The 1,107,881-nt window shown below is 44.3% G+C and overlaps 3 protein-coding genes and 1 non-coding gene across 15 annotated transcripts; all 4 read right to left on the bottom strand.

Moving 5' to 3' along the window:
- Positions 1-16,684: 16,684 nt before the first annotated feature.
- LOC144679376 (protein THEMIS3-like) lies at positions 16,685-91,215 on the bottom strand. Its single transcript, XM_078539739.1, has 4 exons — positions 91,058-91,215; positions 78,914-79,054; positions 28,856-29,320; positions 16,685-17,860 (listed from the first exon to the last, which is right to left on the bottom strand). The coding sequence occupies exons 1-4, from the start codon at positions 91,167-91,169 to the stop codon at positions 16,722-16,724; spliced, it is 1,857 nt and encodes a 618-aa protein (XP_078395865.1). The 5' UTR covers positions 91,170-91,215; the 3' UTR covers positions 16,685-16,721.
- A 56,880-nt stretch (positions 91,216-148,095) lies between these two features.
- On the bottom strand, positions 148,096-1,003,476 carry LOC144679979 (receptor-type tyrosine-protein phosphatase mu). 12 transcript variants are annotated; one of them, XM_078541013.1, is made up of 34 exons: positions 1,003,191-1,003,476; positions 830,497-830,622; positions 746,671-746,942; positions 723,693-723,771; positions 689,537-689,652; positions 684,338-684,512; positions 635,794-636,087; positions 523,493-523,801; positions 514,520-514,629; positions 483,666-483,867; positions 478,243-478,345; positions 429,699-429,972; positions 424,395-424,431; positions 421,379-421,453; positions 410,781-410,916; positions 398,155-398,184; positions 322,126-322,277; positions 321,962-322,039; positions 309,822-309,848; positions 306,626-306,813; positions 262,438-262,525; positions 243,354-243,430; positions 239,957-239,993; positions 210,966-211,063; positions 186,243-186,359; positions 185,225-185,379; positions 182,582-182,717; positions 179,699-179,848; positions 178,069-178,242; positions 174,074-174,205; positions 163,823-163,948; positions 161,924-162,087; positions 151,860-151,995; positions 148,096-150,568 (listed from the first exon to the last, which is right to left on the bottom strand). In XM_078541013.1, exons 1-34 carry the CDS (start codon positions 1,003,261-1,003,263, stop codon positions 150,515-150,517), a joined length of 4,500 nt encoding a protein of 1,499 aa, XP_078397139.1. In that variant the 5' UTR covers positions 1,003,264-1,003,476; the 3' UTR covers positions 148,096-150,514. The 12 variants fall into 12 exon arrangements, with proteins under 12 accessions (XP_078397139.1, XP_078397146.1, XP_078397140.1 ...); XM_078541020.1 differs by lacking the exon at positions 1,003,191-1,003,476 and adding an exon at positions 914,759-914,828; XM_078541014.1 differs by lacking the exon at positions 309,822-309,848.
- On the bottom strand, positions 693,637-693,761 carry LOC144680147 (U4atac minor spliceosomal RNA). Its single transcript, XR_013576507.1, has one exon. It is a non-coding gene; the product is annotated as a U4atac minor spliceosomal RNA (small nuclear RNA).
- Positions 1,003,477-1,073,609: 70,133 nt separating the features above from the next.
- On the bottom strand, positions 1,073,610-1,074,998 carry lrrc30a (leucine rich repeat containing 30a). Its single transcript, XM_078539738.1, has one exon. It carries the CDS (start codon positions 1,074,948-1,074,950, stop codon positions 1,074,051-1,074,053), a length of 900 nt encoding a protein of 299 aa, XP_078395864.1. The 5' UTR covers positions 1,074,951-1,074,998; the 3' UTR covers positions 1,073,610-1,074,050.
- Between the last annotated feature and the right edge of the window lie 32,883 nt (positions 1,074,999-1,107,881).

Below are 1,107,881 nucleotides of genomic sequence, written 5' to 3'. Positions count from 1 at the left end.
AAAAGAATTCCACAGACAAATGACCCTCCGAGGGAAACATTTTCTCCACACCCGCATCTTAAGTGAGAAACCCCTTACTTTTAAACTGTCCCCTAGTTCTTGTCTCTCCCACAAAGAGAAACATCCTCTCGGCACCCACCCTTAGACCCCTTAGTATAGGTTTCAATAAGATCACCTCTCATTTTTCTGAACTCTAATGGATACTGGCCTAACCTGCCCAACAACGTCTCAGAAGATTGTGAGGCTATTGAGCTGGGAGGGGCCGAGGCCATGGAGGGATTTGAAAACAGGGCTGAGAATTTTAAAATCAAGGTGTTGCCACACTGGGAGCCAGTGTTGGTCAGTGAGCGCAGGAGTGATTGGACGAATGGGACTTGGTGCAAGTTAGCACATGGGCAGCAGAGTTCAGAATGACCTGGAGTTTATTAAAGGTGTGGAGACAGCAGGCTGGCACATTGTGCACTTTTCAGGATGGTTCAGGGACGGATGGGACTGGCCCCCATCTCTTCAGCATCTGTGACCAGTGCTGCATAGAACCCTTTGCCGAGTCCATCAGGAAGGATCCGGGCATAAGAGGAGTGACGATCCCAGGCAGTGGAGGCACTCAGGTAAAAGCCTCCCTGTACATGGACGACGTCGCCGTCTTCTGCTCGGATCCGCTGTCGGTGCGCAGACTGATGCACGTCTGCGACCAGTTCGAACTGGCCTCGGGAGCCAAGGTAAATCGTGGGAAGAGCGAGGCCATGTTATTTGGGAACTGGGCTGACCGATCCTTTGTCCCCTTCATTGTCAGGGCTGACGGCCTGAAGGTGCTGGGGATATGGTTCGGAGGGACCGGGGCATGCGTTAGAAACTGGAAGGAGCGAGTGGCTATGGTGAAAAGGAAACTGGGCATGTGGGAGCGACGCTCCCTCTCCATTGCGGGTAAGAACCTGGTCATCAGGTGTGAGGTACTCTCGCTGTTGCTGTACGTGGCGCAGGTCTGGCCCATTCCACACTCCTGCGCGATGGCGATCACTCGAGCCATCTTCCGCTTTATCTGGAGGTCGAAAATGGATCGTGTCTGCAGGGACGCGATGTACAAGCCTCTAGATAAAGGGGGAAAAAACGTGCCCAACATCGCCCTCATACTGATGGCCACCTTTGTGTGTGGCTGCATCAAGCGGTGCGTAGACCCTCAGTACGCAAACACCAAGTGTCACTACGTGCTGAGGTTCTACCTGTCCCCGGTGTTGCGAAGGATGGGTCTGGCCACGCTGCCGCGGAACGCTCCAAGTAGTTGGACCGTGCCGTACCACCTGTCCCTGGTGGAAAAATTTATGCAGAAAAACACCTTTGACCACAAGTCCATCAGGCAGTGGTCGGCACGTAACGTCCTAGAGGCCCTGAGGGAAAAGGAGAGGGTGGACCCTGTGGGATGGTTCCCCGAGCAGACTGTCAAAGTCATTTGGCAGAATGCCTCATCGCCAGAACTTTCCAACAAGCACCAAGACGTAGCTTGGCTGGTGGTGAGAAAGGCCCTCCCCGTCAGATCCTTCCTACACGCCAGGAGTCTCACCCCCTCTGCACGTTGCCCTCGAGGTGGCTGTGGTGGGGAAGAGACCGTTGTTCACCTCCTTGTGGATTGTGCCTTTGCAAAGAAAGTCTGGAGAGAGATGCAGTGGTTGCTGTCGAGGTTCATCCCGAGCAGTTCTGTGACACAGGACTCTGTGCTCTACGGGCTGTTCCCAGGGACACACACCGAGACAAACATCGACTGCAGCTGGAGGATCATCAACTCGGTGAAAGACGCGCTTTGGTCTGCCCGAAACTTGTTGGTCTTCCAGCACAAAGAGTTGTCCCCGACCGATTGTTGCGGACTGGCACAATCCAAAGTCCAGGACTACGTGCTGAGGGACGCACTAAAGCTTGGGGCAGCTGCCGCAAAGGCGCAATGGGGAAGGGTCGCTGTCTAAGACCTTTCTACCACAGCGCACCGAGAGACTGGGAACTGTTTAGAGCCCCTCGGGCTGTACAGATCAAAATGAAAGGCTGTAAATGATTGTAATATTGTTTGTACTGATGCACCTGGTGATACATTTTGTAAAAGTTTAACCTGGATTGTGCCCTTGTAATGTTGTTTTTGAAATGGTTTTGAATGTGATTGAAGATATTTTATGAATAAAGTATATTTTTACAAAAAAAAAAAAAAAAAATCTGTGACCAGTGATGCTGTGCTCCTGAAGGGGCCAGGTGCTGAAGGCAGACAAAGGATCAGATGCTTGTAAAGTTTCATGGCTGTGTCTCTATGATATGACCCTGATCACAGAGCGCAAGTGAGCTGCCCTTGGCTAGACAGGAATCAGACATTTTCAAAGACTGTGTGAAGACCTATGGAGTGCTCACTGCATGTCATCAACATCCTCCTGGAATCGAGCGACTATTAGGGCCTCCACTGCGTCTCCATGACAGGAGGGTATGTGCCTTGCCATAAGTCAGGCTGGAGTCAAATGTTCATAGATGCCATGAGATTATGGTGTCTCCTCATTGTATGTCATCATCATCCTCCACAAATCTAGCAGCTACGGGGGCCTCCCGAGCACGCCTGCCCTGTCTGGCCAGTGCAAGGGCCTCATTGCCGTTAGCGTCGCCTTCATGGACTTCCTCACCCTCATCACCATTGACGTCCTCCTCATCAGAAGGGACCTCCAGCTCCTGCATCTCCTCCCCAGCCAGCTCCTCTCCCCGTTGCAATGCCAGGTTGTAAAGGGCGCAGCAGGCAATGATGATACGTGACACCCTCTGTGGATTATATTGCAGGGCTCCACTAGACCAGTCCAGGCACCGGAACCTCATTTTCAGCATCCCTATGGTTTACTCCACAAAATTGGGGGAGCAATTTGTACCTTTGCTCTGCTGCAGTCTGAGGCTGCTGCACCAGCCAGGTCCTCTGTGGGTAGCCCTTGGCCCCGAGGAGCCATCCCTCTAGCCTTTGTGGACCCTGGAAAATGTCAGGGATCTGTAACCAAATGAGAATGTAGGAGTCATGCACAATCCCTGGAAACCGTGCACAGACCTGCAGGATACGTTTGTGGTAGTCCCACACCAGCTGCACATTCAGTGAATGGAATCCCTTGCGGTTGACACAGTTGACCCCTTCTTGTGACAGAGATTCTGAGTGCCACGCGAGTCGATGGCATCCTGCACCTGTGGGAAACCCGAGATCTGGGCAAATCCAATCGCTCTTGCATCCTGGCTCTCCTGGTCCTGGGTGAAAAGCAAAAATTTGTTTCCCCTCACAAAAATGGCATCCGTGACCTCATGGATGCATTTGTGGGTGGAGGCTTGTGAAATCCCACAGAGGTCACCTGTGGAGCCCTAAAAGGAGCCACTGGCGTAGAAATTGAGTGCTGTGGTCACTGGCAGTGATGCCCTCCATGTCCCCGAGGCGCCAAATCCCACAGTAGCTGGCAGATGTGACCGACCAGTACTCTAGACATATGCAGTCTTCAGTGACACTGGTTCTTGGTCATCTGCAGGAATGAAAAGCGACGTCTATAGACCCTGGGTGTTGCTAGGTGCCGACCAGCGACAGCTCACTGTGGCTCATCTGTGGTGCGTCTGGAAGCCCCAGCCGCCCCTTCTTCCTGAGGGTGCTGCTCCTCCCTCTGCGCAGCCAGGAGCCTCAGTCGCTCTCTTCTCCATCGTCTTTGCTCTCTGTACGCACGAGGCATACAGCTAGTTCACCAGGTTCCATGATCCTCCTGTATGCTGAAAAAGAGAGACACGTGGGCTAGCATGGGTGTACTAAGAACCTCTTTTGGTTAAGTCTGAAGGCTCCTTCACGCATCCCAGAGAGTGCTGGCCACCACTTGGATGGCCAGAGAAAAGTGCGCTGTATGGCCGCCTGAAACCCCATCTTCCTCCGCCCCACTCCACCTGACCGATTGGCAGCAGCTTTGCCCATTGGACTGCATGTTGTGCTCTCAGCTCAGGCACAGGCATTCTCCTAACCCGCGCTGCAAGGCTGCACTGTTAGCTTGAACCATGGGGGAGACCAGTCCAAGCTGGGATGATGACATTGCAAGAGGCTGTGAGCGCCTCCACCAGTGACTGCTCCATGGCCAGCTTTAGCGAGGAGATTGTACAATGTACCCAGTCGTCCAGATGTTCTGCAGTCCACAAAAACATTCATTACTTTGCAGTCTGTGCCTGAGGGGTGAAAAGTCCTGGAGCACTTGGTGGCACTTTGATGCCTCTGCGTTGCTTGAGTGGGCAGAGAAGCTAGAGGCCCGACTTGAATTATATCGATGTGGCTTCACCTGAACTGTCTCAGCTACAGAGGGATGGTCACTTTATACAAGGTTCCCCTAATGTGTAATGCTTCCCTCGCCCACCTACCCCCCCTCAACCCCACACGTGCTTGTGCGCTACCTTCAACCGCAGGTCAGCCTTTGCCACCCCATGCCCCACCCCCCCCCCCCAACCATGGGCAGCCCAGCCCCACCCCCCCCCGCAAAGTAGCTTGAACCGCAGGGCAGCCTTTGCCCCCCCCTCCCTCCCTCCCCAAAGTCACCTCAACCGCACGGCAGCCTATGCACCACCCCCCCCCCCGACCTGAAACACGCCTCAACCTTGAAGCCCAACAGGCGTCCCTCGCCTGTGCTCCACAACGTTACTGTGTGCTCAGCTCCGAGTTCCCCTCAAAGTGCAGCCGCCAAGTTCACGCCTTTTCTATGCTGTTGTGAAACACGTCGGCGTGGGTGTGTGATCCAGCGGGGCAGGGGGATGAGTCCGGCGGGCTAACCTTTTATTGAGATGCTGGTGTATTACAATGAGGTTCCCGACTTCCACTGGCAGGAAACGTGGCCCGCCGCTGATGGGCTGAGCGGACGATCACAAACTGGCTTCACGACGCCGTGAAACCGATTTTTGGCCATCTAGTCGTATTGCCCGCTCACGCCACTGAACATGCCCGATGCCACGGGCACGACGATTCTGCCCTATTTACCTTTTATGATTTTCTTCTGGTCCTGTTTCTTCTTGAGGCTCAGTGTGCCGAGTGAGCTGGGAACCAACTGCAAAATGTGCCTGCCCTTGCAGTGTTAAAATATTATCAGGGTTAAACAATGTAATGAGACACCTACTCAGAGGCCCTTGCCTGCTTGGAGGTGGTTAGAATCTCTCTTGTTGGCGATGGACATTGCCTGACACTTGTGTGGTGTGAAAGTTACTTGTCGCTTATCGGCCCAAGCTTGGATGTTGTCCAGGTCTTGCTGTGTGCTGCATGGGCATGGACTGCTTCATCTGAGGTATTACAAATGTAGCTGAACATTGTGCAATCATGAATGTCCTTGTGTTGGAGGGAAGGTCATTGACGAAGCAGCTGAAGGTAATTGGGCCTAAAATTCTGCTCTGAAGAACTCCGCAGCGAGCCTGGCATTGAGGAGATTTTGAACAGGTAGCCGAAAAATTGAACGTCTGGTCTAAAAACAGACAGGTGAAAAAACTTATTGCAGCACGCCAACAATGAAAGCAATGAAGCAAATTCTAAATAACTCAGAAATCCCACTTTCACAAGCCTGCTTGTTACACAGTTGTTGTCTTTTAAGGCTTGTCACTCGTTTTCCACGAATTGTTTCATTTTGTTGATGAAGCAAGAAAGCTCCAGCGGACTTTAATTTACTGTTATCAAAAACATTTCACACAGCTACCAAACACTGTATTGAACTATTGATGTATTTAAACCAAGCATGCAATATGAAATAAATGTCATTTAATTCTACAATTCTATTGCACGATAAAATGAACACATTCCAATTCCGTTGTTGTTCAGGTCTGTGGTGCCTGGAGAACCGTCAACCTGGAAAAGAAAAATTAATTGTCCAAATTTTTAACACTGGGAGGGAAAATACGACCTTTAATATTTGTTTTGAACAGTCAAGGAAATTTAAAACTGATGATACGTTTGGTTTTCGTGAAGCCCCATCTCTTTCACACAGGTGGTTCGAGATAAATGTTCTGCAATTTTCTGCAGTCATGTAAGCGTGTTTTTGATAGCAGCCCAGCAGTTTAAAAGATAAATGGTACAAGTGTGCTTATTAGCATGAATAAGGATTGGGTCAGAGCATTAACCTACTCATTGACTTATTTCAGCTAATTTAAGCAATGCTTAAATATTAAAATGTTTATTTGCAACGTATTCCCCGCGGAGCCATACATGTTCCAGTATAACTTCGGTTTATGCACGGGATTAGCATTCAAACTATGTCCAGAGAAATAAACAATCTCGTTCCAGCAAGCCTCCAGCTTAAAATGGCTGCGTTTGCCGACAGTGGAGCTGCAAAGGATGCATTCGCTGCGCGTGGAGTTGGAGTGCCTGTGACATCACTGTGCCGCCACACGTAGTGGCCTACATCGAAGAACAAAGGCCCGATTTCGTCCAAGGAGTGGCAATCGCCCTCAGAATGTCACTCCGCTCTGAGTTTTCTCCACCATGCAGGAGGCTCCGCGTTCCTGGCCAGGGCTTACGATGCCGGCTTCTCCGCAAATGCAGAGTGTGCAGTCCGTCAAAAATCTTCATCGTAGCGCTGGACTGTCGAGGGAAGACAAGACACATCCCTTTTTACGGCACTAGCTGCCATATTTTGGTACAGCAAAAGTCAATCTTCAGGCCGCATGTAAATTCCCTCAGTTCTTCAGCAAATGTGTGAATTATGCTAAACGCATTACATTGGATAGTAACATAAAATTCACATGGCAAAGTTTTCCTCACCTAGTGGATACAATTCAGGCTTTTAAATACTTCCATCAAATAGGAAATATGGAGGAAGTAATCCCAATTTTGAACCAAGTTTCTGCTTCAGTGTTTTCCAACAACTTTATTATTAGGGCTAAGGATTTACTTTGGCTTTCTGTGGGAGAAATCCCTATTGCCCCCTCCTTTTGTAAGAACTGGATGACTTCAACGATGTGAAACCTTCCAATTTTTAATTGGAGTCACCTCATTTCAACTGTTTCCCACGCAGCTGACAGATCAGTGGCCCCCACCCCACCCCACGCTTGGGCCAGGAGGTCTCATAGCTTCATCCAACATAGAAACGAGAGAATGCAATCTGCCAAATAGATCCCAGAGCACAGGCTTCCTTACAAAAAAAAAACCCATTAAAACAAACTTTAAAAATGGCTTTAAAGGAACAAATGGAGTTGTGTTTCCACTGATGACTTGAACTAGTTTGACGAGGTCATTCATAGGGTTGGCTAGTTTGGAGCTGGTTCTTTGGGATGTCATACCGTAATTTTCTGTGAGCAGGAGACAAGCTGGAGAAGAGAAATAGTTTATCCTAAGTCTGGTTAAAAACAGGAGCCAGGTCGCTGGTAGCGACGTCTGATAGCGATCCACAGCAACCAAGCCGTGTAGGTGTTTGTGAACGAGGGGCTGCTTCTTTACTTATAATTTATTTTTTATTGTACGATAGCATTTGGTGAAAGCCCTTAAATAAGTGACGGTTGTGAATTGCTGCAGGTGGGAGTTTTTCTAGGTTTAAATGATGTTTCCCTGACTCACGGGGCAGGATTTTCGGGTGGGCGCGGTGAGCGGAAACCTGGCCGCCGCCACCTGTGATCGGGCCCCGACCTCGAATTCACACTGGCTGGCCGGCCAGTGAACGGGCAGCCAGCGTGAATCACGCGCTGAAAGGCTCGTTGGATGGGCGGTGAACAATCACCGCTCATTGAAACTTGAATGGCCTTAATCAGCCTCTTAATTGCCGGCAGGCGCGTGGCTGACTCTCACGCGTGCACCGGCCGACCGAAATGCCGCGCGAGTGAGCGATGATCTCGGGACGCTCACCCGACGTTGTTGCGTGCTATTTTACACCCGATCGGGTCGGCCGCGCACCCGCCTGCCCAGGGGATGTAAAATTCTGCCCACAAATGCACTCACAACACAGCCAAATTGAGATTTTAATAGAAAATATGTACATACATGTCATATGTATATAAGTTGGCCCATGCTACAGAGAACAGGGAAAAAGCCCAAACACCCCCACCACCACCACCCTCCATCCTTACCGGAAGACAGCTTGGTTCAACTGGTGATGTTCAGAACAGGAAGCAGCCACAATTTAGATTAATTGGTTTTTAATTCTCCAACATGTTACTGGGGATGTTGTATTTCACATGCAATGCACTTTCTTTCTTGTCACATACTGAATAACAATATTAACTAGTCAGTTTTCCTTTAGTTTTGAGGAAAGATCCTGACGAAATCGGCATCGTGTTTTCCTGAACTGACTTATTTAATTAAACAGTGTGAAAATCTCCAGTACAGTCATGATTAATGGCTGCCTGTGTACTTAGCAACATAAAGACTGCAGTTACGGCAAGGTCAGGACATGACAAGAAGAAGTTCTGAAGTGCCATTTCTCACAGTTTGACCCTTGTCCCTGTGTTTTTTTAATTTATCCGCGGGATGTGAGTTTCGCTGGCTAGGCCAGCGTTTATTACCCATCCCTAAATGCCCCTGAGGTGGTGGTGGTGAGCTGCCTTCTGGAACCGCTGCAGTCCTTGTGTTGTAGGTACACCCACAGTGCTGTTTGCAGGGGAGTTCCATGATTTTGACCCAGCGACAGTGAAGGAACGGCGATATATTTCCAAGTCAGGATGGTGAGTGGCTTGGAGGGGAACTTCCAGGTGGTGGTGTTCCCATGTGTCTGCTGCCTTTGTCCTTCTAGATGGTAGTGGTCGTGGGCTTGGAAGGTGCTGTCTGAGGAGCTGTGGTAAGTCCCTGCAGTGCACCTTGTGGATGGTACACACTGCTGCCACTGTGCATTAGTGGTGGAGGGAGTGAATGTTTGTGGATGTGGTGCCAGTCAAGCGGGCTGCTTTTTCCTGGATGGTGTCAAGCATCTTGAATGTTGATGGAGCTGCACTCGTCCAGGCAAGTGCAGAGTATTCAATCACACTCCTGACTTGTGCTTTGTAGATGGTGGACAGGCTTTGGGGAGTCAGGAGATGAGTTACTCATCACAGGATTCCTAGCTTCTGACCCAGTCGTGTAACCACAGTATTTACGTGGCTAGTCCAGTTCAGTTTCTGGTCAATGGGAACCCCCATAAGATGATAAGACGTAGGAGCAGAAGTAGGCCATTTGGTCCATCAAGTCTGCTCCGCCATTCAATGAGATCATGGCTGATCTGATAATCCTCAGCTCCACTTTCCTGCCTTTTCCCTGTAACCTTTGATTCCCTTACTGATTAAAAATCTGTCTATCTCAGCCTTTAATATACTTAATGAGCCAGCCTCTACAGCCCTCTGTGGTAAAGAATTCCACAGGTTCACTACCCTCTGAGAGAAGAAATTCCTCATCTCTTTCTTAAATGAGTGACCCCTTACTCTGAGATTATGCCTTCTGGTCCTAGACTCTCCCACAAGAGGAAACAACCTCTCAGCATCTACCTTGTCAAGCCCCCTAAGCATCTTATATGTTTCAATAAGGTCACCTCTCATTCTTCTAAATTCCAATGTGTACAGGCCCAACCTATTCCTTTCCTCATAATCCTTCCACACCCAGGATCACTACAGGTGTGTTCGCCCTAGGTCAGCTAGGTCCCACACGCTGCAGCACCAACACATCACCTATCCGGCCATCACTATCGTATTTTATTTAATTTATTCATTAATTACTCTCGTATCCCTGCTCTTTACACTTGATTGAAATTAATTTTTTTAACACCAGTATCTAACTTAGGATGTTGATAGTGGGGGATTCCATGTTGGTAATGTCATTGAATGTCAAGGAACGATGGTTAGATTCTCTCTTGTTGGAGATGGTCATTGCCTGGCACTTGCCAGCCCAAGTCTGGATATTGTCTAAGTCTTCTTGTATTTGGGCATGGACGGCTTCAGCTGCAAATGGTGCTGAACATAGAAATTAACTAACATCCCCACTTCTGCCCATATGATGGAAGGAAGGTCAGTCAATCTCTGGCAATCTCTTGTTACATTTCAGGTGCTCTCCATCTCCCTCACGTGTTACTAAAAAAAACACTAAGCTTAAAACCTGTACTCAGTACTTATCCCAAAACAAAAGCAAAATACTGCAGATGTTGGAAAAACTCAGCAGATTTGGCAGCATCTGTGGAGAGAGAAACAGAATTAACATTTTGAATCCAATGTGACTCTTCTTTGGAACCAGAGGGAAGTAGAAATATAACAGCTTTTATTCTGTTGAGTAAAGGGGTGGAGGGACAGGTGGACCAGAATAGAAAGGATAGGTTGGAGGGCAGAAGAAATGAAATGACAAAGATGTCATGGAATACAAGAGAAATGGAGTGGTAATTATAGTATTAAAGACTAAAGCTTTAGCCCAGTGTAGGTGTTAATAGCTTATCCCAAAATATCACTGCCATATTTATTCTGCAAGTTATTTGTATGAGAAAAACACAAATCTTTTAGTCCAATTTTTCTATCTTTTCCAGAAATTATTCAGATAAAGTTTTATCATTTTTCTGCTATCTGCATTTCCCAATTCGAAATTTGTCTTCACATTTGGTCCCATTAATGACACAAATCACAACTAAATGCTCACTATTGACAATTTTAGAATAACTCATTACCTTCATATCCCAAAGCTTCTTTGAAAAGCTGCGGAGAGAAGGTAACTGGGAAAGGGAGTAAGGTGGGTGAAGGGGTAGGGTGGATAAGGGAGTAGGGTGGGTAAGGTAGTGGGGTGGCTAAGGTAAGTTGGTAAAGGATTAGGGTGGGTAAGGGGGTAGGGTGGGTGAGGTAAATGAGTAAAGGGATAGGATGGCAGGTGGGTAGGGTGGCATGGTGGCAGCTGGATAATATGGTGGATGGGTAGGATGGCAGGTGGGTGAAGCAGTAGGGTGGCAGGTGTGTGAGTGGGTAGGTGGGTCAGGGGTTAGTTGGTCGGGCTGGGAGGGGTTTCCAGGGCAGGGGCTAGTCAGGCGGAGTTGAGTGGAGGAGGTTAGTCAGGTAGGGTCTGGGGAGGGAGTCAGGAGGGTCAGAGGAGAGTGGGGAGGGGGGAATCGGTATGAGTGATTGGGGCATCAGTTGTATAGTTACCCAGGAGTTGGACTAGAATTATTCTGTCTAACATTTCCTGAGTAACTATTCAGGTAAGTAGGTTGGAACTGTCTGAAGTCTCCAACTCTAACACAGATTTTTTCCAGAGGGTCCCAGGGAGCAGGGGAAGTTCCCATCAGAGTTCAAACTCCACTAAAAACTCCCATGGAGTCCTTGTATTGGGACCTCCGAAGCTTCCCGTAGTGCATCTTCCAGGTACATTCGGCCTCCGAGATCTAGGACGCCATTTTGGCTCCCTCCTGATTGCTGCCCCACTCCCAACCCTTTGCCGCCTCACTTGCTGCCACTCTTGCCGCTTTGCTTGCTGCCTCACTCCTCTTCTAGTCACCGCTTCACTCCTCTCCCATTCACTGCCCCACCTGGCTCGCCATCCCTCTTGCTGCCCTGCTCCCAACCCTTGGCTGCCTCACTTGTTGCTCCTCTCCTGAACCCTCGCTACCCCACTTGTGGCATGTGAGGTTGCGAGAGGGTTGGTGAGAGGTTTTGGGAGCGGGGCAGCAAGGGGGGGAAGGCAGGTGAGCAGCGAGGGAACAGGGTGGCAACTGGGAGGCAGTGAGGCATCGGGAGTGGGGCGACCAGTGAGGTAGCAAGCGGGGCTGGAAGTGGCGTGGCAAGTGAGGCGGCAAATGAGGTGGCAATCGAGCTAGCGAGCGAAGTGCGAAGAAGGGCGGCAAATGAACGGGAGGCAGTGAGGGGTCAGGAGCAGGATGGTGAGTGGGAGGCAGCAAGTGGGTGGTAAGCATTTAACAGACAACAGACACACAACAATGACGCCAGTGGTGGGAGAAACTGTACAGCCACTGCCAGATGGAGTGGGTGGTGACTGCCTGTTCCAGTTTGGTGTCAGGAGATCCAATGCTTTCAAAATGTTCACATATGAATCATCTCTGAATGGATTATTAATCTTTGGACAGCTGACAGATACTAGAAAATTCCAGACTCCTTATGCCAGTCCTTTAAAAAAAAAATCAGCTCAGGAACACTGATGCTAATATACTTAATGTTGAGATGCTTTTACATTGTCTGACATCTGTTCTAGTGCGACTGGTTCATGTGGTACAGGTCTTGCATAGTCAGCTGCAAACTGAATGGGAAAAAAAACTTGTAATTCACTCAGAAAATCCTTTCTCAGCATGGCCTTAATGAGTCTCATCTGAGCATGGTTTGACCTTCAGGAACCAGCTACATTGACACAGGTCATGCACAGATAAATGAAGCCATTCAGAAGCAATATTAGACATAGGCTACAAAAATAAATGATAAAAAGGGAATTTGAAATAAGTGAAGTCATTTGAACACTCTGCTACCGCTGACCTTGACCTAGATATTTGATTGTACTACGAAGTTAGTCTGCCTTTGCACCAGTGATAAACTTACCCAACAACTCCTAGAACATAGAACATATAAACTAGGAGCAGGAGTAGGCAATTCAGCCCCTCAAGCCTGCCCCGCCATTCAATACAATCACGGCTGATCTCATTTCGGCCTCAACTCCAATTTCTCGCCCTCTCCCCATAACCTTTCAACCCGTTACTAATTAAAAATCTGTCTATCTCCTTAAATTTATTCAGCGTCCCGGCATCCACTGCACTCTGAGGTAGTGAATTCCACAGATTCACGACTCTTTGAGAAAAGTAATTCCTCCTCAGCTCTGATTTAAATCGACCACCCCTTAGCCTCTCGTTCTAGAATGCCCCACAAGGAGAAAAATCCACTCCACGTCTACTTTGTCTATCCCCTTTAGCATCTTATATACCTCAATTAGATCTCCTCTCATCCTTCTAAACTCTAGCGAATATAGGCCTAAACTGCTCAATCTCTCCTCATAAGACAAGCCCCGCATCTCTGGAATCAATCTGGTGAACCTGCTCTGATGGTGCTAACAATCAGGAAGGACCATGCAGCAATGCTATTTAAAGGGCTCTTCCCATCTATAAGGGTTAGTTGCTGGTTTGTTTTCTCAGGCTAATTATGACTTCTCAGGTTAATTACCTTCTGGACATGTTTCTTTGTTATTTTCTGTGTTGCACAAGTCAATGCTGCCATCTAGTAACAACTTTGTGCCAGTGCTGGACTGCTTTTGTCTGAAATGAGCTTACCTAGTTGTGGGCGGAGTGGTAGATCTACCTTTTGGGTTGGAATAGAAAGGGGAACAGTGAAAAGGACGGGGCGGTGGGATGGGTGGCGGCTGTGGGGAAGAGGAGGGCTAGAGGCCATATCCAGAGTGGGTCTTCAGGTAGCATCTCTCCCACCTTAACTTCACTGAGAAACTAAGTGTCAGGTGTCACCACTTCACCAAGAAGCCCATCACCGAGTCATGCCACCTGCTGCAGCTCGAACCTCAAACTAGGTCATGGATAGCACTGCCTGTGGCTGATAAGATCACTGTGGCTCTTAACTTCTATTCATTTCATTTTGATGGGTTATTCAGGCTGGAGCCTTCAGATGGCATCGGTGACACCTCTATTTGTTGTGCATCACTGTATCAGAGAAGTGACTAAGGTTCTCTATGTCAGAAGGAACACCTGCATGTCTTTTCCATTGGACAGAGCAAAGGAGGGTGAGAAAGAGGATTAGGCTTTGCCTGTACTTCACACTCCCCCAGTGTCCAAGGTGCCATGGACTGCAATCACATTGCCCTGCATGATCTCCATTAGCAAGCAGACTGGGCCCCCTCTCAATGGAAAGGGGCACCAATTCCTTAATGTGCATCTTGTTTGAAATCACAGGTGGAACATTATGGAGTCCTGTGTCCGAATTCATTCTCTGTGCCGCCTTTATTCCAATCAGGCAATCAGGTCACAGCCTGGCTACTTGGCAGCAAGGCTTTTCCTTCCCAGACAGAGCCTGTGACTTGTCAGGATTCCAGTTACAGATCAAAAACAGAATTACCTGGAAAAACCTTTTAGCTTTTAGCTTTCCAGTTACAGATGCAGTGCAAGCCTACTATGAGATCTATGCTGCCACCAGGAATATTATCGAACAGACTGTCAGCACACTCAAGTCACAGTTCTGTTGTCTGGATCATTCGTGAGGAGCCTCGCAGTCCACCCCAGACCTTTGTCATGAAGAGAGTATTGTCTGTAACATTATTTGAAATTATTTTTAAATTGGAATTGTAGTAGTGTCTGTGTCTGTGTGTGTCTGAATTGGATTAAAGCCAGATAGTCTGGGTGCTTTGATGAATAGTAGTTTGAGATGTTAATTAGATAAACGTAAGGAGTAAAAGGTAAAGTGGAATTTGCATTTGTTGAATAAGCCATTTAAAAGAATGGGTAAAATCTTGCACCTAGCTGGGAGACACTAAGCAATGTATTCATATTACTAATAAAATTGGTGGAATGAAAGCATTATCGTTAGGAGAGGTAAAATTTAAAAACTTAGTAATACAATTGAAAATTTACATTCAAAGGGAAGGCTAGGTATAAACTGAAAGGAGTTTGAGAGTGTGAGTCAGAGGCATTTAAAGTCTAACCAGCCTGTAAGCCTAGGACCGTGTCTGCAAAGGAACCAAATTGAAAGGAACCTCATTTTGAATTTATAAGGACAAATGTGCTTTACCTGGTGTCTGTTTACAGTCTACGGGTTGTTGTTGCCTTGGTGAAGATTTACCTGGGAGTGATTAATTTGGGGATTTGTTTAAAAGTTACTATGGTAGTAATTTGTAGACATGTGTATGTGTTTAAATTAGTTGTTAAATTAATAAATGTCTAATTTAGTTTTATATAAAAAACCTCTTGCGGCTTGGTGGTTTTATTTCTGAATTCAGGGCTGCATCTCAAACATACCAATTGAAAATATAGGTTGTGACAGTTGTTCAGATTTCCTTCTAGGATTTAAACAACTCAGCCTTTGCCAACTGCTGTGTCATAACATCATGTTTCTAGCTTCATGACAGAACATTGCATAATTTTGCTATATTGAAGGACCAGCCCTTACCTGAGGAGGAGGAGTAAGAGGAAGAGGAGGAGAAGGAAGAACAACATTGACCACTAGGATCCTGAGGTGCCAGAGCTCTTGGACAGCAAATAATCCAAGAACTCTTCAGTTGAACCATCTCTCCAATTCCCAATAGCTCAACAGTCACACAATTCTTATCATCACCATGCGAACCTTAAGTATCTGATTGCCTTCCTTCAGTCCAGCCTCACAGGTCTGGACCTCAACTGCTTGCAAATATGAACGCTAATACCAAATCGATACAATAGAAACTTTAGGGTCATTTTTAATTCCCCAACTCCTCTGAAAGTAAGTCACTCAGTTCAAGGGCAATTAGGGATGGGCAACAAATGCTGGCCTAGCCAGTGACACCCACATCCCATGAAAGGATAATAAAACCTCTCCTCCACTTGGCAGGAATGGTCCAAATGGGGCAGGGGGTGGGGGAGAGAGTTTCCAGCATGCTTCCACTTCCTGCCATATTGACCTGTCTGAATTGAGATGGAACCTGCATTAGCCATGTTCCTGTCTTTGAAGAAGCTCTGAAGAAGAGTCATACGGACTCAAAACGTTAACTCCTGTTTATCTCTCCACAGATGCTGCCAGACCTGCTGAGTTTTTTCAGCATTTTCTGCTTTTATTTCATTTCCGGAATCTGCAGTATTTTGCTGTTATTCCTCTGTTTTTTATCTTTTTGATTGTCATATCTGTGCTATCTCTAAGACCGCCTACTTCCTCCTCTGTGACATCGCCGGACTTCACCACTGTCTCAGCTCATCTGCTGCTGAAACCCCCTTCATGCCTTCGTTACCTTTAGACTCGACTATTCCAATGCACTCCTGGCTGGTCTCTCACATTCTACCCTCCACAAACTTGAGAGGTCATCCAAAACTTTACAGCCCATGTCTCAGCTTATGGAAGTCCCATCCCCCTATCACCCCTGTGTTCACTGACCTATATCAGCTCCCAGTCAAGCAAATTCTTGATTTTAAAATTCTCATCTTTGTTTTCAAATTCCCCCATGGCCTTGCTCCTTATCTCTGTAATCTCTTCCAGCTACACAACCTCCAAGATATCTGCATTCCTCTAATTCTGGCCTCTTCTGCATTCTCAATTTTAATTGCTCCATCATTGGTGACTGTGCCTTCAGTTGCCTCGGCCCCAAGCTCTGGTAACCCCTCCCTAAACCTCTGCCTCCATTTCTCACTTTCCTCCCTTAAGACAGTCCTTAAAACCTACCTCTTTGACCAAGCTTTTGGTCTTTTGACCCAAAATCTCCTTATGTGGCTTGGTGTCATATTTTGTTTTAAAATGCTCCTGTGAAATTGCCTTATTTCATTATGTTGAAGGCACTATATAAATATAACTTCTTGTTGTTCTCCATCAGACTTTGAATGGAGCAAAACAAGACATTACCTCATTGCACATCCTGCCAGCTTCCTGTTTGAAATAAATCAACCTCCCAACATTGTGACAACTTCATTCTCATGCTTATTGTATCAATTTATATAAGAACAAAATTTGGGATTTTCAATTATACACCAAACCCTATCGACCAATTAAGTCTCCACTAGAGCATAGATAGGGGAGGTTCCACCATTCTCAAAAGACTAAGCTTTCACTACCACAAAGCGCTTTAAACACATTTATCACAAATTATAAATGAAACTCTCATTCACTATAGATGTAGCATACTACAACATTTCTAGAACAACACTTTGGGTCTTTAACGCACAAGCGTCATCGTGAAGAAGAGAAGGATCAGTGTGGGTATTTTTCTCTGTTACTCTGGGTGGAATTGGAGGGATTTGAATTTGGCCACATGACAGAATACGACTTCTAGATTTGGGAGGGAGCGGAGGAGGTGCAGGATGAACATCACAACCTTTAAGCAACTCATAGTTATCAGCTGATAAAAGTTCAACAGTTTCGGATGATAGCAGGTTCATGGCTTGCTCGCCAGTCGAAGGTGCCTCTTCGCTCATTACCAGCACCATAACTTTCATAATCTCAACAGGTATTTCGAAGGGTTCAGCTGAAGCATGGGTACATTTAGCAACAACATATTTCATGTTAACTTCGCCATCAACCTTCAGTTCATTTATGCCAAATAGAAGATCACTTGGAAGGGACTGGTCTTTAGCAATCACTTTTACAAGACATGGAGGTTTGTGGTGGGAAAGGAGTTCCTTGATGGTGAACTTCCCTCTGTCTTTTAAAACTTCCAAAAATGTCCCTATTGCATACATTGGGAGCCAGACTATATCATGTGTGGCGATGTTCTCACATTCCAGAACGGATATGGTTTGCAGTTGTATCCCATCAAATGCAGAAATCTTTACACGCTTGACTGTACGGAATCGATCCCCTGTTGTAAATGAAGATAATCCTTCCATCTCTGCAGCATAGCATTGTGTAGCAATAACTTCGATCACTCCAGCTGTCTCCCTTGCAAGGTCTAAATCATAAACTGATTGAAATGTTCTAGGGGTCCTCTGAAATATACCTTGGTAGCTCCAAGGAACAAGAAAACATCTCTTGGTAGAGTGCTGAGAGATTTCGGTGACAAGGTATTTTTTCACTTCTATTCTTGTCAAGATTGTGAGGCACTTTCCAACTTCAAAATATGTTGGGTTAGATCTGTGACTCATGGCAATGAGGCTGTTTTTGTCGATGCCGTCTGCAATTCGAACAGTCAAAGGAAACTTATCATTTGGCATGGCGTAAACATCTTCCAAATAAATCGGTGCAACAGAAGGGTCCCTTGTCGCTGCGTCAGTGATATCAACTATCTCGAAATCCAGTTGAGTTGGGATCATAGTTTCTACTCCTCCTAGTCAGGAAAAAGATTCAAATTACAAAAGAAAACAGTTTCAATTTACATGATTCATAGCGAGGGTGTGAAAGTTGTTAAGAGCTTTAGTAGAGCTAATGTTAACAAGTTGGCATTCGAGTTACTTTGCAAAATAAGGAAGTTTGCCAGAAATGCAAAGTCATCATAATATTTTAATTTCAATTCATATTACTATTAATGACGGAATAAAAACAGAAAGAGCTGGAAAAACTCAGCAGGTCTGGCAGCATCTGTGGAGAAGAAAAGAATTGACGTTTCGAATACAATGTGACTGGTCTAGGAAGGATTGTCATACTGTTCAGAAGAGGAGTCATATTGGACTCACAACATTGACTCTGTTTCCCTCTCCACAGATGCTGCCAACTCCAGAGTTTTTCCAGTGCTTTCTGTTTTTATTTCAGATTTCCAGCATCTGCAGTATTTTGCTTTTATAATAGTAATGACACATTCTTTTTAAAGAACGTTTGTGCTCTTGAAGCTGAGGGATGTTATTATTGGGCAGTGGAACAATTTTCCACTTTGGTCACCAGTATCTGCATCAAGTACATTCATACCAGGTGTAGTACAAGTCACATGCTAAACACAGGTCTCCCTATACTTTATCCGCTGTGGTGAGTCTTAATTCCAATCTCAGATGGTTGCTCGACTGCATTTTTATTTCCTGCACCAGTAGTCCCCATGTCTTTTCTGGGTGAAGTTATTAATTTTGCTCCAATTAGTACCAAGTTAGGAATAGTTTGATAGTTTGTTCTGTATCTTATACATTTTGGAAATGCACACATTCATTACAGCTAGCCAGGAAAGCAGACTGTTATACAGTCATAGGGCAGGATTTCAAATCCCAAGATGGGAGCCCGCCATTGTGATGATTTACAGGTCCTGACCTTGCGCCCATGCAATGGGCCCAATATAAAGGCCTTGTGGCAGCCATTGCTGAGCCTGCTGTTTGTCCACAAAATGGAGGCACAGGCAGAGTAGATGGCAGTGGGGCAGGGAGGATCCCTGTGACAGAGCAATGCTCCCCTCCCCCATTTTTTAGCCAACTTGCTGGAGGTCCTGCTGGAGGTGGTGAGTGCATGTAGAAACATTCTCTTCCCTGACAGTGGTAACAGGAGCCCCCCAAGACTGACAAAGATGGCATAGCTGGATAGGGGACTGGTGAGGAGGAACTGGACGCAGTGCCAAAAACACTTCATTTACCTTACTAGAATTGGCCAGATGAGTGATGAGAGAAATCCAAATGGCATACCTTCCGGTCAGCTGCACCAAAGTGCTAAGAAGAGGGGCATCCCAAGGGCACATAGCGGGCTTCTCACCATGGGAGAGGGGTGTGCTGTGGTGCCTCACCTGATACATCAACACGGATCAGAACCCTAATGCTGCTGTTTAGGAGGCTGGAGTAAAGACTACAATGTCGTATACGAATGAATGGCTGCAAGTGGAGAGGGAAGGATGCATTGTGCTAATGGCATTGTTCTTCACCTTGCAGACATAAAGGGAGATAAATACTCAAGAGGCTGAGATGGCATGTCTGGATGGTAGGCTGGCCCAACTCATGGTAATGACCTAATTCGAGGAGCGGGGGCTGTACGTGGCCAGAGTGTCCAGCTTTGGAGACGCATGGGACGGAGAAAGGGGTCACCACCTCCGGAAACATGCTACGCACATATCCTAATGCATTGAGAATCCTTATGTCAAGCTCTGTCAATGGGCCAATTCATTCACCTGGAATACCCATTGTGCTCAGCGATTTCAGTATGAAGTGTTGTGGTTATGTCTATGGTTGGGAATTTCCTTTGAGCTACTTCCACTTTGCACGTAAACAGGATTTCTGCTGCACTTCCAACAAAGTTACGGCAACAGAGTGAGAGCAAGCCCGAGGAAATTCCCAGCTGATGTTTCTTTGAGAAAAACTGGGAAAAATTCAGGAGCAATAAAGGATAGCAAAAAAAAAAGAGCAGGGTCACTACAAATGACAAAACATTCTGACTAGTAAACATATAAAAATTTCATTAAAATATTGTGAGCAGCGAAAGACATGATAAATCAGGAGAAGTATAATTTCCAATTTAATGCCAAATAATGGACAATTTTGTGGTCTGGGGTTTTTTCCACAAGGACCTGGTTTGAGATTGGTCAATCTTATTTCAGGTAGAACTTAAAACTGAGACTATAGGGAGGACTTATACTCCATCAGTTTTGTTTTGTTTTATGAACATACAAAATAGGAGCAGAAGTAGGCCATTCTGCCCCTCGAACCTGCTCTGCCATTTAATAAGATCATGGCTGATCTGTCCATGTTTCGAGTTCCACATTTTGAACTAGTCCAAAGCATTCCCCAGCAAAATGAATTATATCATAGAGTCTTTTTACACTCAGCAATGGTATGGTAGGGAAATACAGAATCGTAGGCCTGAATTTTACATTTCCTGGGTGGACGCGCGCCTGACCCAAACAGACGTGAAATAGCACGAGATGTCGTCGGGTAAGTGTTCCGACATCAACCCGCATGCGAGCAATCTTCAGGTCGGTGGGCGCGCACGGGTGTCGGAGCCATGCCCATCAACAATTAAAGGGCCACTTAAGGCCATTAAAAACCCTATTGATCCCAATTTTACATTGCCCATGCGATTTCACGCTCATCGCACGGGCAAAATGGGCAGGCGGGCAGCCCACATTTAACAAAACCTCATCCAAGGGTGAGATAAAAAGGGTCAGCAGCATTGCCAGTGTGAGCAGTGAGGAGTTTAGGAGATAGTTTGCATCTGGTTGCTTACTTTAACTTGATAACCTCATCACTGTTCTGAGCTTCAGTCTGAGCATTTCCAGGCTTCATTTCAGGACTCATTGGTGTCTCCAAAGCCCCTGGAGGATTTTGACCGTGTGGATCCTTCCAGGCACCAGGCAGCCTTCTGTCACCCTGGGAATGGGGATTGTGGTCTCCGCTGGTGGCACCTCCTCTGAGAAGAAAGAGAGGGGCTGAAGGGAGAGGAGGCCAGATGTCCCTATGTAGCTTTCAGGGGAGTGACCTGTGGGAGGAGGCGCACAGGCACAAGGGGCGCAGACCCAGCAGGTAGTCCAAGGCAGACGGGCCGCAGAAGACGCCACTATCCTGCTGCCAGGGTTTACAAACAGCGATGGAGCTATCGCAATATGTCCAAGGTGCAATGCTGAAGGAAGTTCCACCTCTCCAGGGAGACTGTGACCTCCATTTGTCAGATGATTGGGCTGGAGATCACCTCCAACTATGTGGGTGGACACCCCATGCCAGTGGCTCTGAAGGTCACAGTGGCCCTCAACTTCTATGCCTTCGGCTCTTTCCAGGGGTCAGTGGGGGATCTGTGTGGAGTGTCCTATTCAGTTGTCCACAGTTGCGTCAAGCTGGTGATAGAAGCTCTGTTCAGGTGGGTAATGACACTTATTCATTTCCATATGGACAAGGCAGCCAAGCTGAGTGAGCCAGAGGGTTTGCCGTGATTGCTGGGTTCCCCTGCATCCAGGGTGCCATTGACTGCACACACATGGCCATCAAGGCACCAGTGGGTCAGTCGGGAGCCTTTGTCAACAGGAAGGGATTCCACTCAATGAATGTCCAGATAGTTTGTGACCACAAAATGCAGATTCTGCAAGTCAGTGCAGGAACCCTGGCAGCTCCCATGACGCTTACATCCTCAGACACCCACAGCTGCCAAGGCTGTTCACTGCTCCAGCTCTGCTGGACAGATGGCTACTGGGTGACAAGGGCTAACCGTTGAAACTGTGGCTTATGACACCTCTCTGCCACCCAAGAACAGAGGCAGAGAAGCGGTAGAATAGGAGTCATGCCTCCACAAGGGCGGGAATAGAGAGGACCATAGGTCTTCTGAAGATTCACTTCCGATGCCTGGACCATTCAGGGGGAGGCTACAATACCACCCAGAGCGGGTGTCACTAATAGTGTTTGCATGCTGCGCTCTCCACAATCTGGCTCTGGCAAGGGAGGACCCACTGGAGGAAAAGGATCTTGAGACAGCTCCACAGGCCACAGATGATGAATCCAGTAGTGAGTCAGAAGAAGAGCCCGGTGAGGAGCATGATGAGGATGTGGAGGCAGACCTCTGGATCCTCCAGGGAGGCAGGGACACCAAGGATGCCTTGATCCAATCAAGCTAGGCTGCCAAAGACCTGCTTCCACCTCATGCCAGGGCAGTCGCCTCCATCCCGGATGTCCGAAATGGTCCTTTCCTTTGAACCCAAAGTCCACTCAGTACCTGTGCAATAAATTTTAGAGCCACTCATGTCCAGCATGAGATCCTGGTGTGCCGTACACCTACAAAACTACTGAAGCATACTCAGGCCATTAAGACAAAAGCAAAATTTATATCATGTTGGCACTGATATCAGATGAACATAACAAATGGTGTTAATGGTCACAGGAGTAAACATATTAACAAAACATGGCAGAACAGAAGATCACCCTTGAACAGTCCCTTGTGTGCTCAGGATGCCTTAAACTTACGTTTGCGAGTGCTGCATCTTGTCCCCCACCACCCCCCACCACTGGAAGCAGCATTGGAGGCAGCTGCTGGCTCTGATGTTTTGTTGGCCTTGATGACCTTGATGGTCATTCTCTGGTCAGTGGAGCCTGTACTGGCCCACCTGGGAGTGAGCAGCCAGTGCCACAGCTGGCCTCTCCCCAGTCATCGCAGCCTCATCAGCTACGGTCAATGGAAAAGGGGTGGAGGAGCTGCTGCTGTCATCCAGAGCGTCCTGAGAGGTGCCCCCAGGGACAAGCAGCTCGTGAGCCAACGTGAGGTTGCTCTGGGCCTCCCTGCTCACCATTGATGGATGGGCACTTAGCTGGGATACTGGGTGCCATATCCATCCCCCACACTGACACTGACCTCCTGAGGTCATTGCCTGAGTGAGAGCTTGCAGGTCCGAGTGCAACACCAGGAACTCCTAATTCTGTCTCTAGTCTCTTAATGGAGGAGGCAGTGTGCCCGGCGATGAGGGTCAATGTAGTGCTCATGCTCCACATGGACTCCTCCACAACAGAGACCATGGCATATATATCCTCATGGATCTCCGCCTGATCCTCCCGCACATCCCGCCAGACATCCAGCACCTGCCACCTAATGGATGCATCCAGAGGCTCATCATCGGCCTTCGAATCAACATCGTCCTGGTCCCCAGCAGTCCTCTGACTGCTGCCACCCGAGGCACTCTTTGCCTCCTCCTGCTCCTCAAGCGAGTGTGAAGTGCCCTCACCTCTATGCACCAACATTTTAGCCGACCATCTAATGCCCACCAAGGTGCTGGCATCTGCGCTGGTGCCTGGTTCAGAGAGAGGGGGTGTGACGCAGGTGCAGTTAAAGCCCAGTGGTCCTCTGATGTCAAGGATGACTCTTCGGGGTCCTGTGTTCATGGGCGAGCTGGCGATTCTAGGGAAGACCAATGACATGTCATTGTTTAATTCATCACACTGTCACTGTGCATGCCAGGTGCCCTGGTGAGACAACGGAGTTCTGCATCATGGTGCCATTGTCTTTCAATGATCAATGGGGACTCCAGGTTTGAGGCTCCCATTAATGATGAGACTACACAGGAATGTTTGCACAATCCGACACGCTCATCTCTGTACACTGCACTCTTACCTTCGTCAGAGACCCCTGCCTCTTCACGGCTGGCTGACCAAGGTGGGTGGTGGCACTCCGGCTCCAAGGCGTCCATCTCATACCTCATCAGAATGAGGAGGTTTGGGGGACCTCTGCCTGTCTTAGTTCTTTCACTGGGGAAATGCCTTCTCTTCTCCTGAAATGACAGAGGAGCATTGACTTGCCCACTCTCTACCTGCATCGCCATTGCAGCCTGGCAAATCCTGCTCTGAGATAACTTGCAGGGCACATCCGACCCGCAGGACACTCAGATCAGACAGCCAGGGCTCACCCCCTTGGCCGGCGCCGGTGTCAGTGACAGCTGGCACTCAGGCTCTAACACCCCTGAGCTCCACGGTTGGGGGGGGGGGGGGATCCAGCTCTTAACACTTCCCCCCACTGATCTATGCCAACTCATCCTTGCCGAGCGCAGCAGATCGTTGAACATTTTGTGACACTGCGCCCATGTGTAACGCACAACGTCGTGGCCGCTGGCCTCGGCTGCCACCTCCTCTCAGGCTTTTTTGACCAGATGCGGTGGCCTCCTCCTGCCATCCCTGGGTACTAGGGTGTCATGTCTGACGCCAGCCTCCTCCACAAGGACTGCGAGGCACTTGTCCGAGAAACAAGGGGCTGAGTGCCCACTGGTTTGCCCTCCTGTCTAAAGTATCCAGATGCTGGTGAAGCCATTGTTCGAATAAAATGATTTCCTGGACAGACTCCAAAGATTCTTCCCTGGCAGCCTTCAGGGAGCTGCCTCTGCCAGTTTTGAAGCACCCGCTGGGTCACCATTGGACTCGGTGCCTGACAGGCTCCCACCCGGCCCTTCCCGACCATTGAGAAGGCGTGTTTCACGCTGGGCGGACCCTAACTGTGAAATTTCACTCTGCTGCCATGCAATAATTATCTCTACTTTGGTTCACAGGGAGCTCTGCCGAGCGGTTGACACTGTCAGCAAGCCAGTCCCTCAGCTTCACCCAGGTCCTCACCTCCAGCAAAGAGGACACCTCCTCCACTGAAGAGCTGGAAATAGGCAGCTTGGAAGACCTGTGACAGCGTTTACCCACACCCTCCGCCAGCGCAGAGACACATACCTCGGTGGGACCTAGATCTACAGCAAGCTCGGGTTCACAATCTGGTGATCACCGCATGGACACGTGAATGCAGTAGGAGGAGGCAGTTTCAGCCAAGCTGCCCGCACTTGGAGGATTGCTGGGGAAGAGACATCTATGAAGCCTGAGCCAGATGATGAGCCTCTGGATTTGGCCTTCCAACTCATCCTGTAGATTCAGCAGAAGGTGGGCGAATATCACGCAGAGCTGTTGGAAGCCCTCAACAGAGTGGCACATCAGTCAGAGGACTTTGTCTGCCTGCTCTCTGATGAAGTGCATGGAGATCTTCATGGGAAGGATAGCAGATGCCGTGGAGACCCTAGTCCAGCAGAATACGGAGATACACGCAGACCTGCACTCTGTCATGGTAGCCATGGGTGGCAATGTGAGGGGCAAACGGGGAACCTTGACATCCCCCCAGGTACTCCTTCCCCTTAAGGAATCAGGCAGGGGCCCTTGGCCACCCGAAGGGTGGAAGACTGGCAGCTGGACACCCCAGAGTCATCCACTCAGGAATGGCAGAGGCTGTCTGCTCCCTTCGAGTCCCCTTTGCCTGTGATCCTCTCAAACTCGTCCTGTCACCGCAGAGGGAGCAGCTGGCCCACAGGAGGACAGCCAAAGCAAGCCAGAGCCCTCAAGGCCTTATATCTCCACAAGACACACGCTGAAGTCAGAGACAACAGAGCCAACCGTTTGTCACTTCATAATCTGAAAATATATTCACTTTCACTGAATAATGTGTAATGTTGTTTTTCAGCTTCATTTACAGGCTTCACAGGTCCTCCCCAGCAGCCCCCACACCATTAGCAGTTCAGTCAGACACAGCCAGGCTACGAGTGGTTCTGGAGGGAGAAGTGTGTGTGTGTGGCAGGGCCTTTCGGAGCCTCGTGCAAGCACTCTCCCACACACACGGATCCTTCCTCCATCACACTCATCTCACTGTCCTGAGCATTTTCAATACTGCCTGCTGGGGTTCACTTTCAGTTGTCCATCTGAGCCGACCTGCATCTCCGCCCACCCACTGATCACACTCCCATGTGGCACCTGCACCCATCCAACACGAGGCTCCGCTCACTTTCAATTTGACAAACATGGTAGTTGTTAAGTTTCTCCTCAGCTCTCCCATCCTTTCCCCTACCCAAGTCACCCATGTCCTTTCCCCCATCGCTGTTTGACCTCCCGGCATCACCTTCTACCTCCCCCGCATCAACTACCAACCAGAACCCTTTTCTTTCCAGGATGTCCAGGTGAACGTGCATGTTCCCTACCTTCCTGAGAATCCCACCCCCATCCACATTGACTTCCCTGACCTCCTCCTTACCATCCCCAGGGTCTGCCTCTGCCCCTCTGACCTCCTCCTTTCCATCCTCAGGGTCCGCGTCTGCCTCTGAGTCTCCATCAATCACCCTCATCATCCCTTCTACTGCTACTTTCACAAACTCACCCTCCCGGCTCACTCTGCTTCCTCTCATACTCATCATTCCCTCCTACCATGCCCAACATCAGTTCGCTCCCCAGGATGCAGTTATTGAATCCATAGACACCTCCTTGCATGTTCACCTGGTCATCCCCATGCACCCCCCCTCCCCTTACTCCCTCTTTCACCCTTAATCCCTCCTTCCCCTGGGCCCCTGCCCCCCTCCAAACTACTTCCTTCCCCCGAACCCCTTCCGTTACACCTTCCTCCCCCTTCCCTCCCACAAACCCCTTCCCTTATACCTTCCACCCCTCTTACACTTACCTTCCCAATTGCCTCATTCTCCCCTTTACACCCTCCTGCCTCCTTCGTTACCCCCTCCCAACCCCGCTCCCACCGACACCTTCGTTCCCCCCCTCCCAACCTCACCCTCCCTTCCTCTCCCAATCAAACCTCGCCCTTCCTTTCCCACCACCCACCCCTCCCAACCACGCTCCCTGCCCCCCCTCCCTGGTGCACCTTCCTCTCCCACTCACAGCTGGACCTTCCACCCTTGACAATCATCCATAGCAGCCCATAGCCAAGGCCATGATGTCCCAAAGCAGACACCAGACATCAACAGAGGCCTCCCAACTGTCACAAGTTGCTTCATGGCAGAGCCATGTCCATGAATATCCACCCAGCATGCGATGCACGTGTTCCTCTAGGGTCCAGTAGCTGTAGGGCTCTATCATCTTTTCCTCCCCGGTTGTCCGCGATGTGAGCAAGGCCCTAACGGTAAGTCCCAACTTCCGCATATCACACTTGTCAAGACGTGTTCTGAGCCGGCATGCTTTTCCCGCTCGTATCGGAGGTAAATTTGACGTGGTGGGGATGATTATGGCGAGCAGGCAAGATGATGAGATGCAAATGCATTGAAATTAGGTTCCCAATGTTGGACGTTAGGAAAGGCGACCTGCCATTGACTGGTGGAATGGACGATCGCAAACTGGTTTCACAATGGCATGAAACCGATTTTTGGCCATCTTGCCGCTCACGCCCCTAATGACGCCCGACGCCAATGAGTCCGGAAAATTCCAGCCTGAGTTACAAAGGGATCTGGGTGTCCTGATACATGAATCAAGAAAAGTTAGTGTGCAGGTACAGCAAATGATTAGGAAGGCAAATGCAATGCTGTTGTTTATTGCAAGGGGAATGGAATATAAAAGTAGGGAAGTTTTGCTACAATTACACAGGACGTTGGTGAGACCACATCCAAAGTACCGCATAGTCTCCTTATTTAAGAAAGAATATAAGTTATGTTAGAAGCAGTGCAGATAAGGTTTACTTGACTGATACCTGAAATGGGAGGGTTATCTTACAAGGAAAGATTGGACAGGCTTGGCCGGTTTCCACTGGAGATTAGAAGATTGAAAGGTGATCTTTTTGAAACATAGAAGATTCTGAGGGGACTTCTCAGGGTGGATGCTGAGAGGATGTTTGCTCTTGTGGGAGAGACTAGAACTCGGGGATACAGTTTAAAAATAAGGGGTCTCTCATTTAAGATGGAGATGAGAAGAATTTTTTTCTCTGAGGGTCGTGAATCTTTGGAGATCGACAGAGGCAGGGTCAATGAATATTTTTAAGGCAGAGGTAGATAGATTCTTGACTAACAAGGGAGTCAAAGGTTATGGGGGCAGGTGGAATGTGGAATTGAGGCTTGTGGTAAAGTGAGGTACCCTGTCCCTTTAAGAGAATGTAAGATCATGTGATAGCACTGATGAATCACTGTACAGCATGGGCAACTGGGAACTGCAAGCCTAGTTCTGGAGGTTTCTGAGTGAGCATGTATGATCTGCTGCTCTGTCCTATGTCTCAATAAATCATCACTGTTTATTCTAACATCAGTTTCTTCCCGTTATTGACTGCAAGCAGCAATTGAGGAGAATGTAGGAAGGCATGCAGTTAAGAGTTCGGTTGGCCAATGAACTCATTTACCCAAGACATGAAAAGACACAATCAGATCAGCCACGATGTTATTGAATGGCGGTGCAGGCTCGAGGGGCCAAATAGCTTACTCTTGCTCCTAATTCATATGCTCGCATGTTCATATCATTAAAGTTATTTGTTTCTGAATTCCACCATAAATTTCTGGATTTTTTTCATTTTGTTGAATTGGTTAAAATGATTCTCTCTTGATTTTACAGTTACAAAATCTCAAATTTCCACTAGTCTTTTGTGCTAAAAATTGGATCCTGAAGGGACCAGGATTTCAATCCTGAAAACAAGATTGCAATTAACGTTTATGATGCCAAAGCACCTTGGGCCTGATTTTCAGTGCCAAATCGTTTCAAGAATTGCCTTGAGAACCTTGGAGTGAGTTCTGATATATACAACAATTAGAGTTCAGTTAACAGCCAACAAGGTTGAACAGAATCAGTTATCTTTTTTGTTAAGAATGATATACTTTAACTTGGTATTTACTCTCTTCCGGGTTTGTCCTGTACGTGATTCTGAAAGTGAAGAAGTTTGTTTCAAAAATCGCCGTCCACTTGTCACTGTCTAAGTCTATTTATTAGCAGTTTTACTCTCTATGTTCGGAAGCAGTTTGAAAATTACTTCTTTTCATTTATTCGAGGGTAAACGGCAAAAAAAAAGAAACACTAACATGGGAAATAAAAACAGAAAGTGTTGGAAGTACTTGCAGCATCTGTGGAGAGAGAAACAGAGTTAACGTTTCAAGTCAAATGACTCTGAAGGAGAGTATTTGAGGTATAAACTACATCAGAAAATCTAGGCTGCGCATGGAAAAAGGCACACAACCACTTACCTGCTAGTAATGCTTTGACACTGTAACTGGGTTGAAGGACCAATTGGCCACTGAAATTGTTCGGAAACTTGAAGCAGCTTTCTTTGAGTGCCGGGATTACCACCACAGGCTTTACAATACGGCTTCGGCCTACTGAAATCTTCCATGCTAGTATTTTATCAAGTGTGTAGTAATTGTCATCATGACATTCTTGGAATATTCCTCTACAATTCATTGGGAGATATATGACTGGACTCTTCTTTCTTTTAATCAGCTGGCATTTCAGCATCTTTCCACTGACTCCTTCCTTAATTCCAAGTAATGCCAACTTTTCACCTTCATTAATAAAGCTGCCTTCAGCCAAGGGAATTTTAACCCTGTTCTGGAATCTTGGCTGTTCATCCCTCTTCTCTCCTATCTTGACGCAGTTTACCAAATGGCCCACAGTCTCATAAGTGTCTGGATCCGGAAGGAGCAGAAATTCCCCTAAATTGGAAAACAAAGCAATTAAAACCAACTAGTGTCATTTAGATTCACTTTAAAAAAGTAGGAAAGGTACTTAAAGAAATATCTCTCCAATTTCCCCCCACCCAGCACCTCTCACCCCTTACCCCTTACCTCTCCTTTTCTGAAGATAGTGACAGCTGGTAGTTTCAATAATCCCATTCTATTTTACTAAGGATCCATTTTTCTTGTGTGGAGATAATCAACAGATAATCTGTTGTTTCATTCACTGATATGAGCGTCACTAGTAAAGCTAGCATGGGGAAGGTGGAGGTGAGCCTTCAGCTTGAACGTTTGCAGTCTGTGCGGCAAAGGTGCTCCCACAATGTTGTTAGGTAGGGTGTTCTAGGATCTTGACCCAGTGATGATGAAGGAATGACAATGTATGTCCAAGTTGGGAGGATGTGTGCCTTGCAGTGAACCTAGTAGGTGATGGTGTTCCCATGTACCTGCCGGCTTTGTCCTTCTAGATGGTGGAGGTTGTGGGTTTGGGAAGTGCTGTCAGAGAAGTCTCACAAGTTGCTGTATTATACACATTGCGGCCAAGACGTGCCTATGGTAAATTGTGTAGATGTTTAATGTGGTAGATGGGTTGTCAATCAACTGCTTTATAGTGGAAGCTTCTAGAGCAGACCTGGTCAAACTACAGCCCTCAGGCAACATCTGAACCTGCCCAGGGTTATACCAGGGCAATAAGCGTAGTAACTGACACACACACACAGACACAGACACTGTAGGAGTTCAAGCATTGAGTGCATGTTGAAAAGCATAGCACTCATCCTCAACCACTTCTCTGCCACATTTCCAAAACTAGTCTTCCTGACAGACTTTAAGGTAAGAGGAGGAGCAAAAGAAAGCAGGTAACGTCCAGTCTGCCACTACATTTACCATGCAGAATAGGAGTGCACATGTGGAGGAGCACAGGGAGCAGCACAAGGTAATTGTGCACTCAAGATTACTTACTAAATTGCTGCTGTTTGGATTCCCCTGTGGTTTTGCAAGTATATACACTGGAATTTCTAAACTTCAATTTATTTTTCGTTTAGGTTTCAAAACTCTTTTTGAAAAGTCAAGTCAACTCTTATACAGTTTAGTTTCCCCATTTTTCTCATTTGCTCACCTCTAAGTGCTGATTCTTGGTACCATGGATGCTGGCAACCCTTTAGTACCTTTCCAAGCAGCCACTTATCATATGCAGTTTGACATAGTGAATGTTAGCAGGCTGTTTGGCATTGTAGCCAGCATCTGTCCTATCCAGAACTGATGCACACTTTCAAGCAGGTGCAACCTTCCCTGCCCCTCTTTGATGATGATCAGAAAGCTGTACAGCACTAGCTACTGGTCCTTTACCCATCAGTATGGTCAAAAATCTAAAACCTGTTAAAAAAAAGACTTGCAGCTGTGTGTAAGTCCGGTTAACTTTTTACTTTATAAATTCCTGTAGCCAAATTTATAATGGCACCAGGAATGGAGGAGCTTCAGTTACATGGGGAGATGAGAGAAGCTGGGGTTGTCTCCTTAGACCTGAGAGAGTTAAGGGTAGATATAATACAGGTGTTTAAAATCATGAAGGTTGTTGGTTCAGTAAATAGTGAGAAACTATTTCTGGTGACAGAAGGGTCAGTAACCAGAGGACACAGATTTATGGTAATTGTCAATAATTGTCAATATAAGAACAAAGGCGGTCGAGGAGATTGCAACAACTACTGAAGGATCTCACTCCTCAGTGTCACTTAGAAGTCCTTTGTCGGAATCATTCTAACCAGTGTTCATCGACTATCCAACAGAATATACGCAGAGGCACAATGTGGCTTCAGATCAGGGAGATACATGGTAGACATGATCTTCTCCATACGTCAGATTCAAGAGAAGTGCAGAGAGCAGCGAGCACCACTCTACCTTGCTTTTGTGGATCTCGCAAAAAACATTTGCCACTGAGCAAGACTGGAGAAAATCGGCTGTCCTCCCAAGCTTCACAGTCTCATACTATCCTTCCATGATAACATGCCAAGGGCAGGATTTCCCAGTCCCAAGGATGGTGGGTTTAACGGCGGGTGGGGGTGGGACGATGCAGCGGGAGCTGAAAATAAAATCGATACCCTGCCGGTGTGAAATGACGGCAGGAATCTGTACACCCGCCCGCCATGGCATTTCGCCGTCCCCGCCAGAGGCTGGCATGAAACCATTTTGCATCCCGTTAATGGGATGCAGATGAAGGTCCAACCGGAATTGTCTCCCCCACCCTGCCCCATCCAATCATCCAGGCTGCCAGCTGGATATCATGCTAGTCCAGAACACGTCCGGACCAACGTGGCGTGGACATGTCCAGACTCACTTGGAAGGAGGCCTGGGACAGATTGTGGAGATTGGAAGATGGAGGCCTCTGGCAACCGTGGACGCTGGGACACCACGTGGATCTTCCCGCTCCAGCAGCTTCCAGGAGGTAGGTCTTTTAGCTGCAAGGTAGACAACTGCATGAGTTACTGTTGGGCGGCGAGTCTGTGCTTGGGGCAGAGGTGGGAGGCAGGATTAGATGGGGAGGAGAGGATTGGAAAGGTGGGGCAGGCGTGGGGGCCTAGAGGTGGGATGATAGAGGAAAGAGAGAGATGCTGCAGGGGCTGTGGAATGGGTGAATTGGCATGGAGCGGGAGAGTGCGCATGGCTGTAGTGGAGTGTTGGGGGCGGGGGGGTGGTGGTGGCGGAGTGTGCAGGTGTGAACGGGCATTGGGGGGGGCCATGAGGGGTAAGGGGTTCAGATGGAGGGGTCCATGGAGTTGACTTGATATGTCCTGGGGGCATACTGAGGGAATTGTTGAAGGGAAAATATGGTGAAGGTTAAAGGGGGCAGTGGGAGCCATTAGGGTGGGAGGGTGTGGGTTTGGCAATGATGGGTGAAGGGGCGCTGAGGGTTGTTGGAGGGGATATGCAAGTAAAAGTGGGTTCTGAGGGTAGCAGGATGGAGGGGCATGTCTATTGTAACGGGGTGGGCTCCTCAGGAAGGTAGGGGACATGGACATTCATCTGCACAGGACGGAGGGTGATGGGGTGGTGAGTGGTTGAAGGGTAAATTGGGAAGGTCAAATGTTACACCTGGGGGTCAAAGGTTATGGGGGAGGGTGTAGGTCACGGTTGGGGGTGGTGGGTGGAGGGGTGGTGGGGGGTGGTGGGTGGAGAAAGGGTAAATGTATTGGTCTGCACGTTGAAGGTAACATGAACCATGGCCATTCACAACCATCCAGAGCCTCATACTGGAGATCACATGGGATTTGGCTCATTGGGGGTGGGCGGAGATGCAGGTCATCTCAACTGGACAAGTGAAGGGGAACCCCAGCATGTAGTACTTATAATGCTAGGGCGTTGAGACTGATGAGCATCTGAAGGACAAAGGCTCAGTATGTGCGAGGGACCTCTTGCACATGGCTCGAAGGGGCCTGGCAAAGACCTTTGCCGCCCCCCCCAGCATGATTCCGGGGGACATAGACCCAGCTTGGGGTGTCCCTCTGGAGATGATGGGGTGGGGAAGGGTGGTTGGGGGCGCACAGGCTTAAGGACTATGAATCACAAATAAACCACATCAGACCTCGTTAACGTGCAAGTGTATCCTATAAAAGTGTCATAACATTAACAATCATAGTTCACCCATGCAATCACATGTAAAATCAAAAATTCTTAACCTTGTATTCTCTACCACTTCTTCTAGGTTCTCCCCCAACATCCACAGCAGGGGTGGAGGCAGCCTGCTGACCAGATTGCCCTGCTGTCTTGGGTGACCTCGGCGGCCATCCTCTGGAGACCTGAGGCCTGGAGGGCCCCGGCTTTCTTTGGCTGTCCTGCTGTGGGGCAGCTATTCCCTCTGCGGCCACACTGGATGAAGCTGAAGGGGTCACAGGCCAGGGAATTTAGACGGGCTGCTCACCCTCAGAGTCCTGAGTGGAGGTCCTGGGGGTAACCAACAGCTCTTCCTCCCTTTGGGTACCCAAGGGCCCCATCTGACTCCTTGAGGGGAAGGGGCACCTAGAGGGGGGTCAAGATGCCCGGCCCTATCTTGTGTAGCCACTGCAAAAGCTCACCCATGACTACAGCGATGGAATGCAGGTCTGCACGCATCTCCGGCAGAAACTAGGTATTCTAAAGGACCAAGTTCTCCATGGCGTCTGCCACCCTCCCCATGGAGACCTCGATGTGCACACATGTCAGTACCACTTCATCAACCAGCGGGTGGACAGACTCCTCCGCCTCACGTACCACTCTGTTAAGGGCCTCTGACACCTCTGTCTGATGTTCCCCCAGCTCTTGCAGCTTCCCCAGTATCTTGTGCTGGGCCGATCTCAGATGCTCATCGCCTGACTTGGTCGTCGCAGATGCCTCTTCCCCAGCAATCCTCCAAATGCCAGTGAGCTTGACTGACCCTTCCTCCTCCTGCTGCAGACATATGTCTGCGCGGTGACCACCAGAATGTGAGACCCTGCCCGATTTAGATCTAGTGCCACCAAGGCTTGTGTCTCTGTGCTGGTGGAGGGTACAGGTGACTGCTATGACACCTCGACAGGTGCACTTTCTTCCTCCTATCCAATGCCCTCCATCTTCTTTGGGCTGGGGAAACATATGGACAGGGCTTCCTCTTCAACCCTTGCCCTCTTCCTGCTGGCACCTATAAGTGAGAGAGGAGAGCACGAGTGACTGCATGAGCTGCCTCCAACATGGAGGAACGCATGATGCTTATGTGACTACATTATGCATAGATCCTTAATGGATGGAGGCCACCTGCCGACATCTCCATCCTCACCGGCTCGGTCCGGTTCCTCCCTTGCCCGCTCCTCCAACTCAGTGAGGTTCTTGAGGTCAGGCCAGCCCTCTTCCGTCTTTCTCTCTCTCTCCCGTTGCACCTCAACTTTTAATGCGCAAAGAAAGAAGAGGGGTTGAGAGCTATTGGGTTTCGTGTATCTTTTTCATGCTTCCAGTCTTACAAATAACCCGCTGGATTGTGTGCCGTGTGATTGATGCACTGCAAGTTGTCCACAAGGGTTCTGGGGACGCACCCTTCAGAGCGGTGAGCCCATGCAGATAGAAGGATATGGCTCGTAAAGGCATGTCATAAGCAGTGCTTGCTGTTGCCCCCAATGCCCAAGCCCCTTCACCCACCGCCTCTCGCCCCCACCACTCCCCAACCTGTCCCAGACAGCATCTGAACTCTCTGTGTGAAAGGGTCTGGGACCTATAGTGGTCTCTCTACCTGCAGACTAGATGGACTGCAGTGGGGCTTTGAGGCATCACCTTATCACGTTAAGTAGCTCTTTTATGCCAGCACTGCACAGATGGTGCCCTTGGCACTCAGGCCCATGCCGCCTCTACCATTCAGTGAGGTGAACGTGAGCAGTTGGGGGGTTTACTTATTCTGGCAGTGCCGAAGAGGTCCTTCATCCGTTTGTGTCATTGCAGGGCAGTCCTCTGGTGGAGGCCCTGGGCACTGACCACCCTGGAGACTTCCTCCCACGCAGGGTTGGTCCGACAGCTCAACTCTCCTCCTTCTGTCCTCCTGGCCTCCACTGCATTGAGCAGCACATTGAGGGATGTGTCACTGAATCTGGAGGCCGGAGCTCCCTGTGATTGACAGGCCATCTCCTCCCTCAATGGTGGGTAAGTCGATGTCCAGGCACTATTTAAATATGGTGCCTGGATATGACAGCAGGGCATGCGTCATCCAGCCCACCCCAGCGCACAAAATGCCAGGAAACCACAGGCTGCATAACTAATTCAGCCAGCCTGGTGCAATTAGGCGCAAATTCCCTCCACGGCAGGAAGCACTCCCAGTTTCTGCCACCGTCATGGGACTTAGGCCGGGAATAGAAAATTCCATCCCGTGGCATCATTTAGTTTCATTGATCCACCTTTGACAGTTTTGAGATCAAGAATGGAGTGAAACAGGGCTATCTTAGCCCCTACTCTGCTTTGTATCTTTACCTCTGTCCTACTGACCTTTGCTTTCACTGCCGACATGGTGGGAGTGTGCCTCCACACACATTCAGATGGGAAACCCTCAACCAATCAAGACTGAAAGCCAAGACAAAAGTGTGGGATGTCCTGATCAGAGACCTTCTGTACGCTGATGATGCTGCACCAGTCACCCAGACAGAAGACCAAATCCAAAGGCTCATGGAGTGTCTCTCCCATGCCTGTGTGATGTTTTCCCTCACCCTCAGTATCAAGAAAACTGTAGTTATGGGACAGGCGTGTTGTGATCAGACTCAACAACACACTACTGGAAACAGCAAATGCTGGTACCTTGGATCCATGGTGACAGGCAACCTGGCTCTTGACAAAGAGCTCACACACATTGGAAAGACAGCTGCCAACTCAGGCAGACTAACAAAACATCAAACTTACCCACAGGTTCAAGCTGCTTATCTATAAGGCCTGAATCCTCAGAACATTGCTGTGGTAGCAAAGCCTGGACTACTTATTCCTATCAAGAAAAGCGGCTCATAACTTCCATCTCCATTGTCTACGGTGGATCCTCAGCTTCACATAAAAAGATAAAGTCACCAGTGAAGCAGTTCTTCCTCGGGCAAACATGCCAGGCATGCAAGCATTAATCAAATAAAGGTGGCTTTTCTGGCATGGGCGTCTGCACAGATTGGAAGATGGCCACATCTCCAAGGACATGTTTTACAGGGAAGTAGCCATGTCAACCAAAACTCCAATTCAAGGATGCTATGAAAAGAGATATGAAAACCTTCAACATCAATCACGACAAGTGGGAAATTCCAGTTGACGATCAATGCAAATGGTGATATCAGCTGTGGACAGGAATTCGCCACCATGACCACATGTGGTTTCAGAAGCTTCAAAGCAGATGCCAGCCCTGAAACAAGGCACCAGCAGAACTATCCCGCATCACCAGCAAGAGGCAACGTCAGGTGTGGCACTTATGGCAGATTTTGCCTTTCCGGAATCAGCTTGTTCAGTCAACAAAAGAAGTCCAGCAGATGATCTCATCCGTCCTCCCCGAAGTTCTGAGGCTGCATTCCCATCATCTCTTGAAGATGGAAGGGTGCCAAATTGGTGAAAGAGCTAGAGGGTAGTGGATTTGTAGAATCACCAAAATTCTGCTGGTGTATAAGGGATTGAAACATAGAGGCATAAATGCTGCAATGCCTGCAGCAAATCCAAAGCTACACATGACTGAAGGTCTCCAAAAGGAATCTCCATGACCTTTCAACAAATCCTTTCCCCTTGATGGATGAATGGATCATGGCAAACTCTGCACTTTAAACACTGAGGTGCATTTTCAGGGATAGATGGAAAGCAGAAATCATGTGACAGCTGTGGCTCAGTTGATGGCGCTCATGCCTCTGAATCAGACATTTCTGACTTCAGGTCCTACTCTAGGACTTGAGCACAAAAATCAAGGCTGATGCTCCAGTCTACTACCAAGGGAATGCTACACTGCCAGAGATGCCTTCTTTCAAGTGAGATGTAGATTCAAATATATGGTTAAGTCAGACCATCAAATGATGTTTTGGTTGTCACCATCCCTGGGTATAGCCTGTCCCAACGGCAGGACAGTCCCACCAGAAGTGTGCAAGGGCACAAAATGTCCTCTGGGTGGAGGACTACAATGTCCATCACTAAGAGAAGCTTGGTAGCACCAGTACTGACCAAGCTGGCCGAGCCCTGAAGGATATATCTGCCAGACGGGGTCTGCAACAGGTGGTGAGGGAACCAACAAGACGGAAAAACCTACTAGGCCTCTTCCTCACCAATCTACCTGTCACAGACACATCTGTCCATGACAGTATTTGTAGGAGTGACAACCATACAGTCCTTGGGAAGACAAAGTCCATCTCTTCACACCATCCATCGTGTTGTGTGGCACTACCATTGTGTTTAATCCTTTATTCTTTCATGGGATGTGGACATCACTGGCAAGGCCAATATTTGGTGCCTATCCCTAATTGCCCTTGAACTGAGTTGCTTGCTAGGCCATTTCAGAAAGCAGTTAAGAATCAACCACATTGCTGTGGGTCTGGGGTCACATGTAGGCCAGACTGGGTAAGGACAGAGGATTTCCTGACTTAAAAGGACATTTGTGATCTAGATGGGTTTTTACGACAATCAATGGTCGTTTCATGGTCATAATTACTGAGACTAGTTTTTAATTCTAGATTTATTAATTGAATTTAAATTCCACCAGCTGCCATGGTGGGATTATGAACCCATGTCCCCAAAGCATTTGCCTAGGCCTCTGGGTTACTAGTCCAGTGATATTACCCCTACGCCACCATCGCAACCTTAAAATGGGATAAGTTCAGAACAGATCCAGGCATTGGATCTAAAACTAGGCATTGATGAGGTGCTGTGGGAAATCTGTAGCAGCAGAACTGTATCCTGCCACAATCTGTAACCTCATGGCCTAGCCTATCTCTCATTCTACTTTTGCATCAAGGCAGGGATACCTGGTTCATTGAAGAGTTCAAACGAGCATGTCAGGAGCAGCACCAGGCGTACCTAAAAATGAGGTGTCAACCTGGTGAAGCTACAACACAGGATTACTTGCCTGCAAAACAGCGGATGCAGCACATGATAGACAGAGCTAAGCGACCCCACAGCCAACAGATCAGATCAAAGCTCTGCAGTGCTGCCACATCCAATCACAAATGGTGGCTGATAATTGAACTAACCAGAGAAAGAGGAGGATCCACAATTATCCTCATCCTCAGTGACGGGGGAGACCAGCACATCTGTGCAAAAGATAAGGCTGAAGCATTTGCAATCACCTTCAGCCAGAAGTGCCAAGTGGATGATTCATCTTCGCTTCCTCCGGAGGTCCCCAGCATCACAGAAGCCAGTCTTAAGCCAATTCGATTAACTCCACAAGATACCAAGAAACGGTTGAAGGCACTGGATAAAGGGTGCAAAGGCTTTGGGCCCTGACAATATCTCAGCTGTAGTATTGAGGACTTGTGCTCCAGAACTTGCCGCTCCCCATCCAAGTTGTTCCAGCACAGCTACAACACTGGCATCAACCCAGCCATGTGAAAAATTGTCCAGGTTAGAAGCTTATTTGATTTTTCTTCTCCGCATGGCTTCTGGGATCTGCCCATCGTGGATACTGGATGAGTGGCTATGGAGGGTACATGGGGGAATGGAAGTGACATGGGGATAAGGGGGTATGGCATGGGCATGGAGGGGACTTGGGTGCATAGGATTAGGTGGGGTCATGAAGTGCGCTTGGGGGGCTTGGGGGATCTGGGGGACTTGGAAGGGGGTGAAAGGGTGAGGACCTGACATTCATCATTAAAACTGGGCCAAAGCCCCAGTAAACGGAGGCGGGAACTCTACCCTGCCAGCCTGGCTGCCGGCCTGTTTACGTTGCCACCTTGGGCCTGCCTCTGGAGGAAGTGGGCCTGACTCCATTCTGCCACCGCCTCTCCACCACGAAATTATGCCTGGCGGGGGCCCTTCTAAAAGGAGATGGGCTGTCAGGGAAAGTTTCCTGACTCAATCTCGCCGCCTACTCCACGAAAATATGGCACTTAGAAATTTTTGCAGCAATTTAAAATTTGAAGTGCTTTTCCGACCCCACAATAATTTTGTGCAGTCTTTTCACGGGCCAGGAAGGCCTTGGTTTGTGATCCATCTTCTGAGATCAGGTTCCCATTGTCGGCCCAATGGGAAAATTAAATTTCCTTCCGCGTACTATTTTTACGTGCTGATGCTGCGTCTTGGAAGCCACAGAAAAATTGCCTCATTGAAGAGCTCGTGACTTCTGGGGGAAACCTTGCTGAGGAGTCGGGAACATTCTGACAGGCAAGTGTTAAATGTTTTGACAACTTCAAATGTTACTATAGGATGCTGCATTGTAAAGTAGTTGTGTTTTAACTCATATTACAGGACTCTGTCCTGAAAGAGTAAGTTGACCATTACACATTGACCAGCATTGTTTAAGAAGAACATAAGAAATAGGACCAGTAGACCATTCAGCCCTTCGAGCCTGCTCCACCATTCAATAAGATAGTGGCTGATCTGCTTGTGTTTCAATTTCCACATTCCCATCTAACCCCGATAACCATTGGTTCCCTTGCCTAACAAGGATCTATCTACCTTTGCCTTGAAAATATTCAATGACCCCACATCCCAATGACATTCTGAGGCAGAGAATTCCAAAGTCGCAAACCCTCAGAGAAAAGGATTTCTCCTCATCTCTGTCCTAAAAGGGCGACACCCAATTTTAAAACAGTGCCCCCTAGTTCTGGACTCACCCACGAGAAACAACATCCTTTCGATGTCCACCTTGCCAAAGCCGTTCAAGATCTCGTATACTTCAATCAAATCACCCCTCACTCTTCTAAACTCCAGTAGAAAAAAGCTGAGTCTGTCCCACCTTTCCTCATAAGTCAACCCACTTATTCCAGGTTTCAACTTAGTAAACCTCCTTTGAACCACCTCAGTGTTCAGACATTTTAGATACCTTGCGTATTGGAAAAGGTGGCATGGTTCACTCAAAAAACTGTAGAAAAACAAGCTGGGAAACTTTCCAGTCAAATTTTTGGATTAAGATTAAATGTGCAGAGATCTTTAACTTTGAAAAAAATTGCCCTCCTGTTGAAAGTTAAAATAAATTAACCACCTTATCCAATCCATTGTTTGACAAACAATCTGCATTGAAGAGACAAAGGCATCATATCTGTAGCCTAGAAAAAAGGCTGTCAGATTTTCAGTTTCAATGGGCCATTATGGAATGTTTGGCTGAGTTTCAAAAGATCCAGAACCACTTATCTCAGCAGGAGGCTGTGTTCACAGTTTAAGAAACTATTAAAGGATTATCTGCCTTTGATGTGCTAAGTGAATAATGGTTGTCTGCTTTTGTAACTGATTTGACTACTTGAGGAGATTTAATTTTTAAAAAATTTTATTATAAATGAGAGTTTTTTTCAATATGGAGTGTGTTTGAATGACAATTCTATTAAATTGTTAGGAGTTTTTTTTAAATGCCCAGTTCAAAGACATGGCTCTTGAGGTCTGCACATAGTGGATATTGAGTGAGTGGCCGTGAAAGATACATGGGGTGCAAGGAAGTGGGGGGGTGGGGGGGTTTGTGGGGGCATAAAGGGGTGATGGGATATAGAGGGGGCATGAGGATATGAAGGGGCATGGACAGGGCATGGGGAATATGAGGGGTATGGGGAGAATCAAGGGGCATTGAGGGAGAGTGGGGAGTATGGAGGTGCATGGGAGTGTGAGGCATAAGCCAATGGGCGGAATCGTCCATGCCTGCTGGTGTTGGGCATGCTCGGTGGCGTGAACGGACAATATGGTGAGAAGGCCACAAATTGGTCTCACGGCATCGTGAAACCAATTTGTGACCGTCCATTCAGCCCGAGGATGGCGGGCCATATTTCCTGCCATCGGACGTCAGGAACTTCATTGTACTACATGTGCATATCATTATAGGGCCAGACCACCGGAATCATCTCCCCCCTGCTGGACCGTCCGCCCACGTCAGTGTGATCACACACCGACTTGTTTCACAACGGCATATATAAGGCGTGCACTTGGCTGGCGGCACTTTGAGGGGAACTCAGAGGTGAGCGCACAGTAACATTGTGCAGCGCTCACCTGAGTCGTCTGTTGGACCTCAAGCTTGAGGCATGTTGGAGACATGGGGGCAAGGGCTGCCCTGCGGCAACTTGGGGGTGGGGGCAAGGGCTGTCCTGCGGCTGAGGTAACTTGGGGGTGGGGGCAAGGGGTGCCTGCGGTTGAAGGTAGTGCGCAAACACTGTGGGCTTGGTGGGGGTGGGGGGGTAATAAGGGAAGCGGCCACGCATTAGGGAAACTTTGTATTAAAAAAAGTGACAATTCCTCTGCAGCTGAGACAGTTCAGATGCAGCCAAATTGACATGTGTGGAGTTGGGCCTCTGGCTTATCTGCCCATTCAAGCAACGCAGAGGCATGAAAGTGCCAACAAATGCTCCAGAGCTTTTCGCCCCTCGGGCACAGACTGTAAACTAAATGAGCGTTTAGCGGACTGCAGAACAATTGAACAACTGGACACGTTGTACAATCTCCTTGCTAAAACTGGCCATGGAGCAGCCACAGCCCCTTGCAATGTCATCATCCTGGTTTGGACCGGTCTCCCCCATGGTTTAAGCTAACAGTGCAGCCTTGCAGTGCGGGTTGGAGGAATGCCTGCGCCTGAGCTGAGGGCACAGCATGCAGTCCAATGGGCAAAGCTGCCACCAATCTGTCAGGTGGAGTGGGGCGGAGGTGGTTAGGGTTTCAGGCAGCCATGCAGCGCATGAATCTCTGGCCATCCAAGTGGTGGCCAGCAATCTCTGGGATGCATTAAGGGGCCTTCAGACTTAAGAGACCCAAGCTAACACACGTGTCTCTCTCTCTTTCATCCTGCAGGAGGAGTACATCAGCAGCATGGAGCCTGGTGACCTAACTGTATGTCTCATGGCTTACAGAGAGTGCAGAGGACGGAGAAGGGAGCGACTGAGGCTCCTGGCTGTGCAGAGGGAGGTGCAGCACCCTCAGGAAGAAGGGGCAACTGGGGCTCACTGACATGCCGCTGAAGAGCCACAGCGAGCCATCGGTGGTCGGCGCCTAGCTAGACCCAGGATTTATAGAGGCCGCCTTTCATTCCTGCAGATGACCAAGAACCAGCGTCACTGAAGACTGCACATGTCTAGGGAACTGGTCGGTCACATCTGCCAGCTACTGTGGGATTTGGCACCTCGGGGACATGGAGGGCATCACTGCCAATGGCCATGCAGTGGTCAAGTTTTAGGCCAGTGGCTCCTTTCAGGATTCCACAGGCGACCTTTATGGGATATCACAAGCCTCCACCCACAAAAGCATCCATGGTCATGGATGCCACCTTCGCGAGGGCACACAGCTTCACTGGGGACCAAGAGAGCCAAGATGCAAGAGCGATTGGATTTGCCCAGATCTCGGGTTTCCCACAGGTGCAGGGTGTGATTGACTGTACGCACGTGATGCTCAGATCTCCATCACAACAAGTGGTCAACTATGTCAACCGCAAGAGCTTCCATTCACTGAATGCGAAGCTGGTGTGCAACACCTGAGTGACACAAACACTGCTCATCAGAACAAGGAGCCATAGGCAGGGAGACATTCTTAGGAGTTTATTGACAATAGTGAACAGTACGTACAAGTGATTAACACCTGTGCCCAGGCTGTGCAACCACATCTTCTTAATTCCTCCCATTTTCCATCAGGGACCTGGGGTGGAGGGCTTTGCACACAGCAGTTCCATACAACCATAGGTTGTGTCAGTTCATGGACTCCCAAGATACCTGTGTCTTTTGCGGCCTTGTGGAGTCCGTGGACTACGTGTATGTTAATTGTTGTAGGCTGCACCCCCTTTTTAGTTTTTTGAAAAAGTTTCACTGTTGTTTTGTTTGCACTTCAAGTGCCAAGCTCCTGATCTACAGGTACCCGGGGGGGCCGGGAAGGAGGAGGACCTCCTCGTGAACCTGCTCCTGTTGAAGAGTCATATGGACTAGAAACGTTAACTGTGTTCCTCTCTGCAGATGCTGTCAGACCTGCTGAGTTTTTCCAGGTATTTTTATTTTTGTTTTAGATGATAAGTATGCCTGGCATGTGTGGGTGGTGAGTGGTGCCATGGATGGGATGAGGATAATGAAGGTGTGTGTGAAGAGTAAATGGTGATGTCCCTTGAACCGGCAGTGAGTGAGGGCCCTGTGGATGTGTGCTGGGTTTGTGAGTGTGTGAGTTGAGAGTGATGAGAAGAGTGACTTACCCTGGCGGAATGGAGATCATCATTCATCCTCTTGTGGCACTGGGTGGCTGTCCTCTTATGCAGGGTATTGGCGCTGACCACCGCTGCCACCACCTCCCAAGCCGGACTGGTGATGTTGCTGCCCATCCTGCGGCCAGAGCAGGGATAGAGGACATTACAACGGGCCTCCACAGCATCCAAAAGGCGCTTGAGGGATGCGTCATTGAATCGGGGGGCTGCAGTCTTCTTGCCTTTCGGGGTCATGTCTTCCGTGCAGCAGTCGTGGGCTGGAAACACTGAGAGGTGTGCATGCAGCTGCACTTTAAACATGGTGCCCGACGTGAGGAAGCGGTGAAGTGGCCTTATGCATAATTAATGCAGTGGGTTTGGGACAATAACAGCGTGAAAACCCGCCATTGCGGCCTGCGGGTAAAACTGCCGCACTTAGTGCAAATTTGGGATGATTCCGCCCAACGTCTTATTTACCTTTTTAATATACAATCACTTCTTTTTTTTATCTACGCAACTGTCTCTTTATTTCTTTGATACTAATAAATGTAGACTTGTTGTGGCGTAACCTTGTGTGCAGAGTCTCACGGTGGGAAATATGGAACATGGAGGCGAGAGGAGAACCCAGACTGAAGATATCCAGAGAACTGTACTGAAGTGCACTGTGGGCCAGAAGACGCATGGTGGGATGGTTCATTTAGTCAAGACAAGGCCTTGCTAGAATTAGCAAATTCGGCAAAATGAGTTAAACTGCAGGAGTGCTGGTACCAGGGAGGAGAAACAGACTGTGCCTCATTAAGTGATAATAAGCACGCCTCCTTTTCCCAGGCTTTGGAGATTGATAGCGATGTTAGAGATAACAAAGCAGAGTCAACCTGGCTATGGTACCTTAGATGTGAACATTGAAATTTCTTCAAAGAGGGCCTAAACAGGAGACATCTGGGGAAGGTATGGAAAAGGACAGGGATGTAATTGAAAACCAATTCAATGGGCTAATAACAGGTATTGCCTTACATGGCATAAGGCCAGTGCCATAAACTGTATAAGAAAGGGCACACAAAGACAGCTTTGCTGCAATGGTTAGTGACCTGATCAGTCGCCCAGAACGCGTGCATGCAGGGAAACTAAACAACTGGTATCATTGTGAGCATGTACTATTGTTTAGTGGTTTAATAAAGGTGTATCACATTTAGTGGAACAATGTCCAAGTTGTTATGTGCCATTGATATCCAGAGTAGAGGCTAGAACTTTTAGGCTAGTTAGCAGGGGGAGTATGAGGGGGCATGGGGGAGTATTAAAGGGCATTGTGGGAGTATGGGAATATGAAGGAGCTTGGAGGGGTTTAGGAGTATGAAGGAGCATGGAGAGTGGTGAGGGGTGAGCTTTAGGGGGCATAAGAGTGGGAGCTGGGCTGCTGTCCCTAAGCAGCTCGCCTCTGCACCCACACTCCTCACTCACTCCTCCTGCCCTGCATCACGGCTCACAAAACCCAACCCCTCCCTGCCCACATCCCTCAGGGACAAAAATATAGCAGGAATGGGGTTCGGAGGTGAGCTCGGGTTTTGGGAGTCAGGAATGAGCCCGACTCATGCCCAAGCCCAAGACCAAAATCCAGGCCATGATCTTCCAACTGAAACCTTAAAACTACCATCCTCTCTCCACAGATGCTACCTGACTGACTGGGCGTTTCCAGTGTTTTAAGCTTTTTTTAATTCCAGACTAAACCTTACGTGTTGACCTTGACAGGTTCACAGTAAACCAGAAAAAAAAGGAAGTAACATGTGTCTTTGAGTCGATGATTACTGCGGCAACATTGTCGGGAAACAGAATGTCAGGTTCCACCTGACATCTCACTGCCACCTCTCCATCGCTTCCACTGTCCCTGAGCGGTCAGACAGCTCACCTGACACCCAATACTAACTAAATATTCAGAAGACCGAAGCCATTGTCTTTGGTCCCCGCCATAAACTCTGCTCCCCAGTCGTCAGCTCCATCCCTCACCCTGGCAAGTGCCTGAGGTTTAACCAGATCATTCACGACCCTGATCACACATTTTAAACCTGAGATAAGCTTCCGACCAGGTATCCATACCATCACCAAGACCACCCACTTCCACATCAGTTCAAACATCCAAATCTGTCCCTGCCTCAGCTCACCTGCTGTTGAAACCCCTAACTGCACCTCTGTGACCTCTAGACTTTACTATTGCAACATAGTCCTGGACGCCCTCCCATATTCTGCCCTCCATAAACTCAAGCTCATCCAAAACTCTGTTGCTTGTATCCTAACTCGCAGCAAGCCTCATTCATCCATTCACCATGTGCTTACTCACCTATATTAGTTTCTGGTTGATCTATGCCTCAATGTTAAAATTCTCATCCTTGCTTTCAAATCCCTCATGACATGACCCTCTCCATCTCTGTTAGCTCCTCCAGCCCTACGCCTCTTGCGCTCTTCCAATCCTGGCTCCTTGTGCATCCCTGATTTTAATCTCTCCATCATTGGTGGCCGTGCCTTCGGCTGCTGAGGCCCCTAAGCTCTGGAGTTCCTTCCTTAGACCTCTCTGCCTCTTCTCCAATCTTTCCGCTTTAAGATGCTCCTTAAAACCTAACTCTTTGGCCAAGCTTTCAGTCTTCTGCCCTAATTTCTGTTTATGTGGTTCAGTGTCACATTTTGCTTGGTAATGCTGAAGCACCTTGGGACATTTTGCTACTTTAAAGGTGCTATATAAGTGCAAATTGTTCATATTATTGGGACTGGTTGTACCACAGGAAAGTTGTCCTTTTCAGAAAGGCCTATGGCTAAAGGATTAATTGTTGCTTTGAGGGCTTTTTTTTTGGATTGAAGTGCAGGATTTATAGAAGTGTTTGTACTATTTGAAGTATTGTTATTCCTTTTTAGTTGGGCTTAACTTTTCTTGAAGTACCGGTGCAGTGGACAAAATAATTTTCTTTGGAACATCTGTTTCCTACAGCAATGGATAGGGTGTATCTGGTATTAATAGATCACGTTAAAGAATTACAACAACCGTTAACACTGGAATTGCTGCAGAATTCCAGTAGGTGGCAGCAGAAGATCACAGGCCAGAGATTGCACAAAGCCATGCATTGGGAGTCTGGTATGGCTTGGATGCTGCTGTATAACCAATAGGCGATTTATCAACAGTCTAATTAAGAAGTACAAAGAAAATGCTGTACATTATATTCCCTTGCATATTAGAAGCCACAGAACAACAGTGACTGTATTTTAAAGCAAAGAATTTATGAAGTATAGTTACTATTCTAATATAGGAAATGTGGCAGTCAATTTGTACAAAGTAAGGTCCCACAAACAGAAATGTGATAATGGAACAGTAACCTGTTTTAGTAATGTTGGTTGATGGATAAGTATTAGCCAGGACATAGGGGAAGAATGTGACTAGGCACGGGGGCAGGATGAGGACTGAAGAGGGCATCAGGAAATAAACTCCAATCAGAGTGAGATGCACTGACTGACTGGCCCACTGGCACTTTTCTATCCTTCGCATCATGAAGGTAATAGAACTTTTCACACCCTCAGGAATTCCTAAATTTTTTCATTCGATGAAGTGCTTCTGACTCACGGTTATAATTACAGGAAGCACAGCAAGATCCCACCAGCAGCATTCTGATAACGACCAGATAATCTGTTTTAGTGTGGTTGGATGAGGGATATATATTGGCCAGGACACCTTTGTACTTCAATACAGTACCATGGGATATTTTACATCAGCCAGGGAGGGCAACAGGGCCAGGGTTTAACTTTTCGTCCAAAAGGTGGCATCTCCAACACTGCGGTACTCCCTCAATACTGCATCAGAATGTTAGCCTAGATTCCTGCTCAAACCTCTGGATTGGGACTTGAGCCCACAGTCTTCTGACTTAAGAGGTGAGAGCCCGACCAACTGAGCCACGGCTAAATATTATAATCGCCATCGGATAAATTTTAATGCATTAAAACTCCCTGCACAGAGCTCCACACAATGGAAACACACGTTGGCGATTTTAACATGCAAATCTTGCAAAGTATTCTGGCCTCCGCAGCCGATTTCCTAATTTGTGATCCTGCAAAGCTCTGCATTGAGAAGCCAATTCGTAAAATCTTGCTCGGCACGCGAGGGGCTTTGAAAGGTTTCTGAGAGGTAGTATAGAGACTCCGTAAATGCAAGCTCTTTATCTCTCTGACAAAATTGACAATAAATTTTTAACAGGAGTGTTTCAGGTGATAGTAAAAGAATTTACATAAACCCTGTACGATAGCTACCATCAGCAGCACTGCACTTTTAATTAGCTTTCACTGACATACACAATTGAGATGTTTCGAATAATTAAAAGTAAAAAAAAACAAATCAACGCACAAATAATTATGCAAAACTGATAAAGAGCACTTGTGAATCAATGTTTAACCAAAATTGCTTTTCTCTAAAAAACAAATATTTCTCAAAATTTTATTTCTTCTGCTTGAGAAGGTCTTTTTTTTTTAAACTTAATAAGCTGTAACTTATGTGTGACCGCCAGAATGCTTGAGCAATGCACAGGCCCTCAACACACACAATAAGGAGCTCTCACTTTGCTTATCTTTTACTGGATTCATTTTAAGACCTATCCAAAAGAGACTGTTCACTGAGTTAGCTAATTCATCAGCTGGGATGAAAATAGAACTATTTATGCTGAGTGATACAAGCAACAATGAAAATGCCTTTTAAAATATTATGAACAAATGCAAGGACATTACAATGCCTGATTTATAACTTCAATTGGAAAAGAAACCTTGGACTCTACCCCATTTATTTAGTGTTGGAAATCACTGTCAAATTAATGAAACTGTACCAATTTCCTTTGTCCCTGTTGTAACTCATTGCCTTTAAACCATTACAGAACTTATAACACTGACATGGCTATAAAGTTCTTCATACTAATAGATTGTACATGTTAATAGAGTACAGGAATAATGAGATGTGGAGTGTAGATACATGGATCTTTATGACGTGAGTGATGGTCAGGGATTTAAAAAAAACATGAAATGAAAACAGTGATCCTGGAGCAGTCTTTTTAAAACTAAATAAGGGCTATTGAAGTTGGATAACACCTGTTCGGACACAGTTGGAATATTTCATGTAACTTTGAGGATTTCATTATAGAAATTATATTTGAGGCTATTTTTTTTTTTAATGATAAATGGCATCACAGGCAAAGCCAGCATTTATTGCCCTTGAGAACCACTGCAGTCCATATGGTGTAGGTATAACCATAGTGGTTTTTTTCTGTAACAGTTTAGTGCAACTGAGTACCTGTTATGACCGATGCAGTTGGTACAGCTGAGTTATTTAAAAGTCCCAGAGGGAAACATTAAACAACTGTCATAACCAATAATTATAAGTGTTATGTTTGAGATGCGACTCGAAACTCGGGAATCACACCACTAGTTCTTGAGGTTTCACTTTAAACTAAATGAAACATTTTATTCATTACACAGGTTAAAATATATACACACATGGCTACAAATTACTGCTATCATAACTTTTAACAAATTCCCAAACTAATCTCCATTAAGGCAACAACAACCCACAGACTTAACCAAACACCAGGCAAAGCATTTTCACCGTACGAATTCAAAATGAGGTTCTTTTCACTGTGGAGCCAGTTGGAGGCTTGCAGCTGCCTTTTGATCTTACATTGCCTCTGCCTGCACACCCGAAAACTACTGAAGTTATACCTACCACCACTGTTTGAATTCAAATTCTCATTGTCTCACCAGTCTCTTTGAACTTCACCTTTTAACAATGAAACCTCTTTCAAATACCAATTTTATTAGTAATATAAACATATTGCTTGGTAGCTGCTAGAAAGGCATCAAGTTTTCACCCCACTTCTTGAATGCTCTATTCAAAAAATGCAAATGCACGATATCTCTCTTACATAGCCAGTGAGGCTAGAAATAGGAAGATAATGCAGCTGAACACGTGGCTGAACAGATGGTGTAGGAGGGAGGGTTTCCGATATCTGGATCAGTGGGATCTCTTCCGGGGCAGGTGGGATCTGTACAAGAAGGATGGGTTGCATCTAAACTGGAGGGGCACCAATATCCTGGCTGCACGGTTTGCTAGTGTCACTCGGGAGGGTTTAAACTAGTATGGCAGGGGGGTGGGAACCAGAGCAATAGGTCAGCAGGTGAAATAAAGGACTGGGAACCAGTGAATATAGCCAGTAGGACTAAGAGGAAGGCCAGACAGGGAGAAATGACTGAACACAGTGGGACTAGGGGTCTGAAATACATTTGTTTCAATGCGAGAAGTATAACAGGCAAGGCAGATGAGTTTAGAGCTTGGATTAGTATTTGGGACTATGATGTTATCGCTATTACAGAGACTTGGTTGAAGGATGGACAGGATTGGCAGATAAATGTTCCAGGATTTAGATGTTTCAGGCAGGATAGAGAGGGATGTAGAAGAGGTGGGGGAGTTACACTGCTGGTTAAGGGGAATATCACAGCTGTACGACAGGAGGACACCTCGGTGGGCTCATGCAGTGAGGCAATATGGGTAGAGCTCCGGAATAGGAAGGGTGCAGTCGTAATGTTGGGGGTTTACTATAGGCCACCCAATTGCTGGCAGGAGATTGAGGAACAGTTATGTAGGCAGATTTTGGAAAGATGTAAAAGCAATAGGGTTGTTGTGGTGGTTGATTTTAACTTTCCCTATATTGACTGGGAATCACTTAGTGCAAGGGGTTTGGATGGTGCAGAATTTGTAAGGTGCATCCAGGAGGGCTTCCTGAGACAATATGTAGATAGTCCAACTAGGGAAGGGGCAATACTGGACCTGGTATTAGGGAATGAACCCGGCCAGGTGGTCGAAGTTTCAGTAGGGGAGCATTTCGGGAAAAGTGACCATAATTCAGTAAGTTTCAAGGTACTGGTGGATAAGGATAACAGGAGTCCTCGGGTTAAGGTGCTTAATTGGGGGAAGGCTAATTATAACAATATTAGGCAGGAACTGAGAAATCTAGACTGGAGGCGGATATTTGAGGGCAAATCAACAACTGACATGTGGAGGGCTTTCAAACATCAGTTGATAAGAATTCAGGACTAGCATGTTCCTGCTAGGATGAAGGATAAGCATGGCAAGTTTCAGGAACCTTGGATAACGAAGGATATTGTGAGATTAGTCAAAAAGAAAAGGGAAGCATTCGTAAGGGCTAGAAGGCTGGGAACAGATGAAGCCCCTGGAGAATACAAAGAAAGTAGGAAGAAACTTAAGCAAGGAGTCAGGAGGGCTAAAAGGGGTCATGAAAAGTCACTGGCAACCAGGATTAAGGAAAATCCCAAGGCCTTTTATACACATGTAAAAAGCAAGAGGGTAGCCAGGAAAAGGGTAGGCCCACTCAGGGACAGAGGTGGGAATGTGTGTGTGGAGCCAGAAGAAATGGGAGAGATACTGAATGAATACTTCTCATCAGTATTCACCAAAGAGAAGGACTTAGCAGTCGATTTGTCTAGGGAAGTGTGTGTAGATAGCCTGGATCATGTTGAGATCAAAAGAGGAGGTGTTAGGCATCTTGAAGAATATTAAGGTGGATAAGTCCCCAAGGCCAGATGGGATCTACCCCAAAGTACTGAGGGACGCAAGGGAGGAGATTGCTGGGGCCTTGACACAAATCTTTGTATCCTCACTGGCTACAGGTGAGGTCCCAGAGGACTCGAGAATAGCCAATGTTGTTCCATTGTTTAAGAAGGGTAGCAGGGATAATCCAGGAAATTACAGGCCGGTGAGCCTTACGTCAGTGGTAGGGAAATTATTGGAGAAGATTCTTCGTGACAGGATTTACTACCATTTGGAAGCAAATGGGCGTATTAGTGAGAGGCAGCATGGTTTTGTGAAGGGGAGGTCGTGTCTCACTAACTTGATCGAGTTTTTCAAGGAAGTGACAAAGATGACCGACGATGGAAAGGCAGTGGATGTTATCTACATGGATTTCAGTAAGGCCTTTGACAGGGTCCCTCATGGCAGACTGGTACAGAAGGTAAAGTCGCACAGGATCAGAGGTGAGCTGGCAAGATGAATACAGAATTGGCTTGGTCATAGAAGATAGAGGGTAGCAGTGGAAGGGTGCTTTTCTGAATGGAGACTGAATGACTAGTGGAGTGCTGCAGGGATCAGTGCTGGGACCTTTGCTGTTTGTAGTATACATAAGTGATTTGGAGGAAAATGTAACTGGGCTGATTAGTAAGTTTGCAGATGACACTAAGGTTGGAGGAGTTGCAGATAGTGAAGAGGATTGTAAAAGGATACAACGGGATATAGATCGGTTGGAGACTTAGGCGGAGAAATGGCAGATGGAGTTTAATCCGGACAAATGCGAGGTAATGCATTTTGGAAGGTCTAATACAGGCAGGAATTATACAGTAAATGGCAGAACCCTTAAGTGCATTGACGGGCAGAGGGATCTAGGTGTACAGGTCCACAGGTCACTGAAAGTGGCAACGCAGGTGGATAAGGTAGTCAGGAATGCATATGGCATGCTTGCCTTCATTGGTAGGGGTATTGAGTATAAAAGCTGGGAAGTCATGCTGCAGCTGTATAGAACCTTGGTTAGGCCACACTTGGAATATTGCATGCAATTCTGGTTGCCACATTACCAGAAGGATATGGAGGTGTTGGAGAGGGTGCAGAGGAGGTTTACCAAGATACTGCCTGGTCTGGAGGTTATTAGCTATGAGGAGAGGTTGGAGAAACTCGGATTGTTCTCACTAGAACGACGGAGATTGAGGGGTGACTTGATAGAAGTTTACAAAATTATGAGTGGCATGGACAGAGTAGATAGTCAGAAGCTTTTTCCCAGGGTGGAAGAGTCAGTTACTAGGGGGCATAGATTTAAGGTGAGAAGAGAAAACTATAGAGGAGATGTGCGGGGCAAGTTTTTTTACGCAGAGGTAGTGAGTGTCTGGAATTCGCTGCCAGAGGAGGTGGTGGAAGCAGGTACGATAGTGGGGTTTAAGAGGCAGCTTGACAAATACATGAATAGGATGGGAATAGAGGGATACAGACCCCGGAAGTGTAAAATGTTTTAGTTGACGGGCAATATGATCAGCGCAGGCTTGGAGGGCCGAAGGGCCTGTTCCTGTGCTGTACTTTTCTTTGTTCTTTGTTTTGTTCATATCAAAACTTGTGCATATCAAAGCACTCAGGCTAGCTGGCTTCAATCCAGTTAAGGCATGCCCATGGACTAACTTCTATTTTAGAAGAAAAATATTTTCCAAAATGTTATATACATTAATAGCTTCATGACAGATGTTTGCTAGGCTATTTCAGAGTAAACCACATTGCTGTGGATCTGGAGTCACATGTAGGCCAGGCTGAGTAAGGATGGCAGATTTCCTGCCCAGGAAGTTATTAATGAACCAGATGGGTTTTTATGACAATCCAGTAGGTTCAAGATCATTATTAATGAGGCTAGAATTTTATTCCAGATTTACCAATTGAATGTAAAGTCCTGCAGCAGCCATGGTGGGATTCGAACTCATAGCTCCAGAATATCAGTCCAGGCCTCAGGACTACGAGCCCAGTAACATTACCATTACTGTCTCCATATACATTGTGCAGTTTCTCAGACAATTGAAGGTTCAGTGCCTACGGTTTGCTAATAAGCTTGTTACGAATGTGAGACTTTATATGTTTCAAACTGTCTCTTTTAGTTAAAGGTAAAACAGAATATCCTGGAATGGGGGAATGATGATCATACTGAACTCTGCCCGGAGACAGGCTCATGTGATTTGGCTGTCATGGCGTCAGAGGTCCAGGCTGAAACCTTGAGAAGCTCAAGTGCTAGGTTCCACACTTTGACACAAAAGAGGGGCAGCTGGTCTTACTGGACACAGATTCTCAGACTCAGACAGACAGAGACCTGGAGAGGAAGATCAAAAGCAGTGGCTGCTGTGTCAAGCAGAGGAAAAATCTGTTTTTAATGTTAACCACCAAACAGCAGTCTGGTGAGAACAGATTTAAAGAAATCACAGAAACTTTACAGTGCAAAAAAGAGGCCATTTGGCCCATTGAGTCTGCACTGGCTCTCTGAAAACAGCATTCTACCTAGTCTCACACCCCTGCCTTATCCCTGTAACCCTGCACATTCTTTTCAGATAGCAATCCAATTCCCTTTTGAATACCTTGATCAAACCTGCCTCCACCACCCTATCAGGGAGTTCATTCCAGAATCCAATCACCATTTGAGTGAAAAAAAATTTCCTCACCTCAATTTTACTCCTTTCACCAAACTATTTTGAATCTGCGCCCTCTAGTTCTTGATGCTCCCTTGAGTGGGAACAGTTTGTCACTATTTACCCTGTCCATACCCCTCAGGATCTTGAATACCTCGATCAAGTCTCCTTTCAGCCTTCTTTTCTCCAAGGAAAACAATCCCAACCTCTCCAATCTATCCTCATAACTACAGTTCTTCATCCCAGGAATCATTCTTGTGAACCTCCTCTGTACTCTCTCCATTGCCTTCACATCCTTCCTCAAGTATGGCGCCCAGAACTAGACGCAGTACTGCAGATGAGGACTAACCAATTATACAAATTCTGTTGAAGGGTCATTAGGACTCGCAACGTTAACTGCAGATGCTGCCAGACCTGCTGAGTTTTTCCAGGTATTTTTGTTTTTGTTTTTGATACAAATTCTTATACAAATTCAACATGGCCTTCTTATTCTTGTACTCAATGCCCCTATTAATAAAGCCTAAGATACTCTATGCTTTATTAACTTTTCTCGCAACATATCCTGCCACCTTTAATGGCTTATTTACATATACGCGGAGGTCCCTCTGTTCCTGCACCTCCTTTAGAGTTTCTCCCTTTATTTTATACAGTCTCACCATATTCTTCCTGCTGAAATGAATCACCTTACACTTCTCTGCATTGAACTTCATTTTCAGATTTATCTGTAAACTCCCAGCTCACTCTCTCCATTGCTTTACAGGTACCTATGACATTCAATCAGCTTCTTCCCCTGCAGCAAAGTAAGAGCCAGCTACTGGAGGCAGAGGAAAGGTAGAAAAAGGGGAGTGCATCCTTCCCCTCTTCACTGAACTCCTACACTCACCAAACTCCAACTTAAGCACTCTAATGCAAAAGCAGCACTCCAATGCAGACAAACAACACTGAAGAAAGCCTGCTCTTAAGCTCCCTGATTCAAGCTTCTGAAAACCATTCTGAGCCACTTATCTAATTAACTAGCTGTAGCCCCAAGAAGAGCCTGTATACCCCTGTTTGAAGCTGGAAAAGAACTGAACTTCTCCTAGCCCAAAGAGCAACTGTTACTTAATTGCCAAATTAAAGACTAGACTTTAGATAGAAATTAGGTAGAAATTAACCCTCAAATTAAATTAACCCTTAAAACTCCCTCACTCACCAAACTCCAGCTTAAGCACCCAAAGTGGCACTCCAGTGCAAACCTTCTGAAGAGATGAGGTTTGTAGAAATTTGGAGACCAAGGAGTGGCTAGAGGGTGCCTTGCCACTGGAAGTCAGTTCAATGATACTCAAGAGATTGAGTGAAGGGACTTTCAAATGGGACACTGGAAGGTACTGCCCTGGTGTAGTGTGGCAGGGCGAAGAGAGCCTGTTGAATAGCCGGGAGGAGTTTGGGACTTTATCTACAAGGCTATACATATCTGTTGAGAGTGTAGCGTAATGTATAAATGTGGCATGAAATTTGCTGCTCTATTAATTAGTTCATGGGGAATGTAGTAGCTTCATGTATTAGCTGCCTACTAAGTAATGTTTAATCAATGTTGATCTACAGTAAAAGTCTTTAAACGTGAAATCCCGTCACATAATCTTTTCCGTCAGTCACCGGGAAATTCATATGTCCTTTTTAAAAGATATCAGTTTCTACGGGGATCATAACAGCTGCTCGTTGTGCGAGAAGCCTGACCAGTGACTGGGGGTGGGGGGTGGAAATCGGGTGGGAGGTCTGGGAAATGTAGCCCTAAAGTCACGAAAAAGGTATAGCGCAGATTGACTAAAATTAAATCAGGAATGATCGGTTATGGGAATGAAGACGTGCTCAAAAAATTGGAGCTTTTTTCACTCAGAGATGGTTAGCCAGGAACCTGATAGAAAATTAGATTCTGAAAGGTTTGGAGAGAGTAAATAGGAAAGATTGCTATAATTGGTTGCCAAATCAGCCTTATCACGAGAAGAACAAGGAGGATTTGAAGAAGTTTATTCATTTTTACTCTAATTAGGGCATGAAATGCTTTACCATAAACAGCTATTGAAGCAGAAGATATAACACCATATATAAAGATATTTGGATAAATATTTAAAAATGATGAAAATAGACAATGGGCTGTAAAATGAAGTTACATTATTTAGCTACAGTTGAAGAGCTAACATTACTCTGTTCTAGTTGGGTCAAATGGCCCCTTTCTTTAATGTACCTTCTATGGGTCTATGTTGCAGTGAAAGCCCTTCTGGGGCCTGAGGCATAAGCAAAATATATCACCGAGGACGCTGATGTCTTTAGAATCTTTTCAAAGGAAGCAGACAGGTTCCTGATTACAGAGAAAAAGAAAATCTCACATTCAATGTTCCCCTCACGAGGACTTGAAAGTTACTGTGCACATATGGCCATGAAAAAAAAATTAGAAGAGCCCACAGACTAAAACAAATCACCCACGTACTCCAAAGAAAATATTAGTGGGCACGTCACTTGTGTTTATGTGGCACTGTTCATGACTTCAGGACGTCTCAAAGCGCTTTACAGTCAAGGAGTATTTTCGAATGTAGGGACTGTTGCAATGTAGAAAACATGACAGCTAATTGAAAAATGACAGTCCCACAAGCTGTGATGAGGTAGTGACCAGATAATCAGTTTTCGTGATGCTGACTAAGGGATAAATACTGGCCAGGAGCTTAGGGGGAATGGGGCTAGGCACTGGGGCAAGAGGAGGGCCGAAGAGAGCATCAGAAACTAAGCTCCAGTCAGACTGAGCTGCACTGACTGAATATCACTTTTCCCTTCTCCACATGGGATTGAACAAGTCCTTACTGTTTACACAGAAAGAGCAAGAGAACTGGCATGAGTTTATTGAGACAAATTGTCTTTTTCTGTAATTATTCTTCTTCTTACAGATTGAGTGGGGTATGTCTGTATCAATGCATTCCAATAAGGTCCATAATCTTTTTGAAGAACTATAATTATAATGACTAATTTAAATCCATCTAATGCTCACAGCCAGCAACCATATCTGAGCCCTAGGGTTAACAATTACTCTTATCTTTTCACAAACTGGCAAGACTATATTATCTTAGTTTCGAAAATAGCATTTTTTCTTTAAGAATGTTTAGGCCATACTCCGTGATGTATGAGCCCAGCAATAGGTCAGGTCACTTAACACTGTACCTTGACAGATTAAACTATTGCCATGTTAACATTAGCTACAATTGCGCATTTCACTTGAACCTGCAGTAGCTTTAGCCTTGCTGCCCTGAAATATACCCCTTTACTAACTGCAGTCTGCCAGTCAGAACCAACCTTCTTGAAAAACCAGCAAACACACAAATCATATTTTAACTCAAAACATTTACCTTAGGACTGTCAAATCCATATGTGGAATATCGTAGGTTCCAGTGTAAAACCAGCAGCACTTTTGCCCGACTTTACAACTGGACTATGGATATAATTTAGGGTTTTATTTCTAGCATCTATTCACAGTGTAAATTTTGAGTTGTATGTGGCTGCTAAAATTAAACAATGTGCTTGTGATTCTTCTGCACCGAGGTGGTATGAATAGTTAATGGCCGGGCCTGTTTCCTGTTGTCTGCTAAAGCGGAGAACGAGCTGTAGAGGAAGACAACCAGGAGAGGATGAGCAAACTACTTCACTTCTAGTGCAGGCTCAGAAAATTTACCCTGAAATTTTGCCTTCACTGACTTAGCACAACTGAGCAATTTTAATCCAGCTGTCGTTTTAATTTGAGTCGGGGAAACGGCTCTAGAGGCAAGAGGAAATGTGCAGTGATTGAAGATATAGGTTTTCCTACTGCCTATTAGGGGGTCACGTGACTGTTCTTGACGAATGGGCCTTAAGCATGGGTTATTCTGGGGGTGGGGGAGGCGGTGAACGAGCTTTCTAGTTGTGGACCTAGTTCAAGCATGTAGCTTCTAAAAGAGCTCTGAAATAAAGTTATCTGTTTCAAGTAGAAACCTGTCCGGTATGTCAAGTCATTGCATTTGGCGACGAGACAAATAGCTCTGATGCTGCACCTCGTCTTGTGAATGTGAGTACATCAGCTCTTAAGGAAAGAAAGAAAAGTATACTCACCAGTCATGCCACTCTTCAACAGAATCGATCCTTATGATGCGTCTATGGAAGACTGGAGCCAGTATGCAGAGCATCTTGGTTTTTATTTCATGGCGAACAAAATTACCGCGGAGAATGAGCAGAAAGCCATCCTTTTGAGTGTCTGTGGTAGCAAGACACATCACCTCATCCGCAGTTTGACGGCCCCGAACACACCCAATTCTAAATCTTTTAACGAATTGGTAGACCTTGTGAAGACGCATTTTCAGCTGAAGCCATCGGTAATTATGCAGAGGTTTAAGTTCAACTCCAGAGTAAGGGCCCCGGGAGAGTCCATCACAACCTATATAGAGAAGTTGAAGTAGTTGACTTACAACTTCGGAGACACGCTCAATGACATGTTGCAGGACCGATTAGTTTGTGGAGCTCACGATGGCCCCAATCAGCGCCATTTACTTGCAGAAATCAACATCGATTTGAAGCGTGCCATGGGAATAGTGCTAGAAATGGCAAGTGCTGTGAGAGACTTGCAGGCTTTACAGAATGTGCAACATGGTGCCGTTCTTCACATTGGGCATGAGCCTACCACCCGGTGTGGTGCGAAAACTAGAGAGACAACCGCAAAGCGGGGGACAGTCTCTGCTGCTTGAAAAACGAAAAGGCCTAGTGGAAGCATTTCAGTAGCGGCTCCGAAGTTAATCTGTTACAGATGTGGGGTGACCACGTACTGGACGCCTGAAGATTCAAGGAGGCAGAATGCCATTACTGCCACAAGAAAGGCCATGTAATAAAGCAATGCAGGGCAAAATCGAGACAGCCAATCAGACAGCGGACCAAAATGATTGAAGTGAATAATATAACAGAAGCTGAAGCTGCCGAGACTGATATCTATTCCCTGCACAATGTCACAGCAGCAAAAACTGAACCAATAACTGTCACCATTCAAGTGAATGGGAAGCCACTAATAATGGAGGTAGACATGGGAGCCTCAACAACAGTGGTGGGAGAGCACACATTTAAATACCTAAATGAAGGTACCCAGCCACTGAATCTGGAGCAAGTCAAGGCACAATCGATGACATACACTGGAGAGTCCATACAGGTAAAGGGCATTGCCGCAGTACCTACGTCCTATAGGCAAAAGACAGCCCAGCTTCCAGTGATCATTGTAACAAGTGAAGGATCTCGTCTTCTGGGCCACGGTTTGTCAAAAAAAATTAAGCTCAACTGGTCTGAAATATTTCAAGTGAGAACAGGAGGAGTTCCTGAGCTGCTAAGGAAATACAACAGTACATTTTGTGATGAATTGGGAAAGTTAAAAGGCTTGCAAGCAAAAATATATGTAGATTCGGAGGCAACACCCCAGTTCTTTACGGCCAGATGTGGTGCCTTATGCCCTAAAGGAGAAGATGGATGCAGAATTGTTCCAGTTAGAAAAGCTAGACATCACCCAACCAGTCCAATTTTCATAATAGGAAGCACCCATAGTCCCTGTGATGAAACCTGATCAAAATATTTGCATTTGTGGGGACTATAAATTGATCGTGAACAAGGCAGCTAAACCAGATAAATATCCTATCCCAAGGATAGATGACTTGTATGCAAAGCCAGCTGGAGGCAAATCCTAAACCAAACTGGATGTAAGCTATGCATAGCAATAGCTAGAGCTGGATAGCCATCTAGAGGGTGTGTAACCATCAACAGGCACAAGGGTCTGTTATCAATATACCCGCCTGCTCTTTGGAGTATCATCTGCATGTGCAATCTTCCAAAGGACAATAGAGTGTCTTTTGCGAGGACTTCTCTGAGTAGTAGTAGTATATCTAGATGATGATCTGATCACAGGGTCAACGGAAGCCAACCTGGAAGAGGTTTTAAGACGACTTTTGGAAGCCGATACACGATTAAAGAAAGAGAAATGTACATTCCAAGCGCCAGAAGTTACTTACCTGGGTCACTGGGTAGATTCCATGGGGTTGCATCCAGTAGAGGAGAAAAATAGGGCAATCAAAGAGGTGCCCTCACCAACAAGCGTAACTGAACTCAAGTCTTTTTTTGGGCATGATTAATTATTATAGCCGTGTATGAAGTCAGATGACCAACATCGAGTGCAATTATTGAAAAGCTGCGCCAATCTTTTGGTAAACATGGCCTACCGGAAGTCTTTGTTTTGGATAACAGTACAGTCTTCACTAGTACAGAATTTCAGAGATTCATGGGTTAAAATGGAATCAAACTGTTTAGCTGAAAGAGCTGTGCAAACTTTCAAATCTGGAATGAAGAGGTTATCCAATGGTACGCTAGAAACTCGACTTTCCCGTATTCTTCTCAATTATTGTACGATGCCTCATTCAACTACAAGTTCAACACCATCTGAATTATTGATAAAACGCCACCTACATACAAGGTTAAGTCTGGTGTTTCCAAACATAGAGGGAAGATGGAGAAGAATCAGAAAACATGTGGAGCATCTAAGGAGTAGAGAGACATTCCAACAACCAGCTATTTCCCTTGTGATTAATGTCGAACCATTAATCCCTGAGGTGACAGATCAATGAGAATAGACCCACCTGATGTCTCTGCAGAATTGCCTATTCCTGAACTGCCACTTTCTAATGTTGTGCCTGATGCTGTAGCTCCTGATCATGTTGATCCAGTGAAAGAACCTCAAGTGGTAGAGCTACGCCGCTTGAACCAACTAAGAAAACCACCTCAGAGCCTTAACCTTTAATCACCTGACCTGTATATATGTATATGTTGTGGATTAAAATATTCTTTGTAAATAGAAAAAAAAAACTAAAGGGGAAAAGATGTATAGTGATTGAAAGTGTAGCTTTTCCCACTGCTTATTAGGGTTCACATGACTGTCCTTGATGAATGAGCCCTAAGCGCAGGTAATCAGTGAAGGCAGGGGGGGGAGATGAGGAGCTTTCCAGTTGTGGACCTGGTTCAAGCATGTAACTTCTAAAAGAGCTCTGCAACGAAGTTCTGTTTCAAGTAGGGACCTGTCCGGTATGTCAAATCATTATATAATGTAACTAATGAAGAAGTGGCAATTTGTTCTCTTAACTATTGAAGATGAACCTAGATAGATCTGTAACCCCAGGAAGGTGAGATGTGTAAGGAGGAGATGATGGTGGGCACTGAGATATTGTTAGATTTACTGCACACTCAGCTTTAGGAGCTCATGAGCAACCTAAGGCACAGTTTTCCCTTTAGACCTGTCAGTCAGAAGGAAGTTTTAATATGCAGGGAATTGTTACGAAATATAAATAGAACAAAACAAGGAAGTTATGGACAGTGGGAGAAAGGGTGTGGTGCAGAGAGAGATAACAAATAAATAAATGATCCTTCACATACAAAATAAACTGAAACCCTACACAATAATGCCAGCTCATTGAAAAGATAAACAAAACCCAGGGACTTTGATTGAAGTACTGTTAGAAAAACAAAACTATAATTAGCTAAACTTTTCTTAGTTCAACAAAACAACAGCATCCCTTGTACTTTGCATCTCTTTCCCTCTGGATCATATTGGTATCATTACTAATGAGATGGGTCTACGTGAATTTATTTCTTTTAATGGGACCCAGATGTTTTTGAGGCAACCAGGGACTGTTTAACCCTTGAATAACATGCTACTAAATTGTTGTGTTAGTCGCTTTGAGGAGAATGCATTCCCAATTGACGTTCCTTCTCCTTTAAAACTGAAACTGGGATCAGCCAGGGGCTTAAAGCTCTCTTAGTGATGAGGATTCAAACCAAAAGAATCACGTTCTTGTCTGACTTCCTGGTTTTGCTTCACTTTCATCATTTCTCACTTGGAATCTACTTTTGCATTTCATTTTGAAATGTGTTCCAATGATGGACTGCTGCTCCACTCAGCAATGACTGGGCACACTCACAGTTAAAGCTACAAGGCCACTGTTATAGTTCATAAACAGCATCATCAGTAGCTGATAGGAGTCACTCACAGCTTCACAGTAGAATCAGACTGTTCGCAACCTTAGTGTCGTATTTGACCCTGAGATGAGCTTCTGACCACATATCCACATAGTCACGTAAAGTGCCTGTTTCCAAGTCTGCAACATTGCCTGACTCCATCCCTGCCTCAGGGCATCTTCTGGTGAAACCCTCAAACATGCCTTTGTCACCTCTAGACATGGCTATTTCAACACACTCCTGCCCGGCCACTCGCATTCTACCCTTTCTAAATTTCATGCCATCCAAAACTCATACCTAGCCCCATTCACCCACCACCATGTCTTCACTGAACCTACACTAGCTCCCAGTCAAGCAATGCCATCTTTTTAAAAATTCTCTTCCTTGCTTTCCAATCCCTTCATGGCTTGCCTCCACATCATCTGCTCGACCCACCACATCTCTGTAATCTTATACCCAAGATCATGAATCTACGCATCTCCAAATCTGGCCTTTTGCATACCCCAATTTTAATTGATTGATCTACCATTGACTTGCCAAAACCCTAAGCTGTGGAATTCCCTTCCTAAAATGACTCCACCTCCCTTTCCTCCTTTGAGTTGCTACTTAAAGATTATACCTTTCCTCCTTTAAGTTTCTCCTTAAAACCTAACTTTGAGCGCAACTTTCAATAGAGTGCCAGAGCTGAGCGCTTCAGGGAGGTAAGCGGAGGAAGGGAAAGAGGTGTTTGGTTGCTTTCACCTAAACTTTTTCAGCCTCCAGGAATTGATTCTTGCTGTGCTACAGGAGAAGAAGCTGGTTAAATGGTGAGTATCTGGTAAGTGATTAAGGTTTATTCTATTCTAAGGCTCAAAATAGTATATTTTGAACAAAAGGTGAGCGGGAGAGGTTAAAAGGTGTGGATCGAGAGGCCTACCAGCAGTGAGACCAGCAGCGGAGTGACATCATGAACCACAACATGACGTGAGTGCAGGGAAAGCAGCTGATTGGTAAATAAGATCGGTGAGCATTCCTAGTCCTTAAAGTAAAAGTAAGGGCTTTGGCTTGTGTTTAGGTCTCTAGTCTTTTTGTTTCTCTTTTTCTTAAAAATAGCTTGTTAAGTATAAGATCGATACTGGTATAAAAAAAATTAATTACAATAAAATGTAAAGAGCAGGGATACTAGCGTAATTAATTAATAAAGTGAATAAAATATGATAGTGATGGCAGGACGGGTGATGTGTTGTTGCTGCAGCATGTGAGAGCTGCTGGACGCTAAGGAGATCCAGAACACATCTGTAGTAAGTGTTTTCAGCTTGAGGGACTTCGGATCCGAGTTAAGGAGCTGGAGCCCGAGCTGCAGACATTGCGCCACATCAGGGAGGGGGAAAGTTACCTGGACACTTTGCTCCAGGCAGTCATACCCCTCAGGTTAGGCATTTCAAATTTGGTCTGTGATCAGGGACAGGAGGGTGTGACTGCAGGTGAGACAGGTTTGGGGACCCAGGGGGCAGCGTTCCAGGAGCCTCAGCCCCGAAATTGTCCAACATTTACGAGGTTCTTACAAACTGTGTGAACGAGAGCGGGGACTGCAGGGAGGATGAGTGAACAGACCACGGCACCGTGGTACAGGGAGCCATTCAAGAGGGGGGAGGAAATTGGAATGTAGTAGTGGTAGGGGACAGTATAACTAGGAAGATAGGTACTGTTCTCTGCAGCCGTTAGCGTGAGTCCCACAGGCTGTGTTGCCTGTCCCGGTGCCAGGGTTTAGGACATCTCCTCAGGGCTGGAGAGGAACTTGGAGTGGGAGAGAGGGGATCCAGTTGTCGTCATCCACGTTGGTACCAACGACATTGATAGGAATAGAAAGGAGGTTCTGCTGAAAGAAATTTGAACAGTTAGGGGCTAAATTAAAAAGCAGAACCCCCAAGGCAATAATCTCGGGATTACTGCCTGAGCCATGGGAAAACTGGCATAGGGTAAATAAAGTCAAGGAGTTAAATGTGTGGCTCAGAGATTGGTGTGGGAGGAATGGGTTTCAGTTCATGGGACACTGGCACCAATACTGGGGTAGAAGGGAGCTGTTCCTGTGGGGCGGGCTTCACTTGAACCGTGCTGGGAACAGTGTCCTGGCGAATCAAATAACTAGGGCTGTGGAGAGGGCTTTAAATTAAATAGTGGGGGAGGGTTCTGAAGATGGGATACATTGGCTTACAAACAAAAGGATATGACAGCATTGCAGGGCAGCTTTTTGGGTAATGATATCCAGAATGTGACCAGGAAGGGACAGAGTGTGCAAACACAAAAAAAGCAGCAAATAAGGTCAAAGGGGGAAAAAAATGGGAAAAAGGCAAAATTAATGGCTCTTTACTTAAATGCAGGTATCATTTGGAACAAAATAAATGAATTAACAACACAAATAGAGTTTAATGGGTGAAGAGGAGGTCTTACTCTCTCTGATCCCCCAACGGCCACACGAGTTCGATTTTCTCAGTCATACTCACATTCACACATTAAACAGGGACCCACAGTTTCCCCCGAGACACTCCATCTTCTGAGACACTCCGTCTACCAAGGCTCAATTGCCTCAACTGTCCACCTGAGTGTCCCTGGCCGAACGTTTGAGTTCGCCCTATTAGACCTCCATTCTAGTCTGACGCGAATGACTGGAGAGTATCTTTCAAATGAAAATACTCACCAGATCATTGTTCCGCCTTCACAGAGGTCAGGGCAAATCCTGCTGACTATGCCACTGAAGAGGAGGTCTTACACTCTCCAATCCCGCAATGACCACACGAGGCTCAGGCTTCCTTTTAACCGGTTTTATTCAAGCATATACCAGGGAGACGGAACCATTTCTAGGAATGGACACCCAGCTCCCAGCTTGATTACATATCATTACTTTTTCTTATCATAATACATTTGAGTATATTTGAATACATCCAATTGGTAACCGACACACCGGTTCCATACTATCTCTATCCTATTGAGTACATAAACACATGATTTTGCTACCCAATTATTCTAAAGCATGTCTACATAATTATACTATCCAATCAGAATTAAGGCAGGAATACAAGAACCTTGATTCTTGCAACTCAAGAATGTTTGTGTTTCATCAAAGCCCCCTCTTTGTCCATTGCTCATCTTCCTATATCTAAGCTAAAACTATCTGCCCCTTCCCTATCTGAGAGAGGAGTACACTTAACCTAATTTATGTCATACTTTTGTCTCCAGCCTGACTCTCAAGGCTGTGCAGTGTTTATCTGGTAATCTTCAACTCTTAATATGTTTAGCAGCCATGTCTGCCTGGAGATTTTAGGTATTTTCAGTAAATTCTCACTGTATTCTCTTTTAGTATTTTTAATTTCCCCCTAACATGGGTATGATCTTATAGCCATTATGGAGAAATATTTACAAGGAGGTCAAAGCTAGGAACTAAATATTCAGGGGTATGTGACTTTTCGAAAGGACAGGCAGGAAGGAAAGTGTGGTGGGGTAGCTTTGTTAGTACAAGATGGAATAAGTACAATAGCAAGAAATGATCTTGGATCAGAAGATGTAAAATCCATAAGGGTGGAGGTAAGAAATAATAAGGGGAAGACGACACTGGTGGGAGTAGTATATAGGCGCCTTAACAGTAGCTATACTATAGGACAGAGAATAAATCAGGAGATAATGAGGGCATGTAAAAAAGACAGTACATTAATCATGGGTGACTTTAATCTTCATGTAGCTTGGGAAAATCAAATTGGCAGAGGTAGACACAAGCAAGAATTCATAGACTGTATTCGGGACAGTTTCCTGGAACAATATATTGTGGATCCAACCAGGGATAAAGCTATTTTGGATCTGGTAATGTGTAATGAGGCAAGTTTAATAAATGATCTCAGTGCAAAGGATTCCCTAGTAAACAGTGCCCATAAAATGGTAGAATTTAACATTCGGTTTGAGAGTGAGAAACTTGGGTCGGAAACAACTGTGCTAAACTTAAATAAGGGTAATTACAAAGGAATGAGGGCAGAGTTGGCTGGAGTGGACTGGGAAAGGAGTTTATCAGAAAAGACGGTTGGTGAACAATGGCAGACGTTTAAGAAAATAGTTCATGACCCACAACAAAGATATATCCCAGTGAGGAAGAAGGATTCTAGGAAAGGGATAAACCAACCATGGTTAACCAAGGAAGCTAAGGATAGTGTCAAAGTGAAACAAAAAACATACAATGTGGCAAAGATTAGTGGTAAGCCAGAGGATTGGGAAAGTTTTAAGAACCAACAAAAGATGACCAAAAAATAATAAAGAGGGAGAAAATAAACTTTGAGGGTAAATTAGCAAGTAATATAAAAACGGACAGCAAGAACTTCTTTAAATATATAAAAAGAGAGAGGCCAAAGTGAACAGGCCCCTTAGAGAATGAGGCTAGGGAAATAATAATAGGGAACTAGGAAATGGCAGAGGAGTTGAATAAATACTTTGCATCAGTCTTCACAGTAGAAGACACTAATAGCATTCCAAAAATGCTAAATAATCAAGGGGAAAAAGTGGGGGTGGAAATAAATATAACAACTATCACTAGAGAAAAATTGCTAGGGAAACTAATGAGGCTAAAGGCCGAAAGGCCCCCTGGACTTGATGCATTGCATCCTAGGATATTAAATGAAGTAGCTACAGAAATAGTGGATGCACTGGTAGTAATCTCCCAAGAATCCTTAGATTCTGGATAAGTCCCAGAGGATTGGAAAGCTTCCAATATAACATTCTTATTCAAAAAGGGAGGGAGACAAAAAACAGGTAACTATAGGCCAGTTAGCTTAACATCTATCATTGGAAAAATATTAGAGTCTAAAGGATGTAATAGCAGAGCATTTAGAAATACATAATCTAATCAGGCAAAGTCAGCATGGCTTCACGAAGGGGAAATCATGCCTGACAAATTTATTAGAATTCTTTGAGGAGGTAACAAGCTGGATAGGTATAGCGGAACCAGTAGATGTAATATATTTGGGTTTCCAAAAGGCGTTCGATAAGTTGCCGCACATAAGGCTACTTAATAAGATAAGAGCCCATGGTGTTGGGGTTAGTATATTAGCATGGATAGAGCATTGGCTAACTAATAGAAGATAGAGAGTTCGGCTAAGGGGGGCATTTTCAGGATGGCAACCTGTAACCAGTCGAGTGCCACAGGAATCAATGCTTGGGCCACAATTATTTACAATATATATTAATGACTTGGATGAGGAAAGTGAAAGTACTATCGCTAAGTTTGTGGATGACACCAAAATAGGTGGGAAGGCAAGTGGTGAGGATGACACAAGGAGTCTATGGAGGGATATAGACAGGTTAAGTGAGTGGGCAAAAACTTGGTAAATGGAATATAATCTGGGAAAATGTGAGGTTATGCACTTTGGCAGGAAGAATAGAAGAGCTGAATATTATTTAAATGGAGAAAGACCACAAGAAAGATGCAGCACAGAGGGATTTCAGGGTCCTCATGCATGAATCACAAAAAGCTAGCATACAAGTTGAGCAGGTAACAGGAATGGCACACAGAATGTTGGCTTTTATTTCAAAGGGAATGGAGTATAAAAATAGGGAAGTCTTGTTAAAACTATACAAGGCACTAGTTAGACCACACAAAGAATACTGTGAACAGTTTTGGTCCCCTTATCTAAGGAAAGATATACTGGCATTGGAGGCAGTCCAGAGAAGGTTCACTAAATTGACCCTGGTATGGAGGGATTTTTGTATGAGGAGAACTTGAGTAGGTTGGGCCTGTACTCATTGGAGTTTAGACGAATGAGAGGTGACCTTATTGAAACATAAGATTCTTAGGGGGCTTGACAGGGTAGATGCTGACAGGTTGTTTCCCCTTGTGGGAGAGTCTAGGATCAGAGGGCATAATCTCAGAGTGAGGGTCGCCCATTTAAGACGAGATGAGAAGGAATTTCTTCTCTCAGAGGTTGGTCAATCTGTGGAATTTTTTACCGCAGAGGGTTGTAGAGGTTGGGTCGTTACGTATATTCAAAGCTGAGATAGACAGATTTTTAATCAGTAAGTGAATCAAAGGTTATGGGGGAAAGGCAGGAAAGTGGAATTGAAGATTATCGGATCAGCCATGATCTCATTGAATGGTGGAGCGGACTCGATGGGCCAAATGGCCTACTTCTGCCCCTACGTTCTATGGTCTATATCTTTAACTATGCTTTTGATCATCTTGCCCTAATATCTCATGTGGCCTGGTGTCAAATTTTGTTTAATAACACTCCTGTGCAACACCTTGGGACACTTTCCTTTGTTAACGGCAATATGTAAATACAAAGGCCCAGATCTTCTGTTCCCTGGATCATGATACTGAGGACCCCCCAGCATGTGCTGGGGGATCCCCTAGAAGTCCCCACACAACAACTGCATGGGAATTGCCTGGGAAGTTTAAGCTTCCAAACCCATGCCCTCTACCACCTAGAAGGACAAGGGCAGCAGATGCATGGACACAACAACACCTGCAAGATCCCCTGCCAGCCACATACCATCCTGACTTGGAACTATATCGCTGTTCCTTCACTGTCGTTGGGTCAAAAACCTGCAGCTCCCTTCCAAATAGCACAGTGGGTGTACCTAAGCCACATGGACTTCAGCGGTTCAAGGAGGCGGCTCACCACCACCTTCTCAAGGGCAATTAGAGATGGGCAATAAAATGCTGGCCTAGTCAGTGACATCCATGTCCCACAAAAGAATAAAAAAAGTGACCATTAAATTTACCAGCATTATATGTGTTCAGATGCATTAGAGTATTTTCCCCAACGAATAAAGGACTCATACATTCAACAGTATTGATAAACAGATATGATTGTATTATTTGGACCTTGTGCTTTGATTTTTATATTGATTTAAAGTCCGGACATTTTCTGAGCCTTTGAAATAACTGAACATATGCTTGAATTCTTTGATTGAAGGCGCATCTGTTGGGCCTTTGGAAAACTGACAGATGGTTTGTCATCTGCTCAGTCAACTTCAAAGTCTCTACTGCATTCAGCTTTGGTGGGTGCAATGGAATATTATGAATGCTTGGCTAAGTTCCAAAACCCACTAATGGATTTTACTCAACAGGGGATTGTTTACACAGCAGTGAAGGGTATTGTGAGATTTGTTTGATTGTCAGTTTATGACAATTTAATAGGATTATGTCTCTTTGAAGTTGTTTTGGAATGGCTTTTATGTATTTAGACAGATTTATGAGCACAAGAGGAGTAAGTTTTTTTTCACATGGAGTTTGAATGGATATGTGTTTGATTCACAGCTCTATGAGCTCTGAAGAGCAACATTTTTTTTTTCCAAGTGAAGTCTTAAAGCTTGATTGTTTATTTGATGGTTTCATGAGCACTTCAAAGATTACCATGTGTTATGATAGAGAGAGTTCATGATTCCTGTCCATAGCGGATACTAGGTGAGTGGGTTTGGAGGATGCATGAGAGTATGGAGGGGTCATGGCAGGCATGGAGTGAGCAAGGGAGACAGTGGTGGCATGGTGGTATGGGGGTTGCATGGGGGGTGGGGGAGGCCAGAAGTCTACCAATCATGAATAGAACTTGGCTGATGTCCCATGGAACCAATCTGCTGGCCTTGGCATCCACCTCCCTCAGTTCCTACCTCGGGTATGGTTTGGGAGATAGCAGCCCCAACTCCAGCCTGAGCCTGACTCCCTGGGGAGAAAAATAACATGTACATGAATGTTTATATAGGAGGGAACATGACATCGGGGAATGGGCTGGCTCATGATTTTCAACTCTGAGATGAGAATCAGGCCCATTGTTTCTAGAGGACTCACCAACCAGCAGAAATAATCTTCCATTATCCACCCTCAAAACCTTTTATAATTTTGAACACTTATAATAGATTCCCTCTTAATCCTGCTGTTTAGTGAATCAACCCCTAATTCTTTTCAAATCAATCAATTATCTCTTTTCATCCTTGGTATCATCCTAATCATCTCAGGAAATAGTTTGCCAAGTTGCCTCATTAGGGTTGGCAATGCTGGTTGGGCATATTCTGTGAGGTTTCATCACATGACCTCCCATCTCCAACTGCTTCACCCAGTCAGAAAGTGAACAAAACACGTTTTTTTTTTAAAAAATGTCCTTTAAGATTTTTTTTCTCCTGAATTGTTTGCAACAGTGTCCAGAAGATTAATCTTTAATTTCAGGAGACTCCAGGACAATCCTGGATGTTTGGTAAGCCTAATGTCGTAGCCACCATTTTCCCTGACCTCAGGTCAACAAGGCAACTGTCACACTGCTGGTCCACTAGTGCCTTTCTCTTACATCGGCAATTGTTGGGGGGGGGGGTGGGGAGGGTTCTATACACAATGAAATTCAGAAAATCAGATATGTGGCTTTCAAACAGGCTTTTAAATGCAACAACAACTTATATGGCCTCTTTAACTGAATAAAACATTCCAAAGCACTTCACAGGAACCATATGAATCAAAAATATGACACTGAGCCACATAAGGAGATACTGGTGGAATTTAATGTGGGCGGTGGGGTTCCCGACCTCCGGAACGAAAACTGGTGGCACCCCTGTGAACTGATCTTGGCTCTTGGCGGGGCGGTGGGGGGTGGGGGGGGGGACCCTGACAGACTAAAGTGCTTAATTGGCAAAGGGAACCCTACCGCCAGGTGCCAGGGGACTTTAAATCACCACTCCGTTTAGCGTGGGGCAGATATCCTGCCCCCAGGAGCTGCCAGCCAGTCAGAGTTTGACAACTCCCCAGTGCCGACAGCACCACTGTAGTTGTTGGCAGAAGTTTGGCGTAGAGCCCCAGGAATAAGGTAAGTGGGGCAGGGCTGGAGCCAACATGGAGGCCCTGTCGAGGGGGGTGTGTGAGGGTGGTAGGGGTTTAGTACCTAGGGAAGGCAGGGGTCTTCAGCATGGGCAGCTCATGCCTCTAGGCGGTATATCTGTTAGGCAAGGGTTTCCCAAGTAGCAGGAAACCATCCCCTGTCTAACAGGCCACAGGCATACCTGCTCACCAAGGCATGGCCCTTGCCTGCCACTGGTATATGAAACCCTTAAATAGCCCTTAATTGGCCATTTGAAGGCCTCAATTAGCCTCCCTTAATCATGGTGAGTTGGGAAGGCGACAGGTCATCCACCCCGCACCATTCTGCCTGATAAACAGTTCTCCGGCCTCCCAGCCTGTCTCCAGTGGGAGACTAAAATTCCACCCAACAAGCCAGATGACCAAAAGCTTTGTCAAAGTAGTAGGTTTTAAGGAGTGTCTTAAAGGAGGAAAGCAAGGTAGACGGATGTAAGGAGGGCGCTCCAGAGCTCCACAGCCGCCAATGGTGGAGCGATTAAAAAATCGAGAATGCTCAAGAGGCCAAGATTAGATGAGCAGAGATATCTCGGAGGGTTGTGGGGCTGGAGGAGCTTACAGCAACGGGGTGGGGGCGAGATCACGGTAGGATTTGAAAACAAGTACGGGAATGTTAAAATCTAGATGTTGCTTGTGCTGGAGCCAGTAGATCAGCGAGCTCAGGGATGTTATGTGAATTGGACTGTGTGTGGGTTAAGACATAGGCAGCAGAGCTTGGGATGACTTCAAGTTTATGGAGGGTAGAATGTGAGAGACCAGCAAGGAGTGCTCTGGTATCATCAAGCCTGGAGGTAACAAAAGCGTGTCAGCAGCAGAGGATCTGAGACAGGGGTGAAGTCGAGTGATGTTACGGAAGTGGAAATAAGTAGTCTTACTGAAGGCACTAAATACGTGGAAGCTTATTTCAGGGTCAAATATGACATCAGGTTCAAGAATCACCAGCACAGAAAATCGGCCATTTGCCCGACCTTTGTGCTCCCACTCGAGAAGATGCATTTTTGTCGCTGTTGCCATTATTGCTCTGGAGTCTGCTTTGGAACTCAGTAGGGTAGATTCCACCATTATGCAAGCCCAACATACTGCAAGTCGGAGCAATTCAGAAATGCAACAGGGGTCAGATATTTCAGCAACCTTCAACCAGACAGAGCATGCTGGAATTTCCGATCACAATGCGCTTCTAAAATGCCAATCTAAATGCTCGTTGCAATAATCTTTTTGGCCTCTATTTATGCAGCAGACTAAGGATTATGATATATCTTGATGAGAATCACCATTTTCCATTTCCTGATCCCACAGATCATTGTTCAGATTTAATAGTTTTAACAGAACTTGGTGACCAACTTTTAACAAAGTTAAACTAATGGCAGGGAATTTACTTATTGTACTAAAAACGGGGGTTAGTCCTGACGATAATGGAAGTACAGCTTTGGCGGCTTCCTGGGCAGGTTCAGATTAATACTTGACAGAGCTACAAGAAACAGCGGGTAACCTGACTGAATGAGAGATAGAGGTGGTGATGTTCCAGCTTCTATACTGGTACATTGACATTCTTTGTTCACGACACAATGAAAAAGACACACTTGACATTAATATAAAATTATCACAAAGCTTTCTGGATGAAGTGCAATTACCAGACCCAGGTTTCAACATTTGCCTGCAGCAGACTGGGATGTGAAGCTTCTAATGTCATTATGTCAAGTCTCTGCAGACTATGCTGCGTCTAGTGGCAATGACTTTCTGAGCTGCACTGCTTTCCGATTCCCAGTCCATCCTAACAATCAAATTCTGCCTCTACCAAATCCAGGAAAACTGCACGATAATTTCATGGCAGGTTGTAAATCAGGAACTAAAATCAAGGAAACATGTGACTCTATTGGAAATGGAATTGTTTTAAAGGCATCGGGACAGATTAAAAAGTTGGTGTAAATCAAAGATGACTCATGATGTGCTCCACTGTGTCTCTGCCATGTTTCAAAAAGCACGTAAAGGATGACACAGATGAACTAGTCTGTTGGAAGCGTTATACTTAAAGTGAACAGTCGTGTCTCAACAGGAACTGTTAACAATTCTAACAGTTAGATAATGAGGGTACAATACTGTTGTAATATGGTTCTTTAGAGGTCTCAATGATGAGATCTTGAGATTTTTATATTTAAACATGAAATGAACTGTTTATTGATAGCGTTTAACTATTTACAGATTTCAGGTTACTGTCATGCAGCGTGTTCTCTCTAAGCTGTTGTCTCAGTCTATTACCATGTGACTATGCATCATACCGTGGACAGTGCTGTTCTCTAGCCCCACATTAACCCTTGCTCTGTCGAGCACCTTTACATCACAATGGCATGCAGGCGCATCGTACAACAAATACATTCCCCTTTATTGCGGAGGTAAATGATCGTAGTCTGGTCGAGTATTGGGGTGCAGGAATCAGCTGTATTGCCACTCTTCATCGCCTTCCAGTGATTCAGCTGTCACATACTTGTGTATGAACATATTTCTCTACTCAATGCATTAGCAAGAAAGTAAACATGACTGAAACATTAAAATGTTCTACAGGAACATCAATAATTTTGTTGGAAGTCTTCCTCCCTACTCTCTATGAACACGATGTTGGACTCAGTTGTGATGTGCTCTTTGTTCAAACAAACTGTTGACAATCGCTGCGTCCTCTTACCTGTGGTTCATAGGGACAAGCACTGGAGATTATGCCAATTGCGAAACTATGCTCCAGCAGGAAGCAGAGCAGGGGAGAAAATCAGAAGAGTACAAAAGTCCCTTTAATTTATGAAGGCTGATTATCTTCCTTGAGTTTTGCTGGGTTGCGTAATAAACAGCTATCTCGTTATAACGTATTAAGTTATTAATTTGTCAACTGGCTTTACTACAGTATTTCTGTGTTTATCAGGAACAAAGGTGCAGTCTAATTTGCACATCACTGCTACCAGCAAGTTAAGGCTTCACCTACTTTTAAATTTGACCATGAAATGACCCTGTGCAGTAACAGGTTGAAACTGATACAATCAGATATGAAAACATATTATTACAAGAAAGTAATGCACAATGATATGTTTCAATCATCTCGGCATTCAGATATTGTTTTTAAGGTATGGGCAATATTAAATGTGATGGCCCCAAAGAGGGATCCTGCTAAAATAGGAATTTCATCAGGCTTGTCACACTTCATCTTAATGCACTTTTCCTGAACTGCTTCAATCTTCTGTCATGATGTTAGCAACTGTACAGTTGGCAATTGCCCCAGGGGAATTCAATATGCTACAACAAAAGTGAACTGTGCACAGATATGGGAATAATAGAGAGCTAGTTCCTTACAATAAAGCAAGAGAGAATAACTAATGGTGCAGTGAAGGCTGGTGAAATGCTAAGTGTCTGTGCGTATATGTGTTTTTAAAAATTCATTCAAGGGATGTGCGCTTCGCTGACTGGGCCAGCATTTGTTGCCTATGCCTATTTGCCCTGGAGAAGGTGGTGGTGAGCTGCCTTCTTGAGCTGCTGAAGTCCATGTGGTGTAGGTACACCCACATTGCTGTTAGCAGGGCAGTTCCAGGATGTGGACCCAGTGACAGTAAAGGAACGGTGATATATTTCCAAGTCAGGGTGGTGAGTGACTTGGAGAGGAACTTCCAGGTGGTGCTGTTCCCATCTATCTGCTTCCCTTGTCCTTCTAGATAGTAGTGGTCATGGGTTGGAAGGTGCTGTCGAAGGGGCCTTGGTGAAGTCCTGCCGTGCATCTTGTAGATGGTACACACTGCTGTGCGTCAGTGATGGAGGGAGTGAATGTTTGTGGATGTGGTGCCAATCAAGCAGGCTGCTTTGTCTTGGACAGTGTCAAGCTTCTAGAGTGTTGTGGGAGCTGCATTCATCCAGGCAAGTGGGGAGTATTCCATCACACTCCTGACTTGTGCCTTGTCAATGGTGGACAGGCTTTAGGGAGTCAGGAGGTGAGTTACTCATCGCGGGATTCCTGGTTTCTGAACTGCTGTTGTATCCACAGTATTTATATTGCTAGTCCAGTTTAGTTTCTGGTCAGTAGTAACCCACAGGAGGTTGATAGTGGGGGATTCAATGATGGTAATGCCATTGAACATCAATGGGCAATGGTTAGATTCTCTCTTGTTTAAGATGGTCATTGCCTGGCACTTGTGTGGCACAAATGTTACTTGCCACTTGTCAGCCCAAGCCCGATATTGTCCAGGTCTTGCTGCATTTGGACATGGACTGCTTCAGTATCTGAAGAGCCATGAATGGTGCTCAGCATTGTCCAATCATCAGTGAACATCCCCACTTCTGACCTAATGATGGAAGGAAGGTCATTGATGAAGCAGCTGAAGGTGGTTGGGCCGTGGACGCCACCCTGAGGAACTCCTGCAGTGATGTCCTGGAGCTGAGATGACTGACCTCCAGCAAATACAACCATCCTTCTTTGTGCTAGGTATCATTCCAATAGCAGAGGGTTTTCCCCCTGATTCCCATTGACTCCACTTTTGCTAGGGCTCCTTGATGCCACACGTAGTCAAATATGACCTTGATGTCAAGGGCACTCACTCTCACCTCACCTCAGGAGTTCAGCTCTTTTGTCCATGTTTAAACCAAGGCTGTAATGAGGGGAGGAGCTGACTGGCCCTGGCGGAACCCAAACTGGGTATCAGTGAGCAGGTTACTGCCAAGCAAGAGCCGCTTGATAGCTCTGTTGATGACCCCTTCCATTACTTTACGGATGATGGAGATTGATAGAGCGGTAATTGGCTGGGTTCGATTTGTCCTGCTTATTGTGTGCAGGACATAGCTGGGCAATTTTCCACATGGCCAGGTAGATGCCAGTTGTAGCTGTACTAGAACAGCTTGGCTAGGGGCACAGCAAGTTCTGGAGCACAAATCTTCAGTACTATTACTGTCTGGTAATTTTAAAAATAAAGATGCTGTGAGCATAAACCAAGGAGCATCATATTATGCTCAAAACCAAGAGAAGTTCAGCATGAAAGCAAAAGTGTTTATTCTATAGGGCCCCTTACAATATCTATGAGAGTGGAAGAAGTGCCTGTAGTGGAATTTGCAATATTGCCATTAAGTTTTGCTGCTGATTTGACAAGTAATAGAGTCAGGTGCAAGCACCTCATCAGAAAGAGGTCATTTTGCCCATTGAGTCTGTGCTGGCTCTTTGAAAGAGGCATTCAATCAGACCCAATCTCCTGCCCTTCCCTAGCTCTAAAAATTTTTTCCATTTCAAGTATTTATCCATTTCTATTTTGAAAGTTATTGTTGAATCTCCTATTAGTACTGGTTCAGGCAATTCATTTCAGATCATAGCAACTTGTTGCGTATTTTTAAAAAATTTTCCTCATGTTGTCTCCGTTTCTTTTGTCAATTACCTTAAATCTATGCCCACCACCGTTTACCAACCCTCCTGCCATGGGAAACAAATTATTCTTACTTACTCTATCAAACTCTTCATGCTTTTAAACACCTCTATTAAATTTCCCCTTGACTTCCTCTGCTCTTAGGGGAACAACTCCAGTTTCTCTAGTCCCTCACATTACTGAAGTCTTTCCTTCCTTTTGACATTCTATTAAATCTCCTCTGATCCTCTAAATTGAGTGTTTGGTAGTGATATAGTCGTAAACATATCCAAAAGAAAAGAATGCGCAACTCAGGAGAACCCATGCAACTAACTATCTGCCTGACTCTTCTTGCAGTGTACGTAATTGGGTGTGTGGGGGAATACAGAGCTTCAAATATTTCCTTGTAGGAGCAGTACGGGACTAAGTGGATCATTCCCCATTTCTCTCCATATACCTTAGAATTCCTGTTGCATAAATTTGCTTTCATTAAATTCACTAAACGCCAGGTCTGATCTTAAATAAAACAGTTCTGTCGACACAAAAACAAAAATAGCTGGAAAAACTCAGCAGGTCTGACAGCATCTGCGGAGAGGAAGACAATTAACGTTTCGAGTCCGTATGACTCATCAGTTCTGTCGGTAGGTCATCAACCTGAAATATTAACTCAGCTTCTCTTTCCACAGATGCCGCCAGACTGGCTGAGTGTTTTCAACATATTCTGTTTTCATTTGAAATTTAAAGAAGAGCTACTGTTTGACCTGACTGCAGCTGGAATACTGCGCGAGTTCATAATTTGACAAGGTCTTGAAGGTATACTAGCCTATTTGCTTACTTTTTGCTAGCCCTTTCAGCTCCTGTACTCACCAGTGACATTTTTGCTACTTCTAATTTGGTTCCATAAGGCTGACAACCTGTAGCTGTAAATGGGAGGTGAATGCAGATAAGGCTGAACTATGTCTTGAACCATTACGCTGCATGTAATTGGGAAATCAATATTGAGTCAAAAGGTCCTAATCTTAGAACATCAATGGTTTGTTGCTATAAAGTAATAACTGATTGACGGTTTTGAGTGTGATGGTTTTGAGTGACTTGGTAAACTATGAGAGTGAACCTTGAGTGGTTTATAGCTGTCATTTGAATCCGAAAGGTTTAGGTGGATTTAATTTACGTCTGTGTTTTGCTGAAATTGTTAGTTGTGGTGAAGGCCAGCTGGCAGTCAGCTCCATTCAGATTAGCTACATTGTGAAAACAAGCTTGTGCAATATGAAAGAAAAACATGGCTCCATGAAATTCCTCTGTTTGCTGTTTTAGTAGAGACACTAGCTCATTTAAAATAAATTGGCTAACGCTTCTGTTAAAATGGTAGACCAATGATTTCACATGAATGCATTAAGTATACTCGAATACCAGAAGAGCCTAATTTCAAGCCAATGTTCACCAAATGATTCTGGTGTAATTATAGCAAGTTCATTGAATGCTAATCCACAATTGAGAAAACACGTTCAGTATCTCTATTACTGTAGATTAACGTTCTCTATTATAGTTTACTAGTGCCTTGATATGACGTAAAATCAAATGCAGGAGGGTCAAATTCCTCTCTAGAGCACAGTGAATGTCTGGTAATTTTAGAAATGTAGTTGCACTGAGCATAAAGCAAGGAGCATCATATTGTGCTCAAAAGTAAAAGAACTACAGCATGGAAACAGAAGCATTTATTTTATAGGGCCCCTTACTCTCTGGTGTGCAATGCCTGAGCGAGTGGAAGAGGTACCTGTAGTGGAATTTGCAATATGGTCATCAAATTATGCTGCTGATTTGACAAATTGATGAAGCATATAGATGAACTTCTATAATTTGTCACTTCTTGCAAAACCTCTTGCAAGTGACATAATGTCTCAGTTTATTTTCTGACACTGCATAATATGGTTTATCATTAGCTGAAGCAATTTTGGGGGTAAAGTGGGGATCCAATGTTTCTTCAATCTCAGATACACAATAGGAGGCAAGATTCAGGAGACCATCCTTCATTGTTAAGTCTGATGTCAACTTATCCATCTCACAAAGGACATTGAAGCCTTTACACTTATTACATTTCTGCAGCAAGAAACACCAGTTGCGTGCCTGCTTTTGGACCAAATAAGCACACTGTTGAGAGATTGGCTAACATGTTTTCTGACAGTTCAATCTATCAAGCTAGTACTATTTGAGTCCAAAAAGATTAATTTGGAAGAGAGCAGTGACCATCTGTTTAATGATCAACTGTTCTTAAGGTTTAAAACAAGAGTAATGCTGAAGTAGCTGGGATGATGGTCAGTCACCATTAACTGGTTCATTCCCCATGTCAATGCCTCTACCAATAAGAGTCCACTTGCTAACCAAATAACACTCTTCTCATGCAGTATAAAGTTGTTGCTTCCCCCGACATCGGTATTCTTGTGATTGTCCTGATGAGTGCAAGTTGAAAAGCTTCAACAAAATGTATTTTTTCAGCAATACTTAAGTTCTGTACTACCAAACGACTATATAGATATATCCAGGAGAGAGCACCAGTGCTTTCTTCTTTCTGCTGCTTGGCAGTTTCACATGGGAATTGATGCATCTCAAAATGAAGTTTTCTTTCTGCGATGACTGTCTAAAAATAGCTTCATTTGTCAACTTTGAAAAAACAGAGGTAGCATATCTATCTGCTGTGGAACCATCTGCCAAAGCTTTCCACTTTCTCAAAGCATTTATGAACCAATTTGAGGCTGGGATAAACTAGCCACAAACAAATATAACTGGGAAAAGCTCCAGCAGAAGCAGAAAAAGGCAATGACGGAAGGAATGGATATATTTTCCAGGCTATCTTACGGAGGTATAATGTTGAAGGGAACTACAGAGAAAAAAAAACAGGCTCCAGAGACAAACTTCAGTTCAAGTGTGTAATGCAACGCCCCAAATCAATACTGACATGCAGCTAATCCCTTGTAGAGTGCAGTTACACACTGGTATGAGCCCAGTGTGCAATTGGCATGGTTTATCCTCTCCAGCTCACAACTATCCGACGGCTAAACCATAAAAGGGACTTAAAAGGAACTGGCAAATGTTGAATCGTGTGTGTGACAGAAAGGTGTTAAAACTACATAGGGAGCTTTGAAAGGGAAAAGCTGATGAGACCTTTCAATTGAGGATTCAATTAGTAGGTGAACAGTGCGTGATTCATCAGCTGTTATTACTTACTTCAACCAACAATAGGAGAATGTCAATGAAAGCCTGTTTAAGCACAATTAAGAATTAAGAAACTATAATCATTTCAAACAAATGTCAAGCAAATTGCTTACCTTTATAGAAAAGTGGCACATCCAAAATTGTCTCTCCTAACAATTTGTCTCTTTCCAACACCACTGCTTTGAGTTCAGTTGGAATTAAGTCTGTGATCCTAATAACCTCTCCCGGAGAAAAGGAGAATTTGTACAAGGGTCCTGTACAAAAGCAAATTAATGAAAAAGAGCAATAGTCAAATAAATTCTAGATGATTTATGAAACAAACACATTAATTTGTCCATTCAAACTGCAACAATATTTCATTAATTTTCTGGCCTCTTTTCCTGAAGGCTGTCTGGGATGCAGTTCGTGGGCAATGGAAAGCTCTCTGGTTCCTAACTCAAATGGAAATTCTCCATGTTGGCAAGTAATCTAGCATTGAGGCATCATGGTTGAACCTGATCCCATTCTCATCTGATGGGCCACATTAATTTATGCAAGTCATTGCATCATACAATATTACAACATATGAGGAGGCTATTCAGCCCATCAATAATAACTCCCTTCTTGAATTTATTATTGGCTCTGTATCCTCCATCCTTTCAGGCAACACAATCTAGATCACACTTGCTGTGAGAGAAAAAAAATCATCTCATCTCTAGCTCTTTTGCTAATTATCTTAAATCTATGCCCTTTGGTTACTGGCCCCTCTGTCAGTGGAAACTATTTCTCCTTATGTACTCTAACAAAACTCAGTTATCAAAAGTACAAACCAAACTGACATTGTTTAATTTCCCAGCCCATCAGTGCTGAGGCTCGACTCAATTGCCATGCTAGCTAACTTAATAGAGGGGCTTGTATCCGGGACCTGTGGTTTGTAGGGTTCAGATGTAAAAGCATTTCATTTTGTGTAATGTAATCAGGATGTCTGTGCCATGAGTTGCCCACGTTAATAATAGTATCTGTTCTAACTTTGTGATCTGACGGAGATTGCCATTTTAAGAAATAAAAAGAAAATCTAATGGTGAAGAATTGTGGTCAAACTTGTCAATGAAAGTTGAAAATGTTCTTGTGTCACTTTCATATACAGAGGCCGATGAGTGCAAAAATAACTCCAGGTGGATAGTGTAATTGTAGGGTGACATTCTTTTAATGTGCTTTCCAACATACAACGAGAACTTACTGTGATTAATGCTTTTATGAGCTTCAGAAGGTGGAATTGTGGCCCTTACTATCCTTGGGGAAAAGGAAGTAGAGTTTGGATACATAAAGCAAAATTCAGAAAGCTCTGGGACAGAGAGAAGGCAAAGTGGTGTTCTGGTTGCTATCTTGTATCATTAAATTATTATTATCATTATTAAATACGCTTTATTTTGTATTTATACCTGTGATTGGAACTTTATCTAGGAGAAGTTGGAGTGGGTGGCTGTACAAATTTTCATCTTCAGAGTCAATATAAGAGCTTGAGGGTCAAACCATTCATCACCAATTCAGGCAGAGATTGCTCATGGTTTTTTGACCATTATGCATGGGGTGTCACAGTATGAATGTTTATGATGCTTTTTAAAAAAAATCTATCTCTTCACTATTTTTGAAAGCTATTAATATTCAGTGTTTTAATTTTTTTAAAAACATACTCTTTCACAGGACATGAGTATCACTGGTAAGACCAGCATTTTAATTGCCCATCCCTAAATGCCCTTGAGAAGGTGGTGGTAAGTCGCTTTCTTGAACCGCTGCAGTCGATGTGGTGTAGGTATAAAGTCCCAAGTCAGGATGGTGTGTTCCTTGGACCTGAATGGTGTGGTGGTGGTACACCCCTTGTTTTTTGAGTATGAAACTGTCGTCGTCGTCGTTGTCGTCATCATCATCTTCTGTGAATCCTCTCATGACTGAAGAATCCAATGCAAGATGGGCACAGACATCCACAGAACTGGCAGTTCATGTTGTCATTGTTGGTGCTTGGGGATGCCTGCAGCTGTGCCACCTTTGACCTTCCACTGGGCATGTTGAAAATTGCCAATTTGCCAGTTGGCTATGGTAGATTTTCATGATAGACATAGAAATTCCAAGTCAATCATTTCCTGATGTGTTCCCTAGTTCTGGATGGGCTGGAGTCGGGGCTGCCACGTCCTAAAACTGGCCTGAGATGGGAACAAAGACAGGCATATGCCAAGGCTGGCAGGTTAGGTTGCCTGCCTTTGTTCATTGGGCACTTATGTGGGTGACTGCTAGGCCCCACCACCCTCAGTGTTCACCCTCCCTCTAATCTCCCATACTGCATTTCCCCCTCCATACCCTCAAAAGCCCCCTCTATACCCCTCATGCATCCTCCATGCACTTTCATACCTTGCATGCCCCATGCATCCACTTAGAAGCTCATAAAACTGTCAACCAGAGAGCCATTTAAACTCCCCTGAAATAACTCGTTCCTTTTAAGTGCTCACAAATGTGCAAAATAAACAAGCTGCCATTCAAAAACCTATCTAATTCTCAATATTGTTGAATTCAGAAGAGCACTTTATCCCCTGATGAAAGTACTCTAATGCATCTGAACATTTTCACAATGCTGGTCAATTTAATGGTCATTTATCTCTAGAGTTCAGAGCACTATGAGCAATCACATTAATTGCATTAAAAGCATAATTAGCTTATCATACAGCATCTAATTATGACATGTGAAGTTTGTAAGACCTTTTAAATTTACCTGTAAGGGGTTCCCAAATCCATAACAGGCTTCCCCCAAGGTTCAAGAACTGACTGACCTGACACATTTCACACAGGCTTCGGGAACTCACTCATCTTGCTGAAGATCTCAAACTCAGGGAAACTCAAAATTGTGGTAGGCATTTAAATATGACTTAAGGTTGTGACCCAACATATTTTGACATGACAGCTGGCAGGAATCAGGTGGGATATTTGAATTTACATTTCCCCCTCGCCTCCATTTTCAGCTGCCTGCTGCAGGTTTGCTCAGCATAGCAACAGTAAAATCTGGCCTATAGTCAGCAAAGGCTTGTATCATTTGTACTGACCACCTTGACGTGAGTATTCAGATCATTCAGTAATATCTGAGTTGCAGTGACTTCAAGATGGTGTGACTAAATTTAGTGTGAAGTTGTTCTATTTGGAAGATTAGGAATTTTGAGATTGATAGGATCAGGAAAAATGCGGAATAGTCACTTCATATCTGCGTATTTCTACTTTGAGTGATAATGCTGCCCAATCTATACAGCTATTTTATGAGATGCATTTCAAACTTCACTGGCTCTTAAGTGCTTTGGGACATGGAGGATGTGAAAATGTTCTGTGTAAATGGAAGTTCCTTATTCAGATTTTCTGTTCGCATTTGTAATACCACCACTGGTACATTGCCACACTCTACCCATTAGATTATTTCCATAGCCATTACACTTCACAATACTATTCACATCATCAACTCTGCATATATTTATCTCACTCTTTGGCTTCCTGGTCTGGTTGCAGTGGAATTTGTTTTCACCAGGAGCAGCAGTCTCGCTTGTAGTGAATTGGCAGATTGGAAAATCAAATCGGGAGCAGCGAAAAATGGGCTGCTTGTTTGTCAGGGACCTATTTCGTGATATTAACCGATTTTGCTCCCTGTGACTTATGGGGCTTTATGTCCTAAGCTAACATTTCCACTCTAAACCCCAGACCATTTATATATACACACAATAAACATGAAAACAGTTGCTTTACGTAACTCATGATTCTCTAATTCCTTAATAACTTTATCACATAATATAGACCCTAGAGTTGTGAGCTTTCACTCAGTCAATAGGTCAAATAAAAGTACAAAACAAAAACAGAATTACCTGGAAAAACTCAGCAGGTCTGGCAGCATCGGTGGAGAAGAAATCAGTTAACGTTTCGAGTCCTCATGACCCTTCGGCAGAACTGAGTATAGTTAGGAGAAAGGTGAAATATAAGCTGGTCTAAGGTGGGGTGGGGTGGGGGGGGGGAGGTGGGGGGAGGGGAGGCGGGGCATAAAGTGTTCTCTAACTCTGGCTCATTTTGTTTATGGCTTTAAAGGTCATGTATTTAATTTTAGTAGGTGAGTCTGTTTTGGAGGGTTTGGGGTGGATGTGGAGTTTGCTTGGGGTAGGCCTTGAAGGCATGTGGTAGGAGTCATTGAAAATGCATTTTTAAAAAAACGCTCAAAAATATGACCTTGTAATTGATCACGCTGATGTTTAAAATTTTCAACTGGTCCCTGTGAACCATAGCAACAATGAACACCAGGGACAAATAGATGTCCCTTATGTACCAGTGCTGCTCTGGTACAGATGAGGGATTCTGAGTATCTCAATTTATAGGAATTAACTCACACTGTCCTAATTCTAAACAAAAACAGAATTACCTGGAAAAACTCAGCAGGTCTGGCAGCATCGGTGGAGAAGAAAAGAGTTGACGTTTCGAATCCAATGACCCTTCAACAGTTCTGTTTTTTTTCAATGTGGTCTTAACTAATAGGAGATGAGGTGATGTGCAGTTTGAATCATTAATTTGCTTTGTTCCACAGTACAGAGAGACAATTATTTCAATAAAGTAAAAATTAACTTGATATAATTATATAAAAACAACAAACACATCACTATCCAACTTTAGTCTATTGACCTCGGTAACTTAGGGCAGAATCATGCTGGTCCCATTGGCAGCAGGTGTCATGACGGTAGGGAGGTGTTGTGGAGAGAATTCAGTGTGAGGGGCAGAAATTAGTTTCACACCGGTGTGAAATCACAGCAGGTGCCCGTCATGGTGGAACGCGAAACCCGCTGGAAGCTGGCATGAACACGAATTGCATCTCACTAATGGGATGCAGAGTAAGGCCTGATTGGAATTACACCCACCCCCCGACCCCCCCCACACCCAATTTACCATTACGCCAGTGGGAAAACAAGTCTACCCAGTCTGGACAAGTGTGACGTGCAGAAATCGGGACTTAGCTTTAGGATATTGCTCAGATCGCGGACATCCCAGGAGATGATGATGCTGGAGCTCTACAGCTACCAGGCCCATCAGGGAACATGCGCATCACATGCTGGGTGGATCCTCTTGGACATGGCTCCACCACAAAGGAGCTCTCAGAAGGTGGGAGGTCTCCCTTGATGCTTCGGGTGAACATCATGGGCTTCACCATGAGATCGCACCATCTTCCATTATTACTGCTGATGCTATGGGTCTGCTTCGGAACATCACAGTCTTGGCCATGGGTTGCTACGGATAACCGGTGAGGTCGAAGGGGTGGATGATGTGGTGCAGGCTCCTCACGTGGGTGTTCGTCGCCGACCTCACCGTCACCACAGGCACGGTCCATGTCCTCACCAGTCAGTGCGTTGGCACACCCCTCAAACTGAGTGAGGGGCCTAATGTGGACCACTCCCCACCCCCCAGTCTGGGTTGTCTCCCTGCTGTTGTGAGCCAAATTCTCCTGCGTGAAAACAGATGGAGGGAGTGTGAGCAGGAAGCATGGCACTGCATGGAATGTTTGTGTGGTGAGTGGAGCCATGGACTGGGTGAGGGCACTGGCTACAGATGATATGAGCCTGATGTGATGTGAGAGAGAGTTACAATGTGTAGGGTTGAGGGGAAAAGGCAGGAGATTGGCACTAAGTTAAAATGCTCGAGAGCCGGTGCAGACACGATGGGCCGAATGGTCTCCTACACTGTAACAATTCTGTGATTCTGTGGCGTTGTCCCTTGAGATGTGAGATTGCTGTGAATGTGTGATAGGTTTAGGAGTGTGTGTTGAGAGTGATGTGTATGTTGAGAGTGATGAGTTGGTTAACTTACCCTGGCAGAACAGAGGAGAGCATTCATTCTCTTCCTGCATTGGATGGCTGATCTCCTCGATGCTCTGATGGCGCTGACTGCCACTGCCACTGCCTCCCAGGCTGGATTGGGGTCTCTGGCCAGAGCAGGAGTAGAAGACATTGTGGCGGCCTTCCACCGTGTCCAGCAGGTGTCACTAAATTTGAGGGTTGCCGTTTCCCTGGATTTTGGAGGCATCTGTCGCCTGGAGCAGTCCTGGCCTGTTGACATGAAGCAGGCTGCGCTCTGGTGCACTTTAAATATGGCGCCCGGAGTGAGGAAGCGCTGAGGTCACAGTATGGGGGGCAAGCATGAACCCGCCTGCCAGTAATCCGGCGTGTTTCCCGTGAATGCATTATTAATGAGGCTGGACGCCGCGGGAAGGGGTCGATACGGTGCAAAAACCCACCAATGTGACCGGCGGGTAGAACGTCCTTTTTCATACCCGTTACAGCACTTAGTGCAAATCTGGGACAATTCCACCTTTAAAGTCAATAGTTCCAATCAATTCCGCCCAATAATCCAGGGCAGACTCTCCTCTCTCTGTAGTATCCTGTCTTTTCCATTTTTTTGGCAGCACTACTTCTGCTTTCGTTGTATCGGCATCACAGGCTAATATCCATATTCCTCCAACATTTATATGGGTAACGCTAGCTAACCTAGGCATGGCCTGCTGAGATGGGCACCCTGATAATGAAAACTTTTAAATGGAAATAATCTAAAAGGTAAATTTTGAAGATTTCAAGTGATGGGGCTCTGACTATTTTCTTTCGCAGCTTGTTCCATTGTGGGGTTGTCTTTGGGAAGAAAGATTGTTGATATATTGTCCTGGAAACAAATGGTCTTTGTAGTTTGTGTGGATGGCTACCTCATGCTTTGTCATTGCCGGAGGGCACCAGGTTTCTGTCAATTCCCACCAGTCCATTCCTTATTTTATAGAATATGATCAGATTATTTTTCTCCCTCCTTTGCTTTGGTGATTCTCTTATGCTATCTGGCTGCTTTCATAGATCTATCAGCTTTTTTCAAAAGCCTAGCTCGAGTGTAAAATGCATCAGTGCAGATCCTATCATTACAAACTCATTGACCAACAGTAAATAAATAGGAAAAGAATAATAAATGCACAGTTTCTCCTGTGAAATATTTGCAATGCCACCATACTACTTTATTAATATGGCTGATAGTGTGTGAATAATTAAACAAGCACAGTTGTTGAAATTATGTTTTGTCACCAGCCGCAAGTTCCTCTCCAAGCCACACACACCATCCTGACTTAGAAATATATCACCGTTCCTTCAATGTCGCTGGGTCAAAATCCTGGAATTCTCTTTTGGAATAGCACTGCGAATGCTGGAACATTGCACAGGTTATGTCTTATTCATAAAAAGCAGGACAAATGAAATCTGATCAATTTCTGCCCCATCAATCTAGTCTCAAACATCAGCAATCTGATGGAAGGTATTGTTAACAGTGTTATCAAGTGGCACCTACACAGTAATAACCTTTTCACCGATGTTCAGTTTGCGTTCCACCATGGCCTCTCAACTCCAAACCTCATTACAGTGTTACGAACAGGTTTGGGAGAAAACTGAAACCCTTGTAGTCTTTCCCTTACTGTTCATAATCAGTGTGTTTTTGGAAAGGAAGCTGTATATGTTTTTTATCTCCCCTGAACGTGTGCAGACAATTTAAATAACAGCAGAAAACTTGTGGGTTTAATTTAAGAGGATTATTTACCCAGGTATTTGCCTTGAAAGTTTGCTATGTCACTCATGCAGCCATGCACATGAGAAAGATACAGTCCAATAGAATAATGCACTTTTAAAAGTTGTAAATGAAGGAATAGTTAATCATTAATATGTTTGGCTTGCCATAGGAAAAACAGTTGTTGAAGGCTGGTGAAGACGGCATTTACACTCCGAAAGGATAGTTTAGGTTTACAGGTGGGCTTGGAATAGGAATCAGGCTGGGAGACTTTTTAGGTGTAACAGTCTTCAGAGTTTTAAAAAGTCATGAATTTTACTGCCTTAGGCTTCTGATGATGTTCTCTGCAGACAATGATTTGTGCAGACTATCTAGGTTTCTCTCTAGTTCATGGAATAATAGATTTGTTATCTGAAGACAGTTTCAGTCACATGATCAACTGCTATTCTCCACGTAATGGGTTGATGCCAAGGTGATTGATACACAATGGGGGAATGATTGATGACCCATCAATATACCAGCTACAATTAGCTCACGTGAAAACCTTATTTGATATTCCATCCTCGCAGCTCCAACACACCTGGCAGCCATTGTTTGTTAGATCTCTCCCATTGAGCTGGTAAGGATGGTCACTTTCCACCTGAGAAACCCATTTGCATTTCAGAACTTTCTAGAGGCATTTTCAGATGAGTTAATCCTTTGTGCAGAAATTTCAAAAGTCACCTGACCCTTGGCAGCCATCTTACTCACCTTGTTAGTGTCCATTTTTAAATAAAATGGAGTTCTAACTAAATGCTGAATGTAGTCCATGTCCTATCATACGTTAAACATGCCCTTACTGGGCACAACCACTTTCTTGGTCCAAACATGGACAAAAGAGCTGAGCTCAAGGAGGTGAGGTAAGAGTGGCTGTCTTTGACATCAAGACAACATTTGATTGAGTGTGGCATCAAGAAGCCCTAGCAATACTGGAGTCAATGGGAATCAGGGGAAAACTCTCCATTGGTTGGAGTCATACCTAGTACAGAGGAAGATGGTTGTGGTTGTTGGAGGGAAATCACCTCAGTCCCAGGACATCACTGCAGGAGTTCCTCAGGATAGCATCCTAGGCCCTACCATCTTCAGCTGCATAGTGTTCAGTATCATTCACAATTCCCCAGATACTGAAGCAGTCCACACCCAAAAGCAGCAAGACCTGGATAACTTCCATCTTGGGCTGATAAGTGGCAAATAATATTTGCACCATACAAGTGACAATGACCATCTCCAACAAGAGAGAACCTAACCATCTCCTCTTGACATTCAATGGCATGATCTTCACTGAATCCCCCACTATCAACATCCTGCTGGTTACCATTGACCAGAAACAACAGCAGGTCAGAGGCTGGAAATTCTATTGTAAATAACTCACTTTCTGACTCCCCAAAGCCTGTCCACTATCTATAATGCACAAATCAGGATGTGATGGAATATTCTCCACTAGCCCAAATGAGTGTGCCTTCAAGAACACTCAAGAAGCTTGACACCATCCAGAACAAAGAACCTGCTTGATTGGGACCCCATCCACCACCTTAAACATGGTGGCAGCAGTGTACACCAGATAAAAGATGCACTGCAGCAACTCACAAAGCCTCCTTCAAAAATGCCTTCCAAAGTGATGACCTCTACCATCTAGAAGGACAAGTGCAGCAGATGCAGGGCAACACCACCACCTGAAAGTTCCCCTCCAAGTCACTCACCATCCCAAATTGGAAATACATCGCCACTCCTTCGCTGTCACTCGGTCAATATTCTGGAGCTCCCTCTCCAACAGCACTGTGGGTGTACCTATACCACATGGACTGTAGTACATGGACAGTGAACCTTCTTGAAGGTTCCAACAAACAAACGCTGACCTTGCCAACGATGCTTACATTCCATGAAAGAATAAATAAAATCCAAGTTGTGCACAGCATGGTCACATTAACAGAGGTAAGATAGTGACCAGTTAATCTGTTCTAGTTATATTGGTCAACAGATAAATATTAGCCAGGAGAGCAGAGAGAAATCCATGTTCGTCTTTGAATATTGCCATTAGAACTTTTACATCCACCTTAGAGAGCAGCCAGTTTAATGTCCCGGGAGTATTGTGCTGCAGTGTCATCTTAGATTATCTGCTTAAGTCACTGAAAACATACGACCGTATGAACTAAGGGCAGGAGTAGGCCACTTGGCCCTTCAAGCCTGCTCCGTCATTCAATAAGATCATGGCTGACCTGATTGTACCCTCCTACCTACCCCCCAATAACCTTTCACCCACTTGTTAATCAAGGATCTATCTAGCTCTGCCTTAAAAATATTCAAAGACCCTGCTTCCACTGCCTTTTAAGAAGAGAGTTCCAAAGACTCACGACCCTCTGAGAGAAAAGATTTCTCCTCATCTGTCTTAAATGAACGTATTTTTAAACCTTGGCCACTTGAGGAACATCCTCTCCACATCCACGCTGTCAAGACCCCTCAGGATCTTAAAGGTTTCAATCAAATTGCCTCTTACTCTTCTGAACTCGTGGATAAAGCGTAACCTGTCCAACCTTTCCTTATAAGACAACGCACCCATTCCTGATATTAGCTTAGTAAACCTTCCTTGAACTGCTTCTAATGCATTTAGAACTTTCTTTAAACAAGGTGACCAACACTATACACAATACTCCAGATGTGGTCTCACCAGTGCCCTGTACAACTGAAGCATAACCTCCCTACTTGTGTATTCAATTCCCCTCACAACAAATGATACATTCTATTAGCTTTCTTAATTACTTGCTGTACCTGCATGCTAGCCTTTTTTGAGATTCATGCACTAGGACACCCAGATCTCTCAGAATCTCAGAGCTCTGCAATCTCTCACTATTTAAATAATATGCTTTTTTAAAATTCTTCCTGCCAAAATGGACAATTTCACATTTGCCCACATTATACTCCATTTGCCAGGTCTTTGCCTACTCACTTAACCTACGTCTCTTTGTAACCTCCTTATGTCCTCCTCACAACTTACTTCCCTACCTATCTTTGTGCTGCAAATTTAGCAACCATACCATCTTTCCCTTTATCCAAGTCATTTATATAAATTGTAACAAGCTGAGGCCCCAGCACTCACCCCTGTGACACACCACTCATTACATCCCACCAACCAGGAAAGGACCCATTTATGCTCCCCTCTGTTTCTTGTTAGCTGGCCAATCTTCTATCCATTCCAATATATTACCCTACGCCATGAGCTTTCATTTTCTGCAATAACCTGCAGAGAACACAGAGTCATAAGAGGTCTACAGCAGAGAAAAAAGGCCCTTCGGCTCATCAAGCCTGCGCCAGTCAACAAGTAACTAACTATTCTAATCCCATTTTCTAGCATTAGGCCCATAGTCTTGTATACCATAGCATTACCAAGTGCACATCCAATTACTTCTTAAATGTTATGAGGGTTTCTGCCTCTACCACCCTTTCAGGCAGTGAGCTCCCACTCTCTGGATGAAAAAGTTCTTCCTCACATCCCTCTAAACTTCCTGCCCCTTACCTTAAATCTATGCCCCCTAGTTATTGATCCCTCCACCAAGGGGAAAAGTTCCTTCCTGTCTATGCCCCTCGTAATTTTATACACCTCAATCCTGTCCCCCCTCAATCTCCTCTGCTCCAGGGAAAATAACCCCAGTCTATCCAAACTCTCTTTATAACTAAAACTCTCCAGTCCAGGCAACATCCTGGTAAATCTCCTCAGCACTCTCTCTAGTTGCAATTGCATCCTTCCTATAATGTGGACTTTAGAACTGCACACAATGGTCTTGCAGTGGCCTAAACACAGAGATAAGTAATACTGTTTCACGTATGTTCCAGAGTCTAGAATCAAAGTTCAATGAGGTATTCCTTCACGGAGGTTGACAGGCTTAAAGCTGATGCTGAATAATTCACTTTTCCAGTGGTGTTGACTTCACACGATGAAATAGGCATGCAGAGTTGAATTAGCCTCGTAGGCTTTTCACAGATAATGATGTGCGAGTTTCACCGATACTGCCAGGTAGCTCCTTTCATTTGGAGGGTCACAGACAGACATAGATCCATAGGTCTTTGTCCCGTTCTACATTTTTAGAGATAGCAATGAGCATATCTCCATGTATTTTATGAAATAAAATATGTAGGGGGAGGTCTTTACCAAATACTTCAAGCTAGTATGAGGGGCTATCAGACATTCTAATGAGTCTCTTTTTGACACTTCATGACTTCTTTGCTTTGGCATGACTAACACCTATTGCAACCTACTTTCCTTCTTAACAACTGTTTTGCTACAGCAATCCCGTGTACTTGTTAGGAACATTGCTGTTTTGATCTGCTGTGATAGTCCAAACCTCCTTGTGGTATTTTATTAACATATCTACTGCTTGACAAAAATCAGTAATCCTTTGGAAAACAACCGTGTGCTTGTACCTTGATAATACTTGCTATTTTCCATCGCAAACGTCCAATTACCCTAATGGTCCCAAATGGTTAAAAATCAAATGGGGCGAGGTTTTCCGGCCTTGCCGAAAGTCCACAGGCTTATGGCTGGGCTGCCGAATCTCCCGCAGCGGACCCCATCACAAGTGGACATTACATTTCTCAATAGCAAAAACAGACATGGTACGGGATATCCAAAAAGGTTTTGTAACTTGCTTTACCTTGTAAGTAAGTTCCACTGATCACCTTCACGGTCCGGCTCAGGTTGTTCGGATTCAGAGAGTGGATGAAGGAGCGCCAGACTTGTACTTTCTGTTCACTGTATGGATCCATATTCTTTCTTTCTCACGTGTACTGAACTAACACCCCATTGGAACCATACAAATCTGAATACTCTCAAAGTGGCAAGGTGCTTTATGTTCGTGATCCTCCAAGCAAAATCAAGGTACTCTTAAAAACTGGTAATTGGCATAACGAATGCAGTTAATGATTGCCTACTGCTTTGCAATCATCATTCATGCTTGGACGTGTCTTAAGCATGGAATTTTGGGTTGATTCCAACTATTTATTCAGACCATACAGCGCTTTGTTATCTTGATCATATAAACTTAGATACTATCAGAACATTTACAATGAGCTACTTGTGTGCTTGATGATTCACAGTTTCTTATGCACAGGTCATAAGTCAAACAATACTGGCTAAACTATGCTCAGAACAAGAACCCCAACCAATCTTTAATGCAGAAATTCTCATTTAACATGGAGCCTCACTTGCCTAACATACACAAACTTTTGCAAAGCTTCAAAGAATCGGCTTTTGTCTAGATGTCCATCAGTTACCATGTGAAGTTAAAAACCGGAGAGGCTCCTTTCAGACACGTATTGACGCTAACACTAATTCACCACTAATCACTGAATTTCGGAGGGCTGGATAATATTGATGTGAGCAGATTATTTAAATTGGGTTGTGATTAGGGACCTGGAGAATGTGAGAGCATAAAATTATTTTTCAAGACATGCAGTAGTGTTCAGAATGGGTGCTTGCATCAATGCATGTCTGAAAGTAACATCCTTGAGTGACTCCTTTTTGGGTCCCTGTACTCCCCCCCCCCCCCCCCACCCCATCCCGTGGTACTCCTCCCTACCTGCCCTATACACCCTTGACCTAGGTCTCTTAGCACCCCCTAAATGGCCCTGGCAAGACTTTGAAGTCTGGCTCCATTGCAGCACACTTCCCTCTGGCACTGCTCCAATCCCAGCAGTGGGAACCACTTCCAGGGCATTGCTAGGACCAGATAAGTGCCAGCAGACCTCAGAGGCAGGACTTCCTCCCCAGTGCAGGCAGCGGGTCTGCACCAAACCAATTAATAGCCTGAAAGCTGTTAAACGGCTATGGGGCAACCCCATCCCCAGTGTAAAATTCAGTCCAATATGTGTAGCTACCATTCTGATGTATGCGAAGGCATCATGTGTTGATGAGCATATTTCCAGCAAGCCTTCTCAGTATCACATTTTATTAAATGCAATTTTCTGAATCCATGCATTGATCATGGAAGTAAATGCTACATTTATAAATAAAATAAATAATTGTTGTTTTACAACGGGTATCTCACAAAGATGCTGTCCATAGAAATGCATTGTTGGCAGAGCTCCTTCCCAGATAAAGCAGCACCAAATGTGACTGATCACTTCAGAAACAATTGCAGTTGCACCTCAGCAAGCCTACTTCTCCAAAATGACGATGTCTTTGTGGATCAAAAGGATGCAGTATTTTTGGAGGAAGACACCTCTGCTATTGATATGAGGTGGGTGTTGATAAAGAAACACTGTATGTGCTCCATCCAATAACCTCATTGAACAGGAAAGCAAATTCAACATTAATGTAAAGGAAATAATTATTGGATTAACTGCCACCATTTAAGGCTCCTTCAACAGCACCTTCCAAACCCACAACCTTAACACCTAGAAGGACAAGGGTAGCAGATGCAAGAACACTACCACCTGCAAGTTCCTCTCCAAGCCACACACCATCGTGACTTGGAACTATATCACCATACCTTTACCTATCACTGGGCCAAAACCTTGAAATTCCCTTCCCACCAGCACTAGTTGTCACTCAAAAGGCTATTATAACATTATGACTAGTGCTAATTAAGGCAGAAACTATAACGTCTGAAAAGGAAGAATTACAACACGATTGAGAAAAGAAACAGAATCTTGTTATGGCACCAGGGGGTCTCGTCTGCTGGCTGGAAAGTCAGCGAGAGGCCCAAGCTGCCTCTTTTTGGGAAGGCCCACCGAACCACATGCCAATCAGGCAGTGGTGAGGCCAACGGGGTGGGGGGGGGGGCCTTCCTCTGGAACCAAGAGCCCAGGGGAGGCTTAACAAGAGCTACCGGCAATCAGAGGCCACAGCTAAGCACAGAGGACCCAGGCTACAGGTAAGTAAAGTGATGGGCAGTGTAAGTTTCGCTGGATGGGGGCATCACAGAGAGAGGTGGCAGGGGGCGTCAAAAGCAAGGACAGAGGGTGGTTATCAGCAGGCTCCCTCCTTTGCGAGGTCCAGTCCCTCAATCAGGCACTGAGTGTATATGATCAAGGGAGCGGCCCTTCACCCCCCACTACACACCATCCCTTAGGGGACAAGCACAGGTTCACTGCTGTGCACACCGCATGGCTGCAGGCCCGCTTGCAGCTCGGTTAATACCAGCGGCACGAGGTAAAGCCCATAAGTGGTTATTGATTGGCCACTTAAGGGCCTCAATTGGTGGCAAGGCAGGAAAGTCAACCATAGGCCTTCCCATTTAATTCTGGTGGAAATGAAAAGGTGGCAGGGTTCAGGTATGCTGCTGCACCCCCCCCCCCCCCCCCCCCCACCCCACCGCCCCACCGCCCAACCCCTGGCAAGTAAATACCCTTCCCATCTTCAAGCTCATCACCAGCGAGAGAAGAAGATTCCACCCAAGGTAGGGAAATGGAATAAAAATATGTAGCACCAGTTGAAGAGTGAGCAACAACACAACCATGACAGGCTCAATGGCCTCTTCCTATCCTATAATTCCTGTGATTTTTGCATGTTCCTAGAAGGAGTGTTTTACTGTTTGCATGCCAGCCTCTTACCTTCACAATTACCAACAAGTATGAGCACCTGGACACTGCTCTGCAGTCCCTATATCCATCCTTCAGTTCTTCCATGAGCAAAAAACTCTGGGAGTAGGTGTTCTGTTATTCTAATAGCTGTTTGGATTCTGTATGTATGCTTGGCTGAGAGCCCAGACAACTGTTTGAATACTAGAACACCTGTTCCCCAGAGGAAACATTGTTTGATTAACAGCTCAAACTCTCTGATCTCTGCTGTCAATTTCACGATGTTTGTTTACACAAGTGTAAGTGGTTTCAAGGGTTTGTAGTCACTTTTATTAGCTTGTACTGCAGACATTTTGTTCAAATGTAGGAGAAAGATATCAATGAATTACTTTTTTCAAAGCTTTTCTTTATACTTACCACTATACATTATAGGGTTCATTAGTTCTAGAAAGTGTACAGTGAGTCAATAGGGATGGAGGTGCCAGAGCTTGGCATGGAGGCATGAGGGGCCATAGGGGATGGGTGGGAAGGTGGAGCTTGGCATAGGGGATATGAGGGGCTATGGGGGTGGATGGGGGGTGTGTAACTTGGCATAGAGGGCATGAGAGGGACATTGTGAACTTAGCTTTCAAAAGGCTTCCGTGCAGACTAGGGTTCACAACTCCTCTGACTATGTGAGCTATGACTCTTTAGGAACCTGACCCAACTCCATGAAAATTGCAGAGGAGAAGGAGATACTTATCTCCGCAATGGAGCCAGCCAGGTTGGGAGTGCCCGATGCAAACTTTTGACAGGAACAAGCCTGCACCCCTTGAAGGTGCTCCCGAAAATCATACAGCCCCGGAATGGTGTATGAAATCCTGGAATCAGAACCAGCCCACCATTTTTAAAGGGCTCCCGCGTCATCCTGACTCAGTGAAAATCCAGGCCAGTTAACTGTTGACACGTTAACTGTGTTTTCTCTCTCCACTAACGCTGAGAAACTGGACTGAGGCTATCCAAAGTCACCTCATGCACAACTTTTACACCCAGCAATCAAAGACCCACCCCAAGAGTCCAGGCTGGGCTTGAATCATACTTGAGAAGTGAAATGGCTGTGTCTAATATACTTTGCTATCCATTTTCCCAAATTCTGAATCTAATGAATCTAATTCAGTGTAGAAACTGGTAAACAAAGTGGAAGGGTGAAGTCCACACAAGGTGTTCAATCTTTCCTCTTCCATGGAATTATTTAATGTTTAATGTGTTTGGAAATGGTGAACGGCAGCTGTAGACATGAGGGAGAAATTAGATTCGAAACAGACTTGTCATAAAAGAAATGTGCCATACTAGCCAGTAAACTCTAGTCTTCATGGAACTCGTATGTGATTCTGCAAGGAAACCACTGTTTAACTGAGTTTCTGATGACAGAATGATCACTACAATAGGGATGACAGTCTGTACATCGCTACTATGAAGTGCCTTGGGGCATTTTATTATGTTAAAGGTGTTCCATAAATGCAATTTGTTGCTGGTATGCTAACTTGGCAATGACTAAAGAGCATTGCTTCCAAATGCTGAGGCTTAGCAGCAGGTAAAGAGCAGTGCTTTCTGCTTCAGGACAACCTGTAAATCACTTCACGCATTGTGCCAGCATTGCCACTGATCATCAAGGGAACCATGGTTCTCAATTTATTTATGTCTCCAAATCTGTCCAGAGTTCTTCACCCTGGAAAAGGAAGAGACATTCTGGAAATGCCAAAGCTAGGGACAGAAACTGGCCACGGGGATCTATCTCCTGAGGCAACAGTGTAGTCAGAGACTGAGCTACATATGACTAACTGCTTGTTTCCTTTCAGGAACCCCCTTGTAAACATGTATAAAGTACCTCTGCTGTGTGATGTGTGAATGATGTCAATATACTCTGTGAAGGAAATATATGAATAAATAGGTAGAATTCATATATATTTAGGGCATTATACTTTAGAATTGAGAAAATGGACAGATTTGTGGATGGTCATTTTTACCCAGAAGCTCTTAAACATAGACATGGGCAGCACTAGCCCTACAGCTCTGCTTCGAACTAAAAACAGATGTTACCTCATGCGTACCATCCACTAGGTATCGCTGGGCCTCCTTTCCTTTGTTGGAAATAGAGAAAGGCTTAATTGCCTTACTCACTAGCAAAGGAAATTTAGACAAGATTAATGATGACATAGTCTAGTACTATTCCCATTATCTATTAAGAAGTCATCCCTAAAACTTAGCTTAAAAGTGAATCAGAATTGGACATGATCAGACACTGAACACAAAAATAAATATTATAGGAATGCAGCTCTATCTATCCAAGCTGGAGAACAAAAAAAACTTTTAAAAATCTCTAGTTTTCCATTAAAAGTTTGAAATTGCTTTATGAAGAAATAGAAGCAGTTGGAAGAAATTAGGAGGGATATTGGAACATATTATAAGTACACATTGACCGCATATCGGCTCACAGTGTTGATATAATAAAACCATTTTAACAATTAAATAACAGTGAATTTTAAGGACTAATCAAGAAGGAGGAATTTAATCAAGGGGGCAGCATCCATAGCTGCTAAAGATGATGTAACCTGGTTTTATAAGGGTATAAATGTTCAAGCTTCCCTTGGAAAAAATCAGAGATATTGCAGAAGGGTGTTGAGAACCCTCCAATATTTCTCCAACTGTCGAGGGGTTGGATATCTTAAAGCAGACAGCTTTTGTGTCCAACTGCTCATCAACTGAATCACTCAAGGATTTAAGGTAACACATTACTTTGAATATTCGATGGCTATCCATAACTAATTTTAACTGTAGCATTGTATTTTAAAGTCTTTTTCACTGGATTCTCTATTGAAACTAAGACTAGGTTTTTTATCTTATCTTCATTAACTTTGCGATGTACTTATCCATTTTAAAGTGTATTGCATGTTAAATAAAAACAAAAAACTACTGCAGATGCTGGAAATCCAAAACAAAAACAGAATTACCTGGAAAAACTCAGCAGGTCTGGCAGCATCGGTGGAGAAGAAAAGAGTCGACGTTTTGAGTCCTCACGACCCTTCAATAGAACTGAGTATAGTTAGGAGAGGGGTGAAATATAAGCTGGTTTAAGGTGGGGGGGGGGGAGAGAGAAGTTGGGGGGGGGGGTGGTTGTAGGGACAAGCAAGCAGTGATAGGAGCAGATAATCAAAAGATGTCACAGACAAAAGGATCAAAGAGGTGTTGAAGGTGGTGATATTATTTAAGAAAATGTGCTAATTAAGAATGGATGGCAGGACACTCAAGGTACAGCTCTAGTGGGGGTGGGGTGGAAAGACTGACAAGGTATTAGTTGTAGATTTAAAAATAATGGAAATAGGTGGGAAAAGAAAAATCTATATAAATTATTGAAAAAAACAAAAGGGAGGGGGAAGAAACGGGGTGGGGATGGGGGGAGGGAGTTTAAGATCTAAAGTTGTTGAATTCAATATTCAGCCCGGAAGGCTGTAAAGTGCCTAGTCGGAAGATGAGGTGCTGTTCCTCCAGTTTGCGTTGGGCTTCACTGGAACAATGCAGCAAGCCAAGGACAGACGTGTGGGCAAGAGAGCAGGGTGGAGTGTTAAAATGGCAAGCGACAGGGAGGTTTGGGTCTTTCTTGCGGACAGACCGCAGGTGTTCTGCAAAGCGGTCGTCCAGTTTGCGTTTAGTCTCTCCAATGTAGAGGAGACCACATTGGGAGCAACGAATGCAGTAGACTAAGTTAGGGGAAATGCAAGTGAAATGCTGCTTCACTTGAAAGGAGTGTTTGGGCCCTTGGACGGTGAGGAGAGAGGAAGTGAAGGGGCAGGTGTTGCATCTTCTGCGTGGGCATGGGGAGGTGCCATAGGTGGGGGTTGAGGAGTAGGGGGTGATGGAGGAGTGGACCAGGGTGTCCCGGAGGGAACGATCCCTACGGAATGCCACCAGGGGGGGTGAAGGGAAGATGTGTTTGGTGGTGGCATCATGCTGGAGTTGGTGGAAATGGCGGAGGATGATCCTTTGAATGCGGAGGCTGGTGGGGTGATAAGTGAGGACAAGGGGGACCCTATCATGTTTCTGGGAGGGAGGAGAAGGCGTGAGGGCAGATGCGCGGGAGATGGGCCGGACACGGTTGAGGGCCCTGTCAACGACCGTGGGTGGAATACCTCGGTTAAGGAAGAAGGAGGACATGTCAGAGGAACTGTTTTTGAAGGTAGCGTCATCAGAACAGATGCAACGGAGGCGAAGGAACTGAGAGAATGGGATGGAGTCCTTACAGGAAGCGGGGTGTGAGGAGCTGTTGTCGAGGTAGCTGTGGGAGTCGGTAGGCTTGTAATGGATATTGGTGGACAGTCTATCATCAGAAATTGAGACAGAGAGGTCAAGGAAGGGAAGGGAAGTGTCAGAGATGGACCATGTGAAAATGATGGAGGGGTGGAGATTGGAAGCAAAATTAATAAATTTTTCCAGGTCCCGACGAGAGCATGAAGCAGCACCGAAGTAATCATCGATGTACCGGAGAAAGAGTTATGGGAGGGGGCCAGAGTAGGACTGGAACAAGGAATGTTCCACATACCCCATAAAGAGACAGGCATAGCTGGGGCCCATGCGGGTACCCATAGCCACACCTTTTATTTGGAGGAAGTGAAAGGAGTTAAAGGAGAAATTGTTCAGTGTGAGAACAAGTTCAGCCAGATGGAGGAGAGTAGTGGTGGATGTGGATTGTTCGGGCCTCTGTTCAAGGAAGAAGCTAAGGGCCCTCAGACCATCCTGGTGGGGGATGGAGGTGTAGAGGGATTGGACGTCCATGGTGTAGAGGAAGCGGTTGGGGCCAGGGAACTGGAAATTGTTGATGTGACGTAAGGTGTCAGAGGAATCACGGATGTAGGTGGGAAGGGACTGGACAAGGGGAGAGAGAAGGGAGTCAAGATAATGAGAAATGAGTTCCGTGGGGCAGGAACAGGCTGACACGATCGGTCTGCCGGGACAGTTCTGTTTGTGGATTTTGGGTAGGAGGTAGAAGCGGGCCGTCTGAGGTTGGGCAACTATCAGGTTGGAAGCTGTGGGAGGAAAATCTTCAGAGGAGATGAGGTCAGTGACAGTCCTGGAAACAATGGCTTGATGTTCAGTGGTGGGGTCATGGTCCAGGGAGAGGTAGGAGGAAGTGTCTGCGAGTTGACGCTCAGCTTCCGCGAGGTAGAGGTCAGTGCACCAGACAACAACAGCACCACCCTTGTCAGCGGGTTTGATGACAATGTTGGGGTTGGACCTGAGAGAACGGAGTGCAGTAAGTTCAGAGAGAGACAGATTAGAATGGGTGAGAGGAGCAGAGAAATTGAGACGGCTAATGTCACGCCGACAGTTCTCAATGAAAAGATCAAGAGAAGGTAAGAATCCAGAGGGAGGGGTCCAGGTGGAGGGAGAATATTGGAGGTGGGTAAAAGGATCCGTTGAACGGGGAGAGGACTCCTGCCCAAAGAAGTGAGCTCGGAGACAAAGACAGTGGAAGAAGAGTTCAGCATCAAATTCATTGAGATGAGGGCGTAAGGGTATGAAACTAAGTCCTTTGCTGAGCACTGAACGTTCAGCATCGGAGAGGGGAAGGTCAGGGGGTATAGTGAATACGCGGCTGGGGCTGGGATTGGAAGATGGGGTGGGGACGGAGGGTCAAGCAGGGGTGGAGGGTCCCAGATGGGTGTTGGTGTCGATGAGTTGTTGGAGCTTGCGTTCCTTAGCACTTGAGAGAAAGAGAAAAAGTTTCTTGTTGAGGCGTCGGACGAGGCGAAGAATAAAATGAAACTGGGGTCATGCGCAGCTTTGAAAAAGGGTGCGGCGGTGCTGCTGGAGGGAGAGGTCGAGTGTGTTCATATGGCGGCACATGGCACTGAGTGTGGATCTCAGAATGCGACGGGAACAGCAGTCCGAGAAACGTTTTATGTCCTGGAGATACCTGTAATCCTGGGTGGGTTCGAAACAAGAGGGATGGAATTTCAGTTGAAATCCACGTGGGGTGAGTCGTGAGGACTCGAAACGTCGACTCTATTCTTCTCCACCGATGCTGCCAGACCTGCTGAGTTTTTCCAGGTAATTCTGTTTTTGCATGTTAAATAGTTCTTTGATAAATTTATAAATAAGTTAGTAAAGTACAACATCTCTTGTAATCTTCTGTATGCAGTTTAAGAACCCACCTTTCTTGTATTTTCTGAAAGTGGGAAGATATAATTTTTTGACCACCCCCCCCCCACCCCACCCCCAAAACTCTTATAATATCTGGGTAATTATAACTTTGCTGACAGACTATCTGGAAGAAGGTAATATCTCTTGACAGCCATCTTCTTTGGGGAAGACGTAGTTCACTTTCTGAGACGCAAAATAAGTATCTGTGAGGTGGCTGCTTTGAACTCAAGTGAGGGTGATATTTAAGGGAGTGCTCCCAATCTAGGGTAGACCCCACTGGGGCTAGAGTTATAATCCACTTCAACTCTTTTTAATGCTGGTACGTTCTCCGTAATCTGCAACTTCATTCTACATGATTCCTTTACAGAAAGTGTTAAGCGTATTGGGCTGCAGTGTTGACCAGCAGCAGTCTACTGGGATTCTGGGGGGCTCAGATTTCTCTTGAGTGTCGTGGACTGACTCAGGTTATTTACTTTTAGGCTGCGTTTGCGTTTGCTGCCAACGCCACACATGCACAGTTCATGTTTACTGTTTTACAGACTCATGCATACACAGCCGTGAGCTCATTGTATCAAACTGGCAGCAGATAGGATTTCATTTTTAAAAAATTTAACATTCATGGGGTGTCACCAGCTAGGCCAGCATTTATTGCCCATCCCTAATTGCCCTTGTTTAAGGGCATTGCTGTGGATCTGGAGTTACAGGTCAGGATGAGAGATTTGCTTCTCCAAAGGGCATTAGTGAACCAGAGGGGTTTTTACAACAATTGGCAATGGTTTCATTTACTTCCAGATTTTTATTGAATTCAAATTCCTCCATGGTGGGATTTGAACCCTGGTCCCCAGAGTATTACCCTGGGTCTCTGGATTACTGGTCCAGTGACAATACCACTCCACCATCACCTCCCGATGCTACAAGATTGAAATTCATTCAATGTCAAAAGAAAAAAAACTTTTGCACCATTTTAATGCAGAAGTGGACAACTTATAGCAGCAAACTAACAAACAGAAAATCTTGGAGAAACTCAGGCACCACCTTGTGTTGAATGCCTCCAGAGTTTTGTTTCAGAGTTGCAGCCTCAGCAATATTTTTCTTGTCCCTTTTGTAACTTGTTAATGATGGCTCTTTGACAATTATTCAATATAATTGGGAGCCCTCCAGTTGTGGTGAGAGTGCAGCTATTGAGACCTGCATAGATTTCCTGCCTACAAAACCCATGTTTTTGGCGCAGCAGAGTGATGTCTGCGCAGACCAGTGACATGTGCCATACCGCATTGGCAGGAGGCACAGTGTTACTTTTAAACATCCCTTCCAAAGCCTAGTGTATCATGGAGGGCCTATAAAGCTGAATTTCCACACTACAATGCTCAGCTCGATATTGATTTCACTGAGTGGGCTTGACTGTTTCAGATGCTTTATTTCCTTCTAATTGTTCTTCGCAAATGATTAAGAGGATTAGTACATCCCCTTATTGGCTGGCCTTTGTTTGGGAGATACAGCTTATATTTTAGTCCATAGGCTTAAACACCAAAATTATGTGTGCAACCATAGATGTAAATTATCCGTAAACTTTTTGGTAATCAACCGTTACCCCTAAATAGCCTCAACAGCAAATTCTAGGCTTTAAAATACTAATTGTTTAAGTACAGTAAAGCATTTGGGTTATGTGTTTTACAAAACGATACCAGTAAGTTGATGCCAAACACCTCCACATTGCTTTCCAGCTACTTTTAGTGCTTTGACAGATTGTTAGAAGTTACTGTCTGTGACATTTGCATACAAATGCTTAATGTATTTGTATCATATTCCATTGATGCTATTTTAAGCTGTTCAAAACACCACACAGCCAATCCTAGGCTGTTGGATTTCATGGTTACCAGATTTCTCCATAGAGATGCACCTTTCCCTGTGCAGCATCTTGACTAGCCTTGTAATCATTGTGATTAATAGTTTCAGTGTGCTTTCAAAGTCTTTGGGTGGAATGTTTCCGGGCTGTTGGAGGTGAGTGCAGGAGTGGGAAAATTGAAGAAAATGATGTCGGGTTGGGACCTCGATGTGATCCTGCCCTCTCCTGTCTTTGCATGTGTCCAGTGGGTAAGTCATTTAAAAGTAATTAAGTTTGTTGAGAAGCCACTTAAGAGATCATTTAGGGGTCAAATGGCCTACTCCTATTCCTATTTCTCATGTTAGCACTTGTAATGACTCGACGGAGCAGGCAGATTTCAACAAGAAGCAGCTAAACTTTATTACAGAGATTTTTAGGCGCTACACGCTCCATCAGGACTCTCATCAGGAAACCCCACCCCCCCAGATTGCCCATGCTTAGGGCTCACTGGTCGGTGCCTTAACAGAACATCATGTGACCCCTGACAGACAACAGGAGGGGCTGTAGCCTTAGTTACCACATTTCCTCCCTCTTTAGTTTTTTTACAATTTCTATTAACAGGGAAATATTTGAACAGAAGGGCATAATCGTCCCAGAGTTGCACTAAGTGCGGTAGCGGGTGGGTGAAATGACGTTTTACCTACCGGCTGCAATGGTGGGTTTTCACGCCATATCGTCTCAAACCCGCCACATTATTAATGCATTCCTGGGAAACACGCTGTTTCCAATGCCAGGTGAGCTTTCATTTGCCCACCACACCATCACCTCGCCGCTTCATCACCCCAGGTATCACATTTAAATTACAGCCGCGCTCAGTGCTTCCAGCCCAGGACTGCAGCAAAGAAGACATGGCCCTGAAAGGCAAGAAGACCGCAACCCTCGAGCGCCTTTTGGACACCGTGGAGGCCCGCAGTGATGTCCTGTACCCCGCGCTGGCCATGGGAGGGGCAGCTACATTACCACTCTGGCTTGGTAGGCGTGGCAGGGGTGGTCAGTGCCAATGCTGCACAGGAGAGTTTGGTTGTCCAATGCAGGTAGAGAATGAATGATCTCATCTGTGCATCCAGGGTTGGCGATTTGACTTCATATACATCCATCCATTTGGAATGTGCGTCTACAATTAACAAGAACACGGTCCTACGTAATCGATATGTAATTGAACCCAGGGTCAACCAGGCCACTCCCATGGATGCAGGGGAGCCAGAACAGGCAACTCCTGTTGCTGACAGTGGAGACAGTGCATGATCAAGTTTTCAATATCTCTATCAATGCCTGGCCACCATAAATAGCTTTGCGCAAGCATTTCCATTTTTGATATGCCCGAATGGGTACTATGGAGTTCTGTCAAGAGTGGCTCTCTGCCTTGTGGTGGGACCACCACTCTTGACCCCAACACAAAATCCCACCTTGGCAGCTCAATTCCATCTGTCCAACATGGAATGGTCTCAATTCTTCAGATACAGGCAAGTTTGGCCATCCTTTTGAGACAAAGTCTCTGACTTAACGCTAATGTTGGATCTCTGTCCAATTTCTAATTTGTTTTGCACACATAGGCGAAGATTCTAAGAAATTCAATAATAGCACTAATTCCTGTGGAATGGAAGTATGCACCATACTGTCTGGCAACGGGAGACAACTGAGTGCATCTGCATTTGCAACATGCAGGCCTGGAACAGTACATAAAAGTATACTTGCATGCAAATAATATCAGAGCCCATCACTGTATCCTTGCTATTGGCGGGATGGCCTTGTTCTCGCTGAATAAACCCAATAATGGTTTATGGTCTGACACAATGATGAAATGGTGACCATGCAGCCAAATATATAAGAGAAACTAAGTCAGCCTGGAAGACAGAGCAAATATAGACCTGTTGAGGCACAAGGGGATAATGCAAAGTTGGATTGCATCTATTTTAACGCAAGGAGCCTTACAAGTAAAACAGATGAATTGAGGGCATTGATTAACACATGGGAATATGATATTGTTGCTATCACAGAGACATGGTTGAGGGAAAGACAGGACTGGCAGCTCAATATTCCAGGGTATAAAATTTGCAGATGTGACATGGGGCCGAGGGGGGCCGGGTGGAGGGGGGGGCGGGGATGTAAAAGAGGAGGTAGCATTGCACTATTGATCAAGGAGTCAATTACTGTAGTAAGGAGGGATGGTATCTTAGAAGGTCCCTCAAATGAGGCCATATGGGTAGAATTTAAAAACAAAAAGTGCGCAATCACTTTGCTGGGAGTGTACTATAGGCCTCCAAACAGTCAGGGGGTGATAGAGGAGCAGATATGTAGGCAAATCTCAGAAAAGTGTAAAAATAATAGGGTAATAACAGTAGGAGATTTCAACTTCCCTAATATTAACTGGGATAGTCTTAGTGTGAAAGGCTTAGAGGGGGTGGAATTTTAAAGTACATCCAGGGGAGCTTTTTGAGCCCGCACGTAGAAAGTCCTACAAGAGGAGGGGCGGTACTGGACCTAATCTTAGGAAATGAAGCCAGGAAAGTGGTAGAAGTGTCAGCGGGGGAACTCTGTAAGGTTTAAGGTAAATATGGAAAAGGACAAAGATTTCTTTTATTCATGGAGTGTGGGTGTCACTGGCTAGGCCAACATTTATTGCCCATCCCTAATTGCCCTTATTCAGAGGACATTTAAGAGTCAACCACATTGCTGTGGGCCTGGAGTCACATGTAGGCCAGACAAGCAGATTTCCTCCCCTAAAGGACATTAGCAAACCAAATGGGTTTTTACAACAATTGGCAATGGTTTCATGGTCATCATTGAATTCCAGTTTTTTTATTGAACTCAAATTTCACCATCTGCCATGACAGGATTCAAACCCAGGTCCCCAGAGCATTACCCTGGATTACTAGTCCAGCGACAATACCACTACACCATTCCCTCCCTAGGCTAAAAGAAGGACTGGAAATAAAGGCCCTGAATTGGGAGAAGGCCGGTTTCAATATGATAAGACAGGATCTGGCCAAAGTGAGCTGGGAGCAGCTACTTGTAGGAAAGTCTACATCAGACCAGTAGGAGTCATTCAAAAAGGAAATAGTGAGAGTTCAGGGCCAACCTGTTCCCGTAAAGGTGTAGGGTAGGACCAACAAGTTCAGAGAGCCCTGGATGTCAAGGGATATAGATGATTGGATAAAGTAAAAAAAGGAGGCTTATGGCAGATACAGAGGGCTGAAAACAGCAGAAGCCCTAGAGGAGTATAGAAAGTGTAGGGAGGTGCTTAGGAGAGTGAAGAGGGGGCATGAAAAAACACTGCTGGGCAAGATAATGGAAAACCCCAAGGCATTTTATAAATATATTGAGGGCAAGAGGACAACCAGGGAAAGAATAGGGCCCATTAGGGACCAAAGTGGCAATCTGTGTGTGGAGCCTGAGGATGTAGGTGAGGTTTTAAATGATTACTTTTCATCTGTGTTTACAATGGAGAAGGATGATGTAGGTGTAGAAATCAGGGAGGGGGACTGTGATATACTTGAACAAATTAGCATTGAAAGGGAGGAGGTATTAGTGGTTTTAGCAGGCTTAAAAGTGGGTAAATTCCCCAGCCCAGATGAGATGTATCCCACGCTGCTATGTGAGGCAGGGGAGGAGATTGCAGGGGCTCTGACACTAATTTTTAAATCCTCTCTGGCCACAGGAGAGGTGCCAGAAGGACAGCGAATATGGTACCATTATTCAAGAAGGGTAGTAGGGATAAACCAGGCATTTACAGTAGGGAAACTATTGGAAAAAATTCTGAGGGACAGGATTGATCTCCACTTGGAGAGGCAAGGATTAATCAGGGATAGTCATCATGTCAAGGGGAGATCATGTCTAACAAATTTGATTGAATTTTTCAAAGTGGTGACTAGTTGTGTAGATGAGGGTAATGCAGTTGATGTAGTCTACATGGACTTCAGTAAGGCTTTTGACAACGTCCCACATGGGAGAATGAGCAAGAAGGTAGGAGCCCATGGGACCCAGGGCTATTTGACAAATTGGATCCAAAATTGGCTTAATGGTAGGAGGCAGAGGATGATGGTCGAAGGTTGTTTTTGTGATTGGAAGCCTGTGACGAGTGTTGTAGTGCAGAGATCAGTGTTGGGACCCTTGCTGCTTGTAGTGCATATTAATGATTTAGACATGAATATAGTATGATCAGTAGGTTCACTGATGACACAAAAATTGGTGGTGTTGTAAATAGTGAAGAGGAAAGCTTGAGATTACAGGATGATATAGATGGGCTGGTAAGATGAGCAGAGCAGTGGCAAATGGAATTTAATCCTGAGAAGCCTAAGGTGATGCATTTTGGGAGGACTAACATGGCAAGGGAATACACAATGAATGGTAGGACCCTAGGAAGTACAAAGGAACAGAGGGGCCTTGATGTACATGTTCATAGATCCTTGTAGGCAGCAGCACAGGTAGATAAGGTGGTTAAGAAGGCATATGGGATACTGGCCTTTATTAGCCAAGGCATAGAATATAAGAGCAGGGAGGTTATGCTGGAGATGTATAAAACGCTAGTTAGGCCACAGCTGGAGTACTGTGTGCAGTTCTGGCTGCCACACTAACAGAAGGATGTGATTGCACTGGAGAGGGTGCAGCTATGAAGAGAGACTGGATAGGCTAGGGTTGTTTTCCTTAGAGCAGAGAAGGCTGAGGTGGGGGGGGATGGTGGTACCTGATAGAAGTAAGCAAAATTATGAGGGGCATAGATAGGGTAGATCAGAAGAAACTTTTCCTCTTAGCGGAGGTGTCAATAACCAGGGGGCATAGATTTAAGGTAAGGGGCAGAAGGTTTAGAGGGGATTTGAGGAAAAATCTTTCACCCAGAGGGTGGTTGGAATCTGGAAAACACTGCCTGGGGGGGTGGTAGAGGCAGAAACCCTCACAACATTTAAAAAGTATTTAGGTGAGCACTTGAAATGCCATAGCATACAGGGCTACGGACCAAGTGCTGGAAAATGGGATTAGAATAGATAGGTGCTTGATGGCTGACACGGACACAATGGGCCGAAGGGCCTGTTTCTGTGCTGTATAACTCCATGTCAGGTACTGGTGGAATTTCTTAACCCCGAATAGCACCAATAAACCTTCCTTTTCTAGCTGGGAATAGCCCTTCCCGGCTGTGGAGTGTGTTCTCAAGACATAGCCAATGGGCCTTTCTGATCCATTGTCCATGTCATGGGATAACACAGCTCCCACTCTGTATGGAGAGGCATCACATGTTAATACCAGCTCTTCTGACAGGTTGTACCAATAGACATGACAGATGCAACAATTCCTTTGCTTTCACAAAGGCGTCTTCCTGTTGGGTCCCCCAAAGCCAGTGGTGGTTCTTTTTTAGTAATGACTGTAACAGTACCAATGCAGTTGATAGATTTGGTAAGAAGCGGCTATAGTAGTTGATCATGGCCAGAAAGGACTTGAGTTCTGTTACATTGGATGGTGATGATGCATCTCTTGTTGCCTGAACTTTGTCTTCTACCAGATGCAGTCCCACAGCATCCACCCTGTGGCCTAGATAAGTCACTTCTGGTGCCTGAAATATGCACTTTTCCTTCTTTAACCGTACGCTGGCTTCCATGAACCTCCTTAGCACATCCTCTAGTTCGACCAAGTGTTCAGTCTCGGTTAACTCTGTGATGAGAACATCGTCTAGATATACAATTAATCGTGGGAGTCCTTGCAAAAGGCTCTCTGTTGTTCTTTGGAAGAAAGCACAGGCCGACAAAACCCCGAAGGGTAGACGGGTGTACTGATAGAGAACCTTGTGTGTGTTAATGGCTACATACACCCTTGATGTGCTATCGAGCTCTAGTTGCTGGAAAGTGTGGTTGATATCCAATTTCGTATAGGACTTGCTTCCAGCCGGTTTGGCATTTTTTAATATTCATCCACGGGGTGTGGGCTTCGCTGGCTGAGCCAGCATTTATTGCCCATCCCTAGTTGCCCTTGAGAAGGTGGTGGTGAGCTGCCTTCTTGAACCACTGCAGCCCATGTGGTGTAGGTACACCCACATGGGCTGTTGGGAAGGTATTTCCAGGATTTTGACCCAGTGACAGTGAAGGAACGGTGATATATTTCCAAGTCAGGATGGTGGGTGACTTGGAGAGGAACTTCCAGGTGGTGGTGTTCCCATCTATCTGCTGCCTTTGTCCTTCTAGATGGCAGTGGTCATGGGTTTGGAAGGTGCTGTTGAAGGAGCCTTGGTGAGTTTCTGCTGTGCACCTTGTAGATGGTACACACTGCTGCTATTGTGCATCGGTGGTGGAGGGAATGAACGTTTGTTGATGTGCTGCCAATCAAGTGGGTTGCTTTGTCCTGGATGTCTTGAGTGTTGTGGGAGCTGCATTCATCCAGGCAAGTGGGGAGTATTCCATCACACTCCTAACTTGTGCCTTGTAGATGGTGGATAGGCTTTTGGGTGTCAGGAGGTGAGTTACTTGTCGCAGGATTCCTACACTCTGACCTGCTCTTGTAGCCATAGTATTTATATGGCTAGTCCAGTTTCGTTTCTGGTCAATGGTAACCCACAGGATGTTGACAGTGGGGGATTCTGTTATGGTAACGCCATTGAACATCAAGCGGTGATGGTTGGATTCTCTCTTGTTGGAGATGGTTATTGCCTGGCATTTGTGTTGCACAAATGTTACTTGCCACTTGTCAGCATAAGCCTGGATATTTTCCAGGTCTTGCTGCATTTGGACATGGACTGCTACCGAAGCATGAAGATACTGAATCTGAGGAGTCGCGAATGGTGCTGAACAGTGTGCAATCATCAGCAAACATCCCCCACTTCTGACCTTATGACGGAAGGAAGGTCATTGATGAAGCAGCTGAAGATGGTTGGGTGGAGGACACTACCCTGAGGAACTCCTGCAGTGATGTCCTGGAGCTGAGATGATTGACCTCCAACAACCATAACCATCTTCCTTTGTACGAGGCATGGCTCCAATCAATGGAGCATTTTCCCCTGATTCCTGTCAATGGGCTCCTTGATGCCACACTCGGTCAAATGCAGCCTTGATGTCAAGGGCAGTCACTCTCACCTCACCTCGGGAGTTCAGCTGTAATGAGGTCAGGAGCTGAGTGGCCCTGGCGGAACCCAAACTGGGTGTCAATGAGCAGGTTATTGCTAAGCAAGTGCCGCTTGATAGCACTGTTGATGACCCCTTCCATTACTTTACTGATGATCGCGAGTAGACTGATGGGACGATAATTGGCCGGGTTGGATTTATCCTGCATTTTATGTATAGGACATACCTGTGCAATTTTGCACATAGCTGGGTAGCTGCCAGTGTTGTAGCTGTACTGGAACAGCTTGACTAGGGGCGCAGCAAATTAAGGAGCGCAAGTCTTCAGTACTATTGCTGGAATATTGTCAGGGCCCATAGCCTTCGCAGTTTCCAGTGCCTTCAGCCATTTCGTGACATTATGTGGAGTGAATCGAATTGGGTGAAGGCTGGCATCTGTGATGCTGGGAACCTCCAGAGGAGGCCGAATTGAAACATCCACTCGGCACTTCTGGCTTAAGATTGTACCAAATGCTTCAGCCTTAACTTCTGCACTGATGTGCTGGGCGCTTCCATCGTTGAGGATGGGGATATTTGTGGAGCCTCCTTCTCCAGTGAGTTACTTAATTATCCACCACGACTGGATGTGGCAGGACTGCAGAGCTTAGACCTGATCTGTTGGTTGTGGGATTGCTTGAGTCTGTCTATCATTTGCTGCTTATGCTGTTTGACACGCAAGTAGTCCTGTGTTGTAGTTTCACCTCATTTTTAGGTGTGCCTGGTGCTGCTCCTGGCAAGCCCTCCTGCACTCTTCATTGAACCAGGATTGATCCCCTGGCTTGCTGGTAATGGTAGAGTGGGGAATATGCCGGGTCATGAGGTTACAGATTGTGTTTGAGTACAGTTCTGCTGCTGCTGATGGCCCACTGCGCCTCATGGATGCCGAGTCTTGAGTTGCTGGATCTGTTTGAAATCTATCCCATTTAGCACGGTGGTAATGCCACACAACACAATGGAGGATATCCTCAATGTGAAGGCAGGACTTCATCTCCACAACGACTGTGCCGTGGTCACTCCAACTGATACTGTCATGGACAGATGCATCTGTGGTAGGCAGGTTGGTGAGGATGAGGCCAAGTATGTTTTTCCCTCTTGCTGGTTCCCTCACAGCCTGCTGCAGACCAAGTCTAGCAGCTATGTCATTTTGGACTTGGCCAGCTCGGTCAGTAGTGGTGCTACTGAGCCACTCTTAGTGATGAACATTGAAGCCCCCCCACCCAAAGCACAATCAGCGTCCTTGCCACCCTCTGCTTCCTCCAAGTGGTGTACAACATGGAGGAGCACTGATTCATCAGCTGAGGGAGGGCGGTACGTGGTAATCAGCAGGAGGTTTCCTTGCCCATGTTTCACCTGATGCCATAAGACTCCATGGGGTCCAGAGTTGATGTTGAGGACTCCCAGGGCATCTCCCTCCCAACTCTATACCACTGTGCCGCTGCCCCTGCTGGGTCTGTCCTGCCCGTGGGACAGGACATACCCAGGGATGGTGATGGTGATGATGGGACATTATCTGTAAGATATGATTCTGTGAGAATGACTATGCCAGGCTGTTGCTTGACTAGTCTGTGAGTCAGCTCTCCCAATTTTGGCACTAGGCCCCAGATGTTAGTAAGGAGGACTTTGCAGGGTTGACGGGGCTGAGTTTGCTGTTGTCGGTGCCTAGGTCAATGTCAGGTGGTCCGCCCGGCTTCATTCCTTTTTGAGGCTTTGTAGTGATTTGGTACAACTGAGTGGCTTGCTAGGCCATTGCAGAGGGCAGTTAGGAGTCAGCCACATTGCTGTGGGTCTGGAGTTGCATGCAGGCCAGACCAGGTAAGTATAGCAGATTTCCTTCCCTAATGGACATTAGTGAACCAAATGGGTTTTTACAACAATCGACAATGATTTCATGGTCATCATTAGACTTCCAGATTTTTATCGATTTCAAATTCCACCATCTGCTGTGGTGGGATTGAAACCCGGGTCCCCAGATTCCCCGGTTTACCGGAGCATTACCCTAGGTCTCTGGATTACTAGTCTAGTGACAATACCACTACGCTATCACCTCCCCATAAAGAGTTGTCCACCATGGCACAAACCCTATCATCTCACGAGACAGAAGGCTGCCACCATCATTTAAATACAAGATCCTTCTTCCGTTCAAACTCTCTCAACTCATTTGACCTTTCACAATTTTGTTTCCTGCTCTGTAACTAAAAAAGCAGAAATCAAGCAAAACTTCCGGGTATTTCAGAACATTCTAAAGTTTAGGAATAGCACAGAGTTGAGGGAGGTCATTCAGCCCATCTAGCTTACCTTTACGCAGAAACCTATGGTTTCCCCTCACTGCATCATACCTGTCTCTTAAACAATTCCTGCATTTTTCCTTGCAGTACTTTAGCTAGAAGACCACAGCCACGACATTCCAAATTCTAATAGACTCCGGCAGGAGATTGGCAGCACTTTTGAAGAATTTCAGACCTTGGGTATTAATCGGTCTGTGTGAGGAAGCCCTTGCTGACATTAGCTTGAACTTGCCTTTTAACAGTTCACATAGATCTCCTTGTTGAGGTGCAACTTCAAATAGTCATACATGAATCACCTGCTTCTCTTACAGACATCTGCGTTCTCAAACCCCATTCACGCATGGAGCTGGCAATTCAGTTGTTTGTCAACAGTGAATGGGTACTTGGAATGTCTAAAATGATCCCTTCAAAATCACAAGAATGTCAGAGAAAACTCAGTAAGCTTTTAAAAGGAAACCAGTAAAGGACAAAAGGAACAGCAGTGGGATGACATGTCTAATTTATCATTTGTGTTTCATTTGAAGAGTTTAATTTGTGACCAGTATTGCCACAGATGCATTTCCTGTCGGAGGTTTTCCGGTAGGAATTTGAATTGGAATTAACATCCACTTTTATCTCAGTCAGCTATGAGCCTTTGTGTCTTCTAATCCTGCTGTGTTATACCCATTGAATACAGCCTTCTAATGGTGCAGCAATCAAAAGACAAATCTGCATCATAACAATCACTTGTCTATTATAAATATATCGTGTTCATGTTAATTAGAACGAAATGCAGTAACCAGAGTGGAACACACTGGAACACACGCAAACTTACTGGCCAGAATCTTCTGCTCGGCGTGCTGGACCTGCCCCCGCTCGCCGACGCATAAAATGACGCATGGTGATGTCAGGCGTGTGTCCCGGTGGACATGCACCGGAGCCGGCTGTGCGTCCGCTGAACTGTCAAAGGCCTGTTAAGGCCATTCATTATACAACTAACCCTATCGAGAAAGCTGCCCGTCCAACTTTAAAGTCGGCGGGGGGCAGGTGAAGAGCCCAGGCGGCCTTCACATTTCTCATGAAACCTCATCCGTGGGCGGGATGAGGTTTCATGAGGGTTTATTAATTAATTAAATTTTTAAATTAAAATTCATAAATATGTCCCAGCTCATGTGACACTGTCACATGAGGGGACATGTCTGAATAATTTTTTTTTATTTTTAAGTATTTTTTGCACTGAACTTAATCTTAAACGGAGCTGCCTCAGGGAGATTTCTGCGCTCTTTTGTGCATGCTTGAAAGAGCGCAGGCCCCGGCTCTCCCTCCTTCCCCCACCCACACTGGTAGCGCTGAGTGCTCCCGGGTGCGCGTCACGTTGGGCAGGCCAATTCAGGCCCGTCAAATGGCGGTGCGCAGCTGATCGCGGGTGGTGATTGGCCCCCGCGCCCCCTCCCGACTGGCCCACCCAACGGGGAGAAAGTTCTCCCCACTAAATTAGTAGCTCAGTTCAGCTTTACTTACTGCTGTTCCAAAAAGATTTAAAATTAATTCCATAATCTAATCATGCAAAATTGTTATCTCGTTAAAGAATCCCTTACAATCTTTGCTTTTAAATCCATGCTGATTATTGCACATATTTGCTGAGGTCTTTAGGTGACTGGATAACTATGGATAGCATCCTGTCAAAAAATCTTGAGAATTTTTATCATCAATGAATATCAAGTTCTATAATTGGTCCTGTTTTGACATGTGGGATAATATTTGCTATCCTTTAATCCTCCTTAATAAGTTCATAGCAACTGATACTGTTAAACCTGGCAATACAACATTGCTTAAGAGATGCACAACTGCTCCTGATGAGGTTGCAAGTGTCAAGGTGACCATCACCAGGTTGAAGAAGCATGCAGCCAAGGGAGTCGTTCGGCCTGACTGACTGACCGTCGCTACATCGGTGCCTGCGTCCCCCTGGAGAGGGAGTACATGGTATGGGTGCACTTGAGACCATCCGTGACTGGTGAATACCTGGGGTGGCGGGGAGGGCAGAGGGGTGACCAGAGTGCATCACCACCCCTTAGAATGTTATTTTTATTTGATTGGTTAAGCTTCTTTGAAAGCTTTGGCTTTTTTGGTTACAGTGGACATTCAGATCTGAATCAGACAGTGGAGAGAATATTGGTGATCAGAGTACACTCCACTGAAGAAATCAAAAGGCAGAAGCATCATCTATCTAGCTCAAGGAGTCTACTACAGTCACGGGAGTGGTGCACCTTTCATATGGGGCACTTAGTTCCTCCTGACTAAAAGGTTGCTTCAATAAATATAAGTGGACCCAGGCTGAAATTAGCACTTTTCTTAGATAATATCACCACCTTCAACACCTCTTTGATCCTTTTGTCTGCGACATCTTTTGATTATCTGCTCCTATCACTGCTTGCTTATCCCTACAACCACCCCACCCCTCAACTTCTCTCCCCCCGCGCCCCCCCACCTTAAACCAGCTTATATTTCACCCCTCTCCTAACTATACTTCAGTTCTGTTGAAGGGTCATGTTGGACTCAAAACATCAACTCTTTTCTTCTCCACCGATGCTGCCAGACCTGCTGAGTTTTTCCAGGTAATTCTGTTTTTGTTCTGAAATTGTGGTTGCTGGTTTAGGGGTATCTGGTTGTAATGTGTAACTCTGTAAATAAATATAAAAGAGAAAAGGTAGAGGTGTACAAGGTTAAAGGCGGTGAGTCGGAGTCGTGCTTTCAGGGCCAGATTCAATGCATGGGAGCAGATGTACAGCTATCTCAATTAACTGAAGTGTTTGTTTCCCCTCAGCTGTTGGAACTCGTTGATGATAAAATGGGTGTGAATTGCAATAATTAAATAAATTAATTCTGGCTTCCTTTAGTATTTTTCATCTGGATAAGCATGGGATTTACATACACACAGGGGTGAGAATTATTTCCAGTTCAAGTGCCTACACGGAGGATTACAATTATGCCTTATTGACGGAATAAGCAATCCAGAAATTAACTGTAGAAAGGACCTAATGCATAAATTGCTGCAGATTATCACAGGAAATTCAGGAATGTCTGGGAGCGAATCCACTGCCCACAAAGGAAGGGAAATGATCAATTGTGCTTGATGTGAACCCAGTAATTTGTGGCCTACATTCAGATCTGAATCAGACAGTGGAGAGAATATTGGTGATCAGAGTACACTCCACTGAAGAAATCAAAAGGCAGAAGCATCATCTATCTAGCTCAAGGAGTCTACTATCTTGTTGGAAATGCTTCCTTAATTGTATTTCTGAAATTAAAATTAAAAACGTGTTTTCTTTAATGATTTTGACTGCGCAAACAGGCACTTGAGGGGAAAATTTTGAAAATGCATGGGCATCTCCCACGGGAGAAGTGGTTTATAAAGAGCAGATTTGAACAAAGTAAATGGGTTGCCCTTCCAGAAAGTTCTTTACTGGACGAAAATGCTGGTTTAGGAAGGGAAGAGGAAGTGAGGCATAAATAAGATGAAAGAAGGCCAATACAGGATGAACAGATGTGACTGAATCTGCAGATGATGATGTGGCAGGAAACTGCTAACATTATCTCATTTGACTTGTTCTTGCCAGGAAGCAACCTGATAACTATGAATTGTCTTGGGACATGAGAGTATAAATTGGGGAGGAATGAAAGCCAGCCAGGTAAAAAGAAAGCCTCACAGGAAGAACCCGTGAGCGATCCCTGAATTTGGCACGGGCCACCTTCTCACAAGTAGAAATGGCATGAAGCTGATTGGCATCATGTTTGGAATGGTTGACTGGAAACTCAGAAAACTGCAACTGGAAGGTGACAGATATGCTTTTCGGTGCAAATGCTGAAACTCTGAAGAAAAATAATAGAATGTAAAAACTTATTACACAGGAGAAGGCCATTTTCTGGCTCCTTGACAAGAATGCTCACCGTACATTTTAAGAACATAAGAAATAGGAGCCAGCATAGATCGTAAGGGGCCTTGACCCTGCTCCGCTATTCAATGCAATCATGGCTGATCTTCTGCCTCAACCCCACTTTCCTGTCTATTCCTCATGTCCCTTGATTCCCTGCGAGATCAGGGCATGTGTTTAAGCCTTAAATATGGAGCCAATAAACCTAGCCTAAAAACAGTGGAGCATCCACAATCCTCTGGGATGCGGAATTCCAAAGATCAGCAACCCTTTGAGTGAAGAGCTTTCTCCTCATCTCAGTCCTAAATGACCGACTCCTTGTCCTCTAGAACCCCTGTGTCCTGGATTCCCCGACCAAGGGAAGCAACCTCTCAGTGTTTACCCTGTCTTGTATGTTTCAATGAGATCACTTTGCATTCTTTAAGCTCCAGTTAGGTCTAATTTACTCAGCCTCTTATCATAGGACAACCCTTTCATCCCAGGAACAAACCTAGTGAACATTCGCTGTACCATCTCCAAGAAGATTATTATGCACAGCGTGCAGTCGGGCGCCAGACACACCTGAGCGTAAAATGATGCGTGATGACGACGGGCGAGTGTCCCAACGTCCTCACGCAGTCTCGCGATATTTCGTTCGGTGGGCGCGCAGCTGACAATTAAAAGGCCTATTAAGGCCATTAAGAAGCTAATTAAATTCAAATTTATGCTGCCCGTCCAGCCTAACGGTTGGCGGGCAGGCGAAAAGGCCAAGCGGCCTTTACATTTTTTAGGAAACCTCATTCGTGGGCGGGATGAGGTTTCCTAAAGCAAATAAACATCAAATAAAAATTTTACTTTTGAATTAAAAACATGTCCCAGCTCATGTGACAGAGTCACATGGAGGGGCCATGTTTTATGACAATTTTATTTCCTTTATTACTTTTTTTAAACAGCGCTTCACGTCCCTGAGGCATGGAGCTACCTCAGGGAGATTGAAGTGCCCTTTCACGCACATGTGCGAAGATCATGCTAGGCCCAATCGCTCTCCTCCCCCCTGCTTGCACAGGCAGTGCTCAGCGCTGCCGCTCGCGTTCCGCTGCATAAAATCGCGATGCGGTGCCAATCACGGGCAGCGGGCGGCTTCCCGACTGCCCCCACCCGTCCCCGCCGAGCACCCCTGCCAAGGGCAAATTGGAGATCAAAAGTATGGACAGTTTTGAACATTTTGACCATAGGCACGTGGATCCTTATTACTTATTATTTAACAGTTAGAAATTAGAAGTCGTTGAATGAAGATCTATCAGGTGATTTTTAAGCAATTGTGTGGCAGACTGGAATGCAAACAAAAGCACTGAGGTTTTAAGAGCCAGCGTGGCCGCTGGGACCTCACATGTACCTGGAGAAAAGCATTCACCAGCCTTTTGCATTTACATAATGGGTGGAAAATCAAGGACAGCGCACCCCAAGTTCTGCGATCCCACCCATTAAGTATAAGGGTGTAGATTGTGTTTCTGAGAAGATGGTGGTGTAGTGGTGATGTCACTGGACTAGTAACCCACAGGTCTAGGCTAATACTCTGGGGCACAGGTTCAAATCCCACCATAGCAGCTGGTGGAATTTGAATGCAATTAATGATAAGCCTGGAATATAAAAGCTGGCCTCAGTAATGATGACCATAATGATAGTTTTGATTGTTGTAAAAACCCATCTGGTTCACTAATGCACTTTAGGGAAGGTCATCCTTACCCGGCCTGGCCTACTGCAGACCCAGAGCAATGTGGTTGACTCTTAACTGCCCTAGCAAGCCACTCAGTTCAAGGGCAATTAGGAATGGGAAACACATGCTGGCCTTGTCAGTGATGACTACATCCCATGAAAGTGTAATAAGATGCTGCTGGAGCTGTTGGATCTTACAAGATTAATTCCTGTATATCCAATATGCTAATTCTATGCTTTCTCTCACCTGCTGGGTATAAATCAAGTGGATGTGTGCTGTACAAGAGAATGAAGGATGTTGCTTCAGGAGAGTTCCACCCTTTTAGGTTATTTTTATATCAATTCACACCTCCGTACATCCCCTGCAGGTAGAGCAGCAAACAGCCTAATTACAGAGTTCCACCATGCTCTAAACCTGACTACAGAGACATTTTAATTTAATTTTGCTGCAAAGGTTGAGCAATGTATTCTACGACATATAGCTTCTTTACCTGATAATCAACCGTGCAGAATGACTGGATGAGCAAATAGGTCACATTGAAATATTTAATCCTCGTGGTTAATGTACAAGGTTTATTAAATGAAACTCACTGGCACTAATTCTCATCTTCGGCAACAAATCCACGTCTTCAAATTAGGTTGATTGGCCTCTACCCTCCAAACAAAAGTACACAGGCAAAACATCGAAAATGCTGGAAATCTGAAGTAAAAGCAGAAGCTGCTGGAAATACTTAGCAAGGTATGGCAGCATCCATGGACGGAGAAACAGAGTTAACGTTTCGGGTTGATGGCCTTTCATTAGCACGGGTGCATGGTGTATCTCACAATGCTACGGCAGCGGCAGTTCAAGGAATGCTGAATATCTTGGTGATATCTCTAGTCATGGGTGGACTGGAATCATGAAGGGTGGAATTTTAATTGGAATCCATGTAGAATGATTTGGATCTGGAGACAGTTGCTGAGGAAAGAGATGTGGCTGCGAGTGCGAGCCTTGGGAGATAATGACCAAGCTCAAAAAGGGAAATGGAAAGCAATGAAGATGAACTAGGCGAAAAAGACAAATGGAAGTCCCAACAGAGAGAAAGCGGAAACTTCTTCAAGGTGGGTAATCCTGGAAGAGGAATGGCAGTGAATTAAACGCAGTTCTGATGATTAACTCTGGGCTGAATTTTACATGCCCCTGGCAGGTGTGTTTCCCTTGGGAGGGCACGTAAAATACGGCAGGTGCCGACTCCACCATCTTCCCTCCCACCCCTGAGCTCATCCCCATGGGGGGGGCAACGGGCGGGCATCGAAATCAGCAGCCTGGCTGCCATATTTAAATGAATAATTAAGGGTCAATTAGGCTTGTTATCAAGCCAATTGACCCTGATAATATGCTGCCCATGTCATAAAACATTTGGCATGGGCAACCAGGCAGGAACAGGCAGCCCGATTTTTTCCACTTAAATGTTTAAAGGGCGGGAAGGAAGGGGGATCACTCTTCAGGTGCTGCCCTTTGCCAATCATGGACCGGCCCCCCTAAGGGTGTAACACCCCCTTCCTTCTTACTCACTCTCTCCCTTAAACCCACCCCCTCCCCCTCCTCCCCGCCATTCTCTCTAACCTACCAAAACCCTTCCGGCCCAAGACCCCGGAATTAGCTGCTCTGGGGACCCCTGGGGCTTGGCCTTTCTTCTTCTTCTTCTTCTGTGGTCCCTGCAGCAGCCACTGGCACCTTCTTGGGCTGCCGGGACTGATTGAGCTGCCCGCCAATTGGATTGGCCGGAAGCGGCAGAGGGCCGGGCTTCCTCCCTAGTGAGGGGCAGAAGTCCCACTCGGCCCTCATCAATCCGCTTTATGGCTGCGGGGTGGGTTGGCGTGGAGCATGTTGGCTCCACGCCGACTTTGTTTCCGTGATGCCACCCACCACCTCCCCCTCCCCCCCCCACCCCAAACCCCCCTCCCCACCCCCGTATTATTCCACCCTGTTTCTCTCTCCACAGTGGATGCCTGACCTGCTGAATATTTCTGGCATTTTTTGTTTTTAATTCAGATTTCCAGCATCCAGAGTATCTTGCTTTTGTAATAATAATTATCTCATATCATTGTTCCGATAATCATCATAAATTATTTGATCTTTAGTCAAATCCTTTGACCGCTAACCGATCCTCATACCCAGTAATACCTGTAATACTGCACTTGAGCAGTGATATTTTAGTTTTTCAGAGAAAGGTTGAACATTCTTCGTTTCCTGATCAGCAGAAACAGAAATAAGATGCAAAGATCGATGGTGGCCTTTAAAATGTGAAACATTTACTTTTTGATTGGTTCGGCTGTTTCTAAAAATCAAAATATTTATTTAAAGAGTCAAGTAAATGCTTAAACTTTCCTTTTTATATTTCTAACCTACTGCTACAACTAACTCAATCCATATATATTTAAACAAAACACAATTAATAGTCTCTGACTATTTGAAAAAATCTTGATTAGACTGAGAAATTATGAATTGATTTTTAATATCTCTTGTTCCTCTACGCTCCATTGATTTGCTCCCATTATTCCCCTCATCCTGCTTTTATTTCTACTCTTCCTGAACTGTTTCCATTTGTACTCTCTCTGATCTGCTTCTGTTTATGCTGCCCCCTTATCTGCACCGGTTTCTGCACAAAAATCAAACATCAGGAAACTGAAGAGCGTTTTCCTCCCTGGGCTATTGTTAATCTGAGCTGTGCACCTTGAAGCCTCGTGTGTTCTTACTTCCTGCTGCAGGATGTAGCACAGAGGTCTCCCATTACTGCAGTTCTGTGCTTTCCACCCTCTTCACTGCATTGTTTCTGAGAATGGTACCAGGTGCGAGATTACTGTTCCCTTGCTTCTGCAGTTCCAAATCCAGGAAATGGCAATCACAAATAAGACCATGAGACCATTAGACGTAGGAGCAGAAGTAGGCCATTTGGCCCATCGAGCCTGCTCTGCCATTCAATGAGATCATGGCTGATCTGATAATCCTCAACTCCACTTTCCTGCTTTTTCCCCATAACCCTTGATTTCCTCACTGATTAAAAATCTGTCGATCTCAGCCTTGAATATACTTAACAACCCAGCCTCTACAGCCCTCTGCGGTAAAGAATTCCACAGATTCACTCCCCTCTGAGAGAAGAAATTCCTCCTCAGCTCTGTTTTAAATGGGTGCCCCTTTACTCTGAGATTATGCCCTCTGGTCCTAGACTTTCCCACAAGGGGAAATAACCTCTCAGTATCTCCCCTGTCAAGTCCCCTAAGAATCTTATATGTTTCAAAAAGGTCGCCTCTCTTTCTTCTAAACTCCAATGAGTACAGGCCCAGCTGACTCAACCTCTCCTCATAAGGAAATCCCTCCATCCCCGGGATCAACCTAATGAACCTTCTCTGGACTGCCTCCAATGCCACTATATCTTGCCTTAGATAAGGGGACCGAAACTGTTCACAGTATCTAGGTGTGGTCTAACTAGTGCCAAGACTTCCCTATTTTTATACTCCATTCCCTTTGAAATAAAGACCAACATTCCATTTGCTTTACCTATGCTAGCTTTTTGGGATTCATGCACAAGAACCCCCAAATCCCTCTGTCCTGCAGCTTTCTTCAGTCTTTCTCCATTTAAATAATATTCAGCACCTCTATTCTTCTTCCCAAAGTGCAGAACCTCACACTTTCACACATTATATTCCATCTGCCACATTTTTGCCCACTCACTTAATCTGTCTATATGCCTCTGTAAACTCTTTGTGTCATCCTCACCGCTTGCCTTCCCACCTATTTTTCTGTCTTCTTCAAACTTAGCGCTAGTACATTCATTTCCCTCATCCAAGTCATTAATATATATTGTAAATAATTGAGACTCCAGCACTGATCCTTGTGGCACTCCGCTAGTTGCAGGTTGCCATCCTGAAAATGCCTCCCATATCCCAACTCTCTGTTGTCTATTAGTTAGCCAGTCCTCTTTCCATGGTTATATACTGCCTCCAACACCATGGGCTCTTTTCTTATTAAGTTGCCTTATGTACGGTACCTTATCGAACGCCTTTTGGAAATCCAAATATATTACATCTACTGGTTTCCCTTTATCTATCCAGCTTGTTACCTCCTCAAATAATTCTAATAAATTTGTTAGGCATGACTTCCCCTTCATGAAGCCATGCTGACTCTGCTTGATTAGATTATGTATTTCTAAATGCTCTGCAATTACATCCTTTATAATAGACTCCAACATTTTCCCAATGCAGATGTTAAGCTAACTGGCCTATAGTTACCTGTTTTTTGTCTCCCTCCCTTTTTGAATAAGGGTGTTACATTGGCAGTTTTCCATCCTCTGGGATTTTTCCAGAATCTAAGGACTTTTGGAAGATTATTACCAGTGCATCCACTATCTCTGCAGCTATTTCCTTTAATATCCTAGGATGCAACCCATCAGGTCCAGGTGACTTATCGGCCTTTAGCTCCATTAGTTTCCCTGGTACTTTTTCTCTAGTGATAGTTATTGTATTTATTTCCTCCATCCGCTTTTGCCCTGTGATTATTTATTATTTTTGATATGCTAATAGTGTCTTCTACCATGAAGACTGATGCAAAGTATTTATTCAACTCCTCTGCCGTTTCCTAGCTCCCCAATATTATTTCCCCAGCCTCATTCTCTAAGGGGTCTATGTTGACTATGGCCTCTCTCTTCCTTTTTATATATTTAAAGAAGCTCTTATTGTCAATTTTTATATTACTTACTAGTTTACCCTCAAAGTTTATTTTCTCCCTCTTTATTATTTTTTTGGTCATCTTCTTTTGATTTTTAAAACTTTCTCAATCCCCTGGCTTACCACAAATCTTTGCCACATTGTATGCTTTTGCTTTCACTTTGACACTATCCTTAATTTCCTTGGTTAACCAAAGTTATCCCGCTCCTACAATCCTTCTCCCTCACTGGGATATATCTTTGTTGTGAGTCATGAACTATTTCCTTAAACGTCTGCCATTGTTCATCAACTGTCTTTTCTGCTAAATCTGCTAAATGGAATGGTTTAACTTCTACAAAGCTGCTAATAATTTTTTTAAATCTTTGATTTTGCAAAAAGCTATTATATTTGCAACTAAGTTCCGGGTTCAATTTCCACTCCAAGGCTTAAGTACAAAATTCAAAGCTGACACTCCAGTGCAGCACTGAGGGAGAGCTGCACAGGCAGAGATGTTGTCTTTTGGCTGAGATGTTAGACTGAGGTCCCATCTGCCTACTTGGATGGATGTAAAAGATCTCATGGCAGTATTTCGAAAAAGAGCAGGAGAGTTATCCCGATGACCTGGCCAATATTTATCCTGCATTCAACATCACAAAAAATAGATTATCTGGCCATTATCACATTGCTATTTGTGGGAACTTGCTGTGCACAAATTGCCTGCCATATTCCCTACATTACACAGAGACTTGGCAGATAGAGTTTAATGTATGAACGTGTGAGGTCATGCATTTTGGTAGGAAGAATCAAAAGACAGACTATTATTTAAATGGAGAGAGACTCCAAAAAAGTGCAGCACAGAGGGATCTGGGTGTTCTTGTACATGTAACACAAAAAGTTAGCAAGCAGGTGCAGCAAGTAATTAAGAAGGCAAATGGAATTTTGGTCTGTACTGTTAGGGGCTTGGAGTTTAAAAATGGGGAAGTCTTGTTACAACTGTATAGAGCATTGGTGAGGCCGCACCTGGAGCACTGTGTACAGTTTTGGTCCCCATATTTAAGAAAGGATATATTGACATTGGAGACAGTTCAAAAGAGATTCACTGGACTGATTCCTGGGATGAAGGAGTTGACTTATCAAAAACGGCTAAACAGGTTAGGCCTTTATTCATTAGAGTTTAGAAGGATGAGGGGTGATCTTATTGAAACGTACAAGATTCTGAGGGGGCTTGACAGGGTAGATGTTGAGAAGATGTTTCCAGTAGTGGGGGAATCTCGAACTAGGGGACATAGTTACAGAAGAAGGGGGACACTCATTTAAAACTGAGATGCGAAGGAATTTCTTCTCTCAGAGAGTAGTGAATGTCTGGAATTCTCAACCCCAGAGAGTTATGGAGGCTAGATCACTGAAAGTATTTAAGGAGAAGGTAGGTAGATTTTTGAAATATCGGGAGTTGAGGGCTATGAGGAGCTGGCACGAAAGAGGAGTTAAGGCCTGGGGCAGATCAGCCATGATCTTCATGAATGGCGGGGCAAGTTCGAGGGGCTGAATGGGCTACTCCTGCTCCTATTTCTTATGATCTTAAGTTATGTTCTAGATAAACTTCAAAAGTGCTTTGAGATGTCTGGTGATCATGAAAAGCGCTATATAAATATATCTTTCTTGCAACGTACATGTCTCTGTGTGTCTGCTGCAGTGGTTATGACCCCATTGTTGTTTGCCTTGCTATATAAATGTTTGTTTTCTTTCTTTCCCTCTTTCGTGCCTGGGTGGTAAACTAGCTTTAGCGGATTCATGGGGTTGTGGAGTGTAAAACAAGAGCTGAAAGTTAAAATCTACATCATTGCTTTAAAAGCTTGCATTACTCCTCGGAGCCCACCTAAGCCTCACAATCTCTACAATTCAGGGTAAAAGCTATGAGCTTTTTAACAATTCTTTCATGGGATGTGAGCATCGCTGCCTGGGCCAGCATTTATTGCCCATCCCTTGTTGCCCTTGAGAAGGTGGTGGTGAGCTGCCTTCTTGAACAGCTGCAGTCCATGTTGTGTAAGTACACCCACAGTGATGTTAGGAAGGGAGTTCCAGGATTTTGACCCAGCAAAAATGAAGGAACGGCGATATGTTTCCAAGTCAGGATGGCGAGTGACGTGGAGGGGAAATTCCAGATGATGTTCCCATTTATCTGCTGCCCTTGTCCTTCTAGATGGTAGTGGTCGTGGGTTTGGACATGCTAGCTAAGGTTCCTTGGTGAATTCCCTGAGTGCATCTTGTAGATGGCACACACTGCTGCTACTGTGCATCGGTGGTGGAGGGAGTGAACATTTGTGGATATGGTGCCAATCAAGCAAGCTGCTTTGTCCTGGACGGTGTCAAACTTCTTGAGTGTTGTGGGAGCTGCACAATGGTAACCCCTAGGATGTTGGTAGTGGGGGATTCAGTGATGGTAATGACATTGAATTTCAAGCGGCGATGGCTGGATTCTCTCTTGTTGGAGATGGTCATTGCCTGACACTTGTGTGGCACGAATGTTACTTGCCACTAGTCAGTCCAAGCCTGGATATTGTCCAGGTCTTGCTGCATTTGGGGAGGTGATGGTGTAGTGGTATTATCGCTGGACTAGTACTCCAGAGACCCAGGGTAATTGGGGACCATATTTCAAATCCTGTCACGTTGGATGGCAGAATTTGAATTCAATAAAAATCTAGAAGTGGAAGTCTAATGATGACCATGAAACTATTGTCAATGGTTGTAAAATTGCATCTGGTTCACTAATTTGCTGCCGTTACCTGGTCTGGTTGGGCCTGCATGTGGCTCCAGACCTACAGCAATGTGGTTGACTCTTAAATGCCCTCTGAACAAGGGCTGTTAGGGATAGGCAATAAATGCTGGGCTAGCCAGTGATTCCCACATCCCGTATGTGAATTGAAAAAAAAACATGGACTGCTTCAGTATCTGAGGAGTCGCGAATGGTGCTGAGCATTGTTCAATCATCAGGGAACATCCACACTTCTGACCTTATGATGTAAGGAGGTCATTGATGAAGCAGCTGAAGATGGTTGAGCCTAGGACACAACCCTGAGGAACTCCTGCAGTGATGTCCTGGAGCTGGGATAACTGACTTCTAACAACCACAACTGTCTTCCTTTGTGCTAGGTATGACCCCAACCAGCGGAGAGTTTTCCCCCTGATTCCCATTGACCCCAGTTTTGCTGAGACTCCTTGATGCCACATGCTGTCAAATGTTGCCTTGATGTCAAGGGTAGTCACTCTCACCTCATCTCGGGACTTCAGCTCTTTTGTCCATGTTTGAACCAAGGTTGTAATGAGGTCAGGAGCTGAGTGGCCCTGGCCGAACTCAAACTGGGCGCCAGTGAGCAGGTTATCGATAAGCAAGTGCTGCTTGATGGCACTGTTAATGACCCCTTCAATTACTTTACTGATGATCGAGAGTAGACTCATGGAGCGGTAATTGGCCGGGTTGGATTTGTCCTGCTTTTTCTATATTGGACATACCTGGGCAATTTTCCTCATGGCTGGGTAAATGCCAGTGTTGTAGTTGTACTGGAACAGTGGCAAGTTCTGGAGCACAAGTCTTCAGTACTATTACTGGAATATTGTCAGGGCCAATAGCCTTTGCGCCATCCAGTGCTTTCAGCCATTTCTTGATAATGAATCAAATTTGCTGAAGTCTGGCATCTGTGATGCTGGAGACCTCCGGAGGAGGCTGAGATGGATCATCCACTTGGCACTTCTGGCTGAAGGTTATTGCAAATGCTTCAGCCTTATCTTTTGCACTGATGTGCTGGGCTCCTCCATCATTGAGGATATTTGTGGAGCCACCTCCTCCAGTGAGTTATTTAATTGTCCACCACCGTTCACGACTAGATGTGGCAGGACTGTAGATCTTAGATCTGATCTGTTGGTTGTGGGATCGCTTAGCTTTGTCTATCACTTGCTGCTTATGCTGTTTGGCACACAAGTAGTCCTGTGGTATAGATTCACCTGATTGACATCTCATTTTTAGGTATGCTTTGTGTTGCCCCTGGCATGCTCTCCTGCACTCTTCATTGAACCAATGTTGATGCCCTGGCTTGATGGTAATGGTAGAGTGGGAGATATGTCGGGCCATGAGGCTACAGAATGTGTTTGAATGAGTGGGCAAATACATGGAAGCTGCAATTTAACGTGGATAAGTGTGAAGCTATCCAGTTCAGTGGGAAAAACAGAACGGCAGAGCATTAATTAAATGGTAATAGATTGGGAAATGTTGATATACAAAGGGACCTGGGTGTCCTTGTACACCAATCACTGAAAGAAAGCATGCAGGTGCAGCAAGCAGTTAAGGTGGCAAATGGTATGTTAGCCTTCATTGCGAGAGGGCTTGAGTATAGGAGCAATGATGTTCTACTGCAGCTGTACTGTGCCTTGGTGGGTCCACATCTTGAGTATTGTGTGCAGATTTGGTATCCTTACCTAAGACAGGATATACTTGCCATGGAGGGACCACAGCATAGGCTCACCAAGCTAATTCCTGGGATGGCAGGATCGTCATTTGAGGAGAAATTGGGTTGACTAGGCCTGTATTCACTGGAGTTTAGAAGAATGAGAGGCGATCTCATTGAAATGTACAACATTCTGAGAGGGCTGGACAGACTGGATGCAGGGATGATATTTCCTCTGGCTAGGGAGTCTAGAACAAGGGGTCACAGTCTCAGGATATGGGGTAGGCCATTTAGGACTGAGATGAGGAAAAAATTCTTCATTCAGAAGGTGTTGAACCTGCAGAATTCTCTACCACAGAAGGCTGTGGAAGACAAATTACTGAATACATTTAAGAAGGGAATAGATTTCTAGACTGTAAAGGTGTCAAGGGGTATGGAGAGAGTGCGAGAGCATGGAGTCAAGATAGAGGATCAGCCATGGTCATATTAAATGGCGGAGCAAGCTCGAAGGGCCGAATGACCTACTCCTGCTCATATTTTCTATGTTTCTATGGCACTGTGTGTGCATGCGCAACTGCTCCTGGTGACTGGCCGATTGGCATCGGGAGCGGTGAAAATAAAATGTGGATGTCCAAAAGCTTCAAGGAAAGTGCTTCCAGGGAAGTGCTTCAAGGCCAATAAAAGCAGATCGAAAGCTGGATCTAGACTCAATTTGGCGAGTGTTAGAGATGAGCGTGCATGGGGGGATCAGTGAAAGATGCACATAGTTAAGTATACATTTCAAGAGTATTTATTAGATTACTGCAGTTTTGATTTGCTTTTTGATTTCGCGAGTATATACACAGAAATTTCAAAACTTCAACTTATTTTACCCAAAGATTTCAATACTCTTTATGAAAAGTCAAATTAACTCTTATATTGTTTTGTTTCCCCATTTTTCCCAATCCCTCACTGAAGGATTCTTGTTGATGTCAGGTGCCATGGGTGCCTGGGATCTTTAGGTTTGCACTGGCAAAGGAAGAATGTCTTCACCCATTAGAATGGCTATATACCTATTAAAAAAATGTTGCATCTGTGTAAACGTCCTATCAACTTTTTACATTATATATTCCAATAGCTGTATTTATCGAATTAAGGATATGGAGGGAGATGAGAGAAGTTGGGATTGTTTTCCTTAGAGCAAAGAAGGTTAAGGGTAGATTTGATAGAGGTGTTTGAAATCATGAACAGTACTGATTAAGTAAATAAGGCGGAACTGTTTTTCTTGGCAGCAGGGTCAGTAACCAGAGAACACAGGTTTAAGGTCATGAACCAGAGGGTAGAAAATTTGTATTCACAACAAAAACATGATCTTCGATTCTGCTGGTGAACAAGGGATTGAAATATTGAAGCATAAATGCGGCTTCCTCCAGCGAGCCCCAAGACATATATGACTGAAAATCTCCATAAGCAATCTCTGTTTCAACTTCACCTCATTTTTAGGTATGCCTGGTGCTGCTCCTGGCATGCCCTCCTGCACTCTTCATTGAACCTGGGTTGATCCCCTGGCTTGATGGTAATGGTAGAGTGGGGGATATGATGGGCTATGAGGTTACAGATTGTTTGAGTACAATTTTGCTGCTGCTGATGGCCCACAACACCTCATGGATGCCCAGTCTTGAGTTGTTAGATGTGTTCGAAATCTATCCCATTTAGCATGGTGGTAGTGCCACACAACACGATGGAGGGTATCCTCAACGTGAAGGCAGGACTTTGTCTCCACAATGACTGTGCGGTGGTGACTCCAACGATACTGTCATGGACAGATGCATCTGTGGTAAGCAAGTTGGTGAGAATGAGGTCAAGTATTTTTTTCCCTCTTGTTGGTTCCCTCACCACCTGCCGCACACCCAGTCTAGTAGCTATGTCATTTAGGACTCGGCCAGCTCGGTCTGTAGTGGTGCCACTAGTAGTGAAGCTACTCTTGGTGATAAACATTGTTTGACCCGATGCCATGAGACTTCATGTTGAGGACTCCCAAGGCAACTCCCTCCCGACTGTATACCACTGTGCTGCCACCTCTGCTGAGTCTATCCTGCCTGTGGGACAGGACATACCCAGGGATGGTGATGGTGGTGCCAAGCACTAGAAATCCATTGAGAAACCTCAGGCAGGGACAAAATGGCCCCGAAGTAGAATGTCATTCATGCTGAAAAGACTAGGAAAGAGGATGGGATAAATAGAGATGTGGTGGTTTAGTGACAGAAAGGTTGTGTTGGAAGACAGAGAGAAGATTTCATAGCGACAACCTCTTTATTGTGACGGAGGTAATCTTATTGGTGTTTAACTGCTCTGTCACTGTCAGGATTGTAAAATCCTCAACGTTGTGGATTTTATGACATCGAATCTATCCTGATTTAATACTGTGAGTCCAAACATCTGTAAAAATAATGCCTACACATGCAAATCAGTTAGAGCTTATTTGTCTTGTATGTTACCAGGTCGATATGTCGACCGGAACAAATTTAAGCTCTGTAAATTAGTAAAATGTTACCTTATCACATTTCTGTTTAAAATTGATTAAAGACATTCAGTGCATTATACCATGCCTCTGGCTGTCTAGGCCCTATGCTCTGGAATTCCTTCTCTAAACATTTCTCCCTTTTCACCCCTCCTCTCCATAAAGATGTTTCTAATTAAAGGCACCTCTTTGACCAAGCTTTCTTCTGTCCTGCTAGCTCTTTGTGTGGCTCAGTGTCAAATTTTGTCCAGTCATTCTCCTGTGAAGCACCTTGGGACATTTTACTATGCTAAAGGTGCAATATGAATGCAAGTTAATGGGAGAAAAGCAGGCATGGATATCGCGATGTGTGATTAATGCGCATCCATTTGTTCTAGTGGAGGCAAACTTTGTGAGCTTGTAGCATGCAGCCCAACATGCTACTGAGTGGTTGCCCAAGTTTGTGCAAGCCTGGCATCACTTTAGACTACCCTGCACTGCTTAAAGCCGGTGTGCACCTTTTAAATGGGAAGTGCAAACTGGTGGCAGCAGGTGCTGGAAGTGTTGAAGAAAACATTCTGAGCAGGAAGAAGAGGGGCAGTTACGTAACATAGCAGAGAATGTGCTCCAACGTCCTTTGATGGCTCACTGGAGGTGATGGTGTAAAAGGTGACCGAAGGAAAGGCGTGGTCTTTCCATGGTGGGGGGAGGGAGGGCGCGGTGGGGGAGGAGGGTGTGGGGTGGTGGGTGGGGGTGCATGGTGGGGCCATGAGGAGACCCTACAGACACTGAGAAGGTAGAGAGAGCAGATAACCATTGTTATCCGCCTTGAGGGCCTGGATGCAGTGCAGGAAAAAGTTTAATGACCTTACAAGATTGGTCAAGTGGTCAAGGTCAGTGAATGCTTCTTCACATGTCATATCCTTACAAATAGACTCATAGACTCATAGACGTTTACAGCACAGAAGGAGGCCATTTGGCCCATCATGTCCATGCCAGTCAACAAAGATCTGACTGCGCTAATCCCATTTTCCAGAGCTTGGCCATAACTCAGGAGGCTATGACAATGCAAGTGAATATCTAAATACTTCTTAAATGTTATGAGAGTTTCTGACTTAATCACCCTTTTAGGCAGTGAGTTCCAGACTCCCACCACCCTCTGGGTGAAAAAGCTTCTCCTCAACTCCCCTCTTAGCCTTAGCCTTCTACCTCTTACCTTAAATCTATGCCCCCTGGTTATTGACCCCTCTACTAATGGAAAAAGTGCCTTCCTATCCACCCTACCTGTGCCCCTCACAATCTTATACACCTCTAGCAAGAACCCTCTCAACCTTTGCTGCGCCAAGGAAAACAACCCCAGCCTATCCAATCTTTCCCCATAGCTCAGATCCTCCAGCCCAGGCAGCATCCTGGTAAATCTCCACTGCACCCTCTCCAGTGCAATCACACCCTTCCTATAAGGTGGCGACCAGAACTGCGCGCAGTACTCCAGTTGTGGCCTAACCAGCGTTTTATACAGTTCCAGCATAGCCTCTCTACCCTTGTATTCTATGATGAACCACTAGCTTCTTTATGAACTCAGTTGAGACCGCTAACTATATTTGTTTAAAAAGAAGAAATCCCAGTTATTTATTGAAAGGATGAAGCCAAATGATTCCATGATTTAAAACAAAAGGATCAAACAACTGTCGAACAAAGAAAACACTAAATACTACTTTGGGTAACCACCTAGCCTCTAAAACACAGAGCCAACAGAAGTTAAACGTAACTCAACAGGCAAATTGTGGTCGGTTGTAAACTCCAGATTACACCTTAAATGGCAGATACAATTAAGACATGTCTTACGAATTGGCTCAGCAGACCACTCAGCAGTTATATCATCAGTGTCAGTCACAAAGTCCTTCAGAACTCTGTCTTCCTCAAGAAGAACTTTCAGCTCCCCTCCTTCTAGGATTTAGCCTGATCCCGAACCCAATTTCCACGGGCACAGCCTTCACCAAAAACAGCAAACGTCTACAGTGCCTCCTCAACTCCGCTTACAAAGGTCTGGAGGGTGTAGATCCACCAATGTTATCTTCAAATAATAGAAACAGCTGCAGCAGCTGTATATTTGCCTGTTCTTAGTTTCTGGATTTAGACTCCATCTTTTTCAGCCTACCTGTGCTGCACTACCGGGATCACCATCGGAGCTCTGGTGGCACCGTGTTCTTTCATATGGTTTCAGCCAGTTTCAGTCTCCCAGGAGTTTTGGTTTCCAATCTCAGTTTTAGTCTTAGTTTCCTTAGAAACTGGGAGGGCCAGTTTCCTTTCTGAGTTTCCCTTTTCAATGAGGGTCTGTCTCAAAAAAATACAAGCTTTGAAACTATGGAAACCATCACACTTCCCCCTTGGTCAAGGAAGGCTTTGCCATAGTAAAGTTTTCTTTACAAAAACAGAAAATGCTGGAAAAACTCAGCAGGTCTAACAGCTGTGGAGAGAAAAACAGAGTTAATGTTTTGCGTCCATATGACTCTTTTTCAAGCTTTCTCTACGCCAGTTTTGAAATATAACAAGTCCTCATCACCTTAAACATATTTAACGAATAGCTTGCTACATACTGTATGGGTAACCACTCCATATTGCACAATTACACACATCAGCCCTGCCTGCCAGTCAGTGTGGGGACCATTGCTCCTGACACTGACCAGGCAAAAAAAAATGCCTGCTTACCTGCCCAGGTTATTTCAGGTCACACTTCCACTCATGGCCCTCCAGCGGGAGCCTCCAGTGCAGCTCCGGGAAGCAGTGCAGAGCAGCATAGAGGAGCTGAGCCCGTGCCCACACAAAGAGCTGGAAACACCCACTCAGGTCAGGCAGCAACTTGCCCTGGAGTTCAAACAGGTGAGTGATTTAAACTTCTGCAACACTTTTATGCATAACAATAATTTTTTTAATTTAGAAGAATATTAAAACATTTTACATTATTTAATGATTCGAAGTGTAGTCGACTGAGATGTACTGATGTAGAAGATCCAATTATTGCATCCCTGAAGTTAGGGAGGGAGCTCTTGATCCTCTCACATCCGTAGAACGACTGCATGGAGTCTTGATGTGGAACCTGCTCCCGGATTTCACACAGGATGGCCAACTAAGGTCTGCCCAGTGTGAAACGTGCCTTCTCAATGGTCGGGAAGGGCCTGGTGGGGGAGGGGAGCCTGCCGGGCGCCGGGCTCAATGACCTCGAGTGGTCAGCGCCAGTGTGGGATGATGGATGAGGCACCCAGTGTCCCAGCTAGGCGCCTGTCCATCAATGGTGATCAGGGAGGTCCAGCGTGACCTCACATTGGCGCATGAGCTGCTTGTCATCTCTGCAGGCTTCTCTCAGGATGCTTTGGATGCCGGCAGCAGCTCCTCTGCCCCTCTGCCAGTGACCGTGGCATCCGATGAGGCTGCGGCGACTGGGGAGAGGCCAGCTGTGGCACTGGCCGCACCCTCCCAGTACAGGCTCCTCTGGCCAGAAGACGACCGCCAAGGTCATCAAGGCAAACAAGACAGTGGAGTCAGCAGCTGCCTCCAATGCCAGTGCCAGTGAGGCGGGGGTGGGGGGCGCACCAAGACGCAGCTTTCGCAAACAAGTTTAAGGCACCGTGAACACAAGAGGGACTGTTCACGGGTGATCTTCTGTTCTGCCATGTTTGGCTAATATGTTTACTGCTGTGACCATTAACACTATTTGTTATGTTCATTTGATGTGAGTGCCAACATGATATAAATTTTGCTTTTGTCTTAATGGCCTGAGCATGCTTCATTTGTTTTGTAGGTGCAGGGCACACCAGTATCTCATGCTGGATATGAGTGGCTCTAAACTTTATTGTACAGGCACTGAGTGGACTTTGGGTTCAAAGGAAAGGGCCATTTCGGACATCCGGGATGGAGGCGGCAGCCCTGGCATGAGGTGGAAGCAGATCTTTGGCAGCCTAGCCGAAGGAGCATTGGATCAAGGCATCCCTGGTGTCCCTCCTCCCCGAAGGATACAGAGGTCTGCCTCCACGTCCTCATCATGCTCCTCACTGGGCTCCTCTTCAGACTCACCATTCAATTTCTCATCTGTGACCTGTGGAAATGCCTCAAAATCCTCTTCCTCCAGTGGGTCCCTGCTTGCCAGAGCCAGATTGCGAAAAGCGCAGCATGCAACCACTGTCAGTGACACCTGCTCTGGAGGGTATTTTAGTGATCCCCTGAATGGTCCTGGCCTCACAAGCGCATCTTCAGAAAACCTATGGTCCTCTCTATAACCACTCTTGTGGAGGCATGACTCCTAATATAACGCTGCTGTGCCTCTGTTCTTGGGTGACGGAGAGGTGTCATAAGCCACATTTTCAACAGGTAGCCCTTGTCACCCAGCAGCCGTCAGTCCAGTCAAGCTGGAGCAGTGGACAGCCTTGGCACCTGTGAGCGCCTGAGGATATAAGCGTCATGGGAGCTGCCAGGGTATCTTGCACAGGATTGTAGAATCTGCATCTTTGATAACAAACTATCTGGACTTTCATCGAGTGGAATCCCTTCCTGTTGATGAAGGCACCCGGCTGACCCGCCAGCGCCTTGATGGCCACATGTGTGCAGTCGATGGCACCCTGGATGTGAGGGAACCCAGCAATCGCTGCAAAGCCTTTGGCTCGCTCAACCTGACTGGCCTCGTCTGTACGGAAATGAATAAATGTCATTACCCACCTGAACAGAACAAGGTCACCAGCTGATTGGGACACTTCACTGAACCCTGGAAAGAGCCGGAGACATAGAATTTGAGGGCCATTGTGACCTTCAGAGCCACTGGCATGGGGTGTCCACCCACACAGTCGGAGCTGATCTCAGGCCCAATCATCTGACAAATGGGGGTCACGGCCTCCTTGGAGAGGCGGAGCCTCCTTCGGCATTGCACCTAGGGCATATTGAGGTAGCTGGGCCTGCACCCTTTGTGCCTGCACCTCTCCTCCCACAGGTCCCTCCCCTGGAAGCTGCACAGGAACACCTGGCCTCTCCCCTCTGCCGCTCTCTTCCTCCTCAGAGGAGGTGCCACCTGGGGAGACCACAATCCCCATTACCATGGTAACGGAAGGCTGTCTGGCGTCTGGAAGGGTCCACACAGTCAAAATCCTCTGGGGGCCTTGGAGACACCAATGAGTCCTGAAAATGAAGCCTGGAAATGCTAAGACTGAAGATCAGAACAGAGATGAGGTTATCAAGTCCAAATAAGCAACCAGCAGCAAACTATCTCCTAAACTCTTCACTGCTCACACTGGCAATGTTGCTGACCCTTTTTATCCTGCCTTTGGATGAGGGTTTGTTAAATGTGGGCTGCCCACCTGCCCATTTTGCCCGTGCGACGAGCGCAAAATCACATGGGCAATGTAAAATTGGGATCAAGTGGCCCTTTAATTGTTGGTGGGTTGCCGACCTGAAGATTGCTCGTGTGAGGGATGATTTCGGGATGGCGCTCGCCTGATGTTATCTTGCTATTTCACGTCCGTTCGGGCTGTAAAATTCTGGCCTATGGGTGTGCGTGTGGATGGCTCTGTCTGTGTGACTGATTTAATTGAATTAGAGTCAGATAGACTGCAAGGTTGAAATTATCAAAAGAGTTAGGTGTAAAGCAGGCTTTTGAAATGGAGATGAACAAGTGAGGATGAGGGTTCCACAGATAAGTTGTGAATGAAATTTGCATTTTTAGATAAGTGATGGGTTGTTTGATTTTTAAAGGGATAGTAGGATGTTTACATGAAAGGCAACATGAAGGATTTTTATATTATGGGAAATGTAAATTTCTGAAGGCATGTAGGACAATAGGACTTTACGCATTAAAGAGAGAGAAACATATATAAAGAAGGGTGGAAGGTTATTTGGGGGTGGGTATGGCTGTGTAACATCTTGAAAGGTACACCGTGTAAATCAGCCTTGGGAGAAAGCCTCCAGACACTTTTGCAGAAGTCTGCTATGTCCATTTGTGTTGAAAAGCCTTTGGAATTCCACTGTCGAGTGGGTGCATGTGGTAACCTTGCTGGGTTGCCTATTTGAACTTAAAATCTATTTTGGACTGTTGCCTTAAAGGGAACCTGCTCAATTAAGAATTTTGGGAACTGCTAAGACTAAATAACCATCTAACGTAATTGTGTGTGTTTATTGTTTTGGTTTTTTTTTGTTAATAAATGTTTTAATTTAATTGTTAAAATCATTAAAGGTGTTAGTAGATTTATTACTTCTGAATTCAGTGCACAAATCTTCTCGTAATAAATACAAATTGCAAAGCCATTGTGACAGCCTGGCCAAATTTCCCTTGTGGATCATCTGCCACGTCACAACACCCTGAGGACCTTTGGACCAGACTTTTTCTGCCTGCTCCCCCGGACCTTGCCACCATGGGTGGCCCTACCAAAGGCAAGCAACTCCCGATGGCATCGCTTAAGGGATCGTCGGAGCACACATCCTCTCCACCACGTCAAGCTGGTGATCCATAGAGAGGAGGAGGGAGAGGAGTGTCAAACAATGGAGCAGGAGGATGAGATCTCTGAGTTTAAGGTAGTCATAATGGTGCTGAGACGTCTGTATTAATGTTAAACCTTTTGGCTACTGAGGAAGGGGAGGCCTGTGATGTAATGGCTGATGTGGAAGGAAGTCATTCAGAAATCTCGGGAGTGGCTTCGGAAGCAGAAGCAATGGGCAACGCCAGGTCCGTGCTGAAGGTACAGAAAATGCAAATGAACTTGAGTGGTTGTGTCACGACCAGCATGTGGATAATGAGAGGCATCTGGGCAGTGCTAAATTGCTGCTGCAGGCTTTCATGGATTTTGAAGTTTGTAATAATTTCGAAGACGGGTCTTTGCCAGCATCTGCAAAGAACCAATGAAACACTGACTGAAATAAGACAGGTCCTGGCTCAAATTGTAGTGGCTGCACCTTCTGGCCAGCAACAGCACCCAGTGCACCAACACCTGCTGCCATGATGCCCCTGACACGGGAGAGGCCATTTCACAAGGAAGGGGGAGATGCAGAAGGAATTAGGGTTCCTCCCTCCATTACCTCCTCTTCTACTCATTACGCACCCCCATCCCCACTATTTTAATCATAAGGGTGCTTTTTTTATTGGTTTGTGTTATGTTCCTATTTAGTTATATTTACCACTATATTTGACTGCACACTGTGTACTATTCCATTTGACTTGATATGTATTGTTTTGTTGTCTGTGTTATTTTTGATATGTTTATGCCTTTTATTAAATATTCATTGTTCAGTTCAGCTTTGTTTTTTTTGAATACGTTAACAATGGTTCTATTTATTAAAATATTCATGCATTTGCTGTTTCAGGTGCCCATGTCACACATTACCAGAAATCTTTGTAAAGTGTTCTGAAAAAAAAATATTCACATGAAACTGATGAAAAGTGTTACAAAATTTTAAACACTTGAAAGCACAATTTTTTTGTGTCACCTTTTACTTGAACAGCTAAAGTTTACCTCCTTCGGCAGTAACTGCTTCAAAAATCTTTCAAGTGTTTGAAATAAAGTCATTTGTTTAACTTTCAAATAACAGTTCTGCTGTCTTCTTTCATGAGGGAGGGAGAGAGAGAGGGAATCTGCTTGCCTGGAGGACAGGCTTGCTCGAAGGCAGGAACACGTTGACCGGACAGAATGGCCTCTAAGTTTTCTCCTGGTCCCACCTTCAATCCCGTCCCGGTTAGTCCGGCAAGGTTCCTCCTGGTGAGTCACCATCACGAGTAGTCTGCAGACAAGGGAGGTGCCAGCTCCCTAGAAGGTGAGGGCCTACACGTGTTCTGGCTCAGAGGGCTCAGTGAAGACTTAAAAGAGGTAATTTTTAGACAACGGCTGATGAGCATCATGATGAACCGCTTGGTGCGCTGGCAGGAATGCTGGAAAGCCTGCTGCCCCTGCCAAGGGGTGGAGAAGATGGTCGATGTCTCAAGTACCATTGCAGCACAGGCAGAAGCCACGCTGACTGTAGAAGTGGAAGCTCAGACAGAAGTCATACAATCTCAGTTTTTTTCAGGGCAAAGTCAGCTTGTTGCCATGCAGGCTCAGACTACTGCCATAACGGATTCCAATGCCCATTGCGTGGATACCAATGCTCAAAGGTGCTGGCAGGTTCTCACAGCAGCCTGGTGAACTGTCCTCCAACAGATTACTGGAATTGCTGAGGCTCTGCACCAGAGGAGTGGAAGAGGCTGCATGGGCTCTCTGAGGATGACAACATTCGTGGCTCCCACTACTGCCATTCTACCGATGGCTTTCCTGCTGCTTGTCCGTCAGCCAGCCTCACAGGCTGCTGCCCCATGTGTCAAGGAGGTGTAATCTGAAGCTGGGCCTTTTTGGTCCAGAGTTGCTTGTGTTTGCCCTGCAAGGTCAACTGCACTCTCCCCTAGTCAAAGTCAGCAGTCTTCCACCAGCCATGTTGCAGCCTTTGGGCTAACACTGTGTAGGAGCACTAGGTCAGGCAAAGGCACCAAAGGATAGGCACTAAGGGAATGCACAAGAGTAATTAGTTGAGTTTAGCATGGAATGGTTTGTTTGATAGATTTGATTTGAAATGATTGTTTGTGAGCTGGATTTTATTTCAGAATTGTGATCAAGAGGCCACGGTGGTGGTCTGTAACAAAGGGAAGGTATGGTGGGACTTTTGTAGAATGAGCATTTGGGGTTATATTTACTGGAACTGTAATTGGATGAGGTGATCACGGATAGCCCAGACAGAAGGGGGAAGTGTTATGGATTTGATTTTCCAGACACATTTCTCATTAGAAACATTGAACTTTATTTACAGGCTGCAGCAGCAGTTACATGCTTCCATCAAGCTCCACAACTAGAAGAAGAACTCCCGCTCTAAGGCTCCCGGTGCTTAGAGCTGATTCATTCTCACTGTCACGTGATACTATACAACACAATAAGTCATAAAGCTACAGTCACGACATTCCTTAAAACTACAATTACTACATTCCTCCCCCTTTAAATTTTTTTGTACAATTTGTATTTAGAAGAACATCTACCTTCATGACATTACAAATATATACACAGGTCATGGAATTATAAGTTCAATCTCTGAGGTGGTTTCCTGATCTGGGTGGAAAGTCGTAGCTCCACGACTTTCGAGTCTCTTACAGGATCCACCTTATCTGGAACCACAGCAACATCAGGTACCTCTTTAGGCACATGCAGCTCAGTGTTATCTACTCTGTCAGAGACATCTAGTATGGTCTATCCTTGGTTGAACAATTTCAACAGGGACCATGGGTTTTATAACGGTTACAAGTGGAACATCATTTTGTTGGGGTTTCTCCCTTCTTCTCAAATGATCCATGTGTTTGCAGGTGATCCGACCCTCCACTTCTATGTGGTACAACAAGGGTCCGGTCACAGGAACTATTACACCAGGTATCCAACTCAATCCACCGCCAAAGCTTCGTACATACCCTTCTTCACCAACAGTAAATTCTCACTCTCAACTACGCAAGTCATGAGTTGCTTTTTGATTCCCTTGACTTTTCTCCACCTTCCCTTCCAAATTGGGAAGTACCAGACTTAATTACATTTAAAGGTGTTGCTTCTTATGTAACTGTGAAGGTATTGAACCTGTAGTAATGTGGGGGGCTGTTCTCTAGTGAAACATGAAATGTGGAAGTTTAGTCTCCAATGATCCTCCTAATAATTTTTTCATCCCCGCCTTAAACGTCTGTACTGCACTCTCAGCTAATCTGTTAGGCAGTGGATCTTATGGTGCCATCTCTACATGTTTGATACCATTTAGGATCACAAATCTTTGAAATTCAGCACGAGTATACGCAGTACCATTGTCTGAGATGATTACTTCTGGCTATCCATGTATAGAAAAGCTTTGGCATTACTTTTCTATAGTTGCTCCTGAAGTTGGCGACCTAACCTCCTAAACGTATAGCCATTTGGAATGTGCATCAATTATTAGTAGGAACATTATGCGTAGAAAAGGATCCGATGTAGTCTATGTGCAGTTTCACCCAGGGCCTACCAGACCATTCCCCCTGGTGTAGTGGGGCACCAACAGGTAACTTCTGTATTTGTTGACTTTGTGTACAATGTTTAACCACCTTCTCGATATCACCACCCATGCCCGGCCACCAAATGTAACTTCGTGTGATCATCTTCATTCTTGAGATTCCCAGATTTGCGCTGTGCAACTCTGCTAAGAATGGTTCCCTTCCTTGTGAAGGAACAACTACTCGCGCACTCCATAACAGGATGCCACCTTGACTGCTCAATTCATTCCTTCGAGTGAAAAATGGCTTCAATTCGTCAGGGACTGGTTCTTGGGACCATCCTTTCAACACTTGGTCTCTCACTCCAGACAGGACTGGATCACGATTCATCCAGTTGCTTATCTGTCTTGTGCAGACTGGCGAGGAATCCAGGAAATTCATCGTTAATACATTCTCTTGGGGAATTGAGGCATATTCATTGCTCTCCTGCAAAGGAAGGCAACTTAGGGCATCAGCATTGGCTATTTGCATTCCTGGCCAGTGCATTCATATGCGGATAAAATTAGAGCACATCTTTGAATTTTTGCAGAAGCTATGGGAGGGATAGCTTTTTCTTCACTGAACACATCCAACAGCGGTTTGTGGTCAGACACCATAGTAAAGTGTCGGCCATGTACGTATTGATGGAATTTTTTAACTCAGAAAATAATCGATTTGCGATTGCCCTTTTCAGCCATGGAAAGGGTCCTGGACACATTGCCTATCGGCCTTTCTGAACCGTCATCCGTCTTGTGCATTAGTACCGTTCCCACGCCATGGGAGGGGGACACGTCGCAGGTTAATACCAGTTCCTTTATCAAGTCATAGTGTACTAACAAGTTTGAAGAGTGTAAGGGTTGTTCAACTTTCATGAAGGCTTCTTCTTGGGGTGACTTCCAAACCCAATGCTGGTTTTTCTTTACTAATGAATGCAGCGGGTCTAAGACCGTTGATAAATCGAGTAGGAATCGACCATAATAATTAACCATATTTAAGGATGATTTGAGTTCAGAGATATTTTTAGGTGAAGGTGCCTCTTTAATAGCTTGAACTTTTTCTTCTACTGGGTGTAGCCCTTGGGCATCCACCTGGTGGCCCAGATAAACAACTTCACTTGCCTGAAAGGTACACTTTTCTGTTTTTTAAGTGCACCCCTGCTTCCAAAAATCATTTCAAGACTTCCTCCAAATTAGCCAAGTGTTCAGCTTCCACAAACCCCGTTGTTAGGGCATCATCCAGGTAGGCCACGACTTGAGGTAGTCCTTGTAGCAAACTCTCCATCGTTGTCTGGAAAATTGCGCAGGCCGAAGAAGCACCGAAGGGCAGACACGTGCATTGATATAACTCTTTGTGGGTGTTTATGGTTACAAACTCTCTGGAGGTAACATCCAGTTCCAGCTGCCGATATGTGTGACTTATATCTAGCACAGCATAAGTTGTTCATCCTGCTAATTTAGCACAGAGATCCTCAGCCTTGGGGATAGGGCACTTGTCCAACTTGAAAGCTTTGTTTACTGTTAGCTTACAGTCCCCATGGATCCGGATGGTCTGATCCGGTTTTAAGGCAGGGACTATAGGTGCTGCCCACTCTGAGAATTGAACTGGGTGTATGACTCCCAGCCTCTCTAAACAGTTCAATTCGGTGCTAGTCTTCTCCCTCAGAGCATATGGCACCGGCCTTGCTTTAAAGAAATGAGGAGTTGCTTCCGAGTCAACGCGGGCCTTAGTCTGTAGGCCTTTGATTGTCTCCAGTTCGAAAAGCCTTGTCATATTTCTTTAGCAGCTCTGCCAGTCCCTCTGACTTGTAGCTGAAAGATTTCAGACCAATTTAGCTTAATTGCTTTCAACCAATCACGGCCTAGAAGGCTTGGTCCTTTGCCTTCTACTACCATCACTGGGAATTGTGCTGTTTGGTGCTTATAATAAACAGGTACAGTAGTAATACCCTTCACGTGGATAGCTTCACCAGTATAAGTTTTCAATTTGGTTGAAGTCTGCTCCAAATTCAATTGTTGAGTACCCTTGTTTAAATATTTGAAGGTGTGCTCTCTCTCACTACAGCGGTTGAAGCACCAGTGTCCACTTCCATCCTTAAAGGATTTATATGCAGAGTAATAGTGATTGGCTCTGTTTCCCCTACTTTTACATTAAATAGGGAGGAAATAACAGAATTGGTGGTTTCTGGTTCTTCCACATTATGTACTTTGATTGATTTAGTTTCTGCCTCAAAGCCTGTCTCAATCTTGTTCTACAATGCTTCAGTATGTGCCCTCTTTTATGGCAAAATAGCACGCCACCTCTTTAAAACAGCAAGTTTCAGGAGTATGATAGCTTCCACATCGGTAACAATTCATTTTCAGATTCGCTGCGGAGCTGTTTCCTGTGTTTATTTTAAATTTTAGGGTATTTAGAATATATTTTAAATATATTTTATTTATACTCAAACACAGAACAATTGAACACTACAAGTAGAAAATTCACAGCCTTTCTACAAACTTAGATAGAGCCAGTAGAAGTCAAGCAGCAATGAACCTGAAAGTGGTCGGCGATGTCTTTAAATGAAACTGGTGAAGGTAGGCGGGTGGGGGGCAGGGGCTGTTGCTGAGGGCATGTTCAACTCTGTGTGTTTAAGAGAGGTCATTAATTAGAGTGGTGGTGTCAAAAGTGACAGTACTGATATCAAATCAGCGTTATACAGTGGCTGATGTCACAATCTGCATATTTGTATAGATGCTATGGAGCCCAATTTTGAGGCCGTTGATTTTTATAAAAACCTCTTTTTCTCTTCATCTCCCAAAGTTTGGCCAGCTATGGGGCAGTCATCTTTGTACAAATACCCCAGAAAGTGAGCCTTTGGCAAAATATTTGTCCTAGTGACATCAAAGGTGAGGGCAACACAGACTGCACAGGCACTTTCCACTCAAGTGTGTGGATCTATTCCTGAGTGTTTCCCAGCCTTGCCCTGTGACACTCATTTCCACCATTGTCAAAGTTGAGTTTTTTTGGCCTGTATTGGGCACTGCTCCTCCAGGCAGTGCAGTTATTCACAAATCCATCTGAAAGGAGCTGGGGAGACATGTTTCAGAACAGTTTTGGATTGTGATACATCCACCCAAAATTTGACTACTTTAAGGAGGGTTGTAAACAAACAAAAAATTGCAACATTCTATAAAGAACTTATGACAAACTCCAAATTTGATAAAATGATTGCAACAGAAATTTCACCACAGATTTATCGAGCAGTACAATATCCCAATCATCTGCGTACAGTATAGGTCTCCTTATTTAAGGAAAGATGTAAATGCATTAGAGGCAGTTCAGGGAAAGTTTACTAGATTAATACCTGGAATGGAAAGGTTGGACAGGCTTGGCTTGTATCTGCTGGAGTTTAGAAGAGTAAGAGGTGGCTTGATTGAAACATATAAGATCCTGAGGGGCCTTGATAAGGTGGATGTGGAGAGGATGTTTCCTCTTGTGGGAGAATCTAGAACTCAGGGTCACTGTTTTAAAATAAGGTGTCCCATTTAGGACAGAAATGAGGAAAAAAAAAATTCTCTCAGAGGGTTGTGAGACTTTGGAATTCTCTTCTTCAAAAGGCAGAGCTCTTGCATGTCTTTAAGGCGGAGGTAGATGAATTCTTGATAAGCAAGGGGGCGAAAGGTTATCAGAGGAAGGCAGGAATGTGAGGTTAAAATCAGATCAGCCATGATCTTAACGAATGGTGGAGCAGGCTCGAGGGGCTGAGTGGCCTACTCCGGCTCCTAATTCATATGGTTGTGTCTTCTTAAAATATCCAACCATTGTTTAGGATGTTAGGCTACTTGAAAGCATTGTAAGCTATTCATTTTGGATGATATGTAAACATTTTGTGTCATGATTCATTTTTTTTGAGGAAATGGACCATGGATTTGAATTATATATTTTCAGTAACAATGTCATAGCAGGAAGGCAACAGAAGAGGCAAGATATAGCACCAGTGATTGACATCCAGAATGCTAGTCTGATAATTCTTTATTGAACAATCAATTACGGAAATACAAGATAAACAAAAAGTTGACAATATCATTCTGTGGACAATACTAAGGTTTCTGGAAAAAATGATTGTCACTCACTGTGCTTCACATAAAGAGTTTTCTTCATGAATAAATAATCAGATGATTCATAAATATTTACAATATAAACAAATGAAAAAAACAAAAAAAAAAAGCTTTGGCTCATTCTTTTAGGGTCGGACTAACTTCTGGCTTTTGTCGTGTTATAGCTGCAGTCAGCAATAAGGTTTAAATTGACAAGCAAATGAAACAATTAGGGTAACAATCACAACAGAACAAAAGTAACAAAGCTTTACATGTACAAGTAGTCCGTTAAGTCTATATTAGCCACATACACTAAAATGTTATTTTCTTTTGAATATAAGGATTATAAAGGTAACCAAGAACTGTATTCCCCACAAAATGGAAATGTATACTGTGCCTTGAACAGAGATCCATTCAGTGACCCAGTACCACAAGCAACCTAGTTCATCACTGGAAGTTGACTAACACCAGAGCTAACTGATAATACTGATACAAATAAAGGCTTCTCAATAGCTGATACTGAGAGATTGATTTCCGTTTCAATCTATTTATATAAAGTCAGTGTCATCCACTAAGTTGTTTTAAGGGACTAGGGCTTTACGATGTATTTGTCATTTTAAAAACACTACTTTTAATTTTTTATTTTGCTTCAAAGTCATTTCCTCAGCCATTTCAAAATGGTTTCCAAAGCTCTGGCTCACCATTATTTCAGTCTTTCCTTTTCTTCCAATGAGAAAGAACCTGAAAGCAGGGAAACACCAAACGCTGATAATTTTACAAGAATGTAAGAACGGACGAAGTGAGAAAAAAGCTTGTTTGGAAAGTCAAAATCATCCTTTCCACAGACATGTACAATCTACTTCATCATGGACTTAACTCACCTACTACCTGGTAGCACAATCTTTCTCAGGTAGTAACACAGACAGAGACGAGAGGTTTAATATACAACATTGATGGTGGAAGCTCAAGTTCACATACTAAAGAATCCTACTGCCAATAACAGCAACAGTTTGAATGAATTTAGCTTAAATATTGGCACAGAAGGGTGAATTGACACTACTTTTCAACACCGCACAAGGATGTCACTGGGTATGGATGGATACACAGAATAGAGCAATCATGTTATGGGTCCTTGAATACTTAAAATACAATATAAGGTCCAGTGAATTTAACGCATGGGCCATAATGAGTAAGAGTCTTCAGTCACAGCCTTAAGGTAATAGCTCTAATTGTGCATGGGTACAATTCTAGTTTAAATTATTTAGTTTTAGGCATTTCTCTTTCATTTAATTATTTTCCAACTTGGGGCTCCATGCCAGGGCTTAGGTATATTTGCCACAGGCCGGGAGTAGCAATGCCTTTCACTAGATTTCTCATTTAATGCATGGTTAGGAGAGGGATTGAAGGACACTAGGGGTCTCATAATATGAGCCCTATCGAGCACCATTGATGCTGTTTGGGCACTCTGGATGTGAAAGAGCTGATCTTGCTGATTAAAACAAGATTAACTAATTTGCAGCAACAACTTGCTTTAATACTGTTCCTTTAATGTAGTAAAACATTTCAAGGCATTTCACAGGAGCATACAGTGAAAACATTGACACAAGCTGTTCAGAAGTGGTAGAATTTTTCTATTCATTCACGGGATGTGGGCGTCACTGGCTGGGTCAGCTTTTATTGCCCATCCCTAATTGCCCTTGAGAAAGTGTTGGTGAGCTGCCTTCTTGAACCACTGCAGTGGTGACCAAACATTAGGTCAAACTGGTAGGTGTTACGAATAGAGGAGAGCCAGCAAGCACAGGAGTGATGGGACTCAGTTTGTGTTAGGATACAGGCAGCAGAGCTTTGGATGAGCTCAGGTATATGGTGGGTGGAAGATGGAAGGCCAATCACGAAAGCATTGGGACAATTAAGCTTTTTTTTATTATTCATTCATGGGATGTGGGTGTCACTGGCAAGGCCAACATTTGTTGCCCATCCCTAACTGCCCTTGAACTGAGTGGCTTGCTCGGGCACGTCAGAGGGCAGTTAAAAGTCCACCAGCTGCCACGGTGGGATTTGAACCAATGTCCCCAGAGCATTAGCCCAGGCTGCTGGATTGTTAGTTCAGTGACATGACCACCATATGGCCATCTCTCCCATGCAGTGACAAAAGCCTAGATGAGGGTTTCAGTGGCCAAGGAGAGGAATTGGTAGCTGGGGGAAAGAGTTAACTATTTATACAAGTTCCTGGCATCCCATTAGCATTGCTTACAATTTGGCAGAAACAGTACAACCAGAATTTCAAGTACCAGCAACCTGTGGAGGATCGCTGGCTATCTGTTTAGTGCCAGTTAATCTTCCTGCATGGGAAGGTCGGGGTACAGGGGACACGGTTGGGGTAACATAGGGTAAGTGTGCCAGCTGTTCTTTTAAAATGCTGCTTACATTTCAGCTGCTCAAGCATTCGAAATGGATTATAGGCCCATGCATGGCAGCTGTCAATTTATAAGCTTATAGTCAGCATTTCAAAACACGTGTCTGATTGTTAGCAGTTTAGGATAATAAACGGCTTTTATCAATGGGATTGGTGTTTGTCACTATTAACCAGAGGCCATTTGGGATTTAGATTCCGCCCCGGCTTCTGTGAGTTTTAATCACTGATGTTTAAGCGCATCTCAATAAATGGAATGGCGGGTTATAGGTAATAACAAGCCCATATCCCACTATACTCTCAGGCTGTTTGGGTTTTGGAAATGCAATGCTGTACTGACTATCTGGCTTGGCATAGTCATGTGACTCTACTATGATGCAGTCTGCCTCTGGGGACAGACATCTTAGGATTAGTTCAATAAAGGCCTCTCTTGGACACACACTAAAGGAGACTGTTGTCTTTATACTTGAAACATGGTGAAGAGAAAAATAGATTTTTGAACCCTGAAAAAGGAGCACTGAGAACCCAGGAACACAGAAAGGTTCAAAGCTGCAAAAAAAAAGAAAGCAGCCGAAAAGAAAAGCATACACAGGTTGCAAGTGAAATTACTAGCTGCAGAGAAAAAGGACAAAGGAAACAAACAAAGGTTGCAAGTAAAAAGAATACTGAGTGAGTAAACAATGGCTGCAGTAAATTTTCCAATCCTATCTCCAGTAGCATTGAAAAATGATGCATGGCAAAACTGGCAATTTTCTACTCACAATGGCAAAACTACGAGATTGCTACAGAATTAATGAACAAGCCTGAACTGATAAGAGTAGCCACACAATTAACACTGCTGGGGAAGGACTACTACAAAGTGTATACCACTCTAAATCTAACAGACAAGCAAAGAAAAAAAGACGACAGAAATTTTGAAAGCCTTGAATGCACATTTTGAACACCGAATGAATGTTACATATGAACGCTATTTATTCAACACTAGAGTTCAGAGTGAAAACAAGACCAGTGAAAGATATGTGATGTGACGCTGCTAGCAGAATCATGTGAATTTGGACAACTAAAAGATGATCTAATTAAAGATAGATTGGTCCTAGGTGTGAGACACCTCCCCCCCCCGGCCCCTCCACCACCCCCCCACCCCCCCACCGCCCGTGAGAGCAAGTCTGCTGAAAGATGAGAAACTGACACTTAAGAAAGGAATAAACGTCTGCCGAAATGCAGAAGTTGTGAAACATAGAGCATATGTATGGAAGAGGAGACAAGGAGATACATTATGCTGAGAGGCAATCCAAGACAAAAGAGCTGAGCACTTGCAGACAAAAGGCAGGATGCAAATATTACAGAGGACAGCATGCACAGTAAAAGAAGGATTGTCCAGCATAGGGAAGGCAGTGTTTTAACTGCAAGAAGCAAAATCATTTTTCACACAAGTGCTTGGCCAGAAAAAAGCAAAACAAGCTTATACAGGTGGCCAACGGAGAGAGTTCAGCAGATGAGTCTGATGAAGAATTATACATGATACAACAGGTTGGTTCAGTTAAGTCTATAGGAGACAAATGGTCTGTGACTGTTATAATGATCACCACAGAGGAGGAATATCAAGCGAACAAGAAGTGTCAGATAGGTCCAGGTCATGCAACATAATGACATTCACAGGTCAAGTGGCTCAACATGGCAATCTGAAAATGAAGTCCTCCAAAGTAAGATTGAGGCTATATGATGGCACAAGACTCACACCAAGATGACAAATTAGGCTGACAGCCCATTGCAATCGCAAGAAGGAAGATCTCGAGTTCCAGGTCATAGATGGGATGCAATGGCCGCTCATCTCAGATGAGCAAGTCTAAAGCTTTGGATGGTAACCCTGAACGTGCCAACAGAGAAAGGGCAACAAAAGACCCAAGAGAAAGGGCAGAAAAAGACACCAGTGGGAGAGAAACAAAAGACTCCAGAGAAATTAATATTCAATTAATCACAAGATGGTTGCCGACCACGTCAGTACAATGAAATGCACAAGCCGAAGGCAAATGTTCTACAGGAAAATGTTCACATCAGGAAGAGTTGAAGGGCAAGATTCCAACTGAGTCTATACCTTTGAAAACACACAATAAACTGAAGCCTTCCATGAACCAAGCTATGCAAGATCTGACCAAACAAACTTCAGGGACAACACAAAGGTACCAGGAGGAAAGAATGACCCACAATTCCACAGTTGGTAACTCAAAGTGGGAGTTGAAAAAAATTCAACCAGATATACAGGCACAACTGCAGCCATATACGCTCAACTAGCGATACTGCTCCTTTACAGCAATCGGATAGTCAGGGAGAAGGGATCTCACTGGCTGTACTGAGTACAGAACTATCATGAATCCAGGAGGCCTATGAGTCCCCAACAGCCATAATGGAACAACAACAGTCACCAAGGCAACAAGTGCCATGGGAACAGCGCTCTCCAGACAAGGAACGCCACCCAGATAGACAGCCAATGTCAACGTGTGCACATTCTATTAAGAGACCTGCACGGTTTAAAGACTATTTGTGCAATGCATGTGCAGAGACTGAATAGTAGACCAAACAGTTGTCAATGCACGAGAAGAGTGGGTATATATGATGGGTAACTTGGGCAACTCGCAGTCACACAGGATCATGCATGCAAATGTGTCTTTTGCTCACTGGGCAAAAAGGAGATGTTTATATCTTTGTTTACATGGGATGTTTAGGTTTTGGAAATGCAATTCTGTACTAACTAACTGGCTTATCATAATCATGTGACTCTGCCATGAGGCACTCTGGCTCTGGGAGCAGACATCTTAAGATCAGTTCAATATATACCTCTTACAGACACACACTAAAGAAGACTACTATCTTTATACTTGAAATGTGGGCTAACTTACTGGGCCTAATATTCAGGCTCTGCGGGGTTAGTAATGGAGACAGGAGTGACTGCCAGCCTGCATGTCAGTTTCCGAGCTCCATTCAGCCCCCAGACCATTTTTGCGGAGTTGGGGCGGGGGCGAAAGCGGTGGAGTGGGGACGATGGGGGGACACAATTAAAGGAAGCTGACTGGGGTTTCCCAGTTGGTCTCCACATTCCCACAGGTGGCGGGGGTCAATTTTACTGTCTGGAAGTGGCCTCCAGGCAGCAGACTAGGGTATCAGTAGTCCATGCACGCCTAGATGGCCTCTGTGTCTGCCTGGGTGCAGTAGCAGCCACAAGCCTTCCCGTGGAGGGGGATACCCCTGCACCAAGTGGTGGCCAAGCTGCAAAAGCCATTTTTTAATTTAAACTTTAAAAAGGTTAAAGGAGGTTAAAAGGTCCTGAAGTACCCTCTCCCTTACTCACCTTCAATTGCATCCTGCTGCTGCTTTCAAGCTGGAAGACCCCTGATTGCCCCTCTAGCTTCGAGAGCTGGCCCGTCGCCCTTAATCGAATGGCAAGCCTGCCCTCTAATTATTAATCGGCTGCTCCGGGGAAAATCATATTGAGTGACTGTTTGCTACACAGGCCAGCTTCTGATCCCTATTTGAGCCCAGTAGTGAGGTTCAGAAGCCTGCAGGGAATATCCAGCTCCTTGCCCTCGCATTTCAAAGGTCTAAGTTCAAAGCTGTTTTAGATCTGTAGGGATTTTTTGTTAGCTTTCTAGGTGGTTATATATATAGGTGGCAACTTAATTTGAAAACTTTTGAGGCCTTGCATATCTTTTAAAAAAATTCTTTCATGGGATGTGGGCGGTGCTGGTAAGGCCAGCATTTGTTGACTATTCTTAATTGCCTCATCCTTGAACTGAGTGGCTTTTAGGCCATTTCAGAGGGCAATTAAGAGTCAGCCACGTTTCTATGTGTCTGGACTCACATGTAGGCCAGACCAGGTAAAGATGGCAGATTTCCTTCCCGAAAGGACATGAATGAACCTGATGGGTTTTTAAGACAATCGATGATAGTTGCATGGTCACCATTACCAAGGATAGCTTTCAATTCCAGATTTTAAAAAAATCCAGTAATTGAATTTAAATTTCACCAGCTGCTATGGTGGGATTTGAACCCGTGCCCCCAGGACATTAGCCTGGGCCTAAATGGATTACAGATTCACCAGGCTAATACCAGGGCTTTAAGGGTTAAATTATGAGAACAAACTGATAAACATGGTTTACATTCTTTTGAGTTTAAAAACTTGATGGGTGGTCTAATTGAGATCTTTAAAAGAATTCAAGGATTCAATGGGATAGCATTTTAGAATGATACAGCATAGAAGGAGGCCATTTGGCCCATTGTACCTGTGCCTGGTTGACGCAGAAAGACTATTTCTTGTGGTTGGGGAATCCTGGAAAAATAGGGTATAACCTTAAATTTAGAGCTGCACCATTTGAGAGTGAAATCGGGATGCAAATGGTAGTGAAAATCTGAAACTCACTCTTTCAAAGGACTGTCAAATGCTGGGTCAATTGGAATTTTTGAGACTGAGATTGATAAGAATTTGTTAGATCAAAGTATCAAGGGATGTGGAACAAAGATGGCTAAATGGAGTTGAGGTGCAGATCAGCCATGGCCTAACTGCATGGTGTAACAAGCTTGAGGGGATGAATGCCCTTATCCTGTTCCTATATCCCTGCAACACCAAATTTGCACTAATCTGGAAGTGCCTTTCATGCCGCGAAGCATCCCAAAATGATTCAAAGAGACATAATCAAAAAATATGAAGGTCGGAAGGAGGGAAGATGAAGGCTTACTTAAAATTATGGAGGAAAATTGGAACAAAAAAGAAACAGCCAGAAATGGTGGTTGTGAAGAAATTGTGATTTTATGTCTCAACTCCTCTTATCATGGGATCAGTCATGTACAGAATAAAATGGCACCAAGTGCACTGAATGTGGAATATTTCAGCTTTGTTTTACATGGCAAAAAACTGGAAAGTCAGGGGGGGAGAATGGGGGGAGAATACAGACTCAGTGCTGGTGGAGTCTGGAATAGTCTATTAGAAAACGCACTTAGCGCCAAGGAAAAAGGTCAGGTAGGGTCAATGGCCTATTTCTAATTTTCACTCTTGGTATTAGTCAACTTTTCTGGACTGCCAGTAGGATATCTTGCATTAAAAGAAATTGTGCTCTTCAATTACACCAGCTAACTAACAATGCTCTGAATAATGTGGATACATTTAGTATGAATACCAATTTCAATTTAAGTATCAAACAGCTGCAGTATAGAGAGCTGCTGGATTAAAGTAAATGTTTGGCAGTGCAAGCAGAGTTTTACAGTCTCTCTCTGAGCTCCCAGAAGGGACCCAGTTTGTGGAATTAAAAACAAAAGAGAAGCATTGGCTTGTACAACTGATGGCCGCTGATTTGAAGCTCTCTTTTCATAGTTTACCAGCGGAGCCTGTGAGTTGTTCTCTGGGTGTGGACGGGGGACTCATCAGCTGCAGACGATCTTGCATCAACCGGAATTCAAACACTCAATCGCCACCTCATAGCAGAACTTATACTGATCCTGAAAGAGGAAGGCAAATTAACATTTTGACACGATCCTTTTCTTATTTTATATTGGATCCACCTTTAAATCTTTCAAAATCGTGGATCATTGTTCAGTCAAAAGGGTAGGTATAATAGGCTAATTATACCACACAGTTTACATCAGCGTAATATGATTTCACTTATGAGAGTTCCTGGTACTGATCGGAGAATTGGGCATGAAGTTGCAGGTCGGGAGCCCAGCCTTACAAAATTGGTGTTAGCGTTAGAAGAGGGATAAAGAGCTGGTTGTTTGCCTCCAAACATTAAATGATGAGCAACATTCAGGCTCTGGTGAGAGAGGCTCTGCTTATGAATGCTCATACAACTGCTCTGCATCTTTAGCATTCAGCTGTCGGATAGTGGGTCACTTTGACCATGTGGGAATCACAGACGAGCTCATGTCCTGGCCCCTCAGGTGAACTTCTCTAGCAGATTGCCCTTAGTACTGTGACCCCCTAGCTGAATTTTCCCTTCCTTTCCCTAGTTTGGTATATATCTTGCTTTTGCAAATTAAAAAGCCAGCGCTGTGAAAATTATAAGTCTATTGACATTAAAATTTGAAGTACATTAAAATCCGGGAATTACAGTGAGCTCTCTAGCAGAAAGCATGTGTGCACAGACATAAGAGAGTTGCCATTCCTCTTGTGCTACTTTTAGTGCACTGGCTGGTGTGTCTAATGTCTATTTGTGCAAAGGAATGTTAATCTTCGGATCAGGCTAACCTGTGACGTTATGCACAGTTGAATAGACTGGCAGCACAATGCCTAGACTCACATTTAAAACAAATAGTCACTTGGGCAATGTATGGAGAACAGAGCCCACAGAATCACCTCTGGCCTGAATTACTGACTTTAGCCAGGCAAGGGAAAAATGGGGTGGGAACCGTTTTTTAAAAATAGTAAGCTACACTTTTTAATGATGATTATCATAATGGAAGAGGGCAGAATTTTGACCGTCATACAAAATCCCCTAATCCTAGCTGTGCCACAGTTGGATGGGAAGGAAACATAGTTGGTAATAAGGAAAATTGCCAGTAATTTCTGCACAGGGCGGGGTGGGGGTTCTCACGATTCCATGCTGTAAGTGTTAGGCTTTCCACTGATCCTGCAGCAAAGTTTACGGTAGACCATTGGGAGGCCCCATGGTAGTTTGAACCCACTGTATAATTATGATAGGGAAGACCCTATGGATGAAAGCTGCATGCTTACTATCCATGAAGAATAATTAAAAACTCCAGGAGTTCAGCTGCGTAAAGAGTTTGCACTTACCAGCAGGTCAACCATATTGGGCTTGTTGTTTCTCAGTGTCTTCACAGCATGGAACACATCGACCGCCCGCTGGTGTCGCAGCATCTCACAGACGATGCTGATTGCACAGAAAGCTCCACTGCGCCCACCGCCATTCCTGTAATTGTGTCAAAGCTTGAATGTGATTTTGCGCTCAGGTCATTAGATCCAGATACCAGTACATACACAGCTCCAAGGCTAATTCGTCCTTAACAAATTTACAATGTGAAGTGATTGCCAAATGGTATTCGTTGTTGCATTAATGCACAAAGCAGCAGAAGCCATATTTTCAAGGCTCCCGAGAAATGTGAGTCAACATCAAGTGCCCCATTTTGAACTGTGTTCAGTCCCTTATCTGAGCTGTTCCAAGTTACGAACATACATATGACCATATGAGCATACGAATTAGGAGCAGAAGTAGGCCATTTGGCCCCTGGAGCCTGCTCCACCATTCAATTATATCTTGGCTGATCTGATTGTGGCCTCAATTCTACTTTCTTGTCTTCCCCCATACACTCCCTTGTCAATCAAGAATCTAACTCTGCCTTAAAAATACTCAATGACCCTGCCTCAATCACTCTCTGGGGAAGAGCGTTCCGCAACTTACAACCCTCTGAGAAAACTTCTTCTCATCTCTGTCTTAATTGGGAGACATCTTAGTTTTAAATTGTGTCCCCTAGTTCTAGTTTCTCCCATAAGGGGAAACATCCTCTCAGCATCCAGTCTGTCAAGTCTCCTCAGGATCTTATATGTTTCAATAAGATCACCTCTTATTCTCCTAAACTCCAATGGGTACAGGCCCAACCTGTCCAACCTTTCCTCATAAGATAACCCCCTCATTCCAGGAATCAGTCCAGTGAATCTTTTCTGAACTGCTCTAATGCAACTATGTCCTTCCTTAAATAAGGAGATCAAAATTGTACATTTTACTCCAGATGTGGTCCCACCAATGCCCTTTACAGCTGTAGTAAAACATGCCTACTTTAAAAGTCCATTCCCTTTGCAATAAACAACAATGTTCCACTTGCCTTCCTAATCGCTTGCTGTATTGAATACTAACTTTTTGTGATTCATGTACAAGGACACCCAGGTCTCTTTGTACCTCAGGGTTCTGCAATCTCTCTCCATTTAGATATTATGCAGCTTTTTTATTCTCCCTGCCAAAGTGGACAAGTTCACATTTTCCCACTTAATACTCCACCTGATAAATTTTTGCCCAATCACTTAACCTATCTATATCCCCTTGAAGAGTCATTAATGTAGATTATAAATAGTTGAGGCCCCAGCACTGATCCTTGTGGTACTCCATTAGTTACATTTTCCCAACCTGAAATGACCCATTTATGCCTACTCTTTGTTTCTTGTTAGCTAACCAATCTCTATCCATACTAACATGTTACCCCTTACATCATGAGCTCTTATTTTGTGTTGTAACCTTTGATGTGACACCTTGTCAAATGCCTTCTGCAAATCTAAGTATAGCACATTCACAGGTTCCCCTTTATCCACGTTGCTTGCTACTTCCTCAAAGAACTCCAATAAATTAGTCAAACGTGATTTCCCTTTCACAAAACCATGTTGACTCTGCCTGATTACATTGAGATTCTAAGTGCCCTGTTATAACCTCCTTAGTAATAGATTCCAACATTTTCCCTATGACAGATATTAGATTAACTGGCCTGTAATTTACCGTTTTGTGTCTCCCTTCTTTCTTGAATAGAGGAGTTGCATTTGGTATTTTTCAATCTGATGGGACATTTCCAGAGTTTAAGGAATTTTGGAAAATCAAAACTAATGCATCTACTATCTCGGCAGCCACTTCTTTTAAGACCCTAGGATGAAGCCCATCAGGATCTGGGGGTTTGACAGCTTTGTTCAAATAATTTTCTAATTACCCATTTCCTGGTGATTATAACTGTTTTAAATTTCTCCCTCCCTTCCACTCAATTCACAATTATGATGATCTTTAAGGAAGAGATGCTTCAGGTACAGGTTAGCTTCATTCTAACAAGGGCAAAAGGTAAGGGAGTCAAAAAACAGGATTCTTGGATGATGAGGGAGATAGATTTTTGGATGAAACAAAAAAGGATGGTGTATGATGCATGTCGGGTGAATTCTTCAAATGAGAACCAAACCAAATACAATAGGGTGAGGAAGGAGGTGAAGAGTAAAATAAGACAGGCAAAGAAAGAGTATGAGAATAGAATGGCAGCTAACATAAAAGGAAACCCAAAAATCGTCCACCATCATTAAATAGTTAGTGGGTAGTAAGAGTTGGAGTGGGTCCTATTAGGGACAAAGAGGGTGATACATGCTTAGAGGCACAGGGCAAGGCTGGAATACTGAATAAGTTCTTTGTATCAGTGTTTACTAAGGAAGGAGAACTGACAAAATGTTGGGAGAAACGGAGATAGTAGAGCTCATGGAAAGTGTGAAAATTGAAAAGTAGGAGGTACTGGAAAGGCTGGCTATGCTTAGGGTAGATAAGTCACTTGGTCCAACTGGTTTGCGTCCCAGGTTCTAAAGGAAGGGTGGTGAAGATTGTGAAAAGGCTTGCCTTAATCTTTCAAACCTCCCAAGATATTTGAGAGGAGTCATAGGATTGGACAGTGGCGAATGCGACGCTTATTCAAGAAAGGGTGCAAGGACAGTCCTAGGAACTACAGGCCAGTTAGCTTTAGTGGACAACTAGCGGATTAATTAGGGGAGAAAATCAACAGGCACTTCAAGAGATTTGTGTTCATTCAGGAGAGCCAGCTCGGATTTATGAAATGCAGATCAAGCTTGATTAATTTAACTGAATTTTTTGATGAAGTAACAGAGAAGATTGATAAATATGGTGGATGTTGTCTATGTGCATTTGAAGAAAGTGTTTGACAAGGTATCACATAAAAGGCTGGTTAACAAAATTGAGGTTTATGTAATAGGAAGGCCGGCATGCAATTGGATAAAAGCTTGGCTTAGGGACAGAAAGCAGTGAGTCGTGGTAGCTGGTTGTTTTTCAGACTGGAGGGTGGTGGACAATGGTGTTCCCCGAGGGTCAGGGCTACGGGCCACTGCTTTTTTTGCAATATATAAAAGACTTGTTTCTCAGAATACCGAGTAAAATTTCAAAGTTTGCCAATAATACCAAGCTTGGAGGAGTGACAAATAGTGAGGATGATACGAATTGATTGCAATAGGACATAGATAGGCTAGCAGAATGGACAGACGAATGGCAGATGAAATTTGATGCAGAGAATTGTGAGGTGATGCATTTGGCAGAAGGGATGGGGAGAGGCTATATGGACTTAATGGCACAGTTGCAAAGAGTGTGCAGGAGCAGAGGGACCTCGGGGTGCATGTGTATCAATCTTTGAAGGTGGCAGGTCATGTTGGAGACGGTGTTTAGCAAAGCACATGGGATCTTAAGGTTTCATACAGAGAGGCATTGAGTACAAAGGCTGGGTGGTTATGCTGAACTTTTATAAAGCTATGGTTATGTCCCAGCTAGAGTATTGCGTCAAGTTTTGGTCACCCCACTTTAGGAAAGATGAAGACGGTGCAGAGGAGATTTACCAGAATGGTCCCAGGGATTGGGGCATTTTCCAAGGATAGCTTGGAGAAGTTGGGGGTTTTCTCCTTGGAGCAAGGGAGATTGAAGTGAGATTTGACAGAAGTGGACAAGATTATGACAGGTTTAAGCAAGGTAGACAAGGAATATTCTTCCCATTTGCTGATGGTACAAGGACTAGGGGACACCGATTTAAGATTTTGGGCAAGAGGTGTGGGGGGAATATGAGAAACAACTTTTTTACACAGTGAGTGGTAATGACCTGGGACTCGCTGTCCATGAGGGGTGGTGGACATGGAAACAATCAATGATTTCAAAAGTAAATTGGATGGGCACTTGAAGGAAATAAACTTGCAGGGATGCGTGGAAAGGGTGAGGGAGTGGGACTGACTGAATTGACCCTCGGGGAGCCGGCATGGACTCAGTGGGATGAATGGACTGTTAATGTTGCAATTCTGTTACAATGAAGTGCATGCTTAGTTGTAAGTGAGAGCAGATGTTACTAATTTAGGAAAGGTTAGGACATTATTATTAAGTATATATTTAAACCAGTTTCCACCTGTGGGGGTAAGGAAAAGGGAGTCTGTGCCTGTGTTCTCTGGGTTAAGCAGAGAATTTCTCCATATTCCTCCTTTTCTTAGTGAATGAGCAGTGAATTGTAACATGGCCTCCTTCTATGCCATTTGATTCAATGGCTCGAAGAAGACTTTGACCTTGATATTAACAGGTGCTGGATGAGTAAACTGGCGGAGTTTGGGGGGTGGTGGAGGTGGTGATGGTGGTGGTGGTGGTGGGTGGTAGAGGGTAGTAGTAGAGTTTCGGATAGTTCTCAACCCCCAGTTTTAACTCCACAGCATTCCTCTTTTGTCATTGGCAGGTTTCCAACCTGATAGCCAGCCTGAGTCCCTGCCTTAGCTCCCAGTTGGGTGGGGAGGACTCTAGAGCAGGGTGTAGGATACGGGTACGTCCGATCCATGACCCTGGGGAATGAGTGAGGGGGGTGGGGTACCTGTTTATGGGTGAAATGTTTTGGAAGAGTTGGGGCAGAAGCACTGACTCTTGCTCCTCTTGGCCCACAAGCAGTGCAGTAAAATCCTTCTCGCTGTAGCTGTCCTCACCTCCCTTCAGCCGTTGGGTTTCTCAGGGCCACAGTTAGATCTTAAGAACAGGTTAAATCAGAGGCTGACACCCTCATTAAAATATTTAAATTGCTAACCCGTCTCTCAGGAGCATGCTGGTTGGTCATCTTTTTGCCCTGTTAAAGCTGAAAGTGAGTGGGATGGGTGGGTTTAGATTTTAACCTCTGGCTGTCCCCAAAGCCCAGTTTTGGGAGCCAAAATTCAATCCAGTAAAATGTAATTTTGGGACTCTTTTAAGGGAGTTCTTTTTGTAAATGGTGATCACCTGTCCTAATGACTCCCTTGGCTCAGTGTCAAGTCTTGCTGTTTGATTGCCCTCCTGTGAAGCACTTGGGGACATTTTTCCATGTTGAAAACATTCTATAATGTAAGTCATTGATATTGGCATGGGCAATAAATAGAGATTATCAATTGCTGACATCACAAAGCATTGAGCTTTTTTTCCCATTGAATACAATTTACTCCATGATAATTATACTTAAATAAATTAGAGCTTCCAAGCTTAAAATGATAAATGATTGCCTTTTGAGACAATAAGGGTGACCTCAAGTGTCAAATGACGAAGAAAGCAAATTGCAGTTTAATTACTGTGATCGTTGAGTTAACATTTCAACTTTTTGGGCTGGATTTTCATATCCTCCTGGAGTCAGGAATGGTGCCGTGAATTGCCAAAACTTTGTTCTTTTTCAAAGCAAATTTAAAAATTCCCGTAGGCGGGGAGAGATTTGGGTTAGGGTTGGGCTGCGAACCCATATGCACGCCTTCTGAAGTCGGGGTCACCTTTGGCAGCTCTAGGAGAATTCTGTTTCTTGTATCTCACAGTATTTTCATCAGGCTTCTGAAAACCTGCAGTTGTTTGTGAGCTCAGGGACCTTGGGGGAACCCTACTGAGGAGTTGGGACATTTGGACAGGTAAATGCTAAATGTTTTGACAAGTTCAAATGTCATGATTGGATGCTGTATTATAAGGTAGATGCGTTTTAACTGCAGTAATTGATCACAGGGCTCTGTCCTGCAAAGGTAGGTTGACCATTCACTTAAACAATTGCACAGCATTGTTTAAGTGTTAAGATGGATTGGAGTACTTCTCCCATTTGGAAAAGTGATATTATGCAATCAAAACTAAAAAAATAGTACTTGGGAATTCTAGTGTCATGATCTGAAGTGATTTAAATATCCATAGTGCTTTAAATTTGGAAAAAAGTGGTAGGCAGCTTTCGCTTAGAAGGGAAAAAGCCACCTGCTCCAGGAATGCCTTGATTGACAGGTTATCTGGTGTGACTTAGAAAAACCTAGCCATCTGCTTTAATGGTTTCAACAGATACTATTGCCTGCAGTTGCCAGGGTTTGTTTTGACAGCTTAGCCTATTATGAATGCTTGTCTGAGTTTCAAAAGCTTTGAATTACAGTGATTAGTCCCCTCTGCCCTACACATAGTAATTAGCTGACTCCCCCTACACACAGTAATTATACCCCTCTCACCTACACAGAAATTAGCCTCCTTTCCCCCATACATGCAGTAATAAGCCCCCTTCCCCTATCACCCAAACACTTCTCCCATTCTGCCCCCGCACATACAGTAATTAACACCAATCCCACAGTCCCCAAAAACAGTAATTGGCCCCCCACCCCACACACAGTAATTAGCACCCTCTCCCCTCACACAGTAATTAGGACTTCTCACCCATATAGAGTAATTAGCCCCCTCTCCCCTCCCCCACACAGTAATTAACCTCCTCTCCCCACTCTCCCTCACATACACAATAAGTACCCCCCCCCACACACACAGTAATTATTCCCTCTCCTCCCCACACAGTAACTATCCCCTCTCCCTACACATGCAGTAATTGTCCTCTCTCCCCGCAACACAGTATTTATTCCTTCTCCCCCCCCACAATAATTATCCCCTCTCCCCAACACATAGTAATTATCCCCTCTCCCCACACATAGTAATTATCCCTTCCCCTATACACAGTAAATATCCCCTCTCCACACACCAATAATTAACCCCTCCCCACTCCACACAATAATTAGTCCTCAATCCCCTCCCTCAACACAGTAATTAGCCCCTCTACCGCTTCTCCCCCTCTGTCCACACACAATAATTAGCCCCCTCTTCGCCTCTCACCCACATAGAATAATTAGCTCCCTTACCCCTCCCCAACACTGTAATTAACCTTCTCTCCCTGCCGTCCGCCACATACACAGTAATTATTCCTCTCTCCCCCCTCTGACCCCCCCCCACACAGTAATTAGCCTTCCCTCCCCACGCCCACAGTAATCATCCCTCTCTCACCCCCTCCCCTTTTGGTCTAGTAGCTAGCACCTGTGATCCAGGGTCCAACAGGCAGGCAGGTGCAGGAAGGTAAAGTGAAGCAACCATTCACCTTCCAGGCTCAGCCACATCATCTCCCAACATTGATCCTTTGGGCCTAGGGCTGTTGTCATGCCACTGAGAATTGTAAGGTGGATCCCCGGGCCAGATTTCCATGTAGTTGGGCCGATTCCAGAGGTCTTTGAAAATGGTAGGCAGGACCCAGTCGTGGAAGTCCCGCTCCCATTTCTGGCAGATCCCACTCTTCCCGGGAGGGTGGGGCATTAATCATGCGGGTCGGAATCCTAAACTCAGCAGGGCTATTTGAAATTAGTGCTAAGTTCAAACAGACCCTATTTTTGCCGTTCCAAGGGCCTTCACCCGCAGTGTGGGAACTATGATTTTATGGAAGAGATGCTCTTGAAGTGTGAATAAGGTCTGTTTAAGTATCATGGTCTGAAGTGTTTTAAATCCCCGGTCCTCTAAAAATGTGTAAATAAAAATAGGCTGCAGGTGTCAGTTAGGGTAAAAATGCAATGCACTGCTGGGGTGCATTGATTGACAGGGCATCTGATATAGCTTAGAAAATAAACACTAGCCATCTGTTCCTGCAGTTGCAATAGATTTCGCTATGGACATTTTCCAAGGGTTGTTCTTATAGCTGAGCTGAGTTTGTAAAGCTCCAAAACCACTTATCTGAGCAGGGGACTGAGTTTTAATTTTGATTGACAGTTTTAAGAAGCTATTCAAGGATTAACCATCTTTAATGCTTTAAGTGGATAGGTGTTTGTTTTTATAATAGATTGACCACTTGAGGAGATTTAATTTTTTTGAATTGGCTTCATGAATAAGAGTTCTTTCAGAATCAAGTGTGTGGTGACAGCTCTCTTAGATTGTTAAAAGTTTAATTTTTTTCATCCCTGCATGGTTCCTGAGGTCTGCCCATGGTGCCCAGAATTTGGAGCTCTGGACTGGTGAGGTTACACTGTATGGGGCAAATGGAATCCCAGGAGATTTCCTGTGGGACACACAACAAATGTTAAAAGTATAGAACAATCCCATAAAACATGGAATGGTTGGTCACCCTGAATTCAAAGTCCATCCTAAGACAATGGCAAGGACTTCACTCCCACTCTTACCAAAATCATCTTGATACTTTCTGAAAAAACTCACTCCAGTTGGTGGGTTAGTGTTCTATTTTATACTTCCAAAGTTGCGGGTACAGCAACAGCAGTAAAAACAGCTGAAATATTCTGGAAAGCTATTCTGGCTGCTAATCAATGCCACTCAGATGGTCTCCTCTGATGCCAGCCTCCCTGTGTAGTTTTCAGACAGCTGTAGCACCAAATGTAGCCCATTGATGGCAGAAAATCAGGTGTGAAGGTTTGGGGGTCAACAGGAAATGGGATTTAGAAAAGTCTGAGTAATCTCAGAAAAGTAAGAAATAAAATCTGATTATATGAGAAAGGGAAAGTGAAAGTCGTAACAGGATAAAACTCCTGCTACACTCGTACAAATTGTACTTGAACCCAGTCTCAGGAAGACTGACTTCTCCAATGTGACATTTCCATTACACTGTGCTGCTTGAGTGAGGCTGACTATGTACAGCTAAATTGTGACAAATTATTGAGCAGACTTGTGCTGATGACTCATTGGCACCAGGATTGATATAGCACAAAGTAATTGCACACAGTCAGCAGTGAGAGAGTAGACTTCCATCACATCAATCTTAAGTGGAAGTCAAATCTAGGCCCAAATATGAACAGTAAGGAGCATTCTGTGCTCCTGCACTTCCAATGGTAAATCCGAGCACGGTCGGGAAGTATATTTCTCTGATTCTTGGCTCATGATCCTTGTGAGCCTGGTTCCCAGCTGGAAGCTGGCAATCATGGGGCAGCATTTTCGCCCCGATGTGGGGGGCATGAACAGTGGCTGGCAGGTAGGTAATTTCGTGTCAGTGGACAGCATGCTGGTTTGCCAATGCCATTCTGACTCCTACCCCACCCCCCCCCACCACCCCGAGCTATTTCTCTGGAGGCTGGATCGGGGCAAAATGGCGACACGTCCATCAGCGATGGGGAGTTTGTTAAGATCATTAAGAAGCCACTTAAGGCCGCTGTTCTGAGGCCGATTGGAATTTCCCCCCCTTCAAAATGGTGGCCTGGCAGCTGTGGCCATTTTTTTTTAACTTCAGAAGTGCTCTCTCCCTTACCTGCAGTGATAGGCTGAAGCTCCTTCCATGCTGGAGGGTCTCCTACTGGCCCTCTAGCATCCAGAGCCCATCAGGTAATTGGCCAATCCTGGCAAAATTGATGTCGGGACCCATAGTTGACTCTGATGTTGGCATCCTGACCCAAAGCGCAAAATCTTGCCCAAGGAATCAGCACTTACATTCAAACCTGCTATACCCCTCAAGTGCTCAAAACTCAGTAATTTTAACGTTTATGTAAATGCAAAGGCTTTTCCCAGTATCTTTACTGCTGCACGTCTACTAACCATTGTGTGGAATAATTGGATCTGCCTTCTCTTTTCACTGGTAACATTCCCACCTCTGAGTTGATGGTGTTGAACCTCACTCCAGACAGTCTCAGTAACTGATATCCAGAGCTGTGACTCTGAACTGTGGGTTCACATCTAACAGGTAACCGGAGTCTGGTGGGTGTGTTTGCTCCCCACCCCTGGCCCTTCATATGGAATTCCATTGAAAACCTGCTGCTGTACAGGTCTATCTATTCTATTGGCTGATGTAAAGATAGTTGTGGCCATGGATGGAGTGTTCACTTGTCCAGGCTGTGAGTCAGCCTGTGAGTCCTTCCACTCCAAGAGGAAGATTCTAAAGATGTAACAACAACCATAGTAACAAATATGCCAGATAAGGTTCACCAATCCCTGTTTGTATCACATTTACACAGCCACCATTTTCATAACATCAAAATTAAGGGGCGCAAAATGGGAATCCACTTGTTTGCGGCAGCTTTCATGATTTAATCAAAATATAAACAAAATGAAAGTTGTACTGGAGAACAGAGAGTGAACTTACAGACAATGTACAACTGTGCGTCCCTCTCCACCGTCATACTCCTCCTGCCACTTTTCCACCTGCCTGATGAGTTTCAGGAAGGAACGTTTAGATACGGGATTGTCCCGGTACATAGGCCAGCCCAGAAACTGGAACTGCTGCACCATTCGATAGCCATCCTGTGGCTGCTTGGGCACATGCGCATCAGCAGGTGAGGAGACATAAAGGGAAATACATGTCATTAAATAACCGTGCTAAGAATGGTCAACTTTACAGCCTTTTGTTTGATACAGCTGTGAATCCTGGTCAGGAGGGTTGCCAACCCTCCAGGTTTGGCCTGGAGTCTCTAGGAATTGATGATCAATCTCCCAGACACTGCTCTGTGCAACCCTGGGGGAAAGTCATTGGAACATCAAAACTAATTGCTTTTTTTGTCATTTTCTTTGAATATTTCACTTTGCCAGATATAAAGATATTGAAAATGGGAAAATAAGATGCTTTTTGGATGACAGCCAAGCATTATCCAATTGGGTAATGAGTCTTTTTGTTTTCTAATTGGCATAGGATGGATGTGTCAGGCGACAAATGGCTGGAGCTTGGGGGCAAGTCATATGATGAAACCTCCAAGGATACATTTAATCACAGTTGGCAATCCTACTGGTTGGTTAGAAACAATATTAAAAGCTTCAATGTTTTCCGCAAGTAAAATGCACCTATTTGCCATTTTACTAATTCTTTTTGTAGGGAGGTTTAATATATTTAAACTCTTTGACTGTGTTTATTATATGGCTGAGTTTCATATCTAACAGAAGATTTTAATGGAGAACAGAACTGGTGAGGGAGAGTTGAGGTGGACAGCTCCATCGGAGTGAGGGCTGGCTGACTGCAATAACTGGGCCTAGTAATAATGTAATTAACAGGTTGGCAGACCAACCACACTGGCAACAGTCATTGATCTTTCATTATAATTTTAAAAAATAATCAAGTGATCTGTCTTTCCCAAAGTGAACAAGCCTAACTTTCCTGATAATGTAAACTTATGATTCTCAGAATGTTCCAGTTCTACTCCTCCCCCATCCCCACACTGTTATCTCTTGACGGCAACGACCAGTGCTCAGGACCACATGATTTTAAAATTCCATTCTGTCCCTCAGCCAGTTAAATGCAACACCTAATTTACTCTGTTATTTTACTGCAGCCAATCACTAGGCTGATGGATTCATGAGTTATAATTATGAAGTTACCCTTCCATTCAAAAAGCTATGGTTAAAAGAAATAAGTTAAACACCACTTAATAAATATTGGTCAAATTAAAATAAAATGTTGGGGTGGGGGAGAGAGATATGGGTTAGATCCACCAGTTCAATCCTTAACACGTCAGTGATGGTGAAGAGGTTAAAAATGTACTTTATACCACTGTTATTTAGATTCTTTCCTTATTAAGCCAGCAGGACATTTATTCACTGTTGCCTGCTGTTTAAATTCACGCTCAGTCTAAACATTTTAATAAACAAGTGTTAACATGAATGTGTTCAATGTCGCTAACAATCATGTAGCAAAATGATAGCACTTCACAAAAACCATTTCATCCTTTTAATGGAATTTTTAATATATCTTTCGATTTATAGCTACTGATTAAAGTATGATTGTAGTACTTCTTAAAATTGGACAATTTTCAGGATTTAAGTACTGTTCAGTGCTGTTGTTGATATGTTTGGATTCTTATGATGAATGCAATGTCAAGATTTTTATTATTTTTCACGTTAACACATAGAGATCCTGCATCATGTCCATTATGAACCATTGTTGAGTGCTTGCGAGGAAAGCTCCCTATTTCGTTATGGGGAGTTGAATTCGAAAGAGGCTATGAGGATTTTAATATATTGATTGCCCTCAGAGTGACACAAAACAGCTCCTTACCCTGGCTGCATTGTAAATTCGGAATATTCTGCTGATAATGTCTTCCTCCAAGTCGGCTGACACAAACTCCACCTGGAGGGGTCCGTGTCGATGGACGCCATTTTCTGGCCAGTACTGGGGACACAGCTGGTTTGAGAAAGATAACAGGTATTTGAATCTCACAGAATCACAGAATTGTTATAGTGTAGAAGGAGGCCATTCGGCCCATTGTGTCTGCACTGGCTCTCTGAACACACCTCCTGCCTTTTCCTCATAACCTTGCACATTGCTTCTATTTAGGTAATCATCCAATGCCCTCTTGAATGCGTCAACTGAACCTGCCTCCACCACACTTCCAGGCAGTGCATTCCAAACCCTAACTACTCGCTGTGTGAAAAAGTTTTTTCTCACCTCACATTTGCTTCTTTTGCAAAACACTTTAAAACTGTGCCCTCCGGTTCTCGATCCATTTACGAGCAGGAACAGTTTCTCCCTATCTACTCTCCAGGCCCCTCATGATTTTGAAAATTTCTGCTAAACACTATTAATATCAGGCATTTGCACCTTTTGAAAGACTTGCATTTGTATCATGCCCAATTATTGCTCTCACAAACATGGCAACATACTTCATATAAATGAATTCCTTTAAATATCCTTTACTGAAGCTATGTAGGCAAGCGCGGTAACTGTTTTCCATACAAGATCCAATAAATAGCAATAAGTTGAATGGTCATTACTCTGCTTTTGGTGGTGGCTTTTGGGGCTATTGGTCACAACACTGGGGGATGTCCCTGCTTTTCTTCAAGTAGTGCCATGGGTAGCTGAACCTCAGCTTAAGCACATCAGGATGTTGCAGCAGTGATCCTGGAACAAAGCTTGGGCTAGAGTTGGGGTGAGCATAAATAAATTGAATATGATTGTTGAGTTACTGACAGTACAATGAATATTATCCTGTACTAAATAATCCTGCATTGGTCCCTATGCTACTGTTACATTCACATAACAAGGTTGCCACTGAAGGCTACTGTGATTTTGACAGCAGCGTTGAAAGGTAAATGAGGCAATGAGGTAAATGTTTCCCATCTCAAGAGGCAACTGAGAGAAGCACACCGTCACCAGAATTAAATGTCAATAGCCACCTCTGGTGACAAGCTACCATGTTCTGGGGTCATCTTGCTCTTGCATTGCTGGCTGGTAAGGACATCCACCTGACTTTAGGGAAGGTCCCCGGGTGAAAGGTTAAAGTCATAAAAGTGACATCTAAACAATTGCACACATGCAAACTTATAGACATTGACAGCTGTTTCAGGGTTGCTGCTAAGACTCCATACTCCCGCGTGAATGAGACAGATTCCAGAGCAGCAGAATTCCCTGGATATTGCTTCCATTAGAAGTGGTTCAGCAATATGAACTCACCATATGTTGTGCAATTGGATATTTCCTCCTTCACATACACAAAGCAGTATTTTAGAACTGCCGAATTAAGGGTAGTTTGTAACGTGTACTTAATTAGCTACTCTCGACTGTGCAAGTGTTGACTCATGTACAAACTCTTTGAGTTAAAAACCATGGCAGCTGTTGTAGCTAGACAGGAAAACTTTGTCCCATCTGTTTGGTCCTCAGTCCCTCAAATAAGAGGTAACCCAACACACTGAACTCCCATGACAAGGAGGTGCCTCACGATAACAACAAGAGAACACAAGGAAACTCGGGTTAGTTGTGGCCTGAGCTGTTAGCGAAAAGCAAATTGTTGCCATTCATTCATGGCTCTGGTTCCAACCTGAAAAATTTCCTGAAGTCAGGAAACATTTTACTCCATCAGATTTCTAGTCCAATATTTCAAAATCCATTGGAGGTCAGTAGTAGTAATTCTAGGACAAGAAGCATGGCATAAATAATGTCATCACTGGTCATAGACTGCAACAGTGGAGGTGGGTTAGAAATATTATGCAGGTGCTGATGCAAAATGGTTGATATCTTTGGGGTGGCCAAAGATTTGTAATGAGGCAAAACTATGTCTTTTAGAATGAAAATGATGTTTCTCAGTGACAGGGCTAGTTCTGCACTCATACAAGGAACACAGAAAGTTAGCATACAGATACAGCAAGCAATTCGGAAAGCAAATGGCATATTGGCCTTTATTATAAGGGGTTTGGAGTACAAGAATAAGGAAGACTTCAATGAAGTCTATAATTCAATGAAGAATGCAGGAGGGCACACCAGGAGCAGCACCAGGTATACCCAAAAAAAAGAGGTGAAGCTACAACACAGGACTACTTGCTCGCCAAACAGAGGAAACAGCACAACAGAGCTAAGAGATCTCCCAACCAAAGGATAAGATTTATGTCCTGCCACACCCAAGCATGAATGGTGGTGGACAATTAAACGATTAACTGGAGGAAGATGCTCCACAAATAACCCCTTCCTCAATGATGGGAGAGTGCAGCACATCAGTGCAAAAGACAAGGCTGAAGCATTTGCTACAATCTTCAGCCAGAAGTGCCGAATGGATGGTCCATCTCAGCCTCCTCCAGAGGTCCCCAGCATCATAGATGCCAGCCTTCAGCCAATTCGATTCACTCCATGTTATATTGAGAAACAGCTGAAGGCACTGGATGCTGCAAAGGCTATGGGCCCTGACAATATTCCGGCAATAGTACTGAAAACATTTGCTCCAGAACTTGCCGCGCCCCTGGCCAAGCTGTTCCAGTACAACTACAACACTGGCATCTACCCGGCTATGTAGAAAATTGCCCAGGTATGTCCTGACAAAAAGCAGGACAAATCCAACACAGCCAATTACCAACCCATCAGTCTACTCTCCATCATCAGTAAAGGAAGGGGTCATCAACAGTGCTATCAAGAGTCAATTGCTGAGCAAAAACCTACTCACTGACGCCCAGTTTGGGTTCCACCAGGGCCACTCAGCTCCTGACCTCATTACAGCCTTGGTTCAAACATGGACAAAAGAGCTGAACTCCAGAGGTGAGGTGAGAGTGACTGCCCTTGACATCAAGGCAGCATTTGACAGAGTGTGGTATCAAGGAGCCCTAGCAAAACTGGAGTCAAAGGGAATCAGGGGGAAAACTCTCTGCTGGTTGGAGTCATACCTAGCACAAAGGAAGATGGTTGTGGTTGTTGGAGGTCAGTCATCTCAGCTCCAGGACATCACCGCAGGAGCTCCTCAAGGTAGCGTCCTCGGCCCAACCATCTTCAGCTGCTTCATCAGTGACCTTCGTTCCATCATAAGGTTAGAAGTGGGGATGTTCGCTGATGGCTGCACGATGTTCAGAACCATTCGTGACTCCCCAGATACTGAAGCAGTCCATGTCCAAATGCAGCAAGACCTCGGCAATATCCAGGCTTGGGCTGACAAATGGCAAGTAACATTCGCGCCACACAAGTATCAGGCAATGACCATCTACAACAAGAGAGAATCCAACCATCACCCCTTGATGTTCAATGGCATTACCACCACTGAATCCCCCATTACCAATAACCTGGGGGTTACCATTAACCAGAAACTGAACTGTACTAGCCATATAAATACTGTGGCTACAAGAGCAGGTCAGAGGCTAGGAATGCTGTGATGAGTAACTCATCTCTTGACACCCCAAAGCCTGTCCACCATCTACAAGGCACAAGTCAGGAGTATGTTGGGATACTCCGCATTTGCTTGGATGAGTGCAGCTCCCACAACACTCAGGAAGGTTGACACCATATAGGACAAAGCAGCCTGCTTGATTGGCACCACATCCACAAATATTCACCTCCTCCACCACTGACGTACAGTAGCAGCAGTGTGTACAATCTACAAGATGCACTGCAGAAATTCACAGGGACTCCTTCGGCAGCACCCTCCAAACCCATGACCACTACCATCTAGAAGGACAAGGGCAGCAGATAGATGGGAACACCATCACCTGGAAGTTCCCCTCCAAGTCACTCACCATCCTGACTTGGAAATATATTGTCGTTCATTCACTGTCGCTGGGTCAAAACCCTGGGAGTCCCTTCCGAACAGCACTGTGAGTGTACCTACACCACATGAACTGCAGCGGTTCAAGAAGGCAGCTCACCACCACCTTCTCAAGGGCAACTAGGGATGGACAATAAATGCTGGCCCAGCCAGCGAAGCCCACATCTCATGAATGAATTAAAAAAAAAGACCTGGAACTTCCTTCCTAACAGCACTGTGGGTGTACCTACACCACATGGACTGCAGTGGTTCAAGAAGGAAGCTCACGATACCTTCTCAAGGGTAATTAGGGATGGGCAACAAATGCTGGCCTAGCCAGCAACTCCCACATTCTGTGAACGAATAAATTAAAGAAAAATTGTCCCAGGCTTTGTTGAGACCACATCTGGAATATCGTGTGACGTTTTGGTTTCACTATTTAAGGTAGGTTATACTTGTATTGGAAGAGATACAGCAAAGGTTCACAATACTGGTTTCTCAGATGAGAGGATTGTCCTATGAGTACTGGCTGAGTTCACTGGACGTATATATCCTCTGGAGTTTAGAAGAGTGAGAGATGGCCTCATTGAAACCTATAAGGTTCTGAGGGGGCCTGACAGGGTAGAAACTGAGAGCTTGTTTCCCCTGGCTGGGGAATCTAGAACATGGGGGTGGTGGTGGTTGGGGGAAGGCACAGTTTCAGGATAGGGGTTGATCATTTAAGGCTGAGATGAGGAGAAACTTCTTCACTCAAAAGGCTGTGAATCTTTGGAATTTTCTATTCCAGAGGGTTGTGGATGCTCCATCGTTAAATATATTTAAGGCTGGTATAGACAGATTTTTGTTGTGGCTGAGGGAATCCAGGGATATGAGGAGGGGGCGGGAAAGCGGAGTTGAGGCAGATCAACTAGGCTTGTATTGAATGATGGAGCAGACTTGACAGACCATACTGTCTACTCATTCTCCTATTTCTTATGTTCTTATGTTCTTAGTCCATGTGTTCAAAATAGTTCAAAGTGTAGTTTGCAATTGAACAAGTTAATGATCTAAAAATAATTTATTCTACTTCATTTTTAGGAGAGGCTAAGTCAATAAGTATAGTCTGTTGACAGTGATAAAGAAGAAAGTGAAGGCTGGTTCATGAATAAACATCTAAAATCACTCTTTATATTACAGTGCAAAATCTGGCTGCTTTTAGATCATTATAGCTACCTCTGCAACTAACTGAGGAACAAGTAGTATTTTCATTGATGTTTACGGCCTGTTGAAGTTTGTTCTTTTATCTGTCCCTCACATTTCTCCAGCAGTTAGCTTCCTAATAAGAGATCAGTCCAATCGCCTTTCACTGCACTCCCTGGGGCATATTTTCAATCTCCAGGCATAACATTGGTGCAAGATGAATGGCAAACCTAAAATTAGGGATTTGAACGATTCCTGAAAAAAATGTTACCCCTCTGTTTTTAATGCAAGGTCAAGCTGTTTTGGGAGGGGTGTGGCATGGGGGTCGGTCAGAATTTCTGGTTATGTACATCAGGAGAGTGAAGCTTTGCATCAGGAAAGCAGATTACCTATGTACTCTGAGAATTCCTTCCCCACAACAGGGAGTAAACGCTTCTTTGCTATATGGGGGCATAACAAATACCTAAAGCCATAATAATCACAGGCGACCTGTGTGCCAAACCTAATGATATTTATAAATCAACTGAAGCAAGGGTGACATTGAAAAAAAATAAGAAATTTGACGATGGTGCGAGTAGAAACAAAGAGACAAGGCTAATTATTTTTAATTCATCTTCAAAGGAGAAAGCAAGAACAGAAGAATAAATATTCTGATGAAAGATCAATAGCCTGAAAAACTGTGCTGGATTTTCTGCACATAGAATATTTTTGGCCATCAGGGCCATTAAAGGCTCCATATCCCAGCCGTCAGAGCAATGCGCTTTCTGATCACTTGTCCGGATGCCACCAATTATCAGGCTGACTCTGGGTTTGCCATCTAATTAGGGATGATAGGCGGGTTGAGGATGAGGTGGGGGGTCAATCAGTACACTGCCAGCCTATACAGCAGCTGGAGTGTCAGTGTGCTGCTGAGATGAAAGCCTCAAAGGAAATAGAAACATAGAAAGTAGGAGCAGGAGTAGGTCATTCAGCTCTTCGAGCCTGCTCCACCATTTAATAGGATCATGGCTGATCCTTTACCTCAACACCATACTCCTGCTCTCTCCCCACACCCCTTGGCTGTGAGAAAAGGCTGAGGGAACCAGTGACCATCTTTGTACCCTGAGCACTGTCTGTCAGAGCAGTCCCCTGGAGCTGGTCTTACAATGGTGAGCCTCTGCCCACGAATGCCCTCAGACTCGCCGTGTGCACCATGAAATCAGATTGCATCTGATTTTCATGCCGCCATGATCTTCTGCTTTGCCGCCGCCTCCTCTTAGTAGCCAAGGTTCTGACACGACTTGGGGCCTATGTGACGCTATAAAAACTGAATTACCCTTGGGAACTTGCTACAAGTTGCCCAGTTAACAAGCTTAATTGGCTTCCTGCTGCTGGCAGGTGGCTTGCAATCACCACATACACGCTGCTTGTGGAAAAAGAGGGAGAAGGTGGGAACATGTAAGGGAATTGATATGATGCATTTGTCTCTGATTTTGTTCACACCTGGCCTCCAAACCCTTCTCTAAGGGCTTCCCTGCGTTATCCCTGTTTCTCCGTCCACAGATCCTGTCAGACTTGCTAAGTATTTTCAGCTCTTTCTGCTTTTGTAACAAATATACTGCTCATCAGACAATTATTGCTGTGCACTAGCAGCTCTCAATCACAATAAATAGTTTCACATGGGACAAAATATTGATGGAGAGAAATATAAACCCCAATCTCCTTTGTTTGCTTAATAGGATCACCTGCTACACTATATTCAGTTAGAATGGGAGGGTAAGGGCTTGTTCATAGAGTTATAAGCACAGAAACAGGCCCTTCTTCCCATCGTGTCTGAAATTCCCTCGAAACCCTCTTACCTTAAATCTATGCCCCCTGGTTATTGACACCTCCACTAAGGAGAAAAGTTTCTTCCTATCTACCCTATCTATGCCCCTCATAATATTGTATACCTCTATCAGGTCCCCCCTCAGCCTTCTCTGCTCTAAGGAAAACAACCCTAGCCTATCCAGTCTCTCTTCATAACTGAAACGCTCCAGCCCAGGCAACATCCTGGCGAATCTCCTCTGCACCCTCTCCAGTGCAATCACATCCTTCCTATAGTGTAGTGACCAGAACTGCACACAGTACTCCAGCTGTGGCCTAACTAGTGTTTTATGCAGCTCCAACATAACCTCCCTGTTCTTATATTCTATGCCTCGGCTAATAAAGGCAAGTATCCCATATGCCTTCTTAACCACCTTATCTACCTGTGCTGTTGCTTTCAGGGATCTATGGACATGTACACCAAGGTCCCTCTGATCCTTTGTACTTCCTAGGGTCCTACCATTCATTGTGTATTCCCTTGCCGTGTTAGTCCTCCCAAAATGCAACACCTCATACTTCTCAGGATTAAATTCCATTTGCCACTGCTCTGCCCATCTTACCAGCCCATCTATATCGTCCTGTAATCTAAGGCTTTCCCCCTCACTATTTATGACACCACCAATTTTCGTGTCATCTGCGAACTTACTGACCTTACCTCCTATATTCATGTCTAAATCATTAATGTACAATACAAACAGCAAGGGTCCCAGCACCAATCCCTGCGGTACACCACTTGTCACAGGCTTCCAATCGCAAAAATAACCTTCAACCATCATCCTCTGCCTCCTGCCACTAAGCCAATTTTGGATCCAATTTGCCAAATTGCCCTGGGTCCCATGGATTTTTACCTTCTTGACTACTCTCCCATATGGAACCTTGTCAAAAGCCTTACTGAAGCCCATGTAGGCTACATCAACTGCACTACCCTCATCTAAACAGCTAGTCTCCTCCTTGAAAAATTCAATCAAGTTTGTTAGATTAACAGCTTGTTAGCTTGTTCATTACTCCAAATATCCAATTCACAAGCCTGACAACAGTTGTGACAATAGTAACCACTGAATTGAGATCTTATAAAATGACTAAACTGTCAGTAAATCTGTCACTTCATTTTACCTGAGGCATTTTGTCTCACATCTGTTTATCCCACTGCCCACCTTGCTCGCTACCATTTCCTGCCATCGGCAGGCAAGCTGAAGTGACACCACTAAGGAGCACAGCATGGCTAAATTTTAAGGGAAAATCAAACTCTCAGAATTCCTGCGAGTTTAACCTATTACAGGGTAAAATTGTGATATAATTTGCTTTAAAAACTCACACCCATTCAAACCTGACAAGCTGAATGCCTAGACCTCATTTCAGTAATTGATTGCCTAGGTCAAAAACATTTTTGATAGAGGGTTTAAGCAAAGTGCCCTTAAAGAAGGTCCATTATATTTCTTAAGTTACTGACTTCAATTTATTTTTTTATATATCTTACTGAAAACCTTGGAGAAGGCTTTGCCATGATTGCTTTCATTTCCTTTCAAGAAAGAAAATGTCAGGCACTCAATAGATGTGAGAAATTATTTTTTTTCTCCACTACTTTCCAGAAGTTTGCGGAATTAAATCCCTTTCCAAGGCCTTCTTTTGCTGCAGTGGTTGAATGAGTTTCTGGAGGGCAGGTATATTGGAAGAAAGTGGGGAGATTCTACCCGGATGTCCACCCATCAATCTATGCACTACATATCTCCATACTGACAGCCTGCAAAGTGAACAAAGGCTACCGAAAAACTTAAAGAGAGGTAACAACTCATAAAAAACCCACCAAATATTGACTGAAGACATGTACGTTCCATTACAGCCAAGGCTATTATACTTAGTCACGGAAAATTGGAGCAAAATTTCCCCTGATTTCTTTCAGAACGGCTTCAGATTAGTGTCAATATGAATAGGCATTCTTTGTTCCTAAATTGCTTAATGTCTTTATACTATTATTAATAGGTAAGTACTCTTTGCAGCCCATTTCATGATACTCTTCCTCCCCTCCCAGTTTATGCTGACAGGCCTCTCCCCCATTTCGGTTCATAACAATGCTCCTATCTCCCCTCCCCTTTAAATCAAAGTAACACCCTTCAAGGAGATGATGGCACAGTGGTAATGTTACAGGGCCAGTAATCCAGGAGCCTAGGTTAATGCTCTGGGAATATAGGTTCAAATACCACCACAGCTACTGGTGGAATGTAAATTCAATTAATAATAAATAAATAAACCTGGAATTGAAAGCTTGTCTCAGTAATGGTAGTCAATGATTGTTGTAGGAATCCACCTGGGTCACTAATGCCCTTTAGGGGAGGAAGTCTGGCCTGGCCTCCATGTGACTCCAGACCCACAGCAATGTGGTTGACTCTTAGCTGCTCTCAGGGGCAATTAAGGGTGGGCAACAAATACTGGCCTTGCAGGAGATGCCATGTTCCATTAAAAAAAAAACCCAGTTCATAGGCACTGAAATAGAATGAGGCAAAGAGCCACAGCAACAAGGGTTTTTGTTTCATAATGAAGAAAAGGGGTTCTTGGCTACGTTGCACAGAATCACTAGAAAAAAATCATTGAAGATTTTCACACAGTTGTTGGGTTTCCAACATGACAACAGCGACTGCAATTCAAAAGAACTTCGTTGGCTGGAAAGCACTATAGACTATCCTGAGGTTGTGAAAGGTGCGATGTAAATTCAAGAGTTTCTTTCTTCAGTCTAAGTTTCCTAGCTTTGTTCCCATCAATACGCAGCATGAACCAACTGTGTAAAACCTTCAATGTATTTATCTGCAGCTACCATGTAATTTGTACCATGAAGTAGGAAAGTATATAAACTTCACAATTCAGTAGAAACTTCATGTAAAACAAAACCGCTGTCATTTTGTAGTAACTGAAGGTATAGCCTCTCCTACTGTCTATCAGGGATCAGGTGATACTCTTGGAGGCTCTGACCAATGAGCCCTAGGCGTGAGTAATCTGGGGGGGAGGCGGGGGGGGGGTGGGGGTGGGGGGGCAGTGGGGGGAGGGCTTCCTGTCGAGGATCCTGTTCAAGCATGCAGCAGCTAAAAAGCTCTCTGCAATAAAGTTTACCTGTTTCTTGTTGAAACCTGTCCTGAACGTCAAGCTATTACACACTTCCTTGCTGCAAATTAACTGACATTGAATCAACCATGTTTACACACTGGAAAGGTCATCAACCCAAAATGTTTCTCTCTCCACCGATGCTGCCAGACCTGCTGAGTGTTTCTTATCGTTTTTTTTTTCATGTTTACACATACCTGTGCAGGATCCATATCATTGAGCATGACGATTGATGTACAGTGATAGTCTAACACAAGTCTCCAGAAGTCCTTCACAGTATTCGGTAAGGGATGCTGGGTAACAATGAAAGCTGAAGGTTGCTTATAACTCTGTGAAAGGGAAGCAAAGAGTTAGGCTGACACAACAGGGTAGATACATTCCCAATCCTCATCTATCAGCAGCACATATTGGGAAGCCAATTGTTAGCATAACTCTCAACCTTCTAATAGCTGCTGGCAGCCCGGCAAAGCCTCAGAAAATCTATCCAAGCATTTAAATGTTTTCATTATTCAGTATTGCTAAAAAAAAATCTGGAAATTTCCAAATGGCTTAGTGGGTGAATGACACATGCAGTGTGGCACTGAGCCACTCAAACTAGGAAGGTTTCAGTTTTGGCCCTCAACCCTGTTATGCTTCTTAGCCTCAGCTGAGTCAATAGTTGGGATGTCAGAATTGGTTCACTCCTGCAATCCAAACATTTCCTGGTTCCATTCCAGTCCACCTACTAGGGATTGTCAGTAAGCCAGTGTGTGTATGTGTCTGTGATCATGTGTGCATGTGCATGTGCCTATGTGTGTAGCCTGTGTGTATGTATGTATGCATGATTATGCCTACATATTTGTATGGACATCCGTGCAAGTATGTGGATATGATTTGAGGACAGTATCAGTTCTGGCTGGGCAGGAGGTATTATTGGAACAGTCCTGCTCATTTAAGGTCATGAAGTTAAAATGACAGGCCAAGAGGAGGGGTAGACCCTGAGGTCTCTGCCAATTGAACACTGCACTTGCTAAGTGTGTGAGATCAGCCTGAGTTGATCCCCTTCCTCTGCTTTTCCATTTGTCTCTCTCCCCTCCTGCACTTTCACATGGCACACATCCTTGCTCAAGATTAGCAACTTCCTGCATGGTGAATCATAATTGTGAACTTGTATCATACCAGCACTGGCAACTTGCCAGCCACTGGTTTTGTGCAAGCACCTTGAGTTAATAATTGTCTCTATCCTTCCCCTTCACAAAGATGTGATGCCCATTTTCCACAAGGCTATAGGACCAGTCAAACCAACTCAATCACATGCCATTCTAGGGCAGATGCTTAATAGGCTGCATGAGCTATGGCCACACCATTTAGTATTGTGTAACTGTTTAATTACATTTTCTCTCAGGATGTGGATGAAGTTAGGCAAGGCCACATTTACTGGCCATCTTAGTTGGCTTTTTTGTGATAATAATTTTTGCCACTGGTTATTTGCTGATTCAGAGGAGCTCAAAAAGGAATCACGATGAGTCAACTACATAGTGTAGGGCGGAATTATATATTGGCCGGTCCAGGAATGAATGGCATGTTCTCTTCCCTGAATTATACTAGTGAATCATCATGTTTCATGGTGCTAATCTAAGATTACAAATTTTTTTTAAGATAATACATTAGCCACAGGTGGCTAATTGGAAATCCAGGTGTGATTTGGACATTATAATCTTTTTGTGCATATGTTGGTAAAATAGTTCTACCTAAAGCAGAGAGTATGCGTATGCGCATGCGATTTGAATGTTGTGCGTGCTTTACTTCATTAGCCCCTGCTTTTCCATTATCTATTAAAATGGTGTTTAACACAGGTGAAAACTCCAGACATTGGCCCAAATCTTCAGTCTCCAGGTCATGGGGACCCCACGGAAGTCCTGACCTCAGTGACCTCCATGGGAATTTCCCAGAAAGTTTCAACTTCCGATGGGCAAATCTCAAGCACCCCGGGACCCTCCATGAATGTCTTTGATTCAGAGCAGGAGCTGGAGACTTCGGACAGTTCTGACTTACTTATCTGGATAGTTACCCAGGAAATGTTAGACAGAAAAAGCCTCATCTAACACCTGGATAACTACACAAATGACACCCCACACGAATCATTCACGCTGATCCTTCGACTATCCCATTGACATCTCGACTACCACCCAAAACACCCTTCTTGCCCATCCAACTATCCACCCTGACCCAACCTGATCTGTCTACCCCACTGACTACATCCCAACATGACCTGATCCAAATAACCCCCTGACTACTCCCCCTGTCCTGACAACCCCTCTTGATCGCGTTACACCCCCCACCACCTGATAACCTCCCCCGACTTGACCTGACTACCCCTCCTGACATGACTCCCCCGACCACCCTACCCATACACTTACCTACCTGCCCTGCCCACTTAGCCATCTGCCACCCCATCCACCTACCAGCCTACCCACCTATCATCTCACTGATCCATCACCTCAACCACCTGCTACACTATCCACATGCCACCCTACACACCTAACATCTCGCCTACCTGCCACCTCACCCACCCACCAATTCACCCACTGACCACCTCACCCAACTGCCACCCTGCCCACTTACCACCTCACCGGCCTACGCATTTACTCACATACCACATTCACCTACCCACTCTGCCACCTTCCCCATTCACTCACTCATTCATCTATTCACCCATTCGCTCACATTCATCTGTTCACTCATCCATTCATGAATATTCACACTGGACCTTTAAACTTACCATATAGCAGCTAGTGCCACAAAAAGGGGGCATGTCTTATCTTCCCCTGACTCTTCAATGCTGCGATGGAGCTCTTGGAGGACAGCTGCACTCTGCATTTCGGGTAAAGTCGGGCTTGTAAGACCCAGTAAGTAATGCAGAACAGCGTCGAGGCAGGGGAAAGTTCGAACGCAGCAGCAATCTGGCGATGAGAGCCGCTCCTCAGAACACGGCCTTTAGCACCATAGAAATACCAGCAACATTGCCTGAAGTGGGGAGGCAGTCACTTTGGTCAGCTTGACCAATCAGAATGAAGGAAGATGGCGGCTTAGTAGTAATGTCACTGGACTAATGATGCAGAGGCCTAGGTTAATGCTCTGGGGACACATAAGAGATAGGAGCAGGTTTAGGCCATGCAACCCCTTGAGCCTGCTCTGCCAGCCCATAAGATCATGGCTGATCTGATGTGGCTTTAACTGCACTTTCCTGCCTGATATAGGTTTAAATCCCACTATGGCAGCTGGTGGAATTTAAATTCATTGATTAATTTTAAAAATTTGGAATAGAAAGCAAGCCTCAGTAATGGTGCCATTTAACTATCATTGATTGTTGTAAAAACCCATCTAATTCACTAATGTCCTTTAGGGAAGGAAATATGCTCTCCTTACCTGGTCCACACGTGACCCCAGACCCATGGCACTGTGGCTGACTCTTAACTGCCCTCTGAAATGGCCTCACAAACCACTCAGTTCACTAAATTAGGGATAGGCAACAATTGCTGGAAGCCCACCTCCCGTGAAAGAACAAAAAACAATAACCACCCCAGGCCAGCAAAAGGAAGCCCAGCCAATAAAGAGCAGCTCCAACAAGTCTTCATGAGAGCGGACCAGCAGCATCTAGCCATGGTTTGGATGGAAAGTGGGGACAAATCTGTTGGGCCCCACTGTGTGAGTCAACATTCTCAGCGATCAAACTGCAGTATTGTTCACAACTGCTAGGCAAAATCCAAGAAGCTATACTAAGAAGTGTTGACTCTGATAAATTCATGCTCCATATCCAAACTTTGGTGATAAAGGCTACAAAAGTTACATTGAATGATACTAGGTTTGTATGAAGTACACTTACTTGTTTTGTGTGCAAGGCAGTTTCTACTGAAATCAATGCATGTGACTAAAATGGTTTTGCTCCAGCCATGCCTGTGGTAAATCAGCAATTTCCACTGGACCACGTTGTTTTAACAACACAGGATTTGCACTCATGACCTTTGGATTGCTATGCCTGTATTACAACCACTGAGAGCCTCTGTACATTATGAGTCATGAGAACAATGTAATATTTTACTTCAAAGCCAATCAATTAAATATTCAGTGGAGCAAGAAATAGTAAATGCACCATTGCGCTGTCTTGAGGCTTCTTATAGGAGTCATTACTGGAATAACAACAGGTACTCACATCCATTAGGGCAGCATTGATGTAATTGCTACTTTCGCCATCTATTGTAATCAGGAATGGGAGGCATCTGTCTGGTGGAAGGACATCCATGCAGCGATTCTTCTCATGGTTTCGAGGTAGAAGTGCTATACTGCAGTCCTCCACTCGTAGGGTTGGGGTCACCATGTTAAGAGTCTGATAGAGAGAGATGACAAAAGGCTGTTCCTAATTTTGCATAATAACATGGCCTAAGAGCTCATTTAATCTTGTTCCTTTTGTTCATAATTTGTCTTGTCATGGGCTCTATCCAGCTGACTCAAAAGGCAAGTAACTACTCAAGGGTAAAGCCTCTTGTTTCAGGGCACTGACTGAATTTATCATTAACATCAAATTCATTATCTCAGGATGCTTCACAAATATGGCATTTGAACTATGCATTTATTCAGGTCTCACACGTCAGGCTGTACAACTGCTTAACTTCTCCAGTGCTGCCATAGATTTAGTGCTTTATTTGAAAATGCTTTATTTAATTTCCTTCCACTTTTTCATCTTGAGCTTTCCTTACAACATCCATTTTCACCACCAATAATTGTTCACTGGGAGGCGCATGTGAGAGGCCCAAGATGACTGACCCTCACCCACCACCACTCCCCGACCCGACCTCACCTGTCCAACATAATTTTCCATCCATTTTAACCAAACAAACAGATCTTCATGTTCTCCCTCTTTCAATGGCTCAATAGATGGCGAATAATTTATGCCAAAGCCTCTTTGCCAGGTCGCACAGAGGCATGAACCAGCGATTCAGTGATCATATTTCCAATTTGATAGTTATTCCCTCCTGGACGGAGATACCTGTCATCACCCTCCTCTCCTTGCAGGCCATTGTCAGATTGGGAGTTGATTAGAACCTACATTCTCCCATAACATGACATTGCCCGTTGGTGTTCGGATTACGCCATTACCCTGCTTCCCTTGCCTATTGGTGGAGTGAATGAAATTGTGAATCACTGCATGAAAACTTGGAATGAGTCACCCATTTTTCATTCTAAAAGTCTGAACTATACTGATGTATTGGATTCTAATAAATGACCCCAGCTTCACGATTAAATGGGTTTGTGACTTGTCTCACCCCTCTTAATCATAACAAGATCAATTGTATTTTGCTCTGGCTTGGTGATGAATATGTAAATATACTCCTTCTGTCTATTAGCTGAGATTGAGAAGCATCAATAATACCTCACTGTTCACCACCAACCCCCAATCCCAACACCCCTCCCCCCGCTGCAACAAAACAGAGGTCTCCCGGCACTCCACCCCTGCAATGGTTTTTAGATATTGAAGCAAGTTCATTAAAGATGTAGAATTGTTTTCATCAGATTTGAACTTCAGCCCATATTTAGCTAGACCTGGAGCTCCCTACATAATAGCATTGTGGATGTATCTTCACCACATGGACTGCAGCAGTTCAAGAAGATGACTTGAGAACAGCACCTTCTCGGGGGCAATTAGGAATGGGAAATAAATACTGGTCTTGGCCAGTGATGCTCACATCCCGTGAATGAATAAATCAAAGAAGATACAATTGCCTTTTGCAGAAAACCCTTTTACATTGTTAGAAATGTGCATAGTGGAAAGTGTTTTTGCTTACCCTATACTCCTCCTTTATCTGCGAGGAGTTAGTCTGTGGCTCCAGTTTATTCATCTCATAATACGCGGACCTGAGCTGAGAGGCTGGAATTGCTGTGTCTCCACACAAACAGGCCTCCAGGATGGCATCATGGATAAACACGTACTGTTCCTGTTGAGTTTGAGAAGAGAGAGTGCAGCCCATTTTCAATCAAAGTGGAATCATTTTATGTGCAGAAATTAATGATTCAAGAAGCTCTTCACAGCTGCATTTTCTGAACACGAGGTTTAATGATTTGTTGCTGAGTAAGGTGTAATTCATATCATAGCAAATGATCTGGAAAGGTTTCAATGTACCTTAAGGAATAAACCGCTGCACAATAATATCCTCAAACATACCTTGTCTGATTTTTATTATTCATTCACTGCAATACTAATTTCATATCCTTTAACTATTTAACTGCTGAATAATTTGTGTTTCAGATGCAGGCTACAAAAGAACAAAACTCGCCCTCCTGCTTCATGCTCATGAAACAGTCATCATTCCTCAGCAGAAGGGTCATGCAGGTGAACTTGTGGCTCTCTAACCAGATAGTCAAGGGCCGATTGCTGGTAATCCAAGTTGTCTCAATTTACCTGTTGGGCAAGCATCTCATCTTTGCTTAAAACTTTGCTGTGTTAACCACCAGCATCTCCCCCATCTCAACCCCCCCAGCTGCAAAAGCTCTTACAGAATGACTTCAGAGTGTTCCACCTGAACCCTCCCCTCCCCTCCCCAGTGCATCAGCAGTCCCTCCGACCTCCTAGCCATCACCCCCACAACCACCATCTGATTTCTTTCCTGCAGCCCAGCTTCATGGGGTTTGACCTCGTTTGACTATAAATATTAACCAAAGCCAAAACAAAAAGCTTTACACCAACAACTCACTTCATATTTGTATTAAACCCTTAGTGCCCATCTTATGTGCTTGTTTAGCTATTGTAGAGACCCCACCCTACTTGCAAACTACCAGCTCATCTCCAACCTCCCTTTCTCTCTAAAGTTTTTGAATGTGTTGTCTCCTCCCAACTCCATACCCATCTTTCATGGAACTCCATGTTTGAATCCCTCCAATTAGGTTTCTACCCCTTGCTGCAGTACTGAAATGTCGCAAATGGCTATGTGATTGTGACAAAGGTAAATGTTCCCTCCTTGCCCTTCTCAACTTATCTGCAGCTCTTGACATGGTACATCACACCATCCTGCTCCAATGCCTCTCCACTGTTGTCCAGCTGGGTTGAACTATTCCCAACGTGGCCCCATTCTTGTCTATCTAACTGTAGCCAGGCAATAGCTTCTCTTCCTGCTCCTGCACCATTACCTCTGGTGTCCTCCAAGGACCTATCCTTGGCTCCCGCCTAAATCTCATCTACATGCCGCCCCTCGGCCACAATATTCGAAGGCACAGCTGACAACACTCGACTCCACCTCACCACCACTCTCGACTCCTCCGCTGTTGCTAAATTATCAGATTATTTATTCAACACTCAGTACTAAATGAGCAGAAATTTCCTACAATTAAATATTGGGAAGACTGAAGCCATTGTTTTCAGTCCTCACTTCAAACTTCATTCCCTAGCCATCATTCCATCCCTCTTCCTGGCAACAGTCTAAGATCAAGCCAGTCTGTTCACAGCCTTGATTTCATATTGATCCCAGGATGAGCTCCAATCTTATATTCGTGCCATTACTAGAACCACCTATATTCAAAGTCGCCTGACTTTGTTCCTGCTTCAGCTCTGATGAAACCCTCACTCATGCCAGCTTTACCTCTGGACTCAACTATGCCAATGCACTCCTGGCTGGTCCCTCACATTCCACCCTCCGTAAACTTGAGGTCATCCAAAACTCAGCTGTCTGTGTCTTAACTCGCAGCAAGCCCTGTTCCCCTATCACCCCTGTGCTAACTTACATTGGCTCCCGATCAAGCAACGTCTTGACTTCAAAATACTCATCCTTGTTTTCAAATCCCTCCATGGTCTCGCCCCTCTTTATCTCTGAAATTTCCTCCAGCCCCACAACCCTCCGAGATATCTTCACTCCTCTAATTCTGGCCTCTTTTTCATTTCCAATTATAATTGCTCCACCATTGGTGGTTGTAATTTCAGTTGTCTAGGTCCCAAGCTCTGGAATTCTCTCCCTACAGCTCTCATCCCTCTATCTTGCATTCCTTCTTTAAAACAATTCTTAAAAATTACCTCTTTGGCCAAGGTTTCAGGCATCTGATTTTATAGCTCCATATGTGGCTTGATGTCATCCTTTGTTTTATAATACTCCTGTGAAGCACCTTTGGACATTTCATTATTTAAAGGTGCCATATAGTATGTTCTTGTTGTAGTAGTACTCCAATGAAGTGTACCCCCCAGCGGCTACAGTGGGAGGTGGGAGGCTGCTGAGCTTCCACTAAGGACATTTCAATGGCAGTGCTGGGGAACCTCGAGTATCTTTGGCCTTGAGGAAGAATTGGCAGTGCAACCTTACAGGACTGCTACAAACAAGGCTCCATGCTACCTTTCAAAGCCTACCCTCGATTAACACAACACTAACAATTTCACTCAGACAGGATGTCAGGGCACATATGTAGATGCTATTCTCTGGTCACTGACACGGGTGATAAACCTGGTGTGAACATAAAGTGGGTTTTCTCATCTTATGCTCTCACCACCTGTTTCCACTTATTTTAATGGCAGAGGAAAATATAACCCTGGTGTGGGAAGTGGAGTAAATACATACCAATACCAGGCCGGGTGGGGGTGGGGTGGGGGTGGGGTGGAGTCGCAATTGTTGTTGTCTTCCTAGGCTCATTATGAATATTAATGTTGATTAAGAGTGACCATTGTTTTAAGGAAGATTTGGACTTGGTACCTCCGTCTGGACCATGTTGACTCTGCGGGATCGTAGTTCTCTGACACAGTTGTAGATATCGACAACCCCTTCCCTTTCCGCCATGTCCAACATGATGTCAATAACCATGAAGCAGCCTGTCCTTCCTGCTCCAGCACTGGAAGGCAGAGAAAGAAAATTAATGTTATCTTACCGACTGCTCCTATCCTGCCAGAAACATTCAAATAGCGAATATTCTAAATGTAATAGAATTATCAACTTTTACTTCTTTTTAGCCACTGACGTGCCCATGAAATGACTACAATTTATGTCAAACTAAATCATCGTGGATCTGTTAATGGTCTTCATTAATTTGGATATTGTCAGATAGGCAGAATTTATCATTGCATTATTCTCCTCTCATCTCAAGATGTTTCTTGGGAAAATTAAATCTGTGAGATCGCCTCAAATCAATCACATGAAAGAAATAAAGTCTTGCATTTATATAGTGCTGTCCATAACCTCAGGACATTATAGAATGATTTACAGCCAATGAAGCACTTTTGAAATGTAGTTATAATGTAGGAAACGGGGACAGGCAATTTGCATACAACGAGGTCCCACAAACAGAAGTATGATAATGACTAGAAAATCTGTTTAGTGATGATAGTTGCAGGAACGATACCTGTTTGGTCACCAGCAGAACTGCTCAGCTCTTCCAGAAGTGCCAATGGATCTTTTACATCCACCTGAAAGGACATATAGGCCCTTGGTGGATTGTCTTCCTCAGCACTGAACTGAAGTGTCGGCCTAGAGTATGCACTCAATCCTCTTGGGAGTGGGGATTGAACCCATCGCCACCTTTTTCAGAGGCTAGAATACTAAGACTGAGACAAAGCTGATACCTTCAGAGTAGCAAAGGAGCTGAGACAAATTTACCAAGTGAAAAAAAGTATTCAGTGCAAGATTTTTAACTTGCTGCATGGACATGAAATTGGTTTTATAGGATCAATGGAAGTAAAACCTGAGAGCTTTCTATACAATGAGCTGTGCACATCACCAGTTTTATGCCTAGGCATTAAGTTGAAACTCTAAACCCAAGATACTTCAGACTGTCATAATATGAAAGTGGTCAATTTATTGCAACTATATTCTTTTTGAAAAGTTCAGAAGTGAGATCGATAGATCTTTGTTAGGTAAAAGTGTGAAGGGATATTTTTTACATCCCCATAGAGACCAATGACTTTTAGAAAAGAAATTCGAACTTCCAGTTAATAGCTGAAAGAATGACACGTCAAGATTTCATGTTTTAAACACTGACTGTAACAAATGACTAAAAACACTCTTAACTAAACATTATCTTTGTAGGCAACTTATACTTTAACTCACAGAAGAGAATACCCCCTTCTTAATGTTAGCCCAACTGAAAAAACACACTTCATAGTATAATGTCCATTATGTAGGCATTCAACTTTCCCAGAATCAATTCAAAGTGATTCTTAGCTTCTGAGGGTTTATTCCTATTATTTTCTTTTCTTGGTAACTTGCAATCTGAGGGCTGTCTTAGAACAATGAGGCTTTCTTTTCCCTGAAACTCTCCCTTTATCCCAAGGTAGGTGACTCTTCCAGCCGCCTTTTAATTCCCCATGAATTTGGTCTTTTCAATGCAAGGGTGAGTTCCCATCCACATTCCTGCATGGCAAAACATAACAACTTATTGGGTTTCCAGCAGCTCCCTCTCTCCTCCAGATCCATGCAAACTAAATACACTGCCTGTGATTTTTAGTGACATTCTATGAAAGCCCACAATCTGATCTTTATAATAGCTTCCTCTGCATCCTTCCCCAGGGCAACATGAATCAAATGAGCCTTGTAACAAGGTATAATTGCTAATTAGTTATCCTTACAGCCCAACTCACTTTCATCTTAGAACTAAATGGACAGTTTGAAGTCCAACTGGTTACACCCTTACAGGTAGGCGGTGGTATTGTCGCTAGGCTAGTATTCCAGCAACCCAGGGCAATGCACTGGAGACCTAGGTTCAAATCCTGTCCATGGCAGATGGTGAAACTTGAATCAGTAAATATTTGGAATTAAAAGTCTGATCGTGAAACCATTTCCAATTGTTATAAAAACCTAACTGGTTCACTAATATCCTTTAGGGAAGGTAATCTGCTACCCTTACCTGGTCTGGCCTACAGCAATGTGGTTGACTTTTAAAAATGCCCCTGAACAAGGGCAATTAGGGATGGGTAATAAATTCTGGCCTAGCCAGCGATGCCCACATCCCATGAATGAAAATAAAAACAACCTGACATTCTCAACATCTTTCTGGGATTTTGGAGGTTCGCATTCTCCACTGTTAACACATAGGCCACTGCTGATGGCTCAAAGCATAAACACCTTGCACCTTCTTCCCAGTAAAACAATATAAGCCTTCCTTTGATCTCTAGCAATAAAACCACCCAGGCTTACCGTCAGGCAAACTTCAGAACAGGTCACATGGCCCCCTTCATTTCACCTTCAATAAAAGGTACAGTCCCAAAGCGTAGCAATCTTACAAACCTCATAATTGTAACAATATGGAACCAAGGTTAAATGGAACTGAACCACAGATTAGCCAGTGGAATAGGGTGAATGGCCAACTCCTGTACCCTATGTTCCTATGAAAGAGGTTTCATCTACCTGCAATGTACCACTATAGGCCCAGCACCCGCTGGATTCTTTGTCTTTACTCTCCGTACAAAGCCCAGCAGCCCTGTAGCATGGTATGGAACACCATGGTCTGGCCATCCAGTGAAGTGGAGCTGTCTGATCTCTCGGATCTCATGAGCACCTCTCTGTTAAAAAGTGAAAAAAAGTTGCATTTGTCTCTTTCAGAACCACATAATTATAGATGGGAAGCAATAACTTGGATGATAAGGTGAAACATAAATACAGCAGACAAAGATGAGCAGCCTTCATTCTTCACATGCAAATTTCACATAATCTAAAACGTTCTTTGAAAAAAAAAGTCAAATTATAATTATCTCTCCTGATATAAGGAATGTTGCATTCACAAGATAGGGGTTCGCATAGAGATAACAGAATTAAGATAGCAGGAATTTACTTTCTGGTGACAAGAATTCAAACAGAGAGACCAGGAATTCACATTGCGATAACAGGGATTTTCATTGAGGTGGCAAGAATTCACACAGGGAAACTAGGAATTCACATTGAGATAAGAGGAATTGAAATAGGAATTCACACCATGTGCAAACCATGTAGATGTAGTAGCTTTGCTTTGTGTTTCTAAGGTTCTATTTTCTAGAAATGTACTCTCTATTAAAAGGAGGGAAAGTTACATTTGTCTCTGTGAGAGCTGCAAATTTATATGTGGAAAGAAACAGCTTTATAAGGTGCTAAAGGTTCAAACACTACTCTGACAATCAACAATGCACATCCACTCCCACTCATATCTTCATTACACGAAAAAAAATGAGCATGCCTCTGCCCTTCCAACTGTCATATCATTTTCAATCCATTGCTTAGAAACAATGCAATGGCCCAAACATATGCTTCAAACATGCGCTCGGACAGAAAAAAAGTGGATAAAATAGGTTCAAATCTGTGACCGTGTATAGGTTTCACCAACACGAGGCAGCCACGAGTTTGAGCTTGATAGGGTCCTTTATTTAAAATTTGGGACGTTAAAGACGTTTACCTTCTCTACTGCAAATGTTCTTATGACATATTCAGCCAACAGTTCTGTCTCAATGAGAGTTACTTTAATGTCGCCGTAGATTTCAGTGTCATCTGGCCAATACTTGCAGCACTTCACCTGTTGGCATAAAGCAATATTAAGATAATCAGCAATTACGGTTTTAAAAAATATTTTGATACTAAAGACTTACTTAAAACAGCTGAACTCCATGCAGATGAAGAAAATAAATTTATCTCCAGAAATAAAAACAATCAGCCCTGGGATAATGTTAGAACATGTTGTCACTGATTCAGCTTCCTTTATTAATATAGATACAGCCTTAGGTGATGAATTTATCTATTACCGTGGCAATCTCCTTTGAATTTTTCTGCTGCAGCAGAATTTTATTTCTTGACTGATTTAAGCTGCTATTCTCTAAGCCTTTTGCAGATTTATGAAATTGTATTTTGTCCTGCAAATTTTCCACAAGAGCAACTGTCTAAGATTTTGCATTCAGAGTATTTGCAGAGAATCCATAAATTGCACCTGAATGGAAAACGCATCCTGCTGCTAATTTGCAGGATCCTGATATCATTCATATGGGAATATTGACCTATATATTAGTATTCCTGTGCTTTTCACTGAACTTCAATGATCTGGAAATTGACAGTTTTCTGAGATTGCAGTCGATGGCATTTCCAGTCCTTATTACTGACCCTGTAATCTGTTTAAGTACCACATCATATTGGAACTGGTTTCTTTTCTTAAGCCACATCGTTCCTCTCCTTCCTCCTTGAAGTAGGAGCAAAGTGAGGGACCTCAGCAAAGCAAACACGGCCCTTTCATGCTGTGAGGAGAAAATATTCAATTCCAAACAGTTTTTGCAGGACTGTATGAACCCTATTCGACAAAGGTATGCTCTTAATGAATGATTTTACCTTAAGATTAAGAGGGTCTTCATTTCGGCACTGCTATAAGTCAAACTCTGCTTTCTATTTTACTGAAAGACAACGACCATTAGAGCAGTACACAAGTTTCTGCTACACCCCTCGAGCTTAGTTAGATGTCATCAACGTTGAGTTTTTAAAAGAACCCATCTCTATTTTGTCTTGACTACATTTCAGGCACCAACTGAGGCATTAAGTTCCCTAAACAGCTGAGTTCAATTTTCTCATGACATACTCTCTTTTGGCATCCTGGTGCCTTGTTTCCTGGTGCAATATAGCTGTAACATCAGGTCAAGAGGAATGTTTCTCATGTCGAAGTTCAATGCACAAAGTCAGTTCTAGGGCAACCTGGCCATAACAGAAAAAAGATGTCATGGTTGTCGCTTAAGTAGGCTAACTTTAAATCTGTTGACCATCATGTCTCCTCAGCTCTTCCTGGATGGATGTTCAGCCATTGATGGTTTGTGTTGGTCTGGTAATCACCACCATCACCATCCCTGGGTATGTCCATCGGCAGGATAGAACCACCTAGGTGGCGGTACAGTGGTATACAGTCGGGAGGGAGTTGCCCTGGGAGCCCTCAACCTTGACTCTGGATTTCATGAAGTCTCATGACATTAAGTCAAACATGGGCAAGGAAATCTCATGGTGATTACCACATACCACCCCCACCCACCTCAGCTGATGAATCAGTGCTTCTACATGTTGAACACCAATTGGAAGAAGCACTGACAGTGGTAAGGGCAGGGAAGGTACTCTGGGAGACTTCAACGTCCATCACCAAGAGTGGTTCGGTAGCACCACTACTGACCGAGCTGGCCGAGTCCGAAAGGACATAGTTGCTAGACCCTGTCTGTGGCAGGTGCTGAGGGAAGCAAAAAGAGGGAAAAACCTATTTAACTTCATCCTCACCAATCTACCTGTTGCAGATGCATCTGTCCATAGCAGTATTGGTAGGAGTGACCAACACACAGGAGACAAAGTCCCATGTTTACATTGAGGGTACCTACCTTCGCGTTGTGTGGCACTACCACCATGCTAATTAGGATAAATTTCGAAAAGATCTAGCAACTCAAATCTCGGCATCCATGAGGCCTGTGGGCCATCAGCAGCAGCAGAATTGTACTCAACCACAATCTGTAACCTCATGGTCTGGCATCCCCCACTTATCATTACCATCAAGCTAGGGGATCAACCCTGGTTCAATGAAGCATGAAGAGGGCATGCCAGGAGCAGCACCAGGTATACCTAAAAATGAGGAGTCAATCTGGTGAAGCTACAACACAGGGTTACATGCCAGCCAAAGTGCCAAAGCAGCAAGCGATACAAATAAGCAATTCCACAACCAACAGATCAGACCTAAGCCCTGCAGTTCTGTCACATCCAGTCGTGAATGGTGGTGGAAAATTAAACAAGTAATTGGAGGATGAGGCTTCACAAATATCCCCATCCTCCATGATGGGGGAGCCCAGCACATCAGTGCAAAAGGCAAGGTTGAAACATTTGCAAACATCTTCAGCCAGAGGTGGATGATCATTTTCAGCCTCCAGCATCATAGATGCCAGTCTTCAGCCAATTCCATTCATTCCACGTGATATCAAGAAGCGGCTGAAGGCATTGGATACTGTAAAGGTTATGGGCCCTGATAACATTCCGGCAATAGTACTGAAGACTTGTGCTCCAGAACTTGCTGCGCCCCTAGCCAAGCTGTTCCAGTACAGCTGCAACACTGGCATCTACCCGGCTATGTGGACAATTGCCCAGGTATGTCCTGTAGACAAAAAGCAGGACAAATCCAACCCAGCCAATTACGCCTTATCAATCTACTCTCAATCATCAGTAAAGTGATAGAAGAGATGGTCAACAATGCTGTCAAGTGGCGCTTAATGCTGATTAATGATTAATGCTGATGCCCAGTTTGGGTTCTGCCAGGGCCACTCAGCTCCTGACCTCATTACAGCCTTGGTTTAAACATGGACAAAAGAGCTGAACTCCCGAGGTGAGGTGAGAGTGGCTGCCCTTGACATCAAGGCAGCATTTTGACCGAGTGTGGCATCAAGGAGCACTAGCAAAACTGGAGTCAATGGGAATCAGGGGAAAAAGTCTCCGCTGGTTGGAGTCATACCTAGTACAAGGGAAGAAGGTCGTGTTTGGTGGATGTCAGTCATCTCAGTTCCAGGACACCACTGCAGGAGTTCCTCAGGGCAGTGTCCTCGGCCCAACCATCTTCAGCTGCTTCATCAATGACTTTCCCCCATCATAAGGTCAGAAGTTGGGGGTGTTTGCTGATGATTGCACAATGTTCAGCACCATGCGTAACTCCTCAGATACCGAAGCAGTCCATGTCCAAATGCAGCAAGACCTGGACAATATTCAGGCTTGGGCTGATAAATGGCAAATAACATTCATGCCACACAAATGCCAGTAAATGACCACCTTCAACAAGAGAGAATCCAACCATCTCCCCATGATGTTCAATGGCATTACCATCACTGAAACCCCACTATCAACATCCTGGGGGTTACCACTGACCAGCAACTGAACTGGAGCAGCCATATAAATACTGTGGCTACAGGAACAGGTCAGCAGCTGGGAATCCTGCGGTAACTCACCTCCTGACACCCCAAAGCCTGTCCACCATCTACAAGGCACCAGTTTGGAGTGTGGTAGAGTATTCTTTACTTGCTTGGATGAGTGCAGCTCTAACAGCACTCTAGAAGCTCGACACCAACCATGACAAAGCAGCCCGCTTGATTGGCACCTCATCCACAACCTTAAGTGTTCACTCCCTCCACCACCGATGCACAGTAGCAGCAGTGTACCATCAATATGATGCGCTGCAGCAACCCACCAAGGCTCCTTCAACAGCACCTTCCAAACCAGTGATCTCTACCACCTAGAGGAACAAGTTCAGCATCTGCATGGGAACAGCACCAGCTGCAATTTACCCTACAAGCCACACACCATCCTGACTTTTAAAAAATATTTAATGGGATGTGGACATCACTGGCTAGTCCAGCACGTATTTCCCATCCCATTTAAGGGTCAACCACATTGCTGTGGGTCAAAAGTCACATGTAGGCCAGACCAGGTAAGGGAAGCAGATTTCCTTCCCTAAAGGACATTAATGAACTACATGGGTTTTTATGACAATCAGCAATAGTTTCACAGTCATCATCAGACTTTGAATTCCACATTTGTATTAAATTCAAATTCCACCATCTGCTCTGGTGGGATTGGAATCCAGCTCCCCAGAGCATTACCCTGGGTCTCTAGATCACTAGTTCAGTAACAATACCACTACACCATCGCCTCCCTTATTGACCAGCAGCTCTTGCAGTTCCAACAGCACCAGAACTCAGTGGTGGGTGCTGCTGGGAGTCCAAGGTGGCCCTAGGAAGATCAAACCCCGGGTTTGTTGGGCGGGGAGGGGTCGGGAAGCCTTGGGAGGGGGGAGAGCAGGAGTGGTTTTTGAGGCCAGGTAGGGAAGCACAAAGGGGGTTATGATCTTGATGGGGGGGTGCCCCGAGGTGCATGGGGCATACTCAAATAGGAATATAGGAAACAGGAGCAGGAGGAGGCCAATCAGCTACTCGAGCCTACTCCACCATTAAACTAGATCATGGCTGATCTTCTAACTTAATGCCATTTTCCTGCACTATCCTCATATCCTCTTTGTATATTATCAAGAAATCTATCAATCTCTGTGGAAACTGTGCCTCCACAGTCCTCTGGAGTAGACAATTCCAACGATTCCCCACCCTCTCAGTGAAGAAACTCCTCCTCATCTCAGTCCTAAATGGCTTACCTCGTACCCTGAGACTGTGTCTCCTGGTTCTAGGTGAGCCAGGGCAAACATCTTTCCTGCATCTACCCTGTCAAGCCCTGTAAGAATTGTGTATTTTTCAATGAGATCGCCGCTCATTCTTCTGAAGAGAATACAGCCCCAGTCTCCTCAATTTTTCCTCATAAGACAATCCCGCCATCGCAGGATTCAGTCTGGTGAACCTTTGTTGTACTCCCTTTATGGCGTAGAAATGGAGAGCAAAACAGTTCACAATACTCCAGGTGTGTTCTCACTAAGGTTCTATACAATTGCAGCAACACTTCTTTACTCCTGTACTCAAATCCTCTTGCAGTAAAGGCCAATATACCGTCTGCCCTTTCTCCCTGCCTTTTCACCAACTTTAGTGAAAAAAAACGGCCTTTCCACTCTTACCTGCCTTCCTCCACCCAGTGTATCATAACAGTGGAAGTGAATTAAAGTCCTTAAGTGGCCCTTAATTGGCCAGTTGAGGGCCTTAATAGGTGTAAGGGTGGGCAAGCTCGTGGATGCCTTAGCCATCCTCTGTATTATGGGGACCGGGTCAGCAGGGGGAAGGCTGTGGGAAGGCGATGGGACACCCACTCATCATATTTTACATGCCCCCCCCTGCTGAAATCATGCCCCCGCCGCCTTAGAGGAGCCTTAAAATCCAGTTCTACAAACTGATTTACCCTTTAATTATTTCAGTTGGCAAAACAAGCTAGGATAAGTATACAAAGTACCTCTTAAACTCTCAAAATACTTCAAACGACCTCTAATTGATCACTCTTGAACATAAAACGGAACAATAAACAGTGGCTGAGAGAGCCTGATAAGTTACCTCCCTTTATTACATGCAAGGTTTAAATCACAATTCAATGCACTTACCCCGTATAAACCCTGCAGGCTGACACATTGCTGCCAGCAGCGCAATCAACAAACTCTTCACCGGCCCGCTGCCTTTTAAAAGCAGCAAATTGCCGACAGCATATTGATTACCACAAAAGATTTCATTAACGTGTCATTAGAATGCAGCTTGCACTGATCCAGCCAATAAGATGACTTCATTAATTAGGTGATTGCATTTTAATTTTTAAACAAATTACAGCCATGAAAATACAAAATGAAAACCCTTGTTCTATTATGGTTCCTTAATGACTTTGCTGTCGCTCACACTCTCCTGCTAAAGATTGGCCACTTTCACCGCTGTTCCTAATTATCTTGCTCCATAATTGGGTGATTTGTCCATCAATCACCATTCACTCCAGAGCAGTAATAGGAGTACATTCCGAGTTTGGTTATATCTATAAAACAACAATCTTCCGTTATAAAAATCTGGGAAAAAAAAAACACATTGTACTCGGGTAAAAAGGAAACTGCTTGAAATCCGAACTAAAAAAACCCAGAATACGCTGGAAAGGCATAGCAGGTTGAAAGAGCATCGGAAAGAAAGACAAGTTAATATTTTAAAATCTGTCAGGAAATCATAGAAATTACAGCTGGGAAAGAGGCAATTTGACCATTGAGTCAGTGCCTGTGCCAGCTTTTCAATTGGAGCCATCTACTGTAATCTCCTTTCCCAACCTTATCGAAAAATGCATAGATTATCAAGTAAGCACATCCCTGTTATAAACACAAGGAAAAGACACTTTAGAAGTCAAGAGAAATTTCGCTCATCACATGATTGACCTTGCTCACAACAGAAAGAAACTCAGAGGCATTGTTTCTTTAAAGGGACTGTTGTAGAATGGGACAGTCCAGATGAAGAGAGGCACTGGTAGGGGCATTGATCACCCCATGATTTTTCAAACATTCATTTAAAATCCAGGTGTGCCAGTCCATGATTTCCTAACCAGGCATCTTTGCTGGGAGTGCCACATTCAAGGAGTCAGCCCTTTTTATGATATGTGAAGTGCTGAGACTGTGTACACTGGGATGGCACAACGCCAAACATAGCTGCTCCCAGTCCACTCTGGCCAAATCATATCTGATCTTATTAAAATTGGCCTTCCCTCAATTTAGAACTCAGATTTCTGGCCCATCCTTGTCCTTTTCCATAACGACCTGAATCTAACGGAGTTATGATCACTATTTGTAAAATGCTCCCCCACTGATACCTCTACCACTTGCCAGGCTTCATTCCCTAAAATTAAGTCCAGGACCATCCCCTCTCTTGTAGGGCCTTCTATGTACTGGCTCAAAAAGCTCTCCTGGTTGCATTTTAAGAATTCCGCTCCCTCTAAACCTATCACACTATGACTAACCCAGTTAATCTTGGGGAAGTTAAAATCCCGCACTATTACTACCCTATTATTTTTACACTTCTCTGAAATTTGCCTACATATCTGCTCTTCTATTTCTCTCTGACTGTTTGGGGGCCTATAGTACACTCCCAGCAACGTGATTGCTCCTTTTTTGTTTTTCAGTTCTACCCATATGGTTTCATTTGAGGAGCCTTCTAAGATGTCATCCCTCCTTACTGCTGTAATTGATTCCTTGATCAATATTGCGATACCCCCTCTTCTTTTACCTCCTTCCCTGTCCTGTCTGAAGACCCTATATCCTGGAATATTGAGCTGCCAATCCTGCCCCCTCTCAACCATGTCTCTGTGAAAGCAATGACATCATACTTCCATGAATTAATTTGTACGCTCAACTCATCTGCCTTATTTGTCAGACTCCTTGCATTAAAATAAGTACCTTCCAACCTTGCCAAACTCCCTTGTGCCTTCCAGGCTCACTTGCTGTCTCTTCTAATTTTGGCTGTGCATCTCCCCCTGCTGAACCTCCTCTCAGGATCTCATCCCCCTGCCAAGTTATTTTAAACCCTCCCCAACAGCACTAGCAAACCTCCCCGCAAGGATTTTGGTCCCATGCCGGTTCAGCTGCAACCCGTCCGCCTTATACAGGTCCCACCACCCCCAGAAATGGTCCGAATGTCCCATAAATCTAAAGCCCTCCCTCCTGCACCATCTCTCCAGCCATGCATTGATCTGGACTAACCTCCTATTTCTATACTCACTAGTGTGTGGCACCGGAAATAATCCAGAGATTACTACCTTTGAGGTCCTGTTTTTTAATCTGTTTCCTAGCTCCCTAAATACTGCTTTATCCCTCTTTCTATCTATGTCATTGGTACCAACATGCACCACGATCTCTGTCTGTTTTCCCTCTCCCTTTAGAATGCCCTGCAGCCATTTCAGTGACCCTGGCAACAGGGAGGCAACATACCATCCTGGAGTCACGTCTACGGCCGCAGAAACACCTGCCTGTTCCCCTTACTATCGAGTCTCCTACTACTATTGCTCTTCCCCTCTTTTTCCTCCCCCCCTATGCAGCTCAGCCCCTCACAGTGCCATGAGCGTGGCTGCACTCCCCAGAGGAACCATCACTCTCACTGTTTTCCATCACAGAAAAACAGTTCCCAAGCGAGATGCACCCTGGGGATTTCCTGACTACCTGCCTGACACCTTTCTTCTGACTGATGGTCACCCATTCCCTCTCTGTCTGCACTTCTGTAAGCTGTGGGATGACCACGTCTAAAAATGTGCTATCCACGAAACTCTCAGCCTTGCGGGTGCACCTCAGTGCCTCCAGCTGCCGCTCAAGCTCCGAAACTCGGAGCTCAAGTAGCTGCAGCTGGTGGCACTTCCTGCACACGTGGTTGGTCAGAGCACAAGAAGTGTCTAGGACTTCCCACATGTTGCAGGCGGTACATAAGACAGGACTGAGCTGCCCTGCCATGCCTCTAGTTGAAAAAAACCCCTTACTTTAGGTTAAATACAGTAAAAAAAAAGTTAAATTATTTATGTACTTTAAATAAAAACTAGAACCCTTACCTTTCCTTAGCTTAATCAATTTTAAACTGGAGAAAAAAAACTGGAGAAAAACACTTACCACTACTCACCAATCAGCTCTCACCTTTGTGCTGACGTCACTTTTTGAAGTGATCGCTTCACTGCAATGCTGACTGCAGGACACTCTTCCCAGACTGCTTCACCGCAAAGCTGACTGCAGGACACTCTTCCCAGACTGCTTCACCACAAAGCTGACTGCAGGACACTCTTCCCAGACAGCTTCACAGCAATGCTGACTGCAGGACACTCTTCCCAGACTGCTTCATCACGATGCTGACCGCAGGACACTCTTCCCAGACTGCTTCATCATGATGCTGACTGCAGGACACTCTTCCTAGATTGCTTCATCATGATGCTGACTGCAGGACACTCTTCCCAGACTGCTTCACAGCAATGCTGACTGCAGGACACTCTTCCCAAACTGCTTCATCACGATGCTGACTGCAGAACACTCTTCCCAGACTCAGGAAATGTTGAATCGACTGTCAGTACTTAAAGTTGACAAGGTATTGGAACCGGATGAGATGCATCCAAGGAAACTGAAGGAAGTGAAAGTAGAAATTGCAGGGGCACTGGCCATAATCTTTCAGTCTTCCCTAGACTCAGGGGTGGTGCCGGAAGACTGGAGAATTGCAAACATTATGCCCTTCTTCAAAAAAGGTTGTAACGACAAGCCCAGCAATTACAGACCAGTCAGTTTAACTTCAGTGGTGGGCAAGATTCTAGAAACAATTATTTGGGATAGAATTAGTAGTCTCATGGAAAAATATGGGTTGACAAGGAAGTGTCAGTATAGATTTGTAAAGAGAAAATCGCGTTTAACTAGCTTAACTAGGAGTTTTTTGAAAAGGTAACAAAAAAAGTCGATGAGGGTAATGATGTTGATGTGGTGTACATGGAATTTCAAAAGGAATTTGACACAGTACCACACAATTGACTTGTGAGAAAAGTTATTGCTCAGGGAATAAAATGGACAGTAGCAATGTGGATACAAAATTGGCTAAAAAATAGGAAGCAGACAATAATGGTCAATGGATATCTTTTGGGCTGGAGGAAGGTTTGTAATGGAGTTCCCCAGAGGTTCGTATTGGGACCCTTGCTTTTCCTTATATATCTTAATGATCTAGATCTTGGTGTGCAGGGGACAATTTCAAAGTTTGCGGATGATATGAAGCTTGGGAGTATTGTGAACTCGAGGAGGACAGTGCGGAACTTCAAGAGGACATAGGCAAGTTGGTGGAGTGGGCAGATAGGTGACAGATAGGAAGGATGTGAACACATCGGAGAGAGTGCAGAAGAGGTTTACAAGAATGGTTCCAGGGATGAGAAACTTCAGCTATGAGGATAGATCGGAGTGGTTGGGACTGTTCTCCTTGGAGCGAAGGAGGCTAAGAAGAGAATTGATAGAGGTGTTCAAAATCATGGTGGGACTGGACAGAGTAGAGAGGGAGAAGTTGTTCCCACTCGTAAAAGGATCAAGAATGAGAGGGCACAGATTTAAATTGATTTGCAAAAGAAGCAAATGTAATGTGAGAAAAAACTTTCTCACACAATGAGTGGTTCAGGTCTGGAATGCACTGCCTGGAAGTGTGGTGGAGGCAGGTTCAATCAAGGCATTCAAGAGGGCATTAGATTATTATTTGAATAGAAACAATGTGCAGGGATACGGGGAAAAGGCAGGGCAATGGCACTAGGTCATGATGCTCATTTGGAGAGCTGGTGCAGACACAATGGATCAAATGGCCTCCTTCTGTGCCATTAAAATTCTGTGATTCTGAGAAGAGAGTGCTGATTAGTTGGCAAGTGGACTCTGGTACAGGCGCTGCCATGGAGAATGCACCAGTTAATGGTGACTGACAATGAACTGCCAAACATTGTTTGTATTTTAAACCAGGTAGCTTGACTCTGATTGGTCAAGGCATTGCTCTGAGGAATGAACCAGTGAATGGCTATTACTAAACAAAATAAGTAATAGCCATTCGCTGGTTCATCCCTCAGGGCAATGCCTTGATGGATCAGAGTCGACCTGTCTGGTTTGAATTTAAACAAAAGCTTGGCAGATAACTGCTCCCTGGTGCAATCTCCATGGTAACACCTCTAACAATCAGAGTCCATTTGCCAACCAATCAGCACTCTCTTCTCATACAATATAAAGTTGTTGCTTCTCCTGGCATTGGTATTCTTGCGATTGTCCTGATGAGTGCAGGATGAAAGGCTTTGACAAAATGTCTTTTTTCAGCAATACTCAAGTGCTGTACTACCAAATACCTATTAATATTCATACTTTCAAGGTCCATATATTTTAAAGGATTTCTGCAATTCTGATAGATTTGAAGCAAAAACCATGCCACTATAAAGTATACACTTTTCCACCAAACTAATGGTTGAGCCTTCAGCACTGAGTTGATCACACTACCCAGACAATTCCTCATTTTGGATTCTTCCCCCGGCTCTTATCAATCTATTGAAAGAAAATTACTAATGGTTTCCCTGCAGCTTTAAATCTGTTGGGGTGTATGGAATTTTATTCTGCTGTGCAAGATTGATCTCCATTGGCTGATGAGCTTCTTTTTAAAAAAAGAGAAAATTCAGACTTCAAATGCTTTTCATGTCGTTGCGATAACAAGTTGTCAGATAAGCTTGGCTGTTGGAGCAGCAGGATCACCCCGCATCCCTGCTGCATTGAAGCAAGAAAAACCTGCAGCAGTGTGACATTTTCCAAATAACAGCTGGCACATTTGATTTGTGGGCCTGTCTTGATTTTCTGATTGGAAATTTGGGTGCCAAAAGTGAAGAACCTTTTTTAAAAAATTCATTCATGGGATGTGGGCATCACCAGCTCAGAGAGTATTTATGGCCCATCCCCAATTGCCCTTGTTCAGAGGGCATTTAAGTGTTAACTACATTGCTGTGGGTGTGAAGTCACATGTAGGGCAGGTCAGGTAAGGACAGCAGGTTTCCTTCCCTAATGGACGTTGGCGAAACAGATGGATTTTAATGACAATCGGCAATGGTTTCACAGTCATTAGTCTTTTAATTCCAGATTTTTATTGGATTAAAATTCCACCATCTGCCAAGGTGGGATTTGAACCCAGGCCCCTGCAGCATTACCCCTTGGGTTTTCGGTCTAGTGATAGTACCACTGCACCACCACCACTTACATGACTGATGCACAGGGTGGAATCTTATCAATCACACAGAGGTGGTTTTAGAGGTGGGGGGGCGTTTTCTGAGAGATCTCAACAGAGGTGGGATCTGACTGGCAGCACGTGTACATAATCAACATCAGTTAAGTGCACATTCGGGGTAAAATTGGTGACTGGCTCCCACTGAGGCTGAAGCCTGGCAGGTGCCAGGAGGCAGCCTCCAGGCAGCTGACCAGAAGGCCAGCGAGACCTCCCTTAAGTTCCTGCCCCTGGAGCCGTGTGGATCAGAGGGCCAGAGCTGAGGCTACAGGGTTGCCCCTTCACACTGATGACCTGACAGCTGTGGCCACACTTACTTTTAACAAATCAAGAGATCTTCAGAGGGTGTCTACATAGTGAGAGATCCTCTTGTTCAAACTCCTACATCAGCAGCACCCACCTCCCCTGGTGAAGATGCCAGTTGTCCACAGCATTGGGTGCTCTGATTGGCCCTCCCGCCTGCACAGCTTGCCCACCATCCCTAATTGGACAAGGCTCCTGGAGACCCACATATGGCCCTGCAGCCCAAAAAATCTTCTAAGTGGAGAAGATTCTGCTGCTACATTCCGGTCTGTGGGCACTGGGTGGCCTACAAAGTCCAAGGAATGGAGTTCGGAGACAGGCTGTTTATAGTGATAAGGAAGGGCAAGATGCAGGGAGGCAAATTTATATGAGGTTGGTCTCACTGTGTAAGGGGAACTGTAGCAAGGAAGCTGCTAAAGGAATGGTGTTTTATCTTCGTGATTTAGAAATTTTGATCTCCTCACATATATCTTTGGAGGTGGGGGGGGCGCGGGTAGGGGTTTAAAGGCAGTTGGTATTTGAGAAAGAGGAGCCTGGGGGTTATCTATCCTCCTCTCATCCTAACTCAAACTCATTCATTGGTCAGACATTGGATCCATGAAATTTCATGTCTCCCTCAATCTTTTCACCCTCTTGCCACTCAAAACTGGCATCTCCTAGTCAATGATCCAAAATGGTCCAGGCTTCACACTGGCACCGAGAAGTGGGCAGGTTGACCACTCCTCCAACTTTCTGCCTTATTTTGTGTGTTTCTTGAAAATTGGTCCCATTGTGCCTTCACAGATTAGCGGTCCTGGCAATAGCACCCCGGATTCCAAAGTAACATTACTCTTGCACGAAGTGTAAGATATCTTCACTGGATAAGGAGTAAAACTATGGTAACTGGAAATTTAGTTACATCAGTGTCATTATACATAAATGCACTCAGTGTGGAAATACCCCTGAGTAACTACACAAGCAAAAAAAATTCTAATAAGTTTTTATTAGGCAGCTGGTACCTCAGGTTACAATTCACCTGATGTACACAGTGATGATTCAATAGGTCATAACACGGTAGCTTTTGCTGGGTACCTGAAATAAGCCACTTCACCATCTGAGCACGCAACAGTCTACTGATGAGCTGTCCATTAAACTAAATATATTTTCCTGCTCAACATATTGAAAAATCATTAAGTAAAATTGCCACTCGAGCTTTTGCAGTTTATAGTAATAGGAGTGTTGGCAGAGGCAGCAGATGGGTCTTTGTTAACAGCACATCAGAGGTTTTAGTCTCAGCACAGGTGGGGCAGATGTGAGCAGTTGTATGATATGTTGTTGGATAAATGGTTTATGGCATTTCGTGTGGCTTCATTAGATGAAAACAGCCAAAACACAGCTTTCGTGTGACTTGAATAGCAAGAGTAAACATGGCAGCCGGTGCCGAGAAACCTCTCAGACTACAGCCCTTCACTGATAGCGTACAAACAAGGAGCTGCATTCATATCTATCAGCAACATTTTGAAAATGACAGGCAGTGACAGATGAGCCAAATCCCAGCCTGAGGCTCCTAAATATCCTGAATCATTGGCAGCAGGTGCTTGCCCACCTTTGGGAGTCTCGTGCCAGAGCATTCCTTCATTAATAATGTTTAAAAATTGCTTTGGGAGTGTAGATGGGGCAGGGGAGAGAGAAGGTAACTCAGATACAATTCGAATGTCAAAGAAGGTAAGATTCTCTTGGTAGGAAAGATTTTGTTTTGGACTAGCTGGCTGTTGTCATTTTGTTTTCACTATGTTGCTGTGATTCGATTGATGAGCTAGATCATCTTGTGTGGTAAAAAGTTTTTTTTTTTCTTAACTGACACGTTTCTTGCAAACACAAACTAAAAACAGGCGAAGAGTGCACTCAGTAGTGCACATGGTGTGTTAACTCAACTTTATTACAATTGCTCAGCTGAGAAAAGAGACATGTCAGAGCTTTTTGTCTTGCACTCATCAGGACACTTCGCAAGAATACCAATATAAGGAGAAAACAACAATTTATACTGTATGAGAAGAGAGTGCTGATTAGTTGACAAGTGGACCCAGAAACATGAGAAACGTATCTTCGATGGAATGGCACCTAACCTCCTACCCCTCGCATATTTTCGATATGTGGATGATATGTTTGCTGTATTTAAATCCACAGCTGCATGTAATAATTTCCTTAAATGTCTTAATGGGCTCCATCCTGCACTCAAATTCAAATTTGAAATGGTACAGTCAAATGAACTCCCCTTCCTTGACGTACTGGTTGAGAAATGTGCCAGGGGTTTCTCTACCACTATCTACTGCAAGCCTACCTTCACTGGTCAGTATACGCATTGGGATTCTTACAGTTCCATGCACTATAAGATTGGTCTTGTCAGCAACCTTGTAAATAGGCCCAAGCTATTGGTTCATCATACAAGTATGATGCTGAAATAGGGCGCATTAAAGACATCCTGTGGGATGATGGCTATCCTAACCAAATCATTTTGCGCTGTATATCACGCAAACTCATGAACAGGCCTAAGGCTGTCACGCTCGGCCCTGAAAAGTGCCCCGTCTACCTCAGATTACCCTGGAAGGGTAAGAAATCTCAAAAATTTGAGCAACAGGTGTAGCTAGCTGTTTCAGACGCTGCTACTATGCAGTAGCAACACGAGTGGTATTTGCTAACAGAACGCTGCTGTCAAGCCAAAAGGATGTTCAGCCTTTCACACAAATGAGTAATGTGGCATATGAATTTCAATGCCAGTGTGATGCTAGGTACAGAGGCCATATTTAGGCCACATGTAGGCCGTATGAGAAAGGATGTTTTACCCGCCAGCTGCAATGGCGGGTTTTCGCACCGTATCATCCCATTCCAGGCGTATCCCACCTTGTTAATAACGCATTCATCAGAAACACACCGGATCACTGGCGGACGGGCTTGGATTTGCCTGGCCCACCCTGACCTCTGTGCTTCCTCGCTCTGGGTGCCATATTTAAAGCACAACAGAGCATTACTTCATGTCTACAGACCAGGACTGCTCCAGGTGACCGATGACCCTGAAAGCAAAGAAGACGGCAGCTCCCAAATTTAGTGATGCCTCTCTGAGGCGCCTGCTGAGTGAAGTGGAAGGTCACCACGATGTCCTCTGCCCCCTCTCTGGCCACAGGAAGTCCACTAGAGTCACCAATCAGGCCTGGGAGGTGATGGCAGTGGCAGTCAGCATCGCTGGAGCACAGAGGTCAGTCAAGCAGTGGAGGAAGAGGATGAATGCTCTCATCCGTTCCGCCAGGGTAAGCCAACCAGCTCACCACTCTCAACTCACACACTCACAACCCCACACATCCACATGGATCTCACACCTCAAGGGAAACACCACTAACTCTCACGCACACCCTCACATCTCCATGAGGCTCATACACTCTGGAGCTCACGTCCTCACCCCGCCCATGGCTCCACTCACCACACAAACATTCCACACAGTGCCATGTGTCCCTCTCACACTCTCTCCATCTGTTTTCATGCAGGAGAAGTTGGCTCACAGCAGCAGGGAGAGGTCCCAGACCGGGCGTCAGTTCTGCCGAAGGGCCATGAAGGCTCGAAACGTTAACTGACTTCTTCTCCGCCGATGCTGCCAGACCTGCTGAGTTTTTCCAGGTAATTCTGTTTTTGCTGGGGATGGAGTTGCCCACATTAGGCTCCTCACTCATTTTGAGGAGCGTGCCATCACGCTGACTGGTGAGGATGTGGACCATGACTGCATCGACGGTGAGGTCGGCAGCGAACACCCATGTGAAGATCCGGCACCACATCATCCCTCTCTCAATGCAACTGTGAGCATTCTCTCTGCTTCTTTTGACTCTGCTGCCATCCACTAATTGCCTCTACTTTGGTTCACAGGGAGCTCTGCCAAGCAACCGATGCCCTCAGCCAGCCAGGTCCTCAGATCTATCCAGGTCCTCACCTCCAGCCAAGAGGACACCTCCTCCATTGAAGAGCTGGAAATAAGCAACCTGGAAGACCCTCCACCTGCGCAGATACACACACCTTGGTAGGACCTAGATCTAGAGCAGGCTCAGGTTCACAATCTAATGGTCACCGCACGGGCACGTGTCTGCAGCGGGAAGAGGCAGGTTCAGCCGAGCTCCCCGGCACTCAGAGGACTGCTGGGGAAAAGGCATTTGTGAGGGCCAAGTCAGATGATGAGCCTCTGGATTCGGTCTTCCAACTCATTGTGTAGAATCACAGAATCACAGTCAGCAGAAGGGGAACAGCATGCAGATCTGTTAGAAGCCCTCAACAGAGTGGCATGTGAGTTGGAGGAGTGTGTCCACCTGCTCTCTGATGAAGTGGTGCCCACATTAGTGCATATGGAGGTCTCCATGGGAAGGATGGCAGACGCCTTGGAGACCCTGGTCCAGCAGAACCGGAAGATGCGCACAGACCTGCACTCCATCGCGGTAGCCATGGGTGAGTTCCTGCAGTGGCAACGCAAGAAGGAAACTGGGCACCTTGACATCCCTCTAGGTGCTTCTGTCCCTTAAGGAGTCAGGCCGGGGCCCTCGGGCACTCGAAGGCAGGACGAGCAGCAACTGGACACCCCGGGATAATTAGCTCCCTTCGAATCCCCTTTGCTTGTGCCCCCTTCAGCCTCATCCCCTGTCACCGCAGAGGGAGCAGCTGGCCCACAGGAGGACATCCAAAGCAACCTGGGGTCCTCAAGGCCTCAGCTCTCCAGAGGATGCACACTGAAGTCATCAGAGGCAACAGGACCAGTCATTGCACAGGATGTCTCAACCCCTGCTGAGGATGTCAGGGCAGCACCTAGAAGATGGGGTCGGCTAAAATAACAAAAATAGGTGGGAAGGCAAGTGGTGAGGATGACACAAAGAGTCTACAGAGGGATATAGACAGGTTAAGCGAGTGGGCAAAAATGTGGCAGATGGAAAATAATGTGGGAAAATGTGAGGTTATGCTCTTTGGCAGGAGGAATAAAGGAGCTGAATATTATTTAAATGGAGAAAGACTGAAGAAGGCTGCAGCACAGAGGGATTTGGGAGTCCTTGTGCATGAATCCCAAAAAGCGAACATACAAGTACAACAGGTAATAGGGAAGGCAAATGGAATGTTAGCCTTTATTTCAAAGGGGATGGAGTATAAAAATAGGGAAGTCTTGCTAAAACTACACAAGGCACTAGTTAGACCACACCTAGAATACTGTGAACAGTTTTGGTCCCCTTATCTAAGGAAAGATATCCTGGCATTGGAAGCAGTCCAGAGAAGGTTCACTAGGTTGATTCTGGGTATGGAGGGATTTTCTTGTGAGGAGAGGTTGAGTAGGTTGGGCCTGTACTCATTGGAGTTTAGGAGAATGAGAAGTGACCTTGTTAAAACATATAAGGTTCTTAGGGGGCTTGACAGGGTAGATGCTGAGAGGTTGTTTTTCCTTGTGGGAGAGTCTAGGACCAGAGGGCATAATCTCAGAGTAAGGAGGCACCCATTTAAAACAGAGATGAGGAGGAATTTCTTCTCTCAGAGGGTGGTCAATCTGTGGAATTCTTTACCACAGAGGGCTGTAGAGGCTGGGTCGTTAAGTATATTCAAGGCTAAGATAGGTAGATTTTTAATCAGTAAGGGAATCAAGGGTAATGGGGAAAAGTCAGGAAATGGAGTTGAGGGTTATCAGATCAGCCATGATCTCATTGAAGGGCGGAGCTGACTCGATGGGCTGAATGGCCTACTTCTGCTCCCACGTCTTATGGTCTTATGGCCTAGGAAAGTAAAGAAATTCTGATAACATGTGGTTGCATGGGTGAACACATTTTGTCACTTTATAATCTGAAAATAATATCACTTTCACTGAATAACGTGTAATGTTGCCTTTCAGCTTCATTGACAGGCTTTGTGAGTCCTCCCACTGCATCCACCGCCTCCCCACCCCCCACCGCCCCCCCCACCCCCCATTAGCAGCTCACCTGCACACTGAGTAATCCTGGAGGGAGAAGTGTGTGTGTGACAGGGCCTTTCGGAGCCTCGTGCAAGCACTCTCTCCCATACACGTGGATCCTTCCTCCATTCACACTCATCTCACTGTCCCGAGCATTTTCAATACTGCCTGCTGGGGTTCTCTTTCGGTTGTCCATCTGAGCTGACCTGCATCTCCGCCCACCCACTGATCACACTCCCATGCAGCACCCGTGCCCGTCCAACACGAGGCTCCGCTCACTGTCGATTCAGACAGCCATGGTAGCCATTAAGTTTCTCCTCAGCTCCCCCATCCTTTCCCCTAACCCAGTCATCCATGTCCCTTCCCCCATCTCTGTTGACCCCCTGGCATCACCTTCCACCTCCCCACTGTCACCTACCAACCCGAACTCTTTTCTTTCCAAGATGTCCAGGTGAACATGCATGTTCCCTACCTTCCGAGAATCTCATCCTCAAGGTCTGTGTCTGCCTTTGAGTCGCCACCCTCGCCATCCCTTCTACTGCCACCGTCACACCCTAACCCTCCCACTCTTCTCCCTCTGCCCCTTTTCATACCCACCAATTCCTCCTACCACACCTACCTTCAGTTAGCTCCCCGGAGGCAGTCATTGACTCCAAAGACCCCTCCCCTGCATGTTCACCTGGCATCCTCCCTTTAGTCCTTTCTTGACCCTTACTCCCTCCTTCACCCTTACTCCCTCCTGCCCCCAGACACCTTCCTCCCCCTGGACTCTTTCCCCCCTCCAAACTCCTTCCCCACTCTTCGAACCCCTTCTCCTCTCCGAACCTCTTCCCACCTGCCAATGTCCTTCCTCCCCTTGGACTGCTTCCCTTCCAAACCCCTTCCTCCCTCCGAACTCTTTCTCCCCCTGAACTCTTTTAGCCCCTCCGAACTCCTTCCCTTACACCTTCCTCACCCGTTACACCTACCTCCCCACTTGCCGCATTCTCCCCTATTACAACCGTGTGCTTCCGTATTCCCTCCTCCTCTCCCAAACTCACCCCCTGACTCCTTTGACCCCCTTCCAACCTCACCCCCCGACACCTTCATCCTGCCCCACAACCTCACTCCCCAACGCCTTCATTCCCTCCGCCAACCTCACCTCCACCAATATCTTCCTTCTCCCAATCCCAATCTCACCCCCCACCCCCCACCACCCCCGTGCCAAACACACTTTCCTCTCCCACTCATAGCTGGACCTTCCTCTCCCCGCCTCGCTGATCACCCATAGCAGCCCATAGCCAAGACCATGATGTTCCGAAGCAGACCAGGGACATCAACAGAGACCTCCCAATTTCTGTGAGCTGCTTTGTGACAGAGCCATGTCCATGAGAATCCACCCAGCATGCGATGCCATGTTCCTCCAGGGTTCGGTAGCTGTAGGGCTCCAGCATCTTCTGCTCCTCATATGTCCGTGATCTGAGCAAGGCCATTATGGTAAATCTCGACATCTACACGTCACACATGTCCAGACATGGTTTGGCCAGCGTGTTTTCCCGCTGGTGTAATGGTAAATCTGACGGAGGTGGACAATTCCAGTCGGGCCTTACCTTGCATCCCATTACCGGGATGTAAAGCGGGTTCACATCTGCTTCCAGAAGGATTGGTGTTCTGCCATGGTGGACACAACTGGATGATCCCGCTCTGTTTTCATGCCAGCGTGAAACCGATTTTTGGCCTTCTCTCAATATTGTCCTCACCGCCTGCCATGACGCCCGATGCCAACGGGGCCGGAAAATCCGGCCTCAGTGTGCTAAGAATTATGCTGACAACCAATTTAAAATTGTCAGTTGGGCTCACAGTGTGGTGCATTTGCATGCACTGGAAGCTACATATATTAATACACACGGCCCTTTTCTTTCTAGACAGAAAGAATATGCACACACATTGTGCCTGTTTCAGCTAAACAAAATAAGTAACAGCCGTTCTCTGACTTATTCCTCAGCTCACTGCCTTGATCAATCAGTGTCAAGCAGCCTGTTTCAAATTTCAAACAATGTTTGGCAGTTAACTGTCAATAACCATCAATTGGTGCATTCTCCATAGCAATTGAGTCCAATTGCCAATAAATCAGCACTCTCTTCTCATACAGTATAAATTGATGCTTTCCCCTTATATTGGTACTCTTGCGAAATGTCCTGATGAGTGCAAAACAAAAAGCTTCGACATGTCTTTTTTTTCAGCAATACTCAAGTTCTGTACTACAAAATGACTAATTACTCAGCTCTTCCTGGAAGCTGCCTGGTTGACGTTCTGTAACTACAACGCTGAAAAAACAAATTTTTTTATTAAGAGCTTCCATCTCACTGAGGAGACTTCAGGCCAAACCACATCCAAAAACCTGCCCTGAAAACTCTGCTCACATTTTGACAGCTGTGACCAATTCCTCCACAGCAGCTGAGCCAATCCACAACATTCTAAAACAATCAACAACATTCTAAATAAAGCACTCCACAGCATGTTTTTAAAATGGTCAATTCACCCTATCTCCCATTGTTAACAGATCCTTTAAATAATTCCAGGGCCAGGATTTTATGGCCTCTCCTGGACGGCAGGATGTTACTGTCCCGCTGAACTGAATGGAGATTTAAATGGCTCGCTGCATCTGCCAGGGGGGAAACACCACAGCGGGGCCATAAAATTCCGGCCCAGTATTTGGATTCGCCTCTTCGCCAAAAACTAATGAGTTCTTCCTCAAACCATACCCGACGGGCTGGATTTTATGGCCCCTAACCGCATATTTGATGGTGGAGTGTTCATAAAAAAAAAAAGCGGGTGGCCTTCTCACCACCTTCCCAGCCACCTCTGACCTGTCTCCCATTTTATGGTGGGCAGGGAAGACAAGGGGCAGTCTGTCCTCCCTTAGGTCTATTGATGTCTTTGCATAGCCAAGTGGCCAATTAATGGTCATGTAAGGGCCTCATTCCACCTCCTCTGCTACTTTACGTGCAGCAGGGGAAGGCATTGGCAAGGCGGGTAGCCTGGCAGCTCTCACTGGGTGGGCTACTGTTCGTCAAGAAGGGGCCATACCTCCTTTAGGAGCTTCCCTATGCCTATCAGAGGCACACCCACCCCACCGCAAGATTTGAACTCCCTCTTTAACCCTCCCCCAGGGTCTGTCTAACTCAGACCCCACCCCCCTGACCCCCTCACTGGGGTCTCCCAGCCGGGCCCTTGCAAATCCCAGACTTACCTCTGAGTCTGAGCTCCATGGGGTGGATTTTACAGTCTCCCACTGCTTATTTGAAGGCGGGGGGGCGGGTGGTATGTAAAATATAGTGGGATGCCAGTCCATCACCTTCCTGCCCACCCCCGACCTGTTCCCCATATTATGGGGGGAAGATGGCCACTCATTCTGCCTCCGCCACTATAATACGTGCGGTTGGGGAAGATGAAAGGAAGGTGACTGGCCTGTCAGGTTTCACCGCACAGGCTAAAGACAGGAAGGTGGGTGATACCTATGGTGAGTCCCATGTGCCCATTTAGGGCATCCTACCCAAGATTGTATCACTAACCCTCTCTCCTTTGTCCCTCCCCCTGGCCTCTAAAACCTGACACCCTCCCACCCAGCTCCCAAACCCCCACTGGGGTCTCCAGTCTCTGCCTGACCAAAAAGCACGGACTTCCCTTAAGTCTGGAAGACAACTTCAATTCTTCTCAGGATTGCTTGTAGTCCCAGCAAGAACTGCTACTGTGTTCCGGCGCTGCTGGGACTATAGAAGCAATCAGATTGGCTGGCAGCTTTCGAGGGCGGGACTTACTACTCCTGAGGGGCGGAGGTCCCACTCTCGAATCATTAAGGCCACCCCCAGCGTATTTTCGCTGCAGCCAGATTTAAAAGCCGGAGAGGTGGCGACCGACTTTTTGACTGGGGGTTGGGGACTATGTCCCCCTGTAAAATTCACCCCCATGACTCTTCTTCCTTGGGGATTGCCTGTAGTCACAACAGTACCCGCTGCTCGATCCTGGCGCTGTTAGGACTACAGAGCTGCTGGCCAATCAGATTGGTGAGCAGCTCCCTAGGGCAAGACTTCCTCGCATTTGGAGATGGATGTCCCACTTTCAATCGATTCAGGCTGCTCCCAGCGTGTTATCACTGAGACAGCCAGATTCGGAGCTGGTGGGCTCAAGACTGACTTCTCCATCGGGTGGGTGGGGAACATGTGGATATGGTGGCAGGGGTAAGGGTGGTAAGGGGTAGGGTGGTAGGTGGATAGGGTGGCATGTGGGTAGGGTTTCATGCGGGTAGGTGGCTAGATGGGGGTCAAGGGGGTAGTGAAGTCTGCTCGGGGAGGTAGTCGGGTTGGGTTAGGAGGTATGGTCACATCAGGGGTTATTCAGGTCAGGTCAAGGTGTAGTCGGGTGGTGGAGCTAGTCAGGTCTTGTCAGGAGGAATAGTCAAGTCGGGTTGGGGGGTGTTGGTTGGCGGGTGAAGTGGGGGGGCATCGGGTCGGGGTGTAGTCAGGGCGCCAGGGGTAAAGTCGGGGTTTCAGAGTGAGTGAGTGGGGATGGGGAGATCAGTTCTGTTGTTACCCAAGAGTTAGACTAGGATTTTCCTGTCTGATATTTCCTCGGTAACTATCTAGGTTAGTAATTGTCTGAAGTCTCTGATTCTAACTCAGAATCAGAGACTACCTAGGGTTCCCAGCAAGCACCTTGGGCCATAAGTCCAGTCTCCAACAGCCTGGAGATCGGAAGGCCTAGGCCATACTGTTTACAAATAGACCAACAAGCAGGGGAGAAAGCTGTACCTGCGCCCACCTATAGTCGCAGAGGTAACAAGGTAACTATAAATAGATGTAATATATATGCTTATTTCCCCACAAGATGCATCCTCACTAGATTGAAATGAAGATTCATCAAATTACTTCTTGTGTTAACTAATCCTTTCTCAGGATCTTTAAAGCTTAAAATTCCTTTGGGTGATTAATTTTGTTGAGTCCACCAGATCCACAGAAGGCCCAGAAAACTGGCATAAACTTCGCTAACACTGGTTTTTAACTTGGCTCTTCTGAAGTTGCAATGAACAGATGGAAAACCCCCATGAAAATTCACCCCCTTATCTCACTTAAGTATTCCTTTCTGTCTAGAGCTTTTAGGCTTTTATAATTGAAACTGACTCCCCAATTTATCTCTTTGGAATTCCAAAGGCAGTAATTCCGCCAGTTGTGCTGGGAGCACACCTGCCTGCGTCCTCCAACACTGACCCCTGCCAGAGCTTGTGGGGCCAATGGGAGAGCGACTCATTTCCATTGGCACTGTGGGTGGAGGTGTCGTTTGGGATGTTCCTTTGATGACTAGTGTGTCAGCCAGGGCTCAGCTGATGGACCTCGAGCTCAGAAGGCTGTGGATTCAAGTTCAACTCCAGGACTTGAGAACAAAAGTCAGGGCTGAAACGTCAGTGCTGGCACTGCCAGAAGTGCTGTCTGACACATGAGATGTTAAAGCGAGGCCCTGTCTGCCATCTTAGGTGGTGGCACTATCTCTAAGAAGAGTAGGGGAGTTATCCCTGGCGTTCTCGTCAATATTTATCCCTCAATCAACATCAGTAAAGCAGATTATCTGGTTGTTATCACATTGCTGCTTGTGGGAGCATGTTGTGTGCAAATTGACTATTATGTCTCCTACTATACAAAGTGAGTACACTTCAAAAGCACTTCAGTGGATTATAAAGCACTTTGGGAAGTTCTGTGGTCATGAAAGCTGCCATATATATTGAATTCTCTCATTTTATCCTCCTATGCTGGTGGATGCACTTTTTTTTATTAGTTTATGGGATGTGGGCATTGTTGGCTAGTCCAGCATTTATTGCCCATCCCTAATTGCCCTTGGGAAGGTGGTAATGAGCTGCCTTCGTGAACTGTCGCAGTTCATGTGATGTAGGAGCACCCACAGTGATGTTAGGAAGGGAGTTCATGGATTTTTACCCAGCGACAGTGAAGGAATGGCGATATATTTCCAAGTCAGGATGGTGTGTGGCTTGGAGGTGAACTTGCAGATGGTGGTGCTCCCACGCATCTACTGCCCTTGTCCTTCTAGGTAACAGAGGTCGTAGGTTTGGAAGGTGCTTTCTAAGGATTGTTGTTGAGTTGTTGTAGTGCATCTGGTAGATGGTACATACTGCTCCCATTGTGCATCAGTGGCGGAGGGAGTGAACATCTAAGGTTTAACAGCTTGTGTCTGTGCCGGCCATCAAGCACCTATCTATTCTAATCCCATTTTCCAGCACTTGGCCCGCAACCCTGTATGTTCCAAGCCCCTCCCCCTCCAACAGCACTACAAGGCAATCAAATCTCTGGACAAGGAGCTAATTCAGGAAAATCGTAAACTTTCTTTTTTGACGGTCCAGGGTGCTCAGTTAGGAAGGACGAAAGCAACAAGCCAGATCCCCTCCTCCTGTTTCCTATCTAATGACTCCTGAACATGTGGATATTGAGAGCGAAGTGGATCAGGCCAGAGGGCAATGGACCCTGTGGTCAAACACTCATGGTTCCTTGAAGACATGGAAAGGTGACTAACAATACTGGAATGATACCACAAGGGAGAGGTGGGAACAAGACTGGAACAGCAACAAATAATTCTGTTCGGCACTGGCTCAACCAGATCCCTGTAAAGCTGAAGGAGGAACCGGCCTCTTGAAAAGACTGATTTCTCTGTGGGATACACTCACCCTTCCAACTTCCACCAGGTTTGTCACCATGACGATAGTGGCAGAATTTTCTTGCCAGATCATCCTCCAAAAATCGTAGACGGTCTCTTGCATTGGTCCTGCACACAGATAAAAGGAGACCAGGCTTTACCACATGAGCAAAAAAATTAATAACCTATTGAGACAGGAAAATGTTCTAAACTTCTATTCTACACTCAGAGTGACCAAAACAGCACTAAACAGCCAGCTCTCTGATTAGGTTTCAATCTCCAAAGGGATAAGGCTTGCGTTATGAAAAATGCCAGAGGTAAAGAGTTGTTTTAAGCAATTTATTGTTTTAAAATCTTGGGCTTCAAAGAAAATAGGGTTAAAACATATTACTTTACAGCGAGGGTTTCCCTTATGTTGTAGAAAATATCACAGCAATTAAGGAATCTGCTTGGCTGCTTTTGATCTTAAAAGGTAAGAATTTCTCCAGCGAAACACAAAATAATATTGAAATATTAAGTCGTCAAGCCCCCAAAAAGGAAACAGAAGGATGATGTTCCTCTTTTACCCTCCTCCCCTGAATGTGCCAACTCTGCTGGTGGGCTGTGATTTGAAGATTGGGCCTGGTTCCCTGGCACTTACCCAACTGGTCACAATTCATACGTCAGCTTTGAGGTACTTTCCAATGTGGATGCAAAATGGTATTTTACACAGGGTGCCACTATGGGGCAAACATCAGAGCCCAACATAATGGGGGAATCATTGCTATATTAGCCCCATCATATCTGATTCAATGGACGTCTATGTTAATTTTTCCCACAGTACTATCATTTTTTTATATTCCATCAAAGTTTAACTTAAGAATCTACTAACATAAAAACGTAAGAAATAGGAGCACGATTAGGCTGTCTGGCCCCTTGTGCTTGTTCCGCTATTCAATAGCATCATTGCTAATCTGATCTTGGCCTTGACTCTGCTTTCCTGCCTGCTCCCCCATAGCCCTTAACCCCCTTGTCAATCAAAAATCTGTCGAACTCTGACCTGACTATATCAAATGACCAGCCTCCGCTGTTCTCTGGAGGAGAGAATTCTAACAACTAACAACCTTCTGAGAGAAGAAATTCCTCCTCATCTCCATCTTAAATGGAAGACTCCTAATTTTTAAAATGTGCCCCTTAGATCTAGTGCAAGGCTATGGACCAGGTGCTGGAAAGTGAGATTAAAAATGAACAGCTAGCTTTTTTATCTTTTTATGGCTGGCCTGGACATGATAGGCTGAACTGCTTCCTTCTGCGCTGTAACTTTTCTATGGTTCTATGGTTCTAGATTCTATCACGAGGGGAAACATCCTCTCAACGACTACCCTGTCATGCCACCCTCACCTCAAAATCTTAATTGTTCAATAAGATCACCTCTCTTTCTTCTAAACTCTAGTTTATAGGCCCAACCTGCTCAACCTTTCCTCACCAGAAAACCCCTTCACCCCAGGAGTCAACCTAGTGAACCTTCTCTGAACTGCTTCCAATGCAAGTATTAATAAAGACCAAAACTGTACACAGTGCTCGAGGTATGGTCTCACCTATGCCTTGTACAGTTATAGTAAGGCTTCCCTACTTTTATACAACCCCCTTGAAATGGAAGTGAACATTTCATTTGTTTTCCTAATTACTTGTTTAATCTGCATGCTCGCTTTTTGCAATTCATGTATGAGGACATTCAGATTCATCTGTAACATAGCATTCTGTAGTTTCTCTCCATTTAAATAATATTTTGTTTTTTTACAATATTTTGTTTGTTTCCTGGCAATGGACAACCTCACACTTTCCCACATTTTTGCCCATTCACTTAACCTCTCTATATCATTTTGCATACTCTTTGGCCTGAATTTTCCAGCCCTACACGATGGTGGGATCTTCCTGTCCTACCGATGTGAACGGAGATTTCAATGGCTCATTGGCCCCACTGCAGGGGAACCCGCCGCAGGGGAGGGCTGGAAAAGTTTGGTCTCTGTGTCGTCTTTACAACTTACTTTCCCACCTATCTTTGTATCATCAGCAAATTTGGCTATAATATTCTGTCTCTTCATCCAAGTCATTATTTTAAAGTAATTAGTAAAAGAAGCAAAAGTGATATGACGAGAAACTTTTTTATTGCTGAGAAAAGAGACATGCTGTTGAAACTTTTCATCTTGCACTCATGAGGACAGATTCACAAGAATACCAATTATAAAGGGAACAATAATTTATACTGCATGAGAAGAGAGTGCTGATTGGTTGGCAAGTGGACTCTGATTGGTAGAGGCTTTGCCATGGAGAATGCACCAGAGAACAGTTAACTGCCAAGCTTTTGTTTAAATTCAAACCAGACAGGCCGACTCTGATGGATCAAGGCATTGCCATGGGGAATGAACCAAGGAATAGCTTTCCCTAAGATTTGTTTAGTTGAAAAAGCACAATGCATGCAGTCCTTCTGTCTGCAAAGGACAGGCCCTGTGTGTGAATATATGTAGCTTCTAGCATGCATAAGTGAGCCACAATGTGAGCCTGACTGATAATCTTAAATTGGTTGTCAGTGTGATTCTTATCACAATCAGGATTGTTTAGCAAGTGCTATCCAATCTCAGAATCACATCTAATGTTGGACATTGTGTTTTGAATTTTGCAAGCACAGGTTGATTGGGTAAGGTCAGTACTTCCCCTGTTGCGAACAGCCGAAGGGATATGCTGTTTGATACGATCTGCCAGTCATTGGGATATACGGCCTACGTACCTGGAATCACACCGGCACTGAAATTCATATACCCCATTACTCATTTGCGTGATAGGCAGAATGTCTTTTTGGCTTGATGGCAGCATCCTGTTGGTGGAAAATAACACTCATGTTGCTACTGCATTGTAGCAGCATGAAATGGTTAACTTCTCCTGTTGCTTTTCAGGACTAAAAGTGGCGGCCCTAGGCTAATTCATGAGTTTGTGCGATACGCAGCAAGCAATGAAATGATCGGATCAGGCTAGCCATTATCTCGCAGGGTGGCTCTGATGTGCTCTATTTCGGCACCAAGCTTGCTTGGTGAGCAAATGGCTCGGGCCCAATTTACGAGGTTGTCGATAAGGCCAATCTTATAGCATGTGGAACTGTGGAATCCCAAAACGTATATTGACTAGTGAAGGTAGGCTTGTAGTAGACAGTAGTAGAGAACCCACTGTCAGATTTCTCAACTAGCACATCGAGAAAAGGAAGCTCATTTGACCGCTCGATTTCAAAGGTGAATTTGTGAACAGGATGGAGCCCATTAAAGCGTGGAAGGAAATTCTTACATGCAGTTGCGGATTCAAATACAGCAAAGGTATCATCTGCGTATTGAAAATATGCAAGGGGGAGGTTAGGTCTCATGGTAATACCAGCTATTTGGACTTACATGGTGTCAGATCCATTGGACTTATGAACTTAGCTACTTGTGCAGTTGAGTTCAGTTTTAACTTCAGAAGCATGTCTCTTTTATCAGCAATACTCAAGTTCTGTACTACCAAAAGAAACTTTTTTATGCAGCAAGTGGTAAGGGTTTGGAATGCACTGGCTGAGAGTGAGGTGGAGGCAGGTTCAGTTGACGCTGTCAGTAGGGAACTGGACTGCTGTCTGAAAAGGAAGAATGTGTACGGTAACAGGGAGAGGGCAGGGGAATGGTACTAGGTGAGTTGCTCATTCAGACAGCAGGAGCAGACATGATGGGTCAAGATGCCCTCCTTCTGCGATTCTGCGAACATAGACTAGAAATAGTTGAGGCCCCAGCACTGATCACTGTGGCACCAGTTCCAGTTTGAAAACCTGAAAATGACCCATTTATTCTGACTCTGTTTCCTGTTAGTTAACCAATCCTCTATGTATATTGCCACTAACATCATAAGCTCTTATCTTGTGTAGTAACCTTTTATGTGGCACCTTTTTGAATGTTGTTTGGAAATTCATATACACTGCATCCACTAGTTCCCCTTTATCTGCCCTGTTAGTTACAACCTCAAAAAACCCCAATAAATTTGTCAAACACAATTTCCCTTTTATAAAACCATGTTGACTTTTTAAAAATTCATTCATGGGATATGGGTGTTGCTGGCTGGGCCAGCATTTATTACCTATCCCTAATTGTCTGATTGTATTATGATTTTCTAAATGTCCTGCTACTACTTCTTTTATAATGGATTCCAACATTTTGCCAATGACAGATGTTAAGTGAACTGGCCTATGGTTTCCTGCTTTCGGTCTCCTTCCTTTCTTGAATAATGTATACCTGTTACAAAGTGTTACTTCATATATAATGTACTCAACTGGAGGACAAAGCAAACTGATTTACAAATTAAGGAAGCAAATTCTCATGTGATGATTTTGCTATCTCTACATTTACAACTTCTGTCAAAGACTTAACTCACATCAAACAAGTTAGAAAATCTGTACAAGGGAAATACATAATTCACTCAACTTCTTCACCTTAAATGTTTGACTTGTGTCCCCATCTATTGGAAAACTGTTATTACAGCCTGCAGGATAAACCTGGTCAGTCTCCTTTAAAATGCTGAGAATGTCTGACATTGCTATGACTCCCTTCCCAACCTAAAACAAATGCTGTCCAATATCTTCCTCACTCTAATATTATTTATGCGTGGTTCCCAAATACCTGTGAAGAGAGGATTGACTGCCATTGCACTAACAGTGTAATTATTCAACAGAGGCGACCAATGAATGACTGAAAAAAAAACCTATCTTCTCACTGGTCACAACCTGTTCTAACAAATGGCCCTAACAACCTTTAATGCTACCGAAATGCCCTTGGAATTAAATGTTATCTATAACATGAGACAATCCATGAAAATATTCAAACTTTGCTGAATTCCATCAAAGAAGAATTCTGAAAGGGCCATTTTCTTCTCTGCCCGCAATATTCTTGTGCAAATTTGAGGCCTCTCCCGAGCTCTCATTAACCGTCTATCGTTGCACTGTCACTGTTTGATCCCAAACTGATTTACACTGAAGTACTGTAAATTTACTCCTTGTTGCCTAGCTTTCAATTGGAGGGAACTACTTATTGAAATATTAATGTTTTACTTTCTTCCCAGAACTGATGGAGATGAGTGGTTTTGAAAGCGTTTCCCTTTAAAGTTGCTCTTCATAAAAAAAACATGTTAATCTGTTCCAGCCAGGCTGCCTGTGAAATTACTTTCATAGTGTTATCTTTAACAAGTTCTGTGATCCGGGTTCTTTGTCATGGTTTCTCTGCGTTCCTTCATTAGAATTCATTTTCCATGTTATTTGAACTTAAGATAGACGTTAATGCAATCCCTGTTCCTTTGATCCATTCCGGGGCAGCCGTACCCAGTCTTGATTATGTTGTATAGCTGCACTTCTTGGGGACGTATCCATAACATGCAAGGTCATTATCAATATGAAATGTTCCCATTTACACTGGGAGCTGGACTTTAAGAGCAGTACGAGCACGGATAGCAGCTTGGCGGATGCTTAATTGGGAGGAATCATGGTTTGACATTTACATTGTTGTTGTTAAAAATTCAATGAAAATTATAGCAATTAAGGTTCCATGGACATAGCGGGGCAGCGGGCAGCACTCCTATTTGAGTCGGAAGGCTGTGGGTTCAAGCCTCACCTTGGACACAATCACCTACATTCGACTGACACTCCGGTTGCAATGCTGAGGCAGAGCTGCGCAGTCGGAGCTTTCAAATGAAATATTAAAAGGAGATTCCCATGGGATGTAAAAGATCCGCCTATTCAAAGGAGAACAGATGAGTTTTCCTTATTGTCCGGCTCAACATTTATCCCTCAATCACCGCCCAAGAAAAACAGGTTAATAGATCATGGCTGCCCGTGGAAGCTTGCTGCACCCAAACTGTTTGCCACATAACAATAGGGGCCACACTTCAAAAAAGTAATTCATTTGTTGTGAAGCATGTAGGTCATCCTGCAGTGAAAGCCACTGTATAAATTTCAGAATATGTGGATGGTAAAGGGTTAAAAAAATAAAGGATGGACTACTTGTGTCCACTTGACATTTACAAATTCTGCAATGTTAAAATAGGGTACGTGAGGACCTGTACACCACCACCCCCCTTCCCTGTTGTTGCAAAAATGTACAAAAAGCTGCATTCACACACTACATGTGAAAAAAATTAACTTGTGGAAGAAATGTCACTAGGCTAGAGCTCAGCCTGTATGAGCATATCACATAGAAATAAACACTATAATTATACTAAGGGGAAAGAAAGAAGTCCTGAATTTCATGCAGTATAATCTCTGATACTGAGGACACCTCTTGCACTCAGCGCTCAGCAGGTGACCGTTTCCCTTTTTCTCATTAATTACTTCAAGCGCTGCAAAGGCATTAAAGTAAAAAAAATCCCGTTCTGCAACATTTGCATTTATTCCTCATCTCTAGATTTGTTACTGCAAGAGTTGAGTTACATATGCAAAGTGACCACATTTGTATTATGATGTACTGGTCCTTTTACCCTCATTAAGAACCATTATGACTAAATTACTTTCAGGAAACAAATTATGCTGCAGTGTATTACTTGTTAAATGTCACGCATGCCTGATTTCATGCATTTCCTGGGGATACATAATAACAGCCTACAGTAAATTATACTAATGATTGCCATATGTGCTCCTGTCCAATAAGAAACAAGACAGGCTTACGTTTATATAGTGCCTTTCACAACCGTAGGGAATTTCAAAGAGCTTTACAGCCAATGAAATACTTCTGAAGTGTAGTTACTTGCTGCAGTGTAGGAAAAAACAGCAGCCAAAGTTCCACAGACACGATGAGGTAATGTCCAGATAATCTGTTTTTGTGATATCGGCCAGGAAACAGGGAGAATTTACCCCTGCTATTCTTCCTATAGTGCCCTGGGATCTTGCACATCCACCAAGAGAGCAGACAGGACCTCAGTTTAACGCCTTATCCAAAAGACAGCATCTCTGACAGTGCAGCACTCCCTCAGTACTGCACCAAAGCCTCTGTTAAGGATAAGTGAGTTGCTTCTGGGTTGCTCCATAACTTTGTTTAAAATAAGCTAATGCTGCATTGATGTTGCACCACTTTTAATAGTGAGAGTCGCTCGGTCTACATGTCAACATTGTGATTCATGACACTCTTGATAAGTGCCTTGGAATCTGTTCCCTCATTAAAGCCTGCTTACATAAATGCAAGCTGTTGTTATGATGGTATCAAAACTGCTCTGCTGCTGTGGCACCTTCCGCACCTCAAGGCAGCTTTACTCTGAGTTACCATGTTACGAGTTGCTGCTTGGAATGGCCCATCAAGTGGTTTCCATATTTCTGGCATATATGCACTGTACCCAGTCACAATTGTGACTTTTGAGGAAATACTTTGCTTATCTGTGGCCATACTGTGCAACTTTCCCCTCAGTTAGAAGGGTACAGAGTGCAGAATGATGACAGCAAGATAAACAGAATTACTTTGGTTTGAAGTCCACCAGACTAGACCAAGTCTTGGCCAGAATTGTAAAGATGCTACTCCTTTCAACTCATGGCCATTGCAATGCTTTGCTCACAGCCTAGTTGAGAGATGAGTGCATCAAGGTATAGAAAAAGGAACTCCAGTTTTGTGAAGCACATTATTAGCTTGGTATAGCTAGCAGATGTTGACCTCTGTTGCTAATTTCCTTAGGTGTGTGTTTTTGGGTCTGAACTTCCACCTAACCTAAATATGGTCCCTCTATCTCAGTGAGGGTGTGGCAGGGGGAGAAAACTACAAAGGTCAGATGTTTCCTCAGCCACACCCAACAATCTGCCAGAACATTTCTGAAAAGCAAGTAATTAGAGATTCTCAAGCAGAATATGCTGCATCTGACAACCAGGCTAGTGGCACCTCTGGCCATTTGCTCTGGTTTGCTGTGGCCAATGCTGGGGAGGCGGTGGCATAGTGGTATTGTCACTGGACTAGTATTCCAGAGACCCAGGACCTGGGCTCAAATCCCACAGCAGCTGGTGAAATTTGAATTCAATAAAAATCTGGAATTAAAAGTCTAATGATGATCATGAAACCATTGCTGATTGATGTAAAAACCCATCTGATTCACAAATATCCTTTACCTGCTCTGGCCTACATGTGACTCCAGCAATGTGGTTGACTCTTATAAATGCCCTCTGAATGAGGGCAAATAGGCTTGGGCAATAAATGCTGGCCTAGCTGGCGATACACGCATCCCATGAGAGAAAGGAAGAGACAATTCCCAGGTGCTAATGGAAGGTCTTGACCAACACTCACCCCCACCCCTGCTGTACCCGTGCTGCCCCCCAACCCCCACCACCACCCTCACAAAACTCAGAATCAGCAGGGTGACTCAGTAGGAGTTAGCACACACTGTCATCAGGTATATCAGTCCAGGAAAGTTCCTTGCTCGAGATCACTTCATTTTATGAGACTGAAACAAACACTAATTACAGTAATAAAGCTACTCAAACCTCCAGGGTTTTTTAAAAAATTGTCATATTAACACCAAACACTGTAAACAAAAAAAAAAGTGAAAATCCTTTCATACTTTAGTTCCATCTTTTCCGTCCTTTTTTATTGCAATACCCTCTCCACCCTCTAACCTCTTTGTGTTAGATTGACTTTTTGTTCACTGGTATTTTTTAACTAATTTATATATCTATAATCATAGGTATCACCTTAAGAGAGCAATTGATCCTGTTAAGACTGTGTCCATGCCAGGAATATTCTAACCCTTTTCCTGTTTCCTAATGGTGAACTGATCTTGTTACTTCAGCCTCCCTCGCTCTTGTCACTCATGTTGTGTCAGAGCTTCAAAACAATTGGTCATTTGATTGGCTAACAATCCGAGAGGCTAGAGCAAATGATAATGACCTAAAGATGCTTCATGGTATTTTTCACACCTAAGGCACTACCTAAAAGTGCACACAAGCCTTCCTTTAAGGCACCTTCTCAACAATGTGGAAAATTACTCAAAGTATATCCTGTCCACAAATAGCAGGACAAATCCAAACCTGACAATTGCCTCCCCATCAGTCTACTCTTGATCATCAGTAAAGTGATGGAAAGGGGTCATCAACAGTGCTATCAAGCAAGACTTACACAGCAATAACCTGCTCACTGATGCTCAGTTTGAGTTCTGCCAGGGCCGCTCGGCTCCTGATCTTATTACAGCCTTAGTCCAAACATAGACAAAACAACTGAATTCCAGAGGTGAGGTGAGAATAACTGCACTTGACATCAAGGCAGCATTTGACTGAATGTGGCATCAAAGGAGCCTGTACAAATTTGAAGTCAATGGGAATTGAGGGGAAACTCTGGTCGGAGTCATGCCTAGCACAAAGGAAGATGGTTGTGGTTGTTGGAGGCTGTGCATCTCATCCCCAGGACATCACTGCAGGAGTTCCTCAGGGTAGTGTCCTAGGCCCAACCTTCCTTCCATCATAAGGTCAGAAGTGGGGATGTTCGCTGATGATTGCACGATGTTCGGTACCATTCAGACCTCCTCAGATACTGAAGCAGTCAGTGTTGATATGCAGCAAGGCCTGGGCAAAATTCAGGCTTTGACTGATAAGTGGCAATAACACACAAGTGCCAGGCAATGACCATCTCCCAGAAGAGACAATCTAATCAACTCCCCTTTCATGTTAAACATTATAGTTGTGGAATTCCCCACCCTCAGCATTCTGGGGGTTACCGTTGGCCAGAAACTGAACTGGACCAACTGTGTAAATACTGTGGCTACAAGAGCAGGTCAGAGGCTGGGGATTCTGTGGCAAGTAACTCATCTCCTGACTCCCCAAAGCCTGTCCACCATCTACAAGGCACAAGTCAGGGGTGTGTTGGAATACTCTCCACTTGAGTGGCTGAGTGCGGCTCCAACAACACTCAAGAAGCTCGTCACCATTGTCACCAAAGCAGCCAACTTGATCGATACCCTATCCACCACCTTAAATATTCAGTCCCTCCACCACCAACATACAGTGGCAGCAGTGTGTACTGTCTACAAAATGCACTGCAGCAACTCAACAGCACCTCCAAAACCCTCAACCTCTACCATCGAGAAGGAAGGGCAGTTGATGCATCGGAGCACACCACCTAGAAGTTCCTCTCCAAGTTACGCACCATCCTGACTTTGAACTGTAGTGTCGTTCATTCACTGTGGCTGGGTCAAAATCCTAGAACTCCCTTCCTAACATCAGTGTGGGTGTATCTACACCACATGGGCTGCAGTGGTTTAAGAAGAAGGCTCACCACCAGCTTCTTAAGGGCAATTATGGATGGGCAATAAATGTTGGCCTAGCCAGCGACACCCACATCCCATGAAAGAATAAAAAGATGCCCCTTCAAACCCAACTCTTTGACCAAACTTTTGGTCACCTGTCCTGATATCCCTTTATGTGGCTTAGTGTCAAATTTTGTTTCATATACATTCCTGTGAAGCAGTTTGGGAAATTTTACTCTCTTAAAGGCACATGTGGTTGTTGTTGGACTCAGCAAGATTGTTATTTACTGGAAAAATGCCTCATGAGACAAATTGCCGTGTTTCAATACTTATCAGAGTTCACTAATAATGCAATGAGGGAGGTAATTGATTGTGTGATGCTGCAAAATAATTTTTCATTACAGTTTAAACAATAATGTGAGAGGTGTAGTACTGTAGGCTCAAACACAGCCCTAGACGTTGACATAGCCATGTTAAAGCAGAACAGAGTGTTCCTGATCAAAAATAAAAATACCTGGAAAAACTCAGCAGGTCTGACAGCATCTGCAGAGAGGGATACAGTTGACTTTTCGAGTCCATATGACCCTTCATCGGTTCTGATTAAGGGTCATACGGACTCGAAACGTCAACTGTATCCCTCTCTGCAGATGCTGTCAGACCTGCTGAGTTTTTCCAGGTATTTTTATTTTTGTTCTAGATTTCCAGCATCCGCAGTATTTTGCTTTTATATCAGAGTGTTCCTGACGTCCTTGCAAGCGAATGTACTGAAATATTTCCCATTCTGGTAAGAACACTTTGATAAGCTGCATCTATGGAACATTATGGTGTGTTCAAATGTGAGAAGAAAGGAAACAGAAGGGGATTCGGAACTGGGAATACTGCCAGACAAATCCGATTGTCTGTTGTACAAAATGAAATTAAATAGAAAAACATTTTTTCAGCTTTAGAATATGACCTTATAATGTGGAGTTACCTCACTTTCTGGGATTCACAAAGAACCAGGCTCAGAACCTGTATTTAGTTTCATTGATTCTTAGGACATCGCTGGCAAGGCTGACATTTATTGCCAATCCTGTTATTGCCCAAATCTGATAGAACTAAATGGCTCAATAGGTTACTTCTGAGGACACTTAAAAGTCAATGGCAATGGTGTGGGACAGGGAGATTCCTTCCCTAGTGGACCTTAGTGAACCAGTTGATTTTATGACAATCTGATAGCTTCTTGGTCACTTGTGCTGGGAGAAGAGAAAGTCTCAGGTTGGTTTGCGTGCCTTCCAAATCTTACACAGGTGGTCTGTTGTTACTACCTTCTTACACAGGCTGTTGTTACTAACTTCTCACTTTCGAGAAGAAAAGCAAGGGACAGGCGGAATAAACCTAATGGCCATAAATATACGATTGTCACTATAAGGAAAGGAGAAACTTCTTCACCTAGGAACTGGTTAGAATGTGGAACTCACTACCACAAGGAGCAGTTGAGTTGAATAACATAGATACATTTAATGGAAGATTAGATAGGTTTGTGAGAGAATGGAATAGAAGGATATGTTGATGGGGGAGATCAAGTAAATAGAGTGCGAGAAAGCTACTGCGAAGTATAATTACTGCTGCCATATCGACTAGTTGAATGATTTGTTTCTGTGCTGTAAATTCTATGCAATAAAGTATTATATAAAAGGAATAAAATGATATTTTGATGCATGGACCTTGATATTAACCATCATTCCCAACCCCAACACCCATAAAAGGTGGGAGAGTTTGAACATCACCCCAACACTCTGCATAAGTGTCCATTGTATTTTTCTACAACTGGAAACTTAAGATATTTAAACTGGGCTCCCATTGTACTATTGGAAGTCCAGTTTAAAGTTTACTGTTGTTGCATTGGTTTCCCAGGGGTTGGGAAGGGGAGGCGGGAGCTGCGGCTCCACAAGTTCAGTCGCTTTTGCAGCACTCCTTGAGGGTCGGGTGGAGCAGGACTGCTCTCCCCTGGCTAGTCACGGAAGCCTTTGGCCTCCTGCCTCCTGATCGCAGGCCTTTTCCCCCATCCCCGATTGCAGGCCTCTCTGGACCTCTCAATCATCGGAGACTGTCTCCAAGCGTCCCCAGCTGTGGCCTCCTGCTGCTGGTATTCCCTGAGGCTGGCTGGTAAGGCTGTCCAAAAATTGTTAACGAGGCAAAAACAAAAATAGCTGGAAAAACTCAGCAGGTCTGCCAGCATTTGCGGAGAGGAATACAGTTAACGTTTCGAGTCCGTATGACTCTTCATCAGAACTAAGGAAATATAGAAATGAGGTGAAATATAAGCTGGTTGAGGGGGGTGGGACATGTAGAGCTGGATAGAGGGCCAGTGATAGGTGGAGGCAAAGAAGAGATTGCCAAAGACGTCATAGACAAAAGGACAAAGGGGTGTTGATGGAAATTGTTAACGAGGTCCTGCCATTAGAGTTGGCAGATAGGACCTCCATGTGGACATAAGGACAGGAGTCGGCCATTTAGCCCCTCAAACCTATTTTGCCGTTCAATAAGATCATGGCTGATTTGGGGGCTAACTCCATATACCTACCTTTGCCCCATATCTTTTAGTATCTTTGGCTAACAAAGATCGCGCGAATTCAGTTTTAAAATTAACAACTGACCTAGCATTTTTCTCCATTTGCAGAAGCGAATTCCAAACCTCTAGCACCCTTTTGTGTGAAGAAATGTTTCCTAATTTAATTCTTGGAAGGTTTGGCTCTAATTTTTTGGCTATGCTCCCGAGTCCTAAACTCCCCAGGTTCTCCCAACCCACCATATCCCTTCCTATTCATAGGGGGCCTTATGGCACAGTGGATAGCATCCCTGGCTCTTAGCCAGAAGCTTTGGGTTCAAGACCCACCTCAGGATATGATGGCCAAGGAAAGTTCAATCATAATGTGGCCAAAACAGTTGAGTACCAACCTGCAAATTCTCCTAATACAGGCCAATGGTAGCCGGTAAGGGTGGGAGTGATTCCTGGTCAGCCATGTTTAATGAAAGGATTTTGAAGCCTCTACCATCACTATCCATAGTTCCAGACTACAACATGTACGTAAAAGTGCATCTTGCCACAGTAACTCAGGCTCCCTGAGTAAATTGCAACACATCACCACCATTCCCCTTAATATCTTGAAAACTTCAATCAGATCAACTTATAAATTGCAGGGAACCCATTCCCCAGCCTTGCTAGGGTCTTCAACCATTTCCAACCTCCATTACATACCCTTCCCATAAATATAGGGGCCAGCCATTTGCCTCGCATCTTGTTAAAACCTGTATTTTGCACAAGTAGTAAGTGTTCAGAACATTTTAGGCTAGATCTTTAAGCAATATTTAAGAAAGAAATATTTATGAGTGGCGTTACTGATGATAAACTTACAAATGGAAAGTTTGTACCATAGTAATTCCTGGAACATAGCTGGTGCCTGACAAGAGTTACTTACAGGGAAAAGGACGTCTAGCAGGAGTTCCTTTTGCCCTGATTACTCCCTGCTTTTTATTAGCCTGGTTTCCCAGCGTCAAAATAAATTTCTGTATTTACTTTATTTTCTTCTATTAAAATAGTGGAGCACTTCTGAAATGTTTTCTGATAGACTTTCACTTAGCTTTTATGAGGATTGTTTTGAACCAAAACAGACTGTAACTCAATCAGCTCCACATTGAAGTACATCTGGGATCCAGGTCAGTGATGTACAAGGATGGCTGTGTTTGAGTGGCTTTTAATAACCTATGGTAAATACCAGGACAAGGCAGAGCAACCAGACTAACTGACCACTACTGCAATCAACTTTATTATTAATGATTGAATTACTGGCATAGACCTGTTGGGCTGAATGCCTGTTCTATGTGGTAAGTTCTATGTGTAATTCTACAGATAGGCCTCAATCTGGTTTGATTTTTTAAGATCTTATTTTCAACCAACACCATAATAAACAGATACTGCATTATGCTTAAAAATGAAAAGAAAAAGACATTAATACCCACTTTATATTACAGTCGTGCCTCTAGAGTCAGGGAATACCACATCACATAGTGATGTTAACTTTAGTCCCTGGGGATTTGGCACTGTCACTGGTACCACTTGGTGCTTTGTGCATCAACTTGACTCAGGTGTCCAGGTCAGAAGGTTGTATTTTCATGATTTGCAGTCCCCCACTCTAGGTTGACATTGCAGCGCAATGCTGAGAAAGTGTTGCTGTTTTAAATCAAGGTCCTATCTACCTGTTCTGGTTTTGCAGAGCAATCTGAATCCCATTATTTAAAGAGTTGGGTGTTCTCCCAGCTGGTATCCTGGCCAATCTTCCTCATAACCAACACAACTGAAAACAGACTCCCAGGTTGCATATCTTATTAGTGTCCATGGGATACATTTGGGTTGATTTTACTTTAGGTGGGCTGCCCCCTCTGGCATTGAAGAGGCTGCCAATGATTTAAAAGACCTCGAATGTGCCAGGCGAGGTGTGGACACCAAACAGGTCCTGATACAGCTCGCCACTCTTTGGCCTCAGGAATGTGGGACAGCTGGGATGTCAGCAGAGGCTCATAGGGAGGTTGGCAGTGTTGGTGGTGGGGGGGAGAGAGAGAGAGAGTCTGTGATACCAAGGAAGGCGTGATGCCAGGATGGCAAAGGCCCACAGATAGGTACTGGGTGGTGGGTAGAGGGCAGATCAGCAGCAGGGAGGTGCTATGGATAGGTGCTTGAGGTGGAGACTCTGCAACACCAAGGAACTGGCAGGGGAGGAAGGGGGGAAGGGTGGGCCAGCAGAGGTCTGCAGTACATCTTGTGAAGCCAGAATGAAAATTGCTGCTCCTTCCCGCTCCACAAACAAAAGTACTTTTCAAGGGCCGTTTGACGATGTAGTGCCAGTGATCTTTGGGCAGTGTGTTACCATCATAAGCTCCTGTGGTCCTGAAAATTGCAGTCAGGGTCCCAACTATATCATTAGGGCATTTCAATTGTTCTCTGTTGATCTTAATTAGGCTTTTTGGAAAATGTTGCCAATCTCATCACCAGGGTTAATGGGGCGATAAAGCTGCTGACTCCATTTTGAGGTCATTACTGCCCCATTAACAGCAGGTGATAGAAGTCAAAATTGACTTCCCCTTGTGAAAAATGGCTGCAATATTTAACTACATAACTGTGCTTCAACAATATTAATAGTACGTGAGGTACTTTAACATGTACAGTTCAATTTTCATCCTTCTGTTTAGGTTCCTATTTTATTCAATGGGCAGGCTGATTTCTTGACGTTGTTGTCTGAAGCCAAACTAATACGGCCGCGAACTACTTAATTGTTTCAGTGCTGGTAAATCTACTCTGCAGTGTGAAATGAGTGACTGCAACCAGCACATATTGTGCAACTACCTCCCGTGCAATTGGGGTGTGAAAGGAAAAACTTTGGAGTTCAATTCTGGCTACTGAGCTTGTTTTCTAGTTTGCAATGTCAGTTCCACAGAATTGGAGCCAGCAGATTACAATTTCCCACTGCTCTGGCCTATGGAGAAAATTAAATTGAAATAATCTTACTTACTGTAAGTAAAGAATGCATTAATACCTCCATTAAATTAGTGGAACAGAGAACTTTCATACACACATTAATGCTGTCATGATTAGCAACACAATAATACATGCAGTAAAGTACACAATAAAATCTAATTAAAGATGTTTTTATTTTGCCCTAGTGCCACACTGACGTTTGCCATTTTGTGGAAACATCAAATTAAGAGGGCCATCGTTGGAGCAAAACAAAGACAGATTAACGAAACGTACCTGAAGATACTGGATTGCACTGGGGACAACTGTGGCTTTTACCTCAGGGACCTAAATTTCAATTCAGCCCAGACTAAAAAGATGAAATCTGAAACACTGTCAACTCTTTTGTGCCAACAGACAGTATTTCAGCCTATGTGTCAACTTGTCAGCACTTCATGAGAATAATCAGTGTTTATCAGTAGAATTGGAGGTTGTCTGCACTTTCAGAGCAGGGAACTGAAAACTGTTAGAACAAAGCTTTCTCCCTCATTGTTGGTTGTGCACAAGCTTGAGGTAAAAATGTTTTACATTGTGTTGATGGTTTCTGAGGGTCACAATTACAGATGGGTTTATTTAGTGCTTGTCTGCAAAGAAGTCATATATGCCATATAAGCTGTTAGAACGCAGGTTTAAATCTTTTAATTTCCCTCAAAGGAAGTATCTTAGGGATGACCAGTTGTATTTTTCTTTAAGGTTAGTTGTATCCACATTTTTTGAAATCAACAAAAATCTCCCATGAGAGAATAAACAAAGTAACTTTTGAGTATTCCTGTTGCACTTGTAGAATTGTGAGGGCTTTGAAACAGAACAGGCTGAGGTTATGCGTTTCTTAATTTAAAGATTCTGCTGAACAATCCTTCCTCACTTTACACCCTGGCACTCTGGTCATTTTACTTCCAATGAACACGTCATCGTCCTGCTCGCAATTTGCTTCTTCTCACCCTCAGCATAAGCACTACATGAAGACTATCCACACATGCGCACATTTATTCTCAGTAGGCGCTGACTAATTCCATTTCTTTTGACCGGCAGGATAAAGCAACTCTGGGAGAAGTGCAAAACAATTTGAGGTAAATGCAGCAAATGGTAGAAGTTAGAGGCAGGTACCCTAAACAACAAAGCTCTCAGCCTCACCATCTCTGAAACTTTACAACTGTTGCTGAACTAATGATGTCCAGGTTGATCATTATCTAGTTCGGTGGTGGTTTAAATATTCCATGGTGCTGTTCAGAGAAGAGAAGGGGAGTTCTCCCAGTATGCTGGCGAATATTGCTAACTCAAGCAATAACGCTATGAACGTCATTGATCTAACTGATTTTTGTGGGATATTGCTGCATGTAGAATAGCTAGGGTATTTTCCTACATATCAGCAAATGAAATTCAGATAATCTCTCTTTCTTGGCCAAGGTAAGGACAGCTCTCATGATCATCATTGTTTAAATGTCAGCATCTAACTGCATTTGAAAGATTCTAATGTTTTTTTGACTCTTTTACCCTAACCACAAGATCATCGATCACTCTGTGCAAGTATAAGCATCAACATCAGTTTATTTACCCTGGCCTTTTACCACATTGTGTCAATGGTCTTCAATTGTAATTCGATTGAAAACAGTGCTGCAGATTAAACATATCTACTGTGCTTGTTTCGTGCTTTTTAGATCACCATAGTGCCTTCTTTCATTGGCCTCCTGTGACTATGCAGCCATGAACTCACATCCACATGTTCCAGGGCGCTCTCTTTTAAGAAGCGCTATTTACTTAACAGATGTTTCAGAAGCACATTGACTGAACCAATAAAACATCTGCTTGCTGAGGCAGGTAGACATACTCTCAGAATCTGTGCTAATGCAATGCGACTGTTGTCTCAATAAAACACCATCATTAACTATGTCTGAATAGTAAGATGCGTTTCACAAGTCTCCCCATGGGGTTGCCAATGGGAAAGTAATCTGTGGAAGCAGCACTCAGCTATGGCGCAGAAAGACAAATGCCTGAGAGACATTAAAATAGCTTTTCCTGGCATTGATCCAAGTCAACAAAACTCCTTGGTGATGTAAGGGCTGAGCTTTGTAGTTATCTTGTGTCTCTTTTCATCCCCTGGGCGCAATGTTAAGCCATGTGTCTGTGCATGTGACTGCTTAGACCGAGAATTTCCAAGTCTGACAGAATTCTCGGCTGTGTTGAAATCATAGGACTGGTTCCCTGGTCTCGTATGCTGGGAGAGCAGATGTGCAAATGGCAGCGAGGGACTGAGGGACTGGGATTTGGGAGCGGAGGCCCAAGGCCAATTCCTTTCAGCCCTGCAATTCTCCACTCTTCTACTATTAGTGATCAGCAGTGATGGCACCCATTTCATGCTCGGACCTCGCTAAGATTTGGATTTGATGTTAAAAAGCATTTGAATTGAACATGTCATGCTGGGATTTTTGCCAGTTATGGCCTTTTTTCTCGGTGCGCTCATTTGGAATGGGCACAAGGGAAGTCTGATCGATGAAAGAGTTCATAAATAACGGTTGAAAGGTTTGTATTGCAATGTTTGCTGTTTTTATTTGGTACAATGCTCTGGGTGGGACAATTTTACCAGACTGGTGAAGTTTTAATGGAAATGTTGATGAGGGGAGGAAAGGATTGTTGGCCATGCCCACTCCCCAATGTAGGATGATTTTAAAGCACATTAATTCCATGAAAGAAGACATGCCAAGCACATTAGCAAATCACTTCCTGCCAATTGTGCAGGGCACAAAGTAAAGCTTAATCACCTGCTGTAAAAACATGAGTGGAAAATTTGTAACAGAGCGGCAGCACTATGTATGGTTGGCAAGTACCCTTAACTGTTGTTCTTGTTGCTTATTCCTAGCTTACCAGTGGAATATCAGATACTGTAGGGGTCAGAATGTTGATTGATGTCTTGGTCTGCATGAACACCATGGCACAAATGCCCAGTGTTACTAATTAGATGCACATATGCCTTTCTCCAAGAGCAGGAGTAGAGGTGTCGCTGATGCCTGTCATGTGCGCAACTTGAACTCCTTGGAAGATGTGAGGATGGCAAGATTTTTTGTATGTTTTATTTTGCTGTCTGCCTTGCTTAAGTACAGGTATGCAGGAGATGCAATATAATGGTGTAGGAAAGCTGGCAATGGGTAAATGTAGAACAGATTGACAGGCAATAGTTTTCAGCATGTGCCTGGTAAATGGTATGGTTGGTTAGTCTTATCTTGTCAGATTTTTTTAAAGTGTGCCATCATGTTCTGTATGTTTTCAGGTACTGTAGACAGTGTTTAGTCTGGTCACCTGTCTGGCATGGTGTAGTGCTGTCACCCAGGGAAAGTTTCCTCAGGGCAAGCCTCCTCACACCCACTTCATACACTAGCACATTCACTTTGTCAACATTCAAAAAGGGGATTGGAGCCACATTCTTCTGCCACTTGCAAACAGACATAGACTCTAATTCTGGCCTCTTGCACGTCCCCAATTTCCATCATTCCACCACTGGCGTCTTGCCTTCTCCCTAATTCATTCTGCCTCTCTACCCCTCCCTCCTCCCTGGAATGACTTTACTGGGAAAGGTTTTCCTCCTGTCAGGGGAGGAAGAGTGGGAGCGGGCGCAGGCAGGCGCGCCTCCGATCGGCGTGAAAGAGTGCACTCATCTCCCTGAGGCTAAGTGCTGCCTCAAGGAGATCGGCTCCGAATTAAAATTTGCACAACAAATGATAGAAAAATTTCCCTAACATGTCCCCTCACGTGACACTGTCACATGAGTTGGGACATATCCACAACTTTTATTGAAACCTATATTAAAAATTTCAATACCCTCATGAAATCTCACCCCGCGTGTGGATGAGGTTTCATGCTTTTTCTGAAGCCCACCAGGGCTCCGGGCCTGCCCGCCAACATTAAGGTTGGACGGGCAGGTCCATTAATGATTTTAATTAGTTTCTCAATGGCCTCAATAGGCTGTTGACAGGTCGGTGGGCGCACAGCGAAGAGTTTCACCCGACATCACCCCGCATCATTTTACGCGTCGGCGAGTGGGCCCCACTCCCGCTCACCATCCGGAAGTTCCTGCCCACTGTGTTAAGCGTGCATGTTGTTGTTGCTGACATGTGTTCCTCTATATCCAACATCAGTTGAATTTATACATTAAAGCTAAGGAGATAGGAGGGCAAATGAACAAAGTTTGACAAATAGGTTGGTTTGCAGGAGGATCTTAAAGGAGACAACTGAGGCAGAAAGGTGGAGAGGTTTAGGCCAGGATTTTCTGTGCCCACTGGCATCGGGCGTGTTTGGTGTTGTGAGCAGACAATACGGCGAGAAGGCCAAAAATGGGTTTCACGACATCGTGAAACCAGTTCTCTATCGTCCGCGCTGCCCGTCGATGGAGGGCCACGTTCTCCACCATCGGACATGGGGAACCTCATTGTCATACATCACATATCATTATAAGGCCAGCCTGCCAGACTCATCCCCCACTGGCTGGATCATCCGGCCACCTCAGTGGGAAAACACACTGACGTGTTTCACAACAGCATATATAAGGTGGGCTGCACTTTGCTCGGGCCTTCGAGGTTTGTTTGCCTACCTTCTTTCAGTCAGCACTCGCAGTCATCAGCGTAGGCTTCGCAGACAGCACCACATCACTTTTAGGGGGGCTCACGGATCGGTCTCTACTGACCAGATCAGCCATATTGTCACCATGCCCTGGCTGCACGGATGAGATCATTCATCCTCTTTCTGCATTGGATGGCCAACCTCTTCTGTGCAACATTGGCACTGATCACCCCTGCCATCGCCTACCAAGCCGGGGTGGTAATGTAGCTGCCCCTCCTGCAGCCAGAGCGGGGGTAGAGGACATCACAGTGGGCCTCCACGGCATCCAAAAGGCACTTGAGGGATGCTGTCTCCTTGCCTTTCGGGGCCATGTCTTCTTTGCTGCAGTCCTGGGCTGGAAGCACCGAGCGCGGCTGTACTTTAAATGTGGTGCCTGGCGTGATGACGCGGTGAGGTGATAGCGCGGCAGGCGAATCAGAGCCCGCCTGCCATTGAAACAGCGTGTATCCCGGGAATGCATAATTAACGCGGCGGGTCTGGGACGATACGGCGTGAAAAGCCGTCAATACTGCCAACGGGTAAAACGTCATTTTACCGGCCTGCCACTGCACTTAGTGCAATTCTAGGACGATTCCACCCTTAGAGTGGGAATTCCGGGGCCCTGGCAGCTGAAGGCATGATCACCAGGTGGAGTGATTAAAATTCAGGGTTTCTTAAGAGGACTGAATTAAAGGAGCATAGATACCTTGGAGTGTGTGGGGCTGGAGAAGGTTGCAGAGGTAAGATAGGGCAAAGGCAGGAATTTGGAGGAATTTGAAAACAACAATGCAAATTTTAAAAACGAGGCGTTGCTTAACTAGGAGCCAATGTAGATCAACAAGCATAGGGGCGATGGGTGAATGGGATTTGCTGTGAGTTATGACATGGGCAGCAGAGTTTTGGATACCTCAAGTCTACTGAGGGTAGAACGTGGGAGACCAACCAGGAGCATATTGAAGTGGTCAAGTCTAGAGGTAACAAAGACATGGATGTGGATCTCAGCAGAGGAGCAAAGGTGGAGTGGAGTCAGGCGATGTTTTTGGAGGTGGAAAAAGGCAATTTTGGTTATTGTGCAAATATGTGGTCAGGAATACATCTTAGGGTCAAAATGACATCAAGGTTGTGAAAGTCTGGTTCAGGTTTAGGCATTGCCAGGGGAAGGGACGGAGTCGGTGACTAAAGAAACACAGTCTATGGCAGGGACAGCAGACAATGGCTTTGGTCTTCCTAATATTTAATTAGAGGAAATTTCTGCTCACCCAGCACTGAATATCGGACGAACAGTCTGATCATTTAGAGACTGTGGCAGCGTTGAGGGAGGTGGTGGTGAGTGAAGGAAAGTTGGTTTGGATAACAGAAGAGCTCTCACCACTTTTATGGATAGTACTCGGGTGATATTTTTCAGGCATAAAAAGGCCCTGGTTTAACATCTCAACTAAAAGATGGCACCTCCAACACTGTAGCACTCTCATAGTACAGTACTGGAGTGTCAGCTTAAGTCCTGGTGTAGGAGTTGAACACAGCTTTTTTGATCCAGCAGTGAGCATGCCAACTGAGCTCAACTTTATGACCTGAAATCGCACCTGACCTTTTGAGATCCCCTGTGTGTTCCAAAGACACACTTTTAATAAAATAATTACATTGTCAACATTGTGTGGATCTGATAAAGAGAGGTGCAAATGTCACATTGATGTGGCTTGTTCCCAACAGAAAAAAAAAACCTCGGTCACAGATTAAATTATAACTTCACCTTGCCGTTGATTTGCTATCCAGCACTTGAGACAGCCCACAGGGGCTTTAATAAATCCTAGCATACTGCAGAAATGGCAACACACTAATGAACAGGTAATTATGTAGCTCCCCAGTCTATTAAAACCAGATTGCAAGTCTATTACTGCTGATTACATTTGCCAATTTCAGCTGCATCCATTTACATTTGTGCATCAACACTTTGTGTTAGAAGGAACTCACTAAGAATTTCAAAACAATTAGATGTCATTTGAGTGTAACTCCGGGGGAATTCTGCACAGTTGTTTCAAATGACATTTGTCAGTGGGGATAGCAAATTAATGTAAACTGTGGTTTGAATAACTTTCAAGGCTGGCAGTTCTGTCTTTTATTCAGACACTGATGGTGTGACCATATCATTTGTGCTGTTTTTGACATTATTCCCTCCCTCACATTTTCATGATCTTACAAACAGAAATCTCCAAGTACACCTTGTCAGCAAGGAATCTGAATCACAAAAAGAAAATACTGAAGTACAAAGAAAGATGGGCTGTAAGTTGCGAAGGGTCCCAAAGAAACCCCCTCTTTCAACAGCGGGAAAAACAACCCAAATTGACGTAGGGCCCTGAATGTAATGATACAACCCAGGGCGCTTCACGGGACATTCTAAAACCAAATATGACACTGAGCCACATAAGGAGGTATTAAGCCAGATGTGCAAAAGATTGCTCAAAGATTTGAGGTTTTAAGGACTGTCTTGAAGGAGGGAAGTGAGGTTCAGAGGTTTAGGGAGGGAATTCCAGAGCTCAGGGCCTCCCATGGCGGAGAGATTAAAATAATGGATGATCAAGAAGCATCAACTAGAGCACGTGAGGGTTGTGGGGCTGGAGAAGATTACAGAGATAGGGAAGGGCAAGGCCATGGAGAGATTCGAAAATAGCAGATAATTTTAAAATGGAGACGTTGCTTGACTGGGAGCACAGCGGCGATGGGTGAAAGGGTTTTGGTGCAAGTTAGGACATAGGCAGCAGAGATTTGGATGGCCTTAAATTTAAAGGGTAGGATGTGGGAGGCCAGCCAGGGCTGCATTGGGATAGTCAAGTCTGGAGGCGACAAAGATATGAATAGGGGTTTCAGCAGCAGATCAGATGTTGCTTGAGCTGCTGTGCATTACCAACATTCTCTACTTTTATTTGAAATTTATAGCATTCATAGTTTTTCATTTTTTTTAGCTCCACACATTGATGAAGCAAGTGAAGAAATTTGTAGACTCTCCGAATCAGATTTATTGTAGAATGGTGCTCTGACAATGCTTTGATTTTATGCACTGTAACAGTGCTCACATTTATTAGAGTGTCACAGAATCACTCTGCTGGATTTATTTACAGAGTAACACTGCGAATGGACTTGGATTTATCATAGAGTGATACTATGGTTAAGCGCAGATTTACAAAGTGAGACATTAATTCTGGATTTAGATTTATGACACTGATGCTGTGGTTCAACGTGGAGGGAGATGATGTGGCTGCACTCTGATTTATTATCCAATATGGCCAAGCTGTGATCTATTACAGAGTGATACTGTGACCAGGCTCAGATCTATTACAGAGTGACACCGTGGGTGGACTGACATTTGTTCGAGTGACACCAATGCTCAGCTCAACTTATTAAATAGTGGTCACTGTGACTGGATTTATGGGGCTAGCTTTAATGCTCCTCTACTGGTGGGCTTGAAGCCATTGTGAGTTGGTGGGGTGGCGGGGGTGGTGGTGGCATGTTAAATCCAGTGGGCACCCTGCCTGCCACCCACACACCTGCCCTTGCCCTCACTGCAATTTTACCATTGGTGGGGGTGGCGTTGGGCAGCCCGCCCGCCAGAGGGCCAATTAATGCCCACTTAAAAGTCTTATCCTGCCATTGCCAGGCCTCCTAATTGTAACTACACAGTAGGACAGAGTATAAAAGAAGAGATAATGGGAGCTTGCCAGAAAGGTACAGCAATAATCATGGAGGATTTTAATCTACATATAGACTGGAAAAATCACATGGGCAAAGGTAGCGTAGATGAGGAGCTCATAGAATGTTTTCAGGATAGTTTCTTAGAACAGCACATTCTGGAGCCAACCAGGGAGCAGGCTATACTAGACCTGGTATTGAGCAATGAGAAGAACCTCCTAGTGAAGTTACCCCTAGGAAGTAGTGCTCATAATATGATTGAATTTTACATTCATTTTGAGGGAGAAATTAGTGCATCCAAGATTAGTATTTTAAACTTAAATAAGGGCAATTATGAAGGCAAAAAAGCAGGGCTAGCTAAAATGAGCTGGCAAATGAGGTTAAGGGACATGTTAATAGAAGTTCAGTGGCAGACATTTAAAGGGATATTTCAGAATACACCAAATATATCCATTCCAATGAGAAAGAAAAATTCCAAGGGGAGGGCCCACCATCCGTGGTTAACTAAAAAAGTTAAAGACAGTATCAAACTTAAAGAAAAAGCATATAATTATGCAAAGACATGTGGCAGGTCAGAAGGTTGGAAAGAATATCAAGTACAACAAAGATTGACAAAAAGATTAACAAGGAGGGAAAAATTAAAGTATGAGAGAAAGGTAGCTAGTAATATAAAACCAGATACTAAGAGTTTCTATAGATATTTAAATAAGAAAAGAGTTAACAAAGTGAGCATTGATCCTATAGAAAGTGCGTCTGGGCAATTGATAATAGAAAGTAGAGGTATGGTGGATGAATTAAACAGGTATTTTGCTTCAGTCTTCACTATAGAGGACACAGGTAACATCCCGAAAATAGCTATAAATCAGGAAATGGAAGGGAGGGAGGAACTCGGGAAAATTACAATCACCAGGGAAGTGGTATTGAGCAAATTGTTGGGGCTGCAGGCTGACAAATCCCCAGGTCCAGATGGACTTCACTCTAAGGTCTTGAAAGAAGTGGCTCATGAGATAGTTTATGCACTAGTTTTAATTTTCCAAAATTTCCTAGATTCGGGGGAGGTTCCATTAGATTGAAAAAGAGCAAATATAACTCCTTTATCTAAAACGGAGAGAGACAGAAAGCAGGAACCTATAGGCCAGTTAGCCTAACATCTGTCATAGGGAAAATGTTAGAAACCATTATTTAAGATGTTATAACAGGGCACTTAGAAAAATTCAAGGCAATCAGGCAGAATCTACATGGTTTTGTAAAAGGGAAATCATGTTTAACCAATTTATTGGAGTTCTTTGAAGGAGTCACATGTGCTGTGGATAAAGGGGAACCAGTGGATGTACTGTACTTAGATTTCCAGAAGGCATTTGATAAAGTGCCACATCAAAGGTTATTGCAGAAAATTAAAGCTCATGGTGTAGGGGGTAACATGGCATGGATAGAAGATTGGTTAGCTAACAGGAAACAGAGAGTTGGCATAAATGAGCTTTTTTCTGGTTGGCAGGATTGATGAGTGCCACAGGGATCAGTGCTAGGACCTCAACTTTTTACAATTTATATAAATGACTTGGATGAAGGGACTGAAGGAATGGTGGCTAAATTTACTGAGACATGTAAAAAATAAATTGTGAAGAGGATGTGAGGAGGCTACAAAATGACATAGATAGGTTAAGTGAGTGGGCAAAGATCTGGCAAATGGAATATAATGTGGGCAAATGTGAAATCATTCATTTTAGCAGGAAGAATAAAATAGAAGCTTATTATCTAAATGGTGAGAGACTGAAGGGCTCTGAGATTCAGAGGGATCTGGGTGTCCTAGTGCATGAATCACAAAAGGTTAGTATGCAGGTACAGCAAGTAATTAGGAAAGATATTAGAATGTTATCATTTATTGTGAGGGGAATTGATTACAAAAGTAGGGGGCATTATGCTTCAGTTATACAGGGCATTGGTGAGACACATGTGGAGTACTGTGTACAGTGTTGGTCTCATTTTTAAAGAAAGATGTGAATGCATTAGAAGCAGCTCGGGGAAGGTTTACTAGGCTAACACCAGGAATGGGTGGGTTGTCATATGAGGAAAGGCTGGACAAGTTAGGCTTGTATCCACTGTAGTTTAGAAGAGTAAGAGGTGAATTAATTGAAACCTTTAAGATCCTGAGGCATCTTGACAGGGTGGATGAGGAGAGGATGTTTCCTCTTGTGGGAGAATCTAGAACCAGGGGATCACTGTTTAAAGATAAGGGGTCACTCATCAAGACAGAGGTGAGGAGATTTTTTTTTCTCTCAGAGTGTTGTGAGTCTTTGGAACTCTCTTCCTCAAAAGGTGATGGAAATAGAGTCTTTGAATATTTTTAAGGCAGAGCTAGATAGATTCTTGATAAACAAGGGGGTGAAAGTTTATTGGGGGTAGGCAGGAATGTGGAGTTGAAGTTACATTCAGATCAGCCATGATCTCATTGAATGGCGGAGCAGGCTCAAGGGGCCGAGTGGCCTACTCCTGCTCATAGTTCATATGTTTGTATTAACTTTGTGAGTTCAGAGTATTTATAGAGTGATGCTCTGCTTGATATTCTGCTAGTTTTTCAACGAGCCGAACAAAAGTTGTGCATAATATGAGACGGATAGTGTCACCAAAGTGCTATTATTTTCTGTCTATTTCCCCCACTCTGCATGAATTTGGTTCTGTATCAATCATTATCTCCCATTTGTATCATTTCCCATCTCCATTCCCTTATGACATTCAAGCAGTTTTTACTAAATTGATAAATAAAGTCTACTCTGTGATTTAATGTGACTTCAAGTATTAAGATCTGTTCAGCTTCCTGAAAAGGCTTTTAGCTTTAATTATATTGTACAGATTTTATTTTTCAGGCAACATTTTAGACTTCACCAAGTATTTTAATGATTTTTTTAAAGAACGAAAGTAATGCAGCCTTACCAGCATAGATTTGAATATACCTCACACACACCTCAGCCATCAATTGCCAGAAATGGTGGGAATGGTCAAACATTAATGCCCCTCACCTTCTTCGGCCTAAACTACCAATTACTCCCTCAGTCACGTTCCTCCATCCTATCATCCTCACTTTAAACACCACATATGAGGAGCTCACATCTTTGCTTCTAAGATTGGAGCATTCATTCAGCTGTCTCTGCCACTTCTCCCTGTTCCTTCGGCTCCCAGTATGTTCTGTCTCCCAACCTCTTTTTGCCTTGAACCCTGGGCCCAATCTGAATACACCCAAAGCCCATCCACTCCACAGAGTTCAAATCTGCACCTCTCTCCTTACCCATCTTCTGTTCTCTCAATCCCCACCCCACACAGCTTCTGGCACTCATGCTAGCTGACACTATCACTGGTTTCCTTCTTTCTGTCATTGTATCTCCTTCCTTTCAAAACTATCATTACGCCATCTTAAATAAAAGGACAGCTGATCAATCTGTCTTCTCCACTAATGTCCCATCTCCAACGTCCCTTTCCTCTATACGATTCTCAGATATGTAATTGGCTTCCATCATAATTTCTCCTGTAACTTGTTCAGTTCCATCCAGACTAGCACTGGATTCACTCCCTCCCTGGCTACAGCGAGGATGAAGCACATTTCTGCTGCTTGATGCTGCCATCGTCTTACAGTGCTGACAAAAAGGGTAGCTCAAAGTTCAGTGGCAGTGTTTTTTTTAAAAAAAGGATGCATGAGGTCTTCCACACTGATGGATCAAAGTAGCTCCTAAATGGTGAGAAACTAGGCTCAGCTGAACAGCAGAGAGATTTAGGAGTCCAAGTACAGAAGTCATTAAAAACTGGGCAAAAAAATAATTTGAAAGTCTAATGGCCTAAAGCGACTGGAATACAAGATGAATGGATAACATGTTAGATACAGTTCTGGTTAACTCGATTAGAGTATTGCATTCAGTTCTGGGCAACACCCCCCCACCACCTCAGAAAAGATGTAACGGGGTTAATGGAAGAGATACAGTACAGATTCATCAGAATGATATCAAGGCTAAAGGAGTTAAGTTATGAGGGCAGGTTTCATAAATGAAGGCTTCTATTACCTTGGGTGTAGACAGTTAAGGGGTGAACTAATTCGGGTATTTAAGATGATTAAAAGAGTTGATAGCGTTGATGAGAACAAATTATTTTCTTCGGTGAGGGAATTCCGGAACAAGGGGACACAACCTTAAAATTTGAGCTAGGCCATTCATGGCTGATGTCAGGCAGCACACTCCTTCACAAAAAAGGGGTAGTGAAACTCTCTCCTCTGGAACTCTCCTCCCACAAAATGATGTAGGTCAATTGAAAATTTCAATGCTGAGTTTGAAAGATTTTTGTTAGGCAAGGGTTATTGGACAAAGGCGATCAGAGAGATTTAATACAGATAATCTAACTGAATGGTGAAACAGGCCTGAGGGGCTGAATGGCCTACTCCAGTTTCTATGTTACCTTTCGGGATACAGAAACGTATTTGAAAAGTTAATTTTCCCTGCCTCTTTGGGAGGCGGCAAAGCTGGAACAGCGACGTAAAGGTTTTATTTTCTGGCTGTGTGCAGGCTGAGTAGTCAGTTCATTTCCTCTTTGGCAGTCTGTATGAATCACCCATAGCCATTAGGAAAAGAGCCAGAGATGGAGGAGAAGACAGTAAACCTGCTACAATCACAACTTTTAAACAAGCCGACATGCCAGCAGTTGTTGTCTGTTGCCTCTGGTGCAGTGGAGATGTCCCATAAAGTAAAGGGGATAGGAGTAGAATTCTAGAGCAGGGGGACGCCAGCCTTTAAGAAAAACCTAACTCACATGAACAGCTTCTGTACTATGAACATAGCACAAGCGAATACAATGATTTATGAAAAGACAGCATAATGATAAAGCAGGGAAACATGCCTTATACTGACTTTTTAAACTAATATCAACAAATGGTGAAATATATATCACTTAAAGAGGTTTATACACTTGCTTACCTTGTGTGGCGATATAGTGATTTGGTCTGTGGTAGCCCTGAAAAGAGAAAAAAAATAGCCTTAAACTCCCTTAGCAACATAATACAGAAATAGAAAATTCCTCTCAACAGTATATTATTTGACCTGGTTTTTGTGAAGTGGTCTAAAGAGGGTCAAAGAACAGAAACAGTAAACTGCTCGGAGATTGTGATGGTGCTTCTTTGCCAAACAAAAATATACATGGCAATTACATCGAATTTCACAGAATTGCATATACAGCTCAGAAATAGGCCATTTGGCCCAACCGGAATTTATGTTCCTCTCAAGGCTCCCCCCATCCTCCGCATCTAACTCCATCAGCATAATTCTCTCTTCCCTTCTCTGACATACTCTTATTTAGCTTCCCCTTAAATGTCTGTTCGCCTCAACCATTCCCCATGGTAGCAAGTTGCACATTCCCACCGCTCTCTGGGTAAAGAATTTTCTGCTGAATTCTCTATTGGATTTCTTGGTGACTATCTTCTGTTAATGGCCTCCAGCTTTGCTCTTCCCCACAAGGGAAAACACTCTCTCCATGTCCACTCAAAATCTTTCATAATTTGTACTCTTTTCAGCAGGCTGCAAATCGGATACTGTTTAAACACGAACGTTATTGGCCTGCAGTTGAGTGAATTGAAATATATGGGGGAATTGGTATGCGGGAGGACTATTTGGAGTAATGAAGAATTTTTCAGAGGTAGATTGTTACCAAATATACTGCCTGTACTAAAATTCTGTTTTAAGTGTGACTGTCAGTGTAAGCACCTCCTTTTAAATACAGTTATTGACACAGTTTATTCATTTAAATTAAAAAAAGAAAGTTCTGAGGCTTCACAGGGAATTGATCAATATCTGTAAGATGGGTGTGTTTGTCCAGGTCTTATGAGTTCTAATGCCTGATTCCAGTCAAAGTGTTAACCTATCTTTCCTTTCTTTCAGATGCTGGTTGACCTGCTGTGCACTTTTCAGACATTTTCTTTCTTGTTAATCAACCTCCATAATTTATTTCTAATCCCTTCTATTTTTCTATTGTTTCTTTTTAATAGAGCGACTATATCAAATTCTGTTTTGATTACATGGCGATGCAGGAGTTTCACAGGTGCCTAACAGATTATATTCCATAGTTTCTAGCATTTCCAGTTAGGGACTTTGGCTTTTCATGATGCTGGTTCTGAATTGTTACGTCTCTTAGCATCTTCCAGTTCGGATGAAAAGTTAGCCTTGGTGCTATCCACAGATGCTGCCAGATTGCTGAGTATTTCCAGCATTTTCTGTCTTCATTTCACATTTCCAAAATCCGTAGAATTTTGTTTTTGTAATGGTGCACCAACTGAGAATTTCCAATTGCATGCAGCCTTGAAAACAAACCTGAATCCTTTACTGTTTAATAGCTCTTGTGTATTATTTTTCGTAAAAGTCTGAATATATAAGGGCCTTCAGTTCCATGGCAGCCCATTGAAGTCATGCACACAATAAATTTTGGTAATTATACAACTGCCATCAGAATAACGAGGATGAATGCTTGAAGTCCTCACATAATATTGTCTTTGAATTCTTTCCATATGAAACATTAATATTTAAATAAACAATGCTGTACTACAGAGGGCTGAAAATCAATTCCTCTTAAGTGGGTACTGTTACATGTTTAAAAATTGAGGTAAGCATGGGTAAACACTTAGCCAGCTAAATAATTACTTTTCAGAAGATAGGATAGATGTAATGCAGCTTATCCACAGAGGGGAAAAAAATTGATGATACTGCCTTTCATTCTCGATTCATGTTAAAGCCATTGTCTTCGATTCCCACTCCAAACTCCGTTCCCTAGCTACTGACTCCATCCCTCTCCCTGTCAACTGTTTGGAACTTAAACAGATTGTCCGCAGACTTGGTGTCATATTTGACCCCAAGATGAGCTTCTGGCCACATATTTGCGCCATCACTAAGACTGCCTATTTCCACCTCAGTAACATCGCCCGACTTCACCCCTGTCTCAGCTCATCTGCCGCTGAAACCTTCATTTATGGCTTTCCTACCTCTAAACTTGACTATTCCAACGCAGTCCTGGCTGGTATCTCATATTCTACCTTCTGTAAACTTCAGGTCACCCAAAAATCTGCTGCCTGTGTCTTACCTTGCAACAAATCCTTTTTCCCTATTGCCCCTGTGCTCGCTGACCTATGCTGGCTCCCGGTCAAGCAATGTCTTGATTCTCATCCTTGTTTTCAAATCCCTGCATGTCCTCCCTATCTCTGTAACCTCCTCCAACCTCATTACCCTCTGAGATATCTGCGCTCCTCAAATTTTGACCTCTTGAGCATCCCCAATCGCTCCGTCATTGGCGGATGTGCCTTCAGCCATCTAGACCCTAAGCTCTGGAATTCCCTCTGTCTCTCTACCTTGCTTTCCTCCTTTAAGACGCTATTTAAAACCCATCTCTTTGACCAAGCTTTTGGTAATCTTACCCAATATCTCCTTATGTTGCTCGGTGCCATATTGTGTTTCATAATGCACCTGTGAAGTGCCTTGGGGATGTTTTAGTACACTAAAAGTGCTATAAAAATATAAGTTGTTCTTGTAAAGGTATTTGCTTCTTCAGCTTTATATGTGTGCTCACTAAGTTTGGTTAAGGCTTATCATATAGCTGGTGATTGACATTCTTTCAAATGTTGTTCACTCAGCATCAGCTTCAAGCACTCCTGGGGTAGGTGCAGCATGATTAGATGCAAAATAAGTGACTATCTACTGTGCTCCTACAGTGGCTAAGAATGTGACTATATTTATGAACATTTCAGTATTTCAATGACTGTGTTCTTTTAGAAAGTGCTCTTGATTCCATGAGAAATAGTGGGACTGAAACCTTCACAAATGCATTCATATTCTTACACAAAGCAATCACAGGTATTCTTTGCCACAAGCGCTCAGCCACAACACTAAAAGCACCCCCTACAGTATAATATTCAATCCACAGGTCAGACTAAAAAGATGAAAGTATCTGCTCTCTGCCAGTTAGAAGAGAAAATGAATTTGTGACAGTCAGTTCCTAATGGGCACAAACCTACTGAACAAAACTGCCCATAATCAGCATCAAACTGACAGCTTCACTTTTTGAAGCTGTACAATAACTGGTGTGGGAAATGCTAATGCCACGCTGGTATAGTAGGACATGCTGTTCTGAAATTGCCAATTTGTTGGGTAGAGATAAAGGAGCTTTAGTCTGACTCTGCTCTGTGTTCTACCTGACCTGAAAGTATTCAGTATCGGCAGCTGGTACAAAAAGTGGAAAAGAGGTCTCTATTCACCAGCCCTGACCCTTGGCCAACTAAAGAAAAACACAACAGAAGCCACATTCAGGTTTATATTGATTAATTTAGTTACTTACTTCAACATAGTTTGCGTTAATGTAATCAGAATTTGAGTCTCCTTCCAATGGTTGCAGTCTGACCCGAGAATGATCATCTGAAAGAAAAACCGATCGACACTGATTATTGATGCTTGGGCTTTAAAGGAGGACAGAAAGCTCAATTGTCTGATTTTGGTTCAAACTAAAAGGAGGCGAGGTGGTGGAACATTGAGTTTCCCAAATTTCAGACATTATTACTGGCAGCTCAGACCCAAACAACTGTGGCCTGATCCTAACCTGCCAACCCCTTCTCCCAGTGAATTCCCCCTCTCCCCCACCCCTCTGCACCCCATCCACCACATCCCACCAGCCCCTCCCTCCAACCCACTGATCAGTTCCAAACAAAACACATGGCTGGAAATGGAGCCAGAGCCTCTCTCCCCAACTCCTTTTCCTGTGCACAACACATCATTCATAGACCTGCAGGAATCACTGGTTGAGAGTCATTGTCACTACTGCTCTCTCAGCCTAGAGATAGCTGCATACTTCTTTAAAGATCTCTTATGGTCCATCAGCTCTCTCCCCAGATTGGCAGAGCGGGGATCTTCCAGAATGTCATGAAGCTATTAATGTATATAATGTTATTGGAAAGTATTTTTCTTTTAAAATAGAGGTTTAGTCTATGGGTGTGTCTTGATTGGATTAAAGCCAGCTAGTCTGGGTGCTTTGATGTGTACTAGTTTGAGATGTAAACAGAGAGGTAGATTGCATTTGCATTTTTTGAATAGAGCATTCAAGAAGTGAGGTGATTTCTGACACCTAGCTAGCAGAGACCAAGCCATATGTTTATATTACTAATAAAATTGGTACTATGAAAGGGGTTTTATTGTTAGAGAGGTGGAGTTCAAAGTGGCTGGTGATAAAATGAGAATTTACATTCAATGGGCTGTGCTAGGTATAACAAGACAACCATTTTGTGTGTATAGGGGAGAGGTAATGTGGGATCAAAAGCAGCTGTAAGCCTCCAACTGTCGCCACAGGAACCAAAGTGAAAAGAAGCTCATTTTGAATTCATAGGGTGAAAATGCTTTGATTGGTGTCTGGAAAAGTCTGCGGGTTGCAGTTGCCTTAATGGAGATTAGTTTGGGAATTTGTTAAAAGTTATGATCATAGTAATTTGTAGCCATGTGTATATATTTAACTTGTGTAAATTAATAAAATGTTTCATCTCACTTAATACAAAACCTCTCGAGAACTAGTGGTCTGATTCCTGAATTTAAAGTTGCATCTCAAACATAACACTTATAGGTTATGACAGTTGTTTAAAGTTTCCTTCTGGGATATTCAAAAAATAACTCAGCTTTACCAACTGCTCGGTCATAACACGGAGGGATTCATTTTAACTGGATACCGAGCATGAGAAAGGAATCAGCAGATTCAGCCAGCTACTCCAGGAGATATCACATAATGCATTTTCCAACAGTTACTACAAATTTCACCTTGCCCAGCATGACCAATACACTATCTTCCTAGCACAGGCACGTTGGGCTTAATGACCTCCTTCTATGTTGTACATTTATGAAGTTTTATGGAGCATTGCCTCAGGAGCCCTGCAATACTTTATAGGCCACCATGAATCAATTGCTTTGGATTGTTCCTGCTACACCTTAACAGCCTCTTGTGGATACATCTGCACCTTGTGGACCAATCTTACCTCCATCAGAAGTAAGCACGGAAGAGAAAGCTTGAAGGCAGCATAGTAACAAGGCCTAAGCAGACAGACAGGGGAGAAGGATGGCAAAGCATATGGGATTCGACCCTGAACAACACTAGTTGCAGCAAACTGCATTAAGACCAACTCAAAGTCATATATTCCACATGTTACAACAATTACATTCTCCTCAATTTCAACCTTTCACCTCCATTGTCCCAGTGCCAGCAGTTTGGATGTGGTGATAGGTTCTTCCTGTAGGATGCACAATGACTTCATAAGCTGCGTATGGGAATGTACACTCATAAAATGCATGTATTTTTACACCTTAGTATGCAAAGACTGCATAAACGATAAAAGTAAATATGTTATCAATTGTATAACTGCTTCATAATGCCCTCTGAACAAGGGCAATTAGGGATGGGCAATAAATGCTGGCCTAGCCAATGACACCCACATCCCATGAACGAATAAAAGGAATATATTTTAGCTTCAAGAAATGAGAATGTAATTTATTGCGAACACAATAAAAAAAAGTACAGAAGCAAAGAGGCCAACAAATTCAAGCTGGTATCACAGCCACTCTGGAATGACACAATAACAAACTACTGTGCAGGTACATATTCAGCCCATGGAACAGCTTCCCAGGGGCTCTCAGCCTGGTTAAAATCATATTCATGACTGCTTGCAATTGAATGGCCCTGGCACATCTTCCTAATTCATATTAGTGGAATTTTCTAGCAGCAGTTTGACAATAAAATTAGAATCTAAACAAAATCAAGAGGCATTTTCCTCTTTATTTAACTCTAATTTACATGTTCATTATACTTTCTTAATCAAATCTTGTTGGTTTTGAAATGCATTTTGCCTGCTCTATTCATTTGGTCATTTAATCACATTTTTAAAAATTCTTTCACGGGATGTGGGCATTGCTGGCTAGGCCAGCCTTTTTTTTGCCTATCCCGAATTGCCCTTCAGAAGTGGTGGTGAGCTGCCTTCTTGAACCGCTGCAGCCCATGTAGTGTAGGTACACCCACTGTGCTTTTAGGGAGGGAGTTCCAGGATTTTGACCAAGCGACAGTGAAGGAACGGCGATATAGTTCCAATTCAGTATGATCTGTGGCTTGGAGGGGAACATGTAGGTGGTTCCCATGCAGCTGCTGCCCTTGTCCTTCTAGGTGATAGAGGTTGTGGGTTTGGAAGTTGCTGTGGAAGGAGCCTTGGTGAGTTGCTGCAGCCACTGTGCGTCGGTGCTGGAGAGAGTGAACATTGAAGGTGGTGGATGGGGTGCCAATCAAGCGGGTTGCTTCGACTTGGATGGCGTCAAGCATCTTTTGTTGCTGGAGCTGCACTCATTCAGGCAAGTGGAGGGTATTCCATCACATGGCTGACTTGTGCCTTGTTAATGGTGCACAGGTTTTGGGGAGTCAGGAGGTGAGTTACATTCTGCAGAATTCCCAGCCTCTGACCTGCTCATGTAGCCACAGTATTTATATGGATGGTCCAGTTCAGATTCTGGTCAATGGTAACCTCCAGGATGTTGATAATGGGGGATTCAGTGATGGCAATGCTATTGAATGTCAATGGGAGATGGTTGGATTCTCTCTTGTTGGAGATGGTCATTGTCTGGCACTTGTGTGGCCTGAATTTTAATTGTCACTTAAAATCCCAAGCCTGAATGTTGTCCAGGTCTTGCTGCATATGGGCATGGACTGCTTCAGTATCTGAGGAGTCATGAATGGTGCTGAACATTGTACAATCATCAGTGAACATTCCCACTTCTGACCTTATGATGGAGGGAAGGTCATTGATGAAGCAGCGATGGTTGGGCCTAGGACATTACCCTGAGGAACTCCCACAGTGATGCCCGGGGACTGAGATGATTGACCTCCAATGACCTCAACCATCTCAATCATATACCTTTGTGCTAGATATGACTCCAGCCAGCAGAGTTTTCCTCCTGATTCCCATTGACTCTAGTTTTGCTAGGGCTCCTTGATGCGACACTCGGTCAAATGCTGCCTTGATGTCAAGGGCAGTCACTCTCACCTCACCTTGGAGGTTCAGTTCTTTTGTTCATGTTTGGACTAACACTGTAATGAGATCAGGGTTTGAATGGCCCAGGCAGGACCCAAATTGTGAGCACCAGTGAACAGGTTATTGCTGAGTAAGTACTGCTTGGTAGCACTGTCGCTGACCCCTTCTATCACTTTGCTGATGATCAAGTGTAGACTGAAGGGATGGTAATTGGCTGGGTTAGATTTGTCCTGCTTTTTGTGGACAGGACATACCTAGGCAATTTTCCAAATTGTGAGTACATAATATGGTTGTAGCCCTACTGGAACGGCTTGGCTAGGGGTGCGGCTAGTTATGGAGCACAAGCCTTCAGTTCTGTTACCAGAATGTTGTCAGGGCCCATACCATTTGCAGTATCCAGTTCCTTCAGCCATTACTTGATATCGTGTGGAATGAGTTGAATTCGCTGAAGACTGACATCTGTGATATTGTGGGCTTGAGGAGGCGCTGAGATGGATCATCCACTCAGCACTTCTGGCTGAAGAAGGTTGCAAATGCTTCAGCCTTGTCCTTTGCACTGTTGTGCTGGGCTCCCTAATCATTGAGGAGGGGATATTTGTGGAGCCTCCTCCTCCAGTGAGTTGTTTAATTGTCACCACCATTCATGAGTGGATGTGACAGGACTGCAGAGCTTAGATCTGATCCATTGGTTGTAGGATCTCTTAGCCCTGTCCATCGCATGCTGCTTCTGCTGGTTGTCATGCAAATAGTCCTGTGCTGTAGCTTCACCAGGCTTTTTAAGGTATGCCTGTTGCTTCTCCTGGCATGCTCTCCTGCACTCTTCATTGAAATTTAGGCCATTTCATGCTATGTACCTTGCTCCTGGTCTTAGGCTTTTCTGACTCCTATGAGTAATTTTAACTTAACCATCCCAGCAGGAAACATGCTGAGGTTGGTTTATGCGCCACTTGATTATACTTTCTATTGGCATCTGTTGGAGAGTAATACTGGGCCGAGTGTAAAACTAAAGCTCTGACTGATCCTGGGACCAGTGAATGAGGAACTTGCACATGGTCTATATTGGGTAACCAATTTGATATTGCCAATTTTACACTATTTACACTACCTCAGCCACAAGACAAAATGCAGAGATGCAGAGGAGGTAATCTATTTATATACATATATATAAATATTATAAATGTACATAATTTATATATATTATGTATATATCAGATAAGATAACCCACTGATATGGGGAAATGTGGCATGTTCTTTATTTTGTATCATTATATACAAGAAATGTTACTGATTTAACCAATTGTATATGATCACAACAGTTACTCTACACCAAATCAAGGCAAAAATTGCCTCATTTAGCGTCCTTGGTGGAATCTTATGCCTTTCAAAAAATTTCAGGGGTTAGGACCATTTCTGGGTTCTAACACCACACAGGTCACAAGTTCATCCTCTGGCGCGATCTTACAGGGGCACAATTAATTAACAGGCTGCCTCTGCAGTTACCACTCCGACGGCTTCCCGAGACCTCAAGCTATAGACGGCCAGCAGCCAACTGGGGGACGTGGGCGGTGCTGTGCAATAGGGGAGTGTGAGGGTGGCTTAAAACGGAGGCACTTTCAGAACAATTCAGGAAAGAGAAAAATGAAGAATGACCACAGCTGTCAGATCATCATTGTGGAGGGGGATACCCCACAGTTCAGTGACAAGGGAGACGTCGACAGGGTCCTTAGGCAGCCGCCAGGAATCTGCCTCCAGGTACCTGCTGGGTTTTGGCCTTGGAAGTGGTTGGAGGGCATGGGATGGTGGAGTGGGGTGGGGGGGGGGGGGGGGGGGGGGGGGGGGGTCGCCGAGTGGCCTCTGACGTCGGGAAGAGTGCAGCAATTATAGCTGCTGGGTGGGTAGCCAGTTGCTGGTTTGAACCCGCTTCCAGCAACATCACTCTGAGAACCCACCAGGAAGATGTGTTATTTTCACATGATGCTTCTGGTCCTGCCCCCAGACCTGTCTCTGTGGGACTGGGAGCTCTCTATCCACAGTCATGTACTACATCTACTAACTCTGACTTCACCTTACTTGAATGTTCCCATGTTTGTTTATTTTTATATTTAAGTTTATGTTTGATTGATTGAAGCCGACCATCACAGTAATTTTTCTCTTTTCATATGTTTTTCCTAATTCTTCATAGATCAAACTATTCTCCTTCTTATTCCAACCTAGATGACCTACAGCATAACCCTAGGGTTAGCCTGGTTTTTTTTTACAGAGGTACCTAACTTGAATAGCTCATTTTGCGGCTTCTACCTGCCATATGGGCAACTTCATTTACCTCCAAGATGCCGCTGACATACACTGCATCCTTTTCTGTTCTATCTGTTCTAAACACGCTATCGTCCCAAATGTTATATTCAGTTCCATCTTCAGCCCTTGATCGTAGCTGGGCCGATGCTTGGGTGTTGCATTTGGCATTAACATACTCGGGCTAGATTGAGGAATCCTTCTCCTGGTTACTATCCAGCGACCGCTGCTGGAATGTGAGTGAGGATATTGAATGAGAACAGAATTGAACTTAATGTCAGTCAAACTGTCTGGCTTCACTGGTCAGGCTCATGAAAGAAGAACCAGTTAGTGAAGGAACCAGACGTGTGCCAGCATCCACAGAGCTGCAACCCCAAAGGGTTCTGCAATTGCTCACTCCTGGCATTTTCATGCTGAGCCATTAGGGACGCGACACTGTCACTAGCTCCTACTTTAATCAGGAGACGATGCTGATACTGCACAAACCTAACGTAACTGAATGTTGCTGCAAAACTCTGAATTCCATTTACATTTAGACAACGTTGCTAATAGGAAAACAAGCGGTTTAAATTTGGGATTCCTGGCTGATGGAGTGCGGTTGCAATAACTAATTCACATGCCAAATGCAGAAATCACAAAGGGGGCGAGTCTGCAATGAAACCCACCAACCTATTTTATCACAATGACAGCCTTCAAAATTCTAAAAGCTCCTCGTATCATGGGAATTAAAGGCGACATAATTGTATCAGTTCTACCTAAGTCTCAGATTTCAACAAATACACTTGATCCCGTGATGCAAGGGGCTGGATTTTATGCTTCACCAACGACAGGTTTGAAGGCCGGTGGGGGATGTAATATCCAGAGGGTGGCCTTCCCACATACCCACACCCCCACCACCCCCGTCCCCCCCCGCTCCAACCTGCCTGAAATTCTACGGGGGCGGGGTGGCATTAGGCAGCACACCTGCCCTTGGGCCTACTGAGGCCCTTAAGTGGCCAAATTATTTTCATTCATGGGATTTAGGCTTTGCTGGCTAGGCCAGCATTTAGTGCCCATCCCTAATTGCCCTTGAGAAGGTGGTGGTGAGCTGCCTTCTTGAACCTCTGCAGTCCATGTGGCGTAGGCATATCCACAGCGCTGTTAGGGAAGGAGTTCCAGGATTTTGATCCAATGACAGTGAAGGAATGGCAATATATAGAGGGGGGTTGGGGGGGGGGAGTGTTCTGGAAAAGGGGATATGTAGGCTTACAAAGCAAAAGGATATGGCCGCCATGCAGGGCAGCTATTTAGGTAAAAATACCCAGAGTGTGACAGGAAGGGACAGAGTGTACAAACATAAAAAAATAGCAGCAAATAGGGTCAAAGGGGAAAAAATGGTAAAAAGGCAAAATTAATGGCTCTTTACTTAAAAGTACGTAGTATTCAAACAAAATAAATGAATTAATAGCACAAGTAGAGGTTAATGGGTATGATCTTCTCGCCATTACAGAGACTCGGTTACAAGGAGATCAAAGCTGGGGACTAAATATTCAGGGGTATGTGTCTTTTCGAAAGGACAGGCAGGAAGGAAAGGGTGGTGGGGTAGCTTTGTTAGTACAAGATGGAATAAGTACGATAGCAAGAAATGATCTTGGATTGGAAGATGTAGAATCCATATGGGTGGAGGTAAGAAATAACAAGGGGAAGAAGACACTGGTGGGAGTAGCCTATAGGCCCCCTGACAGTAGCTATACTGTTGGACAGAGAATAAATCAGGAGATAATGAGGGCATGTAAAAAAGGCAGTACATTAATCATGGGTGACTTTAATCTTTATGTAGATTGGGAAAATCAAATTGACAGAGGTAGACACAAGCAAGAATTCGTATAGTGTATTCGGGACAGTTTCTTAGGACAATACGTTGTGAACCCAACCAGGGATCAGGCTATTTTGGATCTGGTAATGTGTAATGAGGCAGGTTTAATAAATGATCTCAGAGCAAAGGATCCCCTAGGAAACAGTGACCATAATATGGTAGAATTTAGCATTTAGTTTGAGAGTGAGAAACTTGGGTTAGAAACTAAACTTAAATAAGGGTAATTACAATGGAATGAGGGCAGAGAGGTAAAGGCAAACCAGTAGACGTAATATATTGGATTTCCAAAAGGCGTTCAATAAGGTACTGCATAGAAGGCTACTGAATAAGATAAGAGCCCATGGCGTTGGGGGTAGTATAATAGCATGGATATAGGATTGGCTAGCCAGATCAAGACAGAGAGTTGGGATAAGGGAGCAATTTTTGGTATGGCAACTTGTAACTAGGGGAGTGCCACAGGAATCAGTGCTGGGGCCTCTAATCATTTCATTATTTGCTGGTCTGCAGCTCCCTGAGGCAACTGTCTGCCTTCAGGGAGCACTCTCATAGCGCTCACCCGCGCCCACCCTCTTCCTGCCCCCACTTCGACAGTGCTGAGCTGCAGTGCATGCGTTTTCACGCTGGCTGCCTGTTAATTGGCCGATCACGTGCACCCAACGAGGGGAAAATTCAGGCCATGGTCTCCAAAAATGCTCTGCGAATAGTGCTGAAATAATTAAACATGTAGTTAACCAACTGGGGATCTTAGTTGCAGGATACTCAACTGGATAGAAAGTGCTCCACATTGTGCCCATTTTAGGTAAAATTACCACAATAGAGACAAGGCTGCAACACTCAAATTACCCAATTGCATCATATGACTTGAGAATGAATTCCATTGCACACCTAAACTTCAGTGATATTGTTCATTCTTCCAGAGCACATGTCCATGGTGACAGAGTTGGAAACTCGGTCACCAGAAAGGTTTAAAATTGATAAGGAGGAGGTATTGGATAAGCTGTCCATACTTAAAGTTGATAAGGCACCAGGACCGAATGAGATGCATCCAAGAATATTGAAGGAAGTGAGAGTGGAAATTGCAGAAGCACTGGCAATAATCTTTCAATGTTCCCTGGATTCGGGGGAGGGGCCGGGGGACTGGAGAATTGCTAACATTACGCCCTTGTTCAAAAAAGGTTGTAAAGATCTGCCCTGCAATTACAGACTAGTCAGTTTAACTTTGGTGTTGGGGAAACTTCTAGGAACAATTATTCAGGATAGAATTAATAGTCTCATGGAAAAATGTGGATTGATTTGGAAGAGTCAGCATGGATTTATTAAAAGAAAATTGTGTCTAACTAACTTGCTGGAGTTTTTGAAGAGGTAACAGAGATGGTTGATGAGGGCAAGGCCGTTGATGTGGTGTATATGGACTTCCAAAAGGCATTTGATACAGCACCACACAACAGACTTGTGAGGAAAGTTATAGGTCATGGGATAAAAGGGGCAGTAGCAATGTGGATGCAAAATTGGCTGAGGGATAGGAAACAAAGAGTAATGGTTAATGGGTACTTTTTAACTGGAAGAAGGTTTGTAGTGGAGTTCCCCAGGGGTCGGTATAGGGACCCTTGCTTTTCCTGCTATATATAAATGATATAGATCTTGGCGTGCAGGGGACAATTTCAAAGTTTGCAGATGACACAAAACTTGAGAGAATTGTAAACTGTGAGGAAGACAGTGTAGAACTTCAAAAGGACATTGACACATTGGTGGAGTGGGCAGATAGGCGACAGATAAAGTTCAATGTGAAGAAGCATGAGATGATACACTTTGGTACAAAGAACATGGAGAAACAGTATAAAATAAAGGATACTATTCAAAGTGGTGTGCAGCAGCAGAGAGACCTGGGTGTATATGTACATAAGTCATTAAGGGTGGCAGGACAGGTAGAGAGAGCTGTTTCTAAAGCATACAGTATTCTAGGCTTCATTAATAGCGGCATAGAGTACAAGAGCAGGGAGGTTATGTTAACTTATATAAGACAGTGGTTACACTTCAGCCGGAGTATTGTGTACAGTTCTGGGCGCCACACTATAGGAAGGATGTGAATGCATTGGAGAGAGTGCAGAAGAGGTTTACGAGAATGGTTCCAGGATGAGACACTTCAGTTATGAGGAAAGATTGGAGAAGTTGGGACTGTTTTCCTTGGAGAGGAGAAGGCTAAGAGGAGACTTGATAGAAGTTTTCAAAATCATGAGGGGTCTGGGCAGAGTAGATAAGGAGAAATTGTTTCCACTCATAAACAGATCGAGAACCAGAGGGCACAGTCTTAAAGTGTTTGCAAAAGAAGCAAATGTGAGGTGAGAAAAAACTTATTCACACAGCGAGTAATTAGGGTTTGGAATGCGCTGCCTGGAAGTGTTGTAGAGGCAGGTTCAATTGAGGCATTCAAGAGGGCATTGGATATTATCTAAATAGAAACAATGTGCAGGGTTACAGGGAAAGGCAGGAGACTGGCAATAAGTTAAAATGCTCAGAGAGCTGGTGCAGACATGATGGGCTCAATGGCCTCCTTCTACACCATAACAATTCTGTGATTCTGTTAAAAGCAAAGTACAGCTGATGCTGGAAATCTGAACTAAAAACAGAAGATGCTGGAAAAATCCAGCAGGTCTGGCAGCATCTGTGGAGAGAGAAACACAGTTAATATTTCAAGTCCATGTGACTCTCGTTCAGAGCTCTGAAAAAGTCATACTTTAACTCTGTTTCTCTTGCCACAGATGCTGCCAGATGGAGAACAATAGAAAAGTTATGGTGCAGAAAGAGGCCTTTCAGCCCATTGTGTCTGCGCCAGCCAAAAATAGAGTGAAAAAAGAAACTTGCCGTACATTTTTAATCCCACTTTCCAGCACCTGGTCCATAGCCTTGCAGGTTACAGCACTTCAGATGCAGATCCAGGTCCCTTTCAAATGAGTCGAGCGTTTCAGCCTCAACCGCCAATTCAGGCACTGAATTCCAGATGCCCACCAACTTCTGGGTGTAAAAAGATTTTCCTCATGACCCCTCTAATCCTTCTACCAATCATCGTAAATCTATGCCCCTTGGTAATTGACCCCTCAGCTCAGGGAAACAGGTTTTTACTGTCTACCCTATCTAGGCCCCTCAATCTTATACACCTCAATTAGGTCACCCCTCAGCCTCCTCTGTTCCAAGGAAAACAACCCTAGCCTATCCAATCTTTCCCTATAGCCGCAATTTTCAAGCCCTGGCAACATTCTTATAAATCTCCCCTGCACTCTCTCCAGAGCAAATATGTCTTTCCTGTAATTTAGTGGCCAGGACAGTACACAAAATTCCAGATGTGGCCTAACCAACAGTTCCATCATTACATCACTGCTTTTGTATTCAATGCCTGTCCAACAAAGGAAATCATTCATATGCTTTCTTTACCACCTTATCCACCTGTCCTGCCAATTTCAGGGACCTGTGGATATGCACTCCAAGGTCACTCACTTCCTCAACCTCTCAGTATCTTCCCATTTATTGAGTAATCCCTTGTTTTGTTTTCCCTCCCCAAATGCATCACCTCACTTTTCTGGATTGAATTCCATTTGCCACTTTTCCGCCCATTCAACCAAACCACGGGCATCATTCTGGAGATAAGAACTATCCTTTTCACTATCAACTACATGGCCAATTTTTGTGTCATCTGCAAATTTCCCAATCATGCCTCCCACATTTAAGTCCGAATCACTCATACAACAAACAGCAAATGCCCCAACACTGGGCCCTGCGGAATACCACTGGAAACAGCTTCCCATTTGCAAAAAGATCCTTCAACCATTACCTGTCACTGAGCCAATTTTGGATTCAACCTGCCACCTTCCCCTGTATCCCGTGGGATCTCACTTTCCTGACCAGTCTGCCATTTGGGACCTTGTCAAATGCCTTACTAAAATCCATGTAGACAACATCCCCTGCACTACCCTCATCCATCCTCCTTGTTATTTCCTCAAAAAATTCTATTAAGTTAGTAAAACACGATCTTCCCCTAACAAAACCATGCTGACTATCTCAGATCAATACATACCTTTCTAACTGACAGTTTATCCTGTCTCTCAGAATTGATTCCAATAATTTGCCCACCACCGCAGTCAGACTGACCAGCCTATGATTTTCTGGCCTATCCCTCACACTCTTTTTAAGTATTGGTACAATGCTCACAGACCTTCAATCCTCTGCTACCTTGCCTGTATCCAGTGAAGATTGGAAAATGATCCCCAGAGCATCTGTTAGTTCCTCCCTGGCTTTCTTTAACAGCCTGGGATACAATCCATCTGGCCCTGATGATTTATCCACTTTCAAGGTTGCCAGTCCTTCCAGTACTTCCTCTCTCATTATGTTCATTATATCTAGTATTTCACACTCCTCCCCTATCACCGACTTCCAGTCCAAACTGAGGGACCAGCCAGATTGGCAGCTAGTCCCTGATCACAGAGAGGAGCAAGAGACCCTCCAGACTCGAGGCGCCATGGACCAAATCCGCAAAGCTGATGGAGACTACAAAATATATAGGACAGAAGACGAGAGCTGTTTCAGTTCAGAGGTAACTAAAGAACATGCTGTCTGTGTTTTGAAGGGAAAGAATTTTGAGTGACATAGCAGTTCCAGTCCTGTGGATCTAGCTTCCCAATTCAGAGGAATAGGTTCAAATCCCTTTGTTACGATCCCCATAGAAACCGATAACTTTTAAAAAGAGATATGAATTTTTTACAGACTATACAAAGGATCGAATAACAAGATTTCACAATTTAAAAATGTTACTATAACAATCCAACTAAAATCAACAATGAATAAACGGTATTTAGTCGGCATCTAATACACTACATTACAAAAAGGTATTCCTAATTCACTTCTGAACACTAAAATCCCCATGCCACAATTATACATTACCCAACACTCTCTATAGACCTATAGTCTTGGGCCTAAAGCCAAACTCCTTCCAACTCTAACAGGATACTTTCACCCTGCTTCACAAAGGTAAAGGTAAGCCTTGGTTCAAACATGGACAAAAGAACTGAACTCCAGAGGTCAGGTGAGAGTGACTGCCCTGTACATCAAGGCAGCATCTGACCCAATGTGGCATCAAGGAGTTCTAGCAAAACTGGAGTCAATGGGAATCAGGGGAAAATTCTCCACTGGCTGGAGTCATACCTAGCACAAAGGAAGATGGTTGTGTTCATTGGAGGTCAAGCATCTCAGTTCCAGGACATAACTGCAGGAGTTCCTCAGGGTAGTGTCCTAGGCCCAACCATCTTCAGCTGCTTCATCAATGACCTTCCCTCCATCATAAGGTCAGAAGTGGTGATGTTTGCTGATGATTGAACAATGTTCAACACCATTCATGACTCCTCAGATACCCAAGTAGTCCATGTCCAAATGCAGCGAAACCTGGACAATATCCAGGCTTGGGCTGACAAGCGACAAGTAACGTTTGTGCCACACAAGTGTCAGGCAATGACCATCTCCAACAAGAGAGAATCTAACCATCACCCCTTGACATTCAATGGCATTACCATCACTGAATCCCCCACTATCAACATCCTGGGGGTTACCATTGACCAGAAACTGAACTGGACCAGCCATATAAATACTGTGGCTACAAGAGCAGGTCAGGGGCTAGGGGTCCCTCCTGACTCCCCAAAGCCTGTCCACCATTTACAAGGCACAAGTTGGGGGTGCCATTTGCCTGGATGAGTGCAGCTCCCACAACACTCAAGAAGCTTGACACCATCAAGGACAAAGCAACCGCTTGATTGGCACCACATCCACAAACTCCCTTCACCACCACCGACACAGTGGCAACAGTGTATATCATTTACAAGATGTACTGCAGCAACTCAGCAAGGCTCCTTGACAGCACCTTCCAAGCCTACAATCACTATGATCTAGAAGGACAATGGCAGCAGATACCTGGGAACACCAACACCTGGAAGTTTCCCTCCAAGTCACTCACCATCCTAACTTGGAAATATACCGCTGTTCCTTCACTGTCGCTGGGTCAAAATCATGGAACTCCCTCCCTAACAGCACTGTGGGTGTACCTACACCACATGGACTGCAGCGGTTTAAGAAGGCAGCTCACCACCACCTTCTCAAGGGCAATTAGGGATGGGCAATGAATGCTGGCTTAGCTACTGATGCCCACGTGAATAAAATGAATGAATTAAAAAACTCTTCCAATGTCCTTTTAAACAAAGTTCCCTTCACCTAATCCTTTGAGCATAATTGAATGGACTTCCCATTGCAAGTTTCCCTCTGATGATTCCACAGTCTCTAACTTTTCACAATTCTTTTTTCCTCAAACATGGGTTCTGTCCTTACCAGCCCTCTGCTTGCTGCTTATCCCAAACACAGTCCTTTTGTTCTGCTTGGCATAGCCATACCTGTTGTGGGTCATCTTCCCCGAAACCTTCAGCCTGCCTTCCACTGCGAGTCTGTGAGTCTGCACTTGGCAAGGCTAGTTGCTTTGCCCTTTGTGACCTGGGGCAACATTTCCCCCCCCCCCCCCCCCCATCAGGGGGGAAGTGCGGGAGTGAGCATGGGCAGGCGGGCGGGCGGCCCTCCGATCGGCGCCCCCAATTTGGGGCACACTGCCATTTTTTATGGGCGGGCCAACTAAGGCCTGCCCAGCGTGACGTCCGCACGGAAGCGCTATGCTCTTCCTGTGCGGGCGGAGAGGATGCCAAATGCGGGAGTGCTCTCCGCTCTCCCTGAGACTAAGTGCTGCCTCAGGGAAATCAGTTCCCAAAGTGAAAAAGTTATTCTGTCGAGAATTTCATTTACCATCCATGTCCCCATATATGACGATGTCACATGAGTTGGGACATGGACATAACTTTAAATAAAAGTGAATCTTAATTTCTCAATTCAGTCATGAAACCTCATTCTGCCCGTGGAGGAGGGTTCGTGCTTTTTCAGGTGGCTGTCAGCTTCACAACATCCCTCATACTAGGGCATTCTGTTTAAACTTATGTTAAAAGAGACAGGTTAAAACATAACCATCCTATAAAGCCTAAAGTCTCATAGAAACCTATAACATTCTAACAGGACTAGACAGAGTAGAAGCAGGAAGGATGTTCCCGATGGTGGAGGAGTCCAGAACCAGGGGTCACAGTCTGAGGATACAGGGTAGACCATTTAGGACTGAGATGAGGAGAAATTTCTTCACCCAGAGAGTGGTGAGTTTGTGGAATTCGCTACCACAGAAAGTAGCTGAGGCCAAAACATTGTATGTTTTCAAGAAGGAGTTAGATATAACTCTTGGGGCGAAAGGGATCAAAGGATATGGGGAGAAAGCGGGAGCAGGCTATTGAGTTGGATGATGAGCCATGATCATAATGAATGGTGGAGCAAGCTCGAAGGGCCGAATGGCCTACTTCTGCTCCTATTTTCTATGTATCTATGTTTCTTTAACTAGAATGACTGCATCATCCCTCTCCTTAGTGAGGATGGAGACAAAGTACTCATTGAGAACCCTGCCCACATCTTCAGCATCAACACACAAGTTACCATGTACAAGGCTGATAGGTCCTAGCTTTTCCTGAGTTATTCTATTGCTCTTAATGTATGGTAAAACATCTTGGAGTTTTCTTTGATTTTACCAGCCATCATTTGTGGGGGCATGTCTACATTGTGCCTGTAAAATCTCACTATTGAATGCCTCCCACTGATTTGATACCATTTTTCCTTCCAGTAGCTTTATCCAATCCACTATCGCCAGCTCAACTCTGGGCTTCGTAAAATTTGTCTTCCTCCAATTAGAACTTTTACTCCTGTTCTATCTTTGTCCTTTTCCATAATGATGTTAAATCTAACTGTATTATGGTCACTATCTCCAAAATGGTACCCCACTGCTACTTCATCCAGCTGCCCAGCTTCATTTCCTAATTTCCTAAGACTAAATCTAGAATTGCACCCCCTCTCATTGGACTTGTTATGTGCTGGCTGAAAAAGTTCCCTTGAATGCAGTTCAAGAATTTTGTGCCCTCTGACCCTTCACACTGTTTGTATCCCAATTAATATTAGGGTAGTTGAAGTCCCCAATGATTACTGCTCTATTGTTTTTGCACTCAGAAATCTGACTACATATCTGATCTTCTAACTCCCTTCCAGTATGTGGGGGTCTATAGTACATTCCTAGCAATGTGGCTGCCCCTTTTTTATTTCTGAGCTCAACCCATATGGCCTCATTTGATGCTTCCTTTAGTATATCATCCCTCCTCACAGCTGTAATTGATTCTTTAACCAATAATGCTATAGCGCCAGCCTTTTTATCCCCCTCTCTAACCTGCCTGAAAGCTCTATATCTACGGGCGTTGGACTGCAATTTATGCCCCTCTTTAAGCCAAGTTTCTGTCATAGTGGTAATATCATGTTGCCATGTATCGTCTGTGCCCTTAGCTCATTGGCTTTATTTGCTATACTCTTTGCATTTACATATATACCTTTTAACACTTCAAAATTCCTGTGCTGTACAATTTTTAACCTGTACTGCTTCTGTCTTTCAGAGTCACTTACTAATTCTCCATCTCCCATTCCCTGCTCTGAATCTTCCCTCAGGTTCCCAGCCCCCTGCCAATCTAGTTTAAACAACCCCCAACAACACTAGCAAATCACTAGTGAGGATATTTGTCCCTGTCCTGTTCAGGTATAGACCATCTGGTTTGTACAGATCCCACCTTCCCCAGAATCGATCCCAATGACTCAGAAATCTGATGTCCTCCCTCCTACACCAGCTTTCCAGTCTCGTGTTCATCCGCTCAATTCTGCTATTTCTATACTCACTTGCATATGGGACTGGGAGTAATCCTGATATTATTGCTTTAGAGGCCCTGCTTTTCAATCTCCTTCCTAGCTCCCTAAAATCTGCTTTTAAGACCTCATCCCCTTTCCTATCTAAGTCATTGGTACCAATGCGGACCAAGACCTCTGGCTGATCACCCTCCCCCAGAAGAATGGCCTGCAGCTGCTCCATGACATCCTTGACCCTGGCACCAGAGGCAACATACCATCCCAGAATCAGGTCTACAGCCACAGAAACGCCTGTCTGTTCCCCTAGCTAACAAATCTCCTATCACCACTGCTCTTCCCCTCCTGTACAGCAGAGCCATCTACCTGAATCTGACTGCGCTCCTCCAAGGAACCAATGCTCTCATCAGTATCCAAAACAGAATACTAATTAACAAGCAGGACCCCAGGGGACCCTGCACTACCTGCCTAGTTCTCTTGGGCTCCCTGGCGGTCACCCATTCCCTTTATGCCTCCAGGCTCCCAAGCTGCAGTGTGACCACCTCTCTGAACATGCTGTCTTTGTTGCTCTCAGCCTTGTGGAGGTGCCACAGTGACTCCAGTCGCCACATGAGCTCTGAAACCTGGAGCTCAAGGTTCTGCAGCTGGCGACACTTCCTGCACATGTGATCATCTAGGACACCGGTAGCATCCATGACTTCCCATATATTACAGGACACACATTCCACACAGCCGAGCTCTCCTTCCATGGCTTCAATTTACCTCCCTTAGGTTAACTTAATTTTACTCTGGCTTACTTACACTGCTTTATTTTACCTGGCCTTGACTTAACTTTACGCCCCATATTGCTGGTGTCCCTGACTGAAATCTAAGTAGCTCCTTCTATTAAAAAGGATGTGTTTTTCTAAATTTTCAGCGACTTGAAGACCTTGCCAAAAGCAGTTTCTCACTAACCGAATAACTTATGTTTCTCCTGTGATGTCACTTTTGGATGTTTTCCAAACCCAGCCCTCTCATGCAGCTTTTCAACTCCTGGTCCTTTGCAAGCTGAGAAAGATAGAGAGAGAAAAAGAAAAGAGCCCTCCCCTCCCCTCCCCTCCCCTCCCCTCCAAACTCCCTTCTGACCAAAGTAATTCCACTCTGTACCAGTTACACCCTGTGACAGGGCACTTCACCTCTCTTATTTATACTACTGAGATTCAGGTGAATCTCCTATCCTATCGGGCAGTTACAGAAGCAGATTAGACCAGTTACTTCATTTGCTGATCCCACCTGCTCTCCAGCAGGGGGCTTGATTGGCTTGATCAGCCCTGGCAAAGAGACATAAAACTTAACCTCTTGCACCCCCTCCCCTGCGGAGCAAAAATCCTGCATGCGGGAAATGTTTCCATGGAGACGGATATGTCGAGCTGGGAAATGTACAGACTTGACCTTCCCCCCTTCATGGTGAAAGTCGGTCCCTAAGCTTTCCTTTTGCTACCTGACTGCCTACACTGCATTCTGTCATCTTCATAAGCCTCTCACTTCCTCCTTTTATCAGCTCTTCCTTCACAGACAGGGTTTTCTAACAAAATCTGTCAAGAATGGACCCCATTGAGTCTATCTCATCTGTATCAGCTCTGTTGAATCCCCTCTACTCATTACTGGTGAATAGAGTACCAGTCTCATCAAGTTCTCTCTCATCAGTACCAGTCCTTCATACCATATTAATGGGACAAATGCATAATTTACAGTGGTATGGTATGCGTAGGTAACAAAAGCATTGATAAGAATGCCGTTGGTGGGGGGAGAGCGATAAGGGTGGAATTAGGTGATAACAATCACATATAACCTTGTCACTGAGTTAGCTAGACTGGGAACTGAAGTGATAAATGCACATTTCATTCAGTACCATCTGTGTGATGAACTAAGTGTTTAAGGCCCACAATCCACACAAGTTCATTGCAGGTGGGTCATTCTGTGGAATTCATCAAAATGCTGCAGAATCGGTGATGGCCGTGGATGGACAGTGGTTAGTTGTCAATCAAAGCTAGCCAATGCTCCACAAGGAAGAGGAGCAAGATGTTATAGAACCAATGACTGATCTCTTTTAACAGTATCCTTTAGTTCACTTGCTGTAATCGAAGCTCAGATAACCCTGCCTCATAATAACGTGCCCCCTGCAAAGAAGAAGCTGCATTCAGTCCCAGTTGATGGAAATGAATGTGGGTCAGAGGCAAATGGAGCTAAAGATCTACCAAAGATAACAGACAGAGGGTGCGAATGGCCCCTAGGCATCTATAGTAAATAGTGAAACAAAAGAGAAGAGAAGAACTATTATATAAGTGTTAAGTGAGGAACATTATGAACTAAGATCAGTTAGCAAAGCTACTGATTTTGTAAAATAATACAACCTTGAACTCGAGTTGGCACCATCTTTCAAGTGGAGAAGTACTCACAAGCAATGATATTCCCGTATCTATTCTTCATCCTGTTTTCATCTTTCTTGGCAGAATCCCATGGGGCAGACTGTCCTTCATAAAAACTCTGGACAAAAAAAATGAAGCGTATGTTACAATTAACAACAATAGTCACAAAGGATGGTTGATTATAATTGGGACGGGAGATAGAAGTAAACAGACAGATTACAATAACAGTACTGTGCTCCACTAGTGCTTGAGCAGCATTGTGTATACGAAGGAATTACAAAAATAAAATTGACTTCATGTCAGGACTAAATCTGTTAACTCGCTCCTCTCTCCTGAAATTGCTCATCTTAGTGACTTCAGTGTTCACCGCGATGGCAATTAAATCTGTTATGTTATGGACACGCATTCATTAAATCTAATGTAAAAGTTCGATAAATCTGATTTTACAAAGCTGTGCTACAGGTGAAGAGAGTTCCCGCATTGCTCCTGATTTTCTGCCCATCCGCTTTAATGGAAGGAAAGTCCCTGGGGAATATGCCTGTAGCTTCTCATACATGTAGTAAGTCAGTGATGTTCCCAGTCACTAGTACAGATTCGTAGAAATTTTAATTTTTTGGATGATGCTGTAAAATGAGCAATATTGAAATAGCTGCCAATGGGAAGGGGAGTCAGGAGTGCTGTATCATTCGCTAATGCCCATTGTAAGTTACTGCCTCCTTTTACACCCTTTATATATAACATGACTCTTAATTGGTTCTTCAACCCAATGGCAGCAGTTCTGCCACCCAAGCTAATTCAGCTAAAACAAGGAGTAAACCGTGGGGATGTTCCTAGCCTAAAGAGCTCAGTTCCCCATTGGGCAATACCAATCCACTGGTAATCTGAGCAGAATGAATTCAGTGTAGCACTTTGAAAGCTTACTGAATTGTAGTTTGAAAACAACTGCTGAAGTACTCACTTTACAGTCACCTAAACCAATGCAAACAACATCTTAAATTTACTCTATATAATGCATCATCGGAGTCAAATATTTGTGACTGAGGTTTATAGCGACGTGTTTTTTCCTGAGGGAGCCTTTCATAAGCTGACAGGCTGTTCAAGCATGAAATGGTTTTATTTCTCCTCTGGAATGTGTAGTATTTCTGCATGAAGCATGCTATTTCAACATCTTTTGTTGTCAGTTTGTTTCTCTTTTGCTTGATGCACAGCCTAAAAAGAAATCATGTTAAGGTGGGAGTGGTAACTACACAGTGCAGTTGATTAGGATAAAAGGGAAAAGAATTACAAAACCTGGAAACCAGCAGGAAGACAGAAAACGTTTTAAACATTCAGGGCGACTTTCGACTTGGTTCATCCCGTGTGGCAACCTGGAGGGATGATTACCTTACATTTACAGAGCCTGCAAACACTCATATGAGTTGTACAATGGTTAGGTGATTTCATTCCTTGGTTATCATCCAAAATTGAAAGTTCCCCTTTTTGTATTTTCAAGGGAAAGGTCAGATAATATTTCTGCTTTGACCCTTCATTGGAACCATTAATCAGCCTTCCCATTTCAGGCCTAACAGACTGAGCCGCATTGCAGTTGGTGCATTTTCTGTATGAAGAAAGATCTGTCTCAGGAAGTCCCAAAGCACTCTGAAATGAATAAAGTACTTTTGAGGTGTAGTCATTGTTGAAATGTAGGAAACATGGCAATTTATTTGTCCATGGCAGCAATGACCAGATAATCTGTTTTAAAGGATGTTGGCTGAGTGATAAATATTGGCCAGGACACTGCCCTTCTTCAAAATAGTGCCATGGGATGTTTATGTCCGCCTGAGTGGGCAGGTTTAATGTTGGTCTAACATCTCATCCGAAAGACAGCATCTCAGACAATGTAGCGCCCTCTCAGCAATTGCAGTTAGATCCAGTGTACTTGGGCTAGGTTAAGTCAGACAGATTTTCCACTCCTGATAGCTATCAAATGACCACTGGTGAAAATACTATGTGAAGATCAAATGAGGATCAGGCTCAATAATGATGCCACACCATGGCCAAAGATCACACTGTTACTCGCTGTCAAACTCAGACATGAATAATGGTGCCTTGGAAAAGGCATTGGAAGGTACCTGGAGTTAAAGTCGACAGGAAAGGAGGCAAAGGAAGAAAATTGGGGAAATATCATTTAAAAACTATTCAAAAAATTATGCTTCGTGGGTAAAATTTGCAGCTGAATGCTTCTAATCCCAATTGGCCAACTGTCCATGGTATATACCTGGACATTGCGTTCCAGCCAATCTCACCCTGTCCATGTTTATTCCTTGTACTTCCTTACTGAGCTCACGCAATACAAGGGGCATGGTTAGGAAAGAGCATAAAAAAAGAAAAGATATATTGAAGATAGTGAAATAGCAGAAAAGAAGTATGTGCTACAGAGCCAGCTGCAATTAGTTGGGATTTTACAACACCGATCTTTGTGAGGACATAAGAAATAGGAGCAGGCATAGGTCGTTCAGTCCCTCAAACCTGCTTCACTATTCAATAAGATCATGGTTGATCTGATGTGGCTTTAACTCCACTATCGTGTCTATCCCCAAAACCCTCGATTCCCTTGTCAACCAAAAACCCGCCTAACTCAGCTCTGAATATATTCACTGACCCAGCCTCTGTTGCTTGCTGGTGAAGAGAATTCCAAACACTAACAACCGTCTGAGAGAAGAAGTTCCTCCTCATCTCCGTCTTAAATGGAAGAACCTTTATTTTGAAATGATGTCCCTGAGTTCTCGATTCCCCCGCGAGAGAATTACTAGCATTAGTCTTTGACATGGTTTGGATTTTTTAATACATTTCTAACTTAAATAACGATGCTTACAAACATAAGTAGGTAGAGTTTTCACTTTGGCAGAATCAGGAAATAGCAACCAAAGTGTGCTTGAAATTACATTCGTTATGTTAGGCTTCGCATTTCCACTAAAAGTCACTGAAAAAGCACAAATGTAAAATGGTTCATGAACCAACACAATCCGAGTGAGTGTTTTGTTTTCTTTTTCCTATTGAAATGTATTCCTCAATGTACTTAAGAGTGGTTAGCTGGTGCAGTTTTATTAATAGATCTTAAAATGGGTTTATCGCCAAAAATAAATATTTTTAATAAGAATGCCTAGTCCTCCATCGGTGCGTACCCTGGTTTAAAATGACTGAAAATGACCTTAAAAACGATACTGAACCATTTAATAGTTTAATAGCGCCTGACTGAAAGGTCGCTTTCTTAGTGAATTTAAATACTTTTGAGATGGAAAAACCTTTCAGAAACACGTGTACTTGTGCCTGCCTGCCTAAGAAAATGAGCTTCATCTGAACAGCTTTCCTTGAGCCAGCAAACTTGGCAGAATCTCGAAACTGGGGGCATGGCCTGGTCCCTGTGCGGGACCTTATCCAGGAGGATTGAATCTTGAACCAGGTTAAAAGATCAAAGAAAGCACACGTGCAATTTTTTTTCTTTATTCTTTCATGGAGTGTGGGCGTTGCTGGCAAGGCCAGTGTTTGTTGCCCACCTCAAATTGCCCTTGAAATGAGTGACTTGCTAGGCCATTTCAGAGGGCTGTTAGGAGTTAACCACGTTGCTGTGGTTTTGGGGAGAATGCAATTACCTTTAAAATTCCCCAATCTTTTGCGCTCATTTGGCCGATTCTGTCTGATTGTGCTTGATGTAACCAGAAGAAACCTGACCCCAATTATTCTGCAGTGCAAAAAGCCTGTTTTATAGTTACGGCAAAAAAAAGAATTAAAAATGAAATGTATCCATGCCTTGTTGCTTTGGTCTATAGATGGAGCTGCAGAATTGGAACTTGCCTTTGGCTGAACATGATCAAAGTTTCCACTTTATTCATAACAAAAGGTGTTGTGATGGCTCCATATGATAGCCTTTCAACAAACTACATGATGAACAAAAAGCCCTCAGGCTACGCCAAGGCTTAAGTCTGTGCTTTTCACAAAGTGAATATTCATTTTCGCCCCAAAAGAGCCTGTGTAGCAAATTCTGGTAATTAATTCTAATTACATTGATTTAATACTAAACAAATCAGAACCAATTATATCAGACTCAGCTTTTATCTTCCGTCCCTCAGTATTTAACTGTCAAAGTCCTAGTCGGAGATCCTTGAATATCTTACATTTTTCACGAATAATTCAGAGTCTCCCATGTAGTGAACCAGGGGAATATATTTTGCCATCTTAAACTACAGCAAAACTACAAACGTTTATTTCTGAAGATGTTATTAACTCTCCCTGAACTGCATCATCCCTTTTGCACCATTTATAACAAGGTTAGAGTCTGCTTCCCTGACCCCTGACCCAATGTGTTTCACAGTATGAAGCAGAGTTATGACACTACAGGTAACAGACTCATAAAGCAGAGCTTTTTAGCTACAAACAAATTGTAATAGTTGTTCTATCAAGTGAAAGCATGCACTCAGTTAAAGACATGTTTTCTGGTCCAAACTGCCTGATGCACTTTTAAATAATAGTCCTGGTTCACTTTATCTTTAAGATTTTATATAAGATTTTACCCCACCCCCCACCCACTCACCCTTCACCTAATCAACTTCTCTGTAGATTGACTTTCTATATCAACACCTAGTCCTCTGAACCTCCATCTCCTATTCCTCTTAAACTATAACTTTGCGAAGCTGTAATCTTCCTCCTCACGGCATTGAAAGAAAGACTCATGAAAAGGTTATTTTTCTGGATTGGGAAGTTGTAACACTCTCCCTTCACCTTTCCTCCTCCCACTTTGTCTTCCACTTTGCAGAATTCCAATGCCATTGCCTTGGCCACAATTCGGCAGTCCCACATAGAGAAGGCCAGAATGGCTACTGTTGGGAAGTCACACTGATGCAGTATAAAGTATTTTTCTGAGGTCTGGATTCAATTACATATTTCCACTGCATGTGGCTATATTATATCTGATCTCAGAGTTCCTGATGCTGACAGCATGTGCCTAAATGGAAAATGTCAACATTGACATCCACTAGTTTAACTTCATCATCATCGTTTTGATTTCATTCTGTGGTTGGACATGACAGAAGGAATGGCCTCCTTCTGTGCTGTAACCATTCTATAATTCTATAATGCAGGATAGTGGAACTCTATTATGCAATTTATTCATACTGTAAGATAACTTCTGACAAAGTTCCACATGGAAGACTTTTAATTGAGCCGAAAACCTTTGAAATCCAAAGTAGATCCTAAGTTCATAGAGGGATATATGACTGGAGAGGTTACAAAGTTGGGAAGAGTGAATTCATAGAGGGTTTTGCAATGAGGATGAGAAGTTTAAAATTGAGATGTTGGTGGACCAGGAGCCAATGTAGATCAAGTGAGCATAGGGGTGGTGGGTGAACTGGACTGGATGTGAAGTAGGACAGCAGAGTTTTGTAAGGCTCAACGTTACAGAGGGTGGAAATGGGTGATCAGTCAGGAGAGCATTGGAATAGTTGATCCTGTAAGTAATAAAGACATGGATAAGGATTTCAGAAGAAGATGGGCTGAGGCAATGGCAGGGGGGGTTAATGTTATACAGGTGGGTGTAGACGATCATTACTGTGGAGAAATTATGGGGTAAATTTAATACGAGTGGCAGGGTGCCCAATCTCTGCAATGGAAACTGGTGGCACCTCCGCTGACCCAATCTCCGGGAACCCCGACAGAATAAAGTGCTTAATTGGCAAAGGGGGGGTGGGGGGGGCCTGCTACCAGCACTCCCAACTCCGCCAGGGGCACTAAATCGAGGAACCCTCCAGTGCGGGATGGAGATCCTGCCTGGAGAGATCCTAATCAGAGGCTGGCAGCTTTCCAGTACTGGCAGTGCCATCGAGAGCGGTGGCCATTGCTGGTATTGCACTGGGGCCTACTCAGAGGATTACTGATGCTTCCTCCAGAGTCAAGTAAGTGGGATGGGATGGACGTCCCAAGGAAGAGGGGCACTAGTGACGGTGGTGTGTGGGAAGGTTGACAGCAGGAATTGGGGCTGGCTACCTGCAGGGCCTGCCTTTGCAATGCTGGGCTCCTCAATTGGACACAGAACGATACAGGTTTGATGCGTGGTATTCCTGGATGACGAGTCTCCTGTTTGTCACTGGCTGAGTACCAGGGGGGTGGAATAAGGCCCTTAAGTGGCCACTTAAAGGCCTCAGTTGGCGTCCAGGTAATTGGAGGGAGGTGGGATGGCAACGGGATCTCCACCCTGCATCCTCTTGCCTGATCACACGGCCCCACACCCTCCACCTTCAAACTTGCCTCCATTGGAGTGGATTGGAATGGAAGCTGAAGAAGAGTTTGTGTTGGAGGCTAAAGAAAATGGTTTCATTCTTTTCAATATTCAATTGGAGGAAATTTCATCTCATCCAGCACTTTGTCAGCAGTGGATCAGTTGATAGCACCCTGGCTTCTGAGTCAGAAGGCTGTGGATTCAGGTCCCACTCTAGAAACCTGAGCATAAAAGCCTAGGCTGATGCTCCAGTGCAGTACTGAGCTGTGGTCTTTAAGATGAGACGTTAGGCTGAGGCTCCACCACCTGCCATTTCAGCTCAATGCAAAATGTCCCATGGAATGCTTTTGAAGATGACCAAGCAAGTTCTCCCTGGTGCCCTAACCAATATTCATCCTGCAATCAACATCACTAAAAACAGATCATCCTGTTTGTGGGATCTTGTTGTGTACAAATTGCCTGTCATGTTTGCTACATTACAACAGTGACTACACTTCAAAAGTATCTCATTGGTTGCAAAGCGCTTTGGGACATCTTGAGAATGTGAAAGGTGCCATAAGAACACAGGTCTTTCTTTTGCTTTGAATGTCAGAGGCAGTGGACAAGTCAAGATAGTGAAGTAGAGCTGGGTGTCATCAGCCACAAGTGGAACCTGATGTCATGCCTTCAGAAGATGTCGCCAAGGGGCAGCATGTAGATAGTATGCAACTTTGAAAGGATTTTGTTTCTAACTTCCAGGCTCCTAATGAGATACAGATGCACAGGAGCCTGTTACTTTCCATTATCTCATATTGAGGCCAGTAACAACTATGGAATCATAGGGTCAACATAACCCCATCCTTTGCTGACTCAACAGGTACGCTCAAAAGCAGGGGTTACTGGGGACCATTCCGAAATAAAATCCTGGTTGAATTTCTGTCCCTCTCAGGTTTAGGGTATCTGAAGCCAGCTCCAACTTCTCCGTCTCTCTTTTAGTTAGCTCAACACTGATGGGGGATAAAGCCTGAGGATAGTATTTTACGAGAAATAGCCATATGTCAAGATATTTCTGAATCTCTAACACCTCGACAATGCTAGAAACTACTTAGTCCGTGGTTTTCAGGAGTATTCTAGGCTGTGACATGAGGTGTGGAGAGTTCAGTAATAATTAAAACTATTTACCTACCTCTCCCTCACCCCACGGCAGTTAATTATCATGCTTCGGGCTATGATTTTATCAGTAAAGCTCACAGGATAAAAAGATAAAGCTGCTGAAGCAACAACTGTTTCTGTTTTCCTTCCTTCGGTGAAGTCAAATGTTTACAAGATTAAAACTGCTAAATTTCAGAGTTAATTACAGTCTGTGAGAGATTCAGATTGAAATAGCAGTAAAACATGCTTCATTGAAAACAAAAACAAAAATACCTGGAAAAATTCAGCAGGTTTGGCAGCATCTGTGGAGAGGAACACAGTTAATGTTTCGAGTCCGCATGTAACCCCCACTAGGGCTATCTGTACCTTGCTCATCCTGCTTTCTACCCTTAATTAGCACATTCCTTTAGATAATATCACCACCTTCAACACCTCTTTGTTCTCTTGTCTGTGACATCTTTTGGTTATCTCCACCTATCACTGGCCCTCTATCCAGCTCTTCTTGTCCCACCCCCCCCCCCACCCCCCCAAACCAGCTTATCTTTCACCCCTTTTTTATTTTTCCTTAGTTCTGTTGAAGAGTCATGCGGACTCGAAACGTTAACTGTGCTCCTCTCCACAGATGCTGCCAGACCTGCTGAGTTTTCCAGGTATTTTTGTTTTTGTTTTGGATTTCCAGCATCCGCAGTTTTTTTGCTTTTATATATGCTTCATTGAAATGTTTATTAGATACAAATCATTTCAAATCTCAGGTTATTACTCAATAGTGTTAGATTCAGCTGGATTTCTGCGCAATGCTGGAGGATATACTCTTAGCAAACCTCTTATTCTTTCGATTCAACTTTAATATTTAATTATCTTTAGAAATAAAAAAGTTGCGTCTTTTGAACAAAGAGACACGGTGAATGATTTTGAATGCAGATTAAATGATATGGAAAGAAAGAACACTGTGTTAGGCCTCAGCTTTCTCTCTGATATGGCCCAAAATGCTTCACATTCACTGAATTATTTTGTAGTTTGTTGATTGCTTATGTGGGCAGCCATTCTGTAATGGGGTGAATGAACTGTTCATCTGTTTCTGCAGGTGTTAATTGATGGATTAATGTTGTTCCCGACACTGAGAGAACTCTGCTCTTCTTTAGATAATGCCATGAGATCAGGGTTTAACATGTCATCTGAAAGAAATCCCCAACACTGCAGCAGTCCCTCTGCTCTACTGGAAAGTGTCAATAAGTCCTGCCATGTGGCATGACCCACACTCTTCTGACTCAAGCAAGGATGACACTGACTGATTCAGGGTAGCACTTGAGTGGGTTATGTGTGTGTAGGCTGAATATTGTATTACGTTCATTGTCAGGTTTTTTGTGGTGCTCTATATCATAACAGTATATCAATCTATATTTCCTTCTATTAACTAAGATTAAAAGTGTTCTTTTCTCATCTGCTCCCAAGCATACAATGCTGGAGTATCGTCCTAAGGACACTGGCCAAGGTTGGAACCTCAGACTTCAATTGGCTCAGCAACTTACTTCATAAATACGATTAAACATTAGGGAGACCAAGCACAAGTTTGAGATTAAGCTAGATGGCTTGTGGAGAAAAACACTAGTATAGACTAAGTGGACTGAGTGGTTGCAACTTTGCATGATTTATGCATGAGAGGAGCCTTCAAAACTTGATCTTAATTGGGCCGCCCTGCCTTTGATCAGTCAGTGAAAGCTCAGAGTTTGATTTAGCATCAAATAAATACTGTTTTAGTATTACTGCTCTCTCACAGGATGGAAATATCTCACTTAAGTTTTAGGTATGACCTTTTTATAGCTTTAATCTGTTTTGAAATGAATAGATTATATCGAAAAGGCTGGTCCATAAGCTTCTGGTCAATGGTAACCCTCAGATGTTGATAGTGTCTCAGGGTGAGGGAAAAGGAAAAGCTAAGTCAGAGTTTCCACTGCTAATTACTGACCATTATGGACAGCATGTATAGACAAGGACTGACCTTAATTTAGGTGCTCTGACCCATCAAATCACCTGCTATTAAACACATTCCAGGCAATGGGGTAATGGGGCTAACTGCGCTTTCAAAGAGCCAACATGGGTATGATGGATTGAATGGCCTCCTTCTGTACTGTATGACTCAGGATTATCTTAATCGATTAGTATTTCTGGTTGACAGATAATTTGAAAAAGTTGATAAATGTAGGTGAGAGATTTAATTTTTCAATTACAAGCTGAGAGATAATAGAGAGCCCATTCAGAATGAAGAAGCACAAAGAAAGGTTTACAGCACAGGTGATACCAACTAAGGCTTATTCATTTTCGTTCTATGAAAAGACAAAACATTTTCTGCCTTGTTGCAATCACAAAGGATCTTAGGTCAATAGTTCAACTGCACAATTTCACAATTGCTTTCGACGTGCAGGCAGCTTTATTCCTGGTTTTGCATAAGAAAAACATAAAAACCTTTCACTATGAACTGCAAACCATCTGAAGCCCGATAACTCCAACACAGCAGTCTACCTGTTTGTTGCTATAACATTAGTGTAGACATGCACTATCTCAGGATAACCCCACATAAATCATCATAATGCAATAATTGTGCTTTGTGGGTACTACCCCTTGTCTCTCACACACAATCAGGAAGCCGGGCACTTAGATAACATCAATTATGAGAATTCATCTTTTCTCTTGCATCTTGTACCATTTCAGAACAAAAAAAATTTGCAATTCAATCTGGTGTGCTAACAAATGCGACTCATTTATTTTTCTATGGTTGCAGTACCTAAAGAGAGGGTTTCACTTACTATCAATGTCGTCATCAACATTTATACCTCAACTAGTACTACCAAAACAGATTCACTGGTCATTCATCCTAGCTTTATCTGTCGAACTATGATGTTTGCAAATTCACTGTCATGTTTGCCTGAAAAGTTATACTTCAAAAGTAATCGCTTGGTAGTACAGATCTTGAATATTGCTTAAAGGAGAAGCATCTTGTCAAAGATTTTCATCTTGCACTCATCAGGACAAATGCAAGAATGTCAAATTTCAAAGAATCACAACAATGCATACTACAGGAGAAAATAGTGCTGATTGGTTGGCAAGTCAACTCTGATTGGCCAGGGAGAAAGCAATGGGGAACACTAGGCTCTCTAAGTTCCCGGATAATTTATAAAGGCACAAGGCTTGAACATATTCCTTTTGTCTGATGAGTACATGTTTCTGCGTAAGAATGTATTTCGCTTCTAGCATGCATAAATGTTATGTTTAGTTCAGTAGATTCAGTAGGGAGATTGCTGGCCCCTCAATGAAGTTGCACCCTCTGGTGTTTTTTATCCTCTCCTGTTTTTATCCATTCCCCTGAGCTTATTGGACTATCTTCCAATCGAGCATGGCAGGGTAGGGCCTCCTGCCATGGAGAGGCTCCTGATTGTATTCCTGGCCTGGGGTCATTTAAATGAGATGAGCATCCATTGGGGAGCCGCAACTGGCGGCAGAAGATCTGCTCTATCAGGTTTTGTACACCTGCCGAAGCTGATAGAAGAAGGGCACTATTGAAGTGCTTGGAAAAAAGTATGATTACGAGATGTTCTTGGTGCTGGTGGAGTTGGTGCATGGTGTTCACGGTGGAATACTTACATAGGCCTCTCCTCCTTCAAATCTCCAGGACCCAATTCACTGACTGATGGACACCGAGCCCTAACAGGCAGGCCCTGATTTAGTCAGGGCAAGTGGCAGGAAATACAGCAATGGCTTATGTTTCCCTTCTTTAAAGTTAATTTGCAGTTACACTTTTTAAGCTACATTAGGCTTCTCCATCTGAAAATAGGGAAGAGGTGAGAAGAAGACAACTCATTCCCAAGCAAATTTTCATCTGCCCAAGGTCTATTGGAAAATTAATAGGGAGGGGCAAGTATAAAATCTAACTATTTCTGGGATACAGTTCCAATTGTGCCCTCTAGCAACTTGCCCATGTGTGGACTAGGCAAAGTACTAGCAGACTGGTAACTCATGTTGAAGGGAGTAAGGGGAAATCACAGACAAAATTGATCTGTCTGGTAAATTCCATTATGTTAACCAATTTAATCGAGGACCATCAATTAGATTGACCAACGGACTTGGCAGTTATTTCCCTCGCCACTCACTGCCTGGTGAATCAGTCTGGTTCCAAATGCCCAAAGCATGGAGACTGCCCTGGCCAAAAATACTAATGACCATTTGATCACAATGTGCTTTTGTAATTTGTTCATGAGACGGAGGCATTGTTGACAAGGCCAACATTTATAGCCCATCCTTAATTTCCCTTGAGAAGGTGGTGGTGAGCTGCCTTCTTGAACAGCTGCAGTCCATGTGGTATAGGTACACCCACAGTGCTATTAGGAAGAAGTGAGTTCCAGGGTTTTGACCTAGTGACAGTGAAGGAACAGTGATATATTTCCAAGTCAGGATGGTGAGTGACTTGGAGGGGAACTTGAAGTGGTGGTGTTCCCTGGGCATCTGTTGCCCTTGACCTTCTAGGTGGTAGAGGTTGTGGGTTTGGAAGGTGCTGTTGAAGGAGCCTTGGTAAGTTGCTGCAGTGCATTTTTTTATTCATTCATGGGGTGTGCGCATTGCTGTCTAGGCCAACATTTATTGCCCATCCCTATAGCCATTGAGAAGGTGCTGGTGAGCTGCTCTCTTGAACTACTGCAATCCCTTAGGTGTAGGTACATCCACAGTATTGTTAGGGAGGGCGTTCCAGGATTTTGACCCAGTGACAGTGAAGGAACGGTGACATATTTCCAAGTCAGGATGGTGAGTGACTTGGAAGGGAACTTCCAGGTGGAGGTGTTCCCATGTGTCTGCTGCCTTGTCCTCTTAGATGGTAAGGGTCATGGGTTTGGAAGGTGCTGTCGAAGGAGCCTTGGTGAGTTCCTGCAGTGCATTTTGTAGATGGTATACACTGTTGCTACTGTGCGTCAGTGGTGGAGGGAGTGAATGTTTGTGGATGTGGTGCCAATCAAGCGGGTTGCTTTGTCTTGGATGGTTCTTGAAAATTGTTGGAGCTGTACTCATCCAGGCAATTGGGGAGTATTCCATCACACTCCTGACTTGTGCCTTGTAGATAGTGGGCAGGCTTTGGGGAGTCAGGAGGTGAGTTATTCATCGCAGGATTCCTAGCCTCTGACCTGCTCTTGTAGCTACAGTATTTATATGGCTAGTCAAGCTCAGTTTCTGGTCAACGGTAACCCCCAGGATGCTGATAGTGGGGGATTCAGCGATGGTAATGCCATTGAATGTCAAGGGGAGATGGTTAGATTCTCTCTTGTTGCAGATGGTGATTGCCCGGCATTTATACGGCACAAATGTTACTTGCCACATGCCAGCCCAAGTTGATGTTACTCATGTCATTTCTGTCTACCAGCTCCAATGTTGTAGACCACAGCATCCACCTCCACTGGCTTTCTTCTGTGACACACCAATCCTAACTATCTCTAAAATACACCTCATGATATTTTTTTCCTGCTTCCTTGCAAAAATCATTTCTTGTAGGTCCCATGATTCCAATCCTTTATGTGGCGCTCCTCATGTGACAAGGTCCCTAAACATTGGGACGACTTGCCTGGGTATACTAACAATCCCCAGCTACACCTCAGCACCATCCTCGCTCCAATATGACTGACACATGCCACCAAGTTCTCTGTCCAATGTCAAACTGTAGATGAGGAAGAATTTCATGTAGTTTAATATTGTCAATACTGAAAATATGCTGTTTGAACATGAACAAAAAACTTGACCCCTAAGGGCAGATTTTTCAGGCCCCGATCGGACAGAAACTGATGCAGGACTGAAAAAAAAGTCCATCGAGCCACAGGATCCCACCTTCGTTTCTGCCCTCTCCCCTTTTATTAGGGTGGGGGAGGGTGCAGGCCTTGGACTGTGCCTGCTCATATTAAGGTCCTAATTTATATCCTTGTGGGCTCATTAAGAGCCCGTCTCCAGTCAGTTTTTTTCATTTTCAAGCAAGGCGGCCAGAGTTCACAATCTGTCTCGTGTCAGTCCGGCTACTTGGTGGCAAGGACATGTCGTGGAAGCGGGAAGAGCTTTACAAAGTAGGTGGAAGTTTTTTAAAGTCTAAAGGGCTTACCCCTTTGTAGTTAAAGCTGAATTACAGGTCAGGGGAGAAGCCAGAATTAAGAACTTTGCCAGTTCAGGGGGGTCGTCGCCCTCCTGGCATCACGAGGCGTTGGAGCTGTAAGGACAGCTGTTTGGACTCCACATGAGCACCAGGAAGGCTGCAGCTGGAAATGGGCGCAGCACCCTGCCATTGGCACTGAGCAGCAGCAGCTTGTACAGGAAGGGTAGTGGGCCGGACAATAGGAGGCCAGAGGAGAAAGATGAGGGGCATAAAGGAGACTCTACCCTGAGCATAAGATGTATGGACAGGGGGAAGACACCTGTAGACGACTGAGAAGAAGTGAGGAAGGAGACTGTCACTTTCTAGGTGAATGGTCAGTGCCCTCATCACTGTAGACGTCTGCGGCATCTCACAGCCAGTTGCAGACCAGCCCATCACCCAGGTGACAGATGCCCTCTTTACTGGTGCTGAACAACACATCAGAATCACAACTGATGGGGCATCACAGACTCAGAGGGCACTGGGTTCAGAGTGTGGCGTAGTCAGGTGGTCCCCTGCAATACCCTCAGGCAGAGGGAAATGATGCGAAAGAGGGAGCTGCCTCTGTTGCATGACAAGGCAGTCTCCTCCTGTCACCCTCTGGGAAGAGGGCCTCCCTCCTTTTCCTAATGGGTGCCAGACCTCTGACTCTCCTGTGCCATCTCGGGTTGCTGCGGTGCGGTGCAGTGGCAGGCTTTGGCACAAATTTTCTCCCTTAAGACAAGCAGCAGCCTCAGTGATGGCTGTCTAGTGTGTCTGAAACCCACCTCAGTTCCTGCCCCATCAGTTTTAACTGGATAGTGAACCTGTCTCCATATCCATTAAGGGCTCACTCGCGGGAAAATCCAAAACTCAGTCAAGTCCCTACCAGAGGCGTGTTTCTGACACGAGAAACATTCCTCTCCCTCCACCCACCCCCCCCTCACTATCCCCATTCCATCCCATCCCATCCTCACTCACCTGAGCCCAGGCCCCAGCTCCTGTTTCTCATATCCAATGGGAAAATTCAGCTCCTAGTGTCTGATCCCATCTCCCGTCCTCATCCACAGTGCTACTGAAACTCTCATCCACACCCTACAGATGCATTGCAAATGTCTGCCTTGTCAGATCCATGCTACATAAAATCCAACTCATTCAGGGCTCTATTATTCACTGTCCCTCACAAAATCCCACCCACATATCACCCTGATCTTTTCTGAACTTCATATGTTTCATATAAATTTATCCATGGCCTCACTCTTCTTTAGTTCTGGCTACGTGCTCCAGCCAAATACCTCTGCCTGCATCCTGCCCTCTAATTTACTGTCACTGGATGGAATTTAATATTCCTGGTGTGAGTCCTGCCTTTGGAGAACCGGTGGGAAATCTGCGTGGCTTCTGAGGGGGAGGCCCGGCTGAATTAAGTTACCGTTAGACACTTAAATGACCGGCATCGGGCCTTCCCTGGGATTTTTGAAATCCCGTCTGCCAAGAGCCTCTGGCCCCAGTCAGAGGCTGGCTGATTCCCACAGCCGGCAGCATCACCGTGAGCAGTGCCTGCTGCCGGTAATGCTCCAGGAACTTCACCAGGGATCAACGTGAGTCCCTCGGCTCAGGGGAGTGAGGATGGGATGGGATGGGGATAGTGAGGAGGGGGTGGAGGGAGAGGGGTGTCAGAGGCAAGGGAGGGGGTGGATTCAGCGGTTTAAAAGTGCTTTTAAAAGAGGGACCAACCCCCCAGAAGGCCGCAGGTTTGCTTTGGGAGACACAGGAAAGTTGTGCCACTTGCATTAATCTCTGAGTTATCACTACATTCTGGTGGGCTCAGGGATAATTGGTGTCAATTTGCTCAGTAATGAGCCTAACTGACATCCTGTCACCAGCAGGCAAGTTTTCCCTGTGGGTCCCTTCCAATTTCCAACTTAATCGGGGGAGAATGACGTGTGGCCTTGCCCATGACTAAGTGGGCCCAGCTGCCATGTTTCCCACCGAGACAGACTGCATTAAATCCAGCCCACTGTCTCTCTAGCAGCAATGGCAGGACCTTTAGACATTTTGCTCTCATAAAGAGGTTTGGGAAGGGTGTTCCTCATCCCTTCATTTTGCCTCAATGATAAGCTACAGATCTGAATTTAGCACAGAGTGTGCAGTGTTTGGGAACCAGTGTAGGACAGAAGTGTTCATGATAATGCCAGATCAGGTCACAGGCCGTTTTAAGTCTTGTGCCTCGTTTGAGTGCTGACTTCCACCCAAAACTGGAGAAAATGAGGTGGAGGTCGGTGAACAAGAATGGAATTTTGGGTGTCAGGAGTCCTCAGCTGGAGTCCACGAGAATGTGACCTGATACCAATGAGAGAGGCTTCATAGGAAATACGGTCAGGGGAGGTAGAGGAAAGCCCAGGGCAGGAGAGGCCAATGTATTCCTGCAGGGCCCAGAGGGACACCCTCTTGCTTCTGCTGGCCTACAAGAAGACTTTTAAGACAAATAAAACTTGCTTGGGCCTTTTCTAGCCATGGTCTTGCCAGTTTTTAAAAATTCTTTCATGGGATGTGGGTGTCACTGGCGAGGCCAGCATTTGTTGCCCATCCCTAATTGCCCTTGAGCTGAGTGGCTTGCTAGGCCCTTTCAGAGGGCAGTTAAGAGTCGACCACATTGCTGTGGGTCTGGGGTCACATGTTGGCCAGGTGAGGGCGGCAGATTTCTTTCTGTCACAAAATTATAACAAGTTTCATAATATTATTGTGGTTTGCTGTAAAGTAGGTTTATGGGTGTGAGTGTAGATGGGTCTGTCTGTGTGATTTAATTAAATTAGAGTCAGACAGACTGCAAGCTTGAAATTGTCAAAAGAAGCTAGGGGTAAAAGGCATTTGAAATGCCAAATGAGTAAACATGGGTGAGGTCTTAGCATGTAGGTTGTGAAAGAAATTTGCATTTTTAGATACGTGAAGTAGTTATTTGGGTTTCAAAGGGACGGCAGGTTGTTTGCAGCTAACAAGATAAATAGGGCAAGGTTACTACTTTTAATTTTCCCAAAAAGTATTGACCATATTGGCAATATGACAAATTTTTATAGTATGGAAAACATATATTTCCAAAGACATGTAGAACAATGGAATTTACAGATTAAATATATACAAAGAAGGAAGGAAGGTGATGTTGTGGAGTCATATAAGAACTAAAAGGAGTGTGTAAAACAGCTTTGGGGAAGCCTCCAGCCATGTTTGCAAAAGCCTGCTGTGTCCAGTAACTAAAGTTAGAGGAAAGCTTTTGGAATTCTACTGTCGAGTTGGTGCTGTGTAAATTTGCTAGTTTGCTATATAAACTTAAAATCTATTTTGGACTGTTGCCTTAAAGTGGGTGCGTAGTCGGGAGTCAGTTTATTTAGAAATTTTGGGATTTGTTATAGTATTAAGTAACTGTAATCTTATGTATGTGCTTGAAATCTTTTCTTTTGTGAATAAATGTTTTCATTTAGTTTTTAAAATCTCTAAAGGTGTGAGTGGACTCATTACTTCTGAATTCAGCATCCAAACCTCCTCATAATAAATGCAAATTGCAAAATTGTTGCGATAGTGTGGTTTCCAAAAGTTTCCCTTTTGGATTTGGTCTGCCTGGCAAACATCACCGGCCACGTCATAGCATTGCCCTAAAGGACATTAGTGAACCAGATGGGTTTTTATGGCAATGGATGATAATTTCATGGTTACCATTACAAAACCTCTCTCCCCCCGCCCCCCACCTTAAACCAGCTTATATTTCACCCCTCTCCTAACTATACTTCAGTTCTGTTGAAGGGTCATGTTGGACTCGAAACGTCAACTCTTTTCTTCTCTACCGATGCTGCCAGACCTGCTGAGTTTTTCCAGGTAATTCTGTTTTTGTTTACCATTACTGAGACTAGCTTAATATTCCAGATTCATTAATTGAATTCAAATTCCACCAGTAGCATGGTTCTGGCTACAAGCTCCAGCCAAATATCCTTGCCTGCATCCTCCTCTCTAATCTACTGTCGTCGAGTGGAAGTTAATGTTCCTGATGTGGATCCTACCCTGTGCTGCCTTCAGAAAATAGGTGGGAAAATCTGTGTCACTTCTGAGGGGGAGGCCCGACTGAATTAAGTGACTCTCGAACGCTTAAGTGGCCATTTTAGGGCCTTCCCTGGGATTTGAACCCATGTCCCCAGAGCCTGGTACTTTGGCTTACTAGTCCAGTAAAATGACCACAACGCTACCATCTCCCCAACCTGTTGCCTGGTTTCAACGGTGGGACCAGCCCTGGGAATCACAGTCAAGATTCAGAGTTAAAATTGCACCAGTGTCTGAATGATCACATCAAACCCCATCATTTAAATATCAGTGAGGCCCCTGACTGACTGTGGAAAGCATCATTCACAAACTACAAAATGGTTAAAACAGCGGCAGACGGGAATGGTGTGGTAAGTATCCAAATATGATTTTAATCCGCCGTACTCACTGTTCCTGCCGGACAGGAAGGGTTAAAATCGGAGTTTACCTCTTTGAGCACTTCCTCTGACTCTCTTTTGCTCCTGCTTGGGTTTGACTCCCTGGGAGTGTTTGCTATACTAAAGGCCGGAAACGAATACAAGTTACTGTTGCAAACATTTCTCAGTAACTCTGGCAAATATAATCTGGTGTGCACTTGTACAGAAATAGCAGACCATGAACATTACAAGATTCGATTACGGTGTCCACAACCTTTCCAAATGTAATCTCGCCCTCCCCCGGAAACATAACCATTCTCTCACCGTCCATGCATCACCAAGGGAACCCTCCCTGACACTAATGTAGTATTTATAGTGACAGTGCTTTAAATCACAGAAGGTGCAAAACAACATGCTGGCCCATTAAGATAGAACAAATAAAGTTAATCGGATCTCGTAGGTTTGGGGGTAGGTGAGCTAAAATGAAATAAAATGCACCTTTTGGATAAATAACTCTGGAGAAAGCTTACCCGATGGTGGTCTTTTTATTCAGTGGGAGCATGCTGAAGTAAACAAAAAAAAAAAATCTCTTTGGAAATAGCTTTTGAAACCATGCACTGCAAATTACTGAAAGTAGCTCCATCACACCATGGGATCTGCCTGCAGGATTCTTACTCACATTTAAGTGAAACCATTTAACTCGTGCTGTTCATTTGAGGTCATTCATTATTTCCTGCATGAATGCGACTCCTGCAATCAGCCTACCACCGTACATGGCACAGAAGAGGTTTTTTTTTTCCCAAGGCCAAGCATTCCACCTTTCATACACTCCTGCTCTCTCACCGGATTCTAAAAGCCTCCCCTTGCTCACAAGGTCTAATCCTGTTAAACTATTGATTTTATAAATATAGAAAGGAATAAAGGCAAATGAATTGCAAAAGTCAGTGTTAATTCATGCACAGTTGCTTAAACTAATAGGATTATAATTGGTGTAGAAAGGTGTTAAGGGATATGTTATTGTGTTTGTCATTTCCCTGCTGACAACACTGACACTGATCAGTTTAAACAGGAAAGATGAAAATGCAGTTCCAAATCATTGGGTTTTTATTTATAACCATACCAAAGGTCTCAACAAAGTCACTTGGCATCTCTTGCCCTGATCTTTAAGATATAAATTAATAGATGGTTGACTGAAATTAAAGATTTCAAGTGACAGGTCTTCAGTCACAATTCCTGACAGAGATGTTTACGTTTTAGAATGCATTTTGAATGCTCATCAAAAGAGTCCAAGCGAAACCGTTCAGTTACAAATAATAATAAAATTAGTTAAGTTCAAGTGTTGAATGGAAAATTGGTCGATCCAGAGTAGAAGGGTGGCAAAGTGTTAATGGCTGAGAGTTGTCTGTTTAAAATATCTTGTAACTTCCATTGTGGTGACTATTCAATAAATATTACCCTCTGCTCCTTTAATTCTGCGTCTAACATGACCAGCACATTGTACGCCCCTTTGTTTTATTACTGTTTTCTAAATTTCTCTGAAGGTGCTGATTTATTATACAGCTCCACTGGGCGGGGCAACTTTCATGATCCACAATTCTTCAGTCCAATTTCCCAGTTGACATTTTTTTAATACCACTGGGAACCCAGGTAAACAGGCCTTCCGTCTGACATTGGGCATTCTAGCTGACATTATTTCTACATTTCTTAGTTCTGATGAAGAGTCATATGGACTCAAAATGTTAACTGTATTCCTCTCCGCAGATGCTGTCAGACCTGCTGAGTTTTTCCAGCTATTTGTGTTTTTGATTCAGATTTCCAGCATCTGCAGTATTTTGCTTTTAACTCAGTACAGGTTGGATATCAAAATCTGATTTCTACGATCAATTTTGCACCGGGTGGAAGGTGTTTAAATAAAGTTTTCTATTAAAAATGTCTATATATCTTTTAATTCTGTTTAATCTCTCATTTCCTCTCAGGGGATTAGTTGAGCTCAGGTACAATTGCATAGATGGTGGCAGCCTCTGTTTACTCTTTGCCTTTTGTGGGCCTGACCAGTGAGCGCTCACAAGATTATTGATTGTGGGAGTGTTTCAACTGACCCTGTTGGTACTCAGCAAAGTCAGTTCCAGTAACTGGACATCAACCAAGGGAAAAAGTCAGTATGTAGGTACAGCAGGTAATTAGGGAGGCAAATGGAATGGTGACCTTTACTGCAAGTGGGATTGAGTATAAAAGTAGGGAAGTCTTGTTACAACTGTACAGGGCATTAGTGAGACTGCAGCTGGAGTATTACTTACAGTTTTGACCACCTTACCTAAGGAGGGATATACTTACATTGGAGGCAGTTCAGAGTTCACAAGGTTGATTCCTGGCATGAAGGTGTTGTCTTATCAGGAAAGGCTGAGCAAGTTGGGCCTATGCACCTCGGAGTTTAGAAAAATGAGAGGTGATCTTATTGAAACATATACGGTTCTGAAGTGGCTTGACAGAGTAGTTTGTTTAGATTGACAATTTTATGAACTCTTAAAATATTATGTTTTTCTGAAGTTTTTTTGAGTGGCTGTTGAGTTTATTTTGACAGTTTGTGACCACTTAATAGGATTTTTTTTTAGGTGAAGATGGATGACTATGTGTTTTATTGATGGTTTTATGAGCTCCTAATATGATTAAAGTTTTTTCAAGTGGAGTTTGAACACCTGTTTGTTTATTTTGACAGTTCCATGAACACCTCAAAGAATTTCCAATGCCATTTGAGGGATCATGAGTTCTGTCCATTGGGGATGCTAGGTGAATGGGCATGGAGGAATATGGGGGAGCATTGGGAGACATTGAGGGGGCAGGAAGGAATATGGGGGCACAGGGAGTTATGGGGGTTAGGGAGTTATTGAGGAGAAGGAGTATGTGGAGGTAGGTTGGCAGTGAGGGAGAGTGAGGAGTGAAGGCTAAGGTACCTAACGCTTATGTACAGAACTGGGCTGATGTCCCAGGAAATGGAGGCGGGCGATATAACTTGCCCACCTTGGCATCCACCCACCTCCGTTCCCACCTCAAGCCTGCTTTGGGAGGTGGCGGCCTGACTCCAGCCAATTGCCACTGAGCCACAATGAAAATAGGATGGGTGGGCACTGCTGCGCAGGAGGCAGAGGCAGGATCGCGATGTCGAGGAATCTCCTGACTCATGATTCCTGCCTCAAAGAAAAAAATCTGGCCCAAGGTGGTCTCCCACTTAAGGCAGAGATGAGGAGGAATTTCTCCTCTCAGAAGGTCATTGATCTTTGGAATTCTCTAACCCAGTGAGCAGTGGAATCCTAGTCATTGAATATATTCAAGGCTGAGTTAGACAGGTTTTTGATGGACAAGGGAGTCGAAGGTTATGGTGGGGTGGGGCAGGCAGGAAAGTGAAGCTAACGTTGCAATCATAACAGCCATTGGGTGGTGGAGCAGGTTTGAGGAACCAAGTGGTCTACTCCCGCTCTTACTTCTTATGCTCTTAAGGAATCTGAGATGATTTCACCTTCACTAGATCAGGTTTGCTGCAATGACCAATTGGTTGCTTGGTTGAGATCAACTAACCCAGGAGATTTAACCTTGCGGTGGGCTGAATTTTTTCCGGTGTTAGGTAGTCCAGCTGTTGGGACCGAAAACGGGTCCAAACCCCATACTACTGGGTGGGGGACCTGTTGTAATGCTCCTTTAAGGGATTGCAGCATGACATCACTAAAAGGAAGTAAGTCATGCAATCCAGTTTAGTTTCACTGTTGCTTTCAGTAGAGCACAGCACATATAGCTCTGCAGCTCTGATGTCTTCAAGCTTTATACCTACATATTACTGTTCTCATGTGCCTAGTCTTATTAAGTTGAACCACAATGTGTTTACCCAAGCCCTTATGAGTGATTAGTGCCTTTATATCATTAGAAAAACATGACAGTACCCAGGGACGACATTTTACTGGTGGCCACCAATTAAGAGGCCTTTGCCTGGATCACCATCCAACTGAGGGCAGGGGCCTGCCTCCTAGAGCTGCCAGCCAATCTGAGGTGTAGCAGCTTGGCAGCCTCAGCAGTGCCACCAAATTGGCCACTGCTGAGGCTGCAGCCTGCAGGAGAGGCACCTCCATGGCGAGGCACCCTTGAGCTAGCCATGGCCTGAGAGGCAGATCCTGGCATTCCAGGGGTTGGGAGGGGCATATGCATATTCCAGCTTTAACTGCAGGGTGGCCATTGCCACTGGGGAGCCCCTCCCTAGGCCATAGAGCAGCCAAAAGGAAGAATACCCTTCCCAATACCTGCTGGGAGGTTGTCCATCCACATGTGGGCACAACGCCAGCAGGAGCTGGAAGTGGCCTTAATTGGCTCAACTGGCTGCCCAGTGAGTGGCCGTGCTGCTGGTAATATGCCATGGAGACAGGAAGATGTGGGGCCCCCATCCCGATGCCTTCCCCTGCCGTATTACCAGCTCTCCTGCCTCCCAACCTGTCTCCATAGCATTGATAAAATTCAGCCTGGGATTTACTTGGGTCATGTGGCTCAGTCCCACATCACATGATAAATTGAACTATTTCTTTACTCAGGTTAAGACACATTTTAAATTTGCTCTTGTGATTTGGACAACATTGACAAGGCCTTATGAGCCACATATTGGACAGACAAGATAAAGGGTGGTAGGTTCCCTTGTCTGAAAGACAATAACTCCATAACAATCTGGGATTTGAACTCACAACCGCAGAGCTGTCAGCCCAATGCTAAAGCCACAAGATTACTGTCCATGCTAAGGTCAGGGCAAATCCAGGGCTAGGCTTAGGTGCCGAGATTCAGAAAACCTGAATCTGAGTTACAGATACTAAAGCATTAGCTACCAGGAAACGTGGAGTTCTTTATATATGAAATGCCTCCAAGTGCTTTTAAATTGCTTTTCTGATGGGCATCAGTTGATTTCAGTCAGTGGGAGCAGTTTGCACCCTGCCTAATTAAGAGGAGAGGGAGTGATATTAGAGTAGAGATTGAGCTTGTTTTTTTAATCAAAATATACCGGTATCTTTGCAGAAAGCACTGTAACTTTATCGTGATGGGAAAAGGTAGATCTCCTGTGAGCGTGGGCCTCTGACTCTCCACTCTGCATTATAAAACCAGGTACTAAATGAGCCTAACTCCATAAGGAGCAAAAAACTCCTTTTAACTGAAATAATGCAGTTAGCATCGAACATTCCCCATCTCCTTCTATCGTAATTCACCCATCAGTCTCTCATCCTTTTTGTTTAATATAAATCAGCCACTCCCCATAAGGAACTTCTTTTTGTTTTGTTTTGGGTTTTGCAAGTGCAAGCTGGTTGAGTATAGTCTGTACTCTGCCTATTATGAGCAACTGAAGGAACATGCTGTTTGATTTGATCAACCAGTCGCTGGGATATACAGCCTATATACCCGGCATCGGACTGGCACTGAAATTCATACAAGGCATTGCTCAATTGTGTGGTCAGCAGACCAAAGTAAAAAACAAAGCGTCTACTGTTAGATGTGATTCTATGACTGGGCAGCTGGACAAATCCTAGTGCGCTAACAGCTTCACTAACAACCAATTTAAGATAGTCAGTCGATCTTATAAAGTGGCTTTTACGCTTGCTGGAAGTGACATATATTCATAAACAGGGACCCGTTCTCTGAAAACAGAAGAAATATGTTCAAGCCTTTTGCCTTTTTGAACTACCCAGGAGCTTAGAGAGTCTATAGTTCCCCATTGCATTCTCCATTGCAATGCACGGCCCATCATAGTTGACTTGTCAGCCAATTAGCATCCTTTTCTCCTATATGATCATTTGAAATTTGGCATTCTTGTGTTTGTCCTGATGAGTACAAGATGAAAAGCTTTGGCAACATGTCTCTTTTTTCAGCAATGTTAAAGTTCTGTACTGCCAAACAACTGTAATATATTAATGGTGTTTTATAAGAACAATTTTTTCTTGTTAAGGAGAAACTCATGGAAAGGGTACAGGCTGAACATTGATCTTTTTTTGCAGATTGGGGGTATTTTAACTTTGGGTAATTGTTTAAAATGAGCAATATCAATTCTGCCACCAGTTAAGTATCTCCCATGATTTTTATTTCCAGTGACTTCACTATTTCTCCATCTCAAAACTACATAACAGAAATTAAAACAATTGGCTTTGAACAGCAAATAGTTCGATTGGCAACAAAGGGTTAATCTCCTGGAAAAAAAAGAACAAAAACACTTACGCTGCTGAACAGTTCACCCGCGCTGTCATATTGCTCAATGAGTTTTTCTCCTTCATTTATGCTTATCATTTCCCCTAGCTTAGCTTTCTAAAGTCTATTAAGGGCATATTAATGATAATAATTACCTGTAGTCTTAATGTTGAAATAATAATGTTGCTGTTTAACCAAAGCCATTTTCAGCAATTATTTTAATTGGTGCTGATAAGATAGTGATCCTGATTGATTGCCAGGCTTGGTGCTTTCTACTTGAAATCATTCCCCAATCCCTCTATTTGACTTAAGGAAATCACTCTTTAAACAGCTTCCCTTTTCTCATTGAGAAATTTTACTCAGTTTCACTGCTCCTTGAATATGCCTCTCTGAACACTGACTTTCTGTGGTCTTCCTGAATTCCTTCGCTTTCCTTTTTAAAAAAAAAAAATGTGTGGATTCTAGTTGAGTTCAATTCAGACTCAGACTCAGCTGTGATGCTCTCCATGGTCACCTAGCCTCAGGAGGCTCATACATAAAGAACTTAAGAACATAGGAAATAGGAGCAGGAGTAGAACATACGCCTCTGCAAGTCTACTCCACCATTTAATAAGACCATGGCTGATCTGCTTGACCTCTACTTTTCTGTCCTATCCCCATATTCCTTGGTTCCCTTATTGTCCAAAATTCTAATACTCTCAGCTGTGAGTATAACAACAACCATGTTATATAGCATCTTTAATGTAATAAAATGTCTTAAGGTGCCTCACAGGTGCGGTATGGAACAAAATTTTATACAGAGCCACATAAAGGCAACATTAGGCCAGACAATGTAAGTCCGCGAGCAGAGAGGAGATGGCTGAGTGGTACCTGATGAAATGGAGCATCCACAGCCCTTTGGGGTAGAGAATTTCAAAGGTTCGCAACTTTCTGAGTGACTTAATAAGACCATGAGACGTAGGAGCTGAAGTTGGCTATTTGGTCCATCGAGTCTGCTTCGCTATTCAATGAGATCATGGCTGATCTGGTAATCCTCAATTCCACTTTCCTGCCTTTTCCCCATAACCCTTGATCCCCTTACTGATTAAAAATCTGTCCATCTCAGCCTTGAATATACTTAACGACCTAGCCTCTACAGCCGTCTGTGGTAAAGAATTCCACAGATTAACTACCCTCTGAGAGAAGAAACTCCTCCTCATCTCAGTTTTAAAGGGTGACCCTTTACTCTGAGATTACACCCTCTGGCCCTAGACTCTTGCACAAGGGGAACCAACCTCTCAGCATTTACCTTGTGTCATGAAGAGATAATAATGTTTATAATGTTATTGGAAATTATTTTTAAATTAGACTTGTAGTAGGGTCTGTGTCTATATATGTGTCTATGTGTGTGTCTGTGTGTGGCTTAATTGGATTAAAGACAGCTATTCTGGGTGCTTTGATGTATAGTAGTTTGAGGTGTTAATTGGATAAATGTAAGGAGTAAAAGGTAAAGTGCAATTTGCATTTGTTGAATAAACCATTCAAAAGAATGGGTAAAATCTTGCACCTAGCTGGGAGACACCAAGCAATGTGTTTATATTACTAATAAAATTGGTGGAATGAAAGGATTATTGTTAGAAGAGGTAAAATTAAAAAACCTAATAATACAATAGAAAATTTACATTCAAAGGGAAAGGTAGGTATAATCAAAGGGTGTTTGTGCATGTGAGGCAGAGGCATGTAAGGTCTAACCAGCCTATAAGCCTACAACTGTGTCTGAAAATTGAAATGAACCTCATTTTGAATTTGTAAGGTCAAATTTGCTTTGTTTGGCGTCTGTTTAAAGTCTATGTGTCACTATTGCCTTGGTGAAGATTTACCTGCGAGTGATTAATTTGGGGATTTGTTTAAAAGTTATTATGGTAGTAATCTGTAGACATGTGTAGGTGGTTAATTAGTTGTTAAATTAATAAATGTTTAATTTAGTTTTATATAAAAAAACCTCTTGAGGCTTGGCAGTTTTTTTCCTGAATTCAGGGCTGCATCTCAAACATACCAATTGAAAATATAGGTTATGACAGTTGTTCAAGTTTCCCTCTGGGATTTAAGCAACTCAGCCTTTACCAACTGCTGTGTCATAACATCTGTCAAGCCCTCTAAGAATCTTATATGTTTCAATAAGGTTGCCTCTCATTCTTCTAAACTCCAGTGGGTACAGGCCCAACTTACTCAGCCTCTCCTCATAAGAAAATCCCTCCATACCTGGGATCAACCTAGTGAACCTTCCCTGGACTGCCTCCAATGCCAGTAAAACTTTCCTAAGATAAGGGGACCAAAACTGTTCACAGTATTCTAGGTGTGGTCTAACTAGTGCCCTGTATAGTTTTAGCAAGGCTTCCCTGTTTTTATACTTCATTCCCTTTGAAATAAAGGGAATTTATTTAAATGGAATTCCATTTGCCTTCCCTATTACCTGCTCAACTTGTACATTAGCTTTTTGGGATTCATGCACAAGGACTCCAAATCCCTCCGTGCTGTAGCTTTCTTCAGCGTTTCTCCATTTAAATAATATTCAACTCCTCTATTCTTCCAGCCAAAGTGCATAACCTCACATTTTCCCACATTATATTCCACCTGTCAAGTTTTTGCCCACTCAATTAACCTGTCTATATCCCTCTGTAGACTTATTGTGTTATCCTCACCACTTGCATTCCATCCTATTTTTTGTCATCTGCAAACTTGGTGATGGTACATTCACTTCCCTGATCTAAGTCATTAATGTATATTGTAAATAATTGTGGCCCCAGCACTGATCCCTGTGGCACTCCACTAGTTAAAGGTTGCCATCCTAAAAATGCCCCCCTTATCCCAACTCTCTGTCTTCTATTAGTTATCCAATCCTTTACCCATGCTAATATACCACCCCCAACACCGTGGGCTCTTGTCTTATCAAGTAGCCTTATGTGCGGCACCTTATCGCACACCTTTTAGAAGTCCAAATATATTACATTTACTGGTTCCCCTTTATCTATCCTGCTTGTTACATCCACAAAGAATTATAATAAATTTGTCAGGCATGATTTCCCCTTCATTAAGCCATGCTGTCCCTGCTTGATTATATTATGCATTTCTAAATGCTCTGCTATTACATCCTTTATAATAGACTTGAACATTTTCCCAATGATGGATGTTAAGCTAATTGGCCTATAGTTACCTGTTTTTTTGTCTCCCTTCTTTTTTTGAATAAGGGTACTACATTGGCAGTTTTCCAATCTACTGGGACTTTTCCAGAATCTAAGGATTCTTGGACGATTACTACTAATGCATTCACTATCTGTGTAACTAATTCCTTTAATATCCTAGGGTGCAACCCATCAGGTCCAGGGGACTTATCGGCCTTTAGCCCCATTAGCTGCCCTAGTACTTTTTCTCTAGTGATAGTTATTGTATTTATTTCCTGCTCCCCTTTTGCCCCTTGATTATTTAATATTTTTGGAATGCTATTAGTGTCTTCTACTGTGAAGACTGATCCAAAGTATTTATTCAACTCCTCTGCCATTTCCTGGTTCCCCATTATTATTTCCCCAGCTTCATTCTCTAAGGGGCTTATGTTCACTTTGGTCTCTTTCTTCCTTTTTATATAATTAAAGAAGCTCTTACTGTCCATTTTTATATTATTTGCTAATTTACTCTCAAAGTTTATTTTCTCCCTAGCTATTATTTTTTGGTCATCTTCTGTTGGTTTTTAAAACTTTCCCAATCCTCTGGCTTACCACTAGTCTTTGCCACATTGTATGTTTTTCTTTCAATTTGATACTATCCTTAACTTCCTTGGTTAACCCTTGGATTATTCCCTTCCTAGAATCCTTCCTCACTGGGATATATCTTTGTTTTGAGTCATGAACTATTTTCTTAAACATCTGTCATTGTTCATCAACTGTCTTTTCTGCTAAATTCCTTTCCCAGTCCACTCCAGCCAACTCTGTCCTCATTCCATTGTAATTACCCTTATTTAAGTTTATCACAGTTGTTTCTGGCCCACATTTCTCATTCTCAAACTGAATGCTAAATTCTGCCATGATATGGTCACTGTTTCCTATGGGATCTTTTACCCTGAGATCATTTATTAAACCTGCCTCATTACACATTACCAGATCTAAAATAGCCTGATCCCTGGTTGGATCCACAGCATATTATTCTAAAAAAACTGTCCCAAATACACTCCATGAATTCTTGCTTGTGGCTACCTCTACCAATTTGATTTTCCCAATCTACAAGAAGATTAAAGTCACCCATGATTAATGTACTGCCTTTCTTACATGCCCTCATTATCTCCTGATTTATTCTCTGTCCTACAATATAGCTACTGTTAGGAGGAGGCAGTAGTATAGTGGTATTGTCACTAGATTAGTAATTCAGATACCCAGGGTAATGCTTTGGGAGCCTGGGTTCAAATCCCACCATGGCAAATGGTGGAATTTGAAATCAATAAATATCTGGAATTAAAAGTCCAGTGATAACCATGAAACTATTACTGTAAAAACCCATCTGGTTCATTATTTTTTTTTAATTCATTCACAGGATGTGGGCTTTGCTGGCTGGGCCAGCATTTGTTGCCCATCCCTAGTTGCCCTTGAAAAGGTGGTGGTGAGCTGCCTTCTCGAACCGCTGCAGTCCATGTGGTGTAGGTACACCCACAGTACTAAATTAACGTACTTTAGGGAAGGGAATCTGCTGTCCTCACCTGGTCTGGCCTACCTACATGTTACTCCAGACACACAGCAATGTGGTTGACTCTTAAAAATGCCCTCTGAACAAGGGCAATTAGGGATAGCCAGCAATACCCACCTCCCATGAATTAATAAAAAAGGGGGCCTATACATTACTCCCACCAGTGTCTTCTTCCCCTTGTCATTTCTTACCTCCACAAATATGGATTCTACATCATGTAATCCAAGATCATTTCTTATTCTATCTTCTCACTTATTCTATCTCTTCCATCAAAGCTACCCCATCACCCTTTCCTTCCTGTCTGTCCTTTCAAAAAGTGGCATGCTCCTGAATATTTAGTTCCCAGCTTTGATCTCCTTTTAACCAGGCCTTTATAATGGCTATAAGAACATACCCATTAACTTCTATTTGTGCCGATAATTCATTTATTTTGTTCCGAATACTACGTGCATTTAATTAAAGATCCATTAATTTTGCCCTTTTACCAATTTTTTCCCCTTCGAACCTATTTGCTGCTGTTTTTTTGTGTTTGTACACCCTGATCCTTCCTGTCACACTCTGGGTATCATTACCTAAATAGCTGCCCTGCAAAGCTGCCATATCCTTTTGCTTTGTAAGCCTACATATCCCTTTTCCAGAACCCTCCCCCCCTCTATTTAGTTTAAAGCCCTCTCTACAGCCGTAGTTATTCAATTCACCAGGACACTGGTCCCAGCATGGATCAAGTGAAGCCCGTCCCACCGGAACAGCTCCCTTCTACCTCAGTACTGGTGCCAGTGCCCCATGAACTGAAACCCACTCCTCCCACACCAATCTCTGAGCCACGCATTTAACTCTTTGACTTTGTTTACTCTATGCCAGTTTGCCCGTGGCTCAGGTAGCAATCGTGAGATTATTTTGGAGGTTCTGCTTTTTAATTTAGCTCCTAACTGTACAAATTCTTTCAGCAGAACTTCTTTTCTAGTCCTATCAATGTTGTTGGTTTCTCTTCATCCAAGCCAAAGGTCCTTTACTCTGAGACTATGACTAGTTCTAGCACCCCCAGCCAAGGGAAACAACCATCAGCCATGTCAAGTCCTCTGAGATTTTATATGAGATTGCCTCTCATCCTTCTAAACTCTAGAGAACATAAGCTCATACTGCTCAATCTCTCCAAACCCTCCCATCCTAGGAATCAATCTCATGAACTTTTGTTGCACGAGGCAGATATATCCTTTCTGAGGTAAACTGTACAAAGGCACAAAGGCAAATGCCTTTTTCCGCAGGAGAGTTCTCCACTGGCTACTGTAAATGCAGTGGAAGACTGGCAGTAACCACTTTTACGCAACTATTCAGGGTGTCCATTCACCATTCACCCAAAGTTATGAAGACTGATCGGAGGATCCCTGAGAAAATCCCCGGTGATGATATCAAGGAGCTCCCAGATCCTATAGAAACATATTACAGCACAAGACAATAACTTTATGAGAGAGAAGAGACCTGAAGTAAAAGAAAAGGGTGGGAATAGAAGAAAGGGAGCAGATTTTTTTTTTAAATACTCTGTTCTCTTGCCCTTTGGAATAGCTAGGATGGTGACTGTGGAATTTGTGCTGAAGCTATGGATAGAGAAGACAATCTGAACTGATTGGTTACATTAATGACATTAAAAACTACATGCAGGGAGGATTCTACTTTTAGATTTCTATCACTGCTTTTAGTTAAAGGTCAGTTATTTTATACATGTCAGCAGATAAGGCAAAATAAATGTTTCTAGTTGATAAATATCAATGTCACTGTGTGTCAGTGACAACCTAACTCATGCTTTGCGATGTTCCTTCCATTGCAAGGAAAGGACTTACTGTTCTCTGCATGTGTTTATTCGCTAGAATTAGTCAAAAAATAGAAAGTATTGTTGGGTATAGTGCAGAATGTTCTCACCTTGAGCTGAAAATGGTTTTAGAAAAAGTAATTTGAATGAAGGTTTGATTATAATGTTGAAAGTCAGCATCTGTAATGCTCTGAAAATTAACTTCACCTGTTGGGAAGTGAAAATCATAGGCTGTTTCCTCCACTCACTTCAGTTACTGAAAGTCCGGAATAGAATCACAGCACAGAGGGAGTCCATTCGGCCCACTGTGTCAATGCTGACTCTTTGAAAGAGCTATCCAATGAATCAAAGCGTTATCTACTGCTCAGAAGGAGGCCATTTGGCCTATCGGCCCCATGCTGGCTCTCCGTAGAGCAATTGTATCAGTCCCACTCCCTTGATCAATTCCTAAGCCCTGCAAGCTTATTTCCCTCAAAAGCCCATCCAATTTATTTTGAAAACATTCATAGATTCTGCTGCTATCACCTACATAGACAACGAGTTCCAAATGTTATGAATGTTGAACTTTACAAGGCAGTTAAGTTTTAAAATGTTTCCTTTAGTTTAAAATGAAATAGAATGTTCTGAATGGGGGATGGTGACTATACTAAATGTCTGCCCAGAGACAGGTACATGTGAGCTAGTTGTCATGGGGAAAGAAACCCAAACTATTGAAAATCAAGTGACAGTTTTCAGACCCTGACACCGAGAAAGGGACACTTGCTTTTTGCAGACACAGGGGGCTACATTTAATCCTACTGTTATGGCACCCACCAGCGGGCCCAGAAGTCACTGGGTCTGTGGCAGTTGGCTGAACCCGATTCCATGGCAGCTTGCCAATTATTGCCCAGAAAACTGGCCAGAAAACTGCACAAAACTACAGCACAGAGGGATTTGGGAGTCCTCGTGCATGAATCTCAAAAAGCTAACATACAGGTTCAGCAGGTAATAGGGAAGGCAAATGGAATGCTGGCCTTTATTTCAATGGGAACGGAGTATAAAAATAAGGATGTCTTGCTAAAACTATGCAAGGCACTAGTTAGACCACACCTAGAATACTGTGAACAGTTTTGGTCCCCTTACCTAAGTAAAGATATACTGGTTCTGATGAAGAGTCATACGGATTCGAAACATTAACTGTATTCCTCTCCGCAGATGCTGTCAGACCTGCTGAGTTTTTCCAGCTGTTTTTGTTATTGCTGTTGTTGTTGTTGTGAAAGATATGCAGCATTGGAGGCAATCCAGGGAAGGTTCACTAGGTTGATCCTGAGTAAGGAGGGGTTTTCTTGTGAGGAGAGGTTGATTAGGGTGGGCCTGTACTCATTGGAGTTTAGAAGAATGAGAGGCGGCCTTATTGAAAGATATAAGATTCTTAGGGGACTTGACAGGGTAGATGCTGAGAGGTTGTTTCCCCTTTGGGAGAGCCTAGGACCAGAGGGCATAATCTCAGAGTAAGGGGTCACCCATTTAAAACAGAGATGAAGAAGAATTTCTTCTCTCAGAGGGTAATGAATCTGTGGAACTCTCTACCGCAGAGGGCTGTGGAGGCTGGGTAGTTCAGTATATTCAAGGCTGAGATAGACAGATTTTTAATCAGTAAAGGAATCCAGGTTTATGGGGAAAAGGCAGGAAAGTGGAGCTGAGGTCAATCATGATCTTATTGAATGGCGGAGCAAACTCAATGGGCCAAATGGCTTACTTCTGCTCCTACGTCTTATGGTCTTCTGGTTTTATGGTCTTATTGTAGGTGATACCGACCTGCTGGCAATCACATGGCAGGTATGGCGGCTCTGACATCAGGAAGCCCACATCACCTGATGGCCACACAGGAGAAGGCGCCATATTTAAAGGGAAGGCAAAGCATTAAAAGTCCAGGGAGAAGATTGCCCTTTTCATCTGCATTTAATGTGCGATCGTGTGCTTTTTCTTCATTTGAAGTAATTTATAAATAACCTGCAGGTTTCCTTTATTCAATGCTCCAAAACCTTGATGCTTTTCATGCTAATACATACAAAGAGTGATCAACACAATTCACACACATTGGCCTGAACTTTCATCAAGACAGATGGGGCTCTGGCCCTTAAAATCAAAATGATCCTGGGGCCCCAAATCTACCCCCGAGCCCAGCTCTGAACCATTTTTGTCGGAGGGTGGGGGAAAAACTGGGGCGGGACGTACTTTACACATCCTCGGTTCACAGAGGTACACTCAAAAGCAATTTTCTTCACTGGATTTCCAAAACATGGCTCGTGGGATTTACAAATTGAGGAAAAGGTCTAAACCTGCTAGAGTTCTTTGGAGAGGTCACGTCCCCTTCGGAAAGGTAAGATACCTCTTTGGGATTGTTAAGAGTAGACATGAATGTCACAGAATCACAGATTTGTTACAGTGTAAAAGAAAGTCCATTCGGCCGATTGTGTCTGAACTGGCTCTCTGAATGAGCAATTCACTTAGTGCCGTTCTACTCCCTGGTCATTCTTCCCGTTAGTCCAATTCCATTTTGACTGCTTTAATTGAATCTGCTCCCACCACTCTCTCAGGCAGTTCATGGACTGCAGTGGCTCAACAAGGCAGCTCACCACCACCAATTAGGGATGGGCAATAAAAATGTTGGCCTAGTCAGCGACACCCACGTCCCATGAAAGAATAAAATAAAGTAACCATTCACTGCGTGAAATTTTTTTTCCCCCCCTCAAATCACTCTTGCTTCTTTTGCCCAATTATTTTAAATCTGTGTCCTCTCAATCCTTTCTTTTTATTCTTTCATGGGATGAGGGTGTCACTGGCAAAGCCAGGATTGTTGACCATCCCTGATTACCCTTGAACTGAGTAGCTTGCTAGGCCATTTCCGAGGGCAGTTAAGAGTTAACCACATTGCTGTGGTCCTAGAACCATGTGTAGGTCAGACCAGGTAAGGATGGCAGATTTCCTTCCCTAAAGGACATTAGTGAACCAGAAGGGGTTTTACAACAATCAATGATACTTGTGATAGACACCATTACTGCAACTAGCTTTATATTCCAGATTTATTAATTGAATTTAAATTCTACCAGCTGCCATAGGGGGATTTAGACCCGTGTCCCCAGAGGGTTTATGGATTACTAGTCCAGTGACATCACCACTACACCACCCTCACCCTAATCGGCTCTTCCTATCCACTCTGTTCAGACCCCTCATGATTTTGAATATCTCTATTTAATCTCCTCTCAACCTTCTTTTCTCCAAGGAAAACAGTCCTAACTTCTCCAATCTATCTTCATAATTAAAGTTCCTCATCCCTGGAGCCATTTTTGTAAATCTTTTTACAACCATCTCCAGTGCCTTCTCATAACTCCTAAAGTGTGGGGCCCAGCACTGGATGCCATACTCCAGCTGAGGCCAAACTAGTGTCTTATGCAAGTTCAACATAACCTCCTAGCTCTTGTACTCTATGCCCCTATTAATAAAGCCTAAGATGCTGAATGCTTTATTAACCACACTCTCGCCCATGGTGAGTTGGCATGGAGGATGAAAGGGCAAAGGGGTGGGGGACATAGGTTGGCATGAGTTGACACTAAGTTGGCATAGGGGTTATAAAGGGCCATGGGGTGTGGGGGGATAGATTGGTATGGAGGGTATGAGGGACCATAGGGAGTGGGTAGAGGGGTATAGGTTGGCATGGAGAGTATGAGGGGTCATGGAGGTGGGTGAGGGGCATGAGATGATATGAGTGACCATGGATGGGGCATGGGGAGTGTGTGGGGGGTGTGAGGGGTGAGGGATAGAGGACTGTTGTTTTGTGTTACTGTTCTTATTCTAACTGTGACAAAGTCCCAGAGCACTGAGGTGGGCCTTTTAACCAGCCCACCTGGGCACTCGGCAGCCCCTGTGGCTGCCTCTGCACTGTTTCCGTGGGCAACGGGCCCTAGTCCAGTTAGCATCCGAACCACTCCCGGATTGAAAATCCAACCTTTTGGGGAAGTTTCTCCTGAGTCGGGTTTGCGGAAATGTCCTAACTCTGCGCACCCAACTCTGGAGTGAAAATTGGGCCTTTTGTGTGTTTTCTGTCCTCTCACTCTAGATCATCATTTTTTTCTGTTATCTGAAGCATTGTTGAGTCTTTAAAAAGTTTCAATGCTTTTATCAGTTCTGATATCAATTTATCAATGTTATATACAAAATCGCTCACCTTTGCTTATGAACAGCAACCTTTTACGGGATCTGTGTTTGCAGTTCTTTACAGGTCCCTTCATTTCACTCCCCATGCAAGGTTCAACCCACACAGCTCCCAGGAGTGGGCTGAGAAGCTTGGGGGTGGGGGTGGGGGTGGGAGCAGTTGTATAATGAGACCAGAAGACTTGGGTTGAGGAGCCCAATACCATCCTGGCTCCTCCAATTAAGCCCAGAGAAGGAAGGGTTGAGAGCAGCCTTCCCACTCAAAGGCCAATTGAGGCCTTATCCCACCACTGCTGGTATTTAACCAACGTGGATGGGACCCATGCTATGTGAGCAAACCACCAGATCAACTCTGGCGGACATGACTGTAGCCTGGTGGGAGAGTCTCTCACTCTCAGGCACTCTGTGCCCAAAGGGAGTAGCAAATGGCAGCAATGGAGGGACTCATGGAAGATAACGCCTGCCTTTTTCAGTGTCCTGCTTCGCTACTCTCCAGTGCCTCCCTGATTGTCCCTGGTGACCCTGCTCCCTTACCTAAGCTCTGGAGCTTCAGCAATGATCCTCATCCTTGGGGCCCACTGCAGTACCGGCAATGGCCACAGCTCCTGGTGGTGGTGGTGTGGGTACTGGGTGGCTGCCGGCCTCTGATTGGCCAGCTGCTCTCAGATGTGTGACATCGGCCTGCAGGTGAAGTTGTTGCGGGATATTTCCCCTGCAGGGGCCGGGAGCCCTGACAGCAGCCAGCGGACTGTCAGATTGGATTTATCCTGGAATGGCTGCAGCGGGGTTGCCACTAGCATTAAATTCTGCCCATGGAGTGTATTTCGGAGTGAGCGGGAAAGTGGGATTAGACTAAAGATCACATCTGGAGAAGACTGGCCAGGTGGAATGGCCTTGTTCTGCGCTGGAATATCCTATAATTTTGTGATAATTGATATTCATTGACATTCATTATATTATACATTATATTATATTGTAATGTTAATTATTATTACGTTATATATTACTGTTGATAAAGCAATGTCCCTTCCTATTCAGGCCTGTGCTGGGTTTCTAGCCTGTGTGTAAATGACTACATGGATAAAGACTGCAATATCTTGCACCTCTATGCAATCTGGTAGAACTATTGGTTGTCCATGTTAGGAACATAGGAACATAGAAATAGGAGAAGGCCATTCAGCCCCTCGAGCCTGCTCCACCATTCAATATGATCATGGCTGATCAAACACTTCAATGCCTTTTCCCCTCACTATTCCCATAACCCTTTATATTATTGCTAATCTATCTATCTAAGAAATCTATCCACGGCCCTCTGGGGTAGAGAATTCCAAAGATTCACAACCCTCTGAGTAAAGAAATTTCTCCTCATCTCAGTCCTAAGTGACTTCCCCCTTATTTTTAAATTATGTCCCCTGGTTCTAGACTCCCCAGCCAGGGGAAACAACCTACCTGCATCTACCTTGTCTATTCCTTTAAGTATTTTGTAGGTTTCAATAAGATCAACTCTCATTCTTCAAAACTCTAGAATATACAGGCCCAGTTTCCCCAATCTCTCTTCAAAAGACAGTCCTGCCCAGAACATCCCCAGAACAAGTCTGGTAACCTTTGTTGCACTCCCTCTATGGCAATAATATCCTTTCTGAGGTAAGAAGACCAAAATTGCACGCAGTACTCCAGGTGCTGCCTAACCAAGCTTCTATACAATTGAAGCAAGACTTTATTACTCCTGTACTCAAATCCTCTTGCGATAAAGACTAACATTCTATTAGCCTTCCTAATTGCCTGCTGCACCTGCATATTAGCTTTCAATGACTTATGAATAAGGACGCCCAGGTCCCTTTGTACATCTACACTTTCTAATCTCTTACCATTTAGGAAATACTCGGCACATCTGTTCCTTCTATCAAAGTGGATAACCTCACATTTTTCCACATTTTATTCCATCTGCCAAGTTCTTGGCCACTCACTAAGTCCGTCCTAATCCTCCTTAAGCCACTTTACATCTTCCTCACAACACACATTCCCGCCTAGCTTTATATCATCCGTGAACTTGGAAATATTACATTTGGTGACCACATCCAAATCATTGATATATATTGTGAACAGCTGGGGCCCAAGTGCTGATCGTTGTGGTATCCCACTAGTCACAGTTTGCCAATGCGAGAATGACCCGGTTATTCTTACTCCCTGTTTTTTGCCTTTTAGCCAATCCTTAATCCATGTCAGTATATTGCCTCCTATTCCATGTGCTTTTATTTTGCTAATCAACCTCCTGTGGGGGACTTTATCAAAAGCCTTCTAAAAATCCAAGTATACTACATCCATCAATTCTCCTTTATCAATTTTGTTAGTAATGTCCTCAAAATACTTCAACAAGTTTGTCAAACATGATTTCCCATTCGCAAATCCATGCTGAGTATGCCCAATCAGATCATGATTATCCAAGTATCCATTTATCACATCCTTTATAATAGATTCTAGCATTTTCCCTACTACTGATGTAAGGCTAAAAGGTCCGTAGTTTCTTGTTTTCTCTCTTCCTCCCTTCTTAAATAGTGGGGTGACATTTGCTACCTTCCAATCTTCAGGAACCATTCCAGAATCTATAGAATTTTGGAAAATGATCACCAATGCATCCACTATCTCTATAGCAACCTCTTTCAACATTCTGGGATGCAGAATATCAGGTCCCAGGGACTTATCAACTTTCAGTCCCATTAATTTCTCCAATACTGCCTTCTTACTTATATTAATTTCCTTCAACTACTCATTCCCCCTAGTCTCTTGGATCTCTAAATCTAGGAGATTTGCTGTATTTCCCTCAGTTGAAACAGACACAAAGCAAACATTTAGCTTCTCTGCCATTTCTCTACTCCCCATTATATATTCTCCTGACTCTGCCTGTAATGGACTCATATTTGTATTAGCCAAACACTTCTTTTTTACATACCTATAGAAGCTTTTACAGTCTGTTTTAAGTTTTTTGCTAGATTGCATTCATATTCTATTCTCCCTTTCTTACCAGCTTCTTGCTCTTCCTTTGTTGTATTCTAAAAACCTCCCAATCCTTAGGTTTACTCCTACTTCTAGCAACTTTATAAGCCTTTTCTTTTGATCTTATACAATCCTTAACTTCCTTTGTCAGCCACGGTTGACTGATTTTTTTGGGGTTTTGTAGACTTCGTAGTATTTGCAGTTTTGTAGTGGTTATGTAGTCAAACTTCAATTACCCCATTGATAGAACACAGGGTGTTATACAGGGGAGTTCATGCAGCTGCACAGACCATGCAGCATAAACTTGGAAGACTGTGGATTGCCTTCACTCTCAATGGTAGGGGAATGTTGACTGAGCAGCCGTTCCTGCAGATAATTATACACCAGATATCACACATCAGTAGCAACCTCTATGCTAAATCTGAGCTTCATCAATTACTGATCTTCCACATGACTCAGCTACACTTATTAGATTTAGTAATGAATATTGAGCCATATTGAGCTAACAACCTAATGATGTATGAAAATTTATCTAACAGTAATCATAATATGATTAAGTTCAACATAATGTCCAAAAGAAAGAAACATGAAACAGCTACTAAGATTCTAGATTTAGGGAAGGCTGACTTCAGTGGGACAAAATAGAGCCAGTCCACAGTAAACTGGGCAAATCTATTAATGGGTAAAATGGCAGTGGGAGGTTTTCAAAAAGAAAGTTAATGTGATAGCGAACCAGTTTATATCCCGAAAGAGCAAGGACTCTTAATTGTCAAAAGCAACAGCTATGGGCAGCTAAAGAAGTAAGAGGAAACAAAGTTAAAAAGAAAAAGCAAACAAAAATGAAGAAAAATAGCACAGAACCTGGTGAGTGGGAGAGATACAAAGAGCAGCAAAGGGTGACAAAACAAATAATCGCTCGGAGATTCTGAGGAGCGGCATCATTGTCGGATTGCCATTCTGCTCACATTTTTCCACACCTCGATGCTGCTTCGCATTTCTTGCTAGACCTTTCAAGCCTGCTTCTTCAGAATTGCGGAGCGCAGCATCCATTGAAGAACTCCATCACAGCGCTGTAGCGCTGGGGAGAAGTCAGGACACACCCTCTTTTTACCTCTCTAGCTGCCACAGAGTAAGTTTAAAGGTCCAGTGTGTATGTTAATGAATGGGTGAATGGATGAGTTGATGAATGAGTAAATGGGTAAGGTGGTAGAGTGGGTAGGGTGGTAGGTGGGCAGGGGGCACATAGGTGAGGGTGGAGGTGGGTAGGGTGGTAGAGCGGGTAGGGTGGTAGGTGGGCAGGGGGCACATAGGTGAGGGTGGAGGTGGGTAGGGTGGCAGGTCACTAGGGGGTAGGGTGATAGGTAGGCAGGGTGGTACATGGGTCAGGCGGTAGGTGGGTAGGGTGATAGTCAGGTCAGATCGGAGGGCAAGTCGGGTTGGGTCAGGGGAGTTGTCAGGAGTGTGTTGGTGGTTGTCAGCTCAGAGATAGTCGGGGGATCAGGAGGGATAATCAAGTCAGGGAGGATAGCTTTTTTTATTCGTTCATGGGATGTGGGCATTGCTGGCTAGGCCAGCATTTATTGACCATCCTTAATTGCCCTTGAGAGGGTGGTGGTGAGCTGTCTTGTTGAACTGCTGCAGTCCCTGTGGTGTAGATACACCCTGAGTGCTTTTAAGGAGGAGTTCCAGGATTTTGACCCAGCGACAGTGAAGGAACGGCGATATATTTGCAAGTCAGGATGGTGAGTGACTTGGAAGGGAAATTCCAGGTGGTGGTATTCCCAAACATCTGCTGCCCTTTTCCTCCTAGATGGTAGTGGTCATGGGTTTGGAAGGTGCTGCCTAAGGAGCCTTTGTGAGTTCCCACGTGCATCTTGCAGATGGTATACACTGCTGCTGTGTGTCGTGGAGGAGGGAGTGAACGTGTGTGGATAGGGTGCCAATCAAGTGGGCTGCTTTGACCTAGATGGTGTCGAGCTCCTTGAGTGTTGTTGGAGCGGCACTCATCCAAGCAAGTGGAGTGTATTCCATCACACTCTTGACCTGTGTCTTGTACATGGTGGACAGGAGTCAGAAGATGAGTTACCACAGGATTCCTAGCTTCTGACCGGTTCTTGCAGCCACAGTATTTTTATAACTAGTTCAGTTCAGTTTCTGGTCAATGTTAACCCCCACAATGTTGATAGTGTGTGATTCAGCAATGGTAATGCCATTGAATGTCATTGGATAATGGTTAGATTCTCTCTTGTTGGAGATGGTCATTGCCTGATACTTGTGTGGTGCCAATGTTACTTGTCACTTATTAGCCCAAGCCTGGATATTGCCCAGGTCTTGCTGCATTTGGACATGGACTGCTTCAGTATCTGAGGAGACACAAATGGTGCTGAACATTGTGCAATCATCAGCGAACATCTCCACTTCTGATCTTATGACGGAAGGAAGGTCATTGATGAAGCAGCTGAAGATGGTTGGGCCGAGGACACGACCCTAAGGAACCCCTGCAGTGATGTCCTGGGACTGAGATGCATGGCCTCCAACAACCACAACCATCTTCCTTTGTGCTAGGTATGACTCCAACTAGCAGAGAGTTTTCCCCAATTCCCATTGACTCCAGTTTTGCTAGGGCTCCTTGATGCCACACTTGGTCAAATGCTGCCTTGATGTGAAGGATAGTCATTCTCACCTCACATCTGGAGTTCAGTTCTTTTGTCCATGTTTGAACCAATACTGTAATGAGGTCAGGAACTGAGTGATCATGATTTGAATGGCCCTGGTGGAACCCAAACTGGGCATCAGTGAGCAGGTTATTGCTAAGCAAATGCCACTTGATAGCACTGTTGATGACCCCTTCCATCACTTTACTGATGATCAAGAGTAGACTGATGGGGTGATAATTGGCTGGGTTGAATTTGTCTGCTTTTTATGTACAGGGGGTTGGGGGGCTAGTTGGGGGCGAGGTGGTAGTCAGTGGGGAAGTTGAGAGTTTGAGTGGGAGTCGGGTGGGTCAGTGTGAGTAATTGGGGGGTCAGTTGTGTAGTTACCCAGGAGTTAGACTAGATTTTAATCTGTCTAACATTTCCTGGGTATCTATCCAGATAAGTAATTCGGAGCTGTCAGAATTGGAGACATTCGCAGAGTGTCCTGGGGAGCAGGGGTATTGCTCATCGGAAGTTGAAACTTCCTGGGTAATCTCCATGGAGATCTGCATGTCAGAACTTCCATAGTGTCCCAACGCACATCTTCGGGGGATACATCCGGCCTCCTACAATCTGGAGACCAGAAGATCTGGGCTAATAAGAGCTACAACAAAGAGTAGAATAAGAAAACTTCAAGGAGCATCAAAACCAACACAAAATTCTTCTTACAATTCCACTCGGAAAAAGAAAATGGTCAGGAGCAATGTGGGCCCTGTGAAAAGTGATAACCACGATATTGTCAATGAAAATAAGGAAATGGCGAACATGCTGCACAATTACTTTGCGTCAGAGTTTATACTGAGGGAAGATGATAGCATGAAAGACATCTCAAGGAAACCAATATTGAATCAGGGACAGGGGCTCATTGAAATTAATGTCAGTGAAAGTAACAGTACTGAAGGAAACAATCACACTAAAGAGTGACAAACCCCCGGGATCAGATGATTTTGATCCCAGGGTTGTAAAGGAAGTGAGAACATTGCGGATACTCAAATTATAATCTTAAAATGTTCTCTCGATTCGGGAACCATTTCTTTAGATTGGAAAATTGCATATGTAACCCTGCAATGATACCTCACTACCTGCTTTCCAGCCTTACACATGAAGAATGGTAATTTGAATGTATCCCAGAAAATTACCTGTTGTTGATGCCACCGCCAGCAAGACTCAGCACTTTTGAGCAGAGAAAAGGAAAATATTGTAGACAAAAATAAATCTGCAGTGTACTTAAGAGACCTTCTTCCTGTTTAACAGCAACAGGTTGGATAATGTACTAATGCATCTTTGCAATAGATTGCCAATGCTTCTGCTGATTAACCATGAAGCTCTAGTTTCCTACTTTTAGTCTGAGTAGATGTGATCTATGTACTGACATATTACTGAATAAACTGCATTTCGTTTCTGGTAAGCCACTGTCAGTCTGAACTTGAAAACTCATTGATTTCTATGTCCGGCCTGTCATGTCTACTAAATGTAGATCATCTTTCAATGCCAGAGTAACAGCTGTGTCATGTTTAGTGTAGCTAATCGTTATTCTTTGCTTTGGATGGCCTCCCTCTGAGTATAGATCGAGTTGTAACTTGTAACTGATGTGCAGTGTAACTGCGGCTGACAGTAAGATATATCTCTTATTTTGCATGTCCTTATTAGCTCAGCACCTGCTTATAGTAATGCAGTGCAGGCAGGTTCTCCTGCTGTCCAGTTAAGAAGGAGTGAAATAAAAAGTAACATCACTGCACTGCAGATCAGTTGAAGCTGCGCAGCATCACAGTAATTTACCTCAAATTGAGCGATTTAATTACGAGGCTATTTGCCAATGCCCTGGGGGGAGGTGGGGCGAAAGAAGCAAACTTATCCAAGGTCAGGCTGGATTCGCTGTCCTTCAACTCCAAAAGGGTCAATTTTACATAGCTCCTGCACCACAGGGGCCTCATTAGGGAATTGCCAGACTTCCAGAGTTGTCCTGCAGACAGGCAGAATGAAGGGCAAACCTCCAAGAGAGTGCTGTGAGCAGCCCAGGAGAACAATCATAGAATTTTACCCTGGGCGGGCGCGCGCCATTGGTGGGCCCAGGAGTGGCCGGGAAACGGACCACCAACCGCGATCTGCCCCCGACTGCGATTTCACGCTGGCTGGCCAATTAACAGTCAGCATGAAGCGCACGCTGAAATGCTCAGCACTGCCGGGGTGGGGGCGGGAAGAGGGCGGGAAGAGGGCGGGTGATGACGTCACCGCGGGCGTGGGTGAGCGCTGCGAGAGAGAGCTCCCTGAAGGCAGACAGCTGCCTCCCGGGAGCTGCAGACCTGAAAATCAGCAAATAAAGCCGTAAAAAACTCCAACAAAAGTGTCCACACGTCATAATCAAGCACCTGAAAGCACACCTCGTAAAAATGCTGTGCCCAGATATTTACCTTCATTTTATTTCATAACAAAGATTTCATCCCGCTCTTTGATGAGGTTTGATGAAAAATGCAAAGGAAAAATCGCAGACAATTGCGCTATTAATGGCCTTAATTGGCCTGTTAATTGTTGGCGGGCGCGTCTCTGACTTCTATGTGCAGCGCTGAACAAAATATCGTGCGAGTGCACAATGACGTGGGATGCTCGGCCCAACGTCATCTCGCGTGATTTCATGCCTGTTTGGATGCGCACCTGCCTGGGAGGTGTAAGATTCTACCCATAGGGGTAATAAAAAAGCGTTTTTTAAAGTACATTTTTTTTAAAGGTTTTTTGTTTACTAGTTATGAAAATACTGGACACGGATAAGAAGGTCGGTTGACCGAAAGTCAAGAATCAATCAATAGGGTAATGAAGAGTCAACTCATTTTCCGATTGGCATTGGAAGCCGGTGCCCCATGAAGATGGACATGTTTGGAGGTCAATGGTGAGCACGTGGGGGTGGTGCAGGCTCATTGGAGGTTGGAGTGCTGTCAGAACATCATGTGATATTAACCTTGCAGGAATATATCTAACCAGGGGCCTCATGTGCGGCTGCTGCATATTGAAAAATCAATGAATGGAAATCCATGAACAGCACGGCAACAATTTTCTGATATGCACCAACTTTATGTGAGGCCCCTCCAGCACCAAGCCATGGAAAATTCCCCAACCAAATCCCATTGACAAACTCTTTCCATGACTCAAAAACATAAGACTGCAAACAACAGGGGGCTGTCTGGCGCTGTGGGCTGAACACCGTCTCGTATCTTTGAGCCTTGGCTTGAAATCAAGTCTACACTGAAGCTTTTTGTTGACCTAGGCCACCTGAAAATTGCTTATAATGTGGCTTGAAATCGCTAATCTCACTTAAGGAAACCACACCACAACGTTGTGGGAAATAGAAAAAAAAATACTACACTGCATTTCTTCTGAGTAAGGACTGACACAGTGTGCCAGAGCCGAAAGAGAGAGGGCGAGATTTACTCTACATCTAACAATGATGTACTTGTCCTGAATCTGCTGAATACTGACACCCAAAATATAAAAAGTACCGTATGTCACAACATAGAAATTAAGGCCATTCATGTGACCTTGAGAAATTTGGGATGGGTGCCAGGATCACTTTGTACAAAATACCCCAGCTGTTCCTATGTGTTGGAGGAGTTGTGCACTCAAGACAACACCAGGCATTCTTTACTCTCAAGGCTCTTGACTCACCTCGTATTCCTCTTTGAATCCATAGCCTTCGGCACACTTCATCTGTGTAATGTGCTGCAGCAGGTCTGCCACTCGTATGGCTGGATGGAGCTGTCCTGTTTGATATGGTACATCCACAGGCTCTCGCTTCTTATAGGGATGCGGCTTCACCAAGCTGTTGGCCTCACTGGTAACTGTGTGATTTTCATCTGCATGCAGACAATGACATCTATATTAGTTCTTCTTCAGCTCAACTGGTTTGTAAATGCTTCATTCCCTAAGTAAATTACTTTCAAATTCTAATTAATCAAGCAATGTGAATCAATATATCATTTTGTGTATTGCTTTGGATGGTAATTTTAAAGCTGTGGTTTTACACAGTCATGTGCATAATTAGCATAAATGCAAAAAGAGTATGTCTACTAAAGGTTTCAAATTTTATAGTCGAGGGGCAATTTCTTCCAATTATACATATTGATAAAAGGAAATTACTACTTCTTATTACAAAAAAAAATCTCATATAGGTCAAGGTAGTCTCAGGTTTATAGAATCATAGATCATGGTTTAACTCCATATGTAAGAAGTTAGTTGGGGAGTTAAGGGGTAGAGGATTGTAGAACTATTAACAGCACAACTTGAAGGAAGGGAAGAATTTTAGTGTTTCTTAAATGGGGATTAGTAGTAGGGGGAGAGAAGTAGAATATATGAAAGAGCAATCACACACGGAATCGGGATGGGGTAGCCTTTGATGGGCTGAATGGCTTTCTGGCGTTTCAGTGTCTTATGTTTTGGTTCCATACATTTTAGTCACATCTAGGGGCATCAGTTGGGGTGTTAGATTTCCACTCAGTGCACATTGCTATCCAATGGTTGCTGCTGGAAAGTGCAAGTGGGTGGATGTTGGTTGAGGGTACAGTTGAGGTCAGCTGTGATGCTGCTTGCAGTCAATCAGCCTGCCAACGCTCACTGCCTATACCCACCTTCATAATGGATATTGCTTAAAGGCTCTGGAGAGGTTGTTGGTACCAGCTAAAAGGATCAACACCTTGAGGAATGAGGGTAGACGCTTGCGAAAAAAAAAACACAAATAAAAAATGTGTTTAAATGAGCCAGAGTGTGCTGAAAGTGAGCTTTTTATTTGAAAGAAACCATTTACTCATGTTCGGGAAGTTAGGTTACATCATTCCCTGGGCATTAATAACATACCACAGCTTTAAAATACTACAAACCATAGTAAAGTTTCTGTGAAAGAAAATAAAATGCAATCCCTCCCACAATGGTCATGTCAATAATGAAATAGGTTGCAACTCATTGACAAGATGACCACCGGTAAGCATAAATGTTCAATATTCATACCAAGTACAAGAAAATGCTGTGTAAATGATAAGCTCATCAAATACAATGAAATCTAGGTCCAGAAATTATTACGGTTCTTTTCATTTAAAAGGATTGAGAAGCAAAAAAGTAAATCAGCATTGTTCTTCTGTAGAATAAAATACACTCAAGTCAGATAGGTGGCGGAAATTTTCTGAGCTTTGGGGCAAGGCTTCTTCTTTTTCTCAATTGCAAATAAACCAATCAAGCAGCTTCGACAGGCCCTATTACATTTGTTAAGAACAATTTACAAACTGGCTTTAATTTCCAGCCTTGATTTCATTAAAAATTATTCACAGCAAGCCAAATTACTGCACATCAGAAATGAAGATGAAATGTTCAATGGCACTCCAAGCTTAGCTTAAAAAAAAGTTACAATGAGAAGGTCAGGCTGCATAAAACATTCAACGGAATATAAAATGGCAAGAGGGAGTCCATCAAGGGGGGTCGGGGGGTGGGGGTGGGGGGCAGGTTGAGGGGAGCGGGAAAAGGGGCAGAGAGGGATAACATCTTGAACAATTACTTAGCATGCCATGTAATGAATGGCTTTATGGATTGTCACACAGGGCATGAAATGCTATATGTCAACTGCCATGCAAGTCAACACACAACAGAACTGGCCAGAATCGGGTGAGCTGGACAAGCCGCCTCTGGTACAGGGCAAGCAAGGAACTTACCATTTATTGGCACTTTTTTTTAAAAAAAAGATACATAAGAGGTTAATGTGGAGAGAGAAAAAAAAGGAGAAAAGGAAACAGGGCATAAGCAACAATAATGTGAACATCGTTCAAATATTTTAAAATTAATTTTATATAATTTAACGAATGAACAGTTCTTAACTAGCTCAGTAAAATATTAATGGAAAAGTTATATTATAAATGATTTAGTTTTTCATCTGGTTAAAACCCAGTACCCCACTGGTGCCTTTAACACTACAATAATTATGCAGTGGTTGGTCAATCTGCTTGAAGGCTAAGGGATGCTCAAATTATCAGATGACTGGAATATCCTCTAATTTGATGCTCTCTGGATCTCAGTGCAAATCTATCTATTCTTAGAAACTGTGCAAGACTAATCGTGTGGGAGACATTGCATCACAATTCCAATAGCAAGTCATGCTCGATTCCTTTATTTTCAATTCCATCATTCCATTATTTCCAGTTTTGATGAAATAAACAAAAGGAAAAAGAAAGAGTGGCTGTTCAAAATAAAAGAAATAAGATCCCCAATTTCATGGGAACTGATAGGGAATTTTTCTTTTCATGCAATCTGCATTGCTGACTTCCAGATAACATCAATTACAATGTGACGATTGTGTGCATTTCTATTGCAGACTTTCTTCCCCTTTATTCCCCCCTTGTCCTTTCCTGAAGGTGCGGGCTGTTCCTGGAGTACGGTCCCATGGGTGCCAGCAACCCTCCGGTACCTCAAAAAGTGGCCATTCTCCATGTGTGAGTGTTGGCGAGCATCACAGCTGAGCCTATCCTCACGTGTCGTCCACACATGTGCATTTTTCAGGAGGGGTGGGGGAAGGGGTGGGTTGATAACTGGAGAGCGGACAGGAGCAGGAACCCCGGTTGATGTTCTCCTCCCTGGCCCATTTGTCACACCCCTTTCTTTCGCCAGCTCACTCAACACAGACCAGGGATCAAATCTGGGAACTTCCTGGGCACTACGTCCGAATACCATGCCAGGCAATGCATCAGAGAAGTAATATTTAAGAGAGGTGTGATAAGTTAATTTCCTCTTTGCCAGGTAACAAATGAGACACAAGCCACTGTATTAGTTTATTTCATCTCCTTGAATTGCAGTAAACTGGGAAAAGAGAAGGAAAGGTCCTCACCTAATATTGCAGTTGGCACGAATGGATCTGGTGACCAGCCATTAAGTAGAACCAAGGCACAAGGTGGTACCATACCAGAGAAAAAACTATAGTTAGTTTCCATCTTAATTTTCTATAAGCATTTTTATCTTAAACCTTTATTAGAATACTATTAATGAATTAAAGCTAGTGACAGAGCGGTTAACCTTCACATCACCAGACTTAAACTGTATACATAACACTGAAAGTAATGGATACCTGGAAGTGACTGCGAGGACTAATTTAAGGGTTTCAGAATATTGAAATGCCAAATTATGAATATGTGGAATTAATAACAAGGCAGGGATCTAACCTTTATCTAATCTATTACAATTTACATAAAGAATGGGTAATTATGCATGATCACAAAGCAGTAATATAATCAAGGCTTTATACTGTTTTGAACATGATGGCTTGTGGAATGCCATAATCTTGCATTCTTTAGGCTTTAGGTTAGGTCAGGTATTCTGGAGTTTTCCCAGATTTACCTTTCGGAGGTGATAGATAGGAAAAATGCCACAGAGCCAGGAAAACAAAATGCGTAAAACCAAATACAGATCAGATTGTACACGGGCCTTCTGTATGTCCATTTTTAAAAAACATCCTTAAAAGCTACAAATTATTGTTGGCAGTATTAGTGATATTTATGCATATAAATGTCTGTTATTTTGATGGGAGAATTACCCCATTGAAAATTGACAGCACCATTAAAATACTGGATAGCTCGATGGCTAAAGTCACCAACAGTAATTTGTAGCCTACAGGGAATAATGATTGACAGTGTGCCCCATGTTTTCATGTGTGATGACTTCCACACAAAAAAGATTAAGGAGTGTAATGTTGTTATGCTACTTTTGTTAAGAAATAATCTGCACTTTATCATTCTGAAATTCTACTCCAAAGGCATATTCTGTTGCCTACATAACAACACTCAGTGCATTCCAAAAGTACTGGCTGTGAGGGGCTTTGTAACGCAATGAGGGTGTGATCAGCTGTTACATAGATGTTAGTTCCTTTTGCGGCATCTGATGCGCCTTTACTAACATCTTTAGAAATCAGGAATGGGATATGTAACATAAAGTAAAAGGTTCAAAAATAAAACCCTCATTTACCAGGCATGAAACCATTAACTTTGAGTTCCAGTGATTAGGAAAGAAAGAACTTTAATTTTATTGTGTCTTTCACATATTGAGGACATTCTGAAGTGCTTCACAGCCAATGTATTGTTTTTGAAGTGCAGTTGTTTTGCTGTTTTGTACATTAATCCAAGGGCCTTCAAATGGCAACTGAGAAAAAATCTATTGTTGGTTCGGGGAGAAATGTTGACCGGGACCCTTGGTGAACACCTGCTCTTTTATTTTTTTTTAATTCATTCATGGGATGTCGGCGTTTCTGGCTGGGCCAGCAATTATCACCCAATCCTAATTGCCCTTGAGAAGGTGGTGGTGAGCTGCCTTCTTGAACCGCTGCAGTCCATGTGGTGCAGGTACACCCACAGTGCTGTTAGGGAGGGATTTCCAGGATCTTGTCCCAGTGACAGTTAAGGTGCTGAGGTCGATGCTGATGCTTGGGTGGCCAGTCCAGGTTTATTCTTATTAGACATTTTCATAATAGTCAACATACAATTGAGGGAGCTGATAGGCTATTTCAGAGGGCAGTTAAGACTCAACCACATTGTTGTGGATCTGGAGTCGGACTGGGTAAGGACAACAAATTTCCTTCCCTAAAGGACATTAGTGAATCAGATGGAATTTTAGTACAATCTTCAGGTTTCCTGTGGTCACCATTACTGATAGTATTTTCTATTCCAGATTTAGCTATGTGAATTTAAATTCCCAACTGTGGTGGTGGAATTTGAACCCATTTTCTAGATCATTGATCCAGGCCTCGGGATTACTAGTCCAGTAACACAACTGCTATGCTGCCATTCTTTAAATAATGCCCTGGGATCTTTTATGACTACCCAAGTTAATAGCATTTACCTGATTCTAAAAGATTATCACAATAATAAATGAAATCATATTGTAACATTCCTACAGCAATCTTTAGGGTGATGCCACCGACAGCTTAACTAAAGTTTAGTACTTGTGAATTTATTACTATGCTCCAATCTCCAGTCAGTATTCTCCTTCTAAGTCTGTGATGACACTGAAAGAGTTTTATTACTTTGATTTTTTTTTAGCTCCTCCCTCCAATTTTCTCCTTTTCTCTTCACTGAATCTTCTTGCCCTGAGTTGCACAAGTACTGGCTGTCCCCTGTTTTCTCACCCAAGTGATAATTGCTCATGTTTAAGCCTAGGGAATTAATGGTGACAGGGAGGGAGGATCAGCATGAAGCTTGAATTACAATGTTCGGACTGAGATACAGGCAGGGTTCACCAGAAAGCAATCAGGAGCAGAGAGCCAGGCTGTTCCTCCTCCCCCCGCCAACCCCAACCCACTGGTGCCAAAGCACCTTCAACCCCAACTCAGCTGATGTAAAAAAAACTCAACACAGACTAGACTTTGTATTCAGTTGGTAAAGTGAACTATTGCTGCTCAAAATATGATATCCAATCAGATAATCATAATCCCCATAATGATCCAGTACTGCAATATGTCCACAATTATAGTGAATTTGAATTTGAAACATTAAAATAAGGACAAGATTATATGACTTTAAAATGGAAAATGATTTGAAGCTGCATGCCTTGGTCCAGTTTTTCCTCATCCTCCAATCCTGCATTAGTTGCAGCCTACACTTTCTTGACTCTCCATGTGCTAGATGTTTGACTTTCGAGACATGCTCATCATGCTTCAAGGTGTCACGCTGTCATACATGCAGAGTTGTTTCACGCTGGTCATTGGGCTGTATGCCAAAGCATCTCTTCAGGGAAAAGTTATGGAGCAGGTGACAAGTATGCTGGGAATCCTGGAGGAATAGACCACACCAAGGCTAATCTTGATTGGTCCAGTCACTTGAAGTATTACTTCAATGTATTACTTCTATTTGATGGTTATTCTGGTTGTAGAATGAGCATCATTTCACTTGCACTACACTTCCATCTCTGGTGTGTTTCAGAGATGGTTGTATCATTCTACAACTCACAATCACCCTTCAAACAAGGGTAGTACAGGTAGCTGTCTTAAACTGAAGACACCATGCAAACTTCCAGGGAACAAGCAATATTCAGCATGATTCTGCATTGGTGGTCACATAACTGTCCACATTGAGATAAAAATAATCCTCATTTTGTAATATAGGGCACAATGTTGGGGCCTAAATAACAATATTTAGTGACAATTTGCTAAACCCTAAGAGAGTCAACAGTTCTGGAGAACTCTGTTGCCCTTTCATTTTGTTGTTGTTGGTAAGTGCTGAAAGTGACAAAGTATTTGACCCTGCTGAGTAATGTAATGATGGTCTTCTGGATATATATATATATGGGTGACAAATAGGTTAGATGGGCCAAATGGCCTCCTTCTGCGCCATAACAATTCTGTGATTCAGTCCAGAATGAGGCAGTTTCCTCCAGTTAAACATTGGAATGACTGAAGTCACCATCTTTGATCCCTCCATCAATTCCATCCCTCTCCCAGTTCATTACGGTCAAACTAAGCACAGTATTATGTATACAGACTCAAATAGCAATCGGAATGCAAGTGATCTGTTATAAGTGGCAGCTCTATTCTGTGCTTACTCACTTTTGCTGCCAACTTGAGTGTTGCTGGAACACTGTAATGCTGAAAAGCCTAGACTTGAGGGCAAAGTATTGACTCAAATCACTGATGGTGGCAGGGCAGCTTGAGAAAGCAGATAATAAAGCAAACGGAATCCTGGATTTTATAATTAGGGTATAAAGTTCAAAAGCAAAGGGGTTGTGGTAAACATTGGTTCAGCCTCTATTTGGTGGAATTTAATGCCTTCCCCCGAGTTGCGTTTGATGCTGGTGGGGGCCATTTAATCAGATGGGAGGGCAGGGCAGCCGACTGTCCTGGATTTTCTGGGATTGTCCTAGATTTTGGTTTGATGTCCCGTGTCCCAGGAGTGGGCTTCCTGGGATGCCATTTGTCCCAGAATCTTCCTGCAGCATGTGAACAGACTGCTCAGAGTGTCTACGCGTGCGCAGTCCAGAGCAATCACAGTGTGACTGTGCAGACCCTCAGCCACGAAGGAGAAGCAGCCCTGGCCAGCGCTCGCCTCTGTCTGGCTTCGGGGCTGGGTGTTTGGGGTTGGGGCGGCGGTGGTTCGGGGGTGGTGAGGATGGACTCTGGTGGTTGAGGGGTAGAGGTTCCGGGCCAGCGGCAGCAATGGCAACGCTCAGGCCTAACTTGGGGCCTGGGGCCCTGGGTGAGGGGTCCGATTGATTGTGAAAGTCGGGGACAGTGGCGGTGACACTCTGAGGCCAGACTCGATTGCAGGGGTCAGACACTGGTCCAGAGGGTTCTGGTACCCCTGGAGGATGGGAGGGGCGGTCCAGGCAGGTGTGATTGGGGGGGGGGGGGGGGGGGGGGGAGAGAAAGGGGGAGGGGAGTCCAGGCAGGCTTGAGGGGGAGAGGGTGCATGGGCTGCCTGAGGGGGAAGGGGGGTCCCAGTAGGCCTGAGCGGTGGTGCCTGGGCAGTCCTGAGGGGATGCTGGGCAGATTTGAGGGAGAGGGGGGTTCCAGCCAAGTGTGAAAGGGAGGGTGGGATCTGGGCATGTGTGCGAGGGAGGGAGGCTGGCTGCTCCTGGCTGTGGTCTCATCAGAAAACCCCCTTTCCCCACTCCTGTGGTTCCACCAGCAAACCCCCAACCCCCAACACACGTCGGTGAAACATCACTTTTCTTCTTCCCCCAGACTTGGTCACCCTGCAGGAGAATGCTGGTTGGGGACCTCGCCACCTCCTAACTCAGCCCCGCTTAAGGCCAGGGTGGGAAGAATCCTGGACGGCCTTCATGCCCTGCCATCAATTGAGGCCTGTAAGTGAACTATTAATGCCTTAATGCTTACTTAAGGACCTCATCCTACTGCTGCTGGAATACACCCAGCTGCAGGTGGCAGGGAGGGGGCTGGATTTTATGGACACCCCCCCACCAAGAGGGGGAAAGGCCACGGGGCATGGGGGGGGGTGACTGAATTTGGCGGGAGCCGAAACTTTGACTTCCCGATAGCAGAGATGAAGTCAGTAGTGTGATTGAAGCATGTCATGCCTCACGCTGGCCTGTGGCAGGCTCCTACTTATAACACATCTGCATTCCATGAATGCTCATTAGCATGAAGCGTTCTATAATTACATCCTGTTTTCAAGCTGAAGCCAATGGCACACGAGAATCTCGTGGCACCCAGTTCTCGTTCGTTTAAAGGTGGCGTGTAATAATCAGCTTTGTGCAGTTGTGTCTCAGGTCAGAGGTTTTCTTTTGCTGAGCTCTGCGGCATAAAGGGGCGGCGGAGGGGGTGGGGGTGGGGGTGGCGATGGGGGAGCAGGAGAACGGCAGCTTGCATGGAGGATCAGGACCAGAAAAGGTGAGTCAGGGGTGGGGGAGGGGGCGTGGAATGGGGTGGGGCATCGAGGAGTGGAAGAGGAGATGACCTAGCATCCTGGGTGTGAGGTGGGTGGAGTTTTGGTGGTGGACAATGCAATGAGTTGAAAATCTCAATGCCCATTAGGTCTATGGGTGAAATTCATGGAGATACATGTTCTCATCTCACTGCCTGCCTTCTTCACACAGTTCATTGGCTGGAATACCTAAGGGTCTCATACGCCCAATATTCCTGCAACCTTGGGAGCAGGAGGAGGAGAGGGTGCAACAAAGGAGGGCTGTTCCTGGTCAACAACAGAGCTGCAACGCCTGCAACAGGTAGCACCAGAGGGGGAGATGGTCAGGATGCAGCCATCCAGGGAGGGCACAGGCATTTGGTGGCAAAATTGTGGCCATGATGCAGTCTCCCTATTTGTCCAGAGGGCTCTTTTAGAACCTGTCTTTATCTGCAGTATTGTCAGCCGATGGCGGGTATCACCAATTAACTGTTTCCCCTGCTGCAAATTCCATCTGTTTCCCGTGCACACCGCCAGAACTAAGAATTTTTTTTGGAATCGCGTGTGAAAAACGGGCAAGAGGGCAGAAGTGGTGCAGAGTGCCGTTTTTGTGGTCGGGAATGACATACCACAGTTAAATCTGCATCAACCATACCGGAAGCCCAAAAAGCAAACACCTGTCAGGGTTGCATGCGGGTTCCCAGGGAGGCCCCTCCTTCAAAAGCACTCAGTGCCTGAGCGAGGGGCCTGGCATCAGGAAGGGTGGTGCCCTCTGAGAGCCACTCCCCTGCCCTTACTGCTGACCCCTACCCCCCCCACTTCTCTTATGATCCCCAACCCACAATCCCACTCCCACTATTGGACCTGTGTCCTCGTTCCCTTGGCAATCCTGTGCCTCAGGTAGGTGCATTACCGGCAGCAGCCACCGCATGCAACCCTGACAGATGTTTGCTTTTTGGGCTTCCAGTTTGTTGGTGGCTCTGCCGAGTAATGCCCAGCTGCCAGTCTCTAGTTGACTGACAGTTCCCCCCCTGGGTCCCTTAAGCCCGGGTGAGGCTCACCACTGCCCAGTTAAGTGCCTGACTGGTGGACCTTCCTGAAAGTAGGCATCACATGGCTCTCGCCAGCTCTTGAGACAGCGGGTGAGGTCGCCGTTGTCTCCATTGAAATCCGCCCATTGTGTCCAATTCTGGGCACAACACTTTGAGAAAGATACGAAGGCATTTGAGAGGGTGCAGAAAAGATTTACAGAAATGGTTCTAGGGATGAGGAACTTCAGTTACGTAGAAAGATTGGAGAAGCTGGGACTTCTAGAAGAGATTAGGAGGAGATTTGATAGAGGAATTCGAAATCATGGGGGCTTTGCACAGAGTAGACAGGGAGAAATTGTTCCCATTGGCAGAGTGACTGAGAACCAGACAACACAGATTGAAGGTCATTGGTATAAGAAGCAATGGCAACATGATACGTTTTCATACAGCAAGTAGTCAGGATCTGGAATGCACTGCCTTAGAGTGTAGTGGAGATATATTCAATCAAGGCCTTCATTGGATAATTAACTGAAGTGAAAACAATTGCCAGACTTTGAGAAAAGGCAGGGGATTGATGAGTTGCTCTTGCAGAGCACAGACACAAACACAATGGGCTGATCGCCTCCTTTTGTGCTATAACCATTCTATGATTGTAAGTTGCCTTTAAATGAAGACTCTAGTTTTCAGCCTCTCCCTTAAAACTTGATCCATGTGAATGAAAGTATAGCAGCTCGGTGGCGCATTACTTCAGCAATGTAGGCGGTTCCCTCTTAAACTATATCATCCGACCCCTTACTTCCAGCATCATTTGATTTAGCATTTGGGCACCATTTTTGAACACCGGCAGCATTGGTCACATCAAGGATACATGCAGTGTGCAAGTACCATGCCACACTCCCAACATTGCTGCCTCCTCCCTATCAATTCCAATAATGCTTTACACTGACACCAATTTCTGCACTTTAGAAATCAAGGGGTGAACTATAAATTGATATCTAGAGCTAAACTGGGAGTGGGCACCGTTCAAGGCAACATATCCGTAATCATCTCTTAACTATCCCTGACCTGCTGCGGTATGGACTTTATCGAGAAACTCGGGTGAAGGTTTAACTTCCATGGTGCACGACAGCTCGAAGATTGAGAAGAGGAACAAGGAGCGTGAGGTAAATCAGGAAGTGGTGATCAGGCAATGCTAAGCTTGGTTAATGAAAGTCTACAGAAGGAAAGAAAGCAGAGGGGAGCAAGGAAGGAAAGTTCTTAAGCTTCTTATGTGGTCACCAGCATTTGAGGGCTGGCGGTTTTGGAAGTTGGAATGAGCAACGACACAAGGTAGGAATTGGTAATTAAAAATGACAGCGCTGAAGGGGAAGGTAAAAGAAAGATGGATGTATTGAGAAGAATTAAGGACAGTAAGCAGGAAGTGAGACTGAAAGGAGCACCCATAAATAGATCCATAGATCAGCCTCGCAGATTTGAATTTGCATACTTCCAATCAAAAAAAAGATTGATGCATTAATAGCAGCATTGGCTTGATTTTCAAATCATTTCTCACAGACTTGACTGTACGTTATGTTGTAACAAATCCAAAGGATATCTATATAACAACAAACAGTCTATTGTATAAGGGATTAAGGAGACATGACACAACAGTTCCTGTGCTGGGGAAATGGGAGCTGAGTTGTTTCCTGTGGAATACAACAACCGAGTGTGTAATATTGTGAATGTGGAAATGTCGGTTCCAGAGTTTTGTTTCATTCCCTGTGGAAATCAGGAGATGCATTGATAGCAACATGTTGCATTTATATACTGCCTTTAAAGTAGTAAAATATCTTAAGGTACTTCACAGAAGCATAATCAGACAAAAGTTGACACTGAGCCAAAATATTAGGAAAGGTAGCTAAAAGCTTGGTCAAAGTGGTATGTTCTAATCAGGACTTAAAGGAGGAGAAAGAGGTAAAGAAGATGCTGCTTAAAATGTAAACCTTTGACCAAGCTTTTAATTCCCTGTCTTAATGCTTAGGCTCCATGTAAATTTTTGCTTCCTTACCTGTCTGTGATGCACCTTATGATGTTTTCCTATGCTAAAGATGTGGTATAAATGAACGTTGTTGTTGTAATCTCTTCCCCACCCTAGCCCCACAGACTCCGCAACCTAGCACAGGTCAGGGGTTCACCCATTCTCCATTGTGCCACTGTAATACTGCGCCAGTGCATATTGCCCATTACATCCACTTCCTAAACTCCAATGGCTAATTATGTAGTTGGACTACCACTGCCTGACTGATGTTTATAGGCCAGCTGGTCTAAGTCACAGTTTATGCTCAGCTGGCTGATCTCAGTTAGGATGCCAGCAAGAGCACTAAAATCAACTTCAGCAACACTGGAAATGGGAAGACCAAAAAAATCAAGCAGGCTTCCTATTCCTCATTGCTGTCCAGTGACCTTCCTGTCACTCCATCTCTCCCCTCACTAAAATTCCATGCCAGGGAGCAGCAAGATTGGGCTTTGCTGTGATACTCCCCTCTCCTCCCTTCTGTGGTCTAATGCCAATAGTCCCTGCCTGAGCTCAGATCATAAAAATAAGGGCCAAGTAATGCAGAGACTTGGACTGATGCTCCAGAGACATGCGGAAAAATTTTCCCCTTGTTGGGGGGGGGGGGGGAAGTGTGGGAGCGGGCGCGCCTCCGATCGGTGCCCCCGACTGGGGATGCGCCGCCATTTTAAGTGGACGGGACAATTAAGGCCCGCCCAGTGTGACGTCCGCCAGGAAGCGTTATGCGCTCCCTGTGCGGGCGGGCGGGCGGGCGTTGGGGGGGGGGGGGTGGGGAGAGGGAATCCCTCAGCTGGGAGTGCACTCTTCCGTGCATGCGCGTGAAAGAGCGCACTGAACTCCATGGGACTAAGTGCTGCCTCAGGGAGATCGGCTCCAAATTAAAAATTGCAATAAAAATGATAGAAAAATTTCCCTGACATGTCCCGTCATGTGACACTGTCACATGAGTTGGGACATGTCCATAACTTTAACTGAAACCTTTATTAAAAGTTTAAATACCCTCATGAAATCTCATCCCGCCCGTGGATGAGGTTTCATGCTTTTTCTGAAGCCTGCCAGGGCTCCCGGCCTGCCCGCTAACCTTAAAGTTGGACGGACAGGTCCATTAATGATTTTAATTAGTTTCTCAATGGCCTCAATAGGCCGTTGACAGGTCGGCGGGCGCACAGCTGACTCTGCAGCGCCCCCCCTGCCGACCTGAAAATGGAAATGACGAGTTCCACCCGATGTCATCTCGCGTCACTTTACGTGTTGGCGAGCAGGCCCCGCCCCTGCTTGCCAACCGGAAGATCCTGCCCATGAGTTCAAACCCCACCACAGCAACTGAGGAAATTTAAATTCAATTAATTACAGAAAATCTGGCATTAAAAAGTACTCGTGACCATGAAACTACTGGATTGTCAAAAACCCAATGTGTTTACTTTAGGGAAGAAAATCTATTGTCTTTACCCTTTATGCGACTCCAGACCCCTACCAATATGGTTGACTCTTAACTGCCCTTTGGTTCAAGAAGTTGTTTCGGAAAACTTCTCAAGGGTAATTATGGATGGGCAATAAATTCTGGCTTTACCTAAGAATGATTATAAAAAAATGCCTGCACTCCTGTGCCCCAGTGCCAAAGATAAATTGTTGCTTTCAGGAGTAGAGGAGGGAAAATTGGAGTGGGAGATAATTTATGGTAGCAGGTTGCTACTGCCTGCTTGCTACTGCCTTTGGCACAGATTATATATAGAAAGCAGGGCCCAGGAGCACTCTTGCTATTTGCTCATCGCTGTTTGTAACTACCTGGATGCGTGTGATAATAAATGAAAACTGCATCATTATTCTCGGGGCACTTATACTAATGGACAGATTGTCAGCATGGAGCAAAGCAAAGCTTTAAGAGTGTAATTCTAAACAGAATGACGTGGCATTATGCACAAGTAGGAAGAAATACACAAAACTGGAGCTTTTCATTTGTGCAGAACTTGGCGAGCGGTGAAATCAAGTCTTTGTGCTGCAGGTAATCCCAAAACAGGCTCATATCCAGGAAACAAGCTTTTGTTGTTAATGGACACATCAAGGGGAAATGAGCGCTCAAACCATCAGCTCTTAAAGAGTGTCGATGGCGACAAGAATTACTCTTAACAGTTTAAAATGAAGGCCATTATTCAGACGTACAAACTGTCCTGCATTCTGTTTCTCTTTAAATGAATAAATTCACTGGCTAAACTCACCCAAGCCCATTGAATTCCCCCAAAAAGAGGGCTATGTTGAGGAATAACTTCATTCTTTCCCACCCAATATGCCCAAAAATGAGTGCGGAATTCCCATTGGAAAATAACTGGATTTGCTGATATGGATAACTGATAGGCAGAGCTTGACTTTGCGCAATAGTGTAAAGTGGGTGCAACGATTGTGGAATTAAAATTGAGGAGAGAAATTAAAGGGGCTCCTGAATTTCCATTGCACAAAAGTTTAAGTCAACACCAGGAAGCTTCTGTTCTGTGCTTTTAAAATAACAATAAACTATTTTGGTTCTCTCGATGGTTTGGCCTCATCAAATCAATCTGAAAGGGCCAGTTCAATTCCTTCTGAGCTGATCTCAGCCGGTGAGATGGTGAGTGCCCTATAATTGACCTCAGAATCCAGGGAGGAGGACAAAAAGAGGATTAGCCAAGGCTCTGCTCCTGATTTCTATCCAGTTTCACTGCTGGCAGATGTGGACAATAGATGAGGATAGGATTTAGCTCGCCTGTGAGGATCGCAATGACAGTATAAGAAAGCTATTCTATCTTTTTTCATACATGAAGAACAATACCTGCATTCACACCTGAACAATGGTCACTTGAAGGAAGAACCATGGAACCGTATGAGTCAATGTCTTCGGTAAAGATGGTGGGGGGGAAACTGGAGAAGATTTTTTCTTTTAAACAATGCAATAATCCTGTTTTTATTTTGTCACAGGATGCCAAGTGTGCCATTTTCAAAGTGGAATCAATCCATCCTGTAACTACATATAGTCCTGAGTTGCACTTTACATTTATGCAACTTGTGCGATCTGGGGCTTTCTGGAGTTATGTTTGTAACTAGCTCTGCACCCGTGAAACTGATAAACTGTAAATTTGCTCTAAAATGATTTTCAAACCTGTGGTATAAAGTAAATATATTAAACCCATCAGTAACACATGATCGATCTCCCCAACTGTAAGACAGGCAACACATAACTCATCAGCAACTTGGTCACTCATCAACTATTGGAGCAGATTTGATGTTGGATTGATTGATCGTGCTTCACTGCTGGCCATGACAAATCCCACATAAAGCTAAACGGAAACAATTAATTGGCTGCCAAATTGCAGGAACAACTTGGGTAGCACTTGATTAGTCATAGGCCCACCAGAGTGGGAATATTTGACCTGCCTAGAAGTAGCAGTTCCCATGTATTGCAGGAGAAATTATTCTTCAAAAAATTTAGAGTAGAACATTAAAATCTTAAGTCTATAATGTTCTTCTCAAAAAGACAATGAAACAACATTATAAGAGCAAGCAACTCAACTACCTGGGTAATAGGAATTCTGAATAGATGGGCTCTTCAGTGTATTTGTCTTCACAGTAAACGAAGATGGTGAGGACATGGCTGAGAGAAAATGGGAAAGAATGGATCAGTGACTAACAGAGTCTGGGAACTGGCTCCTTAAATGATGGAATGTCTTACTAACTCACCTCTTCCATTCAGATTGTGCGTATCCATGAAGGAGAAAGCCTCATCACAGTTAGTTCCTTGCTCGGTAAAACTCTTGTCCATTGAATTGACCATCACAGTCATCTCCTGCCGGGTACTGCTCAAGGTATCCTTTCTTTTCTTTGCGAGTTTTCTTGAAATTAAGGGGAAAAGTAAAGGACACAATTAACTTCTAATGAAACACAAACAGAACATTTGAATTCCAGATACTTTGTCTTTTAAGTTGAAGTTATCTGAGCTAGCAACTAATTCTAAAAGTTACTGACAAGATTCCTTTGCTCAATGTCCAATATGCCGCTAATAGTTATACTGAAATTTGGATCCACACTACACGTAGGTTACCACCCGGAAACAACTCTAAAGCAAAATGATAATAGGAACAAGGGAGGTACCTATGAGTGTACAGGGATCTTCCTCTCTAACAATAAGGATTATGGAGTATTCTGTAGGTTTGAGATCAGTGCCTTGTTAGGATTTTTTCCTGAGCTGGCGACAAAAGTTATTATATAGGAATAAGAAGGATTACATAGCGGCAATTGCTCCTTTGAGTTTTGCTTCACAATACAGCGGGAGGTTGCAAATCCAGCTTTTTGCAAACTCCCATCTTTTCTGAAGGTGTTCACTGGTTCTACAAGTGACAACCATCCATTACTGCTTTGCTCATGGCAACCCTCAATATATGACTAGCACTTTACAGCCTTCCAGACTGAATATTGAGTTCAACAATTTTAGATCATGAGCTCTCTCCTCCATCCCCGCCCCCTTTCCGATCCCCCTTTTTTCCAATAATTTATATAGATTTTTCTTTTCCCACCTATTTCCGTTATTTTTAAATGTATTTCCATCCATTGTTTTATCTCTACCGTTTAGCCTATTTCGATCCCTTCCCCCCACCCCACCCCCACTAGGGCTATCTGTACCTTGCTCGTCCTGCTTTCTACCCTTAATGTCACCTATTAGCACATTTCTTAGCTAATATCACCACCGTCAACTCCTCTTTGTCCTTTTGCATCTGACAGCTTTTGGCAATCTCCACCTATCACTGGCCCTCTATCCAGCTCTACTTGTCCCACCCCCCCTTAAACCAGCTTATATTTCACCTCCCTTCTATTTTTCCTTAGTTCTGTTGAAGAGTCATACGGACTCGAAACGTTAACTGTGTTCCTCTCTTCAGATGCTGTCAGACCCGCTGAGTTTTTCCAGGTATTTTTATTTTTGTTTTTGTTTTGGATTTCCAGCATCCGCAGTTTTTTGCTTTTATCTCAATATATGATCCTGGACAGCAAGTGTTGACAAGCTATTAAACACAGCCAAGTCTAAAACCGGTCCTCATCGGGAATCTGCACATGTGTAATTCCCAGCGAGGGTCACTAGATGGCAGTCAGGTGGGACCAATGTTCCACTTCCCAAGTGTTGAGGAAACAAATTTATAAAAAAAGCTTTGCTAAATCAAGATTCTGGTGGTACAGGAGACAGCCTTTCAATTTCCATAGGCTGGAGAATGCCAACTATCCTCTCCATCAGTATGTGAATGACTGCATGCGTACCACAGTTGATATAATTCCATTCAGCCACTTGAATCTGTGGCTGGAATTTATGGTGTAGTTTTGGGAGGAAAGGCCAGTTAAGTTGGGGGACAGTCGAGGATGGCCTATACCCACTCGGAGGCCAACTGAGGCCCTTAAGCTGCAATTCCAACAGAGGCAGCGTGCTGGGGGTGTGGGTGCGGCCATACTCCATGTGGGGAGGCCACCCAGTAAAAACCGGAGGCCTCAGGGGAGGGGAGGGGGGGATGCCCTCATGAACAAGGCACCCTGTGGTGCTGGGACTGAATTGCTGCCAGCCCTCTGATTGTTCAGCAGTTCTTGGAGATGGGATCTTTGCCTTTAAAGGCATGGGAACATCGACGGCAGGCAGTTAATCGCCTGATTAACATTCAATTCCTGTCAAGCCTTCTGAAAATGGTCATGTTGGGATTGACCTGGCTTTCTAGGCAGTTGATGGCTGGGAACTGAAGCCATTAGATTCAGCCCTGCATGTGTGGAATTCTGCTTTTCAGTGTAAAGCTTCTTCTTAAACACACTACAGTGTTTCTGAGGTGTCCTTTGGGTACAGACTGAAGCCTTACAAAATTAGCAGTTTTTGCCATTCGATCTCTCCTTTCTTCCACCCTAACACAGACCTCCCTTTTGTCCTTGTCCCGGCCACCCCTTCCTCAAAATCTATCACATCTCTACCTTTTCCCAGTTCTGATGAAGGGTCATCGACCTGAAGCGTCAATGCTTCGCTCCACGGATGCTGCCAAACCTGCTGAGTATTTCCAGCATTTTCCGTTCTTAGTTCAGATTTCCAGCACCCGCAATATTCTGCTTTATAATTAGCCCTATCTGTCTCCATTTTCTGCGCAGAAACGATGACCAATTTCTCCTCCAGTCCTTGCCAGTTTGTTCTTCAAGTCACACACCATTTTGAGATGGAAAAATTGCTTCAACACAATCGGGTTCTATACTCAAGCTTGCTGGCAACAGTGTGGGAGTACCATCAGCTCAAGCACTGTAGCTGTACTTGGAGAAAGCTTCCCAGGATAGCTCAGGATCAACAATAAATGCAGCCTGAACACAACTAAAAGAGTACAAGCTGCCAATTCATTAACAAAGCTTTGTCTTTTTTTTGGGAGGATGGAATCTTACCGACAGTGTTTTTAAATGTGGTCCAAGACCATTTCCAGGTCCCGACCCTCATGGTGTCTGAGCTCCGTCCGCCTGCACAATCTTCCCACAGGCAGCTACTTAACAGGAGGCCCATCCAATAAATGGACAGTGGGTGGACTGCACAGCTGGGAAGGCCAATGGGAACCCCCGAGTCTGGATGGCCAGCAGCCATGACGGGAGAGGTGGGCGCTGCTGATGTAGGAGGGAGACCAGGAGGGTACCTCAAAATGGGGGCACCCTCTGAAGACTGTTTTTTTTTAAAATAAACTGTGCCCATGGCTGCCAGGCCATCATTGTGGAGGGTGAATCACTCCATAAGACAGAAATGGGCAGAAAAGTAGCAAATGGAATTCAATCCAGAGAAGTGTGAGGTAATGCATTTGGGGAGCATAAACAAAGAAAGGGAATACTCAAAAAATGGGAAGATATTGAGAGGGGTTGAGGCAGTGAGAGATTTTGGATTGCATGTCTACTGGTTCCTGAAGATAGCAGGACAGGTGGATAAGGTGGTAAATAAAGCATATGGAATGCTTTCCTTAATTGGATGAGGTATTGAATACAAAAGCAATGATGTAATGATGAAACTGTATAAACGCTGCTTAGGCCACAGCTGGAATTTTGTGTACAGTTCTGGTCACCACATTACAGGAAGGACATAATTGTTCTGGAGAGGGTACAGAGGAGATTTACAAGAATGTTGCCTGGACTTGAAAATTGGATAGGCTTGGGTCGTTTTCCTTAGAACAGAGGAGGCTGAGGAGTGACCTATTTGAGGTGTACAAAATTATGAGGGGCCTAGATAGGGTAGCCAGGCTGAGGGGTCAATTACCAGGGGGCATAGATTTAGAAGGATTAGAGGTGACATGAGGAAAATCTTTGTCACCTAGAGGGTGGTGGGCAGCTGGAATTCAGTGCCTGAATTGGCGGTTGAGGCTGAAATGCTCAACACGTGTAAAACATACCTGGATCTGCATCTGAAGTGCTGTAACCTGCAAGGCTACGGACCAGGTGCTGGAAAGTGGGATTATAAATAAGTGGCTTGTTTCTTTTTTTTGGCCAGCACAGACACGATGGGCCGAATGGCCTCTTTCTACACCGTAACATTTCTATGGTTCAAGGATGGCCTGGGGATGTAGCTGTGTCCATATGATCCTGCAATATCTGGGCGGGTGGGGTTGGGGGTGGTGGGGGGGGGGCTTGGGGGGTGGGATTTAAAGGAGGTGCCAGGGGCCCCCATACTGCTGCTGGAAAGTTGCCTCCAGGCACCTGCTGGGCTTCAGCCTCACTGGGGGGGGTCATCACCGTTGGGAAGATCCCGGTCGTGCCCCCCACGTTGTGCCCTAATTAATTAATCCTAATTGGCGACCCTCCACTGCCGGACTGGTAGCCGGTGCCAGTCTGACCCTGCCTTTGGCAAGATCGCTCGGAGGTGGGAATGCGTTGGGTAGGCGGCCTGATGTGCAGCATTCAGTATAGCTCCGTCCTCTGCCTCCAAAGCCACCTCTGTATGGCTGATAGTGTTCTCCCCTAAATGAGTAGCTCTAGTGGCTCACAGATTAACTCCAGATTTCTGCCACGGTTTATAAACTGATGTTTGGCGTTTGAAGTATTATACTAGACCAAATAGTATATTATTCTAAAGACATATAGTATATATTCTATGGATATTCTAGAGGTTATTTTATAAAGAATTTTATATAAAGCTTCATTTTGTAAAAAAAAAAAATATTTTTCCTCCAGTCTATTTAGTAAATCCAAAGCAAACCTCTACTTTAGAAGGAAAAGTCAATTTGAATCACCGATTGCCCAAAAAATGAGACATTGCTGATTGGCAATGCTAACCATTATATATCTCTTTTATATTAAGCCTCAACTGCATATTCCATTGCAAATTAGTTCTATTGCAATTGAGTGGCGTGGGTCATATTTTGTCATATTCTAACATTGTGATTTAGAAGGAGATTGAGCTAAATAGCAGTGTCTAACCCGCATGATTCATTTAAAAACTGCATTTCCCCATAGCTGTTTTGCTATAATAATCACGATTGACCAGAATATGTAATGTTTGCTGATCCTCTGATCAAAATCAATTCTACTAGTTAAGATATTAGAATTGAAGCTTTCCTGGACATAGCAGACTTTTCTTTATTTCCAGGCTTGATTTTTTTCCCCGATATTTGTACTTAATACGAATACACCAATTCACAATTTATAAAACATAGAAACACGCAGGTATAGATATGGACTCAGGAACATATGTATATGGACACATGCACACATTGCACAAACACACACTAACTCAGAGGACTAGATTTTGCGGGCTCCGCGATCTGTCTCCCCCACACAAGCTAAAAAGTCGAGGGTGAGCTTGTCCACAATTCTGACAGCTGCTCCATAGCAATTTAATGCTGGGAACAGTGTTAATTGCTTTAAGGTGAGACTTCCACACCTATCTCAGGAGCAAGTCTGCCTACAAGAGCTGCCTGAGGTGTCAGCTGTGGCTCAGTTCATAGCACCCTCGCCTTTGAGTCAGAAGGTTGTGGGTTCATGTCCCACTCCCGGAAAAAAAAAGTCAAGAACTGTGAATGTACTCGAAAGAGTTACAAGAGCTGCCTGAGGTGTCAGCTGTGGCTCAGTTCATAGCACCCTCGCCTTTGAGTCAGAAGGTTGTGGGTTCATGTCCCACTCCTGGAAAAAAAAAGTCAAGAACTGTGAATGTACTCGAAAGAGTTACAAGAGCTGCCTGAGGTGTCAGCTGTGGCTCAGTTCATAGCACCCTCACCTTTGAGTCAGAAGGTTGTGGGTTCATGTCCCACTCCAGGACTTGAACAAAAAAAAAGTCAAGAACTGTGAATGTACTTGAAAGAGTTACAAGGGCTGCCTGTTGGCAGCTTGGATGTCCCAGCAGCACCAGCCGGGAGTAGTGGCCATGGCTGGGACAACAGGCAATTCCATTCCATCACACAGTGGAGCCCAGGTAAGGCCAGGGTCTGGTGGAGTTTGGGGGAGGGGGTTCTCTGTGAGGTGGGGAAAGAGGAAAATCATCACACTTTTTCCTGCTCCTACTCTGCTTTCCAGGATTTTAAGCCCATGGGACCTCACGCTTCCTTCAGTCTTACAATCCTCCTTGATCTCCGGCTCTTGCAACCAAAGTTGGGTATCAGCAAATCACCATGTCCTAATTTACCTTGTCATCCCCTGCTCTTTTCACAGGACACAGGGGTGTCCTGCACCTTGAACCTTCACAGTTTTCTCAATGAAAACAGGTAGGTACTTAAGCAAAAGTGCACATGGAATATTCATCCTCTGCAGTATTCTTTATTTGCCTGTGTAAATGATGATGATTATGGATGACTCTTCATAACTAATACTGTGGCATTGCAACTCTAAGGCTCATTTATTCATTTAAGCGGCATTAGCATTCAATATGGTACATAATTTCTGTTGTCTAAAACTGCCACCTAATGTGAAAAAGCAACAGGAAGCTAATAGATTAACCGATGTATAATTTATGTTTAAGAAAACTGTTTTTTACTATGTCGGATCATGCTGCCTTTAATGTACATTACACCGCCAAGGGTGACAATATTCATATTTACCTCTTTTAGTTAAATGCAGAATTAATATTCTAGCTCCATTGCAAAGATGAGGAATTTTGATACACACAATCATTTAATTCCTTGTAATGGCAAACAATTAAGTAAGACGTCTTCAAGATGCCTTGATGCATGAGGATCTTAGGCGGCGTAATTTAGATTTTTAGTTGAATGCAGCAAACTAATTTCCTATGTTAAGTTAATGATCTGGAAAACATATTTTCTGCTTCTCAGTAGGCACAGAGAAGAGCCCCAGCACTCAGAATGAGCTTTTGTGTATAAATTACCAGGCTGCCAAAGCAGGAACCTATCCAAGACTGTTTAGGGTTTATTTGTCATTTTTTTCCTCCTGGCCATTTTATCTTACTAAAATATCCAGAAAAGGGGAAAACATTTTTAAAATGCAGATATCGGCTGATCACTGGTCCCTCCACCCTATCTCTGTTACTTATGAGCTCTCTTTGCTCCTCCTATTTTGGTCTCTTGCACATTTGGTGATGGGGGATCATGAGGGGCCATTGGGTGGGGCGGGGGGGGGGCGGTTGCGAGGAGGTGGTGTGGGTGGAGGGGCATAAGTTTCAATTCAGAAACTGAACTGGACCTGGACCAGCCATATAAATACTATGGCTACGGGAGCAGGTTGGAGGCTGGGAGTTCTGTGGTGCGTGATTGAAGGTAGCAGGATGTGAGATGACAGTGGACTGAAGAAAAGGTATCTGATAGCCAAGAAGCGCAACATGGGTGCTTTGACCTAAATAAACAATAAAGAGAGGCAGGGAGCTTGGGGGAACAGCAGAAGTGGAGTGTGGACCCAGCCAGGGTGGCCAGAACAAGAAACGAAAGGTGGCTTTTGTAGGATGGAGTGGAGAAAAATCACAATTGAAATACCTGGGCAGGTATTGGTTAGCGAAACCAGTTCAGCTGGAACTGAAGGAAGGAAAGCAGAGGATAGCTAGCATGGGTAAAATTCCTTGGAGGATTAATGGGCGGGGGTGGTGGCTAAATATTACGATCAATGTTGGAATTTGGCTGGTTTGTGGTGTCAATTGATTAAGACGGACTTTTCAGCAAACTTGGAAGCTCACTATGATATTGCAGTAACACAACATCATAGGAACATAGACAGAGGGCTGGGTTCTCATGGAGTCAGAGAGAATTAGTGGAGGTTTAAAGATAGCGGCCTGGACCCAATCCTGGGATTCCCAGCCCCATTCCTGACAACCCCAAATTTTCACCAGTGCGGTTAAGGGTGCGGGCTGGTACAAGTCATTAGCCCACACCCTGCACTCCCAACCTGGCCCACTCCGTTGTGGGGTTAGCCATATCCTAGCCCTTCGTAATTTTTGAGGAGTTGGGCCAGCTTTTAAAGGACCCATGGTTCCCAGCACCTTAGAGGTATTGTGAACCATAGCCTGGATGAGGGAACATTTTGAAAGCTAAGTTCAAAAGGCCTTACCTATACCCCCATGCCAAGCATTACCCCTTTACCTACACCCATGGCGCCTCATGCCCTCCATGCCAAGGTGGACAGATGACAGAGTGGAAACAGGCATGGAAATTGCCAGGTTGGGGCCTTAGATCAAGAATTTTGATTGGTTTGTTGATTGAGAAAACCTCATGAAGAATTGCAGTCAGTCCTTCTTTATCAGCCACTCCTAACATTGTCATGTGGCACCATACACTCAGGTAAACAATGGAGATCACGAGACTGTTCGTAACCTATAAGTTATGAAGCAGCTACATACGCACAAAACAAAATATTCACAAAGGACGCCAGCACTTTTAGAAATCTTTAGATCTTAGCCTTTTGATTTAAACAATACACATTAGGTCTACAATAATAACATCTGCTTGATTTCACTTGTGAGAAGTTGTGGATAAGTCCACCACTCGGGAGTTCTAAGGACAGTGGGATTTGAGTGTCTTTACACCAGAACAGATGGTGCTGAAAAGAGGTTTTGTTATCAGCTCAGCACCCCCAGCTCATAGCCTTTCTTTTTTGTTTTGGTAAAGTTTGTGCTTATTATGGTGAGGGGAATGGGACACTTTTCCATTTCCAGTACCCAGTCACTGCTGGGCCTGACATAACCCAGGTTGATACAGAGAAAAGTTCCTTTTACTCTCACCCAAAAATGTGCCTCAGTCCCAACCTCAAAAGCACCCTTATTGCAAGTATTCCATTTCATCCACGAGCCATTCTGGATTGTCTCTGACTGAGGGTAACTATTTAGGCCCTATTAACTACAGTTTTGTAAGGACATGACAGTTAGGAATTGGGTGGAGACGAGGAATAGTCAGGGAAAGAAGTCACTAGTGGGAATGGTCTACAGGCCCCCCTAACAGTAATCACAATGTAGGACAAAGTATACAAGAAGAAATATTGGGACCTTGTGCTAAAGGGACAGCAATAATAATGAGTGATTTTAACCTCCATATAAATTGAAAAAATCAGATTGGCTGTAGTAGCCTGGGTTAGAAGTAGAAGTTCATAGAATGCTGTTGAGATAGTTTCTTAGAGCAGCACGTTCTGGAACCAACCAGAGAGCAGGTAATATTAGATTTGGTATTGTGTAATGTGACAGATGAATCAATGATCTCAGAGTAAAACCATAAAACGTGGGAGCAGAAGTAGGCCATTCAGCCCATCGAGTCTGCTCCACCATTCAATGAGATCATGGCTGATCTGATAATCCTCAACTCCACTTTCCTGCCTTTTCCCCATAACCCTTACTGATTAAAAATCTGTCTATCTCAGCCTTGAATATACTTAACGACCCAGCCTCTACAGCCCTCTACGGTAAGAATTCCACAGATTGATTACCCTCTGAGAGAAGAAATTCCCCCTCATCTCTGTTTTAAAGGGGTGCCCCGTTACTCTGAGATTATGTCCTCTGGTCATAGACTCTCCCATAAGGGGAAATAACCTTTCAGCATCTACCCTGTCAAGCCCCCTAAGAGTCTTATATGTTTCAATAAGGTCGCCTCTCATTCTTCTAAATTCCAACCCAATGAGTACAGGCCCAACCGACTCAACATCTCCCCATAAGAAAAACCCTCCAACCCTGGGATCAACTTAATGAACCCTCTTTGGACTGCCTCCATTGCCAGTATATCTTTCCTTAGATAAGGGGACCAAAATTGTTCACAGTATTCTAGGTGCGGTCTCACTAGTGCCTTGTATAGTTTTAGGAAGTCTTCCCTATTTTTATACTCCATTCCCTTTGAAATAAGGGCCAAAATTCCATTTGCCTTCCCTATTACCTGTTGAACTTGTATGGTAGCTTTTTGGGATTCATGCTTGAGAACCCCCAAATCCCTGTGCTGCAGCATTCTGCAGTCTTTCTCCATTTAAATATATTCAGCTCTATTCTTCCTGCCAAAGTGCATAACCTCACAATTTCCCACATTATATTCCATCTGCCATGTTTTTGCCCACTCACTTAACTTGTCTATATCCCTCTGTAGACTCTTTGTGTCATCCTTGCCTTCCCATCTATTTTTGCGTCATCCGCAAACTTGGCGATAGTACATTCATTTCTCTCATCCAAATCATTAATATATATTGTAAATAATTGTGGCTCCAGCACTGATCCCTGTGGCACTCCACTAGTTACAGGTTGCTATCCTGAAAATGCACCCCCCCCACCCCCCCCCCCGCAGTATCCCAACACTCTGTCTCCTATTAGTCAGCCAGTCCTCTATCTATGCTAATATACTACCCCAAACACCATGGGCTCTTATCTTATTAAATAGCCTTATGTGTGGTACCTTATCGAACGCCTTTTGGAAATCCAATTATATTACATCTACTGGTTCCCCATTATCTATCCTGCTTGTTACCTCCTCAAAGAATTCTAAATAAAGGCGCCCCTAGGTAGCAGTGACCAAATTATGATTGAATTTTACATCCAGTTTGAAAGGGAGAAGAGTGCGTCTAAGACTAGCATTCTAAACTAAAATAAGGGCAACTATGTGGGCACAAAAGCTGAACTAGCTGAAGTGAACTGGGATACAAGGCTAGAGGACAGATGAATAGAGAAGCAGTGGCAGACTTTTTAGGGGCTATTTCAGAATACTCAGAATAATTATATTCCTACTATAAAGAAAAATTCCAAGGGGTGCACCCACCATCCGTGGTTAACTAAAGAAGTTTAAAAAAGTATCAAACTTAAGGAAAAAGCATATAAGTATGCAAAGTCAAGTGGCAGGTCAGAATATAAAGAATGGCAGAGAATGTTAATCAGGAGAAAGAAATTAGAGTATGAGAGGAAGCTAGCTAGAAATGTAAAAATGGCCCAACCACAGTTTGCCTGTTAATTCATATTTTCCTCATGTTACTCCTGAATGCTAGAGTATAAGATAGATATTATAGAATGTTCTACTTTACTGATTTTGTATAGCAAAGTTTATTTCGTTTGTTTAAAACAGTGGAATCCTGTGGCTTTATTCTTTTAGTGGGTAACTGGGATTCAAACTTCATCTACTTTAAAGAATTATTCGTTCCTAACCGGATCATAAAAGGCTTAAGAAATATAGACATTAGTTAAAACTGGCATCAAGATCGGCTATCTTCCTCTCCTTGTTCTGTTTCATACACACACACACACACACACACACACACACATATATATATATATATATGTATAGATATACACACACACACATACACACAAACAGACACAGGTAAAACTAGCCTTGCTGTCAAAGATAGTCACTTTTAACATGGAAGCACCTGTTTCAAATTTGACATTATCTGGAAGACCTCGCTTTAGTTGTAAATTTATACGATGGCATAAGTTACAACTGCCTGCAGGGGAATTGTTCAGTCAATCCACTTCCTTTGCTATTTTGGTTCTTGATCAATTAAAGGCTTCATTTTAATTTGAATAAAAACAGGCTTAAAAGCCTGCTGTGGTCCGTCTTTGAGAAAGTTATCGCTTCTTGCTTTTGAGCTCAGTGAACACAAAGCCAAACATTTTACTTATTCCTCTGTTTGTGAACGTGCTGACTCATTCTGGGGTCCCTAGGAACCCCTCTCATCAAGTGGCCATTCCTGGGTGTGAATGAATACAGTGAGAATCCTGAATATTGATCAGTTTGTTATGCTATGTCTGTAGCTGGACAGACTGTACATCCAATAAGATGGAGAGTCCTTCCTAAATGAGGTAGTGAAAGAAAGCATATGCATTTATATAGCATCCTTCATGACCTCAGAATGTCCCAAAGCATTTTACATTTGATAAATTACTTTCAAAGTGTAATCACTGTTGTAATGTAGGAAATGTGGCAGCCAATTTGAATCCAGCAAACACCCAAAAATGGATTGAGATAAAAGACCAAGTCATCTCTGTCTTTAGGTGTTGAAAGGGAAAAATATTGGCTAGAACACAGAGAGAACTCCTCTGTCCTTCCTTGAATAGTGTCCTGAAATCTTTTACATCCATTTGGGGAGTCAGAGGTGATGTCACTTCTGAATGACGGCACCTCAAACAGTGCAGCACTCTCTTTGTGTTGCACTGAATTGTTAGCATGGATTAAGTGCTCAAATCTTTTCATATGACTCAAGGGAGGCAATCAATCCCAACTTCTGGGGCCTTTCCACAGATTCAACAGAACTCATCCTATGAGGAGGGATTGAATAGATTTTTTTAAAAAACTCATTCACAGGATGTGAGCTTCACTGGCCGGGCCAGCATTTATTGCCCATCCCTAGTTGCCCTTGAGAAGTTGGTGGTGAGCTGCCTTCTTGAACCGCTGCAGTCTACTTGGTGTAGGTGCACCCACAGTGCTGCTAGGGAGGAAGTTTCAGGATTTTGACCCAGCGACAGTGAAGGCCTATATCCCCTAAATTTAGAAGAATGAGAGGTGATCTCACTGAAACACATTGGCCAGGATTTTACACTCCCCACCGGCAGATTCCCCCATCTCATCTCATCTCATCTCAGTGATGGGGGTCCATGAAGCTAACAGTGATGGGGACCTTTAGGGAAGGAAATCTGACATCCTTCCTGGTATGGCCTATATGTGACTCCAGACCCACATCAATGTGGTTGTCTCTTAATGGGCCTCTGAAATGACCAAGCCAGGTGAGTTCAAGGGCAATTAGGGATGGGCAACAAATGCTGGCCTTGCCAGCGACACCTGCATCCCGTGAAAGAATAAAGATAAAAAAAATAAAGATGATACCACTAAGGGTAGCGTAACACCAGTATGGCAACAGTTAAAGTAATGAGCTGCCACTTCTCAGTCTGGGGTTTAGCCCTGACGTCCAACACTTCAACTGGCTTCTTGTAAGAGTGACTTGCATGTTAGAGTTGCAGATTGGCGTTCTGCGGTGACAGATGTTCCATTAATTCTGGGAACTCTTAGTATGTGTCAGGTTAAAGCTGGGCAAGCATGAAAGATGTGCCACTTTGCATTCTGAAAAAGAAACAACAGAACGCAGCAGCTCCTGCATTTTTGTTTCCAACACCTTAACACCCCGTGGTACGCTAACTCATTGCCTCACCTGACTCCTTCACAGGACTCCATTTGTCACTGCCAAGTCCAATCTGTTTCAGTTATGTTAGGCTGAAGGCTGGGAGGAGGAATCTTCTCCCCTGCGAAGTGCAGGCTAAACTAAAGATAAACTAGCCTGTTTTATAATACATCAAACCTCAGCCTCTCAGTTCCCATTGGGGTTGTAGCAGGCACAATTCCATGAATATAATAGACCTTGCCATCCTTTAAACTATTGAGAAAAACAAATCACTTTATTATCTTGCTAATGAATGGAGCTTCTTGTAGGGAAGTAATTCTTCCTGATTTTCCTCTAGGGAAAAAAACAGTGAATGCTGGGAAATAAGAGTACTGGTTCAAACTGGTCTTGTATACTCTTAAATGGAATGCCAGTTCAGACCAGTGCTCTTACTTTCCAGTTTTTGCTGTTTATTCCTTCTGCACCGGGGGCAATGTATACAGGAGAATCGGTTGGAAAGAGGGCCATGCCCATTAGCAAGCTCCCCGATATTCTTTCCATTTGTATGAATGAGAGAAGAATTGGGCAGGTACCATTAGGGGGCACCTGGTGACCTAATGACCCCAAATACAGGTAACAGGAAAATCTGTCCCCCAGAAGCTAAATAGCTGGTGTTTTATATAATAATTTTTTTTTATTCATTCATGGGATGTGGGTTTCACTGGCTGGGCCAGCACTTATTGCCCATCCCTAGTTGCCCTTGAGAAGGTGGTGGTGAGCTGCCTTCTTGAACTGCTGCAGTCCATGTGGTGTAGGTACACCCACAGTGCTGTTAGGAAGGGAGTTCCAGGATTTTGACCCAGTGACAGTGAAGGAACGGCGATATATTTCCAAGTCAGGATGGTGAGTGACTCGGAAGGGACCTTCTAGGTGGTGGTGTTCCCATCTATCTGCTGCCCTTGTCCTTCGAGATGATAGTGGTCATGAGTTTGGAAGGTGCTGTCGAAGGAGTCTTGGTGAGTTCCTGCAGTGCATCTTGTAGTTGGTACATACTGCTGCGTCGGTGGTGGACGGAGTGAATGTTTGTGGATGTGGTGCCAATCAAGTGGGCTGCTTGTCCTGGATGGTGTCAAGCTTCTTGAGTGTTGTGAGAGCTGCACTCATCCAGGCAAGTGGGGAGTATTCCATCACACTCCTGACTTGTGCCTTGTAGATGATGTACAGGCTTTGGGGTGTCAGGAGGTGAGTTACCCATCGCAGGATTCCTAGCCTCTGACCTGCTCTTGTAGCCACAGTATTTATATGGCTAGTCCAGTTCAGTTTCTGGTCAATGGTAACCCCCAGGATGTTGATAGTTGGGGATTCAGTGATGGTAATACCATTGAACATCAAGGGACAATGATTGGATTCTCTCTTGCTGGAGATGGTCATTGCCTGACACTTGTGTGGTGCAAATATTACTTGCCACTTGTCAGCCCAAGCCTGGATATTGTCCAGGTCTTGCTGCATTTGGACATGGACTGCTTCAATATCTGAGGAGTTGCGAATGGTGCTGAACATTGTGCAATCATCAGCGAACATTCCCACTTCTGACCTTATGACAGAAGGAAGGTCACTGATGAAGCAGCTGAAGATGGTTGGGCCGAGGACACAACCCTGAGGAACTCCTGCAGCGATGCCCTCGAGGTGAGATGACTGACCTCCAACAACCACAGCCATCTTCCTTTGTGCTAGGTATGACTCCAACCAGTGGGGAGTTTTCCCCCTGATTCCTATTGACTCCAGTTTTGCTAGGGCTCCTTGATGCCACATTCGGTCAAAATCTACCTTGATGTCAAGGGCAGTCACTCTCACCTCACCTCGGGAATTCAGCTGTTTTGTCCATGTTTGAACCAAGGCTATAATGAGGTCAGGAACTGAGTGGCCCTGGTGGAACCCAAACTGGGCGTCAGTGTGCAGGTTATTGCTAAGCAAGTGCCGCTTGATAGCACTGTTGATGACCCCTTCCATTACTTTACTGATGATGGAGAGTAGACTGACGGGGTGGAATTGGCCGGGATGGATTTGTCCTGCTTTTTGTGTGCAGGACATACCTGGGCAATTTTACACAAAGCTGGGTAGATACCAGTGTTGTAGCTGTACTGGAACAGCTTGGCTAGGGGCACAGCAAGTTCTAGACCACAAGTCTTCAGTACTATTGCTGGAATATTGTCAGGGCCCATTGCCTATGCACTATCTAGTGCCTTCAGCCGTTTCTTGATACCACGTGGAGTGAATCGAATTGGCTGAAGACTGGCATGTGTGATGCTTGGGACCTTTGCAGGAGGCCGAGATGGATCATCCACTTGGCACTTCTGGCTGAAGATTGTAGCTAATGCTTCAGCCCTCTCTTTTGCACTGACGTGCCGGGCTCCTCCATCACTGAGGATGGGAATATTTATGGAACTCTTCCTCTATTGAGTTGTTTAATTGTCCACCACCATTCACGACTGGATGTGGTAAGACTGCAGAGCTTAGATCTGATCCGTTGGTTGTGGGATCACTTAGCCCTGTCTATCACTTGTTGCTTATGCTGTTTGGCATGTAAGTGGTCCTGTGTTATAGCTTCACCAGGGTGACACCTCATTTTTAGGTGTGCCTGGTGCTGCTCCGGGTATGCCCTCCTGCACTCTTCATCGAACCTGGGTTGATCCCCTGGCTTGATGGTAATGGTAGAGTGGGGGATAAGCCGGGCCATGAGGTTACGGATTGTGTTCGAGTACAATTCTGCTGCTGCTGATGGCCCACAGCGCCTCATGTTTACCCAGTCTTGAGTTGCCACATCTGTTCGAAATCTATCCCATTTAGCATGGTGGTAGTGCCACACAACACAATGAAGGGTAACCTGAATGTGATGCCGGGACTTCATCTCCACAATGACTGTGCGGTGGTCACACCGCTGCCAACATCACTGATTTCAACTGTAGAATTTGAGAGATGGGGAGAGGACAAAATTCCTTCCAATTCCTGCTTACGCCATTCATGACAAGTATAACCGGGTTAGCAGTAAAAATGAAAGAAAGACTAGCATCAACAGTGCCTTCCACATCATCAAATTCCCAAAAACAATGAAGTACTATTGAAGTACAGTCACTGTTGTAATGTAGGAAATGCCACAGCCAATTTGTATGCTGCAAGCTCCCACAAACAGATCATGTAATCTGCTTTTTGTGGTGTTGATAGAGGGTTAAATATACCGGGGATAACTCTTCAACGGAACATTCTGATGAAAGGTTGTTGACCTGAAACATGTGGCGGGAATTTCTCAGCCCCTCATGCCAGTGGGATCTTTCAGTCCTGCCAACGTGAACAGAGGTTTCAATGCCTCTCTTGTCCCCCCACAGGGAGGGTGGGCGGTTGGGTAGGGGCTGGAAGATTCCAGCCATTGACTCTGTTTCTCTCCATGGATGCTGCCTGCCCTGCTGAGATTTTCCAGCATTTTTGTTCCGATTTCAGATTTCCAAGTGTTTCAATTTTGTACCGAGGATAAGTCCCTTGCTGCTCTTTGAAATAGCGCCGTTGAGTTTTTCCCATCCATCTGTGTGGGCAGAAGGGGCCTCAGAACAACACACAGCAAATGTCATTGTTCAATTCATGTCACATATAAAACCACGCAAAAGAAAACCAAAGAGAATGCACATTCCTGGCTGCCAGTTGCAACTATAATAATAGGTATTTCAGTTCAGTGAAACCATTGTTCCCATTTGAACAGATGGTATTTAAGAGGGATTAATGCTAGTGTTTTGGTGCAGGAAGGGACCATCAATCTCTCTATATATTACATATACATTGTTATAGATATATAAACCCAGATAGATGCCAGAACATCCAGTTGCCGGCTGTGGCGGTGAAATTGATGCATTTATTGCATTGCCACCAGGAGAAGAAAGGACAATTACGGGCTGCCATCAGAGCAGACAAACCAACAACAACACTCAGATAAGAGCAAATGGAAAGTCTGCAGACAACACAGTACATTAAATTGCTAACCCTCTGAAAACAAGGCAGCATGTTTGAATGGTGTCATAATACATTGTTCAATTGTTCACATTAGTGCCAAATCTCAAAAAATAAACATGTCCAATACTACATTATTCATTCTTGACTGATTTTTTTTAAAGGAATGTTCTTTTCGCACCACAGACTGACTAATACTATGTTCAGTTTTACACATCAGCCAGTATAAGTCTTCATTTGCGGTAGAAAAGGCACACAAAAGATTGAGTCGAATGTAAAGAAAATGGACCCAATAGAAATCGGCCAGAAGGAAAGCAGCTGAGTCAATTTCATCAACACATAAATGTCAAATGGTCCGCAAAAAGCAAATCTAGATTATTTTTTTTCTGAGTCGATTCTGGCAAGGTAGCATATAGTGCCCACCTCCAATGCCTTGTTGGGCCCCAAGAGTTAAGCACAAAGAGTGAAGTCACATAGGAAGTTACAAATGGACTAAGCTGAGTAGTATGGTCAGGTTACCTTCCTCGAATAATGATATTTACTCTGTTAGATATTTACAACAAGGTAGCTTCCATGGTCAATTTTAGTGTTCACTCACAAGTCAGCTGATTTACTGAATTCGATTTCATAAATTGCGTGTTGCAGGATTTACACTCACAATTTCTAGCGCAACAATCATCATAATCACTGCACTGTCGTAACCATAAATAAGGATCAGAAGGCAAAAGTGAAATATAGTGAAAGAAAATTTGGATTAGAGAGCAAACAAACCTCTTTCGTCAAAGAATGCTGAATGTTTGGGATATACTAAGCAAGATGATAGGGCTAAAACATTGGAATTATTCAAAATACAATGAGGTGTTATATTGATGAGCATCAATAGTCTTCTAATTATAAATCATAGTGAGTGAGATTAAAATGTTCCTGACAGCAGTCACTTCAGTCTGAATTTCATTTCTACAATGATCATAAAGGTTAAATATTTTGTTGAAGGTTCCTTATTTTAAGCACAATTCACTAGTTAAATGGCTCGGGAAAGCAGCGAAATGGAAAAGTTAAGAAAAGCATTTCTTTTGATTGATTTTCATTGAAACAGGGTGACCTGTACTTGTGGCGTCTTTTGTTGTTATAAATGTTTTGAACATATATGACTCCCCGAAAAGGTCACTGCAGATTGATCAAACCAGAAAAAGGTCTGCCGTATATTGGCTTTTGCAAATTGAACAACAGCTGTACATAACTAACATATATTGAAAGTGCACACCTGTCTAGTAACACTTTCACCTGACACGCTTTGTCCATCACACAAATTGAATTTAGCTAGTCACTTTAACTAACTCCGATTAATTGATCCATGGAGGGAGAGATTGCAAAGGGAGAGAGATTGAATTGAAGGGAGCAAGATCGGATCACAGGGAGAGCATGATTGGATTGAAGGGAAAGAGAGAGATTGTACAGTGAGGAGCGAGAGATGACAGCATAGCAGAGTAATTGAATAGTGGGAAGAGAGTGCGGATCGAGGGAAGAGAGGTTGGATCATGGGAAGAGAAATCAGATTGTGGGAAGAGACATCAGAGAAAGAAACTCAACACTATCCAGGGTAGCGCAGTTCAGTTGTCTCAGCTCAATATTTACCACCCATGGGTGCAGCATATACTATCTAAAGGATGCACTGCAAGCAACTATCCAAGCTTATTTCGACAGCACATCACAAGCATTCAAGCAATGAGAACGACAGCAGCAACACTGTCACGAGAATACCATCACCTCCAATCTCCCTTCCAAGCTACACAGCTTCCTGACTTAGATACACATCACTGCCATTCTTTCGTTACCATATCTAGCACCATTGTGGGGGCATCATCAGCACAAAAACTGCAGCAGTTCAAGTAAATGGCCCACCTTCTCAAAAAAACTAGGGATATGCAATAAATGAAATGTTGCCATATCCCAAGAGCAATTTATTTACCAATGTTTCTTTAATCTGTGCATAAGGTTTGATTTTTGAACTTTGGGCATCGGTAGGATAATTGACCTTCATGTTTCTGGCTTAGGTAGGAGGACACAATTCCGCAGCTTTCCTGCTCCTAGTTGTGGCCTGGTGACAGCTGCTAGAAGATGCATGTGCGCAAATGTGCAGGCAGCTCAGGGACTGGTCTCAGGCTGTATGCCTCCCATGCCTGTTGAAATTTGTCATCCAGCTCAAACATGAGGAACAGCTTCTTTGGCAAGGTAGTGAAGGCTTGTCATGTACCTCAGTCCAACGTCACTTATTTAGGTGGGGAGAACACTGGCGAGAACAGAGGGGCAATTTAATTTAAAAAAAAAATCTTCTGCAGCACTAAGAGCTGAAAACTTTAACCATAGAGTAAAACATAAAAGCCTTTCTACTGAACATTAACAGAAAATAACTAGAACAACCAGTAAAAAAAAAATTGTCAAATTGGGCAAAGTAGCTTGAATTGGCAACAGATCCTCCAAGTCACAAATGACAATAATGTAAAAAATAGGATTAACAGCTAGATATGCAGCAGCATGAAGGAAGGAGAACCGTTTCTCACCCAGCAAGGATGCAGAAAGATATAATATACTATTGATAGTATTTTTTGTTTGGTATGAACAGCTGGAACACATCAGTGGAAGTAGAATGCAGTTGTATTACCTCCCACTCCTGCTATTTTCTGGAAGTTGTGTAATAAATCACTCCAGCACAGCCATAAAACAAATAAATGTACCTATCAAAAATACCCCATAGTGCTGCTGACAAGTAATGAAGAACTGTTATGTACTCAATGACATGTAATTTTTTTTGTTATGGAATATTTGACAGAGAATTGTGGAAACAATATTATTACACATTTGTCGAAAGACTATCTATGATTTAACCAACGTAATCCTTAGAGCCTTGTTGGTTTCCTGCAGTAGAGATGCTTTTTTACAGCAAAGAAGGAGATAGGGCGATACATGTCTACAGACAGAATAAGCCTCAGATGTAGAAACATACAAAGTACATACACAAAGACATCATTAGGTACATATAGAAAGCACCAGGGAGGTAAGATAGACGAGGAGAAAAGGAATAATGTATAAAATAGATAAAGAAAGGCTAAATGGATAGGGAATTAGAAGTGATATCTCTGCACATGTAAAGATAAAATGGAGCCTCCATTTGTACAGTGCTGTGCTGCATTTCTCAGAAGTATTGCAAAGCACTTTTGAAAAAAAATCATTTTCAGGATATGGACGCTGCTGGCAAGATCAGTGTTTTTTGCACATCCGAAGTTCACCTGATTTGTTACATGACTTGCTGGGTCACTTCAGAGGACAGTTAAGTGTCAACCACATTGGTGTGGGACTGGAGTCACATATAGACCAGGCCGGGGAAAGACAGCTTGTTTCTTTCCCCCAAAGAACGTGTGTAAACCATCTTGTTATTATAATGGGATTATTTACTGTACAAGATGCAAATCACCAAGGGATTGGGTAAACGTGTGGTGGGTTCTTTTATTAAGACTAAGCACATGAAAACAGTTATACATGGGTATAAAGCTCAAAGACATCAGAGCTGTGTGTGTGTGCTCTGCTCAAAGCAATAGTAAAACTAAGACTGGATCACATGACACATTTCTCATCTCGTGGTGTCAGGCTGATATCAGTCCCACTTCTTTTTAAAGATACTTTCCCCCTTTCCAAAGAGATGCAACTATCTACAATACATGTTTGTGTTCAGTTACCATTACATAAGTGGATAGAACTGATGAATCTACAAGTCTCTAATGCATAAAGGTAAGTGCTGGTATGCCCAGATCCTGTAATGGTTACCTTGTCTGGAGGTTTCCTTAATTGCTCGCAGTGATCTGCGGGATTGTCATTCTTTGATGTTGTTCCTGGTTTCATTTGGAATCTTGTTCTGGATGTAATAGGACTGTATGGTGGTTGAGGAGCTGGAATGGATCTGATTTGTCCTTGTGTGCAATGACTTCACAGGACCTTAGTTCCGAACAAATCTTTGTCACCTCGACTGGTTGCCATGTCCCTTCTGTGGGAGCTTGGAGATGAACTTATTCTCCCGACTGCAAACTTGGCAATTCTGTACTTGCATTTTTATTGTGTACATTGGTAATCATATCTTGTAGTTTTCAGAGTTGCTCTCTAGCTTCTGGGAGAGTAGAATGGGTAAGAGTAAGTAAGTTGGTTCACGCTGGTCTGCCAAACATGAGCTCTGCCAGTGATGGAATAGTAATCACTCTCATGTGTAACATTGCAATGTGAAGATGTTGCTTGGTTTGTCAATAGCTTGGGAATTATGGATTTCACCATGCAAATCATTCATTTAACTAAGCCATTACATCTAGGGTAACAAGGAGACGAAGTGGTGTGATCGATATTCCACTTCTCACACATTTTCTGAAATGGCTTATCAAATTTTTTGTGGGGACCACTATCTATAATGATCTCTCTAGGTGCACAAAATAAGAAAATAGCACATGGAGTTTCCATGCATTGTGCAATTGTTGAACAATGGGGTGCTTGGTAAAGTTGTCGATGATGATGATGAAGTCAGTGCCATGGACATGAAAGAGGTCGGATGTGATTTTGGACCAAGGATGGGGATGAACTTCATGTGGAATCAATGGTGCTTTGTGCTCAATTAGCATATGCTCTTGACATACCTCGCACTTCTTGATGACTACTTCAACGTCACTGGTCATACCTGGCCATCAGACTTTCTCTCTTGCAAGTCTTCTTGTCCTATCTATGCCAATGTATGAGTGATGAAGTTGTTGAAGAATATCCTGTTGCAAAGATTCCACTATGAAGATTTGTCTGCTTTTAAAAATGGCTCCCCGGGAGATGCCAAACTCGTCCAGATAAGGCCAAAATGGTCTCACGTGTTTGTGGACATGCTGAACTGAATCAAGCTATCCTTTGATGATGGTTTCCACAGTTTCTATAATGTAGAGTCTCTCGCTACTTCATTTTATAGCTGCTGGCATTTGCATTGTGTAAAATGTACCAGATCAATTTGGAGAACATCTTCAAGTTTGATGTCAATGAAGTCAACTTGTAGATCTAAGGATATATCTTCTGTTTTCACTTGGTTGGGCAATCTGCTAGGTGTATCCAATGTGACCATCAAGTTGCCTGGCTTGTACCTAGTCTCACAGTTATAACCTTGAACCTTTACCAAAAGACATTGCAAACTTGGCGGTGCACTGGTCAATAGTTTTTGTCAAATCATCTCCAGTGGCTTGTGGCTGGTCTCTACCATAAATCTTTTGCCAAGTAGATAGGTATGAAAATGCATGATACCAAACACTAAAGCTAATGTTTCCTGCCCAATGTTGGAGTAGTTGGATTGCATTATGGACAGAGATTTTGAAGCAAATGCAATCGGTTTGCCTTTTTGTATTATGAATGCTCCCAGGCTTTTCTGTGAGGCATCTATCTCCAGGGTCTCACTAGGATCGTAAAATTACAATGTTGATGCTTCTGACAATGACTGTTTCAGAGCTATTGCTAGTCTTTGTGCTACAGGAAAGGCACATCCTTTCTCAACAATTCCCTTAGTGATGATGATTTTTGAATGAAATTGGGAAAATATGGAGACAAAAATTAAAGAGACCTAGACATCTTCGATGTTGTCCTTAAGTTGAGGGGTTGGCAAGGCCTTAATATCCACTATTTTAGCTGGATCAGGACATATGCCAGCACTGGAATAAATGGAAGCAAAGAAATTGATCTGATGCACATTGTTTACACATTTCAGACAGTTGAACACCGATCCTTCATTATATGCTGTTTCCATCATTGACTGCAGGTTATGGTTGTGTTCTTGCTTTGTTTATCCCACTGCAGTTATGTCATCTGCGATTCAAATGCATCCTGGTACAGTGCATGTAATGCGGTCGATGTGAGCTGGAAAGAGATCCTGACTGTCATTGAAAACAGTATCGTCTGAATAGGGTACGAAATGTAGTAAGCTCTCTTCTCCGTGAGATGTACTGACCAGTGACTATGCTTGGCATCAAGTTTGAGGACCTGACAACCTTGAATTTAGCTCTTCTAATGTGGGTATTTTGTAAGGACAACATTTCAAAGCTGCATTTAAAAATCATGGATCGAGGCATACTCTCAATGATCCATCCTTCTTTATGACACGTGATTTAACTACATCGATCCATGTGTTCTTGTACTCTCTGACGATTCCATCTTTCTCCATTTTGTCTATTTCGACCTTCAAAATGTCTTGTACGTGGTCACACAGTTGATCAATTGACGGACTTGAAATCTGCAAGTGTTTTGTTGCAGCTCCCTTGAAATTGGCAATTTTGTTGAAACGTTCTGGATATTTCAATGTTAGATCATGGGCTGAGGTGATAGGAGTAGTTTCTGCCTTGTGTTGTCTCACTGGTTCCATGGATTGTTACTGGTGTGAGGTCTCCGACATGCCAGTTGACCTACAGTTGCTGGGCCTTTAGTTTTCACATGATGTAGAACATCTGTGATGCCCAGGAGGATTGATTGTACTTGCACTCCAGGACTATGGAACCTGCACATGGAATTAACGAACCATTGTATGCTGAAAGTAGTAGGTTTCACCACGGCCTTCCATATCTGTGATCTTTTAGAATTTGCAGAGGTAGTATGTTGGCGCTTGCCCCTGTGTCAATCTTGGCCAATAATGAATCGTTACCAACTTAGGGCAGATAATTTGAATCTTGGCAAACACTTCAGACTATGTGATGGCATCTATGTTTTCGACGAGATCGATGTTTGTCTCGTTGTGCACATCATCGTCATTTTCTGGTTTGTCAATCACTTCATTAATATGTTTCTGACTGGACACCAGATGGTCACTCTTATTGCTTGAAGGTACCCATAGTGTGCGGTCTGTTTGGATCAGTGCACGGCTCTTTGTAGCTGCATCAGCCTTTGCTCTAGTGCACTGCCACTGCCAATGGCCCTTTCTGCTACATGCTTTGTAGAATTGCTGGAAAGCTGAGCGTTTCCTTGGTGCATGCAGAGGTCCACATCTTCCTCATGCCTTGCTAGGTTTGGTTGTTCTAGTGAGTGAGTCACTAATTGGGGTTGTACTTTGGGCCTGCAAGCTTTGCCAACCTGCGAGGGTCGATTTGTACTTACATCTATCCTTGAGTATCTCTTCAATGCTATACGTTTTGGACTTGAATAGCAGATCTTTCTGGACTGTTTCCATGGGAGTAGATGCGATCACCAACTGCGCAATTCTGTCTGCTAGCTCTGCGTTTGAAAAATCACGGTACATACCCTTTTCTCTGCATCTACTGACGAAATGGTCTATGGATTCTGTAGGCTGTGTCGGAATGGCATGAACTCTAGTCAATGAAGACTGGAGACTCATTCTGAGCCAGTTTTCCAATGTAGTCCATATCTTCTGGGGATCTTTTAGCTCTTCTTCTGTTAATCCTGACGTGTTCAGCCTGTGTAGAACTTCATTCCCAAATGCTAGGCGAATTTGTATGACTTGCCTGTCTGGTTCAGGCACACCTGAATCAAGAAAGTGTAGCTCTGTACATTGTTTAAATATTTTGAATTTGGATAGTAGATCAGCTGCAGCCCAATTCAAATTGGGGAAATTTGTGGACATTCTAACAATATCCCTTTGATCTTCCTTTCTCTGTAGTATCTGGGATGGGTGTTGCTGTAGCTGCTTTCACCTGCTTTTCCAAAGCTCCGCCCAGGAAGACAAGTTGTGGCGGGAACACACCACAAACTAATGTCTTCTTTGCTTTTTATTCAATTTTTTGTTCAGCAACTCCTGAAGTCGCCCATTAAAATCGCAACCTTCTCTGGCCTGAATTTTATGATTTTTTTTTTGTTTGACTCTCCCTTGCTCGCTATCGATCCAGCCCACACCCTAGTCACTTGCCTGTCCCAACTGAGCTAACCCAGTGCTGATGCTCTCGATGCGCTGTCCCATTGACTGAACTGACAGGTTATATGCTGCAATCTCACCACTAGGAATCCATAAACTTACTAGCTTTTTATTTGAGCCCTAGATTGGTGCTGTCTCCAAAGCTTTTCTTCACAATCACGCACCACATCTTTGCGGTCTGGCCAAAACGCCAATGGTCGGCTCATGCTATGCAGCACGATCTAAGGCTGTTCACCCTGTCATTCCTGTACTTAATCTTGCTGCCACCTGTCTTACCGCTGCTGATCACTATTTCATATTATTATAATGATATAATCTTTGGGTTTATCTACAGCCCAAGACACAAGGCACCAATCACTCATAAGCGATTGGGTAAACATGTTATGGGTTCATTTATTAAGACTAGGCACATGAGAACAGATATACATAGATATAAAGCTCGAAGACATCTGGTGTGTGTGTGTGGTCTGCTCAAAGCAATAGTAAAACTAAGACTGGATCATGTGACACATTTTCCTTCTATTGGAATTATGCTGATATCCCTTAAAGGCATATTACAACAAAACCAATTGGGTTTTTACAACAATCCAATAAAGCTTCATGATCACTCCTACCGACACAAGCTTTTCATTTATAGATTCATTAATAACTGAGCCCAAATTCTTATACTTCCATGCTGGGATGACATAGGAAATACAATACAGAAACAGGCCATTTGGCCCAAACAATATCCCTTTGATCTTCCTTCTTCTGTAGTAGCTGGGATGGGTGCTGCTATAGTTGCTTTCGCCGGATTTTCTGAAGCTCCCCCCAGGAAGACAAATTGTGGTGGGAATACACCACAAACTAATGTCTTCTTTGCTTTTTATTCAATTTTTTGTTCAGCAATTCTTGAAGCCGCCCATTATAATCGTATGACATTCAAGATCAATAGGAAGCTAGGTAAAGGTGGAGGTGTAGCACTGTTAATCAAAGAGGGCATTGGTGCAACAGTTAGAGGTGACCTTGATTCAGGAGATCAGGATGTGGAATCGGTTTGGGTGGAGATGAGGAATAGTAGGGGAAATAAGTCATTAGTGGCAGTGGTCTGCAGGCCCCCTAACAGTAGCCACAGTCTAGGACAAAGTATTCAAGAGAAAATATTGTGTGCTTGTGATAAAGGGACAGCAATAATCATAAGTGATTTTAATCTACACATAAACTAGAAAAATCAGATAGTAGTAGCCTGGATGAGGAGTTCTTAGAATACTTTCGAGATAGTTTCTTAGAGCAGCATGTTCTGGAGCCAACCGGAGAGCGGGTGTTATTAGACTTGGTATTGTGTAACGTGACAGGATTAATTAATGACCTCAGAGTAAAGGCACCCCTAGGTAGCAGCAACCACAATCTCTTTGAATTTAACATCCAGTTTGAAAGGGAGAAAAGCGGGTCTAAGACTAGTATCTTAAACTTAAATAAGGGCAACTATGTGGGGATGAAAGCTGAGCTAGCTGAAGTGAACTGGGAAACTAGGCTAGAGGATAGATCAGCAGAGAAGCAGTGGCAGATATTTAAGGGGATATTTCAGAGTATTCAGAATAAATAGATTCCTACCATAAAGAAAAATTCTAAGGGGAGGACCCACCATCCGTGGTTAACTAAAGATGTTAAGGAAAGCATCAAACTTAAGGAAAAAGCATGCAACTCCACAAAGATGAGTGGCAGGACAAATGATTGAACAGAATATAAAGAACGGCAGAGGATTACTAATAGGTTAATCAGGAGAAAGAAATCAGTGTATGAGAGGAAACTAGCTAGAAATGTGAAAATGGATAGCAACAGTTTCTACAGGTATTTAAAAAAGAAAAGAGTAAGTAAAGTGAGTCTTGCTCCTCTAGAGAGTGACAATGGGGAGTTAATAGTAGGTAATAAGGAAATGGCAGAAGAAATGAACAAATATTTTGCTTCTGGAGGATACAAAAAACATTCCAGTAATAGCTGCAAGTCAGGAGGTGAAAGGGAGAGAGGAACTTGGTGACATTGAAATCACTAGGGAAACGATACTGAGCAAATTGATGGAGCTGCGGGCTAGCAAGTCTCTGGGTACTGATGAACTACATCCAAGAGTCTTAAAAGAGGTGGCTAATGAGGTAGTCGATGCACTGGTGTTAATTTTCTAAAATTCGCTAGATTCTGGAAAGGTTCCATCAGACTGGAAAGTAGCAACCAAAACTGCACACAGTATAACCCCTCTCTTCAAGAAGGGAGGGAGGCAGAAAACAGAAAGCTATAGGCCAGTTAGCTTGACGTCTGTCGTGGGGAAGTTATTAGAATTGATCATTAAGGATGTTATAGCTGGGCACTTAGAAGAGCTCAAGGGAATAGGGAAGAGTCAGCATGGTTTTGTGAAAGGAAAATCATGTTTAACCTATTTATTGGAGTTTTTTGAAGGAGTAACATGTGCAGTGGAATAAAGGGGAGCCTCTGGACGTGCTGTACTTGGATTTCCAGAAGGCATTTGATAAGGTGCCACATCAAATATTATTACGGAAAATAAAAGCAAATGGTGTAGGCGGTAACATATTAGCCTGGATAGAAGATTGGCTGGCTGGCAGAAAACAGAGAGTATGCATAAAGGGGTCTTTTTCTGATTGGCAGGATGTGATGAGTGGAGTCCCACAGGGGTCTGTACTGGGGCCTCAACTTTTTACGATTTACATCAATAACTTAGATGAGGGGAGTGAAGACATGGTAGCTCAATTTGCAGATGACACAAAGGTAGGTAGGAAAGTATGTTGTGAGGAGGACATGAGGAGGCTGCAGATGGATATAGGTAGGTTGAGCAAGGGGGCAAAGATCTGGCAAATGGAATTTAATGTGGGAAAATGTGAAGTTGTTCACTTTGGCAGGAAGAACAAAAAAGCAGAGTATTACTTAAATGGAGAACGGCTGCATAATTCTGAGGTGCAGAGGGATATAGGTGTTCTTGTACATGAGTCACAAAAAGTTAGTTTGCAGGTATGGCGTGTAATTAAGAAGTCTAATGGAATGCTATCCTTTATTATGAGAGAGATTGAACATAAAAGTAAGGATGTTATGCTTCAGTTATACAGGGCATAGGTGAAACTGCACCTTGAATACTGTGTGCAGTTTTGGTCTCCTCGTTTAAGGAATGATGTAAATGCATTGGAGGTGGTTCAAAGGAGATTTACTAGATTGATACCTGGAATGAGCAGGTTGTCTTTAGAGGAAAGGTTAGACAGACCGGGCTTGTTTCCAGTGGAGTTTAGAAGAGTGAGGGGTGATTTGATTGAAGTATACAAAATCCTGAACAGCCTTGACAAGGTGGACGTTGAAAGGATGTTTCCTCTTGTGGGTGAGTCCAGAACTAGGGGGCACTGTTTTAAAATTAAGGGACACTCTTTTAGGACAGAGATGAGGAGAAATTTTTTCTCTCAGAGGGTTGTGCGACTTTGGAATTCTCTGCCTCAGAAGGTGGTGGAGGGGGGGTCATTGAATATTTTTAAGGCAGAGATAGATAGATTCTTATTACACAAGGGAAGCAAAGATTATCAGGGCTAGATGGGTATGTGGAAATCGAAACACAAGAAGATCAGCCATGATCTTATTGAATGGCGGAGCAGGCTTGAAGGGCCGAGTGGTCTACTCCTGTTCCTGTTTCTTATGTTCTTAAACAGTGCATGCAGGTGTGTATGCTCCACGTGATCTTCCTCCCATATTTTCTCATCCAAATCTGCCATCATAACCCTCGAATCCCTTCTCCCTCATATGCTTATCTACCTTCCCCTTAAATGCATCTATACTATTTGCTTCAACCACTCTTTGGCTAATGACGCTTCTTCAAATTTTCCTGTTGGATTTCTTGGTGACTATCAATATATTGAAGAACTCTGAGTATGGGCTTCCCCAGGGTCAGTTAAGAGCCAACCACATTGGTGTGAGACTGGAGTCACATGTAGGCCAGACCAAGTTAAGGATGGCAGAATTCCTTCCCTAAAGGACATTAGTGAACCAGATTGTTTTTTACGGCAATCGATGATAGTTCCACGGTCTAGCTTTCAATTCCAGATCTATTAATTGCCGTGGTGGGATTTGAACCCATGTCCCCAGGAGACTGGGATTTTATGCGGGGAAAACACTGTTTTATCCAGCCATTAATCCTTTAATCTTCATCACTTTCAGGCTTAAAATCTGATCCCAGCCAACCTTCCTCATTTTCTCAACCATGTTTGTGTTCTGAGAAATAAGGGGAGTAGGATTTTGAAATTTTAATGAAGCCTTTTAACTTTCTTATTTTCATAACCGTGCTAATGCTCAGGCTTACTCTTTAAATCACGACAGCCAAAGTCTGCCCTGGACAATTCTCCTCTGCTCAGGCTCTAATTGTTTTTTTGCCTTCAATGTTTGAGCTTCACAGACTTTAATTCCATTCAGTGAAATGAGGTTCAAGCGACACCTAGCATGGGATGTTCAGCAATTCAGTCTTAACTGTCAAATTAACCTTTTCTCCTCACAGCTCTCGCATGCTCCAGAACATTTTATGTACCATTTTACAATGAATAAAAATTCTGCAACATTGGCTATTTTTATGATGATTGTATGCCTGCACCATTCAAAACTGGTCTATTCTATCCAAAAAGAGTGATACTATTCAAAGTTCGGCTTGGGTGAATATTTATCACTTCAAATGACTATTGTCTTGGAACATGTAACCATGCAATCAATAATAGGATAATCAAATAAAGAATAATCAAAACAGCCCTCTTGACTGGCACCCCATCCACCACCTCCAACATCCACTCCCTCCATCACCGATGCACAGTGGAAGCAGGGTGTACCATCTACAAGATGCACTGCAGCAACTCACCAAGGCCCCTTCAACAGCACCTTCCAAACCTGTGACCTCTACCACCTACAAGGACAGCAGATAGATGGGAACACCACCTGCAAACTCCTCTCCAAATCACACAACAACCTTACTTTGAACAATATCGCCGTCCCTTCACTGTCACTGGGTCAAAATCCTGGAACTCTTCCTAACAGCACTGTGGGTGTTCCTACACCACATGGACTGCAGCAGTTCAAGAAGGCGGCTCACCACCACCTTCTCAAGGGCAATTAGGGATAGGCAACAAATGCTGGCCTAGCCAGCGACGCCCACGCCCCAGGAAAGAATCAAGAACAACTATTTGGTGGATCAGCACACGTCTTTAGGTTTCATGTTTGATTTAAATACAGGGGAATTTCAAACTGACAGTTGAACAGTTGGTTTAAATGCCAATAGTAGAGAAAGCAGCAGGAAAGAATTGCTACTGTAAGACTTACCCCAGAGAGTGGGAATGTGAAAATAATGTCACTAATTAGCATGATAATAACATTAACAATTTATATTTATATCAAAAACATATTTATATAGCACCTTTAACACAATGAAACGTTCCAAGGCCCTTCACAGGAGCATTACTAAACAAAGTATGACACCAAGCCGCATAAGAAGTTATTAGGTCAGATGATCAAAAGTTGGTTAAAAAGGTAGGTTTTAAGGTGTGTCTTAAAGGAGCAAAGCAAGACAGAGAGGGAGAGAGGTATAGCTGGGTATTTCAGAGGCTAGGGCCTAGGAAACTGAAAGCACAGCCACCAATGGTTAAAATTGGGGATGCACAAGTGGTCAGAGTTAGAGGAGCTCAGATACCTGAGGGTTGTGGGGCTGGTGGAGATTACCAAGATAGCGGGCGGGGGGGGGCAAGGTCATGGAAGGATTTGAAAACAAGGATGAGAATTTTAAAATCAAGATGTTGCTTCACCAGGAGCCAATGTAGGTCAGCAAGCACAGGGGTGATAGGGGAGCTGGACTTGGTGTGATTTAAGATGCGGGCAGCAGGTTTTGGATGGCCCAAGTTTATGGAGGGTAGAATGTGGGAGGTCAGCCAGAAGTGCATTGGAATTGTTGAGCCTAGAGGTAACAAGGGCATGGTTGAGGGTTTCAGCAGCAGATGAGCTGAGACAGCGGTGAAGTCGGGCCTTGTTGCAGAGGTGGAAAAAGGCGGCCTTAGTGACGGAGCAAATATCAGGTCGGAAGGTCATCTCGGGATCAAATGTGACACCAAGGTTGCAAACAGGCTGGCTTAATCTCTTGCCAGGGAGAGGGATGAAGTCAGTAGCTAGGGAACAGTGTTTGGAGTGGGGACCAAAAACAATGGCCTCAACATTCCCAATATTTAATTGGAGGAAATTTCTGCTCATCCAGGACTGGATGCCGGATAAGCAGTGTGATAATTTAGCAACAGTGGAGGAATCCAGAGAGCTGGTGATGACGTAGAGCTGGATGTTGTCAACATGCATTATACAGTGTACGGGCCGCAAAAATAACTGGATATAAAATTCACCACTTTAGTACAATGAGTTCAAAAATAAAGTCACGGGAATATACAGCCTTTTGAATAGCATTTACCAAATGGCTTGCTGCTACAAATCATTCTCTCATGGGAAGGTGCAATCATTGGCCATGTTATTTGCACATTCCCTTTCTTTTTGGCCAAAGCTTCCTGTTACATCAGTGTGAGGAAGCATGGGCAGAGGGCTCGTCTTTGCAATCAGACGTCTTAGACCCATTTTCTTGCAACATGGACTCTTTTGTCTTTTAGGCTGCGGAAAGGGCCTGCCACTATGTAATGCCAACTGTCCCATCCCCCACCACCACCCCCCACCCCTGCCACCCCCCCACATCCCCCAGACCCTCACTGTATAGAAATCAAGGCTCCTTGCACTACCTATTATTCTTATTTTGTTTCTCTGGAGTTCTAACCCATGGGACTCTGAAACTCTTTCAACTTTCTCCTCCTTCTGCTCTTCACAGGCTTTGAAAACCGAAGCTTGAAGTCACATAACAATTACTTCTTGATTTTTTTTATTGGTTCATGGGATGTGACTGTCACTGTCTAGGCTTTTTACCACCCTTCCTAAATGGCCCATGAGAAGGTGCTGCTGAGCTGCCTGCTTGAACTGCTGCAGTCTGTGTGGTGTGGGTGCACGCAGAGTGCTATTACGGTGGAAATTCAATCTTGTTAAGTAGGGAGAATTTTCAACTTTGATGTTCTGTGCCATGCACTTTTGTCTTGCACGTTGGATTCTTCACAAAACCATTGCAAGGAAACACGATAGCTAATGTTGGCCTGGGTTTTCGGCATGACCAAGAGGCTCTCCATTGTGGTGAAAATCCTGGAAATGGCCAGAAATTTGATGTCCTGCCCTCAAACCCATCTTCGTGGCGGAGGGGCTGGAGTGGAGCCGGTGTTCACACATGCACAATTACTAGAGGAAGCTAGTCATTTAAATCACCAGCTGCCTCCACTGAAGTGCGATTTTGGAAGAATGGGAGTGTGGAATCCTGTGTAGAGTAGAACAGGTAAGAGGAGGTCTGTACTTGGTGGATTCATTTGGATAGCCAGGGTACCCTCTTGGAGAGGTACAGTACACATTTGGATAGGGTCCTGGTACACCTTTGGGAGAGGTAAGGCACCCTTTGGGATTGTTGAAAGCGAACATGATTATGCACATTTTACTCAAACTCATTGGAACTGTCAAACTGTCAAAGAGCTGTCCAGCTGTCAAGGAACTGTGAAAAGGCTGTTGAAACTGTTCAGGAAGTGTCAAAGCTGTTAAAGTTGTCAAAGCTGTAAAAACTCTTCAAGAAATGTCAAAGCTTTCAAGGAACTATCCAAGGATACTAGGTGAGTTGGCATGGATTGGTAAAGGTAAAGAGTGGTGGGGGCATGGGTTGGCACGAGTTGGCAATAAGTTGTCATAAGTTGTATGAGGCAATGGGAGTGGGTACATAAGAACATAAGAAATAGCAGCAGGAATAGACCATTCGGCCCCTCAAGCCTGCCCTGCCATTCAATAAGATCATGGCTGATCTGCCCCAGGCCCCAACTCCTCTTTCATGCCAGCTCCTCATAGCCCTTAACTCCCCGATATTTCAAAGATCTACCTCCTCTTTAAATACTTTCAGTGATCTAGCCTCCGCAACTCTCTGGGGTTGAGAATTCCAGACATTCACTACTCTCTGAGAGAAGAAATTCCTTCGCATCTCAGTTTTAAATGAGTGTCCCCTTATTCTGTAACCACGTCCCCTAGTTTGAGATTCCCCCACTTGTGGAAACATCTTCTCAACATCTACTCTGCCAAGCCCCCTCAGAATCCTGTACTTTTCAATAAGATCACCCCTCATTCTTCTAAACTCCGATGAATAGTGGCTTAACCTGTTTAGCCGTTCTTGATAAGTCAACCCCTTCATCCCAGGAATCAGCTTAGTGAATCTTTTTTGAACTGTCTCTAATGCCAGTACACCCTTTCTTAAATACGGGGACCAAAACTGTACACTGTACTCCAGGTGTGGCCTCACCAACACCCTGTGCAGTTGTAGCAAGACTTCCCTATTTTTAAACTCCAACCCCTAGCAATACAGGCCGAAATTCCATTTGCCGTATTAATTACTAGCTGCACCTGCATGCTAACTTTTTGTGCTTCATGCACAAGAACACCCAGATCCCTCTGTGCTGCACTTTTTTGGAGTCTCTCTACATTTAAATAATAGTCTGCCTTTTGATTCTTCCTACCAAAGTGCATGACCTCACAGTTTCCTACAATGGGTAGTGGGGCACTAAGTTGGTATGGGGGTACGGGGGCCATGGAGGGGGGGGGGGGGGGGGGGTAGGTGGGGGGCATGGGTTGGCATGGATGGGACATAGGGAGTGTATGAGGGGTGAGGAGGGTGACGGGATGAGGACTGGAGGAATGTTTTTTGTTTTGTTGTTGTTTTTTAAACATTTATTTAAACACAGCGCCGGAGCGCAGAGGCAGGCCTCGCATCTAGCCCGCCTCCACACCCGGCATCCTGCACATCCGTTCTGGGGCTGCCTGCCTGACTCATTTTCCAGCCTGTAACACTCCCCCAGCCAGCTGAAAATCCTACCTGTGGGTGGATATTTTTAAAGATCGGGTTCACTGAGCTGGGAAATCTCCCGACACGGCAAACATGATCTGGGGACGAAAATCTGGGCTGTTGCTTGGCTCAGAGTGTGTTATCACTGTCTGGGATTTACAAGGGCCCATGAAAGTCCATCAGATGAAATTATATGGCCCAGCTACTGTAGCAGGAACAGTAAAAATCACTCTTTCAAAAAGTTGTGATGTTCATCTAACTACAGCAACTTAGTCTTTAAAGTATTACTTGAACATCAGCTAAATGCTCTCAAAATCCCTCACAGGCCTCACTGAAAAAGGCACAGAGTATATAATATATGAAAAAAAACTATTCATGGTTTGAGTTCATTTAATAACAAGATTCCTAGCACTCAAAAATGAAATATTGATCTTTAATTCTATTTGTCTGGTGCTAATCATATGAAGCAGTTGTACAGCAAGACATGAGAGCAAATAGAGCCAATTCATTTAGATTAGTGGTGACTAAATGAAACCCCTATCACTGCCACAGTTAATCTTTTGTGGAGGGCCATTGATATCGAGACTGTGGTGGTGGTGCTCTTTGACTGGTCAATGAAAGATCTTTGTAAAGGATTGTTATGTACTGTGCCCATTGGTCATTCTATTTTGTGAATTAGGGTAGCATCCTGACAATACGCTGACTCATTTACTGAAGAGAGATGACAGCCCTGCATGGGCTGTAAGCTATTGATGTGCTGCACTTAATACAGCTCCCTTCAAAATAGTGCTCAAAATTTTACTAGAATTTCAAAAGCAAAATATAAACAAGCTGCTTTTCCTTCATTTCTGGACATGGTGCCAAAATAAGCGTTGTACTTTTCCACAGATCGTTTGTTTTCTAATGGATAATGAATGCCTTTTACTGCTGACATTACAGAAGTTCTGTGATTACAACAGATCTGACATAAAATTCCACTGAAAATAGCTAAAAAAATTCAAGATAATGAACAATTCGGAACAGGGAAGACTGCCTCTCTGCATTATGTATAATGAAATGGACAATCTATTCGTAAAGAGCAGATTTATGGTTTCATTACGCACAGCAGAGAGAAAAGCTCCCTCACTCCGAGGGAAGATAATGAGGTTCCAAATAATATCCCTGTAATATCCATTCCAAAATACCTGTAGCTGCTCATTTTAAAAAATTTAAATATTGCAATCAGTCCTGTTGTTCTCATCCACCACTCTGTACAGCTGACAGTTTTTATCTTCTTGTGAGACAAGAAAGATATTGTATTGTAGCTCAGGAAGCAATTTGCCTCTTAAAGGCTAAATCTCTTCCTGAAATATTGGCTTCTGGACTAGCACTATTTCAGATGTTGGGAACTCTCTCCCTGTTGTCCTTTAACAGTGCAGGAGCAGGAGTACAGCATTATATTTGATGCACCAGCTCCACAGTCAGCTCCCTGTAATAATGGCAGGAGGTGCTCTTAGACTGCAGCGACACAGTAAGGGGAATGGTTCCCCTGAGGTGAGCAGTCCCAAATCTTTGAATAATTCACTGAGTTCTCATCAGGAAACTACAGATCAGGTGCTGCAGTAAAAATATTCCGAACTCCTTTTATCTGCTGCCCCCCGCCTCCATCCCGCCTTTTTAAATGAAGTCAGCATTTGCATCATGAAGATCAAGGTAATGATGAAAGGTCAGTCCTAGGAAGTGGAATACTTCTTACTCTTTTACTTGTCACCTATTTTACCTCAACTACATACCATAACATCAAGCTGATGTTCTTTACAAATAGGCTGTCCATTTCATTATTCATAACACGAGAGGAAGTCTTCCCTGTTCCAATTTGTTCATCAACTACACACCATAACATCAAGCTGAACATAACAACAAAAGCTCTATTTTACTCCAAATATATACTATAACACCACCACTCTGAATATATACCATAACACCAGTATGTCATTTTACAATTTCCATACAGCAATTTTCACAGTTCTCTAGGTGGATTTGCCAACATAAGGTTGGATTTTCGCTACCGAGGCAGGTAACTCAGGAATCCTCCTCAATAGAAAGGCCCCTGAATGTTGCAATCTTTGCTCTGGGGGAATGGGTGCAGGATGGAGTTGGGTCCACCATGGGAGTGGGTGGGGGTTGAGTTGGCACGGGGGTTATAAGGGGCCATGGGGGTGGGTGACAGCATGAGTTGCCACTCAGTTAGAATGGAGGGGGCATGGAGGGGGCATGGAGGGCAATTGAGAAGGCATTGGTGCATGGGTAAGATCACCTGACCTCACCTTTCAAAAGGTTCCCAAATCCAGACTATGGTTCACCTCTGAGGGGCCTTGAACCATGAGTCATCAGCATTTAGCCCAACTCCACGAAAATTGTGGGGGATTAGGAGGTGCCTACCCCAGCAATGAGGCCAGTCATGTCAGCAGTGCAAGTGTGGGCTCACTAACTGCATTTTTATCCTGTGGCAGTAAAAATTGGTGGCGCCGGGAATGGGAGCAGGAATCCTGTCATTGAGCCCCGTCTGCCATTTTTAAATGGCTCCAGAGTCATCCAGACTCAATGAAAATCCAGGCCATGTTGTCAATATATATCAGAATTGGGGTGAGATTGCCTAACCAAACTTTACAGAGCGTTCTGAAAGCCAGCCTGCCAAGACACTTTCACATCTTCAGTCTGGGCTGGATTTAGACCCATGCTTCAGCAGTGAGAGGCAGTTTGTTAATCTATATGCCCATCTAACAGCCTATCCCTGAATGAGCCAGACACAACATGGCACTCATGTTTGAGTGCTTAAATTTAGTTTCGGGGGGGTGTGAATCTTTGGAATTGCCTACCGAGATGGCTATGGATACTCATTCGGCGAATATGTTCAAGGTTGAGATCAATATATTTTTGGACTCCAGTGAATATAGGCTTGAGCTGATAATTGACAAGTAAAATTCGGACCACACAAGTGCCAAACAATGATCAGCTCCAACAAGAGAATCTAACCATCTCCTTTTGGCACTCAATGTCATATCCATCGTTGAATCCCCCACCATCAACATGCTGGGCTGACCATTGACCAAATACTTACCTGCATCAATCACCTAAATACTGTGGTGACAAAGACCAGGTGAGAGGCTGGGAACTCCACAGTGAGTAACTTGCTTCCTGAAGCTGTCCATGTCCAAATGCAGCAAGACCTGGACAATATCCAGGCTTGAGCTGACAAGTGGCAAGTAACATTCACGTCACACAAGTGTCAGGCAATGACCATCTTCAACCATCATCCCTTGATGTTCAATGGCATTACCATCACTGAAACCCCCACTATCAACATCCTGGGAGTTACCATTGACCAGAAACTGAACAGAACTAGCCATATAAATACTGTGGCTACAAGAACAGATCATTGGCTAGGAATCCTGTGATGAATAACTCACCTCCTGACTCCCCAAAACCTGTCGACATTCTACAAAGCACAAGTCAGGAGTGTAATGGAATACTCCCCAATTGCCTGGATGAGTGCAGCTCTCACAACACTCAAGAAGCTTAACACCATCCAGGACATAGCAGCCCGCTTGATTGGCACCACACCCAAAAACATTCACTCCCTCCACCACTGACGCACAGTAGCAGCAGTGTGTACCATCTACAAGATGCACTGCAGGAATTCACCAAGGCTAGATTTAGCCTTCCAGCACCTTCCAAACCCACGACCACTACCATCTAGAAGGACAAAGGCAGCAGGTATATGAGAACACCACCACCTAGAAGTTCCCCTCCAAGTCATTCACCATCCTGACTTGGAAATATTTTGCTGTTCCTTCGCTGTCGTTGGGTCAAAATCCTGGAACTCCCTTCCTAACAGCACTGTGAGTGTACCTACACCACATGGGCTGCAGCAGTTCAAGAAGGCTGCTCACCACCACCTCTTCAAGGGAAATTAGGGAAGGGCAATAAATGCCAGCCCAGCCAATGAAGCCCACACCTTGTGAATGAATAAACAAAAACTCCCCAAAGATTGTCCAACATCTACAAAATACAAGTCATGAGTGTAATAGGTTATTCTCCACTTGCCTCAAGAAACTCAACATCATCCAGGACAAAGCAGCCTGCTTGATTGGCACTCCATCCACCACCTTAAACATTCGCTCCCTCCACCACTGGCACACAGTGGAAGCAGCATGGACCATCTACAAGAAAGTGAAAATCACTGTTGTCCCAGAGGATCAAACACTGCTCTCTCATTAGCGAGAGACTACTGATGGTGAGTTTAACCTGAGGATCACAACACTTCAGGCAAGGGACGAGATTGAGAAGGCAGAGCCTTCGAATGACCCCAGCCAGTACGGGAACTGAACCCACGCTGTTGGCGTCACATTGCATCACAAACTAGCCATCCAGCCAACTGAGCTAACTGACCCCATGCACTGTAGCAACTCACCAGATTCCTTCAACAGCACCTTTCAAACCTGCGACTGAAGGACAAAGGCAATAGGTGCAGGAGAACATCACCGACTGCAAATTCTCCACTGACTCACAAACCACCCTGACTTGGAACTATTTTGTCATTCCGTCATATGAATCCTCTTTTTTAGGAAAACTTTGCTTTGAAGAGTTGAACATTCCATAATCTTAAAGGCTGGATCATAATCCTGGAACTGCCTCCTGAACAGCATTGTGGGTCTAATTTATACACCACAGGGACTGCAGCAGTTCAACAAAGCAGCTCACCATGGCCCTCTCAAGGGTAATCTGGGATGAGCAATTAATGCTGGCCTAGCCAGCAACACCCACATCCCATAAACAAATATAACAAAAAAATTGAGTGATAAGGGAATTGGGTGGAAAAGCAGGAAGTGATGTCAAAGATCAGCCTTGATCTTATCAAATGGAGGCCAGGCTCAAGGGACTATATGGTCTCCTGCTGCTCAAAAGAACATGAGCTCCTTTTTTTAACTTCTTATGTAAACCATTGGTCCATGTTGAAGCCAGAAAGCCTATAAGAATTAGCATAACAGCTACTTACCTATATGATATGGATTGGACTTTATTGTATGGAAGTCAAATACTGAAGGATTCACTCTCACATAAGTGCATAAGAACATAAGAATAGCAACAGGAGAAGGCCACTTAGTCCCTCAAACCTGCTTCATCATTCAGTAAGACCACGGCAGTTATTCTAGTTCAGCTAGACCTTCCTGCAATATTCCCAAATCCTTTAGTTCCCTTAATATCTCTCACTTCTGTCACCTGAGAATAAAGCACTTGCACTTCAATAAGCTGCGGCTTTTCTTACAATGGCGTCTCTCACTCCAAATGTCTTTTCTTATTTCAAGTATTAAGCGAATAAGCAACAAATCTTCCCCAATTGTTCCAGTGTCCTAACAGTAAGAAAACTAATGTGAGTGTTGGTTGGAATGCAAGGTACAACAGAAAGCAGCAGCCTCTCTATTACACCCGAGCAATGGATTATTTTTGCATTCCGAAAAAAATTCAGTCGCTCAAATGAATATGAACGTTGCCTATTTATACCCCCATACATGCTTTCTGTGACTCACTGCAAGTGAAAATGATCACAGCAAAATGCAAGAAAGCTGAGAACTGTAAGAGCCCAGGATTAACTGACAAGCTAACTGAAAGCTGCACAATGGACCCTCACTGCTATCACTCTAGAAGGCAAACAATAATCCTTAGAATAAACAACACAGAGAACCAATTGTGGTGCCCAGGCAGATCCATTTTAGAGCTCTTATCAGCCAGGCTGACCTTTTCAAATACCTCTCTCGCTGCTGGGGGAGTATGTCTCTTACCAGTTACTAATTTCTGCAGTCCTGAGATAAAAACAAATCCTTTCATTGAGATTCAATCAACACATTTCCTATATTCATTCATCTTGAAATAAAACAGCTAGTATTGCTTGCAAAGGCTTGTCTGATTATGCTATTCAAGGAGAGAAATCTTGCTGTTTCAAAAACTATGTAGGATAGAAGGAGCCTGTAACCTCATTGTAAGGTCAAGGCTTTTGTATTGAAGAATACCATTCATTTTTATCTTCAGACCATCGAGAAACAAAATTCTTCAAAAAAAATGAGGAGGCACAAGAAATGCAATGGAGGTGATGGAACATTCAACTCTTCAAAGAGCAAATCCCCCAAATGCTGAATTGAGGATTCATGCTACCAATAGATCATGTATCTTTCAAGATATAAAGAACAACACTCTCTCAAGCGGTGGGCAGGAACGGGAATTCGGTGCCAGGTTTATCCGTGGGAACAATACTCAGCAGTGAGAGGGACGAGGGATTAGCAGGTGATCGGGGAGTTGGAGGCTTGGGATGGATGGTGATGCAAAGGCGCGAGGTGATTGGAGTGGGAGGGTGGGTGGATGGCAGGGGATTGAGCCAATCAGTGTGGCAGATCTACGCAGAGGTTTAAGGTGATCAGGGTGAGTGTGTTGGTGAAAAAGCTGGAGGAAATCAGGGTTCAAGGGGAGGGGGCTTGATGAAATTCCATGCAGAAGTTGAGTTTCGCAATTTGCTACTATAAAACATTGTTGGCTGGAGTTTTCTGTTTGTGGAAGAGTAATGGCACATTGGGAACACCCTCTAACTCTGCCCTGATCCATTTTCCTCAAACAGGGTTGTTTAGGATGCACAATGGGCTCCTGGCAGGACTTCTGCCACCAAGAGTAGACTCAATGTTGGTGATGGAGGGAATGAGCTGATGTTACAATGGCTCTGCTGTTGTAGCACCAGAGAAAGCAGCAAGGGGCTTTGAGATAGAAGGCGGCCCTGGATGATCAAATCTGCCAGCTTTGTTGGCCTTGACTGAAACTGAGGCCTACAAAGGTATTTATGGTTGGAGGGCTACAGGAGGTGCGGTATGTGGTAATCAGCAGGGGGTTTCCTTGTTGATCTTTGTGCTGATGCCATGAGACTTCATGGGGTCCGGAGCCGATGTTGAGGACTCCCAGGGCAACCCTCTCCCGGTTGTATACCACTGTGCTGCCACCTCTGCTGGGTCTGTCCTGCCGGTGGGACAGGACATACTTAGGGATGTTGATGGTGGTGAATACCTCTGTGTAGATCTGCCACACTGATTGGCTCAATCCCCTGCATCCACCCACCCTCCCACTCCAATCACCTCGTGCCTTTGCATCACCAGCCATCCCAAACCTCCAACTCCCTGATCACCTGCTAATCCCTCGTCCCTGGGACATATCTGTAAGATATGATTCTGTGAGGATGACTATGCCAGGCTGTTGCTTGACTAGCCTGTGAGACAGCTCTCCCAATTTTAGCACTAGTCCCCAGATGTTAGTAAGGAGGGCTTTGCAGGTTTGATAGGGCTGAGTTTGCCATTGTCATTTCCGTTGCCTCAGTCGATGCCGTGTGGTCTGTCCAGTTTCATTTCTTATTGACTTGTTTTTAGCAGTTTGATACAACTGAGTGGCTTGCTAGGCCATTTCAGAGGGCAGTTAAGAGTCAGCCACGTTGCTGTGGGTCTGGAGTCATATGTAGGCCACCGCCTGCCCAAAGTTTACCTCTTTGACCAAGCTTTTGGTCATCTGAACTAATATCGCCTTTTGTGGCTCAGTGTCATTTGGAGACACTAATCCACAGATCCCTGAAGGTAGCAGGGCAGGTAGATAAGGTGATTAAGAAGGCATATTGGATACTTGCCTTTATTAACTGAGGCATAAAATACAAGAACAGGGAGGTTATGCTGAAACTGTATAAAACGCTGGTTAGGGCACAACTGGCGCACTGTGTGCAGTTCTGATCACCACATTATAGGAAGGATGTGATTGCACTGGAGAGGGTCCAGAGGAGATTTACCAGGATGCTGCCTGGGCTGGAGGGTCTGAGTTATGAGGAAAGATTGGTTAGGCCGGGGTTGTTTTCCTTGGAGCAGCGAAGGTTGAGAGGGGGCCTGATAGAGGTGTATACGATTATGAGGGGCATAGGTAGGGTGGATAGGAAGGCACTTTTTCCATTAGTAGAGGGGTCAATAACCAGAGGGCATAGTTTTAAGGTAAGAGGTAGAAGGCTAAGAGGGGAGTTGAGGAGAATTTCTTTCACCCAGAGGGTAGTGGGAATCTGGAACTCACTGCCTGAAAGGGTGATTGAGTCAGAAACTCTTGAAGCATTTAAGAAGCATTTAGATATTCATTTGCGTTGCCATAGCCTCCAAGGCTATGGGTCAAGCGCTGAAAAATGAGATTAGTGTAGTCAGATCTTTGTTGACCGGCACGGGCACGATGGGCTCAATGGCCTCATTCTGTGCTGTAGACATCTATGAGTCGATGAGACACCAGTGTCATATCTGGAGTCACCTAAAAGGTAACTGGAATAGTATGGCAGCTTTCTTCCTTAAAAGACACGAGTGAACCAAATGACAATCCAGTAGTTTCATGGTCACCATCGCTTGTCTTGTTTGTTTCTTAATTCCAGATTTATTTAACTAAGCTACCATGGTGGGATTTAAACTATTGTCTTTGGTTCATTAGTCCAGGCCCCTGGAATACTGGCCTAGTAATATAACCGCTATGCTACTGTACCCGCTTTGTACCCCTTTTGTCCTATTTTCACCATTTTCTGGTCTGATTTCAGATTTCCAACTTTCTCCATCAGCTTTTTTCATCCGTGTGGGGAGATGATGGCATAGTGGTAATGTCGCTGGACCAGTAATTCAGAGGCCTAGGCTAATGCCCTGGGGACATGGGTTCACATCCCACCACTGTAGCTGGTGGAATTTGAATTCAGTTAACAAATCCAGAATATAAAGCTCGTCTCAGTAATTGTGAGCATGAAACTATCACCAGCTGTTGTATGGACCCATTTGACTCACTACCCTTTAGGGACATTACCTGGTCTGGCCTACATGTGATGCCAGACCCATAGCAACGTGGTTGACTCTTAAATGGCCTCTGCAATGGCCTAGCAAGCCACTCAGTTCAAAGGCAATTAGGGATGGTCTTGCCAGCAATACCCATGTCCCATGTAAAAAAAAGCTAATCTTTTTGATCTTTCAACAACAACACAGATATTTATTTTGCGCCTTTAACATCATAAAACATCCCAAGGCACATTATAGGTGGATTAAAAAACAAAATATGACACCCGGCCACAAAAGGAGATATTAGGTCAGATGACCAAAAGCTTGTTCAAAGCTTTAAGGAGCATCTAAAAGGAAGAAAGCGAGGTAGAAAGGTGGGGTTGTATAGGGAGGAAATTCCAGAGCTTGGGGCCTAGGTGGCTGAAGGCATGGGCAGCAATGGTGTAGTAATTAAAATTGAGTATGCTCAAGAGGCCAGAATTAGAGGAGTGGCAATATCATGGAGGATGATGGGGCTGGAAGAGATTACAAAGATAGGGAGGGGCGATTTAGGCCATTTTGAGAAATTTGAAAACAAGGATTGGAATTTTAAAATTTAGAAGTTGCTTAACCAGGAGCCAATGTAGGTCAGCGAGCAAAGGGATGATAGGTGAACAGAGCTTGACGTGAGTTTGGACATGGGCAGCAGAGTTTAGGATGACCTCAAGGTTACAATGAGTAGAATGTGGGCGACCAGGCAGAAGTGCATTGGAAAAGTATTTTAATGTCTTTATCTCGCTTTGCTGAAGCCTTTTCATATATATGAAAGGTCCACATGTGAAATGTTAACTTATTGTTTCTACTTATAGAGACTAACTGACCTGTTGTATATTTCCAAAATGTTATGTTTCTCTTCAGATTTCCAAAATTTGCTTCCTTTTATTTCTGCAATAAATGTAGACGTCTCTTTGCTAAGAAAGAAACCATTACCAGACACAAAATATTCCTGAGTGTAGTTTCCAAAAACAACATCATTGTAGCCACTTTCCACCTCAAAGGTCAAAAGCTGTTCATTAAATTATTAAATAACTTTAAGGCAAGTCATCTCCGGTAGATGCTTAGTACAAACTGCCCTTTTCTTGGATCTTATTAGAGCACAGAAAACAAAATGGTGTAAGCATTACTTTGCTCCAATCCAAAAACTTACCAGCAAGAAAGCTATCCTCAATAGAGCCTATTTATCAAGTTATTAGCATAAAAATAACATCACACAGAATGCATCAGTGACCTTTACATGAATACAAAATGATACAAGTCTGCTAATTTGAGTAGGGGTACATCTTCAAGAGGGATGCACAGATCCGCTAACCTTGTCAATGTAGATCTATAGGCTTGTCACAGAGAGAAATGCATGTGCCTTGTTGCAATTAATGTAATTTTTCTGTACAAGCTATACCAATAAAATTTAATTAATGCTTTCATCCCAGTATGTGCATTTGAATCTGCTGGAATGTAATAGCTTTGCTTTCTTTCTGTGAACAGGGTATCTGAAGAATGAAGGTTACCAATTCCAATACTAACCTAACTTGACAGTAAGCAAGGAGTTATTATCTACAACAAGATTTTAATTTACTTTCACTTTCTTGTTTTAATGCGTTTTTCCAAAACTTTTTTTCTGCTGTAAAGACATTCATTAATTTCTTCTGCTGATTAATTCTGTTTTTATATTGTCTGCCACTTGCCCCATACCAAACAACTTTCCTGTCTAAATTCTGTGTATTCTGCAGGAATGCGTGCATTTGTGTTCCCATCAAAAACCAGTATTTCTCCAAATACACAGCAATACAATGAATGCCAATAAAGGGAGAAAATAAGTTAAAGTGTCTGGTAGAGATCCAGAGGCCTAGAGAGCTTTGGGTGAGCACTTCCTCATCTGCCTACCAAAAGAACAATAATAACAAACCATGGACAATACACGCTGGAAGATGGCCATTTAAACAAATAATTCTCAAGATATGGACGTCACAGGCAAGACTAGCATTTATTATTCAACATTATCTTAACATGGTCAATTTCCACCCTTCTCTCACCTTCAATGGTCCATATCCAACTCTTCTCTCCCTTCCTCGAGTACTCTGACTCCAGTTCTGGGGAAAGCTATTACCATGTTCACTATAAGCCCACAGACTCCCACAGCTGCCTTGAATACACTCACCCTGCTTTCTGTAAGGACTCTATTCCATTTTCCAAGTTTCTCCACCTCCATCACATCTGTTCTGCTGAACCAACTTTCCATATCAATGTTTCCAATTGCCTTCCTTCTTCTTCAACTAAGAATTTGCTCCCATCATGGTTAATAGAACCCTTGACCGCCTCAGTTCCTTTTCCTGTATTTCTATTCCCACTCCTTCCTCTCAAACCAAGAGTCATGATAGGGTTCCCCATGTCCTCACCTTCCACCCCACCAGCCTCCGTCTTCAATGCATCACCCGTTGTCAGTCCTCTGTTACTCAGGGTAGTGTCTTAGACCCAACCATCTCCAGCTTCTTCATCAATGGCCGTCCCTCCATCATAAGGTCAGAAATAGGTATGTTCGCTAATGATTGCACAATGTTCAGCACCATGCACAACTCCTCAGGTACTAAAACAGTCTGTGTCTTTATACAGCAAGACGTGGGCAATATTCAGGCTTAGGCTGATAAGTGACAAGTAACATTCATGCCTCACAAGTGCCAGACAATGACCCTCTCCAACAAGAGAAAATCTAACAATTGCTCCTTAACATTCAATGGCATAACCATCACTATCAATATCTACACAAGCAGGTAAGAGGCTAGGACTTCTGTAGCAAGTAACTCACCTCCTGACTCCGCACAGCTTGTCCACCATCTACAAGACACAAGTCAGGAGTGTGGTGGAATACTCTCCACTTGCCTGGATGGGTGCAGCTCCAACAACACTCAGGAAGTTCGACACCATCCAGGACAAAGCAGCCCGCTTGATTGACATCCCATCTGCCACCTTACACTCCCTCCATGATCAATGCATAGTGGCAAAAGTGTATACTATCCAGAAGATGCACTGCAACAACTCACCAAGGCTCCTTCGGCAGCTCCTTCCAAACATGCGACCTTTACCAACTCGAAGGACAAAGGTAGCAGATAAATGGGAACACTGCCACATGTGGTTCCCCTCCAAGTCACACACCCTCCTGACTTGGAAATATGTTGCCGTTCCTTTATTGTCAAAATTCTGGAACTGTCTCCCTGACAGCACTGTGGGTGTTCCTACACCACATTGACTGTTGCAGTTCAAGAAGGCAACTCACCATCACCTTCTCAAGGGCAATTAGGGATGGGCAATAAATGCTGGCCTAGCCAGCGACTCCCACATCCCATAAATGAATAAAAAAATTCTGTTGGCAATAATTCTATTTTCCCCATTTACACCTCCTCTAGACATATTTTTTGTTTCTTTACTTGTTCTATTATCATCTCTATTTGCCTTGCATTACCACCTCTTTTTTCATTAATCTCTCCTGCCTTCCACCCTTTCACAGACATTGCCTTTTGTTATTTCCTCTCCTCCCAACGTTTCCCTTCCTTATTTGAAAACTGTTAGATCTCTAAACACCCCTAGTTCCGAAGACAGGTCATTGACTTGGACTGTTAACTTGGCTTCTTCCTCCACAGATGCTGATGGACCTACTGTTTTATTACAGCGTTTCTGTTTTTATTTATTATCCATTCCTAGTTTCCCTGAGGTGGAGGGTCTTTTTGAACCGTTGTAGTTTGTGTGGTGTGGATGCTCCAAAACGTTGCTACGAAGCCCCAGGATTTTGACCCAGCAATGACGAATATAAGCCCAAATCAGGATGGTGTGTGACTTGAAGGGGATACTGGGGGTGTTGTGCTCCCTTACATCTGCTGCCTTTGTCTTTCTCAGTGTGGAGATCAGCCTTTGGGGGGTGTTGCCAAAAGAAGCTATGGCAGTTTTCAACCTCTTGCACATAAGAGCACCTTCTAGATAGGACACACTGCAGCGACAGAACACTGGTGATAGAGGAGGTGGATGTTTGGTGTAGTGGATAAGGTGCCAATTAACTTGTTGTTAAGACCATTTGCCTTGGTTGTGTCCAATGTCCTCAGCTGTTTCTTGATTTCATGTGGGATAAATGAAAATGGTTGAAGGCTGAGCATTTGTGATGGTTATAATCTCAGGAGGAGGCTGAGGAGGATCATCTACTAGGCATTTCTAACTAAAGCCAGTTGCAATACTACAGCATGGCCCTTGGAAATTACATTCTGAGCTTTGACACCATTAATGTTGGGAACATTTACAGAGCTTTTCATGCTGCTGTTTTAATTATGCACCACTATTCACAACTAGATGGTACAACGGCTGCTGAGTTTTGACCTGATCCATTTATTGTGGGATCTCAAAGGTCTATTTATAGCATACTGCTCTCAGTGTTGAACACTATATGCAGTCCCAAGTTGTAGCTTCACCATTTTGGCACCTTATTCTCAGAGCTTGGTGATACTGCCAGAATGTTCTTTGATATTCCACATTGAACCAAGGTCGGTCACTTGCAATGATGGTGAAGGGAGGCATTTTATATAGCGCCTTTCACAACCACAGGATGTCCCAAAACACTTTACAGCCAGTGAAGCATATTTGAACTGTTGTCGCTGAACTGTTGTAATACATGAAACACATCAGCCAATTTGTACACAGCAAACTCCCACAAAAGGAACGTGATAATAACCACATTTCGAAGAAGTGCCATATGATGTTTTACGTCGACCTGATAGGACAGACGGAGCCACAGTTTAATGTCCTATCTGAAAGATGGCACCTCCAACAGCACAGCACTCCTTCAGTACTGCATGGGAGTGTCAACCTTGGTTTTTGTGTTCAAGCTCCTGAAGTGAGACTTGCACCACAACCTTCTGCCTCTGAGCCACCGCTGACACAGAATGCATTCCCCACATTAAAAGTAACTAATTATCTAATGTTCTTTGAGCCTTTTTAACAATTTACTGTGTACCTACGAATAAATTTTAAAATAATATTATCTTTGATCAGGTTATTATGACCTCTTTTGTGTACAAAATGTTTCTCCTCAGAATAATTATTTCATATAGCTGTGATTATTGTATTTACTTTTAGTTCAATCAAAAATAACTACAGTTTAAATAATCTCTATATCCATGTAGATGCCTCCATTCAAATGTGTAATTTATCCACAAATATTTTCAAGTCTAGAATTCCAACATGCCAATTGTTCCCATTCAGACCACTTATTCTTATATCAATTGCAATTCCGATCTGATACTGTCTTAAACCTCCTAATTAATCATGCTTTGAGTGCGATGAACACCATTAGGACCTTCTAAATTTTAATATAAAGAGAGATTTAGAAAATTATGTAGAAAATTATTTGACAACCATCAGAAAAAAATGTTTTAATATCTTTTATTGGGTGAACACGAGATTGAAAAGTCACAAGCTTTCAGATTCAGAGAGGCATGTTTTTTTGTCTAATGAAGGGTTTCTATGATCTAATTCTCTGTCTGATCATTTGCGCAAGTATGTTGACACCAAATTAAATTTCTTATCATTTGTGAGAATAGCAAAGCAAGCTCAGCTGTGCAATGAAAGGTTGAGTAAGTAACAACAGCTTACATTTATATAGCTCCTTTAAAATAGTAGAATGGCTCAATGTGCTTCACAGGAGCATTATCAAATGAAATCTGGTACTGAATCACATAAGGAGGTATGAAGACACGTGACCAAGAGCTTGGTCAGAGGTAGGTTTTAAGGAGCATCTTAAAGTAGGTAGAGAGGTGAAAGAGACTTAGGGCAGAATTTTCTGGCTAGCGAGGAGGTGGAGCGGGAGTGGGGGCGGGTGAGCGCAGACCTGATCGCTGCCCGCGATCGGGTCCGCGCCACCATTTTAAGCGGGCAGGCCAATTAAGGCCCGCCCAACATGAATCACGGCTCCCGAGGACGACGGGAGTAGGCGGGCGGTGGGTGGCGACCCGGTGGGGGGTGGCTTGTTTTAAAAAGTTGCTGCAGCCTTTCCGAGGCAGTGAATCATGGCCAGTGGAAGGGCTTCCCAGAGCGCTGCTGGTGAGCAGGCCAGGCAGGAGGGTAGGGCAGGGGGGGCACTGTGCCCCTCGTTTCTCAGGCGATTGCCTTGCTGCCCTCCTCGAGGAGGTGGCAGCACAGTGGGAGGTCCTGGTTCCCCAGGACGGGAGAAGGAGGCCCCCTCCCCCACACATGACCATGGCCTGGTAGGAGGTGGCGGAGGTGGTGAGCTCCCACGACTTGGTGCGGCGCACCTGGATCCAGTGTCATAAGCGCTTAAACGATCTGTTGCACTCAGGAAGGGTGAGCACCATGTTGGCATTGGTAGCCAGCAGGTAGGCTTTTCCCCCTGGTGCCCCCACTCCCGTCCCCCACCATCCAAGTCTGAGTGTAGTGACTGTATTGAATCATTGGCAGCATGTGTCCTTCGCTGGGTGGGCCAGCAGATATTGCCCATGCCAAGGTCACCCTGAGAGGGCGGTGGTGAGATGGGTTCTGATCCTGCAGCATGTGGTACACTGAGACCCACGTTACTCTTTTGGGGGCAGCCTGGAGGAGCTGCACCTAGGCGCAGTGCTGGAACTCCAGGACATGCCAAAGTCAGGGTGATGACATGCTGGGAGGGGAGCTTCAAGGTGGCGTGGCACTGATCAATCTGCTGCCCTCTGTGCTCCACGTGCTTGCGCCTCCTTGCTATGGAAGGTTAGACTGTGTGTGCCTAATGCGATGTAGGCAGCATTTGACCAAGGGGGTGGCGGGGATCATCTTTGTGTGAGAGTGTTTGGCAGCAGCGGGGTGGGAAGACACTGGAGCCCTGCAGTGTCCCACTCTGGTTGGGGTGGGCCGTCCACCAAGAGAGTCCAGGTACAATTAACACTAATCAATGCTCTTCTCTCCTTTTCAGGAGAAGAATGCTCATAATGCCGCCGGGCGGGTGAGGACTGGTGGCGGGCCAGCCCAGTTAACGATTCTCAGAGGCTTCGAGCAGGAGGCCCTAGATTTGGAGAGGCACCATACGCCCAGGTCCACCAGTGTTGGTGAGGCTGGGGTGCCACAGGCAGGTATGTGTGCCCAGCAGTGAGGTCACCATTGTTCTCCCAACAGCCATGGCAGTGCTGAATGCTCAGTGATTGAAGTTTGCAACATGGCTTGACCATTGCTTATGGAAGGATGAGCACATAATGATCCAGGGGACAGGGATGCACATTGACATTGTCTCCACATTAACTGATCCAATGTCCTTGTTCTTCCTTTCAGCATCAGCAGAGCAGGGACGGGAGGAGGAGCAGCAGAAGCCCCCTCTCACACCTGAGGGCCCTGAAGTCACGGACTCACCAGCATCACACCATCTCTGCCTTGCAGGCACCAGCGCAGATACTAGCACCTCTATGGGAATTAGAGCATTGGCTAGTGTCCCGGGGCAAAGCGGTGAGGGCACTTCATACTCGCTGGAGGAGCTGGCAGACGCAGAGAGTGCCCATGGCACCAGCAGTCAGAGGACTGCAGGGAACCAGGCACATGTTGAGTTGGCGCCTGATGATGTGCCTCTGGAGTCGTCCGTGACACAGCAAGCACAGGAAATGCGGCCGGGTGTACGGGAGCATCTGGGGGACATGAGGCAATGCTTGGCTTGGTCTCCATGGTGGAGGACTCTATGCGTACGATCGCCAATGCAATGAGCCTCATGTCCGAGTGCCATGCGGCCTCCATGGAGAGGGTGGAGACTCGTGGAGAGGCTCCTCCAGGAGACCAATCAGGCCCTCCTGGGGATGCACTTGAACCAGCCAGTCAGTGCCAGTGTGGGAGATGGTCTGGGCACCAAGTTTCCCAGCTCGGTGCCCATCCATCCACAGTGAACAGGGAGGTCTGAAGCAACTCCACGTCGGCGCAGCAGCTGCCTGGTGTCTCTGCGGGCTCCTCTCAGGGCGCTCCGGATGAGGGCAGCAGCTCCTCCGCCCCTCTCCCAGTGACTATTGCATCCGGTGAGGCTGTGACAACTGGGGGGATGCCAGCTGTGGAACTGGCAGCTCCCTCCCAGACGGGGCCAGCACAGGCTCCACGGGCCAGAGGACGACCGCCAAGGTCATCGAGGCCAACAGGATAGCAGAGTGAGCAGGCTGTCTCAGATGCCACTCCCAGCGAGGGGACAGCACCAAGACGAGCACCCGAAGACATAAACATAAGGCACCTTAGGCACACCACGGGTTTATCACTGGTGCTTTTGTGTTGGCCTGAAATGAGGTCTTTATGATTTGTTGTGATTTTGAACACCTTTTTCATTTTGTTTCATTAAGTTTCTTTGGTCGCAATATTAAATACAGACATGTCACCATGGCTGAGGGTGCCTCTTTTCTTCTACAGGCGGATGGTTTCCAATAATGTAATGAGTGTTTTGTGGGACATTCAGCTTTATTAACAAGGACCTTAGTTAATGTTCCTAACCAGGCAGATTTTGCACTTAGGTATCGAGTATAGAGCCTGCAGCCTAGGTTTGTCCTGGAGGTCCATATGTGTTGTGCTAGCTGAAGGTTCATTGGATTAAAGCCTCCTGGGTGTCCCTGCCTCCCTGGAGGAGTCCCGGGCCAGTGTCGACCCCTCAGCATTTCCCAGTGCATGCTCATCCTCGGACTCACTGGAGTCATCGTGTGCAGCCACAGCCACTGCGCTTACGTCTTCATCGTCTACCGCGTTCCCGCCTTTCCAGTGCAAGATTGTGGAGAGCGCAGCATGCAACCACTATCAGCGACACACGATCTGGGGGGTACTGGAGTGCGCCCCCTGAGCGGTCCAGGCATCGGAAGCGCATCTTGAGAAGCCCTTGTGGAGGCGTGACTCCTATTGTAGCGCTGCTCAGCTTCTGTTCTTGGATGGCGGAGAGGTGTCATAAGCCACCTTCTGAAGGGATAGCCCTTGTCACCCAGCAGCCATCCATCCAGCAGAGCTGGAGCACTGAAGAGCCCCGGCACCTGGGAGTGTCTGAGGATCTAGGCGTCGTGGGAGCTGCCTGGGTACCTTGCACAGCCTTGTAGAATCTGCATCCTGTGATCACACACTATCTGCACGTTCATGGAGTGGAAGCCCTTCCTGTTGACAAAGGCACTGGGCTCACCTGCTGCTGCCTTGATGGCCACATGTGTACAGTCTATTGCACAATCTTGCAGGGGAAGCCAGCAATGGCCGAAAAGCCTCTGGTTCGCTGTGTCTGGCTGGCCTGGTCCCAACAGAAGTGGATGAAGGTCAATGCACGCCTGAACAGAGCATCTGTAGCCTGCTTGACACAAGTGTGGACAGCTGATTGGGAGACACTGCAAAGATCACCCATCGACACCTGGAAAGAGCCAGAGGCATAGAAGTTGAGGGCAGCTGTGACCTTCAGAGCCACTGGCATGGGGTGTCCATCCATACAGTTCGCAGAGATCTCAGGCCCAATCATCTGACAGATATAGTTGACTGTCTCCCTTGAGAGACAGATCCTCCTTTGGCATTGCACCTCAGACACATTGAGGTAGCTGCTTCACTGCCTGCATACCCTGGCAGCAGGATAGTGGCGTCTTCTGCGGCCCCTTCCGCCTTGGGCTACCGCTTGGCCCTGCACCCCTTGTGCCTGTGCCTGACCTCTCAAAGTTGGATCCCCCGGAGGCTGAATGTGCAGTCCTGGCCTCCTCCCCCTTCTAGCCCTCCCTTCCTTCTCAGAGGAGGTGCCTCCAGCAGACAGTTCAGCTCCCATTCTCAGGCTAATGGGAGGTTTCCTGAAGCCTGCAGGCCCAAAAAAGATTCCTCACTGCAGAGTGCCCTGAAGGTTGCGTGTCCAGACCAAGCAGCTGGTATGCGTTTTGAAGTATCGCAAATCACACAGGCGAGTATCAGAAACTTTGAAACATCAATATTTGACAGAGCACACCCAAAACGATTTGCGCCTCAAGGCGCTTAAGTGGCCGGTTAATTAATGGTGAGCGCGCACTGGAGATCAACGTGTGCCCGCCCAACGAAATATCGCGATGGCACGTGGTGACATCGGGACACTTGCCTGACGTTGCTGCGCGTCATTATATGCGTGCGTGTGGGTATGGAGAGACAGCGGGAGTACGTGTTGAGATAGAGGATCAGCCATGATCATATTGAACGGCACAGCAGGATCGAAGGGCCGAATGACCTACTCCTGCCCCTATTTTCTATGTTTCTATGCCATAGCCAAAGTGACTCAGAATGAATTTGATGAACTTCTTGCATCAGATGCCGAAGACGATTAATTTGCTGGTTTTAAAAAGGTTTTGATTGTGATTGAAGGTATGATTGTTGAAGTAATTCATTCAATAAAATTGGTGTCTCATTAATGTAATTTGAATTACTGGGGCTAATTTTTTCACATTTCAAAATGGCCACCACCAACACCAAAATTGACACTTCACATTCTGTACTCAGCTCATAAGTCAAACCCATTTTTCAAGGCTTCAAAGGTTGACTTATATAGCACAATTTACAGTAAGTAGATCTTTAACATAAAGAGAGATAACACTAATGTATCTTCTTATGGATTCTACATCACTTGCTTATTCTTCTCAAGTTGATTCCCAGAATTTCTACCTGCTCTTCAAAGACACTTGAATTAAACCCCACAATACCTCCACTTGTATTTTCAATATTCCTCGCTAATTATTTACTTTCCACAGATGGTATTTAAATGCTCTCAGCTGTCAAGGACTATTCTGTTGATTGAAAACTTGACCATTTTCTGTCTATACTTCTCCCTCTAACCTTCCATCTTTTGCTGACAAGATGTTCTTCTTTACTGAAGAAAATAATCAACAGAGCACTCTTTATTTTTGCTGACAGCATTCTCTGACTCACTATTCTCACTCAAGACTTGTTCATTTTTTACTTGAGTTTCTCCCCAAAATCCTACTCCTTACATATCTTCTTAATCTGAATGAACACGCTGTGGGAAGCATTATCATCAATGCTAAAATTTTGAGTAGTATCTGAATATCACAATTAAAGAAAGAGTTTGGAGGTGGTGGTAGGGGAAGTGAATTAATATTGTAATTCATTCTAATGGCAATGTTTGCCACTGTATCCAGTTTTGCTCTCCTTACCTAAGGAAGGATATATTTGCCTTAGGGAGAGGATACAACAAAGATGCTTTGGATTGATTCCTGGGGTGAGAGAGTTGTTCTATGAGGAGCGATAGAATAGAATGGGCCTGTACTTTCTGGAATTTAGAGGAATGAGAGGTGACCTCATTGAAATGTATAAAATTCATAGCGGGTCTTGGCAGGGTACATATCGATAGGCTGTTTCCCTTGGGCTGGAGAGTTTACAACGAGGGGGTTCACAGTCTCAGGACATGGGGTCAGACACACAGGACTGAGATGAGGAGAAACCCTCTTCAACTCTGGGGGTTATGAATGAGTCTTTAGAATTTTCTACCCCTTAGGGCTGTGGATGCTCAGTTGATGAGAACAGTCATGACAGAAGTCAATAGATTTTTGAAAATTAAGTGAAACAAGGGATCTGGGGAGAGGCAGGAAAGTGGAGTTGATGTCGAGGATCAGCCATGATCTTTCTGAATGGCAGAGTCATACAGTCTACTCCTGCCCCTATTTGTTATGTTCTTTATGGCCGGAGCTTTACAGCCTCTTCGCGGTGGGGAAGAGGCCGTAAAATGCGGTGAACCATTCTAAACTCCATTGACTTGCGTGGGAGGGTAAAATACCGCTGCCATAAAATCCCACCCTGTCATTTTGATTGGTGGGGAGAGACCATGTTAAATGTCTCTGGTCTACGTATGAAAGAAAGCTTCAACATTGCAAACCAGACTCCTCTACCGACCCGAAACGTTAACCCTGTTTCTCTCACCACAGATGCTGTTGGGCCTGCTGAGCATTTCCAGCATTTGCTGTCTCCATAATACATGGGTGCAGAATCAAATTAGTGGATAAAGCTTTCCTTATCATTTCAAAAACATTTAGAATTGAATAGTCTTCAAATTCCTTCTTGCGCAGGTAACATAAGGGGTAAAATATCTTTAAATATAACCAGACATTCATTCAGATAAACGCCCTTCCCATTTGAGGCATCCAGTGGGTATATTACTCAGCTAGCCATTTACAAAAAAAAATCTTTCTATCATTTCTGATGGTCTTAACTCTGAAAGACTTGACGCACTGGTTCAATATTGCATTAGACCATCTTGAAAACTAAAAGCTCAATCCAATTATAACTGCTCTTTCACAGCACCATAAATTACTGAGCTAGCCTGACTCAGATAGCAGGGAGGGGTGGAGGAGTGATTTGTCACTTGGGCACCCGTAGCTCATCATCTTATGTTTTACAACAAGCTGGATTTGACAATAAGTGTCAAGGAAGTCTGAGGGGATTTATAAAGTCTCCAGAAAGCCTGACATCAGTCCTGTTAAAATCTCCAAGACTTTACATATAAATACACTGCAATCCAAATGCTGCAACTATAAACCTGGCAAACAAATTCTACTATAGCTCAAATATAAGTGCAGGGACAAAAATAATGGTCAACATTGAACCTTCTGATGTCATTGCTTTTAATAACAATCGTTAATAACAAGCTGTTAGAAAGAATTCATACCCCAAATCAAATGACATTTCGGGCAAGGTAGCAACCTTGGTTATTGAGGGAACACACAGCCACATGGTCACCTTCGGTTAAAACAAAATAATTAGTTCCAAAAATTGACCATTCATTTTACAATCATTTTGCTTCTGTTGCTTTTATGAGTATTTCTGTCCATGGTGCGAATGTTAATGGCACCAAGAGAAAAGCCTGCCCAGAGATGGCTCTGGGGTAAATTTTTGCCTTCAACGTCAGGATAGTTGTCTGCTGAATGGATTGACTGTTATAGAACCCACCGAATTCCTGGTCCATTGTCTTCAATGGAATGATATTCTATGGTATTGTCAGAGCACCACCAAGGCAGTGAAGGTGAAAATGTTGAGCAGGACTAAGGACTCACCCTGTATATTTTTATCATAAAATATATAGAGATATGCTCATTGCTATCTCCAAAAATTTCAAACTGGTCAAAGACCTGAAATGGCTGAATCTATGTCTGTCTGTAACCCTGAACATAAGAAGCTACCTGGCAGTATCGAAGAAACTCGCACCTCATTATCCATGCACAGCCACTAACAATCCCCCTGGGCTGCACAGACCAAATTCAGAGAGAGAGCTATACAAAGGCCATCTGCATTTCATAACCCAGGCCGGCCAACTGGAGTCTGTTCGCCTGCTAAGACAAAGGGCCCTGCAACCTTTCTTCCAATTCTTATTGGCTGAGACATTTAACAATCTCGGGGACCTAGGCAAGGGATACACACCCTTTGTCAAAGACAGTGTGAAGAGGTGAGAGTCATGTGACATGGAGCTCTGGTTTGTGGAACCAGTAATATTGCCTTGTTGTACTGCACAGTCTCCGTCTGCTATTTTACCATCTGATTAGCAGCATCACAGGCGAGGATCTCTGGCCCTATTTGCAACGCTTCCACTAGAAATTCTGTACCATCGCCTACGAGACTATTCCATCTGTGCATGCCTATCTCATCGTGTGAAGTCAACACCACCAGAAAAGTAAATTAACCAGCATCGATTTTCAACTCACCGGACTCCTTAGAGCACCCCAAGGCACTTCCCAGTAGCGTTACCAGATAACATTTGATTTTGTGTCACGTAAGAGGAGACATTGGGACATGGGAACAAAAGTTTGCTCAAAGGGATTGGTTTTAAAGAGCATCTTAAAAGAGGAGGGAGAGGCCATGTGGCAGATAGAGTTCGGAAAGGGATTTCAGAATTTAGGGGCAAGACAACTGAAAGCTCAGTCATCAAAGATGCAATGATGAAAATTGCAGTCACGCAAGAGGCCAGAATTGGAGGAGCGCGGAGATCTCAGAGGGTTGTGGACAATGCACAGTGTCATTTTTTTCAAGTAATCGACTGATTCACACAATGCTCAGTCCTCTTAAGTATCCTAGCAGCTCCAAACACATGTGAAAACTTAAAGGGGCCAACTTGTTTGCAGCCTGCACAGGAGGTTGCTGCACAGCCCAGAGGGAATATTGGTTGTAGCGATGGAAAGGATTCTAGCAATAAGGTGGGTTGAGGCTATGGATTGATTTGAAAACAAGGGTGAGACCTTCTGAGAAGAACAAAAGAAATGCACATCATTCTGGTTGCAGCATTATCACTTAAACTATACAATGTGATGTGCTTTGTTGTGATTTACAGCTGCATTTTGTTATTCGGCAAACATGAGAGAGGTTTATTGAACAGGTTCCCCTGTAAATGACCTTACAAGAGCAACAGGACCGCACAGGCAAAGTGCTTTAAATCTAAAATCTAATCCCTAGAAAACACGAGGAGAATAATACAACCAAGAACCTCGCAGGAGGAGAATTTCAGTTTAATATACTCGAAATGCACCAAAATGAAGATCTGCGATACCAGGCTTCCTATCCAAAAAATAACAGTTAGGTAGCACAGCTGGTGGGTGTCTTTATGGTCACTCAAGTGAATGGGAATTGCATCCTTCCTGATCCTGAATATATCGCTAAAATTCACCAATTAAAGCTGACTGCTACAGAATATTTGAATTGAGTTTTGATATTTAAATGTTGCTTCAGATTACTGTTCCACTCCAAGGACTCAATTCATGTTAATCCAACTCCTTCAGAAGGTTGGGCTCACTCACTCCCTTCGGTTATTTGAATGATACCATCTGTGCTTAAGGGTTTTAATATGTGTTTTTTTAAACATTTTTCAGTGAATAGCTTTTGCCCCAGTTGGCCTAAGATCACACATGTGATGTTCCTCAAGCATAAACAGATGCAATTAGAGGGGGAAAACAGGTCATCATGTTTCGATGCTGCTCCTGAAAAGCGCTGTTTGTGCACTTTCTCTGCTGTCCGTACCACCGTTCCTGAAGCAATGCACAGCAATGTAAATTCCATGGAGACAGATCTCCGATATCTCTACATGCTGTCTCTCCTCTGGTGGCACTGGATTCAGTTCAGGGGTCAACTGCTCTGGGAAGCTCTTGATGATGCTATCCAGAAGACATGAAGAAAAATATATGGATATATCTAAGTCACCCTGGCTACTTTATAAAATTATAAGTTTTATTTGAAAATGTACAGATGGCTAGGCAATTAAAATCGCCGCCAATGGTCACATGATGGTAGCTCTGGAAGTTTCTGAACAATTTAAAAATGGGCAAATGCTAACACACCAAACCCCTGGAATGTAACGCTCCCTGCATTGTATAAACATTCCAGCCAAGCCGACATAAAGGATAGTAGATGAGGCATCTGCCAGCAGTGGACAAAGGCAGAGCTATTTGTGACTCCTTGGGCAGAATGTTCCCCCCAATTGGGGGGGGATTGTGTAGGGGCGGGCGGTGGCGGGAGCGGGCGCGAACCCGATCGGCGCCCCCGATCAAGTCCGTGCCGCCATTTTACATGGGCGGGCCAATTAAGGCCCGCCCAGCGTGATGCGCGCCCAGAAGCGCTGAACGGTCCCTGTGAGGGCTGAGGGGGGATTCTCCCTGAGGCATAAAGGTGCCTCAGGTAGATTAGTTTAAGTTTTAAAAAGGTGAATAAAGATAAAGAAAAAATTTTAAGACAAGTACCCTCATGTGGCGGTGTCACATGAGCTGGGACATGTCAATGAATTTTTATTTTTATTTTTATTCAATTTATAAACCCTTCATGAAACCTCATCCCGCCCATGGATGAGGTTCCATGAAAAATGCGTAGGCCGCCTGGGCTCTTCGCCTGCCCGCCAACCTTAAGTTTGGACGGGCAGCTAAGTTTATTGGTTTAATTAGTTTTTAAATGGCCTTCATAGGCCTTTGACAGTTCGGCGGGCGTGCAGCCGACCCGCCTGCGTGCCTGCCAAACTGAAAATCTAAATGACGCTCGGTGACGTCGGGACGCGCGCCCGATTTCATCCCGTGTCATTTTACGCCTCGACAAGCGGGCCCCATCCCCCTGCTCGCTGAGCCAAAAAATCTGGCCCTCATCTCCACTATTCTGCTGATGGTCCAACAGTTACCAGCTCATGACACAATGGGTAAAACTTTTAGCTCGTCGGACGGGTGCGCACCCGACCCGACCGAGCGTAAAATGATGCACGATGATGTTAGGCATGCGTCCCGAGGTCTTCGTGCACTCACGCGATATTTCGGTTGGTGGGTGCGCGCCGGAGTCGGCAGCACGCCCGCCGACAATTAAAAGGCCTATTAAGGCCATTAAAAAGTTAAGTAAAAGACATTTTTTGCTGCCCGTCCAACCTTACGGTTGGTGGGCAGGTGAAAAGGCCAAGCGGCCTTTGCACTTTTTTGGAAACCTCATCCACGGGCGGGATGAGGTTTCCAAAAGCAAATAAAAATCAAATAAAGACTTTATTTTTTCATTAATAACATGTGCCATGTAACAGACAGAGTCGCATGAGGGGATATGTTCATCTCTATCTCAGGGAAATTATGTAGCACACGTGTGAAGGTCACGCTTGCCTGGCTCAACCTTCTCCTCCCCCGCCCACACAGGCAGCGGAACTAACTAATAAAACCTTTTTGTGCCTTTTCGCTTAAGAAGCAGAGCCAGAAGCCCCAAGCCCTGGTCACCAGGGAAAGGGGAGGGGCCCAGGCTAAGGAGTCGGGTTTAACCAGCATCTACCTTGCATTTGCCCCTCGTGCCCCACACTCCGAGCTGACCTCAGCGGAACTCATACGCATACGAAAGTAGTGGGGGGGAGCGGGGGGGCGGAAGTGGGTTGCCTTCCAGCCTGGGGTTTCCTCCTCTCCTGTGGACTTAGAAAATAATTGTGAGCCAGGACCACTTTCAAGTCCTGACTCCACTAAAAGTACTGGCGGCTTGGAAACTGTTCTATCTACAACATCAAGAAGCTTTGAGAAGAATGCGGCTGATTTTCCTACCCTCGCCTGTGGTTTGTGCAGGAACCTGCTTAGGTTTTTTTTTATATGTTTCACAGCCTTGTACTAACATTATTATTACACAAGTTAACTTATAAACGATGAAGCAATTCTTTCAACTTCTTCCCATCCTTGGAGCTTAATTTAACCTATACTTGTTTGGAAATGCAAGCTGATTTTTCTCCCTTTCGGCAGTTTCAAGCTGATCAATTCTTCCCAATTTCATTCCTGCAACAAATTGGACTAAAAATGTGGCTTTGTGGTTTTCTCGGGTGGGGTGGGGGAGGAGGGGGTTCATAATTTGTGTCCCACTGGCTGCACCCACATGTAAATCAAGGTGATGGCCATGCAATTTCCATGTACCCAATTCGCCAGCATCATTGTAGCATTGGCCCAAGGCGTCCTCTTTGTCTGAGTTGCTTTCATGGCCTCGGCACACAGAAGGGGTGGGGGGTTGCTGGTCATGCTCTGGGTGTTCAAAAGTAGTAATGCCACGACTAACAATTTCCCATTCGAAAAGGAACGCCATGCTTTGTGCGGTTGACCTTATGAGAAGTGTTTTCAAGAATAACCTACAGTTCAGCCTAAGGCCAGAGAAGTACAATTCCCAGGAGGTGACACGGCTTGAGCGATTTCTTTCCCAGGTCAATAAAGGAAAAAATATTTACAGAAGTTAAAAGGGTTGATTTTAAAATGTAGCATGCAGGGAGCTGATTCTCGTGGTTGATGGAATGTAATGCCACTGGTGCGCCTGTCGGGTAGATCTCCCTGGAGGCAGCCAATTAGGATGCCATGTCAAGGAGCTCTGTCGAATCAGAGGCATCAGCAGGGTTTCAGAATCAGGACATTCATCGTGGCCTGTGGATACAACCGCCTGCTGCTTGTATCATATTACCATTTCAATCAATCAAAACCAACCACAAAGCAGAGTTTATATAACCAGTTCTTCTGGAATTGCCGCATATAGCTTCCATATTTTGTTTATTTTCCATTTACAATGTACAATGGTTTATTTAAGTATTGTGCAGTCGATGAACAAACCAAATGAATAGGATCAGTCTTGATGGAACATTGGGGCAGGAGTAGGCCATTCGGCCCCTCAAGCCTGCTCCGCCATTGAACTAGATCATGGCTGATCTTCTACCTCATCACCATCTTAGCATACAATCACCCTATCCCTTGATGTCACTGGTATCTAGAAATCTATTGACCTCTGCTTTGAATATGCTCAACGACTGAGCCTCCACAGCCCTCTGAGTTAAAGGATTCCAGAGATTCACTGCCCTCTGAGTGAAGAAATTCCTCCTCATCTCAGTCCTAAATGGCCTACCTCTTATTCTGAGACTGTGTCTCCTGGTTCTAGACCCCCAGCCAGGGGAAGCATCCTTCCTGCATCTACCCTGTCGAGCCCTGTAAGAATTTTGTACACTTCAATGAGGTCCCCCTTTGTTCTTCTAAACTCTATTTAATACAGGCCCAGTCTCCTTAATGTCTCCTCATAGATTAATCCCACCATCCCAGGGATTAGTCTGATGAACTTCCACAGCATTGCCTCTGTGGCCAGTAAATCCTTCCTTAGGTAAGGAGGCCAAAACTGTACACAATCTCAGATGTGGTCTCACCAAGGCTCTGTACAATTGCAGCAAGACTTCTTTACACCTCTACTCAAATCCCCTTGCAATAAAGGCTAACATACCATTTATTTTCCTAACTGCTTGTTGCACTTGCATGTTAGCTTTCAGTGACTTATGAACAAGAACATCCAGGTCCCTTCGGATATCAACACACCTTAATCTTTCCCCATTTAAGAAATATTCTGCATTTCTATTTTTCCTACCAAAGTGGGTAACTTGACATTTTTCCACATTATATTCCATTTGCCATGCGCTTGCCCACTCACTTAGCCTGTCTGAATCCCCTCGAAGCCTCTTTGCATCCTCCTCGCAACTCACGTTCCCACCTAGCTTTGTGTCACCAGCAAACTTGGAAATATTACATTTGGTCCCCCATCCAAATCATTGATGTAGATTGTGAAAGCTGGGGCCAAGCACTGATCCTTGTGACACCCCAGCCTGCCAACCTGAGAATGACCTGTTTATCCCTACACTCTGTTTTCTGTCTGTTAATCAATCCTCAGACCAAGCCAGTATAATACCCCAATCTCATGTGCTCTAATTTTGTTTACTAACCTCTTGTGTGGGACCTTATGCCTTCTGTAAATCAAAATCCACCACATCCACTGGTTCTTCCTCATCTATCCTGCCAGTAACATCCTTAAAACACTCCAGCAGTCTTGTCAAACATGATTTCCTTTTCATAAATGGCAGTGCTTTGAGAGCATCTTCATGATCTAACAGCATAGAGGGAATTACCTTTCTGATTTTGCCAATTATATTAATACCAGGCAGACCATCATCAAGTCTGTGTGCAACTAGTCTGCCAGAGGAATTCACTAACTTGCTGCCAAGCTCATATGGATGGTGAGTTTACAAATAAAGTAAACAAAGGGGAAAATGGCATATATCGACCTTCAAAGTCTTGAGTTGGGGGGGGGGAGACATTGTTATGCTCAATTTTAAGGGCAAAGGGGCCTCTTAAGATACAAAATGATGGACAGGAAACATTCAAACACCTCTGACAAGAAGTGCACCACCTGCTATATTGGGAAAGGACAAACAAGAGGTGTCCTTTCCACATATCTGAAGCAGGCAATTTGATTTTGCAAATAAGGGGCATAATGCCTGCTTCTTGACCCTGCTGTAACTTTTACTTTTCTCTGAGATAGCTAGTGCCAATGCTGGTTACCTTCAAGAAAACCAACTTCACACAACACATGAGTAAACAAAGTACTTACCATAATCACTGTCATTCCTGGTTGCAAGGTCTCCAACCTCTCCCTCACAACCCTGACCCCCAGGGCCCCTCCAGTCATCTCCCCACTCGGGTCCAAACTTCATACCCCTCTATCTCCTTTCGGAGCCACTGACAGAACTCCTGAGGCCTGTAACCTTCCTAGCTGATCCCCAACAATGCTCCTGATCTCAATATCCAATTCCCCATCGAACCTTGATCACAGAATCCGAGGCCCACCCCTTCCCTCCTTCAGACCTCCATGATCCAATCGGATCCCTTACTTGGAAATTGGAGCAGTAAGCTGTTCGGGCTCCAACCGCAGCACCATCCATATTTTGATGAGGTCTGAGGTGAAAGCCAGAATCTCCTCGGGCCTCCCCGTTTGAGTACGGACTGTTGGCACTGTGCACTGGCCTGCATGGGGTGGGGGGGGTGGGAGGGGAAGGGGGCGGTGCTGCTGGTAAAGCAAAAGTTGCGAGTTGAGCCCAGGTCCCCCGAACTCCCAGGCCCTAGTGTTTAGTACCATGTGCACCCCTCTCTCCCGAGCCACCCTCCCAACCTCTGTTGCTATTTCACAGGCAGCGGGCTGAGGCCTGCGGCAGAGTGCAAATCTGGCAGGTAAGACAGCCCGGATCTCGGGTGGGAACAGGGGATGAGCCCCCCGCGTTTTTCCCCTCCCTCCAACCCTTTCCACTCTGACCCCGGATCCTCTTTGCACACCTTGCCAGAGGCAGGCCGCCTGGTCCCGACGAAACCCCCACCAGCCTCCACTTACCTTGCATCAGCTTCGACAATGAACTTTGCTGGGCGCTGGATACAGTCCCAGCAGTGTCCACCTCTCCTGGTGGCGCTGCCGGAATCAAAGAACTGCCGGCCATCCGATTGGCCAGCAGCTCTTGGCGGTGAGAACTCCTCCCGAGATCAGGGCAGAAGCCTTGCCTCAAGGTAAGTAATGTCCCAATGAACGTTAAATCACTATGTGGCTATGGGACTGGGCGGAAGTGGACATTATGCCTGCTTCCACAAATGCACATGGGACCTGCATGCTGGCTATAAAACCCAGCCCCATATTGCTGCCTGTGGGAGCTTGCTGTGTGTAAATTGACTGCTGCTCTACCTACACTACAACAATGACAACAGTTCAAAAAGTACTTCATTGGCTGTTAAGGGACAAGCGGAAGTTGTGAAAGATGACACATAAATGCAAGCCTTTCTTCCTTAATGCCCACCTCTTCGACCAATTGCCGCTGTCCTGATATCGCTTTATGTTGCTCAGTGTCAAACTATATTTAATAATGCTCCTGTGAAACAGTTTTGGATGTTTTACCATGTTAACGGCCTTCTTCATTAGAAAGTGTCCAGATAATATCCTGCCCCATTACCTGCAAAACGCCAAAATCCTCTGGCTTTCTCAATGGGCTATCCATAACTGTGCCAGCTCCTTGGCCTTTGTGGTGCTGAATCCACACACAACAAAAAAATGGCTGGTCTGCTATTTGCCCATAAATGGGGCCTGAGCCTCAAAATGATTCTTGTCTTACAGTAGCAATAATACAGGAAATCCACCCTCTGCTCGCTGATTGTGCATCTCAAGCTAAAATTGGCCCTTGTTTGACCTGTCACCTTTTCAGTCAAAGGTTCCATGTTGACAGTGTTTGTGAATTTTTCCATCTTAATTATGTCCACATTTGACGCTTGTAATTGGATTTTCCCATTAATATGACAGCCCGTGATTCCATAGTTCCTATCTCTGGCCATGAGGTGGTGCATTTGTCAACCTTGGGCTCACAATTATAATTTTCCCCTCAGTAACTATAATTTTGATTTCAAAGATACAGGGTTAGAAAAGTATCAAACATCAAGAATTACATATATCACAATAAAATGACCAACTATATTAAAATTGTAAGTTTCTGCCTGTGTCTGTTGTCACTTCACTGGTTCCACTGAAGCCTCCGAGGTTGTGGGATTATTGAATTTTAGAATGTTACAGCACATGAGGAGGCCATTCAGCCGATCATGCTGATAAAAGCAAAATACTGCGGATGCTGGAAATCTGAAATAAAAAAAAAACGCTGGAAAAACTAGCAGCTTATGGCAGCATCAGTGACGAGTCAAGACGTAGGAGCAGAAGTAGGCCATTCGGCCCATCGAGTCTGCTCCGCCATTCAATGAGATCATGGCTGATCTGATAATCCTCAGCTCCACCTTCCTGCGTTTTCCCCGTAATCCTTGATTCCCTTACTGGATTAAAAATCTGTCTATCTCAGCCTTGAATACACTTAACGACTCAGCCTCTACAGCCCTCTGCAGTAAAGGATTCCACAGATTGACTACCCTCTGAGAAAAGAAATTCCTCCTCATCTCTGTTTTAAAAGGGCGCCCACTTACTCTGAGATTATGCCCTCTTGTCCTAGACTCTTCCACAAGGGGAAATAACCTCTCAGCATCTACCCTGTCAAGCCCCCTAAGAATCTTATATGTTTCAATAAGGTCACCCCTCATTCTTCTAAACTCCAATGAGTACAGGCACAACCTACTCAACCTCTCCTCATAAGAAAATCCCTCCATTCCTGAGATCAAACTAGTGAACCTTCTCTGGACTGCCTCCAATGCCAGTATATCTTTCCTTAGATAAGGGGACCAAGACTGTTCACAGTATTCAAGTCTAACTTGTGCCTTGTTTAGTTTTAGCAAGATTTCCCTATTTTTATACTCCATTCCCTTTGAAATAAAGGCCAACATTCCATTTCATAGAGGTCTACAGCACAGAAAAAGGCCCTTCGGCCCATCGAGTCTGCACCGGCCAAGCAAGTACCTAACTATTCTCATCCCATTTTCCAGCACTAAGCCCATAGCCTTATATGCCATGGCATTGCAAGTGCATTTGACTCCTGTGTTAGTCAAGCATCTATCTACCTTTGCTGTAAAAGTATTCAATGACCCCGCTTTCTGAAGAAGAGCTCCAGAAACTCATGACACTCTGAGAGAAAAAAAATTCCCCTCATCTCCACCTTAAATGGGAGACCCCTTATTCTTAAATATTCACAAGGAGAAACATCTCTTAGCAATCCATCTGTCAAACCCTCCCAGGATCTTATATGTTTCAATAAGATCAGCTCTCATTCGTCTAAACTCCAGTGGATATAGGCTCAACCTGTCCAACCTTTCCATATAAGATAATCCCCTCATCCCAGCAATAAGCCAAGTAAGCCGCCTTCGAACTGCTTCTAATACAATTATGTCCTTTCTTAAATAAGGGGACCAAAACTGTACACAATGCTCTCGATGTGTTCTCACCAATGCCCTGTAAAGCTGTAGGAATACTTCCTTACTTTTATATTCCATCTCCTATTCAAAAACAGAATTACCTGGAAAAACTCAGCAGGTCTGGCAGCATCGGCGGAGAAGAAAAGAGTCGACGTTTTGAGTCCTCACGACCCTTCAACAGAACTGAGTATAGTTAGGAGAGGGGTGAAATATAAGCTGGTTTAAGGTGGGGTGGGGGGGGGGGAGAGAGAGGTTGGGGGGGGGGGGGTGGTTGTAGGGACAAGCAAGCAGTGATAGGAGCAGATAATCAAAAGATGTCACAGACAAAAGGATCAAAGAGGTGTTGAAGGTGGTGATATTATCTAAGAAAATGTGCTAATTAAGAATGGATGGCAGGACACTCAAGGTACAGCTCTAGTGGGGGTGGGGTGGAAAGACTGAGAAGGTATTAGTTGTAGATTTAAAAATAATGGAAATAGGTGGGAAAAGAAAAATCTATATAAATTATTGAAAAAAACAAAAGGGAAGGGGAAGAAATGGGGTGGGGATGGGGGGAGGGAGTTTAAGATCTAAAGTTGTTGAATTCAATATTCAGCCCGGAAGGCTGTAAAGTGCCTAGTCGAAAGATGAGGTGCTGTTCCTCTAGTTTGCGTTGGGCTTCACTGGAACAATGCAGCAAGCCAAGGACAGACATGTGGGCAAGAGAGCAGGGTGGAGTGTTAAAATGGCAAGCGACAGGGCGGTTTGGGTCTTTCTTGCGGACAGACCGCAGGTGTTCTGCAAAGCGGTCGCCCAGTTTGCGTTTGGTCTCTCCAATGTAGAGGAGACCGCATTGGGAGCAACGAATGCAGTAGACTAAGTTAGGGGAAATGCAAGTGAAATGCTGCTTCACTTGAAAGGAGTGTTTGGGCCCTTGGACGGTGAGGAGAGAGGAAGTGAAGGGGCAGGTGTTGCATTTTCTGCGTGGGCATGGGGAGGTGCCATAGGTGGGGGTTGAGGAGTAGGGGGTGATGGAGGCGAGGACTAGGGTGTCCCGGAGGGAACGATCCCTACGGAATGCGGCCAGGGGGGGTGAAGGGAAGATGTGTTTGGTGGTGGCATCATGCCGGAGTTGGCGGAAATGGCGGAGGATGATCCTTTGAATGCAGAGACTGGTGGGGTGATAAGTGAGGACAAGGGGGACCCTATCATGTTTCTGGGAGGAAGAAGTAAGTGTGAGGGCGGATGCGCGGGAGATGGGCCGGACACGGTTGAGGGCCCTGTCAACGACCGTGGGTGGAAAACCTCGTTAAGGAAGAAGGAGGACATGTCAGAGGAACTGTTTTTGAAGGTAGCGTCATCAGAACAGATGCGACGGAGGCGAAGGAACTGAGAGAATGGGATGGAGTCCTTACAGGAAGCGGCGTGTGAGGAGCTGTAGTCGAGGTAGCTGTGGGAGTCGGTAGGCTTGTAATGGATATTGGTGGACAGTCTATCATCAGAAATTGAGACAGAGAGGTCAAGGAAGGGAAGGGAAGTGTCAGAGATGGACCATGTGAAAATGATGGAGGGGTGGAGATTGGAAGCAAAATTAATACATTTTTTTTTTGTTTTTCCATCTCCTATTGCCTGTTGAACTTGTATGCTAGGCTTTTTGGGGTTCATGCATGAGGACTCCCAAATCCCTCTGTGCTGCAGCCTTTGTCAGTCCTTCATCATTTAAATAATATTCAGCTCCTCTATTCTTCCTGCCAAAGTGCATAAGCTCACACTTCCCCACATTATATTCCATCTGCTACCTTTTTGCCCACTCACTTAACCTCTCTACATCCCTCTGTAGACTCTTTGTGTCATCCTCACCACTTGCCTTCCCATCTATTTTTGTGTTTTCCGCAAACTTGTCAATAGTACATTCATTTCCCTCATCCAAGTCATTAATATATATTGTAAATAATTGTAGCCCCAGCACTGATCCCTGTGGTACTTCACTAGTTACAGGTTGCCATCCTGAAAATGCCCCCCTTATCCAAACTCTCTGTCTTCTATTAGTTAGCCAGTCCTCTATCTATGCTAATATATTACCCCCAACACCATGGGCTCTTATCTTATTAAGTAGCCTTATGTGTGGTACCTTATCGAACGCCTTTTGGAAATCCAAATATATTACATCTACTAGTTCCCTTTCTCTACCCTGCTTGTTACCTCCTCAAGGAATTCTAATAAATTTGTCAGACATGATTTCCCCTTCATGAAGCCATGCTGACTCTGCTTGATTAGATTATGCATTTCTAAATGCTACGCTATTATATCCTTTATAATAGATTTTACCATTTTCCCAATGACAGATGTTAAGCTAACTGGCCTATAGTTACCTATTTTATGTCTCCCTCCATTTTTGAATAAGAGTGTTACATTGGCAGTTTTCCAATTCTCTGGGGCTTTTCCAGAATATAAGGACTCTTGGAAGATTACTACCAGTGCATCTGCAGTTATTTCCTTTAATATTCTAGGATGCAACCCATCAGTTCCAGGGGACTTATCGGCCTTTAGCCCTATTAGTTTCTCTTGTTCTTTTTCTCTAGTGATAGTTGTTGTATTTATTTCCTCCCCTGCCTTTTGCCCCTTGATTATTTAGTATTTTTGGAATGCTATTAGTACTTTCTACCGTGAAGACTGAAGCAAAGTATTTATTCAACTCCTCTGCCATTTCCTGGTTCCCCATTATTATATCCCCAGTCTCATTCTCTAATGGGCCTATGTTCACTTTGGCCTCTCTCTTACTTTTTATATATTTAAAGAAGCTCTTACTGACTGTTTTTTATATTACTTGCTAGTTTACTCTCAAAGTTTATTTTCTCCCTCTTTGTTATTTTTTGGTTATCTTCTGTTGGTTTTTAAAACTTTCCCAATCCTCTGGCTTACCACTAATCTTTGCCACATTGTATGCTTTTTCTTTCAATTTGATGCTATCCTTAGCTTCCTTGGTTAACCATGGTTGGTTTATTCCCTTCCTAGAATCCTTCTTCCTCACTGGAACATATCTTTGTTGTGAGTCATGAGCTATTTTCTTAAACGCCTCCCGTTGTTCGTCAACCATCTTTTCTGCTAAATTCCTTTCCCAGTTCACTCCAGTCAACTCTGCCCTCATTCCATTGTAATTACCCTTATTTAAATTTAGCACAGGTGTTTCTGAACTAAGTTTCTCACCCACAAACTGAATGCTAAATTCCACCATGATATGGTCACTGTTTCCTATGGGATCTTTTACTCTGAGATCATTTATTAAACCTACCTCATTACACATTACTAGATCCAAAATAGCCTGATCCTCAGTTGGATCCACAACATATTCTTCCAGGAAACTGTTCCACATAAACTCTATGAATTCTTGCTCGTGGCTACCTCTGCCAATTTGATTTTCCCAATCTACATGGAGATTATAGTAACCCATGATTAATGTGCTGCCTTTTTCACATGCCCTCACTATTTCCTGATTTATTCTCTGTCCAACAGCATAGCTGCTGTTAGGAGGCCTATAGAATATGCCCACCAGTGCCTTCTTCCCCTTGTTGTTTCTTACCTCCACCCATGCGGATTCTACATCTTTCAATCCAAGATCATTTCTTGCTATTGTACTTATTCCATCTGGTGTTAACAAAACTACCTCACCACCCTTTCCTTCCTGCTCGTTCTATCGAAAAGTCACGTACCCTTGAATATTTCGTTCACAGCTTTGATCTCCTTGTAACCATGTCTCCGTAATGGCTATAAGATCATACCCATTAATCTCTATTTGTGCCATTCATTCATTTATTTTGTTCCGAATACTATGTGCATTTATGTAAAGAACCATTTACTATTTTTACTCCCTTTGACCCTATTTGCTGCATTTTTTTATGTTTGTACACTCTGTCCCTTCCTGTGACAATCTGGGTATCATTACCTAAGCAGCTGCCCTGCAATGCAACATCCTTTTGCTTTATAAGCCTATGTATCCCCTCTCCAGAACCTTCACAGATGCTGCCAGGCCTGCTGAGTTTTTCCAGCATTTTCTGTATTTATTTCAGCCTATCCCGAGGTGTTGGCTCATTGAAAGAGTTCCAATTAGTCCTACTCCCCTGCTCTTTCCCCGAAGGCTTATAAATATTTCCACTTCAAAAGATAGAGTTTCCACTTTGCCAGCTGCAAAATCCCTCATGGGTCAGCATTGTATTGAAGCATAGTTTTTTTTTAAAAATGCTATAAAAATATTCCTATTCAACAGTGGTTGTAAGAATATCGACATATTTTCAATGGTAACTTGAAGTTGTTTGACTAATGCAGTGAAAGTGAGTTTATCATTTAGAAAAAGCATTTTAAATCCATATCATACCACTATGTGAGTAACCTGATTTTAAATTACGGAAATTGACTTTTAACAAGTCTAAAAAACTATTTTCTAGTTATATTGAGGTAGTCAGTTTCTTAGTCATTTTTTAAAAAACGCAATATTCAAAACCTTTTAAAACACGTCTAGTGGTGTCCTTGCACCTGAAAGATCAGATTAATTTTTAGAGGCTCCTTAGCTGGGCTGTAAATGAGCACAATTAGTGGAAAATCCTAATGAGAACATAAGATCATCGGAAATAGGAGCAGGCTATTCAGCCCCTCAAGTCTGCTTTGTCATTCAATAAGATCATGGCCGATCGTCAACCTAAACTCCACTTTCCCGCCCTATCCCCATCTCCCTTGATTCACTTAGAAGACAGATAAATCGCACTCTTTACAACGGAGCATCCGCAGCTCTCCTGGGGTGGAGCATTTCAAAGGTTAATTAAAACTCTCTGAGTGAAGAACCCCTTTGAGTGGGTGGGGCCCGGCTTCTAGTGCAATGTTTTTAAAGCTAGCACAAATGGTAACAGAAATGCAAATTGCATCGAATGTAATTTGTGCTTAAAATTCAAGATTGTTTGTGCCATTTATGCCAATTTCGGGTGAACTGCAATGAGAAAACCTTCACAACGGAGCAGAAACTGCAGGCCCAAGCATTAACTAATTCCCTTTTGAAAGTACTTGCTGGACCTGCTTCCACAATGTGTCAGGCAGTGCACTCCACCTCATAACAACTCACTTTGTAAAACAAAAGTTCCTCAGGTTGCCTCTGGTTCTTCCGACAATTACCTTAAATCTTTATTCTCTGGTTACTGAACCCTTTGCCACCGGGAACATCTCTATTTACTCCATCAGTGCAGTCTTAAAATAAGGGTTAAGCTCCTCATTAACATCTGGCGGGAGCCCAACACCTATTTTAGGTAGCCATTCTGGATGCCTGCAAACCCACTGTTACCCATATGGTTGTATCTGTAATGCAGTTACAGATGGTGCAGAGGATGTTGCACCAATGAAATTAATTATTTTTGCCCTCACTGCTGGAAAATGGATGCAACAAGGCCTTATATATCAAAAAGATGCTAAGCTTTCGAACGCTAATATCACCAATAAAATCTAAGCTACTATCAGTTATTTGGTTAGTAAAAACCATCAAAGGAGCATCGTCCTCTTCACATTAATCCTTGGTAACTATGTGATATTTTAAAGGGTTGTTGTTGGAAGTACTTTGAACCTGGCCAATAAAAATGTATTAATCACACTTGCTCCATCTGGAAAATATGTTAGGAAAATTAGAAAGGAAGAACCAAGGAGCTATTTAAAATAATGATTGTGCACTGTTAAACTGAGATGCTGAGGGCAGGTCACAAGATGTTTAATTTGAAGGTTTTGAGGTTAGACCATATTGGCATTTTGACCTTCTAACCTCTGTTTCAAACAACATGACTCGCATCAGAATCCCATGGTGCTTCATGTTTCAAATAGCAGTGATATCCGGAGCACAATTGCATTAAGTTCAGGTCTAACCACCATAGTTAAGGAAAGATCTGAGGGTCCATGAGCGCTTGCACAGGGGGTTTACCTGAATGGTTCAAGGGATGAAGGAATTTAGCTACAAGGTTAGGTTGGAGAAGTTAGGGTTGTTCTCCTTGGAGCAAAGGAGGTGGGGGGGAGATCGTAGATCTGACAGAAATGTACAAGATTATTACAGGTTTAGATATGATAGACAAAGAACAGCTGTTCCCATTAGCTGATGTACAAAGAATTAGGGGAGGCAGATATAAGATTTTGGGCAAGACACATGTGGGGATGTGAGGAAGAATTTGTTTTGATCTGGAACTTGTAGCCCATGAGAACACAATGCGCCATATGGGGACTGACAGGAATATGACTAGACCCTGCTTGCTTTTCCATTTCTGTCCTCTGAACAATAGCCCTTCCAGAGCCATAAAGTCGTGATGTCACAGAAGGAAGTCACTGAGCCCATCAAGACCATGTCCGCTCTCTGAACAGCAATCCAGGTATTCCCATTCCCCTGCTCTATCCGCACAGCCATGCAAGTTCATTTTCCTTAAGTGCATATCCAATTTCCTTTTGAAATCATTCATCGTCTCCGTGGGTGACATAATAACTGTATGACTCTATAAGTACTATTGTTCAGAGGATAGCGATGGAAAAGGAAGCAGGAGTAAGAAGTACTCCAGTCAGTCCCCTATTGGAATTGTATTGAATAGAGAAGTGCCAAGCAGAGTCAATGAGGTCTTGCAAGAAGGAGAAGTGAAAATTAGAGGGCAACTACTGGCAGCCAGCTAAAAACAGGATTGATAAGGTGATATTCTAATTCAAATCAAGCATTGCTTTCAACGCAGTGAAAGAAACATGCAGGTGATGCAGCTTTGATCATTAAACAAATAGGGAGAAAAAGTGCATCAATAAATGGAACATAGGAACAGAGGCAGGGCATCATCACCTCAAACCTATTCCCCATTCAATTAAATCATAGCTGATCTATATCTAAACTCCATCGACCCACCTTGGTTCAGTAGCCCTTAATACACTTGCCTAACAATGTTCAGCACCATTCATGGCACTCAACACTGAAGCAATCTAAGTCCATATGCAGCAAGACCTGCCTGGACAAAATTGAGGCTTGGACTGGTAAGTGGCAAGTAACATTCACGCCACACAAACGTCAGGCAATGACCATCTTCAACAAGAGAAAATCCAACCATCTCCCTTTGTCATTCAATGGAATTACCATCGCGGAATCCCCCACTATCAACATCCCGGGGGTTACCACTGACCAGAAACTGAACTGGACCGGCTATATAAATACTGTAGCTACAAGAGCAGGTCAGGGGCTAGGAATCTTGTGGTGGGTAACTCACCTCCTGACTCCCCAAAGCCTGTCCACCATCTGCAAGGCACAAGTCAGGAGTGTGATGGAATACTCCCCACTAACCTGGATGAGTGCAGCTTCCACAACACTCAAGAAGCTTGACACCATCCAGGACAAAGCAGCCCGCTTTTTTGACATCCCATTCACCACCTTCTACATTCACTCCCTCCACCACTGACGCACTGTGGCAGCAGTATGTACCATCTACATGATGCACTACAGCAACTCACCAAGGCTCCTTAGACAGCACCTTCCAAAGCCACGATCGCAACCACCTATAAGAACAAGAGTAGCAGATCCTTGGGGACACCACCACTTGGAAGTTCCCCTCCAAGCCACCCACAATCCTGACTTGGAAATATACCGCCGTTTCTTCACTGTCGCTGGGTCAAAATCCTGGAACTCCCTTCCCAACAGCACTGTGGGTGTTCCGACAACATGGGGGCTGTAGCAGTTCCAGAAGGCAGCTCACCACCACTTTCTGAAGGACAATCAAGGATGGGCAATAAATGCTGGTCTAGCTGGTGATGCCAGCATCCCATAAGCGTATAAAGAAAAGGCTATCAATCTCAACTTTGAACTTATCAGTTGACCTAGTTTCAATTTTTGGGGGAGTGAGTTGCAGATTTCCACATGTCTTTGTGTGAAGAAGTGCTTCCTGACATCATCCCATCCAGCTCTCATTTTAAGGTCCCCTTGTTCCAGCCCCACCAGAGGAAATAGTTTCTCCAAATATCCTATCAAATCCCATCATCATTCTCTATACCTCAAATAGATCACCCTTTAATCTTCTATACTCAATGGTGTGCCTTTAAATCATCACTTTTCACCTTCACAGCTTGGATGGCAATCTGGTGGAGCGGATTACCTGTCCACTGAGGAACTCAACCGACTTTCAATTCATTGAGTTCAATGAGACAAACTTGAGTTGGGCTCTAAAAAGGGGCTGGCAATCCACTGAGCCAGGCTACCTCCCAGCTGGTGCGGTCAATCTACCTCCAGTACTTTGAAGACACCAGAGTGCTAACAGTGCGGATGTTCAAGCAATATTATGTTGCTTGTTTGTGAATGCAATTTATAATTTACATCATAAAATGACTCCAACCTTGACTATCAATTCAACACTCAAGCCAATTTCAGCAGTTTCTATTTGCAGCCCATGTCCTCACTGGTAACACTGTAAGTGAGTATATTGCTGATGGGTAAAGTATTTTTGGTGAAGGTGACAGGTATTGCATGTCATAGTGCCTTTCTATGATAAACCGTGGAAATTCATTGCATTAGTTAGCAACCCACCAAGAACATATGCAATGCAGTAAGTAAAGCTTAAAATTACCTGAAGTAACCAAAACATATTTAGTGTCTCTTTAATTAAAACTTATATTCAGTCTGGTTGCATAAATTGACAGTGTCAATGGAGAGATTTTAGCTGCACTGAAAACTTAGCTGTTGCATGGTATATTTATTACTAACACAAATTGAAGAATCCTTCTTCGGACACCATGAAATAGGCTTCATAGTCTTGGGTATGTAACAGCAAGTCTTTATTGACAGCTCAAAGCTATGTACCGATTTACAGTACAGGTATGGAGCTGACTTCAGTTTAGGTCTTCACCAACTTTGCCCATCTCTAGACTAACCCTAGCTCTGGTTCATGTGTCTTCTTACATCACTGTGTGGGCGGTACTGGACTCGGTCTCACATTAACCCTTTATGTGCCAGACCCAACTGCTACACAAATCACGCTCTGTAAAGCTGGGTATCTGATGATATGTCAAACATGCTGCCAGCTTTTTAAATAAAGTTTTCCTTTTAATTCTCTGTCCAAAGAAAGTAACAATAAATAAACCGACAAAACAAAACTGATTGTTCGTTATCCCTGCTGAAGTCAAATTAATTCCTACTGAAGGTACAGGTCATGGCAATAAAGTGGTTCCTAGGGAACCCCATTCGATTGCCAATACTTCCCATTACTACCAAAGCCTAGAGGAGTATCACCATCCACATTGGCCACTCACAGTTTGCTCACTGCTATATTTTGTTTGCATGTATGCTGGACTTGACGTTTGATTCTAAACTGACTGATAAAGCAAGAGTTTTAGTGTTATTGTTTAATTCTATGCTTTAGCACTCCCTACTGCCTTTTTCCGATCTTAGTACCATTTTCGTAATCCTCTATATGGCACAAAGAATAACCTAAATCAGCAAGACCTATTTAATAATTCATGCTTATTGTAGTGACAGCTCAGTGAATATTTATTAAACCATTTGCAATTACTGTCCTTTCTTTCCCTTGCTCAATACATCACTTTTGTCTGTATTGTGAGCATGCAGCTACGTAGTGTATGACTGTCTCCACATGGTGACAACCTCCTCATGCTCATGAAGTAAAATTAGCACTTTTTGACATTGCTTATATGGCTAGACCATTTGTCACATGTGGAAGGACCTCCGGTTCATTGTCCTAACCTTGGGTTTTGTTTTTCCTGCTGCGCACTTCCTTTAAAGAAAAAAGCAGTGTTTCTCTTTTGTTTTTCACTTTTTTTTTAATTTGGCTCGCACCATGATACACTTGCATGGGAGCCAATAACTCTGTGGTATCTAATCCCAAGTGTAAATCTTGACAATAGGCTATTAGATGGTGAAGATATTGCAGCTGAGCCCCATTCTATTCTCACCCACTGTCCACTTAATCATGATCAAGTTTGGGAACACTGTGTAGTCCAGAGACACTGAAGGCAAGCAATGAAATCAGCTCCAACCAGGAATTAAACCGTGAAAGTTCCTGATTGACATGGTTCAGTTTGACAATGGAACGTTTACACTCTGAGCCATAGGTGCATCTGGGTCTCTCCTTTAAAGCCATATGAATTCAATAACATCTTTAATTAATGCAACTTGTTCTGCAAAATTTGGAAAACGATTAGTCTAAAACATTCCAGGACAGTTTGTGTGTCTGATCCTAGAAGTAGGTTAAATTGGACGGTTAAAACAAATAACAGCTAGTAAATCTCGGAGGCATATTGGAATGCTTGCTAGAATTGCAGGAGCCTGAAAAAAAAAACCATGAATAAAACAAATGCCGTGCATGGAAAAGAATGGATAAAAGCATGGAGTTCATTTTCAAAGCAGTTACTTACAGGTAATAAGTGTAGGACTGAGAGCTTCTTCTGCCGGGTGGGATGGTTGAAGGATTTAGGCAGTGGAAAGGATGGAATGGAAGGAAAAGAAAAGCAAATATTAATGGATCAAAACAAAATGTAAAAATTAACTCCCTTCCTAATAAAAAATAGTAAAAGCTGTGGTGGTTGAAGCTTAAATGAAGCTAATGGAAACGCAGTGCATCATACATTGTGGTACATTTAATGACAGGCACAAAAGAATGATTGGAGAATCAAAGCAATATATTTATTCCACTGCCCTGAACAAACTATGGAGTTTAATATCTTATGCATATCCTTTGATGGTTGCATTGCGGATGGCACAGCATTGAGTCATTGCTGCTTTTAATGGTGCTGTTTTAATTTGGATTCCTGGAGATCAATGACCCTGAGCTTCACCCAACTAAATTCAACCCCTTCTCCAAAGCACAGATGTGTGAGACTCATTTTTTCAACTCAGCTTGATGGGGCACAGGAGCTGGATTTAATAGCATAAACATTGGGAGCCAGCTCATGAATCCCAGGATTGCAGAATCTGAATTTAAACAGTGACCATAAAAGCAACTGCTGTAAAGGCATTAAAAAATGGCTTAATTTATTCTGCGCCTGAGATGGATGGGTTTGGGAAGTCCAATTATTTTCCGCTAAAATAGTTTGTCAATACTTGCACAAGACAGCATTAGATTATAATCCTATTTATAACAGATTTTTTTTGTCAAGAGTATTTCCAAGAAATATTGAGGTAGAAGGAATCAATATGGGAAGTTCTTTTCAAATTTTTGAAACATTGAAATGACACTGGGTAGCAAGCAATAATGCTCAACATGGATGAAAGAGGATGTTGGTGTGATTTTGTGTTCAGTCCCTGATCTGAACGAACAAAACCAGGTCCAAGTTGTGGCACCTTCTTGAGTGGGAGGGAGAAAGCAATCACATAGAGGTGGTCTTATACTTCCTAGCGGTTGACCTATGAGAACACAAGATGTCCAGTAACCTGAGAGCTGTCGGTGACTGGTGTAGTACAAATCCAGGTGAATTTAGGAACACAGTGATTAATTCTATCCCCAGAACAAAAGCAGATTACCACGCATGCTAAAAATCTAAAATAAAGAAACAGAAAATGCTGGAAATACTCAACGACCTGAAAGGTGAACTCTGTTTTAGCTCAGTATTTCCAACATGGGTGTGAATTTGCATAGGAGTTGCCCCATTCATTCCCTGTGGCTTCAGTTTAAGGGACATGTAAATGTGGGAATACAACATCAGGATAATGTTAGGAAACATTTCTTCACACAAAGGAAATCTGGTGCTCTCTCTTCAAAACGCTGTTGAGGCTGGTTGGTGAGGCAGAGGGTGGGGGGGGGCGTCAATTGAAGATTTCAAAACTAGCATTGATAGGTTTTTGTTAGGCGAGGATATTAAACGTTATGGGATCAAGGCAGGTAAATGGAGTTGTGACAGACATCAGCCAACTGAATGGCAGAACTGCTTTGAGAGACTGAATGGTCTACTCCTGTTTCTGTAACAATTGCAATTGTAACGCACAGTAGAATCTTTAAAAATTAGCGTGGCCAATGGCATGAGAAATCCATTTATTATTTGGAAGAAATTTATGAAAAATAACCTTATTCTATCCTGGATGTTTCACTTCCTTACTTTAATACTCACGCCACTGAACATCACGCAGAAGAAATGGAATATTACCAGCTTCTTGTGAACTTTTGTATTCTGTTGTGCAAAAAGATTCTACAAGCCTGAATAAATTGCTAGGATTGAGATTATGGCTTTTATTCAATGAGTGGCTAACTCATGAACATCAAATGAATTACTGTGGTCTAGATTCTGGAACTTTTTCCTGTTCAATTTCTTGCAATTATTATTTCAGGGATAATCTTCATCTCTTATTATTATTGTCCACCATTACGTTTTCATTCCACTCCCTAGCTAACAATACAAATTGGGATTTTTTCCCTAATACATCTGGAGGTACAACCATGGAGCTAACACTTGACAGGGAACATTTGGCACCATCTATTGATAACATAGATACTTGTTAGTGTAACATCACTGAGGTATAACCAGTGTCATACCACTCTGTACTGCCAGTCCCATCACCTGGTTACAACTCAATTCTTATTATCCTAAATTGCCTTCTTGTCCTGTTGTAGTCAGGTTGGCGTTCAATGCTAATGAATAACAAACCAGATCACCCCAATTCAGTAATCGTTTCAGAATCAGATAGCTAGAGATACCGTGAAAACCAAATTGAAAAACGACTTCAGAATATGTTAACAACGATTCCTCGGATGTATATCTGCTAATTCCAAAAATAAAATAAGAGCTGGGAATGTACTGCTTTACTGTGCCTTTTGTTTGTCCATTATCTGTAAAGAAAAACTGAAAATCTCTGACTTTTGTGCGAGGGTAGGGTGGGGTAAAATGTGTTCATGGGATGATCGAGTGAGCTCGGACTCAAATGCAGCTTCACGATGGCCAATATTTGTACTCCAGTGACTCCATAATTAAAATAATCACAACAGCTAGGGGAGAATTTTCTCCGTCTGGAGGGGTTGTGCGGGAGCGGGCGCGGGCATGTGCGCAGCCAATTGCTGCCCACGATTGGCTGGATGCTGCCATTTTATGTGGGCAGGCCAATTAAGGCCCGTCCAGCGTGACATGGGCCCGCAAGCGCTGAGTGCCACCTGTGTGCGTGGGCAGGGGGGGGTGTTGCTTGAGTTGGGTCCTGTGCTCTTTTGCACATGTGCGCGAAAGAGTGCAGAAATCTTCCTGAGGCACAGAGCTGCCTCAGGGAGATTAATTTAAGTTTAAAAAATTTTAATAAAGGAAAAAAAAAAATTTTTAGGGTGTGTCCCCTCATGTGAAACTATCACATGAGCTGGGACTTGTCTATAAATTTTATTTAAAATTTTTTCAAACCTTTAAAAACCTTCATGAAACCTTATCCGGCCGTGGATGAGGTTCCATGAAAAATGAAAAGGCCACCTGGGCTCTCCACCTGCCCGCCAGCCTTAAGGTTAGACGCGCAGCTCAGTTTATTGTTTTAATTGATAGTTAATTGGCCTTAATAGGCCTTTAACAGGTCGGCAAGCACGTAGCCAACTCAGGTGCGCGCCTGCCGAACTGAAAATCTGAATGATGTGCGGTGACGTCGGGACGCATGCCTGATGTCACCACGCATCATTTTGTCCCGAGTGTTGGTACTCTAGAGAATGAGTTTGGGGAATTGATTATGGAAAACAAGGAAATGGAAGAGGCATGGAACATGTATTTTGTGTCCGTCTTCACTGTAGAAGACTAAAGCTTCCCAAAGATACTTGAAAATCAAGAGATGAACAGGAGGCAGGAACTTAAAACAATCACCATCACTAAGGAAAAGATGCTGGGAAGACCTTCAGACCTAAAGGCTGACAAGTCCTCAGGACCAGATGACCTGCATCCTGGAGACTTAAAAGGAGCGGCTGCAGAGATAGAAGATGCATTGGTTATAATCTTTCAAAAATTCTTCAAATTCTGGAAGGGTCCCAGCAGATTGGGAAATAGCTAATGTAACACCTTTATTCAAGATAGAAGAGAGACAGAAAGCAGGAACCTACAAGCCAGTTAGCCTAACACATATCATAGGAAAATTGCTAGAATTCATTATTAAGGATGTTATAGCTGGACACTTAGAAAATTATAATTTGCTCAGACAGGAACAAGCAAGGTGGATAAAGGGGAACCAGTAGATGTACTGAACTTGGATTTCCATAAAGTATTTGATAAAATGCCACAACAAAAGTTACTACACAAGATAAGATTACATGGTGTAGAGGGTAACATATTAGCATGGATAAAGGATTAGTTGCTAACAGGAAGCAGAGAGTAAGGAAAATTGTTTTTTGGGGGTTGGCAAGCTGTAACAAATGGAGTGTTGCAGGGATCAGTGCTGGGGCCTCAGTTATTTACAATCTACATCAATGACTTGGATGAAAGGGCCAAAATGTATATTAATTAAATTTGCTGATGACACCAAGATAAGTAGGAAAGTAAGTTGTCAAGGGGAGGTAGAGACTCTGCAAAGGGATATAGACAGGTTAAGTAAGTGGGCAAAAATTTGGCAGATGGAGTATAATGTGGGATAATGTGAGCTTGCCCATTTTGGCAGGAAGAATAGAAAAGCAGCATATTATGTGAATGGAGAGAAATTGCAAAATTCAGTGTTGCAGAGGGATCTGGATGTCCTGGCACATGAACCACAAAAAGTTAGTATGTAGGTACAGCAAGTGATTAGGAAGGCAAATGCAATGTTTATTGAAAGGGAAATGGAATATAAAAGTAGGGAAGTTTTACTGCACCTGTACAGGGCCTTGGTGTGACCACATCTGGAATACTGTGTACAGTTTTGGTCGCCTTATTGGAAAAAAGATGTAATTGCACTTTAAAGATGTAAAAGCAGTTTAGAGCAGGTTCACTCGAATCACTCCTGGGATGAGGGGCTTATCTTACGAAGAAAGATTGAACAGGCTGGACCTAGACCCATTGGAGTTTAGAAGAATGAGAGGCGATCTTACTGAAACATATAAGATCCTGAGAGGACTTAATAGGGTGGATACTATATGAAATGTGCATCCTGAGGGATGTGGGAAGTCATGCAGGCACAAAGTGCCCTCAATGGCTACATCTGCAGGAAGTGCCACCAGCTGCAGAAACCTGAGCTCCTGGTTGCGGAACTTGAGCAGCGCTGGAGTCACTGTGGTGCATCCTCAAGGCTGAGGATAACATGGATAGCACAGTTAAAGAAGTGGTCACACTGCAGCTAAGAAGTACACAGGCTGAGAGGGAATGGGTGACCAACAGAATATCTAAGAGAAACAGGCAGCTAGTGCAGGAATGCCCCGAGGCTATCTCGCTCTGTAACCGTTTTTCCATTTTGGATACTGGTGAGCGAGATGGTTCCTCATTGGACTGTATCAAGAGCTACGTTTGTGGCACCGTGGGTGGCTCAGTAGCACAGGAGGGGAGTAGAAGTGCTAAAGTGGTAGGGGATTCCATAGTTAGAGGAGCAGATAGGCATTTCTGTGGCCATAGACATGACTCCAGGATGGTATGTTGCCTCCCTGGTGCCAGGGGCAGGGGTGTCACAGAGCAGCTGCAGGACATCCTTTGGGGGAGAGCAAGCAGCCAGAGGTCATGGTCCACTTTGGGACCAAAAACATAGGCAGGAAAAGGGACGGGGTCCTGAAGGCATACTTTAGGGAGTTAGGGAGGAAATGGAAAAGCAGGGCCTCAAGAGCAGTAATCTCAGGATTACTCCCAGTACCATGTACCAGTGAGCATAAGAATAGGAAGATTGAGCAGTTCAATATGTGGCTGGAGAAATGGAGTAGGAGGGAGGGCTTTAGATTTCTGAGGGATTGGGATTGGTTCTGGGGCAGGTGGGACCTGTACAAAAAGGATGTCACTTGGACTGGCACTAACGTTCTGGCGGGGAGGTTTTCTAGTGCTGTTGGGGAGGGTTTAAACTAGATTGGCAGGGAGATGGGAACCTGAGAGGAAATTCAGAGAGAAGAGGAGAGAAACTGGCAGAGGGAAGTCGAGAAGTATTAACTGATAAGGAATATATATCAGAGTGTAGCATCAAGGTAAATAGAACATTTGGAGAGCTTGATAGAACTAGAGTAGGCTATAGTAAGTCATTAGATGGGGTCAGGGTAATGGGGAAAGTTGAAAAACCTAAATCAGGATTAATGTGCACATATGTGAATGCATGGAGTGTGGTTAATAAGATTGGTGAACTGCAGGCACAGATTGACAAATGGAATTATGATATTATTGCTATAGCAGAGACCTGGCTCAAAGAAGGACAGGACTGGGCATTAAATATTCCTCGGTACAAGGTATTTAAGAGAGACAGGAAAGGAAGAAAAGTGGGGGAGTGGCAATATTGATTAAGGATGGAATTACAATTCTGGAGAGAGAGGATGTTCCAGAGGGGTCAAGGACAGAATCTCTCTGGCTAGAGGTAAGGAATGAAAAAGGTGTAATAACATTGATGGGTGTAGTACATAGACCACCAACTAGCGAAAGGGATGTAGAGAAACAAATTTGCAAAGAAATTACAGAGAGGTGCAAGAATTATAGAGCAATCATAATGGGGGACTTCAATTATCCAAATATAGACAGGATAGGAATATTGCAAAGGGACAAGAGGGTCGAGAGTTCCTGGAATGTGTTCAAGGTAATTTTCTGCAGCAGTGTGTTTCCGGTCCAACGAGAGGTTAGGTACTGTTGGACCTGCTTCTAGGAATGAGTTGGCCCAAGTGGATCAAATATCAGTGGAAGAGCATTTAGGGGACAGCAACCATTGTATCATAAGGTTTAGGTTGGCCACGGAGAAGGACATGAGCAATCCAGAGCAGGGATAAACAACTGTAGTTATGAGGATAGGTTGGAGAGGTTGGGTTTGTTTTCCTTGGAGAAAAGAAGGCTGAAAAGAAACTTCATAGAGGTATTCAAGATCCTGAGGGGTAGGAACAGGGTAAATAGTGAGAAACTGATCCCGTCAAGAATACATCAAGAACTAGAGGGCACAGGTTCAAAATAATGGGCATAATGAGTAGAAGGGATGTGAGGAAAAATGTTTTCACCCAAAGGGTGATTGGAGTCTGGAACAAACTTCCTGAGAGGGTGGTGGAGGTAGGTTTAATTGAGTTATTCACAAGGGAATTGGGTGGCTATCTGAAAAGAAAGAATGTGCAAGGTTACAGGAATAAGGCAGGGGAGTGGGATTAGGTTGAGTGCTCTTTCAGCGGGCCAGTGCAGACTCGATGGGCTGAATGGCCTCTCTCTGTACTGTAAAGACTCTGATTTTGCGATGCTGGGATGGTGTTTCCACTTGTGGGAGAGACTAGAACTAGGGGACACAGTTTAAAGATAAGAGATCTACCATTTAACATGGAGATCAGGAGGTCGTTAGTACATGGAATTCTCTTCCACAGAAAGCAGTGGAGATTGGGTCCTTGAAGCTATTCAAGGCTGAATTAGATTTTTAATGGACAAGGGGGTCAAGGGTTATGGCGGCGGGAACAGACGGCAAAGTGGAGTTGAGACTACACCCAGCCATTAGCCATGATCTTATCGAGTGGCGGAGCAGGCTCAAAGAGCTGAATAGCCTACTCCTGCTCCTCAGTCCTATGTTCCTAACATCTTGCTTTCAATATATGTGCTAATGACTTGTGACTGCAATGCTCTAGAAAGATATAATTATTTTCATCATCTTCAAAGTTATGGTCGACTTTCACGATGTGTTTATTGGACAGGGATTTGTGGAGTTCAATTTCCTTCTCAATCTTATCTTTCTGGTGAGTTTTTGACACTGGAATGTGGAATAACTTTAACTGCATATATTCTGTTATTGGAGAGATCAACCATTTCATAGCATCTTGCAAAACCTAATGAAAGGAAGGCCATAAATGTCCACATGGTGAGCTATGATTATGCCAATGAAATAAACATTTACATCTGCATACATACACAAGGAAATATTTATCCAAGTGTTTCCAATGTTATCTTTATTTATTCATTATTTGCATGCTCACTGGTGTGAATCCCATGTCTAATTGGGTAGTGTGCATGGAAACTAAAGAGGCAACGGATTGGATTTTATGGGCCACCCATGGACGGTAAAGTAGGTGGGTGGACGCTTAAAATAGGGTGCCGTGCCCACCAGCAGCGATTTTACAAGTGGCAGGGGAGGCGTTTTGTGGGCCATCCCCCTGTGGCCCAGTTGAAGCCTTATGTGTACAATTAATATCCACTTAAAAGCCTCATCCTGCCACCATATTTAGTCCATTGTGTACCCAGCAGGATTGAATATGCTGGTTGCTGGCCAGTGAAGGGCAAGATTTCTGAGACCCGGTGCCAGTCGGAGTCCCCCCACCTCCTGCCCCTGCCACCTAACCATATAGCTTTCCCTTCCCACATTCACCATCCCTCCCCCCACCACCTTGCCCAACATGACCCATCATCCCCCCTTCTCTCCGCATACCCCCGCCACCGCCCCCATCCTTTCCGAGGCCTCCCTTAGATCCTTGGAGGTCCAGTTCAATTGCTGAACGCCTCCTCCTTGGCCTAGCTGCAGTACTGGCTCCCTGCACCCCAGTATATAATCCAGCCCTGTAACTGGATGGCCTTATCTTCCTGCTGTCCTGCTGTGATGCCAAGATGGAGGAATTTGCTAACTCTACTGTCAAGCTCAGCAATCTGACAAACTTATGTCCTAATGCAGCTTGGCTTATATTGCAGAGGTCACCATCTATAAAGATTCACATCAGTACCATTGCAGTAGCGTGGTCGCCTTCATACCCACCATGAGGGCAGTATAGGCGTATGAGCTTGGCTGCAGGTTACCATGCAGCACCTTCCAGAATTGCCCTATTGCCACTTTGGTGAAGCACATTCTTCTTATGCACAACTCCTCAGTAAAGTCTTTCACATGATCCATGTTACCGGGATATACGTTGTGTTTTGTAAGTGGGGTTAATATCTAGTGGATGGGGGTGGAGTACATCCTTCTTAATTGCTGCCTGACTCTCCAGCTCCACAATGATAGCAGACAAAGGGAGAAGGCCAAACCTGATTCTCACAGCAGGTGGTTGAAAATCTTCCATCCTGTCGGGCGCAAGTCCAGTTATCTGCCCGCAGAAAGACAAAATGCTCTAAAGATAGTTTCCCAGTGGCAGAAATTTGTATTCAAAATCTCCAGAACCTTCCATGACAGGAATTCCTCACTTCCACCTGTGAACTTGGAAGAAACTGTGCCTCTTGCAAGTCTCACCCTCATAGGTGGGGTTGCCAACTCCAGTTGGACATATTCCTGGAGCTATCATTACATGACCTTCCTGCCTCCTGGACAGAATAGATAGGCAGAAACTGTACCCCTGCATGGAAGGATCGAGAACCAGGTGCCACAGGTTTATGGTAATTGGCAGAAGAAGCAATGGCAACATGAGGAAATACTTTTTCACACAGCGAGTGGTTGAAATCTGGAATGCACTGATTGAAAACGTGGTGGAGGGAGGTTCAATCGAGGAACTCAAGAGGGAATTGGATCATTATCATAAAAGGAAGAATGTGGAGGGCTACAGGGGGGAGGCAAGGGCAGTGGCACGAGCTGGATTGCTCCTTCAGGGAACCAGAATTGATGCAATGGGCCGAATGGCCTCCTTCTGTGCGGTGACCCATTCTCGGATTCTGTGAAATGCCCCAGTCCCAAACTCCTACCATTGGTTTCCTGACACGTCCGTCCTCAAGCCTTCCCTACTGGAAAGCAAGTTGTCGTCATCTCCCTTTTGACTGACAAAGGCCAAAATTTTCCAGACCCCCATGGCGGGTTCCTCCATGATGGGGCCGGCAAGCCATTGAAATCTCTGTTCACATCGGCAGGACAGGAAGATCGCACCGGCGTGAGGGGCTGGAGAATTCCAGCCAAAGTGCCTTTTTACCCCTCCGTATCCAAATATTTTATAACTAGTAAACAAAAGTCTTCAAAAGGATATTCATTTTAAAGAAACATTTTTCTTCTCTCACTTGCGCATTGATTTTTGTTCAGGGCTGCTCGCAGCAGTGCCTTGGAGGTTAGTCTTTAATTGCTGGAGACTCCAGGGTAATCCTGGAGGGTTGGTAACCATATGCACAGTGTGTTAGGAGAGCGAAATATGGAAATTGGGGCCTGCAGTGCCTCTTCAGGGCTTCATTTAGATTTGCTCAGTCTGAACTTAGTGGCTGGATTGTGTGAAGGTTCAAAGGTGTCAGGGAAGTTGAGAAAAGCATTCTAATAGAGAAAGGGGCTTTTGTTCCATACTTCCGTCTAAATCAAAATTTCTGCTCCATTTATTCCCTTCCTGTGCACTAAGGTAGCAAGGAAATGTGGACCACTGTACATAGTGGTTAAACTTACAGATTTAGCTTTTTTTATTCATTCACGGGTTGTGGGCTTCGCTGGCTGGGCCAGCATTTTATTGCCCATCCTTAGTTGCCCTTGAGAAGGTGGTCGTGAGCTGCCTTCTTGAACCACTGCAGTCCATGTGGTGTAGGTACACCCACAGTGCTGCAAGGGAGGGAGTTCCAGGATTTTGACCCAGCGACAGTGAAGGAATGATGATATATTTCCAAGTCAGGATGGTGAATGACTTGGAGGGGAACTTCCAGTTGGTGGTATTCCCATCTATCTGCTGCCCTTGTCATTCTAGATGGTAGTGGTCATGGGTTTGGAAGGTGCTGTCTAAGGAGCCTTGGTGAATTCCTGCAGTGCATCTTGTAGATGGTACACACTGCTGTCGTCGTGTGTTGGTAGCAGCAGTGTGTACCATCTCTGTTACACGTCCGTTCTCTGTTGCATGTCTGAAAATGGCATGCTATACTGCAGCAAGGTAAGTCTCACTCTGCCAGTTATTCTCTTATAAGAAAACTGTACATCTTTTGAAAGGAACAGAATAAATATTTGTGGCACTTAATGAGTAAACCTCAGCCGCAGATTCAGAAGACCTCAAACTGCTGGATTCCGATATCTAATCACGACAACTTGAATTGCTCAACTTTTTTTTCACTGCTCTTATCGAACTTGGTAGTGTCTTATGCCAAGAGGCCTTAGGCTCAGGCCTCCCAATAAAAAAAATTAAATTGTATTCAGCCCTGGCAACGGGAAACAAAATCCAAAGGGTTTAAAATATTTGAGAACACTTTTAAAAGTTTTCTTTTGATTAATCTTTCTTTGTCATGAATGCGAAGGACACATTCATACATGTCATTTTCTATGTTGCTACAGCAAACAGACTGAGTTTTGCCCCAAGAGTGGAGTTTGGAGCTTTTCAATACTTGATAATATGCAGAACGCTACACGATAGCTGAAACTATCTGGGTCCTCTTTATGCTTGTCTTTGCAGCTCAATATTCGTGTTTAATCTGCAAACTACGAAGGATTGCAAACGATATATTAAATCACTGAAAGAAAGCAATGTATACACTGGGACGTAACTGGATGGCGGGTGCCTTGAGGTTATGAGACTCAGAAGCAGCGTCTGTTATATGATGTCTATAGTGTTATCTTTGAAACATGTTTGGAAACCATCTGTGGTATACTTCACAGACAGCACTGAAAAGCCGTGTTAATTTCACAATCACATGGAGCTTGCCTGGAGCAACAAATGCATTTTTCTTAAGGAGCACTCTAATCTTTGACTGTGTCCAGGACACATTCAGGGACAGCCATCCATAAAACATTTACCTCACACATTTTCCCCATGCATCTTAATTCATACGTTAGATAATTGCTGGATGATTCTGGTTACTTCTGCAACTCACAGGTGTTTCCTATGAAACACAGACCCGGTAACTGAGACCAGTTTCAGCTCAGCTGCATTGCTATGGTGATATGTGTAGCATGTCACCGCTTCCAATTAGAATAGCATCCTGGGTCCTTTGTGAATCTCAAGGAGGAGAACAAAAATTGGAGTCTTTTCATTCTATTTCATCTTTATGAACATTTCAGGTTAGCTTTTGTGAGAATTAATTGGATAGATACCCAGCCAAATAATGCTTAACCATGAGCTACTTCAGTTGCTGGTCTATGCTGAAGTTAGGGTTATTATGTTACTACTGAGTCTGCTTACTGCATTATGAATCCTAATGGCCACGAGACATTAACAAAGGACTATAATGGCCGACAGTAAAATCTCAGTTCATTAGGGGTAAAACAAAGTTATCTTCTGCAATGATTTACCGGGTATGGATCACAAATCATATAAAAAGTGCATCTATGAAGGTCGTATTACATTGCCTGGCTCATAATGCAAGAATTTGCCCCAAGAATTTGGGTGCCTGATGTTAGGGCTCCTGATTTATATAGTATTCCCAGAGCGTCACCCCATGCCAGGAGCACCACAGAAATATTGAATTAAACTGATCCTGCATAGTCAGCTGACATCAGAACTGCACCAGGCAATGCCCAAGGACCTGTGCTGGAACCACATTTTCAACCCCCATGAACCTTTTCAGGGATAATAAACGTCACAGATTACAGCATAACTCTCTCTTCTTTTAAGAAAAACGCATTTGCGTATCATTTTACACTGATTCTGCCCCTAGTTTACAGTGACTTGTAAGAACATAAGAAACAGGAACAGGAGTAGACCATTCGGCCCCTCGAGCCTGATCCGCCATTCAATAAGATCATGGCTGATCTTCTTGTGTTTTGATTTCCATGTTCCCATCTAAGTCAAACTCTTTCCTTATTGCATGGGATCCTATGAGTTTTTATCGACATTTTAAGGATTGTATTCCAGTTCTTTCATGCATTTTTCTGTGAAGGTGGAAAACCAGTGGCCTTAGCAACGCACATATTTACTTTCTAAGAGGAATAAATGTGTTTCCCTTTTAATATATGGGCTCATTCAATGAAAATACTGTTAATAAATCCAAAACCATTTCTTTACATATACCGTGGTACCACAATCCTCAGAGCTGCATAAAGGGAGGGTGACTGCTAAGGAAAGGGATTAATTTTTCTGTGGCTGCACCCACTACTTCCTGCCGATTGTCTCACTTACCTTTTCTTCATGACCAAAACTATGCCGAGGAAAATGATGACAAACAGAAGAATTCCAGCAATAACCCCAGCGATTTTCACAGTGTGGTCCGTCTGCTTTTCCGGCTCTTCAGCGCTTGGTTTGCGCGTCGCACCTCCTGAAAGGCAGTAAATTCACATAGGAGGGAATTTAAAGAAACAGGAAGCACACGTTTTTCTCCACTCTTATGTAGGGCGGATAAAAATCTACCTTGAGCATTATCTCTCAAAGACACAGAGAAAAATAATTTTGGCCTTTAAATTACATGGTATGAAGATTTGTGTGCCATCACTTTAAGGCGCTCATATTAAAAAAAAAAGTGTGCTACATTAATGGAAATACCGACTGGTTTATTTTAAGTGAGTTAGCCAACTCACTCAAAACCCATTCACTTAGACAAAGTTAAAATCAGGTCCAGTGTCTCTATTAAAATAGCGGACACAGGAATTTATTATGCATGGGTTAAATGTTCATTTGCTGATCTTTAAACAACATCATTTCGAGGCCATTGATCCTTGAACAAGACAAAAGACACTCTTTTAATACTTCTTTCTTCCAGGTATATTTTATTGTGAAATATAGCACCATGATAAGCCGTAAAGTAAAAATATATCATGCAATTTTGCTCTTTGCAAAGACTTTTTAAGCATAAAATGGTTATCAATGCACAAACGGCAGTGAACCTTCAATAGCTCCATATTAACTGTCATTTCTATACCTTAACACTCTAGCCCGAGAGAGAAACAAATCCTCCATCCACTGTTGATTAGCGAGGACTTAACCCTCAAATATTTTCCATTAAATGACAATAATTCTTCCACATGTTGCTCCAGTATCTGAAGGAGTGAGATAAGCTCATTTGCCATGCATTCCCTCTCTATTGTTTTTCTCAAAACATTACAGTATTTGCCACCTATGAGAGATCCAAATCACAGCTACATCTCGTACGCAAACTGTTATTTCCAATTTATTCACAATCCGGCAACTACTGAATGATCACAGTCCTGGCAGAAACATTTAATATCTGTTTGAATGAGATAACTAGCGTCGAGGAGTGAGTGCCTTGGTGCTTGGAGGCTTTCTTTATCAACTACCATTTGTACTGTTTACCGTATAATGTGATGGAATGTCAAAATTACATTTGTTGAAATAGCCTTTCTCCCTGTAAATCAGTTCGCAATGAAAAATGCAGGGGACGTAGAATTTATTTTGTAACTGTTGCTCTTCCGTCCCCCGTGCCTCACACATCCACTCCCCACTGTATCATTGTATCATACAGCACAGAATGAGGCCATTCAGCCCTGTTACAATCTCCACAGAAACCGATAACTTTGAAAAATAAATCCAAACTTCCAATTAATAGCTGAAAGGATGATAAAAGATTTAACATTTTAAAACTTTGACTGTAACAAAAGACTAAAAGCACTATTGACTAAACACTATCTTAGTAAACAACTTATATTTTAAACCACAAAACAGAACATTCCCCTTTTCCTTTTAACACACCTCACATATAGACCTTACACTGTCCTTTAAGTAGACATTCAATTCACCCGGAACCAGTCCAAGGTGATTCTCAGCTACCGAAGGTTTACTTCTGTTCTTTTCCTTTCTAAGCCTGGGAATTTTTAATCTCAGAGCTGTCTTTTACAGTGAGGGTTTTCCCTGGAAATACTTCCTCTAGTGAGAGCTAGATGAATCCTCCAGCCTCATTTTAGCTCCTCATGAATTTGGTCTTGTCAATATGAGCATGAGCTCCCATTTGCATTCCTGCATGGTGAACCACAGTGTTTTCTGGCCTATAGCCACTCCCTATCTCCTGGATACTGGCAAAACTAACCTTGTTTGTGAGGTTTCAGAGATATCTCAGACATTTGCCCACTCAAAGTCCGTCTTCCAGGCAACATGAATCACATGGGTCTTGTATCACATGGGTCTTGTATCCAGGTAGAAATGCTGATTATCTACTCTTGAGACCCCCAACTCCCTTTTATCTTGGAAGTAAATGGGCAGTTTAAAGCACAATTATTTACAGTCTGACATTCCCAACACTTTCCTGAATCTCTGGAGCCTTATTGTCAATCTACTGCCAACACACAGGCTACTGCCATTGTCTTCAAGTGCAAATGCCTTGCATCTTCTTCCCAGTAAAATAACTTATGTCCCCTTCAATCTCTAACAATCAAACAACCGAGGCTTGCTCTCAGGCAGAATTCAGAACAGACTCCCCACCCCCTTCATTGTTTTGGATTGGGGGAGAGCGGATTTTAGTAAAATAAGGCAGGATCTGGCCAAGGTAGACTGGGAACAGCTACCTGTGGGAAAATCTACAGAAGAGCAGTGCGGCGGTGGTGGGTGGGGGGTTGGGGGGGGTGGGGGGGGGGGGGGGGGGGGTGGGGTTCAAAAAGGAAATGGGGACGGTACAGGCTCAACGTGTTCCCGCTAGGGTGATAGGAAGGAGTAACAAGCCCAGAGAACCATGGATGGCCAGAGATATTCAGGATATGATGAGAAGGAAAAGAGAGGCTTTTAGCAGGTATAAGGGGAGCAAATCAGCGGAGTGGAGTACAGAAAGTGCAGGGTGGAGCTTAAGAAAGCAATTAGGAGAGCAAAGAGGGGATATGAGAAAGCTCTGGCTGGTGAAAGTAGAGAAAATCCCAAGATATTCTATAAGTATATCAATGGGAAGAGGATAACCAGGGAAAGACTAGGGCCCATAAGGGACCAAGGGGGCAATCTATGGGTGGAGCCAGAGGACATCGCTAGAGTGTTGAATGAATATTTCACATCCGTCTTCACCCAAGAGAATGAGGATGAAGGTATGGAACTTGGGGAGAGACTGCGAGGTTCTTGAGCAAATTGATATAGGGAGTGACAAGGTATTGGAGGTGTTGGCAGGCTTAAAAGTGCACAAATCTCCAGGTCTGGATGGTTTGTGTTCCAGACTGCTGAGGGAGGCAAGGGAGGAGATCGCAGGGGTTCTGACCCAAATTTTTAATTCCTCTCTGGCCACGGGGGAGGTGCCAGAGGACTGGAGAACAGCTAATGTGGTTCCGCTATTTAAGAAGGGTTGTAGAGATAAGCCAGGGAACTACAGGCCAGTGAGTTTCATCTGTCTCCACTTGGAGAGGCAAGGTTTGATCAGGGATAGTCAGCATGGCTTTGTCAGAGAGAGGTCATGCCTAACAAATTTGATTGAATTTTTTGCGGAGGTGCCCAGGTGTGTAGATGAGGGTAGCGCAGTTGATGTAGTTTATATGGATTTCAGCAAAGCCTTTGACAAGGTCCCACATGGGAGACTCATAAAGGCAAATGCACATGGGGCACAGGGTAATTTGATAAACTGGATTCAAAATTGGCTTAGTTGTAGGAGAATGAGGGTGATGACAGAAGGCTGCTTTAGTGACTGGAAGCCAGCGTCCAGTGGCGTACCACAGGGATCTGCGCTGGGTCCCCTATTATTTGTCATTTATATAAACAACATAGATGACTATGTGGGGAGTAGGATTAGTAAGTTTGCAGATGACACAAAGATTGGCCGGGTGGTTAACAGTGAGGTTGAGTGTCTTGGGCTACAGGAAGATATAGACGGGATGGTGAAATGGGCAGATAAGTGGCAGATGGAATTTAACCCTGAAAAGCGTGAGGTGATACACTTTGGAAGGAGTAATTTGACAAGGAAGTATTCAATGAACGGCATGACACGAGGAAGTTCGGAGGAACAAAAGGACCTTGGCGTGTATGTCCATAGATCTCTGAAGGCAGAGGGGCATGTTAGTGGTGTGGTGAAAAAGGCATACAGGACACTTGCCTTTATCAATCATGGTATAGATTACAAAAGTAGGGAGGTCATGTTAGAGTTGTATAGAACCTTGGTGAGGTAACAGCTGGAGTACTGTGTGCAGTTCTGGTCGCCACATTATAGGAAGGATGTGATTGCACTGGAGGGGGTGCAGAGGAGGTTCACCAGGATGTTGCCTGGGATGAAACATTTAAGTTATGAAGAGAGGTTGGATAGACTTGGGTTGTTTTCGTTGGAGCAGAGAAGACTGAGGGGCAACCTGATAGAGGTGTACAAGATTATGAGGGGCATGGACAGGGTGGATAGGGAGCAGCTGTTCCCCTTAGTTGAAGGGTCAGTCACGAGGGAACATAAGTTCAAGGTGAGGGGCAGGAGGTTTAGAGGGGGATGTGAGGAAAATCTTTTTTACCCAGAGGGTGGTGACGGTCTGGAATGCACTGCCTGGGAGGGTGGTGGAGGCAGGTTGCCTCACATCCTTTAAAAAGTACCTGGATGAGCACTTGGCACGTCATAACATTCAAGGCTATGGGCCAAGTGTTGGTAAATGGTATTAGGTAGATAGGTCAGGTGTTTCTCACGTGTCGGTGTAGACTCGATGGGCTGAAGGGCCTCTTCTGCACCATGTGATTCTGTGATTTACCCTTAAATTAAAGACAAAGTCCAAAAACCTAACAATCTTTCAAACCTCAGCTCAATATGCCTGTGCTGATACTTTAGTAGAGCTCTCCTATTAGCCCCACTCCTTTCTTTCCTCACATAGTCCTATCATTTTGTCCTGTTCAAGCATTTATTCAATTTCCCTTTCAAAGTTACAATTTAATATTCAGACAGTGCATTCCGATCATAACAGCTTGCTGTGTTAAAGAAAAGTTTTCCTTATGCCGTCTCTGTTTCTTTTGTCAATGCCTAGAGACCTGGTAATTTTGTCCTTATTTATTTTTCAGTTAAAATATTAAAGCATTAACCATCTAATTTATTTCACTGTTAGACAACTGACTGATTGTCCTGAATTTTGACCTGAATTTCCAGTTGCTGGCATTATAGCCCATCTTTCAATTTATCAGCCAGGGGAAAAAAACCTCTAATCTTTCTCTCATGCTTTCCTTCAGACACTTGCCTCAATTGGGATAGAGCTCAGCCTGCTACCCTTGTTCAAGAATGAGTCTAAATGCCAGGCATCGGAAGGACATTTGTCCGGGAGCATTGCAATTCGGTTCCCACACAATGTCCACGTGCCAACGAGGATAGGTGAATCTAAACTGATTTTACATTTCTTCACCTAGAGATAGGAGGAGGTCGACCATAGCTTTCTACTTCACCTGCACCATTCTCCCAACAGTGATCGGCTCGGGTCAAATTATCTTAAACGTAGAAACTTGGAGCAGAAGTAGGCCTTTTGGCCCTTTGAGCCTGCTCCACCATTCAATATTATCATGGCTGATCCTCTATCTCTGCACCATGTTCCCGCTTTCTCTCCATACCCCTTGATGCCCCTAATATCCAAAAATTTATCCATTTCTTTCTTGAATATACTCAGTGACCCGGCCTCCACCGCATTTTGTGGGAGAGAATTCCATGGGTTGACCACCCTCGGAGTGAAGAAATCTTTCCTCATCTCAGTCCTAAATGGCCTGCCCCATATCCTGAGACTGCAGCCCCTGGTTCTAGACAGCCCAACCAGGGGAAACATCCGCCCTGTACCCATTCTTCTGAAATATGTGACTCAGACACCCACTGGCATTATCAACTGAGCAAAATGATGTGACTATATTTACACAACGGTGTCAATGTAACACAAGAAAACTGCAAGGGTGAAAGCATTTTCTATTTAGAGTTAATTTCCTTAAATAGTATTTTTGGAGTGAACTGAATTAGTTATCAATTTATGTATAGAAAACAAAAAAATATTGCCAGTCATTTGTTTCAATAAAGTATCATAGAACATTCTTACATGGTACACAATATGGAAGCTCTTAATATTTTCACATTATTGTGCCGCATCATGGCCAGGATAACCATGGCTGAAATGACAAATTTATCTCACAAATGCAAGAAAAAGAGGGGCAATAAATCATAAATGACATTGGAGCCTACTAAAATACATTCGGTTTGTGTTGCAGAAGGCACGAAAGTCTGTTTCAGTTTACGTCAGGCTCCTTTGAGACAGTTAACCCTGACCCTCTGCAACTGTACCCACAGAATTGCACAAGATTGAAATATAAAGCGGTTCAGCCTCTCGGGACAGAAGAGAAAAACCACCACAGTGGCTAAAATGTTTTGCATAGGACAACATAAGCTCATATTTAAATGAGTTACCACTTCTTTCAAATGTAGTCAACTGATGCTATATAGGTTTGTACACTAATTACTGCACAATAATTTCAGAGCTGTCAGTTTGGTAAGATCACCAGAATAACTAATAGTTAAGCAAACACAATTGTATTTTACATGTTCTATTCCTGGTTTTGTTTTATTTAAGCCTCATTCACATGTTGATTTTGGTGCGACGTTAAGTCATGCATTCCCTTCATGCCCATATTTGTGGATTGGCAACTATGAATCTTGTACGTTCACCAAAAAGTTATCTCAAGGCCATTGGTTTGTACTGTGTCGCCACCAAACTCCATTCTGGCATACCTGTCACCAAATGTACTCAGTCCTCGGAATACTTTTCACTGAAGGATATACACAGTGTACATAAATGTACCTTTTACCTCGACCTTAACTTAATCAGAAATGACCTGGAAAGAGAAGGGAGTTGTTGCTTGCTGTTCAAAATAACTTTATTTTTTATCTATCATCTAATTGGTTTTGGGTAATTTACTGACAGATTTAAGGCCTGAAGGACAGCCCATTCTTCAAACAGAGTAGACATTTTCCTAAATAAATATTCCATCTGGACATTGTGAACACAAAAAGATGCTATTTCAATAACTGTTTTCACAAAGAACTGTTTGTTTGACTGTTGGTTCTTTGACATTCCAATGAGATGTATCCTTGAGGCCTTTCAATGAAAAAGAATAAAAAGAAAGGCCTTTCATAGAGTTATAGAGGTCTACAGCACAGAAAAAGGCCTTTTGGCCCATCGCGTCTGTGCCGGTAAAACAAGTACCTAACCATTCTAATCCCATTTTCCAGCACTCGGCCCATAGCCTTGTATGCCATGGCATCGCAAGTGCACATCCAAATACTTCTTAAATGTTATGAGGGTTTCTGTCTCTACCATCCTTTCAGGCAGTGAGTTCCAGATTCCCATCACCCTCTGGGTGAAAAAATTCTTCCTCACATCCCCTCTAAACCTCCTGCCCTTACCTTAAACCTATGCCCCCTGGTTATTGATCCCTCCACCAAGGGGAAAAGTTCTTTCCTGTCTACCCTATCTGCCCCTCATAATTTTATACACCTCAGTCATGTCCCCCCTCAATCTCCTCTGCTCCAGGGAAAATAACCCCAGTCTATCCAATCTCTCTTCATAACTAAAACTCTCCAGCCCAGGCAACATCCTAGTAAATCTCCTCTGCGCTCTCTCTAGTGCAATCACATCCTTCCTATAATGCGATTCCAGAACTGCAGGCAATACTCTAGCTCTGGCCTAACCAACGTTTTATACAGTTCCAGCATAACCTCCCTGCTCTTATATTCTATGCCTCAGTTAATAAAGGCAAGTTTCCCATATGCCTTCTTAACCACCTTATCTACCTGTCCCGCTACCTTAAGGGACCGGTGGACATGTACACCAAGGTCCCTCTGATCCTCGGTACTTCCCAGGGTCCCACAAGTCATCATGTATTCCAATGCCTTGTTTGTCCTGCTCAAGTGCATCACCTCATACTTATCCGGATTAAATTCCATTCACCACTGATCAGCCCATCTGACCAGCCCATCTATATCCTCCTATAATCTAAGGCTATCCTCCTCACTATTTACCACCTCAACAATTTTTGTGTCATCCGCAAACTTACTGATCAACCCTCCTACATTCAAGTCTTAATCATTTATATATACCACAAACAGCAAGGGACCCAACACTGTGGGATCCCACTGAACACAGGCATCCAGTCACAAAAACACCCCTCAACCATCACCCTCTGCTTCCTGCCACTCAGCCAATTCTGGATCCAATTTGCCGAATTGCCTTGGATCCCATGGGCTTTTACCTTTGTTATCAGTCTCCCATGCAGGACCTTGCTGAAGTCCAAGTAGACTACATCAAATGCATTGCCCTCATCTACACACCTGGTCACCTCTTCGAAAAATTCAATCAAATTGGTCAGACATGACCTCCCCTTAACAAAACCATGCTGACTGTCCTTGATTAATTCCTGCCTCTCCAAGCGTAGATTAATTCTGTCCCTCAGAATTGATTCCAATAGTTTCCCCACCACTGAGGTTAGACTGACTGGCCTGTAGTTCCCTGGTTTATCCCTTCCTCCCTTCTTGAAGAACGATACCACATTGGCTGTCTTCCAGTCCTCTGGCATCTCTCCTGTGGCCAGAGAGGTATTGAAAATTATTGCCAGTGCCCCTGCTACCTCCCCCCTTGCCTCACTCAACAACCTGGGATACATTTCATCCGGGCCTGGAGATTTATCTACTTTTGAGCCTGCCAGACCACTTAGTACCTCCTCCCTTTCATGATCTCCAGGCATCCCAAAGTGCTTTACAGCCAATGAACTACTTTAAAGTGTGGTCATTGTTGTAATGGAGGAAATGTAGCAGCCAATTTGCACACAGTTAGATCATCCAAACAGAAGTGTGATAATGAACTGATCATCTGTTTTTAGTTATGTTGGTTGAGGGATAAATATTGGTCAGAATGTGCAGGAGAATTCCCCAGCTCTTCTTTGAATTAGTGCCACAGGATCTTTTATGTCCACCTGACAAGGCAGAAAAGGCCTTGATTTAACATCTCATCCAAAAGATGACACCACCAGATGTGCAGCACTCCCATGGAGTGCCAGTCAAGATTTGTGCTCAATTATGAGGAGTGGGACTTGAACCCACAGTCTTCTGACTGTAAGGTGAACGTGCAATCCACTGAGCCATGGGTGGCAACTAGTGGGACCTTGGAAAATATCTAAACTGTCCAAATAAAGGCCAGTGAAATATAGACATCCTGCCATAAGATGCCACTATCATATTTGATAAATGCTAAGACAACATCACATTTCCAATTTTTAAATTCTCTGTCAACTTCACTAGTAAATAGGGTGGTCATACATGCCAGCAAGGCTGAATCGTCTGAATGAGCTGAGATTAGCTGGTATTATATGGGAGGCACTATAATTGTTCATATTGCCACTGAGATAGGTAGATGGAAAATCAGTCAGAATTCCCTGTCTTGAGCAAACTTGGTTGATTCCTGCTAGAAGATGAGTATCTGCAGACATTCAATGGCAGAAGGTTTGGGCTTAACTGTGAAACTTTCACAGCTGAATAGCCTGCTCACCCACATTATTCCCCCTTTTCCTTAATTCTATCCAAAATCCAATCGATCTCTGTCTTGAACATACACAACTGAGCGTCCATAGCTTTCTAGTGCAGGAGAATTCCAAAGATTCACAATCCTTTGAGTGAAGACATTTCTCCTGGATGCTGGGGTTTTTCTGCTTGGAGCCAAGGATTTTGAGGCGGGATTTGATAGAGGCATACAGGGTTATGACAGATTAGATGAGGCAGATAGAGAAAAACTGTTCCCATTAGTTAATAGTACAAATGCAAGGGGATACAGATTTAAAGCTTTGGCAATAGATGCAGGAAGGGGGATTTGAGGTAAAACATTTTACACAGAGAGTGGTAATGACCTGGAACTTACTGCAAATATGGCGGTGGAAGCGGAGATGAGAAATGATTTCAAAAGGAAATTGGATGGGCTCTTGAGGGAAATAAACTTGCAAGGCTACGGAGCTAGAGAAACTCACTGGACTGCTCTATAGAAAGCCAACATGGACTCGATGAGCCGAATGGCCTTTTCTGTGCCATAATGACTCTATGACTCCTCTTCTCAGTCCTCAATGGCCAACCCCTTATTCTGAGACAGTGATCTCCAGTTCTAGACTCCCCAGCTTGGAGAAACATTCTCTCAGTATCTACCCTGTAAAACCTCTTACAAATTTTATATGTTTCAATTAGATCACCTTGCATTCTTCTAAACTCTGGGAATAAAGACTGAATCTACTCAGTCTCTCCTCACTAGACAATCCTCTCATCCCAGGAATCAGACTGGTGAACCGTTTCGAGGTGCTAGAGACATCTAGAGGCAGATCATTATTCCAGCAGCAATATTGTCTCTGCTTTGAGTCCATCAATGCAAAATTGTGTTCATGGAAATCTGGATAAATTCATGTTTCCAAATTCTAACTGTGCCAAAAGTATTCAAACGGTACTCCTGTTGCTTGTCCTGGAGGCCGGTTTAGCAATTTTTCCTTGGAAATAAATACAAGCAAATACAGTATTTCTCTGTCCAGTCACGATTTTGCGTAAGGTCGGGTAGCCATACATCTACACACATTAAGCCCAATGAACCATTCACAGACAAAATGCAATATGAAAGCATGCAGTGCAGAGATATCCTAAGTGCATGGGTTAGTTGCAAACTTCCAAGAGTAGACACAAAAGGTTCGACTGAATGTCAGGAGTGAGAACACAATGAGCTTGCTGTGTGGAAGGTGACAGAGAAAATAAAACCTCTGAAACTGAACAGAGAGAGAACGAAAGTGAGTGAAGAAGAGGCAAAAAGAATGGCAACGATGACTTGGTCTGTACTTGAACGTCTGACCTGTTAGTTGGTTGTCGCCTGCAGCAGGGGCGATGCGAATGTATGGTGTTGTAAGCTGAGTCACAATTATCGCAGCTAAGGCAAAGGAAGATTTTCCAGGTCAGCATGCATGAGAAAAAAGCCAGACTGAAGCTAGACTAGCAACAAGAATTACTTAGCGACCATATATATATATATGCTACTATATATCTAAGAAAGAGAGCATTACAGACAATGTAACTTGAAAATTAATGAAAAGAAAGACATGTTGCTGAAGCTTTTCATCTTGCACTCATCAAGGCTAACACAAGTCTTGCACCCATCAGGGCAAATGCAAGAATGCCAAATTTCAAACGATCACAACAATTTATATGACGGGTGAAAAGGTGCTAAATTGTTGGCAAGTTGACTCTGATTGGCCGGGGCAAGCAACAGGCCAATCAGAATTGACTTGCCAACCAATCAGCACTTTTTCTCCTGTCGCATAAGTTGTTGTGCTTGCCAAATTTTCAAACATTCTTTTATTCGTCCTGTGGACCGCAAGACGAAAAGCTTTGGCAACCTGTCTCTCTTTGCAGCAATATTCAAGTTTTCTACTGTCAAGTGACAATGTACTTTATTCTGTTGAAAACCCGTTTCTTTTGGATATAAAATAACATAAACTCTTGCATCAATTTATTAACCCTTAAAGAACTGTATTTTTGCCTGATTGACATTCAAGCCAGAAGAAATAATTGTTGAATTTACTTCGTAACTTACCTTAATATAGCTACTGTGCAAAACAAAATGCTACTGGTTTTTTCCTAATTTTTTCCAGATATTTTCCCTCCCATTCTTATACCAGAGAGCACAGGTGCCAGACCTTGGCATTTCAGCTAGAAACCATGCAAGAGAGGTTCATATTAACCAGGTCTCCAATTTCTCTCCCTCCTTCAACATGGATAATGTTTTGCCTTCCTTTCCTTGCTCAGATCTTGGCTGAGGTCACAGGCTCTCGCCTCACTTCTCCCTCTCCCCATCCTTGTGTTAAATGTTCTTCATCCTATTCAATACCTTGTTCTGCTGAGGCTTCCTCACAGCAACTCAACTGAGATTGGGATCAGATTATATGGGGAATCATGGACAGCACTCCTAGATCTTTTCAACCTTGAATATAGGAAGCTACTTAAGCCAAAACGACTATTATTGTGACTTATATTTTATTTTAAATTATCCTCTGATTTTCCCTCTTGCTGCCTTCCAAAAGCTGGGTCCTCAAAGTAGCTCCCGTTCTCCTGGCAGGATGGCTGGTCTAAGTCACTGGCCTTTTTACAGCTGCTGCCATTACTCTAGCTGGCAATTCAAGAGGTGAACTTGTTGCAGTGAACAGCAGTTTAATGCCTAGTGTGGTGACAAGATTCTTTCTAATTATGTTGCTGATGGATTGATTGATGAGCACTGAGATGCATAATCATTTTATGCTACTGTGCTGCTGCCTCATCACCTCATTTTAAAGCATGCTATTGTGTAAATGGTCTCCATAGTGACAATTACCATTTCTTTTGTTTTGCTTCAAACAGCGCTGTACTAGAAACCAAAAGGTCTAGAGAGTGATTTCCTTTTCCATCCGAGTTAATGTTACTTTGTGAGAAAAGTTTGGCACTTTGCAATGGACGTTCTGCATTTCATGGACCAACACAACACTAATTAGGATTGTTAACTGGCAGGCTTTGTGGCGTCGTGTAAGAACTGGCAACTTTGAAGTGACAGCAAGCAAGCTCATCGGCAATTTTTTTGTAATATATCATGGTTACAGTGGTTATTCCAGATTAAAAGCACTGTTCCCTCAAGCCATTCACTCTTAATGTTATTCACAAAGTCAATTTAAAATGGCCACCTTCATTTTTGGATGATGCAATCAAAGGTTGTCCGACGAATCACTGGCTCCAATTGGAAGCCCGCAAAAATAAATCCTAAATTTTTCTTTTTTTCCCAAATTCTCCCACCCTTTCTGGAATGTGCTAACTCCCATATGGTTCCATGGTTGCCAACAGGCCTCACCCAAATCTCTATTATTAATACGTAACCCTAGACAGGGAACAGTTCAATATCCACTGGGATTCCTCCCACTCACCACAAACGGCTGAAGAAAAATGACATAAACACCGTTTACTCTGGATTTCTGAGCTTTCGCGGCTCTGCCATTGAAGTTAAGGCTTACCCAAACTAAGCCTAATGCTCCTCGCACCTGATATTCACACAGTCCTTAAATTGTAAAAGCGAATGCAGGCAGTGGTTGAGACTAACTGCTGCTACTCAACTGGTTGCCAGTGCTGGGGCCATGTAAATCAGCACAGTGCTGGGGAAAAAAATGTGGAACTTGCCTGGTTTGTTCACTCAGTGTTACACTAGCCAGTGTTCAGACTCACTACACCTAAAGACGAGCTAACAAATATCATTTACATATGCACAACAGATGGTGAAAGGGTGAACATGAGAGCCGTGCTTTAACACACCAGTTTCATGGTCCCATTGCAAACCATTTCAGAATTCAGAGGTGGCTCCTTTCAAATTAAAAGCAGTCCTTTGAGGGTTAATAAAATCACAATAAATGGATACCTTAGTGCACCATGAAAGTAACAAAAGCAGAAAAAGAGTCACAGATTTCATCGAGTTACGAGCGTACAATCATACTCTGATGCGTGTAAAAAGCAATTTCATTTATTTAGAGCAGAGCGCAGTTAAACAAGGAGAAACAGCTACAAAAATTAATCATTAGAATAATTTTCAGTCATCCAGAGATAAGTAACACTTGCATAGATGAGCTGATGAAGCAAAAAAGAACGTACTAATTTTGACAAATCAGTTCACAAAGAACTGCTAGAGCATGTAGGAGACTTATGAAAGCAAAGAACGGAAAAAAGAAAACATTTTCATCAAAATTCTGGCTGTCTAGAATATACATACTGGTATGTATTTTAAATACCTCTTCAATCAGAAATGGATGAATGTTATGACAGGCGCCTGTGGTAAAAGAAAGGGGAGAACTAAGACATACCTTTTGTAGCCACCCTGACGCAGTCAATTTTGGTTTCCTGTGTCAAATGAAGAGGAAAACTGTCATTTCTGGTGCTTTAGCTAAAAGCAAACATAACTTCATCACCAATTCTATTTAAAATCCATTGATAAGATCGACCTGGAGGAACAGTGATGTGTTTGGCCACATATTAGCAACAGCCCTTAGTAAATTCAGCATGTACTCCAGCTGTTGACAATTGGAATGAAATGTACTTGGCATTTTAGATAAATACTTCAGTTAACATTTATCTGAACAACCGAAGATATTAATTGGCAAAGGCAGCGAACAGCCTTCACTTCAGCAACCCATTGACCTTGAGTGCTGTAGAGGGACAGCCTCGGCGACGTATCTGACAATTTTTTTTTTTAAAATCAATGGTGCTTTATTTTGTCATTGGCATAGCAATGTATAAAGGAAGCCATTGCTTTGCACTTCCACAATTCTATAAATAAGCATAGTTCATCAGAGGCTAATTTTACTTATGACTGCTGCAGGAATCTGAAAAGGATCAGGGAACAGCCATAAAGATGGATTTGATCTGTCTGACTATAGTTCATAAGGTCTCCTTTATTTAAACAGAAATCACAATGTAATAGACAAACACCAATTCTTCTTTTGAAGTATTTCCATAGGTGTATGCAATGACATTTTTGGGTTAGAAGGATATAACAATGTTCAGAATTGATTACTAAGGAAGCACTTAAGAACATAAGAGAGGAAAAAGGTCATTCAACACATTGCACTTGTTACTTCCAAATCACATGTACAATCTGCTACATCATGAGCTGTACCCAACCCACTTTATCTACAGAGGAAGGTTATAAAGCTTTCCCCTTTACCTCAAAACTAATGGTACATGAGATAAACCCTCCAAATTTTTCTGTAACTGCGCATTCTGGATTAGTTGGTCTTTCTGAACAACACACTTTCTAAACTACACAACCTGCAGGTTGTGAATCGGGGAGAGTGAATTAGGGTCCCTCAGGAAAGCAGACAGGGAAGTGGAGGGATCATATAGATGGTGATTGGAATAAGTTGCAGGTTTTGGGAATGAAGAAAGATGCGTTGGGGATTGCAGAGATTGGCGGATCAGCTGGTGAGAGTGAAAGGGAACATGTTATGGTTGAGTAAAGAGGGGAAGGACGTGCACTTAGAAGCACAGAAATGGAACACTTCCAGTTGACAGCCTTGTCAAGTATTAATACTAATAATCAACATTAATACGGTTGTAGAGCATTTTGAAAAGTCAAAGAACTGCTGAAAAAGAGATATGCTGTCAAAGCTTTTCATTTTGCACTCATCAGGACAGACACAATAATGCCAAATTTCAAAGGGAGTTACAATTTGTACTACATGAGAAAAACGTGCTGATTAGTTGACAAGTCGACACTGATTAGTTGAGGCATTGCCATGGAGAATGTACCAGAGAAGTAGGGGTCCGCCACGCTTATGTTTAACTTTTATGTTCCTTTTGCCTGCAGAGGACTGGACCCTGCGTATGAATATATGTAGCTTCTAGCAAATGTAATTGAGCCACATTACAAGCCCGGCTGATAATCTTAAATTGATTGTTAATGTAACCCTTAGGACGCTTAGGATTGTTCAGTGAGTGTTGTTCAATTGCAGAATCACATCTAACGTTAGACATTATGTTCTGAGTTTTGCAGCAGGGGCTGGTTGAGTATGGTCATCATTCTGCCTATTGCGAACAGCTGAAGGGCCATGCTGTTTGATACGATCCACCATCATTGGGGCATTTAGCCTATGTACCTGGCATTGCACCCGCACTGAAATTCATATTCCACATTATTCATCTGTATGGTAGGAAGGACATCATTTTGGCTAGATGGCAGCATCTCACTAGTTATAAATACTACTTGTGTTGCTCCTGCATAGTTAGCTTTACCTATTGCTCAAAGTTTTGAAATACCTTACTCTACCAGGATAACATAAGGTAGACTAGGCACTTTTCAGGTCTAAAATTGGCTCTTAGGCCCACTTATGAGTAAGTGTCATACGCAGTGAGTATGGTAAATTCTCCATGGCAATGCCTCGACTAATCACCATCGACTTTGTATGACTTGTTAGCCAATCAATACCCTTTTCTCATGCAGCATGAATTGTTGCTTCCTTTGAAATTTGGTATTCTTGCACCTGTCCTGATGAGTGCAAGACAAAAAAGCTTTGACAGCATGTCTCTTCTTCAGAAATACTCAAGTTCTGTACTACCAAGCGACTAAGTGTCAAAGTGCTTCACAGGATAAATTATATTTAAAATGCAGTGACAATTATTCTAGTGCTATGGGATCTTTAACATCATACCAATTAGACAGATAGGGCAACCTATGCAAAGGTCAGTGCTTTAACAAAGCAAGGTGTTTAGATAGCATGCACAAGCTCTGGTGGGTAAGGCTCAGGCCCATAACCTTCTGATCCAAAGAAGGCTACCAACTGAACTAAACTGAATTGAAAAGAAAAACAACTCCTCAATCACTTAATAATTTTATAATGAAGGTCAATTACTTGCCAAAGTAAAAAAAAAATAGATGCGCACTGAATCTTGAAGATGGTTAAACGTTCAAAGGAACAACAAACTGACATTGCTTCCGATCTTGCTCTAAGTAACTTGGGTAACAGTTCCCAACTGACAAGAAGCACACTAGACACTCAGTTAAAACACTGTAAAAGATCAGCGTTACTGTAAGGTGTTCATAACAAAAACACCCCAAAGAAATGCAATTATAAATATGAATTAATATTGCCCATTAATTATCTCCTAAAGGTGACAATTCTTTGCAATTTATATTCGAGCATATCAAAGGAATATTATTTTCTTTCAGTGTCTCTTTAGATTTGTTAAATGCTGATAGGCAATTGCTTTTAAATTTAGACTACTTTTCAAGGAATATTTACCTTTCTTAAAGAGGAGAAGAAAGCAGAAATAATCATACACTTAATTCAGCTCAAACTGCTTTGGTGCAGAGATTGTTAATTCATCTATTTTTAATTCTTTTTTCTTCTAACCCCCTGCTTCTCTGATTCAGAGGGTGTGCCCTTAATCTGCTCTCATGCCTCACACAGTGCTGCCTCATCACCAACACTCAACCTTATCCAAGAAAACACCCGAGGTGACTCAGCATCCTAGTTTCCATTTCCTCCATTGGGAAATCTCATCTTCCACTTGATGTCTACTAATAGGAATTCTGATGAATTAGCGGAGTGCTGAATAGGGGCACAGTCATGCATCTTTTCTGCTTTGCGCTAAAGCACATTATAGTACTAACAAGCAATGTCCCTGGACTGCCAGGCCAATACACAGAAATTATCCTTGAATAATATAGCCAATTTAGGTTTGGTGCCCTTTTGAAACACAGCAGATCTCTTCTTCTTTAATCTCCAATGGAACTGTAGGATGCACTGCAGAAATAGCACCTTCCAAACCCACAACCACTACCATCTAGAAGGACAAGGGCAGCAGAGAGATGGGAACACCACCACCTGGAGGTTCCCCTCCAAGTCACTCACCATCCTGACTTGGAAATATATCGCCGTTCCTTCACTGTCGCTGGCTCAGAACCTGGAATTCCCTCCCCAACAGCACTGTGGGTGTACCTACACCACATTGACTGCAGTGGTTCAAAAAGGCAGCTCATCGCCAACTTCTCAAGGGCAACTAGGGATGGGCAATAAATGCTGGCCCAGCCATTGAAGCCCACATCCCATGAATGAATTTTTAAAAACTTTGCGGAAAGTGAACTCTGTGGACAATAGATAAGGTCTGGGTCAGGCTTGGCTATGTTGCACCCAGATAATTGCGTTCCCAGCAACATTACCTTTCTAGTATCATACATGGTGATTGTCCACTTGGGTGAGGTGCCATAGGATTGCCTATTTCTATAAGACTCCACCCTACCATGATTTAACACCCTCAGGAATAGAGTAAGAAGAAATAGAAGAATGGAAAAGGTGCAATAAAAGGTTTATAATTTGCCAACCTAATACTCCTGTGTTCTATTAATAATTTTCTCAGGAGGCATGATATCTTTTTTGTCTATTCATTGGCTATGAGCACTGCTGGCTAGGCCAACATTTGTTGCCCATACCTATTTGCCTTTGAGAAGATGGCAGTGAGATGCCTTTTTGAATTGTTGCAGTCCATGTGGTGTAGCCACACCTACAGTGCTGTTAGGGAGGGATTTCCAAGATTTTGACCCAGAGGCAATGAAGAAACAGCAATATGGTTCTAAGTCAGGATGGTGTGTGACTTGGAGGGGTACTTGGAGGTGGTGTTGCCACCTGTCTGCTGCCCTTGTCGTTCTAGGTGGTAGATGTTGTGGTTTGGAAGGTGGTTTTGAAGAAGCCTTGAGGAGTTGCTGCAGTGCATTTTGTAGATGATATATATACTGCATTCATAGTGTACCAATGGTGAAGAAGTGAATGTTTAAGGTAATGGTTGTGGTGCCAATCAAGCAGGCTGCTTGTTCCTGGGTGGTTTCTTGAGTTTTATTGGAACTGCACTCATCCAGGCAGGTGGAGAGTATTCCATCACACTCCTGACTTGTAGATCGTGGAAAGGCTTTGCGGAGTTATTCGCTGCTCCATTCCCAGCCTCTAACCAAGCTTGTTGCCATGGTATTTATATAGCTGGTCCAATTAAATTTCTGGTCAATGAGGACTCAATTGATTGTCACCAGGATGTTGATAATGGGGGAAATTGACAATAGTAATGCAGCAATTTTAAGGAGGTGGTTAGATTCTCTTTTGCTGGAGATAGTCACTACCTGGCACTGGTGAGACATGAATGTTACTTGTTATCTCATAGTCGGCAGTTGCTACAGGAAACCAAATGTACCAATTTGATCAAAGTAGGCGTGCTTCTTGGATGTAGAGGGTTTTATATTTCAAGCAAACCTGCTTTACAGTAACTAAACTGCTGGATCACTTACTACTTTCCAGGTACCATAACAGAAGCCTTTGTTTCAGATAGCTCTCTACTCTTTGAGTCAATGTTTGAGCTAGTTGCTTCAGCATTGCAATATACCTTTATGTACGTGGCACTGCAGGCTTTGCCCATGTGGTTTTCACTAAGAACGGTACAGGCATAACTACCATGAAGCAGGCCATAACATGCCATAAGAGGAGCGAATGGGAAAGCCAATGGTTTCTCAGTTTTCATAAAGCATATGGACAAACAGATGACAGTATATTGACTAATATATGGAACCAAAATAAACATTGGGCATTTTATGGTTGTACCCAACATTTACAGCTGTAGACACTTACCCCATTGGCTTTGCTCACTGCTTGAAAGTAAATGCTGTAACTCTTATGAGGGAGTAGTGGGGCATTCCAGTAACCACTGTATGTCTTGTTATCTCCAACTGTGAATGGTTGGGCTACTTGAAGAGCATCTGGTGGAAATTCAGCAGCAAAGTAATGAGGGGAGTCTGAAATGGAGGCGTTCTGATAGGTGATGGGAATAAAGTAGCAGTCCAGAACATCAGTGGCCTTCTTGCTCCTGCGTGGACGCTCTTCCTCCACAATTACCTGATAGGCACTGATGATGAAACAGATAAAACACATGAACTAAAATATTAGCAAGATTAATTGATTGTAGCAACAATGACAACAGCTCCTCCCATGTCAAGGTGTATTCAATTTGGATTGCCAATTTGGTTGGGATTTTGATCCATTTTCCCATGAAAAGAACTTTGGCCTGATTTAAATTCAAAATGTTAGCTTTGAATTCGTGTTACGATCCCAGTTGCTGTTAACACTGGACAGTTCAGGTCCCACAGTTAAACCTGGCTTGATAGATCCTAACTTTGTTTTTCTTTCGAAACAGTGGAGGAAAATTACTGAGCAAATTCACTGGCGTCTGCTGACGAACTCTTAATACAAACAATAGAATATTTATTAAAACAAGAAAAAAGAGCTATATTACACTAGACAAAAAAGCTGAAAGACCTCAATACAAACAAGGAGTCGACTCAAATTCCCACTATCCCTTTACCCAAGCAATATCTTTACAGATGCATAAACCAGTGAAGAGTTACCACTAGCTTGACACAAAGGCTTCTCGCTTGGGACTGGCATAGTTGCAATTAGTTTTTTTCTGGTGAATTCCTAAGCATTCACTTGATGCTTCTCACCCATCTTGTATCTCATACTAAGACACCCAAATTTGTACTACTCACTGTTTCTTCAACTGCAGAGCAAACAAATGAATTCCCTAAACTCAGTCTTCCTCTGCTAAAGTGATCACTTTACTGAGTCTTATAACTGATTATTCAAACTACCTGTCCCAATAGCCTTGTAGTTTCTCTTCTCAGGGAGCTTAAAATCCCTGACTTCTCTCTCTGAAACACACTGAACACGTCCCCTCTAGACTCGTCTTTTCTCCTGTCTGACACACACTGGATCACTGTCGCTAGGCAACAGTAAAGTTCTTTTACTTTGTGTTTTTTTTAAGAATAACTTAACTTTCAAATCCTTTTAACCCATCTCTTTAACTTCAAGGGTGGTAAGACATTATTAAAAATGCATATTTAAAAACGGACCCAAAAGACCTGAAACCTTTTAGCCACATGTCTATCCAGACTCCCAGACACCAAGGTTCATAAACAAAACCTAAATGAAACTAGAAACAATTTTTACCTTTCCCAACACACAAATATATATAAATGCAACTTAAAATTATACATTGTTCATAATATTAGTTATAACTCTCAAGGAATTAAACTCACCACAGCGACCAGAGGATAGGTACAATGTGCATTTTAGTATATAGATCAGTTTATAGCATGTTGCTACTATTTATAACTAATACAGTAAGGGCTGGGTTTAATGTGGATTTAACGTATTCCCTACCTCCCCCATCAGAAAATTCTTGAGCTCACTGATTCAGAATCTGGCTGCCCCATAGCAACAACACACTAGGAGCAGCCTTTATTGATTCAAAGTGGGACTTCTGCCCCATCCGGGCGGAAGTCCCACCCTAGAGAGCTGCCAGCCAATCTGATTACAATCTGCAGTCTCAGCAGTGCCAAGGTTGAATGGTGGCCACTGCTGGGACTGCAGACAGTTACTGAAGAAGAAGTGTCATGGATTTTGAGGGAGAGGTGGAGGCAGGAGGGGTGCTTCTGATGGGTGCAGGGTGGCCCCAAATGAGGCATCCCTCCCTTCTTGCCCGACAGTAGCCCACGCAATGAAAGCTGCCAGGCTACCCGACTTGCCTCTGCCTTCCCCTGCTGCATATAAAATAGTGGCAGAGGTGGGATGAGGCCAATTAATGGCCACTTAAGGGCCTCTATAAGCCTAAGGGCGGGAGGGCTGCTTGATGCCTTCCCCACCCACTGTAATATGGCAGACAGGGTGGGGGAGTGGGTGGGGGGAGTGAGCAGGAAGGCAGTGGGAAGGCCACCTGCTTTATTTTACAAGATTCCCCCATCTTCAAATACACTGGCGGGGTGCCATAAAATCCAGCCCAAAAGAGTCAGCTGTTTCATCCTAGGCATAAGTCAAAATGGTCCCATTCATCTTGAGAACAGCAACAGCTAAGGATAGGATTTTGTGATTACATTTATGACAAAAATGCACTGACATTGCCTTTCCCTTGCCTTGACTTTGCTGATAGTCATTCACACCAAAATCTCCTCAGAATCTGATTAGCATACGCCACAATAAAGAATAAAGTTGGAAGTCAAATGGAAATCGGCAGAATGAAAGCAGAAAACATATACCATCGATCACCTTTAAGGCTCTCATCATCTTATTGATGTTAGGAAAATTAAAGAACATGACTGTCAAACCGTTACTTATGCACATTGGGCACAGCATATTTAAGTAAATTCAACTTTGGAAACGTTTCTCTTCTTATTGCAACAGATTCTGATGCCTTGAAAAAAAAGGTAAAAAATGTAGCAAATGTACTTTGCATCAGAATTTCAATATGTTAGTGATGAACAGCTTTTATGCAGGTACAAAGCCAGGATAAGGGGGCGGGGGGTGAGGGGAGGGGCGCGGGTGTGCGGGCAAGAGAAAGAGCTTTTTTGTGAAAGGCAGTGGGCAGGGATGTTTTTTTTATTCTTTCATGGGCTCTAAGTGTCAGTGGCAAGGCCAGCATTTGTTACCCATCCCTAATTGCCCTTTAACTGAGTGGTTAACTGGGCCATTTCAGAGAGAAATTGAAAGTCAACCGCATGTCGACAGGCCAGACTGGGTAAAGTTGAGAGATTTCCATCCCTGAAGGAAATTAGTGAACCAGTTGGAGTTTTACAACCATCAATAATAACTTCATGGTCACCATTACTGTGTCTAGCTTTCAATTCTGGATTTTGCTTTTCCTTCATCAACCAAATATATTAGAATTCAGGTTCTACTAGCAGCTGTGGTGAGATTTGAACACATGTCCCCAGGGTGTTAGCCTGAGCCTCCTGATTATTAGGTCAGTTATATTACCACTATGCCACCATTGCCCCCACGATAAAAGAGTGAAGGTGCAAGGTAAATGGAACTAGTGTAGAAACAAAAGATGGATCAGAACAGTAGAGGCTGCATGAGGAAAGAAGGGAACTCTGTAAATGAGAAGGTTGCCATGGCCCAGGAATATTGTAGAAGAGAGACAGGTTAACCATAGGGTGAGGATCACCCTGCTGGCCATGTATTGATAGGAGAGCCCATGCCAAAAACCAGCTCACACCCTTTTCACTCCCAGTGGATTTGGTGTAGCCATCCACTGAAGTGGATCAAGCACTGTAGAAAATTAACCTTTGCTTGACAGGTAAGTTCACAACTTCGCTATTTTTCTTTACCCAAGTTTTCGCTTTTGCCCTAAACATACCATTAGCAGCATGACAGAGTGCAACAAATAATCAGCAACAAACAAAATCTTCATTTGTGTCACAAACTGCATTAAGGGATTAAGAGAATAAGTAAGACTATGTGATCAGAAGCACAAATCTGCCGTGGCTAGCAGAAATAGCAAAACAGGTTCCCTGGGCCAAAGAGATCTTGTGACTCAGGGTACTGGGCATTATTGCATGGAATTCCTTTGTCTACCATTTGTCAAAACATGCCTTCGCTAAAATAGTAAACTAGGAAAGTTATATGAAAGGCATAATGCATTTGTTACTAATGCTACACGGCACAACTTCGACCTAATCGTGTTCATTCAATCTATTAAAGTTCTGTGGGCTCATTAACAAGTGGTAACACAGTTGGTTGGAACACTGTTCTTTTACTCCTGGGACAAGAGTTTGAGTGTTGGCTGGAAAGCATAAACACTCTGCCAATTCCAAGGATTCTCAATTTACAGTTTCCAATCGATATCACTGAACTGAGTGTCACTCACAAAGGTAGTATGGTGTAGGATATGGAAATGCCACGTCCATACTGGTCCTCAGGCCTTCCCGCCCTGGACTGAATCGGAGGGAGGCAGGCAGGTGGTGGGATCTCCAACCTGCACCTTCTCACCCGATCACAGACCCTTTCCCCGCCCCATTCTCCTATCTCTGAACTTGCCTTCAGGAGGGGAATTAAATTCTGCCCATTGTTTAAAAATAAAAATAAAAAATATTCCTACCAACACTAAAAATGTCAACCTAGTAAGGAAGCACATTATTCCCCGATGGGGAAAGCACTTTGATTGAACATCTATTTGTAGAAGTGATTACTCAAATGCAAGAGAAGCCATCAGCCAGGCTACAGAACAGGTTGAGTAAGGCATGCTGTGAGTGAATCTTTTTTTTCCATTCATCTTTTGGGATTTTTGTTCCCATTGACTTTTTGGAGAGATGTGAAACAAGCTATCGATTCATTGCTGCCCATCTTACACTGTTGGCCGATGTCAGAAATAAGCTGTCTCATCATCATGCCCTTCAGTGCAGGAGGAACTTGGTTATAGGAGGGCCCAGTTACTTAGGGATTTTGTCCTATATAAATTCTGACAGGAATGTTGTGGGGCTGTCCTGAGCTTTGCTCAAAAGCTCCAACCCAGGGTAGCGAACGGGTTTTATTCAATAGGAGTGTGTTTTTAAATAGTGACTTCATCAACAGACACTTAGAACTTTATTTTATTTCCTCTCAGCGTGGGTCCTGAGGTCTGCCCGTGGATGCTGGGTGAATTGGCATGGAGGGTGTAAGGGCAAAGGGTGGTAGCATGGGTTACCCATGAGATGGCACTAAGTTGGCATACAGCCTATAAAGAGCCATGGGGGTTGGGTGGAGAGGCATAGGTTGGTATGGATGGTATGGGTGCCCATGGTCAAGGGTGGGGGCATGAGACAGCAAGGGGTGGCATGGATGGGTCCATGGGGAGATGGGGAGTGTGTGAAGGGGTGAGCTGTGAGGGGGTGAGGGCTCTCTTTTGTATAACTGTTTTTTTCTGCAGCTGAGACAAAGTGCCGGATCACCGAGGCCAGCCTTTTTCCCTGCCCGACTCCGCAGCCAACAGCTCCTGTGCCGCCTCCGAACTGTTTCCGGGGCTAGAGGGCACAACTCCCATTACACACCACTCCCCCAAAGCCACCCCAGAACTTCCTGGACAGTTTTTCAGGAGTTGGGTTCATGGAGCTGAGAGTTCTTCCGACTCTGTGCTCCCAACATGGGAGCGAAAATTCAGGCCGTTAGGTTTACCCAGTAACAGTTCAGTCAGTTTACAGTGGTCAATCATGCAGATGTGTTTCACGGTCAAAAGTCAAATATAAATTTTAAAAATTTTGGTTTATCCAATCTAGAAAATAGTGAAACATGAGTTTCTGGCAATGAAATGCCACATTTCTTAACTTGGTAACACTATTCAGTGTTCATGCTATTTTCAATCAGTGACTATTGCACATGACATACAATTTCCTGTGGTGATGTGCAGCATATAATGATACCGAATGGCTCTTTCAAGTAATGACACTTGGGCATTGCATCCAGTTTTCAGAATTCAGTTGGAAACAATACTTTCCAGCTTTTTAAAGAAAAATAGATAAACGTCCAAGAGGTTTAAGTTGCATCCTATGAATTTTGTTTCATCACCATTCAGATCTCATATCTGCTTACTCTCCACAGATGCTGCCAGACCTGCCGAGTTTTTCCAGCACTTTCTGTTTTGTTGTCCTTAGCTACTCCCTTTCTCTTAACACATGTATAAGAACTTTTGCTGTTAGCTATGTATCCTTTGCAAGTTTTTATATCATATTTCTTTTCCTCAACTCACTACCTTTATTTCAATCTGTTTATTTTCATAGCTCTCATACTCAGGTAGATTCCCACTTTTTCTTGCACTTGTGCAAGACTTATCTTGATGTTGAATCCTACTTCACTTGTTCACCGTGGTTGCTTACCCACACAAGTGAAACTATCCCTTTTAGGGAGTATGTTACAATTCTGTATTGTGCCAGATACTTCATTGAATGCCCGTCAGTAGGTTTACCATTCCCAGTTCAGCCTAGTTTATGTGGACAATTTATTGTTCAAAACTTCAAAGTTTGCCTTACCTAAATATAAAATCTTGGTCGGCGATATGCCTTCTTGAAACTGATATCAAGTTCACTAACATAATGCTCACTATTTGCTGGCTGCTCCCTTACCAAGAAAATTGTTCCCATTACGTTAAAGGGATCCATGGCCTTCACTACTTAGGCTGTCTCCTTCTACCAGTCCATAAAGTAATTAAGACTGTCATTATAACCACAATGCTGTTGCCACATTTTTCCTTGATCACCAAATTTGAACATTCCTTCACTACATTACTACGGTTAACATTCTGAAGAAAGCTCTTAGCAGAGCACTGTATGCTTTGCTGTTCCACAACTCTACCCACAGGCCTGAATTTTCGCTTCCGGTCGGGTGCACTGAGTTGGAAGGATTCGTCTCCTGAAAAACAGCCCCGGAATTTCTGATTTTGGATCCAGGGGAGCGGGGTACAATGGGAGTCAGGCCCCCGACCCTGGAAACAATTCAGAGGCAGCACAGGGGCTGCCAGGTGCGGAGGTGGCTGGGCGAAAGGCCGGCCTGGATGATCCGGCACTTTGTCCCAGCTGCAAAAAAAGACAATTAAACAAAAAGCAGCCCTCTAGCCCTCACCCACTCACCCCCCACACAGTCCCCATGCCACCTCATCTCCTCTACCCACAGCCCATGGCCCTTCATAACCTCCATGCTAATCTATGCTCCCCCTACCCAGCCACATGGCCCCTCATACCCTCCATGGAACCTATGTATGCCTCTGCACCCAACCCCATGGCCCTTTATAGCCCCTACGTCAACCTATGTCCCTCCACCCATCCCCCATGGCCCTCATACACTCCATGCCAACCTATGGCCCCATCACCCCTTATAGTCCATATGCCAACCTATGCTCCTCTACCCACACCCATGGTGCTTTATATCCCCTACACCAACATATGTTCCTCTACCCATACCCATGGCCTTTTATAGCCCCTATGTGAACCCATGCTCCCCCCCACCTCCCATTGCCTTTAAACCCTGCATACTGACTCACCCAGTGTCCATGATGGGCAGACCTCAGGACCCATGCTGAGAGGAAGTAAAATAAAGTTCAAAGTGTCTATTGATAAATTTACTGTTTAAATTACACTGTCATTGATTAAAAAAAACATTCATGGCATTTAAATTCCTTGCCAGTGCCCCTGACAGGTCCTTTGACAGCTCCCTTGACAGTTCCAATGAGCTTGACAGTTCCAATAAGTGTATCCCCTTTATACGCACATTCATGTTTAATTTTAACCAACCCAAGTATCACCTGACCTCTCTCAAAGGGCACCTAACCTCTTCCAAAGTGTCCCGGGACCTATTCAAAAGGGTACCTTACCTCTCCAAAAGGGTACGTCACTTCTCCAAAGAACCTGACTAACTTTAGGCCTTCTCCTGGTAGGTCTAAAGGGCATACCACCAGCAAAAATTGGATCTGTTGGGTCTGACTGAAGGTAGCTGCACTTTAACATGTGCATTGCCTCTGTGAACCACAGATATACAAAGTTGAACCTGCCCCCATTTCCACATCTCCCCAGATGCACCCCCCCACCCCCCGCCCCCCCCAACCCCAGTACCCTGGTAAGAAATGGTGGAGGCCGGGTTCAGGGGTGAGACTTCCAGATTCGGGTCTCTGGCACCATTTTGGCTAAACTGGGGACTCTCTCCGTCAGTGTGAAAGTTCAAGCCAGAGTGTTTCCACGACCTAATCACCCTTTTTTTTCTACCTTTATCTTTTGTAAAAAAATCCAAAGCAGTGGCCTTAGTGGTGTCTTTTGCTGAGGTTCTCCCAGTGTTTTGAAGTCATTTTTTTGAAAGAGAAAATTAGAATTAACATTAATGCAATAATGCCTGACACCCACATAATCTGCAGATTAATTGAATAGTATGTAGAGAGGGAAAACCAAACTGGTTTCTATTTTTATTTGACCTGCTGATTGTTCTTCAGCATTTTCTTTTTCTTATTTCAGATTTCTTGCATTCACAGTATTTCGCCTTTGCTTTCCATTCCTGTCCCTTTTTATAAACTTTCCATTCCAGATTTTATCATCTCAGGGGGGAAAATAATAAAACGGCAGCAGAACAGATCGGTGTACAACTGGCCAAGCCTCCTTTGACAGCACCTGCCAAACCACAATGTCTACCAACTAGAGGGACAAGGGCAGCAGACGCATGGGAGCACCACCTCCTGGAAGTTCCCCTCCAAGCCACACACCTTCCTGACTCGGAACTGTTTTGCCGTTCCTTCACTGTCGCTGGGTCAAAATCCTGAAATTCTCTCTCTAACAGCACTGTGGGTGTACTTACACCAGATGCACTCAAGAAGGCGGCTCACCACCGCCTTCTCAAGGACAATTAAGAATAGGCGATAAATTCTAGCCTTGCCAGAAATGCTCACATCCCACAAACGGATTAAAAGGAACATAGCAATTAAGGGACAGCAACAGCCCTGTTATATATCAAGGAAATTAACATTTAGAGATGTAACATAGGAATCACTATCATTTTTCACAGGGTGAAAAGCATAGAATAAAGTGCCATGAAACATCTGGAGATTCACTGTATAAGGTAAAGGACATGCTTCTGTTTATTAGATAACTGATACTGAGATTAACAAGCATTCCGATGCTCTGCACTACAGGTATGAGGCACTGATTTAACAGCCAAATAAGAACAAGTAAAGATTAATGACCTGGATCTCCATTGCTGTTAGTTCAACTCCTCAGACTTGGTGGGTTCAGTACCTCTTTTGCACCAGTTTCTCTGGTGACGTGATCCATAGTCACTCTCAATTGAACCTGGGAGTTTCTGGTCCGCGCAGCTTAGGAACTCACCGCTGGAGAGGTTCTCTTGTAATGAAAAGGCTAGTGACAAGGACACTGACCTAGTTGGGATGGGCATTGTTACTTGAATAAGTGGTAAAGTGGTTCAGTGATATGAGCCTAAGTGGTACAAACTAGAAAAGCTTAGTACAATTCCTCATCAAAAGGACAACTGTTTGAAAAGCTTTGGAAATCTTTCAAAAGCACTCCAACTGTGATGCACAGAAAAGAATTCTTAGACTTGCAAATGTTATTGTAAACTGGAAATCTTGCCAAGCAGAATTTATTCCAAAATGAGTACGATATTTCAATTGAACTTCAGCATTTCAAACAGTGGTTTAACGAGTGCGCGTTCATTTTCTTCCCTTGTGGATATGATTTATAAATCAACTCATATTCTCCATAAGCTATCTGAACCTCTGAAGTTACGACTAATACCCACCTCTACATGCCAGAGGATAACACAATGACTTCAACATTGTGCACCCTGGATCAATGCTCAAAGCTCAGTCCACTTGTTTCAACGGCGAGTTTACCAATGCACAGCCATAGCTAATTGATGCTCCTCAGCTTAAACTCAAAGCAAAAAGAAATACTTGCATTTTATTTTGATAATTTTTTTTTCTCTGAGGGTCATTAGTCTGTGGAATTCTATTAGACCATGAGACCATAAGACGTAGGAGCAGAAATAGGCCATTCAGCCCATCAAGTCTGCTCCGCCATTCGATGACATCATGGCTAATCTGATAATCTTCAACTCCACTTTTCTGCCTTTTCCCCATAACCCTTGATTCCCTTACTAATTAAAAATCAGTCTATCTCAGCCTTGAATATGCTTAACGACTCAGCCTCTACAGCCCTCTACGGTAAAGAATTCCACAGATTGACTACCCTCTGAGAGAAGAAATTCCTCCTTATCTCTGTTTTATCGAACGCCTTTTGGAAATCCAAATATATTACATCTGCTGGTTCCCCTTTATCTATCCTGCGTGTTACCTCCTCAAAGAATTCTAATAAATTTGTCAGGCATGATTTCCCCTTCATGAAGCCATGCTGACTCTGCTTGATTAGATTATACATTTCTAAATGCTCTGCTATTACATCCTTTATAATAGACTCTAACATTTTCCCAATGACAGATGTTAAGCTAACTGGCCTACAGTTACCTGTTTTTTGCCTCCCTCCCTTTTTGAATAAGGGTGTTAAATTGGAAGTTTTCCAATCCTCTGGGACTTTTCCAGAATCTAAGGACTCTTGGAAGATTACTACGGCCTGAATTTTCCCGTCGGCGATTTGGGGGCGGGGCTTGCTCGCCAATGGGAAAATGACATGGGATGACTTCGGAAGGAACCCCCGACGTCATCCTGCCCCATTTAAATATTGAGGAAGGCGGGTGGACAGCGAAATCAGCTGTCCGCCCGCAGACCTGTCAATGGCCAATTAAGGCCATTGGCAGGATAATTAAGGTAGTTAAAGGCCCTGCCCGTCCAACCTTAAGGGTGGCGGGCAGGCCAGGAGCCCCAGCGGGCTTCTGATAATACATGAAACCTCATCCACTGGCGGGATGAGGTTTCATGTCCGTTTTTAAAAGCTTTAATAAAGTTTATGTGCTTCTTATTAACATGTCCCATCTCGTGTGACATTGTTACATGAGGGGGACATGTTAATAGTTTTTTTATTTTTCTATTTTTAAAGTTTTTTAGAATGTCAGTAAACTCCCTGAGACAGCACTTAGTCTCAGGGAGATGTGCGCTCTTTCGTGCGCATGCGTGACGGTTGGGGAAGCCCTCCCTCCCCCCACACAGGAAGTGACTAGCGCTTTCCGTCGGGCAGGCCGCTGGGCGGGCCTTAATTGGCCCGCCCACTCAAAATGGCGGCGGAGTTCGGCTGCCCGCCGGCCACCGAGCCAGTGGGGCCCACCTGCCAACCAAGGGCAAAATTCTGCCCTAACAGTGTATCCACTTTCTCTGCAGCTATTTCCTTTAATGATGCAACACATCTGGTCCAGGTGACTTATCGATATTTAGCTCCATTAACTTCCCTAGTACTTTTTCTCTAGTGATAGTTATTGTATTTATTTCCTCCCCCACCTTTTGCCCCTTGATTATTTAGTATTTTTGGAATGCTATTAGTGTCTTCTACCGTGAAGACTGATGCAAAGTATTTACTCAACTCCTCTGCCATTTCCTGGTCCCCTATTTCCCCAGCCTCATTCTCTAAGAGGCTTTTATTGACTTTGGCCTCTCTTTTCATTTTTATACATTTAAAGAAGCTCTTACTGTCTGTTTCTATATTACTTGCTAGTTTACCCTCAAAGTTTATTTTCTCCCTCTTTATTATTTTCTTGGCCATCTTTTGTTGGTTTTTAAAACTTTCCCAATCCTCTGGCTTACAATTAATCTTTGCCACATTGTATGTTTTTTTCTTCCACTGTGATACTATCCTTCCACAGAGAGCAGTGCAAGCTGGGTCATTGAATTTATTCAAGGTTAAGTGAGATGGATTTTTGACAGACAAGGGAGTCAAGGGTTATTGCGGCAGACAGAAAAGTGGAGATCTGACCATAACCAGATCAGACATGGTCTTATTGAATGGCGGAGCAGGCTCGAAGGTACTGGTGGATAAGGATAACAGGAGTCCTCGGGTTAAGGTGCTTAATTGGGGGAAGGCTAATTATAACAATATTAGGCAGGAACTGAGGAATCTAGACTGGAGGCTGATGTTTGAGGGCAAATCAACAACTGACATGTGGGGGGCTTTCAAACGTCAGTTGATAAGAATTCAGGACCGGCATGTTCCTGCTAGGATGAAGGATAAGTATGGCAAGTTTCAGGAACCTTGGATAATGAACGATATTGTGAGATTAGTCAAAGAGAAAAGGGAAGCATTCGTAAGGGCTAGAAGGCTGGGAACAGATGAAGCCCGTGGAGAATATAAAGAAAATAGGAAGAAACTTAAGCAAGGAGTCAGGAGGGCTAAAAGGGGCCATGAAAAGTCACTGGCAACCAGGATTAAGGAAAATCCCAAGGCCTTTTATACATATGTAAAAAGCAAGAGGGTAGCCAGGGAAAGGGTAGGCCCACTCAGGGACAGAGGTGGGAATCTGTGTGTGGAGTCAGAAGAAATGGGAGAGATACTAAATGAATACTTTTCATCAGTATTCACCAAAGAGAAGGACTTATCGGTCGATTTGTCTAGGGAAGAGTGTGTAGATAGCCTGGATCATGCTGAGATCAAAAAAGAGGAGGTGTTAGGCGTCTTGAAGAATATTAAGGTGGATAAGTCCCCAGGGCCAGATGGGATCTACCCAGAGTACTGAGGGAGGCAAGGGAGGAGATTGCTGGGGCCTTGACAGAAATCTTTGTATCCTCACTGGCTACGGTGAGGTCCCAGAGGACTGGAGAATGGCCAATGTTGTTCCATTGTTTAAGAAGGGTAGCAGGGATAATCCAGGAAATTACAGGCCGGTGAGCCTTACGTCAGTGGTAGGGAAATTATTGGAGAAGATTCTTCGTGACAGGATTTACTACCATTTGGAAGCAAATGGGCGTATTAGTGAGAGGCAGCATGGTTTTGTGAAGGGGAGGCCGTGTCTCACTAACTTGATCGAGTTTTTCGAGGAAGTGACAAAGATGATTGACGATGGAAGGGCAGTGGATGTTATATACATGGATTTCAGTAAGGCCTTTGACAAGGTCCCTCATGGCAGACTGGTACAGAAGGTAAAGTCGCATGGGATCAGAGGTGAGCTGGCAAGATGGATACAGAATTGGCTTGGTCATAGAAGACAGAGGGTAACAGTGGAAGGGTGCTTTTCTGAATGGAGAGCTGTGACTGGTGGAGTTCCACAGGGATCAGTGCTGAGACCTTTGCTGTTTGTAGTATACATAAATGATTTGGAGGAAAATGTAACTGGGCTAATTAATAAGTTTGCAGACGACACTAGGGTTGGAGGAGTTGCAGATAGTGAAGAGGATTGTCAAAGGATACAACAGGATATAGATCGGTTGGAGACTTGGGCGGAGAAATGGCAGATGGAGTTTAATCCGGACAAATGCGAGGTAATGCATTTTGGAAGGTCTAATACAGGCAGGAATTATACAGTAAATGGCAGAACCCTTAAGTGCATTGACGGGCAGAGGGATCTGGGTGTACAGGTCCACGGGTCACTGAAAGTGGCAATGCAGGTGGATAAGGTAGTCAGGAAGGCATATGGCATGCTTGCCTTCATTGGCAGGGTATTGAGTATAAAAGCTGGGAAGTCATGCTGCAGCTGTATAGAAACTTGGTTAGGCCACACTTGGAATATTGTGTGCAATTCTGGTCGCCACATTACCAGAAGGATATGGAGGCATTGGAGAGGGTGCAGAGGAGGTTTACCAGGATGCTGCCTGGTCTGGAGGTTATTAGCTATGAGGAGAGGTTGGAGAAACTCGGATTGTTCTCACTAGAGCGACGGAGATTGAGGGGCGACTTGATAGAAGTTTACAAAACTATGAGTGGCATGGACAGACTAGATAGTCAGAAGCTTTTTCCCAGGGTGGAAGAATCAATTACTAGGGGACATAGATTTAAGGTGAGGGGAGAAAACTATAGAGGAGATGTGCGGGGCAAGTTTTTTACGCAAAGGGTAGTGAGTGTCTGGAATTCGCTGCCAGGGGAGGTGGTGGAAGCAGGTACGATAGTGGTGTTTAAGAGGCAGCTGGACAAATACATGAATAGGATGTGAATAGCAGGATACGGACCCCGGAAGTGCAAAATATTTTAGTTGATGGGCAATATGATCGGCGCAGGCTTGGAGGGCCGAAGGGCCTGTTCCCGTGCTGTACTTTTCTTTGTTCTTTGTTCTTGACCAAATGGTCCACTCCTGCTTCTAAGTCCTATGTTCATATTAAATCAAGTCTTTTATGTCATTGAAATGTTGCATGATGCCCACACAGTGACACATAGGGATACAACTGACTCACTGGTTGTTAAGAGGGACGGGAATGGGGGTGGTATTGAACTAACTTGTCTAGCTGAGACATTAGCTCATGACCCCAGTTGATTCCTGGAGGGAGGAATAGACAATCCAGAAGGGGAATGGGGTGATGTATGCGAAGGTTGGCCAGTATCCTGAACTTCTACCCCTCCACATTCAGCTAAGTATTGTTCTTTATAAATCCTTACTAGTTTGCTGTCCCTTGAAGGACGCATGTAGGCCTGGTAATCCTGAATGCATCGGCCCATTTCTAGCACCTTACAGAGAAAACTAGCTTCCAGTTTGGAGCCTAAAGCAGGCAATAGGTCCCTTATTAGCATACTAAAGGGGCTTAACACCAGTTTTAGGAGACCAGTGGAGATGCCTCTACCATGTTCAAAAAATACTTTTTATGCAGCCAGAAGTCATGATTTGGAATGCACTGCCTGGGGTTGTGGTGGATGCAAATTCAATTGTGTCTTTCAAAAAGAGAATCAGACAACTATCTGAGGAGAGAAAATTTCAGGGCTACGGGGAAGTGAAGGAGTGGTGGGACTAGGTGAATTGTCCTTTGTGGAGATGACAGATCGAATGGCTTCCGTCTGTGCTGTAACCATTCTATGACTGTTGCTATACAAGGATTGATTTTAAAGGAAAGAGAGCGGAAAAGTGTGTTGGAAAAAGAATTGTTCCAGGTTTTTTTGTCATTGTCTCCTAGCTGCTAGTGCATTATGTTGAGATTTTTTTACTTGGATCTATGAAAGGCAGAATTTGTATTTCCATATGGGGAGGTTGTGGCATAGTAGTATTGTCACTGGATTAGTATTCCAGAGGCCCAGGATAATTCCAATCCCAGTTTCAAATCTCACCCTGGCAGATGGTGAAATTTGAATTCCACAAAAATCTGGAATTAGAAGTCTGGTGATGACCATGAATCCATTGCCAATTGTTGTAAAAAGCCAGTAGTTCACTAATATCCTTTAGGTGGGGAAATCTGCTGTCCTTACCTGGTCTGGCCCACATATGACTCCAGACCCATAGCAATGTAGTTGACTCTTAAATGCCCTCTGAACAAGGGCAATTAGGGATGGGCAATAAATGCTGGCGGAGCCAGTGACACCCATATCCCATGAATGAATTAAAAAATATGAGCCCAATCGCACCCTAAAGTGTTTCAAAGCCAGAGAATACAACCTATGCAAAACATAGTAGCCAATTTCCAAATACCAATGTCCACGAATCACAAATTAATCAGGTTGTTTTTCTGGTGGTAGAGCAATAGCAGCACACTATTGATTTTTTTTATTCATTCGCGGGACGTGGGCTTTGCTAGCTAGACCAACATTTATTGCCCATCCCTAGTCGCCCTTGAGAAAGTGGTGGTGAGCTGCCTTCTTGAACCGCTGCACTCCCTGTGCTGTAGGTACACCCACAGTGCTGTAGGGAAGGAGTTCCAGGATTTTGACCCAGCGACAGTAAAGGAATAGCAATATATTTCCAAGTAAGGATGGTGAATGACTTGGAGGGGAACTTCTAGGTGGTGGTGTTCCCATCTATCTGCTGCCCTTGTCCTTCTAGATGGTTGTGGTCATGGGTTTGGAAGATGCTGTCTGAGTAGCGTTGGTGAATTCCTCAACTTATTCATTATTACCATTGCCATATTTTATATCATCTGAATAAGCAGACAGTATGTCCAGCAATGCGGTACAGGAGTGTTAGCCTGGATCAGGTACTTCAATGTCTGAGTGGGGTAGAACCCAAACCCTTCTTAGAGATGAGAATGTTACCAATCAATTAAGCTTGCACTGAGAAAAGTTGAAGAGCATTGATAATTTATCACAGACCATTGATACAAATTAAATTTAGAGAAAAACCTGACAAAATAAACTCGGTGTCCTGATAATTCAGTTGGCTGAATTTTGTACTGGATGAGATGGTTATAAAATCCAATAAGAAAAATGCTTCTCTCTGCCTCGCCTACAAAAAGAAACACTTGCTTGGCAAAGGATACTATAGAGCTAGATTACAATGTCACTCTGTTTCTGGGCAGATCTAGAAATTTTAGAAAGTCAAGAAGAGGAAGCCGCTTTAAGACTGGTGAAATATTTCAGTCACATTGGGGGTAAATTAGCATTGCCAATTACACGACATGGCCTCTCTGCCTTATTCCTTGTTTTCAAATCGTTCCGTGGCCATGGCGGAATCGTCCCAGGTTTGCACTAAGTGCAGTAGCAGGCGGGTAAAAACACGTTTTTCACGTTGTATCATCCCAAGCCTGCCACATTAATTATGCATCCCCAGGAAACATGTCGTTTCCATGGCGAGCAGGCTCTCATTCATCCACCACGCCATCATCTCACCATTTCAGAATGCCAGGCACCATATTTGAAGTCCAGCCACGTGCACATCCCTCAGTGCATCCAGCCCAGGACTATTGCAAAGAAGATATGCCCCGAAAGGCAAAAAGACAGCAGCCCCCAGATTCAATGACATGAACCTTGAGTGCCTTTTGGATGCAGTGGAGGCTCGCTGTTATGCTCTGGCCACAGGATGGGTAGTGGCATGACCAACCAGGCTTGGAAGATGGTTTTGATTATTGGAGGTCAATTATCTCAGTCCCAGGACATCACTACAGGGGTTCCTCAGGGTAGTGTCCTCAGCCCAACCATCTTCAGCTGCTTCATCAATGACCTTCCTTCCATCATAAGGTCAGAAATGGGGATGTTCACTGATGATTGCACAATGTTCAGCATCGTTTGTAACTCCTCAGATACTGAAGCAGTCCATGTCCAAATGCAGCAAGGCCTGGACAATATCCAGGCTTGGACTGACAAGTGGCAATAACATTTGCATATCGCAAGTGCCAGGCAATGACCATCTCCAACAAGACAGAATCTAACCATCGTCCCTTGACATTCAATGGCATTATCATCTCTGAATCTCCCACTATCAACATCCTACGGGTTACCACTGACCAGAAACTGAACTGGACTAGCCATATAAATACTGTGGCTACAAGAGCTGGTCAGAGGCTGGAAATTCTGCGGAGAGTAACTCACCTCCTGTCTCCCCAAAGCCTGTCCACCATCTATGAGGCACAAGTCAAGAGTGTGATGGAATACTCTCCACTTGCCTGGATGAGTGCAGCTCCCACAACACTCAAGAAGCTTGACAGCAGCCCGCTTAATTGGCACTCAGTCCACAAACATTCACTCCCTCCACCACCAACACAAAGTGGCACCAGTATGTGCCAGCTATAAGATGAACTGCAGGAACTCACAAAGGCTCCTTTGGCAGCACCTTCTAAACTCATGACTATTGCCATCTAGAAGGGCAAGGGCAGCAGACACATGGGAACACCGCCACCTGCAAGTTCCCCTCCAAGCCATTGACTCTAATCCCGACTTGGAAATATATCGTCGTTCCTTCACCATCGCTGGATCAAAATCCTGGAACTCCCTTCCTAACAGCACTCTGGGTGTACCTACACCACATGGACTGTAGCGGTTCAAGAAGGCAGCTCACCACCACCTTCTCAAGGGCAATTAGGGATGGGCAATGAATGCTGGCCCAGCCAGCGAAGCTCACATCCCATGAATAAATTTTTTAAAAACTCTGAGGAATGTGAACTCTGTGGTCAATTGATAAGGTTTTAATTTTTTTAATTCCTGTGCAGCTCTTTGGGACATTTCATTATGTTTTTCTCATCCATGTCTTCTTATATCATTAATTTTCGACTAGATAGATTAATCAATGACAATTTTTTGAAAAAATATCTCAAAATAGAGAACTTTCTGAAATTTCTGAAGTCCGCCTGTAATCTCCTTCATCTTTGCACTTTCCGTTTAGATTGAAATCAGTCATGTATTTAGCTTTGAGCTCCCTCAAAGCAGCTGTTTGAAAGCCCTAGGTAGTGATGTTCTGATGCACAGCATGTGCTCTGATTGCAGAACAAAGGGGGAAAGATGTCCGTCTGCCATCAGTGAGGATAGGCTGGATTTAAGCTTTTTGGCATGTTTAGGAGTATTTCCTTCTCATTTCTGGCCCAGTGCTATGCTTTTGCCACACTTGAAAAGAAAATGTATTGTCTATACTTTGAACTGAAAGGTTGTGGACTAGCTGATGCCAGAGAACATCAATCTATTCCTTTTCACCAGTTGGATGCTGACCCACTTGGAAATGTGGAACAAGGTGCCATTAATCAAACTTCTGATGAACACTTGCAGTTCAGCTGAGAATCTGAATCCAATTTTGTCATTGTCTCAACTGGAAACAGCGAAGTGGACCATGTTTGAAATTAAGTACACTCAATCCTACATTTACAGCTCCTGTTTTAGTCGTGCTCAGTGCCCCTTATGGGGGAGAAAACAATCTCTACATTAGGCTACATTTTTTTATTCCGCATTCCATAAGGCATATTTGCTGTTCGCTGTTACGAATTGTCAATTAAGAAGTCAATGTACGTGAAGTGGTTTCAACGACTAATTTTCATGGTCACCTTTGGCTCATGGAGGTAACCACAAATTCAATACACATAATATAAACTAAAATATATTTTAAAAAACACTGGATTTTGACAACTCCAGATGTTCAGCAAATATCCATGCTTTGAAAGTGCTTTTCTGTTTAACATTACAAAAGCTTAAGAGCCCAGTGTTGCTCATTGATGCTTGGCAAGGAAACAACCCCGTGAACTCCATTAAATCCTGGATTGATTTCAATGGGTAATCATTTTCACCCAAAAAGTTAATTCGGTTGAAATGCTCGGGGAAATTGATATCCGAACCCAAAGGCAGGTGATACATTTTAGAATTTGGCTTGTACAAAATAGCTCAAACAAAGGTTAGCAGTCTCTTTTTACCTTTGGGTAAAAGGTTTGCAGGTGCGAGTTTCCTTCTATACTGAGTCAGGTTAGGGGTGGCTCTGTTGATTTTCAGGGATTGTCATATTGGGGGCAGTTTTAACACTTTGATGCACAGGGAATGGTGGTGATTCGGTGTCATGCAGGAGGTCTGCAGGTCAGTTGTCGTGGGATCTAGGCGGGGTGGGTGGGGGTGGGAGTACCTAATCCATGACCGGAAGGTTGGGGTGGGGGGTGGGGGGAAGGACCGGGATGGGGGGGCTGTCCCATCCCCTCGCCCTGAGGGGCGTCGAATCCCAAGAAGGGTCCAATCCCTGGCCCAGGGATCAGGTCTGATCCCTGAAGACAGAGTTGGGGTTGCATTCCTTATCCCTGACCCCAGTTGGCGGGTGGGGGGGCTCCCGCCAGCAGTGGGAATCATGGCGGGCAGGGGCAATAAACCTGTTTCCCGACGGCGGGATAACCTATTGGAATTTTGACCACCCGACTTTCAGGGCGGGTTAAAGGCAGCTCGAGCTTCCCGACGAACAATGTCAGGAACTCCATTTGTAAGCATTAGCATCTCATGCATGTTCATTAAAAGGCCACCTCGCCGGAATTAAGCTCCCCTTCCAAATTAAGCTCCCCGCCAGTGAGAATTTAGAATGTTCAGTTTTATGACGGTATATAAGTAGCTTGCACCTGGCGAGCTTCATCTCTTCCATGACTTGGAGGTCTTTCGCCTTCTGGAGGACCTCACGTCACCTCACTCATATCGCGCGTTGGTAACAAAAGATTGCGCCAAAGCTGGACACAGGAGGCAGGCTAAGGCTGGAAGAAGAGTTGGGGATGGGGCTAAAGGGTGGAAGAGTGGAGCGAAGGCTGGACAGGAGAGGCAGGCTTACAGTGGAAGGGTGCAGAGTGTGCCCACGGAATGGTGGGTCTGGGTGTGGGGTTGGGGAGGGGGCAATGCCAGGGGAAGTGGTGGGGGGGAGACTGCCAGGGAAGGTGGAGGGATGAGGGTGTCTGGAGAAGGGTGGAATGAGTGTTTGGTGGGGGAGGGGACAGTGGGGAGTGTCTTGGGGGGCGGGATTGCTGGTGTCGGCAGCGGGGTCCTGAGGGGAGAACTCAGGGTACTGGTGATAGGATGGAACAGTCACAGTTAGAGGGGGGATTGGAATGCAGTTGGGTGGCAGGTCCAGGGTGAGAAAATGGTGGATGAAGGACTCATTGGATGGGTCATGGAGGGGACAAGACAGACGCCTCGGATAACAGAAGGGGGCAGGGTCAGGGTGGGCATGGGGACAGTAACGGGTATCGGTTCTAAGGGGAGAGAAGGCATGTGGAGATGGATCGTGATATGGACCACAGGGTAAGGGGACAAGTTCAAGGGTAACAGAGGGGAGACGAATGGGGATATTGGGTGGGTCAAGGGTGATGAGCGGAAGCTGGTGGATGATAGGGGAACGGTAGAAGGTGATGGAGCGAGTTCGAAAGGTGATGTGCAACATAAGAAATAGGGACAGGAGTAGACCACTCGGCCCCTCGAGACTACTCCGTCATTCAAAAAGATCACGGCTGATCATCTTATGTTTTGATTTCCACATTCCCATCTACCCCCCGATAACCTTTAATTCCCTTGCCTAACAAGGATCTATCTACCCTTGCCTTAAAAATATTCAATGACCCCGCCTCCACCACCCACTGAGGCAGAGAATTCCAAAGTCGCACAACCCTCAGAGAGAAAAACAATTCTCCTCAACTCAGTCCTAAAAGGTTGACCCCTAATTTTAAAACAGTGCCCCCTAGTTCTGGACTCACCCACAAGAGGAAACATCCTTTCAACGTCCACCTTGAAAAGGCTGCTCAGGATCTTACATACTTAAATCAAGTCACCCCTCACTCTTCTAAACTCCAGTGGAAACAAGCCCAGCCTGTCCAAACTTTCCTCCTAAAACAACCCACTTATTCCAGGTATCAATCTAGTAAATCTCCTTTGAACCGCCTCCAATGCATTTACATCCTCCCTTAAATAAGGAGACCAAAGCTGCACATAGTATTCGAGGTGCGATCTCACCAATGCCCTGTTTAACTGAAGCATAACATCCTTACTTTTAAGTTCAATCCCTCTCGTAATAAAGGATAGCATTCCATTAGCCTTCTTAATTACTTGCTGTGCCTGCATACTAACTTTTTGTGACTCATGTATTAGAACACCTAGATCCCACTGCACCTCAGAATTATGCAGTCGTTCTCCATTTAAGTAATACTCTGCTTTTTTGTTCTTCCTGCCAAAGTGAACAACTTCACATTTTACCACATTAAACTCCATTTGCCGGGGCAGAATCTTCAGCTCGGTGAGCTGGGGCGGAGCCCACTCGCCGAGGCGTAAAATGACGCGGGATGACATCGGGCGTCCGTCCCAACATCACCACACGTCATTTAGATTTTCAGTTCAGCAGGCGCGCACCCGCCAAACTGTCAAAGGCCTATTAAGGCCTGTTAAAAAGCAATTAAGGCAATCAGCTGAGCTGCCCGACCAACCTTAAGGGCAGGCGAAGAGACCAGGCGGCCTTCGCATTTTTCATGGAACCTCATCCACGGGTGGGATGAGGTTTCATGAATGATTTAAAATATTCAGAAAAATATTTATTAAAATTAATGCACATGTCCCAGCTCATGTGACAGTTTCACATGAGGGGACATGTCATAAAAAAATTTTCAACACTTCATTAAACTGTTTAAACTTAAAACCAATCTCCCTGAGGCAGAGGTGCCTCAGGGAGATTTCTGTGCTCTTTCGCGCGCATGCGTGGGAGAGCACACGCCTGACTCAGGCAACCCCCCCAACCCCACCTGCACAGATAGCGTTCAGCGCTTCCGGGCGCGCGTCATGCTGGGCGGGCCTTAATTGGCCCTCCCACATAAAATGATGGTGCCCAGCCGATCGGGGGCACCGATCGAGGGCATGCCCACCCGCACCCGCCCCCGTGCAACCGCCCCTACGGGGAGAAAATTCTCCCCCAGATCTTTGCCCACTCACTCATCTATATCCATCTGCAACCTCCTCATGTCCTCTTCACAACATACTTTCCTACCTATCTTTGTGTCATCTGCAAATTTAGCTAACGTGTCTTCGCTCCCCTCATCTAAGTCACTGACATAAATCATAAAAAGTTGAGGCCCGAGCACAAGCCCCTGTGGGACTCCACTCAACCCATCCTGCCAATCCGAAAAACCCATTTATGCATACTCACTGCTTTCTGCCAGCCGGCCAATCTTCTATCCATGCTAATATGTAACATACATCATGCGCTTTTATTTTCCGTAATAACCTTTTATATGGCATCTTATCAAATGCCTTCTGGAAATCCAAGTACAGTACCTCTACAGGCTCAGCTTTATCCACTGCGCATGTTACTCCTTCAAAAAACTCCAATAATTTGGTTAAACATGATTTTCGTTTTACAAAACCATGCTGGCTCTTCCCTATTGCCTTGAGCTCTTCTAAGTGCCCAGCTATAACCTCGTTAATGATCGATTCTAACAACTTTCCCACGGTAGACGTCAAGCTAACTGGCCTATAGTTTCCGGTTTTCTGTCTCCCTCCCTTCTTGAATAGAGGGGTTATATTTGTTACTTTCCAGTCTGATGGAACCTTTCTAGAATCTAGCGAATTTTGGAAAATTAACACCAGTGCATTGACTGCCTCATTAGCCACCTCTTTTAAGACCCTAGGATGTAGTCCATCGGTACCCGGAGACTTGCCAGCCTGCAGCTCCATCAATTTTCTCAGTACTGTTTCCCTAGTGATTTCAATTTCACCAAGTTCCTTTCTCCCGTTCACCTCCTGATTTGCAGCTATTACTGGAATGTTTTTTGTATCCTCTATAGGGAACACAGAAGCAAAATATTTGTTCATTTCTTCCACCATTTCCCTATTATCTACTATTAATTCTCCAAAGTCACTCTCTGGAGGACCAACACTCACTTTACTTACTCTTTTCCTTTTTAAATACTTGCTATCCATTTTTACATTTCTATCTATCTTTGCAGGTGGTGGTGTTCCCTTGCATCTGCTGCCCTTGTCCTCCTAGGTGGTAGAGAGGTCACGGGTTTAGAAGGTTCTGTCGAAGGTAAGTGGCACCTTGTGCTGCCACTGTGCGTCGGTGGTGGAGAGAGTGAATGTTGTAAGTGGTGGATGGGGTACCAATCAAACAGGCTGCTTTGTCCTTGATGGTGTTGAGCTTCTTAATTTTATTTATTCATTCACGGGATGTGGGCATCACTGGTTAGGCCAACATTTATTGCCCATCCCTAACTGCCCTTATTTAGAGAGCCTTTAAGAATCAACCACATTGCTGTGGGCCTGAGTCACATTTAGGCCAGACTAGGTAAGAACAGCAGATTTCCTTCCCTAAAGGGCATTAGTGAACCAGATGGGTTTTTACAACAATCAGCAATGACTTTGTGGTCATCAACAGACTTGAATTGCAGGTTTTTATTGAATTCAAATTTCACCATCTGCTATGATGGGATTCAAACCCAAGGCCCCACTTAGTCTCTCGAATACTAGTCCAGTGACAATACCACTATGCCACAATATGGTGGTGAGGAGGTGAATTACTCGCTGCAGAATTCCCAGCCTCTGACCTGCTCTTGTAGCCACAGTATTTATATGGCTCGTCCAGTTCAGTTTCCGGTCAATGGTAACCCCGAAGATGTTGATAGTGGAGGATTCAGCGATGGTGTCTTGGGATCTTTTACATCCACCTGAGAGCCAGTTAGGGTCTCATTTGGTTTCATCCAAAAGGTAGGGTATCTGATAGTGCAACACTCCTGAGTACTTCACTTGCTTATCTGCATCCTAACATATACATGCATCTGACTGTATTCTGGTTAAGTATTGTCAATATGAAAATAGCTTAAAATTGCTACCTTACAGATTCCCCTCTGTAAAGGAAAATAAGCAGCATCGGTAGTAATTGCATGGTCTCAATATATGAAATGGTTTACAATTAACACCGAATATTCCTGAGATTTTAGACACATTTTCAAAGGGCCATGTCATTTAGATCTTTGAAATATTTTACAAGCAACTTGACCATCAGGGAACTTATTGCTTGGACAATTTGTAGCCCATTTGTCCATACCTCAGAATGCAAGACTAAACTGTTTAAAATTCTCTCACTTTTAGTGTTCAGTATTTGCGGCTTTAACTCCGTCCTGTACCTTCACAATTGGGATTAGATCTGTAATAAATTGCAGTAGCATATTACCTAGATACTGTAAATGTGCTTTGTGTTCTTTCAACCATAACTCATTACAGGGAACTTTCACTGCATCAATAACTCACCATTGCTCTTTTGGCTCAGCACAATACCCTGCCAACTATATGGTGATAAAATCTAATATAATAAAATATTAATTATGACCGAAAGGCTGCATTAGAAATATGAACTCAATTATGGCTCACATATTGTGAATGAAGGGCAGGGCAAAAAAAGGCCTCACGGTTTTAAAGGATTCAATATATAAAGGAGCCCGAGAAGATTACATTTAGAATGATCTACATTTTTAAGAATTTAAGAACATACAACAGTTGTGATGGAGTGTTAATGCAAAGCTACTTTTTTTTGCCACATTAATATTTAGGAAGTTTCTACATAAACATGATCCGTTCTTGCCTTGCTATGTTTAGCTACCAGTAAAACACAAAACCTTTGAAGTGAGAGCTTACAATTGGCTTGGGGTTGTCCTCACACTGCAGCTCCTCTGGTATCATAAATTTGTCACAACTTCTGCAGTTCCCTGGGGCAGACAGGTAATCGCTAACAGCAATGAAATAATCCTTGTCTATGCTTTGGGCAAGCGTATATAGAAGAAAATAAGAAAGTCATGTAGCACCAAGTTTGCTCATTCATTTCTATTAACTATTACCTGATATCATCATTATAGCAGCACTACTGGACTGAAACTCTCATTTCAGTTCTCTTTGCATTTCGGTCTCCTGGAGAGCGAATGAAATCACTAAAATTGTTTCCAATGGATAAACTCAAAAAAAGGACTCATCTCCAAGGGACGAACGTACATGGTTTATAAGATCAAGTGAGGCTTTTGGCAACAGATCTGCTGTCTCTGCTACTGTAGAGACCACTGAGCTTCAGAGTAACCCAGCTGCTCCCAAAACTGTTACAGTGAAAACATTTGAGGGTTTCATTCCTCTGCATTACCAGGAGGGCAGTGTTCAACCCATTCGAGTTCCATTCCGGTCTGCGGTTTTTTTTAGCACAGCAGTTAACTTGTTTGAGGTAAACAAGCAAACCATAAAAATAGTGCAGCGAGGGATCTGATGTGAGAATTTAATGAGAATATGGTAACGGTACAATTCCATCCCTGTTTGTGTATTGGGATCTTAAGAAGGAAAATTATGAATGTCAAGCACCACTCTTTTCCAAAGTAATTTCACTGGAGACAGTAATTCATAATGCGATGGCAGACTGAGTTCTCATTCCTCCTCTGTGGTGGCTTAGGGGAATAACTGCTCCTCATTGTTAATATACAGTACCAATCTGTAATGGGTCTCTTCTGGAGTGGTTGCCTCTGGTCTGGACCTCCTTGTCCCTGTTTGTGGGTTTGAATTCAAATTTCCAACTCCTTCAACAAGCAGCTCCTACCAGTCACTGTGGAAAATTCAAATCTGTTGATTTTAATAAGCTGTGCTCCTGATCATTTCTAACATATTCTCTCCAACGTCAGACACAATCTTTTAAGCACCCCGCCTGACAAATAGGAGAGCAACAGACAAGCAATGTGGCAGAACCCGTTGCCTTCAAGCTCCACAATCTCCGCCACGTTATCTTTCCCCTCTCCTCAACAAATCCAACAGTTGCACAGTTGAAAAATAGGACTTGAGCAGATAGCTTTAGGGGAACAGCTATTGGCAGCACAGGTATAATGAGCTGAATAGCCTTGTTTTGTGCTGTAATTTCTATGGTGTCTGTCTCACTCTGTTGTGTCACAGAAGCCAGTTTTTCCTGTTCTCAACATCTGTAGGGCAAAATCTTAGCAACCTCACCAGAGTCATGTTTCGTTTATTGCCATTATTATTGTTGCAAAACACATCAGCTCGTAAGGGACTATATAAAATATTTTTTGGCTGAATCATTATGTAGATTGGCTGAGATCACAATATTAGGTTCAATAAACTTGCAATGTTCTATCTCCTAACTTTGAACATTTTATGATCATTCAAATATTGCGGAGGAGAAAGTGAGGTAGCAAAATGAATAAATCATCTAGATTGAGTGTTGTTACGGATGGGGATGAGACAGTATTGAAGCCCCTGTTTCCTTCCCTTACTTCCGTAATCAGTGTGATTTTTGAAAAGGTGTGTTTTTTAACCCCTGACTGTGTGGACAATTTGAATAACCAGCAGCAAGCTTTCTGTGGGTTTAAATAAAGAGGATTATTTATTTGCACGTTCACCCAAAAAATCTAATGCTATATCACACACACGTACACACGCACATGCACACACACACACACACAGAAAATACAGTTAGAGAGAATAGTGCACTTTTGCAAGTTATAAACAAACGAATAATTTGGAATTCATTTGATAGGCTTATCTTGGAAAAGACTTGGTGGAGGCCGGATGAAGAGAGTTTTTCACACCTCAAATGTAGTTAGGAGAATTCAATAGCTGCAGTTATACATCAGAGTCATTGCAGGGGTCTCTGGACGAGGTGGACTTTCTGTAGTTCACAAATTTGGAAACTTGCCGTCTTGTTACCAAGAGGTTAGTTTGCTGTACTGTTTGCTGGTGGACTTGAAAAGTAGCGGGTTTGGAGCCCTGACAATGTTGCAGTCTCCAGGCCTTAAGGCAGAGGTGTTGCTGCCCTTTCTGCTGCTGCTGTTGTGTCAAGCAGTCAGCGCTTAAACATTAAAAATGGAGACCAACGTGACTGCCTTACCACGTGGTTTCTCAGCTCTCCTTTCCAAGTATGGTGTTAAGCTTAGCTGATTGACCACAACCTGGGTTGTTGTTTGCAGATATTCACCCCCAGGGGTTTGAGACAATTAATGTCTTTGTTTCTGAAAGACCCATTCAGGTCAGGAATTCTCTTCTGGATGGTCTCAGGAGATGGGTAATGACCCCTTCTTAGCTTGGAATGTGTCCTTCTGTCCTTTCAAGATAGTGTGGCAGTGGTAGTGGCATTGTTGCTGGACTAATAATCCAGAGACCTAGGGTAATGCCCTGGGGGCACAGGTTCGAATCCCACCATGCAGTTGGTGAAATTTGAATTCAATAAAAATCTGGAATTAAAAGTCTAATGATGACCATGAAACAATTGTCAACTGTTGGAAAAACCCATCTGGTTCACTAATGTCCTTTAGGGAGGGAAATCTGCCATCCTTACCTGGTCTGGCCTACATGTGACTCAAGACCAACAGCAATGTGGTTGACTCTTAACTGCCCTCTGAAATGGCTTAGCAAGGCACTCAGTTGTATCAATCCACTAAAAGGTCAAAAAGGAATGGAACCGGACAAACCACCTGGCATCGCCCTAGGCATCGGAAACAACAACAGCAAACTCAGCCCTTCGACTCTGCAAAGTCCTCCTTACTAATATCTGGGGGCTAGTGCCAAAATTGGGAGAGCTGCCTCACAGTCTAGTCAAGCAAAGGCCTGACATAGTCATACTCATGGAATCATACCTTACAGACAATGTCTCAGACACCGCCATCACCATCGCTGGGTATGTCCTGTCCCACCGACAGGACAGACCCAGCAGAGGTGGCAGCACAGTGGTATACAGTTTGGAGGGAGTTGCCCTGGGAATCCTGAACATCAATTCCAGACTGCATGAAATCTCATGGCATCAGGTCAAACCTGAGCAAGGAAACCTCCTACTGATTATGATGTACCGCCCCTTGCCACCCACCTTCCCCATCCCAACCCCTCCACCCCTACCGCCGCCCCCCCAAACCCTCCCCAGCTGATGAATCAGTGCTTCTCCATGTTGAACGCGTCATGACGGAAGCACTGAGGGTGCCAAGGGCACAGAATGTACTCTGGGTGCATCATCAAGAATGGTTCAGAAGCACCAATACTGACCGAGCTGGCTGAGTCCTAAAAGAAATAGCTGCTAGACTGGGTCTGCAGCAGTTGGTGAGGGAACCAACAAGAGGAAAAAACATACTTGGCCTCATCCATGCCAACCTGCCTGCCACAGATGCATCTGTCCAGTATTGGTAGGAGTGACCTCCACACAGTCCTTGTGGAGACAAAGTCTCCTCTTCACATTGAGGATACCCTCCATCGTGTTGTGTGGCTATTCCACCGTGCTAAATGGGATAGATTTTGAACAGATTTAGCAATTCAAGACTGGGCAACCATGAGGCGCTGTGGGTCATTAGCAGCAGCAGAATTGTACTCAACCACAATCTGTAACCTCATGGCCTGGCATATCCCCCACTCTACCATTAACAACAAGCCGGGGGATCAATCCTAGTTCAATGAAGGGTGCAGGAAGGCATGCCAGGAGCAACACCAGGCATAACTAAAAATTCCGGAAAAACTCAGCAGGTCTGGCAGCATCTGTGGAGAGAGAAACAGAGTTCACGTTTCGAGTCTGTATGACCCTTCTTGAGAGCATGTGGAAAATTGCCCTTGTATGTCCTGTACAAAAAAGCAGGGCAAATCCACCCTGACCAATTACCGTCTCATCAGTCTACTCTCCATTGTCAGTAAAGTGATGGAAGGGGTCATCAACTTGCTTAGCAATAACCTGCTCACCGATGCACAGTTTGGATCACTCAGCTCCTGACCTCATTACAGCCTTGGTTCAAACATGTAAAAAGGGGCTGAACTCCAGAGGTGAGGTGAGAGTGACTGCCCTTGACATCAAGGCAGTATTTGACCAAGTGTGGCATCAAGGAGCCCTAGCAAAACTGGAGTCATTGAGAATCAGGGAGAAGACTCTCTGCTGGTTGGAGTCATACCTAGCACAAAGGAAGATGGTTGTGTTTATTGGAGGTCAATCATCTCAGTTCCAGGACATCACTGCAGAAGTTCCTCAAGGTAGTGTCTCACAGATTCATGGACATTTGCAGCACAGAAGGAGGCCATTTGGCCCATCGTGTCCACACAGGTCAACAAAGGTCTGACTACACTAATCTCATTTTCCAGCGCTTGGCCCATAGCCCTGGAGGCTATGGCAATGCAAGTGAATATCTAAATACTTCTTAAATGCTTCAAGAGTTTCTAACTTAACCACCCTTTCAGGCAGTGAGTTCCAGACTCCCACCAACCTCTGGGTGAAAGAAAAAATTTCTCCTCAACTCCCCTCTTAGCCTCATACCTATTACAATAAATCTTACCCCTTGGTTATTGACCCCTCTACTAATGGAAAAAGTGACTTCCTATACACCCTAATTATGCCCCTTATAATCTTATACACCTCTATCAGGTCCCTTTCAACCTTCGCTGCTCCAAGGAAAACAACCCCAGCCTATCCAATCTTTCCTCATAGCTCAGACCCTCCAGCCCAGGCAGCATCCTGATAAATCTCCTCTGCACCCTCTCCAGTGCAATCACATCCTTCCTATAATGTGGCAACCAGAACTGCGCGCCGTACTCCAGTTGTGGCCTAACCAGCGTTTTATACAGTTCCAGCATAACCCTCCTGCTCTTGTACTTTATGCCTCAGCCAATAAAGGCAAGTATCCCATATGCCTTCTTAACCCCCTTTATCTACCTGCCCTGCTACCTTCAGGGGTCAGTGGATATGCACACCAAGGTCCCTCTGACCTTCTGTATTTTCCAGGATCCTACCATTTGTAGTGTAATCCCTTGCCTTGTTAGCCCTCTCCAAGTGTATTACCTCACACTTTTCCGGGTTGAATTCCATTTGCCACTGCTCTGCCACCTGACCAGTCCATTGATATCCTCCTGCAGTTTACGGCTATGCTCACTATTTACCGTCCCACCAATTTTCGTGTCATCTGCAAACTTCTTGATCATACCCCCTACATTTAAGTCCAAATCATTTATGTACACCACAAACAGCAAAGGCCCCAGCACCGAGCCCTGTGGAACCCCACTGGAAACAGACTTCCAGAAACAGAAACATCCATCTACCATCACCCTCTGCTTCCTGCCTCTCTGGCAATTTGGATCCAACTTGCCACTTTGTCTTGGATCCCATGGGCTCTTACTTTCTTGACCAGTCAACCATGAGGGACCTTATCAAAAGCCTTGTTAAAGTCCATGTAGACCACATCAAATGCATTACCCTCATCAACACTCCTGGTTACCTCCTCAAAAAATTTGTCAAATTTGTCAAACAAGTGCTAGGCCCAACCATCTTCAGCTGCTTTATCAATGACCTTCCTTCCATCATAAGGTCAGAAATGGGGGTGTTCACTGATGATTGCACAATGTTCAGCACCATTTGCACCTCCTCAGATACTGAAGCAGTCCATGTCCAAATGCAGCAAGACCTGGACAATATCCAGGCTTGGGCTGACAAGTAGCAAGTAACAGTCTCACCACTTGTCAGCCCAAGTGAATCTAACCATCGCCCCTTGACATTCAATGGCATTACCATCACTGAATCCCCCTCTATTAGCATCCTGGAGGTTACCATTGACCAGAAACTGAACTAGACTAGCCATATAATTACTAAGGCTACAAGAGCAAGTCAGAGGCTAGGAATCCTGTGGCAAGTAACTCACCTCTTGACTCCCCAAAACCTGTCCACCACTACAAGGCACAAGTCAGGAGTGTGATGGAATACTCTCCACTTACTTGGATGAGTGCAGCTCCCACAACATTCAAGAAGCTTGACACCATCCAGGACAAAGCAGCCCAATTGATTGGCACCCCATCCAAAAACATTCACTCCCCCCACCACCGATGCACAGTGGCACCAGTGTGTACCGTCTACAAGAAGCACTGCAGGAACTCACCAATCTGCTCTGACAGCACCTGCCTAACCAACGACTGCTACCATCTAGAAAGACAAGGGCAGCAGACACATGGGAACACCACTACCTGGCAGTTCCCCTCCAAGCCACTCACCTTCGTTGGAAACATCACCATTTCTTCACTGTCGCTGGGTCAAAATCCTGGAACTCCCTCCCTAACAGCACTGTGGGTGTACCCACATGGACTGCAGCTCACCACCATCTTCTCAAGGGTAATTAGGGGTGGGCAATAATGCTGGCCTAGCCAGCGATGCCCACATCCCATAAATGAGCATTAAAAAAAGTGACTCGGCAGCTGTCTTTTCCAGCATTTTAATGTCCATTTTTAAAAGAAAAGTTTGTTCCAGAATATTCCACACTGATTACAGTTCATGTTTTAAAAGTTATGAATATGACATGGTTTGTTGAGTAGGGTAGAAAGCTACATGGTGCAGCAGAGAAAGGAAATGTCTTAAGGTTGTCATTTATCACAATCTTCTGCAGTGACAAAGAACCTGGGAAAGAAACAAAAGCCTTTTGCAAAGAATGCTGCCCGCACCAAACAAGACAAGCAAGAAGTAATGAATTTGTGCATGGTCATTCAGAGCTTACGTCTGTTTGGCATCATCTAGTACTTTACAGCTTTTAAATTTGTGCAAATAAACAAGGGCAAGTTGAAGGAAAATTAGGTTTGTGTGCAGAGCAAGTGACCAGTTCTATGAATTATCTTTCACTTTGTGTGCTTCCTATTACTGTCATCTTGAGCTTCCTTAAAGAAGTGTTTCAGTCCTAAACATTTGTTGCCAAGGATGTATCCAACGCTCTGAATTAGTACAATTACAATTAGTACAACTCTTGGCTCTGAAGCAGAAGATAGTGGGTTCAAGCCACAATTCCTGTTATGCTGCCCAACTTTTGTTCCTCAAGCAATACTGCCAAAATTAAGTGAAGTCATTTATCTCATTGCTGTCTGTGACATTTTGCTAAAGTGGCTCCCTCATATGCTTACCAGAACGAGAGCGACAACACTTCAAACTTATTCATTTTATTTAAGTATCAAAAAAGTGAGCAAGACAGACAGTTAAAATGCCACTGCAAACCATTTCTGCCTCTTTCCTGCTTGATGGCTGCCCACCGCTAGCTTAGCTGAGTCCTTATAGGTGGCTCTGTCGCTTGCTTGACTCAGGTGAGAACATCATTAATACATTATATTCAGAGCCCTGGAATCCCATGGAGCTCAGTGGCATTTTAAAAGCGGTCTGAGAGGGGTGCCTATAGCGGATGCCTTGCTCAGCTGGTGGGGGAGAAGAGAAGGCTCTCTGAGATAAGTAAAAAAACATTCCTTGGTGGAGTCGGAAGGTCCCACAAGTAAAGTCTGGGCCTCTGTGGCCTTGACCTATCTCTGTCCGTACCTCGGACCCCACCCCCCCCCCCCACCCCCCTCCACCCCCCCAAACCCGCTGAAGTTCCCGGCGATCCTATCACGTTCCCAAGCCTGTTACTAATGCCTGCACAATGCTGGCCAGCTGCCTGTTCCTTCCTGGAGGCCAAGCAGCAGACCAGCAGGGTGTAAGTGAGGCCCAGCTTTGAAAATCAACCAAGGCCTCACACGGAGGCTCCACCCTCACCCTTCTCCTCCACCCAAGCCGCCTCCATGGCTGAGGTATTTAACTCAGGATGTGGATTGCATATCAGCTGCAGAATAATGGTCACCAGCATTTGGCTGCAGTTGCTTGAGCTCATCCATATCTCTACTGCCCGTATCTGAATTAGCACCAAGTCTTGTTAACCCATCATCTCTGTGCTCACTGACTTACTTTGGCTCCCGGTCCGGCAGCGCCTCATTTTTAAAATTCTCTTCCTTCTTTTCAAATCCCTTCATAGCCTTGCTCCTTTATCTTCATAATCTCCTCCAGCACTGCAACTCTCCGAGATATCATCGCTGCTCCAATTCCGGCTGTTTGCGCTGCCCCGATTTCTTTCACTCCATCAGTGGTAGGCCGTGTCTTCAACTGCCTGTGGCCCTTAAGCTCTGAAATTCCTTCCCTAATTCTCTCCACCTCTCTAGCTCTCTTTACTCTTTCACAACACTCCTTAAAACTTACCTCTTTGACCAGTCTTTTGGTCACCTGACCTAATATCTCCTCACTTTCCCTGATGCCAAATTATTTTTGAGAATGTTCCTGTGAAGCTGCTTAGCGTGTTTTACCAAGTTAAAGGCGGTATATAAATGCAATTTGCTGGTATCACTGTAGCGGGTGTAGGTTCCTCATTTGCCATAAATATTAAACTGCCTGGTCAAATCCAGTATACATTTTATTGACTATACAAAATACCAAGTGCCAGAAAGTAACGTGTAAATTGGCTGCACCAAGATGAGATTGCTGTGAGCTGACAGTGAAGTGTCATTACCTGTGAACCTTACCTTCCTGCTTCCAGTACAGGTCTGCCACCAGGAGATGCACCTTGCCTGGCCTGGCATTTACATTTGCCCTCCACGCCTCCCTCCCCCAATCCAAAGTTTAACTATCTGAAATGTTAAACACTCCATCTCTCCAACCACCTCCTAAAGTGTAATATTCTTGCATGAGAAAGATTACCATTCATAGATAATGGGGCCGGTAAACCAAACTAATTTCTCAAGAGGGATCCTATGACCCAACCTGACACCAATTAGGTCCCGCAATAGTGCCCTGCCAGATATATTTCACGATTGAGGCTACAGGATGACAACCAATTATTTTGTTTTGACGTGGCCTCAATGCATTGTGACCTGGAAAACAGATTTATTTTTTATGCACTTTGACAGGAACGAACTTACTTTCAATTTAGACAGTTGGAGAAAAGCATTTAAATCTCATTTACGATCCTCTAATGTTAATCATTGCACCTCTCACATATCAGTGCCATTGATCGCTAGAACATAGAGCATTAACTCTCCAGAGAATATCTCTATGGCCCCTGTGTCTTGTTAATCTAAAAGATTTAGCAGGCAGATACTGCCTGACCCTGCGTGTTCACTTTCTGAATTGCATAATAATTGTCTCTTTAGGGTTGTGAATGGATTGGGAAGATCATACAACACAGACCACTGAAGTAAAATTCTCCATTATCGCACAAATCTCACTCCAAGGACTGATAGAACATCTCATGTTTGATTTGATTTAATTGAGGTCAAGATTTGCAGGGCTTTAAACATTTTTTTTAATTCTATCACCAGCATTTTCAGGAAATGGAACATGAGATGACTGTCTCTGTTAAACAATGTGCTCAGAATCCTAACTTTGTCTATTCAAAGAACATCTAATAGTGCCTGTGTTTTATGTGGCAAGAGGCTACATGAACATCCCAGTCCTCAGTGATGGTGGAGCCCAGCATGGGGGTATGAAAGACAAGGTTGAAGGGTTTGCAATTATCTTTAGCCAGAGGCACAGAGCTGATGATCCTTCTCAACTTCTCCTGATGTCTCACAGAAACCAGCCTTCAGCCAATTTGTTTCACTCCACGTGATGTTAAGATGAGTGCACTGGACACAGCAAAGGCTATGGCAACATCTCAGTTGTAAGTGTCGAAGGCCTGTAATCCAGAACCTGCTTCTAACTCAGCTGTTCCAGTACAGTTACAACTCTAGCATCTGCCTGGTAATGCAGGAAATTGCTCAGGTATGTCTTGTCCACAAAAAAGTAGGACAAATCCAGCCCAGCTAAGTACCCTCCCCCACCAGCCTACCCTCAATCATCAGTCAAATGATGGAAGGAATCATCAACAGTGGCTTGTTATTGCTGCTGTTATCATTGATGATGACATCCTGCCAACATATACATGCCCCAGTGATAAGTATGCTCTAAAGATATGTGTGGCCCAACAATGGGTGTGTGATAATAGTGTGGGTGCCAGAAGGGACATGTCCCGATGTACTATCTGTGCTGATGTGGAATGAGTGATAACTGGGTAATTGATGTTGCTCAGATCTTGATGAGAAATGTGAGATGATGGCCCATCCCAGGTAATTTTAGTTTTCAACAATGGCATAAAACGGGTGAAACTCATTATACACCCTGCCCGAATTCACTCCCAACAGTAGAACAAACTGGGCGGGATATACAATGGGCGGCTGATCCAATATCACCTATTTTGCGCCACGGACAAAAGTTAAAATGAGCTCTCCTGTGTGTTCACCTCGCCACCAGACAATGAAGTACTTCTCAGATTGTCCAGCTGTAAGCAGATTAAAAATGTGGCACTGTTTTGCTGCTGTCAATTCAGTTTCACAATGAATGAGTGATCTGGGTGCATACAAAAGAAGGACTAGAGATAATTAAACTTATCATTGGTAATTAAGCTGCTGTAATGAAACTTAAATGCTTTGTCAAATAAATTGAAAACGATGATTAGAATTAAGTAGTGATAACCAATCAAGCTAATGAAACCAATATGAAACAAAAACATTTAAAACTTAGAAAAGACACAAGAGTTTAGAAAGAAAGAAAGGCTTGCATTTATGTAGTGCCTTTCAAGACACCCAATGCACTCTGAAGCCAATTTTGTCCTGTTGTTATGAAGCATGACAGCTAATTTGCACACAGGAAGTTCCCACTAGATAATCTGCGCTGAGGTGTTGATTTAAGGATAAATATTGACCAGAACATGGGGGAAATCTCCCCAGCTCTTCTTTGAAGTAGTGCTACAGGATCTTTCACATCTACCTGAAAGATTGGGGCCTCAGTTTAACATCTCTTCTGAAAGGTTGCACCTTCAACAGGTGTCAGCTGTGGCTCAGTCCATAGCACCCTTGCCTTTGAATCAGAGGGTTGTGGGTTCATGTCCCACTCCCAGAAACCAAGAACTGTGATTGTACTCAAAAAGAGTTGCAATCTGTGACTGTTGATAACTCGAAAGAGTTTCAACAGTGCAGTACTGAATTGGAGTGTCGGCCTGATGATGGACTCAAGGGTCTAGAGTGAGGCCTGAACTCATGACTTTTGGACTCAGAAGTAAGAGTGCTACCAACTGATGTTAGGGCAAGTTCCGATCTTTTGTAGAAGAATACAGTGTCCCATTTGTAAATCGGACATTTGTATTTGAGATTGGTTAAAGCAATTTAAATTTAAGATCAATTAATAAAGTGGAGCATTCCAATGCAGCAGGGCCCCTTCTGAAATTTGTACTGGCTTGTTCCCCAATTGCTGACCCCTGTGGATATCCTGTGCTGGGGTTCATCAAGATCTATTAAACAGGCTGCTGGCGGAATCTGTGCTGCCACCAAGCCATCTGCCCCAGGTGGATGAAACAAGTCGGAGTGGGGGGGGGGAATTCACCATGCTGTGGCCTGCATGGCTGCAGGTCTTTTTTTATAGACCATCTCTTTCCTAGCCCAGTTGATCTGTTTGCAATTGGTTACATTAGCCTTGGCTGCCCATAAATATTTACAGCCCCCCTGCATTGGCTTAGCAACACTGGATGCAGGCATTAATAAGATAAAACATGTCAGGTGCAGTACTCTTGTCATTAACTCAACTCCAAAGCCTGTCCTTCATCTACAAAGCTCAAGTCAGGAGTGCGCTGGAATACTGTCCACTTGCCTGGATGAGTGCAGCTCCAACAACACTCAAGAAGCTCAAAACCATCCAGGACAAAGCAACCTGCTTGATTGGTACCCCATCTACTACCTTAAACATTCATTCCCTCCACCACTACGCATAGTGGCAGCAGTGTGTACCATCTACAAAATGCACTGCAGCAATTCATCAAGGCTCCTTCCAAACCCATGACCTCTACTACCTAGAAGGACAAGAGCAGCAGATGCAGGGAACACCACCATCTGGAAGTTCCCTTCCAAGCCACACACCAGCCGGACTTGGAAATATATCGCTGTTCCTTCATTGTCGCTAGGTCAAAATCCTGGAACTCCCTCCCTAACAGCACTATGGGTGCAGTGGTTCAAGAAGGCAACTCACCACCACCTTCTCTCAAGGACAATTAGGGGTGGGCAATAAATGCTGGCCTTGCCAGTGTCACCCATACCCCTCGAAAGTATAAATAATTTTAAAGAAACCTATTATTCCGAATATTGTGAGGTATTCACGAGGTCACCTGTCGCTTCCAGTCAACAATCTCAGATGTGCTAATGCAGACCTGGGAGCCAATGGAATGGCATCTCAACCCATTTCTAATTCCTGCTACTGCCAAAATTCAGGGAACGACAAGGAAAATGCAGGCCTACATTTCACTCGTTGGCAACATCCCTCAGAGAGGCGGGATATGGCTTGTGTGGAAAATCTGCTGCTGGGGTTGAAACATCTTGTGAAGGTTGAGGGGCTGCGTTTCCTGAGCTATGCCTGACCTCAACTGCTCTGTGAAGTGGGAAAGTAAATCCCTGCCTCAGCTCTTACTTTATCCTTGCTGAGCACTAGAGTTTACCAAAAAAAAATATATAGAAAAAGTACATTTACATGTTAATAAACGGTGGAACACTGCAATTTTCCAGCAATCTCCTGCAGATTAAATTCGGATAATTTCAGGTGACATCACATAGTTAATCTTTCAGTAAAAATGTCACCACACATCAACTGAATGAAGCTGCTTAGCTGCCATGTCAGCCATGACACACTCTGGCAATGAAACATCTTTCATCCTCCAATAGATGACAGCATAATAGATCAGGCATTTTCTTTTGTTGTAGAACACACTTTAGTAATCAAAGATAATGGGTGCATGGGACTGATTATTATATCATTGCAGCTGAGCCTGTGAGGAAACGAATCTCTTGCCATCACTCGCACGCTGGCATTACAATCTACTGTTCCTTCGAAATTGCATGGTATTTATTACGAGCAATCGCCATAGCAACCGTCGGAATGCAGAGGATAGCATATGCTCCGGGAGCAAAGTGTGAGCGAGTTCTGATCATCACCTAAGCATTGTGATGGGATCACAGCTTTGGAAATCACTCCAGAGTCCCCGTTCGGCTTTTACAATGCTACGGGATCTCCTGTGCTCATGGTAAATGCGAGATATCTTGTCTTACTCCAAGTAACGACGTATCAGATCACCGATCCACAGTGATTGAATAAGTCAGGTGACTTAGAATTACAGAGATAAGCCACTCGGCCCAGCAGGTCCATGCTGGTATTCATGCTCTACACGAGATTCCGCCCATCCCTCTTCATCCGTCAGCTTCATTTTGTATTCCGCTCTCTCTCTGTTTATCCAGCTCCTACTCAAATGCATCTCCAAATATGATAGGAGCGCTCCCGATATTTTTGAGCTCAAACTATGTAATCACTTGCATATTTTTGTGGAAATTTTCAACGTGTGGCCTTGGCTGTTTCTAACGTTAGTTTGATGCCTGGTTGGCTTTATCTCTTATCCCTTTTAGATGGTCAGGAACATGACCTGGATTGCAGATAGACAGTTGGTAGGTTCCTGGAATGTTCCTGGGTAGTTGGTGGGGAGGATGGGAGGGCAGTGGTACTGGCAAGATGGCCTTGGGTTTTTGAGCACAGGTCATGGAGTACGGAAACATGTGAGCAGCGGGTGTGCAAGGGTCCGATAGAACTGGACAGGCAGTTGTGGAACATGCGAGCATTAAGAGAGGACCACATGTTATTCAAGGCAGGGAGTGGCTGTGCCTTGCAGGAATAGAACAGGAGTATCCTTATATAATGATACTTCAGTGTGGAATGAGCTGGAGTGTTTTCCAAGCAATGGACAGGAGGCCTGGTTGAGGCAGTTACAAGCAGGGGGTCTTATGGTGGCATTGGTTTGGTGATGGCAAGGTGTGGATACAATGGTGATCACCTGGTCCCCGCTCACTGCCATATGACATCAAACTTCCAGAGTTTGACCCAAAAGCAAAATACTGAAGATGAAGGGTCATCATCAACCTGAAATGTTGGGTTGGATGTTATGGGGGAATGGACTGCTCCCTCCCCACCCCCCGCCACCCCCCACCCGGAATGGAGGTCTGCCAGCAGCCGACACGCCATAAAGTAGCCCACCCCGCAGCCAAAACAGGCTGGGGGAGGACTAATCTTTCCAAAAGGGGGGTCTGATTAGCAGTCCCGACGGTGCCAGAGCTCAGTAAAAGTGGGCAGTGCTGGGGCTGCGGGAAGACGAGCGGTGGCTGTGCAGAATGATAAGTCTCGGGCTTTTAGGACGGGCAGGGATCCGAGAGCCCAAGGAGGAGGGAGAGTGGGGTGGGGGGGGTGGGGGACCGAGTTTCGGAGGGCAGGTAGCAAGGAAGGGAGGGAGTGACATCTTGGGACAGAGTGCCCCAGAGGCGCACAGTGCACCGCCAAATGAGATGGCCCCATCCTTCTTTCCTGTCCTTTTTCATCTAGACCACAAAAAATGGCCTGCCTGCCCACGCCAACCGTGTTATATCCCACGGTTGTGATAACACTACGGGTAGTGTATTATTCTGCTCAACAGGCTTGCTAACAAGCTTAACTGACCTTTAATTATTCATTTAAATGTGGGGGGGGTGGAGGGCTGCCGATTTTGGCACCTGCCGACCCAGCGTTTTATGGGGGTCAGCTTGGGGGTGGGCAGGAGGGTGGTGGGCTAGCCACCCGACATATTTTACATGCCGCCGCCACCCCACCCCGTCACCCACCCCGACCACTGAAAACAAGCCCAGCGGGGGGGCTGTATAATCCAGGCATCCACCTCTGTTTTTCCCCGCAGACGCTGCCCGACCTGCTGAGTATTTCCAGCATTTTCTGTTTTTCTTTCAGATTTTGACCTGATTGAATAGCTGAATTAGTGAGGTACAAAGATTTGCAAACTGATTTTCTTGGGTGTAGTTTAATGGAGTTGTAACTGTAGAGCAAAATCTCTTGGTAAGAGCTATCAGAATTTAACTGGGCAGTTCTACCAATTTAAAAAAACTACATTTCCAATGACACAATGGGCAGGATCTTTAAGTCGGTGAGTGGGGGGGGGGGGGGGCGGGGCCTGCTCGCCGACGTGTAAAATGATGCGGGATGAGGTTGGGCGGAACTCCCGATGTCACCCCGCCTCATTTCAATTTTCAGGTCGGCGGGGGCGCAGCTGAATCAGCTGTGTGCTCGCCGACCTGTCAACGGCCAATTGAGGCCACTGACAAAGTCATTAACCTCATTAATGGACCTGCCCGTCCAACCTTAAGGAGCCCTGGTGGGCATTAGAAAAAGCATGAAACCTCATCCACCGGCGGGTTGAGGTTTCATGAGGGTTATTAAAAATTTAATAAATGTATGATTTAAAGTGATGGACATGGCACAACTCACGTGACAGAGTCACATCAGGGGACATATCAGGGATGTTTTGTTTTTCCACCTTTACCATTTTTAAATTTGGCACCAATCTCCCTGAGGCAGCCTCAGGGAGATGAGTGCGCTCTTCCACGTGCATGCGCGAGAGAGCGCACTCCCGGCTGAGGGAATCCCCCCCGCCCGCACAGGGAGCACTCCCTGGCCGACTTCACACTGGGTGGGTCTTAATTGGCCCGCCCACGTAAAATGGCGGCGCACCCGATCGGAGGCACGCCTGCCCGCGCCCGCTCCTGCACTTCCCCCCCCACCGACGGGGAAAAATTCTTCCCCATGAGTGAAGATGCCTTCGTGTCACATGTGTAACAAAACAATTTATGATTTTGTGGCACACAGAGAGATATTTACTCCGTGCTTTGCTTAATTGTGTAACCAAATGAATGGCATATGATACCACAGTATATCAAGAACCTTTGAAGTCTTTATGTGGTGAGAGTAAAAAGAGGAAGAAACTATGTAAAACACTAGATTGGAGCTTAGGGAGTAAGAAGAGAGGAAAGTTCAATGGAGCGAAAGCTATAGTTGCATCAATAAACAGAGGGAAAGATGTGGGAAGGAAAGGAAATGAAGGACTTACATTTATATGGCGCCTTTCATGACCACAATGGGTTTTACAGGCAATTAAGTACTTTTCAATGTAGTTACCATTGTGATGTAAGAGATGCGGCAGCTCATGTGTGTACAATATCCCACAATCAACAGTGTAGCAATGACCAGATAATCTGATTTTGTGATGTTGATCGAGGGATAAATATTGTCCAGCACTCCAGGGATAACTCCCTCGGCTCTTCCTGAAACAGAGCCATGCAATCTTTTATATCCACTTGAGAGGGCAGGCAGGGCCTGAGTATAATTTCTCATCCGAAAGACTGCACTACCAACAGTGCAGACCTCCCTCAGTTTGGCGCTGGAGTGTTAGCCTTGGTTTTTGTGCTCAAGTATTAAAGTGGGACTTGAACCCATTGATGCAGAGGCAAAAGTGCTATTAACTGAGCCACGGCTGATAATGAAGGAGCTTAAAGGCTAGAGAAGCTGCAAGGATTGGCCATCAAACAAAATATTTTATTTTTGCCACCTTACCAGGAGTGTGAGTAAAGATCCTCCCCAGATATAGGAAGAATATTCACGTTTTGAATAGACTTTCTAGAAGTATCTAACAGGATGTGGAATTTATTTCATCCAGCTAGGACTATTCCTCCACAAACCATTAGAAGTTGAAGAGCAGAATGTCGACACTTAACGTCATTGTTGAGGTTAGCTGTTGCCATAGCAATTCATACCATAATAATTGCCACTCAGTTCTCTTTGCATAGGTGCGACAAAGAAAGCAAAGCACAATACACAGCTGAGAAACTCAAACATCTGCAAGCTGAGCTCCCTGAATGATTCAGTGGTAAAGCCAGCAAGTAATTGAACAATACAAACCAGGATGCCACAGGTTCTTAATCTGGGCTGGGGGAGCTGATCCCAACTTGAAGTAGCATTTGTAGTCTACAAATGTCTTCAACCTGACCTACGATGAAGAAAATCAATCTTGTTGGCCCTGATTGCTATCAGGGATCTATCTGGAAAAGCCACCCACTATAGTTGAACAGTCTGCCAACACCCCTGTTACCCACTGATCTACATTAGCTCCCGGGCCAGCAAGACCTTGATTTTAAAATTCTCATCTTTCTATTCAAACCCCTTCATGACATCCTGTTTATGCAAGTCTAACTCATTCAGCAGAGCATTTACAAAGTTAGCTACTCAGGTATCTTTTTTTTAAAAAAAATCCAACAAAGTCACATGCAAATAAACCACCTGCGGAACAGGAAATGAATGAAGTTTGGGAGATTTTAAATATAATAGTCCCAAAACGTCCACTGCCAGTCCAATGCTCTCTTGCTGTAACATTGATGGGTGTCCATGGGAACAGTAGGAAACTTGGCCTTTTCCCAGCTCAAACCTGACCAACTTTGTAAGAGGGGGGAGGGTCCGAAGCACAGAGTCTCTATTTCCTGGTTCAATAGTGGAAACCGGCTTATGGTTGATGAAAGTATGCCTGATTGATGTAACTCCACAGCATCCAGTTTCTGGGAATCATCCGAGGATCCGATTGTGAGAAGAAATAAAAACTTGCATTGATATAGCACCTTTCGTGACCTCACAGCCATTGAAGTATTTCTGAATTATGGGCCTTGCTGTGATAGGGAAACATGGCAGGTAACTATACACACAGCAAGGTCCCACAAATGGTAGTAAGTTAAATAACGGAGGATGTTAGCAGGCTGATTTTCTTCTAAGTGTTGTGAAATTTTTTACGGCAAACTTAGCAAAAACTTTGGATTAAGGTCTTACCTGAAAGTCGGCATCTCCAATAGTACAGCACTTCCTCAGTACTGCATTGAGGGGCCAACCTATATTATCGGGGTTAACCTATATTATCAGGGTTCTCCTGCTTGTCGGTTGTAAGGCTGGCGGGGAGATCACAGAAGTTCCAGAAAAGCAGCATGAACATCAGTTATGCCATTTTCCAAGGATTTCCACAGCTCTTCTGAGTTATGTTGGAGAAGCAGGAGAAGTTTCCATTGGAAATTCACCTGAGTGGTGCTTAAATCTATGGTCCACTGTCTCAGAAGAGAGGTTGTGATGACTGAGACAGGACTGGCACCTTCGTCCCTTCAACGACTGCATCAAGGCGTTTGATCTTTTCCCTTCTTTATTCCCTCAAGAGGGGTGCTGATCAATAAACTGGCAGCGATGATTTCCTTCTGGCTGCTTAAGCAGCAGAGCCAAAGTCACATTGTAAGGATGTAATAAGGTTGATAAGAAAACTGTTCTCACATAAGAGAGATATAAAAACGAAGTGCGATGAATTTTAAATGTGAGGAGAGATGGATTTTAAAAAGGACCAATTTACTGACGAGATTCATAATGAATACGATTGTCAGTATCCCTGTTAGCATTGCCTGCAGTAAAACAGCCCAGAAAGATGACAAGAAGAGTTAAGTTTTAATAAGATTTTAGACCCACACCATGCAATAACCTTGAGGGGCGTTTTTGATGGCATATGAAGAGTTGTATTGTGCACATGGGGTTAGGGGGATGGGCTGGAGGTTGAAGTTTTAGTTTTTTATCCACCTTGAGTGTCACTCAAGGCCAGCATTTATTGCCCATCCCTAATTGCCCTTGAGACGGTGGTGGTGAGCTTGATACAACTTGGTGCCTTGCTAGGTTATTTTAGAGGGCAGCTAAGAGTTAACCACATTGCTGTGGGTCTGAAAGCATATGTAGACCAGACCGGGAAAGGATGGCAGCTTTTGTCCCCTGAAGGATATTAGTGAACCAGATGGGTTTTTACAACAATCTGGTAGTCTCATGATCACTATTAGTGAGGCTAGCAGTTCATTCCACATTTATTAATTAAATGAATTTAAATTTCCCCGAACTGTTACAGCGGAATTTGAATTCATGTCCCTGAAGCATTAGCCAGAATTATGAGTTCAGTAACATTACTACTAGTCTACCGAGGAATGGATTATTTTCAGAGAGGGCCTTGGATTATTTTTTTGGGCACATTGTAGTTGGATGTTTAAGGTTAGGAATTCAACCATCATGCATTTGTTTTTTGGAGGAGTAAAATGCGGCCTCATGGGATACTAGCACTGTGTGAACTTGATACCTACAACAAAGACAACAATGCTTATATAGCACCTTTAATGTAGTAAAAGATCCCGAGGTGCCCCACAGAGGCATAATCAAACAAAATTTAACACTGTGCCACGTAAGGAGATATAAGAACAGATGACCAAAAGCCTGGTCAAAGAGGTAGGTTTTAAAGGGTATTTGAAAGGTGGAGAGATGGGAAGGTTTAGGGAAGGAATCTGAGAGCTTAGACTCTAGGCAGCTAAAGGCATGACCGTCAATGGCAGAGCAATCAAAATCGGAGACGTGTAAGAGGCCAGAATTGGAGAAGCGCTGAGATCTTGCAAAGCTATGAGGCTGGAGGAGGTTTGAGGGATAAGGAGGGGTGAGCCCATAGAGGGATTTGTCAGCAAGGGTGAAAATTTTAAAGTAAAGATGTTGGCAGACCTGGAGCAAATGTAAGTCAGTGAACATAAGGGTGAAGTGTGAATGGGGCTTGGTGCAAGTTAGGGCATGGACAGCAAGCTTTGGATGAGCTTGCATTTATGTAGGGTGGAAGGTGGGAGACCTAATTACAGAGGAGGCTGGACCAATGGGGGACTGGAAGTCTAGTTCTGGAGGTTTCTGAGTGAGCACATATGACCTGTAGCTCTTCCCTATGTCTCAATAAAACATCACTGTTTATTCTGACATCAGTCTCTCCCCGTTATGGATTGCAAGCAGTAATTGAGGAGAACATAGGAAGGCGTGCAGTTAGAGTTCGGTTGGCCAACAAACTCATTTACCCAAGACATAAAAGGCTAAAAGTAATATTCACACCACTCAAGTGCCAGGAAATGTCCTTCTCTCCAACGAGAGAGAATCTAACCATCTACATTTGACATTCAATGGCATTCCCATTGCTGAATTTCCCACCATCAACATCCAAGTGGTCATCATTGACCAGAAACTTAATTGAACCAGCCATACTGTGGCTACACGATCAGAGGCTGGGAATTCTGTGGCAAGTAACTCACCTCTTGACTCCCCAAAACCTGTGCGTCCTCTAGATGGCACAAGTCAGCAGTATGATGGAATTCTCTACACTTGCCTGGATGAGTGTGACTCCAACAACACTTGAGATGCGCGACACCATCCAGGACATAGTAGCCCGCTTGATCAGCACCCCATCCACCAACGTAAAAATTCACTCCCTCCACCACCGACACACAGTGGCAGCAGTGCATACTGTCTACAAGATGCACTGCGGCAATTCACCAAGATTCCTTCGACAGCACCTTCTAAGCTCATGACCTCTACCCCGAGAAGGGCAAGAACAGGAGACGAATGGTAACTCCACCTGCAAGCTTCCCTCCAGGGAGGAGCTTACAGAAATAGGAGGGTCAAGGCTGTGGAGGAATTTGTCACACAAGTGAGAAAGATTTACTAAGGTTACAGATTCATTGTTACACCACTAACGTTATAGCTCAATTTACATACAACAAGTTTGCCCTAATATCTGAATGAAGAAGTAGGTGATCAGACCATGAATTAATAATAATCTATAATGGAACACTACAGACTTAAAAATTATACTCCCAAGAATGTCAATATCATGAAATATATTTAAGCAAATAAATAATTTATGCATACTTTTCTTAAAAAGTGCATTTTCTCAGCAGTATATTACAGAATGCAGCACTAAAATATGTAAGTCAATTCCAAATTCAGTTTGCAAAGTGTTAGTGCTGCTGACAACCTAATGTTTACTTTCCACATTGTAAATGAATAAATAGAATTCTGTCACGTGGCCCCCGAATGCTATTTTAGATAATGTCTACTTCCTGCCCAATTACCTACTGCACGTTCAGTTGGAAAGCATACTTCCCAAATTCAGTCATCTCCAGGGACATTATTAAATATAAAAAAATAACTTAGTCAACAGGCGCCAATGCCGGAAACAACAACCTACATGCCACCTTCATGTGCGGCGCTTAATTGTAGCAAAATCTGCCTCTCAATGATTGGCCTTCACAGCCACCAGCAAAGGTGCATCGAATGAAGACATACCACATAAATGAATTGTTTGCTGCATATCCATCACCTCTTGTAAGCGGAAGGATGCCAACAACAAATTTAGTTGTAGGAAATACCAGAGCTCAGACCCCATGAACTTTAAGAGAAGACTCTCTTTTGGTGAATTCATACATACATTCAATGATAATAGCTGCAAGGCTGTAAAGATTTGAAATGAGATACACAAGAACAAGACAGCCCTGCTATTTCCTCGCCAGAAACATTGATTGCAAGGCACAAGGGCGTGTAGCTGACATGGTGCATTCTATGTACCGGAATGCCATAAACTTTAACATCATTATAATGTGCTCCTTGAGAGGCAAGCAAGTTACATCAAGCAACAAAATGCATACCAAAGTGATTGCCTAAAATATGCACCAGCTTTTCACTCGAGGAAACCAAAAGTAATCACACTGTCCTACACTTTCCTCATTAACCCTGTACAGTCCTCTGTCTCAAATATTTATCCAATTTTCCCAGAAAAGAGGTAATGGCCTCTGACTCAACCATTTCCTGTGGCAGAGCAACCCACTCCATGAAAACATTTCTCTTAACACCTCTCCTCACTTTGTCAATAACAGCTTTAAATTGATGTCCCTTCATCAGCAGCTCTCAAAACAGTCTTTTGCTATTTCCTCAGCTAAAAACCTTCATGCCTGTAATTTTAATTACAACAATTGGAGGAGTGTGGAGTCTCATTCATTCAAAATTTCATTATTGCTAGAGATTTTTAAAAACTAAAGAATTAAATAACATTTCTAAATTTTTCTTTGTCTCTTTCATCTCCCTCTCTTAATCATATCTTTCTTTCCTTTTCTTTATTCCGCTTTCTATTCATAATTTGGCAATGAATGAAATATTGTCACTTACATTTCCTATTTAAGACTGTGAGTCATAATAAGGATTCTTCAACCTGATTGGTTAAGGAGACACGCTGTTGCTTGCCCTGTTTCCTGTAGAGGGAGCTAAGATGCTTTGGATTTCTAATTACGAGACTTGCTGGGCTGGATTTTCACAGAGTCAGGGAGACTCCATGGAGGTGCGAAAATGGCAGGCGTGAGCCGATTCTGAGATTCCCAAACCCATTCCTGAGGTTTCCAATTTTCACCAGTGCCATTTAAGGGTGCAGGTTGGTTCAGGTTGCGGGCCCACACCCTACACTGCCAACCTGGCCAGCTTCATAGTGGGGATAGACATGTCCTCATGCTCCACTATTTTCATGGAATTGGGCCAGCTTTTAAAGTTCTTAGTCCTCATGGCACCTCAGAAGTGTCCTGAACCAGAGCCTGGATGAGAGAATCTTTTGAAAGGTGACTTCAAAAGCTCTTACCAATGCACCCATGTCAAGCTATGCCCTACCCCCAAACTCTAGGAATCTTCATACCCGCCCAAGCTATGCCCCTGCACCAACCTCCCACAGCCCCTCATACCCTCCATGCCAAGCTATGCCTAACACCCAACCCCCATGCATAGCTATGGCACCTCCATTCACCCACTCCACACTTTGTAGAGAACCAATGAACTCTATTGTGACAATAGGATGTGTTTAAAAAGCTTACGAAAAGCAGTCAGTAATTCTTGTGTGTTAGTCTTTTGTGTGACTTCTTCTCAAATGCCTTTTGGAAATCCAAGTATAGCACATCAACTGGCTCCCCTTTATCTACCCTACTAGTTACATCCTCACAAAGCTCTAATAAATATGTCAAACACAATTTCCCTTTTGGAAAACCATGTTGACTTTGCCTGATCATACTATGATTTTTGAAATGCATTGTTAAGACTTCCTGAATATTAGATTCCAGCATTTTTCCAATCTGATTGGCTGGCAGAGCCAGCAGTGCCATGGGGAGCGGTGGTAGGGGACTACAGGCAGTCCCACAAATATAACTCCTGGAGCTAGGATGGAGGAAAGTGTAAGGATCTCACGGCAGAGTCGGGAGGGGAGGCTCTGGGAGCAGGAAGAGAATGGGGTGGGGGGATGTCTTAATGGAAAAGCCAGGGAGGGCAGGAAGCACCCGGCAACGGGGGAAAGATCTTGGGGGGTATGACCGATATGGAAAGGGTGCCCCTGCACACCTTCCTGCTTGAGGCCTAAGCATGGTAACTTCTGGGCCTGCCCCGGCCCAGTCCCTCACCTCCTCCTATTGGTCTCAATTTGAGGCCAGACGGGAAGCCATTAGATGGCCACTTGAGGGCCTCAAATGAGGCGAGGGCGGGCCTCCCTCAGCCTTTCCAGCTGCCCTCCCCATAAGATTGAAGATGGGTTGGGGGCGGCTGGGAGGGTAGCAGGAATGCTACCCGGGGAATTTCATGCCCCATCCCCCACCCCCCACTGGCAAACAAGCTGGCCAAGGGCCCATGAAATTTTGCCCCACGGCTCTGCAGATTTGGTCCAGGCCTTTGGATTACTAGTAACATCACTACGTCGTTACCGTTCCCCATATTGCAGGCGCAAAGCTTCAGCGCAAACCTCTTACCTTTTCAGTATTTGCCGCTTTGGAAACCAAAACAGCAAGCTTGATTCAAAGCTCTGTCAAACAATAGGACAAGCTACCCAACGGGAGCACAAAGAAGGCGCTGGCCATCAGCATACATGTCGCAAACATTTTGAACCATTGCATTAGTTAGACGAGTTTACTTGAAAATATTTTATGAAATGCCTTCCCCCTTCCACCCATATCCAGTTCAGCTATCAGCATCGAAGATAAGGAACAGAGACAATTCTCAGCCGCTATCATCTCAGTTAAACTACCTGACGGGGGCTCCTCTGCTCTGGGCAGGCTTCAGCAGAACAGTCACTGTGCTGTCAGTCTGGTTCAATGGTGCATCATAGTCATATGCTGGCATGGATGGTGCTACAAAAGGGGACAACAAGATATTGTTAAGTCTTTTTGCTATGTAATTTTCTCAAATACAGGATTTAAAAGCAGCTCATCAACATTCTCATTATTTTCACCAGATCAGGACTGAGCATAATGCAAAAGCTGCATACGGTAATTTTGCAATCCTAATCCCCACACCGGTGACAGTGGATATATGAGCATTCACACAAAGGAAGCAGGAAAGCAGAAAACACCTGGAAACTGTAAATTAAAAACTAAAAAACGAGATACCATCAATTGAACGCTGTTCCACACTGTTGGGCTTTGGAATATTCTATAAGCTGCAAGAGATGGAATATTATTTGAACCCTACGAGCATGCTTCAGAGAGTGCTGAATGGTGGAACCTTCTGCTCAATGACAGAATTCAAGTTTGAAGATGCCATTATAAACTTTAAGTGGAAAGGGCCTTAGTGATTTAAAGCCAGGTTGCAGTAATTTGTCACTGCAGCATAAAAACGCACTCCATGCTAAATATTCGCGATGTCAGGCACCAAAACCAATTGTTATTCTCTGTAGCACATTACAAGCTAATGGATATTTCCTGTAACATGTTCCAGTCCAATAGCTATTCTCTGTAACATGCACTTCAAAGCAACTGCTATTCTCTGTAACATTCTCATAGTCATCTACTTTCCCAGTGGTAAGAGATCTTCAGCCTCTGTTATTCTCCTCATAGCACACGCCCGGTATTTTGTTGCTTCTCCATAAAATTGAGTTTACTGTAATATTCAGGTTGCTTTTCCTTTTGACTAGTTTTGTCCAGTTAGGAAAATCCATTTGATTAACTAAAAATTGTTCATTTGCAACACTGAAGATGCTTAATCAGTAAAAATGTGCTGCATTATAGTCAGTAATTGTATAATTCTTGATTAAGGGAACATATCATTACCTACCATGGTTGCGCACCTCTGCATCTTAACCACTATGCATTGCATGTCTTCAACTGAAATATTTCACAGGAACAAAGCTGTCTTGACAGCCTCTAGATTCTACATCTCAGCATGGATCCAAGTTGCAAAATAGCAAGTGTCAAATGAATGAATAATTGCACCCACTTAATCACTGATCCACGCTATTGTTTAAGGGACTGTCCAGGTTATGTCATTTTTTTCATAAATGTCCTCCCCAGAAACCACTTAAGAAAAAGACTGATGTGAATTTGCCAAGATGACGGACTATCAGTGACTCCAGCCCTTCTGTAAATATATCTAGTGGCTCCCAGTATCATACTGGGAGGAGCCACGGATAGAATGGTTTTCAATAAGACTTTGCTGTGCCAATTTTTAAAAGAACTTTTTTTTCTAGGCCACCCCAGTTCCCACACCTCTCCTCTTGAGTTGTGCTGGTTAAGATTCTACGGGTGCCAGGTGTCCATGCCATCTGGTCCAAGTGCCCACTTTTCGTTTGTGAGGCTAAAAAGGGACAGCTCGTAGCCATGGCTGCTCCTACCCTGAATTCAATCCTCCCTACTTGCATACAATTTCAGCAGGAATCACTGAACAGCAATCTAGGTGGGGAACACCATTTCCCTCCCTCATAAATCCAAGGCTTCTACATAATCAGCTTTGATGACCTGTATGTTGAAACCAATTGTAAGCCTGTCAAATTTGTTGATAACGACAAAATAGAGACCATTAAAGACAGAGATGAAGCAAAAGGTTTGCAACAGGGTTTTGATTGGTTATGTATTGTGCAGACATGTGGTAAATCAGCTGTATCACTGATAAATGTTGAGTATTGCACAAAGATTGAAAAGAATTGCTGCACATAAGTAAGGTTCAAATATGCTAGTGATTACGTCTTGTTCCGGACTAATAATCTGGTAGAACGAGTTAAAATCCCACCATGGAATCAGAGAAACTTCCAGCACAGAAGGAGGCCATTCAGGCTGCCTTGCCTGTGCTGGCTCTTTGAAAAAGCAGTCGCACCTCCACGGCAGTTTTGAGAAATTGAATTCAGTTTGATGCCTAGAAATTGTTCCTAGCATTCATTGAAAATTATCGCACAGACAAAGACATTGAAAGCCCATGATCTACAATTAGATAAATGCAAGAGATGGAAGAATTTCTACCCAATAGAATCATGTCATGTGTGCTCTGCCTGAAGGCAGGTCCTTGGCTCATTGTCTGCTCATGCTTCATTTGAGTTATTTTCTTGGCAGTTTTATTATCTGTGGTCGTTTGCCATTGCTTCCCACCCTCAGGGGGCGGGCAAGGAGGCAGGTCCCAAATCTTTCCCTGTCAGAACAGGAATCAAACCATTGTTCTGAACTACACACTAGCCAACTGAGCCAACTAGACCCCATACCCAGTACAGTAAAGCTCCAACAATAACCCTTAACTCAGAAGAACACCCTCTACTCTGACATTCCAATTTTGTATATGAGATTTTAATTTAGTGATAGGTAGTGTTTAATTCTATAAATTTTCCATTCTGGACTCACACAAAGCCTCAGAAGTGAATTTAATCTGCTCCAGATTTTCACATAATTTTGCACATCTTAATGCCATTAGGGGATTATTAAATTGAACATTTTCCTCAACATATTTTCATTTGTAATTGATTCCATGAATAGGAGTAGAAGTACCTTTCTACTGATAAATCAGTTATTTTCAACTGTTGTCTCCTTGAATTTTTAATAATTTGTATTTGTTTTTATGGATTTTTGAAGTTGTGAGTTTGGGAGATAATGTGCTGAATTTTGATAGGAGCGTGCCAATCCCAACGTCAGGATGAATTCCAGGTCAGGAAGCTAGAGGCGTGTATGGCAGGACATCGGGTGCGATCTTCCCAGGGGCAGCCAATTACAGCGCTGCCAGTGGGAGAGCCAACCAATTAGGGATGTCGGGCAGGCACGGGGTGTGGAAGGGCCAAACAGAGCAGCCATAGGGAAGGGTGGCCAGTAACCACATGAAGAATGGTGCATGATAATGAGGTGAATGGAGAGGGGGAGAAGATCCCACTACTTGGAGACAAGCTATTAACACTGGAGCCAACAGACAAATCCGAATGCCCAGAACTATCAAGTCTACATCTCTTTAGCTCTGAAGAAGAGTCATACAGACTCAAAACGCTAACTCTGGGAAAGGTTTCCCCCTCCCCCCCGCCATTGGGGGGGAAGTGCGGGAGCGGGCACGAGCAGGTGCGTCTCCGATTGGTGCCCCCGATTGGGGGGGCGCTGCCATTTTAAGCCAGTGGGCCAATTAACCCCATACACTCATTTAAAAATAACTTCACATATTCAGTATGATAAAAGCAATATACTGTGGATGCTGGAAATCTGAAATAAAAACAGAGAATGCTGGAAAAGAAGGATCACACAGACTCGAAACGTTAACTCTGTTTCTCTCTCCACAGATGCAGTCAGACCTGCTGAGCTTTTCCAGCATTTTCTGTTTTAATTCCACACATTCATTGCACGGCGCTTTGACCTCTTGCAGTGCTCTCGTGTCCTGTGAGGAGATGAGCTGCAGGCACAGCGCGGTTTCCACGTGCCTCTGGCAAACCTTCAATGGCCCCAGGAAAAAGCCAGTTAATTGGTGCTACAGTAGCCTTAATTGGCTTTCTGCCAATACAAGGCGGATTACCACCTGGGCATGAAGCCCATGCCCGGGAAAAGTGACCAGCGGCGGAATATTGAGCTCGGTGGGTGAACGTGCCCCCGACCCGGAGGAACGAAAAATGATGCGCGATGACATCGGGCGAGCGTCCCGGCATCATCGCGTAGTCCCGCGGGCGCGCGCCGGTGTTGGCAGAGCACCCGCCAACAATTAAAAGGCCTATTAAGGCCATTAAAAAGGTAAATTAATTTCAAATTTACACTGCCCGGCCCAACCTTACGGTTGGCGGGCAGGCAAAAACGCCAAGCGGCCTTTGCACATTTTAGGAAAGCTCATTCACAGGCGAGATGAGGTTTCCTAAAGCAAATAAAAGTAAAATAAAAATTTCACATTTGAATTCAAAACACGTCCCTGCTCATGTGACAAAGTCACATGAGGTGGCATGTTTTATGACATTTTTATTCTCTTCATTTTTTTTTAAACAGCTCCGTGCCTCAGGGAGATTGAAGCGTTCTTTTGCACGCATGCAGGTAAGTTCGCACTAGGCCCGCTGACCCTCCTCCCCCTGCCCGCACAGACAGCGCTGAGCGCTGAGCGCTGCTGCTTGTGTTCCACACTGGATGGGCCTTAATTGGCCCGCCCGCGTAAAATCACGGTGCAGTGCTGATCGCGGGCGGCGATCGGCTTCCCGACTGCCCCCGCCCACCCCCGCCGAGCACCCCCGCCAAGGGCAAAATTCTGCCCCAGATGCAGGAATAAGTTTTCTGACACACTTTAAAAAAATATTTTAAAATATTAAAGTTTTGATATTTCCCTCCACCACCACCCCCACCCCATTCCACCTCCAAACCCACCTCCCAGGGCCTGGGAAAATTCTGCTCTATCTCACAGAGGTGAGTGTGGTTCCAGTGTTAACACACATAAGGAGCCTCTAACTCTATCTGAATATGCTTAATCTCAAGTAATGTAGGAAAATGCAGTTAACAAACTCACTTTGATTCTACAGCTTTGAGTACCAGTTCAGTGTGTGTAAAAGGATCAGTCAGTTTGAGAGAGATTACCATTTCTCTTTACACACAATTACACAGAACTTACAGTTCAGAAACACATCCAGCTGGTCCATGCCAGTGTTTAGGCTCCACACATGCGTCCTTTCAACTCTCCTTGTCCAACCCAGTCAGTATAGCCTGTTATTTCCTTTTTCCTTCAGGCATTTATCTAACTTCCCCTTATATGCATCATGCTATTTGCTTCAAGTGTCTCTTGTAGCAATTTCCACATTCTAACCATTCTTTGTGTAAAGAATTGTATCCTGAATTACCTGTTGGATTTAGTAGTGACTATCTAATTTTGGTCTCCTCAGGGGAGGGAACCAAATATCTCTATATCCTTATCATTGCCATTCACTACATGGTAACACCTTGGCTAGTTCACATCAGCTGCTTTCAAGCACTATGTTTGTTCAAATCTGAATTGTACATTCATCATCCAGCCAGACACCCAAGTGCGGCCAGTTTCTTCATCTCTGCATTAGAGTAGGTGGAAAGTGTTAAAAATATGGAGCATAGATTTCCTGTGCGGGCTACACTTCTCAAGTTTGAGAAGGCAAATGTTTTCTGGAAATCAATTTTGAGAAATAGCCTTAAGTTTTTTTCCCCCTCCCTCAAACAAAAATATTTCTGAAGCGATGATTACCAAACAGCATAAGATGAATGCGTCGGAAAACAATACCTGATATCTTTGTAGTAAACTGCTTGGTGACAGGGAGTCCATAACCTTTGACAGTGCTGGCCCTGATAGTGAATGAGTAGGTGGTCCCTGGGTACAAGCCAACAAATAAGTGGTGGGTCTCATTTCCTAACTTGAACACTCGTCCACTTTGGTTCGATAAGTCAATCTCAGGGTCAAAGGAACCGATGCCATTGTAGAAGACCTATTTGGAGAGTGAAGAGAGAAACGAAGTGATAAAAAAGCTGTGCAGATGAAAAGAGATTGCATCATTATTCAGTAAACCCTCTTGATTTATGCACTGTCACGCTTCAGATATTGCATTTTTGTGAAACCTGGAATCAGATGTATAGAACGTAGAACGAGGCAATAAACCCTACAGCATTATGACTAATACATATTCAGGCCCTTTCCGCAGGTAAGTAGAGCAGTTCAGCGTTTTCCCTAATAACCTAGTAGTTATTTGATGTTGCAGTGTCAAATTCCTAATCTGTTTTTTATTCTTCTTCCAGAATGAGGGTGTAGGTAAAATGATGACCAGCAGAGGTCATTTCATCAATCAGGGCAGCAAGTGGTTGGTTTAACATCTATTCGGCTGCAAATAATGAGCAAGCCATCAGAAATTGATCTTCTTTGAGCTATTTGCAGTTGTGGAAGAAATAACTATCACCACAGTAACAAAGGCATTTCATGGAGAATGGATCAGCTGCAGACTTCCAGAGCAGGTCCATCGCAATGCATTTCTTTTTAAATCCATTTAAGTCTAATATTCTATTTTGTGCCTTATATTAAAAAAAAAATTGGTAGATTCAGTTTTTGCCCTCTGCTGAAAGTGCTGATCATAAATGTTTTGTCTATATTTATTCTTTCAGAATATTTTCACCCAGGTTTGCACAGAACACTGAAGCTAATCTACTGAAACTAAGCTTGGTTAAGGGGGCATACGACCCTTGGCAAAGTGTCTTACAACTTTCCCCACATCTATTTTCTTCTTCACTCCTGGGGGTAATTTTGTCCATGGAAATGAAAATGGGAGGAGATGTATCATGGGCAGCTGATTCAGTGTCACCCAGTTTTGCACCATTTGCCCAATGTCAACATGGCCTCTGGTGATTTTTGCTGCTGGGTTAGCATTTTAGCAACACAGGTACATGTTGCTCACTTTTCGTGTATAGGTCGTGACATTGAGTATCAGCAGGTGTCTTTTGTCACGGGAAGCATTGTGACTGACCCTGTTGCTATTCTTATCCGACATGAGAGCGTTTTGGGTCTTTATGGCTCAGTTCGGCAGCTAGGTGCTCCTGTTCAGAGAATCAGCTGACTTCAACAACAACAACTTATATTTATAAAGCGCCTTTGACATAATGTAATATTGTAAGCCGTATCACAGGAGTATTATAAAACAAAGTATAATGCCAAGCCGCATAAGGAGGTATTAGGTCAGATGACCAACAGCTTGGTCAAAGAGTGTAGGAGTGTCTTTAAAGGGAGTCCGAAAGGAAGGAAGCAAGGGAGAGACCAACATGGTGCCATATATAACTCTGCATGTTTACCATTTTGGGACCCTTCATTTCATTTTTCCAAAATATAAGGTTGGAAGTCAGAAAATATAGACGCAAATGCAAAATACTGACGTCATGTGAAAGAAAAACATTATGACATGCATGCTTAAACCAGCAGCATGAAGATAAATGAAGACCATGCAACTGTCCTACAAAATGGAGTACTAAGGCAGATTTGAATACTACCAGAGCCTTCCTTAGGGACTAATTCACTCACAAACAGCACAAGATCCCCATCACAGTGAAAACACGTGAAAGGAAGGCCACAGAACAGCAAGAGTTCATCAAGTTTGAAATCAGCAGGAAAGAGAATCCTGCAGAAATACAACAGATTCAAATAAAATTGATGCCTCCCAGTGGTTAACTAGAGCATTAGGGCATCAATGTGTAGCAGCATGAAATGGCACAGCAGATATCCGGTTCGACCAACCTTCTCTCACGCTCCTCCCATCACCCCGCTTCTTCACAATGAGCTTCTTATTTCAGCCGCGCTGCATTCTGGACCTTTGACATAATGTAATATATGCTGAAGCGAAGCAACACTTTCCCCACGAAAGGGAGAGGGGAAAAAGCAGCAGAGAATCACCACTTTTACATAACTTGTGATGGCTGATCTCAGATCATGACCATCTTCTCAGCTGCAAGACATGCATGTACCCTGGACAGCCAGGTAGGGGAAGAGCTCCTTGATACTAAACCTATGTTGTACGGTATGAACTGTAGACATTGCGATCGACAGCCATGGATATTGAATACAGTAGTGTTTATAGGACTGCGGAAAAAAATGTTAATAGGGTAAGGTGGTGGTGTGATGGTAATGTCACTGGGCCAGTAGTCCAGAAATCCAGGTTAATGTTCTGGGGGCATGGGTTCAAAATTAAATTCAATTAATAAAAAATCCAGTATTGTAAGTTAATCTCAGTAATGGTGACCATGAAACCATCACTGATTGTTGTAAAAACCCATCGGGTTCACTCATGCCTTTCTAGGAAGGAAATCTGCCATCCTTACCTGGTCTGGCCTACATTTGACTCCAGATCCATAGTAATGTGGTTGACTCTCAACTGCCCTCTTGCAATGACCTAGCAAAGGGATGGGCAACAAATGCTGGCCTTGCCAGCGACTCACACATCCCATGAAATAATATGCATTATAAGAGTCTGGTACATATAGGGTTAATGTGGGACTGAGTACAGCAGCCCCCACACAATGATGTAAGAGAGCACATGACCCATACCCTGGGTCAGTCTAGTGTAGGACAGAGCCATGTGTACCAGCGGGCATGGGGACAGCTTCTAGCTTGTACCCTTTACTGTATATTTGTAAATAGTTAATAAAGAGTAAATGAAGGCTTACAGTTAACCTACATAAGTCTAGGAAGACTTCGTCAGACCTACCGAACTGTAACCAACACCCAACAGCAGAATGAACTAAAATTAACTGACCAGTCCTCAAAGTTCTAAACATGTTGGGCAGGATTTTCCCTTGGTGGGGTGGGCGCGGCGGGCGGGCCCGGGAGACATTGCGAAACGGATCACCGCCCGTGATCGGACCCTGACCGCGATTTCACGCTGGCTGGCCAATTAACGGCCCAGCCAACGTGAAAGGTGCACTGAAACGCTCAGCGCTGCCAGGGTTGGGGGGGGGGTGGGGCGGGAGGATGGCGGGCACAGAAACCTGCGCATGCGCGGGGCAGCACACATGGCAGCTCCCTGTGGGCACAGGGCTGCCCCAGGGAGCTGAAGAATTGGACGCTGACCAATAAAAATTTTACAAATGATATAACAATGTCCCCAAATGTGACTCAGTCACATGAAGAGGGATATGTTAAAAATGATGACATTTTTAAAAAAGAATGACTGCTGGAAACCTCATCCCGCCCGTGGATGAGGCTTCATAAAAAATCAAAAGCCACCTGGGCGATTTGCCCACCCGCCATCCATAGGGTTGGATGGGTGAAAAATAGCAGTCAATTATTTGATTGAGGACCTTAATAGGCCTCTTAATTGTCGGAGGGAGGCTGCCGACTCTCGCGCTGAAATACCACCCGAGTGTACGATGACGTCGGGGACACTTGTCTGACGTCATCACACGAGATTTTATGCCCGATGGGGTCGGGCGCACACCCGCCCGATGGATGTAAAGTCCTGCCCATTATTACTGAATTATTCCATGTTGGAAATAGGGATTAAAGAGCCAGCTACACACTCAGGATCCCAATTAAAATGAAATAGTTATAAAGAATGATGAACTTTGTTCTTTAATGTTAATTGTGCTGTGTTTTTTCACTGTTATTACAAGCACTGGCTTGGACAGGACTTATTGAGAAGAGCTGCTCAGCTCAGTAGGGTGAAGATACACAACACAGCTGTTATATCGTCACTAAGGCTCTCTAGGTTAACGATTATCCAAAATGATGTTAATTCAGCTCCTTCATGCTATCAGATTCAATAACTCCTTCCAACCGGTTCCCTTGAATAAGCCATCAGGAGTCACTGTTTAAGTTCTAAAAAAAAATCCAAAGATCAACAGAATGAGAAAGGGCAGTTAACATTACAATAACTCTTTTCAGCTAAATCATTCAAAATGGTGAAACTGCTTCCTGAATAAAGTGAGAATTCAACTATTCTGACAGGTTAATGTTCAAATGTGCCATCCAGAAAATTACTGAATTATACTGATCAGGGAAGGTTTAGGTTCAATTCCTATCTGTGTTGTGATAGCTAATTTAAGTGTAACTGGTGAAACTCCTTTTAATATGATTCTCAGTTACAAGTGTTACGTTTCTATTGAAGCTATAAACCCAACACCACTCCTCATACAAATAATCTGAATAACTCAGTATCCACGCTTCAATCCATTGCTGGTCATATGGCACCTGGTCTATGTTTCTATTCAGTATGTGGGTACTATTATGTTAATATAATGATGATTGAGTCTAAGTGGTTGTAATGTTAAAGATTCTGCACTATCAGATAAATAAAAATCAGTTGAATAAATTCCAATCAGTTGGTAAACTGTTAATTGTGATGGTGTCGTAGGTTTTTATTATCGCAATTTCAAATTTACATTTTAGGAACTTGAGGGAAATATAAATTACATAGTTTGCTTCATTTTAGTCAAAATTGCGATCAATTAACACGTCTTCAAACCACTTACAGGTGTTAAGTCTTTTTTTAAAATGTACAGGGCTGAGGAAGGGAAGGATGTTGTGATGAATGTGCCCCACCCAGGGGATGAATGAAATAATTCAAAAGAGCCTTTCTTGTTTCTCCATTTATTGGGTTGTGTGAAGGAATGGAAAGATTACAGCTGGAATCACATCGGTATAAAAGCAAAATACTACGGATGCTGGAAATCTGAAATAAAAACATAAAACGCTGGAAAAACTCAGCAGGTCTGGCAGCATCTGTGGAGAGAGGAACAGAGTTAGGGTTTTGAGCCGGTCTGACTCTTCTTCAGAATTCCGAAGGAGAATCACACAGACTCGAAACGTGAACTTGGAGTCACATTGGCACGATTATAGCGCAGATTGTGCAGAGCTGAGTGTCAGCCAGTGTTTTATACTGTGGATGTTTTAACCTTGCAGCTTCTAGTTCAATCTGGAATGAGTCAAATTTTATTTGTAACAACAACTATCAGCAGAGGCCCCCTCACCCCAGTCTCCCCACCCTCACCACCAGCGACTTATTCTCAGCAATTAAGTGACAGCATTTTCACTGTCCTATCGGAAATAGCTCATTTTAGATTTGAGATTCCTTTTCATACGAGGGAAGCAATTCACTTTATCCTTCTAAAAAAAAAAGCTATGATTGTCATATCACCATGTTGGCCTCTCAAATGGCTCGCAGAGACTTTGGATGGAATCTTCCGCTCTTAGAAGATTCTCGAGCGTCGGGAACATAAGTGGGCTCCAATCCCGTCGCTGCCCAAACCCTGCCTGCCTGCGCAACCTTCCCAGGCCTCCTCCTGGAGCCAATCCATTTAGGGCCAGCAGGAGGGAAGGCTCACCGGAGTGCCTAAGGCTGTGGACAGCTGGCAGCCCCACCAGGAGAGGAGGGAGCTACCAATGTAGGCGGGAAACCATGAGGGCACCTCAGGATGGAGGCTGCCTCTGAAAATGTCTTGAATTATTAAAAGTGAGTGTGGCCACAGCTGCCAGGCTACCAGTTTGGAGGAGGAAGCCCCCCCCCCTCACCCCCCACCCCCCACAACACATCCTGACCTGCTGCCAATAGGCCACCTCCAGGCACCTGCTGGGCTTTGATCTCAGAGGGAGCCCATTTCAAAGGCATCACCAATTCACCCCTAAATGGGCACGTGATTGATTATAATTAGCTACCTACTGCTGCCAGGCGGATAGCTGGAGTGGAACAGGCCCTGCCCCTGGCAAGATCGCTCAGATGTGGGGATGTATCAGGGAGCCAGCCCAATGCGAGATTTCTAAATTTTGCATCCGGTCCCACCACCAAACACATCGCCGTGGGATTGGGAACATTTTACCCTTTGCTTACCTAGCAGATCATTCCAGGCATTAATTTAGGGTGGAAAACTGTTTCCTGCTAACAGTCCTTAACTTGTTTTTAACCAATTTAGCCCTTAAAATACAAATCCAGATATTTATTTTTTTATTCCACTTTGTAACTTCCGTACCTCTATGAGATTCTCTCATTTTTAAGTCCGAGAAAGCCACCTGCCCTTAGCACTTTGACCCCTGAACAACGGATTAGCCACGTGACCTTCTCTTCACTGGCTCCAGGGTTTTGATATTTCACTTGTGTCTGAAGAAGCCTTGTAAAGTGTGTTTATTCCTTGTGGGAAAGCGCTGACTGCTGCCCAGTTCATAGCTCTAGCAGGTAACATCCAGCCAAGGACCCCAGGGAACCGAGTTTAGCCCGCAGTCAATAAAATGTCAATTCAAGACTTGTGGCAACATGTGTCAGATGCATTTCAAATGAACCAACCCTAAACAATAATCCTACTCGACTTTGAAACAATCAGCCTTATTACATCCTGTAAAACTGTGGAAGATTCCAGAGAGATTTAAAATGTGCCCTCGGCTTTTGAGCGACTATAAAACTAGTCCTAACACAGTGGTTTATGGCTGTGTCCTTCACTTCGAGGACCTGGAATCAATCAGTGTCAGACTTGTGGGATGAAACATTTCCTGTGTCATTCTCAGCTGTGAGGGCATCGTGTGAAATAAATGTGGATAGTTTTAATATGGTTCCTAGTGAGTGCAAGTGTACGGTATGAAGCCATAATTCATAAAGAAGCTGGTCGACCCACTCAGATTCCACAAGGACAGCTTCACGTAGTAAGTGGAACAGTTAACACTGGTAAAGTAATGGAGGCGCACTTCCTCAGTGTGTGCAATGCTGAGAGAACATGAATGTGGTGCAGTGTACATGTACTCTCAGACCAACGCCCTCCTAATTAGCATGTTGTCATTTTCTCCCTAGTAGCGGCTGGTCTGAGTTGGCTGCAACGTAATTCCATTTCTCTCCTTACTAAAGATTTATCTATCCTCCTCTTAAGGTGGAGAACCTCTGCCCCACATCACCTGAAGTCTTCCTGATGGAAGCTCCCACAACCTCAGCTGCACCCGAGTTGCTTTCCACAGGTGTAACGCTGTGCAAGTTTCGAAATGTAAGGTAGTTAATGTCCTCTGTGAATTAAATATATTTAATAGAAAATGTTTCTCTTTACAGTTTTGAGCTCATGTTATGGCTGGAGGAGGATTTGCTTTGCTTTGAAACATTTGGCCCAGAATTAGCTGCAATGAGGCATCCAGGGATGTTCTGCATTAGTTAGGATTGTTCCCTCACCCTCCCAACTCAATAACCTTTTGCACTGCAAACTGCTGGAAGTGCAGCTGTCAAGGGTACGGTGAGGGCAGCAGGGCATCTGGGATCTTGGTGTATGATGGGATTAACCACTCTATCTCCTTAATCAATAAGATTTAAGGATTGAGAAAGAAACAGAGGAAGGACAGTGAAGGATGCAAGATGAATTGGAGTCAAATCAAGGGCAGAAAGAGAAATAGAGTGAGAATAAAAGGCTAGATTGAGTTAGGGAATGAAAAGAGACAGAAAGCAGAATTGAGAAAAAATTATAAATGTAGATTTTAAATTTTAAAAAATCTCTAAGAACAATTAACTACCTGGAGGAATGAGATGCTCCAGTGTTAATTGTTCCCATTTGGGACAGGAAAAGTTACATGCAGGAAAATAAATAGCATTAAAAAGGTAATCTGCCTGTTAAGCACCAGCCCTAACATATGATGACAAAATTTCATTAGGAATTAATGCGCAAATGCAGCAATTTCTTGGTTCTCACGGCGATATTGGGACTGAGCTGTTGTTTGCACAGGGCTAATGATGGAGTGGTGCAAATCATCCAGCAATATGTCACCATTCACAATTCATGGGATATCCCTCCCTGCCACAAATTGTTGGACCAGTTGCACACTAACAACAGCCTGAGCTTTAAAATTGCCATTAAGGCCATAAGACCATAAGACATAGGAGCAGAAATAGGCCATTCGGCCCATTGAGCCTGCTTCACCATTCAATGAGATCATGGCTGACCTGATAAACATCAACTCCACTTTCCTGCCTTTTTCCCATAACCCTTGATTCCCCTATTGATTAAAGACCTGTCTCTCTCCGTCTTGAATATAATTAACGACCCATTCTCTACAGCCCTCTGCGGTAAAGAATTCCACAGATTAAGTGCCCTCTGAGAGGAGAAATTCCTCCTTATCTCTGTTTTAAATGGGCGACCCCTTACTCTGAGATTATGCCCTCTGGTCTCTTCCACAAGGGGGAACAACCGTTCAGCATCCACCCTGTTAATTTGCCAGCAAATTCTGGCCTGCTGTTTAGTGCTGTGTGCAGAAAAGGGGGTGATGTTAGTAAAGTGCTTCAGGATGCAAACATTATATTAAATGGCTGTTCCCTGAATTTTGTTTACTTTTCTACACTGTCGGCTGGTTGAAAGCAGTAGTATAAATGTTCAGGATGTGTAGGGTTACTGGCAGCGGTTTTCAACCTGCCTGTCCATTTTAAAAGTAAGAAACACCTTCCCAGTATGAAGAAACATCTTCAAGCCCCTTAAAAATGTTATATGTTTCAATAATATCATCTCTCATTCCTCTAAACTCCAGGGAATATAAGACCAATGTACTCAATCTCTCCTCATAGTCATTTCGTTATATGATATTCTATTTGTTGCATTGTTCTAGGAGAGTACGTGAATCATGTTTGGTGACATTCCACAAAACAACACCATTCCTACTGACCTATTTAAAGTGGTCCATTTAACCGTGGCCATTATTTGATGGGGCTGTTTTTATCCATGTTGCCCATCTTTGGTTACTCAGTGGGCAAGTGGATCAAAGGACCTCCTGGTGGGAATTCTTCTGGTAAAATCTGTAAACTATAGAGTCCAAAACAGCTGGCAGTGATTTCTCTGTTTGGTACTTCAGCGGGCGAGTGCGCACCCGACCCGCTCAAGCGTAAAATGATGCACATTGACGTCGGGTGAACGTCCCGACGTCAACATGCAATTGTGCGATATTTCGGCCGGCAGGTGTGCACGGGAATTGGCATCGCACCCGCCGACAATTAAAAGGCCTATTAAGGCCATTAAAAAAGATAATGAACTTAAATTTTTCGCTGCCCGTCCGACCTTACGGTTTTTGCACTTTTTCGGAAACCTCATCCGCGGGGCGGGGTGAGGTTTCCGACAGCAAATAAAATTAAAATGAAGCATTTCACATTTCATTTATAAAATGTCCCTGCTCATGTGACATGAGGGGACCTGTTTTATAACATTTTTAAAATCTTTATTTTTTTTTTTTGAAAACTGTTCATCTCCCTGGGGCAGCTCTGTGCCTCAGGAAGATTTTCAAGCGCACACCTGAGTGCATGAGTGAAGTTTGCACTCGCCCTCCTCCACCATCCACATAGGCAGTGCTGAGCGCTGCAGCGCGCGTTTCACGCTGGGTGGGCCTTAATTGTGGGCCCGCCAGTATGAAATTGCAGTCCAGCCCTGATTGCGGGCAGCGGTCGGCTCCCTGACCGCTCCCCCCGTCCACCCTCCCCACTGAGCCCGCCCCGACAAGGGCAAAATTCTGCCCCTGGTAAATGCCTGGGTGACCACACAGCATGAGCATGTGGTGTCAACTGTTGAAAGGGTGCCACTAATAAAATAACGTGTGGCCTATCTGAACTAGAATAATTATTTCCGGGTCAACGATTAGTTAGGTCAAACATGTAGGTGATCTCTTGCGGTGCCCACTCGTGGTGGAAAGTGGTGATGAAGCAGTGGACACCATATGTTCTTAGTGTGTGGTCACCCAGGCATTTATTAATCTCTAAAGGAATTAGGTTATTTGAGAACTTGTGGGCAATCATTCTTTAAGATTTTTTAGCTTTCCACGAAGTAAAGTGAATTTACGCTGCTATCAGTCAGATTAACTCAACAAAATACTTCAAATTAATTACCTTGGGAAGGTCTTAGCGGGGATGCACATAGCACTTTTTTATTACAGTACTTTCAGAGACAGCACCATTAAATAAACTATCAACTCTGGAAAGACCAATATGCACTGTACAAATTTACAATAAATGGCTACTTCCATCAGCACTGGACTTATATTAAGAGCAGCATAGGAACATTTAGCCCTTCAAGCCTGTTCCACCATTCATGAATATCATCACTGATCTGAAGCTTAACTTTAATTACCTGCCTTGCTTCTATAACTCTTACTAAAATGAAAAGTATCAATCTTAGTTTGAAATTTTCAACTAACCTAACACCAACAGCTTTTTGGGGGAAAGGATTTCAGACCTCCAATACCCTTTCTGTGAAGAAATCCCTCTTGAATGGCCAAGCATTAATGTTCAGGTTATACTCCATTGTCCTGGACCAGCCCGCTCCCCTCACCCCAACTCCCACACAGAGGAAATGGTTCCTCTCTATCTACCCTTCTCAGCCGTGACTCAACTAACTTCACAAACAAGTCATTACTTTGAAGTGCAGTGACTATTGTTATTTAGATAAATAAGTTGCTAATAGAGAATGGTAAGCTCCTCCAAATAGCAGTGGAAAGGGTTATCTGTCAATTCGGTCTGTTTTGGTTGCAGTACGCAGGGAGCACTCTGCACATTTTGTGATCGTTAATGCCCACCTCAAAACACTGAGCAGGGTGTTGGGAACCTTGTCTTAATGTCTCATTTGAAGGACATCCCTCTGATATACCAAAGCTGCCTCAACACTGTACTGAAGTGCCATCTTAGATTACGTGCTTAAGTCCTTGTGCAGAGCTACAACCCACAAGCTTCAAAACCTGAGGCAAAAGTGCTACCCACTAAGCCTAGCAGACAAATGTCAGACAGTACTGGAGCATGAGGGATTTTCTAACTGGAACACATCATATGATGGGGCCACAGTTAAGCTTTGAGTGGAATCTAAAAGATGAGTTTAACAGGTGGGTCTGTCAGAGAGCAGTCAGAAACAATGCAATCAGTTCATATAAGGCTTTAAAAGTCTCCTCATCGTGTTACTCTTATAATTAGTCAGCAGATACACCCTCCCTGTATGCTCTAGTAACTTTTCCAAACTATTTTAGTAGCAACCTCTATTATTTAAGAGAAACATTTAAAAAACTTGTTTTAAAAATGAATAGAACTCAGTAAATAAGTAAACATCATGATGGTCCATGGAAAGAAAGGAAGCATTATATTTTCTCATTGAAGAGGCATTATACTGTCCATATGGCCAATGTCAATAACTGTAACCATGCAGCTGTCCAATAATCATAAAGCCCATCTATTTTACTGATATCCATTAGGGAAGGAAATTAGAGCATAAGGACTTGAAAATTAGAAGCGGGGTAGACGATATGGTCCCTTGAGCCTGCTCTGCATTCTGATCTTCTGCCTCAACGTATTTTCCTGCCTGTTTCCCATATTCCTTGATTCCCTGAAAAACCAAAAATATGTCTCTCTGAGCCTTAAATAATGGAGCACCCATAATCCTCTGGGGTGGAGAATTCCAAAGATTTGAAATTCAGAGAGAAGAAATTTCTCCTCAGTTCTAAATGATCAACCCTTTACCTTGAAACTGTGCCCCCGTGTTCTAGATTCCCTAACCAGGAGGAAACAATGGCCAGAATTTTCCAGCACCACCCACACCGCCCCCCCACCCCCCGCCACCCCCCTGCCTCAAACCCCCACCCGGCGGCGGGGCTGGCAAGCCATTGAAATCTCACACTTTTTGTCTTCCTCACAGCATATGATCTGAGGGTAGCAATGAAACAAAATGTGCTCCGGATGCCATCCCTCAATGACCACCACCAAAAGTGACTTGGTAGCACCACTACTGACTGAACTGGCCGAGTCCTAAAGGACATATCTGCCAGACTGACCCTGCGGCAGGTGGTGGAGAGACTTAACACGAAGAGAAAAATTCTCTGACCTCGTCCTCACCAAACTACCTGTTACAGATATATTTGTCCTTGACCACTGCACAGCCCTTGTGGAGGCAAAGGCCCGCCTTCACATTGCAGAAACTGTCCATCATGTTGTGTGGCACCACCAATGTGCTAAATGGGATAGATTCAGAACAGATCTAGCAGCTCAAAACTTGGAATTCATGGGCCATCAGCAGCAGCAGAATTGTATCAAACACAATCTGGAACCTCATGGCCTGGCATATCCCTCATTCTACCATCATCATCAAACCAGTGATCGAATTGTAGTTCAATAAGAAATGTAGAAACACATGCCAAGAGCAGCCCCAGGCATACATAAAGATGAGATATAACCCTGGTGAAGCTCCAACACAGGACTACATGCATGCTAAACAGTGGAAACGGCATGTGATAGAGCTAAGCAAACCCACAACTAACAAATCAGATCAAATCTCTGCATCCCTGCCAAATCCAGTCATGAATGCTGGTGGACAATTAAACAATTAATAGGAGGAGGAGGCACCCTGAATATCTCCATCCTCAATAATGGCGGAGCCCAGCAGTTGAATGCAAAAGACAAGGCTGAAGTGTTTGTAACCATCTTCAGCCTTAAATATTGAATTGATGATCCAACTCAGCCTTTTCTCAAGGTTCTCATTGTCACAAATATCAGACTTCGGACAATTTGAATCGCTCCATGTGATACCAAGAAACAATTGAGCACACTGGATACAGCAAAGGCTATGGACCTCAACAACATCTTGGTTGTAGTGCTGAAGGTTTGTGCTCCAGAACTAGCTACACCTCTAGCCAAGCTTTCAGTACATCTACAACACGGGCAACTACCTGATAAAATGGAAAATTTCCCCTGTATATCATGTATACAAAAAGGACAAATTTAAATCTATCAATGACTACCCCATCAGTCTATTCTCAGTCATCAGAAAAGTGATAGAATTGTCATGACAGTGTTACTAAGCAGCACTTACTCAGCAATAACTTGCTCACCAATGCTCAATTTGGATTTGGCTAGGGCCACTTGGCTCAAGACTTCATTAGAGCCTTGGTCCAAATATGGGCAAAAGAGCCTAACTCAAGAGAGTGACCCCCCTTGACATCAAGGCAGCATTTGACCAAGTGTGGCATCAAGGAGCTCTAATAAAATTGAAGAGTGGGAAATCATTTTCTATTGAGTACAAAGGAAGATAGTTATGGTTGCTGGAAGTCAAACATTTCAGCCCAAGGACATTTATGCATGCGTTCCTCAGGGTAGTGTTCTAGGTCCAACCATCTTCAACTGCTTCATCAATGAACTTCCTTCCATCATAAGGTCAGAAGTGGGGATGTTTGCTATGATTGTACAGTGTTCCATTCCATCTACAGGTCCTCAAACACACATAATCCTGACTTGAACTATATCGCCATTCCTTCACCATCACTGAGCCAAAATCCGGCAACTCCCTTCCTAACCACGCTATGGGTGTATCTACACCGTATGGACTGCAGCAGTTCAAGAAGACAGCTCACAACCACCTTCTAAACTCCATTGAGGATCGGGCAATAAATGCTGCCTTAATGCCGACACCTGCACGTTCCATGAATGAATAAATTTAAAACAATTTAAGGGGACTTGGTGACAAAAATTTCATATAAATAAAGGGGGTATAATATTATCCATATAAATAAGTATATAATTTCACAGTTACAGCTCCTAATTGGCTGTGTGTATTAGAGATCTGTGGTTTGAGGTACATGGACTTGAACTGTCAGAACAACATTTCAAAACCACAATTTTATCAATTCAACTTACTGTGAGCATCTTTCTTCATCCAGCCTGTCATTTTTTTTTCCAAAATAATGTGCTTAAACAGTGACATGATTGGTTTGGAGAAGTTACTGAGCTGAACAGTTTGAGGCATCTGCTGTCTACTTCTAGAGCACGGCAACAGGAGCAGGATGATGAGAAGACTCTCAAAGCCTTTCTCTGAAGTGACTTAATTGGTTCTGACTGCTCGCTGACAGGTTCATCTGTGAGCATTATCCAGTTTTCATGAATCTTCTTATTTATGGAATCTTGGGGCAAGGCCCAGAGATGGGGAGGACACATTGCAGGCCTGTGGGGGAAGGCTGGCAGTTCAACCCATCCATGACCAGGCCCAAAATGGCAGAATAAACTTAAGCAATCGTGATAATGGCTAGTTATTGTTGTCTCTAATAGGAGCCAGCGACAGCAAACAAAACCCTTTCCAAATGGAGTTATGGTACAGTATTATTCAGTAAGTTACTCCCCTTATGTGGCAAATTGGGAATCCAGAAATGGCTAATGTATTTTTGATTAGTAAATAACAAAGTCAGCACAAGACACTATAAATAAGGCGTGCGTGCTCAATATTCATATTAGCCTAGTCTATGCATGTGCAGATTAGACTTTCTTGAGAGATCGTTGGAAAAATGGTAAGATGAAAAACGCAGAGTACAAATGTTTTTTAATCCTCTTGTGTGCTTTGCTTCTTTTGGTTGTGCGTTATTGGCCACTGGCTAAAATGATATGTAACATGGACGAAAACACCTCAAAAACACCAGCAGCGTTGTATGCAGAGGGGTTTGGTCGGTTCGACCAATTAGAGTAATCACTCCAGGCCAGCGGAATGATTCAGCCCAACCAATAAAGAGCAGCTCCAACAAGGGACGCCATGGCAACGAACCAGCAGCATCCAATCACGTTCTGGATGGAGAGTGGGGGCAGGGCTGTCGGGTCTCACTGTGCGAGTCAACACTCTCAACAATCAATCTGATGAAGCCACAGTGACACTCGCGACTGTTAGACTAAATCCAAGAAGATGCACGAAGGTTTGTTGTGTCTAGCAATTCATGGCAGAATTTCAAATTGCGATGAAAGGGAAAGACTAAAGTTTGATACTGAATGGTGATAGATGCTTGTCAAGTAACCACACGTGAACTACATTTGCCTGTAGTATGGGAATGTATTAAAATTAGTACAAGTAAAAGAAAGCAAGACTTGCCTTTAGAGCACTTTTCATGACCGCCAGCCATCTCAGAGCACTTTTCAGCCAAGTACTGAAGTGGCTAAAACAGTGTCGCGTAGCCAGTAATTTCTGCTGGGCAACACTGTTGTAGAGGAGTGCCTCTGTGGTAATCTGATGTGTAATATACCTTTAAGAAGAATGTTATAATAGAAGATCATATGATCTTATTATATAATGACAGAGTAGCACAGGCTACCTTAGTAGTCTGTAGTCTGTGGTCAGTAGTGAGTAGTCTAGAGTAAGATTCTGTAATGTAGAGACAGGGTTTTTGTTGTAAGTACACAAGTGTAGCTGCTGAGTTCCTTTGTAAATAAATAGAATGTGTTCTACATAAGAATTGTCTACTGATCTGCTATGTCTATGGTACCAACTTGGTTATCCCAAAACAAACATGCAACCCCGATCCATTAGTCCAACTAAACTAGCGACCAAGGATCCAACAAACTGGCGACAAGGTAAAAAAAGCAAAAAAAGTGAGGAAGGAAATCAAGTGAACCATGTACCTCGCATGGTAATTGTAAGTAGAATTTCCATTCTAATCGTTGAAGCAGTCCCCTTAAAGCTTGACGCAGATTGGAAGGCTATATCCTTTCAATCCTGCCTCGGATGACTGGTCTCATTGTGTTGAATGACTCATGTTCTTTTTCCAAGCTAATGACATTGCGGGGGAGGAGAAGAGGTGCTCTTATCCACATGTGGGAGTAAGACTTATGGATTGATCCAAAGTTTAATGGCACCCAGTGTCCCAGATTCGAAAAGTTTTGATCATTTAGTGAACCTTGTGAAGAGTCATTACCAGCCCAAGCCCTCGGTAATGATGCAATGGTTCAAATTTAACTCAAGAAATAGAGCTCCCGTGGAGCCAGTCGCTTGTTATGTGGCTTAAGTCTGAAACAGTTAACAGAATATTGCGACTATGGTACATCTATAAATGAAATGCTTAGAGATTGTTTGGTGTGAGGTATAAATGAAGATTCAATTCAGAGGAGATTACTGTCTGAAACAAATTTGCATTTTCAGAAGTCTCAGGAAATAGTGGCTATGGAAGGCACAGTGAGGGACTCAAAAGCCATACAGGGAGTGCAAAATGGCGCCTTCCTCCACGTTAGACAGTGAGCCTCACCAAAAAGGGCACCAAAATGTACAGCTCTGATGAGAAGCGGGAAGCAGCCACCACTGACAAACAAATAGAAAGAAATGACTTAGCAGTGAAAACGTGGAATAATAGTAACAGGGGTGGAAGCAGACAACCTTGTAATGAATCAAAGTTTAAAAAAACGAATGTTTTTACTGTCATTGATAGGATACCTCATGAGACATTGCAAGGATAGAGTCAGGCAGACTATCAATCAAAAGAAAATACCCCGTGAGATTCGTAACATAGAAGAGCCTGAAATAACAGATTCCGATATTTATTCATTGTATAATTTAAAGGTAGGAAGAACAGAACCAATCTATGTAACTGCGAGGGTGAATGATAGACCCATCAGAATGGAGGTGGATACAGGAGTTTCCTCCATGGTGAAAGGTGAGCATACCTTTATATACCTGAATCATGGGGAATATAAATTAATTTTGGAAGAAACGGATGCCAAATTGAAAACTTAATGGGAGAAAACATCAAAATCAGAGACATAAGCAGGGTTACTGTACAGTATGGGAGGTCAATCAGTGAAATTACCCTTGATGGTGGTAGCAGGTGAGGTGCCAAGTCTCCTTAGATGAAACTGGCTGAAAGAAATTAAATTGGATTGGGCTGAGATCTTCCAACTGAGAGCCATTGGGTTACCTGAGCTACTACAAAAATAAGCTATGGTTTTCCAAGATGAACTCGGGAAGATCCAAGGGCTACAAACAAAAATTCATGTTGATCCAGACTCTACCCCCCTGATTTCTGAAGGCAAAACCAGTACCTTATGCAATGCCAGAAAAGGTAGGCACCGAATTGGGTAGATTAGAGAAACTGGGAGTGATATGACCTGCGCAGTTCTCGGAATGGGCAGCATCAATAGTCCCCGTACTTAAGCCTGACCAAAATGTTCGAATTTGTGGAGACTACAAATTGACTGTCAATGAAGTGGCGAAGTTGGACAGACACCCTTACCAAAAATTGAAGACTTGTATGCTAAGCTGGCAGGTGGAATCACCTACACGAAGTCATGCTTATCAACAATTGGAGTTAGAGGAGGCCTCCCAGAAGTTTGTCACAATTAATACACACAAAGGGTTGTACCAATATACCCGTTTGCCTTTTGGTGTATCCTCTGTATGCGCCATATTCCAGAGAACAATGGAAAGTTTGCTGCAGGGATTGCCTCATGTTGTAGTTTATTTAGATGACATTCCAGTGACAGGACTCACTGTAAAGGAGAATTTGGCAAACTTGGAAGAAGGTTTGATGTGTTTTTCGCAGGCGGGAGTGCGTTTAAAAAAAGAAAAGTGCACATTCCAAGCGACAGATGTAGTATATTTAGGTCACAGGGTAGATGCATAGGGCCTCCACCCAGTTGAAGAAAAAGTGAGAGCCATTAGAGAGGCACCAGCACCAAGGAACACCTCTGAACTAAAATCATTCTTGGGGATGATCAATTACTATGGATACCTTTTGCCTAATTTGTCGACAGGACTGGTACTCCTGTATTACTTACTCAACAAAAAACAACGTTGGTCTTGGCAAACACCACAGGAAGAAGCTTTCAAAGAAGTGATACAGCTTTGCATTCATCCACCCTATTAGTACATTTTGGCCAAAAAGAGTTAGCTCTGACATGTAACGCATCTCCTTATGGAGTGGGAGCAGTGCTCTCCCATCGAATGGACGATTGCTCAGAACGGCCTATTGGATATGTATCAAAGATGCTCAACACAACGGAAAAGGGATACTCACAGATAGAAAAAGAAGGCTTGTCAATCATCTTTGGTGCTAAGAAATTTCACCAGTATGTACACGGTCGTCATTTTACCATTGTTTCAGACCATAAGCCATTGCTAGGATTGTTCAGCGAGGACAAGGTTATACCACCCATAGCCTCAGCAAGAACACAGAGACGGGCGTTGATTCTGGCAGCTGTAGAGCTGAGTCATTTAACACATATAAGGAAACCCCCAGAAAGACTGAATTTGAAAATTACTTATCTGTGTAAATAATTTGTTATTTTGAGAAAAATTGTAAGTATGAGTTTACTTTCATCCACAGGCCTGGAAATCAGATTGCAAATGCTGAAGTGCTTAGTCATTTGCCTTTGAAAGAAAATGATGAGGATGTTCCAGTTCCTCAAGAACTCGTTTTATTATTGAACTTCTTAGATTCATCACCAGTATGTGCTAGACAGATTAGCGGTTGGACAAGTCGAGACCCAGTCTTATCCAAAGTACAAGAACAAGTTCTTCGTGGTTGGTCACAAGAACAGGAATCTGATGAAATGAAACCATGTTTTCACAGAAGAAATGAGATAACCAGCCAGGATGGTATCTTATTGTGGGGATCTAGAGTGATTGTTCTTCCAAAAGGACAAAAGCCTTTGTTAACTGAACTATACAGCGCACATTCAGGAATTTCCCGAATGAAGACCATAGCAAGCAGCTGTCTACGGTGGCCTGGAGTGGATGGACAAATAGAGAGCTTAGTGAGAAGTTGTATGCAGTGTCAGCAAGTGCAAAAGTTACCTTCAACAGCTCCGTTACACCCATGGGAATGGCCAGGAAGGCCATGGAAGCGATTGCATATTGACTATGTAGGACCTTTTATGGGAACAATGTTTCTCCTTATTCCTCAAAATGGATGGACATATTTGAAGTAAACTCACCAACATCTTCTGCTACAATTGACAAACTAAGGCAAAGTTTCATCAGAAGAGTAGTCGACAGCACGGTATTTACGAGTGCTGAGTTTCAACAGTTTATCAGCCTCAACGGTATTACTCATGTAAAAACTTCATACCACCCTTTCTCAAATGGACTGCTAAGTGACCAGTTCAAACATTCAAAAATAGTATGAATAAATTAGCTGGAGACTCCAAAAGGACCAAGTTAGCACGTTTTCTTTTCCATTATAGAACTACCCCATGACATTTTCCATTATAGAACCACACGACAAGAGGTGCAGAATTGTTGATGAAACGCCGTCTCAGAATGAGACTGACCTTAGTAACGCCAAATTTAAGGGGGAAGGTGGAAAGGAGCCAGGGAAGTCAGAAAATTGTACATGACAATTGTTTATGACAGAAAGTTTACCATAGGAGGGACGGTATATGTGAAAAATTTTGGTGAAGGGCCTAAGTGGTTATCAGGTGAATTGAATTAAGTCACTGGACTTCTTTCTTACCACGTGAAAGTGGAAGACTAAATCATATGGAAACATATAGATTGTATAAAGAGGAGAGAAATAAAGGGAAAAATTTTCCCCCCAGTTGGTGGGGGGGAGGTGCGGTAATGGGTGCGGGCAGACGCGCCTCCGATTGGCGCCCCCGATCGGGGGGGGCCATTTTATGTGGGCGGGCCAATTAAGGCCCGCCCAGCGTGATGTCTGCCAGAAAGCGCTGTGCGCTCTCTGTGCGGGCAGGGGGGGTGAATTCCCTCAGCTGGAAGTGCGCTCTTTCGCGCATGCGCGTGAAAGAGCACACTGATCTTCCTGAGGCTAAGTGCTGCCTCAGGGAGATCGGCTCCAAATTAAAAATTGTAATACAAATGATAGAAAAATTTCCCTGACATGTCCCCTCATTTGACACTGTCACATGAGTTGGGGCATGTCCATAACTTTTTTTGAAACCTTTATTAAAAATTTAAATACCCTCATGAAACCTTATCCTGCCCATGGATGAGGGTTCATGCTTTTTCTGAAGCCCACCAGGGCTCCTGGCCTGCCTGCCAACCTTGAGGTTGGACGGGCAGGTCCATTAATGATTTTAATTAGTTTCTCAATGGCCTCAATAGGCCGTTGACAGGTCGGTGGGCGCACAGCCGACTCAGCTGCGCCCCCGCCGGCCTGGAAATGGAAATGACACGGGATGACGTCGGGAGTTCCACCCGACATCATCCCGCGTCATTTTACACGCCGGCGAGTGGGCCCCACCCCTGCTCGCCAACGGGAAAATTCTTCCCAAAGTAGCAGGAAATGACTCCTCCAGTGTTCACGGCTGCATCAACATCTCCTGTTGAAAGAACGCAACTGAGAATAGATGTGTTTGAAGGTTCGGCTGTGCCTGCAAGAGTTGAGGGAACAGATTTGCAGGTGCCCACTGAAGAACCTAATCTTCAGACAACACCAGAAATGCAGGTTCCTGACAAAACATCTGAAGCTGTAGAGCTGAGACGTTTAACACGTATAAGGAAACCCTCAGAAAGACGGAATTTGTAAATTACTTATCTGTGTAAATAATTTGATATTTTGAGAAAAATTGTAATTGTAACTGTAAAATATATTTCTGAGTAAAGGGGGAGGGAATGTGGTAATCTGATGTGTAATTTGGCTTTAAGAAGAGTGTTATAATAGAAGATCACATGATCTTATTATCCAATGACAGAGTAGCATGGACTACCTTAGTAGTTTGTAGTCAATAGTTAGTAATCTAGAGTACAACGCCCCCTCCCATGTGGATGCCGTTATAGTGCCTGTGATAGCATAAGTGCCACTTTGTTTACATTACTGCCTTTCAAGAGGCAACACTGTGATTTAATTAGGGTATTAATATCTGTCAGGCTCAAGAATTCTGTTAGTTGATCCAATAAGTTGATAGGAACGTACTGGATCAATTTTATTTTTATTTCAGGCCATCTGGCTGCCCGCCAGACTTCAATAGCAGGGTATATCATTCACTGTCGATATATTCCTCAATTGCTTTTCTCACCAAGTGTCTCTCTAACCCCATTGTAAAATTGGAATCAGCCTCAACCTTTCTCTGACCAGTCCTATCCAAATCTTCACTACCCTCAGAGGTAGTAACTCTGTTTTTTGGGTTGCTCATTTCCAGAGTCACTTCATGGGAACCCCACCAATGGTGAACCCCTAGTTTTAACAGATCGCTTCCTCTTAGCAGAACAGATGGTCTTTTTTTATGTCTTGGTAAATGAGTTTGTTGGCCAACTGAACTCTAAATGCCTTCCTATGTTCCCCTCAATTGCTGCTCGCAATCAATCACAGGGAGAGATTGATGTAGGAATAAACAGTGATGGTTTATTGAGACACGGGGCAGAGCACCAGATCATGCGTGCTCACTCAGGAACCTCCAGAATTAGACTTACAGTTCCCAGCTGCCAGCGCTGTACAATGATTCATCAGTGCTATCACATGATCAGTACACTTGCATTCTCTTAAAGGGACAGGGTACCACAGTCCTATAACACAATTCCAATTGCATGTGTGATCGATTCATTTACTTTCCCTCCTCTGAGCTTGACTCCATGTCCTTACGTTCTTGGGCAATGCTAAAGAGTCGCAGGAATTTAACCTTTTTAGGGTCTTGCATACCTCAACAGTTCCTCTCCGTCTCCATAACTACATGAAACATTAAATTTAATTTATTCAAAACAGATATAAAGAATAGATTTTAATCAGAATTTCTTCTGTCTTTTTTATGCCTGGTCCTGAAAAAAAGACCAAAATCTTATAACTACAGGAGTTACAATTGAAAATGGTAAGTTAGGCTGTAGTTATCATTCAAGATCAAAAAGAGCTCATTATAAAGCAATGTCATTGTTGTATGTTGGTTAGTCTAGCTTTGGAATGATCACTGAGACGTTGGTATGTTCAAACAACAACTGGCCTATTTTATACAACTGAAAAATGTACAGCTATCCTTGACTAGGTGTTATGCTGCTGAAGCCATGAACATTCTTCCCCTGCCTCTCCTAGTCATGTGTTCTTTCACCTCATCATTATAGGAGGTGTTATGGTAAGTATATCCTTTCTTAGGTAAGGAGACCAAAACTGCACACAATACTCCAGTCTCACCAAGGCCTTGTACAGCTGCAGTAAGACATCCTTGCTCTTGTACTCAAGTCCTCTCGCAATAAAGGCCAGTATACCATTTGCCTTCTTAACTACTTGCTGCACCTGCATTCTTACTTTCACTGATTTGTGTACAAGGACACCCAGGTCCCTTTGTACATCAACATTTCCCAACCTAAAACCATTTAAATAATACTCTGCCATTCTGTTTTTCCTACCAAAGTAGATGACTTCACGCTTATCCATGTTATACTGCATCTGCCATTTATTTGCCCACTCACTCACTTGTCTAAATCACCTTGAAGCCTCTTAACACCCTCCTCATCGCTCACATTCCCACCAAGTTTTGTGTCGTCAGCAAACTTGGAAATATTGCATTTGGTTCCCTCATCCAAGTCGTTGATATATATTGTGAATAGCTGGGGCCCAAGCACTGATCCCTGCGGTACCCCACTAGTCACTGCCTGACATTCCAAAAAAGACCCATTTATTCCTACTCTCTTCCCTGTCTGCTAACCAATTCTCAATCTATGCCAATATGTTACCCTATGCGTTTTAATTTTATACACTAACCTCTTATGTGGGGCTTTATCAAAAGCTTTCTGAAAAGCCAAATACACCACATCCACTGGTTCTCCCTCACCTATTCTGCTAGTGACATCCTCAATGAACTCCAGTAAGTTTGTCAAACATGGCTTCCCCTTCATAAATCCATATTGACTTTATCTAATCCCTTTGATTTTTTAAGTATCCTGTTATCACATCCTTTATAATAGACTCTTACGTTTTCCATACTACTGATGTTAGATTTTAGCTTGTGTACTTTGAATGTTTTATTGGTTTTTTTCAGTGAGGTTGAACAAGGGTTTGATGTACAGAACCTACTGATCTGAGATCATTGATGGTATATGGAACTACCAATTAAGGTTATGCATGTTTAGAATAAAAGTGTGCATTCCAGCATTCTGTTGGCTACATTTACTAAACTGCATGTTGTAGATCCAGCCTATGAAGGACACAGGCCTGAGTTAGCTGGGGTGGCAGTATAAATGCTATATTTGCTTATAGTACCACTAAAGTCCACAGGACTAAAGAGCCAACCAGCATTCCTTCTCCAATGACCATCACACCTGCTGAATGTGCACGCGGCTGGGCCATCAAGTAAGGACAGGATGATGCCCATGTGAGGTTACCTCCTCACCTCCTATTTGAGTAGCTTCTCATAGTCGAGGTTCACAGATCAAGAGTGAATTCTTGACTGAGTTGATACCAAAGGGCATCGGTACCGTGATGCTGTATCTCAGCAACATCAAGGTCTGAGGAGGGCAAAGGAAGCACTTGAGGGGATTAAAAAAAACTATAACAATCACTAATTGCCCAACTGGCAGCGAATGACATTCCAAAAAGAATGATTCAGTCCTAGAGGAGACCTTTAACCGGGGCTGCTCTCCTGTTAAATTACTGTGTTTTTTGTTTGACCACGTTACAAAAGATGAGATCAGAGGCTAAGTAAAATTGCTCTAATGATTTATTCAAAACAAATCAATCTGGAGTGATCTATAATCAAGATCAAATGATTGCTTTGAGACATGTATGTGCTCCAGCTGAGGCCTGGCTGGCATTTCCCATAGGTATTTTAGACAGCAGGAAACATGCATCTGATTGAAAATACTTGACACAATAATGGGAAATCATGCCAACTTGAGTTGTAGCTTTATTAGTTCAGCACCAGTCGTCGTGCCACTGGCTCTTGCCATGACATTCTCCCCAGTTGGGAACATGCCCAACGTACACTTGTTGCTTAGGTTGGCGGTAAGATTTGACCCATTTTTAACTGGGTCGTCACAGGAGCTGGAATTAACAAACTTGGCAAGCTAATTAGGATGTTGGTCCTGACCACATAACTCCTGCACATCAGGAGTTAGCTCAATACATAATATAAATCATCTGTTGTCAGGAGCCCACATACTGACAAAGTCTCACCAACAGTGACATAAATTAGCACCAACTTTAACAACTGCAGTTTTTTTTTTCCCCTCCATGTGTTTACTGTTGTTGAATATTTTTATTAAAACAAAATGACAGTCTGTAACATCAAAGCTATTGGCATCAAGGAGTGTGGTAATGTGAGGAAGCTGAATTAGCATCAGGAGAGATGTGGCTATTAACCCACGCGGCTTTGCTTTATCTGTTAATTCAATTTCCTCAGGCTATCAGGCTCTTCCTGGCCAATTACCCTCTCAGGATTTCGAATCATCCTCTATGATATTAGTAATGAGTATGCAAGTGGGTTTGCATCAAATTCCCTATCCTTTATTATAACAAAATGTTAACCCATTTACCTTAAATGGGCCAATGCCACTGTTAAAATAATAGACAGATTACACAAGCAACCATTAATACAGTGTAACCAGTATTATGGGAGAGGCAGTGGCATAGTGGAACTGTCACTGGACTAGTAATCCAGAGACCCAGGGTAATGCTCTGGACCCCGGTTCAAATTATTCAAACAAACCATCAATTAATCGATAAAAATCTAGAATTAAAACCCATCTGGTTCACTAATGCCCTTTAGGGAAGGAAATCTGCCATCCTTACCTGGTCTAGCCTACTCCAGACTCACAGCAATGTGGTTGACTCTTAAATGCCCTCTGAAATGGCCTAGCAAGCCACTCAGGTTTATCAAACCGCTACAAAGTCAGTAAGGAATGACACCGGACGGACCACATGGCATTGAGCTAGGTATCGGAAATCACAACGGCAAACTCAGCCCTGTTGACCTTGCAAATTCCTCCTTACTAACATCTGAGGGCTTGTGCCACAAGTGGGAGAGCTGTCTCACAGACCACTCAAACCTGACATAGTCACTCTCACGGGATCTTTCCTTATAAATAATGTCCCAGACATCACCATCACCATCACCATCCTTGGGTATGTCCTGCCCCACTGCAGGACAGACCCAGAAGAGGTGGCGGCACAGTGGTATACAGTTGGGAGGGAATTGCCCTGGAATCCTCAACATTGTCTTCGGACCCCATGACATCTCATGGCACCAGGTCAAACATCGGCAGGAAACCTCCTGCTGATTACCACATACCGCCCTCCCTCAGCTGATGAATCAGTTGAACACCACTTGGAGGAAGCACTGAGGGTGGCAAGGGCGCAGAATGTACTCTGGGTGGGGGACTTCAATGTCCATCACCAAGAGTGGCTCAGTGGTACCACTACAGACCGAGCTGGACATAGTTGTTAGACTATCAAACATCCTCAGGGTTACCGTTGACCAGAAACTGAACTGAACTAGCCATATAAATACTGCAGCTACAAGAGCAGCTCAGCGGCTAGGAATCCTGTGGCAAGTGACTCACTTCCTGACTCCCCAGCTGCAAGGCACAAGTAATGGAATACTCTCCACTTGCCTGGATGAGTGCAGCTCTAACAACGCTCAAGAAGCTTGACACCATCCAGGACAAAGCAGCCCGTGTGATTGTCCACAAACATTCACTCCCTTCACCACTGATGCACAGTAGCAGCAGTGTGTACCATCTACAAGATGCACAGTAGGAACTCACCATGGCTCCTTAGACAGAACCGTCCAAATCTACAACCGTTACCGTCTAGATGGACACGGGCAGCAGACGCATGGGAACACCACCACCTGCAAGTTCTCCTCCAAGACACTTACCATCCTGACTTGGAAATATAGATTGCCATTCCATCACTGTTGTTTGGTCAAAATCCTGGAACTCCCTCCCTGACAGCACTGTGGATGTACCTGTGCCACATGAACTGCAGTGGTTCAAGAAGGCAAATCACCACTTTTCAAGGGCAATTAGGGATGGGCAATAAATCCTGGCTTTGGTAGTGATGCCCACATCCCATAAATGAATTTTTTTTTTAATTGCACATCCTATGAATGAATAAAATAAAATATATTGCACAGCACATTTTCAAAGGATAATTCTTAAACAATTACTATTCAGCTGCCTGTAGCCAGCTGCAATCTTCAGGTTAGTAGGGCTAAGAGGGTTTATTTTATTTATTCACTGGATGTGTTCTTCACCAACAAGGCCAGCATTTACTATCCATCACTGAGGGACTTGCTAGGCCATTACAGAGCAAATTAAGAGTCAGCCAAGATGCCTTGGGTTCGCATTCACATATAGACCAGAATAGATAAGGATGGCGATTTCCTTCTCTAAAGAAAATTCGTGAACCAGACCAGTTTTTATGACAATCGAGTTATTACAAGGTCACATCACTGACATGAACTTTTTATTCCAAATTTATTTGTTCACTAAACTTAAATTCCCCAGCTACAGTGGCGGGATTTCAACTCATGGGTTGAATTTTTTTGCTGCCCTGTGAGTGGTTTTGAAGGCTGGTGAAGGACGTGGCGGGCGGTTGGGTGAGGGAGGTTGGGGGGTTGGGGGGGGGGGGGGGGGGGTGGTGTGCTGCTCGTTGAGTTCATCATGTGTCTTGCCTGCTGCCTACCTGCCCCCCTGCCCCCACTGCAATTATACCAGCAGTAGGGAGCGGCTTGCTAGTGGGCCACTTGAGCCCAAGTGGACAATTAATGCTCACTTAAGGTCTTCATTGCGCCCCTAGTGGCCAGCTCGGCAGTTTTCCCAGCATGGGCTGATGGTTGGTTGGAGATCCCTTCTTAATGGGCCCCCAGCTTGTCGGAGGGCCTCCTCAAAGTTTTACCTCCCACAGGCTGCCCCTCCCCATGGCCCCTCAAATGCCAGCCCCTCGCGCCCCCTCACTGGGACCTGCCAGCTTGGCACCCAGCAAGAAGCCCAACAGTACCCAAATGATCCAGTGTCACATGCCCAGTACTAGAGATCTGCAAACCTCTCATGGCTGGCTGTTCTTTAAGGTGGGATCTCCTGATCCAGAAGGGGCAATTGGCCGTTAAATTGCGTGGGAGCTGGTGTTCCCTTGGCAGGTTCTTTTAGCTGGTGGGGGATGGTGTGCGGGGGTGGTGGGGCAGGGAATCCTGCACCTCGTATAATTCAGCCCCATAATCTCTAGAATATCCACAGTGTCATTTTCTCCTCCAGCCACTGGTGGCACTGCAGTGCCTTCACTCATGGTAGATGCAATTTCAGCATGGCCGGTTTACCAATTGGCAGCTTATGTTCGAAGTATGAAGAGGGACAATTATAAACAGGGGAAAATGAAAGGACCTTCACACATTTAATAATATGTTTTAATATATCATAGATAACAGTGCAAAAAGTAACCGCCTAAGGGTGTAATTTCATGCTCGGCCAGGACCCTCGCCTCCAACCCTGTGTAAATGTTGGGGCCCAGTCTGCCCAGCTCTGGCGGGCCACACCGCAGCCATTTAAGGGTTGGTGAGCCACTGATTGGCTCCCCACCTGGGGAAGAAGTCTCGCCTTCGAGAGCTAGCGGCCAACCAAATGGCCAGCAGCTCTCTGGTCCCAGCAGTGCCGCAGCTGCAGCCACTGCTGGGGCTGCATGCAGTGCCTAATGGAGGCTGTTGATGGAGCCAGACACAAAACAGGTGGGGATTATTGCTGGGGCCAGGCTGGCTGCAGGCCCTGGCGAGAGAGGGTGAGGGGGAGTTGGGGACTGGGGCGGACAGGCTAGGTAAAGAAGGGAAACGGAGGGGTGGGAGAAGGCCTTAAAGGGGGGGGGCATCAGGAAACCTTTGAAGGAGGTATTATCTCCCTTGTCCTCCACCAGCTAGAGCAATAAAAGCTGCCAGGTATCACACTTGGCACTGGCCTCCACCTGACTCAGGAGAAATTGCAGTGGGGGAGGGAAGAGGTATTTAAGTGATCATTAATTGGCCACTTAAGGGCCTCAAGTGGCTCATGAGTTGTTGAACCGCCCGGCACCTCACCTGTCACGTGTAAAATTGTGGTGGGGGAAGGTGGGTAGGCACCGGGTGCAGCACCTATAGCAATGCACTCAATTTTACACACCCCACCAGCCTTCCGAAGAGCATAAAATTCAGCGCTATGTTCCTAAAAAGCAAGACTCGGTGAATAAAATTACCAATAGGATATTTATTCTTTCAATTTCCTCTCCTTCTCAGCTGAAGGCACTGACTCATGTTGGGTTGTGGTTCCCTAAGTGTTAAATATTCTCCAGTAGTTCATCAAGTGTGAACCAAGAGGGTAAACGTCAGCAGCCTTCTGACTGGGACACCAAGTCCAACAGCCCTACTACCTTTTCCCTAACTCCTTTACCCCAGGAACAATTAAAGGCACAAACCTTAATCTGCATGCTCTCTAAGGATTCACTGAAGGAAAACCTCTTGAAATTTTTTAAATAATGTGACTACCGACTGCACTCATTGTGCACCTCCTGTGAAAATTCATTGGTGGAAAACTATGGAGGGAAACGTTATCAAGTACCAAGTACCAAGCTCAACTAAGTTCAGCTAGCACAGTACAAATGAAAGGATGGAACTTGTACTTTGCTTGTCCGGCATCATCTTATTTAGTCAACACAACGTTGAAGTAATCTTACAAAAGGACAAGAATGCTAATTATTATTTTTACTGGTATAAAAATGGGAGTGGGGGCAGGGGACAGTGGTCAACCAGGATAGGGGTCGCTCAGGAAGAAGGGCAACCAGAAAATGGAGCGATCGGCTCAGAAGGGAGGGCAGTGTTTGGTGGCAATCGAGGAGGGCAGAGGTCAGGATCAGGAAGGCTGCAAACATTGAGGAAGGGTGGCAGCAAAAAATGGGACTAAGCAGCTTTGGTCAGCAGCAGCCTCCGTGCTTTGCCAGAGCTTTGTTTCAGGTGTGCGTATTTTAAATATGGATCTTGTTGGTTGCGGCCTGCAGTGGTCCCTTTAAAGCACACCTGTTGTGCCGCGTGTAGGCTTGGTTTTCCTGAATGCACCCGGTGCCCAGCTGCCTCTTGGCAATCTAATCTTGCGGTAAGGGTTTCAAACAGGTGACAAACTCCTCATTCATGAAGGAACTAACACCTGTTTCAGGCCTGAGCCATTTTTAACAATATTTTTTGCCTCTAGGAATAGGGTGGGTAGCATAACATTAGCTCATAATGAGTGAGCATTTCTTGCCTACAGTATTAATCTCTTAAACATGAGTGTGGCCCAGTTGAATATAAATTTAATTTTAGCCAGGTCATTCACTTCAGTTCTTGCCAAATAGTGTAATCCTAGTCTCTGACAATTCCAGACGTTAGGCGAGGTGATGAATATCTGTGTTTTTGTTTGAATCAGTGCTGTAACAGCCCCTTAGGCTTCTAATAAAGAGTATAGGCCTCAAATAGGGTGAGGATAAATTTGGGCTCATTGATTCAAAACAGACAGCCTCGCCAGCAATGCTAACAAACTTCCAGATTCACTTTACACAAGATGGAATTTGGAATCTATGTTCTGAATCATTGAAGAGCTTTCCTCTGTTTTGAACTGGGTAATGCTCAGTGATGCAAGGCAAGAGTAATGAAGATCCATAGTGCTGGATTTCCACCCGGTCTGCAAAGCTAGATACTTCCTGAGGCTACTCCAATTTGGTATAGAGGCAAAGCAGCAATGCCTTTAACAAGTAAAATTGTATTGGAGTGAAACAGGAGTCATGTCTTAACACTTCTCTTCATTTTCCTGGGCCTATTCTTGTCAAAAGCACCAATAGATGTTAACTAGCAGTAAGCAGACCTTATTGATTCTGCCTTCTACCATCAAATGGAAAGATCTGAGAGAGGTGAGCCGCAAGAAACTGAATGGAGTTTGGCCCTTCGAGCCTGCTCTGCCATTCAACAAGATTGTGGCTGATCTTCTACCTTCTTACACTATCCCCAGACCCCTTCACTCCCTTAGAACCTAAAAACCTATCAACAGCGACATGGAATGTACTCAATGACTGAGCATCCATAGCTCTCTGGAATATAAGGGCAAGTCTAGTGAGAAATAAAATGAAGGGGAAAAAAAATAACAGGACTGCTTTCCACTTCGCTAATAACCTATAGTGAAGTGCACAGAAGTCTCGAAATGTTAAGGGTCTTCTTTCTTTCAAGATCAGCAAAAAGGCAATGAAGGCAAAGCAACAACAAGCAGAAAGCCCCCAAACTAGTCTAGCACTGCATGCTGTTTATGCTTCTAAACATAGGGCCTATTAATCACTTGATCAGAAAGTTCAGGACTGGGAACGCTCACTATAGGTTAATAACGGAGTGGAAAGCAATCCTATTATTTTTTCCCCCTTTACTTTATTTCTCACTAGACAAAAACAATTAAAAGTGCAAACTTCCTTAGGAGGTGGGGAATTACAATTTTCTTGAGTAGGTATAGGAAGAAAAGTCAGCCTGTATTCCTGTACCTGATCATTAGCCAATGACCCCTGCTAGAAATTATTTGTGTGGATGTCAGGGAGGATGTGATTGGGCTCCGCTGTGGCACTTTAACTACCTCTGGATAATAGCTTGCCAACACTCATTATCTAATCTCCCACATGAAGGATGGCCACTCGCCAAGGTACCAAGGGGCACAAGTACCCATGAAAAAAAGAATCATTCTTCAATAAGAGTTGGCATCTTCTAAAGAAGTGAAAATTTGAGAGTAAGAAACAGCAGATTGTTCATTTCTGAAGGATATTGTCTATCTTGTGCACAACTCATGTTCAAAATCAGAAACAGCACTAAAAGAACATATAAATATATTTACATTGTTTCATAGTGGCCACCTCAAACACATTGTTATGGTTGTAGATTGCAAAATCAAGTCCAACACATCTAAACATAATGTTTTTCACATTGTGTGAAATATAGAATTGGAAACAGAAAAATTGTACAGCCATAAAATATTATATATTTTTACCTCATAAAGTGTGATAATACCAAATGTTTCAATCGGCTCTTTCCACTGCAGATATATCTTCTCCTCGAAGGTGCTCCCTTGCACTGAGTCTATGGGGATTGCCCCAGGCACTAATGGGCAGAAATAAGTAAAAAGTCAAAGAAAGAATACAGCAATAGTTTTTCTCCATCTACATGACAGGGACGCAGCAGCTTCCCGTCCCTAATGGCATGTAATGGTGTGTAATCTGCACTTATTGTGACTGGCAGCTCAACATGCAGAGTACACTTTCATGACCTTAGCATTCACAAGATACTTAATAGCGTAGCGGACTGCTGAGGAACTTCAGAAGCAAACCTTTACAAAGGAAAGGTACAAAAGACTGTGGCTCTGGCTGGACAACTCACGACTGACAGTCACAAGAGAGTTATGGTCTACTTCCTCTGGATAGATAAAAGTCAATTTACTCTGTGTTTCTCCCTGGAAAGGTTGGATAAATTTTGGACATAAACATTTCTAGTTTTTGTTCCTCTTAATAATTGATCTTTTTCTTTCTTCCTAACCTTGAGGAAGCAGATGTATTTATTGAGAACCAGTGCATTGTGACTTTCTTGACACAGTCAGATGTGGACCAATTGCAGAAACCATTTTAATTGACCAGATCATAAACTTGTTAGCAAAATGGAAGCCCATGCGATTAAAGGATTAGTGGCAGGATAGGCTCAAAATTGGCTGAGGAACAGGAATCAGAGGGTAAGTGGTGAGCAACTGTTTTTCAGGCTGGAGTGTTGTCCCCAGAGGTTGGTACTAGGGCCACTGCTCTTTTTGATATATATTGATGGTTGGACTTGGGTATACAGGGCAAGACTTCAAAATTTGCAGATGACATGAAAGGGGAATAGTAACAGACTTCAAGAGGATATAGACAAACTGGTGAAATGAACAGGCACATGGCAGATGAAATTTAATGCAGGAACGTGTGAGAGATGCATTTTGGTAGGAAGAATGAGGAGAGGTGACACAAACAAAATATTATAGTCTTAAAGGGGGTGTGGGAGTGGAAAGACCTGGAAGTGTGTGCACCCAAATCGTTGAAGGTGGGGGGCTGTGGGACCAAATTGGATAATATTGGCATGATGGGCCAAATGTCTCCTTTTGTGCTGTAAAATGTTATGAATTCAAGTTAAGGCAATTTTAAAAATCAGACAGAGTCCTTGGCTTTATCAATAGAGCCAGAGAATATAAAAGCAAGGGAGCCACGGTAAATCATTACAATGCATTGATTACTCAGTCCATTACCCAGCTGGAGTATTGTGTTCAATTCAGGGCACCACACTATAGGAAGGATGTCAAGGCCTTAGTGATGGAGCAAAAGAAGCTGAATAAAAGTATACCAGGGGTGAGGGGCTTCTGTTATGTGGAGAGCAAAGAAGATTTAAGAGGAAATTTGATAAGCAAGTTCCAAATCATGAATAGTTTAGATGGAGTAAATAATAAGAAACTGTTTCCAGTGATAGAATGATAGGTAATCAGAGGTCACAGGTTTAAGATTATGAGAAATGGAACCAAAGGTAACACGCAGAAACACCTTTTACACGACGAGTTGTTGTGATCTGGAATGCATTGTCTGAAAGTGAAGTGGAAGCAAGCTCAATAGAAACATTCAAAGGGCAACTGGATAAATACTTGAAGGGATAACATCTGCAGGGCTATGGGGAAAGAGTGGGGGGTGTGAAACGAGTTGGATAGCTCTGCTGAGGAGCCAGCACACGTGCGATGGGCTCAATAGCCTCCTTCTGTGGTCTGTCTTTCAATGAGTTAACAATTTAAATTTAATTGGTGGTGCAAAGCTCACATCAGAAGGGAATTGCTGCCAGTGGAAGCCACCATCTTGAGTCTACAAGGAATTACTAAAGTTGAAATGTTCCTTTTAATTTACTGTAGATTCCTCTTGAGTGAAGGAAGGGCAGGAGAGAGGCAGTAGTTTATGTGACATTGAGCTGGAACATCATGGTCTGATGTCCCTAAAACATAATTTCTAGCTCAGATGGTCTTAGAGAGAAATAATTGGTGACCAGTGCGATTACATGGAAGAGCATGTACTGCATGTATCTTCTTGGAAGGAGATCGTGGCAGATGCAATGTCATGAAGGGAGCTGGTGATCTACATGCCCTCTGGCTGATAAGGAATGTAAAGGTGGCAGGACAGGTAGAGAGAGCTGTTTCTAAAGCATACAGTATTCTCGGCTTCATTAATAGGGACATAGAGTACAAGAGCAGGGAGGTTTTGATGAGCTAATATACAACACTGGTTAGACTGCAGCAGAAGTATTGTGTACAGTTCTGGGCGCCACTCTATAGGAAGGATGTGAACGCAATGGAGAGAGTGCAGAAGAGGTTTACGAGAATGGTTCCAGGGATGAGCATCTTGAGTTATGAGGAAAGATTGGAGAAGTTGGGACTGTTTTCCTTGGAGAGGAGAAGGCTGAGAGGAGACTTGATAGAAGTTTTCAAAATAATGAAGAGCCTGGACAGGGTAGATAGGGAGAACCTGCTCCCGCTCGTAAATGGATCGAGAACCAGAGGGCACAGTTTTAAAGTGTTTTGCAAAAGAAGCAAATGTGAGGTGAGAAAAAACTTGTTAGGGTTTGGAATGCACTGCCTGGAAGTATGGTGGAGGTAGGTTCAATTGAGGCATTCAAGAGGGCATTGGATGATTATCCACATAGGAACAATGTGCAGGGTTACGGGGAAAAGGCTGGAGATTGGCACCAAGTTAAAATGCTCAGAGAGCCGGTGCAGATACAATGGGCCGAATGGCCGCCTTGTGCACTGTAACAATTCTGTGATTCTGTTATGGAGGGAAGCAGTGGTCAAAGTAACTTCAGGGTAAAAAGCCCTTCACAACCAGATATTTAGGAAACCTGTAGTCATACAATTGTGGGAGGTGAAGCAGAATCCTCCAGTATTAACACAATAATCAGGCCATTTCCAGGGGGATGTGCAGAGGGACAAGCTGTCTCATGGAGAAGTAGCATCAGCAACAGTAGCTGATGATGACAAAACTGCGTAAATATGGTTTTTATATTTACCACTATATTAGACTGTTCAAAGAAAAATGATTCAGCTGTCAAAACATCAACAAATATCAATGGCTGAATATTAGCTGAGGACCAAAAAAGAACTGACTCATTACGATGTACAAAGTGTCTGTTTGCAGAAGTTAATCTTAACTACCTTCCATATAACATACATGGATAGAGAGCGGGAAATCCTGGAATTGCCCAGGAGTGTCAGTCGTCCCCCTAAAGAGGGAGAACTTAACATCCAAAACAGTCCTGTCGTGACATCGATTGGAGTACATTGGAAGGGGAAAGGACCTAGGTTCATCACATCCAGCCATTGCAGGACAGCCTGTTATGCTGCAGTCTCTACCCTCCTAAAACAATATCTAAGAAGAGGTGGACAGTTCCTGCTTTCCTGATCCTCAGAGGAATTTGGCACGGGTGCAGCCAAAGTCTGTCTGCTGAGATCGGCCTGCCAACTTGGAGGAAGTGGTGTGCACCTGGGGCTCCAGGCCGGGATTGTGACCAGGCCAGGGGTTACTTTCAAATCAGTGCTCTTTATAAAGGGGGCTGAACAAAAAGTTCCACTAGGGAAGGGAGCCAACCACCCCTCTTGAGGGCTAATGAGGCTTCCCTACCCTTGGGAAGAATTAGGTATACCCTTAGTGCTGCAGGCTTGGGGCTCCCCACAACCCTGAAATCTTGGCAGGATCAGCTGCTGAGTTTGTAGCCTGAATATTTCAGATGGTGGGGTTTCCCTTTCTGCCATCCGTAGAGTCAGCAGGAAATGTCCCCACTGGGTCTGACTGCCCTGCAGCCATTTCATGCTCGAATGAGTGTCAATTAGCTGCAGGCAGGACTTCCGCCCCTCACTCAGGAGGAAGTCTCATCTCAGAGAGCTGCTGGCCAATGTGATTAGGCGGCAGTTCGCTAGTCCCTGTAGTGACAGGAGCTGCAGTGGGACAGAAGAGAAAGTTCAGGAAGATACCTGAGCCTAAGTTCCGGGACTGGTCATTTTACAGGATGTGGGTGTCGCTGACTAGGCCAGCATTTATTGTCCATCCCTAATTGCCCTTGAGAAGGTGGTGGTGAACTGAGCTTACAGGGTTCCAGGACGGGGAGAGTAGCGAAGGCCCCGGGGTGTGGAAAGTGGGCGATTGGGGTGTCGGGGGAGAGGCTGGGAGGTGGGGGGGGAGTGGGGGGGAGTGGAGTGGGAGGGAGCTCCAGTGGCCACCAGACGTTAAGGGGGGGGTTGCTTGGAGTCAGAAAGGGGCTTCTGATGCAGGTGCCCCCCACTCCGCCTTATTACCCTGAGGCTGAGGCTCACTCATTTTCGAGCTTCCCCTACAACAGCTAAATCCTCCTGCCAGCCTAAAAATTGAGGCTGGGTGGGGGAGTGGCCAATAATTGGCAACTTAAGGACCTCAACTGGGGCAAGGGTGGACGGACCATCCAAGGCCTTGCCCGCCCTGATGTAAAATTGCTGGGAGGTTGGGGCAAGTGGAAACCCAGAGGGAATCTCATACCTTCAATTTCACGCTCTCCCCGCAACTCCCCACCTAAAAACCCGCCGGCGGGGGGAGTATGAAATTCATAAGAACATAAGAAATAGAAACAGGAGTAGACCATTTGGTCCCTCGAGCCTGCTCCGCCATTCAATAAGATCATGGCTGATCTTCTTGTGTTTCGATTTCCACATTCCCATCTAACCCCGATAACCTTTGATTCCCTTGCCTAACAAGGATCTATCTACCTCTGCCTTAAAAATATTCAATGACCCCACCTCCACCACCTTCTGAGGCAGAGAATTCCAAACTCGCACAACCCTCAGAGAGAAAAAAATTCTCCTCATCTCTGTCCTAAAAGGGTGACCCCTAATTTTAAAACTGTGCCCCCTAGTTCTGGACTCACCCACAAGAGGAAACATCCTTTCTACGTCCACCTTGTCAAGACTACTTAGTATCTTGTATACTTCAATCAAATCACCCCTCACTCTTCTAAACTCCAGCGGAAACAAGCCCAGTCTGTCCAACCTTTCCTCATAAGACAACTCACTCATTCCAGGTATCAATCTAGTAAACCTCCTTTAAACTGCCTCCGATGCATTTACCTCCTTCCTTAAATAAGGAGACCAAAACTGCACACAGTATTCGAGGTGCGGTCTCACCTATGCCCTATATAACTGAAGCATAACGCCCTTACTTTTATGTTCAATTCCTCTCGTAATAAAGGATAACATTCCATTAGCCTTCTTAATTATCTGCTGTACCTGCATACTAACTTTTTGTGACTCATGTACTAGAACATCTCAGAATTATGTAGCTGTTCTCTATTTAAGTAATACTCTGCTTTTTTGTTCTTCCCGTCAAAGTGAACAACTTCACATTTTCCCACATTAAATTCCATTTGCCAGATCTTTGCCCCCTCACTCAACCTACCTATATCCATCTGCAACCTCCTCATGTCCTCCTCACAACATACTTTCCTACCTATCATCTACATCATCTGCGTCATCTGCAAATTAGGCTACACTCCCCTCATTTAAGTCATTGATGTAAATCGTAAAAAGTTGAGGCCCCAGTGGGACTCCACTCATCATATCTTGCCAATCAGAAAAAGACCCATTTATGCTTACTCTCTGTTTTCTGTCAGACAGCCAATCTTCTATCCATGCTAATATGTTACCCCCTACACCATGACTTTTATTTTCCATAATAATCCTTTATCTGGCACCTTATCAAAAGCCTTTTGGAAATCCAAGTACAGGCCCATATGTCAATACAACGTGGTACTAAAACCATGATAACAGTCCACTCCACTCGCTTACAAAATTTTGGTGCCATAACATTTGAGACAGTGAACCTTTCATTACCCGTGTAATTTGTTTGTATTTCTGTGGTTTCCACCCCCACCCCTGCCTTCTTTTCATCATTGCTTCCTGTGGGCTGAATACTCTTCTGCTTGCTATGCATGGCAAACGTATGAAGCTTTTCAGGTGTTCGTTCCGGGTGGAATTCCAAAAGGGCCTGCTGCGAGATATACAGGAAATGAGAAATCCTGCTGCCTTCCTCCTTGGCAACTCCCAAAGGCCTTCTCTAAACCTGACCCATCAAACATCACCCAGCCCCACCTTCCAAAATCTTGCAGTGTCTGACTGTATCCCCACCTCCTACTACCTCCACAAAGCATCCTAGCATGCTGTGTTATTTATAATTGCATGTTGCTCCTGTTGTTGAATTCCTATATCATGTGGCTATATTGCGTACGTCTTATGAAGCCCTGCAGAATCAGAGAGGCAGGTACCAGAGGTGAATCTGCCAAAGCTTCCACCAGAGGTACATTCTCCAATCCTTGCTCTCATCAAACTGGGCTCTGTTCTGGAAGTAGTGCTGTTCAAAATTCACCCTTTTAGTCTTGAATTATATAGCACAAAAGGGGGCCATTTGGCCCATTGTATCTGTGCTGGGTCTTTCAAAGACCTATCCAATTAATCCCTCTCCCCTGTTCTTCCCCGATAGCTCTGCAATTTTTTTTATCATTTTCATGCATCTTTCCAACTCCCTTTCGAAAGTTACTATTGAATCCACTGGATCATCATTTCACCTCCTGCAATTCTGGACAGGCTAGAATTTAAAAATCTGCTACCAAGGTTCAGTGGAGCTAATAACAAACAGACGGTTTTTAGGAGCAGGAGCAGGAGTGCTGGCTGTCTCTGTGATATATACTGCTGCCCTGACATGTCTGCCCGGAAATACTGCAGGCTGAGAGGATCTGGGTCAAAATTGTTTGTACAGAAGTAAAACAACATTCAAAATCTTTGTACACCAGTCCAGAATTGCATTTTAATTTACCTTTCAAATCGCCAACAAGAATATCTCCACTTATATATGAAACCTGTAGAGACTCATGAAAACCATGACATATCCTGCTTAGTGCAGTCACATTGTATTTGGTATTTATTTCGATTAAGGCAATTAAACAACATGAGACTGTTAAAGTCAGGATGCAGTGTGTCATTGACTCTCTGGGCTGGATTTTCATGTTAGAGGCTGGTGCGGGAGCCGGGAAATCTCCTGGCTTGGCCTGCCTGCCTCAGGAAAAAGTGTCTCGAAAGGCATAATTTCCATTACCGGGGGTAGATGCATCCTGTAGGCCCACCAACCCCAAATACAGATCGGAGGTGGCAACTGAGGCTGCTGAGTGCCAAGACAGCTGCTTAAAAGGCCCATCTAGGCTCTCTGGGTCCTTATCCCAGTTGTTTTGTTCACTATTAGACCCTCTAGTCCTCACTCTTCACAACCACTCGCCTATTCCCCTTGTCCATACATGTTAACCCATGTCAACCCATGCTTGCTGCCCACCCCCAATAGCCTCTCAAGCCCTCCATGCAAACCCATGCCCCTCTACTCACCACCAGGGCCCATTATAGTCCCTATACCAACACACTGCCAACTCATGATCCTCCCACTCATCCCCATGCTCCCTTATAGCCCCTATGCTAACTTATAGCCCACATGCTAACACATGTCCCCTCCCATCTCTGATGACCCCTCATATCCTCCATGCCAACCCATAGCACAATGAACCCTATAGTGATAATGGCATTTGTGGTAAAGCTTAAAAAACAGCCATTCTGAACTTTCCTTAAAAAAACTGCTGTTACCACAAGTCTATAAAACTGTCAATCAACCAGGCCTTTACAGTATCAATAGCAAAAACCATAAGCACTTTATCTTGTGTGAATAAACATTGAGCCATTGACAAGATAGATCTAAGGACAAAAACTGTTAATCAAGCAATATTTTCCCATGTGTGCACCTGTTTCAACCATCTAATGGAAGCCTGGACTCTCAACCAAGCCTCATTATGCATCAGTTCAGTTTTAATGATGAATAGCCCTCAAACTCTCACCCCTCACTCTGCACACCCCCTTGGTCCCTCCATGCCCTCTCATATTCTCCATGCCCTCCTCACCCCATGCTGCCTCCTTGCTTCTTATATCCCTCATGCCCCAGCCATGCTCCCCATGTATCCACTATGGGCAGACTTCAGGATGTCTTTGAAATGGACACTAAAAGCAAATATACTTCTAACAAGCTAACCTCATTCAAACACACCATACTGAAAAAACACTCTCTTTCTAAAAAAAGCCTTCCTTCAAGTGGTGATTCTGTTGTAAAAACACGCAAACATATATTTCACTAACCACATGAATGACAGCTAATCCTTTAATGACCTCTTAAAACTGTCAATCAAAATATCCATACAGCAGGTACAGCACAGAAACAAGGCATTTGGCCAACTGCTCAGTGCCTGTTCTTATGCTCCACAGAGATCCTTCCAAAGATTCAAACCAGTGAGGAAACTAAAGTTTGGCCCACCTGAGAACGTGGAGGACATTTTAACTGTCAGGAACTACCACCGGTTTCAGTTAGATTCCCACTTGGTTCAGAAGGAAAGGCCAGGGCAAAATGGCTGCCAGCCAACAGCAAAACACGCTTGGCTTTTGGCTGCCCGCTGACACTCAGGTAAGAGTGGGAACTGGGGTTCCGGGGGGTTTTGTTCACGCTCATTGTCCTCGTCTGCCTCAAATCTTCTAATCTGAGTTTGCCTCTTGGTAAAGACATGGCGGCTTCCCCGCTGAAGTCAGAATTAAAATAGTGCGAGGGGCCCAATAACAACATCGGAACCCAATCTGCATATTTAAAGAAGGTTTTCACCCACCTCAGGGTGCCTTTACCCCCCTGCTCAGAACAGCAGTTTAAGGTTGATTTAAAATCCAGGACATCAAAGGATAAGTTACTGGGCATTTAGAGTTAAAATTGAGCCCGAAATGCCCGACTTTGAATATTTGGATATGCCAGTTGTTGCTGCCACAAAGCATTTGACTCTCGAACTTCCAAAATAATGCATAACGTTTATTACTTACCATCTTCATCTGTCTGGATCATAAGCTCATCGCTTTCCTTTCTTCCCTCTGAGTTCATCAGGACCAGTTTCACGCTGACATTGGTGTAAGGTGACAGACCACGTAGCGTATATTGTGGTTGAATGTGCCCAGTCTCCTGGCAGACATCTTCACCCACATGCTCTTGGCCTCCTACCGCATACCGGTACTGGGCGGTAAGGTTGAAGCTGTGGCACCGGGTCACGTTGTAACCGAATGGCTCCCAGCGGATTGTGATTTGTCTGGACTTGATCTCCACAACTTCTATATTCCTCGGTCCGTGCATGGGATCTTTTAAAAAGAAAGAGAATATCTGTCACTGTTTGAGAATATCCATCATTGGGGAATGGTTTCCTCTGTAAATCTGTGAAAAGGAACATGTTTATGATTTTGTTCAACGGAGAGCAAGAGGAAAACCTCCCGTCACGTTTGGAAGACTTAATTCGTCTTCTAAACAACAAAACAGTAATCAAAATAAAAACAAAATACTGCAGATGCTGGAGATCTGAAGTAAAAACAGAAAGTGTTGTAAAAACTCAGCAGGTTGAGCAACATCTGTGGAGAGAGAAACATAGGGCAGAATTTTCTGCCTGCCGGGCGGGCGGGCCCGACGCAATCTCTGGAGGGTGGGGAGCCGATCCCCGCCGGAGAAACGGGCCCTGCTGCCATTTTACGTGGGTGTGGCTATGCGCTTCCTGCACGAATGAGCGCACATCTCCCTGAGACTGAGTGCTGCCTCAGGGAGATCGCTGACAGTTTTAAAAATATGAAAAACAAAAAAAATAAAAATCCTTAACAATGTCACATGAGATGGGATATGTTCATTAATTACACTAAAACTTTATTAAACCCTGCATGAAACCTCATCCCGCCAGTGGATGAGGTTTCATGTTTTTTCTATTCCCCGCCGGGACTCCTGGCCTGCCCGCCAACCTTAAGGTTGGATGGGCAGGTCCTTTAATTGTTTCAATGATCCTGTCAATAGTCTCAATTGGCCATTGACAGGTCGGCAGGCCCGCAGCTGATTTTGCTGCGCCCCCGCCTTCCTGAAAATTTAAATGGGGTGGAATGACGTTGGGGGTTCCGCCCGACATCATCCAGCATCATTTTACATGTCGGGGAGCGGGCCCCGCCCCCTGCTCGCTGACGGCAAAATTCAGCCCATAGTTAATATTTGGAGTCCAATATGACTCTTCTTTGGAAGTGGAAGAGTTAATAAAATCATTCTCATCAGCCAATTTTTAAACATGCATAGACTAATGTTCTTTGATAAATAATCACAATTCCTCATAAGTTTTTTGAGGCAAGTTGTATAGGGAGAAGAGTATAGGGATGGCAGAATTGTCGTATGAGGAGAGATTGTGTTGACTAGGCCTGTATTCACTGGAGTTTAGAAGAATGAGAGGGTATCTCATTGAAACATATAAAATTCTGACAGGGCTGGACAAACTGGATGTAAGGATGATGTTTCCTCTGGCTGGGGTGGGGTCTATAAAACAAGGGGTCATAGTCTCAGGATATGGGGCAGGCCATTTAGGACTGAGATGAGGAGAAACTTCTTCACTGAGAGGGTGGTGAACCTGTGGAATTCTCTACCACAGAGGGCTGTGGAGGCCAAGTCACTGAATATATTTAAGAAGGAAATAGATAGATTTCTAGACTGTAAAGGTGTCAAGGGATATAGGGAGTGGGCAGGAGTATGGCTTTGAGATAGAGGATCAGCTATGATCATATTGAAAGGTGAAGCAGGTTCGAAGGTTCGAATGACCTACTCCTGCTCCTATTTTCTATGTTTCTATGTTTGGAGTAAAGGTGTAAGAGACACTATGAGGTTAAGTGATAATGCCCTTGGCTAGAGAGGTAGCTATCAGCCCCGAGTTCTGATTGATGCAAAGTCACTCCTGTTGAAAGCAAACATGTGGAAGTTGGAAAAGAAACAGAGCTGTCATGGCTGCGATGCCACCACACTTGAATATTCTCCCAACATTCACCATCAAGCCTCACATGTAAGTAACGGGCACTTTGATGAGGTAATGACGGAGGTGGCAACTGATGCCCTTAGAACTGGTTCCAACTCTTGCACCTTTACTTCAAACATAGAAACATAGAAAATAGGAGCAGGAGTAGGTCATTCAGCCCCTCGAACCTGCTTCGAATCCAAGGAAGGGGATAAAACTAAGTACAAAACATTAGGAGGAAATCATAAGTATATTAAAAAGATATTGCTGCAAACTAGCTTAAACTCAAAATTTTGCAGTTATTAATTTGGATCTACATCTCTGGACAGGATAATTTTTAAACAAAGACTTACTCCCACCTTCCCTCTGTCACTCAGATTCACACAGGTGATGAAATGCGATGTTACTCCTTACTGGGAGCTAGTCAGCCCAGCAATCATGTGGTCAATTGACTAACTCATGTAACAAATGCAGCAACCTAAAAGAGATGTCATCCCTTAACCAAATGTGACTCAATCTGTCTGCTTTTCCCCGACCCCAACATGGTTAAATCAATACATCTTGCACAAAGTATTGAGGAAAAGATTTATCATTATCCTAAAGTAATTAATGATGACAAATAACTGGATTAGGGCTAACAATATTTTGAACGTTTGTGGTGGGGTGGGGGAGTGATTGAGTTTAGTGTGAACTTCAACCCCAGTGAGTACCATTTAACTATATTACATTTCAATTATATTTCCCTCAAAAGCCAACATCCTGAATAAACAGTGTTTTCTACCCTGCACTTGATCTTGGGCTAGAACGACCAAGGTTTGATACTGGTAAAGTATTACAGCATTTCATATTTTCATACTTGAGATTTATTGTTTTTGTTTATTAATGCTGCAGACATGAAGGACATTGATTTTAAACAGCTTTATTTAATATACAGTCCTATTTTTGAAACTCTGATCATACAAGAATGAAGAATCAAACTAAAAAGAGATGCCAAATAACACAGATATTTTCCTTTCAGCTGCATAACTGAGGTGATATAGAATACAAGCAGAAGTGAATTTAAACATCTTAACCTTGCCTTATTTTGAGTTAGTCAGCTGTAGGGCATCAAAATCATTTCTTTGCTGTGACAGCGATGTATAATAATCATTTGCAACAGACCATGCATCAAGAACATATTTGTGAGGGGAATACATCAATTAAATGGTCTTGATCAATGCTCTGTCCTACTCAAGCATGTACCAACTAGGCTTTGTGCAAATGTATTTTACGTTTTCATTGACCAGGTTGACAAAGTATATTTGTGGGGAAATTTTTTTTAAAAAAGATCCCGAAACTCCACTGAAAGGCACACGTACACAAGTCAGTCACTGAAGTCCACTCCTCCCTGGTCCACTCCTCTATCACCCCCTACTCCTCAACATCCACCTATGGCACCTCCCCATGCCCACGCAGAAGATGCAACACCTGCCCCTTCACTTCCTCTCTCCTCACCGTCCAAGGGCCCAAACACTCCTTTCAAGTGAAGCAGCATTTCACTTGCATTTCCCCTAACTTAGTCTACTGCATTCGTTGCTCCCAATGCGGTCTCCTCTACATTGGAGAGACCAAACGCAAACTGGGCGACCGCTTTGCAGAACACCTGCGGTCTGTCCGCAAGAAAGACCCAAACCGCCCTGTCGCTTGCCATTTTAACACTCCACCCTGCTCTCTTGCCCACATGTCTGTCCTTGGCTTGCTGCATTGTTCCAGTGAAGCCCAATGCAAACTGGAGGAACGGCACCTCATCTTCCGACTAGGCACTTTACAGCCTTCCGGGCTGAATATTGAATTCAACAACTTTAGATCTTAAACTCCCCCTCCCCCCATCCCCACCCCGTTTCCTCCCCCCACCCCCCTTTTGTTTTTTTTTGTTTTCAATAATTTATATAGATTTTTCTTTTCCCACCTATTTCCATTATTTTTAAATCTACAACTAATACCTTGTCAATCTTTCCACCCCACCCCCACTAGAGCTGTACCTTGAGTGTCCTGCCATCCATTCTTAATTAGCACTTTTCTTAGATAATATTACCATCTTCAACACCTCTTTGATCCTTTTGTCTGTGACATCTTTTGATTATCTGCTCCTATCACTGCTTGCTTGTCCCTACAACCACCCCACCCTCAACTTCTCTCCCCCCGCCCCCCACCTTAAACCAGCTTATATTTCACCCCTCTCCTAACCATACTTCAGTTCTGTTGAAGGGTCGTGTGGACCCGAAACGTCAACTCTTTTCTTCTCCACCAATGCTGCCTGACCTGCTGAGTTTTTCCAGGTAATTCTGTTTTTGTACCGAAGTGTTTAATATTGTGCTCATTTGCTGGAATGAAGATAATTATATTGAGAGAGTAAACCAAATGGCTCAGTGAGATATTAATCGTAAAAAAAGAGGTATTGTAGTTAGTTGAACTGACTTGTTCTTTCAGTAGACTAGACTTTGTGGGGTTTAATACTACACATGACCATTTGTCCAAAGGAGAACAAATCTTGGCCTTGCAAGGTCTACTCTTTGTGAGAAGAGCACTTCTAATTGTACTCTTGGACAAGGGGAGCTGCTCTGGATTACCAACATTAAGGTTTTGTGCACTTTCATGTCACGTACAAACACTGACTAAGGCAATACTTTGTTGGCTGTTTTCTAAGCTACGTTCAATACTAGGGCTCAAGAGAATTCATTTCCAAATCTTCCGCTCAAGATAAATCACTTAAAAAAATTATTCCCAAAACACAATACAAAGAAAAGGCTTTCTTTTTCATTTTGGTAAACTTGTTGTTGTTGTTTGTACAATTAGTGACAGTTATGGAAGAAATGTCATCTGAATTATATTGGAGGCTAAGTAAAATGTAAACCCCTACTGTTGTAACAATTGTTGAAATAATCATACTGCTGAAGAAATATAATTTGTGAATTACACCTATTTAGACTTTTATCACAATTTTTTCAAAATCAATTTTAATTGATGCGTACAATTATTTTGCTCACTGCAAATAATTTGATTGAAGCAGTAGACAATCCAGCATTGGCAGTGTTCAACAACACAAGTTGTATTCTTCCACTGTTTAAATCCAAGTTACATTTGAGTATTTCACATTCATTAATGAAGGGGAAAGCATGCATTGGTACGAAGATAAAAGCAAAATACTGCAGATGCTGGAAATCTGAAACAAAAACAAAAATAGCTGGAAAAGCTCAGCAGGACTGACAGCATCTGTGGAGAGGAATACAGTTAACGTTTCGAGTCCGTATGACTCTTCATCAGAATCTGATCTGTATTCCTCTCCACAGATGCTGTCAGACCTGCTGAGCTTTTCCAGCTATTTTTGTTTTTGTTTCATGCATTGGTACTCCCTTCATCAGCTTTAACATTCACCACTGGTGCACAACAGCAGCAGTATGTACCATCTACAAGATGCACTGCGGCCAGCATCCTTCGGCAGCACCTTCCAAAGGGCACCCAATGCATGAGAACACTACCAATTGCAAGATCCCTCCAAGTCATACACCACCCTGTTGTGTAAATATATGGTCATTCCTTCACTGTCGCTGGGTCAATATCCTGGAACCCCCTTCCTAACAGCACTGTGGGTGTACCTGCACCACAGAGAGTGCAGCGGTTCAAGAAGGCAGCTCACCACTACCTTCTGAAGTGCAATTAGGGATGGGCAATAAACTTTGCCCATGTTGTGGATGCCCTCAACCCATGAACAAGTTTCCAATAGCTGCTCCAAACACACATAGCTTTGCACCAGCAGTGCTAAATTTTTCATTTAATCCCTCCTCCCTACCAGAAGTACATGCTTGCTGTTCTGGCCATCGAATCATTTGAAGCAACATAATTGCCTTTGAGAGGAAACAGAGGCAAACAATGAAGATAATGTTGGGTGTCTGGAATGGAATGAGCAAAGATCAAAAAGAAATGGCTTGGTTTCTTTAGAAAAAGTGAAATTTGGAGGTGGCCTCACTGAAGTTTTCAAGATTGTGAAAAGGATTAACAAGTTTGGTGCCGGTAAGTTTTTCACTGTCGGTGCAGGGTTCAAATACGAAAGAATACAGGTCATAAACTAGGAATAAAAAAGGGAAGTTAAGTCAATCATTTCCACCCATAGGATACGCAAAGTTGTTGAACAAGCGATGGAAACAGGGAATATGGATGGAATCAAGAGACAGGTTAGATGTATTTCTGGAAAGAGAAGGGAATGCGAGATTTGGAGGAAGGTGGATCATTTCAAAGGGATTCTGAGCATAATGTTCCTAAAAGTTATGTTCTTATTGCTCGCATTTGTAGAGCTTAGTCTTGAAAGTTAATTACTTTGAGTAATATTTTCTTTCCTTCATGTTAACCTGCCTTTTCTGTTCTGTTATATTTAGAATCAAGGCATGATTCTCTAGAACACTTGAGGAATTGTGGTGTGTTAAAATGAATAAACAAGCTGATTTGTTCATCCTGACTTTGCACAAACTTAATTATAATGTGCAGTATCCAATAACAGTGACTGTCCAATTGCCTGGAGCAATGGGCAGTAATGACAGAACAACTAACCTCTTGCTGCCTGCCTTAAATAATCAGCCACAAAATTCTGAAATACAAAAAAGAAAAAGCAAAGCAAATTGTTTTTTTGGTTGACAGCAGCAGAGGAGGATTGCCACGAGAGTAGACAACAACTGTATTCCCTTCCTAGTGCTCATCAGAGTCAGGCTTTCCAGCAAAGGAATTGGATCATGTTTTCAACCAGTGTCAGCTTTAAGCACCCCTTACTGGGGTAAACGTAGCACAGCCAGAGGCAGGGCAGGCATATACTCTGCGCCTCCCCAGAAAAATGTGTCTTAGCAGCAACCTATTCGATCTGTCTGAGTGAGATTGTCAATTTGGTGCCAATTAGCAGGCAGTTTGAGGCAATGGCCTTAGGCTCATTCGGACCTTGGTTGGGACTTCTCAGACTCAATTCACATAACAGTGTCAAAATCACTCGCCAGAGGTTTGAACCGGGGTGAAAATGAAAGGTGCTAATCAGAATTGCTACTTTCATTGTGTGCAGGCCTCAGCTGTCTTCTGACTTCCCATCTGCCACCTGTCTGCCTGTTTGCCATGCAGTGCATGACACCATGACCAATACAATAGACGGACCATCAGGTTTGTCACTCTAGCTGATCAGGTTTGAGACAGCACCAGCTGATGAGAGGGATTTGATGGTTAAAATAAAATCATTCCAATTTGCCAGTGCAGCATGACACAAATCCCATTTTTAAGCACTCAGTACTCCCATACAACCGAGGCACAGTTCTTAATCATTGTGTAGCTTGTAGAAGACAGTGTAAAGTCCACACTTTGTGCAATAAATTCTATTATGAATGGCAGTTGAGGCTGGGACTAAACAGTATCTCCAAGCAACCAACCAGAGAATAAATAAAAGGTAAAGACTGCCCCAGGTGTTGTTTTAGGAAATACAGAGAAAATATGTAATCTGTCCAACAGTGAGGTATTGTGAGAATACAATAGGGATAGCATACTGACAAGGTGACTCTAGCGTAGTAATAATAGGTTCATTCCCTATATAATACAGTTCTCTGTCATGTTTGTAAATGGAGCCACAAAACAAGACTGGATGCTTCCTAATAAGGAGGCAAGGAAGAATGGGTCAACCTGAATAACTCTCACACGCACTCAGGGATAACGTGTAATTAGACCTGATTTTGGGCATGGGGATTGTGTTGAGCGTTAACCCTACATTCGGTTCTGTGGAGGCAGGCAGCACCCAAGCTTCATTGTACCTGCTCAAGAATATGATTGAAGCATGTAGCCCAGCATGAATCACGCTGCTGCATGCTCATCAGCTGCATGTGTTGCTAGCATAATATCCAGCTCACCTGCACTTCTTAAAGGCAGCCTGCCTCTCTTAAAGAAGAGGTACACTCAGGCTACAGCAGCTGGTAGAACGTTCTCAGCAAGGCTTCGGTGGGAGGAAGAAGATTGTAAATGCAGCAACAGGGTCAGAGAAAGGACTCCCAGATTCTCAGATGTGGCGCTCGAGTCTTTAGTCCAAGAGGTCAAGAGGAGAAGAGAGGCCATGTTTCTAACGGGGGCCAGGAGAACATCAAGTATACCCTGTGAAGAGAATGAGTGAAGGTGGCCATACGGACATACGAACAAGGAGCAGGAGTAGGCCATTCAGCCCCTTGAGCCTGCTCCACCATTTAATAAGATCATGGCTGATCTGATAGTAACCTCAAATCCGCATCCTGCCTACCACCTCTTGCCCCTTGCTTACCAAGAATTTATTCACTTCTGCCTTAAAAGTATTCAAGGACTCTGCTTCCACAACCTTTTCAGGGAGGGGGAGAGTTCCAAAGACTCACAACCCTCTGAGTGAAAAGATTTTGCCTCATCTCTGTTTTAAATGGGTGACCCCTTATTTTTAAACAGTGACCCCTAGTTCTAGATTTTTCCACAAGAGGAAACATCCTCTCCACATCCGCCCTGTCAAGACCTCTCAATCCAGGGAGCCAGGGAGAGAGAGAGAGAGAGAAGGTGGGGGGGTGGGGGGGGGGGGGGGGGGGGGGTGCGGGGGAGGTGGATTACAGGAGTCTGGAACCCAGGACCTGGCCAGAAAAGTTCAATGACCTCACACAAGTGATCAAGGTCAGCGAATACATCTTCAACTGATATCTTCTGTTCGACGCAAGGCCAAACTCTCCAGCTACTCAATGCATCACATCTCCCTCACTCAACCATCAGCCATCAGAGCTTGTCCCTGACATTCATATGCTCCACCTCACCCTCACACACTTGCCAATGTTGCCTCACACCTATTCTCACATCTTCCATATACCACCAGCTATTCAGCTCTGGCAGGCACATCACCCAAACACAATGCAGCACACACATTGGCATTCATCACTCTCCCTGGTAGGGCAAGATCACAGGGAGCAGTAGCAAAGCAGCAGGGAGCAGGCAGGCCTGCATTGACTCAGCCCTGAGAAAGAAATGGTGCTCCACATCACGGGGCTGACAGTGACTGGGGCCATTTCATCCAGCATTTCTGAGGACATTCGGAATTACAATATGTTCCTGCCTTATGCACCTTCACAAATCCTGTGCTTCACTGGCACTTGCAAGAATTGCAAGCTACCGATGGTCTGGGTAGGATCTTTGCTTACCCCCAAAGTTTTCTCATCCCAAACCTCCCTTTCTGCATTTTTTACTTTCAGAACACCAAGAATTGCTGCCTGGCCTGTCAGTGCAACCTCACCGTAAAGGGCAACAGCCAAGGAACATGGTCATTTGATCTGACACTCACAGCCACCTACTCTGAGACTGGCACTGTGCGTCTGTTGGAGGGCAGCATAGGGGTGGGATGCCTGCATGTGGCTGCACCAGGGCAAGGGGGGGGGATGAATCACGCCTATGCCAGTTCCACAGAGGTCGAGGTTACAGAAAAATTCTGCTGCAGAGGACTCAGGCAAGGATTTCAATGGGGCAGTGTACAGGAGAGCACAGATGGGCATGCATGCAGAGATGCTTGGTAGGCAGCAGGGCATTGGCAAGCTTGCCAAAGGGTCTGCTGTCACGGTCATGTGGCATGGAGGACTCCAACTCCGACTGGATATAGGGCACCATGCAGAGCTTGGAGCCCATCCTTTCCAGTTGGAAGCTATGGCTAACTCTCTGACAGCACTTGTGGACTCAGCCATGATGCCTCATGTCTCAACGTCGAGGTAGAAGCTATCCAATGTCTCAGTGCTGCAGTGGAAGCTCAGACTGAAGTTCTGTGATGTCTGCTAGTTGCCACACAAGCCCAGCTTGGTGCCATGCAGGCCCAGATTGCTGCCCACCTAGCTGGGGGCATCAGTGCTTGAAGGGGTATACAGAATCTTCTTGTGACCAGGTGAAAAGGGGTGAACTGGCTCCCCTTTATTCAACCTCTTCGGATGGTCACAACAAAGGTTTAAGTTTCTTTTTCATGAGTATGTGCCTTTTCCAGATCAAAACGTATTTTACTATTAGAACTGTGTGCAATAAGGAGCCAATCAAACAAGGTTGACTTCAGTCAAAGAAAGAGCAAGTTTATTAATCATTAAGCCTGATAAAAATAATAAAAACACGACATCAAGCACTTGGTCCTCATGCAGTCATTAGGACACACACACACACTCACATGCACACATGCACTCACACACACGCATGCGCACACACATACACACACACACGCACACACACACGGTTAAGTGGCCTTTGATTGTCCTTGAGGCATAGATTTTAAATGATGTGGCCAATTTATGTTAGCTGGTTTCTTGGATGCGGTCAGATGTAGAAGATGTTACAAGATCTCAGTTCGCTGGTAGGTTACTGGTGGAGTTGGCTGCTCAAACCAGGTGACATTCTTATTCCAAAGAGAGAGAGGGAGAGAGAAAGCCCTCAGCTTGTTTCCTCCATTGAAGACTTTCTTGACACTGTGTCACTTGCAATCTCTCTCGAGTGGCTGGCAGCCTTGCCTTGAAATACTTCACCCATTGTGCATTTCCAAGAGGTTTTGGGTGGTAGACATTGCTACAATACGTTACATTCCAGTACTTTGCATTTTTTACATCTCTTCCTTAGACAGTTACGAGTTTAGTAATAGGAAATATCTCTCTCTTAACCCTCCCCTGAGAGTGATTTGTTGGTTTCTCACCTTCAACTTGGAATGTAGCCTTGCATTTTAAAGCAGTTTGCTCTGTCTCAGTCAGTAAGTAGAAAGTGGAAAAATAATTTTTTTTCAAAAATAAAGTGGCATAGCCCCCTAACAGTCATTGCAACAGTCCAACAATCTGTGCTCCAGCAGATTATTAGGGTTGCTGAAGAGCCAGCCTGGGTGAAGTGGCAGTGGCTGCATGATGTAAAAATCTGCTGCCCTCTCTCAAAATGATAGCATTCCTGCCCCCAACACTGCTGCTCAGCCTCTGTTCTTGCTGGTGCCTCTCCAGCCAGGCAGCCCACACGACTGCCTCCCATGCCGAGGTGGTGCAGTTCGAAGCTACTGGATGGCATCCTTCAAAGGCATCTGCAGTGCCCCCCCCCAGTGAAAGACAGCAGCCTCCCATTCACCATGCTGCAGCCACTGGCATCGCACTGTGCAGGAACACCAGGCCAGGCAAAGGCACTGCAAAGCAGGCACCAAGGGGATGCACAAGGGTGAATAGTTCAGTTTTGCATGTATTATTGGAAGTGTTGTTGGATAAAGTTGTTATGGAATTTATTTTTGTTGGCAGCTTTTATTTCAAAATTTTGGCTAAGAGGATGCTGAGGATGGTGCATGGCAGAGGGACTGAAAGCTGGGAACTTGTGCAGCTAAGGTGACGTGGAGATAAGATTTCAGGGGAACTGGAGCCTGAGTGTCCACTCACTGACAGCTCATCCCCAGCGAAGATGGCCCAGATGCAGCCTTCCTTCCTCCTCTTCTACTCCTCTGAAGGTGCCCTCCAGAGATCTTTAAATAGCACTAGTGAGCTGGGGGTGGGGCAGGGGTGGTGAGGTGAGTGGGGGAGGGGGTGGGGGGAGGTGGAGGGAGGGGTCACAATTGTTGATTCATGGTCACAATTAATGATACTAGCTTTTTATTCTAGATTTTTTGTTAGTTCACTGAATTGAATTTTCCCAGCTGCCATACTGGGATTTGAGCTCATATCTCTGGGTCATTAGTCCTGGTCTCTGGATGACTAGTCCAGCGACATAAACGCTAAGCGATCATACCCATTCACAGGCAGTGCAACAACTGCTGCTTCCCATTATGTTTTTAGTCCTAAGCAAGTTCTCTTCCAGCTTTTCCCTTGCAAGAGATTGTATCACAACTTATTATTGACATTAATAGGTTTGTCGACATTGTTACAGTTAGTTTTTGTCAGCCTTTTACCTGTTCCCGGTTTTGCAGCAGCTCTATGGTGCTGAGTGATCTTTCCATAATGATAGCCACTGCTCCAGAAATTTCTTCCCAGGTCTCCTTCAGCACCTAGGATATATCCCAACTGGTCCACGGAATAGTTGGTCTCTAGTTCCCCTAAATTACCATGTACATCTTTCCTAGAATGTGCTCATTGTGAGTTACCTCTGAACAACTAATGATTGCGTCAATTGAATTAAATTGCAGAGAATTACAGAGTATTTGTAACACAGAAACAAGCCATTCGGCCCATTAGATCTATGCTGGTATTCATATTCCACACAACCTCCTCTCACTTTGGGACTGAATTGTCTACACCTTTTCTGTTCTAATGTAAAATACTTTACCATCAATTTTCCCCAAATTGTTAGCACTGTAAAGGCAATGGGACCTAACACTACCTCTCACAATGCAAATGGTAGCCATTACACTGCTAACCTCATCACCATTGCTCCTGTTTCACACCTGAGGCAGCACTGCTGAATTTAGATCCCAAATTACATAGGATCACATAGGATATAAGGCACACAAACAGGCCATTCCGCCCAGCCATCCCATGCCAGTGTTCATGCCCCAACCTCCTCCAATCTTTCCTCATCTAAATCTCCCATTGTAACTCTCCATTTACTTCTCCCTGAAATGATTGCCTAGTTTCCCCTTTAAGTTATTCACTTCAAATATCCCTGTGGTAGCAAGTTTCACATTCTCAGCACTCTTTGGGTAAAGGAGTTTCTTCTGAATTCCCTATTGGATTTCTTGGTTACTGCCTTATATTGGCTCTTCCCCCACGAGAGGAAACATTCTCCCTGTATCCATTCTGTTAAAACCTTTCATAATTTTAAAGACCTCCATTAGGTCGCCCCTCAGTTTTCTTTTCTCAAGAGAAAAGAGACCCAGCCTGTCAATCCTTTGCTGATATGTATACCCATGCAATCCTGGTATCTTCTCTGAGCTCTCCAAAATATTCAAGTCTAGTTCATCAACATAAAGGAGTAGCGAGCATCAGCAAACAGCTGCTTGTTAAGCAAAGGAATTTCAAAAAGTATCTTTATTGCACCCTGGAGATGGCTCAATAAAAAAAATATCATCAACATCATGGTGGCGCACTGCCACGTCTAGGAGATTAGAAGAACAGAGTGATATTGTAATGTGCACTCAGATAATCAGAAACAACTGCACTAGAGAACTAATATTGTGATAATTCTAAAACATTAAGCATACCCTAATGTAGTGCTTCTTTATTACTGCACTACATCAATGTTCAGATATTGCTGCCCTCAACCAATGCTGCTTGCAGCATTGTCAACTCAAGTACATGTTCGCTAATGGCTTGGTTAATTGTTTTGCTTGCATCAATTAAACAATCAATTTGGTGCTTTCCAAACATCACAAGTATTTAAAACGCTCTCATGAGGCAATAAAAAAAATGATCAGCTTCTGTCACAAAATACTTCAACTTCAGAGAGGAAATTATGAAAACATTTTAGCTGCTTAGAGATAGTTTGTTGGGCATCACCTCAGTTGAAACTAAGACATATTTGGCGAGATGCTTTTGAAGTTTTCAAAGTGCTCTTCATTGTTTGTTTTGTATCATAACGACAATGGCTGAAGGAAGCTCAAATGTACTGGGCCTTCTTGTCAATGTCAGTGCAGTGATTGATAGCTGGCATGCATTGCATCTGTTATGATGAAAAGACACATGGGAGCTAATAGATAATCAAGTACTTGCAAGTGATGGCTTCTAATGAATATTTCCTGCCAAGTATTTTACATAAATACCCACTAGGTAAAGCCACAATTAACATTGGGTAATTGTGTCATTAGTCTGCCTCATGGCATGATGGTGTGGCATGCCAATGTCACATATTAACAAATGCATTCTTACCACATGACTGGCAGCTCAGACCATTCAATATCATATCTTTGTCAGCTAATTTAAAACTAATGCCATATTAAATACATCCATCACAGAGTTGTGAAAGTTAAGGCACTAGGAAAATTTGGATGAAAATAAATTTTTGTTCCAAAATGTATTTTGTTATCTGGCTACTTTTGATATTCAGGTTGCACAATTACAGTGATTTAAATTTGCAATAGTTCAGACCCTGCCCTGTCAAACTCAGTCTTATGGAAGAGGAAGATCTCAGCTTTAATTCCTGGTCTGTGTTGTGTTGGTCAGTCCCAACCAGAGACTGCAAGTGACCTTGTGGCCCTGGGCTAAGGAAGGGGAATCAATCAAAATCTTGTTTCTGATTCTACCATAGATCCATAGGATAGTACAGTACAGACACAGGCCATTCAGCCCATCAAGTCTGTAACAGCTCTTCTGAAGAGCAAGCCAAAACTCCCATTCCCTGCTCTTTTCCCATATTCCTCCAATTATTTCTCCTTCAAGTAGCTATCCAACTTCCTTTTGGAAGCTTATTGAAGCAGATTTCACCACTAAATCAGCCACTGCATTCCAAAGCCTAACCAACCATTGGACAAAATAGTTTTTCCTCATGTTGCCCCTGGTTCTTTAGCCAATCTGTGCCCTTTGGTTACCAACCCTTAGGTCACTTGAAACAGTTTATTTTTATATTTACTCTATCTAAACCCTTCATGATTTTGAACACCTCTATCAAAACTCCTCGTAGGCTCCTCTGCTCTAAGGTCAACAACCCATGTTCTCTGAGTCTATCCATGCAACTATAATCCTTCATCCGTGGAACCATTCAGAAAATTTCTTCTCCAAATCCTTCACATTTGTCCAAAAGTGTGGTGTCCACAATTGGACACAATACTTCAACTGGGGCCAAACTAGTGTTTTATGCAGAACTTCCTGGCTTTTGTATTCTATGCAAATGGCTCCTGCAGGCATTAACGCATGTGGGGGTGTTAGATAGGCACAGGATCAGAGCCTCTCAGGCTCTGGGAGGTTCGCCACGGCAAAAAGCAGCTAGTGCCTTAAAAATGGGGGTGTGGCCTCCTTGCATCCGACAGAGCCATCCTTGACGCTAGGTCCTGGGGACGCACTGCACTGCCTGGATCTTGCCTGGCCTGAGTTGCAAGGTCAGGCAAGATAGGATCCAAAAAAAAAATTAAAGTGAAAAACTCTGAGCGGAGTGGCAATCCGACACTGATTGCTACTCTGAGGAAGTTCAGGCCATTTTTAAAAATTAGTTTTATGATGTATGTTTATTATTCAGTGTGTTTGGGAAAAATTGTTTTGCAAAAGGCACCAGTGGGAGCAAACCATCCAGCCTGTTATTAATGTTCATTTCTTTTTAGAGAACTGAAGCTTTAATAACACCAAGGAAGGAAAGAAGAATTATGAGTGAAGTGGCTTCAAGTTGTCATGCTCACTTGTACCAGATCTAAGCTTGCACTGTGAAAGCACACGGATTTCAGTATGAATCAGACAATCTCAGCTGTGCGAGGGCTGACCTACACAATAAAGTCCTAATTTCACAACAGGTTCAGTATTCTTTGTGAATTCTTTGAATGGAAAAGGAATCATTTCCTTGAGGTTTAAGAAGAGCATTACACTTCTGTTAACAGAATTGTTTGAAGGAGGCTGGCTAATAGAAATATCGTCAGATCTGAATGGTCAGCTATGAATGGTCAGGTATGAATGGTCAGCTATGAATGGTCAGGTATGAATGGTCAGGTATGAATGGTCAGGTGTGAATGGTCAGGTATGAATGGTCAGGTATGAATGGTCAGGTGTGAATGGTCAGATATGAATGGTCAGGTATGAATGGTCAGATATGAATGGTCAGGTGTGAATGGTCAGATATGAATGGTCAGGTATGAATGGTCAGATAGGAATGGTCAGGTATGAATGATCAGATATGAATGGTCAGGTGTGAATGGTCAGGTATGAATGGTCAGGTGTGAATGGTCGGGTATGAATGGTCAGGTTTGAATGGTCAGGTGTGAATGGTCAGATATGAATGATCAGGTGTGAATGGTCGGGTATGAATAGTCGGGTATGAATGGTCAGGTGTGAATGGTCAGGTATGAATGATCAGGTGTAAATGGTCAGGTGTGAATGGTCAGATATGAATGGTCAGGTGTGAATGGTCAGGTGTAAATGGTCAGATATGAATGGTCAGGTATGAATGGTCAGGTGTGAATGGTCAGATATGAATGGTCAGGTGTGAATGGTCAGGTGTGAATGGTCGGGTATGAATGGTCGGGTATGAATGTAAGTGAATGTCGGTTTACACATGAATTCACATTGTTGTGCTAAATGAAGCATCTTTAAAAGCTTAACATCAGAGGCCTATGTAAAGAGCTCAAACTCATGAAAGGCGTTTATGTTATTGGTGATCTTTCAGGAATCACTGGAGTCAGGGAGGGTCCCAGAGGACTGCAAAATCGCTAATGTAACCCCCCTGTTTAAGAAGGGAATGAGGCAAAAGACGGGAAATTACAGGCCGATTAGCCTGACCTCAGTCGTTGGTAAGATTTTAGAGTCCATTATTAAGGATGAGATTTCAGAATACTTGGAAGTGAATGGTAAAATAGGGCAAAATCAGCATGGTTTCATCAAGGGGAGGTCATGCCTGACAATTCTGTTAGAATTCTTTGAGGAGGTAACGAGTAGGTTAGACAAAGGAGAGCCAATGGATGTTATCTACTTGGACTTCCAGAAGGCCTTTGACAAGGTGCCGCACAGGAGGCTGCTCAGTAAGATAAGAGCCCATGGTGTTAGAGGCAAGGTACTAGCATGGATAGAAGATTGGCTATCTGGCAGGAGGCAGAGAGTGGGGATAAGGGGGTCCTTCTCAGGATGGCGGCCGGTGACTAGTGGAGTTCCGCAGGGGTCAGTGTTGGGACCACAACTTTTCACTTTATACATTAATGATCTAGATGAAGGAACTGAGGGCATCCTGGCTAAGTTTGCAGATGATACAAAGATAGGTGGAGGGACAGGTAATATTGAGGAGATGGGGAGGCTGCAGAAGGATTTGGACAGGTTAGGAGAATGGGCAAAGAAGTGGCAGATGGAATACAACGTGGGGAAGTGTGAGGTCATGCACTTTGGTAGGAAGAATAGAGGTATAGACTATTTTCTAAATGGGGAGAGAATTCAGAAGTCTGGAGTGCAAAGGGACTTGGGAGTCCTAGTCCAGGATTCTCTTAAGGTTAATTTGCAGGTTGAATCAGTAGTTAGGAAGGCAAATGCAATGTTGGCATTTATTTCGAGAGGACTAGAATATAAAAGCAGAGATGTGCTGCTGAGGCTTGAGAAGGCTCTGGTCAGACCACATTTAGAATATTGTGAGCAATTTTGGGCCCCATATCTCAGGAAGGATGTGCTGGCCCTGGAGAGGGTCCAAAGGAGGTTCACGAGAATGATCCCAGGAATGAAAGGCTTAACATATGAGGAACGTTTGAGGACTCTTGGTCTATACTCGATGGAGTTTAGAAGGATGAGGGGGGATCTGATTGAAACTTACAGAATACTGAAAGGCCTGGATAGAGTGGACGTGGGGAAGATATTTCCATTAGTAGGAGAGACTAGGATCCGAGGGCACAGCCTCAGAGTAAAGGGAAGACCTTTTAGAACAGAGATGAGGAGAAACTTCTTTAGCCAGAGAGTGGTGAATCTATGGAATTCATTGCCACAGAAGGCTGTGGAGGCCAGGTCATTGAGTGTATTTAAGACCGAGATAGATATGTTCTTGATTGGTAAGGGGATCAAAGGTTACGGGGAGAAGGCGGGAGAATGAGATTGAGAAACTTATCAGCCATGATTGAATGGTGGAGCAGACTCGATGGGCCGAATGGCCTAATTTCTGCTCCTATGTCTTATGGTCTTATGGCTTCTGTTTTCTGAAGTAGAAAGGTAAACAAGCCCCAACAATAATTCTGCTTATTGAGCAGAACACACCCACTAACTCCTAGCATGAGCCCATTTTACCATTTCATCAACACAGTGACAAGCACAATTCTTTGCCAGTTTACTTTCTAACTTCTCTGGAATGCACAGCGAGAAGATAATTGCCACCAAACCGCCCTCTACGTTCACCTTCCTTACTGGCTTGAAAAAAATAATGAAACTACTGCAACAGGCTAACATTGCTAAGGGATATAGGACAGCTCCGGCAGGCCTTATCACCAGTGCAACGTGAGCCTTCTCTCAGGAATATCGCATTAGCCCAAACCCACAAAAAGTGACCCTGTTTATATATATGATGCCTGCCGTTCAGAATTCCCTCGATGGTTCCTGTAGCTCTTTTAATGGTGTCCTCGACATCATTGTCAGCCTAGTTTCTAAGATGCTGCCAGTGACTGCTGTGGCGCAAAGGAGCCTTTCAGCCTCACTTCTAGCCCCTGGCGTTTATCGTTCCACATTTAATCAGTACGGTTGTAGATTGAGCTTTGTTTCATCAGAAGAGAATGAAATAAGACAAGAACTAAAACTAGTGATTCAGGTCCAATTCACAGCACAATCTTGTGGAACTTTACACTTTAAATTCCATTATAACAATCAATGCTATTTTGGAAGCTCAATTTTAGGGTTTCATGTAAACAATTGGCTTGATTTCAAAGTACCATGGTCAATAGTTGAAAGCAAATTGAATCTTTTCTAAGCTTCCTTGAATGATGCATTGTAATTTCTGGTATAAAATTCCTATTTTTTATTCAATAATTATAAAACGCATGTTACCGCACACAATTTTTACATCAGCAAAGTCTTTTTGTGCAGGGGAGGTGGAAGCAAGTGTTCATGAAGGCATGTTAATTGTTCATATTCTTTCATGGGATGTGAGCATCATTGGCTGGGCAAGCATTTATTGCCCATCCCTAACCCTTCAGAAGGTGATGGTGAGCTGCCTTCTTGAACCGCTGCAGTCCATGTGGTGTAGGTACACCCACAGCGCCGTTAGGGAGGGAGTTCCAGGATTTTGATCCAGCAACAGTGAAGGAACAGTTATATAGTGCCATGTCAGGGTGTTGTGAGGCTTGGAGGGGAACTTGCAGGGGATGGTGTTCTTACTGCCTTGTCCTTCTAAGCAGTAGAGGTCACATATTTGGAAGATGCTGTTGAAGGAGCCGTGGTGAGTTGCTGCAGTGCATCCTGCAGATGGTGCACACTGCTGCCACTGTGTATCTGTGGTTGGGGGATTGAATGTTTGAGATGGTGGATGGGGTGACAATCAAGTGGGCTCCTTTGTCTTGGGTGGTGCTGAGCTTCTTGAGTGTTGTTGAAGCTGCACTCATCCAGGCAAGTGGAGAGTATTCCATCACACTCCTGACTTGTGCCCGTTCGAAGGCTTTAGGGAGTCAGGAGGTGGGTTGCTCACTGCAGAATTCCCTCTAACTTGCTCTTGTAGTCGCAGTATATATATGGCAGGTCCAGTTAGGTTACTGGGTAGGGTCATTTCTGGACTCCCACTTCCTTTTAATAATGCAACTATTCCATTGGAGTATTGCTATCTACTGACTACGTGGTCCAACAGTGTCAGCATTGCCAAGGAAATGGTACTGTTTATGCTCGAGTAATAGTTAATCTCATACAAACACCGACCCCTGACTTTTGACCAAAAAATCCTCTCTCTACTTACCACCTGCTCGCCGCCTCTCCTGCAGACCGACTCTCTCCCTCTCACCGACTCTCTTTCACTTGCCGTTTCCCTGCCTGACCCTTGCCTCTTCCTTGTCTGACTCTCCCACTCGCTGCTTTCTCTCACAAACCTTCGTTGTGAGTGAGGTCTCGGGAGAAGCGCAGCAAGAGAGGGAAAGCAATCAAAGGAGCTGTGAGTGGGAGGGTCGGGGAGGGAGCAGCGAGTGGGAGGGTCGGGGAGGAAGCGGTGAGGGGGAGGGTCGGGGAGGAAGCAGCGAGTGGGAGGGTCGGGGAGGGAGCAGCGAGTGGGAGGGTCAGGGAGGGGGCGGCGAGTGGGAGGGTCGGGGAGGGAGCGGCGAGTGGGTGGGTCGGGGAGGGAGTGGCGAGTGGGAGGGTCAGGGAGGGGGCGGCGAGTGGGAGGGTCGGGGAGGGAGCAGCGAGTGGGTGGGTCGGGGAGGGAGCGGTGAGTGGGAGGGTCAGGGAGGGAAGCAGGAACTCCCTCCCTAACAGCACTGTGGGTGTACCTACACCACATGAACTTCATCCGTTCAAGAATCCAGCTCCCCACCTTCTCAAGGACAGGTAGGGATGTGCAATAAATACTGGACTAGCCAGCGATGTTCACATGAATGAATTAAAAAATAAATTAGCCCTAGTGTTTCGTGGCTAGGGAAAGGGCGTATTAGCCAAGGCTACCACCCGTGATCATTATTGAGAGATTCCTGAGGGATCGCTGGAAATCATTGGGTCACTAACCTCAGATGAAGATGATATTGCATTTGACCGTAATGCACTTAATGAGAAATATCTTAATGACATGCAACTGCCTAAGTTCACAAATCAAAATGGCCAACTGAGGTGTAACATCAAAAGATGATCGTTGCCTCCTCAAGTGTGAGTGAGGTCCATCTTCAACTTCCACCCAAAGTGAGTGCGAACTCGACACTCTCCACCTGCCCACTGTTGTCAGCTTGAAGCCTGATCCATATTGGGACCCAGACCCCGTCTGCAGTCTGCTGGTGAGCTGCAGTAGGTCACCTGGGATGGTGGGAGATCAGCCAGCTCTGTTGCTAAGCCTGGGAGAGGGAAGGGATCCTGGTGGGGGTGAGGAGGGTGGGGAGCTCAGGGAGGCTGGCAGTGGGCTACAATTTTTTTTGTGGTCCCTTAAAAACAAAAAAACTAAACCTTTCCCGGGCCTTTACTTGGGCAGACTGGCAAACGGTCCCTTGAGAAATCGCTGGTTAAGTCACCCAATGCCTGGGACACTGGGCAGAGCGTGCACACTCACACACGCTCTGCCCATTCGCACCTGAAAATTACAATCCCGGTCCTACAACCCCTCCCGAACATGACTTGCATACTTGGGCAGCCTTATGCCTGTTCTGAGTTGGTGAGCCACTTGCCCAGTTGGGAGCTCACCTGAAGTTGCATCACGAGGGCCTCGGGCATCAACAAGACAAGTCAGGCTGACCCCTAATTTTTAACTGGTTTTCAGGTGAGGGTCTGTTTCCACATTGCTCTCAGTGGCTTTACAAACAGCTTCAATCGCTGCATCAGGAGTGAAAAATACCAAAATTACTGACACGAACGCGATAGGCCAAATGGCCTCACTCTGCGCTGTAAATTTTTTTTTTACAATTCTACGAGGTACAAAAGGCTGTTTCACACCCTGCAGTCTCCATTAAACACAAAATGATTCCTCATCCCCGAAATGTCTGTGGCGCAATAAACAAAATGCACCACGTGCCTCGTGGTACTGTGCTGCAGCGTATGTTTGGATTATCAGAAAGAAACATAGCAAAAGGACACCATTCCAAAGGTTACTGCAGGGTTTAGCTCAGACATGTTGTAAACAATCACAGCTTGAGCCTTTTTGGACAGGCACCAAACTCACATTTTATGAGCATAGCTAGACTGTGAAAGATGATGGCAGCATCAGGCACGCCTACTTATTTTATGAACTGCATATGTTTGCTAAATTCAGATCACAGTAGACAGCACGCAACAATGCATCAATGTAAATCTTTTCCATCATGTTGTAGAAAGTGATATGAAAGTATATGGCTCATTTTTCAGACTATTACAAGGGTGACTGAAGTCTATGGAAAAGCATAAAATTAAGAAAATGGGAGCTCGTTTTGAAAGGGAGCGGACTGATTTAGAAGCTTTGAATCATCTGAATTTCATGTTAGTGAGATTGCGTCCAATCCTATCATGGGGGGTGATGTCAATGTAGAAAGTGTAGCATCATTAATTCGAACCTTATGGGTAGATGTTCAAAAGCCACCTTCTTTACAATCCTATTCTTTTCTCATTCTTAAAAAGTTTGTCCTTTGGACATCTACCAGGGCTTCAGTCCCTTCAAGGAGATGATTATATTGCCCCAATTTTGTCCTTCTTTCTCTCTTAAAAGTATCTACTCCTGCTGGGACACTGCCAGTCCTCTGATATTCCATTCATTCTTCATTCACCATTCCCCATGCCCCTTCCATACTCCTTCAATTATCCCCTTGCCCCTTCCCTGCCCCTCATGCATCCTCTATACCCACTCTTCCAGTATTCACTATGTGCAGAACCAACAAATCATATCATAATAGTGGCAAGTCTTTGAAATGCTCCAGAAACTGACAAAACAAGCCAACACCCTTTGAAAATCTCCTTTGAAAAGAACTGTTCCGTTTATAACCTCATACATGTGTCAATGTGGTAAACACGGCCATTCATAGTATCAGTGACAAAAGCTTTAGTCTACTTAAAATCACCTAATCTTGTCCAATTAAATAACCTGACATTGAAAACATATCAAAGGAAGAATAACTTATTACAACCTCATAAAAGTATCAAACAAAGCTAACACTCCCCTTTACAACTGTATTGAGAGACCCCTGCCCAGCTGAATCCATTATTCAGTCTTGGAGCTCAGCCAAACATTCATAATGAGGCCCTCCGGAAAAATGGATATTTAGCCATCTGTCCTGCCTCCTTCTGTTGGGCCAGGATTTTCCCGTCGGTGAGCAGGGGGGGGGGCAGGGCCCTCTCACCGACACATAAAATGATGCGCGGTGACGTCGGGCAGAACTCCCGATGTCACCGCGCCCCATTTAAATTTTCAGGTCAGCAGGGTCTCAGCAAAATCAGCTGTGCGCCCCCTGACCTGTCAATGGTCAATTGAGGCCATTGACAAGGTCATTTAAGTAATTAATGGACCTGCCCGTCCAACCTTAAGGTTGGACAGGCCAGGAGCCCTAGCGGGCATTAGAAAAAGCATGAAACCTCATCAATGGGCGGGATGAGGTTTCATGTCGGTTTTTAAAAATTTAATTAAAGTGTTTTCAAAAGATATGGACATGTCCCAACTCATGTGACAGTGTCACATGAGGGGACATGTCAGGGATTTTTTTTTTCTATTTTTAATATTTTTTACAGTAGAGCCGATCTCCCTGAGGCAGCACTTAGCCTCAGGGAGATGAGTGCGCTCTTTCGTGCGCATGTGCGAAACAGCGCACTCTCGGGTTTAGGGTATCCCCCGCCTGCACAGGGAGCGCATAGCGCTTCGGTGCGGACGTCATGCGTGGCCTGCCCACGTAAAATGGCGGCACGTCCCCGATCGGGGGCGCTGATTGGAGGCGCTGATCGGAGGCACACCTCCACGCGCCCGCTCTTCAACTTCCCCCCCAATGGGGGGAAAATTCTGCCCTTGATACTGTTGCCAGATGGCCTAAGATTTCCTCATTGGGGCTCAGAGGAACAGTTGGATATCAAATATGTCATTGGGACCTGATGTGCATAGGCTGGAGAGGGACCTGTTGGTGTTGTGAAGGGTCCTTGCCATTTCCACAGTGGAGCAGGTTAAAATAGCAGCAGTTTAGCTCCTGGCATCTGCAGGGCAAGCAGTGCTATAATTGAGATAGCTAGGCAGTGAAGGGTCGAATTGGAGCCCTGACTCTATCCATTTACAACATTTTACTTACAGAGGCACACATGACATATGATAGAATTGAAAAGTAGAGAAGTTATGCTAGACCTGTATAGAACCTTGGTTAGACTAAACATAGTTTGCCGTGAGCAGTTCTGGTCTCCATGTTAGAAAAAAAATATGCTGGCGCTGAAGAAGGTGCAGAGAAGATGATTTAGATGGATGATGACAAAAGCGTGTGGGAATACATTTCAGGATTGATTTTTCCACATGATAAATTTTCCAAGCCAATGTGGAAGAGAAACCACAGCAAACGGCTAAAGAATGGCATTACCCTGCAAATAAAAGTTATCTTTCAAAGTACAATTAGCAATTAAAATCTTGACTGCCTCAACCGATGAAAGATGAATCTTTCAATTTGCTAATAAACACTTAAATGCCAGTGAGTGCCAGCTATGCTGAATATATATATATATATATATATATAAAATATATCACACAGGACTGAATCATGCAAGGTGCCGGATCCCTCGCCCTCCAAATTGGCCATTAAATTTGGCCATTGGCCAAATTGGGGGAGGAACTTCCACTCTTCTGAAATAGAAAGTCCTGCCTCAGAGAGCTGCCAGCCAATCAGAGTCTGGCAGCTCTCCAGCACTTCAGGACGGAGGCATGTGACATTGGATCAGGATTTAGGGATATGTTTGGGGGTTTCTCTGGGTGCCAAGCTGGCAGGCCTCAGGAGATAGTGGGTGGGGGGGGGGGGGGGGGGGGGGGGGGGGGGGTGGCGGGGTGGGGGGGTGAATGGTGGTGGATGTGGGAGGCTGGGTTTGAGAGGGCATGGGGGGAGGTCAACTGGGGGACTGGGGTATTGTTGGGTAAAATCTTGGGGGAGCCCTCCAATGGGCCACAGATAAGAAGGGACTTCCCAGCCACCACCAGCTTGCGCAGGGAAACACACACACGCACACACACACTCTGACGCACACACACACACACTCTGACACAGACACACACCTTGACATACACACAGACACACACACACACACACACACACACTCTGACATACACACACTGACACACACTCTGACACACACACACACCTTGACACAGACACACACGCACAGACACACACACACAGACACACACACACACAGACACACACACGCACACAGACAGACAGACACACACGCACACACACACACACTCTGACACACACACACACATTCTGACATACACACACTTACACACACTCTGACACACACTGACACACACTCTGACACACACACACACACACCTTGACACAGACAGACACACACACACACTGACACACGCGCACACACGTGAACACACAGTTACACACTTCCAAAGCAAGAAGCCAAATGATAGATAAAAATTGATCCTCATGCTTAATCAGCAGAACAGGCAGCACATCCGAAGACTCCAATTTTGAGCTGTCTGTCTGTCCCATATAACCCCTGAGATAGGTCATGGGTGAGATGGGGTGGTCTGTTGGAGCGGGATGACCATAACTCCCAGAGATTCGGGGGAGCATTCCTGTTCCTCCAGCTTGACAGGAAAGTTTATTTTTTATAGAACATTTTCACGACTTAGTGTCAGCTGTGACTATAGAGGTTGCAATCTTGCCTCTGAATCAGAAGGTTGTGACGTCAAGACTTGAGCACAAAACAGTCTGATGTTTATGATGCTGAGGCAAAGCTGCACAGCTGAAGGTGTCTTTTGGATGAGATGTTAAACCAAGGCCCTGTCTTCCTCACCAGGTGGGTGAAAAATATTCTGCAGTGCTACTCGGAGTGCAGGGGAGTTGCTCCTGGTGTTCTGGCCAATATTTATCTTCCACCAACATTGCTGAAGCAGATTATCTGATTATAATCTCACTTGATTGGTGGGCATCAGGGCTGCTGAAGATTCCTGAGTGGGTTCCCATCAGACGTTAATTTCCTCATTTAAATTACGGGCCCCAGAAATTTCACATGGGACCAATGCCTGTACAGATTGGCTGCATTGCTAAACTGGTGTCACAGTTTAAGCCTGAAATGCATACCAACTTCTAGCCATTGTAAAGCAAAATTGTAAAGTTCACCGAACAACCTTGACAACCTTTCCAGGACCAGAAAATTTGTTATTAATCTGCACGCTGGATCAGTGCCCTGTTGAGATTGCATTGTCCCTTTCAAGCAATCAAAATCCCACCTGCTCTGGTCCTGAGTCCAAAAAAAATTCCTGTTTGCTGCAGCCCCTCCTCTAGCAGGATGGCCAAGGATACATACTGTAATGTGACGATATCACTGCCATTCCTCTCCCCACTCCCCCCACCCAAATCCTAACTTCAAGGACCGCCCGACACTTATTAAAGCCCAATGCTTGATTGGACCACTTCACTATAGCCTTAAGAAGTCTTACGAAATAGAAAAAAAAAAATTTTTTTTTTGCGTTGATGCAAGGTCACTGTTTAAATACAATCGGGCAGAGTTTCCACTCAGTTGCATTGGCATTTTAGCATAATTCCCCCAAAATCGGCACTGCTGGCACAACAGATCATGGAATTTTAAGCTCAAGTTGTGTTCAGCATAAATCAAGTTTCTGAGATCTTTGCACTAGTTTGGAAACACTTTGCTAGAAGATGGCCACAAAACTGGCCATGTCCCTAGGATGAATTAATCATCATTGGGAATTACCATTTATTGGCCTCATTTTAAGGCCTTCACAAGGAAACCCTAAAAGCGAAACTGGAATCTATTTATTTATTTGCTTGTTCACGGGATGTGGGCGCTGCTGGCTTTGTTACCATTTATTACCCATTCCTAGTTGCCCTTGAGAAGGTGGTAATGAGCTGCCTTCTTGAACTGCTGCAGTCCATGTGGTGTAGGTACACCCACAGTGCTGTTAGGGAGGGAGTTCCAGGATTTTGAACCAGCAACAGTGAAGGAACGACGATATAGTTCCAAGTCAGGATGGTGTATCACTTAGAAGGGAACTTGCAAGTGGTGGCATCTGCTACCCTTGTCCTTCTAGGTGGTAGAGGTCATGGGTTTGGAAGGTGCTGTCAAAGGAGCCTTGGTGAGTTGCTGCAGTGCATCTTGTAAATGGTACATACTGCTGCCACTGTGCGTCGGTGGTGGAAGGAGTGAATGTTGAAGGTGGTGGATGGGGTGCCAGTCAAGCGGGCTGCTTTGTCCTGGATGGTGTCAAGCTTCTTGAGTGTTGTTGGAGTTGCACTCATCCAGGCAAGTGGAGAGTATTCCATCACACTCCTTACTTGTGCCTTGTAGATGGTGGACAGGCTTTGAGGAGACAAGAGGTGAGTTACTCACCTCAGAATTCCAAGCCTTTGACCTGCTCTTGTAGCCTCAGTATTTATATGGCTAGTCCAATTAAGTTCCTGGTCAATGGTAACCCCCAGGATGTTGATAGCGGAGGATTCAGCGATGGTAATGTTATTGAATGTCAAGGGAGCTGGTTAGATTCTCTCTTGTTGGGGATGGTCTTGCCTGGCACTTGTGTGACATGAATGTTACTTGCCAGTTGTCAGCCCAAGCCTGGATATTGTCCAGGTCTTGCTACATATGGACATGGACTGCTTCAGTATCTGAGGAGTCAGGATTGGTGCTGAACATTATGCAATCATCAGCGAATATCCCCACTTCTGACTTTATGATGAACGGAAGGTCTTTGATGAAGCAGCTAAAGGTGGTTGTGCCTAGAATGCTACTGTGGGACTGAGATGATTGATCTCTAAAAATTACAACCATCTCTGAAGAAGAGTCATACAGACTTGAAACGTTAACTTTCTTTCTCTCTCGACAGATGCTGCCAGACCTGCTGAATTTTTCCAGCATTTTTAATTTTTATTACAGATTTCTAGCATCCACAGTATTTTCCTTTCAACTACAACCATCTCCCTTTGTGCTAGGTATGACTCCAACCAGTGGAGGGCTTTCCCCCCGATACCCTTTGACTCCAGTTTTGCTAGGGCTCCTTGATGCCACACTCCGTCAAATGCGGCCTTGACGTCAAAGGCAGTCATCCTCACCCCACCTCGGGAGTTCAGTTCTTTTGTCCATATTCGGACAAAGGCTCTAATGGGGTCAGGAGCTGAGTGGTCCTGGAGGAACCCAAACTGAGCATCAGTGAACAGGTTATTGTGTGTAGGTGCCACTTGATAGCACTGTTGATAACCCCTTCCATCACTTTGCTGATGATCAAGATTACGCTAATTGGTCAGGTTGGATTTGGATTCATCCTTTTTTTAGTGTACAGGACCCACCTGGGCAATTTTCCACATTGCCGGGTAGATGCCAGTGTTGTAGCTGTATTGGAACAGCTTGGCTAGGGGAGTAGCAAGTTCTGGAGCACAAGTCTTCAGTACTATTGGATGCAAGGATACTAACAGGAGTGATTTAAAAGCTTTCCAATATCATTTTTAAAAATTACTAAGTAACTGACTATTGTACCCAATATATCCAACAAATGGTTCTGTATTTTACTTTAAAAGCTATTTTCAGTCATTTAAAATCAGGTTACTCAAAGGTGGTAGATTGACACTGTGAATAAAAATGGTGCTTTTTATAATAAACCAATTTTGAGCTGTATAAATCAAACTGCACCAATTTCTAATCTTAAGTATATCAAGGAACATTTCTAAAGGCAAAATGGAAAAAAAGAAACATTCTAAATTGTTGCCTCTTTGCACTGGTTCATGGTACAAGATACAAATATGTCTGAGCAAAAACGCAGAAAGAGCTCTTCTCAAAACAGGCACAACTTGAGCCTGGATTGCCGACTGCACACAGAGCAGGAACTCTTGGCCAGTGCCTTTCTTTTGTAGAACCCCCATCTCCTGAAGCCACGGAGAATGAATGTGTCCTTACTATTGAGTTTGGGAGGAGAGGGCAGGTTCACAAAGGCCATTCACGTCACATCGATGACTTGTACGGTGAGTTGAGATGGCAGCTCCCAGTAACAGTTTTTATTTGCTGCCTGGCAGCATTGCACCTCCAGCATTACAGGGAGAAACCATCTCTCAGACTGTGTCTGTGTGGCGGTGCAGGCACTTGACTTATATCACAGCATTGCCACCGGTGAGTTGGGACTTCTTCTGGCATTGCCTTGAAATTCAAATCAAATTTTAATGATGCAGGAAGCAGAAGAGAAGGTTAGCGGTGTCATTGCTGCCACGGTTACCTACTGCAAATTGGCCTTTGCCATTGAAAGGCACTGACTAATCAAGGATTCATGTTGAATCAAAATGGATGGCTCGATGGTGCGATTTTAGTTATTTTAAATCAGCTTCAATTACTTTTCTTTCTGAGTTATATCATTGCAACCCCTAGCTTCCCTCACAAACTCTTCAAAGGCACAAATGATCCAGATTGTGCAGAAAATACTGAATAGGAAATGGTATTCTCTACTTTCATCGGAGACACTCAGTGACACTTCAGCCAAAAGGTACGAAACTAAAAGATTTCCTTAAGTAAATAAATCCCCAGAGAGATTACAAGAGGCCTGTTATATAGAACAAGGGTTGAAATATTTATAATGTACAATATCTTAAAGATTTTCAGAATGTAAACATTGTTAAATGACAAATCCAGTTTTACTCCCAGGTCAGACTTTATATTGCTTTAAGCTATTAGCTTGGTTGCCTTAGTCATAACAAAGTTTTGATCGTGTAAACAGGCAACCAAATACACCACAAAAAGGCTCCTCAATCAAAGACTGCTCGAGATGCTGGGGAGCAAATTTTTAAATCAAGCACAAAACAGGCATAATATCGGCAGCCGACCCATGGTGCATGCCGAAAGCTATGGTCGGTAGATCCAAATCGGACCTTATTCATATTTTACTGAGAAGCTACCTGTGCCGAAAGCGTGCTCCACTAGAGCTCCTGGGCCAGTTTGGTGCGGCAGAGATGACCAGGGTTAGGGGTTTGGAGGAGATTACAGAGATAGGAAGGGACGAGGCCATGGAGGGATTTGAAAGCAAAAATAAGTGTTTTAAAATCAGGATGTTGCTTGACCAGGAGCCAGGGTCAGCAAGCGCGGGGTGATAGATAAACGGGACTTGGTGTGAGTTCAAACACAGCAGAGTTTTGGGTGACCTCAAGTTTACGGAGGGGACAATGCGGAAGGCAGCCAGACATTCCAATGCCAGTTGCCAGTAATAAAAAGTACAAGAAAATAGTTTGGGCAGTGGGAGCTAGGTTCAGAGTGGGAACTAACACTTCAGTTTACTCCACAGAAAAAGGCTGTTCTTTCGAGAAATATCCTTTTGTTAAATGCTTGATGTTGGTGCACTAATCTTACGCGTGCAACGTCTGCATTTGGAAAGAATTATGTCACAGTAAGGGAAAAATAATTATTGCTGATTAAAAGCAAATTTATTTACCTTTCCATAGAGATGTTAATGTGCTTACTGTGTTCTGCACGCAAAGCATTCATTTGCTGAATTAATTTCCAGTTGTAACCTTAAACTTAATCACATCGAGGGAGGAGATAATTTCAGAGCAACCCTCTTTCCAGTTATTTACTTTGGCAGCCTTTTCTTTGAGGGCGAGATCTGCTGGATCATTTCAGCACATCTTCTCAGTGTTGCAATGGAAAATGTGACAATTGAGCGCATATGTAGCAAATGAATATAGATGGGGCCAGCTGTCAGAATGTAAGGAATAGCGTGAGATCTGTACAATATGCAATACGTCTGGGACAAGCTATCAGATTAATCATTGACAGAAGAATTCAAGAAAGGAAGCCATGCAGAGAGGGAGACGGTGGCATTGCGGTAATGTCACTGGACTAGTAATCCAAAGGCCCAGACTTACATCCTGGGTTCATATCCCTCGAAGGTAACTGGTAGAATGTAAATCCAATTAATAAATTCAATTCATTAAGAAAAAACAATCTGGAATCGAAAGCTAGTCTCAGAAATGGTGCAATTAAACTAGCGTCGATTGTTATAAAACCCATCTGGTTCACTAATGTCGTTTAGGGAAGGAAATCTGCTGCCCTTACCTGGTCTGGCATACATGTAGCTCCAGACCCACAGCAATGTGGTTGACACTTAACTGCCCTCTGAAATGACCTAGCAAGCCACTCTGCTGTACAAACTGCTGCAAAAAAGTTACAAAGAAATAACACTGGATGGACCATCTGGCTTTGGCCTAGGCAACGACAATGTATACACAGCCCTGTTGACCCTGCAAAGTCCTCTCTACTAACATCTGAGGTCTTGTGCTAACACTGGAGGAGCTGTCCCACAGACTAGTCAAGCAACATCCTGACATCATCATATTCATAGAATCATACTTGTCTGGGCCAATGCCCCTGACACCACCATCACCATCCCTGGGTATGTCCTGTTCCACTGGTAGGACAGGTCCAGGCCAGCAGAGGCAGCAACACTGTGATATAGAGTCGAGAGGGAGTGGTCCTGGGAGTTTTCAACATCAACTTCGCACCTGATGAAGTTTCAAGGCATCAGGCAAACATGGGCAAGGATGTTTCCAGCTGATTGCCACCTACCACCCCACCCAGCCCTCAGCTGATGAATCAGTAGTCTGCAGAGTTGAACACCACTTGAGGAAGCACTGGGAGTGACAAAGGCATGGAAGGTACTCTGGTTTGTGGATCTCAATGTCCATTACCAAGTGTCTTCAGTAGCACCACTACTGACCGAGCCAGCCAAGTCCTGAAGGATGTCTCTGCCAGGTTGGGCCTGCAACAGGTGGTGAGGGAATCAACAAAGGGGGACCTGCTAGAGCTGGTCCTTACCAATCTATCTGTTGCAGATGCATCTGTCCATGACAGTACCAATAGGAGTGGCTACAGCACAGTCCCTGTGGAGATGAAGTCTTGTCTTCACACTGAGGATACCCTCCATCATGTTGTGTGGCACTACCACTGTGCTAAATGGCATAGTGTCAGAACAGATCTAGAAACTCCAAACTGGGCATCCACACAGCAAGACCTGGACAATATCCAGGCCCTGGGCTGACAAGTGGCAAGTAACATTTGCGCCACATGAGTGCCAGGCAATGACCATCTCCAACAAGAGAGACTCTAACCATCGCCCCTTGACATTCAATGGCATTACCATCGCTGAATCCCCCACTATCAACATCCTGGGGTTACCATTGACCAGAAACTGAACTGCGCTAGCCTTATAAATACTGTGGATACAAGAGCAAGTCAAAGGCTAGGAATCCTGCAGCGATTAACTCACCTCCTGACTCCCCGAAACCTGGCCATCATCTACAAGAGTATGATGTAACACTCTCTACTTGCCTGGGTGAGTGCAGCTCTAACAACACTCAAGAGCTTGGCACCATCCAGGACAAAGTAGCCCACTTCATCCACAAACATTCACTCCCTCCACCACTGACAAACAGTAGCAGCAGTGTGTACCATCTACAAGATGCACTGCATGGAACTCACCAAGGCTCATTCGGCAGCACCTTCCAAACCCACAACTGCTACCACCTAGAAGGACAAGGGCAGCAAACACATGGGAACACCACTCTATAAGTTCCCCTCCAAGCCACTCACCAACCTGACTTGGAAATATATCACCGTTCCTTCACTGTCGCTGTCAGGAAGGTATAATAATTCTTATAATGTCATTGGAATTTATGGTAAAGGGGTGCCTGTGTGTGTATGTGTGTGTGTGTGTGCGTGCATGCGTGCGTTTGTGTTTGTGTGTGTGTGAGTGTGTGTGTCTTAATTGAATTAAGGCGGCTGGTCTAAAGGCTTTGATGTAATATAAGAAAAGCTAGGTTTGAAATGTTAAGTAGGTAAACATGGGTGTAAAGCAAACATTTGCAATTTTCAATAAACCAGTCTAGCTTTAAGTCAAAAGGGGGAGTGAAATGTTTCACCTAGCCAGGAGACATTAAGAAACAGTGGGCAGGACTTTTACCTCATCGAGTGGGTGCAGCATGCGGCCCGGGGGCAGTAACAAAGCTGGCCGTCAACTGCGATCGAGCCCCGACCGTGATTTCATGCTGACTGGCCAATTAACGGGCAGCCAGTGTGAATCAGCGTGTGTCCCGACGTCACCGCGCGTCATTTAGATTTTCAGTTCAGCAGGCGTGTAGCTGACTCAGCTGCCCGCCCGCTGCACTGTCAAAGGCCTATTAAGGCCTGTCAAAAGCTAATTAAAACAGTTAAATGAGCTGCCCGTCCAGCCTTAAGGTTGGGGGGCAGTCGGAGAGCCCAGGCGGCCTTCGCATTTCTCACGAAACCTCGTCCACGGGCGGGATGAGGTTTCATGATGTGTTTTAAAATTCAATAAAAATTATTTTAAAAATTCATTGATATGTCCCAGCTCATGTGACACTGTCACATGAGGGGACATGTTTTAAAAGTTTTTTTTTCTTTTGTTTAAATTTTAAAACCTTAAACTGATCTCCCTGAGGCACCTCTGAGGACGACTCAGGGAATCTCCCCCCCCCCCCCCCCCCACCAACCCGCACAGGGAGCGCTCAGCGCTTCTGGGCGAGCATCACGCTGGGTAGGCCTTAACTGGCCCGCCCACTTAAAATGGCGGCGCGAACCCGACCGGGACGCCGATCAGGTTTGCGCTCGCTCCCGCCCACCCCTGGAAACCTCCACCTCACCCCTGGCAGGGGGAGAATTCAGCCCTATGTGTTTCACTGTTGCCTTAGTGAAAGTGTAACTGGGAGTTAGATTAACTAAGGGATTTCAAAGTTATCTTTGTAGTAATTTGTAGGTTTAGCTATGTACTTAAAATCATTTCTTCTATTAATAAAGGTTTAATTTAGGTTTGTAAGATATCTATAAGACTTGGTGGTACTGAATTCAAGGCATGCACCTCAAAATTTATACAAATTGAAAAACAGGTGTGGCAGTTGTTTCACTTGGATTTGAGCAGCTCAGCATTTACCATCAGCTGTGCCATAACAGTCGCTGGGTCAAAGTCCTGGAACTCCCTCCCTAACAGCACTGTGGTTGTACCTACACCCATGGACTGCAGCGGTTCAAGAAGGCAGCTCACCACCACCTTCTCAAGTGCAATTAGGGATGGGTAATAAATGCTGGCCTAACCAGCGACATTCGCATCCCATAAATGAATTTTTAAAAATTCTTGTAAATCTCTTCTGTACTCTCTCCAGAGAAATGATGTCATTCCTGTAGTGTGCTGACCAGAACTGTGCACAAACTTCCAGCTGTGGCCGAACCACAGTTCCAGCATTACACCCCTGCTTTTGTATTCAATACCTCATCCAATAAAGGAAAACATTCCATATGCTCTCTTTACCACCTTATCCACCTGCCCTGCCAACTTCAGGGGCCTGAGAACATGCACTCCAAGGACTCTCACTTTCTCAACCCATCTCAATGCCCTCCCATTCATCAAGTATTCCCTTGCTTTGTTTGCCCTCCCCATATACATTACCTCACAATTTTCTGGAATTAATTCCATCTGCCACTTTTCCGGCCACTCAACCAAACCATTGATATCAGTCCAGAGACAACAGTGATCCTTTTCACTATCAACTACACGGCCAATTTTTGCGTCATCTGCAAATTTCCCAATCATGTTTCCCACGTTTAAGTCCAAATCATATATATATACAACAAACAGCAAGGGCCCCAACACTGAACCCTATGGAACGCCACTGGAAACCGCTTTCCATTTGCAAAAACATCCACCGACCATTATCCTTTGTTTCCTGTTGCTGACCCAATTTTGGATCCAACTCGCCACCTTCCCCTGCATCCCATGGGAACTCACTTTTCTGACCAGTGCGCCATGTGGGGTCTTGTCAAATGCCATATTGAAATCCATGTAGACAACATCCACTACACTACCCACATCAATCCTCCTGGTTACTCCCTCGAAAAATTCAATTAAGTTGGTAAGACATGATCTTCCCCTAACAAAACTATGCTATTACAGGCCAGGTGCTGGAAAGTGAGATTAAAATGAGCGGCTAGTTTCTTTTTTTGCTCTTTTTTTGCCAGCACAGACACAATGGCCTGAATGGCCTCTTTCTGCAGCATAACTTTTCTGTGGTTCTATGGTTCTATTAAGTGGCACTTACACAGCAATAATCTGCTCACTGGCGCTCAGTTTGGGTTCTGCCAGGGCACTCAGCTCCTGACATCATTACAACCTTGGTTCAAACGTGGACAAAAGAGCTGAACTCCCGTTGGGAGGTGCAAATGACTGCCCTTTAACATCGAGGCAGCAGTTGACAGAGTGTGGTGTCAAGGAGCCCCGGCAAAATTGACGTTAATGGGAATCAGGGGGAAAATCACAAGTCATGCCGAGCACAAAGAGGTTGTGGTTGTTGGAGGTCAATCATCTCAGTCCCAGGAGACCACTGCAGGAATTCCTCAGTGTAGTGTCCTAGGCCTAACCATCTCCAGCTGCTTCATCAATGACCTTCCTTCCATCATAAGGTCAGAAGTGGGGATGTTTGCTGATGATTGCACAATGTTCAACACCATTCGCGATTCCTCAGATACTGAAGCAGTCCATGTCCAAATGCAGCATGACCTGGACAATATCCAGGCTTGGGCTGACAAGTGGTAAGTGACATCCACGCCAGAGAATCTAACCATCTCTCCTTGACATTCAATGGCATTATTATTGCTGAATCCCTCACTATCAACAAACTGAGGGTTACTATTGACCCAAAATTTAACTGGACCATCCATATAAGTGCTATGGTTTCAAAAGCAATTAGATCTGGGAACTCTGAGGCAAGTAACTCAACTCCAGACTCCCCAAAGCCTGTCCAACATCAACAAGGCACAAGTCAGGAGTGTGATGGAATACTCTCCACTTCCTGGATGAGTGCAGCTCCCACAACACTCAAGAAGATTGATGCCATCCAGGTCAAAGCAGTTCACTTGATTAGCACCCCCATCCACCAACCTAAACATTTACTCCCTTCACCACCCATGCACAGTGGCAGCAGTGTGTATCATCTACAAGGTGCACTGCAGCAACTCAGCAAGGCTCCTTCAACAGCACCTTCCAAACCTACAACCTCTATCACCTAGAAGGACAAGGACAGCAGATGCATGGGACCATCACCTGCAAGTTCTCCTGCATGTCACACACCATCCTGACTTGGAACTACATCGCCGTTCCTTCACTGTTGCTGAATTAAAATACTGGAACTCCCTTCCTAACAGCACTGTGGGTGTACCTACACCGCACGGCCTACAACAGTTCTAGAAGGTGGCTCATTACCACCTTCTCAAGGAAAATTCAAGACGGGTAACAATGCTGACCTTACCAGTGACGCCCTCATCCCATGAAGGAACTTTTAAAAACCACGCTTCCATTTGCCTGTATCCGGAGGCCAACACTTTCTCTATATTAAAAGAAAATTAATCTCTGAAGGTGTTCCTGAGGTACCAGCCATAGCTCACTCAGTAGCGCACTCACCTCTGAGTCAGAGAGTTGTGGGTTAAAGCCCCACTCCAGGAGTTGAGCTCAAAATTCAAGGCTGCCGCTTGGACATGGACTGCTTCAGTATCTGAGGATTGGCAAATGGTGCTGAACATTGTGTAACCATCTGTGAACACCCCCACTTCTGACCTTATGATGGAAGGAAGGTCGTTGATGAAGCAGCTGAAGATGGTTGGGCCGAGGACACTACCCTTGCTGCACTGTCGGAGGTGCAGACTTGAGGATGAAACACTAAACCAATGCCCTGTTTGCCCTCTCAGGTCGACATAAAATATCCCATGACACTATTTGTCCTGGTCAATATTTATCCATCTATCAACATCACTGTTTATGTGCAAATTGGTTGCTGTGTTTACATCACAATGATGACTATGCTTCAAAGTACTTTGTTGGCTATAATGTGATTTGGGGGCAGCCTGTTTTTCATGAAAGGCAGTATATAAATACAAGTCTTTCTCATTTTCTGATTCTCTCAGTTCACCATCTGTACATAGCAACTAAAGCAATCCTTCCCCCAAGCAAGTTGGTAAACTTAGCCAGATGGAAAGGCAGGAACATCTTATCCTGTCCAAGGTTACAGATGGACACTGCCAGAGGCCAGTTCATCTGTCCAACAGCTTGACCAAGGAATGGTAAATCACGCAGAAAAAAACTAAGGGTAGGAAGATGGAAGTGGACGGGTGAAGGAAAGAAATTTCTGAAAATAAAACCGAGGAAGAGAAAATGCAATGAACCTTCAATCTGGCTGGCTTTCCTGGGATGCCCAGTGTTACTTTGTGACTGGAGGTTTGTGTCAGGTATTTATCATCTTGAGAGCTATCCACAGCAGGGGTGAAGGTGGAATTGCTACAATTCGCAAGTTCCTGAGCTTGAGAAGACAAGTTCGAACACCATGGAGCAAGTCACCTTTTTAACTTTTATGGGTAGGTAATTCCTCAAACAAAGTGGCAACTAATTCATTCTTAATATTAATTTAAGATTAATACCGGTCTCTTGAACATCCTCAATTTTAATTGCCCCACAACTGGCAGCAATGCCGTCAGCTGCCTTGGCCCTAAACTCTGGAATTCCCTCTCGACACCTCTCTGCCGCTCAACCGACCTTTCCTCCTTTAAAACACTCCTCTTAAACAAAGCTTTTGGTCATCTCACCTAAAATCTCCTTGGGCAGAATTTTTAAAATACAGGTGGGCGCATGCCCGACCCGATCAGGTGTAAAATAGCAGGTGATATTTCGGTCAGCTGGCGCGCGTGAGAGTCAGCAGTGTGCCCACTGACAATTAAGAGGCCTGGTAAGGCCATTAAAGTATTAATTAACAGCGATTTTTCACTGCCCATCCAAACTTACGGTTGGCGGGCGGGCAAATCGGCCAGGTGGCCTTTGCATTTTTGAGGAAACCTCATCCACGGGCGGGATGAGGTCTCCGACATTAATTTTTTAAAAATGCGTTGACATGATTTTTACCATGTTTCTGTTCATGTGAGTGAGTCTTATGTGGGGACATTTCTTCACATTTTCAAAATCTTTATTCTTGGTTTTAAAATTCTTCAGCTCCGTGAGGCAGCTCCCTGCCTTCAGCGAGCTTTCATTCCGCACTCCCCCGCACAGGTGCAGACTTTTGCACTTGCCCTCCTCCTGCCCCCACCCCGGCAGCGCTGAGCCTCTCAGCACTCCCTTCACGCTGTCTGACCGTTAGTTGGCCAGCCAGCATGAAATCGCGGTCAAGGGCCGAACGTGGGCAGCGGGCCCTTTCCCGGCCCACCGCACCCGCCCGACAACCCGAAAATCCTGCCGCTTAAGTGGCAACCTATGTTTTATATTATTCCTGTGACGAGCCTTGGGACATTTTGCTATGTTAAAGATGCTGTATAAACAACAGTTGTTGCTGTAGTTCGGTGCCATGAAAGTTGAAACCCTGTATACATAAAACCAGAAGTTTTGGTCATTGTGTTGAGACGTGCTGGCACCGACACTGATATTAAAAATAAACTCAGCTCCAGATGTTTGGCACAATAGATAAGCTGAGACAAATATCGTGATGTTCAGTCCTCAACCCGAAGCACATGATTTACAGAAGGGTTCGTTTTAGTGACTAACTATTGGCTGCCTGAACATCTGTTTGCCACGTTACAGTTCCACATGTGCGCAGAGCAGGGCAGAAATCGCCAGGTCTTTAATCAGTTTCAGACAATCAGGCCAACATTCCCTCAGAGTGATGTAAATGTTAAGTTCAAATGCAGGCCACTTAAAGCAATAACATTGAGCAGGGTAAAGGCAAAGGGCCTTTGGAATAAAACACGCATCCTGCTTCCTTGACATTGCAAAGCTGGTGGGAATGATAACCTTCTACCTCACAAAGAAAATCTCAATGCCTGTTTTTTGTGGGAATACAATAAGTTCAGAAATGATGATTTGAAATGATCAAACACGCAAAGATGTGGAATGGAGAATGGGTGTGTGTGAGTAAACTAGAATCCAGTCATCTCAATAAAACATTAGAATAATATAGATGGAGTGGGTGTAAAAAGTACTCTGGGGTATACTGCAAAGAAATCTTTGTTGTGGACTATCTTTCCCTGTTATGATTCCCCAAGTTAAAACATTGCAGTCTTTTGACACCAGTGGCAACATTTACAGGTGCTATGATGTGTTAGAAGCCCAACAAGCAAAATTCAGAGACGGCAAGATGCAATTTAAACCCATCCGAAAAACATAAAGGTGGCGTGACACAACACAAATATAAAGGTTTAAGGAGTGAATACCAGAGCTTCGGACCTAGGCAGCTGAAGGCACGGCCACCAAGGGTGGAACAATTAAAATCAAGGATGCACAAGAGGCCACAATTAGAGGAATGAGGAAATCTCGGATTTAGTGGGGCTGGAGGAGATTGCAGAGAAAGCTAGTTGAACAGGAGATAAGAAACTGATGTGAGACGCAAGGGGTTTGTGGTGCAATGCTGTCAGATGTTGGTGTGTATAAAAGCTGGATAAATTTACTGGTAAGAGCCATGACCAAATAAAAAGTTTGAGTGATGTTGTGCATTTGACTTCTTTTTGCTGCAGTTTGGCTCCTATTGCTGTGAGTCAGGTTGAGAACCATACTTGCTCGCTGTTACTGTGACGCTTCGGCTGAACAATATGCCCAGGAACCGCAGAGCTTCAGCAGTACCCTCTCGAATGGTGTCAGGGCATCTGAGCTGAGGGATCCTTTCTGGGAAAAGTCCCCATTTAGTATAGCGCTGAAGTCTATGTTTCCCTTGATTTACCTAGAGTTTGGTGGCAATTGGTGTCACAATAGCAATGAACATGTTCTCATAATCAAACTCTTGAACTTTATCTTATCATCTCCTATACATCATTCCCTTGATTCCTCAGCTCTTTGTCTATCCTGCAATCTTCTGTTCTCTCTAGGATCTTCTCACCTCGGGGCTGTCCGACTCTGGTTGAACGCATTTTTGGAAGCTAATTTCATTACATGAGCTCTGCTAATCTTGCTCAGTAAAACAGCCCTTCACCTGGTCTCCAATAAATGGGACACAGTGTTGTAAAGGTTGTTTGGTGTTTCACGGAAAGGTCTTGAAAGGTGTATGTTTAAACATAAAGCGGTTATTGTTAACCCATAAATATGTACATATCTCAGGTACTGCCATGCATGGGTGCTGCCTCTATGCTGGCCCCTTCCAGACTCTACTCCATCAGTCTACCATCATGTGACTCTCTACAGCAGTACTGTTCTCCAGGCCCACATTAACCCTTGCTCTGCCGAAGACCTTTACACTACAATGGCATGCTGCTATCGCTTAAAGACATATACAACACACAGCTTCTTTTAATGACCCTATGATTTTTCCCTGAGGGTGCTCGCAGCAATGTCCAGGAAAATAATCTTCAATTACTGGAGACTCGAAGATAATCCTTAAGGGTTGGCCATTCTACCTCCTTTCCCTTAATTTCTCAGCTGTTCCTACAGCAATCTACAAGCTCTTAAAACTTCAATGTCCTGTTAGTCCTCTGAGCTTTCCTCTCTTTTCCATTCTTAGTTCCAACGAGACCTTGTGCGACATTGTCATTTAAATGCAAAATCCCCTGCCCTAACTCATCCTTTTCCTCAAAACTGAGGACTGTTATCACCTTCTCAAGTCTTTCCTCTGTTCTTTAACTTTGACCCACTTGGCATTGTCTAACCACCTGATTTACTTCATCTGCTCTTACTCCTTTAAACTTTTGCCAATGTAATAGTTGCGAGCCTTCTGCTTAAGTTTCCAAATAAGACAACATAGATGCCTTGGGCTATTCTAAATTGGGCAGTGTTAAAAATATTTTCTGTCCTTTACCTGCAGCGTGCCTGAATTTCTAGGCCAAGAACAGCCATATATCAACTCATGCTTCCTCAACTGTTTGATGTCTATTTTCCAGTCTGCTGCTTCTTGTTAGTCCAGAATTATGATTGCCTTTATTATTACTAGGTGCTAAGGTTTGACACGGTTATAAATCTAACAAAAATCCATAGCTATTAGCAAAATATCTGCATCATAATTATCAGCAGGAATGCAGAATCCCCTATGGGATTGTATCAGCCTCTTTGCTGAAAATGATGAAAGATAAGAGATTGGTTTACATAGAAATTACAGAATAGAAATTAGCCATTCAGCTCAGCCAGTCTGTGGGGGTGTTCATATTCCATTGAAGATTCTTCCCATGTTACATCCAACCCTATCAATTCAGCTTTCTAATTTTTTCTTCCTTATGTATTAGCTTGCCCTTTAATGTATATGCAACTTTCAATGAGAAAAAGCTGTAAAATCTACAATGAAAACTAAAAAAACATTGGAAATCCCTTTCAGGCCTACTGACATTTATAAAGAGTAAAGAAAAATTGCAGGTGAACGCTTTTGAGTCCAGACCTGTTATGCATATCCAGCATTTCTGCTTTTACTTCAGCTGAGAAACGCTTTTGCTTATTTTCCTTAAACAATGGATCGAGACACATTTGCACCGGTTGCACTGATCCAACAGGGGCAGGTGTTTCCTGGGAGCCTGCTTTTCCTCCGATATATCCTGTTGTTTGTGGAGGGGGAAGCTTGCCCTGTTAACACATTTCAGCTACTGAACAATGGCTTCTCAAGATAACAGGAATTATGTTGGAAACAGACTGCTTCGGTTTCCATATTGTCATTTTTAATCAGAGCAAAATAATGCAACGTGGACTCCTCGATGACATAGAGCTGAGAAGGAACAATTCTTGATGCAGAGTGTATCGATTACGATCGCCAATTCTTGGACATATTTCTGGAATGTCACCCAAGTTTCACCCCCAACTGTTCTGCCCAGTCAATTACCCATTTTCCCTCGAACACTGTTTTTATCAGTCATAGATGAAAGTGTTGAAAGAACTTTGTTTTACGAAGAAATCACTTTTTTATGACCCCGAAGGTTTCTCTTGTGTTGCTCACAGCAATATCTAAGAGGTTAATCTTTAATTCCTGGAGATCTCAGGCTAGCAACCTGTAATATTGATCCACACAGACCAGGAAAGCGCGATGTGCAATCGCTGCTCTCTGTAGTTAGCCAAGCTCACCAGGGCAGTTATAATGACTGAAGCGTGACTCCAGCACTATTTGGCTGAGGTGCAAGAAAAGAAATCGGCTGCAGTTACTGTTCTTGAGCGCACATGCATAAACAGGAAGGAACACAGGGTCAAAGTTCACTGAAATGCACTAAAGTTCCTGTCGACATTCATTGCCTAAGCTCACACACGTTGAATGGCCTCCTGGACATGGTGTTAGAGGGAGGTCTGCAAGTGTGTAGCTATGTCCCCAGAATTGACAGTGGTTTCAGGAGAAGACATTTGGAAGGGAGATAAAATGGAGAGGGCAATACCCACCAGTGGGTAGCTGCACTGTTCAGTGTGATCCCAAGCTGCACACACCAAGAGTGGCTTGGCTCCAGTCCGTGCCTGATGCTAAGTTTGCTGATCAGACCAGGTCTTTGATTGAGGCAGTAGAATTGGTCACAGCATCTTGACCTAAGAGGGAAATGGGTAACATCAACCGGCACGCCCGCTCCCGATCATTCAGTGCCTGTAGCAGAAAAGTATAGGAATTGCAGACATCAAGTGAGAATCAGATTGGACTTCCAGTGGATAACACACTAATAATTGCCAAGGTACAATTAATAGGTTCTTTGCAAAAGAAATTTGAAAACTGTGTAATAAGGAGGCATATTAATGGTGTGGAAGATGATCAGGAGAATAGAATTGTCCTGCAGCAGCTGATGTGGGAAAGCCCAGAGGCGGGCCGAATGGCCTGTATCTGTGCTCTCGCTCTAAGATCAACTTATGTCTTGGCTCACACATGATGAAAGGTCACTTGGATAAGGTGCTCAAGACTGTGAAAATACTTCAACAAGAATCACTACTTTCCCAAGACGACGAGGGGGAGGGAAACGGTTTTTACAGAAAGGGCTTTAGATAGTTCCAGTGTAATAATTCCCCGCCATCACACTGGTGCCATAAGACGTCTCCCACTTGAGTGTGAGAATGTGACAATAAGATCTCTGACTCACTCCCCCTCTAAATGCTGGAAATTCACCACGTTCAGTCAGCTTCACAGCAACAACTCCACACTTAGCCAAGTGAAGAAAGGAAAGTGCCACTTCGCCTTCCCCTCCCCCAACACCCATTCAGCAGCCACAAAGACTTTTAAAAGACATTTCTATTGTTTTGTGGTTTGCAGTTAATTATTTGTGGCAATCAGCAGGAAAACAATTGCAAACAAAAGAGCCCCTTAACCCAAACTTGAACTGAAGTAAGACGATCTAACCCAGGGTAGTTCCTCCGACAGAAGATTGAAGGTCAAGAATGGACTAATGTGGTCAGGGAGGTGCTGGAAGGCTCAAGCTCTCCGCTGGGTCGCAGGAGGGCACACAGACCAGGAGAGGGTCAGTTTTGTTTCAGTTGGTGTCTAGCTTACGGAGGTCAGCAGAAGGTTGTGATAGCAGTAGGAGCATTGATCCCAATTACCCCTGGGCTGAAGAAATAAAAAAACTAAGTGGGATTTTTATTCCTGATCGTGTCTGCATGTATACTTATGGTGATAACAAGATCAGCCTGGCCTCCGGTGCTTCCTATGGGAGAATACTGTATCAACACCAACTAGGTTCATAAATGAAGAACAGCTTCTTGAGGGACTTATCATTTTTTAAAAATTCATTCATGGGATGTGGACATCGCTGGCTAGGCCAGCATTTATTTCCCATCCCTAATTGCCCTTGAAAAGGTGGTGGTGAGCTGCCTTCTTGAACCACTGTAGTCCATCACAGGGAACAAAAGCAAAATACCAGAAACAGAAAATGCTTGAAATAATCAGCAGGTCAGGCAGCATCGAGAGAGAAACAGAGTTTACGTTTCAGGTTGATGACCTAACAGCTCTGATGGGCATCGGGCAAGTGGTGCCATGCCCTTTGCCTGTCCGCACGGCCCCATTCTTGTGGGGTGGATTTTAGTAAAATAAGGCAGGATCTGGCCAAGGTAGACTGGTAATAGCTACTTGTGGGGAAATCTACAGAGGAGCAGTGGGGGGGGTGGGGGGGGGGGGCGATCAGAAAGGAAATGGGGACGGTACAGGCTCAACATGTTCCCTCTCGGGTGATAGGAATGAGTAACAAGCCCAGAGAACCATGGATGACCAGAGATATTCAAGATATGATGAGAAGGAAAAGAGAGGCTTTTAGCAGGTACAAGGGGAGCAAATCAGTGGAGGCATTAGTGGAGTACAGAAAGTGCAGGATGGAACTTAAAAAAGCAATTAGGAGAGCAAAGAGGGGATATGAGAAAGCTCTGGCTGGTAAAAGTAGGGAAAATCCCAAGCTATTCTATAAGTATATCAATGGGAAGAGGGTAACCATGGAAAGAGTAGAGCCCATTAGGGACCAAGGGGGCAATCTATGGGTGGAGCCAGAGGACATCGCTAGAGCGTTGAATGAATACTTCACATCTGTCTTCACCCAAGAGAATGAGGATGAAGGTATGCAACTCAGGGAGAGAGACTGCAAGGCTCTTGAGCAAATTGATATAGGGAGTGACAAGGTATTGGAGGTGTTGGCAGGCTTAAAAGTGGACAAATCTCCAGGTCCAGATGATTTGTGTCCCAGGCTGCTGAGGGAGGCAAGGGAGGAGATCACAGGGGCTCTGACCCAAATTTTTAATTCCTCTCTGGCCAAGGGGGAGGTGCCAGAGGATTGGAGAACAGCTAATGTGGTTCTGCTATTTAAGAAGGGCTGTAGAGATAAGCCAGGGAACTACAGGCCAGTGAGTCTCACGTCAGTGGTAGGGAAATTATTGGAGAAAATTCTGAAGGAGAGAATCTATCTCCACTTGGAGAGGCAAGGTTTGATCAGGGATAGTCAGCATGGCTTTGTCAGAGGGAGGTCATGCCTAACAAATTTGATAGAATTTTTTGACGGGGTGACCAGGTGTGTAGATGAGGGTAGTGCAGTTGATGTAGTTTATATGGATTTCAGCAAAACCTTTGACAAGGTCCCACATGGGAGACTTATAAAGAAGGCAAATGCACATGGGATACAGGGTAATTTGATAAGGTGGATTCAAAATTGGCTTAATTGTAGGAGACAGAGAGTGATGACAGAAGGATGCTTTAGTGACTGGAAGCCAGTGTCCAGTGGCATACCACAGGGATCTGTTCTCGGTCCCCTATTATTTGTCATTTATATAAACGACATAGATGACTATGTGGGGGGTAGGATTAGTAAGTTTGCAGATGACACAAAGATTGGCCGGGTGGTTAACAGTGAGGTTGAGTGTCTTGGGCTACAGAAAGATATAGACGGGATGGTCAAATGGGCAGATAAGTGGCAGATGGAATTTAACCCTGAAAAGCGTGAGGTGATACACTTTGGAAGGAGTAATTTGACAAGGAAGTATTCAATGAACGGCATGACACTAGGAAGTTCTGAGGAACAAAAGGACCTTGGTGTGTGTGTCCATAGACCTCTGAAGGCGGAGGGGCATGTTAGTGGGATGGTGAAAAAGGCATACGGGACACTTGCCTTTATCAATCGAGGCATAGATTACAAAAGTAAGGAGGTCATGTTGGAGTTGTATAGAACCTTGGTGAGGCCACAGCTGGAGTACTGTGTGTAGTTCTGGTTGCCACATTATAGGAAGGATGTGATTGTACTGGAGGGGGTGAAGAGGAGATTCACCAGGATGTTGCCTGGGATGAAACATTTAAGTTATGAAGAGAGGTTGGATAGACTTGGGTTGTTTTCATTGGAGCAGAGAAGACTGAGGGGCGACCTGATCGAGGTGTACAAAATTATGAGGGGAATGGACAGGGTGGATAGGGAGCAGCTGTTCCCCTTAGTTGAAGGGTCAGTCACGAGGGAACATAAGTTCAAGTTGAGGGGCAGGAGGTTTAGGGGGGATGTGAGGAAAAACTTTTTTACCCAGAGGGTGGGAACGGTCTGGAATGTGCTGCCTGGGAGGGTGGTGGAGGTGGGTTGCCTCACATCCTTTAAAAAGTACCTGGATGAGCACTTGGCACGTCATAACATTCAAGGCTATGGGCCAAGTGCTGGTAAATGGGGTTAGGTAGGTAAGTTAGGTGTTTCTCACGTGTCGATGCAGACTCAATGGGCCGAAGGGCCTCTTCTGCACTGTGTGATTCTGTGATTCTGCTACAGGGTGCACCGTGGGTTTACCTACAGTGTATGGGCTGCAGTTGCTCAAGAAGGTGTCTCACCTTCTCAAAAGCCAATTTGGGTTGAATAATAAATGCTGGCCTTGCAAAGGATACTCACACCCTAAGAATGAATAAAAGAGAGACAAAGACTCCAGTCACTGGCCTGTTTTTTTCTGAGGGCAACACCCAAATAGCTCGACAGAAACCCCAGCAGCGACGACCAAGAATAACTGGACTAGCTCCACTGTTGAATGTTGTGCACTCAATGAGGTTCTACAGCACGCGAGGGAGAAATATAAATTCAAGTGGGCTAGGTTGCGGGAAAGAGATGAGAGGCATTAGTCTTGTGTGAGGTACAGTAAATTGGGCGTATCTGCATCATCGAGAGCTAACGAGCGTGAAGCGGATTGAACTTTTTGCTTCGTCGACAGCAGTTTTGGCTGTGGTAGGCTGCAAGCAAAAACTGCAAGATCAGAAATGTTCTGCGCACCCAGATGATCACATACATGCTGGTTAACAAAATTAGGTAATTAGGTAACAGAAATTCTTCTGCGTCAACTATTTTCTCCTTCACCAACACACCCATTGTGTGCTCTGACAGCTGTGATGGCTGATAACTTCTCTTGCTTTCACCTAAAATATTACAGCCAAGTTGTCGAATTACCAACTGAATCCTGGGGGGGTTGGGTAAGAGAGGGGAATCACCCTGATGGTAGACAATAGTACAAGCAATGCCTTTTTTTTAAGTACCCAGGAGGGATTTGAGGAATAGGTGCTGCGATTCACAAAGCACAACACTTATGAAGTGTTAAGGAAAGGCTTTTAAGCCTAGTATCTTAGTATCTCCTTCTCAAACTAGTTCAGTGCAGCAGATGCCTGGAGCTGCCTCAAGCAAAGGAAGCTTAATGTTCTGTGACAAAGAGAAAACAAACCAGCATTTCCTCAGTGCCACCCACTGCCATGGCTTTTGCTGCTTTTTTAAAAAAACACAGAAATATGTCGTCATTAACTATTCAAGATCTCTGTATTACACTTCAGTCATCATACAGAGTGCCAGAACTGTCGTTGAAGCTTAGCTTATCTAATCCTGGTTTTTGCAAGGCTGGGAGTGTATTCTTGTGATTTTGTTAATACAGGGCTTGCTCACAGCTCTAATTAGCTCTGACTGACACCTCATAGTAAAGAGGCAGGAGGAAAGGGGAATCTCAAAGCAGGAATCCATTCCGAAGCTCCACTCATGGCCTGTCGTGGCAAAAAGGACTGCCTGCTGTGGTACTGTGGCTTGTAAAACTAATGCCCAGTCTCTGCTGAGTTAGCTGAGCTCTGACAACTGGTCCTCAATGCCCTTCAGCATTGGGGACAGTGAGAAAGGGCTGTGCTCATTGTCCTATTAGCCTTGCTGAAATGAAACACCAAGCCAAGAGCCCACCTTCCCACCCAGGCGGACGTAAAAGATTCCAAGGCACTATTTCAAAGAAGAGACAGGGCGCACCCCCTGGTGTCAACCAACATGGCTAAAGCAGATTATCTATGGCTAATATTACTTTGGCTAATATTACTTTGCTGTCTGTGGGAGTTTTCCATGTGCAAATTGACTATCACATTTCCTGCATTACAACAGTGGCTGCACTTTACAACACTTCATTGACTAGAAAGCACTTTGGGACATCCTGCAGTTGTGAAAGGCATCTTTATCAATATGAGGTTTCCTTATTTTTCCCTTTTTGCACCAAGATGTCAGACGAGGCCTGAATTGAGTAATTTAAGGCCAGCAACTCATTGTTTAGGAACAACATGCCTACTTGCCCATGATACTGAGCGATTGCAGCTCCCATTGAACTGTACCACAGCAAGTGTCCGTGCTGTCAAGAGGGGAGGAAAGGGAATTAGAAAAAATATATAGTGTTAATGCTTAGCAAGGAGATAGGACTTTGAATTGGAATCTATGCTCACATTCATACATTGTGGGAAGGTCTGGTGGGGTGAGGCAATGCAATTCAACTTCCGTGGAGACATAAAAGGGGCAGCAGTGAATTGGCCACACACCACACTTGTTGTTTTCTTTCCATTAATGTCGATGGACAGTTGATTTACTACTGCCTCCATTTTGCACCCCTCCAACACCCCCATCCCCAACGCCAGCCACATCCCCACCACCCAAGTTGAACTTCAACCCTCTCCGGAATCGTGCACAAGTGAAGAATGGGTGGCAAACAGTTAAAGTAATATTTTAAGTCTGGGATGAGATCAGCAGTTGGGAAATGCAAGGGGGTGGAAATCAATTCACAAGACAGATGCAGCAGGACACACTCCAATAACCGTACCATTTCATTGCACGTATTCAGCTCTCACCCATTGTTATTTTTGTAAATCCAGAGGGGGCCGCAGCATTTTCTGCTTGAAAAGAAAAGCAGTTTACCTGTGTTATGTCAATTAGCTAGTGTAAAATCCTTCCCTTCTTATATAAGTTTTTTTTAATGTAAATGAGTATAAAATTCGTGCACTTTTACTGAATTTAAGGTAAATAAGTATATCCAACAAATCTGAACTTTGAAAAATGAATTCTTATTGTGCCAAAACAAAGTGTGAGAAAAGAAAAGCACAACAACCAGGAGCTTATAAAAACAGACGTTCTTAATGGGCAATGGTTAACAGGGTATTTATTATGGCCGACTCATCCTGTTGTGGGGTAGGCTTGATGGACCAACAGGTTTTTTGTTGCCCATCATTTTTGTGTAGCAGGGCCTCCAGCAGCAGGTGGTGATATTGGGGGAGAGCACCGAGCAGGGAATGGTCGGCCCCTGTAGGCCCCTCTCTTCAGAGAGCATTGTCTTTGACAAACTGAGGGGTGGAGCCAGATGCCATGAGGCAAGGGAGAAAGCAGCAAGGACTAATCCAGGGCTTTGTGATTGGCAGCATGGCAGGAGCCAAGGGCGTCTTGAAGCCTCTCCCCAGAAAGGGAATTGGAAACCTAGTCAAACCGACTGGCAGCATCCCTGAGCCCTAGAAGCCACATGAGAGACAGAGTGACAGAACAGGACTGCAGCCAGGAGCTGGGCAGCAGAACAAGCCTGAACAAGCCTTGTGAATGTTGTAATATGCCTTTAAAGGATAGCAGCATGATACGACTAGAAAGGAAGTATGTCATGAGATGCAGTCTTAGTTTCACTTTTGCTTTTGCAGAGCACACACACACACATACACAGACACAGCTCTGCTACTGATGTCTTCAAGCTTTCTATCCATGTTTAACTGTTTTCATGTGCCTAATTTAAATAAACAAACCCACAAGGTATTTACATGATCCCTTATGAGTGATTGTTCTTTATATTGTTATAATAACACGACATGTTGCTCAACAGTGTTCAAACAGCATGGCAGCAAGATTAAGTATAGGTATTAAATGGTGAATAGCCTTAGATTGTGCTACATGACACGAGACAACCATCAACGTTTTGGTCAGACCGCAATGGAGTTGCAGCATCAGAGTGTTGAAATCGCAGCGTAGTGGCTGTGCAGAAAAGCTTTGAAGAGACAGTGCCGGGATAGTGCTCAAATAAAGAGCTGGTAAGCAAGCAGATCTCTCATGGTGAGACTGCAGTGCATAGCCTGTCAGTTCAGTGAGTGGGACAGCGCATCGAGAGGACAAGCACTGGGTTAGCTCAGTCGGGAAAGATGCATGACCAGGGTGGGGGGCTGGATCGATAGTAAGCGAGAGAGAGAGTCAAACAAAAAAAGGTCATAAAAATCGGGCCAGAGAAGGTTGCGATTATAATGGGCGGAGCTTCAGAAAGGTGCACGAAATTGGCTCCAGCCACACTCATCCAGTCACTATAGGAGAGGGCAAGTTAAAGGGATATTGTCAGAATGCCCACAAAATTCCCCAGTTTGAATTGGGCTGCAGCCGACCTGCTATCTGAATGCAATATGTTGAAACACTGTAAAGAGCTATGGTTCCTTGATTGAAGTATGTCCGGAGTCAAGACATAAAAATCCACTTAGCAATTGGGAATGAGGGTTGGCACAAGCTGAACACATCAGGATTAACAGCAGAAGAGCTAAAGGACCCCCAAAAGATATGGGCTACTTTGGAAAACAGGTTCAGAATCAGGTTAAACTTCCGTATTCATCAGCTAGACTTCATGTCATTTTGACAACAGCCTACAGAATCCATAAACCACTTTGTCAGCAGATGCAGAGAAAAGGGTGCGTACTCTGATGTTTTTTACACTGTTATGACTGATGCAGTTGGAAAAGTGGAGTTATTTAAAAATCCTAGAGGGATTTAAACAACTGTCATAACCTATAATTTTAAGTGTTCTGTTTGAGATGCGACTCTAAATTCAGGAATCAGACCACCAGTTCTCGAGGTTTTACATTAAACTAAATTAAACATTTTATTAATTTACATAGGTTAAAATATATATACACATGGCTACAAATTACTACTATCATAGTTGAGAGGACTCACCAGACAGGCAGTCTTTTGGTCGCATGTGAACTGTGACATTGAAGTCGTTGTCAAAAAGTGTGAGCAATGTCAAAAGCATATGCCAAATCAGCACAAAGCACCATTGATTCCACATGAAGTTCCTTCCCTTCCTTAGTCCAAAACGACACCTAATCTCTTTCATGTCCATGGCACTGACTTCATCATCATTGTCGACTACTTTACCAAGTGCCTCATTATTTGACAATTGTACAATATGTCAAGCACAACTGTCACGCACACTCTAAGTGCTATTTTCAGTTTATTTGGTGTGCCTAGGGAAATCATTACGATAATGGCCCGCAGTTTGTTAGTATGCCATTTCAGAATATGTGTGAAAAGTGGAATATCAATCACACTACTTCTTCTCCTCATTATCCTAGATCTAATGGCCTAGCTGAATGAATGATTCGTATTGTGAAACCCCTAGTTCTCAAATGTAAACACACCAAGCAAGATCTACACATCGCAATGTTACATCTGAGAGTGCAACAATTCCATCACCAACCGAGCTCATGTTTGGCAAACCAACGGGTAACAATTTACCTACATTCTACTCTCTCAGAAACTAGAGAGCAACCTTTAAAAATGTAAGAGATGACCCAGGTGCACAATAAAAATCCAGGCACAGAATTGCCAAGTTGATAGTTGGAACCACAAATTCATATTCAGGGTTCTACAGAAGGTACGTGGCAACCAGCCAAGGTGACAAGGGTTTGTTCGGAGCCAAGATCCTAGGAATTCATTACAAACAAAGGCACAATGGTGAGGCATAACTGAGGACAAATCAGATCCATTCCAGCTCCTCAACCACCAGACAGTCCTACTGCATCTAGACCAAGATCTAAAATGCAAACAGGAACAACATCCAAGAATGACAATGCAACAGGTCACCATGAGTAATTTAAAGAAACCTCCAGACAAGGTTACCATTACAAGGTCTAGGTGTACCAAAAGATGCCTTTATGCTTTAGAGATTCATAGCTTTACCAGATCTATGCACGTACGTAATGGTAACTAAACATGAACATGCGCTGTAAATAGTTATACTTCTGCGGAAGGGAGGAAAGTATCTTCAAAAAGATGTAATATGCCTTTAAGGGAGAGCAGCATGGCATCACTAGAAGGGAAGTGTGTCATGTGATCCAGTCTTAGTTTCTCTTTTGCTTTTGAGCAGAGCACACACACACTCAGCCCTGCTATTGGTGTCTTCAAGCTTTCTATCCATGTATTACTGTTCTCATGTGCCTACCCTAAATAAATAAACCAACAATATGTTTATAAGACCATAAGACCAAGAAGCAGAAGCAGCTCATTCGGCCCACCAAGTCTGCTCCACCATTCAATGAGATCATTGCTGATTTGACAATCCTCAACTCCACTTTCCTGCCTTTTCCCCCATAACCCTTGATTCCCTTACTGATTAAAAATCTGTCAATCTCAGCCTCGAATCCAGCCTCTACAGCCCTCTGCGGTAAAGAATTCCATAGATTCACTACCCGCTGAGAGGAGAAATTCCTCCTCATCTTACACAACTCTTTATGATTGACACTTATATCATTATAACAACATGACAGTGAGAGACTGTATCAGGAGCCGAGGCCCTGAATAGGACAGATATTTGGGGTGTTGCCAGTGAATATTCCCTGTAAATAGTTTGTTTCTTGGACTTGCTTTCCCTTGAGGTTTGATACCGCTGCTATGCCAGCAGAATAAATGAAACTTGTTTTGTAACCTTTGTGCAGTCACTGTGCTTAACTTGCATGTTACATCTTTATGGTCTTAAATGTTGGCTGTTTGGCCCGTCACGCCTCCATTAGCTCATCTACTTTGTCATTCCCACCACTTTCCCTGCAATGTTCCTTTTTGAGTACTTATCCAACTATCTTTCAAAGTTAATATGGATTTTGTTTCCACCTTTGGGTATTCCTAACAATCCTTCGCCTAAAAATAAAATTTCCTTAACTCCTTCCTTCCTGCCTTTGGTGATGATCTAAATTCATGCCCTTTAGTTACCAACTCAATAGCCCCAGCAGAAATAACTTTCCCATATGCACCTTTTCAAAACCCCTTAACAGTTGTTAACATCAGAGGAGATATGCGGGGCAAGTTTTTTTACGCAGAGGGTAGTGAGTGTCTGGAATTCGTTGCCAGAGGTGGTGGTGGAAGCAGGTACGATAGTGGTGTTTAAGAGGCAGCTTGACAAATACACGAATAGGATGGGAATAGAGGGATACGGACCCTGGAAGTGCAAAATGTTTTAGTTGACGGGCAATATGATCGGCGCAGGCTTGGAGGGCCGAAGGGCCTGTTCCTGTGCTGTACTTTTCTTTGTTCTTTGTTCTATCACTCACCATAAACTCTGCTGTTTTTTTTTATTCATTCACGGGATGTGGCCGTCGCTGGTTAGGCCAGCATTTATTGCCCATCTCTAATTGCCCTTGAGAAGGTGGTGGTGAGCTGCCTTCTTGAACTGCTGCAGTCCATGTGATGTAGATACGCACACAGTGCTGTTAGGGACGGAGTTCTGTGAAGCAGCAGTTTCTTTTATCTGTCCTCAAGTCAATGTCTTCTGTATCGTCTCTATGGCTTTAACATTCTTTTCATTGTATCATACTCCAACAATAACAACTTGCATTTATATTGTGACTTGAACTCAATAAAATATTCCAACGCCTTCATAGGAGGGTTATGGGACAAAATTTAATCCTGAGCTGCATATTAGGATGGGTGACCAAAATCATGACCACAGAGATAGGTTTTAAGAAGCAACTTAAAGGAGGAGAGAGAGGTAGAGCAGTTTAGGGAGGTATTTCCAGAACTTAGGGCCTTGCAGCTGAAGGCAATAAAGGTGCAGGGATGAAAATCGGGGATTTATGATGGTAAAAAGGCACTAAGCACATGCGAACATATTTACATGGAGAGAAAGCTTGCAGGCATCAGCAGCAGAGCTGTGCATGCTGTGTTCTGCTCACAGGCTGAAGTGAAACTGAGGCTGGATTACGTAACACACTACCCCCCTCGTGATGGCATGCTGCTATCCCTTAAAGGCATATCACTACAAGGGATGCAGAAGAGACCCAGAGTTGGAGGAGCACCAGGATCTGGGAGGTGTGTAGGATCTGAAGAAAGTCACAGAGACAGGGAGAGGAGAGCCACAGAGGGCTAACGATTTGCACCTATTCAGCTTTTGTACTCTCTATCTCTCCAAGGCTTTATTAACATATTGCTCCACTTTTAAACATTTGTTCAACTTGTTCCTTTCTGTCCTCCATTCCTTTCCCTCGAAAATAGGCTGGGCCTCTGCTGAACAGAACTGGGGGCTCTCCCAAATGGTTGCCTGAAAGTTTAAAAATGCAGTACCCCACTAATTAATGAGACAAGATTTCATGAATACTTGTTGCTATTCGATAACTTAACCAAGCATTTTGGCTATAATTGTTAGTGGGCTCCGTAACTAAGTGTATCTGGTCATTATCACATTTCTGTTTGTGGAACCTTGCTTTGCGCAAATTAGTTGCCGCGTATCATACATCAAAACTGTGAATATACTTCAGAAGTGCTTCTTTGGCTGTAAAGTGCATTGGCTTATCCAGAGACTGTGAAAGATGCTAATGTGAATGCAAGACTCCTTTTTTTCCCTTGTGAATGTGATGGATTTGGTCCACCCAATGTCTACAATGCCCACTTTCCAGCACAGTAAACTAGTCAGTAATCCACTGGGAAAATCCCGGCAGGAATACTGCACAGACTGGGGATCAAATATGAACTTTCCTGGTTTCTGTTTCTCAGTTGCATACTGGGCTCTGCACTTGCCAGTGAGACTAACAAGGGGAGCAGGTAAATTCAAAAACAATACCTACTTTGTCCATATGCGCAGAGCTGTAAAGACTGCTACTTATATAACACACGGGGTGTTGGAGAGTTCCCTTTGAGCACGATGACTGCAGCAAATTGCAAAGCTGTCACTCAAGACACTCGCATTTTTGTAAACATTAAACTCAAAATTTCAATTCACACTACTGCCTTGAAATAGCCCACATGCTAACTACCCCTGTGGGAGAAATACACTCCATTCTGCAGGTGATATAAAAGAACGAGGAACCACTTTCAACATCCACAAAGGCATTTGTATAACTAGCCACACGCTCATTCTTTCCTTTCTCAAAAGGTGCAAACTCAAACAGAGAAATAAAAAAGATGTCGGGCCAGTGAGCTGTGATTTTTTTTTCATTTGGTTTGAAAGCATTATTGTGTCAGTATTGGATTATTCCTTATGTAATGATTGGGGTCACTTTGTTGCAGGCTATACCAGGAGCCTCAAATGAATTTTTATACCCTCTAGGCTTTCAGATTGGGCTGTTAGTTGGCTGATGTACAGAATATCTGCAACATGATGTCTGAGAGGAGACAATCTTTGCTGTTCAGTGAACTGATGAAAACCAGTTTTCGAGATGAAACCCACGAATAAAGTGAGGGTCGATGGGATATGATTCTCAAAATAAAAGACTGCAGGAGCATTCAAATGGACTTAGCAATGGACAAAATCCCTTCATATTTGTAGTGCACAGAAATGTGAATTATTTTATGTGGGGTAAATAGTCAGAGAGCGCATGACATTTGCTTTCCTCGGTCGATTGACCTCTGTTAGTGCCCATGGATTAAGCTGCTTCCAGCTAATGTCATCCTCACAGTGCCATTTTCCATATCTATATTCAAAGAAAAGAAGCCTGTTTCAGACAAATCCTTGTCAAAATCACATTAAATGAAGTTAACCAGTTGACTCGGGATGAACGTTCCAGCTTTCGTTTGGGAATGGGCGTGTGCATTTCTGTTTCCCCAATTTTTGTCACTCCTGTTCGGATGTTGATGACATTTTTGTTAGGCAGTGCATTAAGGAGTACGGAACTACATTGATTTAAGGTACAGAGCAGCCATGATCTAATTGAATGGTGCAACGGTTCGAGGGGCTGAGTGGCCTACTCCTGTTCTTAGATGTCAGCAGCCTTCCATGACCTCACCCAAATGGTGGGCTGCTTAGTTTCAGCATCTTCTGTTTCCAGTTTAGCAAGAGTAATTGTGATCATAAATAACTATTAAAATATGGGGTGGGAGACATCCCAACCCAAACTTGGCCCTTAGCTGTCAGCAAGCAGGTACAGAAATTTTAGCTAATTTTTTCCAACAGAGGCCCAGATGCTCGAGGCCAACTCACAGAAACTGCCCCAGTTAAATCCCTTCCAAACCCACAACCTCTACCACCTCGAGGGACAAGGGCAGCAGATGCATGGGGACACAACCGCCTGCAAGTTCTCCAAGCCACACACCATCCTGACTTGGAAATATGTTGCCATTCCTTCACTGTCACTGGGTCAAAATCTTAGAACTTCCTTCCTAACAGCACTGTGGGTGTATCTACACCACATGGACTGCAGTGGCTCAAGAAGGCAGCTCACCACCACCTTCTCAAGGGCAATTAGGGATGGGCAATAAATGCTGGCCTAGCCAGCGATGCCCACATCCCATGAACAAATAAAAAATAATCAGCTCACACTGGGGTCATATGAACAATAATGGGCTGGTAAAAGACCTCTGCTCCATCCAACCTGTCCCCGACAATCGTGGTACCTTGCATATTGCAATAAATGCCCTCTGCACCTCACTCAACCATGTGCTCTCCTGTGAGAGATGATAAAGCAGAATAAAAACCCCAGGCCAATTTGGGGAAAAAATATTTGGCACATTTCTCTGAGTCCAGGGGATCACTCTTACCCTTAATTCCCCAAAGTACTTGCTTTTTCTAAGGGCTGATCTCTGCCTCAAGCAGAAATAGGACCAACCCTTGCTTGTAGGAATTCAGCATGTCAGCATCCACTGTACTAAGATGGCAGCCTCCTCCAGAGCTCACCTGTGCTCTGGCAAAAGAACCATTGCCTGACATCGAACCTAGATCTGTCTTATACAGGTTTAAATCGTGACCCTTGGTCCTCCCTAGCCTGTTGAATTAGAACAACTTTCAACTCCAACACAATCTATTCTCTTCGTTATCTTATAAGTTTGAATCAGATCACAACATGGCCTACGCTTCTCTAAAATGTAGAATCCCAACTCTTTTAGCCTACCTTGATAGCTGAGATACTTTATACTGGAATGAGTCGTGGCCCTCCTTTGCACCCTTTCCAAAATCCCAATGCCACCCATCATGTGAGAATTTCAAAAGGGGCACAGTATTCCAAGTGATGTATGACCAAGTTCTTATACACGGACAAAATAGTATGCCTTGTCTTATAATCAATTGTCTTATGAATGAACACCAACATCTTATTTGCTCTAGCTTCACTTCACAGGATTACTGTGCACCTTCAGACATATGATGCTCCTTCTTTAATATTTTTCCCTGAAGGATGGATGTCTGTTGAGCATCCCACCCTGCCCACATCTCTTTATGGATTCCCCTGCAGAACACTGCCTTTGTCTAAATTAAACCTCCTTTGCCACTCAGGAGCCCAAACTCCCAGCACATTGAGATCTGCCTGAAGCTGTCGAGCAAAGTCTACAGTCCTAATGCTCAAACAGATCTTACTGTCATCTGCAAATATGCATATTGTGGCCCCAGCACATCTATATCATCACTAAAAATAGAAAAGAGTGATGGCCCCAACACAGACTATCATGGGGGCAAGATATCCCCCCCCGTCGGGGGCGAAGTTGAGGGGCAGGCGCGCACAGGCGCACTTCCAATTGGAGCCCCCAATCGGGGACGCAACGCCATTTTACATGGGCGGGCCAATTAAGGCCCACCCAGCATGACGTCTGCATGTGCACGAAAGAGCGCACTCATCTCCCTGAGGCTAAGTGCTGCCTCAGGGAGATCGGCTCTAAATGTAAAAAAGCTAAAAATAGAATAATAACATTTCCCTAACATGTCCCCTCATGTGACACTGTCACATGAGTTGGGACATGTCCATAATTTTTACAAAAACTTTATTAAAATTTTAAAAAATCTACATGAAACCTCATCCCGCCAGCGGATGAGGTTTCATGCTTTTTCTAACTCCTGCCGGGGCTCCTGGCCTGCCCGACAACCTTAAGGTTGGACGGGCAGGTCCACTGATTACTTTAATTACTCTGTCAATGGCCTCAATTGGCGGGTGCGCAGCTGATTTTGCTGAGCCTCCACCTACCAGAAAATTTAAATGGGGCGCGGTGACGTCGGGAGTTCCGCCGGACGTCATCCCGCGTCATTTTACACGTCGGCGAGTGGGCCCCGCCCCCCGCTCACCGACGGGAAAATTCTGCCCCATGTTTGGGACCTCATGCCCTGTATAGTTCAGTGCCACAGCATGCAGTGCATTTACTGCAAACAGCAGGTAACTTTAACCAAATTTCAGGGTTTCTTGAATATGTTGGTTCTCTCCAGTGCCTGAGTTCAGGTTGCAAAGATTTGGATTGTTGAAGATCTGGAGCCTAGAAAATCCATAGGGGGCAGTGCATCAGGACATAAGCTCCAAGATGCACCTTCCTGAAACACCCAGCACTGACACAGCAGGTACCAGTTTACTGTAACTGCAGTAAAATCAAGTTACAGCCACATGGTCAGATGCAATATTTTTAATGAAATAAGCACTCAGCAACATTGGTGTTCAAATACAGGGCTTTGTTTAAAATGTAGGGTTGGAATTTACATTCCCAAATCGGGCACGCGTTGATGAAAAATTTTGGTGCCAGGGTGTTGGATCGGCAGCCTGACATCATCACACCAGTTTCCGAAAATATGGATGGTGGGCGAGCACCGAAATCGGTGGCCCGCCCGCCATTTTGAAATTATTCATTAACAAAATATGAAACTTGTTACCAGCCTTATCATCCGCAACTTTTTGTTGCCCACTGCAGTGTTTGGCCATTGGGCACCAAAAAAGCTTGGGAGTGTTTTACACCATCTAAAACGATGCAGCACAAGGGCAGTAGAAAAGACCTGGCGTTGGGACCATGGTTGAATTTAGCGGAAGATTCTGCTGGGGAAGGTGGCAAGGTGCGTATGGTTCTTAATGTAATTTTTTACTCTGTTTTGCACCCTTCAATGAATAATAAAAAGTGATTTGGAGAGCAGGGGGCATTTACAATTCTAGCCATTACCCCTCTGCCACATGACATCCCGGCCTACAGTGCCAATTCTCAGAACTCGCAAGTTATGCATTCACACCGAGATGTGACTCATATTTCTCTGTGAACAACAAAAGCTCATCACTGTATGGTTTTTTTTTATATTAATTCAAAGTCACAAGAGCTGACTATATCGTGGAATCTAAAAACACACATGAGAAACTGGCCCTGATTTGAACTGCAGGGTTGGAAGGGAGTAAGGTTTGTGGTCGGGGAGCAAGCTTCCTATGCACCTAGAATTGGCCTCCTTCCCACTGGGTGGCTGCTAATTGATGACGGGGCAAGCGGACCCCTCAGTTTCCATTCTGCTTCCCTCGCCCTATTGAGAAATATAAAATTCAGCCCATTATTACAACTCTTGGCAATTCTACGGCAGAAGGATAAAACGTTTTCTTAATGATGATTTGTTGGACTTAATGGGCTAGAATTTGCTGTCAAAATAACGTTGAGGCTAATGGGGCCTGCTATTTATGCACTAATGGTACAGTAACTTCAGGCAAGTGGTAAATGCATGGTTAAACTTAAATACCCAATAATAGCTTTGCAGAAAAGGCATCTCGCTGTCTGCCTCGCTGTTGAAATGGATTGAATGGCATGAAGTTGCTGTATTTGCACTGCAGGTATCAAATAAACCCACGAGTTAGGTCTTGTCAGTTTAAGTCCAAGTACCCCTTTAGCAATGTGATAAGGGTTAATTACTATCAAACAATCGCCCTGACACTGAGAATTAGCTGTTACAAGCGGGGAGTTTCTTTAATTCAAGATTTAACCGCTGTTGGAGGTTTTAAAAATGTTAAAATTTCAAACTTAATTTTTTAAAACTTATCCTTTCCGTCTCTTTTTTTGCTTTCTCCATCCAAAACTTTCTCTCCCTCTCTTTGGGCTTGTTTTCCCCCATTGGGTCATAATCCCGACTTAGGCCCTGATCCCGGGTCAGGAACCTGGAAGTGGCCGGAGCAGGGCGTTGCTCATGATCTTCGGCCTGTTAAGAAGCCGTCTCCAGGAGCCCCGTCCAATCAGGGATTGGCAGGTGGGTCAGTGATGCCGGGGGGAAATCAGAGGGCCCGATACAATGTCTGGCCGGCAACCCCACAGGGAAAGGTCGGTGCTGATGAGACGGGGAGTTGACCCTTGGTCCCCAACCATTGAGCAGGGAGATAAAAGCAAAACACTGCGGATACTGGAAATCTAGAACAAAAACAAAAATAACTGGGAAAACTCAGCAGGTCTGACAGCATCTGTGGTGAGGGATACGGTTGACGTTTTGAGTCCGTATGACCCTTCATCAGAACTAAAAAATATAGAAATGAGATGAAATATAAGCTGGTAGAAGGGGGTGGGACAGGAGAGCTCGATAGGGGGCCAGTGATAGGTGGAGGCCAAGAAGAGACTGCCAAAGATGTCATAGACAAAAGGACAAAGGGGTGTTGACGAACAGGAAACCCATCTCATACCAGTATAAATGCAAGGATGTCAGCACTTGATACGGTCTTTTGATTTCCCAGGTATTGAGCCTCCACTGTGGATGCTTCTTTAATGTATTGACTTTGATTAACAGTGATGTTATGACACTTTGCGAGGTAATGTGGGTGTAAAATTGACCAACTGTGCGACTTGAGTGATACAATATGCATCAAAATAATGAATATTTACTTTCAGCCACATTAAAGCATTAAGTGAAACGGCGTGTAAACCATCCAGGAGAACAGAACGTCGAGCCTCATCATATACTGTGATAGGTATGAAGTGGTTCATGTTAAGGTTCTCATCTTACTCTCTTGAGGCTGTCAATCCTCTAAGTTAAGAAATCAACACAAAATGATGAGACGTTTTCAAAATGATTCACATTCTCTCTCCGTATCATTCTTGCATTTATCTCTCCTGTGAGCTTCTTTTTTTAAAGGATGCTGTGATAAATGACTGAATCCAAAAACTTAATAATATTTCCCTCTGTATTATAGCCTATCAGACTGCCAAAAATTAAGTATTGATTTTCTGATCTTGGCAAAGGATACATAAGCCAACATTTGCTGTGAGGCCACCTGGCAATGACTGACTGAAAACGCGACAGCTTCACAACCTCTGCATTAGCTGTCAGTCGTGGCTCAGTTGGTAGCCCTCTCACCTCTGAATCAGAAGGTTGTGGGTTCAGGCTCCATTCCAGAGGCTTGTGTACATAATCTCAGCTGGCATTCCAGCGCTCCTTTGTCTCTCTATTGCTCTATCCAATTTAGGCATCTCAAAACTGAAACGGTGGGACCTGCAGCAGCTCAATAACCTGTTAGAAGCTTCAGCAACCTCTGCTGTATCTCTTTAACTGAGCCATTGCATTAGCATCCCGCCTCCGGGTTCCACAGCCAATCGACAAGGGTGACCGGGACGCCGTGTCGCTTCTGTCAAAGGAAGGATTTCTAATTACACTGTAACTCCTTCCAATGCTATGAAGTTATGGTCTGTGCGTGTTCGAAGTTGGCACATGCAGAAATTGAGCGCCGACATCATCAGAAGACCCATTCCGTGCATGTGCGTGATGAGCGGGATGGGAAGCAGCAAAGGAAGCGGGGGAAATCTGTGATAGAAGTGGGGGAACCCATGAAGGGAGAGGGGGAATCGATGAAGGAAGCAGAATAAAGTGACTAAGGAAGCTGGGGAATCGGTGAAGGAAGTGGGGGAATCGGTGAAGGAAGCGGGGGAATCGGTGAAGGAAGTGGAGGAAATGGTGAAGGAAGCGGGGGAATTGGTGAAGGAAGCGGGAGAAATGGTGAAGGAAGTGGAGGAATCGTTGAAGGAAGGGGGGGAATCGGTGAAGGAAGCGGGAGAAATGGTGAAGCAAGTGGGGGAATCGGTGAAGGAAGTGGGGAATCGGTGAAGGAAGTGGGGGAATCGGTGAAGGAAGTGGGGAAATCGGTGAAGGAAGTGGGGGAATCGGTGAAGGAAGCGGGGGAATCGGTGAAGGAAGCGGGGGAATCGGTGAAAGGAATTGAGGAGATGGTGAAGGAAGCGGGGGAATCAGGAATCGGCGATAGCATTGGGGGAATCAGTGAAGGGAGTGGGTGGGCAGTGGTGGAGGGTGGGAACACAGCGAGGGGAGCGGGTGGGCAGCAGTGGGGTTGGACACAGTGAAGGGAGCGGGGTGGGTAGAAGCGGTGAATGAAGCAGGGGTGGGTGGGTAGGGATACAGCAAAAGAATCCAGGATCTCAGGAGGCCATGACAGGTGAGGGGCATAAGACTTTCAGGGCCAAGTCCCATACTCTGTTTTCCTCAGAATTCTCCCACACAGCACTCCTCAAGTTAACACGTTGTGCTGCTCCACTCACTCCCCTCTTTGCAGGCACCTCACATTCCTATCTGAGTGACTGATATTCACACTCACCCGTTCTATTGCCTTTTTGCATCCGTGTCTCACAGTCACCATTCACAAATGTCATTCTTCCCTCCTCTGCACACAAACCATTGCTAACACTTATCACTCTCTGCTTTCTGTCCTTGCAGGAGGAGACAACACACAACTCAGCAAGAGGCAACAACCCAGCAGGGGACAGGGTGGCGTGGTCAGGGCGGGGGCAGCGGAGGAGGTTGGCCCGCGAGTGACAGGTACCTAGTCAGCCATTGGCAATATGTGCTCACCTGGGGCACTGGGAAAGAGGTCTTGCTCCAGAGGTTTTGCCCCAGATGCCAACAACGACCTGCCATGAGAGCTGAGCCTCCTGATGAACTGGCACTCAGACCTGTCAAGGGAGTTCATTTTCTGCCATGTGGACCCTATGCTGGGGTCTTGCCTGCTTCCTGCCAGATCTCTATGAGCATCCCCTCTGCCCTGTGGAGGGACATGTGGTCAAGAAGAAGGCAGCTGGTGCTGGTATTTTCCCTGCTTCCCCTGGTACTCTTGGCATTGGTGTTATTGCTCTTCCTGTCCCCCATCAGAGGTACAAGGTAGAGCTGCATAATCTGTTCCGGGGCCATGGTGAAGGCTGGCAGCAGGGAAATGAAGTTGAAGGTGAGTGAAGTAGAAGACAGGTGGAGTGATTTCCAAGAAGTTTGGCAATGACCTGTAAGACACTGTGGGAAGCAGTCCTCTGAGCAGCAGCCTCTCACCTGACCATGGCTGCAGCTCTTCAGTGTAATTGATCAAAGGCTTGCCAGCCTGTCAGTTTCACTGAAGTAGCATTCCCTGCCGTGCATTTACCTCGGTGACCTTGGCGAATTGCTGGAACCTGGGGTAATAGGTCACTGCCTGTTAAATCCAGAATAGTGGGTTATAACAGCAGTTAATTGATTATTATAATATTGAAATGTTTTATTTGACAGTTGCATGGGCGTTCACCTTCAAACGCACCCGGGCGAAACCCGAAACATGGAAGGATGATCTCAGGTTCCCAACTCCGAGTCACTTTTAGTGGATTTAACTCCCCATGTGCACCAAAACCCAACTTCCCTTGGCAGTCGAAAATCTGCCCTTCATTCCCAGAGTATATGATATCTTTATTCTTCCTTTGATAATTTCTCCCTCCGTTTTTTTATATGTACTGATCATTTTTTTTTTAAACTGAGAGGCAGCTTTTCAACCCATGTGTCATCTGATGAAGCTTCACAGCTGATATTAGTAATTTTCTCCCTAGTTTAGAGGTTGTTAAAGGGCATAAGGGGGTAGACAGGAAAGTGGAGGCCACAATCAGGTCAGCCATCTTATTAAATGGTGGAGCAGGCTCGAGGGGCCGAATGGCCTACTCCTGCTCCTAATTCATACATTTGTATGCATGTATATGTTAACGTAAAGGAACAGCGGAGGCCGTCAGAACCAATCGTAGCTAGGAGGCTGGAATTGAAGGTTGTTGCAGCCAAACCTGTCCTCCTGTTCTTGTTCACGCACAAACTTGAAGCTGAAAATTTTCAACCGAGTTGATAGTTTCTGAGAGTTTGTTGCAGACGTTTAGTCATATATAACAAATAAGCTAAAAGAACAAGTATTTAAACATAAGTTCCCCCTCAAGGGCTTTTGTGGGATATGTGCAGCCTTAAATGAAGGCTTATTTTCAAGAATAACTGTAGCTGCCCATTTTTTTGGATAAAGAAAATGTTCCCTGGTGTCAATGCAGTGATTAGCCTTATTAAGTATTCCTGTCACTGCATTAGAGGCGCTGCCAGAGTTTGGAAATAATAATTATTTAAACAATTTATGCAGAAATTCCCATATTTAGAATTTTACTAAAGTGCACTGCTGCAAATTGTCATGCGAGCGGTTGATTTTTTTTTGGTGACTTTCTGTACCTGATTATGTTCTGTAACTTTGCCATTGTCAAATTGTTTATGTAAACATGCTTCAGGCCCTTCATTACTATGGTGTAACGGGAGAGGGCTCACACCCTCTAATTAACACAGTCAACATCCATTGGGAGGCGTGTGGACTGATAGCAAAAATCAGTAAAGAACATAATAAATTACCACCTAGAGACCGTAGGCAAATCAGTCACGTCAACTGAGAACAAAAAATTCAGCTCCCCGTGCTACTTCCTGGAAACCAAATTTGAAGCCTTTCGCCTTTTGGATGATTGCAGTGTACAATGATATTCTGAAGGACCAAATAGGCTGGAAATTAGTATTGGTGGAAATAGTGGGCAATTACTTAATATTATTGTAATGGAAAGGCCTTTGATTTAAGTTTATCTTGTAAAGTCAAATTCAAACTGAAGTCCATACAACTGGTTCTACTTTCACATTCTTAAATTTCCAACCCTTCCATGCTGAACTGAGAGTGTCGTCAAGAGTAGTGTTATCCAATGGGATTTCCATGCTTGTCAAACTTGTGCTGATCAGGTCACTATATTCGCCACATGATACAAGGTCTATGCAATACGAATAAAAATAATGCCTAATCTGCTGAAAATAGGCTTCAGGTTTTAAACCATCAGCAACCAAGACCAATACATTCACTTCCAGAGCCAGAAGAATGGCTTCAAAAGTGTTTTGCAATCAAGCTGTTCTGCTGTATACAATCTCTAAGGGTGGTGACAATCTGTTAACTGATGTGTCCTGTTTCTGACTGTGTGCGCTGGTTTATTAAAAACAAATTTCTCCAAGAGTAAACTGTCTCGATTTAATCAGAATTGAAATATTGGGAAACTCAGAGAGGGCGAAAAAAAAAATCAACCTATCTCGACATATCGGCTTCTACACTCTGACTCTTGCCTTGCTTATGGTCTGTTGCCTGCCGTTTCCGAACACTTCATGTGGCTCATGGCCAACTTCCTGTAATCTCTCCCTTTTGGCCAACAGCACCCTATTCTGCTCAACTGATTGATTCAAAAGATCTATTAAGATGAAGGCTGAACATATTTGGATGTTGCTGCACTGGGCCAGCTTGCCAAAATTGCACATTTCAACCCTCATTGGAAGTCATGCTGCACTGTCCATCACTCATGCACTTCAATTGTTTTGCAAAAACCACCAGCTACCAATTTTTAAATTAATCAAACTCTTCAGTTAGCATCCTCCATGTCACTAGATTCCCCAAGAATCTAGAATTCACTGCCTTAAAGGGCGGTAGAGGCAGAAACCCTCATCACATTTAAAAATATATTGATTTTTTTTTATTCATTCATGGGATGTGGGCTTCGCTGGCTGGGCCAGCATTTATTGCCCATCCCTAATTGCCCTTGAGAAGGTGGCGGTGAGCTGCCTTCTTGAACTGCTGCAGTCCATGTGGTGTAGGTACACCCACAGTCCTGTTAGGAAGGGAGTTCCAGGATTTTGACTCAGTGCTTAAAGTGCTGTAAACTAAAGGGCTGTGGGCCAAGAGGTGGAAAGTGGGGTTAGGCTGGATAGCTTTTTCGGCCAGCATGGACTTGATGGGCCAAACAGTCACATTCAGTGTTGTAAATTCTCTAGGTTTCTATGAATTATTTTACTTTGCAAAGCAGAATTATAGATGTGCAAAAATTATGCAAACTGTACATCGAAATCTAAACTCTCCAGGCATCCCCCAAAAAATATCGCATCTTCAACATTCATGTCCTACTTCAGACATTTCAGACTTTGCCATTGTTGAATGCTGCACCTTTGTGTCCATTCCCCCTTGCAATAAATCAAATGCTGGCTGTCTCTGCAACTTGAGTCATGCCCTGCCCATGTTTCACCCCACTTGCAAAGCAACCTTCACATGCCAGGACCAATTTGAGCTACCGCTCAACTTTCTGAAGTTGTTGGCCAACATTTTGTGTTTTCCAAGTGACTTTAACTAATTTATGCACCAGGGGCTGGATTTTTAAAACAGCTTGGGGTCCCAATCAGAGGTGGCCAGGTGGGCTTGCAATTTGGTGCCTGTCATCCACCTTCTTGCTGATACCCACCACAAAGCCAACCCCAAGCCGTTTTGGAAGAGGCCACTCAGGCTTGCGCCAGCTGCCCACTAGAAAGCAGTGGGTAGTCAATTTAGGTTGATTAGGGATGATAAAGGACTGCACTAAGACCCTGGTCCTGCAGTGAATGGGACTTCCAGTAGGTGATGTGGGCTGCCCACACTGGCCTGCACCACGCCGAGGTCACAGTGGTGGACTCAAGCTGGGAAGCTGGGGAAGGGTGGTACCACGATGGACCTGGCCCAAACCCCGCACTCACAATGGACTCTAATCCCAGCTGTGCCACCGATGCGGGCACTGTGCATCCCCTGAAGGATCATGGTCAGATCGCTGAAGCATTTTTAAAAATAAAATAAACTTACCTGGTCTTGTCTCTTGCTGTCTGCATCCTCACGTCGGCAGCTCCCACCTCAGTTGCTGGGGCTGTCGGTCTCTGAGTGGGAGGGCCTTCCTTTGGCCCTCCAGAATTTGGAGTCCTCCTTCCTTCCCCGACTGGACAGCGAGCCACGCCCTGGCCTTTAATTAGCCGAAGACTTGAAAATCACAGTGAGCGTATCAAAAGCGCCCCATACGGGGGTTGGGACACAGAACTAGCACCCCTCCTCCTGTTTCATTCCCAATTTCTGATTTAAAAACCAGCCCCAGCTCTGCCAGTCTGGTTTGTAACTGGCTCGTGGGTGGTACACACAAGGACATCTTGCCATCTAGATTTTCTAACTCCATGAGATGGAAATATTGGGCATTTCCACAGTCTAAATGGCACAGCTGAAATGGGCGACTCACTTCATGGAGACCAGGTTTCTTGGTCTTGCATCTTGCCATCTTGTTTGGAACATCAGTGACTCATATTACCACATTGCTAGTTGCCACACTTCATTAATGGGCCAAGTCCCACTGGACAGTCAATGAAAGCTGTGGGGTTATCCTAACACTATTAAACATGAATCATAGCTCCAGACAGCACCACTTTGCCAAAGCCCAGCACAGTATTCTGCTAACATCAGTATATTTTTATAAAGTGGGAATTAAAAATAGCCAACTTGCAATTTTTTATACAACATCCAATTTAATCATTCATTTCACAATTCAATCAAAACAGAAACAACAGTAAACACTCAGCAGAAACATACCATGCAAGGCTTGGTTCGCAGTTGTGACCGTCTCCAGTTAAACCATACATCAGCTTGATTTCTTTCTGAGGGATGAAGGGTGGGGGTTGGGCATTGCTAATGATAAATGGTTTTGCAAGACCTCTACCATACATAAATTAAACTTAATTTAATTTAAACAGTGTTTCGAACTGTTTCACTCCCAGACCAGAAATCAAACCAATACGTTGATTCTGTGGAGTGTCAGTAGGTGCTTGGTTGCTTGGTATGAAGTAAGTCTGTGAGGACTGTACTGTGTCAAGGAATTGAGAAGAAGGTTGCACACTGGAAGCCTGCATGGGGATTTTTCACAGTGTTAATGAATGAGAGGTGAAGTAGTATATTAGAATCGTTTGTGAAGTCAGTGAATGTAACACAATTTGGCATGCTAAGAGTTTCATGCTTGGAAAAGCTGTACATGTTTAACAGTAGTCATTGTCGTGACTTCCCCACTTTCAATTGTAAAACCTCAGCCACTAAAGAGAATAGACGATCACACCATCAATCAGACTGGCCACATGCTTCACCACTACAAAGTCTAAAAGGGATAACACTAGACAACCACCGGGCATTGACCTAGGCACTGAAAACAACAACATCAAACTCAGCCCTATCAGCCCCACAAAGTCCTCCTTACTAACATAGGGGGCTTGTGCCAAAATTGGGGAAATTAGTCCCACAGACTAGGTAAGCAACAGCCTAACAAAGTCACATTTACAGAATCATATCTTACAGGCAATGTCCCAGATACCACCATCATCATCCCTGGGTATGTCTTCTTCCACCGACAGGACAGACCCACCAGAGGTGGTGGCACCGTGGTATACAGTTGGGAGGGAGTTGCTCTGGGAGTCCTCAATATTGACTCTGGACCCATGAAATCTCATGGCATCAGGTCAAACATGGGCAAGGAAACCTCCTGTTCATTATCACCTACCATTGCCTCCCAGCTGATGAATAAGTACTCCTCCATGTTGAACACCAATCGAAGCATGGAGGGTGGCAAGGGCACAGGGCACAGAATGTACATAGAATGTCCATCACCAAGAGTGGCTTGGTAGCACCACCACTGACCAAGCTGGCCAAGTCCTAAATGACATAGCTGCTAGCCTGGTTCTGCAGCAGATGGTGAGGGAACCAACAAGAGAGAGAAACCTACATGACCTCATCCTCACTAATCTACCTGTCGCAGGTGCATCTGTGCATGACAGTATCAGTGGGAGTGACCACCTCACGGTCCTTGAGGAGACGAAGTCTCATCTTCACAGTGAGGATATCCTCCATTGTGTTGTGTGGCACTACCACCGTGTTAAATATGACAGATTTCAAACAGATCTAGCAGTTCAAAGCTGGGCATCCATGAGGCGCTGTGGGCCATCAGCAATAGCAGAATTGTATTCAACCACAATCTATAACCTCATGGCCCAGGTTATCCCCCACTCTACCATTACCATCTAGCCAGCGGATCAAACCTAGTTCAATGAAGAGTGCAAGAGGGCATGCCAGGAGCAGCACCAGGCATACCTAAAAATGAGGTATCAATCTGGTGAAGCTACAACACAAGACTATTTTCATGCCAAACAATGAAATTTGCAAGCAATAGGAAGAGGTGAGTGATCCCACAACCAACAGATCAGATCTCAGCTCTGCAGTCCTGCCACATCCAGTCATGAATGGTGGTGGACAATTAAACAACTCACTGGAGGAGGAGGCTCCATGAATATCCCCATCCTCAATGATTTAGGAGCCTAGCACAGCAGTGCAAAAGATAAGGCTGAAGCATTTGCAAAACAATCTTCAGCCAGAAGTGCCGAGTGGATGATCCATCTCAGCCTCCTCCAGAGGTCCCCAGCATCACAGATGTCGGTCTTCAGCCAATTCGATTCACTCCATGTGATATCAAGAAATGCTGAAGGCACTGGATACGGCAAATGCTATAGGTCCTGACAATATTCCGGCAATGGTACTGAAGGCTTGTGCTCCAGAACTTGCTGCGCCTCTAGCCAAGCTGTTCCAGTACAGGTACAATAATGGCATCTATCCAGCTATATGGAAAATTGCCCAGGTATGTCCTGCACACAAAAAGCAGGAGGAATCCAACCTGGCCAACTACCGCCCCATCAGTCTACTCTCGATCACCAGTAAAGTGATGGAAAGAGTCATCAACAGTGCTAATAAGCAGCACTTATTCAGCAATATCCTGCTCACTGGCGCTCAGTTTGGGATCTGGCAGGGTCACTCAGCTCCTGACCTCATCACAGCCTGGACATCAAGCATGGACAAAAGAGCTGAACTCCCGAGGTGAGGTGAGAGTGACTGCCCTTGACATCAAGGCAGCATTTCACTAAATATGGCATCAAGGAGCCTGCCAAAATTGAAGTAACTGGGAATCAGGGGAAAACTTTCCACTGGTTGGGCTCATAAATAACACAAAGGGAGAGATCAATCCTCTTAGCTCCAGGGCATCACTGCAGGAATTGTTCAGGGTAGTATTCTAGGCACGAATATCTTCAGCTGCTTCATCAATTACCTTCCCTCCATCATAAGGTCAGAAGTGGGGATGTTCACTGATGTTTGCACAATGTTCAGTACCATTCGCAACTCCTCAGATACTGAAGCAGTCCATGTCTAATTGCAGCAAGACCTGGGCAATATCCAAGCTTGGGCTGATAAGTGGCAAGTAACATTCATGCTACACAAGTACCAGGCAATGACCATCTCCAACATAAAGAGAATCTGACCATCTCCCCTTGACATTCAATGGCATTATCAATGTTGAATTCCCCCACTATCAGCATCCTCAGGGTTACCATTGACCAGAAACTGAACTGGACTAGCCATATAAATACTGTGGCTACAAGAGCAGGTCAGAAGCTGGGAATCCTGCAGCGAGTGACTTGCCTCCTAGCTCCCCAAAGCCTGTCCACCAGCTACAAGGTGCAAGTCAGTGATGTGATGGGATACTCTGCACTTGCCTGGATGAGTGTAACTATAGCCACAGGAAGCTTGACACCATCCAGGACAAAGCAAACTGCTTGATTAAACTTTCACTCCCTCCACCACCGACGCACAGTGGTATTATCTGCAAGATGCTGTGCAGCAACTCACCAAGGCTCCTTCAACAGTACCTTCAAAACCCACAATCTCTGCCTCCCTGAAGGACAAGGGCAGCAGACACATGGGAACGCCATCACCTGTAAGTTTCCCTCCAAGCCACTCACCGTCCTGACTTGGAAATATATCACCATTCCTTCACTGTCACTGGGTCAAAATTCTTGGGCTCCCTCCCTAACATCACTGTGGGTGGACCTACACCACATGGGCTGCAACAGCTCAAGAAGCCTCACCACCACCTTCTCAAGGGCTATTTGGGTTAGGCAATAAATGCTGGCCCAGCTAGCCACACTGACATTCCATGAATGAATAAAAAAAACACTCACCAGCACGCTCACAGTCTTCTAGCTCCCACATCTGTTTGCCCTTTTTGACTTTTCAATTCCAAGTCTTCCCGTACACAGATTTACCCATCCACCACTCCCTACCACAATGCTGTGCTGTCATATAGTGCCCCCTATATGAGATGACCCCTCTCCCGTTCTATGGATACATTAAGGCTGTGTGTGAGAAAGCCACTGGTTCCCAAATTCTGATTCAAAGGACAGGCTACAATTTACAATTTGCTGTTATTTGCTAAGTATTCCCAGCTACCAACATTAGGATATCCCAGCAGGTTTACTATCAGGTTGCAGCTAGCTGTGCGGAACTTGCATTTCAGGTGCTGACACCAACAACATGGGTCCCATATAATATAAAACTCTGTAAGGGTACTCATCTTCAGCTGTAGGATAATATGCCTTACCTGTAGCCACCCCATTCTAAACTTCTCTACTGCTGGATGTTGGTTACCTTTCACTATTTGAGCATCTTCACTTGAAAGTGTACTGAAGAAATTATTTCACTCCCAATACTGACTTACTGTATTCACAGAAAATGCTTAAAGAACCGTAGAACAGTTACAGTACAGGAAAAGGCCAGATAGACCTTTTTGCCTGTGTTGGCTCTCTGCACAAGCAAATCAGCTCGTCACACTCCTCCGCCCTTTCCCCATAACCCTGCAAATTTTCTCTCTCAGATAATTATCCATTCCCTTTTGAAAGCCACGAGTGAATCTGCAAACCCACCTAGTGTTTCAGCTACCTGCTTTTTTCACTTTAGCTTTGACAGCTACTTCCTTAGTAAAGACAGATGTAAAGTGGTCATTTAGTAACTCAGTCATGCACTCTGCCTCCATGCATAAATCCCCTTTTTGGTCCCTGATCAGTTCCATGCCTCTTTTTATGACCGTTTTACTATTTATATGTCTATAGAAAACTTTTAGACTCCCCTTTATATGAGCTCCCAGTCTTTTCTCATGCTCTCTCTTATTTCTTTTCTCAATTCCCTTCTGAATTTTCTCTATTTAGCTTGGTCCTTGCTTGTATTATCAACTTGACATCTGTCAACTGTCATTCACATCTTTTTTCTGCTTCATCTTACTCTATATCTCTTTCATAGTCCAGGAGCTCTGGCTTTGTTCTGTCTTTCTCCTTCATCGAATATACCTTGACTATATAGTACCTGAATTATCTCCTCTTCAAAAAAGAGCCAATTGTTCCATTACAATTTTTGATTCCAATTTGCCAGGATGAGATCCACTCTCAACTCAATGATATTGACCCACCTGTTTAATCTGGATTGCTCCTTGTCCTTTTCCATAGCTAACTCCATGACTATGATACTATGATCAATGTCCCCCAAATGGTCTCCTACTGACACTTGATTCACATGTCCCACCTCATTCCCTAGAGGCTGATCCAGCAATGCCTCCTTCCTTGTTGGGTCAAGAACACTGATGTAGAAAATTCTCTTGCACACACTTCAAAACTATTGCTCCTTTCTGTCCTTTATATTATTGTTCTCCCAGATTATATTAGAATAATTGAAGTCCCCCATATGACTACTCTATAGGTTTTGCACCTTTCAGTAATTTCCTTGCAAATTTGTTCCTCTATATCTTTCCATGAGTGGTGATCTATAGAATACACCAGCAGTAATCTGGTACCTCCATTCTTCCTTAACTTGAATCAAATAGATTCTATCCTTGACCTCTCTAGGACATACTCTCTCTCTCTAGCACCGCAATGTTCTCCTTAATCAACACAGCCACCCCTCCTCCCTTCTTTCTCTCCTATATTTCCTGAACACCTTCCATCTAGTAATGGTTAGTACTTAGACCTGTTCTCTTTTAAGCCATTATTGCCACAACATCATATTCTCATGTGGCTATCTCCGCCTGCAGCTCTCCAATCTTATTCAACACACTCCATGCACTCAAGCGCATACATACTTACAATCTTATAATGACATTTAAAATTAACAATAAGAATATGCAGGAATCATTTCACCTTGACAGCTGGTTACGTGACCTTGAGCTTAGTCTTTATACTTTCAAACATGATGAAAAGTCTTATAGTTATTTTGTCTTTTGACTGCAAATTGTGTGTTAATTCGATGCTTCTGGGCTACATCCCATCGCAGCAATTCTTCGATAAACATAAATAGCATTAATCATTTTGCTCTGCTCATTAATATTGATCTTATGTTTTGGAGAATGGAGATTTTAGGCTTGTGGATCAAGTGTTGGAGGGGAACATTTGGGGGGCAGTGATCATAGAATCACAGCCGTGATTTAGCCAGATCTCGTCCAGGTAAATTTCTAAGCACTTGTAGCCCCTTCCTTCCTCTCTAGCCCACTGTCCTCATCTAAAAAGCACCATACAACATATGCCTTTAACCAAGCTTTTTATCACCTATCCTAATGTGGCTTTGGGCAGAATTTTCTGTGCCCGTTGGCGTGTGTTTGGCAGCGTGAGCGGACAATATAGCGAGAAGGACAAAAATTGGTTTCACAACATCGTGAAACCAGTTTGCAATCATCCGCTCTGCCCGTCAATGGCAGGACACGTTTCCAGGCCTTCAGGCGTCAGGAGCTTCATTGTCACACATCTGCATAGAATTATAAGCCTAGCTTGCTGGAATCATCTGAGCCTGTCAGCATGATTGCACATCGATGTGTTTCACAGCTGCACATAACCGACGTGCATCTAACAAGCTGCACTTCACTTGGGACTTTGAGGTTTGTTTGCCTACCTTGCTTCGGGCAGCACTCGCAGTCATCAGTGCCAAGCTTCGCAGACAGCACCACATCACTTTTAGAGGGGCTCACAGGCAGGTCTCTACCTACCATATACCAGCCATAAGGCTTTTCAACAGCTGCAGGGCTAGGGCTTGCTTGGGGAAGGGGAAGAAGGAGCCTCAGGCAAGGGAAGAGGCTGCAGGGCGAGGGCTTGCTTGGCGAAGGGAGGTATTCCAGGGTGTGTGGGGGCACGAGTTGATCTGTGCAAGTGGCCTCAAGATGAGGAGGCAGTCTCCAGAGGAGATGAGGCCAGATGGAGGTGTGAAGGTGTGTGTGAGAGATTGAGTAGTGATGTCTCTTGAACTGGCAGTGAGTGAGATGCCAGTGAATGTGTGATGGGCCTGTGAGTGTATGAGTTTAGAGCAATGAGATGGTTCCCTTACTCTGGCAGTACAGATGAGATCATTGATCCTCCTTTTTCATTGGATGGTTAACCTCTTCTGTGCAGCATTGGCACTGATCACCACTGCCATCACCTACCAAGCCGGAGTGGTGAGATTGCTGGACCTCCTGCGGCCAGAGCAGGGGTAGAGGACATCACAGCGGGCCTTCATGGCGTGCAAAAGGCACTCGAGAGATGCGTTACTAAACTGGGGGTCTGAAATCTTCTTGCCCTTCGGGGCCATGTCTTCTCTGCAGCAGTCCTGGGCTGGAAGCACTGAGAGGTGTGCGCTTGGCTACATTTTAAATATGGCACTCGGCATGATGGAGTGGTGAGGTGAAGGTGTGGCGGGCAAATGAGAGTCTGCCCGCCATTGAAACAGCATGTTTCTCGGGAATGCCTGGTTTATGAGGCAAGATTGAGATGATACGGTGTGAGAAGCCGCCATTGCAGCCAGCAAGTAAAATGTTATTTTTCCCACCCGCTACAGCACTTAGTGCAAATCTGGGACGATTCCGCCCATTCTGCATAATTTTGTTTTAAAACGCTCTTAGGACATTTTACTACATTAAAGATGCTATATAAATGCAATTTGTTATTATTATCCTCTCTATTCTTTAGCTGACCTTTTTGTGTCAGTGCCCTATAACCTTATCCCCAATTTTTATTTCAACACAGAAAGTGAGATTCAGGTCATCTTTATGGAAAACACGGGCAGTAAACAAAGGCAGAGTCAGAGGAAAGAGACATCAATAGGGTGGGCCTACAGCTGAATTGTAAGTTCACAAGCACATGAGATAGAGACGGAGACAGGGACAAGAGGCACAGAAACATGTTAGAGAGAGAGTAATGTGGTTTATTGAGATAAAGCAAGGAAAGTCAAACAGGGGAAAAGGAACTTATGGACATCAGAACTATACAGAGATAAAACAGAATCAGGTCAGAGTAAAAGAACATGTAAGATGAGGAAACCATAAGAGACACATTTTACTCAGTAGGTGAAGGAAAGCATATTTGTGAAAGTGAATTAATAGTATAATGACATTGCTAATTTCTAGGCTTTTTGATTATTTAACTTAGGAAGATTTCTTGGAAGTATTACAAGTAAATTAAATTAAATTAAGCTCGATGAAGGTTAAATCCATAAGATGCAATGTCTGGGATGTGGACACACATAACACATTTAGACTGTGTCAACACACGACCAATTAGACTAAGCTTCTGCATGGATTGCAGGAGGGAGGTTGGACGATTCTGCTGATATGGTTTCATTCATATTAATCAAGCAGGCAGGTAGGGGCAGTCGGCAGCTCCACTTGGTGGAATAGATTTGAGGGTTGGATGGACACCCCTGTCCCCCTGCTCCTATATATTTTTCTGAGGCTGATGTTAAAGATCTGCTTTCAGAAACCGGTGAAAATAAAGCTGCCATTTGGAGCGAGCAGCCATCAAAAACCACCAGCTGGGTCAGGTGGAGGGAGGTGAATATGGCAACAGTGACATTTCAATCAGAGGGCCTCATGGGAAGATGAAAGTCACGGAATTTTGGACAGATGCTGTCATTCTGCTCTAACTTCATGGTTCCTGCTCAGTAGGCGTATGCTTTTATTGACCTCCATGAAACCGTCCAGAGTTTATTCCTGGCCATTTCTGGAGCAGAACGCCATGGATCCAGGGTCCACTGTGAATTCCTGTCCCCACAAAAGGTGCAAATCTTAACTTATGTCCTTAAAATCCAGGAACTTCAGTGCCAGCCGGTCATCGTATTTTGGGGAATAAAAAGGGAAGAATTTACTCTTGCTGCCTGCAGGTTCATTCATTGGGGAGAGTGCCCGAACAGCAGGGACTCCCCAGAACCAGGCTGCAGGCAAGATATACCTGGCGTACAATACCAGCGGCTGTGAGCTAAGGCTTTTAAATGACCACTTAAGTGCCTCAATTAGCCTCCAGGCAAGAAGGCCATCCTTGACCATTCCCTGTCCCAGACTTAATTGGGGGGAGTGGGGGAGGTGACTGTCTCTCCACCCCAAGCTTTCCACCCTGTTACATGGGCTGTTCCCGCCTCCCAGACCCCTCCTGAGTGGGAAATTAAATACCCTCTCGGGAGAGATTTTAGCCCAGATATTATGGTCAGCACCTGCCGCTGACCTTGAAGAAAGCTGGTCACAAATATTTAGCAATCTCTGTGGCATGTATGTTCCCTTTCCTGAATATCAATTTGAATCTGCAGTCAATTCAAGAGGGTGTCTAGGCATCCAGAAACAGTGATGTCATCAGGCAGGGTAAGCAGCAGAAGTATTCTCACAAAATATTCTCAGAAAATGCAAACCGGAAATAAAATGCAATTAATTGTTTCACTTTTAATTACAGAGTGCAAAATAAATGACTGGTGTATATATATTGGATTACGGTTTTATTTATTCTTGCATGGGATGTGGGCATCGCTGGCAAGGCCGGCATTTGTTCGCCCTCCCTAATTTTCCCTTGAGAAGGTGGCAGTGAGTCACCTTCTTGAACCACTGCACTCTTTGTCAGGTAGAAGCTGAAATATCATAAACAAACTTAAAAAAAAAATTAAGATAATTTTACCATAATGGGGAAATTTGACATTCCACAGGTATAAAATTAGTGCTTCAGTGTCAGAGAGGTTGTTCAGGAGTAATTATGAATTTAATACATCGTAAAAAAAACAGCTGCATCTCATTCAATAACTTGTAACTTTCTCAAGGGTTTTTACAGCAACACTAAGAACATAAAAGTGGGAGCTCTCTTCAGTTCAGTGATTCTTAATTGACTGGGAACTGGGGGACTTCATCGGCACACTCTCTGGAGAAGCGCAGAATCACTGACACTTCCTGGGTCTCTGCATTGAACTGCTCAAGTACAGACTCCAGGAGTTGCTGTCAGTTTCAGATGACTGAGAATGCTGACCATTTTACCATCATTTGCTACTGCAGCAACTGGGACATTATAACCAAGACCAATCCTGGCATTTGCCAATCCATTTGTGTTTTCCATGTGGATTCCAAGCAGGAGCAAGAACACTGATTAATTCAGCTCCGCTTTTCTCGAGTTGCTACCACAACTGAGAACAGCTCACTCACTAGTACTGGTGGTCAAACCTGACATTTTGCTGGTCCGTGTAGCTCAGTTTTTGCACAACACATTCGATAAATCCTGCTGTAATATGTTTCTGCACTTATGTACCTCTCAGCGTTCAGATGACAGTGATAAAGTGCGAGTGTAAGGCCCTTGTCTTTATTAATTCGCAGGATGTGCGTGCCTCTGCCAAGGCCAGCATCTATTGCCCATCTCTGATTGCCCTTGACTAAGTGGCTTGCTGGGCCATTTCAAGGGGAAATTCGGAGGCAACCACATTGTTGTGGATCTGGAGTCACAGGTAGGCCAGATCAGGTAAGGATGGCAGATTTCCTTCCCTAAAGGACATTAGTGAACCAGATAGGATTTTTGCAACAACCAGGTAGTTTCATTGTTCACCATTACTGAGGCTGGCTTTTTAGTCCAGATTCATATAATTCATTGAATTTAAATTCCATCAGCTGCTTTGGTGAGATTTGAACTTACATCTCCGGATTACTGGTGCAGAGGCATAAGAATTAGGAGCAGGAGTAGGCTATTTGACCCCTCAAGGCTGTTTCACCATTCATGGCCGAACTGATTGTGGTCTCAACTCCACTATCCTGCTGGCCCCCTTACCCTTAACTCCCTTGCAGGTCAAAAACCTGTCTAACTCAACGTTGAATATATTCAATGAACCAGTCTCCACTTCTCTCTGGGGTAGAGAATTTCAAAGATTAATGACCCTGAGAGAAAAGAAATTCCTCCTCATCCCTGTCTTAAATGAGAGACCCCTTCTTTTGAAATTGTACCTCCCAGTTCTAGATTCCCCAGCGAGGGGAAACATCCTCTCAGGATCTACCCTGTTAAGCTGCCTTAGAATCTTGCTGTAGATTGCAGAATATAAATCAACCAAGCATATAAGATGACTCCATTTTCTGGAGCCAAAAATTGTGTTTTTGCATATACTCAGAGTAGAGGTTGACCCTCTCTTTTCAACCACAACATGCTATGCTCGCATTAGCAATCAATTTTTCACGATAAAAATGCATGTTTTATTTACTGGTACCTTATCACTGGGTGCAAGGGATCGAGCAGGTGATATAGGCTGTGTTGCAAAGATGTGTGGGAGTTTGAGACACACACACACACACACACAGAACAGACCTCACATGGCGAATGACAATGAGAAATGAGTCTTCCAACAAAACAAATGAAGCGTGAAGCTGATTTCAAGCCAAAAGTTGTAACATTTGCCAACTTGTCAACTAACTGTGCTGAAGCAAGAGAATTCAGTGTTAGTGAAAAACTGCTCTGAGAATGGACCAAGGAGGGATCTGCCTTGAAGAATATGCCCAAGGCCAAATGCTCCATGAGAACTGGCACCAGCCTCTGGCCTGATCTTAAGCAGCATGGAGTGGAATGGGTCCTCGAAAATCATCAGAATGTTTACATCGTCAGCCGAAATGTAACACAAAAATACGTTAGCATCTAATAGGTTCTGTTTAATGAATGATAAATGCCCAGTACTTGAAGGTAACAAGGTGAACAGGTGTTGGGGGTTGATTTGTATATAAGGAAGAGTCAACCAGCACTGGCTGTCTGTGACGTTAGAGGGGAGAAGAAGCTCTGCAGTGGGCAATAAAGAGTCTCTAACCTAAGCATCCTAGTCTCTTGTATCCTTCACACCCAGGCTTGGGTGTTGGCCAATATTGGTAGCAGAGGATGGTTGCCTGAAAGTGAAGATCTCTTCAAATTCATGGATAAAATTTATATGAAAGATGACTTATTTAATGCCTATGAAGCTTGGTCGGACTTCAACAAATTTAGAAAAATGGATGATCCGTCCATAGATGAATACATCATGGAGTTTAACTGACTATATGTGAGGTTGCAGCAATTTCATATGGACAACTTGCCTTTAAATTATTGGACTGTGCTAGGAAATCAAACATGGGTAGGCTCTTGGTTCTAACCAGAGGTAGGCCCAAAGAGACAGAAACCCTTATGGATCAAGTGTCCAAAGCCTTAGCTAGATTTTTTGGGAAAGCATTCATTTCCGGCCACTTTTATGGTGCCAATGGGCTCTTTGGCAATGATACCAAAAATGGAGCATTCGAATGTAGGGCCCAAATGTCCATACAACAGAAGAATTACAAACAATGGGTACGAGGACCCTTTTGGGAGCTATAACAGATGGCAGAAATTGGACAATAATAGGAGGATGAACCCCAGAAATAACCAAGGGGCGGTCAACAAGTGCTTCAGATGCAGATCTAAGTATCATTATGCATTGAATTTTCCGGAAATGAAAGGCAGAGTTTTTGAGACAACACATGACATCAAAGGTACTGAAGGCAAGGAGGATGATACCGACCAATCAGGAGGAATCGTATCAGTTACCAAAAGCTTTAGTCTGATGATGAATATCCTAGTCGCAGATTCGTTCAATTGCGCAGTTCCGGGCAGTGGGTGTATGCCCAAGGTGTGTGGAGTGGACTGGCTAAACTGTTACATGGATTCTTTAAGTAAGGAAGACCAGAGTAAAGTCAAAGAATATGACAGTTCTACTTGTTTCAGATTCAGCGATAGTAACACGTTGAAATCACTAAAATGAATAGTAATTCCATGTAAAATAGCAGGTCTATATCACTTTATCAGTACTGATGCTGTATCGAGTGAAATGCCTTTACTGTTAAGTAAGCCGTCAATAAAAAAGGCCCAAATGAAGTTAGATATGGAGCATGATAAAGTCATTGTCTTTGGAAAATCTGTAGATTTGCAATTTGCACAGTCGGGGCATTATCATATTCCTTTAAGGCCTATCATCTTTAGACAGAATGTTAAAGAGGCATTTAAGGGAGAAGAAGCAAATTATTACCAAGCTGCATTGACAATTTGCGCATCTCCCTGGCCATAGATTGAAGATTCTGTTAAAGGATTCAGGGGTACTGGATGAGGAATACACTAGATTTGTCGAGGATATTAGTGAAAAATGTGATATTTGTAAAAAGTACAGGAGAACGCCATCACGACCAGTAGTAAGTCTTTCATTGGCGAGAGACTTTAATTAAACCGTAGCCATGGACCTGAAAGTGTGGGATAAAGAAAGAAATATTTTTCTTCTCCATTTTGTTGACGTAGCGACTGGATTTAGTTTGTCAGTGGCAATTTACAGCAAAGACAAAAAAAAATTATCAATAAAATAACGGAAAGATGGATGGGGACGCAGCTGGGAGCACCAGCTATATTCCTAATGGACCATAGAGGAGCATTTGCCAGTGAGGAATCCAGGAGTATGTGTGAAAATTTGAATATTGTAGCAATGCATACAGCAGCAGAAAGCTTATTTAGTAATGGGATATGCAAGAGAAATCATGCCGCGATTGACAAAATGCTCTGAAAAATTTTGGCGGACCAACCGAATTGTAAATTGTCAACTGCTCTAGCGTTGGTAGTTCATGCAAAAAACCACGCTTCAGATGGTTGGGGGCTACAGCCCCTATCAAGTAGCTTATGGCAAGAATCCGAAGATACCTTCAATAATGTGGGACCACCCCCCGGCTTTGGAGGGGACTACCATTAGTTCCATTTTTACAGAGCATTTGAATGTCACATACGCAGGGAGGAGAGCATTAATTAAGGTGGAGCTTTCAGAAAAAATCAGGAGAGCTTTGTGGTAATGAATCAGGCCGTCAGAAATGAATTTTTGGCCTAGGGATATGGTGTATTATAAAAGAGAAGGGCAGAAAGAATGGAGAGGCCCAGGAAAAGTTATAGGCACTGATGGCAAAACAATAATCTTACCAACATGGTAACCAAACTGTGAGAGTACATTCCATGCAACGTACTGGCACTGATTACACATTGACGTAGCCTGAACAGATGATGGAAGCTGAAGATGAACCAGGCACCTTGTGCATACATATGCCGGACCTGAACAAACAACATATTGTGGTGGATAACAGGCAAACAGAGTAGACCAAGTTATAGTGATGATCAGGATAGGGCAATTTGTCACAAAGTTCAACTATCAAAAGTTGGAACTAGGGTGGTAGAGGTGCCAGAAGGGGCTAGTGAGTGGAGGGAAGTCACAAAGTAGGAAGGTCAGAAAAGGCCACAGTGAAATACAAAACCTGCCTGAATGTATAAGACAAGGGGCAGCACATCAGATCTATGGATTGGCAAAAGGAAGTGAAAATGTGGAAAGCCAGGAAACGTAGTGTTAGTTCAGACAATGGGCCTAATGGTGATCACAGCCCAAGGAAAAGATCAAGAACTTGTGAAGGGGAGTCTAGTCGCAGGAGGGACAGATCGAGTAGTAGTAGCCCAGAGAGGGGCAGAGATATAGTAGGGGGCGTAATTTAACTAAAGAAAAGATCATGGAACAGGTGGGGAGTGATACAGGCAGTAGGAGCACCTACGATAGAGAAGCTCCAGTGGCTACTAACAAGTTAGATGGTAAATTAGTAAAGGAAGCAAAACAAAAAGAACTTAACAATTGGGTAGAGTTTGGCATTTACACAGGGGTACCAAGCAAAGGACAACCAGTGCTGTCCCATAGATTGACATGTACAGAGAAAATACATTCCGACGGGACATATAAAGCTGGTGGCTCGAGGATTCGAAGAACAACTGGGCAGCCAGAGGGTCAGAGAAGATTCCCCAACAGCAGGAAAAGTACTTCTAGTGAAATACTCTTGGGAATGCAAATCCATTGACGTCAAAGCAGCATTTTTGCAAGGGGAGCAATTTCAAAGAGAAGCATTTTTAAAGCCTCCAAAAGAAGCTGGAGATATAGAGGAGAAATTATGGAGGTTGGACAAGTGTGTTTACAGGCCAAACAATGCATCCAGGGTTTGGTATTTTTCAGTTGGGCCCATCCAATTAAAAGCTGGTTGTGTTCAGCTAAAAGCAGATCCAGTAATGTTTTATGCATATTATGAAGGAAAACTAGCAGTATTTTCTTATTGCACGTAGATGATTTCCTGTGGGGAGGATCTGTGGCATTTGAGAAATTTGTAATAGATAAAATTATGAAGGAATTCAAAATTGGAAGTCGGGCTTCTGGAGCTTTTAAGCACATATGGTTGGATATTAGACAGACTAAGTTGGAAATAACCTCGACTCATCAGTATTACCTAGAGAATGGTAATAGGATCCCGATAAATCGGGCTAGGTCCTCGCAAAAGGAAGACTCTGCAACTAAGGAAGAAGCAGATCAGTTAAGAAGCTTAACTGGGCAATTAAACTGGCTATGCACACAAACTAGACCAGATGCATGTTATGATGTATTAGAATTGAGCATCATGCTGAAATATGCTACTGTTGGGGAAGTGTTAAAAGCAAAAAAGGCATTGAAGAAATTAAGTACAGAGGAATGTACCTTCAGATTTCCAGAGCTGTGTGACCCGGAAGGGATAAAATTAGTTACTTTTAGTGACGTCTCACATGCTAACGTTCCCAGTGGTTATTTAAGTACAGCAGGATCCATTGTATGTTTAGTGAGGAGAAACTATAAATGTTGCCCATTAGCTTGGGAATCAAAGAAAATAAAGAAAGTATTTAAAAGCAGCTTAGCTGCAGAAACACTTGAGCTGGTAGAGGCGACAGATATGGCTATGCATTTACCGAGTATTTTAAAGGGACTCCTATATAAGGGGCAACCGGGGAAAAATATGCCTGTAGGCTGTTATATAGATAAGCGCTCACTCTGGGACAATGGCCATTCAACAAAGAGAGTCACAGAAAAGAGATTGAGGATTGATCTTGCGAGTATAAAAGAAATGTTGGAAAGGAAGGAAATTTCCAAAATTAAGTTGGTTGACACCAGTTACCTGATTGTTTCACAAAAAGAACTGCTTGCCCAAAGAAATTGTTGAATATCCTGGAAGAGGGGCGCCTTGTATAATAATAGATTGTGACATTTGAGAAATTTTCATGTTATAATCTTATTAATATTTTTGGTTTTTTTTAAGAAAAAGGAAAATTTGGATTATGTCAAAGAGTGATGGTGTAATAGGATAACATGATATTTTCATTTTGTATGATTTTTTTATGCATATCAATTTAATTTAAAGAAAACAGGGGAATCTGTTAGCATCTAATAGGCTCTGTTTAATGAATGTTAAATACCCAGTACTGAAGGTAATAAGGTGCTGGGTGTTGATTTGTTAATGATACTCAATTGTATATAAGGAAGAGTCTGCCAGCATTGGCTGTGTCCTCTGTTTTCCTAATTTAATTTAATTGGTTTCTCAAAAGAGTAGCACTGGTTGTCTGGTGTGTTAGAGGGGAGAAGTCAGCTCTGTAGTGGGCGATAAACAGTCCCTCCCTAAACATCCTAGTATCCTTCACATCAAGGCTTGGGAGTTAGCCAACAATATACGCACTTAACTGGGCCAAATCAAACCCTGAGACCAGCAAAGATTTCGGAACAATAGCTAGTTGGTGTAGCTGCTTTATGGAATGAAAATTTTGAGTTTTGCAAAAAAGACCAAGATCACTTAGAAACTATCAAAAGACCTTGATTCCAAATTTACCAGTTTCCAGTGATTCATCATCAGACAGCAGCCAAGACATGAGTACCCATTATGTCATATCGGCAACATGGATGAAACACCCATGAGTTTCGATACACCCAGCAGCTGAACTATGGAGTGGAAAGGTTCCAAACCAGTTCTAATGAAAACAACAGGACCAGAGAAGGCACACTTCATGATGGCACTAGCCAGCTCGATGGAATGAAATTAAAGCCTCTGGTAATTCTCAAACATAAAACAATGCTGAAAATCAAGTTCACTGCAGGCTTTTTTGTTTGTGTCCAAGACAATGGCTGGATGGGTGAGGATGGAGTGAAGTTATTTCAATAATGCATGGAATAGACCTGGTGGTCTACATAAAGAGTTCAGCTTATTAGTGTGGGGATGTGTTCAAGTCCCATATGACCTATGAGATCAAATGGCACCTGTGAAGAAATTACACCTAAATTGCAGTTAAATCAGGGGCGCAACCATCCATAATTCAACCTTTGGATGTGCGTATCAACAAGCCATTCAAGGATCATGTTCACACCAAATGGACTAGGTGGATGGTTGATGGAGACAAAATCTTCACAAAGAGTGGAAATATGTGTGCTGCCCCACTGATGTTTTGTGTGGTTTTAGCATCAAATCGTGGGATGGTATTAGTGCATGAAGTGTCATCAGATCCTTCAAAAAAGGCGGAATGTCCAATTCATTGGATGGAAAGAAAAATGATTTGATGTGGAGGGATGATTCTGAAACCGAAAGTGCCACATCTGATCCAGAGTGGGACCCTTACAATGATGCCATAGCCAAAGTGATTCACAATGAATTCGATGAATTCTTTGTGTTGGATGCCGAAAGCAATGAATTTAATGGGTTTTAAAATACTTTCATTGCGGTCAAGAGTATTTTTGTACAATTAATTTAGCTAATAAGCTCTGCTACATTAATTTAATGTGAATTACCAGTATTAAGCTTTGTTGTACATTTCAAAATGGTGACTATCCACACCCAAACTGGCAGTTCACATTTTATACTAGGCGTACAAGTTGACCCTTGTGCTTGGAACGATTTTTGGAGGCTTCAAACATTGGCCTATACGCCAACATCTATAGAATATGTTTCATTAAGATCACCTCACATTCTTTTAAACCCCAATGAGTTAGAAGCCCAACCTGCTCAACCTTTCCTCATAAGACAATCCCTTCATCCCAGGAATCAACCTAGTAAACCTTCTCTGAATTCCCTCCAAAGCAACTATGTTCCTCATTAAGTAAGGTGACCAAAACTGTATGCAGCACTCTAGGTGTGGTCTCACCAATGCACTGTATAGTTGTAGCAAGATTTCCCTAATTTTACTTCATCCCCCTTGCAACAAAGGCCAACATCAAGTTTCCTCTGCACCGCAGAATTCTTCACTCTCCATTTAAATAATATTCTGCTTTTCTATTCTTCCTACCAAAGTGGACAGCCTCACATTTTCCCACATTATACTCCATCTGCCATCTTTCCCCCACTCACTTAACCCACCTGTACCCCTTTGCATACATTTTGTGTCCTCCTCACAACTTGCTTTCCTTCCTATCTTTGTTTCTTCAGCAAATTTGGTTACAGTATACTCAGTCCCTTCATCCGAGTCATTAATCTAAATTGTAAATAGTTCAGGCTCCAACACTGATCACTGTGGCACTCCACTAGTTACAGTTGGCCATCCTGAAAATGACCCATTTATCCCATTTCCTGTTAGTTAGCTAATCCTCTATCAATGCTAATATATCACCCCACCTCCATGGCTAGCAAGTGCCTTTTGGAAAGCCAAATACAGCACATCTAGTGGTTCCCCTTTATCCACCCTGACTGCTGTTTCCTCAAAGAACTTTAATAAACTTGTCAAACACAATTTCCTTTTCATGAAACCTTTCTCTGTCTGATTGTATTATGATTTTCCAAATGTCCTGCTATCACTTCCTTAATAATAGACTCCAGCATTTTTCCAATGACAGATGTTATGCTGTCTAGCCTATCGTTTACTGCTTTCTGTCTACTTCCTTTCTTGAATAGATGTGTTACATTTGTAGTTTTCCAATATTTCCAGAAACCAGGAAAGTTTGGAAGAATACAACCAATTACAGCCAATATTTTAAGACCCTATGATGCAGGCCATTAGGTCCAGGGGACTTGTCAGCCTTTAGTCTCATTAGTTTTCCTGGTGCTTTTTCTCCAGTGATCATGCTTGTTTTAAGTTCCTACCTCCTTTTTTCCCCTTGATTGTCGACGATTCTTGGGAGGCTTTTTTTAATATGCCATGAAGACAGGCGCAAATTACTTGTTCAAAGTCCCTGCCATATTTAGGCTGCACCATGATGCTATTGTTCCTTCCTCTAGTTCTTGACATTATCTGTGTAGTTCAAAGTGTTACTTGTTTTTTTGCAACACACATCAACTTGTGTGGAACCTGCAACAACAACTTGCATTTATGTAGTAACTTTAACGTGATGAAACAGCCCAAGGTGCTTCATGGGAGCATTTTCAAACAAAATTTTACACCAAGCTACAGGAGGAGATATTAAGGCAGCTAACCAAAGGCTTAGTAAAAGCAATAGGGTTTAAGCAGCATATAAAAAGAGACAGAAAGGTTTACAGAGGGAACTTCAGAGCTTAGGGCCTTGGCAGCTGAAGGCATAGCCATCAATGGTGGAGTGATGAAAATTGGGAATGTGCAGGCAACCAGCATTGAAGGAGTGCAGAGATCTAGGAGGGGAGTACAGAGACAGGGAGGGATGGGGCCCTGGAAAGATTTGAAAACAAGGGTGAAAATTTTTAATTCAGGTGTTGCCAGAACCTGAGCCAATGTAGATCAATGAGCACAGGGTTGGTGGGTGAACATGACGTGGTGTAAGTTAGGATACAGCCAGCAGGGTTTCAAATGAGCTCAACCAATTGAAACAAAATGCTGCGTGCAGTATCCACAGCTGATGCTGACTAACGTGTAATACCATCCTGAGACATATTCACATCCTGAGTTAAATACCTCCGTCACCATCTGGTGGGGACAAATGGTCAAGTTAGAACTGCCTTGCTAAGGAGACATGGGACTATGAGAAGTGTGTGTTAATAGCTTAATCTGCCTAATGATCATCTGAAATGTAATTCTTCCTTTTAATTGCCAACTAAAGTGATTTGCTGCAATCACTTACAAGCATACTTATTCTGTAATGTAGAGTGCAGAATGTTAAAGGATGTTTTGTTAATGGGAATGTTTCTTTTAAAGAGGGTAATTCAAGAGGGGTAAGTGTGAAAAATAGTGATTTAAGTGAAACCAAAGCAAAATATCCATTCAACTACATCAAGCAGCACTTATATTTCCTGACTTCCTCATGAGCTGTGGTCTCGCATGTCCTTTCCTCATCTACATTTATGCCCTTAGATATAAAATTAAAGAGCTTAAGAAATTGGAACAGGGGCAGGCCATTTGACCCTTTGAGCTTGCTGCATCATTCAATGAGATCATGGCTGATATTTGACCTCAACCACATTCTTCCCACACCATCCCCATATCACTTAATTCCCTATTAGTATCTAAAAATCTATCAGTCTCTTTCTTAGGTATACTCAATGACTGAGCATCCACAGCTTTTGTAGTAGAGAATTCTGAAAATTCACAATCTTATGAGTGAGGAAATTTCATCTTATTTCATTGTTAACTGGCCAACCCCCTATTCTGAGACTGACTCCATGCTTTAGACCCACTAGCCGGGGAAATTATCCTCCCAGCAATGATCCTGTTGAGCCATTTAGGAATTTTACATGTTTCAATTAGGTCACCTCTCATTCTTCTAAACTTTAGGGGATTTGGCCTAGTCTTCTCATAGGACAATCGCCTCATCCCAGGAACCGGTCTCGTGAACCTTTGCTGCACTACCTTGAGGCAAGGAGCCCAAGACCACACGCAGTTCTTTTGACGTGGTCTCAGCAAGATCCTGTATAATTGTCATATACCCTTTTTTAAGTAAAACTTTTAATACAGAGTTACAGGGCTTTTTTGAGGAGGGAGTCCTGAGCTGCCTTTAATTGCACCAATGTTTTGCCTGTGTTGCTAGCTCTGAAGTTTCATGCAGTCAGTAACTTCCCCAAGTAAACTTCTCAGATCACATAGTGCTGGCAAACTAGGGTGGCATTTTTTTTTTTAACTAACTCTGATCAGCCCACCGAGCCTAGCAAATCTGGACATTTTTCTTTGGTGTTTGTTAGGAAATAGAGATAGTTTAAGTAAGTTATATTTGTATTTGTGTGTGTTAGGAATGAGTTTTAGTTTTGAAGTTTAAGTTTGATTGGTATTTCTGTATCTGTGTGGTAAGAAAGGTCAAATGGAGTTTTAGTTTCACTTTAAAAGGCTGCTTACATTTCTAATGAGAAGTTTACGATCCCTATAAAGTAAACACACAAGAGTCGAAACAGGGGGGCCTAGCAACAGGGTGTCCAGATGGATAGGTTCCTCCCACAGATATACACACAGAACTAAAGAAACAACAGTTTTAAGTTCAATTGAATTTAGGATCCCAGAGAGACTGGACAATGGGAGGGGAAACTGCAGATTTCCCAAAAGAACAAAAAGGTCCCAAGTGAAGACAACCCCCAAAATTCCAGGAGAGTGGAAGAGGGGAATGTCCAACGGAGATGTTGTAGTCAAAGAGAGGACAGGAACCTGGGAAAAGGCCCTGTTAAATGAAGTTAAGAGCGAGGGGCAGAGAGAAAGGCTCCAAGTTTCAGGTTTAAAGTGAGAATAGCTTGCAAGAAGCACGATGGTTCAGAGACAACTGAAGGTCTGTAATTTTTTGCTATGGGCATGTGAAGCTGTGGTGTACTGTTAAGGCTGAGTTGGTGAGAGAGAATGCATGGAAGACAACTTGAATGCGTGTGGTGACCAGGGGAAAGGAACATCAGGAGAGTTTGAAACCCTGGAGGTGAACCTTTTGGAAGGCGTCTGAGAGAAAGTGTTGGTTTGGGAGAAGATTCCAAGACAATGTCTTGGAGAGTGGAGAATGGAAACCCTCGTGTGAAGGACAGAATTCAGTGAGACTGGTTGGCTCAAAGTGTGATAAGCATCTGGGGGGAGTTGAAGAGAGATCCATAGCATCTGGTTGAGGTGGCATCTGTCACTTGGCTTCAGAGTGCAGTGTGTCTGACCACAGGGTGCCATAGGTTTACGTGGACTGTGTACTTACTGTGAACATTAGAGTATAAGATAGCATTTGTAACTTGTGTTATCCTTGCAAATCTATATACATCTGTAAAGGTATAGTTGTGGGTGAAGGAGTATTGTAATATAGTTAATCTTTTCCTGTTGAATAAATGTTTTATTCTTTTGTTAAAAGTTCATCAGCTGACCCCTGTGCCTCTGTTCAGTAGCTACTCTCCACATATCAACACAAACAAATAAAAGTTAGGATCTATCAAGCTGGGTTCTACTCTGGGATCAGGCTTGTCCAGGGGTAACCTCAGCTGGGATTGTAACAGTATTACCACCAGCTGTGCAAGTCCCAAGTATACTTCAACAGCTGCCAGCCCTATTGTGTTGCTAGGACAATGTAAAGCCAGTTCTGCATGTCTTCTCTATCGCTCAATAAACAGCAAAGTGGATGGACTGGGTGATGTAAACTGTGAGAATTCCCTTTGAGTGTGGAATCCAGGACGTGCATAGATTTAATTCAGATGACTGCAAGCCCAGATTGCTTTAAATAGTTTGCACTGAGGTGAAGCCAAAACAGCTCAGTATCAAGGCAACATATATGGCCTAAGTGACTTATTGGTAGCTTTTTAGGGTAAAAGAATGCACTGCCTCTTTTAGCGTTTAACCACAACAGTAGAGTACAAGTCAGAGTAAGAAATAATTGAATTCTGCAGTTTCCTTGGTACTCAAAATGTGACCTGACATGTTCAGTTCTGGTCATCAAGACAAAAATGAGCCAACCCCAGTCATGGAGCTCTCAGTTATAAGGAGCGTCAGAAAAATGTGGTCTCTGTTTTACTGGGAGGTGATTTCAATAGGGACAAGTGACATTGTCAATAGTATAACATGAAAACTGAAGATTGATTTCAGGAAGTTTTACTTCACTATGAATCAACACATGGACTACCAGGGAGGAATCATCCCAGATTTTCACTACATACAGTAGCAGGCGGGTAAAACGATGTTTTACCCATCAGCCGCAATGGCGGCTTCTCATGCTGTATCGTCCCAAGCCCGCCGCATTAATTATGCATTTCAGGGAAACACGCCATTTCGATGGTGTAAAGCTGTAGCTGAGGCCTGGGGCTGAATTATCCCCCCATCGGGGGTCGGGGTGGGGTGGGGGGTTGCCGCAGAGGTGCCTCAGGGAGATCGGTTTAAGGTTTCAAAATTTAAATAAAGGGAAAAAAAACTTTTAAAACGTGTTGCCTCAGCTGGGACATGTCAATGAATTTTTAAAATAATTTTTATTGAATTTTAAAACACTTCATGAAACCTCATCCCGCCCATGGATGAGGTTTCAAGAAAAATGCCAAAGCTGCCTGGCCATTTCACCTGCCCACCAACCTTAAGGTTGGACAGGCAGCCTTCACATTTTACTTTCAATTAGTTTTTAACAGGCCTTAATAGGCCTCTGATAGTTCGGCGGGTGCCCAGCTGAGTTGGCTGCGTGCCCGCCGAACTGAAAATCTAAATGACGCGTGGTGAGGTCAGGACACCTGGCCCCGCCCCTGCTCACCGACAGGAAAAATCTTCCCTTGAAAGAGTTGAGCGTTCCTTTCTCTGCTGCCATGCTAAAGGTTAAGGGGTTGTGTAAATAGTTATTCTTTGTTCCTTGCTTGATCAAACATCTTTATGACACTTCGGTGGCTCAGGTTTAAATGTCACAGTTGAAAAGTGTAGTATTACAAAGCTGTTCTGTTGCTCCAGACAATTCCTTGATTCAAAAAATTCAACTATTGATTCTAGCCTTTGGCTAAATCAACAAATATACAGCATGAAATAAACACTGTTGAATCATTATTTACTAAACATTTCTACTTTGTGACTTTCTTTCAATGTTTTGAGGTGGCTAAGAAGATTAAAGGATTTGAAAAGGTAGACAAAGACAAACTATCTCCTCTGGTGGGGGAGTCCAGAACAAGGGTTTATAATCTAAAAATGAGAGTTAGGCCACTCAAGGCAATGTCACACAAAGGGTGGTGGAAATCTGCAACTCTTCTCCCCCTCGAAAAGCTGTGGACGCTAATTCAATCGAAACTTCAAAGCTGGGATAATTTATTTGTTCAGTGAGGGTATTGAGGATGACAGGACTAAAGCAGATGGATGGGAGTTAAATACAGATAAGTCATGTCCCAGTTGTACAGAGGAACAGAGGTTGACTGGTCTACCCATGGGCAGAATTTTACCCTTCCACAGGTGGCAGGCTGGGAGACAGGGGGGGGCCTTGTAAAATAGCAGGGAGCCAAGTTTGGACAGCTCCCCAAAGCCACTCCACCACCAAAGTAGTTTTCCAACGGCTGGTTGCAAAGCTCCAAGGAGGTGGGCAACCATTTTGTTTAGCTGCATAATGGAGGTGATCTCCCTGCTGCAACCCTGGGGTGGTGGCATTGGAGCTAGAGGCTCCATGGCCTAAGGAGGGGGTCGTGGGGCAGGTTAGGCAACATCCTGGGCACCAATGGTCCCCTCAACGGGGTTTTCCCTCTGACCGCTCCTCCCTGAATTTTTCATTTTTAAATTATTGACCTGTCAAAGGCTCGAGGTTTCCAACCTGCCTCAGCAGCGACTTCCTCTCCCAGTGGGGTTACTGAAGCTTCAGAGGTGCCAGTTCTGTGATTGGGCTGGCAGTGATAGGAGCCCCTCCGCCATACTTAACTGGACGGGACGCCCACAGGCAGCCGAATAGGAGGTAAAATGGCTGAGCCAGTACCTCTGCCGGTTAGTGTAGGCTAGGCAGCTACGTCTCATCCCAGCGTCAGGGTCCAATAGCCCGCAGTAAAGGTTAGCCTGATGTTTCTACTTCCTATGATCAACAAATATAGAACCACAGGGGTGCACAACTGCCTTCAAGACTCAAATAATATTTCTACATTTCACAGAACAAAAAAACTCCGCACTATTATCTACAATCAGCAAAGAAGAAAGTAAATTAAAAATCCAAATCTTTTCTTCGCTACACTAGACAACTGTGTGCTCATACGGGAAATTATTTTTAATTAGCATACTGTGCACAGAGTGTAAAGTAATCCGAATGGGCTGAAAAATTGAAATTGATGATAGCATCTAATGTCGGAAATGTAATTGCCAGAGTCAATTTGTATTTGTAAAAAAACACACAAATTGGATTCTACCAAACCTTTGCATGGTGGATTATAACTTGCATGGAGCTGTAGAATGATTGGCTACCCTGATGGTTCAGGTGGTAAACACACTGGCCAGTCTGCAGTCGAGCTACTCAGACAGGGAAGATTCCCGGTTTGACCCCTGATTTTGGCGAGTTAATGAAACTCTGCTAGATCCTACTCCTGACTGCTGTTCTGTGTTCCTGCTGGAAAGTGTCAACACGGAAGCCAAGTGGGAACAGGATCAGGCCAAACTATAAAGTTCTCAACAACAACTCGTGTTTATATATAATGCCTTTAACATAGTAAAGCATCCCAGGGCGCTTCACGGGTGAGTTATCAAACAATATTTGACGGCCAGCTACATTATGGAGATATGAGGGCAGATGACCAAAAGCTTGGGGAAAGCGGTAGAGGCTGAAAGAGGAGCAGAGAGATTACGTGCTTGGCAGCTAATGGCACGGTCATTAAAGGTGGAGCAATGGAACTTGGGATGTGCAAGAGACCAGAATTGGTGGAGCACAGGAATCCTTTGGTGGAGGTGGGGGGTGGTTTGTAGGGCTGGAGGAAGTTATGAGGGGAAAAGTCATGTCAGTCGTGTAATGACCTGGAAATAGGGATGAGACTGGAGGCCAGTGAACTCAGGGGTGCTCCATGCCAAGTAGCTTGTTAAGTCGCACAGGTGAACAATGGCCACTGATCCAGAGGTTCTGGAGAATAACTGCATCCTTGTAAGAGCTCAGTCTGCAGGAAAGAGGATAAAAAGAACTGGAGAGTTCGTTCTCAAAATCATCCTGCCTCCACCCCCTCCTCTCCAAAGTATCAACTTGACTTTGTGTGAAAGAAAGCATTGAGGTTTTTCCCTGTATATTGTATCCTGTTCATCACCTCAGGGCTATTTGCCTCTCAGCATCCTTTCCACCAGGGGATTGAGGCTGCGTGCAGATTGTAGCTCATCTTTGTTTAGTTACTTGCTGGCAGTTTGCACTAATGGAACTTGTATTTATCCACTGCAGCCTGTAAAATCTGAACCCTGATCATACAGAGAGGTTAACCACAAAACATTTGTGTAAATTAATTACATCTCCTGTCAAATAAATTGTTGTGATTCAAATGACAAAACTAGGGTTGGAATTCCTAATGAAAAATGAAATTTGCTCAGTTTTCCATTGAAATACTTCAATCACTCGCCAGTTTAGAGCAAGCCAATAGGTTTCTCTGACTTGTATATAACCTTGGTGAGCAACCAGTTTAACACCGTGCCGCTTGCTAAACATGAGCCATTTTGTGCTTTATTTCCACCTTGTTAACATCACTTGACTTCATATGTGTCTCAGCTCAGCTGCTGCTGAAACCCTCATCCATGCCTTTCTTATCTCTATACTTGACTATTCCAGTACACTCCTGGTTGGTCTCCTTCATTCTACCCTCCGTAAACTTGAGGTCATCCAAAACTCTGCTGCCCATGTCTTAATTTGCTGAAAAGCCTCTTATCCCTATCACCCCTGCACTCGCTGACCTACACTGGCTCCCAGTAATGCAACATCTTGATTTTTAAAATTTGCATCCTTGTTTTCAAATTCCTCCATGGTCTTCCCCATCTCTATCTCTGTAATCTCCTGCAGCCCCACAACCCTCTGCGCTCCTCTGATTCTGGCCCTGTGGGGAGATGGTGGTGTAGTGGTATTGTCACTGGACTATTATTTCAGGGGCCCAGGGTAATGTTCTGGGGATCTGTGTTCAAGTCCCACCATGGCAGGTGGTGAAATTTGAATTCAATAAAAATATGGAATTAAAAGTCTGATGATGATGACCATGAAACCATTACTGATTGTCAGGGGAAAAAAAAAACCCATCTGGTTCACTAATGTCCTTTAGGGAAGGAAATCTGCTGCCTTTGCCTGGCCTGGTCTTCATGTGACTCCAGACCCACAGCAATATGGTTGACTCTTAACTGCCCTCTGAACAAGGGCACTTAGGGATGGGCAATAAATGCTGGCCATGAACAAATAAAAAAAATTAAAATCCCCAATTGTAATTCCTCGACCATCAGTTGCCTGGGTCCCAAGCCCTGGAATTTCCTCTGTACCTCACTTTCTTCCTTTACTGCACTTCTTAGTCGAGCTTTTGGTCATCTGACCTAATATCTCCTTATGTGGCTCGGTATCATCATACTTGGTTTTATAATGATCCTGTGACTCGCCTCGGAACGTTTAATTGTGTTAAAGGTGCCATACAATTATAAGTTGTTGTTGTTGTTTTCTTCAAATACATTTAATTATTGGTTGTAAAATTTCAATTCCAGCCAGGTGCTGCGAATACGGAGGCAAATGGTTAAATGGCACATAAGGCCAGCACGTGTGTCGTCATTGTCACTACTGAGCATACACCAGATGCTTCATGTTAAAGAGAAAAAAAGAGCAGAGGAAGGGCCATTGCCAAGCCACCCTTGCAAACATACCAGGAATAAGCTCAAGGTCAATGAAGGCTGCCTTGTTTCCAAATATGGGTCCCTGGGGATGACCAAGTAAAAACAGACAACATATACTGGGAAGAAAAAGCAAAATACATTGCCTAGCATACATGTGGAGGAGTAGGAAACAGCGAGATTACTTCCATCATCAGTTGACACTCTCCTGCGGTTTTGACTTCAAGGATCCTGCGATTAAATGGTTGTTATCTAAAAATAATGGTTCATGCAACAATTTGAAAGTATAAAATATATCTTGAAGCTCTGGCAGAAATTGCGTAAGAATCCACAACTCATGTACAATAAACACAGTTAGGCTACTGACCTCATTCTTTGGTAAGTTAATGGAGAAGGTTGATCAAGGTAGTGCATTGGATGTTGTACATATGGACCTTTGGAAGCAATTTTACAAAATAACTCACAAGAGGCTTATTAAGAAGATAGAAACCATGGAATTAAGGGGAAGTGGCATTACAAAGCAGTCCAAATCCAAATGCAGCAAGACCTGGACAATAACTCAGGCTTGGGCTGACAAGTAGCAAGTAACACTCGAGCCACACAATGTCAGGCAATGACCATCTCCAACAAGAGAGAATCTAACCATCAGTCCCTTGACATTCAATGGCATTACCATTATTGAATCCCCCATTATCAACATCCTGGGAGTTAACACTGACCAGAAACTGAACTGGACTAGCCATACAAATACTGTGGCTGCAAGAGCAGGTCAGGGGCTAGGAATCCTGTGGTGAGTAATACTGGCTCCCCAAAGCCTCTCCACCATCTACAAGGCACAAGTCAGGAGGGTTGATAGAATACTCTCCACTTGCCTGGATGAGTGCAACAACACTCAAGAAGCTTGACACTGTCCAGAACAAAGCAGCCTACCTGCTTGGCATCCCATCCACAAACATTCACTCCCTCCACCACCAACGCAGTAGTGTGTACCATCTGCAAGGTGCAATGCAGCAACTCACTGAGCCCCCTTAGATGGCATCTCCCAAACCCATGATTACTACCATCTAGAAGGACAAGGGCAGCAGACACATGGGAACACCACCACCTGGAAGTTCCCCTCCAAGCCACACATCATCCTGACTTGGAAATATATTGCTATTCCTTCAATGTCACTGGGTCAAAATCCTGAAACTCCCTCCCTAATAGCAGTGTGGGCGTACCTACACCAGAGGGGCTGCAGCGGTTCAAGAAGACAGCTCACCACCACCTTCTCAAAGGCAGTTAGGGTTGGGTAATAAACGCTGGCCCAGCCAGTGACACTGGTGAATGAATAAGGAAAAGCAAATATTAAAATTGCTCAGTTCTGGAAGTAGAGGGTGATGGTGGATGGATGTTTTAGACTCTAGTCTCTAGTGCAGGGAACAATATTTATAAAGTTTGCAGATAATACAAAACTTGGTAAAGTAGTAGATAATGATGAAGTTTCAGGATGACAAAGACAGGATGGTGAAATGGACAGAAGCATGACAGATTGAGGTCAGTGTGAAAGAGTCTGAAATGATGTACTCTGAGAGGATTAATATGGAGAGACAATACACTATACATGGCACAATTTTGAGAACTGTAGATGATCTGAGCCATGTTAATGTCCACATTGTTAGGAAATTGATATAGCTTAAGTAAGTTATATTTGTATGTGTGTATGTTAGGAATAAGGTATATCTTTAAGTTTAAATTCAATTTATATTTTTTTCTATTTGTGCATTAAAAGTGAAACCTGGGATCTAGTTTCATTTTTGAGTGAAGAAAGCAAATCTAAAGCTGTGTTTGGATCCCTGCATTTCTAATGAGTTTTTTTTACCACTCTTGAAAGAGAGTTAAAGCAAACCAGAGTAGGAAAAAAAACTGTGCTGTTGCTTAGTAACAGGGGTCCAGAGAGGAAGGTCCCACCCACACACATACAGACTGTAAAAACTAAAACCGAAAGCAGTTTGAGTTCAGTTCAAAGCAGCTGCCAGACAGACTGGTTGGTAGAGGGACAGCTAGCAAGTCCCAAACTGAAGTTGAAACCAGGATTCCAAAGAGCCTGGATACTGGGAGAGGGAACTGCAGAGAGAGTAGATTTCCCAAAAGAACTGAAAGGTCCCAAGGCCAAGGAGTGAGACAGAAAGGAGGGGTCCCAAGAAGACCTTCTAGCCAAAGGAAGAACAGGAACCTAGCAAAGGTCCTTTTCTGTGGAAGTGAAAGTTAAGAGTAGAAAGGGAGGCTCCAAACTTCAAGTTTAAAGAGAAGAAAGCTGCAGGATGCAGATTTAAAGCAATATAGGCGTATGAGAAGCTGAAAGATCCAAGGGGACAGCTGAAGGTCTGCAACTCTTTACTATAGGCATGTGAAGCAGTAATGTTCTGTTGATGGCTGAGTCAGTGTGAGTGAGTGCATGGAAGGAAGCTTGAATGCACGTGGCAATCCAGGGGAAAGGAACATCCGAAGGAGAGTTTGAAACCCTGGAGGTGGACTCTTGTGGAAGGTGTCTGAGAGAAAATGTTGTTTGGGAGAAGATTCCAAAGCGAGCTCTTCGAGAGTGGAGATCAGAAACCCTCGTGTGAATGATGGAGTTCAGTGAGATCGATTGGCTCACAGTGTGACAAGCTTCTGGGGGGAGTTAATGAGGATCCATAGCATCTGGTTGAGGTGGCATCTGTCACCTGGTTTCAGAGTGTGTTGTGTCTGACCACAGGTCGCCTAATGGTTTACATGGACTGTGTACTTGCTCTGGAAATTAGAGTATAAGATAGCTTTTGTAACTTGTGTTATCCTTACAAATCTGTATATATCTGTAAAGGTATAGTTGTGGGTGAATGAGTATTATAATATAGTTCATCTTTTTTTGTTTTATAAATGTTTTATTCTTTTGTTTAAAGTTCATTAGCTGAGTCCTGTGACTCTGTTCAGTAACCACTCTCCACGTATCTAAACAAAAAATAAAAGTTAGGATCTACCAAGCCGGGTTCCAGCCTGGGATTTGTCTTGGATCAAGACAACAAACACAAATCCTTAAAGTTGAGATGGTAAGCTGATACAGTTGTTATAAATGTTCATGGGTTATTTGGATTTATGAATAAATGAATAGAACATAAAAGCAAAGGGATCTTGCTAGAACTTTATAAATCACTGGTTAGGCCTCACCTGGAGTATTGTGGGCAATTCTGGGCACCACATTTCAAGAAATATTTAAAGGCCTTTGAAAAGTTACAGAGAAGCATTTGTCCAAGGATGAGAACTTCAGCTATGAGGAGAGGTTTGGAAAAGTCAGGACTGTTCTCCTTGTAACAGAGCAGGTTAAGATGTGATCTAATAGAGGTTTTCAAGATGGTGAAATATTTTGATAGAATAGAGAGGAGAGAAACTACTCCCTCTGATGAATGGATCATTAACAAAAGGTCACAGATTGAAAATCATAAGGAGATATTTGGACAAGTGACCAAAAGCTTGATCAAAGGGGTAGGTTTTAAGAAGTTTCTATGGCTAATGTGTATATTGTGGTTCAAAAGATACTCTTGCTGTAAAACAAAATGTTATCTTTGTGATTATGCAGATGAGTGGAAACATGTAGGATAAATGCGCTTTGGAAAAACAGCACAATTTTGAGCACAATTTGTGCCCAGATCACCAATTGCACCCAAAACAGAAACTCACCCCATTATGCTTATCTCTTTAATATTCACAACTGATGGAAAAGGTGCAAAACTATAATGAAAATCATCCAATATCCACTTTGGATCGAAGTGGCCAGTCATATTTCCACAAATGTTTATCAATTTTCCTCATTATGCCCACTGATATAAACAAAGAATATTTTGACATTATTTTTCCTTGATTACCTTTCATTTACTTTATATAAAATGCAGTTAATTTAACAGTCACCAGCAGCTGGGCTTAAAAAAAGTACAATGCATTTTAACAAATGCAATGAACCTTAATTGTTCAAAATTGCTCAGACTATAACATTTTGTAAATCTTAACAGATGGCCAACAGTCACTGTTTATTTTGAAGCAGTTAAAAAAATGCAAGCATTTTTTCGGGCCACCTCATCAGCTTATCATTATGATTACAGCACGCTTCATTTTTAAAAAAAAAACAACATTCTGCATTAAATGTTTTGCTACACTGTTGTCCATCATTTAACATTGTAATCAAATGCATTTAGCGCCGCCATATGCCATTCTGATTTTTTGCTGTCTCTGCAGCTGACGCCACTAAGAGACCAAAACATGACAAGCCAGGTGTTAGGAGTTACGAGGTGTCAGGTCACATTTTTTGCTTTTATCACATTGTTTCAGTGTTTGTCGCGAATGGCAGGTTCCTACCATTCATTGTTGCAGCTAGGATGATAATAGTCTACCTGGGTAATCTTCTCCAGCAATGTGGTTCATTCTTACTGCACTCTGAACAAGGGCAACTGGGGATGGTCAATAAATGCTGGCCTAGCCAGTGACACCCACAGCCCATGAACGAATATGAAAAATATGTCTCAGCCAGCACCCTTCATTCTTCTGATTCTGGATTATTGCTCCTTTCTCCACTCAGTCATTGGATGCTGATCTACTATTCGTTACGTCCCCTTCCTCTGCCTTTCTGTTTCTCCGGCTGATTTTAAAAGTCTCCCTAAACACCATGGGGTAGATTTTCACCTTCACTGCATGGGCGGTAACTTTGAGGAGCAGCTCGCTTACCCTTTGCAGAACCAGCTTTTCATTTCATTTCATTAAAATCAATGGCATGAACCCCAGATAGTGAAGACAAGAATCTTCCTCCATGTCTTCCACCATACTTCTCGTCTTTTCCAGTAAATTCCTTTGCTTCCTGCTCCGTGAAATTAGTCATGGCTCAGTTGGTAGCGTTCTAGCCTTTGAGTCAGAAAGCCATGAGTTTGAGACCCACTCCAGAGACTTGAGGATAAAATCGAGGTTGCAGCGTTCGATGTGCCATCTTTCAGATCAGCCATTAAACTGAGGACCTGGCTGCTCTCTCGGGTGGATATAAAAGATCCCGATGGCACTATTTTGAAGAAGAGCCTGGGAGCTGTCCCCCAGTGTCCTGGCCAAAACCTAACCCTCAACCGACATCACAAAAAACAGATTTTTTTGGCCATGATCTTATTGGCATTTGTGGGAGCATGCTGTGAGAAAATTGGCTGCTATTTTTTCTATGTTACAACAGTGATTACAGGTAAAAAAAAATGTCATTGGCTATCAGGTGCGTTGGGGCACCCTGAGGCCATGAAAGGCATTATTGAAATGGAAATCTTTCTTTTCTTTCAGTGTCCACCTTTCCCCTTTGCAAACTGCTCTGGGATGCGTAGCTTCAATTTAGCCAAAAATGGAGTTCTGCTGACCCAAATCTTAAGCATGCCTGAGCCTGTAGCTCAGGTAGCATTGTGTTACACAGTGTGTGCCCCCAACCCCTTCTTTGATTATACTACAAGGAAGGGAAAAGCTGGCTGAAACAACTTGGAAATGCACATTTGGTGGGGATCAGAAAATCTGATATGGGAACAGCTTTTAAAGGGCTGCAATTCACCAAAGCAGAGGAACTGGTGGTGGTGATTGAGGGAAGTGGAAAGAAGGGCAGCACAGCCCTTTTTTGATACTTGGAGTTGGAGCTATGGAGGGTGGCCATGTTTGGGCTGAAGGCTATTGTCAGCTTAATGGAGGGAAGTCACTGCCCGGGTCAATGTAACTGCTCAACACTCTTGCACCTGGCTGCAAATGAGGACAGAAGCAAGGTGAAAATGAATGTGCTCACTTAAAGATTATATTTCCTACAGATTCAACCAAAGTTCAATTTGCTCCCAGGTATTGCCTCTATAATTCAGGCAAATGTCCAGTCATCACTGGGGTGGGTCCTATGTTAAGAAGCCCAAAAACTCTTTAGTGTTGGCACCAGCCAATGTGCCAAGCTGAAATTGTGCCCCAGCTTTATTTTTCGGTCTAAAGCAACATCCGTGCAATTTTCCTGCAATATACTATTGTTATTGTCAGGCATCTAAATTTTATATAACACCCGTCTTCCAAAAATTACAACTTTTTAAAAACTTTAAACGGTTAATTACCATGCTGCCAACGTGCATTGTCATAAAGGAACATATGCCATTGAATTTGATATCAAAGAGACGCAGAGACAATAAAACACATTAACACATTAGTGTCACAACCTGTTATTACACATCTTCTGTAATTTGAAACCAATTTGGCATAATTTATGTGCATAACAATTATTGAAGCATATTACAAAAGGTGGGGGGGGGGGGGGGGGCAGGGGGTGGGGGAGCGGAGATACAAAGCTTCGACCCATTCACTATCATATAGGTCTCTCTGCTGGCCTCGCATGCCACATTATCTAGACACAGTTAAAACCATTAAGATTATTAACTGTCTGGTAGGCTGCGCTCGCAGTTTAAATCTGGTTTGCCATACCCTTGGGTGAACAGCTTAAAGTGTACAATTATCACTGTAATTAAACAGGTGCAATGATTCTCTTCATAAATGACTCCTGTTACAGATTCCACAGAGCCGCTATTGAGGATGGCAGCAGTTTACTCCTACCCAACTTAATTACTTTGCCATTACCTTATCAGCCTCGCACAGCCCCTGAAGCCAGTTATTAACATGTCACGTGCTGCTTGGTGACCAATATCTTCTTCACACAGCTCGAGTTTATAAACAAAAATGAAAACTGTAATGGTGCATGACAAGCAATCTTCTTCCTATTACCTCGATGGCTTTCAGAATTGTGCTTTGCTCAATTTTCCTTCATCTCTAAACCTAACTCATGAGGTTAATCATACGACTCACACAATTATCAAAATAATAAGGATTGCACTGACCAAAAAAAACAAGTAAGTCTGTACCCCCCTGACAATTGGTATCCACATTCCCCAGTCTGATACTAAGTCACTGGTGTCCCAGGTTCAATTGTGCTCTTTGCCGATTTAGCTGGTGGGAATAGGGTGGCAAGAATCAGCCAGGTTCCAACTCCTTATGGTAGTCCAGTGACTGCTGCTGGAAATGTGCAAGCAGATCACGGCAGAGGATACCTTAATAGCTTAATTATGGTAGATCCTACATTTGAATAATCTGTCGACGGCCACCATTTGGGCTTGTGTATCAGCGATGGCCACTCGGTGGAGATACCCAGAGGGCGACCAATGTCCAAGAAATAATATCCCAGCAGCGCTTTAAGCAGAGGAAATATGTGTTGGGCAAACAAGTAACTTACACAAAGTTATAAACTGCCATTAAGATTTATAAAAGTCTATAATGCCAGTAATCTAATCAACGAGTGTGTCCCAATGCAAGTGCATAGAAGCCTCAGAGCCAGCTTGTCAGCTTGTTTATTTAAATTGGGCCAGCAACACAGCTGCAGCACCTGAAAAACATTCCCCATGTTCCTGTCTGTTGTCAAGCCACTATTTCCCACATTTCTAGCTACTCCTCCATATTGCGAACATGAGTGAACACTCCCTCCCTCCCTCCTTCCCTCCCTCTCTCTTTCTCTCTTTCTCAGCTTGCTCATTCTGAACTTAACAAAGCTCAAAGCAAAGGGCACCACTGGGCTGGACTCATTTCAAATGACATCACTGACAAGGACTGTTTAATACTAACATTTTCAATGCAACATGCACCTAGCACACCAAATTTAATGTATAATAGGTAAAAGGCAGTTGAATTTACTTAACACGTAAACTTAACTGTTAGTACCACAATCTCTTCCTTGAGGCTAAAAATGCAATTGCTTCCATTTTTGGGCATGAGAGTCATGATTCGTGATAATCAACATCCTCGGAGTTACCATTAACCATTAACTGAACTGGACCAGCTATATAAATGCTGCGGCTACAAGAGCAGGTCAGAGACTGGGAAGTCTGTGGGGAGGCTGGGAATTCTCTCCCCCAGAGGGTTGTGGATCCTCCATCATTGAATACATTTAAGGCTGTGATAGACAGAATTTTGGTGTCTCGGGGAATTAAGGGATATGGGGAGCGGACAGGAAAATGGAATTGAAGCCCAAGATCAACAATGATCATATCGAAGGGTGGAGCAGACTCGATGGGCCTTGTGGTCTACTTCTGCTCCTATTTCTTGTGTTCTTGTGTTCATTTTCTCCTACCCACTGCATCACTAACCTATCACTGCTCAATGTACCACACCTCCGTAACTCACCCATCAGATTCCCCTGATAATCAGGACTCAGGCCTAACAGTCAAATACTCCACCTCACCCTCAAACGTCCATCAATGATACCAGCCTCACACCTGCCTCTCACAGCCTCCACATACCCCCATCTATTCAGGCATATCACACAAACACAGTGAAACACACTCATATTCTGCCCTCCCCAGGCCCATAACCAGTGTAGAACCAGACAGGGGGCAGGCACACCTGCATCACTTAAGCCCACTGGAGGTGACAGTGCTCAGCATCATGGGGGGGCCAGCTTTGACAGAGGCTGTTGGATCCAGTGCTACCGAGAAAAGTCAGGATGATGGTACTTTCCTGCCTTATGGATTTTCCCAAATCCCACCTCAGCCTCATCCTGCTATTTGGCTTCAAGTGCAAGCTACTGAGGGTATGACCATGGACCTCTTGCTCTTCCCACTTACCTCAAAATCCCCTTTTGATTTTCTGCTTTCAGGTAACCAAGAACAAAAGCCGAGCCAACCACACCAGCCTCGTGATGTGGACAAGAGTTCAAGAGAACCAGTGCTCTGGTCCATGACGTTTCTGGCTCTCGTTGTATACCCATCGTTCTTGTGTGTTCAGGCAGCGGAAGGGTATCATCAGCCATAAGTTGAGGACCTTGTCTCCAAACAATCAGACTCTGGTTCATAATGGCGGCCTGAAGACAGCAGGAATGCCAGACTGCCTCAAGATGAAGGCACCGAGGCTACAGCCAGGGTGGCGAGCATTCACTGGCATGGTTGGTGCACACCAACTGCATATTAATGGAGTGGTAGACCTTGCAGTTCCTGTACTTCTCCTTGGTGACCTGTAAGGTCCACAGAGTCAGTGTGCAATCAATAGCACCCTGCACCACTGGAAATCCTGCTATGTTGGTAAAGCCATGTGCCAGCTCCTGCTACTTCTCTCAGGTTAGAAACAAGATGAAGAAATTGCTTTCCCTGGCATACAGGGCCTCCACTGGACCCCTTGGATGCAACGATGGGTAGTGAACTAGGAAATGGTGAACTAGGCAATGTTGCTGCTCCTGCCTGGAATCTGGTTGCATAGAAGTTGAGAACAATGGCGACCTTAATGGCCACTGGCAGCACTGTCCTCTCCCTGCTGTGAGGCTGCAGGTCCTGCTGAAGGAGGTGGAACAGTTCTGTGATCACCTCCCTGGTGAATGAGAGGCACCAGGAGGTATTGCTCCTGAGTGAGGTGGAATGTAATAAGTACCCCCTGAAAACCCATAGTGGCATCAAAGTTCAGGCTGATTCTGTCCTGCTATAGGAACCACAAGCACAAACATTGGCTAACTTATTTCCCAATCTCGAGTCTACAGCATCTGATGCCTATTGTAGCAGCTCTTACTGTCACTCTTATAGGGGCTTATGGGAGATGTTTGTGAGGGCTAGTAACCTTCATCACCAGCCAGGCCGCACACCCACGTTGAAAGAGCTGTGGGAAGAGGAAACCAGTGTCCCACAACCCGCCCACTCTCTCTTATAACTCCAAGTAGCTGGTTGTGTATGTCAGCGGTCATACTCCAGGAATTCGGCTCAGCAGTCCTACAAAACTAAGTGAGGGGTGCATCAGCTTCAACTGATGTGGTGTGGGGACATCACCCCTTCTAACGTACACAAAAAACTGGGAACAGCGGAAGAGGCAGAAGATTAAGTTATTAGGAACAAAGGCTCTGAAGGCAGACACCAGCAAGGTGTGTGACACACCCAAGGACACACTGATGACACTTAGTAAGGCAATGGGGTCTGTCACCAGTGAAGAGTCTGGGACCTCACACAGTTCAAGCTGCCTAGTTAGTCATGGAAAGTTATAGTCAAAGAATAGGAGACACAGAAGAGGTTGGGCCCCCTGCAGTCAATTCTGTTGTAAATAGTGACAATGTCCAATTAAGTAACCAATAAATTTATGACGAAGTTGACCTAAACTCACAAGAGAGGTCAGTTTCTGAGCCCGTTACACTCAATGGAAAGAGTAGCTGCTTGAGAAAGGGAACGTGGAGTAAAAGGACTCTATATCAGGCAAGAAAGCTTGATAACTGCATATGGGTAATGGACAGACACTGTATTGACTTACTCGGACTTGCAGAAGTAAGATGGTAAAAATCTGGTCCAGTGGAAAAGAAGAGTCATGTGCTTTACTTTTCAGGAGGTGAGAAGCCCAGGAATGGAGTAGGAATCTTAGTAAACAAAAGATACAAGAGATGAGTTCAAGGATACTGGCCAATCTCAGAAAGAGTGATCATGTTTAAGATTGAAGGAAAGCCTTTCGATCTGGTTGTCGTGCAAGTTTATGCCCTGACACGAGATCACAACAAGCAGGAAGTAGAGGCAATTTATGGTGACATCCTGAAGTATTATGATTAAATCAAATCAACCGATTTGATAGTTATAATGGGCGATTTTAACACTGAAATCGATGAAGGAACATCAGGAACTCATGTCAGTAAATTTGGCCTTTGATCGAGAAATGAAAGAGCAGAGAGAGTGATACAATTTTGTCAAGAGAATGACCTGATGGTGGCAAACACCTTCTTTAAGCAACTAAAAAGAAAACAGTATACTTGGAGAAGTCAAGGCAATGAGCCTAGAAATCAAATAGATTATGTGATGGTGAAACAACATTTTAGAAATGATATATTCATACATATCCCAGAGCGAATATAAATTCAGATCATTGCCTCCTTGTGGAAAATTAAGACGAAGCTGAAAAAAGAAAAAGATGTGCAACTATTAGGGCTTGACATGTTGAAGGATGAGGACATAAGAGAGGCATTCACTCTTAATGTAAAAACAAGTATGAATGTCTCAGGATTGAGAAAACAGAACAAGCAGAGGTCTCAGAACCAGAAATAGAAAGAAAATGGCCCTTGCTTAGCAATAACCTGCTCAGTGATGCCCAATTTGGGTTCCGCCAGGGCCACTCAGCTCCTGACCTCATTACAGCCTTGGTTCAAACATGGACAAAAGACCTGAACTCCCGAGGTGAGGTAAGAGTGACTGCCCTTGACATCAAGGCAGCATTTGACTGAGTGTGGCATCAAGGAGCCCTAGCAAAACTGGAGTCAATGGGAATCGGGGGAAAACTCTCCATTGGTTGGAGTTATACCTCGCACAAAGGAAGATGGTTGTGGTTCTTGGAGGTCAGTCATCTCAGCTTCAGGATATCACCGCAGGAGTTCCTCAGGTCAGTGTCCTCGGCCCAACCATCTTCAGCTGCTTCATCAATGACCTTCCTAAGGTCAGGAGTGGGGATGTTCGCTGATGATTGCACAATATTCAGCACCATTCGCGATTCCTCAGATACTGAAGCAGTTCCATGTCCAAATGCAGCAAGATCCGGACAATATCCAGGCTTGGGCTGACAAGTGGCAAGTAACATTCGCGCCACACAAGTGTCAGACAATAACCATCTCCAACAAGAGAGAATCCAACCATCGCCCCTTGAGATTCAATGGCATTACCATCGCTGAATCCCCCACTACCAACATCCTGGGGGTTACCGTTAACCAGAAACATGAACTGGGCTAGCCATATAAATATTCAGGTTACAAGAGCTGGTCAGAGGCTCGGAATCCTGCGGTAAGTAACTCACCTCCTGACTCCTCAAAGCCTGTCCACCATCTACAAGGCACAAGTCAGGAGTGTGATGGAATACTCCCCCACTTGCCTGGATGAGTGCAGCTCCAACAACACTCAAGGAGCTTGACACCATCCAGGACAAAGCAGCCCATTTGATTGGCACCCCATCCACAAACATTCACTCCCTCCACTACCAACGCACAGTGGCAGAGTGTGTACTGGTGCACTGGAGGAATTCACCAACGGTCCTTAATCAGTACCTCCCAAACCCACGACCTCGACCATCTAGAAGGATAAGGACAGCAGATGGATGAGAACACCATCACCTGGAAGTTCCCCTCCAAGTCACTCACCATCCTCACTTGGAAATACAACGCTGTTCCTTCAGTGTCACTGGGTCAAAATCCTGGAGCTCCCTCCCTAGCAATACAGTGGGTCACCATTACTATCCACAAGAAGAGGGACAAATCTGATTGCGAAAGCTACAGGGGGATTTCCCTCCTGTCCATGGCGGGTAAGATCCTGGCCCACATCCTCCTGAGCCGCATTCATCTGGTCCTTGAGGGGATCCTCCCGGAAACCCAGTGTGGCTTCCGACCATCCCCGGCTACTGCGGACATGGTCTTTGTGATTAGACAGATCCAGGAAAAATGTCAGGAGCAAAATCAAGAATTGTTCATCGCCTTCATTGGCCTGACCAAGGCATTTGATTCTTTAAATTCCAAAGCTCTACGGGTTGTCCTTCAATGCTTTGGTTGCCCGTTGAAGTTTGCTACCATCCTGAGACTCCTGCAGGACAACATGGCCGCCACTGTCCTGAGTGGAGGATCTGAAACTGACACCTTTCACATCCGGAACGGGGTCAAACAAGGTTGTGTGCTCATGCCCACCTTGTTCATCATTTACCTGACCGTCATCGTCCACCTCATCCGAGATGAGCTACCACCTGGTGTCAGCATTCAGTATCATTTGTACGGGAAGCTCTTCAACTCTGGTCGCTTCCCAGCAAAAACAAAAACTCATCACCATGGACATCCACGGCCTTCAGTTTGCGGGTGACCGCTGCATGATGGCTCACTCTGTACAGGACATGCAAAGACGCTTGACCTCTTCAATGCATCGTGTAAGAGGCTTGGCCTGTCTTTAAACATCGCCAAGACTAAGGTCCTTCACCAACCTTCTCCGGGCCAGTTGAGCATCTCCTGTGCCATCCACATAGAAGGGGCAGCTCTGGAGTGTGTGCAGCACTTCCCTTATCTCGGCAGCCACCTCTCCCAAGGGGCTACCATCGATGAGGAAGTCCAACACCGAGTCAACTGTGCCAGCGCTGCCTTCTTCAAGCTGCGCCAACGTGTCTTTGACAACAGGGAACTTTGGAAGTCAACAAAGGTTCTGGTTTATAAGGCTATTGTATTGACCACCCTCCTGTACTGCAACAAAATATGGACTGTCTACCATTGCCACATTAAGATCCTTAACAGCTTCCATCAGTGGTGCTTACGTCGAATCCTGGGGATGAAATGGAAGGACTGCTGGACTAACACGAGCGTCCTCCATGAAGCTGCAACTACCGGCACTGAAGCCCTGCCCCTGCAGAACCAACTCCGATGGACGGGCCATTGAGCCCGGATGCCCGAAAAGCACCTCCCTTGGCAGGTTCTCTTCTCACAGCTCTCTGTTGGCTGACGCTCAAAGGGAAGCCAAAGGAAAAAGTATAAGGATATGCTCAATGTCGCCCCAAAGCCCAGAGGCATTAATAGCACTGACTGGGTGGAGAATGCTGCCAATCACCCGGCATGGCACATCCCATAAATTAATTTTTTAAAAAGTGGGTACATAAAAGACACAAAATGGCAAAGTGTTGTTTGAAGGGGTTACAGTAGCAGAAAGATGGACAGAACATATAAGTGAATTATACAGTGATCCAAATCAAGGGAGTCCTCAAGATATAGAGGCAAACGATGGATTAAACATTAAGATATCAGAGGCAAATAATGCTTTGAAATTGATGAGTACAGGAAAAGCTCCAGGCATAGATGAAGTAACAACAGAACATCTGTGTTAACAGAAATTTGTGATCAAATATATGCCAATGGATACATTCCAAATGACGTGGGACATTCATTATTCGTTACCTAAAAAACCTAAAGCAATGGAGTGCAATCAATTTAGAATCATAAGCTTAAAGAATCCTCTCATTAAACTGACCTTGAAAATTGTAACAGGAAGAAATAATAACAGATTTGAAACAGAAATTGGTGAAACACAGTCTGGATTTAGACTTGGAGTAGGAACAAGAGGGGAAATATTTAACCTAAGGACAATCTTCGATAAATATCAAGAAGTAAACAAGAATACTCACATATGTTTCATAGACTATGGAAAAGCATTTGATCACCAAAAGCTAATAGACGAGCTATTGAAATGTGACATTGACAGTAAAGATGTGAAATTTATCTGGAGCCTATATTGCAACCAAATAGTGAGCATCAGGCTAGAAGATGGACAATCAGATACGTTTCAAGTGAGCAGGAGGGGTAAGACATGGCTGTGCACTGTTGCCAAAATTATTCAATCTGTGCCCAGAACAAATATTCAGAGAATATTTAGATATACTTCCAAGGGTTAAAATTGGTGGCAAGAGCATAAACTTGCAGTACGCTGATGACACAGCGTTATTTGCAGAATCAGGAGAGGCCCTACAAAATATCATCGATCAAGCAAAATCTAGAAGATTAGAAAATGGATTGAGTATGAACACTAAAAAGACAAAAGCAATGGTAGTTAGAAGGAATACCTCAGAAAAAATTAGAGTGAAGATTGAATTGGATGGTGTCACACTGGAACAAGTAGATAAATTTGTTTATTTAGGACAAATGATAACAGAAGATTGTAGATACGATGTTGAAATTAGAAGATAGAGATAGCCAGAAGTAATTCTGTGAAGGTGAAGGATGGCTTAATAACAAGAAAACACAAACTTGTAATAAGGCAAAAACTCATAAGATGCTCCATTCTATCCATTTTCCTGTATGCCTCAGAAACCTGGACAACAACTAAAGATCTGTGGAAGAAAATAGAGGCCTTTGAAATGTGGATACTAAGAAGTAAGCTAAAAATTCCATAGACAGGCCATAAGACAAATGAAGAGGAGCTGCTTCAGTATTTCAGTATTTCAGCATATGGTTGGATCTGTGAAGCTAGAGATCTCGACTAGTGGAAAAAGTGGAGTGTGACAGGTAGAGGGGTCGACCTAGGTGTAGTTGGATGAAAGACATCGCAGAGTAGTTGTAGACGAACTACAGTGGATGTACGAGGGCTGGCGCAAAGCAGGCGAGCGTGGCATACCATGACAGCAGATCTCTTCGTAGGAGTAGCTACAAGCAGTAGCAGTTACAGTCACCTCATACAGTCAATGTTAATAAAGGACACTGATCCTGTGACACATGTTTGCCCAGTCACAATTTCAGCTACTGAAGGATCAGTATCAGCAACAGTCCTGCAAAGGCAGCACGCTTGAGTGATCACAGTTCTGAAGAACGTAAGTATCTCATAGCCACATCACATTAGCATCATTGTTGAGTAAATACTTTAAGTGTCAACAATGAAATGGCTCAACTCAATGTAATGGGGCACTGCAGATTTGACAAATAAGTAAATGTGTTCCTAAGGGCACTGCTGAATAAAAATGTATGAATAATTAAAGAGTCCAAATGAATTCATTGCAAATTAAATAATTAGCTGTTTGATGGAGTGACTTGTGTTCTACAGCATGGGTATATATGAAGTCATTTGTGTTGCTCAGCATTGCACATTTAAAGCTAGCAATGTTGTACGGCACTGTGAATATGGAGATAGCCATGTTGTACTGCACAGTATAAATGGAGCCAATTGTGCTATTCAGCACTGCATATATGAAGCCAGAGTGTTATACAACAGTGTATGCAAAGACACAGCTATATTGGACAGCACCAACTACACAGAGCCAACTATATTGTATGACATTGTGTAGAGAGACCTAGCCATATAGATCTTCCTTAGGAAAGACACATTGGCCTTGGAGGGAGTGCAGCTAAGGTTTAAATAATGATACCTGGACTCCAAAGGTTAAACTCCAAAGAGAGGTTACACAAAGTAAATAAAAGCAAAATACTGCAGATGCTGGAAATCTGAAACAAAAACAGAAAATGCTGGGAAAACTCAGCAGGTTTAACAGCATCTGTGGGAAGAACATTTCGAGTCCATATGACTCTTCTTCAGAGGAAGTAAAGTTGTATTCCTTGGAATTTAGAATGTTAACAGGTGATTTGATAAAAACTTTCAAGATATGATAGGGTAGATAGGGGGAAACTATGGGTGGAATTGTCCCAGGTATGCACAAAGTGTGGTAGTGGGCGTGAAAAAAGTTGTTTAACCCGTTGGCTGCAATGGCAGGTTTCTGTGCTGTTATCGTCCCATTCCCAGCACGTCCCGCTCATTAATAACGCATTCACGGGAAACATGCTGGATTGCTGGTGGGCGGGCTCCGCTCACCACACAAACATTTCACACAGTGTCATGTATCCTGCTCACACTCTCACCATCTGTTTTCATGCAGGAGAAGCTGGCTCATAACAGCAGGGAGAGGTCCCAGACCAGGAGGGATGGAGTGGCCCACATTAGCCCTCTCGCTCACTTTGGGTAGTGTGCAATCACACTGACTGGTGAGGACATGGACCGTGCCTGCGGCAATGGTGAGGTCGGAGGCAAATACCCACGTGAGGATCCTCCACTACATCGTCACTCTCTCAACACAACTGTGAGTGCTCTCTCTCCTGCCTTTGACTCTGCTGCCATGCTCTAATTAGCTCTACTTTTGTTCACAGGGAGCTCTGCCAAACAACTGACACCCTCAGCCAGCTAATCCCTCAGCTCCATCCAGGTCCTCACCTCCAGCCAAGAGGACACCTCCTCCATTGAAGAGCTGGAAATAAGCAGCTTCCTGAAGAGTAAATCAGAAGACTGCCAGGCTTGCAGAAACAAACAGTGGACCTGCCCTTTGACAGGTCACTAAGACCGATTAAGAGATAAGGGGCAAAGACAGGTATATGGAATTAGGTCACAGATCAGCCATAAATTCTTTGAATGACAGAACGGGCTCGAGGGGCCAATTGCTTGACAGGATGGGGGAGGCAGAAATCTTCATCATATTTAAAAAACACTTGACTATGCTCTTGAGATGTAAACCAAAAGGCTACAGACCTAGTGCTGCAAAGTCGGATTCAGCTGGATTAGTCCTTTGCAACTGGCACGGACAAAATGGGCCAAATGGCTTCCTTCTGTCTCTCAAATTTTTCTATGGGCTGGAATTTACTGTGCCCCCCCCCCCCCCCACAAAACCTGCCTTTTTTTGATGGGAGGGGCACATAATATCTGTCAGGTGGCTAGCCCACCTTCTTCCTGCCCAGCCCTGACCTGTTCCCCATAATACGGGGGGGTGGGTAAAGCACCCACTAGACCGCCCACCCTTAGGCCTATTGTGGTCCTTAACTGCCCAATTAAGTGGCAATTAAAGGCTGCAATCCACCTCCAGTGCCATAAAACTCTGGGCAGTGGCAGGCGGGCCAGAGAGGCCATCTTTAAAACTGTATTTTTGAAAAGGCTGAAGGAAGGGATGGCAAATCAATCAGGGGGATTCCCTGTGCGTATTGTTGGCACCCCCCCTCCCCCCCCACTACAAGCTTTCACCTCCCCTCTTTGTTCCACTCCGCTTGGCCTCCAAACAACCCCCACCTCCCATCTCTCCTGCCCCCTCCCTCATGAGCCTGATCCCTTCCTGCCCTAAAAGCCTGGGACATACCTCACTCTGGTCTCCATCGCCCTTCTTTGTGGAGACGCTTGCCCTCCCAGCAGCTCCCACTGCTGAGTTCCGACGCTGCTGGGGCTACTAGAGCTGCCAACCAATCAGATTGGCCGGTAGATCTCCAGGGCAGGACTTTGTGTCCGCTGAGAGCCAGAAGAGCAACCTTCGCCCTGTTTATACCGCCCCCCCCAGTGTGTTACCGCTGCACGGCAGGCTTTGTAAAAGTCAGTCAGCTTGAGGCCGACTTTTCTTCTGGGGGGGTGGGGGGGTGGGCGAGCAGTACGTCTCCCCGTAAAATTTAGCCCCATGTTTCTTAAAACGCCTACTCTTGTTCCTATGTTCCATGTTGTACAGTTGCATAGATGGAGCCAGCCACATTATACACACATTTGAGCAATTTATCCTGATTCGGGAAAATAATAAAGCAGTTATTTTCTATACCTCATTGACGAACTGGGTAACTGATAAGAGCATCGGCCTATAAAAAAGCAGAAGACTGATTTCTCTAAATGGCTACTCGATGTCTTCTACAGTCATGTGCAGTTGGTGTTCAGATCAGCTGCAAAATTTAGGAGCCATAGTCTGTTCAGATTAGATTTTCCAGGTAGCACATTAGCCCTGGAGCATTGATGCCAACTTCAAAGTTGCCGCCTGTGATCAGCCAACTCAGTACTTAATCAAAACCCAGAATTTCCTGGTCTATATGACTCAATGCTGCACCATGTAAATATTGAACCATATGGAATTTTTAATAAAAGTATTTGCAGAGTATTAGATTCAGTGGTAGAAAATCGATCTTGACCTAATGTAAACACCAAGGAGATATTGACTCAACACAGTGTACACTTTTCGTCATTTAGCTGTCAAATTCATAATCAAATTCCAACATTTTCCTGGTCTTACCTCCACACTTTGTTCTCATTATTAGAGGTGGGCCAGGAGCTCCCCTTCCACCTTCTCCGGGTCGCGTGAGGAGTACTCGAATTTCATACTCTGTGTCAGGATCCAAATGCCCGATTTTGTACTGATGGCTGTCTACCGGCTGTATGTCCGTCCAGCTCCCGCTTGTGCTGCGATAATCAATGTCCCTTTGGATGATAGGACCATCTCCACTAATGGAATTTGCATTGAGCTGGATCCATAAGTATGTCGCACCAACAGAATTAAGCTGAGGCGGAGCTATTGGAGTAGGTGGATCTGTGAAATTAAGATTTAACAGTTTGAATTATATATCCATATCTCACAAACTAGAGAACATATAGGGAATTAATAAGTGGTAGATCATCTTTGATCTTTTTTTTCCTTTATTCTTTCATGGGATGTAGGTGTCGCTGGCAAAGCCAGCATTTGTTGCCCATCCCTAATTGCCCTCTTGAACTGAATGGCTTGCTGGGCCATTTCAGAGGGCAGTTAAGAGTCAACCACATTGCTGTGGGTCTGGAGTCATATGTAGGCCAGACCAGGTAAGGATGGCAGATTTCCTTCCCTAAAGGACATTAGTGAACCAGATGGGTTTTTTACGACAATGGATGATAGAGTCATGGTCATCATTACTGAGACTATTTATGATTTTTTAACTGAGTTTGAATTCCACCAGTTGTGGTGGGATTTGTACCCATGATTCCAGAGTATTAGCCAGGGCCACTGGATTACCAGTCCAGTGATATTACCACTTTGCCACCATCTTCCCCCTTTGAGGTATAGCCTATCTAATAGGCAGGGCTAAGCCCTGCAAGAATGTTTTAAGGTGGTTATTAAGACTTTCTTTACTTTCTTACTTAAAATCAGCCTGGCACAACCTGAACACATCTTGCTTGGCTTCATGCCTCCGCACTTTAACTAGCCCGACAGTGTCCTGCTCTATTACATAGATTTCACTATGTAAAAAATGGATTGGGCATTTGTTAATCCCAAATATTTTCCTAAATTATTGCACTGTGGTTTCCCTGTCAGTGTATGCCTCAGCGTTTTCTCCAGAAATTCCGCAAACTCCTTTAGGTTTATGGTGGCATTTACATGGCAAAATGGAAGCTCTTTTGGTCATGTTTGGACCAAGGTTGAAATGAGGTCAGGTGCCCTGGCAGAACCCAAAGTAAGAATCAGTGAGCAGGTTATTGCTGTGTAAGTGCCGCTTGTTAGCCCTGTCAACAACACCTTCCATCACTTTGTTGATGATCGAGAGGAGGCTGATAGGACGGTAATTGGCCGAATTGGACTGTCCTGCTTTTTGTGGGCAGGACATACTTGGAAAAGCTTCCACATTATTGGGTAAATGCCAGTGTTGTAGCTGTACTGGAACAGCTTGGCGAGGGGTTGCGGCTAGTTCTGGAGCACAAGTCTCAGTACCAGAGCCAGAACGTTGTCAGAGCTCGTAGTCTTTGCGGTATCCAGTGCCTTCACCACTTTTTGATATCACATGGGGTGAATCGAATCGGGTGAAAGCTGGCATCTGTGATGCTGGGGACCTCAGGAGGAGGACAAGGTGGATCATCCACTCGGCACTTCTGGCTGAAGATGGTTGCAAATGTTTCAGCCTTGTCTTTTGCAATGAAACATTTTTTTCAAATGAGACATTAAGCCAAGGCTAATAATGAAAATGCACTCCTCCAAGAACCACACAAGCGGGACGTTAGAATAAATAATGGGAATTTAAGCGTAGGATTGACGAAACCCCGGAGAGGTGGACTTGGAGGCAGGGGGGAAGAAAAAGAGTGGGAAGCCGTATTGGGATGACTCTCTGATGCATTCCTGCCACCTGGAAAGTTCTGGGGCAGGCAAGAATATGGATAGGCTGCCAGCTGCAAGACAGCGAGCAGCCAATTAAATAATTAAGGCCCCAGTTAGGGGTGAGTTAAAGATCCCATGACATTTATACAGAGGGAAAGCAGATCCCGTTGTGTGGGGAGGCCACGAACTTCATGGAGGCAGCCTTCCTGCAGTAGGCTTGGGTGGGGGGGTTCAGAGACAGAGGCTCCAACCCACAAGGAGGAGGCAGCGGGCATCAAAGGATGGCCCTGCGGCTCCAACAATCCTAGCGGAGAGTGCTTGGGTCCAAGCAATCCATTAGTCCAGTCAGAGAGCCCTGCCACCTTCCCTCACCTTCAACAATTAATAATTTTGACAGTTCAAAGGTTGCCTCTATTTTGAGGAGCCCTCTCGGTCTCCTACCTACCCCAGAGGTGCCCACCTCTCTTGATGGGGTTGCCGAGACTCTAAAATTGCTGACTTTTTGATTGGGCCAGCAGCATCGGGAGCTCACCCAACAATTGATCCCCAGGTCAGAGTCCTATAGCCCATGGGAAAATCCTGCTCTCAGTGTCAAGGAACCCAACAGGGGAAATGGACCACAGAACCAACCATGAGAATGTATATTGTCAGGATAAATAATGTGAATGTGCACATTCCAAAACCAATAATGGGCAGGAACACCTTTCAGAACCAAAAGTTCTAATTTATAACTACCCAACTCTCATTAATGGGAATAATAGTTGTAAACATTTAAACCTCCCCAATCTCACTAAGGGAAATAATAATAATGTAATTTTAAACCTGTCTATGCCCAAGAAAAGAAACTGACACCTCCCTGATGCTATGAATTGGGAACAGCAGATGATTTTAAATTTCATAGACCCCAAAAGTGACTAATTATAGTTCCCACCCCAACAAAAGAAATTTAAGCCCCAAATAACAGGAATTTTCAATAAAACCAAAATCATAAAACTAGGAAAAAATGTAAGTATCGCTATGACAGTAACATTAAAAATCAATAACTGTAAAGCCGGAGTTCATGCTTTTAAAAATTGGATTTTATGATAATTCAATAAGAATGATCCCAGACCTTTGAGAATCTTCATCATAGCCCACATTCAGCTAAAACTTTCCTTTGACTATGAATGAAAATAAATTCCACCCATATTTCAAATTCTATTAAATTTTGCCATGATATTAAAATGCACCAAGTAACATTGAGATTGTACTCTGAGCAGCTGCAAGATACTTATCATGAAATCAAAGTCATTTTAACGCAACTGAAATCTGAAGTAATTATTTCTTATCCAAATGTGTACACTAAATTGTTTCGACACAAAAAAATGAAAGCATGCCAAATAAATATTCTCATGATTACTTGACAATCAGTAATATACAATCTATAGAATGCAAGAGATCGCTTTCTCAGTCCGCTCATCCAAGCAATCCAACGGGGTCGGGCTACCTCTTAGGATGCAAATCAGGTCCTGTGGAAAAGCCTGTCGAGGTTAACAGTTACATCAATTAATTCTGAATGTTGCAACGATTTGAAATAGACTGCGTTTTATTAGCTTCCACCCCTAGAGGCAAGACTTTGATTTGTACAATAGTCTACTTGCAAGAAAGGTGAGCTCCAGTCATTTGTCTGGCACAGGAACTTGCATTCTATTAAATGGAGATAACAATGCTGCTTGTACAGCCATGAAACCTTGCCTTGCTTTGATTTGAAACAGGCTGCCCTGTCCATTCAGCAGCTGATGGCTGATACTGGCTGCTCAATGCAAGTGGCTTTATCTATGGACTAAATTCAGCCTCTTTTCCTCAAATGCTGAGGACTACATTATAAATACGTAGCTTAATGTGGCTTCCTATTTTGCCACAAGTGAGAAAAGTTGCTGTTAATAAAAATAAGTTATTACCTACCCCTTCAGTGACTTCAGGATTTTAATAGCTTTGAGATGAGAGGCTTTGAAATAATTACATTTTTTGCACTATTAATATTGAAAGCCATAAATTTATTCTCAGGGTGATGCAATCAAATCGAACTTTATTAAAAAAAGGAAAAATGCTAGAACGTTAATGTAACATTGGCCTAAAAAATCCTAGGCTATAGAATATAACCAGTTAAAATTTGCATGTAAGATCACTCTGTGAAAATATTTTTAATTTCCCAATTGTTTTGGTTACTGTTACCCACATTATATATCAGTGTTGTGATGCTGATTAAGCCACGGCTGTGCCAAGTAACTCACAATACCACAAAATATGATTGCAGGGACACTGCTCATGAAGTTCATTCCACAGTATAAAGTTAGGATTGTGTGTGCAATGTATTCCCTCATCCCAAATATGCTCCAGTAGGTCACGTGAGATAAAGTGATCATGTCAATCAAATAGCCCAACTATTCAGTCCAGGACGTCCTGCAAAGCTACGTGAGAGAGACCAGCTAGAGGAAGCCCGGATAGATTGAGATAGATACTTACATATGCACATAGAGCAGAAAGAATGAATGAGACAGGGAAGCGGGGGATGGAAAGGGAAGGAAGAAGGATGTTAAGGAAGAAATGACATATCCACAATAATGTATTAGCTAGACTGGGAGGTGAAGACATTGGCGCTTGATTAGGTTAAGGATATGTGGATAGAATACATTTAAATGTGGTCACATTATTGATGCATTTAATAATGTCACTAACAATGTAACTTCCTGCTGAGTGCACCAGTGCAGATGTTTAGTTTTTTTCTTCAAACCAATATAGCACGTAATTTTTGTACTGGGAAATTCTGTCGTCTTCAAATCGAAATATTCTCTTTTTGCATTTTAGGTATCAAGTTAAATTATTTCTGTTGCAGGTACTCATTCAGTACAACCAGTATTCTCTCTAACACAATGGGCCAGCACTTACTGCAACTCATGAATAAACAGGTCTGACAGCATCTGCGGAGAAGTTAACGTTTTGAGTCCGAATGACTCTTCATCAGATGTTCTGATGAAGTTCTGATGAAGAGTCATTCGGACTCGAAAAGTTAACTGTGTTCCTCTCCGCAGATGCTGTCAGACCTGCTGAGTTTTTCCAGCTATTTTTGTTTTTGTTTCAGATTTCCAGCATCCGCAGTATTTTGCTTTTATCATGAATAAACAGCACTTGCCTGTTTAAATTCCATGGAACTTTGCATTGCAAGTGAGAGATAGAAACAGCAAGGTTCTTTCTACAGGGTACCTGGGACCCAAGCGAACAGGGTAAGCAACTTTTTTGCTTGAATTAATCAGAATGAAGGTTTGAAGATTGAAGAGCACCGAACTAGGACTGGTGAATTCAATATCAATTCAGGTACAGAAAGTGAAATAAAGAACAGGAAAGGAAGATTGGAGTAAAAGAGAAAAAAGACAGGAAGAAAAAGAAATTTAAAAAATTAATGTCATTTAAAGTCTCCAGCATCAATTAAAATCTGCAGGAATGAGACCCCATAATTCTAAAAGTTGATTTTCAATGTTAGAGAGGTTGTTTGACAGTAGTTAAGACTGAAATGGACAAGCTATCATTTTCTATGTTGAATTTGGTCTGTGTCTATGATTGACAGTATAGGAACTTCACGCTGTTCAAGACCTTTGAATGAGGAGCCAAATGGCAAGATTCCATTTTTGGTAGCCAAAGGCAGAATGGCACAATTTGATCAGCAACTTTGAAATTTTTGTGTTTAAAAATACATCTGATCGTGAAACTGCTGTGTGATATGTGCAGAAATAAGGGTATGCGCCATTAGCCTCACCATTATTTTGACAGTAAATTCTGGCCCAATATGAACTTCCACAGATGAACAAAGGAGTAATGGAACAAAGTATTTTGTTAATTTATTCAACTGAAGTTACAGTAAGATTTTTGATCACTGCCACTAGAGGGAAGCATCAGGGAAAATGGATTCTGTGGCAATCATAATCTTTTCACGTTTTAAGAACAGGGAGTAAAAGGAGTTATAAAGCTTCACTGCCACTCGAATGGTTACAATTTACAACTTACATTTATTTAGTGCGTTTATCGTAGCAAAATGTTCCAAGTTATTTAACAACAATGACGTTTAACAAAAGCGGTATCAATAGAAACATATACATACATGTTGCCTGATCTGCTGAGTATTTCCAGCACTTTGTGTTTTTGTTTCAGATTTCCAGCATCTGCAGTATTTTGCCTTTCAATGGAAACATAATTTGACACCTAGGCCCAAATTTTACCTTTGGCGGGGACACGCGATCACCCACGTCACCCACAGCCATCGGCCCCCAGCCGCAATTTCACACTGGCTGGCCAATTAACAGTCAGCCAGTGTGAAATGCGCGCAGAAAAACTCAGTGCTGACAGGGTGGGGGCGGGAAGAGGGCGGGCAATGATGGGTACTTTGTGGGGACCCTGGGGCCTTTTCACCTCTGGCCCAATTAAGTCCATGGTAGGAAGGCTCGTGGATGGCCTACCTGCCCCACCACCAATTGAGGCACTTAGGCAGGAAATTAATGCCCACTTAAGGTCCTTCTTTCACTGCCGCCTGATGTTCAACCACGTCGGGGGCTGCTTGCAGGCTTCGTGGGAGGGCTCTCTCATTCGAAGGCACTCAGTACCTAATCAAGGAGCCTGGCATTGAGAAGGGGAGGGGGGAATGCCCACTGAGAGCCAACCCCTGCCCTTGCTGCCAACCCCAATCCTGCCATCACTCACCTGTGGCCAGGCTCCCTGGACCTTGGGTGGGTGCATTACCAGCAGCAGCCACCACCTTCCCGATGGCGTACCAAGCAATGAAGTGCTGCCAGCCTCTGACTAACTGACAGGTCATGGGGTCCTTAATCCTAGTAAAGTCCCGGCACTGCCCAGTTATGTGCCTGACTGACACGTAAGGAAGAGGACCTTCCTGAAAAGAGGTGACACGGGGTTCTCGCTGCTTTTCAGTTGCCAGGCGAGACCCTCATCGCCTACATTAAATTCCACCCATTAGGTGGAATCATCCCAGAAATCGGCGAAGTCCGATATTGGGCAGGGAAAGTGGCATTTGACCTGTCGACAGAAACGGTGGCTTTTTCCGCTGTATTGCGCAGCAATTTGTTTAAAAAATGTAGAGGCACGGATTTCACATCGGGTCACTGGTGGGGCAGCCTCTGATTCACCCGCCCCACCGTCTCCTCAGGCCTTCAGTAATCCGGGCGCCATATTTAAAGGGCGCTCCTGCACAGAACGAGCACTCTCTAAGGGATAGGAAGCTGCTGGACAATCATGGCTGCCAAAGCGAGGAAACATGCTACCCCCAGATTTAGCCACCCAGTACCGAAAGAGGATGAACGGTCTCCTCCTTTCCGCCAGGGTAAATCTCATCACTCTCAACTCATGCACTCACAAGCCCACAGGGATCTCACTCACTGCCAGTTCAAGGGACATCACCATTCACTCTCTCGCACACACCTTCATCTGCCCTGTGGATTGTGTCCTCATCCCACCCATGGCACCACTCATTGCCCACACATGCCAGGCATCCTTCTCATCTGGCCTGGCGGGCGTCCTGATTACACTCTCTCCATCTGTATTCATGCAGGACAAGCTGGCACACAACAAGAGGGAGAGGTCGCAGTCTGGTGGAGGAATGTACGACATCAAGGTCCTCACTGACACTGAGAATAGAGCCATTCAGCTGGCCAGCGATGATCTGGACTGTTCCTGTGCTGATGGTGAGGTCAGTGGCGCTCAACCAAGTGAGGATCCAGCAGTGCAAAATCCACCAGACAACCATGCTGTGAGTGATGTGTCCTGTTCCGCAGTCCCAGGCCATGCACTAATTATCTCTCCTTGCTTCCGCAGGCACATCTGGGAAGCAGCCAAGGGGGTCATTGAGCCAGAAATCTGCTGAGTCCGAGTCAGGTGAGGAGTCTCTGGGCTTGGTCATACCTCAGTTGCTGGAGTTGCAAAGACAAGCTCGGGAACATCAGGAAGGGATGTCCGCTGCACTCCTCAGATTGCAAGGCACGATGGAGGAGTCTGTCCGCCCTCAGTCTGAGGGGATAGTGCTGGCATGCCAACGCAACACTGATAGGATGGCTGCCATAATGGAGACCTTGGACCAGGATATCTGCCCTGCGCCGTTGCAGGGGCTGCACTCCATTGCTGGGGCACTTGCTGGCATCCATCAGTGTCAACGGAAGGGGGGGGTGCAGGGCATCTTGAGCCCACTCAAGCTGTCCCTTCCTCGCAAGCAGTCAGCCAGGGGCCCTCAGGCACCCATCAAGAGGAGGATCAGCAGGTTCACACCCCAGTGCCACCTACCCAGGTGACTCCAGGAGTGTCCATCCCATCCGAATCCCCTTTTCCTGTGACCCCAGCAGCTCCAGATCCACAGGCCGAGGAGGGTGCCACTGCCACACAGCAGGACCCCAAAAGCTGGCTGAGACCCTCCAGGTTTCAGCCCTCCAGAGGACGCCCGCCAAGGTCACCACAGACAATAGGGTGTAGCAGTCAGCAAACCACCTCCAACTCCACTGTGGATGTCGGGGGAGCACTAAGACGTAGCGGGCTAGAAAGGTCAAGAAGATTTAGTTGCACAACTTGAGCATGAATGTTAATCACATGTACTTAATGTTGACCATAGTAAATACACTCCCAAGAATATCTCCTTATCTATGGCTCCTTGTTATGTTGAGCAGTGTTCGTGTCAATCAGATGTGAAACCATGTTTCCTGTACAAAATGAAGGCTACTGTCACAGTTCAGGGCCTCTCCCCTGTGCAGAATGTAATCCTTTGAGCACAGTCTGGCTTCAAAGTCACTCTCCAGATCAGTGATGCCGGCACCTCCATGTGGCCTGTGTTTGCTGCAAGAATCTCGTACCCAAATGTCGCTGGGTTCCGTGGTGTTCTCTGTCTGTTCTCAGCACCTTTGAGATGGAGCTTACCCCCATCTCAACACCATTCCTGACAGGTGAAGATGTGGTACTGAAGGGAACAGGTGATGAAGCCTGCCAAAGAATCAAGTTGTCATAAAGTCCATGTGGCAGCTGTATCTCAGCCGTGCCTTGATGACATGAGCCCCCTCACAGAGCGTGAGTGAGCTGCCCTCAGCCAGACAGGTGTCAGACGTTCCCAGATTCAATGAGAAGATCTCAGGAGTGTCCTCACTGATCTCGTCATCATCCTCCTGGAATCTTGTGGCAATGAGGGCCTCACAAGCACGCCTGCCTCTTCTGACCAGTGCAATGGCCTCATCGCCTGCACCCTCGCCTTCCAAGACCTCATCACCCTCATCCCCTTCGACTTCATCCTCATTAGAGGGGATGTGACAGCGCTTGCATCTCCTCATCATCCAGGTCCTCCGCCCTCTGCATCACCAGGTTGTGTAGCACACAGCAAGCCACGATGATGCACAACACCCTCTGGGGAATGTACTGCAATGCTCCACCGGATCTGCACAGGCACCAGAACCTCATTTTCAGGATGCCAATGGTCTGCTCAACCAAACCCCAGGATGCGGCATGAGCCTCATTCTACCTTCTCTCACCTTCTCACATGGGCGTCATCAGCCACGCCTTTGTGGGTAGCCCTTGTCCCCAAGGAGCCAACCCTGCATCCTGTTTGGTCCCTGGAAGACTTCAGGGATCTGAGACCTGTTGAGGATGTAGGACTCATGGACGCTTCCGGGGTATCTTGCACACACCTGCATGATCCGTTTGTTACAGGCACAGGCCAGCTGAATGTTGAGTTTTTTTTATTTGTTCATGGGATGTGGGCATTGCTGGCAAGGCCAGCATGTATTGCCCATCCCTAGTTGCCCTTGAGAGATGGTGGTGAGCTGCCTTCTTGAACCACTGCCATCCATGTGGTGTTGGTACACCCACGGTGCTGTTAGGAAGGGCGTTCCAGGATTTTCACCCAGTGACAGTGAAGAGAGGCTGGTGAATGACTTGGAGGGGAACTTGCAGTTGGTGGTGTTCTCATGTGTCTGCTGCCCTTGTCCTTCGAGATGGTAGTGGTTGTGGGTTTGGAAGGTGCTGTTGAAGGAGCCTGGGTGAATTCCTGCAGTGCATCTTGTAGGGTACACATTGCTGCTACTGTGCATCAGTGGTGGAAGGAGTGAATGTTTGTGGATGGGGTGCCAATCAAACGGGCTGCTTTGTCCTGGATGGTGTGGAGCTTCTTAAGTGTTGTGGGAACTTCACTCATCCAGGCAAGTGGGGAGTATTCCATCACACTCCTGACTTGCACCTTGTAGATAGTGGACAGACTTTGGGGAGTCAGGAAGTGAGTTACTCATCGCAGGATTCCTAGCCTCTGACCTGCTCTTGTAGCCACAGTATTTATATGGCTAGTCCAGTTCAGTTTCTGGTCAATTTTAACCCCCAAAGATGTTGATAGAGGGTGGAAGGAGTGGAAGCCTTTGCGGTTCACATACTGGATTGCTTGTTGCCAGGGAGATTTAAGAGCCACTTGGATACAGTCGATGGCAGCCTGCACCTGTGGGAATCCAGAAATCTCAGCTCTTGCTTCCTGGCTTGCCTGATCGCTGTTCAAATTATCAAAGGTGTGTGCTTTGTCAAAAAGAGCGTCTGTGACTTTCTGGATGCATTTGTGGGTTGAGGCTTGTGAGGTCCTGCAAAGGTTCCCTATGGAGCTCTGGAAGGAGCCACTGCCGTAGAAATTGAGCACGGTGGTAACTTTAACTGCCAGTGGCAGTGGATGCCTTCTGAGTCCCCGTGGTACCAAATCCTGCAGAAGGTGGAATATGTGCGTGACCAGCTCCCTTGACATGTGCCGGCATCAGCAACACTGGTTCTCGCTCATCTGCAGGGAGCGCATGCGCCGTCTGTAGACCCTGGGTCTAGCGATGTGCCTACGAATGACGGCTCTGTGGGGTTCATCCTCTGTGAGCGGAGGAGACCGAGTGCTGCTTGGTCTTGAGGGTTCTGCTCCTCCCTTTGGTGAGCGAGGCACCTCCGTCACATTCTTCTCCTTCTTCTCTCCTGCCAATAAGCAATCAGACAGACAGCGAGATCACCAGGCTCCATCTTCCTAATGGTCTCCTCACTACAGTATCAAAGAGCGGGACACAAGGGTCACCTAAGGACCACACTTGGTCAAGTCATCGCCTGCGGCTGCCTCTCAAGGCCCCTTAACACATGCCGGCGAGTCCAGGCCACCACATGATGCCCAGTGTTTCGTGCGCACAATGGCTCACAATGCCCACACCCAGCTCCACCCCACACCACATGACCAAGTGGCAGTAGCTTCAGCCACTCGACTGCATCCTGAGCTCTCATCTCAGGCGCAGGCTGTTCCCTAACTTGGACTTCGAGGTTTCGTGGTTTGCTTGGACCATTAGGGTGACTTTTCAATGTGAACTGAAACACAATGCAAGGGACTAGCAGCATAACCCTCCATCAGTGTTCTATGGCCACCTTTCCCAACAGGATCCTCAGGCTTGTCCAGTCGCACGATGTTTCTGCAGCACCATAGTACTTACTCGAGTTTGAAGTGTGTGTGCGAGGGGTGAACAGTAGAGGAGTAATCATTGGCACTGTGAGGAATTAATGCTGCTTGAGTGGGCACAATTGCTCGACTAGGCTGACTCCAAGCATGTCAATTGAGCTCAAGCTGGACAGTCTCAGCTGCGGAGTGCTGAGTTTTGACGTTTTGTCATTAGCCTGGCTGTTTTCTACCCACCTCCCGCACCACCTCCTCATGTTCTGCTGCTCAAACTTCAGTCGGTACTGCCATGACCCCCCTTGCACTGTCACCCTTGCCCCGAGGTTGCCTTCTCCCCCTTCTCCCTGCACTGTCGCCCTTGACCCAGCACCATAAGCCAGCCACAAGAGGGCATAGATTTAAAGTAATTGGCTCAAGAAGAAAAAGCGATATGAAGCGAGAGGTTAAGGTCTAAAATGCACTGCCTGAGAATGAGGTGGAGGCAGGTTCAATTGAAGCATTCAAAAGGGAATTAGATTGTTATCTGAAAAGGAAGAATGTGCAAGGTTACGGAAAGAAGGCAGGAGAATGGTACTTGGTGTGTTGCTTATTTGGGCAGCCGGTGCAGATACGATGAGCCAAATGGCTTCCTTCTGCTCTGTAACAATTCTGTGACTCTGTGGGATGTGTGTTTGTATTTGTGTTGTGGAATGGCCAGTGGGTGTGTGGGTGCATGTGGGCTGGGGGTGGAGCTGTGGTGGGGTTGGGGGGCGTGTGTCAGTGTATTTGTGTGTGTGTGTGTGTTGGCGTGTGTGTTGGTGTGTGTGTTGATGTGTGTGTGTGTTTGACAGAGATGGGGTTAGGATGGATGTGTGTGGTGGGGGTATGCGTGTGGTGAGGGGATTTGCATGTGCGTAGTGTGAGTAGGGGTGTGGGTGGTGGGAGCAGAGCCAGGGGTGTGGGCGCGTGTACTGTGGGCAGTGTGGTTAGGAGCGGGGTTGTGTGTATAGTATGGGTAGGGGTGGGGGTGTGGGTGTGTGTACTGTGAGGAGGGATGGGTGGTCAGTGTGTGTATGGTGGGCTGTTGTGTATATACAAGCGTGCTGGTGCGTCAGTGTCAGCTGTGGCTTGGTTTGGCAGTATTCTCACATCTGAGTCAGGGGTTGAGGTTTCAAGTCCCACTTCAGAACTTGAGCAGAAAATTCAAACCTGACACTCCACTGAACTACCAAGGGGCTGCTGTACTACTCGTGCTGCCACCTGTCAGAAGGGATGTTAAGAGGGTATATCTGCCCTCTCAGGTGGACGCAACAGGTCCCCTAGTTGGCACTATTTTGAAGAAGAGTAGGGGAGTTAACCTCGGTTTCCTTGCCAATATTTATTCCCTCAATCAACATCGCAAAAACAGATTATCTGGTCATTATCACGTTGCTATTTTTGGGAGTTTGGCAGTGGCTACACTTCAAAAGTACTTCATCAGGTAAAAAGTGCTTTGGAACCTTTTATGTCCGTGAAAGCCGCTATCCAAATGCAAGCCTTTCTTTCATTACCACAACATATTGTATAAAACAAAGCAATAGAGAATATCCGTGAATTGGAGCAGGAACTTGTTATGGAGCTCCCAATTCAGTGATTAACAATAGAAATCTAACAGAAAGGGTGAGACACGCTCTGATATCGCAGCTTTTTAAAGGCTATGCATGGCGTGGTATCAAGCCATAGAGACCAGGAAGGTTTTCAATTTAATCATGGATCTGTGCTTAGTTTTTTGGGCTAGAGAGAAGATAAATCAATTAGGATTTGGCACTCCTTGATCAGCACATCAAAGGTTCCCTTGCCTGATTTATTTGGCTGGATTACACACCGAGGGCAGGCTCCCTGAATGTTAGCGTAAAGGTCGAGGATGAACTCGCCTCCAGTTGGCCGGCTCCCCCCCGCTTTAATTCTTCAGCCGACGAGCCATGAATTATTATTTGGTGAGACTTCCGCAGCTCTGCCGGTGGCCCATAAAATCCAGTCCACTGAATGTATGGCTCCATGCCATACCATAGGGCCAATTACCCAGTCAGCATTGAGAGGAGCCAGAGACATTGTTAACACTATTGTACAATCCAGCCTTCTGTTCTCCATGTAACATACTTAAAAGCACATGTAATCTTATAAGCAGAAGCAGTGGAGGTCAAGCACTGTAAGACTTTGAGTTGCATTGAAATCTCATAGTACACTCTTAAGTATTTGTTATTCTCCAGAACTTAAGCAGGACTAATTTTATTTAAGGAACACCGGTTCAGAAATTAGATTGGAAGCCAATATTTATATTTTTGGGGGTGAACTATTATGTTCAGTAATCTGTTGGGGAATTTTTGAATTTTTTTGGCATTCCCAGGCCTGGTATAATTTGTCAGTTGCACGGTAAAGATCTCTCTACTTTGCCCCAACGTTATACTTTGATCATCAGAACAGCAGCTCTTCTGCACAATGTTCAATGTTCTATATTAGCGATTCTAGCTGTGTTTTGTACAGGATTGTCTACACAAGGCTCTATTCTGTCAGGCTGTGCTCCCAGCAAGAAGCCTCAAGAAATGGCAACCTGCATTGGGTAATGGGCCATGAACCTGGCATGCAGACCTCTGAGTATAGTTCTCTGATCCATGTTCCTCAAAAGCGAGGGTCTGTACTGTGCGCATAACCTTGTCAAAGTTACACTATTCATGTTGAACGGTGGAAGATTGTGTGCTGTGAAATCGCAGTTACTAGTCAGTGGCTTGAGACAGCTCTAAACACGGGAGCAGATGGCACAGCAAGGAGCAAATGACACTCAGCAACTTACCCTGCTAGTTATTGCATTGCGAAGTCATAAATGAAGTGACCATTTAAGGTTCCATTCACATTTCAATTGTACCGTAGCAGAGATGTTCCTAGAGAATTTGAAATTTAAATTTGTCTTCTTGCACTTCTTTTCTCTCTCTTTTTGTTCTCTTAATCCATTCTTTTATCCCCTCTCCTTATTTATCCTTCTGTATCTAATTGGACTCTAATTCTCACTATGTCGTTCTCTTTCTCTGTTTGTTTCCTTTTAAATATTGTTGGTTAATGAGATGGATCCTTGGACCTGACATTCATGAGGTCACAGAATCAGCACTGACCTCAATGTGCAGTATCAAATTGCATTTCCACTGATTTGTGGTGCAAAAATAATATGACCTGACAGGGGAGGTAAAAAATCCAATTTACGGTGCTCACTGCCAGGTGCCCTACTCCAGTAATTTCTAGGCCATTGTTTCAATGTCAGTTCAGGCCTCAACAAGCAATTTATAGTAAACGTATAGTCTGAATGCATCCACAGAGACTTTTACTCCACAGTTTAATAACCTAACACCTTGTATGTATCAACATACAAGTCTGACATAATAGACCTCATTATGAACTATCCTCTTCACCACTCTTCCCTCATATTAATCTCCCCACTGGACTGACGGGATTAATTGAGGTCACTTAACAAGGCAGATGGTATTCTACTCATCCCCCAATTGAATGACCCTACAAGTTTTTCCTTAATCCGTGACTTTACACTTTGATCCAAACTTTACCTGCCTTGAACCCAATAAGCAGGCTGACTGTTCTCTTAATCTTCTCCCTTCTCAAGCAAACACATTCTGTTCCTCTGCATGCAACCTTCAATACACTCACAAGCTTTTAAAATATTTGTAAATTGGAAGGGATAGAACAAAAGCTAATTAATCTACCTTATTTCTCATACGTCCGATCAATCCTTGTCTGCGGTTATGATTTTCTTTTCATTCAATCCACAGCAGTGACTACTAAACAAGGATTCAGGCCATCACAAGTGAATATTTGAGTGTACAGACAAGTTACATCCTACAACCTGGATTAGACACTGTCATTTCAATCTAGATACCTGACAGGAATGAAGGACAAGTTCTTCTGCGACAAAAATTGACACAAAAGAATGTGAATAGACATCTGTAATTTCTGCCTTTTCCGTTATCTTAGGAATTCTTCCAAACAGCAAGATCTCCTCCTTATACTGGCTCCGACAGCAGAGGTTAACGGTTTGTTTTTCCAGAGTTATTCTTGCACAAAACAAATGCTGGTAATATGCCAAACTGTCAAACAAATAGAATGTATCTATTAAACTGTGACTTTCCTCCTCGTCAGTCCAACTGCACTGTTTGTTCATGAAGCGAGCTGCTTTGCATTTCTGACAAGCCATGCATTTTAAACACTCGAAGGAAATTAGAAATGAGCCAAGTTCTAGCCGTGCAGCTGAAATGTAAGAATTCATGACTAAACAAATCGACAAAAAAGGTTCCATAGTTCTTCCGCGTATTTAATCTGTTTTTATGTATCACTTTGCTAACACAGTACTTAACTAAGCAAAGACCGTTTGAAAATGTTCCTCAACCCCTATTACACACAGAGCTCATTTGATTCTTTAGGACTAACTGTTTCCAATAATGAATTTGTTTAGTCGTACAAAACGCATGTTGTATAACTAGGGTTGTAGATAGGACTTTACACTAATTAGTCGGGAGGGAGGGTTCACTTGAAGGGAAGTTTAAAAAATCAAAAAGAAACGGGAGAGCAGAGGCGAACGATAATCAAAGAGTGACAGGAAGGGGGCAGAAAATATAAGCAGAAGAGTGCAGCAGAAATTAAAACCAGAATGAGTAATAGTGATAAAAAGTCTAAGCTTAAGACTCTTTATCTGATTGCACACGGCATTTGTAAAAAGATAGATGAGTTGACGGCACAAATAGAAATAAATTAATATGACTTGATAACTATTACAGAGGCGTGGTTGCAGGGTGACCAAGACTGGGAACTCAATATTCAAGGGTATTCGACATTCTGGAAAAAAAGGCAAAAAGGAAAAGGAGGTGGGGTAGCTTTGCTTGATTGGTAAGGGGATCAAAGGTTACGGGGAGAAGGTGGGAGAATGGGGTTGAGAAACTTATCAGCCATGATTGAATGGCGGAGCAGACTCGATGGGCCGAATGGCCTAATTTCTGCTCCTATGTCTTATGGTCTTATGGTCTTAATAAAGGAAGGCATCAGTGCAGTGGTGAATAGTGATATAGATGCAATAGATCGTGATGTGGAATCAGTTTGGGTGGAAATAAGGAACAGCAAGGGGAAGAAGTCATGGCTGGGAGTCATCTGTAGACCTCTGAAGAGTTGCCTCACTGTAGGACAAAGTATAAATCAGGAAATAATGGAGGCGTGTAAGAAGGGTGCTACAGTTATCATGGGTGATTTTAATCTGCATATTGACTGGACAAATCAGATTGGCAGGGGTAACATGAAAGGCGAATTTATGGAGTGCATCAGGGATTGCAGAACCTACCTGGGAACAGGCTATTTTAGACCTAGTAATGGGTATTGAGGTGGGATTAATAAGAGATATCATAATTAAGGATCCTCTAGGGGGTAGTTATCGCAACATGGTAGAATTTCAAATTCATTTTGAGGATGAGCAACTCGGATCTCAAACCAGTGTCCTCAACTTAAATAAAGGCAATTACAGAGGTATGAAGAAAGAATTGTTTAAAGTGAGCTGGGAAAATAGACTAAGGGGAAGGTCAGTGGATGAGCAGTGGCAGATATTTAAACAGATACTTCATAACGCTCAGCAAAAATTTAACCCGGTCAAAAAGAAGGACTCGATGAGAAGGGCGAACTTCCCGTGGTTAACAAAGGTGGTCAAGGAGAATATTCAATCAAAAACTAAGGCATATAAAGTGGCGAAAACTAGTGGTAGGCCAGAGGATTGGGAATTTTTTAGGAGACCGGCAATCTTAGCCCTGTCGACCCTGTAAATTCCTCCTTACTAACATTTGGGGGCTAGTGCCAAAATTGGAACAGACTAGTCAAGCAACAGCCTGACATAATCATCCTCACGGAATCATACCTTACAGACAATGTCCCAGACTCCACCATTACCATCCCTAGGTATATCCTGCCCCCCCAACAGGACAGGCCCAGCCGAGGTGGCAGCACAGTGGTATACAGTCGGGAGGGAGTTGCCCTGGGAGTCCTCAACATTGACTCCAGACCCCAGATACTGAAGAAGTCTATGTCGAAATGGAGCAAGACCTGGACAATATCCAGGCTTGGGCTGACAAGCGGCAAGTAACATTCACGCCACACAAGTGCCAGGCAATGACCATCTCCAACAAGAGAGAATCCAACCATCGCCTCTTGATGTTCAATGGCATTACCATCATTGGATCTCCCACTATCAACATCCTGGGGGTTACCATTGACCAGAAACTGAATGGGCTAGCCATATAAATATTGTGGCTACAAGAGCAGGTCAGAGGCTAGGAATCCTGTGGGAGTAACCCATCTGCTGACTCCTCAAAGCCTGTCCACCATCTACAAGGCACAAGTCAGGAGTGTGATGGAATACTCCCCACTTGCCTGGATCAGTGCAGCTGCCACAACACTCAAGAAGCTTGATGCTGTCCAGGACAAAGCAGCCCGCTTGATTGGCACCACATCAGCAAACATTCACTCCCTCCACCACCGATGCACAGTAGCAACAGTGTGTACCATCTACGAGATGCACTGCAGGAATTCGCCAAGGCTCCTTCGACAGCACCTTCCAAACCCACGACCACTACCATCTAGAAGGACAAGGGCAGCAGATAGATGGGAACACCATCACCTGAAAATTCCCCTCCAAGTCACTCAACATCCTGACTTGGGAACATAGCGTCATTTCTTCATTATCGCTGGGTCAAAATCCTGGAACTCTCTTCCTAACAGCAATGTGGGTGCACCTACACCACATCGACTGCAGCAATTCAAGAAGGCAGCTCACCACCACCTATGAGGAGCTGGCACGGAAGAGGAGTTGAGGCCTGGGGGAGATCAGCCATGATCTTATTGAATGGTGGGGCAGGCTTGAGGGGCCGAATGGCCTACTCTTTTTCCTATTTCTTATGTTCTTAGGTATATAAGATATATGTTTGACACTTTGAGTACTAACAAACATAGTGCTTAGTCAATTGTTCTGAAGCATATCTTCTATGTCTGCGTATAGTTTGCTCTGCTCCAAATCAGGTGTTAACTCAAGGTTTACCTAAGAGATTATTCAATTCCTTACTCAGGAAGAATAGCTGAGATGGCTTCTCTTTGTCTTCCTCATGCTTTTTTTAATCTTTGGAGTACCTCGTCTAGCAGGACCGCAACCTAGGTTAAGTAACCCCACTTGGGCGCAATTTTCTGCCGACGGGATTTTACGGTCCTGCTGAAGTCAATGGACATTTTAAGGCCCCATCCCCACCCCCGCTGCAATGGGGCCATAAAATTCCACCCTTTGAGATGAGGTACAAGAACACGAGACAGGAGCATACAGCCCCTCGAGCCTGCTCTGCCATTCAATGTGATCATGGTTGCTCTTGGGCTTCAACTGCACTTTCCCACCTGCTCCCCATATTCCTGGATTCCCTGAGAGATCAAAAATCCATCTATACCAGTCTTATGATGGCACAGCCCTCTGGGATAGATAATTCCAAAGATTCACAACCTTTTGAGTGCAGAAATTTCTCTTCATTTCTGTCCTAAATGATCATCCCCTTAGCCTGAGACTGTGCCCCTCCAATTGGATTCCCCAGCCTGGTGAAAAAAAACCTCTCAGTGTCTGCCCTGTCAAAACCCTTCAGAATCTTGTATGTTTCAATGAGATCACCTCTCATTCTTCTAAACTCCACAGAATATAGACATAATTTACTCAGCCTTTCATTATAAGATAACCCTCTCATCCCAGGGTCCAATCTAGTGAACAGGAGGATCAGTTAACCATCCACATCCATCAGACACAAGTACCTCCTCCGGATATCAACTCAGTAAGGAGAGCCTGAACTCTGGCTTCTATTTACTGATGCTATCTAGAATAGGGGCCGACCATGAATGTCCTGACTCACAGGAACATAGGGAGTGAGCCATTTAGCAACTCAAGCCTGTTCCCCCGTTCAATGAGATCATGTGTGTGACCTAACTCCATATACCCGCCCTTGGTCGATATCCATTAATACCACTGACTAACCAAAATGTATGAGTCTCAATATTAAAACTTACAATTGACTTAGCATCAAATGCCATTCGTGAGAGTCCCAAACTTCTATTACCTTTTCTGTTAAGAATTGTTTCTGCATTTCCCACTTGAAAAGCCTGGCTCTGAAGCCTTGCCCTGGACTTCCCAATTCAGGGAAATAGTTTCTCCCAATCTGTTCCACTTAATATTTTGAAAACTTTGATCAAATCATCCCTTAGAGGCTGGAACACCACCATTAGGCTTGTTGCAATTGCATGCAAAAGTGAATCATCTGCAAGACATCGTGCCAATATTTGCAGACCATATTCAAGTTGCCACTCACTGTGATTATCTGAAGTGGGGTTTGAACCGACAGGCTCAGGGATGGGAATACTACCTCCAAGCCAAAGGCTCCTCCGGCCACAGGGGCAGGCGGGTGCCCAGGCAGGCTGGTCAGTTCTCTGGGACGTCATTCCAGTTGTGTTAGAAGATGTTAGGCCCTCTAGCCCTCACCCCTCACACCCCCTCACCACCTCCATTCATGGCTCCTTATACCCTCCATGCCAACTCTTTAAGTGGTTATATTAAGCCGTAGTTTCTGTGATCTCTTTTGTCAATGTGTCAATGTTTATTTGGCCAAGATCAAGAGGTGTTTGAAGCCTCTGTTATTGATATTTAAATTATCTGTCTGACTGATGCTTCTCTCTGGTTGTAGGGACAACAGATTTTTTTTCAAATGAAGATTTGTGAATGGGCATTTTTATTTCAGCAGGTCGGCATGTGCCAATGTTATTATAAGACTCATGGTTTATGTACACAGTGCATACTGGGTGAATGGGCATGGAAGGCATGAGTTGGCATGGACAGCATGAGGGACCATGGGGAGTGGTTCGGGGGGCATGAATTGGCAATGAGATGGCATGGACAGTATGAGGGGACGTGAGGATGATTGGGAGCCATGAGTTGGCATTGAGATGACATAAAGGGGAAACAGGGTGCATGGAAGGGGCATGGGTAAGACCTTTTAAACTCACCTTTCAAAAGGTTCCCGAATCCAGACTATGGTTCATGACACCTCTGAGGAGCTGTAAACCATAAGTCATGGAGAAACTGACCCAATTCTATGAAAACTGTGGGAGTCTCGGAGTGGCCTACCCCTAACAATGCAGTCAGCCTGGTCAGGAGTGCTGGGTGCAGGCTCACTACCCGTAACCTTATCCCATGCCAGCGAAAATAGGGGCACCTAGAATGGAGATGGGAATCGCGGGATCGAGCCCATCCTGCCATTTTTAAATGGCTCCAGCGTCACTGCAACTCCAGGCAAATCCGGGCCTATGCCTCTTGGTCTGGATTTCCCCATAAGAGAGAAAAGGATCTGCTGATTCTGCCCTATCGAATTTTGTTAATTATTTTAAATACTTCAAGTAGGTCTCCCCGCAGCCTATTAAATTAAGGGAAATACAGGCCAAGTTTACGTAGCCAGTCCTCATAATTTAACCCTATAAGGTCTGGGCCGTCCAAATAAAATTATTTTCCAATTGCCAACCGAAATATGGAAAGCTCAGAAAATAGGTCTCAAGTTTGAACCCTGTTTTCAATCATGGCTGAAAGGTAAACGTCTTTTTTTAATTTTTCCCTCGGATTTTTTGTGTTGGTTTATATGTTGCTGTGGTTGTTTCTTTTACTTTCGGTATGTTTGCAGGAGCTTACATGAATGTAATGAGCTTGTTGGTACATACTATTATAGTAGTCTTACATATTCAGGATCACGGCTCTATATAAGTTCAGCTTCTGTACCCAAATCCAAATGACCCTTTAGGCCCACTCTCTTGCTTATTGGTCTTGCCTCTGGGGGATTGAGGACTATCTGCCATGAAAAGGACAGCACAGTGTTTACTATTTGTTATGAGAAGATTTATCTCCTGCTGTCGTGAAACCATCACCTCCACTACAAACATGAAGATTAAACATCTATGAGACGCATGCCAGAATAGAGATCTTAAGGCAGCAGTGTTCAGTTTGTTGTGAAAAATCATTGCCCTTCCCAAGGGTTACACTTTCAATAAAGACATCTACCAGACTGTAAACCCTCATCCTCGCTGCAGTTGCTATGAAGATATTTGGGTTTCCACAGTGATAGCCAATTTCACAGATGTTACGTGCACTGCCAACTTTCCCGCTTTGTCCAAATTCTGCCGCTTTGATTAGTTTCTGATGTGAATACACACACCACTCGTTCCTGACACAAAAATGGAAATATCCTTTCACAGTGGATGGGACTGAAAAGAGTTGGAATCTTCAGCAGATCCTTAAAACCAAACAAATACAAGTCAATAGCACTCAGCTCGGATGTAATTTAGTAGCACTTAAGAGATCTTTGCTGATGATTATATAGAGACATAAGAGATGTCAGCATAAATTAGTTTAAGTGGTAACTAGATATATTCCTGAAGAAAGGATTGAGGGACAGGGGAAGTAGGTAAGTTTGGAATCTATTTAAAAGGGATGAGTTTGGGGAATTAATGGTCTTTGCCCATTCCAGCCTTGTTTGGGAGATTTTCCTTGATTACACGTGGACATTAAATAACCTCTAGGACAGAAAGCAGAAAGAAGGAAAATGAATGGAGAGAATGTACATCTTTGACAGAGATCACCTGATCTTACACTCATTGGGCAGGATTGTGCCCCCGTCAGGGGGGAAGTTGAAGTGCGGGCGCGCAGAGGGGCGCCTCTGATCGGTGCCCCCATTTTACGTGGGCGGGCCAATTAAGGCCCACCCAGCATGATGTACGCACAGAAGCGCTGTGCGCTCCCTGTGCAGGTGGGGGTTGGGATTCGCTGAGCCAAGAGTGCGCTGTTTCGCGCATGCGCATGAAAGAGTGCACTCATCTCTCTGAGGCTAAGTGCTGCCTCAGGGAGATTGGCTCCACATTAAAACATGTTAAAAACAGAGAAAGAAAAATTTCCCTGACATGTCCCCTCATGTGACACTGTCACATGAGTTGGGACATATCCATAACTTTTTAAAAAACTCTAATTACATTTTTTAAAAACCTACATGAAACCTCATCCCGCCCGTGGATGAGGTTTCATGCTTCTTCTAATGCTCACCAGGGCTCCCGGCCTGCCCGCCAGCCTTAAGGTTGGACGGGCAGATCCATTAATTACTTTAATGACTCTGCCAATGGCCTCAATTGGCCATTGACAGGTCGGCGGGCGCACAGCTGATTTTGCTGAGCCCCCGCCTACCGGAAAATTTAAATGGGGCGTGGTGACGTCGGGAGTTCCGCCCAATGTTATCCTGCGTCATTTTTCGAGTCGGCGAGTGGGCCCCACCCCCCTCCCCGCTCGCCAACGGGAAAATCCTGCCCATTAAGTTAAATGGACTGAAAATCAAGGAGGGCCCATTAATGCGTATGTGACCCCACCCCACCCATTCCCCCCTTATGTGCTACGTCATCTATGTCGGCTATATGCTATGTCCGAGCGTAAGAAAGGAAACTCTGCTTTCTTATATCAGCTTTAAAAGGCTGCACTGTTCCTGACAATCTGCAGCCAGGGGGAAATCTTTGCAGATGCCCTTTTAATTGGAACCGCAACATATTGTGAAATAACTCTTGATTAACTGTCCCCATGGAAAAGGTTTATACACATTTTAACTGCTCTCTAATCTGCTGTGGATTTACTGTCTCATTTGCACCTGTTCCGTGTAACCCACTTGTTCTCTCTTGCCTTCAATTTGTTCTGAGATAATCAGGAAGAGGCATCTTGACTAAGTGCCTGGAAATCAGTCCCCATGACACCCTGGGGACGATTCCTCCCTTATTTCGCAGCTCCTGTTTGAAAAAAAAATGTAATTGGAATTTGCCTGCCTCTTCCTTTCTCCAAATTAATTATTTCCTATTCTCCTTATTCCTTAAAAGAAATGACTATATCACCTAAACAAATCCATCGGGGCAACAGCTGGATGGTTGCCTATCTATCTAAGCCAAGCTCAAAATAAACACTAGTTAGGTTATGAACCCCATAGAATTTCATATTGAAACTCTTAAGTTCCAGTTACCGTGCAAGTCACAATATAATCGTAAATCGCGTGCCCACTGCTGTTGGCTAATCACAATGTCATATGTTGCCGGGAATGGAGAATTTTAGCTCTGAGGAAAGATTGGATAGGCTGGGATTGCTTTCTTTAGAACAGGGGAAGGTGAGGGGAGACTTCATTGAGTAATATAAAATTATGAGCGGCCTAAATAGAGTGAGTAGGAAAGACCGATTTCCCTTAACAGAGTGATCAATAACCAGGGGGCCTAGATTTAAAGAAACTGTCAGAAGGATGACAGAAGAGTTAAGGAGAAAGTTTTTCACCCAGAGTGAAAGTTTTTCATCCAACTCACTGCCTGAAAAGGAGGCAGGAACCCTCATCACATTTAAAAACTATCTGTGGCACATAACCTACAGTGCTATGGGCCAAGAGGATAGCTCTTTTTTGGTAAAAGCAAAATACTGTAGATGCTGGAAATCTGAAACACAAACAGAAAATGCTGGAAAAACTCATCAGGTCTGGCAGCATCAGTGGAGACAGAAACAGGATTAACGCTTTGAGTCCATAAGACTCTTCTTCGGCTTTTTCTATTTTTATTTTAGCTCTTTTTTGGCACAGTCACAATGGGCTGAACGGCCTCTTTCTGTGGTGTAAATTTTCTATGGATAGAATTTCCCACCGCATCGGGGGGGGTTGTGTGGGGGTGGGCGCGGACCTGATCGGCGCCTCCAATGGGGTCTGCACCGCCATTTTACGTGGACGGGCCAGTTAAGGCCCACCCAGCGTGTCGCACACCCGGAAGTGCTGAGCGCTCCCTGTGCAGGCGGGTGGGGGTTCCCTGAGTCCGGACCTCCGCCGTTTCGCGCATGCGCGTGAAAGACCCCAAAAATCTCCCTGAGGCACAGAGTTGCCTCAGGGAGATTAGTTTAAGTTCCAAAAATTTTAACAAAGAAAAAAAATTAAGACACGTCCCCTCATGTGACAGTGTCACATGTGCTGGGACATGTCAATGAACTTTAATGAAAAAATGTATTTAATTTATAAACGGTTCATGAAACCTCATCCCGCCCGTGGATGAGGTTCCATGAAAAATGCAAAGGCTGCCTGGGCTCTTTACCTGCCCGCCAACCTTAAGGCTGGACGGGCAGCTTTCTCAATAGGCTTAATTAGTTCATTAATGGCCTTAACAGGCCTTTGACAGTGCGACGGGCGGGCAGCCGACTCGGCTGCATGCCCACCGAACTGAAAATCTAAATGACGCGTGGTAACTCCGGGACCCCCGCCCGACATCACCCCACGTCATTTTACACCTCGGCGAGCAGGCCCCTCCTCCACTTGCTGAGCCGAAGATTCAGCCCTATGTTTCTACATGCACTTGAACGAACACAAGTGCAAATTCAATGCCAACATATTTGTACCAATAGATGAAAATTATTGGCAGGTCCAGCTTTCTCCTTAGACATGAGAAGCTGTCTTGTACGACTTTTGCCTTCTGTGATGCATCGCTTCTGAAGTTAACCTTTTCTATAACATACTTTGCTGGTCATCAGTTCGAATGGGAACATTTCTGTGTGACAGTGGACAGAGAAGTATTCATGCCCGCCCAGTGTGAAGTCGATGTGCTGTAGTTTCCACGATCAGCCTCTCTCAAGGTGAGCTCTAGCCATGAACACCTCTACTAATAAGAGCTTTCCCATTGCAGCATGATTGGAACTAAAGAGCTGCTGCAGAATTAAAGGCCAGCAGCATCTCAAAGGAAACCCCATCTGCCAAAATGGCTTGGAAGCCATTTCCCATCTCGTCTGCCTTTGAGAAGCTGATGGTGAGCCACTTGCATGAATGCAATTGAGTCGCATGCTCAACCATTTCTGTTCATAAGTCAACCATATTGCTGTGGATCTGGTGTTACCTATCAGCCAGGCCAGGCAAGGGTGGCTGATGTCTTTTGACATGACTGAAACAGTTGTGTTTTATGACGATCTGGTAGTTTCACGGTCACCATTACTAATGCTAACTTTTCATTCCAGCTTATTTAATGGAATGTAAACTCTCCAGCTGCAGAGATAGGATTTTTTTTAAACATATAAGATCCTAAGGGGGCTTGACAGGGTAGATTCTGGGAGGATATTTCCCCTCATGGGACAAATCTAAAACTAGCTGGCACAGTTTAAAAATAAGAGGTCTCACATTTAAGATGGAGACAAGGAAGATTTTTTTTCTCTCAGAGGGTTGTTAGTCTTTGGAATTCTCTTCCACACAGAATATATTGAATATATTCAAGGCTGAGTTAGACAGATTTTTGATCAACAAGGGAGTTCAGGGTTATGGGAACAGGCATAAAAATGGAATTAAGACCACAATCAGATCAGCAATGATCTTATCGAATAGCAGAGCAGGTCCATGAGATGAATGGCCTACTCCTGCTTCTATTTCTTATGATTTTATGAACTCAAGTCTCTAGGTCAATAGTCCGACCTCTGGATTACTGGTCTAGTAACATAGCCACTATACAACTGTACCTAACATGGTGGTCCATAGGTTCACCACCTAATATCAAATCTAAACAATTCTTCTTAGGAGAGATAACCAAGGTCTGCTGGTTGCTGCAGAAATATATCTCATCACCAGTTGGTGTCACTTGGAGAGAAGCAAACTGAGGAAGAAATGAATGTTTTTGAAAACTCAGATACGATAAAAAAGTGCTGATACCTTGGACCGGGACTTGAATCCTCTACCTTCTAGATGTTAATGGTATGTTAGTTGTATTATCAAGGTTAACGATACATCGGCAAAGGGCACTGATTAAGTATCTTGAACAGTTATAAAGAAAGACTGTTCAACCCGACTGTCTGCCCATCTACCACGGCTATGTTCGTGGCTGGGTGGCCCTGGAGAGGGAGCACGCGGTGTCCACTAGAGGCCTTCTGTGATCGGTGGGCACTGCGGGGGCTGGGGTGCATCATCACCCCCGAAATTACATTTTGGTTTAGTTTTGTAAGTTTCCTTTCACGCTTTTGTTTCAGTTACAGTGCCTCACCAGGGGCTGTCACCCCTCATTGATTTTTGGTTTAATTTATTGAGGCAGACATAAGCAATACTGCATCCCATAAATAAATCTAGTATTAAGTAAAAAATATTGGTGCTTGGTTTCCTACTTCACCTGGCTTTGGAATGAGTTAACACCTGAGAGGCGAAACTAGTTGCCACTGAGCTAAAGGCAAGGAAAGCATGAACAATAAAAAGTGGGGAAAAAAACAAGACAGGGGAATGGAAACAAGGAAGAGAAGGTACTGAGACTGGGAGAGATCCAACTGCAAGTGGACAGAAGAGAGCAAGAGAGAGCAACAGCAAGAGAGAGACACACATTGATATTCTAAAAGGGTGCAGCTGGTGTTTTACATAGTGATGACCAATTGTAGCATTCACATTGGTTCCTCTGTGATTGTTTTATGTATGTATTTGTGATAATAGCAGATACATGAATCCAAGCAGAGGAGGAAGGAAAATGGCAGTAGATTTCCAACAATATCATTCCAGGAAGAAATTGAATATGTATTGAGCATTGCAGCTGTTGTTCATTCTCCTTAATAAAAACACAGAATGAAAATTGCCAGTGAAAAATTCAACATTCATTTTCTACCTCATTATTGATTTATTTGTGTTCCAAGCTGATCAGGTTATGGAACGTACATGAATTTCTTCAAATTTTATTACATTTACTGACCAAAATAATAGGGAAAAACATCAGAGGCAGCAGAACTGGCAAGATAAAACATAATGAAATAATGGGAAGAATATTTGCAAAATCTATTCAAATTGAACACTGTTCAGAGAACAAAATTTAATGTTGAAATGGCACAACAATAATGTTGCATTCTGACTATCTTCAGAAATGATCTTGTCTACAATCAATGAGTAAAGAAATCTTGCGTTATTTCCCTATTGAGTGTTATAATAACTGCCTTGTTCTTATCAGCTCTAGTTTTGGATACCTTGTACTCCCACAAGTGGAAACTTTCTCACCACATCTAAATCATCCAACCCATTCATAATTTTAAAAACATCTATCAGCTGACCTCTAAGTCTTTCATTTTCCAAAGGAAAAAAGCTGCTCAATTATTTCCAACAGCTTGCTGCAAAAATCTGGTTCATGATTTACATGTTTTAGAACATAACTTTTAGTTTTAGGAAGTTTTAAAGTTTTAACTGTAGATAAATGGGGGCACCTGCTTGAGAAATAATATTAACTGTGAAGTAAAGGCAATTGAAACAAGCTTGGAGTTCATTACACTTAAAAGGTAACTTATGTTTATCTTCAAGGTCAGAGTTGGAGGCAGGGTAGGGTGGAAGGTTCCTTTGTTTAATTTATCTAGGTGTATGTTTGCTGACTGAAGCAAGAAGTTCAGAGTTCAGTTTGGGGAACAGGCAGAGGCAGTTGCAGCTTGGCTGTGGTGTAGACTGCATTTCACGAGATTGAGAGAGGCCACAGGGGCTGATAGTCAGTTAGGCCTTCAAGTAGAGAAAATACAAACTTCACCATTCACTGCATGGAATGTGGGTGCAGCTCTATCTCAGTTTGGACTTCATGAGGGAAAAGGAGCTGGAAGATTTGGTAAACTTGCAGCTCGTTGTAGGAATCTACAGTGGTCCTCATAGAACCGTGCAGCAGGAAGCAGTCAACAGTATTAACTTAGAAAGCTGCGGAAAGGCAGTTGGATATCTGTCGGTAACACAAACAAGGAGCTGAGGCATCCACAGCCATGAGATCTGTAAAGAAAAAGGTGGAGGGTTGCGTAACTTGAAAGCTAGTGGAAGAACCCTCCCATAGAACCTTACCTTGGAGGATAGCTGGATCAGCGAGAAGTAAAGTGAATTATGGAGGGCTGTGGCAAACCTTTGGGCTGGTCTCTAGAGAAGTGAATGCACATTCAAGATTGTGTAACACATATAAGGGAATTCTTGCGGGGAAGTAAAATATAAAATTGAATTCATAACATATGTCATTGTAAACTAAAGTGTTAAGTTAATAGTGCTTACTTTGTTTAATTCTTTTTAATATACAATAAAGTTTGTTTTTGTTTAAAAATGTGAAATCTTGTGGCATACTTTTGTTGATTAATTGCTGCGTGTTCAGATTTCTTCTTTAAACAATAACGGTTTCTAACAGGATCGTAACAAGCTGCAATCACTAAGTTTTGGTACCACTCTTGTAAATCTTTATTGCACTTACTCCAGTGCGTCCATGTCTTTTTTTGAAGAACTGAGCACAAATCTAAGTGCAACCCTACCATGGTCTTATACATATATTAAAATGACTTCACTACTTTTGAGAGCAAAAACCCTAGAAATAAATTCCAGCACTTTATTAGTATTTTTAATTGCTTTGCTGACCTGCACTGACGTTCTGATTGATTTGTTCGCCCGTATCCCTAGACCCCATTGCTCTCCTATCCCATTCACTTTCTTATTTTCTAAGGTATAGGTGATATGTTTATTGTTTTCTACCAAAGTGCATTACCTTACATTTATTCGTGTAAAAGTTAATTTGCCATATAACTGCCTGGTGTGCAAGTTTTCTAATGCATTCATGTATTATATTGTAATTTTCCTCAGTGTTAGTTAAACCTCCACGCCACCACCACCCCCCCCACCCCCCCCTGCACCCCCGCCCCCCCACAACCCCCACCCCACCCCACCCCAGTTTGTTATCATCTGCAAATTCTGATATTGCGTTACTCGGTCCCGAATCCAAATAATTAATAACAATTATGACTAACAATTGTCCCAACACTGATCCTTGCGGAATGCCGCTTTCTACCTTCTTCTGATCTATAACTTTACCCCTACTCTCTGATCTCAATTTTTTAGTCTGTTTTTGATAAGATGCTACAGATGATATATGTATGCTGTCTTGAAGTAAATGTGTTACCATTCACTAAGATTGACTGTGGCACCTAGTGCAACATATAAAAATTGCTTTCTTTTCTTTGTTGATTGCTGCTCTATAATGACATGTTAAATGTTGAGTTAAATGACAACTTTACATCTCTTTCAACTACACTTTTAGGTTGGGATCTTCTGTGCCCGCTGGCAGTGGACGTGTTCAGTAGCATGAGCAGGCAATCTGGCGAGAAGGCCAAAACTCAGTTTCACGACATTGTGAAACTAACCGATGGTGGGCCATGTTTCCCGCCATTGGATGTCGAGAACCTCATTGTAATACATCTGAATATCATTATAAGGCTTGCCCGCTAGACTCATTCCTCTCCTCCCCGGCTGGATTGTCCGCCCACGTGCACTTGGCGGGCTGCACTTTGAGGGGAACTCAGAGACGAGTGCACAGTGATATTGCGGAGAGCACGCCTGGGTGGCCTGTTGGACATCAAGGTTGAGGTGCATTGGGGGGGCAAGGGCTGCCCTCTAGTTGAAGCACATTGGCGGGGGGGGCAAGGGCTGCCCTGCGGTTGAGATGGGTTTGGGAGGGGGCAAGGGTTGCTCTGTGGTTGGGGCACATTGGGGGTGGCAAGGGCTGCTCTGTGGTTGAAGGTAGTGCACAAGCACGTGCAGGGTGGGTGGGCGGTGGGTGAGTGAGGTAAGCGACCACGCATTAGGGGAACCTTGTATAAAGTGACCATTCCTCCGCAGCTGAGACAGTTCAGGCACAGCCACATTGATATGAATGGAATCAGGCCTCTAGCTTATCTGCCACTCAAGCAACACAGAGGCATCAAAGTGCCACCAAGTGCTCCAGAGCTTTTCATCCCTTGGGCACAGACTGCAAACTAATGAGCGTTTCAGTGGGCTGCAGAACAGTTGAACAACTGAACATGTTGTACAATCTCCTCGCTAAAGCTGGCCATGGAGCAGTCACAGTTCGTATGGAAGTGCTCACGGCCGCTTGCAATGTCATCATCCTGGTTTGGACCTGTCTCCCCCATGGTTCAAGCTAACAGTGCAGCCTTGCTGGAAAATTAGGAGAATACCTGCGCCTGAGCTGAGAGCACAGCATGCAGTCCAATGGGCAAAGCTGTCGCCAATCGGTTAGGCAGAGTGGGTTAGAGGTGGGTGGGGTTTCGGACAGCCATGCAGCACACTAAACTCTGGCCATCCAAGTGGTGGCCAGCACTGTTCAGGATGCATTAAGGGACCATCAGACTTAACCAGGACAGGTTCTTATTACACCCATGCTGACCCACGCGTCTCTCTCCTTCATCCTGCAGGAGGAGTACATCAAGATCATGGAGCCTGGCGAACTAGTGCACAGAGAGTGAAGGTGACTCAGAAGAGAGCGACTGAGGTGCCGGGCTGCACAGAGGGAAGAGCAGCGCCCAGAGTGTGCGGCTGATGAGTGGTCCCATGGACAGGATGAGGACAATGAAGGTGTTTGTGAGAGAGTGAATATGTGTCTTGAACTGGCAGTGAATGAGGGCAATGTGGATGTGTGATGGGTTTGTGAGTGTGTGAGTTGAGAGTGATGAGAAGAGTGACTTACCCTGGCGGAACGGAGGAGAACATTCATCCTCTTGCGGCACTGGGTGGCTGTCCACTTTTGAGGGGCGTTGGCGCTAACCACCACTGCCACCGCCTCCCAAGACGGATTAGTGAGGTTGCTGCCCAGCCTGTGGCCAGAGCTGGAGTAGAGGGCATCATAGCGAGTCTCCGCTGCTTCCAAGAAGTGCTCGAGGGACGTGTCATTGAACCTGGGGGCAGTAGTCTTTTTGCCTTTCAGGGCCAGGTCTTCTTTGAAGCAGTCGTGGGCTGGAAGCTGAGAGGTGTGCACAAGGCTGGACATTAAATATGGCGCCCGGTGAGCTGAATCGGCGCTGTGATGGCATGGCGTGCAAATGAGATCCTGCCCACCATTGAAATGACGTGTTTCCCGGGAATGCATAATTAATGCGGTGGGTTTGTGACGATACAGCCTGAAAAACCACCATTGCAGCCGGCAGGTAAAATGTCATTTTACCCGCCCGCTACCAGTGCAAATCTGGGACGATTCCACCCTTAGTATTTCAACACCACTTGTGAAGCATGTAATCAAGTCTTATGAGATGAGATGAAAGGTTCTTTGGTAGGAAGTCAGGCTATAAAGTGGACAAAATATATAGTTTTATAGCTGGTGAGTGTCGAAAGCCGTCTTATTTACTTCTCTATCTTTAGATTTGCCCATATCACACAGTACTCCCAGAGACCTCAGCTGCTCTATTAAGCTAACTAGAACGTGAAATGAAAAATGTCCGACCTTTTCACGGAAGCTGTACAATCTGTTTCCATCATGTACTCTCCCAAAAGCACTACGTCTTCTGAAAGCTAGTTCAGAGTTCCCAGCTGCTCCCTCAAAGATTAATCAAACAAATCTTCCTTTAAATATCCTAAGCCATTACATGGTGTGATATTTCCATGGTGTCAGCATCACAGGCATTGTCATGTTCCAGCCAGCATTCAGTTGTCTCTATCTCTACTTTTGCTAGAAACCCTTAATTGCATTCTGACCCAGATATTTATCCACTTCCTTTGACAGATGTTAATCAGCATAACACCAATTATTTCAGCTGAGTCCATTTCATGTATTCAGGATGAACGTTCATTGACCCGAAATCTTAACTCTGGTTCTCTCACCACAGATGCTGCTTGATCTTTTGAGTGCTTCCAACATTTATATTTTTGTTTCATCTATTTATCCATTTGCCTGACACAGAAATCCCTCCTAATTATGAGTTTTGCTTAAACTTTTTCAACTTACTACATTACACCCACTATGCTAACAGTCCAAATTAAATAACCTACTTGCACGTACATTACTCTGCAGTTTAAAATCTTGGATGGAGTTCCCTTCAATTTATACTTTTTAACTTTCCCCCTCCCCTACCATCCCCAGCTTTCATCCTTCTTAACAAAGATGACTTGGGTTGAGAGACAGTTACATTTAACTAGCTGTCTTCCTGGTCTTTATCTGTGAACTTAAATAGTGTCTGTAGGCTATGCAACAACCGAAGGCATCATTCCAGAGCTCAGTTCCATCCTCATTAAATATCCACATAAGCCCACCCACTTACTGTTAAGGCCACTGCATAGCTATCAGGATTAGGAATCCTGGCTAATTTCTTATGTCAAAATGCAGTGCTCAACACAGTAAATTCTCAGATCCTGTCAACAGTCTAAGAGTTAATCCTAAGAGATTATTTTACAGGAGAATGTGCATGCCAATATAAAGTTTCCAGTGTTTAGGCAATGTAAATAATTTGCAAATTTACTGTATGTTCACTACAAGCATGACTCAAAGTCAAACCTGTTAGATACAGGGAAGATAAAATAACTTTGAAAAAATATGACATCTTTAGAGAAGAAAGACTTGCATTCCCATTACATCTTTCAAGAACAAAGGATGTCTCAACGTGCTTTACATCCAATGCAGCACTGTTGTAGTGTAGTTACTGTTGTAATGTTGGAAATATAGCAACCAAACTGCACACAGCAAGCTCCCACATAAAGAAAAGTGAGAATGGACACATAGGGTGGAATTCTACCGCCCTGTAGCGGCAGGCGCAAGGCTGTAAAATGCGGCAAGCCGGTCAAAGGTCCATTGACTTTGGCAGGACCAGAAAATCCCACCAGCGTAAAATTCAGTCCAAAATCTGCTTTTGTGATGTTGATTGATTCAAACATGGACAAAAGAGTTTATCTCCCAAGGTGAGGTGAGAGTGACTGCCCTTGACATCAAGGCAGCATTTGACCAAGTGTGGCATCAAGGAGCCCGAGCAAAACTGGGGTCAATGGGAATTAGGGGAAAACTCTCCACTGGTTGGAGTCATACCTAGCACAAAGGAAGATGGTTGTGGTTGTTGGAGGTCAGTCATCTCAGCTCCAGGACATCACCGCAGGAGTTCCTCAGGACAGTGCCCTCTTCAACCATCTTCAGCTGCTTCATCAATGACCTTCCTTCCATCATAAGGTCAGAAGTGGGGATGTTCGCTGATGATTGCACAATATTCAGCATCATTCACGACTCCTCAGTCTATGTCCAAATGCAGCAAGACCTGGACAATAGCCAATCTTTGGCTGACAAGCGGCAAGTAACATTCATGCCACACAAGTGTCAGGCAATGGCCATCTCCAGCGAAAGACCATCTAACCATCACCCCTTGATGTTGAATGGCATTACCATCACTGAATCCCCACTGTCAACATCTACTGACCAAAAACTGAACTGGACTAGCCATATAAATACTGTGGCTACAAGAGCAGGTCAGAGGCTAGGAATGCTGCAACGAATAACTCACCTTCTGACTCTCCAAAGACTGTCCACCATCTACAAGGCACAAGCCAGGAGTGTGATGGAATATTCTCCACTTGCCTGGATCAGTGCAGCTCCAACAACACTCAAGAAGCTGGACACCATCCAGGACAAAGCAGGCTGCTTGATTGGCACCACATCCACAAACATTCGCTCCCTCCACCACTGATGCACAGTAGCAGCAGTGTGTACCATCTACAAAATGCACTGCAGGAATTCACGAAGGCTCCTTAGGCAGCACCTTCCAAAACTGCGACCACTACCATCTAGAAGGACAAGGGCAGCAGATAGATGGGAAAACCACCACCCAGAAGTTCCCCTCCAAGTAACTCACCATCCTGGCTTGGAAATATATCGCCGTTCCTTCACTGTCGCTGGGTCAAAATCCTGGGACTCCCTTCCTAAAATCACCGTGGGTGTACCTACACCACATGGACTGCAGCGGTTTAAGAAGGCAGCTCACCACCGCCTTCTCAAGGGCAACTAGGGGTAGGCAATAAATGCTGGCCCAGCCAGCGAAGCCAATATCCTGTCAATGAATAAAACATTTTTTTTAAATGAATATTGGCCAGATTATTGGGAGCTTCTCTGTTCCTCATGGGAATAATGTCATGGCTCACACCTGTGAACCCACAAGCTTAGAACTCAGGGACAAGAATGCTACCAACTGAAGCTGACACTCAAATAAATGTTAAATAAATAACTATTTATAATGTGTTCCTCTTAATTCAAAGTTATGTCTTTGAAATTGATTAATAACTTTTTTTTATTCTGAATTCACATATTACTGAGTTACTTATGTTGCTTATTTCAAATTATTGGATAACTCAAACATTTTTAGCAATTTAAATGACTCAGATGTTTACAGACTGCATTCCTTCTACTATAATTTACTTCAGTATATACCAGCATGAAGCCAAGAAAGTACTTACATATAATCTACAACACAGAGACAGGCCATTAGACCCTATTAACCCTTGCCAATGTGTGTTATGCTTCACACGTGTCTTCTCCCAACCTCCTTCACATTATTCTACTGCCATATTCTTCTCCTTTCTCCCTCATATTCTTCTGCTCCTTTCTCCCTCATGTACTTATCTAGCTTCCCTTTAAATGCAACTATGATATTTGCTTCAACTACTCCTTGTGTTGGTGGGTTCCACATTCGAATCACTCTCCAGTTGAAGAAATTTCTCCTGAATCCACTATTGGATATTTGATCCATAGTTTGGGATTCCCGACAGCTGGAAGCATCTTCTCTACATTTCCCATATTGAACACCTTCATAATTCTAAGGACCTCTATTGGGCAGAATTTTATGGTCCTCTGTCAGCAGATTTGAAGGTGGTGGTGGGAGGGAGGACTTGTAAAATGAAATACGTTGCCTGCATACTACCTACCCTCCCCACTCCTTACCTGCCTCCCTTTTCACAGAGGGTAGTGGAGGCATGGGGTGGCCTGCCCACCCTTGGGCCTGCTGAGGCCTTAAATGGTTAATTAATGGCCACTTAAGTCCCTCAACCCATTTACCCTTTATTTTACCCACGGCAGAGGAAGGGCCATGCCAAGTGGGTAGGTCAGCAACATTTACTGGGCAAGCCGATGTCAGGCAAGAGGGGGTGGACCCCCTTTGGAGTTCCTTGTGCCCATCAGAGACATCCCACCCAAGGTCCTACCCCACCCTTTAACCCAACCCCTGGTCTCCCAAACCTGGCCCCCATGCCCCCACTCCACCTGCCGGGTTCTGCCAGCCAACTCCTGCTGATACCCCGGACTTACCTTCAGTCTGGCCTCCATAACCTCCTCTTCTTCGGGGACTGGCTGTAGTCTCAGCAGTTGGCACCACTCAAACCTGGCGCTGCTGGGACTCCAGAGCTCCTAGCCAATTGGATTGGCCAGCAGCTCTCTAAGGCAGGACGTCCTCCCCAGATCAGGGCGGAAGACTCACCCAGAGCCAACTGATGGCCCGCTGAATGTTAAAAGGCTGTGGGGCTGTCGTGATCAGCGGGGATGCTTTTCCCACCAACTCTTTAGATGGTGGGAGCTGGAAACCCCATCACCCAAAAAAATCCTGCCCATTATGTTTAATTAGCTCTATCTCTTTGTTTATTTTTAGAGTCACTTCATAATTTTTCTCTTTTCTTCACTTGAAGTCAGCAGCATGACAACACTCACAAACATCCAGTCCCCGTTTCCTTATATCCAATGAAAAATTCCTCAAAATGGATGAACAGCTTTGTCAGAATGCAAAAGTCCACTCCCCCCACCCAGAGATTAGAGGGTATGTGTTAAGTACTGAGCCATACGGGACAGGAACGTTTCAGATCAGTTCCATGGTTTGCAGGCACCCTTGCACTACTCATTGACTGCTCTTCAAATGAACCTAGACCAAGAGTAATGGTAGGCAACTTGGCTTAGTTCTGTTTCCACCAGACATCTAGACATGTACTCGTTTCCATTAGATTCGCTGCATATCAATCAGGACTTTTCTTCTCCCTAGATTAGGGGCACAACGTCAATTTTGCTGAAAAAAGAGACATGCTGTCAAAGCTTTTCATGTTGCACTCATCAGAGCAGAACTGCAAAAATACCAAAAATACCTGAAAGGGAACAGCAACTTATTCTGCAATGATTCGAGGGTGCTGATTGGTTGGCAAAAGGACTCTGATTGGTAGAGGCGTTGCCATGGAGAATGCACTGGAGAACAGTTAACCACCAAGCTGCTGCTTAACTTCAAAACTGGGCACTTCACAGGAGCTTAACCAAAAGAAATTGACATCCTGCCATATAAGGAGATATTAAGACGTGATCAAAAGTTTAGTTAAAGAGTTGGTTATGAGGGGCATCTTTAATGAGGAAGGAGAGGGGGAGGAGAGAGATTTCCTAAGTTTAAGGCTGAGGCAGCTGAAGCCACAGCCACCAATGGTGGAGTGCAGGAATTTGGGGATGTACAAGAGGCCAGAATTGGAGGAGTGCAGAGATATGAGAGGGTCGTATAGTTGAACAAGGTTACAGAGATAAAGAGGGTCAAAACCACGAGGGGTTTGAATGCAAGGAATCAAATTTTAGTAAGTTAATCAGGAGATTGGATGTGTGCGTGTCAGGTCTTTGGTTACAAAAGCCTCATCATCAAATTCACTTGTGCTGCTCCCAATCAGACTGGTCCAACATGATTGCACTGTGGAGCTCATTTAGTCTCTCATCAATATATATTGATGTGTTCTGTCAATATTATTAAAATACATGCAGTATTTTAATATTTTATGAGCATTGTAAGGTCAGGAAATTCGACCTGCATACTGGGCAGGATCCTGTCATGGGACCGTATACCAGTTTGGAATTATAACCTAGCTATATTGCCAACCCATTAACTACTAATGGAATTATATCCCTGAGCTGTTCCATCAGTTGCAGTGCTGACTGCAAATGTTGTGAGAATTGCAGCAGAAAGCTAAAACAAAAGGCTGTAATTATCCACAGCCTCATGTGCAGCATATTCCATGCTTTGCTGAAAGATCAAAGCTCATCTTGTCACTGCTCTGTATAGGTCAAGTGCTGCTCTCTACAGAAGTGGAAATGGACTGAAAGCAAAACCAACAGAAGAGCCTAATCTGTGCAAATGAGTATCACTGTTTAACGATTCAGAACTTGTCCAACCAAGGTCATAAATGACCAAAAATCTCCCCTTACACTTTCACACACACAGCAGACACACACACCTTTTTCCTATGTGGAAATGTGAAAGACCAGCATTAACCTGAGGTTAATTGACTGCTGCGTCCCTGATTCATGGCCACCCTACCTCCCTCCCGCAACAACTGAAAAGCAGCCTAATGACAATCAAGCACTCTGCAAATTGCCACCGCTTGCACATTTATAAAGCTTTGTGAGGGCTAGCAAGGGCTATATTTATGAGGCATCACAAATCAGGTTTGTAATGCAGGCTCAATAACAGGGTCAGGCACCCTTAATTTTGCTGAAGCAAATTTCTGAATATCTGACGCAAAATAATAGTTGATTTTTGCGTTGTAATTTCCATTTTCCTCAGATTTCATTCGTGTAGTGTGTTCATTCTTAACAATATGACCAAAAACTGACTTGATTCTAAAAGACTGTCCTTTAAAGACCCAGCTGAATTAGCTGCTTTACTCCTGGTTGCGGACAGCCAACTTGGGAAACTTCCTCGGCTGCAGGGATGCGTCAGGAAGCCGTCCTGATCTGGCTTCCCTCTATTTTCCCTGCCCACTCCCCCCATTTCCTGCCTCCATGCCCACCATCATGGGGCTGGGAAAATTCAGCCCATGAGCTCGTTTGTCTCTCCACAGGTGTTGCCTGACCTGCTGAGTATTTCCAGAATTTTCTGTTTTTATTTCAAATTTCCAGCATCTGTAGTGTTTTGCTCTTGAGTCTGCTACATTTAATAGTGTTTTGCTTGAAGCAGAACTGCCTTTCAAACCAAGTGCGAACGCTAGTCTCAGCACCAGAGGAGCTCAAACACTCTTACAAAGGAGCCTGATCAAGCAGCTGGTCGGGTAGATGGGGGCCAGGGCAATTCTGAATGTAGACATTGATCCCAATTCTATTGAGTATGGTGACACTCAAGATGCATCCACTGAGGTGTGGTTGTCCATATTAACATGAAATAAGAGCAGAAGTAGGCCATTTGGCCCCTCGAGCCTGCTCCTCCATTCAATAAGATCATGCTTGTGTTTTGAATTTCACATTCCCATCTACCCCCGGTAACCTTTGATTCCCTTGCCTAACAAGAATCTATCTATTTTTGCCTTAAAAATATTCAGTGACCCCACTTCCACTGCCTTCTGAGGCAGAGAGTTCCAAAGTTGCACAACCCTCTGAGAGAAAAAAATTCTCCTCATCTCTGTCCTAAAAGGGCGAACCCTAATTTTAAAACAGTGCCCCCTAGTTCTCGACTCACCCACCAGAGGAAACATTGTTTCTATGTCCACCGTGTCAAGACCATTCAGGATTTTATATATTTCAACAAAGTCACCACTCACTCTTCTAAACTCCAGTGGAAACAAGCCCAACCTGTCCAACCTACCCTCATAAGACAACCCGCCCCATCCCAGGTATCAATCTAATAAGCCTCCTCTGAACCACCTCCAACACATTTCCATCCTTCCTTAAATAAGGAAACCAAAACTGCACACAGTATTCGAGATGTGGTTTCACCATTGACCTATATAACTGAAGCATAACATCCTTACATTTACGTTCAATTCCTCTTGTAATAAAGGATAGCATTCCATTAGGCTTCTTGATTACATGCTGTACCTGCATACTAACTTTTTGTGACTCATTCATTAGAACACCTAGATCCCCCTACACCTCAGAATTCTATAGTCTTTCTCGGTTTCAGTCTGCTTTTTTATTCTTCTTGTCAAAGTGAACAACTTCACATTTTCCCACGTTATATTCCATCTGCCAGAGTTTTGCCCACTCACTCAACCTATCTATATCCGTCTGCAAACTCTTTACGTCTTCTTCACAACATACTTTCTGACCTATCTTTGTTTTGTCTGCAAATTTAGCTACCATGCCGTTGCTCCCCGTATCTAAGTCATTGATATAAATTGTAAAAAGTTGAGGCCTCAGCACAGTCCCCTGCTGGACTCCATTTGTCAGATCCTGCCAATCAGACAAGACCCATTTATGCATACTCTCTGTTTTCTGCTCACCAGCCAATCTTCTATCCATGCTGATATGTTACCCCTGTACCCTGAGTTTTTATTTTCCGCAATTAACCTTTGATGTGGCACTTATCAAATGCCTTCTGGAAATGCAAGTACAGCATGTCTACAGGCTTCCCTTTATCCATTGCACATGTTACTCCTGCAAAAAACTCCAATAAATTGGTTAAACATGATTTCCCTTTCACAAAACCATGCTGACTCTTCCAGATTACCTTGAGTTTTCTTAAGTGCCCAGCTATAATCCCTTTAACGATCAATGCTAACACCTTCCCCACGACAGACATCAATCTAACTGGCCTATAGTTTCCTGTTTTCTGCCTTCCTCCTGTCTTAAACAAAGGGGCCATATTTGCTACTTTTCAGTCTGATGGAACCTTTCCAGACTCTAGTGAATTTTGGAAAATTAACACCAGCACATCTTCTAGCTCATTGGTCACATCTTTTAAAACCCTAGAGTGAAGTCCATTTGGACCTGGAGACTTGTCAGCCTGCAGCTCCATCAACTCGTTCAGTACTGCCTCCTTAGTGATTGTAATTTCACCAAATTCCTCTCTCCCTTCTACCTCCTGATTTATTATTGGAATGTTGTTTGTATCCTCTATAGTGAAGACAGAAGCAAAATATGCGTTCATTTCATCAGCCATTTTCTTCCATTAACTCCCCCATTCTCACTCTCTAGAGGACCGACACTCACTTTACTTACTCTCTTCTTTTTTAAATATCTGTAGAAACTCTTGCTATCCATTTTTACATTTCTAGCTAGTTATCGCTCATACTCTAATTTCTTCCTCCTGATTAAGTCATTCTTTAAATAATTTTAGTCATCCTTGTCCATTCTCTATATTCTGACCTGCCACTCATCTTCACGCAGTTATATGCTTTTTCCTTAACTTCTTTAGTTAACCACAGATGGTAGGTCCTCCCTCTAAAATTTTTCTTTATAGTAGGAATGTACTTATTCCGAGTACTCTGAAATATCCTCTTAAACGTATGCCACTGCTTCTGTATTGATCTGTCCCCTAGTCTAGTATCCCAGTTCATTTCAGCTAATTCAGCTTTCATGCCCACATAGTTGCCCTTAATTAAGTTTAAAATACTAATCTTAGACCCACTCTTCTCCCTTTCAAACTGGATGTAAAATTCAATCATACCATGGTCGCTGCTACCTAGGCGTGCCTTAACTCTGAAGTCATTAATTAATCCTGTCACATTACATAATGCCAAGTAAAGTGTAGCCTGCTCTCCGGTTGGTTTCAGAATGTGCTGCTCTAAGAAACTATCTTGAAAGCATTCTATGAAATCCTCATCCAGGCTATTACTGCTAATCTGATTTTTCCAGTTTATATCTAGATTAAAGTCACCCATGATTTTTGCCAACCCTTTATCACAAGCACCCAATATGCCTTCTTGTATACTTTGTCTTACATTGTGGTTACTGTTAGGAGGCCTATAGGCCACTCCCACCAGTGACTTCTTTTCCCTACGATTCCTCATCTCCACCCAAATCGATTCTACATCCTAACCTCCTGAACCAAGGTCATCTCTATCTATTGCACAAATGCCATCCTTGATTACCAGTGCTACTCCCTCTACCTTTACCTAGCTTCCTATTCTTCTTGAAGGTCATATACCCCATAATATTCTCTCTGTCCCTTCCTGCCATTCTCCGACCCTCATTTCCCATATTACTATTTTCCTCTCTTACCTTGTCTCTACTCTTTGATATACCACATCTTTCCACATTTGATCCCTTACCCCAACTATTTAGTTTAAAACCCTTTCTACTTCTGTACTTGTGTGATTAGCAAGAACACCGGTCCCAGCATGGTTCAGATGTAGACCGTCCCAATGGTACAGTCCCCACTTTCCCCAGTACTGCTGCCAGTGCCACACAAACCAGAACACACTTCTCCCACACTAGTCTTTGAGCCACATATTCATTTCTCTAATTTTATGTACCTTATATCAATTTGCACATGGCTCAGGTAATAATCCAGAGATTATAACCTTTGAGGTTATGCTTCTTAATTTGGTGCCTAGCTCCTCATAATAAATATGCAGAACTTCTTTCCTAGTTCTACCTATGTCATTGGCACCTACATGGACAACAATGACTGGATCCTCCCCCTCCCACTACAGTTCCTCTCCAGCCCTGAGCAGATGTCCTGAACCCTGGCACCAGGCAGGCAACACAGCCACCTGGACTCTCGCTCTTTGCTGCAGAGAACGATGTCAATCCCCCTCACTATACTGTCCCCTACTACCACTACATTCCTTTTTGCTCCCCCCACTTAAATGGCTTCCTGTACCACGGTGCCATGGTCAGTTTGCTCATCCATCCTACAGCCCCCACTCTCATCCAAACAAGCTCTGAGAACCAAAAACCCATTAGACAACTTCAGAGGCCCTCACTCCTGCAGCGCTGCCCTCTGGGTCCCCTTTCCTACCTCAATCACTGTCATACCCAGCAGACACAGCCCTGTTGCTGATGTCTCCAAGCGTTCTATCCATGTATATGTGTTCTCATGTCTTCATCAATGAACCCACAATATCCTTAAGCAATCCCTTATGAGTGATTGGCACCTTAATACCGACAAAGGTGGTTTAAAATTTGGAAGGAATTGAGCAAATAGATAGAAACAGACTGTGTCCAGTGACGAGGGAATACAGAATGAGGAGAGTTAGGTACAGGATTAACTGTAAGATATTTTGCAAATAGAGCAAGAGAAACAGAAGTTTTTGTGACTCTGGAAGTCACTACCAATGTTAGTGATTAAAACAGAGATAATGTCAACATTAAAGATAGGCTAAGATTGTCAGTTGAAGAAGAGGGGAATAAGGCATATGGGAACAGAGAAGGCACATGGAATTAGGACATTGTTCTCCAGGAAAACTAAGCACCAATTTGACTTTTGAGCTGCAAGACCTGCTAGGACTGAGTGTGTGCAGTTGTTGGGTAAGAAATTCTAAATTTTTATTTTGTACAAACCTAATTTAGTTTGTAGTTTGTAGTTGGCATTAAACTGAAATCTACAGTTTAAATTCGGTAGTTGCCAGCCTTAAGCAGGGTTTTTTCAAAGGTTCCAGCTAAAGAGCAGCTTGATTAAGAACCAGATGAAACTGGATCCTCATTAAGTAACTCAGATAGGCTTTTTGTGTTAGGAGCCAACTTCATGTGACTTACAATAGAGTGCCGGAGTTGAGCGCTTCAGCGAGTGCAATTTGCAATTGAGTGCCGGAGTTGAGTGATTCAGGGAATGTGACTTGCAATAGGGTGCCAGAGTTGAGCACTTCAGCGAGTGTGACTTTCAATAGGGTGCCGGAGTTGAGCACTTCAGGGAGTGCAACTTGCAATAGAGTGCCGGAGCTGAGTGATTCAGGGAGTGTGACTTGCAATAGAGTGCCGGAGTTGAGCACTTCAGGGAGTGCGACTTGCAATAGGGTGCCGGAGTTGAGCGGTTCAGGGAGTTTAGTGGAGGAAGGCAAAGAGGTGTTTGGTTGCTTTTGCCTAAACCTTTTCAGCCTCCAGGAAATGATTCTTGCTCTGCTACAGGAGAAGAAGCTTGTTCATTGGTGAGTATCTGGTAAGAACATAAAAGTAAGGATGTTATGCTTGAGTTATACAGGGCATTGGTGAGACCGCACCTCGAATATTGTGTGCAGTTTTGGTCTCAAGGGGTTCAAAGGAGATTTACTAGATTGATACCTGGGATGAGTGGGTTGTGTTATAAGGAAAGGTTGGACAGGCTGGGCTTGTTTCCACTGGAGTTTAGAAGAGTGAGGGGTGATTTCATTGAAGTATACAAGATCCTGAACGGCCTTGACAAGGTGGACGTTGAAAGGATGTTTCCTCTTGTGGGTGAGTCCAGAGCTAGGGGGGCACTGTTTTAAAATTAGGGTTTGCCCTTTTAGGACAGAGATGAGGGGAAATTTTTTCTCTCAGAGCTTTGTGCAACTTTGGAATTCTCTGCCTCAGGGGGTAGTGGAGGCGACGTCATTGAATATTTTTAAGGCAGAAGGAGAGAGATTCTTGTTAGGCAAGGGAATCAAAGGTTATCGGGGTTAGATGGGAATGTGGAAATTGAAACACAAGAAGATCAGCCGTGATCTTATTGAATGGCGGAGCAGGCTTAAGGGGCCGAATGGTCTACTCCTGTTCCAATTTCTTATGTTCTTATCATTAAGGTCTATTCTATTCCTAAGGCTCAAAAAGGTATATTTTGAGTGAGAGGTGAGCGGGGAGATTGACTATAAAAATAGGGAAGTCTTGCTAAAACTATACAAGGCACTAGTTAGATCACACTTAGAATACTGTGAACAGTTTTGGTCCCCTTATTTAAGGAAAGATATACTGGCATTGGAGGCAGTCCAGAGAAGGTTCACTAGGTTGATCCCGGTTATGGAGGGATCTTCTTATGAGGAGAGGTTGAGCAGGGTGGGCCTGTACTCATTGAGGCTTAGAAGAATGAAAGGCGACCTTATTGAAACATATAAGATTCTTAGGGGGCTTGACATATGAGGAACGTTTGAGGACTCTGGGTCTATACTCAATGGAGTTTAGAAGGATGAGGGGGGATCTGATTGAAACTTATAGAATACTGAAAGGCCTGTATAGAGTGGACGTGGGGAAGATGTTTCCATTAGTAGGAGAGACTAGGACCCAAGGGCACAGCCTCAGAGTGAAGGGAAGACCTTTTTGAACAGAGATGAGGAGAAACTTCTTTAGCCAGAGAGTGGTGAATCTATGGAATTCATTGCCACAGAAAGCTGTGGAGGCCAAGTCATTGAGTGTATTTAAGACCGAGATAGATAGGTTCTTGATTGGTAAGGGGATCAAAGGTTACGGGGAGAAGGTGGGAGAATGGGGTTGAGAAACTTATCAGCCATGAGTGAATGGCGGAGCAGACTCGATGGGCCGAATGGCCGAATTTCCGCTCCTATGTCTTATGGTCTTATGGACAGGGTAGATGCTGAGAAGTTGTTTCCCCTTGTGGGAGAGTTTAGGACCAGGGGGTATAATCTCAGAGTAAGGAGTCGCTCAATTAAGACAGAGATAAGGATGAAATCCTTCTCGCAGAAGGTAGTCAATCTGTGGAATTCTTTACCATAGAGGGCTGTAGAGGCTGGGTCGTTAAGTATGTTCAAGGGTTATGGGGAAAATGCAGAAAAATGGAGTTGAGGATTATCAGATCAGCCATGATCTCATTGCATGGCAGAGCAGACTTGTTGGGCTGAATGACCTTCTTCTGCTCCTACGTCTTATAGTCTTAAGACCTGTTTCCGTGTTCCTACATAGACCGGGATTTTCCGGCCCCATTGCGGGTGGGACCCGCTGCGGGTGAGGCGATGCCCCAGCCAGAAGTCCATTAACTTGCGGCGGGACGGGACGATCCCGGCGGGGGGGCGGGTGTGGAAAATCCCACCCATAGTGTTAATGTTGCAATCCTGTTACAATGAAGTGCATGGTCTTGTTGGAAGTGAGAACAGCTGTTCCTATTCGGGGAAAGGCTAGGGCATTATTCTTAAGTAAATATATAAGAACCGGTTTCCACCTGTGTGGGCAGGGGAAAAGGGAGCTTGTGCCATGGGTGATGTGAATAAACCTATGCTAAGGAAAGACTGGTCCTCCTTTGCTCAGTGAATGAGCAGCGAATTCAAACTATATGTCGTACTGTCTGAACCATCTGCTGAAGGGTGCCGGAGAACCATATCTCCCAAGTCCAGGTGCCACTGGGAATCACAGCTCCTCTTTGTCCCTTATCTCGCTGCCCCCATTCCCCTCATCACCAATAGAACTCATAAAGCGATATTAACCCTAGCAGGGGTTACCTTAAAATGCTCTAACTCCGTCGGACTGGTTTCCCAGCTGCAGTCAGCACTGAATTAAACTTGTATACAATTGTGTACATCTTCTTCTGCTCGTGCTCTCAATTCCTTTCCTTTAAACTGAGAGTTTGGTCGTGTTGCACCAATCAATGGGTTGCCTCACTATACTGTGCTGCACCTGATCCATTTGACATTCGTAAAGGTTTTGGAGATCAGAATCAGAGGAAAAAAAAAACAATGTTTTTTTCCACACTGAATTTTCTCACAAATTACTACTTGTGGGCGAAAAGAATAAAAAAAGACATATTTTTAGGCTTTGTAAAAGCTTTGGTGAGGACACAGCGAAGTTAGCCTGCCCTGTTGTAAGAAGGCCTTCTGTTAGCTAATTACACTGTGGAGCCTTTCCAAGTCCCCCGTGAAAGAGGAGGAGTAACAGTAAAGTGGGATCTAAATCAATAGAAAAGGCGAGGGAGGAAAATGAGATAAAAATACAAAAAGATACGTTGTGGAGCATTGTGTCGTCCATGGGGCAGTTGGCTGGCAGAACAGCTATTTCTTGGCAGTCTTCAGCTCCCAATCATTTGTTTCCGCTTGGCCCCAAAAATTGCTCATGCAGTTTGCATGAGAATTATATCTCCAAAATATCTCTCTTCTGCTAACACCTGCAGTGTCCATTTTAAAACTGTTTTTCTGTCAGTTTCAAGTTGAATTCATGCATAGGTAATGAATCATGTGATTTGGAATCAATGCGATGAGTTCGTTACAACTAACTTTCGGACAGTGTTTTTTTTTGACTGGTGATGGCTTTAAGGGCTCACCAACTACACAGCCTATAGATTAGTGACAGTTTGAGTCAGTCAAAGGCCAAAGTTTCCTGGAGCCATTAGCGATGGGCTGGGAGGTGAGAAGACTGGCAGATGGCTTGGAAAATAATTGAGGGGGTAGCCAATGTCTTCACATCACTTTTTGCCAGTGGTGGGAAAAATGGCAGACAAGCCGCCTGCCGGGGACCCAATTGAAGAGTAGCCGATTAAGAGCCTCTTCCTGTCTCTGTTGGCAGTTTTCTAGCGGCAGGGTGACACACAACCTCGTGGGGAGACTGCCAGATGACCCCTGGTGACCTTATAGTGGGTACTGAGGGGCCGTTCTTTTGGGACACTCTTTGACCCCTCCAGAGGCTACCCAGTAGCAATGGTCACCCCCATGCCAGTGGTGCTGCCTGTCCTCAGCCACCCCCTTCCCCTCCTCCAGGGTCTTCCTGACTGGTCCTGGTGAATCCAGACCCCACTTGCCTGGGTGCTAGGGCACACTGTCATTGATATGTCCTCATCCTCCAGGTGCAGCCTCAGCAATGGTCACTGTTCCCAATGGCACTGCTGAACTGCTGACTCTCTTATTGGGCATGGCAGCTCTTGGAGGCAGGCTGTCGTCTTTAATAAGAATGGCACCCCTGGTGACAGTCACTTAATTGGCTGCAAACGGAAGAATGCATCACCCACCTCCCTATTTTGGCCCTGTTGGCGGAACTCCGATTGCCTCCACAAAATTATGCTCATAGTATGTGTGTTTTAGTGAGGGAGAGGGGGCTGAGGGGGAAAAGAGGATTCACAACCTTTAATTAAATACCTGCTCTCAGTCCAGAACTTCACAAGAGTGATATCCTCAGTGTTTAAAATGCCCCACATCACTAGAAGGGAAATGTTGTGTGATCCAGTCTTAGTTTCACTTTTTGCTTTGAGCAGAGCACACACACACAGCTCTGATGCCTTCAAGCTTTATACTTATGGATATCTGTTCTCATGTGCCTAGTCATAATAAGTAAACCCTCAATGTGTTTACCCAATCCCTTATGAGTGATTGATGCCTTGTGTCTTGTACAGTAAATAAGCCTAAATTATTATATCATTATAATAACACGTCACTCAAGAAACACAGTAGAATGGAAACTAACAGTGCCTTATAAGTGCTGATCACCAATAAACATTCAACATGACCCTTTTTAACATCCATTTTGATCATGTGGTTACCAAGGTTTAACAGGGCTGTCTGCGCAGAACTGTTGAGCTTTTCATCACCACACCATTGACAGCTGTGTCTCCATCTACCAAAAGCTCTAAGCTTGGAAACCTCCTCTTTAAATCTCTCCACATCTCTACTCCTTGCCCCTCTTCTAAGATGTTCCTTAAAAACTCTGTCTTTCACCAAGCTTTTGGTCACCAATCCTAATGTCTCCTTCTGGAGCTCAGTCACAAATTTTGTCTGATTGCACTCCTATGAGGTATTATGGGGCATTTTGCCATGTTAAGGGTGGTATAAATGCAAGTTGTTGTCATGTGACACAGCCATAATGGAAAGTGCACAAGCACAGACCTGTGTGCGAATTATCAATGTGGTGTAGTTATCATGGATAGCTGATCAATGCCCAAGTATGTCCAGGCTGTGTCTATAGAAATGTGATATGGTATAGAGATGGCCTCACAATATAGTCCTATTCACATTTTTCTTTCTCCCTCTCTCCATGTCTATCTTCTCGCTCTATCCATCTGTTTCACTCTCCTCACGACCACTCAAGTACGGTCCTGGGACTGTGTCACAAGAATATAATGGTAGGCGGCTCAATGCTAGGATATCTCTCTGTTGAATAATCACACCACTTATGTAGCTAATATATTGTATGTTGTTCATCTTCAGGGTAGTTTCAGAAACTATGGCCCAGCCAGTGACAGGACACTCAGGACATTTCAGCTCGAATGCTATTCCTATCTTAAATGTGCACAACACTTTTGTGCCTTCTCCATTTCATGACATGACATAAGAATAAACAGGCACAGCATCAATACTTGAAGTGGCTATTGCCTAGCAAAATCCATCCTAAGAGGAATAAAGCAGTTATCTGCACCAATACCACCTGGGTACTTGGCATTGTGTAAAAACACAATTACAAAAAACCTCCACATTTCAAATATGCAATCTCTGCTCAACCTGGTCAGTTTCTAGTTTAAAGAGAATATGTGCTCTTGTACTTCAGAGTAGCATTTTGCAGAAATGTGCCACTGTTATTGGTGTATAAAGGAAGACCAAACTGAAAGTCTCTTGCTAAGAACATGCACCACTTGTGGCAGTAACACAAAAATGAATATAATCACACCCATGATTTTCTGGAAAGAATTGTTCATGGCAAAGCTCTGATTATGTTCTGACGTGTTTCTCAGTGATACTTGTGGAAAAAAAAAACCTCATTGCTTCATCCGACTTTCCAATCTCAAGATCTTTCTTACCTGATTAAGAGGTGCAGAAAATTCCAACAGAAAGGGACAGAAAAATACAAACAAACCTTTCACAATTAGCTCTGCATAGTTGGACACTCCGGAACCTCCCTCTGACTCAATCACGCAGCGATAGTGGTCTGTGTCACTCCGTACGGTGTTAGCCACATTGAAGGTAGCTATGAATCGACGGTAGTTCAACACCTTGGTCTCCTTCATGGGTGTGTCCTTTCCACTGCGTCGCTAAGGAGAAGGATGGCAGTGTAAAGTTACATTTAAAAGAAGGTGGGGGGGTGCACTCATTCCATGGATAATCATGCAATTGCAGACAACAGAATGGCACTATTTTTGCCAGGAATGGAATAGTTGACCAAAGAGCTGCAATGGCGAGACATAGAAGGGTAATTTTAGCTTAGCCTAGCCTACCCATTGGAATGCTGGTTTTGCCCTAAGCTTGATGGAGAGTAAAATTGGGTGCTCTGTAAAACTATCATTCCATCCAACTCCATGGGTATCTCATCTCACAACCTATGTTAAAATTGCTCCCCATTAGTTGGGTTGGTTTCCTTGAAGATTCAGGAACTGTCTACTGGGAAATCTCTAGCCAAGCATTGCCAGAAAATCTGCTGGAGAAGGGATTGCAGTTTTCCAGTCCTCAATCTGGTTCTCATTCTAGTTTTATTGAGGTGTAACACACGCAGCTGGCAGAATGGGCGCCCCATGATGTGATTAACTGACCAGTCATGCCACAGCAGAGGGTTATCACATTTCTAGTTGGTGCTTCCGGTTTGGAGTCTCTCTGTCTGAAAAAGCACATTAGATATAGCAGTGCCCACTATGTATGATGTTCCAGCCGTTTATAACACTTGAACAATTGTTCACAGCACACAGCCCTGTGCCACACACACCAGAATAAAGCCAATTTCAATGCACAGTCTGTGCTGGGTTGATTGCTCTCAGTCACAGGGGAGTTATCTTTTTTTTTGTCTTTCACTACTTGAAGGTTAGGCCTGATCTTAATCAGCTGCAGCCTCCTGTTCCTGATCACGATCCAAGAACCCCTGCTGTGAGTGAGCGTGTGTAGATAGTGGGTGAGGCAATCAGGTTCAACTGTGCCATCCTGTGTCCGAGTTGCCTGGTGACACAAATTATCAAGGTTCACAGATGACTAATAGGCACTTGGTCGAGGCAACAAAGGGTACCTGGTGCCCATGTCTTCATAGCCAGGTAAAGGGCTTCCTGACAAGAGCAGGGAGAGAAATGACAAGAAAAAAATAAAGATATTCATAAAGCAGTGTCCACTGGGAATTGTTCACAGCTCACAGCTGCCACATAATAGGAAGTTATATATTTGCTCTTGCATGCCCTCTCATGCCTCTCCATTCTTTACAGGTGTTGTGAGGCTGAGTGACTGTGAAAGCATCACAAATGAACCTGCTCCTGCCCAAACATGCTCGCAGGTGTGGTTAAGTTGGTAAGACTATCACCTCTGAATTGGAAGGTTGTGGGTTTAAGTTGCACTCCCGAGACATGAGCACAAAATCTAAGGTGGCACTTCAGCACAGTACTGAGGGAGTGCTGCATTGCCTGAGGTGCCATCTTTAGAATGAGATGGTAAACCAAATGTTGAGTAAAATGGGCCTATGCTGTCTGGAGTTTAAAAGAATGAGAGGTGATCTCAGTGAAACGTATATGATCCTTGACAGGATAGATGCTGAGACACTGTTTCCCTAGGCTGATGAGTCTAGAAACAGGGCATATAGGCTCAAGATAAGGGGATGGCCATTTTGATTGAAATGAGACAAAATTCCTTCATTCTCAGCTGTGGATGCTCAGCGATTGAGCGCATTCATGACAGAAATCAATAGATTTAAGGAAATCAAGGGAGATTGGACAGGAATTGGAGTTGAAACCAAAGATCACCATGATTTTATTAAATGGCACAGCAGACTTAAAGGGCCACATGGCCTCGTCCTGTTCCTATTTCTTAATTTCTTATGATCCGTCTGTCCTTCCAGGTGAAGGCAAAAGATCACACAGCACAATTTGAAGAAGAGCCGGGCGGTTTCTACCCTGTGTTATGGCCAATATTCATCCCTCAGCCAACGTCACTTAAAGAACAGATCATCTGCTCATTATCTCATCAATGTTTGTCGGACTGTGCTATGTTAAATTTGGCTGCCACATTTTCTGCACTGTAATAGTGACTATTCTTCAAAAGTACCTCATGGACCATAACACACTTTGAGATACCCTGAAGTTATGATGGGTGCTATATAAATGCAAATTTCTTCATTTCAAAAGGTGCCAAGGGATAGCGATCAGGAATAGTCCCAAGTTCTCTTTCCCTCCCTAACTCAGGTACTAAGACAAACTAAGCGTCTACAAGGGATCAGATTTGAAACACCCAAGTGTGGATTGTGAAAGTTATTTTTTTTATTATTAATGTAAGATGAACATGAACCCAAAAGACAGCGTTTAGTAAATGCATTGCAACTATGTACTTCTGGGGCGGAATCTTATTGAGGCGGCAGTGGTCTTGCCTGCTGGCTGGAGAGCTGGCAAGAAACCCATGTTGCCTTTTTTACAAAAGGCCCACTGATCCGCGAGCTAATCAGGCAGTGGCGAGGCCAGCAGCGGGCCTTCCCCTGGAATCAGGACCCGGGGGTGGAAGCCTCGCTTATTGAGTGCTGCCAGCCAATCAGATGCCACTGCCCTTGTGCTCAGCAGCGCCACTGGTGAGGCTGTGGCTGCTGCTGGAAGGACAGCCACCCCCACCAGAGCTCCAGGATCATGGAGCGACCCAAATCAGAGCTAATTAACGTCAAGAGGGGTTTCGCGAGGTTAAGGTAGCAGGGAGAGGAGTCGGCAGCAAGGGCAAGGGGGTGGCTCTCAGCGGGCAACCCCTTTCCTATGTTGAGTCCCTCGATCAGGCACTGGGTGCCTATGGTTGAGGAACCCCTACCTCCCCCCAGCACCCTCTCTGGGGGCTGACAAGCTGGCCACATACTGTATGGCGACAGGCCCATCTGCAGCTAGATTAATATTGTTGGTGGTGGATGAGGCCCATAAGTCGTCATTAATTGGCCACTTAAGGGCCTCAACTGACAGTGAAGCGGGAAGGTTCGACCATGGGTCTTCCTGTCCATAATGTAAATCTGGTGGAGGCAGGGAGGTGGCGGGGTTCAGGTACACCACCATCCCGCCTAATTAAATGTCTTTCCCACCTCCAAGCTCACCACCAGCGAGAGCAGAAGATTCTGCTCTAGGACTCAAAGGAACCTATTTGAACATAACAAACTATCAATATTCTTGCAACAAAAGGACATAAATAATGGTTATGATGAGATACACAGATAAGGCATTTCATGAATTAAACATTTCATTGCAAAATGGTCACTAGTGCCAGGCAGGCTTCTCAAGTCTTAAACAACAGCTAGTTCTCTGTCTTTTCATGCTTGTTGCTTTGTATATTTTCTAAAGTCACTCAGTGATTGCTTGCTTTTTCAGCTTCACAGCAGTGTGCCAGGTTGGTGGTTCAGCAGTTATGTAATGAGGCTGTGACAACAGCTACAGTGCTTTAATCACCAATGTTGTGAGACTGATTTAAAAACCTATTTTTCAATTCTACTGGTTGATCATCTTAAAATAGAAGACAACTTTATAAAACTTCTTGGTAATCTAAAATCTTTAAAAATCGTTTCATCACTGAATGTCTGGGGTCTCCTAAAGGAGTAAGAGTTACAATTTTGAAATAAATTGGATTTAAATGTAACACGCACATCTGACTAGACACCCACACTATGAGCATCACCGTTGAATGATATTCTTTGTCTGTTTTCTTCCATTCCTTTCTCTCCTGAAAATGTTGATGTATTGCTAGGACACAATCCTCAAGTGCTGGACACTCTTCGGTCACACTTCTCAGTATCCACAATAAATCAACATTTAACAGAATAGTACCATTTTTTAAATTAAATTACAGCATGTGGGCATTGCTGGCTAGGCCAGCATTTATTGCCCATCCCTAATTGCTCTTGAGAAAGTGGTAGTGAGCTGCCTTCTTGGACTGCTGCAGTCCCTATGGTGAAGGTATACCCACAGTGCTGTTAGGGACGAGGGATTTCAGTTATGCGAAGTGATTGGCGTAACTGAGATTGGCCTCATTCGAGCAGGAATAGTTAAGAGGAAATCTAAGAGATGTTCAAAATTGTGAGAGGTTTGATAGAGTAAATAGGGAGAAATGGTTTCCCCTGCGAGAAAAGCCATGGAAACCAGAGAACATGGGTTTAAGGCAACTGGCAAGAAAAGAAGCTTTGAGGAGATGAGAATATTTTTTAACAATATGTCTCCTGCCAACGCAAGATGGCCATGCAAGACAGCCACCAATACCTGCCTGCACATGTGCGCTTGTCCGCGCATGCACAGAAGCCACAGAATGTCATTTGCAGGAGACATAGCGCTGCTTGAATCTTATGTGGATCCTGAAGCCATTCACCCAGCTTCCGGATGGGCAGTTGGGCCGTGGCCTCCCTGCAGTTTCTGGGGATCGGGATGGGGAGGGAGGGGAAACTTCTGATCCAGCCGGTGATGGCCACAATTCCATTTGCAGCTCTGCTGCTTTTCCCGGTGACAGACCGGGATTAAGGGGAAGAGGGTCCGGAGTGGGAGATTTAGAAACTATGGGAAGGCTGCAATTGCAAACGTTATAAAGACACTGCTTCCATTTAGTAAAAGCTGTTAACTTGATGCTGCCGGCGCTTTAATGTTTGCAACTCCAGGTTGTGATAACCGCGCATGTGCCCTGCTGCACATTGCCCCCGATAAAGATGGCAGCCACACATGCAACTGGACATGCACGGCACTGGCAGCAGACACAGCCTTTTTTCATGCAATGAGTAGTTATAGTCCGGAATGCACTGCCTGAAAGGGTTGAGGAAGTAACTGTCAAAAAGGAATTGGATATGTACTTAAAGAGGAAAACATTTTCAGTGCTATATGGAGAGCATGGGATTGGGCAGTCGCTCTCACCTCACCTCTGATGCACTGCCTTCAGGAGAGAAGAGCGGTTAATTGGAAATTAAAAAAAGAGTGTAATTGTGCTAAAGCTATGGGAGTAGTTATTGTTCCTGAGGCTGACAATCTTGCTGACTGACTCTCTGTATGATAACAGCAAGCCAGTCTAGGGAAACAGATGAAGGGACAATCATTTCACATCAAGGTGACTGGAACAATATCCATTTTGTTTAATTCCTTTTTTTTTTTACCTGTAGCCATAGCTTGTCAGAGAACGATGTCTGTCCATTGGCCATACACTGGAATGTGGCGTTCTGCCCAGCATTAACTTCTACATTCTGCAGGCGACGGAAATGGGGAGATTTGGCTGATGAGAAGAAGAACAAAGTTAAGTGTATTTTTAACAAGGTGGGAAAATGTGCAGTACATCATAGACCACTCGCACTTTGTACAATACTGTGGGAATTAGATTGACTTACTAGCCCATGGTGCTCAAGAACAGGCTGTGAACTTGTTCAGAGAGACTTGGGTGGACTCATACAAGGGAGATAAAAAGTTAGCATGCAGGTACAACAGCAATTAGGAAAGCGAATGACGTGCTGGCTTTCATTGCAAGTGTACAAGAACAGAGAAGTGTTGCTACAATTGTACAGGGCTTTGGTGAGAATACTGTGTGTAGTTTTGGTCTCCATATTATAGGGAAGGATACACTTGCATTGGAGGCAGTACAGCGATGTTCACCAAATTGGTATCTGGGATGAGAGGGTTGTCCTATGATGAGAGGATGAGTAAAGTTTTTGATATTCCCTGGAGTTTAGAAGAACAAGAGGTGATCTCATTGAAACATTCAAGGTTCTGAAGGGGATTGACAGGGTAGACACTGAGAGGTTGTTTCCCCTGGCTGGATACTCTCGAATAATGGGGTGCAGTTTCAGGGTAAGAGATTGAGATGAGGAAAAATTTCTTCACTCAAAGAATGCTCTGCTCTGGGGGGGTTGTGGATGCACTATCATTGAATATGGGCGGTAATTTCCCATCTCCCCAGCGTTAGATTTGGGGGATACCCCAAAGATGCGCTGGGGAATCCCTCTCGGAACTCCACAGGTAAGCACTTGCACGGCAATTGCCCAGAAGTGCACATTTCCACTTGGCAATTGCGCTGTGCTGGGAACCATCCGAAAATGCGATTTAAATGCAAACTTTGGATGATTCCGATAGGGCTACTCCAATGTTTACTCAGAAATAGTTAGAAGGATTAAAACCTCTTCTAACTTCTGGGTAACAATTGTAAAGACCCAGAACGACCCCCCACCGGAATCCCAATACCCCCACCCTCCCAGGGTACTCCCCCACCCCTGACTAATCACCCTCCATGGTATTCCCCAGTCCTCTGACCCACCATGTGATTCCCCAATCCGAACGGGACTCCTCATCCAACCACCCCCCACGTTGGGCTCGACTCTCGCTTCCCGCCCTGACCGAAACCCACCACCCCCGAGGTCCGACCAGACACACAATGCCTGATGTCCGACCCACCCCCCACCCGCCACCCTCGAATGTCTAACTACCCCAACTCTCCTCCTGAATGTCCGACCCCAACCAGCCTCCACCCCCAAGTGTCTGACCCCAACCCCTCCCGAATCTCCAAACCCCTCCCGAATAAACGACCCCCCCACCCCCTCCCAAACGTCTGAAACCCCTCACTACCCCGAATGTCCGACACCCCCACCACCCTGAATATCCAACCACCCCCCTCACCATTCCGAATGTCCGACCCCCCCACCCCATCCCAAATGTCTGACCCCCCTACCACCTCGAATGTCCGACACCCCCAACACCCTCCCGATGTCCGAAACCCTCCCCCCATCCCCACCCGGCATCCGAACACCCCCATCCTCCAAATCCTATCCATTTACCTTCTGCCTGGCTGTCAATTTCCATTGGACCTTTAAACCCACCTGCTTTACAGCAGCTAGTGCCGTAAAAAGGGGGGGGGGGGGGGGCGCGTGTCTCCCTTCAATCCGACAGTGCTGGGCTGCAACACTGGATCTGGGAGGCAGCCGCACTGCCTGGTTCTCACCCAGCGTGAGTCGGAAGGTCAGGTGAGACAGGCACGGAAGAAATTTGGCGTAGGTAAGTAGGCATGGAGTGACAATCCGACGCTGACTGCCACTCCGAGGAAGTTGCAGCCCTATGGTTAGGGCAGTGATGGACACTTTTCGTCCATTCAGGGAATCAAGGGATTGGGGGTCGGGTAGGAAAATGAAACTGAAGCCCATTATTGTATTAAACGGAGCAACAGGCTCAATGGGCCAAATGGTCTCCTCCTACTCCTAGTTCTTAAATTCTTATGTTGTTTTTCCCTTGAAGACTTTACATTTCCCTGAAAAGTGAACAGATGCTGGCTGACCTGCTGAGCATTTTTCAGCATCTTCTGTTTTCATTTCAGATTTCCAACAATTGCCGTATTTGGCCTTTGTTTGACTAGTCTCTCCCCTCTTCATTCACACAGTAAATTACAAAGGAAATGGCACAAAAATTACAGAACACTGGACCCCAAGGAGAATCTTGCCTCAGTTGTGCACAATGATTTATGTATATTGCAGCATAAGGGACACCAGCTTATCATTATGGGGGGATATGGACGGGGTGGTGTACATAGCTCTAAATGAACACTGAGCTCCGAGTTCTCGGTATGTACTAGCGAATCTCCATGCCAGAGTGACTAATTTGTAAATCTACCCACAAGACAAGGCACAGCAGAACTGACTTTCCAATCCCGGTTTGAAGCAGTGGGGTCAAAGGGCAGCAAACATAATGCTCGCTGATGTAACCTTAGGACCCCTTATGGGATTTTGTCAAGCCAGCTTTGTTATGTACTCACAGTCAACCCCAGCTAGGCTTGGGTCTTCCAGCAGGAGCTTGCTGATGTCAGAAGAGGACAGAGGGTAAAGACTTCGTACACAACAACAGCTCCTAAAGGTTGCAGCTGACACTTAAAGGGCTGCTTTATTCTTTCTGGGGAAAACAGCTTAGCTGTAGTCTAACAAGGCAGAGCGCCTTCATTTTAGGATGTTGGTTTGGAGAGGGATTCTTCCGGCAAGGAAGAAGAGAGAGATGGAGGGTTGGAAAAGAAGGAAGGAAGAATAAAGAACGAACAGGTCTGTACGTGCACATCGGTTACTTCATTTTTGACTCCCAACAGGAAAACTAAAAACTCTGCTTGGTAGATTGTGTCCGACATATTAAAAACTGTCAGGCAACCAAAGGATAACAGAATTAAGGTGAATAGTCTTAGAAGTTCTATCAGTGTAAGAGCAGCCAGAACTTTTCATAATACCAAGAGAATTATGCCTCCTACAATGCGCTTCCTCTCACCCAATTAAACAGGGACTTTGTTAATTTTTTCTGAACTTTGTATGATTGCTAATACTCCAGAAACCTATGCATGTTTCAAACTACTTCAAACCGCAACCTTTGTTGCATTATTATTTGGCAAGGTGAACCCAGCAAAGCAACCTTACAATGCAATGCACTGGCATGATGCATATTCGTCTGCTCATGTATACTAGGATACGCAATGGACTCTTGAGTGACCCTCTAATTGTGCTCATACCTGCAGCATCTCAAAAGTACTTTACACAACAATAACACTATCTTTCATTACATAGCACTTTTAACATGGTAAAACATGTCAAGGCACTTCACAGGAACATTCGCAAACATAAAACATGTCAGGAGAGCTGACCAAAAGCTTGGTCAAGGAGTTAGCTTTAGGGAATATCTTCAAGAAGGGGAGAGAGCTAGAGATGGAGAAGTTTGGGACAGAATTGTGTCAGACTAGGGGTAGAGGAGTTCAGTAAAAATACTTCCACTTATACTGCATCTCATCATCTTAAAGTACTTCACACATGATTTTGAACTGACATGTCAATCAGTTAAAGGTGTCAGCCATTCTACACCAATGACAGGCCACAACCAGCAATTAAATTATTGACCAGTTAATCTGTCTTCTTCTGCTATTAGTTGAGAGGTATAACAATGACTAAAACCAGTGAGAATTCCCAACCCTTCTTCAAACGTTGCCCTGAAATCTTAAATGTCCAACTGAACAACAGCAACGGGCTCAATGAGACTCAGGATCATGTCCTAGGCTCAACCATGTTCAGTTGCTTCATCAATCACCTTCTCACTGTTAAACTTCTGACAGCCAGTTGGTGAAGGAGGAGACCAGAAATCAATCTTAACTTAGTTTTAAATTTATTCACAAGTGAACCATTACTAACGTAGGTTAATCTTGTCAGAACTGAAAAAAACTCCCAACTTAAGTTAGTAAGACAGGGTCTAAAAGGGTTCCAAAAATTGCACCATACTACAAAGATACCTAGGTGAAGCACAAGTGTTGTAATGGTGTTAGCAGTGCTTTTCTGACCATACATTCATTGAACAGCCACACAACCCCAAGATAAGGGCAGTTTATCTCCTAATTCTACAACCTGCCAACGATGTCAATAAATGTCTCTTCATACACTTTTGTGTGAAATCAAATAAACAAATAAACTCTTTTTTTATATTTGTTCACGGGATGTGGGCGTCACTGGCTAGGGCAGCATTTGTTGCCCATCCCTAATTGCCCTTGTTCAGAAAGCACTTAAGAGTCAACCCATGTTATTGTGGATCTGGAGTCACATGTAGACCAGACCAGGTAAGGACAGCAGATTTCCTTCCCTAAAGGGCATTAGTGAACCAGATGGGTTTTTATGACAATCGACAATGGTTTCATGGTCACCATTAGATATGGACAGGCTCTGCTCGAGGGTGTTCATTGCAGCAGTAAGACATTGGTGTTGATCCTTTTCAAAGGTGACAGGCCCTATAAATAAAGCCTAGGATACTGCATGCTTTATTAACTGCGCTGTTCCTGGGCCTGGCCAAAGTGGCAATTAACAGATCCAGACAGGGAGAGATTGAGGGGGTTGTTTGACCTGACACCCTGCCTCTCTTTCATGGCTGCCACTGTGCCCAGCTAGAGGGAGCACACGGTGTCCATCGGTCCACTTGGAAACCTTCTGTAGCCGGTGGGTGCCGTATGATTGGCAATGCATCATCTCCCCTCAAAATGTTATTTTAATTTGATAAGTTTCCTTTAAGTTTTTTGTTGTTACAGTGCCCCTTTAGGGGGTAGTTCATTCATCAAAGTTATTGAAACAGAGGCTGCAACTTCACACATTCAAAATATACATTGGACACAGGACTCCTCAATGCCACAGAAATTACAGGCAGCCTGGGAATCCATGAACCAACTTAATATTCTATTGCATGGGCCTGCCAAATTCCAGATAGGAAAAGGGAGGATACCCACATAGCGAGCCTCCCAGCAGTGGTCCTGCCACCTCCGGATGGCAGGTTGGAATGTCACGGCTGATGAGAGCAGGGAAGAGGAGGGTGTGAAGCAGCAGCCCGGACAGGAAACCCCTTGGCGCAGAATGGAACGGCACAGGGGGAAATTCCACAAGGCGGCTCAGACTGTGGGGCCGAGGATTCCAAGAGAGATTTCAGGCCCCTGGGGCCAATGAGGAATTCCATCCGAACAGGGGTTAGTTTGGGCGGGAATGCTCCACACGCCTGAGCGGCCTCAACACCGCGAGAGCAGCAGCGTCTCCTTTTACTGTTTTGAGTAGAAGTCAAATAAACAAATTAACTAATAAACTAATTAACAGGCCCTTAAAGGGGCTCTGTAAAAAGAAAAATCAAAGGCGTTAGCAGAAACTTATGAAGTTAAATTTAAGTAACATTCCTGGGGGGTGATAATGCACTCCAACCCCTGCAACACCCATGGGTCACGGAAGGCCTCAAGCATGTACCGGTGGACACCACATGCTCCCTCTCCAAGGACATTCTGGCGAGCTCCTAGCTGCAGAAGAGAGGCAGGCAGTCAGGCTCAGCGATTCCCTCACCTGCCCGCTGCCTGGACCAATTAATGTGCCCCTTGGCCCAGTCCCAGGAGCCGCCTAAATGGGAGGTATTTTGCCCTGCCCGTCCCCCACCAAAGATGGTGGTCAAAGATCAGGGGCATTGGGCTGAAATGCAAACAAAACGTGAGGAGCAGCCCCTCAAATAATGGAATAGGAGCTACAAACTTGGGCAAATGTGGATCACAGACTCTGCAGAAAGTACAGGCAGCTTGGAAATCCTCGAGCCTACATAATCTTCTGTTGTTCAGAACAGTGTCTCTTTATACTCCGTTGAGCAGAAAAATTAAACAAATGGACAAATAAACTAATTAACAGCCCCTTAAAGGGGACTGTAACAAAAACAAAACTTTAAAGGTGACTTATCAAACCAAATTAAAATAATGTTCCGAGGACTGATGATGCACTCTAGCCCCTGTGGCGCCAGCTGGGGAAGGCCTCAAGCATATTGGCAGACACCACACGCTCCTTCTCCAGGGACTCCCGGGTGTGAACGTAGCCATGGAAGAAGGGCAGACGGTCAGTTCGAATGACCTCTCAGTCGCCCGCTGTCTGGACCTGTTAATGGTCACCCTGGCCAGGCCCAGGAGCAGGCCAACAAGGAGGTCATCAGCCCTGACCACCCCCACTCCACACCCGGTGGCCAAAGGTCAGGAGCGTGACGCTGAAGTGCCAACAAATCTTGAGGAGCAGCCCCTCAAATAATGGAAAAGGGGTTGTAACCCTGGGCAACCTACATATGCATGGAACATGGACTCCTCAAGGCCAGAAAACACAGGCGGTCTGGGAGTCCGTGAAACATCTTAACTGCCTGTTGCACGTGACAGTGTTTCTTTTTATACTCCTTAGAGCATCAATAAAAGAAAATAGACTAACAAATAAGCTAATGAACAAATTAACATCCCCTTAAAGGGGCACTGTAACAAAAGACAAAACTTTAATGGAAGCTTGTCAAATTAAATTAAAATAATGTTCCAGGGATTGATGATGCACACCACCCCTGAGGCGCCCGCTGGTCGCAGAAAGCCTCAAGCGCACTGGCAGACGCCGCACGCCCCCTCTCCAGGGACAACTGGCCACAAACATAGCCGCAAAATAGGGGCAGACAGTTGGGTGTAACGACCCTCTCCACGGCCCGCTGACTGGACCTGTTAATGGTCACCTTGGCCAGGTCCAGGAGTGGGCTAACAAGCAGGTCCTCCTATCTGCCCACCCACCCTCCCCTCCAGACCAGGTGGCTAAAGATCAGGAGAGTGTGTGGCTGAAGTGCAACCAAATCAAAAAGGGGCTGCAATCTCTCACAATCTATGTAAATGTGGAACACAGACCCCCTCAAGGCTGCAGAAAATACAAGCATCCTTGAACTATCTTAATCACCTGTTGCACAGGATAGCGTCCCTTTTTGTCTCTTTTCCCTTTTTTAAATAATTTATCTGTGAGTCACATATCTTTCCTCCACCTTCAGCCACCATGCCCTAAGAGGGAATTAGCGACTATCGATTTCTACTGGATTGATCCATGATTGTGCTTGGCAAAGTGCTGCAGTGGTTAGCTGTTGCCTTCTGTAGTATGGCTGACCAGGAAACTCTCTCACTCTTACCGCCTGCCATCAGGCGTGTTGGAAGGAGGCTGATAATCAACCTGTTCGGCCATGTTATGAACACACCTTCCTTGGCCATCAAGTCCTGGAGTGGGACTTAAACCACTTTATACTCTTTTAAAACCAATAGAATAAACAAACTAACAGCCCCTTAAAGGGGCACTGCAACAAAAAAGTTAAACTTTAAAGAAACTTTAAACTTTATCGAGTTAAAATGTAAATCCTGGGGCTGATAATGCACTCCAGCTGCTGCAGTGCTAAATATCAGCAAATCAGGTGAGATTTGAACCCTTGCCCCCAGAGAATTAGCCTGGGCCTCTGGATTATTGGCTCAGTGACATTACCACCACACCACCACCTCCCTACTACTGTCACTAATTATGCGCACAAGTGTTGTTCCAATGAGTGCTCCCCAACTGTATACACGTAACTGTAATTTATACAATTAACAGGCCCAGGCATAAGGTCAGAATGGGGATGTTCACTGATGACTGCATTGCGTTCATTTCCGTCCACAACTCAGCATGGCTCACCACCACTTTCTCGAGCGCAACTAAGGATTGGCAATAAGTGCTGTTCTTGCCAGTTCACATCCATGAAATAACAAAAATAAAATTTAACATCTAATCCAAAGGATAACTCTTGCAACAATGAGCCAATGGTATGCTTGGTGTGCCCTGGGAGCGTGTACTGCAAAAGCTCATACCAGCCTGCAATGTTTCACATTTATTTTAATGGTTGGAAAATCACACAGCAGGAATGTGCAGTTTTGCCTGACGTGCTGCCTCGATTTAACAACTATATGTCCCTTTCCACCAAGCTTTTACCTTAACTGCAGTTAGAAGTGTCCCAGATGGCTCAATACCAATAATTTGGTTTTGCTGCCCAAAATAAAGAGAGGGGCAGTTAATCTATAAAGGAGAGAGTATGTGCATCAAGCACACATTCACTTGTATGAATGTAAATTTGTTCTGCACAGTGAACCAATGCTGAAATTATCAGGGGAAAATTTGAGAATAATCCATGTCATTAAAAACTTGCTAAACATTGGCCAACAAGGAAATCCTGCCTGTGGTGCCTTCTCAAGTCACTTGTAGTAAACCTTACGATAATTTAGACCTGGACTTCCAAAAAAGACATTCACAAGATGCTGCTAGGCAGGTGTTACACATGCTGAAAGGATGAACAGATGAATGAGAAACTGGCTGAAAAGAAGAAGGTCAGTGTTACTTCAGGGTGTTGGATTGGCATTAAGGGAGGTCCCCCATAGATCAGTGTGGGAACCTGTTTCATGTCCCATCAATGGCATAGGCTCAGATTTTCAGCTTTGACAGAAATCCATCACAAAGTTGGTATGATTGAATTTTTTGTGCTGGGCCAACTCTAGCTCTGAAGTGGAGTCATATGGACTTGAAACGTTGACTCTATTTCTCCCTCCACAGATGCTGCCAGGCCTGCTGAGTTTTATTGGCCACCACTGCCCCCGGTGAATGATCCTGGGTGAACCTGACTTTGAGTAGGATTGCCACATAGCCTGGGCTGCTTGCCTCTTGGAACAATACACAGCTGCCGCAGACAGGCCTATTACCAAACAAAATTTGACTCTGAACCGCAAAAATTAATCTTAGGAAAAGTGGTCAAAAGCTTGGTCAAAGAGGTAGATTCTGAGAAGCATCTTCAGAGGTAGAAATGTTGAGAGGCTTAAAAAGGGAATTCTAGAGCTTCAGGCCTACGCAGCTGAAATGCACAGCCACCTGTACTGGGGCAAAGAAATTCAAGGATGAGCAAGAGGCTAGAATTGGAGGAGTGCAGAGATCTTGGAGGGTTATAGAGCTGGTGGATGGTTATAAAGATAAGAGGGGTGGGCGGGACATCGAAGGATTTGAAGACAAGGGTGGGAATTTTAAAATTGAAGCATTGCCGGACCTGGAGTCAATGAAGGTCATGGGATATAGGAACATAATCGACCATGATCGATTACACTATCTTAGGAGTAGGTGGAGTTAAATTTGAAATCCCCTCCCACCCACGATAGCAGTATTGGATGCCAATAGCAGGTGAAAATCTATCAGAACGCATGCCAAAAATACTCAGAAGATGTTGCAAGTTGAAGGTGTGCATACAGTGTAACAAATCTACAGGCCCTCTTGGGCAAATGACCATACTTGTTTGATAATAATTTGATTTGTGAAGCCTTTGGAAGTGATGAGTGCAGCAAGGCTTTCAATTGTAAGTTGCAGCTTGACTGTTGAGAGGCGGGTTTGCGTAAGATACAATCAAAGGGATTCAAGAGTTTGGGCGTGGCTGAGCAAAAACAGTGCGTGGGGTCTTGTTGTAGCATCGGAGGTCTTCCTGCTGGCTGGAGAGTTGGTGAGAGACCTGTGCTGCCTTTTACCGAGAAGGCTCACCAAACCACAGGTCAATCAGGTAGTGGCGAGGCCAATGGTGGGCCTTCCCTTGGAATCAAGGCCCCAGGGGCGGAAGTCCCACCTAGTGAGAGCTACTGGCCAATCAGAGGGCAGCAGCTGTTGTGCTCAGTAGCGCCACTGAGGAGGCTGTGGCTGCTGCTGGAAGGACACCCTCTGGACTCCCAGGATTGTGGAGAATCCAGGCTACATTTGAGTAATGTGAGGGGGTGGGGGAGGGGGTTCACAGTGTGAGGGTTTGAAAACAAGGGTAGGAGGGTGGGTCTCAGCAGGCCATCCCCTTCCTGATGTCTAGTCTCTCGATAAGGTACTGCTTGTCTTTGATGGAAGGCCCCCCTCCACCCATCCCCCATCCCTCCCACCCCCACAAGTTGTCAAGCAGCCCGCATAGGTTCCCCTGTCATGCAGGCTACATGGCGAAAAACCTGGGTTAATATCACGTTGGCGGGATGAGGGCCTTAAGTGGTCATTAATTGGCCTATTAAGGGCTCAATTGGTAGTGGGGTGGGAAGGTCGACCATGGGCCTTCTCGCCCAGAACTTAATTCTGGTGGAGGTGGAAAGGTGGCAGAGTTCCAGTATGCCACCATCCCACCTAAGTAAATGCCCTTCCTGCCTCCAAGCTTGCCACCAGTGAGAGCAAAAGGTTCCAGCCTGTGGAACAAACCTACAACAACATTTGCATCATGCAATCTTGGGCCAATTACCAAAGGGGTGTCCAGGCTTTTGTTTTTAAGGTTTATATTGATGCGTATAGTAACATTTGTGCCACACAAGTGCCAGGTAATGACTATCTCCAACAAGAGAGAATAAAATCATCATTGACATTCAATGGCAGTACCATCGCTGAATCCCCCACTATTAGCCTCCTGGGGGTTACGATTGACCAGAAACTGAACTGGACTAGCCAGATAAATACTGTGGTTACAACAGTAGGTCAGAGGGTAGGAAACCTGTGGTGAGTAACTCACCTCTTGACTCCCCAAAGCCTGTCCGCCATCTACAAGGCACAAGTTAGGAATGTGACAAAATACTCTTCACTTGCCTGGATGATTGCGGCTCCAACAACGCACAAGAAGTTCAACATCATCAAGGTCAAAGCAGCCCACTTGATTGGCACCCCTTTCACCAACTTAAACATTCATGCCCTCCACCACAGTGGCAACAGTGTGCACCATCTACAAGATACACTGCAGAAATTCCTTCGATAACACCTTCTAAACCTGTGTACTCTACCACCTAGAAGGCCAAGGGCAGCAGGTGCACCACCATTTTCAAGTTCTGCTCTAAGGCACGCACCATCTTGACTTGGAACTATATCGCCGTCCCTTCACTGTGGCTGGGTCAAATCCTAGAACTCCTTTCCTAACAGCACTGTGGCTGCTCCCACAACACATGGACTGCAGTTCACCACCATCTTCTCAGGGGCAATTAGGTATGGGCAACAAATGTTGCTCTAGCCAGCAGCGTCCACATCCCATGAACAAATAAAAAAATCGTGGTGTCTTGGAGGTCACGGTTTAAATTCATGTTCCTGTTAAATGAACGAATCCATTATGTCCTGAAAAATAGGACCCGAGTGGCTCAGATTCTTTTAGATTTAAATTGCTAAGGTTCCAAGTTGAACACCCTGATCTACCCTAGTAGATGTAATTGTCTATTGTTCTTATCTTGCCAGCTTTCTTAAAGCCTGCCATCTTCTTCTATAATCTCTTCCTCTGACCTGCAATATTAAGCCTGGTTTCCATTTCCTGACAGGTATGGAGCATTGGTCACCTTGGGACAGACTGTTCTGAAGGGTCAAGTTAGGGCAATGCCTCTTGCATCAGTTTGCTCAGCAGCATTTTCATTTCATTGTGCATCAAACATGAATTGGATTCTGTACTACCTGCCTCTACATTGGGGTTGTCTCGCATTTCTTTTACCCATCACTTCTTCCACCTTCCCCTGCTCCAATACCGCCTCTCAAAACTACTGTAAAAACATTGTCCATTCATCCATTTTATTCCCTATTTTGCCCCATGCCTTAAAACAACCAAATTCCTTCCAGTTTGACCTGCAGCTCTTTTCAGTCCTGACGCTTGGAAGATTCCCTCCCCATCTCTGAGTTAGGTGGAATCTATGTGTAAGGCACAATCCTTGCAGAAAGCTCAAATATTTATTTGAATGACTTGAGCCTGGAAACTGGACAGAGGACAGGTCTAAAAGTGGGGGAGAAAGACTGCAGATGTTGGAATTCTGAGACAGGAAAAAAGAAAATGCTGTAAACGCTCAGCAGGTCAGTTAGCCCCGCTGGAGAGAGCAGACAAGTTAACACTTGTATGGACCCTTTCTCACAAGTGATGGCTTACACCCAAGTCTTCAACCTGTTGATTCACCCCGCAGAGACTGATTAACCTTCAGATTTTTTTTTTAAAGTGCTTTCTGTTTGGTTTCAGAAGGCAAGTCAGTGCACTTTGGGAGAGTCATCCACTTCCGACACAGGGATTTTGCCATTACCAACAAACCCTGTGGAGAATTGGGTCTAATGCAGTTGAGGTGCCAATTTTCTGCTTGAAGCTTGAAGTTTCCCTTCGAAGAGAAGTGCAACAGCTGACTGCTCATTTTCAACAGCTCAGCAAAACCAAAGATTTTACTCATCAATTATCCCACCAGCGCTGCTCACGCTGCTTCATTTGCAAATTTTAATAAGTACAATTAGGCAAATAAATGGGAGAAATATAATCAGGTTTAGCACAGGTGACCCTCTCTTCAGCAAACTAAAGTGTTGAGATAAATATTCAGTAATCTTACGCCAAGGCTTACTGCAACTTGGAATGTCACTGTGCCCACGGTCCCCAGGATAAAGAAAGAAGCGGCTGGAGGAGCTCAGTTATGGGAAAAGATTGAAGAAGCTGGGACTAATCTCTTTAGAGCAGAGAAGATTAAATAGGGAGCTAATAGAGGATTCAAAATTTTGAGCGTTTTAATAGGAGCAAGTAGGAAGAAACCGCTTCCTCTGGCAAATGGGTGAGTAGCCGGAGATCACGGATTTAAAATAATTGGCAGGAGAACTAGAAGGAGAATGAGAAATTTCTTCACACAGAGTTGGTAAGGTGTCTGAAAAAGTGGTGGGTTCCACTGAAATTTTCAAAAGGCATTCGGACATATACTGACAGGGGGCAAATTTTCAGAACTAAGGAGGAAAAGGTTGGGTCATAAGGCTAAATTTGGTAGCTCTCTCAAAGAGCCGGCACAGACATAATGGGCCAAATGGCTTCTTTTTGTGTGTAAGATGCTAGGGTTCTATGAAGAGCTATTAGCTCCTGCTGCGCTGTGTTGTCCCTGTGCTGTCAAACCTGCGATATGCCCTCCAGGCAGAGATAGCTACATCTGTTGAAAATTGGCAGCTGCTTCTGCATATGGATTGAAAATTAGCAACGTTCTTGGCATCCAGACCAACCTGTCATCTCATTCTAGCTGTCACAGCCAGTGACAATCCTGAAGTGCTACCTGTCAGTGAAATTATTTTTAATGACCCAGTAGTGAATGAAGGCGAATCCATCATTAGTTTTGGTGGGCCAAAGCACAGATGTTGACACAGTTGCTCCACATTCTAAGTGCAGGTTTCAGGCTCCTTTGCACAAGAAATGTAATCAAGCATGTGCAAAATCTTTTAGATTGGTGCTCCTCAAAGAGGTGCTTTTAGCAACAGCTTATTTCTCACCTTCTGCTGATAATATAATCTACAGAAAATCCAATTGGTCATCTTAGCTTCACCTGTATTATTGCCCTTCAAATAACAATCACAAGAATTTGCAAATGACAGAAAATCCTGGCCACCCATCGAGTCTGTACCAACACGTGAGAAACACCTGACCTACCTACCTAATCCCACTTACCAGCACTTGGCCCATAGCCTTGAATGTTATGACGTACCAAATACTCATCCAGGTACTTTTTAAAGGATGTGAGGCAACCCACCTCCACTACCCTCCCAGGCAGTGCATTCCAGACCGTCACCACCCTCTGGGTAAAAAAGTTTTTCATCACATCCCCCCTAAACCTCCTGCCCCTCACCTTGAACTTGTGTCCCCTTATGACCGACCCTTCAACTAAGGGGAACAACTGCTCCCTATCCACCCTGTCCATGCTCCTCATAACCTTGTACACCTCGATCAGGTCGCCCTTCAGTCTTCTCTGCTCCAATGAAAACAACCCAAGTCTATCCAACCTCTCTTCATAACTTAAATGTTTCATCCCGGGCAACATCCTGGTGAATCTCCTCTTCACCCCCTCCAGTGCAATCACATCCTTCCTATAATGTGGTGACCAGGACTGCACACAGTACTCCAGCTGTGACCTCACCAAGGTTCTATGCAACTCCAACATGACCTCCCTACTTTTGTAATCTATGCCTCGATTGATAAAGGCAAGTATCCCATATGCCTTTTTCACCACCCCATTAACATCCCCCTCCGCCTTCAGAGATCTATGGACACACACGCCACGGTCCCTTTGTTCCTCAAAGCTTCCTAGTGTCATGCCGTTCATTGAATAGTTCCTTGTCAAATTACTCCTTCCAAAGTGTATCACCTCACACTTTTCAGGGTTAAATTGCATCTGCCACTTATCTGCCCATTTGACCATCCCGTCTATATCTTCCTGTAGCCCAAGACACAACCTCACTGTTAACCACCCAGCCAATCTTTGTGTCATCCGCAAACTTACTAATCCTACCCCCCACATAGTCATCAATGTTGTTTATATAAATGACAAATAATAGGGGACCCAGCACAGATCCCTGTGGTACGCCACTGGACACTGGCTTCCAGTCACTAAAGCAGCCTTCTGTCATCGCCCTCTGTCTCCTACAACTAAGCCAATTTTGAATCCACCTTATCAAATTATCCTGTATCCTATGTGTATTTGCCTTCTTTATAAGTCTCCCATGTGGGATCTTGTCAAAGGCTTTGCTGAAATCCATATAAACTACATCAACTGCATTACCCTCATCTACACACCTGGTCACCTTCTCAAAAAAATTCAATCAAATTTGTTAGGCATGACCTCCCTCTGACAAAGCCATGCTGACTATCCCTGATCAAACCTTGCCTCTCCAAGTGGAGATAGATTCTCTCCTTCAGAATTTTCTCCAATAGTTTCCCTACCACTGACGTGAGACTCACTGGTCTGTAGTTCCCTGGCTTATCTCTACAACCCTTCTTAAATAGTGGAACCACATTAGTTGTTCTCCAGTCCTCTGGCACCTCCCCCGCGGCCAGCGAGGAATTAAAAATTTGGGTCAGAGCCTCTGCGATCTCCTCCCTTGCCCCCCTCAGCAGCCTGGGACACAAATCATCAGGACCTGGAGGTTTATCCACTGCCTGCCAATACCTCCAATACCTTGTCACTCCCTATATCAATTTGCTCAATAACCTCGCAATCTCTCTCCCCGAGTTCCATACCTTCATCCTCAAGTCCACGAGGTATTGGAGCCCCTTCACCTTCTGAACACCTCCATTGGCATCCTTTGGAATGGGTGTGGGGTTATGGGGTAGCGTGGGTGGGGGTGGGGTGGTGAAAAATCCTTAAAACTCAGTTTGTCCTTCTGGGTTCAGGCCATTTCCCAATTTGTCCTTCCAAGGTGTTCATCGCACATGCCATTGAAGTGACTGATATGCTTGCTTTCAATGGGTGTACTGGCCACTGATGATACACCATCGCTCTGAGACCCAGGGACACAGGAACTCCCAACAATAGGGTATTGCATACCCTTCTGCGCTGCAAGACTCACAGCAAGCAGGCAGATATTCAGCCAGTTCCTAATTTACATAAATCACCTGAATTCAGAAATATATATGTAAATTGGCTAAATTTGCAACTGAGTGGACTGGGATTATTAGATAAATTGAAGAAGGACATAGAAAACTTTGGCAAATTGACAGAGCTATGCAATATAGAAAAAGTGCAAGGGAAAATGTGACTTTCTCAGTGTCACCCACATCCCAACAACAAATATACCAAAAAAAAGAGAAACTAGAGGAACAATTCATGGTCTCAAACTAGTTTGGGAATACATTTTTGTGAAATCTGAGAGGGATTTTTTAACTCAACACCTTCCCTGTCAATTTACTGCAGCTGTTAGCTAAAGTTACCATCTTTTCACAAGCTCAATACATGGATTCTCTAGGAAAGCGTGCATACTTCTTATTCTGTTTATTTGTCTTAATCAGTCACCTGGAGGAGGACATCAATACAGATGTTAGTCATTTTTCAGAGAACAACATCTTCTACAGAGTGATTAACTCCTCATCTAAAAAACAAATAGCCACTGAATCATTTCAGGCAGATATAGACAGAACCAGACAGTGAGGTGACAAATTGTGTTATTTTCAGTGCGAGTGGGATCAGGTCAATACTTCCGTTGAGAAAGATTGACTGCAATTTTGTCTATCCATCTCTCTTCTGCCAAAGTATCACTCTCACTTCAGTTGAAATGCTCAGGAATAGTGCAGTGACACCACATTCTCAGACGCTAATGCACTGTTCCACATAACAGCACGTTTGTTCCAAGAATTACCTATATGTGGACTTTTTCATGTCAGCTGTTCTGTCAAGGGTAGAAGGCAAACAAATATGGGGCAGTTTCCCACAGGGAAGAAAAGTCACTGTGGAACATTTGCCATTCGCCCTTTTCAGTGATAATGGTACTGCAGAGACCTGTGAGGAGGTCGCCTCGCCACCATTTTGCCTGGGGACAAGGTGTGTCATGGTGCGTGGGGTTCTTAAAGAGAGAAAGAATGAGCACAAAATATAAAATATCTCACAAACCCTTCACCACGACGCTCCCCTCACCCTCCCACCCCCAAAAATAAAACTAACTCGATACTCGCGTCTTAGCTAAACTGCATGGGGTTAACAGACAACATGGCCGAATTTATAACTTCTTGACACGACTTTTCATTTTGAATTATCAACGTGTTGGAAAAACCGTCTCTGCACAGGTCAACAGACTGCAGAGAAAGTCCTGCTATTGATACCAACCAAAACCATAGAAGACACTAGTTAGACATCATTCATTCATGGGATGCAATTGCCACTGGCTAGGCCAGCATTCATTGCCCATCCTCAGCTGCCACTGTTCAGAGTGCATTTAAGAGTCAACCATATTGCTGTGGGTCTGGAGTCACAGGTAAGGACGGCAGATTTCCTTCCCTAAAGGACATTAGTGAACCAGGTGGGTTTTTACAATAATTGCCAATGGTTTCATGGTTATCATCAGACTTTTAATTCAACTTTACTTCCAGCATCTGCCAAGGTGGGATTAGAACCCAAGCCCCCCCCCACCCAGAGGATTACCCACCCAATGAAATGCCACTACACCATCACCTCCCCCCAGAGTGCTGCTGGAGTACTGCGTCCAGTTTTGGGCACCACATTTTAGGAAGAATGTGAAAGCACTGGAGAGAGCACAGAGGGGGTTTACTAGAACTGTTTCAGGGATGAGGAACTTCAGCTAGGAAGCAAGATTGGAGAAAGTGGGACTCTTTTCCTTGCAGAAAAGAAGGCTGAGAGGAGATTTGACAGAGGCACTCAAAATCATGAGGGGGGGTCTGGACAGAGTATATATGGAGAAACTGTTCCTATTCATGAAAGGATTGAGAAAAAGAGGGCACAGGTTTAAAAGCAGTTTGCAAAAGAAGCAAAAGCGACACAAGGAAAAACTTTTTCACACAGCGAGTCATTAGGGTCCGGAATGCACTGGCTGAGAGTGTGGTGGCAGCAGGTTCAATCGAGGCATTCCAGAGGGAATTAGACGATTATTTGAGAAGAAATGATGGGCAGGCTTATGGAGAGAAGGCGGGAGAATGGCACGAGCTGAAGTGCTCATTTGGAGAACAGGTTGCAGGCTTGTGCCCGGGGACTTGGGTCGCTCCGCCACCACACAGCTTGGAGGGAATACTGAATACACAACCATGGCTTGTGCAATCTCTCCTTGTAATTTAACCCTTGGAGTCCAGTTATCACTCCGGTAAATCTGCACTGCACGCTCTCGTGTCTGAAAAGATAAATGACAGTCTGCTGTCTGTTGATGCCGGAGATGAAAGGAGAGGACTGCTCCATAGGAAAGGGAAATTGAAACCCCTGTGAATTGGGAGCTGACTGGGCAGACGGTGGGCACGGCTCTGCAGCACCCACGGTTTCTTGCAGGCCCTTATTTATTCTGGGGAGGGTGAATTTTAGGTGTTGCTGGAGGGACCATACTCATTGCAGGAATGAGAAGATTGTGCCTTAAAAGCAGCAACATCGTGAAAGGACAAGGTATGGCTAAAATGTTTGAAAATCCCTGTTTTTCTCTTGCAGGAAATAGGCCACAATATTTTATCCAGAGTCCTTTGGCTGATTTGTGCCAAGTTTTTTAATTTAATTGACGCCTGCCAGATCCATCTTGGACCTGTTCGTATTAATTTAAAGGTTTTATCCCCTGTCAATGAGTTGGTGCTGCTGTGTCCTGGCTAAGACAGCAGCAGAAATGCAAACAGCAGTCCAGCTTGCCCCTGCTGTCAGGTTTGGAGAGAGCCTTTAAGAGGGTGGTACCATTGTGCCATGCATTAAATGGAGGAGTAGGGAAAACTAATGTCGAATGATGGTGGAGGGGGGCAAGGCTAAGATCGTGGATCATGTTCAATGTCTCACACGAGGTCAGCAGCTGTTAAGGGGGGCATCTAGTTGTCTCTTCTCATCTGTCTATCAATAAAAGGTGGCCGGAATTTTCCGGGGAGACGGTGGCCCTGCCTTGCGGCTGAAAATTTGGAGGCGAACCTGCCTCCGCTTGGCCGGATCGCCACACAGCAATTTTAACGGCTGTCCGGCTGTCAAAGTGGCTCAGGGTGAGACATCTGCCCCCGTCTGGGAGGAAGTCCCAATCAAATGGCTGGCACTAGCGAGTGGTGACCACGGCAGTCAGTCCCCAATGCTGAGGAGCCCTAGAGCTGGAGACCCAGGTAAATCTGGGATTTTGCCGGGGCCAGGCTGACAGGCCCAGATGAGTGGGATGGGGACTGGGCTCAGGAGTATGGGGAGGGACATGGAGCACACAGTGGTGGGGGGGGTGGGGGAGGGGCGGCTACCATTGGGCACAGGGGGCATCATCAGGGGGGGACTCCAACCCACAGAACACATAAAAGCTGCCAGGTATTGCCATCAGGCATGGATACTTCCCACCACTGATAAAATACCAGCGGAGGCAACAGTTCCACCCCACCCACCCCGCCACCTCCCAGCCTGCTCTTGGGTGGGGCTGTAAAATTCCATCCTACATCACAAAAAGGGATGTGAATGGCAAAGAGAGACTTTTTAGTTATTTTAGACGCTGTTAATACAGCTCTCAATCCCACACACTGAATAGTGCCAAAAGAATTCCCATTTAAGAAACACGTTCAAAGCTTTAAAATATCCTCAAGTGGTTAATCTTTAATAAAAACAAATTTCTATTCAGGCGCCACATCCAAGGCAGCTAATCCTTTAATAATCTCTTTAAACTGTCAATCAAATGGTGAATTCAGAACCCTCTCCTAAGATAATTGTAGCATTTGAAACTCAGCCAAGCAGTCATAATGACATAATAACAGACTTTGGGAAAATGTCAATAAAGACTTCTATTGAAAATGCACAACCAGATGGTAATTTTTTTATATAATCTATGAGAGATGGGCTGTCAATCAAAGCAGTCCAGCAGAGAGTGTTTTTTCAACTGTTACTGACAGCTTCAGCCTGTTCTTTTCTTCATGTTTGAAGAGCGGGAGATTTTTTAAAAGTTCAGATCACAGCATGGAAACAAACTTAAATGACCCTTTATCCACCCACCACATCTACTCCATCAATTTGTAACTCTCACACTGCAGGTTAAGGCCCTTGCAACGGTCAAAATAGGGACTGTTTGAACTCAGCGCTAAGTTCAAATGGTCCTGCTAGTTCGGGTTGCCTTCCTGCGTGAATCATGGACCACCCGCACCCACTCCCCCAACCCCCACCACTTTCCCCTTGCCGGCAAATATGAGATTTCTTAGACGTGGGGTTGAAACTTGGTATCTAGGATCCACCTGCCATTTTTAAGGTACACGGAGTCTTGTCAACTCCATGAAAATCTGGCCCATTGCGCCAAAGCAGCAGCTGAGGAATCAGCGGAGCCATGTTTTTATGAGGGCAATTTGCCCCGGACTGTACTCTGCCATTTAGTGGAAATAACGATGACTTCAATCTCATTGCTGATACCCAGCCAATAGACTGTCTCCCTCATGAGTTCTCATCTAATCTATGATCATGTGTGAGAAATTTAAGCTCGCTCTGTGGCACATTTACGTGTACTGGGAGCTAGATAGATTAATACACAGGGCCTTGTTCTTTGCAGACAGAAAGAACATGTACACACATTGAACCTGTTTCAGCTAAACAAAATAAGTGACAGCCATTTGCTGACTCATTCCTCAGGGCAATGCTTTGACTAATCAGGGTCAAGCTGCCTGGTTTAAATTTCAAACTATGATTGGCAGTTAACTGTCAATCACTATCAATTGGTGCATTCTCCATGCAATGCCTCTACCAATCAGAATCCACTTGCCAATCAATCAGCACTCTCTTCTCATATGGTATAAAATTGTTTTTTTCCCCCTGTATTGGTATTCTTGTGAAGCCTCCTGATGAGTACAAGGCGAAAAGCTCAACATATCCCTTTTTTCAGCAATACTCAAGTTCTGTACTACCAAACAACTATTTAAATACCAGATTTATTGATTGAATTTAAATTCCATCACCTGCATGCCGAGAACTCCCCTGCTCTTCTTTGATATAGTGCATGAGAAGAAGGGGAAGACAGGGCCTGGGTTTAACCAAGGCTGAACCCTCTCCACAGATGCTGGCAAACCTGTGTTTTTCCAACACTTTCTGTTTCTACCTCAGTTTAACAGTTCCTCCGTTTGAGAAAGGCTATCGACAGTTTCTACAAGTTTTAATGTTAGGTGGGGAAGAGGGTGGTGGGAAGAGGTTTTGAAATAAGGAAAAATTGTTTCATAATTTTCTAAAGTGAATCCTATATCTTGTTAATTAAAATAATAAATCTTGAGCCTGCAGACAGAAAGTGAATGTGGTGTTGCATAGAAAAAGATATCTGTCACCCTTGAGTGAGCAGCATGTTGTGACTAATGATGAAAACAGGTGAGAAGTAACTGAAACATTGTCGTATTTATATAGAACATGGGAAGGGTTATGTAATTCAGCTTTGAAAAATGTTTAACAGATAGCATTCTTCCCAATTCATTCTTGCCAGTTTGGTATTCTATCTAAAGTACATGAAAGGTAACAAGCAGTCTTTCTTAATAGAAAAATACAAAATGCTGGAAATGCTCAGCAGGGTCTGGCAGCATCTGTGGAGAGGGAAACAACGTGAACAGGGAGGAATTTACAACAGACTTTGGGAGTCCAATGTCAGGACCCACTCGGGGGTCCCAACTCCACACTTGCCAACAGTGGGGTTGGCTCAGCAACTTTACCAGAAACGGCCTCTTCATTGGCTGCCTCAGGGCTCACCACCTTATGAAAAGTGGCGGGCAAAATGAAGATGTTGCCAGCCCAATCAGAAGGTCAGCAGCTCCAGAGCCTTGACAACCCCCTTGGGGAGAAGCAGGTGCTGCTCAGGCAGGTCGGACATCGAGAGGGTGCCTCAACATGGAGGCACCCTCGGAGAGTTGAGTATAAAATTGAAGCTCAGAGGAGCCTAGGAGTCAGACACCTCCAGATGACCCAATGGGGCCATGAGGGTGGCCTTCCCTGCCCACAACCCCCAAATCCAATGGCCTGCCTGACCTGCCACAGGGAGGCTGCCCCCATGAAGCTAGCATCTGCTCCGCCGCTGTCAATGTGCCAGCAGGCTGAGAGAATCAACCTTAATTGGGGGCCTTTATTATTCAAATTGGCTTCCCACTGTCCCGGTGCAGTTCCCCACTATTTTGTCACCTCTCCCCACCTCCTCCCAGCTCAACATCCCAGCGTCAAGAAAATCCTGCCCAACATTTCACATCAATGTCCTTTCATCACAGTTCTGATGAAAGGTCATCAGCCTGAAACAATAACTTTGTTTCTCTCTCCACGGATGCTGCCTGACCTGCGGAGCATTTCCAGCATTTACTGTTTTTAATTCAGATTTCCAGCATTCGCAGCGTTCTGCCTTGGTATTTTTTAAAATATATTTTATGAAGTGACCTATCGTTATCTGACAAAATTAAGGAAAGTATTTGATAACATTAACAATGAACAATTTGCTCTGTGTGCGCAAGGCATGCTTACACACACTCAAATGTGTACATACACACACACACACACACACATACACACGCGCACACACCTTCAATATATTCTGCTATGACAGGGGAGGGGAGATAAACCAAAACCCCCAATTCCCTTCCCCCACTGTGCATGATCAGATTGGTTCTTTGGAAAGGTGGATGTGTATGTTTCTAAGTTCCTTGTAGCGTGTGAACAATTTAAAGAACTAGCAGCAGGCTTTCATGGGTTTAAATAAAGCAGATTATTTATTCACACACTCGCCCCAAAAATCTAAACGCTACTTTAGCAAGGAAGATATAATTAAAGAAGATAGTGCACTTCTACAAGTATTAAACCAAAAGAATAATTAATGGTTCACATGCTTAGCTCATTGTAGGAAAATGGTCTTTTTAGGCTCCGGTAGTGGAGGAAATCTTTTGTGCTCTTGAATTGTAGTTTAGATGAGTTCAGATAGCTGGAGTTAGATATTAGAATTATTGTAGGATTCCCTTGAAGAAATGAATGTTCAGCAGGTTTTGAAGTTAGGCACTTGTGGTTTTGTATCAGAAGGACCAATTTCTTTACAGGTGGACTTGGATTTAGGAATCAGGCTGGGAGGCTTTAAAAGAATTTAAAACCTCTAGGTTCTTAAAAGGCAAAGATGGCACATCCTTTTGCTACAGCTGCTGTCTCTTTCGGTGTCTTCTGCAGACGACCCAGGCCTTTCCCTGGGTCTTGGGATAACAAAGGATTTCAGTATCAGGCCAGTTTCAGTCACATGATCAATGGCCATTGTCCATCTAGAAGGGCTTAAAGCTGAAAGGCCATTGATATAGAATAGGAGATAGATGGTAGCCTTTCACACACAATTTGTGGATAACTGGTCTCTTCAGCTCTCTTTTGCGTAGTATTGATCGTGGAGACAAGAAGTCTAGAGTTCTATCAACTTTATATTTTGGGTAATTAACAGACAATAGCATTATGTAAATCCCACAGATAACATTCATCTAGGTATATCCATTCCAGGTGGATGCCCCCACCCAGGGTAATTCAATTGGAACTTCCAGAAGCTTCAGATGATCTGTGTTGAATAAGTAAAGGTCATCTGAAACGTGGCAGCCATCTAAGCCACCTTGTGAGTGTCCATTTTATAATATAAAAAGGCAGTTCCAGAAGCTACCATAGGAACACAGTCTATGTTTGAAGTTATGAAGATGATGTGCCTTCACTGGGCATAATGGTACCAATCATACAGACTTGCTGCATATACACACACATACACAATATGCACAGACACGTATATGCATGATGCATACAAAAACATACAGACTCATGTATAAACACATACTCAATGGGCTGAATTTAATGCCCTCCCCTATGGTGAATTTGGTGGTGGGAGCATTTAATCAGGCAGGAAGGTGGCAGGTGGGGGTCCCGTCAGCCTCCCACCTCCACCCTGATTAAGTTTGTGGCAGCAAGGCCCATGGGCATCCTTCTCGCCCCATCAATTGAGGCCCTTAAGTGGACAATTAATATTGATTTAAGGGCTTAATCCTGCCACCACTGGTATTAACCTAGCTGTGGGCAGGAGGCTCAACATGCGGAGTCGCTTGCGAGCTCCCAGGGATGTCCTTTGTTCAAAGGCACAGTGCCTGATGGAGGGAAGCAGCATCGGGAAAGGAAAGGGGAGGGGTGCCGATGAGATCCACCCCCTACCCTTGCTGCTGACCCCTCTGTGCCAGCCCCACACCGGTAAAAGTCTCCCATTGCAAGAGTTCAAAAGGCAACTGGTTATGTTTTGGAGAGAAAGGGTTGAAGGGCATGATGAGAAAATGAGTATGTGAGGTTGCAATTTAAAAAAAGGAGAAGTTGCTGTTGGAAGAATGCTCCTGGCCTGTGTTATGCCCTAATGTGTACCAATGGATAGAGAGACTGTCCGATTAACAGAGAAACAAAAACAAAGATAATGTAACGGGGAGTGGTAAGAAGGAGGCAAAAAACTTGTACAGGTCAGGAATGAGAAATAACAGACAAGAGAAAAGGAAGCAAGGAAATAAGACATGCTGAAGACACACTTGAGACAAGAAATAGGAAGGAAAAGACTGAGGCTCACAACAAAATGTGCAAGAAAAAGCCCAGAAGAAAGACCAACAAAACATGTTGCGATAAGTATATGAGTAAATCTAACGAGGCTCCAAGCTACAGTTGCTGCACATTGAAAAATTATACGATTTCAATACTGATGTGCAGCCTTGCAGAATTCACTCTTGTGTGCAATCATAATTCATTTTCTATTGAGCTATTGTATTAGAGCATTTATGGTACTTGGTTGTGGACTAAATGCACAATGTCAGCAATTTTGCTGCTATCAGCACCAGACTTTTGTGAATCGGCTGAGTGCTTTGTTTATGTTTAAAATGGAGAGATTATTCACTTCACAGCAATCACCCGCACCTAGTTCGACATACAGTGCGGGATTATCACTTCCTTACAAATGGCAACATTTGTTCTGGAGTGTCTGGATAAATAAAAGGCTATCTTCTATCACAGTGTATTAAATTCAGCATTGTTTTTCTGATACATCGCCAAATTCGGCTGAGAAGTCAAGCAATTATTTCTGCTACTGATGCATGTGCATCAGTGAACCTCTGCCACAGCCTGCCTCCTAGTTCAATGAGAAATCAATAGGAATTTTTCATCAAGATTGGTGTGTAAAAGAAAGCCCATTTCCTTATTTATCTTTCTTTTAGAACAAACGAACAGTGTCGGCTACAAAATTGTTTGGTACCCAGTGATTAATTTTTTACAGATACACTGTCGACACCATTACAGATTGGTTATTTACTGCCAAGTTGTTCTGTAAGTTATTCTTGGCTGCTGCATTTGGCAACAAATTTCACTTAACTGGGGATTATTTGCACGCAAGTCTTTAAAAACGGCTAAGCCGAGAAATTTGGTTGCGCTGAGAAATTCAGTTGCGCCCAAAAATGGCCATGCAGGAGCACTGCATTGATAATCGTGCCACATCATCATAAGTCAGCGCTACCTGCAGAATTTACTGCGGTTTGACAGAGCTGAAACAACTTTTCTGAAAAGCATCCCTCTTGTGAATTGTAAATGTCCCTTTAAAACTACTTTGATGAAGTGAGAGACTTGATGGATGTAATGTGGCTGATGATGTATGTAGGGATTTTGATCAAGTATCACGTAATAGATTTATTAGCAAAATTGAACGTCTTGGGGATTAAGGGGCAGTTACTGCATGAATATGAAATTAGCTATGGGAGAGAATGCAGAGAGTTATGATGAACCGTTATTTTACAGATTGAAGGGAAACGTACAGTGGTGTCCCCCAGATGTCAATGTTGGGAACCACTGCTCTTTTTGAGACATATTAAAGGCCTGGACTTGGGTATCCTCCTCCTTCAGGTACCATGCCTTAAGAGGGCATTGGCAACCATGGACGTTCATTGGATTGGTCCATGATTATGCTTGGCAAAGTACTGCAACACTTTGCCATTGCCTTCTGCAGTATGGTTGACTAGGAAAGTCTTCCACTCTTTACTGCCTGTCGTCCAGCATATTGAAAAGATTTACAGGCTGGTAATCAACCTGCTTAGGGACACACCTTTCATGGCCATCAAGTCCTTAAGTGTGGCTTGAACCCATAGCTTCTGGCCCAGAGTTAGGGATGCTACCATTGCGCCCAAGACCTCCCTGGACTTGGGTATACAGGGCATAAATTCAAAGTTTGGAGATGACATGAAAGTTGGAAATGTAGTAAACCATGGGGGTTGCACTACACTTCAGGAGGGCTATACAGGCTGGTACATGGTCAGACACATAGCAGATGAAATTTAATGCACAAACATGAAGTGATAAATTTTGGTAGGAAGAATGAGGAGAGGTAATATAACATAAATAGTACATTTTAAAGGAGCTGCAGGAACAGAGAGGCCTGGGGTAGATGTGCACCAGTCTCTGAAGGTGACAGAGCAAGTTGTGCAGGCTGTTAAAAATGGATCTGGGATCATTGACTTTATAAACAGAGGCACGGAGTACAAAAGCAAGGGATAGTTGTTTGGTAGTACAGAACTTGAATATTGCTGAAAAAAGAGACATGTCGAAGCTTTTAATCTTGCACTCATCAGGACATTACACAAGAATAACAATGTAAGGGGAAAACAACAATTTATAGTGTATGAGAAGAGAATGCTGATTGGTTGGCAAGTGGATTTTGATTGGTGGAGGTATTGCCATGGAGAATGCACCAGTGATGGTGACTGACAGTTAACTGCCAAGCATTGTTTGAAATTTAAACCAGGGAGCTTGACTCTGATTGGTCAAGGCATTGGCCTGAGGAATGGATCAACGAATGACTGTCACTTATTTTGTTTAGCTGAAACAAGTGCAATATGTGTACATGTTCTTTCTGTCTGCAAAGAACAGAGCCCTGTGTATTAACATATATAGCTTCCAGTACAGGCAAATGTGCCATACAGTAAGCCTGACTGACAATCTTAAATTGGTTGCCAGTATAATTCTCACCACACTGAGGATTTTTTTAGCAAATATTGTCCAATCGCGGAATCACACCTAATGTTGGACACTGTGTTTTGAATTTTGCAAGCATGGGCTGGTTGGTTACAGTCTGTACCTTGCCCATTGCGAACAGCAGCTTGGACATGCTGTTTGATACAATCACCAGTCTTTGGGACGTACAGCCTACATATTTAACGTCATACTGGCACTGAAATTCATATACCACATTAGGCAGTTGTGCGATAGGCAATTGAACAACATTTGCTAAATAATCCTCAGTGTGCTAAGAATTACACTGACGACCAATTTAAGATTGCCAGACAGGCTTGCAGTATGGAGCGTTTGCGTGTACTGGAAGCTACATATATTAATACTCAGGGCCCTGAGAGAAAGAAGAAGCTGGGATTGCTCTCAGAGCAGAGAAGGTTAAGAGGAGATTTCAGGGGTGTTCAAATTTTTGAATAAATTTGACAGAAGAAATAGGGAGGACCTGTTTCCAGCAGAAGGGGTGACAGTTTTTTTTTATTCATTCACGTGATGTGGGCTTCGCTAGCTAACCTATCCCTAGTGGCCCTTGAGAAGGTGATGGTGAGCTGCTTTCTTGAACCGCTGCAGTCCATGTGGTGTAGGTACATCCACAGTGCTGTTAGGAAGGGAGTTCCAGGATTTTGACCTAGCAACAGGGAAGGAACGGCGATATATTTCCAAGTCAGGATGGCAATAACCAGGCGACACAGATTTAAGGTAATTGGCACAAGAATCAGAGGTAAAGTGAGGAGAGATTTTTTTTTGTTATGATCTGGAATGCGTTGCCTGAAAAGTTGGTGAAAACAGATTGAACAATAATTTTCCAATTGGATGAATACTTGAAGGGCAAATATTTGCAGGGCTAAAGGGAAATAGCAGGGTAGTAAGACTAATTAGATAACTCTTTCAAAGAGCTGGCACAGGCACAATGGGCTGAATGGCCTCCTTCTGTGCTGTATTAGTCTACGATTCTATGATTTTGTTCTCAAACTTGCACTGTTAAAGTGTTTATGCAAATTGAGAAACCTAGGTTTATAGCCAAGGTTGCTGGGACACCATTAATGTTGAAAAGGAAAAGATGAAAAAATTCAAGTAGCAGAGACTAGACAGTGTCAAGCTTGATTATTCAGAGCCTGTTCATTGACTTCAATTGGGATTTATAGCTGTAATATGGGTCTCTGTCACTTGTTGATAAATCGATGTTGCAAGTGGGTTTATGTATTCTTGGCAAGATTATTTATGATTTGAATCAGTCTTAGTCTATCATTAATAGAAAGAAAAGACCATTATCTGTGATGAGATAATGAGGCATATACCAGTCAGACTTGGGCTCTGTTGCCTGCTATGGGTAAATGTATTGTTTGACTCCTGCAGTGTTCAAAAGTTCCTTTTTATCTGTATTTTTAATCCTCATTTATTCTCCTGAGAGCCTCTCTTCCTCTCACCTTCATCTCTGAACTTGTTGCTGTGAATCTCCAGCTGAAAAGTGCCCCTGGATCCAATACCAGAGCAGCATTTGGAAGAAGGCATACACAAGAAGGATATTCTTAAGGGGGGGAGGATGAACAGCCAGAAGTCATAGTTCACATCTGGTACCAAATAATTCCCAGTTAGGTAGAAAAAGGGATGAAGGCATGAAAGCAGATTTTAAGGAGCTTGGTAAGACATTAAAAAGCAGGACCTCAGAGGTAGTAATCTCTGGATTACTACCAGTCCCACATGCCGATGACCATAGAAATAGAAGGTTGGAGCTGATGAATGCATGGCTGGAGAGATGGTCTAGGAAGGAGGGATTCAGATTCCTCAGGGATTGGGACCGGTTCTGGGGGAGGTGGGACCTGTACAAGCTGGACGGTTTGCACCTCAATGGAGCCACGACCAATATCCTTCTTGGGAGGTTTGCTAGTGTTTTTGGGAAGGATTTAAACTAGTTTGGCAGAGGAATGGGAACCTCAGGGTGGACTCAGATGGGGGGAAAAATCAGAAATAGTAATGGATGCAGAATATCAGTGATTGAGTCTGGAAGACAGAGGAAACAAAAAAATAGAGGAAAAAAGAGTTTGGCAGTGCTCAGGGGTACTTGCAAGGAGTATAGCAAATAAAGCAGACGAGCTGAGGGCACAGGCAGGAACGTAGCAGTGTGATATCATAGCTATTACAGAAACATGGCTTAAAGAGGGACAGGAATGGAAGTTCAACATTCCCAGTTACAGGGCTTTCAGGTGAGATAGAGAGGGGGATAAGAAGGGAGGGGTGTGGCAATTTTGGTTCGAGAAGCAATTACAGCTGTGAGGAGGAATGATATATTAGAAGGATTATCAATTGAGGCCATATGGATTGAGTTTAGGAACAAAGAAAGGGCCAGTCACATTACTGGGAGTGTGCTGTAGATCTCCCAAACAGTCAGAGGGAGACAGAAAAGCAAATATGTAGGCAAATCTCTGAAAAGTGCAAAAATAGAAGGGCAGTGTGAGTAGGGGATTTTAACTACCCCAGTATTAACTTGGATAGTTTTAGCATGAAAGGAATGGAGGGAACAGAATTCTTGAGGTACATTCAGCAGGATGTTTTTGGCCAGTACATAGCAAGTCCAACAGGAGAGGGTGCGACTCTGGGCTTAGTTTTAGGAAATGAAGCTGAGCAGGGGAAGAGTGACAGTAGGAGACCATTTTGGTGGTTGGGATCTAATTCAGCTGGTTTTAACATAGTTATAAAACAGGAGTTAATGTTCTAAATTGTGGCAAGGCCAAATTTACTAAGTGATTTAGCAAAAGTGAACTGGAAACAGCTACTTGAAGGTAAATCGGGGTCAGAGCTGTGGGAGACATTCAAAGGGGAGATTCAAGGGGTTCACAGTAAACATGTTCCCTCGAAAAAAGGGTGGGACTGCTAAATCCAGAGTCCCATGGATGTCAAGGAGCTTACAGGATAAGATAAGGCGGAAAAGGAAAGCTTATGTCAGACACCAAGAACTCAATGCTACAGAAAGCCAAGAGGAGTACAGGAAGAGGAGAATTGAAATCAAAAAGGAAATTAGGAAAGCAAAGGGAGGTCATGAAAGGATATTGGCCAGTAAAATCAAGGAAAACCCAAAGATGCTTTATCGATACATTAAGAGTAAAAGGATAACAATGCAAAGAGTAGGGCCCAAAGGAGACAAAAAAGGTAATCTATGTGTGGAGGCAGAGGATGTGGGTATGGTTCTTCATGGATACTTTGTGTCTGTCTTCACAAAAGAGGGGGACAATGCAGATATTGTAGCTAGAAGTGTGAAGTATTGGATGTGACAGACATAGGTAGAGAGGAAGTATTAATGGGATTAGCAGCCTTGAAAGTGGATAAATCACTGGCGCTGGATGAAATGTATCCTAGGCTATTAAAAAGAAGCCAGGAGGAAATTGCGGAGGGTCTGACCATCATTTTCCAATCCTCACTGTATGCAGATGTAGTGTCGGAGGATTGCAGGTCTACTAATGTTGTACCTTTGTTTAAAAAGGGAGCAAGGGATAGACTGAATAATTACAGGCCAGTCAGCCTGGCCTCAGTAGAGGGCAAATTATTGGAATCAATTCTGAGGGACAGGATAAACTGTCACTCAGAAAGGCATGGACTAATCAAGGACAGTGACCATGGATTTGTTAAGGGAAGAACATGTCTGACTAATTTGACTGAATTTTTTGAGGAAGTAACAAGCAGCATTGATGAGGGTGGTGCCGATGATATGGTCTAGCAAGGCTTTGACAAGGTCCCGCATGGCAGACTGGTTAAAAAAATAAAATCCCGTGGGATCCAGGGAATGTAGCAAGCTGGATACAAAGTTGGCTCAGAGGCAGGAAACAAACAGTAATTGTTGACGGGTGTTTTTGTAACTGGAAGGCTGTTTCCAGTGAGGTTCCACAGGGTTCAGTACTAGGTCCCCTGCTTTTTATGGTATAAATTCATGATTTGGATGTAAAAGTAAGAGGATTGATCAAGAAGTTTGCAGACGACTCAAAAATTGTTCACGCAGTTGATAGTGAGGAAGATTACTGTAGACTATAGGAAGATATCAATGGACTGGTCAGGTGAGCAGAAAAATGGCAAATGGAATTTAGCCCAGAGAAGTGTGAGGTGATGCATTTGGGGAGGTCAAACAAGGCAAAGGAGTGCACATAAATGGAAGGAGACCGAGAAATGTGGAGAAAGTGAGGGACCTTGGAGTGAATGTCCACAGGTCCCTGAAGGTAGCAGGGCACATTGATAAGATGGTTAAGAGGGCATAAGGAATCCTTTCATTTATTGGCCAAGGCATAGAAGATAAGGGCAGGGAGGTTATGCTGGAAAAATATAAAGCATTAGTTAGACCACAACTTGAATACTGTGTGCAGTTGTGGTCACCTCATTACAGAAAGGATGTAATTGCATTAGAGAGGGTACAGAGGAGATTTACGAGGATGTTGCCAGGACTGGAAAATTGCAGCTATGAGGAGAGATTGGATAGGCTGGGGTTGTTCTCCTTGCAACAGAGGAGGTTGAGGGGAGATTTGATTGAGATGAACAAAATTGTGAGGGGCCTGCATAGAGTGGATGGGAAAAGATTATTTAGTTTAGCAGAGAGGTCAGTGCCAAGGGGGCATAGCTTTAAAGTGATTGTTAAAAACATTAGAGGGGAAATGAGGTGAGGGTCTTTTTGTGGCTTTAAGGTCAATCTACATTCTGTTGAAGCAGAAAACAGCAAGGTTAATTTTCAAGTCTTGGTTCTGGATCAGAAGGACATGAGTACATCTCAGATTCCATTAACACTACGTGGACCTCATGCGTTTGTATAATCTACTCATTTACATATCACTCAGTGGTCCCTGCATGGTTGGGATCTTGCCTGGGAGATGTGCATGCTGTGAATTGGTATATCTGATGCACCAGCACATTTGAAGAGCTGCTGCTTTGTTCTGAAGGGGTAGGTGCTCACCAAATAAGCAGTGCAAGTTTGCAGAAGATAAATTATTCCTGCACTGAACAAGATGGTTGGCAAGGAACAGCCTCAGGAAAAGACTCCCCGCCTCACTACACAAGCCTCCTCCCACTCTACTCCATCTAACCCTATCAACATATCCTCCATCGTTTTCTCGCTCCTGTATATATCTAGCTTTCTCTTAAAAGCATCTAAACTATTCACCTCCACATGGTAGTGAGTTCCAGTGGAGGTCTGGAACACGGGTGAGGAAAAAGTTTTCAACATTGAAGAAACTCTGGTAGATATACCCTAACTTAAATGCTCCAAGTGTTATAACATGATTAGAACGGAGACCTTTGTCTGAACCTGCTGCATCTTGAAGTTGGATGCACAAATGTCACTTTTAATCTGCTGTGAGGCATCTTGTATTGCATCTTATAGGTGCTTGATTAATACAAATGTGTTTGTTGAAATGGGTGACATTTTTCACACAAACGCAGCCAACCCTCATTAATGCTTAACCCATCTTTTGATACCAAATAAACCTTCAAATGATGTGAATCATAAACTTAGGTCTACTAATGTAGTGACCACATACAATTATTTGCATGCTGCACGCTTGCTGACTGACACACAGGGAGCAATTTTAACCTAACTCATCGGGCAAGAACCCCCATGGGGTGTGGTGAGAGCAGGATCTCAAGCCTGAGATGAAGGCCGTGGTTTATGTGGCAGCAGTGATCCCCACGTTCTTACATGCTTCAGAGGCTTGGACAGCTTGCAGCAGGCACCTCAAAGCACTGGAGAAGCACCACCAGTGCTGCCTTCGCAAGGTCTTCCAAATCCGGTGGCAAGAAATGCGGTCCAATATCAGCGTCCTCTCCCAAGCCAACTTGCCCAGCTTCAAGACACTAATCACGCAAAACCAGCTCTGCTGGGCAGCACATTTTTTCCTCTTTATTCTTTCATGGGATGTGGGTGTCACTGAGAGCCAGCATTTGTTGCCTATCCCTGATTGCCCTTGAATTAAGTGGCTTGCATGGCCATTTCAGAGGGAAGTTCAGAGTCAACCACATTGGTCTGGAGTCACACGCAGGCACGACCGGGCAAGGATTGCAAATTTCCTTCCCTGAAGGACATGGGTAAACCAGGTTGGGTTTTTACAACAATCGATGATAGTTTCATGATCATCATTGATGAGACTGGCTTCATATTCCAGGTTTATTAATGGAAGTTAAATCCCACCAGCTGCTGTGGTCGGATTTGAACCCATGTTCAACCCAAAGCATTAGCCTGAGCCTCCAGATTACAAGTCCAGTGACATTTTGCACTACATCACTCTGTTAAGGGTGAAAATGCAAAAGAATCATCAATCTTAAATCAATATAGATAAATGAATTTCAAAAGTCATTAATCTGAAAAAAAGGCAATTGCTAATCAGCACAAGAAAATTCCACAACCAAAAAGCCAACACCTCTAGGAAAAGATATCAAGAGGAAGCTAAGAGTGAGTTGCATCTACATCCAAAAACAGAACTAGCAGAAACCTAGAATTACGCTTTCTAGGCGTAGCTTAGTCAAGGAATAGATTTCTTGCTTGCCCTCGCTAAGCAAGGACTGACTTGTGACCTGAAAACACTTAGCACACGTGGAAACATTTTGGAAAATTCCTACAATTACCTTGGGTACCAGTTCATAGAGGCAGTGAACCTGGTGAGATTTATGTCTAATCTATCTAGATCTGTAACAGAATGCTTGCTCTTGGGCTCTGGAACAATGTCTAAAAAATGTCACCCCCCCCCCAGCAATCAGGTTTTCTGCACGTGTAGTGGATTTGACATTCTAGGAACTGTCAAAAAGGGGATTTCCACACTCCCTCTTACTACAGAAGTGAAGATCCCATCTTCTGTGGGTGGCAGCTTCCAACACCCATCCTCAGATTGGTGGCAAACTGAGGCTTGGCTAAGTATTGACAGACATTAGACAGAACTAAGCTCTGCCTAATACTGCAATATGCTGCATTCTGTCTCTATTTTCGGGAGAGGACGGGGTCTAACAGACACTAAGGTTGACCCTAAATCAAACACGGGGGCCAAATATTTTCTGATTTGTGTAATGGGACTAGTGGGCAGATAGTGACCAGTGTCTGAATGAAACAAGGTTCCATCAGTAAGTCCAAGATATCTTTTTGGAAACACCTGGCTGCACCAGGCCAAGCTGCTTCACACCACGTGAGAGCCAGAGGTGTGTCTGCAAAAGCACAGCAATCAGTGAACTGCAGAGCAGTCTTCAGTAAAGGCAGGAAGGAGAGGGAGAGAATTCGTGAGCAGAGAAGCCAGACAATGGCAACAGAAATCACAATGCCTACTCCGAGCTGTGTAACGGTGCAGTGTCGTACAAGTGGAACGTCCTGGTGCATATATTCGAGCAGGTTCGGCATTGCCAGTCAAAGCATGTTTTGTCCCATTTCAGTCCTGAGGACAGGAAGGTGGTATCCTGTTTCTTTTTAAACTAATAGGAGGACGGCCAAAACCTGATTTCACCACAGGTCAGATCTCCCATCTGTCTGCTCTGAAATTGGATGGAAAAATCTGATTGTTACTTACTGCACGGGTGTCCTTGGATTTTCACCTCATCGATGGCGATGTACTCAGGCTGACCTGATGTAACTGCTTCAAATATAACCTACAATAAATAAAAACACGTTTTCAACAAATCTCAGTGTACTGTGGAACCATAAACTCTCAAGCATGTTGTCGGGCATTCATAAAGCCAATCAGAATGATCAAATCCAGGCATTCAGGATCATGAAGCATCTATAATTATAGGTTGGGTGCACTGCACTGAACATCTAACATACCTTTCTGATTCATTGCTGGGGTATTTCGACCAGGTCTGACCTTTCATATCTGGAGACCTTCCCCACTCCCTCGCAACCCTCACAACTGGTCCCACACACTCACCGTGCCTCCTGAAAAGAAGCCCTAACCTAATAGCTTCCGTATATTTTGATTCCCTGGGGGCAACCACAACAGGAGACACATTTATAACTTGAATAATTAATAGCGGTAGGATTTGCAGTCATCCAAGTAACTTCATGAATGTGTGTATCCTCTGGGATCAATGTTGAGTGATGAGTGGTATATTGAAAAAAAAAGATCATTCATTCAAATTAATGAAATGACAGTTACTTGCTCACTGCCTTGAAAATGTACAAACTTAATGCAGAGTCAAAATTGAATACTGTACATATGTCATTCGGTGACACCGTTGCAATAGACTCAATCTCACCCACACTTCATACAAATGCATTAGCAATGATGTGACAGATTGAAACAACAAATGTATACCACCTCATAAATCTTATTTTTCATACATAGAAAAGAAAGTTTTCAACACGCAAAGCCGCCAGGATTCCTCTGGGTGATCACCACCAAGTGACTCCTGGGTGAACAGAATGAGTACAGGTTTGCACGAAGCTGTGACATCTCCACGGTAAATAGACAAGTAACCAAGGCTCACCCAAGGAGGGCTACATGGGTAAGGCACCAGGGGGCACCTGGCACCAAACTCAATGGGCATAAATCTGGCTTTGTGAGATGGTACGAAGCAGGGGGCCTTCAATGGAAGTGAAATTCAGGAAAGGTGTCAAACTGGGTGCAGATTTGCTATCACCCACTCTACACCATCGCACAAGGTCAAAACTACTCCCAACACCTTCAAACATGATGGGGAGAGAATGGGCTAAAAGAAACACCTCCAACTAATGTGGCCTTACCTGGAAACAGTTATTTCTTGATCATGAAGTAATTTTCACTATCACTACATGGGCAATAATCTGAGCAAATTGCCCAGCCGTTGTAAAACCCATTTTATTTTCATCCCATTGAAGTTGGAAACGATCCCGCATTAATCCAAAAACACTTTTCAAACTATTCTTTGTTGTAGCCGTTCTGTGATTACAGCATATTGTCATATATTCTGATGAAAGGTCATCAAACAGAAATATTAACTCTGTTTCTTTCTCTACAGATACTGCCTGACCTGTTGAGGACTTTGAGCATTTTCTGCTTCCATCATCATATACTACATAGCTCTATACACAGCAGAATATGGTCATGAGTAGCTGTGCCCTTTGGCCTGGCTTACAGATGAGACTGAGTTACTACAAGCGGATTCTGACTGTGTCTCCATAAATTGATGAGTTCCTATATTTGGGGTGGGATGCATCTCTCTTTCCTGGGAGAGGTATTGTCTGCAGGCATTTGTTCTGGTTTAGCCTTGGTGAGTGTTTTACCCGTCAGCCGCAATGGCGGCATTTCACGCCATATCGTCCCAAAACCCGCTGCATTAATTATGCATTCCCGGGAAACACATGTTTCTGTGGCGGATGGACTCTCATTCGCCTGCCACGCCATCACCTTGTCACTTCAACATGCCGGGCGCCATATTTAAAGACCAGCCACGCGCACACCTCTCAATGATCCAACTGCCAACTGCTGCACAGAAGACATTGCCCCGAAAGGCAAGTAGGCTATGGCACCCAGATTTAGTGACGTGTCCCTCGAGCACTTTTTGGACACCATGGAGGCTCGCTGTGATGCCCTCTATCCTGCTTTGGCCGCAGGATGGGCAGCTACATCATCAATTCAGCATGGGAGGTGGTCAGCGCCAATGCCCTGCAAAAGGGGACATCCATCCAGTGCCACGACAGGATGAATGGTCTCATCCCCTCACCAAGGTATCTCACTCTTCTCATCACTCTCAACTCATACACTCACACACCTGGGTCATCCACTCAGGAATCTCAGAGGCTGTCCACTCCCTCCGAGTCCCCTTTGCCTGTGACCCCCCTCAACCTCGTCCTCTGTCACTGCAGAGGGAGCAGCTGACCCACAAGTGATTCTGGAAGGAGAAGTGTGTGTGTGTGGCAGGGCCTCTCCATGCCTCCTGTAAGCACTCTCTCCCACGCAAGCAGATCCTACCCGTATCACACTCATCTCAATGTCCTGAGCATTTTCAATGCTGCCTGCTGGGTTTCACTTTCAGTTGACCATCTGAGCTGACCTGCATCTCCACCCACCCACTGATCGCACTCCCATGCAGCACCTGATCTCACCCACCATGACTCTCATTTCACTTTCGATTTGGTCAACATTATGCTAATTCAGTTTTACTTTCGCTCCCCCATCCTTTACCCTCCCCCAGTCGTCCATTTCCTTTCCCCCATCACAGTTGACTCCCCTGGCAACACCTTCCACCACCCCTCCATGACCTATCAGCTACAACCCTTTTCCTTTGGGGGTATCTTGGCGAATGTGCACGTTCCCTTCCTTTCCGAAAATCCTACCCTCACCCACATTAACGTCCCTGACCTCCTCCTTCCCACCTCTCGGGTTCGTGTTTGCCTCCGAGTTCCCACCTGCCACCCTCACCGTCCCTTCTACTGCCACCGTCGAACCTCCACCCTCTCACCTTACTGCCTCAGTCTGCTCTCAGTCATTCTCACCATTCCCTCATACCACGCCCACCCTCAGTTCGCTCCCCAGGAGGTAATCATGGATCCATCAGACCCCTCCCTTGCACGTTCACCTGGACATTCCCCCCACTTTAGACCCCACCCCCCTCCCGGAACCCTTCCCCCCTCTGGGCTCCTTCACCCCTGGAACACCTTCGCCCCCCAGAACTCCTTCCCCCACCCCCTGTACTCCTCTCCTCCCCTGCTTAATCCCTCCCATTCCTGACTCCCTCAAACACCTTTACTTCTTCTGCCACCCTTAGACCTTCCTCCCTCCCGACTCCTTCCTCCAGCCTTACCTCTTCCTCCAGCCTCACTTCTTCCTCCAGCTTTACTCCTTCCCCCTTCCTGACTCCCTCCTCCACCCTTACTTCTTCCTCCACCCTTAGTCCCTCCCCCCTCCGAACTCCATCCTCCCCCCGGACTCCCTCCCCATCCACACTTCTTCTTCCCCCTGAACTCCCTCCCATCTCCGCACTCCTTCCTCCCCTGGACTCCCTTCCCTCCCCAGACTCCTTCCCATGCCTGAACTCCCTACCCTCTCCACACTCCTTCCCTCCTCCAAACTCCTTCACTTACACCTTCCACTCCCCTTTACACCTACTTCCCCTGTTGTCATCTTCTCCCCCATTACCCCCTCCTCCCCATACACTCTCCCCCCTCCCGACACCTTCATTCCCCCCCTCCCCCTCACCAACCTCACCCCCCCGCCGACACCTTTATTCCCCCCTCCCACCTCACCCCCCCCGGCACCTTCATTCCCCCCTCCCAACACCCCCATCCTCAACACCTCTTCCTTTCCCAGTCACTTCTAGAATTTACTCTCCCACTCCCTTGACCATCATCCACTGTGAGCATCAACGGTGACTTTCCAACTTCTGTGAGCTGCTTCACAGCAGAGCCATGTCCATGAGAATCCATCCAGCATGCCATGGATGTTTCTCCAGTGTGCCGTTGCTATTGGGTTCCGGCATCTTCTGCTCCTCAGATGTCCGCAAGGTACCTGGTGGTAAGTCCTGACTTCGGCACGCCACAGTTGTCAGCGTGTTTTCCCACTGACGTGGGCAGACGATCCAGCCTGGTGGTGGGGAGTTGGGGGGCAGGGGGGGTGAGGGGATGACGGGACTGAGTCCAGCAGGCTGGCCTTATAAGGATATGCTGATGTACTACAACGAGGTTCCTGACGTCCGATGGCAGAGAACACGGCCGCCATTGACGGGGCTGAGCAGACGATTGCAAACTGGTTTCACGATGTCGTGAAACCGATTTACGGCCTCCACGCCATATTGTCTGCTCATGCCACCAAACACACCCAACGCCAGTGAGAACAGAAAATTCCACCTGATGTGAGGAAAACTTCATTACACAGCGAGTAGTTAAGGTTTGGAACATACTGCTTGAAAGGAGGCAGATTCTATAATGGCTTTCAAAAGTGAATTGGATAGTTAACTGTAGAGAAAAAAACATTGCAGGGCTAAGGGGAAAAGGCAGGGGAGTGGGACTAGTTAAGCTGCTCTTGCAGAGAGTCAGCATGGGCAAGGTGGGCCGAATGGCCTCCTTCTACTCTGTACTATTCTTTGATTGTATGAGTTATTCATCTTTCACTTGATTGGTTCACACATTGTGCATTACACACCATACCAGGAAAACAAACTTTTAAAACTCCCAATCCCTGTCCATTAATGAAGCTCTCGTTTGTTTCTGGTAGTTTAGGTCACTCAAATTGAGATTCACCCGAAAATAGGAACCAGCAGAGGTCCAGTTGCAAGTCAGTGGGAATCCAATTTGTTTGGTTGCAACTTTTGCCCCACCAAGAAGTATAAATTGGTAGCAAAGTGTGAATTGCCCCATAGTCTTGCACAGTAAGAAATGAACAGGTCAAAATTAGAGAGGCTTGTGATGGGAAGATCATTTAAGAAGCTGGTGTTGCCATAAGCTAGATGGTTAATGGAAACAGATTAACATTTCAAACCTGGCGCTCCATAGAGCACGTCCACTGAGACTAGTGCAGCTGATAAAGGACTTAGTGCAAAGGAGCCAGAGGCCTCCTTTCTTATCTCTATGGCTCAGCAGGGTAGCTGATATCAAATAGGATTCTGGAATGGCTAAAATATGCTGCAGAACTCCTATTTCTCAACTTCATTATCTTGGTATGGAACATAACTTCAGAAGATGGCATGGCACCTGTTAGAGAGGAAATTTTACCTTTAGGCATTCAGTTTAATTAACCTACAGGTCGTTCTTGCATTGAAATTAACATGTAATGTACAAAGCTAGACCCTATACGAATCTCATTTTAAGTTCAAGGAAATTGCCAAGTTTGAGGGGAAAAGTGAGAGCACTGAATCATTGCTGCTGACTTTCTCTCTAATGAGTCAACGTATAAAAATTGGTGAGACTGCAAGCAATTGACATGTCTCCCTGCACTGCTAAAAGGAGAGAAAATTTGTAACTTGCGAATGTGCCACATGCCCTTCTTCCTCAAAAACCTATGTGAAGATCCTGCCTAATCAGTCTTGCTGGCCCAGCTGCTATGTTTAAACACTTTAGCTTCTCATTGACCTCATGCGTTCCAAGGCTCTTCCTTCCTACTACCATCTGCAGGCTTGGGTAAACCTGAGGTGCAGCCCACTGATTGACGTCTGTTTATTAGGCCCCCAGTGAGTTTGGGTGCACACAATGAAGGCCCGAGAAAGGTGCCCGACTGAGAATGGCGCTGGGAGTAGTGGCACAGCAGAATGGGTGGATGAGACCACGAGGCTCAATTTTTGGGGTCCTAACATTCATATTCTCAGCATGAGGCATGTGGGAGAAAGTTAAAAATCACTGCCCTTTCTGCCCCCCACATACAGTCCAGGAAGGTTGCAGGTTTGATCCTCGGTCCTTATTGACTTATCTGACCTCAGTTGGAGCAGTTCTTGCAATGCTATAGCTGACCGAATTCTCTTAGGATCGGAAGGGAAAAAAGTTGTCAATATATGCTTTCCTCACCCTATCCAATGACCCACTGCCTCCCTCCCCACCTTACCAGAAGTGCACATGTTGATGGGGTCAGACTTGGCTATGATGCCCCCTGCAGCCAAATCGCGGTATCAGTTGAACTGTATCCCCAGAAGGAGTCAATGGGCGGAATTTTATGGTCCCTCCCACCGGCGGGATTTCCCGGTCCCACCAAAGTCAATGGACTTTCGAACGCTCGCCGCCTTTTGTGGCTCTGCCTCATAGCGACCGGGCTGTAAAATTCCACTCAATGTTTTAAGGGGAGAAGTGGCGATAACCGGCAAGAAAATAATGTTTTAAAGTAAAATAGAATCTAATCAGTATGCTTTCTGATTAGCTACCAACAATTTCCATTATAATGACCAGAGGCCATACTGTGATTGGTAATTACCATGGAAATCGGAGCTATCCAATCAGAACATGTTCTAACACACAAATTTAAGATGTCAAAGAAGAGTATTGTTAGAAAAATTCTTGAAAGTTGCTTGCTGATTGGTGTGGGATTCAGTTTTAAATTTTCCTAAATTACATTCTCACTCTGAAAAATTGTCTCCTCAACTTAAAGCAGAAGACATGAATGCAGATTAGAATGGAAAGCTTAATGCAGTCCAAAATCTTGGTGCAGATATGCGCACATTTTATAATGTTGCCCTAAGTAGTAAAGCTCAGCTCTTCTTAATGTCATAGGGCAGGACAACGCTAAATACCTAAGACAATTCAATTCTCATAAAAAATATGTACATACAGATAGACATGCATGCACACACTAACGCATACACACACACAACCGCACACGCACATATAAATGCATACACAAACACACACATACATGCACATATGAACACACACATGTACAAACACACACACATGCACGCAGACACATACATACACACCCACATGCACACACATACAAACACACAGACACAAATACACAGACACACCACACACACACATACACACACAAACACACACAACCACCACCACATACACACAGACACAGGTAGACACACATACATATAGATACACACATAAACACACAAACATACGCACAGACAGAAACACACACGCATACACACAGAAAAACACACAGACACACACACACATTCACACACACATACACATTCACACACACACACACCACCATCCTCCCTTCTCTCAGGAGAATCGAGTCCTCACACATGCAAAATCCTCAGAAGAGTTGGGATTGCTCCAATGCACGTAGAGAGAAAAAATTATGCCCCAGACAGAGAGCAACTAATTGTGATTTTCTGTAGCCACCTTGAAAGATCTGAGTGTAGAATTTTCATTCCTTGACTTGAATGTGAGAGACAAGCCTCCTTCGCAACTTCCAAGCCCGTGACCCCTACCACCTAGAAGGACAAGGGCAGCAGATAGATGGGAACACCACCACCTGGAAGTTCCTCTCCAAGTCACTCACCATCCTGACTTGGAAATATATTGCTGTTCCTTCACTGTCGCTGGGTCAAAATCCTCGAACTCCTTTCCTAAAAGCACTGTGGGTGTACCTACATCACATGGACTGCAGCGGTTCAAGAAGGCAGGTCACCACCACCCTCTCAAGAGCAATTAGAGGTGGGAAATAAATGCTGGCCTAGCCAGTGATGCCTAAATCCTGTGAAAAGAAATTCCAGCCTTTTCTCCTGACCATCCCCCCGTAAATATTCCTGAAACGGGCAGCTGTTCTAAGAGATCAGAGGTCAGAGATTGCTCAATGCAAAGCAGTTTTGAAATGATTGATATGCACACATTAATTGACCTGTTGATAGTTACGGGTGTGGATAGGGAATCTTAAATTCCACCCACAGGCTCTGGAGGATGAGCTTATAGAGAGGAAAGTTTGAGAAGAAACAAAATATATCTCCCAATATAGACAGACAGAGGGCATGCATAGGTTAGAACCATAGAAAAGATACAGCACAGAAGGATGCCATTCAGCCCATCTTGTCCATGCCAGCCCAAGGACACCCAGGTGCCCTTTCTAATCCCACCTTCCTGCACCCGGCCCATAGCCCTGCAGCTTACAGCACTTAAGGTGCAGATCCAGGTAGTTTTTAAAAGAGTTTAGAGTTTCTGCCTCTACTACCAACTTGGGCAGCGAATTCCAGACACCCATTACCCTCTGCATAAAAAAGGTCTTCCTCATGTCCCCCCTGCACCTTCCGCCACTTATCTTGAATCTATGTCCCCTGGTTCTAGAATTCTCCACCAAGGGAAACAATTTTATCCTGTCCACTCCATCTATTCCCCTCATAATTTTGTACACCTCAATCAAGTCACCTCTCAGCCTTGTTTGTTCTAAGGAAAATAGCCCCAACCTATCCAATCTCTCCTCGTAGCTACACTTTTCTAACCCTGGCAACATTCTTGTAAACCTCCTCTGCACTCTCCCCAGAGCTATTACGTCCTTCCTGTAATGTGGTGACCAGAACTGCACACAATACTCCAGTTGTGGCCTCACCAGTGTTTTATACAATTCCAACATTATATCCTTACTTTTATATTCTGTACCTCTGCCAATGAAGGAGAGCATTCCATATGCCTTCTTTACAATCTTGTCTACTTGAACTGCTGCCTTCAGGGACCTGTGTACTTGTACGCCAAGATCTCTCACTTCATCTACCCCTCTTAGTATATTCCCATTTATTGTGTAATCCCTGTAACTGTTTGACCTCCCTAAATGTATGACCTCAAACTTCTCTATGTTAAAATCCATCTTACACTTTATCGCCCACTCCACCAACCCATCTATATTGTTTTGGAGATTATGGCTATCCTCTACACTATCCACTACTCGGCCAATCTTTGTGTCATCTGCAAATTTCCCAATCGTGCCCCCCACGTTCACGTCCAAATCGTTAATGTATAACACAAACAGCAAGGGTCCCAACACCGAGCCCTGTGGAACACCACTTGAGACAGCTTTCCATTCACAAGGGCATCCATCGACCATTACCCTTTGTTTCCTGTTACAAAGCCAACCTTTTATCCAGTTTGCCACATTATCCTGAATCCCATGGGCTTTTACTTTCCTGACCAATCTGCCATGTGGGACCTTGTCAAATGCCTTGCTAAAATCCATGTACACAACATCCACTGCACTACCTTCATCCACCCTTCTTGTCACTTCCTCAAAGAATTCAATCAAATTTGTGAGGCAAGACCTTCCTTCAACAAATCCATGCTGACCATCCCTGACTAGTCCATACCTTTCTACATGACAGTTAACCCTATCTCTCAGGATTGATTCTACTAACTTGCTCACCACTAAAAGATCTGAGGCAACAAAAGTAGTAACAGATCATTGGACATGAGTTCAGATGCAGTGGTACTGGTGTCTGGTAAGTTGCTTTACTGTGAAGCTCACTGCTGGAAATTAAGTCACCTCCATATAATGGTGGCAAGTTGAATTCTCTAGGCCCCTGCCTAATGTCATGTGCACTAGAATGGAAGTATTTACAGATGGTTTATTGCAGAATCATGACAGTTTAGTAATTAAATACAAGCTGTGGCTACAATTGTACAGCTTAGTGTAGAACCAAAGAAAGTCTTATGGTTATAGTCTTGCAGCGTGTGATGGACAGAGCGAGGCAATCTCACAAACCACAGGTCAGATCTAAGTTCTGCAGTCCTGCCAATCCAGTTGTGAATGGTGCTGAATAATTGAACTAACTGAATTCCTCCATCCTCAATGAAGAGGCAGTCCAGCTCATCAATGCAAAAGACAATGTTGAAGCACTTGCAAACAGCTTCAGCCAGAAGTGCTGAGAGGATGATCCATCTCGGCTTCCTCCGGAGGTCCCCAGCATCACGGATGCCAGTCTTCAGCGAATTCGATTCACTTCACGTGATATCAAGAAACGGCTGGATACAACAAAGGCTATGGGCCCTGACAATAGTCTGGCTGGAGTACTGAAGATTTTTGTTCCAGAACTAGTCGTGGCCCTAGTCATGCTATTTCAGTACAGCTACAACACTGACATCTACCCGGCAATGTGGAAAATTGCCTGTTCACAAAAAGCAGGACAAATCCAACCCAGCCAATTACCGCCCTATCAGTCTACTCTCAATCATCAAGTAAAGTGATGGAAGGGGTCATCGACAAAGCTATCAAGCAGCACTTGCTTAGCAATAACCTGCTCACTGATGCTCAGTTTGGATTCCCCATGGTCACTCAGCTCCTGACCTCATTACAATCTTGGTGAAAACATGGACAAATTAGCTGAACTCCAGAGCTGAGGCGAGAGTGACTGCCCTTGACATCAAGGCAGCATTTGGCTGAGTGGCATCAAGGAGCCCTAGCAAAACTGGAGTCATTGGGAATCACGGGAAAACTCTCTGCTGGTTAGAGTCATGCCTAGCACAAAGAAAGATGGTTGTGGTTGTTGGAGGCCAATCATCTCAGTCCCAGGACATCACTGCAGGAGTTCCTCAGTGTAGTGTCCTCGGCCCAACCATCTTCAGCTGCTTCATCAATGACCTTCCCTCCATCATAAGGTCAGAAGTGGGGATGTTCTCTGATGATTGCACAATGTTCAGCACCATTTACGACTCCTCAGATACTGAAGCAATCCATGTCCAAATGTGGAAAGACCTGGGCAACATTCAAGCTTGGGTTGACAAGTGGCAAGTACATTCATAGCACACAAGTGCCAGGTAATAACCATTTCCAACAAGAGAGAATCCAACCATCTCACCATCACATTCAATAGCATTACCATCGCTAAATCCCCCACCATCAACACCCTGGGGGTTACATTGAACTGAACTTATCACAGAAATTGAACTGGACCAGCCACAAAAATACTGTGGCTACAAGAGCAGGTCAGAGGCTGGGAATTCTGGAGAGAGTAATTCTGCTCCTGACTCCCCAGAGCCTGTCCACCATCTACAAGGCACAAGTCAGGAGTGTGATGGAATATTCTCCAATTGCCTGAATGAGTGCAGCTCCAACAACACTCTAGAAGTTCGCCACCATCCAGGCCAAAACTGACAAGAAAAGTTGACCAGTTCATCTCCCCCCTTGTCCACACCAACTGTGTTATATCATGGTCGGCATATAATCCTGGTCAATAGGCTTGATAACAAGCCTAATTGACCTTTAATTATATATTTACATGTGATGGGCAGGCTATAGACTTCAGCGCCCGCCCACATAGAGTATTATGCAGGTCAGCTCGGGGCGGGGGGGATGGTGGTGGGATGGTATTGCGCTGGCCACCTGATGTATTTTGCAGGCCTTCCCCAACCAAAAAGGCCTTTCCCAATCAAAAGCATGCCTGGAGGGGGCACATAAAATCTAGCCTGGGTGTTTGTTTAAAACAATCGTACATCCATGTTATGGAGAGTTATTGTCGTTCACAATTGACCAGAAGAAGTTTTCTTTGCTAATCTTCTAAAACAGCAGGATAGCATGTGAGGCTTAATGGAAATTAAATTTTCTTTGTGCTTTTATTCAAAACTGTAATTACCAATTAGCAAGTCATTCACTTAAATAGAATTTGCATTGTATAGATTTTTTGGCTGTTCAAAACATTTGTTCTAAATTTTCAGTTATTCCCCTGCTAATGTACAAGGTTCATTTTGGAAAAGTGCTGTTCACATTTCTGTAACAGTGAAGTCCTGTTTAATATTGTTGTTTCCCTTATTCCCAGTTGAATGGTATCTGCATTGTTGTTCCGCATACGACACAAATTGAGTCACCGTTAAAATAATTAGTTACATCCACTCTGAATAATTACTCCTGTATGAAAGCAAACTGTTGCAGCTGGACCAGACTGGCGCCAAACTGTTCCAAGGGTAAGGAAACAGATTTTTCTAAAGGTGGGGTTTTATCTTTTGAGAGTCCGGTGCATACACATGGGGCAGAATTTCATGGCCTCGTCGCAGCAGGGGCAGGACCGTAAAATGCAGCAAGCCATTCAAAAGTCCACTGACCTCAGTGGGACAAGAAAATCCCAATGACGGGAGGGGCCGTAAAATTCCACCCATGGAGTTCGAGTACCTAACTTAACTGGTTTATTCCGATTTTGGCTTATATACATACTTGTGCAAATAGCCACCAGAGGGTGCTATTACACTCCTCCCTCCTTAATGAAAAAGTTACACAATGTTTAAATTCCATACAACCTATAGAGATTTCTTGTTTTTCATTTATTTACATATCCAACTTAACCACTGGTTTCCTATTCCTAAGAGGACATAAACTTTCAAAACTTGGAGAAGGACCTTGGCCTGAGTCTGAGGAGAGGTTTTCTCCAACAAAGACTGATTTGGCCCTTGACCTTCAATGGAATTTTCCACTCCATTAGACATGTCTGTCTGACTCTGGCTCAGATCTGAACTGGTTTCAGTCACAATTTCTGTTGCAGTAACTAATCGTACTCTACTCATATCCCAACTAACCAATTCATCAGATTCATTTGATTCTTCCCTACTCCCTTCTTCATCATAAACCTCTTCAAGTAAAACATTATCTATAGGCACAAACCTAACCTTTCCACTAGCAAATATCTTGACCAAATATGTACGAGGACCACATGTTTTCATGACTCTCCTTGGTAGCCACTTCAACCACTCATGATGATGATTTTTCACCTTAACCTTCTGGTTAAACTTCAGACTTCTTTCTCTTATTATATCCCTATCATGACTCTCTTTCTGCATGGATTGTCTCTCTTCTACTGACTGTGCTAGTGGGTGGCTAGCCACTGAAAAATTATACTCCAGCATGAGGCAGCATCTTCAAGATAGGAAGAGGCAGAAAAGTTAAAAATATATAAAAACTGCAACCTAAAATGCAAATTTATTACAGACAGCAATTCAGTTTCTGAATTGTCAAACAAAAAGTTCATTCAGCATTGTCACCGTAATCTGAACCATTTAATTGGTTTACAACCTCGTGATGCACTGATGCCTCGTGGTATCAAAAACGAGTTATGTTTATACAACGTCTTTAAAGTAGAAAAGCATTACAGAAGTGTAATCAAATGAAAAAATATACAAACCAAAGAATGAGATATTAGGTCTGGTGACTTGGGGTGCCAAGGGGGAAAAGGGGATAAAGAGATGAAAAGATTTGGGGAGGGAATTCTAGAGTGTAGAGCCTAGATGTGTAGATGGGTTGAGAATTGGAGAAGCACAAGAGGCTAGAATAAGAACAAAAGAGAGTTCACAAGGTCAGGAGGGGGTTACACAACCGAAGGGGTAAGCACAAGGGTGAGAAATCCTCACATACACTTGATGAACAGTTTAAGTCATGTTTAAAGATATTGACCGTATATATTTATTTTCCTCTCTGCAAACTTGTAGATGGTTTCCCAGATATTTTCCTCATGTTTCTTCCCCAGTTAGTCACAGAGATTATTCATATGACTTGGGACCTTTCAATGCTTTCTTTAGTTGATTTGTCACACCACTGTAGAAAGAAGACTTAACGTCCAAAAGTCAATGGACTACTTTTGAAAGCAGTCTTTGTTGTGTAGGCAATTTCACAATCCAACTTGTGTGTACTGCACACTCCCACAAGCAGCAATGGGTTAAATTATTTGATGACCTGTTTTTGGTGGTTTTAGTGGAGGAAAAGATATTGGCCAGGACGTGGTGGGAACTCCTTTTGTTCTTCTTTAAATGGTGCCATGGAATCTTACGTCCGCCAGATTATGCAGGAAGGGCCTTAGTTTAACATTTCATCCAAAAGGTTACATTTCTGACCGTATAGCACTGCCTCAGCACTCTAGTGTCCTATCAGCCTCAATTATTTACCTCAAGTAGGGCTTGAACCCGTGACTGACTGAATAGGTAAGAGCACTGCCCTCAAGATTAACAGACAATTTTGGCCATCTTCACTTGACATTTAATAACATTACCATCACCGAATTCTCCACCATCAACATCCTGGGGGTTACTATTGACCAGAGACTGAACTGGACTAGCCATATAAATACTGTGGCTACAAGAGCAGGTCAGAAACTGGGAATTCTGCGGCAAGTAACTCACCTCATGACTTCCCGAAACCTGTCCATTATCTACAAGGCACAAGTCAGGAGTGTGATGGAATACTCCCCACTTGCCTGGATGAGTGCAGCTCTAACAATACTCAAGAAACTCAACAACATCCACGGCAAAGCAGCCCGCCTGCTTGATTGGCACCCATTCACCACCTTCAACATTCACTCCCTCCACCACTGACACACAGTTGCTGCAATCAGTGCCACCTACAAGATACAAGCAGCAACTCACCAAAGAACCCTTGACGAGACTTTCCAAACCCACAACTTCTACCACCTAGAAGGACAAGGGCAGTAGATGCATGGGAACACCACCATCTGCAAGTTCCCTCCAAGCCGCACACCATCCTAACTTGGAACTTTATCACCATTCCTTCACTGCCACTGGGTCAAAATCCTGGAATTCACTTCCTAACAGCACTGAGGGTGTACCTAAACCTGATGCACTGCAGCAGTTCAAGAAGGCGGCTCACCACTGCCTCCTCAAAGGCATTTAGGGATGAGCAACAAATTCTGACCTTGCCAGTGATGCTCATATCCTATGAAAGAGTAATAAAAAAAGTTACCCACCCTTTCCAAGCAGCAGAACAAAATGAAAAAAAAGCTCAGCACAGTTACATTCCAAATGAAGTTGCAACTATTCCAGGAAATTTACAAATTCTTTCTTTTTTAGCATTCCTGTTGTTGCTACCCTCAGGCGCTCACTCTTGTTATACAAGAGTTGATCTATCATCCAATACCTCATGGTTATTCATTATGTGTGAGTTCAGAAGCCATCGCAGCTGAACTGGCTTGTATCCTAACCCAGTCTCAGCATATGTGCTCTTTTCAGTGGGATGTTGGGTGGGAGAGGTGGACCCCTAGTTTCCCTCATTTAATCCAGAAGGTGTAAAATCAAAAGTCAAGACATGAGAAGCCTTGCTCAGATCAACTTGCACTATTTCATTTTGCAGTTCATTGTAACTGAGTTTTATTTGACTCAGGCTTATAAAACTGATCTCAAGCATTGACGACATTCTGGCAAAAGAAGATTTTAATCCTGTTTTAGACATTTCAAGCCATTGTTGTTTATCATCAGGAAATGACTGCATGGTGTCTGGCAGCTGCTTTTCCTGAAACACGTTTGGTTTGTGAGAGGCCAGAAATATTGGATCCTATAGCATTTTTCTTAATAAAAAGATAAAGCTCGTATTGAAATCCTGCAAAATCTGAGGCGAAAATTTCAAGGGTCAGTAGGTTTCTTTTTAAAAAAAGTTAAGAAACGATTAAGCACTTCTAAATTTTCCACAGGGATTTTCAGGAGATAGGGCAGGCCTGAATTGTCCTGATAAATCGGTCAGTTAGAGCCACACGCAGGGGCCGCTTGTTTAAAAGTGAGATTATTGCAAAATCAAAACCGTCAGAGCAGAGAAATAAATCATGGGCATAAATCACTCTTTTGTTAGCTCAAATCTTCTTAGAAAAATGTTTGGCAACCTTATCAGTCAGGAAACGCCTGAGCAAAACTGCACTCTCGCCAAGTTGCTCATGAAAACCGACTTGGGTTTTTTAGCCTGCGTCAGGCAACCAGCGAATCCTTACCCAGCCGCGAAAACAGGGCAGCAGCTGAGTCGCACAGGCTCCCCGTTCTCTCTGCTCTCTGGGAGAACAAGTTAAATCAGCTGTTAGTCTTGCCACATTTCCAGACGGCGTGCTGGCTTTGCCACCGCTGCCGGGAGGTAAGGCATCAATTGACTGAACAAACCGCTTTCCTTCTTCTAACTGCAGGTGAGCTTGTTTGTGTCAAAGCTGGTTAACGTCAGGCAGCACAATGTTCTAATTATGCACCATCGTTCACATTCGTAACCTTGCTAATCATAGATTCGTAGCTTTGCTAAACCCATAAAAGTTGGCGAGCTGCAGGGTATTAGCTCAACAGGGGAAAAAAAAAACAGTTTTAATAAATAGCTCTAACAGCCTGGAACTAAAAAGCAAGGTTTAGCATCCAAACAATTGACCTCAAGCTCATGTTGAAATATATAAGGTACCAGCAGGTTAATAGCTTTTTGTATCCTGATTTTCACCTTTGATCTGCTATTACTCACTATACCCATAGGCCATGTTTTTATTGTCATTAATACCCCTGCAGAAGTAAGAATATATCGCAACTCTCCAGCTGAAGGCTTAAAAAACAGTTTATGGAAAGTAGTCTGATTTGTACCAGTGAGGTGACCATGTAAGTGTAAGGAACAACGTTCCAAATGAGTTCTGCCCAGCGTCACGAGTGGGAACGAAAATAATACAGGGCAGGATTTTCCCCTTGTCGGGCGGGCGCGGTGGGCGGGCCCGGGAGCGCCCGCGAAACCGGCCGTCTGCGATCAGGCCCCGACCGCGACCTCACACGGGTGGGCCAGCGTGAAACGCTGCTCCGCACTGGCCGGGATGAGCCAAGCAGGGGTGAGGGCCTGTTGGCCAACAGGCCTAATGATGACCTGGCGGCCGGTTTAAAAGCGGCCCAGGCAGCCCCTCGAAGGCTGCCACGGAGGACGCTTCCTGAGCCGGCACTACGGACCCGCGTGCAGGTGGGCACGGCCGGCGAGAGGGCAGGAGGTGGGCATTCAGCCCCCTCACTTCTCTGATGAGTGCCCCGCCGTCCTCCTGGAGGAGGTGGCTGCCAGGAGGGAGGCTCTTGTCCCCAGGGATGGGAGGAGGAGGCCACTGCACCTCGACAAGAGGGCATGGGAGAAGGTGGCAGCGCTGGTAAGCAGCCACAAAGTGGTGAGGTGCTCCTGGGTGCAGTGCTGGAAGCGATTCAATGACCTGCTGCACTCAGGAAGGGTGAGTACCATGTTGGCATGGGTTAGTGTGCAGATGTGTTAAGGTCTGGCAATCCCCCCGTGGACCTCAGGGGTGCTAAAGTCTGAATGCCAACTGTCAATCACGCCAGAGCTGGTCAAGGGAGTGACCCCTGTAGGGGTATTGGACTGAGTCCTTGCAGCTCGAGGGCCACAACTCGGAAATGCCCTGCAAGGTGCTCCTCAGCTGGGGTTGACCAGGATGCAAGGGCACTACAGGTACAGGGTGGACTAATCAATGCTCCTCTGTTGTTTCAGGAGTAGACGGCCCACAACAATATAGAAAGGTCGCGGACCAGCGGAGGCCCCACTAGCCTCCCAATCCTTTCGAGGTATGAACAAGATGCCCTGGAGCTCGAGAGCCAGCAGACTCCATATGGAACCGGGCGGGGAGAGGCAGGGGTGCCAGACGAAGGTAAGAGTGCAGTGCACAGAGGTGAAAATTTCAGCTTGTGCAACCATTCTGGTGTAGTCTCTTCATTGATGGGAGCCTCGAACCTGGAGTCCCCATTGACCATTGGAAGATGAGGGCACCATTGTGCAGATCTCCGTTGTCTCACCAGGGTGCCTGGCATGCACAGTGACAGTCTGATGACTTTAACTAATGACATGTCCTTCTTCTCCCTTTTAGGTTCATCAACAGGCGTCCGATCTGCGGACCCCGAAGGGCCACCCCTGACACCAGAGAACCACCAGGCGTCATTTGCGCTTGTGCCACACCAGCTCTTTGAAGCAGGCACCAGTGCAGATACCAGCACCTCAGTGGGCATTAAAGCGATGGCTAGTATCTTGTGAACATTGGCGAGGGCACTTCACGGTCATGTGCGGTGCAGGCAGATGCAGAGAGTGCCCAGGGCACCGGCAATCGGGGGACTGCTGGGGACCAGGACGATGCTCAGTCGAAGGCTGATGATGAGCCTCTGGGGTTGTCCATTAGGCAGCAGATGCTGGATGTCCAGCGAGATGTGCAGAAGGATCTGGCAGAGATCCATGAGGGTCTGCGTGCCATGGTCTGCATGTTAGAGGAGTCCATGCGGAGCGTGAGCACTGCATTGACTGTCATGGCCAAGTGCACGGCCTCCTCCATTGAGAGAGTGGCAACTCTCATGGAGAGGCAGCTCCACAGACAGAATAAAGGGTTCCTGGGGTTGCGCTCAGACTTGCAAGCCCTCACACAGGCAATGACCTGAGGTGGTCAGTGCCAGTGTGGGAGATGGATGAGGTACCCAGTGTCTCAGCTAGGTGCCCGTCCATCAATGGCGAGCAGGGAGGTTCTGAGCGACGTTAGCACATGAGCTGCTTGTCGTCTCTGCAGGCTGGTCTGGGAATGAAGACCAGACAAGTTTATGTAAATAGTTTGGAATTGCCAAAATGGGATAAATTTTGTTTTTGTCGTCATGGCCTGAGTATGCTTCACCTCTTTATTTTATTGCTGCAGGGTACGCCAGTCTGTAATGCTGGACATACGTGGCTCTGAACTTTATTACACAGGCACTGAGTGTTCTTTGTGTTCAAATGGAAAGGTCCTTTCAGGCATCTGGGATGGAGGCGGCAGCCCTGGCATGCGTTTGAAGCTGATCTTTGGTAGCCTAGCTGAAGAAGCGTTGGATCAAGGCATCCCTGGTGTCCCTGCCTCCCTGGAGGTTGCCGAGGTCTGGCTCCACACCCTCAGCATTCTCCTCATCGTGCTCATCTTCGGACTCACTACTGCACTCATCATCTGTGGCCTGTGCAGCTGTGTCAAGATCCCCTTCCTCCAGTGGGTCCCCCCCTTGCCAGTGCGAAATTGTGGAGAGCGTAGCATGTAAGCACTATCAGTGACATCCGCTCTGGGGGCTATTGTAGTGCACCCCCTGAACGGTCCAGGCATCAGAAGCACATCTTGAGAAGACCTATGGTCCTCTCTACCACCGGCCCATTGGAGCCATGATGCACATTGTAACGCTGCTCTGCCTCTGTTCTTGGGTGGCGGAGAGGCGTCATGAGCCACTTCTTCAACGGATAGCCCTCGTCACCCAGCAACCATCCATCCAGTCGGGCTGGAGCACTGAAGAGCCTCGGCACCTGGGAGTGTCTGAGGATGTAAGCGTCATGGGAACTGCCAGGGTACCTTGCACAGACTTGCAGAAACTGCATCTTGTGATCACACACTATCTGCATGTTCATGGAGTGGAAGCCCTTCCTGTTGACAAAGGCACTCGGCTGACCCGCTGGCACCTTGATAACCACATGTGTGCAGTGAATTGCACTCTGGATGCAGGGGAGCCCAGCAATCGCTGCAAAGCCTCTGGTTTGCGCAGCCTGGCAGGCTTGGTACTCTCCTAAACAGAGCATCTGTCACCAGCTTGATGTAACTGTGGACAGCTGATTGGGAGACTCCACACAGATCCCCCACTGAGCCCTGGAAAGAGCCGGAGGCATAGAAGTTGAGGGCCGCTGTGACCTTCAGGGCCACTGGCATGGGGTGTCCACCCACACAGTCGGAGCTGATCTGAGGCCCAATCATCTGGCAAATGGAGGTCATTGTCTCCCTGGAGACGCAGAGCCTCCTTCGGCATTGCACCTCGGACATATTGAGGTACCTGCGTCGCCGCCTGTAAACCCTGGCAGCAGGATAGTGGCATCTTCTGTGGCCCCTTCCGCCTTAGACTACCTGCTGGCCCTGTGCCCCTTGTGCCTGCACCTCTCCTCCCACAGGTCCCTCCCTGGAAGCTGCATTGAGACACGTGCCCTCCTCTCCCTTCTGTCCCTCTCTTCCTCCTCAGAGGAGGTGCCTCCAGCGGAGACCACAACCCCCATTATGAGGGTAAAAGATGGCTGTCTGATACCTGGAAGGGTCCACACAGTCTGAAACCCCTGGGGGCCTGGCAGGCAGCAACGAGTCCTGAAATGAGGCCTGGAAATGCTGAGAATGAAGCCCCGAACAGAGATGAAGCTGCCAAATACCAATAAACAACCAGCTGCAAACTGTCTCCAAAACTCCTCACTACTCACACTGGCAATGCTTTGCTGACCCTTTTTATCCTGCCCTTGGTTGAGGTTTGTGAAAATGTCAGGCTGTGGCTGCCTACCCGTTTTGCCTGTGCGATGAGCAGAATATCGCACAGGCAAGGAAAAATCACAGACAATTAGACTGTTAATGGCCTTAAGTGGCCGCTTAATTAATGACAGGCGCCACTCCGGCATCCACCTGCCCCCGCCGAGTGAAATATGGCGCGAGTGCGCGATGACGTCAGGACGCTCACCCAACGCCATCTCACACTATTTTACTCCCAGTCAGGCCGGGCACACACCCACCCGCGGGACAGAAAATTCTACCCATAGTCTGGACCGTCATTCAATACTGAGCCTGGCCTTACTACACTTTGCAGTTGACTCTGCCTTTGCTTCGGGACCCCATACTGTTTCTAATTTACATGAACAACTTGAAGTCATGAGGTCAAATCCCTCCAAGGGCAAGTTGGGAAATTGAATTCAATTGTTCTGGTAAATTGCCAAATTAAAAAACAAAGCAGGAGATAACTCCCTAATGTCCTTTTAGAAAGATAGCTGCTGCCCCCACCTACATGTCGCTTTATTCATGCACATTGTGTCTTACTCTAAATGCTGTCAGGCTAAGTAATGTCAACTTGCATTATGTAGCTCCTTTAAGGTAGAGAAAAAAACTACCTTGCCAGTATTGTTCAAATCTCAAGAACAATGAGGAAAAAAATCCTGAGACAGCAGGTTGGGAAGTATCAGATGATTTAGGCTAAATTTGTAAATGGTAAGTACGATGATGAATAAATTTAATGCAAGAAAGTTTAAAGTTGGAAGAAACATTGGAAGGAAATAATGGGTGCTATAAGTACGCAATGAGCGGTGTTAACATAGCTAAGGGTGAAGTTAAGAGAGAGTTTGGTAGGCTTGACCTTCAACATATCCAAATAGCATGGAGCAGAAATCAACACAGGCAATAGAATGCTGAACCCCATAGCCAAAACATTAGAGTACTAGTCAAAAGCAGTGCTCTTTAAAATGTGCAGCTTGGTGATAAGACCCTAGCTTGAGTTTATACAGCTCAAGATATAGCTGTATATATACAGTATCCATAGTTAATATTTTATTTTAATTTTGTAATGTAACCATACCTGAATAGGGAGTCCTTGATGTTAACACTGAGAGCAGAGTCAGAAACAACCTTCAATAAATAGTCACTAAGTTATTGTGCTGTGTCTGCTAATACAGAACAACTTCTGTCTGATTAATAGTTTAGAAAGGTGTTCCCTCTGTTTCTCCTTCTCCTCTCCTTGGTCTCTTTATAATGCATAACACCCATGAAAAAGTGAATGGGTTGACAGCCCTTTAGTGAGTAAGTATTCCCTCATGTGTTGCTCAGTGTTCACCAACTGAGAGCAGTAACCAGGGGTAATGAGTGTTCATATGGCCACTGATGCAGGCAGCACTCTGTAATGCTCCTAGAATTGACACATTTATCAGGGCACTTTGCAATTTATTGAATTACAATTTTTCAGTACCATATTTTTATCATATTTTTCCTCACTTCCATAGATGTATTTAAGGCAAAAGCTAGCTAAGCAAGAGGGAGAAGGGAATAAAAGGTGTGCTGATAGGGTTGGATGAAGAGATGTGGGAAGGGGCTTGCATGGAACATAAACACCAACATCGACCAGCCGGGCCAAACGGCCTGTTTCCATGTTGTACACTCAGGCCGGGATGTTCCTGACCCACCCACTGCGGGATCAGAAATTCCAGCCCGAAGTCAACGGGCCTTTGCATGGTCCGTCAAATTTTCCATCCTGCCCATGGCAATTCCCACGGCGGGCAGGACTGGAAATTCCGGCCTCAATGTAATTCGATATCTCCTTATGTCATTTTGCACTCAGCCACATGGAGGTGCACAAGAGCACTACTTGCAGTGGTCAGATTGTCACAAAAACTGGGAAAGAGCGAAGACAGCAGCACTCGGTCAAGGGCTGGGAAAAAGGGACACCATTTCTACCCTCCCTTTCCATTGATCAGCAGGTCCATATTCAGATTCAGATCCCAGGACACAAGTAAATCGAATCAATGAATAAACTGGCAGTGTAAATTCCAAGTCATGTCTAACTAATCTGTTCCTGAATAATTGGTGCAGTTTATTCCTGTTCAGTGAATATTCTTTCTCCAGACTGACCATTCTACCAGGTGTACAGTTGCTTGGAGAAACGCTTCTGTCATTCCACAATTTACCAAATTGCAGGAAGTTGAGGCAAGAAAAACAAGCCAGCAGCAACTACTTACCCATCAGCAGATGGGCCCATAGTTACTTTGCTTCACAACGTGGCACCTCGCTAAATGTTGTTCATAAAAGAAACTCGCTGCTGTGTGTTTCCCTTCCCACTGTAAATGGGACTCTAATCAAGTCACACAGCAGGCATACGAACACTCAAACTGCTTCTTGGAATGGACAGAAAAAAAATTACAATTGCATATGTTAGCTGAAAGTGTGTTAATAGGCCATAACCCAGTTCTCAAACAATTTAAAAATCATCCAGTGTCTTTGACTGCCTACTGCCAGATTGTACATTTTTCAAACTGTAATTCAATACTTAATAAAGATTGGTTAAAGATAAGTTACACCTGCAAATGTAGTAGTGCTATAATTCATTTAAAGCCACCAATACACAGAGAATGGCAGACATTACAGAATGGACCATAATATATTGGAGGGAGGGTTTGATTGATGTCAAACAGTGAGAGAATAATGCCCTGGAAGATGATGTATGCTATCTGAATTCTGAGAGATCTTTATACCGCGGAACAAATCTGACACACTATTTTCTTTCCTATGTTCTCCCTTTCTGAAGGTAATCTATCATGCTAGACTCAATAACACAGACACCATCACTTCTTCAATACCCCACACAGATGGCCATCCTTCAAGTGTAAGCTGAGGGTCAGAGGGTTATTTGTCTGCAGGAAAGTAGGTTTGTAGCTGTGATCAGCTAAACAGCAGCGAGGACACTGCTCTCCGACTCTCATGCGGCTGAGTCAAATTTACCTCTTACTACTTCGACATCTGCTCCCAGGTAGACTTAGTACATAAAATGCAATTTATCAAACTTTTCTATAATTTAGTGTTGAATAGGAAAGGATCGATCTATGGTTGGCAAACTAATGAGAAATTCCAGTAAGAGAGGGGTGAATATTGAATGTCCAGTACCTGATAGAAATTGGGCCAGAAAGTGCTGATGGCCAACTCTGCTCTGTTCCAGCTTCTTGTCATCATTCCAGACACATTCCAGATTGGGTTCCCCAGAGGTCCATCATTGACTTTCACATAAACATTTAGTAACCCAGAGTTGGCCCCATCTTTGCCAGATAAAAAGTAATGGAAATCAATGCAGTGCGTGTCATTCTCTTTCAGTTTCGACAGCAGAAGATGGGCTTTTTGTCCCGCCTGTCGTCCAGAGGTGTTAACCATCATAAAGGACCCTGCATGGAAGAGGTGGAAGTTGAAGCTTATTAGAGACTGTAGCCTATAAATAAAATCCACATTAAGAGCAAGTCAACTGATTCAACATTTGTCAGAAGACAGATAAATAATCACCCCGCATAGAAAAGCAATTTATTATTTTATATGAACATGTCACAGAATCACAGAATCAGAATCACAGAGTCACATAGTGCAGAAGAGGCCCTTCAGCCGATCGAGTCTGCACCGACACATGAGAAACACCTGACCTACCTACCTAATCCCATTTACCAGCACTTGGCCCACAGCCTTGAATGTTATGACGTGCCAAGTGCTCATCCAGGTACTTTTAAAAGGAAGTGAGGCAGCCCGCCTCCACCACACTCCCAGGCAACACATTCCAGACCGTCACCATCCTCTGGGTAAAAAAGTTTTTCCTCACATCTCCCCTAAACCTCCTGCCCCTCACCTTGAACTTATGTCCCATTGTGACTGACCCTTCAACTAAGGGGAACAGCTGCTCCCTATCCACCCTGTCCATGCCCCTCATAATCTTGTACACCTCGATCAGGTCGCCCCTCAGTCTTCTCTGCTCCAACAAAAACAACCCAAGTCTATCCAACCTCTCTTCATAACTTAAACGTTTCATCCCAGGCAACATCCTGGCGAATTTCCTCTGCACCCCCTCCAGAGCAAGTCTGGTAAGTCTGTTTGCATGTGCTCAACCCAATAACAACACACGTTTTTCCCTTCTCTCCTGAGCATATTAACTCTCACTAAGCTATAATTCAATTATAGCTCAAAACTGAAGTACACGTATATTCAGCTGATATAGCTGAATAAGATAAGGACAAATTCAATTAATGAATAAACCTTTTCCAGAATTCAGGAATTCACAACCCATTGTTACTAATAGGCCCTGCAAATAGAGATAAATTGTTTCTAGCCCACGTGCTGTTAAGTGGAATGTTAGGAATACAAACAGGACAGTTTTTTTTATTAAAGAGTTAATTTTACACTCTATTTTGTAATTAAAAGATAGTTTGCATACAAACATATAAATTAGGCCCCTCAGCCCTTCGAGCCTGCTCTGCCACTCAACAAGATCATGGCTGATCTGATTTTAACCTGAACTTCACATTCCTGCCTGCCCCTGATGACCTTTCACCCCCTTGCTTATCAAGAATCTATCTGACCTCTTAAAGATGTACAAGGACTCTGCCTCAACCACCTTTTGAGGAAGCGAATTCCAAAATTTGCAAAGTCTGTTGGTACAAATGCTATCTGTAGAATATCAACAAATCAACTCAAATCACCTGAGCTGTGCCAGTTGGCATAATTTGAGATAGCATTGCATGTTTCTAATCTTCTAATAAATAGGTCTACCTGTTTGTTGACCATGTTTACCTTTTCAGCATTTGGAATAACAGTTTGTTTATGGGATCCACTCTAGAATGAATGTGCTGATGTAAGTTAGCTGCTAACCCAAGAGTGAAGTCATAGGGCAAAATTTTCTGCCTGTCGGGCAGGCTGGGCGGGAGCGGGCGCAGGCGGGCACGGATCAGGTCTGCGCCGCCATTTTACGTGGTCGGGCCAATTAAGGCCCGCCCAGTGTGATGCGCACCCAGAAGCGCCCGTGGATGAGGTTCCATGAAAAATGTGAAGGCCGCCTGGGCTCTTCGCCTGCCCGCCGACCTTAAGGTTGGACGGACAGCTCCGTTAATTACTTTAACTGAGAGTTAAATGGCCTTTATAGACCTTTGACAGTTCAGTGGGCACGCAGCTGTCTTGGGTGCGCGCCTGCTGAACTGAAAGTCTGAACGGCGCGCTGTGATGTCGGGACGCACGCCCGACGTCACCACGCATCATTTTACACCTCGGCGAGCGAAGATTCAGCTCATGGAGGAGCTGGCACAATGCCTTTTCCGCAGAAGATAAAAAGCAAGATCATTGAAACATAGTTTGTGAAGAAATGGAAGGCCGATTACCCAACGAATGAACACAGCAACTGTAATGTGAGGTCTCCTGCAGCCTTCTTGATCTTGTGTTTCATCTAGGAATATTAAATCCTATGATAAAATCTAAGACTGTATTCAGAGCCTTAATTCTTGGCATTGAGACAACAGCTGGTTTTTCAGACAGTAATAAACTACATGGGGAAATGCATAACTATAACTTAACATTGCTTTCATTCTAGTCACCCTTTTCTTCTGAAACCATTGATTCTCACTGGGCTATATTCAATGGTTACTGGCAGCCCAGGTTCTGAGCATAGACATAAAGGGAGATGACATTCAATTTTGGTCAGAGTGCGCAATGGAGGGTAACAGATTGGCCACCTGTTATATACCCCTCTTCATTCTCAGGGTGGATGGGGTGTAGTGTTGAAATCCCCCTCCAAATGTGTTCACACAGTATTTGAGGGCATTAAAGCCAAACTCTATCTCATTCTCACCTGAAGTCAACTCGTGCCCACTTTGTTTTAGCAGGAGTCACTGGACAGCTGTCAGAAGTGAGAATCGGAGTTGGTTTTGTTCCCTTCCCCAGCAGAAGGATGAAGATACAAGCCTCATTCCAGAGACTTGAGCACATAACCTGGGCTGACACTTCAATGCTGTACAGTTGATACCACCCTTCAGATCAGACATTAAACTTTAGAATTATCTGCCCTCTCAGGTGCATTTATCCAGTTCATCCTGGTTTCCAGGAACATTTAGCCTGCAACCAACACCACTAAGACATTACAAAAGTGACTGAGGCCAGAACCTTCTGCTCTCACTGGTAGCAAGCTTGAAGGCGGGAAAAGCATTTACTTAGGTGGGATGGTGACATACCCAAACCCCCTCCGCCATCTGCCTCCGCCAGAATTAAGTTCTGGACAGCATGTCCCATAGTCAACCCACCCACCCCGCTGCCAATGGAGGCCCTTAAGTAGCCAATTAATGACCGCTTAAGGGCCTCATCCCACTGCCGCTGGGATTAACCCAGATGCAGGCAGGCCTGATGCCATGCAGCGTGCACAACAGGTTAAACTGCATGGCCAGCTTTTTACCTCCGGGATGGCGGTGATGGGATGGCGGGGAGGTGGTCCCTTGATCAAAGGCTTTCGGTGCCTGATCAAGGGACTGGGCATTGGGAAGCGGGCATCCACTGCCTTTGCTGTTGACCTCCCTGCACCCCTCTCCTGTGACCCCCACCCTGCGAAACCTCCAGCTCCCTCATTACTTACCATTCTGTGATTCTGGGACTCTGGTGCCTGTCCTCCCACCAGCAGCCACCGCCTTCCCAGTGGCGCCTCTGAGCACAAGAGCTGCCGGCCTCTGCTCAGCGAGACCCCTGCCCATGGGGCCTTGAGTGCGGGGGAAGGCCCATAACCGGCCTCCCCACAGCCTGACTGGCATGTGTTTTGACAGGCCTTCCCAAAAAGAGGAAGCCAGCAGGTGAGAATCACTGCAACCACCCCACGCCCCCCTCACCTGATGTCTCAATAAAATACTGCTCTACAATTCAAAACTTCTTCATTGACTGTGAAGCACTTTAGAACTTTAGAGTCAAACAAGGCACAAAGATATGCAACGTATTCTTGCATAAACAAAGAAAACTGAACTATATGGGAGGAATAAATCAGTTGCATTTTGATAATAGTGCATTGGGAAAGAAAGGATCTATTAACCATGCATAGCACTCTTTCTATTCCTCTTTTATAGTGAGCCACAGTATTACCACAAGCTACTGTTACAGTGCCAGGCATTTATTTTGGATCACTTTGGAATTATCTCCATGTGCTTCCCCCGACTGCTTATCAACTCCCTTTGCTTGGCAAAAAGTAATTCCTTTAATAAATGGGTATTGCTGCCTGGATAAGGAGCCAGGTTTTTAACACTGTAAATACAATTAATGGTGAAGGAGGTTGAGGGAAGGATTGATAGAGGTGTACAAGATTATGACAGGTTTAGATGAGAGAGACAAAGAAAAGCTGTCCCTATTAGGGGATGGTACAAGGACTAGGGGAAACGGATGTAAGGTTATGGGTGAGAGATGTAGGGGGATGAGAGGGAGATCATTTTTTTACGCAGCGACTGGAAATGACCTGGAACTTGCTGCCTCTGAGGGCGGTGGAAGTGGAGCTGATGAATGGTTTCGAAAGGAAATTGGTTGGGTGCTTGAGGGAAATAAACTTGGAGGGCTCCAGGGGTAGGGCCAGTGAATGGGGCAGAGAGCCAGCATGGACTGAATGGGCCAATTGGTCTCCTTTGGTGACATAATGACTCTATGATTCACTGACAATCAATAGGCATAAGAATGTCAATTGTCCACATTCCAAATAAAATAGGGGGTGAACTTGCCTTCGGCGGTAGCTGAATATGGGCAATAGAGAATTGACTGCCCGGTGAAAAATTGACTGTCAATTTGCCATTGCCAAAGATGAATCTATATCCCAATCAATGCCAATGCAAAACTATCTACATGTCAATTCATTTCCATTAAGATTTAACAAGTTTCATTACCTTGTATCACTACTGAAGATAACTCATAACAGTAGAAGAGTAGATTTTTTTATTATTTCCCACATTCAGCTTTCTTGCCTCTTGAAGGCAATTGTCCCTTTGTATAGGCTTAGATAGTGAACATTGACTGGCTATTGAAAAGAAGGACTCAACAGCAAAGACCAATCCTGTCCTCATCTAATGCCCATATTATAGGAGGGTGTCACAGAACAAGTGATTCAACTGTGAATAAAATTCAGGAATGGAAACCCTGAGCAATTATCGAGCTCCCATCATCACATCATCTAAGATGAGCCAATTCAGAGGTCAGAGATCAAACCTCAAGCCTCATGCCTGAAACCTTAAACCTTCATTAGGTTTAGCACTTATTAACACTCAGTCACCAGAGGTGGAGATTCCAATTGAATGCAAATGTATTACTTTCAGATGGTGGTGTAGTGGTAATATCACTGAACTAGCAATGGTCTGGGGACTGGGGTTCAAACCCCACCATGAAATTTAAATTTGAAAAAAAAACAGAATATAAAAGTTAGTCCCTATAATAGTAACCATGACAACTACCATCTGGTTCACTAATGTTCTTTCAAAAGTAAATCTGCCTTACCTGATCTGCCCACATGTGACTTCAGACCCACAGCAATGTGGTTGGCTCTTAGCAAGCCATTCAGTTCAAAGGCAATTTAGGGATAGGAACAAATGCTGGCCTTGTCAGTGATGTCCCAAGAATAAAAAAGTATATATGTAGGGCTCATAGTGGAGGTACTTAAGCAGTCCTGTCAAAGTGCTGGCATGCAATGAGCAAGTACAGATGGTCTCACCTTGCCTCAGTTGACAAGCCCAAATAAATTAAATAGATTCCTGGCTCAGGAATAGTTAACATCATCATTGTGGGAGCACCCATCACTGCAAGGCCTCCAGTGGTTCACAACAGAAGGCCCACCAGCACCTTACCTGAGCAACTAGGAATGGCCTAGCCAGCTACCCACTACAAATAAAGGAAATGGTACTGCCACAGCTATACAAATTATACCATAGTTAGAGTATTGCTTTGGCATCCTAATTTAGGTAGGATGTAAAAGGCCCCTGAGATGATGCAGGACAGATTTATTAAAATACCTGGGATGAGAGGTGTTGGCTTGTAGGAGAGAAACTGGATTTAGTTTTCATCGGAAGAGAGATTAATAAAGGGAGAATTGCTAGATATGGTCAAAATAATGAAGGGCAGAAATATCCCCCCATTGGGGGGGTGGTGCGGAGGCAGGTGGGGGCAGCCGCCATTTTATTTGGCCCGCCCAGCGTGACGTGCGCCCGGAAGCGCTGTGCGTTCCCTGTGCGGGCAGGGGGGATTCCCTGAGTCAGGGCATGTGCGCAAAAGAGTGCAGAAATCTCCCTGAGGCACAGAGCTGCCTCAAGGAGACTAAGTTTGGAATGAAAGTTTTTATTAAACACAGAGAAAAATTATTTAGACGTGTCCCCTCATGTGACAAATGTTTGAAATTTTTAAAATTTAATTTATAAACCCTTCATGAAACCTCATTCTGGCCGTGGATGAGGTTTGATGATAAATGCGAAGGCCGCCTGGGCTCTTCACCTGCCCGTGCCCGCCGAACTGAAAATCTAAATGAGGCGCGATGACGTTGGGACGCCCATCCCCACTCGCCGACCCGAAAATTCTTCCCCAAGAGTTTTTAGAAAAGTAAAACTATTACCACTGATCAGTGAGCTGGTAATCAGAGGGCATAAATTTATCATCACAAAGGGTGAGGTAACGAGAGATTTCCCTCCCTCACTGTAAGGGATGTAATTTCACAGAAAACCCTGCCATAAACTGTGGTGTTGCAGAATCCATCACTTTCAAAGGGGAAGCAGAGAAACATTAGAAAAAGAATTTTAAAAGGATGTGGAGAATAGTCATTGGATTGTTCCTTTTGAATGTGGGAAGAGACACAATGATCCAAATGACCTCCTTCTGCGCTGTAAAATTCTATGAATAACATGGTGGAGATTTCCGGAATATACGTTGGATCTTGTTAGATTGCTCTATAATAGGAATGCTTTCTAATTATCATTTTAATAATGATGTGAGCTTTCTAGATTCAAGCATTCTATCTCTGGAAATTCAGCTTATGAAAATAAGCTGCATGTGGCTAATGAAAATGTTTATTTCAAGCTGCACTTCCTTCCCCATGCATTTTCCATCTAATCCAAAAGCTTCTAGATTAATATAACTTTACCTTGCATGTCCATTCATTTTCTCAACTACCCAGATCGAAGGTTTGTCAGCTTGGTGGACACACAATTAACTTCTATTTACCCTGGGACCTGTCACTAAATCCTCCAGGGAAGGGAGGGGGGATAGGACTTAAATGCCAGAAACCTGCCCCTTACAGATTCTGGATGTTATCAGAAAATTATGTTGCCATTGTTAATGCCACTGTCGTGATAAAAGATCACTTTGCATTCCCCAGGCAAAGGGAGAAGGCCCTAAAAAAAGGCTACCTATTGCAATTCCTTTGCCTCAAGCTTATTTTTTTAGATAAAGTCCTACTCCTCAATACACTAGATATTCTTCGATGGGATGTCCTGCGACCAGGCACCTTTGACAAAAACTTGAGGAGGAACCTAATAATTCCGCCATCATTAGGCTAGATAGGTAGAGTCATAAGCTACCACAAGTAATAGGTTGGTGACAAACAAAAATATTTAAAACAAAATTAAACAAAAATAATTTCCCAGGTTAGAAATTGTGAGACCCCCAGTTACATTCATAACTGATTTTATAGATCTTCAGCTGAAGGATAGAAAACAACGACTACACATCGGAGGAGTTATGTGCGGATGTTAGGGAGGGTGGCGAGGGGTGATATCCAGGCTACCCCAGGGATTACTGTTAGGGCCACTACTGTTTCTAATTTACATCAAGTCAACAGGCTTAGAAATCTAGTACAATTTGGTCACCTTTAGAGTTGATACTCAATGAGGAAGAATCATGAAAGCTCCCTAGGGTCCTTACCCTTAGGTAGCCAAGTGTCCACCTGTTTCAGGTGATAGGCCTCAATTATACAAATTGTGGTCCTATGGTGTAGTTCACACCTCAATTTTTCAGGAACACACAGTCGAACAAGCAAAATACACACTTCGCCCATGTGTCCTGGCGTTTCTGTTATTGTGGTTTTGTCTCGGGATTCGTTAGCTTCTTAGTCTAGAAGAGATCTTGCTGGAGGCAGTGGCCTTTTGTTGAAGACGTATTCATTTACATACTAACTATTTACAGTGGTTAAGTAAGGCCGAGACGTGGCTGGAGCCACTCTCTAAGATGCTTCTCAGTCATCTTCTCTCAGTCAGTGACATTACTGTGAGCTTCTTACACATGCGACTGTTGCTGGCTGCTATGAAAATGGCCCAGGAAGGTTCAGGGGCTATATTTTTGTGGAGACAGTTTTGCAGAGCCAGGAGGAGCGGGTTGGTACAAGAATACTGTGTGGTTGCTGCCAGCCTGGGCTTGCCCCATCTGCAATTCATTTCCCCCTCCCAGCTCCTACCTGCCAGCTACTTTGCTGTGTGAGCTGCCCAATATGGAGCTGGCGAGCTGCAGCGAGATTTAAGTGAGGCCCCGGCTCAAAAAGGCCTCCTCGTCAATATTATGTATGGGAAGCTGGCGCGATCTGACAACCGACTGTCCAAAAGTGAAATGCGCCCCCAATATTGTTACCAGATCAGGTTCCCTTCTTCAGTCTATTATGATTATGGATCAATAATATGTTACAGACGCTTTATTCCAGACTGGCTATTTATCTAGAGGAAATGAATAAACGGACAGCAAAGGGATTTCCCTTAATATATATTTACCGGAGGAAGATAAATAATTAATATGTGAATTGCTTGACTATTGAATAAGATTTCTTTGGCCTAAAGTGATGAAATCTGCTTCGGCAAGAATGGAGGCAGGGGCAGGGGGACTGGTAAAACCGTGGGGCGTCATGACTATGTCCCACAATCAAAGCAAAGGAAGGCAGGGGAGGGGGTTGGGGCGGGGGGGGGTGGTGTCTGTTATCTTCTTGCCTCCATATCCTTTTGCTAAAGAAGGTGGGAGATGGTCCTTCCTTCCAGAGATCCATCAAGGGCCTCTTCCTGCTGCTGTTAGCATTTACTAGCGCAAGTCCGTCCTCTGTCAGGCAGGAAAACCGCCAGGTGCATCCTGATGGCCGACCACTGAGCTCGGGTTGTGGGGGTGCGGTGGGCGTTATCCTATTTTGGCTCTCTTTGGCCCATGGAGGGGACCCCCACCAGCACTGGCCATTCTTGTGGCAACTGTGCCACCTGCCCCCTGCCCTCTGCAAAATCTGCCATTCCCACCCCACTGGGTGAATAACCCCAGGCCCCTGGACTTCACTTGCCTGGATGCACAAATGGCGTCCTCTGCTTCCAGGGGCAGAATTTTGACCCTGTCGAGCGGGCCCGTGAGCCGCCGTGCAGCGGTCCACGTCCCACGATCAGGACCGGACTGCAATTTCACGCCGGCTGGCCAATTAACTGCCAGCCAGCGTGAAACGCGCACTGATTACCTCAGCACTGCCTGGGTGGGGGTGGGAGGAGCAGGAGCGCTGAAGTGTGTGCGCTCAGTGAAAGCTCCCTGAAGGCACAGAGATACCTCTGGGAGCCAGAGATTTTCAACATTAAAAATAAAGAATGGAAAAATGAGGAAAATGTCACATGAGCGGGGGCATGTTAAAAATTAGTTTTAAATTTTTTATTGGTTTTCTGTTTTACTGTCCGAAACCTCATCCCGCCCTTGGATGAGGTTTCGTTAAAAATGCAAAGGCCCGCCTGGCCAATTCGCCCGCCCGCCAACCAAATGGTTGGACGGGCAGTGAAAGGTTTGATTTAACTAATTGATTAAGGGCCTTAATAGGACTCTTAATTGTCGGCGGGCACACTGCCGACTCTCGCGTGGGCCCACCAAGCAAAATATCGCCAGAGTGCGGACTGACATCAGGACGCTGGCCCGACGTCATCGCGCACTATTTCACTCCCGTTCGGGTCAGGCGCATGCCCGCCCGACGAGAGAAAAATTCTGCCCCGGGTGTAGGTCCACTGCCCCCAGCAGTGCTGCTGAGACTGTTGTGCCACCAGTCCTCTGTTTGGCCTCCAGCCCCTGGGGGAAGGCTGCCATTCTGAATAAGTACAGCAGCCCTGACGGGAACCAATTGTTTGCCGTACCTCTGTAAAATGGGGCCTTGTGTCCCCTAGGTGACCAAGGTGGGGTTGAGTCCCCAGCTTTTAGGCCCATCGCCGGTACCCCCACTGCGAGAATAAAATTCCAGAGGTTAACTCTGTTTTTCCCTGCACAGATGCTGCCAGTCATGCACACTTAGTTACTTGCTGCGTTTTCTGCTTCTGTGAGAATAACTAATGTTTAGTTTTAACTTGAACACAACAATTTGACAATGGGAAATTTTCTCTTTGAGGCTTTTTCTTATTCATTCATGGGATGTGGGCTGCGCTGGCTTGGACAGCATTTATTACCCATCCCTAATTGCCCTTGAGAAGGTGGTGGTGAGCTGCCTTCTTGAACCGCTGCAGTCCATGTGGTGTAGGTACACCCACAGTGCTGTTAGGGAGGGAGTTCCAGGATTTTGACCCAACAATAGTGAAGGAGCGGCGATATATTTCCGAAACAGGATGATGTGGAGCTTGGAAGGGATTTTCCAGGTGGTGGTGTTCCCATGTGTCTGCTGCCCTTGTCCTTCTAGATGGTAGCTGCTTTGGGTTTGGAAGATGCTGTAGGGTGGAGAGTAGAATGTAGTGGACAGCCTACAAAATCTGGAGTGAGATGAAATAATCAATTTCAGTGCTCTGGCTTGCCATCCCTTTCATTGCAAACATTAAGTTTGCAAGTTGCAATCCATATGAGATGTGGAACTTCATATAGAAACTGCCTTTTCACTGGGAACATAAATTGAGAATACTGGGGAAGCGCTTTAATATTTCAACTACAATCACCATGAACACTGGTGCACAGTGAACTCTCTTCAGTAGTACTCAACTCAACAATCAAACCTTTTCTACTTGCTGCTATATGGAACATAAGAACATTAGAAATAGCAGCAGGAATAGGCCATTCAGCCCCTCGGGCCTGCTCCACCATTCAACAAGATTATGGCTGATCTGATTGTGTCCTTGTTTCCTGCTTACCCTCCACTAACCCTCGATTCCCTTGTCAATCAAAAATCTGTTGCACTCAGCCTTGAATATATTCAATGACCCAGCCTCCACTGCTCTCTGGAGAAACAAATTTCAATGACTAAGGACCTTTTGAGAGAAGAAATTCTTCCTCATCTCCATCTTAAACGGGAGACTCCTTATTTTAAAAGTCTGCTCTTTCAAAGAGCTGGTATAGGATGATGGGCCAGATAGCCTCTTTCTGTGCTGTTCATTCTATGTCAAAGCTAATGGTTAAGGTTTATGAGCTAATACTGCTGTAGCATTGGAGCTTTCATACTTAAAAATTACAAATTATTTCCCTCTTGGATTGGTAGAAAGCATCTTAATCTGGTCTCAGGATAGCTTTTACAACTCCTTTTGATGCAGAAATCAGGGTCCTATGATGTACAACAGGACCATAATTGCAATCTTTGGACAGAACATGTTCCACCAGTAGCAACATGACCAAAGAGGATGCCAACAGCTCCATTTTAATATATTTTCCGGAGGTTGGGAGGAGCAGGAGTGCATCTCCAGATTCCACCGGGTCAACGTGGCCTCTGATACATCAGATTGATGGCACACAATTCCCTGCCCCCATCCCCCAAACCTTCCCCCAGAGGCCCTCAATGTGGACCTGCCTCCCTAGGTTGGGACCGCTGGGCAGCCAGGCGGCATGCTCCACCTCCTGAACACCACTCGAGGTGGGGGAGATGGATTATACCCTGGTTCAAAGTACTATCGGGTTGCCGACCCTCTGGGATTGCCCTGGGGTCTCTGGGAGCTGAAGATAAATATCCTGGACTTGGCTGCGAGTAACCCTGGAGAAACATCTTGGGGGTGTTAGAAAAGTGATTTACTTTGAAAGCTCTATTTGTTTATTGGTAATAAAACATATTGGTTAATGGTAAAAATCAAGGCTGGACATTGGATGAAACCTCAGGAATATGTCTACCCAAAGTTGGCAACCCAATTGTGCAATGTTATCCTGTTGAATAATTATATTTATTACAAATCAAGTCAGGAGATAGTGTATAAATCTGGGAATATAGGTTAATGCTGTTGACCAGACATATTGTTCAAATATTAACCCAGGATTATGCCTCGGGGAAAGGCTAAAACCTTCTTACCGACCTGCAATCAATGCTAATGATTTTTATCCCGATTTTTCAGTTGTACAATCTGTGCCATTAAGTCTGGTATTAACAGAAACATCAGACAAACACGGTGCATTAAATGAAAGATTTAATAAAACTTACGGTTTGATTAGAAGTGTTTTACAATTTTTGTTTTATGACTATAGTTTAGAGCAATACTATTAGGATTTCAATGTAATAACTTACCCGGGGCTCAATTACAGTGCGTACAAACTTGTTTTACACAAGACGTGCTCAAATATTTATGAAAACATTTTTAAACTTACAGTCCAACTACATTCCACACCACAGATGGTCTACATCAGCACATTAACTCAAAGGAAAATGTGAAATCACAAATTTATTTTGTTCCTTTGCTGCTGTGTTGAAGCGGGGACTTATTTCAGCAGAACTTTCCTCACTGTTATTTCAAGCCTTCAAAACTGTGGAGTTTCTTATCTCCTCTGATCCCTTATCTTTTCAAAACCCTAGCTGATCGCGACTCAATCACTGCTTCCAGATTTATCAGGTCCCTTCTACTCTTTTCAATCTATACTACAGGCTTTGGCTCCTCACCCCAACTCTTTGATGTTAGGAAAGTCATGACGGAACTGCTATTAAAATGTACAACTTAAAAAAAAACTCATCAAATAACAGTCCACATTTTCCATGTACAATCCTCTGGAAGCCTCCGTAATTCAATCAATGAAAAACTCCATCATGAAGTTAAGAAACTGATCAAAGGCGACTTTACATGAAACAAGGTTACAATCTCAATTTAATAAATGAAGTTTGAAACAAAAGATTAGAGAGCGGCTGATTTTATTTAGAAAATGAAAATATGAGCCAAAGACAATCTCCCCGTCTGAATCCCTCTGGGAAATATCCCGTGTTAGTTTTCTAAGGCAGCATAATTCATGTAGTTTTGAAGTTAATTGCTGTACTACATCTGTTTTATTCTCTTTCTTTCATCCTTGATAACTGATATTTTGTCAAACATTCCACTTGTAACAAGTCTATCACCGTATTGTTTACGCAGTGCTGCTTCGCTTGTGTATGTGTTCACGGGCCATTCCAACTTGGAGCCATTGTAATACGATTGCTGCCCAGTGAATTTAGCAATGTCAGATTAATTGTCTCCAGATCAGAAACGTTATATCCTGTAGATATAGGTAGGCAATCCTGCCTGTGGTGAAGCTACTGGGGTCCTTCTTTAAGTATGCAGATCATCTCCAATGGTGATGTCACTGGGGCCCCCGACTGCTATTTTAACCAGAAACCTGCGCAGAGGGGCCACTTGCGGCTTTCACCCCCATGCCAACCTGTCAAGAAGGGGGTTCAGGGTGCTCCTGTTTCTCTGGGCCCCACAAGGAAAGCTTGGGCCTCCCTGGGCCAATCGCGAGGTGCTCCTGAACCTTCTCCCATGTCTTACCCAAGTATCGGGTACCAAGTCCTTCAGTCACCTGCAGCCTCTTCCTGCCATCGGGCAAATTTAAGAATGCTGTATCTCCACTAAGATACAAGCATTAATACTCCTGGGCTGTGCCAGTCGAGGCTCAGTAAGTAGTGTTCTTACCTCTGGGTGGGTTGTGAGTTCAAAGCCCACTCCCAGGGACATGTGTGGAGAAATCTAGGCTGGCTTTCCAGCGTAGTACTGAGGGAGTGAGTGCTTCACTGTCAAACACGCCATCTTGCCCCTGCCCTTGTTGCCGACCCTCCTCACCTGCTTCCCCATGACACCCACCCCCGATCCTTTTCCCGTCATCATTCACTTGTGCCTGGGACCCTCCTCGATCCAAGGTCTCGGTTGGGTATAGCACCGGCAGCAGCCACAGCCCCCTTGGTGGCGCTACTGAGTACACAGAGTTGCCAGCCTCTGATTGGCTAGCAGTTCTTTGTGGAGGTGGGTAGGACTTCTGCCCCTGAGGTACTTGATCCCGGAAGAAAGCCCACCACTAGCCTGTTAAGTGCCTTAGTGAAACGAGGCGCAACGAGCCTTCTCAAAGTGAGGCAATGGGGGGAATCACACCAGCTCTTCACCCAGCAGCTGAAGCCCCCGTTGTGTCTACAAGATTCTGTCCAATAAGCCTTTCACAGCCTCAGGATGCCCCAAAACTCTTTACATTCAGTGAAGAATTTTTGAAGTATAATCACTCTTATAATGTAGGAAACATGGCAACCAATTTGCACACAACAAGGCCCCACAAACGACAATGTGACAATAACCAGATAATCTGTTTGTTTTTAAATGATTGCGATTGAGAGATAAATATTTGCCAGGACACAGATGAGAACTGCCCTGACTTTCTTTGAACTAATGCCATGGGCTCTCTTACGTCCACCTGAGAAGGCAAATTGAGCCTTGGTTTAATATTTCATCCGAAATATGGCACCTCTGACAGGGGAGCTCTGCCTCAGTAGTGCACTGGAGTGCCAGCCTAGGCTGGACTGGGCATGAACCCACAGCCTGCACAGAGGCATGCTACCCACTGAGCCACGGCAGACATGACCCAAGAGTATTAATGCTCACACTTTGGATGGGGTACAGCATTCTTAAACATGCAAACTACAAATGCGGTATTGCAGTGGGACAGAGTATATAATAAGTCTTATAAGAAAACAAAGGAAATGATACAGCAAATCAGCACTTAGCTCATTAAACTTTACTGCTATAAACCTGATATGTCTCAACCTCAAACAATGGTTTAGACTCAAACTGTAAAAAAACAAAAGCACCTCCATAGCCCAAGGCACAAAAGATGAAGCGGTATAAAATGCTGTGAAAAGCATGTGTGACACATCAATAACCCGGAGACCATGCTAGCCCTGGGCAGCACTCACTTACAAGAGTAATTTACCCCGATTTCTCTTTTTGCCTTTCTGTGCGGCTTAAGGCAGTAATAACCGAGAAGTGCTCTGTCGTATTTACAAAAATTATTACAGGAGTTAAAACATGCCAGGGAGCTGAGAGTGGCAGTTCATCAGGCTCAGGACTAAAATATGAGAATGTTGCTGGATTCACAATGGATCCAGATGACCTGCAGCTTTTCCAGGGTAAACAAGTACAGTCACGTCCCTGGATGCTTTTCCACAAAATCATTTTTGACAAATGAATGAGTTTTAGGTTCATGTGTCATAAGTTGCCATGGAAAAGCTAAGATCAAACAACAACAAAAAAACGGTGCTGTGAACTGGGCCGCATTAAACTAACAACACTCCAGTGTCTAGTTTGATGTACAGGGGGTGTTTTTCTTTTGTTTTGAAAGTGCTTCTAACATTAAACATTTGCCTCAGATTTCCTTCACAACATCTCAAACTGTGCTTGTTTATGGATCACAGATTTTGTTTGCTTGCTTGTAGCCATCGAGTTAAACTGTGATTACCACTTACAGTGGGTTGGTCCGTGGGCACTGCGGCCTATAAATCTGGTCATATGGCCACTAAGTCCACGATATGGCGGGTAGGAAGCACATACATTCTTGCGGAAGTGCACGGCCTGCCATTTTGGGAAAGGGAAAAATATTATTGTGCAGTCCTAAGCCTAGAACAGGCGTTAGTTCTCTTACATATAACTAAGAGACCTCATGCCTGTTTGAGGTTCGGACTGCAAACTGGCAATGCATTCCAGGCCACAACCACTCGCTGTGTTAAAAACCTTCCTCATATCGCATTTGCTTCTTTTGCAAATCACTTTAAATCCGGAGGGGAACTGGCCCATATTGATGTTCGCATGTGTCTGCTGCCCTTGACCTTCTAGGTGATAGAGGTCACAGTTTTGGAAGGTGCTGTCGAAGGAGCCTTGGTGAGGTCCTGCAGTTCATCTTGTAGATGGTACACACTGCTGCTATTGTGCATCGGTGGTGGAGGGAGTGAATGTTTAAGTATTGGATCAGGTGTCAAATAAGTTATTGTGTTTACTGTGACCTTATGACAGAAAGAAGGTCAATGATGAAGCAGTTGAAGCTGGTTGAGCCTAGGATACAATCCTGAGGAACTCCTGCAGCGCTGTCCTGGGACTGAAAGGATTGGCTTCCACCACCTTCTCAAGGCCAATTAGGGATGGGCAATAAATGCTGGCCTAGCCAGCGACGCCACATCCCGTGAAAGAATAAATTAAAAATAAGTTATTGAATGGTAAATGTAAAATCTCCACAAAGAAAACTTGCCTGTCGAATTGCTTAACTTATGCACTGCATGTGGAGAACGATGAATAAAAGGACATCATAAATGGATCTCCAGGTACTCTTGGACAGAAATTATAGCACATTAAAAGTGACAATGAAGAAAGGTGGCCACTTCAATCATCAGTTAGTCCCCTTTGGCCGAACCTCAATGGGGGATTCGTTGGCAAATAATGTATTTTCATTTTCGAAGGACTTGAGTATGGGGTAAACACTTATCCCTGCAGGGGTAGCAGTGCTTTCTGCAAATATTTCTCTTCTTTTATATGAAAAGCAATTTGCTGGGACAGCACTTTATCCAGAAGTGCATTGTGGTAAACAAAAAAAAGAACATATCAATTCTACTTCTCCAATATACAGCGGTGTATCTGTAAGTAGACATCTTGTACAGAAGCAGGGTTTTCATTGATCCAAGGAAAAAACAAAATCAGTGCTTAAAATTTCAAGCCTGAGTTTTTTTACCAACTAGTCCTGATGGGCAGGAGGGAAAAAAATAGCTTGAAATCCAAGGGATAATTTTGTGACTGCAGGGAGTTCCACCAGCTGGGAGTGTACGGTGGAAGTGTGAGTGCCTGAGGCTCACAATGATCAAACATTAACTGAAGGCAGGAAAAACTCAGCAGGTCTAGCAGCATCTGTGGAGAGAGAAACAGAGTTAACGTTTTGAGTCCGATATCGGACTCGAAACGTTAACTCTGTTTCTCTCTCCACAGATGCTGCTAGACCTGCTGAGCTTTTCCAGCATTTTCTGTTTTTGTTTCAGATTTCCAGCATCCGCAGTATTTTATTTTTTTATCAATTGAAGGCACATTCAGATCTCTGAAATGCGCTCCAATAGGCCAGGGTTAGAGCTAGGAGCTCCAAGTTGGAATTCCGGCCCTCCAAAGTCATAGCAGAAAATGTCGGGAATGCAGATTTGGTGTGAGGCAACACCCAAAACATAAATCTATCTTTTCTCTTTTAGCTCCTGGTGGAGATGCTGTGTGTTTGCAGCAGTCTACACCATGTTTAAAGCGCAGTGACAAGCCAGTTGGTCCAACAAAGTAACAATCATAAAGTGGGGAGAAACCATTGTAAACGGTGGTCCCTCAGAGACAGGTACAGGAGCAATTACCAGAAGCAATGAGGAAATGGCAGAAACATTGCACAAATTTATGTCTTGTCTTCATAGTACAAGGACACAAATTACATGCCAGAAATAGAGGGCATCCAAGGGGTTAAAAAAAGTGAGGAACTAAGGTAATTAATATCAGCAGAAAAATTGTATTGTAGAAACTTAAGCGACTAAAATCCAACCTAATGGTTCACATCCTAGCGTTCTAAAAGATGTAGGTGCAGAGATAGTGGCTGCACTAGTTATAATTCTCCAAAATTTCCTAGATTCAAGAATGTTCCGATCAGATTGGAAGTTAGCAAATCTAACTCCACTATTCAGAAAATGAGGGTGAGAGAAAACAAGCAACTACAGGCCAGTTAACCTGACATCAGTCGTCAGGAAAATGATGGAATCTTTTATTAGGAAAGTCTTAACAATGCGCTTCGAAAATCGTTATATGATCAGGCAAAATCAATATGGATTTACAAAAGGGAAATCATGTTCGACAAATTTATTAGAGTTTTTTGAGGATGTAACCAGCAGGGTAGGTAAAGGGGAACCAATAGATGTGGTATACTTGGGTTTCCTAAAGGCATTTGATAAGGTGCCACAAAAAAAGGTTAATACACAAACTAAGGGCTCATGACTTTGGAGTGATATTATGAACTGGAATAGAGGATTGGTTAACAGACAGGATGTTTTGTTACAATTATGCAAGGCTTTGGTGAGACCACATCTGGTGTACTGCGTGTAGTTTTGGTCTCCATATTTAAGAAAGATATACTTGCCTTGGAAGCAATATAGCAAAAGTTCACAAGATTGGTACCTGCGATGAGAGGATTGACCTGTGGTGAGAGGCTGAGTAAATTGGGCCTATGTTCTCTGGAGTTTGGAAGAATGAGAGGTGATCTCATTGAAAGATACAAGATTCTGAAGGACCTTGATAAGGCAGACACAGAGGTTGTTTCCCCTGGCTGGGGAATCTAAAACATGGGGAGGCAAGTCTCAGGGTGAGGGGCTGATCATTTAGAACTGGGATAAGGAGGAATTTCCAGAGGGCTGTGAATTATCCATTGTTAAATATATTTAAGACTGGGATCATCAGATTTTCGGTGTTGCAGGGAAACGAGGGATATAGGGAGCGTGAAACTGAAGTTGAAACCATAGGTCAGTCATGATCCTGTTGAATGGAAGAGAAGACTCAACAGGCTTTATGGCTTACTCCTGCTCCTATTTCTTATATTCTTATGTTTTTGTGTACCTGAGCCTGCTCTCACCCAGCTTCATCAAAGCCTATCTGCATAATCTACTATTCTTTTCTCTCTCAAGTATTTATCCAGCTTCCCCTTAAATGCATCCTTGCTATTTGCCTCAACTACTCCTTGTGGTAACAAGTTCCAGATCTCCAACTACTCTCTGGGTAAAGGAGTTTCCCTGTGCTTCTTATTTAAAGATACAAAGATCGAGGCTCTCTAACATAACTGGGTAGAAAATTGGGAGCTGAGGAGGTACGGAAGTGGAAAGCTTTTACCATTACATCATGCTGCCATGTTTTAAATGTGGTTGCAAAAGAAAATTAGATTTCTTTCTTGGTCCAGCAAATTTAAGCTGGGGAAAGAAAACTTTGATACCCAATTGTTCAGCTGGTTAACGTGATAAGCAGCAGAGTTATACAGACCAGGAAGGACCAAGTATTTACTGACCGTTCTCACTTGGAGGTCAGTAATGGGTTCACTGCAATTGTACATCAACACCACTTGGCTTTGTTGGGAAAACTCACCAGGTGACATCAGGGTTAGGCTTAGCTGTGGTCCACAGATGATGAGAATGGTGTGGAGGCAAGGAGTCAATGCCTTCAGCAGAGGAAGATTGGAAGGGAATAAATAAAAGGTGGTAGAAAAAGTGGGTAGTCTGCTGCACTAACTTACCATTCCCAGTGATGGTAAGGAGCTGCTTGGTCAGTTCCTTCTACAAACATCACTTTCACCGCTAGTCAGAAGCTAGTGTACTCTAATTGGCATGTTTCTTTTTAGCTTCCCTCACTGAGGAGCAGTACGCACAGGGAGCAGGGCTCATGCCATCCAGTTTATACAGTGTCAACTAAATGCCTGAAGCTGTAGCAATTGGTACAGGAAATCTGGGTCATTTTAGCGCTGCACCCGCCATTTCCTGTCTACAGAGAACAATCATTCTCGGCTCCTCCAGAGGTTAAAGGGAGCAGACTATGCTATTACATAGAGTTTACAGCACAAAAACAAGCCATTCGGCCCAACTCATCCATGCTGGTAGTTATGCTCTACGTGAGCCTTACTTCAGCTAAAGCTATGCTGAAGGTACTTTGTGTACGCTGCTAGTGGATAAGACTAGTCACTAATATCCCAATATCCTGGCCAATATTTGTCCCTTAAAAATCAGCACCATCACTAAAATAGATTATCTGGCCATTATAACTTGGCTATTTGTGTGACCTTGCTGCATGCAAATTAGCTGTCACATTTCCTTATGACAGTGACTAGACTTCAAGAGTACCTCAATGGTAGAAAGTGCCTTGAGACATTCTGAAGTTAGAGAGGTGTTATATAAATACAAGTCTATCCTGTGACAGCCACTTCCTTTTAACAAGCAAATACAAAAGACAATTACTGAACAAAATAACGGCCCTGATTTTAACTCTGGGCCAGATCCAGGCAGTTGAGCAGTGCTGGGAGCCAGAAACTATCCCCATGCTCAAGAAATTAAATCCTGCCAGTTGCAGGCAGGAAGCCAGCAGTAAGCAGCGGCAAACCCATTGATAACAGGTAAGCGATGCGACCAGCCTTCGGGCCTTTCTATGCTCCAGCCTACAGACATGGGGGGTGGAGAAGAGAAGATGTGGCAGTGGGTGGGGGAGGGGTCAAAGGTTTCCTTGTAGCCCACATGAAAAGTAGAAGAAAGTATTCAAATGTATCTTGGTGGGCCTCTTTTGGCCCCAATCCTTCTTGGAATAAGCATCTCAGATCTTGATGGTTTCACTAGGGCCTGATTGCAATTTTAAATGGTGGCCTGAGTGATGAGGCTGATGTGGCTTTCCTGCCAGGTAAGGATGGAGGAGAGAGGACCTGGAGTCAGAAGAGGCCCAAACAGGTGAGTTATTAAATTTTCTTTTCCTTTCCTTTGTGCGGAGGAGCAGGAATCTTCTTTGAGCCTCCCAAGGAGAGCTTAGGCCTCCCCTGGCTCGGACCTCCCCCTCCCCATCTCCACCCTGCCCCCACCCCCCACCACAATGGAACCCGAGACAGTCCCAGAAGCCATTCCTACCACTTACACTGTGTGCACGGCTGGCTTCCAGGCTGCCTCACTTACTTTCTGTGCATTAGAATTCACAGTTTGCCTCACCATATTGCATCCCATTCCATGGTCGAAATCTTCGGTCCACGCAGGAGGCAAGGATGGAAGTGGGTGGGCCTGAAAATGTAGTGGGTCGGCATGGGGACCGATACCCACCGCCTTCCTGAAGTACGTTCTGGGCGGGAAGGTCCATGACGACCTTCCCATCCCGCCTCCACTTGAGTTCCTTTTGTGGCCAATTGGCAACCATTTGAAGCCTTCTTCCCTCCTCCGCTGTAATCTTCCTAGTTCCAGGCGGGCCTCCCAACATGCGGCCTGCATGACTGGTAAAATTGTGCAGGCAGCATGCCAGCAGGGGTCCCTCTATCTGCACTAATCTGTGCATGACCGCGGGCATGGACATGGGATGGGGGGGTGGAGGGGTGACTAACAGTACAAGCTCCACCCCGCAAGACCCCACCCAACAGCACTTACCTTTTTCCTGGGTCGCTCCTCGATCTTGGGACTCCTGTTGCGGTGGGGGACTGGGGGATGGTGATGTCCCAGCAGCAGCCGTGGCCTCCTCCCTGCTGCTGAGTGCGAGAACCTCTGGCCCCTCATTAGCCAGCAGCTCTAGGGCGGGCGGGCAGTTGCCTTCCGGTGTCCTCAGCCTGGAGGAAGGCCCACCGCTGTCCACCTAACTGCCTGATGGGCAGAAGATACGTTGGGTCTTCCTCCTCAGAGTCAGCGCGGAGGTCTCACTGCTTTTTCAGGCAGCAGGCGAGGCACCTGCCAAGACTGAAAGATTCCATCCAATGGCATTAGAGAGGCATTGTTCATAGGACCTTTATTATGCTTGTGGAAAGTGCCTCTCTGGCATGAGTACAAGACAGGGTGTTGGTGGAAAGTCCAAACCATAGCTGTACTACTACGAATAGAAATTAGGAAGTAGTGGCCTGCTTGAAAGTGACTGATTTTAGTCACTAGGGAATAACAAATGACTGCACATTTTACACTGCCAGCAGATTCCTATAGGACATGGGGTATTTGAACTCTCCTGGTTAAGTAGTTGTAACGCATTTACATGCTGCACAACAGCTCCTTACATTGATGGGTGGGTTAATTGGTTCAGTGTACGTAGACAACCAGGCAGTCCGAAGATAGATTGGGAGTCATTACAGATATGGACGGTCAGTTTGAAAGGGTAGTGCTTATGCAGCACAGCGATTAATCCATCAACAGTAAACAGGCATCTTTTGCAGACAGATAGATGTAAAACTGAACAATCTCCCAGATTCATTTAGCCCTCTCTGCCCAGCTACTTTGTCAAAGGATGCCAGTGTGCACAGAGTGGAAATAATCATGCGGCGCTTTTCCTCTTTTTTCATTACCAGGCTCATCTTTCTTGGGAGAAACCAAGGTTGCTGACCAGACTGCTTCCCTGGGGTGACCTTGATGACGGATGAGCCAGGCACTTTGAACGTCTGCCACAGTTCATGCCTCTGCTTATAGCAGCTTCCTGATAATGGGCAACCACAAACCTTCCAAGATGTGCCCCATTGACAGTGTTCTTCTATCCCCTATGTGGAAGGCTTGTCAATTCCTATAAGTAAAAAGCTTGCTGCGATGCTGATGAATGGGATCAGCCTTCATTGGTGGCGAGCTGCCAGACTAGCCTGGTCACTTCCCATCAAGTTTTTAATCAGGGTCTAAACAAACAGCCTCGGTCAGAGCACAATATGCGACAAGCTCCTTGATAAATGCTAACTTTATTTTTTGAAATAAATGCTTAGCGGACAAGTCTGTGCAAGTAAGTCTGACCCCCGCGACCCTGCCCCACCATCACAAACCCCACCTCCTCCTAACAAACAAGTACAACTAACTGAAGGACTGTGGTTACTAAGAAACAGGACTGTTCCAAACACAATTATCTGCCTTCTATCAATAAAGGGAAAAAGACAGCCTGGTATATAATTTACTCTGCCCCGTTCTGTTTGAACATGATTGCTGGATGTGCTTTTGTATGGCAATTAGCATATACTTGAAGAAACAATCGATAGCTTGCAAATGAAAATAATATTGAACTTATTACCGAACTTATTTTGCGGCTGGTGAAAGAAACATCTTTAGGGTGGCGGAGAATGCATTTTACCTAACATTAACTGCGATTACTTTTTTTTTGATTCACTGCAGCGATCCAGAAGCTTTCAACCAGACTCTTGATTCTGGTTGGGGCGATATTAACTTTTGAAGTGCACTTTCGTTGCTTATGTTCTTTATTAAACTGAGGGTCTATTGTGTGCAGGAATGCTTCTACGTCATTAACTGCAGGTTTGGTCTGTTTACAGCACTGGGACATATCGCTCAACGCTGGGCTCAGCTCGGATCCATCCCCTTGGTGTTGCCGTCATGCTCTGGAAACTGCCGCAAGGACTTTGCTTTGCAGCTTCCTGTGGCCACTGACCAACGTGCTTCATTCCCCCATTACCTTTCTCCGGACTCCAATTCCCCGATGCAAGGGTTGATGGCGTAAGATGGGCATGGCTGGAGAATGAGGTTGCCAACCCTCTGGGAATCGCCCTGGAATCTCCAGGAATTAAAAATTAATTTCCCCAGGGGGGAAAAATAAAATCTGAAAAGCGGTGTGTTTTTTTTTAACATTTTCTTCACACTTTCCTTTGGTAGCTGTAAGATGGGGAAAAGGGCTACTTGCCAGGACAGGGTTTTTGAAAAATGGAGGCTATGCAATTCAACTTCCAGGAATACATCTGTAGTAATTATGGTTTTATTTAGTGTGTAATGTATCTTTAAGAATAATCCTTGTTAAGGAACATCACATGATCTGTAGCAACCAATAGGAGAGTAGTGCGGGCTACTTCAGCAGTCAGTGTAGAGATGGAGTTGGAGTTGGAGTTGAAAGCACACGTGTAGTTGCTGCTGATTATATTGTAAATAAACTTAATGTTTCCACCCGAGAAGTATATGCTAATCAATTCCATCATTAATCGTCGCTGGACCAATAATCCAGAGACCCAGGGTAATGCTCTGGGGACTGATGTTCAAATCGCAGATGGTCGAATTTGAATTCAATAAAAATCTAAAAATAAAGTCTAATGATGACAATGAAACCATTGTTGATTGTTGTAAAATCCCACTTGGTTCACTAGTGTCCTTCAGGGAAGGAAATCTGCCGTCCCTACCTGGTCTGGCCTACATGTGACTCCAAACCCACAGCAATCTGAACAAGGGCAATTAAGGCTGGGCAATAAATGTTGGGCTAGCCAGCGACGCCCACATCCCATGAATGAAAGTTTTTAAAAGTACAACTTGGCCACCCTACAACAATGTCCAACCATAGTTGGTGACCCTACTGGGAAGAGGATTCCCAAGTCAGGAGTTTCCTTGTCACCTGCCTGGAGGAAGGACAGCAGGCGCGCACTCTAAGTGAGAGCAGGCCTAATAATCAGCCTTCTGGGCAAAGCGACAGTGCAGCTAGAAGCTGAGGTATGGCCGTTGAAGATTGCTGATTTTTTTTTTAAGATATCATATTCCTCTTATTAACCTCAGGCACCTTCTTCCCCAAGGCAGATGAGAAGGGACATCTATTATTAAAATTAAGTCGATTTCCCAGCCCGGCAAACTTTGGCACGGTTGGTCTCAAAGGTTGCCGGTGGGTGCCTCCCAGCACATATGTCAGGATGTCAAGCCCAAGGATTTTCAAGCTCTGTTTTTATGCCAGGCCAGTTGCAGCAAAAGTGTTTGCGAGACATTTTTTTCTTTGGGAGCGAATGAGGATGCAATGACAATGGTGGGAGAGTAATTTTCATCGTGGTGCCTAGACGTAGACTGGCATGGCGGATTGGTTACCCATTATACAGGCTATCAAATTTGCATTTGAATTGGGCTGCTTCTAAAACAGGCACATGATCTGGAACTCTGGATGTCACGCTCAGGCAGCAAGTTGTTCATTTGCCACAATAACTTGAGCATCTGTCAACATTCTGTAGTCCCTCATGGCACAGACAGCATTGCAACAAAGGTACGAGGGCCAGATAAGCTCAGCTTCTTCCTAACATGCAGCCAGTCTGAAAAGTACTTCAGAGAGGCAAGAGTGCCCCTAAAAATTTGAGAACCACAACCAAACAACAAGCTGTGAAATCCTATTATTCTCCTTTGTCATTATTAATTGTAAAACACAGAGTAGCTCTCCTAGGATACAAAGCACTGTCAGCCTGTGAGATAAAACTCTAACATATCTACTTGACCTTTCCTTGGTGTAGGGTCCATAGGATATCTATTCAATGCCTGGCAATTAATCTTCAGTCACAAAGTGGTTCCTGACCATTTTAGTGGAGCATTCAGGACATATTAAACTGTACATTTAATTATGTAATTACTTTTTACAACAATCTGAAAGGGAATGCCATGTTTTTCTGATGACCTGCTACTATTAACTAAAACCAACTGGCTCTTTGTTTTGACTTCATTATGTTCACAATAGGCCTAAGTGAAACACACAACTTAATTTTCACTGCTGGAAGAATTACACTCAGTGATCTTAATGACTCTTTTGTCCAGGCCTTAGCATTAATAATTTGATATCCTCTATTGCTGAAATTCAGTTCACCGGTAGTGCTCTTTATGATAGGAGGCAGTTCCAATCACGGGATCACAGCCTGAGATGCAAGATCATTATGGCCAGAATTTTTACCTCGTCGGGCGGGCACACGCCCGCCTTACGGTTGGCGGAAAGGCAAAAAGGCCAAGTGGCCTTTGCATTTTTCAGGAAACCTCATCCACGGGTGGAATGAGTTTTCCAACAGCAAATAAAAATAAAATAAAAATTTTTAAATTTCATTGATAATATGTCCCTACTCATGTGACAGTCACATGAGGGGACATGTTTTTTAACATTTTTAAAATCTTTATTTTTAATTTTCAAAACTCTTCATCTCCCTGCCGCAGCTCTGTGCCTCAGGGAGCCTTTCCTGTGCGCACTTGCGCGCATGTATGAACTTCCGCACTCGCCCTCCTCTCCAACCCCCAACACAGGCAGCGCTGCAGCGCGCATTTCACGCTGGCGACTGCCACCAGTGTGAAATCGCGGTCCGGCCCCGATCGTGGGCGGCGGTCGGCTTCCCAACTGCTCCCACTCGCCCCCACTGAGCCCGCCCGGTGAAGGAAAAGTCCTGGCCTATAGAAATGCGAGTCATTATGAATGAGTATCAGACCTGCGCTTATACATTCGTAACCTTCCAATTCCATTAAACACTTATGTGCCACCACCCGTTCACTTGATAAAGCATTCAAATAAGTGATGATCACACATTGAGGGAGAAGAAAGATGACCACTAGAAAATCTCAATCAACAGGTACAGCCATTTTTTGCCCGAAGCAAAATCCTCTTATTAATGCTGGTTATGGGGGAAAGTGGTGGGTGGGAGGGTGGCATTTTTTAATAATGTTTTGCACCTGTATTCTTATGTGTAGAATGGAGAACTGGTTCCATGCTTCCAGCAGGGAAATGATCCTCTCCGCACATATATGGTGGGATATCTCAAACATGGGGGTGGCACCCTGATTAACCGCCATGCCTTCAGTGTTAGTGCCAGCTCTTCTGGGAGTTATGAGGGAGCACAATCAGTTGCTTATGGTTCTACAGGCTACCCTGACCCCACGGAACCTCAGCCAGATTATTCTTCATAGGCGAGTCCAGATAGTGAAAATTGGGAGCGATTTAGCTATAGAGGTATTGCCCAACAACAGGTGAGCTAACATTCCTGTGTGGCGGTCTGCCTCATGGATACAGGCACTAGCTGTGGCACCACTGACTACCAATCATAACTTCATGTTTATACATATCTCCCACAGAGGCACAGGAAAGAAATTTTAAACTAGTTCTATACATTCTTGCAATTTGGCAATCCATCTACAGCTCAAATGAAAATACTGAAGCAAAACTGCTGAGCCCGTCGATCAATGATATTGCAAGAGCTTCAGCAAGAGATGGGATGTTGATTTAACACATTGGTGCCCTGAGCTGTCATACCAAGAATTAGGACCTGGGTTTCCCCAAACAATGGCAATCTGATCTTGCAGAATCATCGAATCATAGAGAGGTTAGAGTGCAGAAGGAGGCCATTTGACCTATCGTGTCCATGTCGGCCCTCTTCAACAGCAATTCACTAAGTGCCACTTCTCTGCCTTTCCCTGTAGCCCTGCAAATTTTTTCTCTTCAGCTAATTATCCAATTCTCTTTCTGAAAGCCATGGTTGAAACCGTTTCCACTACTACAGGAAGTTATCTTAGCGTCTGTCATAGGGAAACTGCTGGAACCTATTATTAACAAGGTTATAGCAGGACATTTAGAAAATCTCAATGCAATCAGGCAGAGTCAACATGGTTTTGTGAAAGGGAAATTATGTTTGACTAATTTAGTAGAATCTTTTGAGGAAGTAACAAGCAACGTGGATATAGGGGAACCCATGGATGTACTGTACTTAGAATTCCAAAAGGCAGTTGGCAAGATGCCACATCAAAGGTTACTACGCAAAATAATTATGGTGTAGGGGGTGACATATGATCATGGATAGAAGATTGGTCAGCTAACTGGAAACAAAGAGTAGTGATAAATGGGTCATTTGAGGTCGGCAAATGTGACGAGTGGAGTTTTCTTTTATTTATTCAGGGGGTGTCGGCAATGCTAGGCCAGCATTCATTGCTCATCTTTAATTGCCCTTGTGAAGGTGGTGGGGAGCTGCCTTCTTGAACAACTGCAGTTCATGTGGTGTAGGTACATCCATAGCGCTATTAGGAGTACCACAGCGATTACTGCTGGGGCCTCAACTATTTATAATTTGTATCGGCCACTTGGATAAAGGGATCAAATATATGGTTGCTAATTGCTGATGGTACAGAAATAGGTAAGAAAGTATTTTGTGAAGAGAACACAAGGAGTCTGCAAAGAGATATAGATAGGCTAAGTGAGTGGACAAAAATTTGGCAGATGGCATGTAATGTGGGAAAATGTGAATTTGTCTGCTTTGGCAGGAAGAATAGAAAAACAGTACGCTATTTAAATGGAGAGAGATTACAGAGCTCTGAGGTACAGGGGGATCTGGGTGTCCTGGTACATGAATCAAGAACAATTAGTATGCAAGTACAGTAGGTGATTAGGAAGGCAAGCGGAATGTTGTCATTTATTGCAAGGGGAGTGGAATATTAAAGTAGGGTTGTTTTTCTATAGTTGGTGGGACCACATCTGGAGTACTGTGTACAGTTTTGACCTCCTTACTTAAGAAAGGATATAAATGCGTTCCGAAAAGTACAGAGAAGGCTCACATGGCTGATGTTTGGGATGGGAGGGTTATCTTATGAGGAAAGGTTGGACAGGCTGAGCCTGTATCCATTGGAGTTTAGAAGAATAAGAGATGATCTTACTGAAAGATATAAGATTCTGAGGGGATTCTACAGCGTGGAATCTGAGAGGACATTTCGCCTCGTGCGAGAGATTAGAACTAGGGGACACAGTTTAAAAATAAGTGATTTCCCATTTAAGATGCAGATGAGGAGAATTTTTCTCTCTCAGAGGGTTGTGAATCTTTGGAACTCTCTTCCCCAGAGAGCGGTGGAGGCAGGGTCAATGAATATCTTTAAGACAGAGGAAGATAGATTCTTGACTAATAAGGGAATCAAAGATGATTGAGGGTAGTTGGGAATTTGGGAATGTGGAGTTGGGGCCACAGTCAGTTCAGCCACGATCTTACTGAATGGCAGAGCAAGATCTATGGGCCAAATGGCCTACTTCTGCTCCTGATTCGTATGTTTGTATATGTGCATATGTTCTTATGTTTGTACATTTACTCAGAGGCTGTGCATTCCAGATCCTAACCACTGTTGCATAAAAACTCTTTCCCTGATGTCGCTGTTGCTCCTTTTGCCAATCACCTTAAGTCACGGTTCTTTGGATCTTGACCTTTCACCAACAGGAACAGTTTCTCCCTATATACTCTGTCCAGACCCCTCATGATTCTTGGACCCATCCATCTTGAGAATTACCAGAGGGAGGAGGGGGGTAGATAAATATCAAAAAACAGGGGTCTGTCAACAGCTCAGTGATTAAATGGACCATCAGCGTAGCTATGAGTCAAAATGGATCAGGTGCCTTTTGTCTCCAAGTAGCCTGGCCTTGTCCACTCCCCATAATTCAGGCTCTCAGATGGCTGGCTTGGTAAGTACACTTCTGGTAGTTTAACTGAGCCATCTGAGGTCGAGGGCAAGTCTAACTGCAGTAGTCTCACTTCCACTGTGCGCAGTTGGTATGATGCAACATTTAGTTATGGCTTTCATGATACAAGATTATTTTAATCTGTTGTTTTCCCCTTAAAGAAAAATGCACATACAAACTGCTGATTGTCCGGAGATTGCTAATTCAATTTCTGTTCTCTGCTTAACGTCTTTATACAAGTTATAAAGTCCAGGCCAATAGGCTCCCATCTCCAACTCATGTTAACTGATCTCAGCTGGGGCAAGAGTTGGGTCTTTTCAATTGGCCTCAGAACCAAGAAACAGGAGGGAGAGAAAAAAATCAGGAAAAGAGAGCAGCCAGAGGATTAAAGTGAGCCTGAGAGGGAGCAGTGTGAGAGCAGAGAGAGGATTAAAGAGCGAATCTGAGAGGCAGCAGAGTGAGAACGGAGAGAGGATTAAAGAGCGAGTCTGAGAGGGAGCAGAGTGAGAACGGAGGGAGGATTAAAGAACGAGTCTGAGAGGGTGCAATGGGAGAGCGGAGTGAGGATTAAAGAGCGAGTCTGAGAGGGAGCAGAGTGAGAACGGAGGGAGGATTAAAGAACGAGTCTGAGAGGGAGCAGAGTGAGAATGGAGAGAGGATTAAAGAGCGAGTCTGAGAGGGAACAGAGTGAGAATGGAGAGAGGATTAAAGAGCGAGTCTGAGAGGGAGCAGAGTGAGAATGGAGAGAGGATTAAAGAGCGAGTCTGAGAGGGAACAGAGTGAGAACGGAGAGAGGATTAAAGAGCGAGTCTGAGAGGAAGCAGTGTGATAGCAGAGAGAGGATTAAAGAGCGAGTGTGAGAGGGACTGGTGCGAAAGTGGAGAGAGGATTAAAGAGCGAGTCTGGGGGTGGGGAAGTAGGATGGGCAGAATAGAACAGGTAAGAGGAACTCATGCCAGGAGTCATGCCACGTGTCCCCGGAACAACTCTGCAGGCTGTCGGTCCTGGAGGTGGGATAGATGCAAGGCCTGCCTCTGTTTCTCAGCACTGTGTTTAAATAAATAAAACATAATAACAAAACATTCACTCCCTCCACCACCGACACACAGTATCAGCAGTGTGTACCATCTACAAGATGCACTGCAGGAATCCACCAAGGCTCCTTCGACAGCACCTTCCAAACCCATGACCACAACCATCTAGAAGGATAAGGGCAGCAGATAGATGGGAACATTACCACCTGGAAGAACCCTCCAAAACACTCACCATCCTGACTTGGAAATATATCACCATTCCTTCTGGGTCAAAATCCTGAAACCCCATCCTTAACAGCACTGCGGGTGCACCTACACCACATGGACTGCAGCAGTTCAAGAAGGCAGCTCACCACCACCTTCTCAAGGGTAACTAGGGAAGGGCAATAAAAGTGCTGGCCCAGCCAGTGAAACCCACATCCCATGAATGAATTCAAAAAAAAATCCCTCCAGCTTTCACCCCCTCAACACTCTACCCCCCCCACACACGCTCCCTATTCCCCATCCAGGCCAACCAAGCCAACCCATCTCCTGTACCTACCCCGCATGGCCCCCAGTCCCCATACCAACTTAGTGCCAATTCGTGCCAACCAATGCCCCCATCCTTTGCTCCTACCCCCTCCATGCCAATGAACCTAGTATTCTTGGTCAGTTTCTTGACAACTTTGACAATTCCTTGGTAACTTTTACAGATTTGATGCCTCCTGGATAGTTTTGACAGATTTGACAGCTGGACAGCTCCTTAACATTTCCTTGACAGTTGGACAGTTCCTGGACTTTTCCTTGACAGCTGGGCAACTCTTTTACAGCTTGACAATTCCAATGAGTTTGTACATAAAAAGTGCATAATCATGTCCACTTTTAACAATCCCAAAGGATGCCTTAAATCCCCCAAAGGGTGTCTTACCTCTTCCTAAAGTGTTGCAGGACCCTATTCAAAGAAGTACTTTACCTCTCCAAAGCGGTACCTGGCCATCCATAAGGATCCACCAAGTTCAGAGCTCCTTTTATCTGTTCTATTCTGCATACTCCAAAATCCCACTTCAGTGGAGGCAACTGATGACTTAAATGGTCACCATCCTCTGCAATCGCACCTGCACGAATCCTGGCCTGATTCCCTCCCCTTTCTCTTTAACAATCTCCCCTCATGTGAACTCCTCCCCCTCCCACACACTATTTAGTTTAAAGCCCTCCCTTCAGACCTAGTTATACAATTCTCAAGGACACTGATCGCATTGTGGTTCAAGTGAAGGCCGGTCCAATGGTACAACTCCCTCTTTCCTCTCTAGGAGTCCTGTTCTCACTTCTGGTCTGCATTCAATGACTACTGTTGAAAAATAAGTGTGAAGAATTTATGGGAGTGTCCTCCTTAGTGCAGAGAAAGTTAAGGGGAGGTTTAATAGAGGTGTTTAAAATCATGAATGGTTTTAATACAGTAAATAAGGAGTAACTTGTTCCAGTGACTGAAGGATTGGTAACCAGAGGACATACATTTAAGGTAATTAGCAAGGAAAGGATAGGTTTATTTTATGCAACAAGTTGTTGTGATTAGGAATGTGCTGCCTGAAAGAATGGTGGATGTAGAATCAAAGGGAATTGGATGAATACTTGAAGGGGAAAAGTATGCAGGGCTACGAAGAAAGGGCAAGGGAGTAAAACTAATTCGACAGTTCTTTCAAAGGGCCAAATAGCCTCCTTCTTTGCAGTGTGGCTCAATAACCCTTCCGTACATGGTGGTTTTCAGGCTTGTCCAACTGGGTCTGTTCAGGGTTTTAGTATAACTTGTATATCCCACAACGCATAGTCTTTCCTTACATCACCCCACCACCCTCCCCCACCCCCGGCTCCCCCTCCTTATCACTCTGTTGGAGTCGGGCTATATTTAGCTGCTTCCTGTTCCCTTGGTCAAGTACACTTGAACTATTCCCTCAATCAAAGAACATCTACTGGGCAATGCAGTGCTGGTTCAGCTATTGTCTCTTCTGTCCCGAGTTGCACATCCTGCACGTACTATGTGCGCTAACTTTTGCAAGCTCTTATTTGTTCTATTGTATACTCCAGTAACCTTAGTTCAGAGTAAAATTAGCTTCAACGCAGCTATTCTTTTCTTTAAAATGAGACACTTCCTTCACAAAATATGAAATGAGTTTTTGTATTTGCTCAGGAAGGAAAATGAGCCATGCCTTATTGTTGGCTTGGCAATCTGATCCACAAGTAACGGGACAGTTGTTTGGACTACTTGTAAACAGATCAAAATAAAGTTTTTCTTTTCCCCAATCTTTCACCTCAGTCCCCATTCTTCAAAAGTTGCTAACTCTGTCCAGAGTACAGCCCCACAGGCAACCGAAGCTTTGCAGGACCTTACGCAAGTGTCAAAGTGTAGTTTCTCACAAATCTCTGATTCCCTGGGGGAAGAGAAGGTTGAGAGGAAATTTGATAGAGGTGCTCAAAATTGTGAGGGGTCGAGACAGAGTAGATAGGGACAAACTGTTCCCATTGGTGGAAGGATCGAGAACAAGAGTTCACAGATTTAAGATAATTGGCAAAAGAAGCAATGGCAACATGAGGGAAACTTTTTCCACAAAGTGTGGTTGGGATTTGGAATGCACTGCCCAAAACCCTGGTGGAAAAAGGTTCAAGCGAGGCATTCGAGAGGGAACTGGATTATTATCTGCAAAGGGAGAATGTGCAGTGCTACCGGGAGAAGGCAGAGGAGTGGCACTGTGGTGGCCTAGGCAACTGCAGGGAACCCATTTGGTGCCGAAAGGGTTAATGGAGAAGTTGAATTGTATGCCTAGGCCTAAGAGAAAAATACTACAGCCTTGAGAACAATACCATCTTGTCTGACCATAGTTCTAGGATGAGCCCTGAGACATTCCATTTTGTTCTTTCCCAGGCCGAATGTAGATTGGGGGTCGAGGACCCGCCAAGGACTGGCCTTTTTTTTTAGTTATTAGATTTTTTAAAATGGGTAATATGGCATCAAAGAAACACCAGGTTCTCCCTCCAAAGGGAACCCCAAATGCTTATATGGACCTGAAAGTGCCCAACATATTTCTGAATGGGTTAAGTGGACCCAAGGTAAGGGAGAAAGCTTCCCACCAGATGGAACTTTTAATCGGGATAGAAATGTCACTTAGCATATGTTTTAAGGATGATTGGGACCCGAAAGGTCCACTACTGAATTTTCTGTAACTTAAAAAATGAATTGATCTAAGTTACAAGAGCTGTTTGTGCTGGAGAGAGAGAGAGAGAGAGAGAGGGAGAGAAAGGGTACCCCTAGGGGGTTAATGAGTAATTGACAAGCAGCAGCAGAGAAAATGTGAGCTTTCGTCAGTTTGAAGGTCCCGATAGGTGGAGCCTTCAAGATCCCTTTATTCCCCCACTGCTACTCGAAGCTTCATTTAGAGTTAAGTTCAATATTATAGGAATATAAATACATACCTTTATATCTGTCTTTGTTTGTGTGCAAGGAAGCATTTGTATGTGTGCTTTAATGTGTTTTCATCCCTAAATTGTCTTTTGTTTGTGTGTGGTTTAGCACTTTAGAGTCGAAAGCCCCATATTAAATTAAAGGAAAAGTTTATTCAAACCTTCCAAAGTTTTGCGTATAAGGTTTGAGTTGAGATTTCTGGCAAAATCGTAATTTGAAGGTAGTGTAAGGATAAAACAGAGCTTGCCTTTGTTTGAGATGAACCAACCCTTGTACCACCCCCTTGCAGACTAGTAGGGAATAACCCTCATCATCAGCTTCCAAGATGATTGGGATTAATACATACGAGTTAGTATTCTAAAATTCTGAGGGAAAAAAAATTACTTAAAATTCAGAAGGATTCTAGGAAAACCAAAAGACTTAAACACACGATCTATTGGTTCCAATGGATAAAAAGGAGTTTCTTTTGAAGAGATGAATTAAATATTAAAGAAAATCTGCATCCCAACAGTACTGTAATTTGAATTGGGGACAATCTTGGGATGTAAAGTGCAGTGTAATTAAACAGGTTACTTTTGAATCACTAGGATGCTATCTAAGATAAAGAATGTGTCGATAAACATACGGAAATTATAACTTGGATACAAATCAATACACATAAGAAAGAGGTGGTTTTAATTTTGATAGTATAAATTACAGTTCTTACAAAATTTAAAATTTGAGGTTTGGTTCCTGATAATTTCTCAAAAGGGAATTTTCATTTTAAAAGGTTTGACAACAATTGGCACTAATTCAAATGCTGGAAGCTTTTGTATTTGTAAAGTCTGTTCCCAAAATATGAAGCTAAGCTCAAGACCTTGACAAAGTTTGGCAGAAATCCAATTTTTGGCCGAGTTAACAAATCTGGGATAATTCTAAAAGAAAGGGGTCAGACACAATTTAGTGGGTTACTTTTGTGACAATAAAATGTTTGAGAAGAAGATAAGGAAGCAAAACATGTCAATACCCAATTTCTGTTTTTAAAACTGTTATGAGAATATTTTATTTATTTTAAAGTCTCTCCAGGCAACCTGAACAAGATAAGATAAGATGGTTCTGTTTAAGGGTCATTGGACTCGAAACGTCAATTCTTCTCTTCTCCACCGATGCTGCCAGACCTGCTGAGTTTTTCCAGGTAATTCTGTTTTTGTTTTTGTTTTGGATTTCCAGCATCCGCAGTAGTTTTTTGTTTTTATAAGATGGTAGCTGTTGCATGTGTAAAATGGTGTGAGGCAAGTAGGAGAATGAGTTAGGGAAAGAGGACACAATAGACAAACTTTTTAAGGGAATTTGATAATCTGGCCATCAACTGAGACATTGGAAATGCACAGGGGAGATAAGCAAAGATCTAGAGACAGAGATCCTCGTTGACAATAGAGAAACTGAACTCAAGAGAATCTTAGGGTGATCATGGTCAGAAAAAAAAAACTTAAGAGGTAAAACTATGTGGAATCTGTAGTTCAGGAATTGAAATGTAAGGAGAAATAATACTTAGCAACAATTTACCACAAGATGGATACAAGTAAAGGGAAAGCTGGAAAAAGGCTAAATAGATGTATTACTGATTGTATTAATGTGTCTGCGAGCTACAAAAAGTAAGACCACAGGATTAACACTATGATGACAGACAGAGCTAAGCGGCTCACAGAGAGAAGCATCACTGGAAGTGAAGATACTGAGCCATTGAAAGATAAGATAAGAAGGTGCACGGTAGAGTTGTGTTGGCAGTTTAAGGAATTGAGGTCCGAAGTGGGACAGCAGCAGGAGACAGTAGACTGGAAGGAGTGGAGGGTGCCTACCCAAATGGATTCAGAACAGGGAACTCATTTCACAGGGAGAGTCATTAAAGAAGTGTGTAATCTTATGGAGATTAAACAGAAATCCCATATTCCTTACCACCCCCAGACTTTAGGGATGGTGGAAAGGATGAACTGAACTTTAAAAACATCTATAGCCTAAGCAATTCAGGAGACAGCCACTGTATTGCCCAGCATTCTGATGCGCCTTAGGGTTACCGGTTCACCCCATTGAATTGATAACAGGAAGGGCCGTGCAATTACCCGAAGGCATTATAGTAGGAGGTGTAGGGCCACTGAAAGGAAAAATACAGGTCAATGTAAGGGAATTAAGTAAGCAATTACATGAGTTGAGAGAGGAAGTCAGAGACCGACAGGTGATTAAGGATATGGAAACAGGCAAATCCAAAGAGCAACAATGGACCAAGTGGGGAATAAGGTGATGGTCAAGGTGAGCCTGGAGCGAACAGGCATGGTCCATACAAGGTAATTATGACAGGTGATACATGCGCACTTGTAGATATGAGAATGGGAATTAAATGGAGGCATTACACACAGTTAAAGATACATGACAATTGACCAAGCGGTAACCCGGAGAATGGGAGCTGATGTTAATGTCTCCACAGATCGACGATCCTGGTCGTGGGTGTATCAGTACTGGCAACAAGGTCGGGGATCATCACTGCTTATCCCGCACCACAGGAGGAACTTTGGTACAGCACGGACAGTGCCAAATGTGACATGCAATGGGGAATGATAAATGTAACAGTAGGAGAACAAGTGCTTTCAAACTGCAGTAAGGGTTTGCTTCAGATCGGGCATGGGAGGTCCGCCACTACCCAACCACCTCCCATCTCTACTTTCACAGTCCGAGTAGAGATAATTGAAGCCCCTCAAACCACACCGACTGACCCATCTTGTCCGACTATGCATCCAGGACTGACGAATGGTTTGGTACTGGTTAATCAGAAGTTTTATATGATAATGTACACCATGAGCTGGTACCCGTAGTCTTGAACATATCCGGAATCGTCCTGCCCCAGTGGTGCTCAACCCACACCCAAGCACTTTATACGGCTCTGACGCGCCAATTAATGACTGAAACAGTTCAGTTCAATGGCGAGATGCGATCAGGCTTGGGAGGGAACCGTGTTAAGCGCAGCCTGATAAATGATGCCGCTACGATATTCAATACAGGGACATCATTGGTTAATTCAGGACCTGGCAACTGTTGACCAGAAGGTCTGTACCCTGAGCTTTAATCTTAAGGAGATTCTAGAGCGGGTACAGGGGATCCAGGATACCGAATTAGATACGGACCAGGACGTGACACGGTTAATCCAAAGCCTGGCTACCGTGCTCGAAAGTCATGCGGGGACTATCAATAAATTAATTGAAGCGAGCAGAAATGATGTTTGCAGTACCTATGGATCTTGGGCACTGGAACAAGCCCGAGAAAATTTAAGACAGACTAATGAAGGGGTAGTCCCTTTATGGGTAACTAATGAGCATTTATTGAATCTCTCACGACACAAGAATCATGACTTGACCGGTTGCCAGCTCAGAGGTTTGACACGATGGGAGGGACCTTTCCAAGTGGATTGGTCAGTTAACTTATGCAAATAAGCGGATAGGTTTGTGCAAAATTTACTGATTGACTGTAAAAATGCTTTTAACAGATCTGCGTGTATTCTGCTACGAGATGGTACAGTAGCTCTCATTGTATTGTCTCCCTTGTGCACAAGTAATAAATGTACGAAATGATGCCTTGGTGTGATTAATCTCTGACAGCACTAGGTGAATTGCTCCTGCAGAGACCCAGCACAGATATGGTGGGCCATATGGCCTCCTTTGGTTCTGTAACCATTCTGTGATTATTGTATTGCAATCCAGCTTTATGTCAGGGAGCAGGGTGGCCTTGGATTGGTAATCAAGGGTGACAAGAGAGAGAAAGCACTTTGGAACCGGAAACCACTGTGTTAAAAATGGTAAGAATGGTTTTTCTCTGGGCATCTGGACATTTGCAACAAGTGAAAGGGAAACTATTTACTTTCCTCATCAGTATTGTAGATATTAAAGACCTGGAATTTGTACATAACCGCCGGTTAAGTGAATAAACATCAGCATTTGAACTTGATGGGTAAATGAAGAGAACCAGGGAATATTTACTGAAACAGAGCAGGAAGTTCTGAGGATTAATCATGGTCTTTGCTAGCTTACCTGATCTTAGTGAGCAACGGGAATGCTACAATTAGCCTCAGTACCCTAGCGACAGGAAAATGGAATCCAGGATTCCTGTTCAATTACCTCCCCATGATCCCTAGAAAATACACGCTTATTGATGTGGCCCGAGGGCAAGAATCAGTCATGTGTGAATCCCAGCCCCAGAACCCCTTCGCCTGATGGTGTGGCACCATGCCAATACTCATTATCCAAGCTTACACTTAAAGACTGGCCACTTGGGTAACTGACATGTGGGAAGAGAACTGTGAGCATCTACAGAAAAATACTTCACCAAGTGTCAGTGCTTTCAGGAGGGGTGAAAGGTCCACTGGAGGAACAATACTTAAGTGGCATGGAAATGATACAGCACAAAAAGAGGCCATTTGGCCCAGAGTGCATGTACTAGCTCTTTAAAAGAGCTATTCAGTTCATCCTGTTCCTTTGCCCTTTCCCCATAGGTACATCAGCCATTTTAAACAACCGTGTCTAACAGCTGCTGCATGTGCACTCCTGGCTGTCAGCGTGTCAGCTGAGTGATTTTTAGCTGTTGAAGGGTAAACAAGTCGAGCACTTAAACTTTGTCATTAATTCGACTTTAACAGAGAACGGAAGACATTCTCACATTGACACGTATTCATAGCTGTCAGTGTCTCCAAAGTGGTTGTGATTAGTTGATGTATTAGCTACTTGCGTATAACAACTAATTGTATTTGAAACTGAAACCACTGTACGGGGACTACAATATGTTGCACTCATCCATTAAGTGCTTTGCCTAGTGACAAAATTTGTTGGAACAAAGTCAAAATGTTAGCTGTCCTTAAGGCTTTAAATATTTGATTTTGATATTGGCAATTACAGTGACAGAGCAAGGCTAAAGCTGTAAAACACCGCCAAGGCAGAAAGAGGTAAGTGAAGGAACAGTGCTCCCTTTATAGCAACCTTGTGTTTTGGAAAACTAAAATTTGCAGAAAGAAATATTTTGGGGAATATTATCCTGGGAGGCAAAATAAACATGCAAAATCTCCATGGAAGAATGTGAATTTAGAGAAAAATGGCATTATGGATGAGTATCCTTCACTGCCCAACATTAATGAGATTCCTTCCTATAGATTATCTGATAAACCCAAATGAATGAGATTCTGTAATATGCTCTATAATAAATCAATTACCAGACAGTGGTTAGAGAAGGCAGCAACTTTGGTTGCCTCCAGCTGCTTTGGTACGTTTTTGATACGATTGGGATATTCTTTCAGTTTACCATCTCGTCCAAGTCCGCAGCTGCTTCAAACTATTGACTACCAAAATGCTGCCACTTCAGCTGATAGCTGATCACTGAAGCTGAGAATCATAAGAGTGCATGGACTATTTACAGGACTAAGGGGAAGAAAGGAGAGTAGGGTTAATTGGATGGATCTACCAAATAGCCAGCACAGGCAAGGTGGGCTGTATCAGCCTATGATTCTAAAGTAAGCTCAAGTATTCAAACCTTGCTTTCATTCAGAAATCGAGAAAGGACACCAATAGTGAAAATCTTTGTTTGATGAGACAGTAATCTCACCACAAGGAACAGTGCTGACCAAACTCACCTATTGCTTTGTCTCTTCACAAAGGGGCTGATGTCAGCATTATCTTGAGCACCCTGTAGTTTTATGATATGCCTTTAGTATTCATTCATAAGATGTGGGTGTCACTGGCAAGGTTGGCATTTATTGCCAATTTGTAGTTGCCCTTGAAAGGGTGATGCTGAGCAACTCCTTCAACTGCTGCAGTCCGTGCAGTAAAGGAGTGCTGCCAAGTTGGGAGTTACTGTTGCTTATGAGATTTATTGCCAATGACCTAAACTTCCTGCACAGGCTAGGGATTTAAAAAGCCTTCAGCATCAGAGGTGGCTTGTGTTTCTTCACAGCTTTGTCTGTACGTTCATTTTTGTTCAACAAAATCTACCTTGGGGTTTAGAATATCCTCACAGTCCAGAGAGTTTTCAGCCAACATTGCTGGCTGCAGCCCTCAGAAGTGCCGGAGGTGAGATTGGAAACTGGCTTTGGCGTGGAGGTGAATTGCAATTCCTGCACAGTCAGGGAAGCACTCCTGGCTCTTCTGGCCCCACAGGAATGTTTTTTTGTAATATTTCACCTACCTGATGTTAGTGGCCACAGAAGACGTAGAGGAATCCTGAGAGGGGCAGGCACATCAGCAACATATTCCTTGATGGTGTCTTTCAGCAAACATTAGACCTCTAATGTACATATTTAAAGAACCTAATTTCTGTTTTAGATGACCACCTTAAAAAAAGGCCCCATACATTTAGGAGTGGGGCCAATGCCTGCACAGGTTCAGCATACTGCTGCGTTTTTTGCACCTGTTTTATGTTCAAAAAATGGGTGCAATACATACCAATTTCTACCTCATTGGGTTTTATAGAGATTCATCATTACATCTTGGCTTTTTTATGCTGGGAATAAGATTTAGTTATGACGCTTTCTGGGGCACAGAATGGACAGCTCACCCAACTGGCAGGCCTTTTGCTTGCCCAAAATTGTGCCTTGGGTGAGCTGCCAGGGCCCCCAGAGGCTCACTCTCAGCATTCCCATTTTGGTTTGATTGCCTAGCCCACTCCAGGCTCCAGGCCTTGGATGACACCGAGGGAAATATTGGTTAGTGAAGGTTGAGGGGGAAAGAACAATGGTTGGAGAGAAAATGACAGGTTGTTCAACACTTTCAAGAGTGTGTGGTGTGGGGGCAGCAAAGTGTCAAGACTCAAAATTTCTTTGGCAGGACAGTATGCTGGCAAACGCATTGGGGGAGATGTTTTTCACTATCGGCTGCATTCCCTTTCAAAAATTTCTAAACCAATAAAGGCAGTGCACTTTGCATTTTCCCCTTCAAGACAACATTGGATGTAATCAGTGCTTAAATCATGACAAACTTCAATCCTACTGCACTCTCATTGTAACTACCTCTTTTCATATGTCACACATATCAGTTTCCATTAAAATACTGAATCGTGGAATGTAATCCTGAAGCACGAATAAAAATCCCAAAAGTTCAATATAATAAAATGTCATTAACCAATTCCACCACCGTGAAGCAATGACCTTAGTTCATTCAGAGATCTTTCTCCGTGTACCGTGCTTTTCAGGTTGTCAGCGATTTTGAGGCTATGTCAGATTTTATTTCTTTAAGCTGCTCGTCAGCTTCTCCAACTTGCAAGGGTTGGCACATATGCAAAATAATTTATAAATCTTGCTTTCCGTATATTTTCTTCCATTAATCAGCATTTCCATTCACAAGCTAATTATCTTAGACTTATTACTTTTTGGACCTGGCTCTTTAACCCACCCCCCTCCCCCCGCTTTAGGTTACAATTATTCCCATAAAAACAATAGCTGGTGCTAGAATTATAGGATAGGGCAAATTGACTTTTTCTATTATTAGTTCAATTTGTTATTTTCAGAGTTTCTGCTTAGATAGTCATACCTGTGATAATAACAGGGTTTGATAGAATGGCGACATTCACCTCCATTTAATAGGCATTTCAAAGCTTTTCTGCGTGGGGATCCCCTGCAAATATTATCACATGCCGAGCAACCTCTTAACAATGTTTACGTAAGCCAGGGGACTTCCTATACTAACTCTTGAAAGTCCATGTCGTCGTAGATTTTTTTTTAAATCACACAACAGAAATATCATGACAATAAAGCAATCAATATAGAAATTGAATCATAAACCTGGTGACACCTGAACAGAGATCTGATTACTTTGGAGACTTAATCCAAGAAATAGGAGTAGGAGTAGACCATACGGCCAATATGGTTGCGGCTGATCTTCAGCCTCAACTCCACTTTCCGGCCCCACAATCCTTGATTTCTGGAAAGACCAAAAATCTGTCCATCGCAACTCTAAATATATTCAACGATGGAGCATCCACAACCTCTGGGGTAGAGAATCCCAAAGATTCACAACCGTTTTAGTGAAAAAATTTCTCCTCATCTCAGTCATTAACGATCAGCCCCTTGTCCTGAGACTGCGCCCCTCGTCTTCTAGATTCCCCAGCCAGGGGAAACAACCTCTCAGCATCTGCCCTGTCAAGCCACTTCAGGGTCTTGTTTATTTCAATGGCATCAGCTCTCATTCTTCTAAACTCCAGCAAATATAGACTCAATTTATTCAGGCTCTCACCGCGGGAACCAATCTTGTGAAGTTTCACTGTACCGTCCCCAAGGCAATTATACAGAGATATGGAGGCCAAAACTGTGCACCGTACTCCCGGTGTGGTCTCACCAAAACCCCGTGCATTTGTAGCAAGACTTTTTTATTTTTATATTCCAATCCCCTTGCACTAAAGGCCAACATGCCATTTGTCTTTCTAATTGCTTACTCTGCCTGCATGCTAACTTTCTGTGCTCCTTGTACAAGTGCACCCAAATCCCTCTGAACATTGAAAAAGTAGACATGAGAGGAATTCTGCTTGTGACTGTAAGCTGCATCAACCTTTTTGGCAAACACGGGTAGTTGGTTATCATCAGGACATGCACTAGAAAGTTAATCACTGGACCAGAACAAGTGGCTAAGGGGCTAAGGGGAAGTCAACATTGAAGAGAACGTCAGCTGTCACCCACCTGAAAATACAAATATTAATGATATTATCATGCTCTTGTTTGCCTTTGATATACTTTAGTGCTATTAACCTTGACTGTCAACCCTGAAAAAGGGTGCAGATAATGTCAAGCTACTGAAGTTAAGACTCCTTGGAACAAGTGGCTTCAACCTGGAAAAACTGGAGGGTAAGAATTCATGAAGCAGTCACTCGGACTCCCATTTACCTAGTCACCAGAGAAAATGATTTGTATAAATCTTTGCATTTAATTTAAAGGGATACCTTACTCAGGATTGCACAAGTTATCTATAATCAAAGTATTCAGCATCATTATGTAAATCAAGTCATCCATCAGCAAGAGAAGTATCATCTGAGTGCAGTGGGTAAATGTTAGCACTCTGGCCTATAGGTTTGTGGGCAGTGCTGCACCTATCTGAGGTGCTACCTTTCAGCTGAGACATTCAACTGAGACCCTGCCTGCCCTCTTAACTGGACATAAGAGGTCAGATAGCACGATTTGAAAAAGGCTGAGGAGTGTCCTAGCTAAAAAAAAAGTCCCTCAATCAGCAGCATCAGAATGGATTATCTGGTCTTCTGTGTTACCATTTCCATAGAGCCTATTAACTTTTAAAAAGTGATTTGAACTTTCAATTACTAGCTGAAAGAATAACACAGCAAGGAGCAAGGTTTCCGGTTTTAAAACATTTACTGTAACAAATGACTAAATGCACTATCACTAAAAACTATTTTCTTTTTGTAGGCAACTTATATTTTAAAATATAGAAAGAAACATTCTTCTTTTATACTTATCACACATTGTACTCTACACAGAATTACAGTCCTCATAGAAAATAGTGGACAGTTGCTCCCAGTTTCCAATGGGTTCCCAGTATTCCTGTTTCGCCGAGTAGTAACTTCGAGTGACTGTCTCTGGGCTCTTTCTTCAGATTTTGGAGAGTTCCTTAAATTCATCACCAGCAACGAAGCCTGTACTGCCCTTTGTCCATGCCAGAACAAATCCCCCAGGATCCATAGAGGGCTGTAAGAAGCATCTCTTCAATTGTCTCTCTCTTCCACGCTCAGCTGTAATAGCTCACAAACCCAAGTAGTCATTTCTGGCTGCTAACCACACAGAACCTGAGCTATCTGTCTATAATATCCATTAATTTGTAGGGAAGCCTGTAACCTGATCTCAAAAAACCTCTGCCCTCTTCCCCATGGCAATGTGAAACACATTAACCATGTGTCTGGGTAGAAATGCTAATTATCTATCCTTAATCCCAACTCCTTTTCATCTTAGAAGTAAATGAATGATTTACAGCAAAACTGTTTACAAGCTAATACCTACAACAACTTTCTGGAGCTTTGGGAGAATCTGAGTCTGCTCATAGTAAACTCAGAGACTGCTGCCATTGTCTCCAAGCATAATCATCTAACCTCTGTAAAACAATCTAAGCCTTCCTTCACTGTCTAACAATCAAGCCAATTCAGCATGCTGTCAGACAGACTTCAGAACAGGTCACATTTACCCCTTCATTTACCCTAAATTCATTTCAATTTTGCTTTATTGTCCATATGGAAATTCATTATGGGTACATTTTTCATTCATTAAAAAATTACATATGATTGATAGCATCCATCCATCTTGGAAGATGATGAACTGTATCCGGGGTGTATGTCACTTCTAGATTGAGCATTGTCAGGTGGGCTGTAGAGGCCAATTTGTGAGTGGCAACCCCTTTCGCAGCTGGCACAGATGAATGGGTCGGCTGAAGTTTCTTCCTTCTGGAAGCCTCTCTTTTCCATCATCTAGTCACTCCTTTAGTCCTATGTTTTTTCCATGCCCTTCCTGAGTGCTTGTGTCCAAGCGGTCTAGTCGGCAATGAGGACTTCCCATGCATCAACTCCGATCCCAGTCAACTTGAAGTCTCACTTGCAGACATCCTTGTATCATAGACATGGATGACCTGTTGGTCTCAGGCTGACAGCAAGCTACCCTTAGAGCATGTCTTTGGGGATTTGGTTGTCATCCATTCGGCTCACATGACGCATATAAATGAATAATAACAATAAAAAGAAAGAAAATTACCCTATCACAGAGATCTAATTTTAATTAAGATGTATCAAAAACTATTCCAATGCATTGAAATAATCAGTCAGTGAGGCCCATCTTGAGCGCAGCCATTCATCAAACTCTTGTTATAAATTCTTATAAGGAAGGGCACAAACGAATCCAGGAACCTATTTTTCCTGAATCTGAGGGATTGGGGCCTTCTCTCTGAACGCACCCAGCAAATTTAAAGGTACAGGCCTAAAGCATAATAACGTCATAAACCTCACAATTGTAACATCTGCCTCATTGTTACTTGTGTTGATCTTGCGGTGTTTCCATACAACAGCGATTATACTTCAGGAGTTCTTCATTGGTTGTAAGCGCCTTTGGATGACCTGCAGCCATAAAAACGGCACTATATAAACGGAAGATCTTTCAAATCTTCTTTGTATTACCGCAATTCTGGGATTCCTTTCACATTCTAAACTATAGGTGACTAGCATTCCAAATTCCCAGCTATCGACAAGGATTTTCAGAATTAAATGAAAAACCTTGGTTAGCGAGGAATTTCTCAATTTGAGACTTCCAATTGTTTCCACTGAACGTTACCATCAGTGGAACCACCAACTAGTAATGGAATCTTATTCTGTTCCTTTCTTTTGTTAATTTTCTGATCATCCAAAGTGAGGAACATGTCAGGGTTTGGTAGTATTCCCTTTCATGAACCCAGTGTCAACACCAAGTATCTCCAGGTCATATATAACGTAGCTAGATACAGAATAAAAATCTCAGTCTGCTTTGCGACAACACTTCAAAAGTACTAATTTTGGTTACAAAGCACTTTGGGACATCCTGAGGCCAGGGGGGTTGCTGTTTACAGGGAGGAGGTGGCATAGTGGTATTGTCACTGGATTAATACGCCAGAGATCCAGGGTAATGCTCTGGGGACCTGGGTCCATAGCAGATGGTGAAATTTAAATTCACTTTAAATCTGGAATTAGAAGCCTAATGATAACCATAAAATCATTGTCAATTGTCATAAAAACCCATCTGGTTCACTAATCTGCTTTAGGGAAGGAAATCTGCTGTCCTTATCTGGTCTGGTCTACATGTGACTCCAGACCCAGAGCAAGGTGGTTGACTCTTAAATGCCCTCTGAACAAGGGCAGTTAGGGATGGGTAATAAATGCTGGCTGAGCCAGTGACGCCCACATCCCGTGAATGAATTTTTAAAATATTAAATGTAGATTATCCTTCTTCTATTTCGGAGCCCTAATTTTACAAAGTACTTCACTGCATCCATTCAATTTCTTTATTCCAATTCTTTTATAGGCACCTCACTGAATATAAAACCCACATTTTTTGATCAGTATCATAAAGCTGTCTGTAATTTATTTAAATTCAATGCGCTGCCACTGACATTAGAATGGGAAATGCAAGTAGGTAAAACTAGTGCCAATAAATTCCAAATTAGGGGCAATTTTGTGTTTTGTGCCTATGAATTGAGTCTGCGCAAATTCATTTCACAGGGAGCGTTGCTTTAAACATGCACAATGAGCTGAGATCATGGGGATAATTTTAACTCCCAAAAGCAGGTGGGTTTGGGATCTAAAAATGCAAAATATCGCAAATCCCAACCCAAGCCGCCCACTTCTGCTTTTAACAGGTGCAGGATTGGAGGAAGGATTGTGCAGGGAACCATCTGCAACCAAGTGGTGGGGTTGCTTGTTTAATATCTAAAAAAGGCTGCATGACTCAGATTTTAGCTCAATTCCACTTTTAATACCAGCCACCTGGGTTTCCTGGACCTTAGGAAACCTGACAGCTAAAGGGAGGCAAGGACTGTTGTGTGGAAGAGGCAAGCGCTTTTCCCAGCACCTTGTAAGGAGAAGGAGCTGGGGGGAAGGCCTTACCTCCCCCCAAACCACCAGCCTAACATGCTTCGCTCCTTATTAACCCAGCCCACCACCCCCCTACCCTCCAGACCCTTCAAACTACATTATCACATTATACCCACCAATTCCCATCATGATCTCCACTCAGAGGAAGAGGTAAACCTACCTGCTCCTGCGCTGGAACTTCTTCTGGAACATTCCCTGGCCAACAAGGACTCCAGCCTGTCAATCAAGCTGGTTTCTGGGTGGCGATCATGCCAAAGAAAAACATGCCTCAGCATTCGAGGGGCCAGGTTCCCCTACCACAACCACCACCCCCCAACCTGAGCTCCCACACTTGGAAATCCTGTCTCAGAAAATATCAGGGCCTATATTTCCCTTCACCAAACAAATAGGCTAGTATGAACAAGATCAGAAAACTAATTAAAGTGGCAGGTCAAGTGGAGGGGGGGAATAATGGAAAGGGACAGGCAAGATCTCTCCTCAAAATTTTCCTTGGTCCAAAGTAATTGATGATCGCTTAAACAGGCAATGGTGTTATCTGTTTCTCAAATTACTAAAGCCCTGACTGAAAAATTATTTTATGAGCAACATCAAGCTTCCCATGGTCATCACATCTGATCTTGACATTTATATATAATCTAAAGACCACTTTTGCAAGATATCACTGCCTGGCCTTATAATGTGCCAAAAAAAATAATGTAAGCAGTAGATCATAAGAGCAACTTTATAAAAAAATTACCTTGTTGAACAGTTTTTACTTTTGTTTTATTAGACTCCATTTACCCTCTAAAATTGAAGAGACCTTAATAAATATGTGTCCACATGATACAATAAAACAAACATTCACTGCATTCTCCAGAGGTAAACAACTGCTCCTTGGACAACAGAAGTGATCGTGAACAAAAACAGAATTACCTGGAAAAACTCAGCAGGTCTGGCAGCATCGGTGGAGAAGAAAAAAGTTGACGTTTCGAGTCCACATGACCCTTCGTGGACTCGAAACGTCAACTCTTTTCTTCTCCGCCGATGCTGCCAGACCTGCTGAGTTTTTCCAGGTAATTCTGTTTTTGTTTTGGATTTCCAGCATCCGCAGTAGTTTTTTGTTTTTATCGAAGTGATCTTGAACCTGCCATAATATCTTCAAGCATTAAGGCTGCATTTACACAACTATAGCCTTAGCACTTAAAATGGTAGCGTAATTCCAGAGTTCAGATTCAACCACATGTTTGAACCAAGCGGAGTGAGACTTCTTAGAATGTTCTGAAATGACCCTGACTCGATATAATGTGCAATTTTACTGCATTTCTCTTAACTGAGTCAACTTTGGCAAAATTATTGCATTCTCTACATTGATTCAAACCCTACTCTGGAACTTGAGATTGTGACCTCAGCCTACACACTTGTACAGTGAATGAGTGTTGCACTGTTGGAAATGCCATCTTTAGATTGAGATGTTAAACTGATGTTCCATTTGCCCTCTCGAGCAAAGGTGGAAGATCCATGACTGTTCAAAGAAGAGCAGAAAGTTTTCCTGATGCTGCGGTCAATATTTACCCATTAAGTGATATCACTAAAACTGTTTGATTGGTCATTTATCTTACTGTACCATGTGGGACCTTACTATACGCAAATTGAGTGCACCGTTTTCCTACATTACAAAAGTAATCACACTTCAGAAATGATACATTGACTGTGAGGTGCTATATAAATTAAACTTCTTTCTTTTTTGTATACAGTTGCTGTGTAAATACATCTAAAAGTTTAATACTATGTCAATCCTCACTGTCATGCACGTTATAATGATATAAAGGCACCAATCACTCATAAGGGATTGTGCAAACATGTTGTGGGTTCATTTATTAATTCTAGGCACATGTGAACACATATACTTGGATAAAAAGCATGATGACATCAGAGCTGCAGAGCTGTGCATCTGTGTTCTGTGCCAGGCCAAAGTGAAATGAGGCTGGATCACATGACACACTTCCCTTAAAGTGATGGCATGCTGCTACCCCTTAAAGACATATTACAATACTCACCACTTTTGAAATATGACTTATTTGAAGGGAGAAAAGGGGAAACAGTCAAATGCTCCCAGGACAGTTATGAAAATGAAATTGATCAGGCCCTCTCTGGAATCCGGCCCTCTCCCTGCCACCTCCTTGCTTACCAAAGAGCAGTGATCCTTCCAAATCCCTTCCAACCATACAGCTGCTCTATCCCATTTTAAATACAACAGGAAGTTTCAGAGTAAAACCATTAACCTCCTCCTATCTCTGTGTCATCATTCTTTGTAACCACATCATGTGGGAGGAATTTAACATCCAGAGGCGAGTTCAGAGGTTGTGGGGAGAGGGGGGCTGGGCCATGTGATCAGGTGGGAGGGTGCGGGATGGAGATCCCACTGCCTTCCCACCTCCCTCCAATTAAGTCCAAGGCAGGGAGGCTTGAGGACGGTGTTCCACCCAGAGGCCAATTACATCTCTTAAGTGGCCACTTGAGGACCTCATTCCACTGCTGCCAGAATTCCACCACTAAGGAAGACCAGACAGGAAACCCTGTCAGGTTTTCCTGGGCCTAGATGCAGGGAGAGGGCTCTCTCATTCTCTGTGCCCAATTGAGGGACCTGGAATCAGGAAGAGGGGCCTCCACAGGAAGCCACACCCATGCCCTTGCTATTGAGCTCCCTTTTACTGGTGCCCCCCTTCCGTGGGGCTGCCACCCCACCCCACTCACCTGACTCCGGAGGATCCATTAGTGAACCTGTGCAAAGGCCCCAGCGCAATACTGGCAGTGGCCAGAGGGAGCAGTGGTGCTGCTGGTACTGCAGAACTCCCAGCCTCTGATTGGCCAGCAGGATATCTGGCAGTGCAGCAATTTAAAAAACCCCAGTGGAGCTGGGAGCACCAGCGGAAGGGTTCCCGCTGCCAATTAGGCAATTTATTCCATCAGGCTCCTGGAGATTGGGTCAGTGGGGTGCCACCAGATTTTGTTGCAGAGAGATGGGCCCCCCCCCACCCCCGCCTCTGCCAACCATGTTAAATTCTGCTCAGTGTCTCTGTACCTCCACTGCTGCTTGGCACCACAATGCTGTACCTTTACCAATACTGTCCCTACTGACTTTCAGAGGTACCAGCCTCTTGCTTGGAGTTCTATTGCCAACATGGGCATGGCACAGCAACATGAACAGGATATGGCACAAATGCACAGATGTGAAGATCACCATCATGAGTACTAGGATGACAGGCTGACATGAATGGAGTTTAAAAATTACCGCAAAAGCTTAAAAAATAAAAATCTGCCCCCAAAAACACTTCTCTCGTAGAACATGTTTATTGCCTCACCCTTTGCTGATACCTTTAAGGCACAAGAACTGTCCCAACTGTATACCCTATTATGTCCCAGTGTGCAACAAGAATAATCAAATTAGGTGCTGACGTTTTGTTCCTGGGAGAACACACTTGCACTACATCCTGTACAAATAGCCCCCAGGCAACACCAGAGGGAAATCAGTGTTGCTACCTTCGTTAAACATCATGGTGACTATTTGGACTCCGTGGCTACAATGACTTTACAGCATCACAATGATGCCTCATACAGGCAGGTGATTCAGACTCTGCATTGCATGGCCTCATGTAGTAAGTGCTAGGTCCTCCCATTGCCTCTTTGGTGAAGCATTGTGGGTGTGGGACTGCAGCAGTTCAAGACGGAGACTCACTGCTACCTGCTCAAGGACGATTTGGAATGGGAAACAAATGCTGGCCTTGCCAGTGACACATGCATCACAAGAACAAATAGAAAAACAGTGCATAATTGCAAAATATACCTCTCACTAAGGTCACTGTGGTGTGGTATCTTAGTCTCCTTTCCTGCATTCTCCCTTGTGCCTGCGCCATGATGATGGCATTAGACTCACTTACTACACCAAAACAGGCCAGTCAGCCAAACATAAAAACAAAAAACTGCGGATGCTGGAAATCCAAAATAGAAACAGAAATACCTGGAAAAACTCAGCAGGTCTGGCAGCATCGGCGGAGAAGAGCAAAGTTGACGTCAACTTTGCACTTCTCCGCCGATGCTGCCACACCTGCTGAGTTTTTCCAGGTATTTCTGTTTCAGTCAGCCAAACAGCTCTATGCTAGTGTTCATATGCTACTTGAGCTTCCATTCGTTTTAATTACGTCTTTGCACCTTACTCCTGTATCCCTTTATTCCCTTTTCCTTCATATAAATCATGTCTAGGTATATCCATTGGGAATGCCACATATGTTCTTGAGAAGTGTTCATTGAGGGGCTGGAGTCAAAGTTCAAATAAATCCAAGGCTGCCTTGTTTGAATGTAAAAAGAAATTTCACAGTCGCTGCCGCAAATGATTTGCAATTGCAGTCAGACATTCAGACTCAGAAATTCCTTAGGGCATGATTCAAAGGAGAAAGCGGAGTTCTCCCTAATGTCCTGGTCAATAGCTATCTCTCAACCAACACCTAAAATGCAGCTTATCTGGTCATTATCACATTGTTATTTGTGGAACCTTTTAATCCATAAATTGGCTGCCGCACTTCCTACATTACAACTGCGACTACACTTTAAAAAGTACATCATTGGCGTAAAACCCTCTGGCCTGTCCGGAGGTTGTGAAAAGTGCTATGTAAGTGCAAGTTTCTCTTCCGCTTTCTCTTCACTTCTGGCAGTGTCTGCAGATCTTGGCGACAGCTGTAGGACAGATAGGTCGTATTCTGACCGCATTGTGTTCTGCAGCCTCCACCGGTCACTCACTGGGCAAATGGCACTGGGAAAGTCTAAGCTGGTGAGCGAAAGAAAATCAAATTTGGAGAAGGAAACTATAATAGTGGCTCCTGTTCCAGAATAAGTTGCCTGGACCCAACTTCATGCAGCAGATCTGGTAAAAACAACAAGGAATTTCAGAGCCAAGATTTCTATGAACCGGAAGCTTTAGTCATTCTAAAACAAACTTGAGCTGCCGTAAGAACACTTGGGCTTTCTTCAGAATGAAAATATGTTGCTGATTAGTGATTGCGGACTATAAACATGTTTCACTGTGACTTTAATACCAAAGCACATGCCAGCGGAGAGCAGATATTGTGGTATAAAGCAACAGTGCCATGGCTCACCAAATCCTGGCTGTTTTCAAGAGTTGTGAATAAAACCTTTGTTATTGAACAAAGCAAGGCTATCTACTACAAGAGAGAATCTAACTATCTCCTCTTCACACTTAATGGCATTACCATTGCTGAATCCCTACCCCGCACCCCCCAACCCAACCAACCCCATCAGCATCCTGAGGCTTACCATTGACCAGACACTGAACTGGGCCAGCCATATAAATACTGTGGCTACAAGACCAGGTCAGGGGCTGGGAATTCTGCGGAGAATAACTCACCGTTTGACTTCCCAGAGTTTGACCATCATCCACAAAGCATAAGTCAGGAACGTGATGGAATATTCTCCACTTGCCTGGAGTATAGCTCCAATAATACTCAAGAAGTTCAACAAAATCTAGCACAAAACACCCACTTGAAAGGCACCCCATCCACATTCACTACTTCACCACCAGCATAAAGTGGCAGCGGTGCATACTCTCTAAAGATGCACTGCAGCAATTCCTTCAACAACATCGTCCAATCCCATGACCTTAACCACCTAGAAGGACAAGGGCAGCAGATCCATGTGCATGGTTCCACCTGCAAGTTCCCCTCCAAGCCACTCACCATCCTGAGTTGGAAATGCATTCCTTCACTGTTGATGGGTCAAAATCCTCGAACTCCCTTCTGAGCAGCACTGGGTGTACCTACACCACATGGACTGCAGCGGTTCAAGAAGGCAGCTCACCATCACCTTCTCAAGTGAAATTAGGGATGGGCAACTAATGCTGGCCTAGCCAGCAACTCTCACATCCCACAAATTTTTAAAAATTTGTTTTGAGCAATACTTCATTTCACTTAAATAGGCACTAAACAGAGGCTTACTGCATTCATTCTAATCCTGAAAATCTTTATCATGTTATTTATTTTTATGAACTCTTTTCACGTTTGAAATTTTAGCCTCTGATATCCAAACAGTAGCTAAACTGTGTTTCATTTCAGTCAGATGGTCAGGCAGATAAATATCATCCCTGCTGTTTTCAGATATGAGGCCAAACCTTCAGGCATAGTAAAAAGTCATCAATGTTCAAGAGGCCACTGTTTATTTGAAATGGTGAAACAGACACTGAGTCATCTACTGAAATCATAATGTCCATGGACTACTCCAAGTTAAACAATGACTAAAGAACACAGATTCAACCTGGTAAACAGTGCTGATGTCAGAAGCTTTGCTTCACAGAACACCAGTCAACATACAAAATGGACACGACTATTGAACAGTGACAATCTTTGCCACGATAAGTTGGTGACAACATAAAACCCTGCTGAGAGCGTTTAAACATCAAATGGTAGAACATGATGATGGTCCTACAGATTGTCCATAATCCCACCACATCGTTCCCTCTTTATTGGAGTGTCATAAAGCAAAAGATGTAAGGACAACTATCTCACCATTTGTAATGTTTGCTGCATGAAGGTGTATTGGGAAGAAACTAAGAAAGCTCTGCATCAGAAAGGGCTCTTTGACCGATTACACTACTTCAGTCAACACTTGCCCATCCCAACCATTTAGTCTAATGGGAAGGCCATACAAATTCCAGAGCATTCACAATCCTTACATTGCAACAATTAAGTCACACACCATAAACACAGGCCAAAAACTTCTTTTCCGCCCTTTTAGGTGGCTCAGAATGCACCCTGACCATTCCTTCCGTCCATCTATAAAGATCGGCAGTGATCAACAGGGGCTCCGTCATTCGCTTCCAGCCTATCAGGAGGTGGAAAGAATCTGAGAAAAGCGGCTGACCCTGCGACAATGCTTCATAAAAAAGGGGATCAAAAGAGAAAAAAAAAATCATCACCACTAAAAAGATCAGCTGAGATTCAAGCACTTCCTTTGTACAGTGTTCAAATGGAACTGTCTATTACACTTGAAATATTTTCAAGTAAAATTAAACTGAAGGATTTTTGCATCACTGAAATGCAAATTAATCTGAACTTGTCAGAGGTTCAACCACAGTCATTACAGTTAATTATGAATCTGACTTAAGCACATAATTATCGTTTAATTTGTGGATATTAAAGCATTTATTTAAGACCAGTTTCAGTTTTGATTTATTGTGGGGATAGTTTGAAAGATTCAAGGAAATGAAACATTCCAACTGATGCATGGATGAGGACACTGTCAACAAAGAACAGTGACAATCTTTGCCACGGCTATTCTCCAGCTCTGGCAGTAGAGAACTTGCTTTATTCAGGGAGTGGAGGTTACAGGAATCGGCATCAAATATTACTCAGTACGCCGTGTTATCTTCTGCTTCTACAGCTGAGGTGGGACTGCCTTCAGTGCAGGGCAACAGGCCAGAGTCAAATAACAGAGTTGTGAACATGCCTTCATGCAAACACAAGACAATGCGTAATCTAGTCTGTCTCCTTCCCCAATAAAACAATCTATACCAGGAGATGCAAAAAAAAATGACAGAAAAGCCCTTAGAGCAATTTAGAACAATAAGAAATACCTCTCCAATCCCCAAAAGTAATCCAACACGCTCCAGCAAAGTATAATAGTCAATAATTATGACCAGTCCTCAGGATACCTACAGCAGCGGAATAGATCTTTAAAACATATGAATATGAAAAACCTAGGACACAGAAGGAGGCTATTTGGTCCATTGTGTCTTTGCTGACCTAATCCACTTTCCAGCTTTCAATCCATAGCCCTGTTGGTTATAAAAGCAAAAAACTGCGGATGCTGGAAATCCAAAACAAAAATAAAAATACCTGGAAAAACTCAGCAGGTCTGGCAGCATCTGCGGAGAGGAACACAGTTAACATTTCGAGCCCGTATGACTCTTCAACAGAACTGAGTAAAAATAGAAAAGAGGTGAAATATAAGCTGGTTTAAGGTGGGGGGGGGGGGTGGGGGGGTAGAGCTGAATAGAGGGCCAGTGATAGGTGGAGATAGCCAAAAGATGTCATAGACAAAGGAACAAAGAGGTGTTGAAGGTGGTGATATTAGCTAAGGAATTTGCTAATTAAGGGTAGAAAGCGGGACAAGCAAGGTACAGATAGCCCTAGTGGGGGTGGGGTGAAGGGATCGAAATAGGCTAAAAGGTAGAGATAAAACAATGGATGGAAATACATTTAAAAATAATGGAAAAAGGTGGGAAAAGAAAAATCTATATAAATTATTGGGAAAAAAAAGGGATCAGAAAGGGGGTGGGGATAGAGGAGAGAGTTCATGATCTAAAATTGTTGAACTCAATATTCAGTCCGGAAGGCTGTAAAGTGCCTAGTCGGAAGATGAGGTGCTGTTCCTCCAGTTTGCGTTGAGCTTCACTGGAACAATGCAGCAGGCCAAGGATGGACATGTGGGCACGAGTGCAGGGTGGAGTGTTGAAATGGCAAGCGACAGGGAAGTCTGGGTGATGCTTGCGGACAGACCGAAGGTGTTCTGCAAAGCGGTCACCCAGTCTGCGTTTGATCTCTCCAATGTAGAGGAAACCGCATTGGGAGCAACGAATACAGTAGACTAAATTGAGGGAAGTGGAAGTGAAATGCTGCTTCACTTGAAAGGAGTGTTTGGGCCCTTGGACAGTGAGGAGAGGGGAAGTAAAGGGGCAGGTGTTGCACCTTCTGAGGTTGCATGGGGAGGTGCCGTGGGAGGGGGTTGAGGTGTAGGCAGTGATGCAGGAGTGGGCCAGGGTGTCCCAGAGGGAACGATCCCTGCGGAATGCCACCAGTGGGGGTGAAGGGAAGATGTGTTTGTTGGTGGCATCATGCTGGAGTTGGCGGAAATGGCGGAGGATGATCCTTTGAATGCGGAGGCTGGTGGGGTGATAAGTGAGGACAAGGGGGACCCTATCATGTTTCTGGGAGGGAGAGGAAGTTGTGAGGGCGGATGCGCGGGAGATGGGCCGGACATGGTTGAGGGCCCTGTCAACTGCCGTGGGTAGAAAACCTCGGTTAAGGAAGAAGGAGGACATGTCAGAGGAACTGTTTTTGAAAGTGGCATCATCAGAACAGATGCAATGGAGGCGTAGGATCTGAGAGAATGGGATGGAGTCCTTACAGGAAGCGGGATGTGAGGAGCTGTAGTCGAGGTAGTTGTGGGAGTCGGTAGGCTTGTAATGAATATTGGTGGACAGTCTATCACCAGAAATTGAGACAGAGAGGTCAAGGAAGGGAAGGGAAGTGTCAGAGATGGACCATGTGAAAGTGATGGAGGGGTGGAAATTGGAAGCAAAATTAATAAATTTTTCCAGGTCCAGACGAGAGCAAGAAGCAATCGTCGATGTACCGGAGAAAGAGGAGGGAGCCAGAGTAGGACTGGAACAAGGAATGTTCCACATACCCCATAAAGAGACAGGCATAACTGGGGCCCATGCGGGTGCCCATAGCCACACCTTTTATTTGGAGGAAGTGAGAGGAGTTTAAGGAGAAATTGTTCAGTGTGAGAACAAGTTCAGCCAGACGGAGGAGAGTAGTGGTGGATGGGGATTGTTCAGGCCTCTGTTCGAGGAAGAAGCGGAGATCCATCAGACCATCCCGGTGGGGGATGGAGGTGTAGAGGGATTGGACGTCCATGGTGAAGAGGAGGCAGTTGGGGCCAGGGAACTGGAAGTTGTTGATATGATGTAGGGTGTCAGAGGAATCATGGATGTAGGTGGGAAGGGACTGGACAAGGGGAGAGAGAATGGAGTCAAGATAGTGAGAAATGAGTTCCGTGGGGCAGGAACAGGCTGACACGATCGGTCTGCCGGGACAGTCCTGTTTGTGGATTTTGGGTAGGAGGTAGAAGCGGGCCGTCTGAGGTTGGGAGACTATGAGGTTGGAAGCTGTGGAAGGAAGATCTCCAGAGGAGATGAGGTCAGTGACAGTCCTGAAAACAATGGCTTGATGTTCAGTGGTGGGGTCATAATCCAGGGGGAGGTAGGAGGAAGTGTCTGCGAGTTGACGCTCAGCCTCTGCGAGGTAGAGGTCAGTGTGCCAGACAACCCTTGTCAGCAGGTTTGATGACAATGTCAGGGAACCCTATTGGTTATGCCCACTCAAGTGCATATTTAACTGTTTTTTAAATGCCATGAGGATTTCTGCCTCTACCACTCTTTGAGACAGAGTTCCAGACCCCCACCACTCTCCGGGTGAAAAGACTCCCACTCTAATTCTTCTACCAGTCACTTTTTCAATCTATTTCCACGAGTTATTGGCTTCTCTGCTTAGGAGAATAGGCGTTTCCTATCCACTCTCTCTCGGCCCCGCATACCATTGACCAGAAACTGAACTGCACTAGCCATATAAATACTGTGGCTACAAGAGCAGGTCAGAGGATAGGAATCCTGCTGTGAGTAACTCACCTCCTGACTCCCCAAAGTCTGTCCATCATCCACAAGGCACAGTCTGGAATGTGATGAATACTCTCCACTTGCCTGGATGAGTGCAGCTCCCACAACACTCAAGAAGCTTGACACCATCCAGGACAAAGCAGCTCACTTGATTGGCACCACAAGCACAAACAATCACTCCCTCCACCACCGACGCACAGTAGCAGCAACGTGTACCATCTACAAAGTACACTTCAGGAATTCTTCAAGGCTCCTTCGACAGCACTTTCCAAACCCATGGCTGCTACCATCTAGAAGGGCAAGGGCAGCAGATAGATGGGAACACCACCACTTAAAAGCTCCCCTCCAAGTCACTCACCATCCTGACTTGGAAATATATTGCCGTTCCTTCACTGTTACCAGGTGAAAATCCTGGAACTCCCTTCCTAACAGCACTGTGGGGGTGTACCTACACCACATGGACTGCAGCGGCTCAAGAAGGCAGCTCGCCACCCCCTTCTCAAGGGCAACGAGGGATGGGCAATAAATGCTGGCCCAGCCAGTGAAGCCCACATCCCATAAATGAATTAACAAAAATGTTATATACCTCAATTAAATCTCCCCTCAGCCACCTCTGCTCTATTTATCCCTTCCTCCCTCCTGGTAACGTCCTCATAAATCTCCCTTGTGCACTCTTGAATGTGATCACCCTGGCAGTGGCCTGACTCTCTGGAGCATGGAGCATAATATTTTGGTGAACAAATTTAAGATCATCATCAAAAGAACAAATGGGAATGGTTAAAAGATTTATCTCGAGGTGAAGATGGGCCTGGCATATCTTACCAGAAATAATAATAGAAGCAGAACACGTAATAGTGTTTTTAAAAGTGAAAGCTTTAAATATTTTAAAAATAGTAGGGGGTGGGGGGGCACGTGGGATGCTCAGATGGATGCAATTTCAGAGGGCTGGCAGAAACACGATGGGAAGAATTGCCTCCTTCTGTGCTACAAGATCCTATGGCCGGAATTTCCCCACCGACTCTGAGCGCCCGGCAGCCATTTCACGCCCAAATGAGAGTTAAGCGGCTGCAGGCGGGACTTCCGTCCCTCACTCAGGAGGGAGTCCCGCCTTAGAGAGCTGTCGGCCAATCTGATTGGCTGGCTACCCTCCCGTCCCCGCAGCGACAAGAGCTGCCGTGGGCTAGTGAGGAAATGCAGGAGGAGGCCTGAAACTAAGTCCGGGCATCAGATGCCCAGGTAAGTTTAAAGGGTCCCAGGGTGGGGAGGATGGGGAAGGCCCGGGATGGTGGGGGGGTGGGGGCGGGGTGGTTGGGAGAGGGTGCATAGGGGTCGGTCGGGGTGTCAGCAGAGAGGCTGGGGTGGGGGCGGGAGATCCGGAGGCTACGGGTTCTTAAGCGGGGTTGGGGGAGGCTGGTGACGCACAAATTCAGAAGGGGGCTTCTGATGGAGGCGTTTCCCCTCCCCCTCCCACAACCCCTTCCCGCCTGGAATCTAACGATGTTGATTTTCGTGCTTCCCGCATGTAACTTCAATCCTCCCCTTAGCCTAGCCTAAAATTTGACGCTGGGCCATTTAAGGCCCTCAGCTGAGGCAGGGGTAGGCTTCTTGTCCGGGGCCTTGCCCGCCCCAGCATAAAATCGCTATGTTGCCGGGCAGGCGAGAACCCTGAGGGAATCTCATCTCTTCAATTTCATGTTTCCCCATCCACCTAAAAACCCGACAGTGGGGGAGCGTAAGATTCTGGCCTCTGGTTCTACACCCAACAGCAAGCAGAAGCTAGGTAATGGAAATCAGATTCTCTGCCTTAAAATAAGATGGGTTTGTCCCCTAGAGAAAGGGACAGCGCTTTTTCATTCTCGATGCTGATCAAGGAGTCAAGTGAATTTTTAATTTGCGGCATATTTCCCATCATTTTTTTCTTCACAAGTGCATTAGAACATTTATTAACATGCTACAACTTGAATACACTGTAAAGTGAGTGCTCCTTGCAAGCAGGCAGCTCCTTTGTGGATTTTCTAGAGTTCAGAGCAGGATTCAGGCAAGGCACACAAACAGCAAAGTGGAGTAATTTCAGGACAAAGCACGGCCATATGTAAGTCTGCTCCAAATCAAGTCAAGCATTCACATCATCTTCCACATTATGGAATAGTCCACTTCCAGTTCAGTCAGTATAGTCAAATAACTGTGCTGTGCTGCCGTACATAGTTTCAAAACTTAAAGCCATAGTCAAGCCTGCAAATGAGCACCCTGTGAATTCTATGGGAATGCTAATGCCTACCTCAGCAAGGTAGAAAAATTAAATTACCTCAGGATAATTATACATGCGTGTGCTTTTCAAAGTTTAGGATTTCTAATTTTGTGTAGTGAATCCTCTGGAGTCTAAGCTCTCAAAACAAAGATAAACGCTCAGTTGTGTATAGTAGGTTGGTATATACATATTTATAATGAAACTTAGTTTATTTCTAATTAACTTTATCTCTATTACGTGCACCTTATCACTTATCTATTCCTCACTTGGCTGGATGTTGAGGCTTTGGCAATTCTGCGGAGCTGTTTTGTTTTGAGATAACTCCCGTTTGAAGAATAACAGACTTGTACAGCCAGAGGTCTCTGTAAACTTCATATGATTTTGGCACTTTTCCAGGTCGTGGACAAAATCATGAATGCAGCAATGCACTCAAAGGCAAAGTTCCTAAGTATGTTGGCACTTATCAAGCAGAGGCAATTTCACTAGCTCGGCCGAATTTGCAGGAGGAAGGTCACGTGTCTAAGGATTTTTTGTATGGTGAGATAGCCAGAACCAGATGACCAGTAGGACACCCGAAAGCTCGGCTTCAAGGATGCTCGCAAGCGTGATATGAAGGTCCTACGGATCAATTCTCACCACTTGGGAGACACCAACCGACGAGAGAGGGAAATGGTGGCATCGCCTATGGGCCAGCATGTGCCACCATAATGATCCCCATGGGATCCAGGGGAAAGTAGCAAGCTGGATACAAAATTGGGTCAGTGGCAAGAAACAAAGGGCACTCTTTGATGGATGTTTTTGTAACTGGAAGGCTGTTTCCAGTGGGGTTCAGCAGGGTTTGGTGATAAGTCCCTGCTTTTTATGGTATAAATTCATGGCTTGGACATAAATGTAGAGAATTGATCAAGAAGTTTGCAGACGACACAAAAATTGGTCGTGTGGTTGATCGTGAGGAAGATTGCTGTAGTCTGCAGAAAGATATCAATGGGCTGGTCAGGTGAGCAGAAAAGTGACAAATGGAATTCAACCCAGAGAAGTGTGAGGTGATGCATTTGGGGAGATCAAACAAGGCAAAGGATTACAGAATAAACGGGAGGATACTGAGAGGTGTGGAGGGAGTTAAGGGACCTTGGAGTGAATGTCCACAGATCCCTGAAGGTAGCAGGACAGGTTGATAAGGTGGTTAAGAAGGCATAAGGAATCCTTTCATTTATTGGCCATGGCACAGACGATAAGGGCAGGGAGGTTATGCTGTAAAAATATAAAGCATTAGTTAGACCATGACTTGAATACTGTGTGCAGTTGTGGTCACCTCATTACAGAAAGGATGTAATTGCATTAGAGAGGGTACAGAGGAGATTTACGAGGATGTTGCCAGGACTGGAAAATTGCAGCTATGAGGAAAGATTGGATAGGCTGGGGTTGTTCTCCTTGGAACAGGGGAGGCTGAGGGAAGATTTGATTGAGATGTACAAAATTGTGAGGGGCCGGGATAGAGTGGATGGGAAGGGCCTATTTAATTTAGCAGAGAGGCCAATGACTGGGAGGCATAGATTTAAAGTGATTGGTAGAAAGATTAGTGAGGAGATGAGGAAAAATTATTTGACCCAGAGGGTTGTAGGGGTTTGAAACTATTGCCTGAAAGAGTGATAGAGAAACCCTCAACTCATTTAAAAAGTGTCTGGATCTGAACCTCAAGTGCCATAACCTGCAGGGCTGTGGACCAAATGCTGGAAAGTGGGATTAGGCTGTGTGGCTCGTTTTCTGGTCAGCACAGGCACCTTCTGTGCTGTCAACTTTCTATGATTCTATGATTCTAACTGTTTCATATGCAGCACCTGAGGCAGAATCTGTCTCTCACAGATTGATCTCTTCAGCCATCAGCAAAAGTGCACTATATGAAGCTACCCCATCCCCAACGGATTTGATTTGCTGCCTGTCCATCATCTTACGCAGATGGGAGGATGGCATATTTATTGTGCCAGGACTTGCAATATTCCATTGGTTAGGGAAACCTACCACCCTTACACAATCTGGTCTATGTGTGACTTCATTACTAAGCCAACCTAGTTGACACTTCATTGCTCTCTGAAATGGCCAGGCAAGTCACTCAGTTGTCAAACCTAGGACGAAGGTCCACCATAATTTTCTCAGGGCAACTAAGGATGGGCAATAAATGTTGACCTTGTGATCCTCGTGATGCCCACATCCCAGCATTTAATTTAAAAAAAATAGAGGCTGTTGAAAGTAGTTCTAATGTTGCAGGGAACTTTACAGAAAAATGATCTGATCTTATTCGAGTTCCACTTTGCACCATTGCACACATGAGATCTGTATCTATCCAAATTAGAACAAATATTTGTCTCAGATTATGTCTGACAAAAGCCGCAGAAACCTTAACCCTTCATCTTCTGCCAGAACACGCATCTCGTTTGTAAAGCTTCATTTTTGTCAGAATACATTGAACTAGATGCACGTTAGGTCCAGGAAATTTTCAGAGGCTAAGCTTCTGGAATGAACAGGATGAAAGAACAGGGTCACTCAGGTAGCCCAGCTCATCATGCTGGCTATCACAGGCCTGAGACTGGTAATGTAACCAGTGCCTGCTTCCCCAAATACTACTCAGAGTCAATCAGAAAGAGAGGAAAAACTTGCATTTATATTTATATGGGACTTCAAGATGTCCTAAAGTGTTTTGCAGCCAATTAAGTACTTTTTGTCGTCACTACTGTTATGTAGAAAATATGGCAGCCAACATTCCACAAGCAACAATGGGATAATGACCAAATTGTTTTTAGATGAGGAATCTTACTGCCTTTCTGAAGTCGGGACCAAAAGCAGATACGGAACTAGTTGGTGATGCCTGTTGCCTGCCTCTGCTAACTTACTGAAGGCAGCTAATTAAGAGGCTGCCCCTGGAAGTGCCATCCAACTAAATGCAATGAGCAGAACAGCCGCCCGACTGCCCCAATGGGAAGGGCCCACAGCATTGTCCTTCTGGCAGCCTCATCGGGAGAGGTGGGCAGTGCTGTGGCAAGCAGGAGAACGCGAGGACGTCTCAAGATGGTGGCACTCTCAGAAGATATATGAAACTATTCAAATTAAAGTGGTATCGTTGGCCTCTTCCCCATGCCCACACCACCCCACCGCACCCCCCGCCCCTTTCCAGGGCTTTGCCTGCAGTGTGGGACCTGGCTGCCACCAGTGGTGCCCCCAGTCTGGCTCCGAATGGCCAATTAGCTACCATGAATATGTTCATTGCTTACCTGCCTCCAGCAAGATCAATCAGAGGCAGGAATGCATCAGCCCACCGACCCCTTGCCGATCTTTCAGATTTTCCTCAGGGTCTGGCCTCCGCAGGTCTTAATAATATTCTACCCACAGCGTTGGCTGGAGGATAAATATTGACCAGGACACAAAGGAGAGCCCCTATTACCCACCTTTGAAATAGTGTCCTGGAATCCTCTACATACACCTCAGAGGGCAGATGTGGCTTTGGCTTAAAGTTCCATTGTATATACGGCACTGTCAATAGCATAGTACTCCCATAGTACTGCACTGAAGTGTCATCCTAGATTTTGTGCTTGGCAATTGAACACACAACCTTCTGATGCTAGGGGCAGAGTACTATCACTAAGCCACGGCTGACAATACAATAAATGTTACCCCACAGCATAGAAGGAGGAGAGCGGAAAGAAACAGAAGTTTCTATAGTACTACAGAATGTAATGCCCCCAATCCCTGTACTTTTCTCCCACTTCTCTTCCTCATTGTCAGAAGCCAATCACTTTGTGCATATAACATGGATGCAAGCTATTATTATTACTGTGACATGATAGATAATCTCCCAGACTACCATGAGCCCCACTTTTGACTTGTTGACAATAAATTGGAACCAGGAACCCTTTATTCAATTTTGTTGACATACCCGCTCCATTAGGGGGACAATTGTGCATTGCTTATCAACTCGCTGGATTAGCTTGGTTACTCAATGGAATGGGCAATCTAAACTGCTACCCAGTGGCATTGCTCTGACATTTGAGCCTCTGCACCCCTGTGTTGATCAGTACATTATAGCAAGGCTACAACCCCTTACAATCCTTTCATAAAGACGACACAGTGAAGAGGAAGCACTTTAAAAAGACATTCTACAGGTGTTCTGATATCTCCAGTGGGATGACTGGCTGTATTTATTTTTCTTTTCTTTCCTCTTCCCACTGCATGGGCAGATCTTAAAAGCACCATTTTTCAAATAGGCCAGCATAAAGACTTTGCATCCCTACATTAAGAAAATGGAAAATTGATCTTAAAAAGCAAATTTTAATGAACGGGGTGAAGATGAATGGCAGAGGCAAATCATTTTTGAATCATAGAAGGAAGCTCTTTGGCCCATCAAACCCGAGCCAGCTCACTGCAAGAAAAATTTAGCCTTTTTTCCATAACCCTGCATTTTATTTTCAGCTTCAGGTATTTATTGAATTCCATCTTGAAGACCACAATTGAATCTCTCTCCACCCACCCTTCCAGATAGTGCATTCTAGATTGGAGCAACTCGCTGCGTGGGAAGAGATTTTCTTCACATCATCAATGGCTCTTTTGCCAAACATCTTAAACCTGTGTTTTCGACTTTCCAGCCAATGGGAATTGTTTCTCTCACCTACTCTTGTCTAGACCCCTCGTCTCCTCTCAGCCTTCTCTTCCTTAGCTTCTCCAATCTATCCATATAACTGAAGTCCCTCATCCCTGGAACCATTCTCATAAATCTATTCTGCAACCACTCTGATGCCTTCACATCCTTCCTAAAGTATGCAATGCCCAAAATTTGACACAATACTCCAGATGAGGCCAAACCAAAGTCTTTGCTTTGGTCCCCTATATACAATGGACCTTTAAACCAAAGGCACATCTGCTCTCTCAGGTGTACGTAAAGGATTCCAGGAGGTGGGTAATTGGGGCTCTCCTTAGTGTCCTGGTCAATATTTACCCTCCAGCCAACACTACGGGCAGAACCTAATGAGGCCTGTGGAGGCCTCATGAGGAATATGTGGAAGGTCGCCAAGGGGTCGGTGGGCTGACGCATTCCCACCTCTGATTGGTAATAATGCAGAAGGTAATATCTTCCTTAGCTGTTCTAAGAACTGCTTACCATTTTGGTTCTGATAATATTACATACAAAAAAAATGCAATGATGTGTTCCTTCATGATCTGTGTCCTGTATGTATTTGCAAGTATGAGAAAAGATTATCAAATATTTTTGTGTGAATGTGGCTTCTTTAAAAGGCAACACTCAAAATGGAGGATCTGTCATTTCCAACTCTGTAACAATGTTCTCCTTTTATTCCTCTTAATGCCATGCCTCAAGCTGTATAAAATGGCAAAGAAATAATAAAGCCTCATTTATACACAGCCTATCTCCAGCAATTCCTCGCTCTCCGGAAGACAGATTCTGAGGCAGCTCTCGATGGCTACTTAACTGCTTTTTTATAGTTCATGACAGGTACTGAAGAGCTGCCCTTTATGGAGAATTTGTGCAATATAACATGAACTGAAACAGCACAGTCAAGACTGCTAACTTATATTTTTCTGTTCTAACAGTAACAGTCGTTTAGATCTACATGTTCCACTGACACTTCACAGACATCCACAAACTATGTTTCTTGGCTGCCTTATGTACTATTTCATGCACTGGAAATTTTACATTGCTCTTATACATAACAGCTTGCCAAGGCTGGAAGCATATCAAGATTTTCACTTTAAAAGCAGACTTTGACAATTATGTTTTATCCACTCAGACTGTCTGCTCTATCTTCAAAAGTATCCAGATACTGAAAACCCTGTAATTTGAATGTGATTTGTACATGCACCCTTCTGAACATTGTGGTATTATTTTTGTTCTTGATTTCATGTTATTAAACTAGTAGACTCAGCATTATGTAATGCTATAGGGGAGATGGTGGCACAGTAGTAGTGTCACTGAACTAGTAATCCAGAGGCCCAGGCTATTGCTGTGGGAGCATTCAAGTCCCACCAAGACAGCTGGTAGAATCTGAATTCAGTTAATAGAATCTGGAATTAAAAGCTAGTAATGAATTGTAGTGAGTGCTTTTAAAAACCCATCTAGTTCACTAATGTCCTTTAGGGAAGGAAATCTGCTGTCCTTACCTGGTCTGGCCTACATGTGACTCCAGACCCACAGCAAAGTGGTTGACTCCTAACTGAAATGGCCCTAGCAAGTCACTCAGTTCAAGGGCAATTAGGGACGGGCAACAAACGCTGGCCTTGCCAGTGACGCCCACAGTCCATGACAGAATGAAAAACAACTATCAACGTTGCCACTGGTAGCAATTTTTTTTCCAATTGTGCACAATTTTCTTTTGGGAAGATAGATAAGGTTGTTAAGTGTTAGTATTTCAGTAATTAAAATGCAATTCATGGTGTTTTCTGCAATGGCCTAGCAGGTATATATGCTCAATGTGAACAGCAAAGCCTTAATACTGAACTGAGTTAGGTGGTCCCAGCTAGGACTAGAGTAGGGTACTGCAATTGACTTCAGTGCTGCAGATCTAGGAAGGAGTGAGGGGTGAGGGTGGGGGAAGGGGTAAAACAGCCAGGGTTCCTGCTTCTGACTGATATCTGAGGATCCTTGCTGAAGAGTGCACTTGTGTGGACGTTAGATAAAATCAAATAACACACTGTTATAGGTTCAAACATGGACAGTCATCAGAAGACTGAGCTCCTGCTCAAAACCTGTAGAACCTTTCCCAGCATGAATTGGTGCATCCAGAATTTTAAAATGGGGATAAGGCATGGGTTTGCTTCTGGTAACTCTTTCGATTACATTCACAGTTCTTGGTTTCCGGGAAACTCTTTCGAGTTATCAACAGTCACAGATTGCAACTCTTTCGAGTACAATCACAGTTCTTGGTTTCCGGGAGTGGGACATGAACCCACAACCCTCTGATTCAAAGGCGAGGGTGCTATGAACTGAGCCACAGCTGACACCTCCTTTGCTTCTGGTAAGCTGCAGGCTGCTCCTGTTATTGTTGCGCACAGCAATTGAGTAGAATAGGCAGCCACAAAGCAGTTTCCCATTGACCTTATCTTTTAATTGGCTCTTGGGACATTATTTACACAGCTACCTCAAGGTGATTTCATAGATTACTTCTGGTGAAGAGTGAATGTTGCTATAACGTTAGATAAGGTTGGGCAAAACAGAATAAAAAAGTAATCTTCACTTCTAACGTGATATGCTCTGCAAAACAGTCCCATAGTCGCTGAAAGAGAATGTCAAATTAACTTGGATATTTTTTTAAAAACTTCACGCACCAAAATCTGAAATGAAGTTAGCAGAGGATGCTGGAGAGACATGAACCACTCTTATCCCTTCTCACATGCTCACAGCTGTGCAAACATGGATAAATATGCTGGTGCTTTACTTGTTGCATTTTCAGCGTGTGTCCAATTAACTAATCGGTAAAAGACAAATCCAATAAGCAGACACATCTGAATATGCACCAGCGACAAATGAGTGATTAGTCATGGTACTTTAATCTTCAAACTCCCATTCAAGGGACTCCGCTGATGGTCTTGTGAGTAAAGCACATTGTCTGCTGTAACACATGCTCAATTCATTGCTTGAATATCTTGTCTAAAAGGGCACTGGTTAATTTCCTGTTTATCCTGTGTGTTTTTAAGTTGGGGAAGATCTTCAAATATCAGTTTCCCAGTTTTTGCCTGTAAAACAAGCGAATGGGAGAGGAAAATTTGCTTGGGCAACTGACACACCCACTTGCCCATCCGATCCAATCCTCAGGCAGGACATTAAAATGGGCGCCCCGCACTCCCTCCCAAAACAGATAGGAGGCCATCTAAATATGCACCCAGGGTCTTACCGCAGTTATAGTTGCAATTTTAATGTCCAAATAGATGGAGCATTCACTAGGCATGCTCATCCTGAGGCACTAAACAGCCTGACCTAAATTGGATAGATACATGGATGGGAGAGGTCTGGAGGGTTATGGACTAGGTGCAGGTCAATGGGACTAGCGGAGTAATATTTCGGCACAGACTAGAAAGGCCGAATGGCCTGTTTTCTGTGCTGTAGTGTTCTATGGTTCTATGTTAAAGATTGATATGTTCATCATATAGTCATAGAATGGTTACAACATGGACGGAGACTATCCAGCCCGTTATGAGCATTATGAGCTCATCCCACTCGCCCACCCTTTCCCCATTTCCCTTCAGGTGTTTATCCCATTCTCTTTTGAAAGCCATGATTGAATCTGCTCCCACCACAATCTTAGGCAGTGCATTCCAGATCCTAACCATTTGCTATAATTTATTTTCTTCCATCAGTCTCTGGTAACTTGCTCTTTTTGGAATTGAAATAGTGACCTGGAGTGACTGCATTGGTTAAACACACTGCCCAGTGCAATTCTGAGTTATAGAGATGCGAAACAATCAATTACCACAGTTAGTTGGCCTTGGTTGGGGGAGAGCTATAGCATTCTTCATTGCCTCTAGCCTAAGGAAAAGGAAATGCTTTGGATTGTGATCCTGTTGAAAAAGTGTTCAGGCCTAGGTGCCCGGTGTGAAAAGCATGGAGCTTGCCTTAGTTGCACTGCTTCCCGTAGTCTCCTAGTCTGCCGGCACTTCAGGTGGTGGCTTACAAACAAACAATAGACCCTTATCCCAAGTACCATAAAATAACCAAGACCCTTGGTTTGTACTCCAGCCTCGACAGCAAGTTGGTAAATTGAAGATAAAAGATAAAGAGGGGTTGAATTTTGTGATGGTAGCAGGGTTTCACCGCTGGGTCCAAAAGTGAGGGGACGGGGTGCAGGGAGGGTGGCTAACAAGTTTCAGCAGCCAACAGGATCCAAGGTCACACCTTGACAGCAGTTAGCACCAGAACTATTCAGCAGTCTCAGCAGCGCCACCGGGACTAGTGGCCATTGCTGGGACTGCATCTGGATGAGAAGGGTGCATCAATAGATAAATGCACTCACAACTAGGTGAGAGGGGTCTGGGGACTCTGGCGTCAGTCAAGCAGACCACTGTGAGGGGGTTGGTGTTGGTGAGGGCAGGCGCTGCCATTGCTGCGGGGGGGGGGGGTGGGGGGGGGACCCTCTGTGGGCCAAAGATTCCATGAAAAGGAGGGTACTTTCTTGGAGATCACTGGTAGGCCATCAAGATTTACCTGGCAATCTCACCATGCGGCAGAGCACCCCTCCTGTGGCTGGCTAAATGCCAGCAGAGGCAGGAACTGGCACTTAATTGGCCACTTAAGTGGGTGAATTGGGCTCTTAGGTCTGTCCGCCAATTTTCCCGTCACTGGCAAGGTGAAGTGGCTGCGGCTGGATGCAGGTATGGCACCAGAAGCCTTCCTATGTCATCTTGGCAGCCATCCCGCCGCCCAGCTTGCACGCAAAGGGCTGGTAAAATCCAGTCCAGGGGAGCCTCACCATCGGAGCTCCTTTAGAAAACGAGGAACATTATGGTTTCGCAAATTTGGGTTCTTGGATTTTTGTCACCCAGATTCTTTAAATAACAATCAATGAGCATGGGGCGACATTAATACCGCTGTCATGGTTTTATTGCAAAGGAGGTCCGCCAGTCAAATACAGAAGAAAAGAAATCAAACTCTTAAAAATGTTCTGTATTTTCCAGCAAATTAATTGATTTGATCGCATTAGTGGTGTGTTGAACATGACTGAATGCAGTGATGCACACTGCTCTAAATCAGGAGAAGGTTGTTCATTTATTTCTTTATCAGCTGTTGGACTGCCTCATCTGCTCCATCTCCACATTAAAATTCTGCTGCCATGCCCTTGAATGTATTGCTACCACCATTAATCTCCACTAGTGTCTTCATTACCAGCCTCAAAAAATTGTTTTTTAAATTTACAATCACTCAGTGCGCTGCCATGTACTGGCTCCAAATCTGTCTCATAAAAATTAAACTTACAACTTATTTGTGGATTCAGAAGTAATCAAATAAGTATGTTAGCAGATATCTTATGTTGATCACTAGCCACTGAAGGACTGTTGTGGCCTTTCAAAAGCAGCGTAATTCAAAGTTAGAAAACCAGAGTTAAGTTTTCAGCGTGCTCTGAATTAAGAAGTGCCCTCTTCGATTGTGCCTTTTAAAACCTGCAATCTTCCCCTTGCCTTTTCTGAAATATTGATTCGAATTAGGGGATTGTGTCAGTGCCTCTCGCAAGCTGCCATTCTTTTCCTGTGTGCCTGCGTAGCGAGAGTCCGAGGGTTCTTTCAACTGCCCCATCCCATAACCGCTTCCACCTTTACAACCCTCTGAGATCTCTGCACTCCTCCAATTCTGGCCTCCTCCGCATGTCTGACCTAATCACTCCACCATTGTCAACTGTGCTTTTTTTTTGCTCCTCACCGTCCAAGCGCCCAAACATTCCTTTCAAGTGAAGCAGCATTTCACTTGCACTTCCTTCAATTTAGTCTACTGCATTCGTTGCTCCCAATGCGGTTTCCTCTACATTGGAGAGACCAAACGCAGACTGGGTGACCGCTTTGCGGAACACCTTCGGTCTGTCTGCAAGCATGACCCAGACCTCCCTGTCGCTTGCCATTTCAACACTCCACCCTGCTCTCATGCCTACATGTCCGTCCTTGGCTTGCTGCATTGTTCCAGTGAAGCTCAACGCAAACTGGAGGAACAGCACCTCATCTTCCAACTAGGCACTTTACAGCCTTCCGGACTGAATATTGAGTTCAACAATTTTAGATCATGAACTCTCTCCTCCATCCCCACCCGCTTTCCGATCCCCCTTTTTTCCAATAATTTATATAGATTTTTCTTTTCCCACCTATTTCCATTATTTTTAAATGTATTTCCATCCATTGTTTTATCTCTACCTTTTAGCCTATTTCGATCCCTTCCCCCCACCCCACCCCCACTAGGGCTATCTGTACTTGCTCATCCTTCTTTCTACCCTTAATGTCACCTATTAGCATATTCCTTAGATAACATCACCACCTTCAACACCTCTTTGGCCTTTTGTCTATGACATCTTTTGGCAATCTCCACCTATCACTGGCTCTCTATCCAGCTCTACCTGTCCCACCCCCGCCCCCCTTTAAACCAGCTTATATTTCACCTCTTTTCTATTTCTCCTTAGTTCTGTTGAAGGGTCATACGGACTCGAAATGCTAACTGTGTTCCTCTCCTCAGATGCTGTCAGACCTACTGAGTTTTTCCAGGTATTTTTATTTTTGCATAGGATATTTGTGTTGCCCAATTCAAAACTAAAAATGGTAACCCCAAAAAACTCAACAGGTAAACACAGCACCTGGTGATACACTGAACCACACAGAGTGATAAAGTCCAATTTAACTTTGATCTGTGCTGAATTAGTTGAATTTGGCCATGGCAGTGGTCAGGCCGCTTGAAGCCTACTGAAGTGGGTGATTTGTCCCTGCTCGCTGGTTTTACTCCACCTGTCATAAGGAAGCAAGTTACATTAAGAATAGAATGGACAAAGCAGCCAGTGACCCTCATCATCCTCTCTTCCAGAAAGGGCCAGCAACAAAGAGACTCACATCGGGGACAGCTTCTTGCATACTGTCCAGCCCCGAGACTGCAATCCCACACAGCTGTCACCTTGTTGATTGGTCAACACATCTGCAAACAAAGGCAAACGAGTTGTTGAATGACTCAGAGGGATCCCTCCCATCAGGAGCCAGCGAAACATGACCCACATGAGTGTGTCTAAATCACCTCAGGACTGGTGTCAGCCACTGTGAAGCCCTTATGCAAAAGTGAGGAATCTGCCAAACGAATTATGTTGACTGTGGCTGTGGGAAAGCATCCTAAATGATGAAAAATCTCCTGGAATGCCCTCCACTACCACAGCCATGCAGCCCTGAAGATCTGGAGGTCTTCAACTCTTGAGCTAGAGCCTGCGTGGGACAGTGACAAAGAAAAGCAAAGCAACACAAGCAGAAGAAGAAGTGGTGAGGGTATTCCAAGTGGCCTGAGGATCTCCAGGTTAGGAAGAGGGAGCAAAATTAATCAATCAGCAGTCTTGAACACTAATTGTATTATAATTGTATTGAAGCACCTCAGAGTGCAACATGATGTATGTTGATAACTCCAATACCATTGCACTGTCTGATTGTCTGTAATGACCATATTGAAATGATTGTAATATTCATTGATTGTATTGAAGCACCTCGTGACCCATGTGTAAAAGTTGAATCTGATTGCACTTTTTGTGATGGTGATTTAGAAATGTTTTGTAATGTTCTTCCAGATATTTTATGAATAAAGTATATTTTTCAAAAAGAAAATTAATCAATCAGCAGCCTTGCTCCTTATTACCGCCAGCTATTCATCAGAAATGATGAAAGGTCATTGACTTGAAACATTAACTCTTTTTTTTCTTTCACTCTACAGATGCTGCCTGATGTGCCGAGTATTTCCAGCATTTCCCGTTTTTATTACATGGATCACCTTTCCCCTATCCCATAAAACCATTCCTTATTTCATAGGTTTAATATTCTGACTCCTTCAGGAAATCAATCAACAGGACTGCAGCTGTGAATGGGCTTATAGTTGTCCCAAATCTCACCATATTTTTCAACTTCACAGATCTCAAGGCTGCAAGGAGATGTATAAACATACATTTTTTAATCTACATCATGTTTCTTGGGCTTACAATTCCCAAGCTTATTGCTCAAGTCCAGGCATGTTCAGTTACTGAGAGATGTTGTGCTGTACATGTTCCAATCTGAAAGAGGAGCCTTAATCTGGGGCTTGCTAAAATTACTTGCTGCTTTCATTTAACAGACACGTGAGTATTTGGCTCAAAGTGTAATCAGTTCAAGGGCTGAGTCAAATGCTAAACAATTGATATGATTCAAATTATTAGGCTAGTGGTGGGAAAACCTAAAATATGAGAAGTGGCAGGCAAGAGTTGAGTCTATCAGCAGCAATAACCTATCTGTGGGAGGTTAATTACTCTGAACAGTCAAAGTCTTCTCATTGTATTATTAATATATTCACCACAGTCAAGTACCCTTTACTGATGTCATCGGAGACTGTGCCTTTTCAATACTGCAGGGGACCTGGAAAATAAGCTATTTTAACGCAGAACATGTCTCTTGGTTTCTTCAGATAGAATATTAATGTTTTCTTGAAATAATGATAATTATTTCCTGCGAGGGGGGTGGAATATAAAAGTAGGGAAGTTTTACTGCAGCTATACAGGATCTTGGTGAGGCCGCATCTGGAATATTGTGCATAGTTTTGGTCTCCTTATTCGAAAAAGAGATATAAATGCGTTAGAAGCAGTTCAGAGAAGGTTCACTTGACTTATTCCTGCAATGAAGGGCTTATCTTATGAATAAAGGTTGGACAGGCTGGGCCTATACCCTTTGGAGTTTAGAAGAATGAGAGGTGATCTGATTGAAACATGTAAGATCCTGAGGGGGCTTGACAGGGCGGACACTGGGAGGATGTTTCCTCCTATGGGGGAGACTTATTCTCGAGGACATAGTTTAAAAATAAGATGGAGATGTGGAGGAAATTTTTCTTTCGGCGGGTTGTTAGTCTGTGGAATTCTCTTCCCCCGAGAGGAATGGAGGCTGGGTCATTGAATTTATTCAACGTTGTTTTTGATAGACAAGGGAGTCAAGGATTGTGAGGGGCAGACAGAAGGGTGGAGTTGAGACCGCAGTCAGATCAGCCACGATCTTATTGAATGGAGGAGCAGGCTGAAAGGGCCGAATGGCCTACTTTTGCTCCTAAGTCTTATGCTCCTAAGTCCCTATAATGAGCATTACGTTTTTGGCAGCGGATCTCCTGAAGGCACCAGCTCCTGTTGAGGTACCTCACTCAAATGTGCAGGCTGGACAAAAAGCACCGGCAAATAAATCATAACTTGCACCTATCCTCATCCAGCAGCCGCACAATGATACTTGCCAACTTCATTAGATACAGTAACTCTGGGTCATCCTGTCCCCAATAAAGGAGCCAATTATAGCACCTCAAGCATTGGCACAATACCAAGGCTTAAGAATTGAACCTGGAATCATCTAGTTTGTACGGCTCTGAATGAGCTGAGTGAGAAAGGCCAGCTGGTTTAATCTTTGCTGTAGCAATAAGGTCATGGAAATGAACTTGGCCTAACTAGGCATTTGACACTGAGATAGACTATGACTGAGTCTCCAAGAGTAGGCAGGAAGGTGGGAATTGGTCCTAATTAATTAAGTCTGAAGCAACGCGGAAGGAGACTAATAACAGAACAGCAACGAGGCTAGTGATGCACAAATAATTTAGCATATTTACAAATACTTTGTAAATCAAGTGACACGCATATTCATGAAGTGCCCAAGAATTGTCTTGTTCAAGCAGAATAACGCTGAGCTCTAGGACCCAAGTCTGCAGCATTGGAGGAAACATTCCTGGAAGATACATCCCAGAAGGTGGTCATCATTTAAGAAGAAAAAAATCATGAAACAGAAGATGAGAAGTAGGCGGCCGCTTCCCCAATGCCTCCCCCACAATGGGGGTGAGAGCAGGAGTAGGGCTAGGGGAAAGGAGCAACAAGAGAGACTGGTATATCTTGACTTGCTGAATACAGGCCTGGAATTCCTCAGTGGTATGCAATCTGATCATTTTGCCAGGATATTAGAAAGCATTTACAACAACAACAATCATACTTATATAGCACCTTAAATGCAATGAAATGTCCTAAGGCCTTTCACGGAAACAATATAAAGAAAAGTACGACACCGAGCGACATAGGAGATATTTGGCCAGATGACCAAAAGCTTTGCAAAGAGTTAGGTTTGAAGAAGTGTCCGAAAGGGGGCAAGTGAGGAAGAGAGGCAGAGAGTTGCAGGGTGGGAATTTCAGAACTTGGGGGCTAAGTAACTGAAGGCACAGCCATCAATGGTGGAATGGTTATAATTGGGGGTGAACAAGAGACCAGAATTAGAGGTGGGGGGATATTGCAGAGAATTGAGGGGCTGGAGGAAATTACTATTGGGAGGGGTGAGGTCATGGAAAGATTTGAAAACAAGGATGAGAATTTTAAAATCAAGGCACATCTTGACCAGGAGTCAATGTAAGTCAGCAAGCACAGGACAGATAGAGGAACAGGACTTGCTGTGAGTTAAGACGGGCAGTAGAGTTTTGGATGACCTCAAATTTATGGAGGGTAGAGATCAGGAGACCAGCCAGCAGTGCTTTGGAATAGTCGAGCCTAGAGGTAACAAAGGTATGAATGAGGGTTTCAACAGCAGATAAGCTGAGACAAGAATGAAGTTGGGCAATGGATAGACTCAAAATAACTTTGAAGTAAACATCATCATTGACATGTCACTAAAACATGAAAGAAATCATAAACCATGTAAATCAAATTTTATTCTTTCTTGCTTATTTAAAAATGAACCCAAAAATGGCCACCACAAGTCACCTGATGTCTGGAATTGTAAGGTGACCAGTAAGACATTATGTGGATTGCACTGGAGGCATGTCCTGACATGTTGCTCATGTAATTTCATACCTGGGACTGTCAAGGTCCATTTTAAAAAGGAACTATTGAAAGGCAATGGATATCATTTGCATCTTTATAAGCTTACCCATCTAACACAGCACAAGGGTCTACAAAGACAATAGCAACCCGGAACAGGATCATAAATATGGATAATGACACTTTCAGACTAATGACAGGGGTATTATAAGCCACCAAACAAAAGACAGATCCAGACACCAGATAAACATCTCTTTATATAATCATTGTGGAGAAAGGAGGTCATATGACTCAAGTGGCCATTTTGAAATCTCCATATACAGTTGAGAATTCAGAAGCAGCGCAGTCTGCTGATTTATCCCAAACCTGCAAACATCAAGCAGCAGGACTCCAGGCTGACCAAGTAACCTGCAACAAGCCCTTCTTCAGACCTGTTTATCTGGAAGCCACTGGTTACCACCTACCAAGCTAACCAATTCTCTGACTATCACCCTCATCTCACTGCGCCACTATCATCTTTGAAGGAATTCTGCACTTTTGCCTTCAGCCAGGAACCTACCTGAACTGGATGATCTCCATGAGGGAACCCCCTATGGATTTGGACTTTCTGGCCTCTGGCAATCAAATGAACTGATATCCATTTCTGTGGTTCTTTTTACTGTTAAGTTATTCATAGTTGTAAAACCCATCTTTCATATCCCCTTATTGTATATGTGTATTTGTGTGCACGTTTGTGTGCATGTGTGTGCATGTTTGTGTGTGTGTGAAGTTGCAATCATTCCCCCTGGTTTGAATGTATGAATAAACTAAACTTCCAGTTTAACCCTAAGAGAGTTTGCTGCGAGTCACTTTAAAATTTGACTACAAAAACAAAGGGGTTTTGGAATAAGTGCCACTGCCTATTTTTAAAACAAAAGCATCTTTACTTACAGGCAGATGGCAAGAGAATAAAGAAGTTCAGTTGTGCCCCCCACACCCGTCCGAAACAATTATATAAGCCTAGGAGAGATTCTATTCATCCTGAGTCACTGTGACCTCAACTACACACAGTCCCATTGGGCTGAAGTATAACTAAGCAACAAGGCTGCACGTCACTGAGTTCTACAATTCCTGGAGTGACACTAACAATACAAGGGGTGCAGCCCAGAACAAATAAATGAGAGAGAATAGACAGTCATGTTATTCAAACGGTGTACTTTTCCTTCCTCCTCCTAAGGAGTTTGTCCAAATTTGTGTATTGTTTTAAAGGTGGCAGCAACCCAACTATAGCTTGTCCAATTGGCCATTGATTTTCTATAAATATATAAACCAGCTACTCAAGGACAGCAGTGAACACCCAACCGTCACCTCAGCCAACATCCTCACAGCCTTTCCAGCAAGGTTCAGTGAACAATAATCAGGAGTAAAACGTTTGACTAGTCAAACCTGGGACTCCGAGTCTCTTTGGCTCAGACCACATCATGTAGCCCAAGCGCAAAACTCCACTCCGCCAACATCCAAGGCACCAATGTTTGAAATACTCTTCTCATAAAATATTTCGCCGAAATAACATTCCTCCATTATGGAGGACAAATTATGGAAGATGGCAGTTTAATAAATGAGGGAAAGTTTTGTAAACGATGGAAAGTTAACATAGATTATTGCATGGAAGAAATTTCATCAGGCCAGCTCTTTTTTAAAATCTGGATGAGGCACAGATCTCTGACTCAACTACACCCTCACCAACGCTTGAAATGATGAGATATGCATGACGGACATAAAGAATGTCACGGAAATACAAATCTAGAAGAAGCATAGATGAGCAGAGTTTGCGTGAGTAAATGATTTAGCTCAGCATGGATCAGAGCCAATCTGATCAATTATTTAAATCACAATCCAATTAAATGGACTGGAATAACTAATTACAGGAAATAAATCTGTGTAAATGTTTTAAAGTGTTCAAATCTGCAGTAATAATGCGAACAAAATGTTTGCTATCTGTTATCTGCTCTCTCTCTCTCTCACTTCCTGTCTCCTACCATTCTGCGGAGATGGTGACATAGTGATATTGCCATTGGACTATTATTCCAGAGACCCAGGGTAGTTCTCTGGGGACCCAGGTTTGAATCCCACCATGGCACCTGGTGAAAATTTGAATTCAATAAAAATCTGGAATTAAAAGTCTGGCCACAAAGCCATTGCTGATTGTCATAAAAACTCATCTGATTCACTAATGTCCTTTAGAGGGGGGAAATCTGCTGTCCTTACCTCGTCTGCCCTACATGTGACTCCAGACCCACAGCAATGTGGTTGACTCTTAAAATGCCCTCTGAACAAGGGAAATTAAGGATGGGCAGGAAATGCTGGCCTAGCCAATGACACCCACATCCCATGAATGAATAAAAAAGATGATAGCCTTTCTGCTCCCTCTCTCTCTCTTGGTATTGATACTGTTCCTTCATTCATTCTTCCTATCCTGCAAATATATATTTTCCATTTCACTACAACCTCATGTGTTGAAACCGAGATACAATGTACAGTTTACTCATTTTTTTTCCTCAGAACCCCAAAACGGGTGGGACCACTTAGTCTCCTCTTTCTGATATAGTTGAGAAGTTTTTAAAGCCTTGGGTTGATGAGGTTTAACCAATACTATTGTGTACCTGGTCTTCTCTTCTTTTCAACCTTAATGGTGTCCTGTACTATTCATCCTGCACACAAATTGCCTGGAATAAGACCGTAAAGTATTTTTTTTCTACCAGATAAACTGAACCTAGACACAAGAACATAAGAATCTAAAAAATAGGAGCAGGAGTAGGCCATTCAGCTCTCCTAGCCTGCTCCACCATTCAATACAATCATGGCTGATCCTCTACCTCAACTTCCTGCACCGTCCCTTATCATGACCACGGATCATAGCCCTGAATTACTTACGGATATATTGAACTTTTGAGTAAGACTTTTTTTATTATAAAAAGACATACAAAGAAAAGTTGGCTGAAACTGTGAAGTAAACATTTGGTGGAAAATTCTTATGTGGATTACACTTGACTAACTAGTCCAAAGAATAGAATGTCCCATCTAAAATGGTGTCAAGGCCTACTTCAGACAGAGACGCTTGAAAGGAAAAGATGCAATGCAAAAACTGAACTGTAATCTCCTGTGGTTGCAGAGATAATGAAGGCTGGTTACTACATCAGCAGAAACCATCTCCTGTGAGTTATATCCCAGTCTGTGGACATGATGTGCATTGAAATAAAAGCAGGTCTGGGTGAAAGGCATGTTTGTTTTTTTTTTCCCTTCAAGGAATGCACAAGAAAAGAGGCTAAAAAGCCAACTGCAATCCTAGCTCTGTGTGCTAGTTTTGATGTTCCATGCCTGGTGTGCGAGGTTGTGCTGTGAAGGTCACAGATGAAAAACATCAACCAGGCATCCCTGAATTTGCAGGTAAAAAAGTTTCTCTCTGATAGCTGGAAGCAAGTCACAGCTCAGCAAAGCCACAGTTGAAAAGGAAACCGGCAGAACAAAGAATCTCCAACCCCACTGCTCAACTGCCAAAAGTCAGCTCTACCAGAATCACCCAACTTAGTGGCCGCAACTTTCACCATTTACTCCTCGCGGACAAGCCAAAAGATTGATTTGTATACCTTTTTTTAACCTTTATTTCTGGACTCACCTCTCATTTCTAATCTGGGTGTAGGTGTGTTGCGTTTATTATTTTATCTCGTGTTTTAGTAACGAATAAACTCACCCTTTCTTTGACTCAAGGAAGCCTGGTTAAATTGGCTCCTTTTAAAACATAAATACACTTGGACTGGGAAAATGTATCCACAAGGGGAGGGGATCCCTTTTAAATTAACCTTGTTGTGACCAACCGAGGCCGGGATTGGTGAGGGGGTGGGGCGGGGGGTTTGATAAAAGAAGGTGAGCCAGTTCACCTCTGCTCAGCAGGGAGCAAAACAATTTGGGATTCCTTGCCCAGGACCATAACAAATTGGGGGAACTTCACCCGGGAACTGGTCGTAACACCCCATATCCCTTAATTCCTTTCAGTATCCAAAAATGTATTGACTGCCCGTCTTGGATATACTCAATAACTGACTATCCACAGTTCTCTGGGTTAGAGACCTGTCATGCAGCCCCAGCACTCCCAGATTCCAATGAAAAATTCCTTTTACAGTGGTCTTCCCAACCAACCTTGACCTTTCAAATTTTCATTTCCACTTTAAACTCTCTTTGTTACTGCAGTGTATCTCACTTAACCTTTTTAGTCGGAGAAACCTTATATAGTTTTGGTCAACATGCATTCAGGATATTATTAATTTATGTTCCTGTTCACATTTATGTCTTTAAATTAATAATAGTGACATTTTACGAACAATTGAAGTAAATTTTTGAGCCAAGAATCTCTCAGTAATTAACAAGGACAATCAATATCCAGAATTACAATATCCAGCTAGATTTAAGGAACAGAAATCAAGTCAATGAAGTTGTAACAATCAGAATTTAATGTTGTATTTTGAATGTCTAGGTAAAAGCTGGCTGGGGAAAGGTCATGGTAAATGAAATATTTCAGCTGCTTTCCCATTGTCCTTTGAAAGAATTTGTTCTTCTCATTCCCAGTCTGTGTATCATACTAACCCAATGTCAACCTCAATGTAAACTTGATGGATTCACCGTGACCTGCTAACATACTTTATACTCTACCTTCAAAGAAGCTGATCTTATAATGGGGTTGCTGCTGTACGGTGAGGATTCCCATTGTCAGGGACCTTTCAAAGACAAGTGGTGGCTAAGAACAAAAACAAAAATACCTGGAAAAACTCAGCAGGTCTGGCAGCATCTGCGGAGAGGAACACAGTTAACGTTTCGAATCCGAATGACCCTTCAACAGAATTAAGTAAAAATAGAAGAGAGGTGAAATATAAGCTGGTTTAGTTGGGGGGCGGGGGGACAATTAGAGCTGGATAGAAGGCCAGTGATAGGTAGAGATAACCAAAAGATGTCACAGACAAAAGGACAAAGAGGTGTTGAAGGTGGTGATATTATCTAAGGAACGTGCTAATTAAGGGTAGAAAGCAGGACAAGCAAGGTACAGATAGCCCTAGTGGGGGTGGGGTGGGGTGAAGGAATCGAAAAAGGCTAAAAGGTAGAGATAAAACAATGGATGGAGATACATTTAAAAATAATGGAAATAGGTGGGAAAAGAAAAATCTATATAAATTATTGGGAAAAAAAAGGGGGGGATCGGAAAGGGGGTGAGGATGGAGGAGAGAGTCCATGATCTAAAATTGTTGAACTCAATATTCAGTCCGGAAGGCTGTAAAGTGCTTAGTCGGAAGATGAGGTGCTGTTCCTCCAGTTTGCGTTGAGCTTCACTGGAACAATGCAGCAGGCCAAGGACAGACATGTGGGCATGAGAGCAGGGTGGAGTGTTGAAATGGCAAGCGACAGGGAGGTCTGGGTCATGCTTGCAGACAGACCGAAGGTGTTATGCAAAGTGGTCACCCAGTCTGCGTTTGGTCTCTCCAATGTAGAGGAAACTGCATTGGGAGCAATGAATGCAGTAGACTAAATTGAGGGAAGTGCAAGTGAAATGCTGCTTCACTTGAAAGGAGTGTTTGGGCCCTTGGACGGTGAGGAGAGGGGAAGTGAAGGGGCAGGTGTTGCACCTTCTGCGGTTGCATGGGAAGGTGCCGTGGGAGGGGGTTGAGGTGTAGGGGGTGATGGAGGAGTGGACCAGGGTGTCCTGGAGGGAATGATCCCTGCAGAATACCACCAGGGGGGGTGAAGGGAAGATGCTGGAGTTGGCGGAAATGGCGGAGGATGATCCTTTGAATGCGGAGGCTGGTGGGGTGATAAGTGAGGACAAGGGGGACCCAATCATGTTTCTGGGAGGGAGAGGAAGTTGTGAGGGCGGATGCGCGGGAGATGGGCCGGACACGGTTGAGGGCCCTGTAAACCACCGTGGATGGAAAACTTTGGTTAAGGAAGAAGGAAGACATGTCAGAGGAACTGTTTTTGAAAGTGGCATCATCAGAATAGATGCGACGGAGGCGAAGGAACTGAGAGAATGGAAGTTCTGTTGAAGGGTCATTCGGACTCGAAATGTTAACTGTGTTCCTCTTCGCAGATGCTGCCAGACCTGCTGAGTTTTTCCAGGTATTTTTGTTTTTTGTTTTTGTTTTGGATTTCCAGCATCCGCAGTTTTTTGCTTTTATCTTAGCGGCAAAGAAAATGTTTGACTGAAAGCGCTGATGAAGGATACACATCAAAAGCCTTGAGTGTAGGAGCTGGAGGGGCAATCTGATTGAGGTGTTTAAAATGCTAACAGGATTTGATAAGGCGACTAAGAAGAAATGATTTCCTCTGGTGGGGGGAGCCCAGAAGAAGAGGCCATGATCTTAACATCAGAGCTCTGCATTGGCAAACGAAATTAGGGAGCACTTTTCACAAAGGCTGGTAGAAATATGGAACTCTCTCTTCCAAAAGGGAGTGATGCTGCGACACTTGGGGCTTTGATGTGCTTTTTTTTTTTGGCTGCAGGTATCAAGGAGCATGGAGGATAGACAGGAAAATGGAGTTGAAATCCAGATCTAGTTGAATGGCGGAGCAGGCCAGTTCAGTTCAATGGTTTGCATCTGCTCTTGTGTTCTCTTTACAGTTGCTAAGGGATCTTTTGATCATTTCCAGCTTTTACTGATTTTATTTCAAGTTTGCATTAGAGTTGTCACTGGGGGCAGGATAGCCACACACCAAGGACAAGTAGCATTGGCACCCTTTTCAGAACGACATAAAAGCAGCTTTTGTTAGTTAGCATCTGCATTGAGAGCGCTGGTGCTTCATCAAGGATATCAGTGTTCAAAGCAATTGATTGTATAAATGAATAACGAAATATTAAACTGACTTTTTTAACTAAACAACACAAAAATTAGCATTTACCAAGATAAGACAAGTGTAATTAAGTCTATGTTGTGTGCCTGGAATTTAAATCTTTACAAGTTACAATTGCACTGCTTGAAGGGTTGTGGAAGCAGATCAGATAATAACTTCCAAAAGAGAACTGGATAAATATGTGGAGGTGAACAATTTGCAGGGGTATGGGGAAAGATGCAGGGGAGTGAGACTAATAAAGAGTTGGCATAAGCGTGATGGACTGAATGGCTTCCTTCTGTGCTGTACCATCCCCAGAGTCAATGATACCCCATAAGTATCTTTACAGCCGGGCTGCCATAGGGTCCCATTTGTACCGCAAGGCAAAGCAGGAAACAACTTCACATGGGTAAGATTTGCATATGCAAATGAGATGCATGCGCAGTTGGATGCACCATTTTATAGCAACTGTATATGACATGCGGTTAGTTCAAAAAAAGAGTTGTGGCCTCTGTGAATCCAGCTACTGGCTGTCAAAAGAAAGGTTTGTATTGATCACCAATAGTGAAGGCACAAGTTGGCTTGCAGGGATAGGCTGACCAAGTAGAAAATCGGAATAATTCCAGAGTGTATTCCTGAATGGTTTCACAGTGGTTGTGCTTTCCATGCCATCTTTTTTCCTTTGAGAATCCCAAAGAATCCCACAAGAGCCAGTCCACCAACGCTGGCTGATGAGACGGCTTTCCTAGCTCATTACCCAAGGCACTTGCTTCGATGCCATAACCGGACCAGCAGTCAACGACACCCTGGAGAAGCCAAGAATAGCTAAGATGCCTTTCGTGGCACTGGCGGCAGGTAATTGATTTAACAGGACTGTCTTTAACATTACTCCTGCCATCTAGAGAAAACTGTGTAAAACGAAAGGGGTATGAAAGAAGCACCATGAACAGGAAGAGATCTACCAAAGTAAACAGGGCCGAGCCCCCTACCCCACACATATGTAAAATACGGCGTGATGATGATGTTGGGTCGGCAATCTAACATCATCGCGCCAGTCTCTGGAATTATGGAAGGTGAGCAGGCATGGGCATTGGAAGCCCGCCCACCATTTTGAAATAACAAACTAACATGCTACTGATATTGTTAAAGAGCCACTTGTGCACAACTTGACGCTGGCTGCTCCATTACCTTCGGCATCGGACGGGAAAAAGCTTGGGAGTGCTTTACGGCAGGAATGGGGAGGTGGCCCTAGGGCGCAAGAAAAGGCCTTTCTTTCTTCAGTACCATGGCTCCATGTGACAGCCATCTGCCGCTGAAGGTGACAGTGTCTGTCTGTTTTTTGCCTTCATTTATTCACTGTTTTGAGCCTGCCATAAGAAATAAGGAGAGGCTGAGAGGGCAGGGGGCCTTTAAATTGGTAGCCATGGCCAACTTCCTGTTTGCGGCATAACCCCTCCCCCACCTGATATCCCGGCCTAGACGTCCTATGGGGTGTGGACACCCCCACCACCTCACCCGCAACCTGCCCTACTTTGTGCCGCTAATTAGCCGCCTTCCCACCAAGCAGCCACCAATTGGCTGCCCAACCAGTGATTCGCCAAGCTAAGACAGCGCGGGCAGGAGCGAGAGGGCCGCCAACTTTCCATTCCACCTCCCTTGACCCTGCCGAAAACCACAAAATCCAGCCCCTTGTGATTGATAGTGCAACTGGCTGAAAAGGTGATCATTTGGGTGGGGGGATATTGTGTGTTTTATTCCCCTCCGACCCCATCACACCTGCCCTCACCCCATCGCCCACCTCCCCGCACCCCACCACTCAGCTCGTTCTTTTGCCCCTTCTCAAGACATTGATATTGCTGCAGATACAGAGCTACGGCACCATCTGCCTCTCGGCACCTCATCCAGAAAAGCGCTCTTCCCACACAAGCCCAGGATGTGCGATGAAATCGATTATTTGACCACAGAAGTATCACTGCCAAACTGAATCTTATCCTGACCCATTGTCCACAAGAAAGCAAATGGCAAATAAGGAAAAACTAAAACTGGTTGATTTTCCTTTTGCATCGTCCAAGCTCACTTCGGTCTATAATAGAGCCGATACCACTCGAGTTGAAAGGAGCTAATGCTGTGCAGGTTGCCAACCCTCCAGGATTGCCCTGGGGTCACCAGGAATTAAAGATACATCCCTTGGACACAGTTGCCTGTAGCCCCACAAAAGAAAGATCATAGGGATATTTTTTCTAAAATTGTGTTTTATTTTCATTTTCTTTAAAGGATTGTATTCATTCGTTATATAAGTATTGGGGAAGAGAAATAAAAGGTTGTTACACTGGTTAGGGCGATTAGGGGAAGGAGGTCATGTGATGAAATCTCCAAAAATGCAGCCATGCAGTGTTGGCAACCCTAGCGCAGCCCAGGTGATCAACCTGAGGCTTTCTTTAACTCTACCCTTCTGAACTGAAACGTGAGGGCAGGTGCAGATTTTGTATTTTCACTTTAAAGCTCAGAGCCAAGCTAATAAACACACACATGTGCTCAGGTCAGCAAATCGGATTGCAGACCTGGCCACGAGGTTCATGTAAAGCCCGCACAACTCAAATAAGAAGGTCAAATGGCGACAATACGGGAAGAAGGGTGAATACCAACCCAACTTTACAGCAGCAAGCACCAGCGTCAGGTTGCAACAAATAGGGGTTTTATCATTTGGCATCAAGCAGTATACAATAAGCCATCTTTGAAAGTCAGATTAACAGATGTCCCCTTGTTTCCAATAATAAAACAAACCTGTTGGTATCCATGGATCCATGAAAGGTTTCACCATTGTGTTTACTTGCTCCCAGTCAAGGTCGCTATCTTCCATTCCCTGAGTGTACCCACAAGCACTGAACGGTTCATCAAAGGAGCAGCTTCCTGTCAAGCCAGAAGAAACAAAAGTGAACAAAAAAAAAAAATCCATTTCAATTTAAAAAGCATTCTTTCATATCTTTTTAGTCTGAGTTTTTAATTAAAATTCCATTTGATAAAACTAGGACAAAGGCAGTCCTTTCTTGACTCTGAATGGCCTACACAACAAGAATACAACCGAAGTCATATTTAATGCAATAATGCAAACAATTCCCATCAGACAAATCTTAACACTTTCATGCACACGGCATTTTCAAGACCATTGAGATCTGTTTTCATTGATGTTGTGAAAAATTGGAACTGAGTAAAATGTTGTTATATTTTTTCTTAGGATTAGCCAAAACATGAATTTTATCCATAACATGTGAGGAATGCATACTTAATTTCCAATTTTTAAAAGTATTACCCCATAAACAGGTGTCTAGGGCCAAGGCAGAAGCAATAAAGATCAGATTGGAGGACTGGGTCGCATAGGCATTTCAAATATTGCTGTTTCACTTCTGACACCTGTGTTTAAATCCAGCCCAAACAGTTTCGATGAAAGCTCTCTTTCTCCCTCACTCTGCTAATATTTATTGTAATGATCTTGTGCGAAATGAGTCGGGCACTCTCAATCCAAGGTTGCAAGGTTCTAAACAAAGCTATCCACAATTTTAGATCATCTGGCACAGAAGGGCTTATTTCACTCTTAGCACACTGTTTATGCTAAGAGCAGGGTATTTTTTGCTCAAGTTGCTTTTTCAGGAGTTTTAGGAACAAATAGCCTTCATTATTGCCACATATACTTGGAGCTCAAGTGTGTTACAATGAATGAAAACTGAGAAACCGAACAAGAATAATCAATTCAGAATCATTGATTAACCTTAATATGCATATGAAAATAATGTGTAAGCACACATGACCTCGATGCTTCGGTTTATATGGGCACAAGTCCCAACCACTTTACATTTGTCCCAGTTGCTTCACCTGTCCTTGTTGTTAAGCTGAATTTAACAAATCCCACGCTGGAAACCGTCCAGGACAAAGCAGTCTGCTTGATTGGCACCACATCCACAAACATTCATTCCCTCCACTATCGACGCACAGTAGCAGCAGTCTGTACCATCTACAAGATGTGCTGCAGGAATTCACCAAGGCACCTTAGACAGCATCTTCCAAACCCACGACCACTACCATCTAGAAGGACAAGGGCACTCAGATGGATGGGAACAGCACCACCTGGAAGTTCCCCTCCAAGTCACTCACCATCCTGACTTGGAAATATATTGCCATTCCTTCAGTATCACTGGGTCGAAATCCTGGAACTCCCTCCCTAACAGTACTGTGGGTGTATGTACACCACATGGGCTGCAGCAGTTCAAGAAGGCAGCTCACCACCACCTCCTTCTCAAGGGCAACTAGGGATGGGCAATAAATGCTGGCCCAGCCAGTGAAACCCACATGATAGGAATGAATTTTAAAAAAGTAAAAAATCAAGAAATAACCAAGATGTTTCAGAGCTATTACCACATGCAGTTTACTACTGAGTTTTCCAACACTCTTCTGATCATACTCCCACCCATCACCCTTTGTAAACTTTTGCTCATCCAAAGCTCTGTTGCCCGTATTCTAATCTGCAGGCCCATTCACCCAGCACCCCTGCACTTGCTGACCAACATTAGCTGCCTAGACCCTAAGCACTGAAATCCCCTCCCTAAAGCTCTTAACCTCTCTATTGCTCTCTCTTCCAAGTTTCAGGCCCACAAGTGGGATTGTCAAATTATACAATTGTAGTAATTGTAAGTAAAACCTTTCATACTGTTTTGGGAACCATGCAACTGCACAGACGAATCAGCCCTAAGTGTGGGTAATCTTAGGGGTGGAGTTTTTGTGCCTTGATCTTGGTACAAGCATATAGCTTCATCAGGAGCTCTGTAAATAAAGTTTACTGTTTCTAACAAGAAACCTGTCCGGTACTCCAAGTTTATTACAATTGGCGACGAGGATAAATAGCTCCGACGCTGCACCTTGCCTCACGAATGTGAGTATTTCGATCGTCAAGGGAAGAAAGAAAAGTATACTCAGCAGTCATGCCGCTCTTCGGCAGAACTGACCCATACAACTTATCCATCAAAGACTAGAGTCAGTATATGGGGCACCTAGGCTTCTACTTTGTGCGGACGAAAAACAGAAGGCAATTCTTTTAAGTGTCTGCAGGAGCAAGACATATAACCTAATCTGTAGTCTGATGGCACCGAACACTCCAAACCCTTGATCCTTCAACGAGCTAGTAGACCTCGTGAAGGCACATTTTCAACCCAACCTATCTGTGATCGTGCAAAGATTCAAGTTCACTCTAGGGTAAGGGCCCCGGGTGAGTCAATCGCAACCTACATTAGGAAGTTAAAACAGCTAACGGAGCACTGTGACTTCGGAGATACTTTAAGCAACAGGTTTTCAGCGTATGCGACAATGCCATTCAGCGCCGGTTATTTGCAGAAGTCAATATAGACCTGAAGCGCACCATGGAGAAAGCACCAGCCATGGAGAGTGCTGAGAGGGACTCGTGGGCTTTGTAGAGTGTACAACATAGTGCCGTTCTTCAGTTAGGGCGGGAACCTGCCACCGGACGTGGTGTGAAAAGCAGAGAGACAACCTCGAAGCAGGACATGGTCCCTACTGCTCTAAAAATAAAAAGAAATACTGGAAGCAGCTCACCAGTGATTCAGAAATTAAAGTGCTACTGATGTGGGGTAATCATGTACTGGAAACCTGCAGGTTTAAAGAGGCAGAATGCCATTACTGTCACAAAAATGGGCATGTTATAAAGCAATGCAGGGCAAAATCAAGACAGCCATTCGGACAGCAGGCTAAGATGATTGAGGTGCACAATATAGATGAAACAGAAGATGCTGATACTGATACCCATTCCCTATACAATCTCAAGGCTAGGAAAACTGAACCAATCACCATTACCCTTCAAGTACATGAGAAGCCTCTAGTCACAGAGGTTGACAAAGGAGCATCGACCATAGTGGTGTTAGAACACACCTTTTAAGTACCCAGCACCCAGCGAAGGTACCCAGCCACTGAATCTGGAGCAAACCACAGCTCAGCTGAAGACGTACACTGGAGAGGCAATACAGGTGAAAGGCATCACTTCTGTACCTGTATCCTACAGGCAACAGGCAACCCAGCTGCCAGTGATTGTTGTAACAGGTGAAGGACCTAGCCTTCTGGGCTGTGATTGGTTGAAAGAAATTAAACTCAACTGGCCAGAAATGTTTCAAGTCAGAACAGGAGGAATTCCTGAGTTGTTAAAGAGGTATGACAGCGTATTCTATGCTAAATTGGGGAAGATAAAAGGCCTACAAGCTAAATTTTATGTAGATTCAGAGGCAACATCCCAGGCCAGACCTATGCCTTGTGCCCTAAAGGAGCAGGTGGCTGCGGAATTGGACCACTTAGAGAAGTTAGGAATAATCCAGCCAGTCCAATTTTCAGAATGGGCAGCGCACGTAGTCCCTGTGATGAAACCAGATCAAACTATTTGCATTTGCGGAGACTACAAATTAACTGTGGACGGCTGCTAAATTAGACAAATATTCAATCCCAAGGATTGAAGGTCTATACGCTAAACCTGCAGGAGGAAGATCCTGCATTAAACTAGATGTGAGCCATGCATACCAACAGCTAGAGCTGGACAGCACATCTAGAGGGTACGTAATCATCAATACGCACAAGGGCCTGTACCAATATACACGCCTACCCTTTGCTGTATCATCTCCCTGTGCGATTTTCCAAATAACCATGAAAAGCCTATTACAAGGACTTCTGTATCTGGATGACGTCCTGATCACAGGATCAATGGAAGCAGAACATTTGTCTAACCTAGAAGAAGTTCTAAGGAGGTTCTTGGAGGCTGAAGTATGATAGAAGAAAGAGAAGTGCACTTTTCAAGTGACTGAAATCATTTATTTGGATCATCGGGTGGATACCCATTAGAGGAGAGAGTCAGGGCAATCAAGGAAGTGCCCCCTCCTACCAGTGTCACTGATCGCGAGTCTTTTTTGGGCTTGATAAATTATTACGGTCGTTTCTTGCCTAATTTATCTAGTGTTAGCCCCTTTACACTTATTATTGAAGAAGAACCATAGGTGGTCTTTGGAGGCACAACAAAAAGAAGCCTTCATAAAAGTCAAGAAGCTTTTACACTCGCCATGTCTGCTAGTACACCATCGCCAGCCAAATGAATTAATACTAACTTGTGATGCACCTCCCTACAGAGTGGGAGCGGTATTATCCTGCAAGAAGGAAGATGGTTCCGAAAGGCCAATAGGATATGTCTCCAGAACCCTCTGTGCAGCCGGGAAGGGTTACTCACAACTTGAAAAACAAGGCTTATCTGTGATATTTGGAGTAAAGAAGTTCCGTCAATATTTGCATGGTTGACATTTCACCATAGTGTCAGGTCACAAGCCACTGTTGGGTTTGTTTAGTGAAGATAAGGCAATCCCACCGATAGCCTCTGCTAGAATTCAAAGATGGGCTTTGATTTTGTCGGCATATGAGTGCACCTTTACGCACCATCCAGTGTGCATATCGCAAAACCAGACGCCCTCAGTCATCTTTCTTTGCCAGATAGCACTACACATGCTCCAATACCTCAAGAAGTTCCCTCACCAGTCTGTGTGAAACAGGTAAAGAATTGGACAAACCAGGATCAAATTTTATCAAGAGTCCATCAACAGGTATTGCAAGGATGCTCAAATGCACAAGTCTCTGAAGAGTTAAAACCATTCTATGCCAGTGAATCTGAATTAAGTTGCCAAGATGGTATCTTGTTGTGGGGAGCAAGAGTCATCGTCCCTTCACAAGGAAGAGAACCATTACTGACGGAGTTTCATAGTGCATATACAGGCATTTCGAAAATGAAGATGCTCGTGCGAAATTATATCTGGTGGCCAGGTACAGACCGTGAAATAGAAAAAATGGTTAAGCGTTGTCTCCAGTGTCAGCAACAACAGGGGTGGAATTTTTCCCACGTTGGCCGGCTCGGCGGGAGCGGGCTTTGGCGGTTGGGGACCCGACCGCCGCCCGTGACCGAGTGCGCACCCCATTTGTCGCGGACGGGCCAATTAAGGCCCACCCAGCACAATACGTGAGCGGTAGCACTGAGTGCGACCTGTGCGGGTGGGGGGGAGGAGGGAGAGTTGGGGCCAGTGCTCCTTCAACCATGGAGGTGTCAGCTGTGGCTCAGTTCATAGCACCCTCGCCTTTGAATCAGAGGGTTGTGGGTTCATATCCCACTCCCGGAAACCAAGAACTGTGATTGTACTTGAAAGAGTTGCAATGTTTAGAGGTGTCAGCTGTGGCTCAGTTCATAGCACCCTCGCCTTTGAATCAGAGGGTTGTGGGTTCATGTCCCACTCCCGGAAACCAAGAACTGTGATTGTACTCGAAAGAGTTGCAATCTGTGACTGTTGATAACTCGAAAGAGTTTCAACCATGCACGCGAAACAGCGCTTCAATCTCCCTGAGACACGGAGCTGCCTCAGGGAGATCGAAGCGCTTTTGAAAATAATAAATACAATCAATAAAATTTAATGAAAATGTCCTCTCAAGTGAGTGTGGCACATGAGACGGGGCATGTTTTTATTTTTTAGGAAAACTTTTTATCTAATTCATAAAAGCTTTAGGAAACCTCACCCTGCTCGTGGATGAAGTTTCCTAAAAAACATAAAGGCCGCTTGCCTTTCTGCCGTAAGGTTGGCGGGCAGGCCAGGAGCCCTGGCGGGCATTAGAAACAGCATGAAACCTCATCCACGGGCGGGTTAAGGTTAGACGGGCAGGTCCACTAATTACTTTAATGAGTTTATCAATGGCCTCAATTGGCCATTGACAGGTCGGCGGGTGCGCAGCTGATTTTGCTGAGCCCCCGCCTACCTGAAAATTGAAATGGGGCGGGGTGACGTCGGGAGTTCCGCCTGACATCATCCCGCGTCATTTTACGCGTCGGCGAGTGGGCCCCAGCCCCCGCTTGCCGACCGGGAAATCCCGGCCATAGACTTAGAGCCCATTTTTAGGCACCATGTTTTTAGTGATCATCGACGTGCATTCTAAGTGGATGGATGTGTACAAGGTGAGATCACCTACATTGTGTGCAACTATTGAAAAGCTGCGCCAGTGCTTTAGTGTACATGGCCTACCAGAAGTCATTGTTTTGGATAAATGTACTGCTATCACTAGTACAGAATTCCAGAGATTCATGAACTTAAATAAACATGTCAGAACAGCACCATATCATCCCGGATCCAATGGGTTAGCAGGAAGAGCAGTACAAACTTTTAAAACAGGCATGAAGGAACTATCCGAAGGAACGGTAGAAACATGAATTTCAAGATTTCTTCTCAACTATTGCATGACTCCTCATGCAACTATGGGTCCACTACCATCTGAATTGCTAATGAAACGCTGCCTTCATACAAGATTGAGTCTCGTATTCCCTAAGTTAGAGGGGAAGGTGGAGCAGAACCAGAGTAGTCAGAAAGTGAATCATGATATTCACAGTAGAGACTGAAAATTTACTGTGGGAGAGACAGTTTTTTGTGTGAAATTTTGGAACTGGACCGAGATGGGTTCCTGGTGTAATCGCCTCTGAAACAGGGTCTTTTTCATACCAAGTGGAAGTGGAAAACAGGGTTGTTAGGAAACACATGGATCATCCAAGAAGCAGAGAGACACTCCAACAACCAGTTACTCCACCTGATATTGAAGTTGAACCTTTGATCCCTGAGGTGCCAGATCGACATACAATAGATACACCTGATGTCTCTGTTGAACCCGAATCATAAGAAAACCACCTCAAAGACTAAATTTATAATTACATGAACTGTATATATTTGTATATAATTTGGGTTAAGATTTTTTTTTTGTAAATAAGAGAGGTAGAACAAAATAAAAGGGGAAGGAATGTAGTATTTGTAGGTTAAACCTTTCAGACTGTTTTGGGGATCATTTGACTGTACAGAAAAATCAACCCCAAGCGTGACTAATCTTACGGGTGGAATTTTCTAGCCTTGGTCTTGGTACAAACGTGTAACTTCATCAAGAGCCTGTCTGGTACACCAAGTTTATTACAACAATCCTCAGGCCAGAAATATCCCCCCGTTGACGGGTTGTGTGGGGGTGGCCAGGTGTGGGCGGGCGCGAACCCAATCGGTGCCCCCAATCGGGGCCACGCTGTCATTTTACATGGACGGGCCAATTAAGACCCGCCCATCGTGACACGCGCCCGGAAGCGCTGTGCACTCCCTGTGCAGACGGTGGAGGGATTCCCTCAGTGGTTCCCTGCGCTCTTTCGCACATGCGCACGAAAGAGCACAGAGATCTCCCTGAGGCACAGAGTTGCCTCAGGGAGATTTGTTTCAGTCTTAAACTTTAAAATAGAGGATTTTTAAACTTTTAAAACACGTCCCCTCATGTGACACTATCGCATGAGCTGGGACATGTCAAAGAATAAATGTATAAATTTTTATTAGATTTTAAAACAGTTCATGAAACCCCATCCTGTCCGTGGATGAGGTTCCATTAAAAATGCGAAGGCCGCCTGGGCTCTTCGCCTGCCCGGCAACCTTAAGTTTGGACAGGCAGCTCATTAAATTGAGTTAATTAGTTTTTAACAGGCCTTAATAGGCTTTTGACAGTTCGGCGGACGTGCAGCTGACTCAGGTGCGCGACTGCTGAACTGACAATCTAAATGCCGCGCGGTGACGTCGGGACGCACGCCCGATGTCACCGTGCGTCATTTTATGCATTGGTGAGCAGGCCCCGACTCCCCACTCGCTGATGGGAAAATGCTGCCCTTAGTATTAGGTGGTCAGCGGAATTTTCACCAGGTTCCAGGAGAGCTCTTGGGAGCTTTACCATCTACTCATTTCAAAATGAAGTTATTTGGGAGTTAAAAACAAAACAGAACAATGCAGACTAGTACTGGAACTTTTTGTAGGCCCCTCTGGTGCTATAAAACTAACGTAAATGGAAAAAAAATTAATGCGGTGCGGGAATTAAGTAAATCTACATGTTTGACATAAATTGCTACTTAGCAATCACTTAGCAAGCGAAGGATGTGTTTATGCACTAACATGTTCGAAATATTTACTCCTAGGAACAAGCGTAGGAGGACTGACAAAAGTTAATTCTCACTCAGTTTGGTACATTCAAGCTTTTAGATGAAGCTTTTCTTGTGCCTAACACAAAAGGCAGCTTGCACAAACAAGCCCTCTGATAATATGGTCCGCAAAGCAAAGCGGACAACATGGCCCAGGAAAATAGGTACATTTATTGTCTCTGACTATGTTTGGGTTCAGTCTTTCATCACAGCAATAAATACAGCCAGTCACCAAACACAGCTCACTACTTTTGAATCAATGCAGCAAGCAAACCAAATGGTTGAGGTCCTTTTCAGACTGTTCAGTAACAGGCAGTTGATTCTTCTTGATTACACCCTCGTTTCTACCTGCTGCACCCATGGAGCTTGTGTCCCGCCTCCACTCCTATGTGGCTCAAAGAAAGTCGAAACTACAAAGAATTTCGCAAATATCTAAAACCTCTGGTTCTTGCATTTTCCTCGGTTATTTTTTTCCTTTGAGAAGGCACCATCTGAGATGAAGGTCATGACGAGTACAATGGATAGCCATCTGCATTAACACAGGACTGCCAAGTCTTCTTGGAGGATTGACCATAATTGTCTAAGCAACAATTGGCTTGAATACATTGTGATGCTGGTCGATTGCTCATTGATGCATGTTAAGTGGTTCCAGCACCTTTTTTAATTTATCCATGGGATGTGGGTGTCAGTGGCAAGGCCATTTATTGCTCATCCCTAACTGCCCTTGAGAAATTGGTGGTAAGATGCCTTCTTAAACCACTGCAGTTTGTGTGTACATTCAGAGTGCTGTTAGGGATGGAGTTCCAGCGTTCTTAACTGACGAAAGAATGGCAAAATAATTCTAAGTCTGGATGTTTCATGTCTTGAAGAGGTACTTAGAGGTGGTGGTATTCTCATGCAACTGTCATCTTTGGCCTTCTTGAGGCCACAGTTTTGGAAGGTGTTGTCGAAGGAGCCTTGGTGAGTTGCTGCAGTGCATCTTGTAGATGGTACACACTAGTGCCATAGTATGCCACTGGTGGAGGAGGGACTGAGTGTTTAAAATTGTGAATGGGGTGCCAATCAAGTGGCTTCTTTGTCCCAGATATGTCATGCTCCTTAAGTGTTGTTGAAGTTGTACCCATCCAGTCAAATGGTGAGTATTCCACCACACTCCTGACTTTTGCCCTGTAGATGGTGGCCAGGCTTTGGGCCATTGTTTTCCTCTGATGTTATTTTTATTAGAAATTATCACTTTGACTGTCTTCTTACTGATGTGCTTTGTGCAGGATCAGTAAAGCAAAGCCTGTTTCACATGATCGTACTATGGTATCAGAAAAGAAAGGAAGATCTGCATTTAAGCAGAATTTTTCTAAGCACTTGACAGCCAAGTGTCATCACTGTTGTAATATAGGAAGCCCAACAGCCAATTTGCACACAGAAAACTCCCACAAACAGCAGATCGTTTGTTTTTGTCATGCTGATTCTCCTCTGTTTAACGTCTTATCCAAAAGACAGCAAATCCAACAGTGTAGCAATCTCTGGGCAGAAGTTTACGTCCCGCGGGTGTGTGCGCACGCCCAACCCGATCGGGAGTAAAATAGTGCACGTGACATCAGACGGGCGTCCCGAGGTCATCGTGCACTCGCGCGATATTTCAGTCGGCGGGCGCACGAGAGTCGGCAGCCTGCCCGCCGACAATTAAAAGACCTATTAAGGCCGTTAAACTAGCAATTAATTTGTATTTTTCGCTGCCCAACCAAGCTAACGGTTGGCGGGCGGGCGTATAGGTCAGGCGGCCTTTGCATTTTTTAGGGCGGGACGAGGTTTCCAACAGTTCGTCCCTATTCATGTGACTGAGTCACGTGTGGGCACATGTTTCCCTGATTTTTAAAAGCCTTTATTTTTCATTGTAAAATTCTTCAGCTCCCTGAGGCAGCTCAGTGCCTTCAGGGAGCTTTACGTGCGCGCTCCCCTACGCATGCGCACACTTTAGCGCTCAGGCTCCTCCCACCCCGGCAGCGCTGAAGCTCTCAGCACACGTCTGAAATCGCGGTCGGGGCCTGGTCACGGGCAGCGGTCTGTTTGGCAGCTGTTCCTGGGCCCGCCCGCCAGGTGAAGGGAAAATCCTGCCTCCCGAGTACCACGATGGAGTGTCGGCCTTGATTTTAACACGTAAGTCATGGCACGGAACTCAAACCCAGAAACTGACGTTTCAGAAACCAGTGTGCTACCAGCTGAGCCATGACATTAGGCTGTAAGCTGCCTGCTCTCAGGTGGCTGTAAATGTTTCCATGCCTTTATTTCAAAGACAAGCATGAGCATTATTCCCCAAAGCCCTCCCTATATTTATCCTTTAATTAAGCTCACTTAAAAAAGATTATACAGTCATTATCACATTGCTGTTTGTGGAAACTTGCAAATTGGCTTCCTCATTTCCTAAATTACAACAATGACTATACTTCAAAAATGTACTCTGGTTGTAAAGTACGTTGGGAGGTTCTGAGTCTGTGAAAGATGCCGCATAACTGTAATTCTTTCTTTTTATCTCCTCCTTTTTCAAGAAAGTCCTTAAAACCCACTTCCTTGACTGAGATTATAGCCAAGCCTCCTAATATCTGTCTCAAAGTCCAATTCCGGCTGCTTATGCCACTGCAAAGCACTTTCGGGTTTTTTTTTCACATTAAAGAGCACATTAAATTCAGGTTTTTTTTTTATTGTCGTAATAATGCTTAATTTTAGCTGCTGACTATTTAACCAATGCCAAACCACAAAATGGCTTTGCCCTGACGTAAAATTGATTCACATGGTAACTCTAATATACTGGGTAAATTAAGCCTTTAAATTGCCTTTCAGAGAAATCATAAAGATGGAAATTTGAACACAGGTGAGTAAGGGGGTTTCCTCTGAGGTTAGAGTTAAGACCATTATTTGGAACAGCAGGTAAACTTTTGAATGATATATGCCCATGTTATCCAAGACAGGTTAAGGAGGATGGTGGTGCAGTGACAATGCTACTGAACTAGAAGGCGAGTCATGTTGGACTCAAAGCGTTAATCCTGTTTCTCTCACCACCGATGCTGCCAGACTAGCTGAGTTTTTCTAGCATTTTCTGTTCTTATTTCAGATTTCCAGCAAGTATTTTACTTTTATTAGTGCAACCCAGAGGCCCAGGCTAATGTTCTGGAGATATGACTGCGAATCCCACTGTGACAGCTGGAGCAGTGTAAATTCAGTTGATTAATAAATCTGGAATATATTGATCATGAGACTACCAGATTGTCACTAAAAACCCATGTGGTTCACTAATGTCCTTTAGAGGAGGAAGTGTGCTTTCTTTAACTGGCCTAACCTAATGTGGTGGACTCTTAACTGCCTTCTGAAATGGCCTAGCAAACCACTCAGTTGTATCAAACAGCTGCAGAAAAAAAGGCTGTAGTTACACCACATGGACAGCAGCATTTATAGAGATAGCTTAATATATTCTGCCAAGTATTTGGAAGTAGTGCTAAACGCACATATGGATATTGTCAAGGTTCAGGGTGGATAGCTACTGTCTTGTGTTTGCAGTGTTCAGTTATACATACTTGCCTGGATCAGCATATTGCTCTCTGACCAGAGAATGCTTGATGTGAGTGATCATTAAGTTGCAAAAGCATGGGAGGAACATATTCTCAATGACTGGAGTTCATCAGAGAAGACCCTGATGATAAGATGATGGGTCTCTGTGATGGAGGGATTGACATTTGAACAGATGAGCTATGTTTTTGGTGGAGTAACATTGGGATTCTTTAGGATGATTTGAAATCCTCTTAAGATAAATAGTTATTTACACTCTTGGCTTTCCTCCAAGCTTCTACTTTGTGTTTCTCCTTGTTCCTGTGGGTTTATGTTAATTTTTACTCTCTGCCTTTGAAGGGGGGCGTTCCTGTGAAGCCTTCTAACACTGGATTGGGCTGTTTTTAATACACTATAGTTGCTATATCAATACAAGTTGTTGTTGTTTTTAAGGTGGTAGAGGGAGGGGAAGGAGAATGCAAAAGGTGCAGATTCCTGAACTACAAGTGGGACTGAGAAGTGACTCCGTGAATGTTAAAGATTAACGTCATGGGGTTGTGGGCCTTGGGAACTCTCTTCCTCAAAAGGCAGTGGAAACAGTCTTTGAATATTTTTAAGGCAGAGGTAGATAGATTCTTGATAAGCAAGGGGGTGAAAGGTTACCAGGGGTAGGTGGAATGTGGAGTTGAGGTTACAATCAGGTCAGCCATGATCTTGTTGAATGGTGGAGCAGGCTCGAGGGGCCGAGTGGCCTACTCCTGCTCCTAATTCATATGTTTGAGCATAATCTGTGAGGCGAATATACCGAGAAGTGTTCAAGTTAGCTCCTGAGCCTTCGGCTATAAACCCAGTGCTGGTCAGGTTTTATGCAGAAGCAGAATAGTGCATTACAGCTACACTGGACTGTGTAAAGCATCCGTTCATATCCCCATTTGCTCACATGCCAGTTTATGCATTCACACTGTGAGGGGCTGCTGAGGAGAAGTCAAAACCTTTTGTACCAGAAGGGAAGGAATATCAGATAAAGCATTGACGCCAGGACAATTTTTCGTTAAGTGACCCTAATTAAACAGTAGCATCAACAGGCATCAGATAGCAATCAATCCCCCTGCCTTTTCAGCCAGGGTTAGTATCTGAAAGGCGAGTTGAAGCTTGACGTGAATTGCATAGCATTACTAATGTGTAAACAAGTAATTATGTTGTTCAGAGAATTATAACTGTCGTGACTAGCTGTAACTTTCTGAATAACTGTCTGGATATTGCTCTGGTTGCAAATCAATTCGCTGACAATGCAACATAAAGTGAGATCACAGGCTGGGAGAAGTTTACACCTGAGAAGTAGACCATTCAGCTCATTGTACCCGTGTCTATGCCTGAGCGATCCTAATCCCATTTCCTGGTCTTCCCCCATACCCTATTAAATGTTTATTTTTGGTTTCAATGCAATTCCCCTTTAAGAACTGTTATGGGTTCTGCTTCCACTCTTGCTTAATTGGGAATTCTCGAACAATTGCCCATGTGAAAACAATTCTAACCTTTCCTTTCGTTCCTGTGATAGTGATATTTTAGGTATGCCTTGAGACACCCACTCTCTGGTTAGTGGAAATAGAGTTTTGCTATTTAACATCAACCCTCCTCGTGATTTTGAGCACTCTATCAGATCTCTTCTTAACCTTCTTTGTTCAGCTCCTCTAGTCACCTCTCATAACTCCTGTAAAGTTATCAAGAAACTCAGTCTCTGCTCTCAACAATCTTGATTCCTTCCTAAGCTAGCGCATCCAAAACAAGACACAACCTAACTGTGGGCCAATATGTTTAGCATTGAATCTTTTAAAAAAAAAGCTAGGGTACTCTTTTGGAGTTTGAGCGACTTTTTCTCCCACCTTTAAAGATATCTGTATCTGAGCCCCTGATTTTCTCATCTTCCTGCCCTTTTTAACATTTACTAGTAGTGTATATTTCCTCTCCTATCTCTTCATCACACAGTCAGCTTGGGATACTGAGATAATATAGTACCAAAGGTCAGATTAACTAAACAATGCAACTTCACAAAAATAATTGAAAATTAAGTGTTATCAAATCCATACATGAAAGCTTCATATCACGCATTGTCAGTTTTTAAATGACTACAAGAACAATTTGATTCCAATAACGTACTATTATAACACACTGCTTATTTGAACATGAAAGCAGTGCTTTAGCAAAGTGAGGATCACGAGTTATTTTGTTCTAACTGCACTGAACGACTAATCTTCAAAGTTTTTGATCGTCATTTACAATTGTTGCAGTGACCCAGGACCAAAGTTCAGAGCCTGGGGAAGTGAGCAGAGAATCAAAGGAAGCAAGGTTACCAATGGGGGACATTAGATTAGATTAAATCGCAGCTGACTCAATGCATAACACGCTCGTCTTTTGAGTCAGAAGGTCATGAGTTCAAGTCCCACTCTAAAGATTTGAATAAATAATTGAGGCTGACAGTCCAGTGAAGTTTTTTTCAATGAGATGTTAAACCAAGGCCTTGTCTGCCATCCCAGGTGAACATAAACGGCTCCATGGCAGTTTGTCGAAGAGGAGCAGGGGAGTTCTCCCCGGTATCCTGGGGCAGCATTTTCCGGTCGGCGAGCGGGGGCGGGGCCCGCTCGCCGACGCGTAGAATGATGGGGGGGTGACGTCAGGCGTGTGTCCCGACGTCGTCCCGTGTCACTTAGGTTCTCAGTTCGGCTGCGCGCCCGCCGACCTGTCAACGACCTATTCCTATTAAGGCAACTATAAAAGTAATTAAAATGATTACTGGACCTGCCCATCCAACCTTAAGGTTGGTGGGCAGGCGAAGAGCCCAGGCAGCCTTCAGAAAAAACATGAAACCTAATCCACGGGCAGGATGAGGTTTCATGAGGGATTTAAAATTTGTGTTACATTTTTAGTAAAAGTAATTGACGTGTCCCAGCTCATGTGAGAGTGTCACATGAGGGGACATATCAATAACATTTTTCTCATCCTTTACTATCTTTTTAAAAGTAACACTGATCTCCCTGAGGCAGCACTTTGTCTCAGGGAGGTCTGCGCGCTCTTACGCGCGCGTGCGCAAAAGAGCACATTCCCGACTCAGGGAATCCCCCCACCACCCCCACCCCCCCACACAGGGACCTGGCGCAAGTCACGCTGGGCCGGCCTTAATTGGCCTGCCCACATAAAATGGCAGCGCGGCCCCAAGCGGGGGCGCCAATCGAGAACCCGCCCGCTCACGCCCGCTCCCGCACAACCCCCCCCCCCAACAGAGGGAAAATGCTGCCCCGGCCAATATTTATCCCTTAACCAATATCACTAAAATCCGATTACCTGATTTTTATCACATTGCTTTTTGTGGGACCTTGCTGGGCAAATTGGTGCCGTGTTTCCTACAGCACAAGAGCGGTTGTACTTCAAAAGCACTTTATTGGCTGTCAAGCATCTTGAGACCTCCTGAGGTCAAGAAAGGTGCTATATAAATGTAAGTCCTTGTTTGCAAAGAAGAAGAATGTCATTGAACTCGAGTTCTTGAATAGAGCTTGCACCTTTAAATTCCTGTGGCTGATAGCTTATAGCAGCTTTATCTCAAAATTTCTAAACCTATACCTAAAATACCTTGCTAACATTATCTTGGCCCTTGTCCCATTTTGGTCTGTCAAATAGACTATTCCTTTGAAAGATGTCAGGCCTGCGTCAGGTATATTGCTGAGAATAGGTTGTTGTGGTCAGCAGTGCCTTCTTATTCAGACAGGGAGGTGTGAGCATAAATTCGACAAGAACATTTTGGATGTACAAATCGGATTTGATTGCCCAGAACTTGTCAGAACTTTCTGTTATAGTCATTCCATTTGGGGATTCGCTTCAACGTGAACAAACGATTAACAATAAGAACATTATATACTTAAATTGTGAAACAAGAAAGAGACGCTCTGAAGCAGACTGAGGGGTTCTATCCAAAATGTTAACCCATTAGGTACTTTCAGGTTTTGACTGACCTGCTGCACATTTCAAGCGTTTTTGGCTATTAGTCATGATTTCCATTGCTCACAGATTTAATTTAGGAACTGGAGTAGGTCAGACAGAATCGGAGTAAAGAGGTTATGTTAAACTTGCATTGATCCTCGGTGAGACCACCCTGTTCTGCCGGTCATATTATCAAAAAGATATAATTACTGGAGAGGGTGCAAAAAAGATTTACAAGAATGATATCTGAAATGTGAGATTATGCCTATCAGGAGAGAATTTCTCTTGAAAAGAGAAGGCTGAGGGGGTGACCTAATAAAGAGCTTTTAAATTATGAAAGGCTTCTATAGCTTAGTCGCAGAAAAAATGTTTTCACATGTGGAGAATAGCGAAACCATAAGCCATCAAGTTAAGATACGGAATCAAATAGGAATTTCAGAAGAAACTTAGTTACCCAGAGAGTGGTTAAAAAAAGCCAGTATCACGGTGAGTGGTTGAAGCAAATAGTGTGGATGCATTTAAGGGGAACCGAGACAAACATATTAGGGCGAAGGAAATGGAGGGTAATGCTGATAGAGCTGGGAAGAGGCTAGAATGGGGCCTTAAAACTGGCATGGTCTGGTTGGTTCAAAAGGTTACTTTTCGAGCTGTATATTCTATCATTTCAAATTTATTTTAACAACAAATTTATTTGTAGAAAAAAAAACAAAATGTATATTATTACAGGGCTTATTATTACAGGGTATACTATAGGGAAGCCAAACTTTGGAGATAGTGGGGTTAGACAGATTTTCTAGAAATTGAGTCACCCATCTTTGCTTATCATGAGGTGAAATTTCCCTTTAGGTAATTATGTGGTTGCATAAAGTCTCTGGTGGGGGTCGAAAGAACACAGGCATAAAGGACAAATGGTCTTTCCTCAGTCCAGGCTTTCTTATATACTTCGGCACTACCCTTGGAATAAAAAGGAGGATAATTTAGGTGAAAAGTGCAAGGTACAGTGCAACATTATCTAGCAAAATCTTGGCAATTACCCCTATTGGTTTACTGCTGCCAGAATAATAAAGGCTACATTTGCAAGTAAGCAGCATGTTGTACAGAGCACGGCCCTTTAAACAGCGGTGGGTCTGCCTCGGTAGTGAAAATCTAGCCCATAATTTTGGCTGACATTCCTAAGCAGCACTGAAGAAGGGAGTGCCGTCTTTTGGGTGAAGCATCAAACAAAAGCAATTTCTTACATAGCGGAAGAAATGACTGCACTATTGAATAGGGGAGTGGGACTAATTGGATAGCTCTTTAAAAGAGAGGCATGGGCCAAATGACTTCCTTCTGTGCTGTATCACACTATGATTCGATGATTCTTGTACACTCTAAAGTGCAGCAGAGTATGTCCTACAATAGTCTCTTGTACTGCTGTGTCATGCTGTTTTGATCCCCTGAGAGTGCTATCCGGGCAGTTATCTTACTTCAGTCAGGAAAAATGGATTGGGCGGAATAGGATGCCATTGATGTTTTAAATAACAGGCAAGCTATGTGTCAGCTGCATACATACCAAAGTCTATCAGCTCTAAAAGTGCAGTAAACTAATGTGAATGGTTTCTTCTATTAAAAAAACAGCTCGCTGACTGACAACTTATGGATATGGCAAGTGTAGATTCACTTACCTCTGGGAAATAAGAGCAGAAATAACTTGGATTTATATAGCACCTTTCATGGCCTCACGACATCCAAATGACAGCCAAATAAAGTACATTTGAAGTGTAGTCACGATGTTAATGTAGGAAACACATTAGCCATTTTGTGCACTGCGGGTCCCACAAACAGTAATGTCACAACGACCAGATACGAACATACGAACAAGGAGCAGGAGTAAGCTATTCAGCCCCTTGAGCCTGCTCCCCCATTTGATAAGATCATGGCTGATCTGATAGTAACCTCAAATCTGCATCCCACCTACCTCCGATAACCCACCACCCCCTTGCTTACCAAGAATCTATCCACCTCTGCCTTAAAAATATTCAAAGGCTCTGCTTCCATCATCTTTTCAGGAAGAGCGTTCCAAAGACTCAGGACCCCCTGAGTGAAAAAATTTTGTCTCATCTCTTTTTTAAATGGGCAACCCCTTATTTTTAAACAGTGACCCTCAGTTCTAGATTCCCCCGCAAGAGGAAACATCCTCTCCACATCCACCCTGTCCAGACCCCTCAGGATCTTGTATGTTTCAATCAAGTCACCTCTTACTCTTCTAAACTCCAGCGGACACAAGCCTAGTCTGTCCAACCTTTCCTCATAAGGTAACCCACCCTTTTCAGGTTTTAGTCTGATAAACCTTATCTGAACTTCTTCCAATGCATTTACATCCTTCCTTAAATAAGGTGACCAATACTGTACACAGTACTCCAAATGTGGTCTCACTAGTACCCTGTACAACTGAAGCATAACCTCCCTACTTTTATGTTCAATTCCCCTCACAATAAATGATAACATTCTATTAACTTTCCTAATTACTTGCTGTACTTGCATACTAGCCTTTTGTGGTTCATGCCCTAGGACACCCAGATCCCTCTGCACCTCAGAGCTCAGCAATCTCTCGCCATTTAGATAAAATGTTTCTTTTTCATTCTTCCTGCCAAAATGGACAACTTCACATTTTCCCATATTATACACCATTTGCCAGATTTTTGCCCACTCATTTAATATATCTATATCCTTTTCTAGCCTCCTTTATACCCTCTTCACAACTTACTTTCCAACCTATCTTTGTGTCAACAGCAAATTTGGCTACTATCCCTTCAATGCCGTCATCCAAATCATGTATATAAATTGTAAACAGTTGAGGTCCCAGCGCTAATCCTGTGGCACACCTCTCATTACATCTTGCCAACCTGAAAAAGACTCATTTATGCCAACTCTCTGCTTCCTGTTAGTCAGCCAATTTTCTATCCATACCAATATGTTACCCCCTATACCATGAACTTTTATTTTCTGTGCGGTAACCTTTGATGTTGCTCTTTATCAAATGCCTTCTGGAAACCTAAGTACAGTATATCCACCTGTTCCCCTTTATCCACAGCACATATTACTCCCTCAAAGAACTCCAATAAGTTGGTCAAACACGATTTCCCTTTCACAAAACCATGTTGGCTCTGCCTGATGACCTTGAGCTTATCTAAGTGAATTTATTTTTAGTGATGTTGCAAAAGAATAAATTTTTGCCATGGGATTCACCTTACAGGGCAGTCAGAGCCTTTGTTTGATGTTTCATCCAAAAGACGGCACAACAGTGCAGCACTCCCTCAGTACTGCACTAGATTGTTAGCCAAAATTATAGGCTGGATTTTTACTACCGAGGCAGGTCGCTCCAGGCAGGAAATTTCCCAACTTGGCAGACCCACCTCCATTTAAAGGGTCCTGTTATGCTCATATATATATATATATATATATGTTATGCCAATCAAAATGTAAACTCACTCCCCTGCTGAGATAAGTGTTTTTGTAGCTTTTGAAACTCAGCCAAACATTCATAATAACCTCATCTGTAATTACAGCCCTTGGGAAATGTCAACAAAGAATTCTATGGGAACTGCAGGAGCAGATGGTAATGTTTATTTCCTAACCTACACCAGATGACTGTCAATCAAATCAGTCTGGCAGAGGGTTTTTTTTTAAACTCTGACAGTTTAAGACCTGTTTTTGTTCATATTCAAAGGAATGGGATTTACAAATCTTCAGTTCATGACACTTAAACAGTCATTATGCACCCTTCATAAACATTTACGTCTACCCCATAAATTTGAACTCCCAACACTGCGGGTTAAGATCCTGGAAAGAGCGAAAATGGGTTGTGCTTGAACTCAGCATTAATTTCAAATGGCCCTGCTGAGTTTGGGTTTCCCACTTACATGCTTCACATTCCACCCCATTTCCCCCAGCAAAAATGGGATCTGTCAAAAATGGGGGTAGGACTCCAGGATCCTGGTCCCCCCTGCCATTTTTAAAGCTTTCAGGAATTGGCCTGATTTCATGGACCTTTAAAAATGGTGGGTGGGACCCAGATGCTGCCATTTTCAACAGGTCTATGTTTTGCTGGCATGGAGAAGGGGGCAAGGTATGAATCACACAGAAGGGAAATTGAACTTAGCAGGGACATTTGAACTTAGTGCTAAGTTGGCACTCACTCACCCACATGGCCCCCTAGGATCTGCTTCTGGATTTGGCAGGCCCGACTCGATCCCGTCCCCACCTCCCTGGAGCAAAAATTGAGTCTAACCCTTTAAAGCAGGGCGGGTCGGCCGAGTCCGGAAATATCCTGACTCGAGCTACCTGCCTCGGTAGTGAAAATTTGGCCATAGGTCTACCATAACAAATACCTAAACTCAAGTCTCAGAGATTCTCTAATTCAAAGAGGCTGTAACAACCTGACTCTTTCATTTGTGGATTTGAAACTGACTGCATACATGGAAAAATAGTTGTGGTTTAAGAATGACTGTTTCTTATAGATTGTTAAAAATCTAATTCAGATAACTGGTGAGTGCAGAGGCACAGATTATTGCTATTGTTTGATACCAACTGCTTCAAGTAGATGTGGTTCAGTAATACCTTTGATCATCAGTGCTGTGGTTCTCACTCCACTCGCATTGCTGGATCGGTTCCACAACACTGAGGCAATAATGAGCACGTGGAATTTGAGAGTTATGCTTTATGACTTTATTTGCTGGTCAGAAGACCTTGTCTGAACACTAGAGAAGGTCCTCAGTGACTAATGATTGGCAAAACACATCACCAGTCCATACAAGTAGGCTGAACACTCAGCCCATCCCAATCTGAAACAATACTGGTATTCCAGCATTTAACCTTGTTGGTGGCAGCACTTTCACTTCAGAAAATCCCACCTTATTAGACAGGCCCTCCACGAATGGTAGTCATTCACTTTACAACACTGAAATCAGGGCTGTTGTTGGAAGTTAAACTATTTCGTGGCAGGAGAAATTGTTTCTCTTTGATGTAAGAGGTACGTTCCATTTCATTTGAAGAGCCAAAGAAGGAAACATCTCACTACCAGACACTCAGGGTGTAATGTCTTTGTAACAAGAGCATTATGCCATTCAGCTACACAGTAAGTCTTTGGAACATTGGTATCTTTACTCTGTAAATTGGAGTGTCATCCCTGTGGAAGGTTTAAGTAGTCTTAAGTAGACCACTCAAGACTGACTAAGTTTTTTAAAATTATTTTATTCATTCATGGGATGTGGGCTTCACTGGCTTGGCCAGCAATTATTGCCCATCCCTAGTTGCCCTTGAGAAGGTGGTGGTGAGCTGCCTTCTTGAACCGTTGCAGTCCATGTGGTGTAGGTACACCCACAGTGTTAAGAAGGGAGTTCCAGGATTTTGACCCAGCAGTAGCGAAGGAATGGTGATATATTTCCAAGTCAGGATGGTGTGTGGCTTGGAGGCGAACTTGCAGATGGTGGTGTTCCTATCTATTTGCTGCCATTGTCCTTCTAGATGGTAGTGGTCGTGGGTTTGGAAGGTGTTGTCGAAGGAGCCTCGGTGAGTTCCTGCAGTGCATCTTGTAGATGATGCATACTGCTGCTACTGTGCGACGGTGGTGGAGGGAGTGAATGTTTATGGATGGTGTGCAAATCAAGCAGGCTGCTTTGTCCTGGACTTTGTCAAGCTTCTTGAGTGCTGTTGGAGCTGCAGTATGTGCATCCAGGCAAGTGGGGAGTATTCCATCACACTCCTGACTTGTGCCTTGTAGATGGTGGACAGGCTTTGGGGAGTCAGGAGGTGAGTTACTTATCACAGGATTCCAAGCCTCTGACCCGCTCTTGTAGCCACAGTATTTATATGGCTAATTCAGTTCAGTTTCTGGTCAATGGTAACCACCAGGATGTTGATATTGGGAGGTACAGTGATGGTAATGCCATTGAAGGTCAAGGGGCGATGGTTAGATTCTCTCTTGTTGGGGATGATCATTGCCTGGCACTTGTGTGGTACAAATGTTATTTGCCACTTGTCAGTCCAAGCCTGGATATTGTCCAGGTCTTGCTGCATTTGGACATGGACTGCTTCAGTATCTAAGGAGTCGCAAATGGTGCTGAATATTGTACAATCATCAGCGGATATCCCCACTTCTGACCTAATGATGGAAGGAAGGTCATTGATGAAACAGCTGAAGATGATTGGGCCGAGGACACTACACTGAGGAACTCCTGCAGTGATGTCCTGGAGCTGAGATGACTGACCTCCAGCAACCACAACCATCTTCCTTTGTGCTAGGTATGACTCCAACCGGTGGAGAGTTCTTCCCTCCGATTCCCATTAACTCCAATTTTGCTAGGACTCCTTGATGCCACACTCGATCAAATGTGGCCTTGATGTCAAAGACAGTCACTCACCTCACCTTGGGAGTTCAGCTCCTTTGACCATGTTTGAATCAAGGCTGTAATGAAGTCAGGAGCTGAGTGGCCCTGGTGGAACCCAAACTGGGCATCAGTGAGCAGGTTATTGTTAAGCAAATGCCGCTTGATAGCACCGTTGATGACCCCTTCCATTACTCTACTGATGATCGAGAGTAACTGATGTGTAATTGATGTAAGAAATTACAAGAGAGCAGTGAGAGCTGACCTGATGGGGATCTTTAAAATTATGAAGGGGATTTGATAGGATAGAAGTAGAGAAGATGTTTCCACTTGTGGGGAAGCCCAAAACAAGGGATTATAAATATAAGATAGTCACTAATCGATCCAATAGGGAATTCAGGAGACACTTGTTTACCCAGAGAGTGGTTAAAATGTGGCATTTACTGTCACAAGGAGTAGTTGAGACGAATATCATAGATGCGTTTAAGTAGAAGCCAGATAAGTTCTTCAGGGAGAAAGGAATAGAAGGATATGCTGATTAGATTAATATTAGTAGAGTTGGAGCAGTCTCCTGTGAAGCATAAATGCCAGTCTACACGAATACGGTGAATGGCCACTTTCTGTGCTATAAATTTTATGTAAATGAAAAACACAATGATGGAGTTGGTGGGGGTAGGAATAGGGGGTCTCTCCTAAGTTTTCTATGTCGGATCAGGCATGGTGTTAATGGACAGATGCTACTGCTGCATATCTATGTGATTCATGTGATTAGTTTGACACCATAGTATTTGACGGTGCACAAGCAAAATGGTGTTCTGTTCTCCAGCTATCCTGACTCTTGCTGGGCGTGGTTCCACAGATTCAGCACCTAACCAGCACTTCACCAAAGAGAGCCATTCTTCACATGTAAGGTTTTACAGTGAATGTCAATGGATACGTCAACAGTGGGGGCCCAATTGTAGCAAGCCCTCTCCTCCCCAACCACACCAACCCCTGGCCCAGCTTTGATTAGGCATCCTTTCACGTACCTGGGATTTCTGGCCATGTAGAACTCTGTGGTTCAATGTGCCCACTGTGCTAACCAAAAGAAAGAATAGAAAACAGACTCCCAGACACCAACTACCCACAATGGGGTCAGTCAGTAGTTTTTAACATGGAGAGATGGAGCTATCTAATGGACTGTCACAAAGGACCTAATGTTCTTTCGATCGCTATTTTATTATGTAAGGGCAGCGACACAGATACTGGTGTAGTAATGTGACCATCACAGATTGCAGTAAAGGAGCTCACAGTGCACAATACAGCCTGAAGCTAGCTTAAGTCCTTGTCATTTTCTATTAATAATTTTCTCCTTTGACATTTTGTCTTCAGTAATACCAAACTGTGCACTGTAAAAGTTTGCAACAATACTCTGATTAGACCTAAGACACTGCAATAAAAAAATTGGGCATCTATTCTAGTAAAAGTCTGCATTATTAATTGTTTTCTAACAATTACTATGAGGTGTTGCTTTGAGCATTCCCAAATTCATGTGTTGGCATTCAGCCGCCCAATGTATAGAGAACAAAAACCACAATGTCAGAGTGCTTCAATGCTCAAGATTGAAACTATTATTTTGTATCTCAAGTAATTTTTTTCAAAGCATCTATCACCATCAATTTCTAGATGTAATTTCTGAATGCTTACAAGCTCTTATCTTAACAAATGACTTATTCAATTCTCTACTAGGAACACAGAGGCAGCTTGTGAATTGCTTCAAATTGCTTTTACTCAGTTTTTTATATTAAAATCAATGGCTTTTGGAATTTTTTTTTCCCCTCGCAGACTGCAGAGAGATGCAAATGTCATGAAAATTTCATTCATCCATTACTTTGGCCTTCAAGTATTTTACCTTTGCCACCCCTCCATAAATGCAATTTGCTGTGACCTTTTCCATCACCGATTAAAATTCACATAATAATACAGGGTATTTTTTAAAGCGGTAAAGCAATGACAATGAAGCGGGGGCAGCACAGAGGCAGCAAGATAAGGAACGCCAATGGCCGAGTGAGCATACGCACCACCTGTTGTGATACTGAGCCATAGGCACAACAGGGTCGATGCTCAGTCTGTGCTGAGTTGATGGCTGCACTACAATAAGCTTCAGTGTGACCTGGTTGTTAAGTGAAGTTTCTTTGGTGACAGCCCTGGCTCAATGGGTAGCACTGTTGTTGCTATGTTAGAAGGTTGCGAGTTCAAGTCCACAAACATTGACTACGTAAGCATAGTTGATGCCCTGGTGCAGTGCTGACAGGGGTGTTGTGTCTCAGATGTTAATGTTGTTCTCTCTTCGGTGGTCATAAGAGACACCATGGGCTGCATCTTCCAGTCAGCGAGCAGCCCGCCAACCTGTCAATGGCTTATTAAGACCATTAAAAAAGTAATTGAAATCATTAATGGACCTGCCCATCCAACCTTAATGTTGGTGGACAGGCCAGGAGCCCAGGCGGGCTTCTGAAAAAACATGAAACCTCATCCACGGGCAGGATGAGGTTTCATGAGGGATTTAAAAATTTCTGAATATTTTAAAATAAAAGTGATGGACATGTCCCAACTCATGTGACAGTGTCACATGAGGGGACATGGCAGCGAAATTTTTTCTGTTGTTTAAACAGCTTTTTACATTTGAGCCGATCTTCCTGAGGCAGCACTTTGCCTCAGGGAGATCTGTGCGCTCTTTTGTGCGCATGTGCGAAATAGCACACTCCCAGCTCAGGGAATCCCCCCTGCCCGCACAGGGAGCACATAGCGCTTCCTGGCAGACGTCACACTGGGCAGGCCTTAATTGGCCCACCCACGTAAAATGGCGGCATGCCCCCAATCGGGGGTGCCGATTGGGAACCTGCATGCCTGCGCCCACTCCGGCACATCCCCCCCAACAGGGGGAAAATGTTGCCCCATGACATCACTCAAACAAGAGCATTTCTTTTCCCCAGTATCCTGGATGACGGTACAAAGTTAAGTGGGAAAGTAAGCTGTGAGGAGGACACAAAGAGGTTTAGGCAAGTTAAGAGAGCCAGCAAGAATAAAGCAGATGAAATATAATGTGGAGTTATCCACTTTGGTAAGAAAAATAGAAAAGCAGAATATTTGTAAATGGTGAGAGACTGGGAAATGTTGGTATTCAGAGGGATCTGGATGTGCTTGTACCCGAATCACAAAAACTTAACATGCAAGTACAGAAAGCAATTAGGAAAGAAAGTGGCATGTTCCCCTTTCTAAATGCAAGCCTTTCTTTTCTTATGAAAAAGAGATTGAAGCATGAGTAAAGAAGTCTTGCTGCAATTGTGCTGGGCCTTGATGAGGCACGGAGTATTGCGTACACTTTCGATCTCCTCTCCTAAGCAAGGATATACTTGCCCTAGAAGGAATGTAACAAAGATTCACTTGATTTATTCCTAAAATGTGGGGATTGTTTTAGGAGAAGAGATTAGGTGACTAGCTATAAATTCCCTACAGTTTAGAAGAATGAAAAGTGATCTCATTGAAATATATAAAATTCTTACATTAGCTTGGCAGGGTAGATGCTGGTAGGATGTTTCCCTTGGCTGGGTAGTCTAGAACTAGTGGTCACAGACTCAGAACAAGGGGTTAGCCATTTAGGATGAGATGAGGAGAAATCTCTTCACTCAATTAGTTGTGAAATTTTGGAATTCTCTACACCAGAGAGCTGTGGCTATTCAGTCGTTGAGGACTTTCAAGACAGAGATCAACAGATTTTTGGATGCTGGGATATGGAGATAGTGTGAGAAGGTATATCCTGTATCTGAGGTAGAAGATCAGTTGAAATCTTATTGAATAGCAGAGCAGGCTCAAGGGGCCGAGTGGCCTATTTCTGCTGCTTTTTTTTAATGTTCTTATATTGACTTTTATCATTCAACTGATATCACTAAAAACAGATTATCTGGTCATTATCACATTGCTGTTTGTAGAGGTTTGCTGTGTGCAAATTGGCTATTCCATTTCCTACATTAACTATACTTCAAAAGTACTTCACTGGCTTTGGGATGTCCCAAGGTTGTGACAGGCTTTATATAAACACAAGTTTTTTCTTTCTCCTTCCCCAGTTTCCCTCCTGTGATGAAGTGGACGTGTGTAGATGTCACTTGGGAACAGGATAGTGACGTACCCTGTCAACTGTCTGGGCTCATGCGATGATTTGTGTTCAATGGCGTTGGACAGCCAGCATTTCTGAAGTTGTGCCCTACCCTGAGTTGCCTCATTAGGAGGGCAGGAAGGGAAAAAAATCTTACAATTTGTCTTTACCTCACACAAGGGGATGAATATTATGGGGGCTGGAGTGTTAGGGATGGCTCGCAGCCCTCTCCACCCTGGAAGCAAGGTCACTGTGGGCTAAACAAGGACCAAGTGGGACTTCCGCACCTCACTGGCGAATCCCGGCAGCGTCGAGTGCATTAGTGGGCACTGCCAGGACTGAAACGGGGTAAAAGAAGGAGGAGCAATGGATCCCCAAAACCTGTAAGACCGGGGTCTTGGGTGGGGAGGGTTTGGGCAGGCTGGGAAAGGGGGTGGTGTGGGATTAAGGCTACAGGCGGGTAGGAAGAAGGTGGGGGGGGGGTGGTTTCTATCTTTGCGGGGGGAGGGGACCGCCCCCTATCTGCAAAGGGCAGCTGAAGATAGAAATCCCCCTTCCTTCCCGCCCTTTGAAGAATTTATTTTAAAAATCAGGCTGCTCGCTCCCACCTGACTGCCCGTGCCAAACGTTTCATGACATGGGCACCATGTGATCAGGGTCGATTGGCTTGGTAACAAGCCTAATTGATCCTTGATTACCTCTTTAAATACGGGCTGCCGATTTCAGCACCTGCCCATCCCCTTTACAATGGGGGTGAGCTCGGGGGTGGGGGGGGGTGGTGAGTGGGAAGGTGGTGGGGTGGGCACCCGCCCTGTTTTACGTGCCCCCCCAACCCCCCGCCGCCTGCTAAAAACATACCTGGTGGGGGCAGGTAAAATGCAGCCCAATACTAAGAAATACAGCAATGCTCCCTCCTTCATTGTTATTCTGCCTACTCAGCTTTTATCAGTCTTTCATATGCCTTTTAGCTTCGACAGAGTAAACCACAAGTGTGCTTTTTGCTCAATCATCCTCCGCAGTGCTAGTTGCTTTAATGAACATCTTGTCTTTGTGTTTCCCAGAGGGGAGAAACCGCAAAGCAATCTCAGGTAATTTGAAACCAATGTCTGATGACTTCTCCATCCACTGTCTGCTTAAACGCAAAATCTCTCTGCTCTATCCGTTTGGGAAATGCGGGACCATTTTAGTCAAATCCTACAAGACCAGTTACATTAGAAGTTTCTGCTGGATTGATTGTGTCAATAGTGGTTGTCAGCATTTGCACTTTCAGATGGATTGAAAAAGTCAGTCTCAATATCATTACTAATCTGAAAGCAGAGTGCTCTCTCCGATTGTGATAAATAAATGCTCGAAGCCTGATTTCCATGGTTAATCTTTTTCCATTTATTCAATCACATTTCCAGCTGTTTCATCACATGTTCACAACCTGCCTACACCACAAAGGCTCAGAAAAGGGATAAGCCAGTCTTTGTTCTTCTTTAAGCCCCTCATCTGTAGGTCATCCCTCTATCGTTTGGAAATAATGACCAGCTTTCAAATCTTGTTTGTTTTCTCTGAAGTAATGTCCTGCTGATCACTCAAGAGACAATGCAAACTATGAAAGGAGAGGTCACCATGGTCTGAGGAAAACAGGAAATGTTGACTTCTTGTCACTCCTTTCGTTTTCCAACTCTCACTCTGGAGGTACTGATTGGGGGTTGGTTAGCTCAGTTGGCTGGATGGCTGGTTTGAGCTACAGAATGATTACCGGCAGTATGGGTTCAATTCCTGTACAGGCTGAGGTCATCTATGAAGGCTCTGCCTTCTCAACCTTGCCCCTCGCTTGAGGTGTGGTGACCCTTGGGTTAAACTCACCACCCGTCATCTCGCTCTCTCATAACAGAACGGCCTATGGTACTCTGGGGCTACAGAGACTTTCACTGAATGGTTCTGGGATACCTCTCTGTGATGTGTCCTATTCAAATGTCCTTTCTCTATCTGTGAAGCCTGACAGTGAAGGTGGGCTGACTATTCAACAACAGAAAGCATCACACCTGACTACCAAAGCCCTTTTAGCAATGGTCACCAGGTAAGAGCCTGCAAAAGTAAGCCATTCGGCCCCTCGAACCTGCTCTGCCATTCATTAAGATCATGGCTGATCTGTTTGTGTTTGGAATTCCACATTCCCATCTATACCCGATAACCTTTGATTCCCTTGCCTAACAAGAATCCATCCACCTTAAAAATACTCCATGGCCTGCCTCCAGCACCTTCGGAGGCAGAGTGCTCCAAAGTCAAACAACCCTCTGAGAGAAAAAATTTCTCCTCATCTCTGACCTAAAAGGGCAACCCCTAATTTTAAAGCAGTGCCCCCTAGTTCTGGGCTCACCCACAAGAGGAAACATCCTTTCCATGTCCATCTTGTCAATACCGTTCAGGATCTTATATACTTCAATCAAGTCACCCCTCACTCTTCTAAACTCCTGCAGAAACAAGCCCAGTCTGTCTAACCTTTCCTCATAAAGACAACCCACTCATTCCAGGTATCAATCTAGTAATTAATCTCCTCTGACCTGCCTCCAGTGCATTGACATCCTTTCTTAGGAACGGGAACCATGGCTAATCTTTCCTCTTCCCAGTCTCGGATTGCTCAAGGTGAATCGTAGTCTGCCAGGCACTCCCCTGGCTGAGATCAACCGACTCGGCACACGCTGAGGTTTGAACGTATGACCTTCCTGGGCTGCACAGCTCAGTACGATACCAACCAGCACACTGACTCACTGTGCTGATCAGGGGAGTTGATTCAGTAATTTTTTAATAAAATCACAAGCACTAATGCTATCCTTCAAAGGGTTATGCAGAGATCTTATGGTCTGACGCACTTTAACAGGGATGATAGCATCATGTTAATGTTATTGGGCTAGTAATCCAGGGGAGTTCAAATCCCACCACACCTGCTGGGGGAATTTAATGGAATGGAGAGTTCCTTCCAGTAATAATGATCATGAAACCATTGGATTTCGTAAAAACACATCTAGTTCACTGACGTCCTTCAGGGGAGAAATTTGCCAAACTTATCAGGTCTCCTGAGTGACTCCGGTTCCACATTTGATCCACAGCAATGTGGTTAACTCTTAACTGTCCTCTGAAATGGCCCAGCAAGCCACTCAGTTGTACCAAACCACTACAACCAAGCTGAATAGGGATAAAACCGGACAGACCACCCAGCACTGATCCAGGCTCTGGGAAACCCCCTCCCTAACAGCACTGTGGGTGTACCGACACCACATGGACTGCAGCAGTTCAAGAAGGCGGCTCACCACCACCTTCTCAAGGGCAACTAGGGATGGGCAATAAAGACTGGCCCAGCCAGCGACGCTCACATCCCAGGAGCAAATTAAGAAAAAGCTGTTCCGATGACCCTCGATTGTCTGCATTGGATGCACCATCATCTTTTAACAACACTTCAAAACAAAAGCAATCTTTCATTTTTGTTAACTTCAGCTGTTTATAACTGTCAAATTATCCATGGCCTTAAGTGTTTTGGCCCATCTCCCCAGCTCTTGATCATCAGTATGGTTTTCAGCCTGGCCACTCCACTGATAGTCATGATACCTATGTTCCATAACATTGCAGCTTTACTGCTAAATCACATGGACAAGCATGGACTAACATAGAAGTTTCAGCAAGGATTTGTTCAGGGCAAATTGTGTTTGACTAACATGATAGAGTTTTTTGGTAAGGTAAGTAAGAGGGTGAATGAGGGTGATGCAGTTGATGCTGCGTACGTGGACTTTCAAAAAACATGTGTTAGGGCACCATATAATGGCTGGTATTTTCCACTCACCCCCCTCAGGCTGGTCTGGCAGGCAGGGTTGGGTGTAAAATTGCACACCATGGCAGTGGCACTATGCCCATCACCTACACACCTGTGCTGGGATTTTACCCATGGTGGAGGAGGCATCAGGCAACCAGCCCTTGAGCCAATTCAGGCCCTTAAGTGGCTAATTAATGGCCACTAAAGGTCCTTCTCCTACCACCGGAGGGGCTTTACCCATCGCAGCAGGTGCCAGGGCCAAACGTCAGGTCACCAAGTTTCACCTGGCAGCCTTCTTGGATCTGGGGGGCATACCTCAAGTTCAGGTACCCTGTGTCTAATGGAGACCCTCCCCTAGGAAGGTATTCCTCCCCCCACCCCCTGCAGCGTTCCTCCTCCCCATACCCTGACAAACACAACTCCCCATCCCCCCTCAGCTGAACCTTCCAGCCTGACTCCAGCAAAATCCTGGACTTAGCTTTAAGTCCAGGTCCATGGGGTCTCTTCTTTGGGGGCTGCCCTCAGTCCCAGCAGTGACCACCCCTCATGGTGGTGCTGCTCAGCCTAGGGAGCTGCTGGCTATCTAATTGGTTGGCAGCTCTCTGAATCAGGACTCCCTCTCCATTGGGAGCCAGGACTCTCCAGGAGTCCTGCCTTGAGCCAATTAATGACCCAATGCTAAGTGGCTGCAGGACGACCTGGATCAAGTGGAGGTGGACTCACCCCGACTTTTCAACGGGGGGAGGGGGGGGGGTGGCGTCAGGGCCTCTGCGTAAAATTCCAACAAGTAGGCTTGTTAGCAAAATTGAAGTCCATGGGATAAAAAGGGCTGTCTAGAGGGAGAAGTACAGTGACATCCCTCGAGGTTCAATACCAGGAGCATTGATAGATATAAATGGCTTGGACCTTGGGGCATAATTTCAAAATTTGTAGCTGATTGGAAGTGCAGTAAACAGTGAGGAAAAGACAAATAGGTTTCAACTTTTTTTGGAGTAGGGAGCTGGTTCACATGACACAAGCCAATCGATGAACCGCATATAGCTAAAAATTTAATATCTAAAAACTAAAAATCTATCCCTTCGCCACATGCTACAAACCCATTCCAATCGTGCACTAAAAATTCCCCTCTCCTCAAACGGAGCCTGTGCCTCATTCATCAACTTGCTCTTCCTGATCCAGCATGCTGTGCTACCCGGATTTCTGGCCTTTTTAAGAGGACATCGGGATGGCTCAAGGACATTTTATCGGTGGGCTTTGAGGAGTGCTTCCCCAAAAATCTGCTCAGTCCATCCGAGGATCCCCCATTCCCTGCCACCGCCCCCCGCCAGCGCCACATTGATGACCACCGCTGGAAAATAAATCCAATAAGAAATCCAAGGGAAACTCCTTTAGCCAGAGAATAGCTAGAATGTGGAACTAACCCCTATAATGAGTATCCGAAGTGACCAGCATAGATGTGATTAAGGGAAAGTTAGATAAACACAGCAGGGAATATGAGTGGTGAGGAGAGTGTTAAGAGGCTTCGAGGTGATGAGTGAGTGGGCAAATACATGGCAGATGCAGTATAACGTTGATAAGTGTGAAGTTATCCACTTTGGTAGGAAATACAGAATGGCAGAGTATTATTTAAATGGTGATAGATTGGGAAATGCTGATGTACAAAGGGACCTGGGTGTCCTTGTACACCAGTCACTGAAAGCAAGCATGCAGGTGCAGCAAGCAGTTAAGACAGCAAATGGTATGTTGGCCTTCATTATGAGAGGATTTGAGTACAGGAGCGAGAATGTCTTACTGTAGCTGTACAGGGCCTTGGTAAGACCACACCTGGAGTATTGTGTTCAGTTTTGGTCTCCTTACCTAAGAAAGGTTATACTTGCCAAAGAGTGAGTGCAGCGAAGGTTCACCAGACTGATACCTGGGATGGCAGGATTGTCGTATGAGGAGGGATTGGGCCGACTAGGCGTATATTCATTGGAGTTTAGAAGAATGAGAGGGAATCTCATTGAAATGTATAAAATTCTGACAGGGATTGGCAGACTGGATGCAGGGATGATGTTTCCTCTGGCTGTGGGGTCTAGAACAAGGGGTCACAGTCTCAGGACACGGGGTAGACCATTTAGGACCGAGATGAGGAGAAACTTCTTCACTCAGTGTGGTGAACCTGTGGAATTCTTTACCACAGAGGCTGTGGAGGCCAAATCACCGAATATATTTAAGGAAATAGATAGATTTCTGGACTCTAAAGGATCAAGGGGTATGGGGAGAGAGTGGGAATACGGCGTTGAGACAGAGGATCAGCCATGATCATACTGAATGGTGGAGCAGACGCGAAGGGCCGAATGACCTACTCCTGCTCCTATTTGCTCTGTTTCCACGTTTCTATGAATAAGATTTGTTGATGGGGTTAGATGAAGAAGAGTGAGACCAGACTCATCTGGAGCATAAACACTGGCATGGACCTTTTGGGCCACTTGGCCTGTTTCTGTGCTGTGAACATTATGTTATTAAATAATTAAACTTAGTTCTCCTTTTGAAAGGTACACAAAGTGTTCTTTGTCATCCTCCTCAACAGCTCTCCATGGTAACCTGCAGCAGCACTCTGCCCACCAGCAGAGCTGTTAGATTTTGATTGGAAAAGTTTCAAAATGAAGTATCAGGCAATATTTGTAACATAGGCTGCAAACATCAAATGCGATTGAACTAGTTTGCAAGGTTAGTGATGCTAGCTGAGCCTGCTGCATCCCAACCGCAGGTTTGTGTTACTTGCAAAATTACTAGTTTGGGGGTGAAAAAACAGAATGTCAAACCTCAAATCAATTTGAGAAATGAACAGAAAGCCAACAGGTTCATGACTAATAGCACACAGATGAACAGACGCAATTTCATTTCCAACCAGAATACAATTCTGATATCTATCCGTGAAATGAATGCAAACCATAGGTGGCTGATTTCTATTTCTTAGATCCCGTTAAGCTGCCCTCAGCTGTTTAATAGACCTGGCAGAAACCATTCTCAAGTTAACAACGATGTGCATAAACACATTAGCACTGAGCTTACCAAAAATTTTTCTACAGTGCGGATTCACCCAAACTTAATAAGCACCCAGTTTAGGCTCAGAAGCTCGTTCCTATAGTTATCCAGTTTTTACCAGTGGTCACAGATACCAGTCTTCTGTGATGAATTCTATGGTCTGAGTTTTTCGTTCATCGGACGTACGCAATCGGCGGCCAAGGTGCAGACAGGAAACGGGCCTCCAGGTGCAATCGGCCCCCGACCGCGATTTCATGTTGGCTGGCCAATTAACGCACGAAACACGCGTTGAGAAATGTTCAGCGCTGCTGGTGGGTGAGCGGGGAGAGGGCGGGTGCCAAGCTAACTGAGGCTGTGGGTGAGCACTTCTAGTGAGCTTCCTGAAGGCAGACAGCTGCCCTGAGGAGCTCCAGACCTCCGCAGCACAAAGGAAACGACACAAATGCTGCAAAATATATCCATGCAGCACAATCAAGCGCCTGAAAGCATACTTCAACAAAAAAACCAATGCCCAGGTATCTCTTTTTATTTTATTTCCCCACGGCAACTTCATCCCACCCTGGGTCGAGGTTTGAACAAAAATGGGAATGCCGCCTGGGAGAATGGCCCGTCCGCCAACCGTAAATGTGGACGAACCACATAATATCGCTGTCAATGGCACCATCATTGGGGTTAATTGTCCGCTTAATTGTCAGCAGGCACACTTCCGACTGCCCCGTGAGCCCACCGAGCGAAATACCGCGCAACGACATCGGGATGTTCACCCGACGTCATCTCGCACTGTTTCACGTCCGTTCGGGTCGGGCGCGTGCCCACCCTCAGGGCATACAATTCCGGCCTATAAGTTCTTGATGAACCTAGCGGTACTGTTTGAAGAACACTGCAGCTGCCTGAAGACTGCTTGGCAGATGGGGTTGCCAACGCTCCAGGATTTCCCTGGAGTCTCCAGGAATTAAGGGTGAACATTGCTGCGAGAAACCCAGGAGAACACATTTTTTTTTAATCTTCTTTGAACACTTTTGTTTGTTAGTTTTAAAAATATTAGAGATGGGGAAGAAGGTCTGTTTGACTTGGGGAGGATGGTTGGGGGCAGCAGGTTATGTGGTAAAACCTCAGGGAATTTATTTTTTATTCGTTCATGAGATGTGGGCGTTACTGGCTAGGCTAGCATTTATTGCCCATTCCTAATTGCCCCTTGAGAAGGTGGTGGTGAGCTGCCTTCTTGAACCTCTGCAGTCCCTGTGGTGTAGGTACACCCACAGTGCTGTTAGAGAGGATTTTGACCCAGCGACACTGAAGGAACAGCGATATATTTCCAGGTCAGGATGGCAACTGTTGGTGTTGTTCCCATCTATCTGCTGCCCTTGTCCTTCTAGATGGCAGTGGTTGTGGGTTTGGAAGATGCTGTCTAAGGAGGCTTGGTGAGTTCCTGCAGTGCATCTTGTAGATGGTACACATTGCTGCTACTGTGTGTTGGTGGTGGAGGGAATGTATGTTTGTGGATGTGGTGTCAATCAAGTTGGGCTACTTTGTCCTGGCTGGTGTCAAGCTTCTTGATTGTTGTTGGAGCTGCACTCATCCAGGCAAATGGAGAGTATCCCATCACACTCCTGACTTGTGCCTTGTAGATGGTGGACCAGCTTTGGAGAGTCAGGAGGTGAGTTACTCACCGCAGGATTCCTAGCCTCTGACCTACTCTTGTATCCACAGTATTTATATGGCTAGTGCAGTTCAGTTTCTGGTCAAAGGTAACTCCCAGGATGTTGATAGTGGGGGATTCAGTGATGGTAATGCCATTGGACATCAAGGTGTGATGGTTAGATTCTCTCTAGTTGGAGATGGTCATTGCCTGGCATTTGTGTGGTGTTACTTGCCACTTGTCAGCCCAACTGGATATTGTCTAAGTCTTGCTGCATGTGGATATGGACTTCTTCAACATCTGAGGAATTGCAAATGATGAACATTGTGCAAGCATCAGCGAACATCCCCACTTCTGACCTTATGTTGGAAGGAAGGTCATTGGTGAAGCAGCTGAAGGTGGGTGGGCCTAGGACACTACCCTGAGGAACCCCAGCGGTGACGTCCTGGAGCTGAGATGACTGACCTCCAACAACCACAACCATCTTCCTTTGTGCTAGGTATGACTCCAACCAGCAGAGAGCTTTCCCCCTGATTCCCGTTGACTCCAGTTTTGCTAGGGCTCCTTGATGCCACATTCTGTCAAATGCTGCCTTGATGCCAAGGGCAGTCACTCTCACCTCACCTCGGGAATTCAGCTCTTTTGTCCATGTTTGAACCAAGGCTGTAATGAGGTCAGGAGCTGAGTAGCCCTGGCGGAACCCAAACTAGGCATCTTTGAACAGATTATTGCTGACCAAGTTCCACTTAATAGCACTGTTGATGACTCCTTCCATCACTTTACCGATGATCAAAAGTAGGCTGGTGGGATAGCAATTGGATGGGTCAGATTTGTCCTGCTTTTTGTGTACAGGACATACCTGGGTAATTTTCCATCTTGCCGGATAGATGCCAGAGTTGTAGCTGTACTGGAACAGCTTGGCCAGGGGTGCAGGAATGCCTCCGACCAGACTTGGCAACCTTATAGCCTGACCTCTGGTGTTCAGCCTGCCATGTGTCACCACATTTAAATTAACAACGTGCAAAGTATCTAATACTTGTTTCAGTCTGTTGAGGAAAACTTCCAAGCATTCTTCACCTACAAAATACTGTAGATAATGCTGGGGAGGTGTTGGCGTAGTGATATTGTCACTGGACTAGTATTTCAGAGACCCATGGTAAGGCTCTGGGGACCCGGGTTTGAATCCCACCACGGCAGATGGTGAAATTTGAATTCAGTGAAAACCTGGAATTCAAAGTCTGATAATGACCACAAAACCATTGCCGATTGTCATAAAAATCCATGTCCTTTAACTTCTTTAGCCAGAGAGTGGTGAATCTATGGAATTCATTGCCACAGAAGGCTGTGGAGGCCAGGTCATTGAGTGTATTTAAGACCGAGATAGATAGGTTCTTGATTAGTAAGGGGATCAAAGGTTACGGAGAGAAGGCGGGAGAATGGGGTGAGAAACTTATCAGCCATGATTGAATGGCGGAGCAGACTCGATGGGCCGAATGGCCTAATTTCTGCTCCTATGTCTTATGGTCTATGGTCTTTAAGGAAGGAAATCTGCTGTCTGGCCTACATGTGACTCCAGACCCACAGCAATGTGGTTGACTCTTAAATTAGGGATGGGCAATGCTGGCCTGGGCTGTGAGGCCCACATCCACTCAATGAATGAATTAAAAAAAAAGATGCTGGGTAATCTGAAATAAAAAGACAAAATGCTAGAAATATAGGTCATGCTGTCTGACAAGCTCTGTATTTTCTCTATTCGCCATCTAAAATGGTTTTCTCAAGGTAAATGTGGAACCTAACGGTTACTGTTGGCTTCATGTGGGACTGGGGTTTGGGTATTAGAGACGAAAAGGTAAATTGATTCAAGGAGCAATGACTTACATTTGTGAAAATGGAAGTGGCTGAGAGACTGTGAGATAAATTGAAAAGGACAGGTTGCTCCTGCCAAAATGGCAAATGCAAACTGTTCAGCACAATCCTGCACCCAGGACACTCACAGCCCTGCTAAATCTCGGTGTTCACACCTTCAAGCTAGCAATGCAAATGGTTTCCATTTTCTTCTAAAACCCTCTTGAAAGTCTGCGAGAAATCAAGACATCCAGCTCTAACGTGTTTAACTCGAATCTGAGCACATTTCTCTAAGCAGGCAGAATTGCCGCCTGTCTTATCCTTCCCACTTTGTTTAGATTGTGATTGATGAGTGCATTAAGTTTTGAATGGCAATGCAAAATCTCAATAACTTATTCAATGCAGTCTTATGCATGCATCCTATCAGCAAATGTTCAGTATTTATCACAATCCGAAACAATTTGACATCTTATATTTGCAACAAAGCATTGGCTGCCTCAAACAATTTGCAGAAAGTCCCCTGTGATAGGTGCATTATGTCATAAAATTTGCATTTCCCTGCTTAGAAGGCCCATTGAAAAGACTTCAAGCACCGGACTGTAATTTTAATGTGTTTTCTTTTACTGACTCAGCCGTTTTGAGGTGGCTTTTTCACAGCACCGGGAAGCCTGTGCTTGAGAATTTGTTTCATGTCTTGGATCAGCAACTAGACCCAACTAAAATTAGCCATCGCGAACAGATTCTTTTCTCTTACATAGTCATAGTGTGCCCAGTGCGTCACAAGCCTTTAAAACAATTATCCTACCAGGTAATTTGAGTATGTGCAAACAGCAGATTCCTTTGCATTGTGAATAGAGATTAACTGTTGAAACACAGAAATTATTTCTTATTAGCGTGGATCATCTGCAGCAGTCGAATGATGCTTTTCCAACAAACACTTCACACGTCCTTCTCTTTCAAGTTGCTGCTGTGCTGTGGGCACCTGCTTAACAAAATGGTTTCCCAGCCCATTCCCCGCTGCTGTGCGGCCAGGGGAAGTGGAGCTTCGGGGTACACCTGCCGCCCACCAGCATTCAAAGGCTGATTCAATTTTAGTGTTAACGGAAAGGTAACAGGCTAATCAGCTCTCCACTGGCACCGATGCGAGCTAAAAGAAACTCACAGTAACACAAATTTAGTGGCATAATTAGCCTATTGAATTCACATTGGCCTGCTGTTTATTTCTAAATTTTTGTGTTTTTTTTTTAAATGATAAGTGATTTCTCAAAAGTGAAGTGTTGATGAATTTTATGCTGATCAAGTGCCACTGCTGTGTTGGCTGTGGTTCGGTGGGATAGCTCAATCACCTCAGTTCGATCGTGGGTTCATAGAGCCACTCCAGAGACCTGAGTGTATAATCGCAGCTACCACTCCAGTACAGTTGAGTGTTGCACTGTCAAATTAATTTTTTATTCGTTAATGGGATGTGTGGCGTAGGCAAGGCCAGGTCCCAGCTTCCCTCTCAGGTGTACGTGTGAGATCAAGGAAGAGCAGGAGAGCTTTCCTGGCCAATATTTAGCTCTCAACACTAAATGACCCTTGATTAGCCATTTATCTCATTACTGTTCAGACAACAAGCAGCAATCATTAGACACTTCTGCTTCAGGTATGATAGATATGGGTAGCCACTTTAACCCAACTCACTCACCCGAAACTAAGCCTTTGGGTAGATAAAGTTGCTCACGTTACCCTGGAGGCACTGGAATCTGGCTTGCCGAGAATTTCACCTGCACTCCTCAGCAGGTGAAAAGGGCACTTGTCCTTTTAACCTGTGCACGTAACATCCTTATGATGTAATCAAGACCCTGACTGAAATTTTTGCGAGGTAGGCTGAACAGGAAGCACAAGCGAATTTCCCAGCAGTGCAACCCAGTGAGTGAGGAGTTGGCCAGGAGAGGCCTAAAAGGCAATATTTGGAATTGTGTTTTTTTTTCTAACTTTCCTCGCTGGGCCAGGATGAGTCAGAGCATTCCACTGGAACAGGCAACAAAAACTTAAGCCTTATCTGTCACAATCTCACCCCGATCACTGTGACCAGTGACCATGCAGATTCACGTTTCCTAATTCCCACACAAATTCCAATGAGGCCCAGAATTTAAAATGCCTACAGTTAAAATGCCCAAATGTTAATGGCATGCTGAAAATTAATTTGGACTAGCACAAGAAAAGATTAAAGTTGCTTAGTTACAACTGTTTGGGAAAGTTTTTTTTAAAGCTGTCAGTTAGCTCAGTTGCCTAGATGGCTGCTAGGTGGTACAAAATAATGCCAACAGTGTGGGATCAATCCCTGTACTGGCTGTGGTAGTTCATGGAGGCCTGTCTCCTTGTCTTGTCCCATACTTGTAGAGTGGTGCACCTCAAACTACATAAATAATTGTCTCTCTCCAATGGAGAGAGATGCTTATGATCCTTCATGGACTATGACCAATTACCTTTTAAAGCTGTCTGGAAAGTTTTTGGGGTTTTTGCTGTTGAGGAACATTGATGGTAATAAATTATTATTCAGCCAGTAAAAGGAATGTGGCTCGATGACGTTCTTGAATAATAAGAGTTACGTTATCTCAGTCAGGCTTCCTTGTCCTTTCCTATATAAATAAACAGTAATGTATCAGTAAGCCAAAGGATTCAATGTACAATTGAAAGAAAGAATTTTGTTTCTCAATACAATAAAGAAAGGAAGCTGCAGCTTGGAGTTCAAAGCTTCTACCCAGAAGTTAAAAACAGTTCAGACCAGCACTCTTATTTCCCAGTTTTTACTGGTGTTCCATTTTAGGGTGTACAAGACCAGTTCGGACCAGTATTCTTATTTCCCATTTTTTTTACTGGTTTTTCCTTCTGGTAGTGTTCATTTACTGTGATCAACAACAGATTTGTAAGCTCACATACCTATGGACCAATAATGCAATAGGTTCTAGGTATGTGTGGCTCAATTACACTCAGCTGATGGAAGAAGAGCCATCCATTAGCTGTAGCCTCCACTGCTTTAGCATACTGTGCCTATACAAGATCTGACAGATCCAGGCCTCAAAACATTTAACCAATATAGACAGAGGCCTGATAAAGTAGGGTACAGCTTCCTCAACTATGGTCCAACAACATTCATTGACCAACACTCCCTACTACACCAGGTCCTGACCAACACTCCCTACTACACCAGGATACGATTTCCCTTTCCCAAAACAACCATTCTTGTAAGATCTCTGAGACTAGTCAGCTTAGTGTTAGGTTAAGGCCAGTCTTCTGACAAATACACACATCGATTAAGATTTGACTGAAAGTGTCTCAACTTATTTAGCTTGGCAACTTTACAGCCGACAAAAAAAGGAGACTTTCAAACCATTAGTCATGGCTGGATTTAAACTCTGGCCCCAGAGGAGGAAGAACATTACTTTAATTCGGCGTCACACCCAAATCCTTAAATGATGGTCATTGTATATTCTGAGCTAAGCAAGTAACTGCTGAAAAACTGTACAAAGCAATATAGTAAAGGTTGGAAGATTTTACTAATAGCAAGCCTCAGATAGTTTACCTTCTGGTTTTGGCAAACTGAGGAATGAACATTTCTGAAGGACAATTTCACCCTAAATATTATCCTGAACTGGTTTTCTTCAGATGCTGAAGAACCTGCGGTAATATATGCATGTCTGAAAGCTTGCTAGCATTGCAATTCCCCAACACTGTTTTTTTGCTGAATTTTTCTTATCTTGTTGCAGCACTGACATTTGTCCTTCATAAAAGTGTATTTTTTTCCTTCTTAGGATTCATTTCCTGCAGTTAAAACTCAAATATCATTTATTTTATGGAGGTCAGCTCACCCCACTCTACCCGTGAAGTGATGGTACTATTCAAAACATTTCCCATCCAGACAGAATCTAGAAGATAAGGTATTCATTTTGTGAATTCCTAAAGGTTAATACTCCATCTTCACAGAGTAACATAAAACATATCACCTTTTTTAAAATTTAATCAGTGCAGAGGGAAAGCTTTCTAATACAGGTTTCTATCTACTTAACAATCATATTTGGATCAGTGGAAAACAGATTTGGTCTAGAGCTCTGAAACTTATAGTTTAATTTGACTCTTAAGTGTAATTTTTAAGGAGTTGAATGCTAGAGAATCCTGGGCGAGGTGCAGAAAAAAAAAGTCCTGCCCACTGATAAGCACTTCTTCTTTAACACCTCTATCTTCACTCTCTACCTGTCATAATCTTGTTTCTCTTGCCATTTTAATGATATTACAATGATGGCAAAAGAACGCAAAGCGATATGAGGAAACGATTTTTACGCAATGAGTTGTTATGATTTGGAAAGCAATGTTTGAAGTAATGGTGGAACCAGATTCAATAATACCTTTAAAAGGCAATTGGGTAAATACTTGAAGGGGAAAAGATGACAGGGCTGTGAGGAAGAAAACAGGAGAGTGGGACCAATTGGATCGCTCTTTCAAAGATCCTATACTGGCATGATTGCCTGAATGGCCTCTTTTTGTGCTTTATCATTCCATGATTCCATGTTCCTCCTCTGAACTTTCCTCTCTTATTCCTCCTCATGCATTTTCCTACATGTTCAGCCTCCTATCTTTGCCTCTTATCCGAATGCATCAATTCTCCATCAAGTTCACCTCACTTACCTACTGAATTCTTTACTCTTCCTCAAAAGCTGTTTCTTCGGCCCTTCCAATGTTTGTTTGAATTGTATAATCTGTAAATTTACTGTGTTTCCTTTTATCACAGCCTCCAGCATTCTTGTCTTCCTCAGCCTACCTTTTCATTTAAAATTGACTGTTCTTAAAACCTACGTTTGCAATCATTTAAAGGCAACTTTATTTAATCTTTTCTCTTACCCTATTCTACCACAATGTTGCCTTACATTGCAAGGTTCAATTTTTTATTTAAGTTTCCCAATGTAAAAGCCCTATGGCATTGGAAAGTTATGAAATAACAGTGGAGTTTTCCCCGAATCTGTAATTTAATTGTTTAGGCTTTCCCTCCCTTGGTCAGTTCATTCATGTAGTTGACATGACATGGCTACCTAAAACACAAACTGCAAGGCTTCACTTCAGGAGTTCCTCAGAGCAACATCCTTGGCCCAACCATCTTCGGGTGCTTTATTGACCATCTCTCTATCATTAGGTCAGAAATGGGGCTGTTCCTCTGCATGTTTCGCAAATGCATCATTACTACCCAACTTACCTATGTTCTATTGCTTGAACCCTTTTTAAGTCTTTTCCAACTTGCCCACATTATACAGATCATTCCAGTCAAAGTCACCATGATATGCTGTGTGACTAAGTCCGCATTACCTCACACCCTTCAACACCGCCAACTTTGGCAGCCAATCACTTCATCCTCTTCCCCTGCATCACCTCTATGGTACCACTCTTTTATGGTTCCATTATTGTGTTACCCAGGTGGATACAAGTCATGGATGACGAACGCTTTATTGAGTGCAATATTGGTAACATCAAAGCAATGCTGTCCAGCCCCTGGCAGAAACTTTGCAACTTAGCTGCTGGTTTTCTGTCTTCTTGACCACATACTCATGCTGAGTCTAATACTGCACAAACTCAATGTCCTTTCCTTTATTTATTCATTCACAGGATGTGGGTGTCGCTGGCTAGGCCAGCATTTGTTGCGCATCCCTAATTGCCCTTGAGAAGGTAGTGGTGAGCCACCTTCTTCAACTGCTGCACTCCATGCGGCGTGGTCTATTGATCTATCACCACAATCCTGGTTCCCCATCCTTCAGTATATCAATTTTAAAGTCCCTGAGGGTGAAATTGGTCTTGTTGAGTAGCACAAAACAGTCAGTAACAGGTCCAAACCATTTTACACCCGCTTGATTTGTTTTTCTATTGACTTTCATGGGGGAAAAAAACAATTCTCGATCGCCCAATCTGTGATCAAGACCAATTTCATCCCAATCATCTCATTTGCAAGTCATGCCAGACCCTCCCTTCACAACCTCTCCTAGCTCTACATCCCAGTTCACACACCCTGTTCTGACTCTGATTCACCTGCTTCAGCATGTCAGTGGTTAAACCTTCCACCATGATGTTTCTGTGTCCTGGAATTTTCTTCCAGATCCCCTCTTTCCTCCCTTTAAAGGTCACCAGGCCATCAATCATCTCTCCAAACTCTTGTGCCAACTCTTGCTCAGTGTCATATCCCCCATTCCAAACCATCTCACTCCATCAAAGTCTCAAATGAATGGAGGTGGTAGTTTTGCTGTTTGCTGCTGTTAAGCATTGTAGATCATTTACCATCCTCCCAATTATTTCACTCAGTGACCCTTACATGGAATTGAGGGACTGGTGTTTTTAAGATCTTGCATTACACTAAACTGGCTGGAATGTGTGTATTTGTGACCAGTAATGATTGTGTGGCTACTGGAATCATTTGTGCTGCAGAAATGTCACTTCCTGAGGCAAGATAAAGACCTATTAAATCGTGCTGACTGAGTGCTACAAGCAGCCAGCATTCATAGTGGTAATTTTGAGAGGTAAATTAGCAATTTATTATATTAATGTAATTTCTCTGACACTTAAAAAGGCAGGAACCTTTCTTGGGGGGAGTTTTAATTCATTCACTGTTCACCGTTATACAACAGTAATTTAAGCAAAGCCAATTTAATTAGTTGTTACATGGATGTCACTTGGCAAGCTGCATTATTATAGTATGCTATAGTATAGTATTTATGGTTGTTGACACATCACCTAATTTTCTTCTCTGTTTCCAAGGTAGTGGCTCATGCTGGGAAGTCGAGGAGCTGGACTGGCTGTCTTTTGGTACCTCTTCCCCAGGTATAAATAGGGAGCTCCAACCTGATGGATATACAGTCTACATGAGATCATTTTCAGCAGGGGTAATATTGGATAATGGCTAGGTGTGGGAATCCTGACACAAGTGGGAAAAGGCAGTCCATTTCTTTCCATATTTAGATTAATCGGTTAAGATCCCACTGCTGCTCAGTCACTGCAGCGCAAGCTGTTTTTTTTTTATTCGTTCATGGGATGTGAGCATCACTGGCAAGGCCATCATTTGTTGCTCATCCCTAATTACCCTTGAGAAGGTGGTGGCGAACCGCTTTCTTGAACCGCTGCTGCCCATCTAGTGTAGGTACACCCACTGTGCTGTTGGGAAGTGAGTTCCAGGGTTTTGACGCAGCTTTAACAGATGCAATCTGAATTCCAAAAACCTCCGTGTTGCAACCAGAAAAGATCTACTTCAGTGTGACTTACCTCAAAAATAGATCAGTTAATTCACCAAGGCATGGGGGGAGGTAGCTATATTAAGGAAATGTCTTGTTATTTCTATGCAGGTCTTCTAATACAATTACTGTAAAAACAGAGCTGGCCTGATGCTAGTACAATTTACTTGCCTGCCTGCCAACTCTTAGCTAATATTAAACATATTGCCCAGATTTGAACCAGTGAATAAATATAGAGCTTAGTTTGCCTGGTCCAAGAGTGATGTAGAGCCAGTACATGCAGCATAACTTCGCTCCACATGACTCCAAAACAGGTGCTAGTCTCTAACAAATGCCTGCTGTGTAATGGTATTATAAGCTTCTCTCATAATACTAATTGACATTAAGCAATGATTTCCACCCTACCTCCCCCACTCCACCTCATGTTCATTATTCTCACTGGAATGATTGAAGTAATGGAACTGTTTGAACAGCTTTATCCTCTGTAAATTGCTTTAATGCTTGTCATGCCTAGCTGAGAGGTGCAAGGCAAACTAGACAGTCAGGAGGGGTGAAGGAACTGCAATAAATTCCCACAACAAATGTATAGCGAAATCTGAAGTACAAATTCAGCAACAGCAAGTATGGAGGCAGCAGGCATCGGATGCTGAGAGAGCTAGTGGGGCAGAGGATGAAGGTGTCAGATCCAGTGAAGAAAGGGGAATTGAAATGCAGAGAGGCAGAGCAGGAATCATCCTTTAATCCTATCTCTGTAATCTCCTCCAGCCCTCTCCTCCAGAGCTCTCCAATCGTCTGATTCTAAACTCCTGTAATCCCCACCCACTCTTCATCCCAACATTGGAGGCTGTGCCCTCAGCTGTCTAGACCTCAAGCTCTGGAAGGTTATCTCTAAACTCCTTTACCTCTCCGCCTCTCCCCAGAAGGCAAAAGCAGTAAATCTTGGAAATGACAGGTACTGGTCTGAACTGGAGTTCCATTTTGAGGTACACAAGACCAGTTCAGACCAGTACCAGTCATTTCTCAAGTTTTACTGGTTATTTTCCTTAAGATTTCTTAAAATCCTCCTGAAAACCCCACCTCACTGACCAATCAGTGAGTCTCAACGGTGAACGTCAACAGGTAATTCGACTGGATTGGGCGGAGGAGAAAGAACACCACAGAGAAGTCTGGTCCTGCTTATCACAAACCCCGCCCCACTCCCAAAACATCCACACGCATTTTTCAAGCAGAATTTCCTGCAGAGCGATCCAGGCCTGGAAGCATGGCTGAATTTCCCACGGCCCCCAAAGCAACTATAGCTCACCTGCCAATCCCTCCCCTACCTCTCTTCCACTAAAATCAGCCTTACTAGAAGATAAGGACTAAAACTGTGGCATTAGTGGTCTGTATGGCTCAGCTTCCTCATGGACAAAAGCCATTGGCTGGTACATTTAAATGATATATGTGTTGCACAGCTTTCTTTACATCTCACAAGCCAATTATAATTTTTTATTGGCTGAGTAATGCTCTTAACTGTGACTTGATTTTCCAACAGAATAATTATTCAGATAAATGTGTTGCATTTATAAATAATGATATGTATTTTAACTGTAATGAAGTTTATTCAACTGTGTTTACATTTTATTATCAATATCATTTAATTAACGGCTCCCTCATTTTGTTACAAAACAGTGACTGCGGCAAGGATTAGTTTACCAAATTTTAAGTTTTGCAGTTAGATTAATAAACCACAAATAATTTATCCCATATTTAATTATTTTTTTCCCATTTACACTAATTAGCCACTTAATTTATGAAAACAGATCTTAAGAGCTGTCTCAAGGCAGCACTATCCAATCCATCTTTGTCCACGACAGATATATATCCACTGGGGGACAGTTATTGTGATTAGAGATCAACAATTGCTTATGGAAACTGGCAGACGCAAGCTATACTGCCAGGTGCGTATTACTCTTGTTACAAATGTGAAGTTCATCAGCTGAACTTCACAGCGGGGGAGGGAATCATATTGCCCGCCCCACTGTTAAAAAAATTGGTTTCAAACCAATTGACGTAACCGTAACACGCTGAGGGGACTTAAACAAGCTCACAGTGAGGATTCCACCCCTCAGTGGGAGGAAGTCCTGCCCTCAAGAGCTGCCGGCCAATCAGGTTGGCTGGCAGCTACTAGCAGGCCCAGCAGCACCGGAACTCATTAGTGGGCGCTGCTGGAATTGCAAGCAGGTCCTGGGAAGAAGAACAATAGATCCCAGACTAAGGTAAGTGCAGGGTTCTGAGGGCAGGAAGGGATCGGGGACCCTAGGGAGGGGTCGGGGTTGCAGGTTCTGGAAGCCACCCAGGGAGTTACAAAGTGGGGGGGGTATAATCTTTGGGGGTTTCCCCCTAATTGCACAGGCCACACCCCAAAAGTTGCCCCCCCACTTCCTTCCTCCTTTTTAACCAGTTGCATTGAAAAAATGAAATTCTCACTCTTGCCCTCCTGCCCACACTGACCACATAATATTCAGGTCAATTGGCTTGTTAAGAAGCTCAATTGCCCATTAATGACTTTTTAAAAATGGTGGGCGGGCCACTAATTTCAGTACCCACCTACGTACAGTTTTATGGGGACCAAGTCGGGGGTGGATGGGAGGAGATGGGCTAGCCACCCGCCATATTTTACATGATTCTCCCCACTGCCTCCCTCCCCCCACCCCTCCACTGAAAACACATCTGGCAGGTAGGCAATAAAATGTAACCCTATAAGTTTGTTATAGACTCTCTGCTTACTTTAAGGTAAAATGGAATATTGTGACCTGCTCTGAATCCTGGGTGACTTTTTTGCAAAGGGGCCAGTGAGGCACAGATTGATTTACTTAGAAGAAAGTGCAAGACATTCACACCTGTAAACAATGACCAGAGCAGCTGTGCTGACAGTGGATAGACTGTTAGTCTCCAAGTCTCACAGGGAGGTGTTAGGAATGTCAGGCTTTATAAACGGCTATACTTTAAACTGTCTATTCAATTCCAATATAGAATGGAGATAGTTAATCAGCATTTCTACCTGGATACAAAGTTCATGTGATTCGCATTGCAACAGAGATTGTATTTAAGAGGGAAACAATTCATAAAAAGTCATTGTCATATCAACATATAGGGTTTTAAGATGTCACTCAACCTCATTGACAAATAATAGCCTGAAAGAATCTGAAAGAGAGAGAGCACAGAGATAGAGAGAGCCAGGTTCTATTGTTCACCATGCAGAACGTGGGTGAGAGCTCATGTTCAGATTGAAGAGGCCAAGTTCATGAAGATTTAAACGAAACTGGAAGATTTGCCTAACTTTGGCTGAAGGGAGTATCTCCAGGGTTACCTTCACCACGAAAGTCAGCTCAGAGATTAGATGTAGTTTGACTGGAAAAGGGAAAATGGAGGAATGGAGGAAGCCATCATGAATTTACAATAGTTACAATACAATAGTGGTTCCTGGAAAATGAGATATCCACTGAAGAGACAGAGTAGAGTATAACAATGGAGGGTTTTTTGGTCATTTTAAAAATTAAATGGGGGAACTTTTGCTATAGGGTTCCCCTTGTCTTCATGTTCCACTCTACTAGCCAGCACATTCAACAGATCATCCCACCAGCCTCCACATTCAGTGGTTCCCACCACCTCCAGTGCAGTGACATCCCCAAACACAACTCCCTTCCTTCCTTTTCAGCAGTCCAAAGGAACAACTCCTTCCATGACATCCTGGCCCATTCCTCAATCAACCCCAACATCCTTTCCCTTCACGTGGTGCCTTCCTGTGCAAGCGCAGGAATGCAACACTTGCCCTTTCACCTCTTCCTCTTCCACCATCCAGAGCCCCAGTCATTGCATGCAGGTGAATCAGGAATTCCTTCAATTTGAAATATCATATTCACTGCTCCTGATACGTTCTATTCTACATTGGGAAAACCAAATGCAGGTTGGGTGACCATTTTTTCATAATGCCTCCATTCAGTCCACAAGTGTGACACTGAGCTTCTAGTTGCCTGTCATTTTAATTCTCCGCCCGACTCCCACTCTGGCCTCTCTGCCATTAGCCTCCGACACTGTTCCAATGAAGCTCAACGCTTGAGGAAAACAAGTATAATCTCATCTTTCAATCTTACATGCTCCTGGACTCAACACCGATTTCAACAATTTCAGGCCATAACCTCTGTTCCCATCATTGCAAACAGTTGCTGTTCCCAATGATTCTGCTATTTCCATTTATACCTCCTCGAGAACCATCTTTTGTTTCTTTAACTGTCTAATTACCATCTCCTTTTCACTTACATCACCCTATTTATCACGTTGCCTCTCCTGCATTCCATTCACAGCCCTTCTCTTTTATTCTTCCCTCTGTCCTTTCCCCTTTCTTTGCCTCTGTATTTGCTTAAGACCTGTTACATTTTGAACTTTTTTCCAGTTCTGTTGAAAGGTCCCTTTATCTGAAACATTTCTCTCTCCACAGACATTTCCTGACCTGCGGAGTATTTCCAACACTTTCTGTTTTTATTCCAGATTTCCAGCATCCGTAGGTTTTTATTTTTTGAAAAGCTCCCAGTTAGTCCAAAAGGCTGTTTAGGACCTTTCTAAATATAGTTCACACCAATTGCCTAAATCGAATTTAAATGACTTCATGCCAAAGTTATGTTATTGTTGATGGTGCCTAGCTGTGTGCAATTTGGCTATTGTGTTTCTAATGATGGAGGCATAAAATTATAAATTGATTTTCATAGATATGGCAAATTGACAAAAGTGTAGTGAATGGATTCGATATAAGCAAGTGTGAGGTCATCCATGTTGAGCCTGAAAAGAATAAGTTGAAGTACTTTCCAAATGGTGAAAATCTACAAACAGTGAAGATCCAAAGATGGTTAGCAGTCTATGTACATAGATTGACAAAATGTCATTAATTGACATAGAAACTAATCAAAAGGCCCATGGGTGTTTTATGTCTAGAGAGATAGAATACAATGGAGTAGAAGTCACGCTGCAGCTATACAAAGCCCTGGTTAGACCAAACCCGGAGTAGTTCTGGACACCAAACCTTAGAGAGGATATGCTGGCCTTGGATGGGTAGATTTACCAAAATGATACCTCAGCTCCAAGGAGGGATGATGCAAACTAGCATTGTATTCCCTGGAATTTAGAAGGTTAAGGGCCGATTTGACCAAAGTTTTCAGGATTTGAATATGAACTCGCAGGGTAGGTACAAACTATTGCTGCAATTTGGGGAGCCTAGGATTAGCGGACATAGCCTAAAGGTTAGAGCCGTTCTTTTCAGGAGTGAAGTTAGGATAGAGTTTTGCACGCAAAGGGTGCTGGAAGTTCGGAACTCTCTTCCATGAACAGCACATGACACTAGGGTCAAATTTGCTCATTTTAAATCAGAAATTGACAGATTTCTATTAAGGGATATGGGGCAAAGACAGGCACATGAAATTAGGTTAGAGATCAGCCATGATTTTATTAAATGGCAGAACAGGCCTATGGGTTTATTCCTATTCCTCTGTTCTCACATTACAACACTAGCTTCAAAAGTACTTCACTGGCTATACACTGTTTTAAGGTCTTCTTGAGGTTATGAAAGTCGCTATGTAAATGCAAACTCTATCTACCTAGTGCAGACCATTCTTCATCAAGGTAAAGCTGAAGCTGCTTCACATTGGAAGCAGGTGAGTAATGTCATTGGTTTGTCAATATTCAAGATATTGGTAGGAATCTGCAACAGCGATTCACACGCTGCACTTGGAAATTCCCAGTGATTCCCAGTGATTTAGTGGTTTAAGTCATTAATCCCTGCCCTTCAGTGTGGAATCATGCTCAGAGTGTAGGTTGGAGAATCTGTCACTTGGAAATTGAATTGTGCCAGAATCTGGCTGCAATTTTTGCGCAACACGCATTGCACACACCTAAAAGGGCCAGTCAAAAGACCAAGACAAATTATTCATTGGCCTTACTTGTTCCATATCGCTGAGCTGCAGATGCCAGTCGTGGTTCCATAGGCAGATCATCAGTTATGGGGGCAGCAGCTGGCTGGGATGCTGGCAGGTTTGACATAGAATTTTTCAGCACAGAAAACAGGCCATTCGGCCCAGCCGCTCCGTGCCAGTGTTTAAGCTCCACACGGACCTCCTCCCACCTTGCTTCATCTCACTTCATCATCATCTCCTTGCATCCCTTTCTCCCTCATGTACTTGTCTATCTTGTCCGTAAATGCATCCATGCAATTCGCCTCAGCTCAATGTTCCCTCTAGGCCGCGCAGCCACGCAGCAACCCAAAGATACTGCACAGCCTAGAGATCCTGAACAAGTTGGCCCCTTTAAATTAACGTGCAGGCACAGTTGTGCAAAGAAATTTAAAGGCACCACGCACTTAGACAAATCGCCTGTGCGCGCCAATTGAAAATTAGGGAGAACATTGCCTCAGCCATACCTTGCAGCTGTGGTTCAGGTAAAGCCTGTTGCCCTCTGCTTTCAGTGTAAACCAATTTACCTTTGGGTTTGGGTCCTAAAACAGGATTAAGGCTCCTTATTAGCATATTGAAGGGGCCCAATACCTGTTTTAAGAAAACACCAGGGGCACACCTACAGAACCTCATTCAAAATAGTGTTGTTCATGAGCGTGGCAGCATAATCCAATTTTAAGTCAGTGCTTAAACAGTGTTAGTTTTCATGTGTACGTTCATGACACCAAGCTCCATGCTCGACATCCGGTACTGGATGAGCAGAAATTTCCTCCAATTAATTATTGGGAAGATTGAAGTCAATGTTTTCGGTCCCCAGTCTAAACTCTGTTTCCTACCTATCACTCCATGCCTCTCCCTCCCAACAGTCTGAGATTCTGTTCACAACCTTCCTCTGACATTTGATCCTGAGCTTCCAACATCATATTTGTGCCATTACTAAGACTGCCTATTTCCAGCTCTGTAACGTTTCCTATTTCCTCACCTGCTGCTGAAACCCTCTTCCATGCTTTCATTTCATCTAGACTCAACTATTCCAATGCACTCCTGGCTCGTCTCCCACATTCTACCCTCCGTAAACTTGAGCTCACCCAAAACTCTGCTGCCTCACAGCAACTTTCGTTCCCCTATCACCCCTGTGTTCGCTGACCTACATTGGCTCCCGGTCAAACAACATCTTGATTTGAAAATTCTCACCCTCGTTTTCAAATCCGTCCATGGTCTTGGCCCTCCCTATCTTCGTAATCTCCTCCAGCTTTTGATCATCTGACCTAATATCTCCTTATGCGTCACAGTGTCATACTTTGTTTCATAATGCTCCTGTGAAGTGACTTGGAATGTTTCCTTACGTTAATGGTGTTATATAAATGTAAGCTGTTGTTGTTTTATATATATATATATATTCTATATAACATATAAATTGTTGTAGCAGTGAGTGCAGTAATGTATCTCCTACTGTTTGCTGAGACTGGGATCAATTAATTTTCCCCCATCTAACCTATCGGCTGGCAATAATGTCATGGTCAGTAATTCTTTTGTACAGAGTGGACTGGATGAATCGTGATCCAGTCCTGTCTAGAGTGAGAGACCAAGTGTTGGAAGGATGGTCCCAGGAACCAGTCCCTGACGAATTGAAGCCATTTTTCACTCGAAGGAATTAATTTTTGTAGGAGGTGAAGAAAGATTTTGCAATTTTACAGACACTAACCAAAACAGAACAATAAGGTTGGATAAAATTGAAACCATATTAACGGTACCCAGCAGATTCCAGGGAGAGATTCCAAGCTATGAATCTAATCTCTGGGTTCATCCGGTGATTGTAAACGTTTCAGGCTTTGCTCTCTGATTTAGAATCCCTCAATTAGATTACTGCTTTGTAATGACTCCCAAGTTTTATCTCTTGATCTTTTGTAAGTCAATATTTCCTGCTCAGTGTATCAAACTGACGTGTTTGTGTTCATACAACATAGTTTTTCTCACACTGACCTACAATGTACAATATAACTAGTCCAAAGTCATTGCTTTGAGGGAAATATGATTTTTGGCACGCAGAGGTTGAAGTTGGTTGCGTTGCAAACCTAGCGATGGTGAATTGGCCACCCAATTTACAGCCCGTCCAATTTTCTTTACTATTGAAGTCAATTGGATAGAATGTAAAGCAGGCAGATTCATCATCACCAGTTTTGCGGTCCAGTAGTTATCTCTCGCCATCCAAATATCCCACCAAATGCAGCATAACAATGTCCCAAGTGACAGCCTTTAAACTTGTGCAAAGTTTTCAAGTGATCCACTGGATCAGCAATGAACAATTACACTCACCAATGAGTCAATAGTGGGCAGTTGGTTCTTTGGAGGTTATCAAGAGGTGACTGACAAGTCAGAGACTGCTGAACAAGGTGGATTTGAGAACACACTTTGCGGAAGTTCAGGAGAGCGCAGAGCAAGCCATATACCTTGTGTATACGTATACCAGTGTAAGATTGAAGCTTCAGTGAGGGTACTCGGTGTCCCGCAGGCAGGGCAATACCCAACCTAATCCAATGACATGGCACTCCACTGAGATTCTTTGAGCCCTGGCAACACAACAAGTGGCACTGCCCTGGACTACAGCCCACCTTCACTGCATAAGAGGGAGTAAACCACCGTACAAAGCATTCACACAGGGAGAACCGTATTATTCTCTCTTACCATCTGAGGAAGATGTTTTGTGCAATTCACAATGTTTTTAAAAATTCTTTATTGTTTCTGCCACCGGGTAAAGTGATGTTTAATGTAATGATAAGAGACAATGACAAAGCATTACTTTGGGTCACACACATCTGCAATGTCTTATCTATTTGCTGATAATTGGGACTTCCTTACAATTTCCACTGCGTACAGTAGTTCTCTCCCTGGCTGCAATGCATCAACTGGTAAAGCAAGCAATGTCCACGTAGGAATTATTCACCCCCCCTGCCCCTACCACCGCCTTGCTGCTGAGATTGTGGAAATTGTTCAGAAAGTAGTGAAATTGGAAACTGGAGTGGCTCAATGGGTAGCTCTCCCGCCTCTGAGCTGGAAGACCCCAGATTCATGTCCCACTCCAGAGCTTGTTGCCTATGAAAGAACCCAGCCACTGGTGCAGGTAAGCCGGCGTGTTCTAGGATACAACTTGGATATGAGGGGAAGGTTAGTGGCAGGAAGGGTATTTGGCTGTAAAACCACCTGCCGAATCCAGAAACAATAGCTGATAGGCAGGTGAACAACCAGCATTGTGGTGACCCCATGTAACATGGGAAAAGCCAAAAGAGGAACCATTCAACAAGTAGTTGAAGATGCAGGGCAGGATTTTCCACACCTGTCCATCGCCAGGATCTCCAGACCCGCCGCAAGTCAATGGACTCCTGGCTGGGGCACAGCCTCACCCATGGCAGGTCCCGTCCGCAACAAGGCCAGAAAATCCCGGCCGCAGACTCTGAATGTACAAGTTGTCAGTGCAAATCAAAATTCTTTCTACGCAGAATTTGCAGGAAGCTCCTTTCCTGCAACCATTAATTTGATAAGAGTAGGCCATTCGGTCCCTCGAGCCTATTCCATTATTCAGTTAGAGTACTAATGGTCTTACCACCATTTGCCCTCCTTGGTTCCCTATCCCTTTATACCCTGGTCTAACAGGAATTCATCAAACTCCACTTTGAAATTAAAATAGGAACCAAAAACTCCCAGATAATTCATTCCACCTCATTCTGCGTCTGTGGATTCGGACTCACTGAGACTCCGATTTTAAATGAGGAGTCAGAAATTGACCGTGTGATGACGGAAGAGGGCAGCGAGTCCACAAGACATGGAGGCTTGACTAGTTTTTGTCAAATCGCTGCCCATTATTCTCTCTGCTCAAGATTCCTTCCAATGACTTCCAGGGTCATAGCCTCAGCCGTGCCCCTTCCAATAACAGCCAGTGCTATCTCTTCCTAGGGGGTTAGAGCTCACTGGCCTGCACTTGGCTCCTGCTTCCTCTGGTTGTATGCAAGAGAGAAGGAAGTGCGTCAGTGAATGCAACATAATCTTTAGAGGAGGTGGCTTTCATGGATGAATTGCCAGCAGTATGTGCAAACTGTGAGATGGGGGTATGAAGTATGCAGCAGGACTAAGTGTCCAAGGCCGAGATGAAGCATATGAACATTAGGTATGAATCCTGATTGACGGAGATTGTTAGCAGTTGAGTGATTAGGGTGTGATAAATTGTGCAGCGGCTGAAACTAGCGGTGTAGCTGGTAGGATTTGGCATTTGAAGATGCTTTCACTGACCTTGACTGCTTGTGTCAGGCCATTAGACATCTTGCAGAACCACATCCAGGTCCTTGGGGCTTCCTCCTAGCATTAACCCCTGTGGCTATCTGCTCCCACAGAGTCGTTACCCTGTATCTGGAGAGCCTCCCAGCTCTCTGAGGACGTCCCTCGTCCTTTCCAACTCCTCCAGTGCAGCACTGGAAACCCTGGGTAGCCGTGCTCTCCCACGTTCAGCCATGTTCTCTCTTTCCCAGGTCAAGTTCAGCCCACAACATACGCTTAGCAACTGCTTCTGACATAATGCACCTCCTTTTAAGAGGTGCAGTCTCGCTTTAAGCAGTGCGGATTAACATTAAGTAGTGCTAACCTGTACCGATTTTGGGCCCCCGATTGATGTGGGCATTCAATCAACAGTGTAGTTAGCCCTGGCTGCAAGCAGAAATAATGCTAATGCATTGAATGGACATGGAGTAATTGTCCATCATGGTGCCCATATCTGTTTTCATGGACTATCCAATTTCACAGATACACAGAATTGTTACAGCACAGAAGGAGGCCACTCAGCCCATCCTGTCTGCTCTGGCTATCCGAATGAGCAACGCACCTTGTGCCAGCCCCCAGACTTCTCCCCGTAACCCTGAAAATTCTTCCTTTTTGGATTATAATCCAATTCCCTCTTAGTTGCCTCAGTTGAACCTACCTCCACCACACTCTCAGGCAGCGCATTGTAGACCCTAACTACTCGCTGTGCGCAGTTAGCCTCATCAGTACTAACTACACTGGATTCTTAGGTGAGACAGCTTTTATCTTGATAACAATACGGTATCCCTACATAAATCAGGGCCTCCAGGAATGAAAGGGAAAGAATGGAAAAATGGGAACCAATTAATTGTAGCCCCCATCCACACACGAATTATGTTCTTAAATCGAAAAGTAAACACAATTCACCATTTTTTTTTCTCATTTGGACACGTGTATAAATTACTGTTTATATTAAAGAATTGATTAAGAATTATGACCAAACATCTTAAAAGTTTTAAATCTGGCAGAGGTAATAGATTTAAAACCAATAATTTTTAATGAAAGCCATCCAGAATTCTTATCCGCTAAAATCCTGCAGGATTACTTTGAAACACGATTGAGAAACTTGCGAGATACAAGAAGGTCTCCCTGTCGATATTTTGTTTTACAGGGAGACATTTGAGTTGAATTATTACCGGTTTAGTCGGCCTCATAAGGCATCATGTTGCAGAATCCAATTTTATTGTCAGATTTTTCAGTCGCATTATTACACAAAAATAATTTAATATTGATTAGTTGTAGGCTGCTGCAGTCACTAAAGATTTTGTCTACCTTATTAGTCATGCCAAAAGCCTTTGCTTATAAATTGTCACATCCATGAAGCTCCCCAGCCATCTATACACACAATTCAACTTGTCTCAGTACCCCTGTAAACTATCAGGTTTTCATCTCCAATACTTAATAGCCAGGATTTAACCCAGAGTATCTTTGCACCACAATCACTGCTTTTATTGCATGGTCACTGAGATAAGAAGATTCCATCAATAAATTGCTCCCCTGGGAGCTGCACTCATCTTACCAACTCCAATTGAAAAGGCCCATGACAAATCAATCGTTCCCCATTTAATGAACTGCTGTATTTAACCTGAATATATTACCTATGATAAAGCCAGACAACCATGTAGTGAATGAAGCCTGCAATGCCAGGCTCCCAAGTGGACTGAATTTCCTCCTCAGCACTTCATATTCAGATGTTTCCTCATTTGACTCAATCTCTCTTTGTGTCTTTAATCTGTCCGTCTGTTTAGGGGAATGCTCTCTGTGAAATATTGCAGCTACAGAAAAGTATGTGATATGTAAAATTGCATTTCTTCCATTCCCTGTTGAATTTGCTCCACAACCTGTAGACGCACTGTACCCCAATAACCTGCCTTGTTCTCTGAAGATCCAGGGACTGATTTGGCAGGATCTTAGCGCAGGGCCCAGTTACTTCCTGGTCTCCACTCACTTTCCTGGGCCCTCTTCCTTGAAGCCAGACCTCAGTGATAGAGATGCAGCTGATAGAAATATGTTATCTTCCTACTCCCACCTCTTAGTGTGTAAGCTGACTAACCATGGCAAGTTTCATCAACATGCATTTTTGTTTTATTCATTCAGGGGATGTGGGCTTCACTGGCTGGGCCAGCATTTATTGTCCATCCCTAATTGCCCTTGAGAAGGTGGTGGTGAGCTGCCTTCTTGAACCGCTGCAGTCCATGTGGTGTAGGTACACTCACAGTGCTGTTAGGAAGGGAATTCCAGGATTTTGACCCAGCGACAATGAAGGAACAGCGATATATTTCAAAGTCAGGATGGTGAGTGACTTGGAGGGGAACTTCCAGGTGGTGGTGTTCCCATCTATCGGCTGCCCTTGTCCTTCTAGATGGTCGAGGTCGTGGGTTTGGAAGGTGCTATCTAAGGAGCCTTGGTGAATTCCTGCAGTGCATCTTGTAAATGGTACATACTGCTGCTACTGTGCATCGGTGGTGGAGGGAATGAATGTTTGTGGATGTGGTGCCAATCAAGCAGGCTGATTTGTTCTGGACGGTGTCAAGCTTCTTGAGTGTTGTGGGAGCTGCACTCATCCAGGCAAGTGGAGAGTATTTAATCACACTTCTGACTTGTGCCTTGTAGATGGTGGACAGGCTTTGGGGAGTCAGGGGGTGAGTTACTCGTCACAGGATTCCTAGTCTCTGACACGCTTCTGTAGATATAGTATTTATATGGCTAGTTCAGTTCAGTTTCTGGTCAATTGTAACCCCCAAGATGTTGATAGTGTGGGATTCAGTGATGGTAATGCCATTGAACATCAAGGGGTGATGGTAAGCTTATCCTTTGTTGGAGATGGTCATTGCCTGGCACTTGTATGACACGAATGTTATTTGCAATTTTTCAGCCCAAGCCTAGATATTGTCCAGGTCTTGCTGCGTTTGGACATGGACTGCAATGCCAACAATGTGGTAAAATATCAAACAAAATTTGACCCTGAACCATAGAGGAGATACTAAGATAGGATTTTACTCAAAGAGATAGGTTTTAAGAAGCATTTTAAATGAGGAGAGATAGTGTTAGAGAGGCAGAGAGGTTCGGGGAGGGAGTTCCAGACCTTAGGGCATAGGCCACCAATGGTAGAAGCAAAGAAAATCGTGGTTGTGTAAGTGGGCGAAATTAGAGCAGCGCAGAGATCTCAGAAGGTTACACCCACCTTGGACTGCCCTACCCACCCATATACTCCTGCCATTGGTCACCTGATTGGCCCATCCTTGCAGCACATCAAAAAGTAAGAGACTCTTCATTAACTGATTGAATGATTTGTCACTGCCAGTTAGCCTTTTCACCCAATCAGCGATATTTTCATATCTAATAAATGAAACTTTCAAAGAGAATGAAAATAAATTATGTTAATACCTTATGTTTTTTCCTGGGTTGCATGTAGCAGTGTCCAATGAGATTGATCTTTGATTCCTGGAGACTCTAGGATAGTCATTTATACAAAATGCTCTGCAGCCACTGATATCAATCAACTTAGTGCAGAATGGGAATCTACATTGCATCTCTTTGGTCTGATGGATCAGTACCGCACTGAGTAAGGAACTAACTAATTGAACCACTGGGGCACTAATGGCAATAAAACTGGGAAGGGAAGGGATTTCTCTTTTTTTATGAGTTGTGGGTTTCACTGGCTAGGCCACCATTTATTGCCCATCCCTAATTACCCATGAGAATGTGGTGGTGAGCTGCCTTGTTGAACCGCTGCAGTCCGTGTGCTTTAGGTAGACCCACAGTGCTGTTAGGGAGGGAGTTCCAGGATTTTGACCTCTGTGTGCTGCATGTAGCAAAGTTATAGTCCTCTTTTTTATCATGGAAATCCTCCTTTCGCGTTTTAATGGAATCAAAAATGATACAACAGTATCAGTTTTCAAGCATCACTGGTATCTTAGGCCAGAATTCTTCACTCAGCGTGCAGGCTTGCGCCTGACACACTCCAGCGTAAAATGATGCACGATGACGTCAGGCCAGTGTCCAGACGTTTTCGCACACTCGGGTAATATTTTGGTCAGCGGGTGCGCGCGAGAGTTGGCAGCGCGCCCGCCGACAATTAAGCGGCCTATTAAGGCCCTTGATCAACTAACTGATTGGAATTTTTCACCGCCCGTCCAACTGTTCAGTTGGCGGGCGGGCGAAAAGGCCAAGCGGCCTTTGCATTTTTGGTGAAACTTCATCCACGGGTGGGATGAAGTTTTTGACGAGTGATTTTTTTAAAAAACTTTTTACATTCATATTTAACATGCCCCTGCTCATGTGACAGAATCACATGAGGGGACATGTTTTCATTATTGTAAAAATCTTAATTTATATTGATAAGTAAAAAGCTCCCTGCCTCAGGGAGCTTTTACTGCGCGCACCCACGCGCACGCACAAACTTCAGCTCCTCCCGCCCCCACCCCGTCAGCGCTGAGCACTACAGCACGTGTTCCAGGCCGGCTGGCCGTTAATTGGCCGGCCAGTGTGAAATCGCGGTCAGGTTCTCAGCTGCTTCCGGGCTCCCCTGCAGTGCCTGCCCAACGAGGGCAAAATTCTGCCCTTAAAAACAGTAACAAAACTGATATGCATGCTATGAGACATGAGCACACAATCCAGGATGACACCAAAGTGCAGCACCTAGGGAGCATCAGGAGTGCTGTCTTTTGGATGAGATGTTAAACCAGATGAACATAAAAGATCCCACGGTACAACTCAATCAAGAGCTGGGATTTTTGCTCCAGTGTCCTGGACATACTTAACACTCAACCAACCTCACTAAGAACAATTTGATTGATCAATTATCACATTGCTGTTTGAGCGACCTTGCTGTGTGCAAATTGGCTGCTGTGTTGTCCTACATTACAACAGTGACCACATTTCAATCGTGCAGTGGAACCCGGTCCTTTGGACACTCACAAACGAAGGATGGCCACAAAATATGGACACTTCATGTGTTAAAAAGGATAGCAAGAGGAACACTGAAACAACAGACACTTGCAAATTACAGACAGCCTTCAATATAACAAGTCCTATTTACTGAGTATATTTTACAGCTTAAAACACAGGCACGTGCCAAGTTTTTTTTATGAGTGATGCCTTCGTAAATGGGGCTGATTGCAATCATGTTTTCCCATATCTAATGGCCATGAAATGTAAAGAATGTGTTTAAGCCAATTTCAGGAAAGATCTGAGAAAATGGCTGCTATATCCAAGGGTTACGAGATGGCATTGGACCAAAATATCATTACCTTCTTAAATGAATGATGAATGATTTTGTATGAATGAGCAATTAATTGCTGATTTTATGGAAATAAAAAATACTATTTAATAAGAGGAATTTGCAGGAATATTGGAAGTATTTACCAGATAAAATTCTTCAAGCGATAACTATCCAGGTGATCAAAACTACAGACAGTACAATGACCATTCGTAAAATTCTGACACCTGTAGGAGATAGGCAGCTGATACTCGCCTCCCAGGTGTTCATAACTCAAGAGTTTTCACAGTACAGGTATTTTACTTCTTTGGCTGGGAGGTACTGTGGAACACCCTGAGGCCATGAAAAGGTGTATAAAAATGTGCATCCTTGCATTCTAAGTATTCCAATATCCACATTTAGCAAAGTTTAGGTGAAAGATTCCACCCGAAACATTAGCCTAACTTTTCCCTTTTATCATATGGCTGATGGCTGTGCATTTCCAGCAATTTCATTCCTATTCAGATTTCCAGCCCTCACTCCTTTTTACCTCAGGTATGTACTCTTCCTGATAAACGCATGTTGAGGTACTGTGCTTTCATTTGGTGGATTGAAGCCCACCTCAGTCCAGAACCCTGGCTCTTACGTTTTGAGTTAGGAGCCTGACTTGACAGTGCCTCAAGCGCTTTTAAGATGCCAAGAATATCTTCCAGGACATGGCTGATCCATGGAGGCACTATCACCCAAACAACATCACACTAAAACTGATGAAGTGATGAGAAACTAAAATTGGGTAGGGCTGTAGCCAGACAATTCTCTCCCACTCTCCATTCCCCGGCTGTAGAGGGGGGCTGCACTTATTAAAACCAGTCAGACCTAAGAAAGAAAGAACTTGCATTTAGATAGCACCTTTCACAACCTCAGGATGTCGCCATGCACTTTGCCGACAATTAAATAACACTGTGGTGTAGGAAATGTAGTAGGCTATTTGCGCACAGCGATCTGAGCACTGTTAAGGGATGTACATATAGCCCCAGGTCTCTCTGTTTCTCCATCCCTTTTAAAATGTTATCATTTGTTTTATATTGGCTCTCTTCATTCTTCACATTTCACTGTGTTAATATTTCATAGTTCACCAGGCTGACATTCTCCTGAAGGGCAAATGGGATGGGCAATAAATGCAGGCCCAGCCAGCGAAGCCCATATCCCATGAATAAATAAAAGAAGTGAGTTACCATCCTCCTCGTGGTTTACTACATGTCCAAATTTTGTCTCAGCTGCAAAATTTGGGCCAGCATCTTCGGGTCGGCGAGTGGAGGCAGGCCCCGCTTACCAAAGCGTAAACTGACATGTGGTGATGTCGGGCGTGTGTCCCGATGTCACCGCGCATCATTCAGATATTCAGTTTGGCAGGCATGCACCAGAGTTGGCTGTGCACCCGCCGAACAGTCAAAGGCCTATTAAGGCTATTTAAAAACTAATTAAATTACTTAACTGAGCTGCCCCGTCCAACCTTAAGGTTGGCGGGGGGCAGGCGAAGAGCCCAGGCGGCCTTCGCATTTTTCATGGAACCTCATCCACGGGCAGGATGAGGTTTCATGAAAGTTTTTAAAGTTCAACAAAAATTTTTAATAAAATTCATTGACATTTCCCAGCTCATGTGTCACTGTCACATGAGGGGACATGTCTTAAAAAATTTCTTTTTCTTTATTAAAATTTTTATAAATCAAACTAATCTCCCTGAGGCAGCTCTGTGCCTGAGGGAGGTTTCTGTGTCCTTTCGCACGCATGTGTAAAATGGTGGCGCGCAGCCGATCACGGGCAGCAATTGTCTGCGCGCCCACCCACACCCGCTCCCGCCCAACACCCCCAACGGGGAGAAAATTTTCCCCTTGAAGCTTTACCAAAGCCAAAGTCATTAATATATATGATGAGTGAATACACTGCTCAATTTCAGCAGGTATTTGTACTGCTCAGTGTGAACTGTGGTGACTCTGTTATTTTTTTAAAATGGCAGTGCTCAGTGCTGCACTCCCTCAGCGGTGCACAGGAGCGTCAGCCTAGATTTTGTGCTTTAAACCTGTGGAGTGGGATTTGAATCCATGCTTCTACAGTTAGAGGCATGAGCTGTCCCAACTGAGGCACAGTTGACACCTTTGTCAAGCAGGAGACTCTAGACTTGAAAATTTCCATGACACTGGGGGAAGAGGGGGAGCAAAGCAACAGTTAGAGTTTAGAAGAGTGGGGGGTGATTTGATTGAAGTATACAAGATCCTGAACAGCCTTGACAAGATGGACATCGAAAGGATGTTTCCTCTTGTGGGTGAGTCCAGAACTAGGAGGCACTGTTTTAAAATTAGGGGTCGCCCTTTTAGGACAGAGATGAGGAGAATTTTTTTCACTCAGAGGGTTGTGCGACTTTGGAATTCTCTGCCTCAGAAGGTGGTGGAGGCGGGGTCATTAAATATTTTTAAGGCAGAGGTAGATAGATCCTTGTTAGGCAAGGGAATCAAAGGTTATCGGGGGGTAGATGGGAATGTGGAAATCGAAACACAAGAAGATCAGCCGTGATCTTTTTGAATGACGGAGCAGGCTCGAGGGGCCGAATGGTCTACTCCTGTTCCAATTTCTTATGCTCTTATGTTAGTGGCTGCTGATAAGTTTTCAAACAATATTAAATTTGGGAGGGATTCTTTTGCTAACAATAAGTGTCCTTCCATCCTACATTGCCCTTTCTGTGGGTCAATGGCATTCCAATTAGTGCTGTTCTACATAAATCAATGAAGTGCCCACCTCGGGACCAAAAATCAGAAAGCAGGAATAAACAAGCATGAAAACACAAATGGAAATGATCCCTGCTCCATTGAAATAAATGCTGGCAGATTGGCCTAAAAGGCTGCGTCAATGACTGCCAGCATTTATTAACTGCTGATGTGGGTCATAATTCAGGTTCAAGTCACAAGAACAAAGGCTCCACCAAAGAGTTCACTATTCCATGTTAATGTCATTGTGCTGTTGTTCCGAAACAGAAGTTGATTTTAAGCAGTGTGCCAAAACGTTAAGTAAACACCCCCTGATATAGTCTCAAAAATAATATCTTAGAATAGATTATTTATTGACACAAGAAAGAACAGCATATTCCACACAGGATTGGGGGCCTAGTTGTGGGTTATATTTTTATGCATTTTTTCTCATAGGAAAATGCAAAAAGGGGTTCTTCTGCAACTCATCCTAAAACACGGCCTTGCATAACAGGCAAATTAAAAGCACAGAAGCTTACGAAAGGCACCCTCTGTTTTCATTTTGGATCAGCAAAGACAATGGGAAGAATTGTACCGGCCCTCACTCTGTGGAAACCATGATTTCCAGTTTTGGTCACAAGAGGGTCCCATTCTTACATGAGCAGGATGGGCACACCGCTGATTGTAAGACACTCAGCAAGTTACACTTATATACAGCTCGAGTATCCTTTACTTGTAAATCCAAAAAGCAAACACATCCGAAAACTGCACTTTTGTTTGAACCTGGTTGACCTTTAGCGCAGGAAGTCTGTGACCCGAGCTGACACGAACCTTGCCGACTGCACCCTTTCTTTATTATTCAGTGATACATCTTACTTTCCAAACCATTTTATTTACTTTAGGTAATAGCTAGTCTAGGTTTGGTCATAGTAGGCCTAGGCCTATATGCGCTATCCAAAACAAAATTACCTTCAATCCGAAACGCAATCGGATAAAGGATACTCGACCTGTATTATGTTTATCACAGTAAAATGTCCCAAAATTCTTCACACACTATTATGGAGACAGATGATGCCAGCGAATTGTACACTTCTCTATACAATTTATTGCGATTTTAAAAAGACCCGAATTTATTGTGAGGCACTCACCTGAGTCAGGCAGGAGCCTTGCACATTTCTGAAAATCGGGCTCATTTGCATCAACTGAACCCCATTGCCAGCTTAATGAGGAGGTATCGCCAGAACCTGATCACACCACCAAAAAGACTCTAAAAGGCCAGTTTAAAACTCGCGCTTCTTCAGGTTCCACAAGGAAAGTGTGGGCCCCCCTGCCCGGACTCCTCTCCCTTTTCCCGGACCACTGAAAGGTAAGGAAAATGTTTGACTTGCTTGAGCTTGGAGCCAGGAGGCTCGGGCATGCTCCTCCTGACTCCGCATTACAACTACGGCTGTTGGTGCTCACTGTTCTCAAACCCCTCTCCCTCCTCCTGCCCGAACTCCTTCCCTCTACCCAAGCTTCTAGGACATAGCTGCAGAAGTTCCTCAGGGTGGCATTCTAGACCCAGTGACCTAACTTCCTCCCTAAACCCAACTGCTTCTCCCTTATCCTTTAAGACCCTCCTTAAAACCCAACTCTCTGCTCAAGGTTTTGGTCACTCCGCACCGCGACCCCCCCACACGCCCCCACGCCCCATCTCGCCAAACCACAGCCCTCCTTCTTGGTTCTGTCTCTATTATCCTGCGTGAAGAATTTTGGGACATTTTACTGTGGTAAATATAAAACAGTTCGAATATCCTTCATCCGAAACGCTCAGGACAAATTGTGTTTCAGATTTCAGATCACAGAATCACAGGATCTTAACGGCACAGGAGGAGGCCTTTCGGCCCATTGTGTCTGGTTTTTGGATACCGCCTTTAGCCCTCGGCCTACTTATATTACTATGACCAAGCCTAGACTAGCTATTACCTAAAGTAAATAAAATGGTTTGGAAAGTAAGATGTATCACTGAATAATAAATAGAGGGTGCAGTCGGCGAGGTTGGTGTCGGCTCGGGTCACAGGCTTCCTGCGCTAAAGGTCAACCAGGTTCAAACAAAAGTGCAGTTTTCGGATGTGTTCGCTTTTTGGATTTACAAGTAAAGGATACTCGAGCTGTATATAAGTGCAACTTGCTGAGTGTCCTACAATCAGTGGTGTGCCCATCCTGCTCATGTAAGAATGGGACCCTCTTGTGACCAAAACTGGAAATCATGGTTTCCACCTCGAGGGGAAAAGAAATCGTAAATACTAAAATCCAATGCCCTCCCTCTTGGTGGTTTCACTTATCCAGTCCTGTCTGGCTTTCTGGTCCTGACGGGATTTGGGTTTTGAAATGAGAAAGTTTCCCGTGACTAGTAAGGGTTGCCAATCCTCTGGGGTTGCCCAGGAGTCTCCGAGATTTAAAGATTAATCCCCCAGACACTGCTGCCACCAACACAGAAGCAACGTCCAAAAGGATGTTAACAAGAGAGCTTGTTTTCATTTTTTGTGAAAACTTTGGTTCATTAGTTATAAAGATATAGTTTAACTGGTCAGGACAGTCGGAAGTGGAGGGTCATGTCATGAAACCTCCAGCGATGCAGCCAAGCAGAGTTGACAACCCTACTCACTAGGCCAGACTACCTCCACAGGCCCAGCAGGCTGAATGACTGTCCCGGTGTCTCGCTGTGCTTTTTTCTTTATACATTAACAGGAAGTGAAAAAGTTGTCCCTCTGATGTCCTCCCATCCGATAGGCCTTTCCAAAAACAATTGGCTGTCGCTCTCTCCTCCCTTCGGGCGTTGACCTCGTAAACACGCCACGTGCGATTGTCAGACCTTCCTGGTTTACTATGTTTCATTGATACACATTATTTTAATCTGATGCAACAACAACAACAACCCATACTTATATAGCACCTTCTATATTCCAAGGCGCTCTATGGAGCATGATGCAACAAAGTATGACACTCAGCCACATAAGGAGGTATTAGATCAGATGGACAAAAGCTTGGTCAAAGAGGTAGGTTTCAAGGAGTCTCTTAAAGGAGGAAAACAAGGTAGAGAGGCAGAGAGCATAGGGAGGAAACTGCAGAGTTTGGGTCCTAGGCAACTGAAGGTAATGGTTGGAGCGATTAAAATCAGGGTGCACAAGAGGCCATAATGAGAGGAGAGATTTTGGCGGATTGTGGGGTTAGAGTTGATTATACAGATAGGGAGGGAGAAGCCATGGAGCAATTTTAAAATCAAGACATTGCTTGACTGGGAGTCAATGTAGGTCAGTGAGCACAGGGGTGATAGGGGAACGTGACTTACTGTGCGTTAGGACATGCGGTCAGCAGCGTTTTGGATGGCCTCAAGTTTAGGGAGGGTAGAATGTGAGAGACCAGCCAGGAGTGCATTGGAATAGTCAGGTTTAGAGATAACAAAGGCATGAATAAGGATTTCAGCAGCAAAGGAGCTGAGACAGGGACGAAGTCAGGTGACTTGACGGAGGTGGAAATAGGTGGGCTTAGTGATGGCATGAATATGAAGCCAGAAGCTCATCGCACGATCAAATGTGAGACCAAAGTTGTGAGCAGCTTGGCTTACTCTCAGACTGTCGCCAGGGAGAAGATTGGAGCCAATAGCCTGGGGACAGAATTTGGAGAAGGGACCAAAAACAATGGCTTCAGTCTTCCCTATCTTTAATTGGAGGAAATTTCTGCTCATCCAGCCCTGGATGTCAGATAAGAAACCTGATAATTTTGTGGAGGAGTCGAGAGAGGTGGTGGTGAGGTAGAGCTGGGTACATGTGAAAACTAATACTGTGCTTTTTTGAAGATATTCCTGAGGGACAGCACGTAGATGTGAAATAGGAGGGGGCCAACGATCGAATTTTGGGGGATGCCAGAGATGATGATGTAGATGCAGGAAGAGAAAATATTGCAAACATCGCAGGAAGAGAAAACATTAGATAGATAAAAATGGAAGCAGGTGGATGACAGTGCAGTGGCATTGGAGGAGGATGGTGTGGAAACTGTGTCAAAGGCTGCAGGCAGATCAAGGATGACAAGGAGAGAAAATTTATCTTTGTCACAGTCACATAGGATGTCATTTGTGACTTTGATAAGTGCTGTTTCGGTACAGTTGCAGGGAAGGAAACCTGATCAGAGGGATTCAAACATGCAATTCTGAGAAAAACAGGCAGGGATTTGGGAGGCGACAACATGTTCAAGGACTTTGGAGAGGAAAGGGAGACTGGAGATGGGATGGCAGTTTTCAGTGATGATGGAGCCAATGGTTGGGTTTTCGAGGAGAGAGGAACAACATATAAAGAGACAGAACCGTTAACAATCGAACATGGGGACCAGGAGGGGAAGTTAGATGACCAGCAGTTTAGTGGGAATGGGGTCGTGGGAGCAGATGGGTCTCATGAACAAGATGAGCTCAGAGAGGACATGAGGGGAGATAGGAGAAAAGTGTGAGTCCAGGGCTGGGGCAGATAAAGCTGATTCATCTAGTTTCAATAAGTTGCCGGTTGTGTGTTTTTTTTTAAAACCAGCGTGAACTCACTTTGTTTTAAAACACAACTCCTAAAGATAATAAATTCACTAAATGCATCCCATGAAGAAAGAAAGTTAACCAAAATCATTGAAACCTGACCAGATATGTTTGTGCATAAACAGGGTTGTATTTAAAAAAAGAGTGCGAATAGACATCACAAATGGATCCTGGGCTGAATTGCTTTAAGTAACTTTGGGCTAAGGCCTGGAAGCTGTGATCTATTGTAAAGGCTAAGTGAAGGTAAGTGAATAGCAGACTGTGAACTTTGCTGTAATTTACTGTGTTAAAAACTTACTAATACTCCATGTCTAATATATCTAAAAGTGCTGCAGCATAAAAATGGCAAAACCATTTTTCTACGTTCAAATTCAAATGAGTTTGGAACTCCTCCAAGCCCAATAAACAGAAAACAAATTAAATTGACTGCCGCAACAGTAAGTAAAATAATTTCAAACAAAAAAAAAATCTCACAATCTGGTGCATATATAATAAGTGATAATAGACGCATGCCAGCAAATTAAAGGCGGAATCCAATTTCAGAGCTCAGATGATGCACATTAACTGTTCTCACAAATTACCATGTCATTTGAGCCTCTGAATTAGATTACTATCCTGTAATTTGTTTACAGCTTCCCTCTAGGTAGTCAAGGAGGGTTATGTACATAAAAGGATGATTACAGCAAGACCATGGTCATAGAGACCTGGTTGAAGGTTTCCCCTGCTTCAGCAATTGCGGGAAAATGAGAACCAAATCAGAGGAAGATTGCTAAAATGTGGCTCCAAGCACTGGACAGAGGAAATCTTCCCCCGAAGCCTTCCTCCTGTAAAATCCAGTACCCAGCATCGAACCCTTTCACCAAAAATATTATGGGCAGAATTTTCTGCCTTCCGGGTGGGCGGGCCCGACCCAATCTCCGGCGGGTGGGGAGACGATCCCCGCCGGAGAAGAGGGCCCCGCCGCCATTTTACGTGGGCGGGCCACGTCCAGTGGAAAGTGTGGGCGGGGGGGGGGAAATTCCCCAAAAGCGAGAGTGCGCTCTTTCACGCATGCGCACGAAAGAGCGCACTCATCTCCCTGAGGCTAAGTGCTGCCTCAGGGAGATCGCCGACAGTTTGAAAAACATTAAAAATAGGAAAGAAAATCCTTAACATGTCCCCCTCATGTGACAATGTCACACGAGATGGGACATGTTCATAATCTACACTAAAACTTTATTAAACTTTTTAAATCCCTACATGAAACCTCATCCCGCTGGTGGATGAGGTTTCATGTTCTATCTATTCCCCGCCGGGGCTCCTGGCTCCTTTCATTGTTTTAATGATCCTGTCAATGGCCTCAATTGGCCATTGACAGGTCGGCGGGCCCGCAGCTGATTTTGCTGCGCCCCCGCCTTCCTGAAGATTTAAATCGGGCCGGGATGATGTCAGGGGGGAACCCCCGACCTCATTTTGCGCGTCGGAGTGTGGGCCCCGCCCCCTGCTTGCCGACAGCAAAATTCAGCCCTATGTATCACTTTAAAAACATTTTTTTAAGGTTTTTTTTCTTATTTCTTATTTTTTAGGATATGAAATAAATGAAAATTTTGCCATCAGTTGGGAAAAAAACGCCTCAGTATAGCTAGCTTTAGGGTTTAATTTTACCAGACCCCTTGGAGGCAGGTTTGGAGGGCAGGGGCTGAGCAAAATTGTAGAACAATGTGTCAAACTGATTCCCTAATGTGTTCCCGTCCCCTCCCACTTTTCCCGTGGGCGACTCCTGTGCGGTGACAGCAACACACCCAGGAATGGCGGAAAGTCAACTGAGATTGTTAAAGGGGCATTTAGTAACAAGTTCCCAAGGCTAATGCAATTTTGATAGTGTCGTATGGGCCCTGAGTTGTGTCGGAGCCTTGACTACTCAGAGGACGCAACAAGGTCACCAATCCAGCATGGGAGGCGGTGACAGCGGTGGTCAGCGCCAACGCCCTGTTCAAGAGGACAGTCACCCAGTGCAGGAAGAGGATAAATGGTCTCATCCAGCCGGGGTAAGTGACTCTTCTCATCACTCTCAACTCACACACTCACAAACCCATCACACATCCACAGGGATCTCACACCCCAAGGGGCAACACCACTAACTCTCACACACACCCTCACATCTCCATCAGGCTCATATCCTCTGGAGCTCACATCCTCATCCAGTCCATGGCTCCGCTCACCACACAAACAATCCACGCAGTGCCATGCGTCCTGTTCACACTCTCTCCATCCGTTTTTTATGAGGGAGAATTTGGCTCACAGCAGCAGGGAGAGGTCCCAGACCAAGGGGTGCAGTGGCCCACATTCAGCCTCTCACTCACTTTGAGCAGAATGCCATCGCGCTGACTGGTGAGGACATGGACCGTGCCTGCAGCAACAGTGAGGTTGGCAGTGAAAACCCATGTGAGGATCCTGCACTACACCATGAGATGCAGATGTATTACAATGAAGCTCGCGATGTCCAATGGCGGGAAATGCGGCCCACCAGTGACGGGCACAGCGGACGATTGCAAACTGGTTTCACGTTGTGAAACCGGTTTTTGGTCTTCTCACGATATTGTCGGCTCGCGATATGATGGCGACCATTCCCATTGCTGTACCCCTCTCAGGGGCTGCATTTTCACATCCGTTTCAGGGCACAGACCTCCACAGGGACACAGGCTGGCACCTAAATGATTTGGGCTTCAGCTAATGACTTAATGCGGGCAGGCTGAGCGCAGGTCAAGTGCACATCAGATGCCTTCCCCCTTTCCCGTGTCCAAATGTAGGGAGAGGTATCGGGGTATTTAGCAGTAACTTTACTATTTAATTAGTCAACCAGGTTAGTCAGGTTATATATAAGACTGTTTGATTGGAAATACTCCACTACACATTGAAAAGTCCTTTCGAAGAAAATTCCATGACTGATAGTCTGGAACTGGACATTGCAAACCAGTACATCCGCAAATTCAATCCCCATTCCATGCTGAGCTCAGCCAAAGATGCAGTTGTGCTCTTGCTGTAGTTATAATTGCAGTGTCGCCATGAAAAAAAAAAGTCAGATTTCCGTTCCTTATCAACATCTGTTTAAATCCTGCTGGGAAGTGCACTTGTGTGGACGCCTTGGTGAGGTTTGATTCTGGTCCTCCTCACAGTCAAATATCTTAGCTGACATTCACTTGCACAATTCTACATGGAATTTTACAGCATCAAAATGCCATTCGGCCCAACAGGTTTATGCTGGTGTTTATGCCCCACATGGCCATTGACAGGTCGGCGGGTCCGCAGCTGATTTTGCTGTGCCCCCGCCTTCCTGAAAATTTAAATGGGGCGGGGTGACGTCGGGGGTTCCGCCCGACGTCCTCCCGCATCATTTTACGCGTCGGCGAGCGGGCCCCGCCCCCTGCTCGCCAACGGCAAAATTCTGCCCAGTGAGTTTATCTAATGAGTGATCGTGGACATACACACACATACACACAGAGAAGGGTTCAATCTCCAATCTGTATTAGGTTAGCTAATCTCAGCTGGAATAGTGATAGAAGTGTGACAATTAACCTCAGCGTCCTGGGCTAGTGAAGGAAATATCTGCACAGTTCATATTCCCAGTTGAAATCCATCAAGCCCTTCAGAAAACACCTGCTGGTTGAATACAGAGGTGGGAGGTGGGCAGCAATATCATGACATTCACTGTCGAGGTTCACACGTTTATAATCACCTCTTGAAGGAGGCATCTAGAGCAATCAGTATCCATAGAACCATACTCCAACATAGACTCAATACCTTCAGGGGTGGAGGAGGAAAATAATCTGCAGAGAAAAGTGCACTTTCTTTTAAGCCTTGGGTTCATGTAAAGATCACAAGCGAGAAATTTCCCCCGTCAATAACCTTGCTGAAAAAGCCATTTTAAAACGATCACACAGAAGGAAGTTGAGCAGCCAAGGCCATGGTTTCCAGAAACCAGGGATTAGCTTTGTGTTGCCTTCCCCTTTTACTCAACTGCATTCGTACATTCTTCCTGTTACTGATTTGTAATCATTGGGAGTGAAAAGCTGTAGCAAAGATTGGCAAAAGTCATTATGCAGAATGTCTTATATAAAAGTTAAATAAAGCCATTCTATTTCCCAGAGACAGACGCACATAGAATTATTGAGGCTAACACAGCACAATGATATTCCATAATGAGATGTTTTTATTCAGCGTTCACATTCCCAAATGTGAAAACTCAAAAAAGCGTGGCACGTGTTTTTTTCACCCTTCTTAGCTGCTAATAATGGCTGAATGGAATCCCAGCCCGTACACCAAATATCAAAGACAGTCGAGGTTTTTACATGTTTTTAATCCAGCAAAGCTTGCCAGTGTCTGATAGGTGAGGCTAGAGAGGACTGTAAGAGCCTTAAAAGAAAATGTCAATGGCTGACAAGCAGCATGGTTTCCATACAGTCACACAGCTATAAACCCTGGGGTGAGGATTACACCTCAGTGAAGTCTGCTATTCATATATTCACGCCCTATTTTATTGCCTTTGGAGATAACCCTGTAATATATGAGTGGCTGAACACTGAAGGAAAAAATACTACATGGTGGAATCTCATTCCCCATCTCAGCCACACTGATCGTGACCCCGTCTCTGAGCCAGGAGGTTATGCATCACAATCCTACTCCAGAGACATGAACACATCAGGTAGGTTGACACTCCAGTGCAGTACTGAGGGAGTGCGGCACTGTTGAAGGTGCTGCCTTTCAGAAGAAATGTCTGGGGCACTTCTGGTGATGGTTTTCAGTTAAATCATAATAATCTTGTTTTTTGATTTGGTTATGCATTCGCAACTTCACTGGAATAAATGATCAAAGGAAACCTTCCTGCATTTATGTACAAAGCTGCAATGCATGGTAAGAGAAAAGATAATTTCACATGCTTTTGCTCATTCTCAGCTTACACAGTTACAATTAGCCTTCAAGGTCAGTCATTGTGAAGTGCTTTGCAGCATTTCTGAGTGACATGCTAAGGAGTTATATAAATGTTTATAAATATAAATGTCTCTTTGTTTATAACTCATGCTTCATTTCTCATAAGTCACCTGATTCCATTGTTTATCCTGTTTAATACGGATTATTTTAGCACTCTTTTCTCAATTCCATTTTCCCAGTATAAGTGCAGCTTTGTGCTTTCCCCAAAAATAGTGGTGGGTTGCCAGCTAGTGCCCATGGAACTACATGGGCAGGATTTTACTGTCGGTGAGCGGGGGGGGGGCGGGGCCCACTCGCCGATGCGCAAAATGACGCAGGATGATGTCAGGCAGAACTCCCGATGTCATCCTGCCCCATTTAAATTTTCAGGAAGGCGGGGGCGCAGCAAAATCAGCTGCGGGCCCACCGACCTGTCAATGGCCATTGACAGGGTCAATTAAGCAATTAAAGGACCTGCCCGTCCGACCTTAAGGTTGGCGAGCAGGCCAGGAGCCCCGGCGGCAACTAGAGAAAACATGAAACCTCATCCACCGGCGGGATGAGGTTTCATGCAGGGTTTTAAAAGTTTTAATTAAGTTGTTATGGAAATTAAGGGCAGAATTTTGCCCTTGACGGGCGGGCAGCCGATTGCTGCCGCTGAAATGGGCTGCGCCGCCATTTTGCGCGGGCGGGCCAATTAAGGACCGCCCAGCGGGTTAGCAACTCCTGTGTAGAACAGGAAAATCATTGCGAAGGCGGGTGTGCTCAGACCACCAGTTCCAATGGGGAACCGGCAGTCTGTATAAAGAGTGGCCAGGCAGCCTCATTGAGGCAGTGCACCATGGCCACTCGCAGAGAGCGACATGCTCCTTTCAGGGCACAGGAGCAGGAGGAGGAGGAGGAGGGGGGCAGGCTGCAGGAGAGGCCAGCGGTGGGGCCATGGTACCCCTCACTTCTCAGATGCCTGCCTTGCTGTCCTCCTCGAAGAGGTGTCCAGCCGTCAGGATATTTTGTATCCAGAGGATGGGCGCAGGAGGGCCCCCCGTGTCACCAGCCAGGCGTGGCAGGAGGTGGCAGTGGCTGTAAGCTCCCATGACGATGTGCGGCGCACCGGAACACAGTGCCGCAAGCGATTCAATGATTTGTTGCGCTCTGGAAGGGTGAGTACCATGTCAGCAGCCTTGGCCATTTTACCCAGAAGGTAGTCTTAGCCTTTGAGCCCCCCATCCCCCGACATCTTACTGTCGTTACTGCATTGGGCATTTGGCTGGGTGGGCAAACAGAAAGTGACCATGCTTACATCAGCCTTAGTGGTTGAGGAGAAGATGGGTTCTCCCCACAGCATATGTTGGTGTTTGTCGCATTTGAGTAGTCTGGGGGCAACCTGCAGGGGAGGCAGCTAGACACATACTCAGAACTCCAACACATGTCTTATTGATGGTGATGAGATGGTGGAAGGGGAGCCTCAAGGTGTCATGGCCAAGAGCCATCTACTGGCTTTGGCACCGCACCTAGTTGCGCCTCCTTGCCATGGGCACTAAGGCCCGTGTGTTATTCAAAGTGATGGACGCCGAATGTGTCCAAGGTGGCCGTTGGGGGAGGGGGTTGGGACCAGCCGTACTATCTTCTGGGGACTGATCACCAGTAGTGTGCACAGGAGCCACTGGAGGCCTCAGATGGGCCACTGTGATTGGGTGCGGCGTGCGCATGCAGAGTACATGAGCGATCAGCACCACTAAATGCTCTTCTCTGTTCTGCAGGCAAAAACCGTATTTTCCTCGGGTCGCTGTTGCTTCTTTCACCAGCCACCTTAAATCGGTGTCCTTGGTTTCTCAGCTCTTCTACCGATGGTCTTTCTTTATCTAGTCTTCTGGAACCCACATAATTTTGAACACCTCCATCAAACCTCCTCTCAATATTCTCTTCTCTGAGACGAACATCCCCCGAGTCTCCAATCTATCCAAGTAACTGAACTCCTTCAATCCTGGAACCTTTCTAGTAATTTTTTCTGCACCCTCTCTAGAACTTTCACATCTTTCCTAACGTATGGTGCCTAGAATTGGACACAACACTCCAGCTGAGGCCAAGCCAGTGTTTCATAAAGGTTCATTACAACCTCCCCTCTTTTGTACTCCATGCCTCTGTTTATAAAACCCAGGTTCTCTAAGCTTTTTTTACCGCTTACTCGAGCTGCTCTGCCAACTCCAAAGCAACTGAAAACAAAGGCTGTCAATAGCGAAAGTGAGAGACAAAACCACAGAGTGGTTTGAAAACATAGTTGAGAATTTTAAAATTGAGGCATTGCCAGACCAGGAGCCAATGTAGTTCAGTGAGCATAGGGGTGGTGGATGAATGGGATTTGGTGTGAGTTAGGATAAGAGCTGCAGAGTTTTGGATAACCTCAAGCTTATGAAGGGTGCAAAGCAGGATGTCAGCCAGAAGTGCTTCGGAACAGTCGAGTCTGAACAAGGTTGCATTGTTATACAAACCTCCTGTTAATCTCACCTAATAGGTAATATTATATTATGCAAACAACTCGACCATATTAAATGACTTCTAGTTAACTCCATGCTAACATCCTTTACCAGTTTCCACATTTTCTCCTCAATTAATAATTGCTTTAAAGTCAACATAAGCTTTCAAGGCTGAAAAGACAAGTATAAAGAATTGGGAGCATCAGAAATAGCTCCTGGGATTTTGAGAGCTGGCTGCATAAATTGTGATAATTCTACCTGCCTATTAATGCCCCACAGCAGAGGACACATCGCCAACATTTGCCACTTGGCCTCCTGGAAAATGCAAAATGAGAACAACATAACCCTGGATTCCTTGAACAACAACACACTTGGCTCATGCTGCAGACTTAAAAGTTGGAGAATGAATTTGGCAGACAAAACAATCTGCTACTGACTTATCACGTGGGATGGCACTGGTACAAATTAATCATCTGCTTCTAGGGGTCCGAGAGGTTGTGGGTCATGCCAGAAGAAATGTAGGATAATCTCTCTTGTACTTGCTTGGTAATCACTTTTGGTTGGAGGTAACAGCTCCCCTGTGAGGGACTGTTATCCTTACTGTCAATAATTACCATTTTCCTGCTGGTAACAGGCTATGCACGCTGAGTACCTAGCATGAAGTTATTGGTGGAAATGCACATCAATAAGATGTGCATTTCAGAAGTGACAGGAGAGAAAAAGCAGGCAGTTCTTTACGACCTCAACCAAAATGATAAATTAATTATAAGTTACATAATCTGAAATGCAGAATGGCTGAAGTTCATATCGGAGTCGCTTGGTAGTACAGAACTTGAATGTTGCTGAAAAGAGAGACATGTTGTCAAAGCTTGTCGTCTTGCAATCGTCAGGACAAATGCAAGAATGCCAAATTTTGAACGATCACAACAATTTATACTACAGGAGAAAAGGGTGCTGATTGGGTGGCTAGTCGACTCTGGCCAAGGTGTGCAATGCATTCAAGCCTTGTATCTTTTTTGAATTGCCTGGGAGCTTGGGGAGCCTATGGGCAGGATTTCTCACTGAGCGAAAAATCTATCCACCTCTGCCTTAAAAATATTCAGTGACCCCACCTCCACTACCTTCTGAGGCAGAGAATTCCAAAGTTGCACAACCCTATGAGAGAAAAAAATTCTCCTCATCTCTGTCCTGTAAGGGTGACCCCTAACTTTAATCTACCTTGAAAGATGCTTGTTCTGCAGTGCAACAGCAAATGCTTGGGAAAGTCATTGGCATGGAATTCTTTTGCAGGCTTAAGCTGCCCTTTTTATCACAATCACCAATTACAGTCCAAAGAAGCACAGAACCATTTTGTGACAGGAGTGAAGGAGTCTCACCCTGCACAATGGGATTTCTTTTCACTCTCCTAGTTCTTTGTGCTTGGCCTCGTTCGAGTGATTTCTGTTAGCGCTATCCACCTGCATTAATCTTTAAATTACCACAAAATGAAAAAATCCTGAAAACAGACGGCATAAAATTGCTCTTTAATAAAATCTGCAAAGTCAGAACTACAATAATTACTGTACATTGTTAACCTAAAAGAGTGTCTATTCAAAACCAACTTTTATATACAATTATCAAACTGACTGGTTGTAGCTATACCAGGCTGTAATACCTTCCTGAATACTTCTTTGTTCCTTAGGTATTGCTTCTTCCCTCAATTTGTGGGCTTAAGACCCAAATTTCATGTCAGCTCATCACTGTCTCTTGCTTTATCTCATTTTTTCTGCTGTACTTGTCAGCCTTAGTTTCCTGTACAATGGGGCTTTACCTCTGATCTGGTTTTCACAGCAAAAACAAAAGAAATCCCTCAATAGTCTGAACACAATTTTTGGCTCCACACATCAGGAAGGATGTGTTGATCTTTGGATGAGGTGTCGCGCAGATTCGCCAGAATATATGAAGGCTTAACGAGTTAGAATATGAAGGCAGGTTGCATAAATATGGGTTACACAGTCTTACATAGTATTTACAGCACTGAAACAAGCTATTCAACCCAACAGATTCAGCACAAAGGAAGATGGTAGTGGTTGTTGGAGGTCAGTCATCTCAGCCACAGGACATCACTGCAGGAGTTCCTCAGGGTAGGGTCCTAGGCCCAACCATCTTCAGCTATTTTATCAATGTCCCTCCCTCCATTACAAGTTCAGAAGTGAGGATATTGGTTGATAATTACACAATGTTCAGTACCATTCGCGACTCCTCAGATACGGGAACGGACGGAAGCAGTCCACGTCCATATGCAGCAAGACCTGGACAACATTAAGACTTGGGCTGATAAGTAGCAAGTAACATGCACACCACACAAGTGTCCAGGCACTAACCATCTTCAACAAGAGAGAACCTAACCAGATCCCCTTGGCAGGCAATGGCATTAACATCATTGAATCCTCCGATATCAATATCCTGAGGGTTACCACTGACCAGAACTGAACTGGACCAACAATATAAATACTGTGGCTACAAGAGCAGGTCAGAAGCTGGGAGTTATGTGGCAAGTAACTCACCTCCTGACTCCCCAAAGCCTGTCCACCATATACAAGGCACAATTCAGGAGTGTGATGGAATACCCTCCACTTGCCTGGATGAGTGCAGCTCCAACATCACTCAAGAAGCTTGACACCATCCAGGACAAAGCAACCCGCTTAATCAGCACCCCATCCACTGTAGTGTAAAGAATGTTAGAGATGTAAATAGACAGTTTACATCATCGGTGATGTATGATCACATGACATCAGAGCCTATTGAGGGATGGTTCTGCGTGAAGCCTCGTACTAAACCTTCTCCTGTATATAGTTAAAAGAGTGTTTTAAAAAAGGTAAAGTTTACCAAGTCCTGCCTCCAGCAGTCTCTACCAATCCTAACAAAGGGCAACCACAGCTAAGACCCATAACGATCATAACAGATCCACCATCGTAAACATTCACTCCCTCCACGACCAATGGACAGTGGCAGCATTGTGAACCATATATGAGATGTACTGCAGAAACTTGCCCAGGATCCTTCGACAGCGCCTTCCCAATCTGCAACTTCTACCACCTAGAAGGACAAGGGCAGCTGTTGCATGAGACCATGACCACCTGCATGTTCCCCTCCAAGCCACTCACCATCCTGACTTGGAACTATATCGCCATTCCTTCAGTGTCATTGGGTCAAAATCTTGGGACTCCCTCCCTCACAGCACTGTGGGTGTATCTACACCACATGGACTGCAGCGGTTCAAGAAGGCAGCTCACCATCACCTCCTCAAGGACAGTTAGGGATGAGCAATAAATGCTGGCCTTGCCAGCGATGCCCACATCCCATGAAAGAATAAAAGAAACAGGTCCATGCCAATGCTTATGTTTCACATGACGCAACTCAAAACAAATACAATATACTGCAGAGTTTGTAAAGCTGAAATCAAAATAGAAATGCTGGAAATACTCAGCTGGTAAGGCCGTACCTATGGAGAGAGAAACAGAGTTAACCTTTCAAGTCAATGATGACCCTTCCACTGAACTAAGGATGATAGAAATGTAATTGATTTTGACCAAGTGAATGGGGGAAACATGAAGGAAAAATAAAAGAGAAGGTCGGTGATAGTATGGAGGGCAGGAGGGATAAAATGACCAAAGGTTTTGTGGTAAAAGCAAAAAACTTCGGATGCTGGAAATCCAAAACAAAAACAAAAATACCTGGAAAAACTCAGCAGGTCTGATAGCATCTGTGGAGAGGAACAGAGTTAACATTTCAAGTCCGTATGACTCTTCAACAGAACTAAGGAAAAATAGAAAAGAGGTGAAATATAAGCTGGTTTAAGGTGGGGGGGTGGGGGGGGGGGGGACAGGTAGAGCCGGATAGAGGGCCAGTGATAGGTGGAGATAACCAAAAGATGTCATAGACAAAAGGACAAAGAGGTGTTGAAGGTGGTAAAAGTTTTGTGGTAATGGGTAAAGAAAGGAAACTGAAGCTGTGTCCTGATGAGGTTACCTGGGGGGTCACCATTGACCAGAAACTGAACTGGACTAGCCATATAACTATTGTGGCTACAAGAGCAGGTCAGAAGCTGGGAATCGTGCGATGAGTAACTCACCTCCTGACTCCTCAAAGCCTGTCCACCATCTACAAGGCACAGGTCAGGAGTGTGATGGAATACTGAATACTCAGCTACAACAACACTCAAGAAGCTCGGCACCACCCAGGACAGAGCAACCACTTGATTGACACCCAATCCACCACCTTAAACATTCACTCTCACCACCACCAACACACAGTGGCAGCAGTGTGTACCATGTACAAGATGCACTGCAGCAACTCACCAAGGCTCCTCCAGCAGCACCTTCTAAACCCACAACCTCTAGCACCTAGAAGGACAAGAACAACAGATGCATGGAAACACTACCACCTGCAAGTTCCCCTTCAAGTTATACACTGTCCTGACTTGGAAATGTATTGCCGTTCCTTCACTGTCACTGGATCGAAGTCCTGGAACTCCCTCACCAAGAGCACTGTGGGTGAACCTACACCACATGCAGTGCAGCGGTTCCAGAAGTGGCTCATCACCGCCTTCTCAAGGGCAATTAGGGATAGGCAATAAATGCTGGCTTTTCCCGCATCCAGTGAACAAATTAAAAAAAGGTATGAATGGCTCTCCTCCCACCCTTCAATTCAATTTCAATTTCTCAAGCATTTCTCTAGCTTCCCCTTAAATGCATCAATGCCATTTGCCTCAAACTACTCCTTCCCTTGAGTTTACAACATTGAGGGGTTTAAAATGATAAAAGGATTTGATTGGGTAGCTCGAGTGAAGCTCTGGTGGGGGCCTCCAGAATAAGGAGGCACAATTGTAAAATTAGAGTTACACTATTTCGCAGTGAAATCATAAAGCCCTTTTTCCAACAAGAGGTAGTGGAAATCCGTAACTATCTCCCACAAGAGCCTTTGAATCCATGCTTAATTGAAATTCTCAAGACTGAAATCAATACATTTTTCTTCAAGCAATAGGGATGAAAGGCAAGTCAATGGAGTTGAGGTACAGATCAGCCATGTTCTAATCGAATGGCTGAACAGGCTCAAGGGTCTGAATGGCCTCCTTCTGTTCCTATGGTTACTGACTTTGCCTATTGTGCTACATTTCCTGCTCGCATCCCATTCACAACAGAGTGCCTTCTTTATCAACCACCTAACTGTATCATGATAATATGACAATGAGTCTATTGATTTTCAGATGCATCAGACTTTCTACAAAACACCAGTAAATCATAACTGATGATTTTCCTTTATAAAATCACAAGAAAAGTGACAGAAAACCAATCATTTTCCGCTACATTTTTGAAGTAACTTGTTTTGTGTCTGCCCAAAAAAGACAGGCAACTGCCAATTGAGCCAAGCTTCCAATAGTAATTTGCCTCCAGAAGGTCTACTTTCCACCTGAGTAGTGGCTTCAATGGGACAGAACAGGTTACCAGCTAAACCTGACAACAGTGCTCCACATTTCAGATTATCCATGAGCAACGTCAAAGATAATTAGATTTTCAAAGGCTGTAGCTGACGACTTTTGACGCAGAAGCATGCAAAAAATAGGGTCTCTCACAAACATTTGTCAGACGTCACTCAATTTGCTATTGCTAAATCTTGATTGTGAAACTAACAGTTCATTTTCTCTGAACACAAATCGTGGTTGTACACTGAATTGATATACAATCTTTAGCTGAGGAATGAAAAACATTAGGAAAAGTGCCTTCAGTGACATCAATAGACCCATTTATTATCTCCATATGTGTGTGACAATGCACCAGAAGAAGAGGATCTGAAATGTTCATGACAAACATTCACCCCTGAAACATTGACCGAGATGTGGATCAATGGGTGGAATTTAATCCAGGCGACAAGGATTTTGCCCACCGGCTGGAGAAACGATGAGAGCCCCGTGTCACCTCCACTGGGGGAAGTCCCACCATATTAACAGGCACTTAAGTGGCTTACGTTCTCTGGGATCAAGGACCCTGGAGGGCAGAAATCCCGCCCCCTAAGAGCTGCAGGTCAACCAGAGGCCATCAGCTGTCCATTGCAAGCAGTGCCATTCGGAGGAGTGGTAGCTGCTGGCAATGCACCCAACAGGGGCCCAATACCACCAAGGGACCCAGGCCACAGGTGAGTGAGGGCAAAATGGGAGTCGTAGGGAGGGGTAGGGGTTGGGGGGAGGGAGGAGGGTCAAAGGAAAATACAAGTGAGGTGGCTCTCAGCAACTACCCCCCTCCCAAATTCCCGATACCAGGTCTCTCGATCAGGCACCGAGTGCTTGACAATGAGGAAGCCACCCCATCCCCATCATGGAACCCGCATGCAAACCCAACTAGATTTTGCTTTCCTGGTTCCCCATATGGCCACTGCCCCACCTGCCCCTGGTTGAATACCAGCATCAGATGATGAGACCATTAAGTAGGCATTAATTGCCCACTTACTGCCCTGAATTGACATCGGGGTGGGAAAACCATCCATGAGCCTTCCCACCCCAGACTTAATTGTGACAGGGGCGGAAGGGTGGCAGGGTCCCCACTCCACACCCTCTTGCCCGATTAAATTCCCTCCTGTCTCCAAACTCGCCTCAGGGGAGGCCTTTACAAATGTTACATATGCAGACTGTTTCGTGTGCATTGCTAAACAAATCCTATTAGTTACTCAGATTTACTTGCTTACATAATTTGGGTAGAGGTAGCAAAATGAGGCTGATGGGGAAAGAAGACTGATATTAGTCAGAGTGTACAACTATTGATGGGACAAGAGCTGCCCTTCAGGATGCCAAGAACAACACAAAGTCTTGTCTGACCAAATCAGATGAGAGGACTTGCCTGAGAGACAGTCTATTGGCCAGATATGAACAATGACATTGAAGTCGTCATCAAGAAGTGTGAGGCATATCATGAGCAGATGTCAAGTCAGCACAAAGAACCATTGATTCCACATGAAGTTCCTTTCCATCCTTGGTCGAAAATCACACTCGACCTCTTTCACGTCCATGCCACTGACTTCATTATCATCGTTGAATTTTACCAACTATCCCATTATTCGACAATTGCACAATAAGTCAAGCGCCACCGTCGTACACTCCCTAAGTGCTATTTTCAGTTTATTTGGTGTGCCTAGAGATATAATTACAGATAACAGTCCACAATTTATTGGTAAGCCTTTTCAGGATATGTGTGAGAAGTGGAATATTGACCACACTACTTCTTCACCTCAGTACCCTAGACCTAATGGCCTAGCCAAATGAATGGTTTGCACAACGAAATCCCTAATTCTCAAACGCGGACAGACCAAGCAAGGTCTACACATTGCAACGTTACATCTATGAATGACACCTTTTAAGTGAAGCAATTCCACCACTGGCAGAGCTCTTGTTTGGCAGACTAGTGCATACCAATTTACCTATTCTACTCTCCCAGAAACTAGAGAGCAACTTTTAAAACTGCAAAAGAAGCAGCCCAAACTGGCATGATAAAAATCCAGGTACAGAATTGCCAGGTTTGCAGTTGGGACAACAAGTTTGCACCCAGGATCCCACAGAAGGTGCATGGCAACCAGCTGAGGTAACAAGGATTAGTTCAGAACCAAGGGTCCTATGAAGTCATTACAGAATCACAGAATCAGAATCACAGTGCAGAAGAGGCCCTTCGGCCCATCGAGTCTGCACCGACACGTGAGAAACACCTGACCAACCTACCTAATCCCATTTACCAGCACTTGGCCCATAGCCTTGAATGTTATGACGTGCCAAATTCTCATCCAGGTTCTTTTTAAAGGATGCGAGGCAACCCGCCTCCACCACCCTCCCAGGCAGTGCATTCCAGACCGTCACTACCCTCTGGGTAAAAAAGTTTTCCCTCACATCCCCCCTAAACCTCCTGCCCCTCACCTTGAACTTATGTCCCCTTGTGACTGACCCTTCAACTAAGGGGAACAGCTGCTCCCTATCCACCCTGTCTATGCCCCTCATAATCTTGTACACCTCCATCAGGTCACCCCTCAGTCTTCTCTGCTCCAATGAAAACAACCCAAGTCTATCCAACTTCTCTTCATAACTCAAATGTTTCATCCCAGGCAACATCCTGGTGAATCTCCTCTGCACCCCCTTCCAGTGCAATCACGTCCTTCCGATAATGTGGCGACCAGAACTGCACACAGTACTCCAGATGTGGCCTCACCAAGGTTCTATACAACTCCAACATGACCTCCCTACTTTTGAAATCTATGCCTCGATTGATAAAGGCAAGTGTCCCATATGACTTTTTCATCACCCCACTAACATGCCCCTCCACCTTCACAGAGCTATGGACACACACGCCAAGGCCCCTTTGTTCCTCAGAACTTCCTAGTGTCATGCCGTTCATTGAATATTTCCTTGTCAAATTACTCCTTCCAAAGTGTATCACCTCACACTTTTCAGGGTTAAATTCCATCTGCCACTTATCTGCCCATTTGACCATCTCGTCTATATCTTCCTGTAGCCCAAGACACTCAACCTCACTGTTAACCACCCGGCCAATCTTTGTGTCATCTGCAAACTACCCCCTAAATCCTACCCCCTACATAGTCATCTATGTCGTTTATATAAATGACAAGTAATAGCGGACCGAGCACAGATCCCTGTGGTATGCCACTGGACACTGGCTTCCAGTCACTAAAGCCATTACATACAAAGGTGCAACAGTGAGGCATAACCGAGGACAAAGCAGATCTATTCCATCTGCTCAACTACTGTACAGTTCTATTGCATTGAGGACAAGATCCAAAATGCAACCAGGACCAACGTACAAGAATGACAATCCCACAAATCAGTGTGAGCAATTCAAGATACCTCCAGACAACGTTACCATTACAGAATCTGGGTATACCAGTAAATTACCTCTACACTTTAGACTCATAGATTCACCAGTTCTATGCGCTTATTTAATGGTAACTAAACATGAACATGTATTGTAAATAGTTATACTTCTTTGAAAAGGGGGAAAGTATTTTTAAAAAGAAAGGGGGTTATTGTAATATGCCTTTAAGGGATAGCAAGATGACATCACTAGAAGGGAAGTGTGTCATGTGATCCAGCCTCAGTTTCACTTTGGCTTGTGAACAGAACACAGCACACAAAGCTCTGTTACTGATGTCTTCAAGCTTTCTATCCGTGTGTATTCTTTCATGAGCCTAATTTAAATAAATGAATCTGCAATGTGTTTACACAATCCCTGATGAGTTATTGGTGCCTTTATATCATTATAAAAATGCAACATATGCCACAGTTGAAATATCCTGTGTTATTTTGGACACCTGTTATAGGAAGGGTATGAGAGCCATGGAAAGGGGAGCAGCAAAGGTTGACAAGAATAACTCCACAAATAGTAAATGTTAGAGTTAAGAATAAAGGTCCAAAAAAACTGGGGCTTTAATCACTGAAAACAGAGAAAGTTAATGGGACAGCCAATGGATGTTTTCAAAATCATGAAAAACCTTGACAGGGTATTACATGAACAGAGATATCAGTGAACGTTCTTAGCCCAACGGACATTCAGAACTGGAATAGGTGCCAGTTGGTATTACTCCTTAAGGAGTTTCTTGCCAACATGTCTCTATGGATGCTATCAGCTATCTGCATTCCTGCTGAATGTGAAACAGCCATAAGTGGCAACACGCATAGAGAATTGGAAATTATGGGAATTTTAAAATATCTCGACAGCAGGTAGAAGTTTTACATGTACAGGTCCTTTGCTTTAAGGATGAATTTATATTGCACTTTGTGCAAACCGGTAAGAAACTTCCTTCTGAAGTGTACAGCACACTCCACAGCTTTAGTATCTTTGGTAGTAACTGAGGGTATACTGTCACTTTTAAAATGACGTGTACGCAAAGCACTTGGCATTGATGGACAAGTAGCAATAAGAGTACTTAAACTGGAACAATGATATTACACTAGCTTCATTAAATTTTAACAAAAACTAACTTGCACAAACTCATAAATTTCATGATCTGTCTAGCTTTCATAAGCGGTCATGTAAATCATAGTAATTAAAACACAGCAGGAGGCCATTTGACCAATTACATCTTTACTGTATTCAACTGGAGCTGTAATCTAATTTCCCCCCCTTTTGTCTGTATCCTTTTGCTTACCTTTGTTAGAAATACTTAGACATGGAGGTATCACATGGAACGTATAGCACAGCAACAGGCCAATCTGTTCAACTAGTCCATGACGGTTTTAATGCTTCATATAAAACTCCTCCCACCACTCTTCATTTAACTCTATCAGCATATCCTCCCACTCCTACCTCTCTCATGTGTTTATCTAGCTTCCCTTTAACTACATCAATGCTATTTGCCTCAACTACTTGTGGTAGACAATTCCACATTCCAACCACTCTCTGGGTAATGAGATTTCTCTTCAATTCCTTATTGGATTTATTAGTGACTATCTTATACTTATACAGTTCCCTTTCAAATGAAAGACACAGAGGTAGGTAGATTCTTGACTAACAAGGGAGTCAAAGGGCATTGGGGGCTAGGCAGAATAGTGGTGCTGAGGCCACAATCAGATCAGCCATGATCTTATCGAATGGTGGAGCAGGTTTGCAGGGCCAAATGGTCTATTCCTGCACCTGATTCGTATGTTCAGATATAATGTTACTGTCTTTACCTCAGTGGCCCCTGGGATTCAACCTTTGAGTAAACCTTTGTGTCAAATAAAATAAAGTTCCTTTTACTGAGTTTATGCCCTTTCTTTTGAGATTCACTAACCAGTAGAAACAATCTTTGACTATGACATTGTTCCAGTTTAAGTACTTTTATTGCTACCTGTCCATCAATGCCAAGTGTTTTGTGTACACATCATTTTAAGTGATAGTATACCCTCAGTTTCTACCAAAGATACTAAATCTGTGAAGTGTGCTGTACACTCCAGAAGGAAGTTTTTTACTGGTATAAATTCAGCCTTAAAATAAAGAACCTTTGCATGCAAAACTTTTACCCACTGTCGAGATATTTAAAATTCCCATAATTTCCAATTCTCTATGCGTGTTGCCACTTTTGGCTGTTTCACATTCAGCAGGAATGCAGATAGCAGATAGCACCCAAAGTGACACATTGGCAAGCAACTCTTTAAGGAGCAATACCAATTGGCACCTATTCCAGTCCTGAATGTCCATTGGGCTATAACAATGCTAGGAAGCTTCACCGATATCTTTGTTCATGTAACACTCCAATTGCACTCAACTTCACTGAACATCTCCAAATTGTAATCCAAAATTGGGAAAGGAACAAAGCAGCGTCACTCACTAGGGAGTTGTCTACTGATGGAATCTGTGCCCGATGTCCTCTTAATGGCAAGCAGCTCCCATTTACTTACTTTCTAAAAGTACATAACCATCCCAAAACCTTAGGGTAGAATTTCTGATCAGCTAAGGTCGCAAGCAAATCCCTTAATGTGTAAAAATAACATCCCCGAGTTAAACTTTCGTACATCTTTTGTTTTACCCTCCTGTGTCAAATTAGGTAAAGAGGGGGATTTACTGTTGGTCTACCTGTTAGAAATTTGTTAGAAAGGACATTTTGCAACAAATTGGATAGCTCTTTCAAAGAATTAGCACAGGCACAATGGGCTGAATGTTGTGCTATATCATTCTATAATTCTATGACTGTCATTGGGTTCAACAGCTTCTCGTTGAGTCTATGCATGTTGAATTCTAAAAATGTTTTGATCTAAATGGTTTAATAATGAGGTCACACTATGGGGACAATGTTGTAGGCGTTACTGAGCCAGGCCTAGTGAGGAAGCTGAAACAGAATTCACGATTAACCGCGCACCTTTCACAGTCTGTAACATTTAAACTGCAAAAGGCATTCAGCTCTCTGTATTGTGCAGTTCAGTAACTCTTCCTACCCTGCTTTCCTGTTGAAATAAAGTTTTTTTTCAAACAGAAAGAAAAACACTCAGGACTTCTTGTTACTGTTGAGTTCCTTTTTATCTCTGAAAGCAATAACATTAACTTAATTTGGGGCATCACATGACAGACACAGTGTCATAGAATCATGTACAACACAGAAGGAGGCTATCCATCCCATTGAGTCTATGACAGCTCTCTGCAGAGCAATCCAATCAATCCCACTTCGCCATTCATTCCCTGTGGTCCTGTGAATTTATTTTTTTCCAGTGCTGATCCAATTTCCTTTTGGAATCATTGATTGTTTCTGCTTTCATCACCTTCGTGAGCAGTGAGTTCCAGGTCATTACTACTCACTGTGTAAAAAGTTATCCCTCATATTCCCCCTGCATCTCTTGCCCAAGACCCTAAACCTGTGTCCCCTAGCCCTTGTACCATCAGCTAATGGGAACAATTTTTCCTTGTCTATCTTATCTAAGCCAATCATAATCTTATGCACCTCTATTAAAACTCACGCAATCTCTTCTGCTTCAAGGAGAACAACCCCAGCTTTTCCAACCTAACCTTCTAACTAAAATCCCCAGTCCATAGAACCATTCTGGTAAATTACCCAAGCACCCTCACATCATTCCTTCCGGTATCTGAACCTCTGTCATTATTGCTGACTTGTGAGTTTGGGCAGTGAGTGTTGGGGTCATCACAATGCACACAATACTTTCCTCAACAGACATGCCTACATTTTCTAGAAAGGCTGACTGGGCAACAGTAAGGAATAGGAACCCTGACTGCTTTACTTTACCCAACCCAGGCAAGGACTCTCAGGCCAATTGTAGTGCCCCGATTGTTATTTCAGCTGAGCTTAGCTAACTCAGCGCCACTCATGGATAGAACCTAGGACTTTCTGATCTGTAAGTCTCCGCGCATATCATATTGTGCATTTACTTACTGTGGAGCTCGCAGTTTGATTTTTAACAGAAGGGCCAGCTGAAGATGTTTGGGTGGCCTTCTGCAAGATACGTTTGGAGGAAGTTCCGCAGCCTAGGACTGTGATAGTCAGGTAATGAAGCAGTGGACAGTTATTTCAAGATGTTCTCTTAAAAATTCTGAAATCTATCTGGAAGATTATTCATTCTGGTTCATTCTCCTTTCCTGTGTATTAATTCACTTATTTTTGATTCAGACATACAAAATAGCTCATAAGGTAGAAGAAGCTGCTTATATTCAAAGCCCAGTTACCTCATCTATTCACCCTCCTACAGACCAGATGTATCTGGTCAAGAAGTATCTTTCTTTTATTCCCTGTATCTCTGCACTTTTCCCTCTCTGTTTCTCTCTCTCCCTAGGGTTCATTCTAATATCCTTTCTCTCTTTCACCCTTTAATCCTTTCTCCTCCTCTTTCTTTCAGTAATTCTTTAAGTGCTAATGACGCTGTCTCTATTCTTGTAGCAATTCCAAAGCACTCAACCTAGCTGCCCCTTTCTCCAACCAGTTCTCAGAACTTTATATTCATCAATGTGCATACAGCAAAATATACTTGTAATCTTTCCTTCCCCAGATCTCTTGAACAGCTGATCAGTGTGCTGTGTAAGTTGCCTTGTCACTGCCTGGACCTCATACCAGCAGGTCAATACATATTTAACTGCTTAGCAAAATTGCAAAGATAAATCAGGGCTGCAAGTGGCTATCCAGTTCAGAATTGAGTATCCACAAGTCAAGAGTCCCCTGGTGAGGGTGCCTTGAGCCAGCTCTGCTTAAAGGAATACCAATATGCGACTTTGTTATAAAATTCCTATATCATCCACAGTCCACAATTTATGTTTTTACTGTCTACAATGAGTTCCAACACCAGCAACTTGCATTTATATAGCGCCATTAGCATCATGAAATGACCCAAGGTGCTTCACTGGAGCATTACCAAACAAAATTTAGCAACAAACAACCTAAGGAGCTATTAGGTCAAAGAGGTAGGTTTTAAGGGGTGTTTTAAAGGAGGAGAGAGGTAGAGAGGCGGAGAGGCTTTGGGTTGGAATTCCAGAGCTTCAGGCCTCAGCAGCTAAAGAAACAGCTGCTGATGGATAAGCAATTAAAATCAGGATGCAGACAAGGCCAGGATTAGTGGAACACAGAAAGCATAAAGAGTTGTAAGGCTGGAGGTGGCTACAAAGACAGGAAGGGATGAGGCCTTAGTGGCTATTTGATTGTGAAAACATCACAAAACAAGCCTGATCCTGTTCAGAGATAAAAACAAAAAGCTAAAAGCCACTGCGGATGCTGGAAATCCAAAACAAAAACAGAATTACCTGGAAAAACTCAGCAGGTCTGGCAGCATCGGTGGAGAAGAAATCAGTTAACGTTTCGGGTCTTCACGACCCTTCGGCAGAACTGCCAGTTCTGCCGAAGGGTCGTGAAGACTCGAAACGTTAACTGATTTCTTCTCCACCGATGCTGCCAGACCTGCTGAGTTTTTCCAGGTAATTCTGTTTTTGTTTCTGATCCTGTTCAGAGCTGGCCATCACAGAGTGGGGTGGCTAGATAGCAGTCCAGAAGGATAGCCCCAGCTTTGCCTTCTTAACTTTAACATTTAACTGTTAGTAAACTGTTATGCCTTGGTGCCCTGCCTTTAATGAGGGCACCAAGGCATATTGTAGAGCTCCGAAATGCTGCCCCATCTGAAATCAGGACATTGTCACTGAAGCAATTTTTTTTTTCGCTAATTCTCCATGGGTCTGCAAACTAAACGTGCAAGACATAACATCTTAATCCAATGACAAAGTTACAACATGGTGCAGTCCAGATTTAAAGCTCTACTTATACTGTGCTATATTAAATATGTCAAATCTGTTATCTCAGAGATTCTGACATTGCAAAGCCTGCTAGGGATGTACCTGGAGAGAATAAAAATCCCTTAGGATTGAATTGCCTGTCTCTGCAATGGGACCAAAGGTAATAAATCCAATCTGACAGCTATTCAGAGACTGAAGCATTATTCTATCAAGTGTTTTTAAAGTTAGTTGCATGCAAGTCAAGCATAGGTTCCTTGGAGATTTATTAGACATTTGCTCCTACTACAGAAAACACATTTACATAATGGAGTGCATCATTTTAAAATTAGCCACCAACTTTTAGAAAGCCCTCTGTCTCAGCCACATTTTTTATTTTAATCTTCATATCATTCCTTTATGCTACTGATGGCCAATGTGTCCCACGTGCCTTTTGCATTGACATTCAAAGGGCAGCCAAGACCAACTCTCCCACTCAGTCCATCATGCATTTAAATACTAAGTCAACATTTCTATAGTATATCATCGGTGATTAAATAAAACATTCCCATAGCCAAGGGAATTTGGATTATGTCCATGAAAGTCAACACCAGTCTCAATTTTTTAACTTATTATTTAACCCTCTTCACACTTATAGAGTAGTCTTTCATCATATCTTGCCCTCAGTTTCAAAGTGTGTGATATCCAATTTGTTTATCAAAATATACAGCTGAGGACTGATCTCAAATAATCAGTGTGTCTCTGTTCCTTTGTCCTTGCACACTCGTATGGCCTCTTGAGATCACAATTGCTGAAAGAAGTTACTGACAGCTGGTCATCTTTGACATGGAACCAACCCTTTCCCAGAACAGCCTGTGAAGGGCGGTGGATTCTGCCAATTAAAACCATGCGCAACCCATCCTCCCTCTGTTCCAAACATATTCCAGGCTCTCTAAAATCAGTCAGGGGAACATGTTAAAAGAGCTCAGTGGCATAATTAAAATCTTTGATTCAGCACCGTGATGGCTCGGTTTGGTAAATCCAACTTAGCCAACCAAGCTCCCAGTAAGTTCTAACATTGCTCAGCGCTGAGATGGAGCAGTGCCTGGCATTATAACTTGCCTCAGCCAGAGGACAGAAATTGAACCAGTGCTCCAGCTCCTGATCGTGATTCAGTGACTTCCGCTGGGTGGTTCATGTGCTTGAACGTTGGGTGAGGGCAGCATCAGACAGTGATGTCTCTGTGCCTGAACAGCCAGTCAACACACAATGTCTAGACTTACATAAAAAGAACAGTTAGTTGGATAAGGTAGTGGAGCTGGTTTGGGTGGAATGATATCTGACCACACAGTACTTTCAAACAAGGGGAGAGAAAGGAAGAAAAAAAGTTGAAAGCCTTCAGTACTCCCATGACACTGCCAAAACAATCTGTGCTCAAAGTACTTTTTAAATTATAGCAGCTTATTATAAAGTAATCATTTTGCCCATGAGTGAAGCACAGGAGATCAATAGACATTATTTAAAAATCAGTCATGACTTTAAAAGTTGCTAAATAAGTGAATCCCTTTGCCGGAAGCTGTTATGGATAAGCACTTTGATGATTAAATTAGTTAAACTATGCTTTGTTAAATCACATTCATAATATAATGCTGGTGGCAATATTAGCAGAAACCTTCCTCTGTCTGATATTTTATTACAGGCATTAACCCATTTATTTTTATTGGCTAAATGCCTACATTAAAAGGAGAAAAGTCATGCAAACATCTTAAGTGTTCGACTACTTTTATTGACGACAGCGATTTCTAGGTTATGATTTGAATTTGAGAGTCTCCATAACTTTCAACTGAACAGAGCTCATCACAGAAACAGCCATTACCCAAATTAAGTATCTGGAAGATCGATCCACAGTCAGGACCATTGGTTTACGGTGACTGAATAAATCAAATTCTGTTTCTAATTGCTTAGGGTTTCAGGACTTTGATATTTTGATGACTGCATTCCACAATTTCACCCATTTACAATTAGATCCATTGTTTTACAGTGAAGGAATCAAATAAAGCCTTTTTTGTTCCATGGGATTCCAGGATTTGCTGTGATTCTTACCAACCATTTGGCAGTTGTAAATCAGTGCTGTTGCCCATCGTGTATGACAAGCATCTGGACATGCTCAGTTATTGCATCAGTACCTCCTCAATGATCTTGTCTACTTACAAAATGATGACAAGTCTTTGGAAGCTAGCCAAAATGTCACAAGATAGAACTGGAAGTAATCTCTAGCTTTGCAGAATAGCGCCATGAAAGATTAAGGGTTAACAAGCCTCTTTTCAAAGCTGAGCCTGTTTAAAGGAAGATTCAGAAGGATGAAGTTGTGTCCCTGTCCTACGATAAAGTCAGTAATTGGAAGCTAACCTCCTTAATGCCTGCTTCACTTGACTTAACTGCCTGCTGGCTAATATGAATTAATCATACAGGTGGCATGTGGTTTCTATGTGGTGCGTGAAGTAAATGCTTTTTCTTAAACACTCATGCATAATGATTTGTGGTAATCTTTGTCAATGCCAGAATGCAGGATGACATGACCTAGAAGAAAATGCTCACCATTTTCCAGCCAGTATTTAGTACATGTCATTTAGTACACAGCCTGTCAAAGGAAGTTAGATCTGTCTGGAGGGAAGGAAGGACGAGAGACCGCTTCTCTCCTCCCTGAATAAGCAGTTATTACACCAAAGTAATGGAAATTCAAATGTTTCTTTCACTTTGTCCATTCCCTGGAGCACCCACCTTCATTCATTAATATCTGTTACCTTACTAAATATTGATGTACAAACTGCTATTACGAACTAAACAGTGCATTCAAGTATTGTTTATCTTTTTCTAACCGTTGGAACATAGGAGCACAGGAAATAGGAGAAGGAGCAGGCCATTCGGCCCCTCGAGCCTGCTCTGCCATTCAATAAGATCATGGCTGATCTTCTACTTCAACATCATCTTTCCGCACTATCCCCATATCCCTTAATACTTTCAATATCTAAAAATCTGTCAATCTCTCTCTTGAACATGCTCAATGACTGAGTCTCCACAGCCTTCTGAGATTGAGAATTCCAAAGATACACCACACTCTTAGTGAAGAAATTCCTCCTTATCTCAGTCCTAAATAGCCGACCACTCATTCTGAGACTCTGTCCCCTAGTTCTAGACCCTCCCCACCCTCCCCCACCCCACCCCACCACCATACTCACCACCCCCCAGCCAGGGGAAACATCCTTCCTGCAACACCCCTCTGGAGCCCTGTGAGAATTTTGTATGTTTGAATAAGATCTCTTATTCTTCTAAACTCTAAAGAATAGTGGCCCAGTCTCCTTAATCTGTCATCATAGGATAATCCCACCATCCAAGAAATCCATCTGGTGAATTGTTGCCTTCCCTCTATGGCAGGTATATCCCTCCTTAGGTAAGGGGATCAAAAATGTACACAATACTTCAGGTGCAATCTCACCAAGGCTCTATACAATCACAGCAAGACATCTTTACTCCTGTACTCAAGTCCTCTTGCAATAAAGGCCAACATAACATTTGCATGTTAACTTTCAGTGACTCATGAACAATGACACTCAGGTCCCTTTGGACAGCAACACTTCCCAATCTTTCACCATTTAAAAATACTCTGCATTTCTGTTTTCCCTAACAAAGTGGATAGCTTCATATTTTTCTACATCATATTCCATTACCATGTCCTTGCCCATTCACTTAGCCTGTCTAGATTCACTTGAAGCCTCTTTGCATCTTTCTCACAATTCACATTTCCACCTAGTTTTGTGTCATCAGCAAACTTGGAAACATTACATTTGGTCCCCACATCGAAATCATTGATATAGATTGTGAATAGCTGGGGCCCATATACTGATCCTTGCAGTACCCCACTAGTCACAGCCTGCCAACCTGAGCATGATCCATTTATTCCTGCTCTGTTTCCTGTCCATTAACCCATTCTCAATCTGTGCCAGTATATTACCCCGATCTCAAATGCTCTAATTTTGCTTACTTCTGTGGGACCTCATCAAAAGCCCCCTCAAAATCCAAATACACCACACCCACTGGTTCACCCTTATCTATTCTGCTGGTTACATCCTCAAAAACACTCCAACAGGTTTGTCAAATATGATTTCCCTTTCATAAATCCATATTGACTCTACGCAATCTTACTATTATGTTCTAAGTGTTTGTTAACATATCCTTTAGAATGGAATCTAGTATTTTCCCTACTACTCATGTCAGGCTAACAGGTCTGTAGTTCCCCATCTTCTCTCTCCCTCCTCCTCAATTTGTTTCTAATTTTAGATAATGTTCTAAAATGCGTAAGGAGCTTTAAACGGGGACCTGATCCTTGCTTTCTGTTTTTTTTAATTGAGTCTTGCAGAGATGTGTATAAATTGTGAATGATCAGGCAGCCAGAAGCCTAGTATTAGATAGAATTAAAAAATCATTTTCATTGTAGAACTAATATGTCCTGATGACTTTTTAGCTAAATTATACCAGCTAATGTGGCTTTGAGCCCGAGTGAACAGAAAATCTCAGATTCTATCTGAAGCTGTGTCCTCACTCAGCCAATATCAGTAGAAATGGTGGCATGGGAGCGACCCCTCCTCAGCACTCATGGGCTCGATGTGGGGGAGCGGGGTGGGGTGGAGGGGGTGGGGGTGTGTGCGGTGGTGGGTGTTGAACAAGTCAGCCAGGGGTTCCTACTATCACCAACATCGTCACTGCTATAAAGTAGCTGACTGGTAACATATGTGTGTCTGTGTCAGCTGCAGTTCAGTTGATAGTCCTATCACATCCAAATCATAAGATTCTGAGTTCAATTTCTCACTTCAGGGCCTCAAGTATAATAACCTGGACTGACACTTCAGTGCAGCACTGAAGGAGTGCTGTACTGTTGGAGATACCATGCTTTAGATAAGATCTTATATCAAGGCCCCATCTGCCTTCTCAGGTGGATATAAAAGACCCCACTGTATCATTTTGAATTAGAGCAGGGGAGTTATCCACAGTGTCCTGGCCACTATTTGTCCCTCAGAGAACATCATAAAAACAGATTATCTGGTCATTATTATATTGCTGTTTGTGGGAGTTTGCTGTGTGTGAATTGGTTGCTTTGTTTCCTACAGTACAACATTGACTACACTTCACAAGCACTTCATTGGCTGCAAAGCACTTTGAGACATCTGGTGGTCGTGAAAATCGATATATAAATGCAAGTCTTTTTTTTTGGTTCTGAATTTTCTTCTCTTTCTTTTCGTGTAGGGAAAACCTTTGATTACATTCTGCATGCCTCCTGGGTTTTAGTTGTACCCATAGATATTCCAGGCTGACACCCAGAACTTACCACCTGGGAAATCATAGGTAAGTCCCATGATGCAGTCCCTACAATGCTAAATGCCACCCAAAAAAATTGAGCAAACTATAACAGAATTTATATCAATGGGAAAAAGAAAGCAGTGCTGGAAAGCCAAAACAAAACCAGAAAATGGTAGAAATACAGAGTAGTGCATGTGAAGAAGAAAATACAAGATACATAGACAAGTTTAGGTGGATCCTTCAACAGGACAATTGCATTTTTTTAGCTCCTTTCATGACCACCAGAAGTCTCAAGCGCTTTACAACCAATGATGTACTTTTGAAATGTAGTCACTGTGATGTGATGTAGGAAATGCAGCAGCCAATTTGCACACAGCAAGATCCCGCAAACAACAATATGATAATGAGCAGATCTGTTTTCATGGTGTTGATTGAGGGATAAATATTGACCAGGGCAGCAAGATAACTCCGCTGCTTTCCTTCAAAATAGTGCCATGGGATCTTTTATGTCCACCTGAGAAGATAGGTACAGCCTCTGTTTTAATGTCTCAGGCAAAAGACAGCACCTCCAAGAGTGCAGCGCTTCATCTGCAGTGCACTATCAGCCTTGATTTTTATGCACATGCTCTAGAGTGGGATTTGAACCCAAAACTTTGTGTTTCAGAGGCATAAATGCTTCTAACTGAACCACAGCTGACACCACCAAGTTACAACTGAGGTTACAACAGAAACAATAACCTATCTTTTTATTTCCAATGCTAATTGTGCTATTGTGTATCTTCTACATTTTCTGTACCTTGCTATTTTTATGAGGTGGTGGCACATGGTATTGTTACTGGATCGGTAATCCGGAGATCCCGGGTTAATGCTCTGGGGACCTGAGTTCGAATCCCACCACGGCAGATGGTGGTATTTGAATTAAATAAAAATCTGGAATTAAAAGTCTGATAATGACCATGAAACCATTGCTGATTGTTGTAAAAACCCACCTGGTTCACTAATGCCCCTTAGGGAAAGAAATCTGCTGTCCTAACCTGGTCTGGCCTACATGTGACTCCAGACCCACAGCTCTGAACAAGGGCAATAAATGCTGGCCCAGCCAGTGACACCCACATCCAATGAATTTTTAAAAAAGGTTTCTGCAATTGTTAAGTTTTGGGACTGTGTCTTTAATTTAAGGTAAAATGAAGTTTGGGAGGGGGGGAGTGGGGGGGGCGGGGTGATGGTGGGCATATGCCCTATTCTGAAACCTGCCTGACAGCAGGCCTGAGTTTGATTGCTAGAGGTTGAAGGGAACCCAGCTTGTTTTACTGAGAACAAGGTGCAAGATGTTTACACTTGGAGACGATGAGTCTCCAAAGTCCCAGAAAAGTGTTGTGGTTGTCAGGTTGTAAATAGTTTTGCTTTACATTGTCCAGTTACTTCCAAGATAAAAGAGGGTTGAGGTCTCAAGGATAGCTAATCAGCATTTCTACCTGAATACAAGATTCATGTTGCCATAGGCTTTGAGTGGGGAAGAGTTTCTAAGATATCCCTGAAAACTCACAGACACAGGTAGTCTGCCAGTATCCACGAGAGGGACAGCAGCAATAGGCATGAATGCGGGTGCGAGCTTAAGCTTGAATTGAGAAGACTGAATTCATGAGGAGTTACAACAAGGCTGGCAGATTCACCTAGCTTGTGTTAGAGGAAGTATTTCTGGTGGGGGTGGCGGTCAGGGGCCCCTCCCTGTGAAAGACTGTTTTTGAGACTAAAAGTTCCAGGCTAAGAAAGGAGAGGAACATAAGTAGGGGGAGGTGGTGGTGCAGTATGTAGTGGTATGGTCGCTGGACTAGCAACCCAGTGACCCAAGGTAATGCTCTGGAGACCTGGGTTTGAATCCCACCATGGTAGACGGTGGAATTTGAATTCAAAAAATCTGGAATTAAAAGTGAAACCATTGTTTATTGTTATTAAAAATCCATCTGGCTCACTAATGCCCCTTTAGGGAAGGGATCTGCTGTCCCGACCTGGTCTAGCCTACATGTAACTTCAGACCCACAGCACTGTGGTTGACTCTCAAATGGCCTAGTGAGCCACTCAGTTGTATCACAATGACTAGAAAGTCTATAAGGAATTATCTACACCACATGGACTGCAGCAGTTCAAGAAGGTAGCTCACCACCACCTTCTCATGGACAATAAATGTTGGCCTATCCAGCGATGCCCACATCCCATGAACAAATATGAAAAAAAAACCTTTGGTGGCTAAGAATCACCTTACTCCAGGAGAATTGAATATCTATTTAAAGGACAGTGTAAAGTAGATCTGTTTGCTGCATTTTTGGTTGCGCTAAATGAAAAAGTGGAATGTTCTGTTTGTGGTTCAAAGTACCTACCATGCTTTTACAATAGTGTTTTTAGTCTGTTTGTTACAATAAGAGTCTTAAATGTGAAATCTTGTTGTGCCATCCTTTCAGCTATTAACTGGAAGTTCAAATTTCTTCTTAATAGTTATTGGCCGCTATGGAGGTCGTACAATCTGAATCAATTGATGATGGAACATTATATATCAGTCGTGTTGTGAATTGCTGTAAGTAAATAGTCAAGAAAGTTGACCTAAGCAGGTTTTCGGGGTATGAAAAGCAATGCATCATCCTTCACTAAACAGTGGGTTAAAGTTCCCCTGGTGTCCTTTAACTATCCCAAGAATTGTCTATATTTTTAAACAAGCTGTGCAACAGTGCAAAAATAATTTTCCACAAGTAAGATATGAGATAGTGCGTTGTCAGTTCTCATCAGAGTGTTAGATTTAGTGCAGGATGGCTTGAGTTGGTGAAGGCCAGGGCAGAAAACGGAAATGAAAATGTCAGCAGTTTGAGAAAACTGTTAAATGGCAGAGAGTGCCTGGCTAGGGTGTTTGCTTACCCATGTGCTCTCTGTCTCTCTAAATCTGTCATTTTAAAGGACAAGGAACCTCAGGAGAAAGCTCTGCCCTAAGTCAGCACTAAGCAGCACACCATCATGTCTCCTCCCGCCCCAGGCAAATGCATGCCTGTCATTCTGTTGCCTTCTCTACAATCTGCCCTCTGTCATGGTAAGACACGACCAAAGCTATGAGATATGACTTGCGGCCTTCAAAATGCCAAACAAGGGAGTTTGCAAATGTTAAGCTCCAGGAACAAGATACTATCCTGCTGCTGCACTGCTACACCCCCCCAAACGGTTCTGGAGTCAATGCTGCTAAAGGTCACCTTCACCATCTAAATAACAATGGTCTTGCTTGAATATCAGAAACATACTACTAATATTATATTGTCTGTGATTGTAGCCAAAAGAGCAGATAAATAATTCAATCTTCCTCAAAAATGCGTTTTTGACTCCCTCCAGCTGTTTAAATCCACATCATTGCTCATCAGAAAGGTTGTGCGGCAGACTTAATCCATGTTTCTACCTCCTTGTTTTCTCTTTTCTGGTGGTTGTTGTAGTGTAAGGGGTTAATTCCAACTGTGTAATATGCTAATCAGATACTGTGTGTATCATCACAGGAAGTGATGCAATATCATATGATCTTGCTCTCTGGCACCTTCGTGTAATATGTTTCCCGCAAAGTTCCTGTTTTACACACCTCTGTAGACTCAGTAAATATTCTGTATCAGTCAAACAATTCCAAGAATATTACAGTTTTCCCCTCCCTAACTCAGAACTAACAAAGCTAACGTAAGAGTCCATTCTAGAGCCAACACTGAGAACAGCTAACTCAGCAGAGGGCAGCTGGAACTTGCCCAATGAGTATGGTTCAATTATTCACTAGATCGGTTTGGTGTGTCACCTGAGGAGCAGTATGATACCTTTAAGTTCTGAATATTTTGCTATTCAATGGATAAATGTGCCACGTTGTACAGTGCTGCTTCATGCAAACTAGGAAAGTATACTGCTCATCATTTTTCTGTGGTGAGCTAGCTATTCAGCCAGATTGGAAAAGGTCCCATGCAATTAGTCCCAGAGAACATGGACTGATGAGAGTCATTATCTAGGTTTCTCACTCCTTGTCGGTATCCAGTTGATGCACAGCGCAGATTCACCAGAATGCTTCCGGGATTAAAAGGGTTAAATTATAAAGAAAGGTTACCTAAGCTAGGCTTGTGTTCTCTCAATTATGGAAGAATAAGGAGTGATCTAATTGAAGTGCTTGGGATAAATAAAGCATTTGGTAGGGTAGGTTGAAAGAAATAATATGAGGAGGTCTTGTGGTGCAATGGGTAGTGTCCCTGCCTCTGAGCCAGAAGTCCTGGCTTTGAGTCCCACTCCAGGACTTTTGATGGTCATGGAAAGTGCATTCATAACATGGCCAGACAGGTTGATTGTCGACCTTCAAATCCTTCTAACACATCTATGGCAGGTAGTAAGAGTGGGAGTGACTCCTGGTCAGCCATGCTCTGGTTCCCAGCCCTGAATGGGGAAGGATATTGGCAGGAAGGGCATCGACATCAACTATGATCCAACTGATTGACAGAATGGACTCAATGGGTTGAACAGACCGCTCCTATTCCTATATTCCTGTGACCATCTGCTGGCCTTTGCGTTCCACGTGCTTGTGCCTCCTTGCTTAGCAAGGTTACACCTTGTGGTGCCACATGTGAAGGAGGCAGCATGTGGGCAAGAGGGTGTCAGCCCTGGCTCCTTTGGGTGAGTGTGCAGCAGCTGCGGGGTGACGAAGCACTGGAGCTCTGCAATGTCCCACTCTGGTTGGGGTGGCAGGGATGCGATGGGAATCCAGGTACAGGCTGGACTAATTAATGCTCATCTCTCCTTTTCAGGAGAAGACTGCACACAATTCCACTGAGCAGATGTGCACTGGCGGAGGCCAGTCCTGGTTGGCCATCATGACTCGATTAGAGCAGCAGGCCACGGATCTGGAGAGGCGCCATGCACCCAGGTCCACTGGTGGCGGTGAGGCTGGGGTGCCACAGGGAGGTATGTTTGCCGAGCACTCAGGTCACCATGAGTGTCCAAGCAGCCATGGCACTGCTGAATGCTCAGTGATTGAAGTTTGCAACATGGCTTGACCAATGATTATGGAAGGATGAACGCGTAATGATCCTGGGGAGCGGCACGCACATTGACATTGTCTCCACTTTAACTAATCAAATGTCCTTGTTCTTCCTTTCATCATCATCGGAGCAGGGCGGGGAGGAGGAGACAGAGGGGCCATCTCTCACACCGGAGGACACAGAGGAAATTGACTCACCAGCGTCACACCATCTCAGCCAGGCAGGCACCAGCTCAGATACTAGCATCTCGGTGGGATTTAGATCTTCAGCTAGTGTCCTGGGGCACAGCGGTGAGGGCACTTCACACTTCCTTGAAGTACAGGCCGAGACAGGAAGTGCTCAGGGTGCCAGCAGTCGGAGGACTGCAGGGGACCAGGCGCATGCTCGGTCGGTGGCTGATGATGGGCCTCTGGAGTTGTCCGTGAGGCAGCAGACGCTGGAAGTACAGCAGGGCGTGCGGGAGGATCTGGCGGAGATACATGAGGCTATGCGTGGCATGGTGCCCATGCTGGAGGAGTCCAAGTGGAGCAACACCGAGCACCATGCTTCCTCCATGGAGAGAGTGGCGACTCTCATGAAGAGGCTCCTCCAGGAGAACAATCAGGGCCTCCTGGGGTTGCGCTCGGACCTGCAAGCCGTCACAGTGGCACTGACCTCAGGTGGTCATTGCCCGTGTGAGATGGTTTAGGCACCAAGCTTCCCAGCTCGGTGTCCATCCACCTACGGTGAGCAGGGAGGTTCGAAGCGACCTCACATCGGCGCAGGAACTGCCTGTCATCTCTGTGGGCTCCTCTCAGGGCGCTCCGGTTGATGGCAGCAGTTTCTCCGCCCCTCTGCCGGTGATCGCGACATCCGATGAGGCGGAGGAGACTGGGGAGCTGTGGAATAGCCACTCCCTCCCAGGCAGGACCATCAAAGGCTCCACGGGCCAGAGGACGTCCGCCAAGGTCATCGAGGCCAACAGGACAGCACAGTGAACAGGCTGTCTCAGACACCAGTGCCAGCGAAGGGACAGCACCTAGACGTAGTACCCGTAAGCGTAAATTTAAGGTGCCTTAAGTACACCACGGGTTTCTCACTGGTGCTTTTATGTTGCCCCATATTAGTTCATTTAAGACTTGGTGTGATGTGCAACAACTTTTTTTTTAGTTTCTGAAGTTATTTTGTAATTTCAATAAATTTTGACATGTTGCCATGCCTCAGGGTGATTCCTTACTTCTGCAGGTGGATGGGAAGCCATGATGTTATGAGTGAGTTGTTTGACATTGAGCTTTATTGACAAGGGCCTTAGTTAATGTTCCTATCCAGGCAGATTTTGCACTCAGGTATCGAGTATGGAGCCTGCAGCCCTGATGTGTGTGTTGGATGTCCATCTGTGGTGGGCTAGCTGAAGGTTCTTTGGATTAAAGTCTCCCGGGTGTCCCTGCCTCCCTGGAGTACACCCGGGTTAGTGTCTACCCCCTCAGCGTTCTCCTGTGTGTGCTCATCCTCGGACTCACTGCTGGACTCATCGTCTGCAGCTGGATCAACTGCGTCTACATCTTCTTCCTCTACTGCGTCTCCCCTTTCCAGCGCCAGATTGTGGAGAGCGCAGTATGCAACCACTATCAGCGAGACACGATCTGGGGGGTACTGGAGTGTGGCCCCTAAACGGTCCAGACATCGGAAGCGCATCTTGAGAAGACTGATGGTTCTCTCCACCTCAGCCCTTGTGGAGGCATGGCTCCCATTGTACCGCTGCTCAGCTTCTGTTCTTGGATGGCGGAGAGGCGTCATGAGCCACCATTTGAGGGGATAGCCCTTATCACCCAGCAGCCATCCATCCAGCCGTGCTGGAGCACTGAAGAGCCTCGGCACCTGGGAATGTCTGAGGATGTAGGCGTCGTGGGAGCTGCCTGGGTACCTTGCACAGACTTGTAGAATCTGCATCCTGTGATCATACACTATCTGCACGTTCATGGAGTGGAATCCCTTCCTGTTGATGAAGGTACCGGGCTCACCTGCTGGTGCCTTGATGGCCACATGTGTACAGTCTATTGCACCCTGGACGCGGGGGAAGCCAGCAATGGCCGCGAAGCCTCTGGCTCGCTGTGTCTGGCTGGCCCCATCCTAGTGGCAGTGGATGAAGGTCAATGCACGCCTGAACAAAGCGTCTGTCACCTGCTTGACACAAGTGCGGACAGCTGACTGGGAGATTCCACAAAGATCACCCACTGACCCCTGGATAAAGCCGGAGGCATAGAAGTTGAGGGCAGCTGTGACCTTTAACGCCACTGGCATGAAGTGTCCACCCAGACAGTTGGCACAGATCTCAGGACCTTTCATCTGACAGATGGAGGTGACTGTCTCCCTGCTTACGGGGAAAAGGCAAGAAAGCAGAGTTGAGGATTATCAGATCAGCCGTGATCTCATTGAATGGCGGAGCAGACTCAATGGGCCGAATGGCCTACTTCTGCTCCTACGTCTTATGGTCTTGAGAGACGGAGCCTCCTTTGGCACTGCACCTCAGACATATTGAGGTAACTGCTTCGCCGCCTGTTTACCCTGGCAGCAGGATGTTGGCGTCTTCTGCAGCTCCTTCCGCCTTGGACTTCCTGTTAGCCCTGTGCCCCTTGTGCCTGCGCCTCTCCTCCCAACGGTGGCTCCCCTGGAGGCTGAATGTGGACCCCTAGCCTCCTCCCCCTTCTGGCCCTCCCTTCCTCCTCAGAGGAGGTGCCTCCACTGGATAGCACAACTCCCATTCCCAGGCTAAAGGAAGGTTTCCTGAAACCTGAGGCCCCAAATATGATATTTACTGTAGAGTTCTGACCTGAAGGCTTTTACTCCTGCCCAAGCGGCTGCTATGAGTTTTGAAGTATTCCTGCAGGCAATATCAGTAACTTTCACAATTAAATATCTGACAGATAACATTTGTGACCCCACTTATCCCTCTTATCCCGCCTGTGGATGAGGTTTATACAAATGTGTCCTACCCGCCTGCCCGTTGCGCCCGCGCGACATCCTGAAGATTGCACGGGTCCCAAAAAATTGCAGTCGATTGCTGCCTCAAGGGCCTTAACGACATGATTAATTAATGGCGGGCGCGCATCAGAGAACATCGCGCGCCCGTCCACCTAAATATCGCGATGGCACACGGTGATGTCGGGTCACTCGCCCGACATCACCACGCGTCATTTTACGCGTCAGCGTGCGGGGCTCACCCTCTACACGCCAACAGGAAAATTCCAGCCAACAGAAATCACACAAATACAAATGTGTGAAATGCAATGAATGGTAAAGGGGCCGTGCTGAAGATAAAACTAAGCTCAGAGTTGTTCCGTTAAACGGTAGAAGAGGTAATAGATTTTGCTCCCAGAAATTCTCATTAATTAATCATGAGTCCTCCAGCATTGTTGAAGAAAAAAGCCCTTCGTCAGAGAACAACTTCCAAAAATTATTTATTTGAGCACAAAATGAATGGAATCAAATGGGTATAGGAATACTCAGCAAAAAAGGAAACTTCAATGTATCAGCGAACTTGTCAATGTCTCTAGACCATAAGCAAAGCAATTTTATAAGTGAATAAAATGTTGGATTATATAACTGGAACAGTGGAACATTCTGAGATAATGCCAAAGCAATTCACTGGGCAGATTACACTTGGAACACTATGTACTGCTCTGGACACAAGAGGGATGTGTGAGTATTAGGGTGGATGCAGAGAAATGAGCTATGAGGAGAAGTTAAGAAAAAAACTTGGACTCCAAAGCCTGGAGAACTCATAGAATGGTTACAGGAGAGAAGGAGGCCATTCAGTCCATCCTGTCTGTGCTGGCCCTCTGCAAGAGCAAGTCACCAATGTCACTCCCCTGCCTTTTCTCTGTAACCCTGCAAATTTTTCCTTTACAGATCCAATTCCCCTTTGAATGCCATGATTGAACCTGCCTTCATTACACTCTCAGGCAGTGCAGTCCAGATCCTAGCCACTCGCTGCGTGAAAAAGTTTTTCCTCATGTCACCATTGCTTCTTGTACCAATTCTTAAATTGTATTCTTAAATTTGTGTCCTCTTGTTCAGGATCCTTCCACCAATGGGAACAGTTTCTCCCTATCTTCTCTGCCCAGACCTCTCATGATCTTGAACACCTCTATCAAGTTTCCTCTCAACCTTCTCCAAAGAGAACAGTCCTTGCTTCTCCAATCCATCTGCATAACTGGAGTTCCTCATCCCAAAGACCATTCTATTAAATCTACTCTGCATCCTCTCTGATACCTTCACATCCTTTCTAAAGTGTGGTGCCCAGAACTGGATGCAGTACTCCAGCTGAGACCAAACCAGTGTTTTAAACAGGTTTATCATGATTTCTTGCTTTTGTACTCTATGCCCCTATTTATAAAGTCCAGTATGCTTTATTAACCGCATTCTCAACCTGTCCTACCTCTTACAATGATTTGTGCATATATACCTCCAGGCCCCACTGCTCCTGCACCCCCTTTAGAATTGTACCTTTTATTTTACATTTTTTCTCTGCATTCTCTTACCAAAATGAATCACTTCACACTTCTCTGCATTAAGTGCCAGCCGCCACATATCCCCCCATTCCATCATGCCCTTTTGAAGTTCTGGAATTATGGTTTTGTGTCATCCGCAGATTTTGAAATTGTGCCCTGTACATCAAAGTCTAGATCATTAATATATATCAGGAAGAGCAAGGATCCTAACACCGATCCCTGGAGAACTCCGCTATAAACTTCCCTCCAGTCCGAAAAAACAAATGTTCACCTCTCTGTTTCCTGTCACTCAGCCGCTTTCGTATCCATGTTGCTACTGTCCCTTTTATTCCACGAACTCTAACGCTGCTCACAAATCTGTTGTGCAGCACTTTATCAAATGCCTTTCAGAAGTCCATGTACATCACATCAATAGCATTACCTTCATCAACCCTCTCTGTCACCGTCATCAAAAAAACTAAATAGGCTAAATTACACAAGGTGCTGGATTCTCTACCACCTCCCCTCTTCAACCCCAATGAAAAAGTCGGGGTGGGGGAGCCCACCTAGAAGAATACCAGCTTCCTTTAATAGCCATGTAGCTATTAAGATGCTGGAGGTGGAATTTCCACCCCTCAGGAACAGCACGTCCTGCCTTAGGGAGCTGCCGGTCAATGGAGTTTGAAAGGCCATAGGGGGAGTGTAACCTGGGGGGAAGGGGTTAACCTTGGGGGCCTCTCGCTCGAGGAGCCCGTTAAAGACATTCCCCTCCCTCCCCACACCCACCACCAGTCCACGCAAAGAAACCTGCCAGGTTGGCCACTTGACATGGGACAAGGGCCCCTCGCAGCAGGTTACATCCTGACAGCAGCAGGGTGACGTCCTTAAGTGGCCATTAATTTCCCACTTTAAGGCTCTCAATTGGCCCACTAGCAAGCAGGCAGTCTAATGCCACCCCCGCTGCTGATATAATTGTAATGGAGGCAATGGGCAAGGAGGTAGGCAGGCAGGCTGCCCGCTGATTTAACAAGTCCCCCCACCCCATCTTCAGACCCGTCGGGAGGGGAGTGTTAAATCCAGCCCAATCTCGTTCGTCAAACACAGAGCAGGCCCAAAGTGTTGAATGACCTACTCCTGCTCCTATTTTCTATGTTCCTTAACAAATCCATGCTGGCTCTTCTTTGTTAGTCCACGCCTGTCCAAGTGATTTAGCACAGTAAAGTTACAACAGTGTGAAACATATCAGTGGAGTGCCCATGCTGAAAAATATGCTGATGAGGTTCCTTTAGCAAATCCATGCTGACTTTCCTTAATTAACTTCCATTTGCCCAAGTGACTATTAATTTTGTCCCAAATCATTGATTCTAACAGCTGTCACTCCACCGAGGTTAAACAGACTGGCCTGGGCTTATCTTCGCACTCTTTTTTTGAACTAGGATGTAACAATTCCGATTCTCCAGTCCTCCGGCATCAACCCTGTATCTAAGGAAGATCGGAAAATTATGGACAGTGCCTCCGTAATTCCCTTACCTCCCTCAGTATCCTTGGATGCGTCTCATCCCGTCCTGATGCCTGATCAACTTTTAGGTAAAGTCAGCCTGGCCAGCCTCCCTATCAATTATAAACCTATCAAGTGTCTGAACTGCCTCCTTTTACCAAGTCCTGGGCAGGACCTTCTTCCTTGTTAAAGGCAGATGCAAAGTATTCATTTAATACCTCATTCTTGACCCCACCTCCATGCGTAAATCCCCTTTTTGGTCCTTCATATGTGCCACTCCTCCTCTTAAGACCCTTTTACTGTTTATATGCCTCTAGAAGACTTTTGGATTCTGTTAAGGGGAAACCTCACAAATGCATCAAAAAATAAAATGGCATCACCATCACTGAATCTCCCACCTTCACTGGGATGATCTGCAGATGACTGAACAAAACTGAAATCAAGTAGTGAGCAAACATCAAGAATACTCTGAAAGCACAGGTGGCCGGGGGTGGGGAGAGGGGTGGTGGGGGTGGGGGTGGGGGTGGGGTGGGGGAGAGGGGTGGTGGGGGGGCGGGGGGGTGGAGCGTGGGGCAGTAAATGCCATTTGCGTTATGATACTGAGCCACAAAGATGCCAAGTCTGACTGTGCAGTACTGAGTTAAACAACCTCCGTTTTTGCAGGATTGAGAGCCCCTGCAATGGAGAGTTAGAAAATGTGAGCCAAGCAGGCAGACAATGCCTCAGGGCCTCAGCACTCCTGATCGCTATCCAGCGACTCGTTCCTGGCACATGTGTGGAGATGTGAAGCGAGGACAAGTCCAGGCTGGGCTGTGATGCAGCCTGCCAATTCGTCCTGTCTCAGCTTGTTCCTGGAGAATGATCACTTAACCGAGCCGCTGACAGGCTGCCAGATATGAATTTGGGGCCAACATCAATGAACACCGCCAAGAGGAGGAAGGGGAGAAACTGTTGAGGGGTGGGGGTGAGGAGGTGGGGTGGGAGGGGAGGGGGGGAGGGGGGGAGCGAAGAATTCGAGGTGAGAATATTTATGAAAATTACCCTATGTCCAAATGCTCAATGCCCAGAGCTTAGAAGGACGCCAAGCGTAAGGCCCTCTAATTGACTATCAAACCCTTTACAAAGAAACCTCAGTGTTGTAAACTTGGCTTTTATAAACCATTTCCTAGAATAAAGCTTTCCTCTGCCCTTGGCTCAAACATTATTACTGTCAGTGGAGAAGTTTCATTCTCCATAAGATGAACTCATGATAACAAGTATTACTCTGTGGATCCCGGTAAGTTTATAATAACAAGGATTGACTGTACTTGGAGTTTCTAAGAAAGCAATATCCTTTGCAGCTTTTGAAGTGCATCCTTGCTTTGTATCGAAGTGCAATCGAAGCATTATTATATTCATTCCCTCAGGTCAATCAAGAGTGCAGGCGCCAATGTGGCACAAAGCCTGCATCCTGATGATGACTTTAGCAGAAATTAAGTAAGATTTTATTCTCTGCTCCCTCTATGCCTTGACTGGTTAAAGCACTGACCATCTGAAGGATATAGGCGTTCAGCGTTGAGTCCTGACCTGTGCTGAGTTGGCAGATATTAGCTGGGACTATGGATGAACTACAGTTAGATTTAGTACCCGGGTTAAAAACAGTCGGGGATGGCTCCCACTGCTGGTCAACATTCATTGATCTGTGCTGGAACATACTGTTGCGTTTTTTTTCTGTTTATCACAAATGTACCAATTGTACGACAAGGATTGGTAAAACGACACTGTGAGTTCTTTATGTGAAGATAAGATTATATACATAAAATGGTAACTAGGAAGCTATATAGGCACATCTGACCTGTAAGACTGCTGCTCTGTTCTGTCCACAGAATCATTGGATTTTCCATCACATTCTGTCTCATGTTGGGTAGTGTCGGACAGCAGTTCAAAAATGTCTCCCTTAAAGGTACATGTAGATCACATCACAACACATGTGGCCACCAAACGAGGAGGGAATCAGGTTCAGCCATGATATCCCGGCCTCCCCATCGCATCCCAATCGAACTGACTGACGATTCTCACCATCTTATAAACCTTGATGAATGGGGATTTGAGTGAGGCATCCCAATTGAATTCCACGATCCTGATTTCCAGAAAGGAGCCAAGTCAATAGGAAGAATGAAATAAAAGCGGAAAATGCCAGCAGGTCTGGCAGCATTTGCGGAGAGAGAAACAGGGTTAACGTTTCGAGTCGTATGACTCTTCTTTAGAGGAGACTCTTCTGAAGGAGAGTCATATGGACGCGAAATGTTAACTCTGCTCCTCTCTCCGCAGCTGCTGAGTTTTTCCAACATTTTCTGTTTTTATTGCAGATTTCCAGCATCCGCAGTATTTTGCTTTACAACAGGGAGCCTGGCCTGAATTTTACCTTTGCCGGCAGTGCCTGATCGGCGGGCCGGGGGGAGCAGTTGGGAAATGGACCGACAACTGCGATCGGTCCCCGCACACAATTTCACGCTGGCTGGCCAATTAACAGCCAGCATGAAGCGCGCGCTGAAATGCTCAGCACTGCCGGGGGCGGGGATTTGGGGAAGAGGGTGGGTGATGATGTCACCGCGGGCGTGGGTGAGCGCTGCGAGAGAGAGTTCCCTGAAGGCAGACAGCTGCCTCCCGGGAGCTGCAGACCTGAAAATCAGCAAATAGAGGTTTCAAAAGCTGAAAAATAATGTCCATGCATCCCAATCAATCACCTGGAAATACAGCTGATAAAAATGCTGCCCCCAGATATATCTTCTTACTTTGTTTCATAATGGAAATGTCATCCCGCCCTTGGATGAGGTTTGATGAAAAATGCAAAGTCCGCCTTGCCCATGCCCCAACGGTAAAGGTTGGATGAGCCACAAAAAATCAGGTACAATCGTATCATTAATTAAGCCCTCTTAATTGTCGGCGGGCGGGCTTCCAACATTTGCGCGTGCCCGCCCAGCGAAATATCACGCCAGTGAACGATGGCATCGGGACGCTCGCCTCACACCGTCTCGCGCAATTTTACGCCCGATCGGGTCAGGCACGTGCCCGCCCGCCCGCAGGAAGTAAAATTCTGCCCCTATGGGTTAGTGCCCCGGCGACAACACTACTGTAGCCCTTCCTCTGAGCCATGCATAGCATGAATGCGGCTTTCTGTTGGGAGTGTGGGATTGGGGCATTACCTGTCACATTCCTGAAAGAAATCAATGCCTGGGGGAGGTGTGGGGGTGGGGGTAGGTTTTAGTCAGTGTGCTGGGGGCCCTGCCGTTTGACCCCCTGCCTCGGCCATTTGTCGGACATCCGGCCACATTTTTCAGCTGTCTGTCAATTAATTAACTGCTGTCGGTGTTCATGGTACAGAAGCCAAATGGGTATATTTCGCAGCTGATTCAGTTTCATTCTTGCTTCTTCCTTTATTCCTTCACTTTGAATTGGATGGCTGCTTCCACACTTCATCTGGACAGATCTTTAGTTTCTTTCTATACCCATTACTGTTTGGCTTTAATACCATGAAACCTTTGCCATTTAATCTCTCCTCCTGACCAGCCTATCGCAACCCTTCCCTTTTGTTCTTTCTTTACCCCTCCCCTCCCACCCCCAACCTTTCACTTGCTCAAAGCCTATTACACCTCTATCTTTCCTGAGCTCTCATGAAGAGTCGTGGGCCTGAAATGTTGGAGGGAATTTTAAGGAGGCGACAGGGAATTTTAAGGAGACTGCCATCTGGAAAGCCAGTGAGAGACCCATGGGAAATCCTCTGGGAAAGCCCGCCCGTGTTACGTGCCAATCATATAGTTGAGAGGTCACCAGTGGACCTTCAACAGGGTCAGTGCCTTGGAAGCGGGAATTCTATCCCACCGAGAGCTGCTGACCTCCATGCCACCAGGGAGGTGCTGGCTGCTACCGGAATGACACCCACTAGAGGCCCAGGATCACCGAGCTATCCAAGACAGAGGTAAGTGATGGTGGGAGGGGTTTCGTGGGGTTGGGGTTGTGGGGGAGGGGTTATAAGGGGATTGGCAGCAAAGACAGAGGGTGGCTCTCAGCAGGCCCCTCCCACACCTCTCCTCCATTCCCCCCCCCCCCCCACCCCCAACCCCCCCACCCCTCCCCCCCACCACCACCCTCGCCTGATGCCAGGTCCCTCGGTCAGACGCTGAGTGCCTTTGTACAAGGGGCCCCTCTGGAGACCACAGGCAACCGGCATAGATTTGTATGTTATGTTCCCTGTGTGGCGACAGGCCCACACGCCACTGGGTTAACACCAGCAGGGGCAAGAAGAGGCCTTAATCGGGCATTAACTGCCCCTTAATGGCCTCAATTGGCAGCAGGCCGAGAAGGCCATCCACGAGCCTTCTGCCGCGGACATAATTGGGTCAGAGATGGGAAGGTGGCAGGGTATTCACCCGCCACCATCCTGCCCAGCTAAATGTCCCCCGCCACCAAACCCATCACTGGGGAGAACATAAAATACCGCGCATTAACTCTGCTACTCGCCGCAGGTGCTGCCTGGCCTGACGAGTGTTTTCAGCGTTTTCTGCTTTTAAATCAGCGATAACTTGCCTGCTCTTCTTCAGATGCTGCCATGGAATCTTTCATGTCCACCTGAGATGGCAGACAAGGCCTCAGTTTTGCCACCTCATCAAAGGCTGGCACCTCTGGCAGTGCAGCACTCATTCGGGACCCCACCTGAGTGTTAGCCAGATTATATGTTTGAGTCCTCTATTGGGGTTTGAATCCACAGCTCTCCGACTAAGAGCTAGGTTCTGCATTGTTTCACATTTACATTTGCATCAGCTAGCAGACAGAGGAAATGTTTTCGATATAATAATGCATAAAATCTCAATTAGCAATATGTTGCACTAAGATACTGGAATTCTTGTCCCTTGACTCCTCTCGCAGGCTAGGGATTATTGATTCCTGCCAGAAACCAGTAAAATTAGGTATCATAGCAAGACAGGATTAAGGGTCAGAAATGAGAGTAGGATTTGGAATTATTGTTAATGGAAATGCTGTTTTTGAGAGCATCATCCGCAGCATTTGTAACAGATCAGGAGAACATGTCATAGTGAAAATGTATCAGTCGAAACAAAACTGAAGCAGGCATGAGTATGGGCTTTCTCTAATCTTCAAAAAAGATTGACCTTTAAGAATACAAGTTACTAGAAAATCTTTCCATGGATTGTTAAGCCACTAAACAAAAAAATGTTTCGGAAAAAAAGCACTGGAAATCAGATATACAACAGAAAGTGCAGGCCAGGAAGAATCTGTGCAGAGAGGAGGGCAGGGTTCACAGTTCGGGACTCCTTGGCCATTCAGCTGAACCCAAGAAATGTTTCAAGTTACGTTTCTGGGAGCAGCCAAGTCATTAAAAGGTCAAATCAAAAAGCTATATTGAGAGTTTAAAACAAAACAAAGAAACAATTCCAGTTTGCACTTAACAAATGAATTCTTCCTGTTACTGTTGGCCAAGAAGTGGTAGGTAATGGATCATTTGCCTGATTTACACTCTGACTGCTTTCCTCTCCTTCTCCTGAACTTTCTTTCCTCCTTTAAGATTCACCTTAAAGTACACCTGTTTGAGCAAAGGTTTGGTCATGTGTTCCAATATGCATTTCAGTGAAAAATGTTTTCGAAAACACTTCTCTGAAGCTTCTACAGAGGTATTACTAGGTTAAAGGTGGTATATAAATGCAAGTCAGTGCTGATGTTGAAATCTGGCTGGGTGTAAAAGAGAGAGAAAATCCTTCCAGGTTTTTGCACCTGTAGCAAAAGGGGGAAAATTCACCTCAGTATGACCCAAAACAGATACAAATCCTTTTTGTGTGTTTATGAGTGTGCGTCATTTTTCTCCTTCCCTTTTCTGCTGACTCTTGCTGCGATGTGGGCTGTATTGGTGTTGACACCACTCTGGCACTTCACCCAAATAGCCATTCTTTGACTGTAGCCCCCAGCTAACTGAGTGTCAGCAAACTATTGGGCTAAAGTGGGAGGGGGAGTATCCAGTTGTCGTGGTCCTCGTGGGAACCAACAGCATAGGTAGAACCAAGAATGAGAGAGCTAAGAGAATTTGAGGAATTAGGGACCAAATTAACATGAATGGTAATCATCTCCGGATTGTTACCTGAGCCACACGCCAATTGGCACAGAGTCAAGCAGATTAGAGAAATAAGTGCGTGGCTCAAAGAGTGGTGTGGGAAGAAGTGGTTTTGATTCATGGGGCACTGGTAATAGTATGCAGGGAAGAGTGAACTCTTCCATTGGAATGGGCTCCACTTGAACCGGACTGGGACCAGTGTCCTGGCCAATCGTGTAACTAGGGCTGTGGACAGGGCTTTAAACTAACAGAGGTGGGAGGGAGGGAGGGAGGAGGGCTTGGGTGAAAGGAGATTTAGAAATCCTAAGAGAAAGGTCGAGGCATCAGAACAGTATAACAATGGGGGGGCAAAACAAGCAGAGTGGGGCAGGAAGGGACAGAGAGTTTTAACAAAAATTGTACATCAGCGAATAAGAATATTACAGGGAATAGAAGTAAAAAACTGAAATTCAAGGTTCTTTATCTGAATGTAGGAAACATCTGCAATAAGACAGATGAATTAGTGGCACAGATAGAGGTAAATTATTTCGATCTAATCACCATTACAGAGGCATGGTTACAAGGTGACCAAGGTTGGGAAATAAATATTCCAAGGTATACAATATTTCAGAAAGACAGACAGAACGGCAAAGGAGGAGGGGTAGCCCTGATAGTAAAAGATGACATAAGGACATTAGTGAGACAGGATGTGGCCTCTGAAGATCATGAAGTAGAATCAATTTGGAAGGAAATTAGGAATAGCAAGCTTCAGAAAACACTGTTGCGGGTAGTTTATGGGCCCTTTAACAGTAGTTATACCATTGGACAGAACATTAAACAAGAAATTATTGAAGCGTGTAACAAAGGGCATGTAACAATTGTGGGGGACTTAAATCTTCATATAGACTGAGGCAGTCAAATTGGCAAGAGTGGTCTAGGAGAATATTTTCATGACAGTTTCTTGGAGCAATATGTTGTGGAACCGACTAGAGATAAAGTTATCTTAGGTCTAGTCATTTTTTTATTCATTCATGGGATGTGGGCATCGTTGGCTAGGCCAGCATTTACTGCTCATCCCTAAGTGCCCTTGAAAAGGTGGTGGTGTACAGTCTCCTTGAACCGCTGCGGTCCACATGTTGTAGAAACATCCACAATGATGTTAGGAAGGGAGTTCCAGGTTTTTGAACCAGCATCAGTGAAGGAACGGCGATATATTTCCAAGTCAGTATGGTGAGTGACTTGGAGGGGAGCTTCCAGGTGGTGGTCTTGCCATGCCTCTGTTGTTCTTTTCTTGCTAGGTGTTAGAGGTAGTGGGTTTGGAAGGTGCTATTGAAGGAGCCTTGATGAATTACTGTGAGTTGTGTAATGAAGCAGAGTTAATTAATAATGTCGTAGTAAAAGGTCCACTGGAAAATAATGATCATAAAACCATTGAATTTCATGTTAAGTTTGAAAATGACATAATCCAATCGCAAACAAGGATCTTGAATTTAAACAAGGCCAATTACACAGGTATGAGAGGGGGATCTAGCTAAGGTTAATTAGGTAAATAAATCTTTAACAGAAATACATTCAATTGACAAACAAAAACTCAGTAAGAAAGACCCATCCGTGGCCCACTCAGGAAGTTAAGGATAAAATTGGATTAAAAGAAGAGGCTTACAATGTTGTAAAAAAACAGTAACATTTCTGAGGATTGGGAGTATTTAGGAAACCAGCAGAGGTTCACCAATATGTTTATAAAAAGGGAAGAAATAGAATATGAGAGTAAACTAGCCAGAAATATAAAAAGAGATTGTAAGAGCTTTTCTAAGTATATAAAGAGAAAGAGAGTAGCTAAAGTAAATGTTGGTCCCTTAGAAGCAGAGACAGACCATAAGACGTAGGAGCAGAAGTAGGCCATTGGGCCCATTGAGTCTGCACCACCATTCAATGAGATCATGACTGACCTGATAATCCTCATCTCCACTTTCCTGCCTTTTCCCCATAACCCTGGGTTCCATTACTGATTAAAAACCTGTTTACCCCAGCCTTGAATATACTTAACGACCCAGCCTCTACAGCCCTCTGCGGTAAAGAATTCCACAGATTAACTACAGAAATTACTCCTCATCTCTGTGGTAAATGGGTAACCCCTTACTCTGAGATTATGCCCTCTGGCCCTAGATTCTACCACAAGGGAAAACAACCTCTCAGCATCTACCCTGTCAAGCCTCCTAAGAATCTTATATGTTTCAATAAGATTGCCTCCCATTTTTCTAAACTCCAATGAGTACAGGCCCAACCTACTCAACCTCTCCTCATAAGAAAATCCCTCCATTCCCGTGATCAACCTAGTGAACCTTCTCTGAACTGCCTCCAATGCCTGTATCTTTCCTTAGATAAGGGGACCAAAACTGTTCACAGTATTCTAGGTGTGGTCTAACTAGTACCTTGTATAGTTTTAGCAAGACTTCCCTATTTTTATACTCCATTCCCTTTGAAATAAAGGCCAACATTCCATTTGCCTTCCCTATTACCTACTGAACTTGTATGCTAGCTTTTCAGGATTCATGCACGAGGACCCCAAATCTTTCTGCAGTCTTTCTCTGTTTAAATAATATTCACCGCCTCTATTCTTCCTGCCAAAGTGCATAATCTCACACTTTCCCACATTATATTCCATCTGCCAAGCTTTTGTCCACTCCCTTAACCTGTCTATATCCCTCTGTAGACTCTTTGTGTCATCCTCACTGTTTGCCTTCCCACCTATTTTTGTGTCATCCGCAAACTTGGCGATAGTACATTCATTCCCCTCATCCAAGCCGTTAATATATATTGTAAATAATTGTGGCCCCAGCACTGAGCCCTGTGGCACTCCACTAGTTACAGGTTGCCATCTTGAAAATGCCCACCTTATCCCAACTCTCTGTCTTCAATTAGTTGCCCAATCCCCTATCCATACTAATATTCTACCCCCAACACCATTGGTTCTTATTCAGTAGCCTTATGCGTGGTACCTTATTGACCGCCTTTTGTAAATCCAAATGTATCACATCTACTGGTTCCCCTTTATCTATCCTGTTGGTTACCTCTTCAAAGAATTCTAATAAATTTGTTAGGCATGATTTCCCCTTCATGAAGCCATGCTGACTCTGCTTGATTATCTTATGTATTTCTAAATGCTCTGCTATTACGCCCTTTACGATAGACTCTAACATTTTCCCAATGACAGATGTTAAACTAACTGGCCTATAGTTACCTGTTTTTTGTCTCCCTCCCTTTTTGAATAAGGGTGTTACATTGGCAGTTTTCCAATCCTTTGGGACTTTTCCAGAATCTAAGGACTCTTGGAAGATTACCACCTGTGCATCCACTATCTCTGCAGCAACTTCCTTTACTTTCCTAGGATGCAACCCATCAGGTCGAGGGGACTGATCGGCCTTTAGCCCCATTAGTTTCCCTAGTACTTTTTCTCTAGTGATAGTTATTGTATTTATTTCTTCCCCCTCTTTTGCCCCATGATTATTTAGTATTTTTGGAATGCTATTAGTGTCTTCTACCGTGAAGACTGATGCAAAGTATTTATTCAACTCCTCTGCCATTTTCTGGTTCCCCATTATTATTTCCCCAGCCTCATTCTCTAAGGGGCCTACGTTCACTTTGGCCTCTCTCTTCCTTTTTATATATTTAAAGAAGCTCTTACTGTCCGTTTTTATATTACTCGCTAGTTTACTCTCAAAGTTTATTTTCTCCCTCTTTATTATTTTTTTGGTCATCTTTTGCTGGTTTTTAAAACTTTCCCAATCCTCTGGCTTACCACTAATCTTGCCACATTGTATGTTTTTTCTTTCAATTTGATACTATTCTTAACTTCCTTGGTTAACCATGATTGGTTTATCACCTTCCTAGAATCCTTCTTCCTCACTGGGATATATCTTTGACAGGAGAAGTTATCATGAGGGATGGTAGAGATATTGAACAAATATTTTGTGTCTGTCTTTCATATCAGAAATAGAGGGTAACCTAGGGGCTAAAAACAGTGAGGAAGTTAAGGAAATTAATGCCATCAGAGAAAAAGTATTGGCGAAACTTAAGGGACTAAAATCCAACAAATCCCTTGGATCTGATGGCCTACACCCTAGGGTTCTAAAAGGGATAGCTGCAGAGATAGTGGATGTGCTCGTTATGATTTTCCAAAATTCCTTAGACTTGGGAACAGTCCCATTAGATTAGAAGTTGGCAAATGTTACACCGCTTTTCAAGAAAGGTGGAGAGAGAAAACAATGAACTACAGTCCAGTTAGTCTAACAGTTCTTGGGAAAAAGCTGGGATCTATTATTAAGGAAGTCTTAACAATGCACTTAGAAAAGCATAGTATGATTAGAGCAAAAGGAAAATCCTGTTTGACAAATTTATTAGAGGTTTTTTGAGATGTAACTAATAAATTAGCTAAAGGGAAGCCAGTCCCTGGATTTCCAAAAGGCATTCGATAAGGTGCCACACAAGATAAGGGCTCAGGCAGTTGAGGGTGATGTTTTAGCATGGATAGAGAGTTGATTAACGGATAGAAAGCAGAGAGTGAGCAGACAAGTGGAGTGCCACAACAATCAGTGATGGGGCCTCAGCTATTTACAATCTATATTAAAGACTTAGATGAAGAGACAGAGTAATGTGTCAAGGTTTGCTGATGGTACCAATCTAGGTGGGAAGGTAAACTGTGGGGAGGACACAGAGAGGCTGCAAAGAGATGGACAGATTAAGTGAATGGGCAACAAGATGGTAGATGTAGGGAAGCATGAAGTTATCCACTTTGGCCATAAGAATAGAAAAGCAGAAACTTGTAAGTATTGATGTTCAAAGAGACTTGGGTGTGCTTGTACAAGGAATGCAGAAAGTTAGCAAGTAATCAGGAAGGCAAATGGCATGTTGGCCTTTATTGCAAGGGGCTTGGAATACAAAAATAAAAAAGTCTTGCAGCAATTTTATAGGATTTTGGTGAGACCAAATCTGGAATACTGTATGCAGTTTTGGTCTCCACATTTAAGAAAGGATATACTTTCATTGGGGTTGGAACAGCAAAGGTTCACTAGATTCTTCCCTGGGGTCAGGAGTTGTCCTGTGATGGGAGGCTGAATAAATTGGGCTGATATTGTCTGGAGTTTAGAAGAATGAGAGGCGATCTCATTGAAAACCACAAAATTCTAAAGGGGCTTGATAGGGTAGACGATAAAATATTGTTTCTGCTGGTCAGGGAATCTAAAACACGGGGTCACAGCCTCAGGATAAGGGGTTGATCATTTAGGACTGAGATAAGGAGGTTCACTCAAAAGGTTGTGAACCTTTGGAGTTCTCTACCCAGATAGTTGTGCACGCTCCATCACTGAATATATTTATGGCTGGAATAGACAAATTTTTGGTCTCTCAGGGAACTGAGGGATTTGGGAGTGGGTGGGAAAATGGAGTTGAAGCCTAAGATCACCCATGATCACATTTGAATGACGGATGGTCTACTCCTGCTCCTATTTCTTGTGTTCTTGTGCAAAGAGGGCATTAGCATCAAGCCCAATCCTGTCCACATTGGCCCAGGCCCACCATTCAGTAGGGGTCATTGAATAGCATTTACCAACACAGAGCTCTTTTGATTCCACCCTCACACCTCCACTGCCCAAGATCACTGGAACCAGCTGCGATAAGTTGACCTTCGACCCCATCACAGACCAAGATTCAAACCCAGAACCTTCTGGTCCCAATTCCACATCACAAAAGGTAGTTTGCCATTAAGACACTAGTCGCAAATTGGAACTCTCAAATGGCTAACAATGCTCAACAATTCTACACTAAAAAGGGAATGAAAATACCTTAAAATTTTAGGCAAGAGAGAGTTAACAGCAACAATAAAGCCCTGGCTCTCCCTTCTAATCTTCACTTGTGGCATGATTAGTATTGTGGTTTGGAATAAGACCACAGGACACTACAATGTAAGTATGGGTTTACTCCATCAAACCAGCTTGGAGCTGTTGGCAAGATATATCTCTCCATTACTGGTTCCACACATCTATATCTGCTGTGGTATTGTGTAGTGTCCAGAAAAAAGAACTTCAGTAAACAACAAAGAACTTTCTGGAAACCCGCAAAGACTATTATAAAATCCTATTACTCTTCCCAGTCACGACAGTTTTATCCAGAATTGTACAGAGAGCAACTGTTATGTATTACTCCTCGTTCATAACAGTGTGTCATTTTTGTATTTAAAACTGTCTGGAGCAGTGTTTCTTGGAAGCACTGCTACATCTGATATGATGACGGCCACAACAGAAGAAAATGTTTAACTTTTTGGACCATTTACTAAGAGTAGAGAAAAGAAATGGATGTACTTACTGCCTAGGTGGCAATTCTCTCTATTCAGCCTCAACTTAGCAAAAATAAATGTTTGCCACAGTGTTTAAGTCTTTGTCAGTGCACAGTTCTTACCATTGGAAATATTCCTTCAGGCACATCAGTGACAAACACATTACCAAGCAGCTTGAGAGTGACAATAAAAACACCTGGCCAGTACTAAAATAGAGCATCGTGTTATATCTGCTGTCTCGGCTAGTTATGCACTTCTCTGTCAAACAGGCAAGGTGACAGCCCTCGTCCTGTGTTGGGGTAGATAGCCACGTTTCAACAGGGGTCATTTTGATTAGAGGTGAAATAAGCAATGCCTGATCAAGCACAACCTATACATCTCTCCAAAATATTATTTCCATTAACTTCAACAGAAAGGAAAATTGGAATAAATGTTTAATAAGGCAGCTGATCTGATATCACCCACTTCACACTAATCACCTAGCGGGGAATTTTACAGCCCTGTCATGGTCGTAAAATGCAGCAAGCCGTTCAAAAGCCCATTGACTTTGGTGGGACCGTAAAATCCCGCCGGCATATAATTCCGCTCCTAAAGTCTAAATTATCCAGAAATGTCTCTTGTTGAATTAAACCAGAGTCCTTGCTCCTGATCATTAACCAGTGCCACTTCCCTGCCAGAAAGCATGTTAGGCTAGGGAAGAACCAAGCTCTGTTGTGAGACCTCAATTCCTATAGCCTACTGACAATCAGGAGCCATTTTTTTATTCATTCATGGAATGTGGGCATCACTGGCTGGGCCAGCATTTATTGCCCATCCCCAATTGCCCTTGAGAAGATGATGGTGAGTTGCCTTCTTGAACCGCTGCAGTTCATGTGGTGTAGGTACACCCACAGTACTATTGGGAAGGAAGTTCCAGGGATTTGACCCAGCGACAGTGAAGGAACGCCAATATAGTTCCAAGCCAGGATGATGAGTGGCTTGGAGGGGAACTTCCAGGTGATGGTGTTCCCATGCATCTGCTGCCCTTGTCAATCTAGATGGTAGTGGTCATGGGTTTGGGATGTGATGTCTAAAGAGCCTTGGTGAATTCCTGCAGCGCATCTTGTAGATGGTATACACTCTGTCACTGTGCGTTGGTGGTGGACGGAGTGAATGTTTGTGGATGGAGTGCCAATCAAGTCCTTTGTCCTGGATGGTGTCAAGCTTCTAGAGTGTTGTTGAAGCTGCACTCATCCAGGCAAGTGGAGAGTATTCCATTATACCCCTGACTTGGGCCTTGTAGATGGTGGACAAGCTTTGGGCAGTTCAGGGGGTGAGTTACTCACCGCAGGATTCCTATCCTCTGACCTGCTCTTGTAGCCAAAGTATTTATATGGCTAGTCCAGTTCAGTTTCTGGTCAATGGTAACCCCCAGGATGTTGATAGTGGGGGATTCAATGATGGTAATGCCGTTGAATGTCAAGGGGCAATGGTTAGATTCTCTCTTATTGGAGATGGTCATTGCCTGGCATTGTGTAGCACAAATGTTACTTGCCACTTGTCAGCCCAAGCCTGAATATTGTCCAGATCTTGCTGCATCTCAACATGGACTGCTTCAGTGTCTGAGGAGTCGCAAATGGTGCTGAACATTGTGCAATTATCAGCAAACACCCCCACTTCTGACCTTGAGGGAAGGTCATTGAAGAAGCAGCTGAAAATAGTTGAGCCGAGGACACTACCCTGAGGAACTCCTGCAGTGATGTCCTGGAACTAAGATGATTGACCTCCAACAACCACAACCATCTTCCTTTGTGCTTGGTATGACTCCAACCAGTGGAGAGTTTTATCCGTGATTCCCATTGACTCCAGTTTTGTTAGGGCTCCTTGATGCCACACTTGATCAAATGCTGCCTTGATGTCATGGGCAGTCACTCTCACCTCACCTCAGGAGTTCAGCTCTTTTGTCCATGTTTGAACCAAGGCTGTAATGAACTCAGGACCTGACTGGCCCTGGCAGAACCCAAACTGAGCGTCAGTGGGCAGGTTATTGCTAAGCAAGTGCCACTTGTTAGCATTGTTGATAACCCCTTCCATCACTTTCCATCACCAAAAGGATTGCAAGTAGACTGAGTGGACTGGGGTGGTAATTGGCTGTGTTGGATTTGTCCTGCTTTTTGTGTGGACAATTTTCCACATTGCCGGGTAGATGCCAGCGTTGTAGCTGTACTGGAACAGCTTGGCTAGGGGCGTAGCGAGTTCTGGAGCACAAGTCTTCAGTACTATTGCTGGAATATTGGCAGGGCCCATATGCTTTGCACTATCCAGTGCCTTCAGCCATTTCTTGATATCATGTGGAGTGAATCGATTGGCTGAAGAGTGGCATCAGTGATGCTGGGGACCTCCAGAGGAGGCCAAGATGATCATCCACTTGGCACTTCTTGCTGAAGATTGTTGCAAATGCTTCAGCCTCATCTTTTGCACTGATGTGCTGGGCTCCCTCATTATTGAGGATGGAGCCTCCTCCTCTAGTGAGTTGGCCACTTGAGTGAGATATTGGATGAGTGCCATCAGTGAAACAGCAATTCGAACTGAATTGCTACTTAAGGAGACGACGGGTAGCATGGTCCTAAACTCAGTGAGGCAAAACTTCGGGGAGTGGGACACTTCCTCTGCTTGTTACTTGTTTTGCAATTGCAGCATGGGTCTGAGTGTTTTAACTGGTCAAGTTTATTGTTCACCAGTGGCTTGGAGAAAGGCTTTGGCAAAAAAAAGTCTGCCAGGCAAACCTTAGCCACTGGAAATGAAAAAGGACATCAGTTGAAGTTCCTGCTAGAAATGCAATCGATAATCTTGGTGTTTCTCATCATGGAAAAAAAAAAGACATGCTCTTAAAGGAATTAACAATTCAGCTGTTGTATATTTTCAAGCGAGAGGCAGGATCAGCTAAAGGACAGTCACATTAGAGTTAAATCTTGCAAAATATGTCCATATTGATAAGGTGGCAGGCCAATGCTTCTGAACAGACATAAGAACATAAGAATATAAGAAATTGGAGCAGGAGTAGTCCATTTGGCCATTTGACCCTGCTCCACCATTCAACAAGATCATAGCTAATCTTCAACTTCCCGCACTATCTGCATATCTCTTAGTCCCCAAAAATCTATTGGTCTCTGATTTGAATATGTTCATGTCTGAGCATCCACAGGCCACTGGGGTAGAGAATTCCAAAAATTTGCAACCCTTTGAGGGAAAGAATTAACTCCCCTCATCATAGCAGGCGCCTCATTTTAAGACTGTGTGCATGCGTTCTCGATTTCCCCAACCAGGGGAAACATTTTCTCAGCATTTACCCCAAAAAGCCCCTTAAGAATTTAATATGTTTCACTTCAATCATCTCATTTTTCTGAACTCCAGGGAACATGGGCTTAGTCTACTGAATCTCTCCTCATAGGACAGTCCCTTCTCCCAGGATCCAGTCTTGTGAATAACGGTGGAAGACAAACCTGTAATTGCTCTTGTAAAAAGAAAAATTTAAAAGGAGACAGTTCCCTCAGACAGTCAACTCAGGCATGATGGGCCTAATAGTCCCCTTCTGTGCTGCAATATGCTACAAGAGTAAAATTTAATTTCAGTGGGGGCCATTAACAGGTAGTAGAAGATTGGTGGGGCTTTTGTTTTGGTCTATGAGGCAATTCATTAGCCAAAGGGGAAAAGGAAAACCGCGTAGGCAATCCTTTATATCTCCAGTGTTTCCTGCCACCTGGCTCATCCCAAATCGATTAAAATGAGATTACGAATAACTGGTGCAAGTCAGAAGTGTTTTGTTGAGAAATATTGCAAAAATTGGACTGGGTGTAAACCAAGCATCTGCTTCAATTCAGGCAGGTGGGTTAAAATTGCCCCAGAGTCTCAATTGCTCAGTGCAATGAGCCAGGTGACGTACAGTGATGAAACAGCATTAAAAATGAAGTTGTGACTTCCTTAGCATTGTGACTATGTTGCTAGAAAATTATGGCAATTTGTAGATTTAGCAAGCTGTCAAGACCTTTATTGCCTCATATCCCTCAGACAAATGGACTGTATCAGCGCAGCAAAAAAAAGAGTAGTTTGTATTTAACTACTTGACCTGAGAAATGGTCAAGGTACATCACAAGAGATATAAATGCGAGAAGACATTTAAGGAACGCTGATAAAGAACCCGTTTCCTATACTCGATCTCAGCCATTGAATAGAGTACAAATTATGTAAGAATAATGTCAATACAATTCCCCTCCCCCACCTCCCAGCCAATAACTGTCATGTTGTGGGTTCATGGCTCTCTATAATTTACGTCAAACATAATATATGCAAATCATTTGCATACGACCTATTCTTTTTTATCCACAATGGGGGCGACTAAGTGCAACCCCAGAGAGCTGTCAGAACAAGCAGATGTTATCAGTGTATGAAAGAAACATGATGGATTAATACACACCACAGCAAAACCATCAGACCAGCCCTTTGCCTTCATTTGGAATGCCTCTCTGCTCTTTACATCTCTTGTATCAGTAATTAGCAGTGGCAGCATTTCATTTATCCATCAGCTTCCTGATGTGGCACTTTCTACTGTACCGCAGACAATAGACAATTATTTAGTGAAATCTCTGGTTAAGTCCACCGATTCATTAGTGGGGGTGCTGTTAAGACCACAGGTGGCAAAATTGTAATGGCATTTTCACTGGTGGTCTACTATCAGATGACTGTCATTACCTTTTTTAATGTCATGTTACAGCAGGAAAGGTGCTGTAGTGTCAATATTAATGGCACTGGGAAAAACTAGTGCCTAACAGCCAGCAGATTAATAACTGGTTTATGGATTTTCACACTGAAAAAGCCCATTAGTAGCTTCACTGGGCTTCCTAAAGTTATTTTTGTAAACCTCAAAATTGTAGACATGTACTCACTTTAGTAAGTATGGAAATTATTTTTAGATTTAAAAGGTAACATTCACAGCTTATAGAAAAGGAATAACTTTTACCCTCTATGAGCTCTGTACATTCAGATGTGCCTCGTGTAAGTGTAGATATGTCTGCTAAAAGTATGTCCATTTCATTTTAGGGTACATGTTTACGAAGATAATTAAATATTTGTACGTCAGGAATATCTGTGCTACTTTTTTTCGTGCCTCATACAATGTGTTGGAAAGGTTTTGACTTACACGAAAATGCACCAAACAGCAAGTAGGATGCAAAGGTAGAAACAAAGTCACAGCTTGTATATTTGTATTTAAGGTGTCAGCCTTGACTAATCCATAATACTCCCACGTCTGAGTTGGTGGTTCCTGGCCTTCAAGCCCTTCTCAGAATCTTGAGCACGTAATTTAGGCTGGCACTTCAGTGCTGTACCAACGGAGTGCTGCACTGTCAGAGGTGTCATGTTAAACCAGGGTTATGTCTGCCCTCTCAGGTGGATGTAAAAAAAAAATCCCAATACGCTATTTGAAGAACAGCGGCAGAGTTTTCTCGATGTCTTAGCCCATATTTATCCCTCAACCAACAGCACTCAAAGAAAAAAGATTCAGTGGGCTCTCTCAATGACGTTTGTGAGACTTGGCTGTGTATAAATTGGCTGCCCCATGTCCTTACATTACAGAAGTGACAATGAGACACTTTGAGACATTCTGAAATTGTGAAAAGACACAAAGCAAGTGAAAGTTATTTCTTCCTTTGATTCTAGTCATTCTGCTATGATCATAGAACAAGTCTGCCTCTTCAGGAAGACATATGTGTGCTCAAAGATATCTTGCAAGAATTAAAAGCAGGGGGCTGGCACTCATCTTTTTATCAGTACTATTTTGAACATAACATTTTATTGTCTGACAGCTGCTATAATTACTGGAATAGAGCCCATGTAATGCCATCTCTTTCATTGTCACTTGATGCTCACTATCATGTCTTTCTAAAAGCTCCAGCTCCTAACAATAGACACCCTTTGTCTGGTGATCTGATGATGCCACCATTTTCTTATCAACACTTGCCAACTGCCACTGCTTTACACCAACATCTTCACACACGTGGACATTTCTCTTTCATTTCCTTGGTGCTTGAAGGTATTTTCACATCAAAGAGCAAGATGAAACAGCTGAAGAAAGGGATACGATTCTTCACACTATCCCTGCTGGTTATTATTATGAAGCGGTACAGATCATACAATCAATACAACTGGCAGAAGAGCTTTGAGCTTTTGTGCTTTGCTTTGTCAATGTGCAGTGTGCTCAAATACAACCCTTCATGCTCTTTGTCATTCAGCACACCTGTAGTGTAGGAGTCACTCAGCTTTCTCCCTCTAAATAGGCAGTAAATTATAGGCTCCAATTCATGCCATGTATAATTAGGTAACCTTAACTTTTTTAGAGGTCACAATCACCCATACATTCAATGAGGAATTCAGGAGGAACATGGTCTAGAATGTGAAACTCACAACCACAAGCAATAGGTGGGGCAAATGGCTTAGATGCATTTAAAGGGAAGCCAGATAGGCAAACGAGGGGAGAAAGGATTAGAAATATGTGCTGACAGAGTTAAATCAAGAGGGTGGAGGAATCTCATGTGGATGATAAATGACGGAGCAGACCAGTTAGGCTAATTGACCTGTTGTGTGCTGTAAACTCTATGTAATCCTATGAATTCAAATAAAGTCACACTTCATGGCAGCATGGCTCTAACACGAGGGAATCATTTTATATTTAACTCTTCTCCATGATGTTTCACTATGCAGCAGATTCGCTGATGGAACATTCCTTGATTGGCATTGAAAAAGAGGACTCAGTAAGTTCACTTCAGCAGAAACATCCATAAATTTGACGTTCATTCATAGTAATTTCCTACTCTGGAAGATACGGTGATTCAGTGGATTAGGCACAGGCCTTTTATCCATGAGATCTGGCCTCAAATCCAGCAAAAACAGGTAAGCTAAACTTTTCTAATGAAAGAATAGTTTGAAGAGTACCTGTTTTCACTTCCAGTTGAATGCACACAGCACAAAATGACCCCTGTATAGCACAAAATGAGGGATACAATGGAATGTCTGATGTGGAAAATACAAAAATGTCACATTTGGCAGTAAGGCAAGACATTGAAGATGAGGACTGCTGTTCAGTAAAGAAGGTGAAGGGTTTACTCTGCATCTGATCATCCTATATGTGATGCTGGGACTTTTTTTTAATTCATTCACAGAATGTAGGCTTCGCTGGCTGGGCCAGCATTTATTGCCCATCCCTAATTGCCCTTGAGAAGGTGGAGGTGAGCTGCCTTCTTGAACTGCTGCAGTCCATGTGGTATAGTTACACCCACATTGCTGTTAGGAAGGGAATTCCAGGATTTTGACCCAGTGACAGTGAAGGAACGGCGATATATTTCAAAGTCAGGATGGTGAGTGACTTGGAAGGGAACTTTCAGGCAGTGGTGTTCCCATCTATCTGCTGCCCTTGTCCTTCTAGATGGTAGTGGTTGTGGGTTTGGAAGGTGCTGTCTAAGGAGCCTTGGTGAATCCCTGCAGTGCATCTTGTAGATGCTGCTACTGTGCGTCATTGGTGGAGGGAGTGAATGTTAATGCATATGGTGCCAATCAAGCAGCCTGCTTTGTCCTGAATGGTGTCAAGCTTCTTGAGTGTTGTTGAAGCTGCACTCATCCAGGCAAGTGGAGAGTATTCCATCACACTCCTGACTTGTGCCTTGGACAGGCTTTGGGGAGTCAAGAGGTGAGTTACTTGTTGCATGATTCCTAGCTTCTGACCTGCTCTTGTAGCCACAGTATTTATATGGCTAGTCCAGTTCAGTTTCTGGTCAATGGTAACCCCAGGATGTTGATAGTGGTGGATTAGCAATGGTAATGCCATTGAATGTCAAGGGGCAATGGTTATATTCTCCCTTGTTGGAGATGGTCATTGCTTGACACTTGTGTGGCGCAAATGTTACTTGTCACTTGTCAGCCCAAGCCTGGATATTGTCCAGATCTTGCTACATTTGGAGATAGTCTGCTTCAGTATCTGAGGAGTCACAAATGGTGCTGAATATTGTGCAATCAGCAACGAACATCCCCACTTCTGACCTTACGATAGAAGAAATGTTATTGATAAAGCAGCTGAAGATGGTTGGGCTGAGGACATTGTGTGCCAAGATACCAAGATTTTCATTGCCCAAGATGAGCATCTGTCACAGTGGTGCTTTTATAAATATATTCATTCATGGATTGTGGACATTGCTGGAATGGCTAGAATTTGCTGCCCATCCCTCATTGCCCTTGAGAAGGTGGTGGTGCGCCATCTTCTTGAACTGCTGCAGGCCATGTGATGTATTTCTCAGGAGGGGGTTCCAGGATTTTGACCCAGCGACAGTGAAGGAACAGCAATATAATTCCAAGTTAGTATGGTGTGTGGCTTGGAGGGGAACTTGCAGGTGGTGGTGTCCCCAAGCGCCTTCTGACCTTGTTCTTCTAAGTGATAGAATGTAGCCTTGGCAAGTTGCTGCGATGCAATAGCAAATGGTACACTCTGCAAGCACAGTGTGCCAATGGTGGAAAGAATGAATGTTTAAGTTGGTGGATGGGGTGCCAATCAAGTGGGCTGCTTTGTCCGGGATGGTGTTGAGCTTCTTGAATGTTGTTGGAGTTGCAGTCATCCACACAAGTGGAGAGTATTCCATCACACTTCTGATCTGTGCCTTGTAGATGGTGGGAATCAGGAGGTGAGTTATTTGCTGCAGAAGGCCCCTAGAGGGAAGTTGGGAGGCAATCACAATGCTTTGGGTCCAGAGTGACATATAAGCCACACCAGGGCATGGCAGCAGATTGTCTTCCCTGAAGGACTTTCGTGAACCAGATGGGTTTTTATGACAATCAAGTAGTTACCTGGTCTCCATTACTGATGCTAGCTTTCTAATTTCAGATTTATTTATTAATTGAATTTTAAATTCCCCAGATGCCGCAATGGGATATTATTTCAGTTATCTGACCATGCATTGATTGTAATCCTCAGTTAAAACCAGTTGGAAATTTGCATTATGATCACTTACACTAGTGTAATGAGAAGCCCTGATTTCACAGCTCACAGCCACACCAAGGCTAAGCAATGGGAGTTCTCCCCTTTGTCATAAATCACTCCTGGGTGGGAATGTAAGTTGTGAGGAGGATGCAAGGAGACTTCAAGAGGACTTAGACAGGCTAAGTGAATGGGCTAGAACATGACAGATGGGATATAACGTGCATAAGCGTGAAGTTATCCACTTTGGTAGAAAAAACAGAAAGGTGGGATCTTTCTTAAATGATGAGGTTGGGAAGCGTTGGTGCCCAAAGGGACCTGGGTGCCCTTGTTCATGATTCACTAAAAGTTGGCATGCAGGTGCAGCGAGCAATTAGGAAGGCAAATTGTATGTTGGCCTTCATTGTGAGGGGTTTTGAGTACAGGAGTAAAGATGTTTTGCTGCAGTTGTAGAGAGCCTTGGTGACCCCTCACCTGGACTATTGTGCACAGTTTTGGACTCCTTATCTAAGGAAGGATATACTTGCCATGGAGGGACTGTAACAGAGGTTCACCAGATTAATCAAAATTGTACGAGGAGAGATTGAGGAGACTTGGTCTGTATTCCCTAGAATTTGGAAGAATGAGGGGTGACTTCATTGAAACTTACAAAATTCTCACAGGGCGTGACAGGCTGGATGTAGATAAGACGTTTCCCCTGGTTGGTGAGGCTAAAGCAGGGGACATAATCTCAGGATAAGGGGTAGGCCATTTAAAACTGAGATAGTGAGGAATTTCTTCAGAGGGTGGTGAGTCTTTGGGATTCTCTACCCCATAAGGCTAAGGAAGCTTAATCATTGAGTATATTCAAGACAGAAATCGATAGATTGCTTGAGACTAATGACATCAAGGGATATGGAGATAGTGGGGGAAAGTGGCTTTGAGGTAGATGTTCAGCCATGATCTAATTGAATGGCAGAGCAAACTCAATGGGCTGAATGGCCTACTCTTATTCCTATGTTCCTGATTACATATACGTGAAAAAGTTAAACCTGCAGCTATATGTCAATAAGGTCCAAATCTGTGGGGACGCGCTGTCCACTGGTGCTTATGTATGGAGCAATTAGTGCACCTTCAGATTTTTATAATGTAATTATAAAGTAATTTATTAAGTAATTTAACTAAAAACGGACAAATTGATACCTTCCGCATCACTAGGTTCACTAGACCGGTTCCTGAGATGAAAGAATTGTCCCATGAGGAGAGGGTAGTAGAATAGACCTATATTCCCTGGAGTTTAGAAGAATGAAAGGTGATCTAATCAAAACATATAACATTCTTCAGGGGCTTGACAGGGAAGATGCTTCGCCTGACTGAGGAATTTAGAGGGTGGGGGTGGTGAGCGGTCATTGCCTCAGAATAAGGACACTGAGATGAGGAGAACTTCCTTTACTCATAGGGTTGTGAATGTTTGCAATTTTCTACCTCAGAGAACTGTGGATACTCAGGCGTTGTGTAAATTCAAGGTAGATAGATAGGTTTGTGAGTACTGAGGAAATTAAGAGATATGGGGATAGTGTGGTGAAATAGGAGTACAGCCATGATCCAATTAGTAAATTCAGAGTGGGTTTGAAAGGTCACCTCCTATTTCTTATGGTATTATGTAGGAATGGAGACCTACATCTTGTTTCTTTCATGGGATGTGGGCGTCACTGGCAAGGCCAGCATTTGTTGCCCATCCCTAATTGCCCTTGCACTTCAGAGAGTAGTTACGAGTCAGCCACATTGTTGTGGGTCTGGGGTCACATGTAGGCCAGACCTGGTAACAATTTATTTCCCTAAAGTACATTAGTGAACCAGATTACCAGCTGCAGTGGTGGGATTTGAAACCACATCCCCAGAGCATTAGCCTGGGCCTCTGGATTATGAGGCCAGTGGCATTACCACTATGCCATCATCTCCCACTTGTACTGTACGTGACAATTTCCTGAGTTGAGTTTCATGGTTTTGGTTGTCATAAGTAATGCACTCGCTGGGGCCACTGGTCCCATAGTATGCTGCACCACAAACCTGAGCTATGTGTGTATCCCCACATGTTGAGTTTCCACCTGTTGCCTGCATTAAGGTTGACAGCAAAGGAAGATAAAGAAAAGCTCAAAGACAATTTACCCTGGGCATTGGGAGAAGCCAGCGAGCTTGATTGGGAATAGATTGTCAAGACTGAGCAGATCCAAACAAGAGAAAGAAATAAAAGTTGTCAAACGAAATACAAAAATAACTCATTGAAAATGTCATCAGTCAATCAGTCTCCTCAGCAGAAGGAATCATTCTGACCTTGTCTCAAAATATCAGGAGAGCTGAATCAAAGAAGTGGCATTCTTCTTTCAAAGTGTTCAGGCTCTATTGTGTAGACTGTGTTTATCTGAAAAGCAGAGCTCTCATTTTTACATCTTCCTATTCAATTTGTGGCTAGCACACGGAAGTGACAATCAGAGTGCTGTGCTTCCAGTCCCATCATTAGCTCTGGTAAAATTCAACCTTGTCTATCAGTAAAACGTTCACGAATAAATACAAGATGCCTCATTACACCCTATTTTCCTTCATGAAATATTATTAGAAACTCTATTGTCGAAATGATTTTGCTACAAGTACCTGACCTTGAGAAAAGGCTCAATGAGCTGAATCTCTGAAACAAACATTAATTTTATTGGGTCTTCTGTCCCAGCTCAGGGCTGGAGTGGGGCCCTTTTCTTCTGTTGGGTATTTGAACATCTTAGTCTGCACTCCGAAGTATAGGTATGAGCACTGTTCCCAAACAGGCATTGTATGTGGACTTAATCAGCATTTTATCAGTATTAGGGGACACAGTTCTGTTGTTTATTCAGCTAGCTCAATCTACTCAGAGCCTTTATTGCCTATAAAAGTGTACTGGGGATGGGAAGGAAATGGTATCACTTATTATAATATTTAATTACTACAAATTCCAGATTGTTTTGAAAAGAAACGTTATGTGCAGTCAAATAAAACACTCCTTTACACTATCACCATGTAAGAAGTTTTAAGGAGGTAATTCAGAAAATAAATGACATAAATGAAAATTTAAAGACAAAGAGGTAGTTAAGAGGAAGAGGAAGTTAACTCTGTTGCTCTCTATCTCCACAGATGCTGCCTGGCCTTTTAAAAAATTTGTTCATGGGGTGTGGGCGCCACTGGCTAGGCCAGCATTTATTGTCCAGCCTAAATGCTATTGAGAAGGTGGTGAGCTGCCTTCTTGAACCGCTGCAGTCCCTGTGGTGTAGGTACATCCACAGTGCTGTTAGGAAGGGAGGTCTAGGATTTTGACCCAGTGACAGTGAAGGAACGGCGATTATGGTTCCCAAGTCTGGATAGTATGTGGCTTTGGAGAGGAACTTGCATGTGGTGATGTTCCCATGCAATCAGCTTCCCTTGTCCTTCCAGTTGGTAATGGTCGTGGGTTTGGAAGGTGCTGTCTAAGGAGCCTTGGTGAGTTGCTCCAGTGCATCTTGTACATGATACACACTGCTGCCACTGTGCGCTGGTGGTGGGAGAGACTGGATGTTGAAGGTGGTGGATGGGGTGTGAATCAAGCAGGCTGCTTTATCCTGGATGGTGTCAAGCTTCTTGAATGTTGTTGGAGCTGCACTCATCCAGGCAAGTGGAGACTATTCCATTACACTCCTGACTTGTGCCTTGTAGATGGGGGACCTGCCTAGTACATTCAGCAACTTATTGTTTTTATTTCAGGTTTCCAGCATCTGCAGTATTTTGCTTTTGCACAACAGCAACTTGTTTGCATAGGTAGTTGTGAATCTGAGGAACTTTATGACCAGCGTCAGTGATTGAAGCTGAGACAATGACAACATGTAAGAGAATGAGTTAAATAGATATGTGGTTTAAGAAATATGGGACAAAGGGATGTGGGTCAAAGGGGCACATTGGTTTACAATTACTGCTGTGTAAGGGATGAACATTAGCATGGACTGGTTGGGCCTATTTCCATATTTTAATTTGTATGTAATTCCATGTGAGCGATAGCGTTTAGAAAAGGGGATCATCTCCTTGGAAGGGAAAGGGGAATTTTATCTATTTTGAGAATGATTCTGACTGTTGATGGTACTTTTGTTGCTTTGTAACTGGTTAAGTGGTTACTTGTTCGATTTTGTATTTGGTTCAGTGTGTTTTGATGCAGCTGCATGGATTGTTTTGTTAAAGAGCAACATGACCCAATTATTCACAGACTACTGAGACTACACCAGTTCTCAGTAGGTAACCCCATCTGGAATTTGTCAGCTAATAGCTTTGGTGAACAGAAAATATAGGGAGGAATTTTATGCCGGCGGCATTTAATGGTCCCGCTGAAGTCAATGGACTCCTGAACGGCTCGTCGCATTTAACAGCCCCACCCCCGACACGACAGGGCCATAAAATTCCACCCATAATCCATTAATATAGCAAAAACTCTGTGCGCTCTTGCAGATCATTCGCACCACATCACATTTCCTACAACACACTTTATAAAATTTTTTCACTTTTGCTGGCATTTTTTTCTCATATGCAAATCTCTTTATTACATAAGGCAGCATGGTGGTTAAATTGGCTATCCATCATCTGCTCATTGTGATACAGGTAGCTTAGCTGGTTCCTTTAAGTGGCAACTGTGTGCAGCCAGTATTGCCAGTGCTGTACATAGGCCCAATATCATGAGGCTGCCTTAAAGGTTGGCGCGTTGTGGCTGCAGGAAAAAATTATGAGAAGTATGAAATGTGAATCTCGACTGTGATACTTTGAGAAATGGCTGAACGTGCCAGAGAGTATGGGCCAAGGTTTTCCGACAGTGCACTGGTGGTCTTGGTTCAAAACGTGAAGAGAAGGAGGGACATCCCAAATCCACAGGGAAGCAGGAGGCCCACCATTCTTATGCGTAGGAAGCAGTGGGAGGAAATTGCAGTGGGGGGCAATACCAGGAATGTTGCTCCAAAAATATGGATGCGGTACAGGAAAAAGTTTAATGAACTCACATGAGTTGCCAAGATGAGTGAGCTCATCTTCAAATAACATATCCAACCAAATTGCACCTCCTCATCCACTGCTCAATTCAGTATACCAACACTAACCTATCAGCAATCTCTACCAATCAGTGCTCAACCCTTGGATGCTTTACCTCATCTTCACACATACTTAGCATTGTTGCAAATCTCACATCTTGAATACACTGGCAGCTGTTCAGCCATATCACCCAAATATATTGGGTAACACTCTCTGGCACATTTCCTTTTTTTCTTCCTGGAGAAGGTGACATATAACCGGAGGCAAGGGGATAGAACCGGTGGAGGAAAAGTGGACCTGCACAATTTAACCGCCAAGGAGGAGACAGTGCTGGCCGTCCTGGGAAGGGGACTCCCAGAGGCTACGGCCACTGGCCCACTGGAAGGATTGGTGATGAGATTATCTGCATACGTAATCCTCCTTCTGCCTTGTCACTCCTCCCTTACCCCACAACCTCTTCTGACTCACAAGCTGCAGATGGTAACAGTGCAACTTCTTACTTTCTCCTTTTCCCTCACCACAACCCAACCCTTGTGCCTCGAGGATGTTTGTGGCTGCGAATTTAGAAAGTGATGACTGGAAAGGTTCACTGGTGGCTGGGAGGGCAGGTAACAGTAACTGGGAAGAGGGAATAGGGGTGTCGTGGGGTGGGGATTGGGGTATCGGGGGGGTGGGATAGTGGTGTCTGGGGGGAAAGAGGGGATAGTGGTGAATGGGAAGGGGGATAGGTTGTCTGGGAGGGTAATGTAGTGCCTGGGAGGGGGATAGTGATGTCTGGAAGGGGAAATAGTGATGTCTGGGAGGGGAGGGGAAATAGTGATGTCTGGGAGGGGAGGGATAGTGATGTCTGGGAGGGGAGGGATAGTGATGTCTGGGAGGGGAGGGATAGTGATGTCTGGGAGGGGAGGGATAGTGATGTCTGGGAGGGGAGGGATAGTGATGTCTGGGAGGGGAGGGATAGTGATGTCTGGGAGGGGAGGGATAGTGATGTCTGGGAGGGGAGGGATAGTGATGTCTGGGAGGGGAGGGATAGTGATGTATGGGAGGGGTGGGATAGTGATGTATGGGAGGGGAGGGATAGTGATGTCTGGGAGGGGAGGGATAGTGATGTCTGGGAGTGGGGGATAGTGATGTCTGGGAGGGGAGGGATAGCGATGTCTGGGAGGGGAGGGATAGTGATGTCTGGGAGGGTAAATAGTGCTGTCTGGGAGGGGAGGGGAAATAGTGATGTCTGGGAGGGGAGGGATAGTGATGTCTGGGAGGGGAGGGATAGTGATGTCTGGGAGGGGAGGGATAGTGATGTCTGGGAGGGGAGGGATAGTGATGTATGGGAGGGGAGAGATAGTGATGTATGGGAGGGGGGGATAGTGATGTCTGGGAGGGGGGGATAGTGATGTATGGGAGGGGGGGATAGTGATGTCTGGGAGGAGGGGGATAGTGATGTCTGGGAGGAGGGGGATAGTGATGTCTGGGAGGGGAGGGATAGTGGTGCCCGGGAGGGGGTATAGTGATGCCTTGGGGAGGGAAATAGTGATGTCTGGGAGGGGGGGATAGTGAAGTCTGGGAGGGGAAATAGTGATGTCTGGGAGGGGATGGATAGTGATGTCTGGGAGGGGGGTTGGGATAGCGATGTCGGATATGTACTGAGAATGTCCTTGGAAGTTGTCCCAATTGGCTGGTGTAACTTCATTGGAAGACTGGAGGAAACCTTGAATAAACTCTCATATGGGATTACTGCCAAAGCTCCACTGAGGTTATGGCATCTGATAAGACAAATCCCCAAGAATTTACCAGCAACATTACTGACTGGGGAACAGATGTTGGCCCGGTTATTGCAGCCCTGAGTTAGCCTGTCACATGGTTAGGTATGGGTTATATTCACATACCCAAAACATAAGCTCCCCAGACCTTTCACTGAGTGACCAGCATCAGTGTACCTGAGAGGATAGCTAAGTCGGACCCCAACCAGTAACTTCCATGAAGATTCAGTGTCCGTAGAACAGGCGGAGAGAAAAATCACAGAAAAAAAACGTTGAACTCAACAGTTTAATATGTTCAATCCCACGAAATTTATCACTTGCCTTTGCATGTCAATATAACTCTCCTGTGAAAGAAGTTATTAGGATTTTAGTGTAATCTCTGTAGGATATGATTCTGTGTGTGGAGTGAACTCCCCCTAAAGCCCAATAGATTTTATTATTTAATAATCTGAAAATATCCCAAGCATTGCAGCCCTGTCATTCCCTTTGTGGGCTGCACTGTCAGATACTTGTCACATCCTTACAGCTCTGAATTATTTATTCCCAAATCTTTATGCCGGTCCCTCAGCAGCAATACAGGCTGCGAGGATTTTAGCTGTTTGATGTTACATCTCCTCAAGTGACTAAAGACGACGCAAACCAGCCAATGGTCTAACTGTGCTGTCCCAGTTCTATTAGTGGCAAAGATCTGCCCATTCAAACTGCTAAGTAAAACCTCTAAGAACCCGGAGACAATTCAGGCATGAAAGCAACTGTTAAAAACTTGACAACATCCAAACTGTTCCCATTTAATCCGGCTCCCAAGGTGGAGAATAATTATAAGTAAACATATGCCTTGATTATTTGCTTTGCTGATCTCTAATACCCAATCCCACACACACAAAAAAAAAATTGCCAGCCAAGGATTAAATGCGATCACTGCTAGATTTTACGCATTTTGAGATAGAAAAATGTATTCGCTATGGAGATTGCTACATACATTTCCTTTCATTTCCATTTCTTTATCCACAGAATTTTGCTCAACTGAAATTCTGTGTGGGGTATAAGCGGGGTGTACAATAGTGAAAAAAGCGACTGCCCTTCTAGAGATTTTCTTAAGATATTACCTCCTGTATGAGCCCAGCTAAATAGAGACACCTGGAAATGTGAGAGCTGTAGGCATTCTTGTGATAAATAGGCTTGCAAACCCATCTTTAAAAATATGGAGATTTAGCCAAAGCTACTGTATCCAATATCAAATGACCATTTAAAGCTGCAAAGGTCCCTTTTCCAATGTATGTATATACCAATTTCGATTTATTTGTTATATATATATATATTGCTAATTAAGAAGCGGTCTGGTTGATTTTAAGAAAGCATATCAGTGAGTCAGCTCTTTTAATAGAATTTAAACAACTTTTAGCAGAAAATGGGGGTAATTGTGGCTTTGGGTGATGACATAAAATGTGCAATATTGGATCAGCCAGCCCATGGACAGGATTTTTAGGTTAACGTGCAGGCACGATCGGCGGACCCGAATGGACCGCCGACTGTGATCGGCCCCCGACTGTGATTTCACGCTGGCTCACAAATTAGCGGCCAGCCGGCGTGAAGCGCGTGCTGAAATGCTCAGCGCTGCTGGGGTGAGGGCGGAATAAAGCTCCCTGAAGGCAGAGAGCTGCCTCGGGAAGCTAAAGACTTTAAAACCAATAAATAAAGCTTTTAAAATCGGGAAAAAAAGTGTCCACACATCACACTCAGTCACCCGAACATATACGTGATAAAAATTCTGCCCATACATTTTTTTTTAAATTTAATAATGGGAACCTCATCCCACCCTTGGCTGAGGTTTCATGAAAAATATTTCATATTTTGACCGCCTGGCCGATTCACCCATCCGCCAACCGTAAGAATGGACGGAGCACGGAAAATTGGAGACAATTATAGCTTTAATTGCACCAGTTGGCCTCTTATTTGTCAGCAGGTGCACTTCCGACTTTCGTGCATGCCCACCAACAGAAATACCACGCGAGCGCGGGATGACATCGGGACGCTCGCCTCACGTCATCTCGCGCAATTTCGTGTCCGATCAGTTCAGGCGCGCGCCTGCACGCCAACCTAAAAATTCTGCCCCACATATATGTCTACATCATCCTCCCCTCCGAGATTTTTAATTCCCCGATCCAATATTGCTGAATGTCAAAATGATCCCCAATGTACTTTCACTGCAAACAGTGAGTAGTGATTCCTTTTGTTTAGATAAACTGATGGTGCATATCTCAAGACTGATGGTCTGTAAAAATGCATCAAACCTTCATTGTATGAAATTAAGATGCACAAACTTTAAAATGATAAGTGACAAATTTGCTTGCAGCTCAAAAGGTGATGCACCTTGTAAAGGATCATTGCTGCTTGTCATTAATTACCAATTTCCAGGCAATCAGATTGATTGCATCTGTTTCCAGTCCTGGTACCAGTGTAAGGTCCCTGCTCAATTCTTGACGAATGGACAGAACACTTTTTATTCCCACACCCCAGCACTTTTTAAATGCTTGCATCAGGCCCCTCACTGCAGAGATTATTTGAAGCCAGCATGTATTTACGTCTTTGTTTCTCTCTACCTTGGGAAATTGTTTACGAAAGTTCCTTGATGATGATTGCATGAGGGTCAGCATTCTTTGTGCTGATCCCTCAGCACTTAATTGACAGCACTTAAACTGTTCTCAATTCCATAAACCCCCATTCAGCTATTGTTTTCTTGGAAAGGTACACTCTGTTCAGATCCTTTAACTCATTCCTATTTATTTTGTTTTCTTTTTTCCTTCTCTTTGTTCAATCTATTTCTTCTCGTCTTCACCGTTGTCTCTGCCTTCCATCCACCCCATCCGATCCCCAACCTCCCTGAGCCATTGCCTCAGGCTGTTTCCAGCTTTTAGTGCCCTGAATGACCATACGCTAAGCTTGCATTCCTATAGACTCACCATCATAAAGATGGTCTACTTCCATTGCTATAATGTCAGCCTACCTCAACCCACCCTTTCCTTATTTCTTGCGCTCTTGTGTTCACCCGCCTAAAGTTCATGTCATTGTAACTCCCAGGTTCAATCAATTCAATGCTCTCCTGGCCGGCTCCAACCACTGTAAACCTCAGCTCAATCAAACCTCTGCTGCCCGTAACCTACACCAGTGCCACTCACTGAACACCCCTGTCCTCACTGACCTACATTGGCTCATGGTCCCCTAATGTCTCCACTGTAAAATTCTCATCCTTATGCTAAAACCATTCCAGGCCTTCACCCTTTACTTTCACCGTAACATCCTTCATCCCATGTTAATTGCATAATAATTGATTACTTAATTGGGCATTAACTGGGGATTCACTTGTGCTCCTATATATAGGAGCAGACTAAAATTGTGGTGGTTGGGTTTGAAGGTGCATGCTTGTATCTCTGCAAATAAAAGCTTTTAAAGTGTGTAAAGATTCGGTTCCAATTCTATGCGTCATTGCCTTACGTTCTGGAGTAGAATAGCCCTGTACCGTCAGTGAACTCTCCATTCCCTCTTACTCTGTACTGCCTGATATTGTGGAGCACCAGGACCTCCCTGGAGTGCGCACTTTGCCACTGGCAGCCCACCATCCTTGATGGAAATGTGACCCAGTCCTACCTGGGCAGCCAAAGACATTGAGGGGAAATCCGCCCAGGTCATTTTTAAAAGGTAGCACGGTGAAATATTAATGCTTCTTCTGTTATTGCAGTGACAATGATCCAAAGTTCCTTCCCCACATCCCAACACTTGGACTTGTCGGAGCATGGGGCTGAATTTCGACCCCTAGATTCCTTCAAGTGGAGTTGTACCGAATGAATCTGCTGCAAAAGAGTTAAATGGTATGATGGAGGGAAATAAACATTCGCTCTTCTTTTCACAGAAGAGCTCTTAAGAACCATATTGATGAAGCCCTGGGAGGTCAAGCTGAACAGCTTTTGTGCGTCTGCTTGTTTGCAGTGTGACACCGTTTTGTGTCACAATGGGAGCACGCAGATACATTAAAGCCAGAGGAGGACGGTATTGACAGCAAAGTGAGGACTTTACAGGAAAATAGTTTTCCTGTGAATGTGGCATCAGAGTAAGGTCGTTTGTGGCACTCAATATCCGCCACTAGGGACAACGGTGACGGAACAATTGTGCTGTTGTCAGCTGCATTCTGAAAATATAAAAGAGCCCCCTTTACAACTTTTTGGTGCCCAGGATTCACAAGTTAACTATCTCTCATGTGCTGGGAAAGGAGGAGGCTAAAAGAGATTGGCAAAACCATTGTTTTGTGATTTTAGTGATAAGCTGAGGGAATCACAGAGTGCAATCCCCAAAACATTGGTAAAAATCTCAGAAAATCCTATAATCCCCCGTAATAAAAATGGAATTTGGCTCTTCGAGTCACCAGAAACCCCAACTATAAATAGACAAGAGTTGAGCAATGCGGTCCCTCAAATACTGGTAAACATCCTAACATTTCCTTAATAAAAATAAAATGTGGCTTATTCAGGCACTATAAACCAGTGACCCTTATCACTGGTGCTCAAAGTGAAGGGTTTCCAATGTTAAGCATAGCTTTTGGCTCTTCCTTTCTTTCTTCTGTAGGGCCCTCCAGCCAAAAAAAAAAATAATGTAGGTTCATTGGATGGACCAAGTACTAATGCATTAATGACTGGCAACTGGCAGTGACACTAAGGCAGGCAGATGTAGTTTGACATTAATGGAGAGATTTGCCTGTGGTCATGCGCCAGGAAAACAAATGGAGCCACCTGCCTCTTGCCTTCAACCTGGTAATCAGATGTCAGGCAGGATTAATTAGCAGCCTGCAGTTTTTTCTGTTTTTTCCATTGATAGATACGATGCATCTCCATAATGTAGAAAATATTAATGCTGGTTGCAAATCAGGGCGACATTGAGGGAAGCATTTCTTTATTGTTGGTGCTAGCTGTACTCTGCTTGCCTGTACAATTTCTTTCTACTCAAATGCCCTACGTTTTGAATATTCTGACAAGGGAAGTGCTGAAAGCACTTAATTACTCTTTGGCTTTCTGTCACAACAGCACACAATGCACTGGGACTTTTAGGACATCCCTTTGAGCTCCCGATAGCCGAATCAATAAATGCCACTGCTGGCCCACAACAACTCCCAACTCCAGTGTGAGCACTAAGCCATATACAACTTTGATTCCTGATTTAGGTTGAGTTACTGGTATCATCGCAAGTAGCATCTGGGGCTTAGAGTGACCCAGAGATAGCTAGAGTGCGGCATCTCGCAGAGACTTGGATCTTGTATCTTGCCCATTAGATTGTATTACTTTTAAATTACAAATTTGCGTAAATACAAATTGATAACAGAATGATGAGGTCAATGCAGCATCTGGGACCTCTTGAAGGTTGATGTTTATGATCTATCTTATTAGCCAAGGAAACTTTAAGGATGGAGAAAGAAACAGAGTGAAAGACAGAGAAGGGTGAATAAGAGTCAAATTAAATGGAGAAAAAGAAATAAAGAAAAGGAAAGGAACATAATGGCTTAATAGAGAATAAAGAGCCATAGAAAGCAACTTGCCAAACCTCCTTTGAGAGCATCTTCCAAACTCATGACCTCCACCACCTAAAAGGACAGGGCAACAGGTGCATGGAACATGCTCACATCCCAGGAACGAATGTTAAAAAATCTCCAGGAACAATTTACTACCAATATTCCCTTTAAGCCGTGTTGCCACCCAGAAGTTAGTGCGCAGGCCACGAGCAAGTCATCCCCTTTAAGATATTGCACGAAAAAAATGTAAAGGTACTGCACAATTAAATGAATGGGCCATGCAAAACAAAAGATATTAGAGGGGACATTGCTACCTGGGAGAATGAGATGTCTGTTTCATTGTTCCCTTTCTGAGGCTTGAGTGTCATAACTGGATCATTAATCATCCCATTAATGGGGTCCTTAGAAAATGGGTTAGGGGCCTTTATTGGCTGTCGTGGGATTAGTTCACGTTACTGGCATAAATCCAGCAAATTCATAGAATCATAGAAAGTATTTGGCACAGAATGAGGCCACTTGGTTCAACTGTGTCTCTGCCAGCCAAAAAAGAGCCACCCAGCCCAGTCCCACTTTCCAGCATTTGGGCCATAGCCCTGCAGGTTACAGCACTTGAGGGACACATCCAGGCACCTTTAAACCTCATGACACACCATGGGGAGGCTCAGGATGTGATGGTAATTAATTCTGTTTCGATGAGGCTAATGGTAGGGCAGAGCAAATCGCCCAGCAATTTTGTGGTGAACCTGAACTCATAGCATATCTCTTCTTCGCTAAAATCCCTGGACTTTTTTGTGCACTAATTATGGCGGGCGCTGTGGGCTCACCATTATTTTCCTCACAATTTTTGAGCCAAGGGGTCTGAGTGCTTGAGTTAAGGAGGAGCAAAGCAGCTTGGATCTTCACTCCTGATTCCCAATCTGATCCATACTGGAAGGTGCATGTTTGTGGATTGGGCCTACCTGCCTGGCCATTCCTCCCCACTATCCAATCATCTGACAGCACCCACTATCAAGGCATAGACGTGAGGAGGGGCCACTTGAGCAGAGTAGTGGAAGGATACTGGTACTATTGGATCATTTCCCACTAAGAGTCAAGAAATGAGAGGAAGGGAAAGAAGGCAAGAAAATTGGATAAAATGCCCCTATTTTCCCTGAAAAGGTTTTTTTTTTAATTAAAAAGGAATTTTTTTTTATTGCTATCCATTCTTGGGGTGTGAGCTTCACAGGCAAGACTAGCATTTATTGTCCACTCCTAACAGCCACGTTCTTGAACCATTACAGTCATGCGGTGTATGTACATCCACAATGCATTTTTCTGTAGTGGTTTAATGCAACTGAGTGGCTTGCTACACCATTTCAGAGGGCAGCTAAGAATCATTGCATTGCCTTGAGTCAGGTGCATTGTGAGTCACATGTAGGCCAGACCAGGTAAGAATGGCACATTCCCTCCCCTGAAGGGCATTGGCGAAACAAATGGATGTTTACAACAAAACGCCAGTTTTATGATCATTATTCCTGCTTTTATTTCCAGTCTCTCTCTGCCCCCACCCTAATCGCCAAACTCCCCTCAAGACATGACCTATCACTCCCTTCACTGCTCCAATTGCAGGGGTCAGTCCCCAAGTGACTCTGGCTGTGGCCTCCTGCCACTGCTTCCCCACTCAGCAGGCTTTTCAGTTTGGCTGGGAAATGGAAGAAAAGAATCATAATGAGGTGTTGCTGTCAAATTTAGCAGGACCTCACGTCCCCGGCTTGCCCACTTCTCCCCGCATTCCCCCACCGCCTTCCTTGACTTACTGGGGCCTACGGGTCTACAAATCTTGTTACTGTAATAAACCCTCCTCGTGTTGTAAACACAAGAGCCAAATTCAGTGTGTTTGCGCTCTACTCAGCCTCGCCAAAGGGCGAATTTGTATCACAAGCACCGTCCCAGATTGTAATTGTCCTTGCAGATTCGTAAAGAATGCTCATCATATGGTATCACAAGGGCAATTAGGGATGGGCAATAAATGCTGGGCTAGCCAGTGACGCCCACATCACATGACCAAATTTAAAAAAAGAACCATTATTCATGGGTCGTAAGGAGGACTTATTTGTGATTTTGGAAGTTCTGCAGCCTTTGCAAAGTCTTGCATTTCCAACTAAGGATATGTTTAAAAGCACTCTCCCTAATTTTGTTGATCACAGGGTAACAGGAAGAAAAAAAGAAAGCTTTGCATTTATAAAGCACTTTCCACATCCACTGGATGTCTCAAAGCATTTCACAGCCAATGAAGTACTTTTGAGGTGTGGTCACATTGTAACATAGGAACTATAACAGCCAATTCGTGCACAGAAAACTCCCACAAACAGCAATGTAATAACGACCAGATAATCGTTTTTTTCGTGATGTTGATTGAGGATTGGCCAGACATTGGAGATAGCTCCCCTACTCTTCTTTGAAATAGACCATGTTTTTTTACATCCACCAGAGAGGACTGACAGGGGCTTTGTTTAATATCTCATCCAGAAGACATCACCACCAATAGTACAGCACTCCATTGGAATATCAGCTTGATTTTTGTGCTTGAGTCCTGGAATAGGACTTGAATCTACAATCTCGAGACTCAGAGGTGCTATCAACTGAGCCACAGCTGACAGATTAAAATGAAACGCAGTACTGTTCTGGCTAGTGAAATCATAAAATTAAATGAGCAAATCGGAGAAAGGAATAAATTACAATGTTCCAGAAATTTGGAGTTAGGGTTAAGTGGCATGTGTATAGGGATGCAAAAGGCAAAATAATAACAAATTCAACGATCCAAACCAGTTAGGACCCACATTCAGTCCCTGATCTGCAGGTAGTTGTTTTCAGATGAAATGGTGGCGATGGGTAAGTACTACCAATATCACTGAACCTAGGCTGTCAAGGAGTGCAAAAGCTTCAGCCTGATTTTTTTTTTTAATTCATTCATGGAATGCTGGCTAAACCAGCATTTATTGCCCTTCTACAGAGGGCATTTAAGAGTCAACCACATTGCTGTGGGCCTGGAGTCACATGCAGGCCAGACCAGTGAAGAATGGCAGATTTCCTTCCCTAAAGGACATTAGTGAACCAGATGGGTTTTCACAACAACAGTTTTGTGGTTATCATTAGATTTTTAATTCCAGATTTTTATTGGATTCAAGTTTTGCCATCTGCTGTGCTGTGATTCAAACCAAGATCCCCAGACAATTGCCCTGGATCTCTGGAATTCTAATCCAGTGATAATGCCACTATGCTACTGCCTCCCCCATTTGGGAGGATGCATGTTTGTACATTGGGTGAGAGCAGGATCTCTTTGGCGGTGATCTCTCCCAATTGCTGAATCGTGGGTGCAATTCAAGTGTCTATCTCACACATGGCCATGGGGCGAGGCATAAATAAATATTATAAAACTGTACCCCAACATGAGTGAGCAACTTCGGAGGAGGGAGATAACCTGAGGAACAAAAATCAGTCCAAACCCATTGGCCAGGAATTTAGGTTGATTGCGCCCGACCCGAATGCACGTGAGATTGCGCGAAGCGATGTCGGGCATGCATCCCAACGTCATCGCACGCGCAAGCAATATTGAGGTCAGCGGGTGCACGCGGGAGTGGGAGCTACGCCCGCCGGCAATTAAAATGCCAATTAAGGCCATTAAAAACCCTATTGCCCATGATTTTACATTGCCCGTGCAATTTTGCGCTCATTACACGGGCAAAACGGGCAGGCAGGCAGCCCGTTTTTAACGAAACATCATCCAAGGGCGGGATGAAATGTCCAGGGGGGATGAAATATAATAAAAGACTGGGGACTGATTTTTTTGAGTTCTACTGTCAGCTGCTCGAATATGCTGCATTGGCACAGTTTGGTACATTTCTTTCTTGTCATTTAATCTGTTCAGGTCTGCAGCTCCCTGAGGCAGATCCGCGGCAGCTGTCTGCCTTCAGAGAGCTCGCCAGAAGTGCCCACCCGCACCCTCGCTTTTGTCGGTGCCCGCCTGCTTCCTGCCCCCCACCTTGGCAGCACTGAACCTTTCACAGCGTGCGTTTCACGCTGGCTGGCTATTAATTGGGGGCCGATCGGGGTTGGGGGCCTGTTTCCCGTCCACTCCCGGGCCCACCTATCGCGCGCGCCTGACGAGTGAAAAATTCAGGCCCTTGTGCTGTTGCTGCACTGTCTTTAGCAGTGGCTTCTCCCGTGCAATGGTTACTGATGGACAGGAAGAGTATGCTTCCTTTGGCAGCACAGACGACAGACATCACTCAAGGATCTAGTAACACTTTCCAGTGCAGTGAACATTCAATCCCAATCAGCTGGGATTCATGCAGTAATTTATTTACTAAGAAGTTAAATATGGACTAGAGTCTGGCTGCTGGAGGAAGGGGGCTATTACTAGCCTGTAACACAATCTAATGTAGTCATAAACCACAAGGGTGATGTTCAAGCAGTTGATAAAAGTCATCAGATCACCTCCTGATTGTATTATAGCTCAGTCCCTGCCAGATGTTTCATGCAAACCCAATGGTGTGCTTTTGAAGGTTTTAAAAATCATGCTGGTAAACTAGACAATGACCTTTCACCTCAGGGACCTCATCATGAATCCAGCCCAGGCTGGCGGGGGTGATAGTCCCTTCCGCCTGCTGCTGCAAATAGCCAACTAAAATTAGTACTGGCAGCCTTAAGCCAGCTCCTAGTGGACACAGGTGTCAGCCAAGGCACAGTGGGTCACTCTCTTCCCTCTGAGTCAGTAGGTTGTGGATTCATGTCCTGTTCCAAGACTAGGCTGATACTCCAATTGGAGGTGCTGTTGTTTGGATGTGACATTAAACCAAGGTCTTGACTACCCTTTCAGGTGGATATCAAACACCCTATGGCACTATTTTGAGGAAGAGCGAGGGAAATTCTCCCTGGTGCCCTGGACAGTAGTTATCCCTCAGCCAACATCATCAAAAACACACTATCTGGTTATCAGGCCGCTGTTTGAGGGAGCTAGCTGCCTGCAGTTGGCCGGCCTGTGTCCTACATTACGGTAGTGGCTACACTTCAAAAAGTACTTTAGTAGCTGTGAAGTTCTAGGCCTGAATTTTATCCTTGGCAGAGGCTTACTTTTACATCGTGCCTTTTACAACCTTAGGGGCAGAATTTTATGCTTCGAGGGCGGGCGCACACCGAACCCGATCAGGTGTGAAATCACCCGAGATGACATCAGGCGAGCGTCCTGACCTCATCGCGCACTCGTGTGACATTTCGCTCGGCGGGCGCGCGTAGAAGTCGGAAGCGCGGCCACCGACAATTAAGAGGGCGAGTAAGCCCGTTAATGGCGCAATTGTCTGCGATTTTTCGTGGCCCGTCCAACTTTGTGGTTGGCGGCGGATGGGGGAATCGGCTAGGCGGCCTTTGCATTTTTCATCAAACCTCATCCAAGGGCGGGGTGAAATTTCCGTCGGAAATAAAGTAAAAATAAATATCTGGGGACAGCATCTTTATGAGGTGTGCTTTCAGGCGCTTAGTTGTGATGCATGGACATTCTTTTTGCAGCTTTTTACAGCTTTATTTCATTATTGGCAGCTCCCTGAGGCATCTGTCTGCCTTCAGGAAGCTCTCTCGCAGTGCTTGCCCTCGCCCGTTGTGACATCATCGCCCACGCTCTTCCCGCCCCCCACCCCAGCAGCACTGAGCTTTTCCACGCGCGCTTCAGGCTGGACGGCTGTTAATTGGCCAGCCAGCGTGAAGTCGCGGTTGGAGGCTGATTGCGGGCAGTGGTCCATTTCCCGCTGCTCCTGGGACTGCTGATTGCGCATGTCCCATGAATGAATTAAAAAAAACACATTTGTGGTCATTAGTGCCAGACTTTACAGGAGGCACCACATCACTTTTAGGGGGGCCCACAGGCAGCCATAAGGGGGGAAGGGGAATGGCTTTTCAATGGCTGCAGGGCTAGAGCTTGCTTGGGGAAGAGGGAGAAGTGGCCTCAAGCAAGGGAAGAGGCTGCAGGGCAAGGGCTGTCCTGGGGAAGTGGGGTATCCCAGAGTACATGTGGGGGGCGCATATCATACTGTGCAAGTCGCCTCAAGATGGTGAGGGCTGAAGAGGCAGTTTCCAGAGGAGATGAGGCAGATGGTGATGTGAGGGTTTGTGCGAGAGAGTGAGTGGTGATGTCCCTTGAGCTGGCAGTGAGTGAGATGCCATTGAATGTGTGATGGCCTTGTAAGTCTGAGAGTTTAGAGTGATGAGATGGTTGCCTTACCCTGGCAGCATGGATGAGATCATTCATCCACTTTTTCCATTAGTGGAGGGGTCAATGACCAGGGGACATAGATTTAAGGTAAGAGGAATAAGGCTAAGAGGAGAGTTGAGGGGAATTTTTTTCACCCAGAGGACAATGGGAGCCTGGAACTCACTGCCTGAAAGGGTGGTTGAATTAGAAACTCTCGTAACATTTAAGAAGTATTTAGATATTCACTTGCGTTGCCATAGCCTCCAGGGCTATGGGTCAAGCGCTGGGAAATGGGATTAGTGGTCAGGTCTTGGTTGACTGGCATGGACACGATTGGCCAAATGGCCTCCATCTGTGCTGTAAACATCTAAATAAATAGCCAGGGAGAAAGGGGAACAATTTTAAAAGGAAAGAGAGAAACATTGCTCCCAGAACATAAAATGCATCTTAGGTATCAATAAATGTCTGTCCATTTTCCTTTTTTAAACGCAAATTGGTTAAAAGAATGGCATATTTAGCATATTTAACATATAGCATATTTAGCTCGGGTTCTTTTTCATTCTTTAGAACACAGGTGCCTTTGTTAACAGGGTTTAGTGAGCTCAGATACAGGCTGCTTTCCAAAAGATTACCGTGCAGAGTGCCAAAATAATATTAGGCCACAGTCAGCACAGTGCAGTACTGGTGAGGAGTCTTAATATCCTACTTTGCTGCCAACTTCTATATATTGGATATGCCTGACAGTTTAACTCTTCTCCTATTCAGCAAATAGATGCCTGTGGCAAGGATGGCACATGTTGAGACACATTATTTACGGCAGAGGGGCATTTCGCCAATCATGGTCTTGAGGGTAGGATCCCCAACATTTGTCGGAATTGTTCCTAAAGGTTTCATCAGGTGGCCTTCCCCCCATAACTACCCCACCGTCAAACTTCTGTTGAAGGCCACCCTCGCATGTCCATCCTTATGGTCCCTCTCCTTCCCACACCAGTTAGAAAACAGGCAGAGGGAAGGGTTTTCCGGCCCCACCCACCGCTGGGGTCATCCGGTCCCACCGGAAGTCAATAGGCTTTTGGCTAGGCCGCCGAATCTCCCGCGGTGGGTCCGAAAATCCCGGCCAGACTCTTCACTAACCAATCGTATCATTCTTGACTATCACTCAATTCTGCCAGCCTTTATTCCCCTCTCTGTCATTTTTGTTACTGATAAACTAAATTGTTCAATCAAAATATTGTAAAAATACGCAACTTCTTCTCGACCCCACCCACCCAACCCCCAACACATAAATTTTCTCCTGGTTTGCTCCCGGCGGTGTCCGGGATAATTTAATCGATTATAACATTTAATCCCTGGAGGCTCCAGGGCAATATTGGAGGACTGACCCTTCTTGTGCAACTTAAACACATCCACACTTTCCAGAAATCACCAGATAGGAAACAAGAGTCCAGCTTCTGACTGATTTTACTTAAGAATGTAAGAAATAGGTGCGGAATAGGCCATTCAGCCTTTCGAAGCTGCTGTGCCATTCAATAAGATCATGGTGGATTTTCAACCTCAGCTCGTCATCCTGCATTATCCCCGTATCCCTTGATTTCCTTATTTTCCCACTCTTGATCCAAGGACCGCTGAGGCCAGTAGCAATGCCTCAATTGACACTGCTGTTCAGATCAGGTCCTAACCCAGCACTCATTGGCCACCAATCCATGAGGAAAAAACCCTTTTACACAGCAGCTGGTTAGGATCTAGAATGCACTGGCTGCCTATGTGGTGGAGGCAAATTCAATCATGGCTTTCAAAAGGGAATTGGGTCATTATCCGAAGAGATAAAGATTGCAGGGCTGTGGGGAAAAGGCAGGGGAGCGGAACTCTCTTACAGAGAGCCAGCATGTACATGATGTGTCAAATGGCCTCCTTCTGTGCTGTAACCATTCTATGATTCCATGAATTGCAGGGTTCATAGGTCAATGCATTTGCCAATTGAACCATCAGAGAGACAACTTTTTTCAATCAAGGTTAAAATACCAAGCAAGGTACTAAGGAAGGATCGGTAACAATTATGTCACTGTACACTCCCAAACGCAACCCACCGCCCCTCCTACAGTGAAAAATGGCTAAAAAGATACTTTGCCATGACCCTGAAAATAGAAAACTCCTACAACTCACAGAGGTCTGTCTATCTTCAGATTAGTCATGTTTGAAAACATCCTGTTTCCACAGAGATGGTTCTGAATACTGCTTGTGTTTCTTTTTACTTTCCATTTACACATTTACTGGGAAATGTAAACACTCTTCTAGTTTTCTGCCAGTGAAATGTTTAAATATTGACAGAATGCTATTGCTTACCAGTGCAGAAGAGGATTTGCGAGCACAACATCTGTCCTGATAATAACACCGCATGTGAGTCATATCACATCCTTGCTGCACCAGTAAACCAATGCTGCACTTGAACATGCAAGTGTAAATGTACTTAACTCCACACCCAGTTTGAAGATAATTCCTGAAGTTGCATTTCAACAGAGCTATTTTGCTACAGTTTGTTTTGATCTAAAACCGCATTAGTTATGTATGAATGTAAGCAGTTGTCATGCCCAGTACAGGCATGTCATGTTATGTTTGGACACAAACAAGCTGTTAAGACGGCTGCCACAAATCATGTGACTTTAGGCATTTGGACTACAGACAGTATCAAATCTCCAGTGAATATCTAATTAATTATCAATGTAGGTGAGGGTACCTCACATTCATTGTTTAAGGATGGGTCAACACACAAAGACTATGGCCGGGATTTTCAGGTCTCGCTTGCAATGATTCCCACCGGAAAATTTGATGGACCACCCAAGGGTCCGTTGACTTCCGGCGGGAATTTGCAGTCCTGCTGTGGGTGGGACCGGAAAATCTTGGCCTTTGACTTTTCCAGTCTGCCCGTCTCCATTGTTTCCCACAGGGAAAAAGGGAAAGTTGAGACTCAATGGCCACGATCAACTGCCCATTGTACCACAATGGCCTTCCCCCCAACCAAACTAGACTGGGTGGGTCTCAGAAGTGTTAACCCAGCAGTCATGTCATCGAAGCTGGTTTCAGGGACTGTGCCCTTATTACCCCAGGACCCAAAAGATCCGTCAGAACCATCATCCAGCAGGCAGTCTGAGAACCAGACTCTGAAACTAGCTGAAAAATCATCAAGCAGCCAAATTATTTAAGCTATTCCAGTGCCAAAGTTCACCGGAGAACCAACCTCCTAGATAAAAGACTACAATAAACCCCGTAACTTGCTGTAAACCCTTTGCTTTACAAGACCCTCACTTCAACCTTAAATCATCGAATCCATTCATGAAACCTCAGGCCTGCCATGTGGGAGACCAGAATTAGAAAATCAGAGACTGAATTAACTGTAATCTGTAAAGGTGCACTATCTTTATCTGTATTCAGTTTGTGTGTGTGTGTGTGCGCGCGCGCGCACAACCAAGTAAGTGATGTTGCATTAATTCAGGGTAAGTGTGTGAGAATAAATAACCTTCTCTATTTTTAAACTCACAAAAATGTGCTGCTGAATTATTTAATTGGAATACACAATCCAAGGGTAAGAAAACACACACTTCTTTCCATCCAAAAACATGCTGATTACAGGCAGTAAGAGAACAAATACATCCAGTCCATGACACAGTATTATGATTTAAGTGTGATGCAACATATAGTTAAGGAGTTTTTCAAAGCCAAACATCAGCACAAAAAGCTAGAAACCCTCCTTCAAGAGCCAATTCATTGGGATTGCATTTGCATGGTTGTGATCCTCCTCAAACATTCTCAGAGCATCTATAATAGTCTTTCTTTCATGCCCACACCATGACCTGTCGAGTCTCTCAAAGATCCATGCATAGCTCCTTTCTCTTTTTTATCTACATACTGCCCCTGAATGATTTTAAGCACAGAGATAGGGTCAGCCTCCATAAACATTTGCATTGATGATAACAAGCTTTACTCTTGACCAGTTCAATCTTCCATCACAAACTCCATCTTTCTCTATGCGCAGTCTCAGAGATAAACGATTTGTTCGTAACCTCAGCAAACTCCTCTTTCCCAAGCTGAGTTTCAGACCCCATATCCTCTCTATTGGTAACACCACTTATTTCCACATCCATAATATCACACACTTTAGCTCCCCCACCACTGAGGCTGTTACACATTCCTTCACCATCTTCAGGTGCAACCGCTCCCAATGTTCTCTTTGCTGGCCTGCCAACCACCACCCTCCATAAACTCTGCTTCTCCAAAACTCTACTGCTCATGTCTTAACCCACTCCAAGTCACTCATGCCTACTGCTCAGACCCTCAGACACCTACATTGGCTGTCTATTTCCCAAAGCTCAATTGAAAATCCTCTGGTTTAAATCTGTCTAGTGCCTTGGCCTTCTCTTGTCTCCTCCAGTGTTACATTCCTCTCTCTCTCCTTTGAAACTCTGTAGTTCTGATTCTGGCCTATTGTGCATCCCCCTCCCTTCCCCCCTGTTCCAATGAAAGATCCTTTATACTCCAGTGTGCCAGGCTCTGGAACTCCCTCCTAAAATATCTTCACCTCTCACCAGTCATTTAAGACTCCTCCCCACCTCCTCCATTAAAAACTTCTTCATGAACCATTGCTTCAACAAGCCTATGTTCATCTTTTTAATCTCTTGCTTCCTGTCTGCTTTCCATTTGCCTAAATGTAAAGCATCGAATCTGCTTATCGTACGTTGTAAATTAGACTTTCTCTTTTTCTTTTACTTCAATTCCATGGATAGATTGGAGAAGCTGGCACTTTTCTCTTTGGAAAGGCGAAGGTTTGATCGAGGTATTCAAAATCATGAAAAGTGTGCAGGGTCACGTGGAAAAGGCAGGGGAGTGGCATGAGGTGAATTGATCTTGCAGAGGGTCAGCACAGACATGATGGGTTGAATGGCCTCCTTCTGTGCTGTAACCATTCAATCAATTATGATAAGATACCATATAAATACAAGTTTACAAAAAAAAGTTGTTGTGCAGATCATAGGATGCTTCTGCTAATATTACAGTCAATCTTTTTATGCTCGTGGCATGGTCTGACATAGAAAAAAATCAGAAAAATGACAGGACAGTTGAGGTCAATGGAAAGGAAAATTGAGCAGGATTTGAGGCATGCAGAGATCTTCCATGAATGTGGAACTCGCTACCACAAGGAGTAGTTGAGGTGAATAAATAGATGCATTTAAGGGGGAGCTAGATAAGCACTTGAACGAGAAAGGACTAGATGAATATATTGATGTATACCATCTACAAGATGCACTGCAACTCTTCATCAAGGCTCCTTCAACAGCACCTTCCAAACCTGTGACCTCTACCACCTAAAAGGACAAGGGCAGCCCCACCACTTGCAAGTTCCCCTCCAAGTCACACACCATCCTGACTTGGAATTATACTACCATGCCTTCACTGTCGCTTGGTCAAAATCCTGGAACTCCCTTCCTAACAGCACTGTGGGTGTACCTACACCACATGGACTGCAGCAGTTCAAGAAGGCAGCTCACCACCACCTTCTCAAGGGCAATTAGATAGGAGCAAAAAATGCTGGCCCAGCCAGTGACGCCCACATCCTGTGGATGAATAAATAAAAATATCAGCTGGGCCAAATAGCCCTTTTCTGTTTTATACATTCTATGTAATTGTATCTACTACCTCTTGCATCTTAAAATCTAATGCCTCTTACATTTTAAGATCTCTGGGGTTTTTATTCTTTATAAGGGTGATCCCACAATCCCATTCTGACAAAGGAGAGACCAGAATCACAACAAATACAGCTCAGAGTATAGCTATAAGATTAGAGCCCAGATTCGACAATCCACACTCCATGCTAGCATGGCTTCCTACAGGGAGCGTGGGGTCTCTGGGGTTGCCAACTCTGGACAGACAGAATTCCTGGAGATTTCGCCACATGACCTCCTGCCTCCAGTTGCCCTGCCCTACACTCCTACCATTCATTACTCAGTATGTCCATCTCTTGGTGCACTGTCTTCCTCTGCCAGTCAAAAAAAGGATCAGAATCTTCATTACTTGATTGGATGACTCTTGACGATCAGTTAGTCAGCCTTTTATCCCTTGTGTCCAATGTTTGTAAAAGTCATATAAAAGTGTAGAAAGATGCTTTTTTTAACGGCACAATCTTTAATTGTCCCAATGAGGGTTGCACGCAGCAGTGCCCTGCATGTTAATCTTTCAACCCTGAAAGGATTGGCCACCTTCAGAACCACCCATGACCCACCCACTTGCTTCTGAACCAAGTTGAAAAACAAATTAAAAGTGAATAATTTGAGACAGGCCCAATGTGAGCAAAGAAACCTTGCTCACCAGATAACTGTTTTCTCTCATAGTGCACTGGAACGCTTAAAGGATTATAAATGTTAAGAGGTAATATGTTCCTATAGGCAGAAGCTAAAAAAAAAAACCAGCCACCTGTTGAAGCCATCACCACTGCATTGGGATTAAGGTTAGGGTTAAGGAAAAGTCACCAGCATAGCATTCCAGCAGTGGTTCAAAACGGAGGAAGGCACTCAGATGATTTGCAATACAATGACCCAACTTGCTCTGGATCAGCTTAGCACTTTCCAACAACAGCAACCAGCCTCTTACACAGGAGATAACGGTTCCCTTTCAAAATATTTTCTTGGGGCCGACATAGCGCCCTTAAAAAGGCATTTAAAGTTTTCTGGGTGAAGGAAGGCCTCTGACACACATTCGGACCCTCAATGGACCCCTGACTTTGAGGAACTCTGGGGCAAAGAGCAAGGGTCAGAGATGGGTATAAACAAACCTCAGCTTCCTGACAGTGACCCCCCTCCCACCTACTGTGCAACCAAAAAACCTGGGATAGCTTCATCAAAAATAGAGAAAGGGAGGTGAAATGGTGAGCAGATAAATTGCCTCAGCTCCTGGTTACATAATAAGAGAGAGAGATAACAAAATTATTTAGTGACAACTGTGGGATGCTGCCAATTTAATTGCAATCTAATCTAATCAAAGAGAAAAATGGATTATAAATAATAGATTGATGGATTAAGAAGATTGATTCAACAGAAAATCAATCTTAACAGAATAACACCAGGAAAGTGACAGTGTGTTGATGTTTTTAAGTAGTGCTGCCGTCCGCTAAGGTGGATGTTTGGGGCTCTGGCGGACCGGGCTGTGGCTCCATTTTAACCAGGGGGGAGGAGGTTCCCTCTAAAATATTTCACCTTTTACAAGACGTTTAAGTTTCCGTTGCTGGCAAAGCAAAGGAAGGTCGGGCAGGCTGCAAAATATCAGTAGCCTGTGGTAGAAGGATCCGGTACATTAAGGGTTAACCTGGGACTGAGTACAGTACTGCCCACAAGTGATGTAAGAAGACAGACACATGACCCAGAGCTAAAGGCAGTGTAGAGCTAGGTAGCAACATGTAAGGACATGCTATGGAGTCCTCTCCATACCTGTACCCCCTACTCTAAAAATGGACATAGTTCAGTAATGTTAATAAATGCTTCTTGGTAACTTCTACAAGACAGCTTAAGGGTAGCAAAGCAATGCCCACCATGGGCAGCGACAATCCAACAAAACATATCTGACCCACTGCCATCCCGTTTGCAGCCTGACAAGAACAGTAAAAATCAGACCTAACTCACGGAGTCTCACCATGACTGCGCTGCTGCGAGAGGTGATGCAGAGGGTCCATTTGACTGTGAGCTCTGGCTCTGTTGGCATAGGTGCTTTGTGTGGTCTCAGTGGCAAACTCTGAATATGACTGCATCTTTAGAGAACTCAGGAGAATGGCACTGACACTTGTTTACTTTAGTTCATGATAAATGCACTCTTACCAGACTGGCCTGTTTGGATGAAGAATTGCACGATCAGCAGAATTGTGCCAATAAAATGGAACAATTAACATGTAAATCTGGTGACCATTGGACTGTAAAATGATCAATTTAACCAAGATTGTGCTGATTATCAGGTACTATTCAACCGACATAGAATTGAAAAATGGAATTTTGGCTTAAAGGAAAACGTTTTAGGAGTGAAATTCAACAAGGACACAAAACACGCTGTGACAGATCAACCAATCATTAAAACTATTGGAAGTCAATGGAAAGTAAATCAAGCAAGGTGTATAACAGGCAGATAACAAGAGCACCTTTCAAAAGGAAGTTACACAGTATTTACAGCACACATAGAGGACATTTGGCTGGTGTTTATGCTTCACATGTGCCTCCTTCCACTCTATTTATCCCATCCCATCCTATCAGCATATCCTTTCTTCCCTTCGCCCTCATGTACTCAGCTTCCCCTTAACTGCATCTGCGATGTTCTCCTCAACCACACCATTCGGTAGAGAGTTCCACGTTCTTGAGGTGAAGAAGTTTCTCCTGAATTCCTTACTGGATTTATTAGTGGCATTCAATAGATTCATGACCCCGAATTTTGGATTACCCCACAAGTGGAAACACCTTCTCTACATCTACCCTACAAACCGCTTTGCAGTTTTAAAGACCTGCATTAGGTCAACCTTTTCTTTTTTTTAAAAGAGAAGAGCCCCAGTTCATTCATTCTCTCCCTGATAGTTATAACCTCTCAGTGCTGTTGTACCTGCACTGCGATTATACACCAGGGCCTTATGATGGAGGCTGGGATGTTTGGTGAGTAGTGGGGTGGGGGAGGGGTGTGCAAAGATGCGTCACTGTGATCAGAAGGTCCAGCTGGTATATTGAGTTGCAACAACTTTGTTAATGCCATATACAGCAAAATCATAACAGTTTTCTAGAATCAGCCAACCGCACAGAAGAGATCAAACAATGACACTGGTGCACGTCAGTGACATTATTTCACACCTCTGAATTAGAAAAGAAAATGACAATGTTCCTTTAACAAAAGCCTGCAGGCAGGCAATATTTTAGAAAGCTATAATTGGCTGTGTTGCTATCTTTCTGGGTGCTGCATGGAAATAAATGAAACTGAATATACTATTAGGTAAAGAATGGGCATCTAGCCCAGACTGATTGGATGAAAATCTTTTATCTCTCTCTCTCTCTCTCTATTACCTGTAAGGCTCATTTATGAAGTGATTTTGGGAAGTCACAACTCAGCTGCTATTGGCTCTGAACTTACAGAACCAAACTGGTCTAAATTTTCACAAAATTTTCAATCTCACACAAAGAAACCCCAAATGGCTTGTGTAAGAAATGGGAAAATTCATACTAACGTAGTCAGTGATTGCAGTCGGGGTTAAGGCACTCTGTTAGGTTCAAAATAAAGATACCTTGGCTGTGCAACTAACGGTTCTATTGAGGTGAGAACATATGCAAAATTATTCTGCTCCATTGCACTGAAATCCATCAGCTCAATCAGCAGAACATTCACCAGTATCAATTATTTACTTTAAAATTATTAGCTAATTTCGGGATTTTCACATCCTTCAACGTGGAGCTGTCTCTTGGTTCGTCGGTAATTGTTAGGATTGCTGGTGATTCTTACAAACTTCAGTGCTGCTCCAGATATCTTTGTGTTCAGTATCAAAAGCTTTCTCCAGAAATGGAACCTATGTCCCTTACGATCAGGAGTTCACCTTTACTGCCTAGTCCTTACTCATGAAGGCCCTTTGTTACATGAACTGGTTATTTTAAACTTGCACGTGCCTCCATATACATGCCTCCAATCACTAAATGCACAACTGACGTGCACCCTAGTGACTCCAAACCAAGGAGACACCAGGGAGATAGTCCACGGAACGATGAATCCAGGATTTTAACTTATTTCAGAATGCCTCCCCAAACAAGTAAATCAACAAAAATGCAACATCACTCCGGTTAGTGGGCTTACACAACTTTTCCTTGTCAACCTCTTCTCTGAATCTGCCTGGTTAAGAAACATAGAAACATAGAAAAATAGGAGCAGGAGTAGGTCATTCAGCCCTTTGAGCCTGCTCCACCATTCAATATGATCATGGTTGATCCTCTTTCTCAACGCCACACTCCCGCTCTCCCCCCATACCCCTTGTCGCCTTTAGAGTCCAGAAATCTGTCTATTTCCTTCTTAACTATATTCAGTGACTTGGCCCTCCACAGCCTTCTGTGTTAGAGAAATCCACAGGTTCACCACCTTCTGAGTGAAGCTGTAAAATTCCAGCAATGCTGAACCTTTGAGAATTAACCCCTAAAATTGATTCTTTATCAAAATCAAATTATAGCGTAAACCAATCCGTCCTAAGTAGTCAGATATCGCCAAACATTAGCATGATATAATATAAAAGCAAGAACCCATGAATGCACTATAGAAGGTTACAACATTTCTATGAAGCTATTCAGCCCACTATGTCTGTGTTAGCCCTTTGCTGGAACAAGCAAAAACTAAACCAATTGAACTGCTCTTTCCCCATAGACTTGCATTTTCCTCTGCTTCTAATATTTATCCACTTTTCCCTTAAAATATACAATGATTTCTGCCTTGACTACTTTTTGTGGCAAAATATTCCATGCACAAAGCTTTTAAATTGATAATCCCTCTTCACTGATTTCTTAGAGGCAATAGTTTGTCCGCTATCAAAATTCAACCTATCAAAATTTTCCAAAGAAAATCTCTATTAGACCTTGTCTTAACCTTCTGTTTACTAGTAGAAATAGTGCCAGTTTCTCAAGTCTTTCTCGCAACTATAATTTTTAATCTCTGCTATCAACCCGGTGAGTCTACACTGTGTACTGTCTATGAATATAATGTTCTTTCAATAATAGGGTTCTCACAACTGCCCACAATACTCTTAACAATTTCCTAATCATTGATTTGTACAAACTTATTATTACTGCTTTACTCTTGTACTTCATGTCCTGACATATAAAACCCAAAATGCATTTGGTGATTACTTTATAGCTTCAAATCTACCTCCATTCACACCTTCAGGAATTTATACATTTGAATCCCTAGAGTTCTCTGTTCACCCATACTTTTCAGTATCTGTGCTGAATGTGTGCTGCGCATATTAGTTGCGCATTAATAAGAAATACTTTTCATCTTGCACTCATCAGGACACTTTATAAGGGGAAAACAACAATTTATACTGTATATGAAGAGAGTGCTGATTGGTTGGCAAGTGGACTCCAATTGGCAGAGGCATTGCCATGGAGAATGCACCAGTGATGATGAATGACAGTTGAATGCCAAGCATTATTTGAAATTTAAACTAGGCAGCTTGACCCTGATTTATACTGTATATGAAGAGAGTGCTGATTGGTTGGAAAGTGGACTCCAATTGGCAGAGGTGTTGCCATGGAGAATGCACCAGTGATGGTGACTGACAGTTAAGTGCCAAGCATTGTTTGAAATTTAAACCAGGCAGCTTGACCCTGATTGGTTAAGGTATTGCCCTGAGGAATGAGTCAGCGAATGGCTGACTTATTTTGTTTAGCTGAAACAGGTGCAATGTGTGTACAGGTTCTTTCTGCCTGCAAAGAACAGGGTCCTCTGTATTAATATGTGTAGCTTCCAGTACACAGAAATGTGCAACACTACGAGCCCAACTGACAATCTTAAATTGGTAGTCAGCATAATTCTTAGCACACTGAGGATTATTTAGCAAATGTTGTTCAATCACAGAATCACATAAAAACATAGAAACATAGAAACTAGGAGCAGGAGTAGGCCATTCAGCCCTTCGAGCCTGCTCCGCCATTCATTATGATCATGGCTGATCATCCGGCCTGCTCTCACTTTCTCCCCATACCCTTTGATCCCTATCCTTATACATCTAATGTTGGGCACTGTGTTTTGAGTTTTGCAAGCATGGGCTGGTTAGGTATGGTCGACATGCTATAAGATTGGTCTTATCGGCAACGTTGTAAATAGGGCTCGAGCCAATTGCTCACCATGCAAGTTTGATGCTGAAATAGGGCACATCAAAGACATCTTGTTGGATGATGACCACCTTGATCAGATAATTTCACTCTGAATATCTAGCAAATGTATGAACGGGCTGATGGTCATCACTTTCAGCCCTGAAAAGTGCCCAGTCTACCTCAGATTACCCTGGAAGGGCAAGGTATCTTAAAAATTTGAGCAACAGGTGAAGCTAGCTGTTTCACGCTGCTACTATGCAGTAGCAACACAAGTGGTATTCACCACTAACAGGATATTGCCATCAAGCCAAAAAGACATTCTGCCTATCACACAAATTAGTAATGCAGTATATGAATTTCAGTGCCAGTGTGATGCTAAGTATGCAGGCCGCACGTACTAAAGACTGGCAGATCGTATCAAACAGCATGTCTCAGACACTGTTTGCGATGGGGAAGGTACAGACTGTACCCAACCAGCCTGTGCTAGCAAAACTCAAAACACAGTGTCCAACATTAGATGTGATTCCATGATTGAACAACATTTGCGAAATAATCCTCAGTGTGCTAAGAATTATGCTGACAACCAATTTAAGATTGTCAGGTTCACAGTGTGGTGAACTTTTGAGCACTGGAAGTTACATATATTAATGCACAGGGCCCTGTTCTTTGCAGGCAGAAAGAACATGGATGCACATTGCACCTGTTTCAGCTGAACAAAATATGTGCCAGCCATTAGCTGACTCATTCCTCAGAACAATGCCTTGGCCAATCAGGGTCAAGCTGTCTGGTTGAAATTTCAAACAACACTTGGCAGTTAACTGTTGTCACCATCACTGGTGCATTCGCCATGGCAACACCTCTGCCAATTGGAGTCCACTTGGCAAGCAATCAGTACTGTCTTCATATACAGTATAAATTGTTGTTTTCCTCTTATATTGGTATTCTTGTGAAGTGTCCTGATGAGTGCAAGATGAAAAGCTTTGACATGTCTCTTTTTTTCAGCAATACTGAAGTTCCGCACTACAAAACGACTAAATGCTTTTTGCCCACCATCTTATAAATACACGAGTTCCTTTTTAACATGCTAACATCCAGAAGAATCTGCTACTAGTAACACACAGCACAATTTGAACCCACAAACATGCACAAACGAATTTATAAGCAGCAAACCACACTGCTGCCAAACAGCTGCACAGTGGTACTTAGGGTACTACAGTAACTGCCTTGTGGTAGTTATCCTGCAAGTCAAATGCCATTATAAGGAATAAAATCCACCGTTGTTTGCCACACTATCAAATCAACCTCAGAACTTGCCTGCAGAAATGGTAAGAAAACAAATATATAGTTAAAATTAATTAGTACATTGTAGCTAAAGGCTGTAGTTCAATTTTGCTATTTAGATAATATTTTCGGACCACGTGGACAGTGTGTTTGGTCATAACTAATGCCACTCATGGAACTCCAAAATTTGAATACACCCTCATGATCATTCTCTTGCCGTTCATGTTTCTATCATGGAAATTTAAATAATAGCATTTAGTGCGCGAGGAATTTAAACCCCTAATCACTCAACTAGATGTGAAATTCTGGGGCTTCAAACAATGCTGTTATTCTAAAATCAGAATGAAGTAGGCTGGAGGCAGCATGGGACAAACATATAGGAGCAGGTGGATGAATTGAGACTGCCTTGGAAGTGAGCCCTCAACCTTGACTTGGGGAGCCAGCTGTGAGCAATACAAATGTCTTTGTTTAAAGAGATCAGCTGGTGATGTGCCAGCTGCAAGAGAAAGACTCCTTGCAAAGCAGTGGATACAGATTAATTAGCTACCTGTTGCACCAGTATGGGCCAACTAACACATTTCTGTGCAAAACACAGGAACGCGATCCCAATTCAAAGACTGAGAAAATAACAGCGTGCTTCTCCCCCGCAACTAGACGTGCTCGGCATCATGTCACTTCTGACTAATCGACTTACAAGGAAATATAAGTTCAGCAATTAGGGTGAGAGACAGTAATAAACAGTAATAGTTCACTCTCCTCCCACACATGCCCTCAAGTCAGCCGCAGACATTTTAAAAATCTCAGAATCTTTTGTGCAGTCAAAAAAGAAATCACTTCTAGGCTGCAATGAGTAGAAACATTGTCAACAAATGCTGGAAGATTTCCTTTGGTCACTGTTGCTAATGAAATTGTAAATACATACAAGAGAAGGGCAACTATGAGATTTCTAATGAAAACGCCTGAGGACAGCATCTCACATTTGTCTCCACTAATGTTACTTTCTTCGCCTATTGCACTCCAAAACAGGAAGTGAAAGTACAGATCGACGTTTTGGAGGGAGACCTTTTCACATTAATTCTGGGTTTATTTTCTTTCAGTATTTTCTGTTTGGATTCCAACAATTCATGTTTTTTTTTTACCTTTTTTTTGTGCTTTGTGCTTATAAAGGTGAGGGGAGAGGTGAGGGAGATGCCCAGTCAGCATCAAGCACTCCCAGTTCAGGTGAAGCACAACCAGATGTGAAGCAAAATGCCCAGCCTTTTGCCCCTACCTTACCCCAAGGAAAGCACCCTCTAATGCCACGGTGGCATTTTCCCACTTCTCACACCACAAGTCCTTAGGTATTATCGAATTACGGGTAACAAAAACAGAAAATCTGCAACACCTATGGACAGGGAAACAGTATTAATATTTCAGGTCAGTGACCTCTCATCAGAACTGTGAGCGTTAACCTTTTTGTCTCTCCGCAATCGCTACAGACCTACTGAGTATTTCCAGCATTTTCTGTTCTTATGCCAGATTTGCAGCATCTGAAGTATCTTGCTTTTGTAAAATTACAACCATGTTCACCAGGAACAAGATTGAGATCATCTAAGCTTATTTCACATAGGGCTGTACAGATGTTAGAAAAAGCAGACTTTAATTCCACTGGCGTTTGGCCACATCTGAATGTAAGGACCAAAAGCCAAGATGTTAAAGGACATTGTCTAACCTACCGCACCAACCAATTTTGGGCTGGCATTGGGCCTCCCAGTTGCTCAGTGCTGATCCTGGGCCCAAAAAACAGACCCAGATGAATTCTTACCATCCTTATTCCAAGTTCGAATAGTATTTATACAACAAATAAATAGTTTCCACAGTGTTTAGGCACACTTGAAAAGATTCTCTCCTATGTTAAGCCTGTACATCTGTTACTGCATCTCTGTGTCTCTAATAATGTAAACTAACTCAAAAGAAAAAGTTAACAACAGGAACATATTTTAGCAAATCTAAAGTACAGCAATAGCAAAGTTGGAGATTATTATATTTGTCTTTAATCACCATCAAGTAAGCAGGCAAAAATAAATGCAATTGTTTGAGGACAATAAAATCTGACTGCAAAGTAAAATGGGCCAGATTCCTGTAATTTTTTTCAAGGGAATTCTCTGATTGCTTGCCACATTTTATCTAATTTATAGCAGTCTTAGAATTCAGATTGCCAGATATCACATATTTTATGAAAATTGTTAGGGAAATTCAAAGAGTTCAGTAGTTAATCCATACAGAGAACCAGAAGTAGTGAGGCTCAGGATAATGAAATGGGGCAGTTGTGGACATGTTTAGTGTTACAAGAGCAGCAAAGATAATATGCCATAAGAGTTAATGTGCCTTGTGTAGTGGGATCGGTGTCCAGCACATACGTCAGGAATGTAATGGAATATTCTCCACTTGCCTGGATGAGTCCATCAACACTCAAGAAGCTTGATACCATCCAAGACAAAAAAAAGCTTACTTGATTGGCACCCCATCCACCACGTTAAACATTCACTCCCTCCGCCACTGGCACAGAGTGGCAGCAGTCTGTAACATCTCTGCACTGCAGCAACTCACCAAGGCTCCTTTAATAGCACCTTCTAAACCCACAACCTCTACCACCTTGCAGGACAAGGGCAGCAGGTGCATGGGAACACCGCCACCTCCAAGTTCTCCTCCAAGCCACACACCATCCTGACCTGAAAATATACCACCATCCCTGCACTGTCGCTGGGTCAAAATCCTGGAACTCCCTTCCTAACAGCACTGTGGGTGTACCTACACCACAGGGACTGCAGTGGTTCAAGAAGGCAGCTCACCACCACCTTCTCAAGGGCAATTAGAGATGGGGAAAAAATGTTGGCCTTGCCAGCAATGCTCACATCCTAAAAACAATTTTTTTGAAATGTGGAGAGAGCTCCTCCAATGGTTTAATTGCATTGCATTTGCGTTCAAAAGGGAATTAGGCTGTTATCTGGAAAGGAAGAAAGTGCAGGGTTATGGGGAGAAGGCAGGGGAATGGCACAGGGTGAGCTGCTCATGCAGAGAACCAGTGCAGACACAATGGGCCAATTGGCCTCCTTCTGCACTGTTACAGTTCTGTGATTTAACGCACATTGTCCAGTGTGCATATAAGTCCTGACCAGAAGAGATCCAGGGCCTATTTTTCCTGTCCGAATGTGCGGCCAGCCCCACATTAGGTGGGCTTTTAAAATGGTGGATAGAACCCAATTGTGGGATTCCCGTTCCTTTTGTTTGCCAGCAATTTTGATTTGTGAAGGGTAAGGGAGCAGGTCCAGCCCATGTCCAGTTGTCCTGAGCTGCTGGCTCCATTACAGATGTGGGCATTTCAGACTGACCACAATTTTCATGGAGTCAGGCTGGATTTTTAAGGTGCCGCTGTTCATACCAGCTTTGATATGTCGCTAACCATGGGGGAACCCTGGTTTTGAGTCAAGAAACACTTAAAAGGTAAGTGGGTGTTACCAACTTCACATGTCATAATGAAATGCCGTATGATAAGTATATATGTTTTTAATATGGTAATTGCTGAAAAAGTTTTGTTTTGAAAGGGTAAGCTATCATTACATTGAACAGTATTGTGGAACTGGAAAGTTTTCAGATTCATTAGAGTATGTTGTCCACTGGATAAAGTGTTATTCTTCATTTTGCAATATTGGAATTCAGATTTGACTCTGTCAATTGTACTCTTTTCATCGTGTTTTCCTTGAACTTCAGCTCAGCCATTTATTTGTCTGCTTCAACTCATTGACAGGTGGCTAAGGTTCTGGCTGACTTCAAAGGTTTTAATGTATTCAGCTCCGTATACAGCTCCAAATTCACTAATAGACTTAGCGGGTGCTACTTATACAGTTGTGCACTTGAATTGCATTATGAATACTTGGCTGAGCTTCCAAACTCACTAATGGATTCGACTCAGCAGGAGTTATTGACAAGTTGTAAAGGGGACTGTGAGGTTGGTCGTATTGACAGATTTATGAGCAGTTAAGAGAAATTTTAAGTAGATTTTGAAGTACAGTTTATTTATTTTGACAGATTTATGAGCTCAAAGACTTCCCAATGTTATAGAGCTCATGAGTTCTGTATATAGCAGATACTGGGTGAGTGAGTATGGGGGGATGAGTAGGTATGGAGGAGGTATGGGGGTGAGGGCACTATGAGGGGTATGGGGGTGGGTGGTGTGCAGAGATATGGGGGTTGAGGGTGCTTTAGGGTATGGAGGTATGGGAGGGTGACAGGGATGGGAAGGTGAGGGTTAGGAGGCTTCACATTCATCTCTAGAACTAGGCCAATATCCCCTTGAATAGAGGGGTTTTTTTAACCTGGTCACCTCGGCATCCACCTGTCTCCATCTCTGCCTCAGGGCTGCTGGCGGAGACGGCAGCCCTGACTCCAACCCCACGACCTCATCATGTAAATAGCATGAGCAAGCAGTGCCAGCGAGGAGGCAGAATTGCGATGTCAGGAAATCTCCTGACTCCCAATTCATTACCTCTGGGCTAGAGAAGGGAATCACCATCTACAGCTTCTGTTCGTGGAATTGCTACCATACTGGAAAGTGAACATTGGCGGCTGGCGAGATTGCCAACACTCATTGTTTAAGCTCACAATTATCAGAGGGCTATTAGGGACAGTGCAGAGTGAACCAGCATCTTTCGGAGAAAAGGAAGAGAATTAGAGAATGAAGAGAAAACAAAAAGAAGCAAAAACAGGGGCCGATCTTCTCACATTGTGCTCTGAGCACGCAGCCTTTCCTGTCAGAAGTGCATTTTGAAAATTTGGACATTCACGATTTTCAAACTGTTTAAACTAATGCTCAAAAGATTGTGTAAAGTAACGGCTCCCTACTAGGAGAACAAGGTTAGAAAATTACACCTAATGTGAGAGATTCTGAGGCCACCTGCTGATCAGGGAGTGCCCCAAATATGATGGGAAATGTCTTACCACTCATTGTCATCCCACAGGGTCTAGCAATGCGTGGCAACAGACTGAGCCAGATGGCAGAGCCATTTAAAATACAAATCTGGGCCCTATGGAAGCCATTTTAGAAGAGGACTAGGTGAATTGCGCACTGCATATGCTGTACCCAGAATCAACTTGCAGTCCAGCCTGAGAGAATCTGACAGGAAAATATGTATTTATTTTGCTGGGGCAAGGAGGAACAGGAATGCTCCTCTGCTCTCTAGGAAATCAGCCTGAACTGCCTCTCCATATTCCTCCACATTCCCCCATTCCTGGATCATTCGCATCGAGGGAATTGCTTCCTTCCAACCTGGAGGCCAGCTGAGGGATCAATATTTTTTTTATTCTTGGGATGTGGGCATGGCAGGCAGGGCCAGAATTTGTTGTCCATCCCTAGTTACTTGCTAGGCCATTTCAGAGGGCATTTAAGAGTCAACCGCATTGCTGTGGGTCTGGAGTCACATGTAGGCCAGGCCAGGTAAGGACAGCAGATTTCCTTCTCTGAAGGGCATTAGTGAACCAGATGGGTTTTTATGATGATCGATGATAACTTCATGGTCACCATTACTGAGACCAGCTTTATATCCCAGATTTATTAATTGAATTTAAATTCCACCAGCTGCCATAGTGGGATTTGAACGCATGTCCCCAGAACAAGGGCAATTAGGGATCAGCAATAAATGCTGGCCTAGACAGTGAAGCCCACATCCCTTGAATGAATAAAAAAACAATTGCCTGGGCCTCTGGGTTACTAGTCTAGTGACGTTACCATTATGTCGGCACCAACTCAGCGTGTGACCAATGGGCACTGGCTTTCCATCCACAGCCCATTAGCCAAATGCAAATGAGACCCCACCCTCAAAATGGACCAGGCATCCTTCTGGATAAGCAGCAGCCAGCTGGCACCCTCTGCTGGCTGAGGGCACCTGGTCTGCTCAGCAGGAAACTCTTTCAAGTTACCAACAGTCACAGATTGCAACTTCTTTCGAGTACAATCACAGTTCTTGGTTTTCCAGGAGTGGGACATGAACCCACGACCCTCTGATTCAAAGGCGAGGGTGCTATGAACTGAGCCACAGCTGACACCTCTGTGTACCTCACTGTGTTTAGTGTAACAATGCATTTTATGATGTGCTTGTGAAGGGTAGGGAGATAGACAGCTTCTTCAATATTTTCTAAATAGGATGGTGGTGCAGTAGACTACCTAAGATTTATCTGAATCTTTGCCCCCTCAGCCACCTTCTCTGATGGACTTGAATTGTTGCCTGATTGTTTAAACGTTAGTGCAGGCCATCCTCTGGTGTCTAACTCAAGTGGCCATTCCGCCTGGAGAAGTACTTGTTGGCAAGATATTCCTCCAGCTGGAGCATCATAGATAAGCCTAACCCCAACATCCATTTTTTGGCAAGGATCACTGAATACAGATCAGGAGTAGAAACCTGGCTGAATATTTTCCCCTGTCCATAGCTCAGCAATGTTGAGGCCAATTATAACATCCCTGCTATGATCAGCTAGTTTAGCACAGGAGCTGGGATCCAATCCGAAATCCCCATGGTTTGTTTGGCAGCACTCCATACTGGGCAGTGTGTTTACCAACTGAGCCATAGGAATTTTAATTTCCAGCTGAACTTTGAATGATGCACTTTAAAAGATAATTACTGGCAGTTATGACTGGCAGCACACTGACATCGTTTCACTGGTCAGATATCATTGTTTAGAGCCTTTGAAAAATACCCTGCAAAGAGACTCTAGTAGATGCCAAAAAGCCTTTAAATCTTTTGAGGCGTGTTAATTCCCTCCAAGACTATGGAGTTCTTGAACAGATCACCTGATCCTGATTTATTCCATGACTACTATAAATTAAGCAACATAGATACAGTTGTTGCTTTAAATCCACTTTCTAACATTATTCGAATCTTTTAATTTAGCAGATGTTATATTGGAAGAAGGACAAGAGGATTTAGAAAGACTGAAAGAGTCTTTCGGTACTCAAAGGGTTTGAACTGCCAGGGGAATAGAAACATAGAGCATTGCGCCAAAAAACAGGAAAGCACTCAGCTGCTGACTCAAACTTTGTGCACTGTAAAACAATGCAAGACCCTGACCAACACTGATTGACATTGTATCATGAAAGGAAGTCAGGCTAGTGACATAATGAAAGATACATAAAGGGAATAGCTGATCCCAGAGCAGTGGTGTATTTTAGGTTACTGTCTGCGACAGAGTTTATTATGGTGGAAGCTCTGGGTGGGGTGGCTGTGCCTCTCATGCCTGAACTGAAGTCATAATCTGGCATGTTGGTCAATGTGTGACTTCTCAAAGAGAGCTCGGTTTTAAATAACACTTGACTGTCTCAGATAGGTATTTGCTATTTAATTGGAATTACATACATGGAATCCAATCTCAGCTTGCAAGGTGATGGTAGAAAGAGGCAGACAGACAATAAAAATAGTTCAGATCTATTGAGTGCTTTTCCTACAGCCTGTGTTATACAAAAGACGTATGCAAACATTCAACGTTCACTCATACTGAAAGCCATGCCTTCCAGCATACTGCCTGCAACCTCTTAACCATCTTGTGATTGTTGAGACACCTGCTGTAATGCATGTATCAATGCAACAATCACTTGCTGCTTTATTTGGTGATGCCTGAAAGGAGGAATCTGTACTGTGATTGCTAAAGTGGAAAGATAGGGCACAAGACAGGCATCTTTCTATATGACCATTCTGTGTTTCATTTGTCTTTAAGAAATTATAGATAATTATCTAATAATGTTTTTGCCTGATTATGAGTTATGCCATGATCAATCACTGAATTCTATCAGTTAATTTGGTGACATCTTGTGGATGATATCTATTCTGGCGAAGTGAGTATGAAGCTATTTTTCAACAGATTAAAATCATTCAGGAAATCAGTTTTCTGCTGCCAGCTTGCAAAGAAAAAACCCAGAAGCCCAACAATCAGTGGCTGTTATGTGGGAAACTGTTTTTCTACACCTTCCTTCCCCTTACTTGAGGTGTCAGCTGTGGCTCAGTTCATAGCACCCTAGCCTTTGAATCAGAGGGTTGTGGGTTCATGTCCCACTCCCGGAAACCAAGAACTGTGATTGTACTCGAAAGAGTTGCAGTCTGTGACTGTTGATAACTCGAAAGAGTTTCCTTCCCCTTACTTCTCAATCTGTAACAGGTGCATGTTTCCTTTTATGCAATAGGTTAAAACATTTCACTGGCTTCTCTGTGGTGCCTTTGTTGATAGGACCAGTGGGAATTTGGGAGCACTCTGCTGATGTGAAACAAGATTCTCTTGCATTGGGCCCACTTGGTGCCACTATTGTCAGTGTGTGTCCACACTGTCTTCACACTTTGTCGCCCAGTCTTCACTGAGTTTATCATCTCCTTTAACATTGTCCAGTCGAGTATTTGGAATTTTTCAGAGATGCCTGTACTTTATAACTGGTGCAGAAACAAATAGAAATGGAGTTAGCAGCTGGGTGGCACTGAGCACCACTCGCTCTCTGTTTTAGCAACCACCCCACCCTCCAATCCAATCATTTCCTAATCTAAACCATGTTAGCTGGACACACATGTTATTCCTACAGGAGTGAGGGAAAATTGGACAGAGTAAAACATCATGGATAATATTTGATTCCAGCAGCAACTGTTCAACAGGCACAAGGCAACACACAGTGAACTGTGAAGTTTTATCTTGTCTTATGAGCAACGCAAAATAAGAAGATTCCAGAAATCGCTGTGAGGAAGTTTTAGGGTTATTGAGAGAGAAGAGGGCAGTGGGATTAGTTTTAGGGTTATTGAGAGAGAAGAGGGCAGTGCGATTAGTTTTAGGGTTATTGAGAGAGAAGAGGGCAGTGGGATTAGTTTTAGGGTTATTGAGAGAGAAGAGGGCAGTGGGATTAGTTTTAGGGTTATTGAGAGAGAAGAGGGCAGTGGGATTAGTTTTAGGGTTATTGAGAGAGAAGAGGGCAGTGGGATTAGTTTTAGGGTTATTGAGAGAGAAGAGGGCAGTGGGATTAGTTTTAGGGTTATTGAGAGAGAAGAGGGCAGTGGGATTAGTTTTAGGGTTATTGAGAGAGAAGAGGGCAGTGGGATTAGTTTTAGGGTTATTGAGAGAGAAGAGGGCAGTGGGATTAGTTTTAGGGTTATTGAGAGAGAAGAGGGCAGTGGGATTAGTTTTAGGGTTATTGAGAGAGAAGAGGGCAGTGGGATTAGTTTTAGGGTTATTGAGAGAGAAGAGGGCAGTGGGATTAGTTTTAGGGTTATTGAGAGAGAAGAGGGCAGTGGGATTAGTTTTAGGGTTATTGAGAGAGAAGAGGGCAGTGGGATTAGTTTTAGGGTTATTGAGAGAGAAGAGGGCAGTGGGATTAGTTTGGCGTTGTTCTATAAAAAGCCAACATAGACATGATGGTGCAAATGGCTGCCATCTGTGCTATAAATTTGTATAGAGTAAATTATATAGAATTACATAGAGTAATTACAATGTGATCTTACAACACTATCTTCGCAATAGTCTATCTTTACAATTAAAGATGGCTTTGTGATTAACTAGTAGCAACATGTAAAAGCCTGGTTTCACCTGGGCCAGTTTCTTTTTGGTCCTGGGCACATTGGTCCTGGGCACATTGGTCTAATGAAACCACAGACTGGGATTTTTTTCTATTCTTTCACGATGTGGCCGTCGCTGGCTAGGCCAGCATTTATTGCCCATCCCTAATTACCCTTGAGAAGGCGGGGGTGAGCTGCCTTCTTGAGCCGCTGCAGCCCCATGTGGTGTAGATACACCCACAGTGCTGTTAGGAAGGGATTTTGACCCAGCAGCACTGAAGGAAGAGAGATAGATTTCCAAGTCAGGATGGTGAGTGGCTTGGAGGGGAACTTGGAAGTCCTGGTGTCCCCATGCATCTGCTGCCCTTCTCCTTCTAGATGGTAGAGGTCGCGGGTTTGGAGGGTGCTGTGGAAGGATTTTGGGTTTAACCCCAAAGTTACGGTAAGGAAAGACAGAACAAAAATACACCGTGGACGAAGTACAACATTTACCTAAGATACATTTCCCATTCCTTTCACTCATGGTTTAAGGTTTCCATTATATTGGTCACTTTTGAGTCAGGCATATTGTATAACTCGATAGCCTAGCCTCAAGCTGGCTCCCCAACAATCAAGGGGGCAGTTAGTTACCGTGAGAAAATGCTTTACCACACCTTCTTCCACCCCTCCCCTCTAGATCTAAAGACAGGCAGCTTTAGGCTGCTTTTAGGATTTCATCTCAAACTGCTCGGGTGGAATGTAAATTTCAATCTGGTGTGAAGCGGGCTCCGAAATTGCATCTCTTGCAACATTTAGTTTTCAGTCCGCTTTGTGTTATAAGGAAGCAGTGACCGGGAGCCGGGCTCTGAACTGCAGCATGGAGGAGGCACAGTGTGTATCTCCCGGCTGCAAGAAGCTGGGCTGGTCATTTGCAGTATCATCGGGTCTGGCCAAGTGTGACAGTTCCCAGTCTCAGGGCAGTAGCTGTAAGCTGCAGCCTGACCCCCCGCCCTGTGAATCCAATACAAGCACTTGACCGGGGCTGGTAAATTAGTTTGTTTAATTTCGCAGCCCTCACCCCGAATGCTAGACAGCAGAGCGGCTCATTCTCACTGACCAGGTAGGTTCGAGCTGACAGAAGGCTCTGTTTGAAGATAGAATAAGAACAATAGATGCTGTGAAGTTCCTGCATTTCTGTGTGTCAGGATGAGATCACCAAATCTTCGTCAAAATAGTTTAAAAAAAACGCTGTCACACCTTTTCCCGACTAGAACAATTGTCTTTTTATTTTGCTTTAGTTTCTGGTATTACGCCTGTTGGTCTGTCTATGTACAATCACTGTCTGGTCTGATATATCCAGCTAAAAATACTGACTAGCCAGCGACGCCCACGTCCCGTGAAAAGAATTTAAAAACCTCCAGCTCTGTTGAATTTATTTTCAGCTGTAGGAAGGACAGATATTGCATTTATCAACACGGCCGTTTCAGGCCGGGAGTCATCAGAGCAGCGGAATACAATGTGCACTTAGGAGCCATTCTCCCACCTTGCTTCACAATTCTAACCTTTGGGTCACGACATCAGCGCTATATAGAGCCATTACTCAGAAACCCTACATCAAAATAACAGCTTTTGACACGTTAACCGGTTGCACCTGTGGGAAATGCATGTGGAGCGAAGCAGAGACTGTGTCCCGTTAGTTCATTGCATTCTGCACAGCGCTGGGGAGACTCCCCGTGTACAGAGGTAGCACAGCGCCGCTTCCTTATCCCAGCAGCACTGAAATCCCTGATTCCACATTAAAAGGCACTGCCTCAGCCCTTGCTCTAGTCCAATCCCGGCATTTCCCGGGGTTTTACTCCGTGAACCCTCCTTTCTGCCCAATGTAACAACAGTGACCAGCACTATCTGAGCACTGCTGAAACTTGAGCAAGTTGTGCTCACGTTTAATTTCGCTGTAATGTTCGCGATATTTGTTTTCGCCACGTTTCAGTTTTACCGCATCCTAGTCCAGTCTTCCCCAGTATTTCCCAAAAAAAAATCCCCAATCTATCCTGGAATTTCAGATCCTGGCCTTCTATCCAGCTTCACCTGTCCCGCCCACCTTAAACAGTATATATTTCACCACATTTCTATCTCTCTGTAGTTCTGAAGAAGAGTCATACCGACTCGCAACGTTAACTCTGTCTTTCTCTGCACAGATACTGTCAGACCTGCGGAGTTTTTCCAACAATTTTTGTTTGTGTTCTGAAATTTCAGATCTCAGACTAATTTGGGGATCCCGACTATTTCTCTATAAGGGAAGTTTAGGACAGCCGCCTGTCCCGGCTCCTCAGTATTGAAGACCACCACAGTGTTACAGGTGACACAGAGGTACAGGTTGGCTCATCCAGCCTGGGAGACCCACATCTCAATGGGCAGGCTTATGAGAAGGCAATGGTCAATTGCTCATTGGGAGAGCCGGTGCAGACACGATGGGCCGAATGGCCTCCTGCTGCCCCGGAACAGTTCTTGTGCTTCTGTGATCTCGCACCACCTGTTCAATGATCGCATGTTTCTGGCCCCCACTACCTTTGCAGCACCCCCCACCCCAAACAATGAGATAGTGTGAAGAATTTCTTGATCACTGTTCTCAACTGGAGTGTGGTCTCCTCTCGTGCTACCGTTTAGCTTCAAATATATATCCTTCTGATTTCATTATCTGATATACCCCCATGTGTAGCAGCGCCCTTTCAGCCTGGGTTTCTGCTTATCACTGTCCTCTCGCTCCAGGCACAAGCCTGCCTCATTTTCTGAAGACCCTCAATGCTTGAATGTCTCCCCTTGTGCCTTTAAACAGCTGGCTGCAGTGTTCACTGTGTGCTCTGACAGACCATTATGGAGTTTGAGGGGAGCTTGCTCCTCAGCGAATTGTTACTTTTACCACATGTTGAGCTCACGAATATTAATAACCCCCTTGTGTTCCACCCCTTCCCCCCAAACGCCATTCTCAGCTGTTTTCCACAAATTCAGGAAGAGTCCTCACCACCCCACCCCCCCCACAAAAAATGTTCAGGATATTGGCGGAGTTTGAAATATCCAAGCACTTTCAGATCTGCTCTCTCTCTCTCTCTCTCTGTGTTGCTGCAGTTTTTACATTCCGTCGCTTCACTCTATCCAACTGGAAAGAATCAGTGAGTTTTGACGTGTCTGCTGAAACCGGGCAGTGTTTGAAAGCTGGGAAAAGTTTACTTGTTGCTACAGAAGCCGAGCCTCCCAGCAGCTGTGGGTTGAGGAGGGGAGAGAGAGAGGGAGCTCGGGGGTGGGGGGCTGCATTTTAAACATCCCAGCTTTTCAGTTTGTGAAAGGTATTAAAAGCGAAATCACTCAGAGACTTTTTAGAAACAAGAACCTTTCTTGAGAGCACTTTCAGAGAGCACTCTCCGGAAGTTTTAAACGAAGGCAGCGGGCGGGCTGGTCAATGCGGCTGGGTCTGAGCTCAGGGGCAGCTCCAAGTGTCTCCCAGCCCCCGGCAGCCGGCTGTAAACAGTCAGGACCAAGCCTGGGGTGGGGGGGGCGGGGGGGCAGCCCGCCTCTCTGCTCGGGCCTCCCTTTAGACCAGCAGAGCGAGAGGGAGCTGCAGAGGACCTCGGTGCAAAAACTAACCCAGCCCGCCCAGCTTCGGCAGTTACAAACCTTTAAAACCCAACTCAATGGACAGAGCAAGGGGTGCCGCACTCAGGGAAACAGCACGGGGGTGGGGGGTGGGGGGAGGGAGGCCAGGTTTTTGGAGGGGAGAGAGGAGGGAGCGGGGGAGTGGAGAATGGAGAGGGATTCAGGGATCAGTCTGTTATGACTGGGATTCAGACCTGAAGTTTCAAAGGCTGGAGAGTCGGACTTGAGAATGTCAAACTAGGGAGGAGCGGGTAGAGGGAGGTCCCAGAGCTGAGGCTGTCTGACCGGAAGATTCCGGGTTTAGGGTCTCGGAACAGGGTCCCGGAGATAGGCAGAGGGGTCCCGGAGATAGGGAGAGGTGTCCCAGAGACAGGGAGAGGGGTCCCAGTGATAGGGAAAGGTGTCTCAGAGATAGGCAGAGGGGTCCCGGAGATAGGGAGAGGGGTCCCAGTGATAGGGAGAGGGGTCCCAGTGATAGGGAGAGGGGTCCCAGAGACAGGGAGAGGGGTCCCAGTGATAGGGAAAGGTGTCTCAGAGATAGGGAGAGGGGTCCCAGAGATAGGGAGAGGGTCCCAGCGAGAGGGGTCCCAGAGATAGGGAGAGGGTCCCAGAGATAGGGAGAGGGTCCCAGAGATAGGGAGAGGGTCTCAGAGATAGGGAGAGGGGTCCCAGAGTTAGGGAGAGGGTCCCAGCGAGAGGGATCCCAGAAATAGGGAGAGGGTCCCAGAGATAGGGAGAGGGTCTCAGAGATAGGGAGAGGGTCCCAGCGAGAGGGAGAGGGTCCCAGCGAGAGGGAGAGGGGTCCCAGAGATAAAGAGAGGGTCCCGGAGATAGGGAGAGGGGTCCCAGGCATGGGGAGAGGGGTCCCAGGCATGGGGAGAGGGGTCCGGACATGGGGAGAGGGGTCCCAGGCATGGGGAGAGGGGTCCGGACATGGGGAGGGAGGTGCGGACATGGGGAGGGAGGTGCGGACATGGGGAGAGGGGTCCCAGGCATGGGGAGAGGGATCTCAGACATGGGGAGAGGGATCTCGGACATGGGGAGAGGGATCTCGGACATGGGGCGAGGGGTCCCAGGCATGGGGAGAGGAGTCCCAGACAGGACGGGGTCTCGGAAATGGGAAGGGGATAGGAAAGTGTCCAGGGGCTGGGCTTCAGGATAGAGTTTGCAGGGATTTTTGACTTTGAGGAGCTGGTCTCCCAGGATGAAATCACTTTGCACACTCTGAGCATCCTCTTACCTGCAATTGCCTGTCCTCTGACTCCCAGGGAAAGATTCAGCCCCAACAGAATGTAACTTAGAAACCGCTTCATCCCTGAGCCTCTCCAGTCTGAGGGGTGGGGGGTGGGAATGATTTGAAAGCGGATCCAGGGAGCAGGAATCTCCCGCCTTCCCTCCTCGGGTATTTGGGGGAATTTTTCCCTCTTCTTTTTTCCCCAAGTTAAATTCCTCACGCGTTCAGCCTTTTTCCACTACTTCTGGTTACTTGGCTCTGACAGTCTGGCCAGGAAAGAGCTGACGTCGGGGAAGGCGCGTGCCCGCCTCCTGAGAGGCGCGTTCGCGTGGCCTCCGGCGTCTGGGGGCGCGCGTGGCAATGAGCTGTCGGGGACGCGCTCAGCGCTCTCAACTTCATCCGGAACCTGGAGAAGCAACTGGGTCCGTGAGAGTGTCAGGCACCGGGAGAAAGAGCAGATACAGAGCGAGGGAAAGAGAGAGAGAGAGAGGGAGAAAGGAGAGAGAGAGAAAGGAGAGAGAGAGAGAGAGAGTGAGGAGAAAGAGAGAGACAGGAGAGAGAGGGAGATGTTGGAAAGAAAGAGGGAGAGAGATTAGAAAGAAAGAGGGAGGGAGAGAGGTGAAAGAGAGAGAGAGAGAAAGGAGAGAGAGAAAGGAGAGAGGAGGAGAAAGAGAGAGAGATAGAGAGATTAGAAAGAGAGAGAGATTAGAAAGAAGGAGGGAGAGAGAGAGAGAGGAAGAGAAGAGAAAGAGGGAGGGAGAGAGGTGAAAGAGAGCAAGATGGAGAAAGAGGGGGAGGTAGGGATAGAGGAAATGGAGGGAGAGAGGAGAAAGTGAGGGTCTTATATCCAATGCTAACAACTGTACAATTTAAACTGAGAAGGTTCCCTTTGCTTTTATTGGCACTTTGTTGTTTATTTTGGCTTCTTTTACTTTAATTAAGCCATAGGTTTCTCTGTTATATTGGTAAAAGGGGCATTTGATGCTGTTTAGTGACCTTGGGATGACCCAACATCAACCTTTTTGCAGCCCTCGAAAAGGGCCCACCCCGAATGAGCAGTCACTTTCCACAGAGCTTGGTTCACTGACACTGGATGAAAATTACACACTTTCAACCAAAATATAACATATAATTCTGGGCAACAGATGTCTTTATGCACAGGGCTTACATAGTTATTTGTGTATTTGCGGTGATGATTAGTGGCATTTAAAACTACTCTTGGGCAACAGATCTGACTCTCAAAAATGTATGGAGGGAACATTATTTTGAATGGGCCATTCAATGCATTTATTTTCTTTCAGATATTTCTCTCTCTCCCTATCTCTCTCTCTCTTTCTCTCTGTTGAGTCTTGACTTGTGTAAGTGCCAGCGACTGGCGCTCTTGCACCTGGGTATAGTTTGGTTTCGGAGTGAGGTTTTGCTTCAATTCGACTGGGACAGCCCAAGCCAAGAAATGAATTATATCCACACTGAGAGGAGAGAATTAATGTGTTGGCAGGTCAGGCAGTCGCCTGGATAAAACCTGTTTCATATCTTATGTTCTCCAACTTTCGCTTGGTTCAAGTTTATCTGAGAACTTTGCCAACCAACAGGAGTTTTTTTTTGCATTAACCAGTTTGTTACTCATCACAATAATTTGCCATATATAATAAGCGATGATTACTTAGAAAATAAACAGCATAAACACATACAGGTTTGAGACGGTTGTCTCTTTCCAGGCCACTGAGTTAGTTGATAGGGTGTGGTTCAGCAAGAAACCTGAAAACATTCTCCCATGTAGCTGAAAGGAATACAACTTTATTAACAACTGCAGTTGCCAACCCTCCAGGATTGCCCTGGAGTCTCCAGGAATTAACTATTAATCTCCTGAGCACTGCATTCAGCAACCCTGGAGAAAACATATTGGAGCATTAATAATTTTTTTAAATTTTCCTTGAACGTTCTCATTTATTAGTTATGAGAATATTGAAGATGGGGACAGGGTAAAGCTGTTTGAAAGACAGTCAATAATTATCCAATCCAGTAAAGAACAGTCTGCTCTTTCTCCAATTGGTCGGGGAAGATGACGTGCTGAGAATGGTGGTGACAAATGGTGGGAGAGTGGGGATGGGTTGGGATGATCATGCAATGAATCCTTCCAAATATCATGTGTCCACACAGAGTTAGCAACACAACCACCAACCAAACACGATTTGACAATCACCAACCCATATCCACTTTGATCTCATCTTCTCCCAGATAAATGGAATATAGAAAAAGGGTGAATTACAACTTAATTTAATTTATTAGCAAACATCTAGCAAATATTCAGCTTAAACTATTCTACTGCACCATATGTCTGGGAGCGTAGTCAATAATATCAATAGCATTAATATAGATCCTTTACCATAAACAATCCAAAGTCATTTCACAAATCTACACTTAAGAACTGAATGCTGATGCAGGAAGGGAGAAAAGACAGGTTCTCAGGAACTTTTTAAAGTGGAGAGAGGTAGCACTAGTTGGTAATTAGATTTAAAAAGACAACAACTTTTTTTATTCTTTCACAGGACATGGGCGTCTCTGGCTAGGCCAGCACTTTTATTGCCAATCCCTAAATTACCCTTGAGAAGGTGGTGGTGGGCCTCCTTCTTGAACCGCTGTAGTCCACATGGTTTAGGTACACACACAGTGCTGTCAGGGAGGGAGTTCCAGGATTTTGACTCAGCAACAGTTAAGGAACGGTGATATATTTCCAAGTCAGGACAGTGAGTGGCTTGGAGGGGATCTTGCAGGTGGTGATGTTCCCATCTATCTGCTGCCCTTGTCCTTCTAGACGGTAGAGTTAGGGTTTGGAAGGGGCTGTCGAAGGAGCCTTGGTGAGTTGCTGCAATGTATCTTGTAGATGGTACACACTGTACGTTGGTGGTGGACGGGGTGTCAATCAACCAGGCTGCTTTGTTATTGATGGTGTCGAGCTTCTTGAGTGTTGTGGGAGCTGCACTCAGCCAGGCAAGGGGAGAGTATTCCATCACACTCCTGGCTTGTGCCTTGTAGATGGTGGACAGACTTTGGGGAGTCAGGAGGTGAGTTACTCACTGCAAAATTCCCAGCTTCTGACCTGCCCTTGTAGCCACAGTTTTAATATGGCTAGTCCAGTTCAGTTTCTGGTCAATGGTAACCCCCAGGATGTCGATAGTGGGGGATTCAGTAATGGTAATGCCATTGAAAATCGGGGGAGATGGTTCGATCCTCTCTTGTTGGAGATGGTCATTGCCTAGCACTTGTGTGGCACTAACGTTACTTATTTATATAGCGCCTAAAATATAATAAAACATCCCGAGGTGCATCAAATGAGCACTATTAAGCAAAATTTGATGCCAAGTCACATGAGGCAATATTAAGGGAGATGGCCAAAAGCTTGGTCAAAAATGGAGGTTTTAAGTAGCATCTTAAAGGGGAAATGAAAAGTAGAGAGGCTTAGTGAGGTAATTGCAGAGCTTAGGACTTGGCAGCTGAAGGTAAGAGAGGTGGAGAGGTGTAGGGAATGTATTTCAGAGGTTGGGGCCTCGGGAACAGAAAGTGTGACCGCCAGTGATTAAAATCAAGGATGCTGAAGAGGCTAGATTAGAGAAGTGCGGAGATCTGAGAGGGCTGTAAAGCCGGAGAGCTTTACAGTGATATAGAGGGGCAAAGCCATGGAGGGATTTGAAAACAAGAATGAAGATTTAAAATTGAGGCGTTGCTTCATCGGGAGCCAATGTTGGTCAGCGAGCGCAGGGGTGATAGATGAATGGGACTTAGTACGAGCAGTGTTTTGGATGATCTCAAGTTTACAGAGAGTAGAATGTGGGAGGCCAGCCGGAATAGTGAAATCCTAGAGGTAACAAAGGCATGGATGAGACTGATGAGCTGAGGTAGGGTCAGCATTCCGAAACTAACCTGAAAGGCAAATGTTTTCACTGATTGTAATCCTAAAACAATGCTAGTGCCTCCGCCAATCCTAATCCTAAAATTCAAATACCATTTTACGCTGGCCCTGAAGCAAAAACACTGTTTATAATTATCCTAATCCCCAAATAAAGTACTGTCTATTTTTGCAGTAATCCTAAAACAAAGCTTGTGTTTTTTGCTAACACAGGGCTAGTGTTGGTGCTAAAATTAATACGTAAGCATACATAACGGAAGCAGTGATCTGGCCATGGACTTCCCTCCCCTGCTACTCCCCAAAGGCTTAGTAAAGCAAATCTGCTTTGCCTCAGGGAGCGAGGATTCAGAAAAACATACAAACAGATCTTGAGGGAAAGGTGATAGCCACATCAATCACCCATGTGTAATGTATTTCTCAACGTACTGTCAAAGCATGTTTTCAGCTGCTTTCACACAATACTTGGAATCATACAGCACAGAAGGAGGCCATTCAACCCATTGTGCCTATACCAACTCTTTGAAAACCAATCCAATTAGTCCCATTCGCCTGTTTTTCCCTATAGCCTTGCAATTTTTTCCTTTTCAAGTATATACCCAACTCCTGTTTCAAAGTTACAGTTGAGTCTCTTTCCGCCACCCTTTCAGGCAGTGCACTCTAGATGGTAGCAATTCGCTACAGGAAAGAAAGAGTCCCCTCATTTCCCCTCTGGTTCTTTTGGCAGCCAACAATGGATGAATCTGTTAAACCCAGGCCCCCTCTTAGGTAGACGTAAAAGATACCACAGCCATGGCTGGAAGAAAGGCAGGGGTGTTCTCCCAGTCCTGGGCCAATATCCGTCCCTCAACCAACATCTGGCCATTATCGGGTTGCTGCTTGTGAGAGTTTGCTGTGTGTAGGTTGGCCACCACATTTCCGACTCTAAAGCAGCAACTACACTCTGAAAATATTTCATTGGCTGCAAAGTGCTTCGGGGTCTCCTAAGGTAATGAAAGGAGCTATATAAATACATGTTCTTTCTTTTATAATATAGATTAAGAACACCGTTCTCCCAAATTTACCTTTAAATGATGCTACCAGTTTCCCCTGAACCAATAGCAAATTAAGTTTGTACACAGAGTTTCAGTTCCAAATTTGACACTGTGTATGCACAGTGTTTTTCATCGACAGGTTACATCAGGGCAAACAGCACAATATCACTAAGATGCCAGGAAAAGTGGTTGACCTCGTCGGCAGTGTTACAGGTTAGCTTTACCTACTTGATTCATTCCTGGGAGGAGGGGCTTATCCTATGAGGAAAGGTTGAACGGGTTGGCTCTATAACCATTGGAGTTTAGAAGTAAAGGAGGTGATCATATTGAAACATATAAGATCCTGAGGGGATTTGATGGGTCGATATCTTAGGGATGTTTCCACTTGTGGTAGGGGAGACTACAACTAGGGGACACAGTTTAAAAATAAGCGGTCTTCCTTTTAAGGTGGAGGTGAGGAGAATTTTTTTTCTTAGAGGGTCATTGGTCTGTGGAATTCCCTTCCCCAGAAAGCAGTGGAGGCTGGGTCATTGAATTTATTCAAGGCAGAGTTAGATAGATTGTAGATGGACAAGGGAGTCAAGGGTTATGGCAGGGCAGACAGGAAAGTGGAATTGAGGCCACAACCAGATCAGCCATGGTCTTACTGAATGGCGGAGAAGGCTCGAAGGGCCGAATGGCCTACCTCTGCCCCTATGTTCCTATGTTCCTAGTGCTGGAAACAGGTTCCACAGGAACTTTCAAAAGACAATTGGACAGGTACTAATTGAGCAGTGGATTAATCTACAGGTCTATGGAGAAGAAGTTGGGAGTGTGGGACTAAATTGGACAGTTCTTTCAAAGAGTTAGCACAGGCATAATGGGAAAAATGGCCTCCTTCAGTGCTGCAAGATGATAGGATTCCATCAGGCCGCCTGCTATTGAAGACCTGCTAAATGGAAGCTGGTGATCAAAAGAAAAGCAAGTAGTAGGAGTCCAGCTAAAGGCAAAACAGAGTTCTACTTGTGTTGTACAACAATCCTAAGTGTAAGATAATGGGAAGCCAACAACATTGCTGGGTGTGTAAAGACATTTTTTAATTAAAAGTGCCATTTTGAAGGACATGAACCATCCGACCTCTGTGCAATTTGGGTCTCTACCTCACACAGCCTAAGCCATTGCACCTATTCTCTCCCAATTTATTGTGTAAAAACTGGACAGTTTCAAATCAGTCTCTATAAAGATGGTGTATACCTGAGCTAATCAAATCAGGAGCCCTAGGTTGGGTTCTTGCTCTGTCCTGAGTCAATCGATTGAGGTGTTCTTACTCCTGGACAAGTTTTGAGTGATAGCAAAAGATTTTTTTGCGTTTTCTTGTCACCTGCTTATTTTACCTGGTCCCATGCTCCAGTCAAACCCAATTGAAGCCAGGCAGCCGTGTTTCCAACTGGCAGATAGGAAGGAATCCAGTTCTGTAGTTTTATATTTAAGTGGAGACCCAGAGACCCGTTGAGAAAGCTATGATAAGTATGGGTCTTAAGTGGCATCAGGTTTGCAGAGTTCCCTTACTGTACAATAAACAATATCATCAGAGGGGAGATTACTAACCAAGACTGGTCTATAGGGGTCCCCCTTTTCCTCAGAAACCCTCCCCACACTCAAATTCATGACACCAGATTCACAAGTGTATGGCTTGAATAGAATGACCAGCAAGACAAGTTTCTTCTGATAACTCACAGCTGTTTCATTGAATCACCAACAAGTTGATTCCACGCAAAGTCCAGACAAATGTCATCAGTTCCTGCTGGTTCAAACAATACAGAGTTTTCCATGGAAGACGTATCCAGATGAATATTATCAGTTCTCATTGTATGAGCAATTCTCCTGCTGTTTGAGGTGGTACAGTAACAGCACAGAAACAGCACAGTAACAACACCTGGCTCCAAAGTTAATGAGGGTTTGAATGACCCTATTCCAGCATTATTGTCTGTGGTGCAGACCTTAGTTGCATAATTCCTTGAGTGTATTTTATTGATGGTATGTCTTTTGTATGTGTATTGTGTAATCAAAAATACACAATGTGTATTGTGTGATCAAAATTCTTGGTTGCATTAGTTGATGGCAGGTAATGACATTTCCCTGGTACCATTGTTCTCTGATAGCAGTCAATCCATGTCCAAACCCTTTTGATGAGTCACTGTTTTTTTCACTAAATGTCGGAATTAACTTCTTGCTGCCCAGCCCTATACTGCTGACTGCAGCTTATCTTTTTGTAAGTTATAGTTCTAATCATGAGGTCAAAACATGTCCATGGGTTTGAAATTATGTTCCATAAATTTCCCAGTTGGAGGGGATTCCAATCCTACAGTCTAACTTCAAAGTAGCTTCAGCTGGGGCTTGTACAATTAGCCTCAGTGTTTCTGAGCTATGAAGAGGGAAATCAGCCAGGATTCCCACTCCTGGCTACTTTAAGTTGATCTTTACTAGAAAGTATGCAACTTGAATGTGTAGGTCCACATCTGAAGAATGACCATTTGGGTAACAGCCTGGTGTGATAATGATGCCTTATTGCCAGAGTTAAATATGACTTTAAAAGATGAAAGGGGGCAAATTTGTAATGGGGGGGGGGGCAAGAGAATTAAATATATGTAATAAATTAATTGTAGTTAACCAAAAATAACATATAAAAGCGCACTGCTCTCACCTGGACCAGTCTGTGTTTGGGAATGGACTAACTGGCCCAATGAAACCCCAGCCTGGAGTTCAACCCTGAAAACACCAGCAGGAAAGACAGAACAAAGATATACCATGGGCAAAGTATGGCAGCCGCAAGAAAGAGAATTAAATGTACATTTTGTAATATTTGGCCAGTTAACTTCTTTAAAAGAAATATTATTAGATCCATTTCACTCAAAACAAGCTCCTGGGAGACAGCCAAAAGTGGTATAAGTTAACAGAAACTGTTGTCTCAAAGCTTTTAAGACAATCAGATTGTTTCCCGCCAACCAGTCCCCCAGCTTTAAGCCAAATGCCTTTGTTTTCTGAGACAGATCCTGGCAAATGTTTCTTATTGAGATTGATTTTGATTTTAAAATACTTTGTTTTAAATGAGCCACCCGCCTCATTCCAAAATATAGGTTCCCCCCCTTCAACTTAATAGCTTTTTTTTTAATGTATTCTTGCCCTAGCCCCTGTGAAACCTCATCCTTTGTCACAGTTTGAGCTTGCCACCTTTGGGAAGGGTATTTCCCCCCCATTTCGTCCGACTGGAAAGATCTCGCCCTTACTGCAGTGGCCTTTCAACAGTGCTCGTGATATTCTAAATACCACTGTTTACGTGAACATTACAAAGCCAACTGTCCATATAGGGCTTCTTAGGCCCCATCCCACAGGTGATCATTATAAAATGGAGTTTTTGTACGTGTAATTGTTTTCAAAGTTGAATCCTTCGAAGCTAGACAGAGATCCAGATCCAAGCTTTAGGTGCTCACTGTTTTTTTTGACTAACTCAGAAAGGATTGTTTTATACTTTGCCTGGGCCGACTTTTCTCAGTAAATATCTTGTTGCGATTCAAGCAAAACAGCATGGTCAGGCAAATTAAAACAAATCAATGTCTAATTGACTCTTAACACTCCTCCGAAATGGCCTAGTAAGTCACTCAGTTCAAGGGCAATTAAGGATGGGCAACAAGTGCTAGTCTTGTCAGCCACTCCCACATCCCATTAAAGAATAAAAATCAATGCCTATCACCAGAGTTTTGATGATTTACGTGGGTTGGTTTAATGTGGGACATTGGCTGAAAGCAAATAGGCACTAAGCTACAGGTACATCAGTAAAAATGTGAAAATCTGCACAAACGCCAATAGTCAATAAGAGTAAATGTAACAGAGAGTTTAAACCTCTCGGGTAAAAACAGGGCAAAATGAATGGAAGATTATAAATTGCCCACCCTGAAGACTCATTCTGGGTTGTATCTTTAAACAGTGTGGTTCTGTTAATCTGTTTCTATCTGTGTGTTGGATTCTTTGGCTCTTAGTGTTTGTGTGTTACCTGCCTGTTACCTGACTGAGGAAAAGAGTATTTGAGGACCAGGATCTTAAACTCAAGACTAAGGTACCTTTACCAGGCAGCACTAATCTCACTAATCCTATCTGCTTTGGAGAATTGAACAACCCACAGCAGGCACCTAAAGCGCTGGTGACCAATCATCAGCGGTGCCTTTGCAAGATGCTCCAAATCCAGTGGCAAGAAAGGCAGTTGAACAGCAGTGTCCTCTCCCAAGCCAACATATCCAACAACGTAGCGTTAATTACTCAAAACCAGCACTGCTGGGCAGGACATGTTGTTTGTATGCCTAACAGACTCCCAAAGCAAACGTTCTACTCGGAACTCGGTCACAGCAGGAGATTCCCAGGGGGACAGCAGAAATGCTTTAGGGATGTTCACAAAGCATCCCTGATGAGGTCAAACATTCCCGTCGACTCATGGGAGACCCTGGCTTGTCACTGACCAAAATGGGAAGGCTCATTTGGGAAAGCATCAAACACACCAAGAGACTTCATCAGGAACACACAGAGGCAAAGTAGAGGCATCAGAGAGAGCACACAAACCCCCAAACAACCCATCTACCCGACTCTTCAAGCCTACCTGACATGAAGCAGAATTTGCAGATCGCACATTGGACTTATCAGCCATCTCCAAACCCATCGAACCAGAGTGGAAGCAGGTCATCCTCAATCCTGAGCGACTGCGTAAGAAGAATTACCTGTGTGCACAACTGCTCTCTGCCATGTCTCGGTTAAAGCATGTGTGCTCTCGTTCTTGTGTCTATGTTTCTCTGTATGTATTTCTTTGGTGTGTGTGTGTATTTCTTGTGTGTGCATTTCTTGTATGTATGTGTGTGTATTTCTTGTGTGTGCATTTCTTGTATGTATGTGTGTGTGTGTGTGTGTGTGTGTCTGTGTATTTATTGTGCATGTGCGTGTCTTTGTGTGTATTTCTTGTGTGTGTGTGCATGCATGTGTATTTCTTGTATGTGTGTTTGTATTTCTTGTGTGTGTGTGCGTGTATTTCTTGTGTGCATGTGTGTGCATTGCTTTGTGTGTGTTTTTTTTCTCGTGTGTGTGTTTCTTGTGTGCGCCTGTGTGTATTTCTTGTCTGTGTACGTGTGTATTTCTTGTGTGTGTGTATTTCTTGTGTGTGTGTATATTTCTTGTGTGCACATGTGCGTATTTGTTGTGTGTGTGTATTTCTTGTGTGCATGTGCACGTGTATTTTTTGTGTGTGTGTGTATTTCTTGTGTGTATGTGTCTGTGTCTGCATTTCTTGTGTGCGTGTGTGTGTGTATTTCTTGTGTGTGTGTGTGCATGTATTCCTTGTATGTGTGTGTGTATTTCTTGTGTGTGTGCATACCTCGTGTGTGTGTGTGATTGTTGTGTGTGTGTGTGTGTGTTTCTTGTGTGTGTGTTTCCTGTGTGTGTGTGTGTGTATTTCATGTGTGTGCATTTCTTGTATGTATGTGTGTGTATTTCTTGTGTGTGTGTATTTCTTCTGTGTGTGTGTTCATACATGTATATTTCTTGTGTGTGCATGTGCATGTATGTATTTCTTGTGTGTGTATTTCTTGCGTGTGCGTGTGAGTATTTCTTGTGTGTGTGTGTCTGTGTGTTTCTTGTGCGTGTGTGCATACCTTGTGTGTGTATTTCTTATGTGTGTGTGTATGTGTATTTCTTGTGTGTGTGTATATATTTATTGCAGGCGCACGTGCGTATTTCTTCTGTGTGTTTATTTCACGTGTGTGTGTGTATGTGTTTCTTGTGTGTGCGTATTTCTTATGTGTGTGTATTTCTTCTCTGTGTGTATTTCTTGTGTGTGCGTATTTCTTGTGTGTGTATTTCTTGTGTGTGTATTTCTTGTGTGTGTATTTCTTGTATGCGTGTATTTCTTGTGTATATTTCATGTGTGTGTATGTCTATGTTTCTGTGTGTGTGTGTCTGTGTATTTCTTGTGTGTGTGTATTTCCTATGTGTGTGTATTTCTTGTGTGTGTGTGCACGTATTTCTTGAATGTGTGCGTGTGTATTTCTTGTGTGTGTGCATACTGCTTGTGTGTGTGTGTTTCTTGTGTGTGTGTATTTCTTGTGTGTGTGTATTACTTGTGTATGTGTGTATTTCATGTGTGTGCATTTCTTGTATGTATGTGTGTGTATTTCTGGAGTGTGCATGTGTGCGTATATTTCTTGTGTGTGGGTGTGTGTATTTCTTGTGTGTGTGTTTTTTTCGTGTGTGTGTATTTCTTGTGTACGCGTGTGTGTATTTCTTGTGTGTGTGTGTATTTCTCACATGTGTGTGTGCATGTGTATTTCTTGTGTGTGTGTATATATTTCTTGTGTGTGTTTCTTGTGTGTGTATGTGTGCATTTCTTGTGTGTGTGTGTATATCTATTGTGTGCGCATGTTCATATTTCTTGTGTGTGTGTATTTCTTATGTGTGTGTACTTCTTGTGTGCATGTATTTCTTGTGTGTGTGTGTGTGTGTTTCTTGTGTGTGTGTGTATATTTATTGTGTGTGCATGTGCGTATTTCTTGTGTGTGTTTATTTCTTGTGTGTGTGTGCATGCATTTCTTGTGTGTGTATTTCTTATGTGTGTGTACTTCTTGTGTGTGCATGTATTTCTTGTGTGTGTGTCTGTTTCTTGTGTGTGTGAATATTTCTTGTGTGTGTGTGTGTGTGTGTGTATTTCTTGTATGTGTGTGTGTTTCTCGTGTGTGTGTGCATTTCTTATGTGTGTGTATTTCTTGTGTGTGGGTGTATGTATTTCTTGTGTGTGCATCTGTGTATTTCTTGTCTCTGTGTGTGTGTTTCTTGCATGTGTGTGTGTATTTCTTATGTGTGTGTATTTCTTGTGTGTGTGTATTTCTTCTGTGTGTATGTGTGGGCTTGTGTGTGTGTGTGTGCATTTCTTGTGTGTGTTGTGTGTATTTCTTCTGTGTGTGCATTTCTTGTGTGTGTTGTGTGTATTTCTTCTGTGTGTGTATTTCTTGTGTGTATGTGTGTGTATTTCTTGTGTGTGTGTGGTATGTGTGTGTTTCTTGTGTGTGTGTGGGCATGTGTATTTCTTGTGTGTGTTTCTTGTCTGTGTATGTGTGCATTTCTTGTGTGTGTGTGTGTGTGTGTATATCGTGTGCGCATGTGCGTATTTCTTGTGTGTGTGTGTGCATGCATGTGTATTTCTTGTGTGTGTGTATTTCTTGTGTGTGTGTATTTCTTGTGTGTGTGTGTTTGTATTTCTTGTGTGTGGGTGTGTGTATTTCCTGTGTGTGTGTTTTTTTCGTGTGTGTGTGTGTGTATTTCTTGTGTGTGTCTATGTGTTTCTTGTGCATGTGTGTATACCTTGTGTGGGTGTGTGTATTTCTTACGTGTGTGTGTGCATGAGTATTTCTTGTGTGTGTGTATATATTTCTTGTGTGTGTTTCTTGTGTGTGTATGTGTGCATTTCTTGTGTGTGTGTATATTTATTGTGTGTGCATGTGCGTATTTCTTGTATGTGTGTATTTCTTATGTGTATGTACTTCTTGTGTGTGCATGTATTTCTTGTGTGTGTGTTTCTTATGTGTGTGAATATTTCTTGTGTGTGTGTATTTCTTCTGTGTGTATGTGTGGGCTTGTGTGTGTATGTGTGCATTTCTTGTGTCTGTGTGTATAGTTATTGTGTGCGCATGTGCGTATTTCTTGTGTGTGTTTATTTCTTGTGTGTGTCTGTATGTGTGTATGCCTTGTGTGTGTGTCTGTGTTTTTTGTGTGTGTGTATTTCTTATGCGTGTGTGTATTTTATCTTATGTGTGTGTACTTCTTCTGTGTGTGTACATGTATTTCTTGTGTGTGTGTGTGTATTTCTTGTGTGTGTGTGTGTGTATTTCTTGTGTGTGTGTATTTCTTGTGTGTGTACTTGTGTGTGTGTGTCTGTGTTTCTTATGTGTGTGTATTTCTTGTGTGTGTGTGTGTGTATTTCCTTTGTGTGTGTATTTCTTGTGTGTGTGCATTTCTTGTATGTATGTGTGTGTATTTGTTGAGTGTGCATGTGTGTGTGTATTTCTTGTGTGTGTGTATTTCGTGTGTGTGTTTCTTGTGTGTGTGTGTGTGTGTGCATTTCTTGTGTGTGTGTGTATATTTATTGTGTGCACATCTGCGTATTTCTTGTGTGTGTTTATTTCTTGTGTGTGTGCGCATGTATTTCTTGTGTGTGTATTTCTTATCTGCGTGTACTTCTTGTGTGTGTGTGTTCCTTTGTGTGTGTGTGTGTGTATTTCTTCTGTGTGTGTATTTCTTGTATGTGTATTTCTTGTGTGTTTGTGTGTATTTCATGTGTGTGCATTTCTTGTATGTATGTGTGCATATTTCTTGAGTGTGCATGTGTGTGTGTATTTCTTGTGTGTGTGTATTTCTTGTGTATGTGTGTTTGTATTTCTTGTGTGTGGGTGTGTGTATATCTTGTGTGGGTGTGTTTTTTGAGTGTGTGTGTATTTCTTATGTGCGCATGTGTGTATTTCTTGTGTGCGTGCACGTATTTCTTGTGTGTGCATTGCTTGGCTGTGTGTATTTTTTATGTGTGTGTATTTTTTGTGTGTGCATGTGTGTATTTCTTGTCTTTGTGTGTGTATTTCTTGTGTATGTGTGTCTGTGTGTGTTTCTTGTGTGTGTATACCTTGTGTGTGTGGATTTCTTGTGTGTGTTGTGTGTGTATTTCTTCTGTGCGCATGTATTTCTTGTGTGTGTATTTCTTGTGTCTGTGTGTATGTATTTCTTGTGTGTGTGTGTCTGTGTTTCTTGTGTGTGTATTTCTTGTGTGTGTGTATTTCTTGTGTATGTGTGTTTGTATTTCTTGTGTGTGGGTGTGTGTATATCTTGTGTGGGTGTGTTTTTTGTGTGTGTATTTCTTGTGTGCGCATGTGTGTATTTCTTGTGTGTATATATTTCTTGTGTGTGTGTATTTCGTGTGTGTGTGTGCATGTATTTCTTGTGTGTGTGTTTCTTGTGTGTATGTATTTCTTGTGCATGTGAATTTCTTGTGTGTGTATTTCTTGTATAAACATGTGTCTGTATGTGTACCTCTTGTGTGTGTGTATTTCTTATGTTTGTGTGTTTATGTGTATGTGTACATGTATTTCTTGAGTGTGTGCATGCATGTGTATTTCTTCTGCGTGCATGTACATGCGTGCATTTCTTGTGACTGTGTGTATTTCTTACGTGTGCGTGTATTTCTCTTGCGTGTGTATTTCTTGTGTGTGTATTTCTTGTGTGTATTTCTTGTGTGTGTTTGTGTATTTCTTGCACATGTGTATGTGTATTTCTTGTATGTGTATTTTGTGTGTATTTCTTATGTATGTGTGTATTTCTTGTGTGTGTGCATGCGTGTGTATTTGTGTGTGTACGTGTACTTCTTACGTGTGTGTGTTTATTTCTTGTGTGTGTGTATTTCATGTGCAGGCGTATTTCTTGTGTGTGTGTGTATGTATGTTTTTCTTAGTGTGTTACTTGTCCATGTGTTTCTCGCGTGCATGCCTTTGGTATGTGTGTTTTTTGAGCATATTATATGGTTGGCTGCGTCCACGCCTGTATTTAGGTCTTTACGTGTGTTTTAGCAAATTGGTTCATTTTTGTGCTTGCTCCCTTTTGACAAGCCCTCCAGGCTGATGGAGTATTTTCCAGCTAAAATCGATTTTCTTCCCCCAATGTGCAGAAAAGCCACAAATACATACACAGAGTGGAGTGGCTTAAATCTGGCAATGTCATTGAGTTTACTTCGCCTGGCTGCACAAGCCGGGGTTAGAAAGCAATAAGCTTGCAGGAATTATTAAACAAAAGGGGCGACCGCAAAGACACATTTATCGTTGTTTATTTTTGAGCAGATTTGGCGAACATGCATTGAAACCACAGACGATGTTGTCTCATTAGATGAAGTAGAGCGGGGAGGAAGTTAAAAAAAAGCGGCATAGACGAGTTTGGCCGAATGGCCTCTTTCTGTGCTGTAAATCCTATGTAATTTTGTGTGCCCCTTACAACTGATGGAGGTACAAATAGGTGGGGGTTTAATTTCCTCACTCTGACCTGTGGAGGAAGACACTTGTGTTGATTTCCTGCATTGTAACCGGACCAACTTCCCGCAAACCGATGGTCCCAGGGTGTCGAAAACAAGAACAGAATTACCTGGAAAAAATACTCAGCATGTCTGTCACCTGAGCGAACCAACTGACCTCTTTAAACAGTCCCATCCTATTACAGAATGACATTGTCAAAACTAAAGAACGCTGCGCTTAAAAATTGTGTTCAAAGACGCACAGTAGTGGCATGAACTGCTTGCCTGGGACGAAGAGCTGTTGTGTGGATCAGCTTTATCCCTAGTACTGTGTGTGTGTGTGTGTGTGTCTGGGATCTGAACTTACCCTGGTGATTGTCGCTGCTCCGCAGTTATAGTGGAAGCGAATGCCCGCGGGCTAATAGCGCTCTCTACTGATGCGATTAGAGAATATACACAGTCGCCTGATTAATCAAGGCAGATCTGATCATGCAGTGAGAGCATTTCTCTGTTTCCCATTCCTCTTTGAAGAGCCTCTACTTTACACCAACACCCTTTAAAGTAGAACCAAAAAAAAAAGATTCCTGTTTCCATCAGAGGTCAGGAAGATATTTTTTTTATTTACTTTTTGTCTTATAGGGAGAGGGGCTTACATTTATGAGATTTTTTTATTTTTACTCATTTGCCCTCCGCATGCACAATGAAGGAATTGAATGCTTGCAAAGCTCTGTGGGCACTCCATCCATTGCCGTCCAGTAATTTATCTAAGGCACCATTATGCTGGAGGCCCCACCATTCAGTGTTTGCTGGGCATCATTCACAAGCCTCGTCTTGCCTCGTCCAATATTTACAGACACACGACGGGAATTGTCAGACAGTAATCAGTAGCAGGAAGCCTGTCCCATATTCCTTTCCAAATCTAGGAGTGCAGCAGTTAATTACAGTGCTCCTAGCTTAGATGCCAGCCTTGCCTCAGTTGGTAACACTCCCACCTCTAAGTTAGAAGGTTGTGCATTGAAGTCCCGATGCAGAGGCCTGAGCAGGTAACATGCACTAACACTTCAGTGCAGAACTGGGGGGAGTGCGGCGCCGTCAGAGATGCTGGCTTTCAGGTGAGAGCTCCTGTCGTCCCACCGACAAAAGCAAAATGCTGCAGATGCTGGAAATCTGAAATACAAAGAGAAAATGCTGGAAATACACAGCAGGTCAGGCAGCGTCCGTGTAGAGAAATAGAGTTAACATTTCAGGCTTGTGACCTTTTTTTTTAATTTTAGTCCTGTGGCCCCTCTTGAGCAGGCATGAAACATCCCATTGTTCTACTTCGAGTATTTATCCTTCAGCCAACTGGTCAGTATGTCATTGCTGTTTATGGGGCCTTGCTGTCTACAAATTGACCACTGTGTTTCCTACATTACAACAATGACTACACTTTAATACACTGTAAACGCTATAAAATCTAATACAAAGCAGTTACTGCACAATTTAGAAAATAAAACACAACAGCTTTTGAAAACAAAGCCGGAATTAACCAGTTCAGTCCTCCCGACCTCTCTTTACTTTGCAAAGGAGCTTTTCATTGCATTCGACTGCATGCTCTTAACCCCTTGGAGCGTGTCACAGGCCACCCAGGTTGGACGTCATTGTCAAATTCCTCAAAGGCAATGCCCTGGCAACCAGCCGCACTTCCTTAAATCCAGGGAATTGATTGAAAAGCCTGGACAGCGTCAGCTCATTGGTCTCCGCAGGCAGGTTGGTTAAGAAGAGGATGCAATTGAGTGGATTCTCAGGCACTGTCTGAGCAGGGGCTGTTCACTCCTTTGTCTGAGCAGGGGCTGTCCACTCCTTTCGGCATCCTGAGGCTGTGAAAGGTGCTATATAATTGCAAGTTCTTCTTTTCCTCATGACTGGCTCAGCACAGACAAGGGAATTGAAGCTAGAGTTATTCAATAAATAAACAGGCTGAGATATTAGCAAGTTGTGAGGTGTGCATTGGTTCTATTGTTTATGCATTACAGAACATGAGCTTAATATTTGAGATAAGCAATTAATCTAATGGCATTTACTCTTGAGCACAGATTATATATGACCAGTCATCAAAAAATATCTTAATTACCCGATTTTCTTTTTTATAAAGCAACATGTATGATACAATAATTAACAATTCAAGCACCCTCAGAATCGGCACTCAGACCAGTGCCAATGCAGAACTAACACACTTAAATGATGCTGTTCATGATCTATTATGCTTTGTCTAAAAAAAAAGACTTATCTCGTGCCTTTCACAACCTTGGGATGTTCCAAAGCATTTTACAGTCAAAGAATGTACTCTTTGAAGTGTAGTCACTGTTGTAATGTAGGAAATGTGGCAGCCAATTTTGTGCACATCAAGCTCCCACAAATAACAATGCGATAATGACCGGATAATTGAGAGATAAATATTTGCCAGGACGCCAGGGAAAATTCAGGAAGTGTTGGACAATCTCAGCAGGTCTGGCAGCACCCGAGGAGAGAGAAACAGATGTACCGTTTCGAGTCCAATATGACTCTTCTGTCAGAACAGGAAAAAGCTGCCTCCCCCCCATCCAGCCCCCGCTCTTCTTCAAAATAATCCCATGGGATCTTTTACGTCCACCCGAGAGGGAAGACGGGCCCTTTTTTAACATCTCAGCCAAAAGACAATACCTCTGACAGTACTTGTTCAAAACTGCTCAGAAACACCAGTTTGATTTCTTGCACCAAAGTCCAGAACCCACAACCTTCTGACTCACAGGCAAGAGGACCACCCACTGAGCCATGGCTGGCAACAAGCAATGTTAAATTTGACTCTCATGCGAGGAAAGAAGGAAACTGCAATGGCACGGCACATCTCGTGACCATAGGATGCCCCATTGCTCTCCACAACCAGCAAATTATTCTGAAGTGTAGTCATTTCTGTAATGTGGGTGGCAGCGCACTGCAAATTGTCATGATGAGATCAGCCAGCTCAACCAAGCCTGAGACCTTCCTCCCCCCGTGGTTCACTTTTCTACACTATTTACTAACTGAACCATCAGAGCATCTTCGATATTTTAATATCCTGTAATTGCTGTACAAATAAAAATGTATTATCTAAAATGATTACAAAAAATGCAAATTGTTTTGTAAGTTGTTCATTGGCAGATCTGAAGAATGGATCTAAAGTCTTTCCAAAAATATTTTTCTGTATTTATTTTCAAGTGTTCAAGGATTAAAAGAAATGGAAACTACTTCTCCGGCACTCTTCATCTCATTTGCTCTGTGCTTCAACATTTTAAATGCAGTTTACGCGGGTAATTGTTACCTTCAGTTCTGCAGAAAGCACCATTTAGAAAATCCAAAAAAGGACAGAATTATATATATTTCACGAGCTTTTTTCACCTTAATTTTTCCACCATTCTCTCCTGAAGGCATCATATCGAACTGGGTTACAGCTCTACGAATGTCAGCAGCCTTGGTCAGGCGCCTTGGTCAATTAGCACTTGTCCAGGAGTGAGACTGGTAAATGCACGTTTGCAGAATGTTTGATCATGGGGATCACCAAAACTGACTCCAAGCCTGTTCTGGCCTCTCTTTCATACTTGCACGCTTACAGCCGGGGTTACTGAAAAGTGAGCCAAAGCAGCTAAGTTTTCCTTTCACCTAAGCGAGAGGGGAGTGCCTCCTGGTTTCAATTTCCCAATTGTAAAGCAGGCACTGCATTTACCAACTAATCCTATTGGAGCACATTTGTTAATTAATAATATTGAATTGTCTCAGTTTGTACTTGGTACAAATGATATTAGCTATGGTAGTCTAAAGGTATATTACCCTGGAGCAATGAATTTATCCCAGCATGGTAATCTGTGAAATTGAATTCAGTAAATTTGGTAATTTATGGATGCCACCAGAAAATGATTGTGAAAACTGCTGGAATGTTATGAGAACCCACAATTAGACAGCCTGCAGGTAAGGGAAAGTACACTTTAAGATGCACCTCAGAGACTTTAAAAAAAAGAGGGAGAAATTAGAATAAGAGAGTAAACTAGCAAGAAATGTAAAAACAGACATTAATAGCTTCTACAAGCATATAAAAAGGAAGAGAGTAGCTAAAGTAAACATTGGTCCCTTAGAGGATGGGACTGGGGGATACCTAACACTTGTTCAAAATCCCTGCCATTTCATTGTTTCCCAAGAATAGTAAAAAAATTAAAGGGAAAATGGGAAATTAAAAATATATGCCCCCTAGTTATGGACCCTTCAACCAAAAGGATTAGTGCCTTCCTATCTACTCTATCTAAATCACTCCTAATTTTGCACACTTCAATTAGATCTTCCCTCAGCCTCCTCTGTTCTGAAGTAGGCAACAATTGCCTATTCAATCTGTGCTTGTAGCTAAAATTCTCCAGTCCAGGCAACATCCCTGTAATCTCTTCTGTACCCTCTCTAGTGATAAGGAGTGAAAAGCACCCAGCACTGGTTACACTCAGCTTTGTAGCAGAATCCTGATGCTTGTACTGTATGTGAGGCTTTGGCAATGAGTTCAAAGTAATTGGTATTTATTTCCAAATTGTAGCATTTCACAAAAGGTCAAAATTCACATTAATTTTACTTCAATTGAGGAAAGATGTTAAATTTGGACAGGATCATTTATGAAGGGATCCATGTAAAGAAATACTGCCATAACGAGGGGTTATCAGGTGAAAAGAGTTATTTTTCTCTCAATAAGAGCTTAGTGAATGGAAAAGGGTTCCTTTTTTGAACAGGACATCCTGGCATATATAGAATTGTGCCCTTTTGCAGCAAAAAGAGAACATCTGATAAGAAAGACACACACTCAAAAACTGTAAAGTATGTAAAAAGGAAAATATTAGTGAAGACAAATGTAGGTCTCTTATGGTCCAAAATGGAAGAATTTATAGTGGAGAACAAGGAAATGGCAGAGCAATCAAACGACTTTAGTTCTGTCTTCACGGAGGAAGACACAAATAGCTTCCCAGAAGTACTAGGGAATCGAGGGTCTAGTGAGAAGGAGGAATTGAAGGAAATTAGTATTACTGAAAAAACAGTGCTGGAGAAATTAATGGGACTGAAAGCTGATAAATCCTCAGGGCCTGATAACCTACATCCCAGGGAAATAAAGGAGGTGGCCATGGTAATAGTGGATGCGTTGGTTGTCATCTTCCAAAATTCTGTAGACTCTGGAACAGTCCCGGCAGATTGGAGGGCGGCAAATGTGATCCCACTATTTAAAAAAGGAGGGAGGGTGTAAACAGTGAATTACAGACTGGTTAGCCTAACATCAGTAGTAGGGAAAATACTAGAGCCCATTATAAAGGATATGATAACAGGGCACTTAGAAAATATCAACGGGATTAGACAAAGTCAACATGGATTTATGAAAGAGAAATCATGTTTGATAAACCTACTGGAGTTTTTTGAGGATGTAACTAGTAGAATAGGTAAGGGAGAACCAGTGGATATGGTGCATTTGGACTTTCAGAAAGCTTTTGATAAAGTCCCACATTAGAAGATAGAGTGTAAAATTAAAGCACATGGGATTGGGAGTAATATGTTGGCATGGATTGAGAATTGGTTAACAGACAAGAAACAGAGCGGAGGAATAAATGGGTCTTTTTTAGAGTGGCAGGTGGTGACTAGTGGGGTACAGCAGGGATCAGTGCTTGGGCCCCAATTATTCACAATATATATTAATGATTTGGATGAGGGAATCAAACGTAATATTTCCAAGTTTACTGAAAACACAAAATTTGGTTGAACTGTGAGTGATGAGGAGGGTGTTAAGAGGCTTCAAGGCGATTTAGACAGGTTGAGTGAGTGGGCAAATACATGGCAGATGCAGTATAATATGGATAAGTTATTCACTTTGGCAGGAAAAACAGAATGGCAGAGTATTATTTAAGTGGTAATAGATTGGGAAATGTTGATGTACAAAGGGACCTGGGTACACTGAAAGCAAGCATGCAGGTGCAGCAAGCAGTTAAGAAGGCAAATGGTATTTGGGCCTTCATTGTGAGAGGACTTGAGTACAGGAGCAAGGATGTCTTACTGCAGCTGTACAGGGCCTTGGTGAGATCACACCTGGAGTATTGTGTGCAGTTTTGGTCTCCTTACCTAAGAAAGGATATACTTGCCATAGAGGGAGTGCAGCGAATGTTCACCAGACTGATTCCTGGGATGGCAGGATTGTCATATGAGGAGAGATTGGGCCAACCAGGTCTGTATCCACTGGTGTTTAGAAGAATGAGAGGCGATCCATTGAAACGTATAAAACTCTGACAGGGATGGATGCAGGGAGAATGTTTCCTCTGGCTGGGGGTCTAGAACAAGGGGTTACAGTCTCAGGTTATGGGGTAGGCTATTTAGGACTGAGATGGGGAGAAACCTCTTCACTCAGAGGGTAGTGAACCTGTGGAATTCTCTACCACAGAAGATTGTTGGGGCCAAGTCACTGAATATATTGAAGAAGGAAATAGATAGATTTCTGGACTCTAAAGGCTTCAAAGGGTGTGAGGAGAGAGCAGGAGCATGATGTTGGGATAGAGGATCAGCCATGATCAAGTTGAACGGTGGACAGGCTCGAAGGACCGAATGGCCTACTCTTGCTCTTATTTTCTATGGGCAGAACTTCTGCTCATCGGTCGGGCACACGCCCTACCTGACCAAGCATAAAATGACGCGCGATGACATCAGGTGAGCGTCCTGACGTTATTGCGCACTCGTGATATTTCGGTAAGCGGGCACGCGCGGGAGTTGGCAGCACGCGCGCGACAACAATTAACAGGTCTATTAAGGCCATTAAAGATCTAATTGAATTAAAATTTTTTGCTGCCCGCACAACCTTACAGTTGGCGGCAGGCAAAAAGGCCAAACAGCCTTTGGATATTTTGCGAAGCCTCATCTACGGGCGGGATGAGGTTTCGATAAGCCATTAAAAAAATATTTTCAAGCTAATTTCAAACATGTCCGTGCTCATGTGACAGAGTCACATGAGGGGGTATGTTGTTAACATTTTTTAAATCTTTCTTTTTTATTTTCCAAAATCTTGATCCCCCCTGAGGCAGCTGTGTGCCTCAGGGAGCTTTCCCTGCACATACCCGCACACATGCGCACACTTGCATGCTTGCCCTCCTACCACCACCCCCCACCTCCACACAGGCAACTCTGAGCGATGCAGTGCGCGTTCACACTGGGAGGGCATTAATCGGCCCAGCAGCATGAAATCGCGGTCGGCTTCCCGGCCGTTCCCACTTGCTCCCGCTGAGCCCACCCGACGAGGGTAAAATCCTGGCCAATGTTTCTACAACGAGGCTCATGCTGCTACCTGAACTTTGGTGCAATAGACGATGGGCATCTTGAATATGAGGTTCTGGTGCCTCAACCAGTCTGGTGGAGCACTGCAATACAGACCCCAAAGGGTGTCGCGCATCACTGTAACTTTCTGTGTGCTACACAACCTGGCGCTGCAATGGGGGGAGGAGCTGGCTGAGGAGGAGATGGAGGAGCTGCACGTCTCCTCCGATGAGGGGGACGTCGAAGGGAATGATGATGATGTTGGTGATGAGGCCATTGCACTGGCCAGATGAGGCAGGCACGCTGGAGAGGCTCTAATAGCCGCAACATTCTTGGAGAATGATGGCGAGATGCAGTGAAGACAGTCCTGACATCCTCACATTGCATTAGTGAACGTTTGACTCCTGTGGCTGGTGGCATCACACATACCCTCAGTGCTCAGGCTCATGTCATGGAGATGCACTGAAGGCCCTAATAGCCACTAGATTCTAGGAGGATGATGATGACATGCAGTGAGGACACTCCATAGATCTTCACATAGTCTCTGTGAATGTCTGACTCCTGTCTGGCTGAGGGCAGCTCACATGTGCTCTGTGATCAGGGCCATGAAATGGAGACACAGCTGTGAAAATTTAAATACACCTAATCCTTTATCAGCCTTCAGCACCTGACCGCTTCAGGAGCACAGTGTCACTGGTGACAGGTGCTGAAGAGATGGGGGCTAGCCCCTCCCTAAAGGTGTTGAGAGCACACAGAGAGAATGACGGAACTCTGTGACACCTGCCCACGACATTCTGGCAGCAATGACAAGCACTGTCGAAGTGCAGGCATCAGTAATTTGTCCAGTGAGTGTGAGGCTGGACCATCACCTTGGTCTGAAGGTCACACACTGCACAGGGAAGAGGCCCTGGACCGAGACACCTGCGTTTATCTTGAGCAGGAACCAAGGTTTCACATCTGAGTGACTCGGACACTACTCATCATAACAAGGAGCCATAGGCAAGGAGATATCCTTAGGAGTTTATTTACAATAGTGAACATTAAGTACAAGTGATTAACACCCATGCCCAGGCTGTGCAGCTACATCTTCTTAACCTTTCTAACCCTGCCACTACATCTTGGTGCTCCCTCGACATCCACAGCGGAAGTGGAGGCAGCCTGCTGACTGCTACGCCCTGTCTGTGATGACTTTGGCTTGTGTCTTCTGGGAGACCGAGACCTGCTTTTGGGGTCCTGCTGTGGGCCAGGTGCACCCTCCTCGGCCTGTGGAGCTGGAGGTGCGGGGGTCACGGGAAGAGGGGATTTGGATCAGCTGGACATTCCCGGAGTCACCTGGGTGGATGGCCCCAGTTGTTGAGCTGCTGGTCTTCCTCCCTGTGGGTGCCCGATGGCCCCTGGCTGACCTCTTGAGGAGAAGGGGTAGCTGGAGTGGGATTGAGCTGTCCAGCACCCCTCTCATGTAGACACTGTTGGAGGCCAACTATGGCATCAGTGGTGGAGTTCATCCTGCACAGCAGCACAGGACCGATGTCCTGGACCAAGGTCTCCATGGTGGCCACTATCCTGCCAGTGCTGACCTCGATGCGTCGGCATGCCAGCGCTATCACCTCAGACTGAAGGCAGATGGACTCCTCCATCGCTCTTTGCAATCTGAGGAGAGCACCAGACATCCCTTCCTGATGTTCCCGTGATTGTCTTTGCAGCTCCATCGACTGATTGAGGACCGAGTCCAGAGGCTCATCATCTGACTTGCACTCAGCAGATTCCTTGCCTCCAGCAGTCCTCTGAGTGCCAGCAACCAAGGATGTCCCTGCCTCCGCCTGCTGTGGAAGAGAATGTGTGCTGTGCTCACCAGATTGTGATCCTGAGGCTACTCTACATCTCGGTTGCACCGAGGTGTGTGTTGCTGCGCTGGTGGAGAGTGTGGGTAAGCGCCGTGATGTATCTTCAATGGTGATGGCCTCAGGGTCTTCACCTAAGGTGCTCTTGGTGCTGGGGTCAGGGTCAAGGTTGCCAGCGGGAGACGCATCAGATGTACCTAGGACAGAAAGTGGAGGTTATGATTAGTACTTGGCAGCTGCGGTGAACACAGAACAGTGTTGAGAGAGGGATGATGTGGTACAGGATCCTCATGTGGGTATTTGCTGCTGACCTCACTGTCACTGAAAAGTAACATTTGTGTCACACAAGTGTCAGTAACCATCTCCAACAAGAGAGAATCCAACAATCGCCCCTTGATGTTCAATGGCATTACCATCACTAAATCCCCCACTTTCAACAGCCTGGGGGTTACCATTGACCAGAAAATGAACTGGACTAGCCATATGAGGAGAGATTGAGTTGGTTAGGATGATATTCACTGGAGTTCAGAAGAATGAGGGGGGATCTCATAGAAACCTAAAAAATTCTAACAGGACTAGACAGGGTAGATGTATGTTCCCGATGGTGGGAGAGTCCAGAACCAGGGGTCACAGTCTGAGGATATGGGGTAGACAATTTACGACTGAGATGAGGAGAAATTTCTTCACCCAGAGAGTGGTGAGCCATTTGCTACCACAGAAAGTAGTTGAGGCCAAAACATTGTATTTTTTCAAGGAGTTAGATATAGCTCTTGGGACAAAAGGGATCAAAGGATATGGGGAGAAAGCGGGAGCAGGCTATTGAGCTGGATGATCAGCCATGATCATGATGAATGGCGGAGCAGGCTCGAAGGGCCGAATGGCCTACTCCTGCTCCTATTTTATATGTTTCTATGTTTCTATATAAATACTGTGACTACAAGAGCAGGTCAGAGGCTAGGAATCGTGCAACGAGTAACTCACCACCTGACTCTCCAACGCCTGTCTACAAGGCATGACTCAGGAGTGTGTTGGAATACTCCCCACTTGCCCGGATGAGTGCAGCTCCCTCAACACTGAAGAAGCTGGACACCGTCCAGGACAATTTTGATTGGCACCGCATCCACAAACATTCACTCCCTCTGCAACTTCTGTGGTAGAGAATTCCATAGATTCACCACCCTCTGAGTGAAGAAGTTTCTCCTCATCTCAGTGCGAAATGGCCTACCCCGTATCCTTAGACTATGAATACTTGTTCTAGACCCCCCAGAGAGAGGAGAAGTCCTCCCTGCATCAAGTCTGTCCAGCCCTGTCAGAATTTTATACGTTTCAATAATTTCCCCCTCTCATACTTCTAAACTCTAGTGAATACAGGCCGAGTCGGCCCAATCTCTCCTCTTATGACAATCCTGCCATCCAAGGAATCAGTCTGGTGAACCTTTGCTGCACTCCGTCTATGGCAAATGTCAGGAAGATATAATAATTTTCATAATGTTATTTGGAATTTATTGTAAAGTGGAGTAATAGTGGTGTCTGTGTCTATGTATGTGTGTGTGGCTGTGTGTGGATGTGTCTGTGTGTGGGACTTAATTGAATTAGAGACAGCTGGTCTGAAGGCTTTCATGTAAGAGAAGCTAGGTTTGAAATGCTAAATAGGTAAGCAAGGGTGTAGTTTTAGAATGTGAGGAAAAGGGAACATTTGCATTTTTAAATAAACCACAGTAGCTTGAATTCAAAAGAGGGGGAGAAATGTTTCAGCTAGCCAGGAGAAGTTAAGAAACAGTGTGTTTATTTTTCCCAAAGATTACTGGTAAAATTAGTACTATGATAGATTTTTATTATTAGAGAGGTAAAGTCCAAAGATATAGTGGAACAATGGGAATTTGCATTCGTAGGCAAAAATAAGTATAAAGGAGAGAAGGCTGTGTGCAAGAAAAGGCATTTTGTAACAGAATCTAACAGAAGTGTGAAAAGTCTCAAGTTGCTGTCTGCAAGGAACCGAAGTTGAGGAAATACTCACTTTGAATTCAACTGTCCAGGGTGTGTGGTTTGCCTGGGTCTGTTTAAATATGGGCACGTCAGGCGGGCACAGCGGGCTGGCCAGGGAGTGCCCGGGAAAAACTCCACTGCCCATGATCGGCCCTCGACCACAAATTCACACTGGCTGGCCAGTTAACAGCCAGCCAGCATAAAGCGCGTGCTGCAACACTCAGCGCTGCCAGGGTGAGGGCAGGAGGAGGGTGAGCAGAGATGTCTGCGCATGTGCGTGGGAACACGCGCTGAAAGCTCCCTGAGGGCACAAGCTGCCTCAGGGAGCTGAAGATTTGGTGGAACAAAAATAAAGATTTAAAAGATGATATAAACGTGCCCCCACATGTGGCTCAGTCACATGAAAGAGGGACAAGTTTGAAAAGAAGTTGAAGAATTGTTTCCGCTTTTTTGTTTGTCGTTGGAAACCTCATCCTGCCCGTGGATGAAGTTTCACAAAAGAAGCAAAGGCCGCCTGGCCCATTCGTCTGCCTGCCAACCTAACAGCTGAGTGGGCAGTGAAAAATGGCAGTTAATTGAAACTTTAGTGGGCTTAATAGCCCTTTTAATTGTCAGCGGGCACACTGCCTGCCAACCAAAAGATCGCGAGAGTGCGCGATGACGTCGGGACGCTCACCCAACGTCATCGCACATGATTTTATGCCCAATTGTGTGGGGCATGTGCCCACCCGTGGGACATAAAATCCTGCCCTATGTTTTTTATTGTTGCTTTAACGGAGATGTAACTGGGAGTTAGATTAATTAGGGGATTTAGAATTTATTACAGCAGTAATTTGTAGACATATATATTGGCTTACAATCTTTACTTTTATTAATAAATGTGTAATCTAGTTTTGTAACTGAGCCTCGGTGGCCTTTTTACTGAATTCAAAGCCCGCATCTCGAAATAAACACACTTCGGTGCTGCTTCATGCTCTCGTCGGGACCTGGAAAAATTTATTAATTTTGCTTCCAATCTCCACCCCTCCATCATTTTCATATGGTCCGTCTCTGACACTTCTCTTCCCTTCCTTGACCTCTCTGTCTCAATTTCTGATGATAGACTGTCCACCAATATCCATTACAAGCCTACCAACTCCCACAACTACCTCGACTACAGCTCCTCACACCCTGCTTCCTGTAAGGACTCCATCCCATTCTCTCAGTTCCTTCGCCTCCGTCGCATCTGTTCTGATGACGCTACCTTCAAAAACAGTTCCTCTGACATGTCCTCGTTCTTCCTTAACTGAGGTTTTCCACCCACGGTCGTTGACAGGGCCCTCAACCGTGTCCGGCCCATCTCCCACGCATCCACCCTCACGCCTTCTCCTCCCTCCCAGTAACATGATAGGGTCCCCCTTGTCCTCACTTATCACCCCACCAGCCTCCGCATTCAAAGGATCATCCTCCGCCATTTCCGCCAACTCCAGCATGATGCCACCACCAAACACATCTTCCCTTCACCCCCCCTGGTGGCATTCCATAGGGATCGTTCCCTCCGGGACACCCTGGTCCACTCCTCCATCACCCCCTATTCCTCAACCCCCACCTATGGCACCTCCCCGTGCCCATGCAGAAGATGCAACACCTGCCCCTTCACTTCCTCTCTCCTCACCGTCCAAGGGCCCAAACACTCCTTTCAAGTGAAGCAGCATTTCACTTGCATTTCCCTCAACTTAGTCTACTGCATTCGTTGCTCCCAATGTGGTCTCCTCTACATTGGAGAGACCAAATGCAAACTGGGCGACCGCTTTGCAGAACACATGTGGTCTGTCCGCAAGAAAGACCCAAACCTCCCTGTCGCTTGCCATTTTAACACTCCACCCTGCTCTCTTGCCCACATGTCTGTCCTGGGCTTGCCGCATTGTTCCAGTGAAGCCCAACACAAACTGGAGGAACAGCACCTCATCTTCCGACTAGGCACTTTACAGCCTTCCGGACTGAATATTGAATTCAACAACTTTAGATCTTAAACTCCCCCTCCCCCCATCCCCACCCCGTTTCCTCCCCCTCCCTTTTGTTTTTTTTTTGTTTTCAATAATTTATATAGATTTTTCTTTTCCCACCTATTTCCATTATTTTTAAATTTACAACTAATACCTTGTCAATCTTTCCACCCCATCCCCACTAGAGCTGTACCTTGAGTGTCCTGCCATCCATTCTTAATTAGCACTTTTCTTAGATAATATCACCACCTTCAACACCTCTTTGATCCTTTTGTCTGTGACATCTTTTGATTATCTGCTCCTATCACTGCTTGCTTATCCCTACAACCACCCCCCCCCTCTCAACTTCTCTCTCCCCCCCCACCTTAAACCAGCTTATATTTCACCCCTCTCCTAACTATACCTCAGTTTTGTTGAAGGGTCGTGTGGACCCGAAACGTCGACTCTTTTCTTCTCCACCGATGCTGCCAGACCTGCTGAGTTTTTCCAGGTAATTCTGTTTTTGTTTTTGACAAGTTGTAAATAGTTGTGGCAGCTGCTTCAAATTTCCCTCTGGGATTTGAACAGCTTGGCATTTACTATCTGTCTGCCATAACACAAGTATATCCTTTCTTAGGCAGGGAGACCAAAACTGCACACAACACTCTAGGTGTGGTCTCACCCAAGGCCCTGTACAGCTGCAATAAGACATCCTTGTTCCTGGACTCAAGTCCACTCACAGTGAAGATGAACATACCTTTTGCCTTCTTAACTGCTTGCTGTGCCTCCATGCTTGCTATCAGTGATTGGTGTACAAGGTCACCCAGGTCCCTTTGTATATCAGCATTTCCCAATCTATCACCATTTGAATAATACTCTGCCATTCTGTCTTTCCTTCCGAAGTGGATAACTTCACACAGCATCTGCCATGTATTTGCCCCCTTACTAAACCTGTCTAAATCACCTCGAACCATCCTTACTGCTCATATTCCCACCAAGTTTTGTGTCGTCAGCAAGCTTTGAAATATTACATTTGGTTTCCTCATCCAAATCATTGATATACACTGTGAGTAGCAGGGGCCCAAGCACTGATCCCTGCAGTACCCCACTAGTCACCACCTGCAAAAAAGACACGTTTATTCCTACTCTCTGTTTCCTGTCTGCTAACCAATTCTCAATCCATGCCAACATATTATCTCTAATCCCATGTGCTTTAATTTTGAACACTAACCTCTAACGTGGGACTTTATCAAAAGCTTTCTGAAAATCCAAATGCACCACATCCACTGGTTCTCCCTTATCTATTCTGCTAGTTAATTCCTCAAAAAACTCCTGCAGGTTTATCAAACATGATCTCTCTTTCATAAATCCATGCTGACTTTGTCTAGTCCCGTTGATATTTTCTAAGTGCCCTGTTATCACATCCTTATAGACTCTAGCATTTTCCCTACTACTGATATTAGGCTAACCAGTCTGTAATTCACTGTTTTCACCCTCCCTCCTTTTTTAAATAGTGGGGTTACATTCGCCACCCTCCAATCTGCCGGGGCTGTTCCAGATTCTACAGAATTTTGGAAGATGACAACCAACACATCCACTATTTCCATGGCCACCTCCTTTATTCCCCTGGGATGTAGATTATCAGGCCCTGGGGATTTATCAGCTTTCAGTCCCATTAATTTCTCCAGCACTGTTTTTTCAGTGTTACTAATTTCCTTCAATTTCTCCTTCTCACTAGACTCTCGATTCCCTAGTATTTCTGGGAAGTTATTTGTGTCTTCCTCCGTGAAGACAGAACTGAAGTCGTTGTTTGATTGCTCTGCCATTTCCTTGTTCTCCACTATAAATTCTCCCATTTTGGACCATAAGGGACCTACATTTGTCTTCACTAACCTTTTTCTCTTTACATGCTTTACAGTTTTTGAGTGTGTGTCTTTCTTATCAGAGATTCTCTTTTTGCTGCAAATAGGCACAATTCTGTATATGCCAGGATGTGTAGTTAGGCATTGCCCTGTGGAAGCTTTTACAGTCCGCTATTATTCTCCTTGCAAGTTTACCTTCATACTATATTTTTCCCCTCTTAATCAATCTCTTGGTCCTCCTTTGCTGAATTCTAAACTGTTCCCAATCCTCAGGTTTGCTACTTTTTCCAGCAACTTTATTTGACTCCTTTTTGGATCTAATACTATCCTTAATTTCTTTTGTAAGCCATGGTTGGACTACTTTTCCTGCTGTGTTTTTGCACCAGAAAGGAATGTATAACTGTTGGAATGCTTACATTCATTCCTTAAATATTAGCCATTGCCAATCCACCATTATGCCTTTTAATGAAGCTCCACAATCTATCTTAGCCAACTCACACCTCATACCTTCATAGTTTCCTTTGTTTAGATTTAGGACCCTAAATTAGACTACTTCACTCTCCATCCTAATGAAGAATTCTATCGTGTTATGGTCACTGTTCCCTAAAAGACCCCACGCAACAAGATTATTAATTAACCCCTTCTCATTGTGTAATACCAAATCTAGGGTAGCCCGTTCCCTCGTTGGTTCTTCGACGTGCTGGTCAAAACACCATCTCATACACACTCCAGGAATTCATCCACCACCATATTATTTGCTAATTTGGTTTGCACAGTCTATAAATCTGGGACAATTCCGGCCAGAGAGTATTGGTTAATGGATGTTTTTAGGACTGGTTTGTAGCGAAGTTCCCCGGGGGGTCAGTGTTGGGACCTTTGCTTTTCCCTAACAAGTATTCATGACGTAGACCTTGGTGTACAGGGCACAATTTCAAAATTTGTGGATGATACAAAACTCGGAAGCATTGTGAACTACAAGGAGGATAGTGTTGAACTTCAAAAGGACATAGGCAAGTTGGTGGAATGGGCAGACAAGTGGCAGATGAGGTTCAATGCAGAGAAATGTGAAGTGATCATGCTAGTAGAAAGAACATGGAAAGACAGTATAAAGTAAGGGGTACAAATTTAAAGGGGGTACATGGGGCACCCCTTGCCAAGTTGCTCCAATACAGCTACAACACTGGCATCTACACGGCAATGTGGAAAATTGCCCAATTATGTCCTGTCCACAAAAAGCAGGACAAATGCAACCCAACCAATTACCGTCCTGTCAATCCACTCTTGATCATCAGTAAAGCGACAGAAGGGGTCATCAATACAGCTATCAAGCAGAACTTGCTTTGCAATAACCTGCTCACTGACACTCAGTTTGATTCCTGCCAGGGTCACTCAGATTCTGACCTCATTACAGTCTTGGTTCAAACATGGACAAAACAGCTGAACTCCCGAGGTGAGGTGAGAGTGACTGGCCTTGACATCAAGGCAGCATTTGACCGAGTGTGGCATCAAGAAGCCCTAGCAAAACTGCAATCAATGGGAATCAGCAGGAAAACTCCCCGCTGGTTGGAGTCATACCTAACACAAAGGAAGATGATTGTGGTTATTGGAGGTCAATCGTCTCAGTTGCAGGAGTTCCTCAGGGTAGTGTCCTAGGCCCAATCATCTTCAGCTGCTTCATCAATGGCTTTCCTTCCATCATAAGGTCAGAAGTGGGGATATTTGCTGATGATTGCACAATGTTCAGCACCATTCATGACTCCTTAGTTACTGAAGCAGTCCATGTCCAAATGCAGGATTGGACTGACAAGTGAAAGTAACATTTGTGCCACACAAGTGTCATGCAATGACCAGCTCCAACAAGAGAGAATCTAACCATCGCCTCTTGACATTCAATGGCATTACCATCGCTGAATCCCATACTATCAACATCCTGGGGGTTACCACTGACCAGAATCTGAACTGTACTCGCCATATAAATACTATGGCTACAAGAGCAGTTCAGAGGCTAGGAATCCTGCGGCGAGTAACTCATCTCCTGACTCCTCAAAGCTTGTCCACCATCTACAAGGCACAAGTCAGGAGTGTGATGGAATACTCCCCCACTTGCCTGGATGAGTGCAACTCCAACAACACTCAAGAAGCTTGACACCATCCAGGACAAAGCAGTCGCTTGATTGGCACCCCGTCCACAAACATTCACTACCTCGACCGCCAACGAACAGTAGCAGCACTGAATGCCATTTATAAGGTGGACTGCAGAAACTCATTGAGGTTCCTTAGGGAGCACCTTCCAAACCATCTAGATTGGCACGGGCAGAAGATACATGGGAAAACCACCACCTTGAAGTTCCCCTCCAAGCCATGCTCCATCCTGACTTTGAAATATATCACCGTTCCTTCACTGCCACTGTGTCATAATCCTGGAACTCCCTCCCTAACAGCACTTTGGCTGTACCTACATCACATGGACTGCAGCGGTTCAAGAAGGCAGCTCACCACCAACTTCTCAAAGACAATAAGGAAGAGCAACAAATGCTGGCACAGCCAGCAAGGGACACATCCCATAAATGAATAAAAAAGGAGCAGAGGGACCTTGATGTATGTGTGCATAAGTCATTGCAGGTGGCAGTACAGGTTGTGAGTATCCTGGGCTTTATTAATAGAGGCATATAGTACAAGAGCAAAGGGATTATGTTGAGCTCGTATAAGTCACTAGTTTGGCCTCATCTGGAGTATTACGTCCAGGTAAAACAGCATTTTAAGAAGAATGTGAAGGCATTGGAAAGAATGCAGAAAAGATTCACCAGGATGGTTCCTGGGATGAGGAACTTCAGCTATGAAGATAGATTGGAGAAGTTAGGGCTGTTTTCCTCAGAGAAAAGCTGGCTGAGAGGAGATTTGATAGAGGTATTCAAAATCATGAGGGGTCTAGACAGAAAGGGAGAAACTGTTCCCACTCATGAAAGAATTGAGAGCAAGAGGGCTCAGATTTAAAGTAATTAGTAAAAGAAGCAAAAACGATATGAGAAAAAACTTTTTCACACAGTGAGTGGTTAGGTTCTGGAATGCTCTGCCGGAGGGTATGGTGGAGGCAGGTTCAATTGAAGCATTCAGAGGGGAATTAGAGTGTTATTTGTAAAGAAAGAACGTGCAGGGTTATGGGGAGAAGGCAGGAGATTGGAAATAAGTGAGTTGCTCATTCGGAGAGCCAGTGCAGACACGATGGGCCAAAAGGCCTCCTTCAGTGCGTAACAAATCTGTGATTCTGTGTTCACAACACAGTCAAACAGGCTGAGCATCAACTTGTAAATCCTTCCAGCATATGCCAATGGCAGGCAGTAAGATTGAGGAAGATTCCTGGTCAGCCATGTGATAGAAAGAAATTAGAGCCTCTACCATCACTATCCATAGTTCCAGGCCACAATATGCATGCGAAAGTGTATGTTGCTGCAGCAACTCAGACTCTTTCAGGGTGGGGGGAGGGGTTGGCTCAGTTGGCTGGATAGCTGCTGTGGGTCAGATTGATATCAACCGCAAGGGGTTTGATTCCCGTTCCAGCTGGGGTGGATTCGGGACTTGCTTTCTTGCCCTACCTGTGGTGGAGATCACGGCGCGGTGGGTCAGACATGCTTTTGGGCAGAGAGCTGAAGAAGAAGATATTGTCTCACATAACCTTCTGTAAGGCTAACTGGAAACCCGATTCTTGACTCTCTGGTGGAGGATTACATTACTAAGGAGTAAACTGGGCTCTAATAACATCCGGGATATTATAATCGCACTTAAACTTGTTAAGAAGGACAGTAATACTCTTGGGTGGCTCCTTTCCTTCGAGGAGAGATGAATTAGACCAATTTAGTATCATTAGAATCTGTCTTTCTTACCTAAAGTTGAGAGGAATCATCTGAGAGGCACTCCTAACCTGGAATTGCCCCAAAAAGGGGGTGACATTGTAATCCACCACATATCTGAGTTGCACCATTCTGAATGTTCCAATGTAAATTCAATTGTTTGCATTATTTGGTGGAAGAAGACAAAGAAAGGGAGGCTGAGAGCCAAGCGAGACTACACTTGAAACAGATTTCCTGCATCCATCATTGTCCATACCAATCATAACCCGTTTAAGGAAAATCGTTTTCATGTGCTTTATGACGATATCGTACCATCTCATGGAAGCTCATCTCTATCCAATTTGCACCGCAGGAACTGCACTGCTCATGGTTAAAAAGGGCCTCACAGCCCTGCACTTTGACACTTCTGGTTCATTCCAAGCTGCCACAAGAGACGACAGCAATGTCAGTCAATCTGCAGTCCACATATATATCAAACTCGTGACTGATGTTGTGTTTTCCAGGACAGGCAATTTTATCGCTTTCTCCATGAACACCAGCAGCACAACGAGAGGATATTTTTAAAAATTTTCTTTTCGAACTGCAGTATTCCCCAAAGTTCAGGACATGAAACCCATGTGGCTTAATGGGTCCCTGGACACACTTGCTTCACCTTCATGAGCCTCAAGGCTTTCCTTTCTATCAATATGGAAATTATCTGGGACCGTCAAACTAAGATAATGCAAACGAATACCTTCTTCCTAAGTAGCAGTTGCATCAACTTCACTTTAAGGCAGCCTATGGTGCCAGTTATTCGAGACACAAAGAAGAGTACAAGGTTGGTCTTTAAGGCCATAAGACCATAAGGCGTAGGAGCAGAAGTAGGCCATTCGGCCCATCGAGTCTGCTCCGCCATTCAGTGAGATCATGGCTGATCTGATAACCCTCAGCTCCACTTTCCTGCCTTTTCCCCATAACCTTTGATTCCCTTACTGATCAAAAATCTGTCTATCTCAGCCTTGAAAACACTTAATGACCCAGCCCCTACAGGCCTCTGCAGTAAAGAATTCCACAGGTTAACTACCCTCTGAGAGCAAGGCAATTTTCTTGAACTCTGGCTCTTGACACATCCGAGACAATCTCAAACAGCAACAGAACTCGATACGAGTTATGCCCAAACAAGAATGTAACCAAATTTCTTAAAATGTAAAACAGGTTATCTTTTGTGTCTTTTGATATCTTAATTAAATTTTTAGGCATAAAGATTTCAGCCTCTAAGAACATATGAAATAAGAGCACGAGTGGGCTATATAGCCCCCCCCGTTGAGTCTACTCTACCATTCACTAAACCGTCCCAAAAGGCTGATCCTGGAACTGGTGTTTTTACTCAGAGCTGTGATGCTCTGAGCTGAATCTGACTTGCCCATTCTGAACATGCGTGGTGTAATTTTCCAAGATGCCGCACTACCCTTTAGTCAAGTAAACCAAGGAATATTTTTTCTTCTGACTACAACTGAATAGGTAATAGTAAAGCCAGCCAATCAGGCCTATGCAGCTCGACAACATGAGAGAGGCATTGGAGGAGGATGGTGGGATCGACCATGTCAAAGCTGCAGTCAGATAGAGGAGGATAGTGTACAGTCACAGATGCCATGGCTTTTATTAGGGATGTTTCAGTGCTGTAGAAGAGCTAAAACATGATTGGAGAGGTTGAAGCATAGGGGTGTGGGAAATATGGACAAGTATTTGGAAGGCAACAACGCATTTTGAGATGAAAGGGAGTTTGGAGATTGGGTAACTTGACCACCAGTTTTCACCTCTCGTCACACCTTAAGCATTATGAATTCATAATCCACATTGAAAATGGGCTTTTCCCATGTAATATTTCACTTGTGCACCTTGGCCATTGGGCAGCCTGCGATGTGGACTTACAAACTTTCTCTCACAACTTGGCCTCCGTGTTGATTTTGCTGGAGCAACTTTTCCTCCTCATTTTGGTTTTGGTCAGGCAAGTTCATTCCGCACTTGAAAATTTCACGTTTTGTGTTTTTTTACTGCTTCTAATGTTAATCATTTCTCTCTTTCCTTTGGGTTTTTCTGGAGTAGGAGTCACCTGATGGGTGGTTTCCCATTCCACCACCCGATGAGTCGGTTGGAGGGGGGGAGGTTTCTTGGGGGGGATGCCTCTCTTCAGACCGAGGCAGTCCAACAGCCACTTAACCCTTGGAGGAGGGTTAATTAGCTGGAGACAGGGCCTCCACCCCTCACTCAGGTGGAGGTGTTGCCTCAGAGAGCTGCCGATCAATCTGATTGGCTGGTCGTACTATAGTTTCAGCAGCACCAGCAGCAGCAGTGGCCAGGGCCTCTTCTCCAAACAGTCCCCGGACTCTAAGGCCTGGATTTTCATGTCTCCGTCCATGTCAGAATGGAGGTGAGGGTGTATTTAAAGATGGCAGCTGGGACCTGATTCCAAGGTTCCTGCCCACAATCAGCAAACCTGCCCTTTCTCACTCCATTGTGGGGTGGGCATCTCAGACCCCCTCCCCTGCTATTTTCATGGAGTCAAGCCCATTTTGGTAGGAGATGTGATTCACGGCATTTCAGTGGAACCCCAGTCCCAAGTGGGGAAACAAAAAATACAGTCACCTGCTCCTGGAATTCTCTCATTGACAGGTTTTGTTATTTCAGTTTAGTTAGATGCCGTCTTGTAAGTTGTATCTGTTTTTACTGCAGTGATTAATTGTAGGGCTCTGTCCTGCAAGGATAAAATGACCATTGCATCAACCACCATTGTGTAAGTGTTGACATGCATTACAGTACCTTTCTCAGTGGTGAAAATGCCATAATGCATTCAAAACTGTAGAAAAAAAGTGTTGGGAAATATTCCTGTCATGTTTTGGACTGGGATTTAAATGTGCAATGGTCTTTAGATTTGAAAAAGGGCCCTGTTATTGAACATTAAAATAAAATCTAAACACCAACTACACTCCATTTTGGCAGGCACTGTGCTTTAAAATGGATATGAGGCACCAGCTGCAGCATAAAAAAGGCCACCTTTCTTTTCAGTTTCAATGGACTCCATTGTTGACATTTCTCAGGATTTGTTTTAATAGCTGGGGCCGTTATGAACACTTGGCTCAGTTTCAAAAGCTCCAGAACAATTTATCGGAGCAAGGGGTTTGTGTTCACATTTTGATTGACAGTTTTAAGTGATTATTAAAAGAGTATCTGTTTTTGATATTGCAAGTAAATAAGCGTTTGTTTTTATAACAGATTTACCATGGACTCATGGACTCATAGACATTTACAGCACAGAAGGAGGCCATTCAGCCCATCGTGTCCATGCCGGTCAATAGAGATTTGACTACACTAATCCTATTTTCCAGTGCTTTGCTCATAGCCCTGGAGGCTATGGCAATGCAAGTGCAAATCTAAATACTTCTTAAATGTTATGAGAGTTTCTGACTCAACCACCCTTTCAGGCAGTGAGTTCCAAACTCCCACCACCCTCTGGGTGAAAAAAATTCTCAGCAACACCCTCTTAGCCTTCTACCTCTTACCTTAAATCTATGCCCCCTGGTTATTGACCCCTCTACTAATGGAAAAAGTGCCTTCCTATCCACCCTTTCTATGCCCCTCATAATCTTATACACCTCTATCAGGTGTCCTCTCAACCTTCACTGCTCCAAGGAAAACAACCCCAGCCTATCCAATCTTTCCTCATAGCTCAGACCCTCCAGCCCAGGCAACATCCTGGTAAATCTCCTCTGCACCCTCTCCAGTGCAATCACATCCTTCCTATAATGTGGCAACCAGAACTGCGCGCAGTACTCCAATTGTGGCCTAACCAGCATTTTATACAGTTCCAGCATAACCTCCTTGCTCTTGTATTCTATGCCTCGGCTAATAAAGGCAAGTATCCCATATGACTTCTTAAGCACCTTACCTACCTGACCTGCTACCTTCAGGGATCTGTGGATATGCACACCAAGGTCCCTCTGATCTTCAGTACTTTCCAGGGTCCTACCACTCATAGTGTAATCCCTTGCTTTGTTAGCCCTCCCCAAGTGCATTACTTCACATTTTTCTGGGTTGAATTCCATTTGCCACTGCTCTACCCACCTGACCAGTCCATTGATATCCTCCTGCAGTTTACAGCTATCCTCCTCACTATTTACCACCCCACCAATTTTTGTGTCATCCACAAACTTCTCAATCATACCCCCTACATTTAAGTCCAAATCATTTATGTACACCACAAACAGCAAGGGCCCCAGCACCGAGCCCTGCGGAACCCCACTGGAAACAGACTTCCAGTCACAGAAACATCCCTCTACCATCACCTTCTGCTTCCTGCCTCTCAGCCAATTTTGGATCCAATGTGCCACTTTGCCTTGGATCCCATGGGCTTTTACTTTCTTGACCAGTCTGCCATGACGAACTTTATCAAAAGCCTTGCTAAAGTCCACGTCAACCACATCAAATGCATTACCCTCATCAACACTCCTGGTTACCTCCTCAAAAAACTCGATCAAATTTGTCAAACATGACCTTCCCGTAACAAATCCATGCTGACTATCCCTGACTAATCTGTGTCTCTCCAAGTGCAAATATATCCTTTCCCTCAGAATTCTTTCTAGTAACTTCCCCACCACTGTGGTTAGACTGGCTGTCAGTCTAACTGACCTGTAATTTCCCAGTCTATCCCTTAATAATGGGATAGCGTTAGCAGTCCTCTAGTCCTCTAGCACCTCACCTATGGCCAGAGAGGATTTGAAAATTATGGCCAGGGCCCCTGATATCTCTTCCCTTGCCTCCCTCAACAGCCTGGGATACACCTCATCCGGGCCTGCTGATTTATCCACTTTTAAGGCCGCTAAACCCGCTAGTACCTCCTCTCTCTCTATGTTAATTTCCTCTCAGCCAGAATTTTCTCGTTGGCATGCGGGACTCACACACCGACGTGTAAAATGACGCGCGGTGATGTTGGGTGAGTATCCTGACGTCACTGTGTGCCATCGCGATATTTAGGGGGGCGGGCACGGGATGATATCCGATGCATGCCCAGCATTAATTAACGAGCCACTTCAGGCCCTTGAGGCAGCAATTGTCAGGGATTTTTCGGGGCCCGGGCGAGCTCCCAGTCGTAGCACGGGCGCAAGGGGAAGGCGGGTAGGCCACATTTGTATAAACCTCATCCACGGGCGGGATAAGAGGGGCGAATTGGGTCACGAGTGTTATTTGTCAGACATTTAATGTCTACAGTTACTGAGACTTCCCTGTGTGATCAGGAATACTTTAAAACTCTTCACAGCTGCTTGGACAGGTGTAACAGCCTTCAGGTCAGGACTCTGAGTCAACATCATTTCTGGGGCCTTGCTGGTTTCAGGAAGCCTTCCCTTAGCCTGGGAATGGGAGTTGTGCTCTCCACTGGAGGCACCTCCTGTGAGGTGGAAGGGAAGGCCAGAAGGGGGAGGAGGCCAGAGGTCCACATTGATCCTCCAGGGGAGCCACCTTTGGGAGGACAGGCGCAGGCACAAGGGGCGCAGGGCTAACAGGAAGTCCAAGGCGGAAGGAGCTGCAGTAGACGCCACTATCCTGCTGCCAGGTTATACAGGTGGTGAAACAGTTACCTCAATATGTCGGAGGTGCAGTGCCGAAGGAGGCTCCATCTCTCAAGGGAGAGTCACCTCCACCTGTCAGGTGATAGGCCCTGAGATCTGCACCAACTGTGTGAGTGGGCACCCCATGCCAGTCGCGCTGAAGGTCATGGTTGCCCTCAACCTCTATGCCTCCGACACTTTCCAGGGGTCGATGTGTGATCTTTGCAGAGTCTCCCAATCATCTGTCCATACTTGTGTTAAGCAGGTGGCAGATGCTCTGTTCAGGCGTGCATTAACTTTCATCCACTACCGCTGGGACAGGGCCAGCCAGACAGAGTGAGCCAGAGGCTTTGCAGCAATTGCTGGCTTTCCCCGTGTCCAGGGTGAAATCGACCACTTATGTGGCCATCAAGATGCCAGTGGGTGAACCCAGTGCCTACATCAACAGGAAGGGTTTCCAGTCCATGAACATGCAGATAGTGTGTGATCACAGGATGCAGATTCTGCAAGTCTATGCAAGTTATCCTGGCAGCTCCCACAACACCTACATCCTCAAACACACCCAGGTGCCGGGTCTCTTCAGTGCTCCAGCCCGGCTGGATGGATGGCTGCTGGGTGACAAGGGCTATCCCCTCAGAAGGTGGCTCATGACACCTCTCCGTCATCCAAGAACAGAAGCTGAGCGGCGGTACAATAGGAGCCATGGCACCACAAGGGCTGTGGTAGAAAAAACCATCAGTCTTCTTAAGATGCGCTTTCGATGCCTGCACCGCTCAGGGGGCGCACTCCAGCACCACCCCAGATCATGTGTCGCTGTTAGTGGTTACATGCTGCGCTCTTCACAATCTGGCACTGGAAAGGGGCGATGCAGTGGACGAGGAAGACATGGACGCAGTTGCTCTGGATACACATGATGAGTCCAGTAGTGAGTCCGAGGATGAGCATGCACAGGAGAACACTGAGGGGGCAGACGCTGACCCGGGCATAATCCAGGGAGGCAGGGACACCCGGGAGGCTTTAATCCAAAGAACCTTCAGCTAGCCCGCCACAGATGGACCTCCAACACACACACCAGGGCTGCAGGCTCCATACTCGATACCTGAGTGTAAAATCTGCCTGGAAAGGAACATTAACTAAGGCCCTTGTCAATAAAGCTCAACGTCAAACAACTCACTCATAACATCATGGCTTCCCATCCACCTGCAGAAGTAAGGAATCACCCTGAGCCATGCTCACATAACAAAACTTAATGATTTAATAAAATTAAGCACAAAAAAAAATAATCACAAAGGTGTTACGCATCACACTGAGTGGTCATGAATGAATAGCGGGGCAACATAAAAGCACCAGTGCGAAACCCTTGGTGTGCCTAAGGTGCCTGAAATTTACGCTTATGGGTGCTACATCTAGGTGCTCCCCCCTCGCTGGCACTGATATCTGAGACAGCCTGCTCACTGTGCTGTCCTGTTGGCCTCGATGACCTTGACGGCCGTCCTCTGGCCCATGGAGCCATTGATAGCCCCGCCTGGGAGGGAGCTGCCAGTTCCACAGCTGGCATCTCCCCAATCACCGCAGACTCATCAGATCCCATGGTCACTGACAGAGGGGAGGAGGAGCTGCTGCCATCATCCAGAGCACCCTGAGAGGAGCCTGCAGAGACGACGGGAAGCTCCTGCGCCGACGTGATGTTGCTTCCAACTTCCCTGCTCACCGTAGGTGGATGGGCACCAAGCTGGGTTACTTCGTGCCCAAACCATCTCCCACACTGGCACTAACCAGCTGAGGTCAGTGCCGCTCTGAGGGTTTGCAGGTCCGTGCACAACATCAGGAGGACCTGATTGTTCTCCTGGAGGAGCCTCTCCACGAGAGTTGCCACTCTCTCCATGGAGGAAACATGATGCTCGGCCATGAGGCTCATTGCATCGGTGATACTCCGCGTGGACTCCTCCAGCACGGGCACCATGCCACGCATAGCCTCATGTATCTCCATCAGATCCTCCTGCATACCCTGCTGCACTTCCAGCGTCATCTGCCTCACGGATGACTCCAGAGGCACATCATCAGCCACCTATCGAACATGTGCCTGGTCTCCAGCAGTCCTCCAACTGCCAGCACAATGCACACTCTCTGTCTCCGCCTGTGCCTCAAGCGAGAGTGAAGTGCCCTCACCGCTGTGCCCCAGGACACTAGCCGGTGATCTAATTCCCACGGTGGTGCTAGTATCTGAGCTAGTGCCTGCCTAGCAGAGATGGTGTGACGTTGGTGAGTCCAATTGTTCAGAGCCCTCCGGTGTGAGAGATGGCCCCTCTGCCTCCTCCTCCCGGCCCTGCTGCGATGACGCTGAAAGGAAGAACAAGGGCATTTGATTAGTTAAAGTGGAGGCAATGTCAATGTGCATGCCGCTCCCCAGGATCATTATGCACTCATCCTTCCATAATCAATGAAGTTGCAAACTTCAATCACAGAACATTCAGCAGTGCCATAGTGACCCCAGTGCTTGGCAATCTTACCTCCCCCAGGCACTCCAGCCTCACTGCCACGGGTGGACCTGGGCGCATGGTACCTCTCCAGGTCCGTGGCCTCCTGTTCATATCTGGTGACGATGGCCAACTGGGCCTGGCCTCCACCAGTGCACATCTGCTCAGTGGAATTGTGTGCAGTCTTCTCCTGAAAATGAGAGATGAGCATTAATTAGTCCAGCCTGTACCTGGATTCCCATCGCATCCCTGCCACCCCAACCAGAGTGGGACATTGCAGAGCTCCAGTGCTTCGTCACCCCGCAGCTGCTGCATACTCACCCAAAGAAGCCAAGGCTGACACCCGCTCCCCCCCACCCTCCCAAATGCTGTCTCCATCACATTTGGCACCGCACGGTCTAACCTTGCAAAGCAAGGAGGCACAAGCATGTGGAAAACCAAGGCCAGCAGATGGATTGGTGCCCTGCCACCTGGAAGCTCCCCTCCCAGCGTGTAAGCACACTGACTTGGGCATGCTTCGCAGTGCCAGCACTATGTCCAGGTGCAGATCCTTGAGTTTTCTCCCAAGTCTATGCTCTGGTTGTCAGTGTCACACATGCTGCGGGTGCAGAGCCCATATCAGCACAATCCTCTCCGGGTGAACTAGGCATGGGCAATGTGTGCTGGCCCACCTAGCGAGGGAAACATGCCATGAAGGATTCAATGCTGTAACAGCACTCAGATTTGGTGGGGGGGAGGCTTGGGGGGAAAGCCTACCTGCTGTGTTAAGTGACCTCTGCCAATATGGTATTCACAATTCCTGAGCCCAAGAGGTTGTTGAATCACTTGTGGCACTGGACCCACGTGCGCTGCACCACGTCATGGGAGCCAATTATCTCTGCCACCTCCTCCCAGGCACATTTGGTCAGGTGGCGGGGCTTCCGCCTCCCGCCCCTCGGAATGAGGATCTCCCGCCGTGCTGCCAACTCCTCCAGGAGGGCAGCTTGGCACTCATCAGAAAACCGAGGGGCACACTGCCCCTCCCACCTGCCCACCTGCCTGGCCTGCTGTCCAGCAGTGCTCTGGGGAGCCCTTCTCCTAGCCACGATGAACAGCCTTCGCAAGGCTGTCACTGCTGTATTTGAACAGGCAGCTGGGTCGTCATTGGACCCAGTGGTCATTGCACTCCCGCCACCGCCCGCCCACTCCCGCTATCCTCGGGAGCCATGCTTCACGCTGACACTGTCCAGGCATTAATTGGCCCGCCCATGTAAAATGGCGGCACGGAGCCAATCGTGGGTGGCGATCGGCTCCACACCCGCCCAGGCCTGCTCCCGAGCAGCCCGCTGACAGGGAGAAAAATCTCCCCCTAATGTTTCACATTCATCCACCCTGATGTCTATACCTGAGTCGCCCTTTTCCATTGTGAAGACTGAGGCACAGCATTCATCGAGGACTGTATCCACGTATTCCGGGTCCGCACACAGATTTCCTCCATGATCCTTAATTGGCCCTACTCTTTCCCTAGTCATTCTTTTGCTCTTTGTATATTAAAAAAAACCCCTTTGGGTTTTCCTTTATTCTACCCACCAATGCTTTCTCATGCACTCTCTTAGCTTTTCTAATTTCCTTTTTAAGCTCCCCCCTGCTCTTTTCATACTCTTCTAGGGACTCTGCCGCATCGAGCCCACGGTATCTGCCATAAACTTCGCATTTTTTCTTAATCCTAACCTTTATGTCCCTTGACATCCACTTTGTCTTAGCGGGAACATATTTGCCCTGTACTCTTGCTATTACCTCCTCGAATGCCTCCCATTGCTCTGACACAGTTTTATCTGCAAGTAGCTGCTCCCAGTCCACTTGGGCCAAATCGTATCTTAGTAAAATTAGCCTTTCCTCAGTTTAGAACTTTTATTTCTGGCATTATGAAGATATTAATGTATATAATGTTATTGGAAATTATTTTAAATTGGGCTTGTGGTAGGGTTAGTGTCTGTGGGTGTGAGTGTGTGTGTCTTAATTGAATTAAAGACAGCTAGTCTGGGTGCTTTGATATATAGTAGTTTTGAGATGTTAATCAGTAAGTTTAAGGCTACATTTGCATTTTGCTGAATAAGCCATTCAAAGACTGGGGGTGAAATCTTGCACCTAGCTAGGAGACACCAAGCAATATATTTATATTACTAATAAAATTGGTATTATGAAAGGGATTTTATTGTTAGAAGAGGTGGAGTTCAAAAGGCCTGGTGATACAATGAGAATTTGTGTTCAAAGGGAAGGCTAGGTATATACAGAAAAGAGCTTTGTGTGTGTGAGTCAGAGGCCTGGAAGACCTAAGCCACCTGTAAGCCTACAATGGTGCAAAGGAACCAAACTGAAAGAAACCTCATTTTGACTTTGTAAGATAAAATGTGTATTGCCCTGTTTAAGTCTATAGGTTGTTGTTGCCTTGGTGAAGGTTTACCTAGGAGTGATTAATTTGGGTAAAGGTTATTATGGTAGTAATTTGTAGACATGTGTATGTGTTTAAATCCTTGTTAATTTAATAAATGTTTGATTTAATTTTTATTAAAAAAACCACTTGAGGCTTGGTGGTTTCATTTCTGAATTCAGGGCAGCATCTCAAACATACCAATTGAAAATATAGGTTGTGACAGTTGTTTAACGTTTCCCCCTGGGATTTTAAATAACTCAGCCTTTACCAACTGCTGTGTCATAACACCCGGCCCAATCTTATCCATTTCCATAACTATCCTAAATCTAACTGAGTTATGGTCACCATCTCCAGAATGGTTCCCTACTGATATGCCTTCCACCTGCCCAGGCTCATTTCCGAATATTAGATCCAGAACTGCCCCCGCCCTTGCTGGGCTTTTTACATACTGGCTAAAAAAATTCTCCTGGATGCAACTTAACAATTTTGCTCCCTCCCTACCTTGCACTAAAACTATCCCAGTTAATATTAGGGTATACTCCCCTACTATTACTCCCTTATTATTCTTACATTTCTCTGAAATTTGATTACATATTTGATCCTCTATCTCTCCCTGATTGTTTGGAGGCCTATAATACACACCCAACATTGTGTTTGCCCCTTTTGTGTTTTTTACTTCGACCCATATGGCCGCATTTGATGATCCTTCCAAGATATCATCTCTCTTCCCTACTATAATTGATTCCTTGGTCAATATTGCGACACCCCCTCCTCTTCTGTCCCCCTCTCTATCTTGTCTGAATACCCTATAACCAGGAATGTTGAGCTGCCAATCCTGCCCTTTTAGCAAAGCCTCAGTCATAGCTATGATATCATACTCCTATGTGATTACCCGTGCCCAAAGCTCAGCTGTCTTATTCGTCAGGCTCCTTGCATTAAAGTGTATTCCCTTTAGCCTTGCTAAACTCACTTCTTTCTTATCTAGCCTATGTTTCCTCTTCCAGACTCACTTACTAGTGTTTTAATTTTTAATTCCATCTCAGCTTCTCTCCCCTCTGAACTACTTTTCAGGATCCCACCCCCCTGCCAATTTAATTTAAATCCTCCCCAACAGCTTTAGCAAATCTCCCCGCGAGGATGTTGGTCCTGTTCCTGTTCAGATGTAACCAGTCCAACTTGTATATGCCCTACCTGCCCAAGAAATGGTCCCAATGCCCCAGGAATCTAAAGCTATCCCTCCTGCACCATCTCTCCAGCCATGCATTCATCAGCTCTATCCTTCTGTTCCTACGCTCACTGTTGCATGGCCCTGGGAGTAATCCGGAGATTACTACCTTTGAAGTCCTGCTTTTTGTTTTCCTACCTAACTCCCTAAAGTCTGCTTGCAGGACCTCATTTCTCTTTCTACCTATGTCATTGGTCCCAACATGGACCACGAGCTCTGGCTATTGACCCTCCCCTTTCAGAATGCCCTGCAGCCGTGATATCCTTGACCCTAGTACCGGGGAGGCAACATACCATCCTGGAGTCACGTCTACAGCCACAGAAGCGCCTGGCCACTCCCCTTACTTAAGAATCCCCTACCACTATTGCCCTTCTACACTTCTTCCTCCCCCACTGAGCAGCTGGACCACCCACAATGCCATGGCCTTGGCTCTGGTTGGCCTCCAGAGAAGAACCGTCACTCTCACCATTTTCCAAGGCCAAAAACCAGTTTGCAAGTGAGATGCATTTGGGACATTCCCTCACTACCTGCCTGGTCCCCCTCTTCTGTCTGGCGGTCACCCATTCCCTCCCTGCTTCCACTTCCTTAAGCTGCAGGGTGACCACATCCTGAAACGTGCTATCCATGAACCTCTCAGCCTTGTGAATGCACCATAGTGCCCCCAGCTGCCGCTCTAGCTCCAAAACCCGGAGCTCAAGTTGCTCCAGTCGGAGGCACCTCCTGCACACTTGGTCATCCAGACCGCCAGGAGTGTCTAGGATTTCCCACATAGCACAGGATGTGCAAATCACAGGACTGATCTCCCCAGGCATATCTTAACTAAAAAGAATAGAATATGGACACTGCTTTTACTTTACCATTATTCCTAATTGAGTATAGACTGGATGTTAGATCCTCTAGATAGACTAGATCCTCTAGGTGCTGCTGACTACCTGCCCCAGGGTCCTCCTCTCGCACTCTCCTCTAGGTGTTGCTGACTGCCTGTCCCAGGGTCCTCCTCTCGCACTCTCCTCTAGGTGCTGCTGACTGCCTGTCGCAGGGTCTTCCCCTTGCACTCTCCTCTTGACGGGACCACTTGAGGGGATTTACATTTTTTGAATGGGTTTTATAGCTGAGAGATTTTTTTTGTTATGAAGTGTCTTTGAATATGACAGCTGTTTTAGGTAGTTTGAAAACTAAAAAAAATAAAATTCTAAGGTATCCTGAGGTCTCGATAGTGGATACTGGGTGAATGGCTATGGAGGATACATGGCAGGGTGGGGGGGTGGGGGGGGGTGTCATGAAATGAGCATGAGGGGCATGAAAGTTATAGGGGCATGGATGGTATGAACAACATGGAGTTGCCATAGGAGTATTGAGCATGAAGATGGAGGTAGCACGAGCGCATGTAGGTGGCATGGAGTATTGGGGGCTATCAAGAAATCTGTTGATCAGTGTGTCCTTGTATTTTAGTTTAGCAGTTTGTGGAATTTGTAACATTCAAGGTACAGGACGTCCCAATCCTTGTTAGATTGGTTCCTGCCTAGTAACAAGGGTGGGACCCTTTTGGAGTGTTTTGATAGGTCATCAGATCTGTTCAAGGGTCAGTGAATAGCTCTTCTTGAGGTAGTCAGTTTGGGGCAGTCTGCCAGCCAATAAGTGTTACAAAGACAAAAAGGACAGAAACAGGTCCCAGTTAAGCTAAGCTAAAGAAAGAACTGCGGGGAGCAGACTTTAAGTAAAGAGGGCCACTGGAGGAAAGGTAACCCTTTGGAGCAGTGGTGTTCTGCTGGACATGGCCACAGATCTGAAAGTATGCTTGTAAGCTAGTGTTGAGTGCACTCTGGAATCCAGGGAGAAGCAATCTTGAAGGTGAGATTGAAATCCCGTGAGGTAGGCCATTCTTAAAGCTGTCCAAGCGGGAGCGACTTTTGGAGAGAATTCCAAGGAGGGATCTTCGAAAGCGAAGCTGGGAAATTCACATGGGACAGTTTCAATGAGATTATTTGACTTGGTGTTTACTGATATCTGGGTGGGCACTTGAGAAATCCATGGACTCTGTCTTGGTTGCATCCGTCATTTACTCTGTAGTGTGGGGTGTTCAACCACAGTTCATCACGTTAATTCACATGTTCCTCAATGTTTGAGAATAAAATACATATTGTGAATTGTTTTATCTTTCTGAGCTTGTATAGTAAATTTTGTTTTTGTTTGTTCAAAAAATCTTGAGGCTTTATTCCAAAAGCAGGTGTCTTGAATCTCAACATTTATATACTTTAAACAAAATGTTATTGGTCCCTAACCAGATCTCCCCTGACACCTCCCCACCCTGTGCCAGAATCTAGCCAAGGATTGTAACATGGCATGGAGGTGGCATGGGGATATGGGGGTGGGTGGGGGGATGAGGGCTTGAGGGCCTGACAATCAACATTGAAACAGGGCCAATGTCCCAGGAAATACAGGTGGGCGATCCAGCCTACCAGCCTGACCATCTGCTCAGCTCCGTTGTCACCGGTGGCAGGCCTGACTCCATTCTCAGCCCCGCCTCCCTGGAACGAAAATATGTCAGGTGGGGGTCCTTTTAAAGGAGATGGATCTGCTGGATCTGGAAGCTTCCAACTTGACCTTCCTGCCTCTTCCATGAAACTCCGGCCCTATGTCCTGGAGTCCAGGACCAGGTGACTTGTGGGCGTCACCCAGCAGGGAGGGGAAGTGAGGCCCAGGGGCAGTGAGGAGAGGTGGGGGTAGGGCTCTTGATGGGGAGGCAGGGGAGGGGGCAGCACCTCCTGCAGTGGGGGGAGACCTTGGGAAGGGTGCCCAATGTGGAAAGGGGTCCTGGAGGGAGACATTCCCCGCACTGACCTGCCCAGCATCTGCCGCACCCTGAACTCCTCCCACCAGCCTCGAAATTGCGGCCAGCTAGGTGGGAAGCCATGCATCAGTGACCAGTAAGTGGCTGCTCAAGGGTCTCAATTGGGGCGAGTGTATGTGCGTCACCCTAGGCCTCATCCTCACCCCCAACTCTGAAACTACGACCACAGGACGGCGGTGGGTGCGAGAGTGGCTGGAAGGCCACCCAGGGAATTTTACTGCCCCCGCCACACCATACCGCCCAAATAATTGGGTTATTATCTGGAGGAATAAATGTGCTAGGCTACAGAGAAAAGGCTGCAGTATGGTACTGGGTAAATTACTCCTTCAGATCGAGGGCCAACACTGACACGACAGGCCGAATGGCCTCCTTCTGTGCAATTCTGCCCACGGGGGTCATAAAGTTCTGCCCCTGCTGGTTTTGCTGGGACAGCACCAGCTTGTCAGAACCTATGTAAAAGCCTCATTCAGAATTTCACATGGGGCAGAACTTTATACCTTGCGGGCAGGCAGGCAGGCACCCAACACGCTCGGGAGTAAAATAGCACAAGAAGACGCAGGCGAGTGCTAGAGCCTAATTTCTGCTCCTATGTCTTATGGTCTTATGGTCATCATCCTGCATGCACGCAATCTTCAGGTCGGCGGATGTGTGCAGGAGTCGGAGTCGCGCCCTCCATCAATTAAGAGGCCACCGAAGGCCATTAAAAACCCAATTGATCCCGATCTTACATTGCCCTTACGATTTTGCGCTCGTCGCACAGGCAAAACGGGCAGGCGGGCAGCCCACATTTTGCAAAACCTCATCCAAAGGCAGGATAAAAGGGGTCAGCAGCATTGCCAGTGTGAGCAGTGGGGAGTTTAGGAGATAATTTGCTGCTGGTTGCTTATTTCAACTTGACAGCTTCATCTCTGTTCCGAGCTTCAGTCTGAGCATTTCTAGGCTTCACTCCAGGACTCATTGGTGTCTCCAAGGCCCCCGGAGGATTTTGACCGTGTCAACACTTCCAGGTATCAGGCAGCCTTCTGTTACCCTGGTAATGGGGATTGAGATCTCTGCTGGTGGCACTTCCTCTGAGGAGGAAGAGAGGGGCAGAAGGGGGAGGAGGCCAGGTGTCCCTGTGCAGCTTCCAGGGGAGGGACCTGTGGGAGGAGAGGTGCAGGCACAAGGGGTGCAGGGCCAGCAGGTAGTCCAAGGCGGAAGGGGCCACAGAAGATGCCACTATCCTGCTGCCAGGGTTTACAGGCAACGATGCAGCTACCCCAATATGTCCAAGGTGCAATGCCGAAGGAGGCTCCTCCTCTCAAGGGAGACAGTGACCTCCATTTGTCAGGTGTTTGGGCCTGAGATCAGCTCTGACTGTGTGGGTGGACACCCCATGCCAGTGGCTCTGAAGGTCACAGTGGCCCTCGACTCCTATGCCTCCAGCTCTTTACAGGGGCCAATGGGGGATCTTTGTGGAGTCCCCCAATCAACTGTCCATAGTTGCATCAGGCTGGTGACAGAAGCTCTGTTCAGGTGGGTAAAGACATTTATTCATTTTTATACGGACGAGGCCAGCCAGGCAGAGCGAGCCAGAGGGTTTGCAGCGATTGCTGGGTTCCCCCACTTCCAGGATGCAATAGGCTGCACACATGTGGCCATCAAGGCGCCAGCGGGTCAGCCGGGTGCCTTCGTCAACAGGAAGGGATCCACTTGATGAACGTCCAGATAGTGTGTGACAACAGGACGCAGATTCTGCAAGTCTGTGCACAGTACCCTGGCAGCTCCCATGACACTTATATCCTGAGACACTCCCAGGTGCCAAGACTATTCAATGCTCCAGCTCGACTGGATGGATGGCTGCTATCCACCTGGGGTATCCGTTGAAAAGGTGGCTTATGACGTCTCCCTGCCACCCAAGAACAGAGGCAGAGCAGCGTTATAATAGGAGTCATGCCTCCACAAGGGCGGTGATAAAGAGGGCCATAAGTCTTCTGAAGATGCGTTTCTGATGCCTGGACCGTTCAGTGGGTACATTACAATACCCCCAGAGTGGGTGTCACTGATAGTGGTTACATGCTGCGCTCTCCACAATCTGGCACTGGCAAGGGGGTACCCACTGGAGGAAGAGGATGTTGACGCAGTTCCAGAGGCCACGGAGGATGAATCCAGAAGTGAATCAGAAGAGGAGCATGGTGTGGAGAATGCTGAGGGCATGGAGGCAGACCTCTGTTTCTTTCAGGGGGGCAGGGACACCAGGGATGCCTTGATCCAACCTTCAGCCTTCAGCCTTCAGCTAGGCTGCCAAAGATCTGCTTCAAACTCATGCCAGGGCTGCCACCTCCATCCCAGATCTCTGAAATGACCCTTTCATTTGAACTTAAATCCACTCGGTGCCCATGCAATAAAGGTTCAAGCCACTCACATCCAGCATTACATATTGGCATACCCTGTACCAAAAAAACACAAAGGTGAAGAATACTCAGGGCATTAGGACAAAAACAAAATTTATCTAATTTTGCAAATCCAAAAAAATTAACATCACTTTCTCAGGCCTCAATTCCCAGATCAGTAAACATAAACAAAACATTACACTACAGACCAGTCCCTTCATGGTGCCTTAAACTTACATTTGCGAGTGCTATGTCTTGGTGCCCCCTGTCGTTGGCACTGGCATTGGAGGCAGCCTGCTGACTCTGGTGTCCTGTTGGTCTTGATGACCTTGGCATTCATCCTCTGGCCAGTGGAGCCTGTGCTGGCCCCGCCTGCGAGGGAGCGGCCAGTGCCACGGCTGGCATCTTCCCCAGTCACCACAGCCTCATCATATCCCACGGTCACTGGCAGAGGGGTGGGAGAACTGCTGCCACCATCCAGAGTGCCCTGAGAGGAGCCCGCAGAGGCGACAAGCAGCTCGTGCGCCAATGTAAGGTCGCTCTCGATCTCCCTGCTCACCATTAATACACGTGCGCCTAGCTGGGTGCCTCATCAATTTCTCACACTGGCACTGCCTTCCTGCTTTGCAGGTTTTAAGGCCACACATTCCTGTATTTTCCTCAAGAAACCAGTCTCGGGTCCTTAGATTCTGGTTGTCTTCCTAATCGGATTTATCTCTACCAACGCAACATTGTGTGAGGGTTTGCAGGTCCGAGCACAAACCCAGTAACCCCTGATTCAGTCCCTGGAGCTGCCTCTCCATGTGAGTCGCCACTCTCTCAATGGAGGAGGCAGTGCGCTCAGCCATGAGAGTCCACGGAGTGCTCATGCTCTGCATGGTCTCCTCCACAACAGAGACCATGGCACATACCCTCATGGATCTCCGCCAGATCCTCCCGCACATCCCAATGGACATCCAGCTTCTGCCGCCGAATGGAGGACTCCAGAGGCCCATCATCAGCCTTCAACTGAGAATCATCCTCGTCTCCTGCAGTCCTCTGACTGCTAGCACCCTGGGCACTCTCTGCCTCCGCCTGCACCTCAAGCGAGTGTGAAGTGCCCTCACCGCTGTGCTCTGACATTCTAGCCAAGGATCTAATGCCCACCGAGGTGCTGGTATCTGCGCCAGTGCCTGGCTCAGAGAGCATGTGAAGCCTGGCAGTCGTCTTGTGTCAGGGGTGGCTTTTCAGGGTCCTGCAATTGAGTGCGTGCTGGTGAATCTAAGGGAGAACAACAGCATATCATTCGTTTAAGTCATCACACTGTCACTGTGCATGCCAGGCACTCTGGTGAGACAGAGATCTGCATCATGGTGCCATCGTCTTTCAATAATCAATGGGGACTCTAGTTCTGAGGCTTCCATCAATGATGAGACTACACAAGAATGTTTGCACTATCCAAAACTCTCACCTCTGTGCACTGCCCTCTTACCTTTGTATGACACCCCAGCCTCTCCGCAGCTGGTTGACTGAGGTGCGTGGTGCCTCTCCAGCTCCTAGGCATCCTGCTCGAATCTGGATAGGATTAGGAGATTTGTGGAGCCTCTGCCTGTCCGCGACCTCTCAATGCTGTTATGGGATATCTTCTCCTGAAAGGACAGAGGAGCATTGATTAGTCCCCTCTCTACCTACAGCACCATTGCCACCTGGCCAACCCCACCTGAGGAACACCTTGCAAGGCACATCCGTGTCGTGGTCCTCAAGCCACAAGGCACTCAGTCCAAGCAGCCAGGGCTCACCCCCTTGGCCAGCTCCGGCGCCATTGACAGTTGGCACTCAGACCCTAGCACCCCTGAGCTCCACAGGGGGGCGGCTAGCCCTTAACACTTCTCCACACTGATCCATACGAACATGGTACTCACCCTTCCCGAGCGCAGCAGGTTTTTAAACCTTCAGCGGCACTGCACCCATGTGCGCCACACAACATTGTGCCGGCTGACCTGCACTGCCACCTCCTCCCAGGCTCTTTTGTTAGGTGCAGTGGCCTCCTCCTTGGCAGCCACCTTCTCCAGGAGGGCCACGGGGCATTCGTCCGAAAACCGGGGCGGGGGGTGGGCCGAGTGCCCTCCCGACCTGACCTCCCACCTGGCGTCCCCCAGCTGCACTTGATGCCAAAACTTCAGTGTTCACAACGCAGAAGATATGTTCTTCCTTGGCAGCCTAGAAGGAGCTGTTTTTCCAGCTGCCTGTGCTGTTTTTAAACCAGGCCCAATGGCATCCAGGCGGCTGACAGGGCCCCGCCCCCGCCTACCCTTCCCAACTATTGGGATGACGTGTTTCACGCTGGGTGGGCCTTAACTGGCCAGCCAGCATGGAATCGCAGCTGGGGGCCGATTGGGGGCAGTGGCCCGTTTCTCGACAGGTTGCGGGCCCGCCAATCGCGCCCGCCCGCCCGCCAAGGGTAAAATTCAGGCCTTGATGTTCCCGCAGCTGTGTTTGTGGTACCTCCCTGAACGGATTCTGAAGATGTGTGTGTCACGTACCAATGGTTAAGTGCTTCACCATTGCAGTTTGCAAGGAAATAATACTTTCACTGGAGGATGCCAACTGGGACAAATGGAAATGAAAAAAAAAACTTTTACCGTGAAGCGAAATGATTGCTGTTGAATTTAAAATAAGAATTGGAAAATAAAATATTTAGTCTAAATTACCTAGTATCATTTTTTGAAGAGAAACTAATTAGTGCAGAACTGTCAGCACAAGGGACTCCAATCAGTTTAATCACCAGCATCTGTTTGCACTTCCCCACCACTTTCCATTTAATGTCTTATTTACTCCTTGTGGTGTTTTTTATGTGTGACTGATAGCATGCTGTGACAGTATTATCACATTGCCTTAATTGATCTTCCCTTCTGCGTTCTGTTCTCTTCTTCTGAAGGAGCAGATGCGCGCTGGGAATGCAAAGGCGAATTTTCCCATCTTAGCACTAGGTGGGGTCTGACAGTTGTGACCCTCATAGTTGCTGCAATGGAAACAGGCGAGCCACACAGGATTTTCTTTAAGCATTCAGAAGGAGTGATTTAGCCCAACACAAGGGACTTGGAGGGCAATGGTGGTGGGCCCAGCGATGCTCTCTGTTCAACCTTCAGCCGGTTGTTGACTCCTTTTCTCTTTGGTGGCTACTTGCCCCTCAACCCTTCAACACCCGTCTTTGGCCAACATGCTAGAAAACACAATCTGCCTTCCAAGCCACTGTAAAGAAGTGTGGCTCCTATCCATTGGCTGGGCCAACACTTGTCCCCTATCACGTCAGCTTCAGGCTGATTCTGAGCACTTGTGCCTCAAGCAGAAGATTGCTATGTTCATCCCTGCATGTCATTGAAGTGCGTCTCTACCTCTCCCTCTTAATAGCCTTGCCACAACTTAGAAACATAGAATCAGAGAGAGGATACAGCACAGGAGGAAGCCATTAAGCCTGTCCTGTCTGTGTTGGCCTTCTGAGTAATTTAGCTAGCACCACTCCCGAGTCTTTTCCCTGTAGCCCTGCACATTTATTCCTTGTCAGATAATAATCCAATTCCTTTTTGAATGCATTTATTGAACCTGGTTCCACCATACTCTCAAGCAGTGCGTTCCAGATCTTAACCCCTTGCTGTGTGAAAAAGGCCTTCCTCACGTCCCCATTGCTTCTTTTGCCAAATACCTTAAACCCTCTGACACTCGATCCTTCCACCAATGGGAACAGTTTCTCCCTATTGTTATGACACAGCAGTTGGTAAAGGCTGAGTTATTTAAAATCCCAGAGGGAAACTTTAAACAACTGTCACAACCTATATTTTCAATTGGTATGTTTGAGATGCAGCTCTGGATTCAGGAATAAAACCCACCAATCCTCAAGTGGTTTTTTATATAAATTAAATTAAACATTTATTAATTTAACAACAAATTTAAACATATACACATGTCTACAGATTACTACCATAATAACTTATAAACAAATCCCTAAATTAATCACTCCCAGGTAATCTTCCAAGGCAAGAATAACGTATAGACTTAAACAGACATCAGGCAAAGCACATTTTATCTTACAAATTCAAATGAAGTTCCTTCCAATTTGGTTCCTTTGCCCTGTTGTAGGCTTATATGTTGCTTAGGTCTTCCATGCCTCTGACCTACACACACAAAACTCTTTTCTGTTTATACCTAGCCTTCCCTTTGAATGCAAATTCTCATTGTATCACCAGGTCCATTGAACTCCACCTCTTCTAACAATAAAACCCCTTTCATATTACCAATTTTATTAGTGATATAAACATATTGTTTGGTGTCTCCTAGCTGGGTGCAAGAGTTCACCCCCAGTCTTTGAATGGTTTATTCAACAAAATGCAAATGTGCCCTCTATCTTACTGTTTATACATCAAAGCACCCAGGCTAGCTGGCTTTAATCCAATTAAGACACACACACTCACACCCACAGACACTGACCCTACTATAAATCCAATTTAAAATAATTTCCAATAACATTATATACATTAATATCTTCATGACACTCTGTCCAGACTTCTCATGATTTTGAACACCTCTGTCAAATCTCCTCTCAATCTTCTCTTCTCCAAGGACAGGTGTCCAAACTTCTCCACAATCTATCTACAATCTACCTATCTACACAACTGAACTTCCTCATCGCCAGAACCATTCTCGTGAATCTTTTCTGCACCCTCTCAAATGCCTTCACATCTTTCCTAAAGTGCGGTGCCAAGAACTGGACACAATACTTCAGCTGAGGCCGAACCAGTGTTTTATCCAGGTTTAACATCTTTGCTTTTGCACTTTAATAAAGTTTAGGAAACTGTATGCTTTATTAAATGGGCTCTTTACAAGCCCTGGAACCTTCAACAATTTATGCACTCAGGTCCCTCTGTTCCTGCACCCCCTTTAGAATTGTACCCTTTATTTTATAATGTCTCTCTACTAAATTGAATCACTTCACAGTTCTCGGCATTAAATTGTATCTGTCACTTAGATTCACCCATTTCACCTATCTATGCCCTTTTGAATTCCTACACTATCCTCCTCATGGTTCACAATACTTGCAAGTTTTGCATTGCCTGCAAATTTTGAAATTTTACCCTGTAAGTCACCAAGGTCTAGGTCAAAAATATATATCAGGAGGAACAGGGATCCTAACACCGACCCCTGAGGAACTCCACTACAAACCTTCCTCCAGTCTGAAAAGCAACCATTAACCCTTTGTTTCCTGTCACTCATCTAACTTCCAAATACAAGGTGCTTAAACAGAACATAATATTATAACTATGATCTAACCAACTCTTCCATCTTTATCCCTAGGTATTTTTCGTTCCCCAAGCAGGATATCCACCCTGACTCCTCCCGCCCCCAAGACTAGTACTCCATGGTGTACAGTTAGGTGGTCTCATGGCTTCAGGCCCTCATGGAAACATCCTGATGATCATCTCATTCGACTGATAATTCAGAACTCTGCTCCATTAAACAATACTTAGAGGCAGAACTGAGACAAGCAAAAGCACAAATTGTACTCTAGATGGAGGATTCCAATGTCCATTATCTTGAGCGTATAGGTAATACCATTTAGTATTTTAGTGTTTAATTCACTGACATTTCTCTTCCAGTAATGACTACCTTGAAAAAGGTCTGCTCTTCTTTCCAACGGGATTTCTGTTTGTCCCTTTTAGCTTGTTCACCTTCATTGCTTTCCATTTCCCCCCTGCTGCTTGACAAGGTGTTTACCAAAACTCGCTTTCACAGCCACATCTCCTTCCTCAGTGACCATCTCCAGCTCTGACTTACACCATGTGGATTCCAGCTGAAATTCCATCCTTCATGTTTCAAACCCACCCAGGAATACAGGTATCCCTGAGATATACAACATTCCTCAGACTGCTGTTCTCGCTGCATTCTGAGATCCTAACTCAGTGCCATGCACCACCACATGTACACACTTGACCTCTCTCTCTAGCAGCACCGACTCACTCTATCTCAAAGTTGAAACAAAAACAGAAATACCTGGAAAAACTCAGCAGGTCTGGCAGCATCAGCGGAGAAGAACAAAGTTGACGTTTCGAGTCCCCATGACCCTTCAACAGAACTAAGTAAAAATAGGAGAGGGGTATAAGCTGGTTTAAGGTGGGGGGAGAGAAGTGGGTGGGGGGGTTATAGGGACAAGCAAGCAGTGATAGGAGCAGAAAACCAAAAGCTGTCACAGACAAAAGAACAAAGAGGTGTTGAAGGTGGTGATATTATCTAAAAGAATGTGCTAATTAAGAATGGATAGCAGGACACGCAAGGTACAGATAGCTCTAGTGGGGGTGGAGTGAAATAAGACTAAAAGGACATAAAAGGTATAGATTTAAAGGTATAGATGCCAGACCTGCTGAGTTTTTCCAGGTATTTCTGTTTTTGTTTTGGATTTCCAGCATCCGCAGTTTTTTGTTTCTATCTCAAAGCTGTCCTGGTCCCCAGTTTCATTTAATTCTTTATCTCATCTGTTGCCTTAACAAAGTATTTTTCCTTTCAGGTGTTAAGGAACACAAACTCCAACAATTTATGGGTACAAATTCCCCTCCAGATCCTTCCTCCCCTTCCCTTCCCTCTGACCTCATCCCTTCTTCTAATCCCACCTCACAATGTGTTTTCACTATACTCCCTGACCTTCCCCTCTTTGACGCTGAATGACCTGTGCTTGCAAAAGATTCCATTTTATCCCCTTTTTCCCCCACCTCAAAGAATTTGAGGGGAGATGGTAGTGTAGCGGTAATGTCGCTGGACTAGTAATCCAGAGACCCAGGATAATGTTGTGGGGACCTGGGTTCAAATCCCACCATGGCAGCTGGTGGAATTTGAATTCAATTAACAAATCTGTAATGCAATGCTAGTCTCAGTGATTATGACCATGAAACTATCATCTGTTGTTATAAAAGCCCATCTGGTTCACTAATGTCCTTTATGGAAGGAAATCTGCCATCCTTACCTGGTCTGGCCTACATGTGACTCCATACCCACAGCAATGTGGTTGACTGTTAACTGTCCTGTGAAATGGCCTAGCAAGCAACTCAGTTCAAGGGCAATTAGGGATGGGTGGTAAACGCTGGCCTTGCCAGTGATGCCCACATCCCATGAAAGAATAAAGAAAAAAAAAAATCCAGGCCCAGCAGGATGCTGAACTCTCCTTCCGCCGCCTTCGCCTCCATGCTCACTTCTTTGGGAAGGAGCCCTCCTGCCAATCATCGGACCCTTTCACCCATCTCCAATACTTTCCCTCCACCTGGACCCCTCCCTCTGGCCACTTACACATTCTTGATCTTTTCATTGAGAACTGTCAGCGTGACATTGGCCATCTTAACTTCTCCACTCCCCTCATTCACTCTAACCTGTCTCCCTCTGAACCTGCTGCATTCTGTTCTCTCAGCTCTAACCCTAACAATGTTATCAAACCTGCTGGCAAGGGCGGTCCTGTTGTTGCCTGGCAAACTGGCCTCTACCTTGCAGAGGCTGAGCACCAACTCTCTGAAACTTCTTCCTAACTTCCTCTGGACCATGGCCCCACCACCGAACATCAAGCAATTGTTTCTGGGGCTGCCACTGGCCTCATCGCCTCTGGTGATCTTCCCTTCTTGGCCTCCTACCTCATAGTCCCCTAACCCTGAACGGCCCGCTTCTACCTCCTTCCCAAATTCCACAAACAGGTCTGTCCTGGTAGACACATCATGTCAGCCTGTTCCTGCCCCACGGTACTCATTTCTTCCTATCTTGACTCCATTCTCTCTCCCCTTGTCCAGTCTCTTCCCACCTACATCCTTGATTCTTCTGACGCCCTACATCATTTCAACAATTTCCAGCTTCCTGGCCCTGACTGTCTCCTCTTCACCATGGATGCCCAATCCATCTGCACCTCCATCCCCCATCAGGATGTTCTGAGGGCTCTCTACTCCTTCCTTGACCTGAAGCCCAAACTGTCCCCATCCGCCACTACCCTCCTCCGCTGGTTGACTTTAACTCCTTTAACTTATCTCACTTCCTCCAAATAAAAAATGTTGCTATGGGTACCCTCATGAGCCTTAGTTATGCCTATCATTTTGTAAGGTAAGTGTTCCTACTCAGGCCCCCTCCCACAACTCTTCTTCTGATACATCACTGACTGTATTGGTGCGGTTTCTGCTCTCACCAGGAACTGTAAAAATTAATCAATATTGTTTCCAATTTCCAACCATCTCTCGCCTTCACATGGTCCATCTCCAACACTTTCCTTCCCTTCCTTGACTTCTTTGTTTCTATTTCTGGGATAGGCTGTCTACTATGTCATGTCCAGTATGGGCATGCAGATATTACAAACTTTAAAGCTATATTTTAAAAAGCGGACACCAAAACCTGTTTAAGATGGCTTTGGCATGTTATGTGACTCGGCAACCTTCAGCTCCAGACAGTCCTGAAACTCAAGCAAATGCCTAATTAAAATATGGACAATCACAGCCACTTGTGAAATTCACAAATCCCTTTATTAAGGATGCACCATCAACAAAAAAGTCTGTAACATACCAGCTGACTCGTCTTTCTGCTTCCCCGTGGACAAAAGAGGCATCAAAACTCAATGAGTGACGAATATGAAATGGATCTGATCACCCTTTCATTGTATTGTGACGTCTTCTTATCCCAGGTCTTAGCTGTCTGAAACTCTCAGGGTGTGAAAATCCACCATACAGGATGTTTACCAGCCTAACACACCATCTTATTGGAAAAAGGATTTTGGACTTTGTAGTAACTATAGTTTTGGATGAATGTAGGACTGTAACTTTGAGAATAATTCTGTGATGTAAGATCACATGATCTGTGTAAACCAATGTATTAGCAGCGCGGGGAACCTTTACAAGAGAGTTCTTCTTTAGTTGTGGAGTTTGATGCACACGTGTAGTTGCTGCTGCTGTCTTGTAATTAAAGTTAAATGTTTCCACTAAGAAAAGTTGTCTGAAGATCAACTCTAGAACAGACTTGTAACAAGTCACATGGGTAAGGCAGCCACGTTTGTTATCTGCTTTTAAACAGAAGCTGTGTTGCGACAGATACCATCAGAAACACCATCAGACAGCCATCGAACCAGCTGCAAGACAACTATGCAGCCAAGGTAATAAACAGCTATACTTTGAAAGTGGGAGAAGGACTCTTGCTGCCCGCAACCTGCTCCAACTGCAAGTTCACCTGAGGACTGACCTCCTGGCAATTCAATGACATGAAGACTCTCAGCTGACTGAGAATCCTCTGCTTTTATAAGACCTGCATTCCAGTTAAAGCATCAATTCATCCAAGAAACTACAGGCCTGCTGTGAAAGAGTCTGAAAAAATTCCAGATTGTAATCCAATTGTTTTTCCTTCATCTGTTTCTAACCATTGTGTGTATGATAGTGTGTGTGAGACATTGGGTGAAATTGTCCCAGATTTGCACTAAATGTGGTAGCGGGCAAGAAAAACATCGTATTACCTACCAGTCGCAATGGCGGCTTCTCACGCCATATCATCCCAATACCATTGCATTAATTATGCATTCCCAGGAAACACAACGTTTCGATGGTGGGCGGACTCTCATTCGCCTGCCACGCCATTACCTGCCACTTCATCAAGCCGGGCACCATATTTAAAGTGCAGCCATGCGCACACCTCTCAGTGCTTCCAACCCAGGACTGCTGCAAGGGAGACATGGCCCCAAAAGGCAAGAAGACTGCAGCCCCTAGAGTTAATTATGCGTCCCTTGAGCGCCTTTTGGATGCCGTGGAGGTTCACCGTGATGTCGGATGATTGTAAACTGATTTCATGATGACGTGAAACTGATTTTTGGCCTTCTCACCATATTGTCTGCTCACACTGCCGAACAAGCCCGACAAACACGAGCGGGCTCGTAAAATTCCGCCATTGCATTTTAAACCTCCAGGGCAAGTGTGCGCAAATCAATAATCTTCTTTATTTTAAAATTCACAAAAGCTTGTGCTGGAATCAGGTAAATTGGGACAAGCCACTCTGAGGGTAAGAAAACACAATAACCTCAGGTGTAAGAACATTTGATCATGGACAGTAATTAAACCAATAAACTCTATGACTACTAATTCATTATAAGTCCACTGACATCCATGGCCACCTTGACTACACTTCCTCACATCTGTTTCCTGTAAGGCCTCCACTCCATTCTCCCAATTTCTTCGTCTCCATCGCATCTGTTCTGTTGATGCTACCTTTCCATAACAGCACTTCCGATGTGTCTTCTTTTTTCTTCAACAGAAGGTTCCTCCTCTCTGTGGTTGACAGAGCCCTCAACTGTGTCCAACTCAATTCCCGCACTTCTGCCCTCACCCCTTCCCCTCCCTCCCAGAACCACAATAAGGTTCCTCTTGTTCTCACTTTCCACCCCCCAACCTTCACATTCAAAGGATCACCCACTGCCATTCCCACCATCTCCAGTGTGATGCCACCATCAAGGACATCTTCACCTCTTCTGTCCAGTCAACATTCCAAAAGGACTGCTCCCTCATGACACTCTGATCCACTCCTCTATCACCCCCAATGCCTCCATTCCCCATGGCACCTTCCCGTGCAATCAGAGGTGTAACACCTGCCCTTTTACCTCCTCCCTCCTTACTCTCCAAGGCCCAAAACACTCCTACCAGGTGAGGCAGCGCTTTACTTGTACTTCTTTCAATTTAGTATACTGTTTTTGTCTCTTCTACATTGGAGGCTAACCGCAGACTGGGTGACTGCACTGCGGAACACCACCACTCAATCAGCAAGCGTGGCCTGACCTTCCTGTTGTTTGCCATTTCAATTCACCACCTTGTTCTCATGCTCATATTTCTGTCCGTGGCCTGCTGCAATGTTCCAGTGAAGCTCAACACAAGCTCGAGGAACAGCACCTCATCTTCCAATTAGACACTTAACAGCCTTCTGGACTTAACATTGAGTTCAACAACTTCAGACTCTGAACTCTCTCCTCCTTTTTGATTTTCTTTTGCCAAATGCCGGTCTGCATCTTGTTTTCATGTTTTGGCTTTCACACAGAGCTGTCCTTTATTTTACCATTAACACTTGCTCTGAACCAATGCTTTTTTTTCTTTAATACAATATTACCTCTCCCTTTGCCTTTTGTTCTATGACTTCTTTGTCATTAAATCTCTCCCACCTTCTAGCCCATCCCTGACCATCCTTTTTTGTTCTACCTGAGCCTCCCCCTTTTCTCAACAGCATAAAACCCATCTCATTCCTACTTCAGTTCCAAAGAAGAGTCAAATTGGACTTGAAATGTTAACTCTGTTTCTCTCTCCACAGATGCTACCAGACCTGCTGAGTTTTTCCAGCACTTTCTGCTTTTATTTGAGATTTCCAGCATCCGCAGTATTTTGCTTTTATTATAATTAGGTAGTACTACCACAGGCTAAGCAGGCTGAGTCCTAAAGGACTCAGCTTCCAGGCTGGGATTGTATCTGTTATCAAAGGAGCCAAAATGACCTTATTCTTACTAACGTATCTGTTACAGCCGTGTCTGTTCACAATGGCTATGGAAGATGTGACCACTAATTGTTGTTCATTTCAATGTGCAATACCTTCAAATTGTTTTGCACGGCCGCATGGGTGTGGTTTCTTAAAGGAGCCAGCTTGTGCAATAGCTTTCAGCTTGCTGCACCTCCATACATGCATACAGCTTTAATGAAACATGGGCAACCACAGAATAGTCCTCATGAAGGCAATTTCCCATCTCCACAGTAAAGACACTTCCAACAATGTAGTGTGGCACTGCCACAACAAATAAAGAACAGGTCCAGCTGCCCAAAACTGGACATCCACGAAGTGCTTTGAGTTACCAGCAACAACAGAATCGGAGACCAGCATAATCGGTAACTTCAGGGTCCATTACACCCTGCACCAAATCCGGCAAGCCGGGGGGTGAATCCTGATTCGATGGGGAGTTGCAGGAGCAATATCCGGCACATCTTTGAATCAAACACCAACGTGTTGAAGCTACAACAAAAGGCTGCCTGTATGCAAACCACCAAAAGCAGCAGGTTAAAGACAGAGTTAAGTGATTCCAAGATCAAAGGATCAGAACAAAAGGCCGCACCATGTCCAATTGGGACTGATGATTGAAAAACAGGAAGAAGAGGTTCAAATGAGCATCCCTATCCTGAAACCCAGTGAGTTCCGGCAACTCAGTACAAAAAAAACAAGACTGATGTATTTACAGGCATCTTCGGCCAAAAGTGCCATTGGATGATCCCATTTCACCTCTTCCCGAAGTACCAATCATTATAAATGCCAATGTCTGTCCAATTCAGTTTACCTGTAACATTAAGAATAAGCGAGATACAGCAAAGCCTACGTTCCCTGATAACATTCTTGTTGCTGTGATGACAGAATGTGCACAAGAAAGAACTGACCCTTGAGCCAAACTATTCTACTGCAACTATGATTGGGATGTAAGGAAAATGGTTGCTGAGGTAAAGGATAAGAGTTTAGAAGAGATGACCAAAAGTTGGTCAAAAGATTGATCTTAAGAAAGGCCTTAAAAACGGAGCGGGAGGTGGAGAGGAAGCAAGTTTTAGGGAAAGATTCCAGGTGGTGAAGGATTGGTGTCAGAGGGCAGAGTTGCCAATGGTGGGGTAAGGCCAAAATCAAAGAAATTGAGATTTCATGTGGGAATGTAGGGTTGGGAACCTTTTAGGGCTGGGTGGGAGGTGCTGGGGGGAAGAGGTTGAGGCTAGCACAGGACTAGTATGAGAATTTTAAGTTTGAGGAGCTAGGAGACCAGGAGCCAAACCAGCAAGGGCAGGGGAGTTGGGCAAGTAGGGCTTGGCGTAGGATAAAATACAGGCAGTAGAGTTTTGGACAAGATGAAGCTTATAGGCAGTAGAGGATGGGACGCTGGCTAGGAGAGAATAGAATAATTGAGCTTGGAGAGGGCAAAGCCATGAAGGAGGGTGAACAAGAATTTCAACAGAAGATGGACTGATGTAATGGTAAAGATCGGTGATTTTACAGAGGTAGACGCGGGCTGTCCCTGTGATGGAGACAATATGAGTTTGAAAGTCTGATCAGCATCAAAAAGTGGGTCAAGGTTGTCCAACCTGAGACTGGAGCCAGGTATTGCGATGAAGTCAGCTCTGAGAGTATGGAGTCTGTTGAAGGATGGGGGAGAAGTGGTCATGATGATTGCTTCAGTCTTGCCAATGTTTAACTTGGGGGATGTTACTGTTCTTCATTGATGTTGGAAAGCAGTCTGACATAGAGATGGTTAGCAGATGGAGGGAAACGGTGGACAGGTAGAGCTACATTTGGCTTTGAATGATGTTGCCAAAGGGAAGCAAGTAGATGAGTTATAATTGTTGCTGTTTTGGGGAAGGCAGGTCCCAGAAGCTCGGTGTGTTATTTTAATATTGATGTCACGTGCAGCAACATGATGATGTCGCGCAGCATATTGGGCTTTGAATGACATCATCACCTTACAGTCTTACAAACAAGCAGAAAAACACTTTCACAACAACTTTGAAGGGGAGGAATACTGTATTTTTATGTTGACAGAAATGTAAAAATAGAAGCAGACATTCCTAAGTCCTAACTCTGCAACCTTTCTCAATGTCCTATAATGCACTTATGACCAAAGTAAATACTTATCTCCATTTTAAACATTTCCATCGAATCTGCACCTCATACCCTTATGAGGGTGTATATCTTATGACAATCATTAGATGACATAATGATTGTCATCAATTAATTGCTAATTTATTGAATTAGTAATTCAGTTGCTAACTGAAAACTAATATAATTGTAACATTTTCCAGTCACCTGGCATGTGGGTCTAATGCCAATTTCCTAAATGAGGGACAGAGTTAACGTTTCGAGTCCGAATGGCTCGATGTGCGACGGTGTAATAAATTAAACCAGCAGTGAATGCTTAATGGTAAGAATTAGATAGTTGTACACAACAGTTGCACAAGTACAAAATGTCATTGCTAAGTGCACGGACAAAACACTCCCTCTATGAAAAGTTGCTCGCAACATTATTTGAGGAAGGCGAATGAACAGAAATGTCGTCCAAAGTTGACGTTTCGAGTCCTCATGACCCTTAGGGTCATGAGGACTCGAAACGTCAACTCTGTTCTTCTCCGCCGATGCTGCCAGACCTGCTGAGTTTTTCCCGGTATTTCTGTTTTTGTTTTGGATTTCCAGCATCCGCAGTTTTTTGTTTTTATTTTTATACAGAAATGTCGTCCGTCATTTTGGCCCTGATAATGCCACTCGCAAGTGACACAATTATATCTTCTGACCTATGAACACACAAACATATGAACAAGGAGCAGGGGTAGACCATTCAGCGCCTCGAGCCTGCTCCACCATTTAATAAGATCATGACTCGTCTGATGGTAACTTCAAATCTCCATCCTGCCTACCCCCTGATAACCTATCACCCTCTTGCTTACCAAGAATCTATCCACCTCTGCCTTAAAAATATTCAAAGACTCTGCTTCCACTGCCTTTTGAGGAAGGGAGTTCCAAAGACTCACAACCCTCTGAGAGAAAATATTTCGCCTCATCTCCGTTGTAAATGGGCAACCCTTCATTTTTTAACAGTGATCCCTAGTTCTAGGCCTGATTTATATAATTTCACATGCTGTAGAAAACAAATGAAAAAGTGTTTGCCAAATGCTTTTTCATGAAATCTTCTCAAGGGCAATTAGTGATGGATGATAAACGCTGAGTTTACCACAAAAGAATTTTTAAAAAGTTGACACAACAATTATTACAATGGTAGTTTTAATAAATTATTACCTGATGTGAAAAAAAATCATCAGCACACCATCAAAGTGCAACCATCATAACTTAAACTGAATCTAACCCTTTCAGAAAATAACCCCAGAATGGGGTCAACTGCTGGATCTGTGCAGATGAAACCATTAATTCGCATATCTCTATGGAGATGACTTATAAAGGCAGTTGAAATAAAGTTGTTATTGACCGTGTTAGGCTGCATGTAATTAATACATGGCACAAATGTGAAAGTGATCACTCAGGTAACAGCAGTAAGGAGCTTTATTTGCAGCTTTTCAGATCCACTTGGAAACTGACTTCCTATCATTATTTGTCAGTGACTCACAGTAACCCCTGATGTACACCTGATGTGGTCTTACTTTCAGCTGGTTCCTTATCCACTTCCAAGTTTTGCCTCAGGTACCCATTGCGTTCTGGCGCTGCCTTTAATGCGGAATTTGTCAAAAGCTCTCTGGAAACCAACCAATGCCCAATATCGAGTTCCAAAGAAGAGTCATTTGGACTCGAAACGTTAACTGTTTCTCCCTCCGCAGATGCTGCCAGACCTGCTGAATTTTTCCAACACTTTCTGTTTTTATTTCAGATTTCCAGAATTTGCAGTATTTTGTTTTTATTATAATGCCCAATATCACTGAAGTGTTCATCATCCACTTGGGGTGTCACCTGCTCAAAAGAAACCAAGGAGGTCAATTGGACAGCATCATCTACTATTCAATAGGTGATTTTCATCCAGTTAATTTCTTAGTTTATTTCTAACGTTCTCCTTTTAAATTTGTCCTAGTAATATGGGCAAGATTAGAAAAATAGTATTTATTGAACATCACTCATTCCTTTAGTGTATTAGGAGTTAACCACATATTGTGGGACTAAAGTTTCTTTTTATTCAGGCCGGCATTTATTGCCCTTCCCAGATTGCCTATGTTCTGATGGCATTTAAGAGCCAACCACATTGCCGTGGGTCTGGAGTCACATGTAGGCCAGGCCCTTCCCTAAAAGACATTAGTGAACCAGGTGGGTTTTTACAACAATTGACAATGGTTTCATGGTCATCATTAGACTTATATTTCCAGCTTTTTATTGAATTCAAATTCCACCATCTGCTGTGGCAGGATTCAAACCTGGGTCCTCAGAGAATTGCCCTGGGTCTCTGGATTACTAGTCCAGCAACAATACCACTATGCCATTGCCTCCTCTATTACATGTAGGCCAGGCAAGATAGTGGCAGTGAAGGGCTTTAGTGACCCAATGGGACTTTTACCAGAATCTAGCAGGTTTTGTTGTCACCCAATAGTGCAAACCTATCGATGACCAGATTTATTGAATCCAATTTTGCAACTTGTGATGTGACGGTTTGAAGTCATGACCTCTTGCCTGTCCAATATTGTACTATAGCCCCTGCTCTACCATATATTTTGGCTGTTATTCATGTAGCATTAATGGGTCATTAGTTACCTAGATTTTGTTTTAGAAGCTGGGGGCCTAAACTCCACCTGATTTTCGAATGTGGCCACACCACCGATCTATACAGCGGCCCAGATAGTCACAGGTTCTATCCCAAGTCTGTGCTGAGTTAAAGAGCCTCAGTTTGGGTGGCAGTACCATTGGCTTCAAATCTCTGTGATGGAGATAGGAAAAACTCATCCAGGATTCCTGTCTTGGATTTCCATTCAGTGACCTATCGTGGAAATTATGGCCTGAATTTTTCAGGTGGCGGGCGGACTCAGCGGGAGTGGGCTTGGGCGGTTGCAGAGCCGATCGGCTCCACGCCACCATTTTGCGCGGTTAGCCAATTAAGGCCCACCCAGCATAATATGCGAGCGGCAGCACTCAGTGCTACCTGTGTGGGCAGGGGGAGGAGGGAGATTCGGGGCCAGCGCTCTTTCATGCATGCGCGCAAAAGAGCGCTTCAATCTCCCTGACGTTGACATTATCTCCACATGAGATGGGATATGTTGTTATATTTATGAAAATTTTTATTTATTAAATAAAAGCTTTAGAACACCTCAACCCGCTTATAGATGAAGTTAAAAAACGCAGAGGCTGCTTGGCCTTTTCGCCTGCCCGTCAACCATAAAGTTTGACAGGCAGTGTTAACAAGAACTTCAATTAATTTCTTAATGGCCTTAATAGGCCCTCTACATGTCGGCAGGCGCACAGCTGACTCTGGTGCGCGCCCGCCGAAAGAAATATAGTGGGACTGCGCAATGACGTCGGGACACATGCCTGATGTCATCACGCGCCATTTTACGTGTCGGCGTGTCGGGCCCGCACACCGACTGGAAAATCCTGCCCTATGTTCCCAATGGAATTTGGGATTGGGTTTTGCTGTGACCATTCCTAAAGTCATTAAGATTGTAGACAGTCAAAGCCCATGCATGAAAAATACATCCTTCACAGAATCATAGAATCATATTACAGCACAAAAAGAGGCCATTTGGCCCATCATTTCTGTGCCAGCCAATAAAAGCACTGGCCTGCCTAATCCCATTTCTTCTCCATGACCGCCAGCTCACAAGGACCTATCTCCAAGTGGAGGTGTTCAGTGTGGCCTCAACCTTTTCAGAACATCCTGTTTCACCTTAAGTTAAAGGAGACATTTTAAAACAGAACCGTCTTGCAAAGTCCAGCATTCGCAACAAAAGTACCTGGATATGCACTTGATGTGTCATAACCTATATTACCACGATGCCAACACCTCTCTCTAGAGGATGTTCTCTCTCTAGAAGATGTTGTTCACTATAAGGTTTGTTTTTTGAAACCAAGAACAGGTACACTTGCTGATGCAAATTCCATTGTGCATCCATGTCACTGAAGTCATATCACTGACAAACTTAAAATTAAGCAATTGAGATAACGTTCCTCCAATAATCGAGTTTAGGCATCCTGATGATAGTATAAACTGCAAGTGAAGCCTGAGTGGTTTGGAATGCTTTGTGAAGCAATCTGCAACCTTGAAATCTTTCTCTGCTATCTCTTTGCACAAGAGGAGCAGCCATTTCGTCATCATTGCCTCAGATCTATGGACGGATAGGCAGCACATGTTACCCAGTGGCTCAACCAATTTATCCAGTGAATAACTGACTTAACCAAACCCAGAAGGTTCAAATGTAATCTGTGATAGCGGGGTAGTGAAGTTGCAACTGCCCCCTTGGTGGGAAAACCATGCAGAGTCTGTTCCCTCAGTTTAACTCCTATCTTAACTTTCCCACCTTAACTCCTGCTGAGACTGGATGTGGATTGAGAATAGGATTTGACTCAGCTATGAATGAATTTGTCTGGGAACATTTTCTGTCAGGGCTCCTGTGTGAATAATGATCACTTGGGTGAGTTATCAGAAGACACCTGGCAGCTCTGTAATTATATGTCAGTGAGGTGTGAATGAGATAAAGCAGGTAAAAAAATTGTGTGTTTTTTTCATGATTGGAAAGCAAAGTGAAGGGCTTCTAGTGCATGAACTCACTCTGGTTAAAAACAGAGAGAATAGACAAGATAATAGATAAGAGAATAGACAAGGGTGAGTTTTTAATGAACCTTCTGGGAGGGAGGAAAGGTGATTAAAAAAAAGTTTCACAGTTTTTTGACATTCTGGGAAAGAACAAATTGGAGTCAAGGATGAAACTAGAGTCTTGGGCTTTTATTTTCTGAACTTTGTTTTTAACCAGCTAACTTTGAGTCAGCTGAAGTGCAAGATAGGTAAAGAGTCTCTGAGATGTTGCTTGAATACCCATTCCAACAACACGATTCACAATTTTCTGCTAGATTGGACATCAGTAATGGGAAGCCTGTGGTGCTCATATTTAAATTTGTTTCCTTCCTTTTGGCCCAAATATTGTAACACTCCTTTCCTTTCATTGTGACATAAGAACACTTCTGTGGAAGAATGTTTGAATTTGAGGAGATCTGTGTCCTCCTACACCATGCACAGGTTAGACTTTTTGCTTCACTATTTGTGTTTCCTCCTCCCAGATTTTCATATAGGGCTCTGCCTTCTTAAGCTGCTGCACGTACTCTAACATTCTCATGCTTCTACTTATGTACTTTATGTAGTTCTACTGTTTCTTAATTCTAACCAAATCACATCCTGAGGGTTACCACTGAGCAGAAACTGAATGGGACTAGCCATATAAATACTGCGGCTACAAGAGCAGGTCAGAGGCTAGGAATCCTGTGGTGGTTAACTCACCTCCTGACTCCCCAAAGGCTGTCCACCATCTACAAGGCGCAAGTCAGGAGTGTGATGGAAAACTCTGCACTTGCCTGGATGAGTGCAGCTCCCACAACACTCAAGAAGCTCAACGCCATCTAGGAAAAAGAAGCCCGCTTGATTAGCACCCTATCCACCACCTTCAACCACCGACGCACAGTAGCAGCAGTGTGCACCATCTACAAGATGCACTGCAGCAACTCACCAATGCTCCTTTGACAGTCTCTTCCAAACCCACAACCACTACCACGTAGAAGGGCAAGGGCAACAGATGCATGGGAACTCCACCACCTGCAAGTTCCCCTCCAAGTCATACACCATTCTAACTTGGAATTATATTGCTGTTCCTTCACTGCTAATGGGTCAAAGTCCTGGAACTCCCTTCCTGACAGTACTGTGGGTGTACCTAGGTGCAGTGGTTCAAGAGTGTGGCTCACCACCACCTTCTCAAGGGCAATTATGGATGGACGATAAAAGCTGGCCTAGCCAATGACTCCCACATCCTGTGAGCAAATTTTAAAAATGTTGCATTTTACTCCTCTAAGACATCCTTTATCTCCAGCAGTGTAATGTTCTGCTAATCAATACTGCCACCCTTCCCTCCGCCTTGAGAAAGGTGTACATTTAAACGGTACGTTGATCTCTCAAAAATGTTGCTGCCCTTTTAATGGCTGAGAAGAAGATTAGTGCAAATATGTGCTCATGCTGAACACAGCAGTGTTTGGCCATGTTATATAAGGCTGTACAAGCAATGTCAGCATATCAGGTGGAAAGCAGGAATGGTGTAAACCTGGGTTGAAAATAGCTTCAAATATTTGCCAAAAATACTTTGCAAACGAGACAAAAACAATACAACTCCTTAAAGTAAACAAAGTGTGTTAAACTGAAGAAGAGCTGTTTTGAATTTATTCCGAGTTTTTGAAAGTATATACAGAGTAAGTTTAGCTTTCTAAGTCATGACTCATGCTCTTAAGTACCATCGGTGCATAAACATGATACACACGTTGTGACTCAATATATGTAGGCCAAGTGCATGAGCAAGTTCATTTGCGATGGCAAATTGAATTCTTTACTCAAGGCCTTCAGGCCACAAACATTCAGAAGCTCAAAAAGAAACCAGTGCCTTATTTATTGTCCCTTTTGGGTTTCAAATAATCAAAGAGAGGTTCGAGCCCCTCTTCTACAAGGTCCGGCAGTGGTTTAGCAAGGGGGTTACATTTGATATGAAGGCCTGTATCTAGCGAATGGCTGGCTACCCTTTCCAACTCGGTCAGCATGGGGAGGTTTATGGGAAGGTTTTCAATCTCATTATAGTTCACATTGAGGAGCTTAAGGGGTCTCAACAAACAGATTGATTTGGGCAGGAATCGAAGCCTGTTTTTCTCTGCAATAAATATCCTCATGTCTTCCAGTTGGCCCACACTTTCAGAAATGCTTTCAATTTTGTTGCAGCCGATGTGTAAGAAAGTTAATCTCCTCATCCGGTAGATGCACGTGGGCAATTGCACAAAGCGATTGTTGCTTAAATTGAGCTTTTCCAGTTTCCTCAGGTCCTCAAAGCTCTCAGGGAGAGACAAAATCATATTGTACGAGAGGCTTAGGACCTGGAGTTTTTTGCAGTGGCTCAGTTCTTGTGGAACTTCTTTGAGACAATTCCAGTCAGCAAATAGAACCCTCAGTTTCCTCAGCATTCCAATTTCTTTCGGCAAAGCAGCCAATTGATTCCCTAGCAAATTTAGAACAACCAAATTCTGAAGGTTCTCAATGCCAGGACTAATACTAAGGAGGAAATTATGCGACACGTTCAGTTTTTCTACTTCAGTTACCTGCCAAGTAATCTTAGGGATGTCAGTCATTCCCATCATTGCTAACCCCAGAGATTTGTGGCCATAAACCATCTTCAGTTGACTCCTTAACTCAGCAATCAAAAGTGCATCTTCCTCTTCTGAAGGCACTGCTCCTTGTCTTTTTATTGATTTTCTGAGCTCCTCTTTTGAAACATTCTTTGATACACAGATTCCCATGCTTAATTGTTCAGGTTCCTATATAATTTCTGCCTAGGTTTAAGTATTGGTGACCTGTAAAAGTAAAATTGACAGTGTTCAAGATAATACACATTGTATGATGCAAACAAGGTCAATAAGATTAATTAAGTAGCTGGCGTATTGTTATGACATGCAGATTATGTGTGCCAGGTGGACCAAATCTACAAAGGAAACTTGGTCATGCTATCACAATGGTTCTGCAATTTGTATTTATTATGAGAAGATGTGTGCACTGAATTCAGAAGTAATGAGTCTACCAAGACCTTTAGAGATTGTTTTAAAATTAAATTAAAATATTTATTGTTGACAAAATAAAAGATTTCAAGCATATGCATATGACTACAATTACTCCTATAACAAATCTTAAAATTCCTAACTGACCCGACTCCCAGTTACACACCCTCTTTAAGGCAATAGTCCAAGATAGATTTTAGATTTAAAACAAATGCAGCAAATTAACATAGTACCTATTTGACAGTGAAATTCCAAATGCTTTTCCCCCAACTTCAGTTACTTTACATGAACAAATAGCTGGAGGCCTCTTGAAGGCTGTTTCACACACTCCTGTTAGAGCTTACGTGGCCTTCTCTCACATAGCCTAGTATTCTCCTTTATATATGTTTCTCTCCCTTTAACATGTAAATTCTATTATTCCATGGGCAGAAATTTTCGCTCAGCGGGCACGCACATGACCCGCTTGAACCTGAAATGATGCACGTTGATGTTGGCCGACATCAACGCACAGTCGCATGATAGTTCGGTCAGCGGGTGCACACCGGAGAGGGCAGCACACCCACCAACAATTAAAAGGCCCGTTAAGACCATTAAGTAATCAATTAAATTAAAATTTTCACTGTCCGTCCAACCTAATGGTTGGCGGGCAGGCGAAAAGGCCAAGTGGCCTTTGCGTTTTTTTGGAAATCTCGTCCACGGGCGGGATGAGGTTTCCAAAAGCAAATAAAAATAAAATAAAAACTTTAATTTTTCATTAATAACAAAGTCACGTGAGGGGACATATTTCATTACATTTTTATTGTTTTTGTTATTTTTTTAATACCTCTTCATCTCCCTGAGGAAGCCCTGTGCCTCAGGGAGATTATGAAGTGCTCACTTGCATAAAATCGCAGTGCAGTGCCGATCGCGGGTGGTGGACGTCTTCCTGACCACCCCTGCTGAGCACCCTGGCCAACGGCAAAATTCTGCCCCACATGCCTTTGAAACTGTATCTTACTCATGATATAAAAACTTTCCTGTTGCCAATATTGTCAGTAACCTTTGGGAAAAAATAAATACACTCCTTAGCCTTGCTTATCTGGCTAGTTGTAAGCAGAATAACATCCCTTTGAAATCCAACAATCCCTTAATTTATCTAAAAATGTAAATTCCCTTCACACCTTACATGCTAAGTCAACATTCATGACTACTCATTAGCACGTCAAGCACATTTCTACCCGTAGCTTCTTTTGATGATTTCAAGCTTACAGTCTACCTGACTCCAAATGTATTTAAATCACATAGACAGACCCAGCTATAATCATACCCATAAACCCTACTTTACAATACTCCAGAAAAATATTATGAAAATTATTATACTTACATCACAGTATATACAATGTGCAATGTCATTTGTGTACAAACGTTTATCACAGGGAACAGTTGGAAAGGTGGTGGATAAGGGTGCTGCAGTCTTGAGGAAATGTTTCCAATGTATGACTGTAGAGGAACCTGCTAGGCATATGTGTTAGACTACATTGCAAGCTATAAAAGCTTTCAGATTGCCTTGCAATGGATAAGAGTCTGCGCTGCAGTCCCCAGCAATGGATGCCATTATCATGAACACCCATGCATTGGGTTCACTGTATGACCTCATATATGTACTGCCTAATGGAAAAACTGAGACAAATGGGGAGACAGAAGATCACAGAATTCAGGACCTTTTTTGTTTATTTGTTGATGAGATATGGGTGTTGTCGGCAAGGCCAGCATTTATTGCCCATTCCTAAGTGCCCTTGAGGAGATGGTAATGAGCTGCCTTCTTAAAACTCTGCAGTCAATGTAGTTACATGCAGTGCTGTTTAGAAGAGAGTTCCAGGTTTTTGACCCAGTGATAGTGAAGGAACAGCGATATAGTTTCAAGTCAGGATGGTGTGTGGCTTGGAGGGGAACTTGCAGGTGGTGGTATTCCTATACATCTGCTACCCTTTTCCATCTAGGTGGTAGAGTCATGTGTTTGGAAGTGCTGACAAAGGAGCCTTGGTGAGTTGCTGCAATGCTGAGTTTGGCCAGTGCTAGTGTCTCAGTTTTCACACTGATCAGCTCACACTGAAGGCAAAGGCCAGAGCTGCCATCGGATCTTGATGGACACCACACACTTTGCAACCTGCATCAGCAACAACCAACTCTGTTTTCCACCCATCCCTTCAGCTGCTGAGGAGCCTGAGAGCATATCACAGAGATAGCCATGACCTCCCACCCTCACCTCTGCATTCCCCCGCCCCACCATAGGGGGTGTCACAGCCCGATCTTCATCCCATTAGCTAGCATCAGGGACTCGATTGTCAAACCTGGCCCCCAACCCAAGCCCTGTTATAGGGTCACACCAGGCAGAATCATAAGGATAGAAAGGGTTAGGTATAATGGGGAAAGGGGTTAGAGGTAAGTAAAATAGATAGGTTTGCATGTACATGAAGTATTTAGAGCTTTGTGAGTGTTGATTATTTGTGATGTTGCTCAGAGTTCTGTTTCATTTTGTTAAAATAATTGGTTGGAGTTTTTCAATGTATCTAGGCAGCATTGATCAGTTTTGAATTTGATGACCCTGTCTGCCACTTGAAGCAGTGAATCTGTGACTTGTGATTAATATTGGTAATGTTCTCTATTAGGGCCAAAATGCTCCTATTACTTGGAAATTGTAGGCTGTTTTCCAGTGGCAGGGAGGGCGGAACTAGCCAGCACTGTGGCTCCTGGTCTTCCACCTGGAGATCACAAATTTCTCTGAACCCAGCCTCCATATGCACTGATAAGTTCAGCATGTACTCGAGGGTCTTTAGGTGCAGTTATGAGGATATAAGCAAACATGGCACCTCCTTCTCTGATGTTGTCTGATCATCCTGGATCCAGCATCATTCCTGCCCATCTTCTACCTCCTGCTCTAGGTAGCATAGGAACATAGGACTTGCTAGGCCAAAGGAGAGCAATGTCCATCTTGTTCACCTTCTGCTGCACTGGTAGTCACATGATGCAATAATGGAACTGTTAACCAATCATATCAATAAATATCAGCATCATCGGTGGTCCCTCGGAATGAAGGATGATGTCCGTCAGGCCTGGCGAGACTTCAGATGGCTGAGCAGCACATGTTCTTCCTCAGTGTGGACACGTTGTTGTGCAGGCGAGTGAAAATTGCAGCCCAAGGTTGGCTTCCTTCTCTTCTCCTTCCTCTGCCGCCACTGTTCTGTGTCACTGTCGAGTTGCTGAGCCTCGAAGTGACTTGCGCCTTGATGGTCCAAGTGATGCCTTGCCGAGTGGTTGGCAGCGTTCTCTTCCCAGTCAGTGTGGTGTTAATGCACCCGTGCTTTAGGGCGACCTTGAGCGTTTCCTTATATCTTTTGCTTTGGCCGCCCTTGGATCATTGGCCAATGGAGAGCTGTGAGAAGAGAACCTGCCGAGGGAGGCAGTTTTCGGACATCCGGATACAATGAACCATGCCTTGGAGTTGGTTCTGCAGGATCAGACCCTGCGACAACAGACCCAGTCCTTTTTTTCATTCTTTCACGGGATATGGGTATCGCTGGCAAAGTCAGCATTTGCTGCCTATTCCTAATTGCCCTTGAAATGAGTAGCTTACTAGGCCATTTCAGAGTCATGATACGAGGAATAGCCTAGCAGTGGAGAGCTTTGGGAACCAAAGGTCTAAAGTCACCTGTTCCGACCAAGTGTGCTCTACTTATCACATCATGGGGAGAATCTTCGGCTTGGCGAGCTGAGGCGGGGGCCCCGCTCGCCAAGGCGTAAAATGATGCAGGGTGATGTCGGGCGTGCGTCCTGACGTCACCGCGCGTCATTTAGATTTTCAGTTCAGCCGGCCGCAGCTGACTCAGCTGCACTCCCGCCCAACTGTCAAAGGCCTATTAAGACCATTTAACTAAAAATTAAAATAATTACCGGAGCTGACTGTCCAACCTTAAGGTTGGCGGGCAGGTGAAGAGCCCAGGCGGCCTTCGCATTTTTCATGGAACCTCATCCACAGGCAGGATGAGGTTTGATGAATGATTTTAAACTTTTATTGAAATTAATGCACATGTCCCAGCTCATGTGACAGTTTCACATGAGGGGACATGTCATAAAAAATTTTTGAACATTTTATTGAAATGGTAAAACTTAAAACTAATCTCCCTGAGGCACCTCTGCGCAGCGCTTCCGGGTGCGCATCATGCTGGGCGGGCCTTAATTGGCCCGCCCACGTAAAATGGTGGCGCGGACCCAATCAGGGCACCGATCGGGTCCGCGCCCAACCCCGCAAAACACCCCCAACAGGGGGGAGAGTTCTACCATATGTCTTAAATTACTCATATAAAATGTTATTTTCTGAAAGGGATCTTGAAAGACATATTATTAGGACGGGTTTGGTAGCTTGAAGAGTTAAAATCACTGGTTTTGGGGCAATTCCACAAACAGAACTCCTTGGTTTTTTTTATTTACACATAGGATGTGGGCGTCGCTGGCTGGGCCAGCATTTACAGCCCGTCCCTAATTGCCCTTGAGAAGGTGGTGGTGAGCTGCCTTCTTGAACCACTGCAGTCCACGTGGTGTAGGTACACCCACAGTGCTGTTAGGAAGGGAGTTTGAGGATTTTCACCCAGTGACGGTGAAGGAACGGCGATATATTTCCAAGTCAGGATGGTGTGTGACTTGGAGGTGAACATGCAAATGGTTGGTGTTCCCAGGCATCTGTTGCCCTTGTTCTTCTAGATGGTAGTGGTCATAGGTTTGGAAGGTGCTGCCTAAGAAGCCTCAGTGAGTTTCTGCACTGCACCTTGTACATGGTACACACTGCTGCCACTGTTTGTCGGTGGTGGAGGGAGTGAATGTTGAAGGTGGTGGATGTGCTAATCAAGAGTCCTGGGTGGTGTAAAGGTTCTTGAGTGCTGTTGGAGCTGCACTCATTCAGGCAAGTGGGGAGTATTCCATTACACTCCTGACCTGTGCCTTGTAGATGGTGGACAAACTTTGGGGAGTCAGGAGGTGAGTTTCTCATTGCAGGATTCCTAGCCTCTGACCTGTTCATGTAGCCACAGTATTTATATGGCTGGTCCAGTTAAGTTTCTAAACAATGTTAACTGTCAGGATGTTGATAGTGGGGGATTCAGCGATGGTAATGCCATTGAATGGCAAGGCGCAATGGTTAGATTCTCTCTTGTTGAAGATGGTCATTGCCTGACTCTTGTGTGGTACGAATGTTACTTGCCACTTGTCAGGCCAAGCCTGGATATTGTCCAGGTCTTGCTGCATTTGGACATGGACTGCTTTAGTAGGTGAGGAGTCGCAAATGGTGCTGAACATTGTGCAATTATCAGCGAACATCCCCACTTCTGACCTTATGATGGAAAGAAAGTCATTGATGAAGCAGCTGTTGGGCTGAGGACACTACCCTGAGGAACTTCTGCATTGATGTCCTGGAGCTGAGATGATTGACCTCCAACAACTACAACCATCTTCTTTTGTGCTAGGTATGACTCCAGCCAGTGGAAAGTTTTCCCCCTGACTCCCCGTTGACTGCAGTTTTGCTAGGGCTCCTTGATTCCACACTGGGTCAAATGCTGCCTTGATGTCAAGGGCAGTCACTCTCACCTCACCTTGGGAGTTGAGCTCTTTTGTCCATGTTTGAGCCAAGGTTGTGATGAGGCCAGGAGCTGAGTGACACTGGCGGAACCCAAACTAAGCATCAGTGAGCAGGTTATTGCTAAGTAAGTGCCACTTGATAGGCACTTGACCCCTTCCATCACTTTACTGATGATCAAGAGTAAACTGATGGGGTGGTAATTGGCCAGGTTGGATTTGTCTTGCTTTTAGTGTACAGGACATATCTGGGCAATTTTCCACATAGCTGGGAATATGCCAGTGTTGTAGCTGTACTGGAACAGCTTGGCTAGGAGTGTGGCAAGTTCTGGAGCACAAGTCTTCAGTACCATTGCCAGAATATTGTCAGGGCCCATTGTCTTTGCAGGATCCAGTGCCTTCAGCCATTTCTGGATATCAAGTGGAGTGAATCAAATTGGCTGAAGACTGGCACCTTGATGCTGGGGACCTCAGGAGGAAACTGAGATGGATCATCCACTCGAGAGCTGAAGATTGTTGCAAATGCTTAGGCTTTATCTTTTGCACTGATGTGCTGGGTTCCCCCAAGATTGAGGATGGGGATATTTGTGGAGCCTTCTCCTCCAGTGAGTTGTTTAATTGTCCACCACCATTCATGACTGGATGTGGCAGGACTGCAGAGCTTCAATCTGATCCATTGGTTGTGGGATCGCTTAGCTCTGTCTATCACTTGCTACGTATGGTGTTTGGCACGCAAGTAGACCTGTGTTACAGCTTCAGGTTGACGCCTGGTGCTGCTCCTGACATGCCCTCCTGCACTCTTCATTGAACCAGGGTTGATCCCCTAGCTTGATGGTAATGGTAGAGTGGGGGATATGCCAGGCCAAGAGGTTATTGATTATTTTTGAGTACAATTCTGCTGCTGCTGATGGCCCACAGCATCTCATGGATGCCCAGTCTTGAGTTGCCAGATCTGTTCAAAACCTATCCCATTTAGCACGGTGGTAGTGCCACACAAATGATGGCTGAAGCATTTGCTACAATCTTCAGCTAGAAGTGCCGAATGAATGATCCATCTTGGCCTCCTCCGGAGATCCCCAGCACCATAGATGCCGGTCTTCAGCCATTTCGATTCACTCCACGCGATATCCAAAAACGGCTGAAGGCACTGGATACTGCAAAGGCTATGGGGCCTGACAACATTTGGGCAATAGTACTGAAGACTTGCGCTCCAGAACTTGCCATGCCCGTAACCAAGCTGTTCCAGTACAATTACAACATTGGCATCTACCTGGCTATATGGAAAATTGCCCAGATACATCCTGTACACAAAAAACAGGACAAATCTAACCCGGCCAATTACTGCCCCATCAGTCTACTCTCCATCATAAGTAAAGTAATGGAATTGGTCATCAACAGTGCTTTCAAGCAGCACTTGCTTCACAATAACCTGCTCACTGACACCCAGTTTGGGTTCTGCCAGGGCCACTCAGCTCCTGACCTCATTACAGCCTTGGTTCAAACATGGACAAAAGATCTGAACTCCGGAGGTGAGGTGAGAGTGACTGCCCTTGATATCAAGGCCGTATTTGGCCAAGTGTGGCATCAAGGAGCCCTAGCAAAACTGGAGTCAATGGGAATCAGGGGGAAAACTCTCCGCTGGTTGGAGTCATACCTAGCACAATGGAAGATGGTTGTGGCTATTAGAGGTCAGTCATCTCAGCTCCATGACATCATCGCAGGAGTTCCTCAGTGTTGTGTTCTCGGCCCAACCATCTTCAGCTGCTTCATCAATGACCTTCCTTCCATCATAACGTCAGAAAGCATTACCATCACTGAATCCCCCGCTATCAACATCCTGGGGGTTACCATTAACCAGAAACTGAACTGGACTAGCTATATAAATACTGTGGCTACAAGAGCAGGTCAGAGGCTAGGGATTGTGTGAAGAGTAACTCACCTCCTGATTCCCCAAAGCCTGTCCACCATCTACAAGGCATAAGTCAGGATTATGATGGAATACTCCCCAATAACCTGGATGAGTGCAGCTCCCACAACACTCAAGAAGCTTGACACTGTCCAGGACAAAGCAGCCCACTTGATTGGCACCAGATCCACAAACATTCACTCCCTCCGCCATCGACACACAGTAGCAGCAGTGTGTACCATCTACAAGATGCACTACAGAAATTCACCAAGGCTCCTTCGACAGCACCTTCCAAACCCATGACCATTACCATCTAGAAGGACAAGGGCAGCAGATAGATGGGAACGCCACCACCTGGAAATTCCCCTCCAAGTCACTCACCATCTCGACTTGGAAATATATCGCCGTTCCTTCACTGTCACTGGGTCAAGACCCTGGAACTCCCTCTGTAACAGCACTGTGGGTGTACCTACACCACATGGACTGTAGCTGTTCAAGAAGGCAGCTCACCACCACCTTCTCAAAGGCAACTAGGGATGGGCAATAAATGCTGGCCCAGCCAGGAAAGCCCACATCCCATGAATGAATTGCTATGAGAAGGTGACTCAACTTGCCAGCAATGCTGAACAATACACACCTGGAGATATGAGTTACCAGACCAGGCAGATTTCCTTCCCTAAAGTGAACCAGGATGGTTCTTACATCAATCGACAACAGTTTCATGGTCATCATTAGACTTTTAATTCCAGATTTTTCATTGAATTCAAATTTCCATCATCCTATCACAGTGATGTTCCTCTCTGATCTTATGTGGGATAACATATTGTATCTTTAAACCATTATTTTTTTTATTATTCATTCATGGGATGTGAGCATCACTGGCTAGGCCAGCATTTATTACCCATTCCTAGTTGCCCCCTAGTTCAGAGGGCATTTAAGAGTCAACCATATTCCTGTGGGTCTGGAGTCACATGTAGGCCAGACCAGGTAAGGGTGGCAGGCAGACAGATTTCCTTCTCTAAAGGGCATTAATGAACCAGATGGGTTTTTACAACAATCAGGAATGGTTTCATGGTCATCATCAGACTTTTAGTTCCAGGTTTTTGTTGAATTCAAAATCCACCATCTGCTGTAGCAGAATTCAAATCCAGGTCCTCAGAGCATTACCCTGGGTCTCTGGATTACCAGTCCAGCAACAATACCACTACACCGTCACCTCCCCATTATCTCAATGATATAATGCATCAGCTGTACCAAGGTGTACGAATCACCAAAGTTCCTTTGACAACATCTACCAAACCCACGACCTCTACCACCTAGAAGGACAAGAGCAACAGGTGCATGGAAACACCACCACCTGCAAGTTCCCCTCCAAGCCACAGACCATCTTGACTTGGAAATATATCGCCATTCCCTCACTCTCTCACTGGCTCAATGTTCTGGAACTCCTTTCCTAACAGCACTGTGGGTGTACCTACAGTACATTGACTGTCGTGGTTCAAGAAGGTAACTCAACTTGCCAGCAACACTCACATCCGATGGAAGAATAAAAAAAGAGATTTATACAGTGAATAATACACAACTGGAAATGTGAGTCAATAACCTCACCAAGGAAGTAAACTTGAGTAATTATTAAGTTCATCTGAATACTTTGGTGATTTGGTTATTTACTCTAACAAAACCATTCATGATTTTGAACATCCCTATCAAATGATCTCTTAACTTTCGTTGTTCTAAAGAGAATAACTTCAGTTTCTTTAGCCTCTCCAGATAACTGAAATTCCTTATCCCTGGGACCATTCTAGTAAGCCTCTTCTGCAGCCCTCTCCAAGGCCTCGGCCTCCCTCCCATATTGTGGTGCCCAGTCATCCAACCTAACCTGCAAAATAACACCCACAGCGTTACTCAATATTTAACCTAGAAGAATAGGATAATCACCTTCCGCTTTGATGGTACAGGGTAACAAAACTTAAAATATCTTTTTGGTACTTTATTTTATTTTCCCAATTTTCTCCTCAACTTTCCTGAAATTGGTAACGTGACTCCCTGGTGCCAGAATCAAGGATGTCACAGAGGTGCTGCAGGACATTCTTTTGCAGGAGGGTGAATATCCAGAGGTCACGGTCCACATCGAGACCAATGACATAGGTAGGAAAAGAGATGGGGGCCTGAAAGCAGATTTTAGGGAGTTAGGGAGAGAATTAAAAAGAAGGACCTCAAGAGCAGTAATTTTAGGATTACTCCCAGTGCCACGTGCTACTGAGCATAAGAATAGGGAGACTGAGTCTCTGTGGCTAGAGAAATGGAGCAGGAGGGAGAGCTTTAGATTTCTGAATCATTGGCACCAGTTCTGGGGCAGGTGGGACCTGTACAAGATGGACGGGTTATACGTTGATAGGACTGAGACGAATGTCCTCACATGGAGGTTTGCTAGTGCTGCTGGAGACGGTTTAAATGAGATTGGCATGTGGATGGGAACCTGAGGGGAAATTCAGAGTGGAGAGGAGAAAAACTGGCAGTGGGAATTAGGGAAGTATTGATTGATAAGGAGGGAAAATCAGAGAGTAGTAATCCCCCAATATCAACATCCTGGGGATTACCATTGATCAGAAACTGAACTGGATCAGCTGTATAAATACTATGGTTGCAAGAGCAGGCTAGAAGCTGAGAATTCTGCAGAGAATAATTCATCTCCTAACTCCCCACCAACATACAGTGGCAGCAGTTCCACTACAAGATGTACTGCAGCAACTCACTAGTGCTCCTTTGGCAGCTCCTTCCAAACCTGTCATCAAGCAGGACGAGGGCAGCAGGTAGATGGGAACACCACCACCTGCAAATTCCCTTCCAAGTCACACACCATCCTGACTTGGAAATATATCGCCATTCCTTCACTGTCGCTGGGTCAAAATCCTGGAACTCCCTCCCTAACAGCACTGTGGGTGTACCTGCACCGCCTGGACTACAGCGGTTCAAGAAAGCAGCTCACCACCACCTTCTCAAGAGCAATTAGGAATGGGCAATAAAAATGCTGGCCTCACCAACGATGCCCACACCCAATGAACGAATATGAAAAAAAGATAATATTAGATGCAAATCCACAGAAGCTTCCTTGAACAATTAGCTGCTCATTGACTGCACATCGTACCTATTTAGACTATTTGTCCATCGGCTAATCACAGCTTCATTTTAGCAGCTAAACATTAGAGCTATACTCTTCACTGGCCATACGTAATGCCACAAGGCATAGTTTTCACCCTGAGTCAAGTATATTTTATATATGTACTCTGATCATCTTAATAAAAAAAATTGCACAATGAGATTATATTCTGGCCAATCCCCTGTAGTGTTACTCATGATGAGTTAGAGGATCAACAATAGAGCTGTTTGCACCACATAGAGGATAAAATAGGTTCACTGAAGTACAGTGATAAAATAAGCTTGGATTAGTTTGGATAATGGTTAGGAGAGATGGTGGTCTAGTGATAGGTATCATTTGACTAGCAATCCAGAGGGCTAAACCAATGTGCTGGGGGAATTCAAATTCAATTTGAAAAAAAAACTGCAAAGAAAGCTGGTCTCAGTAATAGTGATCATCAAACTGTTGCCAATTGTCATTAAAATACCCAGCTGGTTCACTAATGTCTTTTAGGGTAGAAAATCTGTTGTCCTTACCTGTCAGGCCTACACGTGACTCCAGACCCACAGCAATGTGGTTGGCTCTTAACTGCCCTCTGAAATGGCAAAGCAAGCCATTCTATTCAAGGGCAACAAATGCTGGCCTTGCCAGTGATGACCACATCCCATGAAAGAATGAATTATTAAAATTTGGAGCTTCAGGATTGAGTTCCCTGACATTGTCCATTATTACATATATATTCCTTTACCCAAGGATCTGACTGTTTATTCCTTACCTGTTTTAAGGCTAGGAATGTACAGCAAGGTCGTATGAAAAATGTTGATGTTAAATTTCGGAGAGTAGAAATTATGCAATTTTGAATTATGGAGTTCTGGCTAAAATCCACTGGTGGGAGGAGTCAGAAAATGATGGCAACCCAAATCCACCAGATATCTTCCTCTTGTTCAATTCTGAAAGAAGTCCCATGGTCCAATTGAGAGGGGGCGGTTTTCTGACATACTATAGGGAGTAAGGAGGCCTAGTGGCATAGTGGTAGCATCCTTCCCTCAATACCAGAAGCTCCTGGTTCAAGTCACTCTTCAGGAGTTGATGTCTATGGAAATACGTTCATAATTATTATTTTCTATTCATTCATGGGATGTGAGCGTCGCTGGCTGGGCCAGCATTTATTGGCTACCCTAATTGTCCTTTAGAAAGTGGTGGTGAGCTGCCTTCTTGAACTGTTGCAGTTCACGTGGTGTAGGTATACCCAGAATGTTAGGGAGGGGAGTTCCAGGATTTTGACCCAACAGGTTGACTATCAACCTGTAAATCCTTCCAATACGCCTATAGCAGGCAGTAAGAGTGGGAAACTCTCACAGTCAGCCATGCTTGATGGGGAGTGGTGCCCCTTAAGCTATAGCCTCTGGCAACAAGACAGTAACCCCATTCCAGGGAAAACTAGCTATGGAACCAGGCATAAGCACATGCTTTGTCTGTCTCATGTGTCACTGGATGTGGGAAAGAAATGAAGAAGATTGGGAGTAATTGCCTGGTTGTATTACCTCACATATATAGATGCCGGCTTATGAATCACAAGATTCTTGTGTCAACAATTTCTTGAGAGATGCCCTGCTTCACAGTTTTAACTTCACTGAAAGTGCAGTGGAAATCCCATTTACCCAAATAAACAGGGCCACGGGGGTGGAGTGGGGGGCCCAACCTTGCTTTGCTTGTGAAAATTGCCTGAATATTGTTAACACAAGATAGCGAGGCTGGGAGAAAGGCCCAAGCCTAACTTGAATATCGTCCAGTTGTAAAAATGATGCGTCAACTTTTATAATGTATCAGTGTTTAGCAGGCTACACAGCATTAAAAAGACGGAATACTATAAAATAATATAGAATCTTAACTGTTCACCAAACACATAGGGGCCGTTTGTGATGTCCTTTTTTTAGTTTCATTCATTCGTTCATCAGTGTCAGCTTCTTACCAGAAGCTTGACTGCTATGCTTCTCCACTTCTGCTGCACTTACATATTCCACATAAGTCAACCACATAGTTTCATTGCTAAAGAACCAATACATTAACTTCCAAAGTTTTAGTAAAACTTTTACATGTATGCCATGATTCTAATATCCACAGAGATAATTTAAGAAGGTTTAACACGTTAAGGCTATGAACAGCACTCCATCAAGTCATGATTGAGTTTGGTTCACTGTAATGTTGAAATATTTAATGAGCCTCAATATTTGTGTTGCTCAAAGCGAAACTTGAATCATAATAAAAATATAAGCTGCAATGTCATTTTCTAAATACAATGCCTGTACTTACAATTAATAAGTCAGATCCTCATGTTGAGCTCCGTACAACACAGAAAGCACTTTTGTAATTGTTGACGAGGTCAGTTTAAGTGAGACCAAATTTCAGCTGCAGCTGCTTCTGTCACATGGCTTCATGTAAGAGTGGTAGAACTTCTGGTATACAAATAGATCACTCATATTACTCACTTGCTTTTTTTTGTTGCCTTTAGATAGTCTTTCCTTTTCAATTAAATAAGCAGCTCTCACAGCGGATGAGCTATAAATAAACGTGAAGCTCCTGAGCTCTGTCTTAATTTTAAAGCCTGTTTATTTTCTCAAATCTTTAGGTCAACTTGCCAAGAATTTATTTTGTTGCAATGCACCCAGCAAGGGCCTGGAATAAAGAAGGGATTGCTTATGATGTTATGACCGATGCAGTTGATAAAGCGGAGTTATTTAAAAATCCCAGAGGGCAACTTTAAACAACTGTCATAACCTATAATTTTAAGTGTTATGTTTGAGATGCGACTCTATTCAGGAATCAGACCCCCAGTTCTTGAGGTTTTACATTAAACTAAATGAAACATTTTATTAATTTACACAAGTTAAAATATATGTACACATGGTTACAAATTATTACTATCGTAACTTTTAACAAATTCCCAAACTAATCTCCATTAAGGCAACAGCAACTTGTAGACTTAACCAGACACCAGGCAAAGCATTTTCACCTTACAAATTCAAAATGAGGTTCTTTCACTTTGGTTGCTGTGAAGCCAGTTGGAGGCTTGCAGCTGCCTTTTGATCTCACATTGCGTCTGCTCTGCACACCCAAAAACTATTGAAGTTATACCTACCACCACTGATTGAATTCAAATTCTCATTGTCTCACCAGCTCTTTAAAATTCTCCTTTTAACAATGAAACCCCATTCATAGTACCAATTTTATTAGTAATATAAACATATGGCTTGGTAGCTGCTAGAAAGGCATTAGTTTTCACCCCACTTCTTGAATGCTCTATTCAAAAAATGCAAATGCACACTATCTCCCTTACATGTCAAAACTAGTACCCTTCAAAACACCCAGGCTAAACCTCTATTTTAAAAGAAAAAATATTTTCCAAAATATTATATACATTATTAATAGCTTCATGACTTCATGATTCTCGAGCTGTTCCAGCCCTCACTGCAATGTAGCAGAAGGACAGGGTAAGATCAAGCAGATTCATCCCATTATTCAAACAGTGACACATATTTCTTCACACTTTGCCTTCATCATCTAAAGATTAACTTGACATCATTTTCTTTTATGCCATATTGCAAGAATTAGTAACTTTACAAGGTGTGGGCCAGGTCACGCATGCACTTTCCTCCTATTTGTTTGACATAAGTTTAACGCAATTCATGGCTTCAGAATGTCAGGCTATCTCTTTTTGCATAGTCTGAACCAGGTCATCCATGTAGTTTTCTTTTTACTATGAAGGAAAAGTGGGAGGAAATGGACTAATAATGCTAATACCCTTCTAAAAGTGACACATTAAGCTGAATGAAGGTCTAAGGGTATATTTGTTGCTTCACTTTTTGTAATGTGGCAACCTTTGTCAAAGCATCATGGTGGTCTTAATGGCTAAGAGCTCACTGCGGTCATGAAATGGTGCAGTGATAGCTTGCAAACTTCTGTTCTCATCTCCAAGCTCCCTTTCCTCTCCAAAGCCCTTGAATATGTTGTCACCTCTCAAATACACGTCCATCTTTCCTGGAGCTCCATGCTTGAATCCCATCAGTCAGGTTTCCTACAACACTAAAATGAGAAGAAAAGAGTTGACGTTTCGAGTCCTCATGACCCTTCAGCAGAACTGAAGGGTCATGAGGACTCGAAACGTCAACTCTTTTCTTCTCCGCCGATGCTGCCAAACCTGCTGAGTTTTTCCAGGTAATTCTGTTTTTGTTTTGGATTTCCAGCATCCGCAGTAGTGTTTTGTTTTTAACACTAAAATGACACTTACCAAAGTCACAAATGATACCCTGTGTGAACAAAGGTAAACTATCTCTCCTCATCCTTTGCAACCTGTCCTCAGTCTTTGGCACAGTTGACCACACCATCTTCCTCCAAGCTTCTCCACCCTGGTCCAGCTGGGTGGGATTGCATTTGGCTGTTTCCATTTGTACCTATATATCCATAACCAGAGAAGGCTTCTCTTCCCACTCCCATACCATTACTTCTAATGTACCCCAAAGATCTATCCTTGGTCTGCACCAATTTCTCATCTTCATGCTGCAGCTCAGAGACAGGGTCAGTTTCCATATGTGTACTGTTCAATCACAACCATCTACTCACAACCCCCCCCACCACCTCTAAATTGTCAGACTGCGTGTCCGACATCCAGTACTGATGAGCAGAAATCTCTTTCAACGGAATTATGGGAAAAACAAAACCATTGTCTTCAGTCCCTCCCAACAAACTCCATTCTCTAACCACTGACTCCATCCTTCTGCCTGGCAACTGTCAGAGGCTGAACCAGACTGTTTGCAACCTTGGAGTCATATTTGACACCAAGATGAGTTTCTGACTCAAATAGACGCTATGACTAAAACCACCTATTTGAACTTCTGTAACATCATCCATCTTCATGCCTGCCTCAGTTCATCTCTTGCTAAACTGTCATCAATGTCTTTGCTAGACCTGACTTTTTAAAATTTGTTCATGGGATGTGGGCGTGGCTGGCTAGGCCAGCATTTATTGCCCATCCCTAATTACCCTTGAGAAGGTGGTGCTGAACTGCTTTCTTGAACCACTGCAGTCCCTGTGGTGTAGGTATGCCCTAGGTGTACGCTGGTAGGTAGGTAGGTACGCTGTTAGGGAGATAGTTTCAAGATTTTGACCTAGCGATAGTGAAGGAATGACAATATACTTCCAAGTTAGGATGGTGTGTGGCTTGGAGTGGAACTTCCAGGTGGTGGAGTATTCCAATGCACACTTGGCTGGCCTCCCAGATTCCACCCTCCATAAACCTGAGGTTAACTGCTGCCCATGACTTAACTTGCACCAAGTCCCATTCACTCATCACCCCTCTGCTTGATGACCTACATTGGCTCCTGGACATCTAGATGTTAAAATTCTCAGCTTTGATTTCAAGTCTCTCTCCTGTCTTTGTAATGTCCTCCAACCCTCCAAGATATATACACTTCTCCAGTTCTGATCTCCTGAGCATCCCTGATCTCCTACACCATTGGTAGATGGCTTTCATCTGCCAAGCCCTCAGCCCTGGAATTCCCTCCCTAACCCTCTTCGCCTCTTTATACTTCTTTAAAACACTCCTTAAAACCTATGTCTTTGGCTAAGCTTATGCTCATATCTCCTTATGTAGCTCGGTGTTAAATTCTGTTTGATAAGTTTCCTGAGAAGCGCCTTGGAATGTTGTGCAGTGTTCAAGGTGCTATATAAATACAAGTTGGTGTTGTTGTTGCTAACACTGGGCTCATTATCCCAACTAGATAAAAATATCCATGGCTGCAAATGGGCAGTGACTGATGCACCTCTATCTACTTCCATATTTAGAGGCTTCTCACTTACACGGAGTGGTACAGTGATTGGGTCTGACTGAACATCCTTGAGGTTGAAAAGAGAGTAAATATCAGACTTACGAGTACCAGGGTCTTCTACACTGTGTACTTGTAATCTCTTGTTGGATTGGCTATTTGCCTGTCTGGACCCAGCTGTGCATTGCCTCCTCAGGTGTCCTTTTTTCCCCACAATAATGGCACTCAGACTCCTTAAATCGACAAGATTCAGGAGTGTGGTTACTCCCACATCGATAACATTGGACCTTAGGAATCGTTACTTGGCTGCCTCCGCTGTATCTTTTAGTTCTGTAACTGGAACTGCTTCCCTTTTTCTAGTGGCTTCAACCGATTTGGTGCCACGGCTGGCTGCAGGTTCCCACCCTTATTGGTGCATGACACCGCTTTGCGCACCCTGCAGTTCCAATGCATCTGCCTCAGTGCTTTCCATAGCGAGCGCAATCTCCATCGCGCATTTGAAATCGATATCAACTTCTGCTAACAACCGATGTTGTATGGCGTCATTACGCACACCACAGACTAATCGATCCCACAGCATATCACTTAGGATTGTACCAAAATTGCAATGCACTGATAATTGCTTGAGTTTCGCTATGTATGTCACGATCAATTCCCTCAGGGTGGTAACTCGCAAATTAAACTTAAAACGTTGCATTATGATTGAAGGTTTTAGTTGGAAATGACCCTTAAGTGGATCCACTAACTCACTGAATGGTGCGCTTGGAGCGGTAAGGCTGCAGATCAGACTGTAAGTCTGGCTTCCACAAACGCTCAGGAGGATCGCCTTATGTTTCCTCTTGTCCCTTATTTCATTTGCATGAAAGTAGAATCCAACGTAGCTCGATGTATTGACCCCATTCCTCTGCAGAAGAGCCAAATAGGTCTATCCGGCCGAAAAGAGGCATCTTGGTGAGTAATATAATTTCCTGTACACAGTTGTCAATTAAACACGCTATTCACAGCTACAGGCGGGTGACAGTGCCAGGATAGGTTTTCCTCATCGCCAAATGCAGAAACACACTCTGGGAAACTTCTAAGTCAAACAAAATGAACTTTATTTACACAAGAGCTTCTGTGGCTACTTGTATCTAGCCAGCCCCTCATACAACCATTTCCTAGGAAACTCCTCCCCTCGAATTTATTCCCCTGCACTAGCTACACATTGGTTGAACAAATCACGTGACCCCTACTCAGTCGAACTGATCTTAAAGTGACAGTCATTGCACACGTAGCAAGCCCAATGAGAGGGGGAGCAATTCTAGATTTAGTCTTAGGAAATGAAGCTGGGCAAGTGGATGAAGGAGCAGTGGGGGACCATTTGGAAATAGTGACCATAATTTAGCATCATTATGGGAAAGGACAAAGGTAGAACAGGAGTAAAGTTCTAAACTGGGGGAAGATAAATTTTGCAAAGCTGAGAGGTAAGTTGACGAGAGTGGACTGGATACAGCAAATAGAAGGAAAAACTGTGTCAAATCAATGGGAGGCATTCAAAACAAGATTCTATGGGCACAGTGCAGACATATCCCCACAAAGAAAAAGAGTGGTACTGCCAAATCTAGAGCCCCCTGGTTATCCAGAAGCATACAGGCCAAGATAAAGCAGAAGAGGAAAGCTTATGACAGTCACAATACTGTAGAAAGCCTAGAGTATAGAAAGTACAGGGATGAAATAAAAATGGAAATTAGGAAAGCAAAGAAAGGATACGAAAAAATATTGGCAGGTAAAATAAAAGAAAATCCTTAGATGATTTACTAGTACATTAAAAGCAAGAGAATAACTCAGGAAAAGGTAGGGCCTTTCAGAGATGTACATGGTAACTTGTGGGCTGGTGCAGAAGATGTGGGCAGGGTTCTCAATGAGTACTTTGTCTCAGTCTTCACTAAGGAGAGGGAAGATGCAGACATTCTAGTTAAAGAAGAGGAGTGTGAAATATTAGATACAAAAAGTATAGTGAGAGAGGAAGTACTGGAGGGACTGGCATCTTTGAAGGTGGATAAATCACCAGGGCCAGATGGGTTGTATCCCAGGCTGTTGAAGGAAGCCAGGGAGGAAATAACAGATGCTTTGGGGATCATTTCCCAATCCTCACTAGATACCGGCGAGGTCCCAGAGGATTGGAGGTCTGCGAACATTGTACCATTGGTTAAAAAGAGTACGAGAGTTAGGCCAGAAAATTATAGGATGGTCAGTCTGACTTTGGTGGTGGGAAAATTATTGGAAATAATTCTGAGAGACAGGATAAACTGTCACTAAGAAAGGCGCGGATTGATCATGGATAGTCAGCATGGCTTTGTTAGGGAAAAATCGTGTATTACAAACTTAATAGAATTTTTTGAGGAAGCAACAAGGAGGATTGATGAGGGTTATGCAGTGGAGGTTGTATACATGCATTTCAGTAAGGCATTTGGCAAGGTCCCACATGCAGACTAGTCAGGAAAATGAGATCGCACGGGATACAGGGGAAGGTGGCAGGTTGGATCCAAAATTGGCTCAGTTGCAGGAAACAAAGGGTAATGGCCGATGGATGTTTTTGCAAATGGAAAGCGGTTTCCAGTGGTGTTCCACGGGGTCAGTGTTGGGGCCCTTGCTGTTTGTCATATATATTAATGATTTGGACATACATGTGGGAGGCAAGATTGGGAAATTTGCAGATGCCACAAAAATTGGCCGTGTAGTTGATAGTGAAGAGGATCGCTGTCGACTCCAGAATGTTTGCTCATGTGTGCACATGCTTACGCACACTGAAAGCTTTCTGAAGGCACAGAGCTGCCTCAGGGAGCTAGAGATTTTTAAAAATATAAATAAAGAATTTAAATTGTTAAAAACATGTCCCCATTCATGTGACTCTGTCACATGAGCAGGGACATGTTATAAATGAGATTTCAACATTTTTACTTTATTTTTAATTCCTGTTGGAAACCTCATCCCGCCCGTGGACGAGGTTTCATAAAAAATCCAAAGGCCACTTGGCCTTTTTGCCTGCCTGCCGACCGAATGAGCAGTGAAAAATCAGATTAATTGATTAAGGGCCTTAATAGGCCTCTTACTTGTCGGCAGGCGCGCTGCCATCTCTCGTGCGCGCCTGCCAGAGCGAAATATCGCAAGAGTGCGCGATGATGTCAAGACGCTCGCCCGGCGTCATCACATATTATTTTACTCTGGTTTTGGTCGGGCACACGCCCGCCCGACAAGAGAAAAATTCTGCCCAATGTTTCCACCCAAAAAGTGTCTGCTGATCAACTCTATCACTAATAGTAGCAACTCGGCCACCCTTACAACAGATTCCAATGCAATTCTAACAGAAATCCCACCCAGCCACAAATTTGCTGAGTAAAATCCTGGAATTGGCTCCATAGGTTTACTGGAAGTTCAGTTTTAAGGGGCATTCGCCTGGAGGCACTCAGGTCACAGCTGTCCTTCCATTCTAATTAGAAATTTAGAGTAAACCCCTTAAGATATAAGCTGATCATTTATATGATTATTATTAACTAGGTCTAAACTGTTTTCATATATTAAATTACATTGCTATTTTTCTATTTGTTTCCCAAAGCAAACTAACCAAAGATTATTTATTCAAGTTTAACAAACCACTGAAGTCACTAAACAACAACAGCAACTTATATTTATATAGCACCTCTAATGTGATAGAACGTCCCAAGATGCTTCACAGGATCATTCGAAAACAAAGTATGACACTGAGCTACATAGAAAGATATTTGGTAAAATGACAAAAAGCTTGGTCAAAGAGGAAGATTTTAAAAAGTGTCTTAAAAGGAGGAAAGCGAGGTAGAGAGGCTGAAAGGTGTAGGGAGGGAGTTCCAGAGCTTGGGGCCAAGGCAACTGAAGCCACCGCCACTAATGGTGTAACAATTATGATTGGGAATGCCTAAGAGGCCAGAATTAGAGGAGTGCAGATATCTTGGAGGGTTGTAGGGTTGGAGAAGATTACAAAGATAGGCAGAGGCAAGGCCATGGAGGGATTTGAAAACAAGGATGACGATTTTAAAATCAAAGTATTGCTTGACTGGGAGCCAATGTAGGTCAATGAAATCTTCATACACCTGCAGAAATATCTTTTTGTGGTTGCATATTGATGGAGTGTAAACTTGTGGTTTACAAGTACTCTTAGTTGATCTCAAGGTGTGCGAATTGTCACGTGTGTGCCATCAATGATGCCCTGCACCCGTGGAAAGCCAGCCAGAGATGCAAACCCAAGTGCCTCATCATCATAGGAGAGGTGACATAATTGCCAGGCCATGGCGAATGACCTGTTAGGAACCCACCTTCTGCATTTGTTCTGCATTTGTGGGTAGCCGACTGGGAGATCCTGGATAAGTCTCCGGCAGTGTCCTGGAAAAAGGTTGAGGGCAAAGGTTACTTTGGCATCCATTGATAATGCAAGATCATCAAATGTAGGAGGGATGAGGCTGTAGATGTCTAGTACAACAACTTGAGCCTCCTGAACTCTGCTGTTCATGCGTATCAAGGAAACTCAGCCTCCGCCCGAGTAGAGGGTCATGCCTTCTATAAGCTGCACCCCTCTGCTGCTTCCCTCTGTGCTCCCCAGGTACAGATCTCTCAACACCAGGCTGCTGCTCATATTTCCCCTTGTTCAATGTTCAATCTAAGGTAGTCAAAGCACCCCTTTTCCCCGCTATCCTGATGTGATTCACACAAAGATGTGATTGCACTAGAGAGGGTGCAGAGGAGATTTACCAGGATGTTGCCTGGGCTGCAGAGTTTTAGTTATGAGGAGAGATTGGATAGACTGGGGTTATTTTCCCTGAAGCAGAGGAGATTGAGGCGGGGGCATGATTGAGGTGTATAAAATTATGAGGGGCATAAATAGGGTAGACAGGAAGAAGCTTTCCCCCTTGGTGGAGGGATCAATAACCAGTGGGCATAGATTTAAGGTAAGGGGCAGGAGGTTTAGAGGGGATGTGAGGAAGAAATTTTTCACCCAGAGGGTGGTGGAAATCTGGAACTCACTGCCTGAAAGGATGGTAGAGGCAGAAACCCTCATAACATTTAAGAAGTATTTGGATGTGCACTTGTGATGCCATGGCATACAAGGAAATGGGCCTAGTGCTGGAAAATGGGATTAGAATAATTAGGTACTTGTTTGACCGGTGCAGGCTTGATGGGCCGAAGGGCCTTTTTCTGTGCTGTAGACCTCTATGACTCTATGACTCTATTACATCAATGGTTTGATTGAGTGGGCAGAGAAGTGGCAAATGGAATTCAATCCAGAAAAGTGTGAGGGAATGCATTTGGAGATGGCAAACAAAGCAAGGGGATTCTCAATAAACAGGAAGTTATTGAGAGAGTTTGAGGAAGTGAGAGACCTTGGAGTGCACGTCCACAGGTCCCTGAAGGTGGCAGGGCAGGTGGACAAGGTGGTCAAGAAAGCGTATAGAATACTTTCCTTTATTGGGCAAGGTACTGAATACAAAAGCAGGGATGTAATGATGGAACTAAAACATTGGTTAGGCCACAGGTGGAATTTTGTGTAAGGTTCTTGTCACCACTTTACAGGAAGGACATATTTGCTCTGGAGAGAGTGCAGAGGAGATTTACGAGAATGTTGCCAGGGCTTGAAAATTGCAGCTATGAGGAGAAATTGGATAGTCTAGGGTTGTTTTCCTTAGAACAGAGAAGGCTGAGGGGTGATCTAATTGAGGTGTACAAAATTATGAGGGGCCTAGAAAGGGTAGACAGGAAAGACTTGTTTTCCCTAGCTGAGGGGTCAATTACCAGGGGGCATAGATTTAAGGTGATTGGTAGAAGGATTAGAGGGGACATGAAGAAAAACTTCTTCACCCAGAGGGTGGTGGGCATCTGGAATTCACTGCCTAAGTTAGTGTTTGAGGCTAAAATGTTCAACTCATTTAAAACGTACCTGGATCTGCATCTGAAGTGCTGGAACCTGCAAGGCTATGGACCAGGTGCTGGAAAGTGGGATTAAAATAAGTGGCTAGTTTCCTTTCTCTCTTTCTGGCCAGTGCAGAAACGATGGGCAGAATGGCCTGATTCTGCACCATAACTGTTCTCTGGTTCTAAGGCCCATGTGGTGATCCAAAGGAGAGAAACATCGAAAGGGAAGTTCGAAACCCTGGAGGTGGACCCGAGTGGAGGGCGTCTGAGAAGTTGTTTGGAAGAAGATTCCAGAGCGAGTTCTTCAGGAGTGGAGATTGGAAACACTCGTGTGAAAGATGGAGTTCAGCGACACCGGTTGGCTCATGATGTGACAAGCATCTGGGGGTAGTTGATGAGAGATCTGTTGCAACTGCTTGGGGTGGCATCTGTCACTTGGTTTCAGAGTGTGGTGTGTCTGACCACAGGTTGGCTATTGGTTTATGTGGACTGTGTACTCACTGTGAACATTAGAGTATAAGATAGCTTTTGTAACTTGTGTTATCCTTACAAATCTGTATATATCTGTAAAGGTATAGTTGTGGGTGAAGGAATGTTGTAATATAGGTCATCTTTTCCTGTTTAATAAATGTTTTATTCATTTGTTAAAAAGTTCATCAGCTGACTCCTGTGACTGTTCAGTATCTCTCCACGTATCTAAACAAAAAATAAAAGTTAAGATCTATCAAGCTGGGTTCCACCTTGGGACCTGACTTGCCCAGCAATAATATCAGCTGAGATAATAACAACTACTGATATTTTAAAGGGCCTGGATGATTGACACTTTTACTGGATCTGGGACCAATGTTCTAGCGAAAAGGGTAAATAGGGTGGTCAACAGGACTTTAAATTAGAAAGTGGGGGGGGGAGGGAAGAGTAAAACTCCAAGAAGTATGACTAATGGGAAACAAAGCAGCAGGTTAGCGTGTGGGGAGGTGGATTCAACTTCGTGGAAAATTATGAAAAAACTGAAAAGAAAGGAGAGCCCAGGAGAGGCTATTAAAGTCCCCAGAACACAAAATAGGACAGAGTGTTTGGAAAGGGCTAGGAATCTAACTTCAAGCACATCAGATAATGGGACAACAATGAGAAAGGGGACAGGAAATACAGGACTGAAGGTGTTGTATCTGAATGCATGCAGTATACGAAATAAGGTAAATGAACTTGTGGCGCAGATTGAAATTGGCAGGTATGATGTGGTGGGCATCACGGAGACATGGCTGCAAAGGGATCAGGACTAGGAGCTAAATATCCAAGGATATACATCCTATTGAAAAGATAGGCAGGTTGGCAGAGGGGGTGGGGCTGCTTTGTTAGAAAGGAATGAAATTAAATTGATAGCAAGAAATGACGTAGGGTCAGATGATGTAGAATCTGTGTGGGTAGAGTTGAGGAACCGCAAAGATAAAAAAACCATAATGGGAGTTATGTACAGGCCTCCGAACAGTAGTCAGGATGTGGGGCACAAGGTACACCAGGAGATAGAAAAGTCGTGTAAGAAAGGCAAGGTTACAGTGATCATGGGGGATTTCAATATGCAGGTAGACTGGGAAAATCAGGTTGGTAGTGGATCCCAAGAAAAGGAATTTGTGGAATGTCTACGAGATGGCTTTTTGGAGCAGCTTGTGGTGGAGCCCACTAGGGAACAGGCAATTCTAGATTTAGTGTTGTGTAATGAGGCAGATTTGATAAGGGAACTTAAGGTGAAGGAACCCTTAGGAGGAAGTGATCATAATATGATAGAATTTACCCTGCAATTTGAAAGGAAAAAGCTGGAATCAGATGTAACAGTATTACAGTTGAATAAAGGCAACTACAGAGGCATGAGGGAGGAGCTGGCCAAAATTGACTGGGAGATGAGCCTAGCAGGAAAGACAGTGGAACAGCAATGGCAGGAGTTTCGGGGAGTAATTTGGGAGACACAACAAAAATTCATCCCTAGAAGAAGAAGCATACTAAAGGGAGGACGAGGCAACCATGGCTGACAAGGGAAGTCAGGGACAGCATGAAAGCTAAAGAGAAAGCATACAATGCAGCGAAGAGCAATGGGAAACCAGGGGATTGGGAAGCCTACAAAGACCAACAGAGGACAACTAAAAAAGAAATAAGGAGGGAGAAGATTAAATATGAGGGTAAACTAGCCAGTAATATAAAAGAAGGTTGCAAGAGTTTTTTTTTAGATATATAAAGAGTAAGAGAGAGGCAAAAGTGAACATTGGGCCGCTGGAAAATGACGCTGGAGAAGTAGTAGTGGGGAACAAAGAAATGGCGGAGGAACTGAATAGGTACTTTGCGTCAGTCTTCACGGTGGAAGACACAAGTAACATCCCCAAAGTTCAAGAGAATCGGGGGGGCAGAGGTGAGTATGGTGGCCATTACCAAGGAGAAGGTGCTAGGAAAACTGAAAGGTCTGAAGGTGGATAAATCACCTGGACCAGATGGATTACACCCCAGAGTTCTGAAGGAGATAGCTGAAGAGATAGTGGAGGCGTTAGTGGTGATCTTTCAGGAATCACTGGAGTCAGGGAGGGTCCCAGAGGACTGGAAAATCGCTAATGTAGCCCCCCTGTTTAAGAAGGGAGTGAGGCAAAAGACAAGAAATTACAGGCCGATTAGCCTGACCTCGGTCGTTGGTAAGATTTTAGAGTCCATTGTTAAGGATGAGTTTTCAGAATACTTGGAAGTGCATGGTAAAATAGGACAAAGTCAGCATGGTTTCATCAAGGGGAGGTCATGCCTGACAAATCTGTTAGAATTCTTTGAGGAGGTAAAGAGTAGGTTAGACAAAGGAGAGCCAATGGATGTTATCTACATGGACTTCCAGAAGGCCTTTGGCAAGGTGCCACACAGGAGGCTGCTCAGTAAGATAAGAGCCCATGGTGTTAGAGGCAAGGTACTAGCATGGATAGAAGATTGGCTGTCTGGCAGGAGGCAGAGAATGGGGATAAGGGGGTCCTTCTCAGGATGGCAGCCAGTGACTAGTGGAGTTCTGCAGGGGTCAGTGTTGGGACCACAACTTTTCACTTTATACATTAATGATCTAGATGAAGGAACTGAGGGCATCCTGGCTAAGTTTTCAGATGATACAAAGATAGGTGGAGGGACAGGTAGTATTGATGAGGCGGGGAGGCTGCAAAGGATTTGGACAGGTTAGGAGAATGGGCAAAGAAGTGGCAGATGGAATACAGCGTGGGGAAGTGTGAGGTCATGCACTTTGGTAGGAAGAATAGAGGCATATACTATTTTCTAAATAGGGAGAGAATTCAGAAACCTGGAGTGCAAAGGGACTTGGGAGTCCTAGTCCAGGATTCTCTTAAGGTTAACTTGCAGGTTGAGTCGGTAGTTAGGAAGGCAAATGCAATGTTGGCATTTATTTCGAGAGGACTAGAATATAAAGGCAGGGGATGTGCTGCTGAGGCTTTATAAGGCTCTGGTCAGACATTTAGAATATTGTGAGCAATTTTGGGCACCATATCTCAGGAAGGATGTGCTGGCCCTGGAGAGGGTCCAGAGGAGGTTCACGAGAACGATCTCAGGAATGAAAGGCTTAACATATGAGGAATGTTTGAGGACTCTGGGTCTATACTCGATGGAGTTTAGAAGGATGAGGGGGGATCTGATTGAAACTTACAGAATACTGAAAGGCCTGGATAGAGTGGACGTTGGGAAGATGTTTCCATTAGTAGGAGAGACTAGGACCCGAGGGCACAGCCTCAGAGTAAAGGGAAGACCTTTTAGAACAGAGATGAGGAGAAACTTCTTTAGCCAGAGATTGGTGAATCTATGGAATTTATTGCCACAGAAGGCTGTGGAGGCAAGGTCATTGAGTGTATTTAAGACTGAGATAGATAGGTTCTTGATTGGTAAAGGGATCAAAGGTTACGGGGAGAAGGCGGGAGAATGGGGTTGAGAAACTTATCAGCCATGATTGAATGGCAGAGCAGACCCGATGGGCCAAATGGCCTAATTTCTGCTCCTATGTCTTATGGTCTTATGGGCTAAAATATAAAGTGGTTTTTAAGAAAGTGGAAGTGTACCAATTAATTTTTTAAAGCTTTTTTTAAACATCCTACTGTCGCTCTAGGGTGCATTGCTTCTATATGGTTTATAGTGGGTGAAATGTCATAGCTTGACATGGGGAGTTCATGAGGGGCCATAGAGTTTATTTAGGTAGGCAAACCTTATTATGGAGGGTCATTAGGAACCATAGGGTTTGTTTGTGGGGGCATAGCTTCACATGGCGGTTCATGGAGGGCCATAGGAGGTATAAGAGGTGGATGGGAGGCATGAGGAGGGGCTTTTGAACCTACCTTTCAAAAGGTTACCTCATGCAAACCATAGTTCACAACAGCTCCGAGGGGCCGTGAACCACAACACTTTGAAAAGCTGACCCAACTCTATGAAAATTGCAGAGGACTGGGACATGTCTATCCCTGCAGTGGAATCGGCCAGGTTGGGAGTGCAGGCTATGAGCTTGCAACCTGAACCAGCCCACACCCTTAAAAGGCAATTCCACAAATCGGAAACCCAGGGAATGGAGCTGGGAAGCCGACAATCGGGAATCAGCCACCATTTTTAAATGGTTCCCGAGTCATCCCGACTTGATGAAAATCCAGCCCTTTGTATCTGTGTCTGCAGTAGAGAAAGAGGATAAACTACCAGCAGTACAGGGGAACCTAAAAATAAGAGCAAGGAGAGGAAGTGATTGGATTTAATGTAAGTTTTAAAAATGGCAATGCAGAAAATAACAGGAGTTTAGGTTGACAAATCTCCAGGTTCTGACAGTTTCAATTACAGCGTAATAAAAGAAAAAGGTGAGAAAATTGCAGATGTACTGGTCACAGGTTTCCAAAGACCAGGAATTGTACCTTTCTTCTTTGAAAATTACTCATGTTCCTCCATTATGTAAGAAAGGAGGAAGGAAAAAAGCAGGAAATCACAGACAGTTTAACATCAGTTTTGGGGAACTTAATGGAATCCATTATCAGGGAGATCATGGCTGAACACTCGGATAAGTATCTGCTGACCAGAGAGAATCCGCAAGGATTTGGAAAGGGAAGATCATGTCTTGCTGATCTAGCTGAATTTTCAAGAGAAGGTGCCTAAGATATGAATTGAGAAAGGTGTATGGATGCAATGAAGGAGGAAAGGACATGCATTTATAAATCCTTGAGTATCCCTGAGCGAAGCCAATGAAGTATTTTTGAACTGTAGACACTTATAATGCGAGGAAACATGACAGCCAATTTATGCACAGGAAGGTCCTCCAACAGTATTGAAAATCATGACCAGATAATATGCTTTAATGATGTTGGTTAAGGGGTAAGTATTGACTAGGTTACCCAGGGGAGCTCTCCTGTGTCTTTGAATAATGCCATGGGATCTTTTACATCCACCCAAGAATGCAGAGGGAGTCTTGGTTGAGGTACTTCCAACAGTGCCTCAGTACAGCACTGAGATGTCAGCCTGGATTATTTTGAAGCATATGAACTTGCAGAGGCATTTGTGATTCAGTTGATAGCATTCTTGCCTCTGAGTCATTGTGGGTTCAACTCCTACACCGAAGGCGTGAATACAAAAAAGTTAGGCTGACAGAGAACAGCGATGAAAGTAATGTACTCTGATCGGTAGGGTATGATAAGTGGTATTCCCCAGAGATCTCTAGGGGCCTCAGTTTTTTATACGCCAATGACTTGGATGAAGGAGTAGAGATTTGCATATCCAAATTTACAGATGATGTCAGGTTAGGAGGCACAGTAAATTATGGAGATGGAAGCAAGAAATTGCAAATGGAGATAGGCAGATTAAGCGATTAGGCAAAACTGTGGCAGATGGAGTTCAATACGGAGGAGTGCAATGGCATGATTTTTGGATCTAAGATGACTTCATCAGAAGATTTTCTAATGGCAAATGACTCGGGACTGAAATCTGAACAAAGGAATGAGTATCAGGAAAGACAAATCACTAAAAGCTAGTGCACATGAACAAAAAAGTTATCAAAAAGGCCAGCAGAATGTTGGCCCTCAATTCAATGGGGTTGGATTATTAAAAGGAGAGGAACTTGTGCTTTTGTTCCCACATGTTCTATTTCCAGCTTATAATCAGCTTTTCTCCAATTTATTAACCTGCTTTTCATCATACTTATGTCCTTCTCTAGCATGTTATATTATGGTCACTATTAGCCAGATGCTCCCCTACTTTTATTTCTCTTATCTGTTCTGGTTCATTCCCCATTACTAGATTCAATGGCTATTTCCTCCCTTGTTGGCCTTTTTACACATCGGGTTAGGAAGGAGTCTTGTACATATCATAGGAACCCTATTCCCATAACCCTCTTCTGTCCAATTAATATCAGGGTAGTTGAAATTCCCCACAATTATTATTTTATGTTTTTTTCTCAATTCCCTAATTTGTCTGCCTATTTCTTCCTCCACCTCCCTCCCACTATTAGATGGTCTGCAGACTATACCTATTAGTGTGATTGATCCTTTATTATCTTTTATCTCTATCCAGATGGATTCAATTTTTCTCATGCTGATGTCTGTGCCCCTTTTTCTACTGCTATCACATTATACCCAATAAGGGCAGCTACTCTATCTTTTCTAAATATGTTACTCATGTTAAACATTAAACATGTTTAATTCCCAGTCTTGATTTTTTTTTTTCTATCGCCATGCCTCAGTAATCCTGGTTCCTCCCAACACATGATTGCCTCCAGTTCCCCTGTTTTACAATGGGCACAGTGCGCTACACAGACATTTTAATTAATTTTTAATAGGACTTCCTCTCACTTTTTCTTTTGCTATCTTTTTAGACTCAAGTTCCATTGCTATTTATTTCGTTGCTATCATTGTCCTCCTTTACTTTATTCTTTCGTATGCTCTCCTGCCTTATTCTGCTTACATTTCTTGCAGACCCCTCCCTCCCCACCCACGTTCCTTATTTGCCCTTCTCACTAGGACACAGGACCCGCCCCATTTCAAGTACTTCCTGTTGCACCAATATTGCTCCGTCCAGAACTGGTGCTCGTGCCTCATAATAAGGAAGCCTTCTTTCTCACACCAGCCCTTTAGCCACATGTTAATTCTCCTGATCTGACACAGCACTAGGGTAACAGAGACCAAGGGTGTTGTGTTAAGACAAAATCTATAGGCAATATACCTTAAGAGTTGGAGCTTCTGTATCCAGTGTCCACTAAAGCGATGTTGGCTGGTCACCGCTGTGTGCAGATGAGAAAACCCATTCGTACCAATAATGCTGAGGACAAAAGAAGTTACACAAACGGCACCAAGTAAGCCTAATAGATTAGGAAAAATGAGGTGGAAATTACCTCTAAATTGCTGCAAGAATCTTCCTTCTTGCCATTTAGATACTTATCTGTACTGCTCAATGCCTAGCAAAGCTCAACATCCAGTTACAATAGGAATTCATTTCATCTGATGTGCCAACAGCATAAAAGGTGCAAGGAAACAAAGGGCTCATCAGAAATGAGCTCCTGCATCTTTTGGTATTTAGAATGGAATTCTCACTTATTTCAAGCAGGTGTTTTTGCTGTCTGCCCTGTGGCTGGTTAGAATATCATGCCGTGCACTAAAGAGACACAGGGACAAATCTCTGACTGCAGGCTACCCTTATATCGGCTGATTAACAAGCAACCAGCAGCTGAATACCTGGTGGGGACCCATGTACCCACCCGGATCATCTTTCAGGTAGGCCTTTGACTGGATGGACAGCACCCATGCCCAAAGCAGGCGGGAGGTTGTTGAGAAATACGAATCAGGGTTCTACACCCAAATGGTGCATGTCAGTCCCATTGCTCAGTCACTGAGCAGCCTACCCAGTGATTCTTAAAGGAACAGTTAGAAACCTCTCAAAAAGATTGTGTTTTTTTTTATTGTCGTGGGGCCATTACGGAACCTCAAGCTTCTACATTCAAGGGAATACAAGCTTAGCCTATGCAACCTGTCATCATAACTTAACCCTTTTGGTCCCAGTATCAATCAGGTGAATTTGCATTGCACTCCCTTTCATCCTTTACTGCGTCTGTTATGTCTTTGGCCACTAGAGGGAGTAGGATGGTCCACTTGTGTTTCACTCTCATCCTGAAAGATATGGCAGAGTTTGCAGCCTCATATTATCAATAATTTACACACCCAGAAGTAATTATCTCACATCTTCACTTTCTGTAACCCAACTAAGTTCTGGAAACCAGTATTCAACGATGGCCTATATGTTCAGGGAAAGGCCTTGGGAACTGATACAGCATGCAACACTTGACAATGACGTCAGTAATAATCGCAATCATTTAAAAAAGTGTAGAATTTACCATGGTGCATTTTGTAGGGCTTCCATGGCAATAGGTTTACAACATAGCTAATGATTCTTGTCCTTATCACAGTTAGAGTGGAAAAAAGAAAATGTGTTTCAAACATTTAGAGAAAAAACACATTGCTCACCGAGAGAGATTAAATTCTATTTGTTTTCACCACTTGGGTGTAGGCAGTCACTTCCTGCCGAATCGCATAAAAGCATTATATTGTTCAAATATTGTCTCAGGGTGACATTTATACAGCCATGCACATGGAGCAAGGACATTCAATAAAAATCGGAAATTAAGAGTAATAGGCTAAAATGGTGTCTATAGTCATATATATAACCTCATAGTCAACATTTTTAAGTAAAATAACATTTTATTTAACTCAAAATATGAAAACAAATAATCAAGAAGACAAGCATGTGTCCAATGTGTGTAATATCAGCTCCAAAGACTACAAATATTCCAGTATAACTCTGGCAGTGCCCCTGCAATGTAACCTAAGAACAGGAAAAAAACTGCCCCATTCTACTCAATGATCACCTCCATTATATACGTCCATCAACCCCCAACACAGAGTTTGTTTTAACAAATCGTCATTCTCGCTTTCATTTTCTTATTTTTTCTTTCATGGGATGTGATCATCATTGGCAAGGCCAGCATTTGATGCCCATCCCTAATTGCCCTTTAACTGAGTGGCTTGCCACACCATTTCAGAGGGCAATTAAGAATCAGCCCCATTGCTGTGGGTCTGCAGTCACATGTAGGCTGGACCAGGTAAGGTTAGCAGATTTCCTGCACCAAAGGGCACCAAAAAACCAGATGGGTTTTTAGGACAATCAAGGATACCTGTTATGGTCACCATTACTGAGACTAGCTTTGTTTTTGTTGATTGAATTTAAACTCCACCAGCTGCCATGGTGGGATTTGAACCCATCTGAACCCATGTCCCCAGAGGGCACCTAGCCTGGGCCTCTGGATTACTAATCCAATTATATTACCATTACACCATCACCTTCTTAGTCACTTTGTTAGTCACTTCAATCCTTGCTACGTTCCATTCTCTTTATGTCTCCTTCACCCTATCCCTATATCTGTACTTCTATTATCACTGTAATGTATACATTTAAGTTCTTTCACTGCTACTTAGAGATGCCAAATGATGTAATTTTTGAATCCATTTTATGCCATAATCAAGGACAACTGAATTTATCTTATAGGAATTGAGGAAAATGTAGAATTAGTGATGTGAGTTGTGCAGTGCTAGTCATAGAGGTCTACAGCACAGAAAAATGCCCTTCGGCCCATCGAGTCTGCACCGGTCAAACAAGTACCTAACTATTCTAATCCCATTTTCCAGCACTAGGCCCATAGCCTTGTATGCCATGGCATCGCAAGTGCGCATCCAAATACTTATTAAATGTTATGAGGGCTTCTGCCTCTACTACCCTTTCAGGCAGTGAGTTCCAGATTTCCACCACCCTCTGGATGAAAAAATTCTTCCTCACATCCCTCTAAACCTCCTGTCCTTTACCTTAAATCTATGCCCCCTGGTTATTGATCTCTCCACCAAGGGGAAAAGTTCCTTCCTGGCTACCCTATCTATGCCCCTCATAATTTTATATACTTCAATCATGTTCCCCCTCAATCTCCTCTGCTCCAGGGAAAATAACCCCAGTCTATCCAATCTCTCTTCATAACTTTCCAGCCCAGGCAACATCCTGGTAAATCTTCTCTGCACTCTCTCGAGTGCAATCACATCCGTCCTATAATGCGGATTCCAGAACTGCACGCAATACTCTAGCTGTGGCCTAACCAGCGTTTTATACAGTTCCAGCATAACCTCCCTGCTCTTATATTCTATGCCTCAGCTAATAAAGTCGGGAGTGGACGATCGTAATCCATTTTTACGCTGGTGGGAAATGGATTTTTG

Source organism: Cetorhinus maximus, chromosome 4 (genome assembly GCF_964194155.1).
Source record: "Cetorhinus maximus chromosome 4, sCetMax3.hap1.1, whole genome shotgun sequence".
In the NCBI taxonomy this organism is placed as follows: Eukaryota; Metazoa; Chordata; class Chondrichthyes; order Lamniformes; family Cetorhinidae; genus Cetorhinus; species Cetorhinus maximus.
Note: the sequence above shows the minus strand (reverse complement) of the source record. Positions and strands in the feature narration are given on the sequence as shown.

Excerpts from the sequence above, each read along its gene's own strand:
- LOC144679376 (XM_078539739.1), bottom strand. The coding sequence starts at position 91,169 with ATGGATCCATACAGTGAACAGAAAGTACAAGTCTGGCGCTCCTTCATC. Across the intron at positions 29,321-78,913 it reads TGTGCCACTTTTCTATAAAG|GGGAATTTCTGCTCCTTCCG; the intron begins GTAAGCAATTTG and ends TTTCCAATTTAG. Across the intron at positions 17,861-28,855 it reads TGTCAAAGCATTACTAGCAG|GAGGAGTAGAAACTATGATC; the intron begins GTAAGTGGTTGT and ends TTTCCTGACTAG.
- LOC144679979 (XM_078541013.1), bottom strand. The coding sequence starts at position 1,003,263 with ATGAAGCGGTTTCTAAGTTACATTCTGTTGGGGCTGAATCTTTCCCTG. Across the intron at positions 239,994-243,353 it reads TTAACGCAAACTATGTTGAA|GGCTACCACAGACCAAATCA; the intron begins GTAAGTAACTAA and ends TTCTCTTTTCAG. Across the intron at positions 186,360-210,965 it reads ACCTGGTGGAAGTTGGAAGG|GTGAAGTGCTGCAAGTATTG; the intron begins GTGAGTGTATCC and ends TTATGCCAACAG.
- lrrc30a (XM_078539738.1), bottom strand. The coding sequence starts at position 1,074,950 with ATGGGAATCTGTGTATCAAAGAATGTTTCAAAAGAGGAGCTCAGAAAA.